General features: G+C 36.9%; 3 protein-coding genes, 3 long non-coding RNA genes and 2 other non-coding genes across 39 annotated transcripts; 7 read left to right on the forward strand and 1 right to left on the reverse strand.

The window, feature by feature from the left end:
* The first annotated feature begins 888 nt into the window (after positions 1–888).
* GLCCI1 (glucocorticoid induced 1) lies at positions 889–105,359 on the forward strand. The gene is made up of 8 exons (XM_042967175.1): positions 889–1,426; positions 33,940–34,091; positions 55,968–56,054; positions 77,146–77,259; positions 82,405–82,557; positions 87,746–87,956; positions 102,023–102,143; positions 103,309–105,359. Exons 1-8 carry the CDS (start codon positions 976–978, stop codon positions 103,649–103,651), a joined length of 1,632 nt encoding a protein of 543 aa, XP_042823109.1. The 5' UTR covers positions 889–975; the 3' UTR covers positions 103,652–105,359.
* Positions 105,360–121,666: 16,307 nt separating this feature from the next.
* Positions 121,667–270,558, reverse strand: ICA1 (islet cell autoantigen 1). 25 transcript variants are annotated; one of them, XM_042967120.1, is made up of 16 exons: positions 270,413–270,499; positions 268,151–268,203; positions 249,148–249,185; positions 245,285–245,447; positions 241,417–241,489; positions 236,274–236,397; positions 232,153–232,351; positions 162,944–163,069; positions 161,837–161,935; positions 149,467–149,564; positions 147,402–147,454; positions 144,093–144,155; positions 143,950–143,982; positions 134,051–134,320; positions 124,136–124,225; positions 121,667–121,943 (listed from the first exon to the last, which is right to left on the reverse strand). In XM_042967120.1, the coding sequence occupies exons 3-16, from the start codon at positions 249,162–249,164 to the stop codon at positions 121,819–121,821; spliced, it is 1,533 nt and encodes a 510-aa protein (XP_042823054.1). In that variant the 5' UTR covers positions 249,165–249,185; positions 268,151–268,203; positions 270,413–270,499; the 3' UTR covers positions 121,667–121,818. The 25 variants fall into 25 exon arrangements, 23 of the variants coding, with proteins under 23 accessions (XP_042823054.1, XP_042823024.1, XP_015390571.1 ...); XM_042967090.1 differs by having other exon boundaries at positions 245,285–245,450; XM_015535085.2 differs by having other exon boundaries at positions 245,285–245,450; positions 249,148–249,247.
* Positions 270,559–270,567: 9 nt separating this feature from the next.
* LOC102963338 lies at positions 270,568–291,635 on the forward strand. Of its 3 annotated transcripts, XR_006211354.1 has the most exons (5): positions 270,606–270,670; positions 272,213–272,358; positions 274,485–274,527; positions 290,925–291,027; positions 291,311–291,635. It is a non-coding gene; the product is annotated as an uncharacterized LOC102963338 (long non-coding RNA). The 3 variants fall into 3 exon arrangements; XR_006211353.1 differs by lacking the exon at positions 291,311–291,635 and having other exon boundaries at positions 270,568–270,649; positions 290,925–291,068; XR_006211352.1 differs by lacking the exon at positions 291,311–291,635 and having other exon boundaries at positions 290,925–291,068.
* Positions 291,636–307,787: 16,152 nt separating this feature from the next.
* Positions 307,788–935,399, forward strand: NXPH1 (neurexophilin 1). Of its 5 annotated transcripts, XR_006211339.1 has the most exons (8): positions 307,788–308,282; positions 374,554–374,669; positions 416,260–416,511; positions 417,390–417,553; positions 707,581–708,234; positions 727,285–727,416; positions 825,313–825,393; positions 827,431–827,503. XR_006211339.1 is itself a non-coding variant. In XM_042967193.1 (7 exons), the coding sequence occupies exons 4-6, from the start codon at positions 417,500–417,502 to the stop codon at positions 727,384–727,386; spliced, it is 810 nt and encodes a 269-aa protein (XP_042823127.1). In that variant the 5' UTR covers positions 307,788–308,282; positions 374,554–374,669; positions 416,260–416,511; positions 417,390–417,499; the 3' UTR covers positions 727,387–727,416; positions 935,364–935,399. The 5 variants fall into 5 exon arrangements, 3 of the variants coding, with proteins under 3 accessions (XP_042823127.1, XP_042823135.1, XP_042823121.1); XM_042967193.1 differs by lacking the exons at positions 825,313–825,393; positions 827,431–827,503 and adding an exon at positions 935,364–935,399; XM_042967201.1 differs by lacking the exons at positions 825,313–825,393; positions 827,431–827,503 and adding an exon at positions 778,141–778,252.
* LOC122236838 lies at positions 367,071–367,261 on the forward strand. The gene has a single exon (XR_006215085.1). It is a non-coding gene; the product is annotated as a U2 spliceosomal RNA (small nuclear RNA).
* LOC122233689 lies at positions 543,706–554,236 on the forward strand. Of its 2 annotated transcripts, XR_006211356.1 has the most exons (5): positions 543,706–543,786; positions 545,063–545,209; positions 552,537–552,558; positions 553,144–553,293; positions 554,092–554,236. It is a non-coding gene; the product is annotated as an uncharacterized LOC122233689 (long non-coding RNA). The 2 variants fall into 2 exon arrangements; XR_006211358.1 differs by lacking the exons at positions 552,537–552,558; positions 553,144–553,293.
* LOC122236748 lies at positions 812,100–812,206 on the forward strand. Its single transcript, XR_006215000.1, has one exon. It is a non-coding gene; the product is annotated as a U6 spliceosomal RNA (small nuclear RNA).
* A 103,024-nt stretch (positions 935,400–1,038,423) lies between the features above and the next one.
* LOC122233695 lies at positions 1,038,424–1,087,794 on the forward strand. The gene is made up of 3 exons (XR_006211362.1): positions 1,038,424–1,038,490; positions 1,038,715–1,038,832; positions 1,087,679–1,087,794. It is a non-coding gene; the product is annotated as an uncharacterized LOC122233695 (long non-coding RNA).
* The last annotated feature ends 65,639 nt before the right edge of the window (positions 1,087,795–1,153,433 follow it).

Here is a 1,153,433-nt window from a genome sequence, read left to right on the forward strand (position 1 = left end):
CAAAGTAAAATTAGCCTTAAGGGTCCTCTGTCTCAAGTTGTACAACTGGCCCAGGAGGGTGGAGCCCTCGCGCCCTGTTTACCGGCGTGTGTGTGTGTGCGTATCTGTGGGTGTCGCGGCACGCGCAAGGACACACACGGACCCACTTTCTTAGGTCAGCCCAGTCAAACCCTCCGTTTTATCCCAAGGGCTGTCAATTCTCACGCCTCTTTCTGCGCCCTCACCCAGCCCCCGCTCTTCACTCTTCCACTCCCTCACGCCCCGCCTCCAAAGTAGGATGTCCCACTCTAACTGGCAAGTGCTCCTCTCACTCCTACTCTGCAACCAATCACTCGAGTTCTGGTGGAGAGCGGCAGAGCCAATGGAAATGCTCGTTGCGGCAGCTGCCGGGTCCAAGCGCCGGTAGGCGGTGCCGGGGGCGGGGTGCGGGTGGGGAATCAGTTGCCATTTGGAGTGAGGAGCAGGCGGAGGCGGCGGCGGCGTTTGCGGTGGCGCGGAATCCGCGGAGAGCCAGACACCTCGAGGCCCTTTCCTCCTGCCCAGATCCCCAGAAATAGGGGTCCGGGCCCTCCCTGCAGTTGCCAGGCGATCCCGCGCGTGCAGCCCTGCGAGGCAGCGAGCGGCCCCCGAGGCTGCGTGATCCGGACTGTTGCCCCTCTCCCCTGTCAGCGCGATGCCCGGGGCGGCGGCGGCTCTGGGCTCCTCGCGGCCCCGGCCGTGACCGCCACACCGAGCCTGGCCCGGCGGTTGGGGCCGTTGGGCGTTTGTTTTCGCAGCCTTCCCCTCCCCCTTCGCCGAGGCCGCGGGGGTGCGCGTTGGGAAGGGGGAGCCAAGAGACTCCTCCTCCTCCCCGATACCCCCGCCCCTCCCCCTTACACACTCGCACGCACTATCGCGCCGGCTCCCACACGCTCGCGCGCCGCCCGCTCCGCGCCTCGGTGTCGGCCGGTGTCGTCCCGGGCCCGCGGAGCCACCATGTCCACTGCCTCCTCCTCCAGTTCCTCTCAGACCCCTCATCCCCCGCCGCAGAGGATGCGGCGCAGCGCCGCGGGCTCCCCGCCCGCCGCCCCCTCCGCTGGTAGCGGGAACGGAGCGGGCGGCGGCAGCGTGGGTTGCGCCCCGGCTGCGGGAGCCGGCCGGCTGCTGCAGCCCATCCGCGCCACGGTGCCCTACCAGCTCCTGCGGGGCAGCCAGCACAGTCCCACGCGCCCACCCGCCGCCGCCGCCGCCGCCGCCGCCTCGCTGGGTAACCTCCCGGGGCCCGGCGCGGCCCGCGGCCCCAGTCCGCCCAGCCCGACGCTGCAGCCGGCCGCGGCCCCGACCGAGCCGACGCCGCGGGCCAAGGGCCGCCCGAGACGGTCCCCCGAGAACCACCGGAGGAGCAACTCACCTGAGAGACGGAGCCCCGGCTCGCCCGTGTGCAGAGGTAGCGAGCCCAACCCTTCCGTCCTCCCGGGCTGCGTCTTCCCCGACGGTTCCCTCCGTGGAAACTTCAGCCTCTCCGGGCTTCTCTTTGCTAGTGCATTATCGAAGGTGTGAAAGTGGCTTTGGGAATCTCACCTCCCTGCGGTCGCTGCGGGGCTTGGAGGAGCGAACTGCAAAACAACTTTTATTTGACCCACATGCCGCCCCTCAGATTTTATCTTCCATCACTCGCCTGCATCGAAAGGTTTTTCAGTTTAAGAGCTGATTAGCTCACTCATGTGTTTGCTGTTGGTAGCGGGGAAGGAGGAGCTGGGCGAAACACTTAAAAATACACGCACACAAACTCTGGCAGCCGATAAGGTGGTGGTTGTAATCTACAAGCTCTTTGTGCTTTCCTACAAAGTTCCTAACGTGTCTGTGATTACTGGCATATATATATATTTTTTCTTTTTTGGAAGGGTGGTGGCATTAGTTATGATGTAAGGATTATCTGTTGGATGTGTAGAGGAGACAGTTTTGGGTATGCAATTGAAGTGTATAGTGTTGTTTTTTTTTTTTCCCGTCTCCCTTTTTTTCAATACTTAATATAGTCATATGCATCAGAGCAGTACTTCACTGGAAATAGTCAATGCCCAACTCAAGATTTTCATGGTAATTTTCTAAAGACCTGTTTGTGGAGTGTGCTCACTTTTTCCTTCCATTTTTAAGTACACTTAACAGTTCAGTTGAGCTGTTAAAGCATCTCAAGTTTCTTTTTTGTTAGGTGTCAAAGGTAGTGGTGAGCTAGTGGATGCTCTAGTCTTCCCTTAATGTTTTCTGTTTTGGTTTGGTTTTGTTTATGTCTGGGGACACAGTGCATGATCTAGTTGAGTCCTGGGGGAGAAAAGGAAGATTAGCCAAAACAGGGACTTAAAGCTCATAAGGGAGAGTGGAGTAGCTAATATAATTAGATACCAGGCTAGAGCTACAGATGCTGCTCCTGCTGCAGTATTGTGGAGACAACTGATCATACCGAGTGGAAAACTCTGCGTGGAAGGGAAACACTGTGGAGCTCGTACGGTTATGTGGTATGTGGAATTTTTTTTTAATGGAGTTTTTTTTTTTTTTTTTAATGAATGTCTTAGACTTGGAGAAAGTGATTATGTTGTGATAGATTGCAGTTTTAGTGGGTTTTTTTTTGTTTTTTTTGGTTTTTTGTGTTTTTTTTTTTAACATTTCTGGCCGGTAATTAGCATGTTGCTAAGGCACTTGTTTTCAGACCACTTGATGGTATGGCAGAGTAGGATGTAGTGCAGTGGTATGTGTACATGAGCACCAAGAAATATCTCCTGTAATCTGTATGCACCAGGAGGAATTTGCTCCCCCACTCCTCCCCCAGGTCAAGCCAGCTGCTGCAGAAACTGACATCCTCCAGCAAATCCTGAATGAATGAATGAAAACAACGTGATCGCCCTAATAATGACCACAACTGAACACACATCTTTGGCTGTATTTTATAGAAAAGGCCACCATTTTCTAACAGATTAATGCCATATGCAGCTCCCTTACACATTTTCTGGAGCTATATGAAATGAGCGGTAAAAGAACGAATAGAAGGCAGCAGTTAGAGAAATTTTTGAGTGATTTAGCTTCAACAGTGCATAGATTGAGTTTTGGGATTTTCTTTTAGGGACTAATGTAACAGCCATAAAATAACCATTTCAGACTGTGTACAGAGGGTTTTGTGGGCAGAGTAAGAGTAGTTGCTGTAACAATATAATGGCTATGTAGTGCCTCCTCCCCTTTTGTTGATAAACACTAACATCTTACAACACATCATAGTACAACTTGTTTTTCTGCATCTTTCAAAAGTCTTAATTGCTTAAGAATTACATGGTCCCTAATAAAGTAGTTTTAATGAAATTTGTGATCAGGCTTAAACTATCCTCTTTGTTGTAGTGTGGTACATCCGAGTTTAATTCAATTTTAATGTAATAATGATGAAAACGCTTTTCTGAGTCTGGTTGTGCAGCAGACAGATTTGCATCACCAGAGAGCTTATCTTGGGAAGAGAAGAGGCTTTTCTGCTGTTTTTAACACCAGGTGGTTTTGTCAGCTCCTTAGATTTAAGGGATTTTCAATGCAGGCTCTTCAGCCCTCAGTTCCCTGATTATATTACCTTTATGTTACTTCACATCCTGCCTTACCCCTCTCTACCCAAATTAAAACTGTGCAACTAATCTATTCTGTTTAGTTAGCCGTTTAAAATCCATACTATGAACAGTTGAACAATTTTTCAAACATTATCTACTCAGTTTCTTTTGAATTCTGCGAGGTTCTGACTTCAGTGGATTTTAGCCTCTACAGGTCAAGGCTCCTGCTGCCGCCGCCGCCGCTGCTGCTGCTGCTGCTGCTGCTGCAGGCACTGACATCACTATACTGCATGAATGAAAAACAACAACGTGCTCCATTTCTTGCTCTCCACCTCCTTCCTTTTTTGCACACTCCTCTGTGTGTGTGTGTGTGTGTGTGTGTGTATTTACGATGGTGTTATGCTGCATATGAAACTACATTTTAAAATGTTAAATTAAGTAGATGGTGGCTCCAGGGATATGTATTTAGTACAGAGGCATATTGTTTACAGAAAGCTTCAAGTGCTATGAACATTTGGACTGGAGGTGACATAACTGAGCATTCTTTTTTTTTTTTTTTTTTTTTTCTGGACCGGTGGTGATGGAAGAAAATACAGAAGCTTCAAATACTTTTCTTTGTAATTGTTTTACCAAGAAGAAATTATGAAACAACATAATTTCTAAACATGTCAGATCATTATTATTTCCCTCTTAAACATTCTTAATATGCATATTTAGGGTTAGGCTATAATAATAAAGAAATGATACTCAGGTTATTTCATAAAGCTGAGGAAAAGCTGAATTCTGTAATTGGTGCAATCAGTTTTAATATATTAATTTATAAAATTAAACGAGATGGCAGTTTTCTTTATTTTTGTAGCACGGTTTTAGATAATTTGAAACGGTATCATAAGATACGTAAGTCTTTTAATAACCTTGCTCTATATAAAGGATATGGACTTTTACAAATTAAAACTATCTCGTTTATACATGTGAATCATATTTTTGTATTTTTTAAATTTCTATTGTATTTTTAAAACTTCAAGGTTTGTTATTTATATTCATTTCTCTACTTCTGCCATTTAGCAAAATGTCACCCTCCCCCTTGTTTGGTTCTGAAGGGTCTTGAAGTGGTGAATGACAAGCTGCTGAATGCATCCTCAGGCTCCCTGTGATGTGTTTGTAATAGATGTAAAATCATAAAGTATTATGCAAATAGTTATTTTTTTGTAATGGTAATACATAAAGTCTACCTTTGAGATAAATAGAACAACTCAAATGGGAATATAGCAGGATGTTAGTGTTAAAGTTAATCATCTGTAAGCTAAAATCATGAGTAATAATCAAAAGAAAATAAAGTTGCTTCTTTCTGAAACCTCAGAGCAAAACCTGTGGATTTAGAAACAGAACAAATACTCAATTTTACTGTGCAAGATAAGATAGTAAGTAGCAATTGCAAATCCTTTTGTGTGTGTGTGTGTGTGTGTTCTTTTTAAGATTGAGCACTAGGATGAATTATAAATTCTAAAAGATATAAAAGGAGTTGCATTAGAGAACTCTGAATGGAGAATACTGCTTATTTTTAAGTGTACTAAATCTAGTTAAAAAAGCATGGAAGAGCTTGTAATTTATATGGCTCCTGTTATGGAGAATAGCATGCATTGATCCCTGATTTAACAGAACATTTATTTAGGCCTACTATGCTAACAGATTACAAACTCCAGAGTGAAATTTGATTAGAATTTTTTATGGTTATCTTGAGAGCTTTATTGTTTTATGCTAAGTTGTGATTACATTTTAAAAGAAAATACAAAGCCAGTTAGCATGTAATATTGAATGACTTCATACAATGTGTGTATGTCTTTGTGTTTTAATCAAATTAATTTGCTTTCAGTGTTTCAATCTTTTCATTAAATTTTCCTTCTTGAGTCTTTTTACACTATGCTCAGTTTGTGGAATGAAACATTTTAATTACTTTTTTCCCCTTTTTAGAGATGCTCAGACATTCTCTTTGTATAAAGTTACTTCTCAGGCTGATACTCTTAGAAATCAGGCCCTCCTCATGGCCGTCTCTTTTAAAATGAGTTTTCTTAGAGTGCTTAGAGGAACTTGTTTCAAAGTTTTCCTATACTTGAGTAAAAATAGTTGAAAGTGTCTTTGTTTTGTTTTTTCTAAAATGACAGGTTTCAAATACTGATTTTTGGGAAAGGTTTTAGGCCTTTGAGAACTTACACTAAGGATCGGCAGCATTAATGATTTAGTTTTTGCCATCGCTTATGGTGCATGAGATTTGCAGGTCAGGGAGTGAATAGCAAAATAGATAAGTGAATTTATGGAAGTTAGTTGTTCTTAAACTACTGTCTTATGTTCAAAGATGATATTCCTCTCCCTTAACTTACTCTTAGCATATTGAATATCATACACCTAAGTTTTATAAAAGTATCTTGGTCAGTTTAACTATGTGTGTAGCTTTGTGTGTGTATACTGAGTGTATACACACACTCATTTTATATCCTTAGTGTATACTGAGCTAAAAATCATTTCATTATTTACAGTACTTTTTATAGAAGGATATGTCATTCACTGCAGGATACATTTCTTCAAGGATTTAATGCAAATTAGGAGTTAGGCATTGGTAAATGGTGAAAGGTAATGGCATCCTTGTGGTTTTTATTGGTGATAATGCAGACTAAATGTGAATAAGAAAACAAAGAAATAATTGGGCTCTATGGCAATGAATAACAATGGAAATAAATGGCAATGTTCAATAAATGACTCATAAGAGAAGATTTTTTTAAGTCTGAAATTCAAACAAGTTTCTAAAAACCTGTTTCATCAAAACTTTCGCATGTAGCTAATATTCTGCCAAGTAGTACATACTAACGACCATGATAGTCTTAATTTTAGTTCATTCTTTTTTCCAGAGCTTGAGATTCCTGAACACCACCACCACCAAGATAGGCTTTTCCACAGCATCTGTGCCAGGCACTGTTGTCTTTTGCCTTAATATATAATTTTGTTATTAAATGATAAATTTCTGATGCTGTTTCTGTCCTTTATACTTTGTATTTTAACAAGAGGTTGAATTTGAGACTGATAGTCTCTTAATAGAATTTGCCAAAAGTGGAGGAAAGAGAGAACAGTACTCATTTATTGGTATGGAAAGCCTAAGGAACTGATGGAAGAGCCAGAAGTTACTTCCCTTTCTTTCTCTCTATCCCTTATTTGGACCCCATAAACTGACCATGATCCAGCCCATCACCCAGCTAACTCTAAAAGAATAAGATTTGTGTTTATTCTGCAAAACAAATTGTAATAGGTTAGCGGTAATTCTGAAGAAAGTAAGGACTTTGCTTACATTATGAACAATTACAGAGAAAACTACTGTTCTAGTATTTAAATGTAGTGGGAACAACCATGGCAGATACCTTTAAGCAGTGTTGTTTACTTCAAAAGAATGCTATTGAGGCAAATAACAGGAGGAGATAGGTTTAGGAATACCTCAGTCACTTCCCCTATATTATGCTGTGCCTCTAGCTGTAGGTAGAAAGGAGGAAAGCATTTTAGTGCTTATTATATACTATGCAATGTATATGTTCATTTATCAAGAAAGTGGATTTGAAGTGCAAATCATCTGATTCCAGATACAGTGTTTATTCCACAAAACTATCTTGTTGCTCCTAACTCAAAAAGACTCTGATGTTGGTGATCACCCGTGATTTCTGAGCTAATAGAATTACTAAAGAATAGGGTTTCTGTTTTTTCAACAGCACTGTTACACTGTGCCAGGATATGCTTTGACATTTTCAGAATATTTAAACATGTAGGATACAGGATGGTGAATGTAACCAGAATAGAATATATATGAATTGGTCATATTTCTTCATTTGTTCTTACAGAACAATGTAAGTGTATGTGAGAGAGAGAGAGAGAGAGAGAGCAAGTGAGAGAGAAATCCTTGCCGAGGACTCAAGGATATGAACTTGATTGTGTCTGGCCCTCTTCTCCTCTAGAATCTGTGCTGTCCTTGAATCATAGTGGGAGGTATTTTCTCAATGAATATTAAAAATTAATTACACGTGGTGGTAAAGTAATGAATGCTTCAGGAATCAGTAAGCAGAGACTGGTCTCGATTGTCTCAGCAACTGGTGCTAGGTTAATTCAGTCCTCCCAAGAGCTAACAAGTTATCACTGCAATTTGTGGGTTTGCACTGTGGATGTTTGTAACTTAATGAAGTGCCACCATGGTGCACCTTAATGATGGCTCACCAAAAATAAGGATGAGTTAAAGAAACTAGTGAAACCTATTATTGTGTGGCAAGGTCAGTGTCCAAAATTTTCTTCCAAGCCATGAGAATTAAATATCTGAATATTTCATAAGCTGATACAGCTTGCTGCCTAGTGTCACTAAAGATCAAATACCTACCACCTACTGACAGTAATAACTCCTTATTTATCCGGTTAACCACAAAGAGAACTTTTGTGAGTAGTCCCCATCGTTAATTTTAACTTTCACGTTACTAAAAAATTAAATATTTGATGAAGCATTTTCTAAAGACATTTTACAATTGTTTCCTTAAGCAGAACAAAGAAGACATAAATGAGCTCTTGGTGGCTTATTTATCTTTATTGATACTTACGTACCTAACAAAGTGATTACTACAAGTAGCATTAATATAAGATTGAGCATTGACTGACAACTAGAGTTGCCCTATAACTGATTCTATAAATTTGCTTTTGGGATTGTCTTTTTTTTGATGAAGGTGGAATGAAGCAATGTGTGGTTACATTATTCCTTGCTAGAATAACCTAGTTCTTTTCTCCAGCATTATCACATTTAAAGGTCAAATTATTTTCCAAATGGTACCATAAAGGAGTTTTAGAAACAAAAAGGTATACTGGAAAGTAATTGGAGTTAAGAGACTTGGGTTCTATTTCCAATGTTAACATTTGACTTATAGCAAGTCACTAATTCTTGGCGTCTTAGTTTCTCTATCTTTAAAATGAGAAGTGGGATTTTTAGAGTTTTGGTTAGAGAAAAAAATTCTGAGAGGAAAAGTAAGTTTATTAAACTAGATAATTCCTTTTTTTAATATTTCCCCCTAGCTTTGTTGAGGTATAATTGACAAATAAAAATTGTATATATTTGAGGTGTACAGTGTGATGATTTGATATATGTATACACTGTGAAATGATTACCACAGTCAATCTAATTAAAACATCCATTGCTTCACATAGTTACTGCCTTTGTTTGGTGTGTGATAAGAACATTTAAGATCTACTCCTAGCAAATTTCAAATATACGGTACAGTATTATTAACTAGAGTCACCATGCTCTACATTATTCATCATCATTCTCCCAGAACTTGGTCATCTTACAGTTAAAAGTTTGTACCCTTTGACCTATATCTACCCATTTCTCTCACCTGCAAGCCCTTGGAAACTACCACTGTACTCTCTGCTTCTATAAATGTGACTTTTTTAGTTTCTCGATGTAAGTGAGATCATATAGTATTTGTTTTTCTGTGTCTGGCTTATTTAGTACAGTGTTCTCCAAGTTCATCTATGTTGTCAATGGTAGGATTTCCATCTTTTTTATTTTTTTTAAGGCTGTATAATATTCGTGATTGTGTGTGAGTCAGTGAGTGAGTGAGTCATACTTTTTTTTATCCATTCCTCCGTCATTGGACATTTATGTTATTTCCATATCTTGGCTATTGTGAGTAATGGAATGAACGTGGGAGGGCAGATCGCTGTTTAAGATACTGATTTCATTTCTTTGGATGTATATACCTAGAAGTGGGATTGCTGGATTGTATGATAGTTCTATTTTTAATTTGCTGAGGAACCTCTGTACTGTTTCCTATTCTCACCAATTTCCATTTCCGTCAATAGTATGTGTTACCTTCTCTTCACATCTTTGCCAGTGCTTTTTATCTGTTGTCTTTTGATAATAGCCATTTGAGCAGGTGTGAGGTCGTATCTCATTATGGTTTTAATTTGCATTTCCCTGATGATTAGTTATGTCCAGCACTTTTTCATGTACCTGTTGGTCATTTTTATGTCTGTGGAAAAATGTTCAACTCCTTTGCCCATTTTTTAATTGGATTGATTTCTTTTTGCTATTGTATGACTTCTTTATATATTTTAGATAGTAACCCTTAGTCAAGTGGGTAATTTACAGGTATTGTCTCCCATTCCATAGCTTGTCTTTTAATTTGTTGATTGTTTTCTTTGCTGTACAGAAGCTTTTTAATTTGATATAGTACCACTTGTTTTTGTTGCTTGTGATTTTGATGTCATATCCAAAATGTCAGTTGCCAAGACCAATGTCAAGGAGATTTTCCATTATATTTTCTCCTAGGAGTTTTATGGCTTTGGACCTTATTTTTAAGTCTTTAATCCATTTGAGTTAATTTTGTATATGGTGTAAGAAGGTGGTCCAGTTTTATCCTTCCTCATGTGGATATCCATTTTTCCAACACCATTTATTGAAGAGATTATCCTTTTACCATTGTGTGTTCTTGGCATCCTTGTGAAAGATTAGCTGACCATGTATCTGTGAGTTTATTTTTGGGCTCTCTGTTCTGTTCCTTTGGTCTGTGTGTCTATCTTTATGCTAGTACCATATTTTCATTACGATAGTATAGACTAGATAATTCTTAATAATATGATCATTTATTGAGCCTTTATGTCAGCCACTAGCCTTCACTGGAACCTAGTGTAGAGTACTTTTATAACCTCTCATCACAGATGAGTAAACGACATCTTGAGAAGTTGAGTAATTTGTCCAACATCAGACAGCATACACATAGGGCCAGAGGGCCCATATAACTCTCTATTAAGCCCCGACTTCAGGTTAGCTGAGACTTGCTTTTGGAACCCAGTTCATTATGGGACAGGAAAGTATGCACAATGGGTTATCCCATTGCTTACACTTAAGTCATAGAAAGGTCAAAAATAGCATTGGAGGGTTGGGTGAAGAGAAAGCTAAATGGGACTGGACTCTAGGGTCCACAGAACTTAGAATAGTTGCAAGTATTCCCAATGATTCAGGCCTCAGGTATGCATATAAGGATATCCTAGCATTTCAAAACTTTATGCCATCAGTAAGCCTTTCCTTTGGTCCTTAAAGGTTCTACCACTTTGTTAAAGAAGAATTTAATTTTTTAAAACTGCTTTTCGTGTGAAATCTCAAAGTCGGGATAGAATAAGGTCTTTTGTATTTTCTTATTTGACAGTTTAAACTTTGCATTTCTAATAAAGCATCATAAGGCTCCATTCATCTCTAACATGATTCTTGACTCTTGCGATCCTTTGGTATTTTAGCAGCATTCGAAAGAGCACCTTTTTATATATCACTGTCATGGCATAGCAACAAGGTACACTCTCTTCTCAACTTAGAGAAGTTTGGGCTCTTTGACTTTTTCTAGGTTTGCTGGTGTGATGTAGAAAAGATATTCTGAGCTTCATTTTAATAATTTCTTCCATGGTGTTTTGGCATTTTTTTCAATGTCAGTTGTGCTTACTGTAAGCTCTCTTTAATAGTCAGTGTGGAACATGAGCCCTTTCATAAGTAACATTAGAAAGGGTATTGTTATGATATTTAAAGTGTTGTGTAGGGGCGCCTGGATGGCTCAGTCAAGTTCAGTGCTGGACTTTGCCTCAGGTTGTGATCTCATGGTTCCTAAGAAGAGCCCCACATTGGGCTCTGTGCTGACAGCTCGGAGCCTGAAGCCTGTTTCAGAATCTGTGTCCCCCTCTCTCTTTGCCTTGCCTGCCCCTCCCTCCCTCTCCCTCCCTCCCTCCCTCTCCCTCCCTCCCTCCCTCTCTCTCTCTCTCTCTCTCTCTCTCTCTCTCTCTCTCTGTCAAAAATTAATAAACATTCCCCCCAAAATTTTAAAAAACGTGTTGTATAGAGTCTGTGTGATGGATGAAGTTTCTCATGACATTTCTTCTGTAATTAAATTTTCTAGTTAAATATATCAATTTATGAGTTGAGTTAGTGAAGCAATATTTCTTTATTAGAAGATAATAAAAACCGGGAGGGCTCAATTACTCAGGGTTACATCAGGTCTAGCTATAAAAAACTGCTATTCTCATGTACACCTGTGAAGTGATCTTTCCATGAAGGTACAAAAAAATCATAGTAAAATAAAGGTTTGTTTATATCTGAGCTGGTAGTCTATAAACAAAATATGTTTACAGTATCTTTGAGAGTTCTGTGACAATGTCATTGTCTTTTTTCTAAAGTATTTTTGGAGGAAATCTGATCTGTAGCTGTGAAAAGAAGAACAACTGTAAGTTAGGTTATTTAATGTAAGTGTCTAGCATCTACTAAACAGAGGTTAGCAAAAATTGCTAAATACATGTCCATTAGTATTGTAAAAGTAAGGAGCTGGACTGTGCTCAGAGATAAGGTTTTTTGAAAAAAACTACAATATTCTGCAATATTTTGATCAGATAGCTTAAAAAACATATTAAAATCCTATTCTTTACATCCCAGAGTGACCCATTATTTAAAAACAAAACAAAACCCTTAGTCACTTGAATTTGCTTACTTTTTGGCTTTTTGGTTAACATGGCCAAAGATTAGTGTAGCTGTGATGTAATTTCCGTTGTAACTGTTCATTCATTCAAGAAATGTTTGTTTCAGTTATTGACTAGTTGTTGGCAATATGGTGGTGAGTAAAATGAATAGATTCTCGCCTTCTTTTGCACAATAGATATTTGTTGAATCCCTCCTATATCTGAGGAACTTAGTTTGACCCTTACAGAATGCATGGTCTAGGTGCAGTTGATGCTCTCACGAGATTCATACTTCTTATCAAAGTCCATGTATTTAAAATCTGGCAAGAATTTGACCCACTGTTTTCTCTGAGCTTTGGGCATCACATAAGAATTATCATGTTCCTTTGCTTGCTTACCTAAGTTAAGGTGAGCTTTTTGGTATTTGTTGAATACCAAATATTCTAGTTATGTGTTTTTCTTTCATTAGATGAAGCCTAGGAGAGCTTCATTCAGTGGCTTCCATAATATATCTAGGTTGAAGTTCTTTTCCTGCCTGACCTAGGATGATGTTATTGGCACTTTCTGTGCGCGCACACACACAGATACCCTCTTGGTATTCTGAACTTTATTACTGGATGTGGCTTCTCGTGTAAAAATGTAGTAGTATGTAGTAATGTATAGTGATACCTGGACGTGGTGTCACATGAGACTGTTGAGATGAGTACAACTTGGTTTTGGCTAAATATTTGCTATTATGAAGCTAAAATAGTATAGAAAATAAGCTTTTCATACATTGCATTACCATTACTTGATATCTTTGTTGAATACACAATGACATTTATTTTTACTGTACTCACAATGTAGTTTTCAATTTTTACCTATTCATAGTTTTTACCTTAAAGGATTATTAAGATTAAAGTCTTTAGTATTACTAGTTGGTTTATGTTCATCTTTAAGACAATTGTCCTGTTCTACTTTGTACTAAGCCATGTGATCAAAAAATAACATCTTTATACAGAGATAGTCCCATTTAATGGAATAAGTATTACACTTAATCTCATGGTAAAATAGATGTTAGATGAAGTTCATGTTCTGGGTTGGGTTTTTTTTTTTATGTTGCCTATGGGACACTGAAGAAACAGTTATAATCTCGGAATATAACCATGTAATAAACCATGTAAAATTGCATATGGGAGTTCTAGGAAATAGGAAGGCATAGGAAAAATAATGAAATAAATTATTGTTAATAATTGCTGTGTCATTTAAAAATATTATTCTGTTCTTGTATTAAGTGCCTCAAAATGTAAAAGAAAGTAAATAGTATGGTAGCCGAATATTTGGTTAGATTCACTGTATTATTCCCTTGTTAAAATAGCAATTCTCAAGGCTTTAACAGTTTATATATGATTTTTCATCTGTCTTAACTCACCTTAATGTGTCTGTAATTTTGGTGGATGCTCGTGCTTCACCAAATAGCACCTTGTCCTTTATAGTGTTCTAGCATCCACCATGGTGTCTGGTGCCTAGAAGGCCCTGCAGCAAACACTTGTTAAATCTTTACATAGGACTTATAATAAGAGATTTGTTTTAGCTATATAAGTAGCTGGGTTCAAATCACTGAACAGTGATTATTACTATGACATGCAGTCTTATAAATATCCGACAAAGATGAAAATTAATAGATTACACTTGTGTTGCCATTTTCTAAAATGCCGAAATGTTTAGGTAACTGATGGTTTTTATCATTCAGTGGTAGTATATCAGGTTGGAAAAGCACTGATTTATTAAATCTTGATATGAAATTGAAGCTGGGTGCTCTTGTTGGTAGAAATCGGTGGGATAGGGATGGACAGTCCATATTTTCAAAGATGCAAGATACACTTCTACGAAGTGAGTTTCTAAGTTACATTTAGAGTTCTTTTAAGTGAATTTTGGCCTATTTAGTCTCCATGGAATCAGCTTTTAAAGCTGTTAGAGAAATTTAAGTCATCATGTCCCAAATTTGATGGGCTTTTTCAATTAAAATTCCAAATGTTTTTATAGTTATTTCATAAAGATCATGGTTATCCTAAGTTCCAAGTAAGGAGAATGTCAATTACATATGAATTTGTGCTTCATTGTAATGTAAAAAAATTTTTTTGTAATGTAAACAATTTTGAACTGTAGAGCAGATTTGGGGGTGGTTATTTGCTTTAGAGAATGTCTAGCTTATGTGCAAGTAAAATTATTCAACTTACCAAAGTGTTATTTACACAAACTTTTTAGGAAGTCAGTTACACAAGGTTGAGGTTCATCTGAGGTTGTAAAAACATATTACTGAATAGTGTAATTTCTCATTGCTGCATAAAATGTTCTACTGACATTTAGCAGAATTAACTAATATCCTAAGAAGTTGTCATAATTGAGCATGAATACATATTTTCCATTCCTTTTCTAGTCTGAATTTAAAGATTCTAAGAAATTTGGTATTCAACTAACCCCTAAAAGGGAAGGAACTCATATGTACTAATGATTTTATTTCTCACATTTCTTTGTGGAAAGATATGCTTTTTATTTTTTTTATTTTTATTTTTTATTTCAGGAATAGAATTTAGTGATTCTTCACTTACATATAACACCCAATGCTTATCCCAATAAGTGTCCTCCATAATGCCCTTTGACCATTTAGCCCATTCCCCTACACAGCACCCCTCCAGTAACCCTCAGTTTGTTCTCCGCATTTAAGAGTCTCTCACGGTTTGTCTACCTCTCTCTTTTTATCTTATTTTCATTTCCCTTGCCCTATGTTTATCTGTTTTGTTTCTTAAATTCCACATGTAAGTGAAGTCATATGATATTTGTCTTTCTCTGACTGACTTACTTCGCTTAGCATAATACATTCTGGTTCCGTCCACATTGTTGCAAATGGCAAGATTTCATTCTTTTTTGATCACCAAGTAATATTCCATTGTGTGTATATGTGTGTGTATATGTATACATATACACACACATATACATATACATACACATGCCACATACACAGACACACACATATACATACACATATATATATACACACCACATCTTCTTTATGCATTCATCAGTCAATGGATATTTGGGCTCTTTCCATACTCAGGCTATTGTCAATAGCACTGCTATAAACATTGGGGTGCATGTGCCGCTTTGAAACAGCACTTCTGTGTCCTTTGGATAAATATCAAGTAGGGCAATTGCTGGGTCGTAGGGTAGTTCAATTTTTAATTTTTTGAGAGACCTCCGTACTGTTTTCCAGAGTGGCTGCACCAGTTTGTGTTCCCACCAGCAGTGCAAAAGGGTTCCTCTTTCTCTATCCTTGCTAACATCTGTCATTGCCTGAGTTGTTAATTTTAGCCATTCTGACAGGTGTGAGGTGGTATCTCATTGTGGTTTTGATTTGTATTTCCCTGATGATGAGTGATGTTGAGCACTTTTTCATGTGTCTGTTAGCCATCTCTGGATGTCTTCTTTGGAAAAGTGTCTATTCCTGTCTTTTGACTCACTTCTTCACTGGATTATTTGTGTTTTTTTTCTTGAGTGTTGATTTTGATAAATTGAAAGATATGCTTTTAAATTAGATAAGTATTACAAAGCTTTTTCTGAAATATTTTGTCCTTATAAAAGGAAGTTACTGGTTCAGTTGTAATTTCCTAGCAGACTGTTTCCAACCAGCTTCATGGAGGAAATATTTCTTCCTGCATGAAAAACTTTAACAAAACCTTCTACCATTATTAATGTCAGGAGGACAATAAGTAAGCAATAAGTAAGCACAATTAGACTAGAAATAAGATTAGTGCTGTGGATTATGATTTTATTTATAATTGTGTATTACTATAGGATGATTTTAGCTTAAAGTTTCTTAAGGACTAGGAAATTAATTGGCCAACTAATATGTTCATTCGTAAGGTCTATACCATGTGGATGTGGTGGTATGGGTATGTAAAAGAGAGAAGACTCTAGAGTTCACATCCTTTTCTCAGCAACTACTGGGTAATCATTAGTTCCTGACACTTTCTCCATACAGAAATTCATGGTCATCTTTTCATAATACTTCAAGTAATTTCAATATACTGGGTGGTAGTGACACAGAAACTGTGCTTAGCTCACATAAGATGAAATCAGTAGATATCTAACCACATCTTCTTTGTGATTATGGGGAAGCTTACTGTCTATTATATTATAATTATATGTCCTTCCTGGAGGCATGTCTTGAATGCTGACCTCTTTGACTAAACTGTTTACTTCAGAATTATTTGGTATAAAATAAGTTTGTTGGGTTGGTTTGGAGATATAAATTGATAAGTCTAAATATAAGTTTCCTTTTCTAAATCATCTAACACAGTTTAGAATGCCAACTCAGTTGTATGCATTTTAATTTTATTAAGAAATGTATGATAATTTTTTCTGCTGAAGTTGGCTTTGTGATTTTTGAGTAGAAGATTATGTTGGTATTTAAATTCAAAGTTTTAAGAGGGACTGAAAGGTGTAATTGCATTTCTGCAGACAGGAGAGGGTATTCTTCTTGGTGGTACCTGTGTACAGCAAATTAAAACAGACGTTCTCCTTACATTCTGCAAGTTGACATACCAAATATTTTAAATATCACTGTAACTATCTGTGGATGTTTTGCTCATGCTCTTTACCTTCTTGCTGATCTTTTTCCCATCTGTATGCAAAGTTTTAAAGGGCATTCAACCTATGTTTCACAGGGTAGAATATATCATATTTTCTAAGTTAACAGCTTCGAAAAAGTGGCCTATTTTTCCATGTACTGAGACAAAAAACAATAATTTATTAATAAATTATAAATGAATTTGATTTAATTCCAGATTTGAGTAATGTACTCTAATTATCTATGTGTAATAAGATGCGATTAGGAGTATAATTATCAAGGTAAAGAGTATCAAATGATTTAGTTCTGTACCAACTTAGAGACTTGGTACAGAATGGAGTTGAATGGTTTCTTTTATTTGCTTACTGGCACTATGGAACACAACCTTAAGACTTTCAGACCTAGGGCATCATTGGGTTGAATTCTAACTTCCTGTCGGCATAATCATTGACTTCTTCCTCCCTCATTTCTCCCATCCTGCTCATCACTGTATCTTGTCCCGTCTCCTCTGAATTATGTCCTGAATCTGGTGGCTTCTTTGCATTCTTTATCCTTTCCATTTCTTAATTATTGTTGCTCATACAGTTGTGGTTTCCCCCTGCTAAAGTGTCCCATCTATAATTTAGCCATCATACTACTATAAGCACATTCTTTCTTTAAAAAAAAAAAAAAATCCTGTCCTTAGCTTGACATAAAGGACTTACCTCGGCACCCTCTGGTACCTCGTGTTCTTTGCAAACTGAACTCACTTTTTCATTGAAAATGCTGTTATCCTTACATAGCTCCATACTTTGAATACATGTTCCTTGTAAGGTAAGATAGATGACCTTAAATTAGTTTAAGTTGGATTATCCTATCTGTGGTAACAATTTATGATAATAATTAGTGAGATTCTAAAATGTGATCTCAGCTATCTACAAGGATAATTGTAGATGCTAGTGTTACCAACTTTACTGCATCTCAGAGCATGAAGAAAGGTGGTCCACCAGCTGTTACTACTAGAACTACTTCGAAAATTGACCTTGGAAGGCCTACTCTCCACATCTGATTCAACACATTGGCAAGTGGGATTCATCGTTATCAGTACTTCTGTCAATATGCAAGAGATACTGTGTCAAGTTTGATTGTGTGATCTTGGTGGAATGTTTATTTATATAATTTGCTATGTATTCTCACTAACGATTCCATAACTACTCTTTGATTACAATTTTAAAAGATCATATTCAAAAGAAGTTCAGGGATGTTTTCAGCAATGGTGGTTTCAGTGACTAAAAATAAGTACATGGTCTCCCAGCATGCTTGGCAGGCCAAGAAGTTTAGTGTATTTGTTAAACATGTTTTTTGAATATACACTGTATGAAGAGTTTTGTATTGAATGAACCTATTTTATTTTATTTTATTATTTATTTATTTTTTTTAATGTTTATGTTTATTTTTGAGACAGAGAAAGACAGAGCATGAACGGGGGAGGGGCAGAGAGAGAGGGAGACACAGAATCGGAAGTGGGCTCCAGGCTCTGAGCCATCAGCCCAGAGCCTGACGCGGGGCTCGAACTCACGGACCGCGAGATCGGACCTGAGCCGAAGTCGGACGCTCAACCGACTGAGCCACCCAGGCGCCCCTAATGAACCTATTTTAATGACCTGTTTGTGAAATATCTGAGCATAGAAATTACAATCTTTTATATAAATGTGGAAAATAGGATGACAGTAGGACCTGAATTCAAGCTACTTTTGTCACTGTCTTGTACTTCATTCACAATGATTTTAGATGAGCCTCACATACAGAATATTAAAAAGAAATATGGAGCTGTCCTATTTGCGGCTCTTCTAAAAAGTCTTCAGTAAAGAGGTCTGGGATAAATACCGGGTGATTTCTAGTTTTTTAATATTTATTTCATAAAGACTAGGAGAGGATGGGCAAATGATATCCACAAGTTCAACAAATGTTTCTTGAGTAGTTGTGCTAGGTGTTAGAGGAACAGGGAAAAAAAAAAAAAAAAGAGTGAGAGATGAAAACCTTTGGGTGGGAAGGAGTCAACCTCTGGTAGATCAGTCCTATGCTGCAAAAGTAAAATAGCTAAAAGATAGGAAAGAGAGAAAGATAAGTGAAGGATTTGACATCTGCATGAAAAATAAGTTAACTGCATTATTCATAATTTTTAAACCTATATTGTTCAGTACTTGTTCTATCTTAAAACTACATAGGAAGAATTTAAAAAATTCTAACCAGAAGTAAAGAGGGAAAGAATGGAGAGAAAGGGGAAATGTAAATCCAGTTCACCCAGCTTTTTTGTGGTGTGGTTCGGTTTTCCCCCAAATTGAGATGAGTCTTTCCAGTATATCTAGAGATGTTGTTAGTGTTTTTATTCTAAAAGCCTCAGCTAGTCTAGGTGTTGTTAAGTGATTCAACCTGTATCCAAAACTGTAGCCTGATATTGGTTCACACAGTTGTTGGGCACTCAGGTTGAACATTGTTCTTTCATCGTTTAAGGAGGGGAAAATTAATTCAGATCTAATATAAACTCTGGAACTTTGTGACTTTATTCCATTTATAGGTCCTGGACAGTGCCATTTTGAACTGAAGTACAGTTCAATCAATAGACTATTTTTGACTAAGATTATAATGGGCAGTTCTATGGCTATTTTAGAGGAATAAAATATGCTATTTTAAAATATTTTATGACACTTTTCCTGTGCACTTAGTCATGCCACTAGTAGTTTTATTTTATTTTTTCTTAAGTTGCTCTCAGTCCTTGGCAGCATTTCCTGGCAACCTTTAATGCACAATATTTGTAGAATTGTTGAGGTGGAAGGTGTTCTGTGTATGCAAACACAGAACTGGTTTTTACCATGTTCTTTTTTACTCCATAGCCTCTACAAAGGTGTCATTTGTATAAGGCATTTTCCTTCAGGATGTTTCCTGCAGCTTTTGGCCATTTCCAGCTTTAATGAAGCATCCAATTTTGGATAAACTACTGCTTCACAGCTACGTATTTGATTCTTTGGTGTCAATATTTAGGAAAGTAAATGCTAGAATAAACATCTGTGTTTCCCTATTTCTGAAGTCTTCATTCTGTTGAGCCTATTGGTTCTGGGTTTATAGGGAAGTGTAGTTAGTTGTGTATTTCTTAGTCCATTGCTGGATCTGGGGACACAATCTGGGGGAAAATACAGCTTGCAGACTAAATTTAATTTATTAGATTCTTTTTCATTAAGCAGGTCAGTGGTATCCAAATATATTCCAGTAGAGATTAACCATTTTTTGTTTCCCTGCCATCAATAAATTTGCTTGATTGGGAGTCATATTTTGTTGCAATTAAGCAGTCAACTCTCTTTCTAGGCCTTTACTCCTAATTTCTGCATTTAACCATGGAGTTACCTACTTATTCTATTATTATGCTATTATGAGCTAACCTATAGTTCTTATTACCTAAACAAAGTATTGATAGCTAAACTTAAGTGCTTAAGTCTTAACTTTGTTTATAAATTGTATGTACAAGTATCTTTGGATTTTGAATTCTTATAAATTTTCAGTGTAGATAGCATGAGAAGAAATATTTACTGATCTAGGAAACTGTGGTGCTCTCTCTGACATATCAGTTCATTCTTCATTCACATAAGGGGTAAGAATGCTGATAATTTTTTTTTTCAGATTCTTTTTCAGAATCAGAAGAGCTACAGTTGTCATGCAGATTTCTAAAGATCTCATTTTATGTAATATAATCAGTGCTTTTTTAGTAGTGAATAAGAGCTTGATCCTATAATGTTAGTGGTCATAATCAATGCTTTCTTGGCCTTTAAAATTACTTTAAGACTTTTTGTTCTTTATTGGCATACCCAGTAGATGGTGGGATGGTATGCAAAGAGCCTGGTTATTTTTGTCCCTTCTAGATTTAGCCCCTTGCAAGGAGAAAGTCCTCTTCTCCAATGACTCTCTTCAAATCCCTCTGTCCATTGCCCTGCCATTTCTCATGGTAAACTCCACCTTTTCCCATAAAAGGAACTCCTGTCCTTTGATCCCTTCCTGGTTCTTGCTGCAGGCTTCCATAAGATGCACTTTGAAACTTTCCTCTGCGATTGCCAGCTTTGGGGGGTGGGCAGAAATTCTGTTAATGCAGTGACTATGGATGCTCCATTCCAGCTTTTTTCTCCTCTGGACTAGGCAGGAGTTCATCTCTTTACTAGGTTAAGTAGGAAGAAAGTGTACCTCTCTAAGGCTAGCATTAGTTTTTCTGAGTCAACACAATCAAAATGCTAGAGAATATCAAAAATTTTTAAATGTATGTATCTGGTTCTAGAGGGAATTTAATAACTCACATTTGGTTTGCAGCTATTCTGTAAATTTATAGTCTAAGATTCAAATGTGCTAAGAGGATGACTATGAATTTCAGATCTTTTTCTGGCCATTATTTCATGTAGTGATACAAAACTTGCCTTAGCAATATTGGGCAATCTGCTGCTCCTTTGTCCTTTCAAAGTTATTAACTGAATTCCTTGCACCTCCTAGCAGTTTTTATGTTAATTCCTTTGCCAGCTGTTCATTGTATGAAGCTTAGTCTCTGGTAAATTCTTCAGGAGAAACTCATGGCAACGATACTCCTTGAGTTCTCCATACTTTAACAAGAATTCAGCTATAGTTTTTATCTGTGCCTTTAAAGGTCACTTTAGCTTTATTAAAATGTGTTGGATGTAGGCTGTTGTGGACAATTTTCTCTGGGTATATGTATGTACTTTCAATATATAGTTTCAAGTTATCTTTCATTTTAGAGTTTTTTAGTATTTTTTGTTTTGTTGTTTTGGTCTCCTTCAAAGATTCCTATTAAACATATGTTGGACCTCATCTTGCTTATGGTACATATTAATCATTTTCTCTTGAAATATTTTGATCTCTTCCTTTTTTTAAAAATTATAAAATGTGTTTTATGTTTCATGTAATTTCTGTTAAGGCATTGCCCATTGTATTTTTTGTAATTTAGTCTTCATTCCTGAAATAAGTTTTTCTTATGTTTCTAAGTCTTTCCTGAGTTTGGTCACTTTTCTTTTCATATCTTCCTTGCCCTCAAACACATCACTTCTGAATTTTTCTAATCCTGAGGTTTTTCATTGCTTCTATCATTTAAAAAAGACTTTTAGCTTGTTTTGAGCTATTAGGTTGCAATTTTCATCCTACATGGTCATGTGTTTCTTTCTTGCTTTCATTATCGTAGGTCATTATTTATTGTTTGTGCCCTATTTTCCCTCATAGTGTAATTGTGTGGGTTTGGGGTGCCTGAGTGGTTCAGTCAGTTAAATGGCCGACTCTGAGCGTTTCGGCTCAGGTCGTGATCTCACAGTTTCATGGGTTCTAGCCCCTCATCGGGCTCTGTGCTGACAGTGTGGAGCCTGCTTGAGATTCTCTCTCTGCCCCTCCCCCACTCATGCTCTCTCTGTCTCTTTCAAAAATAACTTAAAAAATAATTATGTGGGATTTATTTGCTCTTCTCTTGCTCACATTTTAGGTGAAATGAATTTTACTGTGTTTTTAGAAGGGGGACATCATTCAGGTAGAGCTTTTCTAGCTTAAGAACTCTAGTATTCTCACTTCTTTTGTTTTTATAAAATGACTTAAAATCTTTTGATTTTGTTATCATTCTCCTTGACTACCTTCCCCAACTTATCTGAACTTTCTGTTTGCTTTGCTTGTATTGTCCCTGTTATGTTCAGTTTTGATTGGACTCCCAGTAATTTCTCTTCATTGTTGGACTCTGTATTGGAAGCAGTTTTGTTAAGTTTGAGACTAGCCATATAGTTCCACTACTTCAGACTTTATTCACTTGGTGTCCTCTTGCACTCCTGTAGAACCCCCTTCCAATTTTGGCTACTGTTCTCAGATTTGTCCTTTCCATTTACCCAATAGTGATTGGTTTTCTTTTGTTCTCAGGATTGTCAGAAGCCCACATACTTTCCTTCTGCTGCCTCTCAGACAGATGTTCAAAACATGATGGTCTTAATTTCTGAATCTTTGTCCCTATTCACTTAGATTTGAAGTTTTTGTGGGGCCGTTTTGTGACATTGTTATGTTGCAGGTGCTTTCCCTCGCTCTTTGGTTTGACTAGTTTCTTTGCTCTCTTGTCACAGGGAGTTGTAAAATCTTTTCCTACTTTTGCAGTTTTTTGATAAAAGATTTCTTTTTTTTTTTTTTTAAAGTTTCTTTATTTTGAGAGACAGAACACAAGTGGGGGTGGGACAGAGAGAGAGGGAGAGAGAGAATCCCAAACAGGCTTCACACTGAGCGTGGAGCCAGACGCAGGGCTCAAACTCAAGAACTGTGAGATCTAACCTGGCTGAAACCAAGAGTCAGATACTAAACCGATTGAGCCACCCAGGTGCCCCTTGACAAAACTTTTATATGAAGAACTGTCTTGAATATTGACTTATTGCTCTACTTAATAGACACAAAATGCTACATATATTAGAAACCTGCCATAGTGCTAAAATAAAAAATAAGAGGTTAGTATTATGAAGTGAAACTGTACTCTGGAGGGTAACAGAGAGGGCATGTGTGTGTGTGTGAGAGAGAGAGAGAGGGGGAGGGAGAGAGAATTACTATATGTATGGACATATATTCCAAACAAAAACAGCTGAAAAAAATATTAGTATCCTTTTCTAGATGAGTGAATTATTTTCTATTTTTTCCTCATTAAAAGGTAAATTTTGAGGAAAAATGCTATATATCACAATTTGGGTGAAGTTGTTTCCTACTTTAAAAATCAGTTCATCAGTACTGAGTACTCAGTAAACTGAGTTTTACTGAGTTCATCAGTAAAACTGGTTGTCACACTGTAGTCAAGATATGACCCATTCTGTAGCCTTTTTGTTTTTCTTTTTTTTTTCCACATTATAAAATTTATTTTACTTTTTCTCTTTTATTCCCCAAGTTTTTATTTAAATTCCAGGTAAACAATGTCCTATTAATTTCAGGCGTGTAATTTACTGATTCATCACTTACAACACTCAGTGCTCATCCAAAAAAAAAAAAAAAGGGTTGGGGGAGAGAGAGAGAGAGAGACAGAGACAGAGACATATAGACAGATGGACAAACCAGGAAACAGACCCTTAACTACAGAGAACAAAACTAAGGGTTTCTGGAAGGGGTGTGGGTGAGAGGGTGGGTTAAGCGGGTGATAGGTATTAAAGAGGGCACTTGTTTGTTTTTCTTTTTAAATTGGGATATAATAGTGAATCTACCTCATTTGGTTAAAAATTTTCCAAGTTCTACCAATGCTTTAACTGGAAGTTAGCTCTTTAAAACAAAATATTGTGGAATATTCTGTCTCCTGATTAGAGAATACTTGCTTTCTTTTCAATTACAATATTACTTTCATCTTTGACCATCTTATTTTGGTTCTTTTATAGTTGCTAATACTTGATGATTATTTCTTTAATGTCTCAGCCCATTAGTCATAATGGATTTAGATGTTTGGAATCTCTGTGAATTGAATTCATTGGAAGTTCATAAAGCTTATGAACCTTCTACTAATTATGACTTCACCAAGGTTCTTTAAAGGACTATTATTTTGCTACCAGAAAAAAAAATGCATTAAAATTTTTTTTAGCATCTTCTCTACCACATATGTAATTTCTTTGTAGATGTATTCCAAATGTCAAGAGCCCCATCTTACTTTGTTGCGTGTTCTTCCACTGCATGTCACCGGGCTTTATGGCTATCTTAGTGAAATTTTCTTTAAAACAAAAGATACAAAAAGATCTTCTCTTGGGCTTTCTTTGAAAACAAGCTTGAAAGCTTTCCTTATCTCATCTTAGGTGCCATTTCACACAAATTTGAGTGAGCTGTAACCCATAAGATCATTCCTAAATGGCTGCAGGACTACATTTTTTTAAATTGTTTTCTTGACAAATCTCAGGTTACAGGCTGTGTCAGGCTCAGTTTGGTTAGAAGCATGTTTGTTTCTCTTGTCAACTTCTTGATTGGTTCCTTTCCAGATTTCTGCAGGGCTGCCATATGGTCATTTCTGCATGTTTTCTAGATTGCCTCTGTGGCAGGATTCCAGGTATGCTTGATTAATGTTTCAGAATCTACTCACACTAAGAGGGCTTCAATTTTTGCCCTTTAGTTTGATTTCAGCTAGCATGTTCAGATCTAGTGTCCTTCCTGTCTCTTATCTGAAGTTCATTTTATTTTGATGATTTTGTTTTATATGGCCTATGTGTTTTTGTGTTCTTAGATGTCAAGGAAGAAAGACCTATAAAGGCCATTAGTAAAGTGCCTGGACTATGTTGACTTTGGAAAACCGAATCTAGTAATAATTCTACTAGGTGACCGATATTAACGTACTTTAGATTGGCTAGAAAAGTATACCAGTCTCCCTTTACATTTGTTAATTCTTGTTTATACACTTGAAAAAAAACTTTGGCAATTTATTTTGGAAATCATTCTTTATACTTGTCAGGTAAGGAGACTCTTACTCAATGTTGCTGGTGATGTTAAAGAAAAAAGTATGAGACTTGTTAAAGAAAGGTAAGACAAACTTTATTCAGGGAAACTGTTGTAATATGTGTAGAGACCACTGCAATGGAGTTTTGGAGTGAGGAAGAGAGATTGGGCTCAAACTCTGAATACAGCAAAGAATAGTGGGGATTTCTAGCCAAGGAGCAGGGTGAGTGTTAGTGGATGGAAAATTACTAAGAAGGAAACATTGGGATAAGGGAGGATTCTGGCTAAACAGACATCACAGGGTTATTGTCGAAGGCAGTCTAGGGTGATCAGATATCACATGGGGGTGGTGGAGGATGAGGAACTTGATCAGATATCAAGAGTGATCAAATATTGAGGGTAGGGATTCTTGCTAAAATTGGACAGTGCAGAGACAAACATGGAAGCCCAAAAGTTAGGGCCTAGTTGAGAAGAGTTCAGAGGAGCCTGACTAAAGTTTGGCCAAGGAGAAAATCTTTGTCAGTGATAATAATTTAAAACTATGGCTCTCGAGGAAGAGCTCTCACTACAGAAATACTGAAGCAAATCCCTGATAACAAATAGGCCTTTAGCAAAATTATTTTTAACCTGAGTGAGCCAGTGGGGTGAATATTTCCAACCTGTATTTATTTATAGTGGTTCTTGATCTCCACTAGATTAGGAACTGTATCATTTCAAGTTGAAGTTGAAGAAAGGTAATTTAATGTCTTCAATCTTGGCTTAGTGAACTTGTTTTGATTTTCAATGATGAAGATTGAAATTATAATATGAATGAATGAAGTTAGACGTCATGAAAAGCTCATTGATTTTCTGTAAAGATAAAGGTTGTTTAATAAACTCAGGCTTAAATGCTGTAGTCAAATTAATTATTAAAATTTAAATTTCACTTTACCTATATATTTGATTTAATTTTGCTCTGGCACTTTCGTTTTATAAGGGAACCTACTTAATCTATTTTTTTCAGACTTCCTCATGTGTTTGAGGAAGTAAATTTTTTTGTACTTCACTTTTATTTGCATGCACAATACCCTGTTTGGACAGGAAGATCTCTGTCCAAAGGAAGCTATATTGAACTTTGTTATCTCATCTTTCTGGTGTGCCTAAGCATTCTGCCTAGAGTTTTCTGTATTAAAATGTGAAGTTTCCTATGTCATGGCTAGCCTCAAATTAGAAAGTAACCTTTTAAAGGAGATGATGAGTATTAAATTTATTAAATTCTAGAAGTTTAGCTGCTAGGAGCAGATTTCAAAGAGTTGGTTGACTTTGCAGCAGGATATTTCCTTAGGTATATGTAGTCAAACTTCCAGTGCCTTTAAATGGGAGTAAATTATTGTCATAGCAGGTTTTTATTTTTGAGTATCTACAGTTCCAAAGGATCTGGTCCCAGTCCTTCAGACATAGCTTCTTAAGCTTTTAATAGCATTAAGAGTCACCTGGGATGTTTACTGAAAATTCAGATTTCTTGATCCCTCTCCTCTACCAAAGAGTCTCACATGGTTGATAAGAAAACAGGCACAAAAGTGAGCATATTTAACAAAAGTCTTAGACTTTGAGAAACACTGCTTTAGGACCTCAGTGTTTTCCAAACCTTATGAAGCATCTGAATCAGTCTGGTTTGGTTTAAAAATGTGTTGATACCTGGTTCCCCTGTATAATTTCTTAATTAGAATCTCTTGGAGTCTGGCCTGGTAACTTGCGTTTTTAACAAGCTGCCTGGTGATCCTTGTAAGAAAGCCACACAGGATCCCATCCTTGAGTTCCATTGCTTAGTCCACCATTGAATTGCCTGAGAGCCTTGTGTCTTTCTGTTCTAGGATTGCCTAAGATCTCGTTTCTAAGTGAAATACTAGAAAGCTGTTTCTTTTACTTCTCAGACATGCCCAGGTGTTAACACTGTAGTGGCAAAAAAGCATTCTCAATTTTTTTTTTTTAAAGCATTCTTTAACATTGTTCTAATCAATACTAGGTAATTTAAGGCATACACAGACACACACCAACACATTATGTGACTTAATGGCTGTTTTCATTTATTTTTTTTTTTTTAATTTTTTTTTTTAACGTTTATTTATTTTTGAGACAGAGAGAGACAGAGCATGAACGGGGAGGGTCAGAGAGAGGGAGACACAGAATCCGAAACAGGCTCCAGGCTCCGAGCTGTCCTCACAGAGCCTGACGCAGGGCTCGAACCCACGGACCGCGAGGTCATAACCTGAGCCAAAGTCGGCCGCCCAACCGACTGAGCCACCCAGGAGCCCCATTGGCTGTTTTCATTTCTAATGTTAGCAAAGTTAAATGATAAACATGATTATTTTCACTACAACTCTGGTAGGATAAAATGTTTTTACACACTTCAGGAGCTTAAATTCAAGACAAAATATTATACATGTTTGTTTTGGTACTATTGGCTAACATTGTAATGTGACATTTTGAAAACTAGTTACAAGTTCTGTGATACAAAGAACTGGAAAAGTGGTATTAGTACTTAGTTGTCTTAAGCATTTTGCTCAATTGAATGGCTGGAAGATGCTTTACAATGGTAATCAGTGATGGATTTTGAATAAAGAAGCAGTTCATTCTGGTGGCGTTATAATGGCTAAGTTTCATGGAATTTTAGGCATTACACAATAGTTGAAGGAGTAATAGCTCTTTTTCAAGAAGTTTTAAATAAATTGTTAAATGCTTTCTTTAAGTTTGGATGTGCTTCATGTAATCACGAAGTGTAGATGGAAAGCTTTGGCTAATAATCATTAATTGAGAGCTAAACACAGTTACTTGCTTTTGTAGTAGGGTGAACATAGTATGAAATAGGTTGGAGTGTGTTAATGGTCCAAGAAAAAATATGAGTACTTTTTTATTTGTGTTGGTTTGCATTCTGTATGGCTACATTATGGCACTCAAAAATACTGTATCATCTTTGTTACCTGATAAGGTTAGTTTGGAAGATGTGGTTGTTGGCTTGTTTCATATTATTCTGGAGCTATAGTTCTTTAAGTTTCCAATATTCAGTAACTTTTTTTTTCTTTTTTAGCTTGCAGAAGTTGTATTTAACTTTATTTTCCACTGCAGGTTAGCTTCTTAAGGCATGAGATTTCCAAACTGACTAGTCAATCTTCAATCACTGCCACTGAAGTAAACATTGTTGGGAACAAATTAATTAATTTAACATCATACTGCATTGCTCTGGCAGTTAGATATCAGGCATGTTTTAACTGTTTTGAACAGTGCTAGTTTGCTATTCAAATTCAGGGTTATCTAATACGTAGCTTCATGCATTTAAGCCTATTTTATTATTATTACTCTAAAGTTGAATTTCCAGTTGGTTGTTAGAGAGCAAGAAGTATTTTGTATAGTTCTCAGTAGGTACTCAGGAGACCCAGGCCTACCAACTGCTGTTGCCATGTGGCTTCCTATTCAAGGAGGTGAAGAGGGGCAGGAAAGAACAACGTTTAGATGAATGTAATGAGGACGACTTGTTATAGACTGTTGCTATCAACAGTCATTTTCTGATTCTAATAGAATGATAGTACTGGAAATAGGTGTGATTTTTTTTTTTTTTTCCTAACCATCGTATTTTTTTGCTGGAGTTAGTTGTGTTTTACCCTCAACTATTTAAGTAAGGGTATTAGCAGCAGGACTGGTAAAGTAGCATGGCAAAGACTCTTACTACTCCTTTTGTGTAGTTGGAGAGCAGCATTCTTAATATCTGCTGCCTAATTTTTTTTTTTTTTTTTTTTTTTTTGCTTTCTTTCCCTTCCTCTCCTTTGGTGTGCTTTTGCCATACATATACTGCTTTATATTATAGTTTAATTATATGTATCATGTCTACCCCTAACCACAATATAAACTCCTTGAAGAGAATCTGAAACTTGTTTTGCAATTTCCCTTGGTACATGTAACAGTGCTTTCCATATGGCAGACATTTAGCAAGTTTTATTTAGTAATAATGATTACCTGGTTTCACCACTTATGAAGGTACTGTTTTCCTGATGCCTGTTTTTTTCCTTAAGTAATGATACTAAGTATTTATTTAATTGATTTTCTTTCATACCTTACATAAATATAATTGAATATTTATTTTAGCAACTCTATTAAGTTAAACTCTTATAAATTAATTCAAAGACTGACTCTACTAATGTATGTTTCTAGCTCATAGGGTGTCCTCTTGATCTACTTGAATTGAGGTAATTTTGTAATAATTAGAGAAATAATTGTGATCACTCAATTCAAAACCACATATTCTAATCACAGCTGTAACCATGACATAGACAATTTATTGTATTGAACATATAAGTAATGCAAAGCCAGTGTTGATTTTCCGTATTGCACTGGATTGTAAAACCTGAGTTGATAGGAGATAACACCATGAATTAAATAAATAAAAATTGGTGAGCATCGAGGCTTAGATGTTGAGGCAGTTAAAAACTAATTCATTTCCAGGGCACTTGGGTGGCTCAGTCAGTTAAGCATCCAGCACTTGATTTTGGCTCAGGTCATCATCTCATGGTTTGTGGGATCGAGCCCCATGTTGGGCTCTGGGCTGACTGTGCAGAACCTGCTTGGGATTCTCTCTCTCCCTCTCTCTCTCCCTCTCCCTCCCTCTCTGTGTGCTTGTGTGAGCTCTCTCTCTGTCCTCTCTCAGATAAATTTGAAAATTTATAATATATATATATATATATATATATATATATATATATATATATATGCTAATTGCCATGATAATTTGGATAATGGTAACAAGTCATCTTGTTGAAATAGAATTACATTGGGGCGCCTGGGTGGCTCAGTCGGTTGAGCGGCCAACTTCGGCTCAGGTCATGATCTCGCGGTCCGTGAGTTCGAGCCCCGCGTCGGGCTCTGTGCTGACAGCTCAGAGCCTGGAGCCTACTTCGGATTCTGTGTCTCCCTGTCTCTCTGACCCTCCCCGTTCATGCTCTGTCTCTCTCTGTCTCAAAAATAAATAAACGTTAAAAAAAAAAAATTAAAAAAAAAAAAAAGAAATAGAATTACATTGTTTTTAACAAACCTTTTGTTAAGTCTAGGGCTTTAGTGATATTTGATAGATTCAGTTATTATGGCTAATCATATCCTGGAAGAGTACTGTCCTTGCCAATTTTCAAACCTAATCTGATTTTTACACTTGAAATAATTTGGAAATTAATAATTCCCTATCTTTTAAATTCTCCTGGTTGTGAGCACTGGTGAGAATCTTTATTTTAAAGAGTGTTTGGGAGTACCTGGGTGGCTCAGTCATTTGAGCACCCAACTCTTGATTTTGGCTCAGGTCATGATCTCATGGTTTGTGAGATCTCTGCTGACAGCACAGAGCCTACTTGGGATCCTCTCTCTTCCTCTCTCTCTTTCCCTCCCCGCCCCCCCCCAATAAATAAACAAACATAAAAAAATAAAGAATATGTTTGAAATAGGACCTATCAAGAATATATGCCTCATATACTTTAATTTTTTTTTAAATGATGATTGGTAGAATGAATTTTGTAACAAGATATAGACACTGCGTTGTCCTAACTTGTTTTCTCTGTTTAAGGCAGATCTTTTTGTTTGTTTTGGTGGTGGTAATGTCTGGTGCCTGTCTACACATTCTGAACATCATTAAGCAGTAGGATAATCTTGTAAAATTAGAGCTAAGTGGCCAATCTGTACAATGAGACTAGCACCCAGTTTCAGGTCCATTAAAGTAATAAGGCCATCTTTTGAGATACAGGAAAACATCATAACGTCTGTTTTTTTTTCACACATGTGTATTTTTATTTTTCTTCCATATCATGTGTTTGTTTTATCAGTTTTATAATGCTTAACGTATTAGTAATATAGTACATATCCCATTTATAAATGAATAACTACAGATGTTGTTCCATGCTTACCTATAAGAGTATTTAGTCAAAATAGCTTGAAGACCGCAGTTCTGACAAAGTCACTAATCCTAGAGAATGGACATTACATGGAGAGCATGTGATCTTTTCAGAGTGATAGGCAAAGGTCCAGTGATAAAATATATAGCAAGAGTTATTTGATATAGATTGAAATATATAGATCAAGAAGCTCATTTATACCGCTTCTTCATTATAAAACATAAAAATGGTCCCTATGGTTTATTTTCCAAGTTAGGAGGAGTTTTAATAGTTGTAAGTAGCGTATGTATGACATTTTAATAGTTCGGAGCAGTGTAAGTTTAGGCACAAGTTTTCCACATGTAGTGGTTCTTCATTTTCTGGCTACGGCTGACCTTTATGCAGGACTTTTTGTATTTAGTGGTGGACTGCTATAAATGTTGGTTCTTTTTTAAGCGACAATCTTTTTTGTCTCTTGTGTCTCTTGTGTCCCTCTTCCTGGTGGAGGGAATATAAAATAACTTTTAAAAATTTTAAACAAATTGTTATAAATTAGATTTTGAGAGACATATTTTCTCCTTTTCCCAAAGTTGTTAAAATTTGTGGGTATTGCTTTTATAGCCAGAAAAAAAATACTTAAAGGAATTAATATAAATAACTTCTAGTACCAAACACAGTCTACATAGGTATTAGTTGTGATGGGGGAAGAGGTAAGAGAGAAGAAAAAAAACAAAACAGTGAAACAGGACAAGTAGCAAGAAAGCATTACAAATAGGAAGAAGAAAGTTACATGACAAGTTAAATTTACTATAGCAATAATGTAAATGGGATAAAATTATCTTCTACAAGAAGGCTTACTGCAAAGTTTTTTTTCCAAAAAGCTTCGTTATATACTGAGTATAGGACACATGCGTAAACAGAATGATTGAAAGAAATTGAAAATTCAAGAGTAGGGATATCAGGAAAATTATAATAGCAAAAAGGGGTCACAATGTGAATGTTTAATTTGACAGAGTTTAAAACGTGATATATGGAACAGATCATAATGGTGAAGTATGTAAGCCATAGTACTGCTATCATGGATCAGTATGTGTCAGTTTACACAGAACTAAAATGTAAATGATAAAAAATGGCAATAAAGAGAATTATTAGATCTCAAAAGAAGTTTAGAAATTTTAGAGTTCTTCTCTAAATTTGTGACAGATCCAGATGATAATTATATTATTCCTATATTCTGTATTTTTATTTCAGTTGAGGTACAAGACTAATAAAGACCTATATTCTGAAAACAGAAAATATATCTTCTTCATGACTCATGAGATATTTATAAAAATTGGCCATGTTTTTGGTCACAAAGAAAATTTCAGATAATTCCAAAGAGTAGATAGAAATAGTAGGTATCCTAGATTCTCTGCCCATGGTGAAATGAAATTAGACTAAGTAATAAAGATGAGGAGGAAATTTGGTAATTTTCTTATCTTTTGTAACATTCTAAGGTTAAAGAAAAAAAAAATCAAAACTGCAGTTTTAAGATATGTTAAATAATATGATAACACCAAAGTATACAGTGTTTTGTTATCTGATAAAAAAAACAAAGCAACAAAAAAACCCTGTATATTCTGGCTTCAGGAAGATAGTGGAAGGACAGTATTCAAAACAAATGTTCCTTAATTGTTGTTAATGTGCAAGGCATTTTAGTTCCATGTGAGCTGTAACCCTGGATGAGACTCTGAGCTTTGGAGCTTGTAATTGGATGGATTTTATTATAGAAAGCACGTCGGTGGTAAATTATTGGGGATGTGTATATGGAAAGACTATAATTTCTTTGTTAAGAAACTGTAGAGTTCATTATGATCATTTTAATTTTGAAAAGCAGTACTTAACAGTACCCAAATGGAAGGAAGTAGGTTGTTAGAGTAGATTGACTAAACTGTGTAGAATGTCTGGAGATCTTGCTTCCTTTTTACCTCTGGCTCCTGTTGGCAGTTCTCTTTCATTGGACAATTCTGTTTTATCCCTCTGGGCCAGATTCTTCATACATAAATGAGGAAATTGAATTACAATATGAGGTTCTTTATACATGTTATTTTTGTGTAGCTATGAATAAGTTGATTTAAGTAGTATTGAGCATTGATTCCTTTTCAGTCTGTAGAGACTAAACTTATGTCCTGGTGGGGGAGAAAGACAAACTTACAGTTCCATGCAAGCAGAGGGGGTCACATATATCTGAAACCAAGGGTAGAGATGGAGAAAGAAAAGCCTTGGGGAAGGTTTCACAGAGTTGGTGTGACACCTGAGCTGCTTTTGGAGATAAGAGTTTGTCAGGGGAACAGAAAAGGAGAGGGTTGTCTGCTCAGGAAGTAGTAGAATGTATAGGGGCAGAGAAGGGAGTGTTGTACATTTGGGAAACTGCAGTTAGTTCATTTGGCACTTTGTAGTTAGCATGGATTTATAGTGGAGTAGCAAGACATTAAGCACCGAGGTATATGGGAGCCAAATTGTAAAAAATACGGGCTTTAACTTTAAGATAGTAATTAACCATGGAAGTGTTTTTTGTTTGTTTGTTTGTTTGTTTTAGTGGTGTTGGGATGTAGCCCAATTGAGATAGATGCAGAGATAGCAGTGAAGAAACTGGCAGTCCAGGGGAGACATGATAGAGTCTTAATTAAAGTAATGGCAGTGAAGATGATGGGTAGATTTTAGAATAGGTCTCTGAATGGGTGAACAAGCATCTGACAGCCCTGGAAATATATGCAAGATTTAATATGTGAATGTATTTTCCTTTGGAGAGGGTCTACAAACTTCATCAGGTCATATATGAAAGAGCTGTTAGGGTAAATATGTATCATAAGGAAACTTGGCAGGGTGACATTCTACAGACTATAAAGTTTAAATTTTACATAATTTATCAGTGACTAATCTAATTTTTTTTCACTTTTTATAGTGGACAGGCCAAAAGCTCAGCAAGTTCGAACCTCTAGTACAATAAGGCGAACCTCTTCTTTGGATACGATAACAGGACCTTATCTCACAGGACAGTGGCCACGGGATCCTCATGTTCATTACCCTTCATGCATGAAAGATAAAGCTACTCAGGTAAAATGAGCAAATCAAAATCAGTTTTATTACCCTGCAGTTCTGTTTTGATCACAATAAAGAAAATGTAATTTCATCAAATTTTTCCAAATTTGAAATATACTCAACCAAAGAAGGAAGCCATTTCTTTTAATAAGCTTTAGACTAATGGTTTATTGTCATTTCGGTTTTAAAAGTTTTAAAATTATTTAAAATTTAATAAAGAGCATATCAGTTTATATTACATGGTTTTTGAGACTTAGAGTTTTAAGAATTGCTTAACAGAAATTAACATAACTAGTAAGTATATTAGAAAATATAAATACTTTTTGAAGAAAAGTTTACACAATTTTTGGAAGTAATTTATAAAGTATTAGCACATGGCTAAGGAAATTCATGTTATAGGATTTTGTTTAACTTTTTTTTAATGTTTGCTTATTTTTGAGAGAGAGACAGAGCATGAGCAGGGGAGGGGAAAAGAGAGAGAGGGAGACACAGAATCCAAAGCAGGCTCCAGGCTGTGAGCTGTCAGCACAGAGCCCAATACGGGCCTCAAACCCACAAATTAGGAGATCATGACCTGAGCTGAAATCCGATGCTCGACCAACTGAGCCACCCAGGTGTCCCTGTTTGTTTGTTTAAAGCCGAAGACTAGAAACCTTGATACCTTGATATCTAAATAGAACGTTTACTGTTTGTCACACTTTTTCTGCTTATGGAAGGTTCCCCAAACTTTTGATTTGAGAAGCTTTTCCTTCCAAGTCAGGGAAAAATATGAAAACATCTTACTTTATGATTTCTGAGTTCTTGACCATTTCTTCATAATAGTCGTCAATCAGCATTTTGAAGAATATTAAAAGTATAAGAGACGGTTGCTGGCCTTAAAGAACTTACAGCATAGTTAGAAAGATAAGATGTAAATTCATGAAAATCAGTAATAGAAGATAGTATATAATTAGATGTTTGATGAATGGAGCATTTAAATGTTAGAGGATTCAAAGGAATGAGAAGATTTGAAGCTTTCTAGGTTAGGGAAATGGAAGTATTTGAGTTTCATGTCTGAAGAAAAAGGGAGGAAATTTGGACATGATCTGTGAGAATCTTCTCAGTGCTTATAATTTTCTCAGAGAAGCTTGAAACCATGAAATTAGCTTCTTTATTATCCATCTTATCAGTTTTGTCTTCGCAATATAGTCTTTTGCTTTCCATTCTTTGCTTTATGAGGAAAAGGATCAGTTTGATGTGGTAGACAACGGGCTTCTCAAGTAGAAATAACTAGCAGAACTCAGAGATGTGGGTCTGGACACTTAGAATTGGACACAGATAATTCAAGACCATCTTTTTGGAAGAGTAGGGTTCACAAGTGTGATAAAGTGTAGACATGGTATATAAAGAAAAAAGATCAAGAGACCAAGGACTTCATCTTTGGAAATGCACACAGGGAAAGAGAAAAAACTAATATATTTACCTGGAAGCAACAAGAAGAGGAGGGGATTAACATTTGCTGACTGTAGATCATGTGCTGCATTTCTTACATCCCGAGTTTCATTTAGTTCTCACAAGAACAATGTAAGATGACACAGATGGGGAAGCAGAGACTCTGAGAAGCTAAGGGACTTACTCAGGATCATAAAGGTAGGAAGTGTTGGAGCCAGGCGTCGAATATAGATTAATTCGTCAGTCATTCTGAGCTTCAGTTTTATGGTGCTGTTAGAATAAATGGAATAGTGTGTTTGTGTGTTTCACCTAGTGGAGTAACTGGCACGGTATTTAAAGATGGCAGCTTTTCTTTTTAGGTTTTAAAAAATCCTACTTTTTATTGAGTATATGCTTTATGCAGACGGTATCTGGAAACAGAGGAGCCAGGTAAAGAGCAAAAGCTAAGAGAACTGCAGTAGTCTAGCCTTAGGAGCCAAAGGGAAAGATGTTCTAAGGAAGAATTGTTAACACCATCAGGTGCCAAAGAGAGAGGCCATGGAGAATAAGGACTAAAGTTAAGGATTAGGGGCACATTATCTTGGAGAGTTTAGTATTGAAGTTATAGAGGAGGAAACTCATATTCCAGAATTAAGAAGAAAACTAGATGGAGATAGAAAAGAGGGCTCTGGGTATGCTTCTTAAGCTTGTCTGTTTCTTTATCTGTGTGACAAGGTTAGTGAAACCTAACTCATGATAATGTTATGTAAGTATACATGACAATATATGAAAGTGAATGTCAGTACCCATGGTAGGTTATTAGTAGTGGATACAGATAGGCCCATTTGCAACATTTGCATGGTTTGGAGCAAATATAAATGAAGACCCACATACCATATGTGTATAACAAACTGTTATATAAGATATATTTTGTCCTTCCACTTTGGCAAATAAACCTTCACATGGATCTTGAACGTCAAGTTGGAACTAAGAAATCCTGGATTCTTCAGACCTACATGCCAGGATGTGTCTGCATGCTCTGATCCCACCCCGTCTTCTGAGCCTAAACTCATATCTCTTCCTACCCTACACACCATTCTATTCTCTGAGAGGGGGCTTCACACATATGTTTCAATGCCCCAGTTCTCACATCCATGCTTTGTTCGTACTCCTTCAGGAAGTGGGACCCAGGGAATAGTTTCTTTCACAACTTAGAAACCAGGCTGCTCTGTTGAGGCAAGGAATTCCTGGGTCTAGGTTACCCAGAGCTTAGTCCGTGGTAGAGGTGTGGGCTCATGGTGTGTATGTCCTTTTGGACCCATGATCTCTTCACCTTTGGGGAGGGGTGTGGGTAGAAGACGGCCAGAGTAGTTCTTCCTAAAACTCGAGGTCCAGGACAGAGGTCTGACTGGGTCTCTATGTAGGTCATTTATTTGAGAAACAACATTGAAAGGAAGGTAAAACATAGGCCTCACTTTACAGATGAGATACTGAGGCATGGGGAAGTTAAGTAATTTGTACTTGGTTATATAGCTAATAAAAATAAAGAAATTTGAACTCAGATTTGGCTGATTCCAAAGGTTTTGCTTTTTCTTCAGTTCTCCACTGTTTCTCATAGTAACCCCTGAAGCATATAGACTTAACCCAGTGTTTACTTTAGAAGCATAAGAAATGGTCTTGCCCCCAAGCCTCTGTTGGTTTAATTGAAGGTACAAGAGATGAACATGTGAGATGTTTTTTGTTTTTGTTTTTATTTTTTTATTGTCATATCCATTCTTTCTGGATTAACTCTTGAACTCTGAGTGATGCAAATAGAAGATTTTGTTTATTTAGGGTAAGTTAGTGGAGAGAAGGTGGTACAGTCGCTTGCTATAGATATTGCTATCTAGGCTGTCTGGTTTTGGTGGAGGGTGTCTCTAGGATTTTTTTCTTTCACATTTCCATATTTCAACTACCTTAATTATTGAGGGTTAGGAATAAAATTCTCAATATTTAATATAGTTACACATTGGGCCTTTTCAAAAGTGTAGCATAGTGTTGTGAAAATCACTGTGGACTTTGGAGATGCATCATGTGTTCAAATTAAGGCCCAGTATGAGAGAACCTTGTGGGATGATGGAAGATTTGTATATCTTGATAGAGGTTTTGGTTATATGAGTGAATGCATTTTTCAGAACTTACACAAGTATACATTTGTGTGTTTTACCATAGAACTTTAAAAATATAGAGCCTAAACAAATATTGAACTCTAATCAGATGTTCAGGAGTGAAATGTACTGCTGTCTGCAGCTTACTTTGAAATGAATCAAAAATAAGATCAGTTGATGGATAGGTAGATATATGAAGCAAATATAGCAAAATGTTACACAGAGAATCTAAATGTTGGCTTTTTTAGTGCTCATGAGGCAGTTATTTTCAGTAAACTTTAAGTTTGAGTATTTTAAAATGTTGGGGGAATAATCATGGCCACTGAATTAACCGTTGTGTGGTCCAAACTTCAGTTTCCTTTTCTATAAATTGAAATAGCAGACCAAATTTGCAGAATCACGTATTTACACTGAGGACTGAAAGAGACCACTTCACATATTTAAGGCTAATGAGGAAATGGATCATTGCCAGCTTATTAGAATAGTCTGTGCAGCTTAATAGAAATAAAAACTAAAAACCTTTTGTGGAATTTAATATTACATTAATATATCAGCCTTGCAGATACAACGCTTTTTTAAACAAAAATTTATTACCAACTCCCAAAATTGAACCTACAGTTAAAGTTACAGCAATCAGTAGTATATTCTCAGTTTTTACCATGTTATCTAAAGCTTCATCTCAGACGGATTTACAATTCTGAGTGTGAGCATGTTTTTAAATGAGAAAGTAGTACATACACTTTCCATAAAGGGTTCAAACAATAAAAACAGTATAGAGCAATAATAAAGCATGTTTCTTCTGAGTTCCCAAGTATGGTAGCAAATATACACATTCTCTTCACAAATATACACATTTTCTCTCCATGGCACATTGTAGGATTTTACTTCTCTGCCCACTTAACGTTAAGTTTGGCCATGAAACTTATTATAGGAAGAGGCTGGAAGAGACCTGGCGTACTAAAACCAGACAAGGCCACCACAAAAAAAGAAAATTATAAGCTCGTATCCCTGATTAATTTAGATGCAAAACACCTCAACAAAATATTAACAAACCTAATTCAATAGTACATTAAAAGGATCATACACCATGATCAGTGGGATTTATTCCAGGAAGCAAGGTTGGTTCAACATTTGCAAAATTGTTCAGTGTGATACATCACATTAACAAAATGAAGGATAAAAATGATATGATCATCTCAATAGATGCAGAAAAAGCATTGGTCAGAATTCAGCGTTCATCTGTGAAAAAAACTTCCAACTAAGCGAGTATAGAGAGAATGTATCTCAACATAATAAAGGCCATGTGTGACAAGCCCATAACTAACATCATACTCAATGGTGAAAAACTGAAAGCTTTTTCTCTAACATCAGGAACAAGATAAACATGCCCACTCTCACCACTTTTATTCAACATATATTGGACATCTTAGTTAGCCACAGCAGTAAGGCAATAAGAAATAAAGAAAATAGAGAAATAAAAAAGAAATAAAAGGCTTCCACATTGGAGAGGGAGAAGTAGAACTGTCACTATTTGCAGATGACATGATGCTCTATACAGAAGACACTGAAAACTTGGTCAGAAGGCTGATAGAACTAATGAATTCAGTATGAAGTTGCATGATACAAGATCAACATACAGAAATCTGTTGTGTTTCTTTACACTAATATATCAGAAAGAGATACTAAGAAAGTCCCATTTAAAATTGCATCAGGGGCGTCTGGGTGGCTCAGTCGGTTAAGTGTCCAACTTCGGTTCAGGTCATGATCTTGGGGTCCGTGAGTGTGAGCTCCATGTTGGGCTCTGTGCTGACAGCTCAGAGCCTGGAGCGTGCTTCAGATTCTGTGTCTCTCTCTCTCTGCCCCTCCCCAGCTTACACTGTGTGTGTGTGTGTGTGCGTGTGCGTGTGTGTGTGTGTGTGTGTCTCAAAAATAAACATTAAAATTGCATCAAAAAGAAAATACCTAGGAAATAATTTAACCAAGGAGGTAAAAAACTGGCACATGAAAACTATATAAGATATTGACTAAAGAAACTGAAGAAGATACAAACAAATAGAAATATATTCCATGCTCATGTATTGGAAGAATTAATATTGTTAAAATGTTCATGCTACCCCAAGTAATCTACAGATTCAGTATAATCCCTGTCAAAATTCCAATGACATTTTTCACAGAAACAAAACAAATAATCCTAAAATTTGTATTGAACCACAAAAGACCCTGAATAGCCAAAGCATCTTGATAACAAGAAAGCTTGAGACATCATACTCTGATTTAAAACTATATTACAAAGCTATAGTAATCGAAACAGTATGGTATTGGTGTAAAAACAAACACATAGGTCAATGGAACAGAATAGAGAGCCAAGAAATAAACCCATGCATATATGGTCAATTAGTTTATCACAAAGGAGCAAGGAATATACAGTTGAGAAGGGACAAGTCTTTTCAATAAATGATGCTGGCAAAACAGGACCACTATCATACACCATACACAAAATTTAATTCAAAATGGATCAGCGACTTGAATGTAAGACCTGAAACCATAAAAATTCTAGAAGAAAACCTAGGTGGTAAGCTCCTTTATGTGGGTCTTGGTGATGATTTTTTGTATTTGACATTAAAAGCAAAGGCAACAAAAGAAAAAGTAAATAAGTAGGGCTACATCAGACTAAAAAACTTCTGCACAGCAAAGGAAACAATAAAATGAAAAGGCCTCCTACTAAATAGGAGAAAATATTTGCAAGTTATATCCAGAATATCAAAGAAGTGCTGTAGCTCAATAGCAAAAGAACAAACAATCCAATTAAAAAATGGACAGAAGATCTGAATCCACATGTTTCCAGAGAAGATATTTAGATGGCCAGAAGGAAAATGAAAAGATGCTCAGCATCACTGATGATCAGGGAAATGTAATCAAAACCACAGTGAGATAGCACCTCATATTTATACAAATAACTGTTATCAAAAAACCAGAGTTAGCCAGGATGGGGAAAAAAGTAAATAATTGTGCATTGCTGGTGAGAAAGTAGATTGTTGCAGCCACCATGGAAGACGGTATGGAGTTTCTTCAAAAAATTAAAAATAGAATTACCACATGATCCAGTAATTCCACTTCTGGGTATTTATCCAAAGAAGACAAAAACACTAACCCAAAAAGATACATGTACCCCCATGTTCATTAGAGCATTATTTACAATAACTGAGGTATGAAAGCAGCCTAAGTGTTCACCAACAGATGAGTAGATAAAGAAGTTATGGTATGTGTATGCAATGGAATATTATTCAGCCATAAAAACATGAAATCCAGCCATTTACAGCAACATAAATTGACCTTGAAGACATTTTACTTCAGTGAAATAAATCAAAGACAAATATGATCAAATAAGATCTCACTTACATGTGGAATCTTAAGAAAAATAAGCTCATAGGTAACAAAGAATAGATTGATGGTTGCTGGGAGTTAGGGGGTGGGCTAAATGGGTGAAGGGAGTCAAAAGGTACAAACTTCTAATTATAAAATAAATAATTTGTCTAGGGATGTAATGTATAGCATGGCAACTGTAGCTAATAATCTTGTATGGCGTATTTAAAATTTGCCAGGAGGGGTGTCTGGGTGGCTCAAACATCTGACTTTGGCTCTGGTCATGATCTCACGGTTTGTGAGTTCTAGCCTTGCATTGGGCTCTGTACTGACAGCTCAGAGCCTGGAACCTGCTTTGGAATCTGTGCCCCATCTCCTTTGCCCCTCCCCTGCGTGTGCATTTAGTCTCTCTCAAAAATGAATAAACATTAAAAAAAAAGTTGCCAAGAAAGAAAATCTTAAAAGTTCTCATTACAAGAAAAAATTTCCATAATTATGAGTAGTAACAATGTTATCTAGACTTATTGTGGTGATCATTTCACAGTGTATACAAGTACTGAATTATTAGGTTGTACACCTTAAGCTAATATAATACTGTATGTCAGATCTCAATAAACTTAAAAACAGAGCTGGTGCTTTTCACTCTGACAAGAGCAGCATCAAGCATAATTATTTTACTAATTGTTTTTCTTCTTAAATCAGAAGTGATTTTTTCAGATGTGAAATACCATTCATCATTGAAATGAATATGTTGTTTTGACTCAACCTATAATATAGTGAATTTCTTTAATAGATTACTTAATAATTGGTCATGATTACATTTCTGGAATAAATGCTATGTATGGAATTCTCTTTTAAAAATAATACAGTGGCAAATAAAGCATTTGTTAATATTATATTTGTTTCAAAATTCAGAAATGGGGTCTGAAATTTTTTTCTTTTTCATAATGTAATCCTTAGTGTTATACTTGCTTCATGAAAAGATTTTGTAAGATTTCCTTCCTTTGTGCTCTGGAACAATGGTGAAAATATCATCCCAATTACCTGTTACTTGGGTCTGAAAAAATTTTACCTATGAAGCTAACTAGACTAGTATGTTTTTAGATGGTAACTCTTTTAGTAAAATCTTAATTTTTTTCCAGTGGTTCTTGGTTTTAGTTTCTATTTCTTTTGTTTGGTATTTTCATTTGAATATAATCCATTTCATCCCACTTTTCAAGTGTATTTGCATAGTTGCACAAAATATTCTTGTATAATTCTTTTAATTTCTTGTAAATCTGTAGTTTTCTTTTCTCACTTATAATACTGCATATCTGTGTTTTGAGTGATTAAATTTATTAGGTTATATAGCACAAAAAAGATGTTAAGGTGTTGAATTTATTTTCCTGTTTTTCTTTTTTCTAGTTCATTGCCCTCTGACTTTACTCGATCATTGCACTTTTTTCTGCCTTCCTGGAGTGTATTTTTTCCCCTAGATTCTAGAGATAAATGCTTAATTTTTGTATTTGTGGTATTATTTCTTATTCAGTAATACAAGTGATTTTTATGTCAAGATTTATCCTCTGGGCTCAGCTTTGGTTAGTATATAATGTTTCCATTATTTATATTTTGCGAGATAACTATGTAGTTTCAGTTTTGATATCCTGTTTAGTATATGAGAGCTTTTTGTTTTGTTTTTAATTTCTAAATGGTTAAAGTTGCTTTTCCTAGTAAAAATTTAATTTCTAGTTTTATTACATTTAGAGTATAGAATTATACATCTTTGAAAACTTGGGTGAAATTTTCTTTGTGGCCTAATGTTAAGATCGTGTTTGTTTCTTTTAATGCTCTGTGAGTATTTGAAAATGAGGTATAGTCTTTACTTTTAGATACAGAATTCATTACATATTCAGTGTTATTATATTATTCAGCTTCCATATAGCCCCTTTGATTTATGTCTGTTTGTTCCATCATAAGCTGGCAGTTACTGAATTAAAATTTCTGTCAATGTATGTTTCCAGTGGTTATTGCTTATATATCTTAAGAATATAGATGTATAAAGATTTATGTCCATTGTATCTTCCTTTTGGTTAGTATTGATTATTATTGTGGGATACTCTGTCTTGATTAATATTTTTCCTCTGAATTTAGTCTTTTTTATGATATAAATTAATATTGAAAACTCTGTTTTATTTTTGTTTTCCATTGGTCAGGAGCTCTGGTTCTGGAATCAAGACTGGTTTTGAATCTTCACTCTAGCATTATCCAACTTTCTAATTCTGGGCAAATTACTTTACCTCTATGTCTGGGTTTTCTCATTTGTTAATGGAATAGTATACTTCATAGGATTATCATAAGGGTTAAATTGAGTTAATGCATTTGAAATGCTAAGAATAGTGACCAATACATTAAGTGTCAATAAATACTTGCTATTATTATTTACATTAACTAGCAGAGAGGGAGAAAGGTGAATGTTTGGGTAGTTGCCATGGTACTGTGGATTCACTGCTGGAAAGGGAAACTTCAAAAGGAAATTTCTTCCTCTTTTCTTTCACCTCTTTCCCATGGTTTTTATTTCTTAGTTTGTTTTTGTCTTTTGTCTTTCTGTTCTGGCAAATCTTGCTTATTGCTGGAAATAATTAGCTTTGTGCTATTTACTTATTTATCTATCCATTCATTTATTTTGGAGTCATCCATCCCATCACTTGTTCCCTATTAGGGAAAAATGGTGTGGTGAGCTTGGCAGTTTTTTAAAAATTTGATGGGCAATTGAGGTGAAAATAGCTTTTCTGTATGTAAATCTTTCCACTTTGACTACCTATCTACCCCCCCCCCCCCATTCATTTTCCCTCCAAATTTAGTATCGGAGGCAACTTTAGAATTGCTCTTACTTAATTTTTACATTCTTTGAGGGGTAGTACGTGGGATGGTTAGATCTTAAGTGAAATTCTGCATACTCTGGTTTTATTTTTCAGATGATGTTTTTCTTTAGCATTTTATTGTTTAAAATTAATTTTCAGGGGCACCTGGGTGGCTGAGTCATTTAAGCGGTCAACTCTTGATTTCAGCTCAGGTCATGATCTCATCGTTCATTGGTCTGTGTTGAGCTTCTCACTGACAGCGTGGAGCCTGCTTGGGATTCTTCCACGTGCTGTCTTTCTCTCTCAAAAATAAGTAAACATTAAAATAATAAAATTAATTTTAAAATTTGGAGGATGAAACATTTGAACATGCCGGAAAGTATATAAAATAGCATATTTATTTATTTTTCTTAATTTCATTAAGTTTGAGTGTATGGTTTTATGATCCTACCTCTATGCCAGCATCTTTCTCTCGAAATTTATTTATTTTTATTTATTTTTAAGAAACTGTTCAGGAATAAGTACTTAGCATTTGGCTTTAGCTACGTTTGATAAAGTCAACAATTCTGAACTCAAATACATAAATTTTTTGCTATTTAAATGACATTTTAAAAAATCGATCCTTTTCCTCCCTTTGTGAACAGAGCTTGACTGAGGAGGACTTTAATCAAAGGAGTGGATATTATACCTCAAATACTAATAGATCTGAAAGAGAACTTTCAGTTTTATACTCTGATCAAAAACTCATTTCCTGACCAAAAGTCATGCTTACTAACAGCTGTTTGGGTTTCCTGTGCCCTTATTAAGCAAGTTTGTTTAAGAAGCAGCAGTTGATGGAACAATTTTGGAGAGTGAGAGGCTTTTCTGGAAATGGAAACAAGTCTGAAGACTTGGCCATCTTGGCCTCTTACATTGCATTCCAGGGACCTACATTGTTTCTTTTATTGAGCGGGTCCCTAACTGGCTGTTGAGTAAGTGTATAAAGATTCCTTCCTGTTGAGGATCACCTTTACTTTCTCTTTCAGCTATTAGCACATTCAGAGAGAGGATCGTATAATCCTGGAGTTCAACAGTCCACACGAAAGTAGTCATGTTCCTAATTTAGGGAGTAATAGTTTTGGTTGCCAAAGGAATACACTCAGCTGTACTGATGAAAAAGTTAAACCCGTGGCTAAGATATTTAATATTTTATTCATAAAGTTCAAATACTATCACTAAAATTACCAGAAACTCAAAATTGTACTTACTAATTTTTAATAAGTAATATATTCATTTGATTCAAAAGTAAAAGAATTTAGTAAAGAGCCTTCCCCATACCCCTGTACTTGGGTTTCCTCCCATTACCAGAAACATTTAACAGGTAGCAAAATACCTCATTTCCTTAGTCTTTTCCCCCATGCCTTTACTCCTAATTTAGCTCTAGGTAAAATTGTGAAGTAGTTTGTATTTATTTGGAACAGCCCTCTTCTTCTCTCATCTTGGCTTACATTGGTTCTCATCCTTTTATATCTTTTAACCCATCAATTTTCTGTTAAAAATGCTGTAACAGTAATAAACAATTACCATTTACTTAGACATCTGTTAGTTATATTAAGCTTTAAGAATTTAAGAATTAAATCATAGTTAAGTGCATAGTATGAGAAAGTAATCTGCCTGTCCACTTATTAATAACTACTTTGTATAAATGAATTATTGGAATAAGATATATGACATTGATAGGAAACAATAAACCAAGTGAAAACAGTTCCCATTGCTGTTGGAATTCTCATAGCTTTGGGGGGATAACTATTTTGGGGAGATAACTGTTGCAATGAGGATTACATAAAATAATCCATGTTAAGCTTGCTAGCACAGTATCTAGGACATGGTGGATATTTGTAAATGTTAGTTGCCTTTGGTTTAGAATCTATAATATTTTACTATCATCAGGCTTAAATACAATGATACTGAATTAAGCGGACAGAGAAAGTCACTATTACTAACATCAACAATTGATTATGCGATTATGGGCATTAAGTCTGAGTTGGTAGGAAATGGAGTAGAAATTATACAGATAACTCCCTAGCATAGTAGGGGCCTGAAACTCAGTAAATAATTCCTGGTAATTCAGTCCTAAGTAGCTGTCGTTGCCTACTGTGTAGTCTTACAAGTAAGAAATGGCACTTCACATCTGTGAAGGGTCCAAGTATGGGAAAGGGGAGTTACATTGTTGAGGAAACTCCTCCATTCCTCATCACTTAGGTGTCTTATGCTACCAGTTGAGCACTGTTAGTTTTTTAATGACTTTGGAATCGTGTGGAAATATTTTGGGAAGATATCTCCTAGTCACCTATATTGCTGATTTTCTCTCAGGTATGAGAGATTTTTTAAAATGCTATCAAGAAACAACAAAGGTAATTTATCTCTTGGATAATTCAGAGGCAGTTATATTCCAGTGTGATTGTTAAAAGGGTTTGGAAATGCTCTTTTTAAAAAAGTAAATCGCTTTCACTTTTTTACATGTGGAATTAATTTTTTGAAACCCAGCAACCAAGGTAAATTGTAACTTAAAAGATGGTAATACCATAGAATACATTCTAATAATGTCTAAAAACTGAAAATTAGATCTCCTCATTTGATTTTAAATCTATTCCAATAGTAGTGATAGAACTTGTCAGAAAGGGTATTATTAAGTGTACATTCCAAGTAATAAATTGAATATTGTTCATACTTTTAATTCCTCACATAACTATCTCAAGCTGGTTATATGTCAGTAGCCTATTAGTAACTGTTTCTCTAAAAAGCCAGAGAATAGTATATCTTTTTAAGTTTTTATTTTATTTATTTTGAGAGAGAGAGAAAGCGGGTGCACATGGGTTGGGGAGGGGCAGCGAGGGGAGAGAATCCCAAGCAGGCTCCATTCTTCCTACTGAACCTGACATGGAGCGCAGTCTCATGACTGTGAGATCATAACCTGAGCTGAAATCAAGAGTAGGATGCTTAACTGACAGAGCTACCCAGGTGCCCCGAGAATAATATTTTTAATGTATACTTTATTTTACATTGCATCTTTAATTTTTGTGTTACATGTTCTCCACGTGACTTAAGGAACCTAACTGGATGGGTTATTAATGTGCAGTGCCTCCTGGCCTCTTCTATTGTATTACTTGACTAGTGCCTCTTTGTGACTTGAAACTTGTCAAGAAAAGCATGACAGAAAATAACAGTTATTTTAAAGAAGGTGCAAACAATCCTTGTGAGTTTCAGGTTCAGCAGTACATGGCTTTTTTTAATTGAAAAATGATTGATTTATAATTGCCTCATTTACCTAAAAAATTTTAGTAACAGTTTTATTGAGATATAACTTACATACCGTATGGTTCATATATTTAAAAGTGTACAGTTCAGTGGTTCTTCATATATTGAGGGTTGTGCAACCGTTGCTGTAATCAATTTTACAATATTTTCAGCGCTCCAAAAAGAAAGCGCTGTACTCGTTAGCAGTTACTGTTTGTCCCCAATCCTCTTTCTCTCAGTGGTAGGCACCCATGAATCTACTCTCTGCCTCTGTAGATTTGTATGTTCTGAACAGTTCAAATAAATGGACGCATGCAATTTGTGGCCTTTTGTGTCTGGCTATTACTTAGTATGCTATCTGTAAGGTTCATTCATCTTGTAACGTGTATCAGTACTTCATTCTTTTTTATTGCTAACTAATATTCTAGGGTATAGACTCGAATTTATTTATACATTCATGAGTTGATGTACTGCTGTGACAATTTGTGCGCAAGATTTTGTGTGGACACATCCTTTGATTTCTCTGAGAGTTGCTGGATCATATGGTAGCTCTGTGTTTAACTTTATCAGGAGAACATTTTTAGATACTTTTGCCTTCACATAATTAAAGTGTACCATGAAAGGCATACCTGAATTGAATTTTAACTTCCTATCAGTATTCTCGTCAATAACTTCCCGCTAGTATTTCTGAGTGTTTGACATTTCAATGACCTTCAGTTTTCAGTTACTCTAAACACTTAAATGTTCCTGCTTTTCTTTTTTTTTTTTTTTTAATTTTTTTTTTTTTTAACGTTTATTTATTTTTGAGACAGAGAGAGACAGAGCATGAACAGGGGAGGGGCAGAGAGAGAGGGAGACACAGAATCCGAAACAGGCTCCAGGCTCTGAGCTGTCAGCACAGAGCCCGACGCGGGGCTCGAACTCACGGACCACGAGATCGTGACCTGAGCCGAAGTCGGCCGCCTAACCGACTGAGCCACCCAGGCGCCCCGTTCCTGCTTTTCTAAAATCTCCAACTCCAGGGGCACCTGGGTGGCTTAGTGGTTGAAGTGTCTGACTCTTGATTTTGGCTCAGGTCATGATCTCACTGTTCGTGAGTTGAGCCCCACATCGGGCTCTGTGCTGACCGTGTGTCTCCCCTCTCTCTCTGCCCCTACTCTGCTTGTGCTTTCTCTCTCAAAATAAATAAACTTAAAAAAGAAATTTAAAATCACCAACTCCATTTCCATAGCCAGTAGTTGGTGATCTATATGTAGTCCGGAGTCTGGGTCCCTTATAGTCTGGAGAAAACCCTAACCCTCCTAGTCAAAAGAAACCTGAAAAATATTTTATGTAATGTATACTAACATTCTTTTTTTTTTTTATAAAGTTAATTTTTTTTTAATGTTTTTATTTATTTTTGACAGAGAGACAGAGCCTGAGCAGGGGAGGGGCAGAGAGAGAGGGAGACACAGAATCTGAAGCAGACTCCAGGCTCTGAGCTGTCAGCCCAGAGCCTGATGCGGGGCTCAAACCCACAGACTGCGAGATCGTGACCTGAGCTGAAGTCGGACGCTCAACCGACTGAGCCACCCAGGCGCCCCTACTAACATTCTAACTTAATGTAATGTGTAGTCTGTCTCCCAAAATAGATTTGACATTTGTGTCTGAAGTTAGGAGGGCTTCCTTAGTGTAGGTGTGTGCACACTTACCGGTCATATAGCAGAGCTGTCTTAGTATTATTTTTTAAAAAATCCTGTTGTAAATTTTGAAAATAGTCATCATTGTAGAAAATTTAGAAAATACCAAAAAACCACTTAATTAGTTGCCTATATGCCTAACATCCAGACATAGCCATTTCTTATTTGATATGTATCTTTCTATATTTTTATTATTTACATTTAAAAAATAAGTAAAAATAAAGGCTTTTAAAAATAGAATTCACATAGGTAGTATTTTGTAACCTTTTTAATAAGTCATAGCATTTTCCCATTCCATTCAATGTTCCTAAACATGATTTTAAGTCTTTTTTTCCCCGATTTTTATTCTCATTCAGCTGAAAAAAATTATGGATTTACAATAGCATAATCTAGAATCCTCACTACTATTTATAGTTTGAAATATCTCTTTCTAGCGCTTTTCTGTTTGTGTGTATTTGCTTACTGAAGTGGGATTGTCATCCATGTGCAGTGGTTGTCACATTGTGAGAATATACCACAATTTTTCATTTCCCTACTAATAGACATTTAATTTATTTCCATTGCATCTCTGGGGGTACATCTCAGGTTAATTCTTAGAAATAGAATTACTGTGAATATTGTTAAGGTTGTCGGCACACTTATGATTGCTTTTTCTCAAATTAGCATTTCTTACAGAGTATGGCAGATTATTTCATTTTATCATGTGTAGCACACCTGCAATAATTAATTTCTGTGGTATTTCCTGTTTTCAGAAATTGCAGTTGGCTAACACTCTCCCTCCCCCTTACCGTAACCTTAAGAAATACAGCTTCTTAACTCTTCTGAATAAGTTCCCTGTTTACTAATCTGGAAAATCACAAACCATTACTTCACAGATTTTCATTCAATTGTGTGTTGAGCACACTGCGGCCTAATTAGATATAGATTTTGTACACTTTGCTTAAATACGCAGGCACGTTAATCCTTTGCTAGGGACTATTGCTTAATGTTCCTCACTAAAGAAAAATTTCTCCCTTTCAATATAACTTTCTACATGGCTCCAAATGGTATTTACATTAGTGTATGGTAATTTCCAAAGATGTAATTATATGCAAATTGATATTATACTTGTTAATGGATATTAGCCTACAAGGAAAATGAGTAGATATATGGTCAGCAGGCACCTTGAGTGCAAAATCTATTATTCATTTTTATTTCCTTAGTCTAATAGTGGTTTTCAAACTTCAATTTGCATCAGAATCATCTGGAGAGCTTGTTAAAACGTAGATTGCTGAACTGTATCTAAGAATTCCAGATTTAGTAATTCTGGGATTGACCCTGAGAATCTGCATCTCTAATATCCCAGATGACACAGGTGCTGCTTGTCCACAGACCACACTTTGAAACTGGTCTAACCTGATGAACACATAACTTGCTATATAGTTGAAGTGTGATTAAAAAAAAAAAAAACATTTGAGCATGTAACTGCTGCAATCACTGAATTCCTAAAGCTTTTTCAGCAGAACTCTTTCTTTTCTATGGTATTTGTTAACAAGTGAAACAACTATATATATTTGTGTCTAGTTATGAAACTTTATACCTGTATACTATTATCAGAAGAACAAAGGGATAACAATAGTAGAATCATTATCTTTTTTCTGCTCATTTTAATTTTATTTTTTTAAAGGCATTTTTTTTTAGTCTTTATTTATTTTGTGAGAGAGAGAATGAGAAAGGCATGTGCACTCAAGAGTCAGGGGCACCCAGGTGGCTCAGTGGGTTAAGCATCCCACTCTTGATCTCAGCTCAGGTCATGATCTCATGGTTGGTGAGTTTGAGCTCCATGTTGGGCTCTGCCCTGGCAGCATGGAGCCTGCTTGGGATTCTGTCTCTCCCTCTCTCTGCCCCTTTTTCTGCTCATGTGTGCGAGCTTGCTCACTCGTTCTCCCTCTCCCTCTCCCTCTCCCTCTCCCTCTCCCTCTCCCTCTCCCTCTCCCTCTCCCTCTCCCTCTCCCTCTCAATAAATACATAAATAAATAATCAAGAGTTAGACACTTAACCAACTGAGCCACCCCGGGCATCCCTGTGCTCATTTTTAATGCTTCATAACTCTTTATTTCAGCTCAGGTCATGATCCCAAGATTGTGGGATTGAGCCCTGCCTTGGGCTCTGTGTTGAGCCTGGAGCCTTCTTAAGATATTCTCTCTTTCTTCCCCTCCTGGCTCCTTCTCCTTTTGCCGAGCCCCCCACTCATGCTCGCTCGCTCTCTCTGTCCAAAAATAAAAATAAATCTTAAAAAAATTTTTTTTAATAAAAGCTTTTTAGAAGCTTAAACATTTTTTTATTAGTGGTTATATTTATAAATAATGAAGGGTTTGTAAATTGTCTTTTAAAACTTTTTATAACTTAAAATTGATCTGTAATCACAACAATGACTAATGTAATTGATTCATGTAATTTAATTTCATGTCTTGCCATTTTGGTCTGTACTTTAATACTAAGGATCATCTCTTTAAGTGTTGTAAGATAGTTAGCAGTCAGTAATGATATTTCCAATATTGATTATAAACTACATTAAATTCCAAGACCAAAGATTTAACTGTATAAAACATAGATTTTTAACTTTTGCATAAGAGGTGCCTGTCTGGCTTAGTTGGTGGAACATGAAACTCTTGATATTGGGGTCATGAGTTCAAGCCCCACACTGGGTGAAGAGCTTACTTTAAAAAAAAAAAAAAAAAAGTTTTACTTAAGTTTTAAATAAGATCATGAGAATTTTTTCAAGTACTTAGGTTTTTTGTTTTTTGGGGGTTTTTTTGGTTTTGTGGGTTGTTATGGAAGTAGCTTTGAGCTCTTGCATATTGAAAAAAGTACTTTCTTGCTAGGAGCTAATTTGCCCTTGCTAGTTTGTGAATAAAGCCTATTATAAAATTCTCCAGTGTTCACATCTATAAGGGACCATTACCCAGAATATACAAAGAACTTTTAAAGCTCAACAACAAGAAAACAAACAACCTGATTAAAAAATGGGCCAGAGACCTTAATAGATACTTCACCAAGAAATATGGCAAACAAGCATATGAAAAGATGGCTTCGCATCATTTGTCATTAGAGAAATGCAAATTAAAACACACCTATTAGAATGGCCAAAATCCAGGACACTGATAATACCAGATGCTGGCCGGGATGCAGAGCAATGGGAACTTCCATTCATTGCTGGTGGGAATGTGATACACTACAGCTGCTTTGGAAGACAGTTCGGCAGTTTCTTACAAAACTGAATGTAGCTTTTTCACACCGTCCAGCATTTGTGCTCCTTGGTATTTACCCAAAGGAGTTGCAAACTTTTGTCCATACAAAAACCTGGACATAGATAACATCTATGCAGCTTTATTCATAATTCCCAAAACTTGGAAGCAGCCAAGGTGTCCTTCCGTAGGTGGATGAGTAAGTGTGGTGCATCCAGACAACTGTATTACTGAGCACTAAGAAGAAATGTGCCATAAAGCTGTGAAAAGACATGGACGAACCTTAAATATACATTACTGAGTGAAAGAAGCCACTCTGAAAATGTGACCCTACCATACGATCCCAACAATACGACATTCTGGAAAAGGCCAAAAAGGAGAAAGTAAAAAGATCAGTGGTTACCAGGGTTTAGGGGATAAGGAGAGGAATGAAGAGGTAGAACACAGAGGATTTTTAGGACAGTGAAAATACCCAGCATGATAGTATAATGGTGGCATACGTGTCACACGTTTGTCCACATCCATACAATGCACACTGCCAAGAGTGAGCTCAAATGTAAACTGTGGACTCTGGGTGATGATGATGGATCGATGTAGGTTAATCAGTTGTGACAAATGTACCACTCTGGTGGGGGATGGCTGTGCGTGTGGGGCATGAGGGGTATATGGGAAATCTCTGCAACTTTCTCTCAGTTTTGCTGTGAACCTAAAAATGCTCTTAAACAAGTGTGCAGTCCCATGCACTAGAACTGTTTTCTGTATAATTCACTCATAGAAGAAGAGGTCCTCACACAGGAAACCAAGAGGTAGGTGGATGGACCTGAGGGTTAGAGAGGAAGCTTCATGGGCTGGATTTTGGATAATTCCAAGAGGTGAAGATAAAAAATGAAAATGGCCTTGGTATCCTTATCACTCCAAGGGAATTTTTTTAAGCCAGTAGTCTTAGAGATAGGCTTTAGTTCTGCATTGTTCAAGTATACAAAAGGTTTACTTTCTCTTCCTTGGTAGTGTAAGTGGAGGCAACTAGAAAGGAAGAATCCCCTAAAGTGGCTGGCTGAAGAGCAAGCAATCAGATACAGTCCACATTATTGAGGGGATTATATTCCTTTCCAAGTGTTAATAAGTCTACTTGTAAAATAAGTGTTCTCGGGTCATTTAAGTAAAAGAAAGAAAGTAAAGCAGGTTTTAAAAAAGTGTGTATTTGAGTTTTTGAAATGGTAATTGTATTGTACATGAGGTATGGGGAAGTATGAAATACAGTATTTCCCAAATTAATTTGGCCATAGAACAGTTTTATCTTTATTCTTATCAGCGTCCAATAGCGATGTTGTAAGTAGCACAGTTCATAAAATTCTACTCTAGATTAATGGAGAATCTAGTTGGAAGGAATTTCTTGCTGATATGAAAGGAAAGGATTTTTGCTGCTTTGTATTGTTGCTTATTGAATTTAAATAGTAAAGCATTTCTCAAATGCTCAGATTTAATAAATTAGATACAAATTAGTTCATCTTTTGTGACTTCACAAGCATGAACTTTACATAGATTTAATAAACCAAGTAGCCATCTTTTGGTTTTGCTTTGACTAAAGTAACTTGTTAAAAATCTGCGATTAAATGTATAAAACACTGCTCCCAGTAGAACTTTCTGTAGCAATGGAAATGTTCCACATCTGTGCTGTCTTGTATAGCAGCCAGTAGCCACTAGCCACATGTGGTTACTGAGCATTTGAAATGCGCTAGTGTGACTAAGGAACTGAATTTTTAGTTTTATTTCATTTTCATTAATGTAAATTGTTGCATGTGGCTAGTAGCTGTCTTATTGGACAATGTGGTCTATAGAATATATTTACAGACTCGAACATTTTCTATTTATTTAAAATTGATGTGATTAAAATGAAATTACTTTCTGGGGAGTATTTTTTGGAAAAGTTGGTACTATGATGAATGTATTTAAACAATTTATATGCATGTAATTCTGCAGCCACATGTCAGAGTACTCTTCTAATAGTTTTGCACTCTTAAAAACCTACATGTTCTGGGGCGCCTGGGTGGCGCAGTCGGTTAAGTGTCCGACTTCAGCCAGGTCACGATCTCGCGGTCCGTGAGTTCGAGCCCCGCGTCAGGCTCTGGGCTGATGGCTCGGAGCCTGGAGCCTGTTTCCGATTCTGTGTCTCCCTCTCTCTCTGCCCCTCCTCCATTCATGCTCTGTCTCTCTCTGTCCCAAAAATAAATAAAAAACGTTGAAAAAAAAAAAAATTAAAAATCTACATGTTTTACTAGCTGGATTTCAGGAATATAAATGCTCCTTTGTAGTTAGTTTTTATTTCTTTTGTATAACACTACATTCTGAAATAATGATATAGGTTTTCACATTCAGTTTTAAGAAAAGAATGATAGTATGAAGAAAGAAGATCTTTTGTGAGATAAGAGACCTCAGATGTAGCTCCATTTGCCACTGGTGTGCCTGGCAGTAGTAAGGCAATTGTAAAAGTTTTGTGGCTATTGATTTAACTCTCAGTTGGAGATACCTATACAGTTTATGTAATAAATGTCCTTTGAAAAAATTGGAGTTGTACCAAATGAAAATAATTCCTGTTTGAAATGTAATTATTAATTATGCAACATACCAGAAACTTGACTCCTTTTCTGTGAAGTACTTTTGAGTTTTAAACATTGTGATCCTTAGTCATTTGAGTTTTGACAAGACTAATGCTTACACTTGGTAGAAAAGTAAAAGTATTGAGCATGTAAATTCTAAAAATGAAAGTTTGATGAAAATAAACTGTTTTACTCTCAATTATCACTGAACAGCTTCACTTTGGTACTTGAACTGGTTGGTTAAGCAGCTTGTTTGTGTTTTTATTCACCTACCATTTAATTAATTGTTGGTTTCATTTTGGAGCATTATTACTCTTAAGAGGTAATTACTTAAAAAGTTGTTCACGAGCATTTTGAATTGTATAGAGTAGAACTGAGGCCTTTTTCATAAGAAGTTATATAGCATCAACCTCAACATAAGGATTGATTTTTTTTCAGTCTATAATAAACAATAATTTTTCAATCTATATGTGTTGATTGTGCTAATCGTTATCCTTTGTCTAGCTGTAGTGCTTTTTACTTTCCCTGGTTTGCATTCCACTAAGAGTCTTCTCATATCTTAAGGATGATATTTTAACATTTTGACTTTTTTATACAACTACTAAATGGTCTCACTATTTGGCATTTAGCGTTTCGTGTTATGTTTGGGTATAGTGTCTGCTACTGGCTGAATGATTGAAAATGAGGTTTAAGGTAAAAACTCTTTTCTGACATGTAGCTCAAGTTTTTTTTTAATGTATTGTTTCAGATCATAGTTCATTCAGATTTAATGTTTTTCTTTGTCATTTTAATAATTTTATATTTTTATTTAAAGACGCTTGAGTTTTTCAAAAGAGGATACTATTGCTAATACTCTCTTTCCTGAGTGTAGGAAGAGTAGTACAATCTGCTCTTTAGCTAGATATTTGACTTGTAGGTCATCTGTAATCCCACTGCTTCTGAGCTAGTTCTGTTAATCTCATTTCCATCTCTTTTACTTAGGACAAATGCCATTTTATATTTAGTTTGGCTATTCTCTTTAAAAGCTCAAAAATGTGTATCTTCATAATTCTCTTTGATTTGATAACTTTTAAGTTATTAATGTTGTTGTAAAAAAAAAACCAAATGTTTTGAATGACATTATTCAGAGATGTCGTAGATTGGTAATGTCTAATTCAGAATATGACAGAATGTTTTAAACATTTCACGGGTCATGAAAAATCTTAGCACTTAAGGGATTTTAGTATTTAGTATAACTTAACTGGTATGTGCTAAGATTTTGAAATATGTTTGAAATGCTGTGAGATTAAGAAGTAGAGACAGAATTCCTTATTTTATTATTTGTATTATCTTTTTTTTTTTTTTCATTAAAGACACCTAGTTGTTGGGCAGAAGAGGGTGCCGAAAAGAGGTCACATCAGCGTTCTGCATCATGGGGGAGTGCTGATCAACTAAAGGAGGTAAGTTATTTGTTTTCAGTCTATAACCTGTTTTAATCCTAGCAAATTATGTTTCCTGAATAAATGATACCTCTGTTATTTGTCCTAACCTTACCTCCTTCACAGTTTGAATGGTTGCCTTCTAGGTTTGGGTGAACAAATCTGAGTTTACCTTATTTGTGCCTTTCCTGTCCTTTATAAATATTTGTAATGCACCCACTCAGCTTGTACCTTTTCAGAGTGAAGTCTGGTTTTATGTAACAATCTCTATATCTTTTTTCTTTTAGTTATCTTCTGTTCCCACTTCAGCCTTCTTGATTTTAAGAAGTTACAGCAACCAGAATTCTAGATCATTGCTTTGTACAATGGTAGAATAGTATATTCTGCTTCTCATATGTTTTTTGTAATATCCAACATATTGTTGCCCTTTGAGAACCAAGAGTGCAGTGGAATACATGTCTTTTAGGAATAGTTTTTATAACTCATTCCTTTATTATCAAAACATAAATTATAATCATCTTGATGTATATTTTGGATGGTTTTTCATGATAGTGTTATCTTTTATCCATCTAAATTCTTATATAATTGTTTTTATAAAATTACAAAAACTTAGGGTTGAAAGGTCATCTAGTTCATCTCCTAAATAAACACTCCTTAAAAATGTGGTCATCTAGTCTGTTAGGATCATTCTCAGTGAGAGAAGCTCATCGCTTTGCACAAGAGCAAAATGAGTCCATTTGTTTTAGCTTAAGTTGTTAAATAGTTTATTTTGCATAATGAACTCAAAATTATACCCCTAAGTTTGACTCTGCCTGATGTATCAATACTGAGTAAGTCTACTTCAAATATTTGAAAGGCTAGCATCATGTCATTTTTTTTTTCAGAGTAAACACTGACATTACTCTCATTATTTTTCATGTGTCATAGTTTCTATACCTCTTAATGTTACTTTCATCTATTGTGGGTTATCACTATCGCTCAAATACTATGGTGTCTAGACTGAATAGATCTAGTCTGTTAGCATGATTTTGCCTGTGACTATATTACATTTTTAGTAGCTTCTGTATTATAGTGCTGTAGGGAAATCCTTAACTTTTCTATATACCCTGTAAACAGCACACATGCACAAAATGAGTTTTTCCCAGCAGGAACAAAAAAGAAGGGAAGCTGAGTCTAATATGTCTAGTCTAAAATAGCTACATATCTGTGCATAGAATATGAATAACAAAAAAGTGAACTTGCATTTTGATCTCAGAGATAAATACAATCTCAAAATTATAGCCAAGAGGCCCCCGAGTGGCTCAGTCATTAAGCATCCGACTTTGGCTAAGGTCATGAACTCACGGTTCAGGAGTTTGAGCCCTGTGCCAGGCTCTGTGCTGACAGCTCAGAGTCTGGAGCCAACTTTGCATTCTATGTCTCCCTCTTTCTCTGCCTTCCCCCGCTTGCTCTCTGTCTCTCTCTCAAAGGTAGATAAACAATTAAAAAAACATTTCAAAGTTTTAGCCAAGATTTGGTATAATTAAATTTTGGACTGCAGCAGCACATGATATATATGTATATACACACTATTAAAAAAGGAATATCTGAGATGACTGAATGAGAGATTTGGTCACTCTCTCCACAAAGCAAACATAAAGCTGGACAAAGCTGTCAAAACAACTAATTCAGTGCTCTAGAAATCAACTAAACAAATTGAGAAACTTCATGAAAATCACTGAACCCAGTGACAGACTTGTGGTGTTATCTGTGCTACTCCTCATCCTCTCTTCCTCATGCCCAGCTTTGTTGGTATGCCATTTCAACCAGGATGGGGCAAGCCTTGAAGATTGGAAGTATTGTAGCCCCAGCTGGAGAAAGGGCACTCTCTCACAGTGTTGTAGGTTAAAATAGTAAACTTAGTTGCAGACAAACAGGGAAGACCAATGCCTTAGCTAGTCTAAGGCTTTGCTAGTCTAGTCCAATTTGTGGCAAGTTAAAGACTCATGAAATAGCAGGATTTTATAGAGAGTTCTAGGAGACAAGATAGTCATGGGGGATTGATAAGTTCACACATCCCAGGTTGACCGGAGGCTGTAGATATGCACAGCAGAATATGAAGTGGGCCTAAGCCACCTATGCATCATTGGTCTGTGGAGCCTAGGAATATGTGAAGAGGAGAGTCAAATGGGCCTAGTGGTAGTAAAACCTGGGGCCATCTTGTGAAAGGCTCAGACTTTGAATGCCCTCCTCATTCCACACACAAATCTCATCCTTGGAATGGAAGCCTTATTAGATTGAGATAATTAAATAAAATCTCTAATCAGTCTTTAGCCAAACACCAAGGTGAACACTGGAGACCAGCTTGAAAAGGTCTTAAAAAGCAAGCCTTAAAAATAAAAATGGGATGGGGCACCTTTGTGGCTCAGTTGGTTAAGTGTCCAACTTCACCTCCTGTCATGATCTCATGGTCTGTGAGTTTGAGTCCCACATCAGGCTCTGTGCTGACAGCTCAGAGCCTGGAGCCTGCTTCGAATTCTGTGTCTCCCTCTCTCTCTGCTCCTCCCCTGCTCACACTCTATCTCTCTCTCTCTGTCTCAAAAATAAACATGAAAATTTTTTTTAAAAAAATGGGGTTGGAGAGAATGGAGTAGAGACCTCAGTGGCCACACAATGAAGGGGAAACATACTTTTAGTTCATCAAGATGCTAAAACACAAACAGATAAGACAACAACAACCTCAAGGAAAATCAGAAGCTAGAGTTGCTGCAGTGTATCATTTAAAATATCCAATATTCAACAAAAAGTTTAGAGATCTGCAAAGAAACAAGGAAGCATGACTCATACTTAAGAAAATCACTAGAAATTGTATATAAGTGTCTCCATATGTTGGATTTAGCAGAGAAAAACATTAAAGCAGTGATTATAAGTGTGTTCAAAAAAACCCAGAGAAAACCGTAAAGTATTAAAGGGGAAGTAGGGTGATAGTGACTCAATGAATAAAGAATTTATTAAAAAGGTAATTATTATAAAAGAGAAACAAAAGCTCTAGAGTTAAAAAGTATAGAAACTAAAAGCAAAAGTTCACTAGATGAAGTCAGTAGCAGATTTTAGATGGAAAAAAAAAATCAGTGAATTCGCATATATCAGTAGAATTTATATACCCTGAAGAATAGAGAAAGATTGAAGAAAAGTCCACAGAGCCTCAGAGGTTTGTGAGGAAACATTAAGTAGATACACATACATGTAATGGGGGACCCAGGAGAGAAGAAAGAGAGAGGACTTAAAAATGTATGAAGAAATAATGGCAGAAAACTTTCCAGATTTAATGAAAAGCAATCTATAGATTCAAGAATCTCCATAAACCCCAAGTTAGAAAACATAAAGAGAACCCACACAGACACATCATACTTAAACTGTTAAAAGCCAAAGGAAAAAAGAAAATCTTGAAAGCTAGATGAAGAAAATGAATCATTACACATAGGGAACTAATAATACATTTAATGGCTGACTTTTCCATCTGAAGCAGTAGGGACCATAAAGCCTGACATATGGAAAATGTTGAAAGCAAAAAATGGTCAACCAAGTATTCTGTATCCAGAAAACCTAGTCTTCTACGATAAAAGTGAATTATTCTCAGGTAAACAAAGATTGAGAGAATTTCCTGCTAGTAGACCATCTTGTGAGAAATACTAAAGGAAATTCTTCAGGCTGAAAAGAAATGACTCCAGATGTCAATTCATATCTGTGCAAAGAACTCAAGAGTCTTGAGTATGGTAATGTTTGGGTAAATATAAAAGAGTCTGTAGATATATTTTTCTCATTTTTCCACATTTGAAACACGTAAAATCATATAAAGCAATAAGTCTACTGTGTCAGATAAGCTTTCTTATCATAAGGCCTTCTGAGCACCAGAGGCACTGCTGTGTAGGGGGTGGGGTGCCTGCATGGGCACCCAGGTTAGTGGCTGCGCAGCCCAGGGCTGGAGAACTTGTCACCCCCACTGCCACCAGGGAGATGCTGCGAGCCCAAGCCCATCTGCCAGCCTGCCTTGGAGCTTCTCCTTTCTTGGCCCCCACCTCCCTTCCCCCACCTCCCTCTGTGGCTGCTAGGTGCGCTCCCCCTACCAAGCTGTCTCTTTTCTCTTTCTCTACCTACCACCTGCCCCCCCCCCCAACCCCACTGCTTCTGCAGCCAGTGGGAGGGACTGGGACTGGGACTTCCTGAGGTCCCAGGGATGGGGCTGGGGCTGGGGCCCATTGGCTGCAACCAGCCCAGGCCTCTGAGAGAGGAGGGGGCTCTGGGTCTGTCCCAGTATTGGCCTGGGGGAGGGGACCACCACCTGGGTAGGGAGGGGGCTATCTAGAGAGAGGTCCAGGCTGTGGGGGTGACATCTACACAGAGGGGATGAGCTCTTGGTATCTTTCTTTTTCCACATCCTGTGGGCCTCTTGCCTGGCTTCATTTGTCCCCACTTCCTAGCAAACTTTACTCCCTACTGCCTAGTTTCGTTTGGTTCCCACAGCCTGTGTTATTTAGGGCTCTGTCACCTGCTTTCCCTAGACCTCGCTGCCTGATTTCTTTTTGTTCCCACTGTCTACTTTCCTGAAGTCCCTGTCACCTGGGCTTGTGTTTATGACCTATATATGTGAAATATACATATGGCAAAGTATAAAAGAGGGGAAAAAAATGGGCATGTGCTGGAGTATAGTTTCTGTTTTACTGGAATTATTTTTTTGAAGTAGTGTGATAAATTAAGATACGTATTATAATCCCTAGAACAGTTGCTAAGAAAATAACTCTGAAAAAATAAAAAGTAAAAAATATAGAGGAATTAAAATGCTACACTGAAAGTATTTATCACAAAAGAAAGCAGTAAGGGAGGAACAGAGGAATAAAAAAAAAAAAGGTGTGACACAAATAGAGAATAGTTAACAAAATGGCAAAAGTAAATCTAATCATATAATTACATTAAATATGAATGGACTGAACATTCTCCTTAAAAGGCAGAGATTGTCAAACTGGATAAAAACACAATAGCCAGCTATATGCTATTTGTAAGAAGCATGTTTTATGATAAGAAAGCTTATCTGACACAGTGGACTTGAAGATAAGAAGTATTATTGAAGACAGATAAAAAAATTTCATAATGATAAAAAGGTCAATAGATCAGGAAGATATAGTAATCATAAATTGTGTCTACTTCTAACAGTGGCTTACAAATGCCTGAAGTGAAACTGTGAAAGGAGAAGTAAAGTGTCTACAATAATAATAAGGGATTCCAACACCCCATTCTTAATACATGATAGAACAACTAAGTAGACACAAAATAAGAGGATAAAAGATTCTGGCATTATCAATCAACTTGACCTAAATGACATATATGGAAGACTCCACCCAGTGATTGTATTCTTTTCAAACATATTTGAAATATTCTCTAGGTTAGACAATATGCTTGGCCATAAAACAAATCTCATAGAGTGCAAAAGATGAAATCATGTAACAGGAATCTTTGAAAGCCCCAAATATTTGTCAGTTAAAAGCATTTTAAAATATTTTAAAACGTTTAATGAATGAAAACAGAAAGACACCTTAGACTTTATATGTGCAGCTAAAGCAGTGCTTCAGGGAAAATTTATACCTTTAAATGTGTATCTAGGAAAAAGGAAGTTCCTAAATCAGTGCCTAAGCTTCTAAGCTTAAGAAACTAGTAGAAAAAGAGCAACGCAGACCAAAAGCAAGCAGAGGAAGGAAGGAAGGAGTTAATAAAGAATATAGCAGAACCCAACAGAACATAAAATATTAGAGAAAAATTAGTGAAACTAGAAGTTTATTCTTTGAAAAGAAGAACCAAGTAGATAAACTTTTAGCTAGACCAGAAAAAGAAGATAACTGATTAGCAAAGTCAGCAGTGAAAGAGGTGAAATTACTACCAACTTCACACAACTTGAAAGTATTATAAAGGAATATTATGAATGAATTTTATGTCATCAGTGTGGAAACTAAAGTAAAATGGATGAACTCTTAGATACAAGTTACTAGAAAGAGGCAAATTGCAAAGACTGATTTAAGACTAGAAGACATGCATACACTTCTAAAAAAGTAAAGAAATAGAATGAGGATTAAAAATCTTCCCACAAAGAAAATCCCAAGATCAGATTTGATGAATTCTATCAAATATTTGAAGAAATAATGTTAATTCTTCACAAACTCTTTCAGAAAATAGAGAAGACAACACCCCCCAGTTTATTTTGTCAGGCCAATTTAACTGACTTCAAAGCCAGGCCAAAGACATCTCAAGAAAATAAAATGGCAGATCAGTATCTCTCTTGAACATAGATGCAAAAATCCTTAAAATATTAGCAAATCAAATTCAGCCACATATGAGGCGGATTATATACCATGAGCAAAGGGAATTTGTCCCAGAAATTCAAAGATGGTTTAAGATCCAAAATTCAATTAATGTAATACACTACATTAATAAAATAAAGAATAAAACCATATAATCATCTCAGTAGAGTTAGAGAAAGCATTTACCAAACTGTCAACACCCATTCACAAAAAAAATAATCTCAACAAGACAGGGAAAAAAAAAAAATAATAATAATAAAAAACAAAGGGCTTTTGTTAAAAACAAACAAACAAACAAAAAAAAAAACAAAAAAAACCCCCTATAGATCATATTCACATATTTTCTCTTTAAAGCAGTCTCCAGGGGCATCTGGGTGGCTCAGTGGGTTGAGCGTCCGACTTCAGCTCGGGTCATGATCTCTCAGTTCATGAGTTCGAGCCCCATGTTGGGCTCTGTGCTGACAGCTCAGAGTCTGGAGCCTGCTTTGGATTCTGTGTCTCCCTCTCTCTCTCTGCCCCTTCCCGCTCATGCTCTGTCTCTCTCTGTCTCTCAAAAATGAATAAACATTAAAAAAAAAAAAAAACATTTTAAAGCAGTCTCCACACCCAACATGGGACTTGAACTCATAACACTGATATCGAGAGTTGCGTGCTCTACTGACGGAGCCAGCCAGGCACTCTATCATATTCATATTCATTCATTTTAGTGGTGAAAGCCAGAATGTTTTCTTCTAAGATCGGGAGGAAGGCAGTGTCATTCACTGTCTCCTTGTCAACCACTTTTATTCGGTATTGCATAGGAGGTTCTAGACAGTGCAGTCAGGCAAGAAAAATAAAGACATCCAGATTGTAAAGGAAGTGGTAAAACTGCCTTTATTCACAGATAAAATGTAAAAACTATATTTAGAAACTCCTAGGAAATATACAAATACAGTACTAGAAGTAGTAAACATGTTCAGCAAGGAAGGTTGCAGGATATAAGTCAACATATAGAAATCAGTTCTATGTCTAGATACTATATAAGAACAGTCCAAAAAATAATAAAACAATTTATTGCAGTTGTATTAAAAAGATGAAAATATTTAGGAATTAATTTAACAAAAACAGTGCAAAATTTGTACACTAAAAACAACAAAACATTGCTGGACAAAATTAAAGCTTTAAATAAATAGATAGACTTACTTTGTTCAGTGGATTGATTGGAAGACTTAATATTAAGGTGATAATTCTTCCCAAATTGAATCAATGTAATCCCTATTAAAATTCCATGTTTTTTATTTTTGGTAGAAATTGACAGACTAATCCTAAGATACATGTAGATATGCAAAGGACCTGGAATGGCCAAAATATTTTTGAAAACAGGAAATTTGGAATATTAACATTACACAATTTCAGTACTTCTTATAAACTCACGTTGATGAAGTTAGCAAAAAGAAAGACACATAGATAAATGGATAAACTTTTGAATCCAGAAATAAACCTTTATGAACTTCATTAAATTGAATATTTACACTTCAAAGGACACCACTAAGAGATTGAAAAGCCAAGTTTCAGACTGGAAGAAATATTAGCAAATCATATATCTGACAAAGCTTATATCCAGAATATATAAAGAACTCCTACAAATCAATAATAGGAAGACAACCCAAATTATCAATGGATAAGACAGTTGAATAGAAGTGTTCACCAAAGATAAAAGGGTGAATGACAAATGACCACATGAAAAAGTGTTCAGCATCATTAGTCATTAGGCAAATGCAAATTTAAACCATAAAATCCACCTATGTAGTCAATACAATTATTATAATTTGAAATCTTTTTTAATTCTTTTTTTTAAGTTTATTTATTTATTTTGAGAGAGCAGGAGAGTGAGTGCACATAATGGGAGAGGCAGAGAGAGAGAGAATCCCAAGCAGGCTTAGCACTGTCAGTGCAGAGCCTGACGCTGGGCTCAAACTCCTAGAACTGTGAGATCATGACCTGAGCTGAAACCAGGAGTCGAACACTTAACCAACTGAGCCACCCAGGCACCCTACAATGATTATAATTTAAAAGACAGGCAATACCAAGTATTGGCAAGGATAAAGAGAATCTGGAACCCTCAAATGTTCTTGGGAACATAAAATGGGACAGTCACTTTGGAAAACAGTTTGTCAGTTTCTTTTAAAGTTAATCAGAAACTTAGCATATAACCCAGCAATTCAGTTCCTAGGAATCTGTAAGAAAAGTGAGAACACACGTCTAGATTGAGACATGTACACAAAATGTTTATAGCAGAGTTATTCGTAACAACTAAAAACTAGAAAATGTCCACATATCCATCAGTTGGTAAGTAGATAGACAAAATGTGGTTTTTCATGCAATAACTTACTCTTCAGCAATAAAAAAGGAATAATGTACTGACTATTGATACATACTACAATGTGAGTGAACCTCAAAAATATTTTACTAAGTCAAGTCAGCAAATTTTTTCTGTAAAAGGCCGGATAGTAAATACTTTGGGGTTTGTGGGCCATATAATCTTTGTTGCAACTAATCACCTCTCCTCTTGTAGTGTGAAAGCAGCCATGGACAATATAGAATGAACCTGGTTATGTTCCAATAAGTTTTGTTTACAAAAATACATGGCAGACTAGATTTGGCCTACAGATTATGGCTTCCCAATCCCTGCTAAGTGAAAGAGGCGAGATGATTAAAACTACATATTATATGGTTCCATTTATGATTGAAATGCCAGAAAAGGCATATTTAAAGAAGAGGGACAAAGTCCTTTTGTGGTTGCATGTGGCTGAGAGTGGGGCTGGAGGAGTGGTGATTGGCTACAAATAAGACTCAAGGCACAATTGGGGGGTGATGAAAAAGTTACAAAACTGCATTGTGATTATTTTTGTACAGCTCTACATAGTGATTGAAACTTACTGAGTTTTACCCTTACAGTGAATAAAGTTAAGACAATGTAAATTATACCTCGGTAGAGATGAAAAAAATAAAAAAGGAATAGATACAAAAGGCTGGTGGGTTTTCCATGGTGTATCAGGAAGATATTAAGTGCTATATGGTATATAACTGAGGCTAGCAAATGATAAGAATACGTTGGTAAAGACAAAAAGTGAAAATAAGAATAGTTATAATATGTGACAGAATTGGAATTTGAGAAAATTTTGAAAAGCCAAAACTGTTATTGAAAGTAGTATTTTTTAAAGTTACATGCTACTAAAATTATGTTTTTAAAAAATAGCTTTTGACCTGCTTTCTTGAATTAGGATCAAAGTCAAATGTAGCACACATCCTTTCTTCCTGAGTCACATCATACTCTCCCCCTCACACAATTTGCAACAGGATTGCAGATTAAAATGTCAGTGAAAGCACCTGTATAATCTGCCTCCTCTTTGCTTTAAATTTATGAGAATGCAATGTGAAAAACTTTCAGAGAAATAAGTAACTGTATTCTAGTTATGTTTGAGACAAAGAAAACCCCTGCAGACTATGAATAGACAGGAAACCCTTAGTAATGAGTGGATGTTGATGCTGTCTGGCTCTCAGAAACCTGGGTCATGTGGGCCAGAGCTTAAAAAGTGGGTGTTTAAGCCAAATTTAAGAGAGTATAGATTGCTAGACATTTTAAGAATGCCAAATGTGTCTTGCAAATGGTAGGAGATTGGAACTGGGCTGTCTGCATAAACCAGGGAGGTGGGACCATGTTTCTAGGCCATAAAAGTAGACCTGAAATAACTCCACCTGACACTGTTGGTGTTTTCCTGTGGGCCAAAGAGGCAGCTATGCAAAAATGGAAATAGTAACCATATGTTCTGTGTGGATGTGGCATCTGGAATAGAGCTCTACCCATGTGGAACCAAAGCCCCAATCTTTCTAATTTAAGACCTACTCTGGAGCTATGCAACTCCAGGGGGATAGTCTGAGCAAGCATGAAACAACATGGCAGGAAAGAACTCACAAAGAATAAAACTTCCACGTAAGGTGTGGTTGCAAACAAGTATTTTAGGACATGTAAGGAAATCTGTTGCCATAAGGGACAGCAGACATACTTAATAGGATGATTGACATCCGAAGAAAGAGAATACATTCTCAAAAAAAGCACTTAAAAATGAGAATGTTTAAGAATTTCAAATGAAATGATAACTTACAATAAGAAAAGGAGTAAACAAGAACAAGCAGAATGATAAAGGACCAATTGCAAATTCTGTAAATAACAAAAGTTGGTGAAATTAAAAATAAAAAACTCTTTGGTAGATTAAATTGACATAACAAAAGAGAGAATTAGTGAATCAAAACTCTCAACTGAAAATTGCTAGTCTGGATGAGCAGATATAGAACAAAAAGATAAAGAGATTGAAAACATGAAAGAGAAGTTAAGAAACATGGAAAATAGACTGAGTTAGGAGTTCAGGAAGTAAGAATATCCTGTAAGCATCAGGGAAGAGAAATTCTTTAAAGATTGAAAGTCTGCTATATTTGGACAGCAATTGAAAAAGCCCACCAGTTCCAAGGAGGTTAAACAGGACAAAAAAAAAATTTCCACCTTTAGGTATAGTATAATCGAATTGTAGATTAAGGACACACACACACACACACACACACATATTCTTGCAATTAGGAAAGAAAAGCCCATTACCTACAATAGAAAGGGCAATCAGTTGCAATACATTTATCAGAAATTGCAACTGATACAGGTATACAGTAATGTGTTATGTTCATGTTAAGGAAATGAATCCAAGTGAGGCATTTCTTTCATGAAAAGATGACTTTTCCTCCTTTGAGTTATGTTTGCTGGAGGGTTGTCAACCCAACCTTTATTTAGATTTTACAAACTAAGCAAGTGTACAAATGTACTTTTCCACTTGTTAGAAATGTGGTTTCCTGCTTATAAAACACAGTTTAAAAATTAATTTATAAAGCATAACTAGAATTCAAGAAGTCTGTTAACTAAATGATAAGGATATAATTAGCATTGCTTTTTACAATACTTCATTTATATACATTTAGTAGAGTAAAAGAGAAGAGAGGTAAATCTTTCAGATATGTTTCACCATACATCCTCAGTGTTTAGTGGCAATGCATTTGTTGATGGAATAACATCATAGGAATAAGATTGTATGCCCAATAGTGTGTAAGGGATATAGAAATCCAAAAGAAATAATTACACATTAGAAAACCAACTAAGACTTTTAAGGGCTAATCAAAAAAAGACTTTATGTTAATTCCCACAATCCTTATTGAGTGAGAGAAGTTCATCTCCTGCTCGTGGTGCAAAACTGGAATCTGATCACCGTTACAGTCCTGTGGTCCCTTTGAATGAGCATGCTTTCTAACTTACTAAAATAGTCAAAGCTTCTGGCTGCTTTTATGGTTCTAGCTACTTTCTCCTAGCTCCTCTGCAATTGGAGCTTGGGAGAGAGGGAAAGGTAAGGGGAATAAGATGTCTTTACATTTCTTGGGCTTGACAGATTCTTAAAACTGACTTTGTTTTGTAGAGTAATTTCACGGGGTCCCTTGTTGCTATACATCTCTTATCTACTGTTCTGCATTTGTGGGCTTGTGAGTCTTTTACTGTGTTCTTAGCCTCTAGAATCGTAGAAATAACATTCACTGTCTCAGCTGCTGACTCGGTTCACCCTTCTAAGTAGGTGGGCCCCCTCTTAAAACCAAAGACAACTCTGCACGATGACTCTTGGCACTCAGATTTTCCTAAGTGGTTCCTGGTAAACTCTCATACATTTTTTTGGGGGCGGGGGGAGTTCTGGTTAGTGTTTAGGAGTTTAGGCTGATTCTAATGCAACAGTAAATCGCTATCATCCTAGCCCAACATTTTCAGTATTTAGAATAAGAGTCAGATATCAATGTCCATTGTGTCCTCTTATCTGTGGGGAACATAAATTGATCTTTCCAAGTTGTTCCATTAAAATTTCTTTCTCTTTATTTGAGGCAAAGGAAGAAGTATTCCCTCTCAGGTCTTGGATTTTGTTTTTTTCCTACTTAGAGTGTAATAAATTAGCCTTTTACTATTTTGGGGATGCTGGCAGAAGGCATGAGATGCCTGGATTAGAGACAGTGGCCTTTGTTATTCCCAGCACAGCAAGTATCAAGACCATCAAGTTTACCGTATTTCCCCTGAACACTAAGTCCCATGTGATGGGGAGAGCCCAAATGTATTCCTACACATGCAGTAGATCACATTACAGGGGAGGAACACAGAATTTGGGGAATCCACTATTTTTATAGTAAGCAGTTAGCAAATCTGCCCTTTATCCCAATACCAAATGGTGACATTCCAAGAAAGAAATAATACTGTTGTATTGTTGTTTTGATTTTAATTTTACTATTTGTGAATTTGATAAATTGAAACATACAGGATAGGGCATGTAGGTGGCTCAGTTGGTTAAGCATCTGAGTCTTAATCTCAGCTCAGGTTTTGAACTGTGGGTCCTTGAGTTCAAACCCTGTGGGGCTCTGTGCTGGGTGTGGAGCCACTTAAAGAAAATAATAATAAATTAAAAAAAAGGTGGGTTTGCTGTTCTTAAGTTCTTCAGTAGAGATAAGGAAAAAGAATGGGTTGCTTCCTGATCTCACCAATAAGCTTTTCTCATTACTCGGATAGTTTTTCTTAGATGGAGCCATCTGAAGCAGTAAATGAAATGATTAGGGATATTTCTCACATCTGTTCAAACAGTGATAAATAGATATTATTGATGTGGTCTTCCTTTTTTTTAAAAGTTTTTTTAATGTTTATTTTTGAGAGAAAGAGAGAAAGAGAGACAGAGTGTGAGTGGGGGCGGGGCAGAGAGAGAGGGAGGCACAGAATCCAAAGCAGATTCCAGGCTCCGAGCTGTCAGCACAGAGCCTGACACTGGGCTCAAAATCACCAACCATGAGATCATAACCTGAGCCGAAGTCAGATGCTTAACTGACTGAGCCACCCCTTAAGTAAGGAAAATAAAAGTTTCTTTATATGCCTTCTGCCCTAACATTTTCTTAATTTTTGGTATTAGTTTTTTTTATCATATTATACTAGGGGGAAATAATTGCAATAATATTTTCTCTGGACCTAAAAGATAATAGTCTGAAGAATTTTGATTATCCCTTTGAACTCAAAGGAATTATGTGATAAACTTTTAAAAAATAAAAATATTTATCTAATAAAGTCTGTCTAAATCCATATTAAATTGAATTATAAGGATGTTTTGTAATCTTTTCATTACTTAAAATTGACTCCAATAGGAAGAATTTTTAAGGTCATACAAACTGTTTGTCAAAAAAAAAAAAAAAAAAATAGAACACTGATCAGTAGGTTAGTATGTTAGTAGCTTCTTCAAATTTTTGTCCATCTTTACTTCAGTCTCATATCTTGCAATATCTTCAACATTAAGAAAGGAAGTTACTTTACAAAGCAGTTGAGGTTATAAACCAATACATAGTGACTGGTAGTTAACTTGCAGTTGAACATTAACATAGAATTACTTTCAGCCATGTTGGTAGGTAATAGAGGTTATAAATTAAAGGCTAAAGGACTGGGTCTGCCATTTATTAGCTGTATTACATTGGGAAAGGTATTTTATTTTTTTTTAATGTTCATTTATTTATTTTTGAGAGAGACAGAGACAGAGAATACCAATGCAAGGGGCTCGATCCCATGTAGAGTGAGATGGTCACCTGAGCCGAAATCAAGAGTTGGATGGTTAACCAACTCAGCCACCCAGGCACTCTGGTACTTTATTTTTGAGAATGTGTCCTCATCTATAAAATAGATATAATAAATTTATGGGATCCAAGTGGGTTTGTGAACTAAATGTTTTTTTAAATGTTAGTCTGGTATTGCTATTAACATGCTTCTGTTAACAAATATGCCTTAGTGGTAGCTGTAAATACAATTCTGTATTACAGATTATTAGCATAAAAGTCCCAAAGCTAGCTGTATCTCTGGGGATGAATCTGAGTGTGGGAGTATCTCTGTTCCTGGGTTGGTGGGTTTGTGTGAGTCTGAAAGTGGGCAAGCATGTCTGTCTGTGGGCATGCAAGGCTTGATGTACGTGTAGGTGACATCTCCCTATGCTTGTGGACATGTTTGCATATATGTGAGTTCTTTATTTATGTATGTGTGTGCGTGCATATGCCTGTGTTCATTTCATGGGGCTGAATGAATAGCAATTAGCTCATTAGGGTTTGCCTCTTGGCAATTAAAAACATAGGAAAATAACTGTAATTATTCATATTTATGGAAAGGTTAAAAGAAATTCCAAATTTTTATTTTTGTGTTAGATTAGATACTGTTGCGTGTTTAATTCCTTTGAACACTGACAAAGGAGTAATATGTAAAATTTGTTTTTAGACTGTAGAACCTTTGTTTTGAGACACTTGATGTTTGTAAACAACTTAAGTTTGTCACATACTCTTTTTTTTTTTTTTTTCTTCTTCATATAAAAGGTAATGACAGCTTGAAGTTCTTAACTTTCCACATTATATTTTCAGAAAAATCTGCTGGGTTAATATCTTTAGTAATTGTTTTTGTGTTTTCTCTTGGTGTAGCTGTTGTTAATTTTTTGTAAGATTCTCTTGTCTTCCTGTAAGTTATTAACTTGTGTCTTTAGGCAGTGTAGAATAGTGGTTAAAAGAGAAGACTCTGGAATTCTACTTCCTAAGTTCAAGTATTTCACCCCTTAAATGTGTGACTTTTAGCAAGCTTTTTAATCTTCTGCTTCAGTTTCCTTACCTATAATATGGGACAGTGATAGTACCTATTTTGTATGCTTTTATTAAAAAAATGAATGACATAATTTATATAAAAGCAAGCAGCAGAGCACCTTTTTCCTGGTTTTATACTTTTCTTCTCATTTTTTTCCCTACTCTTCCCAAAGCCCTCAGATCCTGCTTCCTTTCCTACTGGTTAAGATTTCTCATTTCCCTGCCCTATGGTAGAGTAGAATTCATCATGAGAAATATTTCTCTCCCTTTCAGTATCTGAGGTGAAGGTACTCAACAAGTCTCCTGAGGCTCTGAGTTTTGTTTTATTTTGTTTTTAAATGTTAACAGTAGTAGGGGAAACTAACCAGACAAAAATAGCAAATGAGTAGGTAGGGATGATGTTAATTAGGTTTCCAGAAATTTACAATAAAATGTATTCTTACTTCTCAGATTTTAAGTAAGGCTGGTCTCTGATTTGTCTTCATCTAGTTTCACAAAAGTCATTTTTTTTTGTGAGTATTTATGCTAATTCTTCTCTCTACACTTATTTCTTTAAAAAAATTTTTTTTTGTTTAATGTTTATTCACTTTTGAAAGACAGAGAAAGGCACAGCATTAGTGGGGGAGGGGCAGAGAGAGAGAGGGGGACAACAGAATCCGAAGCAGGATCCAGGCTCCGAGCTGTCAGCACAGAGCCCGATGCGGGGCTTGAACCCATGAAGCATGAGATCATGACCTGAGCCGAAGCTGGACACTCAACCGACTGAGCCACCCAAGCGCCCCTATGCTTATAATTTCTTCTTTGTGACTCACATTATTCCCTAGCTTTTTTAAACTTTGGAGCTCATATGATTGAAACCCCTTTTATCTTTAAAGAGACTCCTCTCTCCTCAAATTTTTTTCTTTCAGCTTTATTGAGTTATAATTGACACATGATATTGTGTAGGTTTAACGTATGCAGTGTACTGATTTGATATACGGATATATTGCAAAATGATTACCACCATATGCTTAGTTAACCCATCCATCACCTCACATAATTATAGTTGTTTCGTGTGTAGTGAGAACTTTTAAGGTCTGTTCCCCTAGCAACTTTGAGATTTCAGTACAGTATTGTTAACTGTAGTCACCAATGCTATACACTACATCCCAGAACTTACTTACCTTGTAACTGGAAGTTTGTACCCTTTGACTTACCTTCACCCATTTCCTGTACCCTATCCTGTATTTGGTAACCATCAGTCTGCTCTTTGTTTGTATGAATTTTTTTCAGATTCCACATATAAGTGAGATGAAAAAGTATTTTTCTTTGGCTGATTTATTTTGCTTAGCATAATACCCTCAAGGTCCATTCTTAATTTTTTTCATAAGGCCACAGCATAGGTAATGAATATTTAGAAACACAAAATCAGATATATCTATAGTTTAGTTCAAATCTAGTCAGTAAGGGGAGTCTAGTCAGTAAGGGTCAGCTGGTTAAGCATCTGACTTCTTGATTTCAACTCAGGTCATGATCTTACAGCTGTGAAATCCAGCCCCATGTTGGGATATGACCGGGCATGGAGCCTGTTTAAGATTCTCTCTCTCCCTCTCTCTCTGCCCTTCTCCACTGTGTGTGTGTGTGCGTGTGCGTGCTCTCTCTCTTAAAAAAAAAAAAAAAAAAATCCAGTCAGTACAATTTACTGCCCCTTTTGTAAATGAAGGTTGGTAGGCATTTCATCACAGTGACTGGGGTGGGCGAGTTCATCAAAGTGAGGACCAGGAGCTTCCATGCAATTGATGGAATGTAGGCCTAGAGAGGCTGTCTTGGGCAGAGCTTCAGAGCTATGGATGAGGTGGAATGTATGTGTGTTTGTGTGTGGGGACAGGGGATTGCACTTTCCTTCTGCCCCTTCCTCATGGACACGACTTTGTGTCTACTCTTTGCTGGTTCTAATGTCTACTCTCTACTGGCTACAAATGGCCATGTGCTCTTGAGCATCAAAGGAAAAGGAGAGGGAAATTCTAAGCTCAACTATGGAAGGTGAGAGTGTTTATAGTTGTGACACAGGTCTGCCCCTCTACTGAATGTACCTGTAAACAACACAGGAACCGCCTTACTGTGAAGCGAAGGAGGACTTAACGGCATCTTGCTTTCATTTTACATAGGTCTTGACTAAAATTTGTAATCTGAGTATATATATTTAGGAAGATGAGCTCCCTTTTACCCTAATCTCTACGGAATTGTAAACAAGAGCATAGCTATATAATATCCTGAGATGAACAGTATTGTGTGAAAGCTGTAAGGTTACACAGTTTAACTGGGTGTTCCAGGCAAAGTAAGATAGGTACCCATGATGGATGCTCTTTGTTTTCAGGGGTTTGTTAAGGCTGTTGAGAACAAAATTTTTTCTGGCTTATTTTGATATCTCAAGGCCTTTAAAATAGAGTGATTTAGGACTGATCAATTTTCAGATTGCTTTTGTTTGTTTATTTTTAAAGATTATTTTAAAAATGAAAAAGTACAAATTGCCTTGATTAATCTCTAGGCATTATGGGCTCTTCTATACAAGCTCTTGCTGGTTTTGAAACAGCACTGAAACATCATTAATATTCAGAAAACACTTAATTTTCTACCTCTTTCCTAATTAAGTGACTTGTACAATTTGAAATCCTTTTTATTTTTCATCATAGAAAATAATCTTTTCTGATTTATAATGATTACCTACTAATTTTGATTCATTTTCTTGTGAAAATTAATGTTCTCTAGAAGAAAATCATGTCATTTCAACAGAGAGCAGGGAACTCAAACGTTAACATAGACCATCTTGCTTGTATATCTTTGCAAGATCGTTGTGTGAGAGGTCTACAAGCTACAGAGAGCTTTAAAAACTGAAGGAATTTGGGGTGCCTGGGTGGCTAGGTCAGTTAAGCATCCGACTTTGGCTCACGTCATGATCTCACGGTCTGTGAGTTCGAGCCTCGCGTCGGGCTCTGTGCTGACAGCTCAGAGCCTGGAGCTTGTTTCAGATTCTGTGTCTCCCTCTCTCTCTGCCCCTCCCCCGTTCATGCTCTGTCTCTCTCTGTCTCAAAAATAAATAAACGTTAAAAAAAATTAAAAAAAAAAAACCTAAAGGAATTTAAGGATATGAATATAAAAGAAAGGATAAAAACTATTCCTTTGTCTAGGTGCTTTATTTGCTTACATGCTATTTCTCTTCTATTTGCCATAGGTAAAAATAAGTTTTTCTAGCAACCTATATATACTTTTCCCTTTGAGTGGTATAGGCTTTAATAGCAACTGTCTGTTTTGCTTTTTATTGCCATGGTTATTCAAGGAAAGCATTTAGCTAATATTAAAATACAGTGTATTTTTGCTTTATGTCCTTGAGGAAATCAATATATTCTGCAGACTTTACTTTTGTATTTACACTTTCCTTAAGTAGGTAACATAAAACTGGGCTTGCTTCTAGGTGTTTAAGGAATAACTGTTAGTTGATTGATGTCATCTTTTCTACAAAGAAAATAATACCAGTATTATAACTTCCCCCAAATTGCTAATTATTCCCTTTAAAATGCTTAGGAATATTTTATTCCTGGTCTGGCATATTTGAAGCAGATTACATGTCATCTAAAATATATTAGGTATTTTGAGTTCTGTCCAGGTTGTTGTTTAATATAAATTGTTTTCTGTTTGAAATTTACCTCCTGGTAATACTTATGTCTCAGTTTTTGAGATTATGTTTAATTTCGAGGAAATTTATTCTGCCACAGTAAATTCTAAGGACAATGTTTTGCAGTGCTAGGCTGGCATGATAGAATCTGCTGTTAAATATTGGCATGATGAGCTGCATGCAGTTAGAGATGGGTCTGGTGGCTGCATTTTTGTAACTTCAAATACTCTGGAACAAGGGCTCCTAAATGCTGACACATAGAAACTATACAGAACCACAAAAATTGATCTGGGACAGGCACAGGAATGAATCTGTGTTGGTCAGGATTTTGTGAGTTTGGGTTTTTTTTGGTTTTTTGGTTTTTAGTTTCCCAGATGATTCCAAGGAACTTTGTGTGGGGCCATCGCTGTAAACCAGAAATGGGCACAGGTTTCAATCCTGCAGAACCTTATCACATGCCAGGCACTGCACCGTTTGATTGCAAATATGGTCTTATCTTTTAAAAATCATTTTACTATTTTTTTCATATTGATAAATGTACTCTTTAATTTCCATCCCCTATTTTCCCCATCCCTACCTCCTCTCTGGTAACCATCGGTTTTTGTTCTTTATAGTAAGAGTCTATGTCTTGGTTTGTGTCTCTCTTTTTTCCATTGCTTGTTTTTTTATTATATTCCACATGAGTGAGATTATATGGTATTTGTCTTTCTTTGACCTATTTCGCTCAGCCTTATACACTCTAACTCCATTCATTTTGTTGCAAATGGCCAGATTTCATTCTTTTTTATGGTTGAATAATATTCAAAGTGTGTGTGTGTGTGTGTGTGTGTGTGTGTGTGTGTGTGTGTATACCACATCTTTATCCATTCATCTACCAACACTTGGGCTGCTTCCATAGTTTTGCTGCTATGAAAGTAGGGATGCATGTATCCCTTTGACTTAGTGTTCTTATATTTTTTTTGGGTAAATACCAGTAGTTTAATGAATTCCAAGCCATATGGTAATAATGACTTTTCTCTTAAGCCTGGGAATGTTACCATTCCACTTAGGAGAATACAGTCTAAGTTACATTTGTTTTTTAAAAGTTTTCTGACTATAGCCAGTGTCCACCAACAAATGAATGGATAAAGAACATGTAGTATGAGAGTGTGTGTGTGTGTGTGTGTGTATCTCCATTGTTATATTATTCAGCCATGAGAAAGAAAGATATCCTGCCATTTGTAACATCCTGGATCAACCTTGAAGGCATTATGCTAAGTGAAATAAGTGAGGCAGACAAAGACAAATATTATGTGATATGACTTGTATGTGGGTTCTGTAAAGATTGAACTCACAGAAACAGTAGAATGGTAGTTACTAGGAGCTGAAGGGTAGAGGAAATTGGGGTTGGTCAAAAGATACAGACTTCCAGTTATAAGATGAATAAGTTCTGGGGATCTAATGTGTAGCATTTTGATTATACTTAATAATATTGTATTGTATATTTAAAAGCTGTTAAGAGAGTAAACCTCAACTGTTCTCACCCAAAAAAAGATGTAGTAATTTTGTGATAGGATAGACGTGTTAACTAATGCTACGGTGGCATCATTTTGCAATATATAAATGTATCAAATTAACATGTTCTGTACCTTAAACTTAGACAACATCATATGTCAATTATATCTCAATTGAGCTGGAAAATTAAAGTTGTGTGACTAAAGAGTAATGTATAGTAAGATATTCAGTACTAGGAAGTTACTAATACTAAATGCTTGGATTTTCCTCACCATGAAAAGATTGAAAATTTTAAAGTGTTTTAAACCAGGAGTGTTTTGTTTATGTAAGATGGAAACTTAGAAACTAATGTGGTCTCCATGTTAATATATGGGCTTTGACTTTAATTAGCATGTGAAACACTAGTTTTTTGCCTTATAAAAAAAGTGTTTAAAGAGGTAGATACTTGGTGTACAAAGATACTTGGTGTAAAATCTGAAATAATTTGGAAAAATTTAGTCTGCATGTTTACCAAAACACTATTTCAATTGAGCAAGTGAAGCATTCGTAGCATACATTTTATTGAAGTGTAGTTAACATGTTAGTTTCCGTTGTACAACATAGTGATTCAACATTTTTATACATTATGAAATGATTACCACGAAAAGTCTAGTTACTTTCTGTCACCAAACATAATGATTTCAGTATTAGTGACTGTATTCCCCGTGCTGTACTTTATATCCCTGTGACTTACTTATTGTATAACTGGAAGTTTGTACCTCTTATTTTCAATAGTTTTAATCTTAAAAATGTAGAAGAATAAATCTTTGCAGTGAAATATTATCTCTTCTTGAAACCTTTGAGGAAAAAATTACCAGCATCCAAAAATTAAAATAAGAAGTACTTAAAAACTGGTATTCACTGTTGTTCTCATCTTATTTCTCCCCCCTCCCCAAAGCAGATTGCCAAACTGAGGCAGCAGCTACAACGTAGTAAACAGAGCAGTCGGCACAGTAAAGAGAAAGAGCGTCAGTCACCTCTTCCTGGCAACCATGTAACCATCAATCACACTCAGGTAGGCTAATTTCTTGTCCAGATTTGAAGAATTCCTTTGAAAGGGTTCATTATAAAGGGAGAATCCATTATTGTTGGGTTGCAGAATTAAAAATCTAAATCCCTGGCTCTACTAAATTGTTACTGCTTGTTAAATTGTTGCAAGAAGTTTTATTTTTCCTCCATGTATGTAATTTTCTTTTAATAATAGATGTAACAGAGTGTAGTCATCTCCAGAATGATTGATGCTGGCCTGGCTAAATCCTAGCTCATTTACTTGTTAAGCAACTATGGGCATTATCTCATTTAATCTTCCTAATGGTACCTTAAGCCATCTATATCTCTTTATATCTATTTACACCTATTTTACATTAGAAGAAATTGAGGATTAGAGTTTTGTTGTGGTTCTCCTGCCTCCCTAGGAACATGTACTTCCCATGGAATATAGTTTGGGAGATGCTTTTCTAGACCAAATTCACCTAAAATATTGATATAAATTTTAGGGGCACCTGGGTGGCTCAGTCAGTTGAGCGTCCAACTTTGGCTCAGGTCATGATCTCATGGTTCAGTTTGTGAGTTCAAGCCCTCTGTCGGGCTCTGTGCTAACAGCTCAGAGCCTGGAACCTGCTTCGATTCTGTGTCTCCCTCTCTCTTCCCCTGCCCTGCCCCACCCCCCCGCCCCTTGCACTCTGTGTCTCTCTGTCTCTCTTCCTTCTCAAAAATAAATAAATATTAAAAAAATATTGATGTAAATTTTAGTAAATCAAATGTAGAAGTATAAAAGAAGAAACCCCAGTAGTGAATCAAAACAAATCTAATCAGAGATGTTTCACAAACATAAGGATGATTTCGCATTAAGAAATGTATTAGTTTAGTTCATTTCATATGAAGATCACAGTAGATGCTGAATAACACCTGATAAAAACTCAGTTATCTATGTGTGGTAAAAACCGGCTTTACTAAAAATATGACATTTCCTAATGTGACTAAAATGCAAATGTAGTGAGATCCTAACAGTAAAATATTGGAAACATTTGTTAAAATAAAAATCAAGTCATAGATGCCCACAGTTATTGACATTATTTGCTAGTAGTTTAGAGGCTCTAGACAGAGCAGTAAGAAAAAAATAGTTACTGTTATCTGTATGTAATCTATTTAGAAAATGAAAGTCAATGAACTAAACCATTAAAACTGACAGAATAGTCAATACCAAGTGTTGGTGAGGATTTGGATCAACTAGAACAGACATACATTGCTGATGGGAAGACCGAATGGTACCACCACTGTGAAAAACAGTTTGGCATTTTCTTAAAAAGTTACACACTGACCATAGAGCCCCCAAATTTCACTCGTTGATATCTAGCCACGAAAAATAAAAATGTATGTCCACACTAAGACTCGTACATCAGTGTTCATGGAGTCATTATTTATAATAGTCAAAAAATGGAAACAAATATCCATCAACTGATGAATAGATAAAACAACATTTTGTAACACCCATGCAATACTTTTCAGCAGGAAAAAGGAAGGAACTCCTGATACTTACAAGAACATGGTTGATTCTCAGGGCGCCTGGGTGGCGCAGTCGGTTAAGCGTCCGACTTCAGCCAGGTCACGATCTCGCAGTCCGTGAGTTCGAGCCCCGCGTCAGGCTCTGGGCTGATGGCTCGGAGCCTGGAGCCTGTTTCCGATTCTGTGTCTCCCTCTCTCTCTGCCCCTCCCCCGTTCATGCTCTGTCTCTCTCTGTCCCAAAAATAAATAAAAAAAAAGTTGAAAAAAAAAAAAAATTAAAAAAAAAAAAGAACATGGTTGATTCTCAAAAATACCATGTTAAGTGAATGAAGTCAGAAGCAAAAGGCTACATAGTGTATGATTCATTATATTAAATTCTTGAAAAGGCAAAATTATAGAGACAAAGTACAATTTTTTCTTCTTAATCTGGTAGAAATAGTGTGTTATTCTTTACTCTGTTTATTTTAAGCACTTTTTCTGTAAGAGCCCAATAGATTTATAGAAGACCTATTGACTTGCTGACAACAAAAAAGACTTTGGCACATGTTCCTAATTTACATTGAATTTTTGGCATCGTGGTTATGCGTAAAAATAATTATCTGCTATACATACTGAAATATTTGTAGGTGAAGTATGAAGTCTGGAATGTGCTTTCAAATAATCTAAGAACAGAAGAAAAATAGATGTTTAGATGAAACAAGATTGGCAGATGTTGGTAATTTTGAAGCTGGATGATGTGTACTGAAGTTCATTGTGGTATAGTGTTTAATTATGTTTATGATTATAATTTTTCACAACAAAAAGAAACTGATAATGAGAAGATAAGATAAAATATAAGCCTATAAAAATCAGTAGTTTTATACTAATGAAGGCAAACCACTGTACCCTCTACTTACGGTGCCTCTAACACCAAACGTGTGGGAGGTTTTCCCACACCAACCAACTTGCCAATTCCAAACACTAAGTATCCTGCAATTCAGTTATAACACTAATTATTCGGAGTTGGCACAGACCCCACAATTTAAGGGCTCTGTCCCATAAGACTACCCCCCCCCCCATTAAGATGTCAGTCCCAGGTCCCAGGTTGTCATCTGTACTTCTGACTATCTGACTATAAAGAAGGAATTCCTAACCACCCTTCTTCAGGTTCAGTAATTTGCTATAACAGGTCACAGAACTCAGGGAAACACTTAGGTCTACCACTTTATTATAAGAGATATAATAAAGGATACAGATGAACAGTTAGTTGAGGAGGTAGGTACACAGGGCTTATGGATATGTATTCACCAATTTAGAAGTTCTCTAAAACCAAAGTTTAGAGATTTTTATGAAGGCTTTATCACATAGGCATTATCCATTATTAACTCACTCTCCAGCCCCTCTGCCATCTCCAGAGGATGTGTGGGGCTGAAAGTTCCAAGCTTGTAATCATGGCTTGATCTTCCTGTTGACTAGCCCTCATCCTGAACCTATCCAGGAGCCTGTCAAGAGTCACCTCATTAGGGGCACCTGGGTGGCTCATTCGGTTAAGCATCTGACTCTTGATTTCAGCTCCAGTCATGATCTCAGTTCATGGGGTAGAGCCCCTTGTCGGGCTGTGCACTGACAGCATGAAACCTACTCAGGATTCTCTCTCTATTCCCCTCTCTTTCCCTCCCCCGCTTGCACTCTGTCTCTCTCTCTCTCCCCCTCTCTCAAAATAAATAAATAAACTTTTAAAAAAGTTAAAAGAAAAAAAAAAAGTCCCCTCATTAGAAGACTCTTCTATCACCCAGGAAATTCCAAGGAATTTAGGAACCTCTGTGTCAGGTTCCATGGTCAGAAACCAAATATTAGAACAAAAGATGCTGCTAGCATATCTATCAGTCAGGAAATTATAAGAGTTGTAGGAAATGTGTGTCAAGAACCAGGGAAGATTCCAAATACATGTTTCTTATTATGTTACAATTAGCAATGACATGTTAGTATATACAAAAATATATATAAAATGCCAAGAATTAGACTTAAGAGAAATATGCAAACCGTAAGACTTTATTGAGAATATGAGGTAGAAAACCAAGACCTTAATGGGAAATCTCAACACATTCATGCATGAGAAGGGAAGACTCATTATTTCTCAAATAGCCATTTACCTGAAATTAATTGAATTCCAGAAAATTGAAATTTTCAAATTGAATTCCAGTGGAAATTTAAAAGTAATGGTTTTGTTTCTTGAAAAGTTGTCTTCAAAAGTCACATGGAAAATTAATGCCAATTAATGGAAAAGAAAATTTGAAAAGACTCTTCCTATAAGATACCAACGTGTACTATAAATATCAGCAATTAAAGTGAAACTTTGTATATGGATTATCAGTTAAGAAAATCAAATCAAATATAGAAATCATAAGGAAATCAAATATAGAATCATAAAGAAATCTTGGCAGTTTGATTACTGTGTGGCAAAAAAAAAAAAAAATACTGCCTCACACCATACACAAAAATAAATCATGATAGGTTAAATATTTAAAATGAAAAACCATAAAAGTACCGAAAGAAAGGTATTTGATCTAAAGTAAACAGAAAATGTATAACAAAGAATTACAACTTTCATATAAAAAAAAAAACAAAAACGTGTGCATCATAACAAAGGGCATTAGCAGGCAGCCGCTCATAGATGGCAGAAACACAGCCCTGAGTAGAGGAAATAATTGTTCATGTGTTAATCAATGATTAGCAGTCTACCTCAATATGAATCCTATGTATCAACTTTAATCATTCAGAGTAAGAGTGAGATCATGTATCATTTTTACTTTTGCCTTGTTCATCTTTATTTTCCTCATTTCCAATCTGGTATTAGTTCCTTGAGCATCAAAAAGCTCGTCTTACTCTTAACTATAGAGAACACACTGATGGTCACCAGAGGGGAAGTGGTGGGGGGATGGGTAAAGGGGCTTAACAGTACACTTATGATGAGCACCAAGAAATGTATAGAATTGTTGAAGCACAATATTGTACACCTGAAAGTAATATAACACTATGTTAACTATACTGGATTTAAAAAAAAAAAAAGTCTTTAAGGTACCTTCTATGACAGCTGTGAGAGGTGGTTAATTTTTGAGAACTCCTCCAAAGGACTTTTGAAAAACAACCTTAAAGATATCAATTGTGTTACTGAACTTAGCATGATACATTGTTGCCACATTACTTAATAATCCAGAAGGTTTTCTCAAATGGTTGACAAATGGAAATGAAAAATACTGGAAGGTAATTTTAACAGTGAGGGAAACAAATCTTTTAAACACACACAGAGGTGTCTGGTAAAGCCACATGATACATTTAACTGACATGATTTCAACTATGTTTTTTTAGTAAAAACAAAAGGGAAAAAATTAAACTGTGCAGAAGGTTCTGTCTGCCATCCTACCAAAAAAATGTATGCATTATACTATTAAAACTTGACACTTACATAAAGGGTTATTTTGGCTCTGGACCTTCCTTACTTTAGAACCTACATTTCTGTGGGTGTATCTGGATATATAGTATATTTGTAATATTGAAAAATCTCTGTTCATTGAGTTTTCCATTTTCAGATTTACCATGCTCTTGAGTTCTTGATTTCTTGATTTTTTTTTTTGACCACAAATAATTTGACCCCACCTTGTCTTATATTTTGTAGGCTACTGGATCAAGATCAGTCCCTATGCCACTGTCAAATATATCAGTGCCAAAATCATCAGTTTCACGTGTGCCCTGCAATGTAGAAGGAATAAGTCCTGAATTAGAAAAGGTATTCATTAAAGAAAATAATGGAAAGGAGGAAGTGTCCAAGGTAAGGTTACATGGCATGTTCGAATCTTTTTCTTCTTTAGCATTCAGAACTGTCTCAGTAGTCCTTTTTTTTTTTTTTTTTTTTTTTTTTTTTTTGGTAACAGCTTGATTAGCTATAATTCACATACCATACAATTTACCAATGTAATGTGTGCAGCTCAGTGGTTTTTTTTTTTTTTTTTTTTTAAGCATATTCACAGTTGTGCAACCATCACCACAGTCAGTTTTACAGCCTTTTCATCACCCTGGGAAGAAACTCTATGTCCTTCAGTAACCATCCCTCATTTCCTTCCAGTGTCCCCAGCGGTAGGCAACCACTAATCTACTTTATCTGTCTGCACGTTTGCCTGTTCTAGACATTTCTTGTAAATGGAATCATACAACACGTGGCCTTTTGTAGCTGTTTTTTTTTCATTCAGCATAATGTTTTTAAGGTTCACCCAAGTGGTAACATTTATCTGTATTTCATTCCTTTTTATTGCCAAATACCCAATTGTATGAATTTTGTTCAGCTAGTCATCAGTTGATGAACATTGTCTTGTTTCCACTTTTTAGCTATTATGAATAGTGTTGCTATGAAATTCATGTATGAGATTTCATGTGAACATGTTTTCATTTCTCTCGGGCATATACCTAGTTGTGGAATTGCTGGTATGGTAGCTCTTTGTTTAACCTTTTGAGAAACTGCCAGACTGTTTTTCCAAAGTGGCTGCACTTTTGCATTCTGCACTACACAATTTACTTGTATGGAGGTTCCGATCTCTCCATCTTTACCTATACCTGTAATTCTGTCTTTTTTTATTATACCCATCCTAGTAGATGTGAAATGGTATCTCATCATGGTGTTGCTGTGCATTTTCTGAATCTAATGATATTAAAGACATTAAGCGTCTTTTCGTGTGCTGTTGGCCATTTGTGTGTCTTCTTTGGAAAATTGTCTGTTTAGAACATTTATAATCATAAAACTGGATTATTTTGCCTTTTTACTATTGAATTGTAGAAATTCTTTATAAAGTTTTTTTTTTTTTAATTTTCTAGATACAATTTCTTATTAGATGTAGGACTTGAAAATACCCATCCTTTGGTTGTCTCTTCACTTTTTATTTTCTTGATGATGTCCTTTAAAGGACATTTTCAATTTTGATAAAGTTTGATTTGTTGTTTTTCTTTTGTTTACTTGGTGTCATATTTGTATACTTGGTGTCATACCTAAGAAACCATTACCTAAATATAAGGCCACAATAATATTTGTGTTTTCTTCTAGGAGTTTTTTAATTTTAGGTTTCTCTTGTGGTTAGGTCTTTGAACCATTTTAAATTCACCAAAAATGCTTTATAAATTACCTCTGTCCCAGAAAAGTAATCTGGGCACTACTGCATGTGAACGTATATTTGGCCACATTACAAATACATACTCAACAAAAGAAAGCATAGAATAACCTCTGACTTAATTATCTCTGTGATTTTTTTGAACCAAAATAATGATTTAATTTATGTCAAATGTGTATCTGATTCCTTTAAATAATGTGCAGGTTTTAAAAGTTAATTAATTTCAAAAGTCACACCGTCCAATCTTATATTTGTAAAATTAAAACATAAAACTTTCTTTCAATTCTCAGTATTGCTTATTAGCAGATACGAGCATTATGCATAATTTCTTGTGATCCTTCTTGACGTGTGTATGTGTGTGAATGTAGTGAATCATTGTATGAATGCACCATAATTTAGGAGTTCCATGTTGATGGCCATTTACATTATTTTCAGTTTTTGTCATCTCAAGCAGTGCTTTAGGAAAAATTGTGTACTCCTGCAAACAATTTCTAGCAGCGAAATTGCTGGGTCAAAGCATTTGTATGTTTAAATTTTGATGACTATTGCTAAAATTGTCCTCCCGAAAGGTTGTGCCATTTTTTTCTTCCTAGATGTTTTATTTTAAATTTTTAATTTATATTTATCATGCTATAAAGACATTTTTGGAAATGTCATCTGTTAGCACATTGTCATTAAAATGCTTCCTTTATACGTTAAGTAACGTTTAAAAGCATTAATGTAAGGAAGTGAAATTGGTTTAATTCTTTGAAGATGAAAGAATCAGTCACATATTTGCTGATCCTTAAGAACATCAAAACAAACTGTACTAGAATATAAAACTTAATAACATAATCTCAAGAAAACAAAAACACTAACTCAAAAAGATGGGTGCATGCCTTTGCTTTCTGCAGCATTATTTAGAATAGCCTGGATATGGAAGCAACCTACGTGTCCATTGACAGATGAAGAAGATGTGGTGTGCGTGTGTGTGTTTAATATATATATAATTAATCTATAAAATATATGAAAGTACATATGAATATAAATAAAACACACACAATGGAATGTTACTCAGCCATAAAAAAGAATGAGATCTTGCCATTTGTGACGATGTGAATGGACCTAGAGAGTATTATGCTATGTGAAATAACTCAGAGAAAGACAAATACCATATAATTTCACCTGTCTAAAAACAAAACAAATGAACACACAGGCCCATAAATACAAACTGGTGGTTGCCAGGGGGGAGAGGGTGGGAGGATGAGCGAAAAAGGGGAAGGGGAGTGGGAGGTATATGCTTCCAGTTACAGAATGAATAAATCACAGGGATGAAAGGTACAGTGGTTATAGTAATAGCGTTGTGTGGTGATGGGGTAAGCTACATTAGTGGGGAGCATTGCATAATGTGTAGACGTGTCCATTCACTGTGCTGTACACCTGAAACTAATGTGCATTGTATGTCAGCTATACTTAAACAGGTAAAATTTTTATACAGTTCTGCTTTTAAATAAGTTATATTCTAATTTCACAGTAGCCATTTCAGAATTACTCTAGGGTAACCTACACACTTAGAGCTACAATACTAATTTTTAGAATTTTTTTGATTGATGATTAAGTGTGCCTCAAAGTTTTAATAAACAAAATGTTACCATTAGTGAGCCTGCCAATAACTAAAGAAAAATGTCCTGTTAAGTATATCAGTCTTCTAAGCTTTTATATTTTCCCATTGTTATTTTGTGTAAACAGTAAATTTTTAAAATCTGTTTTGTTCTTATAATTCTTGTACTCTCTCATAACAAAACAAAGTTGGTGAAGGAGATTGTTATATATTACCCAGTTATAGATTAAGGAATCGGAATACAGAAAGACTGTCTATCAAATAGGACATGAATGAAAGATAACTCAAATTCTTAATTTTTTTAATTATAGATTTATGCATCATATTTTTTTACTGCTTACCAATACTGACACTTTTATTAAAGTAACATTTTCCTTGACAGGTATCTAAATTTTAAGAAATAATTCTGTCATGAAGCCCTCAAATATAATTTTGAAAATGACGTTTCCTTATGGGTTACCCCGAGAACTTCACACATCTCATATTGCGATACAATTTTGTCCAAAAATACCTGCGCCAATGGTTTATTCTTTGTTCATTCTAACATTTAGTGTAGAATTGTAATTAAAATCTAAACTTATTTAAATGAAAGAAAAAATTTTAAAGTAACATTTTCTTAGCGTTTGACCAACGAAGTTAATATTCCTTTGGGAATATTTCTTTCTTTAATTGGAAAGTTTTACTTTCTTATTTGTTTACAAAATGAACTAATATTTACATAATTGAATATTCTCTTTATAGTAGGGTAGTCATTATCAGGATGCTATAGTTTTGGTTTAACAGCATTGTATAGATAAATGAAGTTTTTATTTCAGTAGTTAATGGTTTCAGCCTTGACTTAACTTGGTTGTTCGTTATAGAAAAATTGACATGTTTTGAATCTTGTCTAATTTTATCGTACTGCATTATCCCTCTGACAGTGTTTCTAAAAACTCTGAAATGACAAAGCTCAGAGTAAAAGCAGTACACAGTAAAAATAAGTTGTAAATAAGTGTGTATTTGTTCTTTTTCTTAGCATTGCAGTCTTGCCTCTATAATAACAAAATACTTCAAGTGATTAATGTATAGAATTTTACTTGTTGAGTTTACTTCGTTAGCACACAGATTAGGAAAATGGAGTAAGATTTCCTTTACAGCAGAAGCAGAGTATGGGGTGCTTGGGTGGCTCAGTCCGTTAAGCGTCCGACTTCGGCTCGGGTCGTGATCTCACGGTTCGTGAGTTCGAGCCCCGCGTCGGGCTCTGTGCTGACAGCTCAGAGCCTGGAGCCTGCCTCACTCAGATTCTGTGTCTCCCTTTCTCTCTGCCCCTCCCTCACTCATGCTCTCTCTCTCTCTCTCTCTCTCTCTCGCTCTCGCTCTCGCTCTCAAAAAAAAAAAGAGTAGAGAGCCCACTGTGACAGAGGCTCCCATGCCATTTAATTAGTATGACATCAGAAGCACTAAGTTATAGGTTCTTTATTTGTAAAGACTCTGGAATAATGAACTCTAAGGTCTTTTCAGGTCTAAAACGTGTGTTTTTGTGATTTTAGTTTCATTTCTATTTAGTTTCATTTCTATTTCATTTCTATTCTTGTTTTTGCCACTCAAAACAATGCATTGGAACCAAGCAAACTTAGGAATAGTGCTAGTTAGAGGGATACCAAAACAGTAGAATTGTTTTGAGTTATGTTAACATCCTTTGTTTAATAGTAATAGAATAAATCACTTTATGAGAAATTTGGGGTAATTTGTAAAGGAAATGGAAAACAGTTCTGTTCCTGATCTCTAAAAAGTTGAAATTAAGAATGGACCAATAGAAATATCTACCCCTGTGAATATGAGATTTCACTTTTCTTACTAGCAAGTCAGAGTAATTTCTTGCACAGTTTGATAACATCATTTGACAAATGTTTGTTGGTTGTCTGCTATGTGCCAGACACCGTGGTAGGCACTAGGGATGCCATGTTTAAACAAAGCCCCTACTCTTGAGGATTCTGGGAAGTGCTAACCTACGAATACATACAGAGGGCTATGGAATTTGTAAAGCAATTTATCCTTAGTATTTGAGACCGAACTCCGTCAGGATTTGAAATAAATTTTTCATTCGGTCAAGGCAATGTGCAGAAATCAACCTCAGATACAAGACTGGTATCTTACTCTCTGAAGAAGCAATTATGGTGAGCTAGCAGTGGAATGTGAAAACAAGGACAGCGCCGTGTACTTCTGCACGAATCAGGGGTGTGCGCTGTCACTCACGCGTGTGACGGTGGTTTCTCTTCTAGCCTTTGGAGATCCCAGACGGCCGAAGGGCCCCGCTCCCCGCTCACTACCGGAGTAGCAGCACCCGCAGCATCGACACGCAGACCCCCTCCGTGCAGGAGCGCAGCAGTAGCTGCAGCAGCCATTCTCCGTGTGTGTCTCCCTTCTGTCCCCCAGAATCCCAGGATGGGAGCCCTTGCTCCACAGAAGATTTACTCTATGATCGTGATAAAGGTGAGAATGAAATCACCCACTTAGAGGGTTTGTCGTAGGGCCTTGCTCATTCTACTTTCTTTGTCTTAGACCATTACATCATTTTTTGGTTTTTTTTGTGGGATGGGGGGATTGTAAAGGATTGGCTGATCTAGGTTTGTTCATTGGTTTCCCGTACCCCCTTCTCTGTGACTCGCACAAACATCTTCCATAAATGTGTCAGAGAAGCACAGCGCATGGTTCTGATAGTTAACGAAAGCTGTAAGCTCTAAGATGGAGTGCGTACAGCTTTGTATCATGTAACAGGCAGGTCTTTTCTTGGTGTTGTCCAAAGCTATTGATGGTTATGGTAGAGTTTATGTTTCTCATGCCTACAGTTTGATTTTTGTAATCAGATTGACTCAGGAGGAAGTCATTCTAGATATTCTTTTGGAAGGATGGGTGTAGTTTGAACCAAGTAGATAAAGTTAAATAAGTACCTACAGGATATCAGGGGTTGTCGTGGTATATAGATGAATTACTAACGAACACTGGTAAGAGGGCAGAACCTCTGGGATTTCTTGTTACTTGTCAGGGCTCAGCTGTTTACCCATGTCTCCTGTACTTGTGTCAGGCACTTGGCCACCACTGACTCTTGCCTTGTGGTTTCTGGCCCCCTCAGGCCTAGACACAGAAGGCAACAAAGATTGCCCAGGCTCCACCTTCCTAGTTACTTTCAAAGAAACACTGAACTTATTTTATGACACATGTATTGCTTCTCACCGTAGAGAAATACACCATAGGTGGCAAAATTTTTAAAACCTAAAAAGGCAAAATTTACAGTATCTTATAGGATTTTTGTGGTCCTTGCCCTGATTTGATTGCTATTCCCCTTAATTTGTTTTATTTTGAGGTATTCTTACATTTAAATGGCCAGATTTGAAGTGCTCAGCCCAGTGAATTTTTACATATGTATGTGCTCACGAAACTACTACCTAGATCAAGATACAGAACATTTTTTAGCATCCCAGAAGGCTCCCTCAGGCCCCCTTCCCCTCTCCATCTGGAGGTAACCACTGTTGTGACTTCCATCGCCATAATTTAGTTTTTTTGTGTTAACGTATTTTACAGAAATGGAATGGTGCATGTGTATTCATTCTCGTGTCTGGCTTCTTTCACTCATCATTATGCCTGACTCTCTGCTGAGATGTTAAGTAGAAGTTACTTTGGACTTTGTCTTCTGCTTCTATTTCTGTGGGTGGATCTCAGCAGTTCTCCACTTTCTTTTCACCCTTCCATTTTTGAAAAGCCTGGTGAACTCCCTTCCTCCATTAAAGGTGTATTGAAGACAGTACTTTAGGCATCTCTTTGCTTCAAGTGGGAAGTCTCCCATTTCGTGGAATGTCAGACTAGGAAACTTATTTCACTGAGGCATCCTACTGGAGCAAACACCTTTAGTCACATCCTCACAATATTTACTATGGATGTTTCACAGTACAACAAAGAAGAAAACGCCTTGCTTCTGGTGGGAGAATTTGTTTTGAAGGTAACTGGAAATTTTAAAGAATAGTGATTTGTTTGAGGCTACCCACGTGGTAAATGGCTAAAAGGGTCGGTCCGATTGATTCCAAAACCTGTATTCTGTGTTCTTTCAGTAGAAAGGATAAGTGTGGTTCAGGTTGACTACTGTTGCTGTTTATTAGCACCTATAGTTGGGTTAAAATGAAAAGTAAAAACAGCAGTAATAATAAAGCTAGGAAATTAATTCTAGAGTTCTGTTTTCTTCTAAGTTTAATATTGTGGATAATTGAGAGACACTGAACCGAGAAGGAAATATATTAGGAAGATGATAAGTGAGTTCCATTTTGGTTAACTGTTTGTGAGATTGCCTTTAGGGCCTCTAAATGACAGTATGCAATGAGGCAGATAAATATATGGTTTCTGCAGTTCAGAAGAGGTACTCACTTAGATCCTAAGTTTAAAATATACGCTGTTTTTACATATAACATAGAACATATGTAAGTTTAAGGTACACAGTGTAATGATTTGATTCATGTGTATGTTTGCAAAATGTTTACCACATAAGGTTAGTTAACGTATCCTTGACCTCACATAACTACTTTTTTGTTGTTGTTGTTATGGTGAGAACATTAAAGTTTTACTCTCATAGCAACTTTGAAGTATACAGTACAGTATTATTAACTGTAATCACCATGCTGTACCTTAGATCCCCAGAACTTATTCATCTTATAACTGAAAGTTTGTCATCTTCGCATGTCTTCCTCCCCTAACAACCACTGTCCTACTCTCTGTTTCTGTAAGTTTGATGTTTTTAAGATTCTACATATAAGTGAGATTGTACACTATTTTTCTCTGACTTATTTCACTTACCATAATGCCCTTAAGGTCCATTCATGCTGTTGCAAATGGTAAGATTTCCTTTTTTATGGTGAATAACATTTCCTGTGTGTATGTGTGTGTGTGCGCGCATTTTCTTTATCCATTTATGGCCACTTAGGTTATTTTCATGTTTGGGCTATTACAAATAATGCTACAGTGAACATGGGAATGTAGGTGTCTCTTCAAGATACTATAATAGTCTGAATTCTGACCATTTCTTAGATAAGTTAGTCCTTTTTTCTAAGACTTTTCCTTTTTTTTTTGTATATTTTCTTCTGTGTATTTTTATTCTAACACAAATGTTTTTTTGTTTTGTTTTTTTTGTGTTCCTCTTGGTGGCTTTGTTTGTTTGTTTGTTTGTTTGTTTGTTTGTTTTAAAGTAAAATGAGAACACTGGTCCGGATCATCTCTAAGGCCAACAATTTTTTTCCTAATAATTAAAAAAATATTTCTTAGTAAAACAGGGTAATAATACATACCTCTTATCATTATTTGGGTTATTAAGATATTATAGTAAAGTGCTTAGCACAACCATTGGTCCATAGTAAACAATAAATTGTGCTGGGTATGGCTAATAGTGACTTTAAAAAAAAATCTCTGTAGAAATTATGGAATCATTTTAGACATTTTTTGTTTTCTACAAGACTATTTCAGCTTGGGAATTAAGATACTAGTTTATCAACATATTACCATAATTAGCTTTGAGCACTACTTTGTGATTAAGATCAAGCTGATGTTAGCGTTCCCTGAAAAAATTAGGAGACCTTCTATTATAATGCGAACTTTCTAGTTCTCATATCAACTCCCCCCTTTGTGAAGAAAAAATTAAAATAACATCTGTCTCTTTTATATATGCATGTATATACATATACACACACACGCGCATGTATTTCAGGATTGAGGATGGGGGTTTATGTATTCAACTGTGTTTATACTTCTAGTTTAAGAAACATTTATTGAACAGGGATGTATGTCAGATGCTCCACTAGGGAGTAGAGAAATAGAGATGAATAGGATGTGATAATCTGTTTTTAAGAAACTTATAGTGTAATATGGGATAATAGTAATGGAAACAAATAATACACTAGTATACAAGAACATTCAGAATACTGAAGATACAAAAGAGGGAGTTGTTAGTTTTACAGTTTCTGATGTCAATTAAACTATAGAGTAGTCTCTGACTCATTACTTCTTTGTGTACAGTCCAAATTTTGTTAAGATACTGATTCCATCTTATAATATGCATTTTCTGCAATAAAGCATAAATTAGTCTTTGATTTCCAGTAAAGAAAAAAAAATGGAAGCTATAGATTTTGAATAGGTTTGTATTATTAACTATGAAAACAGAATTGGTACTGTAATTTTGTAGTCAACTAGAATATATTGGGAGTACCTATATATTCTACACTTACTGTAGAGAATTCGTTCTGTGATAGAATAATAGTTCAGACATTGTTAGGCACCTGGAAAGGCATACCCAAGAAAGGAGAGGGAGAGCCATTGTGAATACATGGGCTCATGAGAGATGTGCTGGTGAGCTGATTATTTTTCTAAGACTCATCTGTGGCATACTTATCCTTTTCCTGATTTTGCTAACATTGTTTCTTCCTATTCCTAACATATGTTCTTTTCTATGAGCCATGTATCATTTGAGACCTATAAAATAATTTTAGTGGATTATTAGTATATTGGGTTTTTCTTTGGCTATTTTGACTGCAGTGCCATGACAAAAACACTCTATTGAGAAAGGTCCAGCCATTAAGAAACTATTTTCAGGTTTGAGGTGGGGTTTTTTTTGTTTGTTTGTTTGTTTCTTTTTTTTTGCTAGGTTTTTCCAGTGACCTGAAGACTGAACGCAGCCTGGTCACATGTCTAAAGTTGTCAGGCTAATTAGCCTAATAACCGCCATGGTTCCTACTGTGTGGAGAATGTCTCATCTTGACATCCTCAGAACATACCCGAAGAGTTAGGCTAAGTTCTTTCACATTATCATGCCCAAAATGCAAGGGAGATAAATAGTGATTTATATAATACAGATGGCAGCATCAAAACACGCTGTTAGCAGCTCTGCCTGCATTCTTTGCTGTTAGCCAAACCGGTGCTGGGCAAGCCACAGAATCGAGACTTCAGTCTGCCACTTACAGTTGATCTTTGGCACAATTCGCATAGGCAGTTGTTATAAAATTCTGCAATTTTGCAAGATATTGTGGAAACATTGATTATTCTAATCATAAAGTCAACTGAACCATTCTCCTTGGGCCAAGTACGGAGAGTTCAATTCCAAGAGTCCACAAATTGGCTACTTGGAACTTAAACTGTACTTTCCCACAAGAACAACGTATGTTATGTGGATGGAGTTTCCCAAGGCCAACGCATAGAAGCCTATTTACCTCTTACTGTGATTAACTCATAAATATTAATAATCCTGAACTTTGGGGGTTAGGACTGAGCAGGCTTTAGTTGTAGGAGAGAAAAAAATAAAGTATTATCTTGTCTTTTCCGGGCTCTTTTTGACATCATCTTATTCCTTCCTACACACATTTTAATTCTATTTGCGTTTATGTCTAGGGCTGTATTGCTTAACCTTCTTCAACCTTTGCCCTTAACATACTTCAATGCTCTATCTTCTAGAGAGCTTAATCAGCTGAGATTTTGTGGTACATTTCTTTTCATGTTTTATATTGTTAAAATAAATAGGTTGGATATACGGCTTTTAGCAACTGCATCTTAAAATCACTGCTTCTGATCCTGAGTCTGTTTCTCTATCAAAAGATTATCTCCACATAGTTCTAGGATCCCTTGTTACCCTAGAAGAACCTCTTTTGGTAAAATGACCAGGAGTATAGAGCTACAACACAAGAATTATTCCATAGGCTAACACTGACCTGTTCTAGAATCCTGTCCCTAATGTCATCTTCCCTGTTTCTCTTTTTCAAGGTAACATGTAAAATCTTATATATTCCCATTGACAGCACATAAGAAGCATCCAGTAAATGCCTTTTTCCCCTCTTTAGGAAAATGTTCACAATCATACTGATGGCAGATGCTGTGCTAGCCCTCTGTGGATGAGTTACTATTTATAGTTGAAAACTAAGTAATAAGTATACATCTCCGTTCTAGCAGTTACAACCCAGAGCCTAGAATAGAAGCAAACCAAAATTTATTAACAAACGTGCATATATGTTTCACTTAATCTCCTGTTATCTATTTACCAGAATATAAGCTCCAGCAGGAGCAGATAACTTTATTTTACTCATTGCTTTATCCTCAGCATAGAGTAGTGCCTATCATAGAGTAGTGCTTAGTGGAGATTTCTTCACGTATTCCTTTAAGGCCTGTCTTTATGGTATGTCCATTTTTTAAGGATATATTTTTTAGCTGTGTTGAACATCAGTATCTTTTTTTTAGGTTGTTAAATTATATGTATGAGGCCTTTGAATGTTCAGGAAGAGTGTGATAATGTTCCCCTCCCCATCACCACCAAAAAAAAAGTACAGAGAACTAAACAACTAAGATTATGCTAATTTAGTGATAAGGCCTTTGGTGGGGAAGAAACCATAAAGTCCAAATTCCCTTCTGAAATTCAGGGAAAGGAAGTAACTGCTAAAATCCATATCATCTTCCATTCTGATCATGACTGGGCAGAAAGTAGGGTATCAACTAGGCCTGTTGATACCCCCAAAAGGGGATCTGTTAAATTTTTTCTCCCTGTTATCTTCTGTGTTCCTCTAGGAAAAATACCAACACATAGAGGCCATTGCTTACACTGGGTCTCTTGTGACACTAACAAAAGTCAGGCCCAATAAAGCTTTCAGATTTTAATTAGAATTCAGATTACCTGAGCTTTCAGACTTTAATTAGAAGCATGGGATGTTAGATTGGAAGGAACTTGATCATCATCTTGTCTCCTCCTCCTGTCTCCAGCAAGGACACTACAGTTGAGACAGATCAAAACCTAGCAAGACAGGGAGCCTAACGGTAATGAGCTCTGACTCTGGTGCAGCCTGGTTCAATCCCAGCTCTGCCACTTAGTAATTATGTGTCCTTGGGCAAGCTACTCAACCTCTCTTGTATCTCAATTTCTTAATCTGTAAATTACAGATAATGATGGTACCTGCCTCCTAGGATTGTTAATAGTGATTAAATGTGCTCAGGTGATTTTACCTTTGTCATCTCCTATAATGTTACCACAATCCTGTGAGTAGGGAGGAACATTATTATTTTAAGAAAGGGGAAGCTGAGGCTTACAAAATAAAGTAACTTTCCTAAGTTCTTTGTAGTCCAGATGACAAGAAAGATCTTCTATACAAACCTCATACTACTACTTGCTGCCTCTTTTGCAGGAGGAATAGCCTTATATGGGCAATCAGCTGTGAAAGGGCCTGGTGTGTGGAGAACAGTAAGAAACTGTGTGGCTAGAGCACAGAGGTGAATGGTGGCGAGCAGAAGCAGTGAGAGTAGAGAGGTAGAAAGGCCGGTATTTCATAAGGGGCCTTGTAGGCCTTGCTCAGAGAAATGAAGGACCAGGTAAAGATCTTTGTCAGCTAAAGGACACGACCAGATTTATCTTTAAGGGCCACAGCACAGGTGGAAGTACAGAAGTGGAGAGAGAGCAGGAGGACCAGATAAGGTAATTTTTGGCAGTCTAGTCCCGTGGTCTCCAAATTTGATTTCTCACATGTCCTTTGCAGCAATTTTTGATCTATACCATTAATATAAGTTCATATATTTCTAAGTTATGTATGTACTTAATTCGATCCACAAACTAAATATGTATTAGTAAAGCATACTTTCTTATTTTTAAGGGTAAAAAGTGTGTGTAAATGTTCTAAAAATCTTGCATGTCAGCACATTGTTTTATGCCTCTCAGTTGGGAAACCACAGGGGCAGGGGAGAGAGAGATTGAGGGGGTGCAGAGATGTTGGAGGAGAGGGACTAAAGAGGAGTCTGCAGCATCTGGTGGCTGATAGATGGACGAGGTCAGGGAGGATAAAGGCCAAGTTCTATCAGAGTTCTAATTTGGGAGATGCAGAAGGTAGATTATTACCATTAGTAATTAGGCAGTGAGTATCAAAGAAGGAACAAGCTTTAAGGTGGAAACAGTGATAAGTTTAAGATTCCATGTTGGTTAGTGCCTAAAGACACTATAATACCATTTTTCTTTAGCAAGAATTAGGGGTAAAAAGTAAATACCAAGATTTCCCTAATACCGTTAAGACAGCATTTGTAGCATTTTTCTTTGCCACCTTCTATTTCGCACATAGTTAAGTGCTCAGCAAATATTTAAGTGAGCATTTAAAATTACAGTGAAACTTTGGGGTGCCTGGGTGGCTCAGTTGGTTAAATATCTGACTTCGGCTCAGGGCATGATCTCACAGTTTGTGAGTTTGAGCCCCGTGTCAGGGTCTGTGCTGACAGCTCGGAGCCTGGAGCCTGCTTCAGATTCTGCCCTCTCTCTCTCTCTCTGCCCTCCCCTGTTCATGTGCTCTCTTTCTCTCAAAGATAAGTAAACATTAAAATTTTTTTTTTAATTACAGTGAAACTTTTATTAGAAGTGTTTATTTTTCCTCATTAGGATACTTCAGGAGTAGTTTAATATGAATAGTGTGTTTTAAAATGTTTTTTGAAAACTGATGTCCCTGGAAATATTTCTATTTAAAAAGCTCAAGAATATAAAATCTCAGATGGGGGACACCTGGGTGGCTCAGTTAGTTAAGCATCCAACTCTTGATCTCAGCTCAGGTCTTGATTGCCGGGTCAGGAGTTCAAGCCCCGTGTTGGACTCTGAGCTGGGTGTGAAGTCTACTTTAAAAAAATAAACAAAAAAGATTGTATCAGCATGATTTTCCTGAGATCCTTAATTACATTACTTTTCAAGATATAAAATATTCTCTGTAAACTGAAATTTTTCTGCGTGACCATTGTGATGTATATGTATAAGAGGCTGGATTTTAGTCTATAAACTGGTTTGAAGACTGTCTTCAGTAAAGTGATTTGCTTTCATTTTGAACTGCAAGGTCAGATAGTCAAATTCAGAGTGACTAGTTAGCATATCAATGACTCCAAGTCACATTAGGAGATAATAATAAAGCGTGCCATTCTGCATATCAAGATTATGTTTGTGGAAGAAGAATTGTACTTATTGTGAGTACACAAAAATAAAGGAACAGCTATGATTGTTTACTTAATTTTTAAATTGATATCAATTCAATGAACACTTAGGGAACGATGTGATTAAAACACTTGCCCACATACGACAAATATTTAATTAATGGACCAAACATTTGGAATGTGAGTTAAGCCCATTATTCAAAACACAATCTTAATTTGAAATAAAGTTCAAAAATATAAGTAGTGAAGGTTCTGATGGTCATTATTCCTCCTTACCCTTTGTTGAATGCCAGTCTGAGGAAGATCTTAGCTGTGGCTGATGTCTTGTTTTATTAAAATTCTGTAACCTTCTCATAAAAGGTTGACTTTGAAGTTTTAGGGGAACCTTACAGACTGTTTGTAAAAGCCAAAGTTTTTCCTTACTTGTCCCCAGTTTGGTCTTGGAGTTAACTGAACTCCTTTTCAATACAATCAGTAATCACAAACAACTGGTTCCAAATTGTTTGTTGCCAAGAAAGGCTATATAGTTTTACGTTTCTCCCAGTTTCATTAGGCCATCAAACCACACTACAGCTGATAATTTCATTTCCTGAAGCAAAAGAAGTAATTTTAATGCTAGAGTAGTAATTGTTTAGGTCCTATTTAGTCAATCATATTTCTAACCTAACTCATCATTGGCTTTTAATTACACTCCTCATATGTCATTGAGTATAGTTTTGGTTGAACTCTACCCTCACTTACCCAGCCTCTTACCTCAGCTGTGAAGACAGAATTACATTCTACTGGTTCGGTCTTTGTAGAGGAATCTGTAGAATCTATGCTTTAGCCATTGATTTTAATTTCAGGATGATAGATTATATGCTAAAGGATGACATTATGAACTGGCAGGGTTTATGCTAGGCAGTCTAAACTGGGGAATCTGGTACTCCAAATATCACCCTGCCTTGCTCCCAGACACAAAAATCTCCTCTTTTTAAGTACCTGAATAGAAGTAGAATGTGCAGATCTATTAAAAATTATTTTCTTTTCCCCTCTTCTGCCAAGAGAAAGTAGAATAGGCACTTAATTTCTGAATGGTTCACCTTCTTACATTTGCAAACAGGGAAGGGTGTGTTCTTTCTGCTATTATGGTCATATTCAGACCATATGATTCAGGCACTGTCCTAATTCTTTTCGCACACATTTTTCATAGCTATCCTATCAGTAATTAGTCCCATTTTGCAGATCAAAAAAGGGATCAAATTTTTCCTAGGTCGTGGTGTTAGGCCTGATAGAAGTCAGGCAGCCTGACTCCAGACCAGTGCTTTGACCTTTTCATGATTGGGTCTCAAATTTGGCTCTGGCTCTGCTGTAAAAATATTTGGGGGCTTTCCAAAAAAAAAAAAAAAAAAAAAGAAAGAAAGAAAGCAACGAGGCAGCACGTGCTGGGGAAGAGCCCCAGACTAACTAAATCAGAATATCTTAGGGATGAGGTCTGGACAGTGGTATTTATTGATATTTTTGAAACATCTGATGAGTCTAATGTGAAACCAAAGTTAAGGACTACTTACTATGCTATTACATTGCTTGTTTTAGTACTAATTTCTCTTAATTTGATAGTGATCTGATAGTAAGAGATAAAGCACATCTAAAGACTTAAGACTAGTAAGAACCATGGCAAAGATTTTACATACCTACCCACAGAATGTCTTAACTGTATAATATCATTTTTTATACTGGAATTGTGGGCCATACTTAATATACCAGAAATAATGAGGGCCATATATAAGGAGAGATTCAGAAAACTCTTAAACAATAAAAGTACATGTGTTTTTTTTTTGTTTTTTTGTTTTTAACATTTATTTATTTTTGAGACAGAGACAGAGCATGAGCAGGGGAGGGTCAGAGAGAGGGAAACACAGAATCCGAAACAGGCTCCAGGCTCTGAGCTGTCAGCACACAGCCCGATGCGGGGCTCGAACTCACGGACCGCGAGATCATGACCCGAGCCGAAGTCGGACGCCCAACCGACCGAGCCACCCAGGCGCCCCAAACTACATGTAGTTTTAAAAATATTGTTTTTGTTTGTAAAAGCCAATTTTCTCCTTCTCCCCAAATATTAAAAATATTTGACAACCTACTTATATTTTAATGGTAAATATGGTACACATGTATAAGTTTTCCCAAACCAGTAAAAGGTTTCCATAATTTCCAGAGTTGGGTGATTCTTTATAAAGATAGATGAGACTGTTAAAATACAGACATATGTAAATAATCATATTTTTTACATTTAGTTTTATTAATTGACATTGGCTATGATATAAGAATATAAAGTTACACTTAATGAGAACTACAGGTCTAGTTATTTCTTACTGAGGGATGACAGAATGTGAAAATTTATCATGCTTGTGAACAAAAGTGATTGAATTAAGATTACCATGAAACTTCTCATCTTGAATCTCCTGAGCAAGTGTGTTTACCTCACATTTGTAATGTTCTGTTACTGAAATGTGTTTATTAAATTTGGCACAGAGTTCTAAACGAATCAGCTAGACCCCAAGTCTGGAATGGGTAGAATAGGTTGTTCATGTGGGTTGTTTTTAAATCATGCCATTTTGTGAAGCAAAAAAATACTTGTTAGAACCATTAAGAAAGTCACAGAATTTTCGAGTTAGGAGTGATAATTTCTTTAGTTATATAGAAACTCAGAAAGGCAGTTGTGTTTAAGGTTTTACAACTAGTGACAGAACTGAGACCTCGGACCACGGGTCTCCATTTCCTGTTCCTCTTTGCTGTCTACCAGATCATATACTCACCTGAGGGAAAAAAAAAAACAAAACTCCAGATTGAACAAATCTGTTAATAGTTTCAATTTTTGGGAGTGCCTGAGTGGTTCAGTCAATTAAGCGTCCAACTTCAGTTCAGGTCCTGATCTCACAGCTTGTGAGTTTGAGCCCCACAACAGGCTCTGTGCTGACACCTTGAAGCCTGGAGCCTGCTTCGGATTCTGTGTCTCCCTCTCTCTCTGCCCCTCCCCCCAGCCCCCCCCCCCACACTCTGTCTCTCTCTGTGTCTCAAAAATGCATAAACATTAAAAAAAAATTTTTTCTAAATAGTTTTAATTCTCCTTTCAAGCTTTATTTTCCAGACCACCAAAAATTCAAATAAATGTTATATATATAGTTCAACAGCAACAACAAAAAACCCTCAACTTTTTAATTGAAAAGGTAAGGAGATACAATAGTACCAAATACGATCTATTCTAGGATAGCAATATATTTATTTATTTTTTGTTTAACATTAACCACCCCTTCTCCCCTAAACTAGAACAAGAATGTTTAAGTGGGGCGCCTGGGTGGCTCAGTCAGTTAAGTGTCTCACTCTTGGTTTCGGCTCAGGTCATGAACTCACGCTTCGTAAGTTCAAGCTCTGTGTAAGGCTCTGTGCTGCCAGTGCAGAGCCTGCTTGGGATTCTCTCTCTCTCTGTCCCTCCCTCCCTCTCTCTCTCAAAATAAATAAATAAACTTTAAAAAAACTATTTTAAGAAAAGAATGTTTAAGTAGGTAAAACTAAAACTATAAGCTTCTGAAATTTAAAAAAAAATTAGGAATAAAACTATTTAATTTATTGTAAATTGTTAATAGGAAGATAATCAGTTTTGTACATTGTCCAGCTCCTGTCTAGCTTTCAATGCTGGGAATGTCCCTTGAAGTCATTAATAAAGTCATGAGAGAAATCAAGCAGCAGACCTGGTGATGTAGTAAGCAGTAGAGCCCAAAAGACTGTAGCAGTGGCCGAGGTGACTTTTCTTACATGCTGATGGGGTGAGTCCTTGACTGCTGACATGGCCACACCCTGGCTGACAGCAAGAAAAAGTCTTATCACAACCATTGGAGCCCAGGGTTTCAGGCCATTTGTGCCCTCCTTGGAGAATACCATCACCAGCAAGAACCTCCACGGAGACATTGCATACCATCTCCACAGGGCTGCTTGCTGCCTGGATAATAAAGCAGGGTCAGGCTGTGTTTTTGTATTACACCAAGCTCAAGGTCTCGTTCTCACCACTTTTTGATTGTAGACCAGTCTTTCTGGTCTTGCCCAGCTCAAGTAGAGGGCAGCAAACTCAGACTCTAGCCAGGTTAATGAGGTTTTGCATTCACCTAAGAAAGAAAATTATATCCTTCCTCCTGGCTTCCATTTGTTTAAATACTATGAGTATCGACTCTGAGAAAATCTTTAAATCTGAATGACATGTGAAGAAACGGAACTTAATTCTAAGACCTAATTCCTTCCAACAGACAGTGTGTAATCTGCAGGAACATATGTAACAGTAGTGATGGAGAAGGGGTGGTTTTCTAAGGTTTCCCAATTGTGTGGCCTTTTTATTTTGTAGGCAATGATTTCCCAGCCCAAGATACAGCCATATGCAAATATAAGCACACATCTCCATTCCCAAGACTAACCTAGGTGCTCTTTGACTCACTTAACAAATACAACTAAGTGTGCCTCAAAAGTCTACTAAGCATGTATTATAGTTCATGATGATGAAAACTTCCCTGTTACTCAGATTCTGAATGTTGTGCTGTGTTCTGTAGCCTAATCCAAAGCAACTTATCAAAATTGTGACAACCTTAATTATGACACCAAAGCCATCTTTCAAAATATACATGAAAATAATACATCTCAATAGATCATGTGCTTCGTATTTTAGCAGTGAGAATTGGTTTGCATTAAGTCAGAATTTGTTTAAATGGGACTATTGTATTTATACAGGTACGTTACTGACTTTACAACTTGGCATCTTACAAAGATAATGACACATTTTGGTGGATTTGATTTTCCAAAATCCTTTGCCAGGTAGGAAAGGGAGAAATTACATATAGGTTTTATGACTTTTCATGAATAGACCATTTCTTTTTTTGGTCAAAAATATGAAGAAAACATGTTAGGTAGAGATGCTTTTAGATTCCTCATGCTTCTAATAGCAAAAATACAAACTGCTGGAAAAACTATTTTATGTAGACATTTTCAAGGCAAATTTCTGAGTAAATTCCATTTTTCTTGATGGGCTGAGGGAAAAAGATATTATGTGTTACAAACCTGTTTTTTTTCCCCCTGTATACATCTGTTCATGGTGTAATGAAAGTAAAAGTAATATTTCTGCTAAGAAACTTTGTAATGAAGATTATTCCACATGCTAAAATTTTTAATTAAACCAGTTGGACAGTGAGAAAACCTAGAGAACCCTGTGTTATAACCTCTTATATTTCTTTTGCATGATTTATATATATTGCCCCATTCATCTACATTTTGAAATACATACTGCTGTAATTGTTTTCAAGATGATAGCGCTGCTTTATTCAAAATGCAGTTTCTGGACCGAAATATCTTCCTTTTATTTTCTGTGGTATGGCAGATAACTGTTGCATCACATCTTTTATTTCTAAGAAATGTACTACACAAGGGTGTTAGTAATAGCTCTGCAAAAAAGGAAGCTCTGTGGTGGAAGCAGAGGGGCCATAGTGGATAAACTGTGCAAAAGGCTGCTTGTTTGGAAATCAAATTTAATTTAAAAGAGCTTTCAATCACTAGTTAATATAACTGCTTTAAATTTACAGACAGTGGGAGTAGCTCACCGTTACCCAAGTACGCTTCATCTCCCAAACCAAACAACAGCTACATGTTCAAACGGGAGCCCCCAGAGGGATGTGAGCGAGTGAAGGTCTTTGAGGAAATGGCGTAAGTAATGTCTTTTCTATCAGCTGGGATCTGCAAAGCTGTAAAGCTTTTTTTACTGAGACCAGTTGATTACAGATGAATCAACTACTCCATCCAGCTGATAACGTGTCTCAAAACCAAATTATAAAAAGAAAATTGAATAAGCAGAAGGGATCTTAGTGTAGCATTGGAGTCTGTATGCTGGAAATACATAAACTTAATACAGAAACTTGGAAATTCATCCTTACTACCTAAAATATCTATTTTTGATCACTAAGAATTTTCCTCTCAAAACCTCTGTTGATTTAGACGGCTAACAAGGAGTTTAGCGGCAAAGTTAATATCCATGTGTGGCTGGCCTTACGATAGTGATGCCCCAAACCAGAAGGAAACTAACATGTCTCCCTGTAGACGCTATCTAGCATGTGTATTCATTTAATGGAGACAGATTTTTTTTTTTTTCGTTTTGAATTTTCAGTACGCATTAAATTAGAAATTAAAGAAGAGGTTCATGCTGTGAATGCTTGGCAGAGTAGCTCAAAAAAAAAAAAAAAAAAAAAAAAAAGACTCTGTGGCTCTTAGACTCACTCATCCCTTTGTCCCAGTGCAAGTGCCTGGGGAAGGCTGCTGTACTCTTGCAACCTGGAAGGGGACAGAGACTGGTCTTGCAGGAGTTGATGGCTAAGTTCTGGGAGTGGGAGGGGAGGAAAGGCTTCAGGACCCTGCTCTGCTGGGCTGTGACCGGCTCTTTGAGAAATTTTCTGATCTGTTGGTAGATGTATAGCAATGCAGAAAAAGGAGGAAATGCTTAAAACCAAATATAGGATTAGATCATCCCTCTCCCATTGCACTTTTTCTTAACAGAAAAGGTCATTCTAACCTTGCATAATCTTCAGCTATAAAGTAGGAGGTTTTTCCATCTTCCTAAATGATTGAAAGCAAACTAATGATCTTAGAAAAAATTTGCCCAGTCCTTTTGAAGATCCTTTGGTGTCAAAATTCACTCAGTGCTGTGCACATCCGTAGTCTGCCAGCTGACTTGTGCTATGGAAGATGTTTACCCCTCTGTGTACACTTAACTCATTCCCTGCCATTCGCATTGTAGCTGTTGTAGAGAACTCCAGCTAAGTGAGAAAGTTTGGAAGTTGTTAGTGATTATAAATGTCATTTTGTCTTACGGTTTTAGGTCTCGTCAGCCTATCTCAGCCCCTCTCTTTTCATGTCCTGACAAAAACAAGGTTAATTTCATCCCAACCGGATCAGCTTTCTGTCCTGTAAAACTTCTAGGCCCTCTCTTACCTGCCTCCGACCTGATGCTCAAGAACTCTCCTAACTCTGGCCAGAGCTCGGCTCTGGCCACTCTGACCGTCGAGCAGCTCTCCTCCCGGGTTTCCTTTACATCCCTTACTGACGACACCAGCTCCGTGGGCGCCACGGAGGCCTCCGTCCAACAGCCGTCCCAGCAGCAGCTCCTGCAGGAACTGCAGGGTGAGGAACACATCTCTGCTCAGAACTATGTGATCATCTAAAGTGAAGGGGGAGCTGGCCTCTACCCTACCTTCATGGATTAGGAACTAGACCTCAGACATCTTATCTGCATGGAGTGACAAACTTTTTGAACACCACCACCACCAACAGAATACTTATCAGCATCATAAAGTATCTCTTGACACTGATCTTGGCAGGGACGGAACTCCTATTCAGCAGTTTTTGTGGAAAGCAGTAATGCTTGCAAAATGTGTGTGTCATTCAGCATTTTAAGTGGAGACTATGCATTTCATAGTATGTTTGACAGAGTAGTAGTGTGTCCTGTGTTTTGTTCCAAATTCTTCAGTATAAATAAGCTCTATATCAAAAAGTTGCCTGTCTAAATAGAAAAATGTCTTGCTGTGTTTTGTCCTATGGAAAATACTGTACTTCAGGATTATGTTTACAATTGATCCAGGTGTTTGTTTCTAACTTCTGTAATACATACAATGCAAAAAAAATAAATAAATGGCCACAACAGTTGCACAGTGCCCACCCTATGGCCTAGCTTCAGGTACTTCAGTTGAAGTCTAAACTCAGGTAACTTGGAATGTATATCATATTGGGATATTAAATATTTCACAGCTAAAAAGCTAAAGAGGGAACATCACTCTTTTGCCTTTCCTTATTTTCTGCATTTCCCTTTCCTCATTACATTCCACATTCTTAGAATAAGAAGTGCATTCAACCCTAGGAGAACAATAATCCTGGACATGGGTGAACATGAGGAGAACCAGCAAATCTGTGGTGTCTGACATCACTTTTGTCATGTGGTTACAAGTAACACAACTGTTGAATCCACTGTTTCAACATGTGTAGATGTGGCTTTTTTTTTTTTTTTAAACAAGTTCAGGTGTTGCTCAGTTAATGACTGTTCTAATGTTGCAAATAAAGCGTCCGATACCAGGCTGTATGTAAACATTCCAATTGTGTGTAATGGGATTTAAAAACAAGAAAGTCTAGGTTTGATTTCCAAACAAGTGAACTTTCCCAGGGGATGATGGAGATTTCTTGTTTATGTTGCCCATCAGGGTCATGAAATGCCATTGTTTTAGCTAAAGGCATATTAATGTTCAGTTTCACTTTTGGAAATGCTTTAATTTGCAGGTTGAAAAATGACACGCTTTTGGTTGTTTTCCTCAAGCACTTGAGGTGTGCGAGTCGCATTTGTGTGGAGAGAGAGCATGCGGGTCTCAGATGCTGTGCACATTAGGAAGCAGGTTCTTTGGTGACTTACATGGCGGTCGCTCACAGCTGCCTCATTGCGTCTCTCCTCACAATATCATGGATAGTTCTGGTGGTATTTTGGATGTGCAAAGTAAAGCCTATACCCAAGTAAGCAGTCTTGAACTCACAGACTTGACCCGAATTCTCAACAGTGTGAAGAGAGCCCTAGATACTCTTGAGTGATCAGTGGAAGAGCCCAGCTCTCAGACTTTGTTTTCTGCGGCACAAAGAGAGTATCCTAAAGCAGAGGGAGGTTTTTGTATTTTTATTCCATTGCTTCAGTTCAGTAAAACACAGAGTTGTTTCATCTGTACCTACTACAGTATATGGCACAGTTTTCTTAACAGTTAGGGGAATAGGTGCCTACAGTTATAGGAACGTTTCAGTTCCTTTCAGTCATTCCTCGGGATTTCTTTGTTTTATTTCCTAAGGAGGGTGAAGAAAGAAGAAGTGATAAAGAAGAAAGCAACACCATTGATTTTTTTTTTTTTTAGAAATGGTATATATATATATATATGTATATGTTTGTGTGTGTATGTATTCTGTGTATTATTTTTTCATGATTCCAATTATCTTCTTTCCACCAAAGTTTGCAGTAATATTCTCTCCTGAAGGTGCATTCTGGCTCCTTTAAATTAGTCAGTGTTATATTGTAGGAGACTGTCATGGAAAAGGACTCAGTTTACTTTTGCCATTTTCACAGGGGAACCTTTTAAAACAATCTCTTCAGCAGCAGACACCTTTAACCCTAATAATCTCAGGCCTTGATGAAAATACTATATTTTGTAGATTATGGTTAAAGGGAGAAAATTATTCTGTAAGATAAATATGAGCTCCATTAACTTCTGCTATCTGGTTTAGCATTACATAATGTATTGATCTTATGCTCTGCTTTTGTCCAAATAAGATGCAATAGTATCAATATCAATTTCTGAAAGATGGACTGAATGCTTTTTTGGTGATGAAATCTGATGTACGATATTTATAGTGACATGTGCTTTTATTTTCTCATGAGAAACTAAATATTAATTGTGTTGTACATTTGTTCTTAGCATATATTAAAGTTCCGAACCAAATGTGTTAAAGCTTATGCTTTGCCATGTAAATTTCCCAGAAGTTGTTGAGCTCAAATGTATCCTACATCCAGCTGTAGAAATTTGTCAGAAATTGTTTAAATTTTGTACATAGTTGTACTGTTTAATTCTAGCCACTGCGCTGAACAGTATTCGAGTTACCATACAATATGGCTTTACACAAGGAAATGTGTGGCTTTTGTTTTGTATTTTTTCAGTATAGAAGTTCCTGTGTCTTATTTAAATAAAGTTATTAGTAAAACCAGAATAGTTCACCTATGTTTTTTGGAAAGACTGGTTCGTAAGCACCTTGCCCAACAGAGATACACTTAGGTCAGGGTGATGGCAGTATCTGGTGCTCACTGAATTCCTGACCTGTATCTCTGGTGCTGGAGGGACTCTGACCGGATCAGATTTCCACAGCCTGGTTTCCTCTTGACATGTCATTTACACACTTTCCATCACACAGTAAGAAGCTGGATGTCTAAAGTTCCAAGTCTTTGTACCGCTCCCAACTGTGTGAGCACCTCAAATAGAGAAGACACTGCCCTTACATTTTTATTCTATACCTAAGAATTTTTTATGGGAGTAATTCTTTTTATTGTTTTTTATTTTTTTGTTTATTTATTTTTGAGAGACAGAGAGATAGCAAGTGGGGGAAGGGCAGAGAGAGAGGAAGACAAAGAATCTGAAGCAGGTTCCAGGCTCTGAGCTGGCAGCACAGAGCCCAATGCGGGGCTTGAACTCACAGACCACGAGATCATGACCTGAGGAAGTTGGACAGTTAATCAACTGAGCCACCCAGGTACCCCAAAGTCATTTTTTTTTTAAGTCCACTGACATCACCTCAAAGGAAGTTGTGTGTTTCTTACAAAGAAAACTGCAGCAAAAAATTTTAAATTGTTTACTCTTTTTATTTAGGTTTAGATTTGGGATAAGAGGGAGAAAACCTTAACAGAACAAAGGAGTTGTTGATGTTATGCCCAGTTATCCAGATAGGGTCATGATAGGCCTCATGGTGGCCTGAGAGCAAAACAGACTACTTTGAGAAATAATTTGCCAGCAGTCTTCTTCATTTCCGAAGCATATCTCCTTAAAGAGGTTGGTAAGATTTTACCTTTAAATTTAGCTTAAAAATGTGTAATTAGCTATGTTTTGGGCTGAAGAAAAAGTAAAATATAACTTTTCAATGGTGATGTTTATCAACAGTTTTCTTGAAGATGATACATAACTTGGGCAGGAAACGATCTATCCGAGGTTAAAAGTCCCACTGCAGGTGACTGTGAAGGAGAAAGTGGAATTCTCAGTTCCGTCTCTGCTTGACTTGATCATATAAGCTTAATATAAACAGCCCTGAGAAACAGGTCAGTATTGCAAATTAAAAAAACAAAACAAAACAAAACAAAACCCAAACCTAAGGAACAAGGAGAGAGGGGAATTAGGTCTAGATCTAAGTTTTAGCCTTGTGCTAGCTAAAAATAATCACTTGAAGTTTATTCATGAATATTTCAAAATAAATGTTTGCTCCCACCCCTTCCATCTCTGAAGTTCCATTATCCCTACATGTTCCCAGCAGCTCCTACCTTCTACCCCCGCTTGAAACTCACAAGTCTTTTTTCCCCTCTTTACATACCTTTGGTAAACTCAGGGCTTTTGGGAACTCAGGAGCTTTGTATGGGTCCCTTAATTCACACCTGGAGTCACAACCTAGCATTACAGTTCCAGTTGTCTTGGGGGCATCTCCTCTCAGACTTACTGTCTTATCTCAGCTTCACAGATTGAATGGAATGAAGAAGTCTTGTCCCGCGTTGTACTAAATCAGAATACATCCCAATTCTTCCTTTTTCCCTGAAGACAACTGCAGTTCTGTGTTCTGAAGTTTTCTCCACCTACCTCTCTCACATTTGCCTCTCTGTCTTCCTATTTATCTCACTAAATTTCAAGCTGCAGATCAGACCGTATGTCTTGTGGATGAATTTCTTTTGAAATGGGATTCTGATGGCAGGGAAGCAAGATCATTTAGTATGCTAGATTTCCAGTAACCCCTATAGCTGTAGACCAGGGGTCGGCCAGCTAGTGCCTATAGCCAGATGTGCTGCAGGCCTATTTTTGTGAATAAAATTTACGGAACAAAGCCACACTCATTTGTTTATGTATTGCCTATGGCTATTTTGCAGGACAGTGGCAGAGGTAAGTAGTTGCAATGAAGACAGTCTGGCCCACAATGTCTAAGATAATATTTTACTGTCTGGTCCTTTACAGAAAAAAATGTACCAACCTTTGACATAGGCCAGAGAGCAAACTGGGTTTGGGTAACTTGTATCATACACACGGTTGTTTTAAAAATACGTCCATAAATCTTTTGATACTCCTCTTTGAGAGGTAGAGCTTCATTTTCCTCCCCTTGAAGTTTGGGCTGGACTTGCTTAGAAATGGAATCCAGCAGTGATGTGCTGTCACTTCTGAGATTAGGCTGTAAAAGGACAGGCTTCTGTCTTGGGTGTGCACTCTCCTGGATCACTTGCTATGGGAGAAGCTCTATTGTGAGGAGACCGAGGCAGTCTTTGCTGAGAGAGACCCACATGGCAAGTAGCTATGGCTGGCAGCTAACGCTGAGGCTCCCCAGGCCACAGCCATGTGGGTGAGCTTGGAAGCAGATCCTTCAGCCCCAGTGGAGCCTTGGGATCACTGCAGCCCTAGCCAACAGCTTGTCTGCTGCCTCATTAGAGACCTTGAACCGGACCTGCTAAATCCTAGGTTCCTCACACTCAGAAACCGTGTGGGACAAGCTGTTTGTTGTTCTAAGGTGCTGAGTTTAGGGGTAATTTGTTACATAGGATTATACAGCTAATACAATAAAGAGCTGCCCTGCCTGCCTCTCCCCTGCCCCCCAACACGTACCCATTACTGCCAGCAAGATCACCCAGGGTCTTGTGCCATCCTGCCCCCACCCCGGGTCCAGAAAACGAGGCTTGCCTTTTTGGAATGAACACTTCTTGAAGAAAGCTCTGTGGGACTAGGTCGAACACAAAGCTTTCTCATACAGAATTTTGTTACCTGAACCACCCACAGGGTAAGTCTACAGTATGTGCCTAAAAGTTATCTTGTCCGGTATTAAACCATCTTACCTACAACAACTAATTGGGGGGAGAAATTAGACTCTCGCAGAAAAGTGTTTGCTGTGGAAAATGATGCAAAAAGAGGCGGGATAGGTGATCAGTTTTCAAAGCTGGAAAAAAAAAAAAACAATCTCAGAAAATGAGAAATATTTCTACCTCAAATGTCTTGGTTTCTATCCTTAACAGGAGGCTGGTGACCCATTGGTTCTAAAATGGCCTATTCCATTTCACAGGCATTTGTGTCTCTCAAAAAAGAGGAGGAAATTTTTTTCAAAGATTCCAGATCAGTTGGGTGACGGCCCCTCCCATTTAAAACAGCCATTTTCTTAACACTAAGAATTTGAATAATTAGATCACTTTTCCTACAAAAGATTTTCTGATAACAAGGAATGGGTCCCCTTTCACACTATAAATTCTACTCAACTCTTGGCATCAGCTTCAAGCATGACTTTGATGACATTCCTTTAGCCAGAATTGGGTAAGGTCCCGTAGGCAATGGATGTTATTTCAAACCACTGTCTGGAAGCAAGCGGGATAAAAGGTGGATGTAGGGCTCCATAAGGACCTGCCAAATGGGGAGAAGGGTTCATGCAGAAAGGGCAAACCATTTCTCAGGTTTTCTATTCCACTTTGTAAAGGAAAAAAGGGTTATACTCCAGGGACAGAAGTTAACAAAGGACACCGCTCATGTGCTGCAGTAAACAGCCTACCATTTTTCATATGGACTGAAATCAAGGCAAACAAGGTAATCTTAACTCACTCTCAATCTGACTGTTTGATTATAGTCAAAAACCTGGTGTGGTCTCTCCTGCTTCCCTTTCCTGTGACCACCCTGGGAGCTATTGTATGGAGAACCCTGACCCTTTCTCCTGATAGCTCCCCTAAGTCCATGACCATTGCAGCAGGTCCTGCTGGAAGACAGTCAAGGGGTAGGAAGGACAGAAGATGGTTACACCTGGGAAATGGGGCCTGTGGGGAAGTGGGGGAGAGTGCTGAGGCGAGCTTTCACAACATTCATAGGTCCTTTTGAAATATCTGATTTTTTTTTTCTGACAATGATTATGCATTCCTTTTCTAATGTTTCATAAAAGAAGTCAAGGAAGCAACTTAATCTTCTTTCTGCAATTGTTGGCATTCCTCTTCCTTCTGCTCATACCGCCTTCTCACCAACCATCCATCATGCAGTATGTGGCAGAAAGCAGATATGACTGAACTGACTGCTTTTCATATTCCCCGACAGAAAGACAAGGTGAAAGTCAAAGAGAAGTGATCAACATGAAAATAAATGTTTAACCTCACAAGTAATCAAAGCATGCAAATTAAAACAACAATTGGTTGCCTTAAAATTGGCAAAGATGAAAAAGAAGGGTGATATTCGGTGCTAAGGGGGTGGTGGGGATATGGTCACTCTCATATCTGGTCTTAGAAGAGTAAGTTAGTATACCTTTTTGAGCAAGAACCTGGCAGCACTTACACCAAGTGGCAAAAAGCAGGTCACAAACCAGAGTGATCTCTTGGTTTTGTAAAAATATATATATGTGAGTTAAAAAAAAAAAAAAGACATGAAGAATGTACAAAAATTAATAGTGGTTATGCTTGGGTTGTGGATATTTGTCTTTAACATTTGCATTTATGTTTTTCTAAGTTTTCTTAGAAATGTTATAATTTGAGAGAAAATGCATATTAATTTCCAGTTATCAAGGGAGGGGGAAAATGTAGGGAGGAAAGTAGGATATGGCAGGAAAAGATTTAGTTTTAACAGAAATGAGCAGATCTCTTAAAATCAAGGTGGCTTGAGAAGAGGCTTGGTAGAGCAAACTCTGGTTCAGTGGAATTATCCAAATGTACGTACAGTTTCATGCCCTTTTCACTTTCCCATTTTAAAAAAAAAAAAAGGTCCCAACACCATCATACGCAGGTACACAAGATTAAATTATTTAAGCCTAGAATGGCATTTAGGGAAGTCTGGAGTTGTGGTTCAGAGGACAGAGCATTCCTTGGAGTGTGGCCCATACTAAGAGCCCTATACTCAGTTGAGATGGATTTATGAAGTGGGCACCAGAAAGCCCAGAAATCTGTCCTGTCATTTACACTTCTTGAAAATTGAAGCCTCACTTAGAAAATTGAAAAGGACCTTCTGCCCCACGCAAACTATAGAAACCTGAAAGTGGTCAAGAGACTGTTCTTGAATGTGATTCCTATTTCTCAGTACACTCTTTATTGAGGTATATTTAATCTAGTTTTACAGAGCTTGACTGAAGTGGGTGCATGTGATGGAGGTTGACCAGAACTTGGATTAGAGAAGACTGGGGATCAAAGCCCTGGACAAGCTGCAGTGGATGCCTTGGCTTGAGGATCACCAGCGCAGAATTTGACTCCTGTTCGTCTTTGAATTTGTAGCTGGCATAATCCAGTGGGGCAGGAAGCAACTTGGGGATTCAGACATTTGCTTATTTCTCCTTCTTGGTAAGTGTCTCCCCCATTCACCAAACTGAGCCTCAGCCCTTTGCCATTTGTCATTTCTGTCAGCTGGCAGGCCACACCTGGTAGAACCATGTCCCTCCCGCATGTCAGAAGACAGAGGCAGTGTGGCATAAGGGACTATGGTCCAGGTCTGGCCATCAGACAAGAATGAGTGACAACCCTGTGAATCTGGGAGTCTTTGTAAAATAGCGATAATGATTATTCTTCTGCTTTTGCCACAACAAAAGAACCTAGGCTGAAGGGCCTAAATGATAGAAATGTATTTCTCACAGTTCCTGGAGGCTCAAAGTCCTGGATCAAGGTCTAGCAATATTTGGGTTTCTAGGAAGGACTTTTCTGGTTTGGAGACAGCCGCTTTGTCATGGCCTTTGACATGGTTTTTCCTCTGTCTCTTCTTCTGACACTATCCTATCGGATGAGGCCGCATGCACTCTTAGGACCTCATTTTACCTTAATTACCTCCCAAAGCCCTACATGCCCAAAATCACTGGGTCATATACCTTAAAAGGATAAATGTTAAGGTATATGAATTGTAATGCAAAAAATAAACTCAACATGCCAAAAAATCCTACTCTGTAGGATAATTAAGAGGGTGAAAGGGACTTGTGTGCACATAGCACAGTGCCTGGCATAGAGCACCCCATGGATAAAATAGTCCATGTAGGGTCAGAAAATGTGAAGGTTGTAAAGCCATAAACCTGGTTCCACAAGCCTCGAATCCTGTCTCCAACTTCCTCAAGGACGTTCACTGCATGGCTCTACTTCTTCCTCTGCTGTTCACAATCTGCCATCTTCATCTTTCCTCGCCTTCGGCAGGTGGGTCAGGCAGGCACCCACCACTCTGGCTACCATGTAAGCAGCCCGCGTGTATGCCTCTGACCTTGTTCTCCCACAGACCTCCATGCCTTTCCTGTTCCCTGTGCTGCCGTGTGCCCAGCTCTCCCCGCCTGCCCACATCCAGAAGGCAAGGCCAGAAGGACATGACACTTCAGGCTTCAGCCCGGGCCCACTCCCGTCTTTTCCAGGTGCTTTGTCTTTAACCACGGGCCTGGTTTATAGGGCAGAAAAACCAGCCTGTTTGGCTCCAGGCTTCCCTCACCACAGGCTGGCCACTGAAGCCCAGGATGAAGAAGCAAGGCTTTCCCTGGGGCTGGTTGTGAGGGCAGGTAACAGATGGGTAGCAGAATGCAGGTAGCAAGGGCTCGGGGCAGTGTGCTGTCCGGATTTGTTCTCTCCCTGCTAGCTTCTTCCTTTCCAGCTGGAGTCAAAGTTGCAGCTCACCCGGGATGGCAGCTCCTATTGGCAGGATAAAAATACCCCTCAGTTTGACTGCTGAGGCCCATGCATGGCCAACTCAGCCATTAAGGGCAAGGAGAGAGGAAAGAGTACGGAATGCTAGTGACTTCCCTGCAGGGAAAGGTGGCCGTTGGAGCCTCCCGCCCACTTACACGTGGACAATGCAGGCTTCTAGTGCTCAGAGGAAGTTCCAGTCACACCGGTGCCCTCTCCATCAGCATGAAACCTCTTATTAGCATGTTTCTGACTTTTATTGTGCATCGACCCCTTTGAGAATTTATGGAAGCTCTGGACCATTTCCTCAGGAAAAGAAATCCACAGAGGTGCATTTTCACACACACACAACTACACAGCTCAGAGGATGTACAGAACTCTTGAAGCTAAGAGGTCCATAAATCCCTGGGCCAGAATAGAGTTTATAATAGGGATGAAAGAGTTTATAACACAGCCATCAGAATAGCAATGAACTGTAGGGAGATAATGGAAGCAAGGCTGTTGATATGTCAAGTGCTGTGTCCTGAGAATGCCTTCTGTTTGTGTGGGGGACAGGGGGCCAGCAGATGATGCTCTAAATGTGGTACAGACCCTTGGGGCATCACAGGTCAGGTCCAGAAATACCAGCAAGGAGACACCTCAGACCAAAATCAATAAAAGAGCTCCCTGGGAAGTGGCTGAAAAAGGAAGCTCCAGAGAAGCCTGGCCTCTACTGATGAGGCATTTCTAAAATCAATTGCGTCCTCCTTGGGTGGCAGAAGGGTCAGGATACAGGCCCCTGTCGGGGTTGAGGGGTTTCCTGAGCACTTTTGACCAGCTCTCTGTTAGGGCAAATTATAAAAACGTTGCTCGCCCTGCTGTGAAGGCCCGTAGTTCCACCACTGAGATTGTTGCTGGGGGTATGTCCCAGAAGTGGGAAAAGGGGCGTCTCACTGCACCCAGACAGACTCCTGAAGTGCTACAGGAGTGTCCGGCAATAGGAGTAGAGGGGAAAAGGAAGAGATGGATCAAGAGCCTGTGGAGCCTCAGAATTCAACTGAAGTTAGTCGTGTCTTCCAGGGAAGCACTGGTTCAGTGAGTATGGTCAGATGCTTGTGAACTCTATATCTTGGCATGTTGAGAACAGTGGGGCCCTCAGTCCGTTTCCTACTAGTTAATTATCGGAAGCCAGGACATAGGTATTATATTAAGGCCGTAAGTTCTATTTTCAGTACAAAGAGTGCAATTGATTAAAGTCCAGATGAGTATCAGCAGCATCAGAGCAGGGATGCTCACAGCTGGCTAAGCAACCTGGACTGCTGCAGGGGTCTGGCTTCTAGCAGCAACCCCCTCCTTCACTGCGTCCTCATCTGTACTTTGTCCCTGCGGCCACCACTCGGTTCCTCAGTACTCAGGAGGCTCCCATCACTTTATAAGTAACTGTGTATTGCTCCTGTTAATTTCAGTATCTATACTTTTGTAATAGACAAATCATTTCGTATCATCCCTAGTTCAGAATCAAAGGAGGGAGATTCTGCTCCTCTCTGGATGAAAAGTTATTCTGCCAGGCCTACCACATGGGTTTCCTTAGGTAGTCAGTTGCGACCAGGTGGTCCTGGGGCTTACAGTGTGACTTACTAGCTAAGACCATGTCCCTCCTTGCAGAATGTGAGTCGGGACTGCTTGGCAGGGGGATATGAGTGTGACTGACAGTTTGAAGATTGCTCTCTTGTCAGTACATTCACGTGGGACTGTTCTCATGTCTCGTAAGGCAGAACTGCCAATAGTACAAGATCTTAGTCTACCAAAAAGAAAACAAAATACACACACACACACACACACACACACACACAAACCCTCTTTAATACACATATATTGTTTTTCTTTTGAACAAATTAGATTGTATTGTCCAGTTTCCAAAGTCACCTTTAAAGACCAAGAGCCTTTTTAAGGCAGTAGTAGTGGTGCTCATGAAATATTCTGTCCATACTGTGCCATCTCCTAGGCCCTTGCAGTGAGGTATGTGGCTATTTCTAGCCACTGGGCTTTGGAAGGAAGAGAAGTGTGTTTTTCTTTGGATGAAGCGTAGCATAGCCAGTGCGTGACGATGCTCCATTTCTACCTTTCCTCGCTATAGTGACCAAGAGGCTCACACATTGCATGTGATCAGCTGTATGCTGGTGACGCTTCATCAGCATAAGTCCCTGGGGGTTTGTGGAGCAGAGCTCCACTGACCCACATTAGAAACAGAGCATGAGTGAGGAAGGAAGAAAACTTCCTGGTTATAAGCCACTGAGATTTCTTGGTGATTGTTGCCAAAGCATAGCCTGGCCTGTCCTGACTTACTCACAGACAGATCTAGGAGACATCACAGGAGGACACCACTGTGAATAGAGTTGATCTTCTGTGGACCTTCCAGCTGATCAGACTTCCAACTCTGCAAACCTAATGAGTCTCTCTGCTTCCCTGGTTATTTTAAGGGCTCTCCTACCACATGGAAAGTACAACATCCCTTTGTGCAAGATCCAGATTCCAATTTCTTCTTTCTCTTCTTGAACAATCATATTTATTGAGGCTTAATTTACATATGTAAAATTCATCCTGTTTAGTGTAGGGTTCCGTGGGATTCGGGTAAGTGCATATGGTAGTGTAGCCACCAATACAATTTGTAGGAGAGCTCCAACCAGTATCCACCCCGGCCTACCTCCAATTTCCTTGTGCCTCTTTGGAGTCCAGCCCTCCCCCAACCACAGCCCTTGGCAACTACTGATCTAAGGCCCATCCTTTTAGGTTTGTGTTTTCCAAAATGGCATACAAATGGAACCACACAGTATGTAGCCTTTAAAGCAGAAAACCTTTTTATTTTGGAGTACTTACAGATTGACAGAAAAGTTGCAAAGATAGTACAAAGTTCCTCTGCTAATGTTAACATCTTACATAGCTAGAGTATTTTGACATAGTAGTCAAAACTAGGAAATTAACATTAGCACGATACTATCAACGAAACTATAGACTTTTTTTTGGATTTCATCCATTTTCCCACTAATAGTCTTTTTCTGTTCCATGATCCCAAATGGCATTTGGTCGTCATGTCTCCTTAATTTCCTCCCATCTGTGGTGGTTTCTTGGTCTTGTTTTTCATGACCTTGACACTTTTGAGCTACACTGGTCAGGCATTTTGTAGAATGTCACTCAATTTGAGTTTGTTTGATGTTTTTCTTATGACTAGACCAGGTTATGAGTTTTGGAAAGAATACTACAGAGATGAAGTTCCCTGTCCATTGCATCATATCAGGGGTACATGATAGCAACATGAATCATCCTGTTGTATGGGTCAAGAGTTGCCTCCTGTTCACAGCTAAATAATATCTCACTGGATGCATGTACCACAGTTTTTCATTCTCCAGGAGAAGGATATTTAAGTTACTAGTTTTTGAAGATTATGAGTAAAGCTGCTACTAACATTCACATAGAAGTTTTTGTGTGAACATGTATCTTTTCTTCCCTAGGGTGAATTCCTAAGCGTGGCATCACCAGGTTGTATGGTAGGTAAGTGTGTATTTAACCTGATGTTAAACTGCCAAACTTTTCCAAACTGGTCCCACTCTGCTTTCCCCTCAACAGTGTGTAAGAGTTCTAGTTGCTCCGCATCCCAGTTTCTTGGGATGGTGGTCAGTGCTCTAGGTAATGGTTCATTTTAAAAACACCATTAAGTTTGACAAGTTTTGCAGCATGTCCTTTCTGACTGGCAGGAGAACCCACTTCATTTCTCCTGGTCTCCGCACAGAATTCTATCCAAGTTTATGGAAAAATCAGGGGCAACTTATTTATTAGACTTTCTAGTCCCTTCCCACCTAACACCTTCCTCCATTCCCGTGATACTTAGGAGCAAATTAGTAAGTGATGGGAACAGAAGATGGGGCTTGGAGAGTCTCATGGAAGGTCATGGGGAGAGAGCAGCTTCCCACTCCTACTTCAGCATCCTATACCAAGCGAGTGAACTTCCGTGACATAGTGGCTCCCCTGTGTGCTGCAGTGTGCAAGTGCAGGGCTACATTTTGGGGGCATCAACTCAGTCCTCGTAATGACTCCATGAGGCAGGTGATGCTACTACAGAAGACGACGAAACAAGTGCAGAGGGTTTGTAGTTACAGCTGGCGAAGCCTCAACTTGGGAGGCTTGGCCACAGATTTCTCCAGCTTCAGAACCCAAACTCTTAACATCTGCCCTACACTACTGTCTGGAAGTGCATCTCCCAAAGATGTCAAATAATTGGCCAAAAAAAGGGGGGGGGGAGAGACAGAGAGAAAAAGTTGGGAGGAGAGAAAAGATAGGGGTTCTTAAAGGAATTCTGTGTCTTTGAATTCCTTTCTTCAGCTCTAAGTTTCTAGCAAGCACCTTGAAGAAAAAGAAGCATTGGCCCAGCAGTTAGACAATGTGGGTTCTAATCCCGGTTTCTCACTAAATTATAGTTTTTCTTATATGTCCCTTGGTTTTCTCATCTGGATATCAGCAGGTTGGATGCAGAGAGCTCTGTGGTCCCTTCTGACTTCCTGGAAGTCAGCTATAGGAGAGCCACACATAGGCATCCTCACTGGGCTGCCTAGAACACCAAGCCTTCTAGTCCCAGGGCTGGCAGTGGCCTCAAAACGGACTGCTGGAAAACATTCCAGTTCTTTCAGCCACCTTGCTCCATACCCCCTGTGTCCTCAAGGTCATTCCGATGGAATCTGGAGTGGATCACCACCGCATTTTCCTGCCCAGGATCTATTCCCTATTCCTCTGGTATTAGCAGCACAGCCTTCCCTTGAGGAACCATCCTTTCTCCATCCCAGTCCTTAAGAGTCAGGTTCCAGGGACAGGCACATGAGAAGCTGGGGATATAGCCTATTTCCCATCCCCACCCACCTTGATCCCAGTGGCTGACTGGAGACTGGGCATAGGATCCAAAGCACACTCAATTCCAAGACTTTGGCTGGAGATACTGGTGGCCATGTTTCCTCCTTATGAGAAGTCTGTTAGGATGAAGGAACACAGAGAGAATCAAAGCTGGGAGCTAAAGACAGGGGAATTGCCGAGAACACTACCTGACCTCTAGATCCAGCTGTGCCTGAAGCATGTGCCTGGACCTTTCAGTTACCTGAGCAAATAAATCCACCCTCATTTTTTTTTGTTGTTGTTTAAATAAGTCTGAGATGAATTAGATTAGGGTTCAGTAATTATGTGGGGTTTTTTGGAGATTTCTGCTTTTCTCATCCATATATGCCCCTTTCTAGGAGTTCCAGAATCTTTGTTTTTTGTTTTGTTTTTTTAATTTGAGGAGGAGGAGGAGGAGGAGGAGAGTAGTAGTAAGTAGTCGTCGTCTCGTCTTTGTCAATTCCAAAAGCCCCATGAAAGACATGGGTTAATGCAGTGTTGGGAAACACACAGCACTGTTGCCACCACCCCTGCCCCATACTTATCACAAACATCACTCATTTATCAGAATTCTTCTCAGTGTAGAATTCTTGGCAGCCAATGCCAATCACTGGAGTTGGCTCCAAGATGAAGTCTATTTTCCAACAAAGCTGAAGAGACCTGCATCACTGCACTGTGTGTGGTGCCAATCAGAGGACTAGAGATGGTCTGAATCAAAGGATTAACTGCCATGGCCTGTCTGGAGGACACCAGTTGATCACAAAGACAGATGCACTTTGACATACTGGGAAAATCAATAGTGCCAATTGTTAGCCGTGAGCCACTGCCAGGGTCGGCCCCTGAGGAGGCGTCTCTCTCGGCAGTGGTAGCTGAGAAAGGGAAGCATGGAGCTCAGCTGGCGGGCTCCTGGAGGTGAAGCATGGGCAGAAAGCATCTTGACCCAAATGGCCAGGCAGCCTCACACGGCCCCTCGGGGGCCTCAGCCCTGGCCCCACACCCAATGGAAACACCTGCCACAGCATGATGGTGAGCCCGTCTACATGCCCACTGGCAACTCATGCCTCCTGGGGATGCCAACTTTGAGCAGACCACGTTTTCTTGGGCATAAGCCTCCAACAAAAAGTTCTAAGTTGGTGCCTTTCTAATTCTGAAGCTGACGGATGCTTTTCTCACTCTCACACAGCTCAAAATCAACCTGACATTTCTAAAATTACATTTTGAAGGCAAGGAATCTATAAAGTGCACCAAAGCCCATGCCAGCTGGGAGAAAAAGAAAAGAGGAAAGAGAAATGTTTCTGGCTCCCTCCCTTACATTTGAATATTCTTTATATATTGGCTGGGGCAGCTCGAGAAGGGAAGGGGCACTTACAGACCACCTAAAACTGCAGGAAAGTTTTCAAGGAGCAGGTGCTTTCTGAATTTCTCTGAGGGTTCCAGTGCAATTGTGGTTCAGACTGGCCTGGAGACAAGGAATGAAAATGAGGGAGAAGTGAGACAGGGCGTGAAGGGGGTGGGACACCTTTGTCTTCTTCACACCAGAGACAGTCCTTCCACAGGCGGCTGGCGAGGGGCCTCGAGGTGGGCCCCCAAGGAAGCCCCCTGGCTGGGCGGCACACAGGCCGCTTAAAAGAGAATAAGCCAGCAGCTGCTTCTCCTTAAACTAGAGAGGTGGCCGAGGGGGCTTTGTGCGAGCCAGGATCAAAACACGCCTATCAAGAGGGATCAAGGGCCTGGCCAAGTGGATTGCAGATGGGAATGGGAATTGAATTTTTTTTTTTTTTTTTTAACAAAAATGTAAAGAAAATTCAGAGAGAAAATGCCTCCATGTGCAATTCTGTCCTTTCACTTGTAGCGAAGCCTGTTCAACTACCACAATCATCCTCTGCCCTTCACCCACAGATCAACTTTAAAATGCAACTAAAATGATCCATTCAACTGAGAAGAACCCCACACCCCTTCACCCCCACCCAGTACCCAGCAAGCTAGTTCCCTGAGCCTCCAGCCTGGATGGAGCAAGTCTACCCTCCTGCTTCTCTGCTTCGTCTCCTTACTGCGGTTGCTGTGGGGCTCTCACGGCTGCGAACACACGTGACCCAGGAGGAAACGAGTCCTTAATCTACGTTCCACACAGGGCAGCTCCACTCAGGAATCATTAATCCCGTGCTCACAAGGTGACTCCAGGGTGCTTATTACTAGGGAGACAGAAGATTGGGGGAAACAGGAACCCCCTTCTCTGGGGTTGCAACACCTTGGGGCAGAGGGAGATGCCTACAAATAGGCCTCAGGGGCCAGGCAGAGCACCAAGGGTGTGCTTATCATGAAACGGGGGAAGGGCAGGCAGGAGATGAGGGGTGGTTCCTCCTAGGAAAACTGTGGGCTATGCTTGAAGGAAGTGCGATCTGAGGGGCGGGTAGGGGTGTGATGGCAGCCAGGGGTAAGGGGACAGGGGCATCCCAGGGGGAGTGTGCAGCAAATGCACAGGCCCAGCATGGAGAGGGAGGGCTTCTGGTGCAGCAAGCTTTTCTGTGTATGTGTGGGATGAGGCGGGGAGGCTGTGTGGAGCGGAGAGGGGAGAGCCTAGGGCTGTATCCCTGTATCCTCAAAGACCATGCATGCCAGGCTGAAAAGTCACCAAATGAGATTCTTACAAATGAGACTCTGTGGACAGTTTATGCCGGCCAAGACATGAGCAGAGCTGCTCCAGCCACAGAACACGCTGAGTCCCGGCCCCCTTTCGCCTTCAGGTCTCTTCTTGAGCAGTGGAGGAGGAGGAGGAGGAAGATGCCTTCCAGTCCCCCAGGGCCATCTTGCAGAGGACAGTGGCTACTGCTGGACCAGGTCCTTCCCTGAGGGCACACTGCAGAGCCAAGAAGCCGCATTCCTGTGTTGGGGGAAGTGGCCAAAGGAGACCCTTCCAAAGCCAGAGACTGAGGCTACAAGAATGCAGCAGAGCCCAGCTGGGCAGAGAGGACCAATTCCAGGATAATCATCAACGCTACTCCTCTCAGGGCCACTGGCTCACTGACAGGGGTGTGTGGCCTCTCAGCATACCACAGGTGACACAGGGAGGGGAGGAGAGGTGCCAGCCCTGGGGACTCAACACCCGTGAAGTGTCTGAACCACTTACATGCCCACATGCAAAACTTGCTCCTATCTCTCCCCAAGCCAACAAAAGTCCATGCCTTCCTCTCCTGCACTGTATGTGGGATGCATGGGATCTCGTCAGTAGTTTCATGCAGTTGGGGCTCGTCTTTGTTCTCATCTGTCCCTCTCCAGCCTCAATGTCCATGGTACCTCCCCACTGAGTCCCCACAACAGACTCTCTTAATGTGTTTTTGCATGTCAAATATCTCTGCCATTTAATTAAAAAAAAAAAAAAAAAACAGTTAATATCACAAAGGACTCCAGAAATACATGCTTTTGAATTCCAGCCACAGAGAAGACAAGAGGAGACACTGGCATCTGCAGATATGGCTGCTTTCCATAAGAAAGGTTCGTGCAGTGAGACCAGCCCAGCTCCTCAGCCCATGTGAGAACACACACCCCACCACACAAGGGCTGAGGGACAGTGTCTTTGGTTGGCTGGGGCTTCATCCAGAGCTCATTGGAAGGTGGCTTGGCAAGAAGGGGAAGTCTTCCTGCAGCCCCCTTACGAGGGCAACAAAGGCAGGGAGTACATGAGGAGGCATTTAAGCTTTGCTAGCCTCCCGCCGCCTCTTAGGCTACAGGACTCGTTACTGCAACCTAACACAGAATAGGTTGATGATTTGAACTTGGATCTCACAGTAGCCCAGTGACACATCAGCAGCCATAATGTGGACGTCAGCAGGAGAGCGGCCAGCCGGAAAATTGCTCCTAGACAATCGTGTATTGTTAGATCCACATAGAGAATACATTCAAACCCTTTATACCAAATAAGAGTAAATAATTATACCAATATAAACAGGGCCTCTGACCCTTTCATTTTATTAAAATGGCACGTAAATATGAAAACAGCATACTGATCACTTCATACGTCTGCGTGTCCCCAGGTGTGTGGCCGAGGAGTGGCACGAGGGCTCCCTCCGAGAGGCTGCAGACTCATGCATTGAGCAATTCATGTTCTTTATCGGTTTTCCCAATAGCATCAGGATTTGACAGTGGGTCGAGGTCAGCAAAGAGGCTGAACCAGGCAGTCAGGTCTGAGGAGGCAGCCTTGGCAGGTTCTGGGGAGAGAACAGGCAACATGAATACACGTACCTTCCAAAGGCCCACCTCTGCCATGCTGCATACAGGTGGGTCCAGGCTCATCTGGAAAAGGGAGGATACTGCTCACTCAGACGAATCCTATTACACTCTGTCTCTAAAACTAGCTAGGGGATTCCACATATCCCTGTTGGCTATCGGAGAAACATTTCTAAACCATGGCCTGAAGCTCAGTGAAGAACAAGCCCAGTGTCAATCCACACCTGCATCCCCATCCCAGCGGATGGCACGGCCCAACAAGTTGCCTAAAACTTCAGACGGTGCTGCTTCAACACAAGTAGGAAATATCACTGTGATTTCAGAAATCGAATGAATGGCTGAGGATGCATGGTGCCTTCCAGTGTCCACTGGAGGAATCTTTTTGAATCTGCTGGGTCAAGGGAAGTATGATGGTCACTCTTTTCAGGCTTTAGAGCATCAGGCTGAGAGGAGGGTTTCTCCTTTCTCAGGGTCACTGCCCTCATCCACCATCTCCTGTTAGAGGGAGGAGGCCTTTGACATGCCTCCCTTCCTCCCCCCTCACACCCCTCCCACTTCACCATCTATGGATGCTCCCTTCAACTGTTCTTTAACTGAACCACCTGCCCTAACTTCCCGAATGCCACAATTACAGAGCCAAATTATTTTCCAGATGAGAGTATTTTCAAAAGAGTGCCTCATGCAAGTGATTTCTACACAAGTTGGGGCCTCTTTATATAAATCATTCCACATGAGGATCGAAGTTCATTGGCTTGGACGACCCAGGCTTTTTTCCCCTTCCCCAACAGGTGGGAGTATCAAAAGCACGAAGAAAACGTCTGACAGGTTATCCTTCTAGCTGAGAGCAACAAGGAATGTGCTTGCCATCTGGCTGGAAGAGTCTCAGAAAATACTGGTGGGACAGGCTGCTACAAGGTTATGCCAGAGGAACAGGACAGTGGTTATGGGCTTATCCTACAGCAACAAGGCCTTTGGTCTTTTCACGAAAATGGCACTGAAATGTTAAGATAAGGTGCCAATCATGGTATAGTTCTGATTCCTGTCTTTTGTTTTTCCCCATAATCTCTCATAGGTATATTACTTTATCATGAGATAATCAACACATCCATTACAGAGATAAAATGACTACAAGCAATGCTCACTGGCAAGAGGCAAGTTATTGTGTAACATTAATTGATCTCCATGTACAATCAACCTGCAGAACACTTGGCTTAGTTTGATACGATAAACTGAGACCCAAGAGATCTCAATATAGGTTGGCTGGGGAGTGGAGTGGGGAATAATTTTTAAAAAGGGAGTAACCAACTCAACGTTTAGTCATGTAGGAGTCCACACAACAAACTGTATGGGGCAAGACTGATTTAAAGAGGATTAGCCATCTCGATTCTTGATAGGGAATATCAAGATCTCTTAAAGAGATCTCCAGCAAAAATACACTACATCACTACATCCACTTCCTCTTTTCCTCCTAACCTCCCAAAGGTGTAGGGTGGCCTCAGAGGGTAGCTGTGGCCTTGCTAGGAGGAGTCAGGTGACTGTACTTTGGTGCAGCCCTCACCTTCCCTAGACCTCTACTGCCAGAGTTTGGGAAACCAGGTGCAACTGTTTGCACAATACCTACAAGAACATCCTGGGAATGCTTCTGGATGATAAAGACACTCCCTGCAACTTCCTGTGGTTAACACGGAAAGTGGCTGATGACCAAAGGGAGAGACAGCTGCAAATACAGAGATCTTCAGTCAAGCACAGGTTCTCTTTGGGGACCTGTCTCAGAAAAGAACAGTCCCACAAGCTTGAAAGGCCCTCCTCTGACAGCTAAGTAAACCTGGCTCTTTGTTAGGTGGAGGCAATGGTAGTTTCAGCCAAAGACAGCAAACTTCACTGGCCTTTCCTACCTTGCTGGAACCATTCAATCTTGGTCAGCACACAATCACATGGGGAGAGGTTATTTGGTTCCTCCTCCTTTGGTTTAATAAGGGGAATTATTAGTTGGGACACTGGGCCAGAATAAAAGAACATAATTCCTAGGATCATGTAAAACTCTCCACCCTTGTAGCCCATGCTTTGTACCCTAGGTGCTCAAATAAAATTAGTAAAGACAAGACAGAAAATAGTGTTAGGCTAGTTGAAAGGAAGGCAATTGTCATTTCCAGGGAATAAAACACTATATTACCTTTCATTGCAGGGCTGTTGTCATTTGGACTGCTTGCCTGTGGTGCTGGCCATGGAGTAGGAGGAGGATTGACATTGTTCTCTGACCAGCCTAATGTTCAAAACCAGAGGTTGTTAGGTCGAGGGAAGAACAGGCACACTGCCCTACCAGGCACTGGGCACACACACGGTCTCACCCATAGTGGCCTCCAAAGAAAGGGAAAAGGGTGACAAGACCCTTCTGCCATGTTCTTCATACCTGGGGTATATTTTATGGGACAGTATATATATATATATATATATATATATATATATATATATATATATAATTATACCTAATTCATAAGTATGGAAAATTAGGGAAAAAATTGGATTTTGGAAAAAAAAATTGTGAAATTGTTAACGTTGAAACTTTTTTTTTTTTTTTTTTTTTTAAGCTCTATGCCCATTTTTCTTCTCAAGTAACATCATTTCATGGTCACACCAAAGATTATCCATAGCATTCCAAGGAAATCAAGTGCCTTGTTTTTCTGTCATAAATGGAGAAAGCTTAAAAAAAAAAAAAGTGAACAATAGTAAATATAGTGATACAACTAATAAACTGTGGGTCTTCTCCACTTCATTATGATCCAGCTGATTTATTTTGTATCCAGCTAATCTGAGAAGTTTAGTTAATACAGATAAATAAATGGTAGTCTAGTCCAAGTTTATGAGGGGAAAGAAAGCCCCCTCCCCCAATTTGCTGCCATGTCCTTACAATGGCACTTGGCTTGTGTAACCCAACATTCTGTAATGCCCCCTGTGCTCTTCCTGCTTCTAATGTAAACTTAACATCCGGCAGTCCTGCTTGGGGAGAGGCACACCTAGTTTCCCTAGATGTTTTGGCATGGCTAGATGTTTTGGCATGGCTCACATTTAATTTAGAACTTTACCATATACTCCTTTGCACATCTGCTTTAATTCTTGGTATGTTTAAGTCCTGTCTTCTTAGTGAGAGAAGAAATTCCTTCTTCAATGTGCTCCAAAATACCTAATGCAGCATAGGAAGGTGTTTGTGGACTAAGTCCATTCTTGATTCTCACCATGAAACACAGACCATCAGATGATGTATCACTGTCGGGTCCATCATTGTTAAAATTGTATCCTTTTACTGGGATGCTCTGCTTACAGTGTTTTCTCTGGAAAAGGTTTTGTCTCCTATAAGGCCCTCATAAGACAACATGTTTGGATGGCACAGTTCAGCTGGGGCAGTGAAACCAATTTCTGGAGCAAGAAAAGTCAATGAGTATATGCCACAAAAATGATAGCATTTAATGCTGCTCATTTCCCCTGCCACTAGTCTAAGATGTGTAATAGGAGATGTCATTAGCAACTCTTACTCTGTTTATTAGTTTGCAATTTTGTGTCACCTCCTAGAGTTGTGAGCCTCTTGGAGATAGGACCATGTATTAATCATCTTTACATCCTGTACTGTGCTGCCTGGCACACAATGGCTGTTGAATTAGGATAAACTTTTAGGGAATAGTCTTAAACCATAAGAAGTACACTTATAAAGCATTATTTTAAGATACAGCAAAGCAATGCTTGGCATAGTAGATGCTATAATACTCACTGGCTGAATTATTTCATTTTAGACAAGTGACATACAGACTTCTCCGAGAAGACTAACCAATGACAAATAAAACAGGAGGCCTTTGACCTATTTATTGGTTCTAAAACAATGCAAACATATAGAGGGTTTTTAAAAGTATTATTATTCATTGGAAAGGTACTTGAATATGTAGTTAACATAATTCATAAGCCATCAAAAGCACCAGATTTTGAGGGAGCTTTCTAGGATAATGGAAATGTTCTAACACTGGACTATAGTGTTAATTGCACAATATAAATTTACCAGAAATCCTTGAACCATTCTTTTACAATGGCTGGTTTTTATGGTATGTAAATTACAGTTCAAAAAAAGCAGTTTTAAGAAATGACCAGTATTCAGTGTAATCCAGGAGTAACACAACCTCCCTAGTTCCTAGATAACTGGCCCATGAGCATTCCTTTTAAACGCAAATCACATAAAACAGTGGCAAATGTGGAAAGTTAAAATCGTGATTCCATAAGTATGCCAAATAAAGCTGAAAGAGGTAGAATGTAACTGGGTGACTTTTACCCTTTTCCCCTACAATCCTCTCCCCAACACCAAATGTACTCAAGACCCACCTGTGCTCAGCAGAGCCCACGGACCCTTCCCCGCACCCCCAGCAAGGCTGGCCTTAACCTCTTAAGAGTAGTGGTTCTCAAAGTGTGGTGCCCACACCAGCAGCATGGGTATCACCTGTAAGCTGGCTAGAAATGCAAGTTCCCAGGGCCAACCCTGACCCAGTGAATCAGAATCCCTAGGGGTAAAGCCCAGGAAACTGTTTTAACAACTCCCCAGTGATTATAAATGCAAGTTTGGGAAGCACTGTTATAGGCGGTCTCCAAGGAGGCTGCACAAGGGTCACTATCTCCATCAGGATCAGGTCATCTTGGTTGAGGCCAGAGCCAGACAAAGGCAGAGGCTCTCCTACGAAACAGAGGGGTCTGTCTCAGAACCCTACTTCCTCAGGTCCTGCAGCTTTAAGCTCTTCAGTTCTGTCAAGCTCTCTGAGTTCAAGGAGATCCACACATTCAGAGAGAACCCGAACCGACCCAGAGCAAAGCCAAATCAGAGGTACAGAAGTCAACCCTCCCTGGTTTCTATATGTTATTCAATACAGTGGGAACTCAATGAGATAATTTTTCGCATTTCAAAAATATGCACAACAGTCATTTTTTTTAAATGGCTGCAGAGAACACTCAAAAAGTGAGGCAGGTTGGAAGCATTGTATTTTTTAGAGTATAAAATGGAACACATTCCTAAAGGAGGCAGAAATAAATCTACATGTCAAAACCGAGCTCCCCTCACTTTATGTAATGGGCATGTTCCCGAAAAGTTATAAATAAATAAAATGTCTGTATATCAAATCATATTTTAAAAGTACCAGAAATATAAATCATTTTTCAAGCCTATTGGATTATAATGGCATATTCCTTTATAAAGACAATACATGTCTGTTAATTGGATTCATTTGTAACTGTGGGTTTTGGAATATTGCTCACCTAAACACTCATGATCATACAGGCAACATCTAGAATCTATGGATTTGGGGGCTTCTCTGGAGCAGAGGAAACGAAGGACGATGAGTCTGATGACATCCCCTCATTGGAGTCTAAGATGATGGGGACAACATACCTCAGAGTTTTCACAAAGACACAGGCTGTCTCTATTCTCTTGTCCCACAGTGTGGAGCAGAAGCAACAGCCAGTCTGCCAAGTCATATTGTTCCCTCAGAACAGCTATTAAGCAGAAGTCTAACGCACTTATGTGCATGAGGGGGAGAAAATAGTATGGCTGGGACACTGGCTAAAACAGAAAGAAAAGAAAATATAAACTCAGCTGCAATGTCACCCTCACTCATATCACTTTGGGAATTATTTAGGGGAGGGGTGCAATGAGGGTAATTATGGATGGAATGTCAAGCCAGATTTCAAATGTCTTGGCTTCTGTCAGGAAAAAAAAATGCTATTTAAAGAGAACTTCGTGTAGCTAATATTCCTGTAATTGCCATCAACTCTTCTCTAGTTGGTGTTAGCTGGCTGAGGCGTTTTTAACATGAAGGTGTGGCTAGAAAGATGTCTCCCCATCTCAGAGTAATTGTGTCAGGAGAGGGTGGTGAAGGGTGGGGGCCGCAGAGCAAGAGCTGAGAGCTCTGTGAGCAAAATGATTATCCTAGCTCACAGATCCTTTGATATGTCAACTGTGCTACCCATTTGCAGGAAACACATATAAAATTTTATTGGAGCAATCCTGCCCCCTTTACTTACATAAGGGAAAATATAAATCAGCCAGAAATAACACTGGCCAGCTAGAGCAGCAAGTGAAGCCAAAATAACACCATCCAGAGGAGCACTTTACCATGAATGTAATTTCACTAGCTGGGAGAGCAAAAGCCCAGGCTGGGTTGATGATCATAGCGTGGGGGGGCTCTGGGGTGGGGTTGGCAGGGAAAGGGAAAGTGGGAACACCACAGCCATGGTGGCCAAGCACCACCCAGCCATCCATATTTCCCGTACTGAGCCCCAGTTTCCATCTCTGCAAAGGGTGGGTAAAAATTCCTGCCTCATAGGTGGTTGTTGTTGAATAAGATAGGATCTTGTAGGTGAAACGAGAGAGTAGAGAGGCTAGAGAGCAGGCCATCAATAAATCTAAGCCGAAACTGAATTTTAGTCCAGCTCAGCAAGCACGAGGAACAACCCCTGAGATTAGCTGAGGGTTGTTTTCTTTTAATCTAGTGATTCAATGTCTGCTGCTCTCTCCCTCCCTTCTTGTCATCCCTCCATCCACCCAGTCTTTTTTGAACATCTACTGTATTCCAGGCACTCAGCCATGTTCTGGAAATATGATGGTGAGCAACACAAACATGGGCCCTGCCCATGACAACCAAAAGCAAGAGACAGAAAATTAGACCAATCTTAAAATGACGTGAGAGAATGGGAATGAGTGAGTATACCGGGTACAAAGGGAATGGAGGCAGAAACATCTAACCTGGACTGCTGGGAGGAACAGGAAGTCAGGGAAGGCTCCGTGTATGAAATGACATTGAAGCTGAGAACCAGAAGGATGAGAACTTAACTAGGGAAAGCAAGCATCATGGGTGTGTAGGTGGGTGACGTGCTCTAAGGAGGAGCGAGAATGCGTACCAGAGCCCAGTGGTGGGTAGAGCCAGGCTCACTCAAGTTCGATATGGCTGGAGTCCAGCTTACTGACATAATACATGTTTCTCCAGCAAAACAATGTTGTTAAGTCATGCTAAGTAAAGGTGTGGGGAGTGTAGGCAGCAGTGGGACTGGGGTCAGGTCCTAAAGGACCTTGTAAGCCAATCTGAGGAGTTGAGAAATTATATAAATGATGGATATAAAACTCCAACAACTTGGCAAGTCACAAGACCTATGTGGGAATCCCTGATTTCCTCATATACTAAATGGGGGTGGAATAGATGGTCATCAAGGCCCCTTCCATGGATTAAAGGAGGCACTTAAATTCTGCACATATCCAAGACCTACAGATGCTCCTCAACAAGCTGCTTCTTTGATGGAACAAAAATTCCACTGGCTTGTGTTGAAAGTACCACTGCATTAAACTCTAACTGCACGCCACAGTCTTCTCCTTCATATCCTTTGAGCCCCAGAAATACGTTATCTGGAACCAGGCTAAGCCAGGAATGGCAAGAGGCGAGCTCAGTTTGAGGAAAGGTGAATTTGAGATAATGCAAAGCCTGGCATTACATTAGCCTTAAATAGAAACCCACCCAGATGGCAATAGCACCTAGGCATGGTATAAAACAAAAGAATATCCAGAAGGAACACAGGGCTGTACATTTGTGAGAATGTGGAACAAAACTCCTAACTTTGGTTTGCAGAATCCTAAATCACAAGATGTCCTGGTGCATTTATTTTGAGCAGATGGTAGTCTTTTCAGTATCGGTGTCTATTTCTAAATTAAATTTGGGATATTGGTGGAGAATGGAGAAGAATGTCAAATGAGGCTTATCAGCCTCACCTCATCTCTACCTTGGGCAACCCCCTCTGGCTAGCTCTCCTTCTATTCACTTTAAGAGGCCTTAGGAAGGCACTATTTTCTCCTCCCTGTATGACACAGGAAATTCCAGCCCCTATTATGCTGGTAACTTCAGAAACTCTTAGAAATCCTACATAAAATTAACTCCTCTTTCAAATGTTCAGCCCAACTTAATCCTAAATGTAAGTTGCTTTGTTTGGCTCTCCCAGACCTTGAAGTTGAGGTGGGGAGCAGAGGAAAATGCAACTGTTATCTTACTAAATCCCCCTTCCTTTCTGCTCCCCAGAGCACAGGGGAATGGATGAGGAAAGAGGACAAAGAAAGGAGGGAGGGAGGCAGAGGAAGATGGGGAGATAAGGAGGGGAGAAGACAGAAGAGGTGAAGGAGAAGGGAGGAGGGGAGAGTGAGAGGGAAATGCAGCCTGTGGAAGAGCAGAGTTTGCTGCCCTCCAAGCCTGGAGCATTCCCGAAGTTCTCCTGACACTCTGACCCTGAGGCTGCAGCCCCACCTGGACCTCACAGAGAACCAGGACAGCGGTGGTTGAGACTGAGCAGGAATGCGCTTCAGGGAAGATGTGGGTGGCTGCTAGCACAGGAGAAGATTCTATAGACAATCTCGATTTCAAATATTCTATTCTGGAACATCATCTGATTTTTGTGGTTGACAGGGACCCTGCCTCCCCACATGCACATTCCTCCTTCATGGCAACCACCTGTCCTTGGTCTGTGTGTGTGTCCAGGACACCCAGGGCCAGGCTAATCATATTATAATTCCTGCTCCTCTGGAAGCATCCACGGAGAGGCCTGAAGGAACCCACTGAGGAGTCACATTTGCCATCAAAGACTTGGTACAGAGAGCCAGCCAGAAGGGAAAGGTGAAAGGCACAGACTCTGGAAGCAGATGGCTCAGGTTCACTCTCTCTCTCCTATCAGATGTATGATCTCAGGCAAATTACATAGCTGCTCTGTTCCTCAGTTTCCTGGGCTCTATGATGGAGATGATGATAGTACCTGACTAGGAAGGGTGTGGTGAGGATTAGGTTACGTCAACTCTCTACCACTGCTTCTTTCACTAAGCCAACATGCCAATGGGCCTTTGTACTCCATGTTGTGTTTGACTTTTCAGTTGTTTATTTAATTTGGGTTTTGAGATGATCTGGATAATCAGGGGAAGCAGTTCCAATACGAGGTGTCAGAAGTTTAACAGTTACTTAGATGCTTTTGCAGTTCATGTATATAGATGCATTTTCTAGACGATGGATGTAATAAAAAAAAATCTACAGCCAATATTCATCTTTTCCTCTTTTTTTAGGGTGAAAGTCCTCATAAAAGCATAGACTGTGGTTGTAACTGGATTACATGATCAATCATCAAAGCAGGGGGGCTGTCCTTTATTTGTACCACATCTGTTTTGAAGGTTCCTTGAATTCAGGCAGCACCAGTGGTGGAATTCTGGGAGTACCTGCTGGGAGTCCATAGGTGTGAGAGAGGCTGAATGAGCTTCCTCTTTCAAACACTTAGGTTCCACTTTTTTTTTTTTTTCTGTCACTTTAAGTTCCGTAGACATTCAATTGATGGCTGTTGGCATGCAAAGGCAACAGGATAACTCAGAGGTTACAAAACAACTCCTTTAACATTGGTCTTCATAGAACACCAGCAGAGAAAAGGAAACTTTTAGCAGCCAGGATGATCCCTTTAAATGGTAAATCAGATCATACCCATCGTTGGTCCAAGATGCTATGATGGTTCCCAATTTCACTTGGGCTAAAAAAAAAAAGGCCCAGGTTGTTCCAAAGGCTAGGACGCCCTGTGTGGCCTAGCTTCTGCCTCCCTGCCTCACTTAGACCACAGTGCTCTTCCTGCCGACCCTTGGGCATGCCAGGGGTGTCCTCCCTTGGGCAATGGCACATGGGTTCCCTCTGTCTGCATCTCCACATGGCCGATTGTCTCATCTCCTGCAAATCTGCTCAGATCTCATCTTAATGAGAATCCTATTTAGTTCTGCAGCCTGACCTACCCTGCACTCCACCTAACAGTCTCTTTCCCCTGGTTCTAGCTTTCCTTTTCCTCATCATACCAATCACTTTCTAACCCACTATGTGATTTTTCTTTATTATGTTTATTGTTCATTACCTCTTCTTCATTAGAATGTTAGTTCCAGGAAGGCAGAAGCCTTGTCTGTTATGTTTTCATATGAATCCCCAGTGCCTGGCACCCAGAAGGACCCAACCAATCTCTGTTGAATGAGAAACTTGCTAAGAAGCTAGTAGGGTGGCAACATCAAGTTAGATTTTGCTTGCTTGAGAAATAATGGCCTGCCTTGGTAGTAGTACCTCTCTACCAGTATAAGAAGACCTCTTTCCAAAATGAGCTTGCATTTTTCACTGTCAGAACACCTCCCTCCTTTTTTTTAATTTAATTTTTTGAGATAAACAGAGACAGTGTGAATGGGGGAATGGCAGAGAGAGGGAGAGAGACACTCCCAAGCAGGCTCCACGCTGCCAGGGCAGAGTCCAACACGGGGCTCGATCCCACAAAACTGTGAGATCATGACCCGAGACAAAACCAAGAGTCAGACACTCAAATGACTGAGCCACGCAGGTGCCCCAGAACACCTCCCTTCTTAGACCCAAGTGTGCTTTTGTGCTGTTTCCTTGGACTTGGGACAAGGCTAAAGTGCCAAGTCCATGGCCACTGCTCTGGTCCTAGCTCTCAGGCATAGTTCCAGGGCTGTGGCCCCTGAGCTGAGATCTTCTCACCCTGCCTGCTCAGGAAAAAGGCATGGAGCTCTGACTTCTCAGCTGTCAGTGAGGGCCACTCACAAGTGAATGACACTCAGCCACCCCAGCTAAGTGAGAGCACTGCCACCACCATTCCTCTGGGCATCAGAGGCCCTAGTGTCTCCACAGCTGGGGGCCTGAATCGGGTTCATCCTGCAGCACAGCTGGAGAGTCTCCAGCAGCCCCAAGATCTGAGAGGTAGATCCTGGCTCTGGGCTTCCAGCTCTCCCACAGCTTGTTGGCACCTCCCCCGCAGGTGGGTGGGGGTGAAACTCAAGTCACTGGTGCTCATCTGGGGCTCCAGCAAAAGAGATGGCGAAACCCAGAGGTGAAACTCAGGGTGTAGTATTTTTGGATTCCATGTATCTCTCCTATCTCTAACTCTGTTACTGAAAAAAAAAAAAAAAATGACATGGCTACAAAATGAGACTCCCAGAAGAAGATAAAAGGAATCATGTATTTCATTTAAAAAAAAAAAAAAAAAAAAAAAGAGGGAACACCTTTTTTTGGTCTTGCCCACCAACTCTTGCTGTGTCCATGATCTCATCTCCAAAGACCTGAGGTTTTTTTTTAATAGCTCATAATTACTTAATCATTCCAGTTCTGCTGTTTGTTCTCAGCTTTAAGTGCCAGATAAACACTTATTAAGGTGATAGCCTAAATTCATGGAAAAACGAAAACAACTTGAGAACTTAATAGTGATTCCTGTCTTACAATTAAAGCGACATGAAAGGAGGAAAACGGTGTCGAAATACTAGAAAATAGTCTCCTTCCCAAGGTCTGTTTAGAAACTCAAACTTTAAAATTTCAATTTCAATCTGAGTTTAATTTTGCCCTCTAAATCAATGCGCTCCTCATGCTGGCAGTTCTCAACCAGTGTGCTGCCCTGCACCCTGACCAATGTTGCCAGCCACAGATGATCAGTGTGGAAACTGTATTTCGTCTGTGGCCAAGGCACATGGGGCTGCTGAGCCCCGTGGTTTAGGCAGAACAGGAGCAGCTGAACTGACAGCATCCTCAGCGTTGCAGTGAGCCAGGATGGAAAGACAGCAAGAAGCAAGATAAAATTCAATGTGCAAAGAGTTAAGAAGCCCAGCGTGGTGTTACTTGGCACCTAGAAAGACGACATGTCTATAGAAATGTGGAGAACTGGCTAGGCAGAATTGGCCAAAGCCAATAGGGTCACAACCGGGAAGATTCTCTACGGTATGCCCTGCAAAAATCTAAAATGAGAGCAAGACTGTAAGATTGAGAGCCACCTCTCTAACCTGTCATTAAAAGGAAACATGAACATGACAAGAAAATTATGAAAAGCAAGAAAATTATGAGAAGCAACCTATCTTAAAGCTGGGATAGGACTCTGAGATTTCAACTAAAAAGACACTGGATATAAAATAAAACCCAGAAAACATGAAAAAAAGACAAAGAAGGTAGAAAGAGGCTTTTGGATTAAAAATAAAGAACGAGCACACAACAACAAACCCTGTTTCAATCCCCGTGGTACGTACCTTGGAGTGAGGCCTGTAAGTCTTTCATGTTTTGGTCTAAAAGCTGTGAAGGAAGGAATCCTGAGCCTGCCTGGGGTCTGGGGTCTGGCTCTCCGGCGGCCACAGTGGGCACTGGCTCCTTCGGCCGGCCGTCTCCAAACACGGCAGCCCACTCTTTGCTGAACTCACCCTCGTCCAGGGAGGAAGCATTGAAGATCTCACTCAACAGAAGCAGGTCATCTTTGTCAGCACCCTCGGGTTCTAGGGTCCCCGCCACTGGGCCCAGGCAAGCTGATCAAAGTAACAGAGCACAAAACACATCACCACCCAGGGCCCAAGCTTTTGGGAGCAAATACAGGGGGTGGCTGGGATGGAGCACACTGGGTGATGGCTACATTTAAGAAAAAGTTTATCAAACCATAAATGATTCTCATCATAGTCTCTCTTAAATTCCAGAATTCAATTTCTAGTCCCACTGTCATTCATGCCCCTTCCTCCAAAGCAAGTCCAGTTTCTGGGCATCAGTAGGATTTCCATTAAAAACTCTAGGGTTTTGTTCTTTCCTTAATATAAAAGCAAATTTACCACCAAAACATTTCTCAGACAGGAAACAAAGCCAGGATTGAAGGCATGTGGGAGGTTTTCATTCCTTGTTTGTATAGCTTCCCAAATCTTTTCATACAACAAGCCCTAAAGCCACAGCCACCACACCCTGCAGGAGTCTGCCCTGTCATCCACAATGGGGAGAGGACACTTGCCACGCCTTGGGCAGGAACAGAAGATGTCAGGAAGTCCAACAATGACCAAGGAAGGCCTCTTGCTTCCTTTCTCCTTTGCTGCAACTAAATGCAACCCACCTCGAGGCTCTGCCAGAGCAGAGGAAAGGTGGGTCTGGTTTGCCTGAGGGCAGCAGTGAAAGAATGACAGGAAAACGGCAAATTATGGAACCACCTAGAGAAGGCCAGAGACACAGTCCCTGGAGGGTTGGAATGAGAACCAGACCAGAGGGTAAGCCCCGAGGCCATTCTTTACTTGCTGTGTGACTACATCAAGACCCTTATCTCTTCTGGGTCTCTTGTATTTTTCACCTGTAAAATGATAATATTAATAATGCCCACCTCAAAGCATTATCAGGAAGATGAAAGGAAATACACCTTTAAATCTCATTGCTTGTCCACAAGGGAGACTTTAAAGAAGAGATTCATTCTCATAATATGGACACTGACAAAACACTTAACAGGGAATACAAATAGAATGGGGGCATCACTAGCCAGAAATCCTACAAGACCTTTCACTGGGTTTTCTACATATTTTGAACACCAAAGACTGATGGTCTTACTAACTGTGGCTTTGCTGTGGTACCTACTTGCCACATGGGAACTGCAAACGTAAGTCACGAAGAGAAGGAATAATCGTGATTTGTATTTTCTGAGCTATACTGCAATTTTGATACCGTCATATTAAGTGAGATTAACAGGTTTTCCTCAAATATATGAGACAATTAGCAAGTGAAGGCTTTTTAAAAAAATACACAAAGCTTATCTGTCAGCTTAACTGGATCTACTTTCAACCACACTTTATATAAACGTGTTCTGACTGAGAGGACTTCTGATGTGCTAAGCAGACTGGCTATAAATCCAGGAAGGGAGGAGTCCAGTCACTCTCTTATCACTGTGGTTTAAAAATAGTAGCGAAATATGGCTTTAATTGGACAACTGTCTAAGTATTCTTATTGTTTGTGTTATCACAGAAATTTGCACTGGACGTAGCTTGTAGGTGGGTGATGAGAAGACAAGGGAAATGGCATTTTAGTAAATAGGCTTGCGAGACAGTTCTTTAGGAGGGTGGGCAGCCAGGATCCACCTTGACCTGTGCATGGTGGAAAGGCAGGTGGGTAGGGTAGGACAGCCCATATTTGTGAATGCAGGCAGAAAGCATGGCTGTGTCCATTAACATACACCTCACTAGGCATCCTCCCTCCTTTCGGCTCTCAATCTCGCTTGGTGTCAACTCTTTTTACATATATTAACTTCACAAATCTCCATACATTCTATTTTCATTTGGGACTGGAATATCCAAACCTTTTCTCCTGGTTTACTTTCTGGCCTGACTGAAACCAGCTGATTGCGGAACCAAACCTGTTTTACTGGAACCAACTCAAATCAAAGAGTAGACTCTAGAGGAAGGGATGACTTTAGATAAGCACTGGAAGTTATGCATATTCTTCCTGAAGTCACTTTACAGCCCTCTGCTAAGTCAAACCCTGACTACTCTTTGATTTGAATTGACATCATCAATTTATTTGAATTGACATTTGATTTGACATCATCAAGATGTCAACCCAGGGAAGATCATGACTAACATTAGCAACAATAATAAACGTTAAGCCTTCCAAAAAATAACCAGAAACTGGGGAAGCTTAATCTTTAACTATTTAGGTTGTGTGTGACAGTTCTGAGTGGACTTCTGTGGGTTTTGTTAACTTGGCATCCCTTCCCTCTTCCTCTTCAGTTTTCTCTTTCTGGAAACACCTTCTCCACCAGATCCTGGTGAATACTACATAAAGTGCCTCACCACCCCTCATCTAGACTGGCCAGAGTCCTTCATTTCTCAGACCATGGAGACTGGCTCAGGGATGAGCACATGCCAGAGGCTTCGCTGAGTTTGGTATATGGAAGGGGGAAGGAGGAGGATGTCTTTCTCAGACTCCAGGTTCTAAAGATACAGTTTTGAGGCTCCCAGGAATGAGAGAGCCGGACATAGAACAACACAGTATCAAGAGTTGGAAATAGAATATTGACAACACTGTCTAAGCTCTGCATCCAGCCTCATTTGAGGCCAGTCCACCACTGTATGTCCTCAGTTACATGGACCAATACCCAATATGTTCTTTTCTTTTTAATTTTAAAGTTAAACTACTTAGAGAAGGGTTTCTATTACTTCCAACCAAAAGATTCCTGACCAATATTGTATTCTGTCAAATTCAACTTCACTGACAATAATGAGAAAAGGACCCATGGCAAGGATGATACTGTCTAGAGCTATTTCTGAACAGAAATTTACTTGGAGATCTACCACTGAATTTGGGCTATTAGTGTCCTGGCTATTTAACAGTTAAAGTGGGCTGCACAGTGGACATTTCTCTAAGAGAACTTATTACTTCACTAAAAGCAATGAAACTGGCACTGACTTGAACCAGAAAACAGGGAAACCCAATTACTGCCCTGATAATTAAGATGCTTGAAATTACTATACATAACTCATAAGAAAAACTTAATTACAAGTAGAAAAGGACAGGCTTAGGTCTGTAACCAGACAAGTCAAGACTTGAAAAATAACACTAGCTCTTAAGAATCAAGCTATCATTTTCCTTGGAAATAATTCAGCTCAACTGTGAGAAAATGGGGACACACACAGAGAGATGACAAGCACTTTGAGAGAAACCCTGGTAAGGGCTGTACAGGCAGAGTCAGGGCTTCCACCCAGGTAGCTGAGCAAGTATCATGCCTGGGTCATGGCACCCATCCTGCTTTTGTCTTCAAGGGTAAACCAAAGTTCTGGAGCTCTCAAGTGCCAACCCACAGATACAGACCATTCCAAGTCCCCGTCATGCTCTTGTAGGCTCCCGAGTCTCCATGTTCACTCTCACATCCAATAACCCAACCCCAGATGTTACTACAAAAATAGAAGCCAATAGACACAATGAACTCTAGTTCTCACCTCTAGGTCTTCAGCTCTATAATCATTTATGAATTCCCTCCTTTTTTTTTTTTTAAATGTTTATTTTTGAGAGAGAGAGAGAAAGAGAGAGAGGCAGACAGAAAGAGAGAGACACAGAATCCCAAGCAGGCTCTTGGCTCTGAGCTGTCAGCACAGAGCCTGACACGGGGCTCAAACTCATGAATGGTGAAATCATGACCTGAGCTGAAGTGAACGCTTAAGTGACTGAGCCACCTAGACACCCCTCCCTCTTCCTTTTTAACATCAGCCCTAGGTACACTCTCCCCTCCTGCTGGGAGCCTGCTCTGCCCCCACTGGGATTCAGCTCCAGCGTCTCTATTCTTTCTCTCTCCAAGGCTTCCTCTCCTAACCTCAGAAGACGTGTGCACATCCCAACAACAGCCAATCTTGTGACTGCTGTCTCCTTGGGCACCCCGTCCCATCCCCAATGTTGCTGCTCTGGTTTCTTCTCCCTTCTACAGCTACACACTGTACTTTGTCACTGCTCTTATTTCCGCTACCTGTAGTCAAGTTCCTGCCCCTGCTCCAAACAGCAGTGGCCCTCCTGAAGGTTACCAGTGAGATCTTCATGGCCGATTCAAATCCCTTTCTCTGGCCTCACCCTCTGTGGGACTTTGTCCTGTTGTACAAGCTGGAAATGCTGTCATCTCCTGGGGTCTCCATGAAGTGGCTCTCTCAGGTGTCTTCCTATCTCCTCAACAATACTATCCCTGCTGCCTCTTCTTATTCTGGTTGCCCTACAGTTTCCTCCTAAGCCTATCTGCCTTCCCTACATTATCTACAGAACATCTTATCTATTCTCATGGTTTCAATCTCACCTGGGAAGACTTTCAAATCTCCATCTACAATTCCAAGTTTTTTTGAACTCTGATGACAAACTCCTGACTCAAGGGTCCCTTGGGGCTTACTACTGGCAAGCCTGCTGACACTCCATAAAAGGCACCCTCCTCGCTGTATACCTTTGCTCAGTGCAGCTGTGAGAGTTTCATTTTCTTATTTTAAAGCCTTCAATGGCTCCCTCTGACTCCAGAAGAAAGGAACACTCCTTACAGTGGTATTTAGGACCTCTGCAGTCCAGCTCTAAGGCAGCCCTTCCAGCAACTCATGAGGCCTTCAGAGAAACCTATGCTTTGGCAAAACTCCCTCACATTTGCCATTCCTCAAACATGCTTTCCTGCCTTCCTGTCTGGAAGCCTGTTTTCTCCCAGTGAGATGCCTAGAGAGAAGAATCATACTGAACTGAAAGGAACCTTGGAGATTATCCCCATTTAACTCACTTTACAGATGAGGAAAAAGATACCCAGGTCAGATGACCTGCCCAAGGTCATATAATTTATTAGTTACAGATTATCTGTCTGGGGACCCCTGGCTCACAGATCAAGATGTTTTCTCAGTGCAGCACACCGCTTTTCCCTCAGAGCCTGTTAATGATGTCATATATAAATGAATATTCAAGCTTTTGTAAAGTGTTGAGGGTTTCTAAGGTCAGATGGCTCCACCAGCAGCCAGGCAACGCTCTTGGCTGTAAGCAGCATGGCAGAATGGCAGACCCACGCAGCATGTTTGCCTTGTACTGGCCAGGGGTTCAAAAATAAAATTCCTAGGCCCCTGGGAAAATATTCCCTAGGAAAACTGATTCTGAGCCAATGAGCTCTAACTGATTCTGACCTAGCGAGTTTTCAGAGTGAAAACTGACATACAGAGGAAGCTCTCTTAAGTTCAGATAGAGGGTGGGTGACAGAAAGTAGATGTGGGACACTGGTGACAGCCCACTCAGGTTATATTTTTGAAATCATACTGAGTTTCATGACCTCAGCATGAATTAGGAACCCAGGAGATGGAAATGGAGCTACATAGACCAAAAATGAGAGCACAGCAAAACAAAGAGATAAATGTCACAACAGTTACCTTCATCTGTGTGTGAAACAGGAAGACTCTGCTTCTCTGTTTTTCTCCCTGGTCCCCACTCTCAGCATTATGACTAATGTAAAGGCCACACATTTGCAATACATATGAAAAACCCCAGCAACCAACACAATCCTCACATCACCTGACAGAGAGTAAGGCGGGGGGAAGTGGGGTGGGAAACCACCGTACAAAAAGTCTAACGAGAAAAGTATTCGTCCTTATAAAAGGCTCCGGTAACAAATTGTACTTGTTTGGAATCCAAGAATACTACTTCTAAAAACTCCCTTGTGGTGAAAAAAGACACAGCTAATAATAATAATAACAGATGGGGAAAAATCCATCTCTACCCACTCTCTGGAATACACACACACCCCAAACAAAAACAAAAACAAAAACCCCAATCGTGCTAGACCCTGAGTAAGCACTCGAAAAAAGACTTCTTGATGATCCCCAGTCCTGGTCCTCCATTTTAACATTAGATCTTAACAAGCAAGTAATCTTACTGAAAAACTTGACACCCGGGGCAGGAGGAAATCTATACAGAACACTACTGACTACAGGGTGATCAAGTAAGAACAGGAGAGTGTTTGGTTTTAAAAATGCACCATTATTTTATGAAGGGACCAATGTCAGCTGTTCATCCTAGGATGCTGAGGGAGACAGGGAGAAGAAAAAGTTTATGAAAAAAGATAACAAGCTTAGTCTTTGCCACACTGCGTGTGAGGAAGCAATCAGGTTCCTAGTCAGCTCTATACAGAGAACAAAAGAGATAGTCCTGAACATCTGGGGAGAAACCAGGCATGGGGCCATAAGCCTGTATTATTGTTACAGGCCAAAGGTCTGCACCCGGACTAAAGGGAGCTACTGAATAAGCTTCTTTGTCGTTCTGATGGTTGGCCAGAATTTAGAGTCACAAGTCTGAAAGTAGTAACCAAGGAAATGGGAGAAGACAAACGTTTTAGTTGCAATGTGTACAATTATAATTTTTAAAAATTTCAGTTAGTCTTGTCCTAGAGAAGGATCTTTTGGATAAATCCAAATAATGAGATTTAGGTGGGCTAAATTCATCTAGCTATATAACTAGCTTTATAGCTTCACTTCCTGTTCAGTTATCTGATAGTTCTTTTTCTCAGCCAACTTTGAGGAATACAAACACTCCTGCATGTTACAACTAACTCATGAATTGAGGCTGGGATTGTCACATGTGCTCACAAGGTGATTTCAGAGCCACTTTAAAGTTACTGCAAAATGTCACTCAGTTTTTTTTCACTTAAAAATTTGTATAAACTGGCCAGGTATTGGTTTGCTATTTACATTATCTATTTAGTTGGAGAAAACACATTTCATTACGACACTGAATCGGAGTGATTTTTTGGGGCAACGGCTCCTGGAGAACTGTCTCCTTGTTGTTGTCATAAGTGGTCTGCTTTTTGATAACACTGTACCATGGCTTGGCCATTACTTGTCTAACAGAATTACCACTGGGAGTGAACTGGCCCCCAAGCAGCAGGGCGCTAGAGCTTATAGCCCCCAAGTCCTATAAAGGCAGCCATCCCTGGATTAAGCTCTTTTTATTTCTTGATTGCTTAATGTCTTGCATATTATTATCAGTGTTTTAATTCAGGATCTGGGCCTTCTGGCGGTTTTCTGAAGGGCACACATTTTGAAGTCAACTAATTATCGTGTGTTCTTTTCTTCATTCACCACAAGTTCTGTGCACTGACAGAGTATTTCTAGACTTGTGGTCATGTTAATCTTTAAGCTGATGCTGCCCTAGGGGTTGCCAATGCAGAAGAGTCAGATAGTGACAGAGCATGGCTCACGCCTCGAGAAGGGCTTTATGGCCTGGCAGTGATAAAGGGAAAGGAGAGATTATGTGACATTGCATTTTACTGAGACAATCTGTAAATCAACTTTTCTGCCTGAAAACAAATACACGTTTTGGGAAAGAATACAATTTTGGGAAAGAAACAATACATTTTGGGTGATTGTATTAAGTGAGTGCTCAAAAAAAGGGTATGAGCTGCTATTCTATGAAACAAAGACTGTTAACTGTAAATCAATGAGTTATAAAAGTTGTTTTAAATAAGGGGAAATATAACAATCTTATTCCAGTGTATCTGTGACAGGCTCTGGATGAAGCTTATGAAAGTAAGCATCTATCTCAGGTAGTAGCATTTCTGATTTAATTCTGTGAAGAAATACATGGGTACTGGGTTAATTTTTGTTTTGCCATTACTACCAAGTTGAAAAAGTCAAAATCCAAAAGCAAGAACCCTTTTTTGTAATAAGGGGGGAAACACAAGAATATGGACTTCTATCTGCTTGTGTGTATGTAAAGAAATAGGGATGAGAATATGGAATAGAGAGGAATGGCAAGCAGAAATGGGAGTCAGAATTTTCCACTGTCTACATTTTCACTGTCATTATCACGTACCGATGTGAATATACATATTCAAAACTTATGTTTATTAAAACAGTGAAATTAAATAGATAATAAAAGAGCAAATTACATGAACAAGAGGTTGGCAACAGGAGAAATAACAGTCTTCCTTTCAAAACAAGTTGAAAGATACAGCTAATTATAAATAACTTGTGAAATGTTAAGATTTGGTAAAACTACATGGTGGGTACCTATTGTGTGTTAGATTATTGTCTTTATCTCACCTTTGCAAGCCTGCAATATTTCTCCCTCCAAAAAAATTTGTGACAAAAGCTCTTTATTTCATAAAAGTAATCTATCCTTATGCCAAGTGGGAAACGTTTTTATGAAAATGGAGGCCAGGTAATGGCAGTCTGCTTTAATTATTTGCTTTGTACTTTCATAACCCGAGGTGATTTCAATATTTACAAATAAGTATGATTCTGACAAAAAAACATGTGGACATTGATGAAATATTGCAAAGTGTGTTGCCTGGAATGAGAAATTGGTAAAGAAAGCAGGTTTCTTCCAAGTTTATAATCCTAAGCCCTGGAAACTTAATGTAAGAGTTCTACTTGCTGCCTTTCCATTTTTGAAAAAGCTTTAATCAATGCCTTCTGTTCCCCAGACTTCCTCTCACACTTCAGGAATTAAACCCAAATCAAGCTCAAACTGAGTAGAGGAAATTGTCGGCCCTAGTTAAATGGGGTCCATAGGATCATCTTGCCCCATTTCCAGTCCTAGGAGAAACTTGTTCCATCAGGGTGGACTATGGACCAGCAGTCCAGGACAAAGGGTGCTCTAGAGTTTGTCTCAGAATATCAGTGGAATTTTGGACTTGTGATAAATCATCAGAAGCAAACCCTTGGTGGGATGGAAACCAAAGGCTATACCAGGCTGAACAGTCAATTTCCTGGAGTCATTTAAGACTATGCTTATCTCAATCAAATCCATGCTTTTGGATTCTCTTTTGGAGAGTTATTTAGTAAATTATTTTAGGCGGTGAACTTGGGTGGATGACCTAGCCAGGCAAGCTCCTCCTCTGCATTTAACTAAGGTTCAGTAGGGGCGCCTGGGTGGCTCAGCCGGTTAAGCGTCCGACTTCAGCTCAGGTCACGATCTCGTGGTCTGTGAGCCCCGCGTCGGGCTCTGGGCTGGAGCCTGCCAGAGCCTGGAGCCTGCTTCCAATTCTGTGTCTCCCTCTCTCTGCCCCTCCCCCATTCATGCCCTGTCTCTCTCTGTCTCAAAAATAAATAAACGTTAAAAAAATTAAAAAAAAAATAACTAAGGTTCAGTGGAGGTGCAGCACAGTATACCACCGGGACAATGTTTCTAATGCCACTGTCTCAACTGCTTACCATCTGAAGAGTGTTCCTGTGTCAGAGGTCATGAGAGACCCTGTATATACATGATCTCCAATTCTGACAACAGCCCAGGAAGACTGTTGCTATTGGTTCCATTTTACAAATGGAGCAACTGAGGCTGAAAGAGTTAAAGTGTGAAGCAAATTACCTAAGGCTATACAGATAGTTTATGGTACAACCAGTACTCAAATCTAGGTCTGGTTCTGAAAGCCATGTTTTTTCTACTATAGCATACAACCTGTGACATAACTTTTAGCTTTAGTAGTCTGAGTATTATGTAATTAAGCTAAAGATGACAAATCCCACATGTACTAATTTGTACTTGGGCATATTTAAAGTCATTTATAAAGACAAATGACAGTTACTTAAAAACAATTTGCTTGGGAATGCAAAGCTATTCAAAAAAATAAACATTACATTTTCCTGCATGTAAAAACAGTATTAAAAAATTAAATTATAACCCCAAAGAAATATATAAATCTTACCACCTTCCTCGGGTTTCATGCCTAATAGTTCATCTGTAGGTCCATTAAAGGAAACAAAGAAAACAAAATTATGAGTCAGTTTCATTTTGTAAGGAGTTTGTCAAATTTATTAAAATTGAGTCATTTCCCTTAATCTAGATTACCTGAGCATGCATTATGTGTAGAGCTTTTGTCTAAGGCAGTTAAAATGCTTTTTCCATCTTCAGCTGTAAACAGAACACATGCACTTGGTTATCGCAAATTCAGAATGGTGTGTGCGTTCGTATACTATTTCAGTGTAAGGTAAACACACAGCTCACCACACAGAAGCAGGGGTCCTCTGATTACATTTTCTCAAGCTGTTGGCTCTCCATGAATTCTGAGCTGACAGCCTCGAATCTTTGCTTTGTTTGGTGGAAAACTATATGACACTGACTTCACACTTCTTTCATGGACAAATGCATGACTTAAGTAATTGACTACTGATGGTGCTGTGAACGTTAGGCATTTGTGTCTGGCTAAAATAAAAGGGCACATTACTGAGTAAAAGAAGTCAGTCTGTAACATAATTCCATACATACAATATAATTCCAACTGTACAGAATTCTGGAAAAGGCAAAACTATGAAAACAGTAAAAAGATAAGCGTTTGTGGTGAGGATGTGGAGAAGCGGGAACCCTCTTGCACTGTTAGTGGGAATGCAAACTTGTGTAGCCACTCTGGAAAACAGTGTGGAGGTTCCTTAAAAAATTAAAAATAGACCTACCCTATGACCCAGCAATAGCACTGCTAGGAATTTACCCAAGGAATACAGGAGTACTGATGCATAGGAGTGCTGATGCATAGGGGCACTTGCACCCCACTGTTTATAGTGGCACTTTCAACAATAGCCAAATTAAGGAAAGAGCCTAAATGTCCACCAACTGATGAATGGAGAAAGAAGATGTGGTTTATATATACAATGGAATACTACTTGGCAATGAGAAAGAATGAAATCTGGCCATTTGTAGCAATGTGGATGGAACTGGAGAGTATTATGCTAAGTGAAATAAGTCAGGCAGAGAAAGACGGATACCGTATGTTTTCACCTATGTGGATCCTATGTGGATCCTATATATGTGTGTGTGTGTGTGTGTGTGTGTGTGTGTGTGTGTGTTTATATAAAAGATAAGTGTTTGGGGGAGGGGAGAGATGAACAAGGTGCAGACACAGGGGAGATTTAGGATAGTGAAACTATTCTGTATGATACTCTAATGGTGAACATATGTCATTACACATTTGTCCAAACCCATAAAATGTATAACACCAAGAGTAAACCCTAATGTAAACTATGAGTGATAATGATGTGTCAGTGTTGGTTCATTGATTATAACAAATGTACTGCCCTGGTGAGGGATATTGATAATGCATGTGTGTGGGAACAGGGGATATATGGAAATTTTGTACCTGCTTTCCAATTTTCTGTAAACTAAAAACTGCTCTAAATAATAAAGTGTGTGTGTGTCTGTGTATGTGTGTGTATGTGTGTGTGTGTACAACACAACATCCTTAAAACTTAGTTTGCTCATGTGTACATTAGACTTTTTACAGGTCACAAAATAAAGACAGGTGACACTTCATTATGGTGGATTCCTCTATTTGTACACATAAAACAAGGTAATCAGCATTTGCAATCTCAAAATATTACACAAATACCACAAGTGAACACACTACACAAAGAGAAAATTTGATCCTCTATATTATCACATATTGCATAAACATACGATTTATATTGATATGTAACTTGAATACAAATATAATGAACTGGAGTTTACATTTTCCCTCAAAACTAAAATGTTTCTATTTGCTTACCTAGATTCCCACAACATAATTCATGCTGTTGGCACCCAAGGGATACTGAGGCTGGAGGTCTGGATCAATATAGTCAGAGACCTCTTAGGTGGCCAACATCAGGCTGGCCTGCTTCTCTGTCTTCTGCCATCTGCTCCCACCCTCATGCTCTAGAACACTGTCCCTCTGACCTTCTCCTGGTCCTTCCTGGCTCATAGTCTTTGCCCAGGCTGCTTGTTTTACTCTGACAGCTTTTGCAACTAGCTGTGTGATCCCCTCAAATAGGTGAGTTCTCCCTCTCACACAGCAAGAATCCTTGCCATTCTTACCAAAGTAGGAGCTATCCAATTACTTGTGCAATTGTTAGATTATCACCTGCTTCCCCTTTTGACCATGAGCCCCATCCTGGGAAGGGTCTGGATCTGTCTGTGTACTACTGTGTGCCCAGAGCCTAGTGCCATGCCTGCCTGCCACACAGACAGCGCCCAATAAATATCTGTTGAAAACATGAATGAGTATGTGAGTAAGTGAAGGTGTGAACACACGAAAGGATGACATGAAGCTGAGTTCAAAAGGCAGAAAGGTGAGAGGGTTTTGTTTTGTTTTGTTTTGTTTTGTTTTCTGCTGAAAGGCAGGTGTGAGAAAAGCAAATGAACCAGTAACGTGGGAGGAGAATAAATAAAGCAGGTGAAGCAAAAGGTTGGAAAAGAAGGAGGAAAGACAGAAGGAAGGTCAAGGGTAAAGGAAAGGCAGAGAAAGGAAGTTTCAGGGTCTGCTTGCCCCTCCTATCTCTTGGAAGGGCTGCCAGAACGAAGGGTGGAGTGAGCAGAGGTGGATATGCCCCCCAAGAGGGCCAGGTTGAACACAGGGTTAGGGTAAGTTCAGTTCTCTCCATATCACCTGTAAAGCTTTCCCCTGCATCTCAGAGGATTCGAGTACCAGTGAAAAGCTCAGCGTTACATCACCTTAGTCCCATCACATTTTACTGGACCCTCCACTCCTTTAAGAGAAGAACCAGTGAAAACTGGCAGTAATGGCAGGAGACAGGAATAGCTGACAAACCTTTCACAGCACATTGCATCATCTACCAACGCTCTGATCACTTTTCCAACTATCTGAGGGTCGGTATACCCGAGGGAGCTGGGGTTACTCATGACAGAACAGACCCAGGAATCACCTGGAAAAACCATGTCTGAGCTCTCCCCATCTGTTCCCAACAAAGACCAACCCACCCCACAACACAATGAAAACCAACTCACCCAATCTGATCATGTAATCGTATTAAAACTATCTTTACAGCCCAAATGGCAGTTAGAATGAGTAATGGCAATAGCAGAAATGTTATCATCTGTTGTCAGAGAAATAGCTGCTAATTCTCAATTTTGGATGCTCCTCTGACAGGCTTTTGCTGAAGTGCCTAATGATGCTATTTTCTGGTTCACAATATAAAACCTTTCTCAATAATGCTATATGGTCGGCATCACTGATATTTGAAAATTTAAAACTGAAATGATAAAAAGCAAATTAAAATACAATTTTCTCAATTGGAAAAGAAGAAAGGAAGAGCCTGCCAAAAAAGGAAATGAACTGGTTGCTGAGCAGTACTATTTCAGAAGCGATTCTAAATAAAAATCAAAACTTACTCTTAAAACTAGAGGATTCCTTGCGTTGGTTTTCATCCTCTAATGAAATTAACCTTAAAATTAAAAAAGAAAGAGTTTAGCAATCTAGTCCTGAAAATTTTATATTTATGATACAGCCAGTTTTTCTGTACAATATTACTACACTTATAACACACAGATATGTGCATGCGCACATGAAAGGTGAATGTATAGTCATTTATATGCTATTCATTTTTTAAAGAAGAAATAAATTTGCTGGATTTTTCCTGTCCTAAGGCTGGTTCATAGCATCTGAATAGCTGAATCTGGTTTCATCATAAGTCATATGTCCTGTAAATATCTAGGTGGGTAGTTGGTAGGTACAGCTAAGATATTTCACATTTATCGCTTTTAAAAAATAGTTAAAAAACTTATGGCCAACCAGCTGTTTCTTCTGACTCCTGGTGTTACAGGAGAGGATACCTCAGGAGGTTAGCTTAAATTATCTAAGGCTGAAAGCAAGATCATTCTCCAGAAGACTGTCACTACTCAACTCTTACTGTACATGGGGAAGATCACAGCTGAGATGTATCACCAACTTGAGATTCAGCTGGTGCTTCTGAACCTCCCTTTAAAGCACATTTACCTCTATTATAGTTACTGGATTATACTTTTTGGCTTTTAAAAATGAAGTACTAAAATAATGGAGAAATCTGAAGTTAACAAAAACTAATCAAGACAATCGTGGGTAGTTCCTTTCTGAGTAAAGGCTAATGCTTCATTTTGATCGTCGTAACATATATGGTGAAAAAAAGGTAACCAGAACACATTCCAGGCCTTGCCTCTTACTACACCACAGGCTGTGGGCAGTCTCTTAACTTCTTTTGAGCCTTGCTTCCACCATTTACACAACAGGGAAATGCCGGCATTGATAACACCAAGGGTTGGCATGAGAATGGGTAGAGATAACATAAATAAAGCACCTGACATTGTGATTCGTACATAGTAGGTATTCACTAAAGGGTATTTAGCATTACTATTATTACCAGGAATAGGTTAAACTGCTCCCTACAATAGTCAATTGTACTAGATTCAGATCATATTCTACAGTGAAAAGTTGTCTTTGCTCTATACCATAGGAATTTTCTAGTTTTTGCTTTAAAATTAAAAAGGCTAATATTGGCAGCAAATACCTCTGTGTGACAAAAATGTATACTTAAAAGTTTATTTAGAAACACAGTAAAAACATAAGCGAGTTTTATCACACAATTATCATCTAAATTTTTTGTGTGTGGAAAAAGAATCACAAATAGAGGTAAGATAATCTACTTCTCTTTCCTAGGTCAGCCAGTTGAGGATTAACCCTGTCCTTGCATGCTCTGGCACCTGAATAGGAAAGGATATAGATTCACACTGAAACCTCCTTGCTGAGTGAGATTAGGGCACATCATGCTCCAGGTAAGTGGAAAAGTTTGTCTCAGTATGTAAAATAACTAGAGGTGTCTTCTTTGCAAAGTGGCAAGAACTGAAGATGGAGCACTCACTTCCTGCACTCAAAGCTGCTCTCTGCTTCACAGAGGAAAAAAGCAGAAGTTCTGAACCTTAGAAAACAAAATGTCAGAACCCGGTGCTTCTGTAGGTAACACTTTAGTACTATATGTCTTAGGAGACAATTTCATAGGTTATTTCCTTCTACGAGAGAAAAGCCAGGGGATTTCCTATCTGGGACAGGATTTTGTAAATGATGGTAACAAAAGGACCAGATTGGGTCCAGAAGCCTGAGAGAGCAGGAAGCTGAGCCTGAGGCTGAGGCCCCCAGAGAGCCAGAGAGCACTGGAAATGTGTGCCTTTTCTTGTCCCAGTCAAATCCTCACAAGTGTGCTCCTTCTAAGATCCCAGAAGTGAGTCTCTTATTGGGAAGAGTCCTGGTCTAGCGGGAATATGTGCAGGACAAGTTTGGCCTTCATTCTAATACATCAACTCAGAGAAAGGAGGAAGTAAAGCAATTGCCCTGTGTTTGAGACCCCAGCAGACTTGGCCAGCGAGGCCTGTACTTTCCTTGCCTGTGGGAAGAAAGATTCTGCCAAGAGAAGTAGCCATAACTTACTGACTCGGCTCCTCCACCGTGGCCTCTGAACTTTCCTGCTGGGTGACCTTCTTCCTTTCTTCTTTCTCAATCAGCTTTTTCATAGGGTCTTGTAAGCTCTTGAACACGATAATGAAAAGGAAAAAAGAGAGAGAGAGAGAGAGAGAGAGAGAGATCAATAAAAAACTCAACAACCTCTGGTCCAGAAAGCAAACCTTGAATTCAAGGTTTGGGGGGTTACCCTGAACCTACCCAGTAGACAGACATGAAATTTTATATGTTCTCAGACCCATCCACAAAATACTAGCCTATAATGGAGAGTTGTTTTGCCACTAGATTTATGCTTTCCCTTTCACGATAAGTTATTCAAAAGAAGGCCTTTTGGCTATTGCTAACTTTATTTTCCATCTTTAACATGCAGCAAAGATAAACATTCTGTTCTGCTAGCAGCCCACACACTGACAGAGTAGAAGCTTTTCTCCCCCGAAGATGAGACAATTTCATTTTATTTTTAATTTTGTTTGCAATTTTGTGATCTAAAAACAGCTTTTAAAAATAAGAGAAAACAAAACCTTTTTTTAAGAAAAAAAATTAGCAGCTTAACATATTCCAACAAGTTTACTCCCACAAGTGGACAGAGCAAGTGCATCCAAATCTTTGTCGATTAAAAGATGGGTGGGGATCTTCTGATGGCACACTATTTCTTGGAGTTATTGTTCTCAAGTCTCATTAAATGTATAAGGAAACACTTTCAAAAAAATCCAGTGCTTAGAAACTGTACACCAGAAAAAGCAAAACACTCCCATAACAACTGAATAATGAGTTACACAAAAAGATCTCTACCTGTGGCCCTAATTAAACCACAAACCTATAAATACACATGAAACATCTCAAGATACTTACTTATCCTGCTTATATTCTTAGAACTTTTAAAACCTGTCCTTTGGGGCTTCCTGTCTCCTCCTCTTTCCCCTTCCCACCTTTCTCTTCTCTAGTGTGACCCACACACAGAAGGCGGCCAGCATGTTTCCTACACCAGCTCTGATGGATTCATGGTCTCTGACTGCAGGCTGGATGGAGATGGTGTGGAGGCAGTCTCTGCGAAGCCCAGCTGTGATGGATGGTGATGCCTGCTGTGGGCGCCAGGTGAACACGGGTGTTCCACTCCTAACTGCCAGCACTCTCACTCCCTATATGGAAAATTTTCCCTAAAATACCTAGGCAATCAGGTTATTGTTTTTCTCAGGTACCCACAGTAGTTCCCCACTTGTTTCCACTTCTAGTCTAAACCTCTCTGCCTGATTTTAAAGATCTTCTAAAATGTGATTTTATCTTACTCTCCCACATTGCTTCCCAGTGGCTCCCAAATGGGAACTTTCCATTCACCTAGGTCTTTCTCATCACCTCGTATGTACTAATTGCTCCCTTCCTATCTTTGTTCATTCTGTTGCTTTGCCTAAAAAAATCTCTCTCTACCTATTTGTCTACCCTCAAGAGTCCTATAAGTTTTTGCAAAGCCCAGATCAATTACTGCCTTTTCTGTAAAACTTCATTCACTAAGCAAGTCAAATTCAAGAAAGTCCTTCCATCTTCAAGGTGCATTTATAGTCTTATTCATATTTGATTATATCTATTCTGTATTACGTTTTCTCTTAAAAAATATTTTTTAAGTTAGAAAAATAATAGAACCACATGTAGAATGCTTGGAGAATTAAAAAAATACAAGTTACTGATAATTCCATTCTCCTCCCCAAAATAGTTAATATTTTCATATATTTCCTTTCTGGTTTTTCATACTCATACTACTTTTATAATCAGAATCATGTATATAGATGTATACTTAAGCAATATAATATGTGTAGGTATTTCATAATGAGAAACATTCTTCATTAGAGAATATAAAAAATATTTTATATATCCTAAACATTCAATATTAAATTATATATAAATATACATTCATTCACCATTTTTCTAACATAAGGCCAAGGTTTTCTAATTGAATATATGTCCTATGCTTAGAGTTCTGAAACATCTTCTTGCATAAAGGACATCCTTAAGGCATTACCATCATTTTTAATGGCTATTTCTGGACATTTAGATTAGTATACTCAGTCAACAAATAGTTTCAGAGTATTTACCATGACCAGGTGCTGTTTTGGGTGCAGGGGATACACTGGTGAAGAAGACAGAGAGAATTATCAGTTAGTGATGAGTCTAGGCAGGGAATTAAAAAGGGGGATAAAAAGTGATTGGATCACTACCTCAGTTAGTAAGAATGTTCTCTTGTGAAGTGACATTTTAGCTGAGAGTCAAATGACATGAAGGAGCCATCCTTGCATAACTCAAGAAGGAGAGGCTTGAACGCAAAGGCCTAAGGTAGTAATAGCTTGGCTTGTTGGAGGAACAAAAAGAATCCACTGGGATTGTAATGTAGTGGGCAAGAGGACAGGTCTTATGAGATCAAGATAAAGAGGTCAGCAGCGGTCACACAGGGAGAACATTCCTTTACCCACATTCATCAATATTTAACACTATGCCCCATTAGTTTCATCATATTCTTTTGCCCTCTATGTTTCTCCAATGTATGACAACTAAATGGAATCCATGATTATCAGTTGGAGGGGGAAATGCTATAAGGGACATTATTGGAACAAATGAGGTAATTGGAATATGGACTACAGTGTAGGTCGTCTTCTTTTTTTAATCACATACCCCAAAGCATCTGGTAAAAGCTAGGCACATGTGTGCATGTGTGTGTATATTTCAGAAATGTACAATCACAAGGAGGAGTTCAACAGATGTCAAAGACTTACTCTTTTCAATAGATCTGCCAATCACGGCATTTTATTCACACACACACTCACACACACACACACACACCCTTCCAGCAGTTTTATTCCCCAAAGAGTAGTCCAATCCTGGTCAACATGAAGCCACGAGTATTTTCAGCTAAGCTTCTGATGGCCCCAAAATGCACTTTTCAATTCTGTGAGGCTTGTCCAGGCCTCCTGGTTTGCTCAATTATCTTCTCATTGCATTTCCTTTTTCTCAATCAGCACTAGGCAGGGCCAGGACTTGTCTGCTCTCAGCCAGCTGCGTCTAGCTGCCACAGCGCTTGCCTAAGCCCCTGAGATGCCCTTGACAGCTCCATGGTTATCATCCTTTCTGTCTCTAGACCGACCTCCCCTCATAACCACACTTGGGCAGTTCTAAGACAATCCCTTTGTAATGTAAACCACTCCTTCCTTCTTTTCAACCCCTTCCCTGTTGGGCCATTAGCAGGGACTCAATTGTTGGCTCCCTGTCACCACAATCACAGTTAAGTCACTATTGTGCTTCACCAACAGAATGGCTACAGTTCCAATTGCTACTTTATTATTAATAATTCCTGTTACAATTGCTCATCTCTTCCTGCTATTACCATTGTCCCTATAAGGATTTGGCTGTTGCCACTCAAGAGAGGTGCTAAATATGTACTTGTTGTTTGATAAATTCATGTACATAAGGTTAAACTGAAAAAATTAGAGCTCTTAAAGCCTCAGGGGAATAATTAGAAAAAGGTTTATGAAACCACAAGCAAAATTAATACCAAGCACCTGGGTTTATTTATTAAATATTAGCATTTTGAGCTAAGGGGAATCTTGTGTGGGGAATCTATCAGCTTTATTGAGATATAATTCATGTACCATAGAATTTACCCACCTACAGTGTATACTTCAATGGTTTTCAGTATAGACAAAGAGTTGTGCAACCATCACCACAGTCAATTTTAGGACGTCTTCAAGGGGCATCTTTTGAAGCAAGAGAGTTTTAGATTAAACTGAGCTAAACGCTCCTCTATACAGCAAGGAAAAAAACCACAACAGGCATGGAACTTGTTTCTTACAAAGATGGTAAACAATGAAGACAATCAAGAAACTCAGAGGAACTCTGAAACAACATGGAGGACAAATCACGTCCCCTTCCTCTCTCAACATTAGTTCCTGGGTGTGACTGTCAGATATAGGATATTCTACTTGGAGAACCACTGCTTTTACCAAAGTTTGATGAAAAGGTCCAAGTGGGGGCTGAGGTGGAGGGGATTCTTTATGGTATTTTAAAGTCTGCAACTCAGCTGAAAACACTTAACCTTGTAGCATCTGTAAAAGTCAGAGGTGACAGCATTTTCTGTGTGACATGAACACCTGCTCAGCCAAGAGGCCTTGGCTGACTGTAGAGACAAGGCAGCCATCAGATGGAACTATTTTGAATCAGCGGCTGATGGAAGCCACATTCAAATCCATGTCCAGAAATGAAACGTCAAAGCACTCTGTTTCTAAACCCCAAACCCACTAGGTTCTTCATTAAAATTGTTCATGAAGATCACTTTGTATTAGCAGCAAAACAGCATCATACAAGACTGAAAGGTTTCATACAGAAGAAAAAATGTTTTTATACTAGTAACCTTTCTCCGTTTAAAAGCCTGCACTGACATGGTAATAGTTTCCATCAATGCTTAAATGGTTTCAGGAAGCACACACACACAATATATAAGATCAGCGTGACAGAGGAAATGCGCAGACCGAGCTTGCAAAAGTGTCTTAGAAAGGAAACAGCTTAATATAATAATGGGAGTTACTACTTCCTGTATTAGGAAAATAAAAGCAACAGCAACATTCATCTGAATGAAAGCAAAACTACTCAGCAAAACAAATTTCACAGACAAAAGGCTAGCAGCCAACCCTAATATAATGACCTAAGTTTAAGTTTAGCCTTGACAACTGAGTAACATTTTCTCTAATCTTTAATTATGACATTTAATTTTCTTAGGCTACTTCCCATTAATTATACTGTATGCATATGAAGGTGCCAAATAATTGTCTATAAAAGGAAATAAAAGTGCTGAAAATAGGGAGGCATGGTTAAAAGATGGTGAACTCGGTTGTGTGTATGTTTGTGTTTATATAATTGGTACCACATGAGGAATAAAAAGCAGAGGCATGATGATGTGTATAGCCACACAATTCATGGATTTTAGCACATGTGGCCCCCCACTCATGCAGTTATAAATCTATAAAGATACTATGTAAGGAGCACTATTAATCTAGGATCAGAAGGTACTCTTGAATTATAGTGTAGAATAAAAAGTAAAGTTAGAGAAAAACAAACATAATCATAAATAAGATATATAAACTTATTCTTTAAACTTTTTTTAAAACTTTTTTTTAAAGTCTCTCTCTCTCTCCCTCTCTCTAAAGAGAGTGGGGAAGAAGGGCTGAGGAAAAGAGAGAGAGAAAGACTCCTAAACAGGCTCCACACTCAGTGCAGAGCTCCACGTGAGGCTTGATCCCATGATTCTGGGATCATTACCTGAGCCAAAATCAAGAGTTGGAAACTCAACCAACTAAGCCACCCAGGTGCCCCTCTTATCAACAGTTTTTAAAGGTTTGAAAGGAATTAGATGTCTTAAAGGTTCATCTTATGTTAGGTATTGCAGTCCATTCAACCATTCAACCATTAACAGGTAGGAACAATATTTGAATCCAGGTCTTCAAAATTCTACAACTAGTCAAGAAATGGTACCGAATAGCCAAGTCAAGAACATTTGCTGAACTCCTTCATATGTAGCACCAAATAGACCAAGAACACTTCCTTCCAAACTCTAAAGCAAGTGTCCTAAATTCCTAGGTATCTGAGGGATTGACTGATATAGATGATGGTTTTCACCTATGTGCAAACATTTCAAAGGGCTACTTTAAAAAAAAAATTTAATGTTTATTTATTTTTGAGAGACAGAGCACGAGTTGGGGAGGGGCAGAGAGGGAGATACAGAATCCTAAGCAGGCTCCAGGCTCTGAGCTTTTGGCAAAGAGTCCAATGGAGGGCTTGAACTCATGAGCTGTGAGATGGAGACCTGAGCTGAAGACAGACTCTTAACTGACTGAGCCACCCAGGCACCCCTCAAAGTGTTACTTTTAACATAAAGTTTACAACTATAGTTTTTAAAGGTGGCACTTGTGCTTTCTCTTGCCCTCCTGCCTCAGGGCCCGAAGTACCACCTGGAAGAAATGACTTACAGCAGAGTGGGAAAAGCATGAGCATCCCTGTTTCCACAGCTACTGCATATGGAGCATGTAGCCTTGGGCAGATGACCAGACCTTTCTGAACTCCAGTTTCCTCATTTGAAACACGGAGAAAAAAACAAGTAGACCCAACTACTCAAGGTTATTTTGAGGATTAACTAAAATATATGCCCTTTCTATATGTCAGTGCCAAACTTAACTGTATCATTAATTATGATACCCAACCTCAGCACATTAGAGTCACGCATAGCATGACAAATTCTCTGAGATGCTACTTCATCTCACGTTTAGCAGAGTTCCTGGCATTAAGTAACTGCCCACACAATGATAATATTTTTCCTTTCCTCTCAAAGAAAAGTAATGGAATGAGACGAAGCAGGGGATGGAGAGGAACCTGTTATGAGGAGAGCCTGAGCTACCAGATGCCTGGAGGAGCAAACGCCAGTCATCACAAGGGATGGATGAACTGATGATCAGCCACCTGTCGGTTTGTCCACCTCAAACTTCAGTGGTGCCATGGTCAGCCCCCTAACCCCTCTTCTCCCATGGACTTGGATGCTTCTCAGTTTTGCAATGATCTGGCCTGGAGCAGCTTGGGGGAAAAAATCACTCTGCTAAAGGCTGAGTAAAGTAATGACACCGAGAGAAAACTTGAAAGTCTACAAGGATATTCTGGATGCTCGCCATGAATAATTGCCATGTTGGGACTGGCAACTAAAATAGCATTGCAGAGATATTTACCCAATTTTCATAAAAACTATTATGGCTTTATTTTCAAAGCAAGTAACTACAGAGCCGTGTGGCTTGTCGGTAAATGTTCAAGTGATTAACTGAGAAATGTGGAGGTGGGTGGAAGAAGGCTGTTAGGCATACGAATTTGAGAAAAACAAAATTTAGAGAAGGATGTTTTTTGAATTGTGAAAGCTAAAAACATTTTAGTCTCCAGAATGATGTTCCATATAACAGTGCTAAGTCCTAGACCCCAGGAGAGAAAAGAGGGAACATTGGCACATCTGTTTCAATGGTTATTTTTGAACATGCCCAGAGTTAGGTTTTCAAATTCGGGTTTCCTTAAAATCCTGGCACAGGGCAAAAGCCAGTTGCAAAGCCAAATTGCATTTTTTCAGAATTAGCCTTGTTGCAGGGTGGGAAACCTCCCTGCCTTCCTTGCTTGTAGGCCTGCCCTGCCCTCTTGTATCCCTTTGGGAGTTCTATAAGCCCAGACCAGGGCCGGCAGGCCTGAAGCACAGGTTTGGGAATGGAACTGCCAGAGCCATCTGTGGGAGTCAGGGAGGGTTATCTTGGGTGAGGTCTGTGAGACCTATCCCACGGCCCTTCACAGCCTCGCCTTCGAAACTCACTGCAAAACTAATCATCTAGGGTGCAAACAGTAAGAAAGGAACTTAAGCGAGGCTATAGGGCCTGGCAAGCTCAACAAACCCCTGTGTATCGATACTGCCAATGGCTGTCTTCTGGATCCATGAGAGAATTCTCAATAAATCCATCCCCGTTACCCCCACCATGGCTGCCACCCTCACCGCCCACCAGCAGCACCCCAAAACAGCCAGAAAGTGACAGAGCCCAAGTTAAAGTCAGGCCTGGCTGGCACAGCGCCTGTGATCTTACATAATCATGCATCCAGAGTAAAAAATCTGGCTTTCCTGCCAAAAGCACTAGAATGGGGGACATGACAGGAATATGTTTAGTACTGGCCATTTTCATTAAATATAGGCACGCTGATCTCTTTTAAAATACAAATACAGAAGGTCATGCCTTCCCCTCAACCAGCTCCCAATGGTGTGTCTACTTCAAAGGGTCTCCAGTGCTCACTTCTCTGTAAAAACATCTGACTCAACCCACATGATAGTGAGGGAAGAAGAGACCACTGAGTTTTAGAGTTTCCAGGAAAAAGCCACGTGACTCCTGAGGGGTTTTGTTTGTTTGTTTGTTTTTGTTTTTTGCTTTTGTTTTGTTTTTGTTTTGCTTTCTCTGAAGATCTATGCAGCAATGTGTAAGTAAAGGACATCCTGGAAGAATAAAGTAAACATGACCATTTCTGAGGGGTGGTAATTTAAGACTGGTCACTGTTTTCCGATAGAGAGCATTTCATTTACCTTAAAAAAATGCTTTAAACTCATAGTCTAAATTACTTTCTCTAAAAAAGTGACAGTGCTTTTGAGATGTGGCTAGAAATATTCCATTCCTATCTCCACGACTTGATAATTTCCACCATGTGAAAGACATTCTCAGATGATTTGGAATCAGTATACAATTAACATATTAGGGGCACCTGGGTGGCTCAGTTGGTTACGCTTTAGACTCTCGATTTTGACTCAGGTCATGATCTCTTGGTTCCTGAGATAGAGCCCCGTGTCAGGCTTGGAGCTGGGTATGGAGCCTGCTTGAGATTCTCTCTTTCCCTCTGCCCTTCCCTAATGCACACACTTTCTCTCTCTAAAAAAATTAACATATTAATAACCCATACAAAATACCTATGTGTAGTAGCATTTTAATGAAAAAGTATGTATTGTTTAAAAATACAAGATTAGTGCATTGCTTCTTTTACTGGAAACCACTTAAAAGATGTTCTCTCCACTTCAAATTTGAGCCTTGTTGCAATTAGATTAAAAAAATTTGTAACATAAAAAAAATTTTTGTAACATTAAATTTCAATGCTAAATCCTCCATAAAGTTAAAATGCTGCAAAAATCTATTAATCATAAAATGAATGATGAAGGATTATGTCAATAAAAGTAGAATTAATAGAACCGTATCAGGCCTGAATAAAAAAGCAATAGTTGACACATAAAACATTACCACAAAATATTCACGAAATGTCAAAATAGTCACTGGGATATGAGGTGGAGAGTCAATTCATTTTTATAATAAAATTATATTGGGAAAGAAATATACATATTTTCTAGAGAAAGCTTCATTAGAAATAAACTTCTGGGGCATGAGTTATATTCCTGTAATTCTGCAGCAAAAGACTCTTCCCTCCAAACAGGATGCATCGAGTGTTTAACACATTAATTATCATCCTTCATCAAGCATAAAACTAACAGTCAGGAAATACAGCTGCAGTGGCACAATTACCAACACTCAGAATACACCCTGCAGCAAAGAAAACAAATGGGTTGCTTTTCATTAACAGAGCTTGGCAAACCTCTCCAAAGACAATGTTTTCCTTCCAGCCAGAGTACCAAAAGGCATTTCAGGGGCTATTTGCTTAGGTAAATCTAGAGAACAAATAAAACATGAAAATATTTATTTAAATTCCAAAATAATCCATTATCAATATAGTGTCATTCAGAAGAAAATTACATACATTGAAAATGACTTAATCAAATCAAAATTATTTATTCATTTAGCTATTTATTTTTATAATTTTTTTAATGTTTATTTATTTTGAGAAAGAGAGAAAGAGAGTGCATGACAAGCAGGGGAGGGACAGGGAGAATGAGAAGGAGAGAGAGAAAGAATCCCAAGCAGGCTCTGCACCGGCAGAGCCCAACACAGGGCTTGAACTTAGGAACTGTCAGATCATGACCTGAGCCAAAATCAAGAGTCAGATGCTTAACCAACTGAGCCACCAGGTGTCCACCCTTTTTAGTAATTTTTTATAATTTTTATTTTTTTTTTAAACATTTTTTTTAAACATTTATTTATTTTTGAGACAGAGAGAGACAGAGCATGAATGGGGGAGGGTGAGAGAGAGGGAGACACAGAATCTGAAACAGGCTCCAGGCTCTGAGCTGTCAGCACAGAGCCTGACGCGGGGCTCGAACTCACAGACCGCGAGGTCATGACCTGAGCTGAAGTCGGCCGCTTAACCGACTGAGCCACCCAGGCGCCCCTATAATTTTTATTTTTTTGAGAGAGAGAGAGAGACAGCATGAACGGGAGGGGTAGAGATAGAGGGAGAGAAAGAAAGAATCTATTTTTTTTATTTGAAAGAGAGAGAGAGAGAGAGAGAGAGCGAGCGAGCATGGGCAGAGGAGAAGGGCAGAGGAGAAGAGAGAGAGAACCTAAGCAGGCTGCACACTGAGTGCTGAACTCAATCCCAGGACCCTGGGATCATGACCTCAGGCTAAATCAAGAGTCAGATACTCAACTTACTGAGCCACCCAGGTGCCCCCCCCCCGCCACTGCAAATCTTTTAAATACAAGGCATGTTTTTAAAAATATATACGAGTGCAAGAGGGTTGGTAAGTCATGTAATATCTTCATGCTTTATGGTAATACATACGCTATTAGTGGTTTTCATTTTCATGTTCTGTGACATACAATATGATAGGTAACATGCCTCTGTGTATGCAATAATGAGCTGTGTGATAACAGGATTCTATAACATAGGTTTGAGTCCATATAAATAAAATAATTAGCAACTAGCTTGGGATTCTAATATAGCATCTCTGAAAAGCCTAGATGAATAGCATTCTAGAAAAGTACTAAGAGCCTAGTTTATTTGGTTGATTGCTGGACACTTAACATTCTTAATATTACTATAATTATATTATACCTTAACAGATACATTATTTCTACTGAGTTTATATTATAATTAAACCATAAACTGCTACTTAAACCATAATTTAAGGATGACTCTAGGGATGTAAAAGGCAATGGATAGTCATGTGCCCAAAATATTTGTAATTATGTCCTGAACCACCGCCATCAAACTTCCGCTAAATTCCCTGCCCAGAAATCCTCTAACATAATCAGCTTGATCCTCTCTGCAGGATAAATATCACGGCAACAATTAAAGAGTCATCTTCTCCTCAGCACAGGAGGCCAGAAAGGAATCTCCATGTTTGTGGCATCAGTTTCATATTGTACTTTATATGCAATTAACTCAAACCTGAACTTCTTTTAAATCGTATTTGGGCTAGGCATCATTCCATCTTCCACCTAGCTGATTTGGGCACAACTGTCTTACAAAGACAAACTTATTATGAAATAAAATCTGATGCACATACATACCCTAAAGCCTGAAAGTCTCTCTGCCTTACTAAAGAAGAAACTGTAGGATTCTGTTCAGGCCTCTATAAGAAATGTGAAGAGTGTGAATTGTAATAATTTTAATCGATCTGGCTCAGTCAGGACAGCAGCTTTCTAAGGTGCTGAACGTGGTAGTAAATGGTGGGGCAGGAATGCAGCAATGGTAACATCGCCAATGTGCTAAGAAAGGCTTCGGGTTCATTGGACGCAGAACATTTAGCTAGACAAAGGAGGTTATGGGAGGAATGAAATGTCCCTCCCCTCAAGGGCTTAGAGTCCACCTGACAGAATAAAAATGGACACATTCTGAATCTGGTTACCATGCAGCATGTCACCAAGTACCAATAAATGAACAAATGACCAGCTGACAGGAGTATTGTGAAGAAACTTCATTGGCCAGGTGTCCTGTCTGGAGTCAGGCCAGGTGCCTCTCAAGGTGAGTGGACTGTCTTGGGTTCCTCTTGGGACCTTCATTTAAAGGGCCAGGGTCTTAAAGGTTTCTGTCTTAATACTTTTGTAGATGCAGTGACATTATAAACATTTCAGAATCAAAGGTATTTTAAAGCAAAAAAAAAAAAAAAAAGCTTTTTAATGTTTTCTTAAGCAAGATGATAAGTCATTTACAAATTGCCTGAAAAATTAACAGGAAGGTAATTTCAAGGTGAACTTTAACTAGTTCTTTCCTGGTCTTTTCCTTTCAAAGATATGACCTGGCAACAAAGAATCTGGTGTTTTCTCCTTCTTAAAATCCTTTTGGAACCCAAATCACTTCCTTCTTGACATGCATTCTCTCTCATCAACCAAAATGATCCCACACTCAGCTGTAATACTGAGAATCAGACATTTTGCATATATCCCTTTTGAGTTGAGAAATCACTGAGTTTAATGTTGCTTTTTTGAATGAAAAATATTCCTGTAAGTCTTATGGGAAAATTTAATTCTGTACTGAATGGTACTCACAGAATAAAATGACATTTGTCAGAAGTAAGAGAGGAAAGAAAAATACTTTGCAAGGGAACATCTTTGAATAATTAAAAAGTAATGGAGTAAACTAGACCTGTACAATCTTTCCTTTAACAGCACCAAACAAGTCATTTAAAGCAGTCCCCACAATTCATCTCCCAGTAACATGTACCCCAAGGTTCAAGCTGTGTTTTTGTACTGTTGTGACTTATTGATGCAGTAAAGGACTATACTACGGGGCACAGTTATCTCTTGGACACTGGGAGTCTGTTGGAATAATGATGATTGCTGCCAATGGTCAGACACTGTCTGTGATGTAAACATTACTTTTGCTAAGTTTTTCTAACAGCCTCTCTTAGCTTTCATACCTTTAACGTAGTGAATTCATATGGTTGGTAACCTTTGAAGCTCTCATGGATGGCTGCCATAGTGTGAGAAGTTTTCTCCCAAAAATGAAGCAGAGTGGTCTGTAAGGAAAGACAGTACAGCTATTAATGTTCTGAATGCGCAGTTTTAGCCATAGAGGCCCCAGAGAAGTGTGCCCATCTCTGGCTTTCAAGACCCTCCAAAATAGGATTCCAACTCATCTCTGCAGCCTTGTTTCCATTATGCCCCTCTTTAAATCTTGTATTTCAGCCAAACTAAATGCTTCCCAGTACCCCCAAATACTGCTACCATGACTAATGGTGCTCCGCTATTTGGGACATTAGCCTCTCCATTCTCTGTACTTGTCCCATGTGATCTATCCTCCAAAACCCAGGGCTAATTGTTAACAATCTACTTTTGTGATCCTTCCACTGATGCAATTTGTCCCTCTTCAAACCCTCATTGGATCTTGTTGAACTTATTTCACTTAGCACTTCCTGTTCTCTCCTTGAAGTACAAAAAATATCGTCACACTATACGTACTATCTTTGATTTCCTTTTGAAACTTCAAGTTCCTTGAGGACAGGAAATTTGATCTTATTAATTTTTATATTCCCTACAACACCTAGAGTTTGGCCTCCCACACTCAGCGGGTGTCTAATAGCCCTGTTGTTGGATACAAGTCCTATGCTGAAGGAACTCAGAAGCTAGGAGGAGACAAAAATAAGTCCATTAAATTATGACAACCTGACGAGTCAGTGACCGTGCCAGGAGAACTCTAGGCAACAACATGGAGTGAAATAAGAGGAGGTACATTACACACAGTGGAATATGGAAAGGTACAAATGGGCGGAAAGGCACTCAGGCGGTAGGAACCATCTACGTAAAATCAGGGAAGTGGGAAATGGTGTATGTACAGGAAACAGCTAATATTTATTTTGGTTACACTGTAGTCCACTAGAAGAAGGGACAGGTGTGGAAAGTAAATTATGAGCAAGACATTTAGAACTTCATAATGCCCGAAGCATACTTTTAGCTCAGACACCATTTTTCTGTCCCCTAAGCCTCAGAGCATTCTTGGTTCACTGTAACTAACATCACTTCATTACCTGGTATGTTGCTAGCATATGAGACAACAGATTGCATCTGCTTGCTCCAAGAAGATCCACTTTTTGACACACATCCATCTTCAATTTGTCAAAGCTTTTTTTGGCAAGGCGTACTTGTGTTTGTACCTAGAAAGTAAAAGGGAACCTTTGAGCCACTCAGACTCTTACGTAGTTAAACTTTGCCAGTGAGGAAAGCCAAGAGTGGGCTTATCTCTTTCACGTAAGAAAACACCTTTGGAAGTTCCAAGCAGGCGAGAAGATCCTACAGCATCCATTCTTTACCTGCAAAGGATCTCAACAACAGCACTGCATATGATGATTTTACAGCAGATTTACCATCCTAGTTATATTTTTCTCAGTCAAAATTTAAACTCCTCTCCTCTCAAAGCATTCACAAAGTGACTGTGGTGGAGAGACGTCTGGAAACATGCAGTGGGATAAGGGGACAACCTTCGCCACATTACCATTTTCCTATAGGTCTTTGAAGCTCACTTCCCCAAATATTTTTCACTCACCTTCCCTAATGTTAACATCTTACATAACACAGTACATTTGTTAAAAATAAGAAATCAACATGGACACGATCCTACTAAACAATAGATGTTATTCAGATCTAACTAGCTTTTCCATCAATGTCCTTTTTTTTTTTTTTTTTTTTTTTTTTTGTTCCAAGATCCAACCTAGGATACCACATAAGGGGATTGTGACATAATCTAAAAAAATGATAAACTTTCAAGTTTTTATTACTGAGTATGTATGTAAGCAATTCTCCCTCTGTCCCTGAGCCATATGGTATTTCAAAATGGGAATGAGGTCAGGGAAAGATTTGGAAATGTTTATTCTACACATAATTTGATAATAAAATAGAAGGTTTTAAAAATAATACAGCTACTTTACAAATGGTGAGGTCAAAATTTCTCCTTCCTCCAACCTGAAGGAGGAAGGTTGTATTTTAACCAGGGAAAGCTTGCCAAATATCACTTTATCTCAGGTAATTCATGCAGTTGTAGACACCAGATAGGTAACTGCATTATGGGAGTAATGCTGACTCATTAGTGATAGTTCTTCCATCACAGGATACCAGGAAGCAAGGATGATGTCTGACTTGATCACCATTACATGATTGGTACCTGGTGACCTGGCCCAAAGCAGGTGCCGGATACATATTTGGTGACTGAATGAAGAAATTTTCTAGGCTATTTAAAAGGTAAAGTACTTAAGTTATTATTTTAAAGTATAACCTTTAAGGTTGTTATTTTAGAAATGATTTTATTTTTTAACAAAAATAACCATAAAGATTATTTGATATAAAACATTAATTTTTACCACTGATAATTCTACTTATAATCATAGTTTATAAGATTATAGGGCATTATATAATAATAGCAACAATCAATACAATTGTTACCATTTGTAACAATTTAACCATTGAGGCAATTTAACAATAGCTACAATTCACAATTAATACAATTCACTCACCACATGCCAGCTATTCTCTCTTAGCCTCTGTTATTACCCTTTCTGACTGCTAAGGATTAAGAGGATTCATCTGGGGAAGTAACTAATGAGCAAGGCTGCCGTTCTAGATTAGCCTGCCTGACTCCAAAGCCATGCTATTCTGCCTCTCAAGCAACTTACACTAGTCACTGGAAAATCAAGAAGCTCAAAATTTGACTCTAGGAAAAACCCTAGTTTTCCCTGTAGATTATATGGAATTGGAAAACAATGAGGCAATACATTTAACAACATATTGACAGAATTAATACCCTATGTGAATAGGGTCTTCTGTTCTATATAGCTGTATAAAACTTTTCCTAAGAATTCCTCTGTATTTTTGGACTACAGGGCTAGAAAACCAGAGAATAGAAGCCAGCTAGCTCCTCTCAAAGTGACCACACCATGAGCTTAAACAAATCCTGGAGCTCAATCATTCCCCACTGTAGAGTGGAGAAATTCTAGGCAAAGGTACTTGGGAGCACTGCCTATAAAATAAATTTAGAATTAGTTCAAAGTAGTGATTTCCTGCCTTCCTTTGAGAGGAATAAGGAGACTGCAAAAGGAACACCCAAGTTCTACAGGGAAGGTATGAGAAAGTATGAAGAGAAAGATGTTTCACAGTAGCTGAAGTGCTCACTGCAAGCCCCCCACTGGTTCACCAGCTGCTCTGGCAGGCAAGCCCTCCTCAACTGGGATCCTGGGAGGCATCTGTCTTCACCCTTTTCTTCTGATGGGGAAGGAGACTAATATGGGTATGAGCTTTCACATCTGCATTCATTCCACACATATTTGGTGAGTACCCATTATGTGTCAGGACCAGTGCTAGGCACTGGGGCATCTGTAAAGGAGGAAGATTCATGGCAATGAGTGAATAAATACTTACAAATGAATGCACTTAGGCATAAGGACCCTCTAGTTTTTTTTAGAGAAGACAAATTAACAATTATATTATAATACAATGAGGGGGCGCCTGGGGGGCTCAGTCGGTTAAGCGTCCGACTTCGGCTCAGGTCACGATCTCGCGGTCCGTGAGTTCGAGCCCCGCGTTGGGCTCTGTGCTGACAGCTCAGAGCCTGGAGCCTGCTTCAGATTCTGTGTCTCCCTCTTTCTCTGACCCTCCCCCATTCATGCTCTGTCTCTCTCTGTCTCAAAAATAAATAAACATGAAAAAAATTAAAAAAAAATAATACAATGGGAAAAGTCAAAGGTAGAAGAAGAGTACAACACAGAGGTAGTACAGATAAGGAAATGATTAATGCTGAGGGTGGTGTGGAGCAGGAGAGTAGGTTGATGTCAAAAAGCCATATTGGGGGTGCCTTGGTGGCTCAGTCAGTTAAGTGTTCAATTCTTGGCTTCAGCTCTGGTCATAATCTCATGAGTTTTGAGCCCCACATCGTACTTTACACTGACAGTGCAGAACCTGCTTGAAATTCTATCTCCCTCTCTCTCTGCCCCCCACCCCTGCCTCTCTCTCTCAAAATAAGTAAACTTAAAAAAAAAAGAAAAAGAAAAAGAAAAAAAGAAGCCCCAAATACTGGTCTCCCAGGATCCCCACCCTTTGCCCTTTAACAACAAAGTCATAGTGGGCTGCTCCCACTCTGACTCGGGGCTTGGCACGTGACTTGCTTTGCCCAGTGAGAGGTTAACAAATGTGGTGAAACTGGAAGCTTGGAAAAAAAAGTACTGGCACATTTCCACCTTTTTGCTTCTCTGAGATGGCCTTGAGAATATACCCAGGCCAACCTGAGAACATGCCTAGGCTAGCCAGCTGGAGGGATGTGAGAGCCTTGTGCATGCAAGAGACACCGGAGGACAGTCCAGTTGTCCCAGCAGATAAGCCTTTGGCCAGCTAACCTGCAGACAGGAGAGGGAGGTCAGCCATGATCAGCAGAAGCCCTCCCTACCCCACAGCTAACCACAGACTCAGGAGTGAGATTAGCAGAGACCAGAACTGCCCTAATCCACAGATTTGTGAACAATAAGAAAAGCTTATTGTCTTAAGACACTGAATGATAGCATTGCTTATTTCAATGCATTATTATGGCCACAGATAACTGACATAAATGATAAGCAGGCAGACAATAAAGGCTTCTGAGTTAGGAGGGGATATCTGACGTTGGTCTTAAAGCATACACAGGAGTAAACAGTAAATACAAGGTATCCACAAGACTGGCCTGCTAATGGAGAGGTTCTACATCTTCTAATGAAATTCAAATTAATTTTTTGTGAGGCTGTGGATTTTGCTTTTTCTTTCATGTAGATATTTTTTTTAACCTAAGAGAAAACTTCAGCTGCTTATAATACAAAGCTCATGAATTAATATGCTCTGAAATGTTCCCTAATTTATTTTGTTTAAATTTTGTAAAGTAATTTTAGAAACCTAGAAGAAGACTTCAACACTTGACCCAGTGAGTTCTGAAAGGCCATATGCTTTGTGTGTCAACAATGATTATTAAAATACTTAATGCACTGCTGAGTTTCCAAATGTTGAGTCCTTTCCCTGCCAAACAAGGAGGATGTTACCCTGTTGGGCATTCTGAATATGGTAAAGTTCATTTAATATTTTGTGCTCCATGCCTACTCTCTAAAACACATTTCCAGTCTGCTGCAGCCCGAGGACAAAGCGCTGAGGACACACTCCAAGCAGAGGCCACTATCAAGAGTCTAATTTCATATGCCTCCAGACGCACTTAAGTGAAAAATGTTTTGATTATTATTCCTTTCAATCCCAGATAAATTATATTCAATTACATAAACATCTTGAGGAGCTCGGGTGGTTTTCAAGGTTTTTAAAACAATGTATCTTCAGTCATATAAATGTACCCTTTGTTTATTTCTTAACTTTATTGCTATTGCCCCACCTTTCTCCTCTTATTCTCTAAGCTCTAGGAAATGATCATGCATATTAAACTCCCTTCAGTGTGAGTCCTGCCCTCCCCAGGCTGCAGAGATTCAATTTACCAGAGAAAGGAGCAATGTCTTGGAGTGCCAAGACTACAGGGCACTTCTCTGTACTTATTTCTCCTAACCTGAAATTCTACCTCTTAGCCCCAACTTGAACTACATATGGTCAAGCCAAAGCTATTCATCCTCTTATTTCAATCCAACTTCCCCATCCAGTGGGAAAGGTCTTAATATTGCTCCATGACCAAATAATTTGAGAGCGGTTTTTAAATTTTTTCTAAGTGTTTTCTTTCCTTTAAAAACAAACAGAGTAAAACTATAATCCTACTCTTTTACATTTTCTTCCAGGAAAGGGCCCTGCCTGCCACCATCCATGCATTCATTCATTCAGCAAATATTCACGCAGTATCTTCTATATGCTGGTAGCAGTGAGTAAAACACAGGGATCTCTGCCCTCATGGAGCTGACAGTCCAGTGGGCATTTTCACATCAGTGAGGGCATAACATCAAAGTGAATGAGGTGCTCAGAAAGAAAGCCACACTGATCCACAAGAATGATTTACCAAGGAAACTGACCAAGAGAATATTCTCCAAGAAAGTGGTGCTCAAATTCTATTCAGAATGACTGAACATGATTAACCATGCAAGAAAAGAATATTCCAGCAGCGAGAGAAGCATGTGCAAAGGCCCTGGGGTGGGGGTGGGGGGCAATAAGGCAGGTCCAGAAGGGCAGTGTAGCTGGGTTGCTAAGGCAAGTAGAGGGGTGGTAATGAGATGAGGCACAAAAGGTTGGTTGGGGCACATCCCAGAGCAGAGGCCTTGGAGGCATATGCTTAGGATTTTAATTTTTACCCTAGAAGCCATGTAAAAACATTAGAGGTCTTTACGCATGGGAGAGATAGAATTTTATTTTCAGTTTGAAAAGTCCATCAGTTATAATGTGGGGATGCACTGGAGGAAGGGAAGAGTAGATGAGAATGGATTTAGAGTCAAGGGGGGAGATGACGGCAGCTTTAGACTTGGGTGGGAATACTGATATGGGAAAAAAATGCTCTGACTCCAGAGATATTTAGGAGGTAAAACATACAGGACCTAGTGAAGTATTAGATGTTGGGGTGTGGAGGATGACTCCTACGTATCTAACCACCCCAAAACCAGTATCATTGTCTAACTTGTCTTTCCACCAGATGTTTTTACTCACATCAGCTTCTCATGGACACCTCACACCACATCAAAATTCTTGGTTTCTTTCCCAACCAGCTCTCAAACACCCCGCCCTCATTAAACTGATTTGTTCATCCTATTCTCCTCTGAGGTAGTAATCTTACATCCAGGGGAAAATGTCAAGATCAGAGAATATACCAATTAATTTCTTTTGGCTTTTAGTAAGATGCCACAAGAAAAGTCTAGCCCATCTGAAGTCACTGGAGAACAAAAGACACATATTTAGCTTCATTAAAAGAAGATACTTTTTTTCTGGTCAATGAACCAAGACCTCTTGAGGGGCAGATAATCAAACACCTTCCTGAATCACTTTACTGTATCATTGGTTGCATCATGTATTTATCCACTGGTGGCAGGAGCAATTCTGACATTGTATTATGCATGGATGTATGTGTAAGTGACTGTGTGCACCATGCATGTGTGTGGGCAGCCAACTGCAGACCCAGGAGCCATCTATTTTTTGGTCTTTGCTCAACAAAATCCTCAACCCATTTTGAAGTATCTTCCTTCTCTTTAATCATGTGGTTTAAATGAGTATATCCTTTTATGGGGCATCTTTCCACTCCCACTGACTGGCCTGGGGATGGCCATCTTAATCCAAGTTGAGTCAATCATAAGGCATTATGGTTGGCTGATTCAGGAAAAGGCATCTGATTCAAACTGTATGAATCAGAACCCTTTTTAAAGGATATTTGCACTTGGAACTAGAATTTCATATCAGTGGAATAATACAATGTAGTCTAGTCTTTTTGTGGCTGGATTCTTTCACTCAACATAATTCCTTTGAGATCAATGTTGTTGCATATATTAGCAATGTGTTCTTTCTTATTTCTGAGTAGTATTTAATTATATGGATATGATGTAATTTGTATATCATTTGGGTTTGGCTATTTTGAATAAAAGTGTTATAAACATTTGAGCACAAGTCTGTGTATGGACATGTTTTTCATTTCTCTGGGCAAATATCTAGGAGTAGGAAGGCTGACTCTTTTAGTAACTATGTGTTTAATTTTATAAAAAATTGCCAAACTGTTTTCCAAAATAACTGTATCATTTTGCATTCCAGCCAACAATGAATCCAAGTTCGATTTGCTCCATATCCTCATTAACACTTGGTATTTTCAATCTTTTAAGTTCTAGCCATTCTAATGGATGTGTAGTCATAGTCATTATGATTTTAATTTGCATTTCTCTAATGACTAAAGATGTTGAAATTCTTTTAATTTCTTATTTGCCAATCACATATCTTTCATAATATGCTTATTCTATTCAAATCTTTTGCCTATTTTAAAAAATTAAGTTTATATGAGTTATGAGTTCCTAATACGCTCTAAATATAAATCCATTATCAGACCTAAGCTTGAAAACATTTTCTTCAAATGTTTAACTTGCTTTTCATTTTCTTTTTTTTTTTGTCTTCTCAGGTTTTTAAAAAAATTTGTTTTTATTGAAATATAGTGGATATACAATATCCTATTCATGTATATTTCACACTGATCCAATATTTTTATACATTACAAAATGATCCTCACAATAACCCTTTCATTTGCTTAACAGTGGTATTTGAAGAGAAAAGGGTTTTAATTTTGATTATATCTAATTTACCAGGTGGTTGTTGTTGTTGTTTTTAACAATTTCTGTTTTTTGTGTCTTACCAAATCATTCCCTAACCCAGCATCACAAAGATACTTTTCCTGTGCTTTTTCTTCTGGAAATTATATATTTTTAGCTATTACATTTAGATATGTAATCAATTTCAAGTTAATTTTTTTCTTGGTTTAAATTTTTTTTTCATTTATTTTGAGAGAGAGAGAGAGAAGGTGGGGGGAGGGCAGAGAGGCTCCATGCTGTTAGTGTGGAGCCTGATAAAGGGCTTGAACCCATGAACCATGAGATCATGACCTGAGCTGAAATCAAGAGTTGGCCACTCAACTGACTGAGCCACCCAAGTGCCCCTTATGAAGTTAATATCCAGAGATGGTGTGAGGTAGGGGTGTTGATTCTTTGTTTTCCCTAGAAGTGGCTATCCAGTTGTTCCAGCACCATTTGTTGAAAAATTATCCAATTGTCCATGATTTTGCCTGCACGTTTTGGCAAAAATCAATAAGCCATTATATGTGTGGACCCATTTCTGAATTTTCCATTGTATTATTTTTATCTATGTGTCTATCCTTGTACCAATACCACTCTGTGTTGATTACTATAGCTTTATAATGAGACTTTCAGTTTAGTATAAATTCTATGATCTTTTTTCTTTTGTTTTGGTTATTCCAAGTTCTTCATATTTCTATATATATCTTAGGGATATTTTCTCAATTTATTCAAAAACCCCTTCATGATATTGATTGGATTGCACTGTAGCTACAGATTTACTTGGAATTGACATCTTAATACCTTCAGACTGAGAAACATGGCATACCTTTCCATTTACTGGGTCTTTTAAAATTATCCTAGTATTTTGCTGATGTTAGTGCACAGGTATTACACATTTTATTAAATTTATTACAAAGTAGTTCATATTTTTTGATTCTATAAAAATATAAATTTCAAGTTCAAATTTCTCATTACTAGAAATATGGTTAATTTTTTAACTTGATATTGTATCCTATGACCTTGTTAAATTCAATTATTAGTTTTAATTTTTTTAATGTTTATTTTTGAGAGAGAGAGAGAGAGAGGGAGAGAGACAGACAGAGCATAAGCAGAGGAGAGGCAGAGAGAGAGGAAGACACAGAATCTGAAGCAGGCTCTAGGCTCTGAGCTGTCAGTACAGAGCCTGACACAGGGCTTGAACTCACGAACTGTGAGATCATGACCTGAGCTGAATGAAGTCAGATTCTTAACCAACTGAGCCACCCAGGCACCCCTCAATTACTAGTTTTAAAAGCTTTTTTTTAAAGATTCTTTAGGATTTCCTCTCTAGGTAGGTAGGTAGGTAGATAGATAGATAGATAGATAGGGCTATGGACCTGTGTACATATATCATGTTGTCCAGGATTATAGATAGCTTTCCTTCTTCCTTTCCAATTTGTATGTCTTTATTTACTTTTTTTTGCCTTATTATACTAGTTATGATAATGCTGAATAGAAGCTGGTTTGAGCAAACATATTTGCCTTGCTCCTAATTGTAGGAGGGGAAGTGTTTAGTCTTTCAAAATTAAGTATGATATTAGCTGGTACCTTTTTCATATAGTCCCATTATCAGATAGGAAATATTCTCTTCCTAGTTTGCTGAAAATTTTTATCAGAAATGGATATTGGATTTAATCAAATGCTTTTTCTGGTGCCACTGAGATGATCATATAGCTTGTTTTTGGTCTTTTCACACAGCAAATTACATTTATTGATTTTAAGTTGACTTCTGTTCCTCAGATTACCATACATAGTCAAGATTATATTAATTCCTGATAAAAGTTCTTGTTCTGAAGTCTATTTCATCCAAATTAATACAGCCAATTCAGATTTCTTCTGATTAGGATTTGTAGGTGATATTAATTTATCCTTTTACTCTTAACCTATCTATATCCTTACTTTTAAAGTGGGTCCTGAGACTAGTCCTAGTTTAGTCTTTTTTTTAAAGACAATCTCTAACTCATTTTTATCCATTTTATCTATGGAGAATGATATGAGACTTACAAAATATTATCAATAAGATGAAATGGCATTAGTCTGATGATAAAGTGAATCCATTCTACTTCAGAATAATCCCAAATTTTTTCTAAGTCTTTAAAACCATTTATATTGTAACCAATTCTAAATTTGATTAAGAATCAGAGTGTAATTTACACTATTGAATTTTTGAGTTTTTAACATTGCCTTTTACAATAGGACACATAATTTATGGCATCTCTGATTTCTCAAAACTTACAAGCATTATTTCTGTGCTTGGTTACATAATTCTTTCGGTGACATAATCCATAAAACTGTATTTAAATCATCTAATACATATTAGCCACTCTTATAGACTGAACTTCAAGTTTTCCTTAAGAGTGACTTTCCTTTCCAGTTTTAGTACCATTTCCCTTAATGTCAATGAAAGTACAAGAGACGTTTAGTAGTTCTGCTTTCTCTGCTTTCATTCTTAAGATCAAATTAATTAACCAAAAATGTATTTTCTAGTTCTGTCCACAGTAAAAGCATAAAAATAATGGCTAGCTCAGAAGCAAAGCATCCCTAGCACCCAGATCATGGTCTCTAACTACCATGTTTCTCTTACAATAACCAGGGATCTTTGTCAAAATGGCTGATATTGGGCTAGGGCAGACAATACAGAAGATGATCTGGGAACATTTTGTTGCACAAGAGAGCAAGTTAGACCGCTACCAGGATCATGTCAAAAGGACCCAAGAGTCAACCTGAAGTGGCTCTCACTAACTAAAGATAAGACAATTTGAATATAAATGAAGTAATATTGACAACAATGCAAACATATCAAATATGTTCAATAGGAGTTCATAATGATACTTAAAAACCAGAAATGAACAAATAAACTGAAAACCAAAAGGCTTCATGGGTCACCTGTAGAAAATGCCAAGTGAACCAACTCAATATTTTGATGAAGAGCCAAACATTTATCCTGCCTTTCCTATCCAACCATGCTGTAACAGGATGACCTGAGAGTTACTCATTGTTGAACCACACAAATTTATTAACAAAGAAGGAATATGTAGTATATTAAACCATCTGTTCCCAAGAGTGGGGCTAGCTCCTCATGTGAACACACACTCACAACAGCATTGTCGTTACTAGAATGTGTCATAAACCTGAAAGCATTCCAAATTTTAGGTCTCCTGTCACCATCCTTGCTTCTTGAATCTCTTCTTTCCTCCCAAGATGTACTTTTTAAAGTTTATTTATTTATTTTGAGAGACAGCGTGAGCAGGGGAGTGGCAGATAGACAAAGAATTCCAAGCAAGCTCTATGCTTCTCTTTCTCTCTCTCTCTTCACACACACACACACACACACACACACACACACACAACTGTAGTTTGGGGTTTTCCCTCAAGACAGGAAACAAACACTTCCACACTTCCCAACATCATTCTAACACCATACTTCACAGAATTACCTCTAAATATCAGGAGAAAATGGGGCACCTGGGTGGGTCAGTCGGTTAACTGTCTCACATTGGCTCAGGTCATGATCCCACAGTTTGTGAGTTCAAGCCCCGCATTGGGCTCTGTGCTGACAGCTCAGAGCCTGGAGCTTGCTTTGGATTCTTTGTGTCCCTCTAGCTCTGCCCCTTCCCCACTCATCCTCTGTCTCTCTGTCTCTCAAAACTAAAAAATAAACACATACATACATACATACATACATACCTGGAGAAAAATACTGAAAAATGAGAGAGAGAGGGAGAGAGAGAGAGAGAGATATGTTTTAGAACAAGTCCAGAGAAAGAGGCATGCTCCACTAATACAAGGAAGTAGAGACACAAGGTGGTTAAACATGGCATTGGAGAAAGCACTCCCACAGTCTGGAAGACAAAAGGAAGGGATCAAATCCTGGGCTTGCCAAGCTCAGCACCACAGCTAATGAAAGCAGGTAGGGCAGGAGTGAGAGGCTGGAAAAAATGTGCAGAGTGTGGTGGCAAACTGTGGAGGGGGATGGAATGGGTCATCCAAGCTAACTCTCAGCCTAACTCAAGGAGGGAGGGAAGTAGGTTCATTTGAGAGAGGGAAGATTGCAGTCAAACAAAGAAGAAAAAGGAGAGGAAAAAGAGAAAAGAATCTATACATGTTTAATGGCATGCCTATGATAGTTACCTACCAGTCTTTTGTCAAAAACAAGGAAGGTGTACATCATTTTACTTCATTTCCTCCTAAACATACATTTTCAACTTTAACAATTCAGCAATAATAAATACATAGTGGTAATTTTGAGGTTTTTCAGCTATGTTACTGCTGAATTTATAGACTGAATTGAATCTTTCAGCTAACATTTACTTTAGATGAATGAAAACTGTTTATTCAAGACAAGAGTTCTGGATCCATCTGTGTAATCAGGACAAGGCACACACAGTGCTGACATAATCTCAATTCATGTATACAAATATGGCATGTGACCTTCATTCAGATGTTAATTTTCAGATACTAATGGAAATAACTCCAAATTTCTCCCCTGTTCTGCTTGCTCTTCAGAAGTTCAGGCATATAACATGTTCTGATCATCAATGCAAAAGTCAACCAGAAGAGGGGAACACACCAAAGAAAGTGTCAGGGTAATTTCCTAGGAATGTATAAAGTATTGTGGTGGATGAATACCTTAATCAAATAATGATCTTAATGATGATTCAGGGGAAGTGGGGGTCCATACCACAGCCCACTTTTTGAGTATCCAGGTAAGAGAGTTTTAACTTTCCTTTATTATACCTAACTATGTGTTCCAAACTGAGTAAGGAGAAGGAAGAAAAAGTGTGAACACTCATGGAGGACAGTGTTCTACAAGTGTTTCATACGACAGTTCTTCAAGATAGGCAAAATTATCCTTATTTTTATAGAAGAGAAAATGGAGGTATAAAATGATTTGCCTAAAACCAAACAGCAGGTAAGTAGAAAGGTCAGCACCTGGTCTGAGTTGGAGGTTGTCTCCTCTTGGGTGACATACAGACACTGCACCCACACTCTGCAGCCTACCTCTGACCCATCCCACAACACCTCCCAGGCACCATATGCTCCAGGCAAACTAAGCTTCCATTCTCCAGCTACACCGTGCCAAACCTACTTCCACACTTCTGCACAATTCTTCTGCCTAGAAAGCCCTCCCCTTGAGGTCCACATGGTAACTCTCACTCAGCTTTTTAAGTTTCTACTCAAAGGTTTTCTTTCTTTGAGAACATTTTCCTGTAAGGCTTCTCATCAGAGTTAGCAGTTTTTCCTCTCTGTAGTCAGTCACTTTGTAAACACCCTTATGGCACAGAACTGTGCTAAGTGTGACGTGCTCCCATGTATGCCCAGCTACCCTCTGGACTATAAACTTCATGAGGGTGAAAGCTACACACTATTTAATTTCAGGAGGCTAAGGCTATGTGTCTCCAGGCAGCAGGTATGCAAAACACTGAATGGAGAGAGGATACCAGAATGAGTGAACAAATCAGTCCCTGCTTTTCTACTCTATAATAGTGCTCTTCAAGAGAGCACAGCATGCTCTCCGTTTGCTGAATTACTCTTAGTTTTCCAAGACACTATCTTTCTTCCTCACCAGTACCACCACCATTTATTGAGTAGGTGAAATAACATACAGGTGCATACCCTTATTGGATTTTCACAACACTCCTATACCATAGTTTTGTTTCTGTTTCACAGAGAACAAAACTGGGTTTCAGAACCACTAGGTAACTTGACCAAGCCAACCTGATTACCAGGGGAAGGGGAGGATGTGAAAATCCACGTTCAATCCACCGAATCACTTTGCTTTTCCATTGAAGCAAATCTCAAACCTGCGAGAGCAGCTGGACATTACCCAAAATGGAGGTGTCAGCACTTCATCTACCACTCTTTCTCTTTATTACCTGTCTACTCGTTACATAAAAATGCTCTAATATGTTAAAAGTTTGTGATTCTGGCTTCCTGTTTTAAAATTCAAACCATTGCTCACTATGCAAATATCTACTGATGTAGGATCAAAGAGCAAAAGGTCGTCTGTTTTCAAGCCCTTGGTTGATACACAGTTAAAATGATTCACAACCATGTAGTTTATAATATGCAGATACATTCCAGATTAATTTAGCTAGCTATCACACTGTCCCAACATTCTTAATGTTTGCTCAGCTGGTGAATTTTTTTTTTCTGCTTTCTGTTTTTAACTTAAGAAAGCAATGCTGTCATCAGAAAATGTAACCAACTGGTTTTGCTTCCTCTTTCAGGTCATTAGTGGAAGTATTAACTTGGGTCACAAGACTGAGCCCAGGGCACCCGCTTTATCAATTTCTCTCTTATCTGAGAAGCACACATTTCAGGAGATAGTAAAAGGCTACAATACTAGCCTTTTTTTTCCGGTTGGTATTTCTTATACTTTATTGTAGTTTTAAAAATATTTCACCATTCCTTTTCTTTTTCTTTCTTTCTTTCTTTCTTTTTTTTTTTTTTTTTTTTTTTTTTTTAACATTTATTCTTGTTTATGTACCATGTGAAAGGTTGGGGAATTTACTGTGTCTCTTGGCTGCCCAAGCTAAACTTGTTTGTACTTTATATTACAATGTATTTTTATGATGCTTACTGATGGTCATTCAGCATGTAATCATACTCATAAACACAAATCAACTGATAAATTAACAGTGAACTGACTGGCTGAAAATTACCTTGTTTGTAGCAGTGTGTTTATTTACTCCACAGTGGGTCCTGAATAGACTGAATGGGGGAAACGAAACGTTCAGGCCTCTTCCTTTATGGATCCATTTTGCTACCCTTGATTTCCAAAGTGTGGTGGATCTGGATGTTCAAGAATATCTAAAAAGACTGAAGCATGACCATGCCTTCACTGGCTCCTCAGACAGTGAGGCTGAATCCAGACTCTGTAACTTGCACATACTGCCCTCATGATTTGGCCTTGGACCACTTCACTTTCATCTTTTGCCTCTTGGTCTCTGTCTCTCTCATTCTTTTCTCCCAGTGCAATCTCCCAAATCATAAAGGGGTTGCACCCTCTTCCTTTTCATATGTTATTCCCCTTGATGTCATATTTTTTCCCCTTCGTTGTTCCTTCAAAACTCTTAGCTTGTGCTACTTCTTCCAGGAAGCATACTTAAGTCCCCAAGTCTGAATGTAGACGTTCCTCTTTTACACCACTCTGTTATACACCTCTATGATCTCACACTTATCACACTGCATAGTCACTGTTACTTTAATTGACTGTCTTCCATTATTTTCCAGGGAGCTTGTGGCAGGGGCCCTATCTTATTTCATCATCCCAGTACTGACAGTAAGAGCTAAAAACCCTAGTCAAAAGTTTTTAACCTGGTGCCTAGTAATACATACCATCACTTTGGATCCATGGCTTCTATTTTCACAGTCTACTTTTATAGATGGACATTCTGTCACTTGATGTGATCTTTTTTTTAGAAGACAACACTGCCACAGTAATTGTATGCCAAGAAAGAAGCTGTTCCAACTCCTTTGATTTCCCATTAGTCTGAATCTTTAAAACATTTTCTGTGTACAAATTCAACATATTTCTGTAGCATTTCTGTGCTCCTTCCTGCTGGAAATTAAGTCATTCCAATTTGCTCTGTATCAGCTGTTCTGGAAAATGTGGGTTTTATGTTCTTTGTACACACCCAATCCGTTAACATTTTGTGTCAGTGATTTTTCCCTTTGTCATTATAGGCCTGAGAACATTTTAGATTTTCAGTATGATGACCAAGTAAGTGCTATGGTGACTGAGGCTGCTAGCTGCCTACCAAAATCCATATACTCTTCTATATTTTCCAGACTCCCTTGAAAATAGGTGTGGCCATGAGACAAAGTTCTTTCCAATGGAATATGAGTAGAAGTAACACACCATTCCAGACTCGGCCCATAAAGCCTTTCTACACATGTTCCTGCATGCTCTGTTTCCTTTCAGGATAACTGAGATGTCTACATCTAGGGAACACTGGGAAGCATGCTTTAAAGATTACAAAGCTGTTGTCAGCCTGGGCCCTGAATAACTTCTTAGAAGAGAGCCATTTCATCCACCTGGACACCTGCCCAGGACTATCTGGTGAGCAAAAACAGCAAACCAAAATTTCTGTTGGTTTAAGCCATGGAATTATGTACCATAGCCTAGCCTAGTCCATGTAATATAGGGAATAAAAAGAGTTAAATGACAAGATGCTAGACATAAGGTTGGAAATACGTTTAAAGTCTAACACTTCCAGACACAACTGTCACCTATCCAAAGATTTGCTAACTCCATTACTATTGTGATCACCAACAAGAATGTCATTAATAATATGATTACTAAAGTGTTCAAAATTCATTTTAACGCTACTGAATTTTTGTGCTCGCTTTGGTGGCACATATACACTAATACTAGTACACTAATACTAGTGTACTAATTTTTGTGCTCGCTTTGGTGGCACATATACACTAATACTAGTACACTAATACTAGTACAGCAACAGTAGAGAAGATAAGTATGGTGGGGTAAACTTGAAAAGAGTGAAAGTGCTGGAAAATTCTTTGATGTTTCCTTTTATCATTAAAACTGAGAAGTCCTAGATGACTCTTTGGTGAACTTCTCAGGTTCTTAGCCCAAGTTCCTCAAACTAAATTCTAAATGCTAATTATACTTTTTCTTGAAAGGGAGATAGTAATTTTTTATATTTTTTAAATAATTTTTTTTAAGTTTATTTATTTTTGAGAGAGAGACAGAGAGAGAGAGCACACATGCTTGAGTGGGGGAGGAAGAGAGAGAGAGGATAGAGAAAGAATCCCATGCTCAGCATGGAGCCTAATGCAGGTCTCAACCCCACGAACTGTGAGATCATGACCTGAGCTGAAATCAAGAGTTAGACACTTAACTTAATGAGTAACCCAGGCACACCATTTTTAATATTTCTGTATGGAAGAGGTCTCTTGATATTTAGGGCTGGAGGATATATGCTTAAAATGTTGAGGAAATTAGATAGTTGAAGATGTAAGCAAAAAAGATACCACCAGTAAAACAGTCCTTTTCTTTTTAAAGTGCTTCTAAATAATTATACCACTAAAACTCATTTTAGTCCGTGATTTCTTTAATGTATGCTCAATGACTCTATTCCTCCCTTTCTCTTCTCAGACTATTTTTTTAACTGTTTTATTGAGGTATAGCTTATATTACTCTTTGCTGTTTTATTGAGGTATAGCTTATATTACAGCACATTAAAGCATACCTCCATATGCTTTAAAATGTTTTCACTTCATACATAGCCACCACCTGGATCAATATACAGAATATTTTCAGCACTCCAGTAGACTCCATTGTGTTCCACTCCATTATTATCTCCTCAAAAATAGAACCATTATTTTATATATTCTGACCTCTCTCACGATTCATTTTGTCTGATTTTGAAATCATATCAGTGAAATCATATACTAAATACTCTGTGATGCATCATCTCTTTCACTCAATGTCATGCTCATGAGATTCATTCATATTATTGCACTGCAGTAGTAGTTATTTTTCATTTCTGTATAGTATCCTACTGAATTAATTTATCCATGCTATTGTTCATGGACATCTGGTTTCTTTTCATTTAGGGGATATTAAAAATACTACTACTATGAACATTTTTGTACACGTTCACAGGGACACTTATTTTCCTTGGATATATGCCTAGAAGTATATATTTTTAGTAGATAATACCAAACAGTTTTCCAAAGTAGTTCTTTTAGTTTACACTCCCACAAGCATTGTACAATAATTCTAGTGGCTCCATGTCTCATGAACATTTGTGATTGTCAGTCTTACTTAATTTTAACCATTTGGTACCTTTCATTATTATTCTCTTATGGCTAATAATGTAAGTACTTTTGCATATCTATATTAGCAATGTTGAGATCTTTTACCAAGTGTCTGTTCATATATTTTCCCCATTTCTTAATTAGGTGGTCAGTATTTTTCTTTTGTAGAACTTTAAATATTCTGAATACAAGTTGCCTTTTGAATATGTATTGCAAATATCTTCTTCCACTCTGTAGATCTTATCTTTCCTCAGTGTTCTTTTAATGAACAGACTTTCTTAATTTTGATAAGGTGCAATTTATTATTTTCTTTTGTAGTTAGTGCTTTCTGTTTAAGAGCTCTTTGCCTGTTCCAAGGTCATTCAGATATTCACCTATGTTTTTTGTTCTTAAAGACTTATTGTTTTACCTTCGGACTTTAACACTACGATTTATCTCTCATTAATTTTTGTGTATGATATGAAATAAAGGTTAAGTTAATTGTTTTCCATATGTATATCCAATTGACCCAGCATCACTTATTAAAAAGATTATGATTTCCTCCAATGAATGACAGTAATGCTTTTGACATAAATCAGAGAACTCTGTGTGTGTGTTTGTTTACAGACCATCTAGTCTGTTCCACTGTTCTACAGGATTATTCATTAGTTAATGCCATACTCTCTTAATTACTGTAGCTTTACAGTAAGTCTTAATATCTACAGTAAGTCTAAATATTTAGGAATTTAAGTCCTCCAGATTTGTTCTTAAGATCACCTGGGCTATTCTATGTCCTTTGTATTACTACATATAAGTTTATTATCACCCTGTGAATTTCCTGTTGGGATTGAGATCAGTGTTTCATTTAACCTATAGATCAGTTTAGAGAGTACTGACAGAGTCTTCTAATCCATGAACATGGTATATCCCTCCCTAAGTCTACTTTAATTTTTTTTTTTCAGCAATGTTTTATAGTTTTGGTATAGCTGTCCTGCATGCCTTTGGTTAGGTGTATTCTTAGGTATCTGTCATTCTCAGTTTCTATTTGTATTTATTTTTAAAGTTTATTTATTTATTTTGAGAGAGAAAGAGAGAGGACAGGGGTAGAGAGAGAGGGGGAGAGAGAATCCCAAGCAGGCTCTACACCATCAGTGCAGAGCCCAATGCGGGGCTCGAGTCCATGAACCACGAGATCATGACCTGAGCTAAAGTCAGACGCTTAACCAACTGAACCACCCAAGCACCCCTCATTTTCAGCTTTTAAATGTGGCTAAGAAAATAAGCCAGTGCTTAATTTTAAAATGTGAGGCATTACTAGTATTCATACTGTCTTGCCTAAAAGACAAAAGCAACACAACCCAAATGCAAAATAAAGATATAATATAGATATAATGAAAACTATCTAGAAGATTATCTGAATGGTAAAGTCTTCTGCTTTCTAAGAGTTGAACATATCTGAGCATATATTATTATTGGAACAATGTTCTTTGAACCTACTTCTCTATTATGTAATTTAAGGAACCACTAGCTATTTTCACAGTTTATGATAGAAAAACGTAATGCTCCAATCAAATTCCTTTCATTTCTTTGTATCATTCTCTCCCTCACCCCTTTCTGGGCTTTTACACATTCCACAACTGTGCCAAAAAAACTCTTGTCCTCTTCCCCCTTCCCTTTCACCAGGCTGCACTCACAGTCTTCAGCTTAAAAACATAATATCTCTGAACAGCCTATCCTGACCCATAGGACAGAATTAGGCATTTCCACTATGTGTCCCAACAAAATGCTTTAGACTTCCTATCCTAGCACTGGACTTTTGATGGCTTGAAGTGATGTCAGGGACAATGATGGAATTATTCACAATTTTATCTCCAGAGCCTTGTACAGTACCTGGCATATATTAATTACATAAATATTTGATGGACTTACTATGAAATTTGAGCAGAGCAGAAGAAAAGAATCTTCTCTTTTTCTCTGTAAAAAACAGAGTATGCAGAGACCAACACTGGGCTATCCCAAAGTGAAATAAGTTAAAAGGATACCCATTATCTCTGGAATCCTGGTAGTTGTCTTCTGGGTGCTGTATTTCTTCCTAATTTTTATTGTTTATAAGACATAAAATAATAAAAATGAATTAAAAGATTATCCTGAATGAAGACTGTTCTTCCCAAATAGCCAGCATATCTACTTTTCAGGATTTATCCTCCATTTCCCTTCTGTGTAACATAGTTCTTTCGGAAAGGAAACCCACTGTCACCCCACGGTTGGCAATGTAAATGAGAATCTCCACATAAGGAAATTAGATGCCTGGATGGCATATCCCTAAATTTTCTGCCTCAATCACTAGTGCCTTCAGGGCACAACTTCCCACTAATAACACTGGATGTGCAGGGACTTGTAATGACATTTCTCTAATTTTCTACTGCACAATGGAGATCAGACTAGACCCTCTAACCACATCTTTCCTTAAGACTTGAGAATAACAAAGGGGAAACAGATAAGAGAAGGAAGCTACAACTAACAGATTGAGTTAGTTTGCTTTTTCAGCTCTTGACTGAAGATTGAGTTTGCTTTTTCAGCTCTCGGTCTCCTAGAGGTATGGAGGTGGGGGGAGATCAGCTCAGAAACCATCAAGCTGAGATTGACACCAAAATTTCCCTGCATTTCTAAAAATCTTTATCCAAGAAAGTGAAGGCGGTATCTTGACTGTTAAAACATCATTCTGAACACCTTATTTCTCAAATCTTTGTTCCCCTAAAGGCTATTTTTACCCTCATGTTATCTGTGGTTCCGGCCTATAGCTTGAAGGGTGCAGCCATATCAGAAGCCGATCCAATCCAATAAGACATAGGCACATGCTGATGGTATGTATGTTGGGGGGTGGGGTTTGTAGAGGGTAGTAGTTTTGGTACAATTTCATGTACTCAGTCAACAAGCAGTTAATTAACACCTATATCAGTGTGGTGGAGTGGAAAAGGCATCCAATCCAGGGCTAAAAGGCCTGAGTTCTATGCATGGATCAGAAACCTCCTAGCTTTGTGATACTGATCAAGTTATTTAACTTTTCTGAGTTTCTACCATTACATCTGTAAAATAAGCATGAGATAAATAAGAAAGAGAATGTATATCAGAAGCTTTCTTTCAAACTATGATGCTTAATTAAGGCTATTATTTGGAGTTACAGGCAAGGTCCTGTGGTTAGCAAAATGATGCCTTCACGTAAGGGTGGTTGTGGGGGTAAAATGAATAGAAACATTTTTCTTTCTTTTATTTCCTTCTTTCTCTTCTCTTTCTTTTTTCTTCTCTCTTTCTTTTCTTTCCTTCCTTCATTCTTAATTTTTAAAAGTTTATTTATTTTGAGAGAGACAGAGAGAGTGCAAGCAGGGGAGGGGCAGAGAGAGAAAGAGAGAGAATCCTAAGCAATGCAGGGCTCGAACCCACAAAATCATGATTCCATGACCTGAGCCGAAATCAAGAGTCAGACACTCAACTGACTGAGCCACTCAGGCACTTCAGAAACATTTTTAAATGATGCATAAGGCATGACCCCCACTCAAGGAAATTTCAAACAGTCAGGAAGATGAGATGTGAGAAAACAAAGTAGTATTTGGAAAACATGCTAAGAAACAAATGTAGGACAGGATTTATATAAATTTATTTTTCTATATATGGCATATTATCACTAACAGAAAATTACTTCTCAGTTTCTATTAAAATGTTAACTTTACTGATTAAATAAATAGAGCTGGTTAATTTGCTAGTGTCAAATTCTACATGCAAAATCAATGGGCTTTTAACTTCCACAAGCAAAGTCATAATCATTGTGCGTTCTGCATTGGTAAATGCAGTGCCCAATCATAAGGGACTGTGGCTCAAGAACATTTTGAAGTGCTTAAGTATTCCTATGGAAAAAGCACGTCTCATCCCATTTCTGTAACATGGGGTCTTCATTATAGGCCTACATCATGACCTCGTGCCATTTCCAGGCTCCACAAGACCTAGAGAAAGGGTAAGTATACTGCCTTCCACTCCAGCTCTACCTTTTATCAATAAGATGCAACATGCTCACCACCAAAAGGGTTTTCCACTGTACTTTGAAATAAAAGCTAAATTCATATCATGGTTTGTTTTGTTAAGAGGTAAAACAGAGTAGGGGCGCCTGGATGGCTCAATCACTTAAGCATCCAACTCTTGATTTCAGCTCAGGTCATGAGCTCACAGTCCTGAGATCAAGCCCTGCATCAGGCTCTGTGCTGAGCATGGAGCCTGCTTAAGATTCTCTCTCTCTCTCTCTCTCTCTCTCTCTCTCTCTCTCTGTCTCTCTCTCCCCCCCCACCTCACTGTCCCTCCCCCTGCTTGTGCTATTTCTGTCTCTCAGAAAAATAACAATATATTATAATATATCATAATATAAAGCTCAGTCGGTTGGGCTTCAGACTTTTGATTTCAGCTCAGGTCATGATCTCACAGTTCATGGGATCGAGCCCTATGTCAGGCTTTGCATTGACAGCATGGAGCCTGCTTGGGATTCTCTCTCTCCCTCTCTTTCTCACCCCTACCCCAAGGGGCAGATTCCTTCAGAATATGTTTTGGTTTGGAGAAATAATTCATACATACCTAATAATCTATTGTGGGTTAAAAACCTAGTGCGTGTTAAACATATACCCAGGAGTACAGAGAAGATAAAGTTACCTCAGAGGGAGAGGGGAAAAATCTATAAGCAATCTTTAACGTTATTTAGAAGTAATCTTTTCTTTTTTTTTTAAAATAGGCTTCATGCCCAGCATGGAGCCCAATGCCAGGCTTGAACTCATGATGCTGAGATCAAGACCAGAGGTGAGATCAAGAGTCAGAAGCTTAACCGACTGAGCCACCCAGCTGCCCCTAGAACTAATCATCTTTAAGATACCAAAGGAAATGTAAAAGAAAAGATAAATGAAAAAGAGTTCTGTCCTTCTTTGGTTTAAAAAGAATAGAATAAAGTCAGCTCAAATTCAAACTTAAACAATACTATGAGATAGTTAAAATGGTATTTAAAATAAAACTCATTTTGGGGCTCCTGGGTGGCTCAGTCTGTTAAGTGTCTAACTTCAGCCTGGGTCATGATCTCACAGTTTGTGGGTTTGTGCCCCGCATCAGGCTCTGGGCTGACAGCTCAGAGCCTGGAGCCTGCTTCAGATTCTGTGTGTGTGTGTGTGTGTGTGTGTGTGTCTCTCAAAAATGAATAAACATTAAAAATTTTTAAAAATAAGATAAAATCAAACTCAATTTTAACCGTGATTTTTTAAGAATTATAACTGAACATATGAATGTGCCTAATGTGTACAGTGCAGATCCGGCTTATGGAACTTTAAATCAAATGATCATCTGTCCATTTACTCACTGGTAAATGACTGTGCTTATGTTGTGGTTCTCAAAATGGGCTTCCGGGGCCAGCAGCATCTGTATCACTTGGGAGCTTGTTAAAAATGTAATTCTCAGGCCCCTCCCCAGACCTACTAGGTCAGAAAGTAGGATGCAGCCCAGCACAAGTTTTTACAAGCCCCCCAGGTGACTGAATTGCATGGTAAGGTCTGAGAATCAGCCTCCTATAGTGAAAAGGTTAAGAGCATCCTTTTTGAAGTCAGAGAAATTTGGGTTCAAATATTTGTACTCAGATGTACTACCTCTGTGACCTGAAGCAAGTCATTTAATCCAACCCTTAGTTTCCAAATTAGAAACACATACAGTATATGTTTCAGGGAAATTGTTAGGATTAAATAAGGAAATATATTCAGATATGATCTATAGTGTCTACATCATACACACAGTGCTTAGTGCATAGTAAGCACTCAGTAACTGATGTGGGTTATTTTTTCAGGCATGAAAGACCCTGTGTTCCATGCTGCAGGAAACACTGTTTATCAGACATGGTTTTTTTCTTTAAGGACCTCAGTCTGGAGGAGGAGCTACACTAGCATGTAAATAATCATGATACAAAGTAGAAAGTGTTACATGGCAAGAGAGTGGTGTATAAAGTGCCCTGGGAAATGGAAAGGGTGGAGGAAGCAACATATGAATTATCTTTTAAAAAACAGGAAGGGTGGGGTGCCTGGGTAGCTCAGTCCGTTAAGCATCTGACTTCAGCTCAAGTCATGATCTCGCAGCTTGTGAGTTCAAGCCCCGTATTGGGCTCTGTGCTGGCAGCTGAGGGCCTGGAGCCTACTTCGGATTCTGTGTCTACCCCTCTCTCTGCCCCGTTTCTGCTCATACTCTGTATCTCTCTGTCTCTCAATAGCAAATAAATGTTAAAAAAAAGTTGTTGTTGTTTTTTTTTTAAGAGAGGAAAGGAAGGGCATTCCAGATGAAATGAACAGGGCAGGGAATCATGGGACTCATGGGATACATAGTTTGACCAAAGGGATAACAGAAGGGGGACCATATAATTTATTGTTCACACAGGGGCACTTTGCAAGTGAAAGGGGCATCGTTAAAGTTAAGTCAGGACAACAGATTTAAATGGGACCACGCATATGGTTACCCTGGAGAACAGGCTGCTGGGAATGAGTACTGGAAAAAGGGACAGGGTAGAATGGATTTGTGCAGCACAGCATCCCTCACAAGAGACTGAGGGCTCTGCTTTTTAAGTCATAGGAGCGACTGAGCAGAGAAGTGACCTCAATTGGGGTAGTAGGTACTTTGGAAGATAAATTTGGCAATGCCAAATGAAGAGGAGGGAATGGATGACAGGGAGATTTCCAGAAATGATGAGATTTTGAAACCAAATAAACATCTCAGACAAGGAGGAAGAAGTTGAACCTGAAGTTAGTATGTCGAGCCTATATCAACAAAAACAAGGAGGTCAGGAGAAGGGGCAGGTCAGGGAGAAAGTATCATGACTTCACTTTCAGGCACAGATGTGGTCAGTCCCATGGGCTCTGTTACATATGACATGTGACTGGGTTCCAAAGTGCCACTGAGAGGAGAAATATGACTACCAGTTAGAACTGTCTAACTGTACTCAGTTAGAACTGAGTTCTTACTTCACTAATGTTCTCTCCATCTCTCAAAAGACAAGCCATTCAATACCTTGATATAGCATCTAGGCTCTTTATTTTGTTTCATTTATTTTTATTTAATGAACATTAAAATTGGGCAACAACGAATGTTTCTGATGTGCTTAACAAGGATCAGACTCTGTTCTAAGTACATTACAAATATTACAGATTTAATCCTTATCAGAATCTTATAATGTTAATGTGATTAATATTATCATTCCCAGTGTTCAGATGAAGACAGCAAGACACAGGGAAGTCAGGAGACCTGCCCAGAATGATACTACTATAAAGTGCTGGAGCCCTAAACTGAACCAATGAGCATCAAGCTATAGAGACTGCATTTCTCACCCTGGCACCGGGCAGTTCCTGACACTACAGACATTTTAACGAACCTAATGGGATTGGGATTGGAAACTATTATCTAAAACTTTCCTGAGGTACTTTGTTATTTATATGAAAAACAAAAACATTTTGAGGCATTATTTTCAGTTATTGTTATGACACTGCTTTCACAGACGTGCAAACTTAATTTTTATAGATGTTTTTGAGGAATAGGTATTCACATATAAAATATTATAAAAAAAAACACTGTCACAGTTTCATGACACATAATGCCACATTTATCTGGTTTAAGTCTCATCATTTCTATTCAGAAATCTCTCATCTATTCCCTCCTTTCCATTCTTGTAGCAGGCTACACAGAAATCCCCCAAAACTACTCTTTCATAGTCACTTCCTTGCTTGGGAACCTTCACAATGACATAATTTCATGTCAGACACCAAGTTACAGAGTCAAGACTCAGACTTAAACCACTATGTTATACCACCTTCCAAATAACATAACCTTCCAGAACCACCTTTATTGTTTCTATTTTTAAAAAATATTTTCAAAATATTTTTTATTTATTTTTGAGACAGAGAGACAGCGAGAGAGAGAGAGAACAAGTGGCGGGAGGGGCAGAGAGAGAAGGAGACAGAATCCCAAGCAGGCCCTGTGCTGACCCCCCATGTGGGGCTCGAACCCATGAACTGTAAGATCATGACCTGAGCCAAAACCAACAGTCACATGCTTAACTAACTAAGCCACTCAGGTGCCTTTTTGTTTTTTTTTTTTTTTTCTTTAATGTTTTTATTTATTTTTGAAGGAGAGACAAGAGAGAGAGAGAGACAGCATGAGCAGGGGAAGAGCAGAGAGAGAGGGAGACACAGAATTTGAAGCAGGCTCCAGGCTCTACGCTGTCAGCAGAGCCCGATGCAGGGCTCAAACCCACAAAGTGTGAGATCATGACCTGAGCCAAAGCCCGACGCTCAACCGACTGAGCCACCCAGGCGCCCCTTGTTTCTATTTTTTTTTTAACTTTTTATTTATTTTTGAGACAGAGAGAGACAGAGCATGAACGGGGGAGGGGCAGAGAGAGAGGGAGACACAGAATCAAAGCAGGCTCCAGGCTCTGAGCCATCAGCCCAGAGCCCGACGTGGGGCTCAAACTCACGGACCACGAGACCGTGACCTGAGCTGAAGTCGGACGCTTAACCGACTGAGCCACCCAGGCGCCCCAGCCTTGTTTCTATTTTTAATAGTAAGTGTGGTAGTCTGGCAGAAATTTTTGGTAAAGGTTCAGGAATTACAAATATAGGTGAGCAGTAGTTGACTGGATCTTTAAAACAATTTTGGGGGTGAAGAATTTTTTTCATTCTGGGAATACTAGTTGTTGGCAGTCCAGGAGGGGTCAGGGCAGGCAAAGCCCCAAGAATAGGAAGGGAGAGTGTTTTAAGTTGTGGATCACTAAGGCAGGGAAGAAGGCAGCATTCAGGGCAACACTCAAGGGAATCAAGCCTATGGTTTTGGCAGGAGAATCCACTATGTTCCATTTCCCAGTGATGCAAGAAGAGGGCAAGATGCCCCCAGAGAGGCCAAGGGACAAAGCTGAAGTGTTAGAACAGCAGATGCAGAAGCCATGCTTTCTAGTGAAAAAAAAAAAAAAAAAACCCAACAACACTGATAATCAAGATGAGGGGAGAATTAAAACAAACCAAGGCAGGAGTGAACCAGGGAAGCATCCTCTCTTTGAGGAAGTTTTCATCTGATTTGGACACCACCCTCTTGAACTCTGGACAATACCCAGTGCTTCTCTCAATCAGTACTTGCTTATATTATAAGCATTTGCTTAGATATTTTTCTCCACCACTAACCACTGAGCCCCTGGAGAACTGAAATCTGTATTATTTGACTATATTTCCAATACTTACTCCAGAGCCTTACACAAAGCAGTTGCCTGTGTATACAAATGAATGAATGAAATGAACAATGAGTAAAATGCCTCTGAATGAATGAAGTGAGGGAGAGCTTTGATTAACTGGAGTTATTATACTAGGAGGAGGCTTATAACTCATTTAGTCCAATCCTATTGTTTTACAGATGATGGGAGATGCAGAGGTTAAAGGCCCCATCTAGGGTGTAGTCCTAGAGCTGGACTAGGAACCCAGGACACACAGGTCATCCTTTCTCCTCCTCACCCTGCTAAGAGCATTGAAGACAGCTCCCACAGTCATACTAATGTTCGTTGGCTGGTTGTTGGGAATGCAGAATACATTTTCCCATGGAGACAGGTTTTTTCTTTTTTTTTTTTTTTTTTTTTTAAATGGTGGTTCGGTTCCCAGGCCAGGCCACAAAAGCCTATTTACCCCATAGCTGAGCTCAACTATAAAACCAGCGGTAGCTCTGAGGCCTCACTGAACCCCTAGCTCAGAGCCTGCAGTCTGGGGGGCAGGTGGGCAGCTGGCTCTGCAGGAGGGAGGGCAGAGCTCCCTTGAGCAGACCAGGAGCATGGGGCGGGGGCTGGGCAGGGGGGCTGGGCAGGGGGCCCGGGCAGCAGCTGCAGGAGGCTAGGCAGCCTCTGAATGCCTTGGTGGTTCTTAAGTGGATTGTTTGTAAGTTGGGAACTGTCTGTACTTAGAAAGGCGGATTTCAAGAGGTAGGGGATCCTATTTCACTTGAAGGCCCACGGTAATGAGGGTTCTTTATTCGTAATGAAGTAGCCACTAATTGGAGGGACGGGCTCAGGAGGCCTGTTGGAATTTTGTACTCCTGGACCAGAACGGAGTAATATTATGCAGTAGCCTGGCAACCCCTTACTTTTGCATAAAATTCATATAAAAATCTACCATGAAGTGCCTGTCTGAAATTCACTGTGTTTATTATTAATAATGATAATAACAGAGTGGCTTATCCACAGCACTAAGCTGAGAAAGTGAATGAATTCTCAGTTTCATCAATTTTTTTTTTCCTTAGCCAGACTAGGAACATTTGGAAAATCTTTACTCTCAGAGTGGGCTAAAAGCTTCAATATTTACCCCGAGGAGACATGGCTCCAGTTTATAAGGGCTCATCCAAGAGATGATCTCTTTCCTTCCTCCACCTCCTCAGAGGCAGAAATATTCCATAAACTCATAAATGTTGTAAAACCAAATGTACAAAAAAACCCCAAATGTAAAAAAACAAAACAAAACAAAACAACAGTGTTAATGGAAATGAAAAAAAAATTACAGTAGGTGAATCAATTATAATAAGGTAATACAGTTAGCCTTTCTGGACTTAATGAAATGTGGTCAACTACGGTGGAATGTTCTGGTGCCCCCTGGAGGATTCTAAAACCTAACAGAACAGGTTATTTAGTAACTTTCTTCAGATGTCAGAAAATCCTACAGAGGCACTGTGTTTCTTCTTCCAAGCTTAAATCAACTTAACCTGATTCAATCACATATAGAGGAAAAGAGCAAGAACTAAATCTAACATTTAAAATGTTTTACCCAGCCTAAGTTTATTGTTAGAATGCAAGGGGTTGGATCACCAACAGAATCTATTTTTAGTTTGCAAAGTTTATAAACCCAGCAGGGCAAAGTTCACAGTTACATGTGCAATCTCTCAATTTTTCTGGGCTGAGTGTTCAGCGAACAAGGAAGTTTGCTTCTGTGAACCTTGCTTTGTCTTGCACAGACGTTCTGGAAAGTTAAACATTTAGCTTCTAAATTTTACTGCCCTGGCATTCCTCAGGGACATGACTCCAATATGATGATGGCTGAATGGTCATCAGAGTTGTTTATTCCATAGTCACAGAGCAGTTAGCAGATGTGAGGAACTATTGTCTGACTCCAGTAAGCTCCAATAATAATAAGCTCCAATAATCTAACAGGATTATAGCTTTCCATCTGCCTACCCCAACCCCCCATTTATACGAGAATAACTGGAATCACTATCTTAGCACATAACATGACTGATACGATCCTAGCCTCAGATCACTACATCTGAAAGAGACCAGGTTTCACTAAATTTACAAAGACTCGTGTTATCACAGTACTGTAACTATTACCAATACTTATAAAGTAGTATACTAAAGTTTAAACCATAAAGTCATCAAATAGAACTTCACTGTGCAAATTCTTTGTATTCTGGGATACCTTTCACCCAGATTCCCAAAATTTCAACTTTTACTACTTTTGTCATTTTCTTAATACACGCAAACACGTATTTTTTTCTTTATCTTTTTAAGAGTAAGTTGTGGATATAATGCTCCTTTATTCTTAAATATTTCAATGTGTATTCCCCAAAAACAAGAAATCCTCTTCTATAAACAGTATACTTATGGGAAATTAATATTGAAATATTACCTAATTTACAAAATCTTATTGAGATGTTATTGATTTTGTTCCAATAACATCTTTTACAGCAAAAGAAATTCTAAAAGCATGCATTGCATTTAGTTGTTGTGATTTTTCAGTCTCCTTTAATCTGGACAGTTCCCGGGTCTTTGTACAGGGCAGGTATTTTATACAATGCCCACATTTTGGATTATCCTAAGTGTCCTCCTCATGAGTAGGTTAATGTTAAATGCCTCTGGCAGCATACGGAAAAAGTGATTCTGGCTTTTTCTCTATGCAACAATATTAGGAAGCACATGCTACTGATTAGTCCCATTAGCAGCAATGCTAACTTTCATCTTTTGGTTAAGGTGTTTGCTAGGTTTCTCCACTTAGTTACTATTTTACCCATTGTAAATAAAAAGGAGCTTGTAAGGATATGTTTGAGACAATGTAAATATCCTATTTCTTCTCAAACTTTCATCCAATTAGTTATAGTGTTCTGGATGATTCTTGCCTGAATCATTTAATATTTTTAGAAATGCTTGTACAAGGTGATTTTCAAATTCCACTGTCCTTCTACATTTGAGTGTACTTCCTAATAAAGCTTTCCCTTCTCCCTTATTTATTTGTTTACTTTGTTTGTATCAGGGTACCTCATAGTCTCCTTACTTTATTTGGTATTAAATTTACTTTCATTATTTATTTAAATTAGTAATGTACTTCAATGATTACATTATCCCAGATTTCACCAATGAGAGCCCCGTCAAGCAGGTTCCTGTGTTATTCTGACATGTCTTTATCATTCTTTAAGCACTTTCTTACTTTTTGTAATAACAAGGCATTCAAATTCTTTCCCTACCCCATCTTGATTTCAAGCATTTCTCCATGGAGCCCTAGCTCCTTTTAGTGGAGAATGGGATATACAGAAACAAAGATCTTGGCTCTATGTAAGCTCGTTTCTATGAAATTACTTCAAGACCGTCTTAGAGGACAGTGCTGGGAAACGCTTATACATACACATAAATATTTGCATATGCATTCACACACCACACACACACATATGCACATCTATGCCCATTTACATACATATGTATGTACAACTATATATGTGTTTATGTGCGTTTATGTGTGTGTATAGATAGTAGAACCCATGATTTCACACCTATATCTCCAATTCCATCCAATACTGCAGGGTTCATTTTATTTTTTTTCCTTTTACCATAATTGTAGCTTCCTTCTCCCAAAGTTTGAAATCTGACTCCCAATAACCACAACATATCTGACTAGGAAGGAAGATGGTGGCGTAGGAGGATGCTGAGCTCAACGCATCCTGCTGACCACTTAGATTCCACCCACATCTGCCTAAATAACCCAGTAAACTGCCAGAATACTAGCAGAATGGACTCTCCAGAGCCAAGTGTAGACGAGAGGCCCACGGAAGAGGGGCCCCTCCTGAAGCAGACCACCAAAGGCAAAGTGAGCTGAGTCTGCCCCTCCCGCCCCTGTGCACCTTGCGGATCCACCCCGGCTAATACGCCAGATCCCATCGAAGCAGCACCATAAGCCTGGCAGTGTGCAAGTAGCCCAGACAGGGGCCACACCACTCCACAGTGAGTCCTGCCCCTGGGAGAGGGGAAGATAAGGTACACACCAGTCTGACTGTGGCCCCAGCGTTGGGCTGGGGACAGACATCGGGTCTGACTGTGGCCCCACCCATCAACACAAGTTACTCCAGACAGCACAGGGGAAGAGCCCTGCAGTTCTGTGCCACTCCAGGGACTATCCAAGATGACAAAATGGAAGAATTCCCCTCAAAAGAAACTCCAGGAAGTAGCGACAGCTAATGAACTGATCAAAAATGATTTAAGCAATGTAACAGAAAATGAATTTAAAATAATAGTCATAAAATTAATTGCTGGGCTTGAAAAAAGTATAGAGGACAGCAGAGAATCTGTTACTACAGAGCTCAAGGGACTAAAACAGTCAGGAAGAGCTAAAAAAAAATGCTATAAATGAACTGCAAAATAAGATGGAGGCGACCACAGCTCAGATTAAAGAGGCAGAGGAGAGAATAGGTGAATTAGAAGATAAAATTATGGAAAAAGAGGAAGCTGAAGAAAAGAGAGATAAAAAAATCCAGGAGTATGAGGGGAGAATTAGAGAACTAAGTGACACAATTAAACATAATAATATATGCACAATTGGAATTCCAGAGGAGGAAGAGAGAGGGAAAGGTGCTGAAGGTGTGCTTGAAGAAATCATAGCTGAGAACTTCCCTGATCTGGGGAAGGAAAAAGGCATTGAAATCCAAGAGGCACAGAGAACTCCCTTCAGACATAATTTGAATTGATCTTCTGCACGATATATCATAGTGCAACTGGCAAAATACAAGGATAAAGAGAAAATTCTGAAAGCAGCTAGGGATAAACATGCTCTAAGATAAAGGATCTATCTACTGAAACTTGGCAGGCCAGAAAGGAATGGCAGGAAATCTTCAGTGTGATGAACAGAAAAAAATATGCAGCCGAGAATCCTCTATTCAGCAAGTCTGTCATTTAGAATAGAAGGAGAGATAAAGATCTTCCCAAACAAACAAAACCTGAAGGAATCCATCACCACTAAACCAGCCCTACAAGAGATCCTAAGGGGCATCCTGTGAGACAAAGTACCAGAGACATCACTACAAGCCTGAAACCTACAGACATCACAATGACTCTAAACCCATATCTTTCCATAATAACACTGAATGTAAATGGACTAAATGCTCCAACCAAAAGACATAGGGTATCAGAATGGATAAAAAAACAAGACCCATCTATTTGCTGTCTACAAGAGACTCATTTTAGACCTGAGGACACCTTCAGATTGAAAGTGAGGGGATGGAGAACTATTTATCATGCCACTGGAAGTCAAAAGAAAGCTGGAGTAGCCATACTTATATCAGACAAACTAGACTTTAAATTAAAGGCTGTAACAAGAGATGAAGAAGGGCATTCTATAATAATTACAGGGTCTATCCATCAGGAAGAGCTAACAATTATAAATGTCTATGCGCCAAATACAGGAGTCCTCAAATATATAAAACAATTAATCACAAACATAAGCAACCTTATTGATAAGAATGTGGTCATTGCAGGGGACTTTAATACTCCACTTACACATTGGATAGATCATCTAGACACAGGATCAATAAAGAAACAAGGGCCCTGAATGATACATTGGATCAGATGGACTTGACAGATATATTTAGAACTCTGCATCCCAAAGCCACGGAATATACTTTCTTTTCAAGTGCACATGGAACCTTCTCCAAGATAGATCACATACTGGGTCACAAAACAGCCCTTCATAAGTATAAAAGAATTGAGATCATACCATGCATACTTTCAGACCACAATGCTATGAAGCTTGAAATCAATGACAGGAAAAAGTCTGAAAAACCTCCAAAAGCATGGAGGTTAAAGGACACCATACTAAAGAAGGGATGGGTCAACCAGGCAATTAGAGAAGAAATTAAAAAATATATGGAAACAAATGAAAACGAAAATACAAGAATCCAAACGCTTTGGGATGCAGCAAAGGCAGTCCTGAGAGGAAAATATATTGCAATTCAGGCCTATCTCAAGAAACAAGAAAAATCCCAAATACAAAATCTAACAGCACACCTAAAGAAATTAGAAGCAGAACAGCAAAGACACCCCACACCCAGCAGAAGAAGAGAAATAATAAAGATCAGAGTAGAAATAAACAATATAGAATCTAAAAACACTATAGAGCAGATCAATGAAACCAAGAGTTGGTTTTTTGAAAAAATAAACAAAATTGATAAACCTCTAGCCAGGCTTCTCAAAAAGAAAAGGAAGATGACCCAAATAGATAAAATCATGAATGAAAATGGAATTATTACAACCAATTCCTCAGAAATACAAGCAATTATCAGGGAATACTATGAAAAATTATATGCCAACAAACTGGACAACCTGGAAGAAATGGACAAATTCCTAAACACCCACACACTTCCACAACTCAAACAGGAGGAAATAGAAAGCTTGAACAGACCCATAACCAGCAAAGAAACTGAATCAGTCATCAAAAATCTCCCAACAAATAAGAGTCCAGGACCAGATGGCTCCAAGGGAATTCTACCAGACATTTAAAGCAGAGATAATACCTATCCTTCTCAAGCTATTCCAAAAAATAGGGAAGGAAAACTTCCAGACTCATTCTATGAAACCAGCATTACTTTGATTCCTAAACCAGACAGAGATCCAGTAAAAAAAGAGAACTACAGGCCAATACTCCTGATGAATATGGATGCAAAAATTCTCAATAAGATACTAGCAAATCGAATTCAACAGCATATAAAAAGTATTATTCACCATGATCAAGTGGGATTCATTCCTGGGCTACAGGGCTGGTTCAACATTTGCAAATCAATCAATGTGATACATCAAATTAATAAAAGAAAAGAACCATATGATCCTGTCAATTGGTGCAGAAAAAGCATTTGACAAAATTCAGCATCCTTTCTTAATAAAAACCCTTGAGAAAGTCAGGATAGAAGGAACATACTTAAACATTATAAAAGTCATTTATGAAAAGCCCACAGCTAATATCATCCTCAATGGGGAAAAACTGAGAGCTTTCTCCCTGAGATCAGGAACACGACAGGGATGTCCACTCTCACCACTGTTGTTTAACATAGTGTTGGAAATTCTAGCATCAGCAATCAGACAACAAAAGGAAATCAAACTCATCAAAATTGGCAAAGATGAAGTCAAGCTTTCACTGTTTGCAGATGACATGATATTATACATGGAAAATCCGACAGACTCCACCAAAAGTCTGCTAGAACTGATAGATGAATTCAGCAAAGTCGCAGGATACAAAATCAATGTACAGAAATCAGTTGCATTCTTATACACTAATAATGAAGCAACAGAAAGACAAATAAAGAAACTGATCCCATTCACAACTGCACCAAGCATAAAATACCTGGGAATAAACCTAACCAAAGATGTAAAAGATCTGTAGGCTGAAAACTATAGAAAGCTTATGAAGAAAATTGAAGAAGATATAAAGAAATGGAAAAACAGTCTGTGCTCATGGATTGGAAGAATAAATATTGTTAAAATGTCAATACTACCCAAAGCTATCTACACATTCAATGCAATTCCAATCAAAGTTGCATCAGCATTCTTCTTGAAGCTAGAACAAGCAATCCTAAAATTTGTATGGAACCACAAAAGGCCCCGAATAGCCAAAGTAATTTTGAAGAAGACTAAAGCAGGAGGCATAACAATCCCAGACTTTAGCCTCTACTACAAAGCTGTAATCATCAAGACAGCATGGTTTGGCACAAAAACAGACACATAGACCAATGGAATAGAATAGAAACCCCAGAACTAGACCCAGAAAAGTATGGCCAACTCATCTCTGACAAAGCAGGAAAGAATATCCAATGGAAAAAAGACAGTCTCTTTAACAAATGGTGCTGGGAGAACAGGACAGCAACATGCAGAAGGATGAAACTAGACCACTTTCTTACACCATTCACAAAAATAAACTCAAAATGGATAAAGGACCTGAATGTGAGACAGGAAACCATCAAAACCCTAGAGGAGAAAGCAGGAAAAAACCTCTGTGACCTCAGCCGAAGCAATTTCTTACTTGACACATCCCCAAAGGCAAGGGAATTAAAAGCAAAAATGAACTATTGGGACCTTATGAAGATAAAAAGCTTCTGCACAGCAAAGGAAACAATCAAGAAAACTAAAAGGCAACCAATGGAATGGGAAAGATATTTGCAAATGACATATCGGACATAGGGCTAGTATCCAAAACCTATAAAGAGCTCACCAAACTCCACACCCGAAAAACAAATAATCCAGTGAAGAAATGGGCAGAAAACATGAATAGACACTTCTCTAAAGAAGACATCCAGATGGCCAGCAGGCACATGAAAAGATGCTCAACGTCGCTCCTCATCAGGGAAATACAAATCAAAACCACACTCAGATATCACCTCACACCAGTCAGAGGGGCCAAAATGAACAAATCAGGAGACTATAGATGCTGGAGAAGATGTGGAGAAACGGGAACCCTCTTGCACTGTTGTTGGGAATGCAAACTGGTGCAGCCACTCTGGAAAACAGTGTGGAGGTTCCTCAAAATATTAAAAATAGACCTACCCTATGACCCAGCAATAGCACTGCTAGGAATTTACCCAAGGGATACAGGAGTGCTGATGCATAGGGGCACTTGTACCCCAATGTTTATAGCAGCACTTTCAACAATAGCCAAATTAAGGAAAGAGCCTAAATGTCCATCAACTGATGAATGGATAAATAAATTGTGGTTTATATACACAATGGAATACTACGTGGCACTGAGAAAGAATGAAATATGGCCTTTTGTAGCAACATGGATGGAACTGGAGAGTGTTATGCTAAGTGAAATAAGTCATAGAGAGAAAGACAGATACCATATGTTTTCACTCTTCTGTGGATCCTGACACACTTAACAGAAGTCCATGGGGGAGGGGAAGAAAAAAAAAAAAAGAGGTTAGAGAGGGAAAGAGCCAAAGCGTAAGAGACTCTTAAAAACTGAGAACAAAGGGCGCCTGGGTGGCGCAGTTGGTTGGGCGTCCGACTTCAGCCAGGTCACGATCTCGCAGTCCGTGAGTTCGAGCCCCGCGTCAGGCTCTGGGCTGATGGCTCAGAGCCTGGAGCCTGTTTCCGATTCTGTGTCTCCCTCTCTCTCTGCCCCTCCCCCGTTCATGCTCTGTCTCTCTCTGTCCCAAAAATAAATAAATGTTGAAAAAAAAATTAAAAAACAAAACTGAGAACAAACTGAGGGTTGATAGGAGGTGGGAGGGAGAGGAGGGTGGGTAGATGGGTATTGAGGAGGGCACCTTTTGGGATGAGCACTGGGTGTTGTATGGAAACCAATTTGACAATAAATTTCATATTAAAAATTTTTTTTTGTAAATAAAAATTTGTTAAAAAAAACCATATTTGTTAAATCCTAGAATATACAAAAAAAAAGTTTCAGAACTGCTAACACTCATGCTTCTACAAAAAGGAAAATAAACTACCAAGAGTGCAGTGTTTGTTCAGTTATTTACTTATTTATTTATTTAGCTTGAGAGCATACAGTCACAATACTGCATTCAAAAGCTTCTTGAGTTCACTGCCTAACCTCCTCACTCCCTGTCTTCCTCAGTAGGTTTCTAGTACTTATTTGAAACATAATTTGTTTCATTTGTTTGTTTGTATCCAACTTGAGAATCCCTAACCATCTGGGTCTTATTTAATTTACTTTGCTATTTATTCATTCATTTAAAAAAATATGTGAAATAACATAACTCCATAAGGTAGGTCTGTATGAACTGGCATGGTGAGAAGTGCCATTTCCTCCCCCATTCCCTCTCCTTTTCACCCCATTTCCACCCAGAGATATCCTGTAGGTAACTGATCTTACTAGTCTTTTATTTTTTAATTCCTGTGCTGTTTTTTCCTCAAATGATGGGGTAAATGTACATTTTCTCATTTCTCCCTCTTTGTTACACAGAAGGTAACATACTCTTTGCACTTGGCCTTTCTTGTTAATTGTATATATATCCAGGAAACCATACCACAGAGGTCTCCTCATTCTGTTTCACATACTACTCCATTGGGTACTACGGGGTAATTTAGTCAACAACTTCCTCTGAATGGGAATGTTTCCAATATTTTGCAATTATAAACCATGCAGTGCTCCACTAGATCATCTTATGTGTATGTATTTGTATATATATGGAAAGATATCTTCAAGGTAATTCCAGAAGTGGGATTGCTAGGTCAAAAGGTAAACACGTGGGTAATTTTGTTAGACATGACTAACTTCCCCTCCACTGGAGCAGTACCACTTGCATCCCTCCCAGCTATCTATGAGAGTTCTGGTTTCCTCACAGCCTTGTCTAGGGAGTGGATGTTACACTTTTAAAATCTGCTAGTGAAATAGGTGAAAAGTGTATCTTAAAGTGGTTTTAATTTAAAATTCTTTCATCATGAGTGAGGTTAAATAATTTTTTGTACGTTAAAGGCCATTTTTATACCTTTTTGTAAATGATCTGTGCATGTCTTTTCCCATAGTTCTATGATTTTTTTCTTCTTACCTTATTCTGTTAATTTGAAAAAGTTCTTCATGGGGCACCTGGGTGGCTCAGTCGGTTAAGCATCTGACTTCTGCTCAGGTCATGATCTCATGGTTTGTGAGTTCAACCCCTGCATTGGGTTCTGTGCTGAGCGCTCAGAGCCTGGAGCCTGCTTCAGATTCTGTGTCTCCTCTCTCTGTCCCTCACCCGCTCACACTCTTTCATCCTCTCTCTCAAAAATAAAACATTAAAAAAGGTTTAAAAAAGTAAAATAAAATAAAGTTCTTCATATATGAGGGACATTTTCCCTTTATCTACAACATATGTTGCAAACATTTTCTGTTTTTCAGTTATCACTGGACTTTGTTTATGCTGTTTTTCTGTATAGAAGTTTTCATTTTTATTTAATCAAATTTATCAATCATTTCTTTGATTGCATCTGGATTTTGAGACATAATTTGAAATTCTTTGTGTATACCCAAGTTAAAGAGAAACTTGCATAGTTTCATTTTTACATTTAGATCTCTAATTTATTTGAAGTTTATTCTTGTGCATGGTGTGAGATATGGAACTAATTTTATCTTTGCCAAATGGCTACTCAGTTGTCTCAGTATCATTTGTTAAGAAGTTCATTTTCGCACCAGTGATTTGAGATACTATCTTTATCATAATGCTAAAGTCCCATATGTACTTGGGTTTATTTTATTCTTATTTTCTATTCTATTCCACTGGTCTGTCTGCCCATTCATGTGCCAGCACCATACTTTTTAAAAAGAAACTTTAGTAAACATGTCTGGTAGGCTAGTTCCCCTTTGCAGCATTTCTTTTTTAGTATTTTCCTAGCTATTCTTATATGTTTATTTTTCCCATATGAAATTTACTATCAGCTTAGTATTTCCATTGGGTTGTTTTAAATTATAAATTAACTTGTGGTTAACTGACATCTTTATTATGTAAGTATTCTTATCCAAAAGTAAAGGGTAGCCTCTGTTTGGTCAAGTCTACTTTTATATCTTTCAGGGATGTTTTACAGTTCTCCTTATAAAAATTTTACATATTTCATGTTAAATTTATTCTTAGGTATTTTACCTTCTTTTTAAAAGGGTTTTTTTCTTTGTACATTCTTTTGTAGCCTTCTGCTACTTTATTCATTACTTGATTTGATTTTGCCATTGAGTCTTCAGAACTTTCTAAGTCCATGATGATATTCTCTGCATATAAAGATAGTTTCACTTCTCCGCTTTTATGCCTCTCATTGTTTCCCTTGTCGACTTGCATTGGCTAATACCTCCAGTACAATGTTAAATGGTAGTGAGATAGTGGGAAATCTTGCTTTGCTTCCAATCTTAACAGAAGAAATATTACTAGTGTTTCCCCACTAAGCTGGCTTTAAGACTAAGGCATATTTATATTTGATCACATATCTATTCAGAAAATATTAATCAATTCCTTTTCTTTAAATAACTATCAGAAATGAATGCTGAAAACAAAGAAATGAATGTTCAATATGTAAAAGGTTTTTGGAATCTATGAAGATAATCATATGATTTTCTTCCTCAGATTAATATGGTATATTAAATTCCTGGATTTCCTCACCTAAAACCATTTCTTGCATTCCTGGAATAAATCCTATCTGGTCATAGTGTATTATTTTCTTCATGTAGGATCACGATCTATTCTCTAATATTCTACTTAGAAAATCTGCATTAATATTCATAAGTGATACTGGTCTATAACTTTTTGTACTGTTTTCATCAGGTTTAGGTATGGATATATAGTTGCCTAATAAAAAAAATTCAGGAATTTTCCTCCATTCATAATTCTGGTGAATAACTTCTATAGCACTGGGACTTATTTGGTCTTGGACAGTGTGGCACTATTTCCCTGCAAAACATTATGGGTCTGGTGCTTTTCTTATGAGGTAGTTCCTTGATAACTTTCTCTATTTCTTCTAAAGAATTTTTCTGTATAAGCTTTCCAAATGGGATGAATTTTGATAAACTATTTCCCTATGAAATTATCTATTTCATTTAGGTTTTCAAATTTGCAAAGAACTACATTTAGGTTCTTATGATATTTCCAAATTCTTCTGATTCAATAGTTATTTCCCTTTGTTATTTTTTTTGAATTTATTTATTTTTGAGGGAGAGAGAGAGACAGAGCATAAGCGGGGTAGGAGCAGAGAGATAGAGGGAGACACAGAATCCCACATAGGCTTCAGGCTCTGAGCTGTCAGCACAGAGCCCAATGCAGCATTCAAACCCACAAACCATAAGATCACGACTGAGCTGAAGTCAGATACTTAACGAACTGAGCCACCCAGACACCGTTCCCCCTTTGTTATTTCTTGTTTGTGTACTTTCTCCCTTTTCCCCTTGAGTTAGCTAATGGTGTATTTAAATAATTTATTCATTAGACTTACTTTTTCTTCTGTTTTATGCCTCAATTTATATGTTATTGTTATCATTTCTTTCCTTTTGCTTTATTCTGGTTTATTTCTTATTCTTTTTCTAGATTTTTAAGTTGAGACTTTAATTCATTTATTGTCATCTGTAATTTTTATTAAGTGTTTAAGGCTTTCAATATTCCTTTGATCATTGCTTTATACATACCCCAGATTCTGGTGTGTGGCATTTTTCATTAAGATTTTTAGAAATTCTCTAATTTCAATTTATGTAGGATCTTTTTTTAGTCAATCTTTCAGATGCACTTAAGAAGAAGGTATATTTCTTATTATCTGGCTATAAAGATGATATATACCCTTATTGATTACGCTATCTAGGTTGTCTAGATCTTCAATATCTTTTTTTTTTTTTTTGGTCTATTTGTCTTATACTGAGAGTGGTACATTAAATTCTTCTATTAGGAGGTGTTTCTTCCGGTGTCTCCCTTGTATCTCTTGTACTTTTTGCTTTATAAAAGTTGCTGCATTATAATTTAGTACATAGATATTCATAAATATTATCCCTTCATTGTAAATTGTGGCTTTTAGCACTAAAAGGTATTTTTTTTATATTTAATGCTTTTAAAATCCTATATCTCTGATATCAATATTGCTACATCTGATTTTTGTTATTTCCATTTGCTTGTTATATCTTTGCTTATTCCTTTTTTTTTTTTTTTTTAAGCCTTTCTTAATTTTATTTTGGATACAGCCTATTTGGTTGAATCTTGCTTAGTGAGTTCAGCTGAAAATTTCTCTTTTTAATAAGTGAGTTAAGCCCACCAACACATATGGGCTTAAGACTGACATGAAAAGACTGACATGTTTGGGTCTCAACTCTGTCATATTTTGGCTTATAATCAATAGGAGAATTACATTTTATTTTATGTTTTATTTTTCTATTGTGTATTAGTTCTTTAACTTGATTTGATTTTTTAGCTTAGTGAAAGTACTCTATATTATACTCTAATGGTGTATCTATGATATTATACTTTTGTTAAAACCTATATAATCAATAACACAAAGAGTGAATCTTAATTTACTACAGACTTTGCTTGACAATGCATTCATGCTGACTCATTAATTATGTACCACACTGATATGGTATATTGATCGTGGGAAAGACTATGTGTGTGGTAGACGGAGGAGGTATGTGGGAATTCTCTGTACTTTTGGGTTAATTTTACTATGAACCTATATCATGGGCATTAAAAAAATGTACCTGTGGGGTGAATAAAACAGAGATGATAAAGATGAAAGAAGAATGATACAAACTATGTTTCAGATTCTTTAAAAAATTATGTCTACCATTTTCCAACCACAGTAAAAAAGAAGGAAGAGGAAGAGGAGGAGGAAAAGGAGGAAAAGGAAGAGGGGAAAAAATGGAGTCTTCCTATTCAGACTGAGCATGAACCAACCTTATGGAGATTTGTAACTTTAGATAAGCTGTCAGTTCACTAGCTGACTAACTGGCATTTGCACTGAAAAGCTGGAAAGCTGTGTCCACCTGGGGGGGTGGTGGCAAGTAAATTCCAATCCAGTCTTTTGCTATACTAGGCTCTGGGAAACATTCCTTTATAGTCTACACAAGTATTTCAATATGGTTTTAAGTTGTGCTGAACAATGGATTATCAATTGTGTTCTCCACCAGGTGTTGGCAAAGCATAAACTCAAATAATAAAGGCATCTGCACCACTGTCCAGGCTTCTTGAGCACAGCTGGTCCCTACCTTACCAGCCCAGAAACAAGAAGCTGTAGTCTTTAAGGAACTGATATGTGGAGTGCAGCTCACAATGCTGCCTCTCTCATTTCTTTCCCTTTTGGCTTTTAGTTAATAAAATCAATTAACATTATACTAGAAAGAAAGCATCACTTTGTCTCATGCTGGGGGAGAAGCCCCTTAGTTTAACAGATACGTTATTAAACATTTTGTGGAAAATGTTATGAAAGAAAACTAATTGTTCTTGCCCCTACTTGATAAAGTTTCATCTTAGACAATGCACTAATGAGTCAATTAAACCCAGCTTTTCAATAATGCCACACTTCCTTTTAGAACTTTTCCTTTTTGGTTGCTTGTTTGAAATGCAAACTCAACAAATACATTTACAATCCTCCCCCTCCCCCCACTGGCCTTCCGCAATAGAGTACTGTTCCCTGTTATATTCGTAAAGTTATTCTAAATTAATACATCAATATTTTCATATCAAATTTTATATTACCATGAATCTCTTTGGAGCTATTAATCCATATGTGTGAACAGGCAATTATGGTGCAATACAGTGATAACAATAGATGCAAATTCAACAAATATACATAGCAACAAATCAAGAGCCTGAAGGCACATTAGCTGACATAAACTACCTCTATCTTTGAGGCGTGGATGCACCTTGAAGAATGAATAGTTAGAAAGTAAAGAGACTTCTGTAAAAATCATGCTAATTAATTTCAATAACACTACACTTCAAATTTATAAAACGTTTGTGGATCAGTTTTTTTTTTTCTTCTTAAACTACCAAATTGCCTATAGTCTATTTAAGGGACTGTTGGGGAACACACTGTTTTTTGGGAATTAAGCTAAAAACCAGCCTGTTTAGGGTTCATAGGCCTCGGGCTATGAGCACAAAGGGTAGGCAGAATTCAAAACAATGACCAAAAGGAACCACAGAATTTAAGAATAGAAGCAGAGGTGGATTTATATGAAATCAAGAAAGCTTGAGTTTCAGGGCCCCTTCTAAGGCCTTGTACCTGATTTCGTATTTTTTTTTTCCTAGAGAGAGATCCAAACATGTAAGCCTAGGGTTATAAAACTTGGATCTGCCCTGAATGGAAGTACAGTCCTTAGAAATCACTAAGATGGACTGTCTGATTTTTTTACAGATGAAGAAACTGAGGCCCTGAAAGGAAAACATGCTGAGGTCAAAGTGTGGATGTTTATCATTAATTAAAAGTCAGCTTTCCCTTGTATTCCCTGTAGGAAAGACGGCATTGTGCTACTTGGTTACCCTGCAATTACTGTCCTTGCCAGGCCCACAGGCTTCTTCAGAGGGGATCTGCCCCACCCACAGCCTCTGCTGAAGGAGAAACCCTAGCTTATTCCCTGAGGAGTGGCTTGGGGGTTTACCCTGTGACCCTGTCCCTCACCCCCACCTCCATTCCATCAACACAACTGATTAGACCTGGGGTTGTCACCTGACCCAAGGGAGTCATTCCATCTGGGTCAATGACCTGTGAGGTCATCTGGTATAAAGAGCTCTGCTCAAACATAAAAGACATTGATGAACTAGCCCAATCAAATTCTTTATCCTGGAAATTTGAACTGGGGAATATGGAAAGAAATAATTAGCAGTGGAGAACTAAATAAGACCCAGACTCAGAGAGTGGCTAGGAATCCATGAGTTCTGTCTGATGACAGAGAGAGATCAGCCAGTTTTCAAATCCCGAGGTGCCCTCCAGTTCTAGAGCCTTTGAGGTCTAGTTGCATTATTCTCCCCGACAGGCCTGGCATGGTAGCTCCAACATCTGCCTTATTTCCAAGTTCCTCCTTATTCCTATCCCCACTGACTACCACTCCTCAGATAGCATCCCATCCTTGTGTAAAGTGCCATATCAGCAAAAACTCAATTCCATGTTTTTGAAAGCCTTGATAGCAAAAAAAGAAAGGGAAACAACATTGAAAGTGACGTCTGATTTCATCTTTGAGGAGAAATTGCTTCTTTGTTTTCAGGAAAAGCACTTTAATAGGTCTTAGACTATACAGAAGCAAAGCCAAGAGCATTGTGGAAAGGAGGTAAAAGTGAGGGAAAAGGCAGAGCCAAACAGCCCTGCATTATAAAATACATGCTAATCTTTCTAGCAGGTGAATTGTCTCTTCAAGGCTGTCTTCCTTTAGACAATAACACTTTAATCTTCTCTGTGAACCTCACCGTGGAGCAAGATGGGCCACCGGCAATCCGAGGTGAGAGACCCTCTGGGTATGAAGGAGTCATCCTCCAGAAGTAGACTCTGAAAGTACTTGGGTCATGAAACACTGATACATTAGGAGTCACACATCTGTATTATAATTCTCTTCCATTACAGGATGACAAAGGGATGGCCTGCAGAAAGTGGTTTGGCAGACTGGAGGCTGAGAGCTGACTGAAGACGCAAGTAACAGTCACAGTAGAATTGAGGAACACAGCATTCTTGAAAGATTCTTAAGAATGACTGAGCAGGGACTCCTGAGAATGTCCTCCATCTCTAGAAAAAGTAGGAAATGGGCTTGGAACATAATTATTTGATTGCCAAAGTGAAGCATAACCATTGTATTCTAGAAATGTATGGGACACCTGGGTTTCATGGATTTCCAAGAACCTCACAATGCAGTAAGTAATTATAATCATCACCTACTGTTACCTGGAGAGTTTTAGGTATGAATAAATGCATGTATATATAAGGGATTCTAAATACATTTGCTGTAAGCATCTTTGCTGTAGACATCTTTGCCACAAACATTTTTTGCTGCAATCGTGTTCACTGCATAGCTAATTGGTCATAAGCAATTTGTCATGAAAGAGAAAAAAATAACCGTTCAACAGTTTAATTTCATTTCTCCATTGATGCAGTATTCCCATTTTTATATTATATAAATCTTAGTCCTCACAATGGTCTGTACAGTAGAGCAGAGTTTTGAACCCACATTTCCCATAAACTTTGGAATGTCTATCACTGGATATTTGACAAGATGCCAAGAACAGCAGAGTAAAAGGCTTTCACAATGCAATACAAAGCTCAATTACATATACACATCCTAGTATTTGGAAACTGATACTTCTCCAAACAAAGGAAGAAATTTTAGCAAAAAAAAAAAAAAAAAGAAAAAGTGAGATGCTAAATGAGGAGGCAAATCAACAAGCACAAAAAAGAAGAAAGTATAATACTATGAATACTATGAATGACTTTGAAGACAAGTGCTCAGGGACAATCCACAAGATAAAATCAGACATTTGTGCAGGGTTGCCATGCATCTACAGCAAATATTCTGAATGTGTTCAAATATGGTGTTTCATGATGAAATCTTTTTAATTTTGTTATTCATTTTTCATGTTTCATTATGTCCTTTTTACTAATGTATATAAAGATTATTGCTTGTGGCAAAGATACCTATAACAAAGATCCTTATAGCAAAAATACCTAGGAACCCTTTCTATATACGTTTTCATTATGTCCCTCTTTTATTTTTCATGATTTATCTTTTATGACAAAACTGCCTTGTGACCAGTTAGTTATGTAGTGAAAATACTTGTGGGGGCGCCTGGGTGGCTCAGTCAGTTGAGCTCAGTCAGTTGAGCATCTGACTTCAGCTCAGGACAGGACCTCGCAGATCGTGGGTTCGAGCCCTCTCTCTCTGTCCCTCCCCTACTTGTGCTTGGTCTCTCTCTCTCTCTCAAAAAAAAAAAAATAAACAATAAAAAAAATTTTTTTTTATTGTTTATTTTGTTAATGTTTATTTATCTTTGAGAGGGAGACAGAGACAGAGACAGCATGAGCCTGGGAGGGGCAGAGAGAGAGGGAGACACAGAATCTGAAGCAGGCTCCAGTCTCTGAGCTGTCAGCACAGAGCCCGACACTGGGTTCAAAGCCATGAACCAGGAGGTCACGACTTGAGCTGAAGTCAGACGCTTAACCAACTGAGCCACTCAGGTGCCCCCCCCCCAGAATTTTTTAATAAAAAAAAAAGAAAATATTTGTTACAAAAATGCTTGTAGCAAAGATGATGTCTATGGCAAAGATGCCTTTAGCAAACATACCAGACATATATAACAATTAAGTACATGCATCAATGTTTTTTATTATTGTTTTAAACAAGATCAGACACTGATTCAAAAAGAACTAAATAATTAAGAAAGTTGGCTAATTTCAATGGGTCTACGAAGTTCTTTCCAGTTTCCTGGTCATTCTCAGCATGTTGCCCCTAACATTAACTGGTACACTTCGTGGTCCCAAGAAGGCTGAGGCACTTCCAAGGGTCACATCCAGACATGATAATAATACAGATAAATACAGAAGTGATCTTTTTCTGAGTATCTTTCTTAGGAGCAAGGACACTTTTCCCATAAGGCTCGCAGCAACCTAATCAACTTCCTCTCACCTTTCACAAGCCAGAATTGGGTTACCTATATATATTCTAAAACTAGTTACAGAGGATGGAATTTTCAAGACCATCTAAGACAGCCTCCAATGTGTTCTCCAACTTGTACACAGATCAGAATCACCTGGAGGATCTTATTAAAATACAGGTTGCTGAACCCCACTGCCCAGATTTCTGATTCAATAGGTGTAAGGTAGGTTTCAAGAATCTGCATTTCTAACAAGTTCCTAGGTCATGCTAACACAGTTGGTTGGGGAGCACACCTGGAGAACTACTATCTTAGAGTAAGTAGGGGTAGTTAGGCAATTCACCAAAAATGTCTGCTGTAAGATACAGCTTTATCAGAAGAGTACTGCATATATTCCGGAATAACATTTCTATGAATCTTCTTTTTGAAAATTAAAGTTTCTGTAAGTTGTGCATGTGACAAACAATACTGATTGTGGTGTACCACAAGCCAAAATATGGAAGTAGAATACAAGCTAATGGCCTAGGGCAGAAAATGTGGTTTGAGTAAATGTCACCCATTGTCACAAACATCCACCCATCCTGCCCTACACACTGTGCTACTCCACACCCCTTCTCTTGCATACTTCTACTGTTTCAAGGATGTGGCAGTATCAACCAACTACCTGCTGAAGTGGTGTTGACCTCAGGCCATCTCTTGGCAGAGGAGACAATATGAGTGTAAGAAACAGCTCATTGTTTGGAGGAAACTAAGCCAAGCAGCTTGATGCTTTTGCAGCATAAAATATGGGGCTGGAAGTGGTGTAAGGCAAGGCCCTCGATTTGGACAAGAACAAAACCACAGAGGGCTTTGTGGGATGCTGAGGAGCTTGAACTCAGTCCTGTGGCCTCAGCAGCCACTGAACAGAGAGGTGATGTGGTTAGATTTTGGTTTCATTTAGATCACACTGGTTGTGTGGAAGGCAGACTTGAAGCAGGGAGGCATAGTGGAGACTGGTAGTCCAGACCGGTATCAGTCACAAGATCTGAAGGAGAGCTGAGACAGTAGGCTTACAGAAGACACAGATCTGGGAAATATTTAGAAGATCAAAATCTACAAATCTGGTCATCTGTTAGATATAGAAGGTACAAGAAAGTACGGTATCCAGATATTTCTTAGACTTTAAGCCTCCGTGAGAATAAAGAAGTGAATTATTATGGGCGTGGTGGTAAAGGGTGGTGATACAGGGGCACAGGGAGATGGTTTAAAGTGCTGGTCCCTCTTTACATGAAAGTTGGGTATATTTGGGTGGGTTTGAGGGAGAGGACTATACTAGAGATAAATATTTTGGAATCAACTGTAGTTAAATCAGGAGCATGAACAGATTACTCAGGAAAAGCATGAAAGTTAAGAAGACTATTTAGCTAAGGATGTGACCCTGGGAAAGTCCAACATTCACATGGCCTGCAAAGGAGCAGGTGGCAATGAAAGATAGCAAAGTTCTGAGGAAGACTAGGGTATAGAATATCAGAGTCAAGGTCACAGAGTTTGAAGCAGGAAGGAGTGGTTAACATTGTAAAACTGTAGAGAGGAAGTTCTTTAAAGTCTGAAAAAAATTTGACAGGATTTGGATTTTGGGAAGGCACAAACATTCCAGGAGAGTATCTGGGCTGAATTATAAGACTAGGTAAGTGGAGATTTTTTTTTTTTAAAACAGTTTTGATGAGAAGGGCATGGAAAGAAAGCAGGGAGTACTCTTTGAAGTAGGGGGCATGGTCATGGGCTCAAGGTGAGGGTGAAGGATTAAGTTGAGGCGGGTTATGAAGGTTTGGGATAGGCAGGAGAGGTAACTATCCTTTAGATGTTCTCAGAGAATTGCCCCTGTCTGTACCTGAGGTTCTTTCGTTTTCTAGAGCTTTTGCAATCACCGATTCAGTGGCACATAATGTGTGTGCCAATGGATGTCAGGAAGATACCTTTGAAAAATGTTTAAAGGAGCTGCTAGGTATATGCGGCCGAGTGTATTTTGCACAAATGGCGACAGCAATATTTTCAGTCCTAAATGGGAGAGACTTTGTAACTAACTGCCTTAATGAACAGAATGAGGAAATGATGCTATGTGACTCCAAGACAGAAGGCAATACAGCTTCCAACTTGCTCTTGATGTGGGGTTGCTACCACGCTGTCAGGAAGCCCCAACTGCCCACATGTCTAGTGGTTGATGCTGGCTGCTGGCTAGGTTCCAAGGGCAAGCATCCCGAGAAAAAGAGCCAGTTTGAAGCTGTATTGTCCTTTGCCTTGGAAGTCACAAGGGGTCATTTCTGTGCCCTGTCTGAATTCCTGACCCACAGAACCTGTGAACATGATAAATGGCTGTTTCATTCTACTAAGCTTTGGAGTAATTTACTCAGCCATAGTAACTGAAACAGCATCCAAATATCCATTCAAGTGAGCATGAATATTAGGGAGAAACAAGATATTCCTGTATCCCAGACATAGTCCAATATGGAGGTTATTGTTCTGATCCCTCTCGAATTCAAGATAATAATTTCACACACTTCCTAAATTTGAACTTAAATGTACCCTAAATGTCTATGCCTAAGCCATTACTTTATCTCTAAACTGGGATAAAGGGTTTTGTTTTGTTTGTTTTTGCTATTTCTGTATTCATAGTAATTAGTATTTTATCACATCTAAATAGCTTTCCAGTGTGCTAGCCTACTTTCAAAAATAATTTATTGAGTCTCTATACTACCTTTTCCTATCCTTGGGCATTAACTTAGACATACCCACACAGAGGGTTTATTTTTAAAGCAAGCCTTACCTCTGTAAAAAATAACAGAGCTGAAATATTTTTCAGATCATTAAAGAGAAAAAATAATTAAAATCCTCTCAGTAATTTCCAAGAAATAGCCAAGCAACATCTGAGAAAACACATGTACATAAAACTGTATTTTACAACACTGACCATGATTTCTATTTAATTTCTATTTTCATATTCTGGAGCTCAAATGCAGAAAATTGAGATAATCATGTTTTTCAGTCTTAGGGACATTATTTCTTTTCTAGTTTAGACTGAGTACATTGAAATTAAAGGAAAAAAATACAAGATACTTTTTTTGCACTACTGAGTAAATACTGAGAAAGCTTATCAGCATACTTTCTCCTCCCTTACACCAACCTTGACTTCACCAGAAACTCCCTACCTCCAAAATCGCCAATTAAATTTCATACTCTTTGATTACAGCTTCCTATCCTTGGGACTCACTTTCTCAGAAATCCCCAGTATAATAGCCAAGGTTTCATTCTCACTGATAGTTCAGACCCACTAACCTCCTTCCTCATTTTCCTCCTCATCTAGCTTGTACTCTGTGGGCACCATCTCTTTGGCTGATATCATCAGCATTTCTCATGTCCACTCTCATTTCTCATGTCACATTTCTCATGTGACATTTCTCATGTCACAACTGCCTGGAAAACTCCAACAATGGATGGATCTAATCACCCACCTTCTCATGTCTGTGCCTGCAGTAACTTGTATGCTGCTGAAGAAAAGTCACCCATGGCACAGAGTGGTATTATCCTATAAGTGTGTGAGTGCCAATACAAGTATCCGAAATGGTGCCTGTGTGGGACTTAAAATACGTCCCTTCCTCAAGACACTTCACTTCTCTGTCAGGAAGCTGGGGTGATAGCTCAGTTTTTTAAGAACAAGATACTTTACTGCCCTCTGCCAGTAACCTGTCATAATATGTATACAAACCTATGCTTATGATGTGAATAGCGCCCCTCTTGGGCATGACAACTTTGTACAATGCACAACCTACAGAGCTATACATGATGGCCCTGATGACTACTTTCAACTAGGCATTCAAGACACTGAATGTTTCTTTAGTCAAATACGTCATGCTTGTCCTATCTTCTCAAACCCAACTCTTCTTTTTTCCCTTTATTCTCAGGGGATGTATATTTCTGATACTTCAAGGAGAAAACTGGAGCCATGATATGGGAACTTCCTAATTTTCCTACAATCAGATCCACTGTCTTTCCACCATTTCTTTCCCCTCTCTCCCCCTCTCTCTCTCCTCTTTCTACCAAAGACCACTCTCATTGTGTGGGCTCTGTATTCTAATCCTTCTAGTCTTCTAGGTGAGGACCCACCAACACTACAACAGCCCTTTCTCTTCATTATCTTTAACTCGGTATTCCATCTCCCTCCCATTACTCATCTGTAGTCAGACAAGCTTTAGTGTCTCCTATCAGGAAAAATCAGGCTCAATCTTCTTCCACACTCTACTTCTCATCCAATCTTCTCAAAAAGAGATGTCTCCATGTCCATATCTCCCTTTTCCTCATATCCATACATGAACACTTACTCAATAATCCTATAAAATGGATTTGGCTGATGCTATATCTGGAAACCTTTTATTCATATTGATACTTAATGTAACAGTGGGGAAATTTAGAGTTGACAGATTCTTCCTTTGAAACACTTTCTTCTTTTTTTTTCTTTTTGGTTGCCATGATACCAAATAATCTTGCTTTTTCTTTATTTCATTGGTGTCTCCCATACTTAACCCTTAAATGCTGAAATTCTAGTCCTTTTTCTCTTCGTATTCTAAACCCTCTCCTAGGGGATCTCATCATTTCTCATGCATTATCAGTCTCAGATACCAACAATTCCTAAATGTATCTCACCTAGTCCTCTTTGTGGAGCTCCAAAATGAAATACACAACCTCTCTTGAGAGTCTCTCACACTCAACTCCTACATAATGTACTCAAAGAATAAATTACTGTTCTTATGCCCGAACTTGCCTTTCGTCCTGTCTTCCTTGGTTCAGTAAACGCTACCTCTTTCCACTATGCTAGATATGTAGGGCCCATCTTTGACTCTTCTTCTCTCTCCATAGGTAAGCCTTCACCAACTTCTGTCCATGCTAACCCCAAAGCAGATCTTAAATGCCCCAACTTTCCCTCACATTGATTATTGCTGCCCTTGTCCAAACCACCGTCATTAGTCACCTTAATGCTACATTAATATTTTCCTTCAATCCGTGTTTGCCCTCCACTCCCTTCCTTACCCATTTCTTAGTACACTTTCAAAAATACAGCAGAGTAACCATTTAAAAACACAAATCTGTTATTTTTCACTCCCCCCCCCCACATTTTTAAATAGCTTTTCAGTGTACTTAAACTTAAATTCTGAGACTATTACCTATTCTACAAAGTCCACCATGTCCTGCCTCCTGCCCTTCGCTGACTATCCTCCCACAACCTAGATCTCTTTCCTCCCAGCCCTTTTTCACCTCAGGACTTTCCTGCATGCTGTTATTTTCACACAGAGCTCACCCTTGAAACTTCTGGCTGTCACCACTGCATCCCTCAAGCTCCAAACTAAAATCAGGAACCCTACACAGAGAAGCCTGCTCTCCCTTTCCTATCTTAATGAGGTCCCAGTTATACTCTCATAGCAAACTATAATTTTCTCTCACAGATAATGTCACAATTTTTAGTTATGTCTTCCTCAGTATGAAATATTTATTGTGTGTCTATCTCCCTATTGCTTACGTGAGGGCAGAGATTGTGGCTTTTTTGCTCAGCACTGTATCCCTGGTGCTGTGCACATTGTAATGGTTCAAAACTTTTGTTAAATGAGTGAATGCTAACACCTAATGGCACCTGTAAATTGAAGTACTGCTCTTCTTCTTCTTCCATTATTGCAATGAGTCAAGTAACCATATTAATGGGAGCCTGTTAAGAATAAGGTAGCCAGCTTGTCCAGTTTATATAAAATAGCACCTAGTAATGGGATAGTCAGATACCCAGGAAATGCCCTGAATGCTACATGTTCGTATTTACACATTTATATCTATCACTTACATTAAGCTATGATTTCTTTTCTTTAAATTGCTGTCTCCTTTTAAGCTGTGTGCCCTCAAGGTTGCCTAGCACCACGTGTGCTCAATGGGAGGAAACGCACACATGCTTGGAGAATGAGTTACATCAAGTTGAGGATGGAAACTTCCAAAGCACCAGAAGCAAGCACAGAGAAACCCCAGGATTGTTTTTGAACAATGAAGAAAATGCAGAAAACTGGCCAAATGCCGTGGGATACAGAGGTGCTGACTGGTGGGGAGAGCTGCTGAATTCAAGTATCCACTACTGATGTAGCTCACCGCTTCCAACTGTGGTTTAATCATGTAAAGACAGGCAGGAAAAATGCTGGAAGCAGATACATTGCTGGTTATGAACATGCCTGTGTGTTCTCATACTCCTGTGCTTGCATGCTCTCACTCTCGCTCTCTCTCTCTCATACACACACTTCTCCAAAACCTGGTAGTGCCTCTAGGAGGTAGTCACCATAATGCTGTTTTTCCTTGTTCTTGACCCCCAAAATAAACAGCCTGGGGCACCTGGGTGGCTCAGTCGGTTAAGCGTCTGACTTCAGCTCAGGTCATGATCTCACGGTTTGTGAGTTCAAGCCCCGCATTGGGCTCTGTGCTGACAGCTCAAAGCCTGGAGCCTGCTTCAGATTCTGTGTGTCCCTCTCTCTCTCTGCCACTCCCCTGCTTCTGTGCTCTCTCTCTCTCTCTCTTTCTCTCTCTCAAAACTAAATAAACATCAAAAAAATTTTTTTAATAAAAAATAAACAGATCCTTAGTATCTATGAGTAACTTCAAGCTTATTTCCTACTATTTCCCAGGCAGAAAGCTTGGCTGGTGAAGTCAGTCTCATGACCAGCTCTCTACCAAGTCATGCTCTGGCTGAAAGGAGCACTAGATCTGGAGTCCACCAGGCAAGAGTCTCTGTGCCAGTTCTAGCAGACTCTCCAGCACAACCACGTGTAAATCAAACTCTGGGAGCCTCTACCTTCCTCCTTATGACGTCTCTCTCATGGCACATGAGATATGACTTATAAAATGAAGGGTGAAAAAAATGGAACACTCTGAGTGTGAGTAGTTATTATTAGAGATTGTTCCCTCCTATGGCTTATGAATTTTAATTTGGATAGAAATATATTCAGTCTAGAATAAAGTGGTAAGTTCACCCAATTTAGATGGGACTTCATGTACCCTTACGCAGTTCTGAAGGGACAGGAATCTAAGGAATGCCATACAGGGACCATAGTACTCATCTGAATACCAAGCAACCCAGCAGATTTTCTCTTAAAAGTGTATGTCTTATCTCCCCACCTAAACTGTAAAACTGAGGAGGGGATGATTTTATATCTCTGTTCTATTTTCCATAGCATCCAATTCAACAGGCACATTCAATAATTGCTCACTGAAGCAACGGAAGGAAGATCAAAGAATGAAAAGTAATCTAGAGTTTCTGTTGACAGTAGATTATCTTTGAAGTGAGTGCTCTTTTTGCAAATGTAACTTTTTGCTCCTCAATCAAAGCAAAATGGTAAAAATCCACAAATATTGCCACAGAGAAGGCAAACATCTAGAAACTCACATGTCTTTTTAAAAATCTGATTTTTTTCTTGATCAACATTCCCATCAATTTTTTAGCTACTGTTCATCACAGAAGGGTCAGTCTGCTTCTCTGGGGGCCTCTTTCTAGGAGACTCAGGGGAACCAGAATCCTGACCAGTGTTTCAAGGAAAAACTCTGCCTTTACAGAAGGCACAACATTAGATGTTAAAGGATAAGGCAGACCTTGCTGATTCGTTTCAAAGGAAGATAATGAGGAACAGCAAGGTTGTAAAGTGCTTTTGAAAAAAAAGAATTATTCTCCCAGTGACAAGGGATTCTCAATTAATGCACAAACAGGCATATAAAAATGCTTGAGAGAACAAATGAAAAAGGAACAATATTTTTTACTGAAGCAGTGGGAGAAAATAAATAAATAAAGAGTACCGAAGGGAGTCACAAAGCAGATCTCATTTAAGGTCCTTGTATTGGGCTTCTATCTGGAGGAAGCATGCACATTTCATTACTAAGATAGAAACAACATAGGTAAGGTTGATAGAGTACTTAACCTCTTTGGTGTAGATGCAAAAGGCTTTCCAGACTTCTTTATGAGACGTAACTGTCATGTGGACGGATGTACACTTCTATCTGAAGAGGACCCAACAAGATCACCTATTGGCTCCTGCATCTAAAACATCCAAATTAGTCTACCTCTTACTGCTTTAAAATCTACAGAAAAAGGAAGATGTTTTTCAGCTCCCTTAGGACTCTTCCCACATTAACAGTTATTCCTTCAGGATCTCTACTGCCAAGTAGTGCTGCAACCTGGTCTGATTACAGAACTTCCAGGGAGTGTGGGCCAGCACTGGATGGACAACATGGGCAAGGTCACAGAGAACATGGAGAAGGAGGAGGTTAACAGAGAAGCAGAAGAGATCCTTGAGCAGAGATTTAGCATGACAAGACCATCAAGACCACTAGAGAAGGTTTATTTAGTATAAGAGTCTGGGTGAGGGGTTTGGGGGGAGGGAGAGGAATGTGAAAGGGGCAAGCAAAAGAGCAGAAGTGACATCTGCTAGGAGGTCTTTCATTAAAGCCCCAGGTGACGAAAATCCAAGACTAGGGTGGTTGCAACAAGAAGCAAGAGGAAGAGACCAAGGCAAGGAGCATTCTGAAGGAAGTCTCAGTGGGCTGTATATGATGGCTGACTGGATAACAAGAGTGAAGGTAAGGAATGTGTCAGGTTTTGAGTCTTGAATCTAGGATACTGGTAGGGCCATCAACAAAGCCAAGTAAGTTGTAAAAACAAGAGGCTTATGTGAGGAGGAGACAGGACATGGAGAGAAGGCAATGTCATGTCAAGTGGACTGTGGTCTGTGAGGAGACCCACAGTCTTAGATTTCCTAGGGTGTCCTGTTATCGTAAGTGAGAAATCAGGCCTAAAGGGAGAGGTCCAGCAATCAATACCTAGAACATGGAGTGGCATCTGTGATACCGGATTAGCTCACTTAAAGAATTGTGAGGACAGTGAAAAGAGGTTAGAGGATCTGATGAAGATTTTGAGGGACACTCTGCTATTCAGCGTGAGAAAGAAAAGGCACCTGTTATTGAAATGGAAGGAAGGAGAAAGGAAATTTTCTGGAAGAAACAGAACAGTGAATAGCTGAGAAATCATTTCCTCCCTATTTTGGGACTATGGTATAGCTCACTATACTGGTATTGTCATTTATGTGTCTGCCTCTCTTCCAGCATGGTAGTAATAAACACTAAAGGCAGAATGTGGTCTACCTCACTGCCTGCTTAGGAGTTGGCAAGGAGACTGCCTCTCAAGCCTGTCTTTGCTCCAAATAGGACAGGCTGCATCCAAGTAAAGCAGTGCAGCTGATGAGGCAGGGTGGAATTTTGCTCCCCTGGATATCCCTGAGCTCTTGGGGTGTGGAGAGGAAGAAATCTAGAAGATCTCACATGACCTTTAGAAGGAAAAGGAAGGTGACTGAGGGTGCAGGTTGGTGAGCTTACCAGGGAGTGGCCCTAGGTTGGAGGCCAAATTGGAGCCTAAGGTAATCTGAGTTACCATTAGGGTGATTCATCAAGGGAAGGTGGCTGAAGCTCCTAGAACATTGCCAAAGAAGAGAAAGAGATGGCTTATCCCAGCCACAGGCTTCAGGGACAGAACATGCAAGTATAGACTGGCTATCCTGCAGCAAAGACAAGAAAGGAGCCTGGGGATTAAGGGTGGCTTCAAGGACACCATCTTCTCTGCCCACCTCCAGGACATAGCCCAATGTCCTCCAGGGAGAAGAAGTAGGATGGAATTCTGAAAGATCATCCAAAAAGAGACTACTTAAACTAGTGCCAGCAAGAAGACAAATTTTTAATAAACTCAGCATTTAAACTGAAACGAGAGAGAATATTTAACTTCCTTTAACTGAACAAGTCTAGAAGTCCCCACCATGCATGGGCAGAAAGAAAACACTTCCAGTCTAGAAAATAAGGAGGTGTGCATGTAGATGTGACCTGAGAAAATTTATAATCCCTTGCTCCCCAGCCTAGCCACATTCTGTGTGGCAATGAGAAAGTTATTTAACCTCTTTAAGCTTCAAAATCCTTGTCTGTCTGTCAAGAGGGAATCATGATAATGAGCCTATTTATGCAAAATGCTGGCACATGATAAATCTTTAATAATGTATTTACAAATTTTGTTATTTCTACTATTACATTCAACTTCAAAGTTTCATTTGTCCTATTCAAGAATGGCTGAACATTTGTCAAGAAATGCCAAGGTACTATATTCCTGACAGTCTTCCTTTATAATTTCACAGCCTCTCACGCATGGCCATAAATGTCATTCTACAACAAACGAGAATTACTGTTTTCATACCATCCTTAACTCGTTCTCAACATCTTGGTACTCGCTACAGAAAGTACCTCACAGCCAGGACATTATTTCTTATGAATAATGTTAGCCCTAACAAACCACAGAGTAAAACAATGGCAGTGTTACAGAACCTGGTGATGAAGCCTTCTCTGTCTTAGGATGATCTTGTCCCAAGAGGATGGACCAGTTCCAGGCATTAGATAAACCACATGAACCAGGAAGGATGTAGAGGGGGGAGATTTACTTGTGATGCTGCATTTTTTTAACATGCATATCAGGGCACTAACAGTGCCAGATTGCTCCTGGAAAGTTCCCTGTGTTGAACATGTATAAATGAATTCTCAGAATTGTTTGCCATGTGCCCACAAAGCAGCATGATCTTGAGGAATCAATTCTAGATATTAACTAACCTGAGGCTCCATTCTAGCTTTTTCAGTTTTCTGAGTCAGCCTGGAGAATACTGAGGGGAATTTAATGGAAATAGGAGAAAATATTTAATTAGCAAGATTAATACTAATTGTAGATGAGCAAAGTAAGCATATTTGAGTGTCTGTGGTATACAAATCTCCAGGCTCTAGGGTTTAAGAAAACATATATGGTGATTGCCAAAAAGCACAATAATGCTTAATATAGTAGAACCCCTGGGGGAATCAAGTGGTTTCATTTAACTGACTTTTCCATATAATTCAAGTTTCCTCTATTTTTAAAAAATACTTTAAAAATAAGAAATCTTCATCTATGAAACACTTGTCCTTTTGAATGTCTATCTTGTTGAAAGAGCAAAATCACCTTTTTTGATGGATCAGTCATCATTATGAGCATCAGCTATCCCACAGTGGTGCTCTGGGAAAATAAATGTCAAGATGTGGTCAAGGATTCCCCAGCAAGAGAATCACCTTGGGAGCTCACTGAAAATCAGAGCCCTGGGCCCCACTCTAGGCCTCCTGAATCAGAATCCTTAGGTGGGACTCAGGGTTCTCTGTCCAACTTGATTCTCAGAAGATTCTTATGCTCAACATGGGCCACAGAGGCCCTGACTCAGGGTTGGTTGTATGTGTGTCCTTCACTGGAAACATCACATGGCCTGCTATCTATCTACCTGTGCCTATTTGCTGTAGGGCCTTGGATACTTTCTTCTTAGGAGTCAAAATCTTTCCATACTGTACTGGTTTTAAACCTACAGGCTGATATGCACAGGAGCCTTGGAGAGAATGTTGGCCTTTGTGATGTCTACTCTCCATCCATGAGCCTTACAGCATTTGTTCAGACATTGGGCTCTGAGCTTAAAGTATATTGCTACGGATTCAGGCACCTGACCCCAAGGAACCCATGATGAACACCAGTCATTTCACTTCAAAAGTGCACTTAGAGAGCAAGGTACAACAGAAGTACTAAATGCTGAATACAGAAATGTGACTAGATTAGAAGACAAATTGACAGATTGCCTCGGTTTGAAGAAAAACTCCAAATACTCTTTAAGAGTACTAGTATAATAAGTCTTTGGGGTCAGAAAAAAATGAGAACAGAGGATGCAGAATGTGCTGGAAGATGTGGCTGCTACTTTAATGCAAAACTGGTCTCCTCCCCCACAAAAACATTTTCTCTCACTACACACAGGGATCCACTTATTGGATTAGCAAGAACTTGGGGCAGAAATGGTAGAAGGAGCATTAATTTTTTGGATTCAGAGGACCTGGGTCCAAATTCCAATTCATATAAGTAGCCAAAGGTAAGTCAGACTCTGCCTTTTCCGTCTTAGCTTAGAAACAGGACAATGAGGGGCGCCTGGGTGGCGCAGTCAGCTAAGCATCCGACTTCAGCCAGGTCACGATCTCGCGGTCCGTGAGTTCGAGCCCCGCGTCAGGCTCTGGGCTGATGGCTCGGAGCCTGGAGCCTGTTTCCGATTCTGTGTCTCCCTCTCTCTCTGCCCCTCCCCCGTTCATGCTCTGTCTCTCTCTGTCCCAAAAATAAATAAAAAACGTTGAAAAAAAAAAAAAAAAAAGAAACAGGACAATGAATTCATGCCCTCGCTGAACTGCTGCTGTCTAGCTTTAATGAAGTAATGAATATGAAACAGCTTTTTAAACTGAAGAGCATTTTACAAATATTTAATCAGAAATATTCCGCATTGTGTACATATTTAAGTGGCTGCTACATCTATCTATATGGCAGAATGCTAAGAAAAACTCGAGGCTGGGAAAAAATTCAAATATGTTAATTATCTCATATAAATAAAGTGATCATATTGTTCAGTGTAGACTTAAATATCGGCTGTGCTTTTGTACTAGAAAAAAGATATCTTTAAAATGAGCAGTATTTTGACTTTTGCACAACTCATGTTTAACATTCTCTTAAAATACGTTGTTCTTACTTTCTCAATCAAATAGGTGAAAAAGTTGATTAAATCTTTTATTTTATTCTCAAAACCCTCTTTCCTAGCATCAACTTCTTAATGTTTACTTTACTTACATGATGTATTAGCTGAAATTGTAGAATGGTGGAGGAAATGGGGACATGCCAGGCAGAGAAGAGAGGCAAGTAGGTCAATATGGAAAACAAGAGGTTTACCCCAAACCCAAAATACACTACGGATAGGAAAGAGGGACGCTAACTTTGGAAACCATTGTCTGGCTCACATCACTACTTTTAGCTGTTACTTTTTAAAGTGGAAAGATGTGCAAAAATTAAAAGAAAGAAAAAGAAAAAGAAAAAAGAGAAAGGCCAAACTAGTTCTTTCAGCAGAGAATTAAAATTAAAAGCAGACGGAGGCCCAGATAATAAGTACCAATAAAAGCTTTAGCTGACATAGCTTCAATTTACAAATCATTGGCTTTTCCTGGCAGGGCTTGGGGAAGGAGGGTGAGGAAGCATCGCCTACACAGTCTGGATGTGGAAGATATGGCAATCTTTAAAATTAAAGATGCTTTCAACTTTTTAAAACATTGATTTATGGTGACTATGATAAAATCTGGGTGAAACCTGAGTCCCCCATGCAGTCTGAAAGCCCTGGTGGCTACTAAGTCCCTATGCCTTCCCAGTCATATCTGATTTTGACATGTATACTTTGTTTGCGGGAGCCCAATCTACAATGTGTGTGCAAAAAGATGCGTGGTTTAGAACCTGAATGTATTTCAATTTCTTTTTAGAGCATTAGGAGCATTAAGAGGCCCTTGTAAGAGTATTAAAAATAAACTGGTAATAAATAAACACTGGGAAGCCAAAGGGAACAGAGATTGATTCACGACAACTGATATTACTTCTCTAGAAATTTTAATGACAAAAATCAGGGCTCACAGGCATGTAAGTATGCTTGGTTTCATCTGTAAAATGTGTAAGACTACCAATTAAAAGGAACTGATGAAATTGCTAGATTTAGAGAGAAGAGTTGAGAGAGATACTTAGTGCCAGCAAGATGTATGAGCATATTAATCAGCATGCACGAGAATTAGATGTGGACAATGAACACAGAACATGTCATTCAAGCCGGCAGAAAACCTCCACATTAAGAGATCCAATACCAGCCTATACAATGCTGCAATGCAACTGCAAGGACCTAATGTGGGGTCCAAAACATGGAGGCTGTTCCCTCTAAAATAGTTGCCCTCTCCCCCTTTAATTCTGTTTTGGGAAAGGATTTTTCCGTGCATTCTCACTGGTGCAATTCAGACAACTCCTTCCTTCCAGGACGCAATTGAGACAAGATGGGAAAAGTTATCTGCTTGCTTTCTCACCTTTTCCCTAAACCCTTCAGGATATGCGAAACTCTGCTTGTTCCAGTTCTCTTAGAACAGTGAAGGCTTTCAAAAGAAGCATTCTCTTCTTTCTTGATTTTGGTGGGTTTCCCTCAGGCATCTGCCTTTGATCCTTCTTTTCTTCAGTGACTTCACCACCTCACATGGCTCTCCCCCTGCTGATGGCTCTTGAAAATGACTTCATCTTCCAACTTCTTCATCTGGCTGCCCATGTGACATCACCTTTGGAACCTGGCTTCTCATCTGTTTTTGTCAACTTGGAGTTTCCTCTCATTTTATCTCTTTCCTTGTACCAAATCTTATCTGTTCTCATTCATATGGTGCAACTCCAACCTCATTCTCAACCCTCTCCTCTCATCCCCCAATCTAGTCCTCTGCCACAGAAGCAATCACTATTGCCAGGTTCTCGTGTATCCTTTCCCCCCTAATTTAAGATGAAAAAATTAAAGGGGAACAAGATCCTAAATGTAATAAATTTTACTCTGCTAGCTTCTTTTCAGTTTCCCTATGTGAGAAATTTATTTATTTCCTATACATTAATCTATGGGCTTTTCATATGGCTCTTCTTCCCTATATGTGGGTTATTTTCCAAGTGTCTTTGCCTGGACCTCTCTCAGAACATGAACTAATACCCATGAACTATGTTTGCTTATAAGAATGCAGAGTCCCACCTCTCAAGCCCAGAGGAGGGGAGGAACTATTTAAAGGAACAAAGCAGAAAAAAAAAACAAAAACAAAAAACAAAACAAAACAAAAAAAAAACAATATTCTTCAATTTGTTTATATAATTAATCTATCTTGAGAAGTACCCCCTATTCCAATGTCAGCAGTCACTAGAAGAACCACAGTAAGGAATCAACATCTAAATGACAATAGTTGTCTCAAGATCACAGCTGGGGAGTGAATTTAAATAGATGGATGGACAGATAGATGGGTAGTTGGATAGAAAGAGCCAATCAACTGTGAAGTGTTACCAAGCCCTAAAATCATATTTCATTTGATGGGAACAACAGAAGCCTGATTAATGCATGTGGGAATTGCATGTCAAAGTTATACCAATGGCCTTTCAAGGGCCTGCTTCTTCTTAGGGCTCCCTGAGTCCATGTGAAATTGGCCAGTGTAAGATTTTAGGGCTCCTGTATATGAATTTCATTCATCTTATGCAATGATTAAGTGTAGGATAATTGCTGAATATGCAACAGAAGTTTTTCAAATAGTTCTATTACACCTAGAATTGTCCTGAAAGTTTTATGCTAGAAGAGTTCAGCATACACACTTTAAAGCTGCTTTCTATTCAAAGTTTTACTTTCACCAAAAATTTCCTAAAGGAGGCAACATGAAGCCACCGTGAGAGAAGTAGCTGGTGGAGAACTGTGCATGCTTCAGCGAACAGAGCCACCATGAACCAGTCATAAATGGGGTGACATGTGGGCGTCCATGGCTAATTTCCCTCTGAGATTAGTATTATGTCAGTTTTCTAGAGATCAAGGAATCATCAACTATCTTCTTACTATTTGCTTTTTTTTTAAATCTCAGAACTGTGAATCGAAATACCAGTTTTCTATTAACTCATTCTTTTGATAGTTCAAACAATAAAGTATAGATCAACTTAGGACTTGGATGCAAGAAGATTCTGAGTTTTCCTGAGGGACGGGAGAACCCATGAAACCACTAACAGCCTTTGACTCCATCATGTGGCGATTACTACTTGAATAAATCTTGTTAGAAATGCTTTGTTGGGGGTTTCTCAAAAATTAACCCAATCAACTTAAAGAGTGCTACTCAAAACCTTTCAATATCCCTTGATGGCAAACTAACACAGAACACAGACTTCTCCCAAAGTAATTGTGATATAGAGCTTTCTTTCTGAAAGACTAACTCTCCATAGCCAATTAAAAAATCCAGTCTGATGTAGAAGTGACAATTTAGAAACCATCAAATCATGATTTTTTCTCCGTCACTGAAAAGTCTGGTTGTGAAGAGGAATATTTCTGAAGAAAATTCTTTTTAACTCAAATAAAAGCAACGTACAGTATTGTGAAGTTACTGGCATTCAGGAAGTAGTATATTGCCTCTGTTGGAAATTAAAAAAAATCACATTCTATTTTGTGTACCTAAGTAAGCCACCATTTTGTAAAATAAGAATAATAGCATAGTGGGACAAATCTCTCAAGCATAAACATTTAAAACCAAAGTGCTTAGCTAACCCACCAGCTACCACTGTCTTTTTTTTTTACACTAAATTCCTTAAGATGGCAAGAATTGCAAGCAATTTGCCAAGAGAGAATAAGAGGACTAGCTGGGAAAGATGAATCTGAGCTGTTAATCAAAAGGAAGAGGCTAATCTAGAGGGATAGACAGATATGGCAGACTCGGAGACTAGAGAGACAGTAACTAGTATATCATACTTCTTGAATACAGTGATTTTCCATTTAACCATAATCTAAAATGACACCTTCTTCAGGAGCTACCAAAAGTAGACAGAGGCAGATGGAACAGTCTGCGGTTGGGCTAGGGGGAGGGGAGGGAGAGTGTCATGGGCACTAGCCACTCCTCTGACCCTGCAGCCAAAAGCACAACATGATGAAATACGGAAATAATGAATCCATCCAAGACATTCTAGCTGCTAACACACTGAGAAGCCCTTGTTATAAAATGGGCTCATTATACAGCAGCATTTTGATCTGGAACCTGATGGTTCTACTCAGTAAAATCTTATGTTTTGTATATTATCACCCATGAAATTCTAGAAACCAGGTTTGCATATGCCATCCAATACATATAAGTCTTAGGAAGAAAAGCCAGACAATTTGGCAAAAGGAAAACTATCTTGGACGGGATCAGTTCACACTTCGATAACACACTTTTGTCCAGTCTACTCTGAAACTTGAGAGTTAAGCAGGCTTTTCCTTCAAACAACTGGAGAAATGCCATATGCAAAGATTTGATACCTCTCTCAAGAGAGAAGTAGTCCTCTCCACTCCTCTGTGAAAAAATCTATTTCAAACCAAAACATTTGCTTTTATGCTATTCTATAGGTTTATTTTTAAACATATCAATATTTACTATTCTTACAGAAATTACAGAATATAAATTATGAATTGGTATTGTGTAGACAGTATTTTCTAGGATAAAATCAAACAACTCCTTGCTCGTATAACCTAAGTCTTATTTTTATTCAATGGAAGGATTAAATTTCATTCAGGAGTACAAATATTTATAAGATGTATATTATATTTGTTTATTATGCATTTGGGGTTCAAAGGAGGGTCTTGAAGAGCTATTTGCACACCAATATCCATAAGTAGCACTATCTACGCTAGCCAAGTGATGGAAGCAACTTAAATGTGTCTGTCGACAAATGAATAAGTACAATGTGGTGGTATAAGCATACAGTGAAATACTACTCCTTAGAACTATTATTATTCCTTGAAAAGAGAAAAGATCCTGCCACATGCTACAACATGGATGAACCTTGAAGACAATATGCTAAGGGAAATAAGCTAGTCGCAAAAAGGCAAAAACTGCATGATTCTACTTATATGAGGTATCTAAAGTAGTCAAATTCATAAAAACAGAAAGTAGAATGATAGTTACCAGGGGCTGGAATGATAGGAGGGGCAAATGAGGAGTGGTTGTTTAATAGGTACACAGTTTCAGTTTTGCAAGATGAAAAAGTTTTGGAGATCTGCTGTACAGCAAAGTGAATATACTTAACACCACTGAACTGGACCCTTAAAAATGGTTAAGATGGCAAATTTTATGTTATGTGTTTTATCGCAATTAGACATTTTTAAATTCTTAAAGTTTCTTAACTTCAGCATGCATTAGAGGTGTCTATAAATCAAGGACCAGCAAACTCTTTTCTGTAAAAGGGGCAGAGGCTAAATATTTTTGGCTGTGCAGACCACAGTCTCTGTTGTAACTACTCATACCCCTATGGTATCATGCAAGCAGCCATAGATAATATATAAATGAATGGGCATGGTCATGTTACAATAAAATCTTCATTTACCAAAACAGGTGGCTGGCCCATGGGCCATAGGTTTCTGACCCTTGCAAAAGTATTCTGTAAATAAAAATATAATTATACTCATTTTGTAAAAATTTAAGTCTCCTCTGCCCAAGATTTATCTTGTGAGTGAAATATTCTTTTCCAGAGTCTAAGATTAAAGCAACAGTGACAAGACCAAGCCGACTCAACAAGACCAATACTTACCCAGAGTTAAGAGGAAAACACTTCACTGACAAAGGACATGTTAGCTCTGTACCAGTGTCTACACCTCTCTACAGATGAACTTAACAATTTCAGACCTTAACAACTTAGAGAATGAATATGAAAAATATTACAGCTGGAAGAGAGCTTGGCGGTCATCTAGTACCTATTTCTCCTTTAGTGATTGAGAAAATTGCCATAGACTTACCAGGACCTATCCAAGCTGTCCCAGCTGGTGTAGGCAGGGCTGGAGACAGAGGGTAGAGCCATCCGAACTCTGAGGTCATGCTCCTTTGTCTGTATTTCCAATCAGGAGCCACAGCCGGCCAGACACCAGGTTTGTAAGTTATGTTTCATGCCTGCTATTCCAAATGGTCTTGGCTTAACCCTGAAACTAATTTTTGTCATTTGCCAAGTTCAGGGGGGAAATTAATAAAGACACATAGAGCCCCAAAGGCCTCACCTCATGAAATTTAAACATGAAAGCAAGGGTGTAATTATTTGTTCCCTTCCCAGTGGTACCATATGGAAATGGCATGTTTTTCCTATGGCATTCAGGTAGTATAAAGAAACCACCACCCAAGGGTAAGGTTTAGCAACCCGATTTGGTCTTCTTGGGGACCACAAAAAACAGGGGCCCTAGTTAAACAACCAAAACAAACAACAAACACACACCAAAAACCAACAAAAGAAAATGGAGAGTTATGAAACAGATAGGTTAAAGAGTATGTTAGCTTTACAAAAGGAACTTTCACCTCATCAAAGAGCTCAAGCCAGTGCATAGGATTGTAGCACTGGAAGAGACAGAATTGATAATGGGCCAAACACCCTTCCCTTTTATGTATGAATTAAAGCAAGTCCTGGAGTCAAGGCACTGCTTAAGCAGGCACGGTGGTGTTGGTCTATTGTGTGGACCCAAACCTGAAATTCTCCATGCTCACTCAACACAATTCATTGGGGGGTCTCAGCCCTGCCCTTAGCACTGAAATGAAGCAGAATACTCTTGTAAGCCAGAAAGCTGGAGGGCCCAGGCAAAAAGGAAAGGCTTTTTATCTCAGAATGAGGAGATGGCTGAGTGGTGATACTCCTGCATCTCTTGGCGTCTCCAGCTCCCGTGGGACCTGCCCTCAATTGCTAAAAGAGCCTGACCTCTGACAAAGACCAATGATTTCAGCAGTAATTAATGATACTGTCAAATTAATTAACCCAAGTCTTTGTCCACAAGAAAAAAAAAAAACTCTCTAATGTCAATACTGCTGTTTACTAGTCCTTGACCAAGCTCTATAGATCCAAACCTTCAGTCAGGACACAGGAACACCATGGGCTGATGACCCCAGCGAGGTCCCACCTATTAAGCCATTTGTTAAGAAACCTTCTCACAGTAACATATCCTTTGATAATGGGACTTTAGTAAATTAACAGCTCTCCAAAATCTAACACAATTTTAAAAAGACACAAGCCCAAGAATGCCAGTGTGTATCATTCATATTTCCTACAATATGTTTTAGATACCCTTTTGAATTATGGTGATGAAACCCTAGACAAATGCTGTAGGATTTCATTAAGCCATTTAATAAATGGCCCTCATTAAAACGCTGGTTCCCTTGTCCTTGTCTATAAGGACTCTGACTCATAACAAATGCCCACATATACATTTCCATATTATCTCTTTAGAGGATTCAGAACTATTTTCTTACACCTAACACGGCTTTTATTCCATTTAGAATAATTACCCTCCATCCCATTTCTGACTTTCAAGAAAAACAAGACATTTAATTGACCACAGGAGGACTCTCTCAAGGGCATCAGGCTGCAAAAGCTCTTCTGTGAGCTCACAACTTAAGCTGATGTAATCTGCTACAAGAAGCTGACTTCTATTTTTAAATCATACCCTTTTACTCTGCCTTCAAAGGGCACATATATCACACATTGTAACTGCTCATAAAATACTTTGTGGTGTAGTCTCCTGTCCATTTCCCTCCTGGGGTGAATCACACTGTCAGGAGGGGCTTCCTACTGCTCACAGTCATCCAGCCCTGCACATTTAAATTCATCCACCATTTCCTATTATTTGGTCTTTAGGAGAATAACTACATATGGCCACACTCTCCAGGTGTCTTGTTTATCACGGTAATTTTGACAAGGAACAGATGACTAGCAGGGTCCTTCTTGAGGGCTGGGATCAAGCTTTTCCACCTCTTTGTATTTCCATCCCCAAATATAGGCACTTAATAAATGCTTATTAGTGTTGCTGATGAGAGATCTGTCATCAGGCCTATGTGCTTCAAAGGTTGCCAGAATGAAAACAGATTATTTGCTTTGTTTAATTTTAAGTTTTTCATTCATCGTTTTGGTCATGCTCACGGTGTGTTATTTAAAAGTTTCTTAGCACTTTGAAAATACTGTGAGAAAAGCTTTGGTTGGAAGGGAAAGTCCACTTGATCTTGCTATTTATTTATTTATACTTATTCTGCACATTTCTAAGAAGACAGAAGACTCTGTAATTAAAGTGCTGCTACTGTGGAGTGTAGGAGAGGGCAGAACATATATTTCCCTGGTCTACGTGCATCTTGGTTCTGTGGCACCCCATGTCTCACCTAGATTTGTACAAGAGCCTCCCAAGCAGCTCTCCCAGCCTCAAGGCTTGGGTCCTTCCAACCCCTTCTCTATATTTTCTGGGTGAGCTAGTGAGAACACAGAGGTGGTTATGCTTCTTTGAGAAGCCCCTCCTATGTGTTCCCATGATACCATGTGCTACCACAGACAATGGTTCATCATACTGCATCAAGTTTACTTGCTTGATCCCCAAGTGACTACATGTGACAGGAGGGCAGTGATCATGTCTACTTATTCACTACTATACCTTTCTGCATCTGGCCTACCATGCAGTGGGGCTTCCATATCATTTGCTGGATGAAAGAATAAATGAATGAATGCATACTAAAGATTGCAATTCAGGGGATCACATCTGTGAAGATGAATTAGAATTCTGTCTCCTCAGAAAGTGTGAACCCAAAGAACTGACTTTACTGAAAAATACCACTTTTCGTTCAGGATTCATCAGTTGAAATATGAAGGTGACAGCTGGCTCTGCAGAGACTGAAATTCTCCTTCCCACAGTGGCACCTAAGAAGCCACCCACAGCCAGACCCCTCTCCCAGAGGATACAGAAAAGTGTTTCAGTAGCATGTTTCTGAGAGATAAATGGAGACTGTTTAAAATGGAATCCCGCTGGGACAAAACACTAAAGCTTGCTCACAGTTAAATTTCATGTTATAAACTCCAAGCAAACAGCACATTCCACAATTTAAATCCATTCCAAAGAAAGCGGCAAGCCACAAAATAATAATGTTACTTCTTACCTACAAAACCATATGTCAATTCCAGGTGTGGGTGGTGGGAATCCCTATCGATCTGAGAAACACAGTCTGGAACTTCAAGCTCAATGGCTGGAATCTGACCATCTGATACGAGTGCTAACTTGGGGGCCAGGTGCTGGCCAGTGAAAAGACAAATCTGGTCCCTGTCCTCATGGACAGTCCTGCCTAATCAAATATCCACTTGAATACAGACTTCTTTAAAAAAAATTCTTTCCCTAAATTCAAAGTACACCATGTTCAGCTATTAAATTAAATCCAGGGCACATGGGATTGTAGAGTAAGGCATTGCTTCAGCTACTTCTGCATAGCAAAAAATTTTTTTAAACCATATTTTCCAAAATCAACAGATTGATGACACTAAAGAGTGGGTAGTGTTTCAACATTCAACCCAAATGACGAAGAGCTTGGTTTTTATTTCATCCTAACACAGCTAGTAACCACCCTCCAAAACAAAACCAAATAAACACAATTCCACGTGAAATTCTGCCTTCCAGAGTAAGTGTATGTTTATTTTTATTACACGGCACAAAAAAAGGCATTCAATAAATGTTTGTTGGATAAATAAATCACAGACAGGTATTACTATGAAAATGACTGTCAATTTTAGATATGTTCTTCAACTTTTTTTTTCCTCTTAAGGAAAAAAATTATGCCTATTTTCTAAGATTCTGACTTTCATTTCCTTGTCTGACCTTGGACTTGTTACTTAACCTAGGTATCACTTTCTTCATCTATAAAATTAAATTTGTATCTTGATTATTGTGAGGCTGAAAGGAAATAGTAAATATAAAATGACTGGCACTACTGCCTGCAAGTACGGTCTTGTTTGTTTGTTTGTTTGTTTGTTTGAACTTCTCTACTCCATCCTCCTCCAACCCCCGAATAAAGTGTCAAAGACAAACCACATTACTGGCCTGATTAGAAAGTCAGGAAATTTCTCATGTAGGCTGGGCCTTGATTTTCCCATTTATAGAATGAGTGAGTTTTACTAGTTCATGCCTTTTCAGTTCGTATTTTCCATGAATTCAGAAATCTGTCTTGCCAAGAATTTAGATGCTGCTACTACATTAAGGTTATCTATAATCAGAAAATAAACTCCGAGTCCCTTCATAGAGAGGGATTCCAAATTGTAAACGAAAATAAAATTTGGCTTTTAAAAGAATTTGTATCAATCTAATACTAAGCCAAGAATTGGTGACCCTATTCTTAAGCAACAGAAGGTCCCTCCTTTCCCCCATCACACAGACACACAGACACACACACACACACACACACACACACAACCTCCTATGCACTAGCAGGGTTTCCCATTTACAACTCCACATGATGTACCTAAAAAGAAATCTTGGGATTTTAAGCAACATCACTAATTACAAATGGATCATTTGAAATGAGTAAGATAATTGACACAATATTATGTCAAACCTAACATTTGCTTGATTTTTTTTTCTTTCACATCCTGAAATACATCCAAATCAACCAAACAAAGAACTACCAAGACTGTACACAACAGTCACTGCATATTCATAAATACTCAGTATATGACTGCCACCTAGTGGTAGGATATGTCTTCGTATGGCCAAATCTCCAAACAGCTAAATTGACGCAAGAGAATTAAAAAAACAAGGGAATATTGTTGTTCTGCTACTCACCAGTTATTTCAGGGAAATTTAAGAGCATACCCACCTCCTCAGCAATCTATTATCCTCAGACAAATTTCTGAAGTGGTCTATTGCAGATGCCACATTAGTTAATCCCACAACCAAACCCCACTGCTTCTCAACCACTTCACAAAACAAAGGAACATTATTATTCTATTAATTTTAATACTCATTAGCAATTAAAAAAGATTTCTCCAATAGCCTGTCCTCACTTCCCACTTTCATTTGATCTAATCTTGATTTTTAGTTATGCATGAAAAAGCATTTTAAAGTGACAACCTTACAAAAAGTGTACATTATATGAAAATCCGACTTCAATTAGAACTAGTTACTAAATCCCAGCAATTTCCAGCTGTCTCTTCTATCTTACCCTTAGAGAATTATATATCACATTAATTGGTATTCTGTCACATAAAAAGACACTGGTGATGATTAATTGCATCCTTGGTGCTTTTGAGTTATGTCTTCTTCACTAGAGTGATTCAAATCACACCTCATTACCTTTCAGCAGGTACCCCTCTTGGTAACCTTCATAAAGTATCCTACCTTCCTGAACTTCTCCATTTGCTTGTAGAGGTCTGGATCAAGCTCCTGTGACACATCCTTCATCCATAATAATGCCCCTCTGTATTCAGTCCGGCACTGCTCCATGCGATTCACCGTCAGCCAAGTGTCGGAGATGGCCCGGTGCCGAAAAGTCTCCACTTCTTGGTGAAATCGACACAATGGATTTCGCAAGGCCAACCTAGACAAGAGGATAAAGCCATAATCTTGAAACTAGGCGGGCCATCAGTTTGCATCCTTAACAGTTTACCAATCTTAAACTCATGAGCCCAGAACAGTGCCTAGAATATAGACAATGCTGCAGAAATATTTGATGGATTATAATTGAAACGTATGAACTGATGAGTTCACCAGAAATGATTACCCATGTACTCATTCCTTAGATAACTGTTACTTGAATGTACCATTGGGAAGGGTTTCCAACAGTACTGTTGGGGGTGGTTTCATGCCTGGGCAAAGAATACCTGTCTGGAGTTGGAACCAATCCTGCATTCATGGAGAAGGGTCAAGGCATAACCATTTCCCATCTCTATTCTTGGCATTCCCTGCTTCTGCTCCTCTGAAGCCTGGCTCTTTGAGAAGGAGTGGACTTGTATTTGACTAGGGTCTCCCTGGCTACGTCATTGTTAGATTACTCTCCAAATGCTAGGAGTTCTGCTCCCACAGTCACAGAGAATAAAGCATGAACAGAAGAATTTTTAAATGGTCTAGGAAGGGAGAGAAGCACTGTGGATCTACTGTGTTAGGTACATTCAGACAGGTTATAGGATTGAGCCTTATAAAGAAACAAAACTTAAGGACTCTACCATAAATGAATGTACGCCATACAATGAAGTGGATAGAAAATAATTATTAGTTGTAACATATCATCATTTATTAAGTAAAAAAAAATGTTTGAGGCATATCAAACTTTGGATGCAATATTTTACAGGGGAGGGAAATACTGCTTCTCCCATCTTCCTACCCAAGATGAGTAACATTACATGAATTACACTCTTAAGATACAGTTGTCTGCATGAACTTGCAGGGCACAGGTTCAAAACATAAAAATAAGATGAAGAATTACATCTCAACTGAAATGCAAACTTATTTAGCGGAAGGGAACAGTGGTGTTAGTGAGCTGAAGTCAGCGCGTGGCATCTCCACCAGCTTCTGCAGTGCCTCACATGTGTAGAGCACGGGAAGATTACAGATGGGCCAATAAACTGTTTAAGAAAAAAACCCTTTATTATTTTCTCCAGTTTTCCTCTTTTCTGTAAAGCATTGTTTTTAAATAGTCAGCACTTCTCTAAAAGTAGTTTGCTCATATCATCCTACCAAAGTGTTGCAGGTGGTTTTCAAAGACATATTATGGTGCCATAAAGTAAGCTTGTCCTTTATCACCATTGGATTAAATTTAATACCCACCTTTCATCAAATTGAATGCACAGTTGTAGCAATGACTATCAAATAAGTCAGTAAAACAAATGCTGGTGTGAAAGTTTATAAAACTGGAGACTTCTATTTAAAGAGAGAAAGAGTCCTCAGCTGTCCACCTAAGAATCCTGTTCATTTCTGGACTCCTTCTTCTCTTCCCTTGGACCTTGCCAATTTCCCTAAACTGGCTGAAAAAGAGTCTTATGAATAAAATATTCTTAATTTCTTTGACTGTTGTAAAGTTAGACAGAAACCTTTGAAGAGGTAATGACATGATGATAGATGTTAAGATCTTGAAGGAAAGAAAAAAGCATACAAAATCACTTCCATTTTTTTCTGTAACTTGCTTCGCACAAGATTAGAAAGGTGAAAACCTGTTCATTTGTGGTACCAAGGACTGAGTCTAGACCAAGGAAAAACTCAATAACCAGAAATACCAAGCTTTAGTGGAAGACTGGTACACATTTTCATTGATGAAAACCTACACAAGGGGAATAATTAATAAACTGCCTAAATAAAGGTCTACTCCAAAGACATTTATCATTTAGCAGGAAAATGTGGAAGTGACCCAAGTAATAAAAAGAAGGGCTCAGGTTAAGCGTATTGTGGAATGCCCTGGAACACTATGCTATAGTTGTTTTTTAAAATGTATACATGGAGAACAAAAGGTGTTATGGCTATTTGATCAAAAAATCAATTTGCTAAGTGATCAGCAAGCAGTACTCCAAAAAAACTGTCTGGTGTGACACTGTTTCTATTACAAATATATCCCAGCATATTTCAAATTACATCCATTCAAGATCTGAAAATTCAACTTTGTCAGAGTTTTATGTCATCCTCTATTTTGTTCATATTTAGGAGGACTGGTGTGGATGTCATGTGCCTGGTCAGCAGCTAAGTGCTGTGAAACCAGGGCCACCTTGCAGGAGGTCACCTTCCAAATTTTAAAGTTGTCCAAGCTGCATTAATTATAGATACAGTGCAGTTTGCTAGTTTATAGTGGTGATACTTTTAAGTACTGTTTGCATTGTTTCTGTTGATTTCTTTTACTGTTTTTGTTTATATCCAAAGGTTAGATTATATAAACTTAAGGTACCACATGTGTGTTCTGGGAGATAATTTGGTACACAACTCTGAAACGGTGTAACTGGATAGCCATGTTATAAAGTAATTATGTGATCAGTAATGGCAACTCTTACAGTGATTGTGTCCAGGGATTTGGCTTTGTTTCCCATAAGCTGATGTACAACTTGGCATACAGGTATGTATAAGAATTTTTCCCACTGAAATTAGTGATATGTTTAACACATGAGAATTTACTCTTTGAAAGATTTATTGAGAACCAATTATCTTGGTAAGGCTGGGGAAAGTATATATGCATAGAAAATACCTATCAAAGCATTACATGTGGGTCATCTGTATTAGGAAATTTTTAATTGCTTTTTAATTTTCTCCTTTGGACTTGACTCTTAAATTTTTTCAATAGTATTTTTACAAGGAAAAACTATTATAAATAAGATTGATTAAAAGGTACAACTGAAAATTATAAACAAACACTTTTCTTGGAAAACAAGTGCAGAACTATTAGACATAGCTTCATTCAACTATGAAAGTTGGCACTGCCCACAAAGTCAGGGTCCAGATGTTATTAGGGAGAACCAACGTGCCCAGGAGTAGGACCACGGGAAACTGACACAGTTGGTCTCTTCCTTCCACCCCACCTTTTCCAGGTTTTCATTGAAACTTGTGTAACAGGCTGATGGCCTGCTCTTGGCCCACAGGGACCGAAAGAAGAAGAAATTAAGAGAAGAAAATTTTGGACAATTGGAGGAAGCAAAATGTTTGTAACCTGAAAATTTTTGGAAACTACCTACATGTCTTATGTAGGTATAATCTTGCCTAATATTAGTAAGTGACATGTTTAGGCTAATTAGTGACTGGAGGAAGAGGAATGGAGAAGGAGTGTCACTTTCCTCAGGCACTAAATGCAACTGTATGCAGGGGCTCCTGCTTATTCTACACCAACCATAAAATGAGTCATGAGAGTGTTAAAAAAAAATGTCACTTCTCTGCCACAATTTCCTCTCTACCAGAGCTTCTCAAACTTAAATGTGCTGAATCAAAATCAACTGGGAAGATCTTGTTAAAATGCAGATTTGGGTTCAGCAGTTGTGAGATGGGGCCTAAATTCTGCATTTCTAACAAGCTTCTAGGGGATACTGCTGATGTTGCTGGTCCAGGGTCTGAGCAGAATGGGTCCGGGAATCATGACCACCACCTCTCCAAAGTTAATTGGCCTACAGAGAGCAGACAGGGAACACTTCCACCTGGTCTCATTAGGTTCCTGCTTTAATCAGAGGCTAGAGGGGATCAGCCTGACTGCTATGGGCAATGCTGAAGGTCAAACATAAGCCTAGGCAGCACTCAGAGTGATTGCCAAATGAAACGCTCCCTACAGACCAGAAGAAATATGAAAAAAAAGAAAAACTTAAAAATTAATAGGAAGGGAAAAAAATCATACATGTTATCTTAATCAGAGAGTTAAATACAGACTAATAACTGAGAACAGAGTAGCTCCTCAGTCTCAGGGGAGAGACTTCTAAAGAACAGGAGAGTCCCCTCCATGGCTGGGTAGACGCCAGATTCTCTGCTGACCCCCCAGTGGAACCCCAGTGAAGGCCACACACCTTTGCTGGGAAGAAAAGCAGAGGGCCTTTCCCGTTGCTTGCATCATCTTTCCTGCTCTGGTTTTGTCTTGGAAGCCTTGGGATCGGAGAAATTTTCCCAGTTCGTTTTCTTCTTGAGACAAGACTGATGAAGAAAAGACCAAAAGGAGTCATGAACAATGAGCATTTTTATTACAGAGAGGAGAGACCCACCACAAGTTCCTCTCTCTTTTAGAGGGAAAGACGGGATGAAATTAAATCCACGTGGCAAGCTACAAGGTAAGCCCTCCCCCCACCACCATTTAACTTTCATGCTGTCCCTCCATTTGCAAAAGGAGAGATCAAATTCACTTGAGTACATCTGTCAGTGGGTTTGGTGCCCTGTAATCAGAACCAGAAAATGACCTCTGCACTGAAAAGCGAGCCGATAATGTGCCGCTTCGAGCTGAAATAAAGAAAGTTGGGTTTGTCAAGTATGACTGTGGGAATCTTTTGTGGCTGCCTATAATATAGGGCCGGTTTCCTCTGCTTATTCTCTCTCACTGGCTTTTTGATCTCTGCTTTCTGAGGTACATTCTACTTGATTGCAAAGCAATTCCATACCTTATTCATGACATGAGTTTTTGGTTGGAAGTGGGAGTGGGGATCAAGGGTGGGCAGGTAATCGGGTTGAAGTCTCAGTGGGGTTTTTAAATGCAGAGCTGGAACCATGAATTGGTCATGTCTAATCTTGGCCTCATTTTTAAAGACAACCTCAGATGACACTGCTGGTGAGACAGTTATTGGTACAGCTTTCTGCAGATTCATTTGACAGTAAACATAACATGTCACAGAATTCTATGTATCTTTTGACATTGCACTTCTACTGTTAGCACTTTCCAAGGATTTAGTGAAATGGGCACAAAACTGCAGACAGAAAAGTAACCAAAACATCAATATTTATAGCAGCAAAACACTTTCTTTCTCTACCCTGGGGACTGATTTATAAACTAGTGTGTATCCAAACAATGGAATAGTGGGCTGTTACACAGCCACTGGTCCCAAATCCACATTTACCAACAGCTGAGCAAAGAATGACACTGAGCTTCCTAAATGTTTTCTTTTCAAAATATAGCCCTTCTATGGACTGACTTTGACCACTACTCTGATTTCACATTTACTTATTTATGCATTTACACATCATGTGTCTCTAAAAATGTTTTTTGAATGCTACTAGGATTCTTGTCTATTTTCATAAACAATCCAGAATTCCTTCAGAATGCACCCCATTCCTGACACAACCACTCCAATGAGAGCATTAGCCAGGAAACACAAATCCAAAGGTGAAGGTTACACTTGTTACTGCTTCCTTATTAATCTGTGACTGTAGTTCACATGAAACTTTCCAGAGGAAGACGTTTCTGGAATCCATTCTTCCTGAGAAATAAATGACTATCCTCCTTCCTCTCTGCCCCTCAAGAATCACATTGAGTCAAAGTCTGCTCAAAGACTACTTCCCTATGAAGTAGTTGATCCCTGTTTCTCTGTGACAGCAGCGCCCTCTTGGCTTCTGGTATTAGGTTGTTGGGGTCGGGAGTGTGTCTTCTATATCTCGACACTCTAACCTTCTCAGGACAGGGACCTCATCCAACTATGGACTCCCCAGGGTGAGCATAACATCTTATACAGGGTACTATTAAGTGCTCGTAAAATTAAATTAACTATAATTTTTGCCTTATTATCCTCACATACTTTATTTCACTTTATTTTTCCTCACCACTTCCTATCCCACTTTATTTCATTTTAAATGCTTAGCCATGATTCTATGTAGCTTAAAAAAAACCTATAATTATAAGAAGTTTTGTTGTTTTATATTACCTTCTATTCCTTCTCTCTACTTACTGATACGGGACTCGATTCCACAACGAATATGTCCCTACGGAGAGCAACTTCACATTTTTGTTCATAATAGCACGAGGCTACTGTCACCTTTTTTTTTTTTTTTTTTTTTTTTTTTTTTTTTTTTTTTTACCTTGAAGTCTCAAGTCACATATAAATGAACATATTTAGCTTAAGGCTAGGAAGAAACCATTCATGGCACCTACACAATTACACAGTTGGTGAAATGTACTCTTTCCTGAATAAACCTCAGCAGGTTGAAGCATTTGAAAAATTACTTTTTGTTATTTTATGCACTTGAGGACTAAATCTAGGGTGGGAAATGGTTTCAAGAGCTGGACTCTAATTAATTGGCAGTGTTGTTCAGAGGGAGGCAGAAAACGTTTGAGCCTCATCAGACTCCAGCTTGGATTACTTAGTGATGACTATTATTTTCCAAGAAGGGATGCCCATTTCTTAATTTTAATTTTAAAATTCAAATACTGAAATTAATTTAGGGAGCTTTAAAATTCAGGTGCAACACAGGTATCAGATAACTCGCCAGTTTCCACTTACAAGGTTTAACTTAACCAGGACTTAAGAATTCAGACACACACAAAAAAACCCTATTAATATTTAATTGCTGATTAGATTTTCAGATGTTTCCTAAAAAGGGAACTAAAACCAATTAGATTGGCAGCATTAATTCACTCAGCACAGATTTATGGATGATCTAATACATACTAGGCACTGTTCTTGCCACTGGGAATAGAGAGACAGACAAGACACACAAGGTCTCTGCTCTTATGGAGCTTTTGTTCATGTGGCAGGAGACAGAAAATAAAAAAAAACGTACTCACAAATACAAAACCCAAAAAGAAAAATACCAGATAGAGCAGTAAGAAGAGGGGAGTAAGAGAAGCTGCTTTGGGCTGAGTGATCAGGAAAAGCCTCTCTGAGCAGGTGACCACTAAGCTGGGCTCTGAATGGCAAGAAGGGGGCCACTCTTTTTTTTTTTTTTAAATCCAAGTTAGTTAACATATAGTGTAATTATGGTTTCAGGAGTAGAATTTAATGATTCATCACCTACATATTATACCCAGTGCTCATCCCAACAAGTGCCCTCCTTAGTACCCATTACCCATTTAGCCCATCCCCCCACCCAACACCCAAGAAGGAGCCACTCTTAAGATAATTAGGGCAGGAACATTCCAGACATAGGAAATAGTGAGAGTAAAAGGCCTCAGGTAGCATGGTGGCTAAAGAGGTGAGCTGGGCCAGATCATGTAGGAATTCATAGACTATGGTATGGAAGTCTGGATCTTGATTCAATGTACATTTTTAAAGCTTTTTATCTTGCAATAATTTTAGGCTTAGACTGTAAATAGAACAGAGTTCCTGTATACCCTTTTCAGCTTCTCCTAACATTAGTATCTTACATAATCATGGTATAATTTTCAAAACTAGGAAATTAACATTGGTAGAGTACTATCAACTAAACCACAACTTTATTTGAATTTTACTAGTTTTCCCATGAATGTCCTTTTTCTTCTAGGATCTAATCCAGGATCCGACCTTGAACTGAGTTATCGAGATTCCTTAGTCTCCTTCAATCTGTGACAGTTCCTCAGCCTTTCTTGTCTTTCATGACCTTCATGCCCTTTAAGAGTACTGGTTAGATATTTTGTAGAATGTCTCTCAACGTGGATTTGTCTTATTTCTCACAATTAGACTGGGGTTACAGATTTTGGGGAAGGAAACCACACAGGTGGAGTGGCCTTCTTAGTGCATGATACCAGGGCTACATGATACTAACAACACATTGTCACTACTGGTATCAATCTGGATTACTTGATTCAGGTGGTGTCTACTGGGTTTCTCCACTGTAAAATTATGATTTCTTTCTTTTGTAATTATTAAAAATCTTGGAAGGAAATACATGACACTGTGAAAATATCCAGTTTCTCCTCAAACTTTCGCCCATTAATTGTGCCACCTTTCAGTGAACCTTGCCTGCCACAATTCTTACTGTGGTATTTGCCTAATGATGATTTTGTGGTTCCCTCATTCCTTCTGTATTTATTAACTGAAATTATTTTATAAGGAAGAGCTGTTTCTTCTTCCCTGTTTGTCTATTTCCACACTGACTTAATGGATATTTACTTTACTTTACTTTATTGGTTATAATCCAGAACTACTGTTATTTATTTTGTTACTCAAATTGTCCCAGCTTAGACCATTGGGAGCTCTTTGACTGTGGTATAGACAATGGGCTGGAGAGGGCAAGGAGATCATTTAGGAAGCTGAAGCAAATCAAGTAGGACAGTGATAGATGGTGGTGGCATGAACTAAGATAGCGAGAGGATGGAGAGAGGAAGGAGACTGAATGCTATTCAGGCAACAAAATGAACCAGCATTTAAGACTAACTGGATGTGGGATAGAGAAATGGTGGGGGATGTATGTCCTGTGTCTTGATTTACTCAGAACTCAAGACTATGAAGCTATAGCCCAGAAGTCTTAACTTAGTAAACAGTAACATAGAAAATTTATCAAATTCTGCCTCTAAGTCCTAGGATTTTGTACTTTCCCCCAAAGAGTCTTAATTAAAGACTAATGAAGGAAAATCATCAATTGTTACTTTGTGATTATTGGAAAGAGGTCTAGCAGCAGTCAGAAATAGAAAAGCTTCCCATGTTCTAGTCTCAGAAATATAGAAATTATACTATTAAATCATCTACGAATGGACATTTTAAAACATATTAACACATAACTTGATATTTAGCATTTCAGAGATAACTCTGTGAGTAATAACTTTAAGGCAGAATCCTATTTCCCAATAATCCAATATCCAACATAAAAAATGCTAATGAAGAAGCACTATTGTCAAAATATAGTCAAGGAATTACCTATATGTGCTTTCTCTCTCCATTTTAAGAGGAACAAACCTGGATATGAGAGAGCCAGGGCAATCAAATATAAACAACACCAATTTTTTTTAAAACCCAAACATAAAACTGAGAAAACGTTTTTATAATTAGGAAAATAAATGATATGTACTTACCCATGGGAGACCCAATATAAAGTTCTTGTTCTAGTTATTTACATTGAATGATACACAACCTATGTAAAGAATTTCTGATAAAATTATTAGAGACCCTCCTTCCCACCAATTAAAGACCAAAGACAGCACTCCTCAACAGTAATTTCCTTGTCTTACTTCCTAAACATATGAAATGATGTATTAAGGCAAAATATCCTATTTCTCACTGTTTATCTGATCAATATGTATACTTAGGGCATACTTACAACATATTCTCTTTTGATAGAGTACAATTGCTTTAGACAAGTCCAAACAGGTTCTCTGAATCGAGTGAAACAGCTATAATAAAAACAGAAACAAAATGTTAAAAAAACAAACAGACAGCAGTGAAATAAAAATTATTATACTGAACATAACTATAGTGTTTGATTTGCTCACTAAACATAAGATCGCAAGCCTAAGTATGCTTGGTGTTATGTGGTATACTATGCAGGAACTTAAAGACCAGAGTCTTTAAAAATATGCTCACATTATTCTATATTTATTGGAATCCATCAACTTCGTGATCTTAATTAAGATCTCCAGAATAATAATTTCCTCCAGACTACTGAAATAATAGCTGAAAAACAGAAATCCTAAACGAAGGCACCAATTAGAGGACTCGGTAAACCAGAGACCCGATATTCATTCATAAGTTAATTTATTTCTTCTCCCACTTGATGTCTTTTTTTCAAATGTGGATCCCTCAATTAAGCATCATATTTAAAACACAACATTAGCTTATTTTGTGATCCTAATGCATTTTATGGCATGCTTAAACAACTCTATAAAAAGCCAACAAAAATCAACCAGCTGAATATTTAATTTAGAAGACATCTGGTAAAACGGAGTTTAGCTAGTAGCCCTGATCATTCATTTTCCCAATGATTTCATAAGATATACAGATAATTTGAAATCTAATGTAATGCCAAGGCCATATCAGAGGAAATTAATGGAAAAGCAGGTGGGTGATATTGAGAAGAATCTAACTAGATTTTAACTAACAGGGGTCCTGGTCTTTGCTTCAGAAACCCAAACAAGCTCAAGAGAAAATCAAACAGATACTTCAAACTGTCTCTACCCTCTGTCTACCAACTCAGAGACCAGGGCTGGTATCAGTTGGAAAACCTAGCAAATATTCTGTCTCTGAAGAGCCACCTAAATGAGCCAGAGCAAAACTTTTCCCCCTCTCTTTGATCTTATTGGCCATGGTGATGTAATAGTTATGTGTTGGTATTATGAAGTACTTCACTGTTTGAGTTAAAACAGAGGATGTGTGTCATAATAAACATGACCAATTATCTAATAAAAAGAGATGCATGCATATATACTTAAAAGATTAAAAACCATTCCTGAAATGCTTAATATGATAAAACCTGGTCATGAAGAATATAAATTTTGCTATATCTTATTTCATTACACTGTATCCTCTATTTAGAAAAGAGCGAGAGGGAAAAGAAAATCCTTTACCATAAAAGAAAACAGAGAATCAGCAGTCTGAATCTCTTCTTTAACAAATGCTTGATATCAGGATTCTGGGTCACAAACCACCAACACATAAGTAATTCCTGAATATAGGAGCAAGAAGTTCAAAATGTTCTGATGTCACTGTTCATTTTTTTAAAAAACTGAGGTGTAAATTAAATGCAACTGGGGCACCTGGATGGCTCAGTCAGTTGAGTGTTTGACTCGATTTTGGCTCAGGTCACAGATCTCACGGTTCATGAGATGGGGCCCCACGTCAGGCTCTGTGATGACAGCACGGAGCCTGCTTGGAGTTCTCTTTCTCCCTGTCTCTCTGCCCCTTCCCCACTCATGCCCTCGCTTGCTCACTTCTTCCAAAATAAATAAACTTAAAAAAAATAAGTCCAATAAAATGCGCACCTCTAGAATGTCCAGTTCTGCAGGCCTACAACTGCCTACACTCTTCTCACCACATCCAAACTAAGAAACCAAAGACCATCTACTATGTTGTGGCACTCACTAAAAGACCTGCCATCACAGGTTACTTTTGTCCATTCTTAAGAGCTGTTTTTGAGAAAATATTTTATTAACAACTAATTCTTGACACATATTTAAACTTAGTGCAACATTTCTATCTATATTAACTTCCCAACAGATTATAGTAGAATCTGACCATTATTATAACTTGGCAATAAACTTTTCTTATGCTGGCAGAATAAAAGTTCTTGTTTCATAAACTAGCATTCTGTGGATAACTTAGGGTAAGAACACATCAAAATGGTTTCCACATCATTTACATATGTTTTATTGATGGAATCCATGCTCTCTACAAACATCAATACTAGTTTGAACATTTTTGCAACAAACACCTCTATTGTGTAACATTATTAGTCTCAGCTAAGTACTGTGGATGTTATGTGCCTCGGACAGCAGCTATTTTGATTAAAGTACAGTTGGTTCAGCAAAAATGCTGCCAGGGGCGAATAAGCATAAAAATAAAATTACCATATTGCGTTTAATGAACTAATAATTACATATTGAATTCCTTTTTGAATAATACTTGTACTTACTGGGTTGTTAAAAAGAAAAAAAAATAAAGGTACAAGACGTGAAAAGCATATGCAATTTATAATCATTTCAATTATATGCAGAATACTAAAATCAGAACAGATGCCTCCTGGTTCCACTTTTCTCCACTGTTAGCAATCTCCATTAGAACATTCCCATCAAACCTAGCTTCAATTTGAACAATTCCACAGACAGGGGAAAGGGCTGGAAACTGATATTTATTGTATTAACACGCACACTGATTCAGTTAGTATTTACTGAATGTGTATAGTGTGTCTGGCTGAGGATACTATGGTGAATAAGGCTGACATGGAATTTGATCTGTTAGTGGAAGTAAGGCAGACAAATGCATAAACATTTGGGATATTTTCATGAAAGATACATACTATGAACAGGGGCCCTGGGTCTGGTTCTCCCCTCAGAGGCACAGAATGAATTATCCTTCTCCCACATGACAGACCTTTCTATACAATCAAGAACTAATATAGGTCCCCTTAAGCCTCTCTGTTCCAGTATAACCTTTTGAAATCCTGGGCTTTTTACTCTAGTCCTGTTAAATGTGCAGTTCATTAATTTTAGCTTATATGCTTGTTTGTTTGTTTGTTTGTTTGTTGAGAGAGGGGGTGGGGGAGAGGGGCAAAGGGAAAGGAGAGAGGGAGAAAGAGGATCTCAAGCAGAGCTCAAGCTCCCACTGTGTGTGGAGCCCAAAGCAGGGGTCGATCTCATGACCCTGGGATCATGACCCAAGCAGAAATCAAGAGTTGGATGTTCAACGAATTGAGACTCCAGGCACTCCCTAGCTTTGATGTTAAATTTAGAGATCATTTTGAATTCTTATCAGGTCATGTAATGTTCCTCACAGAAGTGATAAGTATGCTTTTTAAATTTTAATCTAAACTATTGGCAGAATGTCTAGCAAGACAGGGAGTTAGTGGGCCTTCTACTAGTTATATTAGTATTTGGGAATCAACCAGATAGGAATTCAACTTACTGTATTTTTAACTAATCTAACTAAATATCTGCTTAGTTAATTCATTCAAGAATTTTATTAGACTCTACTAGGATCTTGTGCTATCATCTTTTCCCTTTTTTAGAATGTAAGTATTTGCCTGACCCTAGTGTAATACCATGTGCAGTGGGTTTCTGATTCCATTAACTTTTTTCAACAAGCATTTATTGAGAATTTACCACTTGCCATGCAATCCAGCCACAAACTTGAAAAACAAATTAACTGAAGCATACTAGTGGTCACACAAGAATTTGTAGGTTTTTAAAAAATATGCTGGGATTAGGGCACCTGGGTGGCTCAGTTGAGTGAACACCCGATTCTTGATTTTAGCTCAGGTCACGATTCCAGGGTCGTGGGATCGAGTCCTACATTGGGCTCCGTGCTGAGTGTGGAGCCTACAGCCTACTTAAGATTCTTTCTCTTTCTCTCAAATAAAAAACTATATATATATTCTGGAATTGAATTTACCTCATCCTAGATTTTCCTCAAGAACTAGTTTGCAATATGTTTTCAGATACAAAGCTCACCTAGGCTTGCCCAGGCGACCAGCTCACCTCTAGCTTGGCATCCAGGTCTGCATCAGAGGCAACAACATGCTCATCTTCTTTCTTCCCTGTGGCTTTAATAAAGGCTTGCTTCGTTTCCCAATACTTCTGTTGCATCTTATTTACTACAGACTTATCTTGAGTATATCGATCCTGTAAGTCCCAGGGATAACTGCTAAAAAAACATTTAAAGAGGTATCTTATTCACGACTTTCATAAATATTAAGCTATTTTAGTGTGAACAAATCTATCTAACCATTATATAATAACATTAACAAACATATAGATACTTTCTTATGTGGTTATTACACCAAAAAAGTCAACCAACTCTTACTGTGAAACCTTAAAAGTTAGTGAGGAAATCAAGTGGCTTTTGCAGGAAATTGAGAAGCTAAACCTTGAAGAGTTTAGCTACCAGCAGGTTGGACATACTCCTTTTCCAAGTGGAGAAAGTGAGGCCAAACTAGGCAGGGTGCCTGGTTCAAGCAGCCCAGGGAGTTATAGAGATAAGGCCAGACACCAATGTTCTCTCCACTCTAGCATTAGAGCTGACAGTGAAGTGATGGCAGAAAAGTAGAGATAAGGGGTTGAAAAATAGCACATTTAAAATGTGTCCTAGAGGTACCTAAAACAGTCAAACTCATAGAATCAGAAAGGAAAACAGTGGTTACCAAGAGGCTGGATGGGGTGAGAGGGAAATAGGAAACAATTACTGAAGGGGTGCAAGGTTTCAATTATGCAAGATGAGTAAATTCTAGATGTCTTGCTCTACAATACTGTACCTATACTTAACTGTATTGTACACTTAAAAAGTTGTTGAAAGGGCACATCTCATGTTAAGTAGTCTTAACCACAGTGAAATGAAATTAAAAAAATAAAAAACAATTAAAAAAATCTTTACCGATTTCTGATACTAAAAATTTAAATTTTTTTAAATGTTTACTTATCTTTGAGAAAGACAGAGAGAGAAAGAGAGAGAGAAAGAGAGCAGAGAAGGGGCAGAGAGAGTGAAAGAGACACAGAATCTGAATCAGGCTCTGAGCTGTGAGCACAAAGCCCAACGTGGGGCTCAAACTCATGAGCCGTGAGATCATGACCTGAGCCGAAGTGGGATGCTTAACTGACTGAGCCTACCAGGTGCCCCTGATATTAAAACTTTAAATTCTTAAACATAAATGTTTAAAATACAGATAGGAAAAAAAAAACATTCTTTCAGGAAGGACACAGTATATGTAAAAAAGAAATTAGAAAAAGAATTGAGATGAAATCAAATTCTGTAAAAGACCAGAGCACCTCAAATATTGACAGAAATGTTGCCATAGTGTTCTATATCTCCCCATGTTGTCTACACCCTCCTCCTGTCTAGAGTTCCTAGTGCACAGGTCCACACAGGATCCCTTGTTTCTCCTCTCTGCAGACATGTACCTTTTTCCACTGCATGCTATCACTACTCCAAAGGTGCCAGACCTGAGTCCTAAAGCATAAGTTGCTTTACATTACCACATAAAAATACCTATACCTTGAAACTTGGTGATTTCTACTCTCCTTCCAGATGGCATTTACAATTTTCCACACACAAATTTATTCTTAAAAAGTCAAAAGGGGTTTCAGATAACTTCTTTACAAAGGTTATCATTAGAGGAGTAGGATTTGGGGGACCTTCATGGTTTCTGCCTTATTTAAAAGTTTCTTTTTATATGTATAGACTTGTTGAACCACTATGCTCTACACCTGAAACTAATTAACACTGTGTATCAACTATACTTGAATTAAAAATTGTTTTACTATGAGCTCACATCAGAGAAAACAAGTGGAAAAGTATATAACTTTTATGTAAAAGAGAAAATCTATCTCTATAAATATGTGCTTTAAAAGATTGGAAGGGGGTACCGGGTGGCTCAGTCAGTTAAGCATCTGACTTTCGTTCAGGTAATGATCTCACAGTCTGTGACTTCGAGCCCCGCGTCAGGCTCTGTGCTGACAGCTCACAGCCTGGAGCCTGCTTCAGATTCGGTGTCTACCTCTCTCTCTGCCCCTCCCTGGCTCGCACTCTGTCTCTTTCTCGCTCTCAAAACATTAAAAAAAAAAAAACATTAAAAGACTGGAAGAATATACCCTCCAAAACTATTTGGGGAAACAGAATTTTTAGGAGTGGGGAATAGGGTGGACTTCTTTGTATTGTACCTTTTACTTACTTACTTACTTACTTATGTACTTATTTATTTATTGTGAAAGGTCATGGATTAAAAAAATTTCCATTTTGAAAAAAAGACAAAGACAAAGGGACTTCAGAGAGCTAATGAACACCCCTCACCTCTGTCATTTAACAAATGAGGTATCTTAGGTTTCAAAAGCTTACGAATTCTGCCCAAAGTCACACAGGATTAAAATCCAGGCCAGGGCTCATTTCAATGTTTTCTGCAGCCACTGCATTTCAGCAGCAAGCAATGAAGTGGCAGAGTTAGAGGGAAAAAGACTTTGGGGAAGTGCCCACTTCTTAGGGCTCTCCTGTCTCTCTCAGGTGCATGACTACCTACTTCCCTAGTCTGCTGCCAGGATATGACAGCCAGTATGAGGGTCACAGGATGGAGCCACCCCTTTGTCTTAACGAAGCAAGATGGAACAATTAAGAAAACAGTCTGACAACTCTTGATTACAAAGCTGGCAAATGGTGATACTCAGGGAAACTAAATCCCTTAGCCATTTATGAATTATCCTTTAAAACTTGTTACATTTTAAGACATGCAAAAATTCTTTTAAGGTTTGACATTTGATACTACAGAGGCCTTGGGCCTGATTACTTCTTTACTGAGACAGGAAGGATTAAAAAGTATATTCCTAAAAAATAATAATAAAATTTAAAAATTAAAAGTATATTTATAATTAATTGTACATTTGAAACATGAAAATACACATCACAATTTTTCATGCTACAAATTCAAGAGATGAAACATGACAAAGATCTACCTGCCTGGTCAGTCATGAGTTCAAAATGGTTCAGAAACACTGCTTGTAGCAGATCTGGAATTTCTAAGACGTTTAATATGCTGCTGAGATGTGTTATAGGCATGTAAATGACAGTGCTAACATTGCCATGATTACCACATTTGACTCAGCATCATCATTTTCTAACCATATTTACCTCCTAAGTGTTCATGAAGGTTGAAGTCATGACTATAAATTAATGAGTCTGGGGGTTCGTGTTCACTCATTATTTTATAGCTGCCCTATATCAAGTTTCCTGATAACGCTAATAACCTATAAATAAAATAGTGCTAAAAAAAGTATCAACTTATTACATTTGAAAAACTGGTAGTAAGAAAAGCCATTAGATTCTCAAAAGAAAAGTTATATGTAAATTAATTTCTTAAGAGAATATACATTACATAAGAACTTATAATATTTTTAGTTATTTGGTTTCCATATTTATTTAGAAAAGATATTGAAACTTGACTAAACTCCATATTGGATAGCGGCTAACATTATTTACTGCTAATGTGATTCTTGATTTTTCTTTTTCTTTTTCTTTCTTTTTCTTTTTCTTTTTATACAGATTCCTTTCTATCTACCTATTTACTTATATTTTTTTAGTTTTTGTTCTTTGAGAGAGAGCAGGGGAGAAGGGCAGAGGGAGAGAGAGAGAATCTTAAGTAGGCTCCATGCTCAGTGTGGAGCCTGATTTAGGGCTTGATCCCACAACCGTGGAATCCTGACCTGAGCCCAAATCAAGAGTCAGATGCTCAACCAACTGAGCCACCCAGGCGCCCCTAAATCATGATTTTTCTATGCAACACAGATTTACTGAGCATATACAATGTGCTTTCTTCTTTCATTAGTCTCTCCCAATTCAGAAAAGACAACAAATTACTTACCATTTGTGTCCTGACATGTTTTCTTCTTCTTTTTTCTACTGTTGATGATTTGGGGAGAAGGGGCAGGGAAAAAGCATGAGAGGATAAGTTATATTATAACCTGAAATAAAACAAATGTTTAACAGTTAACACTATAATTATATGTTAATCTGACACACATAAAATCTTCCAATCCTAAACCATTTATAATTGTATTTTAGGGGCCAAACACTATTACTCAGTAACATTGTACACTGGTGTTGAGAATAGTTTACCGCTGGAAGAAATATCCCAGATGAAGTATAGGAAGCAAACAGGCAGATTGCATGAGAAAAGCAGGTTGCAAGCGACTATATAAAATATGAGACCACAAAATACAAAATAACTGAAGTATACAAATATTATATAGTAAAGGTACAAAAAATGGCTAATGATAAACACTAAATTCCAGATGGCATTTAGCACTGCAGAAGTGGGTGGGGGATATTATTCAAGAGGGGTACATAGGAACTTCAACTGTACTCATAGTGTTCTCTTTGTTAAGACTGATGGTGAGTAGATTGCATCTATGTGTCTCTTTACAGATTAGAAATATTTCATAAATGTGCTCACTTTGGCAGCATATACACCAAAATTGGGACAATAAAGAGAAGATTAGCACGAGAAACCCCAAACCAGGAAACCCCACCCACCCACCCATCTACCCAAGAGAATTGGAAGGCAGAAAATACAAAGGATCATGTGTTAACTGTAGAGTTTGGTGGGGAGAGTTGTGAGGGTCCAGACTCCCTGGTGCTTCTTAATCTGTTCTGGGTCACAGGAAAGAAGAAAAGTAGGTCCTTGGTGCTTAAGACTTGATCTTGTGGTTGGCCTTTGGCTATGCTGCTGCCTGACTCTGTCCCCTCCCAGGGACTGACCCTTAGCCTAAGTAGCCCTTGGTATGTGGGCTCTGGCATAGGGTCCTGAACTTGCCAGGGTTCCCCATCACAGGGAAGATGAAGGAAATTGGGGAATTAATCACAACCCCTCCAGTGTATGAGGGTATTGGCCTAGCCACAGGTAATTCTTTGCCTGATCTCTCTCCCATGCCCTGGGAAATAGCTCTCAATTTTTTATCTTTAATTTTCATTTGAAATAGAGTCCTTAGGTAGCCAGGAAAGAAAACAAAATATTTCATAATCAATGTTTCCAAAAAATGAGCCAACACATTGAAAACAAAACAACAACAACAACAACAACAACAACAACACACACACACACACACACACACACACACACAAACCCACAAAAGGCTAACATTAGATACCAAGAAAGGGTAGAAAGGAGGAAAATGTGACTATTTTAGTTCTTACTGTCCTAACATTGTATTTTCATCTCATTAGTAAATATGGAAGTAACTCTAGTTTTTGTCCCCCACTTTCTTTGCCCTACTCAGGAAAATGGCCATCCTCAGGGGCAGAGCAAACCAACCCAACCCAACCACATTTGCCTACCAGTTTCTGGAAAGACTGGAGAGATTGTTACCTAAAGGAATGGCCTCTGTCCAGACACAGAATGCTGGCTGCCAGAGTGAATGCTCAGCACAGGAGTGCTTCTGGCTACTCCACAAAATCAACCCACCTGTTCTCCCTCTGCATCAGAAAGGGTCCTGGCAATCAATGCCCCTCAATGATTAATTTTTTTTAATGTTTTAAGGAAACCAAAATGAAAGTGTTAAAATTCCAGGCCTCAGGTGTAGGGACAGGAGAGAGGAAGGAAGATATTTTGCTGGAGTGTCTGGATGCCTCTGAAATGACAGCATCCAATAATCAGCATGTCTTTTCCTCCTGGAGGGCATCCAAGTTTTTGGACAAGATGCTTTGGGAATGACATTCATGATGAGTAAGCTTTGCTCTCTACTCAGTAAATCATGGAAAGGCCACTCACTTCTAGTCTTAACACCCACACAGCTTCCCTGCAAGTATGCATTTACTTTATTTAGCTTCAAGCTTCCAACAAAATTTCTCATGAAAAGGTACTGTTCAAGGAAACAAAATTATAGTCTTTCCTTGAGTCCAATTTCACAATGAACTATTAGGACAGTTGATACTTTTTCATTTTTAATTAACACTTAATTATTTTTGTGGTAAAAAACAAAATTTATCCTCTTAACAATTTTTTAATGTGCATTACAGTATTGTTAACTATATGTATATTGTTATATAACAGATCTCCAGAACTTTTTCATCTTGCATGACTGAAACTCTATACCCATTGAACCATTCCTCATTTCCTCCACTGCCCCCCCAACACTGGCAACCACCATTCTTCCTGTTTCTATGAGTTTCACTATCTTAGACACATCATATAAGTGAAATCATGCAGTATGTCATTTTTGTGACTGGTTTATTTTACTTAGCATAAGGGTGTCAAGGTTCATCCATGTTGTAACCTATGACAGGTTTTCCTTCTTTTTAAAGGTGGAATAATATTCCATTGTATGTACAAAGCTTATTTCTTTACCCATCCATCCACTGATGGACATTTAGGTTGCTTTCAGATTTTGGCTATGAATAATACTGCAATGAACAAGGGTGTCCAAATATCCAGGTTTTTTATATATACATATCCAGAAATGGGACTGATAGATCGTATGGTAGTTCTTTTTTTTTTTTTTTTAATGTTTTATTTTTGACAGAAAGCTTTTGCACACATGCACAAGAGAGGGGGAGGGGCAGAGAGACAGGGGGACAGAGGATCTGAGCAGGCTCTGTGCCAACAGTAGACAGCCTGATGCAGGGCTCTGTGCTGAGAGCTGAGAGCCTGATGTGGGGCTCCAACTCACAAACCGCGTGATCATGACCTGAGGCGAAGTCAGACACTTAACTGACTGATCCACCCAGGCACCCCTCATATTGTAGTTCTATTTTTGATTTTTGAGGAACCTCCATACTTTTTTCCACAGTGACTGCACCATTGTAAAATCCTACCAACAGTACTCCAAGGTTTTCAGTTTCTCCATATCCTCCCCAACACCTGTTGTTTACCTTTTCTTTCTTTTTCTTCCTTCCTTCCTTCCTTCCTTCCTTCCTTCCTTCCTTCCTTCCTTCCTTTCTTTCCTTCCTTCCTTCTTTCTTTCTTTCTTTCTTGCTTTCTTTCTTGCTTTCTTTCTTTCTTGCTTTCTTTCTTTCTTTCTTTCTTGTGGTAGGAGTCACCCTAATGGATGTGAGGTGGTATCTCACTGTGATTTTGATTTACATTTCCCTGATCACTAGTGATGTTGAGCCTCTTTTCAATGCTTACTATCCATTTGCATATCTTCTTTAGACAAATGTCTATTCAAGTCCTTTGCCAGTTTTTCAATTGGACAATTATGTTATTGCATTGTAGGAGTCCTTTATATATTTTTTTTTAATTTTTTTTTTAACGTTTATTTATTTTTGAGACAGAGAGAGACAGAGCATGAACGGGGGAGGGTCAGAGAGAGAGGGAGACACAGAATCTGAAACAGGCTCCAGGCTCTGAGCTGTCAGCACAGAGCCCGACGCGGGGCTCGAACTCATGGACCGCGAGATCATGACCCGAGCCGAAGTCGGACGCTTAACCGACTGAGCCACCCAGGCGCCCCTATATATTCTTAATATTAACCCTTTACAGTTTGCAAATACTTTCTCCTATTCGGTAGGTTGCCTTTTCACTGTTGTTTCCTTTGCTAAAACGTTTTCATTTTCGATTATTAAAGTATTTAACAATTTAATTCCTTTGTCATGTAATAATAGATAATAAAAATCACTGAGCAAAAGGGATGCCTGGCTGGCTCAGTCGGTGGAGCACGCAACTTTTGATCTCCTGTTGTAACTTTGAACTCCATGTTAGGTGTGGAGATTACTTAAAAATAAAAACTTTAAAAAAAATCACTGAGCACACTGCCCCTTCTACTTGGACTTTTAAGCTATTTCTGGATTATGATGCCAGTGTTCCTCAAGGTACTGTTTATAGGCCACGTACACTGGAATCTTCTGGGGTGTTAACAGGCAGATTCCTAGGCCTCATTCCGTTACCTAATGATCCAAAATCTCTGGGCAGTCTGGGAATCTGCATTTGTAACAGGCTTTGCAAGTGATTATGAAGCACATTAAGTCTGAATACCACAGCTAAATGGCATACAGGAAAAGCCCTTTCTGGAAATGGATCTTAACCTGAATTATAATATAGTATTACAGCAAAGAAATCATGGGTGGGAAAATCAGATCAACTCTACAGGGCATATCTAAATGTCTCATGAGAAGGCAGCTGTAGTCAGGACTCCCATCTCCAGCCCCATACACCAGGGACAATTAACACACATTTTAAGATTTCCGCACAAAATTCACCTCATCTTGCCCTACCACTTTCTAAATTCACAGCGTCAAAATCACTACTTTAAAAAATCATTATAATTCTCATCCATTCCTTCATTTCAGTTCAACAGTTTGGTTTATCTAACATGCACCACACATCTAATTATATGCACCAGGCACTGTCCTAGCCTCAAGGAACCTACAGTCTAGATCAGCTCTGTCCAGTAGAAATACACTATAAGCTACATATGTAATTTTAAATGATTGAATAGCCATGTTAAAAAGTAAAAAGAAACAGGGGTGCCTGGATGGCTCAGTGGGTTAAGCGTCTGACTTCGGCTCAGGTCATGATCTCGCAGTTTGTGAGTTCAAGCCCCACGTTGGGCTCTGTGCTGACAGCTCAGAGCTTGGAGCCTGCTTCAGATTCTGTGTGTCTCTCTCTGCCCCTCCCCTGCTCATACTCTGTCTCTCAAATATAAATAAACATTAAAAATTTAAAAAAAGTAAAAAGAAACAGTAAAAAAGTTTTAAATAATATATTTTATTCAACTCAATATATCTAAAATATTATTTCAACATATAATCAATAAGTAATTTACTGATATATTTTGCATCTGTGTTTTTGTACCATCTGAAATCTGGTGTGTATTTTACACTTACAGTACATCTCAATTGAGACTTGCCATATTAAGTGCTCAATGGCCACATGTGGTTATTAGTACAGTACTGGACAATGTAGGTTGAGCCATTAAGATAGACTTATAAACATAATGTCCAGATCCAGGAGACTCTTGAAATTTGCAAAGGACATATAAAAAGATCTTTGTGAACCCCCAAATTTGTAAAATCTGCTGTTAAAAAATCGTTTTCCCTATTAAACACTATAAAGTCTAAAATTAGCTAATACTACAATTCATGATTCTGCAAAGGAGGCTGTATCTCCACTTCTGCCATGAGACACTTATGAAAGAAGTCCATAATGAATGGTATCATGTCTCCAGCATTTGAATGGCAGAGAGAATAGGGCACCTGGGTGGCTCAGTCAGTTGAGTGTCTGACTTCAGCTCAGGTCATGATCTCATGGTTCAGTTTATGAGTTTGAGCCCCACATTGGGTTCTGTGCTCAGAGCCTGGAGCCTGTTCTGGATTCTGTGTCTCCCTCTCTCTCTGTCCCTCCCCTGCTCGTGCTCTGTCTCTAAAAAATAAACATTTTTTAAAAATGTTTTTTTAAATGAATGGCACAGAGAAGATTTCCCAAAGTTCTGCTTGTGGCCATACTGCTTTGGGAGATAAGCAAAGAAAAGGAAGCATCAAGCTGTTTATCGACTTTCCATGACACGAGTGCCATGAAAAGAAAAAAGCACAGACACTGTTAAATTCACAGGATATGACCATATGAATGTTTGTGTTTCACTAAACTCTATCCCCAAGGAAGGACAAAGCAGATGAGTCAATAAGAATTAAGACTTTCTCAAAGAAGTAAGGACCCAAGAGTTAACAGATCAATAAAAGGCAAATTCCTGGGGTTCCTGGCTGGCTAAGTGGGTAGAGCATGTGATTCTTGATCTGGGGGTTATGGGTTCAAGCCCCCCATTGGCCGTTCAGCTTACTTAAAAAGACAGTAAGTTCCTAATTTTGATGTAACAACCCAGATGGTATGGGGATGGGTTAGTGAGGAGTGGCCTCTTTGTACTAAAGGGGAAAGATGTCTGTTCAAAGGCGGAAGTGCTGCTGAGGTCAGTGCCTTCTCAGGTGACACAAAGCCTGCCAACCTAACCCTCCTAGACTTAACCAGGCTGCACCTTGAAGTAGTTTACCTCATGCCAGGCAGTAAGACCACAGCTGTTCTCAGCCACACCCATGTGGCTGAGAGGCCATTCTGCCTTGTGGGAAGAATTGGGGGAACGGGGATGAGGGATACTTCATTCAGTGTTTGTACCGGAGCTCTAGGCAATGATTCTGCTTATTTTTCCTCTATGCTTTTCTTACATGTTGCTGTGGTGTCTTCAGTTTTAGTCACCCATGCATACAGGCTACAACTTGCGTTTTATTTCCTACAGCCATTGAAAAGCCATTTGGAACACAATAGATGGCCAATACCTAAGACAAAGTTTTTTCCAAATACTCCATGGTTCTCAGAATGCTAAAGCAAGCCTGTGTTAAACAAAGTTTGATGCATTGTTGCAAAGAAGAGGAGTTGGTTTGTCCTCAGATGCCTTAAACCCTTCTACTAGAGCCTCCTCCTTGGAAATCTAACATGGGGAAGTATTTTCATTCCACATAGGCTGGCTTCAGCCACAGTGAACATTTGTTCTGGCCCAGAATCCTTTTCTATGAGCTTATGGAGTTAGCTGATGGCACCTCCAATTACATTTGAGTTATGCAAAGAATTTAAAACTCTTCAGCCAACACTTAACAGAGTAAAGGTAAGATAGTAGTTACATTTCACTGTATCAGTACTTTGGAAAAATATTACAATAAGCTTTCTCTTGAATCACATTTTCTAAGTGTGTTGTGTATCTTGTGCAGTTTGAAGTCTCAAATTACCTTTCCAACTTTAGCAGATTTTTCTCTTCCATCAGTGAGTAGTTTTTCTTTTAGATGGAGCACTAGTTGAAACTGAGTCCAGAATCCCTTTTCCCTGTATCTGTACTGAGCATATGGTGGATTCTCTTGAATTGTAGATCTGAGTCACTGCCAAATTTGTCTTTTCCCAACTTATTCAAAATTCCTATTTTCCAACTAAAAATCATCACTGAGAGCTCCTCAGTACTGCTGTGCACACCAGCATTTCGCTTTCTTTGGGAAGTGGGCCATTTTTCCCCCATAAGAAACACACTTTTCAAGTGATGTGGGTGCAAAGTGGTACATTTGCATCCTAGAGTAAAATCACGCATTCCCAAACACCAGCTTCATGGCACCACACATCACTGAACAAGTGCAAATCTGTTCACATCCCAACATTCCCGAAGCTAGGATACGTCCTACAATTGATACCTTGTCAACGGTCTGCCAGTCACTTTTTTTTTCTTCACAGAACATAAAATGGTAAAAGGTCTCATGAGCAATGGTCTCTTATATTTGATGAAATAAAGAATAATTATTTAAAATAAATCTTCAGTTCGGGGTACCTGAGTGGCTCAGTCGGTAAGTGTCTTGACTTCGGCTCAGGTCATGATCTCGCAGTTTGTGAGTCTGAGCCCCATGTCAGGCTCTGTGCTGGGAGCCTGGAGCCTGTTTCAGATTCTGTGTCTCCCTCTCTTTCTGTCCCTCTCCCCGCTTATGCTCTGTCTCTCTCTCAAAAGTAAATAAACATTAAAATTAAACCTCAGTAAAAACACATCACTACATGCTACAGACTTTAGGGGCTATTTGTGTATAACCAAAAAGGAGAACCTGAAGTCAGGGAACGCCAGGTGTTACTGTGATGTAGAATGAGTGTCATGACAGAGGAAGTGTCCAGGGTTAGGTGAAAAAAAGGGAAGAGGAACCAGACCTGGCTTCTAAGGTGGCCTCTGGGCTGAGTTTCTAACAATCAGTAGAGGCTGGCCAGATGAAGGGTAAGAGTGGGGGCAGCAGGAGTGGGTGGTGGGTAGGTGGTGGTAATTATTCCAGACAGAGGGAAAACAATGACCAAATTCCTGCACAGCAGAACTGCGTGGTGTGTGCATGCAACCATAAGTAGTTGTGCATTCCTAAAACTTAAAGATGAGACATGGCTGAGGAGACATAGGGACCAATCTCTGAGGCCACCTTCTGTCCCTTCAGCATCTAGATATATTCTATAGCCACTGGAGGGTAGACACTCACTGTGGTTTAATTCACATCGAGTGAGCACCTTCTATGTCCTGCCTTCACTTGAGAGGTCATCCTTACTATCCATAACAAATGCTGGAAGCCTGTGGAATGCCTCTTGAATTTAGCTTCCAACTATACAATCTGTAATTTTCTGACAATTCCATCTTTCCATTATTTCAGAGATTATTTTCATCTAGAAATATTACTAGTTTTCAATATCTTGCTTTGTCTTTGGTTTATTTCTCTGGTGCAGTCTCAGAATTAATGCACGTCATATAATTTAGAGCCTAGAGGGAGTTGAGAAACAATCAAATGAAGCCCCTTTCTTGCACACCATATAGAATTGTCGAATCACTGTGTTACACACCTGAAAATAGTAACGCTATGTAGCAATTACACTTCAATAATAAAAATTAAAACAAATGGAAAATCAAAGAATTAAAAACTAAATGAAGTAACATGGGGACCTGTGATCCAGGGAGGTGACTAATGGGCCTGAGAAAACAAAGCCAAGGAGCTTCAGAGCCAAGGCTTCAATGAGGGCTCCTGATGGCTTGCCTAATGAAAACAATATAAATATGTCAGAGGTTCTAGGGACTGAGTTAAAAAATAACTTAATGTTTGTACATTTCTGTTGCTCCAAGTCATTTTTCACCTTTTTTTTCCCCGGAGGATTATTTCTGGTCACTTTTTTTTATGTCAATGATTTTTATAATTTTCTACAAAGAGAAGGAAGGGTATGTTTTAAGTATAAATGCTAAAACAGTTTCAGTAAAAACAGAAAAATGATTCCTCCATACGTAATTAACTATATTATTTTTAAAACACATACTGATTCAATCACACTCACACATAGTTTGAAAGATTCCTACAGAGGGTGGGAAGTTGAAGTAGCCTTCCATGCTTTCAAAAGCTGAATATTAATTAAAGTAACATCATTTTGGGGCCTGGATGGCTCAGTTGGTAGAGCATGTGACTCTTGATCTGAGGGTTATGATTTCGAGCCCCATGCTGGGTGCAAAGTTTACTTAATAAAAATATATATTAATAAAGTGATGTGATTTTGAGTAGCATTTACAGGTGTTTTTCCTATCTCTCAGATATCACATAGCTTTTCTGTGCATATTTTGATAGTTATGATTACTTGAGCATTCTATGTAACTTTAAATGGGATTCTGTTTTTAGTTGAGTTTTGTGTCTCCTGCAAGTGATTTCTGACACTTCACAAATTTGCAAGTAAAAGTAAAACACAATCATGCTTCAATTTTGTGAGTCAGCAAACCTTATGAGAGGAAAATAGAATTCTTAACCTTTTTCAAGGCAGCTAAAAGATGAGTGAGTTTTTATTTAAGCCCTACACGTGCAAATCATTGTTAAAATCTGCATTTTCTGTTAGTGAATTGGAGTCTTAGGATGTTTTTAAATGATCATTGAATCCACATTGATATAGCTCAGATACTACATACAGGCATTAGTTAAGCTTAATGCTTCCCTAAACCTATTAAAACCACATTCCTAAAGTAAATTTTTTAATGTCAAAATATTTGTCTCCCAATACAAAGTAAAAGCCACTAAACCCATGATCATGCTGCACATGTGTGCCTTCTTCAAGTCACTTCACCTATCTTACCTCACTTTGCTTGTCTGTGGAACAGTAGACCAGGCTAGCTGACATGTCGGATGTCCTCAGTCACAAAAACTATAAAGCTGACTTTAATTAAGTTTAAAGACATTTATATCTAAGAGAAAGCTTCAAGATAATGAACACATCTTCCTTTTTAAAAATGAGCTAATTGAGGTTCTAAAAATGGGGAAGTTCTCAAGAAGGAAAGCTGGAATTGAAACACTAATCTCTTATTAGCAACCTGGTGCTCTCCTCAGCTTCTCCCTCTTTCCCAAGAGATATTTCTCAAAGGAAAATATCCAACACAGCATTTCATATTCTAAGAAACTAAAAAAAGAACAAGTCAAGATATTCTCTAAAAGACCATCATCTTCACCATTAATGTTAGTTTAAAATGTTATGTTCCCACAAAACAAACAAACCGCAAAACTCAAATGGCTCATTGGGGTGACTGGGTGATTCAGTCAGTTAAGCATCTAACTTAAGCTCAGGTCATGATCTCAGGGTTCGTGGGTTCAAGCCTTGTGTCAGGCTCTGCACTGACAGCTCAGAGCCTGGAGCCTGCTTCGGATTCTGTGTGTCTCTCTCTGCCCCTTCCCTGCTCTCTGTCTCTGTCTCTCTCAAAAATAATAAACATTAAAAAAAATAAGAAAAAAAACCTCAAACAGCTCAGAAGGGGCATGAGTTAGATTTTGCTCATCTCTTATTTAAAGAACAGCTTGCAAAGGACAATCAATGGTGAATTTTCTGCTACAACAAAAAAACATGGCAGAAATAACAAAGAAGCTGGCATTTGAAAACAACAAACCTTAAAGAAATCCACAAGAACAAATAATATAAAATGGATTAAAAGAATAGAGACAGGAAAAGAAAAACTAGGTTGTCTTTGCTAAAGAAAAGATTTTTGAAAACCCTTGCTTATAAACTGTACTCACCTTTGATTTTATTTAGGTTGGTTTACATAACTTTCAAAGGTCAATTCAAATTTAGCATACAGATTTTAATCTCTAGTACTTATGGTAGTTTTTTCTCTAAAACCTTAACTTCAAAAGGTGAAATAGGAAGGAACACCAGAGTCAGATAAAGTTCGCAATCACCTTCTACAAAGAAATACTGTATACTCTTCAACTGCCAGCACAGAATATTATTAAATGATAGTAATACATGTTTTCCTTAAATTGTAGTTTAAAACTGCATTTTACAATTGGAAAACTCTTAACAATTTAAAAAAATTTTATAGAAGAATTATCTGAAATAAGTGTATCTTTTAACATTGTGTTGTCCAAATACAGTAGCCGCTAGCCACATATGGATATTGACACTTGAAAGATGGCTAGTCTGAATATAGGTATGCTTTTAGTCTACACTGGATTTTGAAGACTTAGTATATCCCCCCAAATGGTAAAATGGCTCACTGATAAATCTACATTTTATTTATATTTAATATTTATATAAAGTATATATATTTTATATCAACACATTTGTATATATTCATATTTTTGATAAAAGCTGTATCAAAACATTATATGTAAATACCTACTTATACATTCTATTTGATATTTAATTATATTTTATATGTTATATGTGTATTTTTGTATTTTATGTTAAAATGATATTTTGAATATATTGGGTTAAATAAAATATATTTAGCCAAATTATGGAAAGAGCCTAAATGTCCATCAACTGATGAATGGATAAAGAAGTTGTGGTTTATATATACAATGGAATACTACTTGGGAATGAGAAAGAATGAAATGTGGCCTTTTGTAGCAACATGGATGGAACTGGAGAGTGTCATGCTAAGTGAAATAAGTCATACAGAGAAAGACAGATACCGTATGTTTTCACTCTTATGTGGATCCTGAGAAACTTAACAGAAGACTATGGGGGAGGGGAAGGGAAAAAAAAAGTTAGAGAGGGAGAGAGCCAAACCATAAGAGACTCTTAAAAACTGAGAATAAACTGAGGGTTGATGGGGGGTGGGAGGGAGGGGAAAGTGGGTGATGGGCATTGAGGAGGGCACCTGTTGGGATAAGCACTGGGTGTTGCATGGAAACCAATTTGACAATAAATTTCATATTAAAAAAATCAAAAAATAAATAAAATAAAATATATTGTCTAATTTCACCTGTTCCCTTTTAGTTTTTTAAACGTGTCAACTAGTACTTTTTAAATTGCATATGTGGCTGCTATTATATTTTCGCATACATCCTTGGTCTAAGACATTGAGCAAATTAGCAAAGAGTTAGAAATTAATTTCATAATTCAAGTCACCAACACTCTGTACAGATACAAATACCTTTAAATAGTTCTTTCTCCCTAGAAGCTCTGATAATTATTGTCAGAAATGTCATTACAAAAATAAAATTTCATATATTTAAATATATATGTATATATACAAAGACTGTAGATGTGTGTATACAGACACACGTTTATACAGTCTTTTTAAATGACCTACATAGTGACTGCATCCACATTTTCATAATAAATTGCTTTAAAAAGGTCCAAATCTATGTATAAAATATACTAAGAGTTTCAAATCAGATTCATGGAAATAAAAAGTAGATAAATTACTATAAGACCATCAAAAAAAATTCAAAAATGAAAAGATAGTCTCTCTCTCTCTACGTGTATATATATACATATGCCACATAAATATATACCTACAAATATAAAGTGTATATACATATTTACAAATGGAATACATTATATATAATTCATATACAAATATATAGAAACATATGAATGGTTAATAATATTACAGGCATGATGGAAGTATGTGAATGTAGTGACCACAACTCTACGAAATTACACACAGGCATAATGTCAGCAACTGGAGTAATTAGGGAGACATAAATGTTTACAAAGCTCATTATTTAACATTAAATTTATAAGGTGAAGTACAGCATAGAGATGATCAAATAATTTCTTATGTTTTCACAGGATCACTGAAAGCTAGGAAGAATTTATAGATCATTTAGCATAATTTCCTGTTTTCGCAGGGGGAAAGAACTAAGGCTCAGGGCTGAACAAAATTTCCAAATTCCACAAAGTAAACCTTTTTTGTTAGTCTTAAATTACCGAAATACGCACACACCAGCAAGTAGTTTAAAAATGTCTATGCTATGCACAGGTCCTGTAAACAGACTACCACAGCTCCTTTCTCTGGAAATGGCGTGTATTTAAGGACTTGTCTTAGTAAGGTTGCAGCTGCTAACTCATGTTTGGGTTTGGGCTGGCTTCAGAGCAAGGGATGAAGGCAGCCCAGGTAGGGGAGGGGGGAGAAGCAATGGGACCTTAAAATAAAAGTCAGGAGCAAAGAGAAGCAGACAGAAAAGAAGTTCTGTATTTTCACATGTCACAACCAACAGAGCCCCCCTTGCCTATACTGGGTCATCTAGCTGATGGTGAGAACTAGTCAAAGATCTCTTTTCCAGATTCTCTCTAGTTTCTTAGGGAGGAAACTTACAGGATTAAATAGCAGCAACACCCAGAGTGAATAAGGCACAAAACTGTTTTTTGTTTTTGATGAGGATCAGAAAAGACAGGGCCATGAGCATATACCTGGTAGTGTAGGTGGAATAACCAGGAAGTAGTCAAAGGGGCACAGGTCCAAGTCAGGAGTGCAGAAAAAAGAGAAGCAGGAAGCAGAAAGGAGGGAGTGGTGTGGCACCAATGCAAAGTTTACCTACTTCACAATGATGCCTGTGCTGCCTATGTCAACAATGAGGAGGGAGCATTAGATACAAAGATACAAATCCTGGCCTTCAAGGAGCAGCAGGTGGAAGAAAACTCCCTAGAGTGATGACCAGTCTCCCTCCTCATTCACTGTAGGGAATCACAGCTCTTGGCATTGCGCTAGGCACCTCCTCTCATAGCCTCCACTCTTCTTGCACCACTGCTCATTTCTTTGGAACTATCCAGCATCATGACTATAACTACTGCTGTTTCCTTCTTTCTGTCTGGAAGGAACAGGTCTCACTCCCTCCGCCCTTTCTCACCTTGCTCAGATAGCTGAAGGCAGAATTAGCTACTATTGTTGATTGGAGTGTTCCAGAAAGCAATGTGGAAGCTGAACATTGTGTATGACACAGCTTCACTCTGCAGCTTTCACAGTGCTTGCTGGAGTACTCTCTCTAGGAATTCCTCTTGGAGCCCTGATATGCCATGCTACGAGGCCATACAGAGACACTCCAGCAACAGTCAACAATTAGCCGTCTTTGCTGTACCTGCCCATCTATTATCCCTTCCCTTCAAGTTAATCAACCTCCCTTTCTGCCCTTAGCTCATATTCTTCAACCTCTTCCTCCAGTTACCATATCTTCCTTCTCTTCACTGAGTTCTTCTAAGCCCACATAGTCTGGTTCCCTTCTCCATCATGCTACAGAAAGTTTTTCACTAGGAACCCAATTTAAATGCTCATCTCACTTGACCTTCAGCTAAGCTCTCCTTCCTTGATTTCTCAGCAAACACTCTGCACTTTTGAATCTTTTCTAATTTCTTTGTTAGCCCCTCTTTCTCTGTATCCACATCTCATAGATCAGTGATCTGGAAGGTTCCAACCTTGGTTGTCTTCTTTCGCACTTTACCTGCCTCTCTGGGTGATTTAATCCACTTCTGTGGCTTCAACCAACAGCTGTATATGTCAATGACATCAAAATTAAACACCTCTCCAGATGTCGCAGTAGGGAGATGGAAATATGGATCTGGTACTCTAGAGAGGTGTTTAAATTCCCTTCTCTGTATTGGAATCTTCACCTGGATGTCCCACAGGCATTTCAGATTCAGCACATCTACAATTGAACTTATCTCTCTCCATGTGCATCTCCAAATTGTTCTTTTGGCCTGTGGTCCCTATGTTAATTACCGGCACAAATCCCACTAAATGGTCTAAGCTGGAAATGTGACTTCTCTCTCATCTTTTGCAGCCAGTCTCCAAGTTCTCTCCAATCTACCTCCTAAAAAGCTATTTAAAAAAAAAGTTTGTTTGTTTAGAGAGTGAGTGAGCAGGGGAGGGGCAGGGAGAGAAGTCCAAGCAGGCTCTGCATTGACAGCAGGGCTCAACCTCATGAACCCTGAGATCATGACCTCAGCTGAAATCAAGAGTCAGAGCTTAACCGACTGAGCCACCCAGGTGCCCCCTTCCTAAAAAGCTATTAAATGCGTCTTCTCTTTTCTATGTTGACAGCCAGGACTTAGTCGAGGACTTCAGAGGCAACACTATACCTAAATCTGCCCACTCCAATCTTTTATACCCTGGTCTGAACTACTACTATAACATGCAGATCTAACCATGCTGCCTTCCCACTCCAAATTCAAAAATTTTACTACACTCCACACAGAACTATTCCTTCAGACCATTTCAGAATACTAGAGCTTTCCTGAATACACTATGCTTCTTGGAGGCTTTATGAAGGTTCCTTTCCCTCAAAATGTCTTCCCCTCCTTTGTCCAACTGGCAACTTACAGTGTACTTCAAGCCTGTCCTCAAATGTCACTACCTCAGTGAAGGCTTTCCTAACTGAATACCCACCCTTGCACCCCCAGGGCCATCCCACTCCTGTCCTCGATTATAGTCCTTAACTGCCTCATGCTGCTGGTACCCCGCACTCCCATTTTCCTGCACTGAGCTCATTACATCTGCATTTTGGGCACTCCAATGCAAGTCCCTTGAGGGCAGGGACCCTAATGGGTTCATCTTTACCTTCTTACACAAAGCACAGTACCTGAAACACAGTAGGCCTTCAGAAAATATGTGCTGAACAAAGGGCAACAATTATGTGCTACCATTCGCAGAGTGCTTTACATGTGTGAAACGCTTAACACCATTATCTCATGTGTGGACACAGCCACCATGGAGGGGATACCACCCCGTTTTGCAAGTGAGAAAAAACACTCAGAAAGTAAAACAATTTGCCCAAAGTCAATAACTGATAAACTTAGGTTTGCTTTTGACTCTAAGCTCCTGTTTTTAACCATTCCATTCAATTCCTAGATGAAAGAGACTAGATAATGGGCTCCATTTCTATAAAAACAATGTCTCTTGGTTGCAGACTTAGGTGCTGTGTTAGTCCTAAATCCATTACCATCATGGTTCTTGTGCACAAGAAAACCTTGATGATGGACTCCTAGTGGCTTTCAGGCTTCTCAACACTAAGAAGAGGGAGCACCGGGGCACCTGGGTGGCTCAGTCGGTTGAACGTCCAACTTTAGCTCAGGTCATGATCTCGCAGACTGTGAGTTTGAGCCCCACATCCGGCTCTGTGCTGACAACTCAGAGCCTGGAGCCTGCTTCAGATTCTGTGTCTCCCTCTCTCTCTGCCCCTGCCCCACTCATGCTTTGTCTTTCTTTCTCTCACAAATAAACAAACATTAAAAAATTTTTTTAAAAAAGAAGAGGAAGCACCATTTATTACAATTATCTCCTTGGTCTCTGGCTTAGGATGCACTTCTCTAGAAACATGCAGAGAAGGCTAGATTTCTCCTAAGTACCAATAGGTTTCAGACGTTGGTGTAACATTCATGCCCTATCCTGGGAACAGAGAAGTGGGTGTGAGAGATCATGATGGTGGCAAGTAATGGAATGGATTTTAATGGGTGTGCTGGAAGTCGCTGCAGGGCTCTGTAGTCCCTCCTTGTACAATACTCTCACCACTAGAACAACAGGACCTTTCCACTCCCAAATCTAGACTCTCAGGGTTGACAACATACCATTATGTACATGCTCAGTGATTCATCCCTGGACACACATACTTCTTGTTTCTGACCCCACAGTACGGTACTGCACTCAGTTATCCTTTTTGGTCATCCTCTTTTAATTGTACTTGTTTTCTGTTAAATGCATTCTAAAATTGACTTCTTCAATTTTCTCTAATTCTAATGACATTTTACTCTCAGTTCTCTATTTTCTAATACCTCCACCACCTCTACAACTATCCAGCACACAACTGAAACCAGTCCTGTGCTTACCCTGATTAATTCATTTAATTCTGTCAACTCACAGATGATCAAAACTGCCCAAGGTCACTCAGCTAGTAAGGACACACACGTACACTGGGCTCCAGACATGAGGACTATTTGCCAGTATTCTCTTTGTAACCTGTTTACTGTGTTGGGAGCTCTCTGTCTCTACTCTCAACCTTTTTCACCTGCCAAATTCCTATTGGTTTTTTAAGGTTTAACTGAGGGGTCACCTCCTCCATGGATTTCTCAGGTTTTTTATATTTGTGTGTTCTCTCACTCTCTATCATCTGGGTAAGATGCCTTGGCCATGGGCTTCATCCCCTCCCTGTTTACGGTTAAGTGTAATTAGCAGACTCTTCTATCCCCCTTATTAGGCTGTAAACTCCTTCAGAGCAGGGCAGGGTCTGGGTCTTGACTTGGGATTCCCAGTACTAGCACAGTGTGTAACATATGGCATACACATAACAAATGTTGAGTAGTGACCCCACTTCCCTGCTTTGGCCATCTGCACTAGCAAGAAAAGACTTCTCATCATGAGCAAAGCCATTTTCTCAGCTCTTCATGAACTCACTGTCTCACTAGGTTTACACTGGGACAAGGAGTTGCTATTAGTTGAGGAACTACCACTTCTCAGACACTGAGCTGTATGTTTTGTGCATTATCCTGACAGGTCAACAGCATCCTCACTTTATGGAGGAAACTCAAAATCAGTTATCCTATCCTGTATGACTGTCCATACAGTCAGACAGAAGGAATGCTTTGTTTAAAAGCATTATAAAATGCTGTTATGTACAGCCCTGTCCTGGAGAGATCCATTAGTATTTGAAATTACTTATACACATACGTACACACACATCTACTGTATCAATTTAGATGTTGTAGTAGTGAAAACATGGTTAACTAGGGTTTATAGAGGTTCAAGACAGTTCTACCATATGCATTCTCTAGGTAAATCATGCCTGTAGTCTTCAGTTTCTATCAGATAAAGAGGGATTATAATACCTACTTAGTTCAAAGGGGTTGAATATAAAAAAAGATCATGTTTGCCAAAATGCTTTGTTAAAACAATGGCTGAAGGCCCATTTTAGAGCAATACGCTGGATGAAGAGTTTAGAGCAGTGTTTCTCAGAGTGGTGTGGCATCAGAGCCACATGAAGTGTTAACAGCAGATGGGAGAAGCCAGGCGAGGAGTCCACATTTAACAAGTTCCCAAATGATCCTATCGGACACAAAAGTTTGATAAATACCAGGTTAGGACAATGCTTCTCAAGCTTTAATGTACACATGAATCACTTGGAGATCTTGTTAAAATGCAGATTTGAATTCAGGGAGCCTGGGGGGTGGGGGGAGGGCAGGTTGAGATACCACATGTCTAACAAGCTCCCAGGGGAAGCCAATGTTACTGGTCTATGGATCACATTTGAGTGGCAGGGGGTTGGAAGATCTATTCCCACTGGAACAAATTAGCTTTGCTTTGTTCCTGGACCACAGATTGAATCTCCCAGCCTCGGGGAGTATTCCGGAAAGCCCAGGCTCTTAGTATTGCCAGAACACACTTGAACTGTTCAAAACCAAATTGGAACGCATTCCCTATCTCAGGAGAAGAGCAGTAGCATCCTCTCCAGACACAGATAGCACATAGGTTTAGCATGTAAAAGAATAAATCACTATTACTTGAGTCCTATTTACTGTGCAAAGCACTTAAATATATTATTTCTAATTCTGACTACAACCCTACAAGGTCGATATTCTTGCTCTGTAGATAAGGAAATGATGACATCTATAGAGAGCATAAGTTACTTGCTCAAAGTCACATGGCTAGTTGGGGGTTGCAGCTGGGCTTCCAATCCTGCTCTTTTGGGATTCAAAGCCTATGTGCCCTCTGTACATCCTCCGTGATGCTAGCTAGGTATGATTGTGGTACAAAATGTGACAGCTTAGGGAAAAAGTGGGAAAAAACATTTTCTCCTCTATCAGTCTTTGAGTTCAAGGCTCTGCCAAGGCAGATTCCAGAAGGGGGTGAGGATGGGGATAGGGTTAATTAATTAGTGATCTGTAATACCTTATGAACAATAACATGCAGATTGCATCTTTGTCCATGGTCCCCATAAATCTGATAATACAGATGGAATAAAAAGGACATTTGTGACCAGTGCACTAATCCTAAACGTTGCCACCTACCCTCAGGCTTCTAGCTGTGGAACTCAACCAATAACAAGGAAAAGTTCTTTCTGATCCTTATGGCCTATCGACTTTTGCACCTTCTCTTATATGAGGCTTCTGTAACCCTGAACCTCACACCAATTCAGGTTGACCCTACCATGTCACTTCATGGTTGCCACACTTCCCTGCCTCTGATAAAACTGCTTGCACCTGAAAAAAAAAAAAGGACTGTTTAGTCAAATATATTGAAAGTGCAGCAATCTTGAAGATTTTCTTTTGAATAACACAATCTTCTGTATTTGTCATAAGGTTAACATGTAGAGAAATGCATAGCAATAAAGATGCTCAGAGAAATCAGATACTCAAGTGTAGCAAATGGAGGAAAGACAGCTATGAATTAAACTCTCTAGGCATTTACCGTCCAGTGCCTTTACCATTTAATGACCCATGGGGGGAGGATCCACACTCAGTTTTTTAAACCCCAGGTTGTGTAACTGTCATTTTCCAAACACATATCTTTAATGACAGAACTGTTTACCTATATAATGCAAAATAATACAACTGAAAAGCCACATCTCCTGTAATTATATACACGGTAATCTAAAACCAGACAGCGATATTTGAACTATTAAGAATTATAAACTGATTTTGCCCCTATTGTATTCTCTACACATGACGTTTCAAAAATAAAGACTGAAACCTAAAAACAAACTGGTTTGAAACCCACTTTAAAGTATTTTTAGACTGGTGTGTGTGATTTAAATAGAAGCTAAGAAACTGAGTCTGGAACATTGATCTCGTTTATAAGCATTTCTTATTTCACTCCCAAACCCCAGGAACAGTTCAGATCTCAGAAAATGTAAACCAAAGGTCCACAGAAACCAATTTGAGATTTTTCTGGAGAGACTACTGAAATGTTTGGACAGGAACATGTTTGCAATGAGTCATAATTTATAAGATCTTAATGGCCAATGCCTTCGGTGCCTTTCTTCTTACATGCAATATCATTCTCAAACCAGCTGGTGATACATTTTCCAGGCCCTAATGATTTTTATGAAGTTACCAGATCTGTTTCTAAGGTTGCTACCTAGCACCTTTTCTAGTGCTGATTTTGTCATGCTATCTAAACAGAAAAGAACCTGATTCTCTTTCTAAATTGCAAATCTCTCTAAACAGGCAGTTAATGTCTTTCCCCAGCCTAAGGACACAGTACTTTTAAGACCCCCAAGGAGAAACTGAGGGGACTTGGGGACACAACAAGAAAAAAAAAAAGTGGAAAAGGAAGGGAAGGGGCCTCTGGGCACAGGCAGACATAATAACAGGATATGTTCGCTTCTAGAGGAAGCAGGAGCTGCAATAGCCCGAGGGCAGGAAAGGCGGAGCCAGTAGCAACCTAAGGAAACCGGGCGCGCGAGGGTTTGCACGGACCTGGCCCACTTAGGGACTCGTGGTCCAGTCGGGTCCAAGGCTGGTGAGCACCTCACCCGCTGGAGACCAAGCTCAGGCCTCCTGGCACTAGTGGTTATAAAGAGGCACCCATCTGCTCCCTGCCACCTCCGCCAAAGATGGGCAATGGGGCGAAGAGCAAAGCAAACACCAGGCGCCGCGGCAGGTGAACTTGTCAACAAGTCAGCCCCAGACGCAAGTCCCTGCCCAGAAGGGACCTCGGGGTCCCGGGGCCGCAGCTGCTGGGAAGGCGAGGCACGGCGTGGGTGGAGTGGGCTGGCGTGGGTGGGGGTGCCGCGGGCGCTGGGGCAGGAGATGCGGCCCGCGCCCCGAACGCTTCCCTCCCGCTCCCCCGGGATTGACGCACGCTCTCATGGCGCGCGCATCCTCCAGACCTGCCCAGGCCCGAGGGAGGAGGCGGGGGAGGGGTAGGGGCTGTAGCGGTTCCCACACGCGGACCAGGGACTGGAGGAGGCAACCCGCCTGTCACCCGCCGCCCGCGGAGGGCACAGTTGGCGGCCCCAGGCTGGCGCCCCGACCTCCGCGGCTGCCGGGCGTCTCCCGCTGCAGCCTGCAGCCCGCCCGGCGCGCCCCCGCCCCGACCCCGGACGGCAGGTACCTCGGAGCCCCGGCCCCCGAGAGCCTCCTGGCCGCGGTCGGAGCGTCCCTCCAGCTCCCTCATCCGACGTCAGCGTCAGCAGAAGGCGAGGGAAGGGGCGGGGGGAGCGCAGGAACCGGCCCTTCCTGCGGCGGTCGCCGCCAGCCGGAATAGCAGCCGGCGGAGCCCGTGCGCGCCGCAGCGCAGCGCAGCGGCCGGGGGGAGCGGGCGGCCTCGCCTCCCAGCGAACGCCGGCGCCCTGGGCGCCGCCGCCTCGCCTCCCCTCCCTTCCTTTCTCCTCGGGAGACGCCTGGCAGGGCGACCCCTCCCAGCAGGACCCTGGCATCCGGAGGAGCGAGGGGGCGAAGGCCTCACCTTTTGGGGGGCGGGTCCGGGATGAGGGGGGTGAACCTCCCTCTCTCTCTCCTCCCTGGGGACTTTCCTCGACCCCCATCTCCTGGGGTATCCCCCGCTCGGCTCTACCGCTCTGGGTGACCCCACCCCTGCTCTCCCGCAGGTGTTCCACGTGTCCATAGCGTTTACGTCACAATGACCTGGCCGACAGGTGGGAGCCGCAGCGAACGCCCCAGGGTTCCCTCTGCGCTGTGCATGGTGCGTCCTACTCACTTCCACGTAAGACTCGTGTGGCTTTAGAAAACAGGAGACTAAATGACTTCAATGCCAAGAAAAGTTACAGGGGCCTTTATCTGGAAATCAACTTTGAGCTTAAAGGAGAAAGGCTATGTGAAAAAAAAACTGTGTATGTATATATATCTATAGATATCTATAGATATATATACATAGTAATTTCATTTTATCAAGAAAGAAAAAAAACCAAGCTCTTGTCTTTAGAGTACCCTGCGTTGATCACACAAAGAGAAGGTGTTGCAATAGGTGCTTCCTAAAATTATGCTAAAAAGCAATCCCAATGTGTTATGTATGACTCAATCCCTGGTTATGTTATATATTTATAAATAAGTCCATAGAGTAGTCACTGGTTGAAACAATTTAACAATGGAATGGAAGATGGTTACTGACTAATGATGCACAGCTAATATGAACAGGCTACTATGTGTCAGGCATATGCTGTATACCTTTAATCCTTGCTGTAACCCGGTGCTGTAGGTGCAGTTATTATCCCTATGTACAGATGAAGACACTGCCCAGAGTGCCTTTAAGGAGTTCAGCTCATAGCATATTCAGCAGGGAGTTGAATCCAGGGTTTTCTGAACCATGCATAAGAGGTTTAGCTTAATCTTAGGATAGAAAGGTGCCTAACCAAGGTAGATAGAGAAAAAAGTATAGGCGATGTTGACATTTAAATAGGAAGTAAAATGGTACAGCTCCAGAAATTTATATAACCTTAAAAGTTGACATTATTCTTTGGATATATTCTTCAGGGATTCTGTTTGTCATAGACAGATTTGAGTTCGTTCTAGTATGTCACAAAATACAAAGCTGAGAAAACATCAAATCCTTAATAAATGTTTACAAATAAGTACTGAATTAATATGATCTACAAAACAGCAAATTGTTGAAAAGCTGAAATTCAAGAGGAACTTTGAAAGAGAAAAACATAGTTCCTATATATTTGGCTTTTATAAGAAGCACTCAAAGTAACCCATTAACAACACAGACCAAATTATTTTTGCTGTTTGTACAAAGGAAAAAAACCACAAAACCCTTTAAAATAAGAAACAAAGTCTTCTTTGTGAAGGCAAGACAATTAAGATGTTTTGTTTTAAAATATTTAATTCTAAGAACCATTAATGTGTAAAAACATATTATTTGGAATTTTAAAAAATATTATCTCTACCAGAATAAAGTGCTATTTCTAACATACTAGGTGCTCCATGAATGTTGGGTGAATGTATCAATCAGTTGTTTGAAACACTGGGAAATAGATCACAAAATTTCCTGACTCCCTAATGTTCTCCTTTCCACCAGTGGTGATTTACTAGTTACATGAAAATGTATTAGAAACCCTATTTATCAAAGGCTGGCTTTGTGGAAGATACTTAAATTTGTTACAAGAAAGCCAGTAGAACACAGGTTGATAGTGTATTCGCAGTATCTTCTCAAAATGCAGATAATTGGAACACAAGCTTTGGAGGAAATGAGTACAAAAGCTGATTTATGTAACTAATTACTCAGGTTTCTTTTACTTCTCTAAAGGCCAAGGTGAAAACTTGGGCGGTGACTCAAACAATGCAAGTGAAAAGTGGCTTTGAAGACAGTGTCTTAAGGTGAACAAATATGTTCTACAAGCAGTATCAGGTCAGCATGGCACTGAAATTCCTTGGGCTCCCAGAGAGTTTAAGGTAAATCTTTAAATGATTTTTTATCATTATTGTTGTCCTAACATTAGGATATTTCAGAAAGGAAATCATAAACTCATGCTCATTCTATATCACCACAGTGAGGGTTTTTCCTTCTCATTAAAAAAAAAAAAAATTGCTCCATCTATAAACTTCCATTTGTTTCTGGATATCCAGTTGTTTCAGTCTTACAAAGTACCTGAAACAATTTCTAAAAAGAGAATGGCTATTGAATGATGGGATCTGAAATTAAGAAAAAGTATACAGTAATATACATTTTGAAGAGTGTAACAGGATGACAAAAAAAACTTTTCCACAGAATAAATAAATACGTATTCAATTTAGTGATTTTTTGAGAGGTTCCAAGGTTCAAGATGTGCTAATAGAACCACATGAATTAGGAATTGTGTTAGGCTGTCATTAACAGAGACCCAGAGTAGGAGTGGATTGAATGAGGTAAAGGTTTATTTTTTCTCACAGTAAGGAAATTGGAAAGTAGTCTGGAGTTGGTGTGGCCTCTGATGGATCATCAGGGTTTTGACCTCCTCTCCTTTTATTTCATCATTCAAAGCAAAGCAATATTGCTTAAAGGTAAAATCCAGGCAAGGATGTGGAGAAGTAGAAACCTTCATGTGTTGCTGGTGGGAATGTAAAATGTTGCAGTTGCTGTAGGAAACCATCTAGCAGTTCCTCAAATGATTAAGCATAGAGTTACCAGATGGCCCAGCAATTCTACTCCAAGGTGTATCTTTCCAAGAGAAATGAAGGCCTCTGTCCACACAAAAACTTGCACACAAATGTCTATAGAAGCGTTACTCAAAATAGTCAAAAGGTGGAAACAATCCAATTGTGCATCAGTAGATGAATGGGAAACAAAATGTATTATATCTGTATAATGGAATATGATTGGGCCATGAAAAGGAATGAAATACTGGTACATGCTGTAACTGGGATGAACCTTGAAAACACGCTAATTGAAGAAAGCCAGCCACAAAAGTCCATATATTATATGATCCCATTTTTGCAAAAGTCTAGGGTAGGGAAATCTACAGAGACAGGAAGTAGACTAACGATCATTTAGGGCATACACTTGTATAAGTGTATGTATGAATGTATGTATACAAACTGTTAATCTACATATAATACAGTATATTTGAGTGGACTGTTGAAGTATATTTTTAGGTTGTATTTTTAATGTTCTGAGTGCCCCTTAATGCTTTCAGCCAACATGAGCAAATAGGGCAGAATGCCTTTCTTCCTTTTGGGAACCATAATGCAAATGAGTGCCTTACCACTCATCTGGACAGATAATTATAGTTTCCTACTTCTCCTTTTATTTTCTGACTCATCTTTGACAGCATCATATATACTTATGGTACCTGTTTTAGAGTCAGATGCTAAGATAGAGCTTAAGCTACTGTTTTTATCAATAATAATAATAATAATAAGAGCTATACATATAAATCTCTTCAAAGCTCAAGTCATTAATAAGACAAAAATCACTTCTCCTGGAGTTGCTGGGAGATTAAAATTAGATAATCTGTAAGAATAAGCTTAGGAAAAACTGATGTTTTAAAAATTATTACTGGGGCGCCTGGGTGGCTCAGTTGGTTGAGCATCCAACTTCGGCTTGGGTCATGATCTTGCAGTTCATGAGTTCGAGCCCCACATCGAACTCTGTGCTGACAGCTCCGAGTCTGGAGTCTGCTTCGGATTGTGTCTCCCTCTCTCTCTGCCCTTCCCCCACTCGTGCGCGCTCTCTCTCTCTCTCTTTAAAAAATAAATAAACATTAAAAAAATTTATTATCAAACTTACTGTCTGATTTTATTGGTGATAGAAATTTAACTTAAACTAAATTTAATTGGCAAAAATGAAATAATTTATTCCCTGTATTGTGTAATACTTAAAGAGGAATTAGATGTACTCAACTAAGTATCTTGACCAATTTTGGTTTAATTTTTATCACCATTTGTGCTCTTTCATAGCAAAATAAAGCTTTTATACTCTCAGTAGAGCTAGTTATGTCTTCAAGCAAATTTGCGTGCGCATGTGAAAATAGAACAAATGTTTAATTAATAGCATTAACTTTTGTTAATTAAAATTAACTTCCTTTCCCTTCAAAATTAAGGCTTCAATGAAGAGAGGAGATTTATTTTACACCGAAGAGAAAGGTAATTATTTTCATTCCCATACCAGCTTAGATTTTTGGGTAAATAACACCCTGCCTCTTCACTCCCAGTATCATCCATTGGAACTTATGCAAGGATAATGCTGATGATAACACCAAATGGGACATCTTACCCACTATTTTGTCTGTCATGTACCTTCTGGTATAATTCTGCTTTTGACTAGGAACTATGTTGCAGTTGGGGCAAACCTCAGCCCAGGGTTCAGAGCTCTGCCTCTGGTCTCATACATGAGACTATGTCCCCCAAGGCACACATAGGGCTAATGACCCCTTAAAGGGTCACTGTCTGGTAAGGAATAGGATTTACCTGAAAGAATAGGATGGAACTTTCTAGGTCTTTGGTCTTCTCCTCCTCGCCAGAGGGACAATTTAAAAGAATCACTAAGAACCCTGGTGCAGATAATAAAGGTAATTCAGGTGAAGCATGGACTAAATGTTTGGTCTAATCATGAGGTTAAGAGGCTGATTTAGGACTATAAACCATATTTCCTAACTCCCAATCAGATGCACTTTTCCTTTTCTAGTTTTAACTCTGTCACTAACTTACTTTGGCAGAGATTGTTAATCATTTCCCAGTATTTTTTCTCCCCACACCCACAGTAATATAAATTTCAGCTGAGTATACATTGTTGCCCAGTTGTGGACTATATTTTCTAGCTTCCCTGGCTTCAAGGTATGGTCATGTGACCAGGCTCTAGCCAATAGAATATGACTGAAAGACACATATGTAACTTTTGGGTCATGCTGTTGAAAGAAACACACCCTCACCTTTATCTTGCCCCTTTCCCACTGGTTGGATCACCTTTGGCCATGAAGGTGAGGGCAATATATTGGTGATAGCAAGAAACTTGGATTCCTGACCACTTGATCTGCCACACTGCCCTGGTCCTCCTGCATGGGTTATTTTATGAGAAGGAAATAAAGTCCACTATTTTTTAAGCCACTATGTTTCTTGGATATTATTACAACCCAGCCTTTATCCTAATAAATTTGTCTACTCCATGATATTGGATTAGATCTTCATTTTCCATGAAGTTTATATTCTAAAACAATGTTTCTCAATCTGTGGGTCACAGGACCTCAATTTGAGGGCCTTTGGTGTTAATACAAAGGATGTTATTGTATTTGGTGTTAATACAAAGGGATATGGATCTTTAACCAGTAACATCTGCAGACAAAACACCTGCTTCAGAAATAAAAATTGTGATTTTTGAAATACATATTACATGATTATAAAACAAAAGTTTTTCAAAATTAGTGAATTTCTTGAAATGCAGGTAATGAATCTTTTAGCTTTGTTCATTGGAAAAAGTCTATTTCACCTTTGTTTTTGAAGTACTTTTTCACTGGTAAAGAATGCCAGTTGACAGTTTTTTCTTCAGTACTTTAAAGATGTTGCTATGTTGTGTTCTAGCTTATATTGTTTCAGGCATGAAATCTGTCATCTTTATCTTTGGTCCTCTGTGTCTTATTTTTGGCCACTTTTTAAGATTTTTTTTCCCTTGTAACTAGTTTTACAAAACTTGATTACGATGTCCTTGGTATTGTTTTTTTCTTATAGTTTTCGGTTTGTTGAGCTTCTCAGTGCCGTGGGTTTCTTGTTTAATTCGAACTGTGAAAAACTTCAACCATACCCAGAATAACCAACACAATATTTAAGGAGAGAAACAAAGTCAAAGGACTGACACTACCTGACTTCAAGACTTACTGTGTAGCTACAGTAATCAAGGTAGTGTGATACTGGCAAAAGAATAGACAACTGGAACAATGCAGCAGAATAGAGAACCCAGAAGTAGAGACATGCAAATATAGTCATCTAAACTTTGATAAAGAAATAAAGGCAATTCAACGGAGAAAAACATAGTCTTTTCAACAAATGCTGTTGGAACAACTGGACATCTACATGCCAAAAAATGCATCTAGACACAGACCTTATATCTTTCACAAACATTAACTCAAAGTGGATGAAAAACCCAAATGTAAAACACAAAACTATAAACTCTCTAGAAGATAATGTAGGAAAAAATTTAAACAACCTTAGGTATGGTGATGACTTCTTCGATAAAACACTAAAGGCACAATCCATAAAAGAAAAAAATGGGGTTGTATGGAAACAAATTTGACAATAAATTTCATATATTAAAAAATTTAAAAAAGTATGGAAACCAATTTGACAATAAATTTCATATATTAAAAAATAAAAAAAATTTAAAAATGGGCAAATTGTACTTCATTAACCTCAAACACTTATGCTAAATACACTGTCAAGAGAATGAGAAGACAAACCACACACTAGGAGAAAATATTTTCAGAGAACATCTGATAGGCGCACCTGTGTGCCTCAGTCGATTAGGCACCTGACTTCGGCTGAGGTCACGATCTCATGGTTCCTGAGTTCGAGCTCCACCTCGGGATCTGTGCTGACAGCTCTGAGCGTGGACCCTGCTTTGGATTCTGTGTCTCCCTCTCTCTGTTCCCTTACCCCGCACAAGCTCTGTCTCTCAAAAATAAATAAATGTTTAAAAAAATTAAACTATAAAGAACTTATCAAACTCACCACCCAAAACACAAATAATCCAGTGAAAAAATGGGCAAAAGACATGAATATACACTTTTCAAAAGAAGGTGTCCACATGGCTAACAGACACATGAAAAAATGCTCAGTATCACCATCATCAAGGAAATACAAATCAAAACCACAATGATATACCACCTCACACCAGTCGGAATGTCTAAAATTAACAACTCAAGCAACAACAGATGTTGGTGAGGATGTGGAGAAAGAGGATCTCTTTTGCATTGTTGGTGGGAATGTAAGCTGGTGCAGCCACTCTGGAAAACAGTATGGAGCTTCCTCAGAAAACTAAAAATAGAACTACCCTACAACCCAGCAATTGCACTACTAGGTATTTATCCAAAGAATACAGGTGTGCTGTTTCGAAGAGACACATGCACCTCAATGTTTATAGCAGTGCTATCAACAATAGCCAAAGTATGGAAAGAGCCCAAGTGTCCATTGACAGATGAATGGATAAAGAAGATATCCTATGTATATACAATGGAGTATTATTCGGCAATCAAAAAGAATGAAATCTTGCCATTTGCAACAACGTGGATGGAACTAGAGGGTATTATGCTAAGCGAAATTAGAAAAAGACACATATCATATGACTTCACTCATATGTGGAATTTAAGATACAATATAGATGAACATAGGAGAAGGGAAGCAAAAATAATATAAAAACAGGGAGGGGGACAAAACACGAGACTCTCAAATATAGAGAAGAAACAGGGTTTCTGGAGGGGTTGTGAGTTGGAGGGTGGCTAAATGGTCAAGGGGCATTGAGGAAGACACTTGTTGCGATGAGCACTGGGTGTTATATGTAGGGTTTGAATCCCTGTATTCTACTCCTGAAATCACTATTGCACTACATGCTAACTTGGATGTAAATTTTTGAAAAATTAAAAAAAAAAATCTGATAACAGTCTTTTCCAAAATATACCAAAGAGATGTTAAAATTCAACAATAAGAAAATTAATAACTCAATAAATGGGCAAAAATTTTGAACAGACTCCTCACCAAAGATGATACACAGATGCCAAATAAGCATTTTAAAAAGATGCTGAATATCCTATGTAATTAAGAAATTGCAAATTTAAACAATGAGATATCACTGCACATCTATTAGAATGTCTAAAATCCAAAACATTGAAAACATCAAATATTGGAGTGGATGTGGAACAAAAGGAATTCTCATTTATTGCTGGTGGGAATGCAAAATGGTACAGCCACTTTGGAAGACACTCTGGTAGTTTCTTACAAAACTAAACTTACTCTTACCGTAGAGTCCTACAATTACTTTTCTTACAATTACTTTACCCAAATGATTTGAAAACATGTCCACACAAAAACCTGCACGTGAATGTTTATAGCAGCTTTATTCACAATTGCCCCAAATTGAGAGCAACTAAGATGTCCTTCAATATATGACTGGATAAGCAAACTGTAGTACATCCACACAGTAGAATATTAATCAGTGTTTTAAAAAATTGCTATCAAGACATGAAAAGACATGAAGAAACCTTAAAAGCATATTGCTAAATGAAAAAACCAGTCCGTAAAGGCCACACTGTATGATTCCCGCTATATGACATTTTGGAAAAGGCAAAACTATGGGGACAGTAAAAAAAAAAAAATCAGTTGCCAGGGACTTGGGTGGAAGGAGGGAGAGATAAATGTTTTTTCCTAATATCCAATATTTTGAGAGGCATTTGTTTTAGTTATTTTAGAGGGACTATAAATCTGGTCCCTATTATTCCATCGTGATCAGAAGCCCCTTTATTAATGATTTAATAGTAACCTTGCATTATGTATTTTCTTGACTAATATATATTATATATATTACTGCTATTTTGTGGGGGATAATCTAGGAATTTTTTTTTTATATTGAAGAACAGTCCTTACAAATGCTCCAACTGAAAGGGCAGGGACAAGCAATTCATAAAAGAAGAAATTAAAATAGTAAAAATGAAAAATATACTCATTTTCAATAAATTTTTTTCAACTTAAAACATTTTCACCAATCATACTGGCAAACATGATAATGCTCAGGCTTGATAGGGATATGGGAAGTGGACACTGACATACTCTCATAAACAGAGGATAGAAGCCAAAATTTTACGCACCTTAATGGGGGGCAGTTTGGCAATTTATACAATATATTAATTGTGCATTTTGTGACACTGCATTTCCACTTTTAGGATATTTTCTCTGAAGAAATTATTAGTTGAGTGTACAAAAGTGAGCATATGAAGATGAGCATCACAACACTGTTCATAATGTTAAATTCTGAAAGCAGTAAATTGTCCATCTAAAGGAAGGATTAGTTAATTAATTATACATTTAGTACATTTACATATTGGAATGCTGACAGCTATTAAAAAGAATGAGGTCAAAGTATTTTTTTAATATGATTTATTTTCAAGTTGGCTAACATACAGAGTATACAGTATGCTCTTGGTTTTGGGGGTAGATTCCCGTGATTCATTGCTCACATACAATACCCGGTGCTCATCCCAAGAAGTGCCCTCCTCAATGTCCATCACCCATTTTCCTCTCTCCCCCACACCCTCCATCAACCCTCAGTTCTCTGTATTTAAGAATCTCTTATGGTTTGCCTCCTTCCCTCTCTGTTTGAAACTATTTTTCCCCTTCCCTTCCCCCATGGTCTTCTGTTAAGTTTCTTAAGATCCACATATGAGTGAAAACATATGAAATCTGTCTTTCTCTGGCTGACTTATTTCACTTAGCATAATACCCTCCAATTTCATCCATGTTGCTGCACATGGTAGGATTTCATTCTTTCTCATTGCCAAGTAGTATTCCATTGTATATATAAACAACATTTTCTTTATCCATTCTTCAGTTAATGGATATTTAGGCTCTTTCCATAATTTGGCTGTGGTTGAAAGCACTGCTATAAACATCGGGGTGCATGTGCCCCTATGAACCAGCACTCCTGTATCCTTTAAATAAATTCCTAATAGTGCTATTGATGGGTAATAGGGTAGTTCTATTTTTAATTTTTTGAGGAATCCCCACACTGTTTTCCAGAGCGGCTGCAGAGGTCAAGGTATTTTTAAATGAAAATAGCTGCTTGCACAACACCATGTGAAATATGATGCTATTTAAGTAAATATTTTATGTTAACTATATATTTACACTCACTAAAATGTTAACAGGCTGTCTCGAGGGAGTGATCTCTTTTTGGATGTAGTTGGAGGTGGGGGTTTTCACTTATACTCTTTAGTAATATTTGGCTTTTTTGAAGTGTACATATAGCATTTTACAATTTGCAAAATTAGGATGATTTAAATTTTGACACTAGAAAAAATGGTTCTCACATTTGAAAATATTTGGAAATACTGGTTTATCTAACACTGATTTGTATTCTAAAATTCCTTTTTGATTTAATATTTTATTCCAATCTCTGGACTAACCTTGAGATTCTTCCAAGTGCTAGATAGAAGTCCATGCCTTCTTTCTCCTTGCTGCTGCCACATGACAAAGGTGAATTGCTTAGGTAAAGCTTGGTTGCTTCCTGATTGGGGTGGTGGGGTGCATACACTGGCTCAAATTCTTCTTTTTTTCCTCATATTTCAAGTGACTTTATTGCTGGGTGACAATCTTGGGCTGGTTATGGGAAACATGCATATAGGCATTTGGAGTTGGAAAGCTAGAAGTGGTTCTAGTAACTTCTCTGGGGGATCAGAGGTTGTTCAGATTTGAGTGGAAAGGGAGGATCATGAATTGACTTTACATTAAAGATCTTTTCCTCCAGAGCTCTTTCTCTTACTTATCTCTGCAGGCTTAAAAACCTCAAAATTATTTTGAATTCCTTTCTAGTAGTTTGCTGCATGTCTTCAATTAGTCGCTAAATCCCTGTTCATCACAGGTTTATGATTCATAACAAGAAACTACAGTTTCTTTTCTAGTGTCTCTCAGCTGTTCTGTCCATTTTTCTCAGTTTTATCTCCATTGCCTTTCCAACTCTGGCTGTTTCTTATCTGGAAATTAAAAATTTCTTTCCATCCAGGATTGTATATTTAGACCAATACTAAGTCAGTTAAGATTGAGTACTTAATTTTGCATCTAACCTGAGAATTGGGTGTGTGTGCATGTGTGTGTGTGGATGTGGGTGTGTGATTGTGTGGGTTGGTGGGTTATGGTGGCTTGGGATGGGGAGGGTGGATGTGTAAGGTAAGAGAAGACAGAACCTATGCCTTAGAATTACACTTTTTAAGTATGACGTTAATTAAACTCTATTATCATAGTCTGGCTTCATTCCCAGCTACAAAATCTTCCAAAGGTTACATCAAAATCAAGTGCCTGATCAAGCAATTCAACACCTTTATCAGTCCTAATTTACCTTGCTCACCTGCCAACATTGATTTCTGCTTGTCCTCTCTTGTTCATACCCCCTACATCAACACTCCCACCCACCCCTGGATGCATTCACACAAGAATGACCACTGTCACCAGGTGCCAAGGCCAGACTTGCCCTGAAGGTGTTCCTCGGCTCCCAGTTGGGAGGGTCCAGTAACTCCTGGCACTCCTGTTTTCACTACTACCACTTCTACCACAACACTGTCTTGTAAGAGTTCTTATTAAATGCTTCCTAAAGCAATCTGAAATGAAAATTGTCTCAATTAGGAAAATAAAGACTATTGGACTGAAAACCCAGAGCCAGTTCAAGCAGTTTGCATTTTCGCACAAGAGACGTACACAGGCAGTCAGACCTTTGATGGCAAGGACTCTGCCTTCTTCATTTGTGTGTCCCTTAGTACATCTGCCAGCATGCCTCAGATGTACAGTCTTAGGTGTTCTGTGAAAATCTGTTGAATTCATGGATGATTTGTATACAAATGGACCCTTTGTAGGTGGAGTGGCCAGTTATTTCCCTTGGTTTCGTTTTGTTAAAGCCTCTCCGTTAATTCTTAGCCATTTTTAATACCTAACTTTGACATTCAATACTAATATTTTATAATATTGATACTGTGTAATATTCTTTAATACAGTTTTTTCCCCACTCTTATTTTGTCCTACAAATCACGTAAGCACTTGTACTATAAACTGTAAATATTTGTGTCCCCCCAAATTCATGAGTTGAAGCCTAATTCTTAATGTGATATTTCGAGGTGAAGCCTTTGCGAGCTGATTCAGAGTCCTTATAAAAAACATCCCAGAGAACTCCCTCTCTGTGTGAAGACACAGAAGACAGCTGTCTACAAACCAGAAGGCAGGCTCTCACCAGACACTGAACCTGCCAGGACCTTGACATTGGACTCCTCCACCTCCAGAACTGTGATAAATAGATTTCTGTTGTTTATAAGCCTCCCAGTCTATGGTATTCTGTTGTAGCAGCCCAAACAGACTAAGACAAACTTGGGAAATGTGCATATTCTCCAGGACCTTTCCAAATCTATGGCATCAGAAAATTCTGTGGAAGGTCCTAAGAATCTTGATGTTTAAACTCAACTTAGTGACTCTTATGGCCAGAGAAATTTGGAAACTGCCTTATTGAGAAATTCAGTAGTCTTAGTTAAGGTTAATTATTGTCTTTGATCTTTATGCCAAATACAATTCCATGAGCATTAACTTGACATTAAAATGCCTAAACTCCAATCTTGTTAATTACCATCTGAGTGGTTTGGGGCTAGTACAGTGTTTTCCCAAATTCGTCTGCAAATTAGATTCACAGGGGCTCTTTTAAAAATGCCAAAATCTGGGTCATACCCAAGACAAATTAAATCTCATTCTCTCAGGCTGTGACACAGGCATTAGTATTTTTTGACTCATATATACTAGTAAATTAGTATTTATTTCCCAACATGCACACAAGTTTGGGAACCACTAGACTAATCAGTTACCCTCTCTAAGCCTCTATAGACAACAACTCTCATTCTAAAATGTTATTAGGAATTAATCTAATTAATGCATGTGAATATATCTTATAAATGATAAAACACTATATATACCCAATTCATTATATTTAAGGCTTCAAAGCATTTTTTTGGCTCCTAAGTATTTTGAATAAAGGTTAACAAATTTGCATTTTTTATATTTTTTTATATTTTTATATTTTCTGTATACCACTTTTTTATGCTTGTGACTGTGATTGCCAGTTCAATAGTTTAGTTTGGTAGATTCACCTTGCAAAGGAAACCACCATTCAAAAAGCTGTCCTTAGAATTTAGGTACATTCCCATCAGGTGGCAGTAGTCTGTCTGGGGTCCTGGTTTAAAGCAGTGGTTCTCAGCTCTCACTGCAAATCAAAATCTTTCTTGGCTTGGGTTTATCCCCAAAGATTTTGATTCAGTAGGTCTGAGTGGGACTCTAGCTTCTGTAGGTTTATCAAGATCAACACATCATTCAAATGACTTGTTGCTAACCATGGTGAGTTTGTTATTTCTGTTTAGGCCTTCTGTTCTATCTACTGGATTTAGTCATAAATGTTCTACTTTTTTCAATGTTAGAAATATCTCTTCATCATGTAGAGCAGAAAACAATTTTAGAATAGCTTAAAAATCATTTGAATCCATATGGATATGATTTCTTATTACTACTACCATTCAGTCTTTATTATATAATCTTACAATTTTTATTTAAAATGTGTCCTGGCCTTGATATATAAGCAAACCTTCTCAATGTCTGTGATCACTAGTTCCCTTTTTAAAAAGTCAGAAAATGTATGGTTCCCCTGCTGGTCTGGAATCTGTGACTCTAGGGCAGTGGTTCTTAAATATCAGTGGGCATGTGGAACACTGAGGATCTCGTTAACAGTGTACACCCTGTCCAGACCTAGTGAATTAACCTTTCGGTTGAGTTCCAGGATTCTGAATTTTAAGTTATCCCTCTGTTATTGTGATGCACACTAAATTTTGAGAACTGTTGGCTCTATGGAATCAGAGGCTGGGGGGTGGGCTGGGTAGCTTTGGTATGGTAAAGAATACTAAGGGAGGCCTCATAGGATCCAGATGCAAAACTCTGTAAGGCATTTTTTTGTTCTCTCCTTGCCTTCCTGTGCCTCATCTTAGTACAAGTAGTGGTAAGTGACTATGTTGTTATTCAGTGACCCTAAGGAGAGTCACCAGGCATTGGTTGGTAGTGGTCCACAACCTCTGGAGTTCCCCAGGTGAAATTGGAAACTGATCCTCATGTACAGAGGGCAAGGAGAGACTGAGGAGAGTAGCAGACTACTCCAGATTGGTAGATGACAGTTTTAATAAGCAAGGGAACTTATATATGAGGCTTGTCTTGGGTGACAGCATCACAAGTAAACCTTCACACCCGCCTACCAGAATCTTGAGTGTATATAGAGGCCTTCACTGGATTCAGTCATATATACCACCCAGATAGGCTCAACACATTGCTCTCTCAAGGCCATATCCTTGAAATGGCTCCCACTATGGGAACAGTGGGCAAAACTTACATTCCAAAGATGGGAGGGGGGTAAAGAGGCTGAGATTTCCTGGGTCCAGCTCCCAGGTGAACTGGTGGTCATGTCCTCTTGATTACTTCCTCTGATAGTTAATAAATTTGAAGTGGTAAGTCCTATCAATTTTTGTTGTCAATCCAAGCATGGAGCCTGCATCGAGGAAAATGCAGCAAATACTTATGGGTTTTGTATTGAGAAAATACTCCTTTTCCTTCTTTCTCTGTTTTCTTTTTTTTTTTTTTAAGGTGGGGGTGAATAGCCCCTATTGGAAAGATAATGGGGTAGAGAGGAGGAGTGACACAGAAGAAAGTCCAATTTTCTCCTTAGAGTGGCTGTAAGATGTTCTAGATGTTCTCCATTTTCCTTTCCTTCCTCAACTTGACTTTTTCCCATCTATAATCTTTCTTCCCTGGTTTGTTGGATTGTGGTCTGCTCTTGAAGAAACACCATCTAGAACAGACCTAGGCACCAAAAACAAAAACAAACCAAAAAACCACTATATCTGAAACCACCCAACTCATCTTTAAATTGCACTAATAGCATATTTGATCATTCACTTGGGTTATTTTTACTGTTATGTATAATTGTATTTGACCCATATTTTGTTTCATGACTATGCTTTTATTTTTGTTTACTTTCCTTTACTAGCATTTTGTACATCCTAAGACTTCATTTGCCTTTGATTTCAGATAAACTGTGTATTTTCTGCAAAGCAAGCAGTAAATGATTTTCCACTAAGATATGTTGGATTGGTATGAGCACATGATAAGGACGGATCATTGGATTTTCATATTTGATATTTTATGTCTAAAAGAAACTTGTGAATTGTTAATCAATTTTTATGTTAAATCAGTATTTAATAAGCATTAGCCTCAGCAGAACTTGAAGCCAATAGAGTCTTAAGGTGACTTTTTAAAAAAGTTAGATTATAATAAAAGCAGGCAAATTGATTAGTCTTTTTCAAAACCTTTGCAGCTCTCTGTCCACTTCCCATCTACTTCCTGCTCCCATAAACAAGTTGTGCTTTTTATTGTGTTTTGAAAATCACTAACCACAATGGCTACATCAGTGCTGCTTAAATAAGAGCTATGATCTTAGCTGTGCCATCTCTACCTTTGTTTAAACAGTATTACCGCTCACATAAGTTATGGCAATTGCCCCCTTCTTCTGGAAGGAAACTACCCCTCTAATCCATTCACTAGCCTCAGCCTAAGGTCCTCTTTCTAAGGTACAAATTTAATTATTTCTCTCTTTTGTTTAGATTTTTCTGTCGGCTCCTTGTGCAGTGGTTACCAGAACCTGTCGTTCTGTCCATTCAGAACTATTCCTTTATTCATCGAAATTAAGTGGGATTCTTAAATTTAATATTAGAGGACATAATTTTGTGCCAGTTCTTCCTGGGGAGTGGAAGCTAAGAGAGAAGCTCAAGAGCTGTCAGTGGTCATGTTTTCACCATGTGCAGGAATCCAGTCAATAGCAAGAAAGAATGAAGCCCAGGGGGGGAGAAGAAGAGATTCCCCCAGGGGGGAATGAAGCCATGGGGAGAAGAAGAGATGAGAGATAGGGAGCAATCTGCTGGTGGTATTCAAAGCCCTGATTCAAATTGTCCCCAATCCTTGTCGTTCCAGAAGCTGATTGTCATTAATCCTGTCCTTCCAGAAGCTGGTTGTTCCAACCCTCCTTACATCACATGAAACACCCCTGTACCTTCCTATAAAGTTCCCACTTTTACCTAAGCCAGTTAGAAATAAGTTTTTGTCACTTGCAAACAAAGGATCTAGATGAGAATAGCCTATGAGGTCTTTCATGATATGGTCCCAAGCTTCTCAATTCCATCTTCACAAAACCCTCAGGAAGATACTCAGCTGCAAGTAACAGAACACAAATAGATTTAAATAATAAAGGCATTCCTTTCTCTCTCACACCTGGAAGTGTAGACAAAGACAGAGATAGTTCCAGAGATGGTTTATCAGTTTGACCAAATGATAATGCTATAGTCAGCTCTGCAGTTCTTGGGGTCTTTTCCTTGATCAAGGAAGAAAGCAGCTCCAGACAGTCTTTAAGACCTATGTGAGCATTCCGGGCAAGGAAGAAGGTGGCAATCGCCTTCTCCTTGGGAGGGTCTGTTTTGAGCCTGGAAGGGAAGTTCAGCTGACTTCTCCTTGGATCTCCTTGGCCAAAACTGGGCCACATGCCCAACCCCAGACTCATGATTGTGAAGTGAAAATTACTTTGACCCATTCCCTAACTGTCCTTACTTCAATGGATCTGTGTCAATTATATGAGATTCAGTTAACAGAGAAAGGAAAATGGAACGGTAGCATAGTCAAGGAAACATGTCTACCACACATATTTCCATTATCCTCCCCTGTCCTTCCCCTGCCACCATTGCTACCATTATCCCAATTTTAAGAGCCAGCCTTATCAAACTGTCTTCAACCAAACATCCTGTGCTCTCTGTGGTTTCTTTGGCCTCTGTGGGCCTTTGCTCATAACCTTTGCTCTGCCCACAACATATTCTCCATCCTTCATTTAATGGTTTCCTGGTTTTTGTGGGTCCTTCTCCCTTCAGGCCTCAGCTTAGATATCACTTCCTGTGGAAAGTCTTTGTTGACCCCCAGTTCCATAGCACCCTCCTGTTAGTCCTTTCATAGTATCTGTGGGACCATATGGTAATTTTCTATTTATATATTTTCTACTAGACCGTAAACTCTTTGATGGCTTATTGACTGGGTCTTATTTCTCTATGGTCTCACACAGAGCCTGCACATAGTAGATGATCACTAAATACTTGTAGAAGTAAAAGAACTGAAGCATTTTTTGAGGGCACTCAAAATCAACTTATGTTAAAATTGCTTTAAAAAGGCTCATAATAACATAGGTGTTAATTTGTTTCTGATTTTTGTTAAAGGGAATAAATAAAAGAGTGATTTGTTTAAAAAAATTCCTGGTAGACCTTTGCATTTAAAAAGTCATGGCTGTGATGGCTTTGAAAGAGCATGGCAAAGGATGATTTTCCACTTAGGGCAATATTCATTCTGTTTGTCTCACATAAGAGCTAAAGATTCAAAAGCTCTTAATCAAAAGCTGCTTGGGATGCTCTCTTTGCCCCCCCCTCCCCACGTGTGTGTGTGTGTGTGTGTGTGTGTGTGTCTCAAAATAAATAAACTTAAAAAATAATTTAAAAAAGAAATGTCTTCACTTCTAGGTCCTATGTTGGGACCTAGGTCCTAGGTCCCATTAAGAGCTTTTGATCGATCCTTACATGATTTTTCTTTTTTTAATTTATTTTTTTAATGTTTTTATTTATTTTTGAGACAGAGAGAGACAGAAAGAGAGAGAGAGAGAGAGAGCGTGAGTGAGCATGAGTGGGGGAGGGGCAGAGAGAGAGGGAGACATAGACTCTAAAGCAGGTTCCAGGCTCTGAGCTGTCAGCACAGAGCCCAACTCGGGTCTTGAGCCCACAAACTGCGAGATCATGACCCGAGCTGAAGTTGGACACTTAACCAACTAAGCCACCCAGGCACCCCTTACTTGGTTTTTCAAATGGGCAGATTTCTGCATATGGATTCATAACATAGAAACTAAATGTAGCTATGTGATAAACATACTTCCTTACTTGAATTTTATAAGATGTTATTTTACTCGGCCACTTCTTGCTCCTATTTTATTATGAAAAAGCAATATGACATGACAAGGCGTTTTCTATCCTTTTTGTCAGTAGATGAAGTTTAAATAAGGAAGGAAAGAATTAAATGAAGAGAAAAATAATCACCACATTTGATTAATATAATAGAGCAGCACTTTGAAATCTTAGCATTTTTAAGTTAAACATTGAGTTTATAATTTGTATGAGGTAGTGAAACATTCATTTACAAATTTTAAAGAATTTTCCAGGCACAGTGAGTCGGGGCCTCTTTGAATTTTAGACATAGTATTGACCTTTTGGGTATCACCTTTTCCTGGGTGGCCACCCAAAAGCTGCCAGTTTGGAGAGGGACCCAAAGGGCAAGGGGGCTTTCCAATTAGCTCAGTCTGCAGTCAGTGCTGCTGGAAGAGTCTGTGGCCCTTCCTAAAGCTGCGTGGAGTCCATGACAAGCCCCAAGAAGGCCACCACAAAGGAGACCCTTTGTGTTTGGGAAAATGCAAAGGCCTCTTTAGCAGATGACCCTTCATTTTGAGAAATGACTCCTGGCTTGTGGCTAGACTCATGTAGAGACTGAATCATTCCACCATCTGGCATAACACAGCCATGGTACCTTGATGCCTGATACGACGTGGTGCTGTCTCAGACACTTGGCCATAAAGCCAGCCATTCCCAGGAGTACTCCACATCAAGTGGATTGAGAAAGAAGAGAAACTTGTGAGGCTGAGCCTATGAGAAGCCTGAAGACACAGGTAAATTATATGAACAGGCAGTTGTACTCTTATGTTACTTTCTTCCTTAAGCCCATGGGGAGTTTCCTATGCCTAGTGGATCAGGGATAGAGTAACTTGAGCCTGCTGTACAGATGGTTTTGCATGATATGCTGGCACCAGACAGATGAGAGGAAGTGCTGCTGTTCTTCAGGGTGGCCAAGCACTACAATTGGGAAGGAAATGCTTACAAGAATTAAATTTTTGAGCAGAAATTTTATTGTCCACTGTGCCTAGAAGGAAACATTTTAGTGTCTACTTTACCTGAGGTCAGGATCTATAGTAATTCTTGAGCTAATTATTTAGCTGAAAGGTAACTTCCAAAATCTGCAATATACAAAGCAACTGGAATCTAGTATTGAGACTGAGGCTAAAGACCCCCTGTTGTGCCAGACATTTACCCTTTCATTGCTGGATTATGGGGAGGTCAGAGATGTCTCTGAGGGAAGGGCCAGAGTGACTTGGGCAATGATGGATATACCGAGGCAGGAACCTTCAGATGGTTGCAATATTTTAGAGCTGGTTAAGGCTGAATGAATACATACTAGGTCATTTTTAGTCCTGATCCGAGTATATGGTCAAGAACTTGGAAGAGTCAAGATGGGAGAACTGCTGGCAATGAGGCTTTAGGGAAGGGTGGATGGACCATTCAGAATGGACCCAGAGCGAGAATATCTGTGTCTATGTGATGCTCACTAAAAGGCCATCATTGCAGAAGAGATTCTTAGTACCAGGAGAAAAAAATGATTCATTTTGTGGGAGTTAGTCATCCTCCTCCTCAAGCCAATCTATTGGTTCATGGGCAAACTCAATATTTAACTTCATAACAAGACTGATCATATACTGTTAGTAACAATGACTAGCAATAAACTTCTAGGGGACCTGGTCTACTGCCCTGTGGCAGATAAATTCTTTTCAGTTAAAAAGGCCGCTTCATCATGGAAGAACAACAACTTATCATCACAGTCTTTCTGGATTTGGATTTGCTTTCCCTGTTTATATGCCTTTATAAGCATCACAGGATTCCATACATAGCTTTTAATTGATGAACTCATGCACTGCCAACAAGGCAATAAGCTACTAACTGCCTGGCCTTACTGCATAAATATCCTATCATCCTGATGAAGCTAGGCCTCACTGGAAGGACCTATTGGGAATTTAACCATAACAGCATCTAAGTAGTAGTACCTTGTGATATTGGTATGCTGTTGTAGGATATAGAACATGAGTAGAACTAGTGACCAATACATCTGATATTGTTTTCACAGCTGGAATGCAACCTAGGACCTAGAGGTGAAGATATTTCTTTTTTAAATTATTTTTTAAGTTTATTTATTTTGACACACACACACACACACACACACACACACACACACACACACACACGTGAGGAGGGAGGGGCAAAGAGAGCATCCCAGGCAGGCTCTGCACTGTCAGCACAGAGCCCGACACCGGGTTCGATCCCACAAACTGTGAGATCATGACCTGAGCTGAAATCAAGAGTCAGACACTTAAATGACTGAGCCAACCAGGGGCCCCGGGGTGAAGACTTTTCCAACAATTATACCTACTCTTTCACTTTCAGAAGTTTTGTTTTCTTTAACTCTTTTAGTCTAAGTATTTCAGTACTTAATGGAAGAATGTTTCATCCAAGGGTTAAAAAAAATGTAGGTTTTCTTGAATTAGGAGCTGAGACTACCACCTGGGTATGTTGGATTCCTTGTGCAATTGGGGCAAAGATCCTTGGCAAGCTGTGGTGCTGGCTGAAAGCCAGGAGAACTTGGAACGAGCAGAGGAGGAATCTGTCTCATATGTCAGCAGCAGTCTTGTGAATGCCTGCAGAGTGGAAGACTGCAGCTTGCACCAGTATTTCCTTGCTAAGTATGCTATTTATTCTCATGTTTCCTTCTAAAATGAGAATTATAATAATTATTTTTTTCTTTTATTTCCTCTTTCTTTCTTCCAGGGGTATATCATGCTATCCAGGAAATGGTTCAGTTTATCATGTAGTTCATGTAGAATGAAATGGGATTCTGACAGAATTGAAGAGGAATGGACATAACCCAGAGGTCCTGGACTTGAAGGCCAACATCTCCCTTCTGTGCACAGTGGCTGGAAATAGCTTTGGTTATTCCCCATTGCAGTTGTGTGGGATTTAGTTGGATCATGTGTTATGAGTGGTTTTCTGGGATATAGAGAAAAAAGGGTGTGTGTGTGTGTGTGTGTGTGTGTGTGTGTGTGTGTGTGTGTGTTGAGCAGCCAGAAGGTGAATTATAGTACATCTCTTTGGGGTAGCTAGATGGTCCACTATGAGTTTCTCCTCTCTCACAGAGATTATTCTTTTGCACACAGACATAGGCCGTAGGAGATTAGATCTGTGCTGATCCTGTCTACCTGGCCACCAGTACCTGTCTGGAGTTGTCCCCTATGTTCTATATCCCAATTATTAAAATTTGAAATGGTGAGACAGAGAGATGGGATGCCATGATCCAAAGCACGTTAGTGGCAAATTCTGGAGAGAGATCTGTAAACTCCTTGAGGCCCTGGAACCTCCCCACTTCTTGTCCTTTTAAGACTTTGCCCTTTATGCCTTCCTTGGATTTCATGAAATGTTTTAGAATGCTTCCCATAATCTTCCCTTTTTGACTAAGTTAGAGTTGTTTTATGTTTGTTATAATCAGAGGACATTAGTTAACAAATACAGAAAGCAAGGACAATCTATGTATACAGTGATCCTACATGGAGTTGCTCAATTTTAACTAAAAATCATCTAAGTATTTGTGAAAAAGAAAACTACAGGAAGAAAAGAAGACTTCTAAGCTAATCTCTTCCTTCATGGGGTTACACTACTCTCTCTCTTTCCTTATGTCTCTGGGAAAAAACTCAGTGTTAATTACTGGAAAATTATATTTATTTTTTTAAAACTAAATTTTGTATCTACAGAGGACATGGCATGGGGAAGGATGAAAACCAGCCATCTGGAATGACCAGTTCTTTACAGGAATCCTAGTGTAGTTAGTCTAGAGAGAGAATGAAGTCAAATGGAGAGGAAGTAAAGATACAGTAGTTCCCCCTTATCTGTGGTTTCCCTTAAGTGGTTTCAGTACCCAAGGTCAACCATGTGGCCCTGGAGGGCAATAATCCTCCTTCTGACATGTAGTCAGGAGGGCATTAGTACACCAACACTGTGTCATGATGCCTTCATCATTCACCTCACTTCATGTCCTCACACAGGCATTTTATCATCCAATGTGATCACAAGAAGGGTGAGTACAGTACCATAAGATATTTTGAGACAGACACCACATTCACATAACTTTTATTGTAGTATATTATTAAGATGGCTCTATTTTATCATTAGTTATTGTCGTTAATCTCTTTACCTAATTTATAAAAATTTTTTAACTATTTACTTTTGAGAGAGAGACAGAGCACAAGTGGGGGAAGGGCAGAGAGAGAGGGAGGCACAGAATCTGAAGCAGCCTCCAGGCTCTGAGCTGTTAGCACAGAGCCCGACATGGGGGCTCGAACTCATGAAAGGTGAGATCATGACCTGAGCCAAAGTCAGATGCCACCCAGGTGCCCCATTTACTCTACCTAATTTATAAATTAAACTTTATCATAGGTATGTATGTATAGGAGAAAACGTAGTAGAGTCAGGGTTTGGTACTGTCCTCAGTGGCATTGGGGGTCTTGGAATATATCCCCTGTGGATAAGGAAGGCTACTGTACATAGGCTTGGAGTAATGGCCAAACAAATGTAAATACAGCAGCTAGATGAAATCCTGCAGTGCTAAATTCCTCTTATTTGTACCATTTTACTAATCTCCCTGCCCCTGGGACAAAGATAGATGTTGTAGTCACTGCAGGCCATAAAGAAACTTGCCAAATAAACACAATTATATATTGATTGGGGGCGATAGGTATATTGTTCAATAATGTCACCTCTTCCTGTTTATTTTCATACACTGGTCTTTTCAGCTTTCTCCTCATTGAAATCAAATACTCTCTATTATATATTAATGCAGCATTTCTCAAACTTTAGCAACCCTGACAATTACCTAAGGGATGTTAGTTAAAATGAAGATCCTGGGTCTGCCTGTCAGGGGTTTGAAGTTATTAGGTTTAAGGTAGGATCCAGGAAGCTCTACTTTTAATAAGAATCAGTTTAAAAAAATTTTTTTTATGTTTATTTTTGAGAGAGACAGAGAGAGAAAGAGCACAAGTGGGGGAGGGGCAGAGAGAGGGGGACACAAGGAATCCGAAGTAGGCTCCAGGCTCTGTGCTGACAACTCAGCAAGACCCAAACTCACAAACCATGAGATCATGACCTGAGCCAATGTCGGATGCTTAACTGACTGAGCTACCCAGGTGCCCCAAGGACCAGGATTTTTAAATGCATTTGGTCATTGGTTGACCATAAAAATTATTTGTCAAACTAAGACACTTGTGAGTGAAGTGAGTTGCTACTAATAATTACTCTGGAAGGATAGGTGCAAACCAGCACTATCCCAGGCAGTCCTTGAGATGGCCAGTCATTGATCACATTTGAGAAACACTGGTAAATGAAATTAAATTTCTGTCATAGCGATTCAAACATCACAATAAAACTGATTGTAGTATGAATGTCTTTGATATACACACATTATATACATGTATGTATATGTATATATGTATACATATAATATGTATGTTATACATAGCATATATGTTATATGTAGTATACTATATATGTCTTGTTTTTAGGCCTCAGGAAAAAAATAGATGGAAGTCCATTTATTTTTCAGATGGGGGATTGCCTGACTGCTGTACCCCAGAAATTTCATATAACCTTTGGTAGGCTTGTTTGCCCAACGATTTTGAGATAGTTCAAGTACTTTTATTTTTTTTTAATTTTTTTTTATTAAAAAAAATTTTTTTTTTAACGTTTATTTTTGAGACAGAGAGAGACAGAGCATGAACGGGGGAGGGGCAGAGAGAGAGGGAGACACAGAATCGGAAACAGGCTCCAGGCTCTGAGCCATCTGCCCAGAGCCCCGACGCGGTGCTCGAACTCACGGACCGCGAGATCGTGACCTGAGCCGAAGTCGGACGCTTAACCGACTGAGCCACCCAGGCGCCCCAGTTCAAGTACTTTTAAATCACAGAATTCTTTTTGTTTTCTCCTCCCCTTACTCTTCTATCTGTCCATCCTTTCCCTCTTTATCTTCCCTCCCTCACCCATTTATTTACTAGATATTCATTGAGCAATCCAGAAGAATGAGAAAGTCAGAGGCTGGAAGAACACAGCCATGGGCCTTCATTCCTCTTACTATAAAAAAAAAAAAAAAAATCCATATCCTCTAACAGAGCCCAGTTCCTGGAACTGGTATGATTTGTTACTGTTCTAGATCCATGTTTAGCCCAACATCATTAAAAATAAACCGAACAAATAAGAAACCATGTGTTTTATTTTAATGCTAGTTAACCAATTCAACGAGAAACACTTTAACCTTGAAAATTTAAAGGACTAGTTACTCCAAAGTATTTTAAGTGATGTTACATTGTAAATAGAAAATCATGTCTCTTTCTTCTGGCATGATTGTCATTGTGTTTAGAGTCACTATTGTAGGCAAAGATAAGGTTTCACTTTGTTCTTTTCCAGTTAATTTTGGGTTTCTATTGTAGGGAACATGTCAAGAAGTGTGTCAGAAGAGTAGGTACATGCTGAAGAGGAGGAAGGCATTAACTATCTCATATGAGTAATAAGAAATGGTATTTGCTGCAGAAGCAAATTATACTCATGATGACATGGACAAGTTAATGTTCCTTTTAAAATCCCTGACCTTTTGAATTGTTCGCCTCATAGAAAATGATACCCCTCCCCAAATTTTAAAGTTAGAAGTTCTAGGGAGCTTGGAAGAGCTTTACAACATTTACTTCTTTCTTTTATCAGAAAGAAAAGGGATTTACATAGGCAGATAATATCATCATTCTTTGATCTTTGTTGATGCTGTATCATCTGATAGATGTTTTTAGAGTCTTGGAGCAACATGAAGCACATTGATGGAGAGATACATACTTTTTAAACAAGTCATTTTTTTTCTTTGACCTTTCATCTTTCATATACTAACTACTATAAACACAATTTAAAAATTATAAGTTGAAATTCTTTACTTAGATTTAGCTCTCCTTAAGGAATTCAACAAGAGGCAAATGTCAACTCTAAAAAAAACTTTTCTTAAGTGTAGGCTGTGTTATGGTGTGCATACTTTCTATAAAATAAATGCCACTTTCAGCTTCTGTTAACCCACATTATGCCAGGAAATTTCCTAATGGTTCTTGTAGACATTTTCTCTCTCTCTATAAACCTATTACTGTGAAACTAGTTCCTTCCTGACTTATGTTTCTCTGCTATTGCATTACTAATATTTATTGTATTAAGAGTAATTTCTCTTTATAAATTAATTTTCCTTCTCTTCTTAATTTTTTTCCATGCTGTTAATTTTTTTTAATTTATACTAGCATTTTTATTATGAATTCCTTTTCTTTAAAGAGGCATTCATACTTAAATTAGGTTTATTCTGTTTGTAAAAATTAAAATTTCCTGCTTTCTCAAGATATCAAACCTGTAATTATTCTTGGATTTTGATATTTCTATTCAAATCAATAATGGAGAATGAAAATATTCACACATTAGTCTAAATGATTTTCCTCCACATTTCTATCTTTCCAGCAGCTACTTGAACATTATTTATTTTACCATCTTTGGGATCTCCGAATAAAAAAACATGTTCTTCTATCTCCTGTATGTAAAGAAAGTTATTCTATAATTCTTCATATATGTACTTATATGTCCCACATTTGTGTTGTCTTCTCAATGTCCATTCATTCAGCCAGACATTTGTTTGTTTATTATTATTATTATTTTTATTTTTAAGAGAGAGAGAGCACGAGCAGGGGAGAAGGGCAGAGGAAGAGAGAGAGAGAACCCCAAACAGGCTCTGTGCTGATGAGTGTGGAGCCTGTCTTGGGGCTTGATTCCATGACTCTGGGATCATGACCTGAGCCAAAATCAAGAATCAGACATTTAACGGACAGAGCCACCCAGGTGCCACGGGACACTTATTTAACATCTATCATGGGCCAGACATTGTGTTAGGTTACATGTATTTGAATTGTTTCTTTGCAATTGCAATGTTTTTTGTTTGTTTGTTTGTTTGTTTGGTTGGTCGGTTTTTTGGGGGGGGGGGTTTTATAGTTCTAATGCTGCATACAAAAAGTATGGTTAAAACAAATTCTCTTACTTTAATTTAAACCTAATATTCTTATTTGGTTGATTGAAAGATAGTGCATTTATAGATCTAAAAGATATGACTATTAAATAATTACAATAGTAGTTCTGATAATTCTAAAACTTCCCAATGAAATCATCTGTGTATAGTCTCTGTGCATGTGTAAAATTTTATTGACAGCTGCAAAAAAATTACAGAAAACTTGATGACTTTTATTGGCAATAACTTTATTTACAATGGCAAATTAAATACAGGTGAATATAAGCTGTAACTTAATATCATTAATTATGTACCAACTTGGTCAAATGATTAATTTCAGTTAACATAAAAGAAGCTAGATACATGAAAAATTCCTGGCAGTCACGTTAAAATTATTCTATTAGTTAAAAATTCACCTTTTGCAAACAAAGTTTTGTTTCTGAATCTTTATAGATTACTCTATGAGAAAAGAATCAGGAGAAATAGGAAATACGTTTAAAATGGACATTTTGCTCAGATGATTTAATTAATTGGAAGTCATTTCTATTAGCCAGCTCTGTTGAGGCAGGATCATTTGAGCAGAAGATACTGCATAAAGCAACTAAAAGCACTGGCATCTTGGAACAGCTGTGGAGAAATTCTTGACTTCGACCTCTGCTGCAGTCAGTATCCACATTTTGCCGGATTGAACCCAGGATTGGCCAGCATTTTATGACTTGTGATATTGTGATTTATAATAAGAAATATTCATTTGGTCTTTGTCCCCATTTCTTGCACAGCGTTCCTAAAACGCTTCTAGTTTCCTAAATGATGAGAACAATAAAGGTGTCTTTTGTTATGTGAATGAGGTGACTTTTCAAAAGTACCTGAGATTGGGCACTGGTTGCCAGAAGAGCCAACTCTGTGATTAGACGGCTGGAACTTTCAGTCCCATCCCCCAACCTCCTGGGAGGGGAGAGGGGCTAGGCTTGGATCAATTGCCAAAGGCCAATGATTACATCAATCATATCTATGTAATGAAGCAGCCTCTATATAAATATCCAAAAACAGTAGGGTTGGGAGAACTTCTGGGCTGGTGAACACAGGAAGATTTGGGGCAAGCAGTGCCTCAGGAGAGAGCATGGAGACTCCGTGCCCTTTCCCCTTACCCTGTGCTGTGCATATCTGCCATCTGGCTGTTCCTGAGTTATATCCCTGTCAATAAGCCAGTGATCTAGTAAGCGAAATATTTCTCTGAGTTCTGTGAGCTGCTCCAGAAAATTAATTGAATCTAAGAAAGGGGTGGTAGGAACCTCTGGTTTGTAGACACTGTGACTGGCATCCAAATTGAAGGGGCAGGGCAATCTTGTAGGACTGAGCCCTTAACCTGTGGGATCTGATGCTACTTCCAGGTAGTATCAGAATTAAGTTGTAGGACACCCAGTTGGTGTCCTCAGCATTTGCTTGGTGGTCAGAATTGGTCTCGGAACCAGATTAGACTCTTATTTTTAAAAGCCTGAGTTATAGGTATTCCTGAGAGGTTAGTTAGTATATGCAGGTACAAGATAACTTCTCTCTAGTGACCTAAAGATGCACTGGTCTGATGAGACATAACTAAATCTCACAGAGAAAAGTTGTCAATTACGGTAGATGCTAGACTGATAGGTCAAATGAACTTGAGAATCGAAGTCTCCATTTAGCCTACTATAAATTGGTGTTAGAGAAGTGTCTGCTTGCCTCAGTAGAGGAAGCCTACTGAGGTGGGAGGGGGGACTGGGGTGGGTCCTGGGTAAAAGAATGGAGCTGATTAGGAAGACAATAAGATGTGTGTGTGTGTGTGTGTGAGAGAGAGAGAGAGAGAGGGAGAGAGAGAGAGAGAGAGAGAAAGGGAGAGAGAATGAGACACAGAGAAAGAATGAGGGAATGGGAGAATGTTTATAGCTTATCATAACTAACTTGGTTTTTGCCCTTCCTGAGGGCTTTTTCTTTAGCTTTTCTCCTTGCGAACCTCCCATTTCCCCCTTGTTTTATTTTTAGTGACAGTTCCATGAATTCAGGAGACCCTAACTAGATAGAACGTTGATCATTACCTCTGCCACTACATAAAAGGAAATTTAATCTCTGTCCTTTTTATATGCCAGCTTCAACCAACAGAGAAGGGGATCCCAGCATTTTTTCTCCATGAAGGGAGATACTTGGGATAGAGATTTTTTGGCTTCTAACCCCTTGCTTAGTTTTCTGTCCCAGAAGTTCAAATGACTACTCTGATTGGTTAGGCTCTAATGTTGATTAAGCCATATTTTTACTGCTGGGCAGTGTCTCCATGTGGAAGGCCAAAGTCACGTTTGGTGTGTGTTGTTTTGCTCTCTCGTCTACTTTCTTAACCCATAGTCCAGAGTGGTAAGAGAGCCAGACCCTTTTTCCCAGTGTGAGAAGTAGCCCAGCCATGTTCCCACTGCGTTTTCTTTCCTCAGAATGGCAGCCTGATATGCTAGCAAGGAACAAGACAGCTTGGCATCAGGCAAGGGGACAAGGTGTCCTTCCTTGTTAAACCCTGGTACTTCCTTTACCCTTGTACCGAAGGGGGTTTTGTGCTGGTCTCTTCTCTCACTGCATTGTAATAACCCCCCTCTGATAAGAGAAGTGAAATGGATAGCAGTTTAGTGTGGAAGAAAATTACTTAGGTCTTCTGGCCTAAGCTGTGTCCTCCAATCTAGTATTCTTTAGAGATATATCCCAGAGTACTGGCTACTTGTCAAGATTTATCAAGCTGTACTTTATTTCCTAATCTGCACATATACGTTTACTCTCTGGGTAGGAAATACCAAAGTAACGGGCAGATAAGTGGTACCTGGGCCTCACAGTTGGCTTTCATTTCATTATTTCAAATAGAATTTAAATTTAAATGATACTCATAATTATTTTAGTCTTTTACATGCTGGATGTTTTGTTCTAATAATGTGAAAACCTATCATTAACTTTTACTGGGCCCTTTTTATAAAGTCTGTTTTATTAGTTTAATCTCTATTAGAGGGAAAACATAAAACACACACACACACACACACACGGTCACAATTAATTCCAGAATCTTGGGGATATAGGAATGTCTACATCAAATTCTAGGTCAATTCAGTCTCCTTGATTAAGAAAATACTGACTGAATTCCCGCTCTGAGCCAGGCAGAATGCTGGGGATGCAAGGGGACTCACCTGAATCATAAGCAAGGATGGAAATTTATTTATGCTAGATTGAAAGTTTGTAGTGCTTTACGGAATAACCGAAAAACCCTGTTGTCAACTAAATAGGATAAAAGACAACTCTGAGCCTTGTATAAACACTTGATCGTCTGTTTCTGCATGCTTATTTCCTAAAACTCAAAGATGTGGCACAATCCAAAAGAAGCCTCAGGCTCTGCTACTGCATCCCACCTAAGGGTCTCCTAACTCTTCTGCTTGGTTGGATTTCTTGCCAATCACTATTCTGATAGTAATACCCATCTTCTCTCTGTAGTCTGTAACTCTTGTCTTAAATAGGTTTATTTATCTTTGTGGTCACCAGTGTTCCTGGGACTTAAAATATTTTCTTTTTCAAAGGGTACCTCCTTTCTGATATTCAGTTTTCACTTGCATTTCCTACCTTTATTGTTAAAAGCATCTGTAAAGTTTACAGGTTATATCTTTTTGTTTTTAGTAGTTTTTTTTAAGATAGTTTTTCCCTCCTCAGAAGGTAGAGGTTATAAAGTCACTTGTAATTATGGCTAAATCAATTTCTAAACCAATACCCAAAATAGTGTTCTAGCTCCCTACGGGCTATTGGCATTGGTTTTCTTTGTTTGATCCATGTGTGGCTTTGGTTTGGTAAGAATTTGAAGTACATGTGCATGTAAAAGTACCTAATATAAGCAACTTATCCTTGAGGAGGATTAAACAAAATGCCCCATGTGAGGTCACCAGTGCTATGTTTAATGGTCTTGCTCGGGAAGAATCATGGCATCCATAGCTCAATATCATGGAGGTTCAGATGATAATTAGGAAAGGCCACTTCTCACCAACTGGAGTTTAAAAATGTTTTCAGGCATCCCATTCTAAATTAGTCTATTATTGGAGCTTTTTTTCTAGAAAATAAAATGAGAAAATACTGAACATAAATATGACCTGATGTATATGCCTGTCATTTTCTACTCAAAATATGTTTTGTTATGAAGAGAACTGTATATAAGAATTTTTATATGTCTAGTCCTCAGATACTTGATATTGATCCATTTCTATTGCCATTGTGAATGGATGGACTTTTTAAAACCTTTAAAAAATTTTTTTTAAGTTTATTTATTTTGAGAGAGAGAGTGTGCATGAGAGTGGGGGAAGGTCAGAGAGAGAGGGAGAGAGACAGAACCCCAAGCAGGCTCTGCACTGTCAGTGCAGAGTCTGACTCCGGGCTTGAACTCATGAACTGTAAGATCATGACCTGAGCTGAAATCAAGAGTCGGACACTTAATTGACTGGGCCACCCAGGCACCTCTAGAATTTTTTCTTAATGAGGCTTATTTCTAGTTGGATATATCGGGATTATATCTAATGCTTGCTAAGTGCTCAATAGATTATTTGATGAATGTATGAATGAATGTACAAATGAACTTGAAAGTAGAAAAATAAAACTAATTCTGTGCTTTGTCTCCATGAATAATTTATAGAACTAGACAATTTGTATTAGTCTCAGAGGTTGAATCTAGTAAGGACAGGGATAAGGTTTAAGCACATCCAGAACAATACATGTAGGGTGAGGGTGAGGTCATGAGAAATGTACAGCGCATTATTGAGGACTTATTCTATACCCACACTATGTTACAAACTTCCACAGTTGTTATCCTCTCTAAATCACACAATAGCCTTATAGACGAGGCGTTACTTGCCTTATTTTATAAGGGAAGGTATTAGTGGCTCCACAAGTTAGGTAACTACCCAAAATTACATAGCCTACAAGTGGTAGAACCAAGATTTAAACTTTTAAAACCATAGCTAGTGATCTTATGAGGATGGCCATCTTATGAGGATGGGCTTGTCTGGATTTCAATGTTGTTCTGTTGAAACACAATGGAATCCCCACAGCTGTAAGGTGAGTTCAAGCATGAGAAAGAATAAAGAAATATTGCATAAAGGTTTCATTTGGCAGGGAACTATAGGGATTTAGAAATACAAAGTAGCCTAAAAGATATGAATTCCAGACCAATTCATTTCATTTACTCATTTATTATATATTTATTCATTCAGTAAATATTAATTTGGTATTCTTCAAGTACAATGAGCCCATACTACCCACACCTGACTTGTCTTGGGTGCCTCTCTGGTACCATGTTGTATTTTCTTTGGCTTTCCAAAGTGAACCTTCATTTGCAGGTTTTATCCTTGAATCCACTCACTGACACTTAGATGATAATTTCCTTCTTGATTTGCAGCCAGGGGCATCCCAGTTAGTGAGAGAGGCTGGTGTAAAGGGGTATGAGGAGCCAAAGGAGGTAATATTTCTCCATTTCTGCTGATAAGGCCACCCAAGCAAGTTTTCCTGAGGCTATGGTAATCTGGAAGTCTGTCTCTCACTTATCTGCAGAATCTAGAAGTTCTGTGGCCATATTGCTAAGATAAGCTAATGAGAGTATATTACTCAATAACAGATGCTGATCTGTCTAATCTTTCTTTGGTATTGGAAGGTGTCCTAGAACATCAGTTGTTAGAGGTAGGTTTTCTTGTCACTTGTGCAACCACTTGCATGTGCATTAAGTACATGAGGTAACAGGTGAAATACCTAAATCAGTTTAAAAGTCAACCAGTTAACTGTGAGTATAACAGAAATAGAATGAGCTTTGAAAATGCCAAAGTTCTATAACATATTTGTTGCTATTGGGAGTCCTTCATGATGACTTCAATGGATGGTTACGTCACAATTAGTAGATATTCAAATATCACAAAGACTTCCTTACGGGCAGCAGAGTGGCATAAGGCAGTGCTTCTGAAACTGTAATATGCGTATAAATCCCCTGAGGATCTCCTTAAAATGCAGGTTCTGATTCAGCAAGTCTAGGGTGAAGCTTGAGATTCTGCATTTATAAAAAACTCCCAGTGTTGCTGTTGCTGTTGCTGCTGCTGGTTCATGGACCACACTTTGTAGCATGGATGTAAACTTGAGAGTATTATCATCCTGCAATTCATGGGAATTTATGAAACATTATATTTTAAAATATACACATGCATGTGTTGCAGGATTCATGGTATGTAATCAAATTATTTTTGTCTTTCTGCCCCTTTAAAATTCATTCAGTAATCACTGGTTCCCTTGGATGAAAATTTCTCCAGACCCTGTGACTTTTCTTCTCATGCTTAGGTCATAGATCATCCCACTGTCAATTAAGATCACGAACCAGGCTCAATTCAATAATTAGATTTGGGGGCCCAGGATATTAACCAAGCTCTGCCCTTAATTTAACAGGAAAATCTCCTTTGGCCCAGCCTGGGACTGTTTTCCCTGCAGTCTGCCCTGGAAAGAGGCTCTGATTAGACTTTCTCTATATAGCCATTTTGGGCCTTTTGGTTTAAAGCAGATTTTTTTCCTCATGGAGTACTTTTGTGGCATCTTTCCAGGTGCTGGAGATCTCCTTCTTCTAGTGCCCCTGTTGCTGGCTGGCTGAGCTATTTGGAATTCTGATAGCCACTTGCTCCTCCTGCTTTGTATCCTGCGAATTTGTCCTCACCTCCAGCTTCTTGCTACTGGGCCAGACTCTAATCAGCTGCCTACCTCTGGTCCACACGAAACATGCTAGTGTCCTGTTGCCTGAAGAACTCTGGGAATGAGGTGGATCTGCCTCCAGAGCAGTTATCCAGGCGTCCCTAGTCCTCTAGATCCCTTGAGTAGAAAGCAAATGGCAGGCCTGGGGTCCCCAAAGTACAGGGGTGCACCATTCAGGATGGCCAAGTGGACCTATCTGAATCCTTAATATAGAGTGGGGTGGTGGACTATTAATAAGGCAACAGCTCTTTTTAGAGTGTTCCCTTCACAGATATCCCTTCTCCTTTCTTTTCAATTCTTTCATATTCTCAAAGTAGGCCAGAGGGTTCAGAAGTCATGGAATAGATTCTCAGAAGAAATTTCCTTTGAAATTCTTTATATGGTAGTTTGGCCCTTCACTTTTAAGTGTCACTCTTGTTATTGTAACAGAATGTCAAGGACCTAAGTTTCTCAAGTGCTACATACCCTGAGGTGGGGGGGGGGTACATTTCCCCCATTTTGCAGGTGAAGATATTGAAGCACAGAGAGATTAAGTAAAAAATGCTGGTGTGAACATAAGAAGTTTTGCTCCTGAGTTGGTAGTCTTAATTCCTCTGGTAGAATACTTTCAAATATTTGAAGGCAATATAATGTTTTATCCAAAGGAGAAGGTTAAAAAGCAAGTGGTAATTCAGACCTGCAGAGTGAAATCTTTGGATACCATTTTTGGCTGTAGGTATTAATTATCATTGTCTTAAAAGACATGTATGTGGATTGTATTTCCTAAAGTGTGTTCCATGAATCCACGATTCCTTCAACCATTCAACATACTGCATCTTACACAGGACAGGGCATTCTGTCCCTTTTGAAGATTTACAGTCTATTACCATTATAAATTCTAGGAAATCCTATAGAAAAGTCTATTTAACCCCAAATTATTTGATATTAGGTTTTTTTTAGTGTGCCTTTTTTTTTTTTTTTTTTTTTTTGGTAACACCAAAATTGTTTGGAAGCTCCAGAAAATTGGCTTTTGGGAATTTTGTAATGGATCTATTGATTAATTAAGAGATGCATGAAGGTGCATCTACTGATTCCATGTTCTTCTTCCTTTGGTTGTAAAGAATGTTTAATCTGCAGTTATGTTTTGCAGTAATTTGAAAGATTTCCTCAAGCACATTTTAATTCCTATTTGCAACTAAGCCCCTTTATTAAATAACATTGAAAATAACAGTAAGAGTGTTAACATCCATTTGTGTAAAATGAAAACGGTACAGTGACTGTCAACCTTGTCTGCCTCATAACTACCTGGGAAGCTTTTAAATATCTGATGCTCAGATCACATCCCAGGCCAATTAAAGCAAGAATCTCTGGGAGTAGAACCCAAGTATCCATCCTTCCCACAGTCATATGATTTGACCTTCCCACAGTCATACGATAAATAATCTAGATACTTAGGTGTACTCCAACTAGCTCTCTGAAAGGAAGAGTAAATAATCTACTACCAACAGATATAGTCTGGTCAAAATAAAATGGTTAAAACATGTAAGATTTTCTCTTTTTTAAAAAACTAAATGCATGCTATTTAACATTTCCACATTATGGCAATTACAAAGATATTCCTTTTTGAGGTTTTGTAATTTATGATCTTTGATGTTAGCCCCCTCTTCATTTGGCTCTCATTTGTCAATTTTATATTTCCAAACTGCACTCTACTGAAAATAACGAAATTAGATCAATATAGTTATGTTAATGGATGTAATATGCAGCTCATTTGAAAGAGAATGGCAATACATATTTTCATAAGTTCTACATTACTCAACTCATTGACCAGAAATGTGTTAATGATATAATACTGGTATTTTGAATGTCTGAGAGTTCCGTTGATGGCACCTTAGAGATAAAAAACCTACTTAACGTGCATGAACTAGAATGAATGACTGCACTGAATATATTTAAATTATCTTTAATGTCCTGTTTTTAGCAGCACATTTTATTCAAACTCATTGACTATTATTCCTGGAACTTAAATAAATCAACTGTGCATTTTTGTTCATCTTGGCTCACACAATTCCATGTCATTTTGTTTGAATAGTGAGTTTAATTTTGTTTGCCAAATAAAAGAAAAACAAAATCATGGGGCTATAAAAAACACAATGCCAGAATCATGTGATTTAATAAGAACAAGCCAGGGGTAAATTCTTACTTGGTATTTTCTTCCTTCCAATCTCAGACACACACTTCATTGCTTTCCCCTTTGGCCTTTGCTCTTATCATGTATTGTTTCTTGTTTCAAGATTTACATTTGTAGTGGGAAAACCAATACTGATGGTTTCTATGTAGTGAGGAACTGCCAAGATATCTTTGCAGTATCTTTAGGAAACAGAAATCTATCCGATGTTTTCTCCCTGAGAAGGCAGTAGTCATGAGATGGAAGGAGGTAGGAATTTAAAAGAATTGTTTGTTGGAATATTTGAATGAGGGTGAGGATACAGAAGGAGTCTTGTTGGACAGAAAATGGATTTGTATAAATGGCAGACTACTTGTCAATCTATAGAGAAGCCAAGGATTAGCAACAAAAGATATTAACTTAAACTTTATATTAAAAAATAGAGAAACTAAGGAATCCTGGATACACCCATACATTGAAAAAATCATTTGTAAATTTCAGAATATGAACTGCCTTCCTAGGGACTATTATCTAAATATCATCTGCCTAAAAAGAACAAATTTTAATTGGATCTCAATTGGCAAGTTCTTCCCCACTCCTTTTCCCTTTGTGAAGATGTTTCAACAGGCAGTATGGGAGAGTGCAGTTTTAAAAAGGGAAACGGTGAGCAAACACTGTTACCTGAATCTTACCCCTGTGACACAGACAACTGTTTTCATATAATTCTTCCTAATTGTAGTTTACTAGTCTAAAGGGCATGACTGAGCTGGTTTCATTTATTTTTTCTATTTAATAAAAATACATGAAAGCACGAGAAAGGAAGTTTGAAGTTGCTAGAATGAGTTCTAATTTCTCCATAAATAGGTTGGAACTAACTGGAGCCTGTTTCAACAATTGTCAAGGTGAGATGCCATCTAATGTTGCAGAGATCCAAAACTATGAATTAGCCTAGAGCTAGATAGAGCACATTTGCTTAAACCAATGGTGACACCTGGTGGCTGGATATGCTAATGACTTTTTTAGATGCCTTCAAGTTTTCCCAGAGCTTGGTAAGGCTGGTTTTTTTAAAATGGCTGCCTTTTCATTGAGATAATGGTCCAAGGGCCAAATGGAGGTCTTCTAGTTCAGATTTTGTCTCTCTAATTTATTTTTTATATTATGAGTTTTTTTAAAATTATGATTAAGGAGGTGAATAAACAACATATTTTTTAGTGAATGATAATTTGGTAATCTTTTAAATGCAGTACTATAAACAGAGCTCTTGTGTCTTACCCGCCCCCCCGGGCGTGGAGGATTATGCGGCTGTCATACAATTGTCTCCATTAGTGCAGGCTGTTAAAAAGCAAACTGAAGCATATTAAAAATTTTAAGAGTTTATTTGTGCAAAAATCAATTTGAATCGTAAGATTTCAGCCAGGACAAACAGTAACGATTCCTGGCAGTATTGAACAACCCTGTGGATGCAAAAGGTGTTCCCAAAGAGGGTACAAAAGATAATATCCTCTCAAGATCCAGAGTCTCTACCAAAGATAACCCAGGGGGGAAAAAAACCCTCAGTTCCACTGAGATCTGGCAATAGTTAGTAGGACCCTAGAAGCAAGTGGAGTGCAACCCACATTTGTCAGCTGTATCTAGTTGCAAATGGGAGGCAACATTTCTGTTTGGCCATATTTTGGGGGGCCCCCAACCTGATGGCTGACAAACCAAGTTCTCATGACAGAAAATGAGGCAAATAAGGTAATAGCTGTTCTGAGGAAGGATTAACAACCAATGGGCACTTGAGAGCAAACTGACCAGTCACAATGCAAAGATTTTTTTTCCCTGCCAATCTGAATTTGTAAAAGAATGATATGATGGGTGCCTGGGTGGCTCCATTGGTTAAGCTTCAGACCTCAGCTCAAGTCACGATCTCCTGGTTCTTGGGTTTGAGCCCCACTGTTGGGCTCTGTGGTGGCAGCTCAGAGCCTGGAGCCTGCTTCACATTCTGTGTCTCCTCTCTCTCTCTGCCCCTCCCCTGCTGGCGCTCTGTCTCTCTCTCAAAAATAAACATTAATAAAGATAAAGAAGGACATGAAATTTTACCTTCCTTTCTCGATCAGGCACCACAAATAGACATCTGGGAGAGCTGACTGGTAAGAATACTTACTCTTCTGCTGGCTTCTGCCAGTTTTCCAAGGATCCTGGCTGCAGGCTTTGGAGGGAGTGGGATGTCCTGGTCACCAGAACCTGTAGGGGAGGAAAAATAATTTTTCCTCTACTTTTACAGTGAGTACCTGGCTGAGACACCTTTATCTCTATGGCACCTCAAGACTTATCTAGGTTTAAGGTTCTCCACTGGCCACTGAATTTCAAGATAATGGTTGGTAAGGTTATCCTGCTTGTTCAGCCTTAAAATTTTGTTCACCTGAGGCCTCATACTAGACTCAGTTCAGTTTAAGTTGGATCCAGCCTGACTTCAGACCTAATCCGGTTTCGAAGAGAGGCCCAGTCCGTGAATGCACCTGGTCCGGTTTCCAGGTGGGACCCAGGCCGTCCCTGAACCCGGTCCAGTTTCCAAGTGGGACCCAGACCGTCCCTGGACCCGGTCCGGTTCCGAAGTGGGACCCAGACTGTCCCTGAACCAGGTCCGGTTTCCAAGTGGGACCCAGGCCGTTCCTAGAGCTCACCTGGTTTCCAAGTGGGACCCAGGCCGTCCCTGAACCCGGTCCGGTTTCCAAGTGGGACCCAGGCCGTCCCTGGATCCGGTCCAGTTTCCAAGTGGGACCCAGGCCGTCCCTGGACCCGGTCCAGTTTCCAAGTGGGACCCAGGCCGTTCCTAGAGCTCACCTGGTTTCCAAGTGGGACCCAGGCCGTCCCTGAACCCGGTCCGGTTTCCAAGTGGGACCCAGGCCGTCCCTGGACCCGGTCCGGTTTCCAAGTGGGACCCAGGCCGTCCCTGGACCAGGTCCGGTTTCCAAGTGGGACCCAGGCCGTTCCTAGAGCTCACCCGGTTCCCAGGTGGGACCCCGGCCCTACCCGGAGCCGGTCCGGTTTCCAAGTTTGATGCAGACTGGCTCCAGCTGGTTCTTTGACCTCCAAGTCTGAAGGATCCTGACAGAAGCTGTCCTAGAGGGACTTACCCTGTCCTCCAGAAACAGCAAGAACGCTGCACCTTCAAGGAGCTCAACAGGTACCTGTGTCCTGGGGCTCCTGGGGCTGTTGGGAGTCTCCTTCAGGTCTCTCTTCTGACCTGGAGCTGGTAAAAGATAAACTGAGGCGCGTTACAAATTTTAATAGTTTATTTGAGCAAAAATGGGTTCAAATCAGACAGCTTCCAATCTAGCCAATAGAAGAAGGGAGCTCCAAGGAGCTGCACAAACTGAAAGATTTTTATACGTGGAGGGCACGGGGAACCAGGAATTTATACCAAGCAGAAAGGCTTTGGCTCTGGCACGATCGCTTCCCCCCCCCCCCCCCCCCCCCCCCCCGCCCCCTGCTGATCCGGTAATTCCTGATTGACTGGTTTAAGAATGCATTCCTGGGAGAGCCTAAAGTGTAAGTAAGTGAAGTTTTGGTTTGGTTCCTTCCGGATAGCTCTTAGTTTCTACACAGGTATGAATGAGTGAGCAATGCTCAATATTCCTGCCTCCCCCCATCCCCTACCCCCCTCACCCCCACCATTTAATAGCCACAGTTTATGGTGTGTGGAATCTTGAAATTCCCCTAGTGCAGAGTGACCACCACCTCCAGCTTTGTCCTTCTCCATGCTATCTGGTTTATTCTGAATTCCCTCCTTTTCCAGTCTCGGTCGTAGTGGTCTGTTTTTTATTTTGTTTTGTTTTCATACATTTAACATTTACAGTGATCGTCCCTATTAATCTGTCTATTGCTGTTTTTCCCCCCATGATCTAAGATAAGAAACTTGAAACTCAGCACATTTGAAGAAATTTCCGTGAAGTGTGCGTCTTCACAACATGTCCAAATGGTCTTAAGTCTGGAAGGGTGAGACCCTCCCTACCCAATTCCTCCTCTTCAACTCCTTCTTAACTACTGTCTGTAGTTTTAGGATTGTTTGTGGACAAGAAAGTGGATCCAACAAGAGAGAATGTGGAGAGCGTCTCTTTCCTCTATACCCTTGTCCACTGTGGCTTATGAAACAGGAAGTAGAGTTATAGGCAGGTGTGTATTCAGTTTAGTTTCCCCCAGGAACACTGACAGCTGGTTCAAACAGAAATCTGAATTATTTGTAAGAGACTGTAGCAAAATATTTACTTTAGGAACTCTTGCCATTTTAGGCCAGAATCATTTATAGTGTCTATTATTTAGAGCTGCAGTTGGCTTTACTATCATTTATTCATTCGTAAATTGAGTCAGTGAGCCTTTAATTCTGCAGATACTGTAGGAATGAACCAGATTAGGTTATATTCTTAAGCAATTTAGAAGTCACAGTTAATTTGATAGACTTCACCATTGTACTTTTAAAATATTGCTTCCTCATTTGTGCTCCCCTATATAGTCTAGGAGAGGATGAATTCTGGAACACACAGCAGTGGCATAGAGGATGGCCTGTTACTGCTTCCCAAATTCTGGGGTATGCATGTGCCAGCACAGGTGCCTGTCACACAGTAGATGGTCTGTGTATAGTTATGTAATTGTTGTATAATTGTTAAACTGACTGCCTGAGTGAATATGATGATGCCATCAGCATGCTTGAAATCTTCTAAGGGCCTCATGTTGTGCAAACAATAAAGTCCCGTCTTTGACCTTCAAGCCCTGCTTATCTTTCAAACCTCCCTCATGTAGCCCCATCTGCACTGGTGGATTTTTTTTTTTTATTTACAAAATTTTTTTTCAATGTTTTGTTTTTGAGAGAGAGAGAGACAGACCATGAGTGGGGGAGGGACAGAGAGAGAGGGAGACACAGAATCTGAAGCAGGCTGCAGGCTCTGAAGTCATGAACCATGAGATCATCACCTGAGTTGAAGTTGGACGCTTAACTGACTGAGCCACCCAGGTGCCTCTGCACTGGTGTGTTTAAAATCTCTCCTATATGAGAACTTTTGCACATATTTTCCCTCTGTCTGGAATACTCTTTTCTCTGTCCTTCTTTGGGTCCCAGTTCAAATGTCTTGTTCTCAGAAAGGCCTTCACTGACTTCCCTATTTGACTTTTTTAAAGTTTATTTATTTTGACAGAGAGAGAGAGCATGCATGAGCTAGTGGGGGAGGGACAGAGAGAGGGAGAGAGAGGATCCCAAGCAGGCTTCATGCTGTCAGCGCAGAGCCCTACGAGCCCGAAGTGGGGCTCAAACCGTGAGATCATGACCTGAACTGAAATCAAGAGTCAGCTGCTTAACCTAGACTGAGCCACCCAGGTGCCCCTGACCTCCCTATTTAAGTAGGTTCCTCTACTATTCTCCATGTCAGAACCTTGTTTGTTGCTGGTGTCGCATTTACCTCAATTTTCAATAATTTAATATTTAATATAGTTTAAAAATATTATTTGCTTTTTTCCCCCAGACTGCTAGCTCAGGGCCTGCCTATTGTAGATACTACAGAGAGAGCAATACAGCGATAGGGCAATGCATAAGTAACCATGAAGTGAGAGTACTATGTGCCTTTTTCAAATGGTTGGAGTGAATATATGGGTAAAACCAATTTTTTTCTTTGCAGTATAGACCTCAGATTTTTCTCTAATCGTCTGGGGTTAAGTGTTCTGTAATCTTCTGAAGGGTTAACGAAATTTTTCTGAGTCTGTGGGTCACATATTTCTGGTTTCCTTTTTTTGTAGATAATCTCTCAGTTTTTATAGGCTTCACTTTGTAGAAGCAAACATAGTTACTTTGTTGTGGCAACCTGGACGGACTAAGACACCATGTTCTCATGTGCTGCACTGACATCTCCAGCCCCCATCATCTCTGGCCTAGACTATTCCTGCCCTCCTACATTTGCTCTTTCACATTGCAGCCAGAGTGAACTTTATAAATAAATCAGTTCTGTAGTCCTAGTTACTATCCTGGCCATGTTATGTACAGGCATGTGTGATGATATGTTCTCAAATCTCTCTGGGTCTCAGTTTCCTCAGTTTACTATCCAAAAAATAAGGATAGTAAAGCATCTATCTTATAGGCTTGTTACAAATTTTTTAAAAATATTTATTTATTTTTGAGAGAGAGAGAGAGACAGGATGTGAGTGGGGGAGGGCAGAGAGAGAGGGAGAGCCAGAATCCGAAGGAGGCTCCAGGATCTTAGCTGTTAGCACAGAACCTGAAGCAGGGCTTGAACTCACAGACTGTGGTATCATGACCTGAGCCAAAGTTGGACACATAACTGACTGCGCCACCCAGGCACCCCTCGGCTTGTTTAAATGATTAAGTGAGGGGCGCCTGGGTGGCGCAGTCTGTTAGGTGTCCAACTCTTGATCTCCGCTCAGGTCATGATCTTGCCATTCGTGAGTTCAAGCCCCACATCAGGCTCTGTGCTGATGATGTGGAGCCTACTTGGGGTTCTGTCTCTCTTTTTCTCTGACCTTCCCCCGTTTGCACTCTCTCTCTCAAAATAAATAAATAAACTTAAAAAAATAAATGATTAAATGAGTGCATATTTGTGAAACACAGTAGTCTAAGTACATAGCACTATATCTGAAGTTTTAAGATATAAGAAAACTCCCACTGCTTCTCATTACACTTAAGTAAAATCCAGACTCTTTACCATGAATCTCTAAGGCTCTACATTATCTTGTTTCCTGCCTCCCTCTTCACACTGGCTGCTTATGACTTCTCCTTGCTCACTCTTTAGCCACATGGACCTTTCTTCTGCCTTCTGGTTTTAAAACCTGCTTTTACCATAGCCTGGAATATTTTTCCTCCAGATCTGTGTTTACTTCTGTCCTTGCCAATTGAGATCTCTGTTAAAACATGGCCTCTTCTAAGAAACCTTTCCTGACCACCTTATCCTTCACACACCCCTAATTGTACTCTATCCCTGTATCGCTGTTGTTTTTTCCTTAACAGTTGCCATAATTATGTTGTAAATTGGTTTATTTACCTGTTTACTTCCTGTCCCCCAAACTCCTAAGATATCTCCATGATATCAAGCACTTTGTCTGTCTGGTTTACCTTTGTTTTCCCAGCATATAGAACAGTGCCTGGCACCTAGTAGGTGCTTCACCAATATTTGTCAGATGAATTGCCAAACAGTCTCATAAATGCACTTCTCCATATGGTAGAATTATTGCCATTTCATTATTCTTGGCTAATGCACGAAATCTATGGAATAAACTAATCTTCTTAAATTAACTATAAGCACTTAGCTGGGATTAAGCAAATTCTAAACTTACATGATTATAGTACAAGGAATTGCTTTGACCTCTCATAGTTGCATGTTTAAGGGATTTTTTTTTTTTTGTATCTTCAATGCCCTGAGTTAATTAAATAGGTCTGTAGTGTAATTTTTTTCAGTTGATACCACTTTTATTAAACCATTATGTAAAAATAGTATCTCTGGTCTTCCCTGATAGATGCGATTTAAGTTCCTTGGGATAGTTGAAGAAGATAAAGAAGAAAGGAAATAAGACTGGGGTGTTCTCTCAAGACTTAGAGCCTAACACACTTTGAGGAATGTAACTTCTGATTCATGTCACATTTTATCAGTTTGGTAAGAATGGGGAATAGTGATAGCCCACTGCAGCATTGCATACAAAATTATAGAGGAATATGGAGGAGGGAGACATTCATTCTGACTGGATGGGTCTTTGGACATAATAGTGGTGAGATTAATTAGAATAAATGAGATAATCATGAGTCCTCCACCTCAAATTCTACAGTGTGGCACTGAGATAGCAATATTAGCATCATGTATGTACTTGAAGGGCTTTCTACAGTGAACTCTGTATTTTTGGAAAAAATTCAATGCCTATAAATAATCATAATCTTTTAGAGTTTTGCTTTGGTTTTAGTTTCTTATTTCTATAGCTACACTTTGTGTTTTTTTAAATGTATTTATTTATTTATTTATTTATTTATTCATGTATGTATTTATTTATTTAGAGAAAGAGTGTGGGCAGGGGAGGGGCAGAGAGAGAGAATGCCAGGTAGGCTCCATGCTGTCAGCTCAGACCCCGACATGGGGCTCAATCCCACGAACTGCGAGATCATCACTTGAACCAAAATCAAGAGTCAGCCACGTAAACGACTGAGCCCCCCAGGTGGAATGAAACTCATCACTTGGTGGAAAATGAAAGGTAGAAATCTGATGGTTTGTTTTTAGGTAGTGTTACAATGTTCCTGCTTCAAATCCATTTCCTCAGATTGGTGTCATCATATTATCTTGCCATCAGAATGGCTGCATTAAAGCAGCTTTATCAATAGATCATACCCTCAAAATAAAGAGCAGGCACATTACCTCAATACAAGAGTAGTTGTTATACCATCTGCCCTTGCAGATATGCCTCCATGACATTCATGCCAATTAAATCAAGTGCATTAGAAGTCAGCAATGACTTAATTCCATGTCTGGCACATTAACAGCTGTGTGTTTACATATCAGTTATGAGAATAGGAGTACTAAACTATAGAAGTAATCTAGGTGGCACTTTCTAAACAACGTAGATCAATTTAAAGTGGATTCACTGTAGCAAGTTATGTATAGTGGAATAGTAACATCAAACCTGTAATTAATGTCCACAAAAGGAGCGGTACATGACAAGAGTAAAATATCTAGATTGAATTATTAAAATTCTTCAGATGAATCAATTCAGTTAACATTTATTTGAGTGCCTACTGTGTATTAGGCATTGGGGGTAGAGCAGTGAACAAAACAGACAACAAATTTCCCCACCTTTATGGAGCTCTCCTTTCTGCTAGAGGCTCAGTTAAAACACTGAGAGTTAAATTTGTCGTGTGTTAGAAAGTGATAAGTTCTAGGAAGAAACATAATGCAGGAAAGGAGATTTCACTTCTGTCAGCAAATTCTGATGGTTTTATTTGTAAAATATATTCAGAATCCAAGCACTTTTGCCACTTCCACCTGCTCAGGCCAACCCACTAAGATTATATCAAGGGCAGAATAATGCAGTAGCCTCCAGATTGATCACTCTGTTTTAACGTGGCCCTTCACAGTTTATTGTTAATACAGCTTCCAGAATCATCCTGCTAAAAAGAAAACTTAGATAATTTATGTCCTCTAAACTCTCCAATGGTCACCCAAAGTAAATGGTCAAGTCTTTATAATGCTATCAAATCTCTGAATTATCTGGCCTTTGCTTTCTCTTTAGGTTCATCTCTTCTTAATCTTTCCTCTTCTCCAGCCCTCCTGGACTACATGCTGTTCCTTGAATACTGCATCTCCTGCTTTAGGGCCTGTGTTGTTGCTGTCTCTCTGCCTAGAAATCATTGTATTTATTCTTTTTCTTTGGATCTCATGATTCTCAAGTCACCTCTGGTCCTTACAGGAAACAGTCCATTCAAATTGGGTAATTTGAAGAGAGTTTTGCGGATATATGAGCAGGGTGTGGGAAAAGCGCTGAGTGCAGTGCCATCGAGAACCAGGGGTGAGGTGAGGGCACTGAGTTATCAGGACATAGACATGGTGAGGCTATGTGAACAGGGCTGCCAAGGCCTTTGGTGGGAAGATGCAGCTAGCCTGGGGGGACCCCTCAGGGAGGGAGGTGGAGGAATAACTACCCTGACCTCACTGCTCAGCATTGGAACCCACTGGAAGCCAGTGGATAAGGCAGCCTTGTTAGCTTTCTGGCAACACAGTAAACAACAATATCCTTTTTCATCTCTCATACTAGGAAAGATGAAAAGATCAACAATATATAGTTTGTCAAACAAAACAAAGCAAAACAGAACTTCTTCTGCAAAGAAGATTATAGGGGCTTCTCTGTGTGCGTTTGTGTTTGCACCCTCCACTCCCTCCACCTGTTGTGATTTTTTATGGATGGGCCACATGGTGATTTAAGATGCGTTTAGCATCTGGTAGTTTTGGATCAGCCTATTTAATTCAGACATTCTTTATCCTCTATTGTCCTCCCCTCTCAACAAGCCTATTAGGTGCCAAGAACTATGTTAGAAGTTGTTGGGAAGACAGGCTTGTTTTGGAAGAACTTACGATGTAGTTAGGGACATAGGACAAACCCATGATAGTGAGCAAATCAAGATGATAGATGGTTATGCATGTGGTAGGATAGAGTTCCAAAGATGGCTGTCATTGAGGACTTGGTGCAGTGGGGAGTTTCTTTGGAGGGGACAGTGTAGGGGAGCTGTACTGTGAAGTTCCGTGGGGGAGAAAGGAAAGCCTTCTAGGTGACCAGACTAAGCACAAACGTGATATTTGGAGTCCAGATATCTGGTGCACTGGCCAGAACAAATATTACCCAGTAAGCAAGATGGAACCAGAGATGATCTCAAATCTCATTAGGGGAAAATGTTATAGAGCAGGTCACTGGGGAATGAGGTAGGTTTACTTTTTCATTTGTTGCCCTAACAAATCTGGAAGAAACATCATGGAAGAAATAAGAAAAATTCCCAATGTTGACTTTCTTGATTAACAGAATCTTTAAAGGTGACCAAGTGAATCTAATAATTTTTGTTAGTTTTTCTAACTGCTGAAATGCAAAAAAGATGTGGACTTAGAATCGAAATAATGAGATTGGTGGATTTACATAAATTAATATGGTTATAGGAATTTAATTGATTCAAACACCTTCCTGAGACTGAATAGTTAATTAACTGATAGCTAAAATAAAAATAGAAATTCACAGTATCACTGCACTCAGGGATATGGAAACAATTGTGATGTATTACAAGGGTGGGATTTTTAAATAAGTCTTTACAGGGGTGCCTGGGTGGCTCAGTCAGTTAAGCGTCCGACTTCAGCTTAGGTCATGGTCTCACACTTCATGAGTTCGAGCCCCGCATCAGGCTCTGTGCTGACAGCTCAGAGCCTGGAGCCTTGGGTTCTATGTCTCCCTCTCTCTCTGCCCCTCCCTGCTCATGCTCATGCTCTGTCTCAAAAAGAAGTAAAAACATTACAAAAAAAATTAAATAAGTCTTTACAAATAATTGTCTGTAAACAATTGCTTTGTAAACAATTGACCATTGACCAAATGCATTAATATCGTATGTTATTCATGTAAAGTAAGTTCTCTACTTTTCTGTGTTTTGTGTTCTCAGGGTTTCTTTCTATAAAGAAATTTCAGTGCCCTTACTTTGTGCTTTCTTAAATTTCTTTTTGGCTGAATTCAAAATGCTTCTTTTTTTCCATCTGTGCCATTAGTTGATTTATCAAGTCTACCAGCCTGTGTTTCGAAGAAAGAATGAAGTTTACAAACTGGGGGTTAACCCCATCACAATCTCCAACAAATGCAGAGGGTGGAAAGAAAAGAACCTTTGTTTAGAGCCTTCTACCAAGTCCTTTTATATGTGTAAATTTACTGCTATTCTTTATATGTGTGATCTTAACTGCTATTCATAGCAACCTAGATGGAGAGTTAATATATCATCTCCATTTTAAAATGTGAGGAAACTGAGGCTCATAGAGGATAATTGACTAATGTCAGACAGTTTTGAAGTGATAGATCTGGGGTCTGGACCAGGGACCATCCAGTTCTTTATCCCAAATCTCACTATCTTATTTTAATATAATCTAACTTTGCTGAATTAATTCTTAGAAGCTCACAACACTTTTTTTTTTTAAATGTTTCTTTATTTTGAGAGAGAGGGAGAGCAGGGGAGGGGCAGAGAGAGAGAGAGAGAGAGAGACAGAGAGAGAGAAAACGCCAAGCAGGCTCTGCACTGTCAGTGCAGCTCCAACATGCGGCTCCGTCTCCAAAACTGTGATATCATGACCTGAGCCGAAATCAAGAGTTGGCTGCTTAACCCAGGTACTTCATACAACACTTTTTATTAGAATGTCACAAATACTTCATAGACAATGATGCCTCTTATCTCAAGGAATACTAAAGCCATGCAAAACTATGGAACTACATATATTTCCTACTCTCAGACTCAGAAAGGAATTAGGGCTAATGCCTAGGTTTTCTGAAATCATCTAGAAAGTCAGAAGGAAATGACAGAATACAATAAGGGGAAATTCACCTTCTTCCATTCTTTTTCTCAATTTCTTTTTCCTTTGAGAGCCTCAATTTTTTTTTTCGTTATGATTAATAAGCTTATCAGCTTCTGTGTATGTTACAAATTTTTGATATGGGAAGCGTGAAGCAGGCAAAGGAGAGTTTCAACTTTCCCTGGGAAGAGATTTATTCTGGTCAGCCAGTGAATCAAGTCTCTAAATCTTTTCATGTTTGAGTACTGAGTGCCTGGTCTGAGCTGACCATAGTGCAAAGGTTCTGGAAGATACGAGGGAAGATAAAGATATGGCCCCTGCCCTCAAGTTGTTTCATGCTAGGTAAGGCTTAAGACAATGCACATGAACATCCTCAAGTTTTTTGTATGTGTTTAGAAACATGGTATTATAAAAAACAAAAACAACGTCAAGTGTTACTAGAGAAGAAAGGGAAATAAATGGGATGGTATAGGATGGTGAGGTTTTTTCTCTGTTTTTCTTTTTTCTCTTTATAACTTTTAAAAAAATAGTAAAATATATCAAGTAAACCATAGGTAAAGCATAAGCATGTAGCTTAATGAATTACTATAAAACAATATTCACGTGAAAACTACCCAGATCAAGAAATATGTACAACATACCTCTTTCTTATCAAAGCCCTTTTCCTGCTCCAGAGGAGATCCTTACCATGATCTTTGTAGTTAGCATCTCCTTGCTTAATTTTACTTTATAGTGTTATCTATGAAGAATGCATTACCAAATACTATGAAGGCTTATTTACTTCTTTTAACCCACTTTTGAGCTTTATATAAATGAAATCGTACAGTAAGTACTCTTATGTGTATGTTTTCTTTCAACAGTATGTTTCTGAGATTCAACTATGATGATGTGTACCATGGTTCATTAATTTTCATTGCTGTATAATATTCCACAATCTTTTGTGCTGTTGATGGGCACTTTAAAAGATTTTGGAGTTATTATGAATAACGATGTTATAGAACATTCTTGTATGTGTATTTGAGCCCAGAGTGCACATTTTTGTTGTGTATGTATCTAGGGGTTTATCTCTAGGTCATAGGATATTTGTATTATCAACTTTATTAACAGTGCTGTTATTTTCCAGTTGTATTAATTGATACTGTCATCAGCAATGTTTGGCAGTTTTCATTCATCAGCATCCTTATAAACACTTGACATTAAATTAAAAAAAAATTTAGCCATTCCATTGTCAAGTTAGTCATATCATGTTGTGGATTCAATTTACATTTCCAAGGTTACATAATGAGGTAGGGGTGTTTTCCAATATTTAGTTTTATTCATTTGGATTTTCTCTTTTTGTACAGTGCTCTTTTAAGGCTTTTGTGCATTTTTAAGCAGGTTGTCTTTTTCTTATTGATTTATAAAAGTTTTTTTTTATATAATATGAATCTTATATTTGTTGATTATAGTTGCTACAATTAGTGTTTTCCCTCATCCCATGGCTTGCCTTTCACTTACTTAAGGCATCTTTATTTAATTTATTTATTTTTATTTATTTATTTATTTATTTATTTATTTATTTATTTATTTATTTAATATATGAAATTTACTGTCAAATTGGTTTCCATACTACACCCAGTGCTCATCCCAAAAGGTGCACTTAAGGCCTCTTTAGATGAACAGAGTTCGTAATTGAATACAGTAGGATTTACTAAGATTTTTGGTTCTCTTTTTTCTTTTTCTTTAAATTCTTTTGTTATTTCTGTCCTTTGTATAATAATTTTCTATCCACAATCATAAGGATATTCTGCTATATTATTTTCTGAAAGCATTATTATTTTGCCTTTTACACTTAGGTCTGTAACAGATTTGAAATCAATTTTTGTGTGGTGTGAGATGGGGTCCAATTTTATTTTTTTCCATATGTTGAATTGTCCAAACACTATTTATGGAAAACATGGTCCCATTCTCACTGCTCTGAAGTGGTACTTTTGTCATAAAGTGTTTATTTATATATGAGGGTCTGTTTCTATTCTCTCTGTTCTATGTTGATTTGGGTATTCTTCCGTCAATGTAACGATCCCTTCATTACCTTAGCTTTATGTCAAGTGTTGATATCCAGCAGAACAAATCTTCCCACACCTTGTTCTTTCCTTTTTGGAATGTCTAGAATATAGATTATTCGTAGACTTTAGCTTTTCCATTTAAATCTTAGAATCAGCCTGTCAGAACACACACACACAGACACAGACACAGGCACACACATACATACACAGAAACTGTTGGTATTTTGATTGAGGTTGTGTTGAGCCTATAGATCATTTTGAAAATTAAATCTATACAACATTGATCCTTCTAAGCTATGAACATAGTAGATAATCTCTATTTCTTTAGGTTTTTCATTTTGTTCAGCAAAGTTTCATAGTTTCTTCCATAGAGATTTGCATATCTCTCGTTAGTTTTATTCCTTAGGTACTTGATATTTTTTGTTGCTTTTTCAATGATATTAAAATTTTTTTGTAATGTTTTATTTTATTTTTGAGAGAGAGAGAGACTGAGTACAAGTGGGGGAAGGGCAGAGAGAGAGGGAGACACAGAATCTGAAATAGGTTCCAGGCTCTGAGCTGTCAGCACAGAGCCCCATGCGGGGCTCGAACCCACAAACTGTGAGATTATGACCTGAGTCGAAGTCGGATACTTAACCAACTGAGCCACCCAGGTGCCCCTACTTTTTCAATGATATTTAAAAAATTGTTTTAAATAAATATTTTTAGCAAACTATGACATCTAAAAAGAAAAGTGCCCCAAACACAAGTAATGCAACTGAACGATCACAAAAATATACCCTGGTTACCATTACTTGGATCAAGAAACAGAACATTACCCATACCCCAAAAGCCATCCACATGCCCTTTCCAGTTAGATCTTCTCTCTTCCGCAAAGTTATCTGCTAATCTGATTTCTGACACCGTAGGTTAGATTTGCACATTTTTGAATTTTATGTAAATAGAAGTATACAGTATACATACTTTTTTGCTTGGCTTTGCCTCAACAATATATTTGTGATATTCATCCATGTTCTTGCATGTAGCAATAGTTTCTCTTTGCTTGTAGTTCAGACTTACCCTACCTAATAACGGTTCAGCTAACAACTCTTCATTACAATAGGCTCATGAAAATTTATTCCACTTTTTTTGAATAACTCCGTTTTATTCAGCATAATGACTTTTTCAACCCCTGGCATACTAAATGAATATGCTCTGGGGAGTGGAGTGTTGTTTTAACATTATAATTTCAGCCAGATACATTCACCCAAATTTTCAAACAATTGTTCATACTCAAAAAATGTCATGTGGAACAAATTCTAATTGTGTGCTATATCTGCATGAACGCAAAATGTGTTATTTTTTTGGCACACCATGACTACTCACTCATACTGCTGTGTGAATGTTGTATTTCTACTTGCTTTCAAGAGATCTCATGTTTAGCCTTTATTTTCTTCTGTGTTTTATTGTGCTATTATTTTGTTTATAGGTGCAGTTTGAGTGTAAAATCCCATCCTCCCCCCTACAATTTAAAAAGTTGTTATAAAAAATGGTACAGAAAGAAGAAAAAGAATGAATACAATTAACTTTATATCACATTACATTTTATTTTATTTTTATTTATTTTTTTTTAATTTTACAATTTATGTTTTTTTTTTGTTTTTTGTTTTTTTTTTATTTTTTAATATATGAAATTTACTGTCAAATTGGTTTCCATACAACACCCAGTGCTCATCCCAAAAGGTGCCCTCCTCAATACACATCACCCACCCTGCCCTCCCTCCCACCCCCCATCAACCCTCAGTTTGTTCTCAGTTTTTAACAGTCTCTTATGCTTTGGCTCTCTCCCACTCTAACCTCTTTTTTTTTTTTTTCTTTCCTTCCTTCCCCTCCCCCATGGGTTTCTGTTACGTTTCTCAGGATCCACATAAGAGTGAAACCATATGGTATCTGTCTTTCTCTGTATGGCTTATTTCACTTAGCATCACACTCTCCAGTTCCATCCATGTTGCTACAAAAGGCCATATTTCATTTTTTCTCATTGCCACGTAGTATTCCATTGTGTATATAAACCACAATTTCTTTATCCATTCATCAGTTGATGGACATTTAGGCTCTTTCCATAATTTGGCTATTGTTGAGAGTGCCGCTATAAACATTGGGGTACAGGTGCCCCTATGCATCAGTACTCCTGTATCCCTTGGATAAATTCCTAGCAGTGCTATTGCTGGGTCATAGGGTAGGTCTATTTTTAATTTTCTGAGGAACCTCCACACTGCTTTCCAGAGCGGCTGCACCAATTTGCATTCCCACCAACAGTGCAAGAGGGTTCCTGTTTCTCCACATCCTCTCCAGCATCTATAGTCTCCTGATTTCTTCATTTTGGCCACTCTGACTGGCGTGAGGTGGTATCTGAGTGTGGTTTTGATTTGTATTTCCCTGATAAGGAGCGACGTTGAGCATCTTTTCATGTGCCTGTTGGCCATCCGGATGTCTTCTTTAGAGAAGTGTCTATTCATGTTTTCTGCCCATTTCTTCACTGGGTTATTTGTTTTTCGGGTGTGGAGTTTGATGAGCTCTTTATAGATTTTGGATACTAGCCCTTTGTCCGATGTGTCATTTGCAAATATCTTTTCCCATTCCGTTGGCTGCCTTTTAGTTTTGTTGGTTGTTTCCTTTGCTGTGCAGAAGCTTTTTATCTTCATAAGGTCCCAGTAATTCACTTTTGCTTTTAATTCCCTTGCCTTTGGGGATGTGCCGAGTAAGAGATTGCTACGGCTGAGGTCAGAGAGGTCTTTTCCTGCTTTCTCCTCTAAGGTTTTGATGGTTTCCTGTCTCACATTCAGGTCCTTTATCCATTTTGAGTTTATTTTTGTGAATGGTGTGAGAAAGTGGTCTAGTTTCAGCCTTCTGCATGTTGCTGTCCAGTTCTCCCAGCACCATTTGTTAAAGAGACTGTCTTTTTTCCATTGGATGTTCTTTCCTGCTTTGTCAAAGATGAGTTGGCCATACGTTTGTGGGTCTAGTTCTGGGGTTTCTATTCTATTCCATTGGTCTATGTGTCTGTTTTTATGCCAATACCATGCTGTCTTGATGATGACAGCTTTGTAATAGAGGCTAAATTCTGGGATTGTGATGCCTCCTGCTTTGGTCTTCTTCTTCAAAATTACTTTGGCTATTCGGGGCCTTTTGTGGTTCCATATGAATTTTAGGATTGCTTGTTCTAGTTTCGAGAAGAATGCTGGTGCAATTTTGATTGGGATTGCATTGAATGTGTAGATAGCTTTGGGTAGTATTGACATTTTGACAATATTTATTCTTCCAATCCATGAGCATGGAATGTCTTTCCATTTCTTTATATCTTCTTCAATTACCTGCATAAGCTTTCTATAGTTTTCAGCATACAGATCTTTTACATCTTTGGTTAGATTTATTCCTAGGTATTTTATGCTTCTTGGTGCAATTGTGAATGGGATCAGTTTCTTCATTTGTCTTTCTGTTGCTTCATTGTTAGTGTATAAGAATGCAACTGATTTCTGTACATTGATTTTGTATCCTGCAACTTTGCTGAATTCATGTATCAGTTCTAGCAGACTTTTGGTGGAGTCTATCGGATTTTCCATGTATAATATCATGTCATCTGCAAAAAGCGAAAGCTTGACTTCATCTTTGCCAATTTTGATGCCTTTGATTTCCTTTTGTTGTCTGATTGCTGATGCTAGAACTTCCAGCACTATATTGAACAACAGCGGTGATAGTGGGCATCCCTGTCGTGTTCCTGATCTCAGGGAAAAAGCTCTCAGTTTTTCCCCGTTGAGGATGATGTTAGCTGTGGGCTTTTCATAAATGGCCTTTATGATCTTTAAGTATGTTCCTTCTATCCCGACTTTCTCAAGGGTTTTTATTAAGAAAGGGTGCTGGATTTTGTCAAAGGCCTTTTCTGCATCGATTGACAGGATCATATGGTTCTTCTCTTTTTTTTTGTTAATGTGATGTATCACGTTGATCGATTTGCGAATGTTGAACCAGCCCTGCATCCCAGGAATGAATCCCACTTGATCATGGTGAATAATTCTTTTTATATGCTGTTGAATTCGATTTGCTAGTATCTTATTAAGAATTTTTGCATCCATATTCATCAGGGATATTGGCCTGTAGTTCTCTTTTTTTACTGGGTCTCTGTCTGGTTTAGGAATCAAAGTAATACTGGCTTCATAGAATGAGTCTGGAAGTTTTCCTTCCCTTTCTATTTCTTGGAATAGCTTGAGAAGGATAGGTATTATCTCTGCTTTAAATGTCTGGTAGAACTCCCCTGGGAAGCCATCTGGTCCTGGACTCTTATTTGTTGGGAGATTTTTGATAACCGATTCAATTTCTTCGCTGGTTATGGGTCTGTTCAAGCTTTCTATTTCCTCCTGATTGAGTTTTGGAAGAGTGTGGGTGTTTAGAAATTTGTCCATTTCTTCCAGGTTGTCCAATTTGCTGGCATATAATTTTTCATAGTATTCCCTGATAATTGCTTGTATCTCTGAGGGATTGGTTGTAATCATTCCATTTTCATTCATGATTTTATCTATTTGGGTCATCTCCCTTTTCTTTTTGAGAAGCCTGGCTAGAGGTTTGTCAATTTTGTTTATTTTTTCAAAAAACCAACTCTTGGTTTCGTTGATCTGCTCTACAGTTTTTTTAGATTCTATATTGTTTATTTCTGCTCTGATCTTTATTATTTCTCTTCTTCTGCTGGGTTTAGGCTGCCTTTGCTGTTCTGCTTCTATTTCCTTTAGGTGTGCTGTTAGGTTTTGTATTGGGGATTTTTCTTGTTTCTTGAGATAGGCCTGGATTGCAATGTATTTTCCTCTCAGGACTGCCTTCGCTGCATCCCAAAGCGTTTGGATTGTTGTATTTTCATTTTCGTTTGTTTCCATATATATTTTAATTTCTTCTCTAATTGCCTGGTTGACCCACTCATTCGTTAGTAGGGTGTTCTTTAACCTCCATGCTTTTGGAGGTTTTCCAGACTTTTTCCTGTGGTTGATTTCAAGCTTCATAGCATTGTGGTCTGAAAGTATGCATGGTATAATTTCAATTCTTGTATACTTATGAAGGGCTGTTTTGTGACCCAGTATATGATCTATCTTGGAGAATGTTCCATGTGCACTCGAGAAGAAAGTATATTCTGTTGGTTTGGGATGCAGAGTTCTAAATATATCTGTCAAGTCCATCTGATCCAATGAATCATTCAGGGCCCTTGTTTCTTTATTGACTGTGTGTCTAGATGATCTATCCATTTCTGTAAGTGGGGTGTTAAAGTCCCCTGCAATGACCACATTCTTATCAATAAGGTTGCTTATGTTTATGAGTAATTGTTTTATATATCTGGGGGCTCGGGTATTTGGCGCATAGACATTTATAATAGTTAGCTCTTCCTGGTGGATAGACCCTGTGATTATTATATAATGCCCTTCTTCATCTCTTGTTACAGCCTTTAATTTAAAGTCTAGTTTGTCTGATATAAGTATGGCTACTCCAGCTTTCTTTTGGCTTCCAGGAGCATGATAAATAGTTCTCCATCCCCTCACTCTCAATCTAAAGGTGTCCTCAGATCTAAAATGAGTCTCTTGTAGACAGCAAATAGATGGGTCTTGTTTTTTTATCCATTCTGATACCCTATGTCTTTTAGTTGGCGCATTTAATCCATTTACATTCAGTGTTATTATAGAAAGATATGGGTTTAGAGTCATTGTGATGCCTGTATGTTTTATGTTTGTAGTGATGTCTCTGGTACTTTGTCTCACAGGATCCCCCTTAGGATCTCTTGTAGGGCTGGTTTCGTGGTGACAAATTCCTTCAGTTTTTGTTTGTTTGGGAAGACCTTTATCTCTCCTTCTATTCTAAATGACAGACTTGCTGGATAAAGGATTCTCGGCTGCATATTTTTTCTGTTTAGCACACTGTAGATATCGTGCCAAGCCTTTCTGGCCTGCCAAGTTTCAAAGGAGAGATCAGTCACGAGTCTTATAGGTCCCCCTTTATATGTGAGGGCACGTTTATCCCTTGCTGCTTTCAGAATTTTCTCTTTATCCTTGTATTTTGCCAGTTTCACTATGATATGTCGTGCAGAAGATCGATTCAAGTTACGTCTGAAAGGAGTTCTCTGTGCCTCTTGGATTTCAATGCCTTTTTCCTTCCCCAGTTCAGGGAAGTTCTCATCTATAATTTGTTCAAGTACCCCTTCAGCACCTTTCCCTCTCTCTTCCTCCTCTGGGATACCAATTATGCGTATATTATTTTTTTTTAGTGTATCACTTAGTTCTCTAATTTTCCCCTCATACTCCTGGATTTTTTTATCTCTCTTTCTTTCAGCTTCCTCTTTCTCCATAACTTTATCTTCTAGTTCACCTATTCTCTCCTCTGCCTCTTCAAGCCGAGCCATTGTGGTTTCCATTTTGTTTTGCATTTCGTTTAAAGCGTTTTTCAACTCCTCGTGACTGTTCCTTAGTCCCTCGATCTTTATGGCAAGAGATTCTCTGCTGTCCTGTGTACTGTTTTCAAGCCCAGCGATTAATTTTATGACTATTATTCTAAATTCACTTTCTGTTATATTATTTAAATCCTTTTTGATCAGTTCATTAGCTGTTGTTATTTCCTGGAGATTCTTCTGAGGGGAATTCTTCCGTTTGGTCATTTTGGAGAGTCCCTGGCGTGGTGAGGACCTGCAGTGCACTTCCCCTGTGCTGTGGTGTATAACTGGAGTTAGTGGGCGGGGCCGCAGTCCGACCCGATGTCTGCCCCCAGCCCACTGCTGGGGCCACAGTCAGACTGGTGTGTGCCTTCTTTTCCCCTCTCCTAGGGGTGGGATTCACTGTGGGGTGGCGTGTCCCGTCTGGGCTACTTGCACACTGCCAGGCTTGTGTTGCTGGGGATCTGGCGTATTAGCTGGGGTGGGTAGGCAAGGTGCACGGGGGCTGGAGGGGCAGGCTTAGCTCGCTTCTCCTTAGGTGATCCACTTCAGGAGGAGCCCTGTGGCAGCGGGAGGGAGTCAGATCCGCTGCCGGAGGTTTGGCTCCGCAGAAGCACAGAGTTGGGTGTTTGCGCGGAGCGAGCAAGTTCCCTGGCAGGAACTGGTTCCCTTTGGGATTTTGGCTGGGGGATGGGCGGGGGAGATGGCGCTGGCGCCTTTGTTCCCCGCCAAGCTGAGCTCTGCCGTCCGGGGGCTCAGCAGCTCTCCCTCCCTTTGTCCTCCAGCCTTCCCGCTTTCCGAGCAGAGCTGTTAACTTATGACCTCCCAGACGCTAAGTCGCGCTTGCTGTCGGAACACAGTCTGTCCGGCCCCTCCGCTTTTGCCAGCCCGACTCGGGGGCTCTGCTTGGCCGGCGAGCCGCCCCTCCGCCCCGGCTCCCTCCCGCCAGTCCGTGGAGCGCGCACCGCCTCGCCGCCCTTCCTACCCTCTTCCGTGGGCCTCTAGTCTGCGCTTGACTCCTGAGACTCCCTTCTGCTAATCCTCTGGCGGTTTTCTGGGTTCTTTAGGCAGGTGTAGGTGGAATCTAAGTGATCGGCCGGACGCGCTGTGAGCCCCGCGTCCTCCTACGCCGCCATCTTCCTGATCTCACATTACATTTTACATGCAGACAATTTGCTTTTAAATTATTGGTCATTGGGGCACCTGGATGGTTCAGTCAATTGAGCATCTCTTAATTTTGGCTCAGGTCATGATCCCAGGGTCATGAGATTGAGCCCTGTGTTGGGCTCTGTGTTGACAGAGCAGAGCCCACTTGGGATTCTCCCTCTCCCTCCCTCTCTCTGCCACTCTCCTGCTTGTGCTGGCTCTCTCTCAAAACAAGTAAACATTAAAAAAATTGAAAATATTGGTTATTACTTTTATAAATATGTTTTCTTTATTCATTTGATATATTTTCTATCTATAAATATTATTTGAATCTTTATGGTTGGAATAAAATGCATCAGTTTTTTAAAATTACAACTAATAAAAATATTTTTCTTTGAATGTTTTTGATTTAGTAGCTATGATAGTGTATTTATAATAATAAATGTGTATTTAGTCTTCTTCCATTGTTCTTGGCCTATAGCTCCTAAAGCCCTTGGAATTTCCTAAGTAATGGAAGCCATAAAGGTGTCTTTTGTTATGTTAATGAGGTGACTTTGGGACCTCTTCTAAGGATGGGCTGGTTGCCGTGAGAACCACCCAGGTGATTGGAGCGTTGGAACTTTCAGTTCATCCCTCTGACCTCTGGGGAGCAGGGAGGGGTTGATTTGATGGCCAATAGCCAATTATTTAGTTGATCATGACTCTGTAATGAAGCCTCCATAAAAATCCCAAAGGACAGGGTGTGGAGAACTTTAAGGCTGGTGAATATGTGGAAATTGGGGGAGAAAGGCTTGTCTGGAGAAGGCATGGACAACTCAGTACTCTTTCCCCATACCTTGTTCTGTGCATCTCTCTCATCTGGAATTCAGGATAGAATTCCATTCTGAATTTTATCCTTTTATAGCAAACTGGTAATCTGGTAAGTAAAAAGCTTCTTCTCTGAGTTCTGTGAGCCACTCTAGCACATTAATGGAACCCAAAGAGCAGGTCGTTGGAACCTCCAATCTATATCCAGTGTGGTGCAGAAGGATTGTGGTAACCTGGACATACAACTGGTGTCTGAAGGTGATGTGTGTGTGTGTGTGTGTGTGTGTGTGTGTGTGTAGTCTTGTAGGACTGACCCTTAAACCTGTGAGATCTGACGCGATCTCCAGGTAGGTAGTGTCGCAATTGAGTTGAATTGTAGAACACCCAGCTGGTGTCTGAGAATGGCAAAACTCCCTTCCACACTTTGGAATTGGTGAGCAGAGTCAATAGTGGCAGTGTTTTCAGGAAGGAATTAGAGGATTCAGCAAAGGATGGGTATACTTTATTGTATGATTATACCACAAGTTATTTACCCATTCTGTTGTTGATAAGTATTTTTGACTGTTTTTCTATTTCTGGTATTTAAGAACAATGCTTCTAGAAATATCCTATAAAAGATGTTTGGTGTACATATACTCATGTTTCTATTGGGTACAAACTTAGGAGTCATTTTTCTCAGTCACATGTATATGTGCAACTTTAATAGATAATGCCAAAGAGTTTTCAAAACTGCTTGTGCCAAATTGCATTACTACAACCAGTGTATGAGAATTATGGTTGCTCCAATCTTTGCAAACACTAGTTACCGTCAGTCTTTTAAGTTTTATCCATTTCTGTAGAGTCATGATACTCCATTGTTGTTTTAACTTGCACTTCCCTGATTATTAAAAAGTTGAGCACCTTTTCATATGTCTATTGGCCGTTTGGTATTCTGTTTTGTGATGTATTTGAGTCTTTTGCCATTTGTCTGGCATATATATTAACTTGTAGGCATTTCTTATGCATTCTAGATACTGGCCCTTTGTCTGTTATGATGTTGCAAGTATGTGCTCTTATCACATGACCTGTCTTTTCACTCTATTAGTGCATCTTTTGATAAACAGAAATGGTTAATTTTATTGAATTCTAGTGTATCAATCTTCACTTTATGGCTAGTGTTTTTTGTGTTGTTAAATAAATCTTTGCCTACTTCAAGGTCACAAAGTTGTTTTCTGTGTTGTCTTTGGGATGCTTGATTGTCTCACCTTTCATGGTTAGATCTACAATCCACCTGGAATTGATTTTTTTGTATGATGTGAAGTAAGGGTCAAGTTTCATTGTTTTCCATATGGATATCCAATTGACTCAGCATCATTTTTTGAAAATATAACCCTTTCCCACTGCTCTACAGTGGCAGATTTGTCATAAATCAAGTGACCATATATGCATTTTTTTATTCTGGGCTCTTTACACCTCCATATATCTATTTATTATTTTATCAGTAGCACACTGGCTTAATTTCAATAACTTTATAATAAGCCTTGATAATTGGTAGAGTGAATCCTCCAACTTTGTCTTCTTTACGCTTGTCTTGGTTGTTCTTTGTTGCATTTTATAAAAACTTGAGTGTCAGGTTGTCAGCTCTCTCTCTCTCTCTCTCACACACACACACACACACACACACAGAGTTGGACTTTTGATTGAGATTGCACTGAAAATATAGTTTAATTTGAAGAGAATTAATATGGTACATCCTTTCATTTATTTGAACGTTTAATTTCTTTCAATAGTATATTATCATTTTTTATAAAAGTTTTGTATATGTTTTATTAGATTTATTTCTAAATATTTGACCTGTAGATGCTGTTATACATGATATTGTTTCAAAAACTTCATTTTCCAGTTGTTTGATGCTGGCATAAGGAAATATAACTGATTTTGGTTTGATAGCCAGTGACCTTGCTAAATTCACTTTTTAATTCTAAGAAATTATTTGTAGATTCTTTTGAATTCTCTACATTCTCAGTCATATTGTCTGTGAATAATGACAGCTTTATTTCTTTGAAATTTCCCTTATTCCAAGGGTGTAGGTTTTCTACGGCTTAGAGCAGAGGGTGGTTTAACAACTTCCCTGACCTTGTTGGGCCTTGAACTCTACTTTTGTCTCTCTAGCCCCTCTGTGGGGGCTGCTGTTCATTGTGCAGCTCAGCCTCTCAGCTACCCCTTCCAGTTAAAATGTTAACAGGTAGGAGCAGCCCACTTTCTCTGGGTTCTCTCCCTTTTGGCCTGGTTATTCCTCATGCTCTTGTTAGCTCTTTGATGCTTTTAAGAATCTGTTTTGAAAACATTTCATCCAGCATTTCCCAATTTGTCTTCAGGGGAAATATTGGTATTGATTACCATGTCTGCTATTATTAAAAGCAATGGTTCATTAGGTGTCTTTCTGAGCTAGCCTTGGGAAAGAAAGGGTGCTGAGCCTGAAAACTAAATTATGATGTTTGTTTAGGAGGAGACGGGTGAGTCATGGGTGCAGGGGGCTGACAGAGCCAGGTCAGAATGACCTGCTGGCTTTGGCTGTGCTCTGAGATTGCAGTGATCATGGACAAAGACAAAATTGTAGAACTCTGTGTACTGGGGAATGGACGGGTGTAAGGACTACTCCCAGGTGCACATAGAAAGTTCTTTCCTATCTGTGCCAAACACAGTGATTGGTGTTTACCCAGAGCTGCTGCTTTCTCAAGCATCCATTTTTATTTTCAATTCTTGGGACTATAATGGCATGTGGGAATCAGTTCAAGGAAGTAAATTGAGTTCTAAATTGATTAGTTCAGACAAGTAGGTGTGGTCATGGCAGAGAAAGCCTTTTACATGTTCAGGCACCAGAGATGCCATTTTTTGAGTAGGTTTATTTGTTGTAAAGCATTTTCGAAGTCAAATCCACAAATATTAGCATATAGAAATATATCTGTTCTGTAGAAATTTACTTGAAATGGTATTTATTACACTGAATCTGAACTATAGTAATTCTAGGCTGGATTTTCCCTGTATAATACGTTATTCCAGTGAGATTCCATCTGAAAACTGATATAAATCCTTGAGGTGAGGAGTCTGTCCTAGAAGAGGGCTGCACCTGGGTTGTACACTGTTACTGAGCTTTCCTGAAATGTTGTTTCTCCCTTTGCCATATACTTTTGCCTGCTGGAATAATGTACTATTTCATTAGGACACATTACCTCTTAGAAAAAATTCCATACACACACACACAAAAGATAAAATCTATCCTTCACTGGTTATAGAGCTGAAGGATCAGCAATCAATTTAAATTTTCACATAAAAATGGCTTAAGGCCTCTGGGAGTCTCTGGTTCCAACATTCATCCAGCTTTAGTTGATTCAGGGACACTGGAATGCCAGGAGTCAGCTTTTTCTATTTCTTTGTTCTTTAAGAGTCTGGGACCTTATATGTTCTTCATTAGCTGTTATGAAAACATAGTTGTTTACTACATCAGCATTTCCCATAAGGTGGTGTTTTGCAATGTTATTTGAGGCAGAATTTTAAGAAAAATATTTTTAATAAAACTTACCTATTCTAAAGTAAGAAACAGTCTGGCTTGGGTTACACTAATCCCACAGACAAAAATATCTGGATGAACTGCCACAGCTAATATTTTTAAAGTGAGATCCAAGCTGGGGCACCTGGGTGGTTCAGTTGGTTAAGCGTCGGACTTTGCCTCAGGTCATAATCTCACAGTTTGTGAGTTCAGGCTGCATTGGGCTCTGTGCTGACATCTCAGAGCCTGGAGCCTGCTTCAGATTCTGTGTCTCCCTTTTTCTCTGCCCCTCCCCTACTCTCGCTCTGTCTCTCTCTCTCTCTCAAAAAAAAGTAAACATTAAAAAAAAGTGAGGTCCAATTTGAAGTCTGTCCATCCTTTTAGGACTCTTGACTAGAACCTACCCTTTGTACCTAAATATTGGAAAGGAATCATTAATCAATAGTTATCAATGCAATAAAAAATAGTACATCCAGAATACAGAAAAAATCCTTTCAGATCATAAGAGCAATTTTAATTAAACTGTCAGGTATAAGTTGCAGGTATACCGCAGCAGCAACAATTTAAAAAGCCACAAAGCACCCAGACACTTAACTTGTAAAAGTATCCCGTTCCCTTCCCCCACAAAAATTACTGAAATGGACAAAACCCTGAATGAGGTTGATCTTGTGCACAGCACTGTTGACTGAGAGAGACCCCTCTGTTTTATGTGGTGGTGAATACACATAAATAACACTGGAGCACAGAAGAAAACAGAATGCACTTATATTTCTAATTGGTTTCAAAGTGTTTAACATGTTGTGGGCTTGAAAAACAATGATTGTGCAGCCACATTTTATGCTCTTGGCTTGATATTTCAGTATAAGTTGAAAAATCCTGGATATTTGTTTTGTTTGCTATTACTACTTGCAGAGAGTATTCCCAAATACAGGTTTTTGGCAAAGAAAACTGGACTGATGTTATCAGAAGGGAGAGAGACAAGATTGTCACATTAAAGTGACTTAAGTGGCAATCAAAACAATAAAAAGCACTGGCATAGAACCTTGAAAATCAAACTTTAGAGAAATGTGAATAAGGCACAAAGTAGTGGTGAAAAATCCTAAATTACAGTTTTTTTGGAATAACACTATGTGCAATGTCAAAATATGACAAACATTACTGCTGTCCTACTTTGAGATACCTTGAGGCAGTACTTTGGGATAGCATTCATTTTAATTGAAACCAAGTTTTTAAGGTTTATATCCCCTGTAATGTATGGAGACATACTTCTTCAACACATGAATAAATTAGCTCCATTTGAAAGGAAAGAAAAGGGGGGAAGACAAGGATTAGATATTCAGGTACTAAGTAAGGAAAATAAGGAAACAACAGCTCCAAGACCCATATAAGTACCGATAGTTTTCAGGATTATAAACCATTACTTCAGACACTTAGACAACTAACTAGTATTTCCATTACTTCACACTGCCATCCAACTGTTTCTTGGCTAGTCCTGGGCAAAGTGAAATTTGGGCACCCAAATTCTTCCATCACCATGAAATTCCCACTTGCGTGAAGGATGACTTACTACGTAAGATTGGAACAGGGGTGAGGAGGCTGGAGGGACTGTTCTCTGACAGTTCCTGGGGATAGATGACCAAGGCATAGTTCTTCAAAATTTCCATCTTGCGGAGGGTTGGGGGGAGCCAAATAATGTTAGCAATAATTGTAAACACATGATACTGGTCACTCACTACAAAAGAGGTTTGTACAAAATTGAGATGTGATATAGAGAAGGAGTAGGATAGAGGGTAGGGCCAGGGAAGGAATAGGGAGAGCCCAGAAAGTGCTGCCCTTGAGTTAAATACCTAAGGATGAGTGGGAGTTCAGCAGGCAAAGAGGTAAGAGAAGATGCTCTGAGAGGCAAGTACATCATGGACCTGGGAGTGTTTAATGGATCTGAGCCACATGTAAAGCACCAAGTGTGCTACCAAGTGGTGAGAGGACTGGAGAGAATGCAGACTGAGGATGACGGGCTCAGGATTTGCCTGTTGTCCTGTTAGTCCAGAAGGGCACATGGAAGCCTTCTGAATAGGAGCATAAAATGTTTCCATTTGCTCTTCAAGAAGACCATTCAGTCTGCTTTGTTGTCAGCTGATTGGAGGAAGGAATGCTGATTTGGGAGGCGATTGCCAGAAACCAGGATTTAGACCAGACCGAGTTTTGGTATAAAAAGGTATGATAACTCTGAGATTGTAGACGGGAGTTGTGGTAGTTTGGTTCACTAGGACAGGGAACGTAGGTTTGGGGAGGAAGGTAACTGAGTTTTGGACTTGCTGTATTTGTGGTAAATGACAGTGTAGAGGACAGGTAGGGGATGGCACGTGTTGACATTGACCTCAAAGGCAGAGGAGTATTCATCCATGTAGGCCTACAGAGTACCTCTCTGGGAGGCATTCATCTCCTGTATTCAAGCCCTTTCCACTCTGTGGCCAGTACCAACCCTAGTACTGCATTGAATGTGGATTTTAAAAGAAAAATGTCCCTTGGAAGTTTAATGGGCTGCCAGTCACTCTTAACCTCATGGCAAATAATAATTAGCAATTAACTAAGCTGATCTTAGATTTGGAGGAAACGGGAGGAACTAGTTTGGGGATGTGGAGGAAATTGCAGTTAATGGGATAATGGCCACTGGGCATCTAGGGGTGCCTGATGCCACCCAAATTAGGAGGTTAGGGTGAAGAAGTGCCACCTTCCAGGAGAAGCAAGTCCCGATAGAGAGGTGGGAGAGGCCAGTTATAACACTTTGGAATTTTTCCCTACAGCGTCCTGTTTGTGCTACTGCTAACAGTTTCCATCAATTGGAGGACAGTTGCAGAAACCTGACATATATATCCTAAGTGCTTTTGATTTAATTTTTTGATGTTTATTCATTTTTGAGAGAAAGAGAAAAAGAGAGAGATCAAGCGCATGAGCAGGGGAGGGAGGAGAGAGAGAGGGAGACACAGAATCCAAAGCAGGCTCCAGGCTCTGAGCTGTCAGCAGAGAGCCTGATGCAGGGCTCGAATTCACGGACTGTGAGATCATGACCTTGGCTGAAGTTGGACACTTAACCAACTGAGCCACCCAGGCAAACCCTAATTTAAAGTAGATGTCATCATATCTGTGAGCCCACTTTACAGATGAAAAACCTCAGACTTAGAAAGTTGAATAGTTGATAAATGGCAGAGCCAGATCTCTGCCTACAAAGTCCATAATCTCTTTCTACTCTATCCTATTGGATCCTGAGAGAAAGAGGAAAGAAAATAGGATGAGCATGGTGTTAAAGGGAAAGAATGGGTAACATTATTCTAATGTGTTGGATGGATGTAGGTCCTCAGAGAAGATATTCCCATGACTTCTTGTTGCAGTGCCTGTATTTAGGCCTTTCCCCAGATCTTTAGATCTCTAAGCAGGGCCCTGAAGATTGCCTTTGAAATAAGCCAGATCTGAAAATCATTATTTTACTTTCTCAAGACATCAGTTAATCACTGGTTACAAAAGCTTTCCATCCAGTGGCTTTGCTTCCCAAATTATCTAACATGGTGGGAACATATTGACAACACTCTGTTTTGAGAATATGTAGATGAGAGTTTTATAATTTTAAATGTGCTTAAATTTCATGATCTCATTTAGTTTTTAAATCAATCCTATGAGATAACTTTGTTTTCCTGGTGTCAGAGCTGAGGAAATGGAAGATCCGAGAGGTTAAGTGACTTACTCGGATTTGCACAGCTAGTAAGAGTTGATGCCATTACTAGAAAATGAGAGACTTTTGGCTTATTAGCAATATTCTTTCCACAGTGCTACACAAATGTGAATGTGTGTGTATAGATTTATACAGAAAGAGAGAGAAGGAGGGGGAAAGGGGAAGATATATAATAGAGAAGAGGAATGCAAAGTAGGATTCAATAAAAATCTAGGGAACAGGGAACTGACCATTTCTTTGCTTCACATGCATCATTTATGTCTTTCAGATATCCATCCTTCTGTTTTGTCTTTTTTCAAAGATCCCTAGGCTCTTGAGAGATTTCAGTGAAGCGTTGCTTGATGTAGCCCCACAGGCTGTCACTGAAGGGTCTTGAGGTTGAGAAGTTAATGCCCAGAAGCCCACTACAGTGCAGTCAAGCACAGTGCCAGAGTTACAGTGTCCTTGCTGGTAGTGAGCTGAGCTTGCTTGCTCCATTGTCTAAAACAGACCCAGGGTGTGGTGCTATTTGATGCAAATGACAGCGGCTTTAAATGGCATGCCTCTAAGGGTGACTCTGGGCTGGGGATCCACTTTGGCACAAGCATCACTGATTAGATTTTGAGTTTTCCCTTTGAGGGCTACCGCTGTTCAGCACAGGATGCAGGCAGGCCTCAATACCCCTTGGATCACAATTCCTTCCACTCATCACCTTTTGTGGGTAACAGTCAAAGTGTCTCAGTTTTCAAAGTGCAAGGCTGAATCATTACTGAGTAATGGAGCCACCAGACCTGTCCAAGGCTCTCCTATGGCACTTCTGCACTTCTCAGGAAATATTTGTGTCTGCTGCTTGACCATTATTGAGGAAAGATTAAGTGGTTGTTGTTCTGTCTTTGGAGAGGACCAAAGATGGCACCCCGGCATACCTAGAAAGCTCATTTATACCTTTTTTTTTTTTTTTGGTTGTTTGCCTGCCATTGCTGTTGAAGGCAAACTAATTAGTTCCATCCAGAAATATCCACCTAAATCTGTACTAGCCAAGTCAAAACACCTTCAGAATACAGCTTTCATAGTACAGAGAGAACACAGATCTTAATGTCTCTTTCCCCTTGAATACCATAATTTAAAAACAAAAAACTTTCAGTCACATATACAAAGCAAATTTTTCACAAAGTCTGTCAAAGTATTAAATGCATAAGTAATAGCAAAATAGCTAAAACTCTGCACTTGCAGCAGAGTCAGGGTCATTACTTTTGATGAATATTTTCCTTTTTAAGAGACAATGATAATATAAGTAAGTAGTCCAAAGAGGATATTTAAAACATATTCATATATTGCCTTTTGTTAAGATCTTTAACCCTGGAAAATCATGTCCATAATCATAGCTCATTATCTTAATTAGATCTGTCCTACATTATCTCACAATTTATTCTCATTACTTCATAGGTGATCAGCCTTTTGAAAAGAATGTGAGCAGAATTTTCTGATTTTTATTGTTGATAGTGTCTGTCTTCTCTTTCAAACTCTATTTAGATCTTTGGGGTGTTATAATGGTGATGCTATATTTAATTAAAAATTACATTAGAAAGATATTAATATTCATTCTGATGAATGAACATGGGATTAACTCAAGAATTAAAATCTCTATAATGGCTAATGAGGTGAACTATGCTGTGCTGCCCATAAAAACAGAGATGAATCATCTAAATGACTGAAAATATGGTTTTTCTTCCTATTGTCATGCTTTGTGTACAAGCAACAGACCTCTTCAGTAACAAGTTACTTCAACATGTGCTTGTCTTTAAAAGTGTAGATGCCACCTCATTTTCTTGACCTACCACCCTACCCTTAACTCCAACAGCTTAAAGGGGATCAAGATTACATTGCCAGAAAGCTATCTCTTTCCTCTTCCTCTATCCCTCACATTCAACTTGGAAGCAAAAGAATTGGCTGTGTTTCTTTTTTTAAAGTTTTTTTTAATGTTTATTTTTGAGAGAGAGACAGAGTGTAAGTGGGGTAGGAGCAGAGGGAGAGGGAGACACAGAATCAGAAACAGGCTCCAGGTTCTGAGCTGTCAGCACAGAGCCCGATGTGGGGCTTGAACTCAAGAACCATGAGACCATGACCTGAGCTGAAGTTGGACGCTTACCGACAGGGCCACCTAGGCGCCCCAAGAATTAGCTGTGTTTCTAATGGCTTGTCAGTTCACTGGGGTTATAATCTTTTAAGACGGGAAGTAAGGACTGCACTTTGAATTTTCTGGTTTGTAGTATAGATCCTGGAGAAAAGCTACAGCTGAGGAAGGCAGAATTGTAGATGTTTATGCAAAATAGGAATGCAAAATTGCAAAATTAAGATTATTAGCAACTGCTTGTCAATAGCAGTTCTCTTAAGACCATACACTGTTGAGGCAAATATAGATGTTGTTGGGCAAGTGCTGGGACTCTCTGGAGCAGGTTGGTTGTGTAGGGAGGGATAGTTATGTGACAGGGTAGGTAATGAGACTTATGGAATTTCACTGTGAGAGAGGTCTTAAGCACTATACTCATGGGTTAGAAGGCAAATCTCAGCGCAGCAGGACAAGGTCTCAGTGAGGGATCACAGCTAAAAGACCAACAGTCTTCCTTGGCTACTGTTGATGTTTTTCTAGATAATCATTTCATGGCATATGTGGTGGGTAAAAAAATGAACAAAACCAAAATTCTTTTGTGTCCTAAAGGTGTCCTTGGAATAGAAGGTAGTACAGTGTCTTTGAAAGAACTCTGAGCTGAATCAAAAGTAAATTCTAGCCCTCCTTTGCCTATGAGAAATTAATCAAATTGAATAACCTCTCTGGACCTCACATTCCTTCTCTCAGATATTAGGAGGTTGGAGTAGACAATGATCACTGAGATCCTTCCAACTTTAGCTTTCTGGAAAGCTTACGGAGAGCATAGGACCAAGTTTCTCTCATAAAAACCATACCATGATAAAAACAGTAACACAGATGCAGTGGATTGATTGCAAAAATGGCCCCAGTCATTACCCTCTCAGAAGTTGCCACCCTTGCAATTGATTTTGCAGATTTTCCCTAAGAAGTAGAATCTATATCTGCACCCCTTGAATATGACCTGGCCTTGTGATTTGCTTTGGCATGTAGAAGGGGTGGTACTGATGGTGTTCCAGGTCTATTTCTAAGCCTCAAGAATTTTTGTGTTCTTGGGGCACCTGGGTGGCTTAGTGGGTTAAGCATCTAACTTCGGCTCAGGTCATAATCTCATGGTCTGTGAGTTCCAGCCCTGCATTGGGCTCTGTGCTGTCAGTGCAGCTCCTGCTTCGGATCTTCTGTCTCTCCCTCTCTCTGCCCCTCCCCTGCTTGTGCACCTGCACGGTCTCTCAAACATAAACATAAAAAAAAAAGAAAAAAGTTTTGTGCTCTTTTGTGTGCGCACGTTCTGTCTCTCTGTCTCTGTCCCTCTCTGTCTCTGTCTCTCTCTCTCATTCTTTTGGACTCCTACCTCCATAATGAGGACAAGTCTGGTTTAATTCACTGGGAGGGCTGTTAGAAACACGGAGGAAAGCTGAAGCATTCAGCCAAGGCCAACTAGTTTGGCATGTCTGCAGCTAACCTGTTAGTTGACCACAGACACATGAGTGAGCCTAGATGAGATAAACCAAGCCCAGCCCAGTTTACCAAAGCTGCTCAATCCATCTGGACTTGTGAGAAATAACAAATGGTTCTTATATTATGCCAATAAGTTTTTGTATGTTTTTATACAATAAAAGCTGATACATGAGACTTCCCTAGCTGTACCCCCCACTCATTCACCCAAGAATTCAGTTCTTGGTAAAGTCTTTTCATCTGAACCTATTTCTTGGGGTCCTTAGGCAATGTTTTATAAGCGTTCATGAAAAGTCTGGTGATCAGCCAAATAGTATCCACGGGATCCCACCCGTATTTCTGCTGGATACTGCTGTTCCATCTGGGCAGGTTGAAACTGTGCTGGTGGCAGCTTTTGCTTCTACCTTCTACTGCCTGGTGCTCTGGCTTTGAAAAGATGTGCTTCAAGGTGCCAAAGCTTTGTTGAGGGAGAGTGGCAAAGTTGCAGAAATGCCTTTCTCCTCATTTTGTGTTATTCCCTATTACATGGTTATCAAAGCTACATCAGTACACATACTGTCTTAAGTTTAAGTTAAATAAATTTCAGGTTTTATTTATAGCCCTCCGTCTACCTAGTGCTTAGAAACTGTGATAGGAAAGAAATGAGTGAAGATGCCATGTTATACCCAGAATGCTTCTCCCCTTCAAAACGAAGACTTTGCATAAGAGAGTCTTAAAAACTGAGAACAAACTGAGGGTTGATGGGGGGAGGGAGGGAGGGGAGGGTGGGTGATGGGTATTGAGGAGGGCACCTTTTGGGATGAGCACTGGGTGTTGTATGGAAACCGATTTGACAATAAATTTCATATATTAAAAAAACAAAAACAAAATGAAGACTTTGTTGTTGGGGGAACTTTGTCATACCCAACTCTTCCCTACCTAAGGATGAGTTCTTTTCTGGGAGGCTCCTTTGAACTTCCCAGAAATACAATTCTGTAAGTTTGCCACAACATTATATGAGACATACCCAGATTTATTCAAATCCTGCCAGGATGAAGCTGGGATATCCCATTGCAGTTGTTTTGGTATTTGCCTCCTGTATCCAGAGAGAGGAGCACTGGGAGCCAACAGGTAGTTAAGTGTAACTTACACATTGGCTGGTTCTCATTGCAGTGCATCTGTGTTTGCACATAATGTCTTAATATTTCCAGTTCACTTTAACCCAGACACAAAACCTTCTGAAACTCATCCTTCTCTGTTAATTTACACCAGGAAAATTGGTCATCAGCATAGACCCCACTAAAAATGTTGTGGGAGAATGAGGATGGGGTTTCTATTGCATAATATGTTAGTTAATCTAATTTAGGCTATGCTGTGATAATAACCCCTGAATGTTAGTGACTCTACACAAATAATACATATTTATCCTTCATGTAGAATCTGATGCTCTCTTTCATCCTTTTTTTCCAGATTATTGGGGTATAATCGACATATACCATTGTGTAACTTTAAGATATACAGTATGTCAGTTTGATAAACTTATATATTGGAAAATGATTACCATCATAGCCAACACCTTCACCATGTCATAAAATTACTAGTTATTTTTTATAGTGAAAACATTTAAGATTTACTATCTTAATGACTTTCAAACATATAGAGAGTATTATTAACTATAATCACTACACTGCTCCTCTATGTATAGCTATACCATTTGGATCATATAACCTCTCCAAGGTCACCAGAGCAGTGATAGGGAAAGAACTAGAGACAATTTTGTTGAGAAGTTACCTATTCCTTTTGCTCACCCTCCACTGGCATAATCTGGTTGCATGATCCCACTTAGATAGGTGGATGGGGGCTTGGAAATAGAGAAACACAGGAATAATAAGTAGGCACCCAAAATTTCTCCCCTCTCTGCCTATCTAGTCATCAAATTTCCAATTACTGCCATTTTCACGTACATAGGACATCTTAAACCAAATTCAGGGGAGACACCCCAAATTCCAGTCCAGTCACTACATCAACCTCTATGGAATATATGGACTTCTGGGCCTTGTCCATGTGAAGCTCTTCTTGATTGGTGACCTATGAAATGAAAAGAAAATCATATAAATTTCCCCCTCTACTGGATATACATTGGTGGAAATGGGCAGAATAACTATGGTAAGCATTCTCCCTTGGAAAAGGGAAGATAAGGGACACATAGCAATGATGATGAAAATCCACTGGGAAGACATAATAAAGTCTTCTTTATCCTGAGGGTGGTGAGTATTCCTGAATTAGGCCTTAGTTCTGAGTCTTGGAGTTCTTTCATTCATTGTACTTCATGGCTGCAAGCTGTACTCTTTGAGATGTTCTTCTTTTTTATTATTCTCTTAAGCCACCTCTGAAATGGGTATTAGGGAACATGGCCTCCTTGAGAGCTGCACAATTTTCTCAGTGACCTTCTTTCTTATGGAACATGGGGACCCAAGAGTTGCAAGTCTCAAAATATCAATTTTTTTAAAATGCAGATTCGTGGTTTCTTTGGCAGTATAGTTCCCTTGCAAACATACTAGAATTCTGATGTACTTACTTTCAGTATGCTCTATGTGCTACTAATCATACCTAAAGTTCTTTTCTAGACAGAATTCTAAAAATCTGCTGTTTCAGTGCTTCCCACTTCTGTGAATTTCTCTGTCAATTGTATGGTAACTACCATGAAGATGTCTGAACTGGTGGGAAATTCACATACTTAATCGCATTTTTGTCCTGAGTCATTTCATCCAAGAGGAAAGTTTCACAGTGATTTTGTTGCCTAGTTTTCTGAGATCCCTAGTTTTATTGTTTGGGTTCTAGAAGTGGTCATTTTTTTCAATTTGCAAGTCTCAGTATTCCTCAACTATTCCCATCTCTTTCCTTTGTTTGCAACCAGCCAGGGTTTTCCTGAGTATATTTTATCCTTGTCATCTTTTGTCAAATATAGCCAACATTTGCTTTTAACATTGTTACCCTAAATCAGTGGGCTCAGAAGCACATGGTGTACCTCTCAAATTACCACAGGAAATAATTTTACCAAATGCTTTCCCACTACATAAAATGGATTAGCATTTTCCTGCCTCTGACATTGGATTCCTTACTGTCCTCAGTCTAACTGCTAAGCCATTGCTACATATTTTAAGTTTCTTTGCTATGGCCTAGATATATCACTGGTACAATTTCTGAATTTGTTGCTTAGAATATGCTAGAAAATTCTAGAGTATGTCAGGCTAGAATATGCTGTGGAAACAAATATCCCCACACTGACCTAGTTGTTGGACACAGTGACGTTTTATTTCTTCTTCATCTCATGTCTTCAGGATCCTGTCTTATTTTGCTATAGACCATGGTTATAAGCTACCTTCACATCAGATAGGTATACATTGTGAGGAAAATGGGAAAAAAAGTTCAGGATGATATTTTAGCAAACTTGGATTACATGTCAGTAGTATTGTTTAGGTATATTTATTTGTGTATTCATTCAACATGATTAGGAAAGTTTACAGTGCTTAAATCATTGGTTTTCCTCCATTGTGAAGAGCAATGGATAATAGGGAGAGGAAGATATTTTATCAGATTTACCAGATTGAAAATTAGCAGCACGTTTGTGCTGGTGGACATATAAAATTAAATCTCCTTTAAGTTACAATGATATTCAGATTGTTTCGCAAGGATAACTAAATTGCCATTGCACTTTCTTCTGGTGGCTTACTGATGGAAAACAAACACAGATGTTGTTATTTGTTCTATAGGGCTTTTTGTTTTATAGCTTATTTGTTTTACAGTTTTTAGCAACCTTGAGAGGTAGGCATGGCTGGTGTAACTATTCTCTTCATTTAATGATATGGGAACAGAGGCAACTGCCACAGGTCCTGGCACACTGAAGGTCTTAGGAAATGAAGTCTAGACTGGTTACTAAGTGACATAATCTAACCAAGTTCTCTAGCATTCCGTTAACGCTGCCTCAAAGCAGCTTCAGAATGGGGGCTTACATTTCTGCTATAAATATTTTCTTTAGAGTTTTGCTGATGAATTGAAGTTTCATAACAAAAAGAAAGCAGATGGCTTTTGGGAGGGGCTCCTACTTGCATTTTGAACTGTGTTTCTGTTTTGCTTGTTTATGCCGCGTGTGCACGAAGGTTGCCAGAGCCTTAATTTCAAACTGCATCATTTAATAAAATACAATAAGGGGAATTAAGAAGAAAGGCTGCAGGGGAACATCCTGCTTATTATCTCTGTAATGAGAGGACTATTTTTTTCTCCCATCAGTTGCCAGTGATGGGGGTTTTTGTTTCCATTCGTCCGGGCACAATTGTGATATTCAATGAGAGGAGTGCAAAGTGCCACTTTAAAGCCAAACATTCAATTCCTCCTAATTCACAAGGGAGAGAAGGATCAAGTTGTGCAGCTGGGAGGTGATGTTTCTTCCCAGCAGCTGTCATTGAAGAGACACGTGCAAACCATAGAAGTCATTTGTCATAAGAACTCATCCAGAATTTGCTATGCGCGTCTCTCTTGCTAACGTGACATGAAATAGTGAAGCTTTCAAAATCAAGTACGGCGACTTCGTTGTGTTGACACGGGCAAAATGAAATGGAGAGCCGAGGCAATTATGTGGATAAATCAGGCCAAAAATTTCCAACCATTGAGAGAAAAAGTTCCTTTAGTTCAAATTATTGAGAGTGACTGTCCATGTTCATCAATTTATCAGGATAATGAATTTTATCCTATACTTTACTTTGTCATTACAGATATATCTTTAGTCTATGAATTTGAATGACTTTGTGATATTTTATTTCACTGGAAACTATAATAGGAGCTGAATGAGCAAGCGCTATGTTAAAAGATTGCTGCTGTAGCTATGATAATAGCCCAAGAGAATTTAAACTTTATTATTCAATAGCTAGCAGATATGGCTATTGGAATGGCAGTAGAGAGGGAGGTATGAAATCTGTTGAGAATCAAACACTTGTAACTAATCTGTCTCTTCCACTCAGCATCCCATTATCCTAAAATATCTTGGTCTGTAGCTCCTGGCTGCTTTTCTGGTCATTTGAAAACTGGTTAAATGAGCCTGAAAATTCCATCAGGATTCATATAAATAATAATGTATTATTACGTTATAGACACAAGTATATTCTTTTGTGTATTTTTAATATCCCTTATTTATATACAGAGATAAATACTTCAAATTCAGGAAGGATAAGCAAGGTCAGGTTTTATGTCTGCGCTTGTATGGGCATTGAGGTTCCTACCTGGACGCTTCCAGCATACTCCACCTTTATCTATCCTTCCTGTTTTTTTCATGCTTCCAGAGCCACCAGAATCATGGTGAGTAGGCCCAGGGCCTTCCAGGAGGCAGAGGGAGAACTTCTGAGTGACCACGTTCCTGCCTCAGGTAGTCTAGCCCTGCCAGAATCTCTTACATATCAGGGACAATTCAACACTTAGAAGTTACGAATAGTGAACATATTTGCTGAAAAAATAACATACTGTATAAGCAAGAGATACCTAATATTGATGAACTTTTTATCTTTATCATAAAATAATAACATAAGAAAGGACCCAGAAGAATGATACTATTGCTTGCAATCACAATCACATTGTAAAATTTTGTTTTGCAAAATGGAAAATGAGTGTACTCTCTGATTGAAAGAGAAAAATATTGTATAAAATTATCAGGAAAATAAGAATCACCTAGAATTCAATTATCTAGAAATAGCCATTGTTATTGACTGTTTGTGACCCCTCTGTAAAAGTTCAAAGGTTGAAGCCCTAACTCCAGTGTGCTGGTATTTGGAGACAGGGCCTTTGGGAGAGAATAAAGGTAATAAAACTGTAATCCAATAGGACTGGAGCCCTTAGAAGAAGAGGAAGAGACACCAGACCTCTGTTCTCTCTCTCTCTCTCTCTGCCATGTGAAGACATAGGAAGAAGGAGGTTGTTAGAAAGTCAGGAGGAGCGTGCTCACCAGAAACAATTCTGGCACCTTCATCCAGCTCCAGAACTGTTGAGAAAATAAATTGTTGTTGTTTAAGCCATCTATTGTAATGTATTGTTATGGCAACCAAAATAGACTAATGCAGACTAATATTATATATTCTTTTATACTTTAATATTCTCTTAGTCTAAAAAAATACATACACTTACACACATATACAAATACATACAGATATGGCACCACACACAGTGGTTTAGAACAGCACTGTCCAATAGAAATATATGACAAATCACATACATCAGTCAATGCATCCAACTTCAGCTCAGGTCACGATCTCACGGTTTGTGAGTTAGAGCCCCACATAGGGCTCTGTGCTGACAGTGCAGAGCCCACTTTGGATCCTCTGTCTCCCTCTGTCTGCCCCTCCCTTGCTTTGTGTGTGTGAGAGTGTGTGTGTGTGTGTGTGTGTGTGTGCGCCCTCTCACACTCTCTCTCAAAAAAAAATTAAAAAAATTTTAGTGACTACATTGAAAATTCAAGAATATGATAAAAATTATTTTGCTGATATTTTTATTTAATCCAATAAATCCATAATATTGTCATTTCACCATGTAATCAATTTAAAAATTACTTTTGAGATACCTTACCTTTATTTTATATTCTAAGTCCTTAAAATGTGGTGTATATTTTATACATATAGAACATTTGAATTTCTACTGGCTACTTTTAAGTGCTATGGCCACCTTATTGGACAGGGTAGGTTTAGATCAAGGGCTTTCAGTCCTGGGTTTGGATTGGGACTCAAGTCTTTTTTGCCAAATGACCTTGAGCAATTTAAGTAACTCTGTCAGCCCTATGTTCCTTGTGTTTAAAATGGAAGTAATCAAAGTATCTATATCAAAGGGTTATCACGATGCCTAATTGATACAATATATAAAACACATACTTTGTGTGGTGGATAGCACTTTATAAATTTTGGCAAAAATTATTTTTGTAGTAATATAATATGAATCCTTATTTTATAATAAATGCTGATTTGTATGTTTGAAACCATTTTCTCATAATATTTTTTCCATAAAGTCTAAATTTATAGACACATGCCAGAAAGTAAAATGTGTTACCATCAAAGATCATGTCAATTGCAGTGTAGTGTGTGTGTGTGTGTGTGTGTGTGTGTGTGTGTGTGTGTGTTTCCGTCCATGCTTCCGGAAAAGTACATAGGTGAGAACATGTTTCCACAAAAATGTTTCAGGGCTGAGATGTACCTTTATTGAACTGAATTCCAAGGTATAATGAGTTGCCTTATGTTGAGAGCTCAGACAAATATTTGTAATGGTGAATTAGGAAGCATCTTTTAATTACTTTATTGATAGGCATCATATTATCCCAACCACTGCCACATTAAATAATCATTTCATATATTGACAGTCTCAGCAAAAAGGCTAGGGAAATCAATTCTGAACATGAGTTATGGCATTTCTTTGAAGAGCAACCATTTCTGGTGTTTCTAAAATCTGTACCATGGTATCCTCTGTTTCTGAGTGGTAGGTTATTAATGAATTCTAGTTGCACCTTTTTCTGTGCTTGTTATAATTTTTGTCGGAAAGATAATAGCAGTTTCTGGCACAATAACCTTTCCAACACTCTGTAACTTGATTTGCTGACAATTCTTATCCTCAGTTCTTGTAACTAGAACAGAAGAGGTGAAGTGGAAGGGTCAATCAAGGGACAGCAAGTATCAAAAAAGTTTAAATAACTAAATCATTAAAATGCTGATATCTTCCCACATGACAAAGATATTAACAAGAAGAGGAAACAGTGGATAGTATGAAAGCATTTTTCATGAAATGAAGATAATGGGATCGGAGAAGAGGAAATTGTACCAATCTACTTGCATTCATTGGAGTCTAAATATTGACCTTTCATACATCTTCACGAGTCCTAGATCCTGCTCTCATTCTCTGTCAAGAATGGCAAATCAATATGGCATTTTTGGTGAGGACCTGAACTAGCCTCAAAACTATGTCCTTTTAAAATTAGAACTGTTACACTAGTCATTTTTATTTATTTATTTTTTTAAAGTGTATTTATTTATTTAGAGAGAGTGCACAAATGGGGGAGGGGTGAGAGAGAGAGAGAGAGAGAGAGAGAGAGAGAGAGAGAGAGAGAGGGGAACGGGGAGAGAAAGAGAGAATTCCAAGCAGGCTCTATGCTGGTCGTGGAACCTGATGTGGGGCTCAATTTCATGACCATAAAAGCATGACCTGAGCTGAAATCATGGGTCAGATGCTTAACTGACTGAGCCACCCAGGTGCCCACACTAGTCATTTTTAAAAGTATCCAGTGGAAGCCATTACCAAAGTGATATGAAATCCACCAGCATCCATTTGAAATTACTACAACAAAGTCTTCTTTAAGAGTCATTTTACATTGTTCTTTTTCTCACTTCCCCCACAGAATTTTGACCCAATGAAATATGTATATTTTTGAGAGTTTTTTAAAATTGATTATCCTGTTGTATTTCTATGCTACCAAAACATGTTTATAAGTGGGAATTATTTTCTTTGTAATGTTGTAAAGCTCTGTGGGTTAAAATGTTTTTCTCTATTATTATAACATTTTCATTAACTAATAATTTGCAAAAACAAAGGAAACGTACTAAATTTTTGGCACATTAGTATTGCAAAAACATAAAAGCTCATTTCTTTAACAATTCTTTTTTTTTAATGTTTGTTTTTGAGACAGAGAGAGACAGAGAGAGACAGAGACAGAGCACAAATGGGGGAGGGGCAGAGAGAGAGAGGGAGACAGAATCTGAAGCAGCCTCCAGGCTCAGGCTCTGTGCCTGACATGGGGCTTGAACTCACAAATCGTGAGATCATGACCTGAGCCAGAGTCAGACACTTAGCCGACTGAGCCACCCAGGCACCCCAAAAGCTCATTTCTTAACAAGAAGAATTGTGATTCTGTGTGTATCTCATGGGAAGGGGAACTAAGGTATCTCAAGGGAAGCAATATTTCACATTATCCCCTAAGACAATGTGCCATAAGGAGGTAAGGTGTGAGTGGGAGGTGTGCTTTTCTTTTGTAAAATGGGAAAAGAGCAACTGCAAAAGGGGATTGGAGTGGGGGAGGGAAAGCTCAACAGGTATAATTGCAGGTGTATTCTTCCTCAGGTCAATTTTAGGAAAGACTATACTGTTTGCTGAAGCTGAGGATAAGACTGGGAAATCGGGTTTCTTAAAATTTCTGTGCCCTTGGGGCGCCTGGGTGACTCAGTCGGTTGAGCGTCCGACTTCGGCTCAGGTCACAATCTCGCGGTCCGTGAGTTCGAGCCCCGCGTCAGGCTCTGTGCTGAGTGCTCAGAGCCTGGAGCCTGTTTCAGATTCTGTGTCTCCCTCTCTCTCTGACCCTCCCCCGTTCATGCTCTGTCTCTCTCTGTCTCAAAAATAAAATAAACGTTAAAAAAAAATTTAAAAAAAAATTTCTGTGCCCATTTTCTCCTTTGGAATAATCTTGAGCCCTCGGGGGTCAGCAGTGACTCTTGGAAGACCTGGATTATAACTTTCCCATAATTCTCGGTAGAACATTGATGAATAGAAAAGGTTTGAAAAAGAAAACCACTTGTCATGTTCTCTGTCATATTTTCAGTTCCAGGGCCATGTTTGACAAGGAGCAAACTCAGTGTGATATAGTGGAAGACCCTGGGTTTAGGAGGCTGGCTTGGATTTGTGGTTTTGTTACTTATTAGCAATTAAACCACCCGTTTTGTCATAAGTGAAATTGGGATAATCTTTAAATAGATGTTGTAAATGTCTGTAAAGATTCAATGAAATAGCATAGTTAAAGCACCTAAGTCATAAAACATCTAGTAGGTGTTCAATAAACAACATTTAAAAAAATGTATATACATGTGCAGTGTTTACTTTTGGCAAAACTCTTCAGAGGAAGGGTGAGCTAAAAAATACCCCCAGATTGGTCTCAGGTACACTCATGAGGCAGCCAGATACAGGTAATCACCTGCTGCCTCAGGGATAATCTCAGTTGTCATTTTTTTTAAAAATTATTTTATTTTTATTATTTACTTATCTACCTACCTATTTATTTATTTTGAGACAAGAGGGAGCAGCAGCAGCCTACTGCTCTCTCAAAGAGTGCTCAGAGAATTGCTGGAATTTTCTTAGCCATCTTAGAGCACAGGATGATATATGCAAAAGCCACTCACAGAGAAGCCCTCTTATTCTAGACACTTAACAGCTGAATACAATGCCCAACAAACAGCTAGAAGGTTTCATTTCACCAGAAAAGAGCTCCTGCTTTGAAATGTTTTCAAAGTTTCCATGACAAAATATTCTTCCACAGTCTCTGCATCACTGAGCTGCTTTGTATTTCTAGCACAGCTAAGCAATTAAAAGAAGATGAATAGATGTATTCCGGCATGTGTGATAACAAATGGCATACTTAAGGTGACAAGGTTTTCTATGTTAACTGGCTTTGCAGTCACTTGCAAGTTTTTGAAAAATTTTCCTTTTTATCGAGAGTTTTTCCCTGCTTAATCTGAGTTTAAAGGCTATTTTTTCTCAAAGCAAATTGGAGGAGGGCTTTTCAAGTCCTCTTTGATGAGACAAAATATATGTACATATTCCCTCTGTGCAAAAGGAGCTGCTGCTTTTTTTTTTTTTTTTTATGACAGCTCAAAATTGACTGAAGTTTTAAGCATCAAGCTGTTCACCATCACAAAAGATGCTCATCTTGGCTAGGAATGGTGACACGTCCGCAGGAAACGGAGTCGGTCCGTTTAAATTGCTTCTCTATGGCTCATGCTTTTAGTAAAGGTTAGTGCAAATGAGAGAGGCTCTCCGAGGATCTTGGACTTAGGATATTTTTGGATCTAGACCATTACCAGGGGCACGGATAAGAGAATTTAGATCCCATTTGGTTGCGAATTGATGGGAAGAAAAGCAGATGGCATTAAATCCCTCTTAATTTAATCTTCAGGTCTCATCAAATCTCTTTCATTTTTGCTTGCTCTTTTGGAAAACTCACCTATCCTTCAGTTAGGATTTATTATGTTTAATAAACATAATAATTTATGTTTATTAAATCTGATAATTAGAATCACAGAGAGTGCTAACCTAGTTGTTTATGAACTGTCTTGTGGCTTCTGAAAACAGGTAATGTGGGGCAGCTGAGTGACTGAGTCGGTTAAGCATCTAACTCTTGATTTCAGCTCAGTTCATGATCTCCTGGTTCGTGAGTTCGAGCCCCATCTCGAGCTCTTGGCTGACCGTGAAAGAGCTTGCTTGGAATTTTCTCTCTCCCTCTTTTTGCCTCTCCCCTGATCACACACTCTCTCTCAAAATAAATAAATAAACAAACAAATAAAAAGAAAACAGGTAATGTGATATAAGTTAATATAGGCTGACTTGGAGGAAAACAAACCTGGATTCAGGTTCTCACTCTAACACTTTTGGCTCTGTGACCCTGGGCAAGTTACTTGACCTTGTGTAGCTACCAGTTGCCAATGTAAAATAAGGCCCTGGAATCCATCACATTTCCAGTGGATGATATAATGACCTGGTGGTTAAGAACCTGTCTTTCCCATCAAATGGACCTCTTCTACTTCATAACTGTGAAACCTTGAGAATTTTGTTTAATCTTTCTAGGTTTGTTTCCTTTCCTTACTTAAAAAATAATTCAAATGTTAAAATTATCATAACAACCTTGTAGGGTTGTTGTGGGGAATGAAAGTAAGATTGCATGTGAGTGGTAAAGAGTAGGTCATATGAGCTAAGAACTCTCTTTAAAAAAATTATGTACTGTTGTAGGGTCATTAACAAAGACTCGAATCATAGAACACTGGAATGAGACTCAGATGATCTAATCTAAATTCATTGTTTTATAGATGGAAACAACAACAACAAAAACCAAGTGGAGATTAAGTGACCTACTCCAAATCTCACACCAATATCCCACACCTGACTCTATCTCCATAATATTAAGTGTGTGTTCAACAAATATACTGTTCACTTCTAGAATTTCCAAATATAGTATTTTACCCCTAAATCAGTGAGTTCACCAAAAATTTCTTCCTTGTGGGGGAAATAGAGATCTTTTTGATCACTGTATTCTTTTTTTCTACCTAAAATAGCAAATTTTTCATGATGAAACAAAGAAATGGGCAAATAAGATAATGGGTTCAACCTTCAGCAGAAGAGTTAAGACATCTATCAAGACAGAGTCCTTTGTCTGGTGTGAATCCCTCTGTGTCTTTGAGTAAATGAAAAAATTTCTGCAGACCACTCATAAGAGTTTTGACAAAATTTTTACACTGGATGTTTAAATTTTGTATTCTAGTTCTCATCTTTTCCATGGAAGATGTTTCCAGACTTCTCCAACCACAGTTCCTTCAAGAATTATTTTTATTGTACTTTCACAGAAACATTTTGTCCCTTCATTCCATTTTAGACATTACATTTCATTCGGCTGAAACTAACTAGGGTTCCCAGTGGAATAAAGGGAAAATGTGAATATTCAACCATAAAGCAAATGTGTATTTTATGACCTGCACTTTGTGAAGTTACCTTGCTGTGTGTTCTGGCTAACTGGTATCTTTAGACATAATGAATCTTACTGTCTGATAGACTGCTTGAAGAGGTTAGAACATTTCCCAGCTATTTAAAGCTCTAAATTGGGGACATTAAATGACAGAATGCCTTCCAGTGTTGTTATGGCCCGCATGGCAAACACGTGTTGGCATTTCGCAGTTTTGTGCATGGTGTCTTTTAAAGATATCCCTTTCACTGTTCCCCTCATGGCCCACTCTTTTCTTCTACAGTGGAAAAGAACTGTATGCAAAGGCATAGAGAACAAATACTCTACAGGATTTATCTACAAAACATGTTGTGGCTGGAGCTGTAATGTTTACCCATATTCTCCAATCTTCATCTGAATAAATAAAGTGGTATCGTGGGATTGGCTGCTCTACAGATAACGAGTTTTAAACTCATTCATCCTCAGAAATTTCAACTGATATAGTTTGCCTATCAAATGGATTTAAAATTGTATTGTCACCGCACTGCTTTCCATGGTGATTGCTTCTGCTTTGTGGTTCCATGCCTCAATAGACGGTTTGATTGTATATATCTGCTGCTTTGTTCATATGATTCTGTTTGTAATGGTCTGTAATGTACAACCCTGCTATCCAGTAATAAAGTTGAACATAACCTCTTCTGTGATTTTAACTAAGGAGTTTATCTGTTTGTAGTGCTATTTTCTGACCATAAATGAGGATATCCTTTTTGATGATGACTCTTTTTCTTTCTTTTTCTTTTGTTCTTTATTTTCTCCTTCTCCTTCTTTCTCTTCCTCCCCTTTCTCTCCCTTCCTTCCTCTCTTCCTTCCTCCTTCTTTCCTTCCTTTCATCTGTGTATTTTTCTTTCACAATTTGGGTTTGATGAATATTTTTTGCTGAGTTTTTGTGAAGAGAAGATAAGTTATCAATGCATTTTTTCTTTGTTAATGGTTTCATTAACCTATCATTTATTATCTGAGTGCTGGATGCCTTGAATAGACAGTGGGGTAGATGAGGCAGCTTTCACTTGATGATCTGCCCCCCAACTGTCAGAGAATAGTCTTGGATCTCTGATCGAAATCAAGGACTGTCATTTGCCTCATACTTTGCTGGTTTCAGGAAGGAATCCAGGATTATTTTCCCCTGGAAAGAGAATCAGCTATATTTCCTTCAAAATGCCTAGATTTTGCTCTCAGGTTCAATTATCTATAAAAAGAGCTTTTATAGCAAGGAGACTTCACCACAGAGAAATCATGTTAAGTCAAATGGAATATAAAGAAAACCATATTCCAAACTCTCTCTGATAAGTAATTTAATATTAACTGAAATCTGCAGTTGCAGAATATAAAAAAAGAAATAAAAAATAACTCTGCTGCTTTCTCAAGGGAAAGATTACTAAGCCGCATGGCTGAAGTTGGTCCCTGTGTCCTTTCCACAAAATCACCCTCTTAACCACTCTCTCTGACTAAAATCCTTAAAACATCAATATAAGCATTACAATTTTACTGAATTTGATGCTGTCTCAAAATGACTAGGTGTAGAACATCATTGAATTTCAAACTGACCTTGGCATGTGGAAGAAATGGGCAGCTATAAACAGGTTCAACTGGTTTAGTCTAGATAGAGAAAGAAAGACATTGTGTACAGAAACCAGGGGGCAGATCCACTGGTGGACAAACAGCAGAAAACAGGTCAGGATATACATGAGCCACTTCATTCCAGATTCTCCTTAAGTATTACCTCGTCATCAAAAACTTCTCTGAACACCAAATTAAATACAGAACACTTCATCACACTCCATCCCTCATTCAGCTTTATTTTTTATCACATATATGTTATATAAAAGGTATAGTATGTGTTACATGTACTAAATATATGTTAAATGTATATTATAGGTAAATAAATAGGGCGCCTGGTGGCTCAGTAGGTTGAGCACCTGATTCTTGATTTTGGCTCATGTTATGTTCTCATGGTCATGGGATTGAGTCCCATGTTGGGCTCTGCGTGGAGCCTGCTTGAGATTCTGTTTTTCCCTTTGCCCCTCTCTCACATGCATGCATGCACGCGCTCTCTCCCTGTCTCTCAAAAAAATAATAAAATAAAATAGAATAAACTCCTTAAAAAATGTGATTATTATCTGAATTTCCGACTTAAATACAAGCTCAATGAAGGCAATAACTTTGGTTCACTGCTATAGACTCAGCATCTAGAATAGTACCTGGTACTAAATAAATATTTGTTAAAATAAAAAATAGAAGATATAAATTGGTTATCTTACATTATAGCAGGAAGTCTTAATTAGGAGCACCGACTGCTAGTAATTATTCCAATCACTCAACAGTTTATAGGCTTTATATAAAAACCATGCTCTATTTGGTACATGATCATACTATATTAGAAACTTGTCACAGATCTTGAAAAGGTAGATGAAAAATAGATATAGTTCAGCCTTAGCAAGAATTTCCTATGGGGTCTATTACATTTGGAGAAGTCAAGGGAGGAAAATATTGTAGGAGTATGAGATTTAATAATACTTACTGAATGTATGTAGGAATATCTAATATTTAGTCAACAAAAGTAGCTAATATTTCTTAGTGCCATTCAGTGTTTTAAGTATATTTATTAGCTCTCTTAATCCTTAAAACAATCCTTTGAGGTAGCTTTTGTCATTAGGCCCAGTCATATAATGAAGACTTTGGCTGGCCTTCTTCCTGGTTGTGGGGAGGGAGCCTCTAAATTTTTGGAATTTCCTCAGTTATAGGAGTGTCTTTGTTATTCGGGTAGGCTCTGATAGCTTATGGTAACTAGATCACTCATGATAGGTTCCTATACAGTAGCAGGATGGGGGCTGACTGACAGAAAGACCAATATATGACTATAGAGTTGAGTCCTTGAGCCATGTAACATCAGCTCAGCCTCCTGGGAGGAGAGAGGGGCCTGGAGATTGAGTTTAGTCATGTAGCCAATGATTCAACCAATCATGCCTACATAATGAAACCCTAAGGAAAATTCCATACATTAAAGCTTACATGAGCCGGGTGATGTGTTGTGAATCCATGGGGAGAAGTTGTGGAAGTTTTGCATTTGGTATGCTCACAGATCATGTCCTGTGTGTCTTTTCACTGGTTTTGAACGCTATTCTTTTGCTATGATACAATTGTAATAGTATAGCACTTTACTGAGTTCTATAAGTTGTGTTGGCAAATTATCAGACCTGATAATGGGAACTCCCAGATTTTTAGCCAGCTGGTCAGAAGTAGAAGTGGCCTGGGAACCCCTCGGCTTATTGCCAGTGTTTGAGGTGAGACTAGTCTTGTGAAGGCCTGAGCCCTTAACCTGTGAAGTTGTGCCTCACTCCTAAGTAGCTAGTGTCACAATTGCATTGTAGACCCACTTTACAGATCAAGAAATGGAGGCATTCAGAGGCCAGATAGTTTGTCCAGAGTCTCCCAGCTAGTAAGTGGCAGCATCAGGAATTAAATCCAGGCTATCTACCTGCCAAAAATATCTATACTCTTAATCATTGTGCTACTGTTTTTCTTAATCAAAGAGATATTTTCAGCTTTCAATAGATTTAGGATTGGAATGAATCAGTTAGAACTTATTACCCTGTCCATACTTTGATTTTAAACTTCAGCCATCTAGAACTGTGAGAGAATAAATTTCTGTTGTGTTAAGCCACCCTGTCTGTGGTAATTTGTTACAACAGCCCTAGAAAACTAATACAGTATCTCAAACTTAGTATAACCCAAACAGAACTTTTGATCTGTCCATACCCAGAACCTGCCTCCCCTTGGTCTTGCTTTCTTGGCAAGTGGCAACCACATCTATCTAGTTGCTGCAACCAAAATTGGAGGAGTCATTCTTGATTCTTCTTCTTTTCCTCACTTCTACTTCTATCCCTCTAACAGACCAACCTGTTTCCTTTATCTTCAACACAGATTGACCTTTACCCACTTTTCTTCAGCTCCATTGCTACTACCCAGGTTAGACCCACCATCATCTCTGGCCTGGACTACTGTGGCACCTTTCTCACTGTTGTCACTCCTTATATTCTTGCCCCATCACACTAAGAATAAAGTCCAGAGTTTTTACCTTGGCTTACAAAACCCTACCTGATCTGGCTGGTGCCTACCCACCTGAATTTATCTCCACTCACTTATACTCCCTGTGCTTTGGCCACACAGCTGTTATTTAAGTTTCTCAAATAGATCAACTCATTCTTACCCAAGGCCTTTGCACTAGTTGTTTCCTTTGCCTGATATGCACTCCTCTGCTCTTGTTGCAACAGGTTTCTCCTTGTAAATTAAATCTCAATTTTAGTATCACCTCCTCTAAGAGACCTTTTTCTGATCCCCTGTTTTAACTAGCCTTTCTGGTATTTATTCTTGGTCACATTAGCCTATTGAAATTCTTTGCATTGCACCCACCATCATCTAACATTTTTCTTCTTTATTTGTCTATCTTCCATCACTAGAATGTAAATCCTATGAGAATAGGGAGCTTGCTTGATTGGTTGACCACTGCTTTGCTAATGCTCTTGCCATATAAGGGGAACACAGTATGTATTTGTTAAATGAATAACTTGATTCTCCCCACTCCTTGTTATACCATGTAAAAAAGGTAATGACACAGATTTTCAGGCATAGAGCCTTGAAGTCTTGGGCAAAAGTAAGAGAGGGGTGGGCAATCATCTAACATGCTCCCTTTTCCTTTGTGAGTTTTTTATACGTTTAAATTCTCTTACTGGGTTTCTAGATTTGTCCCTGCTGTTGACATATACCAAACTCCTAACTGGGATGATTATATGTCAAAGAAAAAAAACCCCACATATTTCTCAACAAAATTGTATGGAAGCTCTAAAGTTGTTTGTATTAAGGGATAATTGTACAAAATTAATGAGTAAATGTGCTGTTAAGTGGTACCTATAAGGTCTATTGAGGCAGGTCTAATTTAATCACTTTAAATTACTTACACACAGTGAAAATAATTTCTACCCTTCACTGATAATTTTAGAAATTTTTATTGTCACTAGAAAACAGTGAAAAACAAATCAATAGATTTCTGAAAAAGAATTGCCTTTTAAGGAAACATTTATGTCTGTCTTCACTCTTCTTAAAATATGAATTTCAATTCAATATCTAACTCATGATTTCAGAAGTTGAATTTTAGGTTGATATAAAAACGCATGATAAATTCATGTATTATCTTAGCACACGTAATGTCCTGACACAAAAATGTCCACTTTTGTGTGTTCTTAGCTCAGAGAAACATTTCTAATTGAATAAAAAATTAAAGAATATTTGAGACACATGAAAATCATATGAAATTCATATATTAGTGTCCATAAAACACAGCCATGCTCATTCATTTAAGTACTATTTATGGTGCTTTCCTATTACAGTGACAGCATTGAGTAGTTGTGACAGAGACTACCTAACCCACAAAACTTAACTATTTATTATCTGGCTTTTTACAGAAAAAGTTTGCTGACCCCTGTCCTAACATATGAAAATATTTGAATAGTATTTTTTTTCACTCAGTTCATCTTAACCATCTAATTAGACAGCAGTATGCCAACTCAAGACAGTATTTTCTTGTACCTAAGAACTAATGGTGTTCAGTGTAAGGATAGCAACACAGACATATAAAAAATGGATCTACCTGCATCAACCGTACTGTCATATATCTCTAGGACGTATTAGTCAAAATGTTCTTCCCTCAATTATATGGGAGCAGGGGACTGTCTTTTCTAAGGCATCTATATTCAGGCATACCATTCAACCCAATGTGTGTTTAAAGTTTTTGGTGCTGTGACACAAATATGAATGGGGGAGCCCCTACTCTCTAGGAGCTCCTGATTAAGCAGAAGGTTATATTTTCATTCCCCATACAACTCAATCAGGTACTTATTTTCACTATTTTAGAGGTAAGGCAACAGAAATGCAGAGAGATCAGATGATTTGTCTAACACCATGAAACACTGGGACTTTCTGTGTTTTTCTGGATTTGGGTTAGTATAGTAGTGAAAGATAAAGATACACTTTTACAAATGGCATACTGCTGAGAAAGTGCATAGGAGAAAGGAAGAACTTAAAGTCGGTCCAGACTCAGCAGGGGAGATCTGTCAGGAAAGTCCATGCCCAAATGAATTCCCAGTCCATGTTGTTTCTTTCAACATCTAACAGATTCCTGTATATGTTTCAGGTTTAACATGCATGAGGGTCAAGCATAAGGGACAGTGGGTGTGGTAGGGCATCAGACTGGAGTCTGTCTTTTAGTAAAAATATTTCAATGGATCATAGACACCATACCAACTTCCCCATTAGAAAAAAAATCTCAAAATAGACTTGGTGGAGCCCTGTAAAGTGTAATAATACAAGGAAGAACAGCTTGGGTGCTGAGAGAAGCTCTGAAGTCTGACCTTTCTCAGATGTAGATGTGATGACCCACTTCTATTCCAGGTGGAGAATAAATTCAGATAAAGATTCATGCTGCCGTCCTGTGGAGCCCACATGTGGCCTTACAAATGAGCGTGCTGCCAGAACTCAGAGCAGCCAGGTTTACACATGCACTGATAGTCACTCCTCTAGCTCCAACTGGAAAGGCAAATCCAAAGAATACAGGTTTAGACTGAAGACTATGCCAGTGTTAGAAAGAAATGGCTCCTCCCTCTGGCCTCAACTACATGTATGAAATTGTATATACCTAAAAAATTATACATACACACTTTTTCTTTCTTTCCCTGAACAATTTGAGAGTTAGGTGTAGGCTTGCAGGATTCATGATACTTCCCCTTTCAGCCTATGTCTCCTAAGAAATGGACATTTTTTGACATAACCCAATATTATTTTCATACTCAAGACATCTAACACTAACATAACACTATGATCTGGTATACTGTCCATATTCTGAATTCCACAATTGTCCCAGTAATGTTTTCATTAATTCGTTTTTTCAAACCTGAAAGTTAGGAATTAGTCAAGGATCTTGCATTGCATTTACTTGTCATCCTTCTTTAGGGTCTTTCACGGACAGTTCCCTAGTGCTTTTTTGGCATTTTTGAAGAGTTAAGATCAGTTACTTTGTAGATAATCCTTTAATTGGGATTTGTCTGACTGTTTTATTATGATCCAAGTGGATTTTTTTCTTTTGCAGGAATACTACTGACTTGATGTTGTACCATTCCCAGTACTTCCAGTTAGGAGACACGTTAGCTCATTTTGTCCTTCACTGGTGATGTTAAGTTTGATCATTAATTAAGATAGAGTGCATCAGGTTTTCTTACTATCAAACATACCTTTTCCTCTTTGAAATTATTAAGTTATCAGTAAAGTGAGACTTTCACAACTATGTGAATATCCTCTCCAGCAATCTTCCACCCTTGTTTTGGCATTTATTTCTGATTCTTAATGGAATCAGTTATTACTGTGGTGGTTTCCCAATGGTGATTTTCTAATTCTATTGACTCTTCTCAGACATTTATTAGTTAGAATTCTTTTGTAGATAAGAGCTTTTTCTTCATCCCACTTAAAAATATTATTTATTATTGTAACACACATACATGTAAGATATATTTTATATCTGTATGGACTGATGGATTTAAAAAGTCACCGTGTTATAAGTGGTTTCTGCCATTCTTCATTATGATAATTAAATTAGAACTAGTTTAATGTAGATCCACACTTAGTCCTTCTCCTGAGACCTGAGAGCGATGTGGCTTTGAATCTAACATGGCCCAGAGCTCTCTTGAGAAATGTTAAGACTATAGCTATTAAGAGTTGAAAGCAATCTTAAGCATTACCTTTTCATGGACAGTAGGAATCATCTATATTATGTCTTATATCCATCTGTGAAAAGTGTCCATACTATTTGTTTTCTCTGGCTATCTTTTTCCCAGTCAAGATGCCCTATTGCATCTGATTCATTACACATCTTCTGCCATCTGGTGGTAGGTTACTGAGCCTATAAGAAGAGACCAGGCAGACACAGCCCTTTGATATTTGGAGACCAAAGCATGACCTGTAATCTCCAATATTGCCCACATGTCAATGGACAGTGCCTAATTAGCAGGTCATTTCTTTGTTGGTAAGAATCTTTCATTTTAAATGCTTACAAATTTTTGGAGAAGAAAAAAAGATGAGAAATATTTATTGGTCTCTGTGTTGGGACCTGTCACAACTGCTATGTTAAACCACTAGAAGCTCTACACTATTATCCTTATTTTATATATCACAGAACAGAAAGGTAAATATTCTGTCAAGGGCATGCAGCTTGTAAGTGGTAGAGCTAAAATATGAAACAAATTTAGCTGACTTTGAAGGCTGTGTTGTTTCCATTCACTACAATGACTCTAAAGTGTGTGTGTGTGTGTGTGTGTGTGTGTGTGTGTGTGTGTGAGAGAGAGAGAGAGAGAGAGAGAGAGAGAGAGAGCTATTTTTGTGTAAATCACTGAAGACCTCCCAAAATGTCAGACTGAAGTTAACTGGGTTATAAGCAATTAAGATATATTAGAACACCATGTTGTATATACTTTTTTAGGTGAATGCTGTTCTGATATCAGATTTCCTCATTTCTACATAAATTTAAGGATTCAGTAGGGTCAAGAATTTAAGAGAGTCTGGATTTAGTAATCACAGACTTGACTTTGTTCAAGTTTGTTTCTGTCTCTTAAATGTGTGAATCTGGATATCAGTAGGTGTCCCTAAGATTTAGGTTTCTCATACATAAAATGGTAATGTATATATAATATTTGGTCTATGGAGTTATAAATATTAGGTTAAATAATATAGGCAAAGCGCTTAGTTCAGGGCCTGACAGAATTTGTGCTCAATAGCTGATGAGGATTGCCATTGCCAATTATGAGAGGAGTGAGTGGGAATCTTTTTAGGGCCATAAATATTCCTCAGATTTGAAGATATTCCTGATGCATCTTCTTAGAGATGAAACAGTAAGTTATTCTTGCTTTCTATCCTTGACCCTACTTAACATTTAAATTAAAGTAGCGCTTAGCCAAATAGTTCAGAGCCTTAGTACTTAACTTGTGACTCTTTTAAATCATTGAAGGATAAGCTTTTTTGGTGACATTTGTAAGGTAGATTTTGATATTTATATCAATGTTGTTGAGGCAAAGAAATGGAGTATCATCTTCAAATATTCTTAATGTGACTTTTTTTGTATATGTGCAGTTCTCCCTTGACTTATTGCAAATAGAAATGCATGACATTTTAATTAACTTGATACATTCATTGACTTGTTATAGTTCATCATTTTGTACTTTGCAATGGATTCACTTAAAAATATTTGTTGCTTATTATATGCCAAGCAAAAATTACTTAATAAGGTGTAGGGCATAAGAAAAAGTTAGTAAATATAAAAATATATTTATCAAGCATTATGCCTGATATAGGAGATATAAAAATAAAGTACTGTCTTTTTCCTCAATGAGCTTAAAGTTTGGTTTTGTCATCATAATTTAATGAAATTAGTATTATTAAAAACATTTAGTGAGAGATGAGGAACTGAAGAGAAGTTGAAAAACTCACACAGAGAGTAAGAAGTACAATTGCAGTTTGGGTTAATCAAATATTTTTATAATATTGTTTTATTTCCTATATTGACTTTGGAACTCTATCTATCTATCTATCTATCTATCTATCTATCTATCTATCTTTTAATGTTTTATTTTTGAGAGAGAGAGAGAGAGAGCACAAGTGGGGGAGAGGCAGAGAAAGAGGGAGACACAGAATCCAAAGGAGGCTCCAGGCTCCGAGCCGTCAGCACAGAGCCTGACATGGGGCTTGAACTAATGAGCTGTGAGATCATGACCAGAGCTGAAGTTGGACGCTTAAACAACTGAGCCACCCAGGTTCTCCTATGTCTAGTTTTTAAAAAAAGCATTGATATGAATAAAAATAATGCATTCTTAACTTATTATAGTGTACTTCGTATCATTAGTAGGCAACTTCACATATAATATAATAATCAGTTCCATTTCTCCCTTCTAGACTTTGGACTATTTTTGTCATATATTTTATTTATACATATGTTATAAATCCCGTAGTATATTGCTATTGATTTTGTTTAAACAGTAAAATCTCTTTTAAATTGATCTAAAAAATAAAAAGAAAATCATGTATTTATCTATGTAGCTACATTTTCTAGTAATCTACATTCCTTTGTATAGATCCATATTTCTATCTCATATCTTTTTCATTTGGCCTGAAGGACTTCCTTTGACATTTCTCATAGCGCGTATCTTCTGGTGATAAATTCTTTCAGCTTTTGTATGACTCAAAAAGACTTTATTCTGCCTTCATTTTTGGCAAAATTTTTTGCTAGATATAGAATTCTATGGGGTGCCTCATGGGCTCAGTCAGTTGAGCCTCTGACTTCGGTCATGATCTCATAGTTCTTGAGTTCGAGCCCCGCATCAGGCTCTGTGCTGATAGCTCAGAGCCTGGAACCTGCTTCGGATTCTTTATCTCCCTCTCTCTCTGCCTCTCCCCCACTGGCACTCTGTCTCTCTCTCTCTCCCTCTCTCTAAAATAAATAAACATAAATAAATAAGTAAGTAAGTAAGTAGGAATTCTAGGTTGGCAGATAGTTTTTTTCGTTCAGTGTTTTAGACATGTTGCTCCGTTGTTTTATTGCTTGCTTTGTTTGGGGTGAGAAATCTGCTTTCATCCTTACTGGTTTGTTTGTTTGTTTGTTTATAAATGTAACATGCTTTCCTTCTCCCCCCCCCCCAATCTCCTGTCCCCAGGCTACTCTTAAGATTTTCTCTTTATCACTAGTTTTGACCAATTTGATTAATGTATCTCAGTAGTTTAATTCCTGTTTCTTGTTCTTGGGGTTTGTTGAGCTTCTTGGATCTGTGAGTTTATGATTTTCATCAATTTAGAAAAATTATGGCCATCATTTCTTCAAGCATATTTTTGGGTCCCTCCCTTTCTTTCCTTTCCTTTCCTTTCCTTTAGAGACTTTAATTACATAAATGCTAGGCCACTTGAAGTTGGCCCACAGCTCACTGATTGTTGTTCTGTTAATTTTTGTAAATTTTTTTTCTGAGTTTCATTTTGCATAATTTCTGTTGTTACTTCTCTAAAAATTTTTTTTTAATGCTTATTTATTTTTGAGAGAGAGAGTGCAAGCAGTGGAGGGGCAGAGAGTGTGAGCAGGGGAGAGGCAGAGAGAGAGGGAGACACAGAATCTGAAGCAGGCTCCAAGCCTGACATGGGGCTCGAGCCTATGAACTGCAAGATCATGACCTGAGCTGAAGTCGGACACTTAACCCACTGAACCTCACAGGCGCCCCTGTGGTTACTTCTTCGTGTTTATTTTTTCTTCTTCTGAAATATCTAATATCTAATCTCTTCAGTCCCATGAACTGCAAGATCATGACCTGAGCTGAAGTCAGATGCTTAACTGACTAACCAGGTGTAGATTTCATTCCAGCCATGGCTGTTTTCATATCTAGTTTGATTGCCCGAGATTTCTGACTTTGGAGAATCTCCCTTTTTAAAAATATTTCTTATCTTTACTTAAAATTTTGAACGTATGGAATATAGTCATAATAATTATTTTAGTGTCCTTTTCTGTTAATTCTAACATTGGTCTCAGTCTGGGTCAGTTTTAGTTGATTGATTTACCTCCTCTTTAAGGGTCATATATTCTGGCTTCTTTGTATTTATGGTAAATTTAGATTGGATGCCAGATACTGTGAATTTTATTTTGTTGGCTGCTGAATATTTTTATATTCATTTAAATATTCTTGTGCTATGTTCTAGGATGCAGTTAAGTTACTTGGAAACAGCTTGAACATTTTGGGTCTTGCTTTTTTAATTGTATTATGTGTGACCAGAGCATCATTTTGACCTCATGTCTAATGTAATATTTTTGAGTATTTTATCCAGTGTTCCATGAATGATGTGACTTTTCAATCTGGCTGGTGATAATGGGCACTGGTCCTTGTCCTGAGAGGCCACTGGGTATTATTCCTTTAATTCCCTGGTCCCCCAGAAAGTTTCCCCAAATGTATGTGCTGAATATCAGGGAGACTGTCTGGAGACTTTGAAGGTTCTCTTTGTGCTGTTCTTTCTGCAGACTCCATCTGCCTTGTTTTTCCTAGGCTCTAAGCTCTATCTCCTCAATTCAGAAAGTCTGATGGGCTCTGCCTGATTTCTCCCTCCCTGTTAGAGTCCTGGAAACTCTCAAGGCATGCAAATGAGACAATTTTGAATCTCACCTTATTTATTTCCTGTCTCTCAAGGATCACTGTCCTTTGTCGACTGATATCCAGTGTCTTGAAACCATTGTTTCATAAATTTTATTTTCCCCGTTTTCTTTTTTTAAGTTGTTTTATTATTCTATTTTAGTTGGAAGCTGAAGTCCCCTTTTTAGCATTTTTAAAGATACTGTCTCATTGTCCTGTGGCTACCAGTGTTTCTGATGAGAAGTCAGAGTCATCCCCATTATTGTTCTTGTATGTGTGATCAGTTTTCCCCTTTTGGTGGTCTTAAAATATTTCTTTATTTTTGTTGTTCAACTGTCTTACTATCATGTGCCCAGGTATGGTCTTCATTGTACTTGTACTGTTTTGGTTTGCTCAGCTGTTTGGATCTGTGCATTGATACTTTTCACCAAATTTGGGGAAATTTCAATGATTATTTCTTCAATCTCTTTCTCTCCTATTCTTGTGATACTCTAATTGTATGCCTGTTAAACATCTTTCTACTGACCCACAGTACACTAAGGAACTATTCCTTGTTTGTTTGTTTGCTTGTTTTTTTAAGGTGCTGTTCATTTTAAAAAATTAAGATTTATCTTTGTTCTTCAGTTTGGGTGATTTCTACTGACTTATCTTCAAGCTCACTGATCCCTTTGTTTCCAATGTCCAATTTTCTCCTAAGCTCATCCAGTGAGTTATGTATTTCATATATTTTATTTGTCAGCTCTTGAATTTCAATTCACTCTTTTTTATAGTTTTATTATCTCTGGTGATATTCTGTATTCACTCATTCTATTCATCATATCCTTTAACTCTTTGAGCATGTTTATAATAGCATGTTAAGAGTACTTCTCTGATAATTTCAGCATCCATATCATTCTGACAGACTACTTTTAACTGAATTTTTTTTTTCACTTCGGGTCATACTTTTTTTCCCTTATTTGTATTATAGCAGGTTTTTTTTTAATGTTTATTTTTGAAAGAGAGAGTGTGAGAGCGTGAGGGAGGGAGGGGCAAACACAGAGGGAGACACAGAATCCAAAGCAGGCTCCAGGCTCTGAGCTGTCAGCACAGAGCCCGACATGGGTTCAATCCCATGAACTGCAAGATCATGACCTGAGCCGAAGTCAGATGCTTAACTGACTAAGACACCCAGGCACCCCCATTATAGTGGTTTTTAAAAATGTATACTGGATGTCGTGGGTGAAACATAATTTATGGATTATGCTATTTTCTTTACTGAATTTTGAGTTTTTCTGGATGACAGTTAATTCATAGTGATCCCTTAGATCTTGTAGAGAGGTGGTTCTCAACCAGGAGTAATTTCTCCCACCCTAGGAAACATTTGACAATGTATGGAGATATTTTTGGTTGTCACAACTTGGAGATGATGATGGTATATGGTGAGCAGAGATCAGGAATGCTTCTGAACATTTTATAGTTCACAGATAAAGCACCCCACAGCAAAGAAAGATCTGATCCAATATTTCGATAGTCCTGAGGTTGAGAAACACTATTGTAGTTGTTTTAGACATTGTTAGAAAGGATATAGTACAGTTTTTTTTCCCTGTTAGAGCATCTCCCTTATTCTAGGGCACAGTTCTTATTTCTAATGTGTGGCCTTTGTGGAATCTTCACTAAATGCCCAAGGTACTAAGTGAAGTCTCTCTGTTCCACGGTGACTGACTAGAACTCTAAATTCTCACAGCACTTTATAACCTCTTATATCTTCATTGAGGAGTCACTTCAGCAACTGTTCTCTGAATGGACTCAATGAGCTTTACCCTGCTCAAGTGCAGCCTAGTGCTTGGCCAAAGTCATGAAGGGCACCTCCATGCAGAGTTCTGGGGATCCAACTTTTTGTATCTTGCCCATCTCAAGTCTCTTTCTCTTTAAATTCTAGCCTTTTAAGCAACCCTAAATTCCAAAGTTTGTCTCCTCTGGCTAATGAGACCACCACTTTCTGTACTTCAGAAAGTACCCTAGATAGAAATATGGGGTCAATATGAAGCTCATCCTACATGTTTCTGTGACCCTTCTGTCAAGGATCATAGCCCTGTATAGTTCGTTGTCCAGTGCTTGAAAATAATTGCCTCATATACTCTGTACAGTTTTATAGTTGCAGTGAGAATATTTCCCATACCAGTCATTCAGTCATGGCCAGAGTTAGATATTTCATACTGGAATTGAATGTCAACTCTAAATCTTAGGTTTCCTTATCATTCTTTGAGATGAACAAGATATTCTTTTAATCAGAAGTAATTCTTTGGTAATAGATGAAGATATAATTGTAGCTTCCTTCCCTAGAAAATACTAGAGAGGAACATTTCTGATCTACCTTCTTATTCCATTCTCCAAGGCCATTTAAATGCTGGCTAATGAGAACACACAAGCAATGCCTTCTCTTTACCGATGATAATTATAGCTATCTTATATTGTGTGCTTTCTATTGCCAGGCACTGTGCCAGTAGATTTACATACATTTTATTTTATTTAATGTTCACAGCAGCCCTGTTTCTTCTGTTTTACTTATAAGGGAACTGAGGCTCTGCGAGGTTAAGTAACTGGCTCAAGTTTGTAGAGCTAGTGAAGTGACAGAGCTGAAACAAAGGCTTAAGTTTGTCTGACTCTAAAGCCTTAAATGTCTATCAGTCAGAGCAGGCTAAATGATGTTCCAAACAACCCCTAAGTCTCCGTGGCTAACCACAGTAATGGTTTGTGAAAGTGTTCTTCTCCTTCCCAACACATTCCAATATGGGTTTGTTGGAAATGTCTCCTCATGCCATCCTTCCTGCCTGTGGCCCCATCATTCCCTGGGGACTTGGTGTTCTCTGCTCCTCTACTTCCTCAGAAGACAAAAAAGAGAATGTAGAGGATCAGGCTGGAGGATTTTCAGGCTGGTAAGTGGTCATTTGTGATCACATGCAGTTGGGCAGAAGTCAGTTACAGAATCCGTCTCGAGGCCAGGAAATATAATCTGGCTATGTCCTCAGGAAAAAAAGAGACTGGGTTTTGGTGAAGAACCAGCCAGTCCTACCATACTATATTAACTCAGATTCTCCCCTAAGTTGCTAGTTGGGAAGCATTTATACACCTTGCTCTAAATGCTGTTTTTCTAATATGTGGAATTTAAGAAGCAAAACAAATGAACGCAGGGGGGAAAAAAAGAGAGGCAAACCAGGAAACTGACTCTTAACTGTAGAGAACAAACTGATGATTACTGGAGGAGAGGTGGGGGAGGGGAATGGGGATGGGGATGGAGATTAAGGAGGGTACTTGTGAGGAGCACCTGGTGTTGTATGTAAATGATGAATCACTAAATTCTGTACCTGAAACTAATATTGCAGTGTATGTTAACTAGCTGTAATTTAAATAAGGATTTAGGAAAAAAATAAAATACTTGTATCTTAAAAAAATAAATAAATGCCATTTTTCTAGGCTGGGGCTTGGTTTAGTATCACACATTATCATCCTTGAGGTTAGTGAAGTTAACACAAATCAAGTCCTGAGACAAGTAGGATCTTCAGAGATCATGTATCATATTGTCCCTCAGAAGGGCAATCATAATTATCGATATCCCCAATTTTAAGGGATACATTTTTATTCTTTATTTTTAATACTTTAATCTATAGATGGTATCTACATTATTTTAGTTAGGGCACTACACTTGCTCTCCCATCATTCCCTCCTGTCATATGCTGCTTTGACCTGGGCTACTGAGGAGTCAATGCCTTGTTTTCTTGGTCTTTCTTTCCTTGTCCATGTGTCAGGATTTCAGAATGGTATCTTCCAGTGAAAGCTGAGAGTCTGTAAACACAACATGGGTGTCAGGAACTTTCTAACTGTCGTGAAAGCAACATCAGTGCTAAATTAACAGCCAAAAAATAATCACCATTGCTTCTCAGCCTTTTGGCTAAGATCAAGTATAGTATTTGTTCTTACCAGTTTAATATCTGGTATGTCCTCTGTCCTAGGACAATATATTAAGTGGATTTTTGGAGCAGGGAGATGGAACAGGAGCTGGCTCTGTACACACCATGCATCAACCTGGTATCATGATACTTCTAGGAAAGGTGCACCCTGTGGGGTTAAAAACCATGAATTTGAGGAAGACACTTCCAGAAAGGATGTGTAGGGTCCTTTGGGAAATGGCAGCAACACAAGGGACACCAACAGTTAACTTACAAGCAAATCGGCAAAGCCTTTGGTCAGGTTGCTTTGCTCAGTCCGCCTTTCTTTTGATTTGAGTACATCCAAACCATGTGTTTGTTTGGAGTATTTGAGCAAGTTCCCTGAATTTCATTCCAACTGCACCTGCCCTAAACCTGGACCTTCTTTGCCCTCCTGATGACAACACATCTAACATTTCCCTGTCTTTAATATCTTTCCTCCTCATTCATCCTGCAGAGGACTCCATTATCTTTAGGTCTTATTCTTGCTCAGACACTTTTGGCACCAGTGGCACATTTCTTTCTCCAAATCACAGCTCTACCTTATATCTCTAACTTTGTGTCTGGGTTCTTCCCTCATTCACCCCCTGATCCAGTCAGACTGGTGACCTTTGTGTTCTAGAACTTGTTCCATACTGTTTCGCATCCATGCCCTTATAAATGGAGTTCCCAGTATCTGGGAACCTCTCATCTCTCCTCCTCAAAGTCCTAGCCAGTTTTCAGGGCCCAAGTGAAAATTGATCTCTTTTCTGAAGTCTGCGCCCATGTTTCTGGTTAAATAAATCTCTCTCTTTCCTGTGTTTGTGTAGCACTTTGTACTGCTCACAGTCTGCTTTGTGTCTCATCTTCTCTGCTGGGCCACAAGAGCCTAGGGAGCAGATGTTTTGTGAACCTTCCTATCCACCTCCTGTAGTGCCCAGCATCACACCTTGCTCAGCAAAGATGCTTAGAAATGCTTATTGGACAAAATTAAAAGCAGACTGTGACATCAACTGTACAAAGACCTTTTTCTCAAATTAATCTGGAAACTAAAAATAGACTATTCTCAAAATGATTAGATAACATACTTGAGATAAACTACTTATGTACAACCTAAAAGTGCATTTAGATGGATTCTCTTTAAAAAAAACAAAACAAAACAAAACAGAAACAATCCCTTCAAAAAGTTAATTTTCTAAATAGATCTATAGCATTTTTTTAATGTTTCTTTTTGAGAGAGAAAGAGAGAGACAGAGCATGAGTGGGGGAGGGGCAGTGAGAGAGGGAGGCACAAAATCTGAAGGCTCCAGGTTCTGAGTTGTCAGCATAGAGCCCAACATGGGGCTCGAACTCACAAACTGCGAGATCATGACTTGAGCCGAAGTTGGACACTCAACCTACTGAGCCACCCGGGTGCCCCTATGGTATCTTTTAATGGTCTGCATTTCTCAAAGATAACATTAAATGCTCTAATCAGGTAGGGAGAAAGATTGGAATTATCCCCATAAGATGTATTCCGATTTCCAGTTTCCAAAAAGGCATCTGAAATGATGGGTGTCGAGTGTGCCTGGGATGGCACTACTGCTGGTGACTTCTTTGGCAATGTCCTAGATACAGTTCTGCTCATAGGTTGGCTCTGCCCAGGAGAAGCACAACTTTTGTTGGAAAGCACAACTGCTGGTACAGCATCGAAACAAGTCGTCTATACGAGAGAGATCCTTCAGAGAGGATGTGTATCTTCATCAAAATTCTAACTGCATTGAAACTGTCACTCAAGGAGTTAACATCTGTGAAGAATAAAAAATGCAATGGAGAGGTTTCAGGCAAAGCATGGGGAGCCTGATAAAATTATCAGTGAATTAAATTCAGACAGATGGCTTTAGAAAGAAATGAAGTACACAAACCTTATGTAGAGTATAATGACTCTCACTCTGACAGGGGCTTTGTCAACAGGGTAAGCACTTTTTCTTTTTTTTAAACTGGATTTTAAAGCAGTTGGAAGTCAAATTCTTCTCCTTTTCTGAGGTGTTATTTAGTACTTAAACAACAAAAACAACAATGGTTTGTAAAGCCACCCGGATAGCCTCAGACTCTGAAGCTCCGGGAGGAGCTGCACAGCGTGATAGAAGGCAGAGGGTAGGCGTCACTACTGCTGCTGCTTCTTACTCTCCTCAGACTCCCTGCCCACATCAATAGGTCCTTGGCAGCTAAAATATTTCTACAGAACAGAGGCCAATCATTAGCTCTGCTTACAACAGCAGGATACCAAGGGAAGCTTCCAGCCATTAAACACACACATGCAGACGAAAGACACAAATACACTGATTTCTGCCTTTTAAAATTTCAGTTTTTACCATTGTTTTTGGTTGAATTAAAAAAAAAATAGCTCTTAGAGCATCCCACTTAATACTATCGTTTTACATTTAGACAAAAATGGTGCGAAAATAATACGTTATTTCTCTCTCAGAAATTCTTTTTCCTTATGGTTTTTATGTTATCTTCATGCATTTGGCCCCAGGAGCCCCCTCTTTCAGGTGACTGGCCCCAGCATATTCATGCTTGGACGCCAAAGGGCAGGCTGCTTCTTAGCAATGGACTTTGCCTTTGTTCCAGACCAGATGTTCTGTTTCTCCCTGGTAACAGTTTGCATTGTGGTACCTTATTATACGGTGCTCTCTGGAACTGGTGCCAGGGTAGCCTCCAAATCAGCCAAGAGCAGCGCTGAATCAATGAGACAGCTGGCGGCCTCCCGAGGGAGGGAACGTTTTTACCTTTTTGATTCATGCAGTCTCCGCTAGTTCAGATCCAGGATGCCATGAATGATTTTTCTTAGCGACAGGTGAGAACAAAAAAGCTTTGTAAACCTAATTCAATAGAAGCTGGAGACTCGGTGTGCTATTGATTAAAGGGAGAAGACGATGAAGAGGAAGTGTACACACAGTCCAGTTGCATTTTCCCCATAATCGACTTCTGTGCTCTGGCCTGTGTTAGAGCTGTCAGCTTTGCCGGGAGGAGAGGCTTGAAAATCAAGAGTATTGTGTCTGTTGACCTCGGGTTAGGATTTTAATCATGTCTCTAAGATTGCATATTATCTACAAAAACAAGATTACTCCTTTTTGTTTTCATTTTTCTAGCTATAAAATTCACTGATCTATTGCTAACTTTGCTAAAAATTTAAGATGACTTTAATGGGCTTGTTGACATCATCCAGGCTTTAATGTTTGGGATGTGTTTATTTATTAGGGCTATGGATTGGGGTAAATATCATCCACATTTATACCCAAGGATTACAACTCAGTGTGAGTTCTTGCCCTAGGTCCTACACATCAGCACACTTATTGAGTGAACAAGAACGCTAGGGGCGCCTGGGTGGCTCAGTCAGTTAAGCGTCCGACTTCGGCTCAGGTCACGATCTCATGGTATGTGAGTTCGAGCCCCGCGTCGGGCTCTGTGCTGACTGCTCAGAGCCTGGAGCCTGTTTCAGATTCTGTGTCTCCCTCTCTCTCTGACCCTCCCCCATTCATGCTCTGTCTCTCTCTGTCTCAAAAATAAATAAACGTTAAAAAAAAAAATGTAAAAAAAAAAAAAAAGAACGCTAGTTCTACCCTACTGTGTCTCCCACTGCTCTGTAAAAGCAGGCCAGTTCTTGAGCCATTGTAATCAGAGGACCATTAGATGAGATGCCACAGTACCTGAGATCTCTAGTCCCAGTGTGGTGGAGAGGAGAAAATGAGACAGTAACAGAAGTCAGAGACCTTGTAGTACATCATCCCCATCAATCATGGCAGACGTGTTGGCAACATGATGGATGACACCCAAACACTGACCTTGGTGGGTCAGCCTTTGTCACATAAGTAACAGAATAAGTCAACACAGTGGGTCTACCTACCATCAAATAGGAGCGATAAGCTGTGACTACAGCAGAGGGAAAATGAACATTAGTGTCAAATGTTGTCTATATTTCTGAGCCAGAAGTAGCTGGTATCTTATTGTTCAGGGATTGAATTGGATGGGATATTTTAGGAAGGAGAAAAAAATCAATGTTATCAAGGCATGCTTGTAGCATTATGAGTTTTCCTCTTAACTAAGCTATTAAATAAGACAGTAGTGAGTCTGTAAAGTATACATTCTTATAGAGTGAAAACTATTATAACATAGATGACTTTAAACCTGAATATTGGCTCATATACATGCAGTTCAACACTTAGTTGGTGACAGATGGTTTGGCTTGGGGATAGACATAATTTAGTCTGGGAATTCTGGTGACTTTCCCATGGTAGTCTTAGAATTTGTCTCTCTAACAATCTTCCAAAGTTTCACAGTTATAAATGACCTACCCCAAATCCCTTCTCTGAGTTTAAATATTCCTTGATTGGTCATAGAAAGTAAGGAGAAATTCTCAATAATGAGCAGCAGGACATGTGGAGGGCTTGACAGCTACTGAAGATAAAAGAATTGGTGAAGAGATTATGATACACTTGCTTTTCATAGGAGTGAGGTTGGAATACATTGAAGCAAGACCTGCCCATTTATTTTCCAGATGGCTTTGTGCCATGTTGTAAGAAATTCAGTCAGCTTTATCATTGAGAACCACTTCCCTAAGCTAGTGGAATCACTGAAAACCCTGTCTCATCTCTTTTGAAATCAATATTAAAAAATCAAGAGACCCAGATATCAAGTGCTTGTCTCCCCTTCAAAGTCAAAAACTCAGGTTGGCGTCCTGAAGCATCCAGTCAAGGGGAGCCAGTCAGGTGGTGCATTTACTTTTAGGGTCAGAACTTGCATATTTCCAATCCAGTTAGTTCGAGTTGGCATGTACTTTTCTTGAAACATCTGTGTGCTTACCACTGTGCCAGCCATCAGTAAAGAGTTTTTTGTTTTTTTGTGTGTGTTTAGAGAGAGAGAGAGAGAGAGTAAGTGGGGGAGAGGGGCGGGGTGGGGAGAGAGAGAGAGAGAGAGAGAGAGAGAGAGAGAGAGAATCTTAAGCAGACTTCACACTTAGCATGGAGCCTGATGTGGGGCTCAATCCCATGATCCTGAGATCATGACCTGAGCTGAAATCAAGAGTTGGACACTCAGTCAACTGAGCCACCCACATGCCCCTAAAAAGAGGCTATTTTAAGGCAAGCAAATAAAACATTATTTATCATAACAGGTCTTATAAGCTTTTGGAACTTTAAGAGGTCGGTAAAAACTGAAAATGCGTATGAAGTCAGGAAGGATTTAGGGAGAAAAGGGGCAATATTATATGCATACTAGCTTTATTAAGGAAAAGAAATCTAGAGTCAACCTTCCTGCTTTTGAGATTGGTATCAGGGAGGATGAACATATCTTCTCATGGATGGCCTGATGATATAAGCTATTTGTCTGATCCAGAAAGCCATTTCTTATGTTCTCCAGCTCTTGCAATTGGAATAGACACTGAGCAGCCAAAACATGTGGATGGATTGTGTTTGGCTGTGTGGACTGTTGTCTAGAGAGAGAAGATAAGGCATAAGTGCTGATGGTATTCTGGATGTGTTTCTTTCCCTTCTGGGTGAAAGCCAAAGATGCTAGTAGGCTGAAAACTGAGTTGTCTTGGTAATCTTTCCTATTCTTCTTAACTGCAGGATTTACAAGACACTGCTCTTTGGGTCTAGGTATCATTTTGGGATCATATCATCATAATTCTATGAGTATGTGCTGGGAGGGCAAAGTTGCAGAGCAATTGCTCAGCTGTGCTGGGGAAGGAGGCAATTACCAGAACACATTTTAGCCCCACTTGTCAGAGTGAGTTTCACCCAGGCACAAGGGGAGCATTAACTTGGGCAGTGTACCTTTTAGGAGGCTTAATTTAGTTTTTTCTTCCCTTTAATTGTGTGATTTCAGTATTTTAGCCACAATCCCTAGGCTGTAAGAACCTTTAAACAGCTCTTTATTATGAAGCAGGACATGGGTTTTTGAAGAAGAATGAACAGGGAACTGCATAATTTATAGGAAAACTGCATGATAGACTTTTTCTTTACAAAGAACATTGGGGTTACATTGGCACTAGCCAAATACCTTTTTAATGAATAGTCAGTAATCAGCAGCAGCTACAGTAAATGCTTGAATTTTTTCCTTTTATGTGCTATGAGTCCATAAATTAAGCATCTGATTCTGATTGCTGTCATGAATACACATGCTTTTTGCCACCCACCCCCACTGCTCAGATTCCCTGCATCAGTTCATGCTCAGTTTAGAGCAGTGTGAAAAATGGAGGGCAAATCTCTTTTAATATGTTTAATTTTCATCCACTTTAAATACTGTGATGGAAAAAGGATGTTGACAATACACTCCACTTTCTTTTTTGGATCTAGACCACAGTTTGAGTTTTAAGACAGCAGTATTATGTTCTAGACTGTAAGAAAAAGAGTTTATACACTCTTTTTTTTATATATTCAAGAGCCATTAAAATAAATTTAATTGCCAAGGTATCCTTTTTTTTTTTTAAGCAGAGCTTTATCTGAATTGTAAGCTTTCCATTTGTTCATTCCTCTAAGATTTTGCACATGCTATTTTCATCACTTGGAATGTATCCTCCTTTTTTCTATTCTCTGCTTCTCAATATTTCTAAATTTAACAAAACCCCAAACAAATGCTTCAGGAAATTATTCTTTTCTAATGTCATCTGCAGCCAATCATCTTCACTTCCCTCTCAGTGGTTCCTTAGCTTCTGTGAAGTTAATGTGAACAGATGGTTATTAATTTATAACCAAGATCCTGTCTGAAAGTTTAAGAATATTTTTAAAAATCTAAACATTTTTTTCTAATTTCAACAATGTCATCTGTGGTAGTTATGGCTCCAAGCCAAGCAACAAAGTCTATTTATCCCAAAGTATGGACTAAGTACAAATATTTAAAAAGCATCATCAGAAAATATTATTGTAATATTGGCAATAAAATAAAATCTTAGAGCTTCATGTGTTCCAGGTACTGTTTTAAGTCCCTTACAAGTGCTAATTCATTTACTTTTCACAAAATTCCTGCAAGGCAAGTACTATGATTTTGCTTATTTTACAGAGGTGGAAACTGAGGCACAAGAGTAACTTCTCAAGTTTGCAGAGCTAAGTGGTAGAGCTGAAATTCAAGTCCAGGAGTATTCGGAAGATAACTTTGGGGCCCTGTTAAGTGCTTTAGTTAGCAAGAAGGAAAACAACTTCATAAATGCGGGTTCTGATAGTTTCCTCAAAGGCCCACTAGATGGCAGTGTTGTCTGATACAGCTCTGTGACTAAAGGGGCTTAGCCAGGACCTAGGGTTTATAGGGGGAAGTGAATGTGAGAAATATGTGTGGAGTGTTTATTATTCAATTGCCATAACTTGGAGAATGCCTTAAGTTATACTTAACTTTTTTTCAGTTTATGTTTTTTCTCTAGCTCAGTAAATTATAGTATTTTAAGGACAGAGAATATTGTTTCTTTCCACAGCTCCTGCAACTGAGTTTCTCATACTTGGAAAATGGCAGAAGTCTTTCCTACAGAGTGCAGAAGTAAACCTTGCCATGGGAGAAACAGCTTCCTGATCAAGATATTTCCTCAGCCAGGTAAGTTTCTTACTGCATCTCAGGTAGTGATTTGAACACCATATTCATGCAGTTAGTATTGTTGAATACATGTCATACGACATTTGGAATCTTCACTTTTGCATAAGTACAGTGATTTTGTAGTTTAAGTGTGAAAAGTATCCCTTGTGTCATTCCGTTAGCTGAAGAGAGTGACTTTTGCTGCTCTCTTTTGTATTTCACTGTGACTGCCTGAGGAGGGAGTGACAGGGAATATGGAGGAAGCCCAGGAGGAGACTTGGGTAGGATGTGAACACTGTGGAGAAGTGAGGTGTTTAGCTTTGCATTAGGTAAGCAGAATTTCAACAAGTCAGGATCAGCAAATTTGTGCAATGTTCTGGTAAGCCACTTCCCTTCTGCAGCCCACTCATTAATTTTCGGAAGCCTGACAGAATGGCTAAAAGGATGATCAATTTCAAGTGTCACTCCTGGCGTGTTTTTATCCTTATGTAAAAAGAGTTCCTGACAAGTAACCCTGTTAGTGCCCTCAAAATGTCTCCTATTATTAAATATTGGGAATAAGCTGAAATAATGAAATGAGCTTTTTTTTTTTTTTTTTTTTTTGGTCACCAGTGTGGTTGGTCTAGGAGATGATGAGATTAGTGTCTATTACTATTATGTGGGCTTACCTAAGACTCAAACCAGCAAAACCTTGAGAGAAATGTACACATTTCAAGGAGAACTACTTTTCTTTAGTGGATTTGTTTGGAACAAATGGTTTATCTCTACTCATTTTGCAAGTGATTGCATAACATTGTTACCTAGCAGATAAAATCCTCCTTCTCTTCCTCCTCCTCCCTGAGAAATTTTATTCTAATATGTTGCTTTAATCTTGGGTAGGTAACTGGTGTTATCTGGGCCGCTGAGCTGCCCCTGAGAGAGTCGTGGGTGGCACTGTGGGTGTCTCTCTACCAGAGGGACACAGTGCCTTTCTCTCCTTGTGTTTGCTTCTCTCTTTATCCTCACTCAGGTATTTTCTTTTTTCCCTTCTTTCCTGGATGTCACATTTGCTTCCTTTTCTTTTTGATAACACCTTCTATCCTTAAATCTTTAGGCCATGTCATAGATGATGTTGGACATTTTGATGCCTGTTGGCACTAAAGCATTTGCTGATGCTGGTCTTAATTCCTTTTATATCCTAATATTTGGTGAACTGATTTTATTTCCAATGTGCTTGGTGAAAAAAGGGGAGAAAGTTATTGCAGAACCCAGTTGCAGAATTTCTACTGCAAAGATGTAGAAAATTCTAAGAAAGATAAAGCCTTAAGGTGAGACAAACATTGCACGACCCTGTATGTGAATAGGTAGTGGCAAATGTGAGTGCCTGCTCACAGGAGCCAGGTACTTAAAGCAAGTAAATGACATAGACCTAGTAAGAATGGAAAAGAATGGAAGAGCATGTAAGCCATTCAAGGGGGTGGGGGGCAGCTGCTGTTCAACTCTGAAGCTTCTGCCCTTAACAATGTGCAATCTACATGACTTTAACTTGGGGTGATGCTAACTAATCTCTATATATCTGTGTGTGTGTGTGTGTGTGTGTGTGTGTGTGTGTGTGTGTGTATATATATATATATATATATATATATATATATATATATTTCTGGGGAGGAAAGAAAGAAAGAAAGAAAGATAGAGAGGGTGCCTGGGTGCTCAGTCAGTTGAGCATCCAGCTTTGGCTCAATTCATGTGACTTTGAGCCCTGTATCAGGCTTGCTGCTGTCAGCACAGAGCCTGCTTCGGATCCTCTGTCCCCCACTCTCTGCCCCTCCCTCATTCATGGTTTTTTTTTTCTCTCTCTATCTCTCTCAAAAGTAAAAATAAACATTAAAAAACAGAAAGAAAGAAAGATAGGGAGAAGGAAAGAAAGAAAAAGAAAAAAAAACCTGTCTGCAGGCCTAGAATATCCCTAGGCAGCTTATTTGTGACTCCTGCTATAAATACTATGAATTCTAGAGATAGATTATTGTAATTTTGTTACACCTGGGAATCTTAATGTTACCACAGTGTTCTGACAGAAGTTTTAGCACAGTTTTCTGGATGAATGTTCACCCACTCAATTAAAACTCTGTAACTCATCAGAATGTGAAATTCTGAACTAAGACTGGAAACAGTAAACTGACTAATTAAACAACATCACTTGCTGTTAAAATACGAAGAGTTATTAATTTATAAAGCTAATTGGATTGGAATCCAGCTAAACTTAAACCAGAGTTACATTCTAATTGCTCTTTTACTTTAGAAAATATCAAAGACCAGGAGATGATATTTTTATGGTGACAGTTCTTAACAATCCATGCAGGTCTTCAATAGAAGCCTTTATTAGAGGAGTGGTATTTGAAAGAATAAAGTGTAACAGGCCAACTTTATGGAGTTGACTCAGAGTGCATTAGAAAAAAAAAGAATTTATAAAGAATGTTAAAAAACACAGCCTTCATTCCATATGTACTAGTATCTAATACTCTCACAATGTATTTTTTAAAAATTTTGTTTTCTGGAATGTTGTCTGAAATACAGATTTTACAAACCGAGTTGTTTTCAATACTTTGAACCAGTTACGAATTGTTTCCTTTGTGTTAATAGAGCTGTCAGACTGTTTGTACTCATGTTGCCTTTGATGTCTATCAAGAATGGACACCCAAAGAGAAGGCTGGGAGGCCTGTTTGACGCAGCCCTCCTGTAGATGCAAAGTGACTGACTTTCCCAAGTGGAAGAGCGTATACAGACAGTGTGACAGGAGTAGAGGATGCTCTGTCTTCTGGTGCAAACGCCCGCTGATATTTGAGCATTGCACTGTGAACAATTCTGTTGAGACATGTTTCTCAGATGTTTGCCTCAGATTGCAGGGGCTTTTCCTTTTGCAACCCAGGTTACAATAACCTTAGAGACCCCTATGAGTCCTTTCAGGTTTCCTGCTTGATGAGTTTCCTCTAGCTGTTACCTGCCTTCTGAAACTGTGTGGCCTGCCAAGCTTCTTGGGAATCCTGACCACATCCACTGTACCTTACAGTCCTGTCAGGAAGTGTCAAGTGCAGTTTAATCCCCAATACCGAGGACTGTCAAAATGCTAATCCCCACCCACTGTGGGCTCCCAGGAGCGGTGCTGAGTCCTTACACAGGACGCTGGAGGCCTGTATGTGTCAAGGTTTGTCTCCTGTCGCAGCTGCCTGAGGAATCCTGAACCCTGCCTTGTGGCCACAGCTGTGGGAAGTCAGGCCCTGCAGGGCATCCCCACTTTCCCAGCTCAACACTGCTGCTTGCCTTGCACGCAGATGCCTCTCAGGGCAGGTGACTTTTACCTCCTTGGGGTCTGTCATTCATGCATTCCACCTGGTGACCTTTCCTTCATGTCTCTTTACTGGGTGCCCATTTACGGGTGCAAACAGCGTCTCATTACCAGCTCCCTCGCTTTGTCATTTGCCAGCTTTGTGTCAGGCTGCAGTCTGTCAGCAGCCTGACACTCTCAGTTCAAAACCAACACTCCTGCTCATTGTTGCCCGCACATGTCTCCTCTCTCCCCTCTGTCTGCCATTGGACGGAGCCTCAATGCCATGCTCAAGGTGCCATTGTGTGGTACAAAGGAAGACAGGGTTAGGAGAGACTCTGAACTCAATCACTTGTCAAAGATTATGTCTTTATGAGGCACTTTTAATTAGGCTTTGCTATTTGGTTTCTAGCTTTTCCCTACATCCCTCTCACCCTTCTTATCACTTATCCACATGCCCACCAGAGAGAACTGTAATAACAATGAAATGGGATTTTAACTTGAACAGCTATAGGACTTGAAAGGTGAAGGTCGGGGCAATAGCAATGCAACGAGTAGGAAGAACAAACAATTACAATTCAGTTGCCACCCATATACCTCTGTGGGGAAGACGATAAACAATCATAAGGCTCCTTTAAGGTTTTGCACAAGACAAGAAATCATCTACTTTGTTTTATGTAAGACACATTGCTTCTGAAGCTGCTTGGTCTTGTCATATGACTATACTTTCTTCTCTTCAAATGTTTCATTTCTCTCTCTCTCTTTTTTCTTACTGGATGTAGAAACCCTTTTCCTACCATAATGGCATTGAATTGAGTAGAACTGCATTTCGTTGACAGTACAAAAGAATATAATCTGGCTTGTTGTGTAAACCAATACATGTATGATGTGCCTACATTTGTACCTGGACTTCTGTTTCTGTGAGCAATGAGTGAACACACACACACACACACACACACACACACACACACTGCTCCATAACAATCTCTTGTCATATCTGCCTAGATGGTAATGTTTTATGTAAATAAAGTCTCTAATTAATTTTTATGACCCATGCAGGCTTCTGCAATTCCTTTTCTCAGCACCAATGTGTACAGAGTTAGCATAATATTAAAGTTCTTTTATCAATTTTTATTCTTTAATCTGCTATCCTATTTCTAATCGGTTAACAGCTTAAAAATATATTTTTTTCTTTTGAAATATTTTTTTCCCCTTGAACTGGAAAATTTTATAATTAGGTGGTGTGATAAAATCAGTAAAACAAAAAAGACTCTCTCAAGATTTAACTTCCTGTGTGCTATCTTTGGACAGCGACTTTGCAAGGTGCCTGAGAATGCATGGCCTGAGAATTTGTTTGGACTGCACTTTTTTCAATAATTGAAGTAATAGTTCATGTGTGGATGCAGATTATAAAGTTCTGTAATAGTTCCCATTTGTTCATATTTTTATTCTTGCTGCCAACATCTGCTTTATTTTCTGAATGCATTTGTAAGTACTGTCTAGAAGCTGTATGAGAATTTAACCTTCTCTCTTCCAGAAGATGAGGAAATACTAACAGATGAGGCTTTAAGGCATCTTTTTGCATCTTCCCCTATTCCCCCAAAACTGTGAATTTTATCCTATTTTGGTTTTATGATCCACACAGAGTAAGGACATAATTTCATTCATATTACCTCAGTCAGGTATGTGCACCAACAGGCATGTACTTTTTACACTGAGAGGAATTCTCACTGTTTGTTGCAGAGAACTTCTTTTTAAAATTTACTGGTAGTAGGATTTTTATTATATTTTAGTCTGGAAACAGAAGCATTCATTCCTCTGGGGTCTTTTTCTGTGTGTGGAGCCAAAGAAAGTCTCTAGAAGTCAGGAGCTGTGTCTTCGCTTTGCGTTGTTATGGGTAAATTGTAGAGGTTTCTCGTTACAGATTGTGCACTTGGCATCCTCTTACAGGCGCAACAGACCTTTCCACTTAGTTACAGGATGTGTTTCTGAAGACAAATTAAATCTTTTCCACTGAGAGCAGAGAGATCTTTTCTTTTTCCTCAGCCAGAAAAGATCTGGTTAGCTTATGTTAATAACAGAATCCCCCATATTATGGCATAACTCTCCCTGCACACTGAAATGCTGCTCACGTGATTGGGTGTAATCAGGAAGTGGGTGGTATGATTAAATAGGCCTAATTTATGTTGGGGGCAGCTTGGAGCCAGAAGCTTCAGAAAATATGTATAAGAACTTCTCACATTTTGTTACTTTAATTAAACAGTTTAAAATGCACATTTCCCCAGAATTTGATATTCTACCCCACCCAATAATATTCTATGTTGTAAATACATTGAATTCTCATAATCAGAAATTCTTGATAAATTTTACACCAACTGCCAGGAGAATAGTGTAGTTAAAGAATCCAGAGGGTGAGGTTGAAACAAGGTCAAATTAGAGGCAAAGACCTGGTGTGATCATCCCTATACATGTCTTAGGTTGGGTGCCTCAGAAGCAGGTCCCCAAGATGAAGATTAGCGTATGAGTGATTTTCTAAAGAAATGCACCCTGGACAAACACAGGGAGTGAAGAAACTAAGGGTGTGATTCTGTGCTGAGATCCAGAGGAGACTGGCTTTGGTCTATACCACAGGGAAATATTTGAGGCAAGAAAACTGGGCTTCTCTAATCCTGTGCTCCACGAATCACTAGCTAAATATTCTGACGGTGAAGCAAGCTAGTAGCTTGAGGGCTGTATGCCACAGAAGAGCAACAAGTGTTATCCAATGGAGGTTAAGGCACACTACAGCCAGAAGAGGCTACAGAAATAGCAAAGGGCAAGTAGGCAGAGCATAACACAACTACATACTATAATTCCTGTGGAAGCTGGTTTGAGCTCCAGAGTACCACCTGGGTGTTTCCTCAAAGGCCAGTTGTTTTCCCTTTAGTTAAGCCTACTAGGATACGAGACCATTAATAGGAAGCTTGGGTACTAAATAGGAGAGAGATTCTGGAGCCCACTTCAATCTACTTGCCAGGTCTGATTGTGCACATCTCTTTTCCTAACTCCTAGCTCAGTGATGCACTGGTAACTTGCAGTCAACTATGGTGGCAGTGTTTCCATATGGATATTTGAAATCACCACATATTAGGGCTTAACTGGGGGCAGGTAGGGAGCAAAGCCAGTTGTTAAATGATTACCATCATACCACTCTGATGGCAAGCAAAAATGTTAATAGAGAAAAGAAATTGTTAAAAGTGCACATTTATTCTATTAAATACACCAAATAACGTATACATTAAATAATATTAAATGATTTATATGAAAACATTTTGTAATAATCAAGTGCTATACAAATGTAATTCTTGAAATTGCCTATTACAACATAAGAAACATACAACACTTCTCTCCAGAGCATCTAAAGTGGCAAAATACTGTAAAAATAATTGTGAAAAGGTGATTCTTTAGTTGTTCTGATCTAATTGTTGCTGCTATCAGGCAAAAGCTATCCCAGAAGAGAGTTTACTTATCACTTTCTTCTTTTATTTCTTTTCCCAAGATGCCTAGTTAATTGCCTTATGACTCATGTCTTATACTTTGCTTCTCTCATAGACAGATAGAAAATGTTTTATTGGGAGAGGTCACCACATAAATGCGTAATACTCTCTTTTCTGGTGGATATTGTGAGGAAAATAGACTAGTCCAATAGAAAGAAGCCACAACAAAAAAACCCCAAGAATTTCCAGTCTGCCTGAACATTTTAGTATATGGGCTGCCGAAGCAAGCACTGCCTGAAGATTTTAAAGGAACACAGTGCTCTTCAGACTTTTAAAAAACTCAGAAAACTCAGAAACTTTTTTAAGTGCTGTGTCATGAAATCTTGTTTGCAGGATGCAAGGGTCACTTCAGTTCATTTTGTAGCCCCCAACGTGCCATGGCTAGTACCCAGGCTCTGGGGAAGGCAGTGAAGAAAATTGCCCTGAAAAGATAGTCATACCCCTCTCCCATTCCAGAAAGGCATTGAGTCCTATTTGATAGCTGAGGTTTTGAAAGTTCAAGTATGGTAGGCAGAATCATATCCTACCTGCCAAAGGTTGTTTATATCCTAATTCTGAAACGTGGGAACATGTTATTTTACATAACAAAAGGGGCTTTGCAGATAAGATTAAGTCAAGGATTTTGAGTTGGAGAGATTGTCCTGGACCATCTGGATTCATCTAATGTAATTACAGCCCTTATAAGACAAATTCAGGAGGGTCAGAGCCAGAGAAGGAGTGATAAGGAAGCAGAGGTCTGAGTGATTGGAGGGGGTGATGAGCCAAGGATGTGGCCTGTAGAAGTGGGGGAGAGGGGGCGGGGAGAAAGGAAGGAAAATCTCCCCCAGGGCATCCAGAATGAGCACAGCCTGGCCAACATCTGTTTTAGACTATTGCCCTTCAGAAGTGCAAGGTGATAAATTTGTGTTGTTTTAAGCACTAAGTTTGTGATACTTTTTACAGTGGCAATGGGAAGCAAATACACCAAGGTTCTAGGCTCCAATATCTCCTCTGAAAGTACCCTTTAGTCCTCCTTTTTCATAGTGCTGTTTAGTGATTCCCATGAGCTAAGCAGGGACAGTAATAAATGCAGCTCCAGAGAGGAATGCTACACATGACTTTTAATGAGCTCAAAAAACTTTTCTACATTGACTCATTTATCCCAACAGATTTTTTTTTATTAGAAAGGATTTTATTCTAACTTAGCATACAAAAACATTAATAGTTTCTAATATATGAAGTCTTTTCAAATTTTATTATCTTCCTGCTAACCTGATTTTTACAAGATAAGCATTTTCTATTATAAATGAATTAGGTATTCATTATAGAAAATTGGAAATAGAAGGAAAAAGAAAAAGCATCCATTTTCCCATTATCAGAGAAAACCATTCAATGTTTTTTCTTCCAGTGTTTTATGCACACTTTTTATGTTTATTGTACTTATTTACGTAATAACATTTTGCATCCTGCTATTTTTACTTAATACTATATAAATATTCACTGTATGCTTGTGAACTTATTGTGACTATAATTTTTTTTTTTCTGTTCTCCAATTTGGATTGTTGAATAAACCCAAACCCAGTAAGGGTTCTTGGATACAAATATAAAAAAAAAATCAACTCTGGCAAATGGAAACAGAAAAGCATATTATATTGAAAGGGTAATTTGGGTGACTTATGGAACTAATGGGCAGACTGGAGAATCAAGGGAGATGAGATGTAGCCAAGGTCACATTGCCTAGGACACTTAGGATCCTGGTCATTGGGCTCTCTCTTCTGACTGTGCCATCTTTAAGAAATTATTTTTTAAGTGTTTTTATTTATTTATTTTTAGAGAGATAGAGGGCTCAAGCAGGGGAGGGGCAGAGAGAGAGAGAGAGAGAGAGAGAGAGAGAGAGAGAGAGAGAGAGAATACCAAGCAGGTTCGTAGCTGACAGCACAGAGCTTGAGGCGGGGCTTGATCCCATGAACCTGTGCCGACATCATGAGTCAGATACTCAACTGACTGAGCCACCCAGGCACCCTTGACTGTGCAATCTTTAAATGTTGCCTCCAATACACAAAGAGGCCCAAGAAACCTGTTTGTGTGGTAGGAGGCTCCCTGCATCGCATAGAAACCTTGGAAAGAATATTCTGATATTACCCTCCTTAAATTATCAGGTTTTTATATTTTTAAGGGATTTAAATGCCACTTTGTGATATGTAGGTGTCTACCCAAGGTTTCTAGGATAAATTCTGTCTTGGTTTACAGAACATATTAAGATATCATCTCGATAAGGGACAGACATGGTATCTTGTGGAAGGATGTGATGTTCAAAAAAATTTTTGGTACCAAATTACGGCATGGAGCTAGAGATTTCCTAGGATTCTGAGGCAGGATGGTAAAAATATACTATGCTCCTTGCCAGATTGTAGCAAACTGCTTCTGGACTTTTCTGGTTTTAGTGATACAGAGAGAAAAACATTTTTTAAAAATTGAAAGCCACATACTAGATACCCAAATCTGTATTTATTTGCTTCAGGAAGAACAACACATCTGGAAGAGCACTTTCACATAGTGCAATCAATTGATTAAGTGAGCATGTTGTCACTATCTTCAATTCCCTGAGACCCTAATGTCTTCTGTGTGGGCTAAACTGAAAGGTTAAATGGAATTTTCCATTTTTTGTTCCACAGATATGTATTCAGTGCCTAATGAGTGCCACATCTCTTCTACACCTTTGAGATATGTAGGTGAACAAAACAAAGGTTTCTGCCATCATGTAGCTTATATTCTAGTGGGAATCACCTCCTCTGAATTTTTCATGTTTGGAGGAAGACACTCATCCTGGAGATTTACCCAAGTAGCCCTCCCTGCTTTATGGTCCTCACTTTCTACACTTGTCCTCAACATGGGTGGTACCACCTTCAGGGACATTTTGAAAATTTGTGGACACACTTTTGACTGCTCCATGATTGATCAGTGCTACCAGATTCAGCAGACGAGGGCCGGGAATGTTAGTCACCCTGCACACAAGGCAGACTTCTACAAGAGAGCATTGTCCTACCCCTGCACAAATTGCAAATGATACTCCAGATATTCTAATAGCCTAATTGTGTTGAGGTGAACACAAGTTTTCAAAATCACATCGATGATGGCAATGCTGCTTCTGTGTCTTGAGTTGCCACATGACATACATATGTCACCCTTCATTGACAGATGTAACATTCACAGTGATTCTTTGTATGGGGCAAGTATCTGACTAATCTATTATGACTTCCAATGCAATCATGCATTAATTATAAATTAATTTCCTTTTATTTCTTCTTCATATTATAGGTAGGCCATTCTGGTTGTTCTGTATGTATGTATGTATGTATGTGTGTAGATTGGTTATATTTATGAATTTCATTCCAGGGAAGTAAAGCAGGCTTTTAAAAATATTTTACAGGGACCCTGGGTGGTTCAGTCGGTTAAGTGTCTGACTTCAGCTCAGGTCATGATGTCACAGTTTGTGGGTTTGAGCCCCGCATCGGACTGTCTGCTGTTAGCACAGAGCCTGCTTTGGATCCTCTGTCCTCCTCTCTTTTTCCCCCTCCCCTGCTCATGCCCTTCTGCTTTCTCTCTCTCTGTGTCTAAAATAAATACACATTAAAAATTTTAAAAATGTTTCTCGAGTTTTATTGACTTGAGATTCACCACTTCACTAGCTCTACAAATCAAGGAGCTAGGAAGAGGAATCTGTCAGCTGATAAGTTGGCAATGGTATACCAGAATATAGGGAAATAACTCATGTTATTGTGTTATTTATTGTGTTATTGTACCCATAATATTTTGGGGGTTCCACCAGGGCTATGTTGATATGCTCTTTGTTTGGAATTTATCGATATTTATCAGAAGACCCAATAAGCCCTTATCTAACAGGTGAACTCCAGTGGTACTCTGAATAGGCGAGATTCAAAGTTAACCTTAGCATGTGACCAAAAGTTCCCAGTGCCACAGGTTCTGTTTGAAGGCTAGGGGAAGGGTTCATAGAAAGTGCTTGTATTGAGTCCTCCTCAAGGACACTCCTCTTCCCCTCCAGTTAAGAAGCTCTTCATCCATGAGGTATTGAGATCGTCGATGCTTATAGCTCAGATTAGGCCTCTCTTCACCAGCCTGGAGTCTTAACCAGTTATACAAACTAGGTAGCACTTTGGTGATCTGCTGGTACACTTTGGTGCCGTAGACTTCATGGTCAGTTGTTCTCTGTCAGAGAGAACAGCTGCAAGTCAGCCACTCCAGTTTTCACTCTGGCCCTCCTTTTTGTTTGTGGCAGCCACTCTTATCTTGTGTTAGGTGGTTCAGCAGTGCTTCTGAATCTCTGACATCTCAGGATCCTTCCATCCTCAGGGAGTTCAGGGGGTCTGTTTTGCTGCAGTGCCTCCCTCAGTATCCTGGTCTTAGTCAAGAGCCATTTAAAGTGCTTTTCAGAGATATTAACACTCTCCTCACCAACGTATTTCTCACGGCCTTGATGAATGGTGTCAGAGCCACTTGACTGCTATAGAGGATGGGTGGTGGTAGATGAGTTGCATATGATAGTTCATTCCATCATTCGTATTTCATGAGCTCTTTGTATATAGTCCTGTTTATAAACCAAATTTGTTTGTTTGTTTTCTGGCATCTCATTTAGTGTTGCCCTCTGTTATGTCTTAAGTTTCAGGAAAAGCCTCCCAACACCAATTAAAACAGCTTGTAACTGCTTGAATTCGTTTCTCAAATCTACAGTCTCTGGTGAATGTACTTGTGCTGAGTACACTTGTTTGAAAAACTTCAGAATTCTTTCTACACATATTCCCCAGATTTTTCTGACTTAAAATTGTACATTCCAGCAATCCTTTTGGTGTAGAAACCTTTCCTGCAAGTGTTTGACTTTGTAATTGTATTTCCAAAACATGCTGGGATCTGACACTAGTTATAAGACTAGTGGTAGCAAGAAGCAAGGGATAAAGAGAAATGGCTTTTTTTCTTGCAAAAAAACTTCTTTATATGAGGTTATTAGAGGGCCTTCTCATTCATCACACAAGAGTGGCAGTTGACTGTTCAAAGTACTTAGAGACCTCCAAATCTTCCCTCGTGTATGAGTCAGTTTAAGTTGCTATGACAAAATACCATACACTGAGTGGCTTAAACAACAGGAATTTATTTCTTACAGTTCTGGAGGCTGGAAAGCTAAGACCAGAATGCTAGCTGATTTGGTTCCCAGGTGAAGGCTTTCTTCCTGGCTTGCAGACAGCTGCCTTCTTGCTGTTTCCTCACAATGGCAGAGAGACAGCAAGCCCTCTCGTCTCTCTTTCTATAAGGGCACTAATTCCATTGTGAAGACACCATTCTCATGAACTCATCCAAAATTAATTACCCCCCCCCCAAAGGCCCCATCTCCAAATACTATCACACTAGGGACTAGAACTTCAACATATGAGTTTTGGCAAGAAATGATTCAGTCCATAGCACCATATATCCTCAGTATAATTTTCAAAGTCCAGTTACTTTCCAACTAATGTTCTAGCTTTCACATGTGACACATGGTGAACATATGAATTTAAATGGATTTAAATTTAACATATGAGATGTGACTCAGGGGCACCTGGGTGCCTCAGTTGGTTAAGCATCCAACTCTTGATTTCAGCTCAGGTCGTGATCTCATGGTCAAACCCCACATTGGGCTCTGTGCTGGGTGTGCAGCCTACTTAAAAAAATAATGTGATTCAGTAATTCCCAGAATAAACATTCTCAATTATTATAGATTTCCAACTGTCCCCTAGTGTGACTTTGCGCCACAATTTCAATATTCAAAATTCCAGGTATGGGTATCTGACTGATTGAGCCTGTGTTGCAGACACATGGCCCACTTGTCTTCCACAGGGGGAGGCTAGGCCTGGAAGTCTTTACCTCTTGGGATTTCTCCTAAATTGAAGGGATGTTCAGGTGCTAAATCGCAATTGTTTTCTATAAAGATGTTCAGATATTTTTCTTCAGTGTTCTGCTATTGTAAATGACACTGATAAATAGCATAGTTTTCAGTTATTTCCTAGAGAGATTCTCCAAAGTAAAGTTGGGGGGGGGTCAAAGATTTTATTTAAAAAATGTAGGATGTTTGATATATACTGTCAAATTGCTTTTTAAAATTTTGTACCAATTTGTTCTTACTCCAGCAATGTTTGAGTGATCCTGTTTCACTGTGTTGTCTCTCCCACTGACCTCAGACATTTCCTTTTCTGTCAACAGTCCATTATTTTTTGCTTGACATCAACTTTTTGTCTTTTAAAGAAACTTAGCATTTCCCATGCCAAAAAAGAAAAAAAGAAAAGAATAAAAGAAAAACAGAAGAAAATAAAAACCCTCCTCAAGCCAAATAATACTCATGTAAATTTACTCTTGGCAGAGCTACTCACAGCATCAGACCAATTTTGATATTTCTAGATTTTCCAGATTGAGCCAAGGTACACCCTTGCCATCTCTTTATGTCTTACTTGGTACCATTATTATTATTATTATTATTATTATTATTATTATTATTATTATTTTAGGATGATTAAAAGTTATGAAATATTCTTTCTTTTGGATTGTATGGGTTTTGTATCTGAGGAGATGCCTCTCATAGCCAATATTAGGAGCATCTGCTAAGTGCCTGCTGTATGTACAGTGTCATGGAAGACACAGCAATGGATGGAGATGCTAACTGGATTCAGTAACAGGATGGCTTTTCATTTCCAGATGTTTTTTTATAACCCTGTTTTCATCAAGGTCTTTGTTCATCCATGTATGGTGGGCTTGGCCATTTCCCTTAAGCCTGTGTCCAAGCCTTAAACTGTCAAAGCCCTTTATAAAATCCATTGGTGAAACTCTCCAGCCCTAGTACTCTCTCCCCTGTGGAGTCATTCTCTATTATGCTTCTGGTTGTTCCTTACACCCTTCTCTTCTCCAACACATTTCTACCCATCAGCCCCACCCTTTTTAGGACAGCTCCTCAGTGTTTCCAAGAAAATGAATAAGGGTTCCTTATGAAGCATATTTGATTATATATTTTTGTTGACCATTAACCTCTTCCTTGAAGAAATTAAACACACTTCCCACTGTGAGAGACTTTCACATACTATGTTCCTGACATACTACATCATTTTGCTTTAGCAGTGCCTCAGGGACAGGCCTGCTTTCACTTTTCTGTCTCCTGACATGGATAGGACAGCCCTGCATGTGATCCCAGTGCTTCCTGGGGCCTCCTGCCCCAGGAGGACATGCTCATTGATGACGATTCTTGTATGCCCTTGGACAGAATTATCACTATAAGACAGTTGGTTAGCATAGGGTTTACTGTCTATAGTTCAATAGATGTCCAGTGGCTTTTCCACAAAGGGTGGCTCATGGATCACCTGAATCAGAAGTTCTGTAAAAGTGTAAATTCACTTAGCTCCTGTCAAAACTACTACTGAGTCAAAATCATTGAAGTCGTGACGAAGTATTTGCATGTATGAACTGCCTTCCTTTTTCTCTTTTTAAAATTGAAGTGTCATTGATGTATATTATATTAATTTCCAGCATACAGCATAATGGTTCAATATCTGTGTATTTTGTGAGATGATCACTGCAGCAAGTCCAGTCAACAACCATCATCATACTTGCTTATAAATGGTTTTTTCTTGTAATGAAAACTTTTAAGATTTACCCTCTTAGCAACTTTCAAACATGCAATACAGTATTATTAACTATAGTTGCCATGCTATATATTACATCCTTATGATTTTTATATTTTAAAACTGAAGGTTTGTACCTTTTGATTCTCTTCATCCATTTTGCCCACACCTTCCCCCCATGCATCTGGCAACTACCAAGAAAGAAGTGTTGGTGAAGATGTGGAGAAAAAGGAATGCTTGTGCACTGTTGGTACAGCCACTTTGGAAAACAGTATGGACGTTTCCCCCCAAAATTGAAAGAATTACCATATGATCTAGTAATTCCACTTCTGGGAATGTATCTGAAGGAAATGGAATGAAATGAAAATGAAAACACTAACTTAAAAAGATATCTTCACTCCCATGTTCATTGAAGCATTGTTTATAACAGTCAAGAGATGGAAACAACCTAAGTGTTCATCAGTGGATGATTGGATAAAGAAAATGTGGTCTATATAAATATGTCAGACAGAGAAAGACAAATACTGTTTGATACCATTTTTATCTTATTTTGGATTGAAAGTTTTTCTGAAAATATAATTGAAAGCTGGAAATATTGTTTTGTCAGAATTGGAAGAAAATGCTTAATGGCAAGAATTTCCTGGGAGAACTCTTTCTTTCTAAACTTGAAACTGCAATTAGAGAGATAGAAAGTTTGAATCAGAATCCCTTGGTATGAAAGCAAATAATCTGTATTTTTAATAAGAATTTTGTATTTTTATTATGTTTTGTTTTGTCTTTAACCAAAACTACTTCACTCTGAATTTGACTTTTCTAGACTTATTTTCACACTTCCATTTCATGGAAAGGATAGTTGGTTTATTCTTTTAACCAATATTTTGTCACAGAGATACAACTTTGAATTATACACTGCTACAAAAAAGAGCCAAGGTTTCTGCTTTCCAGAAATGAACAAACACTCAAAGTGGGGAGACAGACAAGTAAGCAATCAGTTCCACACAGCTCAAGGAGGACTGTAGTAGAGAAGGGCATCCAGGAGAGGTGGCAACTGAGCCTGGGGAGTAGATGGGGCTTCCTGCAAGTGCTAACAGCTGTGCAGGAAGGATTGAGGGCACAAGTGTGTCTGTGGTTTCTGCTCTGTGTGCACATGCGTGCGTCTTTTTGTGTTAGTCTGACTTTAACCATTTCCTTTCTACTATTTTCAGTTCTACTAGTTAAATCTCATTCATTTATGACATCCCTCTCCACCTTCTTTTATCCTCCCTGTTATGTGTGTATTCATTCATTCATTCATTCATTCATTCATATTTTATTTATTATTTATTTATTTATCTAAAAATTTTTTTTTAATGTGATCCAGAAGTGTTTATTGCAGAAATTTGGCCTCGGTTCCAATTGGGTGGCCCAGCTGAGGTTGGGCTTGGGGCCCCCTCATTTTTTTTTAAACTAAACCATTCTTGAAGCACTAATCTTCCCATCTCCATTGGCCTTGACCTGCCAGATTTGTTGTTTCAACCCCTTATTCCTTCCGCCTCTATTTCCTCTTCTTCTCCCTTGTTCTTGTTAGACCTTGAACTAGTAAATGGATGTGTTCCTTAGGATCCCTATATTCCCACACCCTGTGCTGTGGACCCCATCAGTGACTGAAATGGCTAATTTCTGACATTGCATGAGGAGTTATGATTGACCCAAAACATATGAAATGACTTCTCTCTACTTTCTGCTGAGACTCAAGAACAGGTGGTTTACCACAGCCCTCTCCTGCCACAGTCCTGCCTGACATCAAGTTCTCCCAAACTACATGCTACCTCGTTTGGATGAGTGAAGGTTGTGATATTGCCAGCCCTTCAGAAAGACTTTAAAGATGTTGTTCATAAAGTATCTCTGGATCAAGATTCTTGGAGCATCTAAGGTAACAGTAATTTGGGTTCATTTTTGTGTTGGTTGCTGCCTTCTTCAGAGTGTGCTTAGCCCAGTGACAAATTATGTACTGACTGGGCCTCTTCATCCCTTCTTTATCTTTTAGAAACTGTATACATCTCAATTTTCTTCTCATTTTCTTCCTTTAAGGTGGGCTTCAAGGTAGGGCAAAGATAAGGTAGTGAAATGTTGAATATTTGGAAGGATTTGAGCTAAGGGAAGATTCAAATATGGGCAGGAAGGGGGCTTCAAGTGTGTGCTGTGAACCTGTATAAGACACCTCTTATGAACCACTTGCATCCTTGTAGCCATGTTTCAGTGACTGGTTCTATGCATCATTCAGGCAGCTTCTCACAGATGTCGTCTGTTAGCACCTTACCTCAGGTGCTAATATCTATCCTGCTCCCTGCCCCTGAGCTTTTCTAGTGCCAAACCTTGACCTCCATGCATGTGAATCCCGAAAGTGCATCTGTGGAGACATCCTTGACCGCTGGAAACAGAAGCCAGTGGATAAATTACATCTATCTCCCTTTTGTCTCCTGGATGAACAGTTATGACATTTCCTAAGGCTGCTCAGAAGGTTACAGCAAGATCAAGCATGAGTCACATATAGCAGTGACAAAGTCTGTAATGCATCCTTGTATTATTCTTTCCTCTTTGTTTCACTCTCACTGCTGCTCCATGAATCATATCTCCTAAAGAAACTACCTGCGCTTAAGATTTTACAGCAGTCTCTGCTTTCAGGGGAAGCTCAGACTGTGACATCAAGATTGGAGGGCAGAAATCCAGCCGACGCCGTTCACCAAAACCTATGCCCTGTTGCTTGGCTTCATCCTTCCAGAGGAAGGGGTAACCTTTTCCATGTACAAAAATGTTATCTGCTTGTCAACCCCTACATTAGGGTCTACGTCTTCCTAGAGGGGAGCTTTTCTAACTTGTCTGTTGAGAGGGAGGAGACTTTAAAAAATGTATACAGGCACCTTATAGGCTAGTATTGGCTCTCATTCCAAATCAGGTTATCAGATTAAATGATTGGTCAAGATTTACTTCACACTAAAAATTAAAGAGTATTTTTCAGATGTTGGACAGGGGTGGATGGGGGGCAGAGGGAAGAAGGAGACTGAGATGGATAATGGCTGAAAGAGATGGTGGTAGAGGAGGAGGAGGGTAGGGTGGCTGATATACTAATGATGTACCTAGTTGACATACCTAGTCATGAGCATGGCTTCATTCTCAGGTCAATATTATGATCCCATATGGGCTGAGCTTTTTAATGGGTGTAAAAAATGCTTTGGAATGCTCTCACACACTGATTGACATTTTTATCCTTCCTTCTCTACCAAGGCTTCCCTACTGGGTCCTTAAATTGTACCCCAAATTTAGAGAGTACACAATTATGTGAATTATTTTTTGAGGGAAGTCTATAACATTAAAGAAATTCTCAAAAGGATCTAAGACCCAAGGCAGGTCAAAAACCAGAGTAGATAAGGGATCTGGCCTTCTCCCTCTGAGTCTCTGCAGTCCAGACATGTGTTCAATCTTATTCGGTATCTGCTTGTATCCCAGCATGACCTGTGGCTCCTGGAGCTCTGACTGATGCACTCCCACCGACCAAACACCCTTCCAGCTCTCAAGGATACCACTTCACATTAGTAAAGTACAGTACAGTGATTCTTCCCTTTCTACTGAATTGCTCTTAAAAGTTTTTGCTTGCATTCTCCTAAAAGGAATTTTGAAAAAGTGTTTACAACCTCACATCTAAAAATGGATATATAAAATTTTTATCAAGTTTAAATAGCTGCAGAAGATGTATATTCTGGCATATTGTATGTACTTTAAATATATTTGAACCAAAACTTTAGAGTTTCAAATTTAGCTCATTCAGTATATGCAAATGTCTGACACATAATATAATTAGCAAAGTCAATCCTTGCAGTTGAACTTATCAGCCAGATCAAAGTTATTTTTCTCCAAGAAAAAGTGTTAGACTTTAATTCTTCTTTTAATGCTTATTTGTTTATTTTGAGAGAGAGAAGGGCGGGGGGAGATATACAATCCCAAGCAGACTATGCTCTGTCAGGGCAGAGCCCTACACGACGCTCAATCTCAGGAACCACAAGATCAAGACCTGAGCTGAAATCAAGAGTCAGATGCTTAACTGAGTGAGCCACCCAGGCACCCCTAGACTTTAATTCTTGAAAAATTCACATCAATGTATTACCACATTCCTGTGATAATCTTCTTAGTTCTGAATTAAAATTCTTAGGTTTGTAGGCTTATAGTAGTAATCAAGGAAGTAAGTAGGCAGGAGAGAGATTGGCTATAGGTTAAAAAAAATAGCTCTGGTCATTATTCCTTCCTGCATACTCTTTGCTTTCCTCCCACTAGACTCACCCTCAGAGGCATTTGAGATGTGTACTCTGGTGTGCTTTGTAGGTGGTTTTATACCCTAGGGCAGTTTACCACAGCTAAGTGGAGTGTGGGGAAGAAGTGTTTTCTTTTGTCAAGTGGGAGAAGGGTTGTTGTGAAGGGAAGAAGAAAACCAGAAAATGGTTCGAAGGAGAAGCATTCTCAAGTATGTCAGACATCTTTTTACAAAAAAATAATTTTGGGTTTATAGAAGAGTGGCAAACATAGTCTAGAGAGGTTTCATGTACCCTTCACACAGCGTTAAGAATGCTGAACTCTTTCCAGCTCTGCCTGTAGCTCTAAAGTCCTGTCTCACTATGGTCTTCAGATCTGCTTTGCAGGGGAGAAGGCTAGAGGATCCGTAAGTGCTGCCAAGAAACTAGGGCATCTCTGTTCCCAACAGAGAATGTGTGGCTTGTGACCTGGCAATTGTTTTGGGGCCAAGTCAGACAAGAGATTCTCCTCCTCATAGAAAGCACATCTCAAAGTTAATAGCTTGGATCTATCCTAAACCAATAATTGATCTCTAGGCAGCTACTGTTATATACTACTGCTACCTTGAGAGCACATCACTACTGTGTAAGCCAGCCACCACCAAAAAGGCGGCAAAGGAAAGGAAGGATCAGTTCAGCCACTGGGTACATTGGGTAATACTAAATCGTTACCTATGCCACTTAGTCTTAGAGCAAACATGCCATCAAGGTTAATCTTTGTAGAATTTCTCATCTTACTGTTACCTTTACTCTAATTCCTGGCTTTCTGTCTCTTAGAGTAAACTGTTTCTACAAGCTTGTAAGCATTATTATTTCTGATGAAAATAAAGGTGTTTCTTCCTCCAAAGCAAAAACAAAAAAATCCAGCTTCTGCTTATGTTAACATCTCACACAACCGTGGTGTATTTATCAAAACTGAGAAGTTAACATTGGTACAGACTTTACAGAGTGGTACACATTTCACCAGTTTTCTGGTGTCTTCCTAAACTCTTCAGTCAGTGACTGCATTTTGATCTTTTCTTGTCTTTCATGGCTCAGATGCTTTTGAGGCACACTTGTCAGGTATTTTGTAAAATCTCTATCATTTTGGGTCTGTCTGATGCTTCCTCATGGTTACACAGGGGTCATGCATTTTTAGGAAGAACACCCTGGAGGTGAAGTGTTCCCATTGCATCGTATCAGGGATACATGATATCAACATGATTTGTTACTGGTGATGTTAACCTTGATTGCTAGGATATGTACTGTATGCCAGTTTTCCACAGAAAAGTTACTATTTTTCCCTTTCCATTTTCTATTTGATGGCATCACTAAGTACAGCCCGCACTCAAGTGGAGAGAAATTAAGCTCCACCTCCTGGAGGGAGGAGTATCAAAGCATGTGGATACATGTTAAAACCACCACAGTAATTAATACATATTTTGGGAGAGATTCTTTGAGGCTATTCAATGGTCCTGTTTCTTATTAAAGTTTGCCCACTAATTTTAGCATGCATCGGTGGGTCTTCTCCACGGCAGTTATTACTGTGGCATTCTAATGGTGAGTTTCTAGTTCACTCATTCCTTCTTGGCTTCACTCCTATCCAAGTAACTATATAAGGAAGATTCATCCTTCTCCATTAATTTACTTATTTCATCATTTGTTTATATCACAACAGAATCATAGATATTTATTTTATTCTTTGGCTGAGAAACCAATACTATTGTTATGTATTTTCTTTCTCAGTTTCTTCCAGTTAGCTGAGCAAATAACTTTGAAGAAAGATTTCCTTAAAGCTACCTATATCCACATATGCTCTGGAAATTCTTATGTGTTAAACATTATTATAAGGCTTAAAGATATCATGTGTATAGTGCAGCCTAAATACCTGAGAAATAAGTTCTATAAGATGTTAAAGCAAAGACTACATGCTTACAACGTATGTTATATGTGATAGCTATCATGCTTTATTAGAAATAAGAACAATGGCAGATCACAGCTGTGAAGAAAAATGAAGCCCGCTAACTAAATGCTATGTGTTAACCCCATTCGCTTGTTCATAAGATTCCTTTAAGCTAATCGAGCTCAACTCTGTAATTAATTAAGTGGCATTTCACTTCTTGAATGCTTACTCTGAACTTTTCAGCCTGTGTTGTAGGGGCTTTAGGTAGGTATTAAAATCTCTGCATCTTTGCCTGGGATCTTAATGTTTCCTCTCTTCCAAATACATTGCATTAGCAATTTCCTGCTTCGCTGCTCTTCCCTATAAAACGAGCTGTAAGGTTTCATGGTCTTACTGCAGAGTTGAGTAACAGTACTTCCATTCCTCTTTATGAAAATCAGCCTTCTTTTTCTTGCCTGGTGTTTGCCTTAGCATGGTCACTCAGGCTTTGAAGATATGTAAATGGAAGCAGAGGAATTCAAAAAAACCACCCCATCAGCTGATGATAGCTCAGCTTCCCTGTAATTTCTCTTGACTCTGTGCTGACCACACATGCCCCTGATCTACACTGTGGGAAATGTCTGAGATGAGTAGCTGAGACTGAGTACACACATAAAGTAATTGAGGGAAAATTTTGGCTGTGCTTGGCTTTCACCCTGAATAATCTGGGCTTAATAAGGAAACTTTCAGCCTTGAAGGTGGGTACCGTTGCCACCTGTTTCTTGAAAGCAGACAGTGCTTAAACTTCTGAGAAAGGAGTAAGATAATTAATTTTTTACCCAGTGCAGAACACTGGCTAAACAGGGATCATCCTAACTAGATTTGGATTAATGTGTCCAGTAAGTGAATGCCTTGCCTAACACCACCAAGTTTATGTGTGTACACCTATTTAAGTAATTTTCAACATTTTTGAGTACAAAGGAACATTTTTAATGTCCCCTCATCTCTAAAATCTTCATAATAGCAGTTGTATATTTAGGATGTTCTGAGAAAACACTTGAAGACAAAAGCTATTATGAATTTAGCAACACTCTGAAATAAATTTGTATTTTTCACCACAATATATACATAGTGGAAAAATAATCAACTGTGTTTCTATGATACATAATTTGTATTCAATATGTAAGTAACTCTTGGTTCACATATTGATTCTGGGACTCCCCACAATAAGCTTGGGGCCAGGATCAGAGCATGGTAGTCTGGCAACTGCAGATATTAAAGAAAGTTGATTTACAACTGACGAATGGATAAAGAAGATATGGTTTATATATGCAATGGAATACTACTTGGCAATGAGAAAGAATGAAATCTGGCCATTTGTAGCAACATGGATGGAACCTGAGAGTATTATGCTAAGTGAAATAAGTCAGGCAGAGAAAGACAGATACCATATGTTTTCACTCATATGTGGATCCTGAGAAACTTAACAGAAGACCAGGGGGGAGGGGAAGGGGGAAAAAAGTTACAGAGAGGGAAGGAGGCAAACCATAAGAGACTCTTAAATACCGAGAACAAACTGAGGGTTGATGGGGGGTGGGGGAGAAGGGAAAGTGGGTGATGGGCATTGAGGAAGGCACCTGTTGGGATGAGCACGCGGTGTTGTATGAAAACCAACTTGACAATAAATTATATATATATATATATATATATATATATATATATATATATAATATTTTATTTTATATATAAAAACATTTTATATATAAAATATTTTATATATATATATAATAAAAATAAAGGTGAATAAATGCTATGTCACTTAAAAAAAAGTTGATTCATTTAACTGTTATTACCAAGAGTTCTTACTTAATTAAGGATGGTAAGCAAAACAAGATTAAGCCTTAAGGACGGAAGCATATTCTCTCAGAAGATTAATTGATAAAAACAATACTTTATAATATCAAGTGACACACACACTTTTTCAATGTTTAATCAGAATCCTACCAGGAAGCTTAACTCTTTTTGGAATCACTTGATACCTGGAAGTAGGGGGTTGAGTAAATTAAATTGTAGTTGGTCATGATAAGAACAAGGCTCATAATGGCCATTTGTAGAGTAGAGATTGCTCTGAAACAGTAATATTGAAATGTGGCAGTGAAGCCACTCTGATAATATTAGAATTAAATGAGTACAATTTCCTATGATAGTAATTTGGCAAAATTCATTGAAAACTTTAAATACCTTGGCACAGTAATTCTATCTCTTGGAGATATGAAATGAATTTCAGCATTTTTTATGTTGTTAAGGAGTATAAAACAGTCCACACTTCCAACAACAGAGACATAGTTAAGCTGATAATCATCTTTTGACTGAATGGAACATTAAGCAGTCATTAAAATTATATTTACAAAGTATTCATTAGGTATAGAAATGTTATTTAGGAGGAAAATAGTATACCAAGCTGTACATATAATATGCCTGTGTAAATAAGTTTTCCCAGGTTTTTATAATAACCCTGAATGTCTTTTATAGTGAAAAATCAGCATGCCACAACTAAAGAACTAACATCAGTGTATTCCTATGACAAATGTACTGTAGCAATGTATCTTTGCTGCACCCTAGCAAGAGGTCAGAAAGTTCCTTTTTGAACCTTCCAATGCACGAATTGAGGAAGCTTGTTCTAGCTTTGGTCAGCTCTGAAGATTAGATTGTTCACTCTTCATTCTGATTCATCCATTCAGTTAAGGCCCATGCTAGGGCATTAAGGTGCATCGGTGAAGAAAATGAATGTGGCCTCTTCTTTGCAGGGTCGACTGAAAAGTGCATCCCAGCAATAAGCGGACATCTATTTCCACAAAATGTTTACCCAGTGATCCTAGGTCTACCCGTTTTGGTGCCACAAAGTATATAGAAAAATCTCTTGCTCAAAATAATTTTCAAATTTAAGAAAGCTATGACCATGCCTCCCCTGGGCTTCCCCCAGACAAAACACCCTCTTTCCCTTCAGTATTTCTTCAACTATATAGTTTTGGTTTCTCTTTAAATCCTGTTTGTCTTTCAGTTTTTCCATATTCTTCCTGGGGTATGGAATTCAGAATAATTTTAACAACTGCTATTTACCTATTCTGCTCATTGTGTGACATACTTTCATTAACTGTTAAAAAAAAAAACAACCCACAGTTGATATTATTACTTTATGTTACTAGTGAGAAACTGATACAATGGTCAAGGACATTAATTCATTCTGCAATTGTTTAAGGAACTACTTTGTATTAGGCCTTCCTCAAAGAGATGGAGCTAAAATAGTGAATAAGGCAGATTGCATCCTTGCCTAATGAAGTTTATTATTCTAGAGCAGAAGTTAACCAACTATCACCCATGAGCCAAACTCAGCACTTGTCACCTGTTTTTGTAAATAAAGTTCTATTGGAACACAGACACACCCATTTGTTTACATATCATCAATGGCTCCTTTCCCCTTAATAGTAGAGTTGAGAAGTTCTGACAGAGACCCAGATGGACCTCAAAACCAAAAATATTTACCATATGGCCCACAAAGCCAAAAATATTTACTATTTGGCCTTTTAAAAAAAGTTTACTCATCCATGTTCTAGAAATTCGAGGATGTGTGGAATGGTGGTTAGTCATTGAAGGAGATTAAAAAAAAGTAAAGCGTTCTTTTTTTAAAAAAAAATTTTTTTTTTTAACATTTATTCATTTTTGAGAGTGAGGGAGACAGAGTGTGAGCAGCGGAGGGTAGAGAGAGAGGGAGACACAGAATCTGAAGCAGGCTCCAGGCTCTGAGCTGTCAGCCCAGAGCCCAACACGGGGCTCAAACTCACAAACCCTGAGATCATGATCTGAGCTGAAGTTAGACGCTTCACCGACTGAGCCACCCAGCTGCCCCCAGTGAAGAGTGCTTTGTCAGGTGGTGATGGATGCAGTGGAGAACAAAGAAGCAATAAAGGGAGACAGGGTGTGCTGCAGTGAGGTGTGTTGGTGTATGTGATGGAGACGGGGACTCTGTGAAGTGGTGACCTGGGAGTAGAGACCTGAAGGCATCTGGGGAGTACTGGGAACTGCAAAAACATTCTCAGGAGAGTGTCCCTAGGTTTGAGAAGAGAAACGAAGGGAGGAGAATGGGAGGAGATGAGGTCTGAGAGAAGAGGGTCTGAGATAAAGTGGTGTGTGGTCTGCATGCCTTGGAGGCCATTTTACTTCTCCAGCTTTCCTGCTGCCTGATGTGAGAAGTCCTGAGAAGATTGGGGAGTGAGCTGATGGGTCCCCTGCAGTGATGCTCTGGTGGCTGCATTGAGGACAAACTGGGGAAGGGCAACAGCAGAAGCACTGAGTGGGCTTACTGCGGCAATGCAGGCCACAAGTAATGGTGGCTGAAACCAGTCACACAAGGAGTGAATGACAAAGCAGATACTGCAATCCCAGATCTTCCTCACTCCAGAGTCCAGGCCTGTCAAACATGGGTTTTAATCACAGAATCTGATACTTTAACTCTGGGTCATGCAAGGCAGCATATACCTGCAAAAGATCTAAATTCCCCATGAACTTTCTACATCGTGTCAAGAGGTTGGGTAACTCTAATAGATAGATCTGTAATAATAAGATAATTGCAGGGGCTGGTTGAATCCTGTGGGCAGTGCTCATTAGCTCTTTAAGTCAGAGCAGAGACACTCTTGATTAGCTAATTAAAACTGTGAAACACGCTTTCCAGGAAAAGGGGTCATATATGCAAGTACACAACATTTTACATATATTTTTTAGGGTGTTTACAACCTCTGACTCTAGGATTTAATGCTAAGAACCGATTCCTTTGGGGTTGTCTATGTCAGAGCACTGATGTGAAAGGTGAGAGTTTGAGCTTCAGCAATAAAGGAAGATGGCACTTCCCTGAGCAAGTGGGGAGATACTTAGGCACACGTGAACCTTAGGGCATCCCTTAAGTCACACAGAGCAAGTCACCTACAGGACTATTTGAGCCTGGATGTATCTCCTACTGTATTGAAATAAAATGAGATGTTTATTAATTATTTTTCAAAACAGAAATTTAATTTTATAAAATATTGTTCATTTCTTTGGTACAAAAGTAAAAACAAATGTTGAAATTTTTTTTTTAATTGAGTACAAAGTGATGTTACAGTTTCTTCTGAGCATCAAATGCCTTTGTTACATTTCTACTCCCATTTGTATTTTGTAAATGAAGAAATTGAAGTTGTTTTATAGGAAATCTAGATTCTTCTCCATTCATGGACTTGGCTAAAAATGGGGAAAAAAAAAAAAAAGCCCGTCAGGCCTAAATGATGAACTTTCTCCTTCCTCCTTTATTACCTGACTGGAGTTGCACATCAGTGTTTGGCTTTTCCATGAGCAGATCAAACTAGTTTATTACCCTGGTGTGTATCTGGATTAAAAAGATCCAGATTGTAATTCTATTTCCTTAGACAATGCTTTTTATCTGACCCAATCCTAGCACTTCTTATCTAGAAGCAAAGATGTTTTTCTCATTGTTGGATTACTTTGATACGGAGATTTGAGGAAGAGAAAACCAGAACAAGAGTAATAGAATATTTCCTTGAGGCACATATAGAGACTATCTCATGTCTATGCATGTTCAAGAACAAGGGGATTTTTTTTTTCTTAGTTTGTGCTATTCTGTGACATACCTAACATATTTGACACTTGGAGTAGATAATTTTTTTAACACAAGCTTTTCTCTGCATGGCAACATTATTTGCAGTAATTACCATGGAATAAAATTAGAGACCTAAGGCTTTCATCTATAAGGATGGTACATAAGGCTCTACATGTAAGTGGCCTTGTGTCCAGCCATTGGTTTGGAACGGTTTCTGGTTGCCTGATGTTGATTGTAATATAACAAGATTCTGCCTTAAGAATGTTGCCACATTTGCCTTGAGTGAATCTATCATATAAAGTAGTTTTGTCAGCACTAAAAAGAAGGGAACCAAGACTTTGTTAAACTTATAGAATAGACTGTATGGAAAGTTTTGTGTGTGCTAGCTATTGAATATTTCATACATGTCTATAAGTGTGGAATAATTTGATGAGACATGCTTTCATTATCATTTGGTAATGAGGTTTTGGGGGAGTAGGTGTCACCCACCTTAACCTTCTTTTGTGACCATTACTTCTAATAACAAGAACTGGAGAGTGTGCTCAACCAAGTCAGTTCACAAACATTGGGTATTCAATGGTCACCCTTTGTTTCCGTGTTTCCTTGGCTGTTTCTGTAAACCCAGCACGTATATGTATAGGTCTTTCGCTCTAAAATACTCAACTGAATCAACTGTAAAGTATCTTCACTTTTATCAGAAAACAGGGTCAACCTTACAATTGTGTCAGTTTGCCAGGAAGCAATGGTTAATTAAGACTTTATCAATGGGAATGAACTACAAAGATAAAAAAGACTTTGAGTTCAACAAAAATAAGAGCCTTCAGAAATTTATTAAGTATTAAGAGAAGATAATGGGAAATATATTGGCTTTAAGATTTCAAAATCAAGCTATGAAGTTCCTGTTCCTTTTATTTAGGATTTATGTCTACTTTTGTAAGAAATTGTTAGTTTGCTTGAATAGGTGAGCTGGACAACAGAAATGCATGGAAAACGCTAGGTGGCGCTGGAGGACTGTCATAATTGACCACAATTAGAGTCCTTTACAAATCACACCATTGTCAGAATCAAGAAGAGTGAAATTTTACATTAACAGTGATGCAAATGATCAGATTTCTTTCTCTTCTGACTATGGCTTCACTCACTAAAAACCTAAGTGCAATTTTGTCATGAGTGAAATAGAGTTTTTGCAGTGCTCACTGGGCAAGAACTTTCCAAAATAAATTACACTGGAAAAACAACATCCCTTTGTTTCGGATGCTCCCATTTTCAAATTTTGTTTAGCCTCAAAGTAATGGTCTTAGTTTGATTAACAGTCATAAACTTTTTGTAATCCACACGAAAATGACTTGATAGTCACCTCTCCAGTGACTGACAGTTTTCTTATTTTGTGCCTTTTTTTTTTTTTAATTTAGAGGGTCACTGTAAATCTTGGAGCATAGCAGAGCACATGATGAAAGGTGAAGGCTGTTCCTTCACCCTCCATTTGCTCACGTTGTAAAAAAGAATGAAAAATGTCTGCTGCATAAGCTGATCTTTTTCATGTTTCATCTTCACTCTTCAACAGGAAAATCCACTTTATAATCATTCCACTGAGGGTTATTTTGTCCATTTTCATTGAAAGGTATCCACATTCTGGCAGTCAGTTAAGATTTGACGAAAGAGAAAAATAGTATGCAGGGTTAATTAACATTACATTTCTATTCTCTTTTTGAAAATGATAAAAGAAAGCATATACCTAGTTTTTCAATCAGCTTATTTGCCAGATTCCTCCACAATATCTGGAAAGGTTCTATCTCATTAATTCTAAAACCTTAAGACACAAGTTAAAAGTAGTGAACTTGAGATTTAAAATATAAAAATACATAATCTAAAGATAAATAGCATCTTAGTTAATTGAAAGATCATTTTTCACAAAATTAACATGTGTCTAATATAATTCATCTTTTTTTCCTTTCTTTTTTTTTTTTTTAGAGAAAGCGTGTGCTCAAGTAGTGGGGGAAGGGACAGAGGCAGAGAAAGAATCTTCAGCAGGCTCCATGGACAGCACCGAGCCCAACTTGGGGTTTAGTCTCATGACCTCATGGTCATCATCATGACCTGAGCCAAAATCGAGTCTAAAGCTAAACCAAGTAAGCCACTCAGGCGCCCCTAGTTAATCTTACTTTGAATTATAGAAGCTAAAATCCAAAATGTTTACATTGCATATTCACAATTTGCCATGAAAACAACTGAAAGGCATTTAGTGTTATATAAAATGAGAGAAGTAATAAGTAATATACAGTTAAATTTAACGTCGCAATTTCATATTTATCAAAGATAATTTTAAATATTAAAGCACTTTGGTTTTATACACAAATCCTCCAGATATCTCAACATAACCTCAAATTTTGGGACAGATGATTTAGGTTGTAAGCTACAGCCTGAGGGCATCCTGGGTGGGTACTTGATGTGCCGAATGAACTACTGGACTTCCTTAACTAGTTGGTTCTTCTTTAAAACTTTTTTGTTTTTATTTTTTACTGTTTATTTATTTTTGAGAGAGAGAGATCACAAGCAGGGTATGGACAAAGAGAGAGGGAGACACAGAAGCTGAGACAGGCTTCAGCACAGAGCCTGATGCAGGGCTACTACCCTCAAAACAGGAGATCATGACCTGTGCTGAAGCTAGATGCTTAACCGACTGAGCCATCCAGGTGCCCCACAAGTTGGTTCTTCTTATTGGAGAATATATTTCTTTTATACCATCATGTGTTGCCATATAACTTTGCTTTCTTAATTTTTTTTCTTAGAGCCCATGACCAAAAGTAAAGCAAATAGGATTGTCAGATTTTTTTAACTTTGAAAGATTCTATCATGTTGGGATACCTGTTACTAAATTATTCACTCAGATCCCTCATGGTGCCCCAGTGACCAGGAGGGTTAAGAAAGCTTTCAAAATTCACAAGATTTTCTATACTGAGGAAGTAAACAGAACATCTTTTTAAAATATCTGAGGTATGGAGTTCATTTAGGCTCAGAAAGCACTTGCTTAATAAACTATTCTTTGTTTTGTTTTCTCAAGATCAGAAATCTGAGAGGAAGGTCTTGTGGTAGAAAGAAGTCCAGTCCAAAGAGGAACTATATTCCCAGAGAATATTTGTATCTTGATTTTCAGAAACTCAAACTTGTAAACCATTACTGTTGGAGTTTGTGGTATTTGATGAGTCCTTGGAGATGTGAAGGAATCAAAATCAAAGAGAGTTAAGAATGATGCACTTTGTTTTGCTGATATTTTAAGTTAAATGATCAAGCCAATTGTGACACTAGTAGTTCATATGTTATTAAAGAGGAAAAGAAGAGAATTAAAGAACTACAATTTCACTGAAAAACAAATTCAGCAAAACCTCATCAATTCTGAGTGAAGAGATTGCAAAACAGCTTTGCATTAGGTTTTGAGTGGGTCTGTATTTTTATCCAGCAAGCAACTTTGAAGGAAACAGGAAAGGGCTAGATTCTACAGTCAGAGATTTAGATTCCAGCATTCTGGCATAAACTTGGACAGGTCAACCTCTTTAAGAATATTTTATCATAGTCTTATAAAAAGTATCCTACCCACATCCTATGGCTCTTGAGAGAATCAAAGATGATAATGTCTGATGAATGAAACAACTGTAGTATAAAGTCCTTTTCATCTATGCCTTCATCCCTTCATCATTTATTTATTCATTCTATCATATAGTCATCTTTCATTAAATATCCTCATGTATGGTGATTTTTTTTTCTCATCTGATTTTTCATTGGTTCTAAAAGTGTTATTTGATGGATAGAATAAACAGAAAACTAAAAATGCTAAGCTTGGTCTAAGATAGTTTTTTTTAAAACATCGACTGTATATAAAAGTACAGTTTTTGAATCTAATAGATCATGTAAGAGAGGCCATGATGTTGAGGTATATATGATAAGCCTAAAATCTAGAGTAACTACACATTAAAAAAAAGAGCACCAAAAGTTGAGATTAGGATTCTTCCTTGGTTAGTTTCTGAGAGGAGAAAAGCCCTTGGATTACATGAGGAATTTCCAGACAAGGATTACTACAATTAAAATGACAGGTAAAAATAATAAATGTCCTCTTTTCAGGAAATGGTCAATAAACTGTCTTAACTAAAGCAGAGGGCTATATGAGAAAATACTAAAAGATACATTTTGGGTAGGACCATTTCTTGAAGATTCTTAAAGTTTAAAGTGAGAGTAGAAATTTGACATATAATTGAAATTATAATCAGGCAGAAGAGCTAGAAAAAGGGGTAGCGAATGGGTAAATATTAATCCATCATGTATTTTCAAATACTATAGGTGCAGAATTGTATAAAAGCACTGACGGCGTTTTGCAGATGGAAAAGGAGATGTTGATTCTCTCTATTAAGACCTTTCAAAGTAGTTAGGAAGACGATTTAAACATAATAAGAAGTATCATTGAGGGCAAAATATGATAAAATGCCAACATGAGTAAACTGGTACTCATGGATGGTATAGAGACTCAGGTAGAAGGAAATTAAAAGAGATGAAAGAACATCCTGAAAGACGGGTCTGTACTGTGTACACACTCTTGCTTTGTACATTTCTTTCTTGAATCTGCTCTATTCAGCTTCCCCCATATCTGCCCACTGAAACTCCTCTTGTTAAGGTCACCAAAGACTTCCTTATTTCTAAGTGCAGTTGGCATTTCCAATCTTACCTGACTTAACAAAGTGTTTGATTGGGTTGCCTTCTCCTCCTTCTTGGCTCCCTCCTACAATGGTGAGTACTTCTTCTCAGTCTGGTTTTCTGGCTCCACCCCACTCCTGGCCTCTTAACAATGAAGTGCTTAAGGCCTCTTTTCTTCATCTACACTGATTCTCTTGACAATCCCATGTATTCACATATCTTTTATGTGCTGCTAATATCTAAGTAATATCCAATTTTATATTTTCATCCCAAACATTTCTTCTGAATTCCTGACTCCTAAGATTAATGTATTACATGGATATCTAGTATACATCTCAAGCTTAGCACATTAACATGTCTCAGACTCAGCTTTTGATTTCTCCTCTCCCTCTGCCTATCTTCTTCTTTCACAGTCTTCCTAATATTAATCTGGGTACTCAGGGCAAAAACCTTGGAGAGAGCAGTGTCTCTCACATTCTACATTGACTCTATCAGCAAGTTATGTCATCTCCCTTCAAAATACATCCAGAATTGGCTCACACCTCATCACTTCTATCACAATCCATGTCACCAAACCATCACTGCTTCTTGCTTGGATTATTCCACTAATTCCTAACTATTCTTTTCCCACTTCAGGCTGCTTTTGGTGTGGTTGCAGAATAATGCTGTCAAAAGGTGAGTCAGATATGTCACTCTTTTGCTCAGTGTAAGGGCATCCTGTAGGTGCTTAAGAAGCCAAGTCCTTCCAATGCCCTTCAGATGCTACTTGTCTGCCACCTCTGACCTTATCTCTTTGCTGTCTCTTCCTGCTCTCTTTTCCTCAGGCACACTGGCGTTCTTGTTGTTCCTAATACATGAGGTGTACTCCTGTCTCTGCTTTTTTCACTTGTTATTCCTTCTGCCTGGATAGTTTTTACTCCAAATAGCCATATGGTTCATTCTGTTACCTCTTTCACTCTTTACTGAATTGTCATCTCCTCATGAGGCTTTGACCTTAATTGCTACCACAAGTGGTTCAGATGTCATTCTGTGAGATAGGGTTTTTACATTCCAATCCACCACTTTCTAAGGTAAGGTTTCTCAAAGTGCATTCTTCTGACAGTGTTTATCAGAATCACCTGGATGCTTATTAAAATGCTTCCTTTTCAACATCAAAGCTTAGGCTAATAAATTGTAATAGAAAGTGGGGACCTGGTGATGTGCATTTTATTTTAGTAAACCGTCTAGGTGAAAACTAAGCAAACTAAGGTTTGGAAACTACTGTCTTAGGGTACCCTAGATAGATAGTAGCTCAAGGAATGCTTGGGGATGGGGCAGAGGAAGAAAGGTGGCATAGAAAAGGCTATAGGTATGGTTCCATTGTTCTACACCCTATTTAACCAGAGAAGCTTTATGTTTCTGTTTTGCTTGTCACGTTTCTGAGCGAGGGCTCTCTTGAAGAAATAGTTTCTTGGAAAAAAATATGCAAAAATAGCCCTGTTAATGGATGTGGAAAGATAAAAGAAGGGGTGTGTGTGCACAATGTAATAGGGCAAATACATTATTTAGGAAATAATCTGGAGTTAGTATAAGGAATTGATCCATGTGGCAGGCAAATATTTATTGAGTATCTACTATGAGCTGGAAGTACACAGGTGAATAAGACATGGTGCACACCATTATGGTACTCACAGTAAAGAGGTTAGCTGGGGAAGACTACAGCCAGGGAAACCAACTGGAACGTAGCTGGCCAGATATGCGATGATAGAGACACGGTCTACAGTGGCAAGCGGGCGGACAACATGGATACTCTGAAGGGTGACCTGACAAGGCGGTGTGCCCAACTGGTCTGTGAGATACATACAAAACGATGAGAGCTAATTCTTTTCAGTGTGCAGGGAAAATGTGGGTGCCACTGATAAATTAGGTTAGCTGTGACTAGGGACATGTGTCTCTGTTGGGGGGGCGGGGGTGTTGGGAGTATCGGTGAGTTCATTCTTGAACATTGTGTGTCAGACATTTGAATGAAGATGCCCTCTGGTAGCTGAAGATATTGGAGTGCAGTTTAGGTCAAAGGGGAAGACCTGAAAGAGGATACTGACAGCCTGGGGAAAGTTGGTGGGAATAGCCAGCACCAGAAACAAGAAGGAACTGCCAAAGACAGGACAAAAACTCAGAAAGGATGGTTTTGCAGAAAATTGATGACATGAAAATTGAGAAAGGCCATTGATTCCAGTGCTATGTAGGCTACAAGTTACCTTAGGGTCCTATTAATGGAGGGAGGGAGACACAATTCAAGGGCGTTTAGTGAGGTCTCAGAGATCATGAATGAAGAACCATTGGTGTCTATCCTGTCAGGAGATTAACTGTGACAGGAAAAAGTGCTAGACTTTTTCCTTGACCAAAGGTCTCCCAGTTCTACTTTCTGCCAAAAAGATTCATTCAGAAGCCCAGACCATAAGGCCTAGTGTCCTGTTTTTCTATGGGTTAACCCCATTTACCAGGTCCAGAATTGGTAGTATTATGATGATGGTGTTTATGTTCTTTTCTTGAACCCTCCTCTCTCCATCCCCTGCCCTCTTTCACCTGGTCCCAAAAACAGAGTGGATAAGGCCTCTGTCCACTCCTTCATCCTCCTCTCCTGCCTCCTGGCCCCCGCTTGACTGCATACTTCACATCCATCAGTTATAAGATCCTTAGAGCTGCCAACACACAACTGTATGTCTCAACTTGGGGCCTCTGCACCTTCTTTCCTTTGTTTCTGATCAGAATAAATTTTGGGGTAAGATAGTAATAAGAGGTGAAACAACAGAAATGTGAGATAGGATTTGGGGTATACCTGTGCAGGATGAAGCTAGAATTTAGGGACATCTGGGGACTTTTTGGTACCAAGGCTCAGTTGGCTCTGGAAGTTAGGGCGGTTAATAAATCAGTCCCTGAGTAATGCATTCAGGCTAGATTATTCATTCCGCCCCTGATTCTGAGAAGAGTCTCTGAGTGTGCTTTGGGTGAAGCATCTTACATCTTCTAGCCTAAGCCTCCCACACTGGTCTTCCTTTTGCTCATTTTACTGCACTGAGCTTTGCCTCAAAACCTTCTCCAATTATGCACTGTTTGCGTACTTCACAAAAGAAGACTTGTTATTCCAGAATATCTGGTATGCTTTCTTGCAAGAGGTGCACTAGGCTGTTTTCTGGGCACTGTATTTTCTAAGTGTGGCTCAACATTCAACTTAATCCAGTCTAAGGTAAGGCAAGGAGTACAAAACTGAATGACATAGTCCAGTAGAAAAGACAAATGTATAAACAGCATGATGTAATTGATTTAGTAATATGTTTTAGTGCACAAATCTCTGAGAAAAGTTGGGAGGATGGGAGGTGATCTCTGAGCAGAGGTTTATAGGAATATTAGGAGCTCATCTGGAGGTTGGGTTGAGAGGATTCAAAGCAAAGGAAAAAAGGTGCAGAGGCTCCAAGTTGAAACATACAGTTGTGTGTTGGCAGCTCTAAGGATCTTATAACTGATGGATGTGAAGTATGCAGTCAAATGGGGGCCAGGAGGCAGTAGAGGAGGATAAAGGAGTGGACAGAGGCAAGCTCAAAGCAGTGTTCTGTGCCTCACTAAGGAATTTGACTTGCTTCTGTAAGCAGTGGGAAGCCCTGAAGAGATTTAAACAAGCGTGTGATATGCACACATTTTTGTTTTAGTTCTGTCATCTGGGTGGCACTGAGGAGGATATATGTATGGAGGTAGACGCTGAAAAGAGGGAGGTCAGTTAGAAGACCATTGTTGTAGACCAGATGACTGACAATATGAGCCTCAGTCAGTAGCAGAACAGAGAAGAGAAGAGATATAATTAGGTGAAAAGTTGAGAGGTATTAGTAATTTTACTTTTGATGTGTAGGAAAAAAATAAGGCTTAAGGGAATCTGATACCTTTATTTTCCAGTATATTAATGGTGTCAACTAATTAGTCACCTTTGGCTGCAAAAGAAATAACACCAATATTTTGATAAATAATAAACATTTATTGCTCACTTTTGGATTTGTGGGACTACAAGTCAGCTTTGGTGGCTGTAGTCCAGATCACAGGTCAGGTTCCAGTCTGTTCCATGTGGTTTTTCATTTTAGGACCCACACTGAAGGATTCAGTTTCTACCTGGTGTGTACTGTTTTCCTGTTGGCTAGAGGAAAACGTTGCAAACATACTATACCTCTTGAAGACTCTGATTAGGATTGAAAAGAATCCTAAAGAAGGATTTCCTAGGAAGGAAGGAGAAGAAGGAAGGAGAAGAAGGAAGGAAGGAGGAAGAAAGGAAGGAAGGAAGGAAGGAAGGAAGGAAGGAAAGTAGGAAGGGAGAAGGAAAGAAAGAGAGAGAGGGAGAGAGATAAGAAAGAAAAGAAAGAAGGAAGGAAAGAAAGAAAGAAAGAAAGAAAGAAAGAAAGAAAGAAAGAAAGAAAGAAAGAAATTTTGCATATATGGGGAGGAAGACTCTCCCATTCCACTGAGGTCACTTAGCAAAGGGCATGGGCTTAATCCTATTACAAGTAGAGAACTCCAGAATCTGTCACACCAGCCAACAGAATATGTGTGTAATGTAATGGTATATAATGTATTCAGTTTTAGACATATTAATTCTAAGGGTCTCTGGGACATCTAAGTGGACGTACAGACAACCAGATAGGTGGGTCAAGAAAAATACGAGAGCTAGATTTATGAACTAGTTGGTCATTGGGTGGGAGTAGTAAATAAACCCATGGAAATAGATAGGATTGCCTGGTCAAAGTGAAAACAGAAAAAGAGTTACTGATGGAGCCCTGAGAAGCGCCGCCAGGGTTTAGTGTATGCAGATGAGCATGTAGATGATCTGAGAAGGAATGGTTAGAGGATTAGCTGAAAGATCTGAAGAGAGAATGGAGATACTGAACCGGAAATAGAGAAGAGAATTACAAAAGGAGGGAGAGAATGAATGGTCCAGGGACTCTCAGGTTTATTTTAAGAGATGGAAAACTGGAGTGTGAGGAAGTAGACCTTCTTATCTCACCTGACAAGTTTCCTTTCAAAACTAAATTGCAAATAGATGCTCACAGAATCACTAGGGAAACAGTGGGATAACATAAATAAAACCTAGGACATGGTTCCTGGCATGTGCCTAGCACTCCCTAAATGGGTAGTCATTATTATCCTATTGAAAGCTGTAGACCTTTGAGAAACTACCCCACCCCCAGTTTAAAACACAAAATTTGATGTTACACCATTTTGCTTTGAGTTTTATCAAAAGCATCTTATTATTAGAGCTAGAAGTAGCAGAAAAATGTAAGAGTATGTGATTTTTATGGCATCACCCTTGAAGTTAATTATGGTGAAACTCTGGTGTAGCTGTTTTCATTAATTTGATGGTAAAAAGGGAAATTGAGGGGGTTGTTGCATCCCTGTTATATCTCCTTTTTTAAAAGATGTCTAATCCAAGACATTCTTATCACAATGATATTTGGTTGAAGCAGCTTTGCTCCCTGCCTGTATAAGTCATATTGTTTTAAGTTCTGTTTTCATATTGCCCAATCAGGATAAAAGCTGGATAGGCATGTGTTTCAAAATAGCCATGTACTTTAGATTATAGAAATGAAATATGCATTTGCAGACTTGTTTCAGTGTTCAGGTAACCACAGGGCTTGCAGCCTTTGTCCTCATAATTTCTTCCATCTCTGTGTGGTTCAGAGCCCCAGTGTTCTTTCTGGCTGAAAGCATATACTGTGTTTCACGTTGTTAACAGAACATTGGTTATCAAGTTCTTTGTCTTTAATGATTTTGTTTTAGGGAATTGTCAATTAATAATCCCTGGAGGGGCTACCATGAAGAATTTTTGTAACTAGATTATAATGCAAAAGTTTGCTTAGTCACAATATTTTTAAAAATTTTAGTTATGATTTTTGGGCGATGACCCCAATCTTCCCATCTTTTATATTCAACTACCTTTTTAATGCTGACTTTCTTCAATTTCTCTTATTGTATTCATTCTCTTTTTAAAGTTTGTGAGTATAATTAAAACTACCCTACCTTTGAGAACCCTCTGTTCTCACCTAGCAGAATAAATGAAATATGGATACAAAGACTGAGCATATAAATTACCTCTAAAAAAGAAAATGCCTTCCACATAAAGCTTTTTGATTCTCTTTAATTTTTTTTTTTTATTTCAGAGCTTGACGGTTATTTTTTCTCTCTAGTCCAGTGATCTTGTTATTAAAGCATTCTTGTAAAGGTAATTTAGCACACATGCCTCATAGTTATTAACCAAGTTCTACTACATTCAAATACCAAATCACTTTGTAAATGATACTTCTTTCCTTCCACTAGCAAAATAGCTTGGGGCATGGAAGGGCCAGGGAGTTTCTTAGTTGTCCAGAGTGATATTTTAAAATTCTACAAAAGTTAGTAGAAATGGTTTTTGGTTCTTTTAAACAAATAATGATAAGTCTAATAGAGATGCCATTTTGATTGCACATTGTTATAAATCAATGACATTAAAAACATGCAGAACAATTTATTTGAAAAAAATGATGTAATTAATACAATAACATCAACCCTTGACTTAGAAAAAATATTATGAGAATGGGCACAGAAGAAATGCACAAAAAAGCTCTCACACAAACCCACTTGCCTAAAATCTTTGCAATGCACTGAAGAGAATATATTCTTTTAAATTGTTAATATTTTTGAAAATCATAATGCTGTATACAGTTGTTATTTGTGAAGTAGGTTTTTAAAACCAGAGATGACTTTACATTTCTTTAATCATACAAAAATAGAATAAACACATTTTACACATCATCTAATCCTACTTCTTTATTATATAGGAGAGGGTATTGAGGCCAGAGGAATCTTCAGGCATTTGCCCAAGGTCATCAACATGCAAATACCAGGTTATACTGAGGTCAAGGCAGAAGGATAATGCATGCTTTGTAAGTGTTTTGGCACTGTTAGGGAAAAAAATAGATACAATGCAGTTACTATGTACAAAGCGATATAATTTGGCCTGAAGCTTAAGCAAGACCACAGCTGGGTGCTTCATAACAACAGTTTTCTGGTTTTATTTGGATTTTGGGTAAATGATGATGATATTTATGCATTTTAAGACAGGTTCATTTTAGGACAGAGTTTTGTAGAACTCAAAGTTAATGTCTTTCTTTTCCCCAGCTGCAAGATAATTCAAACTTTCAACTCCTGCCCTTTCTTTCCCCCTCAGAAAAAGAGCCATACAGGTAAACCAAACCAAATCAACCAAAACAACAAATTACGGTTAGTTAACAGAATAATCAGTGTATCTCAGATGAATTCTAATTTTAATTTCTTCTGGTTTTCATTTTCAGGAAAAATTTTTTAATATCACTGCTTCTTTTCTGTTAGCTCATTTTAATTATTTTAAAAGATATATTTCTTGGAGAAGAATATATATTATTACTTTATACTATTCATTTCAGATTGAATCAAGTAGACTTGGGGAAAAGCAGAAGACAGAGGACTTGGTTTTACCATGGTTATCATTCATGCTGAGTTCATATGTGTATTAAATTGCCTCACACACAAAACTGTGAGAGTGATTTCTGAAAGGATTCTCAACATAAACTTTTCAGAGTAAAATCTGAAAAAACTGGCACAAATACTATACTCTTTAAGGATAATCACACTTTTGTTCTTTCTAGGGCTGATTGTAGATGTATTCTAAGAGTGCATTTTAGAGTAAGGTAATCCTTTAAACAGAAGAATGTATGCAAATCATGTCCTTATCATTTTTACTTCTTTTTAAAGCAAATGATTAGGAGAGAAGGAGGGTGAATGAGCCATCCTTGTCTCCTATTGCCTCCCCATCCCCCCAATATTATGCCATTAAAATTGGAGAGGTTTAGCAGAAACAAAAAATAAGTTTTACTTGGCTTAGTGTCCTTTTATAATTGAGTACTACAGGAAATGAAGATTCTAGCAAAGATACAAAAAAATGACAATCCACTGCTGTTTCATATCTCAGGCCAAGTGTCTCATAGGATCCGGTAAGAGTTGAATGTCTGGGCAGAAGGTCTCAGGTCATTACCATAAAAAGCTCTTTGGCTCCCTCTGTCACAGAACAAAGTGTCAGACCAGTTCCCATTACTAGGTGCCTGTGGTGCTTTTCTTAAATAATCAGTCCCATTCAGACAGAGATTTTAAGGTCCTTGATCGTCTATTTCATAAGCAGTAATTTTGAAGGCTAAATGGCACTAGAGGCCGAATGTTTTTGAAGTAAGGTTTGAAAAAGAACTAGGTATATCCCAAAGCTGGCCTGATTCTTTATCGCTTTTCCCAAAGGTCATATTCCAAGTTCAGCTCTGACAGCACTGTACCTGGGCATCAAGGGAGAGGCAGACAACATTCACTCCAGTCCCACCTCCAGCTTGGGAACTTACATACAAGTGGGGATGAATTTTAGGGTGGCCTCTTGAATCCTGGAGGGTGGAGACAGACAAAGCTTCAGCCTCAGATATGGGTGCCCTAAAGTTTATTTTTCTTCTTTAAACTTTTTAAGAACATGAAAAACCAGGTAAATGAAGACAGCCAAGATAACATTGCAACTATGCTATATATAAATGTGCATTTTTTCCAAAGTGCATTTTCGGAGTCCCACTTAGAAAATGTGCTTCACTGCCTTACTCTGCATATGCCCCAATGAATTCCAAGAGGTCAGGGCTGCAGAGTACAACTTTTGAGATTAGAAGAGTTTGCTCTTTAAAGAGCTATTTTTAGCTGGAAAGGAAAGTGTAGGCCTCAAAGTGCCTGGCAGTATGTCCTCCAGTGGGGATCTAAATTGGAGGTCTGATTCCAGAGGAAGGTCTCAATGGGGCTCTTTCTGCCTTTGCTGCAGAAAAGGGTGGTTCTGCTGATTGGCAGTGTTAGGGGCTGGGGGGGGGGGGGTAGGTTAGCAGCTTCTCCAGGGGAACTCAACCTGTAGTCCTCTAGGACCTATTGTGTCTTGGCCCCCAACCAGCTGGAAAGGGTGGAACATGAGGTGTCCAATAGGCACCCTGGAGGAAAGGACTCCCCAAGACTCATTAAACAATCATGATTCTATTTTGATGCCATCAACTAGAGGTCCTGAGATAAATTTCAGCCCAACTCTTACAGATGGATGATTATGGAGCCTTCACTGTGCAGAGGGCATCATTCCAGGTCAAGCTCTGGTGAAGCAGGGCTGGGAGAGGTAACCAGGGAAGTGGGGGGAAGAAGAGTGCTTTTTGCCTTGCTCACACTTGTGGACCGAGTCTGGGCACCGTGAAGAGGTGCTAGCGGCCTGGCCAGCAGTAGAAGGGCCTGGTCCTGGGATTTCACCCCGGGTATGGGCGACGCTGGCCTGAGGGTTGCGCGCTGGAGAGTGAAGGGAAGAAGAAAAGGGCAAGGTTTGAGAGGAAATGGCGGGGTGAGGTAAAGACAGAGAAATACAGAGATGGAGAGAGTCAGAAATCCTAAAAGAGACAGAGAAAGGTAGAAAGATGCGGCCGAAGGACAGGCACAGAGCACAAGAAAGAGAAAGGAGATAAAAAGACGATACCGAAAAGAGAGACAGCAAGGGAGAAAGGGAGAAAGACAGCGAAAGTCAGAGCGAAGAGGCCGAGAGTGGGAGACGCTGGTTGGTAGGAGGTGTCAGGAACCAGGGAGGTGGCGAAGGCTCAAGGCATCCACCGGCGTCCCCCCTCCACCCCACTCCTCCTCTCACTCGCCCAGCCCTCGGCGAGGAGTCGAACGCGCAAGGTCGCCCAGTCCTCTCAGCTGTCGCGCGCTGAATGGCTGGCGGTCCGCAGCGCCCCCGCATCGCGCCCCGCAGCCACAGGTCGGTGGCGCCCCGCGTCGGCGCCCGAGGCGGGCTGGGGGGCCCTGCACCCGCCTGCTCCCGTTCCTGCCCTACGCACCGCCCCACCACGCTCCCGGTTACTCCTCTGGCTGTCGCAGTTCTCCTCACGCCCCCCGGGGACTGGGCGCTGGGGCCACCAGAGACACCGTAGGAGCCACTTCTCCCTGCGAGTCCGGCCCTCCGAGAGCCTGGGAGCGGGATCTATTTACTCGGGGTATTAATTAGTCTCTGAGGAATCGTTGACCCACTCGCCAATGTAATTGCCAGTGTCGGGAAGGTAGGCGCCGCGAGCTGCGGACCTACGGAGAAAGAACGGCTTCGTCGGCGCCCCGAACCCCAGCGCGCTCCAGAGCGTCCCCCAGTGGCCGGGCAGGACTGTGCACGGGGCCTGCGACTCGGCTCTGGAGTGGTTCCTTGGCTTCCCAGTGTCGCGGTAGACGTGCAGCTACTCGTGCGCCGGGAGCCTTCAGGTCTTGCCACCTCACCCCTCCCTCAGAAACTCGGACCGTTTGCGCCCGCCGTGTGGCTTTTTTCTTCCGAAAGGCCAGTGTTCCTCTCTCGAGTTCAAGTCCAGTCTCCTCCCCTTAAGTCATTGCCACCATCCTTCGGCAGCTTGGGAAGGCAAGGAGCCCCGGGCTGCGTGTCCCAGAGCCTGAGCTGGCAGTCCCAGTCTGTCCGGCACATTCGCTTCTCCCTCCCTCTCTCACTCCCTCCCTTTCTCTCTTCCTCTCTTTTCTCCTCTGCTTCCCCCTCCCTCTCTTGCCTCTTAAGTTTCCTGCACCGTGAATCAAACTGTGCCGAGCCTAGGCTCCCACGGAACCAAGCCTGAGCGCCACCCGGGCACTGAGACGCGGTCTCCGCCGAGGCTGAACGAGGCAGCGGGACCGGTCCGCTCCTGAGCATGGAGATGAAGCGCCAGGGAGGGCATGTCCGGGGCGCCGGAGACGCCAGGCCCGAGTAGCTCCTCCATGGAGCCTGCCCAGAGCGGTCCCTGCTCGCCGAATTCGCCCCCAGTCCTGTGCGGTACGTACACTTCGCCTCCACAGTCCCGGAGAGGGTATTTTGGGGCGGGATGGTGGGACACCAGAGAGGGGCGGCGGGCAGGCCACTGGTTGGGGGACAGAGTGCGCCTGGCGGGTGACCTCACAGACCGGGGCAGGCTCCCACTCTAGAAGTTAGCGATTGACTGTGTCCCTTGGCTCGAAATAAAAAAGTAGTGGCAAAGATGTGCTTGTATGCGCGTGTATCTCTCTTTGTGCAGGGGGCTCGAATGGGTAAACTGAGCCCGGCTTTACTGTATGCAAATTGCATTCCTTTTCCCCACCCCCACTCCACCGAACGGGTGAAGATACCCAGTACCTAATCCTGGTCAGCTCTACCTACCCCTTCCTCTTCCCGTGCCACCCCCCCCCCGCCCCCCCGCCCCAGTCTCTCTAGCTCGCTTTCTCTCTCTCTTTCTCTCTCCATCTCTCTGCTGGTGTGTACGTGTGTGAGCCCTGCCAGGGCTGGCGAAGAACCAGCCGCCGCCTTTAAGTCCGAGCCGCCTGGCCATCAAACACTAGGGCAGGTCTCGCTGCCAAAGACGTTTGGGCTCCGAACCAGCTTGCACGCGGCTCTGTGAGCCCCGCCACCTCCTGTCTCCACCGCCGGGGAACACGCACCCGAGGAGCGCAGGGCGCAAGGAGCCCTTCATCCTCCTACCCGCCTCCTGCCCGCCTGCCTGCGGACCGCGCGCTCGCTGCTTTCAGGCGCTGGATTTACTTGCTTTTCAATTTTTCCTGCCCCTACCCACTTCGGGTGTTTGGTCCACCCCTCCCTTCCACGACCCCCTTTCCCCGCTTGGTTGCCAAGCCTAACCTTGCCCGCGTGGTCATGGGATGTCTAATTTCATTTGTATCTAGGCTGCTGAGAGCGCTCCTTGCTCTGTAAAGTGGATGTCAGGTGGATCTATGTTTTTGAAGGAACAAAGACTCAGCGAAAGCACCGCCGAGGAAGTTTGAGACGCGGGAGGATGCAGGCTGCGTGCTGGTACGTGCTTCTCCTCCTGCAGCCCACCGTATACTTGGTAAGTCGCTGCGGATCCGGCGCCCCCGCAATCCCACCCTGGTCGCGAGGCCAGACACCCAGGGGCGCGCGGGAGGCGGGTGAGACTGCCAGTTCAGCGAGAGCAGCGTTCCTAGCGACCGTGTTGGAACAACTTTGGCAAGCTGGTGTCTGGATCCCTGCGGGATTTTCCGGGGTTCCCACCCTCATTTCTTGCTCCGGTCCTCCCTCTCCTGTGCGTGATTCCGAACATGGTATAGGGTGCCCTAGACCCCCAGAAACCGAGGAGATAGTGGGACGGGATGCTTTATGGGGAGACAGGACAGAGAGAAAGGGTGTAAGACATGGAACTCTCATTAGTTCATCCAGAGTTTAAACGAAAGGAAATGGAGGTAGAGAGTGCGGAGCACGAATCTGCCCAGGTCTGTGACTTTGAAAGTGAATCCACCCACCTAGTCCCCCAGTTTGGAGATATGGCACGTAAAGAAGTACAGGTAACTTTGTTCGACTCGTAGGGTTCACACAGGACAAGTTAATCAGATAGGAGCACCACAAGCGATCAGATCAGAAAGAGTTAAGTCAGGGGTGCCCTGGCAAAACAAATAGTGGCTCTCCTCCCTAGCTCTCCTTTCCACCAAATAACTGAACCCCAGTTCCAGCGCCGATCCCCTTACTAGGGAATGGCGGACCTTGTGGTCAGGAAGGGAATACTAAACAGAGCCAGCCGCTGCCGTGTCTTTCTGGAATGGAGTTTCGGGGGTCCGGATTTTGCACACAGTTGGAACTGGGGTGGAGGTGAATTGGTAGAGGTGGGCACCGCGTGGAGCCAAGACGGAGGGAGCAGTTTCTCCTATCTGGCTACAGGGAGGGCCAGGGACACTCGCACCCTGCTGGCAAAGTTGTGCTCTGTACACCGACTCCCCATAGCTTATTTCACAAGAGCACACAGAGGGCTCAGTGAGTTCTGACTAGGGGCGAGGAGCGCTGGGGCGGCCCGAGCTCTCCGACGGGGCTGGATAAACGGGATGGGGCGGGGGATGGGGGGGTCGGTGCGGTCCCTCAGTCCCAAGGGTTTCAGAACCCACAAGCTTAGGAGCAAAAGTGTTGCTAACCTGAGAACATTTCCCAGCTGTTGCCCCGGTGCATGTGACTGAGGGGCTGCTAGTTGTGTGAACTCTGTGTATGTTAATGAGTGTGTATGTATACGCGTGTGTGAACATGTATGTGGGGCGTGTGCATTCCACGGGTTTCAGCTTCAATCCAAGAACCCTCAGTGTTGCCTGTCTTTGCATCTTTATCGCCTATCACAGCCGTGGACGCCAGAGGGCGCTGCGCGTCAGTGTCCTCGCCTACAGGACACCTTGGGGTAAACAGGTGAAAGCCAGGGCAGCCAATCCAAAAGAACAGCCTTTCTGACTCTGTCACTGAAGTCTGTGCTTTTCTAGACTGGAACGCAGACAGAATGTAAAAATTGTCCTTCCCATTTACCATCTTCAATCATTCTTGCCCCCATCTGTGTCCAGTCAACCCACTGACATTGAGAGCCCAAAGACCGAGGACAGAAAGTTTGACCAGAGAAAATAGAGAAATTGTTTATTGAAAGAAGGGAGGGACGGCAAAATGAAAGCTACAGAGGAGGGATATTAACGATTCCCTTGACCATGGAAAACCTTCTGCCCCTTTCCTCTGCATACCTTTACGCATGACCTGAACCTCAGGACTGTTCTTATTGTCCTTGGACTGTGCTCACACACACGGCAAAGGCTCCCGACCGTGGTGCAGTTTATTGCTTGGAGCAAGTATTTCGATAGTCTGTGAAATAATCTATCAAAAGCAGAAGTGAAATCAATACGTTGTGTTAAATTTTAAATGTGTTTGTTGGCAGTTAAACCGTTTTCCACTCATTACAACAACAGTGCTGGATTTATTCTAATGCGCTGCGTTCTCAACAACAAGCGCATTAATTCTCCTTTAATTGTAAACTGGGAGCATTTGAAAACCATTCAGTGTGCAAATTATGCTGATTCAATTACCGTTTAGTTACAGACTTCATTACCTGAATGCCTTTTGGCAATACCGAGAAAGGAGACAATTTTTCCAATCTCACTCAAAACAATACAAAATGTGAACAATAAAATAGAGAAGGTGATTTAGAAGTCCATCCTTTTCTTTCGGATCTAAAGTTGTTTTGTGTGTCGGGGATTAGAAACCACAAAAACAAAAGGCTGGTGGCTGTGACCCAAAGTAGTATTTCCAGGGATTGTAATCCTCTGGTTATTTGCCCACAGAATTCCAAGATGTTTTCCTGGAGGAGCAGAGAGCTGATTTTTACCATGGAAATGAGCTTAAAAGGGTGAATTGGACAGTCAGGACAGGTTGGTTCTAGGCAGTTAAGGAAGTGGAGAGCCTTGATTAAAGCTCTAGGGCAGCGGGACCAAGAAATGGTCAAAGCTTCTTTCTCCATCTGTTTTAAAACACCTCATACTGTAACTGAATTTATCATTTATTTGTAGTTGTACCTTAGAACATCCCAGGTCTTTGCCAGAAACTACAATAGATGCATGCAGTTTATCAGGAGCTGCTTGAAGTTATACTCCAAGAAGGCAGGGGTGGCAAAACCATTATTTTATTTTATTTTTCTCCTTGAGTTGCCATAGCCAAGAAGGAGTTTAATGAGTAATTTTATGTCTTTATGAGTTCACACCACAAGGTAAGTGACAGGGTGCTCTGTTTATGCATTGCCTTCTAGCTGATAGCACAGTGCACCTTCCTTTCCCTTTTCAGCCCCTGGAATCCCAGTTATGTTTTCTAAGGAGTGATCGCTACATTATGTCCAGGGAACAAGATTTGTTTAGGTATTTCTTACACAAAAATATTTGTGCTTCTGCCTATTGACAAATACCTTAAATATTCCCAAATTGTGGATTTTTTTTTTTAATGAAAACCAGTTCTCTGTAGAGAGCATTCAATGCTCTATTCTTAAGCCACAGTCTCCTGACTGTATTTGGGTGAATGTTCTCAGAGTATGTTTCTTGGCCCAGAGTTCTTTGAATGCCTGTTCTAGGTTGAGGATTTTGAGTGTTTTTGTGTTTATTGTGAGATGAGTCTGTCCTATTTCAAACTGGAAGCGAATTTAGTACTGCAAAGGGAAGTTAATTAGAAATGTGTCTACAAAGTAACCTTCTGAAGCATATTAGCTGGCATATTAAAAAATCACCACAGGGCTAACTCCAGCCATAAAAGCAGGGGAATTGGAAACCATTAAAAAAAATAAAGGCAAGGAAATTTTCTGTCCATTGAATTTTGTGTATTGTAGATTTATTTAAAAGTCTCAATTCAGCAGGAGAGGAACCTATGGCATAACAATACTTGTGTAAAAAAAAAAAAAAGTCCTGCAATCTTTATTCTCCTGTCAGTTCTGGACTGATTCCCAGATGTTTCAGTATGACAGAATGGGTAACAGGATGATAGCATTTTAACTGAATTGAAGCACACACTGGATAAACTAGGAAAATGTGGTTTCTGGTCTTGAAGAAAGGGAGTCCTAAATTGGGTCATTCTCAGTGGATCAAACTGAAGGATAGGCCAGGGCACTCAGGGAGAGCACCTCCCTGTAGAAAGCAGAGGTGTCTTGTTGGGGGCTCACCTATGGCAATTTTCAGAGTTGAGAACTGAGTCTAATGAGCAATCCCTGGGCATGTCAACAAAAATGTTATTCAGAAATTGAGTCCAGGGAATGTGACAAGGGGTTGAATGATGTTATTGTGGTCAGTCACACATCCACAGTTCTGTTCTCATGAGAAGGGGCTCTTCACTCTCCAATTTAGGCCCCACTAGTTCTGATAGGAATTAAAATCGCTAATAATCTGGTTGCTTTTTTAACCAATATGGGCATGAATTGAAAAATTCTTTCCAAACCTTGTCCTTAAAAAAGATTTTGAGTCAGTTATTCCCTCAAAATTAGAGTGTCCTTAAAATATGAGTTCCACGCCAATTTTTAACAGAGACTAAAGAATGATTAATAAATCCATGGAATACTACCTCCACACTATTAGAAGCCAGACCGTTTGGGTGAACTTCACGCAGTGTGAAGATGGCTGTTAAGAACTGAGGAAGCTGAGGAAAAACAGCAGGAGAGAGACCACCAATCTCTGTCCTTTGGATTAGGTATAAGCACTTTATATCCTTGGAAAATTAAGCCACTGCCCACTGAAAATTTTACAATTTGGGTTTATTCCTAAAAAGAAAAGTGTATTAACTACCTAACAGTTATTCAGTGTTTTCTATTAAGCCCAGTTCTTGGAGACAGTACTAAAAGTTCCCCGCCCCTGCTGCATTTACAGAGTTTTCTATCCTGGGTCAGCCTTCCTGATACAGGATTAAACCTAGATTTTTGAAGAAGACTGTACCCCAGCAGCCTAACATGAGAACTCATCAGTCCCAAGACATACTCTAGGGCTCTGTGGGAGGAAAAGTTGTTACTATCCCAGGTATTTTCCTGAAATGTTCAACTATCCATTGACCAAGAAAGCTCCCTGGGTGGTAGGAAGCGCTTGGGTGGGTTGTCCTTCTGCCACACTTCAGGAGGATTATTGTGGTGTGGGGCCTTCTAGTAATAGCTTCTGGGGGAAACTGCCTTCAGTATCGGAAGGGGAGAACCAGAATTACTCCAACTTTCTCAGCTGTTTTCCCGGAAAGCCATTAAGTTCGTGGCTCTTCTTTGTGTGAAGTTGATTTCTGTTTGGCTTTGAATTGTTGACTGCTATTTCTTCCTTAATGAAAGTGTTGCCTGGGTGAAAAATGTATCTGGTGGCAGGGAATTTGGTTGATTTTTTTGAGACAGGTGCCCAATGTCCTACTTTTTTATATGAGGGAAAATTTTCTGCAGACTACAGAAATTGACAGCATTGTCCAGGTAATAACCACCGTGGACAATATTTTCAAAAGGACATTTGAGTGATGAAAACATTTGGATATTGCTTTTTCAAATAAGCAATTTTCTGTCTTGGCCTTCTTTGATTTTATAGGGGGTGAGGGAGAAGGGACCACCGATTGGCAAAGGGACGCCTTCCTGATCTCTCCCAGTCCTGAATTATCGAGGCGGTCCTCAGCTTCTCTTGGAATTCCGGGGTCTGAAGAACCTAGAATGAGTTTGGCTCTGGCGGCGTTTGTTCAAAGAGTCAAAAGGGAATCTTGGGAATGAGAAATAACACTCTTGTTGCACCCTTGCGCCCAGAAAGAAAGCCGATAGAGGCTCTGAAAGTTTGCTTGCTTTCCAGTGGCAAGTTAGGGAGTGTGGATTCTTTCAGAGTTTTTTGTTTGTTTTTAAATAAGATGCCTAGCTTTGATTCGATTCTGTAAAGTTCCCTTAAAGCAACCAAGTCCTGTAGGATCTTCAGATCTCATTCTAAGACCTTAACAGTCTTTAACTATTTTAATTAATGGAGGGAGGCGGACTAGTCAGACAGGCGAGGGGCGGTCGGGGTCGGCTGCGTACAGGAGCAGCGGGGTGGTAAGTTGGGTATACTCTCTCGCCTCCCCCCCCCACCCCCCCACCTGCCATCTACTCGCCACCATTCCTCAGGTCCCGACGCGTGTTTGCAGGAAGTTGCTGTCTTGATTTATCCGCTACTCAAGCTCCCGACCAGCTCTTTTTCTCTATGTCAGCACTAACCCCTCCCGGAGCTTGGTAAACAAGACGCGCACATTTTTTCTGCTGTCGATTGGCATGTTGACGACTCTGCTTGAAGGAATGTGACAATAAAGTGGGAAACCAAAGCTTGGCAAGCACTTAATCAAGGATAAAAAGGTTCCGCTGTAAGGATGTCACTCAATTTATTGTGAAAGTCGAATGAATTACGTTTAATGAAAGTGCTCCCCAGATGAATATTACCCGCAATTTCCTGAGTTGGCTCTGTCAGCTCGAGATGAGGAAATGCCAACCCAGATCAGAAAAGAGCGCCCATCTCAATTACTATGCAAGCTTTCCAAGAGCGGCTTTTTATTGAGATGATATATATTGGCGGCTTCTTCGTGCCCCTCCGCGCGCCTAGGCGCACGTTTGCGCATTTTCCAACTTTGCAGTCTGCCTCGAGGGTTGCTGGCTGTTTGTTTAAACTTCTAATGAGCGCGCCGCGTTTCTGCTGCTGGCTGAAAACCTAATTACCCCGTCTGTAAACAGCTTTTTCTGGCATATTTTGTTTACTACGGAGGCGAGGGCTGGCGGGGGTGAGGTGGGTGTGGGAGGGAGAGAAATCTTTTTTCAGGTGCCCTTCGTTACAGAAAGTTCCTTTGGCGTTTAGTCGGGTGCTCGGGACGGTGGAAAGCAAGGTGGCGAGCGGGGGTTTGGGATAGTGAGCGCAGTGGGGTCCCAGGAGCAGCGAGAGTGCACTACTTGCCTCTCCGGCCGCCGCAAGTAGCGAAACGCCTTCTGACGCTCCAACTTCCTTTAAATTAATGAGGGTATTTTACTTGTTCAAGCCGGAAATACGATGGGGAGGGGGATACACAGGCCGCAGCCGGAGCGCATCACCTCATCTGCATGAGAATGGAGAACCGAGAGGCTTTTCTTGTACTGCTTCTTTCTCCTACAATAAGACAAATTGCTGCTGAGAAATACTGAGGGTTTCCTTAGAAACTGGCTCGTGGGGGCTCTGCGCGTCTCTGCTGAACCTGACTCCGGCCAGGCCTCGCCCATCACCCTCCTAAGCCTAATGGATCCTGACGGGAAGGATCCGAGGCAGTGGCGGCGAAGGCCGCCAAGGGAGGTTGGACTCCCTCTCCCCACCGGAGGGAAGGGGGGTCCTCCTGACACATCCCGCCCTAGGTCTCAGAACGCCTCCCCATCCATTGATTTTAAAGGCCATATCAAGTCGTCTTCTGCAGTTTAGGAGCCAGAAACTTTCTTCGACGTAGGCTTCATACCCTAGAGTCGGAAAACACAGCCCTCTCACCAAAGCCGCAGAGTGTTCGGGCCCCGCGAAGTTTCCGGGCGGGAGTCGCCGCCGCCACAGCTACGCACGCTCTATTGTCTGCTCTTAGCCTCAGGTGACCTCGAGCAATCCCAGCTGGTTGGAGAAAACACAGGTGCAGCCTTCTCGCGTCTGGAATCCAAGCCTTCCCACCAAAGCGTTGCTTCAGGGGAACTTTTTGTCGACGCCGCCGAGCTTCGGCACTTCTAGGGCAGCAGGCAGGACTGCAGCAGTTCTGCGGAGGGAGGTCGCGGGTACGAGATTGAATGGTTCGGTGGCCTGCGGCTGTGCCAGCCCGGCCTGCAGAGCGGTAGTTCAGAACCACGGACAGAGCCACAGGCTCCGCCCCGCCTGGTGTCCGCGGCTGAGCCCTCCTCCCCCGCGGCCGCGCGGGCTCGGCCCCTCTAGAAGTAGAGTTGGCGCTTTCCGCAGTCGCTTCTCTACCGCCCAGTCGCGACTTTAACGACCTGCCTCCCCCTCCCAGGCGTTCGGGAGCAATGGGCTCGGATAGCTAGGTCCCGGTGTTTCCTGTGGTCAGATCGGCTCGTTTGCACCCCTTCCCCCCACAACATCGGTGGTTGCGGCGTCACGTGATTGCCACAGAGTTTAGGCTGAGGGGTGGTGAATCCTTGTGTCTCCCACTTTCTCCTCCCCTGTCCGCATTCCCTCACACAGTTCGTTAAATCTCCCCCTCCTCCCAAACAGGCATGAATCAAGTGATGTAAAGTTGTATCTTTAACAGCGCAAAAGCCCCATTTGACACACAAGGAAACTGAGGTTTGGAGGGGGAATCAACTTTCTCTTCAGAGTAAAACCACGTGTGTGTGTGTGGGGGGGGGGGGGATGATTCATGCTCTCTCTCCCACCTGCAGGGAACACGGCTGGAGCCACCGAGACGCCCTCCAGGATCAGGCGCCTTTAAAAAGCGGCGCGGGCGCAGGGTGGGAAGTCCTAATTATTATGAATTTCTAAAGGAGCAGCAATTATTCACGGGGAGCAGGACAAACCAAGGCCCGGGCAAAGGAATCGATGTATTTCCTATCGAAAGCGCCCGGCTCGCCTTTAATGCAGACAAATGGGGATGCAGCCTCATTATTTTCCGTGTGGTTAGGCTCCCCAGCGTGGGGCCTGATGCAGCGTGGAATCTATCATCATTAGAACAGGGATGGGGTGGGGGGAAATTTCTCCTTATTTACTTAACAAAAGAAATAAAAAGCCCCTAAACCCCCCGAACAAACCCCCAGACCCTCCTACACCACGACTGTCCCTCCTCCCCTTTTCCTTCCTCCGCTCCCCTTCTCCGGCTGCTGTTGCACATCCTTCCTGGGCCTTTCTGAGCCCTCTAGAGCCGTCACGGCGGTCACTTAAAGTGTGCGCAGTTCCTCTTTGGCGGTGGTCACACGCTTGATTTGGTCCAGAAATCAGCCGGGGAGTACCCAGAGTTGGCGCTAGGGGTTCTCTGTGTCAAAGGCGAAGGTTGGCTGGGAAGTTCTGTCCGTTTCTCTCGCCTTATTGGAAGAGTCAATCCTTTCAGGATACCCGATTCTGCAAATCTCCACAGTATTAAAGGAGCAGAGGTCTGGCAGGCAGTGCTCCATCAACCTGTGTGAGAAACCGGCTTGGGGAAAGGCAAACCTGCGAGAAGAGAGCCAATCTGGAGGTGAAGAGAGACCGGGAACTGAATAGGAATGGAAGTAAAGGTTCAGGCGCAACGTCTCCAGGGTATTATTCTTGAAGGCCTGGCTGAGATAGCCTTCCTCTTCCCAGCGCGAAGCTAGCGTTTTGCCTTCGGGGCCAGCTGGCTGCAGTTTTTAACCTACCTTAACCCCACTGAAGTCACTGTAGTGTTCAGGGTCCTGCCTAGTGAATTGCACAGCGTTTTCCTGTTTCTCCCTGTTTGCGCAGCCCGCACCCCTGGGAAGTCTTTCTTACTCTTAGAAGTTGCCTGCCACCCCTGGTGGGCAGCCACTGGGATGAAAGTTGTATTCCTTGTTCTGGTGTCTTCACTGTTTCCTGCAATGTCGTTGCTTTTACGGATCAACTGAGGGGTGTTGTGTGTATGTGTGTATTTTTGAGTACTTGGCCTTCATCTGCCTCACCGCTTCTTTATATCTGATCAGTCTAGCAGAGAAGAGAGGGTGTGGTATTTAGAAAACCTAACTCCTCCTCCTTAATTGCATTAAAATTATCATAATTATAATAACATCTGTAATAACATTAATGAAAACAAAGTTGAAAATTGTGAAGTTCCAAGCACTAAAGTAGAAATCATACTCTTTACCCCTTGGATTTTCTTTTTCTCCAAGCCCAGCCTTTCATGGTATATTGTGATTACCTGAGTGTCTTTGTTCTGTGCTGTCAGAGACAGCCAGCTAACTCAATACCAGAACTGTATGATCTACTGACATCATTTCCTCCCACCATCTTCATTTTTAGAGGCTTTATAATTAAACTCTGTGAGATATATGTAACATGCATCCAGTGGAGAGCCTTTTTATTTATATTTATGTAGCATGCTGAGGAAGGAAAATTAAGGAAGTGCTTATATTGAAGTAATAAGCCTGCTTTGATATTAGCAGGAATGTCTTTTTAATTTACTTTTCTCAAGTCTGAAAGACTATCTCTGTAAGACCAGACCTCACAGTCATGTCTTTTTAAAGAGAGGTCCCAATAAAGTGAAAAGACATTTATTAGCTTGTACTAACTTAGTGGAACAAAAGGCCCGGCTAGCCGCTCAATGAAAATGTACACTGGGCTTAGCATGGCAAAGTTGCATTATGATGCAGGAAGCTGAGCAGAAAGAAACATCTGCAAAGCCCTGCATTTTTTCTGCCCCTCCCTGTACCTAACCCACCACAGTGCACACATTTATACATAGAGTAAGTAACGTGGCCTTCCAGAGCCAACACAAAGATATCACACTGCAAATCGGGAGGAATTTTAATAAAACCAAAAGTCACAGTCTAAAAGGAAGGAGGCACAGATTTCCTTCTGTAAAATAGATTATTACCAGAAAAAATTATGATAGAAAGGCTTGGAGAAAATTTCCTGATTTAGAAGAGTCTTTTTCATTTACAAGTTAAATGCACGTGCGCGCACACACACGCACACATACACACACGCATATAGAGGAAGATTAGATATACATCTGTACATTTCCTTTTTGAAGGATTCCATGGGAAATTACAGTGGGGAATCCTTTTGTTTTCTAAGTTGCTGGCCTTGAAATTTCAACTTGAGTTTGACAGTAACATTTCCTTGATAGGAATCTGGTAACTGACACTATACTACTGTCCTGTTTATGTCAGTATTTTCAGCTATAGAATGAAAGCAATTTTGGTAAAGAAACTGCTGGCATGACAGCTAGAATTTTAGTTATGTATATATACACCAACCTCTCCAACTGAACTTTAGAAAATGATTCTTCTCCTTGTAACCTTGTAGCTGAATGTTATTAGAGGCCCACAGGTATATAAAACAGCTTATATAAAATTAATGGACTGCTTTACATTCACAATCTCTTACTTGTGAAGCCCTTGTAAAATATCACTTCTACTTAAAATAGGAAGAATATAAAGTCAGGTTTTGTGTGCAATCAATAGTTGTAAATGGTTCAGTGAAATATTTGATTGTTTTGAGTGAGTTTGACAATATAATGGAAATTTATTGTCCTTCTTTGTGAACTGATGTGCTAATCATAAACCTGCCCCTTCTTTTATGTACTTGACCAGTTTTGAAACTGATTGTAAGACTCTGAGGCAACATCGAAGTACACAATCAAAATTTTAGGAAAGATTCATTTGTTTGATTTACCAGATTACAAGGAGATCCATGGGTTACTATAAAGAAAATTAAAAAAAAAACCCTTCCAATATTGTTTTTATTATTTTGTTTAAAATGATCAACAATATCCTTATTGGAGTTGTGGACTGTGAATATTAAATGTGAATTTTTGAAGAAGAAAATAAGTGGAGGTTTTAATTTAGCCTCAAACTCCTTATAAATGAGACTTTCTGAATATAATGACACTATTAAATCTCTTCAGCTACTTTCCATAAATGTGGGCAAAATTTAGAAAAATTGGTGGTTTTCATTCTTCCCTTTAAACATACGTTAAAAACTATGGTTTTCTTTATTCTGTCACTTGGATCTCATAAGCCCCTTGGCTTATAAAACATCTCATAAACACTTGGGATCTCATAAGCCCCACTATGAATTTCTTTCTTCTCTTTTCTTTCTTTTTTTAACTGTGTATTTTCATTTAGAGAATGAAGGTTTTTTTTTTTCTTATTTTGTCTGATTGGATTGAAAATTATAATGCCCAAAAACCATTTTCAAAACATTCTTTTCCCCCCTATTTCATTCAAAGACTACCTAAAATAGTTAGACTCTTTTTTTGTCCCTTTTGTCCTTTTTGTAAAAATGGGCCCTTAATTATTGTGTTAACATCTCCTTTAAATAAGAAACAATGCCCTGAGTTACCAACTGGCTATATTCATTCCTGATGCTGTTCAATGCTTGATAGAAAACTCTTAAAAACATGGACTGGATAACATGAATTCTGTTACGCTTTCTGTTTGAAAAGTTTTCAGTGAAAATACTATAATTAATCCCAGGTTTGATTCTAAATCTCTTCGTAAAATGATGAGTTGTAATTTATTGTTGGGGCAGCTGTGATGTTGGTAATAGGGCTGACTATATGATCTCTAAAATTGAAAATATAAAATACCTTTACTCACGTATCTTTTTCAGTTATTTGCATATAGTTTCTTGTACCAAGGTACCGTCATTTATTGTTTTCCAGAATTAAATGCAGAGAAAGATGCAAACCACTGCATATGAAAGGAAGTTATTCATGCATAGTCAGTGTAGTATTTCTCTGGTCTTGATGTGAAACTTAATTGCTATTGATGTGGAGATTTTGCAGAACATGGCAGAGTTTTTGCCTCTTTCACAAGAAATACATAATTGAATGATGAGTGCCTCATGTTAGATTTTCAACCTTATTTCTTTTGGTTTAATAAGACAGAGTTATGAACAGCTGCACCAAAGAGCCAGTCGTAATCTCTAGCCATTATCAAACTAATGCAGATCTGGCATTAGCACAGGTTTGCTGAACCACTGCTTTTGGATCTGCAGCTTTGCTCTCTGAAATGTGCTGGAGAGTGGAAACGTGACAAGTGAATGGTTTGGCCCGAGATGTTTAATCCTGCCTTGCATTCTTGACTGAAGTCCTTCACAATTAGAATGGCTATAATTGATGTGTGGCTAGATGTACAGGCACCTCTCTCAGATTGATGTATACCCACACACCCCCTCCAGCCCCCTACAGTCTGCTTCTGTTCTTTGATCAACTGGTGAAGAAAACAAGAGGCTTTAAAGGCAAATGCACATGTGGAAAGATGGCTGATATCCTACCAAGACTACTTCTACTGTTATTTCTACTAAATGGGTAACGCCATGGCCCCTGTGCAAGTGTCAACACTGAATTCATGGTAGAAATAGAAGAGTTATGATGAGGGGCGCCTGGGTGACTCAGTCAGTTCAGCGGCCAGGTTCAGGTCATGATCTCATGGGTGGCAGGTTCTGGCCCTGCGTCAGGCTCTGTGCTGCCAGCTCAGAAGCCTGGAGTCTGATTCAGATTCTGTGTCTCCCTCTCTCTCTGCCCCTCCCTGACTCACACTCTGTTCCTCTCTCTCTCAAAAATAAACATTTAAAAAAATGCTTAAAAAAAGAGTTATGATGAAAAAGTGGATGACTTGTTGGCTCCAATGTGGACCTGGCCACGGGAGGGAGAAAACAGGCCGTTTTTCAGTCATTTCAGGATCTCTCCCTCTCTCAGATCACTCACTTCCCTTAAGGGAAGTAGCACTAAAAAAAGACTTGTTAAGAGAAAGAAGCTGGAAGAGAATAGCAGTGTGATTTCTTAGTTCTGTGACCTTGGGCAAACTTGTTTTTTAATTTTTCAAATTTACATCCAAGTTAGTTGGCATACAGTGCAACAATGATTTCAGGAGTAGATTCCTTAATGCCCCTTACCCATTTAGTCCATCCCCCCTCCCACAACCCCTCCAGCAACCCTCAGTTTGTTCTCCATATTTAAGTCTCTTATGTTTTGTCCCCCTCCCTGTTTTTATATGATTTTGGCTTCCCTTCCCTTGTGTGCATCTGTTCTGGGTCTTAAGGTCCTCGTATGAGTGAAGTCACATGATGTTTATCTTTCTCCGACTAATTTCACTTAGCATAATACCCTCTAGTTCCATCCACGTAGTTGCAAATGGGAAGATTTCATTTTTTTTGATGACCTTGGGCAAACTTTTTAACCTCTCAGAACCCAGTTTCCATATCTGTAAAATGGGACTAACAATACTTCATAAACCATACGGTTATTATTGAGGATTAACTGAGGTAACGTGCTATAAAGAGCTTTGACATGTGCCTGGCACATAAAAGTGGTAAACTAGTAAATAAAACAGTGTTGATACTTTTTAGACAGGAAGGTTTCTGGACGGTTCCCCTGCTCCCAACACAGCCCTTATCTGGGTGAATGCAAAGGCTGACTCTACCCTAGGACCATCTTTTCTTTCCCAGTGGTTTATTGCTGTACAGTTGCCCAGTGTTGCCTAGAGAGCCATGTAAATTTAATGGGAATAGTAACCATTGTGTAAAGCCAGAAGAAAATGGCTATTTCCACAGCAACCAATCAAGTGTTTATTGAAATGAAGACACAAGTAATTGACAGGCCTACTGAACAGATTGCCTAGTTGAGTGAGAATTTTTGTGATGTTTTAATTTAGGTGGCAAACAGTGTGAACATTTCTTAAGATCTGATTTAAAATATTGATATTTGTGTGGTGCCAGTGTGGCTCAGTCGGTTAAGCATCTGACTTCAGCTCAGGTCATGCACAGTCCGTGGGTTCGAGCCCCGCATGGAGCTCTGTGCTGACAGCTCAGAGCCTGGAGCCTGCTTCAGATTCTGTGTCTCCCCCTCTCTCTGCCCCTCCCCCACTCATGCTGTCTCTGTCTCAAAAAACAAACATTAAAAAAATAAAATATTGATATTTGAGAGCAATTTTTGCTTTTAATTACTGCTAACAGTTGAAATTCTGTTAAAATTTTCATACAAAGTAATCAAAACATCTAGCCTCCTGGGTTTTGAAGTCCAGGGTCCTTTGGCCATGGTATGGGCTACTTTTCTCCACTAAAGTTCATTGTAGCTGACTTCCTAGATGTGGCAGCACCCTAAGCTCCCAGCAGTACTAGATGACATAATTTAATAGGTGAAAGCCACAGCACCCCTCTCCTATATGGCTCAAAATATCTCCTGTCTGCCACCATATGCCTCCTTCCAAGGCACTGCCCTGATTACCCAAGAAGAGTTCCTACATAGAACTTTTTTGTGTCTTGGATTTGACATGAGAATTGGGAAAGGTATGGGATGACTGCAGAGGATAAAATGTTCTACATTCCTGTTTATACCCAGAGCCAAGCACTGTGCCAGGACTTTAGCAACTTTACCATGGATTTTTTTTTTTTCATTTTCATTTTATTTTTCTCAGTCCTATGAGATGATAGGTACTATTAGTATCAGTATTGTTGATATGACTAGTGTTAATATATTACTAAGCCCATTGTAGTCATATCATTAATAATACACCATTTTATAGATGAGGAAATTAAGGCATTGAGAATGTATCTAGTGCAAGGTGGCAATAATCGATCCTAGGCAATATAATTCTCGAGTCAGTGCTTTTAATTCCTACACCATATTGTGTGTGTGTGTGTGTGTGTGTGTGTGTGTGTGTGTGTGTGTGTATGTATGCACGTATGCATGCATGGGTGCCTGTAATGGAGGGGGAGGAGAATGAGCCTCATTTTAAAAAGTTTTTGAAAGAAGTAACTGTTGCTTTCCACTTTAACGCAGAGTTCTTCTTTTCCACTGCTCTAGGTCTGGGTAGACCTTATTCGGGTAGCTGGAGTGCACATAAAATTGCTGTGGTGTTACTGTAATGTTGTTTTCATCATTAGATGTAGTTATTCTGGAGAGGCTTCCCGACAAATGGGGGATACAAGGGTAACAAATGCAGGTATGATATTAATGGCTGTGACTCAAGCTTATGCTGATGGCATGTGGGACACAATCTCTTTAGGAAGTCTGCATCTATTGACCTGACTGATATAAAAAATGATCCCTGGGCCTCAGGGTAAGGTAATAAGTGAGACCAGGGCATAAAGCACAACCTTCACAGTCATCTGTGATGGAGTTTAAAATGATCCATAATATCTGTATCTTTCCTAGCAAATCATATACCTGTATTTTGAATTACTTGCCATGTCTGGACAGAAGGAGGTGGGGAGAGAACAGAGTTTATTTGTAACGGGATAACCACATGTAAGAGGCAAAAACTCTAGTTTCTCCTGTGGCATTCTCATGAGTCCCGTGTTCTGACAGCTTACCGGATATAAGACAGAGATGCAAATTCATATTCTTTTAAAAGTAAAGTCTTTGAGTGATGATACAAACTAAGAAACTTTAAAATATCTGTTTAGTTTAATACCTTATTGTCAAAATAGTCCCAAACATTCAACTATTTTAGCTTAGGCATTCTTATCATAGTCTAGATATATGATTTAAAAAATAAAATAGAAAAATGCCCACCAAATATTCTATACACTTACTCGTGTTAGAATTAGGAATTTTTCTATTTCTGAAGAATAAAAGTAGACCCAACATACTCCTGCCCAAAGTGGCATTGGATGCTGGGGGGAGAATCTGGTTTCATTTCAGGCTTGTGCTACGTTTGACCTTGGGAGAGCTTAGTTATGCCTTGGGGCAAAAAATTAAATGTTCCATTTTGCAGCAGTATCATCTTTCACCTTTATGTGGATTTAAAAATGTAAATAAAATTGCTTTCTGTAAATGGTATACATGAAGGTCATATTCATATTCTCTGCAAGAATTCAAAATGCCATTTGACCCATCATTGGCTCAATAGATAATAATGTGTTCTATTAGTTTCTAGTAATCTACTTTTTAAGCATTTTATGACCCAATATTTTTATGCCTAGTTCCTAGTTTGTGAAATAAGAAATCAGAAATAAACCTTTTAGCACTTCATTGTAGGTTTATTTATAGAATGTATGCTTTCAACTTTGAACTTTTAAAAATGCCACATCTTCTCAGAATACATTTCCTTAGTATGAAAGTGGTCTGGCTGAGAGAAGAGTGTACTCTTAAAAATTTTTGAGGGCTCAAGCTATTCCAGTTATAATCTGAAAAGCAGAGGACAACGGATGGATTGAAAAACTAAAGTAACTGCTCTTCTCTTGGGGGGAGAGAGTGTTGGAATTCTTTTCATTGAAATTTGGATAATAAGACCCTAATAGATCCTTGTATTTAATTGTCATGATTTTGATCGTTAATGACTTTTGATTGCTTCTTCTGGAGGCACCTGTCAGCCGTCTTTGAAGCACAGATGGCTTCATCAACAGCAGTAGGAGTTTCTTTTTCTTACTAACCCTGAGCTGAACAAATTTTTTTGGGGGAAGATGAACAGACCAATGTCATCCTAAGTTTTTCTGTGTTTGGGAAATTATTTTGTTTATTGACTAATGAATTGAGATCACTCTGTTTCAAAAGCTTCTAGTTGTGTTTTTAATTGTAAAGAGAATTAGTCATTTTTCTAAGTAGGTATTTAATGAATATTCAGTGATCAAGGCCATAAGACTAAGATGATAATATACTTCTGTTTGCTTGAGACAGTCCTATTTTATGCTTGTTGTTGATATAAACAAAATTTTCTTTTACTTTCAAAAGTATCTTGGTATAGATGATAAATTATATGGTCATCTTACATGCAACTCAGTGTTCAAATGGCTGACTTAGAAAGGTTGGTTATAAGTCTTTATAAAAGTCTTATGATTATGCAAGATTGTTGAACAGGCAAGAATAGCATTTGTTCTCTTTCTCATGAAGCATTCAGGTTCTTCATGAAAACTTGGGTAACTAGGCTCCATTACCATGATGTGCTGCCCCACCCCATACTCTTTTATTTAAAAATCTGGAGAAATTTTTAATTAAATATTGTGCATTAAACAATCCTGAGAAAAGCTGGTAGAAAAATGATTAGCTGAGGTCCTGCAGGGTGGCATCAGCTTGGTGAAACTGCTTTAGTCCAAGGCCCAGAAACTAAACTTTGCCAGTGCTTTCAGAGTTAACAGTCAGAAATAGACTCACTGCAACCAGAACATTATTTTGATAATGCCCTTTTCCTGTGAGAATACCTAAAGCACATATAGCAGCTCTGGAGAGCCCAATTAGTAATCAAAACTTGATGCAGATCCATATATCGATGCATCCGTTTCTCTCTATATATCTAGAAAGCTTTGACGTTATTTCATAAGGGGACATGGCAGGATCCAAAGTAGAGTGAAGATTCTCTTTCTGTCTTGCGCTTTCCTGTCTTTGAGAGTGGTGAGCATGCATGATCTTGCTTGCTTCTCTGAATCCGTTTTCTATGCTAACAAACCCATTCAGTCCTTTTGATCCATTCTTTCTCTGAATATGTTACTATCACTGACGAAACTTCAAACAACAGTTCCTATTGGATATTCTTCCTATCCCACTTTTTGTTCATTCAGAGAATCTAATAGTTTTCTAATAGTTTTCTTCTTTAATATCATGGTTCTTTATGGGCTGGAACTTCGTTGACACTGTTGACCCTCTACCATCTTTTATATCTTCCCTTTTTTAGGGCTCTGCAAGGCCTTGAGACTAGGATATGTGAACATGTGATGTTGACTTAATAGGCTTTTATTTCATACCTTTACTGAGGAGTTATTAATGGTAGGTAGTTTAAGCAAATAGGCACCTATGCGAAGCCATGTGTGATGTGTGATGGGAAGAGGGGAGGAGAAAGTATTTTCTATGCCTCTGTTTAAATGCTTGATCTGTTTTTACAGTAGGCATTCTGTAGACCTGTCTTGGTTTTTCCAAATTTCTTGGGATTGTAGAAGTTGGTACCTGGTAAAGCATTAAAAAGGTTGGTGGGGGGAAGGGGAGTGGAGTGAGGTGGCTATGGGGATTAATGCTAGAACCACCTCACAGATTCTCCTCTGTTTTGCAAATGCACTGGCAAAAATTAACTGGATCCCCCTTGGTAGGAAGTATCAATGTGGATTGCTCCTTTTGATAGCTCAGGAGATGAGTGTGCTTCCTACTTTGCTTTTCTGGGACAAATCTCATGAGGGATTTTTTCCCTAGAAATCTAATTTGCACAGGTCTCTGGCAAGGTCAGAGTTTAAAATTAATTTTTAAAAATTAGTTTCTATTTTTAATTATGGTAAAATATGCAGCACATAAAATTTACCACCTTGATCATTTTTAAAAAAGCTTATTTATATTGAGAAAGAGAGACAGAGGGAGAGAGTGAGCAGGGTAGAGGCAGAGACAGAGAGGGAAAGAGAGAATCCCAAGTAGGCTCCACACTGTCAATGCAGAGTCCAACATGGGGCCTGAATTCACAAACTGTGAGATCATGACGTGACTCAAAACCAAGAGTCAGATGCTCAACTGACTCTTAATCATTTTTAAGTGTACAGTTCAGTAGTAAGTACATTGACATTGTTGTGCAACCAATTTCCAGAACTGTTTTCATCTTGTAAAACTGGGACTCTGTACCCATTAAATGACAACTTCCCCATTTCCTTTACCCTCCACCCCTAACAGCCATGATTCTACTTTTCGTCTCTACCAATTTAACTATTCTAAGTACGTCGTGTAAATGGATCATACAATATTTGCTCTTTTGTGACTGACTTATTTCTCTTAACATAATGTCCTTAAGCTTTATCCATGTTGTAGCATATGTTAGAATTTCCTCCCTTTTTAACTAAAAATATTCTTTAATGTAGTCATATTTATTGACCTTTTTATTTTCTGTTGATTTTGAGTCATAGAGAACCTTAGCTTATACCTCGTTAATATAGGAATTCATCCACATTTCCTTGTACACATGTGGTTTTATTTTTTTTTACATTTAGGACCCTGATCCATTTGGAATTTATGTCTTGTATATGGTGTAAAGTATTAGTTTAATTTTATGTTTTCAATCAGTAACCAGACATCCTAGCATCATTTATTTAATGTCTCATGTTTGCTTCAGTGATTTCAGATGATGCTTTTATCATATACTAAATACCCTTACATCTGTTTCTATTCCATTGGTCTGTATGCATCAGAAACACTATGTTCATTAGGATGACTGTCTAGCTATTTAATATTTGTTGAAGCCAATCCCCTCTCATAGCTTTTTCCCAGCTTTATTGAGGTATAATTGATGGACAACATTGTGTAAGTTTAAAGTGCACAAGTGACTATTTGATACACATATATATTGGGAAGTGTTTACCATAATAACGTTCGTTAACGTATTTCTCACCTCACATAATTACCAATTTGTCATTTTTGTTGTGGTGAGAACACTAAAGCTCTGCTCTCATAGTAAATTTCAAGCGTATAACACAGCATTGTTAGCTATAGTCACCGTGCTGTATGTATAGTTCCCATGCTGTGCTTTAGATCCTCAGAACTTATTCATCTTATAACTGCAAGTTGGTACCCTTTGACCAACATACCCTCATTTCCTCCACCCTTCAGCCCCTGGCAACCATCATTCTATTCTCTGTTTCTGTAAGTTCGATGTTTTTATATTCCAAATATCAGTGAGATCATACAGTACTTGTGTTTCTCTGACTAATTTCACTTAGCATATGGCCCTCAATATCCATCTATGTTGTCACAAATGGCAGGATTTTCTTCTTTTTTATTATGGCTAAATAATACTTATGTTGTTTCCATGTCCTGGCTATTGTTAATAATGCTTCAGTGAACATGAGCGTGCAGATGTATATCTCTTTGAGATAGTGATTTTGTTTCCTTCGGATATATACCCATGACTGGGATTGCTGGATCATGTGAGAATTCTATTTTTAATTTTTTGAAGAACCTCCATACTATTTTCTATAGAGACTGTACTAATTTACATTCCCACCAATGGTGTACCAGTATTTCCCTCTTTTCCACAAACTCACCAGCATCATTTTCTTTCTTTTTTTAATTTTATTTTTTATTTTTTAAAATTTACATCCAAATTAGTTAGCATATAGTGAAGCAATGATTTCAGGAGTAGATTCCTTAATGCCCCTTACCCATTTAGCCCATCCCCCCTCACACAACCCCTCCAGCAACCCTCAGTTTGTCTCCATATTTATGAGTCCCTTCTGCTTTGTCCTCCTCCCTGTTTTTATATTATTTTTGTTTCCCTTCCCTTACGTTCATCTGTTTTGTCTCTTAAAGTCCTCATATGAGTGAAGTCATGATTTTTGTCTTTCTCTGACTGACTAATTTCACTTAGCATAATACCCTCCAGTTCCATCCATGTAGTTGCAAATGGCAAGATTTCATTCTTTTTTTGATTGCTGAGTAATACTCCATTGTATATATATACCACATCTCCTTTATCCATTCATCCATCGATGGACATTTGGGATCTTTCCATTCTTTTTGATAATAGCCATCTTAACAGGTGTGAGGTGATATATCTCACTGTGATTTTGATTTGCATTTCCCTTATGATTAGCTGTTTTGAGCACCTTTTCATGTACTTGTTGGCCATTTGTATGTCTTCTTTAGGAAAATGTCTATGCAAGTCTTCTGCCTATTTTTAAATCAGACTTTTTTTTTTTGCTATTGAGTTGCAGGAGATCCTTACATATTTTAAATATTAACTTCTTATCATATTTATGATTTGCAAACTTTTATTCCCATTCCATAGGTTGCATTTTCATTTTGTTGATTGTTTCTTTTGCTGTGCAGAAGCTTTTTAATTGAATGTGGTTCCATGAGTGGATTTTTGCTTTTGTTGCTTGTGCTTTTGGTGCCATATCCAAGAAAACCCCCCCACACAAAGCACAAAAACAAACAAACAAACAAACAAACAAACAAACAAACCAAAACATTGGCAAGATCAATATTGAGGAGCAAGGAAAGATTTAAGAGTTAATATCACATGCCAGGAACTTCACTCCAACCTGGAAACTAAAATGGACTAAAATAAATCATCAGATTTCTTTTCAAAGATACTTTTTTTCCCCCTATAGGATTAGGGGGAGAGAAAGGAAAAAAGAAAGGGAAAGAAAAATATTTAGTATTTTCAGTTATTCTGTATTTAGAAACTATCATCATAAAAATATTGCCCTCTCCAGTGAGCTAAATGGTTGACATGAGCTTCTGCCTTCTTAGTCACTCAACATCCGAAAATGATTCTAAATATTTTAATCAGTAAAAAAGAGACCAAAGGAGAAACACTCCAAATAAACAAACAAAAAACAAACTAGCAAGCAAATACCATGTGCAACCCCCAAAAAGTTTTATGGAAATGTCTCATTGATTTCCAAGATGGCTATGTATCCCACATGGCATTTTGCAATGGGATTGTTTTTCTAAATATAGAAAATGGGCAAATATGCTCTTAAGCAAAACATTTGCTTTAAGAAAATTTAGCGTTTTATTTATTAAACTTCCTTAGCTGAGGAATTTCTGAATTGTGTGTTCTAATTGCTCTGAAGACTATCACGATATTGGTACTAATAAATTCCAGATGTGCCTGACTTTTCTGATATGTGTCTTATACATAATTTTGAAACAAAAAGTTAGGGGACTGCCTTTGGGACTTGGCAGATTGCCAGTAAACAATAAGATATGACTGAAATAATAGATGCTTTTCTATGTCTTAGGTATTTAAAGTTTAAAGGAGGTGATCAGTTTTAATTACCACAGGTAAGGGACAAAGCTTTTCTCCCCTGCATTGTATACCATGCTTCCCTTGTTACACAATACATCTTTTCCATACTTGGCTTCTAATGACTGGGGAAGTGATAGAATTAGGGCAAGAAGGATATAAAAGATCCTCTGATATGTTTTTGGTCACTAGCTCCTTTTTTTTTTTTTTTTTAATTAAGTAGGTTCCACACCCAATCGGGACTTAAACTCAACAACCCTGAGATCAAGAGTTGCATGCTCTACAGACTTAGCCAGCCTGATGCCCCACTAGCTCCTCCTTTCGACTCCTACTGTATCTTACCTGTCTCTATTTAGGATATCCTCAAAATTAAGAATGAGTGCAAAAGTGTTCTTTAAAAAGGGAAACATGGTTCTAGAGACACATTGCCAGTTCACGGTGAAGGTAGAAATGAGTCAAATTTTGCAGTAATCAGTGTTCACTGGAGTCCCAACATTGAAATCAGAGTTTATTTACATCCACACGGGGCAATGTGACACTTTTTGTAAATCATGAATTTCTCTATTCTTGTGTATTTCTCTGTATTCTTATGGTACATTGTGTTTCAGGCAGGAAATAGAGATATGAAGAGGTTGTATAGAAGTTTTTTTTTCTTTGGTAAATGCAAAAGACAAGGGCATTAAAAATTATTTTTAATGTTCATTTTTGAGAGAGAGAGAGAGAGAGAGAGAGAGAGAGAGAGAGAGAGAGAGAGAAGGTGCAAGTGGGGAAGGGGTAGAGAGAGAGGGAGACACAGAATCCAAAGCAGACTCCAGGCTCTGAGCTGTCAGCACAGAGCCTGGCTCAGGGCTTGAACTCAAGAACTAGGAGATCACGACCTGAGCTGAAGTCAGATGCTTAGCCGACTGAGCAACCCAGGTGCCCAAGCAGGGCAATTTTTTAAAGAATAGAATCCAGAAATCTAACTTATGCTAATGGTGGTATCATTTGTGTTGCTACTTACTGTAGAGTGAATCATGGGCCAGAAGGGGCTGGGTGTTTGTGCCACATTATTATCACCAGTAACCTTGTAATGGTATGTCTTGCCATTACTTTCCATAAGACCTCAAATGAATCAGTGAATTATTCCATGAACTATATATTGTTAGTTCTCCTATGTGTAAATTTCACAAAAGGAGACTAAAGTCGGGTTTGCAGAACTGTAGTATAGGGCTGAAAAGAAAATGAATTGGCTTAAAGATCAACTTGTGGCCACTTTAACAGACTAATCCTGAGACTTTAATCAGTTAGTGTAATATTCCATGCATGAGGAAAATTGATGTACTGTACATTGTGTCTTGGTGAATAATCTCTGGTCCTATTTTCCTTTGTGGTGCCATTGAAAAAAGAAATGAGTGGATCTTTTAATGGAAATCAGGGCTGTTACAGCTTTAATGGAAGGGTGAAAGGTAAAGCTTTATTTCCCAGCCAGCCATTTCAGCTCACAATGAGAACAGACTTCCCTCTTTCTGTACACCATCTGCATGCACAGCCTTGTGGCCTGGGTTGCCATTTACTGTCCAGAGAGAATGGCACTTCCCAGAAAGGATCAGAATTTGAGCCTGGAATTTTAACATTCACAAGCCGTCTGTGAGCACAGGTTGGGAGGAAATTGGCTGATGCTTATCAGCGTCCACTTTTTGCCACTTCTTCCAAAAGTGTTTGGGCCAATATTTGATATCAGATGCTGTTGCAAGTCACTAACCTATAAAATATTAAGTGGCTTATTACAATGCACATTGATGTGCTTGTCATTTGGTCAAGCTAAATATGAGAGGCAGGTTTGTTTTTTTTTCCTTTGTGCCCTAAGGACTTATTTTTTTCCCAATCATTTATTTGCTGACCCTGACAGAAAAGAATAATTCTTTTGTATCATTCTTGTGAAATCATCAGGAACTTTTCTAGATGTAACCTGTGCTCTGAAATGGGAAGTTAGGGAAGCTAGGTGTTGGTAAGTTATTTTATAAGTGGTAAGGGTGAGGCACAGGATAGTTAATAAACGTCTTACCTGAGTATTATATGTTTGAGTTAGAACTCAAGTCTACTGACTTCTATTTTGCCAGCAAGAGAAAATGAGAGCTACAGGATTTTGTTATATACCCCTCCCTGTCTAGATAAGGGTAAAAGCTTAATATATTGGCTTAGGGGGATCTACCTAAAAGCACAATATTTGTAAGGGAGATAAAGAATTCTGTTTTATACTGGTGGTAGCTGATTATAGTTCATTGATTGCTGGGTTGGGAATAATAAATAAGGAATAAGTGTTGTGATTGTTTGCCATTATTTCTTGATTCCAAGGTTGCTGTAGTTTGAGCAATTTCAAGAAATAATATGCCCATCTCTTTAGAATTCACAGAGGCTGTGGGACCTTGAGTCTGGTCCAAGTGGCTGTGTGTGCTCAGCATGTGACAAAAATGATGAATGGAGACGTAGGTTCAAGGAAACAGAGGTCTTATTGGAATGACATCTGCTTCTCTTCTAGGCCACACATGTCATACCAGGGTTCAGTGAATCATGGTGGAAGAGGAATTCGACAGGCTTGAAAACATAACTTTTTTTTCTGGTCTATTTGATTTTGAGCAGAAAATGAACAAAAACTAAAGTAATTGATTTTTCTATTTCCTATACTTTTTACATCCAAATTCATAAAGCTATATTAAATTAATTACAAAAGTAAATAAATTTCGGTTTTATCAGACTTTTAATTTAAACCATGGTTGCCCTTTTATATCTATTTGCTTATTAAAGTCCAGCTTGGGGAAAACAGTGCTTTGCTTTGGATTTGGATTTTCATTTTTTTAAAAGTTTATTTATTTATTTTGAGAGAGACGGAGACAGCATGAATGGGGGAGGTGCAGAGAGAGAGAGAGAGAGAGAGAGAGAGAGAGAGAGAGAGACTCCCAAGCAGGCTCCACACTGCCAGCACAGAGCCAGATATGGGGCTCCAACTCATAAACCATGAGGTCATGACCTGAGCCAAAACCAAGAGTCAGATGCTTAACCAACTGAACCACCCAAGCGCCCCTTGATTTGTATTTTCAAATTGTTTCTTTGCCAATGATTTCTAACTCTCCATTCACACTACTCTCTCTACCACTATCTACATATACTCTCCAAGTTTCAAATTAAGTTTTCAAAATGGTAACACATTATCCTGGGTAGACTTCCAAATACTACCTCACATCTAGAACAGAGAATCTCTTATTCCCATAAAGATTAACTGGGTATTTATACTCAACAGGTGGACATTTAAAAACACTTTGTGGGAGCAATGGGTTCTTTACATTTTAAAATGGCTTTTTTTTTTACTTTATTTAAAAATCTTTTTAAGTTTTTTTTATTTTGAGAGAGAAAGAGATAGTGCAAGTGGGAGCAGGGCAGAGAGAGAGAGAGGGAGAGAGAGAATCCCAAGCAGGCTCCACGCCATCAGCACAGAGCCCGATGTGGGGCTCAAGCTCACTAATGACCTGAGCCTAAATCAAGAGTCAGACGTTTAATTGACTGAGTCACCCAGGTACCCCTAAAATGACTTTTAAGAGGTATTTTCAAACTTCTTAGTTATGGAAAAGACATTACTTCTTGACTTTTCCACTTAAGTTCTTATGGCATTAAAGAAATGCTCTGTGGCACAACCATTTTACAACAGTTGCCAACTAATGCAAATGAAACGAATCTCTACTTCTCTGGTGTAAGTAGTTTCATTTTCTCAGGCAGTTCCACAGCCTCTTTCTAAATGGGGGAAAGAAAGAACTACAGATGCAATGTGTGACTGGTGTATGCTGGATCAGAATTGGTACATTCCAATGCAATTGGTGCATTCCAATTGGTCCATTCCATCAGAATGGAGAAAATATTTGTCAAGCTACACAGCTAAGAATCATGGTACTTGTGACAGCCCTGGCCTGGAGGCGCACATTCTTAACATAGTTGAGAAACCAAGGGTCTCATCACACACCATATTTTTCATTGGTAGGATGCTTTTCATTGCCCTAATTTTCATGGATTTAAAAAGAAAAAAAAGAAAGAACAGTTGAAAGCAGCCTCAAAAGGCAGGTAAGCCAATTTCATTCGTCCATTAGGTCTTGTAGCTACTGGCACTCTCCTCCATTGATAATACTTAGATTTCCTCAGCATTCTCTTTGGGTTGAGCTCTTAGTGAGGATCCACAGAAAGTACTCACATATCTATCCTTTGCTTCTCAGTCCTCTGGCAAAGACTAGGTGCAGGCTATTTTTCTCCCCTTTCTCTCTCTCTGTGTGTGTGTGTGTGTGTGTGTGTGTGTGTGTGTGTGTATCTTTTTTTGAAGACTACGGTAGGCATTTCTATCATCTTTGTTGCCATTTATCAAAATAATTTAAAAAAATTTAGAACTATAAAAAGTTTAGAAATTTTTATGCTAACTTGCTTAAGGTCAGACAGCCAGTCAAATGACAGAGCCAGGTTCCTGGAACAGTTCTTAATGATGTCATACTAAAGGCCCACTAATTGTTTGAGACCTCTTTCAGTTAAATTGATACATTTTTTAAAATTATGAAAATAAGTGCTGGTTCATAAAAATAATACAGTGGTCCTAACGAATTGATGTCTAAGGAGACTGCATATAGTTTGCTTTTTTTTCTTTCATAGTTTGTAGGGCTATGCTGATATAAAATGATGAACAAGGGTGTTCTGAGGAGACATTGGGGATCTTTTACTTTTAGGTTTATTGACTTAAGCACTGGAGAGAGAACCAGATGAATAATCAGAGACTTGTATCCTAATTATGACTCTCAGTCTTGGGCAAGGCTTAGAATTCAGAACTAAAATGCACCTCGGAGTTAATTTACACTATCCCCTTATCTTCCTGGTAAGGAAAATCAGCAGAAAGATGACAAGACTAATTCAGGAGGGACAAAGAATAGGATTCTGGTCTTCTGACTTTAAATCCTTTAGTATTTTTCCTACAGTAAACTGCTGTCAAAGTCATTCAGCTTCTCTACACCTCCATTTTCTCATCTGTGAAATGATGATTGTGGTCTTTTGTTTAACTATTAATAATAGCATTGTTGCAGAGAGTAACCTGTGATGAATGAGAAAGAGATACAGAGTAGTAGCTATATTAACAAATTGGTGGAGTAGGAATTATGAGTGAAACATTGTAAACATAGTAGGGTGAAATAATCTTGATGGAAAGGACCACACTGAATACAAGTGTGTTCAGTTTAAAAGATGCTTTCTGACCTGGAAATGGAATTTTAGGGTAAGGTTAAGGGAGAACAAATGACCCCTTCCTTTTCTTAAACTAAATTTATGAATTGATTATTGTCTTGGGGGCATTCTTAGCCATAAACTTAAAATTACACAACACATCTCCATATCATATAGTAGCTTTTTGATGATGATCTATTAATGATTTTTCTTTGATTTTTTTTTGAAGTAGGAAGAAGTTAATTTAATGAGCATCTTGGGTTGTCTCTGCGGTCTAATAATTTAATGCTTATCTAAGAATTTTAGTATTTTGCAGGCAAAATAGTTAATGAGGACATAAAATTATTCATTTTTTACCTGAATTCTAGATGAAATGATATGAAAGAAAGATGATTAATTTCATCATGTGGAGACTTTACTGGATTTTAGAAATTAAAGCCAAATACCCTTCATGAAAATTCTTGGAGATGTGACAAACCGATTTATATTCCATTAATTTAACTCTACTTAGGCAGAATCATGGACTTTTGTACTAAAACACAAAATTAATTAAATTGCCCAGTAGTATAATTACAGTTTCATCGACAGAGAAAACAACTTTGAGTGCCAGAGTTTTGAAATGTTAAACTGCATTTTCAGTTTAATTTGGGAAAATGTGTAATTGTGCACTGCCCTGTCATTTTCTTCCACCTAGAAATATTAATGCAGATGCATACATGACTTTCCTCTACTTATGACTTCAGCTTTGATTTCAGTTTGTTAAACTTGTCCATGGTGGGTCCTCAAGGCTGGAAGAAACTGTGAGATTGGGGAGACAAAAGCATCAAAATGGAGTGGAAAAGGTAAGGGAAATTTAAGGGGAAAAATGTAAGGATGGGTAGTAGATATAAAGCCCATTATGAAGTATGTGTATCTGTGAAGAGAATGACAGAAAGCAATATAGAGCTAGATAGGCAATAAATATTTGTTGCATGAATGAATTCATGAATGAATGATATAGGGCAGGAGACCCCTTAGAAATGAAAGCAGCCATGAGCTATATAAAATATGGATGCTTAGCCAGACTGAACTATGCCATGATGACCCACAAAGTTTAATAAAATAACTGGCTTTCCTCAGGATTACAGTTCAGTTTGTGACATCTCCTGTTTTCATATTAGGTTCTCTGCTAGTTTTGTTTACATAAGTAAATAAAAAGCTTCCTTGCATGTAAAAAGAACTTAACAAATATTTTATTTACAAATATAAGAATGATATGATATATAATTTTGTAACCAGGATGAGTTTTTGAACTGAATGTTTTATTAATTTTGTCTGAAAATTATCATTTACCAATTTTGTATCTCAGTTCTTCTTCATTTATTTTCCCTAATGGCCCCAGACTCCCCATTCCAAAGGAAGATGAAAGTCAAGAGGGGCCCTCTTTATATCTTTTCTTGTCCATCCAGTCATTGTTTTATATTAGATTCCATTAAGTATCAATTTTTAAAAATTAAGTGGCAGTGTGCATACAAATTTAAGTGTTTGAACCTTGATAGTAAAATTGAGTCCTCTTTGCGTGATCCTTTGCTTAGGAAGCAGATCTGAAGCAGGTCCCTTTCATTAGTAATAGAATGGGATCAATGGGAAGGTTATCAGTGGGAAGGCTAACTTTCAAACCTTGCATTGGCTTTGGACATGCCAAGCTCTGATCTCCCCAGATGAGTAGTAGGTTAGGGGAAATAATTCCACAAGGTTTTGAATGGTTTTTACTTCTTGCACTCAAGTTTTTTTGTCCCATTTTTGGCAAAATGCGAAGTGGAAAGTAAAACAGCAGGAGCCTTGGGCCAGACACACTTGAGTTTGAATTTCAGCACTCCTAATTATTGGCTGTCTACCTTTAGCAAAATTACCAACAACCAAAGCCTCTGTTGCTACATCTGTAAATAGGGCTGAAAATAGTAACCATCTCCCAGAACATTGTGAAGAATAAATGAAATAGTATCTATGAAAGTATCAGGCACATAATAATAGGGTTTCATTACGTTCCTTCGTCTTCTGTTTCCTTTCCTTTTGGCTCTTTGTGTCTGCAACTTTGCAACATTAGGTATTAAAAATGACTGGATTGCATTGTTGACAGAGTACTGGACTGAGAGAAATGTGGTAGCTGTTGTCTATTGAGAGCCTTGGGAAAACACAAGGATCTGAGTGAGGGCTACTGGGAGAGGATGCCAGCATTTGGTTGCAGAGGAGGGCATTTGGAGAGCGGACCCTGCCCCCAGCATTTGCTAAGTGTTTAGCTTTGTTCTTCTCCATCTTCCCTCCCACATTACATGATCAGGAAGAGACACTAGTTTGCACAAATCCCTTTCTTGCTCTCCAGTTTTCTCCCTCTCTCTCAGTCTCTCTCACTTTGTTTAAAACCCCAGTTGAGCAGAGTAACTTTAGCTACTACCTGGTTCTATGGAAGAACAAAAGAAGAAGAGAAAAGGTAAGTGAAAAAATTAAGGAGCCTAGAAGACAAAGGAGGGCCTTGTAGAGACTCTGGACAGAAGCACTGATTTGAAGTAGATAGTATTATCTAGGTCGCTGAACCTCCCTCAGATCCAAATGACTTTGTTGCATGCTAACTATCAGTATAACATATACACACACACTCACGCACACACACACATGCATGCACACACGCTTTCTATGCAAATGTACCAGTATTTTAAATTCTTAGAAGTGGAGTTGTTGGAAAATTAAATCTATGATAGAGAAAACAAAGAAACAAACAAAAACTGTGATAGATATTTCCAAATTGCCCTCCTAAAGCTTTGTCCCAAATTGTAGCTCCAACAATGTATACGTGAGCTATTTCTCTCATCCTCATCATGTTTTTTGATCATTAGCGCTTTCAAAGAAGAAATATAGTAACATTTTTATTATTTTCACTTAATTTTGACTAAGTTTGAGAAACTTTCATGTGCTTAAATGCATTTGTATTTCTTTTTCTATGAACTATTCATTCCAGGTTAGTCACTCAAGCTTTCTAAACCTCAGTTCCCTCATCTGTAAGCCGAGGGGCTCTTAGGGCTGAGAATGTAAGGGGGTTTTGCACAGCACCTGACAGAAAATAGGCAATTAGTAAATGTTGATTGGTATTGTTGTTTTCTTATTACTACTCTATATCAGCACCTTTTCTTCTCTGTCATTTGGATCTTTCTTTAGAATTCCAGATTTCTATTTCTATTTCTATATTTATATATTTACATTATATTTATATTTCTCTTATTGTTTTAAACAGTATCTCCCAGGAATCTTTTCTCCTCTTCCTCCTTCTCCTTCTTTTTGTTTTCTTAGTGGCTCTTTCCTACTCCTATATAATCAGGTTTGACAATTCTTGGAGCTTTTCACTCCTCCCATTTCCTCCTTTCCCATATCTAATCAGCTGCTAAATCTTATCAATTCCACCTCAATAATCAATCCATTTAGTCTCCTTCTTTCTTAGCCCTCCCTAGACATCTTCTTTATATCCATTGATAGAGCCTTTTCTTACAGTCCCTAACTGGGAACTTGCCTCTTCAATCCATCCTTCTTACTGTTTTGGTAATTTTTCTTTCTAAAAACCAAATGATTAAGATAATAAATAATCTTAGGTAATGACACAGATATTTGCTGTTATAAAAGAGGGGGAAAAATAAAAAGAAACTTCAGGAAGAATAAAAACAAGTCCAAACAAACAATTAGAATCCAAAAAGGGCAAAAAAAGAAACAAAATAATGAGATATCACGTAATTCCAGAAACAAGGAATGCTAAGTAAATGTTTCTCACTTAAGCAAAACAAACAAAAAAACAAAAAACAAAAACAAAAACAACAAAAAAAACCCACCAAATTAGTTATTTTGTATCTTTTTCAAATTATTTGATAGCTGCCTAATGCCCACAGGCTAAAGTCCAAACTCCTCAATCAGGTCTTCAAAGCACTTCTCAGTTTCAGTCTTCCAGACTTTTAGCCCACTATCCTAATCCTCTCCATGGCCCCAGAGGTTTCCTGATATTTAGCTCTTCAAATCCCTCTATTCCCTGAACATTCTCAAACCGTTCCCTCAACTCTTATCACTTGCTTGTTGAATCCTCACCCATTTCTTTAGGGACAATTCAAATTCCTGTCCTCTAAAGTGGTATTCTTACATGTTTGTGGCCAAAACTGATCACATTATATGAAAACAGCACTTTGTACTTATGAGGCATTTTGAAGTAACACGACTTGTTTTAGAGCAGGAGTTAAGCTGATTTGGATTTGAATCCTTGTTCTCTTTGATTTGGAAAGATTACTGAGACTCAGTTTCCTCATTTATTAAGATCCAGGGTAACAAAAATTAAATGATGATTATCAAAGAGTTTAGTAGAGTGAGAGGCACACAGTAGACATGTAACGCGTGCAGTTTGTTTTTCTTATCCTTGAAGACTGTCTTCGACAGCTCACCTGGAAGTCTCCTGAGAATTCATACAGCAAGTATACTGCTCACTGGGCTGGCACCATTTATGGCCAAGGATTCATATGCACATGCTCTGGGGGGCCTTAAAGTTAGCCTAAGTAGTTTAGACTTTGGACTTTTGATGTTTTTTGAGTAAGGGAGGGATGCAATCAAAGTGTACTCTGGAAAATTAATCTGGCAGTGTGATGGGAGAGAAGGAGACACGGAGAGACCAATTAAGAAGAGGTGGATGTAAGGGTGGCTGGATGGCTCAGTCAGTTGAATGTCTGACTTTGTCTCAGGTCATGATCTCACAGTTTGTGAGTTCGAGCCCCACGTTGGACTGCGGACAGCTCAGGGCCTGGAGCCTGCTTCGGATTCTGTATCTCCCTCTCTTTCTCTGCCCCTCCCTGGCTCATGATCTGTCTCTCTCTCAAAAGTAAATTAAATAAAAAAAAAAAAAAAAGAAAAAGAGGTGGATCTAGATACTAGAATTGAGGAGTCTGGGGCAAGGGAAGCAGGTATAACTAGGAATGATTTCACTTATAGCAGAAAGGACAAAACTAAAAGATATAGTAAAGAGTATCTTCCCAAAGTCTAAAAGAAAGAAGCCTGAGGAGGTCTTGGTTTAATGCAAAAGCATGAGTAAAATCCAATTAAAACTTCCAGGAGATTAAAATGGCAAACTTACAGAAATACTTGGTTTACCTCTAGAATTTCTGATATAACCATTTTTCAGTGTGATCTTTATAAAGAATTTAGAATAAGGGAATTTCGTACTCGCTCCTCTATGCTCAGGTGACTTTGGGGATTGTGCCTCCCAGAGTATTAAGTACCACGAAAGGCCTCTCACCCCTGAAAGGCTTCCTTTTAGGTCATGGTCTAGCTCAGCCTGGGTCGAGCTGGGAAGGCTTGTATGTAGGATGCCTGCAGTGCCCCTGACAAGTAGATAGATGAGCTCTCATTTCCCGTATCGTGCTATTAGATTCCAGAACCAATGTAGCGCAGGATACTGGGAAAGTATTGCAAAGCAGGGGGCATTGTCACAGTCCCTTTCCAGCTGTTGGCTGTTAGCAACAACATCCATTCTGCTGCTGACACCCTGCTCTCCCCAGCGGCACTTATGCTTAGGAATTATTTAAACCACTTAAAGACAGTAGAATATTTAAAAGTCAAAATGCCTGCTTTCTAATTATTCCCTAGACCTCACTTAGCAATAGCTGGCTTCGTGTCACACAATGTGACTCTCATGGGGACTTCAGCAGCCCCCTGAGCAGAAGTGGCTGCATTGGCATGCTATTAACAAAATGAGAGACTGCTCTGCCCACAGCCTTGAAGAGGAAGGCGAGAAGCCCCTCCCCCTTCCCCCATTCCTTCCAGTCTCTAATCCAGTGGACAGGGCAATTTCAATGGGCTGCTCTTAGGTGTTAAGAGGGAACCTTGAGGCTATTCCTTGATTTGCTTTAATTCACTCAGGTCATTTCTCATGAAATGATCTGTGAAAAATGGGAAGTAGTGAAAAGGGGATTTGGTACTGTTGGCTTCTCTTGACCCTCCCTGACTTTTTCGTTAACGTCTTGAAAACTGGTGAGAAAATACAAAAGAATTAATGAGTTATAGCAAATCAGGACTGGGACCATCATATTGTCAGGAAGTTTGTTGAATGGCTTTTGAATTTGCTTTGTTAAATCTTGAAAATGGCATTAAGCAGCTAATGGGGTTGGTATATTAAATACAGCCCTAGTCTGTACACAAAATGGACCCTAGCTAATCAGTGATTTGGTACATCAATTGATATGGGAAAGATGAGCTCTTTTTATTAGGTCAGCAGAACCAGTGATGTATGGAGGCACTAAAAATGAGGGAGAGATTAGGCTTCTCTTTGCAATTTTAATTATGAATTTTTATGAACAGAAAAATAAAATGTAGACATCTTTAACTGGGAGAATAAAGGTGTCTGCAACGTTTGCTGGAGTTCTGATCTATTCATGTTCCATTTTTCTTTAGTCTCACATCTAGATAAAGATTTGAAGGGGCATTATAAATTTACATATTCTTAGTTTTTAATATATTATTAAGGGAAGGTGAGGTGTGAAAAATCCTTTTATCTGATTTCCTCTGATATTACTCATATTACCCATTTGAAAAAAGAAGAGAAAAAGAATTTTAGACCCAGAAAAAATGTAAGAGAGGCTGAGTCCTAGTCTTTTGTTCCCTAGTCTTGAAAATTCACTTCTCTCTCCATTTGTTTCTCCCAGTGATGTGCATGGGAGGTGGTGTAAGATAGTGGGGATGAGCCCAGCACCTGGAGTCATTAAGGCTGATGCAATTAATGGGCTTTGACACTTGCTAATTCTGTAACCTGGGACCTTTGCCTTAATTTTTCTAGATTGTAGTAGTTTCTACATCTATAAAATGGAGATAATAACTCCCCAATGGTGTTTTGAGGATGAATAATCTAAATGAGAGAAATATAAAACACTTAGCACATTGACTGATATTTAATGTTGAGTGAATATTTTTTTACTATTTGGGTTTGAGTCCTGCAAAATCCTTCTATTGTAGAGTATGTTTTTCTATATAGAAGTCTGTGACTGCTTTGGGCCTTTTCTAGTGTGGCCAAGTTTAACTCAAATCTGGTTTAAAAGGTCAATGTATTTTATAGGACTATGAAAGGGTATTAATAGCTAAATACTGCTAAATGAGGAATCATAGAAGCATCAGGTGATGAGGCCTCTTCTTAGAATCTCTCTAAGGCCATATCATGCACATTTGCATATAGTTGGCATGTGATTTACACACGCTTCCTATCTGTTCTGAGATATTTTCAACTTAGGCTTTTATTATGGCTCCCCTCAGGACACTAATTTCCTGAGTTTCCCTAATCTTCTTGGAGAGTTTCTTATGTCTTACACTCTTTATGTTGTTAATTTTCAGAAATCATGAGCCTGAGACAGCAGATAGATAAACTTAAATGAGGAGTGTAGAGTAGGGGGCTGGCATAAACCTTTGCCAGCATTTTAGCCTGGGCATGAAAATGTATTTTCAATCTAGTATCTTTAGATCTTGCTAGAGTATCTTGGAAGTTCACTGGTATCAGGTTGTTAATTAGGACTAGTTGGTTAATATGATGATCAGTAACAAGATAACAGTCATTCTCAATTTAGAACTTTTTGATTTAAAGTGAATAATCGTGAATAGACATTTTCTTGGAAGAAAGGAGTTACTGGGTATTCTGCCTATTTTTTTTCTAGAAATTTATTACCAAGCACTGCTATTTATTTTGAGGCCGATTCCAAGTTTTTTTGGACATTTCAGGCTATCAGTGTTATTGATTGCCCTCTGTAGGGATGCCTGCAATTTGTATGTAGTTAATTAATAAAGTTTATTGAGCATTTAGTTGGGAAGTAAATTGCACAAAATGAGAAAGAGAAAAGAAATTGTGATCTGTGCATACACTATTTAAATAAATCAGAAAAAATAAGTAAGGAAAGTGTTTTGGACCATGTTTTAATAAGCTTTCACCAGAATTTCTAAAACAGATGTATCAGATTCTAGGAAAAATGATAAACATAAATCCTTCCAGAGTGCAATATATAGGGTGTTGTATGAAATCAAATCTAGAGATTGGCTAGAACATGAAAAATAAAGAAAACTCAGACAAATGTCTTAACAAATGTTTAAGAATAATCTTTTCTTCTATAGTTTCTTTTAAAATGGGTATGTAGATGACTTTAGAGAAGTTGAAGAGGATTTAAAATCAGCTCAAAAATTTAAAGCCTATTTGCATTTTATTTTTGAAAGCCTCTTTCCTGAAAATGAGTTTTCTTATAGTGACTCATAGACTCTCCATGATAATAGTCATTCAAACATAATCTTTATTTGTCAATACATTTTTGTTTTTATTAAAAAATTAAAAAAATATATTTATCTTGAGAGAGAGTGAGAGTGCAAGTGGGGGAGGGGCAGAGAAACAGGGAGAGAAAGAGTCCCAACCAGGCTCCACACTGTCAGCACAGAACACTGGGCTCAATCTCACCAACTGCGAGATCATGACCCAAGCCAAAATCAAGAGTCAAACGCTAAACCGACTGAGCCACGCAGGCACCCCTGTCAATACATTTTTATTGAGTACATACCAGGTGCCAGACACGATGCCAGGTTGATTTAGTTCTAGCTTAGGAGCTCTTGGTTTTGGGAGAACAATCACGTAGGACATAATGATACAGAGGAACAAATATGTCTTTGTGCTCTCATCTGTTTTTTTTTTTTTTTCTTTTTTTCTGAGTCCCATTTCCTCCAGTAATGACTCCCTCTCCTCTTACTCTTTCATGAAACTACTGGTCTTTTTCTTCTTCAAAGTATCATCTCAGGAAACAATCAGAGTCAGATAATCTTACATCGTACATCTTAAATAAGTTACATCTTATCTTGAATAAGTTAACTATGAATAAGTAGAACAAGTTCACTGTGAAGGCTCCTAGAGATTTTTACACTTCAATATAATTGCAGAATTGAAATGTACACTATGTTTGGGGCAAAATACACATCGTTACTATTGTTAACTGTAGAAGTCTACCATATGTATAGCATTTACTATAGGTTAGACATTATGGTGAGAATTTTGTATACATTATCTGTAATACACATACAATCTTAATGAAATGTCATTATTATTACTCTAATTTTGCACAAGGAAGCTGAACTGTGTTGTTGGGCTTGCTCAAGTCCCTGTAGCCTGTGACTGGAGGAGCTGTGGTTCCATCTGAGTTCTGACTGCTTCCAAAGCCCAAGTCCCTTGCACTCTACTACTTGGCCTCTGAATATATTTTAATGATAAAAATATTAGACAATGGGGATTGTGTGTCTTTTCTATATAGTTAAATTGCATGTGTTATAGAAATCCAACTCAGGTGCAGTCAAATTGTGTGAAAATCCTTTTGGGATGAGTTTAGCTCAAGAATCTGGAGTTGGCCATAGCTCAACCTGCCAGGATTACAGAAAAGACTCTATTTGTAATTTATGCTGTGCTTGCATTGCCAGATGGATCATGTAGAGAATTACATTGACCACTAAGATGGTTAAAATGTAGATTCCAGTTGTTTCATGTATGTGTAAGTGAAGTTAGTGCATATCATCTAAGAATGAGAGGTATTTAGGGGGTTGAAGTTTATGATATGTGGTTAAGAGTAACAGGCGAACATTCCTAAGAAACACTGAATCTGGAAATAATTTTCCTATAAAGGGAAACATTTCACTTTATTCAAGATGTATTGTTTTTAAAATTCTCAGAGAATGCATATGTTGTTTAAAGTTGAACGACTTTTGAAATTTAGACCATTTAAGGCCAACTTCAGCTTTACTGGAAAAAATGCAGAGTAGGAATAGAGATAGATCTCAGGGAGGGAAACCTGGTGCCTGGCTAGGCCATCAGGGAAGGGGAAGACTATACTGAAGGTTGATGAGGGGGTGAGTACAAAATGAGCACCCCACCTTTAAGATTCTTGTTTAACAGGTGTTTCACAGTCTTGTTTTCACATGGATTTTTATAATGGCTCTTTACCAAGCTCTTTCAAATGTTGTGAAATAATCATAAAAAGCTTGTTGCAAGTTGCTACTTTTGCACAATGTTTACAAGGCCAATGGCTGTGAGCTCTGCTCTTTCCCACCAGCTATGCCTCTGGGATGATGAAAAATGACTTTTTATTTATTTATTTATTTATTTAGTTAGTTAGTTAGTTAGTTAGTTAGTTAGTTAGTTTTTAGAGACAGAGAGTGAGCAGAGAGTGAGAGGGGCAGAGGGAGGGAGAGAATCTTAAGCAGTTGCCATGCTCAGTGTGGATCCCAATGCGGGGTTTGATCCCATGACCCTGGGATCATGACCTGAGCCAAAATCAAGAGTTGGATACTCAACCGACTGAGTCACCCTGAAAAATGACTTTTTAAATTAAAACTTTTAAAAAATATTTGTTTATTTATTTTTGAGAGAGAGAGAGAGAGAAGGGCATGATCAGGGGAGTGGCAGAGAGAGAGAGAGGGAGACAGAATCTGAAGCAGGCTCCAGGCTCTGAGCTGTCAGCACAGAGCCGGATGCAGGGCTTGAACCTACAAACCACGAGATTATGACCTCAGCCAAAGTCGGATGCTTAACCAACTGAGTCACCCAGGAGCCCCCAAAATGGCTTTTTAAATAACAAACACGGGACTGGCAGGATGGGCTGGACATGGGGATGGGGGTCTTACAAAATTCTGTGGTGCAGAAAGATAACTGGAGGTTAGGGCAAGGTTAGGAAAGGAAGTAACAACTTGAAACTTCTTGGGTCTCATTTTTAGACAGTCAGGCACTGGACAGATACAAAATGATGGCATTTGAGTTTCCAAGGGATTTGTATCTGAAAATTAGAGCTACTTCAGTAAACCTGATTTTATCCAAATTAGATTTGAAAAACTTATGTAGAACTGCCAAGTTTAGCATCTCAGAATTAAAAAGAATAAGCACTTAGCATAACATTGCCAGGTAGTAAATAAAAACTGAGAATAAACTGAGGGTTGATGGGGAGTGGGAGGGAGTGGAGGGGAGGGGGATGGGCATTGAGGAGGGCACCTATTGGGATGAGCACTGGGTGTTGTATGGAAACCAATTTGACAATAAATTTCATATTAAAAATAAATAAATTCATAAAAAGAATAAGCAGTGGGACATGGTCATCTTTGAATTTCACCTTTTTAAAAAGTTTATTGATTTATTTTGAAGTGGGGAGGGACAGAGAGAGAGAGAGAGAGAGAGAGAGAGAATTCCAAGCAGGTTCTGCACTCTCAGTGTGGAGCTTGATGTGGGTCTTGAACTCACAAACTGAACTGTGAGATCATGATCTGAGCCCAAACCAAGAGCCCGATGTTTAACTGACTGAACCATGCAGGTTCCCCTGAATTTCACTTTTTTTTTCAATATATGAAATTTATTGTCAGATTGGTTTCCATACAACACCCAGTGCTCATCCCAAAAGGTGCCCTCCTCAATACCCATCACCCACCCCCCATCAACCCTCAGTTTGTTCTCAGTTTTTAAGAGTCTCTTATGTGAATTTCACTTTTTTAAGATGGATATCAGTTCAGTGAGGCAGCACGCTACAGTTAAGTTTGCATTTAAGGGAAATTATAAGTAGAATGAGCCCTCGCTCTGTGAGGAAGTATTGTGAGGAGTAAAACTGGGTCAGGCATATCATTAACTTTATGTTATGTTCTCATATTCTCATATATGCTGGTCATATATGCTGGATATATTCTCATAAAACTGGTCTTCTGTTTAGAAGAGGGATGGAAGGACAGAGGATGGAGAAGGATGACTATTAAAAGTCACAATATCCCAGTTTTGTTACTCAGGGTAGGAGCTGCTGAGTCAGGGATTGCTTTGGAAATAGATTGTAAATACAATTGAAGTGACTTCTCATAGGAGCTCGTTTTCTTGCTTACTACTGAACAGATCTTGATTTACCATGGAACATTAGTAGGATGGATTTGTCCATGGCCTTCAACTAACTGGTGAAACTACTTTTTAACTTTTTAAATTCTTCAGCTATCTATAGTCTTTTGTTCCCTGGAGAATACATCAAGACCTTTATGGGGGTTTTCTCTTCTCATGAAAATAAGTGCCCTATTTTTCTTTCATATTTTTCATTATTAACATATTTCACAGGTATTACTTTGTTAGAAGATACAGAATAGCAATTTAAAACATGTATGTATTTTGAGAGAGAGAGAGAGAGAGAGAGAGAGAGAGAGAGAGAGAGAGAGAAAACATGAGCAGGGGAGGGGCAGAGAGAGAGAGAGAGAGAGAGGGAGAGAGAGAGAATCTCAAGTAGGCTATGCACCAGGCTCAATCCCATGAACTGTGAGATCATGACCTGAGCCAAAACCAAGAATCAGATGCTTAACTGCCTGAGTCACCCAGGTGCCCTCAGAATAGCATTTTTAATTCTTCTCATTCAAAATATCAGATCACAAAATGGTATGTAGAGTATAATGTCATGGTATATGGTGTTTACCATAATGTTAACACCAACATTTTTTTCCTGAGAGAAGGATTACAGGTAATTTTTATTCATTTATTTATTTTCTGCTAACCTATAGTGGGGCCAGAAAAACTGAAAATGTAAATAATTTTACCATGTTTACAGTGTCATCACAATAAGCCATTTATTACATATTCTGAACTCGGATCACTCCCTGATCATTTCATTTTATTTCTATAGGTGATGTGTCCTTTGTGTGGAGAAGAAAGAAAAATAAGTTATTAATATATATGTAGTCACATTGGAATTACACTGATTTGTAATAATTGTACTTTGACTTGTACAGAAGCTGTGCTTCTGTTTGACATTGTTCAAGTCATTTAAGCACTTGGGGACTGTTTCCTCATCTGTTTGTAATAAGGGACTGCACTAAATGATCTCTAAGGTCTTTCTAAAATTGTATACTTTTATGAGTGAACATTTTTCAAAGTAATTTCATATTCATGATTTCATTTGATTCCCAGACTGCCCAGTGAGGGAAATAAGATCAATGCTATTTTACAAATGAGGAACTGAGCCACAGAGGGGTTGGGCGCTTTGTCCAAAGTCACCCTGAACCAGTATCCGAGCCTATGTGAAGGCTGTGGCTGTCCTTCTCTGAGTCCATGTTTCTGTGTCTGGGCTGCCTGCCTCATTGCCACCAGTTCTTTCAGATGCTCTGGCTTCTGTAAATGCTGCAGATGCCATTCTCCTTGGTGGGCCCCTACATGGTAGGAAAGAGACTCTGGCTGGGATACCACATTCCAAGAGTAACCCCATGACAGCAGATGGAAGAAATCACCAGGCTAAGTCAGAGGATTGCAAATAATCCCTCTCAGCCTAATAATGAGTGAAACTAGGTTGTGGAGGAAACCTGCTTATTAGCCACAATAGATTCCCTTTTCCCTAATGGAGGCAGAAAGCTTGAATACAAGGATCTGGACTAATTGATGGAAACTTGCTTGTATTAGCATCTTGTCCCAACTTTCCAACAGGCTTCCAGGAGTTTGGAAAAGCCATTACTGCTCTGATGCTCCAGTTTCTCTATAGTTTAACAACACAGCCAATATACCTCCTCACTGAGACATCACCTTGTTGTCTTTACATAAAAGAGTAGATTAATATTAGTGTTATGTGCTGCCCTCCAGTTAATTCCAGAAGCAGAGAATGTCTGGGGCCAAGAGCCACTTTTCCAGTTACGGTGTTTAGACATGGCATAACTGATGCTCCTTTCCACTCTTTCTTTCTATTACTATACCTGGAGTTTTTTGGGGAACAAACTATTGGATAATTCTTCCGTGTGGGAAAATGGTCATTGTCATGTGCCTAGAACTGTAAATGCTTTAGCAGTGCAGCTGTTCCCAATCAAGGCTTGAAAATCATTGACTGAAGCAGGCTGCATCACCTAAGTTAGTTGTTCCAATGCATTACACCCAAGCTGTGTTATCCATCATATGTACAAGAAAGCCTTTTTCCCGCTGCTATTGATTTTTGCATGGTGCGTATTTGTCTGTACTCTTGACAGGATGACAGTTGGCTGACATTGCTAAGCTTGGGTGTCCTTTTATACCTCCTGTACTCTAAAACTGGCATGTGGGTGGGAAGATTCAGATTAAAGCCCTCTTAAATAATTGTTCTCTTATTGGCTTTTCCCCATATCACTTGTTATTGTATTGTACTGTCAGTTCCAACATCTTGTGTCCCTTCACCAAACTTTAGTCCTATTTTTTCAGGGTTCCTTCTCCTTATGCTGTGTTTTCTGTATAAATAAGGTTATATTCTCATGTGCTAGATTCTAAAGCCATTCTGAGGCAGTAGACAAGTGACTTGAGGTAGATACTAAAGTGCCACACTTCTCTAGGAGAGAAGACAAGTTGCCAAACCCCAGCAATGATAGACCTTCTATTTAGTTAACTTCTTAGTCCAATTTTAGTAGTCTAGATGAATCTACCCCAAAAGAACAGACATTTTCAGCTTGGACAGAATGTCATTTCCCGTTTATAGGCTACTCAGATTTCATTTTCCACTTGAACTGCTTGCAGGTATCCTGAGCTCCCTTCAAATTACCCAGGGGCTTGATGAGTAGCTGGACTCACCAGTGAGTGGACAGCTCATTAGCCAATCTGTGAGGGCCTGCTGTGACTATTTTGAATCAAGAAGCCAGGTTTCTAATGGTGGATGGCCAATTAACAGCAAAATGTACCCTCATGAATTTTAACTGTTGCCTTGTCAGAAGGCTGAGTTTGACGTTCTTTTTCATGATGTTTATTTGCCTTATGATAATTTGGAACATGGGAGGACTTGAAATTGAGAATCAGGTGAGTGAAGACAGTTTTAGAGGTTGTGTTGATTGTTATGAAAATACTTTCAATTATTTTTTTCGTTCTCTTCAATTGGTACAAACAGTTTTGATCACAAGTTTTCATCAGATGGGTGTTGGAAAAAAGGATACAGAAAAAGAAGTAGTAGCATAGATTTCTCATTTTTTTTTTAATTAAGTAGGCTCTGTAGGGGAGCCTGGGTAGCTCAGTTGGTTAAGCATCCAACTCTTGATTTTGGCTCAGGCAGGTCATGATCTCATGGTTTGTGAATTTGAGCCCTGCATCAGGCTCTGTGCTGACAGCGTGGAGCCTGTTTGCGATTTTCTCTGCCTCCCTCTCTGCCCCTCCCTCCCTTTATCAAAATAAATAAATATACATTAAAAAATTTAAAAAATTAAGTAGTAGGCTCCACACCCATGGGCTTGAACTCATGACCCTGAGATCAAGAGTCACATGTTCTACTGACTGAGCCAGTCAGGCTCCCCTTAGCTTTCTCATTTTTATTAATTATTATTATTATTTCATGTATTACACAAAATTAAACAATACAGAGAAGCCTAAAAAAGAAGAAAATCTCCCATAATCCCATCACACAAAATAACTCATGCTTACACTTTTTTCTACTTCCTCCTATCTTCTCACCCATCTCTATCTCACACACGGCTAATATATACACAAGTACCCTAACCTCTATGTTTAGACATATTGAAAAGAGTGAATAGATACTCTGTACACTATTTCATAACCTGCTATTGTAGTTGATGATTATATTGCAACCATCTCCCTGGTATCACTACATGTATTAGGAAATATGATTTCAATAGCTGCACAGTAGCATATAGCATTTTACTCAGCTCAGCTCTAATAATTCACCTTTTTCTTCTAGTTTACTTCATCCAAGCCCACACTTTTCCATTTTTCTTTTTTCTAACCTCACTTTCATGTACCTCTCTCCAGCTTTAGTACATTTTCCACCTGAAACTGGCTTTTTACTCCCTCTTAGATGGAGTTCAAGATGAATGTGTTATGAAGTTGTGGCCACACTAGTTCTTCCATGAACCCTTTCCCGAGAATAAAGAATAAAGAATAAAGGCGGAATAAAGGCAACTGAGGCCTGAGTATAAGGAGGGAAGCAGGTATGAGAGCAGGGATGTCCCTAGCAACATCCTGGAGCTGGACACCACCTCTACTGGTGGGCGGCCACCTTTGGTTATTTTCTTGCCTGGTTTTCCTACAGTGTCCTACTCTCTTTGCTTTTGCTTCCACCTTCCTTGACTCCTTCAGAAATCCTTAAACTTCAGGCGTTTAAACCTTTTATAGAGAACTCTAGGATGTGAAGCCTGATTTCCATACTGACTTGTCCCCCACAAACTCTATTTAAACTCTTCTGCTTGGTCTCGTCAGAGGGAATCTCCGGGACTTTGTACTTCCTTAGATGTTTCCCTTGGATGTGAGTCTTTCTGTTCCATAACCAGAATATAAAGTTTTACCACTTACATTTGGTATGAAAGTAATGGGTCATTTGGGAATATTTGGGATTAGGTATAGGAGGGCTAATTTAGACATGATTTATAATTACATTGCAATTAATTAAACCCATGGATTGGAGAGCCTTTGTAAGAAATAGCAATAACTATACTGAAAAACCAACTAGACCAAAAAATAGCCCTCTATGAATCACATGAAGCTGGCGGCTTTCATATGCTTTCCTTTTCTGCTGCCCAGAGCATAGTAATCAGGAATGAATATAGGAGAAATTTTAGTGTTCAGTGTCTCTTCTTTGGTGGGAAGTTCTTCTTTCCTCTTTCAGTATCTTAACTCTAGTGTTTTTCAATATTTTTATTGTTTTACTTCTCCACCCTTTCTTTCCTTTCCTCTTTTCCCCCATTAAGTAAGATCTGATATCACATATACAATTGTAGATTAGGGATTGCTAAATAATTGGATTGAAGTAAGACTAGTCATGGTAAAATGGTATCTCAAACAAGCTTTTAGATTCTATGATCTTTATCTCCACTTGTTTCCATTCTAGCTAATACCCATGTCCCCCACCCCTGCCCAACTTTTCCAACTGTCACTCACCTTGCTAACAGGGAATATTTTTGTTTGTTTGTTCTTAGGGCAATGGAAGTGGGGGTGAGTCTGAAATGATACTAACATTATTCTCTTGATCCTGAAAGTAGTTTAAATTCTTCTGTGGGAGGTTTCTTAATTCTCTGTTTTAGAGATTTTGTATTCCCTTCTCCCATTATATATGTATTTAAAGGAAGTTCATCAAAGAAGTTCATGATTATGGTACCTGCTCTTAGCACCACTTTCACTGAGTGTGAGAAAGGCCCAATTATTTCTCCATCAGTTGATCACTCTCTTCCCTTAAGCACTTGGCCTACTTCTTTTTTTTTTTTAATGTTATATGTATTATACACTGTATTCTTTTTTTCCTTCAATTCTGTGTTTGTTTCTTTTTTTTAATATGAAATTTATTGTCAAATTGGTTTCCATACAACACCCAGTGCTCATCCCAACAGGTGCCCTCCTCAATGCCCATCACCCACCCTCCCCTCCCTCCCACCCCCCATCAACCCTCAGTTTATTCTCAGTTTTTAAGAGTCTCTTATGGTTTGGCTCTCTACCTCTCTCACTTTTCAGTTTCATTTAAAGTTCAGTTGGTTAACATATAGTGTAATAGAGTCTCAGGTTTAGAATTTAGTGACTCATCACTTACATTCAACACAAGGTGCTCATCACAAATGCCCTCCTTAATACCCACCACCTACTTAACTCATCCCCCTGCCCACATTCCTCCAGTAACCCTCAGTTTATTCTCTGTAGATGAGAGTCTATTTACTGGTTTGCCTCTCTTTTCCCTGTGTTCATCTGTTTTGTTTCTTAAATTCCACATAGTAGTGAAATATGGTATTTATCTTTCTCTGGCTGATTTCACTTAACACAATACATTCTAGCTCTATCCATGTCATTGAAAATTGCAGGATTTCATTTTTTATGGCCGAGTAATATTCCATTGTATATATATACACTGCATCTTCTTTATCGATTCATTAGTTGATGGACGTTTGGGCTATTTCCATAATTTGGCTATTATTGATAATGCTGCTATAAACATCATGGTGCAGTAAAAAAATCTTTTGCTATCCTTTTAGGGCTAGGTTTGTGTCTTCATGTCCCCAGCACAGATATGCCCTCTGGCTCTCTCCCTACAGAACCATCTTACCCTAAATCATTTCTTATCTGAGATCATACTAAATTAATTTTCTTCCCTTTCTAACAGTATTCAAATGTTCACTTATTTTCTTTCCCCTCAAGACTTCCAAAGTCATATTTGATATTATTAGTGTTATTATTGGTGATATTAACAATTATAGTATTATTTTAGTTACTTGTAAGTGAATTTTTATGCTAAAGTTCCTCTGATTTGACATCCTTAAATGCAACTCTATGCATCTGGGTTTTTTTATACCTTAGCTATGAAGTGTGTCAACAAAAGACATGCTTTCTGTTAGTAAATGTATTAATGTGCTTTCCCTTAATAAAGATAATAAATCTATCGTTGCATTTAAAATCTCACAACAGTGTAGAACAGTTCCCAGAGTTGATTTCTGGAGCAGGTTACAGATATCTTCCCTCCTTATGCTCACCCCACCTTTATTTCAAATTGATAATTGGCTGAGAATCTTAGCTAAAGGAGGATATCCAAGTTCAAATATAGTCACATTTTTGGGAGACTTGGGCTTGTCTATATGTCAAACAATTCCCCAAAATGTATTGTGTCTGCATAGGTGGGAGAATGAGCTGATAAGGAGTTTCTTATTTTATTTTTCTTGGTTCTAAAATGGAGACAACAGTCTGAGATACCACTCTAAAGAGGCACTTTCCTGGTAGATGACCTGGGACAACAAACTCCCACAGTTCTTATAAGCAATAAAAAAATAGAAAATTCTGGTCTTCCCGAAGATTGGTATATTTGTCCACCTTGTGTTTACTTATCCTTTCTTGTTTTTTTATTAATTATGTTGCTGGAGTGCAAGTGACTGATGGCTATAGGTTGTAACTTCAGCTGGATGAATGAATACATATTTCCTTGAGATGAAGATGACTGGGGAAATAGCAGTAACTCTCTTTCCTTCTTACCCTTTTGTGTAGATGCACATATTGATGTTCAATAGGACAGAGTGAACTATATAATTTAAGAAGGGGATATGCAAATGTATCTGATTTTATCACATCTCTAATGGGTCTCTTAATATAATTCTACAGTTAATGGCATATCAGTGCTTGAGTTATACCAATGATTTTTTTTAAGTTTAAGCTGTACAGCATGATGGCTTGATTTACATAGATTGTGAAATGATTACCATGATAGGTTTAGTTAATATCCTTCATCTCAAACAGATTAATAAAAAGAAAAAAAAATTTTCTCCTTGTGATGAAAACTCTTAGGATCTACTCTCTTAATATGTTTCCTCTATATCATACAGCAACATTAGCTATTGTCCTTATGTTGTATATGGCATCCCTAGTACTTATTTATCTTATAACTGGAAGCTTGTATCTTTTGATCACCTTCTCCCAATTTCCCATCCCCCTGTCCCCCACTTCTGGTAACTACAAATCTGATCTCTTTTTCTATGAGTTTGGTAGTGTTGTTGTTTTATTTTGTTTTTATTCTACATATAAGTGAGATCATATAGTATTTGTCCTTTTCTGACTTATTTCCTTTATCATCATGCCTTCAAGGTCCATCTATGTTGTTGCAAATGGTAACATTTCTTTGTTTTTTTCATGGCTGAATAGTATTTCATTGTATATATACATGCCATCCTTCTTTATTTATTCATTCATCAGTGGACACTTAGGTTGTTTCCATGTCTTGAGTATAGTAGATAATGCTGCTATGAACATAGGGATGCAGGTATCTTTTTGGAGTTAGTGTTTTCATTTCCTTTGTATGTGTTCCCAGAAATGAAATTTCTAGATCATGTGGTAATTCTATTTTTAATTTTTTGAGAAACCTCCATACTGTTTCCCATAGTGGCTGTATGAATTTACAATCCTACCAACAGTGCATGAAGCTTCTCTTTTCTCCATATCCACTCACTCCAGAATTTGTTATCTCTTGTTTTTTTTTTTTTTCTTTTGGTGATGGCCATTCGACCAGATATGAGGTGATATCTCACTGTGGTTTTAATTTGCATTTTATTGGTGAATAGTAATCCTGAGCATCTTTTCATATACCTGTTGGCCATTCATGTATCTTCTTTGGAAAAAATGTCTATTCAGGTTCTTTGCCCATTTCTTAATTGTATTATTGGTTTTTTGGTATTGAGTTGTATGACGTCTCTATATATTTTAGATATTAACCTATACAGACCAATGATTTTTATTTATTTATTTATTTATTTATTTATTTATTTATTTATTTATTTTGAGAGAGAGAGAGAAAGAGAGCGAGCCAGAGAGGGGCAGAGAGAGGTAGAGAGAGAGGGAGAGAGAGAGACAGACAGATAGACAGACAGAATCACAAGCAGGCTCCACACTGTCAGTGAAGAGCCCCGTGCAGGAATCAGATTCATCAACTGTGAGATCATGACCTGAACTGAGATCAAGAGTTGGGCACTTAACTGACTGAGCCACCCGGGTGCCCCCCAATGATTCTTAATACGAGTCACCTCTTGCTGCAGGAGTGTTGGTGGGGAGGATAGCTGTGTTGAAATCATGTGGAGAACTGATTGATGTGCTACTGTAAGGAAACATGTTTACTGAGCTGAAAAATCTTCACTGCCTAGTTAGACTATTATCTATTGCTCTTCCATCCCTTATGTATGTTATGGTAGAAGAAGGTTGAGGATCACAGAAGTAGATTTTCTTTGAGGACTTCATTATAGTTACCTATTTGATTTTTCTGACCCCCCTCCCCCCACCATGAGGTTGTAAATCTATAGTGGCCTCGACCATGTCTTTTCCAATAATCATTCATTTTATTAATCATTAATTATCATATTGGTAATTTGATCTATTGCACACATATAGGAGTTAACTCATTAGATGTTTGTTGAATGAATAAAATAATTAATGCATGATGATTGGGGAGACATTGCAGATGGAGATTTCTCTGGGGTTTGAGTTGGATTGTTTGGTTAGGTGTAGCTTGCAGGGCACTTGCAAAACTTTTCTTCTTCCATCTCCTCCAAAAAGTCACCAAAAAGATATAGTGAAAAAGAATTAAAGACTGTAATATATTATGTAACAATAAGCTAAAGATTAAGAAAATGATTCAATACATGGATCAATCAAAGACGAATAAAAAAATACTTAGAAATGAGGGAATGTGACTCAGGAAAGAATCAGAAATAAAAGAAAAATCAGTTCAAAAATAAAGACTAAATTAGAATAAACAAGAATGAATAACAGACACTTTCTTAAAAGAGATATAAGTTGAAAAGGAGGAAAATTTTAAAGGTCAGGAAGAAATGAAGTAAAGAAGTTTTGAAAGAAAGAAGATCCATCACAAGTATAATAGGAATCCCTGAAGTAGTAAACCAAGAGAACAGACGAGAACAAATTCTAAAAACTTAATTCAAGAAAGTTTTCCTGAAATTCAAAAAAGATTTGAAACTGCATATTGGAAGATGTATCTGAGAATATCAATCCAGAACAAATAATGCCAAGGCATATTCCAGTAAAATTTGGTGAATAAAATTGTTTGAACATCTTGACAAAACAGAAAGTGAATTATAAGGGAAATAAAATCAGATTATCATCACACTTTTCTTTTGACAGCAATGTTTTATGCCAGAAGAAAATGGAGTAACATATTTAAGAAATTCAAAGAAACAAAAATGTGAGCCAAAGCTTTTTATAACTTTCAAGTATAGGACCACAGACTGTGATTAACATACAATGACCCAAAGAATATTGTTCCCATCAGATTTTTCTGAGGAATATCCTAGAGAATGAACTTCAAACAAAGAGGATAACTAGAGAGACATTGCCATAATGACTTGTGATGAGTATTAAAGATATAGTTACAAATAGAGCTAAGATTAAATGAGGTCTGGAAGGGAGCAAGTATTTATAAAATAGCAGTATGCTATAAAATGTACTTAAAGGTTAACTATAAACATGGGAGCACAAATAAGAAAGCATATGCAAATAAACACCCCAAAACTGTTCTCATTAATTATATTGGTGGTGGTAGTATTTGTACTGTTATTCTGAGACACTTATACTTCTAATAAAAGAAAAAGTACATGAGCAATTATGTAATTTTCTAATTCTGTCATCCCATCTACACTCTCTTTGAGAATTGTAATTTTTCATGTGGAAGAAAGAGATATAGGTGTAGTCTGAGGGGTTTAATAAAAAACCCTATATTCTTGAATTGCAGATACCAATTTGAACTTATGAAACATCGCATATGTATAAATATGTATAAGTATGTGTATCTATTTCCTTTCTCTCCCTACTAGAGAGGCCCAGAAACAAAGAGCAATTTAGGGGCAAATGTACACCTAACATCCAGATTGTGGTGGATTTGAAATAACATTTCCCTTTAAAAGAAACTGGGACTTGGAGAAATGGCTAATTGTAGGTCTGGGACAAGAAATGTACAAGATTCATTTGGAACATCTTGTCATACCATATCAGAAACTACTGGGGTCATGTAAAAGAACTCAGGAACCAACTTTCAGAGCTTCCCATTGTGGGGGACCTGGGTGGCTCAGTTGGTTAAGTGTCCTTGATTGCAGCTCAGGTTATGATCTTGTGGTTCATGGGTTTGAGCCCCATATTGGGCTTTGCACTGACAGCACACGGAACCTGCCTGGAGTTCTCTCTCCTCTCTCTCTGCTCTTCCCGCTGCTCGCATGTACACTTTCTCTCTCAAAAGAAATAAATAAACTTAAAATAAATTAGGGGCGCCTGTGTGTCTCAGTTGGTTGAGCATTGGACTTCGGCTCAGGTCATGATCTTGTAGTTTGTGGGTTTGAGGCCCTCATTGGGCTCTGTGCTGACAGCTCAGAGCCTGGAGGCTGCTTTGGATTCTGTGTCACCCTCCCTCTCTGCCCCTCTCCACGCCTGAGCTCTGTCTCTGTCTCTTTCTCAAAAAAACAAACAAACAAACAAAAAAAAAACATTAAAAAAATTAAAAAAAAGAGCTTCTCATTGGGACAATTTAAGCTTCAAAAGAAATAATAATTCCAATAGAATGAAACCCTATAAATTATGCTTAAATTCACAAGTATGTAATTGTATTTAAAAAACCTAGCCACCTTCAGAAAATCCTAGAGAACCAATTTATTTTTTTGAAAATGGACAAGCAAAGGGAATGAATGAAACATTTATACTGCCTTTCCAATATGAAACACTGGGAAACCAAATAGTGAATGAGCATTTACTTATAAAATATTTTAACTAGTAAATGAAAAATACTGGATAAAATTTCATTATCACCATTTTACACACTCCAAATGAATTACTAGATTTATGTATTAAAGTTCAACAGCTGCGAACAGAAGAAGAGAGATCATCAGACATTAAATGCTTTTTGATGAAAGGCCACACTAATTAGAATCTTTGCAAAATATTGGAACCCAGACCTAGTCAAGGTTCTCGATCCCGCTGCCAATTTTCAGGAAATACACAGGGCAGAGGAGCATGTTGAACTCTGTGTACCATCTCCATCAGCAGGGGCCATGAGAAGCTCTGCAGGTCAAATGCCCAGATTCTTGAATAAATAAAATCTTTTTTTTTAAACATGTATTTATTTTTGATAGAAAGAGAGAGAGAGAGGCAGAGAGGGAGACAGAGGATCCAAAGTGGTCTCTGTGCTGACAGCAGAGAGCCCAATGTGGGGCTTAAACCCACAAACCATAAGATCATGACGTGAGTTGAAGATCATGACCGACTGACCCACTCAGGGACCGCCCAGATCCTAGAATAAAGAAAGTGAAAGGCAAAGAAAAGAATAGTTGTGAAAACTGTGCATTAAAAGAGAGTTAAAAAATGTATCAGATTTAATAAAATGGGCAAGACTAAAATATGAGGTCTAGGAATGTGCACTTATGTGTTAAAATCATAAAGAAGTGATTACTATAAAAATTAGGATAGTTATAACTTTTGGGAAGAGTACAGTTTTGAGATATGGATGGTGCACATGCATGGAGTTTCTTAGGTGGCTGTGAAAAGGTCTATATCTTGACTTAGGTGGTGGTTGCAGGATGTCTGCATTGTAATAGCTCGTTAAACTATACATAAGTTTTGTATGGTTCTCTGTATTTTATTTTACAATTTGTTTTACAATTATTTTAAAAAAGGAAAATGAAATTGGATGGGATTTTTATTTCCTCCTAAGTAAATTCTGTGGTTCTTCCTCTGCTTGTATATGTGATCTGAGATCTTATTAATGCCTAAAGTCCAGAAACTCTTAAAGTAGAGGACAAATCCATCTTTACATGAGACAGACATAATTTCCTTTTGAAATCCAGCATTTTTCTGCATTTTATGTGCCTCCAGGGAAAACAACATGACTTAATGGGCTTGTTGTCATCAGTGAGAATTTCTAACACTGGGGTGCCAGGGAACTGGGCAATAAATCTCAGTGGACTAAACCACTGCCCTAAGTGGCTTACTTAGGCCTTAACATTCCATGAATAGCTGCTAACAATGACTGCAAGCTGTACTTTCCAGAAGCTGGAGTTGATCTTTATTTAATCTATCCATCCATTGTGTGAATGTGGCCACCTGGGAATTGTAAGAAGAAAAATGAGTCACCAAGACTTGTACATTGTGGAAGGCAAACTCTCCCTCCCCCAAAAGCAGTTGTAAAAATTAAACCTTGTTTTCCTTAGTGATTCACTAAGTGTTTGCAATCATGGTCTACACATTTAGTCATTGTCAAAATGGATGTTTCTAAAGGAATTATTTTTTCATTTCATGGTGAGATCCTTTTTATCTTCCAGACACTTCAATTACTGATAGAAACTGGACATGAGAGGCTCAAGTAGTGAGGTTTCATTTGTACATTGGTGCTTAGGGATGAGGGTCACACATATACTGTCTTCACTGTTGAAGGAGCCACAGCAGCCTCTTTCATGGACAGTGATGAAGATTTCTGAAACTCCATTCAGGGTCTGCCTTTTCAGTCAACATCTAAAAACATAAAAGAAATACCCTGCAATGATTACACCAGTCAACAATTTTTTCTCTTCTTTGCAGAACTCATGTTGAATAAACTGCTTCATAGATAATGCCAGACTGACTGGAGAGGGCTCAAGGCAAAGATTTTTGCATTAGCTCCTGGAGCATATATCAGAGGCATTTGCAAAGGTGCAAAGCAATGGTGATCGTATGGGTATAGAAGCATCTTGAGACAGGAAAAAAAAAAAAAACTCCCATAAAGACATTTGATTGTAATTGGGAAAGATTTATTTTTTTTTTTTAATTTGAGGGTTTGGGAGTATTGGGGAATGAAATAAATACCGTGAAATGAAAAACAGAGGTCAGAGGTAAAATAGTTCATTTTCATTGCTTTTGGATTTGTTTGTAACTTAGCAACCTTTTATCTGGAGGAAGTTCTCATTGAGAGGAAGCAATGTATTTTGTAAGGTTGAAAGTAAAATACCCTCTACCACCATAAAAATGCTTTATCTTGGTCTAATAACTAGTTTTTGAAATGAATCCTGATGATTTCCATTTCAGGAGCCCTGTGAAGTTTTTGCATAGAGCAGACTCTGTGCCTCAGACCAGGCTGAGCAGGACCCAGTACCCTCTTTGGGCAGCTTCATTTTGGCCTGGACCTAATGCACATGGAGTTCTGTTGACTTTTTGCGGAACTCCCTGTAAGACTGGCTTGGGAGGCCCTGAGCATCTGGCCAACGTAGCAGAATCCGTGGGCTGGGACTCTGCAGAAGCTTTGGCCCAACAGAGTGAAACTGCTGAACTTCAGCTTTTTCGCCAGTTTGCTTCACTTTAAAGAGCAGCCTCAGCTTGAACAGCTGGGGCTAAATTACAGGGGAGAGTGTTTCCGTGAGCTTCGCTGGCTTTCCCAAATGAGTGTGTGGAATCTGGCCCCTGTCAGCAGTGCCCAAACACAGCCATCTGATTGTGCCTCAGTCAAACGAGGGTGGTTTCATTTCCCTTTTTTAAAGTCCATTTCCCACACAATCATACCTCCTCTAGTCAGGCCCACTTACTTCTGTTTTTAGCTGGGAACCGTGTAGGCAAGGAAAATATCTAGAAGCACTTATTTTTTCATATGGCTTTGGGGTCTTTATGTCTCCTTCTGGGCTTTCCAAGCCTAACTTGGCAGATAATGAGACTTAAAGGGAAAGCTAGCTTGCGACTTAAGATTTAGCGTTCTAGTCTCTTTCTCTCTTCTGATCTTTTGGCATTTTAAATAAAGGATGGTGATGATTTGACGTGCATGGCTCCATTTCTCCCTTCCTGTGCCAAAGGCTGATATTGATCATAATCATGGACTCCTTTTTGCTAAATCAGTACTCAACCTCAGAATACTTGTTAATATGTCCAATCAATGAGTTAGCCTATGTGTTGCATCCTTTTTCCTGTTCTTAGTAAGAGGTGCTTGAGTGAAAGTGGAGTTGCCCAAGAGACTGGTAAGCTGGCCTTGCCCCAGTACTGAAATGAATGGAGTCTTGGATAGAATGGTTAGAAGAACTATGTTCTTGTCTCAGCTCTTCTACTTACCAGTTAACTACAACTACATTTGATCTCTTTGGAAATTAGTTTTCCTCATCAGAATAAATGGACTATCCAATTTAAATACTTTGCAGGTTTGTTATAAATATGCAAGAATAAACAAATGTATGTGGATGCCTTTGCAAACTGCCTACTGTGAAACACATATAAGCTGTTAGCAACTTAATATATTGAAAATATCTGCTTCTCTATTTCCTAGACTTATAGGAAGTATTAGATGCTAGGTACTTTAAGTAAATACCTATAATTCCCAGTATGAATATTGCTGTGAAAGAATATGAAAGAAGCGGTAGATTGGGATTTAGCACGTCTGGGTTTTTGTTTATGACATCTTGGGTGTTTGAAATCTACATCCATATCTGCAAAATTAGAGTGTTGAATTAGATGAGTGGGTGTCAGGCATTGCTTTTAGTAGCTGAAACCACATTTACTAATAAAATCGTATGAAACCCTGTTATATAATTGGGATATATAAAAGGAACTGTGCTAAATTGTAAGGGAGTGGGATGTCTAGAGGACTGCCTATTTGACCATTTCTGCAAGTGTCCCAGAGTTGTGGAACCCTGGGGTCCCCTGGAACACAGTTTGAAAACCATTAGCCCAGATATATAGTTTTAAGATCCATTCAGTCTTTAAGATTCTATGATTCTAACTGAGCAAAGAAGACTTCTCTCTCAATACCTGGATTAATTTTTTTAATCATACATTAGAAATAATCAAAGTTTATACCCTTGTCTATGCAAGCAAGCATAGCCAATAATTAGAGTAAGTGACTCTCTCTCTCTCTCTCTCTCTCTCACTGTCTCTTTTTAACAAGTAGACTATAGAGGACATCAGAAATGTCTCTCACAGTCTATGGAGCTGTGTTGTCTACGGAGCCATCTGTTTCATTAAACCTTGAATCCTCCATACGCTCTCTTAAGGACCATAGAAATTTGTTTCGTGTCCTGTATGTGCTAGGCATGATGTTGCCTGGGGTACCTTTGTGCTGGGGTTACAAAGGTCACTAACACACAGCTCTGCCTCACGGATCTCACATAATCACAGTTGTTTTCAAACTGTGCTCAGCAAATTACAAATTGGTACTTTATATCTTGGACCTTACATACCAGGATTTTATTAGGTTTTTAAGGGTTGGTAAAACAAAATAGTTTGATTTATGTACCTGAAATATTTGGACTGCTTTATTGGCTGTAGCTTGTCTTTGCTTATACCATCAAATTGGATGATGGCAATGCCTGTGTCTCAGGGCTTAGTGATGGCAGCTGTCAAGAAATAGGTTTTGGATTTGTGTGTGAATTCTGCAAAGCATTTGAACCTTATTTTTAGCAAAGTGAGAAAAATGTAAGTTAGAGATTTTAAAAATATCTTTTTAAAAAAATTTAACAAAGCAATAATCGAAATGAAATTAGCCCTCCCCTTTTTAAACAATACACAACATAACCAGCTCATACGTTGCTTTAGGGTTATTTACCCTGAACTTCATTGAACTAAGCTTCAATAAAAATGAGAAAATCTTCGGGGTGCCTGCGTGGCTCAGTCAGTTGAGCGTCTGACTTTAGCTCAGGTCATGATCTCACAGCTTGTGAGCTCGAGCGCCGCGTTGGGTTCTGTGCTGACTGCTCAGAGGCTGGAGCCTGCTTCAGATTCTGTCTCATTCTCTCTCTGCCCCTCCTCCACTTGTGCTCTGTCTCTGTCTCTCAAAAATAAATAAATGTAAAAAAAAAAAGAAAATCTTCAATAAACTATCACTTTGGAGAGCAGTGAAGTAAAATGGGCATATGTAAGTTTGTGTAATTTTTCTCTTTTCCCTCAATAAAAAAATTCGTCTTTTTTCATCCAGCAAAAATATTGTTAATTCTGTAATAGACTTTTTTAACCTTAAAATTATATTCCAGATGTAATCAAATTCCAACAATGACCTTTAACCTCTGTCATTTCATACTATACAGAGATCTAGAGACCGTCACCTAAGCAATTTGCAAAATCTAAGCTTCTGACTGAAGGGAAGAAGACATGACCAATCCTCAAACCGAAGTCAAACTAGATTATGGCTTGTCAGCTCATCCTCCAGAGCATCCTGTTCATAGGGATCTCAGAAGTTTCTTTAGAAGAAACTTTGGATTTCTCATTACGTCCATGCCTTTGCTCCACTGAAGGATGACACAAAGAACTACCCTATTCTTCTCCAGGTCCCATGAGATTCAATTCCCTTTCAGGACCTAGGTGGTGATAGAAGTGGGATAGGAGTAGAGGTGTAGTGTTTTGTTTGGAGGGTAGAGGGGGGGGAGGGCTTAAAAGACTTAACTTTCCATTTGGTAAACTTTTTTTCTGTGTTTTAAATATGTTAAAAAAGGGAAACCTCTTTTTCAACTTCAGGCTAATACATTTCATGGGATTCACCAGAGATAGTGTACAAGAGGCAATTAACTACAAATCATTTTTCTGAAGAGAACATTTTGGATTCAGGTATTGATTAGGACCCTCTGTGATAATGAGAGGAGTCCAGGGTTGATAAGCTCAAATCAATGTCATAAAAACAAGAACAGTAGCTGCCAGAACCATTTGATAGGTTAAACATTATTGGTGTTTATCTGGCATTGGCGCTGGTTGTAAAGATCAGTTTCAACCTACTTGGTTTGCCATTTCCAAGCTGACTTGCTAGGATAAAATGCTTAGAAAAAGAGTTACTTCTTAGATTTTAAAAATACACTTATATTATGGTATTTAAGATGTCCCCATAAACATCACTACTTTCCCTACCTGAATTTGAACCAATTGAAAGGTGTCAGAAAAGATGAGTCCAAAATATCTCTATTTCTTTTTTTTTTCAAAATATATGTATACAATTTTAATGGCTTCTTAAAATTGGAAAGATATATGGCATATTAATCAGTTTCCTTTTTGTACTTGTATTACAAAGCGTACATTTTTGTTAATTTTTTAAATAATTTATTGTCACATTAGCTAACATACAGTGTGTGCAGTGTAGTCTTGGCTTTGGGAGTAGATTCTTATGATTCATCACTTACATACAACACCCAGTGCTCATCCCAATAACTGCCCTCCTCAATGCTCACCTCCCATTTTCCCCGCCCCCACCCCATTCCCCCATCCCCATCAACCCTCAGTTTGTTCTCTGTATTTAAGAGTCTCTTATGGTTTGCCTCCCTCTCGTTTATAACTTGTTTTTCCTTCCCTTCCTCTATGGTCTTCTGTTAAGTTTCTCAAATTCCACATCTGAGTGAGAACATAGGATATCTGTCTTTTTCTGACTGACTTTGGAAAGTGTGGCTTTTATCTGCTTGCAAATGAATTTCCTCATTCTAAATTTTTTTTAATGTTTATTCATTTTTGAAAGACAGAGAGAGAGAGAGACAGAGCACACAAGCAAGGGTGGGGCATAGACAGAGGGGGACACAGAATCTGAAGCAGGCTCCAGGCTCTGAGCTGTCAGCACAGGACAGAGCCTGAGGTGGTGCTCAAACTCACGAACCACTAGTTCATGACCCAAGCCGAAGTCAGATGCTTAACCAACTGAGCCACACAGGTGCCCCAGGTTTCCTCATTCTAAAGGTAGAACTGGGGAGAATTGCCCTAAGCCACAAGCAGCAGAATGGCATTGTGTGACTCCTAATGTAACACAAGGAAGACCAGAGCAGATGTGTGCTTCTTTAAGGAAGAGAAAGAGAGGAAGAAAAACCTAGGCTCTGAGCACCCCCTTTCACCTTCCAAACTCACCTATTGGATGAAGTTGCTCCTGCAGGAGTGGAGAATATCTGGCTTGTTCTGCTAGTGGAGTCTCTCACTTGGAAGAAATCATCTGGAAGGGAAGGGACATTTTCTTAAAGGATACATTCTTATAATAAGACTACTCTCCTACTGACTAGTTGTGTGAACTCAGAGAATTTGTTAATTTTTCTAAATCTTTGTTTCCTCATCTGTAAGACAGACACAATAGAGACGTACCTCTTTCACGTAATTGATTTAGATGATACAGGCATGCTAAACTGGATCTAGCCCCTGACCTCCTCTCCAGACTCATCCTGTGCTGTTCCCCTTTTGTTCTCAATGTTTGGTTCCATAATCTTGCAGTTCCTGTACATGTCAGGCTCTTTGTTATCTCAGGAGTTTTGGTATACAATTATCTGTACCTGGACAGGCCTTCCCATTTTTCTTGATCTGATTAATTCCTACTTCAGCTTAAATATAATTTCTTTAGTTAAGCTTTTTTATATATAAAAATATAATTTTTTTAGTTAAGCTTTTCCTGACCTCCTCATTATCTAAATTACCTGCCCTTTATTATTTCTCTTTCATAGCCCTTATGATTTATAATTCATATTTGTTTATTTAGATGATTATTTATTTAATGTCTGTTTTCCCTGTCTGATTATTATGCATATAAGAACAGGACTGTGTTTATTTTGTTTGCCATTGTATACTGAGAGCCTTGCAGAGTACCTGACATATAATATTTTCTCAATAAATATTTGTTGAATGAATACATTAAGTGCCTAGCATGTAGTGTGTGTCCCATAGATACTAGTTTTCTTCTTTTTCTTTTCCAAATTATCATCTCACTGGCTAATAGGATGTTAGACACGTCACTGCTTAGTTTCTCTTTTGTTCTTTCATTTTATAACCACCTCCATAAGTAGAGTAATACTTATGAATTAATACTGTATTTCTTAAATCACTGTGGAAGATTTGAGTTTCCTGAAATGTAAGTCTTTACAAAATTTTTAAAAATGTTCATATATGCTGAGATAGAGAGAGAGAGAGAGAGCACAAGCATGGGAGGAGCCTAGAGAGGGAGAGAGAGAATCCCAAGCAGGCTTCACATTGTCAGCACAGAGCCCGACGCTTGAACCCATGAACCATGAGATCGTGACCAGAGAAGAAACCGCGAGTCAGATGCTTAACTGACTGAACCACCCAGGTCCCCCTAAAATGTAAGTCTTTTCATTTAACTTTACTTACCACCTTGTCTTGAAATAAGTAATTTTACCTAAAATAGGAAGTCTTAGAGAATAACATTTTGGAATTCACTTAGGTAGGATAATTTCCCCATCTGGGGTGAGATGTGAGATCTTGAGATAGTGTGGGCCAGTGGAGAGAGCTCCTAGTTTAATATTAGAAGGTTTAGTTCTGAGTTCTTCTTCCAACACTTACTCATTTAAAATTTTCAAACCTTAATTTCCTCACCTGTAGCATACTGAGGGTCACTTGAAGTAATACATGTTAAAAAAAATACAGAGAGCTATTACAAGGCTTATAAAGTTCATCGGTTGTAGCACGGTGGGACGAGGTACTTATCAGGCCCTGCCACTGGACTATAAACCTGTTTAGGGAAATTTTTTTACCCATCATTTTATCTGGTACACTCCTTGTTCTTAATCTGCTTAATCTTAATAACAATGTCTAATTTATAGGATGTATGAAGATACTGCATAGAAAGCATTAGCTTATAGTAGGTACTTCTTCTTTTCCTTCCTTTCCACTGTACCATACTATGCTATCTTATAAATATAATATTACATACTAAATATTTATGTACTACCATAATATGATCTATCAGTTTATAAATCATATATCAGTGGTTGGATGGGGAGGATTTCTTTGCATCTCAATAGCTTTGCTGGATCCTATTTTGACTTGACATCTAGTTCAGGGTGATTTGGCCCTTAATTAAGCCAAATTCCACATTGATCCTCTGAATCTGCATCTTGGTTCCTCCCACCCTCAAGTCCTATTACATCATCATTGGTAAAGCCAGAAATGCACAACCCTGCCTTGAGAGGGAGGTTCCTTCTGGGTTGCCTAATGACCTAATCTTACTCTTTGGAACATCTTTCTCTAGGTAAGCTTCTGATTTGGACATTCAACTTTTATAATTCTTCAAACAGTATATCTAACTACTTTTCTGTTAATAAAAAGGGCTTTTATGAATGATACCTAGAGAAAAATTAACCAACTCACTTTGGCAGTACTTCAGATTAAGTCTAAATGAAAAAAAAAAAAGAAATGGAGGGAAACTAAAAGAATCCATCAGCAGTACTTGGATTAGTACAGAAATTGTCCTCACATATGGCACGGGCTGTTTTCCCAACACATTTAACTCACCAGTTGCAACTTTGCAACCAAACTGTCTACTTAGTACTTCATAGAAAGCACTGTATTTCCTTCTCACTCAGCCTTGTGTAGTGAGGGAATGTGGAAGTGATGATTCATTTGTGTGGTACAACACTTAACAACCAGGGAGGTCTTTGCTTCCTGTGAAGCAGATCAGTTCCAACATTCGTGGGAAAATTTTGAGTGGCACTATTTACTAGTATAAAAATCCGTGTTAAAAAATGCGAGAATTCCTGTTTTCTCTGTAAGATGTCAATAGTTTTATAATGGCAATAAATATTTAAGGGAGGAAGGAGGCACAGTGTTTAACTTATTCTAAAGCTTGACATCCCAAGCCATATAATTTAATCACAACAGCCCCACCCTCCTGTTCTTTAATATTTTACCAAATACATTTCATGAATAAATATTAGCCAAGTACTTCTGGAGTTTGTGATTAAATATTAACAGGGTTATTTTTACAAAATGCACAGGAACATTTCACAGGATTGTGTCTATGAATGTAAATAGGTCCACAGATATTTTGACAGAAGATTGTGGTTTCTTTTAGTGACACCTACTTTAGATATTACTTACTTAAAAAAAAAAATTTGGCTAATATACACCATTTGCCTTCTTCCTCATCAGGGTAGCTATGATTTGTCGTCATCTAAAAGTGTGATTTTTACCAGGGCAATGAATAATAAAAAATTTTTTGTAATTCATCTTAATAAGTTTGAATGGGAATCTACTTGCTTTGGACATTTCCAGCCAGGCATAATTTATCCCCATCCTTGGCTGTGAAACAGTGTGGATCTTCTTAACTGAGTCCCTGACAGATGGCTTCAGTATTTTCAGGACTCCATTTCCAATCATTTTGCCCATATTGCAAAATTGGCCTTGAAACAGGGTAAAGAGTTGTTATGCTGCATTAACATCCCTTCAGAATTGCTTGCTGCGAAGGGCATGAAGAAATGAAGGAAATCAAGAGAGCAATGCTTGAAAAATATGCTTCTGGAAGTTAGAAGTATTAGTGACATATTGATGACCCCAGATTACATCACAATCTCCATTTAATTTTGATTGTAAATCCCAAAGACACATTAAATGCAATAATAAAAACACAAATATTCAGTTAATGTGGTTCATAAGCCATTCTAATGGCATCCATAATGTAGCAAGCTAGAAAGAGCTCTAGTTTAGGCTGGCTTCCTGTCGTCTTAAATCCTGCTGATAGGTACCACCACTGACTATTAGATGAACAGAGATTCTCATAGTACTGTTAAAGCCTTGCCACCAGCTCATAATGGAAGCACTCAAATATCTACATTCATTTTCCAAGAAACATGAATTGATCACATTCAGCATGCCAAATTTTCATTTTCTTTTGCAGCTTCAGCTGACTGACTTCTTCATATAAAGTGCTGTTCTTTTCTTTTTGTCGCCTTTTAGTTTATGATCAAAATCAATGAGGACTGAAGCTTTCCACAGCCATCTATAAAATGCAATTACTGTATACAACACACAGTAAAACTCCTGTGGTGTATATGTTGAGACATAATTTATGCCACTTACCTCCAGAGAGGTATTGATCTTTTTCTGTGAATGTTTTACAAAAGGGTCTCGTGAGTGCAAGTGCAAGAAAATATGTGGCTATTGGGGCTGATCTATAATTTGATTAATAATGACCAATCTCTTGAACTTGACTCCTCACTACACTTTTATTGTGATCTGACCTTAGAGTTTTAAAATTTTTTTCTTTTGCCATTCTTTTCAAAGGCATAGTTGCTCCTACACTTTGTGCTAATCTTATTACTTGCCTTATCCACGATGTAGCTCTCATCAAGTTTGGCAGCACTTGTAGGGGAATGAATTCTAAATTTGGAATTGGAATACTAAATTAGTTTGTCTTCTGACTCAGCCACTATGTGTACACCTTGGGCACACTGCTTACTTCCTGAATCTCAGTTTTATCCTATGTAAAATGGAACTAATAATTTACTTGGGGGACATTGTTTTCTGAGAATCCAATGAGATATTTAATTTGTCTATTCAACAAATATTTACCAATCAGGCATTTTGACAGACTTTGGGAAACATGACAATGAATAAGACACTCATGATTCCTGCCTTCATGGAGTTTAATCAACTGGTATATAAATAAACTCCGTATTCTTGAATATGTCACACATATGGAATGTGGCATCATCATCATTATTGTTATATTGTTGTTGTTGTTATCATGCCTGAGAGTGGAAAGTAAACAATGCTGATGTTGTTTCTGACAGTCGGTCCCATTGGTGGAGGGAACAGTTAGAGCTAATGACATGGAAATTGTTCTGAAACTGCACAATGAGACTTCTTAATGCTCCAAGGCTTAGCATTTACCAGTTCATCCCCTTAAGTTTGGCTGGAAGCTCTATTTATTGATTATTTCCCTTGTATCCAGAGTGTTCTAAGTGAAAGAGACAGAAAGAAAAAAGAAGGAAAGGCCTTTTCTTTATACTCTTCTAAAATATAATCTATCAGAACTAATGAGCTCGGGAAGTTAGTTTTCAAAAAATAAACTTTCCTATTTTATCCATGACCTCTCAGAATCTTATCTTGGGTCAACATGTGACCCACCATTGTCTTAACTGTCTTTGTGAGGCAGGGCAAATTTGTGATTAAGGGGTTGTGACTCTTTGAACTAGAAGGCTTTAGTCATGACTAGGGTTATATTGTGGGATTTTTTATGTCTTTAATAGGGGGCAGCAGTTAACTTACTTGGAGGGATATATCCTTTTGAGCCTTCTGTACCAGCCAAGGAAGAAAGTATGTTTCAAATTACTTGCAATTTTAACCCTATAACTCTGGCTATTTCAGCACTGCTCAATGAAAGGTAGGGTTCAAACCGGGTACTTTGCTGGTGTAAAAGATAGCCGGTTAGTAAATGATGAATGATCAGGCTGCTTTGTGCTTTGACTTTGCTTACTGCTTGCTGTTCGAGGAACTTATATTCTGAAATATTTGTCTGTACCATGTGAAGAAAGAACATTTTGTCCTGATAGAATGAAGGAACAGTTCAGGCTAATTTACCTTGAGCAGAAACCTGGAGAGTAGTATAAACTTCATTGTTATATGACCACAATATATTTTCCCACCTTGACCTGGGGTAAGTGTCCACTTTTGGGATTAGAGGAAAATTAATTGCCTATTTTCTGCTCACTGATGTCAGCAACATAATAAAATGCTCATATACATGCAATCAGAAAGATAATATGGTCAAGGAAACTTTCTAGGGAGGTCAAGGCCTACATTTTGGCTTAGGAAAAAACTTCTGGAAGAAGCCACTTCTAGTTAGATGACAGCTTTGTGTGTGTGTGTGTGTGTGTGTGTGCACAAGTGAGCTCTTGTTTTCTCTCTCTTTTTAAAAAAAATTTTTTTTAACATTTATTTATTTTTGAGACAGAGAGAGACAGAGCATGAACGGGGGAGGGTCAGAGACAGAAGGACACACAGAATCTGAAACAGGCTCCAGGCTCTGAGCTGTCAGCACAGAGCCCGACACGGGGCTCTAACTCATGGACCATGAGATCATGACCTGAGCTGAAGTCAGATGTTCAACCAACTGAGCCACCCAGGCGCCCCTCTCTCTCTTTTAAGATGAGAGAATTTTCTACAAGTCTGAAGCATCACGGACAACATGGGGGTAGTTCTGGATGAGATCCATAGAATGGGACATTTTGTCCTAATTTTGTTTGCTTATATAAGGGTAAGAATGCAAAAGTAAAGTGAAGGAAAACATAGGGAGCAGTTAGTTGATTTTTAAAACTATTTTTCTATTAGGAAGGGCCATACTTCTATATCCTAGATTTTTTATTACTGTGTCTAATATCAGAGGCCATAGCTGAGAATCAGGTGCTTAGCAGGCTCACAAGAGGTACATGTTGGCACACTTTTTTTTCTAATTCCTTCTTGAATTTTAATAGCAAAATAAAATTTTTAGGCAGGTAAGTATAATTTCTTTAGGTAGATATTTATTTCTGCAAAGGAGAAGGGCCTAATATTTATTGAATACATAGAATGTGTTAAAATTGTGATAAGCACTTTTACATATATTATTCACATATTATTCCTCATGTCAAACTGTGAGGTAAGTAGTATTTTTTAGTTTTACTGCTGATGTAGCTAGGATTTAAACTTATTCATTGTGCAACCTTATTTGACATCTGTAAGCCTCCCTTTCTTATTTGTTAAATGAAGCTAATAATACCTTTTCTATAGATGTTTAACAATAATGTGCATAGAATGAAGATCACTTAGAATAAGGATTTCAGAAAATTAATTTAAAAAAATTTTTTTACTATTATTACAAATATATTTCCTCACCAAATACCTTGACAATATAAGCAAAATGTAGTCAGTCATCTGAATGGTATATTTTTGTCAAGTGACAACAAACTGGTTCAATCAAGTTGATAAAATTATCTCTACCTAAAATTACTGAGTTAACTGTTCTTGTTCTAGATATATGATTTCATGGGTGAATCTACTTACGAGTTACAACTGCTGTAGGGATTCAGCCTTTATAGGCATGTGGTAATACTCTATGGTGGTGAGAACATGATCGTTAGAGTGAGAAAGTCTTGTTCAAATCCCACAGCTAGCTAGCTATCTCTGTATACTATCTATCTAGCTAGAGATTGATTTACAGATATTTATTTTAAGGAATTAGCTCACACGATTGTGGGGGCTTGCAAGTCTGGAGTTTGTAGGATAGGCTAACAGGCTGGAAACTCCTGCAAAAGTTAATGTTGCAGTCTTGAGTCCTGAGGCAGTCTCGAAACAGAATCTCTTCCTTTTCAGGAAACTAAAAAATGCCTTCACAGCCACACTGAGATAGTTTTTTTTTTTTTTTGAGATAGTTTTTTGATTAAATAAGTGGACATTTTAGTCTAGCCGAGTTGAAATGTAAACTTAACCAGTACACCTATGATTTAATGGATGAGAAATTTCAAAACTGGTTTCACATAGGTCAATTCATAGAAGAAATGATCAAGAGCCAATTCCACACTTTTCTAACCTTTTCACATGCTGAAAATATAAAGGGCTAAGGGGAAGGAAGAGAAGGCAAGATTTGTGAAGAGATGTAATTGAAGAGAGGGACAGTGAATCGTGAATCTGTACCCCTGCCCTTACTCTAAGGAATGGGCATGTGTATTACTTCCTTTGTCTCAAGCTTTGTGAGGGAGATTTCCATGAGTCCCCTTGGAGACCCTGAAATGTGTTCCTTGCAGTTGGGAAAAGACCTAGAGGATGAGGGCATACACATACATGAGAATGGTAAAGAGGCTTGTGGCAGCAGCATAGAAGTGGCCACCATACCATTGGTGTATATTCCTGGAATTTGTTGGGGCAAGATATGTGGTAGTGTTTCTAGTGAACCAAACAAAGGAGAGAGAACTAATGTCATAGGTCATGGTTCTATCCAATAGTGCCTTCCGAAGGGACAGAGACCCTGTGGCAGGAACTTAAAGGGTGAACATTAGATTTCTAGGGGCTGAGGGAGGAGTAGGTGGCAGCTAATTAGAATAGAGATATAGCACATGACTTGCAATGTTGACATTCTCAATTAACCCACTAAAGCACTCATGGGAGAGTCAATTTCAAAATGCCTGAGTGAGAGTGTGTGAAGGTCATTACAACAGAACCAGTTCATGTAAGGTCTTTCTTTACGTGTTATCTTTCTTTTTTCTACCTCTACAAGATCCTCTCCACCAACCACAGAGGAGCTGGTCTATGTGGGGAAGAGGAAGGAGAGAAATCAGAAGCCAGTCAGGTCCCTCTTTGCTACTCTGATGTCTATCAGCCTGAGAAAGCCTGAAGAGAAAGAAGGGAGGAGTTTTGACATGCAATTAAGTCAGAGTTTTGATTACTAGCATAAAGTAGACATTCCACTTTCTGAATTGAGATTATGTTTATAATTATGTTTATAATTTAGAGTATTTGTAATTTAGGAGAACACAACTGTGAGCAGGAATGCCTTGGGACCTACTCAAGTTTTCATCTGGGGCCAGTGGGGGAAAGAAGAGAATTGTGTCTTGAGTGTCTGACAAATGGTTCTCAAAGAGTGGTCCACAGACCCTTTAAATTAACGTTGTCTGAGAACGTGTTAGATATGCAACTCCTCCTCCTCCTGCCCTTGACCTACTGACTCATAAACTTTGGCAATCTCAAGCCCTTTTGGTGATTATTATGCATGCTAAACCTTGAAAACTCTTGTCCTACAACAATGTCTGACAGTGGCACATACCGCACTCAGATAAATCTCTTTAATGATCATCACCTCTGGTAATAAATATAAAGAAGGTATGTAAATAAGAAAAGATTTAACCTGTTTCTTTATGGCGCTAATATTACAACTGATGTTTTCTCTTCTGTATGAGATAATCATTCCTTCTCTGATTATTTTGTAAGAATATATTGTATCAAATAAGCTAATATACTTGGAAAAGCTTTTTAAACCACGAAGCACCGTACATATGCAAGTTGTTATTATTACAAGTAACTTATTTACATGGACATCAACTTCAGTTTGAAAGTGGTATCCCTGGGGTTTGCTGAACATTTAACTTTCATTATCACACCTGTCAACCAGATCCTACCACTAACTAATAAGGTATCAAGCAGAAGAGCCAAATCAGAAGGGAAAATTGGTCAAATCATGGCTGAATGCTTTAATTTTAGTGAGAAAAAATACAGTTGATGGATTTTGTTAAGGCTGAAATTGGATATTTAGAGTAACTTAATGACATCTGGTCTATCAATCCCCCTGTTTCCTTTCCCTCACTTTAAAAAATGTTTCTATCCATCATATGGACACAGCCTTGGGTGAGGTTAATAACATTTGCAAACCAAAAGGAATTTAAGGATGAGATTGACTGTTTTTGAAATTCCCATTTGTGGAAAGTTGTTTCCATATTGAAAATTGTGTCTCATTTTCCTCTTTTTCAGTTCTACTGGGGAATTAGAGCACCATGGGATTTTGCATTTAAAAATACTGAAAACCATGTGTTATGAACTTCAGTATTGCCAGCGGTCAGGGATCACACTATTTTGAGGAGCTGTTATATGTAAAGTCCTAGCGGAGATGCCAATGTGATATAGCTCCAAGTTGTTCTCAGAGCTTAATTAGATAAAGGGTTGAGATTTTAGACTTAGGGAAGGGAAAAATGTGATGTCAGTCAATTTGGTATGAACAAATAGAGTCTAGGTTTGAGTTGGGTAGACAATGTATGGACATAAGTGGCTTTATTGAGAATTCGGAAATTTCAGTTCTGGTTAGGTGGTATATATTTTGTTTAACATGAGAGTATAATGTTTGGCAGTTGGTACTCCAGCAACTTGGATTTAGGCAACAGGTTCTACATATTGTAAACCTCAGATCAGCAGGTTGAGATGAAGCAGTAATGCTAGTGGGAACCCCCACTACAGGTGACTGGGTGATTAATGGTGTTTGACAGGAAGTATCTTTGAGCTGTGCCAGTGGAGGATCCTTTTTCAGTTCTACATCAAGCAGGAAGAGACCATTCTTAAGAAAAGGGCTTAAAAACCCCTCCCATTACCACTACAAAAGAGAACAAGTTGAGCATAAGAATGCTCCTTCCAGCTGAGACAGCTCAGACGGAATGCTCGGGAGACCTCCAGCTGAGGCAGTCTTATACAGCCCTCCCCAGGTTCACAGAAAACATCCAGTGCTCCAGGACTGTACTTTAATCAAGTGCCCAGGCAAAGACAAAGACTTGGTAATAAGGGGCCTGATGCAAACAGCAGAGATCCCAGCTGAGCTATGCCAGTCCACAAGGGCCTGTCTGGGTTTAAAGATTAGCAAGAATGAGACTTGGATTCAGCTTTAAATTGCTTGCAGTTTTGTTAACTATTGAACTACTAAAACAAGCAGTGTAAAGATAAGGGTACAATGAGCTAGTGGGTATAGCACTTTCCCAGTGCCTCTCATGTTCTACACAGAGATAGATGCTCCCAAGTTCTGCAATCAGTACCTGTGTCCAGTGGGAAACTAGGTCAGAAGAGCAAAAACTGGGTTTGAGCAAGGCCCATCCAGCCCTCAAAGGTCTATTTTAGGGGTCTTTCCTGTCAATGCCATAGTTGCACACTTCTGCATGTGGGCCTGTGCAGCTGACTAGCCATGGCTTCCCACATCACCGTAGACTTTAGTGGGGGAGGGGAAGACTGGATGAGCAAAGAGACTCCTTCTGCAGCCACATTAGTTACAGGTGATCTCTAGTTCTCTTGTGAGGAAGAATTACAGGCAGGGACCTCTCTCCATATTCTTTACACCTTGTTTTGTATGCAGTCTATGAACTGTAAAATAAAATGAATAATGTTTTTATAATAGAGTGTGGGTTCTAACATCCTGGATAAATCTTTTTTGTCATTTTCATGTATTTGTGAGTTAAAATATTGCATCTAGACAATATTTTATGTGTAGATTTGCACTGGCAGAAACTTCCTGGCCATGAGGGTCAAGATTTTGGAACCCAATAGAGCAAAACAAGGCAAGACTTTTTGGAGTCTGGGTGTACACAGACTTAAAAAGATAGCAAAAAGGTTAGTTTTGGGGTAGAATGCATGTAAGCCGTGGTCACTTTTGCATTTTAAATGTTTCCCTCCAACAGCATCAAATTCCCATGTGTTACACAACCACTAATGGTAAGAACATTGGATCAAGTATTTGAATTGCTTACGGTTTCTCTGGAAAACTGATGACCCATTGATATGTGGAAATAATTCCTAAGTGGGAATTTTTAAAAGTTTGTTGAACTGGGAAGAGGCAGGATATTACAATAAGAGCACAGACTTTAGGATCAAATTGCCTGAGTTTGAATCCCAGTCAGGCATTTCCTAGCAGTGGGACCTTGGGCAGGTGTTGATCTCTCTGCTTCAGAGATGGTACCTGTTTTATTTGGCTGTTGTGAGGATTAAGTAAATTGCTGTTTTGAACATTTATCACAGTGCCTGCTATATAAGCATTTGCTATTATTTCCAAACACAGGCTTCCTCTTTTGTGAAGGGCACAATATTGTCTAGACTGCTTATTTTACCTGCTGCTAGGATATAGAGTTTTTGAAAGGAAACTTTTTTCTTAACTCAGTGGTCATACCACTGCCTATAACTTTTGGAACTAGCTGATACATCATCCATAATCCTTATAGCAAAATCAAATTTCTTAACCTCACCTTTCACAGAATCATTTAATTTTAATGCAGACCATTTCCAGTTGGACATCTTTATTTTTCAGACATGTATATGACCAAAGGTTAAGTAAGTAGGTATCAGTCCTCAAGCATACAGTTAAAGTCAGAATTTGAATACAGATCTTTATACTCTTAGATCTAAGAAGTCTCCCATAAAACATAATGTTCAAAGAGAAATACTATAGAGGAAGTCTCTATAACTCTAAGCTTCTGTTATCATGATAGGTGTCTTATTAAATCCTTTCATATGCTTGTTTTTGAGTTGGGCTCTTCAGCATATGTTTTTGGTTTTTGCTTTGAGAGCTTTGGAAAATCTGTCAGCTGTCACAGATATGATTTCTGTCATTTGGTTCTTTCAAGCACTAAGGATCTGTCATTTCTAAATTTCATAATATAATGTGGCTATCAGTTTTCACCACTGAACTGAAGTTGGGCTTTTGATGTGCACAATGCAAAAATGAGAAACTGTAATTTGTTATCGAGTAATGAAATGGCAAATAATCAGTTCTTGGAAGCTTTGAGGAGCTGCGCTATACAAGATAGGACTATAAAACAATGAGTCTGAGTGCCTGGAAGCAGTGATTCTCACACCCAGCCATGCAATCCCTGGTACATTTTAAAATACAGATTCTTGGACCCATTCAAGCCTTTGGAGTCAGAATATATAGTGGATGGCATTATTCTTTAAAAATTCCATGGTGCTTCTGATGAACCACTTTCCCAAATGGCACATTAAAATGGTCATAAAACTCTGGAGTCATGTTTCAAATATTAGAATCAAAGCACATGAGCACTGCTAAGGATTTAATGTAACATCCAGTCCAATTCTACATTTTGTAGGTGAGGAAAGTAAGATTGGGAATGACTTAGCATTTTTAGGATTATAGTGGTTTAGAGGAGGAAGAAAGATCATACTTGATGTGACAGGTCACTAACCTCTTAGAGATGAAAAAAACAGATGTAGGAGGGTTGTGTGAAGGGTCTGGGGTCAAAGTCAGAGCAGCAAGCTGAGATCTATCATTGCCCCCATCACACGGATAAGGGAGTGATAACAGACATATTCAAGGTCTTTCCAAGGGCTGTGGACACACACATTGGTGTGGAGATGGGTATTGGAGGGTAAGGCCCAAGTTGTATACCTATCAAGTTGGGCTGCATAAATCTAAACTTGTCTTAGAATATTTCACATTTTAGGGAAAAAGTTAATTTAAGATGTCATTTGAGGTTGAATCAATCTTGATCACAGTTGTCGAGGAGTTAATACAGTAAAGGGGAAAAAGCATTTGGCTGAGAACTGGGAGATCTGGAATCTGTTCTCACATTCATCACTAATTAGCATTGTAAGGGTCATAGGGAGAGCATTTAACCTCTTCCAGCCTCAGTCTCCCTATGTCAGAAATTAGCGCGATCGTATCTTCCCTAAGTACTTTCAGAATCATATGGATGTAAAAGTTAAAAAAATGTCCCAAGAAAGTATATTGAAAAGCATGATGTATTATACATTTTAAATCTTGTATGGGAAACCATTTAAGTACAAATGCCTTTTTATGAAATAGGGGCATGTTAGTTAACTTGAGTTTATCATCTAGCCAGTGCTATCATACACAGCAATTAAAACACTAAAATATATATGCTTTAATTATATATTTGTTTTTAGTATCACTTATTTAATGTAAATTTCTGGTCTTTGTCTATTATGGCAGGCAATATGTTTTATTACACAAGTGTATTTAATGGCAAAAACTGTAAATGAAATAGAAGGAAAACAGATAGTTCTTCTTTCCCCAAGGATACTGGGTCATAGCAGACATTTATATAATATAGTTAGATCTAAAACTATACTTACTCCTTTCTTTTCTGGCCTTCATATTAAAATATTGTTATAATAAACACATTAAAAATTCTTATTGTACAAGGGATTGTTTTATGCTTAACAAATAGGATTTTATTAATCCTCCTACATCAGTCAGGGTCCAAGAAGGAGACAGAAACTACACAGTGATTTGAGCAGTGTAAGTAAAATATAAAGCATTAAAAGCCATGATAAGAGATTGGATTTATGAGGCATTGGCTAGTAAGAAGTAAAGAGAACTCAAAAAATTATGGGATTAACACATACAGGAGCAGCCACTACCTGCCTACCCCCCCCCCCCCCCCCCCCACCTACTGCCCAGGTTGAGATAGAGCCCTCAAGGAAGAAATAAACCTGAAAGTGGGTTCTTCCCACTCTGGGATTAAGATCCAGACTTCAATGGAGAAGGTGTGGTCATGGCATGCAGGATAGCAGAGGAGATTCCAAGGCACTTCACTGGTGGAACCTGCTAGGAATCTGTTCCCTGGGGTGCTGGAAGAAGCTATTCACATCACCAGGGTGTGTGGTACTTCAGAACTTGCTGCAGTAATGCTCAAGGAAGTGTTAGTTTAGGGCAGCAGGGAGGCTGGTGGGTGCTAGGTGCTGGCTGATATTGGCCACTGCACACTGCAGAAACAGGGTACTGGAAAACTAATTCCCTACAAGAGCCTCATACTGGAAAGACTGCAAGCTGCAGGAGGCTGTTGAATGAGAAAAGGGGGAGCTGGTAGGGAAACCCCTTTCTCTTCCGGTGTCTCCCCAGTGTCCCTTATGATGATGCTCAGCATCATGCCAGTTGGCAAAGGAGACATATTTAAAGGGCCCATCTCAATTTGTGCAGAGCAGGCAGCAAAGGTTGAATTTGGAACTTTGAAGGAATATATTGATAACCGGAATACCTTTCAACAGTTCTGTGAAATAGGTCCTACTATTATCCCCATTTTACAGATGAGAAAACTAAGGCACTTGCCAAAGGAAGGTCACATGGGCATTAAGTGATGAGCTAGGATTTGAATCCTTATATTTTGGCTCTGGTACCCACTCTAAATTACTCCCCTGTGCAGCCTTCATGTTTATTTCCTCACCTGTGATGCATGTTCAACATTATCTCGTGGCTTCATGTGCAAGTCCCACTTGACAATTCCTGTATTTATAGACATGATGTAAAATCCTCGAACTTTAATACAAAGTTTTCTTGTTGTTCTTCCCACGAGACCATTCTTCTGTTTTCCATGTTTAATTTTTCCTAAAATTGTATATCCAAACCAAACCTCAGATTTAAGCATTTTCTGTTCTCTATGAGGGGGAAAATATGAAGGAGCATTCTGTGGATTCGCTCTATAACATTTCTATATCTGTGTATCTATGTACCTTTACATCCTTTATCTGTATACTTCTATATCTGTTTTCTGCTTTCCATCTCACTATACTAATTCAGACCCATAGTACCTCTTACCTGACTGTGAACACAGCCTACCAGTCTGTCTACTGCCAGTCAGAGGTCTGGTTCATCTTGAACAGCATCACTGTGTTAGCTTCCATGAAGAGCAGCCCTGGTCTTATCACCATCCCCCTCCACAGTCTCCAGTGGGTTACTCAGGTGCTTTCCTATTAATGCACATTCCTTCAGTTCAACCTGCCATGCTGTCTACATGATGATCCTGACTAAGCAGCTTTCTGGCTCTAACTCTCCTCTCTTCTACTAGCACCAATTCTCCTAGCTAAGTGACTAGTTTTCCTCCAACCTTGTTTCCTGCCCCCAGCCTTTGTTTCAGGTGTATATTTTGCTGGGATCTTTTCTGCTCAGCTGCACAGGTCCAATCCGACCTCATTTCAGAAGCTCCTTCTTCCACAAAGCCTTGTCTGTATTAAAATAATATTTTTCTTTCCATAATTTGGCTATTGAAAGTGCTGCTATAAACATTGGGGTACAAATGCCTAAATGTCCATCAACTGATGAATGGATAAAGAAATTGTGGTTTATATACACAATGGAGTAATACTTGGGAATGAGAAAGAATGAAATATGGCCTTTTGTAGCAATGTGGATGGAACTGGAGAGTGTTATGCTAGGTGAAATAAGTCATACAGAGAAGGACAGATACCATATGTTTTCATTCTTATGTGCATCCTGAGAAACTTAACAGAAGACCATGGGGGAGGGGAAGGAAAAAAAAAGGGGTAGGGAGGGAGAGAGTCAAACAACAAGAGACTCTTAAAAACTGAGAGTAAACTGAGGGTTGATGGGGGGGGTGGGAAGGAGGGGAGGGTGGGTGATGGGCATTGAGGAGGGCACCTGTTGGGATGAGCACTGGATGTTGTATGGAAACCAATTTGACAATAAACTTCATATTAAAAAAATAATCTTTTTCTCTTTTGAGACTCTAGAATGCTATATTTTTCTCATATTGTAGCCTTTTAGGATAGCAACATTGGTCTTGATTTCTGTACTATTATTAGATTCACAAGTTCCTTAAAGGCAAGGACAATATTTTATTCTTTTTTTTCTTTTTTCTAATTCTCATATCATATCATTATCTACCTACCTACCTACCTACCTACCTACCTACCTACCTACCCACCTACCTACTTAACTCCCTACTTACCTAATTGACTGATTATATATCCCAAAATTCAAGAGGCCACCAATATAGGTTTCAAGGTTTGGATTGCCAGTCAAGTTTGCAAGACTTGCCTAGGCTTACTTAGTATCACATTTACTTAGGATGTAGAACAGGGAAGACAAGTATGAATTATAGTATCATCATAGAGTCTAAAACCATTCATACATGGTTTCTAATGTCTCTTAGTCATTGCTGGGGTATGTTTTTGTGTCAAGATTAATAGTGAATGAATGGAGAGGAAATATATCAAGAGAAGCCACTGTTTCTGGGGTCCATGAGGTCAAATTCCCTGTTAGTTACAGAACTTTGAAAGGGTAAAGCACATTACCTATCATGGTACCCTACACATAGTAGAAAATTAAAAATTAAAAACATTGTAATTGTATGTTATTTTGGATTAAGTTTTTGGTTTTTTTCTGCCCTGAAGAATCAACATTCTCCTACCTATCAAGAGTATGCTTGACCTCTGAGCCACTGCAGGCCCTGCTTCTGTCTATATATGCCTTTACCTGTTTCTAATTCCTAGCCCCATTCACACTTCCACTAATTGCTTGATATTTGAAACTTTTATAGTGATCTGGGCTCATTTTCAGTGCTGACATCCTGCTGATCCTTGAAGGCCTGCCTCCACCTCCTCTCCAGTTCTAGGGCCTTATTGTTTGTCTATAATTTGTTCCAGAGTAACTTGAACTGCCAAAATAGTCATTTATAGAGTTCAGTGTTGTAGATTGAATTCTTGAACCATTCAATGGAGGCTCCTGGTAGAAGCAGTATTGGAAAAAAAATAGTTTTAAATCACATTTTTCGTATTAGCACACTCTAGGAGATATATCACAGTGTATACTTATTAGATAACATCCACAAAACTTTTTATAAAAACCCAGACTCTTTTTGTGCCTATCAGACTTCCCATGTGGCTAACCGGGGATTTCAGCTTGCACTAAAATTTTGCGTACGCTGAACATTCAGTAGCTGTTAGTTGAATATCTATCCGTGTAAGACACATGGCGTTTTGTTCTCAATTATCAGGAATTTCATTGTTTGTTCGAAAATTACTTTAAAGAACAGGTAGGTTTCTCTGTTAAGACAAGGTCTTAACCAGGTGATTCGTCTTCTTGAGGGCACTTCCCTTTTTTTAAGCAGTCTTGCTGCAGATAGATCACTGTTTCCAAACTTTGATGTGCATAAGAGTCACTTTCCATGCAAATTAAAAATGTAAATTTCTGAAGCCCCAACCATTTTGATCCAGTAGATCTGGAAATGGGTCTAGGAATCTGCACTTTTAAAGCATCCAATGTAGTTCTGATGTATGTGGTGTGAGGACCACACTTTAAGAAACACTAAATTAGTCTCTAGAGAAGATATTCAAGTGTTCCATCATTTTTGAGGTACTTTCTGGGTTGAATTTCAAAATATCACTTAGGAATTATGATGATTTTCAAAGACAAATTTATCAAAGTATAATTTACATGTCATAAGCTTCACCTACTTTAGTGGACAATTCAATATTTTTAGCAATTTGCTGAGTTGTGCAGCTATCATGATAATTGTTATATTCTCTTTTTTTGCCTGGATCAATCTTCAACACAGTCCATTATGCTGACCAGTGAAAACGTATAACGTGATTTCTTATTTGGAAGGTAGCAAAGTGTTTGGGGAGGACCAGAGAGTCAAAAGACACAAGTTTGAGCTTTGGCTGCATCATCCAGTGGCCTGAGACCTAGGGCAAGAGAGTTGGCTTTTCTGAGTCTTCATCACCTCCTTTATAAAATGGGGATAACATTAATTAATATTTCTTCTCTAGGGCTCTTGGGAAGATTAAATAGAAAAAGGTTTTTGGAGTATAATTTGCACGCATATTAAATTATTTAACTAATGAGTACCTACCTTCTGCTGCTCAATTACTGGTCTAAGAAGTGAAGGTACTTTAATGAGACACCATCCCTGCTGTCTTGGAACAGACAGTAAGGAAATTGAACATGATCCTCTAAGGGCATATAACAAAGAAATTTAAATTGAGTGAGGAGAGGGGAGTCTGAGGAGAGTCAGGAAAGTTTTGTTCAAGGGGAGAATGTTTGAGATGAGAGTTGATGAATAAACTGGCATTAACTAAGCAAGGAGATGCTGGTGCTAGCACTCCAGGCAGAAGGAGTAGGGAACGATGTGGCAGAGGGTACAGGATACAATTGTAGGATGTGAACAAATGCTGGGGTAGCTGGAGGACGAAGTTCAGGGAATAAGGTGGTGCTAGGGAGCAGCTTCCATGTGATGGTTCAGGGCCTAATCCTTGAAGGGTGTTAAATGCATGGGCAGGTGTGTGTGACATGACCAGATTTGCATTTCCAATGCTCACTCTGGGAAGATGAATGGGGAGTGTGGGAGGGCAGAGGATGCCAGAAAGCCTGTTGAGAAGCTATTGGAACAACTGAGATGAGGGACGATGGGTTAAGGTGGTTGTGGTAGACCTAGAACGATGCTGAGTATTCAAAATAGATTTAGGGGATGGAATTGATTAAATTTGGTTATGGGTTATATTTGGAGGGTGTGGGGAGTGTGGTATCTGGATGACTCTTATTTCTGACTCACATAATCAAATAGATGGTGATTCATTCACTAAGATATGGAACACTACAAGGACAAAGAGTTTGAAGGTGAAGGGAGAGATCATGAGTAAAGCACATGCAAAGCACTTAGAGCTGTGCCTGATGGTCAATGAATGGTAGCTGTGATGATGATGGTGATGATTTTAAGATGCCTTCAAGGCATCCTAGTGGATATCTTGAGCTGTAATGAGCCATACAAATGTTGGTTATTACTATTATTTTGGTCATAAAGCTCGGCAAGCAATATATTAATTTATGTTTTAATTTCTTTAACTTATACTTCAAAATCACTTATAACATTAATCCTTCCCCCAACGGCATAAAAGCAGGATTTTACTATATTAAATAGGAGCCCATGTTTCATAATCTTCCAAGTTTATTGATTGAAGCTGAAAGCTTCAACTAGATCATTCCTCAGAGCTCCTCTAGGGAGTGTTACATTAGAAAGATAACAGCAGGCTTGTAAATTAGTACAGTTTACCAACCCACAAACATTTGTCACACTCCCCCCAACCCCCCGCCCCTCACAAGAGAGCAGAAGGAAAATAAGCAGCCTTTCCTCAGTGCCTTCTGCCTCATGATTTGTTTGGCATAAATTGCTACCTGCCTTGTGGCTGGGAAGTTAGCTAATTTAAAGGCTGAATGAGAAAGCTCTGAAAACAGCCAGAGTATTCTATTGAAGTAGATGGCCAGTAAATAGGGAAAAGGGGGAATAAGCTGATTAATGATGAAATCAGGAACACCCTTTGAAAAGAATCCTTAAGCTTTGCCAAGCTGATTTAAGTGGATCTCATATTCCTGGTGCCTGGTGGTCATCCAGTGTTTCTGATTTTGACTCTAGACAGTTCCCAGTTTATTATTACTAAATTGTGGTTGATATATATTTTTTTGCAGTGAAACAATACTCAGATAATTGTGACTTAGCTTTTATTTTTCTGTTATATATTCAGTTGCCTACTGTGAAACAAAATCACAGTTAGATGCGTATTTGCATATTTACAGGTGTATTTCAACCCAAGAGAAAATCTAGATGTTTTTGGCTAACAAACTTAGATTGCTAAGAATATGTGGAGTTAGCGGTTCTTTGCCATCTGATTTAGGTTAGCATTCTGATTGCTTCATTAATTGTATGGCATTGGCTGTGTTAAATTACCTCTCTAAGGTTTGCTTTTCTCACCTGTGAAATAGAAATGATAGTAACATTATTCCCTCGTAGGATAATTGTCAGAATTAAATGAAGAAAATATCTGTTATAAATGTCTGCAAAATGCTTTAAACAGTGTCCACCACATGGTATGAATGTCTTATTCTCTTCTAGCTGCTGTGATGGATATGATGGATACTTGAGATTGGGTGACTTATAAACAAGAAGAAGTTATTTTTTATTGTTCTCGAGGCTGGGAAGTCCAAGACCAAGACCCTGGCAGGTTCTGGGTCTAGAGGCAGTCCACTTCCTGGATCATAAATGGCTGTCCTCTCCTGTGTCCTCAGAAGGTGGAAGAGGTGAGGGAGCTCTCTGGGTTGTCTTTTATAAGGACACTAATCCCATTCATGAGGGCTCCACCCTCATGGCTTAATCATTTCCCAAAGGCCCTACTTCCAAATACTATCGCATTGGGGGTTTAGATTTCAACATATGAATTTTGAGGGAACGCACACATTCAGTCTTGCAATAAGCGTTCATTCTGTGAGGGCTTTACTTATTGCCAAAGACTCCCTTCTTAGCTCAACGTAGAGAGAGAGAATTGTGGGTAGAGTGTGAGCCAGACCAAAAGAAATTGCCCTTCACTTATGAGATCTCAAATTTGCTCAGTATTTTCCTTCTAAATGTCTAATGTCTAGAATGTGAATTCTGGAGGCCAGAGGCTCCATCTATTTCTCTTTATAACCCCAGTGTCTGGTCCCATGTGCTCTATGTGTGTTGCACAAATGAATACAAAGTACAGTGATTTATAGGCTTTTCATTATCCTCAAGACTCCATGGAAGGTACAAGTCAGGGTATTTTAAAAGGAGAGGAATCAATCTGAGGCTGTTAATAACATACCCATAGTCGTTTGAGGAGTCGTTTGAGTCGTTTGAGGAGGACATCAGAGAAAATGGGACTGAATTTCCTGGAAAAATGGAAAGCTGATTCTTGGAACACAGTTTCTTGCAACACAATCCCAACAAGTGATATTTGTAAAAATAACTCCATATTTGTGGATATTTCCTCCTTTTAAATGATAAGATTTATTTAAAGGAGGCATGAAACACCATGAAACAAAAATTCCAACATTTTGCATAATTTTGATAACTTCATTAAATGATATAATCCATTAGTGTATGACTGCTAAGTCTACTGTTTACTAGTCTGAGATGCACCACAAAACTTATATATATTATTTAAAAATTAGAATGTTGATTCCACAGGGTTATTGAAAAATCCAAGTCATGCTCATTTAATATTGCAAAGTAGAATTAATTTTGGAAGGCATTTTGTATAATTCAAGTAGCTTAATTCTAAATTAGTAAATATATTGTGGTGTCTAGGATAAACACCTTGTTTTGGAGTAGCACATTCATTCTCCAAGGATAGTATCGACTTGTGCCTTGTTATAAAGAGTAATATCATGATATGTAGAGTGTCTTTTCTTTCTTCTTTTCTTTCTCTTTTTCTGTCTCTGTTGATAAACATCTTCATTTGCCCAGGGTCTAGAGTAATCACAGTTACCTTGAGGAACCTGTTGGTGAGTCTGATTCTCCCTCTTTACTGCATTCTCCCTCCTGTTTCTGTGTGTGGGACCAGCAAGGGAGCTTGCAAGGGTCTGCTGTGGGCAGAAGCTAGTGCTGTATCTGAATGAGAAGAGAATAGTGAAAGCGGAGGGGGATGTTGGCTGTCCCATGCAACCTCAGTATGACCTGTGCTGTTTTTGATGTTTGTAAGCAAGAGCCTCACTAGCACCAGTGAAATAGTTCACACATGTTCCAACAAAAGCAAAACCAACATAAGGATGTCTCATCAATTCCTTTGTATAGTGAGCAACAGGAAGTATGGGTGACAACGTTTTATCATGTAGCTGAGAATTAGCGGTGATTATTTTTTCTTAAAGCATCTGCTTAATAATGGCTTTTTAAAACTTCAACAGAAAAAAGTCTGTGAACAATCCTTAGCTACAAATGTTGCACTGAAGAGTTTATTTAGATGTTTACTGTTTCAGAGTCACTAGCTCAGAGCTCATCCTAAACTTTAAGGTTTAGGTGCCAATCCTGACAAGCTTATGTGTCAGACACAATTCTCCCTCATCCTCTGGGAAAGTTGTTAATAAAAAAAGGGAGCCCAACTGAGGACCAAGTGAGGCTAAAATCCAGGTGTGACAGAAGGGGAGGTGCTGGGGAGGCAAGAATCATAAACTTGACATTTTACCTATTTCTGACCCTGAAATGACTATAATGACAAATCTAATTGTAGTCTTATTTGTAATTCCTAATGTTTATCAATGTACACAAATATTAAATGAAATGATTTCCCAAGCATTTTTTTCATATAATTCTCACAACCACTCTGGGAGGTAATTCTTATTTATCCTCATCTCTACAGATGGCAAAAGTGAGCCTCAGAGATGTTGAGACATTTGTCTGTAGTACGATTGTGACTTGACTCCAGGAACTTTTTTTTTCAAATACTGTGTACATACGATTCTAGCATTAGCCTCATTAAAAACATAGGGTCACAAGGAAAGTTTTTGAATTTTGATGATTGAAGAAATGTTGCATTTCATTTTTAGGTAGAATAAGAAGTATGGCAACAAAAGTATAGAAAGCTTGCTCCTTTTGGGGGGGAATTATATATATTTGCTAAAATACAGGGATATATAACTTCGAAAGATATTTATATTTTATGTTCTGTGTGTATGTATTTATATATATATGTATATATATATGCCATTAATATTTACTTAAAAATTCTTTTGTAGAGTCAAAATGAGGAAATAGTATAAATTTAAGGTATTTGTTACTTTTAGCTGGTGCTATAGTCTCTCTCAATAAACACTTGCCATTTGGCTCTAAATCATTTAAGTTTGAACTTCTGAACCCTTTCATTGGAAGGTTCCATTTATTTTGTCATGGGATCTTGGGAAATACCTGTAGTATGTGGTACCATCTGATCTTTGTTTCTTTGACCTTGGATCAATAAAGGAGAGGCTGCAATAGATATTCTCAACTTTGTAAACAAATCTTACTTTAAGTAGAACAATAGAGCTTGTTTTTAACTAGAATCCAAAAAGAATTAGACTTGAATTACAATTACAGACAAGTTTTCTAAAGAAATGATGCATTGTGTGTAACATTAAAAAAGCATTCTAACCACTAATGATAACAGGCAAAATGGGGTATTATGAATACCTCCTTTATGAATCCTTGCTATATTACCAGGCTTTGTGTTGGTTACTTTCTGGGTTAATTCCTGAAGAGTTTATCTCCTTTTCTGTAGAGACTGTAAGTCTTCTGTTAGATGCTGCCAACCACAATTTTGCATTTCCTTCCTAAGTGTGGAAATTGTACTGCCTATGAATATTGTCTTTGCCTTTGAGTTCAGATTTTTTGCTGCAAGTGGCCTTGGGTCCAATGGTGTCTGGCACCCTGCCCTTCTCCCAAGTATGAGGCCATTGTGTACAATGTAGACCAATCCCTAATTCAGCTAGAGACCTTGAAATGTCTCCTTCATTCTGTGAAGACTGGAGATGAGCAGCCCAATAGTAGAACAAAGGAGGAAGCTGCACATTGTAGCCAAAGGATTTGGGAATAGACTTCCTATTTGCACCCTAACCCTCTGGCCCTAGAGAAATGGTGGGCTCTATGCCACTGGCACCAACATAATACAGCTAATACCAGTTATTTCTGTTCTAGTGTTGAATTAGATTCTTAGCTTCAAATCCTCACGCAGCAGGTTTGTAGATCCCGCTGAAGATTCTGGCACAATTTCAGTCCTAGTGCAGGCAGCTTCAATAAGACACGGGCCAGGGGACTGAATTGAAGGCATATTTCCTTTTATCAAGGTTGACTGAAAGAAAGTAGCCACCAGGAGGTTCTGACAGCTCAGGACTGGGCGACCCTGCCCCGGCAGCTCTGGCCCTTGGAATCCAGCCAGGGCAGACACTAGAGATGAGTCTCTCTACAGCTGCAGATGCCAGGGCTCAAGATGCATAATCCAGAGCTTGACAGATGCCAAACTAGCCCCCTGAGTGCCCAAATGAGTTGGCTCTTCTGAAGGAGATGACAGGAAGGAACCAGAGGGATTGCTGTGGCTCTTCTCCAAATACAACATTAAAGAGAAGTTAAGAGAACGTTGCAATTTCCTCTATATTTTAAGAAGCTCAAAGAACCATGCAATAATCTTTACCCAGTGTATCATTGCAATACCTAGAGAAGGTGGTGAGCCAAATTCTGTACATTTTTTTGTGACTCTTTTCCATTCGTAAAGCATTCATCTGTTGAATTCATTGCTACTACATGGATAGTAGCAAGACTACAGAGGTTAAATAAAAATATAGTAATTTACTTTAAGGTAGTGGTTCTCAAACGTTTTGAACACAGCCCACATAGGAGGGGCTGAAGGCTCTATGGCTCACTTGTTTCACCCTTTTCCCTCTTTCAGTGGCAGGAAATTTGAGAAGGTGAGTATGATGAATTTATTTTAGAACTAGTGATACATACATGGCTTATATTTGAAATAATTGCCTAGTCTAGTAATGTAAAACTATAGGCTAAAATAATTTTGATGCAAATACACATTTCATCCTGCTATAGTATTAACCAAATAACTCAAAGTAAATTGATGATGAAGAAGTTAAATTAATAGTAATTTTTTTTACTAATTGTAACAAATGCAAACTACATCCAGTTTATAGTGCTGATAATGTGCTGGTAATAAAGTGTTTGTCTTCCAAATTCAAAATCCCATCTATTTGCTTGCATGTGTATAGAGGAGGACCAACATTTCATAGCAACCAGATTACTTAGCAGAAAACTGAATGACTTAGAAGTAGGTGCTCAGAAACACTCATTTTCTTTGGCAAATGCTAGGTGTTAGAAACGTCTGGCACACTTGGTATTTTACTAGTAAGTAGTCCTTAGTGATACATTAACATGTATAATATTGACTTTCATTTTCCCTAAGGACCCAGAAAAAGGTGTTCTTTTTGGATGTGTACACAGTCAATTTGAGAATTATTCAAATAAATATATGCATTAGAAGATACCGTGGAAGAAGGTAGGGAAAGTGCCCAACTACCTAACTAATGAGGGAAGATTTTTTCAATTGGTGCTTTTTGAACTGACTGATAATCATGGTATAGGAATTTTACAGGTGAATGGAATACTAACACATATAGGAATACTCAGAGACTTAGTCTAGGCGAAGGAAACAGAATATATAGGGATGAGAGGATTAGAATGATCTATGGGTTCTTAGGCACTTATCTGAAATTTTGAAATCTCAAAAGCTTTGAAACATGAAGGTTTTTCTTAATTCGTTCAGCAACTTTTGACCTGAAGTGATGTGAGGTTACATGTAGTTTCTGTTTATTCCTCTTAGTGGTAGTATTCACATGTTTATTTGCAGAAATATTAATGTGTCAATTATAGGGTGTATTATCATACCCTACCAGGAGTTTTACATAATATATGGTACATGTACTATAATACTTTTATAAAAAACAAAAATTTCTGAATTTCAAAACATATCTGGCCCTAAAGGTTTCAAGTAAGGGATTATATACCTTTGGGTAGCTCCAGACATTTCATTATGTTTAGGGGACAAGGAACATTTGGAGGCATGGTGGGAGATAGGATGAGAAAGGTAGGCATCATTTGAGCCCCTTGAATTTCCTTTGAGCTCACCATTAAAGATTTTGCAGAGAACTAGGTATGCTATGTGGTTTTCCAGACTTGCCTTGCTCCGTGTATTCGTTTTCTAGGGCTTCCATAACATAGTACCACATACTGGATGACATCAATAGCAGAAATTTATTGTCTCACCATTCTGGAGATAGAAGACTGAGACAAAGGTGTTGGCAGCATTGGTCATTTCTCAGGGCTGTGAGGGAGAATCTGTTTCAGGTCTCTCTTGTTGGCTTGTGGATGGCTATCTTCTCCCCATGTCTCTTTACAAAGCTTTCCCTGTGTGTGTATCTCTGTGTCCAAATTTCTCTTTTTTGTAAGGACGCCAGTCAGGGCACAGTCTAGTGACTTGATCGCAATAAATTACATCTATTAAAAACCTCATTTCCACATAAAGTCACAGTCAGAGATACTGAGGGTTAGAACTTCAGCATATGAATTTTGGGGGTACACAATTCAACCTATAACTCTCCACATCCTGCCTGTTCTCAGTCCCTTCAGTTTCTTATATTACTAGACTGAAGATAAAAGCATTGATTCTCTGTTAGTTACTCATCCTCTTCGAGAATTTATTAAGCATTTAATATTCATAAAATGGGTAAGTTAATTATTGTTTCCTTATTTCTAAGAACGACTCGGAGAGGTCCAGTAACATCCCTAAGGTTACGCAGTAAGTAGCAGACTTGCGATTCTATCTTAGGCTTCCTACCTTGGTGGACAAGCTTTGGGTTTTTGCCCACCTATTGGAAAATGGTTAAACCAGGAGAGAAACCTGTCTCCCGTACTTCCTCAGGATGGTATATAAAACATCCCTTCCCCCTTTGCTGTTCATGTCAAAAATGTGGATTTTTGAAAGCTGTAGGGCATACGTGTCTGGTAGGTAGGTCCTACCATCTCTTTGGTGCTTTACACTGTCAGCTGTGATCCAGACAGGCACTCTGTAAGCCTGCATGTCAAGGTTTCCAATTTCATGACATTCTGTTTCACCAGGCGAATGTCTACCTCATTGCACCTCCTACCCCTCCACTCAGCATCTCTTGCTATAAGTCAGTGATTCAGCCGAGATGACCTAACACAGATTACACTCCAAAAGAAATGTACTTTACTGTCTTATTTTACAAACACATTGCGGTCAGTTTAATTCATATGGCCCATATGTCCTCTGTCCCACACAGAAGGAACTGCATACTAAGGGCCTTTTCTCCCTTTCCAAAGAACATTAGAATAAACAGAGCATTGTCGGGCTCTGTGCTGACAGCTCAGACCCTGGAGCCTGTTTCAGATTCTGTGTCTCCCTCTCTCTGCCCCTCTCCTGTTCATGCTCTGTCTCTCTCTGTCTCAAAAATAAATAAACGTTAAAAAAATATTAAAAAAGAAAAAAAAGGGGCGCCTGGGTGGCTCAGTCGTTTAAGCGTCTGACTTTGGCTCAGGTCATGATCTCATGGTTCGTGGGTTCGAGCCCCGCATCAGGCTCTGTGCTGACAGCTCAGAGCCTGGAGCCTGTTTCAGATTCTATGTCTCCCTCTCTCTGCCCCTCCCCTGTTCATGCTCTGTCTCTCTCTGTCTCAAAAATAAATAAACGTTAAAAAAAATAAAAAAAAAAACAGAGCATTGCAGAAAGGATGTGTGTACATACGTGTGTGCATACACACATATGCTACAGATAGAACAAGAGTGAGAAAGAGACAGAAAGAGATGGTTTGTAGTTTGCAAGACACTTGCCAGCAAAATGAACTTTTTCACTAGTTTCTAATCTAGCTAGGTTGAAAATGTTTCCCAGGGGGATTGACTTTGAGTGAGGCAAAAAATCTGCATTTCTGGGCAGATGCGTCTAGGTAGGAGGTGGGATAAATAAGAGAACAGTTCTGCAGAACTCCCACTAGTCTGTGTGATTCTGCTTCGTCATCATCAATTAATATTTATTGAGTGATAGATCATGAGGCATATGACACTGAATGCTATTCCAAAGGGTAATATTTTATTTCCTACCATGGGATCCTGGAGAGTTGCTACATTTCACAGCTAAATGGTGGATACTTGAACAGTTGGTTAAAGAGACGCCAGTCATCTATTGTTTATAAAATTACTTCACAGTCTTTGGAATCAAGAGAAACCTATTATAAGTATGTATCAATTTTAGCTGATTATCATAGAAAAGAAGAGGAATATATATATTACAGTGAAAACTAGCTTTTTTTCTTTTTGCTAAGAGTATAATAATAATATAACTCATGGACTCCATGTTACATTTTACCAAGACATTCTAAAGTGCTTTAGATAAGACCTAATATATATTCAGAATCATTTCTGGGAAATGTGTTTATTGCAGGTATTATCATCTTCCCCATTTTAGAGTTGGGAGAACTGAGACACTGAGCATTTTAATGATGTCAATAAGCTCACATATGGAACACGGATCTGTTCATGTAGGCCCTCCAGGCCAGGACAAACTGAATAAAATATAAATTTCTCTTTGTCGTGGCCCATGGGTTACTTGCTACTCTGTAGTTGTATTTTCCGCTAAATCTTCCCTCTTCCCTTCTTACTCCCTTGCCCCACCCCCTACCCAGCCACTCACGTGCTCCTGCACACGTATCTGGTATTCTTGCCAAGCTAGATGATTCATAATACCTTCTTAGTCATCTATTTTTCTGCCACCAAACTTTTGCTTTTATTGTTTTCTCATCTGTATCATCATATGCTATTATCCATGTTCTGCTTGCTTAAATCTCAGGCATTTTTATGGAGCTCTCAAATCACACCATTTTTCATGGCCCTTTTAGATACCCCTTCCTTTTCATCATTGGTAAGCTTTCCTTCCCTCCCCCCCTCCCTACCATTACACATCTTTTGGATCATCTATCATAACCCTCCCATTGCCTCATTTCTCATGCTCTGTCTACTTGGAATTTGCTTATTAGTGGGGGAATATCTCAGACGTGGGTCTTCTCTTGAACCTTATAGCATTTGAATAATCAATCAACAAGCCAATCACTCAATCAAGAACATTTGCTTACTTGTCCATTGTAAAATAACAACATAAACATAGATCAAAGAGCATTATAGTGACCCTCAAAGAACTATCTAATACTGTTTTTGCTGATTAGGAATTAAAATTGCTTTGTATGGAGTATCATTTGAAAGTCTTCAGATATAATCTGGGGCCCATAAATATCTTGATCCTGCTGAGATTTTCATTAAGTTGAGAAGTAATGGTCTTTCCTCAAGGAAAGTATTGGCACAAGGCCAACACCTGAGTGGGAGAATTGCTTTATCAAGTTATTTGTGCCTTTATATACATGTCCAAGAATATAAGAGGCCAAGAATAGGTATAACTGTAGAGTCTTTTGAGTTTAGAACTTTAGTAAGAAGTAGAAGAAAGACAAAAAGAATGGATCTCTTGTCATTTATTCCCACTGAAATGAGTTTATTTATTTATCTGTCTCTGCCATGATAGCTAATATTTATTGAGTTCTGTTTGTTTTTTTTTTTAGTTTCTTTTTTTTCCTTCCAAGTTTTAATTTAAATTCCAGTTAGTTAATATATAGTGTCATATTAGTTTCAGGTGTACAAGATAGTGACTCAGTACTTCCATACAACACTCCATCTGTTGTGATGTGCCTGTCACAATTGCCCTCCTTAATCCCATCACTTATTTCACCCATCCACCTACCCCGCCTTCCCTCTGATAACCATCAGTTTGTTCTCTATAGTTAAGAGTCTGTTTCTTGGTTTGCCTCTCTCTCTCTTTTCCCTTTACTTGTTTGTTTCTTAGATTCCACATGTGAGTGAAATCATATGGTATTTGTCTTTCTCTGCCTGACTTATTCACTTAGCATAATACTCTCTAGCTCCATCCATGTCATTGCAAATGGATGCAATTTGCAATTTGCAATTTTTGTGGCTGAATAATATTCTATTGTATATCTATACCACATCTCCTTTATCCAGTTGTCAGTCAGTGGATATTTGGGCTCTTTCCAAAATTTGGCTATTGTTCATAATGCTGCTATAAACATCGGGGTACATGTATACCCTTGAATTATTATTTTTGTATCCTTTGGGTAGATACCTAGTAGTGCAATTGCTAGATCATAGGGTAGTTCTGCCAAATGGGTCTATAAAGCTCTTTATCAAACAAAACCATGAATGACTGCAGAGAGGTTCAATATCAAGGGTATAGAAAGGTAGCTAGAAAAGAAAGAAGGCAGATATTTTTCCTATATGATCTCTCATTTGGTTACCTTAGGGTTTTGTTGTTGTTTAGGGTTCAATCTGATAGGATTTATCATTTAATGTCAAAGAAAGCATACATCAACTAACAAATTAACATTAATTGATTTATAGATTCATTCAATCCACAAATATTTACTGAACACCTATTTCGTGCAGGCATAATGTGAGGCACCAAGAAGACAATAGTGAAGAAGATAGAGGCAGTATGTCCCCCAACTGAGCTTGCAGATGAGTGTATGTAACAACAATTGAGCAGTGAGCAATAGTGGAGTGTGACCAGGCTGTTACAGGGGAATGACAGGGTGCTTTGGGGGAGCTACAAGCAGATGTGGGGGCCCATCTACAAGTTGGGAACTGAAGGCTAAGTAGAAGTTAATTGGTCAGAATGAGAAGAGGATCATAAACAGAGGAAGGGACATGTGTGAAAGTCTGGGATGAAAGAGAATGTGACATGTGTGAAGGTCCATGTGGCTATAGCACGAGGCGGTGGGGGTGGGGTGTGGGGGTGGGGCAGGGGCAGATGGATGGTTGGGGCAGGTACAATTCAGTGCTTCCTGGATATGAGGTTTATTTTTGTGGGAGCCCACTTTCTGGATAGGGGAGAGAGAAGCAGAATCTAGAGTGGTTCTTGCACAGTAGCTTTTACATGTGCTGCTCAAGATCTGAGTAAGTGTGGAGGATATACACAAGGACTAAAGAGGTACCCCGATTATTTCTCTTTAATATTTTTTTTAACGTTTATTCATTTTTAAGAGACAGAGAGTGAGTGGAGGAGGGGCAGAGAGAGGGAGACACAGAATCTGAAGCAGGCTCCAGGCTCTTAGCTGTCAGCACAGAACCTGGCTCAAACTCACAAACCATGAGATCATGGCCTAAGCTGAAGTCGGACGCTTAACCGACTGAGCCACTCAAGCACCCCTGATTATTTGTCTTTAAAAAGAACATACAACACTGGAATACTGAGCCCTCCCAAGAGAGATCTCCACCCATATTTGTGCCTGGGCTTCTGTTTATGGGAATAATAGAGTGGAGCTCAGGGAAGAGGGAGAGGAATAATATTGATTTTTCTTATGCTCTACTAGGGACCTTTACACAGAGGCAGTTCCTGGCAGTTCTTTGTGTTAACATGCACTGGGGAGCAGGCTATGGAGGTGATTTCTGACGTCTGTAAAGAACTGTTGGGAGTGAAAAGACCTGCCTGGGACTGTGTTTTGGTAAACAAAATTGTACTGACACTTGGAAGTTTCGCGTATGTTTGATGCACTGAAGCAGTTTCTTTCCGTCATTGTGTTGTCAAACACGCAGATAAAATGGAGGTAGAAATAGCAATGCTTAGGTGCTGAATTTTAGTAGCTGTATTTGTGGAACTTTGCAAGCCCAAGGTATCCCCCTTCCCATTTAGATCATGATACAGTACTTGGTGCATGATAGGTGTGCAAAAATATTATTTGACTGAAGTTTAATTTTGGATATATCACTAAAGACTGTAGATCAATTGGAATTCAAGGGAAACCCCAGATTTATTTTCTTTCCTATTAAGAACAGTTTATTTCCTTCTTTTGCACTATCCCTAGTACTGAGCTGGGTGCTTGATGTGTACTATATGTTGGCATGTTGAAGGAGTGTAGTCCCAATTAGGAGAAGCATAAGAAATGTCTTCTTCATCAATGACAGTTACTATGATGTCTCACTTTTTCCAAGGTGTTTTCATATGTATCTGTCCTAAATGATAACAGTTATCAAAAAAAGAGGAAAGACATTGATAGTAAAAACAGAGAATAATTTGTAAAATATACATTTATTTTCTAGCTCCATGTAGCTCCTTCTAATCCATGGAGTTTGGAACCCTACAAGTTTGTGCTTAAACCTGTGTTTTATTGGGAGGAATACGGGGCAAGTTCTTAAATTCTCTGGGTTTCCTCCCCTGGGTACTCCTACCTACCTCCTGACTATTATTTTTATTTCCAAACGGAGACAGTACCAATTTCATAGGATTTTGTGACAATACAATGAGATTTGTGTTTTTATTTGCGGCATATAGCAGAAGGCCTGCACAGAGAAGGGATATTTAATTTTTGTTTGTCTCTTCTTCCCATCATTTTCTCCTTTGCTCTGAAGGTCCAAGTTCCTCAGTAGTATGGCTCAGCCTCAGTACTATTATTTATGTATTCTGAATTATTTATTATTTGTCAGGGATAGACACAGGCTTACTTTTGTAAACTGTAGAAGGGCAAGTTTTTCAAAATAAATTATGTCAAGAAAGTTATATTACATAAAATGTGTTAACTACACTCAAAAAACACACTTTAAAATGGTGAAGCAAATGACATAGATGTTAATTAAAACTTCCCTGTTGCATGTATATATAATTCCGAAGAATTATCTATTCTATAAATGACTTGTTCAGATTCAGCATGGCCTTACCATATTGCTTGATTTAGTGGCAACCTTTCCCCAACACTGCAAATGCTATTTTGTTTTTAGCAGTGAGCACATTTAAACTGAAAATGCATTTGAACTAGGGGGTTCCAAGGAGAGAAAAAGGACTACACAAAGAAAGAGTTACAATCTGGAACAAGCACACTCACTCCTTTTTTTTTTTTTTTTTTTTTTTGCTATGAAATTGAACTGTCAATACTTCTGTCTTGATAAATTGTAAAACGGCATCTCTTTTCTTCTGCTTTTTTCTCTTCCCCCTGCCCCCGTCTTTTTACCGTTCTTATTTGTATACTTGAAAGTCGGGTATGGGCTAAAGGATGTTGCCATCGAAAAATCAAGAAAAAGGCAAACGAAAGTTTATTGATTTTCGCCATTTGTTAACATGAATATATATGTTTGAAATGGAAAAGTTTGTGAGAAACTATCTAAAAAACTCAATGCTACCTCATCAAGTAGCTGTAGATAAGTGTGCTAGTGTTACTTCGCAACTTTGTGCACAGTAATCCTCAGCAATAATTATCTATATGAATGTAAGCATAGTATAGGTTCCCTATTATATAAAAAGGATGGGAGTATAGTCACCAAATTTAAGATTGAGAAGTCTGTACTGAAAAAGCTGCTTGACCACGGTGTCATGAGACTCTGGAATAATCTTCCAATCTTTCATGCTGACCTGGATGAGGCGCTCAGAAAATCCATTGCAGTGATCCATCCTCTCCTGCCAGTAGCTAGACAACTTAAAAGAAAGGTTTTTTTGCAAGTCACTGTCTGACTTTTCCAGGCAATTCAACAATTTCTTTTTAAGAGAAAAAAAAAAAAAAAAACACCGCATTTGTTTTCCTTCAAAGCATTTTTGTTCTATGATTGAGATGACATGGTTTTTGGACTGCTCCCTGCAGGAGGAGAAGCCAGACGGAAGGCAGCTTTCTCTCAGCTCTGGCAATTATAACAAAGTCATAAAACCCCAGGTAAATGGGAACTCTTTAAACATTTGCAGATATAAATCCGACACAGTAGGAAAGTGACCCAAAGGGAAGTGCTTATTGATCCATTTTCCCCCAAAGCTGTCAGTGACGAATGAACATCATCTAATTTAATAGGAACGGCTCTAAGCCTGCAACCTTGCAGGTACTCTCCCTGGCTTTTCTTGGGTGGCTGTTTGACTATGACCAAGAAACTTAACCTTTTCAGGTATCATTTTCTCCATCTGTTAATGGGGATAACAGTGTCTCTACTCTGAGCCTTCCTATCTAAGGTGGTTCAGGGAAATGTGCTGTTGTGTTGTGTTATATCATAAATATGTTTCTTGACAGGTTTTGTCACTTCATTTTCTCCTCAGTAGGGTCTTGTCCATCACTGTTGATTTCATTCTGTCCTAGAGTACAAAGCAGTGAAGGGGGAAGTTTCAGAGTTGTGTCATTCACATGTAGTCAATTGAGACAGCCACAAGAAATTCTGACATCCCTGCCACATTCATTTGTCTTACAAGCTGCACTTTTTTCCCCCTGCAGTTAGAAAATGGGGCCAAGAGCTATGGAAGAGACATAACTTGATCAGGTATAATGTTTTCCCTGTCAGTCTTCAGATTGAATCCATCAATAAATACTTTCTAAGGCAATTCTATTATATATGATGCATAGTTCTAGGAACTCTGGCAGACTCCCAACCATGTGTGTGAGTGCCTTGCACTTAAGAACCCCAGAGAGGTCAGACAAGCCAGGCCACCAACAAACAACCAAAGTGCAGTTTACCTGCCATTAGCATCACTGATCTCCCAGTCTGTTTGAGAGACATGACATAAACTCACTGTGGCAGAGAAGACTAGGGCTCATCCATATCTAGATCTCCTGTTCTTTTAGAACATATAGAAATACTACACCTCCCAGCTTCCTTGTTGGTAGGTGGGTTACGTGACTAGTTCTAGCTAGTTACATGTTGGTGGCTGTGATGTGTGTCTCTTCCAGGCTGGAACATTGAAGAACTAAAAAAGGTACCTCTATGCTTTCTGTTCCTTTGCCATGGTATCTTTGAGGGTCAGGTGTTGAGATGACAGCATCCCAAGATGGAGGGAGCTTGGGTCTCTGAGCCCCTAAATGATGAAGAGACCCTAAGTAATCGTCATCAGGCTTTATGTGAGTGGAAAATAAACTTTTGAAGGGTTACATAATTCAGATACGGGGTTTCTTATTCAGATAGCACACCACAGTGTGGCTTATTCTGCCTAATGTGATGTTAAATAAAGTTATAAGAATTAAATGGAAGTAGAAGATAATGGCAAATACGAATATTTACCAAATGAGATGTAGGGCCAACAAGTTTCCTTAGCCTAAGGAGGGATGAGGTCAGTGTACATGGAAGTGGTTTTAAAGATGTGGAAGACTTGGATGGGAGAGGACAGGGGAAGGAGGAAAGATGTTCTGAGAAGGCAGTAGTGCGATGTTGTGAGCCAAGACTTCCACGGCTGCATGGGAGAGCTTCATAGTAGGACCCTGGCACTGTTGCCTTGGGAGAGGGAAGAGAAAGAAAACAAAAGTTCTTATCATTAAATATGAAAAGCTATTAGTCTGTGTGCACAAAGCTTGTCATCGTTCTCAATTAAGAGTCCATGTTTCAAAATTAGGGCTGCAATTCATTACTAGCATTCAGGATAGAGAATATCAGACTTTATTATTTGAAAGAGAACAAGACAAGTTACAACCGAACAAAGACAATAAAGACCTCTGGGCAATCGGAGGCCATTCTTGTGAACTCAGTGGTACTAGCTTGAGTCTAGCTTCGTCCCTTGGCCCCAGTGTCTGCTGGGCTTCTTCTCTAGAGGTGTGCAGTGTTGGCAATGCCAGCATATTTTATTGCACAGAGTTTGGGCCCATAAATCAGTTAGTTCATACAATTGAATGTAATGACCAGTTATGTCACAACATTGCTAAAAGTCCCGTAGAAAATGGATCCAATCTATTTTATGCAGTTAATATTATTTTATTGAGTATGCATTATTGATTTTATAGAGTAGATAATTCTTTGAGAGATATGTGCATGAATTTGTATCAGCTCCGGCACCATTCTTTTAAAAGCACAGAAGATGCTGGTGAGGGTCTTAAAATTCAAGTCCACATTTTGTGATTGTTAACTTTATTCCATTGTCATTTAGATTAATTTCCTCCTGGGTTCCAGAAAACTAATTTTCCTATTTAAAGGCTGAATTGCCAGCTCAATTATAGACTGGTTTCCTCAGTCTGTATCTCCTGTAAATGGCCAAAGCTGGGTCCACTGCTGCTTCCTACCTGTATGTCCAGGCCCCTCGTGCACCCAGTCCCTCTGACAGTGAGTCTGATTACACTAGACTTTGAACTCAAAAGCCTGGACGCTCTACAGTCAGCTGGGCACTTGTGGGGTTTCCCTTTGGAGAGTGTTACGATGTGATACAGAACATTGGCTCTGGAGGCAGACTGACCTGGATTTCAGTCTCAGCTCTCTTACCTTATTTACTTTGTGCAAATCAAGATACCTCTTCATGATTGGCTTTCCTCATCTGTAAAATGGGCATAATGCAGGAGTAGTTGTGAGAATTATAAAAGATGGTGTGTTTCATATTTGAAGTTAACAGGCCCTCAAAAGATCATTGCATGAATGAACCTAACTGTCAATGCTGGCAAGATGCTATTCCAGGACTTGCTGCGGCTACACTGGGCCTGATCTGGTGTCCAGCAAGCCTACATCTTTGAGAGTTAAGGCAGGAAGCTTATTACCGCCTCTCACATGTGGTACGTTATGACAGGCACACTCAGAATTCCCTGTTTGGGAGATGTTCCTAATTTGACCTCTGTGGTATCTGCATCTTGAAGATAGGGTACCTCCAAATCAAGGTAGCCCTATATGAAAATTCTTATAGTAGTTTATTCTTTACTCTTCAGTTTGTATGAAAATGACTGAAGGATTTGATAAATAGGTTTATACAATAGCCCTTAAATGAGAATTAAGTACAATTTGCTCTATACTAATATTTCCAAAACTGTCCTAGGTAATACTAATTCTTTGAGATGGTCTAAATGTTCTTAGAAAGAAAAAAAAAAAGTAGGATTCTAAGGATTAAATACATTTGGGGAACATTGAACTAAATTTTTTTTTTCTTTTAGTTCAGTATTCTAATTTGTACCTTACATCTCTAGGATACCAGGCATAGACTAGGCATGCAAAAAATATTTGTTTCATGAATGAGTAAATAAATGAATGGCTGAGTTACACCTAGATTACTCTTCTTGGATCCAGTTTTGGAACCTCATCAGCTTCCTTTTTTATCCCTCACCTCTCATCCCTTACTTACATGGTCCGGGACCTGGTTTCTTCTCCTTCCCCACTAGCAATATCTTTTCAGGCCTGTATGTTCCTGTCTCAATTCTGAGGATGTGAGAGGAAACACCACTGTTTCTGGTATATTAAAGATTTAGGAAAGCTATTTCCGTGCTTGTGAGTCCTTAGACTGTGTATATAGTGACCCTAGCAATTAATTCTCAGTCAGTAACCTCTGGAGTCCTGTTTTCCCCCTGGGATGCTAAACCCTTAAAAGGAGCACCCCAGGCAGGACTTGCCTATAGTGGTCAGTCTGCAAGGTCTGTTTCAGAGGCTCACCTACCCTGTCCTTCTCCTCCTTACTTAAACAGACTTACGAATTGCCCTTTAAAAATCACAAAGTGGCTTCCTAGTTTATTCCTCTACTTTTTGCCCAAATAAGGGGCTCTCTTAGAAACTAAACACTGCCTTTGCTTTAGAGAGAAAATGCAGAAATGTCTTGACAGAGGCAAGGCACAGGCAAATGTATCATTGTGCTTGGATGTTGCAGGCTATCACAGCCTTGGATTTCTGTTCTTCTGCCAGCCAGGACTACTATGATGATAACATCTCATCGGGAAGTTTCCTATAGTTATTTCCCATTAGAATTTCCAAAAGGAGGTGATAGGATTTTCCTGCTACCTGAAATTCAACTAAACCAGACCTGATAACCCTCTCTTCTTTCATTAATAGCTGGAAAAATACGGCCATTGGGTAGGAGAAGGTGAGACCATTTTGAATGGCAGTTCTTTATTATGCAGAAATTCTGGTTGGGGTCATATATTGACCTGTCACCTCATGTGCAGAGCACCAGGGGTCGAAAGCCTGATCTATGCAAGATGACTAGGAAGTGGGTAAGGAGGAGGAGGCTCAGTGAAGTTCAGATGGTCTCTGAGTTGCCTTCAGGATTTTATCTTCAGTGCATGCAGCTAGTTATTCCTGCTTCCACATCTTTTCCTTTTAGATAAAAATAACAAGTCCCCTCATTAAAAAAATGACAGCAGGGGGGCGCCTGGGGGGCGCAGTCGGTTAAGCGTCCGACTTCAGCCAGGTCACGATCTCGCGGTCTGTGAGTTCGAGCCCTGCGTCAGGCTCTGGGCTGATGGCTCGGAGCCTGGAGCCTGTTTCCGATTCTGTGTCTCCCTCTCTCTCTGCCCCTCCCCCGTTCATGCTCTGTCTCTCTCTGTCCCAAAAATAAATAAAAAAACGTTGAAAAAAAATTAAGAAAAAAAATGACAGCAGGTATGGCTTTGGCAGACTGACAGAGAAGACTAGTCCAGCCTACACAATCAGAAGGGGAGGACCTATGTCATTAGTTGAGAGCAGGACTTAATCATTTATAAGTTTGGCATGAATTAATTCAAGTGGACACTTTTGAATGAAGCTTTTCTGTGAACCCCCAATGGACATATTTTCATGGATCCAGACTCTGGCAAGGGGATAAATGAATTTGTTGGGTTAGCTGAATTTTTGATGTGTCCTCCAAATAGCTTATTCATCCACGGTCCAACCTGAAATTGTTTGGCAGATGTTTACCCTTCCTTAAGAGGCCCAGCTACAGTGATTAAACATGGCAAAGAGATATCCACAACTTGATGTACTTTTCATTGGGAGAGTTAGGGAAAAGAAGGAGCATGGGATGTGAGAATTGACCAGATGGATTTTGATCCACTGTTAATGATCCATGACATGCTAACTATCTATTTCTAACTGACTGCTTGGTGAAAAGAGTTTCCTGGGGAAGAGGCTTCCCTCTTTGGACTGTTTCCTTTGCTTTAGTCTTCACTTTGTAGCTGACAGAACTCACAAGGGTGGTTCTTTGACCCAGCTCCAAAAGCACAGTAACTGGTGCTTTCAATGAGATAGGAGCTGTAGTGGGAAGGGGGTAGTTTCATTTATAGAAAACAGAGGTGAGAGGAGGGAGAGAAACAAAAGCTTCTCCTGCAAAGGGCCCTTCCTCCCCTGAAGGGCAAGCGTGGAGGACTGTGGTGGTGCCCACCACCAGCAGCACAGATTGTGCCCTTCTCCACAGTGCCTGGGCTGGCCGCTGTGGTGCTGGCTCTGCAGGGAGCTGGAGTGGGCGGGAGTGCCCACGCAGCCTGGGGCTGCAGGCTGGACATATTTCAGGAGGATGTGGTGGGATTTAGGCATGGCTTTGGATTGCAGAAATGCTTTTGTTTTTCCAACAGATTGCATCCCACAAGTAAACAGCACTCACAGACACACGATTCATTTTAACATGAAATCTGCACAGATGAAGTGCAAGGCATGGACCATATTGAATTGTCTTTGTTTTAGGACTCTTTGTCTAGATTGATGCCTCATTTGCATATGAAAAATATGTCCCTTTTTGCAGTGATCTCTTCTCCCTCCTTTTCTTTCAAGGATCAGTTCCAGTTTACAATTGAGAAGCATGACGTTTTTACTTTGTTGAAGGGTAGAATGAGTGGGTTAGTGACTGAAAGGAGACAAGTCAAGAAAATTGTACCTACTTGTTTAATATTTTGTTTATCTTAAAGGTGAGATATCTATTTGACTTCTCCACAGTGGACTTTGGAGAACAAAACCTTACGAGACAAAGAGAGAATATCAGTTTTCTTTTACTGTAGTAACAAATTATTACAAATTTACCAGTTTAGAACAACACCCAAATATAAGTCAGAAGTTCAGCAGGGTCTTCTGGATTCTTTAGTCAGGGTCTCATCTTGCTAACAATCACGTTATCAGCTGGGGCTGCAGTTCTCATCTGAGGTTCAGGGTCCTTTTCCAAGTTCACTGGTTCTTAGCAGAATTTAGCTCTGTGCAGCTATAGTACTGGTCTCTATTTCCTTGGCCCACGCTCCCTTCATCATCAAGTCAACAGTGGCACATTGAAAATTTCTCATGCTTAAATCTCTGACTTTCCTTTCTGCAACATCTGATTTCCTCTTGTACTGTTAGCTGAGAGAAAGCTCTGCTTTTGATGGCTCATATAATCATCTCAGGCTCGCACAATCCATGTCTCCCTATTTTAAGGTCACTAATTAGAAACCTTAATTACATATGGAGAGTCCCTTGGCCACGTAAGGTAGCATATTCATGGTGTGGCACCAGGGGGACCAAAATTCTGCCTGCCACAGTGGGGGAAGAGGGATTCAAGGCAGGAGGCATAGCAGGACTAAAGGTGTGGGCACGGTGTATATGAAAAGATAAAGGGAAACGTGGCTAGGATTTTAGCATTTTTATAGTTGTTTGTATGATTGCATCTTAGAAAGAACACTGGAAACAAGTAGACTAGTTAAGAGTTATGATGGGCCCAGATGCATTCTTCATGCTGTTAAGAAAGTGTTTCACTACTCGTACTGCATACTGGTTAAGTGGAACTGAAGGATCAGAAGGACTGTGTTCAGCTTATTGTTTTGCTATTCATTAAGTTTATTACTTTGGCCAGATTGTTTAATTCTGCTAAGCTTGAGTTTTCTCATGTGCATAGTGAAAGTAATAATACTTTTTAGCTTATAGGGATGGTGTGAGGTTGAATGAGCTAGGGAATATCCTAGCATATAAGCAGTTGTCAATAAATGTTTGTAATTTTTATTATTACTTCCTTTTTCCCTTGTATCAGAAAAATGGCCCAGAATAATTCATATCAAGCTGGGAGTGGTTTGAATTTAGTTTCTATTCTCTCTCTTCCATCAGGTAGTTATGCGATTTTCCCTTCTTTGTGTTACAGTTTTGTCACATTTAAAGTGAAGATGATGTTAATTATGCTAATCATGTCAAAAGTAAGTTGGTGACATTAGAGCACTTTGAAATAATCACTTGTTATTTATGAAATGTATATGATTGTATAGAGGAAAGCAATCCTGATTTCTTTTAGCACATTCTTTGAGTCACCCTACAACTAATGGAAGAAGTTCAGGATATTTCCTGTGAGCCCATCATTCAATAGGATGTAGAGAAAACCAAACATCATGAGGAGCATGTTGGAAGTGAACTTACCCCATAGATGGGCAGCATAGCTGGCTGGCTAAGGGATGTGAATTGAGAAATTGAGAGGTGTCAAACAGTCAAACTCCCCCTAAAATCTTTTCTATCAATCTGTGGCAAATGCCCCAAATACTAATATTAGAGATTTTTTTTCCTTTTCCAATATTAAGACCTCAAAAACAATGTGGTGGAATACAAAGAATATTTCACTCAAAGCAGGAAATCTGCATCCTACTTTGGTTCTAGAACCAATTAGCCATAAGTCATATACACTTTCTGGGTCTTATTTGTGAAAGACAAAGGTTGGTCTAGGATGATCTCTAAGGTCCTTTTCTTCCTTAAGATTCTATGACTTAGACTGCTAAGAGAGGGTGGATTTGTAAAATCTTTGGTCTTAATGTATAAAAGTTGGGTAAGTTACATCCTAGCAGCACATATTCCAGGAGGATTACTCTGGGGGCATAGGCAAAAGAGAGGGCTGTTGTAGGGTTTCTACAGGCAACAGAGGACACTGGCATGCATGGGGCCAGAGTTGGGTTTGAAGGGGCATGAAGGAGGAGGTGATTCAATAGGGGAGATGGTCTCATGGTGAGTGGAGAGGAAGGAGTGCCATGAAGCTCCTTGCCCACTTTCCACTGGTGACAACCTTTGACTGGAAAGCTCATCTATTGGGGCGCCTGAGTGGCTCCGTCAGTTAAGTGTTTGACTCTTGGTAACCCCATGACGGTCACTGTGCTGACAATGCAGAGCCTACTTGGGATTCTATTTCTCCCCACCCCCCCGTCTCTCTGACCCTCTCCCACTTCTCTTTCTCTCTCTCTCTCTCAAAATAAGTAAACATTAAAAAAAGTAGGATCATCTATTCAGATATCTGATTCATACTATAAATTTAGTAGCCTGTTTCCCAGGCTGATTGAACTCTACTGGTGAAAGCTTCATCTATAAATGAGGCTAATTTTACTTTTTTTGTCTGAGGCTAGGGGTCAGGTTATATAGGTTTTTGAAATTCATTTAACAATGAGGTATATTTATTCTGGGATATACATTATCTCATTTGCCTCAAAAAAAAAAAAAGACAAGGAATTTAAGGTTTTGTATGTCATAGTTTGAGAAAACTAGAATAAGAAGCAGAAAACCTGATTATAGTCTGAGCTCTGGCATTAAATAGAGATGTGGACTTGGACATTCTGTAACCCTCTTGGTCTCATCTCTTATCAGTGATGTGGAGTTAATAATACCTGCCCCAACAGCCTACAAATCTACGTGAAGTGCTTTGCACAGTGCTTTGCACTTAGTAGATGCTCCATAACTATCAGCTATTATTTTTTCCAGCCCTGGCACAATACCTAGAAAATTTGAAACAATCAAAAAATAGTTATTGACAGAATAAATGAGAAAAAAAAGGTGTTGTGAAGTTTAAAATAAGTCAGTGTATGCAGTGACACATAGGAATAAGTTATACTCTATTTGTTGAAGCAACAGTTTTCACATATGCAACAGCATTCTAAAGAAATCCTTAAACCTTAAATGTCTCTTCTTAGCTGAGGTATCTCTTACTTAAGTCAGGTGGATGGTATAATTGCTAGTGTTATCTCATCTCAGAGATACTTTCCCTGAACACCCTATCTAAAATAGAACTTCTCCAATTATTCTCTACCCTTTATCTTGCCCCGTTTTCCATTTCAGCATGTACTATCTCCTTGACAAGTCTACTTTTATTATCTGACTGCTCATACTGAATGTAAGATCCATGAAAATGGGTCTTTTGTCTGTTTTTATCTTTTCTCACGAGTATAAACTGGATTTGTACAACAGCACACAACATAGAGTAGGTACACAGGAAAGATGTTTAATATCTTTGGGGGATGCTTCAGCTGTGATAATTATTTTTCTTAAATGATCAACCCCTTTTCACTCAGTCAAAAAGCCTATAATATATTACATCTAGTTTGAAAGCAGTAGCTGGGATTTTTCTAATGTCTTATAGAAGGTATCATTGAATGTAGATGGATCTCATGACCAGGACCTGGAAGCTGTTTATCTATGATTGTTTGTCTGCTTAGGGATGGTCAGGATAATTGCTTCCCAAATGGAAGTGCTCTCAATCCCAATAGCTACAAAGGTATCTAAGTTAGGAGAAACACCAGTAATTCTGCTATGTGCCCCATAAAAAATTAATAGCCATAAAAGTCAAATTGGCTTCCTCACTAACAAATGAACTTTACTACTCGCTTTAGCTTACAGACTCTTAGTAACTGATATGTAAAAAATACCAACTAGGGAAAGATATTTTCCTGCTTTATAGGCTTTAAAAAAACCATTTAATTCAATCTGGCACCCAGGCTGAATATAAAATAGCTTCAGAGCAGTATTGATGGGACAACACATGATATAATTAAACCTATGTATCAATCCATCAAGTTTAAGATAAAAATCAATCACATGCAAACAGATACCTTTAGGCGGGAAAAAAAGCAAGCATTTGCTTCAGCCCTGCTCCTATGTTGTATCCTGTTGGTCTCTTCTTGGAGCATATTCTCACCTGCTGTAGGATTATCCTTTAGAATTTTTTGAGGGCCTGCTTTGTGCAGTGCTCTGAATAAAATGTAAGGGTCTTTGAGCTTGCATTGAGGTTTCGAAATTAGTCCACTCTGGAAAAAATGACAGAAAATGACTTTCCCATGTAGATCACTGTGGATCAAAGAGCCATGATCTGGGGCCTAAAACCCACCGGGGAAACTTGTTAAGCTTGCAGATTCTTGAGCCCCATTACAGAGATTCTGATTATACCATAGGTGGTCCCAATGCCATACTTTGAAAAATAGTGTCATTTGCAGCCACAAGCCCTGAGTAAGAACTCAGGCTCCATCACTCACAAATTCTATGGCCTTGGGCAAGATAATGAATCTTTTAATAAACCTCAGTTTTCTCATTTGTACTTCAAGCTTATGGATGATAAAGTATTCTGGATACATTCTCATCTAATCCTACTTTAGAGGATAGTGTAAGAGTAAATGAGGCAACATGTGTAAAACATTTAGTTCAGTCTGATAAATATTGTACCATTACTATGATCAGCAGCTAAGATGTACTGAACGCTTAGTCTGAGGGACGCTGTTCTAAGTACTTTACGTGTATTTACTCTTTTAACTCTCAGGTAGATATTGCAATTATACCTGTTTTATACATTTGAGAAAACTGAGGCACATCGAGATTAAGTACCCTGTTTCAGATCACACAGCAGTGAAGTGGGTAGAGCAAAGACAAGAATCCAGATTTGTGTGACTGCACAAACTTTATCTACTATTAGTACTTATTTCCACACGGAGCCCACCTAGCTTTCGTCTTCTGGTTTTACATCTTCTCCACACTGAAGTCGTCTTCCTGGCCCATCTGTTGTCCTTCTAAATGTTCTGGTACCAACACCGTTATCGGTGAAGGGGAACTCGACACAGATATATAAATGCTAAAATAAGAAACTACCTCACCGAACGTAAGAAATGTAAATAATCTGCTATTCTAGAACACACCCACACACTCACCCCCCCTCTCCCCCCACACACCCAACAGTAGGTGAGAAATGAGAAGAATTAGTATAGTGTTTGTTTGTTTGCTTGTTTTGGTCTAGGATAGTATGCCTCAAGAGGAATCAGTAAGGAAACATTTAAGAATTTTCCAAATGGAAAATTTAGTATTGTTGATGGCTAGCTGTGGCTGGTGGGATTGTGAGTAATTCCTTTACTTCTTTTGCCTTTTCTGAATTTTGTACTGCAAATAACTTATCATACTTTTGAACTCAGAAAGAAAAAAAATGCTTTCTTCAAATAAAAAGCAAATTAATTGCAAGTAGGACCTCACAGCGTTAGTCTTTTATTTCTCCAGGCTGCTGCTCACTCCTAGGCATGCATCCTGGTCACCTCCATAGGACACTGAGAGAAAAGCTGATCAATATTTTGGTGCCAACGGGAGGAAAGAGTTGCTGGTGAGAGAGGGAATATTTTAAAACTCTGTGAGCTCTGTTAGAAGTATGCCTCAGTTCACTGACCTTGAAAATTAACCTAGGGTAACCAGAGGACTAAGCCCCAGAATAAACAAACAGGCAAGAAAATTCATTTCTAATTTTTACCAAATGTTAACAACATGTTATGTTTCCATGATGCCAAAACTTATTAACTTAATGAAAAACAACATCAGCCAAGTCATTGGAAACACAAAAATCAATATGAGTGTTATTTTATTTAATTTTTTTTAACGTTTATTTATTTTCGAGACAGAGAGAGACAGAGCTTGAATGGGGGAGGGTCAGAGAGAGAGGGAGACACAGAATCTGAAGCAGACTCCAGGTTCTGAGCTGTCAGCACAGAGCCCGACGCGGGGCTTGAACTCACGGACCGTGAGATCACAACCTGAGCCGAAGTCGGATGCTTAACCGACTGAGCCACCCAGGTGCCCCAATTTGGGTGTTATTTTATAGATCAAGCTATCACTTTATAGATGGAATTTCTCTACTGTTCATGTATTTGTTTAGTTACCGCTTGACATAGTTAGAGGTCACACTGGATTCTGAAGAGATACTCGTGCTTCAAAGAGAATAATTATGAAAATACCATGTTGTAAAAGGAAATGTAATGAAAAAGGCCCTAGTACTTTTCAGGGCCAAAAAAGAACCATTGAAAACATTCAATTTTCTAATAATGTGATTACAAAATTTTTTTGTATTTTTTTATTTTTGGATAGCACAGTGCAATCCGTTTATGACTACATTGAAAACCTACAGGTATAAAGAAATTGTAGACCATATGGGACAATCCTCTACAACAATAATAATCTCCCAGACACACTGATGCATTAAGCAACTTATAATAAGAGTTGCTTGCCAGCTAATGGGAAAGGAGGCTGCAGAACTAAGGTATTTCATGGTGTTTCATATAAAAGCAGAGCTTCTAAAATGGGGAGAAATGTTGTTGTTAGCTCTTGAGAATGTGGAGAGGAAAAGTTTGTTATTTGTGTAGCCAAAGAAGTGATACCTTACAATAATGGCATCTCACATTTATATATTATAATACTCTCAGATATTTGGCATGTTTTTGGATCTATTTTATCATTCTGTTCCTATTACAGCTCTATATCAGGTAGACATTTTCACTCCAGATTGATGAAGAAACTAAGGCATGGTTAAACCACTGTCTTGAGGTTACTGGTAGGGTCAAAACTATAACACAGGCTATTATACCTACCAAGCTGGGGCTTATGCACTAATTTTTGTCAGTTTTGAAGATCTGTTATATAAAATACAGGTATAAAAACATCTGTATGAAAATTAAAAACAAACAGTAAGAAAAAACACCCCCAAAAAAGTCCAGCACCTAGTTTGCTTTGTCTGTATAAAATTTATTATGTAGACTTGTCCAGATCAGTGAATGTGAAGTGCAGTGTTTCAGAAAGTTTGCGTAATTGACTACTATTCTTTGACATCACTTATGCCCAGGTGAAGTTAAAATTTGGACAGATCACACACACCACATCTATGTATATATAATAGACTATTACTCAGCCATAAAAAAGAATGAAATATTGCCATTTGGAATGACATGGATTGAGCCAGAGAGTATTATGCCAAGCGAAATAAGATGGTCAGAGAAAGACAGATAGCATATGATTTCACTCATATGTGGAACTTAAGAAACAAAACAAATGAGCAAAGAAAAAAAAAGGAAGAGACAAACCAAGAAACAGACTCTTAATTATAAAGAACAAACCGATGGTTATCAGAGGGGAGGTTGGTGGTAGTATGGGTCAAATAGGTGATGGGGATTAAGGAGTATACTTACGATGACCCCTGGGTAATGAATGGAAGCACTGAATCACTATATTGTATACCTGAAACTAGTATTCCACTGTATGTTAACTAACTGAAATTTAAATAAAAACTTGAAAAAATAAGCAAAGGTAAGAAAGAGATGGTGACTGGGGTGCTCTTTCAGATAGGGTGGTCAGACAGGCCTTTTTTTTTTTGACAAGGTAAAATTTTAAAAATACATTTTAGTCAATTTGTGGTTATGTAAAAAGTTTGAGCTTATCAAAAGTAGTGGATATGAAAAGATTAAGGCAATACGTGATGGTAGAATCATGTTATGTTCATCTTTTGTCCAACTCTACTAGAAGCTTCTCCTTTGCTCCCACATCCCACCCAGGTGATTCTGGTACCTTCTATTTATTCTCCAGGTCTCAACTCAGTTGATCGCTTCCTCAGACAGGCATTGTCTTTTCAATTCTTCCTAAATGCTCCATACCTCCACTTCCATAATGGTAATCACATTTGTGTTTAGTGTCAGTCTGTCCTACTTGATTGAGTTACCAGAGTGCTAAAATGAAGCTTCTTGGTTCACCTTAACATTTTCTTCCTTTTATCTCTGTAAATGTGGAGATTTGGATAAGAACATGAGAATTTATCTTCCATTTGGGGGATTGGACTTGCATGTGTAAACCCATACAATGATATAGAGTATTTAAAGTTCAATACTAATCACATATCAAGGGGAACAAAGATGGGTGCCTGTAAGTGACTTTATGGGTGATTAAGAAAATGGTTTTAGATATTTATATTCTTGCATTGGGAAGATCTAGTAAGCAATGAACTTTTCTGCCTTTGCTCTTTTAGAGAACCATATCATGTAACATATTCTGGTAACTGAAATCACCAATGGTTCCTTTTGCTAGTAGGTTGCAGCTGATGAGGGTTGCTAGTTTTACCTTCTTGGATTAATTTGAAAAAGTACATATAAGCTCAGTTATAAACAACAGAAAGGAAGCTTCTGTTGGTAGGCTTGAGAAAGGGAGTTACATAACCTGGTTCACCTGTTTCTACAGTCATTTTGTTTGCTGGGTAGAAAACATAGGGGGCTGGAGTGCAAGAAGACAGACTATTTAGGAAGCTATATGAATAGTCAAGACGAAAATAGGGTGGCTTGTCCTAGAATTGTGGAAATGGAGGAGAGAAGTGGACATATTTGAGATGTATCATGAAATAAGATCCAGAGGATTTATTTTATGGGTTGGATATGTTGTGTAAGGGAACTAAATTTGCCTGCTGATTTTTGCTATAAGTAACTGGCTCAATGGAGGTGCCATTCAATGAAATGACAAAGCTTATATGGTGAGTGAGTGAAACTGAAAGTTCCATTATGGACATTTTAAATTCTAGATGCCAAATGCCAAACGATTGATATATCCAACTGTCCTTTTTGTACAAAATTTGCAAATTATTACATTAATTGTGTTTTAAAATAATTTCTTAACCTGTTGCTCTTTTTTGAGGGGGGGGCAGTTTGTGAACTCCTTCCAAAGATAGGATAGAGTGCTTTTGTGCTCACTTTTGTACTCCTTGTATTTCTGGGGCCTCTTGAATAGCTGAGTGAATGAATAGATGGTGATAGAGACTTCCAAATTGCTTATTCTTTCTTTATCTCCCGGTCTTGCCTCTTTTTCTTTTTTCCCATTCACTCTGTGTGCCAATTCCATGCTTTTTTTCAGTTTAAGAAAAAGCACTAAACTGAAAATCATCGCATTTGGTTAGGAGTCTCCACTAGCTGTGTGACTCTGGAAGGTCTAATTAATATTTTTCTGAGCCTCAGTTTCTTCACCTGAAAAATGAGGCAATTAGAGGTGATCTCTGAAGTTTCTTCCAGTTTGAAAATTCTGTGGTATTTTTTTTCTGAGATATGCAAATCAAATATATACTTGTAGGTTTTACTTTATAACTGTTTCAAAGGAATGTATTTTTAGAAAGAGATAATTTAAGGGCACGTGGGTGGCTAAATCGGTTAAGCGTCTCCTCTTGATTTTGGCTCAGGTCATGATCTCACGGTTTGTGAGTTCAAGCCCCTCATCGGGCTCTGTGCTGTCAGCTAGAGCCTGCTTGAGATTCTTTGTCTCCCTCTCTCTCTCAAAAATACATAAATGAATAAACATTAAAAAAAAGAGATAATTTAGAGATAATCAATTCAACTCACTTATGTGAAAGGTGAAGGAAGTGGAACCCCGAGATAGGCTTTCTCACTTATAAGATAGACAAAAATGATCATAATGGTAACCATAAGAACAATAATGATAAGGAAGAACACCTACATCAAGATTCTTGTGGGAATAAAATTACATAAAACATTCAAAAGTGCCTTGTTAAGTATAAATGTTCAATAAATGCTGGTTCTCATGATGATTACTGTTAAATGTCATGTGACTTTCCCAAGGATATCTGACTAGCAAGTGGCAAGCTGGGGCTAAAATGTTTCCTTAAGAGGGGCAAGCCTTCCATTTCTCTGCTAGGCCCTTCCTATCTTTTCCCCCAGAAATCAGAGCTGACTATGCTTCAAACACTGTAGTGATAGTGCACTAACATGGTTATGAGCATATGTTAGGGGCAAGATAAAACATGGGTATGAAACTAGGTTCTGGTACTCTATCTGTGTGACATTGGATAAGTTACTGAATGTTTATGAGTCTCAATCTCCTCATCTGTAAAATAGGGATAATAATAATGAGCACCATGCTCAAAGAGATGTAGTGAGGATGAATGATGTAATGTATGTCAAGTACTTGGGGTGTTCATAGCATGGATAAGGTCAACAAACAGTACCTATCCTAAATATCTGCCCTCACCACCCTCCCCAAACTTGCTGAGTGACAGAAGTTCTCCACATTGCCTACATGGAAGCTATTACATGTATTCTTTTGTTGTTGTTGTTGTTGTTGTTGTTGTTGTTGTTGTTCACTTCATATTTATTAAGATGATTTCTTTCATGTATATAATCGAATACTAAGCTAATTATCAGAAATATCTGCTAAAGAACCTTATCATTTCCTGTGCCGTACTTAATATATGGATGATGTTTCTCTTTCTCTTTCTTTTTTTAATGTTTGTTTTAAAAATTTATTTTTAAAAACTTAAATCCAAGGTAGTTAACATATAGTGTAGGATTGGTTTTAGGAGTAGAATGGGTGATGGGCATTAAGGAGAGCACTTGTTGGAATGAGCAGTGGGTATTATATGTAAGTGATGAATTACTAAATGTCATGCATTATTTTTTTATTTTTAAAAAATGTTTATTTTTGAGAGAGAGAGAGAGAAAGACAGAGGAAGAGAGAGAGAGAGAGAGAGAGAGAGAGAGAGAGAGAGAGAGAGAGAAAGACTGCACAAGCAGGGGAGGGGCAGGGAGAGAGGGGGACAGAAGATCCAAAGCGGGCTCCATGCTGACAGCAGAGAGCCTGATGTGGGACTCAAACTCGCAAACCATGAGATTGTGACCTGAGCCAAAGTTGGACACTTAACCAACTGAGCTAACCAGGCATCCCAAAATTACATGCATTCTTGAAGGAAGGTCTCGATACTGCCAGCCATGGTAGACAAAGATATCAATTCAAAGATCGTCTTGGGAAATGTTGCCAGAGCAGTTTAGTTTGGATGTTAGAAGATGACAACAGTGCATCAGGCCTGTTATGAATTGAACGGAGGATGAAGGGCCATCGGAGGGTCTGCAGGAAAGAAATGAAAACTCTTAGATTATTCGATGTGTTTGAATATGAAAAATATTATTGGTTTTTGATAGATCTGTGGTAACAAAAGAAAATATTAGCGATAGTTCATGTGAATCTAAGTAAATGACACACAGAGCTTCAAGAAAACACATGGATAGTAAGGAAAATGTCATCATTGTTCATTATTTGTCTGGTTGAACAATATGACACAGTTAAAATTATTTAATCACTGATTACCTGTGTACCCCCAAATAGTAACTTCATTCTACTGGGAAGATGGTGGGTGGAAAGGAAGGAGTTGAGGGATGGTGGTGAGAAACTAAATTCTCATCTAAAATGACAAGAAGTCAAAAAATAATATCTAAACTCAACAAATAAAAAATAAGTATTTATATTTGGAAACATTAAGGCAATTACAAAGAGAAACAGCTAAAACTAGAAAGTAGTTATAGCTGAAGAACAGGACTGGGGAGTGGGGCATGATGGGGAGACCACTGTTTTGTCTTGTATGCACTTATGTACTTACTGTTTCACTTTTAAAGTGATGACTATTTTGATAAAAAAAAATAGGAAAAAAGAGATTACCTACATCTGTCTGTACTGTTTGTATCTTTCCTAAATGAAATAAAAAGGAATTATCTGTAAAATTTATATAAAGTTTATAAAGACTCTGACGGTGGTTTCAGAAATATAGCTCCCACACATTATGAATAAGGATCTCTATAATATGTAGTATTGGCAATAGCATTCTTCTGACATTTAGATACAAACTTAAGGAATCATTACGGTTGGAAATAAAGCTTGTTTTGATTGTATTACCAGTAAGCTTGTATTAATATCACCAAATCCATGTCTTCAACCAAAAACGGAGGTTGCAAATATTTTTTTACAAGTGGATCTCATGATAATTCATGGTAACACTTCTTTTTAAAAAGATTTTTTGAATGTAGCTGACACACAATGTTATACTAGTTCCAGGTGTACAACATAGTGATTCACCTTCTCTGTATATTAAGCTATGCGCACCACAAATGTAGCTGCCATCTGTCCCATACAACACTGTTATTATAACGTGATAACACTTCTCATTCTTTTTCTATACTTTTAGCTTATGAAGGGAAGGAACTGAGTCTTCTTCTCATCTTTGGTAACTCTTAGGACAAGAGACTGAATATATGAATTATATATGTTTTCATTCGTGACTTAAATTACATGGCATTTCTTCTTATGAATTTATGCAAGCCAGTAAGCCTTTATATTTTATTTTATATAATGGTTTACTTAGCCAAAAAGATGGTTTTTGATAGAATCATTTTTGTTTTATATACTCTGGAAAATATAAAATCCTATCACACATTAATTTTATATTTACTAGCAGATTTGGTGAAGGAGGTGAATGGTGTTACAAGATCATCGTGGAATCACATGAAATTAACTTAATTATCAAAATACATCTCCAGTGCCATGGGGATGTTGATGGTGATTCTTTTAAGCATCTGAGAATAGTGGTATTTGAAAATATTCCCTAGGTTGATTGTATTAAGAACTTAGAACATTATAAATTTAACCTATTATTTTCATAGTTACAATAAGAACTGATATTTCTGTGTAAGGCTCAAAAATAATATTAATGAAATTGAGTCAAGTAATTTCTAGGCATCATAATATATTTAAAGTAATCTACTTGAACTGGGACTTCTGAATCCAGTAAAAATTAAGCAATAGGGGCTGAATTTATACTTCTACTTGAAACGAGCAAAGATGGACAAAATGTTTGAAACAAGTTTGAGAACATTGTGCATCATACGCTGGGCCTCAATAAATTTAAAGGTATTCAAGTCACACAAAGCATATTCTCTGACCACAATGGAAATAAATTAGAAATCAATGAAGTATTCCATATAACAAATTAACAAATGAAATTGTTTATATTACACAACAAGTCAAGTGAAAATATCTTTGGGCTTGGGGGGAAAAAACCTCTCAGTTCCTATTCCTCAAGAGGAAAAATCATGTTAGAGTGTATAAAAATGGCCAATATAGGAACAACATTTTGTATATGAGTTTATGCTAGAAAAATAATGTGTACTAGAGGGATATAAGATCATCAAATAACCATGTGCTCTTGAGAAATGAAATGAATTAGTAGACTTTGAGATCTAGATGTTCTAATGCATCGGGTAATTTTATTTTTTTCTTGAATGGCATATGTAGCCTAAAATTTGGTGAAACATATTTCAGGCAGACAGCATTTAAAGAGGATTTAAATATCTTTGAAGTATTTTTTTTTTTCATGATTCTCATCCTTTGGCAGGCGGATAGACATTTTCAAATTGGTTCTACCATACATATATACAGCTAATTCACTTTTTATTTCTGCTCAACACCAATACAGGTATTCTGGGACTTTTTCTTGACTTGTAATTACATCTCATTTACTCCCACATCTGTGCCTTTGCTCATGTTGAAACTCCACATGAATACCTTTCCTGGCTCCTCCCATCTTGTTTTTCAGAACTCATCTATTTAAGCTCCCAGCTTACCCACTATGGACTTTCCTTCAACTATTCTGACCTGCCAGGAATGTTCCTTTAGAATTTTATGAGTAATCAAGACTAAAGAAGTATAACACAAACTCTCTTACTAATTTTTAATTCAGTGGGTTTTAAACTATAGTAGGCATAATAATCATTTGAGAGTGATTGCAAAAAATGTGTTTGGCCAAATTGTCAGAGATCCCAAACCACTAAGACTAAGGAATTTGTATTTTACTAAAGATCCCAGGATGTCTTGATGTGATAGTCTGCATGTTACACTTTGAAAAAAAAAAACAAAAACCAAAAAACAAACACAACTCTTTATTGAATTTCAATAACTCAATCTGTTTCCCTCAGAGATGCACAGTGTCCAATTCTTTTATATCTTCATATTATCAAGTACAGTGCTAAGCATATAATGGATGCCCAGTAAATGCTCACCAACTGATTGAAGCAATGCAGTTATACACTTAATGTACAGTAGGTTCCCTTATTCCTAGTTTCACTTTCCATGGTTTCAGTTACCTGAGGCCAATCACCATTCAGATCTTCCTTCTCACCTATCATCAGAAGGTCAGTGGTAGCCTAAAGCTATGTCATAATGCCTGTGTCATTCACTTCACTTCCGTAAGGCATTTCATCATCTCACAGAATCACAAGAAAAAGAAGGGTGAGTATAGTATATTTTGAGAGAGACCACATTCACATAACTTTTATTACAGTATATTGTTATAATTTTCCTATTTTATTATTATCTCTTACTGTGCCTAATTTATAAATGAAACTTTACCTGAAAACAACACAGTATATATAAGGTTTGGTACTATCTGTGGTTTCAGCCATCCACTGAGGTGCCTTGGAACATATGTGTCACTGATAAAGAGGGACTACTCTATGTACTCTTTTTTTTTTTTTTATAACGTTTATTTATTTTGGGGACAGAGAGAGACAGAGCATGAACGGGGGAGGGGCAGAGAGAGAGGGAGACACAGAATCGGAAACAGGCTCCAGGCTCTGAGCCATCAGCCCAGAGCCTGACACGAGGCTCGAACTCACGGACCGCGAGATCGTGACCTGAGCTGAAGTTGGACACCCAACCGACTGAGCCACCCAGGCGCCCCTACTGTATGTACTCTTTAGTTATTTTCTTCACTGATTGCACAGCCATTTATCTTAATTTTTTTTTAAACTTGTGATTTGATTTCTCTTGTGAATGATAGAATTTTAGAGCTAGAAAGTCTTTCTGGAATTAACTTAGCTTGGTTCTCTCATTTTTCGATGAAATAGTTCAGAGCATGAGAGGTCAACAGACTTACCCAACAATTACCCAAGTTCACACAGTTACTTAGTGAGAGAGCTATAGCTACAGAAGCCAACTCTCCAGGCTCCCAAGCCCAGTGTTTTTGCTGCTGCACATTTTGTCTCTTACTAAGAAATTTGCCCAGTGACTCGAGGTAGTGGCACAAGTAATTAAGACTGAAACACACATTTTTCAATAAATTTATTGAAAAAATTTCATGTCATTCCAGAGAACGCATAGTAGCTGTTGCATTAGCTTATTTGTTCTGGATAATTTGGGGTCAGATAATTCCTTGTTCTGTGAATTGTAGAGATTTTAGCAGGATCCCTGGCCTCTAAGCACTGGTTGCTAATAGTACACTTTACTTGTGCCAATAAGAAATGTCTCTAGACATTGCCAAATGTCCCCTGGGAAACAAAATCACTCCCAGTTGAGAACCTCTGCTTTATATAGACAAGGACATAAATTCTTGAATTCTTGGATTCTTAAATTCTTGGAAAGACTCAAAGGGTCTTTTGAGACCTCTTCAAGAAACATATTTGTGCATGGGAAGATGCTTTACATTTGAAGCAATCACTGTCTGAAGACACCAAATACATACGTTCTAAACAAAAGGATGGTGAAGGTAGGAGTGCAGCGCGGTATTGTAAGTAGAACATATAGGCATATTATAGTGTGATTTAGATGGATTTTTATAGCTTTTTTATTTATATGAATTTTTATTATGCTCCTTTTTATTTTATTTCTCAGTGCTATAGCGCCTGTTATTTCTTTAACTGGAACATTATGTTATGGTTTAAAGAGTGATTTTCATCATCTGTAACCAATGTATATATAATCTAGACATGAAGCGTTTGTCTTGTGGATTTTTCAGAAGTCAGGAAAAATTATGTAGATACACCCTTTGGAAAATGTACGTACATATAATACCTTGTTACATACAATGCGTCTTGTCCCTCCCCCACTTTTTTTTGAATGTAGAAGCTTAGGGAAGCTTGTTTGACTGCCTTCGTCAAGCTTGACCTTAACAGAATAATTTCTTGAAAGGTATCTGCTCATCTTTGCTGTTTTGCTAAAGAAAACAGCATCTTTCTGTTCTCCCAGGATACGAAACATGAGCTGAAGTCTAATGGATGAACAACATATTATCAAACAGCTGCTAGAGAAACATCTCTTCGGTGTAAATCAGGGTCCAAAAGAAAGGAAGAGAAATATTATGTAAGAAAAATTTTATCCCAAAGAGTAGCTTGCAAAACAGAAGCAGCATGCGGGGAGTGGTAGGTTGAGTTCCAGTCCTGGCTCTGTTTGGTACATTGGGGTCCATTAAAAAAAATAACGTTTATTTCTTTTTGAGAGAGAGAGAGAGAGAGAGAGAGAGAGAGAGAGAAAGAGATACACACACAAGAGCATGAGTAGGTGAGAGGCAGAGAGAGAGAAGGAGACACAGAATCTGAAGCACTCCAGGCTCTGAGCTGTCATCCCAGAGCCCAATGCAGGGCTTGAACCCACGGATTGTGAGATCATGACCTGAGCTGAAGTTGAATGCTTAGCTGACTGAGCCACCCAGGCACCCCAGGGTGCATTTTTATTTATCAGTGCATGATAGTGTTGGGTTAGATGATCTTGTACATATTTGTACTGCACATCTACTCCACAAGTTCCAATTATTTATATTGCTCAGAATAAAATATTTCTCAGCAGAAAGAAGAAAAATAGCATTAGAGAAATGTTCCAAGTAATAATGTATACCTCATCAGGAAAAAACCTGTCCTCTTTTAGATGGTTGGACACAGGATTTTACTTAGAGGACATATGCATATGGACACTTCATACACAATAGTTCTAATTAAAACAAAATACTAACCTCCAGATGATTGCCTTCTTCTGTGGGTAAAAAAAATACTCTTAGCAGTATTCTGCTCAATTAGGTCAATTAGTTGTTTAATATTTAAAGGAAGTAATACTCAGCAATTATAATATTGATGATTTTTGTAATTAAAATATAGAAATTATAAATATCAACTGCTTAGACTCCAATTAGCTTATTAGCATGCAGTAGAGAGTATATACCTACATTATTGGTATCATTTTTCTTATTCAGTTCATGGCAACTAAGTGCTGTCAGCCCTTAATACGATTACGTCAAGCTTTCATACAAGTTAGCTCTTGGCCAAAGTCTGACACAGACAGTCAATATCTGGGCTTAATTATGTTGATGAACAAAAAAAAGTCACCTTTTTGTGTGTAGGCTAAATGCTCACTGTGTGTAGGGAGAACAGCTGTTGCACTTTTGATCTCACCCTAAAGATTGGAACAAAAGGTCAGAGATCTTTTGATGCAAGCTAATTAAAATATCAGTGATTATGCACACCATGTAAGCTTGCTCTTGGATCAGTGTGTAAAGCAGAAATTTCTTTTTTATATTTATTATGGCTGTGCACCTTGTTGTAATAGTTTAGATGTGTAAGTGCCAAAAAGATCCACACATTAACCTTTGAAAGAATACTCAAATATTCCTGTAGTTGTTTCTTCTTCCTTTACAAAACTGAGTACATTAATGTATGTTTTTCCTATTCACCCCAAAGGGCAATTGAGTCTGGGAAAGAAAATTGCAAACATGGAGAAAAGTAGGTTCTGTCAGATCATTATTGAAACCAGATGGGGATATTCTTCATTGGTGGTTGTCAGGCTTCTGGTCATATAGCTGTGAATATTCCAGCTGAATTAATTGGATTAGCTTTTTTAGAAATTTGTCACCATAGACCAAAGTGTGATCTATGAACTATCTACCTTACAATCAACAGAATGTTTTAATTTAAATGCAATTTGCATTTTCCCTGGCCTCACAACCAGATATTCTGTTTTCATAGGTCTGGAGACGAGCTTGAAAAGATGTATTTCCTAACAAAAATTCCAGGTGATTCTGACACTCACTAAAAGTTCTCATATTACTAACTTAGCAGCATCCAGAACTCAGAGCAATCATTTTGTCTTTGGCTTGCCTACTTTTCTGATCATTTATTTTCCAGTGACCCCTCATCTTTTTTCCACCTCCTACCATTAGTTTATTTACATTTTGGTGAACTGTCAACTAATGCCTCCTAATGGGAACTTAAAAGTATTAGATTCTCTAGGGGATATTTCTATTTGAATAAGAACAACAATAATAATGATATTTGGCTCTATACATTTCAAACCTTGTGTCTCTTTTCTCATGTATTTCTGGTGCCAGAAGTTGCAGGGAATTTTTATACTGTGAAATGACCTTGGCTCTGGACTTCTGTGGGGTCACTGTAAGTGAATGGGCACATTGAGAAGTGGGAGTATTCCTAGACTCCTCCTAAATTGAGATATGGTTAGTCTACATGGAAATGACTGTGTACTACATAAATATATCCCATTAATGTCCAACTAAATGTAACTATTCACAACTCAGTTTTTCCTTAGGTGGGTGCCAACATCCCTACAGTCACTCCAAAGCCATGGCACACAAGGAAAGGAAGTGAGAGATAGGGGAGATCTGAGGGGAAAGAGATGGTGACCTTATTTGATTGTAGTTAATATATCTTCTTTTGCACAATTTTGCAAAATAGATGATTATGAAAGTGCATTATTGTCCTCTTCCTCCAGCGCTTCCCTAGGTGGGGCCCAGGCAAATGAGGTTCCTAAAGCTCAAGCTACATTAGCTTCTCAGTAAACTCACATCTACCTATATCTAGCTTAGTGATAGACCTCCTGCTGCTATACAAAATAGATGTATAATAAATGGATGAGTGAATAAAAAGGTATAAATCTTATTCTCCCAGTAGTTCAGACAAAGAATTTAGCAACATTTTTCAGGTCACATAACTGAATAAGGTGACATTCATTTAAAAAGCAAGTTTCCTGTTCATGGACTTTGCTGTGCCTCAATGATCAGTTTTTCTAGTATAGTCCATTGTTGCTTGGGTTAACATGTTTAGCATTGCCCTGGTTTTGGGGAGCAAGCTGTGCAGTGATAGTTTTTCTCCAAGAAAAATTCCACCTCAATAAGGTATGTTCTTTGTTGTAAAGAATCTAGAAGAATGCAATGACTATCAGATTTTTTTTTCCAGATATCAAAATTCTCTGATCTAGTTAACTTACAAGTTCCTAAGAAGGCTATTAAGCAGTTGTATAAATGCTGGGGGACGGAGAGAGAAGGGACTATTAATATTTTCTGATGGTTTTCCAGTTAGACTGTGTAATAATGCTTTGATGCTGCCTTTGCCATGAGAAGGACTTTCTCCAGTTCACTGGAGTCAGTATTGTTACAGGGATTGAGAGTTTGGTTTCTGGAATCAGAGTTCCTGGGATCTCAGTTACAGTCTGTTGCTTACTATGTGCCCTTTGGCCAGTCACTTAATCCTATTATGCCTTTACATTTTTTCATCATCTGTTACATGGGATTGTTTTGAGGATTGAATGAACTAATACATGATTTGTAACTGCTCAATAAATACAATTTCTGTCATTGCACTTGATCTTGTCTTTGACACTAACTACCTGTTGACATTGGCAAGCACATTATATTTGTGGGCCTCAGTTTTTTCATCAGTAAAAGGAGTAGTTAAATTATAGTTAAGATTCATAAAATTTTATGATAGGAGTAACCTTGGTTCACTATACATTGCACTTGTAAAACTTATTTTTAAGTCAAAGTTGTTGTGAAACTTCTCTGTTTAATAATTGAAAGATAAAAGCCCACTCATTTTCTAGCATCTTAAAAAAATAAATGAAAAAAATCAAACAAGTTGGTCTTTTTCTCTTTGGATGGAAATCTTGTTTCCTAATGAACCAAGAGCACAAGCTTTGGATTTCATTACGGTTACAATTCCAGATCCCACCTGAGTCCCTTATCAAATGTGGCCTCATTAAGTGCAAAAAGCAATGAATTTCTCTATTAAATAGTACTGAGCTAGCTTATGGCTGACATGAGCTCAAATGAAATGTAATTACTTTAAATCTGTTCTTATTGGACTGTAGTTTCACATCGCAGACAGATATAAACACATGCAAATCTACATGGGAATCCTTATTTATCCAGGCTCTTTTCTGAGGAAATATATGGATATCAAAGACTAACCCAACAGATTAGGTTGTGTGTTATCCTGTTTCGAGTAAGTTACCTCTAAGACTAACCCAAGAGATTAAGTGTTTTCTATTTTTTATTTTATTTATTTATTTTTTTGCTTTCATCCAAGATGGAAGTGTTTATAAACAATCTGTTTATGAACAGATTACGGTGTAATCTATACTTTTTTTAACCAAGAATTTTGTAAACATATTTATAACCTTGGGAAAAAAAGAAGATACATGCTTTGTAATAATAATTGCTAATATTTGCTCTATAGCAGAAACAGTTTTAAGCGCTGTATATGTGTTAACTCATGGAGTCTGTTTTACAGAGAAGGAAATAGAAGACAGAGAGACTATGCAGTTTACTCAAGATCATATCGATAGTGAGTGACAGAGCTGGATTCACATCTACGAAGTCCAGTTTGGGTTTGAGGTTGTAACCACTAAACTACTATTATTTCTCAAATTTCTCCTAAATTATATTGGTTTCCTCAAGGTGGAAAGACACACTAAGCATTGAACAGTGAGAACTGGAACCCAGAATGCATGTTTGTATCTGGTGTATTTATATTTATTTTGTTTCCCAGTAGGAATATGATATCAAATGCAACCCAATTTTGAAGGAGGAGGACCAGCTAATAAGTGGTTATAAAACTTGCCTGAGGTCATCTAGAGATGTTAGTGAGAGCAGGAATAGGTATAAGCTGCTGACTAACTCTGTTTTTGTGGCTAAAGCCACTAGAGAATATGTCTTTCCAGTGACAGCCATCAATGGTTGTAGGGGATAGAAACAACTAGGAGACAATTAGTGGAAGTGTCACTTCCAGAGGGAAGTGACAGAACATGAAATGCTTGGGGGCGAAAAGAACATTGCAGGGATCTGGCTTATGGTAATAACTTCACTGGCAACCTCAACTTAAAACAAAACTAATGATTTTAAAATGGCGTTCCAAAAGAATCTTACTATTCAACTCTTGAGTTCCCAGCATTCATTTTATAGAAGTAAGCCATATTTTGCATACTTAAAGTCTTTTTTTTTTTCAGTGGCAAAGACATATGGGTGATCCTACTAACTCCTGCTTAGACTTACTGGCAAGAATAATGCTTCTGTAGTTCCTTGATTTTGAAAGTATGGTATTGACATGTCAGAAACAATGGCTCTCGAATAGATATATTATAAGCAAAACAAGGTAAAATACCAACACAGATTGGATAATAAAAATCACTTATATTCTACTATTCAGAAACTAAGTTAACATATTTTCCTGTGCATATTTATAGTTATAACAACTTAGGGATTAATTACATGCACCTTGAATGTATATTTCACTTTATGTGAATGTTTCTCCAGATCATTACATACTTTTAAACTTTGGATTTGAAAACACCAGTGAATGAGTGGATAACACGTTGCACACTATATCATAACTTATTTGATATGCTTCTATTATTGGATGATTATTATTTTTAGATGTTTGAATAATAAGTATTTTTATACATGAATCTTTGTCTGAACTTTTTATTATTTTTAGTATAGTTATCCTTAAGATAGATATAAATTTTCAGACTAAAGTTTAAAATGAAACTTAAAATAAAATCTTTGATATATATTTAAAAATTGTTTTACAGAAATTTCTTACCGATTTTTTTTTGTCCTGTCAGCTGTATAAAAGGAGGTCTGTTTCACCAAATCCTCATTCTCATAATTTTCTACATTTAGATACTGCGACATTATCATTGAAAATGTCTTAGTTAAGGGGCATACTGGTGTCTCAGTCAGTTATGCATATGACTCTTGCTTTCGGCTCAGGTTATGATATCATGGTTCGTAAGATCAAGTCCTGCATCAGGCTCTGCGCTGACAGTGCATCATATCCTAGCCAATTGCCCTTTCTTAAATGATTGTCATCTGTGTTTCCTCTGCAAATGAATTGTCTACTTCATTCTTTGTCTAGGATCTAAACTGTTAAATGTTTGCTATTGTATGTTATGATCAAAATGTTGGCTAATCTGAACAAACTTGTTGAAAGCAAAACATACTAAAATGCCAATCAAACAATTTAGTAGGAGTTAAAATTTTTTTCTTTTATTAATATTTATTAAGACTGTTTGTAGAAGAAACATGGAAGGATATAGTCGGATCAAATAACATGCTTATAATATAAAAGTTGCTAAGTTATAAATAAGGCAAAATTATTGTATATAATTTGGAAAAAAGGGAAAAGCATTCTGTATATACAGATATATTTCTGAGCCCTGTTTACGACTATAAGTGTATAATTCATTGCTTCTGCATTCCTATAATGTGTTACAACAACTTGGAAGAAAAAGAAATGAGCAAGAAAACAGTTGCACAAACATTGTCAAATGTCTTTTCCCGATATCCAAACCCTATGGGTTAAACAGTCTGATGGCTTCTTTGATCCTATTTACCAAATTAGCTTTTCATTTGTTCAAATAGGTCCACAGCTTTTAAGATGTGCATTTTGTTTGAACATTTTCCCCCTCAACCCTCTGGTGTCTCTTTTTCTTAAACAAAGGATGTAAGTTTGGCTAGCTGCAAAATTTATTTCTAATTTTCAGAAATTCATGTGAATCTTTCCAAGTGTGAGAATAATAATTCCATTTGGCTTAACTCCAGTGATCTTTGAAACAAACAAACAAACAAACAGAAAAATAAAATAAAAAACAAACAAAAAAATCACAAACTGTAAGGAGAGTAATGATCTGTAGAAATCTGCAGGAGGCCTTGGTCCTTGGTCCAGGAGTATTACTGCTGACAATTACACAAATACTGTTCCTGTGCAATTATCCCAGCAAAAATTATAGAGGCCTGATGCGATTTATGCCTACTGGTTTCTATGCAGCACTTTGTTTGAATCAAAATGGCTGTCTTTATTTTTTCTTTTCTTTAAAGAGTCAGTCAACTCCTTAGGAGAATATAATTTTCTTCCATCTAGTTTTAAATGGCATTAGCACAGCAATCAGATGTCAAGGTGAAAGATAAACATGTCTGCTCTTGGGTGCATAAGTGGTGAAAATACCAGGTAAAATGGGTACCATCTCCCTGCTTTTGCATTTTAAATAGCACTAACCTTGTGCAGTGTAGAGTTATGATTTCTTAAACTGTTTTCTCCCTACAATGGGCAATCAGGTCCACAATTTAAAAATATACTGTGTACTGTCAAGTTTTTCTACTGGATGTAAGTGCATAGAAAAAAAATCAATTTGTTTTGTTTCTTATTTTTGTGTGATTACTGCATTATATTTATTTCCACAATTCCTTTAATGTCACCATTTAACTACCCTTAATTGAAGACTGCTTGTGTTTTCTCTTTGCCCAGGAGATTACACTTCAGGTCATATGCAATACATTTTAAGCAAATCAGATTGGAGAGGAAAAAAAAAAAAATATATATATGTATATGTATATACATATATATATATGCTTTTTCCTCCTAAAGATGTGTGTATCATGGTTAAGTATGAAGTATGTTGAAAAGTAATCACCTACCAGTCTGTTTAAGAGCTCTGGCAGCCATTTTAACAAAAATTAAATGTAATTGCAAAATGGAAGAGGGGGAAAAACATGTGTACCAAAGCCCCCTTAAACAATTTCTTTCTATCAAACATGACTAGAAGATAGTTTTAGTGAGGCTGCCTTTGAAAATTGTGCAGGCTCTGTTTGGCTGAAAAAGAAAAGGGTAGAACTGGATGAATAAATCTATTTTTCCACCTTAATACGATGAATGGAAAATGGATTCCAGCAGACAAGTTATCTCCTTTATGGTGTTTAAAAAGATGACATCCCAAAGGATTAGAAATTTTGTAGCTTTTCATGTAATGTCATATATGTGTGTGTGTATATATATATATATATATGTGTGTGTGTATATATATATATATATATATATTTTTTTTTTCCCTAAGGGAGATGGTGGGCATTTTTTTGCTTATGTGTATTAGAAAAACAGAAACAGTCTAGTAATTTTCTATATTTGAATGCTGGAACAGGAATTGCCTAGTACATGGTTATTGTTAAATAAGTGCTTCTTAGATTAAAGATTATTTGGCGTAGCCTTGGCTTGAAGCCTGGTCCAGTTTCATGATTATTTGACTTACAGGGACTACACTCAGGTTCCAGTCCTAACCCAAGATTGTTTTTTTTTTTTTTAGATTTTTTAATTTTTTTAATGTTTATTTATTCTTTGAGAGAGAGAGAGAGAGAGACAGAGCATGAGCAGGGAAGGGGCAGAGAGAGAGAGAGACACACACAGAATCTAAAGCAGGCTCCAGGCTCTGAGCTGTCAGCACAGAGCCTGACGCGGGGCTCGAACTCACGGACTGTTAGATCATGACCTGAGCCGAAGTCGGTCACTCAACCAACTGAGCCACCCAGGTGCCCCTCCAAGATTGGTTTTAAAGGGACGGAGGGGTGCTCAGCAAACTTCCTCAGGGTTCTAATTTAGCATATATATAGCAGTCCAACATCAGGTTGATCCATCCACTTGATACTTTCTTTGTCCTTCAGTCTTCCAACTAGCCTGTCTCTGTGGGTTTAATGAATCACCATGAACCATCAAGCTAACATGTTCAAAGAAGGGAATCAATCATCTTGAGTCATGATCATCTTAATCATTTGCTCTGTTTAATAAGGACTATGAAGTCTACTGGTCCTCCCCAGCTGAGACATATCACTAATTTCATATCATCACCTAGTGTTCTGGTCAGTGTTGGGATTTCCTATGGCACTAAGACAACTTTTCAACTATATTTATTTCCAAGCACATTTCTTAGAAGAAATTCTTTAAAGGTGGAATTTAGTTTTGAATCTTTGGAGGTCCTATTAATAGCCAGAGTATGATTTTAATCCACAAAGTCTTAAGAGATACAGAGGTTGTTAGGGTCAGAGCTAAGCTTGTTAAGAGCTAAAATCTTTGTCTCCACAGGATGTGGGACCCAGAGAGCTTATAAAATGAAGAAAGAAGACACAAACGAAAGAAAAAAGAAAGATATGTCAATGTTTGCTTTCTGTCATTGTTTAGGTTTTAGCTTTCTGGCATTTGGGATAATACTGATGTGGTCTAAAAATACAATAACAGCCAGGGGCAGACCTTCATGCTAATGAGACAGATGTGCTCCAAACCTGGCAATGATGCACTCCTCAGTGGAGGAATGATGTGGACCATATGGTGTGAGGTCGGCTCCTTCCATCAGGATGATCCCATCAGGGCTCTTTGCATTTGAAGCTAAGGGTGTTGTGCTTATGGGTTATTCACATGTTTGGCTGTATGTGGGTAGGTAAGTGAACAGCAGTCCTCAGCACCCTGAATTGTGATACCTAGATACACTTAAAATAAAAGTGCTCCTCTTTTATTAGTGCATGTTATGTATGTTTTCCTCATAGTTTTGCCTCCTTTCTCATTTTCAGGAAAAGCCAAGTAGTATTTGGGAAGAAAAGAGGCTCTGAGGATATCTGTTTTGACATTAAAAAAAATAAACAGAATGTGGATGATCTATTTCCTAAATTCTTTAGCTTTTTCAATTTTAAATCCTCTTGTTCCCTAGGAAGGCTCTCTGCTTGAAATGGTAGAGTCTGGTCACTCGAACATTAGGGTTTGTAACAATATGTGAAAGAGGATTTTAAGGATTTAAAAAAAGAGACAAATAATAAGACCTCAGCTTGTCTAATTGCAGTTTAAAAATTTTCTTGATTCCATCAGAATTCCAGGGGGGATCTCACATTGGTGGGAAATTGCCATGATTTCCTGATTTACATGGGCTTTAAGTCCCTTTTGGCTCAGGGCATAGCTAGATGCCATTTTTTTTGCCAAACTTGGCAGTAGGGAAGGACAGCCCTTGGATGGCAGTGTTGATAGGATCCTATAGTTTGTCTTCATTTCTGATAAAGGGTAGATCCTCAATAAAAGGCACTGAATGAAAAGATAGCACACAACCCAGACAAGCTGGTGTCGAGAACCCGTGGTTTGAATGGTCAGGAGTGAACGTAGTTCGCTGGTTGGGGAAAACTGACACACAGCTGATAGACTGAAGTCCAGTGGAGTTATTTTCTGCTCAGCACTCCATTGGCAGCTGCATTTGTGAATCAACTAAGAGCAGCTTTTATTGATATGGTCACTACGCTTTTAGTTCCCATTTTGAAGTGTATCGCTTTGATGGATGTGTAAGGAATCCGCCTCGACACCTCTGACAGAAGACACTGGGCGGAAGACACGACTAGATTTTGAGCAATCCTGATTCCACAAAAGAGATGACACAGACTGCTGAGTAAAACACAGCAAGCCAGTTTGTAAAGAGCCCAGGCGTTATTTGACAGAAGCACCCTAAGTCACGGTTCTGCCCGCTTGTCTTTGAGGGCTAGAGAGAAGGCTCCTGTCTGAAAGAAGAAAAGAAAACTTCCCCAAGGCCAAAACACACCAGGTTGTAAAAGCCTGGAGTAGAGATTTGTTGACCCCTTGTCCCGATCTCCCCAACCTCATTCCTTTGTTCTTCTTGGCAAGGACCCTCTGCTAGAATTTAAGCAGTCTCCTTCACAAGTCTTGTCTATGACTTGTTCATTATTAGTTTTGAACCTTCACATAGCCATTTCTAACTTACAGACTATATTCTCTGCCTTCTATTTGTATATTTACCCTGTTTTTGCTGTCCTTGAAAAATCTGGCTTAAATCTAACTCTTGGGAGGCATTACATAACTAAGTGGGTCCTGCCCATGTATCCCTTGCTTAGCCTTTTATCTGTATTTGGAACAAATGGACCTGATTTAGGCTTCCAGAATTTGTAAACCCTTTGCTGGCATTAAATATTTGGTAACCATGTGTTTCGGCTACTTCTGCATATGGGTAGTTATTTCTCCCAACTATATTGTCACTGCCTAGGGGCAGGAACACGTTTACTTATGCAATGTATAATTTCCTTCTCCCTCCATCCAGGACAGTCCAGTGATTAGCAAACAGTAGGCACTAAGCATGTGTAACAGTTATAAATCCTAAAATAAGAAGTATCTTTATGATGGGCATACTTAGAGAAGGTGAGCAGCAAGAAAGTGCAAAAAAAGAGTGATTATATAAAGTGCTACATATGTTCTGGATATCTACTACTGCATAACAAACTATCCCCAAACATAGAAACTTGATACAATAATCTGCCATTTAGGCAGAGTTTCAAAGGAACTGTTTAATTCTGGTCCATGTGGGGTTAGATGGGCTCTGGAGTCTGTTTCCTAGATTGCTCACTTACCTGGTTTGCAAGTTGGCTCTGGTTGTCGGCTGGGAGTTCAGCTGCGAGTGTTGGCTGGGGGCCATGGTTTCTTGCCATATGGGTACTTCGGTGAGGTTACTTGTACTTCCTCACAGCATGGTGGCTGAGTTAGAGAGTGGTCTAGAAGGCAGGAAGTAAAAGCTAACAGGTCAGTTAAGGGATACATCTAGAACTAGTACAGCCTCACGTTGTCAGAAACAAATACTGCCTCTTTATGAGGGAGTGGCATGGTCACATTGTAGAAGACTACATGTGATGGGAGCTAGTATTTTGACCCTCTTGGGAAAATACAGCCTACCAGATATTGCTTTACTAACAAAACTACACAAAGTCAAATAGCATAAAGGGAGGAAACTCCTTGATTGTAAACTCTTTTCAAAATTAATGATGATAGTTAGAGTTCTCTGGGTGGCTCAGTCAGTCAGTGCCTCCAACTTCAGCTCAGGTCATGATCTCACGGTTCGTGAGTTTGAGCTCCGCATCGGGCTTTGTGCTGACAGCTCGGAGCCTGGAGCTTGCTTTAGAGTCTGTGTCTTCCTTTCTCTCTGCCCTTTACTTGCTCACACTGTCTCTCTCTCTCTCTAAAAGATGAATAAACATCTAAAAAAATATTAAAAAATAACTAATGATGATAGGTAACATTTATTTCCTGTTCTCTGCTAGGCACTAGGCTAAAAGGTTTATTATACATTATTGCTCATTTGATTCTCATAGTGTATGAGCTGGACACTTGTTATTGTACCCATTTTACAGATGAAGAAACTGGGATATAAAGAGGTAATAGAGTTTACTCAGGGTTACAGCTATCAAATGGCAAAGGCAGGATGTTAATACAAGGAGTTTAACCCTAGAACTCACACTCTCTGTTTCCTGTTCAGTCACTATATAGAGTGAGAAGTTGTAATGTAGCACAGATATATAAGAAATGCCAGTAGCCATTAGTTCAGGAGTTAAGAACCTGGGTTTGGGTCCCTGTGCTTCTGGGGCACTTGAAACCTCTGTGATTATTACATGGTATTGTTTGTGTATTTGCTTTTATCAGATTCCTAAAAAGGTATGCTTTGTAAATTCTTAAATGTAAATAAATAAATGAATAAATAAATACAATGTAATTATTCCCCTTTTTCCTAAAAAGGGCTTACTTTCCAATTTCTTACAGGATCAGTTAACTTCCTCCTTTATTTTTTTAAATTTTATTTATTTATTTTGAGAGAGAGAGAGAGAGGGAGAGCAGGTGAGCACGAGTGGGGTAGGGACAGAGAGAGGGAGAGAGAATCCCAAGCAGGCCCCGTACTGTCAACGCAGAGCCTGTCGCAGGGCTTGAACCCATGAGCTGTGAGATCATGACCTGAGCCCAAGATTGAGTCGGATGCTTAACCGACTAAGCCATCCAGGTGCCCCATCTCCTTTAAAACCTTCAGAAAAAGGCAGCCATGCAACACCGAGGGCACACCAGCTTTGTGGCCTGTGACAGACTTTGTCAGGATCCCAGCGACTCCTTTGCAATCCTTGTAATCTTAGGTGAATTACTGACCCCTCCCCTCAGGGCCTGGTTGCCTGGGTTGCAAAATGGGGCTAATGACCTTTAAGAGTTGGGAGGACAAAATAATATGCATTGTGTAACATACCTGGCAGTAATAGATTTTCATCTGGTGTTATTTCCTTTAAAGGTATTTTGAGTGTTGCACAGAATTGGTGCGGTAAAAACATTTTCTTCTCAAGTAGCTGCTAACCTCTAAAGGCAGGACAAATCCCCAAAGACATCCGTATACCACATTGCTTACATGTGGCTACATAAACGGCTCAGCTCATGTTTCGGTATTCAGTAGCATGCAGGCTCCATATTTTCCTCCTTGTGCAGAAGCATCCTGCAGCGTTAGGACCAAGTGAAGGGGATACAGAAAATCAATCCAGGCAATTGCTTCTTCACTTTCTGATCAGTTCTTCCCAGGTTACCCCCAGCTTTGAATGCATTTAATCTCTTCTGTGTAGACCAGTATCTACCACCACCCTGCAAGTGTTGCCATTGAAAGAAAGGTACAGAGACCTGTTATTTAAAGGTACAGAGACCCGTTATGAAAATTTCTCTCTGGTCTTCCCTAATTTGCTGTTTTGTTAATAAAATCTGGGAGAGATTTTCATCTGTAATTTATATTTGAGCAATACTTTGATTTTAAACTTTTATAATTACTATGGTTTTGGGCGTTTTTTTTTAAATTATCAGCTTTCACAGGCAGAATTTTATCTGTTTTTTAAGAACAAATATGAACATGTCTCTGTGGGAGCTCTTGCTTGTAATGGAAGTATAATAGGTAATTCTTCCGGAGTGCTTTTCTTAAATAACTACCTGGACATGCTCCCAGACTTCAATAGTTAGAGCAGCTGAGGTTTGAGAGAGTAGGTTAACAAAGGGTTAAGGGTGAAATAGGCTTTTGATGTTATCTCTTTATCTTTTTAATGTCTGGCAGGCAGGGGAACCAATAAAACTTGGTAATTATTCAGAATATTTACTGAAGGTGCTTCCAGTTTGGTCTCTTTCTTTATTCTTGAGGCCTTTTTTTTTTTTTTTACAGGTAGGTTCACTTCTTCAAAGCTTTGAAGATGGCTCCAAACTTGTCCTGGGCCCAAATTGCCAAGGAACACAACCCTTCCCTTTTATGTAACTATTACTGATACTTAATAACTTTTTCATTTCTCTTTGTTACTTTTGTATTAAGTTTCACCAGCCTATAGAAGAACTCAAATCATTTTATAGTTAAAATTGATGGTCCGAACTGCCTAGTTTTCTTGCAGTTTCTAGCTTTCCTTTTAATTGTTTCAGCTCTGCCTGCTATCCTTTTTGTTGCTTCTCTGTTTTGCTATAGGTTTTTTTTTTTTTTTTTTTTTTTTTTTTTTTTTTTTTTTTTTTTTTTGCTGTTTGTTTTGTATTGGAGGCATAATGAACCACAAGAAAAAAAACCCCATGGAATATTGATCACATCCTAATAGTTTTAGAACATCAATACATACATTAAAAAAAACCAAGAAACTTCATTTGATTAAAAAACATGCCTTTTCTTTCTTCTGTCACTTCCTTAGTGGCTTAAGAGATCTGTATTCAGTTTCCTTTAGGTTAGCAAGCCATGCTTTTCTCTTAGGTGTTTTTATTAAAATTCACAACCAGACAAACTTATCATTTGGATCCTAAAATTTAATAAAAATATAAATGCTTTTGGTTCCCATTTTCTTCCTAATTTCATAAGACATTATAATTGTTTCATTATGCTGAGAATATTCATGTCTGCCTCTTATCTGAGTTCCCTAAACCTTTCAGCAGTTAAGTTCACAGTGCATGAGCTTTACAGTGTAGCTAGAGAGCTTGGGCTGGGTCTGGTGACCAAGCAGAGCTAAGTGGAGCCCCTATCACTTTAGGTCTGTTAATTATATTCTTCCTTCAATATAGCTCTACAGAGACATAGACTTCTGCCATAGAAATGCAAATATTTCGATGAATACAGAATACATGATGTCACCAATGTGAAGTGGTCATGACATATTGGGCCAGTTCTCAACTCACTTGCCCACTCTGATCCATTTGTAGTAGTTGGGGGAAGCACTGGTTTTCTGAGATCACAACCCGGCTGATGGAAAAAAAAATGCTGGAGTGATGATTCCCTCTATGCCTTTTCACAAAGGGAACAATGGTAATGGGAGAGCCGTATATTTGCCATCTTTAATCTAGGCATGTATTATTTATTAAGAAAACAAAGAAGGGCTCCTTTTCATTTCATTTAGATGCCTCAGCTACAAACAGGAATCTGCTTGAAAGGTTCACATAACTCATTTCTGAACAACAACACCTATACAGTAGAGTCAAGTCTTATAAAAAAAGCAATGGCACATGTAGAAGTTTATCATTATGAAAAGATTACAAGTTGTGTGGTTTGATTTCTCAGACCCAGCCCTCTCGTTTTATGAAACCAAAGATTTGTGACTACAGACCCACTTTCCTCCTTGGCAGCAGATACCTCAAAGACTGTTGACATTTGAAAACCAGAGAAACTGAACACTGACTCTCTAAACACTCTACTTCTAGAAAAGAGGTAATCTGATCTGTTTGACTGTGTTTGATGTGAAGTAGTGCAAGGGAGAGTGCACTGTGTGGTCACAGACGTGCTCTCAGGTTGGAAGCAGCCGCTTATTGGGACGCGTATCATTTCTGTTGCACCCTCCAATGGTAGGTTGTCGGCAAGTATTTATTACCCTTTCCGCACCATGTAAGTTAAATTCCTTTTCTAAGGCAATGGGGCCCTGAGGGAATGTCAAGGAAAGGGGGAGAGGGAGAGGAGTCTGGGATGAGATGTCTGGTTCTATAACCTCCTTCCAGGCCATTAGTTGATCTATTAGATCAGCTCCTCTCAACCTTTTGTGTGTAACTTTCCTGGCGGAGTTGTTGAATTATGTACAGCCACTTTCAGCAAGCTGTTTAGGTCAGGGGGCTTTTCTTTGGCATTTAGTTCCCACGTTCTTAAACAAAACCTCAATTTGCTAAGGTTTTTAACACTAGAAGCTTGTTCTTTTTATCCATTTTTATTATTTCTTCCATGCATTGTTATTCACAACACATCTGGCTGCAGGTTATGGCATTTTGGCTGCGTTTCACCATGCTAACCTCTGTTACCTCTCCTAGGGTTTAGGAAACAGTCCCCTCTGGATTGAAATATTAATGATCATAAGTACAACAGCAAGCCCTCTGCTTTTCAAGTAATGCAATTCTAAGCCGAAGGGCAGCAGCACCAATTATAACTACAGGAATCCTATATACTCTCCCAGTAGGATACACAGATGCACACACAGGGACTCAGCTGGGCTCTAATACTTGTAACTCGATGCTTCCTTGTGCTTTGGTGTTTTGAGGCTCTAAAAGAGAAAAACGATTCTAGCAAGGAGATTTGGTTGGTGAGGAAGAACCACTCACAACTGCTGAGCTAGCTGTGTGGGAAATTGCCCTTAGGTGCATGGTAGGGCCTCCTCACCTCTGCTTATAACACTCAGTTGCGGAGATGAGGGAAGCCTGTGTGATTCTCAATTTCTCCTTGCTCCTCTGGCTGTTTTCAGTAATTAGAATAGCGTACCAGGGAATGTAGTACTAGATTTTATTTTTGGCTCAACTGCTACCTGAGAGACAGGCTCTTTGAGCCCCAGGACATTCAGCCCAAGGGTGAAAACAAATGAGCAAAGATTATAAAATGGGTCGAGTCACATGGGGTAGAGAGCCTGTTAGCAGAAACGGATGCACAGACCAAGTCTTTTGAGGCTGACTTTTCTGCTAGACTACTCTCTAACTTCAGGCTGACAGTCCAAAGCCTTAGACTATTAGAGGGCATAATCAGGTTTTGTAAAGGTCCATAGGTTCCCACCAGGAAGAAAGGAGAAAGAAAATGTAAAGCAGAGCACAGGCAAGGAAAAATGGAAGTATTTACATAAAAAGAGAGTTGAGCCCGAACAGTAATACTACAGAAAAGGAGAAAATGAAAATAGTTGCCAAGAAACAAAAAGGCAAAACAATAGGTGATTAATGACCAAATGAGAGTTATAGCATTTATTGAATACCTATAGTGTTCCAGGCACCATTCTAAGTGCTAGATATATATTGACCTCTAATTCTTGTAACCATCTTTTGAGGAAGAGAATATTTTTATCCCCATTTTACAGATGAGGAACTGGAAGTGCACAAAGTTTAAATAACTTGCTCAAGGTCAACATTATACTCTTAATCATTATTCTTCAGCTTCCTCCTAAGAGCTGAAAGAGCCTTTCTAAGAAAAGATTGGAGCAGTTGCCCCGATAAAGATTGGTCCTCAAAAATCAGTAGAATTGAGCTATGCAGATGAATAGTATTAATAAAAGCATTTTAGTAACAGGATGTCTCCACAAAAGGGGATCTCTAAAAATTCATGGTTTTAAAAGATTGGTTAATTTCCTTACAGGAATTAATGAAGTCACTTTCCTTTGCCTCCGTAGCTTTGGATTCAGCTCTGGGTACAGTGAAATGATGAATTTTTCTTTTCCTTAAGCCATCAGTTGCTTGAATGTGATTTTTTTTTTTTTACAGATATTCATCAATGACTAGTATTTTAATTTTTTTAAACGTGTATTTATTTTTGAGAGAGAGAGAGAGAGAGAGAGAGAGAGAGAGAGAGAGTGTGTGTGAGCCGGGGAGGGTCAGAGAGAGAAAGAGAGAGAGAGAGAGAGAGACAATCCAAAGTAGGCTCCAGGCTCTGAGCTGTCAGCACAGGGCCTGACGCGGGGCTCGAACTCTTGAACTGTGAGATCATGACCTGAACCGAAGTCGGACGCGTAACCGACTGAGCCACCCAGGTACACCTAAAGACTAGTATTTTAGTCTTCTGAAGAATGTTAACTGGAAACTTTAAAACTAATTTAAAAATAAAGTTGATGGAATAATATTAATATTTCACATAATTGGGAGTGCTCCTGATACACAAACAATATGTCAAGCATAAGCCCAATTTTATTAAAAAAATGTATATATGGGGGCACCTGGGTGGCCCAGTCAGTTAAGCGTCCAGCTCTTGATTTCAGCTCAGGTCATGATCTTACCATTTATGGGTTCGAGCCCTGTGTCCAGTTCTGCACTGGCAGCATGGAGCCTGCTTGGGATTCTCTCTCTCCCTATCTCTCTGCCCCTTTCCTGCTTGCACTCTGTCTCTCTCAAAATAAACAAATAAATAAACATTAAAAAAATAAAAATGTGTGTATGTATGTATATATGTATATGCACATATTTTAAAAGACTGGAAATATATACCTTCACTTATCTCTGAGACGATGAAAGCTTTCTGTTTATCTATTTACTTTTCTGAATTTCCTAGTTGTAAAAAATGACATGTATACCTGTATACGCAGAAAGGATGTTATTAAAAGTGAAAATAAACACAGTTCCAGCATCATGTTTTAGAAATGGTTTTGGTAGATACTTAATCAAGTTATGAATTCTAACCAACCCACATATCCCTATCTCTGATTTTTATTTGAACTAAATCTTCTGACTTTATAAGCAAGATAGAACATTGACTTCCGAATCTAAAACAGGATTAGTCAAGCTTCTGAAGGTCAAAATGGAACCAATTCTCTATCACACATTGCAAAGAAAACTGTCAGCTCCTGGTCTAAACTTTGGGTCCGTGGAATCTTTTGCTGTCTTAGTGAACAGCACTGTTCAGTTGGAAGAAGAAAAGCAACATGTTAAAACTGTAAGAAACTATATCTCAAGGCAAGAATCAGCCCTATTTTATGTGTGTTATATTCAATTATTGCGTCTGAATTCATGGAGCTCTTTGAGAGTGCCCACTCACTAGGAAGTTGGATATCTATGCACCTAGTTAAGTGCTAGAATGGACAATGGAATGAGTATACAGTAGCTGGAGACCAGAAAACTAAACTTATGAAAGTATTACATTTACATGTCCACGTTGCCATTTTCATTGATGGTGGAAGAAGGAAGCAAAAAGGACTAAGACGAGACTTTAAGAAGCACTCTTTGACTATGACTAATAAGGCATGAAAACCATTAAGATGTAGTATGAGGGCTGGTAAGGGGAAAGAATTTCAGAAGCAGTAAAACTACCTCAGAATGATTCTGATTGGAGAGAGGGGTTGCCCTCTTGGAAATCCATCCTTCTTACAGATTGACACAAACTTCACCAACAAATGCTTTATCTGCTTACCTGGAGGTAATTCCTTAGGAACGCTACTTACCCTGCTTTAACTCGCCTGCCCAAATTCTAAACCCCTTAGAGAACTCGGTTAAAAACTGATGGCCCATTGAAATTAAAAGAGCAAAACAAATGGCCACAAAACAAATGAGTAAGTTATGCTTCTTCAGTTATTTAATGGTAGAACTGCTCACTGCCAGTTAGAAGTTGTGCAAGGGACAAGGGAAATGTTTATCTGAGTTTCATTGCATGGAGCTAAGAGTCTCCCTAGTCTTCCTATTGCATCCAGAGCACAGAAATTATGGATTTAGCACATGCTTTGTGCCTAACTGCTCGCTTCTTGGGCAGGAGTACCAATAACTTTGCCAAACACTTGCTCTGATGGGGCTATGTAGTCTTTCCTTGTTCATTGCCTGCTCGCCATCCTGATTTCTTACAGCAAAACAGATTTATGCCAACTGCAAAACTAATAAAAAAGTAAATATTTTTAACCAGTGTAGCAATAAATTAATTTCATGCCTATTTTAAATGGCCCTGTTAATAAAAATAGAACTCTTCTTGTGCTTGAGAATAACTGTATTGAAAATGTGATTTTGCTGGCTTTCTCCTCGGGATGTGACATCGCTCACAGCTCTTCCCAACTGCTGCCAGAAGCTGTGTCAGTCGTTGGTTGTGGGTGCTTAACAGCCATCTGGAAGGAAAGTTGGCATCACCTAGTTGAAGGCATATCTCAAATCGAGGGATTGTAGCTGCCATTGCAGTTAGTAAACACTGTAGCTTCCCTGCTGGATTGAATGTCTACTCCAAATTCCTGACGGGAAGAGAAAATCAAGAAAATCAAAGCATCACCTGAATGCTTTGCTGACTGGCAATTCATGAAGGCAGGAGTTTCTCTTTTAGCCCAGAACTCAAAGCAGATGACGTGTGGTCCATTTTCATTCGTAATCTTATTAATAGAGCCAGTCAACTGCTGCCCACGCTTAGAAAAAACGTGCAGGCCATGCTCCTTAGAAAGCAGAATTTGAAAGTTTTTGCTGGAAATAAATGAAGGAGCAGGAGGCATAGGATTATTTTGTTTTTTATTTACCTGACACTCCTGTCACCTGTTCTGGGAGGCATGGGCAGTCATTTTATTGAATCCTCTTCTGCTATTTGCTGGACAGGATCCACTTTGCAAGTGTACTTCAAGAGTCCCCTTAAACTTTGGACTACAGGTAGCAAGCAGTAGAGATAAAACAGGAAACTTTTGTTGAGAACTCTTTACAATCTGATTACCTCTGGTTTATAAAACTGTACCTCAAAGCAGATGCGACCTGGCGTATTTTTTTCTAATGATTATTCTGAGAGACCTGGAGAGTGAGGATGGATAAATTCCAACCCACTATTGTCCCTTCAAAATAAGCAAAATGTGCTTTTGTTGTCATTATGCTGTTCATTTCTTCACTCTCGGAAGTATTTCCCAGGAAAGTTTGTCTTTTTTTTTTTTTAATTGAAGAATAATTGACATGTAATATTGTATTAGTTTCAGCCATACAACATAGTGATTTGATAATTATATACACTATGAAATGGTCACCACAATGTCTAGTTACCACCTGTTGAAAGAGTTTGTCTTACATCCATCTTTTAAGCATGCATGCAATATGGGATCTTGGCATTTTTAAAGCCAGAAACACCAAGGAGAGTATGAGACAACAGAAAAATTTAAATGTAGAATCCAGATTGTCTGCTCGAATCTAATTAAAGAGCCCTGGGTTTACTGGTATGCTTAGGTGTTCCCATCATATACTTTAAGGAATAACCTGATACCATCTCTTGGTCCACTGTTGCTTTTACCAGAGTTTTAGGAGAAATACCTTTACAGTGGATTTCCATTTCTAGGGCCATAGCTGGTGGATTATAGGGTCATAAATAAATTAAAAAAAAAAAAAAACCCTATTCTTTTGGTTCAGTCTTCTCCCTCAGATCTCACTGTAGCCTAACTCCTCTCTTTGGATTAGGTATAGAGGATTCCTTGTGTGCCTTAAATTTTGACATTTCCCTTGAAATTTCTATTGTTTTTGACCACTCCTAACTAGGTGCCAGATAAGGCCTCTCTACTGTCAAGAGAATCCAGTTGTTATTACTTCCTTCTTATCTGCTTTGGTTTTCAAGGAAGTACAACATTGTGTTTTCAGAGTCTCCCATAGACACCAGCAGAAAAGCTTTAATCTCTTTAGTTTTGGTGCACATTCTCTTCTCCTAATATGTCAGGTACTTGTCCATATGGAATCACTGGAAGTTTCTCATGTGACTGCGCTGTGAGAAAAGTCATAGCCTCTTTTGTATGACTGTGAAATTGTTCCTAAACTAAACCTGTTGCTTAACTTTAGTTGAATGGGTAGAGACCCATCACTTACTCAGATTATTTCAAGCAAAAGAGTATCTAGAGCAAAGATCCATGTGGCCCTGAATTTCAGTGGGAGCATTGTGAGAAATCTGGCTTCTCTGTTGACTACTTGGTGACTTCTTCTCTCCCACATCAACATTTCTGATGGAAGCTTTGCCTTTCTCTTACCTCCATTACACCTTCTCTACCAACTGTTTTTCTCAACTGATGGTCTTTGGTCCCTCATACTTCAAGCTTATGACAAGTCTTACAGTTCCACCTCTGATATTTTTTCAGTTCTCCCAAATAACTGTTAAAAGTATTTGGGGGAAGGGCTCTTGGGTGGCTCATCCGTTATGTGTCAGTTAAGCTGAGATTTTGGCTCAGGTCATGATCTCACAGTTTGTGAGTTTAAGGCCCTCACTGAGGTCCTCACTGACAGTCTAGAGCCTGCTTGGGATTCTCTCTCTCTCTCTCTCTCTCTCTCTCTCTCTCCCTCTCTGCCCCTCCTTCACTCTCTCTCAAAATAAATAGGTAAACTTAAAACAAAGTGTTTAAAAAAAAGTCTTTTGGGTTTTCCAGAAGCTATTTCTTGAGAAGCCCTCTTCCATTTTTATTTTAAATAACAGGTTCCTTCAGAAGTTGATTGCTAAGCTTAAATTACTTGCCTTTGGTTTTTGTTCCACCTCTGGTCAGATCATCTCTGGCAAGGGTCTTAGAGTAAATACTGGGCCTAGGGATTGTGAAAGGACATTTCCTCATGGAAGAGGCTGTGTGCAGATTCTGCAAAGACTGACACCTGAGAAGCCAATTTTGGATTGAAAGTATTTCTACAGAACTACTGTGAATCAAACATACATTGAAAGATAAAGGAGGGACCAACTCTATTGTATTCTGAACTTGAACATTTTAATTTGTTATGTTTTGAATGACTCTTAAAGGAAAAATGTGAAATTATGAAACAGAATATTGCAATATTGTGACTTATACCAGATCTTTTCAAACTCTGTTGTTCTCTTTGTCTCGGGTATTCAATGCCAGTAGGTTGAAGGGTGTACATTTCTCTGAGATGGACCATACGTGCTGCTGTCTGAGGTTACTTTTCTGCTAGTAAGGCTGTGTGGAATATGGTGTTCATCATAATAGATCTAAATATAGTTTAGTTCGAGGAGAACATATGGTCTTTTGGTGTTGCTTAGGACATGGTTTCACTGGACTGATTTCAATCGTGTACTTTTCTGTGTATGGCACTTAACAAAGTTATAGACAGTTTGAGCTGGGAGTGACCTAACATCATCTAATCCATTCTTTTCATGTTTACAGGAAAAGATTTGTCCAAAAACAGGTAATTAGTGTGGGTGTGGAAATTAGGAGCTATGTCTGCTGGATTTTAGGGTAAGGCTTTTTCTAATGTCTCATGCTACTGGCAAGGATGGATAAATCATATGGATTTAAAATTATACTCATCAAGAGCCTTTTAAATACAGGTGAATAGAATAGAGCAAGTTATATGGATACTAACTAGAAATATCCTGAGGATGTAGAGACCTCTAACATGTATATCTGGTTCTGAGCCAAGATGCTGGGCTTTAATTTCCTCAAATGCTGTCAACATTTAAAATTTCCTTTGTATGTTTCTTTTGGGGACCCAATTTCTTTTGCCAATGAATAGGCAAGCAGGAACTAATAATGTACTTTCATTAGCTACATTCTTCTCCCTGATGTTATGAATTTCTTTATCTGATACTCTGTGCAAATGTTTTAGATGATAAGTTTTTACACAATGCCCAGCATAGCAGCTTATTATGTAGATCCATAAAGAAAAAGGCTATATTTTGTACAGTAGGCTATGTTAATGTAATGGGGAAAATATTTAAGTTACTCTCCAAGGTAATATAACCACTTAACTATGATTCTATTTTTTTGATAGATCTCCAAACTTGGTGTTTTGGTCAAACAGCAGGTCATCAAATACCTCATCCATGATGCCTAAAAGAAAGTTCACTTCCTTAGCAAACACCTAGTTTTAACAAGATAAATGTTCATTGGATCAGTGAAAAAATGTTCTGTGAAGAACCAGGTACCTTGCTGGTACTTGACGTCTATGTCAATTATAGTTTAATGGAGGGCTTTTTTGTTTGTCTTGATATGGATAATAATTTCTAAGAATAGAGAACTTTACCTTGAAGCCAGTGCTGAATGAGATGTTTACTATCTTTGTGTTTATACCCTCACCCATTCACTGAGCAACCCAACAGGGGGTTGATAATCAATAAGAATTCCAACTTACAAATGCAAAAGAAATTATAGAATTAGAAAAAAATCATTTAAAAAACTCTTAAAATATTGGTTCTTAAAAATGGAAGCCAATGGCTTCTAAAACTATTTTAATAAAATTTTTAGGAACAGAATAATTAATGGATTAGATTGACAATTCTTAAACCCACTGATGAATCTTAATCTCACAAAATTTGGGACCACCAGATATTATGTGCATCCTATTGGTGCCATAGAACATATGTAGCAGCCCCTATGAGGATTTTTGCCAAAAATAGTTCAACCTGAATTTAATTAAGCCCCTAGTCATAGCACCCAGTTCTTCAACAAATAAACAGCATAAGAAAAAAAAAGTGAGGGGGAACCAAGTGTAACGAGTAGACATTGCTAGGATCCTAATTCAAATACATCACTGTAAGAAGACTTTTTTTTGAGATCAAAGAAAATTGAGTATAGACTGGGTATTAGATTATACTCAAGGATATTAATTTTGTTGTGTGTGATAATTTTCTTGTGGCTATATTAAGATAATCTGTTAGAGATACATACTGATGTATTTACATGTGAAATGATACGATATTTGGAACTTATTTTAAAACAGTGATAAACAGAGGATGAGAGGGTAGATGAAATGAAGAATGGCATACTACTGATAATTTTTGAAGCTGGCTGATGGATCCATGGAAGATTATTATGCTCTTATCTCTGTTTTCATGTATGTTTCAAGATATTAAAAATAAAAAGAATTACAGAAGAGCCAACAAAGGAAACTATGTCTTCATTCCAGAATATGTGAGATTTTTAAAACCAGAACTCAGGTTTGACTTGGTAAGAAAAGTAGATATTCTGGGGCACCTGGGTGGCTCAGTCGGGTGGCTGACTCTTGATTTCGGCTCAGGTCATGATCTCATGTTTTGTGGGATCAAGCCACGCATAGAGCTCTGTGCTCTCAGTGTGGAGGCTTCTTGGGATTCTCTCCCTGCCTCTCTGCCCCTTCCATGCTTGTGCTCTCTCTCTTTCTCTCAAAATAAATAAAAAACTTAAAGAAAAGAAAAGAAAAACAGATATTCTTCAAGTTCTCAACACTGAAAGCTGAAAACTTGTGTCTTAGGATAGGCTTGCTTTAGCTACTAGTTTGCTGTATTACTGCTTGTGTGTCCATAGGCATAGAGGTAGCATCGGTATTACAAAAATAGTAGTATCCACAATAAATGGTTGTAACGAGGTTTAAACATGAAAATGTATGTGAAACACCTGGTACGGTGCCCAGCATGCATTCATTCCTCAATAAATAAGGCTGTTGCTATCTTTGCTTCATTTAACAAAGACAAAGTAAGTGTCAGGTATATGCCAGACTTGTGCTAAATCTAGGGAGTTTTTATGAAGGAAGAAAAAAAAGATGTGGCATCTGCCTATGAACGATTCTTAATTTATTGGAAAAGTTGAATCTGAGGAGACTGGTGTTCTGTACGTGTAAAAGAGGGTAAAATACCAGCAACTTCATGTGGTTCAACCAGGTAACTGAAGTGAGATATAATCACAGAGGTAGTGAGATGAAGTGTTTAAGATGACAGACTCTTGTGTCAGGTTGTCTGGGCTTGAAACTTGGCTCTGCATGAATTGTGTGATCCTGAATAAAGTCAGGATCTTTACTGTCTTCCTTCATGGTGTCTTCGTTCATGGTCTGTAAAATGGGGACATAAGAGTACTTACCTTATAGGATTGTTTTGAGGATTACACATAAAATTCAGACAATAGTACTTAGTACACAAAAAACCCTGTATATTATTGTAATCAATGCATGTCCAAAGTTATGGGAGGTGCATGTAATTATATATAATTTTTTAATGTTTATTTATTTTTGAGAAAGAGAAAGAGTGAGAGAGGGGGAGGGGAAGAGAGAGAGGGGGACACAGAATCCAAAGCAGTTTCCAGGCTCTGAGGTTTCAGCACAGACCCTGACATGGGGCTCAAACTCATGAACTGGGAGACCGTGACCTGAGCAGCAGGTTAACTGAGCCACCAGGCACCCCTTCGTGCATGTAATTATATCAGGTGCCAGGGGTTGGTGCTGAGGGGATGATAGTTTCACAGAGAAAGTGTGACATTTGAACTTCACCAGGAAGAAGGAGCCACTCAGGCAAAGAAGATTACTCTAAGGACATTTTAGGCAAAGGGCCTGGAAATAGGAAAGAAGAGTTTCAGCAGCAGAAAGGAGTGGTGTGGGGAATGGAGTTTAGAACATGAGTCTGGAGGATGGAGAGGGGCTGCATGTGAAGTTATGATTGGTAGCCTGGGTGGCCTAGGTCTTGATAATTCAGTAGCAGAAGGAGTCATAGGAAAATTTTACCCAGAATAGTGACAGAAATGTGGTGATTAGTTGGAATGGAAGGAAGCCTTGCTGGGAGTCTATAAAAATAACCTAGAGCCTTGCTATTCAAAGTGTGCATCTCTGGACCAGCAGGAAATGGGAATTCATGGGCACCATCCTCAGAACCTGAATTTTAACAAAATGTGTAGGTGATTCGTGAGCACACTGAAATTTGGGAAACACTGGTCTGGAGACAGCCCAGGAGTGCCTGGGCTAAGGCAGGGACACTGGGGATGTCAAACAGAGAATAAGGATCCACTAACGCATGTATTTAAGAGGTGAAACTGAAAAGATTTGACTGATAAGTTACGGGGGTCGAAGAGGGGGTGGTTGAAGAGGGTGCCCTGAGAATAAATCTGTGTTTCCTTATTAAGATTTCTGGATGGATGACTGGGAATGCAGGAAAAGGGGAAGTGTTGGGGAACAAAGGTGAGAAAACGAATTCATTTTATGGCATGTTGATTTTAAGCAGCCTATGGGACATAGAAGATCCATAAAAAATGGACTGAGGAAAATGAAAGTACGTTATTAAGAAGAAAATCTGAAGAAAGTAGTTATCTTAACGTCAAGTGAGAAACCAATGATGACAAATGCTAGACATATCCTCTCTTCTGTTCTTCTATAATAGAACAAGGGCACATTAGAATAGGTTCTCTAGTGTGCATTAAGTACTCTGAAAAATTTTTGAGCTTGTAAAGTCAAACATTCCTGGCTCCTCTGTTAAGTATAAATGCATAAAAATAAAACTGTAAGACACAACAGAGGTTGATAATTTGTACATAATTCTACCATGCAGACTTGGCAAGAATTCAAGCTCTGGAATTTGGAGAGGTTAGGGACTCCTGGTGATTTCTTGGCATCAATGTTAGTGGACTTTCTTTTTTAAACTTGGTTTAGAAGGATGTGGAGAATTCAGATATCTCAGTTCGCTATCTGCTGAGTTTAAATGAAATGCTACCCGGGGGTAGGTTTGAGAGGTTATTTAGCCAGATTGTAGAATCTCTAAATATGCAATCACTCTCCCACCCAGAGTTCCCAGATTTAGCAAATAAAAATACAGGATTCCTAGTTAGATTTGAATCTCATATAAACACAAACAGTTTTTTAGTATAAAAATATTAGACCAAATATTGCATGGGATATACATATACATGTACTTAAAAAAAGAATCACTGTTTATTTGAAATTAAAATATACATAAGTATTATGTATTTTACCTGGCAATTCCTTCCAATGTCCTAGTTATGACAAAGAATGTACACACACACACACACACACACACACACACACACACATAGTAAATTTTAGTAAATATTAATGTCCAAAGACTAAGCTGAGAAATTTTCAAGATGTTATGTAGAAATTTATAACATTAATTCATACAAACATCCAGTTTGGAGGAAAAAAACAGAATAGGCTTGTTAGGAACATTATGCCATGATTTTTCATCCTGTGCTTATGATAAAATTACTAGTTTATTTTTTTAACCCCTACATACATTTTAGCACCTTGTTCCATAATGTTAATATAGCGTTTAGTGGGAAGACAGTCTATAATTAAGGCATAAGTTTTCAAACAAACTGCAGATGTAGAGCTGTGAGGGTAGGCTTGATGCTTGATTTGTAGGGGAGACTCTGATGTTAATCAGATGTGCTTCTACTTACCGAGACGATGTTGAAAATAAAGCTGTATTACAGGTAGTATCTAATACATATATATTAGATAATACATACATAGTATATATATATATATATATATGTATATATATGTGTATACACACACACACATATATATATATATATATATATATATATATATATATATATATATATACCTCTTAAGTTGTGTCTGTTTTTAGAAATTTTAAGACATGGATCTATATTAGGTCTTTTTTCTCAATTAAAAATTCAACAAATATGCCAGAAAGAAAATGTGATTAAAAAGTAGTTGCAGTACAATATATTATGGAACAACAGGGAAATAAGGAATTACTTCCATCAAGGATCATTTGAGAAGGTTTCACAGAGGGAGTGGCATATGAGCATCTTGAAATATAGGATTAAAAAAAATCTTTCTAGTATGTTCTTTTTTCTAAATATAAAGGAATATATGCATAAGTTTTACAAAGCCTATAATAGCAGCAGAAAACTATCATCCCAAGTCTCAAGAGCTAGAAATACCAATATTATTTTTATATATTTTCTTTTAGTCTTTTTTCTGATATTTTTTGCATAGTTAAGATTGCATATGTACATGCAATTTTCTATCCTGCTAATTCACTTAACGTGTCTTAAATATTTCTTTCTCTCATTATCATTAAAAACTCTCTGTTAACATTGTTTGAACAGCTAACCAACAAGCCATTATATGAATAATATAATATTATTTATTTTATTTATTTTTATCTTTTAAGTGGGGAGGGACAGAGGGAGAGGGAGAGGGAGAATCTTAAGCAGTCTCCATACCCAGTGTAGAGCCCGACACAGGGCTGGATCATACAACCATGAGATGGTGACCTGAGCCAAAATCAACAGTAGGAATCTGAACTGACTGAGCTACCCAGGTGCTCTGAAAACTGATTTTTAATATAATCCTCTAACTTTGGGTTTTTAGGTACCTTCCAGAGTCTTTTTTTCTTTTGCTTTTATAAAATACGCTGTTGTTCATTTAAAAAAATCTATAGTTCTGGTTATTTCTAAGACTTAAAAGTAGAATTATTGGATTAAGGCCTAAAATAACATTAATGGTCTTGACACACATCCTACCAAACTGCCTTCTGAATAGATTGTCCCAGTTTACACTCAAAGAGTCAACAGAAAGGATAAAAGGGAGCACTGGAAGATAGAGGTAGAAAGTGTAGCATGTAGTCACCAGCAAGGAATAGTCAGGTTTGTTTGGAGCATAAGCATGAGTGATGGATGGTAAGTGAAATTAGGCTAAAAACGGCATTTAAAACCAGATTTTGGAAGACCTGAAATGCCCCGTATGGCAGTGAGCCTTCCTTCTGCAGGCAGTTGTGAGCCACAGAAGTCTTGTGAGTAGGAGAATGTCATGACTTTAGAACTTTCTTCCAGTTAATTATAGGTTATTAAATGTCTCTGAACTTTTGGATCATGCCCAAATAATATTTGAGGTCATCAGCTATCAAAATTTGAATGTCTGGAAATAAACTATGCCATTGGCTCATCATGTTTAAAGATATCATTGACATTTACCTTATTGAACATAAATTGATTTTTACACACTTCTGTCAGTGACTGCATAAAGCACCTGGAAGGTAGAAAGTGCTAGGTCAACTCTATGTCATGGAAACCTTTTAATGTGTACTCCAGTGGTATATAGAACTGTGAGTGTTATAAAGATTTATTGAGGATTTAAGATGTTTCCAGGACCTTCTTGTTTAATCATGTGCCCTGTAACCATTCCTGGCTCAGAGCAGGACTGGCAGAGCAAAAATGCTTTCAAAAAGAGTTGATTCAGGTACATACTGTCTTTTTAAAATCAGGTGCAGTGAACTTTTTTTTCCTCTAAATTCTTCTGTTTCTCTATGGCACTAAATACTTATATGAAATGTTAAAAAATTAAGTTACTCAAATATCCAGATTTATTTTACATTTTTTAGGCAGAACAGGGTGATTTTATTTTCTCCCATCACACAGAAGCTTTCATGGAGCAAGTATGGACTAAGATTAATGTTGCTCAGTCTGGTCAATGGAGATTGTCTCTTTCTGAAGGAAGAATATGAATGAAATCTGTTGACTTCTTTTATATGAGTGCATGACCACAAAAAGGAAGACGAAACACTGTCTGACTGTGGCAGTCACGTGATTTTCCATGGGTTGTTTTCTTGGTGTCTTGTGTCACATACACTGGGGCTAGGAAAATACAGGGTTCTAAATTTGGAATCTATTTAAACACTGAGGGTTCTGAGTTTCAAATTCAACTTGATCTTTTCAGCCTTTGGATTCTGTCTCCTGCTGTCATAACATCACTTCTTGATTCAAAGGGGAAGAAAAGAGACTCATAGCACCTCAAATAGAGCTTCTCGGGCATGGCCGTGCGTCAAGTGTAAATGAATCAGAAAACCGAGCATTAACTTTTACTTGAAATAGATAAGACTTTAAAAAATAGGGATAAAATTGCATTGATGGTTTGAAATAGCTATTCAAGTATTTTATGGCACCTACCACCAGACATGCTTGGTTAAGAGCGTGAGGCGCTCCTTCCATGTTACAGCAGTCGCTGGAGACATTTTGTTAAATCTAAAATGTAAATAGCCTCTCCCTTTTATTCTATGCTTGACTCTGACATTAATGCTATATCATTTAAGTGACTAAAAGAGTCTTTCTGACCAGGCTTTCTAATTTTGTCATAAAATTTTGCCCAGAATGAATTTTTGCTTAAAAGGCCAACCATTTAATACGTTTTTCTTTTGGCCAATTTAAAGCAAATACATCAGGTCAGTTCTTTTTATGACACAAAAGGGAAAAATGATAAGTTTTCTTATTTCAGACTTTTTTATTTTTAAATTTCTACAACTGAAATGTCTCTTCTTTCCTTTAAGTACAAGCTGACAGGTCATTAATCCTTAATGTGGGTTTAAACCTCTGGGTATTTTGGGGGAAGAAAACTCATTAAAATTCTTTTGTTTTATATGTAACTGTCCTAATAGAAATTTGGAGTTCATGTTTAGAATTTGTTAAAATGGATAGAAAGCATAGAAATCCTTTTAAAAAGAATGGAAGTACAAGAAATTACTTCTACCTATAGTCAATGCTGTCACTCACTATTCCTGAATGTCTGCTGTTAACTTTTTATAGACAGAACATTAGTTCTGGATGTCCATACTTTCAATATGAATATATTTATTTTATTTTGCATTATCTGGGTTGGTCTTATACATTTAATGGAATTTTCTCTAGTGCTTTCCTATATTTCTGAAAAGTACTGGATATTTTTGTCTTTAATTCTACCCAAAGTTGAGGCATTAGGCAGTCATCCTGCTTTTATTTTTAATGAAATTGGCTTTACTTGGTGAAGTTTAACTAGCAATGGTCTATATGTAGGTAGTGGAAAATGTTTTATTGATACTAGTGAATCTATTCTGCATTGTGTTGCTGCATTATATTTTCCCCTTCCTGTTAAGTCTCCCCTTCCCTCTTTCCTCTACTGAGTGTTTGAAGGCCTTCTAAATGAAAAAGAGCTACCATCAACAAACTTACATTTCCAGCCTGTCTAGAAAGATTTTAAAATCTGTAAAAACTCCCAACTAAATTGGGATTGGAATACCCGCTTTCCTGATTGTCCAGAATAGCTTCTATCTGTTTTTATCCTTGCCATTGATATTGACAGAGCTCATCAAGAAAGACATCATGTTTCTGCTTTTTACTTTATTTTTCTTAAATAAGGGTACCAAAGTCTTCCATAATGTAAGCTACGTTCTTTGTATGTATTTGAAATCTTCATTTCTTCAAGCCATGTGCACGACAGTGTACATCAGCTCTGTGTTGAGCTGGAGGCTTCCAGTATTGGGCACTGGAAACATAAGAGTGAACACAGTATTCACTGTCTAGGCCCATGGGGTGGAGTAGGAAGAATGGGGGGAAAGAGAGATCAACCCTACTCAATTTGTCCCATGAAGAATAAAAGTTATAGTTGTGATAAGAGCTACCAAGGAGATACATAGTGCTATAAAATCCATAATAGGAAGAACTAATTTCCACTAAGGTCTTTCCACTGAGGGAAGTCTTCCTTGAAGAAATGACTTATGGAGTGCCTGGGTGGCTCAGTCAGCTAAGCATCTGATTCTTAATTTCAGCTCAAGTCATGATCTCACAGTTCATGAGTTACAGCTCTGCTTTGGGCTCCGCACTGACAGCATGGAGCTTGGTTGGGATTCTCTCTCTCTCTCTCTCTCTCTCTCTTTCTCTCTCCCAAAGTAAATAAATAAACTTAAAAAAGAAGGGACTTGTAAGACAGGATATGAGGACAGACATTCTATACAAGGTAGACTACAGAATAAAGTGTTCAGAGTGTATACTTGAGGACTGAAAGAGGCTGGGACACAGAGCATGAAGAGGGAGTATTATCAGGTGAAACAGAGAATTATATCTGGACCACGTTATACATGAATCCATAGGTTATGTTAATGATTTTTATTTACAGTGCATATTCAAGAGTAAAAAGCCATACAAGACTTTTGAGAAGGGGAGAGACATGGTAGATCTTTGTTCGTTTGTTTTAATATGAAATTTATTGTCAAATTGGTTTCCATACAACACCCAGTGCTCCTCCCAACAGGTGCCCTCCTCAATGCCCATCACCCACTTTCCCCTCCCTCCCACCCCCCATCAACCCTCAGTTTATTCTCAGTTTTTAAGAGTCTCTTATGGTTTGGCTCCCTCTCTCTCTAACTTTTTTTTTCCCCTTCCCCTCCCCCATGGTCTTCTGTTAAATTTCTCAGGATCCACATAAGAGTGAAAACATATGGTATCTGTCTTTCTCTGTATGACTTATTTCACTTAAGCATAACACTCTCCAGTTCCATCCATGTTGCTACAAAAGGGCATATTTCATTCTTTCTCATTGCCAAGTAGTATTCCATTGTATATATAAACCACAATTTCTTTATCCATTTGTCAGTTGATGGACATTTAGGCTCTTTCCATAATTTGGCTATTGTTGAAAGTGCTGCTCTAAATATTGGGGTACAAGTGCCCCTATGCATCAGCACTCCTGTATTAAGGTAGATCTTTGTTTTTAAAGAGATCAGTCTGGTTGTCAAGGCGAGTACAGATTAGAGTCATGGTGATATGTGTGTTGAAACTTGTGTGTGTCATTTTGATGACAAAGGGTAGTGGTAATGGAGTTTTGCATGGGTTTAGGAGATATTGATGGATTTGGTAAGGGAGGTGATAGAGAGGGAGGTGTTCAGGATAACTACCAGGTGTCTGATGTGCTGTCTATGTGGAGGAAGGTTGATTTATATTGAAATACTGTCCTACTCTTGGTTCATTAGATCATGAACCCCAATAGGGTCAGAACTGTTTCTAGAGTGAACTAATAAACCTGGATATTAAAGTAATCAATTCTGGTCTGCAATGTTCCCTTCTTACTCTGAATGGCCTTTACTGTTTCATGGTCATAATTTACAAATATTTACTCAACTATTTAAAAATTCTTTCAAAAACAGTGTCAAAGAAAATGTAAATAAGTTATTATTAGAACGTTGAAATGATAATTATACTAATGCTTGTATTAGCCAAGAATTCTAAAAGCTCAAATCCCCCCTGTATTGTTTAATGCATTTGCATAACATTCATGAGGGTAGCTGAATTATGTATTTCAATAACAAGAATAATGAAAACAATCGGCTTTTGCAGTTTCTAAGCCTCTTATAAAATTTTTTAATGTAAAAGAAAAGTCCATTGTATCTATACATTTTGTTTTCAGCTATGCTAGATGGCTAAGAAGAAGTAAGACTGGGTTCAGAAGCTTGAGAATTACTCCAGGGGCACATGTCCTCTCTCACTCTCACTAACCCCTCTTTTACATCTCTTCCCCAAACAGTAGTAACAGTCTTTGCTGTGGTGTTTGGGAAGAATCTGTGTGTAGTCTCATTAATTGCTTCAGTTTTCCTTCTGATTTTTCCATTACTAGCATCAGATCCTAAGTAACATCCACTCCTTGGCCTATCCTTTTATCAATTCATCTGTGATTCCATCCATAGATTCCATTAAATATTTATTTTAGAGCACATATTGTGTATGAAGCACTGTGCTGGTGACTTTATACAGACCTGATGGCTCCCAATGTTCCTTGCCTTTTGATGCCATGCCCTGTGTAGTGTCATCCCACAAAGAACCAGGGCCTGTCTGTTTGTCAGACCAAGTATGACAGAGGTGATGATGTGCAATTTTCAAGTCTTGGTTTTAAAGGGCATTGTATCTTCCATTTCCCGGTCCTCCCTCCCCCCCCCCCCCGCCCCCGGATCCCTTGCAGTGAGGAGAGATAGTTGCCATGTTGTGGGGACATTAAGCAGTCTTGTGGAGAGGCCCATGTGGTAGGGACTGTGGTATTTGTTCAGTACCAACTTGTCACTCATGTGAGTGAGCCACCTTGACATCTTACCACAACCTCATGAAAGACCCTGAGCTAGAAACACCCAGCCAAGTCACTCCCAAATTCTTTCCCCCACTAAAACTGTGACAGATAATAAATGTTTCTTGTCTTAAGCCACTAAATTTTGGGGTAATTTGTTACACTGCAAAATATTCTGATACTGGTCTCCACCATCATATCATACTTCCTTGTCTAGCAGGGGATGGTAGTACTCACTGAGAAGTGTTCACTTCTAAGCCATAATAATAATAAATAAAAGCTCAACCATAGCTTCAGCACATAGAGATTTAGTTACAATTTGAGATTTTTGGAATTCAAAACATAAATGGATAATAGTAGTGACTTGGGTTTTTATAGCAATTTGCAATTTACTTTTGCAGTTTATGAAGTGCTTTCACATAATGTATATAAATAACTGTAGCTGTCTGAAAGTAGTGAGGATTTCAGAAGAGGACTAGTTACTACATCTGTACTGAGCATGTACTATATGCCAGCAAGTGAGCTAGGTATTGGGGTCATACCAGAGCTCAAGGCAGACAAAGTTTCTCTGTTTTCACTGAAGAGGGCAGAAACGCTTAAATGATTGTAAGACTTGTGCTTGCTGCCAAGGTTTATATAATACCTTGCATAATTTGCTATGAAAACATCAAAAAAAAAGAGGGAAGCCAAAATAATAAGGGTAAGTAAGGGAGAGCTTCTATGAAAATGCTATCGTTCATTTGAGTATTAGAAGATTAAGGGAGCTATCCAAGGGGGGAAAAAAAGTGTTAGATGAAGGTGAGGCTAAATATTTTAGGTATATAAAGTCCTGAGTCAGAATAGTGTGCTCTGTGGGAACAACTGAAAGTAGTCATGTATGGATGGAGTAGGACAAGGGAAAGGACAGATGGTGCTGGGTGATGCAAAAGGACTAGGCAGCACCAGCTATTCATTACCTTAGACCCTGTAATACCAGGTGCCTATAAGAGTTAAGGGGAGTCACTTAGGGGTGCCTGGGTGGCTCAGTCGGTTGAGTGTCTGACTTTGGCTCAGGTCATGATCTCACGGCTTGTGAGTTAGAGCCCGACATGGGGCTCTATGCTGACAGCTCAGAGCCTGGAGCCTGCTTCAGATTCTGTGTCTCCCTCTCTCTCTCTGCCCTTCCCTTGCTCATGCTCTCTCTCTCTCAAGAATGAATAAACATTAAAAAAAATTAAAAAAAAAGAGTTAAGGGGAGTCACTTGAAATGAAGTGTAAGGTTTTATGTGACTGAACTAGAACTTGGGTTTTCTTTCTACCTCTTTCATCTTATAGCATTTACTATTTCTTTATTATAATATCCTTAACAGGTAAACTGCAAGTAACCGAAGAGCTAATTTATTTTTTTAATATTTATTTATTTAGTTTTGAGAGAGCGAGCGAGCGAGCATGAACACAAGGGAGGAGCAGAAAGAAAGGGAGAGACAGAATACCAAGCAAATTCCATGCTGTCAGTGCAGAGCCCAGTGGGGGACTCGAATCCACGAACCATGAGATCATGACCTGAGCTGAAATTGAGTTGGGTGCTTAAACAACTGAGCCCCCAGGTGCCGCACCACCACCGCCCCCCCCCCCATACCTACTGTAAAAGGGAGGAAGAAAACAAGATTCAGTGCAGGCAAGGAGAGACTTACCTAAAACTATAACTCATCTGTAGTAGAGCCAGGGACTTGAATGTTGGTCTGATACTCATGGAATCCAGGTTTTATGACTCAAAATCCAGTATGTAATTCATTTTATCCACTTGGTTTCATATGATCCACGTGATTGTTCCACCTGATTGTGAGAAGCATCTAAAGTGTCTGTTGCAGAGGATAGGTCCATGGCTATCAGAAAACCTGGAGGCTTGTCTGGTTGCATTTGCCCAGTCAACCCCCTTAGGGTTTCTAGGGGCCATCTAGAACAGAGTTGGGTATTTATTAGCTTTGAATGCCCCTAGCTTCAGTACCTATAGAGAGTGGTAGCAAAGTCTTTACATAAAACATAGTTTGTGTATTTGTCATCAGGAGCAGTGAGCAGAGACACTTGTGAAGAGTCTATGCTATTCTACAATTCCTTTGGCCAAAAACCAAAAAGTGTAAAATGAATCATGCCTGTTAGTTAAGGGGTACAAATTAGGCTGAGTCCTTGTAGCCTGCTTCACTGAGGAAGGGGTACATAGGATAAGGACTGGGCTTAGGACCTTCTACATAAAAGAACAGAAGGAAGGTGCATAAGGGTGCTTGGACACTGCTAGAGAATGGATGTGGATGAAAGATAGAATTGATTGAAAATGAAATTTAGAGGGGAGAGAGTCACAGGCTACTATTATTAAGAGCTTATATTTTCACTATCTATGACACCTTGAAAGATGGAAGGGACAGAGGAGAGAAAAGAGGGTTTTACATGGGGTCTTGTATTTAACTAACCTACATGTTTATTTGTGGCAGATAAAGATTAAGAGACCAAGGATTCTTGAATTATTGACCACAGATTCCTTGCCTAGGCAAGGAGAAACTATTACTTTGCTTGGAGATTAGGGGACTAAGAGTAGGAGAGGGGCTGATCCTTGGAAAATTGCAAAGCTGCTGAAGAGGCAATGACTGAACATATTTTCCTTTTATTTTTGAATGTTGCGATGTCTGAAGAAAAAGATATCAGTCATAGAACTGACTGGCAGTGATCCAGCCAAACCTCTGGATAGCTTAGAATTCTGGTGATTGGCATTTGAGTGAAGTTACCTGACATACAAGCTGAATCTGCTCTATTCATGCAGACTGACTTGTGCTGGTCATTTTTTTCCTCTTCTTGTGGGGAGGGGGAAAAGTACCTGTACATGATGGAAGGCCCTGTTTGACTTCTCAAGAAATTAAATTCCTTCCAGACCATTTAGGGCACCTCTTTCCTTCACGCTTCAGCCCTTCTATCAGTGAAGTATTTTATATTTTGGTGCTTGTCATATGGAATTATTCTTATTTTCTTAACATTTGTCTTTATATTTGAAGGTTGTTTTGTTTGTTTATTTGTTTCACCTAACCATCAACCCAGTCAGTCCTCCAGGGTTTCTGAATATATCTTTACCCCTGGCAAATGCCAAACCCCTAAGCAGGAAAAGGAGAATTTATTACATTTCCCTTCCACCTCTGAAATCATAGAAATTATTGGTCTAAAATTCCAGAATGATCCAGGTTTATTGAAGTTTTCTCTACAAGGGAATTAGAATGGAAGAAGAGAAGAAAAAAATATTTTACATTTTTCTTGTCTCACGTCCTTTCTTTTTGTCTAAGATAGATATTTACTAAAGGCATGTATGTATCGAGCATTAGGGGAGAAAAAACAACATGCCAAAGTCCTCACAGAGCCTAGAATGTAGAGGGAAGCACAGATAGGAAACATACCACTATAGTCCAGTGTGTTAAGAGCCATAACAAGAAATTGTCAGGAGCTGGAGGAAAAAGCAGTGACACTCAACTTTCTTGGGAAGAAGGTTGAGAGTGGGTCCAACATACTCCACATAGAAATAACTTTTAAACTAAATAATAATGAGGCAGGTAAAATGGAGCTGATAGAATGTTCTAAGAAGAGAGAGCAGCAAGTTGAAAGATCTAGAATAGAAATTATGGGATTGTGATACATTTAAGGCTTTGAGCTAGGTTCATGTGAGTGGAGTGAAGTTTGGTGGTCACAGTGTCAGGAGAGAGTGTCACTAAGGGTGGGATTAGAGATGGTGAGAAATGGCACTGGAGAGATAAACAGGGCCAGTCCATGAAGAGTATGGAAGTCACATTTAGGAATCTGTTAAAGAGGCTGTCTTACCCACAGGGTATAATGAGGACTCCTGTATTGACTTCTATAGGGTCTGCCAGTACCCAGATTCATTATGACTTTACAAAGGGGTACGGAGACCTGGCATTTAGACAGCACCTATTATATTGCCAAGTACTGTGCAGTGGTTTATAGGCTCTGGAATTAGCATCTGAGTTTAAATCCTGGCCCTGCCATTTACTAGCCATGTGGCTTTGCTTTGGTCAGTGCCCAATAGATTGTAAGCATTCAAAACATGTTTGAAATCATTATTGTTATTATTACCCACATTTTACAGATGGAGAGACTGGGCTGTAAAAGATTTCAGTTGTGGGGCACCTGGGTGGCTCAGTCGGTTGAGTGTCCAACTTTAGCTCAGGTCATGATCTCACTGTTCGTTGCTTCAAGCCCCGTATCAGGCTCTGGGTTGACAGCTCAGGGCCTGGAACTTGCTTCAGATTCTGTGTCACCCTCTCTCTTTGTCCCTCCCTCACTCACATTCTATCTAACATTTCCGTTATTCATAGCCCAGCACTTGGTGATGGAATTGGGATTTGCATTACCCTGGTGAAGGATGTTGCACTTCTGTTTTCTGGAAGAGGGCACAGACATTGAATGTGGGAGAAGGAGAGAAAATCCCAGAGGGATCCAGAGCAACAAGTGTAGTGACACTGGTTCACAGACATTTTCCAGTACAATCTAATGTTCCTATGTTTTTTTTTTAATGACTTAAGGCTACTCTACAGCACAAGAAATGTTATCATTTTGCATTCTTACTGACTTTCTATATCAGAAATGTCAGTAGTGTTCAAAGTCTGAAGAATAGGTCTACACAATGTTTTTATATATCCTTTTTTGTTGGGATACATCAATAATTATGGGAATCTCCTAAAATCATTCTATTTCTGCAACAAATGGTAATGTGAGATACTTCATCTGGTTTGCTTATACTTCCACAAGCCTCTTTCTTATGTGTTGTTTGTTTTTAAATATTTAAACTTAAAAAGTTATTTATTTATTTTTATTTTTAAAATAAAGAGTTTAAAATAAACTCTTTAATAAACTCTAAAATAAAGAGTTTTAAAATAAAGAGTGAGAAAGAGGGAGGTGCAAGTGAAGGAGGGGCAGGAGAGAGCCGGAGAGAATCTGAAGTAGGCTCCATGCTCAGCACAGAGCCCAACGCGGGGCTCGATTTCACAACTGTGAGATCATGACCTGAGCTGAAATTAGGAGTCACACACTTGGGTTGCATGGGTAGCTCAGTTGGTTGAGCATTCAATTCTTGATTTTGGCTCAGGTCAAGATCTCGTGGTTTGTGGGATCGAGCCTCCATGTCAGGCTCCATACTTACAGCGTGGAGCATGGAATTCTCTCTCTGCCCCTCCCCTGCTTACTTGCTCTCTGTTAAAATAAATAAATAAATTTGAAAAAAGAAAAAAAAAGTCAGATGCTTAACTGACTGAGCCGCCCAAGCACCCCTCTTATGCCTTTTTATAAAGAGATGCATGCCTCTTCTGTTTTATTGGTGCCTTTCTGTAAGAAATCCAGATTGCTGATAGGGGCCCATCCTATCTGTGATGTCCAGATGAGGCGTGCTGGCTCTGTCAGGTGGTGTGGAGTTCACTTGGCTTTGTGTTAGCTGCTGCAAGCAGTCCTTCGTTAGGGATCTTGAACTGGAGCTTTCATATAATTAACTGAATTCTTTCAGTAAAACTTGAGATGCTTTCCATGGGTAAATCAAAGCAAGGGTTATTGATGGCACAGTCAGGTTTCAGAGAGTGTCTTAAGAACGGGAAGATTATGCTCCAGTCTTGCCACTGTTACATAAAAGTGTTTCATATGTAAGAAGCCTTAAATCTTAAGTCAGTTTGATGAATCTATTTTCATGTTTACCTTCAATTTGGCAATGGGATATACGTTGGCTGGACTGTTTTATTTCAAGAAGCTTCTTCTGTGTTTTAAAAATAAAAGGATGAGTATGCTTTACATATGTTGGAGCATTTGCAATTAGTTGGTGTTACTCTCTTAAGTGATTGGGCAGGAAAGGAAAACTGCCAGCCTTGGCAATCGTTTCAGATTCTTATTCATGCCAATTTGCAGTTTGTGACAGTGCCATGTTTTTATCAGGAGACTTTTAGTGAACTTCAGAAATGACTACTTCTGACCTGACTAGATGGATACTTGGCTGGAGTCATAAAACTGATCTTCCTCAAATATTTTTGCAAGGGGGTATTTGAGATAGCAATTCAGGAAGCTCAGTGTAGAATAGACATTATTCCATTACTCGTTATCATGGAGGGATTTGGAATACAGTTGGCTACCGAGATGAAGAAGTAGTGACATAGAAAGTCTGATTGGACACATCTTTAGTTAATTAGGTAAGAATGGAACTAGCTGACTAAAATCAAATGAAAATTTCAATTCCCAAACACGGAGGAACCTGAAATACTGAAAATTCTAGTATAAAAACTCTCTGGGAAACTGTACCAGAGCCCTGGAGGGTGAGAGAGGAAGAGAAGAAACCGTGGAGGGAGAGCATGTTACAAACGGGTTGAAGAACTGTGTTTTGGCATGTTCATTATCTTCCTTTTTATCTTTTGACCTCCTCCACCCATTTCTCCTCCCTACCCCCCGACCCCCTTACTTCTAGCCTCTGGAAACCACCAATCTGTTCTCTGTATCTGAACACCTCAAAGTGTAGATAGTTTAGTTTGGGATTTAGGATTAATTCATATATACTTAACGGAATCCCATGTCCTATGCCCAGTACATAATTGTATTTGCAGGAATGCAAATAAGAACTATGGGTTCTATGGAGAAATGAGATCCCTGAGTACTGAGATGGTTAGAGAAGATTCCAAGGAAAATATGTTTATTCCTGAAAGGTAGATACAAATTGGAAAGGTGGAAAGTAGATCAAGGGAGAGCATGACCCAAAATTCCAGGGGTAAGAATGACACATTAGGAGAATAAAGAGCATATATACATTGAACAAAAGCTTTACATACTATACAGTAAGTCAGAGATTTGTCTTAGAATAGAAGTAGTGATTTGCGGGTTTATTTTTTTTACCTTTTGTATTCCTGTTGAAGCAGCACTAAGGGTCTTTCTTTGTGTTGTTTTTTCTTGCTTGCTTTTATGTATTCACACAGAAGCCACGTTTGATATGTCTGGGGTAAGGCATTTCAATTGATTTTAATTCATAAGAATATGAAGAAAAAAAAACCCCATGTAATAACATTAGCCCTTACAAAAAAGACTGTTGTTGACATTAAGCAGATATTCGGGCAATTCTATATGAATATATGAAGATGGGTGGATATAATTGATAGATAATCATATGTAGTTTTAAAAATAATAGGATCAAACTATGCATGTTTTTAAAAGTCTGTTACTTATTTTTAGTAATAAATAATTTCAAAATACAAGTAAACATATACATGTCAGATAATTCAATATGACATTTCATTGCCTAGTAATATCTCAAATATCATGTTTCTTATAAACTACTATATATATGTGACATTTGAGCACAGTTGTGAGATCTTTCATTTTTAATTTTCTGGGTTTGTGTATATAATTTCAATTCTTATCCACAATGCTGCATTTATTCAGGGGTGGATTTTTTTAAGTGTTAAAAATACTGCATTAATTAACACTCTTGGATTCAAATAGCAGAAACATAACTTGAACTAACTGAGAAAAGTGAATTTACTGGAACAGTATTGGGACATCTAGTGAAAAACAGTAAGGACAGGGATAGTTGGGCTCCAGAACACAGGGAAATAAATGCTTTGCTTCTCCCTGCGTGTTTTCCTTTCTTTGCATAGTAGATCATACATCCACATGGCTGAGAACATGGTTGCTCAAGGCTATGAGGCCTGATATCCTACATCCCTCCAGAGAAGGACCAATTCTCTTCCCTTAGCTCGAAATTGAAAGATTTTGAGGAATGTCTGATTGGTTTGGCTTGGGTCAGGTGCCCAGTCAATTTTGAATGGAGTCACCTGGCACAATCATGGCACTGGGGAGTCTGTTCTTATATATCTGGTATGTTTTGGTGGAGGAGCTCAGCAACTACCCTCCCTAATTTGTGTCAAATATATTTATAAAACTATACTTGGCTTAAAATAGAAAGAGGGGAGGTACATTTAAAATGCTGTTGTAAATTATAAAAGTTCAGAGCATTCAAGCACTTCATTGTTTACAATTATAGGAATGTTTGATAAATGTACACTTTTTACATGTATGTCATCATCTTTCTTTTTATCCCTTTATATAATAGCATTAGAGAGAAACTCATGGGAAAATGATCTTGACTGTTCAAGTTTGTAATTTAAGAATAAAACAGTGGGTTTTATCAGTGCAGAAAAAAAGATTAAAAACAAGTTTTTGGTGAAATAAAGTTTGCCCACTTTCACACCTGGATAACTGACCTTTAGAGAAAGAAAATTTAACTTCTAAGATGTTTTTCCTCTGCTCTGGGCCGTGGAAAGCAGACTAGAGATGAATAATAAAAAAAGGAGGCTAATCTTAAAGTATAAGATGCCTAAAATAGGATCTGGGAATCAGAATTAGAGGTGGAGCTGAACTATCTTTGTTTGTCAGGCCTGACCACCTCTATTATATTAAGCCACAGGGTGTAAAGTTTAAGAACAGAACTTCCAGAAATTATAATTTTTTGAAGGTACAATATTCTTTCTTAAAGTGTTACTATCCAGAGGGAGAAAATAGCTATGCTAACCAGGAGAAGAAAGCTCAGGACTATGTGAGTGGTAGCTTGCTAAAGAGAAGAGATAGTGGGAGAGAGGTTTCTGAGGATGTGTGCACCAGACAGAGTGCTAGGATCAGTCTGTACCCAGACAAGATCAGTTTGGACACAGTTCTCCAGGGACAGGAAATGGCAGCATGGGGCCACACAAACATCCCAGGTCAGCAAGTCAGCAAAAGAAAAAAACATAACCTGAAAAGCACTTGGTGAATAACTATTAAAACTTGAACCAAATATGAAGGTGAGGTTGGCTGGGGGCCATTAAAGAAAGATGTTGCCTCACTTCTCACAGGAAATCCTTCCTATTTCTTAGATTTAGTGGTAAAATCAGATACTTCATCTATGCCTTGTAGATACTTTTCCAAGTGTTTTTTTTTTTTAATGTAGACAGTTCCTGCCCTATTCCAAGAATGTAGTAGTTCCAGAATCTGAGACTAAAGCGATATATTTTCTTGAAAAAACCTGATCTGTTCATGATAAGAAAAAGATGTTAAAAAAATGGAATCCATCTTTTACCATTTGGAAACATTTGTTCATTGATTTGGTGTATTTATTTTAACTTAGGTCTTCCTTGCCCTCATCAATGATTTCTCCTAGGGATACAAACCTCTTTTCACAGTAATTGACTCCAATTTTGTTGAATTGGTGAGTTATTTGGATTTGTATATTTATTTAGTTTTTGCTAGATCTCACTCTTTCTAAAAGGGTGTTAAGGAAGAATGTCAAGGCAATTCACAGAAGCTCATTCTCCCACTTCCTGAACTGTTCCTATTTTTAACTCAACATTTTTTTTTTAAATTGCAGCAGCTTTCTGAGGCTATTAGGCTACTATTCAATTAGGTATTGCTTCTGTGTACACAATGGCACCCCAAGAGCTTTCAAGTGCTCATGCAGTCTCAGAAATGTTTAATTTGCTACCAGGGAATAGCCTGGTTCAGAATAGCATGAGGAAGTCAGAAAGAAGAAAGCAGCATACTATTTCTTACACCTGTGGGTACTAAGGCAAGAAAATAAGAACAAAAAATAAGAAAGCTATGATTTCTTGAGTTGTTACCATGAAATAAACATTGTGTTTTATTTTCATGTGTTTTATTTTATTTGACTTCAACAAGAATGATTTGAGGTTGGTAGCGTTATTATTCCCATTTTTCTGCTGAAGAAACTGAGGCTTGGAGAGACAGAATAATTTCCTCAATGACACAGAGCTAGTAAGTGGATTTAGGACTTGTACTCAAATTTTTTGATTCTGGAAAACATGTTTTTAACCACCACTCTTCCTTAGTTGACTAAGACGGTACTGAATATAATCTATACTTTCCTGAATGTGTCTTTTCTCAAGCTGGGCTAGAAACGCTCTGCTCTAGTTGCCTTTTGAAGTTCTACCATGCTTTAAGATCCAGATTTTATCTCATCTCCTCCAAGAAGACTTTCCATATCTCTCCAGTCAAAATTAACATTACTCTCTCCTCTTAACCCTATAACACGTTGGTTCCATTTATTGTTTTCAAAGTCTGCTGGGGATTAGAATTTTGCACCTATCCTGTGACCTGCACTTTAGCTGCAGAAAGTTAATTTTTCCCCTGGTGCCTAGAATAGCAGGTACTCAAAATATTTTCATTCTTCATGGTTTTGAAAATTCACTAACAACTTAATGAACATTTTATTTTTTAAATTCTGGGTTGAAAGGAAGAGTGAAAAGGCTATTTTCTTTTGAGAGTGTCGTCATTGCACTTGGTAATGGCTGAGGACAAGTTGTCCAAGAGCAACCTCTAGAATTACAGGCATTGCTTCACCTGATACTTACTGTCAGCTTCTAGGAGCTGGGACTATAGTGGTGACAGAGACAGATTGTATCACTTTTCTCTTGTAGTTTAGAATCTAATGAGAAGACAAATAATAATAAGGGAGTTGCCACCTAAGCCTTTAATTATATGTACTGTGAAGGAAACAGGGGATCCTGGGACAGAGTAGTTGAGGAAACGATATTTAAGTCAAGCCTTGATGGGTGGAGAAGGAGAGATCTCTGGGATAAGCAGAAGGAAGAATGTCCTTCGCAGATGGGATATCATGGGTGAGAGTCCTGAGGTGGGAAAGAGCTTGAAAAATTGAGTCATATTGTCATGGCTCAGATTCAAATGTCATGGAATAGATAATACAACAACAATTACTTTCTCGTGGTCAGTTCTCCATCCTGCATGCATGATAGGCCCTATATGAATTGTATGGTTATAGGCTAGACCATAACAATATTTCGATTATTTTAGGAGCCTTAATGGCCAATTACTAAATGGGTAAGTCATGCCTTTTGTAACCTTGTTTACCTTTGAAATTATATATTTGGTTCAGATTATAATATCTGACAAAACAACCATAATATTTACCATTTACTGAGTGCTTATATGCCAAGTTCTGTGTTAACCATTTTATTTTTATTATTTCTTCTAATTCTCTGCAACAGGGTTCTCAGCATTTTTTTTTTTTTTCTGTAAAGGGCCTAACTATTTTAGGCTTTGCAGGCCACATGGCCTCTGTTGTCAATATTCAACTTCGCTGTTTTAACACAAAACCAGCAATATATAGTATGTAAATAAATGGGTGTGGCTTCGTTCTGGAAGCCACAACCTATATTTCTAGAAACTGAAATTTGAATTTTATACAATTTCAAATGTTATGAAATACTCTTTAAAAAACTGATTTAATCTTTTACAAACATAAAAACTAATCTTAGCTCACAGGATATATAGAAACAGGCACTGGACAGGATTTGGCCCATTGGCTAAAGCTTGTCTATCCCTGCTTTCCTCATTGTCCCCATTTAATTGACAAGGAAGCTGAGGTCAGTGAAAAGTAATTTATAGCCAGAATTGAAACCTAGACTGATAGATTCCAAAGTTCCTGCCTTTAACTCAAATGCCTCATAGCAATAACAATTCTGTTGGGTTCATGGAATAACTTCCTAATTGTTTCTGGTGTATAAAGCCTAGTCTGCAACCAGATTGCACGTTGCAGAAGGCGCTTTCTTCTGTGTGTTATTTTCCTCCACAACAATGACAGACCTGCAGGAGGCATTCAAAAGATTGAAGGCTTATATTTCCTTCAAACAGTCTCTCTGAAAGTGACTTGGAATTATAAAGATTTGGGGGAATACATAGAAATCATATTTCTATTTCCTGTATAGTTTTATCTCCCAAAATGTGGCCCTGAAGATTAATTAGAAATATAAAAATTCTAGGTCCAACTCCCATGTCGCATTTGTAGAATTAGTGTCATGTTACCTGTTTTCACATGCAACACTCATAAAACACAAGAAAGTTGATTTCTCTTCCTTTGTGGAATTGATTGCCTTCTAGTTCTGTAAACCATGGGGAATTTTTAGTTTTTTAGTTTGAAATTGTAGAGTCACTTAGAGGTAAATGTTAGCACTTTTAAAACTAAAAAATGAGTAAATAAGTGGAAAATGCTTGAAAAGATCCATAATCATTAAATAGTACCTGGATAAACAGTGCCTTACTGTCTTGCTGTCTGTCTCTTTTCATCTCTCTCCCTATTACCTTAAAATTAAAATTCATATGTGACCAAGCTGTCCCAGGGATGTATTAACATCTAGAAAATTGCTGATTGTTTTAACCATGAGAACTGGCTTTGCTATTTAGGGTTCTGGTTGTAGCAGACATTTTCTATAAATTGGAAGACCTAAAATATATTGTACCAAGGTTTTGGTAAAAAGTATATTTAAAGCAGACAGACATCCTCACATACCAGCCTACATATCTTTTATAAACATTTTCAGTTTATAATAAAATTTTAAGATGTCAACTTAAAAATGTGTGAGTGGATATAGTGTTTTGAAATTCTTCTGGAGGGTATGATAGCAACAAATTTTGAAGACCTTTGATTTAGGGTATTTGTTTTAAAGTGCTTTTTCTGAAAGTTGGACTTCAAGATCTCTAAGGGTTATCTGCCTTTAGAGGCACATCTTTTACTTGACCACCCCTCTCCACCCTACTCTGGCTTTATGGTAAATGTAAGCATGATAGGATATAGAGAAAATGACGTGCATATAAGCTATGGTAGTTTTTCAGTAAGTCTCTCACTTTCTAGTATTTGCAGGAAGAGGAAATGTTTTGATGTTTGTTCTAGATAGGAACATGAAAGGGCTGTTTTAAAGTTTCATATATTTCAGACATGCAGAAGTATGTCATTGTTGAAAATGGTAAACAGCTGGAGAATATAACTGCCTTGAACATCTGGAGAAGGGAGTTAACTTGATGCTGTTTAGAAGTCTGGAAACAGAGAAGGCATATTTTCTTAACTACAGTGTACCTCAGCAGCATGATGCATAGTCTGTGTGCCTATACAGCAGCCATTCAAGCTTAAAAATATGTTCCTCTTTGCTTATATGAGGGACAAGGCTGTGAAAAAGAAAATAAATCAAGTAAGTAGGTTCTCACCTCAGCAGCTGATTGCCACAAAATGGTAGCAAGGCCCGAGGGGAGGATAAATGAAGTTTGTTGGCCTCAGTGGAGTTTTCTCAAGGGAGGGTTGGTAGCAAGTTATATTTCTTTGGAAGTCAACTTAACTTTACTGTGGTTCAGTGGAGGAAGAGTGTACTTAATAGAGCCCTGGTGTCCCCGAAGAATCAATGCCTCTTCCAATTGGCACTTTCAAATTTAAACAAATTATTGCCTTGTGGAGGCATAGCTTTTTCATTAGGTTTTCATTGGGAATAAACTTCCTGCATTTGCTGCAGGCTGAGTATGTATTTCCATTAATTAGCAAAGCAGGAAGCAAAGAAGCCAAAAAATGAGCCAGCCTAGGTAAGACTCAGGAGTTCTTGAACCTGACTAAAAACTATGTAGGTTGACAAAAATGAAGTTTTAATTTCTACACCAGTAAGTAGAAACTCAGGGTCACTTTGGTGAATTATTTGGCCTCAAATTTTTAATCACAGCATCATAACAATCTTCTTTGGAAACACACTTTTATCTGTAGTTTTAAAAGTTATAGTAAGTTTTCTATGGTATAAACAAGTGAAATACATAAATAAATAAGCATTTGATTGTAAGACTTTAGGCTTATGTCATTTGAACAACCCCAATATAAGAAAACATGAAATGAAGACAACAAATATGTATTTAAAGGAGGCATGAACCAAATTTTAAGACATTTAAAATGTGATTGGATTTACAAATAATAATTTACTTGTGTCCTAAGAAAAAAAATGGATGTTAAAGTCATATTTACCACATGTCAAGAAGCTGAAAAATGATGACCATTTGGAAATAATTTGGTGAAATTGTCCAAAATTTATCTACCTCTCTCTATATATGGATAATATATATTTAGACATATATATTTAGATATATATTTAGACCATATATATTTACATATATATGTGTGTGTGATATATATCTCTATATATATATCTATATCTATCTATCTATATATCTCACACATTAATTTCATAAGTAAGTTTATATTATGGAGATCCACTAAGCACTGTAAATAGAAATGGGATATAAATGGCTAATTTGGCATGTGAAATTGACTGAATCTGCTAGGCATTTGTTTGGAAGGTGTTTGATAAAATTCAATTTCTAATGGTATAACTGCCCATAATTTGTGAAGCTGTAACTCACTTCTACAGATTCCACAGTGTTCTGAGTGTATTTAAGCTGAGCTTAGTTTTCTTGTTTTCTGTGTTTTATTTGGGGCTGTTTTTCTTTTGAATTTTAAACCCTCATGTGCTAGTGAAAAGAGCATGGAACAAAGACAATCCTTCATGACCACTTTCATGGTCCATGTACCCATTTGTGGTTCAATTTTACAATGTGTTGCCAATTCTTAAAAAGTTATTATGAAGACAGATAAATAACAGATTCAATATTTTTAAGTTTCTCAAATGAATGAATTCTTACATTAATTTCAAAATTCTTGAAAAAACCCTTTGTATATAAGTTTGAAATTTGATATGTTTTATTGTGTGCACAGAAAAGACAAACGCTATATGTGTTCACTTATATTTTATGTATTTTTTCAAAAGGTTTTTATTATTTCTTTGTTATAATGATATAAAAATTAGGTAAGGTTAAAGACTGGTGAAATTGTGTTCTTTCCAAGGTGAGCAGTGAAGCTGAGATTGGAAAGTTATTTCCGGGTAAGTAAGAAAGCTCGTTAGCTCATTCTGAATTACATGGGGAAGTTCTGTTCAGGACAATAGTGACAGTGCTGGTACAGAAATAAAACCTTAAAAAGGGTGAGTGTATTTGAGAATCAAAGTTTGAAAAGATATAGGATTACTGGAAGGAGTTAATGAAGATATTTAGGTTTTAGTGCTGTTAGAAGAATGTTTCCTGCCAAAACAGCCTTCAAAATCTTGCATCAACCACTGTCAGAGTGTTTCTATTGAAATGAACTTTACCACTATTTCTTTCCTTAACTCAGTTTACACAATCTAGTTCAACTATCATGTCTAAGTCTTTACCATGTGTCCAGTGGAGATTAAATATGAATGCCACTGACTTTGCAACCTGAAAAATGACATTCATTAAACATTTGCTATGCTTTATAGAAATCAGATTTTCTAATCCTCACAATAGCTCTCTTAAGTATATATTGTCATAATCCTCATTTTACAGTTGAGGACACTGAGTCACCGGGAGGTTAGGTAACTTGCCCAAGGCCACACATTAAGAAGTGGTACCATGATTTGAAATCAAGGAGTTCCAGAGCCCGTGTTCCTCATTACTGTTCTACTTCAGGAGAAGCGCTTGAAGAGCTCACCATCTAGTAGAGAACAGAAAACATATTATTTTAATATGGTAGGATAAATGCAGTCAAAGAAGTATGCACAAAAAGCAGGGCTACTATAAAAAGGGGACTGTTAATATTCTCTATGGAGTGGCCTTGTAGAAGGAGCTTACAGGGCCAGTGACACCTAGGAAAGTGTTGAGGATAAAGAGAAGCTTTCTAAGTAGGAAAAGTGGGAATGGCCTTTCATGGCTGAGGGAAGAGTATGTGGAAATACAGACACTATAATGTGAGTTTGTGTAACTACAAGTAGTTCAGTAATGATAAATGTTAACTGGAGTGGGGTGTGTGTGGAGTCCAAGAGCTGAGAATAAAGAGATTGGTAACAACCAGAACAGGTGGATCTTTTCAGCCAGAATGAGGGACTTCAGTCATGAGTCAGATTTGTTAATCAACTTGATTGTTTATGTGGACAGATTTGTGGTGGTCAGATGGAATGGGTGGGAGGCCAGCGCAGGAATCGAACCAAGGACATTACCAGCTCTGGGGTGGGGAGGTAGGTGGATGGTGGAGCATGTCTGTAGAGCATACAAGAGCAAAGAGCAGGCTTGGAGAAGATGCGGAGTTTGAATCAAGTTTGTAGTTCAGAATGGGTCACCTGGTAGTATTTTGTATTTCCTCTTTGTTTAGAATTTCTTTTAATACAAATTTGAATATGCAGATACTCTAAATATTGGCTCTGAATGATCTATTTTGTGGGGACAGATGCTCAGAGAGTCAATGTTAAAAACCAGATAGCCTCTCTGTATTTGCTCATCCAGATTTCAGATTTGTCTAAAGAAGAATCAGAACGCTGTGAGTAAATGCCTGCAGCTCTGCTCAGTCAAACCTGAGATATAAAAGGAAGGTGGTCAGGGATGGGTGAGGAACAGCTATAACCTTTGTACTTGGCAACATGCCTCCTTACTCTGAAGACCAGTTGTTCTTTAGCTGTTAACGCTGATCATACAGAAAATTGCACAACACCTCATTTTGATTTGGCCAGTGAAATGCCCTTTTAGGAAACAAGCGGCATTACCAAATTGGTCTATTCCTGGATCAATGCAAATCTGAGAGTTCTTTTGTTGCAGACAGTGGTCCTATCATTTCAGCGTGGTCAATTAGCAGAGGTGATATGAAAACATCCCGCTCTGCTCTAGAAAGCAAATAGCCTTTGGACAATTATTAAGCAGTTTTATCTTGTGTTCCTTCCCTGATGGAGTTAAAGGCATTAGGATTTGAATCCTGCCCACACTCACTGTATAGAGCATATGTCATTCTCTCCATCTTTATTGCTATTCATATTGAGGTCAATTATGAGCTGCTGTTTAATGTCACCATGAAATTGTTCAATTATTTTTTCTCAGCATCTAAGCAGCAATCCTCAAAGGGATTTAGGAGGAGTAGTATTAATACTGAGGAATTCTTAGGAAGCCAGTCGTGCTAGATGGTTCTCCTTTTGTGTTTCATCCCTTCTCAATTATGAGATCCAAAATGCCTGATAAGTTGTTAATGAATAACTCAGTATCCAATCTTCTCTTTGGTTAATATTGGGGAAAATAGACATAATTTCTTTCCTTGGTGGTAGAATCGTAATTAAAGAGAAGCTGTTATCTTTGCCACTTTCCCTCCTCCTTAATAACTAAACTCTTCTGGACCCCAAGGGCTTGTGTTTATTCCTAACTAGGGAGCCATTGGGGTGAGTTTTCTTTTTTCCATTTTAATGTTAGAATGGAGGCAGGCGAGATGTAAAAAACGTTTTTTTTTTTTTTTTTTTTTTTTTTTTGCTGTGAGTCATGGGTTGTCTTTGTACAATGCCAGTATTTATCTGTTTGCAGTTTACAAATAAAATGCCGTTGGATCTCTGCTACTATTGTCATGATTTGCAGGGAGATGCACAGAGAAATATTTTGATAAAGAAATAAGTATCAGTGCTTACCTAGAAACATCTCATGTTCCAGTTACTTTTTTTTTCTCTGTAGCCTAGTTTGAGTCTTCTGAAATTAGTCTGATTGCCTGCTTTTAGCCCTGGAATTTTGTTCTCTCTCTAGCAATGCAGAACCAAGAAAGTATTTTTTGAGGTTTTTCAGTTTATTTATTTATTCACCCAAACTATTAAGTGCAAGTTGCCATGGTAGGTATTCTTTGGTGAAGGGGAATAACTGAATGAAACAGCCAGGGACCCTCTTTCAAGGAGTTTGTGGTATAATGGAGACCATACACATGTAAACAGCTACCTGTAATGTAAGGCAGAGAGAACTAAATGTTATGAGGACAAACAAAACACTGTGGGAGAACAGATGGAGGAACAGTTTTCAGAGAGATAGCTTCATGGAAGAAGAAATATTTTAGCCAAACCTTGAGAGTGAGAAGGATTTTTATAAGCAGCACTGGGCATTTAGGCTGAGGCAGCACCATCACAGTCACAAATGCCATTACAGCTTAAGGTTTTTTTCATCTTCTGAACCATTCCCCTCCACTGCTTTTGTCCTGGTCTTCAGGGTCCTTCTCTTTTCTATCTGTGTACCCATCTTCCAGCCTCATTCACTTTTTTTTTTACCTCATTTTCTTCCATGCTGCTGTAGTAACCTTTATAACTCATGAATTTCATTGTCTCCTCTGCTTGAGAATTACAATAGTATTCCATTGCCCCCAAATAAAGAGTGAGCTTCCTGTCTTAGTATATGAGACCCACCATGATCTGGTAGGTGCCTGTGTCTGCCGTTTCATGTCTTTGGGCTGTCTCATTCAGGATTACCTATTTGGCAAGCAGACATTTGTACCTGTTTGTCTTTCTGACTTTAATGCCTTCCTCTCCCTTCTGCCTGTCAAACACTAGGTTTAGTCACTTCTAGCTCTACTAAAGTTAGCCATTAAGACACTGTTTACTCAGCTAGTCCTGTAGGCTAGTATGAGTGGAGCAGGTAAGTGGCACCATTCCAGAGTGCTATTTAACCAACCTTACTCATATCCAGTTGTGCCAATATTACCCTCATGATTGGTAGGTTTTTTTTTTTTTTTTGGATGGGGAGGGGGTTGTTGGTGTTAGTTTATTACTAAATAAAATTTTCAGCTTTAGTGATTATGTATCTTTTGGTCATGTTATGATAACTAAGCAGATACTAGAATAAGTTAATTTTGAAGAAAGAGCTTAAGAAATGAAAGAACAAAGGGGAACAAGAAGTATCTGAGGGGGATATTAGTAGTTGAAAGTGAGGAGGTGGCATGGTAGAAGATGTTTTCCAATATCCACAAATCCTTTACTAAGAAAATATGTATTTATATGATGTCAGTCTTCAAGTGAAAAATTGGATTCATTCATTCATTTATTTAGTAAATAATTATTGGAAAAGGGCCAGTTATATGAAACTGGGTACATGCTTGATCTGGGGCCTATGCCTGCGTTTTTTCTGTGTTGACTTTTTTAATGGACCCAGGTAAATCCATGCTAGTGATGGAGAGAAACCATGCAAAAAGCTAATTTGGAAACCTGGAATCCAGCTGGGGGGATTTTGTAAGGCTCAGTTTATTTTTTCTTTATGCTTCAGCTCACTCAGTGCTTGACCCACTTGGCTCCTTGTGGTGTTGGCTCTCCTTTCTGATCTATTTTGACTTGGTTACAGGGTTTCGGATTGCATTCCAGTGCCATTCACTTGACAGGTGGAGGGCCATTGCTCTGACCTAGACGGGCTTGCAGACCCTGCTGCCCCGGACCTGCAGCAACTTCTAGCTGTTTGCCCAGGATGGGTTGGGGGAGATCAGAGACAGATGTTCAAAGCAGATATGTAGATTATGTGGTGTGACCAACTGGCCCTAAGTCCTGAACTTTAGGTCACTTTCATTGGACCTTTTCTCTAGTAACAATTTATATTTAACCTTTGGCTTGAGAAGAAAAATTTAAATTTTGTTACATTATATAGATGGACTGTTTTGTTCTCTTCAGGAGACTCCATACAAATGCAAATATTCCATTTGTTAAAGGAAAATGTGTGTGTGTGTGTGTGTGTGTGTGTATTTATTTTTTATTTTTAATTTTTTCCTATGTGGTGATTGCAAACTTTTCTTTCTTGAAGCTTATGTAATATTGTCATCATTCCGCCTCTTTGAGTGCTTTTTAAAAATATAACTTTAAAAATTAATCAAATTTAGGGGTACCTGGCTGGCTTAGTCAGAGAGCAAGTGACTCTTGATGTTGGGGTGGTGAGTTTGAGCCCCACTCTGGGTGTAGAGATTACATTTATTAAAAAAGTGTTTTTCATTTATTTAAGTAATCAACTTCCTTTTTAGTATATGAATTTAATCTACTATAGTGGATATAGGGGAACTAGGCTGAGAGGAAGCAAAAAAGAATTTTTTTCTAAAATTCTTTTCTTTAATGTTTTGGGTTTTTTAAGATTTACTTTTGAGAGAGAGAGAGAAAGAGAGAGAAAGAGAGCATCTGTGCGGGACGGGCAGAGAGAGAGGGAGAGAGAAAATCCCAAGCAGGCTCTGTGCTGACAGCCTCACAACTGTGAGATCATGACCTGAGCCGAAATCAAGAGCCGGACGCTTAACTGACTAGGCCACCTAGGCACCCCTAAACTTATTTCTTAATATATTAAGGGAAAAGAACTAAAACAATGCTACTAAAGAGGTATATCTAGTGACCCCCGAAGTTACTAATATTTTATATTAAGGGAAAAGAACTAAAACAATGCTACTAAAGAGGTATATCTAGTTTCCCCCGAAGTTACTAGTATTTGCAGTGTACTGTACCTATTCTTCAAGACGCTGTTGCCTGGAGGTCCCCTCACTTTTTCCTTTTCTCTCCCATATGGAGCACAAGTAATTTTGTTCCAGAATGGTAAGTGATGCTGATCCTTGTCCTCATCAATGTTATATCTAGATAGTCTTTTATTAGAAATGGGGAGTGAGCTCTTAAAAGGACATCTAGTCACCCTGGAATATATCATCTCAGGACTTGATTCCCTGAAACACAGGAAGTCAATGTACCCTTGTGCTTATCTAGTGCCTTCCTGCTTTCTGATGAGAAACATCTTCCCTTCCCAGATACGTGATCCAACTGGTTCTTCTTCCTGTAACTCAAGCAGTGACAGTGCTATTCTAGGACCAGACCGCAGGATATTCGGGAAAGTGCCATCACTTGCTGGCTGCTAGAAATATTTGGCTTTAAATCAATTTCAGTAAAAGTCCTGACCAAAGACCAATGGCTGCATTTTGGCTTAATCAATACTGGAAGTTAAATACTTATATGGCTTTAGATTTTTTTTTCTGCTTCCAGCCTCTTATATTTATGTAATAATAAATAGTATACTTATATTGATGGACATTTATATCAGAAAAGTATACAACTTGTTTTTAAAAATACAAACACCACTTGTGCTCATTGTAAAACATTTAGAAAATATCAATAAGCAAAGAGGTAATTACCTGTTGTCACTTAAAAATACCACTTTTGTGACTATTTTGGTATATGTTCTTTTAGTGATTTCTCTCTGTATTTAAAATAGCTTTGTAAATGGTCCACAAATGTGTTCCAAAATTTTCTTTCTGAGCCAGAGGCCTGATCACACTACTGCTCACCTCAAAATTCTTTACTTGCCTTGGCTTTCCTATAGAACAAACTCAGGTTTTTTTTTTTTTTTTGGTTTGGCTTTTAAGACCCCTCATGTTTTTGTTTTTTTTTTCATTTCCCTTAAACCGTTTGATCCATCATCTGGTCTCTGTCATTTGAATAGGTACTGCTCTGGATATTCGAACCTTTTGTTTCAAATACTCTTCCCCCGTCATTATCCATCTTGCTAAGCTTTTTCAGATATCTCTTCCCTCAGAATGTCCTCAGTTAGAATTGATACCTTGCTTCACTCTGTTGCACAGCTCATTTCTCTCAATATTAGGTATATCTCTCGGTCAGCCTCTATGTTTGCATGCCATCTTTCTCCACTAGACTGTAAATCTGGTAAGTGGGGATTATCATCCTTATAATTTCTTGCCATAACTTCTTTAATGTCAGTTTCTCCAACTCTCCTGTAGTCCAAATAAAAGCATGGTCCACCTTCATGGCTCCAACATCATGTTCCTGTTGTTGGAGTTATAATAGCACAAACTTAATAATATTTGAGTCCCATTTACCCTGCATCATTTGCACAGTGCCTAGAAAATGGTAATACCTGAGATATTGATTGAATTGAATTATTTGTTATAGACCACAAATAAGGAGCACGCATGGGCAAAACACCAAAGTTCTATGACTTGTCCAAATTCTTTGGAACATTTTCAGAGGAAATAAGCTCATTACTTTGAAACTTATTTGAGTATAAAGCATTTTGAATAGAAATAGAGTAAGTAAATATTCTAGGCAGCAGTTGGTATTACAGGGTGTTCTTAGTGACCTCAGTAGCCACTATAACCTTTTGAGACATTATTCCTCTTACTATTTTTGTTTTTGTTCAGTTGGCTACATCATCACTGAGATAGAATCAATAATTGTGTCATCCGCTACATTCCAGGCAGAGTACCACCCATTTACTTTAGATGACCACTCAATTTTGCCTTAATTATTTTGGGTTTTATTGGTCTTCATTGTCATTTGCTTAACTCTTCCTCAATTCTTGGTACTTTTTCAGATTTTATGTATTCCAGTTGGATTTATCTTTCCAGGTTTACTTTGGATAGAAAATGGTTTTACTTTTTTTGCTTGCTCTCTAAGTGACATTGAAATATACATACTTTTCTCACTCTTTCTAGGATCCTAATAGGAAACGGCATGTTTTATTTTCTATCACACTGTGCAATCTCCTGAGTCTTTCTTCCTTTATTTGTTGGGTTTTCTTTTAATTAAAAAAATTATACCTGGTTATGTTTTTTCCTTATGTATCATTCTTTTCTCATTTACTTTCTGGCAGACAAGCTGGGAAAAGTTAGTCTTCAATTCTTTCTGAAAAAAAATTAAAAATTTATATTGAAATCTGTTCTTTTGCATTCTTGAAAACGAATGTTCCCCAAATCATTGTTGTCTCATGGGACAAATGCAATGATGATGGAATGTTGGCTTCATTGTATTAGCAACAGTGCATGTAACTGAGGAAACAATGAGAAGGTATGGGTGGTTCTATCCCTTCTTCTAAAGACTGAGCTGGCATCTGGCTTCAATGTGGGTAGCATTTCTTGGTTGGGATTATGTGCTACCCAAATACATTTGAATTTCATATAATAAGAAGTGATTTAGATTCAGTTGTTTAAAACACTGTGTATTTTTTCAGCAGCTATTGATTCAACATTTTCTACAGCCATTTCTAATGTTGCCTGGCCTTTAATTTCCAGCTATCTTCTGCAAGTATCTCTTGAGTACTTACAATGTACCCAACCTGAAGTGGACTCTCTGAGGGGTACAAATGGAGTATAATGTTTTGTAACTAGAAAACACTAAATTTTCTTCGGCATTTTCTCTTCTGTTGCCCTTTTTCTGCTTTCTTACTGTTTGATTTTCTTTTCCCTTTCCAAAGCAGACTGCTCTTCTCTCACAGATTTTTGTTTAAAATTGACTTATGCAAAAGGGACTTTCAAACTAACAATGTTGGAAAATATAATTTTCAGTCAAAGTTTGAGCTTCATGTTTATAATTTTTCCTTTTTATTTTGGAATCTCTAATATTTTATCATTATATTTCACTACATATCACTATACACGCACACACACACACACAATTTTTGATTGGAATTTATATTGAATCACTTTCTAAAACAAGGTTTTATAGTCAGGTTCTAATATGGTAATAGACTACTGCTGACAAAAGCATAATCAAATACTAGTCTTTGGATTTGTGAACACAAGTTTCTCACAGATTTGTGGCCAGTTAAAATGCTGACATTCTGATGAATTAGAAGTCTGTAGTCTAAAATAAGCCTAACCCTACTTACTCATTTCATATAAGAGATATAGATATGCTTTCAAATAATTTACATTACATGGAAAAATAACATACTTGCCATTTATTGCCATTTTAGATTGATGCTTAAATGACACAACATTATATATCACTGCTAATTCTCGGAATTGTGTTGCATTTGCCAAATTTATTTCTAAGGTTTTATACTTGTACTTTAAGATTTGAAATAACATCAAGTGAGTTCATTCAGATTCATTCTTAATTACTGGATTCTGGTAGGACTGTTTAAGGAATGCCTTCTCTTTGGTGTGTGGGAGATGAAAGGTGATATAAAAATCTAGTGTTGTGGGGTAGCTTCTGTGTAATTTTGGCTCACTGGAATGCCAGTTGGGGAATGGCAAAGGCTAATACTCAACAGATGGCAAAGTCCTAAAACCTATAATAATGGCTGCAGTTATTTTCATTACTGTCATTTGATGACACATACAATAGTGTGAAAAGGCTTGAACTGGGTAATCACAGTATATATACTCAAAGGGACCAGATGCATTTCAAACAATCAAACCGGTGATGGATATTCAGGCTGAGTGCCACTTCTGCACATATTCTAGGTGCATTTATTGCTAGGAATTAGAAGCAACATTACTTGTCACAGAGAGGAGCTCCATTTCCCCTTTTAGTAATAACAAGCAACAAAAATTGACATCTGTTGTAACACAGACAGATTATTTCACATCCTTTATGATTGTGTGTCATTATCATGCATATAAATTTAGTTTGCAGATGTTCAACGTCAGAGATCAAAATACCAATTTTGCCTACAAAGGAGTTGCAATGGATATGGAAAACCTAAGCACTTTTGAAAATAGATAAGTTAAATCTTTTAGAGTGGGGACAATAAAAACCAAATGAGATTAGGAAGGAAGAGCATCAAAAGACATCAGAAAGGGATGTATGGAAGTTTCAGAAGATCTTAATATTTCTATTTCCAGCCTTGTAGAAACACCCATTCTTGATTTTAATCTCCAGAGACTGTAGTTATATCTTTTCTCTTTTCTTCAATACAATGAATAAAATGAGGCCATAATTTTTCCTTGAAAGACAGAATCTGTCATTCTGGAACATTAATTAGATCACATTTGAATATTCATAATTTCCCCTGTGTTTAATATATAAAAATAGTTCCTGGTGATTGCCTGTGGGGGGTGGGGTAACAATGGTCTACAATGATGCTATTAAACATGGCTTGACAGACAAATTTACATTTTGAGGTGTTCAGTAACATCACATTTGTTCTGTGTATATTTTAGTTTGTTAATATTAAAAATACAGATAGAAGATGGTAGGGAAGGTTCTTTATATTTTGGGTATAATATAAAATGTCTAAGAACACAAGAATAATTATGTTTTACGGAAAACAATTTTCCTTTTCCCTACCCCCAAGAAACCCCAAACCACAAACAACATCAACCAAAGGAAAGAAACCCAAGTCACTTATTTTAACAATCTTGTGCCTGCTTCAAAGGCAATATTAACAATGTGGATATATTTTGCATTTGCCTCTGAGGATTTACCACTCAATATTAAAACACGTCCCACTGTGACATTTTTAAAACTGTCTCTTTCCTCTGCTGAGCTAACTATATAATGGGGATCAAGAAAACAGTCTGGAACAAGCACAGCATACAATCCCTGTCAGGCATTGGAAGCTAAGGCATGGCTTTTGACCCTCTTTTTGTAATGGACAAAAGTATAGAACTGCTACCCTCGTCCACACTCTGCCTTTCAAAAGCTTACTGGTTGGGGTGCCTGGGTGGCTCAGTTGGTTAAACATCTGACTTCGGCTCAGGTCATGATCTCATGGTTTGTGAGTTCAAGCCCTTCATTGGGCTCTCTGCTGTCAGCACAGAGCCTGCTTCAGATCCTCTGCCCCCCTCTCTTTGCCTTCCCCTAGTACGCTCTCTTGCTCTCTTTCTCTCTTTGAATGTTAAATAAACATTCAAAAGCTTGTTGGCTTTATTATATTGTAAATTTGAAATATTTACACAAGGTCCTTAGTTCAAATCTAAGTGTGTATCCAATTAGATCAGTGAATATGTATGTGTAAATCAAGAAGTGATGCTGATGACAATTTATGAAGAACCTGAAGGGGCATAGAGTTGGTAGGAAGCTGGGATTAAATGACGATGACATGTTATTTTCTTGGAACATTGACAAAGATCTTTATTTTCTTTTTCCTAGATATTTTTTGATCTTGAGAAGTAGAACATTAAGTTTAACGATTGGTTATTTTCTGGTGTTTCTTGGATGTAATCTATTAGTAAATTTGATAAGCTGAGGGCATATTTTATTGAGCTGTTTTACTCGGGGCTTTGATTCTAGTTGCTTTGGGACCAAGATGTTTAAGGATATAGCAAATATTAATAAAATTAAATCAAAGATGTTTGAACCTGAGCAGTCTGAAATCACTTTGGATCTTTTTAAATTTAGTAACAATAATTGGCCTATCCATAATTAATACAGTACTTATATGTGTTATTGCTTAAATAGGTATTTAAATTTTACATGCTCTGGATAATTCTAGCTTAAATGAGTTGAAAGGGCAATTTAATTAAGACCAATGAGATGCTGAAAGAATGCATTTGTTTTATACTTTGCCTCGATGGTGTCTTTCTATACAGTACTCATTTACCAGTGGCAAATAAAAAGTCAATAAATCCCGGTTTCCATCAACTAGACTAATGAACTTCATTAGTTGATCATGTTATCAGTATAATTACTACAGACTACATTTTGCCCTTGGTTATTAATGCAGTAGACTTCTGCAACTTTTTCTTAGGAGAACTGACTAAGAGGACAAGAACTTAGTTTAGCTCTGGAAAAACCTTGTTTCTTCTCTTTCCAAACTCATCATTAAATCCTCCTGGAAATACTTAGAATATTCCATATACCCAGTTGCAATGGTTTTGACACTCCACTTTGGGAATATTTTGCTAGACATCTTTGTTTTGTTATAGTTTTCATAGTTGGCTATCTCTTTACAGGATATACTTTGAGTTGAATTGTGTCTTCCAAAAGATATGTAGAAGTCCTAAATTCAAAATTTAATAATAATAATTTAATGATAATAGTTTAATTTAGTATTAAATTATTATTTTTAATAATTTTAATTTTAACAATTTATATGTATAAACCCAATGTGCCATATTGTATTATGGGCAGCTACAGTAGGAAATTTGGGATCACATTTAAAAATAACTTGTATAAGAAATGAGAGCCAAGAAAATACATATAATTTAACCATATTTTAGGTCCAAAGATATATGTCAGACTTTCTAATCTTTTTTATGTAAACTTAATGTCTACCACCTGTATTAGCTAACCCAGGAAAAGCTTAGAAACTCACTATATATAAGAGACTAAAAAAACTAAACATTATTTTTGATGATTTTTCAACCTTTTACTCCAAAAATGGAGCAGGCATTATAAATAAGAGCTTTATAGTTTTTCTCTACCCTTTGGAGATGGTGACTATAACAATCAGGAAATAGTCTGAAAGATTGGCAATAGAAAGGAAAAGAAAGAGAAGCACAGTCCTTAGCTAATTCATAGAAATGACTCAAATAAGAAGCTGGTGTTAAACAAATAGACCTTGTGAGACGGAATGAGACTGGGATTGTGACTGTGAAGACGAGAAGGGCTTAAGGATGGAAATGTTTCTTGGTAGAAAGTATGTTATTATTGATGACTCTTTTTGAACATTTATCTTTGAACTAATATTACAAAGAAAAATCTTTATCACATGTGTCATCCTGCATTGTGCACCTGGATTTTAGTGGTCTCATGATTTTATGTGAGCACAGAATGATCTAAACACAGTATAATTTTAGTTTATTTATATATGTATATTATATATATTTATGTAAACATATATATTTGCCAAACTCTCAGTTTTTTTGATTAATTTAATTATAACAGAGATTGCAATTTTCTAATTTTGTGGTTCTCTTTTTTAGAGAGAGTGCGAGCTGAGGAGGGGGTAGAGGGAGAGAGAGAGAGAGAGAGAGAGAGAGAGAGAGAGAGAAAGAATCTTAAGCAGGCTCATGCTCAGTGTGAGGCCTGATGTGGAGACCATGAGATCATGATCTGAGCCTAAATCAAGAGTTGGACAGCTCAACTGACTGAGCCAGCTGGCCCCTAATTTGAGGGTTCTAAGGGAGAACTATCTTTGTCTTTTACTTTATGCTAGGTAAAGGAAAAACATTTTTGCAGTTAAGATAAATGAGTATGATTATTTTTGCCATTCAGACTTCCAAATCCTTTGATGAAGAAGGTATTGCACTATTGAAATTTCCTTGTTTGATTTGGAATTGCTGCTGTTAGACACGGTAAGAGTTTTGAACTTTGGTTTTGATTTATATTTGTTTGCTACAGTGATAGCATTGAAGAATTCATAGCATTTTAAGTGGAAAATTGCTACCAGAAAATATTGCACTTTATAGTCTTTTTGAGACAGTTTTGGTTACAATTTCACATTTGGCTGTCAGCATTCAGAGAGATAATTCCAATTAAGAGAAGTGGCAAATATTTCTCTTCAAACTTTCTAAAAAGCACTGAGTGCCCTTCCATGAACCAAAGCATAGCTTGGCATATACATAACAGCTGTATATAATCCAAGCACTCTCTGGTAACACAATAAGAAGGTTGAATTACCTAGGAATTTATATTTCAGTGACATTTTATGTACCTATCAACATTCTCCCATTTGTTTTTATTCCGTTAATGTCTATTTCAAAATCTTCATTCACATGATTATATTGTACTTAGCACGTTAGAAAGAGTACAAGGCACTATAGTGTATGACCTTTTTTATTGAAGGGAGGGCAGCCATCTACATGATATGATTTAATGGGTTTTGTGAAGTCCTCTTATGCCAAATATCTCTCTACTAGCTAGCCCCAGGACTCATATTACCCCTATATTCCTTTAAATATTTTTTAAAAATCATTTTGTCTTTAGAAAGAAAGTATATGAGGGGCACCTGGGTGGCTCAGTCGGTTGTGTGACCGACTTCGGCTCAGGTCATGATCTCACGGTTTGTGGGTTCGAGCCCCGTGTCGGGCTCTGTGCTGACTGCTAGGAGCCTGGAGCCTGCTTCAGATTCTGTGTCTCCCTGTCTCTCTGCCCCTTCCCCACTCGTGCTCTGTCTCTCTCTGTCTCAGAAATAAATAAACATTAAAAAAAAAGAAAGTATATGAACACAGATGTGTTACATGGGAGGAACAATCATTCCACACAGATTACCTACCAGAGATCAAACCTGTGAGCAAATGAGCATAAAACAAGAATCTTGACAGATGAAATGGAATAGTATGTTTTGAAAAAATGCGTAGATCACTATTAGTAGCAATCAGGTAACAGAATGACAATGAATGGTTTTGAGTCACCAGCAATCCATGTGAGAATTCTGAATGCTTAGTGGGGATTTGTGAAGAAAAAGGGGAAAGAAAAATTAAGACTATATTCTGTGCAGTGAATCCTGGTGGCACATTTAACAAATATGTTTTTAATAATTTCAAGTGATCTCTTGGTATGTTGGAATTTATAATCATGCTGAATTTGAATCAAGTTCATGGTGAAGTGATAGCAGGACCCTTGGTTAGTGAGTAGATGCCGCTAACCATCTACTCAGCATCTGCTCCTCAGCAGGGCTTTGTTGTTTGTCACTAGTGCTAGTTAGTCTACTGTAACACGGTGAGTTATTTGAAAATGGTCTCATCAGTAAAACCTTAAGTTACCAGGATATATGTAACTCTGGAAGGAAATGTGATTTAAGAATAAGCCAGATATACTTACAAACATTTCAAGATTGTGAATTTTTTGAAGTTTTCAATAATAAAGAATATCAAAAATTGACTCCCTGGGAGTCAGGGAGTTACAAAGGTATATGAGTATGTGAAATTTATTTTATAGATACGTTCAGTGTTTGAGTTTCTTTTCTCTATTTTTCTTTTCTCTTCCCTTCCTTTGTCTTCCCTTTTCTTTTCTCCCTTTTCTTCCTTCATTCTCTTTTTTCCCTTTTGAATATTTATAGCGATATAATCAACCAACTCAGGCAATTTGGCTGCAGTAAAGATTTTTGTTTGTTCTATAAATCTGTGCTTTTCTCTCATATACTCAAAAATACTTGTGAGGAGAGGAGTTTGAGTAAGGGTTAGTAGGAGCACTAAAAAGAAACTTGACTTCCCTTGTAATTTTATAAGCTATCTGGTGGTATCCCATTAGATCTATAAAAGTATTGACGGCCAATTTTGCCAGGAGTGAATTAATGGGCATTTATATCTCTTAGGCTATAAGAGAACCTAATCAGTTCTGCAGCCTTACAGTACCTCTTGCTTCCACTTCTGTTACAGTTAAAAGTGAATATTTAAAATTCTATGTTTATGGTCAGATTATTTGATATGAAATCACTACATATTTTGTTAGCATTCTGTCTTCACAGTATGTTTCATTCATTCATCAAACCCTTTTCCCTGCCTGGTATCATTAACCTTGCTTTGTAGATAAAGAGACACAGAGGTCAACGTCTTGGCAAGTGTTTTGTCCACTCACTGCAGTCGTTGATATTAGATAAAAGTAATGAAAAATGCAGCTTTATTTCCTTGTTTACCTTGCATGAAGTTAGGTCTCAGTTATGCACTAGGGGATTATATGCTGCAGCAACACTGCACAAATGGAATAAGCCATAGTAAAGATGATCAGGGTGTTACCAAATTACAGATATATATGCGTGTTTACCTATAGCCACATACATTTGCATCTACGTTTATAGAACCATATATTCTGGTTTTCATGCCACTACTATCCTCTGTTTGTTTCAATGGTTAAGAGCAGATGATCCTGGAAATTTCTTAGTGTATAGAATTCAGAGGGTTTTTTTCCCATCATTAGCTCCATTACTTTTATATAGCCAAGTTTAATACTTATAATCATATTTTACAACACATGCAAGTTTTTTTTTTAATCTGGCCAGATAAGGTCCATTTTAAGTGCTAGAAAACCTAGTAACTCAAAGGCTTTCAAATATAGTCTATTGTCCAGGGCTTTCATGGTGCATTTCAACAAAGAGAATCTCTGTGCTCACTCAATTTGCAAACATCTGGAGGAAAATAATGTGATAATTAGGAGGCAACATGGGCTCATCAAAAACAAATCATGCCAAACTAACTTAATTTCTTTCTTTGATTCCTTAACAAGCTGAGTGGGAACACAGTGGGTATTTTTATTATAGAAATACACTTGATATAGCTTCTGAACATTCTTAAAAGATCTAGGGAAAATGCAGTTAGGTAAAATTATTTGCTAATGTAGGATATCTTTGTAGAAAGGAATAAGCGAAGATATTTATCTATGGTTCAATATATAATTAGGAGAGATGGGTAAATTTTATTTTACTAATTGTATCTTAATTAAATATCTTAAGTTCTTGACTTTGGCTAAATATATTTTATTTCTTATAGTTTTCTTAAAGGTAATTGGCTATAACAATTTTATTTTTAAAAATTCACATTGGTAGTTTTCTTTCTAGAAAGAAACATATACCTTGGCCATTTTTTTTTATTGGAAAACTGTGAATATCATATATGCATATATATATATGCATATATATACACATATATACACACACACACACCACATGTATAAATTATAAACACACGTGTGTGTGTATATATATATGTATATATATGTGTATATATATTTCCCCATAATCTCAGTTTCCATATGCAACTAATATTATCTTGATAATTGTTCTTCAGACTTATTTCTGTCTATAGGATTAATGTTTTTGTAAAAATACTCTATGCTTGCTTTTTTTAAATTAATATGTTTTTACTGAATAGCATACTGTTAAAGATGGTTCCAAGTCAACAAATGTGCTTCTGTAGCATCATTTATAATGACTGCATAATATTCCAGTATCTGGATATGCTGTAATTTATTAACTGATCACTTTTTTTAGGTAGATTACATCTTTGTTGTTGTTGTTACTATAAACCATACCAAGATAACTATACTTGTAGTTAAATATTTCTGTTATCGTAAGATAAATGCCCAGACATTGTATTATTGGATCAAAAATATGGACTCTATAAGAACTTGATGTATGCTCCTTAATTGCCTTGCAAAAGTTGGGCCAGTTTACATTCTTGCTGCTTGTTTATTAAAGGAAGCTGTGTGTGTGTGTGTGTGTGTGTGTGTGTGTGCATATATATACATATGTATATATGCAGGCATCTCTGTCTCTTTCTCTTACCATATATATACATAAAAATATGTTTTTTAAGGAAAAAGGAAAGTTCCTCCCTGGGAAAAATGAAATTAGCTGAAAATATTTAAATGATGAAAGTTTTCATATATGTTTTAAAAACCTAATGTTTCATTAGGTAGCTGTGATGGAAGAATTCCAAAGTATAGCATTAAATTGCTTTTCTCCTATTTCTCCCTAAAAATTTATCAAAAAGAGATTCATTTTTATGGCAGTTATTGTTCTTATTGAACACCCTGAAATAAGAATTATTCTATGCCTCAAAGTGATACTAAATTATACTTTTCGTTCATATGTGAAACAAACCAAGTTCTTTTAAATGGTGCTACAAAGGAAAGATTCTGTTTTGTGCTTTAATCCTGCAGCAAATACAGTTTCTTAAATTCTGCTAGTAGGTGGCTCTGATTTTCCATTCTCTTCCCTTCCTCCTTTTTGCTTGTTGTGCCTCATTAAAATTTCAAATGGAACTGTGTGGCACTGATTGGAATTGTTTCTGTTGGGGGAAATGTACACACTAGATGTGCAGCAGAAATTCATCTACGTTTGAACCCTGCTATTTGTTTGACACAATGGATTTTCAGGAATGGGATTGCAGGAACCAAATCTTTAATAAAATTGCTATTGACTGTCCCTTCAGGAGGCAGTGTGAATGGCAGCTAAACACGAAGGTTTGAACCCTCAGCTCTGCAACTTATTGGCTGTGTAACTAACCTCTCTAAGTGTATTTAGTCATCTAAAAGATGTTAGTATGAATCCCTTAAGGCTATTGAGAAGATTCAACAAGATAAATAAAGTGTCTGGGATCTAGTAAGTTCTCAATAAATGTTAGTCTTTACTGATGTTGCTTCATGATCCATACTTCCCTCAGATAGTAGAGGATAAACTTTCCTAGAGCCTTTGCAAAAGTTACTACTGTTTGCCCCAGGTTATTGCATCATTTTGGAACAACTATATCAGAATTGGTAAAGTAACTCTTGTGTCAATATTTTCCTCTCCTTCTTTCCTTCTCCCTCATTCCTCTCTTCCCTATGTCACTTCCTTCCTACCTTCTTTCCTTCCTTCCTTTCTTTCTTCCTTCCTTCCTTCCTTCCTTCCTTCCTTCCTTCCTTCCTTCCTTTTTTACCCTTTTCTCTTTTCCCTTCCCAGTATTCATTGTGCACCAACTGTGTTCTATACTGTACTAGACATTGGAGAAGGAGAAACCGAATTAATCCTTTTGAAAGAATTCATTGACCAGTGGAGACAAATATTAATCAGATAACCATACAAATAAATTTAAAATTGCAAGGATGTCAAGTACTATATAAATGAGACATACATGGGTTGTAAGAGCATATAGAAGATTGGAAAGATTTTTCTGAAGAAGTGAGACAGGGGTTAAAGAAAAAATAAGGGTTAAATAGGGGAAGTAGTAGGCTTCTGACTAGTCTACTTATTTCTGCCATTGATTCTTATAGTCTATGTTCTCCACAAAGAAGACAGAGTGATCCCATGGAAATGGAGGTCAGATTACATTAAACCTCTTCTCAAGTCCCTCTCCTTTATGTGTTCCCATTTTATAGTAAATCTCATAGTCCTTGACTCAACTAATTGTGTCCTAAGTGATTGGCTTCTCACTACCTATCTGACCTCATCTTCCTGCACTGTCTTCTTATATACTGTTCTCCATGTTAAACACTGCTCTCCAAAGAGGCCATGCTGGCCTCCTTGCTGTTCACAGAAAACACAGGTAAACTCCACCACAGAATCTTTGATCTTGATGATTCTCTGTGCCCCAAAATACTCTTCCCCAGATGCCCTTTCACCTTATTGATGAGGTTCCTCTGATGGCCCTATGTAAAATAGAAACTCTGTTTTCATAGCGCTCCACATCACCCTTACACTGTATTTACTGCCACTTCCTATATTGCCAATTCACTTTTTTGCTTATTTTTGGTTCTCTCTCCCCATCTCTACTCACCTTGTTGAAAACTCTGTGAGATTAGGAGTTTGTGTTTACTCCTGAAGTCCCAGCTCCCAGAAAAGTGCCTGGAAGGTATTAGACGCTCATGCAGTATTTGGGGAATAAATGCAAGATGAAGAGACATGGAGGTGTGAGCATTTAGGAGAGAGGGAGAAGCATATGCCAAGGCACCAAAGTAGGTAGGGGTCTGTCAGCTAAGAGCTGAGGGAAGTACAGTGTTGATGTTGAACAAAGTGAACAAAAACGTGTGTGGAGTGACAGAGGCTTAAAAGAAAAAGTAGGTAAGGACTGGATCATGCAGTGGTTAAACATTTTTCTGAAATAATGCCATTTGTGACAATATGGATGGACCTCGAGGGTATTATGCTAAGTGAAATAAGACAGAGAAACACACATACATGACATCACTTATATGTGGAATCAAAAACAAAAACAAAAACAAAACAAAAACAAAAAACAACCCAAACACTGAACTCATAAATACAGAGAACAGATTGGTGGTTGCCAGAGACAGGGAGTGCAAGGTGGGTAAAATGGGTAAAGAGAGTCAAAAGGACAAACTTCCAGTTATCAAATAAATACATGGGGCTATAACCAGAGTGACAACTATAGTTGATAATATTGTATTACATATTTGGAAGTTTCTGGGAGAGTAGCTCTTGAAAGTTCTCATTGCAAGGAAACAAGTTCTGTAACTATGCATGGTGATTGGTGTTCAGAGACACAGTGGTGTTCATTTTGCAATTTATGGATGTAAGATTGATCAAGGACAGCGTAGATAGGGGTAGATCAATTAGGAGGCTGTTGTAGTAGTTGTTTATATTGAGAGATGATGGCAGCTGAGCCAGTGGCTTCAGTGGATCAGAAGAGGAGTGAATGGCTTCGAACCATTGGTTATCAACTGGGGTAATTATGCTTCCCAGGGGAAATTTGACAATGTCTAGCAACATGTTTTCATCTTAATTTAGTGGAGGGTGGAAGGGGTAGGTTGTTAATGGCATTTGGTGAGTAGAAACCAAGGATGCTGTAAAGTATCTAGCCATGCACAGGACAGCTTCCACCACAAAGAATTAGTGATCCAGACTTAATGTCAATGGTGATGACACTGGGAACCTGTTTTAGAGGAACATGAGGTAAAAACTCAGAACTTTGTGTTGGAATAAATATGAGGATTAAGGAAGTGAGGTATTATTGGTAACTTAGATTTTGGGCTTGCATAACTAAATGGATGAGTGTTACTCACTGAGGACTTATAATACTACTAGGTTCTTCTGCTCATATTGAATCATTGATTTCTGTCCATCCTATATCTTGCCTTTTATTTGATAGTAACAACACCAACTGAGAAGGTTAGAATGGTTAGTCATGTTTGTACTTTATGATTGGGATGTGGGCATTTTGGGATATATTTTATGGTAGTGATACAAGGTAATGAATGACAATGTTTGGCTTGATATTTCAGTCAACTAACTGATGGCACTGCGTTATTGACTATTCACACAGCTGGTATATGTGGCACTCATTTTCAGTGCAGAGATCAAAATAGCCATTGAATCTATCTGTTGAGAACATTAACACTCTACTAACAGAACTTAGTTGTCCAGCTAACGTCTGGCTATGTAAAACTAATTAAATATTTTATTAACTTTCTATAAGGAGCCCAAAGCTCTTTCACATACATTTTTTGCCCTTCATGCTCTTTATGTCCTTTTAATGACAGTAAGAGGCCAAATTAGCCTTTTTTTTAATGGAACAAAGTTTGAGGCACTGAGATGTTAGTGAGCCTTACATTTCCCTGGCAAACTGGGAAAGGAACTAGAAATGGGGAATGAGGATTTTGCTAACATGTTATTGTTGACAGAAATGTAATCGTTGTATCATTTATTTTTCATTTTGAGGGCCTCCTGAGATTATATAAAATATTTAATCCAATATCTTTATAAGTTGAATCTACATAAGAAGAACTTATTACATTCTATGTATGTTTTTTATTTTATTTGTTTGATATTTTTGCTAAACACATTATCCAGACTTCCAGTAATGTCTAATTACATGTACCTCTATCGAAGTTATCTGACCCCTAATTCTTTCTCTTCTCCCACTGCATATTTCATGGTGGGAATATATTACAAAGAGGAAATTATGAAATTTAAATCTTTTCATTTTATATCTGACTGTTTTTAAGCAGGAAAAGTTTAGTATGAACAAGAGAGGTGGGATTAGTGAACTCCCATGGCATCACCAGTTATTTTCTCCCTTTGCAAAGGATACTGAGAAGTCCCTGAGTTTGATTTTAGAATTGTGTCTTCCCTGGTGAACACTTCTACATTTTCCATGTGTTCATGGCATAATTCTGAGGCAGCATGTACTTTGGAGGAGTATAATTTCATCTTGGAAGAAGTCAGACTCTGTCTAGTCAGCATGCTCTGTCTTATCTCCTTGTTTGGATTGACCTGCAAATTTTCTTTTCCCCCCACTACTTAACTTCTGTAATTTGCTTCTGTGCTCTTTTTAACCTTTGCTTATGTTTAAGGGATGGAGTTTATAATTATATGTCCATTGTGAACCCTTCACTCTGGTTTTTGGCCAATCCTGGTATTATGTTGTTTATGTTTGTTTAGGTAAATGTGGCTCAGTGCTCTTCCAGGTGTCTTTTAATGTAATTTAAGCTTATAAGTATGTGTATCCTGACCAAGCCCTTCTACCAACATGTGTCTGTGGTGTGGATTGTATCTACACTGAGTAATCTCATTGATCCCTAGGAATTCATTTAGCTATGAAGCAGAATCAGATAGTAGAATAAATTCAGTGTAAGAAAGTATCATAGAACTCTCCTATCTCCCAACCTATTTTTCAAATGAGAAACCGAGTCCAGGAAAATAGAAATAACACCTCACATTTGTTTAACACTCTACAGTTTGTAAAATACACTGATACACATTATTTTAAGTAACTTTTTCTCAGCAGTTCTGTGTGGTAGGCTGGGTAGGTATTATTTATCACTATTTTGCCAATGAGGATACTAAGGTACAGAGAAATTGAGACTGTCTCAACTACTTACAGCAAGTTAAGTGGTGATCTGCTGTAAATGCCAGGACTTGAGACTTCACTTGATTAGGTGGCCTTTCCACAATGTCATCTGCCTCCTGGACAGAGCTTCCCCAGCCACAAGCTGCTGTGCTGTGCTGTGTTGAGATACTGACTCTATCATAAACACTTAAGGTCGCTGGGGCAGCCATTAACCTCTAGCTGTAAGCTGCCTTCTTCCCTCAGCGTAACACAGGATGGCTATTATTTTCTATATACGATGACTTCAAGAAAGCTTGGAAGCACCGTCTTAGCATATAGTGATGGGAGACCTGCTTAGGTCATGGAATGAGCTTACTTGGTGATTACTAGGCATGTACAGCTTGTGAGTTCTGGACAGGTTTCTAAGCATGTATCCACCCACCCTCTGATACCTGAATCCATTTTCCTGTAAGAAACCACCTTTCCCCACTCTCAGTCTGTGAGGTCCCTGGAAGCCAACTAACAATACCTCTGACCCAGGTTGGAGTGTGAGCCTTAGCAGGTCTGTGTGCTGTCTTCTTTTGTCATGGTGATTGGCTCCACAGTGGTCATGGATTCAATCAGAACTAAACGAATCTCCTGAGACATTCTCTGTGACTTATGGGAAAGAGAATATTGCTGCCCTTTTAGAACTGAACCAGGATGCATGCAGGCTGGAGCTGCTACTACTGCCTTGACTTCTCCTGAAGCAAATACTGTAACTGAGGAGAGCTGACGGATAAACTCAGCCCTGCTGATATAATATGATATTGAACTGCACAAAAAAGTCAAAAATAATTCTACCCTTTAGAGTTATATAAACCAAAAAATTCTCCCCTTTTCTCGAAACAATTGGATTAGGTTGTTGTCATTTGAAGCCTAAAGAATCCTAATATATTTCTGGTCAAGAAAAAACAAACAGACAAACAAACAAACACTGGGACTTTTTCACAAATGATGAAAATTCCTGATTTGTCATTTCAAAGGCCTGTGGAGATAGGAGAGATTTAGAAATGGATGCCCTAATTTGACCCATCTCTTTCAGCTGAAGTATGTTTTTCTTGTACCTTTGAAAAGGTGATTCATAACTTATGAATAAAAACTATCAGTATATAAAGTTTTACATAATCTATGAGTTTCCAGAAGGTGATTTTGTCATACCAGTTAGCTATGTTAATTCAACAAATAATTATTGTTTTGACACTGAACTAGGCTAGAGAACAAGGCATAATCCTTGCCATCAAAAATTTTGTCATTTAGTTGGTAGAAAAGGTATATTATTGTGTAAAGAAAATCAAGTACAAGTATATACATATATATATATTCTTATATGCCTATAACAACATATATAACTTATAACAACATATATATACTTATATACTTATATATATACTTATAACAACATATGTAACTAAATGGGAGTGTTGCTGAGTAAGTCAAAGTAAGACAAGGCCATCAAAGATTGAAAAAATGACGGTTTCCATGAGAGAGGCAGGGATGGAGTCCACTCTTTAGGATTTGGGTAGGTGAAGAGGAAGAAGTCTCTCCAGGAGCTAAGCATACATAGCACAGGCAAGGACTCCGAGGAGAGAATGGTGATCGAGGAAGGTAGTGAGTCAATAAGATGGGCTGTGTTGGAGGAGTAGGGTGTGGGAAAAAAGTAGCTTAAAATTTCCATCTAGTATTACTTTGGGAAACAACTTTGGAGTAAAGCTCTTCGCTTAGGATTTGTATTGAGAAACAACATCACAGCAACCCTTTTTAAAGCACTTACATATACCTGACATTAGGTTAAACATTTCACAGGGATGATCTCACTTGATAATAGTACTTTTGAAGTAGATATTATTGTCTGCATTTTATGCAAAGTTGCATGTGTTTACCAAGCCTGTAAGTAGTTGAGGCAGAACTACCCAGGTCAGTCTGCCTCTGAAATTCATGCAATTTCTCTGTCATGAACTTTCCTCTCTTCTCTAAGATGGGCAGAGTGGTTACTTTGCATAAGCAAGTTGATATAGTGTTTTGCATGGTCCAGTGAATATTTGTATTTTTGGCAAGTTTAATATTCAGAGTTATTACCTTCAAATTCTTAGAATGATTGGATTTCAAGCATTTGAAGAGCTTCTCTTTTAACATGAGATTCTGTTTCTTCTAGACTTCAAACAAGACAGCAAAATCTCATAAATTAGTTTCAGCTAACAATTATTGAGAACATCACAATATCTAGGGATTGAGTTAATGTTCTTGTGTCATTACTATTTCATTTTTTCCCCCAACAAGCTGGGAAGGTGTCATTATTCTCACTGTATATGCAATAAAACTGAGATCAAAAGTATTTAAATAGCTTGCTTAAGGGCATGTAGTTAGTGAGGGAAGAGCTGTGACTTGAACTCAGGCCCTTTAAAGTCCAGTTCTTTCCCACTACTTTAGGCCAACAGTGGCTGAAAGGTTTATCTCTGAAACTTGACATTTGGATTTTTACTAGTTAGTATGAAAATTTAAAGTAATTATTGAGTATTAGTGATGATTTGACAGAGGTAAGCCTTTTTCAAACTGTTAAATTTGGATTTCTTATTTGTCTCATCATTTTTTTTCTAGGATCTATCATTAAGTCAGATAACAAATATTTATTGAGTACCTATTATTAGGTGAAATTATGTATCAACTTAAAAAGGCCTTTGTGTGGACCCTATGCCAATGGCACTTAAAATATGATTGAGGGAGAAGGTGAAAAGTTATACAACAGTACATGAAAGGTTAAATAGTATGAATGATGAGTAATGAATGAGAAAACATTGAACAACTGTTGTGGGGCAGTATATTTAACTAATTGCCAAATGAATGATAGCACATGAATATTGAGAACTATCAGTTCAAGAAGAAAATAATTGTAGGCACTGGAGTGGTCTAGAGGAGCTTCATGAAGGAAGTATTTGAAGTAGGTTTTTGAAAGTAGGACTTGAAGAAATTAGAATGTCCTGAAATCAGAAAGAGTAAAAGCAGAGAGATAGGGAAATACACGTTATACTCTAGGGAGCAGTTTGTCTGAAACCAAGATTTAAAAAGGGGGAACAGATAGGGATGAAACCAGACAAGTGGGTCAGGATCAGCTTGAGGAGGTCTTAAAAGGAAAAAATAAGGGGTCTGGATTTTATGATGTAGGCAGAATGGTGGTGGAGAGAGGTTGGTGCACAGGGATGATTTTAGCAGAAGAGTTAAAGCATAAGGAGAGTAGCGAGAAAGATTCATTTGGTATATAAAAGATTGGGAACGTTAGGTGACATAAAGAGGACTAATTAGAAAGTGATTGGAATAGGCCAAGCCTCTACAAGTTATAGGGGAAAGAGGTAAAAGATAAATGGTATTTCAGGGAGACAATCAGAAAAATTCAGTTCTCTGACATTTTCTCAGACAAAGTGAACCCTTATGAAAAATAAATAGGAAGGAGGGAAGTAAAAAGGAGATCAAAGAAATAGAATAATCAAATACAACTTCAACTTATAAACTGTAATGGAATCATAGTTTAACAAAAAAAAACAATAGCTATAAGAGCCATGGTGGAGGGGATCAGTGAGGCTATTTGAATATAGATTGAATTTCAGGTAATATTCATGGATTATTATTAATTTTTAGTTGTGATAATGACATTGTGGTAATATAGGAGAAAGTTTTTATTCTTGAGAGGTGTGTGATGTGTGCTGAGAAGTCTCATGATTATCTGCCCCTTACTTTCAAATTGCTTGGCACAGTATATGTATATGTATATGTATATGTATATGTATATGTATATGTATATGTATATGTATATGTATGTGTATATATGTATTTTTGTATCTGTGTCTATATCTACATCTTATCTATGTCTGTGTTTATATCTATACCCATACCCACATTCATCCCTATCTCTATCTGTATACCTACAGCTAGATTCAGCTATAGATACAGAAAAAGAAAATATGATATAATGATAAAAATTATTTCTAGTTTGTGGGTACAAACTGTGTACCCACTGTTATTCTTTTAATTTTTCTATATGCTGAAGATTTTTATAGTAATAATTGAGCCAGAGGGAAGAGGGAGAAATAGGTCAGGCTTGGGAGCCTAAAGCAGAAGCAGTATGAGTAGAAAAGAAGGAGCAGATGTGCAGGAATAATTGGTAACACTGGGTGATTTGTTTAACCGAAAGCATCAGAGGACTCTCTTAAGCCTGAGTCCTGGCATGAAGGCCTTGCTGAAGGGATGTCATCACATTTTCTACAGAGACAGGAAAGTTTTCAGAGGAAGTAGGTGGGGGGTGGGGAGGATACATTTGCAACTTCGGAAGGGGTTAGTTTCAAGTGAATCTGAAGTTTCCTGGGAACACTTGCTGGAGGAAGGTGGTTACAAGTTCTGAGGAAATCTAGGCTAGAAATGCAACTTTGTCATTCAGTCACAGAGGGTGATGGCTGAAATTATGGAATCAGATGAAAATTTTGAGTAAAGAAATTTTCAAAAGGAAAACTGACAACAGCCTTGAGAAATGCCCATGTTTAGGAGGTGGAAAGAAAAAGTGGCATTCACAAAGCAGACAGAGCAGGCCAAATCCGAAGGAAATAGCTTAGTGTCATGTGGAGAAATCGAGGTTGGGTGTGACAATTGAAGAAGGCCCTCTCCATAATTGTTTTTGAACAAATGGATGAATAGAGTTTTGCAAAGGAGTAAAGGTCACCAAAATAAAAAGATGCAGAGCAGTAGAGAAAATTGGAGAGTGAAAAAAAAAAGGTAGTTAAAAGGTTTAAGGTATCATTTTTAACTCAGACTAGAGGTTTATAAGAGGATATGCAGAAGTCCATTGGGGAAGCACAAATCAGCATCAGGAAGAGAAGAAGCTGAGTTGAAGAAGGCTCCTCCGTGAACTTGGAGATAAAAAACATGGATTCAAGTCATGGCTCTTAACTCATAAAAGATTTCCCTAAGCTTCAATTTTTATTTTTCTAAAAATGTGGTTGGACTGAGGGTTCAGTATTTCTTCCAACACATATTCTATTGGCCTTACTATTAGAGAAAAAAAAAGTATTTAGACAGGACTGTTCTAAGTTCCATATTACAGTGTCATTTTGAGAATCCTGTGTGTCACATTTGTGTTGACCATTGAGACCATATGTAGACCCCTGTATTAGAAACATCTTACTCTCTTTTATGCAACCTCACTGATTTTTTAATCAATTATTGGAATGGTTAATAAATATATCCATAAAATATTTTGATACAAACAAAATGTGACTTGGTTGAATAGCAAAATTGTGTTTTAAATTTTTGTTTCCAATATCAAAGATTTTTTTTAAGAGGTAAGGTAAGGAACTGTCATTATAGGTTGCTATGCATTAGGAACTGTTTCTAGCAGGAAGTTAGTGGGAAGACCTACTCAAAACTCTGAATGTTTTCCTTGCCCCATTATAAACCTTTGCAAACACTATAAGGTCCAAATATGCAGAAAAGAATTATGCAGATGGTACTCTTCTACTTACATGACAAACCTGGAATGATAAATGCCTTTCCTGGTCAATTAACCTCTGCTAGCGTTCTCAGTGACTAAAAGAAATGCTGTGGAACACAGTCTCAAGTAGACTATAAAATATATGAATCACAGATCTTCTGAAGGGGATAGCATTGCCTTAGAAATCTACCAACTCCTTTTAACTCTACAGTTTCCTATTTCTCAGAACATTTTCCAGAGGCTTGAATGGAAAGTGGCTCATAACCAGTTTTCTTAACAAAGCTTTCAGATCTTTGTTATCACAAAAAGAGATAAAAAGTCTGAAATCTTCCTTATGATTCAAGCATCATCTGCTATCCTAGATCAATGTCAAACTAAAGATTTTTGGAAAGGATTCTGGCACAGTGCAGTTGTAGATTAACCCACACCATTCTGTTAGATAAGTGACATAATGAGGGATTTTAAAGAATGAGTCAGAGGCCTGAGTTCTGATCTTGAGATGACCGATTTTCTCTGTGACCTTCAATTAGTTGCATAACCTTTTGGTCGGTGAATCAGTTATCTTATTTGTGATATTTGGATACTGTTTTCCTGCTGGTTGGTTTGGGAATGCTATAGGAAATATAAGGTGCTGTTATTTCTCATGTTTTAGAGAGATTCATTTTTTCTTTACCTTTCGCTAAGGAACCTTCTTCTCTTTTAAGCATATGAGACTTGACTGGCCGGCAAAGGATGCATTAACTTGATGAGGAAAGTCAATCCTGAAAAGAGGGAGAAACCTGTGGTACTGAAAGTGCTCGCATCCACATCATAATGGGTGGGATGCAACATGGTAGGATATGCATAATGGGTTACACATCTTTGGGTCTTTGTCTCTGTTGCAGCCCACAACTTTATTGAATTTCATGGACCATAAATCTGATTGTTAAAAATAATATAATCATTATCATGGGGTTTATTTTCTTTTTGGCAACTTCTAATACTTGTCCTACTCTGGGTCCTTCTTTCTGCTGAGGATAACTTACCCCACCCAGCTTAGTCCCCAGGACTTTTTCACTGCCCTGGAGGACCCCCGAGCAAGCACTTGAGTTTCTATCTTTTTCTTTTAAATGGCTCTTTCCAATGACTGATAAAGAAGGTTACGTGAGCACACTTTACCAGCACTTTGTACTAATATTGCACTCAGTTTTGAGGCTTCAGGTCATACAAAACTAAAGTGTTCTTTAATTATCCATTTTGCTAGTTCAAACCGCTGCATATGACTCTTCAAGTTCTGATTCACAAGTGTGTCTTCCATTCTTCCTACTCAGGTTTTATGTTTTAATAACAGCAAACTAATAATTCCCCAGATGCAATGTGGTGTTTATCATTCCTATGTCATTATTCATGCTTCCCTTATTCTTGGGATACTTTTCCCACACTCCGCCTACTTACATCCTACTCATCCTGTACATCTTTGCTGGGACTTTCTTTTCCCCAGCCTATCTTTTCTGACCTCTTCACTCCTTTCCTGTACTGGACTGAGGTCTTTCTGTACTTTCTCTTGATACCTTTAATACTTCTCATTGGACATCTCCCATCTCGTTTATATTTTGTTTATGTATGGTATCTCCATAAGTGTCAGATTTTCTTAATTATCGTATTCCGGTATCTTGCCCAGTGCTTAGTACATAGTAAATGACTAATATATGTTTAAGTGAATTGGCCTACTTGGAAGGAAGAATAAAAATGCAGATTCATGCATTTTTTAATTTTTTTATTATTTTTTTAATTTTTTTTTAATTTTTAAAAATGTTTATTCATTTTCTGAGAGAAAGAGACAGAGCGCTAGTGGAGGAAGGGCAGAGAGAGGGAGACACAGAATCTGAAGCAGGCTCTGAGCTGTCAGCACAGAGCCCAATGCGGGGCTCAAACTCATGAACTGCGAGATCATGACCTGAGCCGAAATCAAGAGTTGGACGATCCGACTAAGCTACCCAAACGCCCTCACGCAAATTTTCACGTACACTTGGTGTCACAATAACTATTATATGTGTAGCAGGCCACTCATGTGTGACCTTGGACAAGGTAACAAGGGAATATTCATTGGATGAAACGAAGTAGGACTAGAAACCACTTATTAATCTAGAAATAAAGGCCATATATTGACAGACAAGTCTACATGGGAGGGGAAAATGGTTGAAGCTGGCAACGATATAAGCTTCTTAATTATGCAATATACATACTTCGGCTATTATCTTACATAAAACACAAAAAGAATTCCAGGCCTCCAGTGCTCCAAATTGCCACAACAAGCAGCACCATCATTCCTGACTCTGAGTAGCAGGATTACAAGGGAGAACGGCCTGCTTCTAGTAGGCAGATTGCCAAGGGGCTGGGAGAGGTTACTGAAGCATTTTATTACTGACACTGAAGAAATGATTATAGATCTTGAAGCAGGAGAACCTACCATACCGTGGCAATGAGATTCATTGGTTTCCAGAGAGTTGCATTTTGACTTAAAAAAAAAAAAGATTTTTAAAAATGATAGTCAAATGCATTTCAATGGATTAAAAAGAATAACCATTTTAAAAGCGGAAGGATAGGAGCTGCTAGAGAGTGTATTCAAATCCATGCTTCTTAGCAACCAGACCAGATTTCACCCATAATAAAAAGCTAGAGCTACAATAATAATAATAATAATAAAAGCCTCTTTGGTTCTCTAGAGAATATAAAGGCATATTAGAGAAAAAGAACCACTTTGAGATCTTTAGATGAAAGGCACAGTGTGGGTATAAAGGATTTTTATAAAAAGAGAAGGACAAGAAGTGATGTCTAGACTGGATAGGTTATCTTGGATATATATGAGAATAATTGCCAAAGTCAAAATGAGAGAAGATCATGACAACTAGAATTATTGCAGTGTTCAGAGGTTGTTATTACTCTTTATTATAATGGATAGGATTTTTCCCCCTGAATCAAAGTAAGGGAAATATAAAAGGAGAATATGTGGATGACTTGGCAACTTGAGAATATTTTCTCAAAAGGTTTTCGCAGAGAAGCGAGATGAAAAGGTGCAAATAAAAACGTCACTAATGTGTTACAGAATTAGATGTCATCTATCTTCAGACAAAATTTCAGTGAAATTCTACACAAGTACTTGGTCTTAGTGATTCAGCGATGTAAGGAACATTGGGGCATTTATGCATAGTTCTTTGTAATTTAAGGTCAGAAGAATCATCATAAATAAAACAGAAAACCAAGTTAGAGATAGAGAGAGAGTTAGAGATAGAGAGAAAGAGAGAGAAAAGAAAAATGAACCAAAACCCTACAAAGAAACTCTTTTTAAAGAGGAAATCCAGTGGAAAGAATGTCATTTTCTGGTCATACAATTGAAAAAAATTCGTGAGTTAAACTAGAACCTTCATTTCCTCTGAATTAAATGAGGCCTTTTTGTGTATGTATAAGGAAAGAGAAGTATCGGGTGTGAATGCAAGGGTTCTATTCATATGCCAGAAACAATGTATAGGTTATCTTCAGGAAAACTCAAGTATGTTCCTGAGTGATATATATAAAGATTGATGTATTTAAAAAGGAAGGAAGGAAGGAGGAAAGGAAGGAAGGAAGGAAGGAAGGAAGAAGGAAGGAAGGAAAGAAAGAAATAAAGAAAGAAAAAGAAAGAAAGAAAGAAAAAGAAAAAGAAAGAAAGAAGGAAAGAAAAGCAATAGATGTTGCCTGGATAATTAAAGAACCTGAGTTTGGAGCTAGAATGTGTAAATGTAGCAGAGATTTGATGTCTTGGTCTGAACAGACGGTGGTGCAGTTGTTATCTGCTGAGGTTATTCTATGATGGCTGCATTTTCCCTTGAAGCCAGACCCCATATGGGGTGGGATGACAAAAGCCTCATATATCTCACTATCATTAGGCTAATGAGATTGGTCAAGGCCACATGCATTCTAATTCTTGGCAAAATTTTAGATAAATCTAGTAAGCCATTCTAATAGCTTTGTGCTGTGTTTGAAAAGAAGAAGTAAAAGAATTAAGCAATGAACAAAAGTGAATCTTCGAGTACATTAATTAGGTTCTCTTTCAGAAATCCTGTTGTGTTATCAAAATGATTCTAAGAAAGGTTATTTTTTATGCATATGATTGTAGAATTTTATGATCAGAGAAAAAAAATCACGTATTTATGAAAATCCAATATGGAAACAAAACTATATGCAACATTTTTTCTTTAGCATTATTTTCATACACAAAAGTCTCCAGTTAAAAAAAAAAGTTGAGTTTTGAAGATTAGGATACATAGGTATTGAAAATATGTTTCATTACTTCTGGAAAGTTTATTCTTGGACTGAGACCACCTCTTGGAAATTATAGCCAATTTATAATTGCTAAAAAAGTTGAATTAGAAGGAATCATAATGAGTGCTTTCTGATATAAGGCTTATGATAACTTCTGTGCAGTTGAGGGAGATATCATTTCATTTAAAATCTTTGGATAGATTTTCAGAGCTAGTTAAAAATAATTCAGACTCATTTTAACTTTGGTGTGTTAAAATAATATTACAAGCTGTTATGTGGATAATTCATTGAAATTACTGAATTTGTGTTTTATATTGGTAGGTAATAACTACATAGTGTTTTCTATAAAGTAGAGGCCACTGGTGAAAAATGTTCAGATTGCTGTCCAAAGGCTGAAGTTATGATACAGTGCAGAGCAACACCCAGAAATAAATGAGAGTACAATCTGCAGTATATTACAAATGAGTCAATTTAAAGCCATGTGTGGGACTCTCTAAACACAGTTGTAGCTACACAGACAGAGTGAAGTGGAGAGTTTAGAAATTATCTGATACATTTATCAGCTTAGGCAGTCACTGTGGATAATTTAAGTCCTACAACCCTTCTTCTTTCTGAGAATTAGATATTCTTGGCCTGAATAACCTATATAATGGCTTTAAATTTATATATCTCTTTGCCTGATTTGGCTGTAGTGTGCTCAGGAAGCCAAGATGGATGGGTTGGTGAATACTTCCCTCCCCACATTTTATCCCTACGTCTTAGAAAAAAAGTATACTACTAACTTTTCCGGAACAACTCATGTTGTAAGTCTTACTGATAGTAGTTCAGTAATATCACATTGACAAAATATTATTATAATAGATTCAATTAGAGAGTGACATTATAGTGCTAGGCCCTGTGCTCATTAAGAGACTTCACATGGAAAGTTGTTCCTACTAAGAAACTTCCTAAAATTATAAGGGTTTAGTTAAATTCAATTCAATGCTGAATGAAAAGACCATTGAAGCATTAAAATTGTACAATGTTTTGTAATTACTCATTATTCTCAAGACATTTAATGCTGCATTTTGCACCTAGTACTGTATGTTGTTCCAAATGCAATGCATCCCCATGAGTGCTCTAGGATCTGACCAAAGAAAACAGCAACAACAAATATGTTGAAGAAGATATTAACAGAGCTAAAAATAGGGCAGACATTTTGGTGTGATATTTATAAAAATATTTTATAAGCATAGATAATAAAATTCATTAATGTTCTCAGTAATTTGTCATTTTACCAGCAAAAGAAATAGACTCAGTCTAATTAGAGATATTGAACTAATTTTTATAAGTCTTGAATTTTCCAGTTCTCTTTTTGCCTGTGATGTTAATGATGCAAAATCAACTACTGAAGATTATGCATAATTTCACTTCATTTTATTGTTTGAAAATACAAATGCAGGGATTTTTTTTCCAGCATCCCATTATTAATAGAATTAGTGCTATCTCAACTTTTTTACTTTCAATTGCTTTCTTTGATTTGTTGTTTTGTCAGTAGCATGTCCATGAAATTACCACTCACAAGCAATTTAACAATTTCACTTGTGTTAACTTATTCACAAGAACTGTGGTCACCATTCATAGGGCCATGGATTATTGGATATTCTAGGTAGTAGCTCATTTTAATTGTATTCCATTCTTTTCTAATGTCTTCTTCTTAGAAGGAAGTTTTACCTTATAACTGTTGTCAGGACATGAAATTGGAAACCATAATTCTCATTGAATGTGTCTTTACATTATTTCAAAATGTATTTGATTAAGATGGGTATTGCATCTTTCATAGCACAAATGATATCAGTCCCCTGGTCTGACAAAGGACACATTATCCATTTGTAGGTTATAGGATATTCTTTAGTAAGCCCTGAGATATCTGTAGTACTGATAAAGAGCTAGAGACTCATATAAGATCTGAGACCTTATATCTTTCATTCAGTGAGCTGCCATCAGATGGCTGTGGCACACTCAAAAATTGCCTTGTACTTCCTTTTCTCTTCAAGGACTGGTGGTTGTGGAGCAAGGATTTACTCATAATTGAAATTTTTGTCTTCTAATTAATATGTTTATTTAAAATATCTTTATTTAAAATTTATTTTAAATACATACACTGAATTAAGAAAATCTCTTTATTATGACTAAGCAAAGAATTTTATCTTGAAACAAGTTTTAAGATAGAAAACATCTCACAGCTCATTCTATAGTGTTTTCTCTATCAAGATTGCTCTTCTGTTTTGTTGCATTTGATTCTGTTCTTCACCTGTTTACATGTAAATGTACCTATAATTCTGTGTCTTGGGGTCTTTGTATCTTTTTCTCTGAAAGCTTCCTTTCTGGCTACTTTGAGGTTTGCCAAAGGTGAGTGGGCTATCAGTCAAGTTAGGTGCTGGTTTTTGACTTTTCTCACTTATATGCTGGATGGTGAATCACCCTGTTTCTGAAATGTAGAAGCTGGAACAGTGACTGGAGTATGTTATCTCTTTTTCCTGGATTCCTCATGATTCTTCTGAAGTAGAGAGCATTCTTCTCAAAGAATGGTAGCTGTGTAACTAGCTTTATTCTTGTAAGTTAACATGGTATCAACTCACTCTCAAATCTCCCTTTTGAACACAAGAAGTATTTCCATGGTGTAGAATGAGAAGTATAAAGTAGGGCTCTGAAGGCTTCCAGAAATCTTCCAGTGTGGTAGAAGATTTTTAATATACTTTTCTAGAATTTTTTTGAGACCTATTTTATTTAGATGATCATCTAATAGACCAAATGCCTAGTGATGAAAAGGAAACATGGCAAATATATTTTGGGGGAAACTTCTTTACTGCTATGTGCAATGTTATATCACTTTGCCCATGGAAGTATGGCTGATTCTTTTTCAAAGATGGATTCATGTGTCTAGTATATGGAAGACTAGTTAATGGTATTTTACAGACATTATCAATGATGAATCCATTACTGCCACATGCAACCAAACAAGTCACATGAACTCAATGAATAAAGATGAAGTTAATGTAACTATAATGTATTCTTAAAATAAGAATAACAGCAAGTGAAAGCTGCAGTCAACTCAAGACATTCCTGTTTATGATCTGGCAACAAAGTTTCCTTCCCTAAAATTGTGGGACTATGAAAGTACATCTGCATTGTCCTTCAGTGCTATGTGACAACCAAATTTAATAGAATACTTAATTTCAGTCTCAGCTCTAGTAATGTGCCAATATTTGTTTATGAATTCTAAACTTTAGAAACAATTAATAAACCATTCAAGAGGATATTTAGTGGCTTGCAATAGTTTGTAAAAACAGATTTCCAGCCAATTACCCATATGAACTCAGGAAAGGACGTGTAATTTTGTGAGGTCCATGGCTCATCAGGCTGGCCCTGTGTGAGCTGACAACAATGCACATATTTGACAATTACCATTTTGTTTGAACCCTCTTTTTGCAGATGAAAAAATGAGGCCTACTAATGAAAGTAGTTTGTCAGGTTGCACTAAAGATGAATATTTTTCTCTATTTTGGGTGAAGTATTTGCTTAAGAATCTGAACTTTTATGTTATATGTTGGGTTCAGTTTCCTTATTTATTAAAAAGCTCTATTTAAGAGAATCTGTAAACAGGGATTTCTCCCCATAATGAAGCCATTTATTCCATTATAGGGCAATTCTGATTGTTTGAAAGTTGAGTTTGACATTGGGCTGAAATTTATCTTCTGATAACTTTTATTTTTCCATTTTTTGAATAAAGGTAAAGTTTCTTTCGTTTTGCTATCACACTTGTGTGAGTATTTCAGGTCCATGATATGGGCACATCTGCATTAATTTTCAAAGTAATAATAATGAAATATTTTGGAGTCAAAGGATTCAAAGCTTTCTTCTGCACTTATGTGCATTATAGAAATTGTCCAGAAGTTTATTTCCAAAGAGAGCTTCCTCCTTGTTACAATGTAATTTGCTTTGAGATGGAAATGGCCCAGGAAATGATAGAGTTTATATTTAAAGAGATCATCTTTGACTCAAATCTCTGATAATTTTCCCAAGACTAAGAACTCCAGAATACAGAAGTTCCAACTTCTTCACCTGGCATTTTTGAATACTGAATATTTTCTGTATAACTTTTTAAAATTTTCATTAATTAATTTCATTTTTTCAAAAATACAATTTATTGTCAAGTTGGCTAACATACAACATATACAGTGTGCTCTTGGTTTTGAGGGTAAATTCCCATGATTCATTGCTTACATACAATACTCAGCACTCATCCCAACAAGTGCCCTCCTCAATACCCATCATTCATTTTCCCCTTTCCACCCCCCTCTCCATTGACCCTCAGTTTGTTCTCTGTATTTAAGAGTCTCTTATGGTTTGCCTCCTTCCCTCTGTGTTTGTAACTATTTTTTCCCCTTCCCTTCCCCCATGGTGTTCTGTTAAATTTCTCAAGTTCCACATATGAGTGAAAACATATGATATCTGTCTTTCTCTGACTGACTCATTTCAGTTGGCATAATACCCTCCAGTTCCATCCACGTTGCTGCAAATGGCAGGATTTCATTCTTTCTCATTGCCAAGTAGTATTCCATTGTATATATAAACCACATCTTTTTTATCCATTCGTCAGTTGATGGACATTTAGACTCTTTCCATAATTTGGCTACTGTTGAAAGCTGCTATAAACATTGGGGTACATGTGTCCCTATGCATCAGCACTCCTGTATACCTTGGATAAATTCGTAGTAGTGCTACTGCTGGGTCATAGGGTAGTTCTATTTTTAATTTTTTGAGGAAACTGCACTGTTTTCCAGAGCTACTGCACCAGTTTGCCCACCAACAGTGCAAGAGGGTTCCTGTTTCACCACATCCTCACCAACATCTGTTGTTTCCTGAGTCGTTAATTTTATCCACTGTGACTAGTGTGAGGTGGTATCTGAGTGTGGTTTTGATTTGCATTTCCCTGATGATGAGTGATGTTGAGCATCTTTTCATGTGTCTGTTGACCATCTAGATGTCTTCTTTGGAAAAGTGTCTGTTCATATCTTCTGCTCATTTCTTCACTGGATTATTTGTTTTTTGGGTGTTAAGTTTGGTAAGTTCTTTATAGATTTTGGATGTTAACCCTTTATCCAATATGTCATTTGCAAATATCTTTTCCCATTCTATCAGTTGGTTACCTTTTAGTTTTGTTGATTTTTACTTTGCAGTGCAGAAACTTTTCATCTTGATGAGGTCCCAATAATTCATTTTTGCTTTTAATTCCCTTACCTTTGGAGATGTGTTGAGCAAGAAATTGCAGTGGCTAAGGTCAGAGAGGTTGTTGCCTGTTTTCTCCTCTAGGGTGTTGATGGTTTCCTGTCTCATGTTTAGGTCTTTCATCCATTTTGAGTTTAATTTTCATTTGTGGTGTAAGAAAGTGGTCTAGTTTCATTCTTCTGCATGTTGTGGTCCAGTTCTCCCAGCACCATTTGCTAAAGAGACTGTCTTTTTTCCATTGGATATTCTTTCCTGCTTTGTCAAAGATGAGTTGGCCATACATTTGTGGGTCCAATTCTGTGTTCTCTATTGGTCTATTGCATTCTGTGTTCTATTCCATTGGTCTATGTGTCTGTTTTTGTGTCTTGATGATTTCAGCTTTGTAGTAGAGGCTAAAGTCTGGGATTGTGATGCCTTTCTGTATAACTTTCTGTTATGTGTAGCAATGACTCTTCTTCTTCCTACCATCAACATATTTTCTGGGAGCACAAGCAATATTTTGACAATGTAGTTATAATATTGGGAATTTGTTAAAATAGTGATCTGCAATCATAATTGTCAAGAGCAGTCTAGAAGTCTTATCTGTCAGGAGCAGTCAACCAGTAGGCAGTTTTTTAAGAGGTAAACTAAAGTGCTGAATAAGACTTGCAAATAGGAAAAAAAATGCTGTATCACTGAGGCAGAGGTAAACTTGGAGTCCAGGTGCTATTTGTATTTCTTCAAAGGTTATGGGAATGACAGCTATTAGCAGGCTGAAGGTACAATTCTTTAAGAACTAATACACAACAGTCTTTGTTGCCTTTTGCCCTAAAATCTCACATCACATTTTATTTAGTTAGACAGCTATTGAACTCAAAAGAACTTTGGAGTTTCTTTCAAGTTTCTTTTTCTACCTTTCTCTTTTTGGTGTTATAAATACATTGAATCTCTTGAGCACAATTTGAATTATTCTGTTAAACTCTACAAGATCTTAGTAATTGGTTTTTGGGACTTCCTCTATTATGAAGACCACTGTTAAATCTCAAGGGCAAAGTCATGGTCATAGAAATAAGAAAATAAGGATATATTAAGATAAATAATTTGGAAGAACCATTGCTCAATTATTCAATTATCTCCTGGAATATTGGAGAGTATAGCGACATTGGGTGTAAATATATTTGTGGTATTTAAATAAATAAAAAAGAATATAAAAATATATTTAAAAAACCCTGTGGAAATCATATTTAAATTATACTGAATTTTTTGAAGCATTTGTCTTAAGTCTTTAACCAATGGAAAGATAGAATGATTTTTTAACAACTAAAAAAAATTGTCCAAATGAATTTAGAATATATAAAATTGCAACTGAACAGGTTGCATAATTGTTTCAATTAACTGGTAGAGTTTTAAAATGTGTATTAATTTTACCTCCTCCATATTAAAGAGTGTTATTCTTTGAGAGAAAGAGAGAGAATCCAAGGAATATGAGACTTAAAACTAATGTTTCTTACTTACATCCACTGAAGGTCACTTTATCCAAGGGTAAGGCTTTTCTTTCTCTTTTATTTTTTATTGAAGTTGGACTGCAGCCTGCATAGACTTTCTTTTTCCTTTAAAGATACTGTTTTCTGCCTAATTGTGCCCAGCTTCATTTACACCCTGAAAAGGATTGTGTTTGAGCTTATAGACTCAGGAGACTCTTTCACTCAATAGCCAAACTCCAGCTACAGCCCTTTGGGATATTTGAGTAAATGTAAGTGAAAGCTCATTGTGTTTGTCTCTGTGTTTCTTTTAAACAAAAGTTTAACTCAGGACACTATGGGAATATTTAAAGAAATTTATCTGTACAACTGTCTTCAAGATAAGATCTGAAAAATACTTTTTGGCCTGCAAAAGTATTCATCAGTCAGCAGAATTTCCAATAGCACCTCTGATGTTTTCCAGCCACCTTCTTCCCATATTAATAGGTAAAAGAACTACATCTGGCTACCAGAGATAATGATATTCCTTTGAAATTTTCCATAAAAACCCAACAGCAAAGGATTAAAAAGAAAAGGACAAACCAAGGATAGCAAATTGATTTTGCTTCCAATGGAGTGCCAATTGCAATCAATTAGTGACTGTGGAACAATTACAGGCTAAGTCAGATGATGAGAATGCATTCAGGGGGAAAGCATGCTATGATTGAATTATGATGTCTGCCATGGGCATGAAGAGTAAGTCTCGTATTTGAACATATGTTCAGTGTTGGCATATTCCACCTCCAGCTTAAATCTTCAACATCAGGTTTGTGTAAGCTGATAATTATAGTGACCTGTTTGGTGTTCTGAGCTACATCATTCATCTTTTCTTTGCTTGGGCTGCTTAGGCCTAACTGATTCAATTCAATGGGCTCTAAGGCCATTGGGTCTCTACGCTAAGTGAAATATTAGAATCTGGGAGTCATAACTGAAGGTTCAATAAGAGGCCAGCTTTGTTCACTTGGTGCTTAAGTCCCAGAACTAGGGTTATGACTTTGATTTTATGAGCATAATCCTACTTTGTGTTACAGCTCTGCTTGAACAACCTGGCTTTCTCTCCATTGGAACCTGGTGTATGGTACTCCAATGCTTTTTTGAACTACTTTGGTTTATACTCTTTTTTCAGGAAATAGAGCCTTGGCACAGACCACAGACATGTAAGTCAGAGTTTACACACAGACCAAAGAACTTCCAGGACCTCTGTCTTTGTGTAGCTAAAATCCCTTAAAATCATGTCCTTCACACCTCATGTCCTTTATCTCGACTGGGACTGACTCACTTTCTGGTCTGGTCTGTGAGGCTGGACTGTACCTGGTTAACCTGCTTTTGCCACAAATTGATCTGCTGCTGCAATGGCTTCTTTTTGTTTAGATATTGTGCCTTGGTTGTCTTTCAGGCTTTGAACTACTCTAGCCTTTATTAATTTGTGGAATGAACTCACAGTGCCTTACATGTTATTCAGCTTTGTTGAATGTGTTGCTAAAATAGAGATTGGTATTTCTATTGGATATGTGGTTTAAGACAGAAAAGAAATAAGTTATCCAACTGGGTAAATATATTAATAGGAGGGACTCCAGTGACATAAGGCAAATCAAAGGAATTTATTTTAAATGTAGTATGGGTTAAAAAATGCATTGAACAAACTCAGCCTATACCTGGAGTAGAAATCCTTTTATAGACTTTCACATTAAGTAAGACAGACGTCTCCCCAAAATGGAAAGTCTGCCAAAGAAAAGTGGAGAATTGAATATAAAAATGGATAAGGTGCAGGTGGCTGTTACTTTGAAAAGAAAATACTCCAACTTGTAGCGATGGAGATGAAGAACCTGGAGAGGAGAATGCTGATCTAGTGAAGCAGATGGTCCAAACAAACACAAGCTAGGAAAACAAAGCAGAAAATCTGGGAGGAGAGCCAACATCTACAATGGACTAATAAAAGCGAACAAACACCTCGGCAACCATGTCATACAGCTAGGAACCTGAATTGGCACTACTCACCTCATTGTCTTGGACATATTGGAAAAAACAGAGGGATCACCCATCTGTAAGTGCTCACATTCACTGTGGACCAGTGATCACTGGAGAGAGTTAGAGTTCTCCTGGTGCCAGGAAGTCTCTGCAGGTTTGCATATTAGCCATTGCTGATCCTATTTTTATTTTAAATGCATCAGCAAACCAAAGAAATAACTTAAGATATTTCATTAAGAAGTTGTAACCTACCTGGGGGTGAACCTTTGAAGGAGGATGAGGAGAATGAACAAATGTCTTATTTAGAGATCAGTTTTTGTATATTTTTCATAAATAGTTATGTTTGGGGATAGATAACACTTTGAGAGGTTTGAGGAGAGAGAAGAGCACATTAAAAACTCCCTTGCTCCTTCCGTATAGTGCTGCACATATTAATTCAACGAATGATTAGTTTTTAATGTTTCAATTGTATGATTTTAACAATGCATCTTTTAGTTATTTCTATGTAATAAAAATTCGTAATATAATCAGTGTTGACTGCATTAGTTTTGACTGTTTGCAATTTATTTACCGTTCATATTTTACAGTCATAACATAGAGAGAAGTTGGGTGCTTTGGAGATCGTCAGATCTGTCCTTGAATTCCCCTAATTTGCTGTGTGACTTTGGACAGTTTTCTTAAACTCTCTAAACCTCAGCTCCAAATTGAGGATGATAATACTTACCTCAAGAAAGTATTAAAACTACGAAATGAAATATACCTAAAGTGCTTAGTATAGTTTCTGGTGTGGAGCAAGCCATCAATAACTGATAGCTATTGACATTTTTCTGTCATTGCTACATATATAAAAAAGTAATTATGTAATTATTAAACTATTTCATATAAACTAAAAATGAAACTTCTAGTAACTAATTATGATAGTATTAACATTTTGAGAATTCTGACTTTGATAAAATTACATTATCAAACTTTAGACCTGTCTAGAACTTTAATCTAGAAAAAAGAATAGTCTAATAACTGCATCTATATGGACAAATTGAGATATGAGGAAGCATCTGTTAAGTCTAGAAGTCAAATAGACTTTCACACCATGACCCCAGACACTACAAAAAAAGGCATGAGCATTTACTTTAGATAGATATTCCTAAATTGTCTTCCAAATGATTGTATCAGTTTGCATTACTATCAACAGTGCAAAAAAAAAAAAAGACTATTGTTCTACATGCTTTTTAATTTTTGCCAATTTTATGGGTAAAAAACCGTATCTCATCATTTTCTTGGACATTTTCCTAATTATTAGTGAAGTTGAGCACGCTTCTAATGGTATTGGCTATTTACCTGGCTTCTATGAATTATTTGATCTTATGCTTTGAGCACATTTCTATTCAACTATATGTGTTTTTCTCATTGATATATAGAACCTTTTTATATAGATCTTGATTAATAATGTATACATCAAATCCTTATCCCTAAAATATTTGCCTTTTAATTTTTAATTGTGTTGTATTTCAGTCCCTAGAAATTATTACTATTTATTTCAGTGTACATCTTTTCCTTTAAGACCTCTGTTTTTTTTTTTTAATGTTTATTTACTTACTTTGAAAGAGATGGAGAGAGACAGAGAGAGCTGGGGAGGGGCAGAGAGAGGGAGAGAGAGAATCCCAAGCAGGCTCCACATTAACAGTGTGGAGTCCAACACAGGGCTCGAACCCATGAACCCTGAGATCAGGACCTGAGCTGAAATCTAGAGTCAGATGCTTACCAAAAATGACCCACCTAGCCACCCAGCCCTCTGGGTTTTATATCTAACTTAAAAAGGTCTTTTAAACTCCATATTTAAAGACAAATCTATATTTTAACTGCTTTTAAAGTTTTTAAAAATGTCTAGATTTTTATCTGCAATTGATCTTTTAATATTATATAAAAAAGATCTAAATTAATAATTCAACTTAATATATTCTCTATTAGAATATCCACTGCTCCTTATGTAATTTTGAGTAGTACAATTTCTCCCCACTCATTTGAATATTTTAATTATTAGTATTTTATATTTCTGTGCCCCATGCCAGTAACATTATCTTAATGAATATGGCTTTATGGTATATTTCAGCATAGTATGGCAACTGCTCACTATTCTTTTTTTTTTTAACTGAAAATCTCATATAATTCTTGTTATTTTAGGTTAAATTTAGAATCTACTTCTAAATTCTATTAAAAACCTATTTAGATTAGTTTGAGGCTTCAATTAATTAAAAATTGATTTGTGAAGCTTTGGCATTTTAATTATATGGAATCTGCCATGTAAGAAAAAAGTCTTTTTTTTTTTTTTTGTCCTTTAACCATTATTTAAGTTTTCTAATTTCCTTGATGTTGAACTTTAACATTTCCAGTTGTGTCTATTCCTAGGTATTTTATTATTTTTTTATTATATATAAAATTGGGACCATTATTATTAATTAAAAATTTTTAAGCAATTATACCAACTAATCTATTTAAGTATTTTTTAAAGTAATACATGTGCAGAGTTTTAACATCAAATAATAAAAATTACCTGTCCTTGGATCTCAAACACTGTTGGGCTGGAGACAGGTGTATGGATCTCTTCCCAACTGTGTGTGTGGGGATTACACATTGGTACCTTTAAATCAGCCATGGTGGGAATATTTCAACCACAGAAATCAGCACATCCTAAAAATCAGGGTTTTGTTTTGTTTCCAGAGCAAATTTTAAAAATTTACCAGCCTACCCCTGGATCAACACTACTCCATCCCAATTCCCACCCCCAGAAACAAAAAATTTTCAACATTTTTAGCAGTTTCTTTGGCTATGTTTATCTATTTCTAAATATCATGTTTTACTGCTAAGATTTTGCTATTGTTGTTCATTTGTTAGATAGTGTCTATAGTATTTACTTTCTACCCTGTATGATGAGAATTTCACTTTCTTCCATGGTCCCTTTCCTTCCCAACCCATTATAGTTATATAACATTTTAAGTTAATTCATTATTTAGGCACATCATTATGATTATGCTAATATTTTTCACACGAGCTATATTGTACTCTCTAACTTTGTTTCCATTCCTGTACGAACTTTTTGTCCTTATTCAAGTTAATAATTATCTTATTTTTCCCTGCCTAGTTTTTTTTTTTTTTTTATAAATCTCCTACAACCAATTATGTGAAATTCCTCGCAATAAAGCAAACACATGGGTAGTTAATCTTAATTTTATTTCTTTTCTCTTGGACACATTCCTTTTGGAGCCTCTGTCTTCCTGTTCCATTCTGTTCTCTTGGTCTGTAGTGAAACTACCATCCTTGGACTTTCCTTCACCATCATCTGGGAATTCTTTCTACTTCTATCCCCTAGAATTTCTTTTCCTTGGGCTATTCCTTTATTTTGAAGCACTCTCAATTAGCTTCCTTAAAGAAGTGAGTAGGAGGTACATTCCCCCCCCCCCCGGATTTTGCATGATTAAGAGTATCTTTATTCTTGCCTCATAATTATTTGATAGTTGAACTGAGAATAGCATTCAATTTAGAAATTCTTTTCCCTTGTATTTTAAAGATATTGTTCTATTATCTTATTGCTTCCAATGTTGTTAAAAAGTCTGATGCCATTCTCATTTCAAATTGTTTGTAGGTGGCCCCTTTCATTCTCTCTGGAAAAGTTTAAAATCTTCTGTTTTGTTTTATCCTGGGTGTTCTTAAATCAAACTGATATGCCTCAGGTGGACATTTTTTTCCCTTGATTTGGTAGGTTTTTAAGAGTGAGAGTATATGACTGGTCCCCTCTGTGATTTATTAATATTTTTAAATTGATACTAATAATATTTTGAAGAGTATTTTTTTATGTTGTCTGTTAGTTGGCCACTTGATTGAGCTTTTTTATTCTCAAGTTTTCTGGTGATTTTCTTGGATATTCCAGGTAAGCAATACTACCATCAACAAATACTGACTTTTTTCCTCCTGTATTTCCATATTTATTCTTAATGTTTTCCTGTATTATTTCATTGGCTAGGATATCTAGACCAATGGAGAATAGTAACTGTAGTAACAGTTATCCTTTTCTTTTTTATGACTTTAATAGGAGTCCTTTTGCTATGGAGGTCTGGGGCATATACTTTTCAAGTAAGAAAGTTGCTTTCCATTCTTAGCTTAATATGATCAGCATTAGAAATAATTGTTAAGTTTTTGCTAAGTTATTTTGGCACCAATTATATATAATTGGCACTATATATGTGTGTGTGTGTACATATATATATATATATATATATATATATATATATAATTGGTGCCAAAATAACTTAGCAAAAACTTAACAATTATATATATATATATTATATATATATATATAATTATATATAATATATATATTATATTTTATATTATATTTATATATAATATATATAATTATATATAAATATATATATATTATATGATGTATTTACATATATAAAATTTTGCATTCTTAGATAACTCATTTGAGGCTATTAGGTATTATGTTGTTAAGAAACTGTTGGATTGTTGCTAATATATATTTTAGGAATTTTATGTAAATACAAAAATGGATGTTCTGAGAGACTACCTTTTTTGTGCTTTTATCTTTTGTTATCAGGTTATGGTAGCCTTCAGAAATTTTCTGGCCAGTTTTCTGTTGTTAATCTGAGAATTTGGCTAGTTTATTTGACTATAGCTTGTATGATTTATTGAGATTTTTTAATAAGCCTAATACATGTTAAAATTTTCTAATTATTGCAAAAGATATTGGCAAAATGTGTAATTCTGTCATATATAAAATTATCTATCTACTTATTGTAAGATTATTAATTGATTATTATTAAAATGACTAAAATTTTATTTTGGGGTACTTTATTACTTTATTATTTTTACATAGAGGTGTATTAATGTGATTATAACTTCTGAAAGTAATTTCTTATGTATCTAAGAGTGTTAACCTTGAATGCTGTTATTTGATATACAAAATGTAAATCTCTATGTGTATTATGTTTTTTATTAATAAAAATATACATGTTGTTTCATTGTACCAGTATTTCATTTTATCTGATAATAATATGTGCTCATAGAAGGCTTTCTTTGGAGCTATGGGCAACAACAGGCTGAAGTCTGCTCTTGGGGTAGAAAAATTAGGTATATTTCACTTCTGGACTTCACATACTGCTAAGTTATCTCTTTGCCCTTTGAGGAAGTTTGGTTTGTTTTTCTCTCTGTCCTGGATATCTAGGCTAAGTACCCTCTCAGGGAAGATTCTTTGTTTGGAAAGTAATTCTTAAGGTTTTATCTTGGGAAGAAAATGCCAGTGTTTCTAGATACTTTGCTTTTTGTCTCAGAGAAGGAAAGCCAATATTGTCACAGTAGGAGCTGTTTGACTGATGGTCTTTTAATTAATTGTCCCCAGGATTGTCCTGCTCTTTGAATTTGCTGACTAAGCTTGGTTTCTCTGGAGCTTCTTTGGGAAGAAAGGTTCTCACCTTGGCAATGGCTTTTTTGTAGGTCACTCGAGTTGATGTTTTCTCACTGTGATTTCTTTTTGTTTGATCCATCATTATTCTCTCTTCTAAAAATCCTTTATTTCAGGTTTGTTTTTGGCATCCTTTCTTTTTGGTGACTACAGTTATTGTTGAGCTATTTTCTTGGGATCTTTTTTCCTGCCATATTGGAATTTATAAGAACATTTGTATTCAATCTGCTATCTTGAATTAATCTTGTCACGTGCTTTAAAAGACCAGGATTTTTGAAAATGAATATAAATTATCTAAAATATTTAGATATAAGAAATACCATGATAATTACCCTCCTCTCAAAGTGGTACCCACAATTTTAAATTTGCACAAGTTGTTCCCTTGCTTTTTGTAATAATTTGACACTATAGGTTTATATCTCAATACTATATCTAGTTTTGCATATTTTTTCTACTTTACATAAATGGAATGTCATCTTGGCAACTTATGTTTTTGCTTTACAAATTGTATGGGAGATTCATCCCTGTTGATAAATGCAGTTCTAGTTTGTCATTTTTGTAAAGTGGAGAATTACCCTGAATAAAGATAGAGCTCATTCTCTTATTGATGAACATCTAAGTGGTTTCCAGATACTTTTTTTGTTTAATTAGATACAATACTGCTAGGATTCTCTTACTTTTCTCCTAATCCACAGTGGCAAAATTCTTATAGTTTATATGGGTAGGATTAGAATGGGTGGGTAATGAGACAGATACATATCTTGGATTTTTTAGATAAAATTTTTCCTTCCAAAAAAAGAGGCCTAGGTGGCTCAGACAGTTAAGTGTGTCACTCTTGATTTCAGATCAGGCCATAATCTCAAGGTTCATGGGATTGAGCCCTGCACTGGGCTCTGTGCTGATTGTGCAGAGCCTGCTTGGGATGATCTCTCTCCCCCTCTCCCTGCCCCTCCCCTGCTTGCGCTCTCTCTGCTCAAAACAAAACCAAAACCAAAAACAAAACAAAACAAAACAAAACTTAAAAAAATGTTTTATCTCCAAAGGCTGTATCTATTACATTCCCAAAAGTCCTTTATAAAAGTTTGCAAGGTCTGCACCCTCAGCAACATTTTCAAGTTTTTAAATTTCTGCAAATATGTTGTATATCAGGTTGCTTTTAATTTGCTGTTTTTGATTACTAATGAGGTTGAGTATCTTTTCATATGTTTATTTATATTCCTTCTATAAAATACTTCTTCATAATCACTCACACACTTTATTGGCTTGTTTTTTAAATTTATTTGTGGGAATTTGTTAAAATGAGTTTTAGATATCAATCCTTCCTTGATGATATGTGTTAAACATCACATATACCACTAATATATTCCCACTGGTTTTTGGTTCATCTTTTAATTTCTTCAATCATTTTCTTCATGGTGTATGTTCTTTGTGTCTTATGGAAATCTTTCCCTATCTTGAAGTCTTAAGGTTATTCACTTATATTTTCTTCTACAAGCATCAAGATTTTTTTTCTTATATTTTAGTGCTTATTCCTATTGGAATTGAGTTTTTTGGGTATGTTATGAGGTAATCACATGATTTTATGGATTTTTTTTTCCATATGGAGTTCTTAGCATCATTATTTCCCCACTGATCAACAGTTCCACCTGTTGTATATCAAATTTACATGTATTTGTGGGTCTAATTCTTTGTTTCTTTGTCATCATTTTTACTAATCCTGTGTTGTGTTAATTATATTTTTATAAAAAGTGGTAAGTCTACAGGAAAAGTATGCCATCTTCTATGTACATGTTAGTACCATTTTGTCAAGTCTTTTGACAATTCTCAGACATTATGATTTTGATATGCATTAAACCAATTAAAGTGAAAAATTGACATTTTAAAATATAATCATTTTCTCCATGTTTGCGGTTGATTCCTCTATTTATTTAAAAATTTTTTATTAGTTAATTAGTTTTTATTTTTTATTGAACTTTTTAACTAAAGATTTTTTAATATTTATTTATTTTTGAGAGAGATACAGACAGACAGAGCATGAGCAGGAGAGTGGCAGAGAGAGAGGGAGACACAGAATCTGAAGCATGCTCCAGGCTCTGAGCTGTCAGCACAGAACCTGACGCGGGGCTCAAATTCACGAGCTGTGAGATCATGGTCTAAGTTGAAGTCGGATACTTAACCAACTGAGCCTGGATGCCCCTATTAATTTATTTTTAGAGAGAGAGTATAAGTTGGGGAGAAAGAGAATCTTAAGCCCCAACATGGGGCTCAATTCCACAACTCTGGGATCATGACCAAAATCAAATTCAGATGCTCAACCAACTGAACCACCCAGGCACCCCTTCTCTGCTTTTTAAAAGGTCTTTTTCTTTAATGTCTTTTAGCAAAGATTTTCTTTTTTTCCGTGAAGACCATGCACCACTTTAGATGTGTTAATGGGTATTTATTAATTATTTTATTTCTTATTATAAATGAACTTATTAGAGAAGCTTTTTAAAAACTCTATCTGGTTTAAATATAAATGCAATTGATTCTTTTACATTTATCTCATATCTAGCAATTTTGTTAAACTTGTATCAATTCTTATAATTTGTATATTGCTTCAAGTTTCAATGACAATATTGTTTCTTCTTTTCCTATCTTGATCTATTCTATTGAATTTTTTTGGTCTCATTTTACTGGCTATGGTAACTGAAAACATTCTTTTCTTGCTTTTAAAGGAAATATGAATATAAATTTTGTTGTATTGTTTGTGGTTATATTTTTTATTAAGTTCAAGGCATTTTCTTCTATTCCTAGGTTCTGGTTTTTTTTTTTTTTTTAATATTGGATGTCAATTTAATTGTCTTACATGCTTTTTCTAATATATTAAGGAGATCACATGATTTTTCTTGTTAGATGTGTTAATATGATGCAATTGCATTAATAAATTATATACTGTTATATCAGTCTTCATACCTGGAATAATCCCAGTTTGGTCATGATATATATATGTTATTGAATTTAGATTGATAGCATTTTGTTTGGGATTTTGTGTCTATATTCATGAGTGGGTTTTTCTATGATTTTATTTTCTAGAAATCCTTTTGTCTAGTTTTGATATCTCTAAATGATTTGGTGAGTCTAAAATGATTTTAGTCTCTAGTGACATTTATATAACATCGGAATTATATATTCCTCCACCTTTAGTAGAAATTTCCTGTAAGCGTGATGATTTTTTTTTAATGTGAAGATTTTAAGCCATTGATTTCATTTTCTTAATTATTCATGTCTTTTTTTTTTCTGCTTGTATCAGTTTTGGTAATTTATATTTCCTTTTAAGTAATTGGTTCATTTCACCTAATTTATCCTTGGCCTGTTAGTTACCTACAAAAAGAAGTTATCTTCTTGTTATTGAATCCTATCGTAATTTCATTTTGGTCAAAGTAAGCACATGGCCTATAAGAAACTGTCCAAACTTGCTGTATGTTTTTAATTGTAAATTTACATAAATCCTTCATGTACGCTTGAGAAGAATGTTTATTTTCTTATTGTTGAGAGGATACTTCTATACTGTATATTTTTGTTAGATCAAATATGTTAATTGCCTTGGAAACATCAGAATTTCATTCATTTTTCTTTTATTTGCTTAATCTATCAATTACAGAGAGAGGGACCTACTTAGAAAGTCGTTACTATGATGGTGGATTTGCCAATTTCTTGTTGTGGTTCTATTAATTTTTGCTTCATAAATAATTGAAGCTTTGTTGATAAATACATGCAAGCTTCAAATTGGCATGTCCTTATCTTAGACTAAAACATTATTATGTAATCCCTTTTTAACACTTTTTTGTCTTAAAGTCTTTTTTATGTGATATATTTATACCGTTTTGTGTTTGATAACATTTAATTGATTAATGTTCTACTTTTTTTCTTTACATACATCTCTTTAAAACACCCCAAAGCTGTATTTAAAAAAAAATTAAAATTCTGTCTACCTATCTTTGTATTTTAACTGGGAAGTTTCATCCATTTACATTCATTGTGATTAACAATATATTTGATTTTTTTCTTTTTTGTGGGCTTTTAATGTGTCATATGATTTTTTTACACTTTTTAAAAACTTATTTTTTATTATTATTTTTCCCTTTATTTTAGAATTTACACTCAACCCACCTATTTCACACAGACAAAACCACTGTGACTCCATACCTGTTCGTGTATATATATACACACACATACACACTTACAGACCCAAGACTAGGAAAGAAATTTCCATATTGTTTCCCTTGGTGGATTTTTTAAATTTGCTGTTTCAGTGCATAGCCCTTTAGAGAGTTTTTTTCCCCAGCTTTATGTGTTCAGGTTTCAAGTCTACTGCAAGTAGATCAAGGCCTTCTTTCTTGTCCCCTTTGGCCATTGTTAGAAATAGATTTCTTGTGTTGCAGACACCCTTATAATAGCCACAGGCTTAAATTTCTCCTAATTTTCTACTTTACTCCTACTTTATTCAGCTTTTATGAGTATTTTCCTTACTTCTTTGCAGAATCAGCTATACATTTAAAAAGATATAATTTTTAAAGTCCGACATTTTTAGTGTTTGGTAGTGGAATGCTCCAAGGAGATCTAATCCACCATCTTTCCAGAAACAGAAGTCCTACATGCTCTTTTACTCTCTCTTCTCTCCTATTTCCTGTGCAGGTGAATAGGGTATCAAGTAGGGAGGGACTGAGAAGCTGTAATGTGTGGTGAGTGAACTGGGCATAGGACAGTAATAATGAAACACATCCACCTGTTTTCATCACACAGGAGTTGTGTTGCTGGTATTTTTAGACAGCTATACAAGTAGAGTGCAGTAGACAATTTTTATTTTGTTTTATTGAAGAAGAAACAGATACGGTCTTTGAATGATATGGAAAACATTTTATCCAGTGACTTTTGTTCTTAATGCTTTATCCATAAAATTTGAGATTAAAATGAATTAGAAACTTCAAAAACTGTTTTTATTCTTCTTTTCTTAATGAAATTATTAGCTGAAAATATGACAAATTAAAAGATTGTTTAACAAAATATTAAGGTTTGCTAGGTGATTTTCATCTACTTGGAAAGAAGAGATTCAGTAAAGGAAGCCCGTACCACATATGATTTCTATGAAATTTGAAAGTATGTCTTGTGACCTAAAGACATAGTCTCTTTGAATGAGCACTAATAAGGAAGATAGGCAGTCTGAGCTTTAATATTGTCTTGGTCATTGATGTAAGTCTGTTAGTTTCTATTTCATTTTTTTCTTCTACCAATACCTGCCTAACCTTAGTCCAAGAGGTATGAGAATACAGTAGGGTTCTTGCAGCCCTCTTCTTTTTATCTTTAAACATAATTGCCTGGGGACACCTGGGTGGCTCAGTCGGTTAAGCATCCAACTTCATGTGGGTTATGATCTCACAGTTCATGATTTCAAGCCCCATGTTGGACTCTGTCCTGACAGCAAAGAATCTGGAGCCTGCTCTAGATTCTGTGTCTCCCTCTCTCTCTGCCCCTCCCCTGCTCATGCTCTGTCTCTCTGTCTCTCAAAAATAAGCAAACATTAAAAAAAAATTAAACATAATTGCCTTTTTATACATTACAATATGATATACTCTCTTTCCCATTTAATACCTATTTCTAGTTGCCATGGGAAAGTATTCTTTTCTAGCCGTTATTTCAGTTTTGACAACATGCCTGTCATTATTCAATAGTGTATAAACAATGATGAGAAAAAAAGTAATTGTTTGGGGCGCCTGGGTGGCTTAGTCGGTTAAGCGTTCGACTTTGACTCAGGTCATGATCTCACAGTTCCCAAGGTCGAACCACGTGTTGGGCTTGTGCTGACATCTCAGAGCCTGGAGCGTGTTTCAGATTCTGTGCCTCCCTCTCTGTCTTTTCCCCTCCCTTGCTCGTGCTCTGTCTCTCTCAAAAAGAAATAAACATTAAAAAAAAAAAAAAGAAAAAAGTAATTGGCAGTGCTGTTGTGAAGAAGGTGGAAGCCATTACGATGGACCAAAGCAGCAAATATTTAGCCTTAATCAGACATTCATTATATTGATTATGAGTTTAATTGTGAAGAAAATGAACAAAATTAAACTGCATGAGTAAAATGTTGGAAATCTATCGTTGAAGACTTATTCAAAAGACGAGATTTAATTTAGGACATTATAACTTTAAGTTGTCAAATAGAATTCTTCTGTATCTACAAGCCTTTTGGATGACTGACTTTAGAATATTTAGTTGTGGTTCATCATTTTAAGTTTATATTTTGTCTTTATTACATGTTGTGATATTTGAAGGAAAATTTTTCAAAACGGTTCCAAATCAGAGTGTCATCAACTCTTTGATAATTATCAGCATATTAGAAGTATTTTTCAGTACCACTTTTGCAAATGGTTATATTGGAGAATTCATGGTTAAAATAGTTATCTCATCCTCTTTTTTGTGTGTACTATATGAATTATTGAGAATGACTATAATTTTCTTTAGGACACTCCTACTATGGCTTTTTTTTTTGTATTATTTTTCTGGCTCACAGAACAATATAGGGCCATTTATCCTCACATACCCCACTTCATTCCCTGCTCTTTCTCTCTCTCTTTTTAATCCCAGCAGGATTTTTTAACTTAAAAAAAATCCCTTTTTAAATTTTCACAAATCTATGATGGACCTTTTCACTTTCTGAAGCCCTAATCTTCAGTCTCACCCTTTTCTTGACCAGTTCAGTCTTTCGGGTAAGCATACATTGGGCCAACCATTCTCTTAAAAATGACTTAAAAATTCCATAAGCAATAAATTATTATTATAGAACATAAAACTTAAGAAAAAGCTATAATGACATCATCTGTATCTCCACTACCTAGAAATAATTAATGTTACAATTTGATATATACTTCTTAAAGTATTTATGTGTGAATATAGCCTTATTTTATTTATCTTATATACAAAAATTAATGGAATCATACTTGACCTATGTATGGTTTTATAATCTCTTTATTCATTCAACAGAGAGAACAACTTACATTATGGGTGTCTTTCCCTGTCAATAAATATACCTCTAAAATTTATATTTTATATCTGCCCAAATTCAATTATGTGGATGTGCCAAGATTTACTCAATTAATTCTCAATTATTAGAAATTCAGGAGGTTTCTAATAACATCAGTTTATTAAACACATGTTTTGAGGATCTACCAAGTGCCAAGCCCTATTCTAGGCAGTGGAGTTTCACAGTAAACAAAACAGGTAGGTTTCTGCTCATGTGACGCTTATTGTTGGAGAGTAGCATTCAAATTATCCCTCTTTGGGTGAACTACTCTCCCTCATGATCACATAGGTACCTTAATTTGCTATCCACAGCTGATGTTTTTTATCCAATTTAAGGAAAAAAATGCCTCATGTATACTTTTCTATCCCTCTATCCTCTGCTATGTAAGTAACTGTTAGGTTTCTGTGCTTTTGTTTGGAGACTTTGATGGTACAAGAGAGTAAGTGTTCTTATAGAAATCCAAATGCATAGCTGGAATTATTAGTATTTATTGATTCAGAGTCATCTCTTACTGTCACTCATTAAAAATAAATGTTCCCAACTGAACACATTTTAGTACATATGAATTACAATATAATTTTATCTGACTTTTATAGGCACTGTATGTTTTAATAGTTGTTTTGGTGGTGGAATTTTATTTTTTTATTATTATTTTAAGTTTATTTATTTATTTATTTATTTTGAGAGCGAGAGCGCACTCAAAGGGCAGAGAGAGAATCACAAACAGGGTCTGCGCCATCAGTGTGGAGCTTGAGGCAGGGCTTGAACCCACGAACAGTGAGATCATGACCTGGGCCAAAATAGAGAGATGGATGCTTAACCAACTGAGACACCCAGGCGCCCCTGGTGGTGGAATTTTGAAAAAGCTACTTCGTATTCCATTGTTGCTTGTGTGATATTGCTCTGTATCCTCAACTATAAAACAAAGAGTTTGTTCTAGATGGTTTCTACAGTGCTTGTCAGCTCTAGACAAGGAAGCATTGCGCCATCATAAAATAGTTCACTGGGTGATGGGCACTGAGGAGGGTGCTTGTTGGGATGAGCACTGGGTGTTGTATGTAAGCAATGCATCATGGGAATCTATCCCCAAAGCCAGAGCACACTGTATGTACTGTATGTTAGCCAACTTGACAAGAAATTATATTAAAAAAATAAAAATTAAAAAAAAATACTTCTTAAGATTTTAGTTCAAATAGCTTCAAACCTTTTCTGTGTACACATATTCATGCACTCTCTCAGCTTATGGTCCTGATTTTTCTTAAATATATTATACTATTGTTCTCAATCATAGGGATAGCAGGATTTTTAATTAAGTATAGTCTATACTGACTACCTAAACTTAAGTTTGATTTCTCGTCTCTCACTCAGTTCTGGGAAACATTTACCCTCTCAAAGGCAGAAGGGCAGTCCACTCACCTCCTCAGGGAATCTTCTTAACTGTTAGGTTGGCTCATAAGCTGATAGATGAAATTTTCAGAGGATTTTTCCTTTTACCAGAAAAATGAAATACCATTGGACTCCATTTATTTTCTTGCTTTCATTCTTTATAATACACAGGAGAATATAATTCTTTATAATATAATACATGCATTTTCCCCTCTATATATTTTTACATGTCCAGGGTCAACTATTATTATTAGGAAAATGTAAATTAAAAGATTTAGTTAATAGTTAATAGTTAACCTTGTTTGGATTTAATGTGTGGAAGTTCAGTTGATAATTAATTGGGCTTTAATTGCATCTCTCTTGATGCATAAATCTATTTTCAGAGGATTCAATTCCAGTAGGATAGTAGAAATCAAAGATCTCTCCAGCCCTTAACTCTTGGCAAACTCTCCAAGTTGCTTTTGGATAATCTCAATTTCTTCTGCCATTTCTCCGGGGAGAATTCAGAATTAGTGTTCAAGAATTGTTTTTTTTTTTTTTTTCCTTTTTGGCAAAAACAAACTCTATTAGATTATTTCAAGTGAGTCACTTATCACAAATTTCATAAGGTCATATTCCAACTAGCATGTACACTTTTAATTGACATTCAGGAAGGATTTTTAGCTGGAGTTAAAGACAAAGATGAGGAACAAGCATTTATAGCTCAACTGTTCTGAAAATCATCTGATTTTTAAAATGCCACAAAATGAATATGATTATTTTATCATTCCTAATCTGAATTTACACCATTAAAACTATATTCCACTAAAGGAACATATAATACAAGTTCATTGCCATATAGTGTCACATTGAGGGATTCAGATGCAGAGGGAAAACTTACTCCTTTGAAAATCAGCCCATCCCCAGATGTTGATAGAAGGATTTATGTGGCCCATAAAACATCCCATGAGGCATGTGACAATGATCACAGTGATGGTGACTGTCTCATTCTTGCCAATCTTTTCATTCCTACTCAAGTCACTTCTTTGCTTAGCCACAGACTTTGTGTTTTGGGAGAGGTGTTGCAGGTGTGGTACCTCTGTCTGCTCCAAGTCATTTCTACAGACATTCTATCTCTCTGAGCTGGAGTTTTGGGTCTTCAGGTTGGGAACAGGAAACAAGGGTTTTGGACATTATCAGCTGGATGATTTTGACAGAGCCTTCCTAGAGGTAAGGGGGGATTAGGTGGATCTAATAATCCCCAGGAGGAATGAAAGGCAAAGGGAGCTGTATGGAAAATGGAAACTGTATGGAAGCTGTATGGAAAAAAGAAACTATAATTGTGCAGATTGTTTATTGCATAATCAGAGAAATTCAGTTATCCTTGAAGGCAAGACTTTCCACTGTGTCTTTTTTTTTTTTTTTCTTTCTGATCTCTGGTATCTGTAGTGTATAGCAATTTTCTGGCACAAATTAGATGCAAGATAAAATTTTATTGACTGAATGCTTTTTATCTAAATGATATATATGGTGACTTCAGTTTTGGCTTAAGTCTTGGTTGCTTTTATAAGGCAGATCTCTCTCTGTCTCTGTCTCTCTCTCTTTTTCATCTATCTATCATCTATCTATGCAGGGAATGTAGCAAGGTAGACTCTTGTAGTTCACTCCTGGTCATGTGAATAGTAGTAGTGATTGACAGTGAATTTTTAAATACTATTTTGTTTTGTTTTACAAAAACACATAGGAGTTCCTTAGTAATATTTGTAGAATAAATGGATAATCAATAAAAACTTGTTTGCTTTAAACACTTATTATAAGCTAGACACTGAGTGAATTACTTTATTTACATTATCTCATTTTACTTTTATAGTTCTGTGAGGTATTATAATCTCCATTATAAAGATGAGGAAATGGACTCAGAAATTATATAACTTTACTAAGATCATATTAATTTGTAAACAAGTGGAGCCGGTATTTGATTGAGGTCTGTCTGATTTGCTTTCTCATTATCCTCTTAACCACTGTACATGTTGCCCATGAATTTATAGTTCTTCACTAATGGAATTTTTATTTTGGTCCTCATTCTAATTATGCATGGCAGAGTAAGTATTGAGTTTCTACAGTTGGTGCCTCCTTGATTCAATAAATGTGTATTGAAATTTTATGTACATGATGTTGTACTATCCGCTATAGGACATACAGTCCGTAGCTACCTAAGGGCAGGAATTGTGTTTCACTCATTTCTTAGTCTCAGAGTGTTTACCTAATGGAACTTTTTACTTATAAAAGCATACAAACACTTAATATGCAATTCCAAATTAAAAGAGCAAAAAACAATAACATAAATTTCATAAAGTAATACAAATGGCAAATAAGCAAAATAAGCAAATAAGTTATAAGTAAAATGGACTATGAATTGAGAAGTGTGAGAAATAATTGTTGGTAGAAATGCTCAGGACAGTTGGATTTGATAACTTTGTAAGATGTTTTGAAAATTTCCCACTTGGATTGTTTTTGATAGTTCCTAACTGCTTTTCAGTAGTGATTTGCAGGACATTTCCTTACATGGGATGGAAAGGGTCTGCGCGCTTGTCTTGGGAACAACAAGTAAGAGGAGAGTGCAGGAACCCTGTTCTACTCTCAGGCAGTATTGGGGAGGTTCAGACCAGTGACAAATCAGAGGGGATGTCATGGCAGCTGAAAGGGAAGTGGGCAGCAGACTGGAGTGTGAGGCTCAGGTATCACTTATCATCAGCCATCTAACAGCAAGAGGTTTATTTCAAAGGTAACTCCAATATCAGAAGCTTCAGGAAGTAAACATTTCTCGGCCTCAATAATAATGGGAGTGTTGGGAAAGTAGTCTTTTGGAGAAAACATATTCAGTAGAATGAAATAATTCAAAATAAATTTCACTCTACACACTCATTTTCTGAAATGTATTTGATGACTTTGGAAATACAGTATTTCTAATAGGTACATTCTTATATGCTTTCTGTGTAAATTTTGAATCAAATTAGTTCTAATACTTATATGTGCATACATTATTAAGTGCCTAGATGGTGAATTCCTAATGCTATATTTTATTCATCTTTTTATCTTTGGTCCTTACCCATAGTGTCTAATTTATAATAAGTGCTCAGTTTGATTAATGAACAGATGTTCATTTAGTGTATTAGCGGCACTGAGTACCTAAGAAAAGAACTCTTTCTTGAGTTTCAGTTTGTTTATATCAGATATATTGATGTCAATATATCGATGTGTTCATATCAGAATGATATGATATGAATTGTATTCATATCATTCATTTCATTCATAATGAAATGATATTGTAACTGCGGCTACAATAAATCTGCTGTGCTTATGAAACACATACTGGCAAGGAAACTTTGTTTTATTCTGGTTGCTGGTAATGAGCTGATTCTGAGGTTTAAAAAAAAAAAGTGGATTTAATGTGGCCATATCCAAACACTAAAAAAAAAACCCTCCTTATCTATCCTTGACATTGATTTGTACGATATGTAATCAAGAAAAATTAAAACTGTCATTTGAAATCATCCTGGTCCCTACATCACCACTCGTTCATAACTATTTATATCCAGCTCTCAATAAAATATCTATTATTTTATAATATTGTATATGGTCCTGCTCTCCAGGTGCTAAGATTCTAGTATGAGAAAAGAGTCAACCAATTTAGTTTACATATGAGAAAATATAACAATATAGGATAATATATCTATTAAACAGTGTGAAGAGGCAGAATAGTTTGAATTGCATGAGAATATTTTTGGGTAATTTATATTGGTTTTGAACAGTCCAAAATAAATTGTATGGGCAAGATTTATATCATATCCTTACTATTTGAATACTGTGACTCATAGAAGAGTGATAAAGGGAAAGTAGGCATAAGAATAATTTTTTTTTGGCTGAAATAGGAAAGTTTGAACTGGATAACCTGAAAATGGGTTTGTTTCATGTCTTGAACTCGAGTGATAGGTGGCTTTTGTGTGGCTATGGTTTTGAGCCCTACTTGTTTGGTTATAGGAGAACCCTGAAAGTTTTGAAGGCTAATCAACATAGTTAAAAAGGAAGATTACCATGGTGCTCCTGACAGTAATTAAATGGAGATAAAAAGGAACTTAAACAGGTTTATTTGTCCAGGAAACATTACTGTTTAGAAAAACTTGGGGTGCCTGGATAGCTCAGTCGGTTAAGCATCTGACTTCGGCTCAGGTCATGATCTTAACGATTCATGAGTTCGAACCCTGCATCGGTCTGTCTACTGTCAGCACAGAGCCCACTTTGGATCCTCTGTCCCCTTCTCTCTGCCCTTCCCCCATGCTGTCTCTCTCTCTAAAAATAAATAAATAAACACTTAGAAAAACTTTGGATGTCCAGAGTACTAAGGGTTGTTTCTTAGATTTTTTTAATGAAAAGCTATCAGGAAAAACCTTTAAGAGGAATGAATTAATATAATTTAGTAATAAGTGCATTGATTTACTTCTTTAATCAACTCAAAAATACTGTTTATTGTGAAGTTGCCTGGGCATCATAGGAAACCATGTAGTATCAGCCTGATGAAATCCATCATCCAGTGTTAGAGATATGTGACTGGTCGTACAGTCAAGTGATTCGGGCATTCCGCAATACAGAGAGAAGTTCCGGGCTGATATTGGTGTGGGGGCTTTTGGCAATACACAGGTGTGGCATAATCCTTCTTGGAAAAAAAAAAAACAGCATGACTTTCTTCACTTCACAATTTTACTTTAAGTTAATTTAAATTGCTAATAATGTGATAATGAATATGGCAGAATGCATATCCAGTATCTTTTTTTGTGCCATTTCTGTGAACATGTTTTATGTGCATCATGCCATTTTAATCCGCAAAACTACCCTACCAGATGGGCACTAATTTGTTTTGTTGTGAACTATTTTATGAAGAAGGGAAATGAGACTTAAAAATGTTGTGTAGCTGTCTGATGGTCACAAAACTAGTCAGGAGTAGAGATGGACACAGACTAAAGGTATACTTTAACTTTCATAAACACACGTGCAAAACTTCTGAGAGGAGACAGTAAGTAGCACACAATGTGTACAACTAACACAACCACTGCTTCAAATTAAGAACAGACGCTCCCCCATCTGAGTTCCTATTAAATTTTTAAAATTGCCATGGCAAACTTGTTGAACTTTTTTAGATCAATAGGACTCAAATGTAAAACTCACTTTTTGGCATCCGAGGACAGGAAATATAAATGTAAAATGAATTGCACACAGTGAAGCCACTCACTGGAACAGAAATCCTTTTCAATAATAACAGTTGAAGGCTTCTTTGGCACAAGAATAATTGTAAAATATTTATGTATGAGTGAAGCAGCAGTACCAGACAAGGAAAAGGTTCACAACCCTTCCAATAATAGGCTTAGAAGTAGGCAAACGTCTTTTTAATGCAACGTAGGAAACAGTTTTAGGTTAGTGTTGAAGGTTAAACATTCAGTTTTTAGCTTTCCTGTTTGTTTTCTGATGTCAAAAATTTCCAGCTTGACAATGGTTAACTTCACAGTTGAAGAGAATTGCCAATTACATGAAAATCAGAGAACATCATTTATATATCATTCCCTTATTAAAAAAAAAATGGCTAACACCAATATACATAGCATAGCCTTAGCTGGAATGATCTTTTCCTCAGGTAATCTCTTTTGATTAAGAAGCTGCTCAGTGGCATAGAAAAGGACAGCAGAGTGATTGCTTCCTCTCCAAATCATGTCTGAATAATAAGTAGTCAAAGCAAGAATAACTTGGAATATTGAGGTGTCTTCATTTTGTAACCTCAGAGCATTTCATCACTTGTTTTATCCTCACTATATAGATTTGAAACTTAGTTGTCTTAAAGTTACAGTACACAAAATGATAGTGATGGAGAACAGCTGGGACTGAGTATGCGTCAGAAAAGGACTTTTTTTTTTTCATCCTGAGTGATGCCAATATCAAAGTGATCATCTCCTGCATCTACTGATTCTTAAATAACAACTTGGCTCATCAAATCCAGATTTATCAAAGGAACTCAATCTAGTTGGATCTAACAACTGCCAGAGCAATAATTAACAAAGAGGGGAGGCATTAAAAGGCATTGTAAAACAAAGAAGAAACACAATGTAAATGGAATTAATGACTTGGTTCAGTTGTACCCAAGATATGTAGTAATCCCAAGAAATAACAAAATCGAGATAGAAATTCTTCAGGTGTAAAGATATTGCTAAACATTTGACGTTTCCTAAATGATGAGAAATCCTAGGTCTTCCATAATACTAAAACAATCCAGGGCACATACCAGGTATGACTGATAAGTGGAATTATGCATCCGAAAACTGAGGAAAACTTACAGGTATTTGATATATTCCAAGTACAAAATAATAAACAATTTAAAGTTGTAAATTCAGCAACATATTAAGTAAATAAAAATATAAAAACTTTTTAGTTCACTTCCAGCCAAAAACTTGTTCATGGGCTTGAAAATGACATTATAAGTGCCTTATGTTTTGGCTCATATTTCTGGTTTCAGTGATTATTGCATATTTTTTGAGATATTGCATATATAAGTGTATATCAAGAGGAGATGCATAGTTTGTATTTGTTTCCATGTTTGATTCAACACTGCTATATATACTTGTCACTGGCACTAGATGATGTTAATGTCTTGTGATTCCCATAAATAAGAAAGGCAGGCAGTTGCTTGTCTTTTAATTCAATTCATAACAGAACAGTTTCCCTCAATCTTGGGGATAAGTTTGGCTTAAGTTAATAAAACTTGCTCATGAGTGCTTATTTATACCAGAACAAGAAAGTTCACTATGACAACTTCAAGTGTAATTATGATTTTATTTCTCAATGGAAACTGTGCAAAATTAAAAATTTTTACATATGTGTAAATGTATTTGTAAAGGAAAGGTTTTTAATTCTTTATCCATTCTGAGTGATAGGTCAGCATTATTGCATTTGCCATTTTGCAAATGAAAAAAAAATGGAAGTGAAGTACTCGCTTAATGTCAGACAGAAAGTAAGTGTCAGAGCTAGGGCTTAAACCACAGCTATCTGACTTCAGGTTCAATACTTTTCCCACTAAATCACAGCTAATGTTCTAAATCTATTCAATAATGCAGTGTTATCCTCAAGCCACAATTTGTGATGTGTTGCTACTGCCAGTGCTGTTACCTAAATATTCATAAATGTATGTAATCATTAAATATTGGGAAGATGCAACAAAAAAAGTTGTGCATTATTTTCCAGCTTTATTGGAGTATAATTGATAAATACAAATTGTATATATTTAAGGTGTTGACATGATGGCTTGATATATATTATACATTGTGAAGTAATTACCATAATCAAGCTGATTAACACATTCATCACCTCACATAGTTACTTTTTTTTTTGGTATGATGAGAACACTTAAGATCTACTCTTTTAATGCCTTTCAGTATAAAATACAGTATTGTAAACTATAAACACCATGCTGTGTAGAACTTATCTTACAACTGAAAGTTTGTATCTTTTGACCAACATCTCCCCATTTTCCCCATTCCCCACCTGCTGGTAACTACCCTCTACTCTTTGGTTCTGTAAGTTTGATTTTTGTAGATTCCACATATAAATGAGATCATACAGCATTTGTCTTTATCTCTCTGGCTTATTTCACTTGGCATAGTGTCTTCCACTTTCATCCATATTGTAACTAATGGCAGGATTTTTTATGGCTGAATATTGTATATTTATACTACAATTTCCTTAAACATTCATTGGTTGATGGATCCTTAGGTTGTTTTTATCTTTTGGCTATTGTGAACAATGTTGCAATGAACATGGGAGTGCAGATATGTCTCTTCAAGGTCCTAATTCCATTTCTTTTGGATATATGCTCATAGTGGAATTGCTGGATTGTGTGATAGTTTTATTTTTAACTTTTTGAGAGAACACTGTACAGGTTGTGCATTTTTTAACAAGTGAAGGCATTTTTAAATCAGATCATCCATGTTACCTGTTTTTATCTCTATCAAGATGCTTAGTAGTTATAACACAGTAAGTGGTAAAGAATGGAAGTAATGGGTACAATGATCTGCTATGGATGCAATATTTCAGTGTGTTGGGAGATAAAATGGCTGCCTACAAAGGACTGACAAGATCAGAAGCCATGGAGGTCCAGTCCCACAGAGAGTTCTGGGCTAGAAAATTGGGACCTAGGAGTCATTTAATATATAAGAAGTCACTTACTATACATGAGTACCAAATATTCTTACTTGTAAAAATGAGGGGATTGGTAGAGGTCAGGATTCCTCGTGGTGTCTTCTGGCTGATTCTTCTTTCTCTTCCTTTTGGCAGGCATGATGTACACAGCTTCCTGTTTTCAAACCTTTAGGAAGAACACACACTTAACATTTTACCATGAGCCCTATAGACCTGTAGATGAATCCCAAGGACCCTTCCTGCGCAAAAATCCATGACTTTTAAATGTACATTTGGCTGATTATATGTCATTGCACATAAATACTAGCAAAGGTCTGCTTCTATTTCAGGCCAAACCAATTTGGGGCTAAAAGACCTGTTTTTGTTTGTTTGTTTGTTTGTTTGTTTGTTTTGTTTTGAAGTTTTTATTTTAATTCCAGTTAGTTAATATGCAGGGTTATATTTGTTTCAGGTGTACAGTATAGTAATTCAGCACTTCCATACATCATCCTGTGTTCATCACAAGTACACTCCTTAATCCCCATCACCTGTTTAACCCATCCCCCCTACTCCTCTGTTCTCTGGTAACCATCCATTTGTTCTCTCTAATTAAGAATATGTTTCTTGATTCTTCTCTCTCTCTCTCTCTCTCTCTCACTTATGTTTCCCTTTACTTGTTTTGTTTCTTAAATTCCACATATGAGTGAAATCATATGGTATTTGTCTTTGATTGACTTACTTTGCCTAGCATTATATTCTATAGCTCCATACATGCCATTGCAAATGGCAAGATTTCATTCTTTTTTATGGCTGAATAATATTCCATTGTATAAATATATCACATCTTATTTATCTGTTTATCAATTGATGGACACTTGGGCTGCTTCCATAATTTGGCTACTGTAAATAATGCTGCTATAAATGTGGGGGTGCATATATCCATTTGAATTAGTGTTCTTGTATTCTTTGGGTAAAATCCCAGTAGTGCAACTGCTGGATCATAAAGTAGTTCTATTTTTAACTTTTTGAGGAAACTCCACAATGTTGTCCACAGTGCCTGCACCAGTTTGCATTCTGAACAGTAGTGCACAAGGGTTCCTTTCTCTCTACATCCTCACCAACACCTGTTGTTTCTTATGTTGTTGATTTTAGCCAGGTTCCTCTGGGTGCCTGGGTGGCTCAGTCAGTAAACCATCTGACTTTGGCTCAGGTCATGATCTCATGGTTCATGGGTTCAAGCCCCATGTTGGGCTCTGAGCTGACAGCTCAGAGCCTGAGGCTGGCTTCTGATTCTGTCTCCCTCTCACTCTGTCCCTCCCGTGCTTGTGCTCTGTGTCTGTCTCTCCCTAAAAAATAAACATTAAAAAAATTTAAATTTGTTCCAGGCTGCTTAATTGCCAAAGTACTCCTTATAACATTATGTTAACCTAATATTCTAATTCATGGAAATTCTTAAAAATACTTTAATTACTGGACTCATCAGCCAGGGCAGCCAAAGTTAGCTTTCTCAAATGTAACAGTTGAAGGAAGTCTAATTCTGTGATACACAGAAACAATCAGATTTCCAATGTCTGATGGTTTTAATTCATGGAGATAGCTTCCCTCTCTTGAAGAGAGGTAGTCATTTCCTTTTTATTTCTGATGATGTCTGTGTATCTGGGTCTTTTAGCCCCTCATCCTAATCCTGATGTCTTTTGAAAGAAGATCTCACCATCTTTTTAACTGTATTTGGGACACCCTGTATGATGCCTTCCTTCCATCTCTAACACATTCTCTTTATCTCAGTTCTGGGTATTTTTACTCTTTCTCTTCTTTTTGTCTCGTAGGGGAAGACAAAGCTAATCCCATCCTATCTCCTTTGGCAAGTACTTCTCTCCTTTATCCTTCTTTCTGCATCTCCTCTCACACTGTCAGGACCAAGAAAACCTCCTTCCTTGTGACCCCTGGGACACCTGCCCTCTTTATTTCTGCCTTTCATTGCTTAACTTGTTAAAAGAGTACGTTTACTTCACGTGCACCTTAACTGCTCACTCCCTAATCTCTTGCAATTGGTAATCTCCCACTGCCCATTTGAAATCACTTCTCCCTTGCCTTGACTGACATTTATTGTATTCTTTCTGTTTTTTTTTAAAGTAATATCTATCATGGCAAAACTTGAAAAGATATAAAAAAGAAAACAACAAAAACAACAACACCTTTAATCATTCTCCAGATATGGATATAACCACAGCTAAATTTGATATCATTTCATTTTATAGGTTAATGGTAACTTTTTAAGCCTTTATCTATGATAGATATAGATATAGATATGAATACATATACATATATATTCAACTCATGAATCTTGAGATCATGACCTGAGCTGAAGTCAGATGCTTAACAAATTAAGCCACCCAGGCGCCCCTGAAAATATGACTTTAAATGATTGTTTAGTATTTTGTTTTGTACTGTAGCATCAGGACTCAGTCTTCAGTTGTTAGGCATTTAGGATGTTTTTCATTATAAAAGTACTAGAATTGTTCTCTTCAGACAGAGTAAGCAATGACTGCTAGTCATCCAACCTAATGACATCTGGCATTTGGAGTGGCTGCATCTTCTGACATGAACTTCCTTCTGCCTTTGATCTTTCTTTTGCTCTTTCATTCCTTTCCCTCTCCCTAAATGTAGGTGGTCCTCAAGGCAGTGTCTATGGCTTTCTTATTTGAATAGACTCTTCTGTGGAAAATTCACTTTTCTGAAATCCACATTTTCAGTCTTGAAATCTCTCACAAGTTCGATTGTCTCTCCTTTACTAAAAAATTTCCACCTAAAACCAATGTTTAAAACCAAATTGTACTTATCTAACCTTATATAAGATTGAACTTCATTAACCCAAATTCAGGACTTCTTGTGACCTCTTGATTTCTTTTAATGAGTTGGCTAATGCAAAGCTTCTCATATAAAATTGTTCTCACTCATCTTTTCTACCAATATATCTGAGTCCTTCCTTTTTCCTCCTTTTCTTTCCACTGAAATTCATCCTTCATGGTTTCAATTGAACATTTACTTCTATTAACTTCACCTTTGTGCTGCCGATGTCCTCATTATAAATCAATCAATCAATCAATCAGTCAGTCAGTCAGTCTTGGAAATGAAAGTCAGTGGTAAAACAGGGTCTTATATGTAATACATCACAATATTAAAGCAATTTAAACAATTTTTTGATACTTCAAGTACCTACATCATAGAAAAGTTTTATTTTTAAACACAGGAGGATGGAGACAGGGGAGTCTTTGCTCCTGTTTCACTGAGGATTTCTGGCCTGTAAGGTTGTTTACTACATACACCCCCCTGGGATTGCTTTCTGATCTTTGAGATCAATATATATTGTGCTAGGTGTACCCAAGCTGATGGCACCTCTGGCCTGGTATGACCTAAATGCAATGTGCCCATCTCCCTGAACCATCATCATGCTCTTGAGGAAAAAATACCTAAAAACATCACTCTACCACCATCTATGGACAAAGTCAAGTCAGGCACTCCATAAGTATGTGTCATTCAGCTTTAGTAAAGGATGTACATGTTATAGACCCTCATTATAATAGAAAAAAAGTATTTCTGTACAAATGTTAAACAAATAACACCTACTATTTATGTGTGTTGTGTTACTTAAATAAACAGTGTGATTTCTATGTGAAAAAGAAAAAAAAAATTGGGAGAGTTATTACAGGAAAGTATTTTCATGTGGAGAAGCCATATGTTTGACTAAGGATTTTATCATATTAAGCACCCAGCTGTTTTCAGCCATTGAAGCTTTCTTGGACAGATATGTGCCTGAGTATTCTGAAAGCACTTTTCTGATTGCCAATATAAAGTTTGGCTTCAGGGACTGTCTCTCGTATATTTGCCAGAAAGAATGAAAATACCAATGCTTTCCCTCAGTTTCAGCGAGAAAAACATTTTAGAGCATTGGAATGAGGTACTGTGGAAGGTCGTATAATTACCTCCCATTAAGGTCTTTAAAAACAGAATGGCTATTTATATTCCTGGAGTTCTTAATGAAACTTCTCTACAGTGAAGGAACGATTCTGTGATGGTTTCTGAGGTCATTCTAGGTCTCTTTTTGAATAGTTCTAGTGTCTTAGATAAATTTGGTTCAGAAAAACACTCCTGTTCAGAAAAATTGGGTCTGGTACTGGCTCTGTCATAAAGTTATTGCATAAATCTTAATTCTTTCACCATTTCTGAAGTGCATGTTTAAGGATAAGAGAAATAATAAATGTAAAGGAAAGAACTTGAAAGAGAAATTTAAAATCGTCTTGTCCAATTGCTTTCTAATTTCGATACATCTCAGCTGTTGTGATGGTTGCGGTTTGCATTTTAAAGAAATAAGAAGTTAGGACCAAAGTCAGGGAAGAAACATTGTTTCATAGAAGTGACCTAAGTCACCAACTTGATGCATTAAGAGGTGTCACCCCTATTACCAAGTAGTGGGTTCCCTTTGTCCCCTCTGCTGTCTCTTTCTGTCTTACTTTTCTGAGCCCCACCATCAGTTCTTTCCCTTGTGTGCTGTTCAGAGGAGAGGCAAGATGACAGAGTGAAAGTGCATGGAGTTGGTGATTTCATACTGACTTGGGTTCATGTCTTGCTTTGCTACTTAGCATTTGGATTGGCTTTGTCAAGTTACAATTCCTCATGTGAGAACCCTGGAATTATTTCCACCTCTCAAAGTTAATACAAGATGAGACAGTATCTGGAAAACACCTTAGAATAGTTGCTGACACAGAATGAATTCTCAATAATTATTGGGCATTATTGTTCTATTTTCATATGTTGTTTCAGAATATCACTGCCAATTTGAATATAATTATTTTAAGACTGATAAAAGGGTACAAATTGGCTATTGAAAAAAAGAATGCATGACAAATAAAAGCAAAAAATATTTGAAAGAGACAGCCAAAAAGTAAAAAGAAACAAGCATTATTAACATAGTTTCAGTTGAGATCTATTTTTTAATACAATAGCATTAAGTTCTCAAATATAATTTATCACCTTTGGTAATCAATAACCTTCCTGATTGGAAGCCAGCATGGAGAAAAATATTTTTTATATATTCTTAAAAATGCAAGTGTAAGTTGAGGTTGTATGTTTATTTGGGAAAGCCAAGTATCAGTTTTGCGTATGGTGTTTTCCAAGTTAGGGGAGCTGCATTTAAGACCAAGGGTTCTGAAGTTGAGTGCCAGGGTTTGTATTCCAGGTTCATCAGCTAGTAGTTGTATTATGATGGGCAAGCTACCTAACAGCTTTGTACTTCATGCTTTCATGTGTAAATTTGAGGTTATAAACGGTCTGTGCAATATAATTTGTGTGCATGTATGTGTGCTGATTAACTGAGTTAATACATGTAAAGGGATTATATCAGTACTTGGCAAAAAATAAGTATTCTATACTTATTAAGTGCTATTATTGTTGTTAATTATTACTATTATTACTATTATTATTAGTGGTAGTAGTAGTAATAGAAGCTACAAGATGATAGTGCTACTTGAAAATGATTATGTGTGGGTGGCTCATTGGGTTAAGCGTCTGACTCATGGTTTTGGTTCAGGAGGTAATCTCATGGTTCTTGAGTTTGAGCCCCACATTGTGTTCCATGCTAACAGCACGGAGCTTGCCTGGGATTCTCTCTCTCTCCCCCTCCTCCGCTTTCTCTCTCAAAATAAATAAACCTAAAAAAATTAAAAAAATAAAATGATTATGTTTGATAAGCTAAAATTATTTTATGGCTAATGTTGATTAAACACTGAATATCTTCAAAGACTAGAAAAGGCCACTATTTGAGTCCAAAATAAGGGGATTAATATTATCAATACTTTATTTGTTCATTGATAAAGAAGTTAAAGAGAGCTAAGGTTGGAAAAGCTATTCTATATGACAGAGTAAGGATCTATCGATATTGGGGTTATACCTAAATTTTAAAAAAATGATTTTTTTTTCAAGAAAGTATAGAAAACATGAATCTCACCTTTGTTTTACTGTAAGATGCAACTCTAAGTCTCTGGTACACACACACTCACACACACACTACACACACAGATACACTCAATTCAATTATTTCTGCAAATCTTCAAGGCAGATACTAATATTTCTATTGCACAAATAGGAAAACTGGAGATTAGAAAGATTTTATAACTTGCCTAGGACACACACTGAGTGCGTGGGGGAATTTCTTGACTCTTCATTGTGCCATTTTGTCTCTCTAAATTTATATTTATTTCCTGAGAGGATTGCAGTGAGGCCGCTCTGTGGACCTTTACTATATTTTGTTATGTCCAGAAAATGTATCATATTTAAAAAGAAAGCCCATTCTTGAAAATCAATCTCTATTAAGAAACAAAGGTGCATTCAGATGGAGAGCCATGGAAGGTCTGAAGCTTGACAAGCAAAACTTTGGAAGCAGAAAGGGAAGTGAACTTGCTCTAAAGGAATTGAGGGCCCTGGGCATTGAAAAAGGCAGAAGGCCAGAGATGAGAAACACGTGAGAAACTGATCAGTAGACAAACTGGTAAAATGTGACCATAGTGACAGAGAGGTGGGATTGTAGCTGCGTTAATGAAGCAGGTTCTTGTCAATTTGGGGTGAATCATGCTGACAGCCAGCAGCACGCACCAAAGAGTAAATCATGCTCTCTGGAGGCCTATCACAGAAGGGATGCAACTAATGAGATTCCATGCATCACTCTGATGAGGTATGAACCAATGCTCATCAGGAACAACTGACCTAGAAACTGATGCCAGTTTTTTAAGGGATATCTTATAGCCAAGCCCCTACTAGTATTTTCAGCTTCAGATGAAGTATGTGATTTTTCTAAGCCAACTTAGTGACAGAGGAGCCCTGACTTTTTTCCTACCATTGCTGACAGGGTTTTTTGGGCATGGTGTGCTTGGGGAAGTCCTAAAATAGAACAAAGCAAAGGTAGGCTAAGTCTTCCTGGTCTTGGGTGTAGGGGAGAAAATAGGAACTCTGGAGTCAGAGAGACCTAGATTCAAATTCTACCTCTCCCATTTGGTTTCTGCAAAATTGGGTAAGTTATTTACTATCTTGCTAAGTTTTTCTTATCTCTGAAATGGGACTGACAATACTTCAAAATGCCTAAGATGACATAGGTAATAGCCTGACATACAACATGTATTTAATAAATTTTGGCTCTATCAGTCTCTTTCTAGTTAGGGATAAGAATTGATATATAGTGTGCTGTCTTTTCCTGATTATATTTTCCTTGCATTCTTGCTCCTTTCCTAAAGTTTGAGAGTCATTCAGCAGATGTTGAACATTCACAGTATGCCAGGAACTGAGCCAGGTACTGGGATTATAGAGAGGACACAAGCTCTGCTTCCACATTGCTCACTGATCACTGCAGAATTAATGAATAACTTCAATACAATGTGTTGAGTACAGGATGTTAAGGGGGCACCTAGACATCTGAGGGTTATGGGTCATCTATGGAGCTGTCTGAAGTGAGACTGTGAGATACTCAGGTAAAGGAGAGTGAGGGTAATGGTATATTCCCTAAAAAGGGTAACATATACAAAGATATGAAGGCCTTATTTAGAAAACCATGGATGGGTCTCTTTCCCGTATTTTAAAGGGCATTTATAAGGTTTAAATGGCTTCCAGTAAATTAGTCAATTCAACTCTAGTCAAGGACACACATTTCCATCTAATCTCTTTTTTGTCACTCACTCCCTCTCACTGTTGGCTCCATCTATGTCTAATTATCAAACGTTTTCTATGCCACTTGGCTGTGTAAACTAACCAAGCTCTAGGGCTGGGCCTTACAATTTCAGGCACAGTCTTAGATGTTTTTCTAAACAATTTAACAATTTAACTATTGTGGTCAGTGTTGCGCTGACACAGATTTTTAACTAACATCTGTGCTAGTTAAAAAAAAAAAAAACACGTGTAAAATTTTATTGGGTATTAGCATTTCAAAGCAGTTACTCCTATACTTTGCATACGGCCTTGAAAAAGAGTGTTGTAGATTGAATAACCAGTAAGGATTATGACTCTCTACTCCTAAAATGCATGTTATCCTAAGCTTCTATTGTGTTAAAGCACATAAGAACTAGCTTAAAACATGGCTTAAGTTTTGTTCCAAATAAATATTCTATCAGAGCAAAGGATAGAGTTCTGGACCTCTGTACTTTAGTTGGATTGTGTGAGCTAAAATATGCAGCAATAACTGAAGTCATTTGCATAGTGATCCACTGAGAGCCCCAAATCAGTCTTCACCTATACACTTGTGATTTTTATTTTAGCTAGAAAAAAAAATGTTAGAAGAGATCTTTTGGACAAAACAAGTCTTTTTGTTTGTATATTATTGGAATACAATAATCATCTTTAAAAGATTGCTTTGGCTTGCTTTTGTCTAAGTATAGGGAAATGCATGGTATATAGAGAAAATTCTGAATATATTCATTTACATTACTAGGAAATAATTGATGGCTTGTGACTCAAGATATTAAGGGCTGCTTCTTTATCTGTATAGAGCTTGGCTGTGTCCATATAGTTCCTAGTGCTTCTGACATATTGGTTAGTTGCTTAACTGGGTACAAGAGTATCCATTTAAATAAATTGAATACTTCATGATCTGGGACTAAAAGCCAGAAGCAAACCTATCATTTTATACTGTGTTGTTTCAAATTTCTGTATTTATCAAGAACTTGAAAAAGCCAACTAAAGTGATTAAGGGGGGAAAGGATTCTGAACCAAATATAAGTCTACTTATCATTCTTAAGTATAAGGGTCAATGCAGAAAAGCTAACCCCGTTTTAAATTTATGTTCTTGAGGAAACATTGGGTATCTATACTTTATTTCAAGAATCTCATTGAACTTTTAGTCTCTGAAAGAGTGTTACAGGTTGAATGTGATATTAATCTGTGGTATCCTGATAGATCAGAGTTGTGTCTTGACAGCAGAGAGCAGTAAGTTTATAGATGTATTTTATTTTTCCTAATTTGGTGTTGAGACTTAATGAAACTAAGAGAACAATAAGGAAAGGTCAATTAAAAAAAAAAAAAGAAATTCCAGAAGCTACATTTGACCAGATTGATAATGGCAGAATTAGGGAATAAAACTAAAACTAAAAATTTCCTGAAGTTATTATATTTATATCAGAATTTTTGTCTCTTTAGAGAGTAGATGTCTCAGTTGGATTCCATTTAAGTAGAAGGTTATCAGAGTGTTAATGTGGAAACTTCATAGATTTTTAAGATAAGATATTAAAAGATGTTTTAGAAGTACATTTAAGAAATGGCAGACAAAAAAGAAAGTGCTAGTTTGTTAATAGGAACAGTCGATGTTAGATGAATTATTCGCTAAGACCTTTGCAGGGAAAAGCAGGGGACAGATGCCGGCAGCAGACTTGAAGTTCCCCAGAGAGGAAAAGAAGAACCATGATAGCACAAAACCAGATGATCAAGGTATTAGAATGTGAAGTCTGACAAAAGCTCCAGGCCATATGGAGCCCATCCCATAATTGTGAGATGGAGAAAGGAAGAGATAAACCTATCTTCCCATCCTTGGTTTCCAAAGAAACAAGACCTTACGTTGAAAGTACTAAAATATATTGAATTTAGAATAAGAAAATCAAAGATAAATTTAGGTATGGAAGCAAGATAATTTGTATTGATAATAAAACCATGCATTTTCCCAGACAATAAATTAATTAAGGTTTATTTGAAACTTATAAAATGAATTGATACAATGGACTCTGTCCAATTTATTATGTCATCGATGTGATTATAGTATCAATCAGTTGCCCAAGGAATGAGTGTAAAACAGGTATAGTTTATATTAGGTTATAGAAAATAATCCTTAGCGTCAGAAAATAAAAGTATTTCTATTTTATATGGCCCTACTGAATAATGAAAAATAAGTGGAGAGAGTAAGTGGAAGTGTGATGGAACCAGAGGAAATTTCTGAGATCATCTGTTGAACAGGAGGGAGAAATTTTTCTTATTTCAAATACTCTTTATAGAAGGTGATTTCCTAAGTTTCTTAGATGGCTGGTATTATTGTTTAGCAGCCCAAGGAAACACAGGGCTCACTAGGTTATGGGTGAACAAGAAAGTTATGTTGGCAGTTATGCCAAAGCTCAGTGAAACCCACCACTGGCTGCCTGGTCTAATTGCCAATATCTGAGTTCACATACCTCTCCCTGAGTAGAGAAACATTTCCTTTTCCTGTATTCTGCTTAGGACCTTTGATTTTGTCTTTGGCTTCTCTGAGATACCCTCCCATATTCCAGAATATTTCTGGGACTCTGTGGGAGTTTCTCATCTGCAGTCTCTGCTTTTCATCGTGGTTTTTCTCCAGTTGCATCTGAACTTCCTCTGGCTGTTGCAAACTGAAGCCCGCATTGGTGCTGCTTGCACCAATGGGCAGCCCCGCTTGAGTTCAGGAACAGGGATGGCCCCTGGACTGCCATTTCTTATTGCTCTCATCCCACAATTCTGGCTGAATCACAGACCCTCACGTGTTCCATGGGGCCTCCTGCTGGGTAGTAGGTCACATCCTACTGACAAATATATATTTGATTAGATGTGTCTGAATTGGGTGAAAGATTGTTCCTTCGTGAACATAATCACACTCCATTTGTTACAGTGTCTTCATTAAGATTTAAGCTAATTCTACTATTTGAAAACTATTTTTTTCAGACATGGCATTGTAATCATTCATGGTATGGTTATTCTCATCAGCATCAGAAATCTTTCATTCAGTGCCATTTGTGGGTTTTCCTATGTTGGTAATTATACAAAAGAAGTTAAATTTAGTTCAAACATTTCATGCACAATCCTATGACAGGCACTGGGGATTTGGAGATGTATTGAACATGGTAAGGGTGTGCATGTGGTGAAGAGGGGAGAGGGAGAGTTTGTTTCAGATGGAAGGCATGCATGTGCATAAAGCATAATGTGTGGAAAACACATGGGCTGTGTGATGTCAGGTGAATGGTCAGCTACAGCTAAAGTTACAGAAATAGGGAATCCAGAAGATTTGTCGATTGCATTGTGCAAACCAGATCTCATGTCTTAGATTATTTTTCCAAATGACTGAAGAGTAAATTCTAGGTAGCATACACAGATGTTTAAGTAAAACTCATTTGATGACAGGAAAGCATTTAAAAACCAAACAAAAACAAAAATACATTCCCGGTAGAATTAGGAAGATGGTGTATGTACATTTCAAAAAGTGACGTACTTTGTCAAGAGACTTAGTAGTGACTGAGGAAATTGTAGAATTATCATGCAATAATCAAAGGAGGGAATTCACATAATACAAGAGATCATTGTAGGAATTATTGATATGAATGTAACACCTGGAGCTACCACTGTTAATGAGGTAGCTTCAGTCAAAAATATCTGCTATCAGCATTTTTTATAGGCAAAGAAGTGCTAAAACAGCTCCCACATAAACCATGAGGGAAATTTCTATTAACAGAATGTTAGTGCTGGGAAATGATCACAGTGATCTGAACCTGTCAGAAACCTTCAATGGTGACAGCCTTAAGAGAGCATCTAGTTCAATCCCTTGTTTTAGAGATAAGCCAGCCCGGGTTCACAGAGGTAAATGGAGTTGCTCAAAGTCACACAGCTGGTTAGTAACAGAGATGGCTCTAACGTACACCACTTGTTTCATAGATTTTGCTACTCCTGTCCATCCCTTTATATTAGCCAAATAACAAAACAAAAGAAAAACTTATTTCTGTACTCTGAACACTTCTGACACCCAATATGTGAGTTTTCTGCACATTGCAATTCTGACACAAAGTACCTGGAATTAGCAGAGACTCCACAGATTAAGGGTTCATTCCTACAAGGCTGACTTTCACATCAGAGGCCAGTCACAAGCCCCGGGTTGTCACCTATACTTCTAATCAACAGGCTCTAAATCAGCAGTTTCCACAATCACCTCTTCAGCCTTGTTAGTTTGCTAGACTGGCATAGAATGCAGGAAAGTGCTATACTTACTATTATTGGTTTACTGAAAGGGATACAACTCAGGCACAGCCAAATAGAAGAGAAGTATAGGACAGGGTATGGAGAAAGGGTGCAGAACCTCCATGCTGTCTCCCCAAATCCTTCATGTGTCTATCAACCTGGTAGTTTTCTGAATTCCTTTGTTGAGGGTTTTTGTTACATAGACAAGACTGATTAAATCATTCACCGTTGGTGATTTAATTCAATCTCTAGTCCTTCTCCTATCCTGGGGGGTCTGGGAGGTGCTGAAAGTTCCAACCCCCTAATCACATGGTTGGTTTCTCTGGCAACCAGCCTCATCCTCCAAAAGTCACTTCATTAGCTTAGACTCAGGTATTGTTGAAGAAGACTTGCTATGAATAAAAAAAGACTCCTATCACCTTTCTCATTCAGGAAATCCCAAGGGTACTAGACACTCTGTGCCAGGAAGGAGAGATAAAGACAAAGTATATATTTCTTATTGTATCACATATTAGGTAGTTAGATAAATAGGTATTTTGGGGAGAATTAAGTGGCCTTTCCAAGTCATTTAGTTTCAGAATAATAATAAAAATATATAACAATAATAATAATAATAATCAGTCCTTTTAGTGTTGCAATCTTTCTATCATATCATACCACCTTTTGTGTATATTTTTTTATCATAATATGGTCCAGAAATACCAAATTTCAACTGGAATTGATTTATATTTTTTCTGTGAAAGTTAAGTGATTTTGAGGTATTTTGAGAGAACTTTACTAGGATGTGAACTACTTTCACTTCCCAGAGATCAAAAGGAGTTTATATTTATTATAATATATAATATATATATCATACATATATGTATCATATATATACATATATATGATACATATATGAACATATATATATGTTTGGAATAGCAATTCCCTAACCTAAGTATGTATCAGAAGCTCCTTGGGATCAGGTTCCTAGGTTTGTGGTTAGGAAAGGTATTCTGACTTTATAGGTCTTAGTTGAGATCCGGATCAAGAATCTGTGTTTTTAAGGGTTGCCTGGGTAGCTCAGTTGGGTAAGCGTCCGACTTCAGCTCAGGTCATGATCTCACAGCTTGTGAGTATGAGCCCCGAACATATATATATCATATATAATATATATATGAATGACATATGCTTTAATGTGGCATTTAATAAAGTTACTCAGAGTGGGAAAAGCTCGTTAGGTGGGGTAATGCCATTATCCTTATCTCCAATGCATCAGTAGACCATGAGTCTCCAAGACTAGACAGTAAGTTCACAGGACTTCTGAGAGGAATGTGGCTTGTGAAGGACAATTACATGAGGTGACGAATTTTTCAGTAATAACAGTCATGTCTAAGAATTTTGGTTTCATAATATAAAATGAATGGAAATATGTAATCTTAACTATTTTACTTGGTTGATAACTTTGTGATTGTTGCTAGAGGGAGGCTGTAATCCTTGCGAAACATCAGTACTGTGTCAGACTGGGTCCTAGGTGGTTCGGAGACATTCCCTGTTTAGTCTACTGCATCCATTTTTGCTCAGTCTCCTGCTACTGGAAGACTGGAGAAGCACATCTAGATCTCTGTACTTCATTCATTGCAGTGAGACTTGTAGAAGCTATGTGTCTTTTCTAGAAACTGGAAAGTTGATATCCCAAACCAGGAAGAATCGTGGAGATAGTTATCAGGAGCCAGAGGGAAATAGCAGGAGGAGGAGAGTAGGAGTGATGGGTGAATAGGCCACCAGAACGATAGTCTGGGAGAGCCCTGGGGTAGAGGTGATGATCACATTCAGCAGTATACTTGGGTGAGCCTTCCTCATTGACAGGCAGCAAGGGGCAAAGTGGGCAATGAGGATGGATTGTGGTTGCTCAGCATCTTGGGGAGAGGCAGAGGTCAGAGTCTAAGGCCTAAACTAAACACAAGGATATTAAAATGCTCTTGGACACTTTGGGTGGGCATGTGGGAATGCACAGTTCCAAGCCAGTGTGGCTGGTACAACAAGAGCAAAATCAGAGTAGGTATGCACAGGTGGGAATAGAATTTAGACTTCTGTAAGAGGTGCAGGTCTTTGGAATAGCAATTCCCTAACCTAAGTATGTATCAGAAGCTCCTTGGGGTCAGGTTCCTAGGTTTGTGGTTAGGAAAGGTATTCTGACTTTATAGGTCTTCATTGAGATCCGGATCAAGAATCTGTGTTTTTAAGGGTTGCCTGGGTAGCTCAGTTGGGTAAGCGTCCGACTTCAGCTCAGGTCATGATCTCACAGCTTGTGAGTTTGAGCCCCGCGTCAGGCTCTGTGTTGATAGCTCAGAGCCTGGAGGCTGCTTCAGTTTCCGTATCTCCCTCTCCCTCTGCCCACCCCCCCCAAGTCCCGACAATCTGTCTCTCTGTGTCTCTCTCTCAAAAATTAAAATAAAGATTTAAAAAAATTAAAAAAAAAAAGAATCTGTGTTTTTAAACAGAATCCTAAAGTATTCTGATATACAACTGGATATGGGGTTACATTCCTTTGGAAATTTTTTACAATACTAACAAAGTAATTCATGGTGATATTTTAATGTTTAATAAAGACTCTGGAATGCTTGTAAGAGATTACCTTCACTTTACCAAATTTCTTGAGTCTAAATAGAGATTTTAAAATATGAGGCAAGACTTTCCTCTCCTACTCTTATACCATTGGGGAAAAAAAATATCATCTGAAATAAACATCACTGGGATTAACATACAGACACGAAATTGAAACATAATCTCATGCCCCGGTGCTTAATGGAAATGAGTACCCACTGACTAGACTCTGGGCATGAATAAATAGAAGTATTGACCACTAGTCAGAAGAAATCATTGTAGCATTTTATAAAGGATGAGTGATGCCTCTTCAGAAATGTACCACAAAATATGTCATTTGAAGGAATGCACACACTATTAACCTTTTTATAGTTCAAGTCATTAGAATGTGATGTTGAATATTTTCAGACATCAGGAAAGATAGATTTACCACGAGGCAGCTTGTTAGAGCAAAAACAGCTCTTGATGTCAGTTCAAGGAATCTAGGCTCTACCCTTCATTCAGCTACTGTCCCCGTGTCCCTGAAGAAAGGAGCAGGGCTATGTCTCCAAGGTTTTTCAAGATCTAATAGTCTATGATATTTGTCTTTGTAATTTAGGATTCTCAGACAGAAATGAGTCAGATGACCGTAGTACTATAGTGGTTGGCAGAAAAAAAAAATGCAGCAATACAGCTTTACATTCTTCTAGTAAGAGACAACAACTAATGAGATCATTTCTGGATTAGCCATTTATGTCCCCTAAATCCTTAAAGCTCTTTTAATTAGAATAAAAAATGACAGCCCATATTCCTGGCTCCTTGATCTATTTTATTTCTATAGACCATCCTAACGTGTCCTTCGTTCATTTACTCATTCATATAACAAATATTTATTGACATATATTGTGTGCAAGACACTGTGATACTTAGTATGAAAAATCTACTCCAAAGGGATTTAAAAACTAATAGAGATGATAAGAAGCATACAGTGTTTCAGAAAAGAAGAAACACTGTGGTTGCAAATGATGATTGTCCTAAGAATTCAGACTAGGAAAGCATATTTCTGGTGTGATTCATATTTATAGGATGCTATGCGAGTGATACCCTAAAGTTCACATAGGGTTTGAAAGTAGAAATTTGGTGGGGGCAGCCTTTCGGGCACAGAGAGATGAAACAACTGGATCGTATTTAGAGAAGAGTGAATAGTTCAGCTTGTTGTACCAGACACAGGAAGGAAATCCCTGGGAAATGAGCTGAAAACATGGGCTGGATTACCAATGGTGAAGTGCCTCTAGTGAGGCTCATGGGCCTTGTTTTTTTTTGGAAACAGTTTTCTGCAGATCAGGCCATTTCTGAGCTGGTCAATTTCTTATTTCTGCCTTCAGGACACCTTTGCCTTTAGCTATGATCACCATGATATTGTATGTGTGTTTCCCCACACCCGGGCTTATTTTCTGGGAGACATTTGCTTGGTATCCTGGCTTTGAAACTTGGCCTTTGATATGTAAGACTGGGATACCAAAGGTTAGGTTCAGTCTTTCTACTTTCTTGACTGTTTTCTCTCAGGCTATACTCTGATTTTATTAATTCTTAATCTTATTTCTTCAGTATGTCTCAAGATTCTTTGTGTGTTGGAAAAAGAGACCATTGTTCACAAAACAAGAGAGAATCTAGGCTTCCTAGTAAGAAACACTAGAGATCCTAGGTGTTCAGAGCTTTGTTTTTGTCTTACTAACCACCTAGCATACTTAAAGGTCTATAACTGTGCGAAGTGGTTGCATGTGTTTGAAGTTTCAGTTTAAAGAACAAACCAGACCTAATCATTAGTTATATTCTAAAACCTACTTTTGTCACTACGAGAAGAAAATTCCAAATCACTTCTTCCAGTATCCAATGTCTCCTGTGCTGTTTATTATAGTCCTTTGGAACAATTTTGCCTACCTCTTTGAAATCTATTGATTTTGCCCCCTCAGTGACATTTGAATCTTCCATGCGATGCCTTTGGTGTGTTGTTGAAATACCTCCCAACAAAAATAATAAGTAGATTTGATTTGGAGTATGGGTAATCTAGAATGTGAGTTTAAAGGACTCAAATTCACTATGTTGCTTTGTCTAACAGCATTAAGTATATTTGGGGCTGGCTTTGGGTAGAACCGAAGTGAGGGAGCTTAATCTTCTGGTTCCTTAGCCTTCTCTCTGATTCCTCCCTGTCTGGCCAGTGGCCCTAGGTTTTCTCTCAGGAGAAGTTTTTGCTTATTCTCTTCAAATGTCATACTTTGGTAATGTTCCATTAAACTAATTCACAAAAAGGTTTAATAAACTGATAACTCTCGGTGGGTTTCCTTTATCATTCTTATTTGCTTTTAATAGCTCATATTATCCTAAGCCAAAGGAGTTATTTTTTAATTGGGTATGTTAGAGGTAGTGAGGTATTCCTGGCTTCTTAAAATGAATAACGTACATTTACCCTCTCCCATCTCAATCAAAAAGAGCCATTTTTTAAATTAAATATTTATTTAGGTAACTTCTAAAGCTCCTTGTTAGGTATTATGTTAAGTTTAGTGAATACACCTGATATTTTATGCCTACAAGCTTCCTGCTCCTAGTTTGCATTTAGAATATGTTTCATTCCTCAAGTGTTTGGTGTTTTCTACTTACATCTAATGAAAATTCTGTGCTGCTGTCAAAATTGAGAAAGCACAGTTATCATTCACAGTGGTAGGTCAGGAAAATTTAAATTGGATTTGTACTCTTTTAAATCATAGTCTGTTTAGACATAAGCAAATTACATGCAAATAATGTAGAAAATATCATGTGTATTTGTTAGACTTGGATATGACCTTTGGGAAAATAATATTAGAAAAGTGCCTGGCTGTATTGTAGGACCATTGGAGAAATCTGGCAGAATAGATGGTCATCGACACATAGAAAAACTATTAATTTCTTTATGCAATTGCTCATATGAGAATTGAATTGTTGCTCTGATAAGGAAGGGAAAAACCAAAGAAAGTTAGCCCCAAGAATGTGCTAAAGACAAAGGGACAAGTGGCTTTACTTGTTTGTTAATCTTGTTAAATCAAGGAAGAGAAGAGAATAATGTTAACATTGCTGTATCAGGAATGCCACATGCAACTCAAAGCAAGGTTCCCCTCAAATCAGCTTAAGTTTATGATAAACTTGAACTTATGTCACTCACGTCATTATCACTTATGGCCAATAATGCTGCCCTTTTTTCTGATTTACACATTATGGTAAATAAATTACACTAATTTTGCTGCCTTTAAGACATTGTTTTAAAGAAAAAAACAGCAGGCAAGCAGTTGCACTGTTTGGCAAGAGTTTTTCCATGAAGACCAAGTAAATCACCGTTGATATGATGTGGTTTGGGAAGAGCAAAGTAAAGGTCTCTCAGTGTCAAAAAAAATATAAAAATAAAAAAGCCCTTCTCTGTGAGTTAAAGTTATGCTATATGTTAAAATTATCCCTCACACTAGTGCTCCTTTAGGTCAATTCATAGGACATGATCCATCACTGCTCAGGTGCTGAGGATACCATACAGGTAAACTATGAGGAGGTGGGGCTAGGTGGTGGTGTGTTGGGATCCTAAGGTTAGGTCTGGATTTTAGAGGATTGAGCACTCAGAGTGAGTCAACTGAGCTGCCAATAGAGGCATTTGTGCAGCCAAGGAAGAACAAAGAGAAAAGGAACTCCAAAGAAGAGAAGTACTAAAACGGGAGATGGAGAATCCAAATTTCATCAAATCTTTTCATATCAAGGGAGGTGAATTTTATGTCTAGTGTTATTCATTTTTTTCCCATTTGATTTTAACTTGCCAAGTCACCATGAAGACATTTGGTTGGGGAAAATGATGTATTGAAACATTATTTTAGCTTCATGTTTTTAAGCATAGAAACATGGTTCTTCTTTTGTGTCAAATTTATGTCTCTGGGCATTCCTTTCCCTCAAATGCATGACACAGAATCAGAGCAAAATGAGTTTAAATATTGGCATTGCTACTTAGGAGCAAAGTGATCTTGGGCAAGTGAAATAACTGCCTGACCATCCATTTCTCTTTTGTGAAATAAACACAATCACCTTGATGAAATTATCGAGGAGAAATACAATGATATATTTACATCATCTGGTTGAGTGGTACATGGTGAATATTCATTATTAGCTAGTATCATTATTATGCATACAGGTACCTCTCTGCTGACACATTCTGACAATTTTTTCTTTCTGGAAATAAACCTATTGGTCAGATTTAACACAAATAAATGAAATTTCATTTTTCCATTTTTATGACTGTGAAGTCAGAATCATTAGGCTGTGTCACTTTTTTTCCCCCCTCAAACGGTACAAATATATGCATAGTTAACTTGATGCCAAATAACTGGGTTAACAGAATCTCAGTCTAACTTTTTTATGTCAAGAAAATTGAAGATCCTATGTTTGGAAACTGATGTGGCTCTTTGTACTCATTATGAAATGCACATTGTGACTTGTTTCTCCTTGGATAGGGACCCCTGCTTACTTTGGCAGAGCTCTGTGTGTAAAAGGATATCTTCAAAAATGTAGAGCATACTGAGCTGATAGATGCGCTGGGATCTGATGTTGTCAAACAAGTTTTCTAACACTTGTTATGCAGAAGCTTGAAAATAGAAATATAAACTTTTTTTATTTTTATTTTTTACATTTTACTTTATTTTTGAGAAACAGAGTGAGACAAAGCGTGAGTGGGGGAGGGGCAGAGAGAGAAGGAGACACAGAATCTGAAGCAGGCTCCAGGCTCTGAGCAAGTGGTCAGCACAGAGCCTGATGCGGGGCTTGAACCCACAAACTGTGAGATCATGACCTGAGCTGAAGTCGGACGCTCAACTGACTGAGCCACCCAGGCGCCCCTAGAAATATAAACTTTTTAAGAGCATTAATATGATTAATAACTGCAGGGTAACACTAATGGCTCATTGTATACCATAGATTCCTTTTCTGATCTTATGCATAACTCAGCTTTTACCATAAATGTGTTCTCTCCTATTATGTATCTTGGTAAATATGATTCTCATTTTTTTTTGCAATTATTACAATATCTTAGATTGATGTTTCTGTTCTTATTTTGTGTGTCCTCCTCTCTTTACTCTAAACCTGTCCGTAGATTTCTTAAATCCGAAGTTCCCAACAGAACTGGGAAGTATAGCTAAGGGTCATAAGTCATTGGTCTAGGCACAGCAGACGGAAGATGTGATAGAAGGTATGTGGTATTTGAACTTAGTGTGTGGCGTTCAGATTGGATGAATGGATTTATCTTCTTTCAACTTTAAGCCTTTGGCACTCATCAAGACACAAGTCACCCTTACAGTGGAAGGAGCCCATGCTAGAGAAGGGGACATGTGTGTTCTGTTCTCACCCAGCTCATCATCTGATAGTCTTATTGAGAAACTAACTTGAAATCGCAGGTAGATTTTCGTTGTTAGGACACAGCTAACAATCAAGATTTCAGTTTATCAGAATGCAATCAATAAATGTTGCAGGATGGGATTAATGCTTCAGTCACAAGCTCTTGGCTGCTGTATTGTCACATTTAAAAACTGACAGCAGTTAATATTTCAAAGTACCTTTTTATTTTCATGGTCTTTCTTTCGACTTCTTCTAGTGCTTTCCCCAATTAGCATATTACCTAATTCATACTGGTCACTTTTTTAAAAAAGTAATTGTTGAATAAGTATTATGTTTATTTATCATTGAAATTTAAGAGCTTATTGCATCCTTCATTATCTAATCTAGGGTGGGAGTATATAGCTTGACTAATTTGACATAGGAGGATAACTGAGAGGTTTTAGAATCAGAGGCACCCAGATTTGAATCTCTTCTATCATGTACTAGGTGGAAAAATAAAGTAGCTTCTCTGAACCTTATTTTTTTTTACAAGTAAAATTTATATGTTTTGTATGACACAGGGTTTCTGTGTGGATGAAGAGAGAGAGAGAAAAAAAAATTCTCCCAGTCAGCTTCCTAGAGGGAAACACAGGGCACACTTAATGGGAAAATGAGGGAAGAGACTATTTTACAAGGTTGAAGGATATCTACAAGGTATTATGAAGCTTCCTGGGGCTAGCAACAGTAGGAAGCCACTGCTATGCCTAGGTTTGAAGGAATGAGGAGAGTGAAGAGTTGGCAGAACCCAGAAACAGTGTTGTGCTGTTGGAGGGAGGCATCTGAAGCTGTGGCCTATGGTAGAGGGATGCAGCTAGACCGTAGCTAGGCAGAGAATGAGATCAGGGAATAAATATCCTGATTTGTCTTTATTTCTACCTTCCCATTTCCTGGTAGTGCCTCTGATAAGCCAAATACACTCAGAAGGAACACACTAATACAGGTTAGTTCGTAAAGGTCTGTCCTGGGGAACAGAGCAGGGTAGAGAGAAAGATGTTTCTCTCTACTTTCACCCTCTTGCTTCCCTCTCTATGTTCATCTATGGATCCATCATGAACAGAGTGCTTGCTACATAACACACAGGGTAACCATATAATTTATTGCCTAAATTGCAACATTTTTTTTTAGAGCAAAAAAAGGACAATACTATTAATAATAGTACTGGGAGAACAGGCATAGAACAGATTTGTGCCAGGCAAATCAGGGCTCATTGTCATCTTACTAACAGAGCATAATAAGCCTAGGTAAATGTGAATTTCCTTCCCTTCCTTTAATGCTTTTTTCAGATTCTTTCCTCCTGTAATAGAGTAATGTGGGTATTTTGAGAAAGAAGATTGGATTATTTTAATAAAGCAATCTAGACTCATCTCCCTGTGGCAGGCTTTCCAAAGTTGGTAATTATTACTGAGTCCCTTGCTAAAATCTGCCAGAAGAATGAGAAGGATTTAGGGTATTTTTTAAACCTAAAACCTGATTATCTTGTTTGGTAGTTTCTCCCTGCTTAGAAACCTTGTTTGAACACTAAAGACAGTAGAGGCAACAGAGAGTCTATTACTCAATAAATGGGATACACGTACTATGCACAGGGGAATTTGTTGAGGTGTTTATTCTTCTCTGGCATAGTCTTGCTGTCTCACTTATATCTTAAAACCTATTACTGCACATGTTGGTTGCTTTGATTTGGAAGACACCTGTGATTAATATTTTTAGTCTGGGTAAATATTGGCGATTGAACAGGAGTGGTTTTCAATGTCATTATGTATAACACAGAGCAAGAAAAGGGAGAATACTAATGAATGCAGGGAATTAAGGAGATCAACAAACATTTCAGCATATTCTGATAGGTACATATCAGTTCAGACAAAAATAATTTTAGTTAAGCCAAGAAGTGTCAATATGATCAAATGTGATGAAGTGGATTTGGAACAAAAGAAGCTCTGTGCAAATTGTGTGTGGTTTACATCCTACATGCTGGAATTTTTGACAATGTACTAGGGAAACAAATAACCTTGATTATTTCTGCTTATATTTATGGTTTTCTGCTATGTTTGTGATAGCTCCGTCAACGTCAGTGACCTGATGCTTCCCTTTGAAGTTCCCTGAAGTCATGGGCAGCCTGGACTTGAACCTACCTCTGGTGCTCTGGCTCTTGGCTTGTTGACTTTCTTGAAAACATTACTTTTGTCCAGTTTGGATGAATCTCTGTGCTCATAAGCTCTTGCATTGCTTAATGCCATGCAGCCATATTTGAATAAGATCTCCTCAAGGAGTAACTTACTCCTTTTCTCCAGAGACTTCTTTTTAGTTAACAATTGGGAGAGTCACTTGAGTGTGACTCTAATGGATTGGGGTGACATCTGGCTCACTCAGCCCTAGTGTTTTGCCAAGCCTATTCCTTAAGGAAAATGCCTACTAACTTTTCAGTGAGTTTTTTTTTTTTTAACTGAACAAACTTTTTTGGTAAGCAGACATTTGTTCTGGTCATTCAACCTGGTCTGTGCCATCAGTGAAGCCTTGAGTCTTCAGAGCTAGGGTGCGTGACCTTGTCTTATATGAAATTTTGAACTGGGGGCACACATAGCAACATTATAGAGGCAGTATTTTGTGTCCTGTAATTGATATCATGATATCAGAAAGCTTTCTGAGGCAAGGTTGGTCACAGCCTCAGTGAAGGACCAAGCCTTCCTCAAAGTACAGATTACATAGGCCTCACTAGTTTTTATAATATGTTTGTGCAAGGGTTTGTAGTTTCTGTGAGTTCTTTCTGAAACTTTTTGAGGTCATCACAGAAAACAACCAAGGAATTTTCACAACTTGACATTAGTAAACATACATTTTAAAGTCATATATAATCATAGGAAAAGATCTTTGCTGCCAACTTTTAAGTTGAAAAGTGGCAATTAAAAATTTTTATCCACTACAATTATCATATAAAGGTAAAGCAAAAATTCATAAATAAATTTATTGACTAATTTATTTATTTGTTCACCAAATGCTTTCTGAGTCCTATTACACACTAGTGTTTTTCTCTACATAGGGGGTACAAAGACGGGTAAGATGGGCACATTCTCTAGTCTGGTGGGATTTACATTTATAGTAGGTGAGACAGGCAGTAAACAAGTACAAAACAAGTAAATAAATAAATGAACAGAAAGTATCAAATTCTATGTCAAGATTACTATGTTTGAGTAACAGAGTGGCTGCTCTTTAGGTAAAGGAAGGTCTTTTAGAGAAGGTTGCTTTCAAATGTAGGTTTGAGCGACAAGGGGCATCAGCGAAGCAAAGATCTGGGGAGACATGACTCCAGTCAACAGGAATAGTGAGCACACAGACCCCCAGGCCAGAACCAGCCTGGCACATTCCAGGCATGGGAAGAAGTGTAGGGAAGCTGGAGTGGGCAAGGAGGAGAGTATGATAAGGTGGTAGGAAGGGCTTGCAAGGTCCTGTTGGTGCTTTTAAGCCAGTAAAAACAGTTCCAATTTTATGCTAAATGCTATGGGATATAACGGAGGGCATTACATAAGACAGTGACATGTTATGATGAGCATATTTTAAAAATACTCTAGCTGCTGGGTAGACAATTAACCATAAGGAAGAAAGAATGGAAGCCTGGAGATCATTGAAAAACTATTGTGCCGCCAATGAGAGATGGTGGTGGCTTGCACTAGGGTTCTGGTGACAGGGATGGGGGGCAGCAGGCAGAATGGAGAAAAGTCTTGCTTTGTGGATATTTGCCTTTAGAATATGGTTTATATGAACGTAATAGTCAATGACTGGCATCAGAGGATTGTTTCCTTCTTATTATTAGAACAAGTCTTCCTACGTAAGATAAATTTATATGTGCCTTCACTATACAACCTCTTCTTTCCTGAGTTTTTTTGGCCACTCCTCTAAAACAGTGCCACTTAAACTTCCTCATATAATACTGTGGGAAATTCCTCCATAGTGCCTCTCAATCTGCTCCTCTTGAAGGAGTGCTTTGTGTTAGCCTAACTCCCTGCACCACTTGTGTGTACATGCAGTTTACAGATTTTCATGCTGTTCAGAAGAGTGATGGTAACTCTCAAGCCAAGGTGAAAGAAGGACAAGTATGGTGGAAAGGGATGCTGGGAGTATAAGTTGCTTTGGAGGGTGAACTGACCCACGCTGAAGGAATTAGATAAGAATGAAGGAGATTTGAATAAACCACCCTTGGACAAAACACAGCCTGTAAGTGATGTAAGGGATAAATGACTGAAGCTCCTTACTAGTAAGGTAAGGTTTCCAATAAGCCCAGGTCAGGCATCTTGATTAAATATTTAGAAAATATTTAAGAGGGGAGAAAAAAGTCAAGTTAGAGGCAAGGAGGAAAAAGTTTAGAGTGGAAATGGAGCTTCAGCAGAGTCAGAGAAGAAGGCTGAAGAGTTCCATTTCCCAGTCCCCTCAAAAACAAGCAAACAAACAGACAACAACAACAAAAACCAAAAACCAACCAAATAAAACCCGAGTCTTTGAACAAAAGCCCAGTCAACGCTTTGGTAGACAAAACAGTGACTTTAGAGATTACCCTCTTTTCTTTCCTTTTCTTTCCTTTTCTTTCCTTTCCTTTTCTTTTCTTTTCTTTTCTTTTCTTTTCTTTTCTTTTCTTTTCTTTTCTTTCTTTCTTTCTTTCTCTCTCTCTCTCTCATTCTTTCTCTATTTCTTTTCTCTCTCTCTCTTTCTTTCAATATTTATTTATTTATTTTGAGAGTGAGAACATGAGTGGGGGAAGGGCAGAGAGAGAGAGGGAGAGAGAGAGAATCCCAAGCAGGGTCCGTCTGTCAGTGCAGAGCCTGACATGGGGCTCAGTCCTATGAACCCTGAAATCATGACCTAAGCCGAAATCAAGAGTTGGACACTTAATCAACTGAGTCACCCAGGTACCCCTAGATATTTAAGCTTTTTTAAAATGTTTATTTTATTTTTGAGAGAGAGTGAGAGACAAAGAGAGAGCAGGGGAGGGGCAGAGAGAGAGGGAGACAGAAGATCCAAAGCAGGATCTGGGCTGACAGCAGAGAGTCTGATGCAGGGCTCAAACTCACAAACTGTGAGATCATGACCTGGGCCAAAGTCAGACACTTAACTGACTGAGTCACCCAGGCACCCCAAGATTTAACCTTTTTAACTTTGGTTTCCTTATCTGAAAAATGGGACTAATAACAATGTCACAGATTGTTGTCTACTATAGTATCACTACTTTACTTATTGTTGCTGGAGTTTTTATTACTTAAAAGCTTGGCCAAAAGCAAGCCATGGATAAATGTTATTTTCTTTACTTCAACTCTTGCATCTCATTATCACTCCTCTTCCAGAAAGTCGTTTTCTTCCCACAATGTTCAATTTTTTGTCCCTAAGTTTGCATAAATGGTTATATGGCCGCTTTAAACTATTTTTCTCCTAAGATAAACACATGACTTCTTCCTCTCTGTTTGGAATAATTATTATTAGTTTCCCTTTTTGCTCTCAGAAGTGTACCAGTTTGGACAACAAAATACATGGTCACCCCTCTTATGTTTCCTGTTACTCATGAAATCATTCAATATGTAACTGGAAAACCATATCTATCTATATCTGTATCTATATCTATAGCTATCTGTATCTATATCTATATCATCTATCTATATCTATGTCATCTATATATCTATATCTGTATCTGTATCTATGTCTATGTCTATGTCTATGTCTATGTCTATGTCTATGTCTATCTATATCTATATCTATCTATATCTATATGTCTATATCTGTCTTTGGAAAACTTAATGCTCTGTGAAGGAAGACTCAAGTCAAGATTAAGTTTGTAAAAATGATTTTCTGAAGAAAGCTGTGTCTTGTTTACCAAATATGCAATGAATCTACAAGCAAACCCTGATTGATGGGCACGGCACGCTTGTGATGACTTGTACTGCTAGAACATTCTGGGCCAAACCAGATGCACTTCTGTAGGTTTATTTACTCAAGTTGCATGTTATAAAAATGCTCATAATGTTGGAAAACACTCATGGCTCCATTTTCCCCAAACATAGGTACCGGGTTGTCTCTTTGATTCAAGTGCCATTACATGCACACAGGGGAAGTTTGAATTGTCCTTTGCCAGCCATGTCATGTGAGCTTGTCAGAGAACCACAGCTTTCTTTGGGAAAATGAGCTTTATATGTCCCAGCAGAAAATACAGTAGGATGGTACTGGGGGAACCACTGGGATGACATTTTTCTGGGATGGTGATTTCATTTCTCAACCTACACATTGTGTGGAGAAAAACTCTTAAAAATTTAGTCTGGGGTACCTGGGTGGCTAACTCGGTTAAGTGTGCAACTCTTGGTTTTGGCTCAGGTCATGATCTCATGGTTGGTGACTTTGAGCCCTGTGTTGGGCTCTGTGCCGACAGGGTGGAGCCTGCTTGGGATTCTCTCTCTCTCTCCTTCTCTCTCTGCCCCTCTCCCACTCACACTGTCTCTGTCTCTTTCAAAATAAATAAATAAACTTAAAATAAATTTAAAAATTTAGTGTGGACCTCACCATAGTACCATGTTAGTTTGGAGAAACCATGAAACTTTGAACCTTCAGTATTTTATTCCTGCTTAAACAAGTTATAACAACACTTATCTATTTTCTTCATATGGTGATATTTGATTCATATTTTCATTATTGTACATTATAGCAAGAAAGTAGGAGAGAAACTCATAATGTTATAATTAATAAATGTTATACATTTTGAAATTCATCTCACTATTCTCCATATACCACCATACCCCACCACAGTGTAACTAGAAACTCATAAAAAGCAGTTACACAAAATAGCCTCTGCCTTCAGTAGCTTGCAAACTTCTTAGAGAAATACACATGAAAAAAAGTTGAAGAAAATGAGAATACAATATAAGGTAAGTGCTAAATTAAGTTATAAATGAATACTTTAGTACAGGATTTGGGATTGTGTTGATTATTCAGTCCACTTGGCAAAGAAAATCTCTGAATACATTATTACTTTAAAACCAAGTATTAGATAGCTTAGGTTTTTTAAAGTATTGGATATAATTTTGGATGTCTGGCAGAACTAGAGTATCAACTTTTATTAAAACAATTTCTTCTAGAAATAACATGAAATATTCATTGCTAATATTAAACCAAACTTCCTTCTATATTAAATCTAGAATTAGAATAGGATGCTTTTAATTTTTATAATGGTAGGTGCTTTATTCTGTAACAATAATAGCTGCAATTTAAGGGCTTGGTGGTTGCTAGGTCTGTGGTATGTGCTGTCTTGTGTTATCCTCCCAATCTGCTCGAGAACTAGATATTATTATCTTCAAGTCACATATGATAAAACTGAGATTAGTACTCCAGTAAAAGCTACACAGTTAGACGTTGACAGAAATAGTTTTCAATGCCAGGCTTTGTTCTTACTATGCAGTTTGTTGAGCAAAATTATTATTGTGATGGTGTTTTCTTCCTAAATGTCATTATTGCTTTAGAGGAAGTCACAATTTACTGTTGACCTAAATACTTGTTGAACACCTTTTTATTCTTATCAGATTGTCATCATCAGACTTAATTGTTTTGCTATTTGATGACCCTTACCTCTTAGTTTCCTTAGGATTAGGTAGATGTGAGGTCTTGTTGGCTTTTCTCACTAAGGCATTTTGGATACCTCTTGGTCCTGGTCTTCTAGCTAGATTCTAATACACCAAGTATTTGGTGCCATAGTTAACATTTACTACCACTGACAGGAAGTAGCAGCATGCAAAGCTTTTCTATAAAGGAAAAAACCCCAAACCTCACAAATCTAAGATTCAGAACAATGGAAACTATCCACCATATAGGAGACATTGCTTATCTCTCCGATGGTATTTTTAAAATAGAGCATTAGAAGGGAGCCTAAATGAAAATCTCCATTCCCAACTGTTTGCTCCAATTATTGGTCATGGAGTCATTCCTTTGCTTCTTAATTTTGTTTTATTTTTACATCAGTGTATGCTTTAAAACTGGGGAGAATAACATCATACATAAATCAGGGGATTTGGAATCATAGTGTGTAGCAATTGCTAAAATCATGAAGTTTCACAGAATTTTTGTTTTATGTTAAAAATTCATGTAAGTAGTATATTCTTATCAAAATAAATATAAATGTTTTAAATTACATTCACATAAAACTGATGTTTCAGGAAGATATGCCACATTTTCCAGTGGTTTGAGCTATTTGGCAAAGTAACTCATGTTTTTTGGTGGTGCACATAATTTGAAAATTGTAAAGTTAAGGAATTTTCTCCAGGAAGATCTGGTTGGAGTACTAAGCTACTCATTAATTTATTCATTTGACAGGGTTTTTTTTTTTTTTTCTTCAGTGTCCACTCTGATTAATGACTATTCAAGCATTGGGTACAGACTTATGGCTAATTTCATCAAGGTTCTTGCTTTCATGGGTCTTACATTCAGGGGAAGATATGCCACATATTATTATTATTAAATAATAATAATAAATACATAACCCCAAGTAAACCAAAAAATGTTCCATACTGATCAATTCCTGGATTAAAATAAAGAAATATATTGTGAGATGGAGTAAATGGGCATTTCTTTAGACCTGGTAAGTCAGAAAGGTCTTGCTGGGGATGTGCCATTTTAAGATGACACCTGAATGATAAGAAGCCAGCCATATAAATATATGTTGCACTAATTTCCAAGCATACAGTTCCAAGACAGAGCAAAAGTCCTAGGGTGGGAATGAATATGACTTGTTCTTTTATCAGAAAGAAGGCCAGTGGCACAGAGAGTGAGTGGAAGAAAGGTGAATGGTGAGGTAAGGTATTCAGATTGTTGAAGCCCTTGTAGACTGTGATGCTCAGAGTTTGGGTTCAATTCAAAGTGTGAAAAATGTCGGTAGAAAGCTTGAAAGGGGGAGGGACATGATCTGATTTATCTTTCATAAAGATCACTCTGGATGCTGCATGGAGAAAGAATTATAGAGGGTAAGAATGGAAGCAGCATGAGCTGTTAGGCAGCCTATGAAATGGTGTAGGCGAGAGATGATAGTTGCTCAGACTGGAATAGTAGCAGTGGCTGTGATAAATTTGGGATATGTTTTAGAGGTGAAGTCAAAAGGACTTACTCATTTATTAGGTGAATAGATATGTTGGGGTAAGAAGAAGATAATTGTCAGAGATTTTAGCCTGAATAACTGGCTATTATAAGTGTGCCACTTCTTAAGATCCAGAGGGTGATGATTTAAATAGTGAACCAAATGTCCATTTTGGGAAATTAACCATCCAGGTTAAGAGGTCAAGTAGGATACAGGAGCCAGAGAAAGGGCCAGGTGAGTGTGTTCTGCACAGAGAGAACTGCGAAAGCAAAGCCCCACATCTGGAGTAGGTTTGATGAGTTTTAAGACCAGCAAGAGAACTAGTGTGTCTGGAGCATGAAGCAAAAAAGACACCAGTAGAAGTGAGGTCACAGAGGTTGGCCTCAGGCAGGATCATTTCGGGCCTAAAGATCATGCAAAAGAGTTTGGACTGTATTCTAAGCGTGGCAGAAAATCATTGGTGGGTTTAGCCCAAGTAACACAGTGTGATTAACATTTTTAAAAGGATTACTCTGGCTGTTCTATGACTAACTGATGGGGAGACGTTGGGATAGGGAGGAAGAATAGAAGAGGAGGGAAAAGGAACTTACTAGAAAGTGATTGGAGCAAGGGATAGGAGACATCTTTCAGTGTGTGGGTGAGTTCTGCACAGTCACATGTTTTCTCACTTATGTTCCACATGATCTTTGAACCCCCAGCTAGAGAGTCATAGAGGTGAAAGATCTACGTACAATTGTATAAACATAAATTTACATATATATTAACATAAGTAATTTGTGCATGGTTTCAGTCTACACTCAATTTTCTAGGAATGTAAGTATGGTGTATATTTAAAGAAATACTGTCCTTGTCTTGTTCAGAACTCTGCCAACTGCTGTTCCCTACTTTGGAAAATCAAGTCATTGATAGCGGTGCCCCAATCGTATTTAAATGGCCGGTACCTCACATCTATATCTATCTGCATTTGTGTCACCTTATTGATGGTTCTTTGTATAGGCACAGGCAAGCACCTGGTACTAACATGTCTTGGAGAGTACTAGCATCCATACGTTCACATACTGAAGTACGTTTTATGGAACACTATACTAATTTTTTGAAAAATGTATAGGTTACAGTATAGACGGATTTTATTTCAGAGTGCTGGTCTAGGTAATGATGGATCTAGGTAATGATGGATAATGTGGAAAGCTTAGGTTTCTGGTGATGACTGATGTTAAACTCGGTGGATTTAGATCTGACAGTCTCTTAGATTAATGTAATTTGCCCAAGAACAGATAGCTAACTGGCCATAGATACTGGTTTTGAACCTAGCTCAGACGGTCTCCAAAGCCCATATTCATTATATCATACCCATCAGGGTAAAGATTTATTTTCAGAAGTTTATTTCCTATAGTAGAGTGTCCTGCTTAAATACTTGGCCTGAAAAAAGTATTGTAAAGTTGTCCCTCTACTGGTAACAAAGTTGTTAATTCAGGCAATTTAGTGATGAAAATAATTAAATTTGGATGGTAAGGACAGATATAATAATGATTTGGTCCATTATATGAAAAATAAATCCTGATTTTGGCTTCTTATTTTTCACTTGTAGTTGTTAGGGTATTTTGTGCAAAAGACTGGTTTTTATCATGGTTTCTAATTTAAAGTTTAAAGTAATTTCTATTTGTTTTTAATTATCTTCCTCTTATTGCAAGTTTATCTCATATTGGTTAGGCAAATGCTGCATGACTTACAAATAGAAAACCCCTACAGATTTTTACTTTAAGATTTTAGAACTAATACTTATTTACTAGAAAAGCTGTTCAGTTTTTATCTCTGATTTTCTTTTTGTAGAAATTCACCTAGTAAAATGTTCTTTTTAGTGTCAATGTTTTATCTTATGGGGTATCAACATATTATTATTCTGTAGAAGAATAACTGAGAAGGAATTAACTTGGCAGTAATACTCATGTAGAAAAGTAATTTTGAACAGACATGACAGTTTTGTGAGCCATAGTTCTAGGGACTATCACCAATGCATTTTAATTTTAATGTAAGAATTTGCAACATTTTAGAAAAATAGTTGCTAGGGAATATGTGACAATTTTTTGTTGCTATATCAAAGGATTTTTTTTTTTGATAGGGTTTAGACAATGGGGAAATGTAAGTTAAAATGCTAAATATGTCTTATTTTGTTTGGGCCACTTTGCATGGGAAATTGACATGTTATTAAGAGATTGATTTTTAACATTTCACTTTTATGGTGAGGTGATGAATAGCTTGGATCCACAACATCATAGGAAATTTCTTAATCTTCACGTTGCACCTTGCTTTTCATGGTGATTTGTGTCTGGCTTTGTCTTATGGATAGAAAGGGAAGATCTACTTTCTTACTGTGTTGAAGATATAAAAGAAATTAATTACACTGCCTGTGGTTACTATCTCTACAGAATCAAATTACTTGGTTTAGGAAATATTTCATCTGTTAAAAATCCAATGTGGACCAGAGATACCGCGCCTCAACCAAATAAGACGTGCAATCTCGAGATAAATGTACTTTTCATGACTCTGACTGTGAAAGGCAGGGCAGCACGTGTACAAAAGCTGTCCCAGTGAGGCACCAGAGACACTGTCATCGTTTCTTTATCAAATTGAATTGTAAACCATTTCTCTTTAGGATCATTTATGAGTGGTTTGAATGTTACTTAACAAGCATAATGTGGCAGAGTGGTGTTACATATTGCCTAAGAAGGAAGTTTCATGACTTCTATTTATCTTTTGCATCAGTGTTTTTGACAAGTAACAAATGAAATTCCTCTTCTAAAATTAAATCCAGCTTCATTTCTGTCTTTCACCCATAAAGGATGAAACATTATTTTCTTCTTGGACAGTTCCTGTACTCTATCATCTTTCATTACTTTTATAAGTTCTGTCATAAATGCTTTAGCTCTTTGGCCTTAGCTTCTAACTGCCTATTATAGAGATAAGTGTCTGGGTTTGATAATATGAAATCCTCAAATGTTGCTTTACCTGCAATTAAAAAGTACTTTGCAAGCAGCATTAGGGTAGGATATGGTCTTTCATTTCTCTCTTATACTTGCATTCTCACATAATGTTGGTTCTTTATGACCATGAAAAACAAGTGTTTCCAGAGCATTTGGGACTCTAGAGTTCCCTTTACTGAGGTCCATACCTGAACACCTGCCTCTGGCCGTCCTCACCTGGATGTCCCACAGCACCTTAAGCTTAATCCGAATGCTATTCCTTTCCATGTTTTTTCTGTTGTAAAGGTTGACAAATTATGGTCCTTGGGCTAAATCTAGCCTACTGCCTGTTCTTACATGGCCTTATGAAAAGGTGAGAATAGTTCTTACATCTTTAAGAGAAAATGAAAAAAAAATATTTCATGACATGTGAAAGTTAGATGAAATTCAAATTTCAGTGTCCATAAAAATGTCTTATTGGAATACAGCCACACTTATTTGTTCATGTATTGCCTATGGCTGCTTTTATGCCACAAAAGCAGAACTGAGTACTTGTGATGAAGACCGTCTGGCTCTCAGAGGCTTAAACTAGCCTATGTTATCTGGCCATTTATAGAAAAAGTTTGCTGACTCCTGCTCCATTTGAATGGAAGATTTTGCCACTCTCTCAATTTTTAATCTCCCAATATCAAAACCTCAGAATTATTTTCCAGCCTTTCCTCTTTCACATGCATATCCTACTGATGTATATAAGGAACATCTCCAGATCAGACTCCTCGTCTTCATTCTCACTTCCACAGCTTTGCACGTGGGTCCTTGCCATCTATTGCCTGTGAAACTGAAATATTCTCCTTTTTTAAAAAAATAATAAATTATTTGAGAGAGAGAGAGAGAGAGAGAGAGAGAGAGAGAGAGAGAGAGAATCTTAAATGGGCTCCATGGGATTCCCTGGGATCATGAACTGAGCTGAAATTAAGAGTCATACGCTCAACTGACTGAACAACCCAGGAGCCCTACCTGCAATATGCTCCTTAACCCCAGTGTTTCTCCAGTAAAATTCACATTCTGTTGGAGTATTGAAGCTGTCATATGCAAATTAATAAATTAGATCAGTTCAATTCCCTATTAAAGATGTCATAGGGATCCTGCTTCCAACAGAATCAAGTCCAAACTCCTCAGCATTGTAACAGATCCCTTCATGCAATGGTCCTGGCTTCACCAGTTTCATCTCCTTTGGCTGCTGTACCCTCTCCTCCCTGTCTTGCACCCTCAGTTCCTGCAAGGCAGTATTTCTTATTGTCCCCCTAGTATGTTGCTGCCTTTCATAACTTTCTGCCATTGTACTGTGGCTGCTTTTTGCTTTACTGCCCTTTTAATACCTTCTAAGTAGCAAACTTGATTTAAGTTTTTGAGATTCAGCTTAACTGTCACATTTGAGAATCCTTTCCTAGAACCTTCAGGTAAACTTAATTGTTCTCACACGGTAGCTCAACACTTATGTAGGTTTCAGAGCTCGTCCTCGTTTTTATATCCTTAGAACCTAGGATTTGTCACAAAGAAGATAGTAAATATTTGTGGATGAATAAATAAATGCTCATATACTTTTAAAGAGATTCTTCAGTTTAATTCAGTAGAGCTAAAAATGTAAGATAGTAACAATCAAGTCTGTTAATTCTGTCTAGTCTGGAATGAAATTCTGATTTGTGGGCAATTACCCGAAAGTCTTTGATAGGCATCTCTAAGTGCTATAGTATTCATTACTTAGTTTTGTGATTTTTCTAACTTGCAACACTATTGAATTAAATATACCAATTTATCTATTAACTCTTTCCTTTCCAAATAATTATTCATGACCTCAAAGTAAACCAAACAAAAACAAAAACAAAAACCAGAAACAAAAAACAAAAATGAAAACAAACCAAAAAACAACAACAAAAACAAACAAAACAAAACAAACAAAACAAAGCAAAACCCTTTCTATTCTGAATTTTTTTATGTGTTCTATGTTGGCCTACTACTTATTTACAAAATTGTTACTATTTGTGAAGGCAATACTTAAATTTTGAAATTCAGTTTTCAAGAGGAGTAGGTTATGTATAGTTTGTGACCATATTTTAGCTCTTCAAACTGGGCATTCATTTGGGGACTTAGCTAAACTCCCGATATTGTCTCATTCTCCCCTGGTACTGTCCTTGGATTCACATTATTGCTTCTAAGCAACTCCACAGGACGCTAGACAGGGAGCTTATTGAGCTCTTTTGCATGTGTCCTATAAAGACTGGTTAGATAGAAAAGAATATAAAGCCATCTAAAGGAAGATTTTAAGATTATCTATGAGTTTCATTCATCTATTATTTTCCTAGCTCCATTTAGTATGGATAATAATAGTGAGACAAGCTTATGATTATATAGTACTCTATACTTATTCAAACTGCTTGCAACTACATTATGCCTCCTGTGAGGAAGGCATGGGTGGTATCGTTATAGTGATTTTTTTCAAGTGAAACTGAGGCTCAGGAAGGTGAAATTACCTTCTGAACTTCTTAGAGTGCATTAGAGATGTGGCTGAGACCAAAACCTAGTTCCTGACCCCATGTAATTTTTCTGTGGTTTTGTTTTCTTCACATAAGATATATGTTGGTTATCAAACTATTGTCTCTTGGCTCTGAAGCTACCTTCCCATACTTTGATTTGTGGTATGGGGCTAAGACTGCAGAGTCCTGTTCCTTACCGTTGGCTTCTGGTTAGGTTTTGCCAATAAGGGTACATGCAGGAGGCTGGATATTAGGAGGGTGATATTCTCCCTGCTGTTCCTGTCAGCATATACCTAATGATAGTGGAATGCAAGCTTCTTTCGGCCTTCCTACACCAGCCTCACCCATCATACCTCTCCAGAACTACCAGCACCAGCAGGGCAGTGCCTCTATCCAGTGTTCTGTGTCCCTGTCCCTTCTATTGGCTTCCAGGTCCTGATAGCCACAACCCCTCTCCTCTGTTTCTCTAGCCTTTGCAGTGACAGCTGCTCTTCATAATTATGTCCAAGTTACTTTAGTGTTCTTTTTCAATCCTTTCATTACCTGTGAAACCAGTTTCCTGTGCTATCTGTGCTGTATTAAAATACTTGGTCTGGTTTTGGTTTTCCTGACAACATGCTGCATGACACATACTGAGTATCAGAAGTGGTCCTGGAAACACACTCTCAAAGATGATACTTGGACATTGATTTAGGAGATGCTGACATTGAGATATTTGTCTTGAAAGTAATGCTGACCTCCTTGTTTATGGTATGCAGTGGCACACAATTAAACTATTGCCTGTGGTTGATTGAAATGAAGTATCTTGTGAAACAATGTATTGGGGGGATCAAACAGATACTGAATTTAGTATGGCAATGATAACAGGTACAAAGACTAGGGGGCGAGGTGGCTTTTTATGGCTACACTGGGAAGCTTAAAGGAAGAAAAGAACAAACTCATGGCTTTAAACCCTTGTTTCAAATCATCATTATAGAACCAGAGAATGTTCGAAACAGCCCAAAAGATTCCTTTATCCTGTTGTGCTTTAGAGTTAACCTCGTTAAAAACAGACACAAAATCGTACTAGGCTTCCCATGCTTGATGTTCCTGTAATTAGTTAACCCGGGGCATTTGCCATGTAAGGGATGTCCATTCTTCTCAAGACCCATGCCAAATATCTCCTATTGTCTCTATTCCCATAACTAGAATCAGATCTCAGAATATTCCAGGGGAACAAGTATAAAGTCTCACTCAGAATGAGATAGCTTATATTCCAGAATAATTGCAAGATTTTGTAATTTATACTGAATAGTTCCTAAGAGTTTTAGACTGAGAGGGAAGACCTATAACTGGTTAAGGCTGAATTTATTGATATGGTAAACTTGGTAGAAATTCATGATGTAGTGTTTTAATTTGTGCAGTTGGAAGTGTTACTACAAATTTGGTTAACTGATTGAAACTTTGACTTAATGGTGGTCTGCATTCAATGAGGTTGAAATTCCAGAACTACTGTGGCATATATAGCAAGGAAGGAATCCAAAGGCATATGGAAGTAGGTACTTTGCAGTAGATTATCCTGTGGGATCATCATAATCAATCTTCTTCCCCTATCCCAACCACCTACCATGCATGTACACTATATTCTCAGAGACAGCCCAAAGGGCATTCCTTTAATTTAGGTATTGAGAATACATGAACACCCCTGGGGTCATTGTCTTCTACAAGCCAGAGATGATCATGGGAGATGCTGACAATGAGATAGGGTCCCTGAATTCACTGGAGATGTTGGAATTCTGGAAGGGAAAGGTCCAAGTGAAGTGCCTTTGACAGAATTAGTAGAACACGGAAGAGGCAAATGGGTACTGAGAATTTTTTTTCCTGCATGGATATTTTGGTTATAGATAATTATTATGGTATTTGTAGGAGTAAGAGATTATGGACACCATATTAAATATCGTTTAAACTGTAAGAAGACAAAATTCTAGGTCTGGTGGCCAGAAACTTGACTTGAGTCACCACAAGGAGGGTCCTGATATGTTACCGAGATTCCAGACTAAGCCTGTTGACAGACCTAGACACCAAGATCTTGAGTTGAACCCTGAAATATTGCCACAAGTATATGGTTAATCTTTCTCTAAGCTTTCCCCAAAGGGAACTGCAACCACTAACTAGTACAACTTGTACTTGGGAAAGAAAAATACCCAGAAATTTTAGAAATTACTAAGCAGGTTCTCTAAATTTATGCTAATTAATGGGGACCCAAAATGATAATACAATTGACCAGTCAAAATGGAGATATGGGTCAAGTGACACAGGGCTGGGTCTAGGGTGCAAGATTTTAGGATGTACCTGCAGGTTTATGCAAATGCAAACCTGCCTGATGTCTCAGTCCTGCAGTAACATAGGTACCTTTAGACAAATCTTATTCCAGTGGGTTCATAAAACCACCCTTTCGGTATTGCCTTAATATCTGTATATATAATTGGAACACACTTAAATGCAAATTGTCAAGTTCCACACATTGGCCCTTGACTTATGAAGTGAAGGTTATTCTGACAGAAAGGGCATGTGTAAGCTTCTGGAACTTTCCATCTCTGCCAGGATGGTGAACCTAAAGTAGTACTGCATCCCTAGGAAGACCACAAATTAGTGCCACCATCAAAAACTTGAAATATGCAGTGGCGGTGATTTCCATTGTGTCTTCATTTAATTCACTTGGTTGGACTTTGAAGAAGATGGATGCATCTTAGAGAATTACTGTAGATTATCTTAAATGCAATCAGGCAGTGATTCCATTTGCAGCTGTGGTTCCAGATGTGATTTCTTTGCTGAAGCAAATCAACACAGCCCCTTGGACCTGTTACACAGCTATTGATCTAAAATTGCTTTTGTCTGTATAACAATTTGCAAAGATCACCAGCAGCAGCATGCTTTTACTTAATACAATCAATAGTGCATCTTCGTAGTCTTGCCTTAAGGCTCTGTCAACACTCCTTCCCTCTGCCTTAATTTAATTCTCAAAGATTATGGTGATACAAAGTTTGGTTGGCTAATTTGGATTTGGGAGACAGCATATACCACAAACATGCTGCTCTACCATATTTACTGAGTAACTCAAAATGAAGCAAGAAAAGGCTCTGCAGTTAGTAGCACAGCAGTGCAAAATGCTCTTCTGCTTGAGGTTAATGAGCCGTCAGATCCAATAATATTTGATGTATCTGGAAATAGGGATGTTTGTGGAACTTCTGACAAACCCCTATAGGAGAATTGCAGCTATGATCTCCAGAGTTTTAAACAAAGCAGTGTCTACTTCTGCAGATATGTTTCTGAGAAACAGTTCCTGGAAGAATATCAAGCCTTGGTACAGTAGGAATGCTTGATCTTCCACCACCAAATGACCATGCAAATTTAGCTGCCATCATGAGATGAGTATTCAGTTATGCGTGAACAGCTATGATTTATCATTAATGGAAACCTGAGTTTGAGGTCAGGCTTAAGCAGATACAAAAGGCATAAGCGGTTATCTCAGACGTTACTACACATATTCCTACTGCATTGACCCTCCCCCTTCAATGTATAACCAAGACCTTATGGGGAGATTCCTTATGCCTATTTGAGGACTGAAGAGTGTTCAACTTGGTTGAGGTAAATTCATGATCTTCTTGGTGTTGTCGGAGTGTGAAGATGTTTGTGTTTTATGTGAATGTTCAACAAAGGGCATCTACCAGAGAACCATCAATGTGGAAATGGTGACCCCCACTCTGGTTGTCAGTTGGCTTCTTTTTTCAGCCACTCTCATTCTTGCTCAATGGTCCTATTGACAGTGGCTAGGGCCACAGAAATAGAGACTCTTCCTGGGCTCAACAACAACATAGATGTCCCCTTAGCAAGACTGGTATGATGACTGCCAGTCCTGAGTGACTAACTTGATAACCACAAAGGCCAACACTATGTCCTCAATATGACACCATACCCATTTGGTGAGTGAGAGCCTCATCTAAGGGCAGGTTCATTACATTAGACAGATCTGTTTTAATTATCTAAAAATTAAGATTTAAAAAAATGCTTATTTATGTATTTTTGAAAGAGAGAGAGAGAGGCACAGAGAGAGGGAGAAAGAGAATCCCGAGCGGGCTGCACACTGTCAATACAGAACCTGACGTGGGTCTCAAATGCATGAACTGTGTGATTATGATCTGAGTCGAAATCAAGAGTTGAATGCTTAACCTAGGCACCCCTCCCCCACCAAAATTAAGATGTTTTAATGACTTATTGACTCTGTTAGGTTGACTTTTACTATTTAAGCTAGAAACCTGCATGAATCCTTGATTTCCATTTCTCTCTAGCTCTCCACTCTTTCCCCATCCCATATTTCTTATTGTTAGAAGGAACCTGTTTGGCATTACTCTACATTATGCTTTTCCACACTTTTGTGCCTCTGGAAGACACAGTTACTCTATTCTACATACCAAAATATATCTAACATTCACAATCCATCTCAAGTTCCATCTCCTTTAATTCCTGACAATACTTTATATGCATTTGTATCATAGTACTTCTCAGTCTGTGTGGTAAGAACATATTATGCATATTATAAATGTATATTATAAATGCATGTTTACCTTTACTGAACTGTGTATCCAATGAGGAGTTGACAATGCTCTCCCTTATTGCATTCTGCCCTTCTGCTTCCAAGTCAATGGTTATCATGTTAATGGTTCTCAATACATATTCATTGAGTGAGTGGAATATCCTTCTCTTCCCATTCTTTTTCTTTTTTCCACTATATTGAATCACAATGATATTAGGGTCTAAAGGTCAACTTAATTAATGATAGTAAAGCAGTGTGACATATGGGAGACAAGCATTGGTCTTATAGTCAAAGGCCTAACTCTGGGATTTGTTAGCTGTGTGACCTTGACAAAGTCATTTGTTTAACTCCCCTGAGCTCCAATTCCATCTTTTCTAAACAGAGCCTTCTTTTAACTTTGTAATTCTACTGTTTCATGAGTTATATCAAAAAAGAAATAAATTATAAAATAGAATAAATAAATTAAAAATTTTTTGTATTCTTTATTTTTACATAGTTTAAAATAATTGCCTAAATATTGCAGATAAAAGCTTATTCTTTTCTTTTGAAGATGATAAATGCTTGAAACTTTGCTTGGATAGAAAACATAAATCTTTAAATAATTTAATATGCATTCATATATATGAATATGCAAATTTTACACGGGATTAATTTAAAACTGAAAATATTTATAACGTTCTATTACAAAGAATTTATCCTACATTTGAATCACTATAGTGACAAATCATGGCTAAGAAGAATTCTTAGTTCTTTTCTTCATTCAGAAAAATCATCAGACATGAGGAACTAAATGCCTATTAGTTTATTCATTCCACTGACATGATGAAGGTATGTTATTCACCTTTTGCTTGTCCAAGTGTTTGAAAGTTTGCCTTTGGGCCAAAGTACATATTAAGAGATATGTGTGCCTCAATGCATGTTTTTATATTCTACCTCATAAAATTACTTTTACACAATTTCACTTATTGCATTGATATTATACAATCAGCATACCATGAGGGATGCTTTAGAAAATTAAGGTCATTATTGATGGATTGCCACCAAGATTATCCTTGGTATTTTCTAGATCCTGCCACTCAACATATTGTCCATGGACCAGCAGCAAGGGCTTATTAGAAATCAGAGTCACAAGCTCTAACTATAGATGTACTGTTAGAACCTCCTTCTAATTAGATCCCTAGATGATCCATCCACACATTAAAGCATGAGAAACACTGGACAACATCACCCAGTAGTGTCCTTTATATGATATTTCTCATAGAATTATTTTATCATAAAAATTATTGTAGGGGCGCCTGGGTGGCTCAGTCGGTTAAGCGGCTGACTTCGGCTCAGGTCATGATCTCGCGGTCCGTGAGTTGGAGCCCCGCGTCGGGCTTTGTGCTGACAGCTCAGAGCCTGGAGCCTGTTTCAGATTTTGTGTCTCCCTCTCTCTGACCCTCCCCTGTTCATGCTCTGTCTCTCCCTGTCTCAAAAATAAATAAAACGTTAAAAAAATTTAAAAAATATTATAATAAAATTATTATTATGCATACACATAATCAAGGGAAAAAACTGTGCTTCTCCAAAACAAGTGTTTTTTGGTTACAGTTGTTTTTTAAATTTTTGAGCACTGTGAATGTTGTGATTGATCTCGTTTCCCTCTGCCCTAGCCACATCTTATAGTTCATGTTACATCTGCTGAATACTATACGCAGGCATTTTTGAAGTACTTTTGTACATCATCCACATTTCCCTTTTGCCTCGATACTTTCAATTAAAAAATTGGTATGTGGTATATTGGATGCCTCAAATATTTTGTGGAATGAGGTGAAGTATAAAAAAATAAAACCAACATAAGCAGCCTAAATATTTCTAGGATTTGTTATATGACTTGAGTATTGCAAACCTAGACCACTCCCTCTTCGCCACCTACTCTTCTGAGCATCATAATTAATGTTCACTATGAGGATCTTGAAGGCACTCTGGGGGTTAGAGTTATCAGAGAAGTATTAATTATGCTCAGCACACTATACTGTACTTACTGAGCCAGAAACACGAACTAATATGTTTTATAAAGATTTTAAACAAGAGTGGAAAACCCAAAAGATTTCTGACTAAATCAGAACATTCACTTCAATTAAAACATCCCATTTCATGAGCACACTGGTGAATATCAGTCTTTTAAGTCTTTTATAGACAAATTATTTTTCTACTACTCTTTTTTTTTTACTGGATACAATAATTTCCTAAGAATTTAGAAATTATTTACATCAAACACGTACTGATAAAACAAATAGCAGGTAAATTCTGAGCTAATGTCAGGCTATATATCTTTACCAGCAGGCAGCCAAATAGTTGAACTTACTGCCTCAGGAGGCCACTGAACCAACTATGGTGGCTGAATAATTTTATGACCAGTAATAAGGTTCACACGTTATACATGCTAAGAGAGGGGTAATCAAATCTTATGCTTCAGGGCATAAATTAATCACTGCAGGGGTCAAAAAAGAATCTCCTTTGCCCTATGAAGAGAATTGAATAATTAAGCAGTGGCTGTATTGATGTTTTTAAAGCCTTCTTCTTAAGGATCAGCACTGGTTTTAAGAACAATTCTGAGACTTCATGGGGGTGTTTCAGCTCTTGATTAGAAGAGGAGGGGCCCTACAAGTTGAGCAGTTTATTCTGGCAGACAGACAGGTTGGGCAGCTTCCTGATACCACACTGTTCAACCTGATTTTCATTAAAAGCTTCAAGTGCCTGCTGTTAAAATGTCTCCAGGCAGCTGGGGCAAATGGGCCTCCTCGCCTATCTTGGAGTCTTGAGGTGGATTTTCATCTCTTTTAATCAAGTCTTCTTATAAGGTGGGGAGGGTTGTTTATTAATGTGTGAGGTTCATTCTCCCTTTTCTACAATTCATATTTTAAATTTTAAAAAGGTATATTTATCTAGGATTGGAGAAATAAACCTTGAGTTCTTTTTCAGTAAAACAGGCTCAAGGGAAAACCTGTTAATCAAATGGCATTGAAGGCCAAGTGTGATCAACTACCTAACACATAAATCTTTTCAAGTTTTCCTACATGGTTATTGAATGAAGCATGTCAAACGTGGTTTTGTGATAATGCAAGGATACTGTATTCCATGGAAAATAAATTTTATTTCCTGTATCCTTCTGCTACACCTCCACATTCAGCAGTTTTAAATTTAGATAAAGCAAAATAACTTTCAAGTTGTATCCCAGTATTCCTAGTAAAGTAAAAACTGAAGAATGAATCATTTCTAAATAATGACTGCATATGTGTGACCTAGATAGTTAATACTCCTAGAGATGAAAGGAAAAACCTTATTGATGTACCTATTTATTGACTCTAATAGCCATCCTGATGTTTGCATATTTGGCTTTCTTTGCCTTTTCTCTGTTTTCACTTTGAAGTAAGTCAACTGTTATTGTGCTGCTAGTCCAGCAGCGGGTTAAATATATTTATTTGTGCAAAATAGTGTGATTTTTCATTGAGGAATTTACTGTATCCTTCTAATGAGCCTAGCACTGAGGCACGCATGGAAGTTGAAATGAAAGAAGTGACTTTTCCCTTTAGAAGCTCATGGTCTTGTTGGGAATATAGAACATACACGCTAAAAAAAAAGTTATGTCATGTTATAAGCAGTGTCAGGTTAAATGTTAGGTAACTGGTGTCAGGGAGGCCTGTGTATGTTCAGAAAAAGGGAGATCAACATGATCCGGCATGATTCATGGTAGGAGACAAGACTGCTTCTGGGCTTGAAGAGAATGCATGCTTTGTAGGGCTATGGGAAGGTGGTATTGTGTATGGATATGAGAGTGTACATAGGTGTATATGTTTGGGGAATCATGTGCATGGTGGAGTATGCACATTATTGCAAAATGAACAAAGACTTGGTTCAAAAAGGAGTTGAAAATGAACTGAGAAGGACTGAGGGTATATTTTAATGATAATATGGAACAGGGTTAGGTAGATAGGAGTCTGATCCTTGAGGAACTTGAGTGCCAGACATTAGGAAACCACTGACTTTTTTTTAGTAGACAGTTGGCATGTTGAAAGCATATTTTAGGAAGAATAATATTGTTACAGTATGGAAGGTAGATTTGAGCAGGCAAGGGCTGGTGTCAGGGATACTGGTTTGAATACCATCCAGTTGTGAGATAATTATGTTTATATTATTTGCCATTCACTTTCTGGTTTCACAGCCAGAGATTCTGATTTATCACACTGGCTTTTGTTTTTCTGAAAGCTCAAGATTGTCTTTTGTCAAAACAGAGATGAGAGGTGTTGTCCAATTTAGCAATATGTACTAATGTGACCACAGTATTGGTATTGCCTGTTAGGTACTGGATTCAAGTATCTATACATTTAGATGGATGGTGAACACAATTAAGTATGTGTCCCTAGATCAGTGTTGAATTCAGGATGCGTAATTTCAGTATCAATTCTCTCTCTTTTCCCACAAAATATTCAATATTTTTACAAGGCTGTTTTCTTGAGTTAAGCATGCATTAAATATTTCATCTAGACAATAAATCTTTGTGTCAGCAACTATCATAATCTCACCAGATTTCATATTGCCACATTTTTATGATACTCTAAGATAGCAAAGTAAATCAACTGCTCAGACAAATGAGCAGTTCAAACTTTTTTGAAAAGTCAGTCAGTATTGGTACAGTGCCTATTGAATAAAGAATTCTTTCCTCCATATTCTGGGAAGATACAAAGGATTAGATGACTAATCTGTCCTTGGAAAGACTGTAATATAATAAGAGAAAGAGAAAAAGCACAAATTAAAAGATTAAACTAAAACTGGGGCCCCTGAGTGGCTCAATTGGTTAAGTCATCTGACTCTGGATTTTGGCTCAGGCCAAGATCTCATGGTTTGTCAGTTCAAGCCCTACTTTGGGCTCTGCACTGAAAATGCAGAGCCTGCTTGGGATCCCCTCTCTCTCTCTCTCTCTTTCTCTCTTTCTCTCTCTCTCTCCCAATCATGGGTCCCTCCCCCAATTGTGCTCTCTCTTGCTTTTTCTCTCTCTCAAAATAAATAAACATATTTTTAAAAAAGATTAAACCCAAACCTGAAAAGACCCTTATAACAGTAATAGCTCTGAATCAAATAATCCTTGTTTCCAGACATTTCACAAACATCATCTCACTTCTTGCATCATCCCCGTGGATTATATTGTTGGCATCCCTAATACTTCAGAGGAGGAGTCTGTAGCTCAGAGAGGTTGGCCATCTTATCTTGGTCACAGTCACACAATGGCAGACTCAGGATTTGAACTCATGATTCTCTTACCTTTTGTGCCAGGTCTCCATTGAGGATTCTATAATCAGTTGTGAAAAGGCAAAAATGCCGAAGTTATTGATTTTTAATACCAAATAAAGTGATTTGGCAAGTTATATAGAGTCTTGATTTGAAGGCAACTGGGATTGTGAGAAAAGAAAGTGACACAGAATAGATGAGAGTCTTCAGGAGAACATCTCAGATCAGGAAAATGGCAGACTTGTAATCAGAATACAATAAGCTTACAGGTGTGGGGCAGGGAGAGGTGTGAGGTGAGGTGAGAGGTGTGAGGTGAGGTGTGAGGTGAGAGATGAAGAGAGGTACGTCCTCAAACTAGCAGCATTACTGGGACTTGAAATCCTGATTAGAAAATTTAGTGTGGGCTTATAATGTGATTTGCAAATGCGTATTGAGATGGTGGTGCCTTGTGGTGCTGAGCACTGATGGGGGTTCATGTGGTGAAAGAAAACAAATGGGAAGACAGGGAGAAGGGGCTGGCATCTCCAGGTGTTAAAAAACTCAATTTATTTTTAATTTTTAAAAGTTTATTTATTTATTTTGAGAGAGAGAGAGAGAGAGAGAGAGTGGGGGAAGGCCAGACAGAGAGGGAGAGAGAGAAAATCTCAAGCAGTCTCGATGTTGTCAGTGCAGAGCCTGTTGTGGGACTTGATCTAATGAACCATGAGATCATGACCTGATTTGAAATCAAGTCAGATGCTTACCCAGCTGAGCCACTCAGGTGCCTCTCAAATTATTTTTAAAACTTTCCTCATAGTAGTAAAGCAATGTGAGCATCAGGTGAATGTCAGCTTCCTGCTTTTTATATCATACACCCCGAAACATCAGGAAGGCCTCTCATGTATTTGCCCTTCGAGATGGCTCTGGATATAACTTTGATCTATAATTCATTATATAAAAAGTACTAGAGAAGGGAATTTAGCTAATATAATTTTTCAAACCCTGGACTCTGGGATTAGGATTAATGGATCAAGAAAAAAAAAAAAGAGCACCGACATTGTTTCATAATCTCATGAAAAGGGCAGTGTAACAAAAATATTTACTTAGAAAACTTACAATGCAATTTATAAGTAAGTATAGCAGATTGATCCAATTTATTGTATCAGATAGCAATAATTCAAAAAAATTCTACCTACACATTACAGAAGGGTACACAGTAAAGAAAGTATGGTTCTATCCTTTCATTGACTTTTAGCCATTCTGAATTCCTTGGCCTTTGGAATTAAATGGTTATTGAGACATATTTGTATTTCTAAGCTGGTGAACCATGAAGGGTAACTGAAGAAAAAAAACAGGGTGGATATTCAACTGGTATGCACCAAAGTTAAAATACTTAAATACTTTTGTATGGGTTGGTAAATAACCATGCCCTGAACCAATGGTGTGTCTCCCCCAACCTCCACCCTACTACTCTGCTGGGCACTCTGGCCTCTCTGAACTCTGGTCTACCCCTAGGATAATTTCCTTACTTCCCTAATGTCCAGCATCTAAAGGGTTGACTAGCATAGCAGAAAGCCTCTAGGACATGCCCTGCTGCCCCAGCACCCATCCTCATGTACAGTTGTTAACCATTTAACATGCCAAGTAATTGGTTGAATGTGATTGAAAATGCAACAGTTTCTTCTCATATTCAAGTTGTGCTATTCTTGCATCTTTCTATGTCTCCTTTTGCTCCCTTCATAGGCTCCTAGAGGAGCATAAAAACATGACCTAGGGGATGATACATCCTTGGTCTTGAATTAAGGATGCTTCCACATACTAATTTTGCATGTTCTTGCCCTTTTTTATGCTACCATTTGTGAATAGGATTGAATAATGACAATCATCTTTTTACAATGTTCATATCTAGGTTTAAATGGCCTTGAGATGAGTGGATTCTAGATTTTTCTAATAAATATTAAACCATAAAATAAAAAAAATTGGATTGTGTATGTATGCATGTACGAGTGTGAGTGTGCATATATAAAAACCCACATTAATATGTCTGTGTACACACACACACATACATATTTACACATTCATTTTGGCTTGATCAGAGTTTAAAAAGTCATAACTATTAATACTTAACATACTAATGTATTCCTAGCACAATATTTCTTTAGGTGCTTATATCATTCCTTATGTGTGGCACTGTTCTTCCTTTGCAGTTCTCCTTGAAATGCACTTGCCCTCTCTCAAAATAGAGTATTTATACAGTCATACTTAATGTGAAAAAGGGATCTTTCTTTGCACATATTATATGTAAAGCAGGCTTGAACTCAGCTTTTGATTAAAACGTAGTTGTGTGGCCTTCTAGCTCAGCTTTAATTACATTTAAAATTCCTTTCCGCACCCATACTGAAGATGGCAAACCAATATTAATAAAGTCGGCTTAGAGCAGTTCAGCACCTGAGCAACAGATTCTTGACAAAAGTTATTTACCTAACTAGAGTTTCATTTCAAAGTTAACATGTCTCTATGCCACTTGAATAAGGCACTCATCAGAAAACTCTGTTAGACATTTTAACCCAGTTTAATTTATTCCCTGAAAGTTTAATCCTCTGCTGAAAAGAGTGGTTGCAAATTTTCCAGAGTCACAATCCACTGAAGTGAAAAATGTTTAATGACATCATAGGTACTGAGCTTCAAGAGTTTAGTTAAAAATCTTCTTCAAAATGTAAAACAGAGGGCAAAAGTTAATAGGATATTTTATATAGTTATATTTCAATCCTATTCCAAATCTTTCTAAAGTCACTTGCATCTCTACCATTAAAGCTGTATGAAATGAGTTACTTAGACATCTCCAGGGAGTAGGGAAAAAAAAAACCACTTAAATTTTAAACCATAAAAGCAAATCTCTTCTGAGCCTTGACATTTAAGTGGCTCATTCAGTCATTTTACATTTTATAAAACTCGCTTTGTAATCACATCAGCCAAACAAAGCAACTATTAGGTGCTGACTACCCACAGCGTTCTACCCAACTGTATGAGAAAGTGGCTCATAGTGCACAACACAGGGTGCTTTGGCGCCCATGTGGCATCAACTCAGACTTCATTTTTTACAGTAAATTGTGCAACAGAAGCCTGTTTATCTGTTATTGAAATATTTTTGGTTTGACTGCCAGAGAGTGAGGATAAAAACAGGGGAGGAGAGAAAATAAAATCTGAATTGACTTTGTTTTTGGCACAGTAGAAAGCATTTTAGTCCTCTTTATAGTCTCCTAAAAATCTAATTATTCATTGGCAGATATACCTTTATAGCACAACTGGGTAGTTGTTCTAAAGTATGCAAAGCACACATTTCAGATTTCATAGGCGATAATGACCACTTTATAGCCTGTCAGGTCATGGCCTATTTGGCCTAGTTACAGAGATATTGCTTCATGGTTCAGTACTCTGAGAGCTGATGATGTCTCCAGGCCAGCGAAGGTGTCATTGACATAATAGAAAGTAAGAGTTTCTGTGCGACTCTAATGAGATGCTTTGTAGAGAATAGATCAACAATGTCGTGGCTTGGGTAGTACAACTCTGATGGGGACATTGGGTGGTATTTCTCTCTCCTGTATCATTAAAGAAAGGAAAGGAAAGGAAAGGAAAGGAAAGGAAAGGAAAAAAAGGGAAAGAAAAAGGAAAACAAAAAAGGACAGGAAGAAAACAAATAAAAATCTATGGTTTGAATCAAGTTTCTTTATAAAGTCATACTTTCACATTCTAATACTAGGATTATTTGTGCAAATAATATTATGCTTGGAGTATTACCACTTCAAAAGGATAACAGTTCTTTGGTTGCCAAATGACTTGGAAAGTCATCATATAGGCAATTCCCATGGACAAGGGCATCTGCCTTAAGAATTGGGATGTGAGCCCATGGCCTGGCTTGAGTCCATACTCTTACCACTATGCCAAAATACCTAAAATGTGCAATTTTTTCTACATGAATTTAAATTATGTAAATTAAATTCTTTCATATAAAGTTAACTACATGGATCAATATAGCCATCTTGATGAGTAAAAATAAAACAAATTAAAGGAAATGTTATTAATATCTACCATTTATTGAGGATAAACATTCATATACATGGTCTCTAATTCTCAAAATAAAGCTGGGGCAAGGGTATTAGTATCTCTAATTTACAATGAGGAAAAAAAATTGAGGTTTAAGAGTATGGCTTTGAAATTGTCATTTGGCCATGAAACACCTGCTTAATATATAATTCATTATTTGCACACCTGAGCACCTGGTATGGAATGAACAGTGTGATTTGCCAGTTAATTTCTTTGTGTGTGTGGAATGATGATTTAGATTACACTTGAACTTGAAGTTCTATATTCAAGATTGAAATATGAGGATACCCCTACTTGGTCAAGGTCAATTGGCTCATTCCTCTTCAAGGAACTGAATAATAATGTTCCTGTTAAATAACAATAGATAGTATTACCACCTTTATTTGGTAATGGTAGAACCACCCTGGGATTTGGGGCCAGAACCTGAATTTTCCTTCCTGGATATGTGATTCTAAGGAAGACTTTTTGCCAATGGGCTTTTGTTTCCTCCAATTTATCATGGAGCTATTGGTGTCTCCATCCCAGGAAGGATTTTGGAGATCAATCCACTCATATAACATGTTAATATATGGTGAAAATGATAAACACTATGCAAATATTACTTAAAAATCTTTTTGATTAAAACAAAATAATATCATCCTTAGACTGATAAGTTTTGTGAACCCAGAAAATAGATTAAAAAAACACAAAAATTAGTTTCATTTAACACACTGTGAAATGGAAGAGGGCATAAAATGACAAAATTTTATGAGTTTATTATCAAAAATAGAAAAACAATGATATACAATGCAAATTAATTACCTGTAAAATTATATTAGTCTAAATAATTTAACAAGGCTATGCTTTAGCATACTATAATATTATTCTCTCTGCACCTACTCAAAAGCGTGGCTTCCTATACTCTCAAATCAAGAAACACTCTTTTCCCATTATCATCTTTGTCAACCATGATCCCTAGAATTTTATTATAAACTGATTTTCAGTGCACAGCAGACAAATTGAGACACATTTTACAAATTAATTAACTCAAATCTTTACATTTTACAAGAATGTAAAAGAAAAAGAAACAGAAAGGCTGCTGAAGCGTTATGACAACTAAGTGTAATGCATGATATTGCCCTGGATCCTGAACCAAAAAATTAGTAAACATAATGGATATTATTGGAACAACAGATGGCATTTAATATTGACTACAGGTTAAGTTATAGTAATGTATCAAGGTTAAATTTACTGATTTTGATAGTTGTATTATGGTTATAGAAGAGACTGTCATTCTTCTTAGGAACTATTTCAGACTTCTTTTTAAAATTGAGGTATAATTGACATAGAACCTTATATTAGTTATAGGTGTACAACATAATGATCATATATATATATATATATATATATATATATAGTGAAATGATCACCACAATGAGTCTAGCTAACATTTTACACTATACATAGTTAGAAAAATCTTTTTCTTGTGGTTACAAATTTTTCCAGAACCCTTTTACAGATAAGTGGGCATGATGTCTCCAACTTACTCTGAAAATGGCTTGGAAAAAAAATCTATGTACATACATTTTTACATATATAAGAGAAAAAGAGAAATATAAACAATGAAATGAAATTAATTAGTGAATCTGAGTAAAGGGGCTATGTAAGTTTCTTATAACTTTCTGTAAGTTAGAAATTATATCAACATTTTAAAATTACAGAAATATAAACATAAATACCATTTCTACGCAGATTCAGATTCAGATGGATCATCCTCACAGTGTATCTAAAGAACCAAGACCACTTGGTAAAAGATGATCTCACTTAAAAATGCACTTCTTGACTGTTTAAAACTAATCTCTACTTTCAGAAAAAACACATAAATTTCACATCTTCCTTTTAACGTGTCAAACTATGAAATAAATATTTTGACTAAAATCAAATCAATGGTACATTTCAAATATGCTATTTAATGCTGTACACATTCCAACTCCCACCCCCCACCCCCAACACACACCAATTGCAACATGATTCTCAGCAAGATTACAGCTCACATTACTGGCTTTTCGTTAGCATTCCCTGTTGAGAGTCACTGACTCTCAAAGCTCATTGCAGAAAGGGGAGGGCTCCAAAATACTCAGACTGTTATTTATTGAAAAAGTACTGATGTAGGTTATCTAGAATGAGCAGGCATACAGAAAGATTTGAAGTGAGTAAAATGACTTCCCTGAGGTAATTTTTGAAAATGTTTGAGATCATAGTTACTTAACAAATGCTTGTTGATGTATTTATAAAAGAGAGACTCAGAAACTGGTGCTTCAACTTTGCTTTAAAAAAAAAATCTTGGGGCACTTGGGTGGCTCAGTAGGTTGAGTGTCCGACTCTTGATTTTGGCTTAGGCCATGATTCCAGGGTAATGGGGTTGAGTCCTGTGTCAGGCTCTGCACTGAGCATGGAGCCTGCTTAAGACTCTCTGCTCCTCTTCCTGGCTCATGCACTCTCTATATAAACTAAAAATAAAATTAAATAAAAATTAAAAAAAAATAAGTTTTCTGAAAATAGAAACTGACAAAGTTTTTGGAAACAAATCTAAAGCACTTTCTCTATTAGAGATGGAAGAATAATTCTGTGTTGTAATTTGCTTTAACCGGTTACTGTGGTTTCCTCGTTTTGATTCTTTCTTCCTGCAGAGCAGTCACTATTCAGACTTAAATGTTGGTAGATTTGTGTACACAGGCAACCCCAGGGACCCCAAGCTACAATTGCCATGAAGTGCCTTTTGTTTTAGGGTTGGCACATGGTGCCATATTTCCATAGTAGCCCTTCCTGTCACAAAATTAAGAAACCCTTTAACAAAAATAAGCCAGTTCCTTCTTTTGAAGTTGACTCCCTGATTTCTAGAGCTTCGACAAACTCTGAAGGAGATATCAAGTACCCACTTTCAATAAAAGTGAACTTTGGAATACAGGAAAAGTGGGCCAGACGATAGGAAACCTTCACTACAATTTTAACTCTGCCCCTAACAATCTTGTAAGCTTTAGGGCAGTTACTCAGCTTCCTGAGTTTTAAAACATTTTCCAGGGAGGTCTCTTTAGCTTCAGATATTTTGGGATTGTAACTCTCAACAGTTGTGGATTTTTGCAATATGGACACAAGGCAGAAATGTCACAGTCATATCGCATTTATTTACAACCTATCAATTCTAGAGTAAAGCCAAAAATGCCTTTGAGACTCACATTTTTTAATAACAATTTAATTTGTACTGTTAATGGACACTTTTACAGTTTAATTTTGAGACTTTGCAAACACACCCATAAAACTGGTTGTATTGCTTCACATTTATAAAACCTACTACATTTTCCAAGCAAATGGCATTTATGCAAAGAAATAGCCTAACACATGTCTGTCTGTTTCAAAGCAATTATTATTTGTCAATACAAATGTACACTTGAATAGTGCAAAGAAAATGCCCCCAGAAAATTTGGCAGGCTCTTGTTGAAGGAACTTCTGCTTTTAGAATCCCATCAGCATTTTCTTTCATTATTATATTTAGGATCAAATTTCCAGAAATTCAAGAAAGAAAATTCAGATAATGGTACTAAGTTTCTTGCCATCTGAGAGACCATACTTGTTTTGTTAAGTCTTTCTGATGTTCGTCAACCTCCAAAATACAGTTATGTTCATCTAGGTAATACTGTTCTTATTCACTTTTCACTTTTATTTAAATGAAAATTCTTATAGTTATTTGGATATTTTTTCTGCAACATTTCTGACTGGTTGTAATGGCCTGTAGCAGCCACTGACTTGTATTTTCCTAGAAAAACATCACCTTTTCTCTTGTATCACTGCATTTTTACAGAATTACACAAAGCCTCCACAAAGGCTTACAATATAAACACGTTTATCTGTGTCAGAAAATGAGCTGTTCATCTGCTTATGCAGCAAGCTCATCAGCAAAAGGATATCATTATGTGTGGATAGGCACTCCATTCAAAAATGCATTTATTCATTCAGCCAACATTTGTAGAGCACCTACTTGGAAACTGATATTTTATTAAGTGTAGTAAAAAGTAGTTACCAAGACATTGGGTGGGTTTATCATGGAGATAACAGTTCATGGAAAGGAAGGAAGGAAGGAAGGAAGGAAGGAAGGAAGAAATGAAGAAGGAAGGAAGAGGGAGGGAGGGAAGGGGAGAAAGAGAATGAGTGAGAGAGAGAGGGAGAGCGAGGAGGGAAGGTAGGAAGGAAGGAGTAAATATAGATAATGGTGTTACTTTCGTGAATGAACAGTATAGGGCACCCTGAAAGGATCAAAGATTACTATGGAAATGAAGTTTAAACTAGGCTATAAAATAAGTCAGATTTAACTAGGCAAATGGGAATGGATTCTAAGGATTCCAAGGATGGGGAAGCAGCCTATGCAAAGGTCCTGAAGTTGGAAGAAAGAGAACATGTAAAAAATGCATTCAGATATGATCAGAACTCTAAGGCCAAAGGAAAGCATAGCCAAGATTAGGCTGGAGATGTAGAAATAGGGTGCACTGACCTAGACTAGTTCCAAACAAATAAATATAAGAGTCTTAATCCTTAACACACTATCTGTTAGGAACTGAAGATGTACAAGAGCTTCTTTAGTTGGTGATGATTGCTGTAGGAGTTCATTGAGCAACAGCAGCTCCTTCCTGGTCTCTGCAACTCACAGAAGAGGTGGCTCCCTGGGGCCGTGTCACTCAGCAGTGACTACAAAGTTTCCTGCTCTATCTTCTTTTTTAAAGAGCTCCAGAACCCTTCATGATAACAATTCTGTCTGACTTCAGCACCACGAATAAAGACAGCTGTCAGATGTCCTAGCTGTGCCCTCTAGTGGCAACTAGAGTGTTACCCAGCTCTTCTGAAAAGGATAAACTGCCTCTCAGAGTTTGGAAGTAAGTGAACATAGGGACATACTAGGGAAGGAAATTCTACCCTAACAACCTATCCTTCTTTCAGTTATCCTATGATACGTTATATCCAAAGTTTTCATGGCAGTACAAATTACTAATGCTGTAATAAGTCATTTTAAAGTTCATTAGTCTGTCCAATAAATGGTGTTGGAAAAAACAGACAGCTACATGCCAAAGAATGAAACTGGACCACTTTTTTACACCATACACAAAAAAAAATTCAAAATGGATTAAAGATCTAAATGTGAGACTTGAAGCCATAAAAATCCTAGAAGAGAGAGCTTAGGCAGTAATTTCTCTGACATCAGCTATACCAACATTTTTCTGGATTTATCTCCTGAGGGAAGGGAAATAAAAGCAGAAGTAAACTATTGCAATTACATCAAAATGAAAAGCTTCTACAAAGGGAAGGAAGCGATCAACAAAAGTAAAAGACAACCTACTGAATGGGAGAAGATAGTTGCAAATGACATATCCAATAAAGGGTTAGTATCCAAAATATATAAAGAACTTATGTAACTCAACACCAAAAAACTCCAAATAATCCAATTAAAAATGGCCAGAAGACATGAACAGACACTTCTCCAAAGAAGACATACAGATGATCAATAGACACATGAAAAGGTGTTCAACATCACTCATTATCAAGGAAATGCAAATCAAACCTAGAAGGAGATCACCTCATAACTGTCAGAATGACTAAATTCAAAAACACAAGAAACAAGTGTTGGCAAGGATATGGAGAAAAAGAAACCCTTGTGCACTGTTGGTGGGAATGCAGACTGGTGCAGTCACTGTGGATAATAGTATGACAATTCCTCAAAAATAAAAAATAGAACTACCCTATGATCCAGTAATCCCACTACTGGGTATTTACCCAAAGAAAACAAACACATTAATTCAAAGGGATATATGCACCCCTATGTGTATTGTGGGATTATTTACAATAGCCAAATTATGGAAGCAACCCAAGTGTCCATCAATAGATAAATGGATAAAGACGATGTGGTATGTTTATATATATACATATATGTATATATATATAATGGAATATTATTCAACCATAATAAAGAATTAAATATTGCCATTTGCAACAATATGGATGGAGCCAGAGAGTATAATGCCAAGCTAAATAAGTCAGAGAAAGACAAATACCATGTGATTTCACTCATGTGTGGAATTTAGGAAACAAAACAAATAACAAAGGGAAAAAGAGAGACAAACCAAGAAACAGACTCTTAACTATAGAGAACAAATTGATGGTTATCAGAGGGCAGAAGGTTTGGGGGATGGGTGATCTCTATCACCTATTTCACCCCAATAGGTGATGGGGATCAAAGAGTACACTTACTGTAATGAGCACTGAGTTACGTATGGAATTGTTGAATCACCATATTGTACACCTGAAACTAACATAACACTGTATGTTAATTATATGAGAATTAAAATTCAAAACTTAATACAAGTGAAAAAAAGAACAATAAAAAACAGGTATATAATCTAAACTGAAGAAAAAAGTTACATTAAAGGTCAAGGGGATTTTAGAGCTCTGACTGTAGACATATTTTCATCTAAACTCCCATTGTGACTTCACTTACAGCATCCTGTCATTTTGGGGCTCTGTTTACTCCATTCCTTTCATGATCTATATCTCCCTATACCATAAACTTTGGGTGAACATCCTTCTTTGATTTAGTGACACCGCTTACTTAGTTCCCTTGGTGACAATAAGAGCAAAGTTTTTTTTTTTTCTTTTTGGACTCCAGGCATGCCACTATATCTGATTAATTGGATCATCATTAAAGATGATCCAGAGGCCATCTTTTTTCTTGTTTATGAAATTTCTCTGCCTAAATATCCTTTTTCCATCTAGCTCTTTGGTATGAGATTCCACATGCCATGAGAATAGTGGAGAGGGGTTGGTAAAGACCAACGTGAAATCTAGCCCAGACGGTGGACAATAGGTGCATTTGGTTCCAAAGCTGACGGGCACTGGATAAGAGATCTGTGGAGGATAGAGTCTGTTTACCCAGTGCTAGGAATCTTACAAGAAAGAAACTGAAAGTCAAAGAATGCCTGCTAATATTTTGGGAGGGGTTTTAGAAAAACAAAACAGAGCAAAACAAAACAAAACAAAACAACAGGCTAGTTTAAGAACTTTCAAGGGATTTTATTATTTTGTTTTGTTTGTTTGTTTGTTTGTTTATTTGTTTATTTATTTTTGTGGACACACTGGCCATTGAAGTTCCCTGTGCATGAGTTGTGTCTTCCCTGAGCTACGTTTAAGAGCCACTGGGGCCTGGTGCTCTAGGTGTATGTGTCTTTACCACATCTTTGGCTAAAGCATGATCCAAAAATATTTATTTACTCAATGTCAAAAGTTATTACATAACTCAAACTCCATCATCATCAACTTTTGATGAAATGGTGAGGGGTCCATTTTCCTTGCTAGATTTTGTATCTTCTCAGAACACTGTATTTGTTCCACTTGAGGAAACTGGGGATTCCTAGTCCACAGGATTTTTATGGTAGTATGGAGGGACTGTATTTCTAGGATTTTAGCCCCTATTATATTTCTGTGTTGGCTGTCTGGCTTGCTGTCCACTCTGTAACTGGGAAGCTCTTAGCAGTGCCCACACACTGTAGCCTGATATGAATGATGTCCTCGAAGAATTTTTGAACCTATCTAGGACCTAAATGGCAAAGGGATGATATTGCCTTATAACTAGTTTCTATCACTTCTTTTATATAATTTTTTGTCTCTATTGAAATATTTCCAAATCAATCTCTTGATAATCAGAGGGTAAGTAGGTATATTGTCTCAAAAAATATCAAAGTCCTTATTCCTCAAGAATTTGAGCTTCTTTTGGGTAAGGTGTACTATTATTACTACTCAATATGTAGATATAAGTTACTGAAAATAGGGCTGTAAGGTGAATCAGTCCTTCCTCATTTGGTTCATGCTAGATAGGCATGCACTTTGACCTTCATTACCATCCATATAAAAAGCCTTTTTTTTTTTTTTAAGGAAAATCACTCGTATTAACCTTAATTTCAGAAAGACACTGGATCTAACCAGCCATTCCTACATATGCAACATTTCTCTTTTCCTCAAAGACATCTGGATTTACTGACAAATTCAAATCTCTTTAAGGGTAATGAAAAAATGATGCTGAAAATGATGCTGAAATGGCTTTATTTCAGCCCAGAAATACTCTTTCAACATGTTATTTTAGACATTTTGTTCATCATATTAACCACATACCCAGAGGTCTTTACATGAGCTACTCCTTATGTAGTCTAAATGGAAGTAATATAAAATACTAACAAAAGAAGCAACTTTTGCAATGCAAACCTGGGTAATCCATAGTTACACTCTGAAAGAATGGGTTAAGTGAGGCTAAGTGGAATAATTACATTTAATTTCTCATTAATATTAATGTGTTTATGTGTCAAAACTTACATTGGTTTATACAGCAAGCATGAGGGAGGGGACAATATTTTCACAGGATGAAAAACTGTATTTCTCAGTAACAGAAACTATTGTTCATGCCTCTTCATAAGGTGTGTTTTTCCCCTGCAGTTAAAGAACGAAGAAGATTTTTAATGTAATTTCTTAAGAGTACCTGTAGGGAAAGGAACCAAAGAGAAAGCTAATGATTATGGTTATACAAACTTGTGAGGAGCTCAGTTATCCATGACTCACACCAATTTCTAATATAGTGATGTTGAGAACAGTTAGTACCCTATGTTAGAAGTGAGCCATCCTCTGTGGAAACATGAGAACTCATGGGGTAACATACCTAAAATTCTTAGCCATTTGAGCATTCTTCAAACTGACAGGGACACCATGTTTCTAGTTTTTGAGGATGACATGGAATGTTCAGTCTGGTCAGGAGGCCTTCTTTTAAAATTATTATGTTAAAGATAAATTATTGCCCACATTTGCCAATACTAAATCATAATGTAATCAGTATGGTCCCTTATCACCGCCTACTGCTAAAGATGACCACAGAGTTGTTACAATTATGCCAATTTTCATCTCAGTTTGTTTGGATCATTTGAGCAGATGTAATGTCTCTAGTGAGAACCAGGAATAGAATAGCAGTGTGCATTCTGAAAGGCTTGTTTTTCTTTTCTTGAGGGTTTCATAACCAAGCCAAGCATAATAGCTCTCACATGTCGAACTCATACTGTTTCCCCTATTCTTATGTGTATTACATATAAAATCTTCTACTTTATGTTCATGAAAACCCAATGAGTGGGGTATCATCTCTATTTTCTATTGGAGAAAATGTGGTCCTAAAGAGTCACTAATGATAAAATAACAGATTTTGGAGTTAGTCCTGCGATCTCTGACTGCAAAGCCCATTTTCTTAGTTTGTATGCAGTACAACCTCATAGCACCTACTGGATTAAAGGAGAAGCACAAAGTTCCTTGTCTGCTTTTTCATTGTTAATGCAACACTGTTGCTCCTGGAGCACTGCTTTGAAGCATAAGGAAATGATGTATTTTTGATGTATTAAAACACTAACCCATTTCCTCTGGCTTATCATATGTAATAAAGGCACTTCAGGTATTGTCAATGTCAAGTACAGCCTCAAAACTTTCAAGAGAGAAATCTCTTAAGGTCATATGTACCAACCCCTCCCCAGTCTTGATTGTGACTAAATGGTTAATGACCTTAACTGTTGAAATAGATGTAAGTAAGAATATAAACCATACAGGTAATTTATACAGTGGTTACTGTATGCGAGGTATTCCCTCCCCCAAGTTACAAAATGTCATACTGTAGAAGAACATCCCTCAAAGAGTTTATAGACCTCTTGGGAAAATTTGATGAAAAGCCTCATATATCTAGAAATATCTGCATGTTTTTCTCTGAACTAGCTAAGAAACAGGCTGGAGATTGCACAATGCCTGAAATAGAGAAAATTTAAATTATTTTTTGGAGAGAAAAAAGTCAAGCAGAACAAAGTGAATTAAATGATGAACATTTGACCCAGTGTAAGCCTATGTCCAATAAAGACATTTTAAGGCATAGACAACTTAGTTTATCCCCTCTGAACGCTTTCTAAAAGAATCACACAACTCTATACATCAATAAAAATTAAAATCCAGCTCAAGGGAGGAAGGAGTGAGATATTTGAAACAACAATGGCAGAAAAAGTAGTAGAATCAAGGTTAAAAAACAACTATAGGTAACCTGGCTGTGAAATAATGTAATGATTAAGGATCTATCACAAAAGGTAAACAAAAAGTGGAAGTATAGTACATTCATATATAAAATTCTATATTCCCCTTTAATAAAGATGATATACCTGGATGTATAAGAGATATGTCTCTCTAAAGTATTTTGTTGATGGGAAAGTATACAATATAATTCACAACATATGACTCTATATACATAGTATTTATATATGAAAAATAGTTGAGATATTTATAAACAATATACACCAAAATTTTGAAAGATTTTTACCTCTGAAGAGAGAGATGGGATTATAAGAGAGAAGAGGTTGATGATGAAGCCAGGCTTTTACTTTTCATTTCATAAATTCTATAATGTGTGAATATTCTTATAAACATAGTAATGTAGAATTTCATATTTAAAATAATTTTAAGAGTAAAAGACATAGCCTGTGGAATAATAGGGAGTAGCTTTTTCACTTAACAGCAGTAATCTGGTCAAGCTCTTTTTGAGTTTTTATATCCCCATCTGTAAGCTGAGGATAACAATATTGACTTTAAAGTGTGTGTGTGTGTGTGTGTGTGTGTGTGTGTGTGTGAGAGAGAGAGAGAGAGAGAGAGCGAGAGAGAGAGCAAGTGTGTTTGAATAGTTTAAATACAATACAATGCCATATCTGAAAACTAATTACAATGACTGGAATATAGTGTGCCCTTAGCCAATAGCAGCTAATAGTATGCAACATATTTTCAACATAGCAAATCATAAAATTGTTAAAATGAAGTAATCATAGAGCAAGACCACTTTGGTGATTAGTTATTCAATGTTGAAAGATATTGCTTAAGCATCAAGTTGTTTAAAATTTTTGGCTTAAGTATTCATACAGTTGATGAAATAAATACATAATTTTCAAAGTAATCTTGAAATTATTTATATTGAATAGTAATAGATCGACAGAAAAATGTGCATGTTAGTAGAAATTAAAAGGCATCTTATCACAACATCTGGGGAAACCTCTAGCTGGAGATAGTACACGTAGAGGAGTGAAATGTTTATATACCGTCTCATAAGGCCAGGAGCATAATTGAGGTGACAATATAGTAGAGGGGTGGTTTATTTTCCCAAAGTGGTATCATTCAAAAGTATTTTAAAAGGTGATGTAGGACATTGTGATTGTAAGCCTTTAATGAAAAGGTATTAGAAAAAGCGATGTGAAAGTATGGCCCTAAAATATACAGAGAAAGAGCTAGATCAAAGTGTGGTAGCTCTTATATCTTACATTCTGCCATCTGAGGCGTATTTTCTTCTCAGCCCCATGCACAGATCCTGCCCCAGACATTTTCCCTTCATGTTAGATCCAAGCTCTGTCTGTGTTTATGGTTGCAGGAAATGACCCTTCTCTTTGCACCTATTTTTGGATGTTTTTTAATGTATACTTTCAATTTCATACATCTAATTATGTTAGGAATCTTTATTATCGTTAGGGATTCTAAGACAGTGAGAAAGACAAACACATATAATTTGTGGAAATGGTATCATTGGGCTGGCAAGCCTTCTCCTTTGGAATGGGCGTTGGTGACTTTTGACATGGCAAATTATACTGTCAGAAAGTATATTTGCTGTTTTCACTGGTATAGAATAAATTGCTTGTAGAAAAAGTTCATGATGCTTTGTGTTTTTAGAACTGAGTTCATTAGAGGTTGTCAGCTTTTTCATTTGTACTCATCTTTATGCCATAGTCTTCACCGCTTTTGCTACAACTCAGGTATACTGACATCAAAGAATCTTCAGGTGACTTTTAAAAAGAAACTTGTTATTATGTTCGTAATATCAATAGTAGAGGGTGTTCTGGATGTAACGTTTCTTTTTACTAATATCTTTTTTATTCGGTAAGATTCAAAAACTTTCAATTTTGTGTGTATATGTATGTGTTTCAAAAATGAAAGTTCTTAAGATGTAAAGCAATATGATAGAACGAGACAGCCAGTGATTCCTGACTGCAGCTGGGAGCGGATGCATCAAGCTAGTTGCTCTTTCTCATTTAGCATCATGTCTTCACCACCATGAAAACGAGCTTCAATAAGGCCATTAGTAGTGGATTCAAAAGTCAAGAGGATTCTCTCCAGGTGTTTACACTTTTACACAAGACTTTTACTTGGAATTTGAATCTTCCCATGCCTGTCTTTACTCTCCCCAAGTTTTCTTTGTTTCTATAACATTATTTTCTTTCTAATAGCCTCCTTTGTCTCTACCTAGCCTGGATCCTCTCCTGTTTGTCCTCAAAGCATTGGCATTACATATTGTTACCAGCCTTCTTCTGTATCCCCATGTTCTATCTGCAGAATGCCATCTATTCATACTACAAAATCAACATCACCATCTCACACGTTTCTCCAGACATTCAGACCCATGTTATCAACTTTCTTTAGATAGCACCAGAATGGCTTGCAGGCACCTTAATCTCCAGTTTTCCTCTGAGATTTAATTATATTTTCCAGCTAACTTGTTACCTTTGTATTCCCTGCAGATGCCAGGAAACTCGTTAATTCAACTTTTCATATTCCTGCTTAGCCAAAAAAATCATCCAGTTGAGTTAATCCTACCTCTGAAATATTTCATATCCATTTTTTCTCTTTTTCTTTTCCATTGCCTTGGTTAAGCCTCATTTTACTTTCTCAAATGAAATATCACAATTAGTTATGTAATGAATCATTCTACCAGTCATTCTTCCTTCAAGGTCTCTCCTTTCAATGTCTAATCAGGGATTCTTCTAGAACTGGAATGACCTACTTAAAAGCAAAACAGAAAAAATTTAGTGCTTCCACATTACCTATAAGATTAAGTTTCAGTGCCTTGGTAGGAATATCACTATATGACCCTAGCCCACCTTCTTCAAGTTCTACCCACTGCTTACAACTTCTTTTCCTTCCTATCAGAGCTCCCTAAGGCTCAGCAATAAGGAACTATTTTCCATTCTTACATTTAACATGTCCCATCTAAGCTCTTGGCTTTTACACAGTATGTTCCTTATGTTTAGAAGATCTCCTTAAGCTTATTTTCTCTCTGTTGAACTCCTAAACATCTTTTATCTCCAAGATCTGAGGATTATTTCTACTGTTACATCTTCTCTGTCTTTTAACTTTGATTTTAACTACTAGAATGTTGTATACATCACACTGTTAACATGCTTAATTTATTTTCCCATTAGACTGTGAACTTCTTGAGGGCAAGGACCATGTTTCATTTATCTTTGTATTTCTATTATTTAACTCAATATTAGCAGAGTTTCACTATATAGTTATTGAACTAATAAAACAAAATAAATCAGGATGCTTATGCTCGACATGTCTGGGGAATTTCCTAAGGACCCAAAGGAAGGGAAGGGAAGGGAAAGGAAGGGAAGGGAAGGGAAGGGAAGGGAAGGGAAGGGAAGGGAAGGGAAGGGAAGGGAAGGGAAGGGAAAGAGAATAGAATATTCCAGACTGTGTTGTTGACAGTACAGCTGAAACCTGCTTTGATTCTGTGCTCAAACTGAGATGTTCTGGAGAGGTGTCTTGACAATCAGCACCAATGGAAGGCTTTCACATTATAAATAAATTCATTGCATTTGGTAGCTGAACAGCGTAATGGCTGAAGTTATGTTAATTTTTTGTTAACTTGAGTTTTACTGCCTATTCGACCTGCCATGTTTTTTCATTGTAATACAAGAACTCTCAAAATTATATGCTTTCTTTTTTTAATTGTTTGCTAAAGTTTTTGGTTATGTAAAAAGGAGATTTTCTTTTGAAAATATTTTCTGCTCTCACATCCTATTATTATTCATTTACATAAAATATTATGTAGTGAGATTTAAAGGTTAAACTATTTGAGGATGTTAATAGTATTAATAATGTTGAACAATCACTGTGGCCCAGGTACTGCTCTTAGTGCCTTAAATGGAGTGTCCTGTTTAATTCACACAGCAGCTCTATGAGAGAGGTGGGCATTATTCTCTTGTTTTCTACAAAAGAAAAACATAAGTATACACAAGTTGAGAAACTTCCCTACATCATATACCTGTTACAGACCTCAGCCTGGATTGGGAGGCCATCTGACTCCAGAACTCATACTCATAATCACTACAGCTGTGGAGAGTATAATTTAGAACTAAATTTCTGTTCTATCTGAAATTCAGAAGTTTTTCTGCCTGCCAGTCTTAGTGTCTTTTTTGGATAGATTGGTCCTTTAAAATCCTATCTCCCACGTCCATGTTTCTTTTCTTTTTTCTTTTCTTTTCTTTTCTTTTCTTTTCTTTTCTTTTCTTTCCTTTCCTTTCCTTTCCTTTCCTTTCCTTTCCTTTTCTTTTTTCTTTTCTTTCACTCCTTATATGGCATTGCTGGATTGCATTCTAATTACATTTAACTTCCTTTTTTGGGACAATTCATTACTGCTTCTTGAGCCAGTGCTCATTACAGTGCCTCTCCTGATCAACTGTGTTGATTCTGAGATACAAGTGCCAAGCCAGTACCAAATGCATTCCTGTATTTTTTTTTTTTTGTCATCCAAAGAATGGGAAAATAGTTATATAATTCCAGGTAAAAATGAGAAAACAGGATATGGGTTTGTTTCTTTTATTTCTTGTACCTTAAGCATAAATATAGAAGCTGTGTTAACGACAACATTTATATAATCAAGCAAGTTGAGTTTTGGATGTTTGACTAACCAATTAGATTTCATTGAGACAACATAAAACAAATATACAAAAAATAAACTCCAAGCTAACAGATATGTACTACTCTTATAAATTAATGTTTGTTTTATAGAAAAAGTGTATTTTGAAATGTACTTCCTTCAGTGAATTGGTAGGAGAATTGTAGTTGTTTTTATTTGTTTTGTAAATTATAAAGTTATAATATTAACTTGGGAACTACTAAGGATTATACTTTTCATATTAGAGTAAAAATTGTTCCATAGAGAACTGACTTTATTATCAGGTGAAGAGGATAGGTGGTAAATTTATGCTTTTCCCTTAAGAAAAGTCATACATTTCTATGTATCATCCCCCTCCCCACAGGATATTTATTTCTCAGTTTCATCCCTTTAAGACTTAATTTTCAGTCCTTGTTAAACAACAAATTGAATTTTGATAAGGCAGCCACGTAGCTATTTTTACTCACATACTGCTTGAGTATGATCCATTTCTGGAATGTTTTGGCATGAAGGGATTCTGAAAACAGGTGCAGGGGGAAAAGGTGCAGTTTGGGCGCAGGGGGAAAAGAGAGAGAACAATTCAAGGGTTGAGGAGAACTGAAGGGGAAGAACCTAGCACTAAAAGAAAGTTGGCAGCAAAGACAAACTTCTTTCAATTCCCAGTATATGCCCCAAGATCAATAGTGGCCCATCTGATGATAGCCATCCTTGATTCCACATGAGGAGGTTTGTTCATTTCAGTTGGGTAATATGTTTTAAGAATTTGGAGACTATGTACATGAGGCTGATCTGTATTTCTCTTACATGTGATCTCATCTCCACCACAATCCATCCATTTTTCTGAGCCTCATCCCATCCCTAGGGTCTTATTCTCCCTTGGTCAGTGTTTGTCTCTCCTCTGTTATCCTCTGTGCACAATGGCCTTCTGGATCTTTTTATAAAGGCATCACTATTGCCTTGGGGATCACAGGGGTTGCAACTGGACTTAGACTAGCAGTCTGGAATAGTGACATTTTGTGTTAGCCTACCCAATATTGCCATCTTGGTTTTTCAGGGTATAGTCATGGGACATAAATCCATTATAAAATCTCATTTAGTCTCAGATGCAATGAATTTGTGTGGGACTAACTAGCTTGCAGGTTTTTTTTTTTTAAAGCTCAGCATTACTGGGAAGAGACCAGCTTCAACTGGTAGTTTATCCTAGAGGGGAATGGCCTCATAGAATTCACATCTGTCAGTTTGAGCTGGGCAGAGATAAGACTATTTACCAGCTGGTAATGTAAAGCTCATTGTTCCTGAGGAATCTGTGAAAAGACAAGATTACAAGTTCTAAGTGATTTTGTTCTAGTTTAGATTACCAGGCCCTCTTGTATGTATATGTCCCTGGGAAACCTATCCTGTGCAGATTCTGAATACGTGGCCATGTGACCAAGAGCAAAGCTACTCTCAAGCCAGACTTCCATATGTACTATTTGGTGGCCTTTTTTCTCTACTTGTCTTCACATAGCAGCTTGGAATTTATAAACATAGCTAAATTTAACTGAACCATTTACATGTGTTAGCCATGCTATGAGGTAAGCACCATTGTTACCCTCACTTTGCAGTTGCAGGAAACTAAGTAAAGGGATGTTAAATGACTTGACCAAGGGCACACAGCTTGAAAGTGGCAGCACTGAGCATGGATTCCAGAAAGACTGGTTTAAAGTTTATGCCCTAGTCCCTAGGGATTGGGATAGAGTCCTTTTAGCACAAGTGACTGAGTAAAAGGCCATTCTCAGGCCAGGGTTGTATCTTAGCAAGAAGCCTCCGCACCTAAGTCTGTGGAGAGATCCCTAGAATGCAGCTCTAATTCCTAGTAGGCCTGAATTAAAAAGCTCTCCAGCAATTACCTCTTATTTTGAGAACAGTTTGGAAGGAGACTAGCAGGCCCAAATGAGGCTGCTGAGTGGTAGTCAGACTCATGTCTGAGATAGGACTTAGAACTGATTCTAGAGGGGGCTGGTGATAGAGGTTTATTGTGAATCTTGGCTCTTCAGCAGACTTACCTTAGAGGCAATCAGTCCACATCTTAAAGGGTTTATTTGTATTGGCTGTTTTGATTCCTGTGGGTCCTTAGCTGTCTTCTCTACTGTCCTTGAGCTCTCCATGTTAAGATCAGAAGTCACTGCTTTAACTTTAGACTAATGAATGCATCGTGGATTCTCATTTCTTTCTTTTATTTCTTCTACACTAAAACATAAATATAGGAGCTGTGAAATATAGGACAATGCCTGTATAATTTGGCAAGACAGATCTGAATGTTTGAGCAGTCAGTTAGATTTAGGGTTCCCTGGTCTAGCTGTGGAATCTAAATCTTCCCAGAGAGAAGACCAGGATCCCAGGAGATTGGTTCTGAATGTGACTCTCACAATCCAACTTGAAGTGACCTCTCTGTCACTGACCATGTGTTGTTAGCTTCTCTAGATTGACAATTATCTATAAGACATTGTGTATTTGATATTTTCATTTATGTCCCTTTTCCTGGACCACATTTTAAGCCCTTAGGGTAAAAACATTATGTCTTATCCAGTATGTTCCATGCTACTAATAGCTGATAATAAACATGATTTCTTTTGACCAGTTAAAATATACTGGAGTCTCTTGCCAAAACTGACTTTTCTAATATAACTGTGGCATGGGTGACCAAAAATCTTTAGGATGTTGGTTGACATAGTTCTGAGAATCATATAGTTTTAAAGCTAATGGCAATTTTGAAGTAGAAAAGTAACAATTATTTGTAAAATTTTTATTTTAAAAGTTTTTGGATCTTAGTGCTGAGAAATAACTGGTTTCATTTCTGTTTGAATGCAGTTTGCTCTACTCATCTTAGATGGTCTTTTTCTTGTCAAAGTCAATGCTTTTATATAGTCTTTCAGCCATGTTTAGTGGTTTTTATCCACCTATACCTCCTCTCTCCCATCATTATATAAAAATAGAAGTGGTGTTTTATCATGTGTTGAAAATATTGGCCAAATGCTGAAGATAATTTAAGTGAAGTATCTTCATTTAATTCTGAGCCTCTGAGAAAGAGCTGTTCTCAGATACAGAGATGTAAACACCATTGTTTTCTGTTCCATTTGCAGGTCACATGTGCCAATTTAACGAATGGTGGGAAGTCAGAACTTCTAAAATCAGGAAGCAGCAAATCCACACTAAAGCACATATGGACAGAAAGCAGCAAAGACTTGTCTATCAGCCGACTCCTGTCACAGACTTTTCGTGGCAAAGAAAATGATACAGATGTAGACCTGCGATATGACACCCCAGAACCTTATTCTGAGCAAGACCTTTGGGACTGGCTGAGGAACTCCACAGACCAACAAGAGCCTCGGCCCAGGGCCAAGCGAAGGCCCATTGTTAAGACGGGCAAGTTTAAGAAAATGTTTGGATGGGGTGATTTTCATTCCAACATCAAAACAGTGAAGCTAAACCTGTTGATAACTGGGAAAATTGTAGATCACGGCAATGGGACATTTAGTGTTTATTTCAGGCATAACTCCACTGGTCAAGGGAATGTATCTGTCAGCTTGGTGCCCCCTACAAAAATAGTGGAATTCGACTTGGCACAACAAACCGTGATTGATGCCAAAGATTCCAAGTCCTTTAACTGTCGCATTGAATATGAGAAGGTTGACAAGGCTACCAAGAACACACTCTGCAACTATGATCCTTCAAAAACCTGTTACCAGGAGCAGACCCAAAGTCATGTATCCTGGCTCTGCTCCAAGCCCTTCAAGGTGATCTGTATTTACATTTCCTTTTATAGTACAGATTATAAACTAGTACAGAAAGTGTGCCCCGACTACAACTACCACAGTGACACACCTTACTTCCCCTCCGGATGAGGATGGACATGGGTGAGACTGAAGCCTGAGGAATTAAAGGTCATATGACAGGGCTGTTACCTCAAAGAGGAAGGTCACATCTGTTGCCTGGAATGTGTCTACACTGCTGTTCTCGTCAACTGGCTGCAAAGACGCTAGTGGAAAACAATCCGATGTAATTTCTGCCCAGTCAGCTTCATCTCTCAGCATAGTTGTAAATCACTACAGGTTTTAAAGGCACACTTGAAGACATACTCTCACACATAGATATACACAAACACACATTCATATACATTTCAGCTTGCATCTGTCATGATTGCTGTCAAGAGGGCTTTTGTTATTTGACTCATAATGGTTCAGGATAAACTATCATCAAGCAAAAGGATTAACTAGACAGTGAATGGTTTCTAACACTTGCTGTTATGGAAATCTCTTTTAAAGTCTTGAGTACATGCTAATCAATAATCCCCACTCATGCATTCCTACTGCTTGGAGTAGCTGTACTGGTAAATACTACTGTAGGAGTATATGCTTGTTCAAATGGAAAAAAAAATGTGTCTTTAGAGCTCAGTATTCTTTATTTTATGAACACAACAAAGTGTAGTAACTTTTTTCCAGCATACAGTAGGCACATTCAAGGTAATATAAGATGGCTCTTTTTTTTTTTTCTATGGAGGGAGCCTGTTTTCAGTAAAGATGAGCAAACATTTGGAATTTACATGTGGGCAGACATTGGATTACAGCTTTCATCACCAGTCTTTGGACTTTCGCAAAGTTGAGACCAACTAAGGCTGCTTAAAACAAGTTCTGATCATTATATAAGAAGGGAAATGCCTGACAGACACCATGTAAGTTATAAGTGTCTGTCTTATCTTTACTACACATATTGTAACAAATTCAATATCCTAGTCTTCATTTGTATGAATGGTTTGTATTGTACATAGTTTAACCAAGTGTTATTTGAGCTGCTTATTAATATTAACTTGTACTTGTCTCTCTGCTTGTTATTGGTTAAAAAAGAAAAAAAAAGGATATGAGGAATCCATTTTATCAATGTAGCTGTGACCTCCATTAAAAAGACAAACTTAATGTACAAAGCATTTATTCAGCTCAAGTATTGTTGAAAGCTATACATATACAACATTACAGTCTGTCTGTATTTAGATATTTTATTTCTGGACAAAATGAAATGTACATAAAAATAAAATGCTTAAAGTTGAGTTTCAATATGTGCTTGTGTAAGATGGTGATTTAAATGGTTCTGACAGGAAGAATGTGCTGGAATACAGTAATGGTTTTGCATCTCATGTCTCTAAATTTGTACAGAACTATCTAAATTGCTATTAGTTGCCCAGTCAAAACAAGTTAGGAGTTTCAGTCTCAAGCCTGGCAAACAGTTGTGGCATACAGCGTTGCACACATTTTTGGTTTACTGTCGTGCTAGTTAATTCAAGAATACCAAATATCAATGAGCATAAGAGATGATTGAGGTCTCCTAAATGATTATAGCTGTTTTTTTTTTTTTCCTGTGTAGAGTCTTTATTTAGCAGGGAGATTGAGAAGAAGGTAATTTTTTTTTTTCTTTAAAAGAAAGTCAAGATGTCTGAAGAACTGTGGCTGGCTTTCCCTGATTCTACTGTTATCATTCAACTCAACTGAGAAAATTACAATAGCAGTGAGAAGGCTTAGGTGTTCAATTTACTTATACCAAATTGGATCAATTTATTTATATAGCATTGTTTATGGACATTAAACTTTCTTTTAAAAAAATTACTGTATATAATCCCAGCGAAATAAACAGAGGAAAAAATATGTAAGGGAACCCATTTTTAAAGTCACAAATGAGGGATTGGGATATTAAGAGTCTCAAAGGTTAACCAAAGAAGCCAAATTAAAACACTAACCCATTTTCATCTTCCCTTCATACTGCATAAGGATAAGTATGTTCTCATATTGAAAATAATAGAAGTACTATAGGGAACACAAGACCACAGAGTTCTAAAGTGACGACTCAGCAACTGATTTGACTAAAGAAAGCCTTCAACTGCAAGTCAAAGACACATCATTCCATTTAATGTCCATCTCTCAAAATCCTCCAATGTATCTCGACAACCATTTCTATCAATGCATTAATTAATTTGCTGTGGAATTTAGAAGCTAATGTTAGAACAGACTCTATCTGGCACAACAGGCAATAAATGCATCATGAACTCTAACTGTGGGACAAATTTGCCACAGATAAATCTTGTTATTCTGGGATTTATTTATCACAATGATCACTTAGGAGTTAGTTGCTCTTAGCAAAAAGAGGACGAAATGAGAAAGAGAAAATCATTAAAAAAATTTTTAGGATCGTCTGATTAATGGACTGTGATTTCCATTACGGGGTCTAATCTGTCCTTTTTTAATTCCAAATTCAAGATGAGATAAAAAATATACTTCAATTTCCACCCATCTGCCCTGCTTTCCAATCTCTTCTTGAAATGTTGCTTTTTAAGAACATAGCTAACTAACATCCAATGAATTCAATTATTTTTCTGTGTAGTTTTCCTTTAAAAGAAAAAGAAAATGTAACAAACTTCCAACAAGACTTTCGATTTTTAAAAATCTAAACTTTCAGGACTCTTCTGGCCCTGTACACACTTATCCCAAATTGCTACATCATCACCTCCCTCTGTAATATAGAAAAGTCACGATGATACAGGACTTTGTATCCAATATACTCTTCCTATTCTAGACAAGGATCATGATGAAGATGAAGGTTCTAAGGGTTAGATTAAAACTCTATTAGACCAACTTGTTGCTTTAACAGACTGGTCAGTTAAGTTTTACTTATACTAGAAATTTATTTGTTATTTGGAGAAAATAAATTTTAGGTTGTCCTAAGATAATCACCTTCGCTAGAATCTTAAATATTATTTCATTACTTTGCTAAGTTATAGAAAAAACCTGCAATGTGGAAATAGCACCTAATGCAAACATGTGTTTGTCATTACCTATTGTTCTTTTCAGAAACATTTTAGTAAAATTGAAATTACTACAAAGAAATAACTATTGCAGATTCTTGCCTCATGGAAGAATAATGATACAAGTTACTGGTTTATCTACTTATGATAAAAACGATGCATTGTCATGGTATGGTATCAGTTGGGCATTTTTGAGTCCATGGCTCTTGTTAGAATTTCTCTGCATGAATAGAAGGAGTTTAACTGTTAATAGAATAGTATTAAAGTTCTGGAAGTAATTATTCTGCAAGCAATTGAGATACTTGTTAAATTTAAAACTGTGGACTGGGAATCTTCAGGTTCCTACATTTCAGCAATAAACTGTAAGCCATATTTTTTTGCACAGAATAGATTAAAAAAATCATGAGAAGCCTGAGAAAGTGTTTTTGTCTTTTCCCTTTTCCCCACTATTTTACATGTAAGAAGCAGCTTAACCAATATAAACAGCTCTTTGGAAAAGCAATTTGCATCTCCATCATCAACTTTGAATGCCAACTCTTAGCTTAAGGCAAATTCAAATGGCTGGGTTTAATAAGCCTTTTTTTAAAAAAAATTTAAAATGTTTATTTATTTATTTTTGAGAGACAGAGACAGAGCATGAGCAGGGAAGGAGCAGAGACAGAGACACAGAATCCGAAACAGGCTCCAGGCTCCGAGCTGTCAGCACAGAGCCTGACGCGGGGCTCAAACTCACAAACCATGAGATCATGACCTGAGCTGAAGCCGGACGCTCAGCCGACTGAGCCACCCAGGCACCCCTAATAAGCCTTTTAAAGATTTGGCTTGTGTACCAGTTTCAGATATTTATTGATATTTATTCAATTATTGATAGATTTACCTATTTATATTTATTATACATCTTTACATTTTTGTTTAAATAAAATACAAATTAGTGGGTGCATTAAAAGTACAAAATTTAAAAACATTAATATGCATAAAGATAATTACTATTTACCTAGTTTATAGGAGACAAAAAGTGAGTATCTTAAAGACAGAATTGAATTCTGAAAAACTGGTTGCCAAGTCAGGATTTTCTCAGGAGTCCCATGCATATCAGAGACTGATTTCAGAGACTGGGCTCATAAAGGAAACAATCCTTAATTTAAAATTGTGGTGTATCATTGCGTTTTACATCCTGTACTATCAGAAATATTTTAAGTAACAAATCTACAACTACTTTTGACTAGGATGGGGAAGAACAGAGTTCTCATGAGCAAATTTTAGTTTCAATTTGTTTGTATGAACACAGTCTAGAAATTAGAAAGATTTCCTAATTTCCTTATCCTAAAATTAGGAGACTACCAGTGCCAAGAAGCTGGCCAAGTGCTCCAAGTTTGGTCAAAAACAGTTTAATATTTTTGGTTCTGCATTTGTAAGAACATGTCTCTTCTCACTGATGGATTGGAGGACAAGTCTAAAGGTCCCAGAAGTGATGGATGCAGAAGGCTTTGAGACTGTCTTTCGGTGACTGTAGTGGCTGTTGCAGTTGGAGGTGCCTTTAGAGTTGCCAGTTGTTGATTCCCCCGAATTCTAATTAGTGACTTGGACAAACAGCCAAAACTCTGTTCACATCATCCTCACCTGGCAGGAGCTGACTTTCTATTTCCTAATCCTATGTCAGAGTTCCAAAGAGACAACTAGAATATGATTGATTTCTGATGGTCAAATTCCTTTACTCAAACACCGAAGTACACTTGGCCATTGAGATTGTGACTATTTAAAGAAGTAATCCAAGAGACTTGTTAGAATATGTTAATGCCACACAGGTATTTTTTTTTAATGAAATACCTGCCATTGTTTCTGTTACTGCCCAAATTAACTTTGTCAGTGTTCTGAAACTAAGTTTTATGTTATTTTTAAAGATGTTTATTTATTTTGAGAGAGAGAGAGCATGAGCTGGGAAGGGGCAAGAGAGGGGGAGAGAGACTCCCAAGCAGGATTCACCCTGTCGGCCCAGAGCCTGATGCGGGACTTAATCTCACGAACTGTGAGATCATGACCTGAGCTGAAATCAAAGTTGGACACTTTTAACCAACTGAGCCACCCAGGTGCCCTGAAACCCTATTTTAAAATTAATTTATTTTTTGCAATTTATAAAAGTTTTTGGTAAAAAGCAATGGTTAAGTGATATCACCTAATCAGGTTGAAAATATTTCATGTAGTTTTTCAAAAAAAATTAAAGTATAATTGGCATATATTACATTAGTTTCAGGTGTATAACATAATGATTTTATATTTGTATATATTCCAAAATGATCACTACAATAAGTCTAGTTAACATCCATCACCATACATAGTTATAAAATTTCTTTTCTGGTGATAAAAAACCTTGAAGACCTACTCTCAGCAACTTTTAAATATGAAATACAGTATTACCAACTATAGTTGGTACATCATATCCCCATGACATGTTTATTTTATAACTGGAATTTTATACGTTTTAGACCCCTTTTATCCATTTTGTCTATACCCCTTTCCCCTTTCTGGCAACTTTCAGTCTCTTCTTTGTATCTATGAGCTTGTTTTTTTTTTTTTTTTTTTTTTTTTTTGTTTTTGTTTCTGTTTTTTGATTCTATGTATAAGGAAGATCATACTGAATTTTTCCTTCTCTGTATGATTTATTTTACTTAGGATAATGCCCTCAAGGTCCATTCATGTCACAAATGGCAAGATCCTATTCTTTTTTTGTGGCTGAATAACATTCCATTGTGCACACAACACACACACACACACACACACACACACACACACACACATTTCATCCATCCCTTAATGGATACTTAGAATTTTTCCATATCTTGACTGTTATAAATAAATAATGCTACAATGAACATGGGGTGCATGTATAATTTTGACTTAGTGTCTTAATTTTTTTGGATAGATTCCTAGAAGTGGAATTACTGAATCATATGGTAGTTCTATTTTTAATTTTTTGAGGAACTTCCATACTGTTTTTTGTAGTGACTGCACCAATTTAGATTCTCAACAAAAGTGTATGAGGGTTCCCTTTTCTCTACATCCCTGCCAACACTTGTTATTTTTTGCCTTTTTGGTAATAGCTACTCTAATAGGTATGAAGTAATATCTCATTTTGTAATCTTATTGATAAGGAAATATATTATTTCCCTGATGATTAGTGATATTGAATATCTTTTTTATGTGTCTGTTGGTCATTTGTATGTCTTCTTTGGAAAACTTTCTATTCATATCTTCTGACCATTTTTAATTGGATTTTTTAGTTTGTTAGTTTTGCTATTGAGTTGTAGTTCTTTGTATTTTTTGGATATTAACCCCTTCTCAGATATATGATTTACAAATATTTTCTTCTACTTACTAAACAGCCTTTTCATTCTGTTGATGATTTCCTTTGCAGCACTGAAGCTTTCTAGTTTGATTTAGTCCCATGTATTTATTTTTGCTTTTGATGCCTTTGCTTTTCATGTAAGATCCCCCAAAAATCATCACAAGACTAATGTCAAAGAAATTACCACCTATATTTTCTTCTAAGAGTTTTATAGTTTTAGATCGTACATTCAAGTCTTTAATCCATTTTCAGTTAAGTTTGTGTATGGTGAAAGACAGTGGCACAGTTTCTTTGTTTTGTTTTATTTTTATATTTACTTATTTACTTACTTATATTTTATTTTTTTACATGTGGCTCTTTGGTTTTCTCAACATTATTTGTTGAAGATATTGTCCTTTCTCCATTATATATTCTTGGCTCCTTTGTTTAAATTAGTTGACCATATTTGTGTGGGTTTATTTTTGGCCTCTCTATTCTTTTCCATTGATCTATGTGTCTGTCTTTATGCCAATGTTGTTTTGAATACTATAGCTTTGTAATACAGTTTGAAATCAGGGAGTGTGATACCTCCACCTTTATTCTTCTTTCTCAAGATTGCTTTGGTTATTGAGGTCTTTTGTGGTTCCGTACAAATTTTAGCATTATTTGTTTTAGTTCTGTGAAAAATGCTGTTGGTATTTTGTTGGGATCATGTTGAATCTGTAGATTGCTTAGGTAGTATGGACATTTTAATAATATTAATTCCTCCAATTTATGAGAACAGAATATCTTTCCATTTTTTTTGGCAATTTTTTCAATTTTTTTCATCAGGGTCTTATAGTTTTCAGTGTACAGAATATTCACCTCCTTGGTTAAGTTTATTCCTAAGTATTTTTTAATGTAATTGTAAATGGGTGTGCTTTGAATTTCTCTTTCTGGTATTTTGTTATTAGTGTATAGAAATGCAATGTATTTCTGTATGTTGATTTTGTATCCTGCTACTTAACTGAATTTGTTTACTAGTTCTAACAGTTTTTTGGTGGAGTCTTTAGGGTTTTCTATATAGAATATCAGGTCATCTGCAAATAGTGAGTTTTACTTCTTCCTTTCCAACTTGGATACCTTTTATTTCTTTTTTTTCACCTAGGACCTCCAATGTTGAATAAAATTGGGGAGAATATGCATCCTTGTCTTGTTCCTGATCTTAGAGGAAAAGCTTTCAGCTTTTCACTATTGAGTGTGATGTTAGCTGTGGGCTTATCATATATGGCCTTTATTGTGTTAAGGTATGTTCCCTTTATACCCACTTTGTTGACAGTTCTTATCATAAATGGATGTTGAATTTTATTAAATGTTTTTTCTGCATTTATTGAGATGGTGATATTATTTTTATACTTCATTTTGTTAGTGTGGTATATCATGTAGACTTATTTACAAATGTTGAACCATTCTTGCATGCCTGGAATAAATCCCACTTGATCATAGTGTGTGCTCCTTTTAATGTATTGTTGAATTCAGTTTGCTAATGCTTGGTTGAGGATTTTGCATCTATGTTCATCATAGATGATGATGGTATTTCTTGTGGTATCCTTGCCTGATTTTTGTATCATGGGACTGCTGGCCTCACAAAAGTGATTTTGGAAGTATTTCTTCCTATTTTTTGGGAGAATTTTTGAAGGATCAGTATTAATTCTTCTTTAAGTGTTTGGTAGAATTCACCAGTGAAGCCTTCTGGTCCTATACTTTTGTTTTTGGGAGGTTTTTGATTAGTGATTCTTTCCCCTACTAGTAGTAATCAGTATGTTAGATTTCTATTTCTCCACGAGTCAGTCTTTAAATCTGGGAAACAAAACATTAAAGAACAGCAATGCTTTAAATAAAGCCATAAAAATTATAGTCACCTCCATCAGTTGATTCCGTCACCTGTAATTAATTCTTGTTTTGCTTCATCTTGGGTTAGCAGCTTTATAGATCAATGAGATTTCCATTAGAGTTTTAGAAATTCTAACCTAGTTTTGTGTTATAATCTTAAAGTTATCAGAAACCTGTGCTTGTCAGAGTCTTTTCTATGAATCTCCGTGAAGAGAAACACTTTTCAGGAAGACTTTGCAAAAGGATCAGAGTAAAACAAAAACTGCCTATAAAAGACAAAAGACCTAAAAATGGCCTGGTTAATGTTCTGGTATGAGTTTATTATGGCAGAGTTGACAACAAAATTTGATTATTTCTCTGACATATGTTGTAAAGCAATAAGTAGAATTATAACTGATAACATTATACCAGAACACATAAGTTTTAGGTATTTTATTTAATTTCTGAATTACTTACTTTAATTATATATATTCCCATATAAATGTGATCTAGAAGTTTAAATATTACTCTTTATTTGACATTTTCCATGAACTTTAGCATATCAAATAAGGCTAAGCAAATAACATTGCTCTTTTTATAGGATAGAGAGTAACTGTTGTTTTTTTTTTTTTTAATTTTTTTTAATGTTTATTTTTGAGAGACAGAGAGACAGAGCATGAGCAGTGGAGGGGCAGAGAGAGAAGGAGACACAGACTCCAAACCAGGCTCCAGGCTCTGAGATGTCAGCACAGAGCCCAACGTGGGGCTCAGACCCATGCTCTGTGAGATCATGACCTGAGCCGAAGTCGGACGCTCAATAGACTGAGCCACCCAGGCACCCTGAGAGCAACTGTTTTGAGAACTTCTAGGTACCCTCTGGAAAAGTCCAAGTTCATTCAAGAGCAAAAAGACTTCATTTAGAATTTGATTTGGGGAAGTTTACTTAAAATGCCAAAATTTTTAAAACATTTGATCAAATAGTATCACAGGTCACTGTGAAACAATACCTATTTATCCATGCAACCCAAGTGCCAAAAGATTCTAGGGAGAATACAGAAAGTTAGACTGTAGTAAAAACAAAAAAACAAAAAAAAACAAAAAACAACTTAGCTCTTTTAATAGAGAAGACTCAGTTGTTATTGTTTTTAAGTAGTCAAAGACCTGATAAAGATAACATTGCATACAGGAAATATTTTGAGAAGACACAGAATCTTGGTTTCCCAGGCACAGACCTTAAAGGAAAATCTTTATTTATAAAGTTCTTATTAAGAGCAGACCAATAATCTAAGAAAACCTTGTTCTTTTAACAGAGAGATTTTATACTAGTATACTTTTGATATTAAAACTCCTTTTTTTAAAAAAATAACTAAATCCATTTCAATCTGTGTCTCCTAGATTTCTTTTCCATAGACTTCTACAACTTTTTTATGTCCATTCACCCTTTGTCCACCCCCCTTTTCTTCATTCTGGAATAATCATTCTATTTTAAGACAAAATTACTTTCTTTTTTCCTTCACCAGCTTTCCTGCCAAACCCCCCGCCCCCCTTGTGTCTTTTATACCTTTCCTTATCCAAAAAACACATTCTATTTTCCTTACCTATTTTTCATATACAGTTGTTTTGTCTCACCTTTATTATTTCCAGGAGATTTTATCACATATTTTACTTAGAATTCTTAACCCTTAGAATCCTTAATTCCTAGGAAGCAATTCTGGAGTGGCAAATTTATAAACATATTTAATAATTTCTAAAGTATATTCTTCCTCATAGTAAATTTTTCAATGTGACACAAAACATGTTTGCTAATAGACCCAAATATCTTTTGTCTTTCTGTAAAGATGTTAAAAAAGACAAGAGAAGACAAACCTATGTTTAGCATTTATTTTATTTGGAGATAATTTTGATATTCAATGAATAGCGAATCAAATCAATATTATTTAGTTTAACTTAGCATAAACTTTTATTTGCATTTATTTAAATTACTTGCTTTTAGCAACTATGTTTGGATTAGACATCAAATAGCTCATCTTAAGCTATTTTTGTTGTTGACAAATTTTGTAATATGGAGATAGCATAAGCTTATTTAACTCAGGTAAACCCAGGTAGAAAAAGTTGTATGTCTGCATTACCTTCATGTTGATAACTGTGAAGAAACTATTGTTTTATTAAATCAACAAACTTAAAACTAGCTTTTACTTATCAAAGTTTGTCTCAGATCATATGAACTTGAAAAATATTTGGGTTAGTTTGTATATTTCTGAGAGTTTTAGAAATACTGTATATAAAACACCTATTTTTCTCTAAGCCAACGAAATAGGTCTCTTTACAAATTAACTTTGGCAATACCATCTGAAGTAGAAAAACATCACACATCTATAATATATATACATAGACATACATAAACCTATAGGCAGACACAGAGACCTCACACTTTTTACTCTAAAATTTTAGCTATAAAAACTTACTAGTTTATAAAAGAACAGTTGGATCCAAATTGTGTTTCTAGAAGATGAATGAGGAAGTTAAGTTTACCTCTCAGATGGCCAAACTTTATTACTGAAAATTTTTATTTTCATGGTGTAAGAATCCTTTTAGAGCTATTTTTGGAGCATTTTAGTTTTTTTTTTTAGAAGCTTCTGGATACCATCAAAGAATGCATCCATTGTCTGTAAGAAGGTTGACACCCTGTCTTGTGAGGGACATCCTTTAAGGTAGACTTACTCAAGGTAAGGTTTCTCCAAAGTAGCTACTACGATTACAAATTATCCAAAGTTCACCAATTTTCTAAAAAGTTACAAGTTTCTGGTTCCATGATGGGTATACACTGAAGAAAAAGGAATTTTTTGACAGAGGTGATGAAAGTGATTTGACAAGGTGGAGTCCATCTTTGCCCTTAGATTCCCTAAGATGTCTTAAATTTGAGGTGACTTGTTTCTTCATAGCTTTTCCAAAAACACAGGGAATTATGTATTTTCCCCCTTTTGAACAGAATAGGGTGACTTAACAAGAAGCTTCAGCATACAAAATACAGTCATGCACGATAAAGTTGGAGAGCTCAAAATACAAAGAGAACAGAGCTTGGGTCCAAGGGACTTACCCTCAAACTCCAGGATGAGCCAGAAAGCAGGGAACTCAGTGGGCTCTGTGGATACTGGCACTTTTTTGCTCATGGGCCTCAGAGTTATTGGAGGGGTCTTCTTTGTACCCCATATCTGATGACTTGAACTGTCAGAAGTTCAGAAATGCCAGAAGTAAAACCAAATAGTTATTGAAATACTAATTAGTAAAAGTTTATCATGCACGCACTGAGAACACTCAGACCAAAATGTGGAGTGCAGCTCAGGGGTATATTGTTATAAAGCAGCTTGTGTAGTGAGCTGTGACTGTGTTCTTCACAGTGACTAGTTACGGTATTAAAATTTTCTTAAATGATAGGGAATTGGTTAGTAGTTACCTCATATCAATTTTGGGAAGCAGTTTAAGTTTTGCTTATGATTCCCAGAGGCATAAGCAAGAAATGACTCAGGTTAAGTTAGTCTTGCAAAATAAGCTAAAGTTAACTTTCTATGACTAAACTGCTTTTGTCTGCTCAGGGAATTAAAAGAAATTTTTTTCAAAGTTTATTTATTTTGGTGGAGGGAGGGGCAGAGAGAGAGAGAGAGAGAGAATCCCAGACAGGCTCCACACTGTCAATGTGAGCCTGACATGGGGCTCGAACTCACAAACCACGAACGAGATCATGACCTGAGCCGAAATCAAGAGTCTGATGCTCAACGAACTGAGTACCCAGGAGTCCCGGAATTTTTTTAAATTGAGGTAGAATTGATACACATTGTTACATTAGTTTCAGGTGTACAACACAGTGATTGGACGTTACACATTATGCTATGCTCGCCACAAGCTGTAGCTACTATTAGTCACCGCACAACGCTATTATGATATCACTGATTATATTTCCTATGCAGTGCCTTTTACCCCTGTGATTTACTCATTCCATAATTGGAAGTCCTCAGGGATTTTTTTAAAGCTGGTCTCCATTTGTTTTTTAGTTTAATAAGTTAAAAAAATAAATAAATAAATAAATAAATAAATAAAAGGCAGAAAAAAAAAGAGATGGAGCCTGACAGCTTCAACAAGGTAGAGAGAGAGAGTAAACATGGCTCTCACTAAGCTCCCTCCCAGAGAGTATCTCAGCTTCTGAGCCCAGTGCTTTAAAATCAGGAAATGAGCCTCTTTCCCATAAAGTCTGGGCACTTTTCAAACAGCTCCTGTGTGCGGGGCTTTGGAGCAGGTGAGTCTGCGCACGGGCCCTTTAAGAGCCATTCCTCAGTTCGCACAGCCCTCTGGGTCTCACAGAGGAGAGCTTGTGTGGTTTCCAAGCTGGGTGTCTTGGAGGCTGTCTCTCAGGGCAGGTGTTAAGAGGTGGGGTGTGCCATGTGAGATATGAAAACTTAGCTCCTCGGAGAGAAGCTCCAGGTTCTGCATTCCTTCTGGTCGGCGAGACTGTGTTTCTCCCTCTCCTGGCCGCTTCAGTGTGTGTTCTCCCTCTCCTTCCCAGTGTGAAGGAGTGGCTCTGATAGTTTTTAGTTTTTTTTTTTTTTTCCCCCCCAGTGGAAATTGTTCCATATGTAGCTTTAGATTTAGTGTCTGTGGGAGGAGGTGAGTTGAGGACCTTCCTATGTGGCCATGTGAACTGGACTTGGACCTCGCTGGTGAACTTTTTCAGAGAGGTAAGCAAATGTTATTTTCTCTTACTACTCCCTTCACCCCAAAGAAAAAGGGGTGCAAGTCCCTTGTAATGGCTAATATTTATCGAACACTTAAAGATGCTGAGTTCCTCCGTGGCCCCACCCATTTAAGCTGTACAGGCCTTTCATGAGGGCCCTTGTTCCAATGAGGAGTCTGATGCCCGGAGACGTGAACTAACTTGTCCTGAGTGGCACAGCTCTTAAGTGATACATGTAGGAGTCATCCCATCTCTATGTCTCCGGAGCCTGACTTTTTCAACCGTTCATCCTATTACTTTAATTTTTTTGTTTTTTTCAAATTGCATTGAAAAAAAGTGTATGCAAAATTAGCACATTTAATATGAGCATAAGCAGAGAATCATTACATGGAAAAGAGATGAATAATTCATTTAATCCATTTGTTTTTCTTAAGCAAAAGCTGAAGGAGCCCTCAGAATCCTGTGGCAAATTCAGTCCTCGCCCCGGCTTGGGCAAAACCAGCTCTGCAGTGGCCTGTCTATGCCAATGTGCTGTGGTAGCCAGTGTTGTTTCGTAAACCGTTTTTTGTGAAATCATTTTTGATTTGGGGCCAGAAGTGTCTTTGAGCTTGATGAGTATGAAATTTGATGGTCAGGGATGAGCAGAGCTATAATGTACTTTTGAATTACCCATCCCCTGCATAGGAATCTCGTTTCGGGAAAATCCTACTGTATGTTTAGGACATCTTCAGCAAAATGGCTTCAATTTTTTCTCAAAAATGAGTCAAGTAATTTTAATACGATTTTCAGTCAACTCGTTATGCCTTTTCATAATTTGTTTTCTGCCTTCCTGTTATTATAGGCTTTGAATTAGGTTTTCTTCACAAAGGGGAAACAACACATGATGGTATTTTCTACATACAGCAGAAGTGGATGGGTGCATTTGGAAGGATTGCTCAATCGTCTTTTCAGACAGGTTTCATTATTCATTTGCCGTATCTTACTCGTAGAACAAACACACCAACAAATTATAGCCATTTTCTTGCTTTACTTCCTCAAGTTTTTTAGAGACAGCTTTATACACAAAACAGGAATTGGAGTACTCTTAATACCCTGGCCTTCTGACTATAACAGGGATACTCGTTCTGATTTTTTATTTTACACATGTTTTGCTCATGTTCAAAATTAATATTCTTTCAAAGAAAGCATAAGTAGGCAGGCACGTTATACTCCATTCATTTAACTAGAATCCTGCTCAAATTTTGTCATGTTATAAATCACTTATGAGTTCTTCCTTTTTTGTTAACTGAGCCTGATACTTACCTTTTCATTCCCCACCCCCCTCAATGTTAGGGAAAATTGAATTATCATTAAAATAACACTTCTGTTCAAGTTTGAAATATGTATAGTATTTTACTCTACATAAGTTGTAAAAACTGAGGGATTAGTTGAGTTTAAAATGTAGTTCTTTTTTTTCTTCAGTTCATAGATATTTTCCCCTCCCCTGCCCTCCCCTCTCCTCTCACCAGATATCTATTAGATATTACTCATGCAGGACCTTTATAAGTAGATGCTTTCAAGCCTCCATATACTCTTTTACTTTATTTCTCTGGGCTATGGGGGCTTTCCATGACTTAGACAACTATAGCTTTCCACATTTGGGCCCCTGCTCCTGTAAATTTATTTTTAAAAATTTAGCCGAGCAAATGGGTTTGTCCAAAAAAGTTTCTTAGTTTGCTGTTTTGTTTTCCTTTAGCTTGAGTTATGTATATCAAAAGGAAGGCCTTGGAACATTAGGGCAAAAATTGTATGTCATGTCTAATAGAATCTGTTGGGAAAAGTTAAGATCATACAGAGCCAGTTTGCTCCTCACTCAGAATAGGTGCTCCTTATTCACGCTGTGAAGGAAGTCACTGGTGGAGGCAAGATTATGAATGCCAGTGTGTCTCTGGGAAAGAGCCTTATGCTCTGAACACTTGGGAACCTGAGAGCAGGAGGTGGTACTTGCTTCAGGATGGAATCTGGGGAAGCAGCAGCACCTGCTTCAGAGTTGAGATGGCTGCATGGAATATCTAGGCCACCGGGAATGGGGTATAAAAAGTGTCATGAGAACAGCAGAAAGTTTTCTCTTGTATCCAAGAGTGCCATAAACTTGGCAGAGCCCAGCGTAACCACAGTGCCTTGAGGTTGAGAGGAGTAGGCAGGAGAAATCTACCCAGACTTGACTACTGGAACCCAGATGGGATGGGTGTCTCCGGGGAGACCAGCGTGGGCTGATAATAAATGGAACCTGGTACCATCTCCTGCCAACACCATGGCATTATACATGCCCCACGAGTTTTATGCAACCTTGGGAACAGGTTGGGAGAACCCCTAGATAGACTGAAATTGGCCTCAATTGGCTGAGATTTTAGTGTTCTCCATATGGTACAATTTGGGATTAAGGTAAAAATTAAGTTATAGAAAGGTAAAATTTCATTTATTCCACAGTTGATTATGTGACTTGAAATTAACATCTGCTAGATATTATTTCATTCTTTTGATAGAATTTGTTGATATATATCATGTGGGAGATGCAATGTTAGCATACCGATTCTGAAACAGAGAAGTTTTAATATGGAGATACATATATTTAAGGACAGAGTAATTTATTAAAACAAAAAGCAAAGAGGATGTGTGACCTTAATGATATTTTCCATCCAATATAATCCTTAACTTTATACTGGCTTAAATAATCTTTATAAATAATGGTTTTGGATTAAAGGGATAATTATGAAACATGGAGATGGGTAGAGGATAAACTCACACCTTTAATCATTCTTTTTTTTCCTCCCTTTTTCAGTTACATGTTTACAGTTTGTGGCTAACTGTAGAAATTGATCCCAAACACTGACACACTAAAAGGAATAGAATGTTTAGGATATCTTCTAGGGCTTTGCAAAGGGAAATACCCTGAAGTGAGAATAGGACTGAACCTAATTCATCAGGCTACACGTCTAACACTCTTTTCATCACATTCCAGTTATGTTTTCCCCATTTTCCCTGGGAACTCCTACTTGTGTGTCTGCAAAATAGTGTTTCTAGATTACAGTCATGATTTGCAAGTGGGTCCCAAGAACCCGTAAATTTCCAAGGAGATGGCTCTGGGACCTTCGGAGTGGGACATAAAGGAGGCCAAGAGGGGGTGGAAGTAGGTGTCTGTAAGACTTTTCACACAAGTGTTCAGTTATTGTTTTGACACACATTTATGGAATACCTACTATGTGTCATGCACTGGTATAAGGTACCTAAGGATACAGCAGTGGACAATATCGGCAAGGTTCATGCCCTATGTAGCTTATAATCTAGTGGGAGGAGACAGCACTCACTAAGTACATACATTGTATGTCTGATGGTAATAAGTACTATGAAGACAAAGCAGAGAGAGGGTACAGAGGTTTATTGTTTTTTAATTTAATTTTTAATCTTTATATTGTGGGGCTTAGAAGAGTGGTTCTTCTACAGTGACATTTGAAGGAAGTGAGGGAGCTAGTCAGATGGATATTTAGGGCAAGAGCATTCCATGAATAGGGAAAAGCAATAATAAATACCTGAGTCAAGGGCTCACTTGGCATGCATTTAAGGAAAGGCAAACCAGCTAGAGTGGCTGGAGCAGAGTGAGCACTGGAGAGAATCTTAGAAGATGAGCTAAGAAAGGAAGCAGGAGTTGGAATTTACCTATCAATGTGAAAGGAACCTTCAGAGGGTTTAAAGCAGATGTGTTCTAAATGGACCACTCTGACTTCACTATGGAGAATGGACTATATGGGGGAAGAGTGTAGGTAGGAGGTGATGAAGGCTTGGATTTAGATCATAGTGGTAGCAGTTTTAGCAGAAATAAATCATTAGGTTTGCATATATTCCAAAGGGAGAGCCCAAGAATGACAGTTGGACTGGTTGTGATATGTGAGAGAAAGAGAGAAGTCAATGATGTCTTATTTTTTATATACAGTAACATATAAAAACAGATGCTTTTATAAAAACACACGTATTTTACAACCTGATTTAAAATTCACTGGAAGTTACAGATACTCATTCACCTTCTGATCCCTATGAACTAGTAAGTTTGCTCTAATTTCTTTGGAACTCACGGAAGGGAAAAAATTGATTTTATGTTTCTAAAAGTCTATATATCTGCTTTTGGTCCATTCTGACAATTACTTTTATTATTCTTAAAGGTATTATGAGATTTGCACATTTTCTTCAGGTGGTGATTTTAAAAAATGTATAAAGAGCTTTCACATAGTGTATCAATCCGTTGTTGAAAATTTGAAAGAAAAACCACTTTAATATAAATTGGAATGAATAAGTAAATAGAAAAGTATAACATGTAAATCTCTTCATGTTCTGTTTTAAAACTTGATATCCAATTCATGACTAAGCAGACCTACATGTAATCTGCAGATAGGGTAGGGCTTCCAGAATTAGCTTTTATGGAGGCTAAGAAACTCCCCAAATTGTATGTATATTCCTTTTTCTTGGAAGAGAGATCTTATTTAAAGAGAGAGCCATCTATTTAAAAAGGAGTTTTGGGACACCTGTGTGGCTCAGTTGGTTAAGTGTCCAACTCTTGTTTTGGACTCAGGTCATGATCTCACAATGGTTGTGAGATCAAGCCTGTGTCAGGCTCTGCACTGACAGTGTGGAGCCTGCCTGGGATTCTTTTTCTCCTCCTCTCTCTGCCCCTCCCACTCTCTCTCTCTCTCTCAAAACAAATAAATAAAACATGAACAAAATTAAAAAGAAAATTTTAAGGTAAATAAGTTCAAGAGCAAAAAGATTGGATGATAAGGAATTATGATCAGTTGGGCAGGGCCAAAGTTATCAAACAATAAAAGGAAATTTTGAAAGATGTTATAGAGGATTACTTTAAAAGTGTATCTGTTTTAATGCTCAACTATCTGCAAATTTAAAAATTATTTGTAATGTGACTAGTAAAGAAAGACCATTTCTAATATATTTTAAGCCTCTGAATAAAAACTGAATAAATAACTTAAACTTTTAAAATATTTATCTTGTCCAAAAATGTCTGGAAACATATTTGAGGCATACTTTAAAATCAGGTGTTGACACCAGAATTATCTGTTGATCTACAAAATTTTCAAAATCTGTGAGTACTGACATTAGGCCTGAGCTCAGATTTTTTAGAAATGTTCAGTCAAAACTTTGAAGACAAAAGGAATCTGTAAATCACAAAATGTAAATGCTATAATTCACATGTGTAGAAAAAAATGATTGTGTAGTTGGGTATGTCATTGTATGCTGGCTAATGTATTTAATCTACTTAGATATACTGTAGTGGGACAATATATTCAAAAGTATTGTGCCTGGAAATGAAATATGTAGAATTCATATTCATTTGGAAATTTAAATATATGTGGAAGTTGAATAGACAGTTATGACTATAATGGTTGATGCTAAATTTCCTCAAGTTGTTAAGAAACAAAACAATAACAAGTCTAATTGTTCCACTTCATTATGTGGGAATTTATATTCTCTTAGGATTCTCAGATAACATTTAGTGTTCTTCTGTTGCAGAATAATAGTTTGATAGTTATAACAGTTAAGTGTCTTACATACTACATTTATCCCTAAATATATTGCTGCTAGTGATTGATCATGGGAAAGATGTAGTTCTTTGCCAAATAAAGACCACTGTGGGAAAGAATAATTAGAATATTTCTAAATCATGTTCCTATTTTGTATTCTCTTTACATTGCTCTGTACTTTGATGATGACTAAATTTGATATTTATATTTTCCATCATATTCAAATGGCATAAACCTGGATTTCAAATTTGTGGTCAGTTCCTGGGGCTTACATCTTTATTGTAAAAAATGTGTTGATCTTAAAAACAAACTACAAATAAAACTATCAAAGATCCAAAGTTGTGTTCAACTCTAATACCTATATATAGCTAAAATTTCTGAATCAGCAATGTGGTTTAAATTGTTGGGTGTTCTTTTCCAGTAATGTTGTAGCAGGCACTGACAGTGTCCCATTCAAGTTCCTACTCCCCTCAGCATTTCAGTCTATATTCATTCAACTTCGATCTGCCAGCACCTGCATTTCTTTTCCAGAAGGATCTCTGTCTACTGGCTCCTGCTTTGCTCCCTGTACAGCAGATAAGTGCCCAGGAAGTAATGCTCTGCAGGCTTCCAGGGACAGGCTTCCAACAATGACCAGAGGAGCCCTCAACCACTGATCTTCAGGTGGGATAACTAACTTTGATATGTGTGAGCCATACACTTGTTTGCCAAATCCCCCAGTAATAATTTGCCTAATGGAACAAACTTTATTGAATTCATTCTCTTCCCTGCTTCACTTCTTCCCTCCATTTCTGATGCCTTCTATGATCACCTCCAGTATAAACTACTTTGATTCAAATCTTTGTCTCAGGAAATGCTTCTGCGAAATCCACATTAAGACAAATGTCAATTGTAAAACTTTTATTTGATGATGATACTTCTCTCAATCATAAAGGTTAAATGATATATTTTATGAATACTGATTTTTTAAATCATATTTATTGATATATAGTTTACATAGAATAAAATGCAATAATTTTAGGTGTATAGTTCACCCTAACAATTTGCCTCCTGTTTTTAATTAATTCCCCATCACTTAATCTGTCTTCTCTCACTAGATAATACTTTTTCTTATTTTAGAATTTCATATAGAAGGAATCATACAGCATAAACTCTTTTGTCTGGCTTCCTTTGCTCTGTATTGTGTTTTTGAGATTCATTAATTGTGTGTTCTATGATTCAATAGTTTTTTTTTTAATTTCCAAGTAGTAATCCATTGTGAAGAAATACTACGATTTGCTTATCCAGTAACCTGTTGATATAAATTTGAGTTGCTTCCAGTTTTTTAGCTATTTTAAATAATGCTGCTTTGAATACTTATGTGCAGCCTTTGTGTGGACTTACCTCTCCGTTTCCTTTGGGTAAATACCTTAGGGTAGAATTTCCGGGTTGTATGATAAAGGTATGTTTACCTTTAAGCAAAAAGAACGAACTGGTTTACAAAGTGGTTTTATACATTTTACATTCCCAACAATAGTTTATAAGAGCTGCAATTGTCCTGTGTCTTCCCCAATACCAGGTATTGTCATTCTTTTTAATCTTAGCAATTCTAGTGAGTATTTAACAATATATCATTATTATTTTAGTATCAATTTGCATTTCTGTCACGATCCGTCATGACGCTGGGTATCTTTTCAGATGCTTATTGCTACTCATATATCTTCTTTTTGTGACCTATCTGTTGACATATTTGCCCATTTTAAAATGACTAAGTTGTAGAAAATCTTTATATATTCCGAATACCAGCCTTTGTCAGATATATGTACTGCAAATATCTCTTGGTCCTCACTTGCCTTTCATTTTTTTAAAAGTGTCTTTAGAAGAGTAGAATCCAGGGGCGCCTGGGTGGCTCAGTCGGTTGAGCGTCCGACTTCAGCTCAGGTCACGATCTCGCGGTCCGTGAGTTCGAGCCCCGCGTCAGGCTCTGGGATGATGGCTCAGAGCCTGGAGCCTGCTTGCTCTGGGCTGATGGCTCAGAGCCTGGAGCCTGCTTCCGATTCTGTGTCTCCCTCTCTCTCTGCCCCTCCCCCATTCATGCTCTGTCTCTCTCTGTCTCAAAAATAAATAAATGTTAAAAAAAAAAAGTAGAATCCAATTTATCATTTTATATGGTTAATGAATTTTGGTATCTTGCCCAAGAAATCTTTGTCTATTCATTTTCTCCCAGAGGTGTTAGAGTGTTAGCTTTTTTTGTTTTGATCTATGATACATTTGAAGTTAGCATTTGTGTGTGGTGTGAGATAAGGGTTGAAATATTTTTCCAAATGAACGTACAGTTCTTGTGGCAACATTTGTTGAAATGACTACCTTTTCTCTGTTGAATTATCTTAACAACTTTACTAAAATTAATTGAAACTATACATGAGATCTACTGTTAGACATTATTTTGTTCCATTGATCTATATGTCTATACATTTTGGATTTTCCAGACTTCTTTATCAGTATGTTATTGATATTACTTTAATCCAATTGCAGTCAGAGGCTATACAGTACATAATTTTTTTTCAATATATGAAGTTCATTGTCAAATTGGTTTCCATAGAACACCCAGTGCTCATCCCAAAAGGTGCCCTCCTCAATACCCATCACCCACCCTCCCCTCCCTCCCACCACCCATCAACCCTCAGTTTGTTCTCAGTTTTTAAGAGTCTCTTATGCTTTGGCTCTCTCCCACTCTAACCTCCTTTTTATTTTCCTTCCCCTCCCCTATGGGTTTCTGTTGAGTTTCTCAGGATCCACATAAGAGTGAAAACATATGGTATCTGTCTTTCTCTGTATGGCTTATTTCACTTAGCATAACACTCTCCAGTTCCATCCACGTTGCTACAAGGGGCCATATTTCATTCTTTCTCATTGCCACGTAGTACTCCATTGTGTATATAAACCACAATTTCTTTATCCACTCATCAGTTGATGGACATTTAGGCTCTTTCCATAATTTGGCTATTTTGAGAGTGCTGCTATAAACACTGGGGACAAGTGCCCCTATGCCTCAGTACTCCTGTATCCCTTGGGTAAATTCCTAGCAGTGTTATTGCTGGGTCTAGGGTAGGTCTATTTTTAATTTTTTGAGGAACCTCCACACTGTTTTCCAGAGCGGCTGCACCAATTTGCATTCCCACCAACAGTGCAAGAGGGTTCCCGTTTCTCCACATCCTCGCCAGCATCTATAGTCTCCTGATTTGTTCATTTTGGCCACTCTGACTGGCGTGAGGTGATATCTGAGTGTGGTTTTGATTTGTATTTCCCTGATGAGGAGCGACGTTGAGCATCTTTTCATGTGCCTGTTGGTCATCCGGATGTCTTCTTTAGAGAAGTGTCTATTCATGTTTTCTGCCCATTTCCTCACTGGGTTATGTGTTTTTAGGGTGTGGAGTTTGGTGAGCTCTTTATAGATTTTGGATACTAGCCCTTTGTCCGATATGTCATTTGCAAATATCTTTTCCCATTCCGTTGGTTGCCTTTTAGTTTTGTTGGTTGTTTCCTTTGCTGTGCAGAAGCTTTTTATCTTGATGAGGTCCCAATAGTTCATTTTTGCTTTTAATTCCCTTGCCTTTGGGGATGTGTCAAGTAAGAGATTGCTACGGCTGAGGTCAGAGAGGTCTTTTCCTGCTTTCTCCTCTAGGGTTTTGATGGTTTCCTGTCTCACATTCAGGTCCTTTATCCATTTTGAGTTTAGTTTTGTGAATGGTGTGAGAAAGTGGTCTAGTTTCAACCTTCTGCATGTTGCTGTCCAGTTCTCCCAGCACCATTTGTTAAAGAGACTGTCTTTTTTCCATTGGATGTTCTTTCCTGCTTTGTCAAAGATGAGTTGGCCATACGTTTGTGGGTCTCGTTCTGGGGTTTCTATTCTATTCCATTGGTCTATATGTCTGTTTTTGTGCCAATACCATGCTGTCTTGAGGATTACAGCTTTGTAGTAGAGGCTAAAGACTGGGATTGTGATGCCTCCTGCTTTGGTCTTCTTCTTCAAAATTACTTTGGCTATTCGGGGCCTTTTGTGGTTCCATACAAATTTTAGGATTGCTTGTTCTAGCTTCGAAAAGAATGCTGGTGCAATTTTTATTGGGATTGCATTGAATGTGTAGATTGCTTTGGGTAGTATTGACATTTAACAATATTTATTCTTCCAATCCATGAGCATGGAATGTTTTTCCATTTCTTTATATCTTCTTCAATTTTCTTCATAAGCTTTCTATACTTGTCAGCCTACAGATCTTTTAAATTTTTGGTTAGGTTTATTCCTAGGTATTTTATGACTCTTTTTGCAATTGTGAATGGGATCAGTTTCTTTATTTGTCTTTCTGTTGCTTCATTGTTAGTGTATGAGAATGCAACTGATTTCTGGACATTGATTTTGTATCCTGCGACTTTGCTGAATTCATGTATCCGTTCTAGCAGACTTTTGGTGGAGTCTATCAGATTTTCCATGTATAATATCATGTCATCTGCAAAAAGTGAAAGCTTAACTTCATCTTTGCCAATTTAGATGCCTTTGATTTCCTTTTGTTGTCTGATTGCTGATGCTAGAAGTTCCAGCACTATGTTAAACCACAGCGGTGAGAGTGGGCATCCCTGTTGTGTTCCTGATCTCAGGGAAAAAGCTCTCAGTTTTTCCCCATTGAGGATGATGTGAGCTGTGGGCTTTTCATAAATGGCTTTTATGATGTTTAAGCATGTTCCTTGTATCCTGACTTTCTTGAGAGTTTTTATTAAGAAATGTTGCTGAATTTTGTCAAATGCCTTTTCTGCATCAATTGACAGGATCATATAGTTTTTATCTTTTCTTTTATTAGTGTGATGTATCACATTGATTGATTTGCAAATGTTGAACCAGCCCTGCATCCCAGGAATGAATCCCACTTGATCATGGTGAATAATTCTTTTTATATGCTGTTGAATTTGATTTGCTAGAGTCTTATTGAGAAGTTTTGCATCCATATTCATCAGGGATATTGGCCTGTAGTTCTCTTTTTTTTACCGGGTTTCTGTCTGGTTTAGGAATCAAAGTAATACTGGCTTCATAGAATGAGTCTGGAAGTTTTCCTTCCCTTTCTATTTTTTGGAACAACTTGAGAAGGATAGGTATTATCTCTGCTTTAAACATCTGGTAGAACTCCCCTGGGAAGCCATCTGGTCCTGGACTCTTATTTGTTGGGAGATTTTCAATAACCGATTCAATTTCTTTGATGGTTATGGGTCTGTTCAAGCTTTCTATTTCCTCCTGATTGAGTTTTGGAAGCGTGTGGGTGTTTAGGAATTTGTCCATTTCTTCCAGGTTGTCCAGTTTGTTGGCATATAATTTTTCGTAGTATTGCCTGATAATTGCTTGTATCTCTGATGGATTGGTTGTAATAGTTCCATTTTCATTCATGATTTTATCTATTTGGGTCATCTCCCTTTTCTTTTTGAGAAGCCTGGCTAGAGGTTTATCAATTTTGTTTATTTTTTCAAAAAACCAACTCTTGGTTTCATTGATCTGCTCTACAGTTTTTTTAGATTCTATATTGTTTATTTCTGCTCTGATCTTTATTATATCTCTTCTTCTGCTGGGTTTAGGCTGCCTTTGCTGTTCTGCTTCTATTTCCTTTAGGTGTGCTGTTAGATTTTGTATTGGGGATTTTTCTTGTTTCTTGAGATAGGCCTGGATTGCAATGTATTTTCCTCTCAGGACTGCCTTCACTGCGTCCCAAAGCGTTTGGATTGCTGTATTTTCATTTTCAGTTGTTTCCATATATTTTTTAATTTCTTCTCTAATTGCCTGGTTGACCCATCCCTTCTTTAGTAGGGTGTTCTTTAACCTCCATGCTTTTGGAGGTTTTCCAGACTTTTTCCTGTGGTTGATTTCAAGCTTCAAAGCATTGTGGTCTGAAAGTATGAATGGTATGATTTCAATTCTTGTATACTTATGAAGGGCTGTTTTGTGATGCAGTATGTGATCTATCTTGGAGAAGGTTACATGTGCACTTGAAAAGAAAGTATATTCTGTTGCTTTGGGATACAGAGTTCTAAATATATCTGTCAAGTCCATCTGATCCAATGTATCATTCTGGGCCCTTGTTTCTTTATTGACCGTGTGTCTAGATCTGTCCATTTTTGTAAGTGGAGTGTTAAAGTCCCCTGCAATGACCACATTCTTATCAATAAGGTTGCTTATGTTTGTGAGTAATTGTTTTATATATTTGGGGGCTCCTGTATTCGGCGCATAGACATTTATAATTGTTAGCTCTTCCTGATGGATAGACCCTGTGATTGTTATATAATTCCCTTCTTCATCTCTTGTTACAGCCTTTAATTTAAAGTCTAGTTTGTCTGATATAAGTATGGCTACTCCAGCTTTCTTTTGACTTCCAGTGGCATGATAAATAGTTCTCCATCCCCTCACTCTCAATCTGAAGGTGTCCTCAGGTCTAAAATGAGTCTCTTGTAGACAGCAAATAGATGGGTCTTGTTTTTTTATCCATTCTGATACCCTATGTCGTTTGGTTGGCACATTTAGTCCATTTACATTCAGTGTTATTATAGAAAGATATGGGTTTAGAGTCATTGTGATGTCCGTAGGTTTCATGCTTGTAGCGATGTCTCTGGTACTTTGTCTCACAGGATCCCCCTTAGGATCTCTTGTAGGGCTGGTTTAGTGGTGACGAATTCCTTCAGTTTTTGTTTGTTTGGGAAGACCTTTATCTCTCCTTCTATTCTAAATGACAGACTTGTTGGATAAAGGATTCTCGGCTGCATATTTTTTCTGTTCATCACATTGAAGATCTCCTGCTATTCCTTTCTGGCCTGCCACGTTTCAGTAGAGAGCTCGGTCACGAGTCTTATAGGTCTCCCTTTATATGTTAGAGCACGTTTATCTCTAGCTGCTTTCAGAATTTTCTCTTTATCCTTGTATTTTGCCAGTTTCACTATGTATGTCATGCAGAAGATTGATTCAAGTTACATCTGAAGGGAGTTCTCTGTGCCTCTTGGATTTCAATGCCTTTTTCCTTCCCCAGATCAGGGAAGTTCTCAGCTATTATTTCTTCAAGTACACCTTCAGAACCTTTCCCTCTCTCTTCCTCCTCTGGAATACCAATTATGCGTATAGTATTTCTCTTTAGTGCATCACTTAGTTCTCTAATTTTCCCCTTATACTGCTGGATTTTTTAATCTCTCTTTTTCTCAGCTTCTTCTTTTTCCATAATTTTATCTTCTAGTTCACCTATTCTCTCCTCTGCCTCTTCAATCTGAGCCGTGGTTGTCTCCATTTTATTTTACAGCTCACTGATAGCGTTTTTTAGCTCCTCCTGGATGTTCCTTAGTCCCTTGATCTCTGTAGCAAGAGATTCTCTGCTGTCCTTTATACTGTTTTCAAGCCCAGTGATTAATTTTATGACTATTATTCTAAATTCACTTTCTGTTGTATTGTTTAAATCGTTTTTGATCAGTTCGTTAGCTGTTGTTATTTTCTGGACGTTTTTTTGAGGGGAATTCTTCCGTTTGGTCATTTTGGATAGTCCCTGAGTGGTGCAGGACTGCGGGGCACTTCCCCTGTGCTGTCTTGAATAACTTGTGTTGGTGGGCAGGGCCGCAGTCAGCCCTGATGTCTGCCCCCAGCCCACCGCTGGGGCCACAGTCAGACTGGTGTGTACCTTCTCTTTCCCTCTCTTAGGGGCGGGATTCCCTGTGGGGTGGTGTGGCCCGTCTGGGCTACTTGCACACTGCCAGGGTTGTGGTGCTGGGGATCTGGTGTATTAGCTGGGGTGGATAGGCAAGGTGCATGGAGGCGGGATGGGCAGGCTCAGCTCCCTTTTCCTTCGGAGATCTGCTTCGGGAGGGGCCCTGTGGCATCGGGAGGAAGTCAGACCCGGTGGAGTGATGGATCCGCAGAAGCACAGTGTTGGGTGTTTGCAGGGTGCAAGCAAGTTCCCTGGCAGGAACCGGTTCCCTTTGGGATATTGGCTGGAGGATGGGCGAGGGAGATGGCGCTGGCGAGCGCCTTTGTTCCCCGCCAAGCTGAGCTCTATGCTCTGGGGCTCAACAACTCTCCCCTTCCCCGTTGTCCTCCAGCCCTCCCGTTCTCCGAGCAGAGCTGTTAGCTTATAACCTTCCAGATGTCAAGTCCCATTTGCTGTCAGAACACATTCCGTCCGGCCCCTCCGCTTTTGTAAGCCAGACTTGGGGGCTCTGCTTGGCCTGCAGGCCGCCCTGGCTCCCTCCTGGCAGTCCGTGTAGCGCGCACCGCCTCAGCCGCCTTTCGTACCCTCTTCTGTGGGCCTCTCGTCTGGCTTGGCTCCGGAGACTCCGTTCTGCTAGTCTTCTGGCGGTTTTCTGGGTTATTTAGGCAGGTGTAGGTGGAATCTAAGTGGTCAGCAGGATGTGCAGTGAGCCCAGTGTCCTCCTATGCGGCCATCTTCCCAGGATACCCCCTATACAGTACATAATTTTAATATCTAGATTTACTGATATTTATTTTATAGGCCAACATATGATCTGTTTTAGTGGATGATTCACACGCACTTGACAAGAATATGTGTTCTATTATAGTTTGAGTGTTGTGTAATGTGAATTATGTCAAATTGGTTGATAAAGTTTATTTTATTTTTTATATTTATTTATTTATTTATTTATTTATTTATTTATTTTTTAATATTAAATTTATTGTCAAATTGGTTTCCATACAATACCCAGTGCTCATCCCAACAGGTGCCCTCCTCAATACCCATCACCAACCCTCTCCTCCCTTCCACCCCCCATCAACCCTCAGTTTGTTCTCAGTTTTTAAGAGTCTCTTATGTTTTGGCTCCCTCCCTCTCTAACCTTATTTTTCCCCTTCCCCTCCCCCATGGTCTTCTGTTAAGTTTCTCAGGATCCACATAAGTGTGAAAACATATGGTATCTGTCTGTCTCTGTATGACTTATTTTACTTAGCATCACACTCTCCAGTTTCATCCACGTTGCTACAAAAGGCCTTATTTCAGTATTCTATATCCTTACCAATTTTGTATATACTTATTTTTCCATTGGTTATAGAAGAGAATTGAAGCCTGCAACTATTAATTTTAGTTTTATGTATTTCGTCCCTCATTTCTGCCTCTTTTTGCTGCATGTATTTTGAATTTCAATTATTAGGTACATACGCATTTAGGATGTTATGTCTTCCTGAAAAATGAAGACTTTTTCCTTATGAAATATCCTTCTATATTCTTAGCAATATTCTGGAATCTTAAGTACATTTAAAAAATTAATATAACCACTCCATCTTTCTTTTGATTAGCATTTTATAGTATACTTTTTAAAGCCCTTTATCATTGACTTACCAAAGGCTTTATTTTTATACTGTGCTCCTTAAAGATAGCCATACAGTTAGGTATGCTGGGTACTGTGATGTGTTACTCATATTCTCATTCAGTAAAATAAATTAGCCCCAGCTTTTGAGAGGGTAGACTTCAGCTTTTGGCTCTTTCATAAATTACCTCTCTCCAGAAGGTTGCCTCACCATATCTTTTGAGAAATTACATTTCTGACTCCAGTTGACCTATCTGAAGAAGATAAGGCTAGGATTTTGGTTGCTTGTAGAGTATGCTTTCTTCTGAATCACCTTTATACTTTACCTTTATTCTGACACTTTCATTAAATTCCATAGGAAATCAAATAGTTACCTGCAAATGTTTAAGAATTTTAAGAGGAATTTGTGATATTAAGCTTCCTTTTCTACATTAATTAATGAAATGCGGGCTTTTTTTTTTTTTTTGAAATGTGGACTTTATGTGAGTTTCATGTTGTTTTGAACTGGGAACGGATGAGTGTGTTAATCTAGGAAGGGTCATATTTTCTGTAAAATATACCAATTCCTTAAGGAATTGATTTAGATGAGACAGAATCAAAATAAAATATCAGGACTATATGGCAAAATCTGTTGGTAGATTTGCATCAGCAACTTCAAGAACAGATGCACATTTAGTTTATCTTTTTATCCTATGAAACTGTTGTACAAGAGTATTTATGTAGCATTATACGTTAATTTTCATAGGTAGTAAATTTCCAATTTGATAGCTGAATTTAAAAGGTAGGAATCATTAATTGAATCTCTACTAGGTTCCAATCACTGTTCTAGGTGTTTTACAAGTTATCTCTTTTGGTCCTAAAATGATGCTATGAGATCTATAGATACAGTCATTCCTATTTTACTGATGATGAAACTGAGGTTCAGAGAGGTTAAGTCTGATTCCAAACAGTGTGTTTCTCTTACACTATCCTTTTGTTTTGAATTTTTGGACATAATTAAGTTCATGTTTGATATAAACAGGTTTTAGATAAACTGTTAAAGCCTAGCAAAATGCAGATATATCTCTGAGTACATATTTTATTTTATTTTATTTTTTTGTTGGTAAAGATGTATAAAAAAGAAATTTACAAAACAAACTGATAGCACCAGAGGGAGGGACCTGAGGAGGATGGAGAAAATGGTGGTGGGAAATATAGCCTTCCAGTTATGGAATGAATAAGTCATGGGAATAAAAGTCACAGTATAGAGAATATAGTCAATTAGACTGTAATAGCATTATATGGGACAGATGGTAGTTACTTGTGTTGAGCATAGCATAAGAAACAGAGAAGTTGAATCATTATGTTGTACAACTGAAACTAATGTAACATTTTGTATCAACTATATTTAAAAAATAATAAAAAATACATTTAAGCAGCATAAATTTGAAAAAAAAACTGAGAAATAAATTTATAAATAGAGAATTACTGAGTTTGTATTTGAAGAAGGTGGTATAAGCAGTTTATTCCACATAATGTACATGAAATATTTAACTCTGATGACTTAGATACAGTAATGTTATACAGTACTATCTGAATTACTAGAATTTAAACATGCACTCGCAATTTATTTATGTCCTTATTCTGAATCAAGGGGCCATGATATACTTAATTACCCACTAGCAATGGCAGAGGTTTGACACAACTACGGCTGTGATTTGAGGATCATTTTTATCCCTCAAGGTGACTATTTAGCATTTGCCTAATTGGAATAGAAACATGTATATAGCCTACTTTAGCATTACTAAAAGCATCATGTGCAAAATAAAAGCCTTTGATGCTATGAAAATCAGATAAATACTATTTTTTAGTATTTTTCTCCTTAAGTGCATAAATTGCATAGAAAGTCATATTTTAAGAAACATGGATTTTCACATAAAAATAATTTATGAAATACCACAGATTTAACTGAGAAAGCTTTCCATGCTTATAAGTTTAGCTTTGTATTCTGTTTCTCAACCACAGTTTAGCTTTACCCAGAATGTATTTTTTTTCCTTACATATAAATGATTCCTCACTTTCTTAGAAGTATTTGAAAAGATTAAATAATATTTCAAATACTAGGGTCTTTATTTGTTGCAATGTATTTAATTTTTTTATGAATGCTATTTTTTTAGAATAATTAAAAGTTCACAGCAAAATTGAAGGAAAGGTACAGAGATTTCCCATATATCCCCTGTCCCCACAGATACATAACATCCTTTTTTTGGAGTGGTGCATTTGTTACAGTTGATTAACCTACATTGGCACATTGTAATCACCCAAAGTCCATAGTTTACATTAAGATTCACTCTTCGTGTTGTATACATATTATGGGTTGGGGCAAATGTTATAAAGACATATATTTATTATTATATCATATAAAGTATATATACTGCCCTAACAATCTTCTGCTTTCTGCCTATTTACTCTCTCTTGCTTCCTCAATGCCTGGCAACCACTGATGTTTTTACTGTCTCCATAGTTTTTGCCTTTTTGCAGTTATGTTTTAAAAAATTTCATTTAACAAATAATTATTGAGCATATACAATGTTCCAGGCATCATACTAGGTCCTAAGAGCACCAAGATGAATATTTTCAAGAGTTGACACATTGTAGAGGGGTAAAAGTAAATTATATCCTCTGATTGGTAATATAATATAATCAATATAAAAATGTAATAAATATAATATGATGTATAATAAACATGATAATATAAGCATGTTATAATATGAAATGTATATCGCTTTTGTAACAATGATGAAGAAATAAGATATTTTGCCTGTAGATAGCATGGGAGAGCATTCTATTATATGTTAACCTACTAGTAGACCCTGTGAGAAAGGTTTGAGTGCAAGTGTTTATTTGGGAAGTAGAGAAATGAGATTGGGAAGTAAGGAAGCCAATAAAGGAGGCTTGTAGGTGAGCATAATAATTGTTATACATGGAACTAGAAACAGTATAAAAAATAAGCTGAGCATTCTGAAAGGTATAATGTTAATTGGGAACCTTAAGTAAAGCATTCAAACTTGGTTCTAAGACAAAGAACAAAAGATTTTGGGGAGCTCAGACTGGAGATATTTCTATAGGAAAGAAAGTGACCTTATTGAGCTCTTTTTCTATATTTCTGTATCAATGTATTTAGTTATTAGTGTCAGGGAGCAAGAATTTCTGTGTCGCCTAAGGTCCTTCAAGTTGGACTAAGAATCAAATTGACATGAAACAGATTAACAGGAAAATACCAAATTGAATAGCTTATGTATAGGGAATTCACATAGACATGGAAATTCCAAAGACAGTCCAGCAAAATAAGGTATATATGTCCACCTAAACTAAGGAGAAGGGGGTAGGTGTCTGGAACTTCAGAGGAAAATAATGTAATTCATAGGACAAGAAGAACAGATGTTTGGTAATTAGATGTTTGCTGTGCCATACAGATGGGTCACTCAGGTAAAATTTATCTTTGCTAATAACCCTTATTCTGGAAAGAACTTCCAGTTAAGATTCTTCTGTATAGCTAAGAGAGGAGCAGAAGTTTGTTTTGAACCCACAGGGTGTCAATTGCCTTCAGCTCAAATTAATCCATGTGCCAAAGTGGCACATTCATGGTGGGGTGGGGGGGCTGTCCTGAACAGTTTCACTGAATATATAAATATATAGATTTTTTTTTTTTAGAATTTTCCTAATTAGTCCAAAATACTTTAAAGGCTCAACTTGAAAATACCAGACTAGTGTGAAACTGATGTTGTCTTTTAAGGATATCTCATCTCTGGGCATTTTCTATGCAGCAAATAGGTAGCTTTTTATTGTTCTTTTAGTTTAGGATTTGATGAAAATTTGTGAGGCAGATTTTTAGGGTTGATAAGAGAGCCTCCAAAAATAGCAGAATTTTCTTCGACTCAGATGTTATACAATTTGAGAAATTAAAAAGTAAACTTGGAAGTCAAAAGATCAACTCTCTGATGTGATTTATTGTTAGAGCTAAATCCATCTGACGTTCACACCCCAGAATTAGGCTGATTTATCTGGTGGTTCAGGCACCACACTTCTCCATAAGGACAGCTTGCCCAAGAAATACTGAGTAAGCTAAGAATTCCTGCTCTTGAAAAGCAAGGCTGTTCTCAAATAGAAGCAGGGTGGAGCTGAGCTGAATGTGCCCAGTGATTCCTCCCACATTTACTTGTTGGATATACCACTGCTCTCCAGGAGTGGAGACAGCAAGGGAGCAAAGAAAGTCTAGGAGTATCTTCAGAACAGATTTTTCCCTATGGGTTTCTATTGGAGAGGTGGCAGGGGAGAGCTGTTCTCTCTTTTACAGGGGTCGTATAAAAACATATGGAAGAGATTAGAAAGATTAGTGAATAATTTAATCTAGTATTTTTCTTATTAAAAGAAACATTTGGGGGTCATTATTGTTTAGAACAAAACGAAGAAAATCTTTTATTTTATAACCACTCATAATGTGATACAGGGGAAATCACATATCAAAACATCTCTTAAACTGAGAATTTTCTGTGTTTTTAAAATTTGGTCGTTACACTTTGGGCATCACCTTTGTTCTAATCAGTGAACCTAAAACAATTTTCATAATGTATTTAACTGAAACTTAAATTTGGTCCAAATATAACCTAATTTAAAAGTCTCACAATACTTTTTAACATAATGTACTCTATACCATCTTCTTTATACTCTGTAGTTGCACATCTAAGCAGAATGATGTTCACAGTCAAAAGCATGGTCAAATTGGGGAAATACTGAGATAAAGTTTTGCTCAAAGTTTTCCTCACTATGATGATAGGACTTCTTAAAATATTAAAAGTTTGAATATAAATTGTGAATCTTCTAACATTTTCAGAACTTACTTGACTATAGTCATTTCTTTCAAAGACTAGTTCATGGGACCAATGTTCTATGGATCATGCTTTGGAAAATAATGTTTTCAACTTCTAAAATTCTTGTATATTCATGTATATTATTGTATTATTGTATAAAATTCATGTATATTATTGTATTTTGATATCAAAGTTGTCTTCTCAGATTGGCCCTGATATCAGAATGTGAGAGAGAAGGAAATCGAGGTATTAGGTTACATCATTGGATCAAGGCACAGGTCTCAACAAACCTAGGAGTTGAACATGAGACTTCTGACCCCTACTCTATTAGCCTTTCCACTGCGGTGTTATTTCTCATTAAGTACAAGGCAGAGTCCATGTTGGGTCAATGCAGTCAATCGAAAAGTAAAAAAGAAAAAAAAAACTAACGTAAGAATTTTCTTAGTAATAACATGAGGAGATTTACATTATTGAGAATAAATATTTTAGACATATTTTCTTTAATGGATTAATGAGTTAGTTTGGAGTCATGCAAAAAAGATTGAATTACAGTGTTTTGTGCAAATGGTTTCCTTTAACCTGAATCCAGTTCATTTCTTTGACTTTGAGATAACATGTTGAGGTGGCATCACTTTTCTAGAAAAATTCTGGCATGATGTGAATCGAAGAATATCACTCTCTCATAAATACTGGAAAATTTTCTTTTTCACTTGATATTTGAAGATAAAGTATTTATTGATGTATTTTTTCACTAACCACTATATTAAAAACTACTTTATAAGAGGTTCTTCATTGGAGATTCTGAAGAAAATAAACATGAACCTGATCCCGATTTCTGAAAAGCTATTTCTTGTGAAACAGAAATGAAGTAACTTGATAATGCAACCTTTTTAAAAGTGATTTGATAACTTCAGTGTTAAGGGATTTGCTCATAAGAGCTTCATCTTCTACACATTTGCATGACATTTTATGGGTAAAATATCCCCTTTAGTTGAAGTTAGGCTGGTGAAACATTTAGCCCAGAGGAAGGATTTTTATATCTGAACAAATTTTGTGTATCGGCTGATAGTAAAGGATTCTACTGTCTTGGGTTCTTTCACTTTTTTTTTTAAACAAGTGTTTTTTCTCAGGATTGCTATTTATTAGCAGCTGAAAATTGTATGGAAATGAATGGGAATTCAGTCTGTTTCTGAGGTGATTTATGTGCAAGTAAATCCTGTAAACCATCACCCCAAAGCATATTTATGGCTTCAAATATCTTTCTGTTTCCACTGCTCTTCAGCAGGCAGGAAGCATCTCATTTTGGATTCAAGTCTTCCAAGAGGGAGAGAAAGTAGTCAATATAAGTTAGGAGGATATTTTCTTAAAGTTTGCTCCCATTATTGAAATCTTTTTGAAGCTGAAATACAGACAATTGTGTCAGCAGTCAATTAATTATATTAATTAATTGAGCAGAACAGTTCCCACACTCTGGCATGTGTTGACTTGACTCTACAATGTGTAGATATAAAGCCAGATTAGTTTTTGGTTGCAATATTAGAGGTACAATTGGAAAGGAGGGAGATGTTGTGAAAGATGATTTATATGGATTCACTTTTTAAGTTGTTTTGGTTTCATTTAGTGCAATTCATTTTATCTCTCTTGAGTTTTAGATTCCTAATCTGTGAAATAGATGTAATGAAACTTTCCTCTGAGGGTTATAAGGATTGAATATGGTGGAGTTTATAAAGTAACCTAACATGGTGCTTTACACACAGTAGAGATGCCAGAAATGCTAGCTGCTCTGATAGATTTTAGCAAAGGATATCTTTTAATATGAGAATCCAATTGTAATGGCAATGGCAACACATATGGTCACAGAAGCCAGGAAATAGGCTCTGAAGGTCCTTGAGTTGAAGTTATTCATAAATAATTCTGTCTTTCATGACCTATGTTTATGTCCATAAATATACATTTAGTCTAAAACAGTAGTTCTCAAACACCTGCATATTAGACTATACAGGGGAGCTTTACAAAAGTATATATGGATACTCAGACCCCCCACCTCACACCACTTAAATCATCTTGAGGATGGAAACTGTGCATGACTAGTTTTTAATAGCCCTTCAAGTGAACTGCAGCCATACATGGAAAACTGTCCAGCCTACTGTCCATCTGGCTCCAGACTGATATCATTTGCATAAATTGTCTGCAATAAGACATTCACTATAGGTTAAGGATATGAGTGGCATCTTAGGCTGTAATGCCTGATCACATTCCCTAAGCCTTTATTGCCAAAAGTATTAATAAGATTGAAACTTTTAATAAAGTCATGTTTAAAAGACTCTGTTTAATAGGCTATTGGGAAATAAAAAAAAGTAGACAAGAGAATTTTCAATTGAAGAAACACTGAAAATGGTAGGTTATTGATTACTGCTTGATTACTGCTAATCACTCCATTTTACCATTATTTGTGAACAAACAAACAAAAAACAAACCTAAAGGACAACAAAAAAACCTATGATCAACTCTTAACCGACCTTAGCAAATTTTAATGTTTATTTATTTTTGAGAGAGAGAGAGAGAGAGAGAGTGAATGGAAGAGGGCAGAGAGAAAGGGAGACAAAGAATCCAAAGCAGGCTCTAGGCACCCAGCTGTCATCACAGACCCTGATGTGGGGCCCAGACTCAGAAGCCATGAGATCATGACCTAAGCCAAAGTTGGATGCTTAACTGACTGAGCCACCCAGGCACTCTGACCTCAGCAAATTTTAACAGGTGAGAATGAGTAAAATCTGGAGCTTTTATATGGCTGGCTACTTTCTTTTGTTAAAAACTACCTTCCTGGAGGCTGATTTTGGGTTTTGTCCACTTAGCCAGAGTGAGAAAGGAGGAGGCATGTTCCACTATCAGATCAATTATGTAATGACTGCATGCCTAACTTGGATGGTGCAGCCTAAGTTTGTTTTGACCCTTAAGTCCTGGATTTAATCAGTGCTTGTGATCCTAGATCATATTAACATCCCCTAGGTAGTCAGCAGTAGTGGTGGTATTCATTTAGGGTGTCAGTCTTTCTGCCCATGTTGAAGTTGTAAATCTGAAAATTCATAAGACTTTTGCAACAGTAATTCCAGGGTGGGTAATAAGTGATTTTTTATTCCTACATGATTTAGATAGCTGTCATTTTGTATAAAATAGGTATATCCTTGATGATTGGAAGAACACATTTGTATTATAGTAAACGTGCACACAGACACATCTGGATGGCATATAATGATAGTATGCATCTACCTGTTTCTAAAAAGCATAAAGCTAGGGGCACCTGGGTGGCTCAGTCAGTTAAGCGTCTGACTTTTCAGCTCAGGTCATGATCTGACAGTTTCCTGAATTTGAGCCCCACGTCGAGCTCTGTGCTAGCAGCATGGAGCCTCCTTGGGATTCCCTCTCTCCCTCTCTCTCTCTCTCTGTCCCTCCCCCACCTGTACTGTTTCTGTCTCTCTCAAAATAAATAAATAAACTTAAAAAAAGCATAAATCTATAGTTAATATATATTACTCTACCTGCCTATTCTGTCTGCAAAGACCATACATTGGCCACAGTGTTAGTAAAGACATCTTTTGCTATAAATTATTTATGGATTGAGTAAGAAAATCACAACTATTTGCTTTATTGGAGTCTATTCAACAATTAATCATTTTAATCCATAATACTTTCTCCAGTGAGCAGTGAAGGTGTTAGTGCCTAAAGGAATCATGTGTCATCATCTGGAATAGTAGCTAGATTGTTATCTACTACTCAGACTACTCTGAGGGCAATGGTAAAAATACACATGGAAATGTTTCCCGAAGTTGTAAATCACAATCAATACTAAAAAGTTCTTCACTCCTAGATGGTCTAAATAGACTAACTCAAATGAAAAAACATGCAAATTACCCAGTTTCTTCTTCCCTGTATATTTGATCCATTTCTTTTAGCGTGTGATTTCTTTTTTTAAAGTTTATTTATTTTGAGAGAGAGAGAGAGAGAGAGAGAGAGAATGAGAATATTCCAAGAGAGCTCCACCTGGTCAGTGTGAAAAGCCTGACTGGGGCTCGAAACCATGAAACTATGAGATCATGACCTGAGCCAACAAACTGAACCACACAGGCACCCCATCTTTTGGCATATGATTTTATATTGTGTGGTTTGTGCAATGTTGTCTCACCAGACTGCATATTTCTGTGATGGCTTATTGTAACCCAGTAGAATTAGTGCAATATTGAGACTATATCTTCTATGCTAATGAACTTGGATTCAATCAAATTATACCGTTTAATGTTGGCTCTAGGTAAATAGCAGTTTCCTTGCTATTAATTTTTCTAAAAGTAATGATTGTTTTCTTATCTAAAAAAATTTTTTTAACATTTATTTTCAAGGGAGAGAGACAGAGCGTGAGTGGGGGAGGGGCAGAGAGAGAGAGGGAGACACAGAATCCAAAGGAGGCTCCAGGTTCTGAGCTGTCAGCACAGAGCCTGATGTGGGGCTTGAACCCACAAACCGTGAGATCATTACCTGAGCTGAAGTAGGGCACTTAACCGACTCAGCCACCCAGGTGCCCCAAGATTGTTTTCTTATTAAAATATATGTTCTTGGGGTGCCTGGGTGGCTCAGTTCATTGGGGGTCCTACTTCAGCTCAGGTTATCATCTCACGAATGTGAGTTTGAGCCCCGTGTCAGGCTCTGTGCTGGCAGCTTAGACCCTGGAGCCTGCTTTGGATTCTGTCTCTCCCTCTGTCTCTGTTCCTCCCCCACTTGCACTCTGTCTCTCTCTCTCTCAAAAATAAATAACGATTAAAATATATGTTCTTGGGGCACCTGGGTGGCTCTGTTGGTTAAGCATCTGACTTCAGCTCAGCTCATGATCTCACAGTTCATGATTTCAAGCCCCCTATTGGGTTCTGTGCTGATAGCTCAGAGCCTGGAGCCTACTTCAGATTCTGTGTCTCCCTCTCTCTCTGCCCCTCCGTCACTCTCTCTCTCTCTCAAAAATAAATAAACATTAAAAAATAAAACAAACATTTTACAAAAATATATGTTCTTTGGGTGCTTGGATGGCTTAGTTGGTTAAGGGTCCAACTCCTGAATTCAGCTCAGGTCATGATCTCATGGTCATGGGATCTAGCCCTGTGTTGTTAGCTCCATGCTGGGCTTGGAAACTGCTTAAGATTCTCCCTCTCTGCCCCTCCCCTTGCTTGAGCGTGTGCATGTGCACTCTCTCTCTCAAAAGAATATATGTGTGTGTGTGTGTGTGTGTGTGTGTGTGTGTGTGTGTATGTTCTTGTATATAATTGTATCCTTGAGATTTTAGAAGTATTTCATACATTTTGAAGCTATACTCACTTTGCGTATTATAATGGATTATATTAAGCAGTGTAATTTTGTCTGTGAAGATCAAGATTGTGGGGTGCCTTGGTGGCTCAATTGGTTAAGTGGCCAACTTTGGCTCAGGTCATGATCTCACGACTCAAGAGTTCAAGCCCTGCATTGGGCTCTCTGCTGTCAGTACAGAGCCCATTTTAGATCATCTGTCCCCCTCTCTCTCTGCCCCTCTCCTGCTCATGCGGACACATTCTGTCTCCTCCCCCCCCCAAATAAATGAACATTAAAAAAGGTCAAGATTGCTTAGTTTTATTATATGACTTTTTTGAGAATAATTTTAGGAAAAATATTAAAAATATTATGGAAGAAAATTACTAGACACTGCCTTTAATGAATTTCAAAACAAAACAAAAATATGTATATTAGGAAGCATCTCTTGGTCATTTTATTTCTAAAAATTAAATTCTTATTGCTGCTTTTAAAAAATTACTTTTAAGTCTCATGAGAAGTATTTTTGCATATTTGCTTTTTTTAAAAGCATAAATTACTTCCCCAAATGCTCATAGTGGGGCATTAATAAATATTAGTTAATTTTCAGTAATCTTTTACCCACTTTTCCATTTTGCCATCTGTTGTCCATGTAACAGAACACGGAAAGTAAATTGGTATAAACCTCCTGAAGGATAGTTTGGAAATCTTTAAAAATGCTCATAAACTTTGGCTCAGAAATTTTTGACTAAGCATTTATCCTTAGGTGATAGTCAAGTTTCCACACAAAGATTAATGTACACGGACCTTTATTACATCTTTTTAAGATGCAAGAAGACCATGCAAAATGAAAAAGACAAAAGGTTAAATGTCTAATAACAGAATTGTTAAATAAATTATGGTATATCCATACTGTGAAATACAGTATGCTTTTAAATTCATATTTTCAAAGGGTATGTAATGGCATGAGAAAGTCTCATAGCAGAATGTTACCTGAACAACGCTGGAGGCTGTTTGTATGATATGCTCCTGGTAATTATGATGTGCTGTTAGTGGTGCTGTGGGTGTGGCAATATGTTTCAATACATTCAGAAAGAAATGTATAAAGTGTTAAGAGAGATTACTGCTAGCTGGTGGCACAACAGGTAATTAAGAATTTATTCCTTACACTTTGCTCTGTTTTTTCCATTTTTTCACAGTAAATATATATAATTTTGCTATTAGAAATATGTCACCAAAAAAGCTGTATCATTATACATCTCAGCAAAGATAGCAATATATCCCAAAGACCATCACGATGTTTTGTTAGTAACTGGGGAAACACAGCCTGCAGAGTGACTGCTCTGTAACCAAGAGAGTGATCATCCCAGTCAAACACAAGAAGATGAAAGATATTCAGAAGCCTTCACTGACCTCATGCCAAACTCAAAGGCTTTGTGTCAGCTCTGTTATTCTCAATTGAAAAACCTTGGTAGCAGCAAATATTTGGTTCAGATCAATAAAAAAACTGAAGCAGTAAAGTTTAAAATACAATAATGTGAAAAAAATAACAAAACCTTTTCAGAAGCACTAAATATCACAAGACTAAATATCAGTACTAAATATCACAAGATATAAATGTTCTTATTTTTGGACTTACTAATTTGAGTTCTGAGGATGAGTCTTAAGGAAACAATCTTAAATATTGAACAAATTTTATGTACAAGTATGTTTAGTGAGTGAAGGGTTATTTTCAATGGAAAATTAGAATATGGGAACTGATTATCTACTTGGAGAATCATTAAGTTGATTATAATATATTCACTTGATGGAGTATTGTGCAGATCTTAAAAATGTGACAATTTTGAAAATGCTTAAGATAGGTTAAATGAAAAAGTAATATATATTAATGAATATACAGAAAAGGTTTAACAACTTTGCATAAGGGAGCCCTGTATACAAAAAAGAATGGAATAAAATATACCAATAGGCTAATAGGACATTTTTTCTTTTCTTTTTCTCTATACTCCATATTTTCTTTTCTGAGTATCCTTTCATAAGGCAAAATAAACTATGGTAAAAAAAAGATGGTGTCAGAAAAATTTTTGCATGATTTTACAATGGAATAATTCTTCCCCCCCACCCCCCACCCCCAAAATGGGGCATTTAAAAAATCTTCTGAAATTTTCCAAGCCACCTTGACCATGACTCAATTTTCCTCACGGCTCCACATATATCAGTCCTGAGCCAAGTAAAAATCCATATCCAATCAAGTCTCATTCTCCCAGAAGTCCATTCACAAATTTTATCTCAGAGCTCTGGATGAGCATTTGTCTGAGAATGGTGTGAGGAGAGGTAGAATTAGACACTATTCAACAATGAAAAATTATGTTTGAAAATGAGTTTGGTTGAGAATTTTTTATTTAAATTCTCAGAAAGTTATGGGATAAAATCACCCTAATCCTTGCATGCACATGTCTATATAAAAAATAAGTAGCAAGGTAGGAGAGGGTGGCCTAATGAGAACACAGGAATCTGTAAAAAGAATATCCAGTTGCACATTCCTTATAGTGGGGTACCCAAAGGAATTTTAAGAGCTGAGATACAGAATATTCAATTCTTGTTTGTTTATTCTGCTGTGATATAAATCTCATCCATTGGATTTAATCTCTAGTAAAAGTCAATTGCAGACATAGCCTTGAATCAGTGGCTGTTTTGGAGAGTGGAGGAATCAAGATCCTTTCCAGTATGGAGTGATTCAGTGAAGGAAAGGAACGATATATACCTGACACAAAGACTATCTGAACTAATTAAGAGGAAATAATTTGACACTAGTCAAGACTAGGAGGGATGTAAGCCCCAGGAATTTTAAGAAAAATTGAGAGATATACTCCTTCATGTTTGGTTGGCAAAAGCCAATTTTATTTGTATTGCAAAGGGCAAGGTGATTCCAGTTGGCATAAGATTTATAGTTGTAAAGGGCAGAATTTATTATATAACTCTGGGAACTCAATAATGATCCAACTGAAGTCGAAAAAATCAGAATGGCCAATTTCCCTTGCCTCTGCCAATTTTTCTTTTACTTGTAATAGAAGAGGTTTCTAACATCACAGAGATAAGGGAATTTATTTTCTAAAATTAATTCATTCACCCAACAATATTTTATACTGTCTAATATATGCCAGGCATAGTTTTAGGCACTATGGATACAATGATTAGCATAACATACACAAAGCCCCACCATCTTAGGATTTATATTATTCTAAAGTTAAAACCCTAGAGAAAGAAAAATCAACAACAAAGCCAGTGAAATACAGACAAGTTAATTGCATTTAAGTGCCCATGTAGTCACATCCTTGAAGAAGAGAGTGGTTATTTTGTGGTGACATTTCAGGGACTTTAGCAGATCTGGAGGGATGAGAACATTATCTTTAGGCACTTTTGAGGTATGTTGGAGTTTGTTACTTAAGATTAAGTTTTAGGGCCAAAATAGAGTTGCATTGAGAACAGTTATCCACAAGGGATTTACTCCACTATCTGGTTGGAAAAAATGGAGGTAGTTGTGGGCAAGAGATGAACTATGGAGCTGAACAATGAAAATGCTGGTCAGAATGGACCTCGTGGAAGTTTTGTATTATCCTCCAAAACTAGTGATTTTATTTATTTCCAAGCCAACTTGTCAGACTATACATTTAGAAGTCTCGTGATATCATTTTGAGAATTAGCTCTCCCTGAATCACTGCAGTATATTTTAATAGCAACTGGAGTGAAATAAGACAAACACAGGAGCAAAATTCAATGAAGTACTGTAAGAGATTATTTTTAATTACCATTTGGTCACAAATACTTAATATGGCTTCTATCAGGAAAATGTAGCAGAAGAGCAGTAGTCTCTTATGGTACTTCTAGAAAAAGGATTTAATGGTCAAATGAGTTTGGAAAACCGTTTCATTTATGGGCGTTCACAACGATCCAGGTGATCCAGGTCTGAAAGACATCGACCAATAAGGAAACCTCTTTAGCTTTGCTTTCTCAGTTTTCTGATAAGTTTTGAACATACAATCTAGTTTATTTAAATCTTTATTTTAATATTTTCTTGTTTTGAGAAACATCAATTATCATCCCATGAATATACTTTGGAAATGCTACTCTAAAATGGTTTAAGTTTTATACAAAAAGGATAATTATGTTAAGAAGAGAATTTACTTGAAGTTCATGAATGGTGCCTAAAACCAAATATGGTAGGCATTACAAACTTGAAAAAATATTTTTTGAGGTCCTTTTGATTATTTTACTATCATAAGTCAAAATGATTTGAAAATAGTGAGTAGGTTTCTAGGCCATACATGGCTGATAGCAATTTGTTGCACAAATTTGCACTGGTAGATAATCGAATTTTTATCACTCATTTCAAGCTGATTACATTCTTTGAAGATGTTCTACTTTTTCCCGACTTTGGATCCGAGGCACACATTAGCTGGGCAATTGCTTGCAGTTTTTGTTTTCCGTTCTCTAGCTTTTAATGCCATTTGAAGATCCAAAAACTTTCAAGAAGCAGCAAAGCAAGAAAGTACTATTCTGCTTGCTAAAAGAAAATAAAACCATTTTCAAGGTATGTTTATTCCTCCAATTTCATGGATGCTAAAATCCATGAATGGGCTTCATCTTCAAGGCCATCTTGAGTAGAATTACACTGTTTTGCATCTAATGTTGGATTTCTCTATTTGGGAGTCTTTTTCCTGGGAGAACATTTCTTAATAAAGATGAGGTGCAGAATTTCCCAAGATTAGCAAAACCCTGTAATGACTTGGGTTTTAGACACCTGACAGGATATGCTAATACAAATAAAACTGCCTCTCTGAAAGAGTAACAGCATCCTATGGGCAAAATAAAACCAGGCAAAATAAAAAAGGCTATGTCTTTTTACTTCTGCTGCTAATTAAAATGTTATAATTATAAAAGCTAACGAGTAGATTTCTTGTACTGTATAGAATTGTTATCTTTCCTTATTAAAATATTATTAACATTTAAAAACTATTTATATTTCATTTGTGCAGAGAGACCCCTTGTTCCAGAGTAAAGTTCAGATGAATGGCTGGATCGTGAAGGAAATTAATATCAATAATATACTTTGTTATGTCTAGAAATAATCCAGTAAAAGAAGTCAGCTTCAAAGTAAGACCCAAACAGCTTTTAGTTAAATTGTAATCCTACTAAAATAGAAGGCCCAAAGTGAACTTGTTGAAGGTATTAGCTATGAAAACCAGACAGAAATTAATTAATATCTATCAAACTGACATGTATATCTTATAGGCTAGGCCATTATTATAGATACTGGTAGGATTGAAAGCAAAGTCATAGTCCCTCTTTTAAAGAAGTTAACAGTCAAGTAGAGGAGAAAATACAGTAAATAGGCAATTGTGCCTTGTCCAGTCTCAAAAAGTAGGAAGGGAATGGCAATTTATGAATGTTTCCAGAGGAAGTGAATCTGAATTGAGTTTTTATTTTTATTTATTTTTTTAAATGTTTATTTATTTATTGTGTGTGTGTGTGAGAGAGAGAGAGAGAGAGAGAGAGAGAGAGAGAGAGAGAGAATAGGAGAGGAGCAGAGAAAGAAGGAGGGAGAGAATCTCAAGCGGGGTCTGCACTGTTAATGCAGAGCCTGATGCGGGGCTTGCTCTCACAAACTGAGATCGTGACCTGAGCTAAAATCAAAAGTCGGACACTTGATCTACGGAGCCACCCAGGTGCCCTGAATTGAGTTTTTAAAGGTGACCAATAGGCCTGGTGAGCTGAAGCAGTAGGACACTCCAGGTAGAATGTACAGTATGTGCAATGGGACAGGGTGAAGGGAGTATGTTGAGTTTTGATAATGGAGATTAGTTGGGAGAAGGCCAGAGTATAAGGGATTGGCATGGGATCAGGCATAGAAGCAAGCAGGAGGTAGATCACAAGGAACCTTACATACCATGTTAAGGAATTGAGATTTTATCCTATAGGCAATGAGGGTCATTGATAAATGTTATTCAGGCATTTCATAGGTCAGATCCTATCAGGCACATTGTTATTTTTAGTCTGGGTGGCATTTGACACATCAAGTGGTAGTAGTTGTAGTGATGGGTGTGCGTGTGTGTGTGTGTGTGTGTGTGTGTGAAAGAGAGAGAGAGAGAGAGAGAGAGAGAGAGAGAGGGAGAGGGAGATTGTACAACTCAGTGGGGCTTGGCAGTTGAGTAGAGGTGGTGTTGGAGAATGGATGTTGGGGTGTGATGGGCATTCTGCAATAGTATAGTAGATGCAGGTAACATTTCTCTTGGCTATTAATAATTCACTATTAGATCTAAAGATCAGAGCTCTTCTCTGCTTGTTTGAGGAAATAGTGGTGATTTTGCTTGTGGTGAGGCGAGAAGGTGGATGTGTCTGGGATTCAGGTCTTAGTCTCAATGGTAAAGATGTCTTCTTTCCTGTTCATGTCTCTCCTTCTTGTTAGACCTGTTTTACTTCTTCGGTTATCTTTTATGTCTTTCAAATTTTATTTTTCTCCATAATATAATTTAAATTTTTCCCATAGTGAAATATGCAGCCGATTATGAAATCTAAAGCCACCCTGTGCTGAGAGTATATCAGCTTTATTAATCAAACGTTCAGACATTTCCTCCAATTCAGTCTTCATAGAGCTATCAGATTCTTTCCCCTTAAAACACTTTTTTTACTTTTTTATATATACACAAAATATAAGCTTTAGTGACTCTTTAGTTCATATATAATGCAATATCATTTCCTGACACATGGCAACAGTTTATTTTTATCATGAATACTGATTGAGCCCCAAGTTGTCTTAGCACTCCAGTCACATGTATACGTACATATGTGTATACAAATCTTCTTTAGATACAAGGAGGGAAACTCAACTTGCATAAAAAGTAAAGATATAGCATTGATGGAGCTAGAGAGTGGTATGTTAACCAAAATAAGTCAGAGAAAGACAAATATCATGTGATTTTACCATTATGTGGAATTTAAGAAACAAAACAAATGAGCAAAGGGGGAAAAGAAGGGCAGAGGCAAGCCAAGAAATGGACCCTTAAAAATAGAGAACAAACTAATGGCTACCTGAGGGGAGGTTGGTAGGAGTATGGGTTAAAAGGTGTAAGGATTGAGGAGTACACTTGTGATGGGCACTGGGTGTTGTATGGAAGTTCTGGATTGCTCTTTTGTACATTTGAAATGAGTATTACATGTCTGGTAACGAATTTAAATAAAAACTTAAAAAAAGTGAAGGTATAAGGTGAGAGGATTTTTTGGAAAGGTGTAGGAGTTAGACTGAAGAGTTATTGGCGGGTACTGTGAGCTATAAGAATGAGGATTTGAAAAGTCAGCCTTTCTTCTATTTATTCCCCCAAGCCTTCATGGTCTCCAGTCCCTGCTCCTCTGCCTCTACCTGTTTCCATTATTCTGTGTCTAACGACTGACTCTATTTAGGTGTGTTTGGGAGACCCTGATTTGGGCTGGATACAGTCTCTTCAGTCAAGATCCCAGTAAAAAAATAGCTAATGTCTGTGTGACACAATTCTACGATCACAGGGAAGAAATCCTAATTGGTTCATGTTGAGTTGACAGTTAGCCTCTTCCAATCATTTAAAGCCAGGAGGCTGGGTCACATGAAACAGTATTCACTGTTTAGAGCAGGATGTCTAAAAAGAGAGAATGGAGAGTTTCTCCAAGAAGGGAACATGGGGCAGGAAGAAAATAATTGGCACAGCTGAGCCTTATTCCTGAACCTACTGCTACTCTCCCATCCTTCCCCCCCACTCAGAGCATCTAAAAAATTTCAACTTAACCTAAGTTCCAACTCTTTAATTTAGATGCTAATGAGCAGTGAAATGACCAAACCATGGACATGAATAAGGAAAAGGTCTAAGGGGAAGCTCATGAAGAAGATAATGAACCCTTAAATAATCCAGCATTACCTGGCATATCTTTGACCTACTATCTGTAGGGCAAGAGGACTGACTCTTCTTCCCAAACTATTGGTGTGGTTACAGAGACCTGCATTTCCCCCTGCCAAAGTAGAACAAGCTGAATTAGTTCTATGAATCTCTCCTAGAAACTGCTTTGTACTTAACCTCTCCTCACCCTCTGCTAGCAATTCAGAAGTGGTTATTTGTCTTGTTTCTATTTGTGCTGTTTTATTCTTCTCTTTTCACAAACTGCACCCTTAGTCTTTTGCTTTTAATAATGAGAATATAAATGTCTCTAGAAGCAAATCATGTAAAATTTAACCCATTTAACACATCCTTTTCCATATGGCCAAAAGCTTTCTGAAGTTCTTTCTTCCCTTTAGTACATATGTAAGGATGAGGATGTATAGGTACAGGAACATATTCTATCCCCTGTAGGTGATCTGGAATTAAACCTGGGGAGTGAAGGATAATGGTCTTTGGCTTACACCACTTTTAGCTTTACAGGTGAAATAGCAGTAGAGGTGTTTGGCAAGCACTATCATTTTGATGCTGAAAACTATTTTAGCTTAAAAATGAAAATACGCAGACTGATTTTCAATGGATTTATATAATTGTGATTTGACATGTGGTTTCATTTCAGGAGCTACCTTCCCTATAAATGACACCCTCTCCTGCTTTGACATTCACAGAAAAACAAGGGAAAAGAATTAAAAAACAAAACAAAACAAAGATCATTCAGTAATTTAAATGGTTTTTCAAACTCTTGATATTAGGGATTCTGTAGAGGTGTGTCCAAAGCACTAGAGAATGCAGGAGTAAAGCTGAGTGGCCCCTTCTCTTTGAACTACAGAAGCTCCATAATCTCAAGTGTTTTATATCCATATGGATGGTAGACAACTTTCACTTATCAATCCATTGACCTTTGTGCCCAGGTAGAACAAAAATTTTAGAGAAAATATATCAAAAACAGATTGCTGCTTCTATCAATTCATGACTTCCAACTTCAGGTCAACTCTTAGTATTGTTCAGCAGTCCTGGTACATTTCACTGGGCAACCCTCTTACCCTCCATATTGATATTTTAAAGTTTCTCTACTTTTCTCAATTTTCTAATGTCCACCATCTCATTCCCAATTTGACTCCCTCCGTGTCAGCATATCACTTTACTTTCTATTTATAGAGACAAAAGAGAAAGGAATAGACAAAAGAGAACTAATTCTCAAACTTAATTGGTTTTCTACCCATTATCCTTTCCTCCTATAATGGGACAGCTGGCCCTTCAAATGCTCTTGGCTAAGACTAAAGTAACTCCTTCTGCCTTCTCAGAAACTATATGCCATTGCTTATTTTTTTTTTACTCTTCTTTTAAAATTGCTCTCAATTTCCCCTTGTCTACTGGATTATTCTCAGTGACAATTAAACATGTTCAACACCACCATTAAAATAACAACAAAACAAAAACCCTCAAAATAACAGCAAATATCCTTTTGTGGCACATTTTCTCAAAGGAATTGTCTGTACTTCATGCTCAATACTCAACAAGTAGTTTTTCTTTTCTTTTTTTTTAAGTTTATTTATTTTGAGAGAGAGAGAGAGAGAGAAAAGAAAGAGAGAGTGAGTGGGGGAGGGGCACAGGGAGGGGACAGAGTATCCCAAGCAGGCTCTGTGCTGACAGCAGTGAGACCAATGTGGGACTCAAACTCACGAACCCTGAGATCATGACCTGAGCCAAAGTTGGATGCTTAACAGACTGAGCCACCCAGGTGGCCCTCAACAAGTAGTTTTTAATACATGAAGAAATCTCTTAAAAATATTTGAAAATGTAGCAAAATGTTTTGAAGAAGATTATCCCTGCAAAAAGGTTTTAAAACTGCTGAATGTTTATGGAGGCCCTACTATACTAAGTGTTGAGGATATAGAATATGTAGCATGGTTCTGTCTCTATTATGATAGGCTTACAGCCTTGCACAAAAGACTGGCAAATAAAGCAAACATTAACAACACAATTTGGTATGCTACATGAAGATATATATCTGGGACTATCTATGGAAGCATGTTCTTAAGTAATTAAAACTTTAAAATGGAAGCACAGCACAATTTTCATGGAGGCTGGATAAAATTAAAACAAATGTATTTTTAAATTAGAATAGAAAAAAGCTCTAAAGAAACTCATATTGTATATTCTGTCCACAAATTTTATATAAATTCTATTTTGTGAGATCTTTTGATTTGGGTCAGAAATTGCACAGGTATTTTAATTACAGGCAAAACTCTAAAATCCTCTGATGGGGACACCTGGGTGACTTAGTCAGTTAAGTATCTGACTCTTGATTTTGGCTTAGGTCATGATCCCATGGTTTGTGAGATTGAGCACTGTGTCCAGCTCTGTGCTGACAGCATGGAGCCTGCTTGGAATTCTCTCTCTCCTTATCTCTTTCTGCTCCTCCCCCACTTGTGCTGTATCTTTCTCTCTTACAAAATAAATAAACATTTTTAAAAATTAAAAAAAATCCTCTGTTTGACAGTTAAATCTTTCCATTTAAATGAGGTCTAATTTTTCAAGATACTGCTGATTTTTCTTTCTATAGTGAGTCTCGGTACTGACTCCCAGTTCATAAATTTCTTTTCAGTTTACTAGCTTTGATAGACTTTCTTGTATCAAAACAAATTCCCCAGGAAGAACAATTAGTAACACTGAATTCAAAACAATCTGAAGCCACTGAGACATTTACCAAATCATATAAGACTTATGATTTAAAAGAGTAACTATGTGGACAAAGTCAAATAAACACTGAATGATCCAAGTAAAAATAAAAATAAAATAAGAAAAAATAAAAAAATTGTGTTTATACATGTATATATACAGCTGTGTTTATGTATATGTGAAACAGTAATGTTTAAACATGAAATGATCAATAATTGCATTAAGTATAAATGGACAAAATACTATAATTAAAAGTATTGCCAGACTAAAAAAAATTTAATTATTTAAATATTGCTTACAAGATGGGTAGCTTAAATTTAAAGTCATGGACATGTTGAAAATAAAATATAAAAGATACTAACCAAAACAGGTTAATACAGCTACCTAACATAATACAAAACAGATTTTTAAGCTAGGATACATTCTAGAGACAGAAGGATAATTTAGGGTTAAGGAAAGTTAATATTATCAGGAAGACATGTTATTTTATGTTCATACATGCCTAATAACATATTCAAAGCTTATAAAGTAACAGAGAACTAACTGAATCCATAATAACAGTCTGAAATTTGAATGTATTTCCTTACATGGTACTGCTTATAGCAAGTTGTAATAAAACCTCTAGAAATTGAAATATTATAGGTTATGATTTCTGACACTGAAATTAAGCTAGAAATTAATAATAAAGGGAAATAAAGATAAATTAAGAATTGCAAATTAAACATTGCTCTTTATTTTATTTTTTTCCTTTGTAAAATTCTTTTTTTATATTTTTATTATTTTTTTTAATTTACATCCAAATGAGTTAGCATATAGTGCAACAATGATTTCAGGAATAGATTCCTTAATGCCCCTTACCCGTTTAGCCCATCCCCCCTCCCACAACCCCTCCAGTAACCCTCTGTTTGTTCTCCATATAAATAGCTATTTGTTAAGGAAACAAACCATAATGAAATTTACAAAATATTTTAATTGAAAGATAATGAAAAGATGCCATTTCAAAACTTGTGGAGTGCAGCAAATCAGGGATAAGAGAGAAATTTATATCCTTAAATTAATATATTAAAAACAAGACTAAAAATAAGTATTGGTCCCAGTACATTGGGAAAAGAACAGAAAATTAAACCTGAAGAAAATAGAAGGAAGAAAATTAAAAATGTCATGGCAAAAATCAAAAAAATAATAAGCAGACCTAAAATAGAGAGGATTAAGAAATCCAATAATTAAGTTTTTATAAAGATCAATAAAATTAACAAAGTTCTTGCAAGGAAAGCAGAGGAAAGAGGTATAAAATTTTAATATTAATGTAAGTAGTAAGAAAGATAATTAGAGATTCTATAGACTTTCTGAAGATTGTAAGAGAATATTATGAGAAATTTTTGAGCAATTAGAATGGAAAAGGTAGGAGTAATGAGAAAATTCTTTAAAAATTGTCATAAGGGAGCATACTTACGGTCTTTTGGGATACAAAAAACTCTTAAATATACAAAAAAGTACCTCACCTAAATTTTAAGAAAAAGAAAGCTATATTCCACTTAGCCTGCACATGAATCCAGTCATGCAAACCATTAGGAAAACCAGAGCCTATATGGAGTCCCCTCTTCTAACCCAACTGACTTGTATCTGCCCATGGAAAATTTCAATCTGGAAGAACTGACCTTGACCGTTAACAAAGACACTGGCAGAGAGATCTTCCCATAATAAAGCAATCCGAATCAGCATCACGAAACTGATATTGCATGAAGCAACGATAAAATTACAAAAAGAGTAGCATTTTTAATTTCCACCAAGTGTCTAAGTTTTCAGCTATACCTGCACGTTCATAACCAACAATATAAACCGTGATCTCATGTAACACATAAACAATCCATGCCTTTCATAGTTTATCCAAGTCTAAACAAAACTGCAGTTTCTTAGGTGACAGATCTTTTGTTTACAGACAGACGAAGATGACCCTAAAATGCTAGAAGCTGTCTAGGTCCGATGTGTCAGGTTTATCCCAGATTAGATGTGCCAATAACCGAGTTTATTCAGTAAACAACTTGGATCTTGAAAAAAAAAAAAACTTTTTATAAAACTAAAACATTTGTTTTTGAGTTCACTTATTTTGAGAGTAAGAGAGAGAGTGAGCATCAGCAGGAGAGGTGCAGAGAGAGAGAGAGGGAGTGAGAGAATTCCAAGCAGGCTCTATGCCATCAGTGCAGAGCCCAACAAAGGCTTGATCTCACCAACTGCAAGATCATGACCTGAGCTGAAACCAAGAGTCAGTCACTCAACTGACTGAGCCACCCAGGTGCCCCAAAACTAAAAGATTTTTTTTAACTGGGAGTCATTATTATGTGGTAAAAGGAAATCTGTAGTTCAAGGAGATCATTACGTATTATGATTGAAAAAAGGAGCTCTTGTTCAGAATATATTAGTTTTCTACAAGTCAATAAGAGAAAGATGTTCAAAACTAACAGAATATTGGGCACATTTAATAGGTACATTACAAAAGAGGATTTCAAATGGCCAAAATAACATATGAAAAAAGGGCTTAACCTCATTAGGTCTTATTTGGAATTCATGAGCTCAAACTGCTCCCCAGAATGCCTAAAACTAAATGATATATACTTGGGATAGGCAAGATTGTAGAATAACTGAAACCCACATGCATTGCTGGTGGAAGTATAAATTGGTACTACCACTTTGGAGTGGAGAACTGTTTGATAGGCTGGAAAAGCTGGAACTAGCCAAACCCTATGACTCAATAGTAACATAATGGGTATGTAACCACCAGAAATGCATACATGTCTTCATTAAAAAAATGTTCACAAGGTTAATACTAATGAAAAGATACTGGAGTCCACATCAAAGTTCACTAAAGTTGGAATGGATAAATATGTTGTGATGTATTAATATAATGGAATACTATATAGCAATGAATATGAGTGCATTATTTATAACCCCAATCACAAGGACAAATCTCACAAACACAATGTGCAGTGAAAGAAGGCTGAAACAAAATACATAAATGGTATTGTTCCATTTGTATAAAATTCAGTTCTTGTCAGGAAAGATCTCTTGTTTTAGGAGTCTGGACACGGATTGATTTTAAGGGGAGAGTAGTGTCTGAGAGGGGCACAGAGGAGTCTCAGAACTGCTACTGGTGTTCTGCTTCTTGGCAGGCAGAGTTAGAGGGATGCGTTCACCTATCTACATTCATTGAACAGTTCAATTATGCTATGTATGCTTTCCTACATAAATGTTATACTTGAATATAAATCTTTATTAAAAATTGTTGAAATGCCTATAATTCGGAGTATTTGGAATTACAGGGAGTTAATGTGGAAAGAAAAACCTGCTACTGCTTTTAGCAAGGGAACATTTTCCATCAAAAACAAGATGGTAAAATAAAAAACATGGACTTTGGGATCAGGAATTTTTTAGTACAAATTCTAAATTTACAGTTTACTGGCTTTATGACCTTGAATACATAACTTTATCTAATCTTCAGCTTCTAAAAACGCATCTAAGGAATATGTAAAATTTATCAATAGGCCTGGAACCTTTGTTTTCGTAGAATTTTTTTTTGTATTTAGTACTGCTTAAATAGTGAAACCACCATGTTACCAGGATGGCTTATAGCCTATAGATATGGCTTTGGTGGTTACCGTATTTTTGACTTTACTCATTTGGATGTAGCCAATTTAGAAAAAATATAAGGCACTTCTTACACATAAGTTAAGTCATAATTACTTAGCTTTGCAACACTTGCTCTTTTGTGGTTAGCTCCTAGGCATGTTAAAACATAGCAGCAACAAACAGACTAATCATTTTCCTTTACTGAAACTTAAGGCAGGAAATTAATTTATCTCATCTGTGCCAAAAGCAAATATCTTCACAGTCCTCCCTGCTTTGCCTTTTAGGTGACTCAGAACACCTGGTTGCCAATTGCTAGCTGACGATAATTAGCTTTCAATTATCACCAGTTACATTTTCACCTGTTCAATTTGCAAATTCCTGAATTTTTTGGCTTGTCCTATTAACAAGTTCTGATATCTTCTGTCTTCAGTACACCTGCTCTGTGAGAGTAGGGAAACAGTTCTCCCACTGGGGAATTTCCCCTTCATCTGCCATCCTGTCCAGTTTTATCCATCTGGTGTTAGATGGGTACACACTTTGCAAAGAGACACACGGAGATACCTAGGTTCTTAGTCTCTTATGTTTCCGGGCTGTCCTGCTTTCCTGGTAGTGATTCTGTGACTCTTCACTTTGTTCAGAAATGACGAAATGATTGTTTGTATAAATTATCTTTTTTTAAGAGATAACCAAACAATGGCCAGACAACATAAGGAATGAGTGAATTTTTAACAATGGAGTTCTCCTCAATTTGATAACGTATTGAGATTCAATAAACCAGGAAATGAGATGACATTATGAGAGAATGCAGTAAGATTTTGAGAGAAAACATGAAAAATATCCTCGTGAAATTTGTTGGTGGTTGTATTTTAAGATATTTATGTCAGTTACACAGAATGCACTCATGAAGCATCTGATAGGTGATCTTAGAATAAACATAAAAAAGGGGTGCCTGGGTGGCTCAGTCGGTTGAGTGTCAGTCTTTGGCTCAGGTCATGATCTCGCAGTTTGTGGGTTTGAGCCCCAGGCAGAAATCCATGTTGTAGCCTAGTTTTCCCAATTATATTTTAGATTTGTTAGGCATAAGCATCATACTTTATATTTATTGAGAATCCACACTGTGCAAATCATAATTTTTTCACATGAAAGATATTCAAATGCTTTAAAAATTTTTGAGGTCCACTGTTTTCCTGGAAGCAGACATTTACATTAAAGAAATCCAATTGGAACTGCAGACTTTTATTAAAATTTTAAGTTTGTGCTATCTCTCAAATGGTTTATTTATATATTTATTCATTTACTCAAGGGGCACTTATTTTTTAAAGCATTTTATTATTTTTAAGTTTTAAAGTATTTTTAATTTATCGTCATCATCATCATCATCATCATTATTATTTCTCAAGTAAACTTTACATCCAATGGGGGCTTGAACTCATGACCAGGAGATCAAGAGTCACACGCTCAATTGACTGAACCAGCTAGGCACCCTTCAAGGGACATTTATTAAGTGTTAAGCAAAATACAAGGAAGGACAAGGTCCTTCTATTAAGATGGGCCATAGGTCAGCCAGAAAAGGCTTCGTTCCACGAGTAAAACTTCACCAGAATATTGAAAGACAATAGGTCTTCACAAGGTTCAGACAAGCAAGAGAAAGATAAGTATTTCAGGAAGAAGATGCAATATGATCAAAGAGTCAAGCATATGAGAAAACCATAATACTGACAGCAGCTTGATGGGAGCAAGAGGTGTTAAGAAATGAGCCTACAGAAATGAACAGGGGCTAGATCAGAGTGGGCATGAGTGTCATGCTAAAGATAGTTACCAAAGGCATTACAAAGCAGGAATTGGTTTTGTAATAGGAAAATACCTAACTATATGTAATGAAGTTAGTCATATATTTATTACATCAAACCCCAAATTTCCCATGTTCCAGAAGACATTTCATCTATTAAGAATAAATAAGTGTATATGGAAATTGCTTCTTAAATGCCAAATTATATGGTCATTGCACACATACATGTTCATAATCTAAGTAGTGAAAACAGTATGTTTCATGAGCATTTCTCTCTTATGGTAAATGAATAAAAAGGCAGTTTTTGGCTTCATCTCAACTAAAATTTAACCCTCAAGCCTCTAAACACCAGTAAATACCACCATATCTCGTAAAACAGCAGGTTATAGCTTTGCAAATATTTGTAATAGGTGACAACCGTTTCCCATATAGATGCTTTCACCTTGAAACTATTAAAAATGGCTATAAATGTAAAGAAAACAAGAAAAAATATAGACTTTATTCCTCAAGAATGGTAGCTAAACTTAGCCACCATGGATGGTCAAAGACCAAAAATATACTCAATGCAGGATCAGCAATTTTTTAAAAAAATTTTAAAATGTTTATTTTTGAGAGAGAGAGAGAGAGGGTGAGAGAGTGTAAGCGGGGGAGGGACAGTGGGCCAGGGGACACAATCTGAAGCAGATTCCAGGTCTGAGCTTAAAGCTGTCAGCCCAGAGCCCAATGTGGGGCTTGAAGTCACAAACTGTGAGATCATGACCTGAGATGAAGTCAGATGCTTAACTGACTGAGCCACCCAGGTGCCCCAGGATCAGCAATTTTAAGTGAAGTAGTTTTGTCAGACCACAGGGTGTGGATCTGAGCATACATCAAAAAACACACAAGTGATGTCATTTGGCCCACTACAAGCATTAATGCAGAGTCTGCATGTGCAACAGCAAGTATAGTGGAATTCAGTGTATTCCATTTATATGAAAGCATTTCATGAGTATTTCGCATAGCATGTCTGAAACTTCTTCACGGTCCTTCCATCAAGATTTGGCTCATTTTATTTCAGCTGCCAGGAGATGTAGCAGGCGCTATAAGGCAATGTTGAAACTTTCTCATCCCTTAGACTTCTTCAGGACATCTCTGCAGAATAGGGAAGTTTATAGTAGTGCCTAAATTCCCTAAACTGATTTTGATTTCTGAGCCTCAGCTAAGAAAAGCTGAGTTTGTAATTGACTTGATTATATAATTCCCATTCTATTTGTGTGTGTGTGTGTGTGTGTGTGTGTGTGTGTGTGTGTGTGTGTGATTTTAGAATGTTTATTCTCATTGCAGAATGGTAGTCTTTGAGTTTTATGCTCTTTATACCACTGAAGTTTTTCATTACAAATACTAAGAAATGTAGTCAACAAGAAAGAGATTATGGGATTATGGGACCTTTGAAGATCTGACAAGTACCAGTGCTTTTGCTATCTTTATTTATTTGGATAGTTAGTAACTCTTTGCATTGATAAGCCACTTATATATGAACTGTTGGCTTCACTGGTTCATTGAGTCTATGATTTATATTTGTGAAGTTTGGCAGATCTCATGTAGAAAATATACTTTATTCTTGGAATTGTCAGGGACCTTTAAAGTGATATGATTTTTTTTTTTTGTATCTTCATTCACCTGAAGAGAATTAAGTATGTTGACTCTTCTTCATTCTTATGGTTATCATATTCCTTTAAAAATGAAATAATTTTATCTTTCTCTGTATGGCTTATTTCACTTAGCATCACACTCTCCAGTTCCATCCATGTTGCTACAAAGGGCCATATTTCATTCTTTCTCATTGCCAAATAGTATTCCATTGAGTATATAAACCACAATTTCTTTATCCATTCATCAGTTGATGGACATTTAGGCTCTTTCCATAATTTGGCTATTGTTGAGAGTGCTGCTATAAACATTGGGCTACGAGTGCCCCTATGCATCAGTACTCCTGTATCCCTTGGGTAAATTCCTAGCAGTGCTATTGCTGGGTCATAGGGTAGGTCTATTTTTAATTTTCTGAGGAACCTCCACACTGTTTTCCAGAGCGGCTGCACCAATTTGCATTCCCACCAACAGTGCAAGAGGGTTCCCGTTTCTCCACATCCTCTCCAGCATCTATAGTCTCCTGATTTGTTCATTTTGGCTACTCTGACTGGCATGAGGTGATATCTGAGTGTGGTTTTGATTTGTATTTCCCTGATAAGGAGCAACGTTGAGCATCTTTTCATGTGCCTGTTGGCCATCCGGATGTCTTCTTTAGATACCATATGTTTTCACTCTTATGTGGATCCTGAGAAACTTAACAGAAACCCATGGAGGAGGGGGAAAAAAAAAGACGTTAGAGTGGGAGAGAGCCAAAGCATAAGAGACTCTTAAAAACTGAGAACAAACTGAGGGTTGATGGGGGGTGGGAGGGAGGGGAGGGTGGGTGATGGGTATTGAGGAGGGCACCTTTTGGGATGAGCACTGGGTGTTGTATGGAAACCAATTTGACAATAAATTTCATATATTGAAAAAAAAAAAAGAAATGCTGGTAACGTTAGATCTTCTAGATCTTGTGCAAAATATGAACCATACATTAAATTCTGTTATAACTCCCCCCAAAAAAATAAATAAATAAAAATGAAATAATTTTGAAAGACAGATGATTCATTTCATTGACATGGGAAGACAAGGGGCAAGTAAAAACCCCAGAAAATCTAAGTCTTTTCTCTCATTTCCATGTCGGCTTCTCATTTCTTGATTATTAATGAGTTTATATATAAGCTACCTGTACTTGTTGCTCTAAAAAAAAGCCCCAGAGCTGAGGTAGCTTCTAAATGTCAAATAGTAGGGAGTCAGTTAAGATGGTAGTATTTCTGTACTATAGGATACAATTCACCTATTGCAAATGTTGCAGAATATTTAATGAAATGTGGCTTCCAGATGCTCCCTTTTGATTTGGGCATGTTGGCAACGTTCTGGGTTTCAACAAATTTATGCTCCCTAGCTTTCCCTTATCCCAAGGGGTAGATATGTGAAATGATTTTGGTCAACGAGATGTGAGAAGAAGTTGCCGGGTGGGAGCACATTCAGCTAGCACTTACCATCTGTCTTTCCCCTTCATTTCCTGGAACACAGATACAGAGATGAAGGTAGAGCAACCACTTTTTCTTCACAAGACAGCAATAATGAGGGTGGTATTATTTTCTAAGGAGACTGTATTTGTGTTGGCATCGTGGGCCTGCCATCACAGAATTGTATTAACTGTCTCTGATCTTCCTGCAGTGTGAAAAAAGAATCTTTATTTGATTCTATTTTATTTGCAATGTAGTTTATATACCGTGTTATATTAACTTCAGGTGTACAATACAGTGATTTAGCAATTCGATACATCACCCACTGCTCATCACAACAAATGCATTCTTTAATCCCCATCACCTAAATTTAACCCATCGTTCCCACTCTGGCAACCTTCAGTTTGTTCTCTATAGTTAAGGGTCTGTTTCTTGGTTTGTTTCTCTCTTTTTCTTTTCCTTTTTCTTTTTCTCTCATTTTCCCCTTAAGTTCCACATATGAGTGAAACCGTGTGGTATTTATCTTTCTTTCCTGATTTCTTTCACTTAGCATTATACTCTCAAGTTCCATCCATGTTGTTGCAAATAGCAAGATTTTATTCTTTTTTACATTTTTTATAGCTGGAATAATATTCCATTGTGTGTGTGTGTATGTGTGTGTGTATGTATCTATATACCTTTATTCATCTATCGATGGACACGTGGGCTGCTTTCATAACTTGGCTATTGTAAATAATGCTGCTATAAACACAGGGGTATATGTCTCCCTTTGAATTAGTATTTTTTGTATTTTTTGGGTAAATACCCAGTAATGTGAATACTGGATTATAGGGTAGATCGATTTTTAACTTTTCTTAGAATCTCCATGATATTATCCACTGTGGCTACACCAGTTTGCATTCCCAACAACAGTGCAAGAGTTTTCCTTTCTCTTCACATCCTTGTCAAGAATTATTTCTTTTATTTTCGATTTTAGCCATTCTGATAGGTGTGATAGGTGTATCATTGCGGTTTTGATTTGCATTTCCCTAATAATGAGTGATGTTGGGCATCTTTTCATGTGCCTATTGGCCATATGTATGTCTTCTTTGGAAAAATGTCTATTCATGTCTTTTACCCATTAAACAAAGAATCCTTTCATGGTTAAACCATTATAGCTTAGGTTTTCTGTTATTTGTAGCTAAGTTCAATTCCTAACTCATAATAGAAAAAAAATTACTATATAGTATTAAATTGAATAAAGAAAGAAATGTGAATTTTTGCTTCTGGCCATAATGGAATAACTAGTACAGAATTACACTTTTGCAGGGGCGCCTGAGTGGCTCAGTGGGTTGAGTGTCTGACTTCAGTTCAGGTCATGATCTCACAGTTTGTGAGTTCGAGCCCCACGTTGGGCTCTGGGGTGACAGCGCAGAGCCTGGGGCCTGCTTCACAGAATCTGTCTGCCCCTCCACTGCTTGCACTCTGTTTCTCGCATGTCTCAAAAATAAATAAACATTAAAATTGTTTTTAAAAAATTAAAAAAGAAAAGAATTATACTTTTGCAGAAAAAAAAAAATAGAAAAAAATGGAAGCCAAACAAAACCACTGTTTTCAAGCACCAGGCAGCACAGACCTAAGATTCCCTGAGAGAGAGAAGAGAAATATGTTTGTTGGGCCTTACTTTTGAGAATCCATGCAGAGTCTGTGAATCTTGCTGATTTAAGGAGACGAGGAATTGTCCAATTAAAAATGGATATACAAAGAAAGAAATGTAATGCAAAATTAAGACAAAAATTAATTGAAACAGTTGAAGAAATAACTAAGATGATAGAATTGTCAGACAAAAGCATTAGAAAGCTGTATGCACATTATGCACAAAGGTTTAAAAAAGGAAGATATAAAAAAAAGTAAATTGGAACTTCTAGAGATGAAAAATATGGTGTCCAAAATAAGATTTCACTATATTGGATTAATTTCAGATTACACACTGCAGAATAAAAGACCAGTGAACATTAAGATTCTGTTTTCTTATGTCTCCATAGTTTTACTTTTTTCTAGAATAGCATATAGTGGAAAGCATATAGTATATTACCTTATCAGATTGGCATCTTTCACTTAATAGTATGCATTTAAGCATTTAAGATTCCTTCATATGTTTTCATGGCTTGATACCTCATTTCTTTTTACCTCTTTTTATTTTGATTCATCTATTATTTAGAAGTATGTTTTTTTTTTAATTTTTAAAAATAGCTCTGAAAGAAGTTGGTATTTATTTGAGAATAAATAAAAACTTTAACCCTATATATAAATGTTAACTCAATATGGATTATAGAACTAAATTTAAAAAATCTGTAACTATAAATCTTACAGAAGAATACACAGGAGAAAAATGCAGGCAACAGATTCTTAGGCAGGACACAGGCACAATTCTAAATAAAAGAACACTTTAAATAAAAAACACCTGCTTAGTGATAGACACTATTAAGAAAATACAAGCCACATACTGAGAGAAAATGTTTTTAATATATTTCTTTGATAAAGGACTTGTATCCAGAATGTATACAGACATTCTACAATTAGAAGTTAAGAAACAGATCAATAAAAAATGGATAGACACTTGAACAGACACTTTGCTAGAGCAAATATATGAAGACTTTTAAGCAAATTAAAGATGTTCACCAGTATTAGTCCAAGGCAAATTAAAGCCACTATATGATCCTACTATATGCATATTATAATGTCTAAAAGGAAAAAGACAACACCAACTTTTGATGAGCATGTAGACTGACTAAAATTCTTACATACTGCTTTTGGGAACACAGATTGTTCAGTTTCTTTGAAATCCAGTTTAACATGTATGAAAACAGTTAAACATGAACTTATTATACAACTGGGGCAATTCTACTTCTGTTTATTTGTCCAAAGTGTTAAAGACATGTCCATATATGTTCATTATAGATTTGTTTACATTAGCCAAGAATGGGAAACAACCCCAAAGTTTTCAACAGATGAATGAATTTACAAATTGGTCTTTGCCTGTGTAATAAAACGCTATTTAGTAATTAAAGGAAAAGACGATTGATATATGCAACAAGATAGATGAATATTAAGTATCACTGTGTGCAAAAGAAACCAGGCTCAAAGTCCATACTGCACGATTTCATTTATATGAAAATCTAGCAAAAACGAATCTCTGGGGGCTGAATGCAGATCAGGTTGCCAAGAGCTTAGAGTTTGGGTGGGAGTAATGATTGGGATAGTATTATAAGAGGGAACTTTTTGGAGAGTTAAAAATGTAAATCTTTTATGTGGTGGTGGTTAGACTAGTGTATATATTTACCCAAATCAATGTAGCCTATTGTATCTAAATTATACATCAATAAAGTATGTGAGAATGCAGAAAGGTACAATAAGATATAAAGATATTATACTCTTGATGTAGCATACACGTATATACATATACACGTATATTTAAATGGCCAAATTAACATTTGTAATACCATATAATACAGCATGTAACAAAACACACCCAGAACGCTTTAACACCATATTTCAATAATAATAATTCCTACATATTCTTCTCAGTATTGTTCGTATTTGTCATATTTTTCAAATGAGTTTCACATTGACTTTACAACTAGAAAAAAATATTAAAATAGAAAGCAAAGACCTGAGTTTCCAGGGTTAAATATACACTTTAAGTTTTGACCTGGTAGGCAAATTTACCAACAGAGGTTTAAGCTATTTCCTCCGGTCTTTCATGCAGACATCATGATCATTTACAGAAGTTAAATTTTGTTCCCTTAGCCCTGAATACTATGTGAAAGCATTATCAATTTTTATAATGTCTAAATGCTAGTGTTAGTTTTCAATTGAAACATAAATAAGACTTGATTTGATTTAACAAAATGATAGAGTCTTTAGAAAAATCTTACATTTATATATCCTAAACCCAGTATTCAGTTTTTCAGAAAATCAGCTATAGAGAACATATTTTAGTTCATTTCACACTGTGTTAATTGTGTAACACGCTGTAACCATTACCTTTTACCAAATACAATTACTCTTCTAATGAAAACTGATGAATTTAACAAGAAATTATTAGATCTGTTTGATCTAAGCATGAACAAGTGGTTGATGGGAAATGCTTCCTAATGAATATTTCATTCCCTTTACCACTCCCTCCTTCAATTTTGTAATTGAATTACATGCCTCAATTTAGTTAAATGAAGAAATAATAATTTAAAACATTTAATGTACAAAATACCATAATATGTAATATTAGCTATAAGGAATTGTCTCTTGCAGACCAGAGAAGCTACTGACCTCCTGACCACTTCTGCCATTTGCTTTTATTCATCCAGTGTGTGACAGCAAATATTTGTAAGATTTTTTTTCTTTTAAATTTCTCTTCTTCTTCATCTTCTTCGTCGTCTTCTTCTTCTTCTTCTTCTTCTTCTTCACTTTTCTGCCTCCCATTATCTTTCAAATATATTCATATATTCTCTTCTCTCTTTTTTTTTATTATTATAAGTTTATTTTTGAGAGATAGAAACAGTGTGAGCAGGGGAGGGGCAGAAAGAGAGGGAGACACAGAACTCAAAGTGGGCTCCAGGTTGTAAGCTGTCAGCACAGAGCCCGATGTGGGGCTTGAAATCATGAACTGTGAGGTCATGACCTGAGCTGAAGTTGGAAGCTCAACTGACTGAGCCACGCAGGCTTCCCTCTTCTCTCTTTGTTAATGTCCATGGAAACCACCATTATTTCCAGATTTCAGTTTGCTGCTTCCCGTTTTTTACTTCCATTCTTCTACCAATGTTTCATTAGAAGCCATTTTAAAAATGCTTAAATTCTGACTTAGATCTTTTAGTCATCTCCCATTGCCTTTAGAATAGGTGTTAATACCTTAGAATAGTGTAAGCAAGTCTGTGGGAAATGTTTCCTGGCTACTTCTCCATGCCATCTTTCCTGTTGCATTCAGTGCTTTAGCAGTCCTGGACACTTTGCTACTTTTCAAACATTTCCTTATGTTTATATAGGCTTGCTTCTGTATATTCAGTTTTCTCTGCTTAAATGCTTATCCCCAAACTTTCTTTGCCTCCTACCTCACTTAGTAAATTTCTACTCCTCATTCAAGAGTCAAATGGAAACATTTTTTTTCTCAGTAGGAGGGCAAGATATCAAAGTTTGTCGTAAGCATAAACTTCATATTAAGAAATCTATAAAATGATTTATATTTTTGAACCCATTCTTCATATCAATTTCCAAATTCCCTATTTCTACTATGTTTACAAACAGAACCTTCAGAGAATTTATAACGAAGAGGAGAAGAAGTGTAGATCAATACCCCATTCACCTCCTCCATTTTTACCTCTTCTGTGGACACCAAAAATGCAGAGAGTTAATAAAACTTTGGGAGCAGCCCTCAACCTGTTATGGGAGAGAGTTAATACATAAACAACCACACCTTCTTCACCCCTAGCTTGGGTGGTGAAGCTATATGAGGTGTTTCCTAGATAAAGATTTTGTCACTTGCAGAGGTTACTTGCTTTATGGTTTTCTTCCCTTCCTTCTCATCCTTTCTTGGGATCATTTCCAAAATAAACTACTTGAACTAAAATCTTTGTCTAGCAGTCTCTTTCTGGGAGAACACATACTAAGGCATGGGCATAATACCTTTTCTGCATTAAATTGTTTTTTCATGTTGTAATCTCTTACTGTTCATCATTGCTAATCTGAATATCTTAGGAGTTTCAGAGTAAATAATGATTGCTTTTAGATAAGTGTATAAACTTATGTATAGTTCACATATGAATATATAAATTTAGAGCATATAAATTCCACTCATATTCAAATAAATGAAAGTAGTTTAAAGAGTGAAGAATAGGACAAAATAAACCAAGGATGATGATATAAAATTAGCCACAATCTATAAGTAACCTGGCATTATTTGACTTACAGGATTCTTTCATTAGCACTGGAAAAAAAAAAAAAATCCCCGAGTCAGTTCTTAGCATCAAAATATCACTGAGATCTGTACATGTTCTCCTTACAATCTTAGCTGAGTATGAGAGCAGTGTCTAGCATGTGGTAGGTGTTTAATAAAGTTTTGAGAAATAAATAAGTGCAACTTGAATAATTGTGTAATTAAATTGTTTGATTTCTACCTATTGCTTCTCATTATCATAAGAACCAACATTCCATAATAAATAGGTTATTTATATTTTTTCAGTTTGGAGATTTTTGTCATGGGTTTCTCAGTTGCTAGTTTTCCTTTGGGTTCTTGGACTATTTTCATATGTGTCATCTGTTCATTTGCACTAGAAAAATCACATTATGAAGTGGAATGCTCCCAACACAGGGGAGCAAAGGACTGACCTTCAAAAATGGGTGTAGATTCTGAGCTCCACATGAGTTATCTCAAAGTCCAGCACCAAAGTTAGGCTATACATGTAACAATTACAAGAGTAAATATAAATTATCACTTGATAGGTATCTATTATCTATTATATATTAAAGTTTATACCAAGTTTGTTAGCCATATTTTTCTCATGGAATATCTTTCTGGTAGAAATAAGTGCATGAACATTTTTTTAAGTTTGTTTATTTGTTTATTATTAAAAAACTTTTTTAAATATTTTTTTTTGAGAGAGAGAGAGAGAGACAGAGCATGTTTGGGGGGCGGGGGGGTGGTGGGAGGGTGGCGTATAAAGAGGGAATCACAGATTCCAAGGTAGGCTCCAGGCTCTGAGCAGTCAGCAAAGAGCCTGATGTAGGGCTCCAACTCATGAACTGCGAGATCATGACCTGAGTGAAGTTGGATGCTTAACCGACTGCCAAAGTTACTTATTTTGAGAGAAAGACAGAAAGTGCGAGCAAGGGAGGGTCAGAGAGGGAGAGAGAGAATCCCAAGCAGGCTGTGGCACTGTCAGCCCAGAGCCTGATGGAAGTCTCAGTTGATCTCATGAATCATGAGATTGTGACCTGAGCTGAAAACAAGAGTTGGATGCTCAACCAACTGAACCACCCAGGTGCCCCAGTGCATGAACATTTTAAGGCTATTACACATTCATTATTTTCACCTAGATTTTGGGATGTCAAAGATATTTATATGATTTGGAGTAAGGGAACAAAAAGAATTATTCATTTATTTTCTCTGCTCTTTAAAAAATTTATTTCTCCTTGCTTGCTGCTTTTTGAGGGAAATGCTAGGTGTTTTAAGAGGGAAATCTTTCCCTTCCCACGACTGAGCTCAGGCAGCAGGGTGCCATAAGGGCAGGGGATTCCATCATGTTGCTGCTGCTAGTCAGCACAGATCTTGACACATGATATGTTTGATTATTTTAGCTCTATAATTACAAATGGTATTTAATAAGAAATTATTTATATCTCTTTGGAACCAGCTTTGATAGTTGACTCTATAACCTTTAGAGTTGAGTCAATACAGAGGTCTGATTTATAAGATTTTATAGAAAAAGGAAGAAGTCCCTTTTTCATTTTTTAATGTACTTTTATGATTTATTTACTGAACTTTAATTAACATACGGGGTTATGTGAGTTTCAGGTGTGTAATATAATGATTCAGCAATTCTAAACATTGCTCAGTGCTCAGGATAAGTGTGCTCTTAATCCTCTTTATCTGTTTCACCCATCCTCCCACCCACCTCCCCTTTGGCAACCTCCTCTTTGTTCTCTGTATTTGAGGTGGGTTTTTTTTTTTTTTTTGGTCATTTTTTTTTCTTTGTCCCTTTGTTTAGTTTCTTAAATTCCATACAAATGAAGTCACATGGTATTCATCTTTCTCTGACTTATTTCACTTAGCAAAAGTCCCTTGATTTAAAATTAGCCTGTCTTACTGCAACCAAATCCCTCTCTTATCCCAGAAAAAAAAAGTGATTTTCAAAGATTATATAACATCCAGAAAGAAAAATAAAACATACATACAATTGATATTATAAAAACTGAAACAATGATTATTTTGTTGTGTTTGTTACACTGTGGAATGATTTTTAGTACCTTTTGATGCTAGCATGACTCAAACTCTGTTCTCACATTTGGAGAATTAATGCCTCAGATTACCCAACTTCAATAAATGTAAAGCAACATAGAAATAAGGAATAAAAAAAGAAAAATTGATAATTTGTTTTATTGCAAATTGAATAATTTACACTCAAACCTGTCCCCCCCCACCCCCAAGCAAAAGGGCATGTGCACAAATTTAAAAGATAAACCAGAGGCTGGAAAAGAAATGTGTAATTTTTGGGATCCCCACAACAGCAAGACCCAGAATATATAAAGATTCTTGCATTTTAGCAAGAGGCAAGCCCACAGAGAAATGGACAAAAGATATGAAGAGACAATCTAAAGAAAAGGAAGCCTGTATGTCCAATAAATATGAAAAAAATATGTATTCTTAATTTAAAACAGGAAAATGAAATGACATCAGTGAGATACTGTTTCAAGTCCAGTAAAAAAATCTGACAGTTTCAAATGTTGATGAGCATGTGAAAAAACAGTTGCTCTCCTATGCATTGTAAATATAAATTGGTACAACCTCAGTGGAAAGCACTTTAGCAATATCTAATATAATCGAGGGTGCAGATAACATGCAATTGGGTAATTCTACCCTTAGTCATACATTCTAGAGAAAATCTTTCAAAAACAACCTGCCAACCACCGACACATGAATAGGTCCAGCCCATAGGTCCTCTCATATCTGTCTGATATCTGAGTGCAGTTATCACACAAATTAACCCAGGCCAGAATTGTGAGAATTAATATGATTTCAAGCCACTAAAGTATGGAGTAATTTGTTTCACATAAAAAAGGCTAACATATCCACTCATGTCTATGTTTTATGTATATATATATATATATATATGTTTTATGTATATGTATGTTTTATGTGTGTGTGTATATATATATATATATATATATATATATATACACACACACACACATATACAGTGAAAAGAATAATATGATCATATTACTACTATGGAAGAATAACACAGAATAATATTTTTCCCATATGAAGTTTTGTTTGTTTTGTTTCCCATATGATGTTTGTTTTTGTTATTCTCCCTATGGCTAGAGAAAAACAGAAAAAAATAAGTAAAAAGTAAAGTGTATTTCCTTCCCCCTTCCGAAAAAGTAGCTGAATGCAGGCTGTCTTGCATCAGATGATCTTTGGGGACCTTGGTATTTTGTGATCACAAGGAGAATTTGCTGTGTCTTCATCCTTTGAGAAAGGCTAGTTTTTCAAGTTGAAGTGGTTGAAGTGCCCAGATTTAAAAGGAAAAGAAAATTGTTAGTTTAGGTTATCCCAGAAGCAGACAACGAGAAAAGGATTTGAGTATCAGAGGTTCATTTGGGAAGAGCAGAAAATAACAATTAGGCAGAGAATGGGGCACCTGCATGGCTCAGTTGGTTAAATGTCCGACTTCAGCTCCAGGCATGATCTCACAGTTCCTGAGTTCTAGCACCGCCTTGGGCTCTGTGCTGACAGCTCAGAGCTTGGAGACTGCTTCGGATTCTGTCACTCCCTCTCTCTCTGCCCCTTCCTCTACTCATGCTCTGTCTCTCTCTCACATCAATAAATAAATGTTAAAAAAAAAAAACAAAACAAGAAGGCAGAGAAGTGATTAGGGAAAGGAAGGAGACCAATAAATGGTTCATTACTCAGCCTGATCCCATAGGGCACTTGGAGCTCAACCCTGTAAGGAAACTTTGAACTAATACAAAACACCTGACTTAAAATCATCTCCTCATCCTCTGCAGAGGGATGAAGGGGCCAGAGTATTTATATACCATCTCCAATGAGCTCAATGAAGCCTATTCTGGTGAGAAGACAGTGTTAAATCTCTGGAATTTTCAGACTCTTATACGGGAGAAAAGCATTTCTGGCTCTAGGAAACAAAACAAAAAACAAACACAAAACCCTCAGGCACAGAGAAGTTCTTTAGAGAGCAATGAGAGAGAATGTGCAGGACCTGATGGTGTCTTTTCCAAGGATCTTCCCCCTAAGTGGGTAAAGGAGAAGACTGGCCCCTGTGGAAATTTCAGAGACTGGCCTGTTTGCCCAGAGTTTGGGAAGTGGGGACTGGGATGGCTTCAGGTTGCTATGGTTACTCTGAATCCACACCTTGAGAGCAGAGTATAGGCTGATTCTGGGTTTGCTCTGCATGACCTCTCAGACCACCAGGTTCTCAAGGGCTCACAGGCTGCAAAGAGCAAGCCCTAGGGGAGCTGGGTATAGCAGAAGGAGGAACAGCAGTTTCAATCTTGTAAGCCTTTGGATGCATTGTTAGGAAGTATGTTGCCCCACTACAAGATATGATTAAAGTAAGGCTTTTGCCTCATTGGTAAGTGGGGGACATAGAGCCTGAATGATTTGGAGCATATAAGGTTTCCTTTCCTAAGTGATGTGGAACAAATTAATACTTGTAGTAGATGATATTAATATGTTTTATATTATTAACATATAGGCTATTTATTTATTTAGGAGAGAGACACAGAGCACAATCAGGGGAGAGAGGCAGAAGGGAAGAGAGAGAATCCCAAGTAGGTTCCTTATTCAGTGCAGAGCCTGACATGGGGCTGTATACCACAACCCTGGGATCGTGACATGAGTCAAAATCAAGTCTGATGCTCACTGACTGAGCCACCCAAGTGCCCCTGCAATATCATTTTAATCTAGTTTTTGTTCCATTATAAGAATGTATCATATTTTATTTATCCAGTCTCCTATTTATTTGACATCAATGTCAATAAAAAATGATCATCCTGGAATTTTATCTCTGTGAGGGTATCTGAGAATTTCCTCCGGAGAAACCCCTAAATATTGAATTCTCGATAAAAGATGCACACAGATTGAGTTTTAAAATACGCTGCAAAATTGTCTATCAGGATGGATGTATTGATGTGGACATAGTTCTAAGTGTACTTGGGTTTTGACGATGATGCATATGCAGCATTTAGAAGCATATCTTAGTTATATACACCTATTCCTAACTTCTCTGTCTTAATCTTCTCTTATTTCTTAGGCCAACAGAAATCCCTGAGTTACCAGCACAAGTGTATCAAAGGGTACCAGATTTTTCTTAATTAGACTAGCTTATATTCTTCTTGCTTTTGAGATATTTCTGGAAATTTTGAAAGACTTTTTTTCTTTGATGTTTAAGTTATCTAAACTCATTTGGTAAATTTGCTTGCTTTTGTCTGATAATAAATTCAGGTTTGATTTAATGTCAGGGAGTTACTAGAATATTAGTTTTGTGACTCAATTTTTCCAGTTTTGTTTTTTATTATTTAGTTTTCATGAGAGCAAACTGATAAACAGAATTGTGTGTGTATTATATATACTACTTGGTTGATTTATAACACTTGGAAATCCCAAGAAGTAAAAGGAAAATGAGAGAGATTGCATCGCTAAGATTAGCCTCATCAGGAAGTAATATTAAAATTGGCTTTCAGAGTATAATCAAGCATTTGTCCAGTTATCTTTAATTGATCTGCTGTAAAAATGAGAGTGCAAATTGTAGATGAAATTGCAATGCATTACAAATCAAAGAAGAGGATAAAATAAAGCAATTAGATAAGATTGGGATTTTCTTTTCATCTGGGTACTCCTGGGCTACTTAGTGTTTTTCAGTATTGCTAGTGAGGGAAAAAAGTTCAATGGTTTAAAATGAATGTGGACTTTAAAATGAAGTGAAAAGGAGGGTTTTCACAGTTTTGGTTACTTTTCACTCAAGAAGGGTGTTCTGTGACAGACTGCTTGTTACTGCCTTATCTGACAGCCTAGAGATACCAGTTACTCAGGCAGCATGGGTGAAAGAGGGGAGAGAGGGGATAGAAATTAATGAGCCTGAGTCTCCCCAGTGCTGTTACTCCCTTTCTCCCTGTTATTAGGTTAGGCATGTAAAGATGTCCATTTCTTTTGTAGCCAGCAATGTTCAGGGAAGCAGAAAAGATCATGGATTTGGGTTTCTCAGTGACTGAACCTCATCTGTCTCTTACTTGCTAAACTGGAAGTTCTTTAATCTCCTTGGGCCTCAGTTTTTTTGGTATAAAATGATAAAAATAATACATTTCACTGGATAATTGTGACAATTAACAAAGACAAAAATGTGTGCATTTTCCAGGTTTGTGTGTGGTGCACATTAATTATTAAAGGATGGATATGTTATTTTAATGTGCTGTTTTTGTTACTATTCCTATTACTATTATTACCATTATTGTAACACTTTGCTCTGGGTGAGGATCAGATTATTTAGTAGAAATGAAGGTAGCATCACACAGGATTAGCTCTCCTACAAATCATACTTAAAGATAAATTCCAAATGATGCCTTTTACCTTTGAGAGGAGAATTGGCTTTCTCTTAGGTCAGTTGAAGGGGAATTCTTACTAAGATACTTACAAGTTTGTGCCATTGTCCAGAAGCAGTACACAAATGTGAACATTTATAGAACTCATTCAGTTTTTAAAAATGTTTATTTATTTGTTTTTGAGAGCGAGAGATAGCGAGCAAGGGAGAGAGAGAGAGGGAGGGAGAAGGAATCCCAAGCACGCTCTGTGGTCTTAATTGACTAAGTTGAATTCTTTCTGTATCATTTAATTTGCAGATTATTTAAGGAGTGAGAGTCTTTACTTCTCAGAAGTTATATGTATTCTTCTAGTTTTCTTAAATACCATAGTCCTTTTGGTAGACCTTCTATTTTTAAATTTTGATAGAGAGATGAATCCAACGAATATTTCATTTTTCCCTGAACTGTACTTTAAGAAAAGTGACTGAGCAGATGTGATGATAAACGGCAGCTGAAACTGGACTGCAGTATCTGGAGACAACAGGAGTGAAGATGATGATGAATGAAAGAATTCATTTACTATCTCAGGAGAACAGCCGTGTCTTTGCTTACTGTTGCAGTGTAGAAATAAAGACTTAATGTTTCTGATCTGATATCTTTTTCTTTTAAGAGGTCTCCGTATTTTTAAGAGAGAAAAATTAATTTAAAATTTTAAAACACATTGTTGGTTTGTACGATTCAGGACAATCAAAACACATTTGTGGGATAACATGCGGCCCTCCTTATACCTTCTAATAACATCCATTCTAGACTTCTAATTGCTTTAAACATAAAAATAACCAGAGATACTTGGCATTGTGATATTTTTTCTACGTTTAATAAAAATATTTTGAATTTTGAGTTCATACGGTTCTTTAAAAAATTTTTTTTTACATTTATTTATTTTTGAGAGACAGAGAGCACGAGCAGGGGAGGGTCAGAGAGAGAGGGAGACACAGAATCTGAAGCAGACTCCAGGCTCTGAGCTGTCAACACAGAACCCACAAACCAGGAGATCATGACCTGAGGTGAAGTCAGACACCCAACTGACTGAGCCACCAGGCACCCCTGAGTTCTATACGGTTCTTAAATTATATATTTCAAACATTTGGAAAGAGTATTCACTTTAATATAAAGCCTCAGAATATCAGTTTTAAGTGTTCTTAGAGAAATCATCATCTCTTCATTTTGAAGATCAAGAAACTGAGAAGCAAATGGAGTTGCTAAAAGTTCTGCATCTAGTTAGTGATAGAGTCAGGGTTTGAACCCTGAATTCCTGAGTATCACTTCTATTTATCATGTCTTCAGTTTATTTGTTGTAAGGCCTGCAAAGTAAGGTTCAATAGATGCAATTTCCTTATGCAAACGTATCTAATGATCTAGCCCATAAGGCAATACACACATGTATTTGACACCTTAGACTTTATAAAATTTAAAATGACTTCCTAAATGGATGCTTTGTTAAGATATTTCAGTGTAACTTAGATTAAGTGATAGCAGAAGTAAAATTAGAAAACTGGTGTCTATTCTATACATTACTAAACAAGTAGTTTTCTGCTTAATTGATTTTATTGATCATCTTTTCAGTTTTGGGTAGTAAAGCTTCAGGAATTAGGAAGTGAAACATACTGTGTTGCTTTTATTATTCTTAATTTTATCTTGGAATGCATGAAGAATGAACTTTCCTTGAGTCTTTCTTTTTTGGGGGAGGGTGTCTTTACTTTGACTTCGTTCAGCACATTTATTATAACTAGAAAATTCCAGACCATTTTCCAATAGAATTCAGATCTTCTTTCCCAACCATATTTAGGAAATAGTGGGTGATAATGCAGCTATGCAGTCTACTCAGAATCTGCTATTTCTTAGTGCTGAGAGATGCAGCCCAAATCCCATTTGCAGTGTTTATTACCTCTCAGAATCTGTGAGCAAGCATCTTTCCTGGTCCTTTTACTTGTCTGTCTTGTCTATTGGCTATCCATTTTCCATTGTTGTCCCAGGTTGGCTGCCAATGGTACATTTCTCAGCCACTTAATAACTTTACTTAGATTTATAAGAAGCCAAGTGCTGTCAAGTCCCTGAGATGTGTAGATTGAGGCTTTCTTCCTCTCCTCCACCCCTTCCAACTTTACAGTGTAAGTCTGTCTCCTTAATAGCACTTTGGTCTTAATAGAGTGTGTCTCTCAGGGTCCGGCATCAGCTGCATTGTTGGAGCATGGCTTATGCTCATCTCTTCTGAGCTAGACTGCAGTTAAATAGGAGCAATTTATTTCTGCTGTTGTCAATATCACATTTCATGAACCTGAAACTCATTACATTTTTTTTTTTCAAATTACCTTGCTTGGCTTTATAAGGGCATTTTGTATTTGCCACAGATCATTCTTTTAGATTTGGAAAGAACTGAAACTTTTTGTTACACTTCTGATTGGTATAATAGGATGCCATTTAGGCTAAGGGTAGGCAGAGGAAAATCACAGCTTTTGACTGTAGAAACTGCACTTGCCATGCTCAAACACAAGGATAGTGGTTGTGGGGCTTTTAGCTCATGATGCAAACGAAGGAAAAGAGCCTCTCGCATTAAGAAGTTTATAGTAATATATTATAAAGGCTGGAAATGTTTTCAAAAAGAATTTAAGAAATATATCTGAGGGGCAGCTATGATTATAAAGAACAATGTCCTTGTGAATGTTGCATTTACTGGACTCAAAATAGTTTGTTTTTTTCTTTTATGTACATTTTGTGTTGCAGTTAGATTATCTATATGTTCCTCTAAGAGCAGAAGCTGACAAACTAAAGTCCACCACCTGTTTATGTATGGCTTATGAGCTAAGAATTGTTTTTTACATTTTTAAATGGTTGAAAAATCAAAAAGGCTAATCTTTCATGACATGGGAGTGTTAGATGGAACTGAAATTTCAGTATCCATAAATAAAGTTTTATTGGAACACAGTCATGCTCTTGTTCACTTATTAGGTCTGCGGCTGCTTTCCTGCTACAACAGCAGTGTTAAATAGATGTGACACAGACTATTTAGTTTACAAAGTCTATAATATACACTCTGCTTCTTTGTGGAAAAAGTCTGCTAGTCCCTGTTCTAGAGTGCAGTACTCCAGATGTATTTTTTTTCTTTTCTTCTTCCTGTACTGCTGCTTGGAGGAAATCCTGATAACAAGAGCTACAAAGTCAGAGCTGGCTCTCTGCCCAGTTGGAGTTGGGTAAATGAAATGATTTAAGGATACAGCAAAGTTTCCTCTACCCAACAATATCTCATTTGGTGTTCTGTCAAGATACAACTCTTCTATCCTTGTCTGATCTGAGTCATTCTTTGAGTTCAATGTCCAAAGGTGATGGAGAGGGTCATTATTTACAGAAGATTACAAAAAAATATTTTAGAGTGGAGAAAGTCCTAGACTGAGAGTCAAGAGACATGGGGCCTAATTACGATTCACCAACGAATGACTCAGCTACATGCACTTAAGAAAGGTGTTTGAGCTTTTTGCAGTTTTCTCCTCTGTGTGGATGATGAACCACATGCTCTCTAAGGTCTGTTTTACCTTGGAAGCTTTGATTCTGTATTTTCCAATATATGTGAGGGAGGCCTTGTGCATTATTTGAACTTCTCCCATTACTGTGATTGAATTTACTACCTAAATTAATTGTTACTCTGTAAAGATGTAGGTATTTTGTCCCTTAGTGAATGTTATTCACCAATTCCTAGTGCAAAGGAGATGTTTAACCATCACTTTTGAATTAGTGGATAAATGAATGCATGAATGAAATAGCCTAATTATAGCATGCTTAGCCTATCTAGCACCATGTCCCTTAGAGCTTTAGAGACCCCCTTTTTACTGAATTCTGTCTTTGTGATTTGTCTTCTTATTTATAACCTTACCTTACACTTGTGAACTGGTAATGAACACACTTTAGCTATCCTTCTCACAACGATGGCTTAGATTGTCAGAATGACCTTGCATAGGCTTTGCTTACACCAAACAAACCAATCAATTCAACTGATTCACTAGACCCTTGGCAGAATTACCACTGCCAGGCAGGCTGAATGCCCAAGAGGGGGAGCTAGAAACCTTAGGGGGGTGAAAAGTAGCCATAAAACACTGAGTCAGAGGAGAAAGCATCGAGGTTTTGTATTAAACAAAAAATCAGGCAACTCTCACTAATGAACTTTTATACTTCTCAAATTTGTCCAGAACCAATGCTCTATTAAATGTCCAGGTATTGATGAGTATATATGTTGGCTTTGTAGGTATCTGCACTGAGAAGCTCGTGTGGCTCCAGTTTTTTCTAATTTCAGAGGGCTCCTTATTTCTTAACAGGAGCTGAGCATGTTTAAGGAAGCAAATACATAGACTTTATCATTAAGAAGTTCATAATTTTGTACTTTAAACAAATTTTAAACCTTAAAAAATAAGAGATTTTGTAAATGGACTTAGCATTGAGAATATTTGCCTTGAGAAAGGAGCTATTGTAAAGGAGTCTCCTTTGTTATAGTTTTTTTTTTTTTTTAATCACTTCTATGGAGCAGTACCTTCAAGTATCAGTTTTCTGAGATCTAGAAAGATAGAAAAAGCAATTAATGTGTGTTGGTCTAACACCTAACATCACTGAATTATGAGAATTTAATAAAGATGTTTCTTAGGCAGGCAACTGTAGCATCTCATAAATACAATTAAGTAAATACAAATATTTGCAAAAGACATGCTTATTTATTTTCGTTGCCCTGTGGTTTCAGAAGCAATGGCTCTTGAGACGGTGACAGTTATTTCAACAGTAGAATGGGCAAAGTACCAGACCAAAACAAAATTTAAAAAATACCTATAATTATTCTAGCTTCCAAGCTGAATGGTATTAATGAAATCTACATGTGTGTCATGTGGCTTTCTGCTAAAAATCACTATCACTTACTGATCAGAATAAATAGCTATTTGGTTTTTGTCATTGTGTACCTATCATTCATGTGAAAATAAATGATTTTAAAATATAAAGAACAACTCTGGATCTCCCTATAATCAAAACTCCCAGTTTTTAGAAAGCATTTGTGAGAGTTGATGTGTGGATGAAGAGGGAAAGATAGTATCTCATGCAGATGAATTATTTCTTTGTTTACTCTGTTTTTTTCTACTCAAATAGACATAGCTGCTATATGTGTCTTTACAATGTAAGAGACCAGGTAAGAGGACCTAGTAAGTCAGTCTCTGGTTGGTCTCATTTTAAAGACTTCTGTAGGAGAAATTTCTTAACTTTCTCCATAACATTTCTGTGTCAGAAGTCATTTAAGTTTTCTCTTTCAACATTTAAAGATTCTGGTTCTTCACCTAATTCAAATGTTTATGGCAAAAGTGGAGTGAATTAGGACGCTGCTCTTTGATTTTGATATCATCATGTTGATACCACCATAATGAATGATAAATAAACCTTGCCAAAGAATAGCAGATTATCATAATGGCCAGTGTTTATTGAGAACTTTAATATGCCAGGATTAGTTCCAAGTAATTTGTAAGTTACAACATTTATTTTCTTTTTTTTACTAAAATTTTTTTTAACATTTATTTATTTTTGACAGAGAGAGATAGAGCATGAGCAGGGGAGGGGTTGAGAGAGGAAGACACAGAATCTGAAGCAGGCTCCGGGCTCTGAGCTGTCAGCACAGAGCATGACACGGGGCTGTAACTCATGAACTGAGAGATCATGACCTGAGCTGAAGTCGGACACTTAACTGACTGAGCCACCCAGGCGCCCCTACAACATTTATTTTCAAATTAATCCTGTCAAATCGATACTCATCTTCCTTTACATTTATAGATGAGGAAGCTGAGTGTTTAGGCAAATTGCCCAAAGTGACACATCCAGAAAGTGATGGCACTAGAATTTGAGCCCAAACAGTCTCAGGTCAAAGCCCATGTTCCACCTCATTTGTTACTTTTTAGACATATTTCTGAACTTAACTGTTTTGTCACAAAATGTTACTAATTTATTAAATTCAACTTCCATAGTTGCATTGTCCAACATCTGTTCCCCCAAACAAAAGTTCCAGGAGGTAGTAACTCATATAGGTGGTCACCATGGCTGAATATATTTGGTAAGTGATGGCATGAACAATGAAATCAGTTTGTCTTCTGTAGGCCTTCTCAGGACTTTTATTCTCCTAATGCACACTGCAAGACTAAGAGAGTATGCATTGTTTTCCTCTCCTAATCACACTTTAGGAAATATTTTCATACTCATTTTAGTCTATAGTTCAACAATGTCTAATAGGATAGCCACAAGCCAAATGTGGCTATTTAAATTTAAATTAATTGAAATGATTAGATGCATTAGTCACCTGTTAAGTGTTTAATAACCACATGTGACTAATGTTGGGCAGTGCAGGTATAGATCATTTCTATCCTTAGAGATATTTATGTTACCATCGCTGTTGACTTCCATGCCTACATTTCTGAGTAGATGGAAATAATTCTTTGTTAGGTTATTAAATGACACAGGCAGACATCAGTGGCACTAAAAGTGAATCTAGAGATAAAAACAGTGCCTTTTGACTGACTTTAGTTTTTCTATTGAAAACTAATCTTTTGATTAAAACAGAATTATAGTATTTATGAATCACTAATTCCTTACATCTAAGACATAATTCAAAAGATTTGTAGGGCTTGGAATTTAAATAAACAGCAAAATAAAATAAGATAAAGAATTGAAGAAAGGATAGATTAGTAATTGATTTTGAGAGCAAGAAGCTGGGTATAGAGATTCCCCTTTCTGTGTGCTGGGTAAGTAAAAAAAATCTAACTGTAAAATTCACCTGGCCTCAAATCCCAGGGAAACAATGATTGGGATGCCTAGCTTAATAAAGCTAATAATATAAAAATGGACCCTCCCATTAAAATGGCATTAATGAGGGAAAGGTAATCGAAATAGACCTAGGGCCTACTTTTGGATGCCTAGCCAGGAATTCTGAAAGCAGTGATATTTAGGTATCAGGCAGGTGAAGTAAGTAGAAAGGGAGAGGGAAGGGAGGTGGAGCAGAGATTGGGCATGTGTGTATTACACAACAGGGACTTTCCCAGATCAGTACTTGTGATTCTGGCTGCCAGTGTGTCACATCTGAATCCTAACGTCTCTGTACCAAATGGAAATAAAACATCTCCTATTCCTTAAAGTGAACAGGAAACTATTTGAAGCTAGGGGACAAGGTATATATTTATAGTGCCATATCTGGGTAACTACAAAGCAAGACGTCGCCACCATCTGGAAGTAGCTGCTCTGAGTTGCAAGTACACCATCTCAGAGATAAAACCAGTTTCAGAAGTTTCTTAAGTGAATACCTGCAAATAACTATAATGTTCGGTGGTATTAAATATTATCCATATTATGAGACTTAAAAAATGTGAAGACTGAGGTTTTGATTTAAAAGATAAGGAATTAATATATGTTTGTACCAAAAGAAACCCCACACTTCATAGTATTATAGTTTATACTTTTTTGAGTCTGCCTTCTTTCATCTCAAAGTCATATTTGTGAGTTATATTTACTGTTATTCCATCTAGTGGTAGTTATTTTATTTTACTGCTCTATAATGTTAAATTTTACATTGTACAAATATACCACAATTTATATATTCACTCTAGAGTTGATGAACTCTTGAGTTGTTTCCAATATTTAATGTTATGAATTCTGCTGCTATGAATATTCTTGTTTATATATTTTTGTTTGTGCACATATGATGCATTTCTTGAAGTGGAATTTCTGGGTCCAAATGTGTGTTTGTATTTTATTAATACTACCAAAAAGTTTTTCAAAATGATTGTACAAATTCCTCCTAACCCTTAGTAGTGTGTCAGAGTTCCAGATGCTCCATATCTTTTCAAACATATGGTGTGGACAGTCCTTTAAATTTTAGCCGTGCTTTTAAGTGTATGGTGCTATCTTATACTGTTTTAAAATTTTTATTTCCCAGATCACTGATGAAGTTGAAAACCTATTCATACTTACCGGCCATTTGAATATCTTCTCTCTTGACATGGCTATTCATTTTTTTCATTATTTACCCATTTTTTTCCTACTGGATCAATTACCTTTTCCTTATTGATACATTAGAATTTTTATATATTCTAGGAGTCTTTTATCCACTAAATGTATCTTCTCTCACCCTCTGATTTCCTTTTTTTCCCCTCTCTCATATTGAAGTCTTGGTTGAACAGAAGTTCTTAATTTTAATGTAGTCTATTTTATTCTCTGTTTCTATAAGTCTAGTGCTATTTTGTGTTCTTTAAAAAGATTTAACCCCAAATTCATGACCTTTTTTTTTTTCCTGTCATCTTGAGGGTTTTATTTTCTTATTTAGAACAACAATTCCCCTGGAATTGATTTTTGTATAAGGTGTGAGGTAGCAGCCAAGTTTCATTATTTTGCTTTCATACAGATTTATAGTTTACCTACCTCATTCTCTACTGCATTGCAGTGCCACTTTAGAATACATTATATGTCTCCATTTGTGTAGGACTGTATAGGACTGTTGTATTCCTTTCACCTATGCATTCATCCTTCTGCCAGTAGTTTGATATTTTAATAATTGTGAACTATTTTAATTCTTGATATCTGTGTAAGCTCTCCACAGTTATCTTCTGAGAATTAGCATTTCCATATAAATTTTAGAATAAACTTTTTATTTCTAAAAACCAGGTATTTTGATTGGAATTATTTTTAATCTATATATCAATTTGGGTAGAATTAATATATATATATATATATATATATATATATATATATATATATATATATATATTCTTCCAATCCATAAATATCAGTATTCCCCCATTTACTGAGAATTTCTATAGTTTTTAAATTAATATTTCTGTAGTTTTACTCTGTTGAGATCTTGCATATCCATTTTCAGATTTATTGACATGTTTTTAATGACATATTTTAAATAACATATTTATTTTATTTTTCCCTAAATGTTGCTTGCCAGCATTTAAAGTTACAATTGAGTTTTAAAAATTGATTTTGAATTCAGTGGCCTCTTAACATTCACTTATGAAGGCTAATGACTCATCTAGAACTTTTTTGTAGTTTAAAAATATATTTTATATTATCTGTGGATAGTAGTGATTTTATTTCTTCCTTTTGAAGTTTCTAAAGTAGTATTTCTTTTTTATTGCTGTCCTATGCCAGTTAGGACTTCCAGTATAATTATAGAACTGGTGATAGTGGATATGTTGTCTCATTCCTTATTTCAAAGAAAAAGCTTTTTGTAATTCACTAATAAGCATTATATTTGGAATAGGATTATTTTTAGAATTGACCAAATATCATGTTATTTTTTTATCACTGAATAAGATTTGATAATGATTTATTTACGATATTCTTAAACTTGTTTATGAGTGAGTTGACTTGCTTGTTATAATGAGTAACCTAGAGATGATAATATACAATTTGCCTTATTAAAGCTCATTATAAATGATACTTTTATGTTTAGTGTGATGACATTAGGGTACTTTAATATCATTTATCTACATCTTTACTTATATGCCATTGTTGTCTTGCATTGGAATCCAATATATAGTTTTGACATCACAATATATTGTTGTTATTGAGTACATAGTCAAGGATTATTTTGATAAACTCATATATTTTATCATTGATTTGCTATGTATTATATCTTTTTAAAAATTTTTTAACATACATTTATTTATTTATTTATTTATTTATTTATTTATTTATTTATTTATTTTGAGAGAGAGACATAGTGAAAGTGGGGAAGGGGTAGGGAGAGAGGGAGACACAGAATCCAAAGCAGGCTCCAAGTTCTAAGCTGTCAGCATGGAGCCCAATGTGGGACTCAAACCCACAAACCGTGAGATCATGACCTGGGCCGAAGTTGGATGCCCAGCCATCAGAGCCACCCAGGCACCCCAATGTATTACATCTTTTATTTGGGGATCATTTTGTTTATGCATAAAAGCACATTTTGAACATCTTTTAGTTGATGGTGATAAATTATCTCAGTTTTTACTTGTCTAAAAATAATTAAAAAAAATTTTTTTTTAAAAAGTTTATTTAAAAAAGTTATTTTGACTATAGAATTATAGGTTGATCGTTTTTGTTTGTTTTTTACCTTCTAGTACATTGAACTTTCAATCTGTCTTCCAGCTTCTGTTGTTTCTGTTAGGAAATTGTTTTTATTATATTTTTTATTTCTTTGAAACATTTTGTCTTCTTTTCCTCTGATTATCTTATGTTTTCTCTATATCTTTGTTTTTTAGCAGTTTTACTATGATAACGCCTAGGTGTTTTAACTTTATATTATTGTGCATTAATTTTCTTTTATCTTTTTGAAATTTTTATTTAATTCTAGTTAGTTAACATATAGTCTAATACTGGTTTCAGGAGTAGAATTTAGTGATTCATCACTTACATATAACACCCAGTGCTCAACACAAGTACCCTCCTTAATCCCCATTATTTATTTAGCCCATCCCTTGCCCACCTCCCCATCCACCAACCCTCAGTTTATTCTCTATAATTAGGAGTCTCTTATGGTTTGCTTCCTTCTCTTTTTCCTTCTTTCACCTATGTTCATCTGTTTTGTTTCTTAAATTTCACATGAGTGAAATTATATGGTGTTTGTCTTTCTCTGATTGACTTACCTCACTCAGCATAATACACTCTAGCTCCATTCATGTCATTGCAAATGGCATGTTTTCAATCTTTTTGATGGCTAAGTAATATTCCATTGCATATATATATATATATATATATATATATACACACACACACACACACACACACACACACATATATACATACACACCACATCTTCTTTACCCATGCATTAGTTGATGGACATTTGGGCTCTTTCCATAATATGGCTATTGTTGGTATTGCTGCTGTATACATAAGGTTCATGTGTTCCTTTGAATCAGTATTTTTGTATCCTTTGGGTAAATACCTAGTAGTACTAGGTCATAGTATAGTTATATTTTTAACTTTTGAGGAAACTCCATACAGTTTTCCAGAGTTGCTACACCAGTTTACATTCCCACCAACAGAGTAAGAGTGTGGGAAAAGATAGAGATAAATTAATGTGTTTAGTACAATAGATTTCCCTAGGATTCAACTGTGTCTTTTTTCATTTTTGGCTTTACTATGTAGCCCAGTGCTAATTATGGGAGGATACTTATTTTGACTAAATGACTCTTTGGAAAAACTTAAGTTTTTAAAAATATTTTAAATAAGAATAATGTTAAAAATTAAAATCATGCATTTACATAAGCACTTGTATAATATCCTACATAAGAAATATGCTAAGTTAATTTTAGGGATTATTTATGTTGGAAGTATTTCTTGGGTACAATATTCACAATTGGGTGCAGTCTTCACAATCATGAACAAAAATATTCATTAAACATACTGAATAAAAGTGTGGACTCTGAGAAAATTAATGTAGGAAAATCATGGAATGTGTTAATATAGACAAATACTTGGCAGTTCTAATGAATCAAAAATAACTCTACCAATCATTTGTGTGAACACTACCTACTAGAATCATCAGAGGGATTGTACATGGAGGAATTGAATCCAAGAATATAAAAAATATTGGAACTCTACTAGTGAGGAGGAAGGACAGTATCAATATTCACAGTCCAAGAGCAGAGTTAGTTCATCAGGGTTCCATGTTTTAGTTTATCTACTGTAAATTTTGTAACTGAGGTTATTGACATCACTTTTTTATTTTAGTTATTTCCTTAGATGTTGTAGAAACAAGGATATTAAAATATTCTGAGTCCTGGAAGAGAGTAACATTTCATCTCATTTGAAATCACATCCTACTCTGAAGCCATGTGTATGTGGGACCGGGTAAAGGATTAGAATAGGAAGACTAGCTAACTGATCCTTCCCAAGATGGGCATTGGTGAGACATTGCATTAAGATGGAAAGGACATGGGCTCTGAAATCAGGCTGATTTGGGTTCAAAAACTAATCAGACCACCTGCTAGTTCTATTCTCTTAATTATTTCAGTCTTAGCCTTGAAATGGAATAATGATGTTTTGAGTCAAAGTAAAAGTTAGCAGCTGTGATTTTTAACCTGGTCCCAGCTTTTCACTTTAACTTCCTCACTTGCCACTCTCTGTGCCCCTAACATATTCTTCTGCCACACGGAATTCTAAAATTTCTTGAATATTCCAAATGTTTTTTAATCTGCGAGTTGTTTCTCCCCTTCTCTACATGTAACTGTGCCTGCTTAAATCCTACTATTCCTTAGGTCTCAATTTAGATGCCACTTCCTCAGAGAACCTTCCCTCAACCTCCAGATTAGTTCAGTGCCCTTCTTTGTTCTTACAGAACCCAATCATGTACTTTTCATACTGTGTTAAAGCTGCCTATTTATTCATCTATCTTTCTTACTACATTGTAAGAGGGTAGGGAGTATGTCTTTTTTATTGTTAAATTACCAGTGCCTGTTACTAAGAGGGGACTCTATGAACCATACTGAGTAAATGACTGAATGTTTACTTGGGATTCATCCATAAACATGACACAACTGATAAGTAGAATTTTTGGTTTAATGGACATAGCATTCCAAATATGGAAAAATATATTACATAAGTAGTTACAAAGAAGTTCATTGAAGTACAATTATTATAGGTGTTACAAAGAAAAATAATGGTAGTAATAAAAGCCTTTAACAGAGAATCTTGGCCAAATCCTGATTGGAGAATTGTCAATCTGTTATGGCTAATCTTATGTGTTGACTTGACTAGGCCATAGTACCCAATATTTGGCCAAACACTAGTCTAGGTGTTGCTGTAAAGGTATTCTTTACATGAGATTAACATTTAAATCAGTAGACTCTGATTAAAAGAGATAGCCTTCATTATATATGGGTAGGCCCCACCCAATCAGTTGAAGGTCCTCCAAGAAACAAAACAAAACAAAACCTAAGCTTCTCAAGGAAGAATGAATTCTGTCTCCACACTGCCTGTGAACTCAAGATAACATCAACTCTTTGTTAGATTTCCAGCTTGTCTTGAGAAATTTTGGACTTGTCAGCTACCACCATTGTGTGAGACAATTTCTTAAAATAATCTCTATTTATATGTACATATCTTTTTGATTCTGATTCTCTGGAGAACATAACTATATACAACCATAGGAAGATGACAGTGAGGAAGTAATGTTTGGTTTGAACTTTGAAAAGGAAGGAATTAGTAGTGGAGCGAGTAGAAGCCACATTCCAACAGAAAGAAAAACATGTCCAAGGGCCACATTCTACCAGAAGGAAACATGTCCAGAAGCCACATTCCTTCAGAAGTAAAAATGTGCCAAAGGGTGGGAAGACACTGCATCTTCAAAGAATGAATACAAAGAATAAGGGGTTTGCCATGAAATTTGTTGGATAAGGCAAAGAGGGTTAGACCATGCAGAATTGGTCATTTCATTTGGAGAAAATTCACAGAAGACCATCTTTATTTGTTTTTGACAGTTATTAAACTACTTTATAAAATTAGGCCTATATACATTGGTATTAGCCACAATTAAAATCATCTGTACCTTTTTTTTTTTCCCCTCTACATTAATGGTATGATCAAAAGTGAACAACTACCTGCTTTTTACTACCCAAACTCAGGCACATTCTGGGAAAGGTAATGGAAACAAATCCCATGATGCTTAAATGGATGTTTGAAAATGTGAGAAAAGATCAAATATCTACTAGATTGAATCAAAACATCAGTAAAATATTAGCAGAGCTTGAGTGAGCCTGACAAAAGTTCACAAAACAATTCACTTGAGATAATGAGAAGGAAGTTCATGTGTGAGGCAGGCAGAACGACATTCAGATTATTTAATATTCCTTAGTTATTGTACTTTAAAAAATACAATTTGGCCTTATCCTAAAATGTCAGTGCACATTTTTGTAAATTTCACTGCACATCTATTCATTGTGTAGCTTCTTTTAGACCTTTTAATGCTTTGTGCGTGTTCTCAGTATTGTCAAATATTTCTGAAACCATACATGTAGTAGTGTTAAAGAAGTAGGAAAAAGTAAAAGGGTAAAAGAAAAAATAAACAATGCAAAAAATTGAAACAGTTTTATTATAGGTACTTTTATAATAATCCAAATAAAAAAATCAAAATATACTTTAAAGGAAAGGATATGAAAACAAAGGAACACATTAGGTGTTTCCTATTTTTAAGTCAGTATTTCATGATTAAAAATTGACTGTGACAGTGGTATAATGAATCCTTTAGGACAAAGCTGAACATAAGCTACTTTTTTTCTAAGAACTTAGTGAAAAATCTTATATAGGATGTGCATTAATTTCTGCACCTTGTGGAGAGGCCCAACCAGTTGGGGTGACAGCAATGAGGACAGGAAGGTGATGGCCAGGATCTACCATTAATCAAGTGGCCAATGCCTATGGAGCAGAAATGGCTGACCAAATCTTGATGGTAAATGAAGTAAGTCTGTAACAAATGGAGAGTTAATTTTCAGTCAATTATACATTGGGCCATGGAGCTAATTTAATTAAAGGACATTTGCATTTTTCCTCCAGTATTAGTGAAGTATAACTGACATATAACATTGTGTAAATTTAAGATAAATAATATAATGACTTGATATACATATATAGTGAAATGATTACCATAGTAAAATTAGTTACATCTATCATCACCTCACAGTTGTACTGTGTGTGTGTGTGTGTGTGTGTGTGTGTGTGTTGAGCACACTTGAGGTGTAGTCTCTTAGCGGATTTCAAGTATATTATAAAATATTGCAATTATATTCACTGTTCTGTATATTAGATCCCGAGAACTGATTTGTCGTATAATTGAGAGTTCATATCCTCTGACCCATACCTCCCCAATTACTTCACTCCCAGCCCCTGGGAACCATCAGTCTACTCTCTGTTTATATGAGTTCAGCTTCTTTAGATTCCACATTTAAGTGTGATCATATAATATTTTTCTTTCTCTTTCTGACTTATTTCACTTATTAAAATGCCCTTAACGTTCATCCATACTGTCACAAATGGCAGGATTTTTTTATGGCTGAATAATATTTCATTGTATATAGCACATTGTCTTTATCTATTTATCCATTGATGGACACTCTTTCTGTGGCTATTGTGACCAGTGCTGCAATGAACTTGGAGGTGCAGATATCTCTTTGTGATGATTTTGTGTCTTTTGGGTCTATACTCAGAAGTAGGACTGCTGAATCATATGGTAGTTGTATTTTTAACTTTTTGAGGAACTGCCATACTGTTTTCTTCAGTGGCTGTGCCGGTTTACACTCCCACCAACAGTACACAAGGATTTCCTTTTCTCTGCATCCTCACCAACCCTTATTATTTCTTGTCTTTTTTATCACAGCCATTCTAAAAGGTGTGAGGTGATATCTTGTAGGTTTGATTTGCATTTTCCTGATGATTAATGATGTTGAGCACCTCTTCCTGTACCTGTTGGCCATTTGTATATCTTCTTTGAAAAAATGTCTATTCAGATCCTTTGCCAATTTTTTAATCAGGGTATTTGTTTGTTTTTGCTCTTGCTTTGCATGACTACCTTATGTATTTTAGATATTAACTCCTTATCAATTGAACGGTTTTCTAATATTTTCTCTCATTATGTGGGTTGCCTTTTAATTTTTTTTTCTCTTTGATAAAGCTTTTCAGTTTGATATAGCCTTGTTGATTTTAGCTTTTATTGCTTGTGCTTTGGGTGTCATATACAAAGAAATCAAGACTAATGTTAAAGAGCGTTCTGCCTATGTTTTCTTCTAAGAGTTTTACAGTTTTAGGTCTTATAGCTAAGTCAAATTAATTTTGAGGTTTTTTTTTGAGTAATGCAAGACAGGAGTCAGGTTTCATTCTTTTACATGAATATCAACCTGTAATTTTCATTTCTTGTAGTGATCTTATCTGATTCTGGTATCAGGATAATGATCGCCCAGAGGAATAAATTTGGAAGTGTTCCCTATTCTTATATTTTCTGAAATAACTTAGAAGAATTGGTGTTAATTTACCTTTAAATATTTAGAATTCACCAGTGAAACTATTTGGTCCTAGGCTTTTCTTGGTAGGAGGTTTTTGATGACTGGTTTAATCTCCTTTCTCCTTAATGACATGTCCAGGTTTTCTACTTTCCAATGATGCCGCCTTGGTAGATTGTGTATTTCTAGGAATTTATCCATATTTCTAGGCTATCTAATTTATTGGTGTATTATTATGATCTTTTGTATATTTGCATTATTGGTTATAATGTCTCCTCTTTCTTTTATAATTTTGAGTCCTCTCATTTTCTCTTGGCTAGTCTACTTAAAGATTTGTCAGTTTTGTTTATCTTTTCAAATGACCACCTCATAGTTATGTTGATCTTTTCTATTGTTTTTCTGGTCACTATTTGATTTATTTCTGCTCTAATTGTTACTACATTCTTCCTTCTGCGAACCTTCTGTTTAGTTTGTTTTTCTCTTTCTAGGTCCTTGAGGTGTAAAGTTAGAATTTTATTTGAGAATTTTTTTTTTTTTGCATTATGCATTTTGTAGCTAAACTGTCTCATCAAAAATTTTAGAATGTGCACAAAGTTGCAGCGGTTAGTCCTGGGGAGTGCCTTAATAAAATTAAGAGTAGGCTCACCGTTATAGATACTGGCTCCCATGTTTAAGAATGAACAGTCATCATGGTTTTTCTTATGATAACTCTTTTTTTTTTATTTAAACCATGATTTCTAGGGAAAATTGGGGTGCAAGTTTAAATATTGCTGTCTGTTGTACTATTTCATTAATATTCATTTTAAATTGTGGAGACTTAATGCATATTATTAAGCAACTACTCAATATTTTACAAAAATTATTTCTTTTAATCCCCATAAACAGCTCTATAAAGTGAACATTAATACTCATTTTATAGATTAAAAAATATCCCAGAGAGGGAAAATAATATGTTTAGAAGAAGAGCTTGTATTCAAACTCATTCTGTTCACCCCCTAAACCTGTGTAATTTCAAGTGCACTCACTTGACCTATACGAAATGAGGGTAATTCTTAGCTCAGATATACCCTATTGCTAATGTTGCATTGCAGATGAAATCCAAACTAATACATAAATAGTATATATTCTGAGAGATTAAAAATAATGCCTATGCTCCTGATTCCATGAAATTCTTTGGGAATTCAGCTTCATCTTGATAATTTTTCTCATGTTCCTCTTACCTGGGTCACCAACTGGTTTGTCTTTACGTTAATCCTGAAGCTTTTCCTCCCTAAAATCTCATCTCTTCATATTCCCAAATGGCTGTGTGAATTTTTGTTGTTGTTCTTGGCTAATATTGTGATAAATTGTCTTTTTATCTTTATCTTTTGTCTTTTTTTTTTTTTTTTTTTTTTTTTTTTTTTTTTTTTTTTTTGGTTAGCCTGTTGTTGTTCTGGATGATTGAGAAGAAGATAGATCAGGTAGATTAGATGATGCTGAGCATCCATGATACTGTTGATTGCCACACCTTTAAAATCCTGCTTGTAGCCACTGGAACAAGAAAAAGAAGAGATAACCACTGAATCCTTGACTTTCAACAGCCTGGCCACCTTCAACATTTAATAACTAACTACTCAAGAGCTTCTTATTTTCAGATAGAGTATTGCTATGGTGCTAAGAAATGCTAGCTTTTAAACTTAGCTGTCACATGATTTGTGAGTGGAAGTGTATAGGTCTCATCAAAAATACTGAAAATGGCCAAAAGATCACTTATGGGAATAAAAGTTATGCAACATCTGGGCCAGTGACCAGCAATATTGTTCAAGGTCCAGGAATTGGCTTACTTCAGTAAGGACTGTGTTGTTCTGGAGTTTCTTCTGTTTAATACTGTTTGATGATCTCTTTCTTTTTGCCACTTCCAGGTTGCATTTCAGAATTATTTCATTTAGTACAGTGCATATGTATAGGTATTGAGCATATGTGAAGTTAGATCACCAGGGACATGACTAACCTAAGAATTAGGGCAAGTTCTCTAAGTTAGAGACTTAAGTCCTTTGGAAATAAAGGATTCCTTATTTCTTCGACCCTGAGACCACTTCTGAGTTTTAATCTACTTTAGTCTATTCACTGTACATCCCTCTCTCACCAATATCATCTTGACTATGTAGTAATCACATATCTAATTCAATTAAAACCAAGATTCTAAGGAACAATTTGAATAGAACTGATCAACATAAATAATTGCCATTTTTGTTCATTTCCTTTGTGCAGCAGACTCAACACCTTGAGAAATTAGCAACATGAACTTTAGTTGTGAATTTTCTTGCCAGCAGTGTTTGTTATGTAACTACATAAAAGTACTGAACTCCTGTTTTCTTACTAAAATTCTTTTTCTTCACTGAGAAATAGATAAGCTGCAACTCCTGATTAATTGTATTATAGAACAAACAATTATGGAGAAGCAATTTGGTTTTAAAAATTAAGCTATTGGGGGGGGTAGCTTTGATTAAACCTCATAAAGTAATAAATCAACCACGATGTCCATACAGAACAGTGCTGATTTTTGTTTTTCTTGGGCAGCCAGCCTTTGGTATTGGATATAAGATATTATACCCACAGAAGATTAGTGAATGGCAGTTTAAAAATTATAGTAGTTCTTTGCTGCATGAAAAGAGCTTTAAAAAATGTTTGTTTTTTTTTTTTGTTCAAATAACATTGCCTCCTGAAAATGACAAAAATGAAACAACTAGCTATCTTAATTTCAAGCAGTGTTATCTCAAGCAACAATAGCTCAAGGATTTTGTTTTTTTTAATGACCTAACCCTGGGGGTAAATGATTGATAATGTTTGCTTTACAGTCTCACCAGTAAAATCTTATTAGGAAATGATCTATTCATTTTTTTGTGATAGAGTACTTTGAATAAAATAATATTTAGGCAGTATCTAATATGTACCATCCTTTCCCAGATATACCTAAAGTACAACAAACAGTGGGCTCTAAACAGTGGGCTCTTCTAACGCAAATTGCTGTTTTTCCACAACAGAAATTTTGCTTTCTCTTTCTCATAGCTTCTACTTAGATAGCCAAAGTTAAATGATTCTTGAGATCGTGATGTTGTCATAAAATTGTGTGGATTATTTTGTAGGAATATCATAATTTTGTTAAGTTAGCCAAATATACATATTTAGAAGTACACATTTATTATACATACATATATAAATGAAAATAATTTTGAAACCCTATTTATTTCTATAGTTTCTATCAGTATGTAAATTTTAAATATAGTTTTCTGAATTAAAACAAAATAAAATCAAATCATTTGGAGGCATTCTATCTAAAATCCAGAATTTATTGACTCTATGGTATGATTTGGAAGATTTGAACTGTGCTATGTTAACATAAATTAATACCAACTTAATTAAAAAAATTTTTTTACATTCATTTTTGAGAGACAGAGAGACAGAGCACAAGTGGGGGAGGGGCAGAGAAAGAGGGAGACACAGAATCTGAAGCAGGCTCCAGGCTCTGAGCTATCAGCACAGAGCCCAATGCGGACCTCAAACTCAGGAACCGCGAGGTCATGACCAGAACTGAAGTCAGACACTTAACTGACTGAGCCACCCAGGCGGCCACCCAACTTAATTTTAAATGTGTTTATTTTTACTTCTGTCCTATTAACCCTAAATCATTTTCAAAGAGAGTATATTATAAAGTAAGATTTTTGGAGTTTAAGCTTCTATGACAGTTCCTTAACAAATTGATTCTTGAGAACCTTCATTAATAAACTGCAGTTTATTTGTTATAAAATAAGAAGTGAGTTGTTTTCAAGGATTTTAGTTCTGGTAGTAATATCCTATAAATAAATTTTATGGAAACAGACCTTTGTTTTGTTTTGGAAGACATGTCACTTTGGGCACCTTACCATATCTAGCAGCATTGATTGACCTATTGAGTACTTGGTGTAATGAACTTAGCTACAGATCCTATTTATATCAGACACAAATTTACAATTACATAAAATGTCACTTTGAAATACTTTATGAGCAGAATATTTTTAAAAATGAGAAAACTAAAAAGAGGACCATAAATAAGAACCGAGAGGACATTAAAAACAATTGGGATCATAAGGTCAAGGCCCTCAGTCAGTCTGGGTTTCAGGTCAGACTGATGTGAGACAGAAGAGCATTATCATTATCCTGTAATTACACTTTACACTCGAGAACTTTTCAATACCACAAAACTTCAAGTTGTTTTGCGTGATTTACATGCCAACCAGTGATACAAGGTGAGAAGGAAGAGGGTTCATCTACATCTAAGTATCAAAGCACACTTATTTTTGACATACATGTGTTTATTTTCCTTTTCTTTGGGCTAATTTCTTTTTAGAGAGGTGTCACTAAGCATGGAATGAAAAGAAGGAAAAAATATATAGACAGAGCAAATATGCATAAGCAAATTGAATTAATTAGGAAAAAAAACAAACTTTATTCCTTGCTCTAGGATTTAATATGACTTTGAGAGTACATAATCTCTGCAAGAACAATTTGGAAAATAAAAGAATGGTATTCTACTTTGAATGTATAAAATAGATTAAGTGTTCTGAACATAATAATAATAAACTCAGAAAAATAATGAAGTTCACTCTGATGCTAATATGCAAGCACCAGGGGGGCCCTACGAAAAATATAACAATAAAATCTAGTTTCACATTAATTATGCCATTTGACAAACTGAACATTGAGTTGCTTATGTCCAATAGCCCTTATATAGGCAAGATCACAGACAGTCTGAGATGTAAAAATGCTGGAAATCCATCTTCCCAGGAGGATTTTTGCCAATTAGTTTGGGACTAAAGAATCCTGCCAGGCATGAGGCTGCCCAGCAAGGTAGAGGATCAGAAACAAGAAAAAAGAAATATTTTATGAGAGAGCTAAAAAATCAGCAACTCAGCTGGCAGCACAAAACTATGCTTGAAAGCAACTTTAGGATTTGGAGGCTTTCATAATGGATTGCATTATAATTTTAGAGGTCTGTTTGGGGGAGATTTGCTATATTTCTGGCATTAGAAAATTGTGTGAAGATTATATGTTGTATTTATTTACTATGATAGGCTGCACCTAATGAAGAATCTTGTCAAGTGCTGTGCATATATTACAGTGCAGTTGATCGGAACATTATGGGCCGATTTTGTCACTTTAAAATCAGGAAAATATTCCTGGATATTTAGACATTTGTAACAATTGATGAGATGAATCCTTATTTTCTAAGTCTTTATTTGGAGATGAAACATCATGATACATGGGGACAACTCTCTACTCAGTAAAAACAGAACCCGAAATATGAATATAACTTTTTTTTTTTAATTTTTTTTATTTTTTAATATACAAAATTTATTGTCAAATTGGTTTCCATACAACACCCAGTGCTCATCCCAAAAAGTGCCCTCCTCAATACCCATCACCCACCCTCCCCTCCCTCCCACCCCCCATGAACCCTCAGTTTGTTCTCAGTTTTTAACAGTCTCTTATGCTTTGGCTCTCTCCCACTCTAACTGAATATAACTTTCAAATAAATGAGCAGCTCTGTCACACAGAAAGAATTAGGGTATGAACTTTATACGTATGAGTTAGCTACACGACTTCTAAAGAAAAATGGGAAATACATTTTATTTTCAGTATTTTTTCATTGCTTATTTCTAAATCTTTAGCCTTGGTTTTATTCTGAGATATCAGAAGTCCATGCTTTTTGGGTGGAGGATGGCATTCTAGCTACTCTTTGAAAAACTACAACTGTTCTTGCCTTCATTGGGCATTTGTCAATTTCTGATTTGTGTGTCATGATACAATTAAGGATAATTAAGTGGAAGGATTAGTAATTGAATGACAAAGCCAGGAGAATTTAGGAATCATGAATTCACTCTGTGATCATAAATGAGCTGAATACCCTGACTGTATTTGATACTTTTTACTATTTTCTTTCTGAAATTCTTGACTTCCTTGGCCTGGGTGATACCACACTCTTCTACTTTTCCTATTTCTTTTTGGGGGTAAGAAGCAGAGAAAATCCTTAATATATTCCAAAACATTCAAGAGACCACTAAACATCCTGTAAATATGCAATATTTATATTTATTGGATGATTAGCAAACTGTAGAGGTGACCAGTTACTGGGGAATAGATGAACACTCATCTGACAAGAAATAAGTTCTAGAAAGAAAATTGTCCTAGTACATAAATTAACTTTATGAATTTAAGGTCCAGAAAATTTAAGTTTTTGAATACTTATCAGTCAGAGTCCAAGCAGAGAAACAGAATCAGCAGGAGATGTACACTAACATATTTATGGCAAAAAATTTCCTTAACATTTGAATGTTGGCTAGACAAGTCCAAAATCCACAGGACTGGCTGTCAGAAGGGCAGACTAGAACATTCAGGCACAGGCTAACACTGTTCTCAATGCACAGAATTCCTACTTCTTCAGGAAAGCCTCAGTTCTGCTCTTAGTGCATTTCAACTTAGTGAATCAGGCTCACACAAATTATCAGGGATAATCTCCCTTACTTAAAGTAGACTAATTATAGACTTTAATCACATCTGTAAAATACCTTCTGAACAACACCTAGATTAGTATTTGGTTGAATAACTGATGACTGGAACCTAACCAAGTTGACACCTAAAACTGACACACAAGTAATTCTCATAGGACTTTCTGGCATAGAAAAAGAGAACTTCAGATATAGTAAGCGTTGAGCATTAACTCAAACTTTGTCTGCTATTACCTATGGGATTCTGAGTAAATTACAAAACCTTTCTGTGCTGCTTTATTCTAAAATTTGACATGTTCTTGTTAATGAACTTTATTATTACCAAAATGGAGACAGTATTAACCCATTTCTTGGCACATAGTCACCCTGAGTACTCTACCCTTAGCAGTCAGATCTTACGGTTAGTACAGTGATGTTTCTAAATAACAGTGCTTTGTACAATTTTATACAAGGGAAAAAAAGAGTAGCAAAGGCAATGATGCAGAGGTGACAAAATACATTGAAGCTTCTATAAGGTATATTCTCAAGGTTGTTGGAATGAGGCCTAACATTGAGTGTTGTCTGAATTAGCGAGCTATTGTGACAACTTGTCACATCACTTGATCATTTTGAATCTCAGCTTACTCCCCTGTAAAATGGGCAAATAACTACTTGCTTTATTTATTTTATAGGTTACAGAACAAATAAAAAATGTATATGAATGAACTCTGTAAACAGCTGTCATATTTATAAGTTTTTAGTCTTGGGAATTTGAGAATTATTATAAAGTAAATTTTATTTACTGTTTCTTTTTTTAAAAAGTTTATTTAGTTTTGAGAGAGAGGGAGCATGCATGTGAGTGAGGAAGGGGAAGGGACACAGAAATAGGGAGACAGAGAATCCCAAGCAGGCTCTGTACTCTCAGTGCAGAGCCCCATGTGAGGCTTGATTTCATGGACCATGAGATCATGACCTGAGCCGAAATGAAGAGTCAGATACTCAACCGACTGAGCCATCCACGCACCACTATTTACTGTTGATTTCCTATAATCTTGATAAACTAAGACTCTTCCAAGTATCTATTTTTAAAATCATATGTCTAAATTTATTACCTATGTAAATATAGTGCTATGATTTCTGATTTATTAGTCTCATTTCATTTGTCATTAATTTTCTTACTATGAAAGGCATATACAACTCTTTGTTAATAAAAATAGTTGGGGGAAGTAATAGAAGAGGCATGTCTTAAAGATCATTCTAATCAAAATTAAGTAAATTTAAAGTAACATAAAAACTCTTGTTCATTTGACCAAATTTAATATTAAATAAATTAAATGAAAAGTTTTAGTTCCTTTATGGATGGAATTTTTTTTAAATTTTTTAAATTTATTTTTGAGCAAGAGAGAGCACATGTGTACGTGAGTAACTGGGGGAAGAGCAGAGAGCAAAACACAGAATCCGAAGCAGGCTCCAGGCTCTGAGCTGTCAGCACAGAGGCCCATGCGGGGCTCAAACTCACAAACTATGAGATCATGACCTGAGCCGAAGTCGGATGCTTAACTGACTGAGCCACCTAGACACCCCCTTGAATTTTTAACTGTAAACATCATTTGTGCTTTCTATAATCATAATATTTCAGGTCTAAAACATTACTTTTTACATACTAATTTGTCATTTATTTGTAATTGGGGTCACTTATATCCAGCTGCACCTGTAAGTCTGTCTAGCACAGAATGGATATGTGGGTTTTCATGGATCAATGTACACAAACAAACACACATGTTCTATTTATAACTAGTTCCCCTTGTTGCCAGTAGTTGGTAGGGGGATAATACCCCAGAGCAAAATCATTGTTGCAGTTGATATGACAGAAAGCACTTTGGATGGCAGGACAAATTTTGTAGATTCTTAACTTTGTTGGATTGAAGATCAGTAAATTGGATTAAGTAGTTTCTCAATTAAACATTGTTTAATTGTTTAAACATTAAACAACTAAACAAAGAAAATTCTTGATCTAGTCTAGAGTAGGAGAAATTCAAGGATGTTTTAAAGTATGTGATTCATTTATTTGCATTATTTGGGTGACTATTTTAAGTAGACTCAAAGACACATTTAAATCTTAGATTTGACTGAATGACCTTAACCTTATGTAAACATTGTCCTAATATAAATACTTAAAATGTAAATTTTAGGAAATTGTATATCGAGGAGAGTCTTTCCATTTGTAACCACCCAGTTAATTACCTAGTGAATTAGCTCGACCCTTTCCAATTCAGAACCAGTTTGGAATAAGAAACTCTCATTATAATTTACCAATGCCTAGATATGTAACAAAGCAAGTATAAAAATATTATTTATAGAATCTAGGTGGGAGATATATAGAAGTGCAATGCACAGTTTTTTTCAACTCTGAACTCTCAAATATTTTAAATTGGGTATTATTTCTTGCAAATACCATATAGTTTTACAGCAGTAGATAAACTATTCATGAACTCTGTATTTTTGTATTCTAATACCTGTAGAAATCTTAACTAAAAAATACATATAGTCATTGAATTCTTATGTCTAGTTTTTGTCATTTTGTCCAAAGGGTTTATGTTGTCAAAAATAATTCTTGCCAGTTCCAAAATGGAACATCCTTGTGTATACATAAACCCACATGAAGAAATCATTATTGGCCAGTTTGGAAGGAGGTATATACATTATGTTAACAATTATGGGTTGGTTACTCTTCAAGCAGAGTGTCTTACTCACAAATTAGTGACACAAGATGGGTCTCCCCCTCCCTTCGATTTATACTGTATGACATTTCAGTTGAGTTCTATATTTATGTTCCTTTTTTATTTTAATTTTTTTGCCATATAATATTTTAAGTTTAATCAAAAGTCAACTTAGAAAGGCCATTCTGCCTAAGGGATATTTTTCCATTAAGTATTATGACATATTGGTAGCCTTGAGGGATTATTGGTTTTTGAAGAAATATTAACAGCTGGAAATTTGCATTTTAATACAGTTCTCCTCAGCTACTCAAGCAATTTTATTTTTAAGACCTGTGACAGGTTTCAAAGCTTTAGTTCTAAAGCAATCTAGCCAAGTAGAGCTAATTTTTGTAATAATTTTATTACAAATAACTAAGTTTCTAATAGTTTTTTTTTTTACCTGAAAATTTTAGTTTGTGATGTCAGGGAAATCAACACCCAAATTTTATATGTGTACTAAAACCAGACTTGATAATTGGAACAAGTGAGGAAGAATTCTTTTTAAGTCTCTACTTTGAAAAATTGAGGAATAAGAAAATAGCACGTCTAATTAGCTTTCTCTGATTAGTAGTTAAAAATGAAGTTGATGCAAAGCATCCCTTCACAACAATTGTTTCAGTCTATCTAGGTAGTTGTCTCTTAGGGAAATGATTCCTGAGAAAGAAGAAGATGCTGTGAAATGAGAATGGAATCCTTCCCCCTTGATCCTTGTATTAAATACATACTCAGAATTGCTATTGAAATTAATTGAGGATTTTGGGTTAGGATCAAGCAACTTACCACTTAGAATGACAGCAGTGAATAGTACTGAAGGGTAGCCTTTAAAATTACAAATGGATTTTTCCTCTAAAATTGACTAAGTGGCTAAATACCTTAAGATGGTGTAATAGGGAACACCAACTTCCCCTTTTCATTTTCAGTCTGAAATGAAAATTTAATTTGTTAGTCAAATCTGAAATGACAGGGCGACAGCATGGACAATTGCTCATTTGTTAATGACCAAATCAAATAACCATGGTTTCGATACAATACTTTCTGAAAGAATGGAAGACTGGAGAAGAAAAAGTAAGAAAAAGGTGCCTGAAGTTTGAGCAAATGGATATGTGCAGTTCTTATAATATTAAATCAGCATTATCACTAATATAAAAGTTTTCCAAAAATTCCAAGTTTGCAAATGTTGTTACTTAATAGATCACTAAGTACTAACCCTACAACTTTTTTTTAAGTTCACCCATATTTGATAATTTTCTTTAATATTTAATTCTATTCAATAGAGTAAAAATATATAAACATAAATTAGCCATGGTAAACTAAGAGTTTTTCTTCTTTGGGTAACACTATTTTGTTGTTTAGAAACATAAGGCAAATGGTAGGAATAGTTTCTGGCAATGTCTTAAGTGGTGCCTATGGCATGCTTTTGCTAGGTGATATTAAATTAAAAAAAAAAAAACAGCAAAGAGCTAGAATCCTATTCAAAAACACAATGTGACCAAAAGAGATCACTGTTTTCTGGATATAGGTTAATAATTACTTTACCAATGTAATTCAAGCCAGAGTGGGTTTTTTGGTCTAAATTATATGACTATCTGAGTGTGTCACCTGCACTCTATTGCTTAGAAAATATGGCCAGTAATGTCTATTGATGATAGAATTTTTATGGGCAGTGTCAGATATAAAAACAGAAATCAATCTATGACAAAAATTTTATTGGCTTATGGGATATTTGCTTATAATACTTGACTTTTAGAACACTACATAATCTGTGGTGTTTTTACTATATTATGACTGTGAGTACCTTTTTTTTTTTAAGTTTATTCATTTATTTTGAGAGAGAGAGGCAGAGCAAGAGCAGGAGAGGGGCAGATAGAGAGGGAGAGAGAGAATCCCAAGCAGGCTCTGCACTGTCAGCACAGAGCCCAATGTGGGGCTCAAACCCACGAACTGTGAAATCATGACCTGAGCCAAAACCAATAGTTGGACTCTTAACCAACTGAGCCACCCAGGTGCCTCTGACTTTGAGTACCTTATCAAAATTTTGGTATATTAGAAAAGGCATGTGCCTTGGAATTATATATAAATAGGATTATATTCTGTTTATATCATTGTAACAATGTGATATAGATAAGTATTTATAAACTTCAGTTTCCTCTTCTCTAAAATGGTGATTATTCTTGCTCTTCTCTTAAGGGGTAAATTGAGACAGAGGATTGAATTAGATAAAGATGATGTAACACTTTGTACATAAAGTATGCTCCAGTATATATTGGTAAATACCGATTGTCTATTTTCCTTTGCTTCTGAGAAATATATCTTTATATATCAAAGGCAAAAGACGTTTGTATAGTTCTGATTTAGCTGTGAAAATGCTTGCGCAAAAGGATCTGAGTCTCTGAATATTAGGAAACAAGTACTGTTGGTTGAAAGGAAATTGCAGGAATAAGAAAAAACAGACCTCTAACAGTGCCTTTTGATTTAAACTCCTACAATTTTCCTGGCTTTCCTCCTGCCCTGAGTCCAAATCATACCAGTACAAAACTGTCCCATCAACCCATGAGTTTCTCACAAGTTGGTTTATTTGGTGTTTCATCTCTTTTGTTCCTCTGTGGTTGCTCTTGGGTGTAAAGGGAACCAGAAATCTTGAGAGTGCTTGTCCAGCATTTAATAAGAAAAGAAACAACAAAACCATGTGGGCATTTGTGTCAGGCACTGTGCTAGGTGCTGTGTGCCAGCTGGTGAACAAAACAGGTTAAGACTCTTACCTTTTAGGATTTGCATCTCATTGGAGAGACAGGTTTTAAATAAACATGCAAACCTTATGTACATTATTACATCATGTAATTTTGATGAGAAGAAAAATATATTCTTTGAGAGAAAAAGTGATATTTAAGTTTAGAATTGAGAAATAAATAAGAGCTAGCCAGGTAAAATGGGTTTTGTGGTTGTGACTTGAGCTGATGATGGTATGGCAGAATATTCCAAGTGAAGGGCAAAAGGATGCATGAGGATTTAATGGTGGGAAAAGCCTTGGTTTATTCAAAGACCAGAATGAGACCCATTGCAGCTAAAACATAAAACACATATGTAGCTTGTGAGTACACGGACTCAGCTCTGGTTTTCACTGTTATACCCTGTTATTTGTGGAATAAATACATTCATAGTTAGTGACATCTAATAGATGATGGTCTTTGGTAGGCTCTTATTTCAAGTTTTAGTATTTGGTTTCAAGTCCTAAATTCTTGAAGTATTTAAAGTGATCTTTAAGGTACTTTAACAGTTGCCTTGCTTAGTATTCACTATTCTTTGGATGTATGAGTGTGGGTGTATGTACTTCTTTTCACAGCTTGGGGAATTGTATCTTCTAGTTTTATGTCAGGACAAGCATATTATCCATGTGCATGTGTCCAGAAGTTCCAATATAAAGAATTTAAAAAAACCGCAAACAGCTTTTTAAAAAAATATGTTCAGGTCAAATGTCTGATAAATAGTAAGGCAGAGCAATGGCATTCATTAAGCAGCAATGAAGGGGATACTATGTTGGGCATCAGGCAGAACTGAGGCTCGTCTCTGCTTTGTCTTAGTAGCTGTGTGTGCCTAAGCAAATTGCTTAACCTTTTCTGTGACTCAGCTATCTCACATATGAAATAAATCTAAACATAATATAAGTAGCCAGTGAAATGTTGAATGAGTTCAATCTGAGACATGTGAAAAATGACAAGTAAAAAAGGCCACAGAGGAACCCAGATAGATGTGACACAGTCCTTCCTCGAGTCATAGGTAGGCAGATGCTTCGGAAGTGACTACACAGACTTATTTTAATCCATGGTGTACACATAAAGGTTTGATGTGTATATTAAAGTAGACGTAAAAGTAATAAGTGTTATGACAGGTATGTATAAATTGACAACAGAGGATAGAAGAGGAAAAATGTCAACAAACAAATATACATCCCCAGAAAATAAAATAGTCTGGGGGTACATGAAGTGGTGAGGGAAAATGACCCCTATATCTGCATAGGTTCCCAGGAAAGTTCTATATAACAGCATAATGCAATGGTTATAAATTATGAAGACTTGGGTCGCTGAATAATTATTCAACTTAAAAATCTAAAGGCTTTCTGCCTTTCAGGAGTTCTCAGTTTAGTAGGGGTAGGAAATATTTAAGAAATGTTCTTAGGAAGGTGAAAGATGTGTGTGCTCATAGGAACCAAGGAAAAGAAGGAAAAATGCCTCCTCTTGCTTAGGTCGTGCAAGCCTTTCAAGGAAGGTGACATCCGTGGATGTGTTCTGATCTGAGAGACTGCTGAGAGATCATCCTTGGTATACCTGACAAACTCCCTCAACTGTGAATTGTTTATCCAGCTAAGCCATTTAAGTATGACCTAACATTTTCTTAGTCTTTATATATCCCATTGAATCCTTTCAATCTCTAAAATCCAATGGAGTAGTAAAACATTTGCAAAACATGGTTGGGATCTTTGCACTAAAACTCATTTATGAAAGCAAATGATGTCATTATAAACTTATTCCTCTATGTTTCTTATATACTTCTTTCTTGCTTTTCAGTGACCTCAACTAATTTATTTTATTATTGGGTAAAAAAAATAGTTGCTGTGGATGTGAAGATCAAAGGGAAACTGTGATTTGCATTCTTGTTTTCTCTCTGGTTAAAAATAAAATGAGATAGAGTTGGTATCAGTGTACTAGCCCTTTTGGAAATTAATGTAAAAGTATTAGACCCTATTGCAGAAAGAGTGATATTTCAAGTGTCAAAACCCTTTCTAGAAATGAGCCAGTAGGATTTGCCATAGCCAGAAACAGCCTTAGTTCAGTATTTATTAAACAGCAGTATCCAAGTGAGCAGATTAGTAGAAAGGAGTGGAGGAGGAGAATTTGGAACATGAGACAAGGCTTATGGGAGAAGTAAAAGGGGAAAAAAAAAACACTTGAAATTTATAGGTGGTAAGGGAAAATAAGCCATATATATGACTTATATAACCCAGCCTTTTTAATAATGGCCCATATAATATAGCACTTATATTGTTTCTTGTGAGCCAAGAACTCATATATATTAATAAGACAGTTTCATGCTGGTTCTAGGAAATACTTAGTAAAAGTATAAACTGTTAAAGTTTTATTTTTTATATATAACTATAGGATCATATGTATTTCCAGTTTGAATTTACATGTTAAGATTTTTTCTATGTATAAAATACTTACACACATTTTATTTCCATTTCAACTCCCAATAATCTTGTAGAGTATAATTTAGACTCCCTCTCTAGATGAGGTCACTGACTTTTAGAAAAAGTTAAATAGTTCAGTGTTAGATAGGTATGTATTATACGTATATTTAGGGAATGGCTGTCATGCTCTAGTGATCAAAGTAGACAATGTCCATATTTTTGCATAGTTTATATTTGAATGTGTTCCTATGGTGGAGGAAGAAAAAAACTCCACACGAATAAACAGGGTAGTTGCATATAGTGATGTGGGAGGAAGGGGATATATGCCTAATTATAAATGGTCAGGGAAGTCATCTCTGAGGAAGTGACATTTGAACTGGGAACTGTATAATAAGAGTCAGGCCAGGTCTGCATGAAAATGTTTCAGGTGGTAATTTGTATCAGGAGACACTGCAGTATTATTTTTATACCAAGTGATCATGACATGGAGAAAAGCCTCTTTGAGTTCTCTATAGCACATAGCTACTTTGAATGTTTGGTGTAGGCACTGCCTTTTAAAAATGTGTTTATGCAGTTATTTCCTATATACATGCTCTTTAGTATTCAAGAGTGTTCTTGCAACTCTGGCAATAATTCTAAGAGTAAGTTTAGGTTCAGATTGTGCTTTCTTTTAAAAAATTCTTACATTCTCTGGCAGCTGTAATACACCATGAATATTAAATTAAAATCAATTGCACACTTACTTATCCTACTCTAGGGATAAAAAGCATAAGCTAACTTGGAATTAACTTCCACTTTAAAAACATGACTTCATTTCAAAAGCTTAGGGTACTATCTCAGAAAGTTTGATATCCTCATGTCTCTTTATTAGAAGTCCTATGCAGCTAGTTTGGGTAGAAATAGGAAAAAAGGAACAGTATTAAAATGTACATCAAGCAGACATGAGATTAACTCAGTTTTTTTTTTTTTCTGGATATTTTAGTACCTTTAGAGTGTGTAGTAGATCTTGGGATCTTCTCCAAGTGTGTGTGTTTTCTTATTCCCACTCATTAAGCAACCATGTTTTTAACTAGGTACAATCTTAATACTCACCTATTTAGTGTTCACCTCAAGGGTTGCCTGCTATATATAAGAGGCTGCACTTAGGAAGTTCCAGAAAAGCCAATTGTTGGAACAAGTAAGATCATAGGGCTCTGGCTAAGGCTGAGCCACAGGAGCTCAGGCTGACCATGGAGTGGTCAGATATACCCTCAGATTTGAACATAGAGAAATGCATCCTAGTTTATTTATGATCATGATAAAATGTTACTTATAATGATAAAGATATGATTGTATGAAACATTAGAGGGGAAAGGGAACTATAATCCATGCCTTAGGGAAAGGGCCAACTGAAAAGCAAGGACATTCTATCAAGACCAAGGAAGATGAAGCAGAGATAGTGCACAAAAAAGTGGTTGCCTATATGATTTTGTAGGTCAGAATGGATATTTGAGGTGAAGTTAAGAGGTCGTTAGCAAAGGTGTGGTATTGAAAGCTATGGGATGATTGGTATTATTTAGGGAGAAGGTATGAAGGTGGGAAGGAGTTGCAGAGTTGTGTACTAATTCCAACATTTAAAGATAAGGTTGAGGAGATGTAAATCAGAGATGAAAAAACACTAAGGCATTTTGGTGTTACAGATGCCAAAGAAGAAGACTATTTAAAAAAGTGAGAGCTCAGTTATGTTTTATCAGTGCTGATAGAAAGGATGAGGACAGAGAAACCTTTATTAAGTTTAGCAGAAAAAAAAAAGTTATTGGTGATCTTCCCTAACACAATTCTGGTACACTGGTGGGGAGAAAGAAGCCTTAGTGAGTGAGGTAGGTTTAGGAGTGATTGGGAAGTGAAGAAATGGTGACTGGCTGTGTATTCAAGGAGCTTTTTCAGGAAGTTGGAATATGAATCTGAAATGAAAATATTGGACAGTAGTAGGAGTGGAAAACAGAGGAGTCAATGAATGTTTTACTTGGGAGATGGGAGATGGTATAGAATTCAGAATGTTTTAACAGTGTTGAGTCAAATCTAGTAAAGGAAGAAAAACATAGAAGGAAACAGCAGTAGGAGCCTAAGTGGAAGGACTGTCCTTTAATTTGAGAAGAACCACTTATTTCTGTTTCTAGTTGGGTTGAAGGAAAATGTAGACAGACTTGCAAGAAGGCAAATGTCAGGAAGTTAATAAGTTTCCATTCTCTGAAATATAGCTGGTAGGAAAGGGGTAGAAACCCACTAAGCACTTGAAGCTATTTCAGTGCAGCATTTAAAGCCATCAGATTTCTACTCCAGTGGCTTCTCCCTACAGCTTCTGTTTGAGCCTTACATTGTCCTCCATTTACTATCAGTAGAGAATGTAGTGATTCCAAGACGGCCACATCTAGACTACAGAAGACATTTTTTCCCCTTTGTTACCCATCTCTAGGGGATGAGTAAGTGTTTTCAAGGCATTACAAATTGGGCCAGTTGTAAAAATGTGAAGGAAAAAAGACGACCCTATATAGAATACCATCTGTGGATCAGCCATTTTCACTTTAGTCCTACAATTTTCTGTGAAGGAAGGATCTTACTTTAATTTAGGAAACTGAGACATTAAGAAACTAACTAAAAGTCATACAGATAGTAGACAGCAGGGTAGGATTACCCCCTTTTCCTTCAGGAGAAGTATGGTGATATAAATCAACCCAAAAGGTTTCTTCTCCCAAGTTATAGCAACTTGTATAAAACTTCGTAGCTCTGGAAACAGAAACTATAAAGTTTCTCTTTTAGATTTATTTAAAACATTATTTTTGTTGACAAATGATTTAAAAGCAACTCCATGAAGAGGATTGTGTTCATATTTAGAACTTCTCTATTGTAATACGTGTCCTTTCTTTACAAAATAAATTGTTAAGAAATGTTAAGTACTATCAAGCATAAATGAATAATAAATGACATGAATCATGTTGCTATGTCAGTATTCAGACAATTATATTTTTAAAACAATCTTTTCCAAAATTATTAAGAATAACGACCAGATACCTATTCTTCCCCCAAATACTCATAATTACAATTCAATACCCACTTTAAATGACTGAACTATCTAAAGAAATAATTATCACATGGTTTTTTTTTCATACATGAAATCTAACTGTGTTGCCTGACATTTAGTAAACAAGTAGTTAATATTGGTTGGTTGAATGAATTAACAAATGGATATAAAATACAGTCTTTCAATGAACTCTTACTAAATAATACCCATGGCATCTCTGGAAAGGATACTCAGTTAATAAAAAGTGTACTCTTAAAGATTAGTTCCATACATGTTAGCTCATCATGTGCTCATACCTCTATCATTTATTCAATTTATGTAGCATTAAATGACAGAATGAAATTACTGTGGTTAAAACTCACATCAAATTGATAAAAGGCTTCCAAAACTGGCAAAGAGAAGTCTATAAATGAGTCTACCACTTCTCACTTTTTATTTCAAGTCAAGTATGAATGATTCGTAGCACTTCCATATCTATGACATTTTCATTATTAAAAGTTTATTTAATTATCAGTATTATGCCCTTTTCTATTAAGAACATCATATTTTATATTGACCATTCTTTGTGAATGGAGTTATCAAAGTCATTCAACCCACTTGGAAACCTGAATATTGGTTATATTATGCTGATGGGGTTTGCTATTGACAGGTTAAATAGAATACATTTTCCCAGGGCTCTGGCAACTTGTCCATATATTCAGTTGAACTCTTTTGTGCTAGTAATAGAATAAATATGTACAATGGATTTCTTGTTGTTTCCCATTTATTTCTTTTAGGTTTTGTAGTGGTGATAAATTCAATGACAGTAACCTCTCCTTACTGTTTTTTAGATTAATTTATTTTGCTGCTATTTCATTATAAATGCATGACAAGAAGTATAATAATTGGTGCTCGCTTCGGCAGCACATGTACTAGAATTGGAACGATACAGAGAAGATTAGCATGGCCCCTGCGCAAGGATGACATGCAAATTCGTGAAGCGTCCCATATTTAAAAAAAAAAGAAGTATAATAATTGTTGCTTGTAAATTAAGAACTGGACACATAGACTAACCATATTTGTTGTTTTCTGTTAATATTGGTTGCTTCCAGTTTGTCCAAGTACACTAAAAATATGCTATTATGTGAGCACTAAAATTAACATATTTTAATATATGCACCCATTTTTGTCTTCCATTCCAGATTGAAATGCATTACAAAGACTGATGTTTTATTCCTCTTGTGCTTGAAATTGAATTCTTCATCAGAATAGATAGTAACTATTTATATGAGAAAATTACAATTCCTCCAAATAGAAGAGGACTTTCCCTCCTAGTTAAGTTGGTTGTCACGCTCAGATGGTATATTTTGCTTTGTCATTAGCTTCAATTGTTTTTGAATTGGAAAACACTTACCATGTCATTGAATTATTATAAGTAGCATAATAAGGTTAAATCCTAAGATTTCTTTGCTTAGTAACTGCTTGGCAGGAACTATTATTTCTTTGCCACATCTTCATCCTTGCTACTTTCTCTGTCAACTGGTAACTTGGCACAGGATTCTCTTACCAGGGTGTGGTTTTCTTCATATCCCTTAGAGCTCATATCAGATTTTTATTAAGGGATTACCAGGACAATATGTATTCTTTTTTTTTTTTTTTCTGGACAACATGTATTCTAATTATAGTCTATCAGCTGTAATAAAACTTCCTGTATTTCTACATATTTTCAAAGGAGAGGCTGATATATCCTTCTCTTGAGTGGAAAAAAATTGACAGAATGAAAATCTGATTAGCAACCTTAGACTATAAATATTAACTTCTTTTGTAAGACACTTAAAGAAAATCTAAATTGTGCAAAGAGATTTTTCAAAAAGCATATCTATTTCTTTATAACAGAAGAATGGCATTTCTTTTTCATTTTAAAATTTTATTATGGATAATTTCAGGCACACATATACAAATACACAGAGATTAGGACAATGAAGCTCTGTGTACACCATCTTCAAAAACTCAAATTTCTGGCATTATATAAGGGCCTAATGTAAGTGAATTAATGACTATGGATTCATAAGAAAAGTTTCCCGATAGCCTTTATGCATAAAAAAAATCAAGCGTGTTCCAGCCTTTTTCTCCTCAACTAAGATTGCACCTGATAGGAAAATCTGAAATTTTATCAGATTAGGGCAATTTTGATCACAATTACACTAATACAATCGCATCTTTATTGAACAGTGCAATTTCTTTCTATGAAAAAGTTATAGAAAACAGATTAGACTTTGTTCTTACCCTCAGGAATCTTACCTAAGTTTGGAGAAGAGAATTGAAAGAATTGTATATGTATTAGTGCAAGCTAGACTTGAGTTACTGTCTATAAATAGAGAAGAGCTATTAGCATATTAATTAATTAGGATTACATTTGCATTTTTATTGTCATGAAAAAATATCTGTGTTCCAATTTAGATCTCCCTGTTATATTACTCTCATTACTGCCTCTCAGTAAGAGATAATCAGCTTGAAATTTATATGACTATGTGAACAATACTGGTTTACATTTGGCAGAAGAGACCCATTCTGGTTAATATTTCAAAGCATGACACTTCTTCAACACAATAGGGTTGTATTTAGATTATTAGAGAATTATGCCTTACAATATAGCTGTTAAAAGAAACAACAATAGTGAGCTTTGCTTATAGCTTTTTCATGTATTTGGACGTTATTAACCTGTGTTTGCTCTTTACCCAAGAAAATGATATGCAGATACACTCATATATATAATATATGTGTGTACTTACACTGAGAAAACAAAGGTAGTCTTAAAGCTAAGTGTATGAATAAGTGCCTGGCTTGTGTGAACTAAAGAATATCTCACAATGTAACTAAATTTCACAATTCAAAATAAGGAGTAGAACAAGTATATCTGGTGATGTAAGGTGGTGTAAGACTGCTATATGTATGACAATAGGAAAAAGTGCCCAGAAAAGAGAAAGTAATAGACATCAAAAGAGATAGCAAAGTGACTGGGAATGGAAGTATTCTGAGATGTTTTCAGTAGTTGTAGAGAGCACTAGAATTAAACTTTCGTATTTTAACCAGGGAATGTTTGGAAGCCTCTAAATAATAGTATACATTAAGTCCTTAAACATTAATAATAGAAAAAGTGAGTAAGGAGTTGTAATGGCTAATTTTTCTCATGTTCTTTATAGCTGAACTTATCTATCTGATGAATTTGTTGGAGATAAAACAATAGCATAGATGGGCATATTTTTTAAAAAGTTTATTTATTTTTGGAGAAAGAGAGAGAGAGAGAGAGAGAGAGAGAGAGAGAGAGAGAATCCCAAGCAGGCTCCACGCTGTCAGCACAGAGACTGATGCAGGACTTGAATCCACAAGCCATGGGATCATGACCTGAGCCAAATTCAAAAGTCAGTCACCTAAGTGATTGAGCCACCCAGGCTCCCCTAGACGGGCCATAATTTTATCTGATCAATACATATATAATAACCATACCTTCATAATTTTTCAATAAAAATGTGCCTTTTTCACAGCATCTAATCAATAATTACAAGTTTAGGCCATTTGATGAACTCAGGAAACATATCTGATTTAGTTTATAATATTAAAACTAAGAATTTTATTGATTTGATCTTTTTATTATCTAAGGAAAAAAGATAAACTTGAGTTCAGCATATCATCCAGTGCATAAATACTTGTTGAATTGAAATATTCAGCAGAAAAGCAAGGCTGGTTTGGTGGTAAAACTTAGCTCCCAGAAGGAATTTGAGTCCATCATTTTGAGGAAGATCTTCTCTATTACAGTAAATATTAAGATAGTTTTGCTTATTCAGCATAGTATATACAACGTTAACCAACCGTTTTGCTTCAATACACTTATTCTTATTAAAGCTCCGATTATTGTGTAGAGCCATTTTTTGATTAATGTTGCTATTTCTGTTTGATAGCTTTGCCTCAAGGTTATAACTGTTTTGTGAAACATAATGCAGTTTAAGCTTGTTAGATCGATCAATTCTCATATCAGATAGTCATAAACATTTACAAACATCTTTTAATCTAAACGTTACATGATATATTTCAGAGCCTCTTTAGTGCAACTCGTACTAACCAGCCATCCATGTGTCTGAAACTGTTTATTTTTATAAACATATTTGAATATGAAAAATGATACAAAAGCATATAGGATGTTGAAAAACTTACATGGTGGATGGATTAGTGTGTTACTGAATTCTATATAAGGCCTTGCGTGGGTTTTAAGAAGACAAAGTGCTGCATAGTAAACATTGTCAAACATTATATCAGGTACAATGTGTTATATAAAACGCATGACTTGGGGTTCAAAGATAAATATCAAGACAATCAAATGAAGACAATACAGTCATTTGCAGTCTATACGTATTTATAGAGTTAGTACGTCTTTGAACTTGAAAAGAGACCAGAGTTTAGGGAGGTACATTTTGGTGTCCAAGCAGCTAGACTTTTCAGGTGGATGATTTCCTTTGGCTCATGGCTGAGGAAGATGTCAGAAATCCAAAGGGGAGCTTTGAGCACGATTGATACTGGCTTATATAAATCAGTATAAATACCTTGCAATTAATGCAAAAATTGACTGATAAAAACAAAAATGTAGCCAAATATAAATGCCCGGCTACTCTTGCCTAGAAACTCTGTCAGTATATGCAGTACTTATTGTAGCATATTAATCAGATGAGTCAGATTGCCAATAAATAAAGCATTACCATATTTCACAAAGGATATAAAAGATGGATCTAAGACTTTACATTCTCCAGAAAGGAAAATCAAGACAAAAATTTAATATGCTGGGTGTATAACACTCTGTTGACTTGGAGGAATCAGTATCATTATTAATTTCTGTCAGTATCCCATGGTTTAACTGCTAGTATATGTTAGAAAGCAAGAAAAAGAGACTCTTTTGTAAGATCCACATGACTTGACGGAACAGTATTCATGTTGAATCTGTGGATTTTCTAAAAATTTTTAAATATATCTATTTTTGAGAGAGAAAGACAGAGCACGATCTGGGGAGGGGCATAGAGAGAGGGATACAGAATCTGAAGCAGGCTCCAAGCTATTTACACAGCCTGATGCAAGCCTTGAACTCATGAACTGCTAGATCATGACCTGAGCTAGAATCAGATGCTTAACCACCTGCGCCACCCAGGCACCCCTGATTCTGTTGATTTTGAGTACTACTGGCTACTTCCTCACACAAAGGTGATTTTGAAAATGTCAGGACTGGGCAACACAAAAAAATTCAGTAAGGGGCTCAATAGTGATTGTGTCTTAGACCAATCAGAACTCTATGATCTTATCTATAATACACAAAATGATACTCTTCGGAGAAAGAGAAGCTGACATAGTATGTAGCTTAACTGGAATGAGGAGAATCTTGCAGCTCCATATTTGATAATCATCCCTTTGTATGAAATGAAGTTCCCAGTCAGAAAAAAACTAACAATTTATTCTCATAACGTCCAATAGTAGAAAATGTAACAAAGCAGTAGACATATTATAGTAGTTTTCTTAATTCTTACACCACTTGAACTATCTATGGCACTTTCCTTGGGATATTTCACATGTAATAAGTTTGGTATGATTAAAGGTAAGGAGACACAGGCCATACTAAGTATGGATATTGTTATTTTGTCACTCTTTACTTGTGTATATATGTATACACACACCTAAATTATTCATATTTCTTTTCATATTTATGAACACATATATTGTATAGAGTTATATTGCCTTAAATGCTGACAATGTCTAAAGCAATGATAAAAATGCAAAAACTTTTTGAAATAATTTTGTGTTTTATTTCCAAAATGAAGTACTATTTTAAGCAGAAGATTATATAAGAATCTAATATATTTTAATAGTTTAAGCTAAAAACATGATTTAACATATTTTACATTGGAATGTGTGATTGACCAAAGATTTTCCAGTGGCAGTGAGAGTCTTGGCCTGAATTTTGAGTTCTAATCCTAAATAGACCATTACCTTGTTGGATGACCATTACAAATGATTTCAAATCTTAACTAAATTATTTAGAGAATAGTAATTCTTGCTTCTCTCTCCTGCATCATTAATTTTCCATCAAAATGATTACTCACATTAGTAATGACACATTCTGTTATTGTTTATAAACAATTGTTTATTGTTTATAAACAATAAAATTGCAACAGTGTTTTCCAGATTGTATTTTTTTTCTTCCACCTGATACTCCATTACAATACTTTCCTTAATTGAAGTGTACTCTGACCATTTATCTATGTGCTCTTCAGTTCTTTTCTTCCTATTCATTCTTAAACCTGTTTATCTGCCTTTCTCTCCATTCAGTCACGGAAATTACTGCTGTCAAGGTTCCAATGACTTACATTGTAAAATGGAATGGTTAATTCTCAATTCATATTTCACTTGACCTATGAGTTACATTTGACATGCCTGATCATTCATTTGTCCTTGAAACCATTCCTCCCAACTTGGATTTCCATCTCCTTTTAGTTTTTCTTCTATCTTGTCACCTTTTTTCCAGACTCCATTACTTAGTATTCCTTTCTATTCAACCCCTAGATGTTGAAAAGCATGGTCTTACAGCACATCCTCTATTTATTTTAGATTCATAGCTTTATTTTTTTTTAATATGAAATTTATTGTCAGATTGGTTTCCATACAACACCCAATGCTCATCCCAACAGGTGCCCTCCTCAATGCCCATCACCCACCCTCCCCTCCCTCCCACCCCCCCCCCCCCATCAACCCTCAGTTTGTTCTCAGTTTTTAAGAGTCTCTTATGCTTTGGCTCTCTTCCACTCTAACCTCTTTTTTTTTTTTCCTTCCCCTCCCCCATGGGTTTCTGTTAAGTTTCTCAGGATCCACATAAGAGTGAAACCATATGGTATCTGTCTTTCTCTGTATGGCTTATTTCACTTAGCATAACACTCTCCAGTTCCATCCATGTTGCTACAAAGGGCCATATTTCATTCTTTCTCATTCCCAAGTAGTATTCCATTGTGTATATAAACCACAATTTCTTTATCTATTCATCAGTTGATGGACATTCATAGCTTTAAATATCACGGTATTAGTCAAAATCAAAGGAAGATACAGAACCACATAGTAATTTGAATAGAGAAAATTGAATGTAATAATTATGCGTAAACAGGATTGCCTACTAAGGGGAAAGGAGAGTCTAAAGCACTTCGGAATGCAAATATAAAGAGTAGCAACTATTTATATGGCTAAGGCAGAACACCCACAACAGAAACAAACATGGAAAAGGACTTCTTTCCCCCAGGAAGTGGTCTAGATTTTTTTGGATAGATAATGGCCATGGCCAACGGGATGGTACACAAGTCACTGAGATACTGCACCATGGAACTCACTGGAAAACTGCCTGTGGGGAGCCAACTCCTGGAGTTTCAAGAAAACTGCCCATGGAGAGGTGCTGCATGCCCCTGATTGCCTCACTATGCCAAAAGGTGCACATTCCCAGGAAGAAGAGAAACTCCCCTCCAGTGTCTCTCTGAAATCTACTGAGGAAACATTTCCTTGTACCAGCCAGCAAGGAGCAAATATGCTAGTATCATATGTAGGATAAAAAACAGTGAATGTGAAGCCAAGGTAATAGATTCCATAACTGACATAACTGATATATTTACCTTATTTATTTTATATTAATGTCTATATATCTCCATATATCTCCATATCTATAAAATAAATATTTATATATATACATCTGTCTTCTCCCTAAGTTCCAGGCTACTATATCCAATTGCCTACTTGACATCTTCATTTGAAGGTTTAATTGACGTCTCAAACATAGCATGGACTTTATTTCTATTTCCCTTAAACCTTAAACTTACTTTATCCATAGTCTTTCCTACCTTAAATGACAACAACTCCATATTCCCAACTAGTGAGTTCAAAAACTTTGGAATCATTTTTAAATACTCTATTTCTTGCTTTTAAAATCCAATCTGTTAATATATCATATTGACTTCATATTTAGACATTTCCAAATTTCATTGTATCTCACTTTAATCAACACTGCTACCAGTATGGATGTCATGAGTATTATCTTTGATCCATTTATTTCATTGCCATCCTAACTTGTTTCTCTACTTCTGTTCTTGCTTCTCTAACATCTATTTCCAACACAATGGCTACAATGAATCTTTTAAAAATAAGTCAGGCCATGCCACTTCCCTGTTCAAAGCCATTCAATATTTTTCCATCTTACAAAAAGCTAATGTCCTAAACATGGCCTATATGACCCAACAAAATGATTTCACTGGAGGCATAATGATTATTTTACTCTCCCTCAAACATTCCAAATTTGAATCCACCTCAGGACCTTTGCACTTACTCCCCTTGTAGTATTTAATTAAATATCACTATATCTGGCCATATTAAGTAAAATATCAGTCTGCTTCACTGACCCTCTATTCACTGCCCTTCTCTACCTTTCTATCTTAGCTCTTGCCATATGAATTATCATCTAAAATACTATAATTTCTTTCTTTATTTTATTATTTTTCTACCTCTGACACTAGGATTTGCATTCCATGAAGGCAAATTTTTTTGTTTGTATTATTCATTGTTGTGTGATCAATGCCTGTCCCAAAGGAAACATTCAACAAATATTTATGGAATTAATAATTAAAAATAGATGAATTAATAAGTAGATGATTATTTGGTAACACGTTAGAAACAAAATGATAACATTTATGTTACACCAAAGCAATATTTAAGTCAGAAAAGATGTCTATTGAATATAATTTAAAATTTTTCTTTCATAGGGGCTATTGTATTGTTCAGTTGGGTTCAACCTCTGGCCCTTGATTTCAGCTCAGGTCAGTTTAGGTTGCGGTCAGTGCAGATCCTGCTTGGGATTCTCTGTCTCCCTCTCCCTCTGCCCTTCCCCTGCTTGCACACTCGTGCTCTCCTTCTCTCAAGATAAATAATAAATGAACTTTATTTTAGTTATTTAAGTTTATTTATTTTGAGAAAGAAAATGAGAGCAGGGGAGGGGCAGAGAGACAGAGGGAGAGAGAGAGAATCCCAACCAGGCTCTGTACCAGTAGTGCTGAGCCCCATGCAGGGCTCGACCTCACAAACTGTGAACTATCACCTGGCCAAAATCGAGTTGAACGTTTAAGAGTTGAGCGCCACCCAGACACCCCAATAATAAATAAACTTAAAATTTTTCCTCTCATAAAATGGAATTAATATTTTATTAGGTTTAAATATGTTACCTTTTCTTCCTCCCTTAACCCAATATAAGTACATATAGAGAGAATTCTAAATTTTGATGCTGTGTATTATTGTAACGTACGACACCTTTTTCCAGAACTATTTTTCTTTCTCTCTGTTTCTGGCCAACCTCAATGTCAAATAAATCATATTCATGAATAAACAGATGCTTTACAGTACAGAAACAACTATTTGTGTGTCTCTTTAATAACTTTTTAAAAAAATAGAACGTGATATATATAGGTATAACCATCATGCTTATTGCATTGATTATAGGAGGTGATTTAATAAATTTGTTATAAAGTATGCATAAAAAACATAAATGTGGTATTGCTTCATATATTGTGTAATAAAATAAAAAATTTTAATTTATCATAATTCTATTCACCTTTATTTTAGGTTAACTTTTTGTACAATGATTTAGATGCCACAGGTCTTTAATTTTTTAGTGTTTATTTATTTTTGAGAGAGAGAGAGAGAGAGACAGAGTGTGAGCCTGGGAGGGGCAGAGAGAAAGGGAGACAAATAATCTGAAGCAGTCTGCAAGCTCTGAGCTGTCAGCACAGAGTCCAGTGTAGGGCTCGAACTCACAAACTATGACATTATGACCTGAGCCAAAGTTGGACGCTCAACGGACTGAGTCACTCAGGAGCCCTGCCACAGATCTTTTTAAACACAGAAATTAGAACTATTATGCCTTTCCCTCTTGACATGTTTCTTCAGAGAAAGCTAAGGAATTCAAGTCATTCCACTGACCATGCACCAATATTAATTATAGCACGAATGAAAATTGTAGTTGATGATGATGTTATTTTTCCACAGGGAATTATTTTATTTTATTTTAGTTATTTTAGTTTACTTGTTTATTTTGAGAGAGACAGACAGCAAAAGTGGGGTAGGGGCTGAGGAAGAGGGAGACAGAGAATCCCAAACAGGCTCTGCTAGCACAGAACCCGATGCTGGGCTCACACCCACGAACCGTGAAATCATGACCTGAGCCGAAACCAAGAGTTAGACATCTAATCAACTGAGTCCCCTAGGTGCCCCACTGTGAATAATTTTAAAATGTAATATCTAAAGCATCATTTAGTTCTATCATCATCTACCTCCTGAGATGACAGTCCATCCTACAGGTGTGTCTATTCACTTAGCAATACTGCAAAGAACCCATAGTTCTGTTAAATTACTCTCTTAGCTTTTACTGAGTTGGTACAACAGGAGGATTTCACACATCACTGGAAAGCCAAGGAAACTATTTCCAGATCATTATCACAAACTGAAGGATTGCTTACAAGATTGCTTGCTTAGCATTAATGTTATCTTCTTTGAGAGGGCTTCACTGACCAGCTTATTATCAATCTTACCAAAGCATACTTGATCAACCACCTTTCAGTGTTAACACTGTACGTAGTCCTCTTTTGATGCTTTTTATATTTTATATTAATTGCAACATAGCCTCTGCCTTATGGTTGCATAAAAATTATCACTGAATATATATGAGTATGAATATACATATGACTATATATATATGAATTAATGGGCATATTATTGAAACAAAACAAATTTTGTTTCAGTATTTTAAAATACCTCCCTAAAACATCTTAAGAGTTTTCATGTTTAAGTAGTTTTCAGTATTATAAGATGAAATTAATTAGGCTGTTTTACTTTCTTCTTACACTCTATCTTTTGTGTTACACCCAATACAAATATGTTGTGTCAAACTAAGAGTATGATTAATCTAAGTAGTAACCATATATCCGTGCTATCCATGTCTTTTAAAAGCAAGAGCTTGTTGTTAAATTAATTAGTAAAATTTCAGTTAATGTTATAAGATGCTTATCCAACAATGAGTTAGTCTTTATATATGTCTCACTGATTATAAATTTGCATTTTATCAAGCCTCAGGTATGTTTTTCTTCACCAAATAAGGTGTATTATGTCTGGTTCATGTCTACAAATTTATGGCCTGCATGGCCAATAGTGATTGGTAGAAAAGAGACAGTTAAATGCTAATTTAATTCATTAAAAAACAGTTTACTTGGATATTTAGTTCTAGAAATGGAAAAGTGGATTTTTATCAGACTATCCTAAAGACAAGAATTTTAATCTCTGGTAAATATATTAAAATGTACATTTGAAAACATCAAGAAGTAACTAAAGCGAACAGAAATTGGAGGGCATCTAGCTCTTGGAGTAAGGGAACACCACTGGGTGAAATATATGTTTATATGGCTTTCCCTCTGAGAGCTCCCAATTTTATATGCATGAGGCAGCTGGAGCTCAGGAAGAAAGCTTGAAGTCTCAGAATATGAAGTTCAGGACTGCAAAAGCAGGTATCAATTAAGAGAGTAATTTGGAAGGAGGAAGTATTCCCAGAGGGGGAGCCCAAACATCTGTGACATTCTTTCTTCAAATCCTACACACATCCAGAGGGGACTCTAAAAGTCCAAGGGAAAAACAACAGCTGAACTTTGAAAAGTTAAGTATGAATTTGACAATCTTCCACTACAAGGTATATAGAAGGTGCAGTTGGAATTCTTCCATAGATGAAGTATTTGGTAATAAATACTGTGGGTTTTATGTTGAAACTCAAGAATGGCCTCAACTTTAGAATTAGTGACTAAATTTCAGGACTAAAAGTTTTGCCCCAAAATAAGACTAAAAACAAAACAGATGCATTGTGTTTTTTTTTTAAGCTAAAAAAAATGTTTTATTATCCATAGTTGAGAGAGACGGAGACAGAGCATGAGCAGGGGAGGGGCAAAGAGAGAGAGAGAGGGAGAGGGAGACACAGAACTTGAAGAAGGCTCCACCCTGTCAACACAGAGACTGATAGCGCTCAAACCCCAGAACCATGAGATCATGACCTGAGTCGAAGTCGGGTGCTTAACTGACTGAGCCACCTAGGTGCCCCAAAACAGATGCATTATAAAAAAGTCTAAAGGCAAGATGAGTCATTCATTGAACTGGTTATGAGAAGAAAATTTTTGCACTTTAGAAGAAGAATCCAAAGCCCCTATAATGTTTGATCTATAGTGTCTATTATATGATAGAAAATATGAAACAAACCAATATGCTATTAAAAGATATGGGATAGAACGACTCAAGGTCAAGGGAAAAGTAGTCAACAGAATCAGACCATAAGATAACTCAAATGATGGAAGTAGCATACAAGAACTTCAAAGTAGATGTATATAACTATGCCTGAAGATTTAAAGGAAATGATAGTTATAATGAGTAAATATATAGGTCATATCAGAGGAATAGAAACTATAAACATGGAAATTTTAAAACCCCAAACTGTAATTTATGAAATATAAAGATTAATAAGTAAGCTTCACAATGAATTTAAAATTACAAAAAGTGGCCTAGTGAATACAAGGACAGATTGATATTGTCCAATTGGAAAATTGTCCAGTCATAAAAATGTAAGTATAAATGAATAAAATTAGAAAAAAACAACAACACAGAATTCCAGTGACTTATGTGGTAGTATCAAGCAATATAGAATATATACGATTGGAGTTGTAGACAAATATCGTTGTGCAATAAGGCACAACAATTTTGGAAGAAATAATGGTTGAAAGTTTCTGAATTTTTATGAAAAACATCAACACATAGAATTGAGGATATTAGTAAAAAGCAAGCATGATAAATACAAAGAAAAGAAAAAAAACCTAGGTCAGGATTTTATACTTAGCAAAAAACAATTGTCAAAACTGAAGGGAAAATAAAAACTATTTCAGAAAAACAAAAGTGAAGAGAATTTTTCATCAGTAAACATGAAGTATAAGAAATGCTGAAAGAAGTCTTCTAGGCTGAAGGGAAATGATACAAGATAAAAATTTAGATTTACAGAAAGGTATTTAACATAATTGGTAAATATATGAGTAAATATGAGAGAATATCTTTTCTTACTTCTCTTACTTAAAACACAACTGAGCAGAAGATGATTATTTTTATGTTTATGATATGTGTATAATTAAAATATATGATTTAGTAACACATGGAATGAGTCTGGGTGCTGTAAATAAAGTTCGCCACTCTGAAGTTCTTAGGTTTTGTGTGAAATGATACAACAATAATTCTAAGTGGCTAATTTGAAGATGCACATTTAACCCTTAGCTTTAAATAATACAAAGAGGTGTGGAGAAAAAGCTAATAGAGAAATTTAAATAGAATGTCAAAAGATGCTCAGTTAACCCAAAAGAAATCAGGAAAAGAGAAAGAAAAAAGACAGGTGGTGTAATTAGAAGAAAAATAACAAAATGGTGAACCTAAACATAACCACATTTATAATTATATCAAATGTCAATGGACTAAATAAATATTTTAATTAAAAAACAAAGACTGTTGGAGTAGATCAGAAGTTGGCAAACTTTAGCCCATGGATTAACAACCTGTTTTGGTAAATAAAGTTCTTTTTGGAACACCGTTACATCCATTAACTTACACATTATCTTTGGCTATTTTTGCATTATAATCGCAAACTTGAGTATTTGTAACTTATGGCTCTTAAGAAGCCTAAAACATTAGATATGTGACCCTTTAGGAAGATATTTGACAATCCATGGAGTATATACAATACTGCTTGGCTATTTCTTATAAATTGGAACATATACCTACCCTATATATTGAATTGTTAACTCAAGAGCAATATAAACTTGTATCCACAAGAGAGTTGCATAAAATATGAATAGCAGTGTTACCCATGGTAGTCCTTAACTGGAAACACTTCAAATGTCCATCAAGTAAAGAATGGAGAAGCAGATTATGTTATATAATGAAATGCAGTGCACTGATGGAAAGAATGATGAATCCACTATGGTTGAATTTCAGCAACACCGTGGTGAATAAGAGAATCCACAGGGGGGAAAAGTGCTTACCGAATGAATCCACTTATATGAAGTTCAAAAACAAGTAAGATTAATCTATGTCTTATAGAATCAGAGCAGTGTTTATCTATCTATCTATCTATCTATCTATCTATTTAGTGATTGGGGATTGGTTGGAAGGAAGTGTAAGGGAATTTTCTATGGTAATGGAAATATTACATATTTTATTTTATTTTTATTTATTTGAAATATTATGCATTTTAATTAGGTGGAAGTTATAGCAGTATATGCACATATCAAAACTCAAGGAGTAATATATTTAAAACCTATATATTTGAGCTTAAATAATTTTTCTCAATCAAAAAAATAGAAAAATACACCTCAAAAACAAAGGGAAAATATTTTGTTCCTGAAATTCTAAATACATATTACTTTTGACCATTCAATATTTTTTTTCATCTAGTAAAATGTAATCTTGTTTTGAATACTAGTCTATAAAGGAGATGATGAATTATCCTTCAGCAAGTGACCTGAATTATTTTTTTTCTTATTTTTTAAAAAGTATTTTGTCTTTAATAGTTGCATTTACTGACTTCCTAATAATATAGATTGATTAAGGCTGTTCTATCTCATTCATCTGTTGGTCTGTTTCATTGAATCCAGCTTGTTTTTTTTTTTTTTTTCTCACAATATACATAAACTGTTGAGCTTTCAGAACAACCTTTCAGGATGTACATTGATTCCATTACCAAGCATGTATTTGATCTTTGTCTCCAGATTTCTACAATAGCCTTGGAATTTTTTTTTTTTTAGTTTGAACATTTGTGAGTAATTGTAGGATGATATGAACTTTATAAAATTTAATGACATCTGTAATAGCAAGCGCTAATAAGACTTAACATTAAAGTATTACAGTGATGTACTGTGAAAAAAACAATAATTACTATTATAATAGAAGGTTGGGGAATTATTTGAATTAAATCAATGAGGAAAGTGAAAAAAAATATCTAAAAGTATCTGTGTGAGAGAGAAAAAGATCATATATTTGGATATGAAAGTAATTTTTTTTGTATTAAGGATTTCCCGAAAGCCAGGTTTGCCAAAATGTCAAATTAAAAGCAATGCCATAAAAGAGGGATTTGTGAAAATTCCTGGATTATGTGAAAATGACTCTTAAATCTCAGTATGTCTATCCAATTCAAACCGTACTGCACTTTACTTTCTACCAGTGATAGTGACTGAATAACTGTGGGTCATGTGTATAAGAGGGTATATGCAAACAGTCATTTGCCTACTGCACCTTAACTTTATATGTACTGCTGATCAAACTAGTTCTAGTTCTAAGATAAACACATCAGGAAAGAAGTAGGGCTGGCAGGTGGGGGAATGTGGACCTGGCAAATTCCCTACATAACTGGCTCAGTGTATACATTTGCTGTTCTCCTTTATGATTACATGCAGCTCTACACTATAAAAAGAAAAGCAGCCTACTGTTTAAAATGCATTTAGGGGACTATGAAGGTCACAACTGAAGTGTGAATTTATTTTAGTTGGTTTGAGTTTCAATTCTAATGCTTTTACTCTACTGTGTAAAACCTCTCTCTCTTGCTGTTTTGAAAATTACACTTGTCCAGAGAAAGGTCTCATTTAATTCAATATTACTTTACTTTTATATATATAGTCTTTCTTTAAAATCATGTTCCAAAAGGCTGAGTTAAATAATACGGCTTGAAAGTGAAAATTAAAAAGTAAAGTCAGGGAGAGAAAAAGCAAGTGTCCACCAAGACAGTGAAACATTAAGATGGATAATTTTAATATCATTATCCTCAAAGCCACAGCTTTGGAGGAATCTTACTGTTGAGTCAACTTAGGAAGATACATAGCTAAAAATTTTCCTCTTATTGGTATAGACTGTCTATTCTTTTATTTACACTTTCAGGGCCCTTCTCTAGTATTGCCATATTTAGTAAATAAAAATACATAATACCAAGTTAAATTTGAATTTCAGATATACACTAGATGTTTGTTTTGTATAACTATGTCACATGTAATATTTGAGACATACTTATCCTTAGAAATATATCAATTTAATTTAACCTTGTGTTCTGTATTTTATTGACAGCCTTTTTTCTTATATTCAAATACCGAGGAGAAAACAAAATGATGGTTTCTGGGGATCAATGTCTTGAAGAGAGACCAGTGTGAAGTTTTGCTTAAGATCCTGGCCTTAAATATAACTTAAGCTATCTTTATGATTTGGCAAAGTGACTATGTATTAGAGGGCAATTATAGCTTTACATTCAGAACTTTGTTTACATGGCGCATTATCTAGAGGGAGGTTGCAATGACAACCATGTTATTATGCATATTTGTTTTTAATTATCTCCCAAGATTCTAGGTACTTCCAATATCCATAGTTCCTGGATACTTATTCAACTTTTCTTGTGCAGACATTCACTTTCATTCTGCAGATTTCAGACTCCTCATCCAGCCACAAGCTTCAGTTCCAGAACTTTTAACCACTTTAAAACCCTATTTGTCCTTTCATGAGACACAAAAACATCATTAACAGCAATATTGTTTTCTTTTCTATAAATCTACTTTTTCAGATTTTTTTAAATAAAAGGAGTCTCATTACCAATATATTTCACCAGATTAACAAAAAAAAAAAAAAAACACAACTATTCTCTTTAGCCACTCATCAGACTGAAATTGATGATAAGGTATCATAGTTTTTCAGGCTGATGATACTTTTCACTTTCATATGGGGTGATTAATTCAATAGAGAATGTACTCCCTTAACAAGTAGGCTTATCATCCAAGACAGATTTAGCCATCCTATTAGGGGATTAATGGTACTCTGAATATATCAGGAACTCAAAATGCAAACCTTTCTCTTGAATATTTTATCTACTCTTGATAAACCCTACTTAATTCTACCATATCCTATACACTTTATTTACCTTACAGCAGGATTTAATCTCTAAATATATTACAACATTTTATCTTGTGAATTTATTTACCATTGAGAAGGACCAAAACAATATGTATGGTAATGACATTTAGAAAAACTGATACTTCCCAAAACCTAGTGTCAGCTCACAGAAAGCTGTGGAGAAGAAAAACTCTGAACCCCACTGAATACAATTAATACAATCAGAAGCTTTATAATTAAGAGTAAGAGAATGAATACATGTGTAATCATCCTTAATATTGGTGTCTGGCAAGCAAGCTTTTCAGGATTCATTAAAGAGTTTCACTGATACTCTGTAATAGGATGTGAATAATAGGATTAATATAGCTATGGGCAGTGTTAGGTCAGCTGGCAATAGATCAATCCAAAAAGCAGAGCATATTAAAAGGATTATAGATTAGCAATTAGATGGCTTCACAAACAAGGAATAGTTTCTTGAGCATCTCTAAAGGTTAAGAGAGATAGAATGTCAATTTTTTTCAGTTTATAATCCAGTAGTGCCTAAAGATGAAAGAAGAGATGGGATTTAGGCTATGATCACAATTGACATAATCAAACCAAACCATCCTTTAGTATCAGCATCTGGATTTCAAAGGAAGCAGATCTTACTATAAAGTGAAGGGAACACTGGTGATATAATAAGGAAATAGTTCAAAGGACAAAGGTTTAGGCATTGGGATTCTGAGAGAAATGTCGTAGTCAGTTATTCAGATCTTATATTCAGCATTAAGCTTCCAAGCATTTGTGAGATCCCATGGTATATGTAAGTGAATTCTCAGTTTCTGTAGATGAAAATCAATGCTGTGCATTATGACTATCACATTTTATTGAAATTTCAGCTTGACACATACTTTAAATTTATCAGTAATGTATAGTTATCTGAGTTCCTGTCTGTTTTATTGTTTTCTACTGAGATATTTCCAAGTGGTGGTATTATACTGCTTTTGATTATACGATCTATAAAGAAAGTATCATGGAAGAACCTGCTGATATTTAGGATTTTACTTTTGATGATTTGTAAGTTCATGACTAAGGAATTTGTATCAAGAAGCCGCTATAACTAAACTGTTTCCAGAAAACAGGTTTTTTTTAATGCTTTCATAAGATAATATAAAAATGCTACTTACTATTCAGGAGTATAGAGTCCGTACCACTATTTATTTGGTGAAGCAATAAGTGTGAAAACCTGCAAAATAGACCTGCCATATCACATTACATGAGAATATGTGGAATGGGCCTTAGATATCTGCTGTGTTAACCCTGTTATTCCAACCTTCAACTTTCTGCAACCTTTGACCTTCTTAATTGGGTGGTTTGGCCCAATGAAATGTTTAGTGTTTAAGAGCGAAGTGTATACAGTGGTGCTTTCTTCATACGTCAGCGTCTTCATAACCTCTGAGCTCACTCACCAATTTCAGTTGGAATTGAGCTCACACATTTCCTTGCGTTGCTGGCTCATATGTTTAGGTGCACGGTGTTTATGTCTCATTTACTACATGTAATTGGTAAAAGAATGCAACCCATGGCTAAATCAGGGCAATATAAGAGCTTTTAGTCTTGGAGTCCTATTTCAAATTCACTTGCCAATTAATAAAAATATGTTGAGTTAACCTTTGTCAAAACTGGCATGTTTTGTCTTGTTCAGTGATGCTAGTATAAACCTTATGTTAGACAATTATCTGAGAATTAGCTGCTCATTTTGGAAGCATGCATTTTCAGGCTTTGGTGGAGTTGTGGTATAAGGAATTTTACTAAGATAATGTTCGGCTTTCCAAAAAGAGAGAAGAGTGATTATGGACTTATTTGACTCAAAATGTTCAGCTCTAATTCCCATATGTGTAATGTTAAATATCTGCCATCTAGGGACTTCTCTGATACTTTATTTTTGTATAAACATCAAAATGGGGCTCTGTCATGCTATAATGCCTAGAAATAATAAGTAAATGGATGAATGAACAAAAAGCCAAACCTCAATATGATTTATAACTATCTGTTATAATATCACTTAAAAAGGATTAGGTATTTTAAAATTTGGAAATTATTATGGGGATGGTATGATTTAAATAATAGTCATATTTGCAGATGTGGAATACATGTTTTCGAGCTCAGAAGAAATCTAAAACTACAGGCAGTCATACTTCAGGCAGTTGGTGAGGGAAGGGGCTTGCCCACATGACTGTCAGCAAGGAGAGCAAGGCCACATGTGGACAGTGCCAAATTGGAAGTCAGATTTTTGAATGCTAGGCATGAGTTTGCTATTAAACTGCTTTTTAATCAGACAAAAACTTTTGTGTATAAAAATATCAGGTAAGGTAGTGTGGTCTATATTTACAAAGTACACTAGGGCTTATATTTTAAATAAGAGTAATCTTATTTTTTTCACAAAGAGTTTATGAAATATGAAAATAATCTGGGGGGATTCTAGGGAAGATGGCGGTGTAGGAGGACGCTGGGCTCACCGCGCATCCTGCTGATCACTTAGATTCCACCTACACCTGACTAAATAACCCAGAAAACCACCAGAAGACTAGCAGAATGGAGTCTCCAGAGCCAAGCGCAGATGAGAGGCCAACAGAAGAGGGTAGGAAGGGCGGAGAGGCGGTGCACGCTCCACAGACTGGCGGGAGGGAGCAGGGGTGGAGAGCGGCCCCCCGGCCAAGCAGAGCCCCCAAGTCTGGCTTGCAAAAGCGGAGGGGCCAGACAGAGTGTGTTCCGACAGTGAGCGGGACTTGACATCTGGAAGGTTATAAGCTAACAGCTCTGCCCAGAGAACAGGAGGGCTGGAGGACAACGGGAGGGAGAGTTGTTGAGCCCCGGACTACAGAGCTCAGCTTGGTGGGGAACAAAGGCGATCGCCAGCATCATCTCCCTCACCCATCCCCCAGCCAAAATCCCCAAGGGAACCGGTTCCTGCCAGGGAACTTGCTTGCTCTGCGCAAACACCCAACGCTGTGCTTCTGCGGATCCATTCCTCCGGTGCCGCAGGGCCCCTCCCAAAGCGGATCTCTGAAGGAAAAGAGGGCTGAGCCTGCCCCTCCCACCCCTGTGCACCTTGCCTATCCACCCCAGCTAATACGCCAGATCCCAAGCACCACAAGCCTGGCAGTGTGCAAGTAGCCCAGACGGGCCATGCCACCCCACGGTGAATCCCGCCCCTAGGAGAGGGGAAAAGAAGGCACACACCAGTCTGACTGTGGCCCCAGTGGTGGGCTGGGGGCAGACATCAGGTCTGGCCCCGCCCACCAACTCCGGTTATACACCACAGCACAGGGGAAGTGCCCTGCAGGTCCACACCACTCCAGGGACTATCCAAAATGACCAAACGGAAGAATTCCCCTCAAAACAATCTCCAGGAAATAACAGCAGCTAATGAACTGATCAAAAAGAATTTAAACAATATAACAGAAAGTGAATTTAGAATAATAGTCATAAAATTAATCGCTGGGCTTGAAAACAGTATAGAGGACAGCAGAGAATCTATTGCTACAGAGATCAAGGGACTAAGGAATAGTCAGGAGGAGCTGAAAAATGCTATAAACGAGAGGAGAGAATAGGTGAACTAGAAGATAAAATTATGGAAAAAGATGAAGCTGAGAAAAAGAGAGATAAAAAAATCCAGGAGTATGAGGGGAAAATTAGAGAACTAAGTGATGCACTAAAGAGAAATTATATACGCATAATTGGTATCCCAGAGGAGGAAGAGAGAGGGAAAGGTGCTGAAGGTGTACTTGAAGAAATAATAGCTGAGACCTTCCCTGATCTGGGGAAGGAAAAAGGCACTGATATCCAAGAGGCACAGAGAACTCCCTTCAGACGTAACTTGAATCAATCATCTGCACGACATATCATAGTGAAACTGGCAAAATACAAGGATAAAGCGAAAATTCTGAAAGCAGCAAAAGATAAACGTGCCCTAACATATAAAGGGAGAACTATAAGACTCGTGACCGATCTCTCTTCTGAAACTTGGCAGGCCAGAAAGGATTGGCAGGAGATCTTCAATGTGATGAACAGAAAAAAATATGCAGCCGAGAATCCTTTATCCAGCAAGTCCGCCATTTAGAATAGAAGGAGAGATAAAGGTCTTCCCAAACAAAGAAAAACTGAAGGAATTCGTCACCACTAAACCAGCCCTACAAGAGATCCTAAGGGGGATCCTGTGAGACAAAGTACCAGAGACATCGCTACAAGCATGAAACCTACGGACATCACAATGACTCTAAACCCATATCTTTCTATAATAACACTGAATGTAAATGGACTAAATGTGCCAACCAAACGACATAGGGTATCAGAATGGATAAAAAAACAAGACCCATCTATTTGCTGTCTACAAGAGACTCATTTTAGACCTGAGGACACCTTCAGATTGAGAGTGAGGGGATGGAGAACTATTTATCATGCTACTGGAAGCCAAAAGAAAGCTGGAGTAGCCATACTTAGACAAACTAGACTTTAAATTAAAGGCTGGAACAAGAGATGAAGAAGAGCATTATATAATAATTACAGGGTCTATCCATCAGGAAGAGCTAATAATTATAAATGTCTATGCGCCGAATACAGGAGCCCCCAAATATACAAAACAATTACTCACAAACATAAGCAACCTTATTGATAAAAATGTGGTAATTGCAGGGGACTTTAACACTCCACTTACAGAAATGGATAGATCATCTAGACACACGGTCAATAAAGAAACAAGGGCCCTGAATGATACATTGGATCAGATGGACTTGACAGATATATTTAGAACTCTGTATCCCAAAGCAACAGAATATACTTTCTTTTCAAGTGCACATGTAACCTTCTCCAAGATAGATCACATACTGCGTCACAAAACAGCTCTTCATAAGTATAAAAGAATTGAGATCATACCATGCATACTTTCAGACCACAATGCTATGAAGCTTGAAATCAACCACAGGAAAAAGTCTGAAAAACCTCCAAAAGCATGGAGGTTAAAGAACACCATACTAAAGAATGAATGGGTCAACCAGGCAATTAGAGAAGAAATTTAAAAGTATATGGAAACAAACGAAAATGAAAATACAACAATCCAGACGCTTTAGGATGCAGCAAAGGCAGTCCTGAGAGGAAAATACATTGCAATCCAGGCCTATCTCAAGAAACAAGAAAAATCCCCAATACAAAATCTAACAGCACACCTAAAGGAAATAGAAGCAGAACAGCAAAGGCAGCCTAAACCCAGCAGAAGAAGAGAAATAATAAAGATCAGAGCAGAAATAAACAATATAGAATCTGAAAATGACTGTAGAGCAGATCAACGAAACCAAGAGTTGGTTTTTTGAAAAAAATTAACAAAATTGATAAACTCTAGCCAGGCTTCTCAAAATGAAAAGGGAGATGACCCAAATAGATAAAATCATGAATGAAAATGGAATTATTACAACCAATCCCTCAGAGATACAAACAATTATCAGGGAATACTATGAAAAATTATATGCCAACAAATTGGACCACCTGGAAGAAATGGACAAATTCCTAAACACCCACACTCTTCCAAAACTCAATCAGGAGGAAATAGAAAGCTTGAACAGACCCATAACCAGCGAAGAAATTGAATCAGTTATCAAAAATCTCCCAACAAATAAGAGTCCAGGACCAGATGGCTTCCCAGGGGAGTTCTACCAGACGTTTAAAGCAGAGATAATACCTATCCTTCTCAAGCTCTTCCAAGAAATAGAAAGGGAAGGAAAACTTCCAGACTCATTCTATGAAGCCAGTATTACTTTGATTCCTAAACCAGACAGAGACCCAGTAAAAAAAGAGAACTATAGGCCAATATCCCTGATGAATATGGATGCAAAAATTCTCAATAAGATACTAGCAAATCGAATTCAACAGCATATAAAGAGAATTATTCACCATGATCAAGTGGGATTCATTCCTGGGATGCAGGAATTCGCAAATCAATCAACATGATACATCACATTAATAAAAAAAAAGATAAGAACCATATGATCCTGTCAATCGACGCAGAAAAGGCCTTTGACAAAATTCAGCACCCTTTCTTAATAAAAACCCTTCAGAAAGTCTGGATAGAAGGAACATACTTAAACATCATAAAAGCCATTTATGAAAAGGAACACGACAGTGATGCCCACTCTCACCACTGTTTTTTAACATAGTGTTGGAAGTTCTAGCATCAGCAATCAGACAACAAAAGGAAATCAAAGGCATCAAAATTGGCAAAGATGAAGTCAAGCTTCCACTTTTTGCAGATGACATTACATTATACATCGAAAATCCAACAGACTCCACCAAAAGTCTGCTAGAACTGATACATGAATTCAGCAAAGTTGCAGGATACAAAATCAATGTGCAGAAATCAGTTGCATTCTTATACACTAACAATGAAGCAACAGAAAGACAAATGAAGAAACTGATCCCATTCACAATTGCACCAAGAAGCATAAAATACCTAGGAATAAATCTAACCAAAGATGTAAAAGATCTGTATGCTGAAAACTATAGAAAGCTTATGAAGGTAATTGAAGAAGATATAAAGAAATGGAAAGACATTCCCTGCTCATGGATTGGAAGAATAAATATTGTTAAATGTCAATACTACCCAAAGCAATCTACACATTCAATGCAATCCCAATCAAAATTGCACCAGCATTCTTCTCGAAGCTAGAACAAGCAATCCTAAAGTTCATATGGAACCACAAAAGACCCCGAGTAGCCAAAGTAATTTTGAAGAAGAAGACCAAAGCAGGAGGCATCACAATCCCAGACTTTAGCCTCTACTACAAAGCTGTCATCATCAAGACAGCATGGTATTGGCACAAAAACAGACACATAGACCAATGGAATAGAATAGAAACCCCAGAACTAGACCCACAAACGTATGGCCAACTCATCTTTGACAAAGCAGGAAAGAACATCCAATGGAAAAAAGACAGTCTCTAACAAATGGTGCTGGGAGAACTGGACAGCAACATGCAGAAGGTTGAAACTAGACCACTTTCTCACACCATTCACAAAAATAAACTCAAAATGGATAAAGGACCTGAATGTGAGACAGGAAACCATCAAAACCCTAGAGGAGAAAGCAGGAAAAGACCTCTCTGACCTCAGCCGTAGCAATCTCTTACTTGACACATCCCCAAAGGCAAGGGAATTGAAAGCAAAAATGAATTACTGGGACCTTATGAAGATAAAAAGCTTCTGCACAGCAAAGGAAACAACCAACAAAACTAGAAGGCAACCAACGGAATGGGAAAAGATATTTGCAAATGACATATCGGACAAAGGGCTAGTATCCAAAATGTATAAAGAGCTCACCAAACTCCACCCCCGAAAAACAAATAACCCCGTGAAGAAATGGGCAGAAAACATGAATAGACACTTCTCTAAAGAAGACATCCGGATGGCCAACAGGCACATGAAAAGACGCTCAACGTTGCTCCTCATCAGGGAAATACAAATCAAAACCACACTCAGATATCACCTCACGCCAGTCAGAGGGGCCAAAATGAACAAATCAGGAGACTATAGATGCTGGCGAGGATGTGGAGAAACGGGAACCCTCTTACACTGTTGGTGGGAATGCAAATTGGTGCAGCTGCTCTGGAAAGCAGTGTGGAGGTTCCTCAGAAAATTAAAAATAGACCTACCCTATGACCCAGCAGTAGCACTGCTAGGAATTTACCCAAGGGATACAGGAGTACTGAGGCATAGGGGCACTTGTACCCCAATGTTTATAGCAGCACTCTCAACAATAGCCAAATTATGGAAAGAGCCTAAATGTCCATCAACTGATGAGTGGATAAAGAAATTGTGGTTTATATACACAATGGAGTACTACATGGCAACGAGAAAGAATGAAATATGGCCCTTTGTAGCAACGTGGATGGAACTGGAGAGTGTGATGCTAAGTGAAATAAGCCATACAGAGAAAGACAGATACCATATGTTTTCACTCTTATGTGGATCCTGAGAAACTTAAGAGAAACCCATGTGGGAGGGGAAGGGGAAAAAAAAAAAAGAGGTTAGAGTGGGAGAGAGCCAAAGCATAAGGGACTTTTAAAAACTGAGAACAAACTGAGGGTTGATGGGTGGTGGGAGGGAGGGGAGGATGGGTGATGGGTATTGAGGAGGGCACCTTTTGGGATGAGCACTGGGTGTTGTATGGAAACCAATTTGACAATAAATTTCATATATTGAAAAAAAATAAATAAGATAAAAAAATAAAAATAAATTAAAAAAAAAAGAAAATAATCTGTTCATTTTTCCAATTCCTAGAAATTTTCAGGGTAAATTCTCAGTCACTTTTTAAGTTCTTAATCTTTTCAGGTGTAATTTGCCTGGTTTAATTTTATGTTTATATGAATGTAATACTCTAATTTCATAGAGATTTTCAGATTTAATTAGAGTCTAATTACACTTAATATATTTTGGTTATTACAAATTTTTTAAATGTTTTTATTATTTATTTTTGAGGGAGAGAGAGACAGAGTGCAAGTGGGAAAGGGGTAGAGAGAGGGAGACACAGAATCTGAAGCAAGCTCCAGGGCTCGAACTCACAAACTGTGAGATCATGACCTGAGCTGAAGTTGGGCACTTAACTGATTGAGCCACCCAGGCACTCCTAAAGAGGGTGATTTTTAGAAATAATTCACTTTATTGTTATTTTATTCTAATGATTTCTCATTTTACAAATGATTTATAACTTAACTTTTTAATTTTTTTTTATTTTATCATGTATTTTTAATTTTTCTTAAGTTTATTATTGCTTTGTTTCTTAAGTTTGTTTTTTTTTTTTAATTTTTTTAACGTTTTTTTATTTATTTTTGAGACAGGGAGAGACAGAGCATGAACAGGGGAGGGTCAGAGAGAGGGAGACACAGAATCTGAAACAGGCTCCAGGCTCTGAGCTGTCAGCACAGAGCCCGACATGGGGCTCGAACTCACGGACCGCGAGATCATGACCTGAGCCGAAGTCGGACACCTAACCAACTGAGCCACCCAGGCTCCCCTGTTTCTTAAGTTTTTAAGAGTTTGCTCAGTACCACATAAAATATGGATTCTAAATTTTATTTATATTTCTATGTGATTTTATATTTTATTCTAGGTTTTATTTTTGAAATATTTTTATTTAGGGTATTTTAAAAATATCAGTGGTTGGTTTTGGTTCATATTCTGAAATTAATGTCTGGTTTTATTGTATTATGTATGAGAGTATAGACTACATGATTATATTAATTTGATTTTTAAGATTTTCTCTATTAGGGTGATAAGTTAACAATAAGAGGTTAATTATTTTTGCCTCTCACATTTAACATATCAGTTTTATTATCAGCTTAGAAATGCTTTGAAGGTAGTTTTTACCCTAAATCAGTGAGCACATTACAAAAAGAATTCCAGGGAAGTGATTTAAAATTCACCAAAATTTCCACTTATCTAATATGACTGGAATGTCATCAAGTGTTTCTCAGAGGAGAAGCTTCATAATTAAGTTGTACATGATGAATTGATTTAGCACCAGAAGCAGGGAAAGTGTACGTCTGGCAATGGGAGAAGCATGCAAAGGCACTCAGGACAGGGAGCTCCTAGAAAGGAAGGGGTCTGTATGACCACTGGTTTCTGGATTGGGTGACTGAATGGATGGTGATGTGCTTTATTAAGGTGCAAATGCAGGCAGATTTGGAGAAGGAAGAAACCAAGTCCAGTATTACCTATATAAACATGCAATCATACCATTATTTTTATTTTTCAAAACAATTTCAATGTAACATACCATTTTCCCCCACAACAAAGCAGTGCAAGAAATAAGGCAGTTAATATCTCCCTTTTACAGATGGGAAGATTAATTAAGTGATTTGCTGAAGGTCACAGAGCAACTGAAGAGTGGACTCAGGAATCAAATTGTGGTTTTTAATTTGCAAATTCAGGGCTTTTCCTGCTATATTGCTAGAGATTCACACTGTAATTATTTAGCATTCCTTTAAGCATATTGGTTGTACACTATTTTGAAATAAAGTAGATGCTCATTCAAGTCCTTTAATATGTATTTAATATATATTCATATATATATATGATAAAAGAGTCACCTTCCTGACAATGATATTAATTTATAACTTTTTTGCGTAGATTTCTAATATTAAACATTCCTCATTTTCAATTCCAGGAGAGACTGTAAATGATAGCAAAACAAAACACTGTAAAGTTTTTAGACCATGATACTAGTTCTGGAGAAAAGTTATTTCTAAAGGCAAGAATTTAGCTTAACTGGTGAAATGAAAACCATTCCTTTCATTACAAATAGCTTAAATGTGTAGTCTCATAACTGCCCCTAGCCATGAACTTCAAAGCCCTCCCAAAGCAGTCCTGGAACAGGTTTCTTATTTTCCACTTGAACTTCTTAATCAATCTTCTCTACTACCTACTATTCATGCTTTGGAAGTAGAAGGAAATATGAATCTGAGTTTTAGCTGAATCAGACATAAACAAAAACCAGGAGCTAGAGTGAAATCTGCCATTCTGTCCAGCTCTTTTCTAACTAACCCTATGAAGATTTCTGAGCTCTATCTCTTTATAATAAATCAGATTGAGTTGTTCACTTCCATTTGCTAGGAGGGTTGTACTTTAAGAAATGGACTTATTTGTGAAAATATAGTAGCAGTGTAATAAGGAACACAAGAACATGGTAGTGTGCACACTCCATTCTATCTGATCTATATGTTTATGATTTCAAGAAAATGCATACTTGTGATAGAGCCAAGTTTATTGCACGGTTTGTATTTATTTGTGTTTATGATTTCAAGAAAATGCACACTTGTGATAGAGCCAAGTTTATTGCATGGTTTGTATTTATTTATTGTATTGACAATATTTTAAAAATTGGCTACAGTAGTATTTCTGATCCTATATGTTCTTCTAGAAACTTGTCAAACCACAGAAGTGGAGTCTATTTCCCCTCCCCTAAAAGCTGAGTGGGGCTTTGTGATTGCCTTGAACCGAATCTGATGGAAGCGACATTACAAAACTTTTAAGGTTATGTCGTAAAAGGGGAATTGAGCTTCCACCTGACTCACTCTGGGGGAACTCTTAAGATTGTGTGTAAGAGGTCTGGATTCCTAAAGCAGCCATGTGAGAGAGACCACAATTACAGGTCACATAGAGATAAAGAGAGGTGCCTGAAGACCCCTCGCTGTTAAAGCTCCCAGCTATTAGAGTCTTCCCAGCATCAACTGGCAGATACACAAGGGTGTAAGCCTTAAGGTTATTCCATCCCTAGTTTTCAGGCTGCCCAGTTGACACTAATGGAACCCAGACAAGCTACCCCCACTAAGCCCTGCACAAATTGCAGCTTTGTGGGGAGACTAAGCATCATTACTGGGTTAAGCCACTAAATTTGGGGATGGTTTGCTATATAGCATTTGGTGTCAAAGAAAAGAGGCACTTTAAATTGCACGACATCAATAGATTTGACCCTTGATTATTTAGGAAACAGTATCATTTTATGTTTTATTTATGTACTCCCCATATCTCTTCTGCCCACCTCTTGGAAATTGTGTCCCTATCATTGCTATATTGGGAATGTGAAAGATAAAATTAACAACAGGTAATTTGATTGTGTTAAAGTATTTTTAAAAGCGATAGTTGGGGAGAGAGAATGGGGAGAAGAATTTTCAATAATAGGATGAAAAAAGTTACTGGCATGATTTTATTGTGATTTCCTATGCAAGTCCATGTTACTTCAGGCAACAATACATTTGCTGTATTACAGGTTAGAATCTTCCACATAATCTTCAGAGTTTCTCCCCCAAACTGTAGAATAATAGTATTGTTTAAAAAGTCAGTGTCTCTGTAAAACAGTATGGAGGTTCCTCAAAAAGTTGAAAATAGAACTACAAACTACCTTACAATCCAGCAATTGCACTGCTAGGTATCTACCCAAAGAATACAAAAATGCTAATGTAAAGGAGTACATGCATCCCAATGTTTATAGCACATTTATTTACAATAGCCAAATTATGGAAGATGCCAAAGTGTCTATCAACTGATGAATGGATATAGAAGATGTAGTATATGTATATATATGTATATATATACACACACACAATGGAATGATACTTAGTCATTAAAAAAAGAATGAAATCTTGCCATTTGCAATGACATGGATGGAGCTAGAGAGTACTATGCTAAGTGAAGTAAGTCAGAGAAAGACAAATACTGTATGATTTCACTCACATGTGGAATTTAAGAAACAAAAGAAATGAGCAAAGAAAAAAAAAAGAGAGAGAGGGAAGCAAAGCAAGAAACAGATTCTTAACTATAGAGCACAAACTGATGGTTACCACAGGGGAGGTAGGTGGGGAGATGGGGAAAATAGGTGATAGGAATTAAGGGCTACACTTGCTGTGATGAGCACCGGCTGTTGTATGGGTGTTGAATCACTATATTGTACATCTGAAACAAATACTACACTCTATGTTAACTGGAATGTAAATAAAACTTAAAAAATAAAATAGAAAAAATAACATTCAGATTAAAAATTAAGAACAGGGGCACCTGGTGGCTTAGTTGGTTAAGCATCTGATTTGATTTCAGCTCAGGTTATGGTCTCATGGTTAGTGGGTTCAAGCCCCTCATTGGGCTTTGTGCTGACAGTGCTGAGCCTGCTTGAGATTCTCTTTCTCTCCTCTCTCTGTCCCTCCCCCGCTGTGTTCTCTCTCTCTCTCTCTCTCTCTCTCTAAGTAAAAAAAAATTAAAATTAAAAACTTAAAAAAGTCAGTGTCTCCCTACTCAGATGACAATTTGGCATTTTTTCCTTTCTTAGATTGTAAACTTAATTCAAATGAACAATTCTTTATGTTCCATAAAAGTCTTAAACACAAGTCCACAAAATGAAAAGATGGAATGATTATTTAACAATATGTACAAAGAGGGAACTGGGCTGGACACCCAGCATGGATGCCACTCATGACCACTTAACCACAGAAATGCCTTTGGGTTCTCATTTCAGTGGGACAAAGGCTGTGCCCTTTATAGGTAGATACTTTGCTGCTTTTGCCTTCCTATGTATAGCAGTTCTCTCAGAGATGGAGTCTGTTGCCTTCGGAACCCTTAGCTCTTTCCAAGCCTTTGACAGTAGAAAGTAGAAATGGGCTTCAGAACACAGGTTCACTCCTTTAAAAACAAAGCCTTCCCTTTCTCCCTGATAGCACAGTTATTGCATAATTATACTTATCAGCTCCCTCTCACCAGCTTTTAATCATACATTTTCCTGTCAGGGTTGTCTTTGTGGTTGCACACAGTCACTCTGGCACATGCACATACATACACATACAACCATTTCCTGACCCCTTGGAGAAAGCACAGATAACATTTAAGAAATGCAAAACTACCCTGCAGCAAGGGTATAAGGAAAAGGGTGGATTGAGAAAGAAGATAAAGTTTAATGTTCTCACATGAGACTGTAGCCTGGGGGGGAAAAAAAAAGGACCATGATATTATATAAATAAGGACTTGTTTTGCTTTGTTTTTCTCCATGGAGCCAACTAAGTCAGTAAGAAATGCATTGTTTAGAGAAGACATAGTGTTGAAATTTTATTTCTTTATTAAAAAATGTTTATTTGTTTATTTTTGAGAAAGAGAGAGAGTGGAGGAGGGACAGAGAGGGAGAGAGAGAATCCCCAGCAGTCTCCTCATTGTCAGCGTAGAGCATGATATGGGGCTCAAACTCACCAACTGTGAGATCATGACCTGAGCCTAAATCAAGAGTCGGATTCTCAATTGACTGAGCCACCCAGACAACCCCAAATATTTTATATTCATTATCTTAAATTATCAAAACTACCATCCTCCAATTGCTTTGATTGTTGCCTTTCCTGATCTCATTAATTCCTGATAAATTTGGCTCGAGATTATTCCACAGATTTATCCCCTTCTCTCCAGTTCTACTGCCTCTACTCTGTTCTAGGCACCACGTCTACCAAAGCCTCTGGCTCCCTTGTTCCTCTGTGTCTTGTCTTTGGATTCTCCACATCATTGCACATAGATCTCAAATCACAGTTAATTAGAAGACTTTAACAACTAACTATGACCCTTAGAATAAAATACAGACTACTTGCTATGGGATGTACAGTGTGTCATCTGACCCTGCCTCACCCTCTCAAACCTCATCTCAATCCACTGGCTGACTACAGACACCCCTGTATTCTGTATTCTCCCATTGCCCTCTAATACCTACTACAAACTCAGAGCCTTTGTAAATGCTCATTACTTGGCTTGCAGTCACTTAATGCTGCTCTTTGCATTTTTAGCTCCTAAACTCAGTTTAAATAGACCCATGATGGAGGGGTCTTCCTTACACATATTGCTGAAAGTAAATTGTACCCTAACCCTTCATTATTCCCTATCTCATTCACCAATAGGTACTCTCCACAGCACTCCTTACAATCTGCACTTATTTTTTTCTATTTATGTATTCACATCTTTCTGTACTCAAATAAATTGTCATTCAAGTGTATGCACAAAATAAGGACATTTTCAAACAAAAACTTAGAATTTATCCTGAGGAAATACTAAAAAAAAATGTAGATGAAAAAAGAGATCATAAATTCAGAGTACAGGAGTGGAGTAAAAGCAAAATTAAGTAAAAATACTATATTGTTATAGAAATAATTAATTACCTTTATCATACTTAAAAATAATTTAAAAGGGAATAGACTTTCAGCTGTAAGATGAATAAAGTCTAAGCATCTAATGCAAAACATGGAGACTGTAGTTGATAACACTGTATTCTATAATTGAAATTTGCTAAAAGAGTAGAACATAAATTTTATGACCAAAAATAAATGGATTCATTAAAAATAAAAATAAAAAAAGATAAATATGTGAGGTGATGAATGTGTTAATTAACTACATGAGAGCATCCCTTCACAACGTACATGTATGTCATCTCGCCATGGAGTACCTTTAAATATCTTACAATTTGACAGATACACCTCAAAGCCAAAATTATAAAAAAGGTGGGGGAAATGATCTCTATACCTTTAAGTCACTTTCTTTGAAAATCTAGGTGAATGGACAATTTTCCAGGAAAAAAAAATGGCTCAATAAGTCATAAAAACAGAAATAGAATTTTTATAGTTATGTAAGTTAAATTAGTATTTAAAATATCTCCTTCTAAAAACCTTCAAATCAGAACTTCTGGTTTTCAACCATCAAAGGAACACATGACACCTACAGTATATAAACTGTTCCAGAGAATAAAAAGGAAGAAATCTCGCGGCACCTGGGTGGCTCAGTCAGTTGAATATCCAACTCGTGATTTTGACTCAGGTCATGATTTCATGGTTGTGATATGGAGCCCCCTGACTGGCTCTCCACTGGATGTAGAGTCTGCTTAAGACTCTCTGTCCCTCTCCCTCTGCCCCCTCTCAAAAATTAAAAAAAAAAAAAAAAAAAAAAAAGAAAAAAGAAAAAAGTCTGTCCATTTCCTTTCATTGGATTATCTTGATAAGAAAACATTGCAAGAACTTGATAGGCTCTAAAGTTATAGCTTAGCATAAAGAAACATAGATGTAAAATTCATGAATAATGTGACAAATTGAAATAGTGTATGAAAATATAGTATCTTTGACTAAATTGAGCCTCTTCTACAAATGAAGAGGTGAGTCAATATCGGAAAAATCTGATGCAAGCCACTATGTGAATGGATTAAATAATTTCAGTAGCTAAACAAAAGACATTTAATAATTCAATACTAATTCATGAAAAAAATATTAAACCAACTTAGAACGGAAAATATGCTTTTATTTGATAAAGTATATTTACCTATAGCAAATTAATCATGATTTTAAAAAGCATTTCAAAACAGGTAGAAACAAGGAAAGGATGCCTGTTGTCACCCTGTCCATTCAATATTTGTACCAAAGGTACTGGTCAAGGCAATTAAAGAAAAATGAGAGAGAGGGAGAAGGGGAGGGAGAGTGATGTAAGGGATAGGATTGTTAATTCTTATGGACATGTCTGCACAGAAAATCCAAAAGAATCTAGACATACAAGTAGAATAAGATAATTAAGAATTGTTATATATAAAAGGTATAGCATAGAGAAGATAATTATTTCATCACTAGCATTTCCAACAAGAAAATTCTATTCACAATAGCTATACAACTAATATGGTTTCTAGAAATAATTTTCCAAGACATCTGCAAAATATCAGTGGAAAAAATGTTATAATCCTAACATATAATATACTATTATATATAAGACCATATATATAATATATATAAGACAAAACATAATATAAGATAACCCAAAAAATAGGGATGGGAAGGATCAATTCTATAAAAAGTTCAGTTCTTCCCAATTTATGTCCAATTTTCACTACAATTCCTGTGAAGCCCTATATGGTTTTCATATGGAACTTGATTAGCTGAACTTAAAGGTCATATAGAATAGCAGTGTCTAAGAATAACCAAGATAATAAAGATAAGAAGTAAGAAAAGGAGAGCAATGTTGCGTGGTACACCTATTTAGTTATCAAGACACATACTCTAATGTATGATACAGTATGTTACTGATGTAAGAATAAAGAAACAGAAAAATGGAAAAGAATAGAAATTCCTAGGGAAGACCCGAGCATGTGTTAATTTTAGAATATAAAAGATACTACAGGTCAGTGGAAAAATAATTACCTGTTCAATAAATGATGCTAAGATAATTGGATTTTCACTATTATCTATTATAAAGTGCACTTTTTAAAGTTCACTTATTTTGAGAAAGAGAGAGCAAGCAGGGGGAGGGGCAGAGAGAGAGAGCGGAGGACAAATTCCCAAGCAGTCTCCATGCTGTCAGTGTCAGAGTCAGATGAGGGGCTTGAACCCAGGAACCATGAGATCATGACCTGACTTGAAATCAAGATTAGTCGCTTAACTGACTGAGCCATCCAGGCAACCCCACTTTTGTTTTGCATTTAAACATCTTTGAAACTGCAATGTGTTCTAAGGGCAGTGGCAGCTGATAATCACCATCAACCAGGTGACTTATCTCAACAGAGTCATGTGCTTTTTTACCTCTACTTCTGTTGATACCACTCACTAAATAATGCAACTCAAGGCAGGAAAAACTGGCTCATCTTCTGGAACAGGTGAAATCATAATAAGTTCTCCAGTGACTAATTTGAATAGAACTATTGTTAAAGCATCAGGCATTACCAGTGATTTCTTGTTTTCTTGGGAGAGAAGCAGCTTAATTTCTAGAAGTGTTTGATTTTGTCAAATAAAAGAGCAAAACTGTGGTCTGGTCAAAAAGTAAAATGAATTGAAATTTATAAAATAGACTTCAGTTAATTGAAAGAAAATCCTAGTTCCAATGTGTTACACACTTAAGGGAACATGTATCATGATGCTAAGTATTGGTGAGAATGAAGGGAGAAGTTTTCTTAGATATTTGCTAGTACTGAAAATTAGTTCAATATCTTTAGAGAGCACTTGAGGAATATTTGGTAAAACTGAAAATGCACACATGCTTTATCTAGCAAACCTTTTTCTAGTTATATGCAAGGGTTTGCAACTCACAGTGAGGTGCTTGGACCATCAGCCCCTGTAGTACCTGGAAATTTGTTAGAAATGAAGTTTCTCAGGCTTCACCCATCACCTTGAATCAGAACCTAGAGTTTAGGAAGATACCCTAGTGATTTCTGTAAACATTAACATTTAAGAAGCACTGTACTAGAGAATCTCTCACATACCATTCAGAAAAATATGTATCAAAATATTTATTCTTAAAGAGGCAAGTAAAAAAACAACACATGTCAATTGGTAAGAAAGAGGATGAATAAAATGAGATGAACTCATGTGATGAAATATATAGTGGTTGAAATCTATGAATTAGATCTATATCCTCAACCTTGATCATTAAAAAAATGTAATATTAAATAATACACCAAGCTATAGGATAATAAATACTTTATGACAATGTTTGCATAACTAAAAATGAAACAAAACCCATATAAGCAGAAATATACATATAGAAAATATATAGTCAAATATGTGTCAGTGAATTTGGGAAGGAAGCAAAAATGGAGGATAGAAATTTGAAGGAGAAGATAAACTGCAAGCTTAACAATGTGGTTTTTATTCCTTAAAAATAAGGAAATATTAACATACTACCATAATTTTTTTTGTTAACTGGGAACAATATTAATATATTTGTTATAATATCTTTTTCAGTTTTCTAAATATAGTTTTGATTAAAACAAAAATAAAAGTTGGACAAAAACATAACACAGTTCACAGAAAAAGATATAAAATTGCTTAAGCATATAAGATGCTGCTAACTCATAGTTAAATAAATGTAAAAAGTGAAACAGTTTTGTGTTTTTTATTGACGAGTTTGTCAAAGAAAATTTTTGATAAAAAATTTTTAGTAAATTAAAAAAGAAAGACTCTCATATACTGCTTATGACCACGTAAATTTTTGAAGTTTTATGCTTGGTTTATATGTATCAAGATTTTTTTTTAAAGATTTCTTAACATGCAAGCCTCATTGAGTTAGCAATTCCAATTCTAGGGATTCAAAGTTTAGAAGCTAACAGTTGTGTACAAAGAATTTGTGATTAGTAATGTTGATTATGACATTACTAATAATAAGACAAACTAAAAGAATACAAAACTGGAATAAAAATGATAGGTATACATCATAAAGGATTAGTTAAAATATGGTAGATACATCAACTCCATGTAGGAGTGGTCAAAGATTATGGGCAACTTTAATTTTTACAAATTTCTGTTTTGTTCAACAAGAATGGTTTTATTGCTTTTGAGTTTAGAAAAATTGTCATTTGTCAAAATACAGCTTTTTTCATTTCTTCTTGTATAGTATTAATAATATTTTCATAATGCGTGTCTTTTAAGTAATGCCCCTGTTTCCCTTCGTGTGAGTGAGCACAGAATATCTCATTGTTGCTCTCACAGAAAAATATCATGAAAAACGGAGGATGTTTTATTTGGTATTTATTATAATCTGAGAATGTAGTTAAATAGATATGTTCTATTAGGTCTTTGTAGTTTTCCCCTCAAATAAAATGCTTAAAATCAGAGATACTGCCAGTTCTTCATTATTGACAGGGAAATGAGAACATGGCGAAGGTACAGTTTCATGTACGTTGTGGACTTTGGTATTATTTTATGAGAAAGTATAGTCGTTGTATTAAGGAATTCAATAGATTATACATTTTCAATCATCATTAATATTTAAATTTTATGATTTACTTAACTTTTAGATTCTCATTAATAGTTAAGCATTATGATTTATTTAAATTGATAATATTTCATTAGATTTTAAAATTTAACATTAATCAAATTAAATCTAAATCATTAAATCCTATATTATTGGAGAAGAATCATGAAATATCAGGAAGAGTAGGAATGAGTATATTTCAGGATATATATATATATATATATATATATACGTATATATATGCATATATATATATATATATTTACAAAAGGCACTGACTATAGTCATTGTTTTATGTAAATGTACTTGAAATTATCAGTTTCTAAAATACGATGGCTAGGTTTGCTTGCTTAATTTTACCTGTAACTATCTTAACATTTTATAGCCAAGTGCTTAATAAATTATTTTATTGATCATTGCTAAATTGATCAATACATATCTACAACATATCTACACAAACATATAGATATGGAGATAAAATTGCCTTTTTTTCAGTCATAAAAGTCCTATCTTTATGTTACTTAAAAAAAAAGACAATTAGATGACATCTTGGAGTCTTAGAAAAAGACATTTTCTTTTTGAACATGTATATTTTACAAGTTCAAGATATGTTTAATAAGGGAATTGAAATTTTAGTGACACTTACATCCATGAACTGTCTTTTAATTTTTATCAATTTTTATCTTCAATGTTTAATTTCTTTTTTCTTTTTTTAAAATAAAATTGCATTTTAAAAATTATGATGTTGTGGCATGATACCCATATTCATGTATCTATGTTATGTGTTATCACTGCATTATTTTGTATTCCTCAAATATTGCATAATTGCAGCTTATTTATAGCCAGATTTCTTTTTGTTTATAGGGTAGAGGATGAAATGCAATACTATGATTTCTTTCCCATCTTATTCTAGTTCACTGACAAGGAAATAGAAATTGTTATCAACTTCAGTTTCAGTTTCTTAGTTATGATGATTTCTTTTCGTGTAATAAAATATCATTTTTGTGAGTTTACCTCTTTTGTTCTGTTGTCACTGACCTGGCCTCCAGAAACATGATTTCATAGAGCATTTTCTTAGACAGTACTTCCAGAAATGTCATTATAGCACTAGAGAATTGGCATTTTCTGTGCCAAGATGTCATCCTAATAATACTGTGTCTGAGGAAATGAAGCTGGGAGAAATAGCTAGCAGGGTGATGAAGGACAGGTTTGCCTCATCTGTAAATAACAGTGATTTGTGGGATGATGATCTCACCAACAGAGCTTCTCTCCTCCTCTTCATTATGATCTTCTGCAGTGCCCACTGAAGCTGTCAAGGACCCTGCTGGGAACTGGGAGTGATGATGGAAAGCTCTTGTTTTGTTTCCCATTTTAGTCATTTGTGAATGTACTGTAGCTCTCTCCAGTGCAGAAGTGAGAAGTCAGGATGTGGTAGAACTCTTCTCATCTCTCCTTGCTGCTAAGGGCAATTCTTCTCTGTGCCACAGTTCTGCTTACTCTGTAATTCAACCTAAACCTCTCTAAGAGGGCATGGGTAGGTAATGGAGGAAGAGTCAGGACCGATATTCAGGTGGGGATTTAGTAACTTACACTACGTTTGCTATTGCCAAGCTCTGGGGAGTGTTTCCTCAACCATTAAACCAGAAGTGAATGAGTGTTCACTTAAGGTTTCCCTAAGCAAAATTGTCAAAAGGATAGTGTCCATGCTCCTGTCAATCACATTGAATAGAACCTGAAATAGCACCATGCTCATGATCACATAATATTTGCTGAAGAGATGAAACTGAATGGGAGAATATATTTTAAAAGAGATCCACTATAGATCAAAGGACAAGGATCTCTGTCAATGAAAGCAGTCCCACCAGAGATGAAAATGTGTTTCAGGAGACTTAGGGATAGATAGCAAAATAGATCCAATACCTAGTCATTTCTATAGCTCTGATTGGAAAGAATGTCAGAGTTAGTGACAAGCTATTTGTCAAAGTAAATGTGACCCAAAAAAGGGTAATTTTCTATATTTCCTTCTCTACATCTGACAATTTGGGTATTTTCATCTCCTTTCCAGAAAAATATCACTCCATATCTTCTATTTGGAACCAATAATGATCCTATCAAATTCACTCTCCATTTATTTTTTTTAGATGAAGGCACTAGAGAGGTTAAATGGTTTATCTCTTAAGTGAGAGACCTAGGACTTGAATTCAGTTCCATTTGGTGTCAAACCCATGTTTTTGGTTAACTCTGATATATGGTCCCTCATCCTTTTTCAGTTATAAGTACCAGAAAATCCAAGTTGAACTACCTTACACAGAAAGGATTGTTTCCTGGAGTAAAAACTGAAAACTCCAGACACAGTGTGTTAGACATTACTATTAGTCCAATATGCAATTTCCCCAGCCTCCAGCTGTGTCTGAAACTGAGTGACCATAGACCATGCTCTACCTGGAACTGTCACTGTAACAGAGTTCAGAGTGGTCCATAATTAGGTTGGTCTCAATGCACCTTTTAAAAATTATCGCCCCCTATTCAACTATTCGCCTTTTTGCCTTTTCTGTTTCAATTAGGCCTGCTAGTTGCTGGCCTAGCAGCATACACCCTGTGTTTGTTTCTCTCAACTTGAAAAAATACTGGGATTACTCTGTCCATACTTAATTCTATTAGTTCTTTAACATCTGCTTTAAGACTAATGTCTTCAACAAGGCCTACGTGCTTACCCTTAGTTCACTTTGATGAATTCTTATAGATTTTGTGTGTTACTCTGTTGTCTAAGTATCAAGTCAAACCAGAGCTTAGATGGCATTCAAGATTATTGGAGAATGAGTGTGGTGATTGTCTGGTCTTACCTAACTCTTCTAAGAATAAATCAGAAATAGTGATTATGGTAGCTAACTTTTAATGAGCATTATTTGTGAGCCATTGTTTAAATTCTTGGCATGTATGAGCACATTTCATGCACACCTTAGGAGATGTATAGCATTATCAATATTTCACAGATGAAATTGAGGCAATGAAAGCATAGGCTAACTTAAAAAAGTCATGAAGTTAGTAAGTGCAAGACCCAAGACTTGAATCCATACTTAACCATTGTAATGTATTTACCAAAGGATATAGTTCTTTAAAAAGATTATAGTCTAATGGTTGCTTATCCAACAGGTAAAAATCAGGATGGAAAAAGAACTTAAAATAACTTAAAGCCATTTCAGAATGAAGTGGGACAAGACATGATAAAGGGAAAATTTTGGGTAGATATGTTTACTGTCTTTAAGTATTATGCAGCCTGTCAAATAAGAGAGGGATTAGCTTATCTTGAATAGACCCGAAGACTAGAATTAGAAGCATTAGGCACATATTTTCACCTAAACATAAAAAAAGCTATTTCTACCTGTCAGAGCTGTCTGAAAATAATTTCAAAAAAGCTTTTTTGAGAGAGCAAATTTCCCATATCTGGAAGTTTCCCCAGTAGGTTGGTTGACATCTTCTGGCAAGAGTGTTCTCAGTGGGAGTCAAATATCAAAAGCTAGTTAAAACACACATGTTTTGAGGGCCTAAACATTCCATGAATCCTCAGAGGATTATTCCTTCTGGCTGCTGGGACTAGGAAGTAATGTAATGCCATGGGTATATCAGGACTTGTAAGCAAATAAATGAAGTAGGAAAATAGAAAATAAGAAGGGACATGGGGGTAGGTGGGAGATGCTGAAGAGATGAGTAAAAAACAGATAAGCTATGTCATCTAGATCTGGGCCCAGGGAGGCCCTGCTGGGCAGAGTAGCTACAGCAGAGACAGTTGAGCCACCAGATAGCCTTTTCCTGACCTTTCAAATGTTCACACGTTTAATGGTGGTTTAGGGTTGGCTTAGCTCAGTTGTTATTTTTTCCTCTGAGACAGCTTTTTCCTCTTTAGTTAGGAAGGCAGAGCTCTGACTCTGTTGTGGAGAAAAAGCTATTAAAAGGAAATTGTGGTATATAAAATGGAGACACTTTTTTGATCATATTTCAAAGGATTTGAAGGGAAAGACAAGAAAATCAATAAATGCATGGATTCCTTTACACTTTAAAAAGACAATTCTTTCCTTTCTAAAGTCTGTTTCTGGGTGTTCCTGCTGTGAAATCAGCCCATAACACCCAGATTTAATGGAAATTTACTTAGTAAAAGGATAAAATAGTAAACAGAACAATGAAGAGTTCAGTTACTTCTTTCCCTTTCTACCTTTTGACAAGTGATAATACCTGCAATGGAAACCATATAATTTTCAGTCTGATTATTTATTTATTTGTTTGTTTGTTTGTTACTTATTTATTTTGTTAGAGGAAGGTTGGTGTTTACTTTCAGATCTGAAGTATAGAATCAAGTCCTGTTTGTTTATCATAGTAGCTAATAATATGTTGCAGATTTTTATCTATGACAAAAAATTGTCTATGATATAGGAACTTTTTCTCATTGCTACTTTGGCTAACACAACCATGAAACAAGTGTTTTTATATGTGATACTTTAGCAAAGGGAAAATCACTATGATAATAAAATCCCTTGAAGTTTGTGAGGGCAGGTCTCCATTTTATATATTTTGTGGGTTATTATTCTAAAAAGAAATCCATCTTGGAAGTAAAGAATATTATTTGCTTGAGGGGATTTTCTATAAACCAGATCCCTTCTAAATCCTACTCTCTTCAGTAAGTATAATATGGAACAGTCTGTCTTCTGTAATTACTGTGCAATAGGAAATTTTGTCTTGATTCATCTACATATTTTTATTTGTGTTGGGAATACTAGAACCTGTTATTCTCTCTCTCTCTCTCTCATTCACATGTGAATGAGATATGTGACACAATGTCTCATAAGACACAATACATGTACCCTCTACTCTGTTTGCTCCAGTATCAGCCTTTTGCAAAATGATAATACAGTAACCAGAATATTGATGTTGATACAGTGAAGATAACAAAATATTTTGCATACCACAACCATTCTTCACGTTGTCATTTTTCCAGCCACAACTACTTTATCCTGCTTCCACCCATTCCTTGTCCCCTGCCAACCGCTAATCAGTTCTCCATTTTCATAATTTTGTCATTTCAAGAATGCATGTATGTGGAATCAAGTCATGTCTTAGTCTGCTCATGCTATCATAACAAAATACAAAAGGTTGGATGGCTTACATGACAGAAATTTATTTTCTCGTGGTTCTGAAGTCTGAGAAGTCCAAGATAAAAGCATTGGCCAATGCAGTTCCTTGTGAGAGCTCTGATGTCTCTCTGGTGTCTCTTCTTAAGGGACACTCTTCCCATAGTGAAGTCCCATACTCATGACCTCATCTAACCCTAACACCTTCTAAATGACCCAACTGCAAACTGCATCACATTGGGAGTTAGGGCATTAATGCATGAATTTTTGAGGGACACCAACATTTAGTCTGTAACATAACGATATGAAACTTTTAGGAATTGGCTTTTCGCACTCATGACTTTCTGATTTATCCAGTTTGTTATGTGCATCAACAATTTGTTCTTTTTTATTGCTGAGTAGTATTCTCTGGCATAGATATACCATAGTTCGTTTAATCCTTCATGTGCTGAAGGATATCTGGGCTGATTCCAGAGATAAACTACTACAAACAAGCTGTTGTAAACATTTTTGTTCTCTCTCTCCGTGTGTGTGTGTGTGTGTGTGTGTGTGTGTGTGTGTGTGTGAAATTTACTATTCTTTCCTCTAGGATAAATGCCCAGGAGGGCAATTGTTGGGTCATATGGTAGTTGCATACTTAGTTTTTTGAAAACTCTGTCAAACTATTTTTCAGAAGGGGTTCTATCTTTTCACATTCACACCAGTGACCTTTTTTTAATGACAGAGGATTCCAAATGAATATAGTGTTTAAGTCCCCATCCCACTCCATGTGCCATAATGTGCCTTTGTACTTGGACAAAAACACAGGACACAAAATTGATGACAATTCTCTTATTTTTCCAATCAGTTACCTACATTCTCACTTGTCTTATTAATAGGACATCAACAAATTTGCCCCCTTAAACATGCATATATCTTTCGTATTGTCAAAGAATACAAATAATTTAGATTGTTTAAATGGGGTCATTTGAGCTCTTCCAAGCCAATTCGCATGTGATTAGTTTATTACTGTTATTTCATCTTGCTGCCAAACAAAATTACATTTAGACTGGCCTGACACATAAAGCCTGTGCCCTGCTGTAATGATTCTTTGCAAGTTCAGATTCTTGCAGTCTGTAGTAGTCTTCAAGAGAGGATGGGTTCCCTTTATAATGCCAACATAGTCACTGGAGCTCTGTGCTAGAGATCCTGAAGTTAAAGGCCCAGACATTAGCTCTTTCAGTTTATATACAAGAACACTTACCTTGGGACAAGCTGAACCTGAAAGTGTTACAACTGACTTTGGCATCTGCTACCTAACATTCTCAGAAACACTTTCTATCCTATTCATTGAACTCAATCCTCCTTGGAGTTTACCCCAAAAGTTGATAATTTATCTTTTAAATTCTGAGAACACAAAGGTCTTCTGAACTCCTTTCCTAGATAATTGGGCTACTCAGTCTCAATTCATTCTTCAAGGAAAGCTACTCTCACAGATACCGAGATGATTTATTACTTAACAATAAAGTGAAGTTCATGGCCTTGCTCTCATCAAATTAAAAAAATTATTCTTTGACAGAAACTTCAAATGAAAGCCGTTTTAATATCTGAGAAGAGCATAATATAGAGATGGATCCCTTACTAATTTGACCTTAAAATCAGTTTTTACAATATGTCTTGGGGCCAGTATATTACTAATATCTGTATAATATTTTGTTTTTCTAAAGCTTAAATTAAAGAAGATGGGGGAAACAATTTTGAAAACAAAGAATGTGGAATTAGGAAGGTAAAATGATCTTCTCAAGGTCACACCAAAAGTTCTGGCCCAGGTCTATTTATAGTTTATCTTTAAACTAGTTCACAGACAGGGACACGCAAAACACTAACTATGCTCCAGGAATTGTTATTCCAATCGAAAGCTTTAAGGAGATCCATAAATGCATTTTCTCTTACATTTCATGTTCACAGTCTTTTTATTTGCAGAATAGTGAAAGAACAAAGATAATAGTACTTGTATTTCACAAATATACAACATATATAATCTCTGGTCCCTGAAGTTTGTCTTTATTTGCAAGGTCACTTGCTTGCTTTGTGAGTTATCTATGCTTCCTCTTCCCAATCACTGAAATGAATGTCTTTGTAGAAACCTAATAATCTTGAGACTGAAAGAAGTAACATATTATCCTAAGGATAGAAAAGTTATAAGGAATAAAATGCTACATTTTTTTTTTATGGCAGGCATCTGAGATGGCATTTAGTGGCGGGGGGGGGGGTGCCTTTTGCTCCATAGAATGGCAAGTTAATGTCATAATAGTATTCCCCACTTTGTGAGTTGCTCCTTTTTCAAAGTCACATCTTCAAAAAAAAAAAAAAACTCAAGAAAGGATAAAGCAAAACTATTTTTTTGGGGAAAATATATTAATTTTCTCGTTCGAATTTCTGGCTGTTATCTGTATAATTACGGGGTTGACTTAACAGCAGTATACAGGAAATTCTTTAAAATAGTTTTTTTTATGTTAAATTGTGACAGCTGCTTTGATTTTGACAGACATCCAGTAAAGTGTTTCCCATGCAATATGACAGTGCCAGCCATGACATTAATTGCATCTTTTGTTGGAAAATGCCACATGTAACATTTCAAACAGAATCCAAGCACCAGGATAACTATTCATTTATTTCACTTTGCAACAGAACTCTGAAATATTAGCCTTCATTTTGTCTTCCTCAGTTACATAATTGACTATTTCGACTATATGCACTGATCACATTAGCCAGCCCTATCAGTTAACTAGACAGTCTAATCAAGTATGTCTGTTATCAACAACATATTATACCCAATCCATTTAAAGAGATGTTAGAGTTGTAAATTGTATTTTATTTTAAGGGTAAAATTAATTTGAGAAATAAACAAGTCAGATCATTTTTCCCTAGAAAGTCATAAAAATGTGAAACATAACTTCAGGTTTGGAGACATTGATATGAATATATAAAAGAAGGTAAATTAATCACTTCAGCTGGAATTAGAATTTCTTGGGTTCTCTGTCTCCTCCTTTTCTTTTTTTGACAGGAACATCTTTCTTAGCATGAGTTGCAATACTGTTATGGCTAAATTATTGCATTACATGCATTCATATATTTATTCATTCATATGTTGATTTAATAAATATTACAAAATCTATTCAGTGCTGTGCACAATGGCGAGCAAAATAGTAACAAGTCGCTGCCTTCATGAGGGTTGCATTATACCAAAATTTTCGTTAAAATAGTGCATGGTTAGTATCATCATAGTTAGTGCAAGTGTTTTCTTGCACTTAAAATCACCTTTAACACTTGGGATATAATGACCTTTTACCCAGAATCAGAAAGTCTAAATTTTAACTCAGAAGCACTGTAATAATTTGTTTCATAGTTCCATTTCTGGCTTCAAGTTTTCCTTCTCACCTACCTAATACCTGAGAGGTTTTTTTTTTTAAATTCATATCCATTTACAAGATCACAGTGGCAGCCTCAGAAAATTAAAATCTCTATCCATTTTCTGATTTGTCATTGTCATGGCAGTGTACAGAAAATAAATAATGGGCATGGCAATAACTTAGAGCACAGGAAATACTTTCACTGAACTGACTAATGTCTTTTGTGTTCAGTAGTGATGATCAGTTACAATTTCATAATAGCTATTTCCCCATTGATAATGTCAGTGCTTTACCAACATTGTATTCATACTGTTGTACTTTTTAAAAAGTTGGTACCAGCAATGGATGCCATCTGATGTCCTTGGAAACATTTGCCAAGATGGAAAAGTCCAATCTCTATTATTGACGAGGCCACTAGAGAAAGATACATTTAGAAATGATTAAGAATATATTGATTACCAGATTTTATTAAGATATTGAAAGGGCTAAATGTCCTCCATTTGCTTTTGAATCTTGGGACATTAATCAGCGCTGAATCAAATGATGCATTATCCACTTGATTATACAAGATGGTATCACAGGCTATTCAAGAGAACTGGTGCATGCTTTCAGCCTTAACCCATTACTTAAATATAAGTAATTTTCAATGTTCTATCAACATCTTTCTTGTTTTATCTTTACACTTGCTCTGAGTGAATTTGTCTATTCTTATGACTTTGAATATGTTAATGGCTCTTAAATCTAGACCTCTTTCCTAAACATAATTTTCAAGTTTGTCTTATATCTTTATATTCTTTCTAATTATAATGTCTTTGAAATTTAGGGGACTTGCTCTCCCAAATTCTGTTCAACATCATGTTTCTCAAATTGTTACTTCTTTCAATTAGCTAGTATGAAATATTGGTAATGGCTTTATTTAGTCCCTTGTTCTAACCTCCATTTCAAAGTTACCAAATGGGCACATTTTTCTATCTTCTCTCATGTAGGTGTTCTATTTTTCATTCCTACTGCCATTTCTCTACTTTAGGCCATATCGTTTCTACACACCCACATATACACACATTTGCGTGTTACAATAGCCTTCCAACATATACTTCCTCAGAGTTCTCCCTAGAAAATATAGAATTGGTCCTATTCCTCTACTGCTAGCAAATGTTTATTATCTCATCACTCCAAGCTTCCTAGCCTGATAGTCAAGGCCCTCTGCCCATTGCAATCGTTGCCTCATTTGTTTTCCTGTTTCGACTCAGGCCCACTTCCACACCATTTTGCACATACACCAGATAGACATATTGAAAATGTTAGTCAGACAAAGTCCTCACATGTTTATAAAAACAATATAATAAACTTTCCATTGCTCCTAGAATACAATTCAACCTCCATTCTCCAGCCAAAGGTCTGTGCGTGATCTGGCCCTGACTGCCTGCCTAATTTCTCAGACTCTATTTGTGCCACTCTATTCCTTGTTTGCTATGTTCTGGAGCCATTGTCTTTTATAATCAAGAGTATATCCTTAATAATGTATTTCTTTAAATCCTAACTGGGGTGGTAGTGAAAAAATAATGTGCCTTGCCAACATAAAAAAGGGGGAAGGGTAGGAGAGATTTCATGGAGAGTAATTGCTATAATTCACTTCACATTACCACTACTAAAGAAAACCAGTGTAGTCTTTATCACTAAGAATTTTCATTAGTATGCTTCTGTGTTATCACAGAAGTCTGAAAGTGGTTGAGTTGTGGGTTTTGACATAACTCATGAGTTTGTATGGATGTATAGACATAAACATACAACTTCACTCATATGAACACAGTCAAGCAGCAAACATAATTATGCGCAGATTGTCCCTATATTCAGAGTGAGATATGTTTCTGAAAAAAACCAGATTTTTCATAATTTTAGCAGATTTTAAAATAGTCACGTTAACTTTTTCACAATCTTAGTTAACTTTAAAAGAGTTACTCAAGTGTTTTTTGACGCTTTTTTTCTTGGTATTACTTCTGATCAGGTTCACCATCATCAGGACACCAGTCTCATTACATAGTATGTTTATAGACACAATTGTTTCATAATTTAATATTTACTAAAGATCTGTAAATAACTACATTGTGTGTAAGACAGGAAGATGATCAAGGAAGGCTGAGTTGCTGTGGCCAGGTTGGGAAACTCTAAGAACACTAGTAACTGTCTTCTCTTGTATATTCATAGTTTTCCTTTAACTTCTTTTATTTCCTTCTCCTCCCCAAATGGGGAGACTCTTATGAAGTTTTCTAATGAACTTAAATACAATCAAAAGACAGTAGGTTCTGGAGGTGGCTTAAATTAGAGTCTGGAAGAAAATCTTCAGGCAGGAAGATTATGTATATTGACCCTGGAAGTTTTTGTTGTATTATTTCTTTGTGTGTTTGTTTTATTAGCTGTCAGCAATTATAAGAACTCTGCATCTCGAATAGATTTAGTGAAGGGTATATCATTTTTATGTGGGGCAAAGACTAAAATCAAAGGCCTGGCTGGTTATATCCTGATATATTAACAAAGATTATACAGAACAATATCTATTTGTCCACAGATCCATGAGTTGTCATCATGTCATGGTATAATATTTTAAAGACATATTTAAAAAATAATTGAATATCTCTTTTTGGATTACATCAATAACACATATTTGCTAGATTTTGCAAACTGAGTTGTCAGATGACAATTTATGTTACTTATAGGAAAATTGGCAATTTTGTGTCAAAATTATATTAAGAATTTGCCAATGGGCAGTTGTATTTGATTTGAATTAGTTTTTTAATCTAAATTCATATTTTTGAAGAGTTTCCTTCAAGAGAATATATAACCATTCCTTTAATTTTTCTAGAATCAACTCCTCTAACTTTCAAAATGCTCTATTTCACTTGTTCATTCATTTTCATAATTAGAATACTGAGAATTTTACAGGAAGCTGTCTGTTTTTACATTTTTGTGAGCTGTGTTTGTGGATGGTTTAGGGACAGAGAATTAAATCTGCATGAAATCATCACATTTCTCTAGATGTAGCCATGAAATTGGTATTTTCCCCTGAAAATTTCCATGAAATTACAAAAATTATTGCATCTTTGTCTCCGGATATCTTGCATGGAAATATAAAGGAGGCTGAGTCAATCTTTCTTGTTCCCGAGTTCTTCATATAGCTAATTATGCATGAATCTCTTAATTAAGCACTAAGAGAAAAATGTATATGGCTTATATAAGAACACTTTGGAAGAAGGTGAGTCTTACTGAATGTCTAAATTCAATGATCCAATGAGCCCTAAATTCTATTTTCAATAAATGACATATTGTGGCATACACAAATTGTGCATTTTTGCCAGTTTCACAATTAATGGTAATCACTGTAGCCAAATAATTCATGTAATAATATGCATTATTATTAAGATTAACTAAATTGATGAATTAACTATCATGAAGGCTACTCTTCTTTATGATCATTGGAAATGACTTTTCAAGTATAATTTAAAATAAGTACTCAGGTGCCTGGGTGGCTCAAGTGGTTGAGCATCTGACTCTTGAATTCAGCTCAGATCATGATCCCAGGGTTGTGGAATCAAGTCGGGGCTGTGCACTAGGCATGGAGCCTACTTAGGACTCTCTCTCTATGCTCCTGCTCCCTCCCTGTGTCTCTCTTTCTCTAAAATAAAAACATAAAACATTATTTCTAATAGATACTCAAATCACAGCTACACACATACACACACACACACACACACACACACGCATCCCTTATTTAAAGTTGGTATGGGAGACCTTTAAACATAATTTCACCCTTCTTATGTTGGGATTATACATCCTGATACTTTCACTATCATATTTTGACATGTGATGTGTGTTGCTTCTTTTTATGAGAAAATTATGGATTTCTGTTACATTGACACCACACTTGATATATGATTTCCTCGGGCCAATGGCATGTGAGTCAAGGGGCTTTGTACCACTTTTAAGTATGTACCTTAAACGCCATTATATGATTCTGACATAGTGTCTTTTCCTTCTGTCATCAAACTCGCAATCCTCTAGACATGTCTACTCCTTTATTTCAGACTACCTGAGTCCTGAAATAAAGATAAAAGAAGCTGAGTTGTAGCCATCCTACAATTAATATGTGACATGATTGAGAAATAATCCTTTATTATTTTAAATCTGGTAATATGGATTTGTTTGTTACTATAGAAAAACTTACTATAAATTGACTAAGAAAGTGAACAAGTTAAATTTAAAATTATTTATAATTGTTGAAATAGAAAAAATGCCATTTATTGATATTTATTTTCTCATTTTTTGAATAAAAATATATTATTCTATTGACCCCACTTATTTCTGATTATCTGACAATTGCTCTTTGACATATAGTATCAAAACCTAACCTAACTGATCAAATATAGCATAGAATCAGTGATAAAAGTGTGTTCTAACATTTTTCTTTTATTTAAAGTACTTATAAAAATTCCAGCTTATGATCCTGGAGTAAGCAGATCCATAGTTAATTCTTTTAATGGTATATCCTGTTTTTACAGAGTGTATTCTCATAGAGGAAAAGAAGATAGACCTAATACCAACTATTCTATCTTAAAACACCTAATTCCTGGGGCACTTGGGTAGCTCAGTTGGTTAAATGTCCAAGTCTTGATTTTGGCTCAGGTCATGGTCTCACAGTTCATGAGTCTGAGCCCCATGTCGGGCCCTGCACTATTGGTGCGGAGCCTGTTTGGGATTCTCTATCTCCCTCTGTCTCTGCCCTTCCCCTGCTTGCACACTCTCTCTCTCTCTCAAAAATAAATAAATAATCATTTAAAAAATACAACTAATTACTAAATTTTTATTTATTTGTTTATTTCATAAATAATTCAACATTTATTTGCTGCCTACTACTATAATAGCAATGTTGCTAGTTATTGGCTGTTAACTTTATACTAAGAACTTCTCTGTGTACTTTTACCTTTACTGACTTAATTTAATCCTAAGATTGCTGCTATTATTATCTCCATTTAATAGTTAGTAAAATTCTACAGTAAGGTTTTGGAAAATTGAATAACTTGCTCATAGTACACAGCAGGATGAGGATTTGAGCCCAGTGAGTCTGGCCCTAGAGTCCACACTGTCCTTAAACACTAGCCAAGTTGCCTTTCACACTGATATATCATTTTTTATGTGCCAGTCATTATTTTAATTCTAGAAACAGCAATGAACAAGATGGTTAACAGTGTAATGTAATGGAGCTATAATAAATGAGAAAATGGCTATTATAACTTTAATTTGTGATATATACTCTAAAGAATCAAGGAGGGAACATGAAAGAGATAAGTGAGAAGGAGCAATATGTGTGGAAAGAGAATCAGGGAAGTGTGATACCTGGAAACCAATGAAAAAAGAATGCAGTGTAACAGTGTCATATATTGATGAGTATTGAATAGCCTTTGGATTTGATAGCATGGGATTCTTTGGTGCAGGTGAAAAGGATGCTTTCAGTGGATTTGTGTGCATAAAATCCTGATAGAGATTAAGAAAAGATTGAGAGCCGTTTCTTCAGTTCTTGATTCCTGGAATAAGAATCCCCTGAAAACAAAAATCACAGTAACATAAACAATAAAATGCTAAAAAAAATTTAAGCTACATTTGGAAAAAAATTATAAATTACTTGGTGAAGAAATAAAGAATCCTAAGAAGGCAAAGACAGCATGAATGTTGAAATCCAAAAAGGTAGAAGACAATACTCAAGCCAATTTGAATCTGTAGACCTCTCCTTAACTCTGGTGATGATGGAAGTTTATATTGATAGTCATAAGATGGATGGGATCAGGGAACTAATCCTAGCACCTTCCCAAGTAGAAAATTGAATTGGAGACACTGAAATATAGCTGAGACCCCAGATGGAAACAATCACAATGTAAGAGGGAGCTAAACATAATGGAAAGTGAAGAAAACTTGCCTTTTCAAACTTGCTACTAGATAGACAAGGGAAACTCTGCCTTGAGTATTTGAAGGAAAATTCTGGATCTTACTCTAGATTTGTGCCCTATTTGGTCCAAACAAAATGATAACAACAGCAAAACAAAAAACAAAAGCTGTAATCTAAAATACTTTTTTAAGTGGTTCTGAGATTTTGTGCTCCCAGAAGCCTGGCAACCAAAAGCATATTATCTCTGGAGGAATGCATTCTCAATACCAAATTGCAAATATTAATATAAAGTACAAGAAAACCAAATCAGAGATGAGAATTACAAAATACTTGAGGAACCTGGGCTTCATAAGAGAGCTGCCCCAAACAGTTGACAACTGAAACAAAGCATACGGTATTCAAATATTGCAATTATAAATTCAGTATTTTAAAGAGTAAAATATGTCAGAAATAAAATATAAAAATTAAAATTAAAAATGGTATGGATGGGTTAAACATTAAAATAACACAAGTAAGGAAAGAGTTAGAGAACTTGAGAAATTATAAAGGAAGAAGTTGCAAAACTTTAGCACAGAAAGATAAAGAGATGGAAATATTAAGAAGAAGGGAGAAGACATTGATATTGGGATAAACATGTCTAAAATATATTCAATAAAGAATAAATAAAACATATGAGAGACAATATTCAAAGTAAATGTGTATGACAAAGACACCAAAAACAGATTCAGGAAACCCACTGGATTTAAATACCTCACACAGAATAAATAAGATGTTACTCAAATACAGACAGATCATAGAGAGACTTAGAACACCACAGATAGAGTGAAGTTCTTAGAAGTCAGAGAGGAAGAAAAGAAAGGAAAAATAAAAAGAGTTTATTTATAATTAAACTGGCAACCAACTACTCACAGAAGAAGTAAAAGACAGTGGAGTCATATTTTCTTTGTGCTGATAAAAATATGTTTAACCTAAAATTATATTTTATACTTATACAAGCAAAGGCATCTTTTGAGATTTTGGGCTTAAAATTAAGACAGTTACAGACAAACAGAAGTAGAAAAACATTTAACACTAATAGGACTTACATCAAAAATTCATCTATAGAATATATTTCAGGGAGAATGATTTTGATATAATTTGTAAGGTCTGAGAAACAAGAATCAAAGACACACACAGAAACTGGTTAATATATGTGTTAGAAATAGACTTTTCATGAAAAACAAAGTGTAACATTCATAGTGTTGTGTGAAAAAAGACAAAATGCTGGAAAACATAATTTCGTAACTTAGGAAGATGGTGGTGAGAGATAATGATTTGTCTCTTTATACTGTTTAAGATGAGCATATATAGATATAGAACAATATAACTCTTGTTAAGTACCATACCAAGATCACTAAAAGAATAGATATTGTATAAATTCAAAATGAAGAAGAGGAAAAAATGGAATGAAAAAAATAATGAATACATTAAAATAAATGCAAGAGAGGAGGAAGAAGGGGAAAAGGGGCAAGAAAAAAGAGGAGAGAAAATAACAAAACTAAATCTAAATGTATCAGTAATCACAAAAAAGTGTGCAATTAAAAAATAATAATTCCATATAGGATTTTAAAAGTCAGCTATATTCTATCTTAAAGAGACTAACAAGAATATAAGAATATTTGTTTTGGTTTTCTTTTGGTTTTTGATTCAGCATGTAAAGAGCACAGAAGGTATCACTCTGCCCTAACAACAAGTAAACAACTGAACACACTGAAAAGTCAACAACTCTTCTTAGATCATTCAGAGAAGTGAGGTCACAGGGCCAACCATTGCCACCAAATTGGAGGTTACAAACAGGGAAACACGAAGAATAACAACTTACTGGAGCATAAACTCTCAAGCAGAAATCTGCACAGGAAAATCTGAACTGTATTTGACAAGTTGTTGGGGCTCAACATGAACAACTCAGGCATGTGGGGGTGGTGGCTACACCTTTGTGAGTTTTATCTCCAGGAGCTATACTATGTTCTTATGGCAAATATTGGAGAAAAATCTTTTCAGGCTTGTAGCAGGGGGAAGAGAAAAGGAACAATTTTGAATATGCCAGGGAATTCTGTCCTTAAAAAGCCTTCTCTCAGGAGAAACTATTTAAAAGTCCAAACTCCTGAGGTTTTATCAGAGCCTAAATGACCTAGTGGAAAGGAAATACCAACCTAAGCTCACTGTAGCTTCCCATGTGGGGGAAGGGAAAAACCTTACTCTAGCCTACTATAGCCATACTGTCCTGCAAAATAACAGGGAAAACCTGAGAAGCAATTGTGAAGTTCCCAATTCAGAAACAGAGCTTCATTAAAAGACTGAGACTGAATTATAGGACTATCAAATGCTTTCCCTACCCACATACTTATTACTATATTACTAAAAGCCTATTTATCTCAGTTTCTTTTACTCAGTACATTAAGTCTGGCTATCAAGAAAAAATTACAAGGCATACTAAAAGGCCAAAACCACAGTTTGAAGAAACAAAGCAAGCATAAGAAGTAGAGTCAGAAGTGACAGAGATGCTAAAATGATCAGAATATTAATTTAAATAATGATGATAAATACGATAGTGGCTCTCATGGATAAAGTAGACAGCATGCAAGAACAGATGGGAAATGGAAGAAGAGAAATGGAAATTCTAAAAAAAAAGATAAAAATAAACTTTAGGGGTCAAAAACATAACAGAAATGAAGAATGCCTCAATGGGCTCATTAGTAGTGAGACACAGTAAGGGAAGACTCTCAGAACTTGAGGATATGTCAATAGAAACTTCCAAAACTGAAAAGCAAAGAGAAAAAAGGCTGAAAGAAATATATAATAGAATATACAGAAACTGTAGGACAACTACAAAAGGTGTAACATACACATAATAAGAATTCCAGAGGATAAGAAAGGAAAAGATAATATATTGAAGAAATAACAACTGAAATTAATGTCACACACTAAACCACAAATCCAGGAAGTTCAGGGAACACCAGGGGGATTAATTCCAAAAAAACCCATATACACATAGGCTTATCAAATTCAAACTATAGAAAATCAGGGTTAAAGAAAAGATCTTGAAAGGGATGAGAAGAGGTAGAACTTACCTATAGAGGAACAAAGATAAGAATTACACGTGACTTCCTTTCAGAAACTATACAAGCAGGAGGACAGTAGAATGCAAAAGGCAAGGCGTTGAAAAATAAAACCACCAATCTAAAATTCTTTACCCTGTGAAATTATCCTTGAAAAGTGGAGAAACAGACTTTCACAGACGAACAAAATGACAGAATTTGTGCCAGTAGCCCTGTCTTGCAATAAATGTTGAAAGAAATTCTTAAAAGAATAGGAAAGTAATATAGGTCATAAATTGAGTTTTTACATAAATAAAGGAAGATCATTAGAGAAAAAAATAAGTAAAGGTAAAATAAATTATTTAATTTTCTTATCTTGATGTAACAGCAGTTTGTTCAAAATAATAATAGCAACAATATATTCAATTATCTATACTTATGGATAATAAGATTATAATAATATAGTTTATATGTGGTTACATATATATCTATGTGAAACAAATTACAGCAATGATACAAAGAGTAGGAGGGAGGAATTGGTATTATTTTCTTATCATAAGCTACTTGCACTACCCATTAGGCAGTATACTGTTACTTAAAAGTGGACTTGGTATAAATGTAAATGCATATTGCAAACTCTAGGACAACCAATAAAATAGGTAAAAAAAAAAAAAGAGGTATAATTGATATGCTAAACAGGGAGAGAAAATAGAATCATATGAAATGCTGAATTAAAACAACAGAAGAAGGGTGCCTGGGTGGCTCAGTCGGTTAAGCATCCAACTTCAGCTCAGGTCATGATCTCGTGGTTCATGAGTTTAAGCCTCATATCAGGCTCTGTGCTGACAGCTCAGAGCCTGGAGCTTGGTTTAGATTCTGTGTCTCCCTGTCTCTCTGCCCTTCCCCCACTCACGCTGTCTCTCTCTGTCTCAAAAATAAATAAAAACATTAAAAAAATTAAAAAAATAATAAAACAACAGAAGGCAGATGGGGTGCCAGGGTGGCTCAGTTGAGCATCCGACTTCGGCCCAGGTCATGATCTCGCGGTTTGTGAGTTTGAGCCCTGCATAGGGCTCTGTGCTGACAGCTCAGAGCCTGGAGCCTGCTTCAGATTCTGTGTCCCCCTCTCTTTCCGCCCTACCCCTCCTTGTGATCTGTCTCTCTCTGTCTTTCAAAAGTGAATAAACATAAAGAAAAAAAAAAAACAGAAGGCAGAACAAAAGGAGACAAAAATAGGAATGAAGAACAAGGGCAAAAAAAAGCAGTAACAAATATGGTAAATACTAACCCAACTAAATCAATAATTACCTTAAAATGTCAATGGTTTGACTACAGCAATTGAAGGACAGTGAATTTTGGAATGGATTGAAATCAAGGCTCAGCGGCACCTGGGTGGCTCAGTTGGCTAAGCGTTCAACTTTGGCTCAGGTCATGATCTCCTAGGTTCGTGAGTTTGAGCTCTGCATCAGGCTCTCTGCTGTCACTGGGGAGTCCGCTTCAGTTCCTGTCTCCCCCTCTCTTACCCTTCCAAGCCCTTGTTTTCTCTCTGTCTCAGAAATAGATAAAAACATAAATAGAAAATTTAAAAAAAAGACCGAAAAGAAATACAATTTATTTTTATTTTTTTAAAGGTTATTTATTTTGAGAAAGAGAGTGTGTGTGAAAGCAGGGGAGGGGCAGAGAGAGGGAGAGAGAATCCCAAGCAGTCTCAGCAAATCAGCAGAGAGCCTGATGTGGTGCTTGAACCCAGGAACCGTGATCATGACCTGAGCCAAAATCAAGAGTTGGACTCTTAACTGACCTAGCCACCCAGGCACCCCAAGAAATAGAATTTAAATGTAATTACATATATAGATTAAAATTAAAGGGATATAGAAGTATATGCCATGCTAACACTAATCTAAAGAAAGCATGATTAGTTATGTTAATTTCAGACAGAGCAGATTCAGAGCAAGGGAAGTTATCAGAACAAAAAGGGGAATTACATAACAATAAAGGGTTCAACTCTCCAAGAAGACATAACAATCATGAATGTGTATGCTTCTAACAACAGAGGATCAAAATATGTGAAGCAAAAACTGATAGAACTGTGAGGAGAAATAGATGAATCCACTATTACAGTTTCAGATTTCACCTTCTCTCTATCAGAAATGGACAGCTCCAACAGGCAGAAAATCAGTAAGGACATAGTTGAACTCAGCAGCACTATCAATCAACTGGATACAATTGACATCTATCGACTACTTCATCCAACCACAGCAGAATACACATTCTTCTCAAGCTCACCTGACACATTCACCAAGATAAATGACATTCTGCACCATAAGCATACCTTAACAAATTTAAGAGAATAGAAATTATACAATGTCTCTTCTCAATGAACAATAGAATTAAACTAGAAACCACTAAAAGAAAGATAGTTAGAAAATCCCAAAATATGTGGAGATAAAAAAAATACCTCTAAATAACACATAGGCAAAAGAAGAAATTTCAAGAGACATTTAAAAATAATGAGACTAAATGAAAATAAAATCAAACTTATCAAAGTTTGTGGGATGCAGCAAAAGAACTGCTTACAGGGAAATTTGTAGCATCCAATGCATATATTAAAAAAAAAAAAGACACAAGACCTAAGTTCAATAATCTCAGTTTCCACCTTACCAAACTATGAAAAGAATAGCAAATTAAACCTAAAGTAAGCAGAAGAAAATGAATAATGAAAAATTAGAGCAGTAATCAATGAAACTGAAAACAGGAAATCAACAAAACCAAAAGCTAGTTCTTTGTAAAGATCAACAGAATGGATCATCTTCTATCCAGGCTAAGAAAAAAAAAGAGAAAACATAAATTACTAGTATCAGAAATGAAAGAGGGAACATTACTACAGATCCCTGGACTTTAGATGGCTAATAATAAAACATTATGAACAACTGTATGATCACAAGTTTGATAACGTAGATGAAATGGAACAATTCCTTGAAAGACACAATCTGCCAAAACTCATACAAGAAGAAATGGACAATTTGAAGTCCTATCTATCAGAAATACTGACATAGAAGAGAAATTTAATCAATAATTAATAACCTTCCAAACAGAAAACACTAAGCCAGATGGGTTCCCTCATGAATTCTGCCACACATTTAGAGAATAAACAGTACCAATTCTCTATAATCTATTCCAGAAGATAGAAGGAATACTTCCTAACTCATTTTGAGGCCAGTATTACTCTGATAACCAAAACCAGACAAAAACATTACAAGAAAAGTATAGAGTAAGATATCTCATAAACATAGATGCAAAAAATTGACAAAATATTTGTGAACTCCATGACCACAATTTGACAACCTAGGTGAAATGGACCAACTCTTTGAAAGACACAGTCTTCCAGAAGTCACATGAGAAGAGACAATTTAAATACACTTCTATCTATTTAAATAAATCTGTAAACTCACTAAGTTGCAAAGGTTTCTTTGGCATATAATATCAGAAGTTTATTTTAGCAAACTGCAAATTCCTCTCTAATTACATTTGGTTTAAAGTTATTATGTGGGATCATGAAACTGAAGGTCTGATGGCACACAATTATGAGGAGATAGAAAACAGCTTGGGAAATCAGCTGTCTCAAGCATTAATTCATCACCGGAGAGATTTTATAAAGTGAACAAGTATAATTTCTATTTTCATATAAGATGTATAAATACTTTTATAGAAATAAAATCAAAGGACTTTGGCAATTTGCATGCCTTTACAACTGTAAAGGCTTGGTAACATTTCTTTTTCACAAAGCGAGAGAACCAAAACCTCAACAACTGTCACTGTACTGGATTTTTGTCATTGGTATTGGGCTACATACAAAGAAAGCTGAAAGGGACCTTGAATATCAATTAGCCCAATTGTCTATTAACATCAAAGAAATAAGTGTCAGCCTTCCCTAACTTCCCAAATTCTATTTGATGTGCCCATTTTATATTCATAGCATTTTGTGTATCTCTTATCATAATAGCGTATTTAAAATAGCTATTTATTTGTCTGCTACCCACCAGAATGAAATCTCACTGAAGGCAAGAACTATGGTGTTAGCACTGAATCTCCAGAATAAACAGGGCATTTACTTATCTAGAACTATAATGATAATGATATGATACATATGATATATATGACATTCTCAAATGATACTATATGATGTGTGTGTGTATGTGTGTATCTCCTCTCATATCATTCTTTCCAGTACTATAAGGAATGTATTATTACTTATTTTTCTCTCTTTATAGAAGAGGAAATTAAGACTCTTCAAGGTAAATCAGCTTGTGTAAAGTCACTACACATTTAGTAAGTAGTGGATTCAGGCTCCAAATGTAGCACTTTAATTATAGTTACTTCAATAACCATTATGTTAAACTGCCAATCAAAGAGTAAATGCCTCTACATAAATAGTGTTGAAAGCAGATTAAACAAATCCAATTGAGGGAATAGACAGGTAAAACACAATTACTATTCAATATGCTAAATTATATAAAATTAATAAACATAAGGTATACTGTATATTTTATACTATTTATATACTATTACACTCAAAGTAGTCAGAGAAGGTTCAAAGAATAAGAACCTTTTGAACTGAAATTTATGCTGCTATTTTTAAGAAACATTTTTAGTTCAAATTAAATATAAGAAATTTTATTTTATTTTCCTCAGAGTAACACCCTCTTAGGTTCTTATTCTGCCTTACCAATTTATTTAGCTGGGACTTAGTAAAATATACTGTAAATCATTCTTAACCATTCTTAATAAACATTTGATGCTGATTCTATTTACATTTCTCTATACTTTTGTGAAAAAATGAGTGAAACTTCAATAACTAGCAAACTACTATGACTACTGAAAGTGAGGTATCCCGGTCTTTTTTCCTTTGTTAAATTCCCTATTCTTGAATTAACAGCATTTAGTTTAATAGACTGGGCTTTCAGAAAAGTGTATCCTTTTTGGAGTGAAACAAGCAATTTCATGGTACTGATGTTCACTTTACATTTTCAAAATTTAAAGTGATTTGATGGGATAATGGAATTTTTATGTTTATCCATGAAAAATTAATGTTAAATCAAACCTATCCAAATGATTACTGATTTTAACTTTAAAAAGACATTATTAAGTTTCTTTAATTTATAGTTTATCTTATAGTCACTAATGTTTGCCCTGCCTTATCCACTTCCTTCTGCCACTAAGTTGGAATTAAAAATGGAATAACATTTAAACATTTCAGTTAAGGGAATAGTCAAATATTAAAATGAAATAGTACCTCAAAAAAAGCTTATTCTTTTTGTGCCAATATAGTGTTGCAGTGTTTAAGTACTCTGCCACAGGGAGAAAAATTTATACAGGTTTTGTGGGTTGTCACATAGTTGGAACTCAAAATTTAAAATTTCCCTAAGGTTTCACATTTCTCCTCACTCCCAATTTAAGATGATATCATCTGAGACATACAAATAGACCTTTGTTTCTTACAATAGAGATTTTCAATGAAACCACAATTTTCAATAGTTCCAGTACCCAAATCTTGGTTTCTACCAGTCTCCAAAATGGTACTATGTTTCCTTGAAGAAATGGCTAATTTTAGGAATGAGGTAGGAAATATACAAGATGAGCTTGTAGCATGTCGTAGTACCTAAGGTACTATAGTAAGGAAGTCAGTACCCACCTTCCCTTGAAAAATCCAAAATTCACAATGACAGAAGTGTGTAAAAAAGACACAGGAATAAACTGAAATAGCTCTCAAGGCACCTGGGTGGCTCAGTTGGTTAAACATTGGGTTCTTGGTTTCAGCTCAGGTCATGATCTCAAGGTTTGTGAGTTCAAGCCCTGCCTGCTTGGGTTTCTATCTTCCTCTCTCTTTGCCCGTTTCATACATATGTGCATGGGCATGTTCTCTCTCTCTCTCTTTCTCAAAATAAATAAACTTAAAAAAAAAGCCATGAAAACAGCTCCTCATGCCAAAACTGAAATAATTTGAGCAACAAAATAAATAAAATAGAATTAACTTATAACCCAAATTATAAAATAAATATAAGTCTGAATCGACATAAATGAATGAATGAAGAAATGGGGAGAACAGACAAATCTTCAGTGCAGAAAAGATTCCAAATAATATTTCCAGATACATAGGCCTCTAGGAAGTATAACTGGAGCATAAGCCCCCATTTCTTTAATGTGGAAAGTATATTATGACTCTCTTCTAAAGAGTATAGTATAGGAAAGGGAAAAAAGAGTAACTGTATACTGGAGAAAACTAACTTAATCTAGGTTATCAAATTAATATCAACAATAAAAATTACATTGATAGTATGAAACTCTGAAATGTGATGAGAATTACACTTTACCTTTTCAGTCTTCCTCCCCAACATAAATTACCTGACCCTCATCAGGAGAAAAAAAAAAAAAAATACCACACAAATTGGAGAACATTCTCCAAAATACCTGACCAGTACTCCTCAAAATTCTCAAGGTCATCAAAACAGAAAAACAATAACAAAATCTGTGAAAAACTATCACAGCTAAGAAGAAACTAAGGGGGGGGCGGTGCCTGGGTGGCTCAGTCTGTTGGGCATCCGACTTCAGCTCAGGTCACGATCTCACCGTCTGTGAGTTCGAGCTCTGCGTCAGGCTCTGGGCTGATGGCTCAGAGCCTGGAGCCTGCTTCCAATTCTGTGTCTCCCTCTCTCTTTGCCCCTCCCCCGTTCATGCTCTGTCTCTTTCTGTCTCAAAAATAAATAAACGTTAAAAAAATTAAAAAAAAAAAAAAGAAGAAACTAAGGGGACATGACAATTAAATGTAATGTGGTGTTGGGGCACGTGGGTGTCTCAGTCAGTTGAACTTTCGGCTTGGGCTCAGATCATGATCTCATGGTCCATGGGTTTGAGCCCTGTATCGGGCTCTGTGCTGACAGCTCAGAGCCTGGAGCCTGCTTCAGATTCTGTGTCTCCCTCTTTCTCTGCCCCTCCCCCACTTGTGCTCTGTCTCTTTCTCAAAATTAAATCAACATTGAAAAAATAACATAAAGGTAATGGTATCTTAAATGGTGTCCTGGAAGCAGAAAATAATATTAGGTAAAAACTGAGAAATTCTGAGTGTAATATGGACATTAGTTAACTATAATGTATCAGTATTAGTTCACTAATTATAACAAATATATCATACTAATGTAAGATGTTAATAAAAGGGATAACTGGATGTGGGGAGTTCAGAAACTGTACTATCTTTGAAATAATTTTGTGTATCTACAACTATTCTGAAATAACAAAAGTTTGTCAAAAAAAAAAAAAACTAGTAATTTAATCAGGTTAGGGGTTCCACCACGAAATTCTGAAACATTGAGCTATCTTGGGTTTTGCCCATGAGTGATAAGATTGGGACATAAAGTATTTGCTGTAGTAGACTAGAGAGAGACTTTGGTGAATCCATTTGAATACAGATATTGAACATACCCTACTATGAACATTTGCATTCAAATGAGTGACTCTTCTTTTCCATGTAGTGATTTTTCAATGCTATAACTTACATGTGAGAGAAAATTTGCCTTCAACCAAACTACCAAGTGGGGCTGGTCTAGCTGACTTGGAGTTATGACCTTTCTTTTTCACTAATACATGTATGTCTCCCTCTGTGTCATTTCTTGTGTCATAGAGGCAGGGTTAATCTTTAATTAAAGATTCATAAGTAGTTGTACTCCCTTCTGAATCAGTTATAGTTTGAGAATACAGATAGGCTTTTTAATTATTTGAAAGGGACAATAAAGAGCTCCATGACAATAATAAATCATGCAATATTGGTAACTTGGAATCTCTTGATATAGTGACATTCCATGAGAGCAAGCTTTTAACCTTATCTGTCTCTAAAAACAACGTGAACCAAATTTTCATCTTAGCATAAAGCAAGTAGTATGTTTATTGCTTCTTGCTATTACATGCACACTGGGATGAGAAGTTGCTTAGAAATGCTCTCAGGATAAGGATGACTATTCAGAGAAGTCAGGACTGTAAAGACCAAAGGTCTATTAATCCTTATGCTTCACAGTTGTAATTTTTGTCCCTCACCCAAATTTCAATCTTTCCTATTCAGCTACTATTGTTTTCCCACCTTCTTTCCAAAACCTTTCACCTGTGCCCTGCAGAACATTCTCTTCACACTGAGAACAGTTTACCAGTTTCTTTAAGAAAATATGGGCCTTTTCCCCCATTGTCTTCTTGATTGAATTTGGAATGTCTCCTGGATACCCCTTTCTCTGTAGAGCTCTTAAATAGTTACTTTGTTTTTCTCATGGCAAATGTCCCTAAAGGTCAGAAGTGAAGTCATTTGCATTTTTCCCTAAAATTAAGAATGACTGTTTTTAAAGATAAGTAAAAAAAAAAAAGAAATAAAATGTTAATATTGATGTTTTTTCTAGTCATGCTACGCTTCTTACAGAACTTATCCTTCCTTCCTTCCTTCCTTCCTTCCTTCCTTCCTTCCTTCCTTCCTTCCATCCATCCATCCATTTGTTAGACATGAGTCAGTATGCCCTGCCCACACTCAAGAGAAAGGGATTAAAAAAAGTTATAAGTACCATAAAGTGGGGGTAACTGACTGCCATCTTTGGAATCTGCCTCCTTCCTTCCTTTCCTTCCTTCCTTCCTTCCTTCCTTCCTTCCTTCCTTCCTTCCTTCCATTAAAAAAATATACATTTAACATTTCTATATATGAGGTACCTAATTATATTCTGAGCACAGCAAACTCCCTGTTTTAATGAATTTTACATCTGTATCAGTTATCTATCGCTGTGCAATAACGTACTCAAAACTTATAGGTTCAGTATAGCACACATTTATTATCTCCAAAGTTTGTGTGCTAGTAATCTGGGCATAGTTAAATCAATTACTCTGCATCAGAATCTCACAAATAAGTAATCAGTGTGTCAGCCAGGTCTGCAGTGTCATCTTCATGGGTTTGCTAGTAGAAATCAGTTCATGGTGGGTTGATTTCCTGAGAGCCTGATTTCCTTGTGAGTGGTTGGTCAGAGAGGGAGAAGGAGAGTGAGACTGCTAACAAGATCAAAGTCAGGGTATTTTGCAACCTAATTGTGGAAGTGACATCCCATCACTTTTCTGTAGTTAATTTGTTAGACATGAGTCAATAAGTCCTGCCCACACTCGAGAGAAGGGGATTTAAAAAAGGTACAAGTACTATAAAGTGGGGATAACTGAGTGCCATCTTTGGAGTCTGCCTATTGCAACAATCCCTCAGGGAACATCATACTCTTATTTTTCCTGTATGTACCACACACACTCTGCATTTTCCCTCTGCTTGAAATGTGTTTCTACAGCTGCCTCTTCACTCCCTTGTGAGTACATTTCCTCATCTTCAAGATACAGTTCAGAGTCCTATCCCTAATTTTTGTCTAAAATTTTATCCCAAAATCAAAGATAAATGTGATAATTAAAAAAATTATAATCATAGAATGCTGAAACTTTAAGAAGCCAAAGATAACATCTAGTTTCTTTTTACAGTCGCTGAGTAAGCAGATTTACTTTTCTAGTGTTGTATAATAATCCAGACAAGAAACTAGCTTTCTTAGTCCTGATATCTTCCTGCCAATCTTATTGCTTCTCTAAAGCTAAGTGATATTCTATTTCTGATTAATAAACCCATCCAGTGACTTTTAATTCAGAGTAATGGCTTTGTTTTTTCCTGAATGGTAGCCATACCTGGATAAGTACTAGTAGGTATTTCAACTTGAAGTTATAAGTTATTTTTCCATGGAGGAAGCTGCATAAAGTGTCTTTTTCCCATAGAAGGCCAAGAATATTTTCCTATGGTAGAATAATTTTATAAAAGGAAAATTTGCTATTTTTGTATTATTATTTGTAGAAAATGTGCTAAATTTACAGAATTAACCATATAAAACATGAAACAAGTTAACAATCCTTACAAATAAATTGATGCATTAAATAAGGAGGCCAGTTTCGGGGCGCCTGGGTGGCTCTGTCGGTTGAGCGTCTGGCTTCGGCTCAGGTCATGATGTTCACAGTTCATGAGTTCGAGTACTACGTCGGGCTCTGTGCTGACAGCATGGAGCCTGGAGCCTACTTCGGATTCTGTGTCTCCCTCTCTCTCTGCCCCTCCCCTGCTCATGCTCTGCCTTTCTCTGTCTCAAAAATAAATAAAAACATTTAAAAAAAATAAGGAGGCCAGTTTCAGTTCAGAGTATGTTGATCTTATCTACTCAATCTTGGTTAATGTAAAATAGTGCTGATTTCTTTAAGATGCACATTGTTTTAGAGATGTCAAGTGTGTGTGTCCATATACATGAATTTTATGAACACAGATAGACACCCATGGCATTTAGAAGGGCATTTGAAAAATAATTGAAGACAAGAAAGTAAGCCTCTTATCCAATAACCCATTATTAATTGATATAAAAAAAGTACTGTTGAATAAATGAGGGTACATGGCTTTCAAAGTTTGAAGGTCCAAGTTATATGTCTAGATTATGCACAAGGATGTTGAAGTCTGCATCTACAAATAAAATGAAAAAACATCAGTTGCTTGATTTGTGATAGTCAAATGGATGCGGCTGCATAGTTCCCTGTATGATTATAGGCCTTTTACCAAAAGAATGGGAATTTTAGCAGCGAGCTTTCTCTCTCACTATAGCACTGATTCATAATTTAATCATATACGTGCTATTCAAATATGGTTGACCACACACACACACACACACACACACACACACGCAAGTTTTCCATTCTTTTCTTGAATTTCCATTATGGCCAATTACTATGGCATTAAGAAATTATTTCAAAGCTGATCTTTGACTATTTCCAATTAGATTGATTTCTGAATTATCTTCTTGCATTAAATTTCTCTTTCACTAAAATGGGAATAGTGATATGTGCCAACACTAAGCAGTTAAGGTGGGTGGAGGGAACTTAAGTGGCTCCAACATATTTAAAGCATGAATGCCACGAGGCACAGCCCCTTCTCTATTGTGTCAACCATATCTGTGTCTGTGCTTAATGTAGAAGTGGAACTATTTGAATTATGATGAAAGAATGTCACAGCTCATTAAAGATGGTAGATAATGATAATGAGCCAAGGTTTGTAGCCTATCCGTGCTGGCTGCCTGATTTGTCCTGATGGGTTTGCTCTTCTGTGCCTGGAGGGTCATTAGTGTCTGACAGCATCCTTATGAACTTCACTTTGCAAAGGGCTAAGGCCTGGAAACTAGTTCCACCTCTTGTGCTTATGTGATGTGTGACAGTAGGACTTAGGAAATGCCAGGGACCCCACTTAAAGCCTGTGCTCCGGAAAACAGTCAAATGAAAATGTGCAAATATCTTCACTCAAAAATAAGATTTTTTTTTTTTGGAAAAAAAAAGTGCTGTTATTAAACTCAGCATGGGAGACAATATGAACCAGGATCTTCATCAATCAGATTAACTACTTTCCAAGATGAAAACAGACGAGGCACAGTGTGAGGCTGAGCAGATATTTATCAAAAGCCATATTAATAACCACTTTCAGCTTTTTCCTGACAGTTTCATCTGAGGTTCCATGTTTAACATTTGAGTATCATATGTTTTTGTCAGGATGAGGCTGCTAAGAGCATCAATTAATTAATTCCTTTGAAGTGCGGTTCAGTAAGGTAATAAAGTAACTGTCCCTAAAGCCACAACCAGTAATGGTAAGCAACATTCTGGAGTTAGTCAATTTGTTATTTCAGAAATTAAAACTAGAATGTCTTCTTGGGCCCACCTAAGAATACATTTAGGTATATTTTTGCAAAGTGGCAGTGAGCTGATATATATATCATATATGATATATATATGATATATATATGATATATATATATATCATACATATATGATATATATATCATATATATATCATATATGTATGATATATGATATGACATATGATATATATATATATAATGATACACACATTCAGTATGCATAATTGCCTATCTGAGATAGGCTGAGATATTCCTCATTTACATGCTAGTGTACAGTCTAACACACCCCCTCCAAAATAGCCTCTTTAATTTGTGTTATCTAAATGGGCTGTAAATAGGGCAAAATTAAACTAGGAAAAATAATGAGGAGAGTTTTATATTATTAAGATTATCAACTGTACTTTAGTGTTTGAGGAAATTAATTTGGTGGGTTAAAAAAAATCTCAGCTCATGGAAATTAACACTTCAAGTAATGCAAGTCAGAGTATAGAAGAAATTTGTACCTTGTCACAGCCAGATGTAGGCTACATATATTCAGGGACTTATTCTGCCATCTCCACTTTATGCAGGGCACATCAAAAGCATGGCTAATGTAGTTTTCATTTCAATGATGTAATATCAGCAATTGGCAATCATCCAAAACACAGTAATCTCAGAGAGACTTTGTATATGTAAGGTGTCAAGCCAAAGTGGGAAATAAAAATAGGGCAGGTGTGTGCTGATGCGGGTTCATCTCATGTGGGATATTTCTTCAGTCTGGAGGCATATTTCCTATGAATAATTTAGAATGAGCTCTCTGTTACTCAGAGCTTCATATTACCCCTGTCTGTTTAGTGTGATCCAATCTAATGACAAAGATCTGTTTCATAAATTTCTGGAAGAGATGGTCCACTTTGTAAAACACTCAAACTAACAAACATAGAGGCTAATGGGAAGTGGCATGGCTTAGGGGAGTGGAAGCTAGTCTGGGAGTTAGGAGGCTGGCTTAGCAATGTAAGTAAGGTGTCTTCTCCCTCTGATCACCTATGAATGACAACTCGCAGACACTTGGTTTATAACCTTCTACTGTTGTGATTTGGATCCGTATGTTATGCTTCCTTTTCCTTTTCTTCTATTCACTATTCCTAGTTCAGCGTAATTTATTTTTTTCTTCTAATTGATTGGATAAGCAACATAGGAGATATTGATGTTTAATCAATCTATACTCAATCTTCCAGTATAAAGTATTAGAAGTTTTGTGGTTTCTATATCTTTTTTTTTTTTTTTTTGTCACCTGGGATTTGAGAGGTCCTTGAACTGCTACTCTTTATGGAAGACTTTATGGAAGGCTGGCATTTCAGCTCTCCGGATGCGAGCAAGTGGAGTGGTGATAATACATTGCTATGGAACAAGTGATAGAAATTTGAGTCCTTAACCAAAATCCGTTTCAAACCTCAGTGGTCAAATTTCTCTTGAATCAACTCTTCAAAGTAGATATTTATAGTTAAAATATTCTATTGCTGTGTACTTTTAAAGTATATTCATGTGCAGCATCTAATTTTCTTCTCACAATAAACCAAGACAGGACAATTTTGAACATAGGAAGGAAGAGGTTGTCATAGTGGAAGGCAAGTCTGGGGAGAGACTGGGCTATTTGTATCATCTGCAGGTGACACAGTTGACCCTAATTTAATTATAGAGCCACAGCACCTGTGATGACAATATGAGCTGAAAGGAGAATGAGGATGGGAAATAAAGTGAGATTCTCCCCTCTCTCTAGGAGTGGAAGTTTCCAAAACATGGGACTTTAAAAAATGCATCTTACTCATTCTAATTATATGGGTGATTGACTCCAACTGATTCTCCCCTTTCCCACCACCCTTCTTCCTTTTTGTTGTATGTTTTGCTAAATTACCATTTTGAGTTTCTATTATAAATATTTAGCTTATGGTAACTTGGAGTTGTTATAAGTCATTCTACAGCTTTGATTTGTACTCTTTCTTTAGAGTTCCTTTTAAATTCTGTCTTGTCATTTGCTTCATGCATTTATTTCCTTTAAAATTATTTCTCTTTTAATCTTATTTATTCTTATGGTTTATTCTATTTTTTTTAACTTCTAAAACATTAATATGGCTTAAATTTATTACCTAATATTATTAAAGTGAGAACAATTTATTTCATACTTATTTATCAGACACTTATCGTATGCTAGGCATTATCCATTAATAATGTATGAGCTAGGTTCAATTTAGAACCATCACTAAGCCACTTGTACTGGCCTGTTTGTTATTCTGAATGTGAGGTTGAATATCGTTTCTGAGGGTTTTCACCAAGTGCTCTACTTTACTAGGTTTTCTGTTCATGACTAAAGCCAATTTTCCTTGAGGTGTTTATTTTGTTGTATTAACTTAAAAAGAGAACTGTAGGAACACCTGGATGGCTCAGTTGATTGAACATCTGACTCTTGATTTCTGCTCAGGTCATGATCTCACAGTTTGGGAGTTCAAGCCCCAAGTCAGACTCTGTGCTAATAGATCCCTCTCTCCCTCCCCTCCCCCATTTGTGCTCTCTCTCTCAAAAATAAATAAATAAACATTAAAAAAAAGAGAACTCTGAAAAATTATGTATATTTATACATACATTAAATATTTGCCTTCTTAACCAATGTTTATTCACACCGTATTTTAGTCATTATACTAGCTTTTAACAAATATATAATTTTCTTGATACCCTATTAAATATATATTTTTTAATGTTTATTTATTTTACAGAGAGAGTGTATATATGAGTTGGGGAGGAGCAGAGAGAGAGGGATCCAGAGAATCCCAAGCAGGCTCTGTGCTGTCAGCACAGAATTCTACATGGGGTTTGAACCCATGAATTGTGAGATCATGACCTGAGCAGAAATCAAGAGTAGGACACTTAATCGACTGAGCCACTCAGGTGCCCCAACACCGTATTAAATAGTATTATAATCCTCACGTTAGAATTGAAGAAAGAATAAGAGAAATTAACCCAATCTGTAGAAAGTCACATAGCTATAACAGATAGGCTAGTATTAAAGGTATATAAAGGTAGGTCATTTCAAACCCGTGTACTTAACTCTATTTTATGCTATCTCTCTATTTATCCTGTAATTATTCCCCCCAGGCTTTTACTTTTAACTTTATTAACAGTTTCTTTTTCCATAAAAATTGTTTAATATTTATGTAGTCAAATCCATCCATATTTTACTTTAGGGTGTGTGCTTTTGCTGTTAAGTTTAGGGAGTCTTTACCTGCTTCAGTATTATATAAACAGCATTTATATGTTCCCCTAGTTTAGCGTTTTAAACCTTAAAAAATAATTACAGATCCTTTCACATAGCTTATGAGATATAAAGTGTCTCACTCAGAAATACAAATATACAGAAAATTTTGCCTGCCACTTCAGGGAGTTCAGAGAATCTCTGAAACCTGTGCATCAAGGTCAAAGGGTCATGTTTTTTTTTTTTAAACATTTATTAATTATATTTGAATCTATTTTTTATAAGTGTTTTAGGACAAAATGTGCCCCTTCCTCCAACTCCTATGTTGAAATCTCCACCACCTCAGAATGTGACTACATTTAGAGATAGGGCCTTTCTAAAGAGGTAATTAAGGTAAAATGAGAGCATATGGGTGGGCCCTAATCCAATGTGACTGATGTCTTTCTAAAAAGAGGAGATTAAGAGATAGATAGAGGGAAGACTACTGTGAAGACACTGGAAGAAGGCAGCCATCTGCAAGCCAAGGAATGAGGCCTCAGAAAAAAAACTAAACCTGTGAATACCCTCATCTTGTATTCCTAGCCTCCAGAATTATGGAAAAATTTATTGGTGGTGTTAAGCCATCCAGTTTGTAGTACTCTGCTATGAAAGCCTTAGCAAATTAATACGAGATAGAGATCTAATCTTTTTGTTTGTTTTGCAAAAGAGTTTATTATCCCAATTTCACTTATTTAATAACACATTAAGCACTTACAGGAGAAGTCACTTCAATCATATTCTGAATTCATACCATGTGTATAAAGTGCATATGTAGATTTATGGGGTGTATATATACACATATATGCATACACACATGAACTTACTCTATTTTCATTCATATGATATAACCATAGGCCTTTAATTATCCTTGTTTTTAATTAAGTTACAGTATAAAGAGAGACAAGTCCTCCCACTTTTTTTGGTTACTATTCTTTTTATATCCTTTCTGTGCCAATAGAACTGTAGAATTATTTTTCAGATTCCAGGACATTTCAGTATTTAGCTGGAGGGAGATTGGATTAAATTTACTATTGAGGAGAATCAACATCTTGCAATACTTATTCTTTACATTTAGGGTAATGTTTATGGTGCTCTGTTGTGCTTATTTTTTGTCTGTTAGTCTGGCTTTCTAGTATTCTTCACATACTCATGCATATTCATGTTTTGTCTGTTCCTAGATGTTTTGTATTTTTGGTGTTATTATGGATAGAACTTTCTTCATATTTGTGTCCTACTAGATTTTTAGCAGTATTAGTAAAGCAATTGAAGAAGGAGAATCATCTATTGTAGTCCCATTATGTTTCTTTATTTTCTTTTTCTCAGAATCATTCTTCTCTTTTTTCCTTGTCTTTTCTTATGATACTCATTTTGGGATTCAAATATATCACAGTCATTAACAGACATTAAGTTAGGTGGTCTCAAATGGCTTGTCCCCTAGTGTCTTAGAAGAATACCAATCCTGAAATTATTAAAGATCTTTTCTGAAGACCCCTTCCTTCATAGTTTCTGTCTTCATGTCTGTGTTAAGAGCAGTGAATAACTGTTGTATACTTCATACATGGCCTTCAGGTATTCCCTTGCTGGATCCTGGTACTCAATCTTTTAACTTTTAAGCCAAGTAAATAAAAAGGAATGGAGAATGTAAAATCTTTTATCTTCCTGTGACCCTTATTGTTACCTAGGAGTCTAACGTATTGTTTTTGTTCATTTTATTCTATTTACTTCTTTGCTCTTATATCCTGCTTCTTCTCATATCCTGCTTTCCTCTACACTTACTGTATTTATGTGTCTATATTTTATACATTTCTGACATTTTTAAAACAAAAGCTATCACTCAAAAGATTAAGTCTTTTGTAAGCTATTCCTTCCCTACTTAGTGAAAAAATACTTTTGCATTCTGTGTATTGAACTCTTATGTGGGATCAAATGAAAGGCCTAGTTAGCAAGATGGTACTGGTTACAAGGCAAGAATGGGAAACAAAACACACTGACTATTTACGTGGGTGAAAACATGGAGAATATAAAAATAAGTCAGTTTGTAATTCTGAAACCGAATTATCTAGGAATCTCAGGGAGTGAGTGGTTGTGCATATATATATATCTATATATAGATATATCTATATATCTATATATAGATATATAGATATATATATTTAAAGCTTAGGAAAAAAATTTTCTATGGGATGTTCCTTGGAGTCATTCTTATTTTTGTGGCTTTCCTCATTTTCTTAAAAATCCACATAGAGTCCCCAAATTAACCTTTATGTTTCAATGTTCCGCAATTTCTTTTTTAATTTACACCCACTCATATTGCCTTCCAACTATTTTTTTTCCCTTTTTTTTGTTTTTAATATTGTAACTGTTTTCAGACTTTTCCTTTCTCCCTTCTATAATACCCTCTCCAGACTTGGATGAATATATTCATTTGTCAAAAAACCTTGCCATAAATTTTGCAGAACAAAGTCTATACTTTTTAGCAAGAGATAGGAGCCTGCCTCATTCTTTTGTTTTCATATGTTAACTGGGCTTCTATGATGTATCAGGCTATTCTACATTTGCAGCTATGAATAAGACAGAGTCTTTCCCCTCACCTTGCTCACAGTATATTGAAGATGCCAGAAAGGCTAATCAAGCTACCTTTGCATTAAAATAAGCTGTGACATCTTACTTTGAACCTTGTGCAGCAGACACACTATCTGCAGCAGTTGCTTTTTCCAAACCTTGTTTATCCTTATCTTTGCAAATAGTCTCCTTTGACTGTGGTGTCCTGCTTTCTTCCAGCTATAAGTTATCAAGTTGTGTTGGTAAATGTTTATCAAATAAATGTTATTGAAACTTATAATGGACTTTCAAATCATTTCTTTTAAAGACTGGTTAGCCCAGAAATACTGTTTGTAAGTTAAACAAAGGTTTCAACTCAGATCCTCCCAGAAGTACCTATCTTCCACATTCCCATACCACACAAAGTTTCACCATTTCCTAATTGCCACCTAAGTGGGCTGCTACTTTTAAAGTGATCTTTTCCCCTGGATTTAGGTAGGCTCCAGTTTCCAGGTTTTGTTTATAAATAAGAAAATAGTTTTTATTTGACCAGCAAAAGACATACACAGAACTTTAAATATAATTTTCAAATATTTTAATGTTTTTGGAAATTGATTTGATCTTTGACTTATTTTGACCCTCTGCTGGGACCTGGCAGATAGGATCCTTGCCTGCAGCGTGGAGTTTCTAACCTAGCAGGAGTGGCAAATGTTGAGCAAATAATTATACATAATAATTTTGTTAGATAAATAATAAATAAGTAATTAGTTATAATTTTAAGAAATGTAATGAAAAGAGTTTACTGTATTAGATTCTTGGTTGTAAGACATAGAAACCCAACTCAAATTGTTTTTAACAACAATGGGAAATTAAGGAGCTGTCTTCAGTTTATATGTCAACAATATATAAGCTGAAATGAGGAGGGGTAGATTTGGCTTTGGTGGGACCTGGAAGAAAGTAAGCACTGTAGAAATGCAAGTATGTAGAGTGGTATGAGGATGTAAGATTGAAGAATGTGAGGTGAATGAGAGGATATTTTAGATGGAAAAATCAATAAGACTTTCAACCGATTTGATAGGAGAGAGTAAAAGAAAGGAGTTAAAATGAGTCTGAGGTTTTGACTGTATTATTTGGGGGGTGAGTGGTACTATCAATGAAAACAGGTAACATGACTAAAAATTTGGCTGAGAATAAATCCTCCATGAAAACGCAATATCAGGAATAATCAAGGAAGTAGGAGGAACCAAGGGAACCTATTAAGAACTACAGAAAACACCAAGAAGGAAAGTTAAGAAATAATTGCTGGTTTTGGAGACAGAGTATCATTAAGGGCCTTTGAGAGAACTTTGGTGTTGCCGACAGGATGGAAGCCACACATAAAAGGATGCAAGATGTATTGCTCAACTGTTTGGCATCAGTGTTCATTCACTCTTGCCAGCCCTAATGCCTGATATTATTCTCAGTGTCCCTCCCTGCCCCACCTTTTTGCCACTCTCCCTGTTCAGTTCATAAATACCTTCTACTGAATTTTCTCACTAAATGTCTCTCAAATCTGCCCTCCCCTATCTTTCCCAATGCCAACAACACTTTTTCCGAAGCCAGGTCTACCACTGTGTCTCTACTTAATTATTGTAATAACGTCACTCACTGTATTCTGTGTATAGCAGCAAAGGGATCCTTTAAAATACGCATATCTGATCTTGGCACTATGCAGTGGAATAGCCTTTAATATGGTTTTATTTCTGTCAAGATAAAGACCAAACTCCTCAGTATAGCTCTTTTAACTATGGATGATTTGAGTGTGATATATCTCTCCAGCCTCACTTATCAATACTTTTCTCTAAATATTACAATACAGTTACACTGACTTCTTTCGAGTTTTTCAAATATATTAGTCTCCATTATATACTGTATTGATATATCTATTGGGCAGGAAGATCTATCATTTTATTATTATTTCTTTTTTGCCTCCCTTACTCCATGGGGTATAGTAAGGTAGTATGTTTTTAACAAATGCTTTTGGAGAAAATACATGTGATATGGTACTTTTCCCGCATGATGGTAATGGGGTATAGTATCATGGTATAGTTTTTGAAGACATTCAAGGTCAGTAAGACCTACTTTCTAAGGATCTTTTATGAGCAGGAAGAAGTTTTTTTGGATAACACAAATGAACAGGAAAACTGCTGATTTTAGGTATTTAAATCATCAAGCTGCCTGCTCAGAAGCATGATTTAAATCGTTATCTGAAGATATTTACTCTCTCATGGAGTTCAACTGGTGAAAGTACTTATCTCATACTACCTCTGACCTGCAATGTTTATATTTAAATTTCCCTGTTCTGTGTATAATCTCTAGGGTAAACATCATTCTCATCCACCTGCATGGAATTTGGTAATATTGTATACATAAATATACATTGTCATTGGAAGGATTTGAAATGTTTATCAATATTAGTATTTCTGGAAACTTTAGTAGGTGCAGATTTCAAATTACACAATTTTTAATATATTGATTGATTTTCTCAGAATCTAATTTATGTTAACCACTTAGTACTTTATATAATTTCATAACAAAAATTATTTCTTTGCGTAGGTTACTTGTTAGTTGGCTTGTTTCCCTTTTTGTGCCTTCCGTGCTCCCCTCTATTAAGATTGTGGGTTACTGGCTCACTTATGTTTCCTTAATATTACATGTTTCAATGAATAGCACCTCTATCCTCTTGGCTGGTAAACAGATTCTTCCCTTTACTTAATTCCTACATGCAGTCCATCAGATTCAACAACCTCAAGGTGACAGTGATTATGGGCACCGGATAACATGATTTTCCTTTTTGCTTCTGCTGAAGCAACTACTTGGGGTAGTAAGTAGTTTCCCAAAAAGGAGGGAGAGAGGGTGAAAGCCAGCAAAAACTGTATCCACTATTATGACTCAGGCTCAGATCTCCAACAGTGTCAAATTTATTGGACATTATTTTTTAGAAATGAATTGCTAAATATAGAGATTATGATATCCATCCTTATAAAGGTATATTTTAAATACTTTTACCACCTCTTTGATTGTGTAAATATCTGTACAAATTTCTCTCGGGGCGCCTGGGTTGCTCAGTTGGTTAAGCATCTGACTTTGGCTCAGGTCATAATCTCACTGCTTGTGGGTTCTAGCCCCATGTTGGGCTCTATGCTGACAGCTCAGAGTCTGGAGCCTGCTTCAGATTCTGTGTCTCCCTCTCTCTCTCTCTCTCTGTCCCTCCCCGACTCATGCTCTCTCTCTCTTACTCTCAAAAATAAATAAACATTAAAAAAAATTTTAAAACTTCTCTTCATTCACCCTTTTTTTTATTGTTCCCATGGCTCTCATTCCTACATGTATTTAAATAATGAGACAACATTATTGCTGTCTTAAATAGTATCTATTTAGATTTATATGCACACTTATTCTTTTTGGTAGTCTTTGTTTATTTCCATAGTATAATACCTTCATCTGGAATTGTATCACTTTACTTGGAGAACTTTTTTGAACTTCCTTCTACCTCGTGGGACTCCTGTCCATGCATTTGGTCAGTTATTTTTAGTGCAATTTTTTTTAATTTGTCCTCATTTTAAAATAATATTTTTACCGAATATAGGTTCTAGATTGACAACTATTTACTTCTAGTCCTTTAAAGCTGTCATTCCAATGTCTTTGGCTTTCAATGTTTTTGTTAAAAAGTCAGGTATCAGTCTTGCCATTAGCCCTTTGAAAATAATCTCTCCTCTCTTTATTTTTGATTGCTCCTATAATTTTTCTCTTTGTTTTTGGTTAATAGCAGTTTTACCATGATGTACCTGAGTGTGTTTGTTGTTGTTGTTTTTATTGTTGTTATCAGTTATGTTTGAAGTTCAAAGAGCTTCTAAAATTTGTGACAAGATATGCTCTATCAGTTTGTGAAAATTTTGACTAATACTTCTTTTAATGTTGATTCTGCCTCATATTCTCTCTCATCATTTTTTATACTCCAATTAAAGATATATTTAATCTTTTCCTTATTTCCTATGTCTCTCTTTCACTCTTTTCCATATTTTCCATTTTACTTATTCATGCATTTGCTTCAGTCTAGGTGTTTTCTACTCAACACCTTTTCAGTTGCCTAATTGCCTTTTTCTGCTGGGCTAGTCTGCTTTTAAATACATCTATTGATTATTATTTGTTTTTCAATCTCAGAATTTCTATTTAATTGCTATCTATGGATTCTAGCCCTTCAGTTGCATTTCATATCTGTTTATTTATTGTAGGGATATATTAATAAATTATTTTAAGTCCTATCATCTAAACTGTCAAGTGAAGAATTAGTAAGACAATAAGAGCTATACATGCTGTTGTTGGCAGTGAGTATTATATGGATTGCAGAGTGTTTATTGCCATTATCATGACAAAGTTAATATTCATAACAAAATTCAAATTTAATCATGTTCTCTGTTCTCTAATAATCCTAATATCTTGATTTTATGTATATATATATGTATACATCTTGTATATATATATTAATATATATATATTATATATATATATAAAATATATATATTTATATATAAATATATAAAAAAACCTCAGAGACTAAATATGTATACATATTTAGTCTCTGAGTCCTTTTTCTCCCACAACTGTATTCTTAAATAAATGCCTAATGTTTTATTTAAAATAATTTTAGAGCCTCTGGATTATGGTGTGGTCAATTCTCACTATTTTGGTAGTTATGTTATAAAGTCATTGGATTAGTGAATATTGAACCGGTGTTCCTTGAGGAAACACAGAATTAGGTTCCTAGGGGCATCTGGTCATATATTGTCATCAATCAATCAAACAGACCCTTGTTTTATGTGTGTTTCTATTTAAAGAGACATTATTTAATATGCATTGTTGATTCATTAACATTAAACTCCTGGCCAATAGCTCTATAACTCATGTCTATCTAATGTGCATTTTCTCCATAAGGCAAATATAACCTTCTTACAATTAGGAGCACTAATCAGCACTTTAGCACTGTGCTTTGAGCTCATTTTAAACAATGAAATCACAAAAAATAAAAAAATGCAAAAAGTTTGGCACTAAATATATCACAAAACAGAGACTTGTTTACGGTATGAGAACTGAAACAAGGAGGCAGAGTGTCACCTGTTCAACATCAACAGAGAATGTGAGCATCTGGGCAATTCAAACTTTTCATCACTCTGTTCATGTTCACCATGATTGTAAAAAAAAAAAAAAATCTAAGTATTGATGTTTGGGGGACTACAAATTTTAGTGAGGAGACAAATTTGCACATATGAAATCATTGAAGATTAAGGATTGGCTATATCTTCCCAGGAAAAAATTTAATTTCCTCCTTTCAGGAAAATTATCTTCAACCAATCAGCAACTGATTCCAGAATCTCATTTAAAAGCATTTAGAAATGCTCTTCTTTGTTGGTGGACTTTAAACTCCAACGTTCATCTCATTAATGCCATAATATTTCTAAAATGAGAGTTTAGCCTGTTAACAACTGCCTTTTTAGCACTTACCCAATGCATCTGCAGCTTAGGAATCGCCAAATCCCTTGAGGAGACTGTATAAAATATTAGATTCTTATCTTTATTGTCTCTTTACATCCAGAATGATCTCAGCTCCTACCTTCCTTCTTGCTTCATTGGAGCCTTGAACTCCAATTTTTCACTTCTTAACTAAGTGACTTTTCATTCTCTAAGCCATAACGTTCTGTTTCAACTCTATGCCTTGCATTGAAAATTAGAAAAAAAAAAAAATCCCTAAGGGAAAAAGCAGTGGTGAATACAGGACTCTTTTCAATACATCCCCCCTACCCTCCCTGCACCCCACCGGGACCTTTGTCTCTCAAATCCTTAGTGGTTTAGTTGCTCTTCTGTGATTCCATAAGAATATTTTTGTATTCTTCAAAGTTTACATTTGGTGGGAAGATTAGTAGCTCTTCCTTATTTAGGCTGATAGAGCAAAATCTCATATATTATTTATTACATGAATAGTGAACAGATATTCAATTTATTTACCAAAAGGTTTAGTAATTATTATTTAAACATATATCTTAATACTCACTACATAATAAGCACTTGGAATATAGCATTGAATAAAGTACATATAACGGCTTTTCTCAGGGAGCTTAACATCTAATGAACAATACAGAAAAAATTTTAGAAAGCATTGTATTATAAAGGTGATAGGAGCAAAGATTCATTGTGCTTTAGGAATGCATCTGAGGAGTATTTAACTGGGACTTGTGAATTCAGGGAAGAAGTAATAGAAGAAAGGGCATTGAAGTATAATCCTGAGGATTGAATAAAAGTTAGTCAGGTGGGAAGAAGGGGTATTTGAAAGGAAAGAAAAAGAGAAATTTTTTAGGAGTTTATTAAACATCATAGAAGAAAAGAACTGGTTTTTAAAAGAACTGAAGAGAAAAATATGCCAAAAGAATGAAAATAGATGAGATTAAAGAAGACACAATTCACTGGGGTTTTCCAAAAGAGCTCTCATGATTCTATGGCCTTACCATAATTAATTTATCCATTTGCCTTTTGTTGACTATTTAGATTTTCTGTTTAGAATAATTTCTCATTAACACTCCCAAAGAACGTTCTTAGAGGAGGGATACTGGGTGGCTCAGTCAGTTAAGTATCTGACTCTTGGTTTCTGCTTGGTTTCTGTGAGGTCATGATCTCACAGTTCCTGAGTTCAAGCCCCACATTGGACTCTGTACTTACAGTGTGGAGCCTGCTTGGGCTTCTTTCTTTCTGCCCCTCTCCTGCTTGCTCACATATGCTCCCTCTCTCAAATCAAGTATAATAAACTTTAAAAAAAAAAAAACAATAAAAGAACGTTCATGGAATAAAATCTTTTTTGAATATCCATGTTAAATTCTAAAGATACATGTGTGGTAATTATAAGATATTTGCGTATTTATTTGAAGATTTTGTTATGTGTTGTGAATATGATGTTTAGAAAATCTTTACTTATGTGTGTGTTCCCACTGGAGGTGTTTGAGATTGCTGAACCTTTTCTAGTCTGAACATATGCTTTTGTTAAAAATTCCAGAACAGTGAAAACATTTCCTTCTGGAGGCAGTAGAGTTGTTTCAGAGGCAATTTGAACTGCCTGCTTTCCCTTCTAGTTGCTGTATCTTTTTTTCAGCTGGAACATTTTGATAAAGATTTCCCCTCAACGATTTTATTACTGGTTTAGTCCCTACAATACTACCTACCTCTTGTGACAAGACATTTTACCATTCGCTCTGCATGTTCCTGATTTTCTGTTCATCTAATAGCATTTTAGTTTCTCTTGGTTACTCAATTTCAACACCTTCTTGGCTAACCAAGGGGAATAGCACTTTTGTATAATGACTTGGAGTCACATTTTGACTAAAACCATGCTATTTCTGATCATTTCTTCTCAAGGGTGAACTTACTTTATTGGGATAACATTTAAGAATTAATCTATAAATTTTATATTTATAAGCATACTCAATACCAAAATATATAGTAGAGAATTCTAATTACAAAAAGTGACATCATTTACCTGAATTGCTAGTAATATAATAAAGCATTATGTGAATCATGTATAGTATAAAGCTGGAAAATTATTAAATATTTAAGACTTAAACATTAAAACATAATATTCTTACTATATGTTTGAGGGTTTGCAAATATTTAGCTTAAATATTCAACTTTTTATCTAAAGAAGTACCTATTTTAAAGATAATTTAAAATTTGACCCTTAAAGGACTATATTGGATAGTGATTTGTACTCCTTGTTAAACAGATAATTTTTAGGGAATGTGTTCATTATTGGATTTTTGTGTGTTTGACTTTATAAATTTGGTAATTTATTATTTTCAATGCCAGTATATTATAATGCCCTTTTACTAAAGAAATGCATTGCTTTAATTAAAATAATTTATTAATTTATAAAACACTAAGAGAATTTGTCAAAAAGTAATTAAATTGTAGTAAGAATACACGGTGGTTTCTATTGCAAAGTCATTGGTTTTTTTTGGGCAGTGAGGATCTCTTGACTTTACTTCTTTTTCTTTAAGCATAGCCTCCTAGTCTTCCGAAAGAAATGATATGGAACATATTAGGATTTAGGTCAAAACCCCATTTGAATCACTATTGAATATTAAAAACTTATTGACATTTTCAGTAAATTATGAATGAAAATTATGTCAGAATTAATTTATACAAGGATACAAATAAACTCAATAAAATGTAGCTTAAACAATTAAAGTCTTTTAAAACCAACACTGAAATGTATTGAATATATTAATCAGGATATTAGAAATTGCATATGACAAGATTTACCATTCAAAATTCTAACTATTCATGAGAGACCTTGAATGTCTATGAGTGATCTGTCTTGTTCACCACTGTCTGGAGTGTCGAGTACAATACGTTAGCAATAGCACATATTTAATTATGGATGGGTACAACGATGGTGTAAGAGACTGACTCAATTAGAGAGGTAGCCTAGACAACACCCCAGCATCTGTATTTAAGTAATGATTTCCTTTAAACCTCATAATAATGATTCAGTAGTTACTGTTATTTCCATTTTCCAAGAGAAAAAAGAAACATACAATAGCAGTATTTGCAAATTATAATTTATCAAATTCTTGTTTAAATAAAAATCACAACTCTACTAGTATAAATGTGATTAGTTGAAGGAAAAGTTAATGAATACTGCATTCTTACTATGTGCTCAAAACAGTTCTAAGTTGTTACCATTAATCTTCATGTCAGCTCCAAAATAGTTACAATTATTCCCTCCAGGTTATATTGTTATGAGTTAATATTTTAAATATTCCATCTCTCTATATATTATCATACAGAGTACACTTTTTTTAAGGAATGATGGATCTTCTCTTCTGTTGAGATTATATACAGCAGGGTGAAAAATTCAAGGTAGTCCAAAAAATGCAATGGAGAAAGAAAAAACAAACAAACAAACAAACACAGTAAGTATCTGAGATATTGTCATTTGTTAACAATTTAGAAACATTGGTTATTTCTATAAAATATCTATAAAAATATAAAGGCATATAGATAGAATTAATTTTAAAAACATTATATATGATTTTAATATAAACCATTAAATAAAATATACTTTACAAAGGAATATAAGGTCAAACTGAAACAGTTGTTAAATTTCCTTATAATAAATGACATAAACATCTAAAGAAATTTCTCCAATTATAAAAGAAATATTATGAAGACCCTTAAGGTTATGAGTTCATTATATATGTTTCTTGTAATAGTATATTTCAATTTTAGGCTATATTGAAGTCTTGACAAATATGATAAGGAAATTATCTCACTTCTTTTTCTTTTTCCTTCATCTCTCTAAATATTTTAAATTTTACTTTTATTTTTAAATTGTCAAGGTACCTGCTACTTATTTGCAGTTATGAAAACTTAATTATCTCCTTTATTGAGTACTAGCTTTATAGTTACATATATCCAAAATCTATTCACCACAGTATCTCTATTTTAGGATTTTTCAGTTTAATTAATATGTTGGTCTAATGTAGGTTATCATCTAATATAATTTTCATATATGCTGTAGTCTCAGTATCCAAGCTTGCTAGAGAATGCATATTTGTTACTATATTTTTGAAAGACAGATTGCTTACATATAAATTTCTTATGCTACAGTCCTTTCTCTCAGAATATTTTAGGTATTATTACATTGTATTCTGAAGTTGAGTATTATTATAGAAGAAGCTAAAGAAAATATTTTTAAAACATATATTATATGATTTGTTTTAACTTTTACTTTTAAGCCCCTAAGTTCAACTCTTTAGCTTCAGAAATGTTCTTCAATTACATTTTTAAATTATTTTGGCTCGTTTATTCCATCTTTCTATTTTTCTCCTCAGAGTCACCTATTATGTACTTTTTCTTTCAAATACAATATGTTCTTTGTAATATCTTTTATATGATATTGAGTTAGATAATATCATATAAATGTTAAATATAATAAAATCGGGGAGAGTTTGTTGATGGACTTGAATAATTAGCTAACTTCAGTGTTCCTACATTAATAGATTAATGTTGGCTGAGTCAACATCTTTTGCTTTATAAAGAATAAGGTTCAGGTTCTTAATGGCATAAACCAAGCCAAGAATAATGTTGTTTCTTGTATTTTGACTTATTTGTTGTGTGGTTTATTATTTTTAAAAATATATTTCTTAAAAATACTGATAGAGCTCTGATTTAGCCATTTTAGCTACTTTTTCAAAGCTTTATTTCTACTCAGTATGATTTGAAAGTTAGAAGAAAATCTTAGAACACTGAGCCATCTTAGTGATCTGTGCTTATTTTTAGCACAATTTCTACATGATAAATCTTTTCTCTTTATCTTGTACTTCCAGTGATGTAAACTATAGATTATTTTATAGCATTTTAGTTAAGGGTTGTTTATTTTCTCATCCTTCTGCCATAAATCTTTGCAATATCTTAATATTATCTGATAATCTCTAATAAATTCCAATTTTAGTAGCATTTCTATTCTCTGTGCACTCAATTTCTAGGAGATTAAGCTTGCCAGAACCTTCCTGATATCTATTCTTTCTTAGAACTGAATGCTAAACTCTTTCTTCAATCCTGTAAACTGCATAGTATCCTACAAATATTTTTTCTGTCGGTTTCTATTGCTTCCAAACAAATAACTACTTGCAAGTAAGACAATAAAATGAATTCTCTTACCCTTCAAAAAATCCCTGATCCCTGGGGAAAAAAAAAATTAAAAAAAATAGATGTTTATAAAGTCATACTTGGTGTGAATTGTTTGTCTTGAAATATTTGTGATAAGATTATAAATCTTTCCATATAAAACCTAAACTTAACCTTTGCTGTTGTTCAATCTATTCCTAGAATGCGACTTTTTCTTGCAATAAAAATTTTCAGGAGTAAATATTTTTATTAGGAAAAGAATGAAATAGAGATTAAAAGTAAAGTGTATGGTAAAATATAGTAGAGTTGAAGTACAAGTTTTGCAGTGTGGCTTGGAAATTCAAAGGAACTCCCTTCTTGTCTTTAAGAAAATGGAAACCCAATTTGCATGAAGAGAAACCCAGAAGGACACATCTTGTCTTGTCACATCCTAATCTGCTATAAGACAAAATCATAGACATAGTGGCTGAACATGTGTATCATATAGATGATTAGAGACATATCGTGAGTCCATATGATATTAATTTTATGGCTCTGCTCAGTCAAGATAATGCAAATATTTTCAGGAGTTTTCCCTATATCTAATATTCAGATTAATCTTCCTCTGGAGACAGCAAATGCTGGAGAAGTTCTTTATTTCTTTCTTTTTTTTATTAAAATTTTTTAAGATCTTTTATTTTGAGAGAGAGAGCGAGTGCAAGTGGGAAAGGAAAAGAAAAGAGAGGGAGACAAAATCCGAAGCAGGCTCTAGGCTCTGAGCTGTCAGCACAGAGCTATACACAGGGCTCAAACCCACAAATCCTGAATTCATGACCTGAACTGAAGTCAGATGCCCAACTGACTGAGCCACCCAGGTGCCCCTCCAATGAAAAGTTTAAAGGAAACTTGGATACCAAATGTATTGTTTAATCTTATGCTCAGCTATTAACTCTGTTACAAGTAAAAGATTTTTATAAAAAAGTGTTAGAATAACAAGGTCCAAAAAAAATATAATATATTATGCCTGTCAATAACCAACCTAAAGAACTGCAAGAATGATAGAATGACAGATATGTAACAAAACACCCAAGAATTTTATAAGTGACTGTGTTCATAAAAGGGAGTCAGTTTTATAGCAGTAAAATTATAGCAAGAACCAGTTCCTGGCCACATGCCAGCGCTGAATTATGCACTCCCCTAAATTCATATGTTGAAATTTCAACCCTCTGTACCACAGATTGTAACCATAATTGAAGATAAAAACTTTTAAGAGGTAATTAAGGTTAAATGAGGTTATATGGGTAGCCCTAATCCATGTAACTGTATTTGGAGATAGGATCTCCAAAAAGGTGATTAAGTTAAAATAATAAGTGCAGTAGGGTATGGCCTTATTCCAATATGTCTAGTATCCTGAAGAAGACAAAGGAACTAGGAGCATGCATATAGAGAAAAGATGATGTGAGGACACACCAAGAAGATTCCTCATGGGCAAGCCAAGGAAGTGTTCTCAGGAGAAAGTAAATTTGCTGACACCTTGAGCTTGGATTTCCAGCTTTCAAAACTGTGAGAAATAAATTTCTATTGTTTAAGCCACCCAGTCTGTGATATTTTGTTATGGCAGCCCTAAAAAACTAATACAATTCTCATCTTCCAAAAGTTCTCTCTTCCATGACATTGATTTTTGTTTGTTTGTTTTTGTTTTTGTTTTTTCACTCTCAGTATGAATTAGATCATTTTCTCTTCATGTGGAAACTCAGTACAATCAAACCACTATTTATGGTATGGCTAATTTTTCAAGCTTCTAAGTGTCCAATGTAGTGCAGGCATGCATACTAAATTCACTTGACTATCGTTACGTTTTTTTTAAACCCATTCCTAATTCTACACTATATGCTTTGGTTTGTGTGGTATACTAAAAATTCAAGTACATCCTAATGAAACTCATTCAGCAGCAGAGAAAAGTCTAGCAAAAGAAAATTGTTTCCCTGAATTAAATTCATGGTGCTTACACAGCCTAAGAACATACTCCCAAAGATCTTAATAATACGTTTCACTATTTTTGTAGGCAACAAAATTTCCCGTTATGAATTTTGGACTGAGTCATTATTTTAAAGCCTATATTGCCCTCAATTGAATATTGTATCTTCCTGGCTCAATTAAGTGAAATATGGGTGGATGAAATTGAAAAAAATGGCTGATTGCAGTCTTGGAGAATTTTTTTTTTATTTACCTACTTTTACCAGGTTTTGATTTGAGACTATTGGTGACCACTGAGGAGTTACGAGTAGTTTGCACTTCTAATCCTGATATTTTCCATTGACAAAGCAATTGGTAATTGCTTTCACATGAAAATTCCCTAGTCAAAATATAAGCTCTGGTCATCATTTACTTTACAGTTGAGACTCCTAAAATCAAATTTCTTGTGGTATCCTTTAGCCTGAATTCCAAACATATTAGCACACATAGAGGTGATGTAATATGATCAAGTAATCAAAAGGTACTATCCTCCTGATTGCCAACTACCAAAGGACCATTACAGGCTGGTCTGCTCTTGGATATGTAAATTAAATCCAACTGAATGGATTTTGCCAAATTCTGTAGTTTTTACTGTTTTTAGGAAGACACACAGGAAGTCATGAGACCACCATGTGAAAAGGATAAAGGAAATCAGTAGTGCTGGGTGTCTAACTTCAGTTGGGCACCTGATTTCCTGCGGCATAACATTAATCCCTTTCAGGAACCTTCTAAAGTATATATTTGTATCCCCAGTTTAGAGAAGAAACTGAAGCTTAGGTTAGGCTAAAATATTTATCAAATGGATATCTAATGCTGCCTCAAGATTGATTCCTCTAGAACCATTTTAGACCAACTGAGTCATCTGTCTCTTGTAAATACTTGGTAACCCACTGTACTTGCATTGTTCCCTGAGACATTTGAGGTCACTGTGAGCACTGAGATACAGCAATTTTAAGAGCAAGTAGCCATACCAAAGAAGAAATCTTTATATAATGAAGCATTTGGCCAGAAAAACAGTGTCAGATGGACAATGAGTCAGCACAGTTTTTTTCTCCACTCTACAATCTGAATCCACTCAATTGGGTTCCTCTCTTAAAATTGTGTCCTGACTGACTTGATTCCACAATTTCTAAGTAAAAACACTTACATTTTGAGTTATCTAATGCTTTCCCTTCTGCAGAAGTTAGGTGGACTTTTAAAAAAATCTGACTTTAAACATGGCGGCAATGCTTATACTATGGTTTGGGGGTTATAAAAACCACAGTAATATGTATTTAGAACCCCTGGGTTTGGCACTGTGCTACATGATTTCACACATGTTAGGATGAAAATGCAGACTAGCTTAAGTTGTTTATTTGAGAAACAAACCCTGTATGAATGCATCACCATTAACATGTATATTGACTGTATTATTGCTTTACTGGCACATTCCTTTCTTATTTACCTCTTTTACAACTCAAAAGAGAATCATTCAAGACTGAGTTACTTGTCATTCCTTTTTGACTAGATAAAATGCAAAGAAAGAAACAAGAAAGACATTTGCTTGTGCTAAGAAAGCCTCTTTTTGGAAGCTGAAAGGGGCTGTAATTAGTTCTAAAATACCATATTATATCCACTGTGCATATATTTTTCCACACAAAAAAATTGAACATTGGAGACCAAAGGGCCTGGAATGTAAAATGAGGCAGCTAAACTCCATTTAGAAATAGTTGTTAATGCAATTGCCAGTTGCTGGATTGATTTGATCTTTGTATCTTGGGAAGAAATTGAACCCTGCAATATTACCAATATTTTCTAACTCCTGTCTGATTATTGTTATAAACCGACAGTGATTGATTTTGAGTAATTATCCTGAAAAATGAATTAGATTAAAAAATAATCTTCATGATTACAGAGGAGTCTAGCCCATTTTTGTAATTAGTCCTTTTTTAGAAAGAATGATGAGATCACATGTGACTAACACAATGGATTTCTTCCATGCTAACTATTTGACTTTGTTTTGAAAAAAAAAAAATGCTATATGTTAAATGCCAAATTTTTAGTAAAATCCCAATTGTGGGTAAAACTCTTTTGGAAGGAAGTAGTGTATGATTAAAGTAGACAGAATAGCAGAATTAGGGGGCCTGACATATGTTCTTGGCTTAGCCATCAGTTATCAGTTATCTTTGTGAACCCAAATGACCTCTCTGGGCTGATTTTTCTGTATCTGTAAAATGAAGGAGTTCAAAAGGATACTTTCCAAGGTCCTTACCTCTTCTAACATTCTGTTTTTATGTATTACATAATTCCATCTTATGTAAATTAATGGCTCATTTTCCATGTAGGGCTTTAAAGTAACATTGGAGGGTGATTAAGGGAAAGTGTAAAGAAAGGCTATCTAATAGGGGAAATAATAGTTCCTTTATGTTTCATTGCTTATAGGAAGATACTCTCAAGAGCGGTGCTTCTTAAACTTTAATTTGCATTCCAATCACCTGGGAATCTTGTTATAATGCAGACTCTGATTCAGTAGGTTTGAGGAGAGACCTGAGACTGTGCGTCATGACTAGCACATTCGCAAGTGATGTCCTTGCTGTCTATTCCAGAGAACATTATGAGTAGCAAGGCTCTGATTGTAAATAAGAATCTGGGAAATAGTTAAAAATTTAGGTTCTGGAGTTAGCTCCAGAGATTCAGAAATTGGGATGGTATCTGTTCACAAACTCTAAATTCTTAATAAATATCCTGTGTGGTATTGATGCCAGTGGTTCAAGAATCAAAGCCTAGCACGGTCATAGAGTCATGGGAGGGATTTATCTACTAGTTCTTCCTTCTTCTGTCCATGATTTTTTTAGACACAGCCAGTGACTAATTTTTTACTGTATTTGTTTTCAAAATAACCTTGTGGAACTCATTTTGTGGTTTGCTTTTATTAGTCTTTTCATTTCATAAATTATCTATTGTCCAGTTAGAATGACAGTAGTTGTATGTAAGGCTTTTGTTTCTTTTTTGTACCCAAAGTCCAGGGATCCTTCTACCTCTTTGACAAGTATTTGTGAAGTCACTATAAAGGAAGCATGCTGTAGTGAAGACTCTACATGAAGTAAGAAAGCCCAAGCCCTGATTCTAGCACTGCTAATCTTTCATTCATTCAGTACTTTTTTTTTTTTTTTTTTTTGTACCTGAAACTGTGATATTTGGGGCATTACCAGTTAAATTAGTTCCAAAATACTAGCTAAATTAGTTAGCATGCTCAGTAGTATGATGATCTAGTGAGAGTAGCCAACGATCAAAATAATGTTTAGAGTTTAGAGGGATAAGTTCATAGAATGCTTTAAAGAAGTCACTGAAGTTCTTTGATCTTAAGTAAAACATTTCACCTATGTATTTCATTTGTGAGCATAATAGGAGAAAATAGGAGATTAATATGTGAACTGAAAATGCTATACATATGACTATGTGCATGTGGTTCTGTTGGGTAATACTGAAAGCTTGTTAAAGAAATAGTCACTTTGGGGGCACCTGGGTGGCTCAGTCGATTAAGTGTCCAACTTCGGCTCAGGTCATGATCTCGTGGTTTGTGGATTTGAACCACGTGTCAGGCTCTGTGTTGACAGCTTGGAGCATGAAGCCTACTTCATATTCTGTCTCTTTTCTCTGCCCCTCTGCTGCTTGTGCTCTGTTCTCCCTCTCAAATATAAATAAACATTAAAAAAATTAAAAAAAAAAGATAGTCACTTTCATTTTGGAGACTGTATTCATCAAGGTTCTCCAGAGAAGCAGAATTAATAGTAGATAGAAATATGAACAGAGAGAGAGAGAGAGAAGAGAAGAGAAGAGAATTATTATAGAATTGGCTTATGTAGTTAAGGAGGCCAAAAAGTCCCAGAATGTGCTGTCTTCAAGCTGAAGAACCAGAAAAGCCACTGGTGGGATTAGGTCTGAGTATAAAGCCTAAGAAGCAGGAACTCTGGTGTCTGAAGGCAAGAGGAGATTGATGTTCTAGAGCAACTGAAGACAGAGCAAATTCATCCTTCTTCCACTTTTTTGTCCCATATTGGCCCTCCACAGATTGGATGATGCCTGCCTACATTAGGGAGGGCAATCTGCTTTACTCAGTTCACCCATTCAAATGTTACTCTCTTCAGGAATCTCCCTCACAGAAACACCCAGAAACAATGTTTTACCAGCTATCTGTGCACCCCTTAATCTAATAAAGTCGACACCAAAAAATTAACCCTCATAGAGACAGAGGAGCAAAAACAGCATCAAAACTTCATGTAAAAAATTTAGAGACAAAAGTTGGCAAATTACACTAAAAGCCTTCAATAACTTCTATCATGTGATACAATAATTTCTCTTCTGTAGACGTAGGCCACTAACCCTCTCTCTCCCTTCCCATGTTCGTCTACAGTGCTGCATTCAACAAATGCTTACTTATTAGTTTTCAACCCTGTAGCAGAAACTTTTCTAGACTCTAGGGATAAAGTAAGGAACAATTAAAACAAAATTATCATCAAGTATATCCCATTATTCTAAGGGAATATATTCTGAAGTGGGGCAGGTAAATAAGACAATTAAACTTTTTAGCACACCAGCTGGTGGTGGTAAAAATTTCTACGGAAAAAAATTAAGCAGGAAAAGAGAATGGAGCATGTTGGGAGGAAAGGGATTGTAATTTCTTAGAGAGGAAAGGCTTTACTGAAAATGTGACATCTGACCACGGACTGAGGAAGGTGAAGAGTGAGTTCTCCAGTTGTGTGAGTTCTAGAAAGTTCTCTCAACAGGGGGATCAGAAAAGACAGATGCCCTCATATGTGTGGTGGTTTCAAAGATCAGCAGAAAAAGCAATGTGGCTGGATCATAGTGAGCAAAACTGGGGAAACATATTATTTAAAAACTCAGTGTGCAATAAGAATTTCTGGCTTTTGCTATGAATGAAATGGGGCACACAAGGAGTTATTTTTTGTTTTGTTTTAAAGTTTATTTTGAGAGAGAGGGGGAGTGCATGGGGAAGGAGTAGATTGAGGGGGGAGGGGAAGACAGAGAGAATCATTTTGCATGGGGCTCAGTCTCACAAACCATGAGATAGATCATGACCTGAGCCTAAATCAAGACTTGGACACGTAATTGACTGAGCTACTCGGGCACTCCCGCAAGCAGTTTTAAGTAAACACATCATGGGCTATGATTTTTATTTCAAATATTGATACACAGCCACATTTATTCAATTGCATATTGTTGATGGCTTCTTTCACATTATGGTAGAGTTACATAGTTACAATGGGGCCTAATGGCCTGCAGTACCTAAAATACTTTCTATTCAATGCTTTACAGAGAACAGTGCACACTTCTAAATTAGAAGGTTATTGCAATAATCCAAGTAAATGATAATAGTGGCTTGTATCAAGACAGAAGTAGCAGAGATAATGAGAAATATTCAGATACTGCATATATTTTGAAGGTAAAAACAAAAGAATGTGCTGACAGAGAAGAGGTATAAGAGGAAAAAATAGTACTCCTGAATGACTTTTTAGTTTTCATATTTTTGGCCTGGGCAATGGGAAGGACAGGGTGTTGGTTTATTTACTGCTTTTAGAAAGATTGTGGGAAGGACAGGTTTGGAGGGTTGGGGGTATAGGTCATGAGTTTAGTCTTTGAGATTGCTAACACCTCACAATAGGTATCCCTTTTAGTAGGCAGCCACACATCTACAGTTTAGCAGAGAGATCTGAGCTGGTGATATAAATTTGTAAATTTTCAGCTAACAAAATTCATGGATGAGATCATAGGAGAATACTGGTATAGAAAAAGTTTTAAACTTAGAACTGAGGCTTGGGCCTTTCCAGTTTGTAAGGAGGTCATGTAGGTATTATAAAACTAAAAGTGGGATGAGAAGGAGCAGCTAGTAAAATGGGGAAAGAACACGTGAAATCCTTGATGATCAGTGAAGAGAATATATCAAGGAGGCCATCATCAGCCATATTAATACTGCTGGTCTTTCAGATAAGCTGAGGATGGAGAATTTATTGGCTTCTAACAATGTGGAGATAGTGATAACCTTGAGGGATGTTTTGGTGGCATATGGGATGAAATACTGACTGGACTGCATTAAGGAGAGAATGGGGGAAAGGGAGCTAAGAGCAGCTTATCAAGGAACTGTATAGAAGTTTTCCTCTAAGGGAGAGCAATCTAAGTAGCTGAAGTATGTAGTATTGCGGGATTGCTTCCCCCCCCCCCCCCCACTTTAACATACAATGTAGTCTTGGCTTCGGGAGAACTCAGTGATTCATCTCTTACATATGACATCCAGTGCTCATCCCAAGTGCCCTCCTTAATGCCTGCCACCCATTTAACACCTCCAACCCCCTCCAGCAACTCTCAGTTTGTTCTCTGTACTTAAGACAGTCTTAAGTACAGGATTGCCTCCCTGTCTGTTTTTATCTTATTTTTTCTTCCCTTCCCCTAAGTTCATCTGTTGAGTTTCTCAAATTCCACATATGATTGATATCAATGTATTTCTTTGACAGATTTACTTAGCATAATAGCCTCCAGTTCCAACCACATTGTTGCAAATGGCAAGATTTCATTCTTTCTCTTCACCAAGTAATGTTCCATTGCATATATATACACCACATCTTTTTTTTTTTTTTAATGTTTATTTATTTTGAGAGAGAGAGAGAGAGAGCATAAGCAGGGAAGAGCAGAGAGAGAGGGAGACACAGAATCTGGAGCAGGCTCCAGGCTCTGAGCTGTCAGCACAGAGCCTGATGCGGGGCTCAAACTCATGAACTGTGAGATCATGACCTGAGCTGAAATCGGACACCCAACCAACTCAGCCACACAGGCGCCCCAAATACCACATCTTCTTTATCCATTCATCAGTGGATGGACATGTGGGCTCTTTCCATACTTGGGCTGTTGTCAATAGTGCTGCTATAAATGTTAGGGTGCGGGTGCCCCTTCAAATTAGTATTTTTGTATCCTTCGGATAAATTCCTAGTATTGCTTTTTTCCCCATTTTATCAAGATTGGAGAAATAGCACATCGTGTATATTTTGGGAGGGGGATAATTTAGTCAAGAGGGAAAATAATAATATCCAAGAGAAAGAAAAAATTTTCTGGAGTGATGTGTTTGAGCAGGTGTACGTGGAAGGGATGTCCTTCACTGAAAGCATAGGTTGTTCATTCAAAGTAACAGAAGGGAAATCAGAGTGTATAGGTACAGATACAAATAAGCGAAGAGGTCAGATCATAGCAGCTTGGTGCATTCTCTTCTGATTGCTTTCTTTTCTGTTCTTTTCGCTTCTCTCTTTCTCTCCTTCTCCCTCTGCCCTGCCCCCCATTCATGCATGTACTCTCTCTCTCTGAGAAGGAAAAAAAATAGGCTCCAAAGTCATAGGACTGCAAGGTGGTGGCCTGGATTACACTTCAGGTCTGATTTTGAACTGATAACCACACAGCTTAAATTTGCATTTTAAGTACCTGCATTCACATAGTTAATTGAAGTTTAACTTTTATTTTTTTAAATAAAAGTGATTACAGAGTTAAGTTTCCTCTATCTTCTACCTGAGTAATTATTTCAACTGCAATATGTAACTTTTCATATCAACTAATTTCATTTCTTTCTAATGTTCCAGGTCATCACTCTGGACTACTGAGTTTTTATGATAGTTGTTTCTGTCATTGATCACCTGAGCCTTACCTTTGTCAACACATTCATTAGCCCGCTCTTTGTCATTTGTAAATTTAAGTGTTCCAATGAAGTCTTAATGTAAATCACCAATCTCTTTAACGTGCTAATTCATTCTTTGAAAATAGTATATAAACGTGATAGATGGGACACCTGGGTGGCTCAGTTGGTTAAGCATCTGACTCTTGATTTTGGCTCAGGTCCTGATATCTTAGTTTGTGAGTCAAGCCCCACATCAGGGTCTGTGCTGACACTGTGGAGCTTGCTTGGGATTCTCTCTCCCTCTCTCTCTGACCCTCTCCTGCTCTCTCTCTCTCTCAAAAATAAATAAGCTAAAAAAAATAATAAAAGTGATAGAATTATAGGAGCTTCTTTGAATAATGCAAGAGGCCTTGTATAACTAAATAGAATGAATAGAGTAGAATAGCTAAATAGAGTGAATTTGAGGTATAGATGAATCAGGAAATAATACCCAAATTGAGTGTGGATCACTCCTCTCTGATAATTTCTTCAGCAAAATGGTTTCAGGTTTCAGATTTCAGGTTTAACGTTACAAGACTTTTTAGGTTTCCTCCACACATGTTAGTTAGCTTTGGTCTCTAACAGCTGCCAAATAATGATCTTAACTAGTTCCATGACTGTAATTAATATTTACCAATATGCTGATGACTCCCAGATTCTATCTTCAGTCCAGATCTCTTCTCTGAGCTTTAGTCACATATATTCAGCTGTTTTTCTGACATCGTCCCTGGGGGCAATTAAAATATAATACATTCAAAACAGATCATTTGAGCTTTTTGCCACATCTACTGTGAGATGAAGAACATTCTCAGCAATCAGACTGTTGACATTCCAGAAAATGTAACATCACTTTGAAAGGATGCACGATTATTTTCAAGGACCTGGGAGGAACTCTGTGGAGGGACTTCCATCACATCAATGTAGAATTCAGTCTCCTTGGAATGAAAAGAGACTACACTTTGACAAACAGTGGGGAAATAGGCCCTGATGACTGTTCACATTATCTGTAGTCATATACAACATGATCAAGGGGATCACAGTGGCTTCTTTTACAGGATGAGATTTGTGCCACCTCCCATCAACCTTGTTATTTAGAATGGATCTCTCATTGAAATTAAATGTTTCTTGGTTGAAAAATATACTCACAGGGTTCAGATGATGTGGGGCATTGCTTATTCAGTATTTCAAGTCCAGACAGATGAATTATTCTTAAAGAAAATGACATTAAACTTGTATCAAATTCAGCTGCTTTGATTCAGCAAGACACAACAGTTAAAAACACGACTGTTAGAAAAAATTTGGATGGTCACTATACCTCTGAAAAAGGAGAAGTTTATTTAGCAGGGTAATGAATAAGGTTTAAAAGTTGTCCAATATGGAAACAGAAAAATGCTGGATGATTCCTAAGACCTATTTGTGATATTTTAAAGATGAGTGAAAGACCTCTAATGAAAAAAAAAAAAAAACAGCACAAAAAAATAGATCAGCTGATTTCCCTCTCCACCTATCAGATATCTTCCATTTTTTATACTGGCACCATCACTTGCTGTAGACAAAAATCATTCTTAATTCCTTTCTTTTTAAGTTATATGTGCTCAAAATACACATTTTTTTAGTTCTTCTTCCAAAATACATGTCTATACAATACATTCTTTGTCCTGCCTCTCCCTAGTCCAACCCCTACCCATCTCTATTCCTAGAAGTCTTCTAATTAATGAGTGTTTTTCTATTTCTTCCTTTTATTTTCCCACAAAACAAATCTTTTTGAAAGATCATTCATGATCATAACACTTGTCCATTTAAAACCTCTCAATAGCTTTCTGTTGTGCTAGGATGCAATTGAAAAACTCCTTATCCTGGTCTATAAGATGCTGAGTGATGTGACTCCTGTCTGGGTTTCTACCCTTCATGTTTCCCCTCGCTTTTTCTTCAGCTGAGGTGTTCTTTGTCTTCTTTGGAGACATGGAGATTTCTAACTTTAGAGTCTTTGTATCCACTCTCAGCTCTGCCTGAGCAATTTTCTTATGATTCTTCTTATTCTTTAGATCTCAGATGAAATGTCACAAACTGAGAGAGGTGTTTCCTGACTATCCTGTCTGGAAGATTTCCCACTTTGAACTTCTGTTTTCCCTATCTAAACATCTGCTTATTTCTCCTACATTACCTCCTATAGCCTTTGGGTATCTTGTTTATCCATGTGTTTCATTGCTTGTTTGTGTCTCACCAATTTCTCATATTTTGTGACTGAAACCCAACTGCCTGTCACATTAGATTATTAATAAATAATGTCTGAATGAATGGATGAATATGCTGTGTTTCTTCCTTGAGGAAGCGATAATTCACTTTCAGAATTTATGAATCCATTAGTTTCCATCTAGAGTTAATTGATATTTAGGTTACAGGTGATAATTGCCTTCTTAACACTTTTGTATTCTCTACTTTTAGCATGAAAGAATTCTGTTTTAAGCGATTTCTAGTGCCCTTTGGAATATCAAACTTCTAAATCTTTTTGTTGTTGTTGTTGTTGTTTGCCTTCTTTCTCCCTGAATAATTCCAATGGATATTTATCGGGAAAACACTTAGCTGTATACCCCCAGCTGTTTCCATTTTCGCTCAGGTTCTTTTCCAGTTTTAACCACCTCTGAACAACTTTAACACCGCACAAATCAAAATGCAAATTTTCAAAGCAAAAGAGGTTTCTTTATCCTCCTTCCACCATTTGCACAGCCTGTCTACATAAATTTGTAGAAGGTAGTAAAGATAAGACAAAAAAATTATTTTGAGTCAGGGGGAAAAGGGTTTAATCCAAACAGCTCATCTCAAGTGACTAAAATCACAGCATGAGTCAGTGCATTTATTAGGATGCTGCATAACCAGCTGAAATAGATCATATATTTACATCACCAACCTTGCCTTTGGCAAATAAACATGGCCATAGCCACTAAACTTTAATTTTAGAGATGTCATTTCCAAACTTTCAGTGATCTTTAACACAAATTCCAGAATCCCACAGAAAGACATGATCAGAAGTCGTATCATGTTATACTGCAGACTTACGCAATAAAAGTCATTAAAATTAAATGGTCTTTAGAGACTTAACGAATTGATGCATAAAATTTTTACTTGGCTATCCTTCTGTATTGTAGAAAATATTAGCAGTGTTTCCTTTCATATTCTGCACTGTAGTCTGGTGGGCCAAGTGGGCAATCAGAGCCCACTGTTGGTCAATATACTGGCCCATTACCCCATGTCATACTTAACTAGAGTTAGAAAACATGCTTACTTTCACTATCTCATTTAACCTTTGATTCATCAACAGATACTCAAGGACATAAAACCTTGTATTAGGGTTCTCCAGAGAAATAGAACCCATTATGTGTGTGTGTGTGTATAATTGAATATGATATATAATTATATACATAAATTAATATAGTATTGAATATTATTGAATATATATTGACTATATTTATGTATATATTGATATATTGGCCCCAGAAAAGGGAAAAGTAAATTGTAAACTGAGGAAAATGAAAATGAAAGTTGCCATTCCCATTGCCAGAGGGGAGCTGGCTCAGGAAAGACAGAAATTGCAGGATAAATCCATTCTCTTTGTTCTTCCCTTCTCTTCTGCTCAGTACACACTATAATAATTCTAGCAATAGAAACACCGAATGTATTTTCAGGAATTCTAAAACAAGAATATTTGTTTCTCACTTTTCTAGCTACATATTAGAAAAATTTCAATGTTCCCCCGAAGGGAATGTCATTTACAACATGTGGCTACCCAGGTAGAATGTAAGGCAGTAGCATAACCAGTTGAGAAAGGGCAAAGGCAGACTTCTCATTTTCCACAGGACTTTCTAGTTTTCCTTTAAGCCCCAGAGAAGGAGGCTGCAGATAGCTGGGAAACGGTCTGACCTGCCACCTCACACGAAAGAATTTCCAGTTGGTAAAAGAGCCCTAGAGAAGGGGAAGGAAAGGGAGCAGTGATGTCTCTGCAGTATCCACAATGCCATAGGCTGTGGAGGGGGTGCCCTTTTGGGGTCTGAAGACCACTGAATGTACCACATGGCATCGTAGTAGCCTGTGTAGCCAGAGTAGGGAAGAGCATCATTAGTCTGACAAATCAGGTAACAGGTTATAGGTTTCACTTACTATAGACATCAGGAGCTGTTGTCAGCTGGGCATTAGGGCAAGAGATACTGCACTGGGGCCCAGGATATTTCCCAAGAATCTATATGCAAGGAAATTAAAATCAGAGTAGTGGACAATATCATCTCTGCAGGGTATGTAGTATGAGAAAAGGGAGGCATAGAAAAGAACTCTGAATTTTGAATCAAAAGTACCAAAAAAAAAAGAGTATTCTGAATAAGGAGTGCCCAAATGTATTGACTTCTACTGACTAATGATGAAAAATCTCCATTGGACTTGAAATTTGGAAGTTATTAGTGACCACAATAAAAACAGATTTTGTTAAGGGATGAATCAAAGACAGAATGGAGGAAGCAGTGAGTAAGTGAGAAAGTGAAGGATGGATAAGAAAGTATAGTTAGCAGTTATATAGTCCTTTCAGTAAATCTGACAATAAATGGGAGAGAAATCAGGTAATTCTTGGAGAAGAAAGTAGAGTAAGACAAGGTTGTTTTTTGTTTGTTAAATCATTTGTTTGTTTTAAGGAAGAAACTTGAGGATATTTCACTGTTTGGGAGAAGAAACCAGAACATTGGGAGAGTAGATAGTATTCCCCATAGATGCTGTGATGAGCAAGAAAGGCATCATGGCCTTTGTTTTACAAATAAAAAAACCTGAGACTTACTTTACACTGACTGGCTTGTTGAAGGTCTCACAGGTAGATGAGCAATTTTGTCAAGAAGCAAGGCATTTTTATTCATAGTCTTTTTCTCTTCTTTCATTATATTGAATATCTTCATATGCTTTATATTGAATAGCTTCACATGCATAATATTGAATAGCTTCATATGCACACTAGTGGATGCTGTGACTACTTTAATGACCTCTAATATTCCATTCCACGTACATTGTTGAATCCATACTACTGAGGATTACAATGTAGTCTTTAGTAGTCCAGGAGTTTGATAAACTTCTGAAGTTTTTGTGATCTTTGCATGTGAGGGAGTCATAGTTACAACTTGCTGCTGTTTGTGAATTTCTTGGTGCGTTTTTTTTTTTTTCCAAGCACAGAAGGCTAAAGTTTTGTCCTAAAGGAAAAGAGGATCCTCAAATGAGGGAATATGAAACACTTCTAATCTTGGGCGATGGGTGGAAAGAGATGAATGATTTTTCCACTTCATAGTGCTGGGTCAACTAAAGAGCAAAATGCTTTACCCTTTTCATGAGTTTGAGGGAAACTACAGTGCAGTCTTTTAAAAAAATAATTAATTAATTAATTAATTTACGAAAAAGAGAGAGAGGTAGAGAGAGAGAGTAAATGGGGGAGGCGGAGAGGGAGGGAGACAGAGGATCTTAAGCTGACTGGTGCTGTCAGCACAGAGCCTGACATGGAGCTGGAACTCACAAACCATGAGATCATGACCTCAGCTGAAGTTGGATGCTTAACCAACTGAGCCACCCAGGCACCCCTAGTGTAGTCTTTTCTACATGTGAGGGAATTGGAAGGAGAATGGGGTTAAACAGTGATTGAACAATTAATATGTGTTTAAACTTATTTATACTTGAAATTATCTTTTTAAAAGATTTCAATCCAAGTTTGTTAACATATAGTGTAGTAATAGTTCCAGGAAAAGACTTCAGTGATTCATCACTTACATATAACACCCAGTGTTCATCTCAACAAGTGCCCTCCTTAATGCCCATCACCAATTTAGCCCATTCCCCCACCCAAATCCCCTCCAGTAACCCTCAGTTTGTTCTCTGTATTTAAGAGTCTTTTATGGTTTGCCTCCATTTCTGTTTTCATCTTATTTTTCCTTCCCTTCCCGTATGTTCATCTGTTTTGTTTCTTAAATTCCACATATGTGTGAAATCATATGATATTTGTCTTTCTCTGACTGACTTATTTCACTTAGCATTATACACTGTACATCCATCCATGTTGTTGCAAATGGCAAGATTGCATTCTTTTTGATCTCTGAGTAATATTCCATTGCATGTGTGTTTGTGTGTGTGTGTATATATATGTGTGTGTGTGTGTGTGTGTGTGTATATACATACATATATATATATATACATATATATATATATATATATATATGTATGTATATATATGACACATCTTTATCCATTCATCAGTCGATGGACATTTGGGTTCTTCCCATAATTTGGCTATTGTCAATAGTGCTGCTACAAACATTGGGGTGTATGTTCCCCTTCAAATTGGCATTTTTGTATCCTTTGAATAAATACCTAGCAGTGCAATTGCTGGGTCATAGGGTAGTTCTATTTTTAATTTTTTGAGAAACCTCCACACTGTTTTCCAGAGTGGCTGCACCAGTTTACATTCCCACCAACAGTGCAGAAGTGTTCCCCTTTCTCTGCATCCTCGCCAACATCTGTTGTTTCCTGAGTTGTTAATTTTATTTGGCACCAATTTTAATATAAACAGCTAATAATAGCTAATATTTATTAAGTTCTGGCTATGTGCCAGTCACATTAGGGTGATAGCACTTAAATATTTCATTGGATCCTTATAATTTTCTTAGGTATGATATGTTTCCTTCGCATTAGGAGTAGAGACTGATTTAAGATCCTCACTTCACCACTTGTAAGTTATGTGACTTTTGGTTAGTTATTTAACCTCTTGTGCTTCAGGATTCTTATTCATGAAATTTGAATGATAAAGATAAACCCTTTTCCAGGGGTCATTATTAGGAGTGAATGAGTTAATATTTATAAAGTGTTTAGAATATCATATTGAGAAATATCTAAGCGTTTGTAAAAAAATAAATATCTAATTTTAAAGCACATATTCTTTTCATTCTACCAGCCCAGAACTACATATCAGTTTCCCAACTCTCTTGTTGGAACTCGTAATGTATTTTCCCAGAGCAAAATAAGGAATTATCATTCTCATAATAGTGTAATTCAAATAAGTCATAGATTAAATACAATTTTGTGGACTATCTAAGAAACTAAATGACCATGCATGATAGTAGCGTCTGGAATATATCTTCTTATAGAAGCAAAAACAAGTATCAAAAAAAAATATTTCTTGTGGAATGGGTTGGAGCTTACTTGTTGATTCAGTCAAGGAAATGGGAAAGAAGATGAATTATCAGTGAAGTACATTCTCCATTCCTCTTCACCTGGTTCAGTTCAATTATTTAATAGCTGGAAATACACCTAGGAATCACAGCAGAAGTTTATTTGAATGTTCAAGTGAAAGAGCAGGGATGGAAAGATTGACTTCTGCCCCATGAAATTTTTCACTGTAATCTTCACTGAATTCTACATTCAGTGGTTTCTGAGTAACTTCAGTCATTTGAACTTACATTACACTATTGTTTTGGGATGTGGGGGGTTGTTTTGTTTTGTTTTGTTTGGACTGCTGACAACATCCATTTTCCATAAAACCCAAAGATTCTACTGCTGTAGTTAAGTTTGTAAGTGGTTTTTGCTATTCATGTTTTCCTTACCAGTTGAGTTCTTACATGTGAAAATGCTTTGAAAAATAAAAAGGACTATAAAACATAATATTTACTTTTATTATAGTGTTGTTCTTTTCTATGTTTGAGAATTCTACTGGGATAAGAGGTACTGAATTTACTCTGAATTACTCTGAAAGTAGGAATCAGCTTGAGAAATTACTGAGCCTTAAGAAATGCTATGGTTTTCCTCCATCTGAACTATCTGTTTCAACTGAGGGTGCTATGAAGGTCAGGAAAAGAGAGAAGAGAGACTAACTGGTTAAGATAAGCAGAACTTCAAATGAATTAAGTATGCTTTTATCTTCTGAAAAATCTCTGAAGTGCCCAACACATGTTCAATAACTCCAAATAATAATTCCTAAATATATGACTTGGTATTATACAGATGAGTAAACATACATCATTTTTTCCACTGACATACTGAATAGAATAATTTCATTAAAAATAAATTCCATCATATATAAACTTTATACACCATTGCCCAAGAATAAGAACACATTAACAACTTTAATGAGTTAGTCATATTCATGAATTATTTTCATGAATATATGTATTTTCAATTTCTGCACATATGCGTTCTCTCTAAACAAAATATAGTAAGTTCTTAACAGTTTACTGTGTATGTAAGTATACTTGGGGTGAATTAGGGCAGTATGTTGTTACCTTCTGTTTGTGCTTCTAGTTTACTCTCCATCCTGAGAGGGGAGAGTGATGTAGGGGCATTTATTTCCCAAAGTATCTCTGTGTTCATGGGTGATGTGGTGACTACTCCTCTTTAGGAAAGGGTGACTTCCATTTGGCGGCCCTTTCCATATAGCTATGCTTTTTAGGTTCCAGTAATATCTTGCTCCCGTTGCCTATTTAGACCCATACAGTAGCACTTTTTTCTCTATTATTACTCGCCTCAATGAATGACACTAACGATAATGTCTTAAAATCTTGAGACACTCTTGGAAGGAATTCCTTTATTAAAATATCAAATTACCCCATTTGAGTGATGTGTCTGTTTCCTGACTGATCTGTTATAGTGTAGGGGATGGATTTCCCAGAGTACTGAGTTTAGGGGTAAAATTTTCAATGCCACATCATCTTTTGCCTGCTTGATTGCAATGGCCTCCTATTGGTCTCCCTGCTTTTACTCTTGTTCCACTAAAGTTGATCTTCAACAGAGGAACCAGAGTGATCTTGTTATAATATAAGAAAGAATAGATCATTTCTCTGCTCAGAGCTCTTGTAAGGCTTCAAATCTAAGAGTTCATGTCTTGAACTAACAATCTTCCCCAGTCCATGGCTCTCTTACACCTGCTCTGATCTCCTTTCCTAGCAACTCTGTCCTATATTCCACTACTCTAAACCTTCCACTGCTTCTTAAGGACACCAGGCACTCTCCCCATGGAAGATCTCAGCACCTGCTATTCCTGCCTCCAGTAATGTTCTTCTTTCTGGCTTCTTCACTTGCCAATCAAGTTTTAACACCTCAATTTGGGCTTTTCTGAACACCTTACTTAAATGAAACTCTATTTCATTTCTTAGACTTCCTTACAAAGTGTATTCTTTTTTTCTCCTAAGAATTGATCACCAATTAACATATTTATTTTGTGTCAACTTTTTCTTAAAATATTGCATGAAATTGGTTTATTTTTTGTTTGTCCCTGTACTCTGAATGCCTAAAACAGTGCCTTACAATTAGTAGGAACCTAGTATATAGTGATTGAATGAATGAATGAATACAGATTGCTCATTGAAGTTCACTCACATTTTATTCAGGTCACAGTGATTTTAATTGCAGCATAATACTAATTAAAATAATGAAATCCATCATCTAAGAAATTATTAAAACTAAAAATTCTATGCTGAAAATTTCAGTGCTCTTGATACTTCCATCCTTTTAGTACACACAAATAAGCAAATTACAAGTCTTAATCTACTCTTAAATCAACAGTTGAGAATAATATAAGCAAAGCAAATCAATAGACCAAGATTTTTGAACTAGTTCTACTAATATTGCATAACCTAAAGCAAAGTCACTTTAATTTCTCTGTGCTCCAGTTTCCTTGGCTGTGAAATTAGGGAGGATTAGATGACTCCTAAAACTTATTTTGCCTTTGAAATTCTGAGAGGTGGTTATATAAAATACCTTTGAATATATGTTTATATATTTTAAAATGTCATCTAAAATTATAGTGTAGTCAATGCTAAGTATTACTGGTAAGTGACATCTACAGGAAGCACATAGAGCTTGTCTTTTATCTTCTTTGTTAACAATATATCGTAAGGTCTCTTTCTGGAAGATAAGAATAGATACAATGATCAGAAGACCAGTGATCACAGGTAACTATTGGTTGGGACCAAACTATAATTTTGAGTTAACTATTTTCACTAGTACAATGAGAATATATTGAACTATATATGAACTATGTCATGACAGATGAAATATGTCAGAATTTCATGTTATATTGAAGTAAATATTTTTGTCTTTTGTATTTCTAGAAAATTATTTAGTAATCTCACAGATTTCCAAATCCAAGCAAGGGCTTTAAATGATCTTAAGTGAATAGTTTAAATAGAAGAGGAACCCTTTATATTTGACATATTTTTTACCTTTAGGATTCAAACTTCACTCCTGAGAAATACATGCAAAATTTATAGAAGTCTCCAGATGGTTCTTTTTATCTATTTATGGATCTGAAAATATGACGCCACAAATTTCTAAATTTTTCTCAGTGGCTGTATTGTGCCAACACAGCAAAAATCAGATGCTATTTATCACTTTTGAATTTTCACCACCAGAAATGTTATTAATTTTAATGATAAAATCCTGCTCTACCTTGCATGGAGTTGACCTTTCCAGCTCCCAGACAAAATGTACCATGTAACCATAAGGTAGTATTATTGTTACTTGGAAATGAAATATAATTTCTTATCCTTTCATGTAGCATGATGGACAAAAGTATTTGTATCTTCTGTAATTTTTTTTCTCTGTGCGAAGTGTTAGGTGCAATATTTATCTTGGGAATAAATCTTTGCTACATATTTATATATACATTTTCTTTGGAATTACTGGTAAGTAAAAACAAGTGAATATGCACAATTATTTACAGGCTTCCAGCAAATAGTTGCAAATCATGCTTTTCTTATATTCATTGTCTTGTCTGCCTCAATTGTTTTCAATAAAATCTGAACTAAAATCATTAGTTATTAATATATCCAACCCTACAAATGTCTTTTATTCTCCTAAAAAATAATTTTCTTATCCTGCAGCAATTCATCTTGATTATGAAGCTGAAACAAATTCTCAACTGAGTAAAAGATACAGTGTCTGCTTGTCAGACATTTGGACAGTGGAAAATTCTTTTGTTTGGAAAACAAAGGACTCACAATTTGTAGCCTCTTATAGCTTGATGATATTTGTTTCCATCATGCCATTTTACTTATTGTACAATACATAGGAGAATGCTTTCTACTGGCTTCAGATGTGGTCTCATAACAGGCACTGTTCAAAGAAAAGGCACTCTACATGCATCACAATTTCTTCCTTGCGGCTGCCGTTTCGTATGCACTTAGATGATACATCCATCCTCGTTAGGAACCACTCTTCCTTATGGACAGAGTATTCCCAACGATCAATCAAGCCAGTTCTTCTCTTGGATTTAAAATATCCTCACAACATTCATTCTCACTGTTTTTCTTTCTTTGGTTCCCAATTAACACCATCTTTGCTCTTTGTTGGTTTCAGTTGTTGAGGATAGTGCCTCCATTTATTTATGCCAATAGAATCTAACAGATTTTATGGGTGGGGGGAAACAGCCAGTACAAAAGGCCACAGTAAGAGAGGGCATTGCCAGATACTGGATTTGAAAATAAATAGAATCCTCAAAGAGCAGCTCTTTAAAAAAGTATGTTTAATTATCGGTAGTAACGTAGTCAGTAACTATTTTAATACTTCTAGTCACCTACCATTCAATATTTATAAAACACATTTATACTTTTCATGAAGCTTAAATATTCTAGGATTATTATTTTTTATAATTTCACAAAAGCCTCCTCAGAGAAAGTACATTGCAAGTTAGAAAATAACCTGATGTGAAAAAGAGAACAATGACACGTGCATTTGAAAGACTGTGTGGTACAGTGGGGTAAACGTAATTAAGAGAGAACAGACATAGGTTGCATTTTGATGGCTGTCACTTGCTACATTTGTGACTGAGCAAATTCTGTGGTTTGCATATTCTTTAGTTTTTACACTTAGCAAGGAAAGAAATGGCTGTTTTGCTCCACCTTTTACGTTATTTGAAGATTTTTTGATAAAGTTCGTGAAAGCACTTCAAAAAATAAAATGTTTTAAAATATTATCTTTAAACATCATTTAAAACTCTGTACTCCTGTTTATAGACTGCCAAAGAATCACTTTCTTTTCTCTCCACACATACATAAACATTACTTCCCCTTTTATAACAGTATAAACAGTTGGAAACTCCTCCTCATGGGCCTCCATAATTCCAGGCTCTCTCACCTTTTATCTATTGATTTTTGTTATACTGGTCAGATTTTGGGTCCACTGTTTCATGCCATTTTAAAAAATCCTTAGATTATAGTGTCACCAATAGTTAATAATAAAATTACACGTTTGGTTGTCAATTTCAAGATATTCACACCAATTCCACTACATTTTAGTACGTATGTATTTTAAAAGTACTTTTTTTTTAACGTTTTATTTATTTTTGAGACAGAGAGAGACAGAGCATGAACGGGGGAGGGTTAGAGAGAGAGGGAGACACAGAATCTGAAACAGGCTCCAGGCTCTGAGCTGTCAGCACAGAGCCCGACGGGGCTCGAACTCACGGACCAGGAGATCATGACCTGAGCCAAAGTCGGCCACTCAACTGACTGAGCCACTCAGGCGCCCCAGTATGTATGTATTTTAAAATAGCCCTATCTAAAGCTTGTGATCCACTAGGTTGAGAACTACTGCTCATTCCCTTTGCGAAAATACCCTTTTAAAAATTTCTTTCATTTTTCAGTCCAATTATTCACGGATAAACAAATTCCTTGTAATACCACTAGCTTTTTTTGATCACTGGCTTTAGACGACATCACATCTTGTTTGGACTTAGAGCACCTGCTACCACTACCACTACTAACTACTTCTACTACCTCTTGATACTACACAATGTCTTATTCTCTCCTCTATAAAAAAGGGATGGTAATAATAGCACCTCAATTTTTTATTTGGATTCAGTAAGTAAATAAAAAGACATTGTACACACATTTTTTTGAAGGAAGGAGCCATGTGGTATTTCATGTATATTTGTATATTCTCCATAATATTTAACACTAAAGCAGTTTTCTGCCTATGTACTAGTACTTATCCTTTGAGCATGGTGAGTGCCAGAAAGGTAATTGATTCATGTGTTCATAAATATACTTATGTATATATATTATAGTAGTTACACATATATTTTGTTCAATTTCCTACTTTTTATTAAGCGGTTCTGAGCAAGTTCTTTTGAGAACCCTGAGAGGTAGATGTTCTTATCCTCATTTCACAGATGAGGAGACTGTGGCTTCAAGAAGTTATACCATCCTTGGAATTACTCAGCTAAACAGTGCGGAACAGGATTCTAAACACAAAGTTCTTTTCTTATGAGTAAATGGCGCTTACACTACTTCATCTACTTGTCAGACGCCATTTTAGCCAAAGATGATTAGAGTAGCCTCCTACATCGAGTCCTCTTTTCCCCTCCCAAGCCTGAGAAGAATCCTTTCATCAACTATTTTGATTGGATGAGACAGGAAACTGTTCCCACTTTGGAAACCTGAGCAGAGGATGGACACTTCCATTCTGTACTCTGAGAACATGTATGACAACTTCTACATTAAATCTAGTGACCAAATGTCTTTGCAGCACTCTTTGTTCCATTCAAGCATTGTTTACTTTTAGTAAGTTTCCTCCTTCATGAATTGAGTAAAGAAGATACTCTTTGAGAGTGAAAGAATCCCTTCCTATCAGTTTAGATGTACTTTAACAATATGGATGAAATTCTATTACGTTATTGTATTGCAACATAAAACTGACACCAGTTATGGCAAATGGTCACAAATGAAAATTATGATGACACAGTTGATTCTCCCAGCCCTCAACTCTTAGGATTTTAGAAGTGAGTGTGTTTCTCTATATTATTCACAAATTATTACATAATTGTAGTAAATAGAGTCACATTTTCTAAGATATTTCCAAAATATACTTTACAATTTATTTCAGGTAGAAAGTTCTTGCATTACTGGCTGCCCATTTCCTGAAACTTAATAGTTATTCACCTTAATCCTGTAAGTTCAATGTTCTGTAAAGTAAATTTACTTCAAATGAAGAACACTTTTCTATAAACATCCATGTATATCATTTTCATTCTCTGGTGAGTTTGACTTTATTGCTCTAAGCAAACACTCCTTGATTTCATTTGTAAAATATTTCTGAAGAAACAAAGATGGCTTTGAACATATTTTCATTTTTCCCCTTTTACTGAGATTATAATGCTTTTGAACAGTTCTCAAATGAATTTCACCTTTCCTTTTTGTCTATTTCAAAGAAAGGGAGCCTTTGAAAAACATTTTTTTTTCTTTTTTAGTACATCTAAAGCTTCTGTTACACATAACTGAAATTTCCATTTAATACTTTGGATTTTCACTGGGAACAGTCTATGCTCAATGGAGGCAGAGGGAAACAAACCTATTAATAATTATTCCTATTCTCCATGGGGGTCCTGATCTGCTGTCACCCTTTTTTCACTGAACACAGCAGGGATACAGCAGAGCCCCAATTCAAGTACAATTTTGGGGGGTATGGGGACTATGAGTGCACTTCAGGTTGGTGTCATTTACTCTTTATTTTCATGAGTTGTGAGTTCATGAAGGAGATACCATGGAAGAAGAATATTCGGGATCTGAGAAGCCAAATTTTACTTTACTTCTTCTATGCCCTTCTAAACATACCTGACCAAGGAAACAAAGCGAATGCTTTTATTCTTTCATTGTGGTGATTATTAAAAGCATGGGTCTGCTTCTTTGCTCTTCATTTTTATAAGAGAAACTGAAAATGTAAGAACTATTTTTATAGAGTGCAAGAGTCATGCTATTGCTACCCTGTACTTTCTGGGAATAACTGTCTGTTTTTCTCTTTAATTAAAAAATGTATTATTCAAGTTATATCTAAAAGTGTGACTTCCTGTTCAGCGGCAGATCTGCTTAGGGCTCTTATGTGCCAGCAGAATATACTAACCAAGGTTTGACTTTAGAAATTAATAAAATATGATGGGCTATTGATTTTTTCTTAAAAAAAAAAGAAATTAAAATGTGCACTGGAATAGGCCTTATAAATAGGACACTTGGGGTTAAGTTTTAGACCTACTAATTAATTTTAAAATTCAGTTGAATGACAGTAGTTCACACAAATACCTGGCAATGTAAAAGTAAGAAGTTTCACTTGTCCTGGTTTTCAATATTTAAATAAATCAAAATTTGCATTTATAGAATTATAGTACAGAAAATAGATGGTGCCAATCTGTGATACTGGCTACAAACAGGAGACAAAAAGACTAGAGAACATTCAATGTCATGGCAAGGGTAGTGGCATCTTCCTACTCACATCCATTCTTCTTACTTTCTGTTACCAAACAATAAATAAACATACTCTAATCATGTATCTTCTTGCCAATAAAATTTGTTGCATTTCCCTATAACAAAAAAAATAAATTTGAAAATTTTCTTTATTAAATGTTCTGGACTGGGGTACCTGGGTGACTCAGTTGGTTAAGCCTCTGACTCTTGGTTTCAGCTCAGGTTATGATCTCCTGGTTTGTGGGTTCGAGCCCCATGTTGGGCTCTGAACTGACAGTGTGTAGCCTGCTTGGGATTCTCCCTCCCCACCCCTCTCTCTCTGCCTCTTGCCCACTTGTGTGCTCTCTCTCCTCAAAGTGAATACATAAACTTAAAAAAAAAATTAAAAAACAAATAAAAAATAAAGGTTCTGGACCATGTATCCTTGATTTGGGTTTTTAGTAATTTTGACATTTCTCCAAAAACAGACAAACAAACAAACAAAAACCAGGCAAAAACCTACTATCAAATAGTTATGTTCTTGCCCAATATTTTGCCTTCATTACAGCTTTGCTTAAGTCAGAAGTGCAATGCCTAAATACACACATCTGTCTTATATAAACACTCCTCATTCTATATCCTCAGTCAAAGCCCATTCTCTTCAAGTATATGTACAAATTCAACCTCAAACATAAAGCCTTCCTGACCATCTCTCCCAGTTTGTTCTTCTGAGCACTTCTTTTGCACCAGTCCTGGTACTTATCCTATATGACCTGGTATATGTCAGTTTATATATTTACTCAATTATGTTTGTATTCTAGGGAAAAGGGTACAAGATTTTAACATCTCTGAATTCCCCCAGCACTTAAAGTAAAGCCTTCTAAAGAGATGTGGATCAAAGAATTAATTGCTCTTTATTGCCTCTGAATAGCCTGATTCCACTAATTATAAATGAAAGATAGTCTCATTATTTTATAATTTACAATTTATAATACTTGCGTACTATTAAAATCCATTTAGAAATTTAGTCTTTTCGGAAAAAATCATAGATTAATGTTACTGTCCTCCTCCCTCTTTAGCCTGCATCTCCACTTATAGTCCACAACACCTTTAACTCTTTTGAAATGTCCCTGTCACCTTACCTCATTTCTTCACTGACAAACCTTCAATGGATTCCTGTGTTTAAAAGATTTCCAATTACCTCAGCCTACCTTTTCAGTCTTATAATTACTCTTATGCAGCTCTCACTTCTTCTCCACCTCTTACCCTTTGGACCTAGTTGGGTCTTCATTTTCACCATATAAACCCGTTAAAACAAGGAATAAGACAAGAATGTTCTTTATACCATTATTATCTAACATTGTTCTGAGTTCCCAGTTAATGTAATTAGTAAAGAAAAAGAAAAAAGAGACATAGGAAATGGAAAGTCAAATGTAAAATGATCACTATCTGCAAATAATATGGTTGTTCATCTGGAAATTCTGAGATAAGCAATGGAATTTTTATGAAAAACAAAGAGAATCCAGTAGGGTGGGCATGGAGTAGTATCAGTTGCTTTCATATAAATAGTGTTTTTGTTTTGTTAATTTTTTCAAGATATAATTTATATAATTCAGGTAAACAACATAATGATTTGGTATTTATATATTGCAAAATGATCACAATGAGGTTAATTAAAATCGGACTTCATACACAGTTACAAATTTTTTTCTAGTTCAACAATTTTTAAGTAGAACTCTCGGTAAATTTCAAATATGCAATACAGTATTATTATTATAATTTTTATGCTGTACATTACATTCCCATCGCTTATTATTGGAAGTTTGTACCTTTTGATCCTGTTTATCCATTTCCCTTAGCCCCACATTTCTGCCTCTGACAACCACCATTCTCTGTGAGTGCTTTTTCTTTCTTTTTTTTGAAATAAGCTACAAAATATAACAAAAGAAGCATTTTTCAACTTTAATTTTTTAATTTTTATTAATTTTTAAGTATAGTTGACACACAATGTTATCTTAGTTTCAGGTGTGCAAGAGAGTGATTCACTCTATATGTTGAGTTATGCTCACTACAAGTGTAGCTACCATCTCTCACCTTGTAACACGACTACAATATCATTGACTATATTCCCTATGCTATACTTTCATCCCCATGACTTGTTTGTTCCATACCTGGAAGCCTGTATCTCCCACTCCCGTTCACTCATTTTGCCCACTCCTGCTCTCCTCCCTCTGATAACCATCGGGTTGAAGAAACAACATTTTTTATAATAACAACAGAAAGACTAAAAAAAAAAAAAGAATAATCAAGTCCTAAATGAAGAAAAGATGCATGAAAGGATATTTTGACAAACGGAAGTCATATCATGTTCTTGCTGAGAAAGATAGGAAACCATAAAGATGTCAATTCATCATGAATTAATGTATACATTGAATGTGATCCCAATAAAAACACCTATAGGATAAATTTATGAAACTGAAAAGGCTGACTTAAAAACATATGTAGAGGGGCGCCTGGGTGGCTCAGTTGGTTAAGCGGCTACCTTCGGCTCAGGTCACGATCTCACAGTTCGGTTCGTGAGTTCGAGCCCTGCGTTGGGTTCTGTGCTGACAGCTCAGAGCCTGGAGGCTGATTCACATTCTGTGTCTCCCTCTCTCTCTGTTCCTCCCCAATTCATGCTGTCTCTCTCTCTCTCTCTCTCTCTCTCTCTCTCTCTCTCTCTCTCTCTCTCTCTCAAAAAAAAAAATATGTAGAAAAAGGAGATGCTTTCCTCTGTGTCACTCTGGTGCCCTTGCTTGTGTTGTGGCTTCGCCCCATCCAAGCCAAACTCATGTTCCTGTAACCAGGCAGACTCCACCTCTTTCAAAAAGCTTTCTTCTCTACTTTCTACCCCCAACTCTTAGTACACTTACTGGTTCCTTCACTCTTTATTCAACACTTATTGCTACTCTTAGGCATGCTTTCTTGCGACTGTATTTCTATTCTCCACCTAAATATTAAACCTAAGTACACTGTCTTATATATTTCCATATATCTCTAAGTGCCTATCCTGGCATCTGAGCAGGTTGGAGTGGAAGCTTTTATCCTACTGAATTATGAGTTCTTTCTTTGATTTTCCTTTATAAAATGTCTCACACACATTGGCAGAGTCGATCTTAACCAGGTTAAGCCCCAGTTTTAAAATTTGCCACTCTGTTCCAGATGTTCTGAAATGTTATGCTAGGTAAAGTTGGCCCTATAAACTTAGGTATATGGTGTAGAAGTCTGTAGCTCAAACAAGCCTGGCCACTGTGTGGAATTGTGAGTGCTTATTTTTGTCTCATAAGCAGATACAAAATACAAGCTTCCTTAATAAAGCCAGCCTCAGGTGGCTCCATGTTGTCTGGTATAGTCTAGAAGTTAGAAAACGAGGAGAGAAGGTAGAAACTGAATTGAAGATATGTGACACTTAGTGGCAAGAAGAGCAAAGAGCTGAAGACACAGAATGGAGAGCCTGGGCAGTGTTGCTCTAGCCTTTGAGTTGAATGCTACTCAGTCTCCCATCTAGATTATGAATCAAGAGAGCACAGAAGCAAAGATCAATTCATTCATGCTATTCTGTTGGCTTTTAGTCTTGAGGAGTCCTGCAAATATTCTTTCCTCTTGATTTTGTTAATTTTTGCTTAATCTGGAGGGTTTAAATTGCTGTAGTCATGCAACCTAAATGTAAAATACCAAATAAAACAGAGATATTAGTGACTGGCGATGTCAAAGCCTGGGCTTTATGACATTAGCAGACTTGAATTTGAATTATGGCTCTGCTACTAGCTGACTGTGTGACTGTGGGGTTTGCTTTCCCAACTAATAAAGGGAAGAAATGACATCACAGTGAGAATTAGTTGAAATTAGAATCCACTTATTTATGAAAATGCTGAGCATTTTGCCTGACCCATATATATTCAATAAATATTAGCTTACAAATGAAACCTTTATTTTTGTAAAGTTCAATACTATTCTAGTTCTCTTAAAAATTAATTCCTGGTGAAAAATGATAAGAGGAGATGCCTTGCTTTTATTTGTCCATAATATTCATCAAAAATCTCCTTCATTGTTCAGAGAATTATATGTAGTAGCAAATTTATTTAAGAGTCAGGAGAAATAGTAATATCCCACTCTTAAGTAGATTTTTCATCAAAATTGAAATTTGTAGGTTATTACACCTTCTGAATTAAACTTAGCTGAATTTAAAATTTTTTGATGTTTTACTTACTTTTGAGAGAGACATAGAGTGCATTCAGGGGAGGGGCAGAGAGAGAGAGAGAGAGAGAGACAGAACTGAAGCAGGCTCCAGGCTCTAAGCTGTCAGCACAGAGCCCAACACAGGGCTCGAACCCATGAACCATGAGATCATGACCTGAGCCAAAAGGACGCTTAACCAACTTAGCCATGCAGGCACCCCTAAACTCAGACACTTTGTAATGTCATTTTTGTCTCATGAAAACAATGAAATAATGACAAACATTTATTCAGGGCGATACCTGAAACAAAACAAGTAGAATCCTGAAAACTTGCTCCCTTTCCAAATCTGGCATGAATCTTAGTAGGTACAGACCATTCTCCAAGCTTCTTAGTTACAGCATAGACAGTCTTATGGATTTGGAATCTGGGGAAAATCACAGGTGTTTCCTGCAACCCATGTTCTTCATCTATAAAAGGCACGATGGGGATTAATTGGATATTTATAAAAGTCTTTAAATATACACAATTCTGTAAGGGCTAAGTGTTTCTTTAATTGTTTAATTAGTACAAAACATAGAGATTTTCCAGGAAAAGTATTTAAACTGTTGGAATATTATTGCTCAATTTCAGTAGATAATTAAAATATGCAGTATCTTTATTATCGAATTTCTTCATAAGAGTCATAGCTCTTTTAATTAGAGGATTGAGGAGAGGTTAAAATCAAATTTCCATTGATCCTTAATCATCACATAGCAGAACTGTTTCTTCATGAAAGTTATTGCAAATGAGAAATGGAGAATTCCTGAGTCTATATACATTAGCATCCCGTTTATCTTATGAAAAGAACTTTGAATGTCTGAAAGAACTGGCCATCCTTTTTCTCACTTATAATCCTGTTTCCAACACTACTTCCTTTGAACACCTTATTCATTTTTATTTAACACAAAACTCTTAGCAAGTTTAATGATTTGTCTTCCCAGTCCATACAGGAGCCCCTGGATCCAGCCCAGTGAAAACAGGAGAAACATTTGATGGTATGAAACAAGATGAAGACAGAAATATTACAGACATTAGTACACTAGGTGGTGGTTGTGCTGCCAAATTCAATGGCCCAAGGAAGTGGGGACAGTGGAATTTTTAGTAGTATATCTATCAACAGTAATTAAGGTTAAAACATGTGTAGAAGCTATAGCATGTGAAAGGTTTAGTTTCAGACTCTGAGATATTTTGAATATGGAATACTATAAACTTTGCTGGAAATGAGTTCTTTATTTCATTAAATGCATACAGAAATAGCAAAGTGCTTTTTGTTTTAGAGCATTCATGTTGTAGCCCAAACCTAAGGATTGTTGATACTCATGCATAGTTCCTCTCTGGCTTTGTCCCTAAGTAGCCAAGCAGAATCTGAGGAAGAGAGACAGAAAGTGTGCGTGTGTGTGTGCGTGTGTGTGTGTGTGTGTGTGTGTGTGTTGCATACATTCATGTGGTGAAAGATGTATTTTGAGGTAGCAGTGGAGGGTGTTTTGGGTCAGGTTGATTTGGCTGTAAATGTCAGATCCACCATTCATGTAGTTGGGAGACCTTAGGCAAATAACTGAAATAGTTTCTTGTGTGAGACAGAGGTAACAAGAAAACATGAAAACATGTTATCATATCTATCTATCTATCTATCTATATATATATATTATATATATATATGTTGTTAGGAAGCCTTGCATTTATGTTAAAATGATTAACTGAGTACTAAGTACAAAGTAAAAACTGTATTGTTATTTATTAATTATTTTTATTTTTATTTTTTATTTTTTAATATATGAAATTTACTGTCAAATTGGTTTCCATACAACACCCAGTGCTCATCCCAAAAGGTGCCCTCCTCAATACCCATCACCCACCCTCCCCTCCCTCCCAACCCCCATCAACCCTCAGTTTGTTCTCAGTTTTTAACAGTCTCTTATGCTTTGGCTCTCTCCCACTCTAACCTCTTTTTTTTTTTTTTTTCCTTTCCCTCCCCCATGGGTTTCTGTTATTTTTCTCAGGATCCACATAGGGGTGAAACCATGTGGTATCTGTCTTTCTCTGTATGGCTTATTTCACTTAGCATAACACTCTCCAGTTCCATCCACGTTGCTACAAAAGGCCATATTTCATTTTTTCTCATTGCCACGTAGTATTCCATTGTGTATATAAACCACAATTTCTTTATCCATTCATCAGTTGATGGACATTTAGGCTCTTTCCATAATTTGGCTATTGTTGAGAGTGCCGCTATAAACATTGGGGTACAAGTGCCCCTATGCATCAGTACTCCTGTATCCCTTGGATAAATTCCTAGCAGTGCTATTGCTGGGTCATAGGGTAGGTCTATTTTTAATTTTCTGAGGAACCTCCACACTGCTTTCCAGAGCGGCTGCACCAATTTGCATTCCCACCAACAGTGCAAGAGGGTTCCTGTTTCTCCACATCCTCTCCAGCATCTATAGTCTCCTGATTTGTTCATTTTGGCCACTCTGACTGGCGTGAGGTGATATCTGAGTGTGGTTTTGATTTGTATTTCCCTGATAAGGAGCGACGTTGAACATCTTTTCATGTGCCTGTTGGCCATCCGGATGTCTTCTTTAGAGAAGTGTCTATTCATGTTTTCTGCCCATTTCTTCACGGGGTTATTTGTTTTTCGGGGGTGGAGTTTGATGAGCTCTTTATAGATTTTGGATACTAGCCCTTTGTCTGATATGTCATTTGCAAATATCTTTTCCCATTCCATTGGTTGCCTTTTAGTTTTGTTGGTTGTTTCCTTTCCTGTGCAGAAGCTTTTTATCTTCATAAGGTCCCAGTAATTCACTTTTGCTTTTAATTCCCTTGCCTTTGGGGATGTGCCGAGTAAGAGATTGCTACGGCTGAGGTCAGAGAGGTCTTTTCCTGCTTTCTCCTCTAAGGTTTTGATGGTTTCCTGTCTCACATTCAGGTCCTTTATCCATTTTGAGTTTATTTTTGTGAATGGTGTGAGAAAGTGGTCTAGTTTCAACCTTCTGCATGTTGCTGTCCAGTTCTCCCAGCACCATTTGTTAAAGAGACTGTCTTTTTTCCATTGCATGTTCTTTCCTGCTTTGTCAAAGATGAGTTGGCCATACGTTTGTGGGTCTAGTTCTGGGGTTTCTATTCTATTCCATTGGTCTATGTGTCTGTTTTTGTGCCAATACCATGCTGTCTTGATGATGACAGCTTTGTAGTAGAGGCTAAAGTCTGGGATTGTGATGCCTCCTGCTTTGGTCTTCTTCTTCAAAATTACTTTGGCTATTCGGGGCCTTTTGTGGTTCCATATGAATTTTAGGATTGCTTGCTCTAGTTTCGAGAAGAATGCTGGTGCAATTTTGATTGGGATTGCATTGAATGTGTAGATAGCTTTGGGTAGTATTGACATTTTGACAATATTTATGCTTCCAATCCATGAGCGGGGAATGTCTTTCCATTTCTTTATATCTTCTTCAATTACCTGCATAAGCTTTCTATAGTTTTCAGCATACAGATCTTTTATATCTTTGGTTAGATTTATTCCTAGGTATTTTATGCTTCTTGGTGCAATTGTGAATGGGATCAGTTTCTTTATTTGTCTTTCTGTTACTTCATTGTTAGTGTATAAGAATGCAACTGATTTCTGTACATTGATTTTGTATCCTGCAACTTTGCTAAATTCATGTATCAGTTCTAGCAGACTTTTGGTGGAGTCTATCGGATTTTCCATGTATAATATCATGTCATCTGCAAAAAGCGAAAGCTTGACTTCATCTTTGCCAATTTTGATGCTTTTGATTTCCTTTTGTTGTCTGATTGCTGATGCTAGAACTTCCAGCACTATGTTAAACAACAGCGGTGAGAGTGGGCATCCCTGTCGTGTTCCTGATCTCAGGGAAAAGCTCTCAGTTTTTCCCCGTTGAGGATGATGTTAGCTGTGGGCTTTTCATAAATGGCTTTTATGATCTTTAAGTATGTTCCTTCTATCCCGACTTTCTCAAGGGTTTTTATTAAGAAAGGGTGCTGGATTTTGTCAAAGGCCTTTTCTGCATCGATTGACAGGATCATATGGTTCTTCTCTTTTTTTTTGTTAATGTGATGTATCACGTTGATTGATTTGCGAATGTTGAACCAGCCCTGCATCCCAGGAATGAATCCCACTTGATCATGGTGAATAATTCTTTTTATATGCCGTTGAATTCGATTTGCTAGTATCTTATTGAGAATTTTTGCATCCATATTCATCAGAGATATTGGCCTGTAGTTCTCTTTTTTTACTGGGTCTCTGTCTGGTTTAGGAATCAAAGTAATACTGGCTTCATAGAATGAGTCTGGAAGTTTTCCTTCCCTTTCTATTTCTTGGAATAGCTTGAGAAGGATAGGTATTATCTCTGCTTTAAACGTCTGGTAGAACTCCCCTGGGAAGTCATCTGGTCCTGGACTCTTATTTGTTGGGATATTTTTGATAACCGATTCAATTTCTTCGCTGGTTATGGGTCTGTTCAAGCTTTCTATTTCCTCCTGATTGAGTTTTGGAAGAGTGTGGGTGTTTAGGAATTTGTCCATTTCTTCCAGGTTGTCCAATTTGTTGGCATATAATTTTTCATAGTATTCCCTGATAATTGTTTGTATCTCTGAGGGATTGGTTGTAATAATTCCATTTTCATTCATGATTTTATCTATTTGGGTCATCTCCCTTTTCTTTTTGAGAAGCCTGGCTAGAGGTTTATCAATTTTGTTTATTTTTTCAAAAAACCAACTCTTGGTTTCGTTGATCTGCTCTACAGTTTTTTTAGATTCTGTATTGTTTATTTCTGCTCTGATCTTTATTATTTCTCTTCTTCTGCTGGGTTTAGGCTGCCTTTGCTGTTCTGCTTCTATTTCCTTTAGGTGTGCTATTAGATTTTGTATTGGGGATTTTTCTTGTTTCTTGAGATAGGCCTGGATTGCAATGTATTTTCCTCTCAGGACTGCCTTCGCTGCGTCCCAAAGCGTTTGGATTGTTGTATTTTCATTTTCGTTTGTTTCCATATATTTTTTAATTTCTTCTCTAATTGCCTGGTTGACCCACTCATTCATGAGTAGGGTGTTCTTTAACCTCCATGCTTTTGGAGGTTTTCCAGACTTTTTCCTGTGGTTGATTTCAAGCTTCATAGCATTGTGGTCTGAAAGTATGCATGGTATAATTTCAATTCTTGTAAACTTATGAAGGGCTGTTTTGTGACCCAGTATATGATCTATCTTGGAGAATGTTCCATGTGCACTCGAGAAGAAAGTATATTCTGTTGCTTTGGGATGCAGAGTTCTAAATATATCTGTCAAGTCCATCTGATCCAATGTATCATTCAGGGCCCTTGTTTCTTTATTGACTGTGTGTCTAGATGATCTATCCATTTCTGTAAGTGGGGTGTTAAAGTCCCCTGCAATGACCACATTCTTATCAATAAGGTTGTTTATGTTTATGAGTAATTGTTTTATATATCTGGGGCTCTGGTATTCGGCACATAGACATTTATAATTATTAGCTCTTCCTGATGGATAGACCCTGTAATTATTATATAATGCCCTTCTTCATCTCTTGTTACAGCCTTTAATTTAAAGTCTAGTTTGTCTGATATAAGTATGGCTACTCCAGGTTTCTTTTGACTTCCAGTAGCATGGTAAATAATTCTCCATCCCCTCACTCTCAATCTAAAGGTGTCCTCAGATCTAAAATGAGTCTCTTGTAGACAGCAAATAGATGGGTCTATTTTTTTATTATTATTATTACTACTACATCTTGGTAGCACAGTAGTTCTAGAAATAGCCTTGAAAATAGTGCTCAGTTTATATTTGAGCAGCATAGAACAAAATCCACTCTCCATGTGCCCTCCCATCTTCCCCATACCAATCTCTAACTGATTAAACCAGTGATTCTTTTTTTTAATTTAATTTTTTAAAAATTTACATCCAAATTAGTTAATATATAGTGCAACAATGATTTCAGGAGTAGATTCCTAATGCCCCTTACCCATTTAGCCCATTCCCCCTTCCCACAACCCCTCCAGTAACCCTCTGTTCTCCATATTTAAGAGTCTCTTATGTTTTGCCCCCTCCCTGTTTTTATTTTTGTTTCTCTTCCCCTATGTTCATCTGTTTTGTCTCTTAAAATCCTCATATGAGTGAAGTCATATGATATTTGTCTTTCTCTGACTAATTTCGCTTAGCATAATACCCTCCAGTTCCATCCACGTAGTTCCAAATGACAAGATTTCATTCTTTTTCATTGCCAAGTAATACTCCATCATATATCTATATCTATATCTATATCTATATCTATATCTATATCTATATCTATATCTATATCTATATCTATCACATCTTCTTTACCCATTCATCCATCGATGGACATTTGGCCTCTTTCCATACTGTGGCTATTGTTTATAGTGCTTCTATAAACATTGGGGTGCATATGTCCCTTCAAAACAGCACACCTGTATCCCTTGGATAAACACCTAGTAGTGCATTTGCTGGGTCATAGGGTTATTCTAGTTTTAATTTTCTGAGGAACCTCCATACTGTTTTCCAGAGTGGCTGTACCAGCTTGCATTTCCACCAACAATGCAAAAGAGATCCTCTTTCTCCGCATCCTCACCAACATCTCTTGTTGCCTGAGTTGTTGATGTTAGTCATTCTGACAGGTGTAAGGTGGTATCTCATGGTGGTTTTGATTTGTATTTCCCTGATGATGAGTGATGTTGAGCATTTTTTCATGTGTCGGTTGGCCATCTGGATGTCTTCTTTGGAGAAGAGTCTATTCATGTCTTTTATCCATTTCTTCACTGGATTATTTGTTTTTTGGGTGTTGAGTTTGATAAGTTCTTTATAGATTTTGGATACTAACTCTTTATCTGATATGTTGTTTGCACATATCTTCTCCCATTCTGTCAGTTGCCTTTTAGTTTTGCTGATTGTTTCCTTTGCTGTGCAGAACCTTTTATTTTGATGAGGTCCCAGTAGTTCATTTTTGCTTTTGTTTCCCTTGCCTCTGGAGACATGTTGAGTAAGAAGTCTGCGGCCAAGATCAAAGAGGTTTTTGCCTGCTTTCTCCTCAAGGATTTTGATGGCTTCCTGTCGTACATTTAGGTCTTTCACCAATTTTTGAGTTTATTTTTCTGTATGGTGTAAGAAAGTGTTAAACCAGTGATTCTTAACTTTATTCCAAACCTAAGAGCTAATGGGATAGAGCATACTTTTCAGTAATAGGACTCACCAAGTAGTACTACGTGAAGAGCTTCTGAAGGGCAGGTAGGAAGAGGCAGGGTGAGTTAAAGAGACCCTGAAAGTGTATAGAAATATCTTAGAGTTTCTGGTGCCCATTCATGTTGTTTTGAAAATCTTTAAGGACAGTACTCTTGGAGGAGGTTATCGAGAGGATGTGGCCTCCAGTTGACCCATGATCTAGCAATGGGAAGTTCTTCACCCTCTCCCTTGCCCTTGGAATGTACATTCCATCCACTATTCCCATAGCTGGAACTGTTTCAAAGATGTAGTTTTGAAATAATAAGATGTTGTTGAGACCATATGGACTGAATATATGACTGAGCCTCATTAAAGCCTCTATATTAACTTTCAAGAGTCTGGTGAGCAGGTACAGAGCTCTACCCATCTTGGGACTGTCCAAGACAAGTCTTATAAGAAATTTCCTTTGTTTATTAAAATTGCCACCTACCAATCTGGAGTGGCCTGCCTCCTTCTTCAGTGTCTTCTTGCCTTACCCGTCTTACTTCAAAATATTTTGAAAATTCTTTTAAAAATGGTCAAACGGTTTTCATTTCTGGCATCTCCCGGTCATTATTTTATGTTCTTATTGAGTGTGCAGAAGAGAACCATTCTATTGACTGAACGCAATTCTAGATTCAAGACCCTTTTCTAGAAACAATTCCATAGGCCTTATAGTTATATAGATAGATTTCCTGTTAAGAATCCTGCAGAGGGGGACACCTGGGTGGCTCATTTGTTTAGCATCTGACTTCAGCTTAAGTCATGATCTCAAGGTCTGTGAGTTTGAGCCCTGCATTGGGCTTTGTGCTGACAGCTAGGAACCTGGAGCCTGCTTTGGATTCTTTGTCTCTCTTTCTCTGTCCCTTCCCCACTTGTACTCTGTCTCGGTCTCTCTCTCTCAAAAATAAATAAACATTAAAAAAAATTCTGCAGAGCACAGGTACAGACGGTTAACCTTGAGGCTAGATATTCTCTTCACAGCCAACTTTTGTCTCTTATTGGATTGGATCCCTGAGCAAATTATTTAATCTCTCTGTGCCTAAGTTTACTCACTTTAAGCCAAGATACAAATAATTATATGTTACCTCACAGGATTTTGTAAAGATTGAATGAGATAAAAGATATAAAAAGAGCTCAGAGTTGTAGAATAGTTTCAGGCTCATAATAGCTGTTCATCAATCTAACTTATTATTATTGTTATTATGTTGCTCTGTGGTAAGGGTATGCTCAAGTACCATATTAACAACCAGTTAATAGACACACTGTATACATTTAAGAGTGATCCTTAATATCCTTATATCAATATGCTTATGGATGGAGGAGAAACCAGAATGAAACCATTAATTGTGTAGTTATCCTTAGTGGAGAAAATAGTAACTTCAGCTAATAGTAATACCTAACAGTTCTTTAGGGTTTTATAGATTACAAAATTTTATGTATTATGCTTGGCAACTTGCAGAGAGCTTCACAATTGCTGTGTCATTTAGACTTGGCAACAATCAAGCAACTCTGGTTATTCTTTTCATTAAAAAAAAAATGAGACTAAAAGCAGTTAAGTCATCCAACCCTAGTCAAACACTAGTACCAGTTAGCTAAAAAAACAAACAAGAAGAATTATAAACCACATAATGTGCTGCTTCTTCCTCCTTGGTTCCATTGTCTCCCCTCCTCCCCTGCTCCCTCTTTTACTCCATCCCTTCCCTCCTCTTCCCTCTCTCATCCCTACTCCTCCTCCTCTTTTCTTCCCACCTTCCTTTCCTCCTTCCTTCCTTCAATTTTTTTTATCATTCTTTTCTTACCCTCTTCCAGAATATGTATTAAGCCTGATCATGTGCCATGTACTATGCAAGATGCTTGCATGAAGTCATGAAATGCAGACATGATCCCTCCCTCTTTGGAGATAACATTCTGGTGTCAGAGCCATAAACAAGTAAGCAAGGAAACAAATCTGCAAGCCCAATGACTACAGATTTTGATAATATAAAGAAGCCAATGAGGAGAGTGATAAGAAGGAAATGAGTTGGGAGTGGTGTACTTTAGGCAGGGTGGTCAAGATATACTTCTCTGAGGAAGTGGCGAATCTTGAGAGCTGAAGGAAGAGAGACGGTCAAGTGAGAGCCAGGTGAGGTGTGTAGGTGTGTTGTAGGCAGATAGGTGTAAGTTCTTTTGGGCCCTGATGTCTTTCAGGATGAAGTACCTGAAGTGAAGCTGAGCTGCAAACCCTCTCCAGGGAGCAGAGATATATTTTTTCCAGGGTCATGCTCATCAGTCTTAGCCTGGGTGTCTGTGATTACCTTATCACATGGTTCTAGAAGAGCTACCACAAAATGCCTATTCTGGAGGCAACATCAGCTATGACAAGTGATGCTTATCATGTATTAATTCACCCCCAAAGGGATCTCCAAAGTGTTTTTCATATAACTGCTATATTCAAGGATCAGTTAAAATTTTTCTTAATGTTTGTTACAAGGAGATTATTTTTATTTTTTTTGCTCTTTTGATATCTAGAGCTCTTTGTTGGATCACCAATGAGATTCCAACTCAGCGTTGTCAATACTGAAGCCTAGAGTTTTCATTCTAGCCTGGTATAATAAATACAAATCTTCTGAAAAATAATACTGATCGAGACAGGATTAAAAAGAAATCTTATCTTTCAAAGGATGCAGTGAAAATAGAGGAGCACATGGCTACCTGTCAAAAAAAAAATCTTTTTGGCTTTGTTCTCTCCCCCAAGAGTACAGTGAGAAGGTCCATTCAGTATATATCTACCAGGATACTAGTAAGATTCTAAATGAAAACACCTTTAAAATATCTGTATCTGTCAATAAATCCTCAGGCTTATAAATCCAGCGGATATGACATGCTGTTATTATGTGACTTACACTGAGTATTTATTTTGCACTACGTAAGCCAAGCCCTTTAGCATCAGGTACAGAATGCCAAAAGATGTCAATATATTACATTTAAGGTTTCCTGTAGCATTGTTGGCATTTCCCATGAGACATCATCATGTACGTAGCTCTGAATGCAGAGTGATGTAATAAAACAGGATAAAATATGGCTGCAGAATAGTGATGGCACTATGGCAGTCCTCTTTAGCTTTTTTCATATTGAAAATTCAGCAGGACTATTAAAGTGTAATGGCACAGAACATCTTGTTAAAAAAAAGCCACAACCCTGTATGGTATTCTTGTTTATGGATGATATTTATTGCTTTTGTATTCTTATTGTGTGCTTTTGAAGTCAATTGAAATGCAAGGGCTAATGAAACCTCCACCATAACACATTTATTTTTCCCTACCCCAAATGAGTCTACAAGATGTAAATGACTTGCATATATCAACTGCTCAGGTTTTATTGTTTTGGGTTAATTTATTCACTGTAATATTCTTAATGAAAGTAATGACTCTTACACTAGTTTGTATATTCATTCACATACTACAGTTTTATTAAATCATGCTTGGAAAGTTCACAATGAAGGCCCTAAAATAAAGTTCCATGTTTAGTCAAATATATAAATGTAATCCACTTACCAAATATCAACACCATATATTTTTCTATTTGTTGTTCTTCCTAATTTCAGTTCATCAAAATTTTAAGTTTAGAGCAGTCTAGGACCTAGTAATATATTCCTATTACAGAATTTTTAAAAAGAATTATCAACTTCTCTTTAACATCCAAAGTTCATTGTGCATGTAATTGATCTTGACCACTTCAAATTTCTATCCTCAGTGTTTACATTTCTGTGAACATTTGAACTTTAGGCACAAGCAAACATTTTTGTAGAATTATTGAAATTCCAGACTGGGTGAAAACAGAAGCTTTTCAATATGAAACTAATTTTAAACTATCTGTTAGAAAAATAACAATAATCAGTACATGGGATTATTGTGTGATATAGTTTAATGAAGTGACCCAGATTATTTTTCTTTCTATCAGATCCTTTTCATATACTGATGCCTGGTACTGGTATGACACCTAAGGAGTCTCCCCAAATTTGGCTGGTAGTTAATTTCTTGTTGCCATCAATCTGTTTAAAAACTGATCCTGTTTTTCCCACTTTCTTCCCTAATTATTTATTATAAATTATTTCTCTTACAGAAACTTAGTCTTAACATTTTAGACCAAGTAAAGGACCCAAATTTTGTCAGTTATACCCTCCAAAACTGTTTCTAAATATGCTCCCTTCTCTCCGTCCCCACTACATGCTTCAGTTTTGTGCTTTCGTGTTCACTACTGCAAACAGTCTTCAAATTGGTTTTGCCAATATCTTCTACCACCAATCAAGCCCTCTATTTATCTTTCTGAGCTGTAACTCTGATCATATAACTTCACTGCTCCAAAGTTATAAAGTCTCCTTATAATCCAAATTCCCTAGCCCAACATGTAAATCTTAAGATCTAATGCCAGCCTACCACTTTAGAACCTCCCCGTCACTTCTCATTTATCTTATGCTACAACCAGTCTTGAAGCCTCAGTATCCTCAGACTCCATTACCTGTGATCATTCTCCCAATTTAGACTGGCTTTTGACCCTTGAGGTCTACCGCTATAGCTGAGGCTGTATTCAGCTTTCTCTGATAAAACGATTGGAAAGTATTGTTTCTCATAACACCTGCCTCTCCCCCAGCAATGATTTGTCTGAATCTCCCCTTTAGATCTACTGAGGTATTAACAATAAATTGCAAATCATTTCTGTACTTTAAGATATTTGCCTTCTACATTAAAGTCCTTTGAAAGTCAATTTCTTGTTTGTTTCTTCTTCATATTCTTTCATGATACCAAGCATCAAGCCATGCACATGTTCAGTGCTCAACAAACATTTGTTGAATTAAATTGAATAACCATAAAATACTTCGCATTTTTAAAAACTTTAATTCTCCATGTAATGTCTGCCAAATAACCTCTAGCTCCTTTAATCTCTATTCAAAGCCTTATTTTCTAACTTACAAGTTTATTTTAATTGCTCTTTCCTGAAGCAGAAGAATAAAGGAAATGGAGAGATGAAGGAGGAAAATGCAAGATGTAGGTGCTATGAAGGCACCCAGTAAAGCTAAATCTTGCATGTGATCTGAAGAAAGAAAAAATCTGAGAGCTGCCAGGTCTCAGAAGGCTGGTGCATGCTTCCTGCAGTAAAGAGTGGTTTTATCCATTATATGAAAAGCATTTATCACATGGTCAGTCTTTCCATTTTAAAGAAAATATGTTTTCTGAGTTAACAAAGACACTTTCTTCCTGGTACTGATTTTCCATCCATGTGGCAGCAATTTGAAGTTCATCTCTGAGTGACAGCTAATGTTGCATCCGTGTGAACTAGTGAATGATAGCTTCCAAAGAAACAGCCAAGAAACCCTTCAAGGTATCAAAAAGCTTTTGGTGAATAATCTGTTTTTGATTTAGAACCCTGTAAGAAAAGAGCTTTTTAAAGATGCCATGAGTTTCACTGTCCTTTTCCTTCTCTATCCCCCAGTTGAGCCTGGGGTATTTATAGCACAGTAATGGTTACATTCTTTGTGCTCAGGGCAGAAGATTTTCATTTCTTTATGAAATTAATCATTCATGTGGTAGAAAAGATTTTTTTAAGCCAGCCTTTGCATTTTGATCTTCAACTTAGTTTGACACCAGTGCTTTTTGTTTTTGTTTTTGTTTTCTAGATGACAGCACTAAGAATTGATGGAAACTATTTTTTTTTCAAACTCAGTACACCCAAGAGAATCTGGGATGACTGCCAGTTACAGAAATGAAGGTAGGAGGTGATCTTTAGGTACGAAATTATACCTCGCATTTTAATGTCCCGATGTGTTTCATTAACCATGCGATCACAAAAATCCTCTCTTATATTAAGTGAGATTGTCTCATAGTTTCATGTAACAACATGAAACTATTTTTATCTGAGATTCTGTCAAGTTAAAGTCAGGCTTTTCCTAATAATAGTGACCGTTTTTTTAATGTTTATATACGTAGGCCCTGTGGTTAAGTAGCTTACATACCCTCCTGATAGATATGTATTGGTATTTTGATTTTACAGATGAAAACGTTTAGGTTAGGCAAGTTGTCCAAAGTTACATGGACAGAACCTGGATTTGTATCAAGGTCTATTTGACTTCAAACCCTTGCTTCTAATAAGCACTCCATTCTGCTGACTCTTGGCAATGAGTTTTCGAGTATTCAAGTCACGATGGTAGAAACAACTTTCTCTTCTCGTTGTAGTTTTCCCCATGGGAGCATTGACTGTTATTTGTTTATGGGACATGGCAAAATCTTCTCCAAAATCTTCTCCAAGTAATACCAACCATTAACTATCTGTGGAATTCTTACTTGATGATGCTGACAGTTAATTGGATCTGCAACATATATTATACACATATAGGTTTCACCACCGTAAGGCATTAGTCTGTTTTTTTCATTCCCCCACGACTGCTTTCCAATTTTAAATGCACGCTTCTAGGGTTGGCTTTCATTTTCAAGGCTTTCTTTTGCTTACATTTCCATTTTGGGAGTAGACTAAAATTGTTCACTTTTAATGATGTGCTGCTCTGTGATGTGAGAACTGAAAGCTAGATGGAGATTTTGCATGATAGCAAGACTGTTGTTTCAAAATGCTTGTATTTGGTGTTATCACATTTTCTTTTTCTTGGTTACTTTGTCTTAATATTTTGTTCCTACTGCTATCTAGTTACTTAGAAGAGGTTGTTTTTTTCAGCTTCCCATTCTGCTATCTTTAGGGGAGTCTCTCTGTAACTTTGGAGACATGTTAAATCATGTTAAGGAATATAGAAAGCCACTGCTTTTTTTAAAAATCAGGATTTCTTTATGTGTTATGTACTGTGGCCCATTAGAGACTACTAAGACATGGTTGTAACCTACATTCTGGAATAATAGATAGGAATTTACATGATTATTATATGAATTGAATGAAAGGAGGGTCATAAAATGAGTTGTGGGATGTCAGAGAAAGAAGAAAATAATTCTACCCAAAGGATTGCTACAGAATTCCTTGGAATAGGTGGCATGCTGTTTCTTTCATTTTAATTTTTCCATGAAAACATGCTAGTTTTATAATTAACTTATTCTACTTTTTTAGAATAGAGATGGTAGTCTTTTGAGAAGTAGATGGGAGGCATCAAGGTGGGAAGTGTATATTCCTTATATTTTAAACACAAAGTGTAAATTTTACATTGAAAAATAAAACACTTAAGCTTTGCTACTGACTTTTCTAATATCATGATAATCAAAGAAAGAAAAGAGCAGGGAATTTAAGGAGGAAAGGAGGGAAGGGGAGAAGAGGGTGTCTGGGAGGACGGAAGCCATAGTAAGTAATTTTGGATAGCCTTGTTAACTCTAACTAAAAGCTGGAGTAGGTAGCTAAAGGAAGTGTGGGAATATCTATAGTTTCACATGGTTTTACAGTGTTTCCTCCTCTACTTTTTTTATTAAAAACAATTTAGTGTTTATTTATTTTTGAGAGAGAGAGAGAGCAAGAGAGAGCACAGGTGCGTGGGGAAGTGGGGAAAGGGCAGAGAGAGAGGGAGACACAAAGTCTGAAGCAGGCTCCAGGCTCCAAGCTGTCAACACAGAGCTAGATGAGGGGCTCAAACCCATGAACTGTGGGCTCATGACCTGAGCCGAAGTCAGATGTTTAACCACTAAGCCACCCCTCCCCCTCTACTTTTAGTTGGTGTCTATATATACAATTTAAATTTATATTTGCAGTCTTTTCCTAGTTGATAATTCTTTCAAGTATGTGCACCTGATCCTTTCTTCAATAAGGCAAAGAGAATTGGGATATTCTGTTTCCAAGTAGTTCTTGGTCATTTAACTCTTAATGTACTCCATTCCAGAGAACAACCCAATGCCTATTTCAGACGGTATTAGCTTTCTCTCAGGTGTCTAACAGTTTTCTAAGAACCAATTTTATCATGTCATAGTACTGTGTTGTGCAAATGATAGTTAACTTATAAATGACAAGCAGTAACATTATAGTGTTTTCAATGCTATTCAGCTTGTGAACAGCCAGAAACATCACAGAGCTAGTCTGCTATTGAAATAGTAAAATAAATATTTTTATTGAAATGCATTAAGTGGTTGGGGAGTCATACATCGAAATAAAATAGAATAGGAGCACTTATTCAGAGATAAATTTGACAAGGGAATTCAGAGCTCCTTCCTACATAATCATAATACAGAGGAGAGATCCTGTGATGGAATTTACAGCAATGGTTTAGCATTCAATGACTATAATAAAGAAAGTATGGGGGCTAGATACTTTATCAATTATTGAAGGATATTTGATGCTGCTTAGGCTGTCTGGATATAAGCCATCCTCTTCAATTATAAATGTGACCCGACCAAATTCCAGAGACCCAAAACAGTGAGAAACCATTCCCTTTCCCTATGCTGATACAGTGAGTAAATGTGCAAAGATAATGCACACATTTATTTCATGTTTGGGGTGGGGGTTGGGAATATGGTTGTAGTTGCCACTATTTTCAATTATAGATATGGTAAGGAAACGGGAAATAAAGAAAAAAAATGGCCAAAGAATAAAATGAATAATAGACATAGATGTGGATTTCCTTTTAGTGGAGAATGGTGTTTGTCTCTGAAACAGGAAGGTAAGTTCAAATCTCTAACATCTTTCTGAACAGGAAACAATAAATGATATATGCTTATCTTTCAAACAATACAGAATTATCAATAGCATAATAATGTTATTACTGGCTTCTGGATTATTGGTGTTGTGAGTCAGGAGTAGTAAAAATACAAGCTTTTTGACCATTTATCTTTCCATAAGTAGATAGTGAAAAGAAATCCAGGTAGGTGCAAAATAATCATGACAATTAGTAGGATAATTTCCAGTTTTGCTAAAAGTGAAAATACAGCACTTATCTTGAAACTTTTATTGAAAGTTTTAAGCAAAATGCAAAGCTTCAAATATCAAAATTCTATTAGTGAAATATAGGCATTATTACCCCATGGACATATTGGTTGATAAAATCCTAATAAATGGAGTTTCAAACATATTTTTTTAGGAGAGTACCAGTGTTTTAACTGCCTTTAGACCTCCCATTAAAAATATTATATTTTTATTTTATTCAGCATTTTGTGGACTCAAAAAAGTAGTCATAAATTCCTAATGAGTTTAAAACCTTGTAAAACTTTGCTTAAGTGATCTTTACAAAACTATTCATTTTAATAAATCAAATGTTAGCACACCTATCCACATGAGGTGCTTCATAGAACATTTGAACTTCACCACATCTTTAGGGCTAGTGATTGAGTTCCCAGACAAAGAAAGGGAAGGCACTTTGAGCATGTCAACTTGTCCTTTTAAAATAATATGCTTTTGTTTTTTCCATGCTAGTGCTAAACTGTTTTCAGCTTCACTGCAAACTTATATGCAATTTATGCACCAACTACACTGATTGTTAAATGTTCCCTCAAAACTTGAGCGCTTTTCAAGCTTTATGCTGTTCCTTTACTCTTTGCGTGTTTCTCTGTTTATGAAACTGTCAACCTTGGTGTTAGATATGGACTCTCGCTGGTCCACTATTAATTCTATCACAGTTGCCATAACAATTGGCTGAGATGAGCACATGATTTAAAATGATCTACCTAGAAGGAATCCTGGTTCTTTTGGTCAGAAAGTTGAAAAAGGGATAAGCTTTTCCCTCTGTTGTGTACAAGTAAGGGATAATAAACTTTAGACTGTTTCAATAGCTCACCTGTGGTAATGAAGGCATTTCTGCAGTAAATTTGGGCTGTTTTTTGGTTACATGCAACCAAATTTAAATTGGTATAAGGAGATGTGTTATCTTCCCTCTCTTTTTTTCATCTCCATGATTTATTTATTTTGTTCCTCTTTATCCGCTTCACACCTTGCTCTTCCCCTCACAGCCCCCTACCACAATCACCATTTTGTTCTCTATATTCATGTTTGTTTCTGTTTGTTTATTTGTTTGTTTTGGTTTCTATATATCACATACAAATGAAATCATATGGTATTTATCTTTGTCTCACTTATTTCACTCAACATAATACCCACTAGGTCCACCCATGCTGTCCCAAATGGCAAGATCTCATTCTTTTTCATGGCTGAGTAATATTCCATTATAGACACATACCACATCTTCTTCAACCATTCATCTATAACCGGACATGGGTTGCTTCCTTATCTTGGCTATTGTAAATAATGTTGCAATAAACATAGGGTTGCATATATCTTTTTGTTTTTTTTTTTTTAATGTTCACTTATTGGGGGGGAGAGAGGGAGAGAGAGAGAGAGAAAGAAAGAGAGAATGAGTGGGGGAGGGGCAGAGAGGCAGGGAGAGAGTGAATCCCCAGCAGGCCCACGTTCAGCATGGAACCACGTTCAGGCTCAATCTCATAACTGTGAGATCATGACCTGAGCTGAAATCAAGAGATGGAAAAAAAAAAAGAGGTTAGAGTGGGAGAGAGCCAAAGCATAAGAGACTCTTAAAATCTGAGAACAAACTGAGGTTTGATGGGGGGGTGGGAGGGAGGGGAGGGTGCGTGATGGGAATTGAGGAGGGCACTTTTTGGGATGCGCACTGGGTGTTATATGGAAACCAATTTGACAATAAATTTCATATATTGAAAAAAAACAAAAATAAATAAAACATTAAAAAATTGTATTTAAAAAAAAAAGAAAACCAAGAAAAAAAAAGACATGGATGCTTAACTGACTGAGCCACCCAGGAGCCCTAGGGTTGCATTATATCTTTTTGAATTAGTCTTTTCATTTTGGGGGTAAATGCTCAGTAGTGGAATTACTGGATCATATGTTATTTCTATTTTTTAATTTTTCAAGAGAACTCCATACTGTTTCCCCATTGGCTTCATCGATTTACGTTACCAAAAACTCAGTGCACGAGGGTTCCTTTTTTTCCCACATTCTTGCCAATTTATTTATTGACTATTGTCAATCTGCTCTTTAGAGCTTTGCATGACTATTCTACAAATACCCATTACTTTAAAAACATAATTTTCTTAATTCAACAAATATTTATAGAGTTCAGGAGAGAGGTCTAAGGTGGAGATAAAAACACCGGGAATAAACATACTTGTGATGTGACAGATTGAAACAGGATGACATCACCAAGCAGGTGAGTGCACGTATAAAAGACCAAAGACTGATCCTTGTGCTACACCATCACAGGTGAAATAGATGAGGAGGATCCTGCCAAGCACACAGACAGAAGGAGCAGTGAGGTAGAAGGGAAGCTAAGAGAGCAGGGAGCCCTGTAAAAAAGCCAAGCAAGATTACGGAAGTGAATAACTATGTCAAATGCAGTAGATGAAATGGAATGAAATCAACATTAGATTTAATAATGTGAAGGTCACTGATGACATTGACAGAAACAAGTTTGATGGAATTTTGGAGGCAAAAAACTGATGAGAGTAGGTTTTAAACAGAGGGAATGGAGGTGGTAGTAGAAACACCAAATATATGCCTGATGATGTTTAACCATTTTATTGCTTACCTGCCACCTGTATAAACAAAACATCATCTAGTATCAGGGTCAAGCCAACAATACTAAGGAATTTCTCTAATTTTCAAAGTTAAAATAATTAATAGACACTAAGGGCTTGATTAATAAAGGTCCTGTATTTTGAGTGAGTGAGTGAGTGAGTGTCAGAATAAGTATAATTGACTGGGAGGTATGTAAAGGGAAGTTCAGGTGTGGGCCATATTCATAAACATTATATGATGATACAGGTGTAAATGGTTTTATATCTATCTATCTATCTATCATCTATCTATCATCTGTCATCTATCTATTTATCTATCATTTGTCCATCTAGCATCACTGTTCAGAAAAAAAAAATACCATACTGAAGTGACTGGTTTAATATAAAACATCTAGTATTCTTTGCTTATTTCATTTTTCACCTTAATGCCAGATTTCATGGAAATTCAGTCTTTGTACCTACCTTCTCTCCATAGCAAAATGGTATGAGACTATTCATTTGAGACTAGTCAATTGGTAGAGACTATTCAAATAAATATATTAATTACATGTCCAAATATCATCTCTATAGCTACTTCACATTATCTAACATTTTTCCACACATTTTCCTTGGATAATTAGTGAATTAGCCCAAAGCATTGTTTTTAAACTTTTGCTTTTTAACAGTGGTATAAATCCACATATTCCATCTCCTGAGTCTACTGTTCTGACCCAGAGGCCAATTTATGAACATTTACCATCATAGAAATGTACTAGTCAGGTCAAAATGTATGTTATTCATTCCTTGGTATTTACCCAAAGGAACTGAAATCATGTCTACACAAAAACCTGCACCTAAATTTTTAAAGCAGTTTTATTTGTAATTGCCAAAACAGATGCAATCAAAAAGTTCTTCAGTAATTGAATAGATAAATAACTGTGGTGTATCCAAACAACTGACTATTATCCAATGCTAAAGAAGAAAGGATCTATCAAGCCTTGAAAAGATGTGGGGGGAAATTAAATGTGTATTATTATGTGAAAGAAGCCACCTGGAAAGGTTACACACTTATGATTCCAACTATATGGCACTCTGGAAAAGGTGAAACTATGGAGTTAGCCAAAAGAACAGGGGTTGCTAGGGGTTCAAGGGAGAGAGAGATGAATAGATGGATGAAGCACAGAAGATGTTTAGGGCAGTGAAACTATTCTGTATGATACTACAATGGGGGATAGATGTCATTGGATATTTATCAACAATTTAAAGAGTGTACAATACCAAGAGTGAGCCCTAATGTGAATTAATGGACTGTGCATATTAATAGTGTGTCAGGGTGCCTGGATGGCTCAGTCGGTTAAGTGTCCCGACTCTTGATTTCAGCTCAGGTCATGATCTCACAATTCATGAGTTTGAGCCCCGCATCAGGTTCGGCGCTAACAGTGTGGAGCCTGCTTGGGATTCTCTCTCTCCCTCTCTCTCTGCCCCTCTCCTATTCCCTCTCTCTCTCAAAAACTAAACTAAACTAAACTAAACTAAACTAAACTAAACTAAACAAAATAAAATAAAATAAAACAAAACAAAACAAAACAAAACAAAACAAAATAAAATAAAATAAAATAAAATAAAATAAAATTACAGTGTGTCAATGTACGTTCATTGATTCTAATAAATATACCACTGTGGAACAGGAGGTTGATAATGGGAGGGGTTGTGTATATGCGTGTGGGGGTTGCAGGGAATATATGGGAATTCTGTAGTTTCTGCTAAATTTTGCTGTAAACCTAAAACTGCTCTGAGAAATGTAATTTATTAATTAAAAAAATAACTAACTAGATAGATATATAGATACATAGATAATGTATATTAAATTTTCAGTGTTTGACTATGACCAATTCCATCTCTAATGGGTTGTATTGGATTTCATTTGGAAGATTAAGAAAATCAATTAGCGTTCTCCAAACAGTTTCAATTGGTTAATATTTAAAACATGTAATTACATAAAGCAGAATCTTACTTTATTAGTTTTAATTTTGCAGGGGGCTATATTTCTCAACTATTTGGAACACAAAATTCTCAGTGTATGTTTGTGTGCCACCAACCTTTCCCCAAACTTGCTGCTTGATTAAGACAGGCCCTCCATTTTGAATGAGTGAGTGAGCGAGAGTCAGAGTAAGTATAATTGACTGGGAGGTGTGTAAAGGGAAGTTCAGGTGTGGACCATATTCATAAACATTGTATGATGATATAGATGTCGATGGTTTGATTATGTGTCTTCATAGGAGATACCTCATGTAACATTTTGTCCTGAGTGGTATGGAAGAACAGAGATTACACTGTTTGATATCTGGGGAAATAGAGATGTGAGATAAAGGAAACAAATTTAGGTATCAGTGTATCTAACAGTCCCCCCAAAACTCCTGAGCTATAAACATACTTTACTGTATATGATCATCTACACTTCACTACGGACTTAGCAATTGCTCAGAAGTAGCCTACAAGGAGGGAGTTGTAGACTTTTTGCTGTGTTACTAATTTCCTTGCTCTTCCTTTGGAAAACATGAAATAATTAGAATAAAAAAATCAACGCAGCAAGGATTCCTAAGCATCATCCTTTCATTCCTCCTCCCAGGCTTCTCAAATCCCTGAGAAATATCCCTGAGAAATATCCCTTGAGAAATATCTCAAATCCCTGAGACTTTGTTATCTCATTGAAAATGACTAGTCCTGTCATCTTAGCACAATAGCAGTAAGCACTAGTTATGTAGACTCCCTGGGATTAACAAGATCAGGATTTAAGAAAAAAAAAATCTGGTTTCAAAGGCCTTGGTGTTTTCCTGATTAAATGGGAAAAAAGGCTTTAAAATGAAGCCAAATGAAGACATTGAAAATTGAAAATAAACAATTACTAACATTGTATTTTTGCTTTCTCTTATCATTTTATTTTCAGTTAATAAAGAACATAATCTATTTGTACCTGCTTTTGCCTTAGGAGTTAGAGGACAATAATGGAAACATTTTACTATCTATTTTCAAATTATAAGCTGTTATTTCCAAAGAAAGTCAAAACTCATGTATATTATCGCATTATTGTTCTCGGGGGACTGCAGTCACCATAGTGATTGTAATTACATGGCTTCATTAACTTTATACATTCTACCTGTTATGGGGGGGTTCACATTAAGAAAATTTGCATATGTAGGAAATGAATGTCGTTTGCAGGGAGCTAATGTCATTAAACATTTAGGCAGTCCCTATCAGGCTAAGGGGTTTCCACTGGGATATGCTTTTTAGCATGCCCTTTATAGTCATTGTGGGTACAGGAATCTATTTCTAAACCCGAAAAGTAAAACCTGTTTTAGAGGAAATATTTAAAAAACAGCAGCTATTTTAACAAATCTCATATGTGACTAGAATTTCAAACTACTGACATAAATATTATTAGCATCTTGGATTCTACTATGGATAATATAGTTCTGAAAAATGCCAAAACTTTGAATAGTTGTGGACTCTTGCACAGTTTCAGTGAGTGAATGTGTGTGTGTGTGTGTGTGTGTGTGTGTCTGTGTGTACATGCATGTGTGTGCAACTTGAGAGACTGAATGACCTGTATTTTAAAACACCTGTTGTTATATGTTGGTACTTGTGTATTCTTATTGACTAATTTATTAACAATTAAAAAATTTTATAAATTCTAATATAATTTCAGGTGAGGAAAAATGATAAACAAACAATAGACCAAAAAGGGGAAAAAATAGAAAGGAAGTGAACTTCTTAAATAATATATTGAGACTTATGATTCCTACAACAAATATATTTCAGAAATTTTGAAGGGTAAGGTAATAAAAAAGGGCTTCATATATGTTTTTTTCCTGGAGTAGTCATCTTAACCTTGTAACATAAAAGTTCTATTTGTGTAGAAAGGAAGTCTACAAGGTGGGAACAGGTAGGGAATGGACACTAGTATTTTCATAGTGTTTGCCCCAGAACTCTTCAAAGGATGCTCAGAAGTTCTTGTCTCTCTGATTTCTGTTTGCCATACTACAAACAGTATCAACAATTAAGAGCAATATAACTTTAGCAAAATAATACCAGCAAAGCACTCATTAAGTGCATAGGGAAATGAAATGATATTTGACACATGACAGGGCAGTAGTAACTCCTAAGGAGCTTTCTTCTAAATAAGATTCAAAACAACTCATCATTTCTTTGGTTATTAAAATTCATAGTAGTTCACAATAATAAGGAAATTATCTATTTTGGTACAAAATTGCATCCTAGGTAATTATATTACACATGTAAATTATGGTGGATTCTTTTCAATCTGTACCTTTTTGGGTTAATTAATTCTTTAAGAGGTGATATATGTCACTATTCAATGAAAAAAATCATTTTATACAGGCAATTCACATAGATCTCTTCAATTAGGGTTGAAAGCAACAAAGTTAACAATGACACAGTTCAGAGGTGACTGAGAAACATAAATCTATTTTCATCAATTTATTCCCATATCTTCTGAGATTTTCTCTACCTGATTAAGAAGTTTAGAAAATTCATGTTAAGTATTTTAGAAGAATGAATATATAAGTAACTGAATTAAAGTATAATTTTCTTTTTCTTCCATCCAAACAATTTTGATATCCTTTTTAAGGATAAACTTTCCTAGGGTAAAGGCAATCACATTTTGTATCAAAATTACAACTTTATTTATTGGCATATTACAATACCATGTAAGTTAATTTATACATGCCTCTAAATAAAAAGGACCCCAAATCAATTGGTGTCTCATTTAATGGGTTTTGTACCTGCTATTAATTTTGGATACTGCAATCACTGCCTGTTTATATTTATTGGGGAAAAAAAAACATAAAAGCTTTTCTAATTTTTTTTTTCCAAAATAGTACTGAAGTCCACGGTCTCTTGCCAGGTAAATCAACACTTATTTATTTTGTGCTTTTGAAGCAAGCAACTCTTTCAATAATACTAATGTGATTAATTATTTTACTGTGATTACTGAAAAATATTGGTTGGTATGCTCAATAAATATTTTTGAGCATGTTATCTTCCAACTCTTCTACTCCAGTGCTTGGCAATTCTGGCTGTATCACAAATCATCTAGGAAACTAGATGTGGTCATTACTGTGGATTACCATGGATTATTTCACTATATATAATGTGTGTGTGCATATATATCTGTATATATATTTTGCTATATATATAATGTGGGTATTACTATCTCACACAATTATATATACATATATATGTATATCTCACACAAATTAACATATCCATAACCTTACATAATTATAATTTGTGTGTGTGTGTATAGTGAAAACATATAAGATCTACCCTCTTAGCAAATTTAAGTATACAATACAGTATTGTTAACTATAGTCATATTGCTACATATTAGATCTCCAAAACATTCATTTTTAATAACTTAAACTTTTTGTTTATTGACCAACAGTTTCCCATTTCTTCCACCAGCTTGCACCTGGCAACCACCCTGCTTCTATAAGTTCAACTATTTTATATACCTCACATAAGTGGAATAATACATTATTTGTCTTTTTGTTTCTGGCTTATTTCACTTAACGTAATGTGCTCTAGGCTTATCCATGTTGTCACAGTGGCAATTTTTTTTTCTTTTTTAAGGCTACATAATATTCTGTTATTTTATTCATCTATTCTTCCATTGATGAACATTTAGGATGAAACTTCAAAAATAGAGATGCATGGCTGCCACTTTAGATTTATTACATCAGATTTTTGGGAGGTGAGCTAAGGCTCTGATTTTTTTTTAAAGCTTCACAGGGCTTTTGATGTTCAATAACAGTTAATACCTACTGTTTAGGTATTGCACAGCATAGGAATGCCTGGGAGGCTCAGTTAATTAAGTGTCTGACTTCAGCTCAGGTCATGATCTCACAGCTCATGAGTTCACACACTACATCAGGCTCTGTGCTGACAGCTCAGAGCCTGAGTCTGCTCCAGACTCTGTGTCTCTGTCTCTCTCTTCCTACCCGCCCCCACTCTCATTCTGTGTGTCTCTTTCTCTATAAAAAATAAGCATTAAAAAAAGAGTTATAGAAAACACAAGTATATGGAAAACACAAATATGGATGATAAATATTTCCTGATACTTGGCACTTCAAGTAAGGTAGTAAGATATAGAAACAACTATACTAAGAGCCATTTTGTGAAGATCAGCTGAGCAATAAAGTGCAGATCTAGGTGGGATATTTTAATTTAGCAAAGTCTCCAACAGTTAGTGCACAAGTGTCTTGGGCATAGAACTCAGAATGGAGTGGGTTTTGAATGAATTGGAAATGACACAGAGACAGCAAATGTAAATCTTTTTGAGGATTTTGGCTGTTAAAATTCTAAAGAATTAGACAGTAGCCATTAGGATCAGGGTACTGCTTTCTTTTATGCCCCTTTGGACAAATTAGAAAACAAGTTATTGGTAAATAAATTAGAAAAAAATTCCCCGTTTAGTCAGATGCAGTTACAAGCCAGGGTGCATATAGTGGAAAATAGAATGCATACTAGATTTCATCTCCTGTGTCTTTATTCAGTTGGGTATCTTTGAGTAATATAAGTCTTACCTTGTAGAGGACAATAAAAAAAAAAAAACTTGTTTAAGATGAGTGAATATTGTGTTGTACTTAGGTTTTGTACCAGTTTCATAATCTCTAAATATCATGCCCCCTAGCTGATTAAAATGAATCTTAATCTTTCAAGCTCTCTAGCACAGGGTATTCATCATGGAAATACTCAAGACAGGAGTCTGGAGTTTTCTTCCTGAAAGTTGAATCATGTTATTCTGATTATTTACCAGAATAATCTTGTTATCCCTGGTTATTTACCAGTGAAGGTGTCAATTTGCTACTGGTGGGAGAGCAAAAGTGGTTGCCAAGATCAAGAGAGTAGGAAGTGAGTTAATTCCAGATTTCAGGTAGTGATAGAGGGGTATTCATTAAATGGGAACTTTTGCAGAATCAGGGACAATATTTTCATCTTTGTATTTCTAGCACTTAGCATGGTGCCTGAACATGGTAGGTGTTTAATCAGTGTTTGTTGAATCACCCTGAATTCTAAAAAGATAGTTTAATAGCCAAAAATAAGTAGGTACAGGTGAGTGGCTAGATAATGGGATAGATGTCAAGAATGGTGGTTAATAGACAGAGACTGGTGTTGAAGTGGGTAAGCCACAGGGAAATCTACTTTCCTGGAGAACAGATAGAATAATGTCAAGCAAAATGCTCTCATCGAAACTTCTTTTATCCCAACTGGTTCTTCCTCATGTCCTTTCCTAGGGGGAAAGCACTGAAGGATAATATATTAGAAGGCATATACTATAGATTGCCCTTTTCAAGTAAATTGATCGTGTGATAGACCAAAATAAGCATATGTTGTGGGGAATAGGTCATACTCATTACAGATTTTATTGGTAATAAGTCAGGTAGGTTTCACATTCAACTAGGAAATGGTATCAATAAGCAATAAACAGACATCCAAATGGGAAGGAGGACACAGGAAAATATAACAAGAAAGTAGGCAGGAAGCCTGACAAGTAAGGAAATGCTGAAGCAGGCAGACAGGTGTTTGCCATTATCGTGGTTGTACAAAACATAGAAACATGTCTGCCGTAAGAACAGGATTAAGGGCAAGACCAAGGAGAGTCTGGTAGGAAATCAATTTCACAGATCAAATAAATGGCAGTTCATCAAGGTAGGGACTCACATACCAAAAGGAAATGCCAGGGAACCAGTCAGAGTGTTACTATAGTAAAGGCAGACTTGATTCTTACTTGTTCAAGTCTTGAACTGGCCTAGGACTCTGCTTATTGTATGAGCTATAAGGACTACAGAAACTAAGAGGAGCACAGCCTGGCATGCCATTGTGTCTGCATTACCCCTGCTGTAATGCTGTTACTTTATTGACTGCAGTGCTTAATTTAGTGCATACGCATGTTCTGCATTTTTATTTAAGTTTTCAAAGAATAGTTTTCTCTTAAAAAATATTTTTCTCTTTTAGGAAAAAATAATTCCCATAAATTGGGCATTTTGTGATTTTTTTGTATATTTACATTTTTGTGTATTTTCACTTCATAGTACGGTGTTACCAGTTTAACAAGTTTTCAGTTGGTATTTGTTGAATTGACATGTTAACTTGTTCGTAACAATTAGGTAAATTTGACTATTCTAAATTATGACGTTGAAGTAAGAATGTAGCCATGTTATCTTTAAAAGAGTGAACTCTTTCAAATCTGCTGAACCCCATGAATTATTTACATGTGAATGTAGAACTTGAACTTAATAGGGATGCCATAACTACTTTTGCATCTTTCCTGCAACACTTGGCTGCTACCATCTTGATTGGTTCAAGATGTTTTGTGAAATCTCCACCTTTCCATTTTATGAAAGGAGAATAAAGCTTCTTCTCTCAATTGACTTGATACATTGAAGAGAATTGCATGGGCAATCTCCCTTTATTACATTCAATGGTCCAAGGCACAGAGTAGCTTAAAATGTGCTTTTAGAAATGATACTCTTCAGAAAGGTGCACTAATACGGCATTACTAGATATCTTTTTACTATCTTTTCACTGAAAAATGCAACTTTTGAGGAAAACTAAGTACTTCTATTGTATGAACTTTGTCAACAATCAAATGACCATATATGATTTGTTCTCCATGTCCTTCCTTAAAATAAATGGTTCCTACAGTACTTCAAAATGAAAATGGTGGCACCCCAGGAACCTACACCTAGAGTCAGCATCTATTATGATGAATTTCATTCCTATACAATGCCTTCTCCTTATTAACATTAATTATGTGGCAAAGGAAATTGGATGATTCATAAAAGGAGAAAGCATTTGGCTTGACCACGTTATACAGCAGTGCAAATAAGAATTCTTAATGCTGTTTAACAAATGACTTTTTCACTCTTCATTAAAGCCCCTTGTTGCCATCCAATCTTGATTTTAGAAATTAAAGCTAACAACCAGATTGAGAGAATCAGGAAAGTGACAGCATGGGGCAAAGTCTCAAAGCCACAACTAACAGCATGAAGCAAAGTGAACCTCAAGCTATTGCTGCTCTCAGAGAAGGCTGGGGAGGGGAGGAATGCATTTACAGGGAAACTCAATTACAGCAACCCTCAGCTATAGGAAAGTACTTGTGAATGTTGACACGAACGCTTTTTCCCTTAATGTTTTAATTAAATACCTAGAAGCCAACGCTTCTTCTCAGTTAGTGTCAGAACACTGCTTCTTGGTAGATAAATGTTTACAGCAAAAGCTCAGCTGAGGGCTTCTACAAACATGACTCTAAGAACTGAGAAGGCTTTTGCTGAGGCACTTGAGATCAAGAAAGCAATAGTGATTATAAACTAGCAGTACAATAGCAGGATGGTTTAATCCACCCAAATGTCAGTCATTGGTTTGCAAGTTGGCAATCCCACCTTCATCTTCAGACAAAAGGGCACTGGGTAGTCATCTGTTTAATTCTCTAGCTTCAGTGTGTCATTTGGATGTTGAAGGAAAATCCCTTGATTCAGTCTGCCATTTCTGACAGCCTCCCTCTAGACCCCATTAATAAGCCTTTTAGAGAACAGAATGCAAAGTAGGCAGCAGGCAGCCTACAATCAAAATGGAGATAGAATAGACAGTAGAAATGTCTTCCTTTTGTGAAGATGGTGTTTAGGTGACCTTTGTTGAGGAGAATTTTTTTTATTCTCAAAACTGTGTCTTCCAAGATATTAAAGCAGCATTTGTGGTATGGTAGATTTGGGAGGTCGTTTGGAATTTGAGAGTTTATGATAGGATACAGAAAAACGCAAGTGATATTTACAAAATGTGCAAACAATGGCACAGACAGGAAGCCAGCCTGGCTTTGGGCATGCCTGGGGAATATCCTTCAGAAAACAAATATGCCACTCTTTAATGTTGGTTTGAATCTCATTATAAAATCGCAAGTGAAATGAGGCACACTTTGCCTCTGAAACAGTGATTCCAGAAGCAAAGCAACTGTTCTCTAATAAACCAGTCCTGTTAAGATTTGTAGGATTTTAATGTGCTTTGAAAGCACATCATTAGTTAGATAATGGAGTCTTTCTTTTGAACCTATTTTCCATTTTTCATGCATTAATAATTTCTAGTTGACTCTGTGTGCGTGTGTGTGTGTGCGCGCATGCGCGCACGCGTACACACGTGTGGACATTCTGAACACCATTGCTTAATATGTCACATGCAGATTGATGTATCAAGTCTCTAGGGAAGTCCCATTCCAAATAATCTTTCTCTAGGCATTGCCTGGTCCAAGGAAGCGTTCCAAAATGCCCAATTTCTAGAGACACAAATTCAACCAGGAATGGAGAACTTTAAAGGGAACAACTATAAGATCTCCTATGCAAGTTCTTCATTAAAAAAGCAAGGTCTTTTAAAGACAGAAATTGGATCAGAATTTGTGTCGTGCTGATTGCAACACAATGCCAAATGTTTTGTTGTAACCCAAGACTGAGACGACAAAAGGAGCAGAGAGATCATTTATTACCAAGGAGATCACTTTTATTTATAGAGTAGCACCATGGAAGACACTTATTTTTTATGCATCTAGTCCCTTAATAAAACACTAATAAAGCTTTTATGTACTTTTATATCTCAGTAAACCATTCAGGCATGCCTTTTAAATATACAAAGGCAAAAATAGCTATTTTCTGCTAGGAATTTCTTTATAAGCCATCCTTTTATTAGAATATACATTAACCTGAATTCAGTTGAGTAAAACAGGAAAAGCATGTTTCCTAAGAGTACATAAAAATGCACACACACAATGGGTACTTAAATATGATATGGCATGTATATAATGCTTAGTAAGTACAGAAGGGTAGAGTATTCATATAAAAGAGATGAATTACGTGTGTGTGTATGTGTGTGATCGTTTCAACAAATCATTTCATTTTTAAAAGAAATGAATTAGAACATTAACAGTCAGGCTCACCCAGGTGAGGTATTAATACCTCTTTGACTGTCCTGGAACCAGGATTTGGGTACTCCCTGGAAACTGCTGTACTAGAAGCCTCAGTCCATTGTAAACTGATGTTTCAGCTAATGAGACTGGGAAGTCATCTCATCATGTTCTATCATGTTTTCTGGTAGATTTTATCAAAGCATTTTGTTACTTTGTACACTGCATTGTAACTTCAGTGGCAATGCTTTTTTTTTTTTTTCATATTGTTTTCATTCACATTAAAGTCTTCAGGGTTTTAAAGTCTGTTTATTTCATTAGAAAGGGTCCTTAGTAAATGTTCAGAGGAGAGTTAGTTGTTATATCAACTTTAAATAAACTGAAGAAAAACATCCTGCATATTATTGTGTGCTACATTACTCAGGTGAGAATCAATTTATTTTTATTAGTTTTTAAACAACATATGATAATTTGTATTATATTTAATAAAAGCATATTACTGTGCTTTCAGTGATGACTTTTGCAGAAAAATACACTTCAAAAAATCCTGATTTAACTTTGCATTTGAATGTTTAAACCCATATGAGAGGTAGGAATTCATAGCCTTCTTTTGACATGCCCTCATTTCCTCAGAGTGATCTCATGCCATCTTGGAGCTTTTAAGGAGGGAAAAAAAGTTAAGCAATTAGTAATCTGTCAGTCACTATCAATTACAGGTACTGCCAGGGAGCAAACTCTGCCATCCCCCAATGTAAGGGCCAATCCTTTCCAAAGGCTGATAGAGAAATTCAAGCAATGAGAATGTCCTGCTACTTAAATACACAAACTAGAACCAGATAAGGAGAATAACAACAGGTGTGCAATATCACAGAATTTCCTAAATTTGTGAGCTTGGAGTTTCATACTCATACAAACCAACACTGCCATCACCACCAAACACTTTTTGTGTTCAACTATTATTGTTGTAAATGGAACATTTCGGTTCTCAGACTAGTGGTCTTCAAGTTGGGGTATTTGTAACGAGGGAGGTAATCAACCACTTTTGGTGTGGGGAGGGAGTGGTACCTGAGCAAAGAGAATTGGAGGGTATATCTTCCAGATGATCAAATTCTATATGTACCTTTTCCATAACTAGCTGACCTAGCAGATATGTTTGGCTTTTCCTCACCTCTCATCAGAACCCTCCTTCTACACCTTTACAGAGGAAAAAGGTAACTCTCACCAACTCATTCAACATCCAGTTGTGGCATAATCCCAGGGTATAAAAATCTCTGGGGCAAAGGTCTTTTCTGCCTGTCTGTGTGCCCGTCTGCCTCTATCTAGCAATTATCTGTCCATGTGCCCACTTCTCATTTCTACATCCCTTCACCCATCTTTTTTCCTGTCTCCTAGACATAAAAGTCAGCAATGAGATGGGTTTAATGATGCTAATTCTTATCATGATACTTAAAATGAAAAGCAAAGTCTTTGTGTGTGTGTGTGTGTGTGTGTGTGTGTGTGTGATATGAAGTGAGTCTGAATTTGAGAAAGATAGGACCAGCTTTGACATTTGGAATTTTTGACATACATTTTCCATAAATTGAATAAACTAAACCTACAGATCCAAATTTTTAATAAAAGCATGCTTAAACACAGGTACAATATAATTTTGGCTGTAATTATATCCTTTGTTAAACTGAAGATGAAAATGTTAAGTCATCCTCATGTACAAATGGATACAGTTTTTCAAAATTCCTTTAGGGGTGGGTGTAGAAGTAAAGTTTTGTACACCAGTCTCATAGACTGGACTAATCTTACCTTTGTGATAGGTCAACCAGAATCAATATCTGGATATTGTCATCACACAATAATTGTCTTTTCTTCTTTTTTTCTCTTTCTTCTCCTTCTTCCTCTTTCTCTTCTCCCTTTTCTTCTTCCTCCTCCTTCTTAGGGCCTTCAGCTAAAATGATTTTATGTTTTTAAAAGGTTACATTTTAAAAGGCTTCATAAATACTATATAACACTCTAAATTTTGCAACTTGGTAGAAAAAAAGTGAAAATATTTACTACCTAACATTTTTTAAGTTGACCAACCGCTGATACAGGTGATTATCTTTTTGATAGTTGTTTTTTTTTCCCATGAATATTCAAGCCATATCATGCTTCTATGATCCATTAGTGTGCATGTATTTCCTATTACATCTTATAGACAAAAGTTGATGTTAAGTTTTTCTGTCATTCTGTTTGTACTTCTGCTTGTATTTCTTGGTGTTTGCCACTCTGTGTTAATTCATGTCCTTTGAAAATCAGACACAAAGGTGAGATTAGCTATACAAGAGGAGAGACAAAGTGTGAAGAAAAATTTGGCAAAGAATCAGAAGAGGCTGGGAGACTTGTCAAACCATGAGACATATCAAATTCATAGGAGGTAAGACGAAAAGAAGGAAGGTTGAGTAAGGAAAAGATTAGACTGTGAAGCAGTTCTAAGAAAGTTTTGGCAAAAAGGTAGAGACTTCTCAGGCCACACGAGTTCTTGGAGTCCACTGTCTCCAAGAATATGTCACCCTAGTATTTTGCTGCCCTCAGCCATTGGCTGGAGAAGGCTGAGTGAGGGAAATGCATCTTCATCATGAACTGCATCATGCAGTTCAGACTGTAGTGTCTGGGGTTGTTCCTCAATTATGCTTCCTGCCATATGTGGTTAGAGATATATTTTCATGGCAGCCATATTTTGTAGCAACGGAATGTTAAGCCCTTATTTTTTTCTAAAATAATATGCTAACTTGAATGTTAATAACCATATCTCTCATTTTACACTACTTTTTATATCTTGTTTTATAGATATCTTGTTTTAGAGATTCCTTTCCACCCTGAGGAATAAGATCCTTTACTATGTTTGTTTCCAATAGTTTTAATGGTATTTAAGATTGGTTTCTATAGTTAAGCATATATAAGAGACTGGAGAGAGGGGAGATATAAAGATATTATTTTACTTCATTTTGTTACAAAAAGGCAGTTGCCCAACATGATTTATTGAACAGACTGTCTATAGCCTCTGATTTACCTGGTTGTATCCCAAAGTCTCATATATGCTTCAGTATGTTTTTTGGCTGTTTTATTCCTTTGATCTATATGTCTGTCTCTTAAAAATACAATGATGTCTTCAATTACTCTATGTTTTTGTTAGAAAAGTTCTCTCTTTTTTATTCTTTTTTCACAATTTTCTTCGCTGTTATTGGGTCTTAATTATATCATATTGATTTTAGGGTCAGTTTATTGAGCTTATAAAAATTTCATCATGTTTTGAATAAAATTGCATTATATATTAACTTAAAAAATTGACATCTTTTCTAATAGAGAAACTTCCAATTCAAATAGGATAAACTTTTTCAGGTTTTATTTTATGCTTTAATAATATTTCATAATTTTCTCCATAAATATCTTTCACATATTTTGTTAGATTTATTCAAAGACTTTACTTTTTTTGTTGCTAGTATGAATGACGTCTACTTAAAAGTCACATTTTCTCATTTGTTATTGCTGGAGTCTAGAAATATTTGCACATTAATTTCCTAAATAAAAATTTTGCCAAACTCTCTTGTTACTTTTAAAATGTTTTCCATAGATGCTCTTGAATGTTTTGCAAGATAAGATATTCAAATAATGATGCTAAATTTACAATTTTTCCAAAGTTTATACATCTAAAGTGTATTCCTTCTCAGGTTAATGGAGTTACTTCGTACATTATTACTAGTTGATCATTGCACTAATGTTTTAGCCCTCTTGGGCCCTTAGTTTATGGTGGATGAAGGAGAGTGGCTCTAGAAAATCTGTCAGAGGAGCACCTGGGTGGGTCAGTCAGGTAAGTGTCAGATTTTGACTTCCAGCTCAGGTCCTGATCTCAGGGTTCCATGAGTTTGAGTCCCACCTCCGGCTGTGTGCTGACAGCATGGATTCTGCTTGGGATTCTGTTTCCCTCTCTCTCTCTCTTCCCCTCCCCTGTTTGCACGAACCTGTGCTCTCTCTCTCAAAAAAAAAAAAAAAAAAAAAAAAAGGAAGAAAGAAAAAGAAAATATGTCATGTTCCCCTACGTGGGGAAGGCTGTAGGCTTTACTTCCAGTTTTCCTTACTCTGAAATGCTGTGATTACTGAAAAATGATCCCTTCCTTCAGCAATATCCCAATTTCAGAGTTCAACTGAACATTCCTCTGAGGTTCTCCTTTCTCTTTTTCTCTATGTTTCCTGTGATTTCTTGCTCATCTATGCTTACATGCCTAAAAATATTTTATTCATTATTTTTGTTTCCAACATAATATAGGCGTAGTAAATGATGTACCATGCTGGTAAAAACAAAAAATATTTTTAAAATGTTTACTAATTTTAAATAGATTTCATCACAGTGCCTTTGGGTCTATCCTAGATCTGTGAGTGGGGACTTATGAAAGATTAAGTTGATATCCCCACACAATAAGCTCTGTATTTCTGATTTAAATGTTGAAAACATTATATAATGTATAATTGTTTAAATAGCCTAATGGTATTTACCTAGGGAAAATTTGGGGTGCATTAAGCATTGTCTAAAGGAAGAGATTTTCTTTTCAAGTTTATATTATCAACTTTTTGATTAGTCATTTTAGAGCATGATAAAAAATGAGGTTTTAAAGTGAAATTAATTATGGTAGGTTTTACACAGGAGGACTTGCCTTTAGTTAATATATATCTTATTAAAACATCAATGAAGATAACATAAGAAAGAAAAATAATTATTAAATAAGACATACAACAAAATCTGGGAGCTGAAATCAACTAGTAATGTTAACCTATGCAAAGACCTGCACTTGTTTAAAAGTCTGCGGTATATTTTATTATGTCCTTATGTTTCCTTTTTTTTTTTGACACTTTAAGAGGGGACATCTGGCTAATAAAACACTGCAGGAAAACAGAGAATCATTGAAGTGATTGTGAAACATGAAATGTCATTTAGTGTGTAAGAATTGACAGTTCGTTCCTAATGAAATGTTCCACATGACTAGTTTGTACTGGGTAATTCATTGTATCCATTCAAAACAAATAGGGATTTTTAAGTAAGATACGTTATCTTTAGTACAACATAGAAAGAAGGTCAACACTAGAAAAATAAAATGAATTATTTTGATAATCTGCCTAATTCATGCTTTGGCTATTGTTTTGATAATAAGGCAGAAACCCTGTCTTTTGAATATATTGCTGTGACCCCAGCATCTAAAATGGGCACATTTTAGTAGATCCCCAGTAAATCTTTATTAGATTATTTATTAAATTTCAACATGGCACCTTGGAGCTGCTAAAGTAAATTAATTCCTCCTATAAAATTAAAATTCCATTTTTGTTTTCAGTAATGTCCTTCCCTTTATTAACACTAGGCAGCTCTCCAGGTAATAGTTATATGGTTATGAAACCACCAATTAATTGACTAAATTAAATCAAATTTGCTGAAATAAAGTCTATGAAATTAAAAGATTCAAATAGTAAAAATAAAAAAAAAAAAACCTCAAAAGCTTTATAATGAAAAGCAGCAGTGACAAGCCTTAGGCTTCTCCAACACTTATCTCATTTTATTTAAAAAAAATTGTTATTATTTGAGTACATAGATTCAATGGTTACTCTCATATCTCTAAATATTAAGTTTACATCAGGCTTTCTCGATCTATCATTGTAAATAATATTGATCCAATTGCAATGCATGAAAATATTTTAGATCCTTGTACTGCCACTCCTAACCATTTTTCAAAGTTAGTTATATCTCAATTTTCACCTGTTTGTTACTTTTGATGCCCATATTTCAAATCCCTTAAAACCTCATCCTCTTCAGTTACAACACACCTATTCTTATGGACTTAATATTTATCATCTTATTTGTATAAATTCTCATAGCACGCACATTTTTGTTTCTGTGTGTTATTTTATGTAAATAGTGTTATACTGTATCTCAATCTGTTTTCCACATTTTATCAGTCAGCAGTATATTTTAAGAGCCTTCCTGCTTCTATATTTACAAGTTATAAATATAGTAACTATTGTCAGTAATTGTTCATTTATCATACCAAGAACCAAGATCACCATGTAATTGAAAAAGGACAATCAACTGATGCTCACAGAAATAACAGAAATGTTGGTATTGCCTGACAAAGATGTTAAAACAGCCATAATAAATGTTTCAATGATTACAAGCATGTTTGAAATGAATAAAAAAATAAAATATCTTAGCAAATAAATAGGAGGTCTCAGTTAAGAAATAGAAGGTACAAGGAAAATCTTTAGATTTAAATATATAGTTACAATGACAAAAACCAATAGATGGTTTTAACAGCAATGTGGAGGGAATAGAAGAAAGAATCAGAAATTTTTTTTTTTTAATTTAAGTAGAGTTTACATACAGTGTTATATTAGTTTCAGGTGTACAATATAGTGATTCACCAATTCTATACATTAGTCAGTGCTCATCATGATACTCTTCATCCCTTTCACTATTTCACCCATTCCCTGCCCCCAACCTCACTTCTAGTAACCCTCAGTTTGTTCTCTATAGTTAAGTCTGTTTTCTGTTTTGCCTGCGTTCCTTCCTTCCTTCCTTCTTTTATAATTCAACATATGAATGAAATCATATGTACTTGTCTTTCTCTGACTAATTTCTTTCACTTAGCATTATACTCTCTAGACCCATCATGTTGTTGCAAATGGCAAGATTTCATTTTCATGAGCCATTATTTTTTATGGCTCAGCTATATCCCATTGATATATATACACAGCTTCTTTCTTATCTATTCATCAAACAATGGATACTTGGGCTGTTTCCATAATTTGGCTATTATAAGTAATGCTGCTGTAAACATAGGCATTCATGTATCTTTTTAAATTAGTGTTTTTGTATTCTTTGGGTAAATAAATACCTAGTAGTGGAATTACTGAATAATATGGTAATCCTATTTTTACTTTTTTGAAGAACCTTTGTATTGCTTTCCACACTGGCTGCACCGGTTTGCATTCCTACCAACAGTGCATGATGAGGTTTTTTTTTGTTTTGTTTTGTTTTGTTTTGTTTTTTGTTTTTATCTCTTCATCCTCACCAACACTTGTTCTTTCTTGTTTTATTTTTTATTTTTTAATTTTTACCATTCTGATAGGTATGAAGTGATATCTCATTGTGATTTTGATTTGCATTTCCCTGATGATGACTAATGTTGAACATGTTTCATGTGTCTGTTGGCCATCTGTATATCTTCTTTGGAGAAATGTCTGTTTATTTTCTGAAATTTTTTAATTTGGATTATTTGGTTTGTTTTGTTTTTTGGTGTTGAGTTGTATAAGTTCTTTATATATACTGGATACTAACTTTTTATCAGATAAGTCATTTACAAATATCTTCTCCCCTCAGATTGTCTTTTAGTTTTACTTTGTTTGCTTTTCTGTGCAGAAGCTTTCTACCTTGATGTAGTCCCAATAGTTTTTTTTTGTTTGTTTGTTTTTGTTTACCTTGCCTCAAGAGACATATCTAGAAAAATATTGTTATGGCTGATGTCAGAAAAATTACTTTCTGTGGTCTTTTCTGGGATTTTTTTTTTTTTTTTTTTTTTTTTTTTTTTTTTGGTTTCTGGTCTCACATTTAGGTCTTTAATACATTTTGAGTTTATGTTTGTGTCTGGTGTAAAAAATTCATCCAGATTCATTCTTTTACATGTAGCTGTTGTTTTTCCCAGCACCATTTGTTGAAGAGACTGTCTTTTTCCCATTGAATATTCTTGCCTCTTTGTCAAAGATTAATTGACCACATAATCATGGTTTTATCCCTGGGCTCTCTATTCCATTACATTGATCTATATGTCTGTTTCTGTGCCAGTACCATACTGTTTTGATTACTACAACTTTGTAGTATATCTTGAAATCTGTGATTGTGATACCTCCAGTTTTATTCTTCTCTTTCAATATTGCTTTGTGTATTTTGCATCTTCCCTGGCTCCATATAAATTTTAGGATATTTGTTTTAGTTCTGGGAAAGTGCTGCTGGTATTTTCATAGTAATTGTATTAAATCTATAGATTTCTTTGGGTGGTATGGACAATTTAATACTATTTATTCTTCCAGTCCATTAGCATGGAATATCTTTCCATTTCTTTGTGTTGTGTTCAATTTCTCTCATTAGTGTTTATAGCTTTTAAAATACCAGTGTTTTGGGGCGCCTGGGTGGCGCAGTCGGTTGGGCGTCCGACTTCAGCCAGGTCACGATCTCGCAGTCCGTGAGTTCGAGCCCCGCGTCAGGCTCTGGGCTGATGGCTCAGAGCCTGGAGCCTGTTTCCGATTCTGTGTCTCCCTCTCTCTCTGCCCCTCCCCCGTTCATGCTCTGTCTCTCTCTGTCCCAAAAATAAATAAATGTTGAAAAAAAAAAATTTAAAATACCAGTGTTTTATAGTGTTCAGAGTACAGGTCTTTCACCTTCATGGTCAAATTTATTCCTTGGTACATTATTATTTTTCACACAATTTTAAATGGGATTGTTATCTTTTTAAAAAATTTTTAATGTTCATATTTTTGAGACAGATAGAGACAGAGTGTGAGCAGGGGAGGGGCAGAGAGAGAGGAGACACAGAATCCAAAACAGGCTCCAGGCTCTAAGCTGTCAGCACAGAGCCCGATGGAGGGCTCGACCTCATAAACTGTGAGATCATGACCTCAGCCAAAGTCAAACGCTCAACCAACTGAGCCACCCAGGAATCTCAATGGGATTGTTTTCTTAATTTCTTTTTTTCTTCTGCATTATTAGTGTTTAGAAATGCTATGGATTTCTGTATATTGATTTTTTAAAAATTCTTTTTTAATGTTTATTCATCTTTTTTTTTTTTGAGAGAGAGAGAGTGGGGGGTGGGGGAGGGGCAGAGAGAGAGGGAGACACAGAAACTGAAGCAGGCTCCTGGCTCTCAGCTGTCAGCACAGAGCCAGACACGGAGCTTGAACTCATGAGCCATGAGATCATGACCTGGCCAAAGTCAGACGTTTAAATGACTGATCCACCCAGGCGCACCTGTCCTTTTTCATACTGAAACTTTACAGAATTCATTTATTAGTTCTAGTATTTTTTTGGTAGAGTCTTTAAGGTTTTTTTTGTATATGGTTTTATGTTATCTGTTTATGGTGACCATTTTACTTCTTACTTACTAATTTGGGTGCCTTTTATTTCTTTTTGTTGTCTAATTGCTATGGCTAGGACTTTCAGTACTATGTTGAAAAAAAGTGGTGAGAGTGGATATCCTTGTCTTGTTCCTGATCTTAGGGGGAAAGTTCTCAGTTTTTCACCATTGAGTGTGATGTTAACTGTGGTTATTTCATAAGTGGCCTTTACTATGTTGAGATATGTTCTCTCTAAACCTATTTTGTTGAGGGTTTTTATCATGAATGGATGTTGTACTTTGTCAAATGTTTTTTCTGCATCTATTGAAGTGATTAGGTGATTTTTATTCTTTCTCTCATTGATGTGACATATCACATTGATTTGTGAATATTGAGCCATCCTTGCATCCCAGGAATAAATCCCACTTGATGGTGGTGAATGATTTTTTTAATGCATTGTTAATTTGGTTTACTAATATTTTGTTGAGGATTTTTGCATCTTTGTTCATCAGAGATGGCCTGCAGTTCTCTTTTTTTTTGTAGTGTCTTTAGCTGGTTTTGGTATCACAGTAATGCTGGCCTCAGATAATGAATTTGGAAGCTTTCTTTCCATTTATATTTTTTGGAATAGTTTGAGATGAATAGGTATTACCTCTTCTTTAAATGTTTGGTAGAATTTACCTATGAAGCCATCTGGTCATGGACTTTTGTTTCTTGGGATTTTTTTGATTATTAATTCAGTTTCCTTGCTGGTAATATATCTATTCAAATTTTCTATTTCTTCCTGCTTCAGTTTTGGTAGGTTATATATTTCTAGGAATTTATCCATTTCTTCTAGGTTGTTCAATTTGTTGTCATATAATTTTTCATAATTTTCTCCTTAATATTTTGTATTTCTGTGGTGTTGGTTGTTAATTTCTCTTTTATTTCTGATATTGGTTACTTGAGTCTTTTCTCTTTTTTATGTGGCTGGGTATATATCCAAAAGAATTGAAATCAGGATCTTAAAGATATTTGCATTTCATGTGTGTGATAACACCATTCAAATAGCCAAGTCATGGAGGCGTTCTAAATGTACATTGTTGAATGGATAAAGAAAATATAATATTTCGATACAGTGGCTGTTATTCAGTCTTTAAAAAGAGAAAATCTTGTCATTTGTGACAAGAACCTGGAGGGCACTACGCTAAGTGAAATAATCCAGACATGAAAAAAAAATTGTACATGATTCTACTTATATGAAGAGTCTAAGATAGTCAAACTCGTAGAAGCAGAGAGAATGGGGCTACCAGGGGCTGGTGGGAGGGGAAAACAGGTTGGTTTTGGTCAAATGGTACTATTGTGGTGATGTTTTCGTGGGTGTATACTTACTTCCGAACACATCAAATTGTATATGTTAAATATATACAGTTTTTATATGTCCATCATAGCTCAATAAATGTAGAACCACTTATTCATTAAAAAAAGAAAGATTATAGGAAAATATCCCAATACTTGGCAATTAAAATATATTTTTTAAAATATTATTTATTTTTGAAAGAGACAGAGCAAGTGGGAGAGGGACCGAGAGAGGGAGGCAGAAGATCTGAAGCAGGCTCTGTGCTGACAGCACAGAGCCCAATGCAGTGACGCAGTACTCAAACACACAAACCATGAGATCATGACCTGAGCTGAAGACAGTCACTTCACCAACTGAGCCACCCAGGCCCTCCTAAAAATACACTTCTAAATAATCCATGAGTCAAATTAAAAGTTTCTAGGAATATTGAGACTTCTGAGTGACTCAGATGGTTAAGTGTCCAACATTGGCTCAGGTCATGATCTAACTGTTCGTGAGTTCAAGTCCCACGTCAGGCTCTGTGCTGACAGCTCAGAGTCTAGAGCCTGTTTCAGGTTCTGTGTCTCCCTCTCTCTCTTCCCCTCCCTGATGGCTTTCTCTCTCTCTCTCTCTCTCTCTCTCTCAAATAAATAAACATTAAAAGTTTCTAGAAATGTTATATATATATATATAACTGAATGAAAATGAAAATACAACATGTCAAGATTTGTAGGCCACACCTAAAGCATTGCTAAGAATGAAGTTTATAGCACTAAATGCATACATTAGAAAAGAGGAAAAGCCTCGGAACTCCTGGGTGGCTCAGTCAGTTAAGTTTCCAACTCTTGATTTTGGCTCAGGTCATGATGGAGCCTGGTGGCATGGGGCTCTGAGATGAGTGTGGAGACTGCTTGAGATTCTCCTCTCCCTCTGCCCCTCCCCCATTCACGCGTGGTCTCTGTCTCTCAAAGAAGAAGGAGAAGGAGAAGGAGAAGAAAGAAGAATAAAGAAGAAAGAAGAAGAAAAACCTTAAAGCCTTAGTCAAACATGTAAGTTCCTACCAAAGGAACTTACATACATACATAAATTCAAAAGCACACTTAAAGCAAGCACAGAGATGGAAATTATAAAGAGAAGAAATCAGTTAAAAACAAAATAAATACAAAACTTAATCTTGAAAAGATTAATAAAGTTGACAAGCTTCTAGCAAGACTTGCAGAAAAAAAATTAAGACACCTATTACCAGTGTTAGAAATGGAGCAAAGGGTATTTCTACACATATCAAAATGATAATCAGGAAATGATTCTACACCATTAAGTTTAATAACTTATGTACAATAGAACAATCCTTAAAAACTCAATGTCCTACAATTTACCCAATATTAAATCAATAATTTGAAAGCTTTTTAACTATTAACTAAATCTGCAATGGAACATTTCTAAAATAAATATTCAGGTTCAGATGATTTCACTAGAAATATTCCATCAAATGATTAAAAATTTATCACTAAATCTACACAATCTTTTTCAGAAAATAGAAGAGGAACACTTCCTAATTCCTTTTAGATTGGGACTATTGTTCTCATAGAAAACCAGATTAATATAGTACAAAAAAGTTAACTGCAGATGGAAAGCCCCTATGAACATAAATGCAAAAATCTTTAACAAACATTATCAAATAGAATTCAGTAATGTATAAAAAGAATTTTACCTTAAAACCTTGTAGGATTTATTTTAGGGATGCAAACCTCATTATTTTAAAGTCCATCTTGTGACCCACCATATTAACAGGCCAAAGAAGAAAAATCACAAGATCATATTAACGCAGGAAAAGGTCCTGACCAAATTCAAAACCTATTCATGACATAATTTGTTTTTCTGAGAAAAATAGGACTATAGGGGACTCCCTCAATGTGATAAAAAAATCTACAAAAGCCTTCAGTCAACGTTCTTAATGGTGAATCATTAAATACTTTTTGCTAATAGCAGGAACAGGGTAGGGATATTCATTCTCATTACTCTTACTTAACATAGTGTGGCAAATTCTAGCCAGTGAAAAAGGCAAAAAAAAAAAAAAAAAAAAAGAAAGAAAAAAAGAGAGAAGAGGCATTATTATTTGGAAAATAGAAATGAAGTGTTTCCTATTTGCAGATGACATCACTGTCTACATAGAGAATCTCAAAGAATCTACAAACACATACACACACACACACACACACACACACACACACATACCTACATATAACTTATAACTGAATTCAGCAAGATCAGATCATACAAGATCAGCATATATATATATCAACTATGCCTCTATATACTAGCAATGAACAGGTGGACACAGAAACATTATAATTACAATTAGACTGACATTTACAATTGCTCAAAAAGTGAAAACACAGGTATAAACCTAGTAAAACCTGTATAGGATAGTATATTGAAAACTAAAAAATGTTGGCAAAATAAATTTTTAAAAATGGTTGGAAAACTCAATATAGTAATGATTTTAATTCTCCCTAAATCGAAATGCAGGTTTTAGAAAAATTTCTATTAAAACTCCTGCATAATGTTTTATAGGCATAGACACAGTTATTCTAAAATTTATATAAAAAATCAAAGGAACTAAAATAATGAGAATTGTTTTGAAAATTAGGAATTAAGTAGGAGAATTCAGTTGACTTGATTTTCAGACTTATTATATCACTATAATAACCAAGACATGTGGTATTGATGGAGTGTGAGATACACAGATCAATGAAACAGAATGGATAATTCAGAAATAGACTTCTACAAATATGCTCAACTGATTTAAAAAAAATGTTTTCTTGATTTTTGAAAGAGAGAGAGAGAGAGAGAGAGCGAGCGAGCATGCACACGAGTTGGGGAGGGGCAGAGAGGGAAGGAGACACAGAATCTGAAGTAGGCTCCAGGCTCTGAGCTGTCAGCACAGAGCCTGACTTGGGGTTAGAACCCAGGAACTGTGAGATCATGACCTGAGCTGAATCATACAGTCAACCGACTGAGTCACCCAGGCGCCCTGCTCATCTGATTTTTAAGGAAGTTGCAGAACAAATTTAGTGGAGGGAAGATAACTTTTCATAAGGAAAAAAAAAAGAAGTCTTATCTAAAACCTAACATCTTACATAAAAATTAACACAACATTACCACAGACTTAATTGTAAAATGTAAAAGTATAAAACTCCTTGAAAAGAAGAAACATATAATTCTTTGGAATCTAGGTCTAGACAAAGAATTCTTTGACTGGACATCAAAAGCAGGATCCTTAAAAGGAGTAATGGACGAATTGGACATCATTTAAATTAACTTTTGCTGTACAAAGACACTGTCAGGTGGATGGCAATGCAAGTTACAGACTAAGAAAATATTTGCAAACTAAATATTTCTTCAAATGGTTATGTATAGAATAAAGAACTCTTAAGATTTAATAGTAAAAGAAAAACTGTTAGAAAATGAGAAGAAAACATAAAGAGACATTTTACTGAAGATATAGGTGGCATATAAGCACATGAAAACCTGTTCAACATCATTAGTCATCAGGGAAATGTAGATTAAAGCTACAATAAAATATCATTACACACCTATCTGAATGACTAAAAAACAAAACAAAACAAACAAACAAACAAACAAAAAACAGTGACAACACCGAATGTTGGCAGAATCAGAAAAACTGAATCACTAATACTTTGCTCATTATATTTTGGGATGGTCACTCTGGAAAACAGTTTGGCAGTTTCTTCAAAAAATACACATCAAACTATCATATGGTTCAGCAATGAAAACTTTTATCTACACAAAAACCTGTACCTGAATGTTATAACAGTTTTATTTATTATAGCCCAAACTGCAAACAACCCATATTTCCTTCAACAGGGGTATGGTTAAACAAACTGGCATACTCTTACTGCAGAATATTAGTCAGTAATAAAAAATGAGCAAAATATTGATACATGTAGCAACTGGAATGGATATCCAGAGAATGATACTGAATGAAAAAAAGTCAGTTCCCAAAGGTTTCATGCTGTGTTTCATGCCATTTATATAACACTCGAAATTACAAAATCAGAGAAATGGAGAAAAGATTAGTGGCCATTTACCAGTTAAGGAGGAAGTAGAGATAGGAGGGAAACGAGTGTAGCTGTTGAAGAGCAACATGAGTGACACTTGTGGGGATAGAAATATTCTGTACCTTGACTGTACTATTGCCAATACCCTGGCTGTGTTGTTGCATTATAATTTTGCAAGACTTTACCACTGGGGGCAACTGAGTTCAGGGAACAGAAGGTCTTTCTGTATTATTTCTTAAACTGCACGTGAGTGTGCCATCATCTCAATTTTTTTTAAAGTTTAATTTAAAAATTGACATAAATACTATGTGAGTAAAAACTCAGTTTCTGTTGAAGTTTATTTTTATAATCTACTTCTATTCCATTTAGTCACATGTGGCAACTGGTGGGGGGAATGAGCTGTTCATAAGTTTCTACAGTAAAATCATCTAAATTTTCAAAAGGTAAATAATCTTTGTTTTGCTTGATTTCAGTGAACCAAAATTTCTATATATTTGTTGAAATCTTCAAATCCTCATCTCCCTTCAGTGAGATAACTGGAATTTTAAATTGTTTGAAACTGATGATTCATGGAATAGAATTTAATTACTGCTATTAATAAGATAGCTTTAGCATATAATTTTTTGATGCAAATGTGTATGAGTTTTTGTTTAATCTCATTTTAACCTCAAGCTTATTTATGGAACAGTTGTCCTATTTAAATGCATGTCCCATTTAAATGTTGATTAGTTTGACCTACCTTCATACAGAGATCAGACTTAGATTAGTATAGGTATTCCCCTGGTGATTGTCCCTTTAGTATTTTCTCAATGTGGTAGGGATGTATGATTTTATTCTATTTATGCTGAGCTCTTGGCTGATTCATAACCATAGCTTCTATTCAAAGCCAAAATGAATTATAGGTTCTTTGGCAAGTATAAAAGAGAATATACTTGCTTTAAGAAATGTTTACCATGATACCAACATTGTATTATAGGAATTTGTATTTAGACTTCTTAGGAAAACATTTGTAACATCATTTACAACACCATCTTTCTTGTTGTTGACATTATAGAACTACTTCCTTCCCAGCAGACCTTTACACTCCTCCAGGATGCCTTTGGGACACTGCCAGACCATGCTTATAATCATTGTCATGGGGGTGCTCTTGCATCCAAAACATAAACCTCTATTATCAAAAAGTGAACTATGTTTTGGAAAGTATATGTATAAGAAAGCAGAAGTTGATCTAACAAGTTTTACTTGTTAACATTGTTTTAAAAAATATCAGGGAGTTCTTTTCCAAATTCCCTGAGAAGAGAATAAAATAAAATGAATCTAAAATCTTTAGAAACTGTTTAGTTAGGAACTAAGGAAAACTTCTTGATGTACAGGTTTGTAAAGAAACCAAAATCTCAGGTCACCTGGGTGTCTCAGTCCATTAAGTGTCAGACTTCAGCTCAGGTCATGATTTCATGGTCTGTGAGTTCGAGCCCTGCATTGGGCTCTGTGCTGACAGCTTGGAGCCTAGAGCCTGCTTCAGATTCTGTGTCTCCGTCTCTCTGCCTCTCCCCTGCTTGCAGTCTGTCTCACTCTGTCTCTCAAAAATAAATAAGTGTTAAAAAAAATTAAAAAAAAAGAAACCAAAATGTCTACTAATGATGATAAATCTCCAAAATCTTAACATCCAGTAGCAAAACATTCTAAATTTTAAAGTCATCTTCCCATAGACCAGAGTTTCTCAAGTTTGTCACTCTTGACAGGATCAACTAATTCTTGGTCAGATAATACAGAGGGCATCATGTACATTGTAGGATATTTGGCACCATGTCTGGCTTCTATCCACTAGATGTTACTGTTACTCTCCCAGTTGTGATGAAAAAAAAATGTCTCCAGGCATTGCCAAATGTCATCTGTGGGAGGAAAGGGAGCTACTGCTGTAGATCATTAATTGGCCTTCCATATGTTAAAGGGGAAAGTTGATGTCTAAAGTTTTAGGAGTCCTCCTTTTCTATCCTCAGCAATGACTGTTTCTAACCATCTTTACTTTACTGCAACATCTAGTCTTGTTTCCTTGCCTCATTCCTCTTTCAGGTGATGTTCTTACCTTATACATCCCTTCAATGTTCCTAGTGAGTTTCCTTTCCTATTTCAATATGACTCCTTCCTACCTTCTCTTTTTCAAATCTCTCATTTCTTTTTCCTCCTCCCTCACCCTCAGCTAATTTATTTTTTTCTCATTCTTGGTTTAAAATATTGCAGCAATCAGGCAAGGACAACGACTGTGTTCTTTTCCTTCATGTTCTCTGTTTTCTGTCATAACGAATGTATTACGTCTGATCAGACCAGAAGATAGACCCTCCAACTACATTCTGGATTACATCTGCCTTTAAATTCTTCATACTCTCCCCTGTCCTTTCTCCTGCACATCTCATATTTCCTTTTCTAGTAAATTATTCCCAGCATCATTAAAACCTGTTCTAAACAAACCTAAATAAAATGCAACTAAAATAGATGTGATTTTACATTTTTCCTACAGATTTTACCCCCAATTTATGTTTTACTTTTACATATACGTTCTCAGAACATCCAGCATTACTTTCCTCATCCTCGTCCTCATCCTCCTCCATCCTTCTCTTTTTCCTCTTCCTCCCCTCCTCTTCCGCTGTTGCTGCTTCCCTTCTTCTCTTCCCCTCCCTTCCTCCCCTTTTCCTCCTCCTCCTCCATTCCCCTCTTCCTCTTCTTCTGCAGCTTCCCCTTCTTCTTCTCTTCCGCCTCCCCTCCTCCTCCTCCTGCTCCTCCTCCTCCTCCTCCATTCTTCTCTTCTTCCTCTTCCTCCTTCTCCTCATCCTCTTCTGCTGCTGCTGTTTCTTCTTCTCTTCCTCCTCCCTTTCTCCTCCTCTTCCTCTTCCTCCTCCTCTTTTTAATGCAAATCTATATCTACTTTCTGTGTATTCACTCTTCAGTTCATTGTAAACTGCCCCAGTAGCAATTTCAGTGAAACTGACTTCATTGATGAATTTCAGGTTGTAAAACCACATGGATACTTCTTTAATTTTAAGTTACTTAATTTTCCAACATTATCAATACAGTTGCCAACTTCTTTTATCTTAGCCCTTTTCTTTTCTTTTTTTTAAAGTTTTTTTAAAATTTTTATTTATTTTGAAAGAGATGGAGAGCAAGCTTGGAAGAGATAGAAAGACAGAATCCCAAGCAGTCTTCATGCCGTCAGCCCAGAGCCCAATGCGGGGCTTGAACTCATGAACTATGAGATTAAGACCTGAGCTGAAATCAAGAAGCTTAATGAACTGAACCACCCAGGCACCCCTTAACCCCTTTTCTTTTCTTCTCTTTTTCAAATTTCCCTCTTCTGATTTTTCTCTTACCCTTCTTTCTTCTTCTTCTTCTTCTTCTTCTTCTTCTTCTTCTTCTTCTTCTTCTTCTTCTTCTTCTTCTATACTCTCTCTCTTCATTGTTAGCTTGTTTTCTCTATACCACTGTTTAAAGGTTGGAGCTGCCATTCTGATTTATATTTCACCTTATTTCTCTCAGAGAGTTAAAAACATTTTCTTCATAGAATTTATTATCTTTTGCAATTCATTATTAGGATTATAAACGTACCTTGCTCACATGATATGAATTCCTTGATGGCTGAAACCATGGCTGAATTTCCAGAATGCAACAAATTTCCTGGCATTCCATGGGACAATAAATGTTTTCTGAATGATTGTATTAACTAATGAATAAATGTGATTTGAGGTGAAGCTCGGTGGCCACCTTAATTTAAGCTCAATTTTCTACTGACTTGCTTCTGATTCTGGAATTTCTGATATTTCTGTTATTTTCCTTATAATAATAATTTGTCCTGCTCATGGAAAAATAGAAATGAATTCAGAAAATAACGTGTAAGAGCTGCAAAGGAAGTTTTACCCACGTCTCAGTGTTGTCTAGGTCTTTGTCTCTTTACATGTGTTTAAGAGAATGGATGTAAGAGAATAAAGGAGGAAGTGGAAGAAATTTTATCCTGGCACTACCACCTGGTGTTGCTGTAGTAAAAATGTTACTGGTTAGTAGTTATTTCATTGGATCATATCCGTATGTTATGTCTCACATACTATCTTTGTTAGCAATCCCATATTCTCACAGAAAGGTAAAATATTTTTGACATTAATATATTAACGTCAAACTTCCAGTGAGTATCTGTCAAACTCTCTCTCTCTCTCTCTCTCTCTCTCTCTCTCTCTCTCTCTCTCATATACTCTTTCGAAGAGTTTAATAAGTGGGACAGAGTTTATTATAGAATACTATAAAATCATGGGGAATTTGAAAAGGATGCCTATATGCTTATAGCTCTGTCCCTTTTTCCTTCCCGTTAACCCCAACCAACATTTAATTCTATCATTGTGATTGAATTGCCAAGTCACTCAACCTAAGTAACCATTTTCTCTTCTACTGCATGATCATTTGAGGCTGTCGTTTGGTCTACCTTATCAGTTCAATAGTTTGACTTGACTCTGTCATACCTTAGTGGCAATGACCGGCAGTGGCAGATAGCCTCAGGGCGTGTGGAGTTTGGCAGGGGGAGACTTACACTTGACACAAATATGAAACCTCTTTCTGCTCTTCCTTCAAATTAACTAATATGCTCTTGTTTTGTTGTTGACTGCTCAGAATTCAAATGTAATTTAGAGAGGTGTTTTTTGTTATTTATTATTTATTTATTAATTATTTACTTTTAATAAGTCTCAATTTTAATAAGATCCTCTGCATACACATTTGCTACTGAAAATTGAGCCACCACATCAAAAAAATTTTATTACAATTCCGATTTTTGAAAACCAGAAAGTCTAGCCTTTGTACCCTGCCCTAATTATAATTATGCTCTAGCCAAACAACCCAATATTCTCTATATATTCCTCCTGCACAAGTTACTTGGCTTCCAATCTGATGTTAGGTTTTCTCTTTTTGTTTTGTTTTTTTGTTTTTGTTTTTTACTGTTTTTATTTTTGAGAGAGAGAAAGAGAGAGAGAGAGAGAGGAGAGAGAGAGAACGACCATGAGTGGGGAAAGGGCAGACACACACACACACACACACACACACACACACACACAGAATCCGAAGCAGGCTCCAGGCTCCTAGCTGCCAGCAACCCAGGAGCTCCATGTTAGGTTAACTTATCTTCATGACCTCAAGCTTCTCAAACACACTGACAACATTCAAAACCTACTAGAGCTTTTTTGGGTCATATCAAAAAGTGGAACTAAAGTATACTACAGGATTCCTCAGAAATTACTGGTATCAAGGTAGAAAAGACAAGACAGAGCTTGATTATCATAGATTATCAAAATATTATACAGTTTCTCTTAACAGAGTAGCTTTGTTTTGTAATTTACTGGAAAGGTGTATTTCTTTTCTAATCAACATTTTTTGAATAAAATTGAATCTACTGATAATGTGAGATCTGAGAACTCTGCCTACTCTAGACCCTAGTCATTGGCTCTGTTGTGCATCACAATCTCCTAGGGAGCTTTTAAAAAATAGGAAAGCCCTATTCCCAGTAATTCTGATATACTTAGTTCTGTATGGGATCTATAAAACAGTATTATTTAAAAGTATCTCATGATAATTAAACGTGTAACCAAAATTGAGTAAGTTTTGCAAGGAGTGGTTAAGGGAACACTTCCATCATATTTACCCAAGGCACGTCTTCAAATCTGCTGAATTAGAAAGGATGGACCCCAGATTATTTCCATCCCCATTAAAGCTTGTGAAACATTGCATTCAGTAGGCTTAAATTCACCTTACGTTCGTTGATAATAGTAATAAGGCTATTCTTCTGTTATATTATAAAGCTGTCCATCTTTTGCCTTGTTTATATTATTTCTAGACCTACAGATATCAACCTATACAATATCTACTTTTTTCAACTGTATCCTATATCATTGGAAACAGTGGAGTCAGAGAACACATACATTTTTTTGATAGCAAAACACAGTTTAAGTATAAAGGCAAATCTATGAAAACAATAATCAAATAAAATATAGGGGTAGTAGGAGTAGACTATATTATTTATTTTAATGAACTGAATTTAATTAGACTGTCATTATTTACCTTACAGTCCAGAAATGATTCATATTTCTGAGTTGTGTCAATGGGCAGAAGAGGCCAACTAAAATTATAGAAACTTATAGGCTGCTTGCATAGTATTGGACTAAAAGGCAGTTACATGCTCATCTGAGACAAGTAAATTCTAATCTGTGTTCCAGAATGGGAATAGACAGTGTACCCATATTTTTATGGATCAGTCTTTTTTGGGGGGGAGGGGTTTTTTGTTTGTTTGTTTTTTAAATATAATTTATTGTCAAATTGGTTTCCGGAAAACACCCAGTGCTCATCCTAACAGGTGCCCTCCTCAGTGCCCATCACCCACTTTCTCTGGATCAGTCTTTAGGGCAGAGCTCATTCACTCATTATCAACCCCCAGCTACTTTTTTTTTTTTATCATACCTCCTTTTAAACCACTGGCATTTTACTTTGGCTGCATATTAAAATAACTTTAAGAACTTAAAAAGAAATATAGGTGCCTGAGATTAATCTCTGCTGATTTTAATTTAATTGTTCCAATAGGGACCTGAGCATTTCTGTCTTTTAGAAAGTTCCATAGGTGATTTTCACATGTAGCCAATATTGAGAACTTTGTATTGTTGGGGAAATGCTTTTGTTTGGCAACAAGGGAATCATTGAACATATCTCATTTCAATTATTATAATGAATTTATCCAAATGTATATGCTTATATGGATGAGAAACATTGTACCTTTTGAAAATAGATTGTTGGACAGAAGTGCAGCCCTTCCACCTACACTGGTCTTCCCTTTCCTGGTAACATGTCAGAAAGAGATAAGTAAGATCCGGTTTGAGAGTCATAATTACTTGTTTTAAGTTTAAAAATTAATCTGATTCTCCAAATATGAAAAATGCACTCTTAGATTATGATGTCAAGTTAGCCAATAAAAAAAGCTAGAAACAATAAGAAAGATATAAAAAATAGTAGATGGTTCCTTTCCTCAAGGGGTAACAGTCTGTTTAAGAATACCATGTATAGGGGCACCTGGGTGGCTCAGTGTGTTAAGCATCCGACTTCAGTTCAGGTCATGATCTCACAGTTCATGGGTTTGAGCCCTGCATTGGGCTCTGTGCTGACAGCTCAGAGCCTAGAGCCTGCTTAGGATTCTGTGTCTCCTCTCTCTCTCTGCACCTCCCCCGGCCTCAAAAATAAATAAACATTAAAAATTTTTAAAAAGAATACCATGTATAGTTATAAGATAGTGTAATAGTAAATAATATTTACTATATATAAAAATTATCTACAATATAATATATACTATTAACAATTATCGAAAGAAGTCCACAGTACTGGCCTCCAAAGAAGAGAAGAAATTAGGCATGTTTTAGGAATACACAGAATGGAAACATCATTATAGACTATAGTAGTCTCTGAGTGTTTAAAAATAGGATTTATAAAACAAGAAAGATTATGCCCTATGATTAGGTTTTGAATGTACTCCTTTGGCAGAAGGCAGAGGGCAAGACAGAGCAGCTGAAAGAGAATCAGTGTGAAAAACAAGTGCAAAAGCTAGACAGTGCCAGGTACACACAAGGGAAAATGAATAGCTCTTTTAAAAAAAAAAGGATTTAAAAATGTTACTTGGGATTTGCTTGAAGCATACATAGGAGTCAGTCTATAAAAGGATTTAGGTAAGACATCAGGTAAAGAGGTTGAAAATTATATCTTTAAGGGGGAAAATTGACAGGCTTTTAAAATTTTAAATATGTAAAGGAAATAAGAAAAAAAAAATATCCTCAAACCTCTTATTGATCCCATGTTTACAGTCACTCAGACTTCTTTGCACTGATGTGAACTATGCCATGGATCCTGGTAACATAAGCCCTCTGAAAATTACATCAAAGCTGAATATCTAGTTTATTGTCAATCTAAAGGAAATGTTATTATATTGTATATTTAAAGGTCATAAAATGCTGTCAATGAAGTTTGTGATTTTTTTTTTCTCAGATGAATGTGGTCATGAAAGCAATATGCAGGCAGATGTTTAATATAAAATATCCTTCACTTTCAGAATAAACAACATATGGGACAAGTAGCCATTTTACTTGATGTGCTGAAGTTGAAAATAGTTCAGAGCAGATCTGTTTTGATTTAGTTTATCTCCATCATAGCATGATGCAAACCAAGATGTTTTAGCAGATTACAGTTAATATGGGGGCATATTGTTAATTTCTTTAACTTTAAAGCTGCTTTTTAAGTATCCTACTTTGTTCAATGATATGACAATGAGAGATATATTCACAGCTAGTGGAATTAAAAAAAAACTTTTCTAATTAGTAAAGTGATATGTGGGACTTTTATATTCTGAATAAAAAGAGAAAGACATTCTAACCTGGAAAATGTTAGAATCAGAAAATATTATAAATAGGATTGATCTCTTTAATTGCTCAGATCTTGTCCAGAGAAGTAAATTGAGCTCAACTAATCCATTCTGTTCCTTTTTAGCATATTTATGGAAAATCAGGCAATTAAATGATGAAAGAGGGAAAAAATAACTGATGAATGCATTTTATAGTCACATATTTTATTTTTAGATAGAACTTCCAGTGTCATTTTATTGCAATAAAAAGTATTTCATATCAACCAAAGGAAATTTAACATTTAAGTTGCATGTTAAAAATAAAATACATTGTTTTCTCCCAATTCAAACTTACTATATTTAGACAACAAGAATGCTAACTATATAAAATGAAGATTTTGGCAGGGAATTGATGGGCATCATGCATTAGAATGTATTTACATTCAAATGTTGTTTTTCTTACCCACCACCATCTTGTCACCCTAAATAAAGAGTCCATGAAAATATAAATGTAAAATTAGAATTACTTAATCTCACAGATGGAATGATCTAGAAGTCTAGCCAATGCAAGACTGTTTTCTAAAGTACCTGTGACAGGTGGACACCCAGCCTCTGGTTTTATGAACATATATCACAGTGTTAATATGGATAGTTGCTGACTACTTACTTCTCTTGACCACTTGTCCTGTTATTCAACAAATCCTAATTTAGCTGTTTAACAAACGTGGCAAAGGCAATAAAATATGTTCATTTATTTTTTTTCTGCCAAATAGAAAACCGCATTGCTGAGTTAGAACAGTTCCACTGCTCTCCTTGTTGATTCCCTCTTCACCTCCCTCATATGTAAGTACCACGGATGTTCTTGGCCACATCTTAGGCATCTGCATGTGCCTAAATTACCCAGGCAGAAAGCCCCAGTTAAACAGATTGCCTGCAGTTGATAAATTTCCAGGAATTTGTGGTAGAAAAATCTTTCTGAAGGAAGATGGGCTTGTCATTACCAAAAGCTACCTTTTTACACCTGTAAGGGGTTTTGTTTTCTCTGCTGCATCTTCATGTGAAAAGGATTTTCCAACCTGGGAAGAAGCTTCTAGGTGAATTTTGTGGGGGCTTTCTTACCAGACAGATGAGAAATCAAATCTGCCTCTGACATTTATTGATTTTTGGTCGTAGGCAAATTATGTAACCTTCTCAATTTCAGCCTTCTTGGGAAGAATACCAAATATATTCTAGAGAGTAACTAGTTGCCCAGTCTGTGGTGGATATTATTATATTTCTATACCTGTGTAGAATACGGTACTACTCTACCTCCATCTCCACCTCGTATTCTGAATTGGGAGATAAAGAGCTATGATTCTCATAAGGGAAAAAGATACTGAACTGGGCCATGAATTTGGGTTTACCTACAACTTTTTCCCCATGCATACATCACTTTCCCTTTTATTACCTGTTATTTATAAAACTACTTTATGTTCAGTATAGAAAATACAGATACATACCCATGAAAACATAAAAGCCTGTAACATACATATTATGTTTCAGGGAGTAAGGGAGATTTTAATTTTGTAATATTGATTAACTAAATCAATGGGCTAATTTTCACTAGGACTTAGGCCATACACAAATTCAAGTTGGCTTACCAGGTGTTAAGAGAAAGATAACGGACCCCAAATGGAGTCACATATGCTAATCCCAGGTCCCCAAACTAAGACTCAACTTCATTACACTTTGGACTCTCCCAGAAATGGGATCTTAACCCAGCCAACCAAGATTCACCTGAATAGCACTAGTTATATAGTTTGCTTTATAGACCCCTTCCATTCTCCGAAGAAAAGTAACTTCATTACAACCAACCCACTTTTTTGCCTGGAATAACTACCTTGTTCCTGTTCCCTTCTGCCTGTTTTTCATTTGTATAACTCCTCAGAGCTCCTTTCTATTTATTGGATACTGCCCAATGCAAATGTATTTTCGTTCAAATAAACTCTTAAAAATTTTTAATATGCCTCAATTCGCCTTTTTTTAAGGTCCTATGTGAAAAAAATAGTTTTTATTTATCTTTAATTAAGACTATCTACACAGAGATAACAGATATAAAACATAAACTTAAAAAAAAAGTCAAGTATTTAGTGACTTTTTTACAGGTTCCATAGAGGTAAGGAGACTGAGATGTGACTGTTGACTTCTAATTGACCAAAAGTGAACTGCATGCAGTATTTAAATAATGTTTCCAGAAACAGATAGTTAATTCCCATCTAAATTATTTACTTTTAAAATTCTAGAAAAATAGTAAATATAGTTCTAAGAATAGTTGGTTGGTTATTGGGAATCAGAAGAGAAATATAGATGGTTATGAAGATATAAAATGTAGTTGATTTCTGGTGTTCCTGTTAATTTCAAATTCTCTTACATTTTGAATTATTGTCTTTTTTGTTTTTGTTTTTAGTTTTTGGTTTTAGTCAGTTAGTTTGTTTGGGATAGACTTTAAAACCCTTTTCTGTCTTCTCACTCTAGGATTATTTTCCTGTTTTCTCAGTATCATTTTAACTAAAAAATCAAGTGAAAGAAAAGATATATATTTCAAACTTAGTAAGAAGTATTCTCATTAGGTCCCATCAAATTCATAGCATAAATTTCTCTAATTCAGAGAGCCATTTTCATTGGTGTTTGGTATTTTAATTTTATGCTCACAGATTTCAGAAAAAGATTGTCAGACTAGATGAAATCCATTTCTAAGAAAAATGCAACATTCAAGTGCTATGAAAGGTTATATATCATGCAGTTTCTGGTATATGAAGTCATTTGAGTAACTACAGATGGGATTTAAAAAAAGATACACCAAATTATCAAAATAACTTTTTCAGATAAATTGCTAGAATAAAATACAAAATATCCAGAATTATTTTTAGTCAGCTTTTATTTATTACTGGCCCAAAATGGCATTTCTCTTATAGAATGGTTTAAAAAAGCAAGTTTCAAATATATAATTGTAAAATATTATGACTGGCCTAATTTTTTTTTTTTTTGACAAAGTTCCAGAATGACTGGAGGCAGGCCCTTCCCTGGGTATGTTGTGGAAACTCAAACTTGTGGGGTCTCATTTCCAGAATAAGTGCTTAATGTATTTGGGCTGGATTTTCAGCAATAAGTGATTGCTCTGCTAAGGTCATATAGAAAACTACAGCAGTACAATATCCGTGGCCATTCTGGGCCTGTGTCCTTTAGGCCAGATCTGTCCATAACAACAGGTTATGTTTGATGGATACTCCCAAAAGTTAGTCAAAGTTTGGAACACAACTGAGGTAGGAATACACACTGGGGACAGCTTATAATTCTCCCACTTTTGATATCACTATGTGAGAAGTGCTGTTAATTCAATTATACAAATTCATGTGTCTAAGTATATCCACTGCTCTGTGTGTCTAGGAAAAAAAAAACAAACAAAACAAAACCCAAAACAAAACAGTAACAATGGAGACCTTTACATCTGAAATCTCTTTTGCCCTCACCCAGTTATTAACTATGTTATCTCAAGCAAATGTCCAGGCTTCTGCCTCTACATCAATTAGTGTGACATAATGGAATAACTAAAGTCTATAATATAGAAAACAGAAGTGTTTATTTCTAATGCCTATTTGTTAGCTACAAGATCTGTGGCAATTGCTCCTCTGAAATTTGTTTTCTTCACTTATAAAATGAAATTACAATAATAACAATTACAGTAAATTCGTACTTATCCTTCAAAAATCAATTCAGTTATCATCACTCAAAGCACTACACCACCACCCACCACCCAGGCAAATGTATGCATCCACAATGCTTTTTTATAACAGTACTTACATATGGGTTTATAACTATTTATTTGCTTTTTTCTCCCCTACTATATAATGAACTTCTAGAAGGAAAAGATTGTTTTGCTTATTAATATTTTGCAATAATAGTGCAGCATATTATATATATATATATAGCAGGCGTTCCATAAATGTTGACCAATACATAAATTCATAAACTCCCTTCCATTCATTCAGCATTTAATAAACATTTACCTCACCCCTATGGTATTCTAGATTTTAATTTTGTAATATTGATTAACTAAATCAATGGGCTAATTTTCACTAGGACTTAGGCCATACACAAATTCAAGTTGGTTTACCAGGTGTTAAAAGCAAGATAACGGACCCCAAATGGAGTCACATATGCTAATCCCAGGTCCCCAAACTAAGACTCAACTTCATTACACTTTGGACTCTCCCAGAAATGGGATCTTAACCCAGCCAACCAAGATTCACCTGAATAGCACTAGTTATATAGCTTGCTTTATAGACCCCTTCCATTCTCTGAAGAAAAGTAACTTCATTACAACCAACCCACTTTTTTGCCTGGAATAACTACCTTGTTCCTGTTCCCTTCTGCCTGTTTTTAATTTTGTATAACTCCTCAGAGCTCCTTTCTATTTATTGTATTGGATACTGCCCAATTCAAATATATTTTCGTTCAAATAAGCTCTTAAAAATTTTTAATATGCCTCACTTCACCTTTTTATTTATTATTATTATTTTTGTAATGTTTTATTTATTGTTGAGAGAGAGAGAAGGAGCATGAGCGAGGGAGGGGCAGAGAGAGAGTGGGACACAGAATCCAAGGCAGGCTCCAGGGTCTGAGCTGTCAGCACAGAGCCCGATGTGGGGCTCGAACTCACAAGCAGTGAGATCATGACCTGAGCTGAAGTCAGATGCTTAACCAACTGAGCCACCCAGGCGCCCCAGCCTCACTTCACCTTTTAACATACAGCATCTTCCATATGGCTTACTTATTAGAACAAAGAATAAGAGACATAATAAGTATTGTTATCTAGAGATAAGTTTTTACTTATTGTTTTATGTCTCTATATTCTACAACAAATGTATTCATTATGACTGAGTGGTAAATTGTCCTTATAATTGGCACTCTCATTTTCAAAGGTCAATGCAATCACTTATGTCCCCTAACAATACAGTACTTTAAGTTCTTTCTTGTAGGAATAAAAAAAAAAAAACAATCTCAACACTTACGCTTTGAAATATTAAGAATAATTGTCTCTGGGGTGATATTGGAAGATTACCTACTTCTTTTCTCAAGTACTTTCTTTACTCCATTATTTATTTTTTCAATAAGCATGTATATTGGGGCCCCTGGGTGGCTCAATTAGTTAAGTGTCTGACTTCAGCTCAGGTCATGGTCTCATGGTTCGTGAGTTCAAGCTCCACTCTGCACTGTCAGTGCAGAGCCTGATTTGGATCCTCTGTCTCCCTCTCTCTCTGTCCCTCTCCTGCTCACTCTCTCTCTCTCTCCAAAATAAATAAACGTGTTTTTTAAAACATATAAATAAACTTATCTAATCTTATAAAACAAGTTATTTTTCTTTCAGAAATTAAAACCTCATGAGAATGGTAATTAAAACCTTATGAGAATGGTGCCCAAATGAAAATCGAAGATCAGTGAAAAATGAAGAAAAATGAAGATTATAACATTTTTATACTTTTTGAAGAATTACTATTTAAACAGTGATTTACCAAAATTAAACTTGACACAATATAAAGTCAGTTATTAAAATCTTCCTTAACATTGTGTCCTCATAGTCAGTACCAATGCTTTGGGGGATTAGGTGGTCTTCACAGCCTCTAATCCCACAGAATTTATCACCTCTCAGGACAGGCAGGTCACAGTCTGGGCAGGGTTTTCCCAGCTTTTGACCAGATAGCTTTGTTATTTTGAAAGAATTTGGCTCTGCAATTTTTTCTCTTCACACTCAGTATTCCCTCTACCACCTGCAAGCCTTCATCCAGCTGATCCTAAATGTCCTAAATGACTTCCTGCCCCTAATTGTTGCCCAGTGTTGTTTCTTTTTATTATAGGTTAGGCCCACTTCCTTGATTTAATACCACTAATTTTCTAATCCTACCATTTAATTATGGATTCATCACATTCAGCATACTCTTGAATTTCTGTAAATGTATTTATTTGTATGTTATATTTATTTATTTGAGTGTTATATTCATTGAAGAGGCTGACCTTTGAGTCACACTGAATCCTAGTTCGACTACTTATCTGAAGAATGATTCTCAGTAGGATATATAATAATGCAAACCTCAAAGTCCCTAAAAACAAGTCAATAATGTTGATTTAGAAATAGGTAAGTACCTTGTATAAACTATATAAGAGAACAGGTTGTCAGTGTAAGGTATCTGTTATTATTTTAAGATTCTATTATGATTTTTAAGGCCAGCCTTATTCTCAAATTCTTGTTGGGTCTTAGAAGGTGGAGGAAGGACAGTAAAGTATCCTCCTGAGAAGGCACTTTGAGACGAGAAATTGAAGCAGGTGACTTCATACATTTTACACAGTTTTATTCAGGGAAGCTAACTAATGGGGGATTAGGTGGCCTACAATCCATAGACATGCAGCTAGCTAAACTCCACAAAGTCTAGACCTTAGCATATAGATTTTATTGAGTGAGGGGATGTGCAGAGGACATTGTGGTCTAACTCTTAAAAGACCTTGTGGCACCGTTTGTGCATCAGAAGGAGGGGAAGAGACTATACTCTTCTACTTGATATCTAAACAACTACTCGATATGTAAACAACTTAAGTGAAGACCAGGACAAACCTACACCTATGTATTCTAGTCAGGGCATTCATTAACCTGCATGAAATCTGGAACACGTAGCCCTGAGGGAGGTGAGTAAGTCAGATAGAAAGCCAAAGATGAAGTCGGTATTGTCAGCACTCCTACACTAGATATTACTACCTATTGTTTCCCAAAAACCAAAATAAATTTCATCCCAAGCATTCTTGACCTTATTCTTTTGTCATTAGACTAAAAAAGTTAGTGATAATCAGTATCTCTTATTCTTCCTCAGTCAGATGAATGCTTTTTGATTCTTGCTTCAAAATCTTTTGCATATCAAATTTATGACCTTTTGACTTCATGCTCTGACTGTTGTGATGGCTTATTTATTTATTTATTTACTTATTTAGTTTTGATTTTTGAAGACTTGACTTCAAAGATTTGTCTTTTCAAGCATAAGAGACTCTTAAAAACTGAGAACAAACTGAGGGTTGATGGGGGGGTGGGAGGGAGGGGAGGGTGGGTGATGGGTATTGAGGAGGGCACCTTTTGGGATGAGCACTGGGTGTTGTATGGAAACCAATTTGACAATAAATTTCATATATTGAAAAAAAAACAAAACAAAAAAACCAAAAAACCCCCCAAAAACCAAAGATTTGTCTTTTCAAATTAAAATTTTATTTTATTTTATTTTATTTTATTTTATTTATTTTATTTTATATCTCAGAAGCCTCTGAAGGCTATCCTTCTTACATTTGGACTCTAAGACAAAACTATTTGTTTTTTATTTTTTTACATGTTTTTTATTTATTTTTGAGACAGAGAGAGACAGCATGAGCAGGGGAGGGGCAGAGAGAGAGGGAGATACAGAGTCCAAAGCACGCTCCAGGCTCTGAACTGTCAGCGCAGAGCCCGATGCGGGGCTCGAACTCACAGACTGTGAGATCATGACCTGAGCCGAAGTCAGACACTCAACTGACTGAGCCACCCAGGCACCCCGACAAAACTATATGTTGTCCTGTACCAATTCCTCTGCCAACCAAATATCTGTTTTGTCCTCATTATAGACTCAGGACTTTCCACTAGCTCTGAGACACTGCTCCCTCATTGTGGCCTTGCTCATGGAGTTAGCTCCGTCTGCCTCAGACCATTCCCCCACAAGTTGGTACTTATCCCAACTCCACCATTCCTCAAGATAAAGTAACTTTTCTGTGAAGACTTATTAGGATACATCTGACCTTAAGTAATCTTTCCTTGCTGTGAACTTCTAAAGCCCTTACTTCCAGCACTGCTTTCAAGACATCACTTTTTACTGTGTGCACAGTTCCAGTCTCTTTCTTTCCCCTGTCCCTTTTCTCCTCTCCCGGGTAGGCTCCTAAACACAAGAAAGGACACTTTATGCAACAGTATCTTACGCACTGCATCTGCCACACTAGCTATTCAGGATAGATGGTCCATAGATCTTCAGAATTTCCAGTTCATGTAATTTATGAGGTGGGAGAAATTTTAGAGTATGTCCAACAAATTTTATAACTGAGGAAACTGAGTTTATTTGACCCATTCAAATTCATAGTTTTTAAGTAGCATAATTGGTACTAAAATGCCAATCTAATTTGTACATTTATATCTACCAACTATAAACTTCACATTCGTTATGGGTGTATAATAAATATTCTAGTTTTAATAATTCCCAATATGTAGATTAAGATGCCTTATTTTTTAATATTTTAGGTCAAAGGAAATATATCTCTCAATGAAACATACATATACTTCACCACTTTTTCTGAAATTATATTTGTGACATATTTTACTGTATTTTGGTTCTTACAGTTCTTTCAGCATACTTCGTACAGTCTTACTTCAGGGCCTTTGCATTTGCTGATACTCTACTTATAATGCTTTTCCCCTATCCCCCTACATCTTGTGTAGTTGACACTCAGATATTACCCTCTCATGCAGTCTTCCATGCCCCTTTCATTTAAAAGTCTATTTCTACCCCCAACACTTACTATCTCTGCCCTTGACTTTATTTTTGCCCATAAAAGTAATGTCATGCAATATGTCATATATTTTTCACATTTATTTGCTTGTTGTTTCTCCTATGTGGAATATAAGTTCTAGGAGAACCAAATTTCTTTTATTGAGCTTTACTATTCTGTCCCCAATGCCAAAATATAGTAGGAGTTTAGCCCATGCCTGTTAAATGTCACTGTGCTAAAAGAGAGTATTATTCCATAGGTATTCTACACTTTTATGCTTCTAAACATATTTTTGTTTCTTTAAATAGAAAAATAAATAATATATCTAATTTTAGAAACGTCTTGTGACTCTTCAGGTCATATTTGACATATTGGCTGGCCTACGTAGTAAGTAGAAGACTACCAAATATGACAACTACAATAAAGGTATAGAGATTGTGAACCTACTTAATTAAAAACTGAGCCTTCTGATTTTATCTGTCTAGGCAGGAAAATATGAGTTGAACTTGATTCATTAAAAAGGCATTTTCCTGAGAAACCTCTGGAAAGTGTTTTAACTGAAAACTTGAACTCAAGTTGGTAGCAGTTTGTCCTATGCCTTACTGCAGAGTGAGTTTTTAAGGAGAAAAAAAAAATGTTCTTACAGTGCATTTAAATTCCAAGTCCCTGTAACAACTTAAATCCTAAAAATAATTTATCTTTTAATGTTGAAACAAACTTTGGGAGGAAGACAATGAGTCATGTTATCAATTCCTTAACGATTTGGATAATTCCCCCCAGCTCTTTATAACATATTATATATCTAAATGTGTTTCAGATATTTTATAATGCTCCTGGTAGTGACAAAAATTTTAAATTTGGGAGACCTCTAGAACAATTTCTCTCAAATTGAAGAATGAGGAAACACATGATTTCAATACTCTCCAACTTACTATGGTGAGACAACCTAAAAATGTCATATTTATGAGCAAGTTTGGCATTTGTATATTTATGGAAGAAAATGGTACCTTGGTTGCAGAAATAGTTTGACATGAGAATTGAATTTTCCACATTTTTTAGAAATATTATGTTTTCTCTACCTCTAAACCTTCCTGTTTAATCAGAAAAATAAATAAACACAATGATGTGGTAAGTATTCGAAAGATACTTTCAAATGCTATTGGCACAGAGAGGGTAAATGTTTAGTTTTTCTTGACTGAGATGGTCAAAGGAGGATTCTTTTGGCAGGTAGCATTTAAGTTGGCCCTGAATCATGAATAAGAAGGGGACCTAATATATACAGGAAGTAATGGGATTCCAGAAAAAATATTCAGTCGGAAATAGGGTATGACAGGCAGTGAACTTAGAGGTAGTTTCAAATGGTGGGAGTTCAGGGCATGTAGTGTGGAGCTGGGGATTGAGCTTTAAGAGGTGTGATTGTAAAGGTTGGAAGATCATCAAAGGCCTTTATTTGATGCTCATTAGTATAAATCTTATTTGGTAGATGATACAGTTTTGTTGCTATACAGAAAACAGAATAAAGCAAGGTGATCAGTTTCTAAATATAAGCAAAAATTATTCATCATATCTATACTATTTTGGGAGCAAAGAATATTAGATATAAACACTATGACTACATATATTCTGATTTTCCATGAATACTGCTGAGAAGGAAATGAGAAGTTCAATAGTGAACAGTGTAAGGAGATTTAAATTACATGTTCTAGGATTATTTTGATTATAATGAGTACTAATAGAAAGTAGGTGAAAATAAAGTACTCTTTCTAGTAATTGCAGTTCCCTCTATCTTCTGGATCATATGTTTTAGTTGTTTAAAATTTTTAACATTATAAACATTTATAAGAATTATCTCATGCATGAATTTTATTTTATAACATAATTAATTTTATGTCTAAAAGTATTTATTTCTTAAGTCTATTTTAGTTGCAGAAAGAAATAATTTAACTTGCAAAGAGTAGAAGAATATTCTGTGCTTTAATCCTATTCTTCCATTTCAGATACCAGAGCTTTGAAAAGAATGCTTTCATTGTTCAGGAACTTTTTATTTAACTCTGAAATTCTGTTCCCCTAGAGGTTTTGATGATAATGAAATATATCAATTGAGTAAAATTGATAAAAACTTATGACGCACTGGAAAGTAGAAATCTTCCATTCTCCAAAAAGGAGTCTAACTTCACCAAATACCTAAATATAAATTATTCTGAAAATACTTATGTATCCTTCTGATATATTTGAACTATCCAAATACAGAGACCTATTACCAACCAATGTCATTTTATCATTGTTTAATGCTTTGGCTTATTATTATTTCATCAATATTATTATTCTCAGGAATACCTTAGGTAGGCCTCAATTTATCACTCAGGAAGTTTAATTCCCTAATTGAGGACTTTATTTTTGACAGACTTTTAAAATTATTTGGTGTGCTATGAATTTAATTCTCAAGTATTGAATAATTTCTTTTTTTGTCCTTTGATCTCAGAAGTTGAATAAAAATTGTTTCATGATAGCATTCTTGTGATATAATTCACATAATTTACATACCATATAATTCACATTTTTAAAGTGTATAATTCTGTGGTTTTTAGTATATTCATAGAGATATACAACCATTACCCACTCTCCAATTTTAAAACATTAACATTATCCCTTTATTCATTTGCATTACTTCTAATTCTTCCCTTCCTCCAGATCCTGGGAGCCACTCCTATACTTTTTGTACCTAAGGATTTCCCTATTATGTACATTTTATGGAAATGCAATCATACAACATGTGGTATTTTGTGTCAGGTTTCTTTCAATTGGTATATTTTCAGGGTTTATCATATTGTAGTATATATTCATGTATCAGTTGCTCATTGCTTTTTTGTGTATAGTAATATTCCATGTTATGGATAAACCATGTTTAGTTTACCCATTCATCAACTGGTAAGCAGTTAGGTTGTTTCAAATTTTGATCCATTATGAATACTGCTATGAACACACTTATGTATATGTTTTTACATGAGCATATTTTCTTATTTCTTGGGTATACAACTATGAAGGGAATTTCTGGGTCATATATTAACTCTATGTTATTTTGAGGAAGTGCAAAACTGTTTCCAAAGGTGCTGTACCATTTTATAATCACACCAGTCATATATGAGGGTTTCAATTTCTGTACGTTCCTTACCAATGCTTGTTACTGACTGTATTTTATATTATAGCTGTGCTAGTCATAGGATATAAAATATCTGTTCATTATCATGACTGTAGGGACCTCAGTCTGTGGGAGGTCCCCACAGTCCTGTGTGTGTATATGTGTATGTATTTATATCTATAGATAGATAGATAGATCAAAACTTAAAAAAATGTACACCTTAAATATGCACAGTATACTGTGAGTTAATTATACCTCATTTAAGCTGTTAAAAATGAAAGAGAAATTAAGGCATTAAAATCAACAAAAACTGAGAGAATTTCTTGCTGGCAGACCAGCCATATAAGAAATTCTTAAAGGAATCCTTTAGGCTAAAATGAAAGGACATTAATTACCAATTCAAATAACACACAATAATATAAAGAATACCAGTAAACGTAATTTCAAACTTAATTATACCAGACAACATAAATTCATGTTGTTTTGTAGGTCATTTATTCTTCTATATAGCTATGAATACTGTGAAAGTTATGACAGTATTGAAGTTTCCAATTATTATTATTGAATTATTTATTTCTCCCTTAAATTCTATCACTTTTTGCTTCACACATTTTTGTGTTCTGTTCCTAGCTGCATAGACATTTATAATTGTTATTTTTTCCTGATGATTTGACTCTTATCAATCACAAATGCCATCCTTTGTGCCTAACAACACTTTTTGCCTTAAAAGCTATTTTATATGATATTACTATAGTTTCTTCAGCTCTTTTTATTTCTGTGTGCTTGGGTATATATTTTTCCATCCTTTTAGATTCAGTCTATTTTATGTTTGAATCTAAAGTGTGTCTCTTGAAGAAATTATATAGTTGAATCCTGTGTTTAATTCATTCTGTTAATCTTTGCCTTTTGATTAGCTTGTTTAATCCAATTACATTTAATGTAATAATTTTAAAAGTAGGAATTATGCCTACAATTTTGCTATTTGTTTTCTATCATGTTTGATTCTTTATCTTATCCATTATCTCTTCCTGTGTTGAATAAGTTTAAGTAATAATATTTCTACACTAACACTAATTTTCTTGTTTTTCTTTTACTAAAATTTTAAACTATTTTCTTAGAGATTGCCTTGGGGTTTGCAATTAGCAACTTAATTTAAACCAGTTTAGGTTATAGCGATACAATTTAATTTCAATAAAATTCAAACAGTTTGCTTCAATACAGATAATTTTTCCTCCATCCTTTGTGCTATGTCAAGCAAAATACATTTTTATACATCATAATTTCATTAAGAAAATTTAAAAATTATTCTTTATTAGTTACTTTTTAAATTATATAAGAAAAGAAATTTTTAAAAGAAAATACATTTATGTTATGTTTTATATTTATCTTAGCAGTTAACATTATTAGTGCTCTTCATTTCTTCACATGGATTTGTAATATTTTCTACTGTCTTTTCATTTCAGTTTGAAGGATTCCTATTCGTATTTCTCAAATGGCAGGTCTGGCAGCAAAGAATTCTGTTTTGTAATACAGCTTGAAGTCCAGAATTGTGATGCCTCCAGCTTTGTTTTTCTTTCTCAACATTACTTTGGTTATTTGGAGCCTTTTCTGGTTCCATACAAATTTTGCAATTGTTTGTTCTAGCTCTGTGAAGAATGCTGGTGTTATTTTGATAGGGATTGCATTGAATATGTAGATTGCTTTGTGTAGTATAGACATTTCAACAATATTTGTTCTTCTAATCCATGACCATAGAATGTTTTTCCATTTCTTTGTGTCTTCTTCAATTTCTTTCATAAGATTTCTATAGATTTCAGTGTATAGATCTTTCACTTCTTTGGCTGGGTTTATTCCTAGGTATTTTATGGTTTTAGGTGCAATTGTAAATGGGATTGATTCCTTGATTTCTCTTTCTGCTGTTTCATTATTGGTGTATAGAAATGCAACTGATTTCTGTACATTGATTTTATATCTTGTGACATTGCTGAATTCATGTCTCAGTTCTAGTATTTTTGTTGTTAGAATCTTTTGGGTTTTCCACGTAGCATATCATGTCATCTGCAAAGAATGAAGTCTGACTTCCTTCTTGCTGATTTGGATGCCTTTTATTTCGTTTTGTTGTCTGATTGCTGAGGCCTGAGCTTCCAAAAGTATGTTGAATAACAGTGGTGAGAGTGTATATCCTTGTCATGTCTCTGACCTTAGGGGAGAACTTCTCAGTTTTTCCACATTGGGGATATTAACTATGGGTTTTTTGTGTATGGCCTTTATGATCTTGAGGTATGTTCCGTCTATTCCTACTTTCTTGAGGGTTTTTATCAAGAAAGGATGTTATATTTTGTCAAATTCTTTTTCTGCATCTGTTAGGATGATCATATGATTCTTATCCTTTCTTTTATTAATGTGATCTATCACGTTGATTGATTTACAGATAGTGAATTAGCCCTGCATCCTAGGAATAAATCCCACTTGACTGTGGTGAATAATTCTTTTAATGTATTGTTGGATCTGGTTGGCTAGTATCTTGTTGAGATTTTTTACATCCATGTTCATCAAGGAAATTGGTCTATAGTTCTCCTTTTTAGTGGGGTCTTTGTCTGGTTTGGGAATTAAGGTAACACTGGCCTCATAGAATGAGTTTGGAAAATTTCCTTCCATTTTTATTTTTTGGAACAGTTTCAAAAGAATAGGTGTTAACTCTTTAAATGTTTGGTAGAATTCCCCTGGAAAACCATCTGGTCTTAGAGTCTTGTTTGTTAGGAGGTTTTTGATTACTGATTCCATTTCTTTACTGGTTATGGATCTGTTCAAATTTTTTATTTCCTCATGTTTCAGTTTTGGTAGTTTATATGTTTCTAGAAATGTGTCCATTTCTTCCAATTTGTTGACATATAATTGCTCATAATATTCTCTTTTTACTGTTCTGAAAATGGCTTAATTTCTCCTTAATTTTTGAAGCACGTCTTTACTCATCATAGAATTCTTGGTTTACATCATTTTCTTTGAGCCCTTTTTGACTATGTCATTCAATTGCCTTTTGGTCGCCATGATTTCAGATCTGACATCAGATATTCATCTTATTGGGGAATCACTTGTACATGATGAGTCACTCCTGTCTTGTTTCTTTCAAGTTTCTCTTTGTCCTAGACTTCTAGTATTTTGACTATGATGTACATTGATGGTGACTTCTTTGAATTTATTCTGTTTAAATCTGTTGAGCTTATTGCATGTGCAAACTCATGCTTTTCATCAATGTAAGGTAGTTTTAACCATTGTTCCTCTGAATATTTGTTTTGCTCCTTTATTTTTCCGTGCTTCTTCTGGTACTCTCGTTATGTATATTTTGGTGCACTTGAGGATCTAAGGTTCTGTTCACTTTTCTTCTTTCTGTTCCTCAAGCTAGATAATCTCCATTGTCCTATATTTCTATATTCAAATTTGCTTATTTTTTTTACTACCAGCTCAAATATTATGTTGAGTCAAGATAGTAAATTTTTCATAACAGTTATTATAGTTTTCAACTTGAGAACATCTATTTGTTTTTGTAATTTCTTTCTTTTTAATCATATTGTCTATTTGGAAAGAAATAACTTTCCCAACTTTTTAATCCTTTATACATAGTTTTCTTGATTTCTTTGCACATATTTATAGGAGCTGGTCTAAATTCTTTTTTGCCTAGAAATTTTAATCTCTGGACTTTCTCACTGATAATTCTTACTGACTATTTTTTCTCCCAGGTATGAGACATGTTTTTCTGTTTCCTTGTGTATCTCACAATCATTTTTGTTAAAAACTGGACTCATCAAAGAATATATATTAACAAATCTGGAAATCAGATTCTCCACTTCCTTTCCAGAATTTTTTGTTTATATTATTTCTATTTGTCTGCTTAGTGACTTCCTTGAAATAATGCTGTAAAGTCTGTGTTTATATGTGGACAAGTGATATCTCTGCTGACTTAGCTTAGTATTTATATAATGATTAGATACAGATTCATTTTAATTCTTTGAAGCAATAAATCTACCAACCCTTGCAGCAGAGATCTGTGTATGTGTTGGGGGATATTTTCAACACTTCGACAGTTTACAATCCTGCTGTAATATTCATTTTTTCCTTTTGAAGATTAATAGATGAGAGATTATGATATTCTGAGATCTTTTTTGGACATATGCATAGTTCTGTACTTTAGTGTGGCCTTCTAGATCTTGGAAATACAGCAGAAACTTTCAAAGGCCCTATAGACATTTCATTCTCCAGACCTTTTCTTTCTTTCTTTCTTTCTTTCTTTCTTTCTTTCTTTCTTTCTTTCTTTCTCTTTCTTCCTGTTAACCTCTTATATTCCACCTGTTTTCACCAACTCAGGCGTCTACATTGTGAAACAATTGTCTCTAATATTATTTCAACAACTACTCTGAATATAAGGGTTTTGTCTGATTGTTTGTTTTACTGAGTGAGCTCTGAGTCAACTCAAATAAAGACAAACTCTAAGTATAAGGCTTTTCTAAGGAGCTGCCATATATGTCAAATAATGAACATTTTTCTGGGTTGGCAGTTTTTGGAGAACTCCAGACACATTGTGTTCCCTCTAGGCTAAGGAAAATACTAGTTGCTAGGCTGCTAGTATTCACAGATAAAAGGCTATTAATCTTCAAGCCTACTATGGAGCTGGGGAGAGGGTAATGGGCATAGGACAAGTTAAAATACCACCAAGCTTTGTTATTTCTGAGGGTCAGCTATTTTCCTTGCATAAACACTCCTTAAATTATTATAAAAGTGATTAATTTCCAGAATTTGAAAAGTTGATGCATACAATGCTTGACAGTGTTCTTGTTACTTTTATGGAGAGGCAGATTTTTTGGAGATACTTATTCCATCAGTCGGAAAGCATGTCTCAAATGTTTCTTATACTTTAACAAAATCCTACAACTAATATATCCTTCAGCTCAGTTTTAGATACCAATGCTATGTTTTCTGTATGATTACTGAAATATATATGTTGTTTCACTTTTAAGGCAATTTATTCCATTTTATACACCATAATGACATCTCTTATAGTAAAGTCAGACAGCCAGGACATAAATCACTGGTATTTCCTGGATTCCATGCTGAAACTCAAAGATATCAACACTGCTTCATTAGTTTGAATATTTCAATTCTTCTACAAGGAAGGCTGCTAATGTTAAACAACTGTGTTAGAATGACAAATAATTTTTTGAGTATCCCAAGGTAGAAAGCACTGCCTTTTACAGATGGAATCGTGAAAATAAAATGAGAGCCATATTTCTCTGCCAAAGTTAATAGCATCAAAGGAAAATGCATGTATGTGTTTTTGTGGAAGGAAGAAACAAAAGAGGACACACTGAGAGCTGAGGACATCCTGTACCCCATCAGGGTGTAGGCTTGGTGCCAGAAAAGCCAATTTCATCACTTGTAGCAACTGTGTACCACATATATCACATGGATTGTTTCTCACTGGCTTGTGTCACATCCATCTCAGAAAAACTCTCAATATTTAACCAGAGAGACAATAACCATTTTATCAATTCTCTCTCCTAATTACTTTCACCCTTAATAAATGGTACAGAAAAATGTCCTAAGGCTATAAGTCTATAAGCACTAGATGCTGTAGTAATTCTGTATAATCTAATGTACTGGGCAGTGACTGCATTAAGAAATTGGAAACAGATTAGGGCACAAATTGAGGGCTTTATATCCATGTCTATCTGCATAATTATCAAATATTCCACTCATGAACTTCAAGGGACTTCTAGGAATAGAGACACTGAAGCAATGCCTCATATCTTTAGGAATTTATTTGCTTTGGAATAAGTATAATATGATGGTTAAAGCAGAGGATGAAGAGAGAGCCTATACAAAAGGTACTTTTCTTCCTATATTGCTATTAGCAAATTAGCATTATTTTTTATATCTTATGCTGATATCTAGAAGAATAAGAGCAGTTTGGGTATAGAGTAAATTTTTGTTTAATGTAACTGACTTTAATGTAGTAAAAATTGAACCAATATGATGCTAAAATACAGGAGAAAAATTAGGATTGTTCAACAGATATTTAGTAAATACCTGTCATGTACAAGATGAAGGAATGTGGCATGATTCTTATCTTTGGGAAATTTAGAGAGTAATAGTACATATGAATCGGTGCCACTCCCGGGCAGTCCTAAATTTGAGAACACTCCATGGCTATAATGGTCATATGCCCAACAACTTGGTCATTACTTTATCATTCCTCCCTGAATCTTCACATGAGATTTGGTACCTTTCCAGTTGTTTATTGTCTAAGGATTATCATAAACTACTTTACAATAAACAAATAAATATGAGTCTTTAACAATATCAACAAAAGTAAAGAATAAAAAATAAAATTATTGAATTGATTGATTTCGGACATCAGTGATAAACTTGATAAAGCAATTTCAGTAAATTCATGAAAGTAGTTATTAGAGTATATTAAAAGATAAACTGAAACATATTAAAATTTTAAGAGTTTATGTGAGCAAAAACTATTCAATCAGGCAGCATCCGGTCTAGCAAATAGAAAGGAGCTCCAAGGATCTATACAAAATGAAAGTTTTCTGTAGGCAGAAGGGAGAGGGAACAAGGAAATTATACTGGCAAAAAAAGAGAGTTGGTTGTCGTAAAGTTACTTTTCTTTAGGAGATGATAAGGCCTATCAGGCATATTACCAAGCTGGTGTTGGTCTGGTGATTACTGAGTGACAGGTTTAAGATCCCTTTTTAGACCTGAAATTGTACAGAGGTATTGGTTTGGTGATACAACTCCATTTGAGGCCTCTTGTCTTCCTTTTTTAAAATTACAGGTGGTTAAAAAGGAAGTGATTTTTTTTAAATTATAGACAGCATAAAACATGATTATTTCAGAAAGTTTGACTAAATGGAAAGATAAATAATATGACAATTTGAAAAAATGGGTTAATGAAACACAACCCAGGTAGTCCAAGTTGTGTAGAACATAGAAATGTGCCAGACACAAAATAAGCCTTCAAGAAATGGTTAAAATATTTGTTATGATGATGTTTTAAAAGACAAGAAATCATTTATGTTGCTTCATTATAGAGAATTAGGTCAATAGGTAGTAGTCATTTAAAAGCATACTGGATCTATTCTAGTATGAACTTTAACAATTTACTCAAAAACACTATGTGGCATTGCAGAAATAATGTTGGTTTAAGAAGGGAATGAGATGGGGGTCATCATGACACAACATCTTACTAACTGCACTATCATGTTAGGTGGGTAATGCAAACTTTTGAGCACTTTGTGCGATTTGTCATTTGTGAAATAAAGATTGTTTAGAAAATCAGTTATTATAACCCATGTAAAATCTCCTAGCAAACTTACTGGCACATAATGAGCAATTGATAAATGTAGGCAATTGATACTTTGTAGAGAGATCTTCACTGAAAGTGCCCAAGTTGAGATGAGTTGTTGGGGATGTTAGAGAAGAGGTGAAAATGGATGACTTAAATGTGCGCTTCAGACTTTAGTATCTTAATACCCTTTGATGAAGTGTCCAGCATCCTTAAGGTTTTTACACTGGCAAAGACTAGTATTAGTTATGGATTCTGAATGCTTGCTCTTTTCAAGTCATCTCTATACTGTATGAAAAGATACTATTTACAGCAGATGCAGCTTCTGTCAGCAAAAAATATAGTAGCTGAAATGATGCAGGCAGGCTGGGTCCAAGGATCTGAAGGGGAGTCCTGCAGGATGAGCCAAGAGTGCCCCTGGCTTCACGCAGAATAAAAATTAAATGCAAGCTGGAGAAAGTTAAAGCAGTGTTTATTGAATAGCGTGAATGACAGAGTATAGCAGATAGAGTGTCTGGGAAACTCAGAAAGGAAAGGAGAATGAGTCTCCTAGATGCTTGGGTTTAGGGGTTAATATAGGAAAGGGTCTAGGGTACGTGTTCCTTCAGGAATCCTGAGTAGGGACCAATCAAAGGTGAGTGTCGGGTGAACAATAGATGTTATTCTATAAGTCACTGAAGGTAAGGAGTATTGATGCCAATTTCAGCTGAGTTTTGTTCAAAACTGGAAGATGTTTGTGATCTAACTCTCAGATGTTATCAGGTATTTGGAGCCTAGGACAAAACTCAGAGAATGATTAACTTTCTTGATTCCCTCTTGAAGTGGGAACATAGCTTCTTTGGCTTGTCAGAAATCGGGCCTAGAAGAAAATCAGCAGAGATGGAGCCTTTCTAAAGTGAAGACTCTTTGGTTTTCCTATCTCATAATTATGAACAAAAGTAAAGTCAGCTTCCTAGAAAGGACATTTTTATTGAACTCAAACTGCCCCTTTCCTTTTATTTGGACGCAGGCTTTTAGAATTCATTGTAGAAAAATGTCCCCAGTTGTACATTATTTTTAAAATGCATATTCCCTTTCTTGAAAAATGGGAGTCATTTCATGTTATATAATTATTTCCAAAGCTTATTGGTTTATCTTATTATCTGAGCCATTCATTAGTTTGGGAAAAAAAGTTTATTAAATTAAGAATTTGGAGCAGGAAAATATTTTTAAAATGAGCAGGCTTGAAAAGTGCTTGTTTTATTCCTTTTTTCCTCCAACTATATATATATATATATATACACACACACACACACACACACACACACACACACACACACACACATACAAAACTGGTAGATTTACTGTTAAAGTTTTATGCAGCTTTTCAAAATTTGCAAGTCAGAAAGCTGGATGGTTATGATAATCCTTAGGTATTTGATGAGCTCTAGGTACTTTTGTTATTGAGTGTAATAAGATATCTTTATCCCCAGGACGAGGTCTCATGTTAAATGGCTTTGAAGCATTGTCAACTGTTTGGAGATTTTTGAAATATTGTCTGAAAAGTAGATTTAGAGCTTTCATCTGGTAAACTGAAATATGAAATCACATTTAGTGTTCAGGAAAAGGTTTAATAAATGCAAATATCTCACAGTAGTGGGTCATTCTAAAAATGCACTGCCCTTCTGTGCTTGAATCCCTCTGCAGGAGCAGCTTTTAGCTTTTGGGCTTTGATTCTTACTTTCAACCATGGAAGCTACAGCCTACAACCACTTGCTATTTGTGGCGTTGAGTTTCCAGTCACTAGTTAGGGATGGATATTACATAAGGCGATAATACAGACTGAGAAAAGAAGAGGGCTCAGGACAAAGAATCGCCAGCACTTAGATGTTTGGTGAGGGAAAAGACAGAAATGAAATGCCTAGAGGATGCAGGCAACAGGAAGATGTTTTTAATAAGGTAAAACTAAGCAGGTCTGTCAAATGCTCATGGAAAGTTATATACTTAAATACATATTTTAAAATTATATAATTTTTAAAAATTTTATAAAATTATATAAAAATTTTATAAAATTTTATAAAAATTTAAAAATAATATTTGTATTATATATTTATAATTATATATATATATATATATATATAATTTTTAAATATAGAAATTCAGGGTGCTTTCTGTAGTGCTGGACATTGGGACCTGATTTGGAATTAGGAGTAAAGCTTGAAAGATGGTTCAGGAAGTAAAGGAACCTTGTTAAGTAACAGTATTTTCCAAGACATTTGACTGGAATATCCAATAGAAATAAGACTGGAAAGATAACAGAGTTTAAAGGGAGTTTTTGTTGTTGTTGTTTGTTTGTTTGTTTATTTGTTTTGTTTTGGAAGTGATTATGGAGAAGACAAGATCATAAGTCTATAGTCAATGGAGCAAGGTTCCCGAGAAAAAGGAAAGAGAAGAAATATTGATGTCACACTAAGGAGGTAGTTATTGAGAAGCGGAGGGGAGCTTCTTTCATCTTAAAATTACAGAAGAGGGAGAAGATTTGTACAAATGGAGACAGACTCGGGATCAGAAGCAGGAAGTTGAGGAAGAAGCTAATCTGTTGGCTTTGTTTCCTCTGTGAGCTATGAAGTGAGGATGATGTATTGAAACTAGGGAGTAGAGGAGAGTGTGGAGACCTGAGAAGAGTAGCAAAGTTATTAGATAGTTGGTAGGGACTATGAAAGATCCTTATGTCTAGAAAAACATAGCAAGGTGGCCTGGCAGGCTTGAGGAGTCCCTTATGGTTAGTGATCATGAATTTATAGTGAAAACAGTCTGTCCATTGTAATTTCTCCACCAACACTGAATTTGGGATTGTGAGATGAGCTGTGGGGGTCGGACATAAGTGTCCAAGAATTAAGGATGTTTGCAAGAGAGTGACAGTGGTTATGGATCATGAATGAATGAGGAATAAGGAAGGGCATAAAGCCAGGAACAGGCTGAATGATTCAGTGTAACTAGGGCAAGGCCTTATGAATTCTAATAATTTTTTTCATAAAGGATTAGACACTATGGCCAATGAGAGGGATATGGAAGTTGTTGATTGCAAGAATGGAGTCAGAATGTAATAATTTTTGAATGAAGTACGGTGGACGAGAATGTCATTAAAGATGAGTAGACAAAATTGTTGGTATTGATGGCTTTAGAAAATCCCATGCCCCTATGATAATGGAACAGGATGATAAGGAAGGCATTAAGGAACATACTATTGGAAATAAAATTAATATGGAATTGTATTAAAAAGAGGGGAAGGTGGTATAACTGGATAGTATCCTCCTTGAAGGAGAATGGAGAATTTTGTAGACTTATTTTTAATATAGAATATAATTTTCTGGAAGCCATATTTGGGAGTGAACAAGGCACTGATCTCACCTCCTGGTCATGAGGTATATGAAATAAATGGGTACATTTGAAACTTGAAAGGCAAATTTATACATTGCTAGTTCTAAAAGGAGGATTGCTGATTTCAGGTGGTCATCAATGTGAGGTAGATAAATGCAGAGCTACTCACATAAAAAAGTCTTTCTCACTGTACCCCTCTCTAAGTATTGTGACAATTATATTTCTCATGTGTTGGGTGCTTATTGTTGTGCACCAGACATATTGCAGACATAATTTTATTGCTATAGTAGCATTTGCAGGTGGTTATTTTTATTCTATAATTCTTTTTTTTCCATTTTTTTATTCATTATTGAGAGAGACAGAGACAGCACATATGGAGGAGGGGCAGAGAAAGGGAGAGAGAGAGAATCCCAAGCAGGCTCTGCACTGTCAGCACAGAACCTGACACGGGGCTCAAACTCATTAAACCATGAGATCATGACCTGAGCTGAAACCAAGAGTCAGACACTTAACCAACTGACACACCAAACCACCTCTATTTTTATTTCGTATTTACAGAGAAGGAAAACTAAAGTTCAGAGAGTTTAGGTAGTTTCCTTAAAGTCAATCACCAAGTTAATATTATTGTTGCAGTTCCAAATTAGGGTTATTGAACATAATTCAATCTCAAATCAACTTAATCCTTGTAAGTCTCAGTGTCCTTACCTTTAAAATTGGAACAGTATTAACACCTGCCTCAGAGGGTAATCTAATCATGTAAATTACTTAGAACTCTGAGAAATATGCATTAGTGACTCTATATTAGGAAAAATATAAAGTACTTCTATACATTTTTCTGTTTGTACTTGGTTGTGTAGTTGCAGGCTACTACTCCCATTTTGCCAATATAAAATACAATGCATGCTTTAGAGGAGATTCTTTTTTAAAAAGGTAAAATTGCATCTATTGAAGGTGTACACTGCGATATTTTGATATACATATACACTGTGAACTGATGACTACAGTCAAGCTAATTAACATACCCATCACTTCACTTAGTTGCCTTTTTTTTATTGTTGTTGGTGTGCGATCAAAACACTTAAGATCTACTCTGTTATTTGCATCATTGATGAACCTGGAAGATATGCTAAGTAAAATAAACCAGATACAGAAAGACAGATACTGCATGTTTTAGCTTATGTGTGAAATCAAAAGTAGTCTAACTCAAACTCATAAAAGCAGAGAGTACAATGGTGGTGGCCAGGAGCTGGGCAGTAGAGGAATGGGGGAGATGTTGGTCAAGGGTACAAAGTTTCGGTTATGAGGATAAATATGTTCTGGAATTCTAATGTGCAGCAATGTGACTATGGTTAATAATGCTGCATTGTATACTTAGATTCCTTATTTCTGATGATTAGGAAGATGGTCTTAAAACAATAAGTCTAGAGAAAGGGAACATTAACACTTTACACTCAAATTTATCTTAAAAGTTTATTGGAAAGCACCATGTTAAACTGATGATCTTTTTATGATGGACGATTCTTACCCCCATTAAAATCTGAAATTTGAGGCTTCCTCATGAATAAAAATAACTCAACCATCTGTGCAAACTAAGAAAAAAATTGACCATCATTAATGGCATGCTTGCATCTGCTACATTTGTGAGTGTGAAGGTAGTAGGACAAGAGCAAAAATGGGTGGACCTGGCTGACAATGATTAAGTAAAGTGCTGGCATAATGGAGTATGATGGAGTATGCCCATGGTGAATCACTATGCCTGAATAGGCTTTCATATTACGGACGAGGACAATGTACATTTTAACATGGTTGAGAGCTGACTGCTTTTGAGGAAAAGGGGAACACGCCTCACATGACTCTGTTAAAGTGACTGTGTGCCAGATAAATGATTAGTACAGGCTAGCCTACGAGGGCATGGTAACTCGATTTCACTTGATAAAAATAAGTAATGTCAAATGGAGCAATTATTTTCTGCTAATATGGATCCTGTTGCTTGAAATTTAATTAAGGTTTCTTTGGAAGCTATACAGTGGTGCTTGAACCATGGAATCTTCTCCATATTTCCGATATAGTTTTTATGAGCCTTTAGGTAGCAGTGAGCTGAGGTCATGTTAACAGAGGTATGCATGTCCTATTTAATCTTATATGACTCTTGTTATTTTATTACTGTTTCATCTACTTTGGTGTAAGCCTGTGATACAGCAGCTTTATCTTCACGTGTTAAAAATGTCCTGCCATTGTTATACTCGACAGGCCGGCTGTCATAAAGTCAAAGCTCTCAGTGTTCTAGGAAATGGAAAAATATAACAAAATGTCCACAATCCTAAGAAAATTGTTTAAAACTTACTTAGTGGCTGAGAATTGGAAACTTCATAGGGAAGATAGTATCCCAGAGCGGAGAAACCTCCTGTCCCCTGCCTCCACCCATCCTCTTCTACCCACCAATGAAGAGAAAGTGAATCAGAAGGGCCAGAGGGGGTCACATGGTCCCCAGAAGCAGTGTGGCTATGGCTGCTCCAGGGGAATCTTCTTAACGTGCTGAGACACATTCTTGAAAGCTGTTTAGAACCAAGACAGCATTCTCTGTGCCTTCAACAAATATGTGTTTTGACTTTCTAATACACGTTTTCTCTACCTATTTCATAGTAGGAAAAAAATAAATAAATAAAAGACACCCAACCTGAGTTCTTCGCTGTCTTTTTCTTCCTGTCTGTCAGGTTTTGGGAAAACTAAAATGAAAAAAAAGTTGCCTGCTTCATTTTCTATGATGGACTCAACCTAAAAGAGAGAAGAAAAGGTGGCAAATCCTACTTGTGGTGAAAGTCTGATGAAGAAAGAGTTGATTATAAATTTATTTAGTGGTCTAAACACCAAAAGTTACATATCAAGGTGTTGAAAATGAAAATACCATGCTCCCTTAGCAGCAATTATACTAGTTGACACAACATTTAAAATTACATCTTAGAGGGGTGCTTGGGTGGCTCAGTCTATTAAGGGTCCGACTTCTGCTCATGTCGTGATCTCGCAGTTCATGAGTTAGAGGCCTGTGTCACTTGAGCTCTGTGCTGACAGCTTGGAGCCTGGAGCCTGCTTTGGATTCTTTGTTTCCCTCTCTGTCTGCCCCTCCCCCTTTCGTGCTGTGCACGTGTGCTCTCTCTCTCTCTCTCTCTCTCTCTCTCTCTCTCTCAGAAATAATAAACATTAAAAAAAATTAAAACTAAAGCTTTGGGTACAGAGACTGACAACAGTGTATTTATGGGAAAAGGCTGAGAAAATGAGAAATTAGAACTTTCCTGGGAAATAACAGTCATTTTGCTTATTCTACATATAAACATCTAAAGTTCTAAAAATAATTAAGCTTATCTTTCTTTCTTTACCTTTAAGCAGTCAATTAACATCTTTCTGAAGTTGATTTTTTGACTACCTTCTTTTCAAAGATTTTATACCAGAAACTATGGCATATACTGTAGATGTTAGGTTCTACTTTCTAGATGATGTGATACAGATATAATTATTGGAAATGCAAGAATAAAGGACATTTTACCCTCTCTTTTACACATTATTTGTGATCATGTCTTCAAAAGCCACAGATAGATCACATGTGTTAAAGAGGCAGGCAGTAGGGGAAAAAAAGATAAATAAACAAAATTCCATCTAAAGAGAACCACACATTCTTTGCTTCAGTCAGTAGATTTTCTCTATTACAAAATCATACTTTTCAGAAGACACTTATCATAAGTGACCTCATGAGTAGAGTCTCACATAAAAATATCACACAAATTCTCATTAAGGGAAGTGACAGAATTTATGGATTGGTTATGAAAAAATAGAAAATATCAGAGTTTGTTATAAAGTAATTGAGATTGCTCAAGAAAACATAAAATCATTATTATTGAGAAACATTGATTTGGAGATGTTTACAGGTATCTTTTAAAAAGGAACATAAATCATAACAATAGAATAGCTGGTCAATAGAATCTAAAATTGTAATTTTAGGTAAAGGAAATTAGATTAAGAAAAGAGTGCTGAAGTCTGTGTGTATGCATGTCAGAAATTACAGTAAACCTATAAACATAAGAGGAGGTGATTGATCAAAATGGTAAAAGCATTACTTGTTCTTATTTCCCTGTCACTGCCCTTTTGTAAAACCTGACACCAATATCTTATTGGATCTATTATGTTATTAAGAAGGAAATTATTTAAGGTGAGAAAGCATTTGAAATAGTGATTTTATTTTCTTGAATTATAGATAAAGACATCAAACATGAAGCCCTTCATCATCATTACCTAAATTCTTATTTTCATTGAAGTACTGGTGATTTTTTCAAGTTTTTATTTAATTCCAGTTAGTTAACAGTGTAATGTTAGCTTCAGGTGTACAATATAGTGATTCAATACTTACGTACGACACCCACTGCTCATCACAAGTGCCCTCCTTTTTGTTTTTTAAATTTTTTTAATGTTTATTTATTTTAGAGAGACAGAGAAAGTGAGGGTGGTGCAGAGAGAGAGAGGGAGACACAGATTCCAAAGCAGGCTCCCGGCTCTGAGCTGTCAGCACAGAGCCCAATGCGGGGCCAAACTTATGAACCGTGAGATCATGACCTGAGCCGAAGTCGGACACCTGAGTGAGCCACTCAGGCTCCCCTCACAAGTGCCCTCCTTAATTCCTGTCACCTATTTCACTCATGCCTCCAACCTACCTCCCCTCTGGTAACCATCAGTTTGTTCTCTATAGTTAAGTCTATTTCTTGAGTTGCCTGCCTCTCTCTCTCTCTCTCTCTTTCTTTCCCTCTCTCTCTCTCCATCTCCCTTTGCTTATTTCTTAAATTCCACATATGAGTGAAATCATATGGTATTTGTCTTTCTCTGACTTATTTTGCTTAGCATAATGCTTTCTAGTTTCATCTACATCATTGCAAATGCAAGATTTCATTCTTTTTATGGACATTGCATATATATGCCACATCTTCTTTATCCATTCATCAGTTGATGGACATTTGTCCTGTTTCCATAATTTGGCTATTATAGGCAATGCTGCTATAAACATCAGGGTGCATGTATTCCTTCAAATTAGTATTTTTGTATTGGGAGTAAATACCTAGTAGTATAATTTCTGGATCATAGGGTATTTCTATTTTTAACTTTTTGAGGAAACCCCATTATGTTTTCTAGAGTGGCTGCACCAGTTTGCATTCCCATGAAGTATTGATGATTTTAAATGCCTACTCATTTACTGTTTTGTGCAAACAGCACAAGTCATAACAATTACTTACTTTAAAATTACCTGCTTACTCTATGATAAACATGTTTTTGAAAACTCTACATGAATTTACTCATTTCATTCTCTCAACAACTCTGTAATTTAGACATTATTGTTATACCCAGCTTACAGATGTAGAATATGATGCTTAGAAATGCTGAGTTTTTTGTCTGAGGCTTCATAGCATTTCAGGTGTGAGATTCCATCCAGAGTTTATGTTTTTAATCACCATAATATTTGTTCTTCTGAATGTAATGGACACTTGAGAATCCTTCTGTTGTTTGTGTCCTTGTGATGAGTAGAACTTTCCCTTCACTACAGTTGGATCGTGGCTGGGAACCAAGTCAAACTATTGATTTTATAGGAAGGATTCACATTTCGCCTGGCACTTTCTTCTTGCTTTTTCCAACAGCAGCTGTTGAGGGCTCCAACAGTCTTTAAAGGCTTCTGTTTTGACAATCAATGAAATGATATAGAGAGCTTTATCCTCTGTCACCAAGTACTGCACGTGGGAAGAAATCCTTATTCCTCTCTGTGAAAATATGGTAATATTTCCTCCACAGGGCTAATGAATTAGCTTATTAATTTTACTCCTGCCCTGTGCCTTCACTTTTCCAATGGCTCTCAGAGTCATTTAAGGTGTTTGGGTAAATCCCATGTATTTTGCTTTTGTCTGGTAGCAAACATTCTGGAACATTTTGGTGTGTTCTTGCACTGTATCTCTTCCCCAACTATGACACATGAAACTTTAACACAAACAGGAAAGGTCATTCTTTCCATGACTACATTTTTCTTGGCAGCCCTATCAACATCCATCTCACATATCCTAACAGTGTGTCAGTTTCTTAAATTTAGTCAATGATCCTTAGGGATTCTCTGTCATATTTTCATTCAACACTAACTTCTAGGGAGGCTGATTTGGACAGTGGAGGTTTCCAGTGGTTTCTGATTTACAGAAACATGTGATGTTTCTTATGAGGGATGAGTTTGGCACAACTAAATCTACTAAAACACCATGGTGTTACGTTGCCACCATCCTTATCATTGACCTTCATATTTCAACATAAATCAGAGACATGATAATAGTTTCCCCTAATGAAGAGAAACAGTCAATTTAATGTTTTATCATATTCCATTTAAATTTAAACTCAGCAAGTCAATAATACAAAATTAAAATATATCGATAAACCTAATTGAAATTTGCACTTATATTCAGGATTTTGGAGTTTCCTTAAAACACTGCTATTTTTCTTTATATATGATTTACTTATAACATATTTGTTGTACATAAACTAGAAAATTTTAATGTTTATTTATTTCTGAGACAGAAAGAGACAGAGCATGAGTCAGGGAGGGGAAGAGAGAGAGAGGGAGACACAGAATCTGAAGCAGGCTTCAGGCTCTGAGCTGTCAGCACAGACCCCAATGCGGGGCTGGAACTCACAAACTGTGAGATCATGACCTGAGCCGAAGTCATTTGCTCAACCAACTGAGCCACCCAGGCACCCCAAACTAGAAAATTTTAAATGCTTGAGCCATAGACTGTATAAAACCTGGAAAAGTCTTTGTATATCTTTCTATATACATATAGTTTTATAAACACAGACCCATACTTATATGTCCTTTGTGTGTGTGTGTCCTGTGTGTGTGCGTGTGTGTGTGTGTATACACAGAGGTATATACTGATGTGTAAGCACATATACATTTGGTACCATAAAAAATTATGTTTCTTCTCTTTGTCTTTTTTTCCCCTCATTTAGGAATAAAAGCTCAATAATGCAGTCTTTAAGCAAATGATCAACTCAGTTTTCACTTTTGTAATTCAGTTTTGAGGCTTTTAACAGATGCGAAATATACATGAATTGGAGTAACTTTATAATTAAATAAATTGCGATGCATGTAATCTATACAATAAGTCATGTTTTTCAGTCTGTGGTGCCCTTTCAATTCTCTGCATGAGATTTCTGTCTAAAAGGCACTAATAGAGACATTCTGATCTTGAAAAGAAAAGTGAGGAAAATCAACATCTAAAACTCAGAAAAGTCCTGGGTAGTAAAAGGTCTTTGTTCTGAGGAGTGTTCTCCCACAGAGGAACAGAATTTTCTTTTAGCTTTTACATTTGACTCCCAGGCTCTGAAATATAATAATCAAAGCTCTTTGCTACCTTGTGTTGAAGCTCCTGTACATGAAATCTTTTTATTTAACAAGAAATGGAATTCTTGCCCCCAAATAATTTGATGAAAGCTTCTACATTTGCCAGTTAAAAATATCTTTTTTATTATGATGTTACAAGAAACTCCTGGTAGGCCACTGGGATAATTAGAGAAGACGGGAGGATATTTAATGAGTTTTCCAGGGTGCATTTGAGAATGCATCATATGTTATCACGTGTGCCTGATAATTTTATCTTTCTCTCTCTAGATGTCAAGGTACCCTGGTGTTGGAATGCCTAAATTAGAGATCCAAGACAATAATGAAACCTAGAAAAGTCTAACCTTTTTCAAACAATTTTGTAAGGGGTATAAGGCTTCTTCCTCTATCAGCTGCTCTGGGCCTTATATTCTTCCTCACGGGCTGGTTAATATAAATAAGTTAATAGCTCAACTCAAGGAAACATGTGTTTTGCCTTTTTAGAGATTGAAAATGCCAGTGTCTGTTTAAGTAAAGAGAGAAGAAACATAAGTTAATGCCCTTTCATATTGTTCTGTATTCCTCATGCACCTTGATGATCTGACCTTGCTTCTGTGAGCATGGGAACAGGAATTTCAAGCTAGATCTCTCAGTCTAGATTCCTCTCATATGGTTTCTGGAACAACTCAAAAGAAACTAAATAAGTGATACTATCCAGCAAAAGCTTTGGCACAAAATCTGCTGGATGGGCTGTGGGTGGAGATGCTGAGCTAACTGCAAGAGCACTAGGAAAGTTAATGGCCAAGATCCGTGGTGGTCTGACCTACCACTAACAGGGAGAAGAGGAGGAAGGACTTTATTTTTTTAATTCTTAGCATCAAAAAAATAGTGAGTACAAAAACAAAAGCATTGTAATCCAAGCAGCAGTCTGTCATAAGGCCTGAACTCTAAAGAAATTTAAATATATGCTTAGGATTTCAATCTAGGGATGATCCAAGCAGAATTGGAAAGGCTAACTGGAAGTAAGATGTAAAATGGGTACACACTACTATGATTCCTTATAGCTCACGTGAGGGCCACTTGCCTCAGAGCAGCAACCCAGATAAAGAGGCAGCATAAATGGCCACAAGTTTTTAATAGCATGGGAATAAAGCAAGCATTGCTCTCATGTAGGTGGCATTTCTAGAACTGGATGCTTCAGATCAAGGGTTAGCAAACTGTGGTCGACAGGCCAAATCTGGCAAACTGTTTGTGTAAATAAAGTTTTATTAGGACACAGTGCCACTCATTCTTTTTGTATTACTCACTATGGTGATATGCAGAGTGCTGCTAATTTTCTCTGCCAGCTATAAAGACACACCAGAGTAATAGTAGCAGAGAAGTTAGGGCCTGCAAAACCCAAATATTCAGTATCTGGTGCTTTCAGAAAATGTGTGCAGATGCTTGCTTTGGCAGCCATGTTAGACTCACATACTCTGAAGTGCCAAACAAGTCAGAAGTAACCCCCATCCTGTTTTGTATAGAGGCTGCACCAACAGTGGATAAGAGCTCCAATTCTCCATATCCTAACCAACACTTGCTACCATTTGGTTTTTGATAATAGCCATCCTTACAGTGTGAGATGATATCTCACTGTATTTTTTGTGTGCATTTTCTTGATGATTAATGCTTAGCAATTTTTTTCATATACTTTCATATACAAAGACTTTTGCTTTGTTAAAATTCAGAGTATTTTGTTTATTTGCTATTGATTTGCAGGAGTTCTAGGTTGCCCTTTAGCTCTTAGTTGTTTCCTTTATTGTGCAAAAGCTTCTACTTTTGCTTTTGTTTTCATATTCAAGAAATTTTTTGCCAGTACCAATGTTAAGGAGATGGTCTCCTATGTTTTTTTTCAGAAATTTTGTAATTTCAGGTTTTATGTTTAGGTCTTTACTCCATTTTTGAGTTGATTTTTGCATATGATGTAAGAGTTGAGTTTCATTCTTTTGCATGTGAATATCCAGTTGTCCCAACACCATTTGTTGAAGAGACAATGCTTTCTCCATTGTATATTGTTTACATTCTTGTTGAAGATCAGTTGACTGTGGATTTATTTCTGGCCTCTCTCTGCTATTCCGTTGGTTTATGTGTTTGTGACTTTTTTCTGTTTGTTGTTTGTTTTTGTTTTTGTTTTTGTTTTTTGAGAAAGAGAGGAGAGAGAGAGTGAGAACATGTATGTGCAAGCAAGGGAGGGGCAGAGGGAGAGGGAGAGAGAAAATCTCAAGCAGGCTTCACATTCAGTGCAGAACACAACGCGGAGCTCGATCTCACGACCATGAGATCATGACCTGAGTCTAAATCAAGAGCCAGACATTTGAACTGCCTGAGCCCCCCAGGTGCTCCTATGTGTCTTTTTTTTATATTAGTACTATATTGTTTTAATTATAGTTTTGTAATATATTTCAAAATCAGGAAATGTGATGTCTCCAGTTTTGTCTTTCTTTCTCAAGGTTACTTTGGCAATTTGGGGTCTTTTCTCATTCTGTATAAATTTTAGGACTTTTTTTCTATTTCTATAAAAATATCATTGCATTTTGATAGATTACATTGAATTTATAGGTCATTTTGGGTACTATGGATATTTCAACAATACTGAATCTTCTAATCTATGACCTTGGGATAGACTAAAATGAACTTTCCATTTATTTGTGTCTAGATCCATTCGTGTTATTATAAATGATAAGATTTCATTCCTTTTTATGGCCAAGTATTATTCATTGCATATATTTCTTTTTCTCTTTATCCATTCATGTATTTATGAGCATGAGTTGCTTCCATATCTTGGCCTTTGTAAATAATGCTGCAATAAACATAAAGATATATATATGTATATATGTATATATATATATATATATATACATATATATATCTTTTAAAATTACTGTTTTCATTTTTCTGTTTTCACTTTGGGTAAATACCCAATAGTGGAATTACTGGATCATATGGTAAAGTCTATTAAAATAAGAAAAAGAAAATCTACAAAAACAAAGGATGGTGACATATAAATAAAATATTTAAAATTTGGACTATAAAAAAATAGAACATCTTTGTGTTGTGTAGACCACAGAGCCACAAGCTTGTGGAAAATACAGAAGCAAATACAAGGTATCAGAAGAAACAATATAAAATTTCATTAAGGACCTTTCTTTATTTTTATTTTTATTTTTTAAAGGTTATTTACTTTGAGAGAGACAGAGACTGCATGAGTGGGAGAGGGGCAGAGAGAGAGGGAGAGAGAGGGAGAATCCCAAGTAGGCTCTTTGCTGTCAGTGCAGAGCCCGACGCGGAGCTTGAGCTCATGAACCTGTGAGATTGTGACCTGAGCAGAAACCAAGAGTCAGATGCTTAACCGACTGAGCCACTTAGGTGCCCCAAGCACCCTTCTTTAGACTAGGGTTTCTCCAGCTCTACAATTGCTATTTGAGTCTAGATAATTATTTATTGTGACAACCAGAAATGTGTCTATAAATTGATCAATATCCTCTGAAGGACAAAAATGTCCACAGTTCAAAACAACTGTTGTAGACCTTGCATTTTTAATATCTTTATTGAGATATAATTTATATACCATAAAATTGACCCATTTTTTTGTTTTTGTTTTTGATTTTTGTAAAGTAGGCTCCATGCTCAATGTGGGGCTTGAACTCATGATCCTGAGATCAAGACCTGGATGCTCCACTGACTGAACCATCCAGACACCCCTAAAATTGACCCATTTAAAATGTATAATTCAAAGTAAAGTTTTGTATTTACAGAGTTGTGCACCTGCACCACAATCGAGTTTTAAGATCATTTCATCACCCCAAAATAACCCTTCCACCCCCACTGCCCCCACTGGCAGTCACTTCCTCATTCTTCTCAGCCTTAGATAACCACTATTGTACTTTCTGTAGATCCGCTTTCTATAAATTTGCCTAGTCTGAACCATTTTTGAGAGGAAAGTCCAATTCTAAAAAAGACAACCATGGTTATTAGTATTGAGACTTACTGCATATTTGGAAAGGATGCTTTTTGCAGAAAATGATCATATTAAAGAGTCAAATCAGAAGGAAAACGTGCAATAGAAAACCTGAAATAGAAAAAGCTTGAAAGTTTCCACAGATCTCAAAATCCCATGAAAATGCTCTGAAATCCCACTCCTCAGCTTCTATGTTACCCTCAGTTATCAAATTAATCTCCCCTCTTTCTGGGTTAAAACTTTCAGAATGGAAAAATGCCACATATTTTACTTCTTTATTCTCTCTTTTATCCTCTCTTCTTTTCCAACAAACTACCAAGCCAGAAAACATTTATTTTTCTTTTACTTCCATCTTATCATTACCCCTGTCTTCCTGATTGAGGCTAATGGCAGGGCATCCATGGTACACAAAGGTGTTTTTTGTTTGTTTGTTTGTTTTTTCTATTTGCCAAAGAGAAAATTAGGTTGTGAATCTTCCAGGCCTAGGTTTTGATATCTCTAAAGAAAGAGAAATATATTTAGAAATCTCTCACGATTTAATAGCCTGGTTGGCAAGCCTATTGTATTGAGCGTGGTTCTACTTTGAGGGTCAGAAACTAATTATTAATTGCCTTTTGCTCTTTGCAACAAATCTTAATATCCTTCTGCATCCTCTCTCCTGTCCCAACCCCCTGCATTGCTCTAGCAGCTGATACTTTGCATTAATTAACCTGGCCTTCTGAACTCAGAGATGGTAAAGAGATAAGTGCATTTGTTTCCCACTCTCTTAACTCACCTCTTAAAAAGTAGCTACATTGTAAGCTCTTTTGTCTTACCTGTGTCCCAGAACCACTGTGTCCAGAAACTTCCTATCACAGCTGAAATAATTTGGTGCCCACCTATAAGATATTTTCTGTCTATCCTGTGACAAGAGGTCTTGAGGCACAAAGACCTGGGTGCTTGAACTAGGAAGCCATCAGCTTGTATAGTATTGCTTACCACAGCTACAAATAGCTTCTGGGGTGGGTTGAGAAGATATAGATTGGACACTATAGCATTGGCTACCTCATGTGATACTTCAGTTAAACAATTTGTCATTTGTTCCTAAACAAACAAAGCCCTGAACTATCCAAAAGAGAAAACAAAAACAAAAACAAAACAAAAAACAGGAAATACTTGGAAACACATAAGACATTTTGTAGCACAATCAAGTTGAGATTTATGGCAGTTTTATATCTGCTTCTAGTAGGTGCCTTTATTATAAGAACAAAATAATCCTGTTCTACATTGGGGTGTCCATCTCATCATCTTATGTGTGGATGTCTTGCCTTAGTGACCTGCCAAGTGTCCTAGTTCCTTGAGGACCATAGCAAGATTTTGTCCTGTCTCTCTAATTTCCCAAGGACTACAACATTGAACCCAAGCCCAGAAGTTAATGTCCTGCTTGTCACAGGCTCACTCAAAAGTTTTACCCTTTGTTGGCTCCCATGTAATAACTAACCTTAAACAAAGTAGAATGAGAGACCCACAACTTTTTAACAGACTTGGCTTTTAAATGTTATAGGATATGGTCTCTTTCTCTCTTTCTTTCATTATTCTTTACATATATCTAGATACATCCCTATACATGTATGTAGTTAAAGTGATCACTATTGTTTAAATGAGATACGTTTCTCCTTTTCCACAATGTGGGAGAATAGAGCAAGTTAATTTCCATTTCATTTTTTATACTTTTTAGCAAAAATTACACAATATGAAGGTCAAAGAGATTTATTGGGGGTGGGAGTGGAAGGCAATATTGGGAGGGTAAGGTAAAAATTTTCCAAGTGATAAAAATTTCCTAGTTCCATAATCACCCTCCCCAAACCCCTTGGCACCTTTATGTGTGTCTGGAAATTTCACACCACTCTAGGGGCACCTGAGGGACTCAGTCGGTTAAGAGCCTGACTTCGGCTCAGGTCATGATCTCACGGTTTGTGAGTTCAAGCCCTGCGTCAGGCTCTGTGCTGACAGCTCGGAGCCTGGAGCCTGCTTCTGATTCTGTGTCTCCCTCTCTCTCTCTGTCCCTACCCTGCTGTCACTCTGTCTCTCTGTCTCTCTCAAAAGTAAACATTAAAAAAAATTAAAAAAAAAAGAAATATCACACCATGCCTATGTGTGAAATGGAGGGGTATAGACCACACTAATAAAGTGAAAGGAATTGAGGACATCTGCACTAACTCTTGGTACACTTGAACATGATAAAATGGGGAATGAGAAAGATTGATGGTAAAGAGATCTGGGTTTTACTTTGTCACTAATCAGCTAGATAAATGGCAATTTCTTACCACCACAGGCATCAATTTCCTCTTTTATGAAATGCGAGGAGTTGTTAATATTTCTAAGGCCCCTTCCAGTTCTCTATAGCTCCGTTCAAATCAGAAATTCTCATGGATGGTGTCTCATCCCTCATTTCCTCTCCTTTACCATCTTCCCACCACTTTAGAAGGGCTAGTTCACTGGCTGGGATTCCAGTTGGTGTGAATAAGAGAATACCTGATTAAAACAATGGCTGAAAGTAAGGGGTTTATTTCCAGCTGTAATAATAAGATCAGAAGTGGGTTGATCAGAGTTTATGCAGCTGCTTAACATATTCATCAAAGATGTGGGCCAATTTTTTTTCTCTTTCTTCACTCATTACCTTCATTCTAATAGTGGAAGGTGATTCCTGTACTTCCATACTTCAAATATATATTTCAGGCAGGAAGAAAGAGGCTGGAGAAAAATGAGGGCAGATGTCTGTCTGCTGAGGGCAGAGACATAAGCCTCTATCTCATTGGCTGGATTTTGTTGCAGGGACCTTTACACCTCTACAAGCTGTAGGGGCACACGGAATTCAAGTACTCCATTTTCTATCTCTCTAGTAAAGAAGCCAAGGGGGAAAAGGATCGAAAGGGTACTGTGAGTGAACTAAGCCACAGCACCTGCCAAGGTTGGTATTTTGGAAAAGATAGCATTAATAGGAATTTTTTATCTGTGGGGCAGTGAGAAAAGTTTTATATTTTACTCTGATCTTGTTCTAATCAGAGAAATTTTCCTAGCAGACAAACATATTGTAGACACACACGAATTGTAGATATTTCATTAAATGATAAATTGAATGTAAAGGATAATTTTATGCTGCCAGTATAAGTCTCAGGATTGGCTAGGCTAAATCATAATGTTTATTTATTTATTTTTAATATGAACTTTATTGTCAAATTGGTTTCCATACGATACCCAGTGCTCATCCCAACAGGTGCCCTCCTCAGTGCCCATCACCCACCCTCCCCTGCCTCCAACCCCCCATCAAGCCTCAGTTTATTCTCAGTTTTTAAGAGTCTCTTATGGTTTGGCTCTCTCCCCCTCTAACTTTTCTTTTCCTTCCCCTCCCCCATGGTCTTCTGTTAAGTTTCTCAGGATCTACATATGAGTGAAAACATACGGTATCTGTCTTTCTCTGTGTAACTTATTTCACTTAGCATAACACTCTCCAGCTCCATCCACGTTGCTACAAAGGGCCATATTTCATTCTTTCTCATTGCCAAGTAGTATTCCATTGTATATATAAACCATATCTTCTTTATCCATTCGTCAGTTGATGGACATTTAGGCTCTTTCCATAACTTGGCTATTGTTGAAAGTGCTGCTATAAACATTGGGGTACAAGTGCCCCTATGCATCAGCACTCCTGTATCCTTTGGGTAAATTCTAGTGGTGCTATTGCTGGGTCATAGGGTAGATCTATTTTTTTTTAATGTTTATTCATTTTAGAGACAGAAAGAGACAAAGCATGAATGGGGGAAGGTCAGAGAGAGAGGGAGACACGGAATCTGAAACAGGCTCCAGGCTCTGAGCTGTCAGCACAGAGCCCGATGCGGGGCTTGAACTCACGGACCGTGAGATCATGACCTGAGCCGAAATCGGTCGCCCAACCGACTGAGCCACCCTGGCACCCCTCTATTTTTATTTTTTTGAGGAGGCTCCACACTGTTTTCCAGAATGGTTATACCAGTTTGCATTCCCACCAACAGTGCAAGATGGTTCCAGTTTCTCCACATCCTCTCCAGCATCTATAGTCTCCTGATTTGTTCATTTTAGCCACTCTGACTGGCGTTAGGTGGTATCTAAGTGTGGTTTTGATTTCTATTTCCCTAATGAGGGGTGATGTTGAGCATCTTTTCATGTACCTGTTGGCCATCTGGATGTCTTCTTTAGAGAAGTGTCTATTCATGTTTTCTGCCCATTTCTTCACTGGATTATTTGTTTTTCAAGTGTGGAGTTTGGTGAGTTCTTTGTAGATTTTGGATACTAGCCCTTGTCTGATATGTCATTTGCAAATATCTTTTCCCATTTTGTTGGTTGCCTTTTAGTTTTGTTGATTGTTTCCTTTGCAGTGCAGATGTTTTTATCTTCATGATATCCCAATAGTTCATTTTTGCTTTTAATTCCCTTGCCTTTGGAGATGTCTCAAGTAAGAAATTGCTGTGGCTGAGGTCAGAGAGGTTTTTCTCCTGCTTTCTCTTCTAGGGTTTTGATAGTTTCCTGTGTCACATTCAGGTCCTTTATCCATTTTCAGTTTATTTTTGTGAACGATGTAAGAAAGTGATCTAGTTTCATTCTTCTGCATGTTGCTGTCCAGTTCTCCCAGCACCATTTGTTAAAGAGACTGTCTTTTATCCATTGGATATTCTTTCCTGCTTTGTCAAAGAATAGTTGGCCATACTTTTGTGGGTCCAGTTCTGGAGTCTCTATTCTATTCCATTGGTCCATGTGTCTGTTTTTGTGCCAATACCATGTTGTCTTGATGATTACAGCTTTGTAGTAGAAGCTAAAGTCTGGGATTGTGATGCCTCCTGCTTTGGTCTTCTTCAATATTACTTTGGCTATACGGGGTCTTTTCTGGTTCCATACAAATTTTAGGACTGCTTGTTCTAGCTTCGAGAAGAATGCTGGTGCAATTTGATTGGGATTGCACTGAATGTGTAGATAGCTTTGGGTAGTGTTGTGTTGACATTTTAACAATATTTTCTTCCAATCCATGAGCACGGACTGTTTTTTCCATTTCTTTATATTTTCTTCAATTTCCTTCATAAGCTTTCTATAGTTTTCAGCATACAGATCTTTTATATCCTTAGTTAGGTTTACTCGTAGGTATTTTATGCTTCTTGGTGCAATTGTGAATGGGATCAGTTTCTTTATTTGTCTTTCTGTTGCTTCATTATTAGTGTATAAGAATGCAACTGTACATTGATTTTGTATCCTGCGACTTTGCTGAATTCATGTATCCATTCTAGCAGACTTTTGGTGGAGTCTATCGGATTTTCCATGTATAATATCATGTCATCTACAAAAAGTGAAAGCTTGACTTCATCTTTGCCAATTTTCATGCCTTTGATCTCCTTTTGTTGTCTGATTGCTGATGCTAGAACTTCCAACACTATGTTAAAGAACAGCGGTGAGAGTGGACACCACCGTCGTGTTCCTGATCTCAGGGAGAAAGCTCTCAGTTTTTCCCCATTGAGGGTGATATTAGCTGTGGGCTTTTCATAAATGGCTTTTATTATGTTTATTTGTTCCTTCTATCCAGACTTTCTCGAGGTTTTTATTAAGAAAGAATGCTGAATTTTGTCAAAAGCTTTTTCTGCATCGATTGACAGGATCATATGGTTCTTATCATTTCTTTTATTAATGTGATGTATCACATTGATTGATTTGTGAATGTTGAACCAGCCCTGCATCCCAGGAATGAATCCCACTTGATCATGGTGAATAATTCTTTTTATATGCTGTTGAATTCGATTTGCTAGTATCTTACTGAGAATTTTTGCATCCATATTCATAAGGGATATTGGCCTGTAGTTTTCTTTTTTTGCTGGGTCTCTGTCTGGTTTAGGAATCAAAGAAATGTTGGCTTCATAGAATGAGCCTGGAGGTTTTCCTTCCCTTTCTATTTTTTTGGAACAGCTTGAGAAGGATAGGTATTATCTCTGCTTTAAATGTATGGTAGAATTCCTCAGGGAAGCCATCTGGTCCTGGATTATTTGTTGAGAGATTTTTGATAACTGATTCAATTTCTTCACTGGTTATGGGTTTGTTCAAGTTTTCTATTTCTTCCCGGTTGAGTTTTGGAAGTGTGTGGGTGCTTAGGAATTTGTCCATTTCTTCCAGGTTGTCCAGTTTGTTGGCATATAATTTTTCATAGTATTCCCTGATAAATGCTTATATTTCTGAGGGATTGGTTGTAATAATTCCACTTTTGTTCATGATTTTATCTATTTGGGTCCTCTCCCTTTTCTTTTTGAGAAGCCTGGCTAGAGGTTTGTCAATTTTGTTTATTTTTTCAAAAAAACAACTCTTGGTTTCATTGATCTGCTCTACAGTTTTTTTAGATTCTGTATTGTTTATTTCTGCTCTGATCTTTATCATTTCTCTTCTTCTTCTGGGTTTGGGGTGTCTTTGTTGTTCTGCTTCTCTTTCCTTTAGGTGTGCTGTTAGATTTTGTATTTAGGATTTTTCCTGTTTCTTGAGATAAGCCTGGATTGCAATGTATTTTCCTCTCCGGACTGCCTTCGCTGCATCCCACAGCATTTGGATTGTTTTCGTTTTCATTTGTTTCCATATATTTTTTAATTTCTTCTCTAATTGCCTGGTTGACCCATTCCATCTTTAATAGGGTGTTATTTAACCTCCATGCTTTTGGAAGTTTTCTAGACTTTTTCCTGTGGTTGATTTTAAGTTTCATAGCATTGTAGTTTGAAAGTGTGCATGGTATGATCTCAATTCTTGTATACTTATGAAGGGCTGTTTTGTGACCCAGTATGTGATCTATTTTGAAGAATGTTCCATGTGCACTCAAGAAGAAAGTATATTCTGTTGCTTTGGGATGCAGAGTTCTAAATATATCTGTCAAGTCCATCTGATCCAATGTATCTTTCAGGGCCCTTGTTTCTTTATTGATCCTGTGTCTAGATGATCTATCCAATGTTGTAAGTGGAGTATTAAAGTCCCCTGCAATGACCACATTCTTATCAATAAGGTTGCTTATGTTTGTGAGTAATTGTTTTATATATTTGAGGACTCCTGTATTCGGTGCATAGACATTTATAATTGTTAGCTCTTCCTGATGGATAGACCCTGTGATTATTATAGAATGCCCTTTCTCATCTCTTGTTACAGCCTTTAATTTAAAGCCTAGTTTGTCTGATATAAGTATGGCTACTCCAGCTTTCTTTTGACTTCCAGTAGCATGGTAGATAGTTCTCCATTCCCTCACTTTCAGTCTGAAGGTGTCCTCAGGTCTAAAATGAGTCTCTTGTAGACAGCAAATATATGGGTCTTGTTTTTTTTTTTTTTTTATTCATTCTGATACCCTATGTCTTTTGATTACAGCATTTAGTCCATTTACATTCAGTGTTACTATTGAAAGATATGGGTTTAGAGTCATTGTGATGTCTATAGATTTCATGCTTGTGGTGATGTCTCTGGTACTTTGTGGTCCTTGCAACATTTCACTCACAGAAATCCCCTTAGGATCTCTTGTAGGCTGGTTTAGTGGTGATGAATTCCTTCAGCTTTTTTTTTTTGTTTGGGAAGACATTTATCTCTCCTTCTATTCTGAATGACAGACTTGCTGGATAAAGGATTCTCAGCTGCGTATTTTTTCTATCACACTGATGTTTTCCTGCTATTCCTTTCTGGGCTGCCAAGTTTCAGCAGATAGGTCTGCCACTACTCTTATGGGTCTCCCTTTGTAAGTTAGAGCTTGTTTATCCCTAGCTGCTTTCAGAATTTTCTCTTTATCCTTGTATTTTGCCAGTTTCACTATGATATGTCATGCAGAAGATCGATTCAAGTTACGTTTGAAGGGAATTCTCTGTGCCTCTTGGATTTCAGTGACTGTTTCCTTCCTCAGATCAGGGAAGTCCTCAGCTATGATTTGTTCAAGTATACCTTCAGCCCCTTTCTCTCTCTCTTCCTCTTCTGGAATTCCTATTATATGGATATTGTTGTGCTTGATTGCCTCACTGAGTTCTCTAATTCTCCCCTCATACTCCTGGATTTTTTTATCTCTCTTTTCTCAGCTTCCTCTTTTTCCATAATTTTATCTTCTCATTCACCTATTCTCTCCTCTGCCTCTTCAATCTGAGCTGTGGTCGCCTCCATTTTATTTTGCACCTCATTTATAGCATTTTTTTCACTCCTCATGACTATTTCTTAGTCCCTTGATCTCTGTAGCAATAGATTCTCTGCTGTCCTCTATACTTTTTTTCAAGCTCAGCGATTGATTTTATGACCATTATTCCAAATTCTTGTTCCATTATATTGCTTAAATCGTTTTTGATCAATTCGTTGGTTTTTGCTACTTTCTGGAGTTTCTTTTGAGGAGAATTCTTCTGTTTCATCATTTTGGGTAGTCTATGAGGTGGCTCCAAACTGCAGGGCACTTCCCCTGTGCTGTCTAGAGTCACTTGTGTTGGTGGGTGGGGCCGCAGTCAGACCTGATGTCTGCCCCCAGCCCACCACTGGGGCCACAGTCAGACTGGTGTGTACCTTATCTTCCCCTCTCCCAGGGGCAGGACTCACTGTGGAGTGGTGTGGCCCCTGCTGGGCTACTTGCACACTGCCAGGCTTGTGGTGCTGCTTCAGTGGGATCTGGTGTATTAGCCAGGGTGGATCTGCAAGGTGCACAGGATTGGGAGGGGCAGGCTTAGCTCGCTTTGCCATCGGTGGTCCCCTGTGGGAGGGGCCCTGTAGCAGAGGGTGGGAGGCAGGTCTGTCAGAGGGATGGATCCACAGAAGCACAGCGTTGGGCATTTGCGTGGTGCAAGGAAGCTCAGTGATGGCAACTGGTTCCATTTGGCATTTCGGCTGAGTGATGGGAGAGGGAGATGGCGCTGGCTAGCGCCTTTGTTCCCCTCCGAGCTGAGCTCTGTCTTCCCGGGCTCAACAACTCTTCCTCCCAGTGTCCTCTTGCCCTCCTGCTCTCCGAGCAGAGCTGTTGACTTATAACATTCCAGATGTTAAGTCCCGCTGGCTGTCAGAACTCACGGAGTCCAGCCCCTCTGCTTTTGTAAGCCAGACTTTCAGGGCTCTGCCTTGCCGGGTGGGCTGCCCCCCCCCCCCCACTGCCCTGGCTCCCTCCCACCAGTCCATGTAGCAGGCATCGCTTCTCCGCCCTTCCTACCCTCTTCTGTGGGCCTCTTGTATACACTTGGCTCTGGAGAGTCCATTCTGCCAGTCATCTGGCAGTTTTCTGGGTTATTTAGGCAGATGTGGTGGAATCTAAGTGATCAGCAGGACGAGGTGAGCCCAGTGTCCTCCTATGCTGCCATCTTCCTAATCCATCTAGAAAAGTCTTTAAAAACTGTTTACTTTAAAATATTTTTATCTAGGGGCACCTGGGTGGCTCAGTCAGTTGAGTGTCCGACTTTGGCTAAGGTCATGATCTCTCACTTCACGAGTTTGAGCCCCATGTTGGGCTCTGTGCTGACAGCTCAGAGCCTGGAACCTAAATCACAATGTTTAAAGGTATATCTACGAAGATAACATTATCTCAGCAGATTGATAGAACTAACCAGTTCTAAAAGTTTTAATAATTATTTGGCACGTACAAATAAAATAAAGAATAAATTGTAACTCTTCCTTCGTTATCAAACTTACTCAGATCTATTTAGAGATATAATATAGCATGTTATTATTATTATTAGTCAGACTTCATCTGTGAATGATGTGGTTTTTAAATGATCAAAGTGGTTCTTTTATACCAGTTACAACAGTCAGCTTGAAGAGATGTTGGTATTTTGAGTTTAAGATAATTTACAAGTTTATAGAGTTATGTTTGCAATTTTATATCTAAGTATAATACTTTTTAGGTAGGTGGAGCAAGATCCTATATTAATGTTAAAACTCTGATTCGTAAAAATATTGGCTAAACCTAGCTATTGACATGAAAGGAAAAATATTTGAGTTTTTTTTTTAATAAGGCAGCTACCTCCTTTGTGTTTTATATCTTCTGCAGAGTTTGTGTCCCCTGCAATGAAAGGATGATTTCTGTAAAGTATTTGGACATAGACACTGTTTTATTTTTCTCCAGGAAAATTCTTAGTCAATCTCCCAAATTCTGAGTAGGAAAAAAAGAAGCTGATTTTGGCTAATCTGAATATCTCCTCAATAGTAAAGGAATACTAGACAGTGAATGGAGATGAAGGAAATAAAAATTATTAAAGGTAACTCAGTCACTTGGTTGGCCTCTTAAAAGTTATAAATATTTATATAAATAAAAGTAACATATCCTAAAGGACCCATGCTTTCATTAAAAAAATACAATAAAGACTAAAAAAATGAAAGTTCCACAAGCTGTGGTGTTTGCTAAAATGTGGCAACAAGTACAATGCCATAATTTCTAAAATAGCTGAAATCAATCAAGGAAGTGAAATGTGAAATTTGACATTTTTAATAAATTACACTATTTACTTCAATGCAAGTGACATAATTGAGGTAAATTAAATAGAGGAAAGGAACAACTGAGCGTAGCTAAATTATGTTTTAGTCAGTGTTCAAAGTTTTCTTTAAAATGTATTCAGAATTTGTTGACTTCTGCAAGAATAGAAGTTGGATTCTTTATATTATAAAGTCTGTCACTCATTTCAAGCTAACGAATTATTATATTCTTTCATAAATCTATATTCTCATGGCAATGACAGAGATTATATACTTTTAAATAAATAACATTAGTGCTGATGAAAATAAATATGGTTATGGGCACAATCATCCTGAGAAAAATTACTACAGGCTGAAATCCTGAGTCTAGAGTGTGTATAACACAGTTTCTCCAATGTTTATATTTTCCTAAAATTTTTTTCAAGGCATTACTACTGACATTATTTTAGTCAAGTATATTAAAAAGTAGAGAAGAAAGTAAAATACATATGAAAATGGTCACTTTTTGTACAGATTTTTCCTTTTACTTCTGTGTATGATTAAAAGAAACCTAAAGCACACACAAAGTAAAAATTGTAATAAAATGAAGACATATATTTCTTTCTTTCTTTTTTTAATGTTCATTTATTTTTGATAGAGAGACAGAGCACTAGCTGTGGAAGGACAGAGAGAGAGGGAGACACAGAATCCAAAGCAGGCTCCAGGCTCTGAGCTGTCAGCACAGAGCCTGAGGCGGGGCTCAAACTCACCAACTGTGAGATCATGACCTGAGCCGAAGTCGGATGCTTACCTGACTGAGCCACCCAGGTGCCCCTGTTTTAAGAATATGTAAGGATTTCCTTTTTCTTCTTAATTTGAGAAGATACTAAAAAACCTTCAAGTAAATAATATAAAACAAAAGATAAAGCAAAGATATTGGCCGAAAGCAAGCAAACATTTATATTAGGGAAAATACAAACATTAACAAATAATGTGAAACAATGCCCTATTTCAGTTGTTTTCAAATAAAAGTCAATTAACTTTTTAAATAAAAAAAAAAACACTTCAAAGTTATATAACTGAAAATATTTTGGAAAAACATCTTAAGTATTATACCTATTATTGGAGCAAATGTCATGAAATTGTCCTTTTCACACTGGTTACATTTATCTAAATGGTTAATAGTCTTTAAAAGAGATTATATAGTATTATTACTGTTTGATTATAACAATTGGGCATTAACAATGTACCATAGAAAATTTTGACAGAATTCAACAAAAGTTCGTGTTCAGTGATGTGAATCAAAGCATTCATTCATTTATTCATCATTTTTCACTTATTTGATAAATATTAATTAAATATCTTATATGTGCCAGATACTGTTCTGGGCACTGGGGTTACACTGGCAAACAATAAATGGCCCCAGTTTTCTTTGTGTTCACATTCTAGTGAATTCCTGGGGTTTATAAAAGCATTACTTCTAGAGTGTCTGATTGGCCTAGTTGGTAGAGCATGCAACCCTTCTTGATCTCAGGGTCATGAGTTCAAGCCTCACATTTGGTGTGGAACCTACTTAAAATAAAAATTCCTTAAAAAGTATATATAGATATAAAAGTGTTACTTCAGAATGTTGGAAAATGTATACAAAAGTAAGAACCTGATTAAATATTGTAATGCATCTATAATCTGTACTATTCTATTAAACATCATTTTTGAACACTTATCAACAACACAAATCAGACTGTAAATTATTATAAGCTTGATACAAAACCATATCTATATATTATAAATGCATACATGTGTATACACACTAATGTGTATGGCATATGTATACATATATAAATATTAATATGACTTCTGTTCTCTATAATATGTCCTAAATAACTGGTGTGATACTTAAAATAAAAATGAGTATGTAGGGGCACGTGGATGGCTCAGACAGTTAAGCACCTGACTTCAGCTCATGATCTCATGGTTTGTGAGTTCAAGCCCGCGTCGAGCTCTGTGCTGACAGCTCAGAGCCTGGAGCCTGCTTTGGATTCTGTGTCTCCCTCTCTCTCTGCCCCTCCCCTGATCATGCTCATGCCCATGCTCATGCTCTGTCTCTGTCTCTCTCTCTCTCAAAAATAAATAAACATTTAAAAATTTTAAAAAAATGAGTATGTAGAAAGGTGGGGCTTTGTCTCCAGATTGGTATTAGAGGTAATTTTTCCCTCATCCTCTCTTTGTCTGTCTCACTCTGTCTCTCTCTGTCTATGTGTGTGTGTGTGTATTCTATATAATTACCTATTAAAATTATGACTTGGAAAAATCATTTAAAAATTAATAATTTATTTAGCTTTTCTGTTTTGAGTTTTTGGTGCTACCTTTTCATTCAAAAATGGAATTTAGATACAATTTGCAGTAGCTATTATGCCTCTTCCTTCACAAATATGTTGCCCTGGGTCTCTTTCCAGGTATGTGGTCGACTTGTCTTTTGAAGTCAGAAATGACTATGTAGCATGTTGTGGTCCATAAAGTATAAGTAGAATAGCGATGTATAACATGACACCAAAGGATTTCAATTGTTACATAAGCTGCAAAAATAATAGGTAAAATAAACAGTAAGACACATGTTTTGTAAGGACTCCCTATACAGAGCAAGACTCCCCTTAAAATACTGAGGAAAGTGCTTGTATAGTAAGTGTTCTGGTGTTTGCTTGCATTGATCATTTAATTTCCCCCCATAACAATTGTATAAATCTCTTGTCTTCAGGGCTAAAGATTTATAATCCTGTATTACAAGGGTTTTGTGTCTCCAAGAAGCTGAGTGTATGGCACATCCCACTAATTCAGTTTGTCATTTTGCTTCCACTCTGTCTTTCTTTTCATCTCTGCTAAGTTCCAATGTTGATCCCTGTGTTTCAGGTGTCAGTCAATATGAAAAGCAATCCTGGGAGGATCTAGCTTTGAAATTACATAAAGGCTCTTTCTCATCAGGCTTAAGTTGTCCCTGCATCCATGACCTTACAGGCTGTGGCTCACTGTGTGTTATAAACCTTTCCTTCTGCATGTCATTCTCAGTTAACAGAGGCATCCTGTCAACTCTATGATAGAACAATGCCTCCTGTAACTCTCCTTGGGGGTAATTTATCTTCTAGAATCTCCCTAAGCTTTTAACATTATTTACCTCAAAAATAATTTAAGTGTAGTTCTAAAGATCTTGACATGAGACCGTCGCAAATGAAAGAAGGCTGAACACATTCCTGTGTACAAAATATCTATGTAAAGAGAGGTTTTATAATTTGGGGAGTTGTAGACCCCCAGAAGGTACAGAAGCAGTTAGACACATATAGCTTTTAATTAAAAAAATATTAAGAACGAATACTTCCTATCCTTAAACATATGGGTTTTCCACAGGATAAAATCTCCTGTCTTCAATTTCACTTTGCAAAAATTAACTGTATGCAAAAGTGCGGCAGTCAGCCATTAACAATCAAGTGCAAAGTTCAAAAAAACTTTTGGTTGCCTCTTCCTGTCTATTGCATTATTTGGAGTTGATCTGCCCTTTGTGCATTCCTGCTACCTCCTTTACCACCAGACTGGCCTTTGCTTCCACAGTTTCCCAGCATCTCTTGGAACTGACTGGCATATAGATTTACCACATTTTTTAGAATACCACTCTTTACTGATTTTTGAGACTGTGTAACAGTGAACATATGTGTCCTAGGAAACAGAATTTGTGGAAGGGGATTTTGAGGTTCTAAGCAATCAGGTGGAAAAGATATTTCTGACATTACTTTGAATCTTAGAGTGCTAATTACTTACTAGTATTAATTAGCAATAATTACTAATAAAATAGCTGATAATAGAATACCAATTAAGTAAATAAGAAATAAACCTTAAGAATCATTTTTTCTCTTTATGATTCCCTCATCCTTATCTCAAACATTTAAATCCTAAGTCCTTTTATGCCCTTCACATTAAAATGGCTACCAATCATCCTAACATGTATGGCAGTCGTGGATTACATTTTTGACGTGATAGCTCAGAAAAGTGTCATTACCTTGTGACGTCATAGATTTCCATACAGATACTTGAAATATATATGGATGACTAAAACTCATTGCAATGTCTGACATATTGTTGCACTTGACCTACAGTTGATGAATGAAAGAACGAATGAATGAATGAATGAGGTGATGTTAATGTATAGATTTGTGGCAATTCATATGGATAGTATCCTATGGTCAGATTAGCCTTCAACAAACATCCAAGAATTCAACAAGCTACCTTCCAAGAATAACTTGATATGAGAAATTTTGTGTTGGGCCCAGGGCTGAAAACAAAAGCAAGATTTAAGTTTCAAAGATTATGCACATCTCTTTCTTTGGAATATCAGAATGAAAAACAAATAGCGTCCCTTACACCTATCATTGGAGACTCAGACTCTTTTAAATCCCTGTTTACTCTTCTTCATGAAGTGATCTTGGTGTTCACAATGCAGTATAGTTGTTAAGATAGCTCTGATGGTCACATTCAAATTCCAGGCAGCTAGATAAAAAGAGGGCAGAGAAGGGCACACTCCCTCCTTTCTAAGGCCACACCTTATACAACATTTTCACCTCAGTATCACTGACCAGATATGACCATACCCAGCTGCAAGGGTGGCTGACTATTTTGGTCTTTGGATAAGTAGTAATGTGCTAAGTTAAGGTTCTGTGATGCAAATGAATTATTTGGAGGGAATATTCTTTGTCATAATTCTTACTCAAGGATGGACAACTTGACCTTCTAGTTATATGTAAAATTTAAAAGGTTAGCACAGAGAAATAAATACCATTTTTTTCCTGAGTAATTAATTACCCTTAGAAAAGATGCAATGCTATGTCAAGATGTCAATTAAGCTTGTTAATTAATTACAAACAAAAGATCAGAATTTAGAATGTAAAATTTTATAGGTACAGACACAGTTTAATTTTTATTTAAAGTATGCTAGATATGGTCTGCTCGTACTTGGAATCCAAACCCCACTTTCTTCTATGTGCCTTCCTATGCTGCAGAGATTACAGTGCTTAAAAATAGAACTAGATTTATGAAATCACATTGTAGCTAATGTTCAGGGTGCCAGTTTAACTCCCTAAAGTTAAGTGTGATTACAATGGGTTAGAGCATGGACGTGAGGGAGACACATCTTCCTGAAGTCTGTTAGATAGTGAACATGTTCCTTTACTTCTTCCGCAGTGTTTGTCAAGTTCTGTCCTGACTCTCCCTCCAGCATCTTGGTTCATATACACACACACACACACACATACACACACACACACACACACACTCCAAAATGTGGGTTCACACATACACACACATATCCTACACACATACAAACACATACACACAAATACACACCGTGACATCATAGTAGGCTCTCAGTATGGCCGGTTCAGTCCCTGACAAAAGAATGAGTTGAAGGCATTTAAACAAAAAAAAGATAACCAGGCTGCAGTCCTTAATCACATAGTTGTTATTCCCCATCTTGCTCCAGGACCTATGAACAGTTTCAAAGGGAGCTCCAATCTTTAGGTTGCTTTATGATAAGATTTAAAAAATTAGGTCCTGTTTTTGCCCTTCCTCCCACTCCAACATTTTACTACTTGACTATCTGAAATAAAAATTATTTTTCTATAAGCATAATTGCATACCGAAGTAATTTTGAAAAGACCCATTTAATTTTTAGAATAGAAAGCAGAAAAAAACCCCTATTTCTACCTCCTGTTTTGGTACAAAGATTAAAAAGGTGTCTAAATATTACTCTCTCAGAAATGGTTGAAGTGATCTCCACATTTTCAGTTCAATTCACCAATTCTTTTTTCACTTAGGAGGGGATTGGAAACACCACCCCTCCCCATCTCTCCCCACCCTCAACCCACATTCCTCACCCCTCATTTGCTGAGTGCATATTATGAGACACACACTGTGCTAGGTACTGTAGATATAAAGAAACAGGGGCGCCTGGGGGGCGCAGTCGGTTAAGCGTCCGACTTCAGCCAGGTCACGATCTCGTGGTCCGTGAGTTCGAGACCCGCGTCAGGCTCTGCGCTGATGGCTTGGAGCCTGGAGCCTGTTTCTGATTCTGTGTCTCCCTCTCTCTCTGCCCCTCCCCCGTTCATGCTCTGTCTCTCTCTGTCCCAAAAATAAATAAAAAACGTTGAAAAAAAAATTAAAAAAAAAAAAAAGAAACATAAAATAAGATTCTTGCCATGAAGGAGCTCAAATTTAAATGGGGATACAGATGTGTAAATGGATTCGTCTTAACACTACACCTTAAGAGTTATAATGGAGGTACTGCTAAATTGTTTGAATGCATAAAAGATAAAGGATCTAACTCTTTCAGGGGAGTCATAGGAGGCCAAGATGCATGCTTTTCACTTTATTAAAATAGAAGTAATATAGTAGCCCAGGTTTTTGATAACTTATTGCTGTCCATTCCCACATTATACTTTCTCAATAAGTGCTAAGAAGGGTTAGTAGAAAGGATCGTGTTAGGAAAACAGAAACCACCCTGGGTGTGATACAGAGACAGAGAGGGAGAGGGAGAGGAAGAAGGAGAAGGAAAGGGAAAAGCAGAGAGGGAAAGAGAGGAAGAGAGATAGAGAGGGAGAGAGAGAGAAAGTTAAAAGGTGTTAGAAGGGCTTTCGGAAGAAGAGGTAAAAGATTAATAACCATCCTCTAAGGCAGTAATTCCTACCTCCAAGCATATATGCCCTTGAGTGATCTTTTCTGGTCTGTGTGACTAACAAGTTTTTGCAAAAGTGATGATATACCACTTTCTAGACTAGAATAGAAAAGATGTCGTGCCTTCTGCCTCTCTCTTTCTCTCTCTCCTATCACTCACTCAGGGGGAAGCCAGCTACCATACTGTGGTGACACTCAAGCAGCCTTATGGAAAGATTCATATAATGAAGAATTGAGGTGTTCTCTCAACAGCCTGAAATGAACTGAGACCCCTGATCAATAGTCATGTGAGGGAGGGAGTCACCATGAAAGTAGATTCTTCAACCAAAGTAAAGCCTTCAGATGATGTAGCCCGGTTTCAGCTTAACTACTATCTCATAAGAAATACTGAGGTATGGAGTGCCTGGATGGCTCAGTCAGTTAGGTATCAGACTTCAGCTCAGGGCATGATCTCACAATTTGTGAGTTCAAGCCCTGCATCAGGCTTTCTGCTGTAAGCACAGAGCCCACTTTGGATCCTCTGTCCCTCTGTCTCTGCCTGTCCCCTGCTCATGTGACACACACACTCTCTCTCTCAAAATAAATAAACATTAAAAATAAAGAAACATTTTATTTTTTTTAATTTACATCCAAATTAGTTAGCATATAGTGCAACAATGATTTCAGGAGGAATAATAAAGAAATATTGAGGCAGAACTATTAAATAACTACTTCCAGATTCCTAGTCATCAGAAACTATGAGATAATAATTTTTGTTGTTGTTTGTAGCTGTGAGAAACAGTTTTGAAGTACTTCGTTATATAGCAATAGATATTAATACAAGGAATCTCGCAAGCATCTACCTGCTAATTTGTTGTTGGACCTACAGTTTCAGTAGGGACTGGATTCTCTAAAAGGCATCTCTTTTTGAAAAAGGCTGTGGGAAGCCTGGGTGGCTCAGTTGGTTGAGCTCCTGACTATTGGTTTTGGCTAAAGTCATGATCTCAGGGTCATGGGATAGAGCCCTACATAGGGCTCCACGTTGGGCAGTGGAGCCTGCTTAAGATTTTCTCTCCCTCTCCCTCTGCATTCTCTCTCTCTTTCTCAAAAAAAAAAAAAAGGCTGTCACCTCAGAAAAGCTATTGCCTTTGTCTAGGCAGCTAAGTCTAGGATCACCCCAATCTTGCTGCCACCATAACATAAGTCAGAAGCAGGAAAATTTTATTTCTGTCTTCTTATCTCTTGTCAATACTGGTAAACCTTAATGGAAATTGGTTGGTTCCCTGGTTGAGGAGGTGGGAAACCATGGGCCTTATAGAAATGTGTACAGACTCCCAGCCTCATAAACATAGAGCAGAGGATATTTTTCTTTCTTTTTTAATATTTATTTATTTATTTTGAGAGAGAGAGAGAGAACATGAGCAAGGGAGGGGCAGAGAGAGAAGGGGACAGAGGATCTGAAACAGGCTCTGAGCTGACATCCCAAGACCCCATGCAGGGCTTGAAACCATGAACTGTGAGATCATGACTTGAGCTGAAGTCAGATGCTTAACTGACTGAGCCACCCAGGTGCCCTGAACAGAGGATATTTAAGATGAGTGTAGCACAGAGAGAAGATAACTAAAGGAACTATGCAGAATGTATTATAAGCTGTTTTATAGATGAAGATTCTATGGCTCAGAGTATAAATAACTTGTACAAAGTCACACAGCTACAGAATAGAAGAATCTTTGGAAAGAATAGAAGAATATTTCCAAAGACTCTTTATGTGAATGAGCTTAAATAGTGAAAATGTATAGAATGAAGAATTAAGTTTCTTATATTTATTTATTATACAACTTTGTCTCAGACCACCCCTGACCTCCAGGGAGGAAGTGGAACCAGAAGGCACCTTCTTTAACATGTCATCTGTAGACTCTTTTCTATTACCTTGAACTCATTTATAGGGCTTTTTACTGGCATAACATGTCCCTGGAAGAGGATATATTGCCATTCAGACAAGAACCTCCATCCAAGGAGTGAGCAACTTATTTTCCCTCCACCAGAAGCAAACTGTGAAACTATTGAAGCATGAAGAAGTAATGCGAGGAGGGCAGGGGGGAAAGAGGTTTTATTTCTCTTTTCTGCCATAATAAAAAAGTCAAAATCAGGGAAAAAATGTATCTTGAACATTATTTTTATAAAGTTAAAAACAGCCTGTTTGCAATTTAGTTGGTCCTATTGATAAAACTCAGGCTGGCTACTGGTCTCTGCTCAGAGAAAGGTGAATGGGAGAAGTTACTCTATTTGTGCCCTACTGCTTTTAGGAGAATGAACAAGACAGTGTAAAAGTCACAATTGCCAATTGTACTAGAATTTCCTCTATAATTAACGAAATACTTAAGTAGTTTTTAAAGTTAAAGGAGTCCTACAAATGATGGAGGCACACAGGACATAATTACGTGCTTTCAATAAATGCCTGAAAGTGCACAACTTCCTTTGGGAGATATAATCTCTGGAAAAGCTTGCATTGTTACTCCCATCTATTTATTATTTTAACAAATTGTGTATTCTACAGAGGAATTTTATTTCCAAAAAAGATGAATTTACATAAAACCAATTCTCTAATTCAAAGCCTATGGGGGGGAATTTTAATTCCTTACATAATTTTATTGTCAGATGCAATATTGAATTAACTTAAGTTTCAAAAAAATATTGCCACATTAGTATTGTATGTGATCATATAATTCTCAAATATCTATTGTGTATCCTCTAGGACAGGGGTCAACAAACTATAGCCTATGGACCAAATCTGGTCTGCCACTTGTTTTATAAATAAAATTTCATTGGAACATAGCAACACCTGATTAAAAATGGGCCAAAGACTTTAACAGACACCTTAACTAAGAAGATATACAGATGCTAAGTAAGTATTTGAAAAGATGCTCTATATCATATGTCATCAGAGAAATGCAAATTAAAACAATAGTGGCATACCATCATATACCTATTAAGATGGCTAAAATCCAGAACACCAACACCAAATGCTGACAAGAATGTGGATCAGCAGGAACTCTATGTCTTTGCTTATATGGTGAAAAATGGTGCAGTGGCACTGGAAGTCATTTTGACAATATCTTATAAAACTAAACATACTCTTACCATGTCATTCAGCAACAGCACTCTCTGGTCTTTATCCAAGGAAGTTGAAAACAATTCTGCATAAAAACTTGCACATGAATATTTATTGCAGTTTTATTCATAACTGCAAAAATTTTAAAACAGCCAAAATGTTTTTCAGTAGATGAATGGATAAATAAACTGTGTTCAATCTGGACAGTGGAATATTACTCAGCACTAAAAAGAAATGAGCTATGAAGCCATGAAAAGACATGGAAGAACCTTAAATGCTTATCACCAAGTGAAACAAGACAATCTAAAAAGGCCACATACTGTATGATGCAACTATATAACATTCTGTAAAAGGCAAAACTATGGGGACATTGAAAGATTGGTGGCTACCAGGGATTGGGAAGAAGGAAGGATAAATAGGCAGATCACAGAGGATTTTAGGGCAGAAAACTATTCTATATGATTCCATAATTTTGGAAAAATGTCCTTATACATTATTCAGAGCCATAGAATGTATAACATCAAGAGTGAACCCTAAGTTAAACTGTAGACTTTGGGTGATGGTGATGTGCCAATATAAATCCATCAATTATAATAAATGCACCATTCTGATTGGGAATGTTGACAATGGGGAGGCTATGCATGTGTGAAGGTATAGGATATATAGGAAATCTCTGTACCTTCCTCCCAATTTTGCTATGAACAAAAAACTTCTCTAAAAAATTATCTCTAAAAAGATTTGGCAATAACAACCACCTTTTCATACTATTTTGAGACTACCTTCTCTCTCTCTTTTTCTTTCTCTCCCCTTCTATTTTAAAATAACGTTTTTATCAACAAGTTCTTAAAAATGGCCTTACCTGAAATATGCATTTCCTGGAGGCTATGTAGTTTAACAGTGTTGGGTAGTTTCTCTTCCTTTTATCCTGTCCAGAGCAGAACATTGTAAACAATGAAGAAACTTTGCTGTGCAAATCACAGTGTGAACCTGGGCAATTTACTTAATCTCTCTAAGCTTCAGTCTATGTTAGTATAACAAAAACAAAAAATCTTTGCTTTGTTAGAACAGGGGTTTACAATTTTTTTGATCACTCTCTAGTCAAGCATCTAGAACAATGGCTGACTCAAAATAGAAGCTCAATAAATATGGGTTGAAGGTTGCTTTTTGAATGTGTGTTAAAAACAGCACAGTATCCAAGCACAAAATACGAGTGCAATATTATTAGATATTATTTGCCTTCCTTTATGTGTGCTGTTAATTCCTCTTTTTTCTTTAGATATTATATCTTATTTTGTTAAATATATGAAAAAGTTCATTCAAAAGCTACAATATTAAAATCAAAGACACATAGACCAAATGTGGCTAGATGTATTCTTTGCACAGGATTTTCTTTTTTCCTTTCTTTTTTTCAAGTGTCTAATGAACGCTTTCAAGATATTTCCCCAGTAATTTTATGCCTTTCCCTGTTTTTATAATCTAAGGAAGTAGAAGGTAAGATAAGCCTGGTGTGGAAGAAAAAAATCACTTATATGGAACCAAGAGTGAGTTGGAACCGTAGTCTCTACCAACTTATTTAGCTCTGTGACCTCTGACAGGTCCCTCCCTTACCTGAGGAGTTTGTTTTTTCTCCATCATTAATGAGGTTTAAAAGACCTCGTTAAGAATCATTTATGAAAGAATTTGAGATAGGTCATGTGGAAGTGCCAGTTCACTGAAAAAAAAAAAAAAAGAAACCAATACTTGTTAGAACTTCTTATTAAAATATTAATAATTATTTTACTATTGTATTTTGAACAATTGTTTCAATTTTCATTATTGATGATTAAAATAATATTATTAGAAGGCTCTTGTTTATATATTATATCTTAAAGACTGATCTGGAAAAACGACAAAAAGAAAATCTGCTTTTATCATGACTGTACTCTAACAAATTTGCAGAATCTAGTCACCTGAAACTGTCTTCTATGTCTTAACACTCACTAATTCAGAGTTTCTCACCCTCAAGTAGCTTTCAGCCAATAATATTCTTGTAAAAGTTTGAAGACTGGCTCTCTGGAAAACAAACAAGCAAGCAAACAACAAAATATAACAACTTTTGATTGGTAGTACGTGCTATTTCCGTGGTGTAAATAGATGACATCATTGATTGTGAAGCTGGGAAGAGAGGCACACAGATTTTACTTCATACAGTCCTCCATACCCTAATTTTAACTTTAATATTTTATGATTCGGTCAAGCTAACTGTTCTTTCATTATCTCTGTTGCTGCCATAAATTAGCAGAGAATTCCAGACTTTGTTTACTTCCTCTGGTGCCAACTAACAGATGCCATAAATTATGGCTAGTAGTACATAGGTTTCATCTTAAGAGCCAGTGCTGATTTATTGGTACCGAGTGTCTCTAAGAATGGTTCTGAGGCCACATCCCAGCTCAGTAAGATAATTGTGAGCACTTACAGCTATTTACCATGGCCATGAAAGGACAGCCTCTCGATCAGTATTTGAAGCCTTATGTAAACAAACTTGTCATCAGGAGATGACTTAAAGGTGTCCTCCTCAGGTCTTATAAACATTTTGACTGATTGGGACTTCTGGAGATAATGTTCTAATTTTGTTCTGAAACAAACATTGACCAGTTTGGGAAATTTAAGCCTGGGTAGGAAAGTAGCACCGTGATGGCTAGGCCATCAGACTCAGGCGAGTCCACGTCTACAATCTAAAGGACTCCCTGTAGCCACTTCTCTCCTTCAGACATAGCAGCAAACACTATCATGCCGCCTTATCCCATTAAAGATCATGTAATATTGTTGAGGAAATAAAATTAAAAGCAAAGTTTTCTAACAACCCAGAAAACCTTTCCACAAAAGTAGAACAGAAAAAGAAAAATGTTGAATAAGCATTAAACCACAATGTGATGTTCATGTGTTAAAGATAAGCATTAAACCACAATGTGATGCTCATCACATGCCATTTGTTAAAGAGATTGCAAGACAGAAGGAAATCTCACTTTTTATGTATAGCCAAGCCAGGACAGCCTATTACATACATGTTCTCAAGATAAACAGTAACTGGTCCTCAAGGAAGAGGAGCTGACAGTACATGGCTCATCCTAAATTTACTAGTAATGAAGGGAACATCTGTGTTCTATATTTGCTTTGTCCAAAAGAAGAATAAACTGGGGCGCCTGGGTGGCGCAGTCGGTTAAGCGTCCGACTTCAGCCAGGTCACGATCTCGCGGTCCGTGAGTTCGAGCCCCGCGTCAGGCTCTGGGCTGATGGCTCGGAGCCTGGAGCCTGTTTCCGATTCTGTGTCTCCCTCTCTCTCTGCCCCTCCCCCGTTCATGCTCTGTCTCTCTCTGTCCCAAAAATAAATAAAAAAATGTTAAAAAAAAAAAAAACAAAAAAAAAAACAAAAAAACACAAAAGAAGAATAAACTTCTCAAATCTGTAGGACAGGAGAAAGTTTTGCAACTTTGAGCAGGGAGCCCACTGAAGTCCGGTCCCTACTTGCCTCAGTAACTGGGCAATAGGGGTGCTCCTAGGTTTTTGAGAAAGACATTCCTGGGGTTAAATCAAATATTTATTTCCCCTTCCTTGAAAAATTTTCCATACATTTCAAAGAGACAAAGAAAGGAGTTGTGATGACAGGTTTTCTAAAGTCAAGTCTCTAAGAAAAGAGAGGAGATGAAATCTTTACTTGTTTGCAACAGTCTATTAAACCTCCAGTATTTTGCCCTTACAATCTCATAGTGATAATAGGTCTTAAATATACTTAGATACACAAGTAACTTTATCTTTAATAAAAGTAGGAGGTTATAAAAAGTAAAAATTACAGTTTGCAAACTACATGGTATAGGTTAGATTTTCAGAAAACAGGCTCTGAGATTTGCATGCAAGGACTGTACTGGAGAATGCTCTTGGGAACATCTGTGAGAAGTGAGGGAAGGAGAATCGAACAGAGGGAAAAAATACATAGCTATGCAGTTGCCATGGAGGATTTGGCCAATCCCATAGGGAACTCTGGAACTGAGGTTGCCTTATAGAGTTATTCCAAATGAGGCGAAGGGGCTGGGCTTTTACATACATCCTCTCCCACCACCCACATGGATCAATCATTCCGTGCAGGCTCTGTTCAGGGAAAGGGAAAGGATATACCCTTAGGCATGGCAGCTTCCTTAAGCTGAAGGCAATTTCTGGAGTAGGAGCAGCTCTGAGATACTGAACTTCAACACCTCAGCAAGCAGACGGAATGAGGGCCTCAGTCCTGTATGGCAACTGGGCAGTACATCACAGGGTCCACTCTATTTCCTTATACATCTTTTAATGCAGAGTAATGCACTTACTTATTCATCTATCTAGTAGGCACCAGAAATTTCCTTTTGGAAGAATTAAGAGAAAACATAACTCTAAAAAATTAAAGTGATTTTCCAAATACAGTAGGAAATAAAGAAAAAAAGGGTACAACTTACTTAACCTATTCAAATCTCATTTGTTAACAAAGCAAATTTTTTTTTTCTTTTTTAGGTTTACACCTTTCTTGAACTGCATCATCCAGTGTTAGTTCAGGGATTTGGAACTGCAAGCTACCCTCATTCCATTCTATTCTGGGTTTGTGTTCTTTGACATTTAGCATTAGTTGGCATAAGATTTGGACTATTATTTTTTTCTATCAAACTGTGTTCATTTCTATTTGCTTTTTTTGCATAGACTTATTTGCATTTGGAACTTTTAATCAATTATACAGTAATTACTACAAAATGATAACAACATCAATGATGAGGGTGAGGATGATGATGATAGATATGGAGGGTTTACTGTGGACCAAGTATTGGACTAAGCAGGTTATATGCTTTATCTCATGACAATTCTATACAGTACTCATCAAAATCCCCATTTTTTAGATAAAGAAACTGAGACCAAGAAAGATTAAATTAATATTAGAAAGCTTGTAAATAGCACAGAATTGAATAAAAGTGGGTTGACTCAAATTCAGTGGAGTCTACTCTCTCAGGCAAGTTATGAATTACCAGTTCACCTCCTAACCAACCCACCACCCCCTACTTTAATAACCCCCATGACTAACCATCTTCCTACACCACTTTTTTATTGTTAACTATCTGGCTAGAAGATACATCATTCAATAAAGTTAGCATGGGCTTTGGACTCACAAATCTATGTTTGAAACCTACCTCTGCTGTATGGCAGCCAGTGGAAGTTAGCAAGTTATTTCACTTCTCTGAGCATGTTTCCTTCTCTGAAAAAAAAAAATGGTGATGACAAAATCTACCTCATAGGAAGTAGCCATAAACTTTCTGCTACATAATGGGCATTGAATAAATAAATGATAGCTGTTGTTATCGATAAAGATATTGACAGTTATTTTGCAAATATTTAGTAGCAGCATTGTTATCACCAAAGACTGAACTAGTGAGGAAATTTACTCACATAAAATTGATTTCCAGAATGAAGATGAGCAGAAAATTTAGGTTAGAATACTTGAAAGAGGTAGCAGCTATGGATTTCAGAATCTATACAGCTGAGCTATTAAAAAAATCCAGAATGATAAAAAAAATTAATGGTGAAAAAATAATAGAATTCTACAGATGGAAATTATTATAACCAAATAAAGAACCTGAGCCCACAAAGTAGAGTGCTTCTTTGAACTTGGTGTTTGGAAGACAAGTTAAACAAGTATTAAGTTTGTTTCTTTTGAATATATCTGTAGGATATAATCATAAATGTAAAATGATTTTTAAATCCTCAGGCATCAAAGAGTTTTTCATCATGTCAAAAAAGAGAAACTAAATGATTGCTAGTAACTGTTAAATTATATCACTTTAAAGAAAATTATGCAGTCATTAAATATTTAAGAAGTATACCTAGAGAATGCATTTTTATTAAATTCTAATAGTAGGATGCAATATTATCTATACATACCTATAAGCACATACATGAGACATATATATTTCTTTCCCCAAATATATGTTGAAGGAAATAAATGAAAATACCATCAGTGATTCTCTTCTCATGGTAGAACCATGGATAATTTTTTCCTTCCTTCTTTTTCTTCCTTTCTTTCTGTGTAAAATTACAAATTTCCATAAAGAACAAACAGTTTATAAGGAAAAATAATCCTTGTTTAGAAAGAATCTGCCCTACATTGATGTGCACTTGCCTCCTACACTCTTATTTTCCCTTGTAAGATCAGCTAATGTTTACCACTGTGGCACAAAAGGATGCAAATATTTACTTCCTAAACAGTAGGAAGGCCTTTCAAAGACACTAATGGTTGTAGGCACTCTTACAGATAGCTGATTAAGATTTGTGCACCCATAAAAAGTATAGAGATTAAAGGAGAGGACTGAAAATGTATTCATAATTAGAGAAGGGACCAGGGTTGTGTTTGGGACATGATTTACTGGTAATCAGCAAAGAACAAACTGATTATTAGCTGTTCAATTCTTGTTGGTCTTAGGGGATTCCACTCAGTGGCCTAATTAAACTGAGCTTGAAGTCTTCATATCTCCATTCAGTGGCAATTTCATTATAATATTCAGTTCTTTGCATGAGATTTGCCTTCCCTCTCTTTAATCATATGTTTTGCATTTGTGTAACACCTTCCTTGATTAGTTTCTCTACAGGATTAGCTCTTGATAACTGCATGGTTTATGAAAGCAAATGTCATATATAAGACAATCTGGATATTAAGGTTTATTGTCAGTCTTGGAATTTTTCAAAAGGGAAAACAAACAAAGGACCTGCACTTGTTTTAATTAAAATGACTTTCTTTGCTTTCTGGACTGTTTATTTGTTTGGCTCTGAGTATTTTGTAGAGATAAGATTTCAGAAAGAAAATAATCTCAATGATTGCAGAGAAATAGAAAAATATTTTATATTTTCAACTCAAACTAAGGAAATTTTTATTAGTTTTGTTATACCCAGCATGTAGGTGACCCTCTAGGAGAACAGTATGTCTTTCTGGCTCCAGGGTATCGCTTAGATTAGAAATGTTCTCAGTGCTTTGAAATATGCAGCAGAGGGGCTCTAGATGTATGTCTTTGTAACTCAAAACAAAGTAGTGATTTAGCAATTACCCAATTAATTTGATCAGTGTTGATGGCTAAACTGGGATTGATTTAAATAATGCAGCCTTTCACATGAATTTTTGGTAACAAAGCATTTGGGTAGGCCATGTAATTCATTGATTACCTAGTTCAATTACTAAATTTCAATTTCATAGTGTCCAGCGTAAACTTAGGTAGCCAAAGTTGGGCTGATTCTAACATGGGGAAACAGAATAATTTCAAGACAGTATGGCTTATAATACGAGAGATAAACATGTCTGTTATAAACAAAATAATCCCATAATATTGTTTCTGTGCCAGATTCTTTGATTAAAGTCACACATTTATAATGGCATCAGAATTTCACTTTCGAAAAGTAATATATCTTAATAACACTCTCTGTAAGCTGATAAGTAGGCCAATACAGACAAAACTTAGAAGCACTTTCAAAACTACTCTCATTTTTAAAAATTCCAGTACATATGTAGAACTGCACCATTAACAATAACTGATATTTATTCAATGTCTACTGTATAAAAAGCACACTTTAAAACAGTTTCATTTGGCTAAATTAGAGATTTATCCATGGATATTTTGTTCATAAATGAATTCTGACTTACCTGGAATAAACTATTATGAAAAATTGAAGGCACACAGATAAAATTTACACAAAAGATTATATATCAATATAACCTATTGGCACAAAAGTGATGATGTAAGTAAGTGAATGCTTGATGATTCAGGTGACTTCCCTCTGCAGAATATATGCTATCACCATAGAAAAATCTGAAATATTTTTTTCAGATTCTTGATCAATTGTAGTTTATAGTAAGTAGTCTAACTGTAGGGCAAAACTATTTAATGAATTCTAAGTTAAAATGAATCTTAAGCCATATACTGTATTCATGAACAAGACCATCCTTTTCATGAAGACAAGGACTTAACTGGTCTTGCTCATGTCTATAGTTCTAGCATCTGGGAGCACCATTACACATAAGAGGTACTTGTGCAGTGATTGTTGAATGAATCAATCAATGAGTTGATACCATGGAGGACAGAGGCAAAAATTCTGAAGTATATGCAAAAAATTTGAAATTTTTTCTCTCTACTTTAAATCAAATATTGGTTCTTTGCTGGAGGAATAACCCTATAGGCTCCTTCTTGTGTCCAGTTTCTTGGGAATATTTTTATTTCCTGGGCCACTTCTCTAAGCTGTCCCTTTATAGGCATCAGCCTTTATCTTTGAAGTCAGCACCAATTTTTCCACCAGATAGTAAGGATTTGAAAGCAGAACTAAAGTTTCTGTTTTTTTTTAAGTGATCTGTATTTTAAATATAATTTCACTCACCAGCTGTTTGTATGTATACAGTTAAGTAATTTCTCTGAGTTATAGCAAAACCATTAAGGTAATATTAAGTAACTTCTGGTGCTCAATAATTTTTACTAAATAAGCAGCTATCATTATCATCATGATCTTAGTCATCATTGTCATTATAATTGCTGTTGTTGACACAAATCTTCTCAGGATTTTTTTTTAGTAATTTCTATTTCTGATTGTGTAATATGAATGCAGTTTGAATAATTTTAGTAGTACACACTTCCTTGAACAATATTTTAATTTTTTAATGTTTATTTATTTTTGAGAGAGAGAGAGAGAGAGTGAGACAGACAGAGCTTGAGAGGGGAAGGGCCAGAGAGAGAGGGAGACACAGAATCTGAAGCAGGCTCCAGGCTCCGAGCCGTCAGCACAGAGCCGGTGTGGAGCGCGAACTCACAAACTGTGAGATCATGACCTGAGCCGAAATCAAATACTTAACCAACTGAGCCACCCAGGCTCCCCTAGATTTGTTTTTCTTTTCACATTCTTATGTGCTAATTCCAAAAACTTGATCATCTGGAGGTGTCTTTGTATTGACCATTTTTCTTCTTGTGTATGGGTCACAGATACCTACTATTTTTATGGTTTATCTATATTTTTATCATGTTCCAGACATTGTACATAAAATAACAATGGAGATCTAAGTAAAATTTAATTTTTTAATTTTTTTTTATTTTCCAGGGAGTGATTAGGGTATGGAGCTTATAATTCAGATTTGTCCTTGAGTGAAGTTGAGCTGACACTGGACCAAAGCTTAAATTAGGTTGGACTTACCTGTGATTTGTCCAACTTAGGATCCCTACACACCTGCCATTCGACTTTGTCTTTTTGATATGGGAATAAATTAGACATATTTTGTTTCAGGTTATTTTGGTTCACCTGGGGATTCAATTCTGGCAGGGCTCCTGAACTCAAGCATGACAATGATATGCCAGGGTATGTAATTTCTCTCTGCTTTCTAGTCTTTTCCCCATTGCCATTCCCCCCCACTCCCACTCATAATTAGGGTAATTATAGAGGGAGAATTGTTGGTGTGAGAAATTTATTGTAGCATTTGAGGTTCTTTCTCTTTCTAATATATCTCATTAGCTCATAGTGTTACCAAAAGATCAACTGACTTGTTGTTGTCCCTGAGAAATCTCTCTCTCTCTCTATGGCAGGATTGTCCCTTCATCCATCTGCAGAAGAGAAAGGGCCATACTTTGACTATAAAAGCCAAAGGCCAAATTCTTATGTTCCGTGAACTCTGACAGCGGGGCTGAGGACACATGACATAAGGTTGGTCAATTTATTCTCTCCTTGACACTTTGAATTTAGGGAGTCTCAGGTAGAGAAAAAGATAATTTTGGTATTTGCGGTAACATCCAGTATCCAGTGCCAGTGATCTCAAATAGATTGTTTCTGTAATTTGACAGTCTTAGGAAATCTAGGAGTTTAGCTTCTCTAAATTCTACTAATTCCTCATATTCCCATAAATCCATTTCCCCAACCTAGTTTTCCCACCTTCATTATATACTACCAATGTTGTTCTACTTTATCTAGGCTGAGATGTTTCTCTTTTGTATGTATGTCTATGTGTTTTGATTTGAGTAACTTAATATGCCTTTTCTGCTTAAATAAGAACAAGTTATTGTTTTAAATTAATAAAATTATAAATTTAAATTGCATAGCAAAAGCTGGCATAGGTTTAGTGCTCTGAAAACCTTATTTCTCTTGCCTTCTTCCCAGACCTCAATACAATTATTTGACTTCTTTTATGTCCACCTCAGAACTGGCCACAGTGTTGAATACTACCACTCTCATATATGCTTGCCAAATGAAAAGATAAATGGATTACTATGGGTAATATACTTAACTCTTATCTACCATTAGCTAATAGATTTTGTCCTGCCCCTTGATTTCAAATGACATCATATAGGTAAAATCTAGAACTGTTAAGGGTACAAAATATTAAAGACATGACAACACCTTTCTTGATATGATCTGATACTTATCAGTCTGTAAATTATACAATCATACAGAAATGACACTTGTTGATTTATTTCATTTGTTTTCACCCATTTGAAATAACTTGAAATGGATTTGTGAATCAGAGAACATTTCTTGGCCACTCATTTAAGCAAGGAAGGCAAAGATCCATGAGTAGGAATTCTGTAGATATGTTTAAATTTATTGCTTTTATAAAACCAGTTAAATTATTCATTAACATTTTACCAGATCCTTTGAAGGCAGTATTTAAAAGCATATGACTTAGAGCTCTAGTCTTCATTGTGAATGGAAAATTCACTCTCAAATCATCCAGACTTTCAAGTAATGTGTAGATGAGTAACTAAAATGATTACTTCAAATGAAGTACAGTCTAATCTACTATAACATCCCATATCATATGGAGTACTGTCTCAGTATTCTAAGAAAATTTTAGTGTCTACAGTGTCTCCTGCATTAAAAAATGAAACAAAAAAACCACAAACCCTTAATTCAAAAGGTGCTGGCTTCAGAGATTTAATGATTTATTGTGTATAAGTAAAATAGAAATTAAAGCTATTTTTCAGCCAGATATGACAGTAAGAGAATATGGCCAGCTTTGCTTTGTAGTTTCTCCAGGACCCAAATTTGTCAGTGTTTGAATAAGTTTAGTTACTGTTCCTCGACCAAAAAATAAAAATGTAGAATATGTACGGCTATTGGTCTTGATAGAAGAGTGGTATTCCATCATCACAAAGGTCCCTGGGAAACCATTTAAATAGTTTTATTGATTTTTCCCTGGTTGGCACATTTAGTTCAAACAGCTCCCAAGGAGCACCTCTGTACTTGAACTAGGATTCTTTTTTTTTTTTTTTAATTGAAGTATAGTTGACACACAATGTTACTTTAGTTTCAGGTGTAAAACATACTAATTCAACAAGTCTATACCTTACGCTACACTCACCACAAGTAGAGCTACCATCTGTCACCGTGAAATACTATTACAATACCATTGATCCTTTCCCTCTGCTTGCTGTGCCTTTCATCCCTGTGACTTATTCATTCCATAGCTGGAAGCCTGTACCTTCTACTGCCCTTCATCCATTTTTTTCCCTTTCCCTTCATCCACCTTTCCTCTGGCAATCATCAGTTTGTTCTCTGTATTTGTGGGTGTTTCTGCTTTTTGCTTGTTTATTTTTTTAGATTCTACTTAAAGGGAAAAATATGGAATTTGTCTTTCTTTGTTTATTGCACTTAGCATAATACCCTCTAGGACCATCTATATTGATGCAAATGGCAAGATTTCATTGCTGTTTTTAAAGTTTTCATTTTAATCACTTGATGCTTATCACAAGTGCACTCCTTAATCCTTATCATCTATTCATTTATTTCACCTTGATTTCATTCTTTTTTTATTGCTGAGTGATAATCCTTTATATAGCACATCTTCTTTAAACATTCATCTGTCACTGGACACTTTTTTTGCTTCCATATCTTGGTTATTGTAAATATGCTGCAATAAACATAGGAGTGTATGCATCTTTTAGAATTAGAGTTTTCTTTTCTCTGGGTGAATACCAGTAGTGGAATGAGCTAGGATTCTTGACTACTAGTGAAGAAACTACCAACACATAAGTTGCTGTCTTTTCCCTTCTGGTTATTTAGGTCTGAACTCATGTTGAGGTCTCAATATAGAGTTAAAACACAAGAAATTTGAAGAAAAAGTTTAATAGACTTTATTTTTTAGAGCAGTTTTAAGCTCACAGCAAAATTGAGTGGAAAGTACAGAGTCCCATATGTCTCCTGCCACCACACATGCACAGCTTCCCTCCTTTTCAATCTTCCACATCAGAGTGGCACGTTTCTTACAATAGATGGACCTGCACTGACACGTCATTGTTACCAAAATTCCATAGTTTACATGAGGATTTACTCTTGGTATTGTATATTTTATGGGTTGATAATGGCATGTATCAATCATACAGAATAATTTCATTGCCTTAAAAGCCCCTGTGTTGTATTTCTTATTCTTTCCCACCTAATCGCTGGGAACTACTGATCTTTTCACTGTTATATAGTTTTGTCTCTTCCAGAAAGTCACATAGTTGGAATTGTACAGTAGCTTCTTTTTATTAGTAATATGCATTTAAGTTTTCTATGTTGTTTTCATGGCTTAATAGCTCATTTCTTTTTAACATTGACTAATATTCCATTGTCTGGATGCACCATAGTGTCCCTAACCATTCACCTACTGAAGAATGTTTAGTTTCTTCCAAGTTTTAGCAAGTATAAATAAAACTGCTATAAACATCTGTGCGCAGGATTTTTATGAGGATGAATTTTCAAGTCCTTTGGGTAAATATCAAGGAATGGGATTGCTTGGTCATATGATAAGGGTTTGTTTAGTTTTGTAAGTAGCTGCCAAACTGTTTTCTAAAGTGGCTGTACCATTTTGCATTCCCACCAGCAGTAAATGAGTTTCTGTTGCTTCGCATCTTTGCCAGCATTTGGTGGTTTTATTTTTCTGAATTTTGGACATTCTGATAGGTGTGTGGTGTTCTCTCATTGTGGTTATAATTTACATTTCCCTGGTGAAATATAATGTGGAACACCTTTTTATATGCTTACTTTCTATCTATATATCTTCTTTGTTGAGGTGTCTGGTAAGGTCTTTGGCCCATTTTTTAATTAGGTTGTTTGTTTTCTTGTTATTAAACTTTAAGAATTCTTTGTATGTTCTGGATAACAGTCCTTCATCAGATATGTCCTTTACAAATACATTCTTTCAACCAGTTGTTTATATCTTTTTGTTATGTTGAAATTTGAGGAAATTTTTAATTGATAGTTTTATTATGGCATATTTCAAACACATACAAAAGTAGAGGGTATTGGACGTCCAATGATATCTGCTATAAACTTATGTTTCACCTATATCCTTTCACATTATGCCCTCCTCCCCACTCTACTGGATTATTTTGAAAATTCCAGACTTAATATTATTCACCTGAAAAGATTTCTGCACTCATCTCTAGACCAGAGAGATGTTTCCTTATTTTTAGGAAACATACTCACAATATCTTATAATCAACCATTCTTCTAGATCCATTAGAAAATGGGGTCACGAGGCAATTTGTTGCCCCTAAAACCAGAAAGATAACTGAATACAGAGAATCAGAGATTACCAGGAACAGAAATTGTAGCTGGAGCCTGGTAAGGACAATCAAAAGGTAATTGACTAATTGCTAGAGATTAAGTAGGGACCAACTTGAGAGAAAAAAAAAATGTCCTGGAGGCCTAACTTTAGGAGATCCCCACACTTGTGTGAGTTTTTACCTCCAGGAGGCCCAACAGGCTCTCCAGGTAAGGATTAGAGGAAAATCCCATCATGCATCTGGCAGAGGGAAGGCAAAAAATAATTTTCAAATACATCCAGAGTATTCTATTCTCATTAACAAAGTACTTCCCCCAAATGAATTTGTTACCAGATTCTAGCCAATATAGGGTTTAACAGAACCTAGGCAATGAAAGGAATGAAAATATCTTAATTAAGCCTCGTCCAGCCTTCCTGTCTCATCTAAGGGAAGAAAATACCTGAAAAGCAGTGTGGATGCCACAGTCTAAATCACTGGCCCACAAAAAGACTGAGACTTACTTATAGAAATATAGACTGTTTTGGGGTGCCTGGGTGGCTCAGTCGGTTAGGCGGCCGACTTCGGCTCAGGTCACGATCTCGCGGTCCGTGAGTTCGAGCCCCGCGTCGGGCTCTGTGCTGACAGCTCAGAGCCTGGAGCCTGTTTCAGATTCTGTGTCTCCCTCTCTCTCTGCCCCTCCCCTGTTCATGCTCTGTCTCTCTCTGTCTCAAAAATGAATAAACGTTAAAAAAAAAAATTAAAAAAAAAAAAAAAGAAATATAGACTGTTTCCCCTCCCTCACATCTTACCACCATCTCAGTAAGGTCCCTGTATAGTAATATGGGATTACAACTGAAAAGAACTTTAAGGCTCATTCATGCTCTATTTAAGAAAGAGTCTCTAGAGAAATACAAAGATAACAAAGACCAAAATAAGGACACTAGAGAAAATTTTATACTCTGATCTAAAGTTGCAGCAAAGAGTAAACATAGCCCAATTTTTATCTAGATAAACATAAAACCTCACACTAAAGTGTAAATGACCTCAGTTTCTTTTACTGAATACATCATATCCAACATTCAATTTAAAAAAAAGTGCATACTGGGGTGCCTGGGTGGCTCAGTTGGTTGAGCACCAACTCTTGGTTTCAGCCCAAGTCAGGATCTCACAATTCACGTGTGAGATCAGAGCCCAGCATCAGGCTCTGTTTTGACAGTGGGTAGCCTGCTTGTGATTCTATTTCCCTCTCTCTCTGTCCCTACCACACTCACTCTTTCTCTTTCAAATAAATAAATAAACATTTAAAAAAGCATACTAAAAGGCAAAAAAGTAGTTGGAAGAGAAATAGTAGGCTTTAGAATCAAACTCAAATATGGCAGAGATGTTGGAATTATCAGACTAAAAATTTATAACAACTATGATTAATGCACTAAACTCTAATAAAAAAAAGGGGGATGCAGCATGAAAGAACAGATTAGTAATGTAAGCAGAGAGATAGAAACCCAAAGAGAGAATCAAGAAAAATTTTTAGAAATCAAATAAAATGTAACAGAAAAAAAGAAAGAAAGAAAGAAAAAGACTCGACAGTCCTGAGTAGACTGGACATGGCTGAGGAAAGAATTAGTGAGCTTAAACTCATGTCAGGAGCAGGAAAAACTGCCAAAACTAAAAACAACACAATTCAGTCCATATCACAGGCTACTAAGATAAAAAAAAAAAAAAGTTGAGAAGTTACAAATTATTATATCAGACAGGAAATAGAGGTTATCACTACTGTTCCAATGAATAATAAGAGGATTATAAAAGAATGTAGGAACAACTCTATGACTTAAGATTTGATAATTTGAATGAAATGGACCAATTCCTTGAAAGATACAAATTACCAAACTTACATGAGGAGAAATAGATCATTTGAATAGGCCTATATCTGTTAACAGAATTTAATCATTTAATAATATCCTTCTGAAATAGAGAGAACTAGGGGCGGCTGAGTGGCTCAGTGGGTTGAACATCCGACTTCAGCCCAGGTCATGATTGCACGGTTCATGGGTTCGAGTCCTGCATCATGCTCTGTGCTGACTGCTCAGAGCCTAAACCCTGCTTCACTTTCTGTGTCTCCCTCTCTCTCTGTCCCTCCCCAACTCGTTCTCTCTCACTTAATAATAAATAGATATTAAAAAAATAAAAATAAAAAAAATAAACAAAGATCTAGGCCCGGATCATTTCACTGGGGAATTTACAAAACATTAAATCAACTCCCTAAAATTACTTTCAGAAAAATAAAAACAGAGGGAATACTTCCAAAAACATTTTTTGAGGCCAGAGTTACCTTGATACCAAAACAAACAAACAAATAAAATGACAAGGAATCAGTATTACAGACTGATATTTCTCATGAACATAGATGTAAAAATCCTAAACAAAAAATGATCACATAAAAACAAACAAATACATCAAAAGAATCATACCCTACAACTAAGTGGCATTTATTCTGGTTTTTCAAAGATGGTTCATCATTTAAAAAATAAGAAGGAGGGGCACCTGGGTGGCTCAGTTGGTTAAGCATCTGACTTTGGCTCAGGTCATGATCTCACAGTCCTTGAGTTTGAGCCCCGTGTCAGGCTCTGGGCTGACAGCTCGGAGCCTGGAGCCCACTTCAGATTCTGTGTGTCCCTCTCTCTGACCCTCACCTGTTCATGCTGTGTCTTCCTCTGTCTCAAAATAAATAAACATTTAAAAAATTTTAAAAAATAAGGAGATAAGCAAACTGATTGGACAAAAGGATGAAAATGGTGGATAAAGATACTTCAATGGAAAACTGTTAACCATGCCAGATGGTAGATTCTGTTGATTTGACCAGTTTTGGAGGTGAGAATGAGGGAAAGTCTCAAGAGATTTTTGATGCACATATCTTTAACCACATCTAATAATGTAAAGTAATTGCATGGTAATCTAAATAATATCCTGAAGTAAAGTAAGTATCCTTACTTTAAAATCAAAGTTTCGTCTTTGCCAATTTTGATGCCTTTGATTTCCTTTTGTTGTCCGATTGCTGATGCTAGAACTTCCAGCACTATGTTAAACAACAGCGGTGAGAGTGGGCATCCCTGTCGTGTTCCTGATCTCAGGGAAAAAGCTCTCAGTTTTTCCCCATTGAGGATGATGTTAGCTGTGGGCTTTTCATAAATGGCTTTTATGATCTTTAAGTATGTTCCTTCTATCCCGACTTTCTCAAGGGTTTTTATTAAGAAAGCATGTTGGATTTTGTCAAAGGCCTTTTCTGCATTGATTGACAGGATCATATGGTTCTTCTCTTTTTTTTTGTTGATGTGATGTATCACGTTGATTGATTTGCGAACGTTGAATACTGACGCATAGGGGCACTTGTACCCCAATGTTTATAGCAGCACTCTCAACAATAGCCAAATTATGGAAAGAGCCTAAATGTCCATCAACTGATGAATGGATAAAGAAATTGTGGTTTATATACACAATGGAATACTATGAGAAAGAATGAGAAAGAATGAAATATGGCCTTTTGTAGCAACGTGGATGGAACTGGAGAGTGTGATGCTAAGTGAAATAAGCCATAGAGAGAAAGACAGATACCATATCGTTTCACTCTTATGTGGATCCTGAGAAACTTAACAGAAACCCATGGGGGAGGGGAAGGAAAAAAAAAAAAAGAGGTTAGAGTGGGAGAGAGCCAAAGCATAAGAGACTGTTAAAAACTGAGAACAAACTGAGGGTTGATGGTGGGTGGGAGGGAGGGGAGGGTGGGTGATGGGTATTGAGGAGGGCACCTTTTGGGATGAGCACTGGGTGTTGTATGGAAACCAATTTGACAATAAATTTCATATATTAAAAAAAATAATAATAAAAATAAAATCAAAGTAAGCAAAACAAATTAAAATGCACTTGAAAAAGCTCCAAAGACATTGATCAGAGTGTATTATAAAGATAAAATTCCCAAATAGGAAATATAAATAGGAAGGACAATTGGGCCAGGAAATTTCGACATCACTGGTATTTATTCCAGTATTTATTCCATCAGTATTTGTTACTTATTAGAATGCTAATGTTTTTATATTCCTAGTACATATTTTGTAGGAGAAGTAAGCTCATTTCAAAAGACTTGTGGGGAGAGATAAAGTTTCCCAAAGAAACAAACAAATAAACAAAAATTTAAGGAGCTTGTGACATTTAACCAGTCCTGAAAGAAATATTAAAGGGGTCTCTTTGAGTGGAAAGGAAAGACCAAAAGTGATGAAGAATAGAAAGGAACAGAGAAAATCTTCACAAAGACAAAACAAGTAATAAAATGGTACTAAATACATGTCTATCAATAATTACTATGAATGTAAATGGACTAAATACTCCAATCAAAAGACATAGGGTTTCAGAATGGATAAAAAAATAAAAATAAATAAATAAAAAACAAGATCCATCTATATGCTGCCTATAAGAGACTCATTTTAGGCCTAAAGACACCTGCAGATTGAAAGTGAGGGGATGGAGAACCGTATATTATGCAGATGAAAGTCAAAAGAAAGCCAGAGTAGCAATACTTATATCAGACAAACTAGATTTTAAACCAAAGACTATAACAAGAGATGAAGAAGGGCACCATACCATAATAAAGGGGACTATCAAACAAGACGAACTAACAATTGTAAATATATATGCTCCCAACATGGAAGAAAACAAATATTTAAAAAAAATTAATAACAAACATAAAGGAACCATTGATAATAATACAATAATAGGAGGGGACTTAAACACCCTTCTAACATCAATTGACAGCCCATCTATGCAGAAAATCAACAAGGAAACAATAGCTTTGACTCACACATTGGGCCAGATGGATTTAACAGATTTAGTCAGAACATTTCATCCTAAAGCAGCAGAATGCACATTCTTTTCAAGCACACATGGAACATCCTCAAAAATAGGTCACATACTAGGTCACAATCAGGCCTCAACAAGTATAAAAAGATCGAGGTCATACCATGCATATTTTCTAACCACAATGCTACGAAACTTGAAGTCAACCACAAGAAAAAAATTGGAAAGCACTCAAATACATGTAAGTTAAACAATATGCTACTAAATAATGAATAGGTCAACCAAGAAATTAAAGAGGAAATAAAAATAACATACATGGAAACAAATGAAAATGAAAACACAATGGTCTAAAACCTATAGGATGCAGCAAAAGCAGTTGTAAGAGGGAAGTACATAGCAATAAAGGCCTACCTAAGAAGCAAGAAAAATCTCAAATAAAGAACATAAACTTACACCTAAAGGAGCTAGAAAAATAATAACAAATCAAAAAGAAAAGAGAAAGGGCCCAAATAGGTAAAATCACAAACGAGAGAGGAGAAATAACAACCAACACTATAGAAATACAAACAATTATAAGAGAATATTGTGAAAAATTATATGCTAAAAAATTGGACAACCTGGAATAAAGGGATAGATTCCTGGAAATACATAAACTATCAAAACTGAAACAAGAAGAAGTAGAAAACATGAACAGACCAATAACCAGCAAAGATACTGAATCAGTAGTCAAAAATCTCCCAACAAACAAAAGTCCGGAGCCAGATGTCCTCACAGGGGAATTCTATCAAACATTTAAAGAAACGTTAATACCTGTTCTTTGCACACTATTCCAAAAAATAGAAATGGAAGGAAAACTTCCAAATTCATTGAGTGAGGACATCATTACTCTGATTCCAAAACCAGAAAAAGACTCTACTAAAAAAAAATAATCACAGGCCAATATCCCTGATGAGCATGGATGCAAAAATTCTCAACAAAAATATTAGCAAATTGAATTCAACAGTACATTAAAAGAATCACTCACCACGATCAAGTGGGATTTATTCCTGCACTGCAGGGCTGGTTCAATATTCACAAATCAATCAACCTGATACACCACATTAATACAAGAAAGGATAAGAACCATATGATCCTTTCAATGGATGCAGAAAAAGCATTTGATAAAGTACAACATCCATTCCGGATAAATGCCTTCAATAAAGTAAGGATAGAGGGAACATACTTCAACATAATAAAGGCCATATGTGAAAAGCCTGCAGCTAAATATCATCCTCAATGGAGGAAAACTGAAAGCTTTTCCTCTATGGTCAGGAACAAGACAAGGATATCTACTCTCACCACTGTTATTCAACATAGTACTGAAAGTCCTAGCCTCAGCAAACAGAAAACAAAAATTTAAAAATAAAAGGCATCTAAATCAGCAAGGAAGAAGTCAAACTTTTACTATGTGCAGATGACATGATACTCTATATAGAAAACCAAAGATTCCACCAAAACATTGCTAGACCTGATACATGAAGTCATAAGATACAAAATCAATGTACAGAATCTGTTGCATTTCTATATACCAATAATGAAGCAGCAGAAAGAGAAATCAAGGAGTTAATGCCACTTATACTTACACCAAAACCCAGAAGATAACTAGGAATAAATCTAACCAAAGAGGTAAAAGATCTGTACTAAAAACTATAAAACACCGATAAAAGAAATTGAAGATGACAGAAAGAAATGGAAAAGTATTCCATGCTTATGGATTGGAAGAACATTGTTAAAATGTCTCTACTGCCCAAAGCAATCTACACATATAATGCAATCCCTATCAAAAATACCACCAGCAGTTTTTGCAGAGCAAGAACAAACAACCCTAAAAACCACAAAAGACCTCAAATAGCCAAAGCAATCTTGAAAAAGAAAAGCAAAGCTGCAGACATCCCAATTTTGGGCTTCAAGTTATATTACAAAGCTGTAGTCACCAAGACAGTATGTTACTGGCACAAAAACAGACATATAGGTTAATGGAACAGAATAGAAAACACAGCAATGAACCTATAACTATATGGTCAATTAATCTTCAACAAAGCAGGAAAGAATATCCAATGGGAAAAAGACAGTCTCTTCAACAAATGGTGCTGGGAAAACTGGATAGCAAAATGCAAAAGAATGAAGCTGGACCACTTTATTATACCATACACAAAAATAAATTAAAAATGGATAAAATACTTAAATGTGAGACAGGAAACCATCAAAATCCTAGAGGAGAACACAGACAATAACCTCTTTGACATTGGCCGTACCAACTTCCTCCTAGATATGTTTTCTGAAGCAAGATAAACAAAAATAAACTGTTGGGACTTCATCAAAATGAAAAGTTTTTGCATAGCAAAGGAAACAATTAACAAAACTAAAAGCCTACAGAATGGAGAAGATAATTGCAGGTGACATATCTGATAAAAGTTTAGTATCCAAAATCTACAAAGAACTTCTCAAACTGAACACCCCAAAAAACAAATAATCCCGTTAAAAAATAGGAAGAAGAAGACATATTTCCAAGGAAGACATCTAGATGGCTAACAGACACATGAAAAGATGCTCAACATCACTCATCATCAGGGAAATACAAATCAAACTACAATGAGATATCAGCTCATACCAGTTGGAATGGCTAAAATTAACAATAGGTGTTGGCAAGGATGTGGACAAAGGGGGAACCCTCTTGTATTGTTGGTGAGAATGCAAACTGGTTTAGCCACTCTGGAAAACAGTATGGAGTTTCCTCCCTAATATTTATAGCAGCATTATCAACAATAGCCAAATTATAGAAAGAACCCAAATGTCCATATATATAATGGAATATTATTCAGCCATAAAAAAGAATGACATCTTGCCATTGTAATGACATGGATGAAGCTAGAAAGTATTATGCTATGTGAAATGACAGTCAGCAAAAGACAAATACCAAGTGATTACACTCATATGTGGAATTTAGAAACAAAACAAATGAAAAAAACAAATGAGAAAAAAGTGAGGCAAACCAAGAAACGGACTCTTAACTATAGAGAACAGACTGAGGGTTGCTGGAGGGGAAGTGGACAGGGCAATGGTTTAAATATGTGATGGGTGGGGCATTTGGACGAGCACTGGGTGTTGTCTGTAAGTGATGAATCACCAAATTCTTCACCTGAAACTAATATTATAGTTCCAATAGATTCCAACTGATTGGAATTTAAATAAAAATTTGGAGAAAGAAAAGAAACATAATGTGAATGTAAAAATTAAAGACAATAAAAAAATACCAGTGATTGAAATTGTGCAGATCTCTTAGTTACTCTTTTCTTTTTTCTTTTTTTTTCTTTTCTTTTTATTCTTTTCTTTTCTTCTCTTTTCTTTTTACAGATGCCTATGAATAATAACAAATGTTTAAATTATTGGAGATATTTTATAGCAAGAGAACTGAGCTTTTCACCAGAAGGATTTTCATATATTGCTAAAAAATTCTAATCCAGTTATTTGATCATTTGCAATGACACAACACATTTCAACTAGTTACACTACATTAAGGTTATAATAGCAGTATTGGCTCTTCAGGATAAAAGAAAATCCTGGTCATTAGTAATGGTCAATAAAATATTAACTCTGTATGAGAAAATGTCTTCTTTTAAATCAAGAAACACAATGTTATTATGCTGAAACGTTAACACTAATTTGATTATGAGATAGTAGACAAAATCTTTCCTAATCTTATTTATGCACTTATATTTTAAAATCGAGCAATATAAATATTGTTAAATAGCATGGCCATATATTAAAAGATGAAAAAATAAATTTTGTAGGAATTCCATTAACAACTATCATTCCATCCACTAATTTTAAGTGATAAATAACTAACTGTGATACAGAAAGATCAAATAACCTGCACATGAGGACTGAATTGGTGAGTGGCAGGGCCAGTGTCATTATCAAGGCCTTTAGCTCTTTAAGACATTTTGCAACTTGTTGGTCTATATTACCATGACCTATAAAATATGAAGTTTAAATACTTATGTCTCTCCACCACTGAACATGTCATAGGAAAGTAGAATGAAATTAATTTCAAAAATATTTACCTTTCTCCTAGGATATGATAGAAAGAGGAGCTTGGAGAAGGTCAAATGTCAGTGTCACTGAGGTTTCTGAATCTATTACAATTCACATATAAGCAAATAGCCTAAAAGATATGGCTTTTATTTTTACTTAAGTTTACTTAAGTTTAATCTGCTCTTTAAATTATTCATAAGCATTCTGTTTATTAGTATATATTTATTCTGTATATTCCTAGGAAACATGTCTTATTTGCTCTTTGTAGATAAATTAGAAGTTAATGCAAAAATATTAAAAAGGACTTTAAAATCATCTATGATTTCTTTATTTAGAGATAATGACCTTAGTTCCCATACTTCTTTAGTTTTCCTTACTTGAACAATTTCTCAATCTTTCCATGACTTTCATGATTTAAAAAATTCAGTTCAGTTATTTTGCAGTGTCTTCCTTAATTTGGGTTTTATCCCATGTGTTCTCATGATTAGATTCAGTTTGTATATATTTGGGACTAATACCACAGAGGTGACATATTTGTCTAAAGTTTATTTATTGAGAGAGGCAGAGAAAGAGACAGAGAGACAGAAAGACAGAGAATGTGCCAGTGAGAGGCAGAGAGGGAATCCTAAGCAGGCTCAGCACTATCAGCACAGAGCCTAACGTGAGGCTCGAACTCACAAACTGTGAAATCATGACCTGAGCCAAAATCAAGAGTCTGATGCTTAACTAACCGAGCCACCTAGGTCCCCCTATTTTTCTAAATGCAACCTATGAGGGAGCACATTGTTTCACTTTGTCCCATCTCAAAGGGATAGTTTGAGGATTTGCTGTGTGGCCCATTCTCCTTATAAAGTAAACTGCAGAATTGTTAAAAACTCACTACACCAAATACAAGGTAGATAAGAACCTAGCTAAGGTTATCTACTGAACCAAATTTGTGGTCAACATTGTTTATTAAATGAGGAGCAACCAGTATTGATGATGTGCAACTGCATTTGGGGATGAGTGCTCATCTATACATCTGAAGGAGCTGTGAGACTAACTGGTAGCAAAGGCTAATGGGACTCTATAGCTTATTGCTTCCTTGAGCTGAGGTTGTCTGCACATATTTAGTTTCATTTCTTGCGACCAAAACAAATGCGGAGTATGAAATCACCGGGACATCAGACGCTGAGCATAGAGCAGTCACACACCCCTACTATGCTGTTGCCGTGCATACTGTGATGTAGCCTGTCCTTTATTCTTTCTTAAAGATAATTCAATTTGGTGCTTGTTCAAGCCTATTACATTTTATAAATTCAGTTATCAAAACACATCTAAGCTCAGTAGAGCGGAGGGGAAATTGCAGTACTCTTAGCCCCTTAAAGAATATATGATCAGACCAGTCTTAGTTTAAAAGGAAGGTTATAGGATCTCTGTGTCCCCATATTCTGAAGGAAGAAAACAGAAAACAGAATTGTGCTTTTATGTTTATTATGGCCAACATCTGTAGGAGTCTTGATCTAACCTCTGAAGCCTTTGAAAAAGGTTGACTGAACAAAAGAGTCAATCCTGGGAATCTGCCTGAGTTTTTCACCATGACGGGGAACTGGGTCCACAAGTCAGCAACAAACAGGAGACAAGTATTTTACGTCAGGATGAAGGACAGGATTCGGACTAGTTATATATATTCTCTCCTCAGTTGGTTACGGAAATAGGACCCCTCCTTTGGATTAACCACATCTTTAGGTATCAAATAAAACAGAAGGAAGGACAGGGCTTACAAAGTAGGTACCACACAGGATAAGAATGACTACTTAAATAAAGGTTAGAATTTTCCACTTAATGTCCATAATCCATAATTGGAAAAACAGATCTCTACATAAAAACACTAACTGGACTATTTTTAAAAATTATAGTCTTTTAATTTTTGGATAATTGCTAATTTCCATGCAGTTGAAAGAAGTAATCCAGAGAGAGTCTATGTATCCTTTACTCAGGTTTCTCCAGTGATAACTGCTTGTAAAACTATAGTACTGTATCATTATTAGAATATTGTTATTAATCCTGTCAAGATACAGAAAATCTCTATCACCACCAGCATCCCTCATGTTGCCATTTTACAACCAGACCCACTTTCCTCCTATCATTACCCGCTTCTTAACCTTGGCAACCACTAATCTGATCTCCATTTCTATAATTTTATCTTTTTAAGAATATTATATAAATAGTTTCATACAGGTTTTTTTAAATTAATAGACTTTATTTTTAGAAATATTCTAAAATTACTGAAAAAGTAAATAGATAATACAGAGGGCTCCAATATATACCAATATATACCATCCCCCCAATAGTTTCCCCTATTATTAACACCTTACATTAATAAAATACATTAGTTACAATTAGTGAGTCAATAGTGATGGACTGTGTTAATTAAAGTCTCTACATTATTCAGCTTTCCCTAGTTTTAATCTAATGTTGTTTTTCTGTTCCAGGATCTCATTCAGAATACCACATTGCATTTAGTTGTTATCTCTTGTTTGACTCCTCTTGCTTGTGACATTTTCTGAGATTTTCCTTTGTTTTTGATGACCTTGGCAATTTTGAGGAGTACTGGTCAGGTATCTTGTAGAAAGCCTCTATACTGAATTTTGTCAGATGTTTTTCTCATTATGAGACTAAATAAGATAACAGAGTTAAAGTGCTATCTTTATCACATTCTATCAAGGGTACATTTTATCAACATGATTTATGACTTGATGTTGACTTTGATTACTTGGCTGAAGTAGTTTGTCAGGATTCTCCACTGTAAAGTTACTTTCGTTTTTCCCTATTCCAATCTCTACTCTTGAGAATCAAGTCACTATGCACAATCCACACTTAAAGAGTGGGGAGTTATGCTCCCCTTTCTTTAGGATGGAGCACCTATACAATTTAATTAGAATTCTTCTGCATGGGAAAGCTGTCTCTCTTCTCTTGTTTATAAATTTACTCAGTCATTCATTTATAGAAGTATGAACTTTGGGATAATTATTTTATACTTTAGGTTACAAACCAATCCTAAATTACTTATTTGGCTACTCAGATTTTTCCAGCTTTACCATTGGGAGATTACTCGGCTGAAATCATTTGGCTGAAATCAGCCATTTCTCCAAGGAGCCCTGATTCCTTTTATTAAGAGACCAAAGATTTGGGACCAGTTGTGCTTGTTGCAATTGGAGTGTCATTGCTTTTAGACTCTGTCAGTGACAAAGCACGAAAATATGTGTGTGCATACTAATACTAATACTAATACTAATACTAATACTAATACTATATGCATATATCTGTGAATATTTCTATATGCAACCTCCTGTATCTAAGTTAAATGTGTAGTGTTAATGATTTCTCCAACTCTAATCCATTACCACATGGATCATTCCAATTGTTTCTCTTTGCTAATATGTAGATGTCCAGTCCAACAACAAGAAACCCGGTTCCCACTCACTGTTCATGTATATAATTGTTAAACTGCAACGTACATGTGTAAGAACATATGTTTTATAGCACAAGCACTACAGCTTGTATCCAGTTTGATGAATGCATAATGTCATGTATCCACCACTAAAATAACAAACAGAATAGTTCCAATACTCTAAAAGTCCCCTGTGCTTCATCTGTTCATTTCTCTCTTATTCCCTAAATCCTTGGCAATCACTGATCTTTTTAATATCTTTATAATTTTGCCAAGCCCAGAAAATCATGTAATTAGAATCATGTAGTATATAGACTTTAAAGTCTGGTTTCCTTTACTTAGTGTAAACATTTCAAGTTCCTCCATGTCTTTTTGAGCTTAATATCTCATTTCTTTTTATCATGGAATAATATGCCATTATAGGGATATACCATATGCCATATAGGGGTATAGGGATAATGTGTGTCTATTTACATAATGAAGGACATCTTGGTTGCTTCCAGTTTTTTAATAAATAAATATTATAAATCAAATGACCATAAGTATTTATGTGCAAAATTTTGTATAAGTTTTTTTCTCAACTGAGCCAAAACACGATATCAATTGGAACATAATTGCTGGACTGTCTAGTAGGCTTTTGCTTGGCTTTGTAAGAAACTGTCTTCCAATGTGTCTCTTCCATTTTACATTCCCACCAATAATAATTTAAAGTTACTGTTGAACTGTAACTTCACATGTATTTCATTTTGTTGATTTCTGGGTTTTAGATATTGTAATAGGAGTGTAGTGGTATCTTACCGTTGTTTTAATTTACAATTTCCTAATGACAGATGATATTGCATATCTATGTGCATATTTGTTATCTGTGTATATTTATGATGGAAGATCTGTTCATATCTTTTGCCCATTTTTTAATTGTCTGTTTTGTTACTATTGAGATTTCACAGTTCTTTCTTTATTTGGATACAAGTCTTTTAGCAGAAATGTCTTTTGCAAATATTTTTTGTCAGTCTGTGACTTGCCTTTTCATTCTCTTAGCAGTGTCTTTTGTAGGGCAGATGTTTTTAATTTTAATATAGTTCAACTTACCAATTTTTTTCATGTATTGGTATTGTACCTAAAAACTCATTACAAAACCCAAAGTTACCTAGATTTTTCTCCTATCATTTCTTCTGAAAGTTATATCATTTACTATTTTATATTTGGGTTTATGATCCATTTTGGATTAATTTTATGAAATGTATAAAGTCTGTTTATTTTTTATTTGCATGTGGACATCCATTTGTACCTGCACAATTTGTTAAAAAAGACTATCCTTTCTCAACTGAATTTCCTTTACTCCTTTGACAAAGATCAGCTAAATACTTTTGTGTGGATCTATTTATGGGCATTTTATTGTGTTTCATTGATCTATGTGTCTATTCTTTCACCAATACTACTGCTGTCTTGATCACTATAGCTTTATAATAACTACTGAAGCTGAGTAATGTTAATTCTCTAATTTTGTTCTTCAGCACTGCATTGGTCATTCTTGGTTTTTGCCTTTCTATAAAAATTTAGAATCAGTTAATTAATATCCACAAAATTGTTTCCTGGAATTTTGATTAAAATTGCATTGAATCTATGGACCAATTTGGGAATAGCTTACATTTTAACAATATTGATTCTCCAAACCACGAACATGAAATATTTCTCCATTTATTTAGATATTCTTTGATTTCTTTCATGAGAGTTTATAGTTCTTCACGTATAGATCCTATGCATATTTTGTTAGATTTATACTTAGGTGTTTCCTTTTATTTTGGTGTTGATGAAAATGGTGTTATATTTTTAATTTCAAATTCCAGTTGTTCATTGCTGATATAGAGTATTTGACTTTTGAATATTCATCTTGAATTCTATTGAGATAATCACTTATTAGTTCCACAAACTATGTTATGGTTGTTTATTCTTTGGAATTTTCTTTTTTTTATGTTTATTTATTTTTGAGAGAGAGAGAGAGAGAGAGAGAGCATGAGCAGGAGAAGGGCAGAGAAAGAGGGAGGCACAGAATTGGAAGCAGGCTCCAGGTTCCGAGCTGTCAGCACAGAGCCCGATGTGGGGCCTGAACCCACGAGCTGTGAGATCATGACCTGAGCCGAAGTCGGACGCTCAACCTCCTGATCCACCAGGCGCCCCTATTCTTTGGAATTTTCTACAAGGCAATCATGTTATCTTTGAACAAGGACAATACTGTTTCTTTCTACACAATGTGTATACCTTTTATTAACTTCTCTTGTATTATTATAGTACAATAAATATTATAATCCAATAAAATATTAATAAGCATGATGACAGGGGGAGATCCTTTCTTTGTTCTGGTTTGTAGAAAGAAAGCATGCAATTTCTCATCACTAAGCATTTGGTCATAGTATATAATCCTTTTTATGTGTTGCTGAATTCAGTTTGGTAGTTTTGTTGAGAATTGTTACATCTACATGTGTAATGGATGTTGGTTTGCTGTTTTCTAGTAATGTCTTAGATTTTGGTATCAAGATAATACTGACCTCTTTGAATGATTTGGAAACTATTTCCTTCTCTTCTAAGGTTTGTAAGAGATTTGAAGTATTGATGCTAATTACTCTTTAAACATTTGCTAAATTAACCAGTGAAGCAATCTATCCCTGGGCTTATTCTTGTGGGAAAAAAAAAAATTTGATTGCTATTTCTGTCTCTTTATTTGTTATATATCTATTCTGATTTTCTATTTGTTCCTTTTTTCAGCTATATCAAGGTATAATTGACAAATAGAACTGTAAGATATTTAAATTCTACAGTGTGATGATCTGATAGACATATACAGGATTCCCGTATCAAGTTAATTAAACATCCATCATCTCACATATTTACCTGTTTTTTTGTATATGTGAGAACACTTAATAAGATGAGTAAGGTCTGAGGATCTAATGTATAACATGGTGGTTATAGTTTTAATTCTTCTGGAGTCAATTTTGGCACTTTGCATTTTTCTAGAAATTTTTCCCTTTCATCTAAGTTGTCTAATTTGTTGACATACAGTTGCTCATAGCATTCTTATAATCCTTTTAATTTCTGTGAAAGCAATATTAATGTCCTTTTATTTCTGTTTTTAGTAAATCAATTGCTCTGTCTTTATCTTGGTCAGTCTAGCTAAAGGGTGTCAATTCTGTTGGACTTTTTAAAGAACCAACTTTTGATTTTGTTCAAATTGTATTTGTTATATACATTTTCTATTTATATTGTTTTAATTTTGCTCTAATCTTTATTATTTCTTTTCTTCTGCTTGCTTTGGGTTAATTTGCTTTTTTATTCTAGTTTGTTAAGGTGAAAGGTTAGGGGTTGATTTCATTTATTTCAATGTATTTTTTTTAATTTGCTTTGTGATTTCTTATCTGACCACTGAGTATTTAGGAGTATGTTGTCTAACTTCTAAATATTTGTGAATTTCCTAAATTTCTATCTGACATTGATTTCTAATATCATGCCTTTTATGTAATGAGCACTTTTAAATATATTGAGATTTCAGGGGTGCCTGGGTGGCTCGGTTGGTTAAGCTTCCGACTTGGGCTCAGGTCATATCTCACGGTTTGTGAGTTCGAGCCCCATGTCTGGCTCTGTGCTGACAGCTCAGAGCCTGGAGCCTGCTTCGAAATCTGTGTGTGTGTGTCTCTCTCTCTATGTGCCCTCCCCCACTCGACCTCAGTATCTCTCTCAAAAATAAATAAACATTACAAAAAATTTAAAAAGTGTATTGAGATTTCATGTGGTCTGTCCTAGAAAATGTTTTGTGTGTACTTGAGAAGAATGTGTATTTTATGGTTATTGGGTGAATTATTCCATAGATACCCATTAGGCCTATGAAATTTTATATTTCCCTGCTGATTTTCTGTGTATTTGTTCTATCACTTCTTGAACATGGGGCATTATAGTCTGCAGTTATTGCTGACTATATCTCCCTTCAATTCACTCAATTTACTTCATGTTTTTTGGGATTCTGATGTTAGTTTCATATATGCTTATAGTTATATAGAAGAATAAATAATGTATAAACAATATGTATTTGTACTGTCTGGTATATTTAAGTTTGAAATTACTTTTACCAGCATTCTTTGTTTTTTTCTTGTGTTTTTCAGTTAGTGTCTTTTCAGGATGAAAGATTCACTAAGTATTTCTTGTAGAGCAGATCTGCTAGCAAAGAATTCTCTCAGTTTTTGTTGATCTGAATGTCTTAATTTCCCTTCCATTTTTTAGTGGCTTTATTGAGGTATAGCTGACATAAAATAAAATTCACATACTAAATGTATATTTTGATGTGGTTTGATTTATATGAATATCCATGAAACCTTCTCCACAATCAAGATAAAGAATATAGACATCACCCCGAATGTTTCCTCATGTCCCTTGGTAATTCTTGGTTTCCACACCTCCCCTTCCCTGGCACCTCTGTCTCTATACATTGACTTTAATTTCCTAGAATTTTATCTAAATGGATTAATACCATGCATACTCTTTTTTTGTCTGACTTCTTTCAGCACACATTTTGAAATTCATCCATGCTATAGCATGTATCAACAGTATGAGGATATCTCAGTTTGTTTATCCACTTCTTGGTGGACATTTGTATTGTTTCCAATTTTTAGCTATTACAATTAAATTGTAGAAACTTTCATGTACCAGTCTTTGTAGGGGAGTATGCTTTTTACCTCTTGTGTAAATATCTATAGGTAGAATGACTATACCATATTGAAAGTGTATATTAACTTTTTAAGAAACTGCCAAACTCTTTTTCAATGTGATTTTGCCATTTCAAACATCCATCAACATTGTATGAAAATTCTACTTGCTCCATATGCCTCCTAACACTTGTTATAGTTGATCTTTCTTCATTTTAGCCATTTTACTAACTGGGTTTAATCACAACATCTCAGTATGGTTTTAATTTGCATTTTCCTAATGATTAATAAGTTGACTATCTTTTCTGTGCTTATTTGACCCTCATACCTTCTTTGGTGAAGTGATTGTTTAAACTGTGCTCATTTTCTAATTGTGTGTATGTGTGTGTGTGTGTGTGTGTGTGTGTGTGTGTGTGTGTGTCTGTGTGTGTCTGTGTTTTAATATTGAGTTTTGAGAGTTCTTTATATATTGTGGAAATAATACGTTTGTCAAATATATGCTTTGCAAATTTATTCTCCCAACTTGTGCCTTGTTTTTTTATTCTTTTCACTGTGCTTTTTGAAAGCACAAAAGTTTTTACTTTTGATAAAAACTAATTAAATTTGTTCTTTTATGTATCATGTTTTTGATGTTATGTCTCAGAAAACTTAGGTGATCCAAGGTTGAAAAGTCTCACTTATAGTTGTCTTCTACACATTTTATAGTTTTGAGTTTTATATTTATGTCTATGATCCGTATTAAGATAATTGGTATATGTACTGCGAAGAATTGAGTAAATTCTTTATTTCTTTTTAAGCTATAGATATGTAAATTTTATACCATTTTTTGACAAGACTATTCTTCCTCTACTGAATTGTCTTTGCATCTTTGTCAAAAATCAGTTCACCACTTACATGTATGTTTCTTAACAGACCCTTACTCAGCTTTATTGATGTATTTGTGTATCTTTGAGTCAATACCACCGATATTGATTTACTACAGTTTTGTATAAACATATGAAACTGGATAGTTATCTTGATTTCATTCTATATGTAGAACTCCATATGTACTCCCACATTGTTCTTTTGAAAAGTTATTTTAGCGGGGCACATGGTGGCTCAGTTGGCTAAGCATCTGACTTCCACTCGGATCATGATCTCACGGTCCGTGAGTTCAAGCCCCACGTAGGGCTCTGCTCTGACAGCTAAGATCCTGGAGCCTGCTTCAGATTTTGTGTGTCCCTCTCTCCATGCCCCTTCCCTGCTCATGCTCTGTTTCTCTATCACAAAAATAAATAAATATTAGAAAGTTTTTTTTTAATGAAAAACTATTTTAGCTATTTTAAGATACTTGCATTCTCATGTGAATTAGTTAATTAATTAATTTTCCTGAACTTTTTTTTACTTTCTATAATTTATTTATTTATTTAAAAATGTTTTTTAATGTTTATTTTTGAGAGAGAGAGAGAGACAGAGTGAGGGGCAGAGAGAGAGGGTGGCACAGAATCCAAAGGAGGCTCCAGACTCTGAGCTGTCAGCATGGAGCCCGACGCAGGGCTTAAACTCACAGACCGTGAGATCATGACCTGGGCCAAAGTCAGATGCTCAACCTACTGAGCCACCCAGGCGCCCCATAATTTATTTATTTTTTATAATTTATATCCAAGTTAGTTAGCACATGGTGCAACAATTATTTCAGGAGTAGATTCCTTAAACCCCTTACCCATTTAGCCCATCCTCCCTCCCACAACCCCTCCAGCAACCCTCTGTTTGTTCTCTATATTTAAGAGTCTCTTATGTTTTGTTCCCCTCCCTGTTTTTATACTATTTTTGCTTCCTTTCCCTTATGTTCATCTGTTTTGTATCTTAAAGTCCTCATATGAGTGAAGTCATATGATATTTGTCTTTCTCTGACTAATTTTGCTTAGCATAATACCCTCTAGTTCCATCCACATAGTTGCAAATGGCAAGATTTCATTCTTTTTGATTGCCGAGTAATTTTATATATATATATATATATATGTGTATATATATATATATATATATATATATATATACTACAACTTCTTTATCCATTCATCCATCGATGGACATTTGGGCTCTTTCCATACTTTGACTATCTATTTTTGATAGTCCTGCTATAAACATTGGGGTGCATGTGTCCCTTCAAAACAGCATACCTGTATCCCTTGGATAAAAACCTAGTAGTGCAATTGCTGGGTTGTATATCTGTTGTCTTAGTTGTGATCTCTCCTCTTTCATTCTTGATTTTATTTACGTGGGTCCTTTCCTTTTTCTTTTTGATCAAACTGACTAGGGGTTTATCAATTTTGTCAATTCCTTCAAAGAACCAACTTCTGGTTTCATTGAGCTGTTCTACTGTTGTTGTTTTTTGTTTGTTTTGTTTTTTGTTTTTTGTTTTGTTTTTTTGGTTTTGATAACATTGATTTCTCCTCTAATCTTTATTATCTCCTGTCTTCTGCTGGTTTTGGATTTTATTTGCTGTTTTTGTTCCAGCCCTTTAAGATGTAAAGTTAGGTTGTGTATCTGAGACCTTTCTTCCTTCTTTAGGAAGGCCTGGATGCTATACACTTCCCTCTTATGACCACCATTGCTGTGTCCCAGAGGTTTGGGGCTGTGGTGTTATCATTTTCATTGGTTTCTATGTACTTTTAAGTTTCCTCTTTAACTTCTTGGTTAGCCCATTCATTCTTTAGTAGGATGGTCTTTAGTCTCCGAGTATTTGTTACCTTTCCAAATTTTTTCTTGTAGTTGATTTTGAATTTCATAGTTTTGTGTTCTGAAAATATGCACAGTATGATCTCGATCTTTTTGTACTTGTTGAGGGATGATTTGTGTCCCAGTATGTGATCTATTATGGAGAATGTTCCTTGTGCACTGGAGAAGAATGTGTATTTTGTTGCTTTAGGACAAAAAGTTCTGAATATATCTGTTAAGTCCATCTGGTCCAGTGTGTCATTCAAAGCCATTGTTTCCTTGTAGATCTTTTTAGATGATCTGTCCATTGCTGTCAGTGGGGTGTTGAAGTCCCCTACTATTATGGTAATATTATCAATGAGTTTCTTTATGTTTGTGATTAATTGATTTATATATTTGGGTTCTCCTACATTTGGAGCATAAATGTTTATAATTGTTAGATCTTCTTGGTGGCTAGACCCCTTAACTATGATATAATGTCCTTCTTCATCTCTTGTTACAGTCTTTATTTCAAAGTCTAGATTGTCTGATATAAGTATGGCTATTCGGCTTTCTTTTGGTTACCATTAGGATGATAGATGGTTCTCCATCCCCTTACTTTCAATCTGAAGGTGTCCTTAGGCCTAAAGTGGGTCTCTTGTAAACAGCGTATAGATGGATCTTGTTTTCTTATCCATTCTGTTACCCTATGTCTTTTGATTGGAGCACTTAGTTCATTGATGTTTAGAGTGAGTACTGAAAAATGTGAATTTATTGCCATTATGTTGCATGTAGAGTTGGAGTTTCTGGTGGTGTTCTCTGGTCCTTTCTAGTCTTTGTTGCTTTTGCTAATTTTTTTTTTTCTTTCTGTCTTTTCGGCCCTCAGAGAGCCACCCTTAAAATTTCTTGCAGGACTGGTGTAGTGGTCCTGAACTCCTTTAGTTTTTGTTTGTTTGGGAAACTTTTTATCTCTCTATTTTGAATGAAAACCTTGCTGGATAAAGAATTCTTGGCTGCATATTTTTTCTGATTCAGCACATTGAATGTATGCTACCACTCCCTTCTGGCTTGCCAAGTTTCTGTGGATAGGTCTGCTGAAAACCTGATCCATTTTCCCTTGTAAGTTAAGGACTTTTTTTTCCCTTGCTGCTTTCATGATTCTTTCCTTGCCTGAGTATTTTGTGAATTTGACTATGATATGCCTTGTTGATGGCTGTTTTTTGTTGAATCTTATGGGAATCCTCTGTGCTTCCTAGATTTTGATGTCTGTGTCTTTCCCCAGGTTAGGGAAGTTTTCCACTATGATTTTCTCACATAACCCTTCTACCCCTTTTTCTCTGTTTTCATCTTCCAGGACCCCTATGATTCTGCTGTTGCTCCTTTTTAATGAGTCACGGATTTCTCTAATTTTTAAATCATGTTCTTTTGCTTTAGTCTCCTTCTTTTTTCTGCTTCATTGTTCTTCATAAGTTTATCCTCTATATCACTGATTCACTGCTCTACCTTATCTGTCTGTTTCCTTGCCGCTGTGGAATCCATTTCAAGATTGCAGTTAAGTTATAGCTTTTTTTATTTCATCCTGACTAGATTTTATCTCCACAGGAGGGGATTCTAATCGGTTTTCAACCCCAGCTACTATTCTTAATATTGTGATTCTAAATTCTGGTTCAGACATCTTGCTTGTATCTGTGTTGATTAAGTCCCTGGATGTCATTTCTTCCTGTTCTTTTGGAGTGAATTCCTTCATTTCATCATTTTGAAGGAAGAAAAGGAATTAATAAGGTAAAGAAAAAAAATTAAATTAAATAATTAAAAACAGCACAAAAAAATCAAATAAAGGACGCTAGATTGTAGGTGTGTTCTGCTCTGGTTGTTGAAAAGAGCTTGATAGATTAGAGAAAAAAGGGGGAAAATTTAAAAAAAGGAATATGTTTGAAAATTTGAAAAAATGAATACAATGAAATAGAATAAAATGAAATGATGGAAGTAAAAAAACAGAATTTGAAAAATTTACAAAAAAGTAAAAAAATTTAGTAGAAAAAATTAATGAAAAATATTTTTAATTGAAATGGAAAATAAAAATAATTTTCTTCTCTTTCTGTATTCAAGAATAAGAAAAGAAAAAAAAATTGAATAGATGTACCAGCAAACAGACTGAAGTATAATTGAAATTACATGGGTTTCCCCCAGCAAGCAGACCAAAGTATAATTGAAATTACATGGGTTTTCCCTAGAAGTCAAACTATGAAGCACTTTATGATTCGTTAACTAAGCAGGTGGAGAGGCTTGTGTTCCTGAAGAGCGAGGTTGGCCCGGTTCAGCAGGGCTTAGTGTAATGGCTCTGTTCTCCATTAGATGGCGCTGCTTAGCCTACTGGGTTGGATTGTTGTGGTGCCTGTAGGTGTGTAGGCGCATGTGCGGGAGGGGTGAAAGCAGCAACACCCAGCTACCCAGTCTCTACCCAGTCTCTAGTATCAGAACTCTCTGCTTCCCCTGACCAGCAGTCGAGCACCCTTCCTTTGTCTCTGGCTTCCGTCCACTCCCCGCTTCTACACTGTGACCAAGCCGTCAGGCTGTCGGGCAGCACCTCCCTCCTGAGTTTTATCTCGGATGCAGCTGTTTCCCAACCTCTCACTTCTGAGGGACTGTGGCTTTGACCTGCTCAGACCTTCTGGGGGAGCGTCTCATCGAGTAACGGAGTAATGGCTGGGTGCCAGCTGCACCCAGGAACGTTTGTGGGACGTGCTGCTGCCGATGCCCAGGGACTGCAGCTGGGTGCCAGCCTACCCCAGAAAAAGTTCAAGTGATTGTGTAGCAGCAGTGTTTCGGGTGCTATGGAAAATTAAAACACACATCTGGCACCAGGCTTCACCCTTAACGTCCTTGCCCCAACACCAGTGGATGTGACCATTTTCTGGGGTCTGCTGGGACCTTTGCTCATGGGGCTGCTGTACCACCTGTACGGAATGTCCTCCCAGCAGGGGAGCTGCCTCGCCCATGCGGCCCGAAGACGCCCCTGCACTTCACTCTGCTTCTGGGGATTCGCCCTTCCCACCAGAACATCACCAGGTATTGAGCTGCAGAGTTTCAGACTCTGCACTTCCAGTTTGCTGAGTCTTAATGGAATTTAAACCTTCTCCTTTCTTTTTTGTTCAGTCCCTTGCCTACCCTTTCTTTTCTCTCTAGCTGCTTTGTCTTTAAGAAAAACAACTCTGTGCACTCCATGGCTTTCTCCCCCAGTGCACTTCTCCGCACCACAAACCTGTTGAGTTCTGTGACTCAGGTTGTGCAGATTGTTGTGTTAATCCTCAAATCAGTTCTAGGTGTGCAGTTTAGTGTTGATCTGGCTGTATTTCAGGGACAAGAGACTCAAAAAAACTTCCATGCTATTCTGCCATCTTGACCTCTCCCTCTCATGTGAATTTTAGAATCTCTTTGTGAATTTCTTTAAAAAAAAAAACTTTCAGGAATTTGGATTGAGTTTGTATTGAATATATATATATCAATTTAGGTGAAATTGGTATCTTAACCTATTGACTAAAGTATTTCTCTTCCTTTCCTGGGTAGGTTTTCATTGTTTTACAGGTTTATTTTATTTTATAGTTTTTTTCTTAAATTTATTTTTGAGAGAGAGAGAGGTGGGGGTGGGGAGGGGCAGAGAGAGGAAGGAGAAAGAGAATCCCAAGCAAGCTCTGTACTGCCAGCACAGACCCCAACATGAGGTACAATCCCATGAACCTGTGAGATAATGACCTGAACCTGCATCAAGAGTCAGATGTTTATTGACTGAGCCACCCAGGTGCCCTGTTTTACAGTTTTTGATTTGCACATCTTGAGTACTTTTTTGTATTTTATATTTTTATTGCTATTTTAAAGGGTATTTTTGGGAGACTGGGTGGTTCAGTCATTAAACATCTGACTTCAGCTCAGGTCATGATCTCATGGTTTGTGAGTTTGAACCCCGCATTGGGTGAACTCGAGCCCGTCTTTGGGTGAACACGATCCCTGCTTTGGGTGGGCCCTGCTTTTCTCTTGCTCTCCCTCTCTGTCTCTGTCCCTCACTCATTTTCACCCTTTATCGCTCTCAAAAAATGAAGGGTATTTTTAAACTTCAATTTCTGATTATGCATTAGTGATACATAGAAATATAATTTCTTTTACTATATTAATCCTATATCCTGCAATGTTACTAAACTTGTATAAGTTTATGAAATTTTCTCCTCTCCATAGATGATAAAATTATCTGTAAAGACAGTTTTACTTCGTTTGCAGTCTGAATGCTGTTTACTTCTTTATCTTGCCTGCTTGTACTGACTAGAACCTCCAATACAGTATTGAATAGATACGGCAAGAGCAAATACCCTTGTCTTGTTGCTATTGTTAGAAGTGAAGCATGTAATTTCTCACCATTAAATATGATGTTAGCTGTAGGATTTTCATAGATGCCCTTTATTTGATTGAAGATACTCTCTTTTAGAGCTTTTATCAGGAATGGCTGATACAACTTATAGAAGTTTTTTTTTTTAATTGAGATGATCATGTATTTTTTTGTTTTTAATATGGTTAATTACACTAATTGATTTTGAATTTTAAGCCAAGTTTGCACTCCTGTGATAAATTATTCTTGACATGTATTATCCTTTTTTATAATTGTTAGGTTCATTTTGCAAAAATTTTGCTTGAAATTTTGGTGTGTATATTAATGAAGTATACCAGTTGGTATGTTTCATTGTCTTGTAACATCTTTGTCCACTTTTGGTATTGCTATTTCATAGAGTGAGTTGAGCATTTCTTGCTTTTCAGTTTTCTAGAAGAGATTGTGTAGAATTGATATTATTGCTTCCTTAAGGATTTGGTAGAACTAATCCATAAAGTTAACTGGCCTGGGAATATTCTTTGCTGGTAGGCTTTTAACTTCAAATTCAATTTCTTTAATAAACATAGAATAATTCATGATATCTATTTCTTCTTGCATGACATTTCATAGTTTGTGTCTTTCAGAAATATTTTCATTTCATCAAATCTGTCATATTTAAAAGCATAAAATTATTCATGACGTTCATTCATTATCTTGTACATATCTGCAGAATGTACACTGATGTCATCTACTCAGTCCTGGTACTGGTAATTTATTTCTTTTTTCTCTTTTTTGCTGATCAGTCCAACTAAGAGGTTTATTAATTTGTATTGATTTAAGAAAAGTTTTAGTTTCATTGATTTTCTGTATTATTTTTCCCTTTTCTTTTTCATGGATTTTCGCTCTTATTTTGATAATTTAATTTGTTTTGCATGTCTAGAGTTTATTTTGTGTCTTTTCCCAGTTTAAATTGAGGTTATTTGAAGACTATTCTTTCCTCATATAGGCATTTAGTGCTGTAAATCCATGCCCTCCAATATGCTCATCCTACCTTAGCACAAACCACAAGTTATGTTACGTTGTTTTTTCATTGTCATTCAGTTCAAAATATTTTCTAATTTCCTTTCTGATTTCTTTTGTGAGCCATGGATTATATTTGATTTCCAAATATTTGGTCATTTTCCAGATATCATTTAAGAATCAATCTCTAATTTAATTCCATTGTGGGAAGGGAACATTCGTTGTATGATTTGAATCCATTTAAATTGATTGGCTCAGAATTAATGTATTTTATGGCTCAGAATATTATGTATTTAATAAATTTTCCATGTGCACTTAAAAATGTATATCCTGCTGTTCTACAAATGTATATTAGGTCAAATTGGTTGAAATTGTTTTTTCAATAATTTTACTGATATGCTGTCTACATTTTATATCAATTATTGAAAGAAGGATATTCATATCCTTGACCAAAATGGTGAACTTGTCGATTTCTTGTCTATTTTTACAGTTCTAATTATTTTTGCTTTAAGTATTCTATGTTTGGTTATTAAGGTCATAGATATTTTTTTAATGTTATGTCCTTTTGATTAATTTCTCTGAATCAACCCTGTTTGGTATTAGTATAGCCAGTGAAAGGCTTGTTTTGGTTAGTATTCACATGGGCTATTTTTTTCTATCATTTTACTTTTAATATATTTGTGTTTTTATAAAGAGTGTTCCTTATTGGTATCATATTGTTTTGACTTTCTCTTTCATCCAGTCTAAAAATCTCTTCCTTTTTTATTTGGAGGGTTTAGACCACAGTAGTTTAATGTTATTATTGATATAGTTAAATTTTATCCTGTTATCTTGCTATCTATTCTCTGGTTGTCCAATCTATTCTTTGTTCCCACTTTTTCTGTCTTCTTTGGGATTTATTATGTTTAAATTTTATTTCCTTTATTGTCTTAAGCAACAAGCTCTCTTTGTTTTGTTCTGTTAGCAGTTGTTTTAGGGTTTAGTGTAAACATGTTTAGGGTTTAGTGTAAACATGTTTAAATTCTATCCTGAAGTCACTTTTGTCTATTTTTGTCTCTGATGAAACCATACTTCTCTCAAAATGATCTTCCACACATGACTCTCTCCTATGCTTGGTTAACTCTCCCTCTTCTTATCACTTTAATTTGTATTAGTAACAAAGTTTGTATTCACAGCCTTGGATTTCTATACTATCCCTTTTGGTTTCTTTATAATATGTTCATGCCTTAGTAACAATGTAACTCTCTTTGAAATATCCTTGATGTTGGGATTTTTTTCTTCTTCAAAGTAGCTATTAACATCTATCAGAACTCTGTTCCAGACAATATAATTTAGAAATCTAGTGTGCTTTAAAAGACCACGGATTATAGTTCAGAGAGCATGGAATTTACTTCCAGTTCAAATAAAAACTCATTTTAAAAACTTTGGTGAATTACTTAATCTCTCTAGGCTTTAGTTTCTTCATTTGTATAATAAGGCTAGGTGACTTCTACAGTTCTTTTAAATTCTAACTCACTCAGACACCATTTTCTTGGCCACAGCACAAAGTACTTTATCAGAGCCTTTATAAACTTGCAACCTCTTATTTTTTCAATGAGAATTTTCATGGTTTTAGTGATGGTTAATATAGAAGACTCAGAAGACTAAACTCAACCTTTTATCTCAAATGAACGAATGAATGACTCTATCTAGTCCCCTCTCACCAAGACAGCATTGCATTATATATAAAGCCTAACACACTGAAATTTAATGTGCGCTCAACTAAATGAGTAGACATTAATTGGAATATAAACACAAGTTGTTAATTAATTTTGTATGCTTATGGTTCAAAAAGTTTAGCCTGTGATGAAATTGGTATTAAACCTTTAGGAATCTATGAAACACATGGATAATGCATATATGCATACATACATGCATGTATACATACATATATATACATGCATACATACATACTTAACACTTAATTGAACAGGGATAATAAAAAATCAATTGCACTTGTTAATCTCTGCTCAATTATGTTGAGCCTGTGTGGGTTAGTTATTGGTATCAGTTAATAATAGCTGTTGGATGTTTAGTTTAACTGATTAAATGATTTCTTATCTCTTCTACTTAAGATGCTTTGTGAGATGATTTGCTATCTTTGGGATTATTATTTAACATAAGTAGAATATTAAGATGATTGGAGTCTTCTTACATTGCTTGTAGTCAAATATGTCTAGCTTCTTTAAATCTCTGAGTGGTTTGTATATTACTTGTTTTCTCTAGGTCGTAAAGACAAAATACTTTAGAATTATTAAACCAGATAAAAGGAAGTTGGTAGTACAGTGGATAATTATAGAACAACTATGTAGTAAAAGGACTGTGATAAAGTCACCGAAACTTTCACAGCACTGCTTGCTGTAACTGACAAATTGCTTTTCAATTATTATTTAAATTATGCAGTTCTTAAATATAGTCACGTATACTGATTAAATACCATCTGGAAGTTTGGGGGGAAAAGTAACTACCAATCTTCTTTATATTTTTTAATTAGCATTTAGTCTGAATTATACTTATGACTTCATTTGTATTAAATATTTATAGATCACAGCTATTGCTGAATATTTACAGCCTTGGACATCATAAATTGGATTTCAAAGAGAAAGGACAAAATTGCCTGTGCTTTCTTGACACTAAGGCAACTTTAGAATTGCTTTATGGGGAGAGATATTAACTATTCTTCTTGTCTCAGTAACTAATCCCAAAACCATATTTGACCTTTTTCTATTTTTCTGTTTCCTTGGTTTATTAAATTCTCTTGTATACATATTCTTTAGTAGCATTACTTGAAGGGCAATGTTTTATAGCATATAAGATCACATCTAAGGAATGAGCTCCCTGGGTTTGAACCCAGCTCTGCATCAATGATGGGTATTTAGTGAATATATCTATACTTCATTTTCCTTAATACAAAATGGGTATAATAGGACTGGTATTAGGAATACATACACATACACCCACACACATACATAAACAAGTCTGTAACATGGCCGGACATATGGTGAGTACTACATAGATATTTGCTAATTAATAAATCCTCCTTCTTTTATCAAGCACTCATTCTTTTTGCCTTTGACTCTAACTTCTTGCTAATTTATTTACCTTCTCTTCAATAGCTGATCTACTTCACTTTGTATCCACATTTCTATTAGAAAAATAATTTTTAATTTTGTTTACATTTTCTAAAATGTAGAGGCGCCTGGGTGGCTCAGTCAGTTAAGCATCCGACTTCGGCTCAGGTCATGATCTCGTGGTCCGTGAGCTCGAACCCTGCCTCGGGCTCTGTGCTGACAGCTCAGAGCCTGGAGCCTGTTTCAGATTCTGTGTCTCCCTCTCTCTGACCCTCCCCCATTCATGCTCTGTCTCTCTCTGTCTCAAAAATAAATAAACGTTAAAAAAATGTTTTAAATGTAAAATTTCCCTTTCAGACTAAAGTACAAGAACATCCTATGAGATCTAAAATGTCTAAAATAACAAATGCTAAATATTGTTAGCTATCATTTATTTATACACTGTATTGATTTGTCCTTATTCTGTACATTAAAAATACCAAGATTTTGGCAAATAATCAAGTAGTGCACATGTCTGTGAATGTAAATGGTTTAGCAGTCACCATTTCCTTGATTTTATCTAATTAATTTTTTTTCTTATCATGACAAATGCTTTATCAGTCAAACTTTCTTGCTGACTAGTTCTGTTTGTACTGCAGTACACAATGAGATATACAAGAAAGTGTCCAGAAAACCATTGAAAACCTGTGCTAATGGTAGTCCTAGTCCACACATTTCTTGGCACCTAGATATTGGTCCTCATATTTTGAGCAGAGTGTTTATATTAGTAGTAATATAAGGGAAATTCTTTTGTGAAATTAAGGCCATAAGTTTTTTTTTTCTTTTTACATTTATCAGAACCTCACTTTTTAAATTTATAAATGCATAATATTTTATTTCTTATCTCTACAAATTAGTGACATGAAATGAGCTTTTACAAATGTCCAACCCATAGCAACATTTTTTTCCTGTGGAAACTTATGCAGTGATATCGTATAAATGCAGTGAATGTCAATGACCTGAGTAATCTTGGGATTGTCTGGATATCATCTTCTGGTGTTGTGCTCTTGCTCTGAGATACTGTGCCAATGAGATTAAAGTAATATTTAAAGCTATTTAGATTATTATCTTGGTGACCTTCACAACTCATTTGAATCTAACAAAACAATTTTGGAATAGGAAAAATTCCCTTTCCTCTTAAAAAAAAAAATTTTGTTTCCCTGCTTTTAGCTGGGTCTTATGTTTCTGGATGCCAAAACCTCCTTTCATGAGGGTGTATGTATATTGTTACTCTTTTTTATCTTGTTGAAATCATCCTGTCTCTGCCTTCATTGCTCAGTAATTCAATTAATCCCAATTGTTCTTGTCTTTATTATCATCTCCTCCCGTGGGAAGCTTCCTATTATAATAATATATTGGATGATTTAAATTTTTTCATTGATGATATAGTAGAACCAATTTAAAGTATTTTATTGAAATGCAAATTTTATACATTTAAAATTTTATGTACTTGAATATGTATGTTTGATTAAAGGGTTAGGTAGAAGGAGGAAGGGACATCAGGACAATTATACTATCTTTTTCTGAAGCCATTTTCAGAAGATAGGGCCTTCTACATTAGCAAATATACTCTCATTATATCGATTAAAAAAAAAGGCAACTCAAGATAAACTGGGAACTGGGAAGTCAAAAGTCCTTATTGCAGTTGTTCAAGAGACAAATTTAGAATTTATTCGTTTTTTTTTTTTTTTTATTCCTTCCCTCTTTATTACTTTCTGCATATCCACAACCAAGAATGCAGGACATAGTATGTAGCCTCAGATAGCTCAATTTCATTTCTAAGGATTTGCAGACCATTTAAAAATTAAAGCATTACTTGCACCTCTACTAATGTTGCAATAATTTGAGGAAAGATGAGATACTTTGTAAAGATTCCAGACACTGAACATAATTCAGAGCCTTTTCTAAAACTCTGTAGAACATTCCCTCTAAGATGTAAACAATATTAGCACATCGGTCATTTTAAAGACTCAGAGAGGATGAAAGATTGGCCAGGTATTTGTTGATGTATGGCATTAAAGGAGTCGGCGGGGGGGGGGGGGGGGTGAGAACACATAGAAGGGACTGGAAGCATGAGCATTACTTGATGTTGTCATAGCAGTATAAATGGAAGGAAACAAAAGTTAAAAAAGGAGATGAGATAAATAAAAGGATATGAGGATATCCTTATTTTTTTTTTTTCAAGAAGCCAGTTTTGAGGACTTTCTTTCTTAATGGTATCCCTGGCTCCTGCACATGGTAGTGCATTTACAGACCAATACTAGGCCTAGATTCACACAAATGGGTAAGTAACTCTTTTGTAAGTGTAGGAAAGTAGAAAACTTGCCACAATGTTTAATTTGTCTCCTGTGTCTTTTTTCATTTTCATTTTATGCTTATTCTAGTGACTTATTGTTGGGTAAAAAACACATTTGCTTAAAAAATATACTAAAATGCTTTCAGATGATGATCATGTTTTTCCCTCATTGGAAATAAGAGAACAGATGCACACTTTAACTGTTACACAAAAATTACAGGTTCCTAAACCAAAAATAGTTCCCTTAATATGTATGTGTTATATCTTCATTGCCATTTCCTCTGAAATGTTGAGACTGACAGCTCTTATTAATAGGTAGGTTGATTGCGGGTATTTTTTTTTTTTCATTCAGCTAAAACACTTTCTGCTGCTTTGAAAAGAGTGAGATAATTCTCCATATTAGGAACCCAAAACATTAAATTTGCCATATCCTTTATAATTCACACGAGTTTTGGGTATACTTTCTCTTACCTATTCATGTTATTTTTGACTTGTCTCTATGTCTTGGTGCTTCTTGAATGTAAAATCATTTGCCCTTATGGCAAAATGATATGAAGAAACAGTATATGCAAATAATTCTAGTCTCCTCCCCAAATAAATAAATTTCTTAACTGTCAAGAGGAAAATTGATTATAGTAATCTACATAAAGTAAATCGGTTTACAAAAAGCAATTGTGTTAGCCTTAAAATAAATATTTCTGACTATATTTCTTTTTTTTTCTGGTGTGCACAGTTTAAAAATAAAAATGACTAGAAATGCTTTCTTTTTTTTTTACCTCAACAAAAATTTTTATAGCATTTTGTTTTTAAGGTGAATACTAAACATAACTAAACAAAGCACTCTGAGTCTGTAGAGAATAATGAAAATGTTGTTGATGTTAAAAATGCTTTCTTAATATAAAGGGCAAATAGAAACTAATAGTGAAGACTTGACTCTAAGCTTTATGAAGGAGGGGAATTGTTCTCAGTTACTCCCAAATTCCCAGTTGTCTAGAGCAGTGACAAGCTCACAGTAGCTGACAATTATTAATAAATCGATAAGCTATTATCACTTAAAGTTTTTTTTTTCAGTTCTGTATCATAGTATGCTTATTTTTTGGGGGAGCATAAGAGCTATTTTCACAAACAGATAAAATATATAGTTAAGAGACAAAACTTTGTTATTCCATTTAGCTGTTAAAAATCATACCTACATTCTCACACCATTGATTTAATTGTGATGTAATACCCAAGTAAGTGAGTTGAGAGTATTCTAAATGGCTCTGAAAATCTTGATTTATGTTGATTTTATCTGTCCTCCCATGTCTTCCAATGAAGTGATATGTTTAAAGTCACCTTATTAAAAATATTTTTAAATTATGTAATGCACTTAAAGTCATCTTATAAAAAGAGGCTTAGAGTGGATCTTGTTTTTAAAACCCCTAAAATCTTTTTTTTAACTTGAAAATAATAGTAAGAGTTTGTTATAATTCCCATACTTTCTTTTTCATATTAACAATGTAAAAGTAACCTATATGGTTTTTTTTTTACTATAAATATGAAGGGAAAATCCTATTTTCCAGTTGTTCTTATGTTTGTTTCCAACAATTATCAATCTTTATTTTCTAAAATTTTCTACAAAGTGTGCATGTCATTACTGACTATAAAGTAGTGGTTAGTGAGCATACTGAATAAGAAATATCTCTCTTTCTGCTTCTTTCAGTGCATTAAGATTTTTGCACTTGAATAAAGCATGATATCCTTTACCCATTTGGTTTATTTTTACCCACCTGTTTAATGAATTTCAATGTTAAATGAATTTACAATTGACATTACTATTTCAAATATTTTTACATTTTTATCATGTCCTGTTCCTTGCAAAGTAGACAATTTTTTAGTCTGATAAAATTACATTAAATTCAAAAGTATACATTTATATTAAAAGACATAGGGCTTGTGTTTTTTTAAGGTAAATTTTCATGGTTACCACCTATATTTTTGTTTTCCAGAATGTTGTCCAAACTACAGTGTTTTTTTCAATGCAAATAAGCAATTTTCTTTCATGAGCTATGTAGAAATTTCTGCTAACCCATCTGGTTTAGAAGCCACAGCTTGAATTTTAATGAAGCAATATTATTTACTGCACTTAGTCCTGCAAATGTTCCAGTGTTTGCTCTGTCTTGATGATTCTGTCTGTGAATGGGTCAAATTACCTTTACCTGTCTGAAAAACTTGAAAATAAGTGTTGACACTCAATCAGTGAAGCTCAGGGTGGTGAAATGTTTACAAATGTAACGTGACACCATCTAGAATTTAAACAAGGACCCCAATTTATTTAGTCTACCTATATATATATGTGTGTGTGTGTGTGTGTGTGTGTGTGTGTGTGTGTGTATAAAACTGTAGTGTAGATGAGCTTCCTCTGGAGTTCTATTACCTCTTCCTGGCTCCTGGAACGTGGTTACATTTAAAGTGGAAATAAATAGCACACTTATGGGGTTTAAAGAGTTAATCCTAATTCACAATGAGAGAATAACAATTAAATTCAACAATAGCAATGTTACTGTAAAATACATTTTATTTGTTACATATTAGCTGAACTCAGCTCTTTTACATCTGTCCTTTTTGGTTATGTTAGGTCGCATTAGGAGAAAATTATAATCAGGATATTTAATATTAATACGAAATACAGAAGTTGATAGAATATTTTCTAAGCTGTAAGAATAATGGCACTATTTTTGGTTAAATGTTTGTTTGGAGAGGCATAAAGGTTAGAAATTGACTGGACAGGATCATAAGATGAGTGTTTCAGATGGGTGGCCACTGAGTTCTGTTGCCCTTAGAGACTTCCTTTCATAATCACACAAAGTTCAAGTCATTAAGTGAAAAGAGTAAATTTACAGAATGATATAGATTTTCAGAAGTCTTAATTAAAGTTCACAGAACTTTAGAAAATTGAGAAATGCCCTCTCTTGACACTTCATCTCCTGTGTTATTTGATTATCTGATTTAAATATGTGTTTAATTAATTAGTATTAGTATGAAGTAGCCTAGACAGAATTGGAGTGAATGCCCTCTGGTTGTGAAGCAATTTTGCAATCTTAGAGAAAGGGAAAAAAAAGGTTATTGACTAAAGGACTCTGGTCTTTTTAGAGCTTCCCATTCCCCATGATACCTCCCAGGACATTACTATTCCCTGAACCACTGAGATCAGAGAAAGCAGAAATCACATATTCCCTTCCTAGGAATTAGCAACTCTCCAATATACCATAAATATTTTGTCTTGTTTCCTGTTAGTACCACATATAGTCCAAAGTGAATTTCCTAAAGCAGAGATGAACAGAAAGTTAACACTGAGGAGCTGAGTGTAAAAGCTACTGAGTAAACTAATAGAGGAATCAAGTTTCTATCCTTAGGTCAGATCTCTGACAGCTGTTCTTTGCTTATAAAGGTGATGCTTCTTCTGGCATCACATTTTCCAAACCAAGATGAAACCCATATCTTTTTTTCTATTTAATAAAGTGTTCTCTGTTAGTTCCTCATGGTATTTAGGATAAAATGAACCATGTGTCAGTTAAGGAGTCTGAACAAAGAAACAAATACTGATGGGGTAGCTTAATGAGTCCCTTGGCTCCAAACATCGAAAATGAAAACACTGTATATTTCATTTATATAAGGCTAAGAGCCTACAAGCTTTTTTTTTAATAGAGTCTTGTAGTATTGTTCAAAATTAAGGCTGTTCTTTGAAGCATGCACTGTAACATTGGCATTTAGAATCAATAATATACCTTCTCACAGAAAAGGGCTTAAATGGTGATCTGTTCCTATGAGAAAAGAATACTTCGGGGTTTAAATTTGCTGATTTATCCCCACCCCACCCCTCAAGAACTTCCTTAAGTTGTGACTCAGGATTTCCCTGCCTATGCTTTAAAAAATCTGACAATGAAAGTTCTGGCTCATAAGCTCAGCAGGTTTATTACAAGTTATAGGTCAACGGATACATACAGAGACACCCGTAATGAGAACTCACCCTCACATACAGTAGTGGTACAATCTCTTTCTCTTTCCTCTGCCAAAGTTGCAGAGATCAAGATTCTATTCTCTACAAACATTGAGTCAAACTGTGTTTTGGGGTAGATAATATAATTAGGAGTCAAATAGAAGTACAGTGGCCTGACAAATTTTTCCCAAAATCAAACCACATTCAGCTCAATCTCAGCTTCAGTCTTACAAGAATATAAATGTATTAGTAATGATGTGTTTCTTTCCCACCAGAAATATAGTTGAAATATACAGTGTAAGGGCAGGAGCTATATTTTAAATCTCTAGTCATGATGACTGGAAAGGATCTGTCAAAACCTTTCTTTGTCTTATTAGCAACTACCAGGAGGTATATGAAGTTCAGTTTCCTGAGCACATTTCATGGGAAAGATAACTATTGCAAATACAAGTCACTTCATTTAGGAAGAATATTTAAATTGGGCCCCAAATTTCTGTGAAATGTACTTTGTCATTAAAGGGAATAGCCAGTCAAGGAAAGCCTTTAATGATTGTTAATGAAAACACGTATTAGGAAAAATTAATAATTCAATTTTGAATCAATAAGGACCTTTGATCTCTCTTGTGATGATAAACATTTATATTTGAGGACGTGAGGTTTTGTTTGAGAATTTGCTTTTTACTATTGCTCACATTTTAGGCAGACAGGCATATTGCTGGTCCTTTTTCATTCTAGCTTGTACATTATTGGGCAAAAGAAGAGAGGCAGGTCTGGAGTAAGATGAAGCACAACAGATTGCAGTGAATAGACCATGTGTTAGAAGGTGTCAAATATTTATTAGATATTTACTTCATAAGCATATACAGATAACCTGTATGAACTAAAAATATATTTTTTTTCCAGAAGCCTCTCAGCTAGACTGTAATCCCAATAACTCAAAATCAGAATTTTACTATTTTGAATCTCTGTGACATTAACTCCGTTCTTCCTTTCTGGTACAAAATCTAGAAAATAGGGCACAATATAGATGTTTAATAATTTTTCTTGTTGGTTGAATATAGTGCATTTTATTTATCTTAGGGATATCTACCTCATACTAAATTCTGATTAAGGAGATATAGTTAATATAAAACATTGCAGGAAGAAATAATTTTCAAAAGTCTTTGTTCCAATGTTAAGCAAGTTAAACAATTCTCTTGGCCTCAATTTTCTTTTATATCTAAAATAATCTCTTCTGCTACAATTATGCTCTGGAAAACGTGAAATTTATTGATGGTTTTCACCTTTTCAGTCAATAATAAAAGCCTTTTTCCCCCTCATCTTGAAGGTAAGATAAAGATGGTGAAGAAACACTAGGAAAAATGTTAGTATTGATAAGAATGGTGCACAAAATATCAGATGCTTTAATAATTTGACAACAGTGAAAGAATTCAGGTTATAATTCCAATTTTTAAAAAATTAAACCAAAATGTTAAGTAGTAGCCTCAAATGGAACACTGATATAATATTTTGGCAATAGGAACCAAATTTGTAACATTTCCATTATTTTCACTGTTATATAAATTAGATAAAATTTTCAGTGTTATTATTTTTAAATGGAGACTCCCTTACTGAATCACATTTCTATTTTACAAAAGACAATATACTAAATGCACTAAGCATATGGTTTACTTACAAAACTCCCTGTAGTTTCATTGCACCCTAATAATGCCTGTGTTTGTGGAAAAACTAGTTTACAAGAGGCAGATGACTAACCCAGAAGATGGCTTTTAAAGACATTGCATCAAGGATAGTTGGGTACATAGATGATATTTTATTTTTTTTATTTCAGAATCCATAAAATAACTCCTGAAAAATCATAGACAGAGCTATTTCATTAACTTCCTATGAGAACAAAGAATTCTTTTTTAGACACCTCACAACATCATTGATATAAAACGTTGTTACCACTAATTGGAATAAATTCTTACCTTCCCAATTGTAAGTCAGTGCTGTTCAAGATTTCTTTCTGATAATGTGGCAAGAGTAGCCTCACTTTCATCTATTAATGTCATCTCTTGTGTGCCTGCAAAATTTGCCAGAACTGATTAGAGCAGATATTAAATGATAATTGGACATTTAGTGCTCGTCAAACAGAAAGTGACAGATGGGGCACTAATTAAATTATAGTTCTGACATTATTCACAATGGTTTATGACTCTTCAGTGATGACCTTCATGCATCTCTTCTCCATATTTTTTTTCCCTTTGGTGGGGATAGAAGGATAGGAGGCTGATTGATAGAAAGGAAAACTATCTCTAAAAACACTGAGCAAAATCCCGAGATATTTAAAATGCTTAATTTTTAAGGCTATTTATCAAGATAAAACATTTTTCTGTAGTGAAATGAATAATTATAAAACAATAGGGAAACTTACTATGAAGCTAATGAACTGCGAAAAAAATACATAATCCTAAAGAATATACAAAGATAGATTATAATGACTCTATTTCTGGAAAGGGTAAAGACCTTTGTTCTTACTTGAATAAAGAAAAAAATATATTTCTGATATCAGAAATGAGGATGCAGTGCTTTTTTATTAATGCCTTTTTTGTTTGTTAACTCAAGCTTGCATTACTAGTTATCTCCACCAGCTAAATGAAGAACCCTGTTGAAAAGAAAGGGGTAGGAGAGGAATTAAAAGAAATTCTAAGCCACAGTTGCTGAACCAGAACTACATTTGCTTTTTCAATTAAAAGAGAAAACACAGTGTTGATTACTTTCTAACTTTAGTTTTTAATTTTGCTCCGGTGTTTAGTAGTCTTAAAAAAAATAAAAACACCTGAGAGTAAAACCTCTAAGACTTTGATAAGTGGTGAATAATCCTCTCAATCTTCTGTCTAGTGATTGACCAAAATTTAAAATTAAATCATTGTAAGTCGTATCTCTTTCCCATAATTTTCTAGTCATTTTTTTCTGCTGACATATATGTATGGGTTTAGTTACCATTAGTGATGAGAGTATTGACTAATTAGAAAATTCATCACCACCACCCCCCACACACTATAAAATGAGTAGTATAAGAGGGAAGATTTGTTTTTACTGATGTAATCTCCGCAACGTGTGAAGGTATAGAAAAAAGAGCAAATGAATGTAGAATTCATTTTGATTCTTTTATGTAAGGATGTTCTGTAGTTTCGAAGTGATAACCAACTAGCAAATTCAATATAAAGGATTAAATGGAATAGAATTGGGGCTCCAGTTGGCCTTGTTATCCATGGGAATTTGGAGAACTTTCTTTACCCTATAAAACATTACTCTTTAATTGGTAAAATAACATGGCTTTATTAAATGTTTTATAAGTCTTTTCATATCTTCAAAAGTCTTCTTTTGTTATGGGTAACTTTTATGTTTTAGGCCAATATAATCAATCTATCTCAATAGCAATTTATTTTTAAAGACATTTTAATATATTACCAATACCATAATAGTCTCTGTATTACTCAAAGAAATGTACATGTATTCACAAATATAACGGAAGAACAGTGTTTAAATTTTTTTTCTGGTTAATAACAGATTACTCAGCTATTCTAAACCTTTACAGTGTTTCTTGTTTTCATGTTGGTTGTTGAATATGCAGGTTGCAGTTGTAGGTATTGGAGATGTTTGTGTATATTTCTGTAGGCCTTTTAATTAAGCATTCTTTTGCTGCTAAGATATTTGTCTAAATGGTTCTAATATAAGCAACATAGTGTCCTTTGCTATCCTGTTCTGATAACTCCAGTGAATTAGAATATGATGTTATTTGACCATAATATATTCTTGAGAAATTTAGAGATTATGGTTTCCTTTATCCTTTCCTAGGTGCACATGGAAATACAGAATACAAATACAGAATTTTCTCTGTTATTCATTCATTCATTTTACATTTTGACAGGGAGAAACAACTAGTTCTCTGGTTGACAACTTCTGGAATTTTCTAGTTTTTTCTTGCAAATCAGAACATTTAAACTTCTTCCATCTTGTGTCTCGTCTTTTCCAAGATATGTGAGAAATCACCATTGCCGAGAGTATTTCTATGATTCCTCCTGGAACTTACTCAGTATCTTAAATGTCAATAACTGGACTCTTGAGTTAAATTAAAATGCTAGACACTTTGGGCTCATTACTCTGCTCATTGTGGTTTCATCTTGCCTATAAATGTTCCATTACTGTTTTTTTTCTTTTTAATTTTTTAATGTTTATTTGTTTTTGAGAGAGAGATGAGAGAGAGAGAGAACATGAGCAGAGGAGGGGCAGAGAGAGAGGGAGACACAGAATCTGAACCAGGCTCCAGGCTCTGAGCTGTCACCACAGAGCCTGACGCGGGGCTCTAACCCACAAACCGCGAGATCATGACCTGAGCCAAAGTTGGATGCTTAACCGACTGAGCTACCCAGGCACCCCTCCATTTTTGGTTTAAATACTTCTCCTTTGCAGAGAACATGGAAATAAAATAACACCTACAGGTTTCCAGTTTTATATTTCTTTTAACCTTTTTAATAATGATCTTCCTTAGATGGTATCGATGTTGTTTTCTTACTGAGAGAGCCTTTTGTTCTCATGTTTCATAAGACTCACTTATTTTGCCTATTAACTACTAAATACCATTTGGTTTGAAAAGATCCAGAGCTAGGGTGATAATCTGAAGTAATTCTAAACATTAGACATGAGAAATCTTTGTTTTTTCCTAAATAGTATTTGAGTGAAGAGATGGGCTCTTGAAAGCATAGGAATACAGCTATGATTAGCATTTTCTTAAATTAAGCTAAGTATAGAATATTAGAATTTTAACATTATGTATTTAGTTCACTGATATTGTAAACTTCAATGAATAATTTAAATGTTTAGTTTGCATTATGAAATTTTCATTAATGAATACATTCTTCAATCTCCAAAAGACTTGAGAAGGAAAGAATTAAGATACTATGAGTAGAGTCAAAAGTATTAACAATCTCCACTAGAGAATTAAATGCCTTAGTGAATATATTTTCAGGTTAGAAGGGATTGTATAAATTAACCAACATATGCAAATTGAGGAGACTGAGAACAAAAATATGATGAGCTTTTCAATAGACATAATTGGTTAATGGTAGACCTGGCTTAAGAGTCTGTCTTTTGACTATCAATGTAGCACTCTTTGAATTTTCTTGTTGCAGCAATAACTTATTTACTTAAGAGTAAGGATGGGCGAGTTTTTGTTGTTGTTATTTGTTTGTTTGCTTGTTTTTTAGAATAAAGAGCCAGACATTAAACATTTTTGGTTTTCCAGCCTAGAAGGGCTCTGTTGCAACTTCTTGACTCTGTCGCCATGTAAAATATAGGTAAAAATGAGCATGAATGTATTCCAATGAAGATATATTTTCAAAAACAGATGACTGGCTGGATTTGGTTAATGAGCTACAGTTGGCCAACTCCTGATATAAACAATTTCAAAGCAATTTAATATTTTTGAAAATTCTAAGGTATACCCTTAAAAAGGCTAAAAGCATAAATTTTATGTTATATGTATTATACTCAAATAAAACTAAACAAAACTCTTTAGATCACCTTATAATTCACATATCCTTATTTTAACACAGGTTTGAGTAATTGTGTGCCTACTTTCAAATTGATAGTGAACAAAGGCTAGTATGGAGTTTACATTAATGAAATTATTTGTCAAATAATTGGAATATGTTAATGAGAAGTCAAGAGAAAACCAAATTATTATAGTAGAGAGTTTTGGAGAGTATCACTTAGAAGTCTGAACTCTGTGCCTTCATAACCCTGCAATGAGGCACATACCTGTTTTATTAGCAGGATAGAACTTAATAGGGAAACACAATCACCAAAGAGCTTTATATTAATATGTGGTCTAGTTTATACAGTTCAAAATAAAATACCTGTACTATTTAGCAAAGAGGTATTTTTGGTGGAAAGAAATAAGGTCCTAAAAGAAACCCAGTCTTATCCCTTGTTGTACTTATTCCCTTATGATAAGCTCCCAAAAGATTTTTCTATGTTAACCTATCCAGTTGGTTTCTTAAGAAATTGATCATGCTCACTTTTCTTTTATTCTTTCTCTCGCAACATCCTTTAAAATTTTGTGAGAGCTGGTTAGATATGAATTCCTGTCTCGACATTCCCTATTTTGCTATATAAAATCATAGTCTGCCACAAGTCAAATGATCTGTTAGCAATTCTAGGATGACAAGTAGAATCTACTGGGAGCACTCAGGCCACTCTGATATCCATCTTAGATGATGAGTTTAGAAAAAGGTGGATTGAAGCACAGAGGTAAATTTTAGTAAATTTTGCTTTTCCCATATAATTTTTATGTCTTTACTGAGGCAGAATTGACATATTATAAACTACACATTTTTGAAATATATGATAGTTTTAACATATTTATACATCCATAAAACTATCACCACAATTAAAATAATGAACGTATCCATTATCTCCAAATTTTCCCTGTGCTTTCTGAAATCTCTTCCTCTTGCTCCTTCCTGTCTTTCTCATCCCATTCACAGGGAACCTCTGATCTAGTTTATGTCACTATAGATTAATTTGCATTTTCTAGAATTTTGAATGAGCAGGCTCACACTGTATGTACTATTTTTAACTCTTTTAACAAAGAATAGCTTTCTCAAGACGAATCCATGCTATTGGATGTAGCAGCAGTCGTTTATTTTGATTGCTGAGTTATATTTTATTTTATATATTCCACAAGTTGTTTATCCACTTACCTATTTATGAGCATTTTGGGTTTTTTTTTTTTTTTCTGTTTTGGCTCTTATAAACAAAGCTGCTATGAACATTCATGTGCAAGTCTTTTTGTGAGCATATTCTTCATTTATAATGGGTAAATGCCTTCAAGTGAACTGACTAGGCCATCCACTATGACCTATATTAGGTAAATTTTGTCTCCTTTTAATATTTTTGGCTCAAGTTTCTCAGTAAATAAAGTTATCATTGTTTCCTTTCTTATTTTCCCCTGATTTGAGAAATCCCAATGTATAAGAAAAGAAACTATAAACAGAATCTAAGGCAACTATAGGCTTTTCTTTTTTATTATAAAGTTTGTTTTCCAAACAAAAGAGCTCTAAAACCTGGGGGGAGAAAAGAAAAAAAAACAGCTTATGAGATTGAAAGTGTGGGTTTCCAAAGAGCACTTGTGAGATTTAAGTGGTAAAAGTCATTTCCACAAAGTGGAAACCCTATGATACAACTGCATTCAATTCACTTATAAATTTGGTGCAATTTACAACATTATAGATAAGAAAAAAAGGGGGGCATATGGTTTAATTTAAGAATTTGAGTCTTGACAATGTGAAAACCTTTATTATTCTCAGGAACAAGAGGTGAAAACAAAACAAGACAAGAATACTAGAAGCTTGACACAAAGCTTGTAACTTTATTTGAATTCTGACTATACATGGTTATTGTTTATTAATTCTATATATACACAATTGAGTCAATTAAGACAGATTTTACTTATAATATGTGTAAATCATAAAGAAACTGTTATAGTTAACTAATCATTTCTACTATATTAACAACTTACACTATTTATTGTGGCTGAATTAAACTGGTTCTAGTGATTTAAATAATCAAGCAAATAAGATTGCTGTTGTTCAGTCATTTCATACCCAGTTGTAGATTGTCTTTGGCAAATTCCGAAACACAGCTCTTCTGGAGTCTAGAATAATAAACATTGCAAAAATATGAAAGACATTTATTAATGCAAATACCATATCAAGCATTGAAAATAATCAGTGGTATTTTTAAAAACTAAACTACATTTTATTAATAAAACATGTTTTGATTTCTTTAGGAACATGCCTGTATTGATTACTCAATGTTTATAATTGAGAGAAAAAAGCTTATTAAAGTATACCAGGGGCCACTGTCTAGCCTATGTGCTTTATAAATCAATTAACTTAATACTTATGAGAACTCTTTGAGATTAGTACTTTTATTAGCCTCATTTTATTGAGAATGTCCCTGAGGCAGAGATTGAATAAGCATCTTTCACAAGGGCATGTGGCCAGCAAGTGGGAGAAACAGGCTTGGAACCCAGGCTCTCACTACTGAATGAAGCTCTTAAGGACTGTACTATATAAATTATCTCCCTAGCTCACTCTTAAACATAAATGCAAAGATCAATACTAGCTTTTTTTTTTTTTTCTATTTTTAATGAAGGTGAGAGTACTTAAGGTTTAACTAAAGTCACTGTGGAATTAAAAATAAAATCTGTACTGAATGCAACAGAGTGACAAAGTTATTCCTTCCTCAATAACAGAGATATGAGCTAAACTTCTGGTTAGTTAGGCTTTCATTGAAACACCTTTTTAAAACTTAATCATCACAACAGGATAGCAACAAACGTATCATTACATGTGGACTAGAATGAGACATATCCACTATACACATTGTAAAATAATTCTTGCTATGTCATAAAGGCATCACTCTGTTCAGCAATGGCTTGTGTCCCATTAAAGAGTATCTTTCACAAAACTATTCCCCTTCAAACCCCTATCCAAAGTTGTACTTTCCATGGCTTCAATGAGAGACTACTGTGGTCCAGAAGCAAATGATCCTCCTTTCTAATGTATCCTCAGAAAATCGATGGTAGCTAATGCTACAACACAATGCCTACTTCATTCACCTCATTTCACCTCATCATGCAGGCATTTTATCTTTCACATTATCACAAAAAGGGTGAGTACAGTGCAATAAGATTTTTGAGAAGAGAGACCACATTCACATTACTTTTATTACAGTATCTGGTTAAAATTGTTCTGTTAATACTTATTGTTGTTAATCTCTTACTGTGCCTATTTATAAATTAAACTTTATCACAGGTATGTATGTATAGGAAAAAACATAGTTTACATAGGGTGTAGTAATACTACCTATGGTTTCAAGGCATCCATTGGGGATCTTGGCCAAGGGGACTACTGTATCTTCCAAATTAGGTTGAATTGAGCTATCAAGCCCCACAAAGGAAAATTACTTCCAGTAGTCATGGATTCTCTCTCCATAAATAAATTTTAACCTCTCCTTCAGACCTCAGTCTCTATTTTGATCCAAACAGTTATTTATGTTTTCCTTTTCGGCATTATTGAGAGACTTCATGGCATAGCTGGCATATTTTAACGAATTTATGGTTTAGTTGGTTTCCTTAATGAGGAAGGGCAAGTGGTTAACGTATGTAACTTTATGAAATAGATTAAAAACATAAAAATCTATCTTTATCCCTATCCTTTGAGTATGAAAATAAAAGGATGACTTAAAAATAACTAAAATAATGCATTTATTTAAAAGCAAAGTAGCGTCGAACATAGTAACGATGAAAATTTTATGTATCTTACCCCTGTGATGCTTTCTCACTGGATGAAAAGATGCTCTCCCATAGTTGATGAGAAAGAAATAGCATCAGGTATGAAGTTATCTATGACTATTAATCACTGTTTATAGGGCAGAGTAATATTGCAAACATGTCACAATGACACTAGAATTGGTTTCCAATGAAAACCCAATTAGTTTATGAAAATTATACAAGACTTTTACTAAAACTTCAGGGTAAGATCATTAAGAACTCCACGTGCTATAATATTCCAGGTCTTTGATATACATTGTTGCATTCAATCTCCCCAACTTTTCTTCAGGTTAAATGCTCTTATTTCCATTTTGTAGAAGAAATAGGATTTCAGCAGAGCTTATTAAAATGGTTTTATATCACAGAGCTCTTAAGAGGCAGAACCTCATATCTGGTGGATTGGGACAGGAAGAAAAAGAGTGATTTGCCATGTCTCTGTACACGGTTAAGCTGTGTTTATATGTTTTGAAGACTGTTCCCTTGCTAGGAAGTATCTGCAGACCAATCCATTTTTCTCTTAGTCTTCATATCCTTCACATTTTTTTTCTCTTCCTCCTTCCCTAAGGATTATATGCATGGTCCACATAAAAACAAAACAAAACAAAACAACCAAAAAACTGTCTTCAGCCTATCATAGAACTCAATGCATGCAGTCCTTTATTAAAAATTCTCTGGTAATAACAAAAGCCAGAGATTAGAGATACTAAAAAATATGTGAATCTATAAACTGAAGTTTGATTTGGAGAGTGTTTTATAACACACACACACACACACACACACACACACACACACACACACATATATATATACATATATATACATACACACACAAACACACATACACACACATGATGACAGATATATTTCTTTCCACACTATCTTTTCAAGGCTGTGTGGCTCTATGGTTATCTATTTTAAAGATTCTTTGGAAATTATAGCTGGAGGAAAGTTTCAAGTTAATTTAGTCCCCATGATTGACTGAATCATGTCCCCCCCAAATTCATATACTGAAACCTTAACCACTATGTGACTATATGTGGAGATAAGGTATTTTAAAGAGGGAATTAAGGTTAAATGAGGTCATAATGGCAGTGTGCTAATCCAATGTGACTGGTTCTTATAGGAAAAGAAAGACGCCAGGGGTATGTGCCCACAGAGAAAAGACCATATGAGAACACAGAATTCAGTCATCTGTAAGCCAAAGAGAGAAACCAACCCTACCAGTTCCTTGATCGTGGACTCCAGCCTCCAAAACTGTAAGAAAATAAATTTCTTTATTTAAGTCACTCAATCTGTGATATTTTATAAGGCAACCCTAGCACATTAAGACAATTTCTTCACATTTTACTAAAGCTAGAGTTATGGCCTAAATAGAAATAAGTTGCTCAAAGACTTAAAATAATGTGCTTTGGATATACTATATATCATGAATCATGCTGGTGCATTTATCTGTATTCCTTTATTTTAGCCTCTGTAAGACCGTCATTGAGGTAAGTTGATAAAATCCATAATTTTTTAAAGTTCAAAAACATTTATTCATTCTTTTCTTCAGCAATAGTTGCTATATTCCAGGGTTGGCATGTGGGCAAGGTGAACATAGAGTTTGTCCTTATATTCTTGGCAAAAAAATTTGAAAAAATAAAAAAATAAATTAAAAAAAAAAACCCTTCTGTAATCTAACCCTTGTTTACTTTTCCAGTTACATTTCTAGCCACCCTCCAGTCTGCAATTCTGTAATAATGGTGGAAACAGATATAGCCTGGTTTTCTCTAGTCATTTGTCCTGGCTAGAGTTTATATTGGATGTGCTTTCCATGGAAGTGTAGGCAAGTGTTGTTGAAAAACAAAGATGGACGTGCTTGAAGAGATTTAGAGAGATTTTAAGTCATTTAAGTCATTTTCAAGTAAGTCATTTCCCACTGGGTGTATAGAATAAAGCAGAAAGGTTTTGAACAGATATTTTCTCCATGCCATCTTTTAATTTTAATTTTCTTAAATTAAAATATGGAAGAAAAATAGGAAAGTACAAATAAACAAAGATACATAACAACACATATATCAATATAACTTTCAGTTGGTCGAGAAATAGAATACTACCTTTTCTTAATAACTAGATAGTTTCTCCCTTTCAAAATAACCACTATCTTTGTTGTATGGTAATTGTTTCCTTGTCGTATATTACTGTTTTTACAGTTTTACACATATTTGTGACAGTTTTACATATAACTTGCAGCACTACTTGTTTAAGTTTTATGTAAAGAAAAGCATGCCGTTTGTGTTCTTTTTTTTTCTAGTTTTATTCATGCAGCATTGTGTTTTTAGATTTCATCAGGTTAATTTATGTAGAAATGTGTTACTCATTCATTTAGTTGTATAATATTCCATTGTATAAATATGCCATAGTTCATTATTAATGGACATTGGGTTGCTTGAGCTTTGGGAAACTATAAATAACTCTACAATGGCATTCAGTGCTACAATGGCATTCTTAACACAGAAACATGTCATTTGCCACAAATGTGCATAAATTTAGCTAGGAGTACAACTAATAAATCATAAGATATTCATTGACTTTATGTGATTGGTGCCAAAATCCTTTTAAAGTGGTTTCTAAAGGGCTACTGCTACTAGCAGTGTGCAAGAGTTCTAATATCTCCACATCTTTGTGATGGTCAGTCAATACATATATATTTTATCTATCCTGTTGGACATAGAATCTGTATCATTGTGGTTCTAATTTTTATTTCCTTGATTATTAATATGGTCAAACTACTTTTCATGAGCTTGTAGGTCACTTGACAACCCTCTCTTTTAAAGTGTGTGTTCAAAAATCATTCTTATTTTTTTTTTGGATTGACTCCCTTTTTCATAAAAATTTGAAGGAATTTTCTAAATATCAATGAATTTTAATTAAATATATTATAAATATCTCCTCTGAGTATGTGACTTGCCTTTAACTCTCTCAAAATTATGTCTTTTCATGAAAATTATTTCTTTATTTAAATGTTGTGAAATTTATCAAGGTTTTGCCTTTGTGGTTATTATTTCCTGTATCTTATTTAAGGAATCTCTCCTTAACATGAAAAATGTGAAAATATTATCTTTTGTTATTTTTTTTAGAAAGTATATCACTCTACCTTTCTCATTATGATCTATAATCTACCTGGAAATGATTGTATCTGGTTATATGTAAGAATCAAGTTCTGTATTTCTCCACAAGGATATTTAATTGTGCCACCCCCATTTAATAAAGTAGCTCTCTTTTCTTTTTCATGTACACTACCATTATTATCACAAATTATGTGCCCATATATCTGTCTTTAGGTACTCCATGCTATTCCATTGGTACATTTGTGTATATTTGTGCTAACATTATACTATCCTAATAAGTGACTCAGAAGTCTTAAAATCTGGTAAAAGAAGTCTTTACACTTTTATTTTTCAAGAGTGCTAGTCTATTCTTGATTCTCATATTTACATATAAACATTATAATCACCTTGCCAAGCTAAAAGTTTAATGAGATATTATTAAGCATCAGTTTGTAGAGAATTTACATGCGTACAATATTAAGTTTTCTGAACCATAAACATGTCATATTCCTCCATTTATACAAGCCTTAAAAATTTTTAATAATACTTTATAAGTTTTCTACATAGAAGTCATGTACACTCTTTGTTAGATTTATTCGTGGACAGTAATGTTTCTAATGTAATAAATGAATTTCAGTTTTTAAATTCCTATCTTCTTGTTTCTAGTATACAAGAATGCATTTATTTGTGTTCATTGAGCTCATATCCAAAAACCCTACTAAAATTATTAATTTTAATACCTTATATATATCTACTTTTGATATTTTCCTGTAGATAACAATATTATTTAAAACTAATGTAAGTATTATTTTTCTTCCCAGTCTTTTTTTTCAACTTTTCAATATTTTTCTTGCTTTACCACATATGCTAGGTCATATAATAACGTTTAATAGAAATGGTGATATCAAGCATCCCTGTCTCACTTCTGTTAAAATTAAGATAAGCCATAAATTGTGTTAATTTTACTTATTCATATTCAGCTTTATATCTTTGTTTATTACATATTGTATTCCGTTTTTTGCTGAAATTCTCAATATTAACTTTTTCCTCTTCAAATTAAAAAAAGTTTATTTAGTTTTGTGAGAGAGAGAGCGCACAAGCAGAGGGCAGGGGCAGAGAGAGAGGGACACAAAATCCTAAGCAGGCTCCCGGCTGTCAGCATAGAACCTGACATGGGCTTGAACTCTGAACTGTGGGATCATGACCTGAGCCAAAGTCAGACGCTTAACTGACTGAGCCACTCAGGTGCCTCTCCTCTTCAAATATTTTAAGCACAACCTTTTAAAAGTTAGCTAATGCCAAGAATTTGAACTTCTGTGTATCCCTTTCTACCATCTGTTGTGTCTCTTTATTATCACCATGTTTTCCTCTCTTTATGTGCCTAGTTATTTCTTAATGGTATTCTAGATGTATTTTTGGAAGTAATTTGATAATTAGGATGATATTACCTTTCTCTAAGTTCTGTGTGTGATTCTGGAAGGGAATTGGGCATTAGCAGGCTGGTATCATGTTAATCCAATTTGAGAGAATGAGATGATTTGAAGTTGCACTGCAGTTGACTATTTGCTTTAAGTTGACCTTATTCTTACCATACATTTTTTTAAGGCTCTGTTCCAAAGTGAGCATTTAAGCAGAGCCACTTCTCTTACTAAGCTCTGGTTTCCAGTCTCTGTTATACTCCCATAATACAGTTGAAAGTATTGCTGAAACCAATAATCCCCCCAAATCTGGCTGATTCCAAGGCTGGAACAAGATACAGAATGAGCTTGGAATATTTTGTTGTGCAGGAAAAGTAAGGAATTGCTAAAAATAAATGATGGTGAATTATAAAATATATAAAGAAGCCATCTCAAAGAGGCTCCCACTGGTCAAATATTAGGCAATTTGAACACAAAAGTAATGAAATACAAAAATTAATTATAAACCATTGCAGATGTAGAGATTCATGAATCTGTATCAACAATAAATACATATAAATAACCATTAATGCATAAAATTAACAAGGCATAAAATTGGACTATTGCTTACAGTAGAATGCCATGTATGTGTGCTAAATTCAGAGAACTGGAGTTGGAAGATAAGTAATTTTCAAGTATCATATGAGGATTGAATTAGGCAAGGATCATCTATAGATATTAAGTTTAGGAGAAAAATTTGATAAGTAATGGTATATTTGTTGGGCTTTAAAATGTCAGGTTTCTTATTGGTTGCAAGGGAATATAATCATTATACAGTGGAACAGTCAGACAATACTCAGAGGGAGAAAATTGGTGTTACCAATGAAGGGCACATGAATGGGACATCATAATTTCCAAATGTGATACACTGCAGAGGACATTAAGATGCTTATATTGTATTTTGACTGAGAATTTAATGAGGAAATATCAGAAAAAAAACAAGGATAGTTCTATTTAAAGGGTGTTACTGCACTATTTGAAGTTATTAATATCATAATAGTTAAAGAAAGGCTGTAAAAATGTTCCATATTAAAGGAGGCTATAGAGACTCGGCAAATAATTGAAAAGTTGACTTTAGATGAGATGTTGTATTGGAGGGGGCAATGTTATAAATGGTTTTAATTTGTCATTTGATAAAATTGGTCAAAATATTGTGTTGATGTTAAATGTACTGAAATTGTTAACCATACTGCCATTATCTAAAAGAATGGTCATACTTGTAGGCTAAAGTATTTAGGGATAAAGAACCAAAATATATTGACCTATATGCAAATGTTTCAAAAAATAAAAATTAGGTATATATGAAAATAGCATAAATTATTAACAATAACTGAATTGGTATAAAGTGTTTAGGAGTATGTACTGAATATTTTTATTCTTGAACCCTTTATGTTAGTTTGAAATTAATTCTATACAAAAATTTTTAAAATATTAGAAAGTTCAACCTTTCAGCCACCCTATCCATATCTACCATATCCATCCATATTCACCCTATAAATATCTCCAGGGAAAAAAGCAGACCTCTTCACTTCTCTTGCCTGAGCTCTGCTATCCTCTGGATTTAGGCCAGCAATGTATACCTCCTTTCCTTTCCTTGTTTTTAGCTCTCAAATGCCTTCAAAGATATTCAAGAGAATCGGTCCACATTACTCAATCTGGCATTGGTGGATTGGAGGACAATTTCATCCTTTATTTATATGAATTTTTTAATGAAAAAATTCAAATACATATAAGAATTATGTGCGCATGATAATTCCTGTGTACACACAACTCAGGTTTTCAAATCTTTATAACTCAACATATTTTCCATTTTAATTACTTAAAATATCGCAAATTATTTTTCTCCCATTTCCACTTTATCCTTCCTAGATATAATATCTATCCTTATTTTGGTGATTATCATTTGCATGCATGCATATATGTTTAAAATATAGAAATGTATCTGTAAGCAGGTGATAGCATTGTTTGCATGAGTTAAATTTTGTAAATATGGTATGAAACTTTATCTTGGTCAAATTCCTTGTTTATAACTGAAATATAGTTGGTATACAATATTATATGAGTTTTAGATGTACAACATCATATACTTTATAGAATGCTCACCATGGTAAACATGTTAGTTACCATCTATCACCACACAAATACAGTATTACTGATTATATTCCCTATGCTGTATTTTTCCTCTCCATGCCTTATGTATTTTTATAACTGGAAGTTTGTGCCTCTTAAATCCCCTTTACCTATTTTGCCTATCCCCCCACTCCAATCCCCTTTGGCAGCCACCAGTTTGGTTTCTGTGTTTGAGTCTATTTCTGTTGTTTGTTCATTTGTTTTGTTTCTTACATTCCACATGTCAGTGGAATCATGTGGTATTTTTTTTGTCTGACTTATATCACCTAGCATAATGCCCTCTAGGTCCGTCTGTGTTGTATTGTCACCAGTGGGATAATTTTGTTCTTTTCTATGGCTAAGTAATATTCCTTTGCACATAAGACACTTCTTCTATATCCATTCATCTACCAGTAGACTCTTAGGTTATTTCCATATGTTGGCTATTAGGAAATTTCTTTTTTATGAACAAAACATATTAATTTTTATGCTGATACTTCCAGTTTATATTTATATATATTTATAATTTATATAAATTATACAATTATATGACTATACTGCGAATAATTTCCCTATTTTCTTGTCCATGAAAATGTCAGAGTTTTTATGTTTTCTTTTTATAGATGATGTTACAGTGAACATATTTCTGTTATGACTGTGCATATGAGCAAAGGTTTCTTTAGGAACAAAAGTATAGGATATTTACTGAGCAGTAGGATTCCTGGGGTATAAGCAATACACACATTCATCTTAATGAGGTATTGACAAATGGCTCTTTAATTTTTTTCTTTTTAATATTTATTATTTTGGAGAGAGAGACAGAGCGTGAGTGGGGGAGGGTCAGAGAAAGAGGGAGACACAGAATCCGAAGCAGGTTCCAAGCTCTGAGCTCTCAGCACAGAGCCTGACATGAGGCTCAAACCCATGGACCGGGGGATCATGACCTGAGCTGAAGTCGGATGCTTAGCCAACTGAGCCACCCAGGTGCCCTGGCAAATTACTCCTTCAAGTCCTTGCACTTAAAAAGTAATGCTTCCTTGAACAATGTCTGAGATTTACTGTTGCTCTACAGTGTACCAGAACTTGTTACTCTCAGACTTTTAACTTTTGCCTGACAGCTAGTAAATGGTATCTCACAATTGTTTAATTTACATTTCCCTGATAACTAGTGAAGTTTGAACATGTTTTAAGTGTGTACTTTCCATTTAAGTTCTGTGATTTTTTTTAACTTTGCCCATTGTTCTATTTTATTGTTTTTCCTTTATTGATTAGTAATAATCCTTAATATATTATGGATATTACTCTGTAGTTATACACATTGCAAATATAGTCTTCTGATCTGTGGCATGCATTTTTGGTTTATAGCACTATTAAAAAATTTTTTTCAATGCTTATTATTTTGAGAAAGAGAGAGACAGAGTGCAATGGGGGAGGGGCAGAGAGTGAGGGAGACACAGAATCTGAAGCAGGCTCCAGGCTCTGAGCTGCCAGCACAGAGCCCAGTGCAGGGCTCGAACCCACAAACCACAAGATAATGACCTGAGACAAAGTCGGACGCTTAACCAACTGAGCCACCCAGGTGCCCTAGCACTATTTTTAAATTTTTTTTTTTAACGTTTATTTATTTTTGAGACAGAGAGAGACAGAGCATGAACGGGGGAGGGGCAGAGAGAGAGGGAGACACAGAATCGGAAGCATGCTCCAGGCTCTGAGCCGTCAGCCCAGAGCCCGATGCGGGGCTCGAAATCGCGGACCACGAGATCGTGACCTGAGCTGAAGTCGGACGCTTAACCGACTGAGCCACCCAGGCACCCCAGGTTTCAGTAAAATTTTAAATTTTATTTTAAAAATAGTGCTAGGGCACCTGGGTGGCTCAGTCGGTTAAGCGTCCGACTTTGTCTCAGGTCATTATCTTGTGGTTTGTGGGTTCGAGCCCCGCATCGGGCTCTGGGCTGACGGCTCAGAGCCTGGAGCATGCTTCCGATTCTGTGTCTCCCTCTCTCTCTGCCCCTCCCCCGTTCATGCTCTGTCTCTCTCTGTCTCAAAAATAAATAAACGTTAAAAAAAAAATTTAAAAAATAAAATTTTACTGAAACCAAATTGAACTTTTACTTGATAAGATGTGCCTTTTGTGTCTTGCTAAGAAATTTATAGCATAGGGGCGCCTGGGTGGCTCAGTCGGTTAAGCGACTGACTTCGGCTCAGGTCATGATCTCACGGTCCGTGAGTTGGAGCCCCGCGTTGGGCTCTGTGCTGACAGCTCAGAGCCTGGAGCCTGTTTCAGATTCTGTGTCTCCCTCTCTCTGACCCTCCCCTGTTCATGCTCTCTCTCTGTCTCAAAAATAAATAAACGTTAAAAAAAAAAATTAAAAAAAAAAAAAAGAAATTTATAGCATAAACTATACTGTATTTTCTTCTAAATACTTCAGTGTTTTGATTTTTATATTTAAACTTTTACTTCATTTGGGATGTTTGTATGATGTATGCTCTAAGACTTTTTTCCTACTCAGATGAACAATTACATCCAAACCATATATTATAGTCAACATTTGCCCCCAATGATTTGTTGTACTAATGTGTTTTGCTTTGAATTTCAATTTCTTATAGATAGTTGGTTGCATTTCTGAACATTTTGCAATTTTCCTTTAGCATATTAATCTAATATAAGTAGATATGGTATTTTCTCAACTAAACACATTTTGTAATATGTTTACCTCACTGTCTTAAAGAAAATAGCCCATTTCTCACTTATGCTACATGTCTATAGTGTTCATTGCAGTCACCCATAGACCCAGACTGATGGGGCAGTCATCACACATTGTTATAACATCATTATTTTTTTTTCTTTCCAAGAATTTTAAATACTTAACATTAAAATAATATTAATAGATATAAATACATATTTATTGCTATGAAACATTCCTCTGTATCTTTCCTTTCTTGTGTTCTCTTTTCCTTTCTTCCGAGGCTTTTTAACACATACCATTTTACTTCAGCCTAAAACTTCTCTTAGCATATCTTGCCGTTCAGGTCTGTTGGAGAAAAGTAGCTTTCAGTGTTTAGCTTCCTGAAATATTTTGTTTTGCACTCATGAAATACATTTTGATATATGGTAAAACATAATAATTTAACTGGTTTTCTCTCCTAAAATTGTCACTATTTGTGAGTTTTTCATATGACATATTTGTCAAGTTGTTTAAAGAACACCTTTCTTATTTAGATATGGATGGCAATTTCATTGAATTTTTTATTAATTTAGTAAAAAGTAACATTGTTATAAATTGAGTCATCCAGAAGCCTGGCTAGAAATCTGCATTTCATTTAAAAGCTAATATTTTTAAATTCTCATTAAAATTATTCACTAAGTACTCTGCGGTTATTAATATAACATTGCTAAAAAGACAATGGGATAAGCTAACATCCTTTTTGTTAAAGTTAATTATTAACACTATTAATAATATATAAATAATTTAATATTTTTGAAGCTTGTCTTTATACTTCTGTATTCTTAAATGTCAAAAAAAAGAGAGAATTGTTCTAAGCTTGTATGAATGAGCAGAATGACCTTGAATTAAATGAAGTTCTTGGTCTTCTAATGTTCTATATGTTCTGGGATTTGATCTATGGAAACATTGATTATTTTGATTATGTTAGAGATAGCGTAAAGAAAAAAATCCCTTGATAATTTGATGCAAGTCACCATTAAGTCCTTCGTCTATGAAAACTTGATCGCCGTAGGGTAGAGTTATAAAAATTAGGACAGAAATATTTTAGGCAATTTTCTTAAGCTGTCTATCTGAAGGCAAGTACATGAATTTGTGTACTTACAATTATACTGCTACTAACATTACAGTAATAATTTTTTAATGTTTTTTAATGTTTTATTTATTTTTGAGAGGGAGAGAGCAATCGGGGAAGGGCAGAGAGGGGGCGGGGACAGAGGATCCAAAGCAGGCTCTGCACTGACAGCAGTGAGCCCAATGTGGGACTGGAACCCATGAACCATGAGATCATTGCCTGAGCTGGAGTCAAATGCTCAACAGACAGCCATCCAGTCGCCCCTAACATAATAATTTTATACAAACTTCTTAAACATGCAATACTAAAGTTTGCATCCCTCTTGTTTTTCTCCCATTGAGCTTTTGAATCCTTTATTTACCCATCTAGATTATTAAAAATAAACCCATTGACCCCAAATGGCATCACTTAAGACAAATCCCTAAATAGTGGTTTAATACCTAATCTAAATGCGGTTCAACATCCCCCGAAAAAGTAGTCTCAACCCATCAGTCAAGAATTATCTCCAGCTTTGGTTTTCTTTTTCAACATTGCTTTGGCTATTTGGGGTCTTTTGTGTTTCCATATAAATTTTAGAATTGTTTGTTCTAGCTCTGAGAAGAATGCTGGTACTATTTTGATTAGGATTGCATTGAATGTGTATATACATTTTTCCAGAGAAGACTTCCAAATGGCTAACAGACACATGAAAATGTGATTAATATCGCTCCTAATCAGGGCAATACAAATCAAAACTACATTGGGTTATCACCTCACACCAAAGTGGTTAAAATTAACAACTGAGAAAACAACAGATGTTGACGAGTATGTGGAGAAACAGGAACCCTCTTGCATTGTCAGTGGGAATGCAAATTGGTACAGTCACTCTGGAACAGTGTAGAGGTTCCTGAAAAAATTAAAAATAGAACTACCCTATGACCCAACAATAGCATTACTAGGAACGTATCCAAAAGATACAGGAGCGCTGATTCATAGGGGCACATATACCCCACTGTTTATAACAATGCTATCAACAATAGCCAAATTATGGCAAGAGCCCAAAATCCATCAACTGATGAATGGGTAAAGAAGGTGTGGTCTATATCTATATCTATATCTATATCTATATCTATATCTATATCTATATCTTTGGAATACTACTGAGCAATGAAAAAGAATGAAATCTTGCCATTTGCAACAACGTGGATGGAACTGGAAAGTATTATGCTAAGTGAAACAAGTCAGTCAGAGAAAGACAGATATTGTGTGTTTTCATTCATATGTGAATGTTGAGAAACTTAACAGAAGACCATGGGGGAAGGGAAAGAAAAAAATATATATATAGTTACAAACAGAGAGGGAGGCAAACCATAAGGTACTTTTAAATACAGAGAACAAACTGAGGGTGGAAGGGAGTGGGGGGAGGATGGGGTGAGGGGAAAATGAGTGATGGTCATTGAGGAGGGTACTTGTTGGGATGAGCACTGGGTGTTTTATGTAAGTGATGAATCACGGGAATCTATTCCTAAAGCCAAGAGCACACCATATACCCTGTATGTTAGCTAACTATATTAGTTAATCAGAATTTTCTGATTAACACCAATGAGTCTGTTTTGTGGGCCCTCTCTATCCCCTAAAGGAAGCTGAAGTAATCTACACACTAACACACCCTGCTCTTTCCCTCTAAACAAAAGCAACTTTTCTGGAAACAATCCTTTTCTTTTGTTAATAATTTTCTTGCCCCACCCTCCCTTCTATAAAAACCCTCCATTTTGTACAACTCTTTGGAGCTCCCCTCCACTTACTAGATGGATTATTGCTGCATTTATTTAATAAAGCCAATTAGCTCTTTAAATTTAGTTGCTTAAATTTAGTTTCTTAATAGGATGCATTCTTTTCATTGCTAATTTGTAAGTTTCTATATTTTTGCTCTACTTCATATATTTGTGATGGAGATTTTTTTTCCCTCCCTTTGATAAATATCTTACTCTCTACTTACTTCCCTAACAACTGGATTTATTTATCTTTTGTAGTGGTGTATTCACTGATTTAAGTTTTCTATTTCCCTTCAGTCATCTTGCTTTCTCAAGTTGCTCTTGCTCATGACATTGAATTTTATATTGGTCTTAACGACAGTTCATATAAGAAATGGTGCATGATCTTTTTTTATATATTCAACTACCTGAAGTCTTTATAGATCTGTTTAATATTACCATTTTAAATATATCTAATTCATTTTTATATGTATAGAACTCCTTTTGTGTATTTGTATTGTTAGGGAACAAGAATCCCTTTCAAGGTCCTACTAACCAGACTAAGAGTCAAATTGACATGAGATTGATTAACAGGAGAAAATCAAATTTAATAGCATGCATATGGGGACAATCAAGGAAAATAAGATATATACATCATCCTGAACTAAGGAAAAAGTAGTTGGGTCTGGGTCTTCAGAGTAAAAGAATGAAATTCATAAGAAGATGAAAAGGAATAAATATTTGGTAAACAAATGTTTGCTGGGTCATTAAAAAACAATGGGATAGAGAGGACTTTCATCAAAGTGGCTTTGTTAGATTCCTCTCTGTTCAGCATACCTATTTCATATCATAGTGTAGTTATCTATGGTGATAGCTCTTTTCCTGGAGCAATATTCTTTCTTAATTCTTTTAAGTAGTTGTGGGAAAGGCAAAGAACTTTTTATAAATCTGCTGGGTTTTGATTGCTTTTAACTCAAAATAATCTTGGTGCCAAAGTGGCCCATCTTGGGTCCACCTGCCCTTGGCCCCCAACAGTGTGCTTATATATGCAGTATTTTCCCAATCCTCTTTTTTTTGCTTTCAGGATTTAACATTTACTTCCTCTCCCCACATCTTTATGGTAGAAATCCATTTCCATATGAAAAACAAACAAAAGTTCTTATCTTCAACAAAGTAATACTTATATGCAAGTCTGTCAAAATGCATTCATTTCCTTACAACAATGGTTATTTTTGCCTTATTTCAGTGAAAATACATATTAAAAAATTAAGAAGATAGTTATTTACTGTTGATATAGTTTATCTTCCTTTTTCTGTGTCAGATACTTAAATTGTCATTAAAAAATTCCTGTGGTTTCTAAGGTGGAGAATAATGTCTCAACAGAATCATTAATTTTATCAGTGTGAGTAAAGTATAAGAAGCTGGCAAAAGAAATTACTTGTCAGTCTTAACTTACTCCCCCCCCCACCATTTTATTTATTTGATTACTCAATTTATGTATGAACTTTTTTCTTTCATTAAAATGTAAACCATGATTTTATTACAGGCTTAATGTTCACTTCTGTGTGTTTTCAGTACCATTGTGTTTCATTTTGTTTCTCATTCTTATAGATGTGTGCCTTTATTGAGTTTTTATTTGTGCCTATTTGAAGTACCCTGGTCAGATTGGTGCTATTTCAAAAAGTTGCAATTTAATTTCTCTCAACCATTTATAACATTTACTGTGTCATTCAATGTACTGTGAAATATTTTATTAGCCTAGCTTTAAATATAATTTTTTAAAAAGATATATAAATAGTCCTCATTGAACACTGGGGAGAGCTAATCATCCTGGATATAATCTCTTCACACATTTTGGTAATATATCCAAAATAATATCTGTGATCAATAATCATTCTCTAATAAGTGGAAACTTTGATTTTTATTCAAACATACAATTCTACCTAACTTTCTTCTCTATTGTCTAGTCTTTTCCTTTGGTTTTAATGTTTCCTGACAAGTTCAGGGATGAGAGTGTGCCTTGTTTACTATATCACACAGGTTTCTTTCTAATTCTACAACATAATGACGTGGAAAAAAATATTATCATTTTTAGTGCTCAGTAATGGTGATCATCTGATTTCTAGTACGTGTTTTTGACTCTGTGTCCTTAATTCAGTTGGATGGTAATTTACTTTCCACTACAATGTCACTAAAATAGATTTTAAATTTTATTTAACCAAGATTAGAAACAACATGCAAGACACAATAATGTCAAAACGTCCATTACTCAAAACCTATTTGTTAGTTTGTAAAATTTCAATGACTTTCACTAAATCAATATCTGCACCATCCGATTGATGTATTTTTTATTTTTATATGTGATTTTAATTTATATTTATTTTAAAATTTGATGGCAGACTTTAAAGAATGTTCTATTTTTCTGTATTTTTTAAGAGTCTGTAATATGTTTATTTTGAATTCAGTATTACTTGGCTTTAAAGTTAAGTTGCACCCATGATATAACAAGTAGTAGATACTGGAGTTATCTTCCCACTTAAACACTAGTGTGACTGGACAAAATATATGACACAATTACTTTCAAGCACTGGACAATAAGCAATAAAAACTGTAATTTTTGAATGAAGGAAATACATGAGGTGAGCCTCATATACAATGTAGCTTGTTTGGGGGAGAAATTTATAGTATGTGGAGCACAAATAAAGTTTCATGATGTTGGTTAGAGGCTAGTTCCTTACCTGAGGGCTGGGCTAAACGTGTACATGGCAACATTCTATGAAGTAAAATAAAGAGCAAGTGATACAAGACTGAGCATTGAAGGGGAGTGGTTGTTTGTGTGACTAGATCTTGGAGTTTTGACCCAATTATAGTACATAAACTTTACAACAACCTTGAACAGTTAGTGGAGACCCCAGAAAGGCCATGTCATAGGGTTAAGGCACAAATCATATATAGGACTGAGACTTAAACCAACATAGAATAACCCTATGAGGAAATACATAAAGCCTGACAGGATCAAGAGGATTGTCTCATACTTTAGTGCCTCATAAGAATAAAAGTCAAGATTCATAAATGAAGTTCAGATAATTGAGACCCCAAATAATCTATCACTGTGAAGTCCAAAATACAATAAAAAAGTTATAGTCAAGATTATAGGCAAGATTATAAATTTTAAACACCGAATTTTAAAGACTGAATTCATCTAAAAGAATGAAGAGCCATTGGAAATGGTAAATATGTAAGTAAATAGAAAAGACTACTTTGTGTTTCCTATCTTAATTTCTTTAATAAGGAACTGACAGTTTTAGACAAAAAAAATCTTTCTGTAGTTTATAAGACATACAGAAGTAAAATAAATGACAATAGTAACAAACAATGAGAGATTTAATGAAATTATACTGTTATAAATTGCTTACCACTTACTTAAAGTATTAGAATATAAATTATATATAGACTGTGACATTGTAAGAATGCATATTGTAATCTCTCAAACAAGTACTCAAAGAGCATAAAGAATTATGCCTAAATAGCCAACAGAGGAATAAATAGAATATTAAAAAATATTTCATTAACCTGAAAGAAAATAAAAACAGAAGAGCAGAATAAAGGTATAAAAAGAAATAAAAATAAATATGGAAATCAAACAATAAAATAATAAAAATTTCCAATTAAAAGGAAGAATCATCACATTGATGGGGAGGGTCATGAATATGCTATCGATAAGAGTTGTACTTTAGATACAAATACACAGGCAGATTGAATATGAAAGTTGGAAGAAGATATTCTAATCAAATATATAATTAAGAAATATAATGGAGCCATAGAAATGTAAGAAATAGCAGGTCTCAGGACAAGAAATGTTACAGAGATAAGATGGAAAATTTCATAATGACAGCAGAGTCAATTTGAGGAAGAAATAAAAATCATACACGTGTAGACCACTCATAGTGGAACTTCAAAGTATATGAAGGAAAAACTGGCAGAATTAAGGGAAGATTAGACAAACCCAAAAGTATAGCAGGAGATTTTCATGCCCATCACTCAGTTGTTAACTCTGGATGTAGGTTGGTATCCCATACTCTCAGGAACACGGACTACTTCATCTTTACATTCTGCAGTTCGAACAACAACCTGTAAGCTATTTCTACTGGAACAGACATTCCATTAGCCTTTAAAGCAGATGGCTCTCTTCCTGTATCTACTCTTCCACTACTGAAAAACCTAGCTGAGGCTTTAGCTCTGGCCCAGTGAGCGGAATCATCTCTATTTTCTTGACGCTCTGAGAATCAAATGCTTCTACCTGGACTGAATATTGTGTAGATTTGAGATATTGTACACTCATATCCTTTTTCTACAGTGCTAAAAAAACACCCTAAGATGTATTTATGGTTGTATGTGTCTTCAAAGGATCTATAAAAGGCCAATAATATATAGATTTTGGCAGGAAAATTTTTCTAATATACTTTATTGTCAAGTTGGCTAACATACAATGTGTACAGTGTGCTCTCGGTTTTGAGAGTAGATTCCCGATTCATCGCTTACATACAACACCTAGTGCTTATCCCACCAAGTGCTAATAATAATAATAATAATAGGCCAATAACATATAGATTTTGGTAGGAAATTAGAAAAAATTTTAACTTGGTCTCAAAGTTTTCCCACTGAAGCCAAATAGTGTTCAAAAATTATAATCTCATAAGGAAAGTAAATCTTTGTATTAGGTAGAACAAATAAAATGCAAAAACAATTGGTAATGCCTTCCCTAACAGATACAGTAACAGTCATGAAGGTTATAGAACACTGCTAAAGTATTTATTTGACATGTATTAAACAGAGTTTAATGGTAGTGACATTTTAATCTAATTCATCAATTTAATAGTTTTCATGAAAATGCTCCATTTATTTAGATGCTCTATGTATCTTTCCTAATCTCACTAATCATTTTTGTTCGTTTGCTATTGAAGTAGGTTGTCTTGAAAATAGTGTATTAGAACAGAAGAATATAGCTTCATAAGGCATTATCATTAAAAACCTATCTAGATTAAAAAGTAGTAAGTAATTATAATTTTACAAGATTATTTTTTCATTTGTCTCAATGACGGTAAATCATTAGACCTGAGAAACCATCCGTATGGATCTATAGATACATGCCAGAGGTCATCTTTGGAAACATAATCATACATTATTATGAAGCTCCAATTTATAATGGGTTTTCTTCTAAAAAAAATCTTTAGTAGTAATCTCTTCTAATGAACATGATAAATCTGATAGTCATCAAGGGAGTTTTACCTTCAAATTTCTTTACTAAATCAGTAGAACCCCTAGGTTGAAATAATAAGTAGACAAATGATGTTGTTTTGTTCCTTTAGGGTAAATATTTTGTACCAAAAATATTTCAAATGCTGATATTATAAATTCAAATATCTAGATTTATAAGTAATCAATCAGTAAGGTTCTAGCACTTTGAAGATTTGAGCTTGTATGGAGTTTGATTTCTGCTGACTGTGTTTTTACTGGCACAGAGTAGAGGGTGGAAGCCCTATACCTTTGTTCCTTTCACCTGCAGGGACCTCAAGGTAGCCATAAAGAGAGCAGATGAATTGGGCCCCCTGGGTGGCTCAGTCAGTTGAGCATTTGACTTTGGTTCAGGCCATGATCTCACAGTTTGTGAGTTCAAGCCCTGCGTCAGGCTCTCTGCTGATAACCTGGAGCCTGCTTTGGATTCTGTGTCCCTCTCTCTCCACCCCACCCCTGCTTGTTCTCTGTCTCCCTCTGTCTTTCAAAAATGAATAAACAAAATCTTTTTTAAAAAGAGAGCAGAGGACTCTTAAATATGAATTTAACTGATGTGAATATTATTACATGGTAAAAAAAAAAAACCTTGTTGACATTATTAATTTCAACAACTTTTTGTAAAATTTGTCTGGAATAAGTCTGAGGAAGTCTAGTCTGAGGAAGCACTGCTATCTCTAATCATCCTAGTAGATTGCTTCTGAAGCAAAACTGTGTCTTCAGAGAAGGCCAACTAACTGTTGGTTATGAGGTAACATTATATGACAGTCCTGACCACTGAGTTACTCTGTAGAAAATATTGTCAGTGCTGAAGATTTCTTGGATTTAAATTAATAATAATGATTATTAAATTCTCACTGTAGTATAAATTAGAAGAGCAGTTTATTCATTTACACTGAGGAGTGTCTCCATCAGACAAGGAGATATCAGGTGACCCAGTGTAACATTCTTTTAAAAAGAAATTTGCATGTGAAGCTAAATTGTCAGAATTTGAAAACAGAGGAAGAGGAATTCTTTTAGGATGTGAATACTGAAGATTTTCATGTTTTTATGTATAAATTTTTACCTTTCTCCACAGCAAAAATAGATGTGCTAGGTAGATATTATACTCCTATCCTCTTGTTGGGGGTATTTCTTTTCTCTATCATATTTGGTAGGTTTTCTCAATATCCAGGGTACTGATAAATGTTTAACAAACCAACTCTAAAGGAAAAACCATCTAAATTTGTAGTGTTTGTCAACCTCTATGGTGTACATATCATCACCATGGCCAAGTTCAAGCTACCAATATCACTAAGTGCACAGGTGGGAAGAGATGCACACAACTCAGCTCTCACAAGCCAGCACCAGCCAGCTTTGTCACACCAATGCACTGTCAATTTCCTAGATACTACTTTATAAGCATTCACTCTTGAAAAACTATTCTTCTTAGGGATATTTTCTTTTTTTTTTCCTCCCTGATTATTTTTTTTTTAAATTTTATTTATTTAAGTAATTTCTGCACCCAACATGAGGTTGAACTCATGATCCTGAGATCACTAGTTGCATGTTCTACTGACTGAGCCAGCCAGGCTCCCCTGAAGGATATTTTCTTTAAATATATTAAACATATACGATTATAATCATATCCTAATCTTTTGAAACTTAAAATGTTTTAAGTTTCATTCTTATCTATCACATATTGATACTATGATTTACTTTCCAGAAGTACTTCTTATTTTCAAGTTTTTGGGGAGCTCTTGGTCATTGCTTCCTTGTTTTTTCTACTACAGACTTCCTAATGTATTTAATACCTATATCTAATACCAGCTGCCTCAGAATCTCTGAGAAAAAAGGCCCTTGAAATAATCATATTACTACATTTCTCTGGAGAAAGATTATTAAACTTTGAGAATTTCTGTTCTAAAGGAGTTGCCTTTTCCTTAAAGTCAATTTTAACATAGCACTGATCTTTAATATAGACAAATGCAGTAAAAAAGAAGTGGGGAATTTGAGAGAAAACAATGGGAAAAAGTTCATCTTAAGAGCTCATGAAAATAGAATCTTGATGGACTTGACCTTAGAATGAGGACTTATTTCTGGAAGTTTTTCTTTTCTCTAGTTTTGTCATCTAGTAAACAGACTCTTTACAGTAGTAGTTCTCAGTCATCAGGAATAGCAGGATCCTCTGGTGAGGTTAAACATGTATGTAGTTATTCTATATGATACTAATAAGCAACCAGGATTAAGAATCACTTCCAATGGAGATCCCAAGTCTTCTTGGTTCATGACACCTACAGTAATTTTTTTTCTAAGAACCCCTAAAATAAAACACCTGAGTTTTGTTTATTAGTTCCAAGCATCTTAGTACCTTATATGTCTTACCAACTTAGCAGTGGTTTGAAAATTAATATATACAAATTGAAAGAATAAAACAATATTTTTCTTACTTTCTTAAGAACCAAAATCATGGTGGAATGTGTGCACATTGTAGACAATGCACAACTCCTCAGAACATGGATTCAGGTTGAAGACTTCCATCCACAATGGTTTTTTTCACTGTACTTGACTTTTAAGATAGTGACTAGTAAATTCTGAGCTTTGAAAAGAGAATATGCCATTGAAAGGAAGAGAGTATGATCATGAGCTGATAGTTTCTGTTTCTCTTGAAAACTTAAGGTATCTCAGAGAGACTCTGTGGCACCTTGGCACACAGTTTGGGAACCATAGACTTAAAGAACAAATTTTATATGAATGGGCAAAAGAATGAAAAAAAAAAATCTCAAAGAGGTGGAGAGCAAAAAGAACTTGATGAGAGCTGGGTTTGCTCATTAAATTGGGATTTTCTCAAATTTTCAATGGTAATGATGAAAGTGATGATTATAAAAAAATAACTGACATTTGATAGGAACTATGTACTAATCACTACATTTTTAAAAATTTTTTAACGTTTTTTAATTTATTATTGAGAGACAGAGAGAAACAGAACATGAGCAGGAGAGGGGCAGGGAGAGGGGAGACACAGAATCCAAAGCAGGCTCCAGGCTCCGAGCTGTCAGCACAGAGCCGGATGCAAGGCTCGAACCCACAAAACGTGAGATCATGACCTGAGCTGAAGTCGGACGCTTAACTGACTGAGCCACCCAGGCGCCCCTAATCACTACATTTTATACACTGTCCCAATTAATTTTTAGAAACAAATTTAAGAAGTGGGCACTATTATTCCTAGTTTTTAGCTATGAAAAGTGGAGGCTTAGAGCTTTAACTACTTCCCCAGCTAGCAAATGGCACAGCTGGGTAGGGAAGGTGTTTTGGTTAAATATAGCATTTATAAATTCTTCCCAGTAGGAATCTACCTTAATCATGAAGAATGGAATTGATAAAGTCCTGGTCTCAGTACAAGCAGGCAGATCAAAAGGTAAAGCAGAGAGAAAATAAAAAATTCCTGACATAGATACAGGTATTGTAGAACTGGGATGAGAAAAACAAGGGTAAAATCCCAGTAGTTTGGAGACATGGAATGCAGGTGTGTGTGCGCGCGCGCATGTGTGTGTGTGTGTACAAATACACACCTATATTTAAAATTCCCAGATGTTATTTAGCTAGGGTTGTGTCCAGTTGCAAATGAGAGTTAGAAGAGGGGGCAAAATAACATAAAACTAAATGTTAGAGAAGAAAGGATAGATAACATCAAAGAAAGGGAAGGGAAGGGAGAAGACAGAGTAAGGACAGCAGCTTGTCATCTTGCACCTTCCTGAAACTGTCTATCACTATTGCCTTTTACTTGCAATTCAAAACTTTTTAAAGTTTACATTTTTAAGATGTAAATCTATATTTTTCTTAAGATAACCCCTATCTCAAACACGCTGTTAAATTTAAACACAAAGACTGGACTAAGGACTTTTTTTCTTTAAAATATTCCTTTCTTCTTGGAGGCTGTATGTTACTTCATACTTGTTAGGTTGAGCTCCAAAGGTGACTGAGACTAAAGGCAAAGTTCTTGAATTGCCTGTGTACTACTGAAAGCTTGTAATGACAAGTGCTAATTTGTATTTATGAAGGAATGCCAAGAAATAAAAAAAGGCATGCAATGTCAGAAATATGAGCGTATACTTTAAATCAGTAATCCTCCTCCAGAGCATTTGTTTTAAAGCTTTTCTGTCACTAGTCCGAAAATATAATAGGGAAAGATAGGATTCAGTAGGCAGAAAGGGAGAGGCTAGGGCTTGAAGGTCCCTGGGTGGGGAAAAACACATATTTTAAAACATTTCTTCAGGAAACGTCTGACCTTCAGCAAACTCCTTCAGGCATAAGGTTCCTCTTAAGAAGGTAACAGATACTACCTACTCCCCCTTGTGTTCCCCTCAGGAATTTGACAATCAAATTAACCACCTAAAATAAGTAAACCATAAAACATAAATTATACAAGTGACAGTATGACCATAGTCTGACTCCTCACACGATAGAATTGAGCCATTCAGGAATGAACGACTCAGCACCTAGAGTGATCAAACCAATAAGGGTAGAACCTGAGAAGGAACAAGGAAGAAGGGAAGGTGACCTGACCAAAACCCAATAAAACAAAGCCCCTGGCCTGTAGTCAAGGGTATTCACTTTCGAATGCCCCCTCTCTGTAAGAGAACTTCCATACTATTCTTACTTTCTGATCTTATACTCTATTAAACTTTTGCCTGCTGCTCACTTTATTCTGTGTCTACCTCTTCATTCTTCAAAGTGGTGAGATGATGAACCCTGGGTATTGAGGGCAAGAAAAGAATAATAAGACAAACAAAGAGTAAGAAGAAATTACATGTTGTTAGCCCTCCCCTTCATTTCTTCCTTATATCCTCCCCACCTCCTCAACTAGACTTATGTTAGTCATTAGGCTTTTGGAACCTACATTATTAGACTGAACCTGTAAGGGAAACTGATCCATATCTAAGAACCATGTGATTTATCTTTGCACACTTCCCTATATTCACTCTGATGCTTTACCCTGTCTTCATTTCTTGACGAAGTAGTCTTTTGCACGTCAATACCCCTTGATTTAATTAGCATAATTCCTGACAAGTGACAATCATTTAATACATGTTTTGGATGAATTAATAAAATCTATCCCACATAGATTTATACTGTTGTCTAAATAGTTTCCTTAATGTATCTTAATTGACAACTGTCTAATTGAGCTTCTTTGTGTCAGATTTGCTCTGCTCACAGAGAATTATCTAATGGCTACTGAAAGATCATCCAACCTTCAATATATCAGCCTCTCTGCTTTTCATGCTTCTGTCAACTACCTCCAGTGACACGTGCCAAAATACTCGGTCTGCTGTGCACTCCAGTTGCAATTGACTACCTTCTCAGTTTTCTTGGTCTGGGAGCCTCTGCTCACTTTCCCTCTTAGCTTCATGTTACCACCTGTCAAATCCCTCTGCTTTCTGGAAGGTCATTGCAAACATGCTCTTTATGGGGGAAAAAAACAATTGTCCTTCTATCCTTCTAGTTTTTGACTGAGAGCCCCCTGTAATAAAAGATTAACAGAAGAAAAACAAATAAGTTTAATGGCATGTATCCCTCCTGTATACATGGGAGAGACCCAGAAAAACTGTTTCACTTCCTGAAATGACCCAAGCCATTGCCTTATATATTCCCAGCTAACGACAAAAAAAAGATGTTGAGTTTTGAAGCCTGGGCAATTACGGAAGGTTACCAGACAAGACACAGTAAACAAGGGAAAGTTTGTCGTGTACATTCAAATCCTTGCCTTCTCCTTTGATAAGAGTTCTTAGAGTTTCAGTCATCCTTCTCTCCCTGGTACAAAGAAGGAGACAGCCTTACAAATGGAGATTTCTCTTAAAAATAATTTAAGTATCTTTTGTAAAAGGGTAACATTTATTTGGTTTTCAGAGCTTTTCTTGTGTGTGCTGTTTGTTTTTTTGTTTTTTTGTTTTGTTTTAATAACCAGCCCAAAATAATCCTTATACCAAAGAGGCATATTTCAGGGTGGCATATTCTGCTCTCCTTACTCTCTCTTTTAGCCTCCTCTGATTTATATGGCTTTAATCACTTCCTCCTTTTTCTTCCAGGAGGATTTTGCTTTGATATTTCACATAGCATTTGTTTTGCCTTTTGCGATAGATGGGTTTTTGCATGAGAGTTAAAATGTTTGTTGAATAAGTGAATGAATGTTCTGCTCACTCTTAAGCAGAGTATAATTCATCATATAATGCTCAACTGTTTCACTTAATAGTTTGTAGATAAATATCTGCTTTAAGTCGTTGCTATTACTATTTGAGGTAACTCTTTGTGTTCTAACAGGAGAGAAATTTGAGAGCATGTCTGACAATACTGCTTGATTTTACTTTTCTCTCAAAGACCAATGAAAGAAAAGTTTTTTGGAAGGGTAGTGTTATCTACTGCTTTTTTTGTTTTGTTTTTCTTATATTTATATTTATACTTATATTTATATTATATATATATAAATATATATATATATTTTTTTTTTCAATGTAGGTGAACTCTCCAATTCCTTTTATTCTCTTTCCTATTCTTTTCTTCTTCAATCTAGTCCCTGCTCATAGAAACTTGTACATTGTTCAAATGCTATTTCTTATGTCAAATGATATTTATAAAATCAGCAAGCTGACTGGGCTTCTTAAATATACAGTCTCTGTTTTTTTTAAATGTAGCTTTAGAAATAGTGCTTTGTAAATAAGAGAGAATTGAAAGAAGAAGTTCAATATATTGCTCTATGAGGCCCACATGGTAAAATGAGTTTTAATTCAGATTGAAGTCAATTGTATCTCTTGACATGACATGTCTTTCCACAAATTCCTTTTGTGTATGATAATGCCACTCTTAGGCAGTGGATTCATAGAGGGAATCTGAATAGGTAATGATGGTAATTTGCCTCATGCAGGAACAGGGTAAAAATGACCTCCTTTATTTACCATGTTAGAGGAGGAAAATGATGTGGAGTTGGCTTTAGAAATACATGGTAAAAAGGAAAATTGATCTTTGTCTATGTTTGTCCTCTTTTGTTGATGTGGGAGCAATATTGAATGGCTTCTGGCAACTACTAATCAATTGCTATCTTCCTCCTGACAATCCTTTCTGTCATTGTTTGATACTCTTTTATCTCTTTTCTTGGTACATGTTATATTAGTACTATTCACTCAAACATTTATTGAGTGCTTACCTGTAGTCCACACTGCGCTAGATGTTATGGGGAGTAAATATAAGTACAGAAGAAGATGGGGCACCTGGGTGGCTCCATTGATTAAGCGTCCGACTTCAGCTCAGATCATGATCTCATGGCTAGTGAGTTTGAGCCCCGTTTCTGGCCCTGTGCTGACAACTGGGAGCCTGGGGATTGCTTCAGATTCTGTGTCTCCCTCTCTCTCAGCCTTTTCCCTGCTCACACTCTGTCTCTAAAAAATAAATAGACATTTTAAAAAAATATTTAAAAAATATTTGTTATTTTTAATATATTTCAGATGAAAATTAGCACAGTTACAAGGTAAACCAAAGTATTAGGGTTACAGTAAAACTTTGGATTGCAAGTAACTTGTTCTGCAAATGTTCTACAAGATGTGCAAACATTTCTAATAAATTTTAACTCGATAAACGAGCAATGTCTTACAATACGATTAGTACGTGACCCTGAGCATCACATGATCACAACTGAGTCAATTGTTCTTCTCTCTCTCTGTCTCTCTCTCTCTCCGTCTCCCTCTCTCTCCCTGTAGGATTGTGGGTAATTGTCAATGCAATGTCACATTTCTACGAAATCCTCAAAGGGAGGCAAAAGCAAGTGTCATTGGATAGGTTCCTTGTTAAAATTTGCGCAAAAAGAAAAAGATTCCATTGAGTCAATAGATAGCAGTGATAGTAAAAGTCATCCTTTTTTGTGTTAGATAACGCAATAACCCTCTTCTCTCTTGCCCCCCTCACACCAGACACAAAGGTTTTTGAAGGTAAGTGCAGGTGAATTTGTTTATTTTTCTTTATATTTTGTATTTTCTTTATTATATTTTATTATATTACATTATTTAATCATTTTTAATAAATATTTTTGGGTTGTGGAATGAATAATCTGAGTTTCCGTTATGTCTTATGGGGACATTCATGTTGATATACAAATGCTTTGAATTACAAGCATGTTTCCTGAATGAATTATGCTCATAAACCAAGGTTTTACTGTATTTGGATGTGAAAAAAAAATGAAAAAGCATTTCCTCATATGAATTAAATAAATGTGTGCAGCTTTTGTTACTTGTAATGAAGAGATGTCCTTTTTACTTCTCTAAAAATGTTAAAGAAAGCTTCAACAACTCTCATGAAAATACTTTTAAATAAGTATAAAAGAAACCTACATCTCACTTCCAGAGAGTCTAATGTAATAGCACATGGCACAGCAGCTATTTTATAAAAGCTTCCTCAGGTAATTTTTTTTAAGTTTATTTATTTATTTTGAGGGAGAGAGAGAGAGAGAGAGTATGCACGAGTGGCAGAGAGAATCCCAAGCAGATTCCACACTGTCAGTGTGGACTCAGGAACCAAACCGTGAGATCATGACCTGAGCCAAAATCAAGTGTAGGACACTTAACTGGCTGAGCCACCCAGGCACTGCAACCCCAAGGTGATTTTGATGAGTATCTGGTAACTAGAAACACTGCTGAATACATTGTTATCTTTCAAGTCAGGAAGAATTGCCCACAAAGCTGATGAGGTCACATGTAGTGACTGTGCTGGATTGAAATAGCAGTGGAGAAGTTTGGCCATTTTAGTAAACATGTGTACTCTAACAAATATTGAAACTAATACTTGAGTGAATTTTCATTAATGTCTAATTCAGTATACTGTACACATGCTTTTTAAGAATTTTTTAATAGTTTCTGTCTTCACTGACATTTCAAAAAATCCCTTTCTTCTTCTCCAAAATTATGTGGCTACTAACCTATGTCCCCCTGTGGTGTTTTCCATGTAGTATCATCTAGAGCTGTATGTGAGAGCTAGGAAAAGACAGGGTGAGGAAATGAGTGCTAATTAACATTACATTTGATATTAGCAATATGCTAGCTTTATAAAATGAACTGATACGCTTCCCAAATATGTCCAAATATATATATTTAAATATACATATATATATGTAGGTTTTGTTTTTGTTTTCTTCTTGCAAGTTTGAAAGAATTCTCTAGTAAGCCCACTGGATTGGCTGTTGGGCTATAATAATTTTCAAAATTTTGATTGTCATGATATCTAAATATCCTGCCTTTTTCATTAATCATTTTTAATTATATCATATAATTATCCATTTCACATATATTTTCAAAATACCGATTGATGTATATTTTCTCATTACATCTTTATTTCTAATATAGTCACATTCCTTTGAATTTTTAATGTTATACAGTCTTATTTTTATTTTCTTTTTTTCTAACCTATGAATTTTTAAGTAGGACAGTGATCTTGTTATGTTCATGTGATGTGATTATTATAGTTCTCGTCAAATTTTATTTAAATCAAATTATCCACAGATTCTCTTTGCCTGCTATTGTTTTATAATTTCATTGCCTTTTGTTTTCTGTGTTTGATACCTTGAGATGTGATTTTTATTCAGTTGATAATTTTATTGACCAACCAGAACACTCTCTTAAAACTTTGATGTTTCATCAATAATCTGAATATATCACAGCTTTATACCATGACTCCAGCTTCTATCAGTGTTATTTGGACTCAGTAAATATGGACTTAGTTTTCTCAAGTATAAAATTTCCAAGTGAGACCATAGGAGATGGGTATGGGTGTGTGTGTGTGTGTGTGTGTGTGTGTGTGTGTGTGTGTGTGTGTGTCTATGTCTGTTTATAAAACATAACAGAATTTTTAAATGTCCCTAGCTGTGTCCATGTGTCTTTTTAAGATCGACTAATCTATCAGTTAAATATGCCATCATTCTTCTATCCAGAAGAGCCATTATAAAATATATTTGATAACATGTTCTATTACTTTAATTAGTCTTTTGAATTGAAATTTATTTATATCATCTTAATTTACTGGATAATTTCTATAACTCTTTTTAATTCTCTGTTTCTTTCTCTCTCTTTCTCTGTCTTTACCTTTTTGTTATGTAAGCTTTCATCCAGAAATTCTCATGAGTAGAAGAGATTCTTTTGGATTAATCATTGAATCTGCATACTGTATGTAGAGTGTATAAACAGGGGAACAAGTGTGAAGGCAAGGTCTACAGTATTCCTTTTTGACATCATTAAATGGTCAACTGTGTTGATATTTTCCAGAATATTGGAATAGGTTCCACTTAAGCTGCACATGAAGTCATAATTATCTAGTGTTCATTTAATTCTCAGTATTATTATCAGAGATTTTAGCAATAGTATACCAAGTCACAGCTTTCATCAGTATAGCAAATGTATTAGATATTGAGAGATCCCGGCCATGAATGTGACTTGTTCTTTGTCAGATTCATCTCAGAGCCAATCTAGGATTCTAGAGTCACATTGCTAGTTTTCAAAAAAAGAAAAAAAATGGGTGTAGATATACACTTTGATTGGCAATGATAGACTATATTCCCCAGTTACCAAAGTTATTTACAGTTGACAGTCTGACCCAAATACAGATTAAATAGAAGCACTAACGGCATTCAGTTTCACGAAGTCATTTTTTTCTCGATGCTCAGCCAGTTAGTAGTCTTGTAAAACCTACTTTGTCAGAGATAACAGATTTGAATAGGGCTGTGATGACGAGGAGGGTTAAACTTGGATAATTGCATAGGTACATTAAGTGCATCAGGTCTGAGTGCCTGCCATTATCTGGGGGGGTGGGGATCCTGAATTATCTTTTGATTCATCACTTTTCAAATGCAAAATAATTGTAGGATTCCAAACTTTTGACCTTTACAAAATGTAAAAAGAGAGGAAAATACTTTCTATCATGTCAATAGGTGGTTTCTTCAAAAATTATCCAGTGATTCATTTCTTACCTTAGTTTAGACCACTTTTGGTAATTAACTAGATTTTCTTACAAATAAAGCAAAAACACAAACATCTCTTTTCTCAATTGCACTATTTTGATAGCTCTAGGTGGATAAGATTTATTTTACCTATGGAACACTTTAACATGGTTTACCTGGCAAAGGTTTGGCTCATGCAAGTTTCCTGGCATGATTATTAATAATTCCCCTTTCACACCCCAAAGTGTACTAGTTTGGATGATAAATTATATGATCACTCTATTACCAGTTCTATCAGTCAAGGTTCTCCAGAGAAACAGAACCAGTGGGATATATGGATCGATAGGGATAGAAATAAAGATTCATTTCAAAGAAATGGCTCAAGCTATTGTGGGAGCTGGCATGGTTGAAATCTATAGATAAGTGATCTGGAAACTCTAGGGTAGGAGTTGAAGCTGTACTCTTAGGAAGAATTTCTTCTTTCACAGGGAAACTCAGCTTTTCTCTTAAGACCTTTACACTGATTATATAAGACCCACCAGCATTATCAATGAAATTTCCTTTACTTGAAGTCAACTATTTGTAGCTGTTAAGCACATGTACAAAGTACCTTCACAGTATTAAATAACAAAATTCAACCTGGTAATTTGAAGGTTTCATTGGATTTATTAAATAATTCATGAATTGGCTGAAGCTCATCTGCAAGTAGATTGGTGCTTGGAGGAGTTACACAAAATAGGTTTTCATGGATGGAGGGTGAGGACAAGAAAGTCATGAACAAAAGAAGAGGATTGTTTCAGAGGAGGCTGTTTGCTAGGGGAAAATGCAAGAGGTCTTGTATTATAGATTACCTGATCTTTCTTTGGGGGTTGGAGAGGACCCATGTGACCGTCACTGGCACTGATGGGAAGAAAAATTTCCTTACTGACCAGTTAGAGCCACATTTCTTAGGAGAAGTTAAAAGTGCAATTAGATGGTGTATTAAGTCCTGGTTTGGAAACTCTGTCTAAGTGACACCGTTTTGGGCTTCTGGTTTTCTTTCTCTTTCTTTCCCTTTTCTTTCTTTCTTTCTTTCTTTCTTTCTTTCTTTCTTTCTTTCTTTCTTTCTTTCTCTCTCTCTCTCTCTCTCTCTCTCTCTCTCTCTCTCTTTCTCTCTCTCTCTTTCTTTCTTTCAACAATAGCAACACCTATAATAGCTCAGACCTCCCTTGCAGAAACACCTTGGCCCTCTCTACTTGTAATCTTTGCAAGTTAACTCTTGTTTGTAGTGGCCTGACACTAGAGAAGGTGGGCAGCTTTTTAATGCAGTGGGTTGCTGATAAGGACAGAGAGAGTCTCCCACTAGTGAAAATCTTTCAGTAGGCTACACATTGCCTGTCTTGTTGTTTGTTTTGTTTTATTGTTGTTGTTTTTATTAACATTATAATCCAAACTAGGATGCCTGCCAGAAAAATTGTGTTCACAGATGCTTCTTTGATGCTGGTGGACTGCCTGTTTTCCTTGGTTTATCTGTACTAATGTAGTGTCATTGCATTTGAGATGTGAGTTAAAAGAGGACATAGGAGTAAAACTACTTAAGAAGCCTGGGGCACCTGGGTGGCTCAGTCAGTTAAGCATCTGACTTCAGGTCATGATCTTGCGATCAGTGAATTCAAGCCCCTTGTCGGGCTCTGTGCTGACATCTCAGAGCTTGGAGCCTGCTTCAGAATCTCTCTCTACCCCCCTCCACTCGTGATCTCTTTCTCTCTCTCTTTTTCAAAAATAAATAAACATTAAAAAATAAAAAAAACTACTTAAGAAGCCAGATGTAAAGTCATTGTAAATGGCTGATCTCCTGGCTTCCTTGCACTCTGAGAAACTTTAATTTTTTCCCCTGGGGTCACACAAAAGAATGCTTGAGATGGCAAACATTAAGTCTTATTCACGCTTGTCCTCCATCCAGGCTGGCCATTCCATGGACAGGAACTGTAGTTGTTGAAAAAAGACCACTCTCAAGAAAAAAATGATGCCACTCCTCTGGATAAGGCCAATGTAGAGCTGTTGTCTCATGTGTATACTGTTCTCTAAAAAAATGGTTTACATGGAGAAAGTCTGGCAGGAATGAAGCCAACATGTAAAAAGAGCAATGGCAAGATCACATAAAGAAAGAGAAGGCTAAGGAGTCATAGCCTTCCCAGCCCAGTCAACATAAGTGCTAGTGAAGAAGCCTTCAAAGATGGCCCTACTCCAGCCACCATCTAATTAAAACTGCATGCAACCCCAAAAACTGGTTGCCTTGGCTGAGCCCTGTCCCCTCAGATTTGTGAGCAAAATACATGTTATCCTTTTTAGCCACTATTTTGGGGTGGTTTGGTATTACTCTAATAGATAACCAGAACCATAAGACAGATAAAAACCAACAAAGACTAAAGTAAGGTACTGGCTCTTCCAATGAATCCAAGTGGGCACATTCAAGTTATTAAGAAGGAAGATCCATCCATGTACAGTCCTAAGGACAACAAATGTTCCTACGAGTCTCAGAGTCAACTAGTCTCATTTACTTGTTTTATGGATGACAACTTATTTAAAAATTCAAATTAAATAACTATCTTCCTTATATGAATTCTAAGGTTACCATGCAAACATAGCAAATAATTTCAAGCAAATGAACTTCTAATTATTATATTTCTCATTGGAGAATAACAGACTGAAATTAAGGTTTTATGCATCAGTTTAAATATGATAGTATAATAAAGCACTATATAAAAATATCCGGACTATCTATGTGTTCAATGCCAGATGTTTTAAAGTTCTAATACTTTATTGGGGGATAAATCAAAAAGCATTTTGCTTTTTTTATTATAATTATTGTTAAAATGAGAGCCACAATTAGTAATGGAAATTTTTTTCCAATAATAACTATAGTGGCAAACCTTAGAATCAGAAACCCAGTGCACATTCGATCCTAAATGAAAGGCAGAGAGTTGTAAAGCAAAACCAATAAAATGGTGGAGTTATCTGTTCACAGGGTAGGGTTAAAGACAACCAAAATATGTTTAAAGAGAATGAAAAATTAACATTAGGAGAGCATGGATGGAACTAGATTGTGTTACGCTAAGTGAACTAAGTCAGAGAAAGACAAATATTATATGATTTCACTCATATGTAGAATTAAAGAAATACAACAGATGAACATAGGGAAAGGGAAGGAAAAATAAGAAAAAAAAAAAAAAAAAAGAGGGAGGCAAACCATAAGGGACTTCCAAATACAGAGAACAAACTAAGGGTACCTGGAAAGGGGTTGGTTGGGGAATGGGCTAAATGGGCCATGGACATTAAGGAGGGCACTTTTTAGGGGCGCCTGGGTGGCTCAGTCAGTTAAGCTGCCGACTTCGGCTGGTGTCATGATCTCATCGTCTGTGAGTTCAAGCCCCGTGTTGGGCTTTGTGCTGACAGCTCAGAGCCTGGAGCCTGCTTGGGATTCTGTGTCTCCCTCTTTCTCTGCCCCTCCCCTGCTCATGCTCTGTCTCTCTCTGTCTCAGAAATAAATAAAACAGGGGCGCCTGGCTGGCTCAGTCGGTTAAGAAGCCAACTTCGGCTCAGGTCACTATCTCGCAGTCCGTGAGTTCGAGCCCCGCGTCGGGCTCTGTGCTGACGGCTCAGAGCCTGGAGCCTGTTTCAGATTCTGTGTCTCCCTCTCTCTGACCCTCCCCCGTTTATGCTCTGTCTCTCTCTGTCTCAAAAATAAATAAACGTTAAAAAAAATTTTTTTTTAAAAATTAAAAAAAAAAGAAATAAAACATTAAAAAATATATTTTTTAAAAAAAGGAGGGCACTTTTTGGGATGAGCACTAGGTGTTAAACGTAAGTGATAAATCACCGGGTTCTACTCCTGAAACGAATATCACACTGTATGTTAACCAACTTGAATTTAAATTATTATTTTTTTTTTTAAAAAGAGCTGATCACTTTTTACTTGTAATCTTAACTAGTTATAAGTTTGGGCAAGTGGGACAGGCATTTTTATTTATTTTTATTTATTTATTTATTTTTGATAAAGGATTGGAAACTATGGGAGTGTGTACCTGGTCTCTCCCTGTTGTTTATCTGTCTTTACATCCCAAGACTTCATGCCCTATTTTCATAATTTATTAAACTCTCCAGAAACTGGCCTACTAAATCAAACTGTGTTAGTTTACCAAAAACCGAAACAAATATTTTTTCTTGCTGTCCTCTTTGAAAACATTTTAGTTGGTTCATGAAGAAAGCATGTAAAGAATCTTTTGACCATTACATGAGAACCAATGTCTATATGTTTCAATACAGAATTTGAACAGGATCTAAATTAACACTAGTATTCAGTTTTTCTTATCCTGCTATTTCCTTTCTCTTCAAAAGTGTCTCTTTCTTTCCCATGGCTCACCCAAAGATACTCCAAAGAGTATCTAAAGAAAATCTTACACATTATTTCAAAACCTACTTTTATTGCAAGTCTGATACAATTTGAGATGATCAGATTAAGATAATCCATGGTCACCATCAAACTTGTGAGAATTGCCCACTTCCACATCCAGTATTTTTCCTCTAGTTTCCACTAGTTTTTCTGTGCCCAACTGTCCTGCCTTTGGATAGACTTCTATTTTATCTACACAGCAATGAAAAATTGAGTCTCTTGCCCTGAGGGATGTTTCTCAAACGTAAATAAATAAATTCCAAATAACACACTGCTTTTCCTGAAAGACATTATAGTTTGATATTTGTGTTTGAATTTTATGGAAAGCACAGAAAGAGTCATTACTACCTTAGGCAGACAATGTAGTTTATTTCTGTAATGAGGTATACCCTGTGTTTTCTGCATTTGTGGTATTGCTTTTGCTGGGTGATGTCTAATTTATATTTATTTTCAATTGTCTCTAACATGAGTGACTCTTATAAATCTTAATTTATTTGGTCATATTTTGCTCGGAAAAATATCACAGGAAGAAATAAAGGGTGTTCTCAGTCAGAATGTAAACTCAATAGCTAATTCAGATACTCAGCCAAGGATCCCAATGAGTGTTCCAGATATTTCAGAAATCCTGGATAAGATGAAGTGTATAAGTGCTTGGACAGAAGAGCGAATGCTGTGTTGCATTTTGAATTTACCAAGGAAAGCAAAATGGGTTGTCACTTCTTTGAAACATAGTGTTTGAAATTCCTTGAAAATCTCTCTACAGTATAATCTAAAACAGTGTCATCTCTAACTTTTTTTCTTTGGAGTTCAGTTTGCCCTTAAAATTACAATTGTTTTTTGATGAAAGAACCTGTCTATTTGACAATCTTCGTAGAAAAAAAGAAAAAAAAGAAAGAAAATAGAACACAGAAATAAGGATAACAAAGAGAAGCATAGAAAACAAAGGGACTAATGTAGAATTTAGGATTTGAAGATTTAGCTCAAGACCCCCAAGTTCCTATTAAGCCAGATAATATTTATAATCCAAACCATAGCTGCAAACCATAGTTTTCATGCTTCTCAGTTGGCTCACCAGCCATTTCCAGTAAGATAAAAGGAATAGGTTAAGATTATAATGTAACAAGTTTAAGATATGTTTGGATGTGTTTCCTGCTGAAAAGATTCTTCTTTTGGAAATAGAGTTACAAAATTTAAGAAGATATAGAAAGGCTAAGAAAGGGAACAAAACGAGTTGGTCAGTATAAATCTATATTCCACACAACTACCTTCTAATTAGGTATTGAAGTATCTCCTGTTTTTTTTTTTAATATGAAATTTATTGCTAAATTGGTTTCCATAGAACACCCAGCAGTGCTCATCCCAACAGGTGCTCTCCTCAATGCCCATCACCCACTTTCCCCTCCCTGCCACCCCCCCATCCACCTTCACTTTATTCTCAGTTTTTAAGAGTCTCTTATGGTTTGGCTCCCTCCCTCTCTTTTTTTTTCTTCCCCTCCCCCGTGGTCTTCTCCTGTTTAATTATCAATTCTGGGATTCTGTTTCTCATTTGAATACCTTCTTTGCTATTTAGTATCCAAGCTCATTCAACATTGTTTCTCTATTATTTTGTTGTTAAATTATTTAGCTCAATTATCCCTAGATGATTCTTTATAATGTCTGCTTTAGTCATGTGGTCTTCTGCTGTGAAAGCTGCATTGGCTCCATATTGCCTATAAAATAGTCTCCTCAGCCAGCCATCTTCCTTCATTTGAACCCCTACTTCACAGACCCAGCCTTCAACATAAACTCTACTCTCTTCCAGTGATCCTCAAAACATCACCTAGGAATTTTTAAGGAATGGAAATTCTGAGACCTCATTCCAGACCTACTGGGTCAGAAGCTCAGGGGATGGGGTCTAGCAATCAGTGTTTAACAAGTCATTTAGGTCATGCTGTTATGCACTTTTGTATGCTAAAATATGAGAACCACTGCTGTTCTAACTCCTGAATGTGTATCATGTGCTCTGACTAAAGTAATGTCCTCATCCTCATTAATCTGTCATTTCCATGTTACTACCAATTGCAGCATACCTAAACCTTACTGATTTTTCACATCTCTATAACACCTATATTATAATTTTCTTGGTGTTTAGAATCTGTGCATATTTTATGCAAATTTATATTAAATTTATTTAAAGCTGAAACTATATCAGCAATAATATTAAAATCGGTAGCTTTAACTATTGATAAAAGTTGTAAAAATAAATATGACAGCCAGGGCTTATAGGCGTGGGGGTAGGGGTGAGAAGGGAAAGTGAATGTGTTATCAAAGGACAAAATGAAGGACATATATTTGAAAGGACCATTCTATTTTGACAGTGGTGGTAGATACACAAATCTACACATGTGATAACGTTGCATAAAACTAAATACACATGGATACACAAGTACAAGTAAAACTGGGGAAAATATCTCAGTAAAATGATTGAATCAATGTCAGATTCCTGGTTATGATTTATAATTTTTAAGATGTTACTATTAGGGAAACTAAGTAAAAGATACACAGGAATTCTGTATTATTGACATTGAAATAACAGGTTATTTCAGAAACAGTAGTGTTATGTCAATAACACTAATGTTATGTGAAAACACAGGGATCAGATAATGATTGAACTTTCACTCTGCAGACATTGAAAAAAGCTCAGATGAGAGAGGATCTCTGGATAGATAAAAGCAGATTATGTAGATGATTCCAATACATGCATATGTATGCATGTAACTCATCGGCATTTTTGTGGTGAGCAGAAAAAAAATGATCAAATCTGGTTAAGGGTGGAAGGTATAATTGATATTGAACATAAGTTTGGCAATTAGCTTTTTCCTCCATTGAGTACAGAGAAAAGATGCTAAGTGAGCCAGTATCTTGTGTCATATGACTATAGGCTAATAGAATGGGGAAAATAAAGTGACACATATTGTGTTTTGTGCACTCTAAATAGCAGGAAGATATTCCTTTGATTATTTAAAATCTGGTGAGAAAACAATCATTGATCTCTGGCCTCTGGAAGGTTTATGGCTATGCAGAGTGTGGAGAGTGAGGCAATGATGCAAAGCTAGAATCTCCGCATGTTTCCTGCATTTGGCTGCTTGTGGGAACTCTCTAGTGGGAGCCCCCACAAATGCTGCCAGGAAATAAAGCACCATAGATTTTTCTAATTAAAAGAGTCCCTTGTTTTAGGAAGCATATCAATGAAGCCCTTGGTTTAAATTCTATTTGAACAACTACCTTGTAATTTGGAATGCTCATCAGGAACTATGTGTCATTAAGCAACACAATGTGACTTTGTAAAGGATCCATTTTAGAAATTACATTCCATTCTCTGCTTGTCTTTTCCGGGAGGAGAACCCAATATTTAGGGGGAAGTTACTTTATTCCTTAGAGCCTGCTCTTGTCTTTATTATTAGGTGTGAATACAAATTTCCTTTCCTGTTTTTGTCTTTTTAAGAAAAATTGGAAATACATGTAAAAAATTTGTAGATACTAATTAAAATTTTAATTTTGTACTTCAAGCCAATATTTGCTAATTGTTGGGGAGAGAACTGGTTTAAGTAGAATTGGGAACTTTGAGAGATGCTGGTTTTATTCATTATGATTTTTAGTCTAAATATAGTATGGTAAATGTGATATACTTACATGGCTATTTTTGACATATACCTTCATATACACACAGTCAGATTCTTGTCTGTGTACTCGTTCTCATCCTCAAAATTACATACTCATTTGTCTGTGTCTCTATTTTTTGGAGTCAAAGTTAACAAATAATAATATCTTCTCATGTAATCCTTTTCTAAGAGAACACACAAAATTGACAGAACCACAGTTTTTCAGCCACCGTCATTTCTTATTTTTTACTGACCTAGACAACCAATTCTATTTGTAATTATTTACTTCCATCCCTACTCCAAGAATAGTCATGTGCTAAAAATCAGAATTTAGGATGTATATTCAATATTTAGTATATATTGTGTTTTAAGACTTTGCTGAGACAATAAGAATAGAATAATATGGATATAGAAAATGTATACTATTTGCCCCCAAAGAGCCTTCAGTCTTAGAAACAGTTCATACTGCCCTATTGTAGTGATAGGTAGTAGTAGGGAGATGAAGGGTCCAGACACTCATGCTTCCTCTTTCCCATGGCTATTTTTCAATACAGGGCTTTAATATCACCTAGGAACTATCTACTCTTCTGCTCAACTTATTAAATTCTTTATATCTGACAGATACAAAAAAAAGTTTAAATACTCCAAGAATACTAGCTTTATAAACATTGGTTCTATCCAATGGAAAAAAGACAGTCTCTTTAACAAATGGTGCTGGGAGAACTGGACAGCAACATGCAGAAGGTTGAAACTAGACCACTTTCTCACACCATTCACAAAAATAAACTCAAAATGGATAAAGGACCTGAATGTGAGACAGGAAACCATCAAAACCCTAGAGGAGAAAGCAGGAAAAGACCTCTCTGACCTCAGCCGTAGCAATCTCTTACTCGACACATCCCCAAAGGCAAGGGAATTAAAAGCAAAAATGAATTACTGGGACCTTATGAAGATAAAAATGTTCTGCACAGCAAAGGAAACAACCAACAAAACTAAAAGGCAACCAACGGAATGGGAAAAGATATTTGCAAATGACATATCAGACAAAGGGCTAGTATCCAAAATCTATAAAGAGCTCACCAAACTCCACCCCCGAAAAACAAATAACCCAGTGAAGAAATGGGCAGAAAACATGAATAGACACTTCTCTAAAGAAGACATCCGGATGGCCAACAGGCACATGAAAAGATGCTCAACGTCGCTCCTCATCAGGGAAATACAAATCAAAACCACACTCAGATATCACCTCACGCCAGTCAGAGGGGCCAAAATGAACAAATCAGGAGACTATAGATGCTGGTGAGGATGTGGAGAAACGGGAACCCTCTTGCACTGTTGGTGGGAATGCAAATTGGTGCAGCCACTCTGGAAAACAGTGTGGAGGTTCCTCAGAAAATTAAAAATAGACCTACCCTATGACCCAGCAATAGCACTGCTAGGAATTTACCCAAGGGATACAGGAGTACTGATGCATAGGGGCACTTGTAGCCCAATGTTTATAGCAGCACTCTCAACAATAGCCAAATTATGGAAAGAGCCTAAATGTCCATCAACTGATGAATGGATAAAGAAATTGTGGTTTATATACAAAATGGAGTACTACATGGCAACGAGAAAGAATGAAATATGGCCCTTTGTAGCAACGTGGATGGAACTGGAGAGTGTGATGCTAAGTGAAATAAGCCATACAGAGAAAGACAGATACCATATGTTTTCACTCTTATGTGGATCCTGAGAAACTTAACAGTAAACCCATGGAGGAGGGGAAGGAAAAAAAAAAAAAAAAAAAAAAAAGAGGCTAGAGTGGGAGAGAGCCAAAGCATAAGAGACTCTTAAAAACTGAGAACAAACTGAGGGTTGATGGGGGGTGGGAGGGGGGGGAGGGTGGGTGATGGGTATTGAGGAGGGCACCTTTTGGGATGAGCACTGGGTGTTGTATGGAAACCAATTTGACAATAAATTTCATATATTGAAAAAAATATATAAACGTTGGTTCTAATATATTGTAGGAAAAAATTAATTTCATGTGAAACCTGATCCCAGGAAATTATTTGAAGGCTTTGTACTGATTAAATACATTTTAAAAATGACATACATCTTCCCGATTCTATTGCAAATAGCTATTAGTAATTTCTTCATTCAGAATAAAACTTCTTGAAAATTCTCAAATTTATGTTTGGCATTTCCAGAAGAACAAAGTTATATATCATCTGCAGATAAAATAAACAGAGCAGGTGGAAAAAGAAAGTCATTTGATACATACTTTGAATATCTTGATGAAATTAACAATTAGTTTACTGTCCACTAACCTATATGAAAAGCCTTAACACAAATAGAGCGGTTATGAGTATGTATCCCGATTACCTCAACAACACATGCTATAAAAATTATGATTTTGTTTTATTTTTTTTACTCTAGTTATTTCCCACCTTTTCTCATCCTTTCATTTCTAGGTTAAATGAACTATAGGTATCATGTATTTATAGTTTCTATACTACTGATTCTTATAGAGGCATTATGGGCTTACCTCTGGAGCAGGGAGAAAAGGAGATACTCAAATATTTGGGTTACTTGTTTGAATAATAATATATTCAACATAATTACTACATTTAAAAATAAATAGGAAATGAGGCTTAAAATGGGAATATATTGAGATAAAATTAAAAATATTATAGGGGCACCTGGGTGGATCAGTTGGTTAAGTGTCCAACTCTTGATTTCATCTCAGGCCATGATCTCACCATTGTGGGATCCAGCCCTGTGTTGGACTCTGTGCTGAGTGTGGAGCCTGCTTGGGATTCTCTCCCTCTTTCTCCCTCCCCCCTCCCTCCCTCTGTCTGTCTCTCTTCCTCTCTTTCTCAAGATTAAAAAAAACATTTAAAAATACATTAAAAATTAAAATATTACAAATGATATGGTCTAATGGAGTCAGTGTGGGGAACAAGAATTCCTGTCCCCTCAAGGATCTTTCTGGCTGGACTATGAATCAAATTGACATGAGGTATAAACAGGAGAAAATCAAATTTAATAATATACATAGAGGGAGTCTACATAGGCCTGGTAATTCCAAAGACAGTCAGGCACAATTAAGTATATATTTCATTCTGAACTAAGGATAAAGGAGTCAAGGTCTGGGACTTTAGAGGAAAGGAATGCACTTTATAGTGTGATAAGATGAACAGTTATTTGGTAATTAGATTATTGCTTTTCCATCCAGTTGGGTCACTCGTATACAATTTATCTCTGCTAATAACAAAAGACCCCCAATTTAGATTCTTCTATATAGTTAAGAGAGGGGCAAAATTTTCTCTTGAGCCCACAGGGTCTGCATTACCTTCAGCTCAAAATAACCCACATATCAAACTGGCATATTCTTGGGAAGGTGAGCTGTCCAAAACTCCTTTATTACCAAAAAATATATATAACATTGGTATATATGTTATATGTATATACTACAAGAGTATAGATATGACCATTATATGTATTCATATGTATCATACCAAATGTATATAGTATATAAACAGTATGTGTAATATATACTAAAATACATAATGTACTTGAGCAAAATATGGGTAAATAATAATAAGTAAGAATGTAAGATCCAGGTTAATAATGGTTCTGATCCATAAAAATCACTGAAAGGAAATTTGAGGAAAATGGCTAGGCAGTACTATTCAGTAGTAACCAATTGAGATAGAAAAGAGAAAGAGGGTTCTAATATCAATTTTTCCAGGACAACAATTCAAAATATTATTTCGTATAACTTGAAGTTAGGAGAGACTGGAATACAATTAGGCACAGATATCAAGCAAGAAAAAGATACCAGAAATTACCACCACTGCTTTCTCACTACCTCTCACCCCAATAAAGAAAGCCATGATCCAAGCATGAAGCAAATGATTCAAATTGAAATGGTAAGACAGGCAAGTAGGTGGGCATTTACTCCTCCTTTAGTCCCAGGGGTGCTTGAGGCAAAACACCTATTACTTTAAACAGGGATGTAGTGTCTTCAGTGGAGTGCTGAGTCTCAGAACAGGTAGCCAAAATGAACATTCAAAAAATGAGTGAGAACGTTTTGCTCTCAAAAGGTCATCAATTCACAAATGCACACCAGAGTGTGGGGGTGCAAGAGGTGTAAGACTGAGATTGGAGCATAAGAATTAGGTAGAAGAAGGATGATTTGGGAGACTTGAGCTTCTTGTATTGTGTGAGGCAGGGAGGTAAAATATGATGGCCTGAATCTCAATCATTTCTCAGGCTGATTGTGGTGCTGATGCTGTGCGTGTTGAGGGGAAATGATGGAGTGGTCTTACTAGAAAAGATGCAGTTCTTAGTCTTGCCATATGGTCTACCAGGTAATGTTGTTGGTGTCAACACTTCTCCTCCTCCCCTTCCTTTCCTCTTTTCCCTCCCTCTTCCCTTCCTTTCTTATTCTAAATCACTTAATGGTTTAAACCTTTAATTTTCTTTCCAAACACATGAGACTAATACCACTATGTGGACATTCTCTCAAGTGTGTACTTTATTCTGATCCCTTAGGTTTATTGCTATTATTTTTTAACATTTAGTAAACTTCATTTTTAGGTTTCCAAAGAATTGCAAGATGATAACAAAGGTTCCCATACATATGCCCAGTTTTTCACATCTCAGATCACCCTAATTCCTGAAAATGTTCTAAGTTTCCTCTGAAGGCTAGGGCAGACTTAAGTCAGCTGAGGAGGGTCAAAGAGGCCTTTGAAAGAGGACGCTTATATCTGTAGCATGACTTAAGCAGGAGACTTTTGGGCACTTCCTAAGCCAGGTGTCTATCCCAGTTGAAAATGTTCTGTCTCAGGCACTTTGTCTCAGTGAATATTCTTGCCACTAACAAGAATTCTCCTGACCTGCTCCCAGAAAGTTTTCTGATCCTACAAAACTCTTGATGCTCCTGTTTCAGTCTTATTTGACTAGCATCTATACCCTGGCTCTGAATGTTTTTGGTTTCTACATATTCATTCTCACACTTGGCATGTTTTTCTATTTGCTTGTTTGTTTTTCAGTTAGACATTAGCTTTTGTGGTAGGCAGAATAATGGCTCACTAAAGATGTCCACACCCAGAACCTGTAAATATGCTACTTTACATGGTATACTGGGTGAAGTATTTCCCAAAATTCATGTGTACCTGGAGCCTTAGAATGTGGGAAAGAGAGTCTTGGCAGATGTAATTAACTAATGTGAGGTTCTACTAGATTTGTGTATGCCCTAATCCAATGTCCTTCTAAAAAGAGAAAATAGAGACACTGATGCATATAGACAAAGTAGACACGTGAACATAGATATTATGTTGAGTGACAAGTCGGTAAACTAATGAATACCTAAGATTGCTGGCAACCATCAGGTCCTAGAAGAGAGGCATAGAATAGACACTCTCTTACAGATCCTCCCTTTCTCCAGAAAGAACTGACTCTTCCAAAGCCTTGATTTTAGACTTCTATCCTCCAGACTGGGAAAATAAATGCTTTTGTTTTACATCACCTAGTTTATAGTAATTTGTCATGGCAGTCCTAGGTAACTAATAAACGTGATTACAAGAGACTTTGCACATGTGATTAATTTAAGGTCTTTAATTGGTGAGATTATCTTAGATATTTGAATGGACCAATGTAATCAAAAAGTCTTTCTAAGGGAAAAGAAAAGCAGGAGAGTCGAAGAAGATGTGATCACGGGAGCAGAGGTCTGAGTGATGTGGCCATGAGCCAAGGAATATAAGCAACCTCCCCAAACTGTAAAAGGCAAGAAACAGATATTTACCTGGAGCTTCTAGAAGGAAAGCAGATACCATGATTTTGGCATAGTAAGATTAATTTTGGACTTTGTAAAATATATCTGTATTGTTTTGAGCCACTAAGTTTGTGGCAATTAGTCACAGCAGCAAAAGAAAATAAAAACATATTTCTAGATCCTGCTTTCTTGGCCCATCCCCTCTTTCACCACCAGAGACCCGTTCAACTGCTATTATGCACGAATTATTACGTTAGATAATTAGCAGTGTGTGTATGCTACACTGGGTATGAAATGATAATTTCAAAGTTCAGATAAGTCCTCTGAACTTAAAGGATAGCAGAGAAGCTAAAAACATAGGTTTTTCCCTCAGGGTAATATCAGGCAGAGGATCAAATGAGAAAGTGGGGGCAACTTTTCTTTCCCTGTTCCTTTGTGAAACCAATCCTTTTTTAAAATAAATGACTCTATTTTATTTTATTTTATTTTATTTTATTTTATTTTATTTTATTTTATTTATTTTTATTTCATATTTTATTTGATTTACTATTTTTAAAATTATCGAAGTATAGTTGGCATACAATGTTATATTAGTTTTAGGTATACAGTGACATTGTAGTGATTCGACAATTCTATATATCACTGAATGTTCACCACAGTAAATATAGTCACCATCTGTCACCATATTATGTTATTATAATATTATTGACTATATTCCCTATGCTGTACTTTTCATCTCCTTGATTTACTTATTTCATTCCATTTAGTATGGGAGTTTGTCCTTCTTAATACCCTTCACCTATTTTGTCCATCCATGACACACCTTCCCTCTGACAATCACCAGTTCTCAGTATTTAAGAATATGTTTATTCGTTCTTTTGTTCATTTGTTTTGTTTTTTAGATTCCACATATATGTAAAATCATGGTATTATTGTTTCTGTGTCAGACTTACTTCACTTACATAATACCTTCCAGGTTTATCCATGTTGTCCGAATGACAAGATTTCATTCTTTCTTGTATCTGAATAATATTTGGGTCTATATACTCCATCTTCTTTATATGTTCACCTATTAATAAATATTTCCATTGCTTCCATATTGTAAATATGTATTGTAAATAATGCTGCAATAAACATAGGTGTGCATTTATCTTTCTAAAGCATCCCCTCTATCACCACCTTTTCTTAACCATTCATCCAAACACTAATTATTAATTAGAATGTCTACTATATATCAAGTATGATGGGAAATATTGGGGAAACAAAGACAATTAGTGCAAGGTCAATGAGTCCCAGTGTGGTATGGAAGAAATGGTAATTTGTAGAGAGGCCAAACCACAAGTATAAAATGGTTTGATGAGTAACATGTAGAGAAAGTCACAAGAGTAATGAAGCACAGGGGAAGTCCATTTAACCTAACTGCAGTGGAAAGTGTTTAAGAATTCTTACAGGAATGTTTGGCACTTGTTCTAAAGTGATATACATTAGCTGAGAGTAGAATTAAGGAACTAGCAATACATCAAGAGTATTGTTAGAAAAAAGCCTGGCACAGTAGGCAAATTCTAAGCAGTGTTAGTATAACTGAAGGTTTGGAACCCTGAGGGACAAGGTAAAAAGAACTTGGACATGTAGGAAATAGGACATGATAACTTTTGCATGTCATGTTATGAGTTTCTGAAGAAAATGAAAAGACAAAATGAAATTTATAATTCACGAGCATAATTTGGTTGCATTCTAACTTACATTGCCTGGCTCAGTCCAGCTCTGGCCTGTCTCAGCACCCTCCTCTGTGGCATGTTATTACCCTACTCTCTAGCTCACACCATTCATTATTAAGCTCCTGGATAGCATCAAGCTCATTATTGCTTTAATGTCAATCCCATATTGTTTCCTCTTCTTATGAGGCTCTCACCTCACCTCACCCCTAACACCTTACCTGAATAACTCCTACTCAGCACTCGTTTTAAATGGTCCAAAATCTGAAATTGTCCAGGTTCATATGTTCATTCAACTGAAGTGATAGTGTGAGTCAGACATCATACCGAAATCTGGCTTATGGTGTAGTAGTAAAGGCAGGGACATTAAATGAGTAAACACAAATCACCGTGTATTAACAACTCAGGATAAGTGGTCTGAAGAAAAAGAACAGATTACATATGGCCACTCTGAGGAAGTTGAAAGGAAGCCACTACCTAGGTGAAAGCTTGGTGAAAGCAGATCCAGGTGGTTTCTTTATGAACCCTGTCAGAGCAAAAATTGCACCTGAGAAAATTAAACAGGCAAGGCATGGCTCCCAGGACCCTGAGAAAGGCATTCTTAGGTGGTAAAACTCCCAAGAAGCTTCTTGAAAGATTTACATCTCTACAGGTCAGAATTTTCTAAAGTAAATGTTCTGAGAAAGGGAGGTCAGGGGCCTAGGTCCTTACACCACCTGGATTCTGTAAAGTCTGAGTGAGAGGAAAGTCAGGGGCCTAGAGGCAGGGAGAAGACTGTCTAAAGTTCGGTCAAGCTGAAGGAAACAATAAGGCCATGCTTGTCAACTCTTGTTATATATTTAAATATTGTGGTAGGGCTGTGTATCATCCACTATCAGGCTGAAAGATCTTTGAGGGATGATATTGTATAACACTTATTCATCATTGTGGACCCAATACCCAGCAAAATACTTGGCACAGCGTATGCCAATAGGTACATAATTACACAATTTAAAAAGGACTCAATATTAAGATCAAGATCTGTCCAACACCATTTTTTTAAATCTTTCCTTACATGTTTATATGTATTTGGAAAATTTTTGGTAACTAGTAGATCTCATAAGGTTTGGATCATGTCTCCATAATCATATTGTAAACTCACTGAAGGTAGGATTATGTTACAAACTCTTCTCCAAGTATGCACTCCCTAGCAAGTACAGTTCTAATCCTATAGGAGATGATATATAAATCCTCAACAAATAAAGTTGCAAAATATTTATTTATTTAAAGGTTAATGATGTTTTTACTCCCTGAAAAGAAGGTCCTTATGTGTATCTTCTAAAATGCTACGCAGACTTTTTAATTTGGTACGTATTTTGAACCTGAAACTTAATGTTTTTCTCAAATGGTTTTTAAAAAGGTCAAATTTGGCATATAGTGCAAGGTTATTTGGGAGGTAATTAAGTGAGGTTGTGAACTGTGAATACAGGGTAATCTTTTTGCCAAAATATCAGTGTTCCCTAGAACTTCATTCTTGACTTTGCAAAAGTTCTTTTGTTTTTGACTATTCAATTTTTTTCTAGCTTAGACCCATATAATATTATTTCCAAGGGCAAAACAGTGTGACTACATGTAAGTAATATGCAGATTAATGACTTCTCTTTCTTACTAATGAAATCTCTTACTGAAATGGGATTCAAGGATTATTTTTATTTTTAAAGTAAACTAAACCCATGTTATTTGCAACAACAACCATGACAATAACACAAATCTCATTGTACTTAATATGAAATCTTAAAATCTCATCTTATTAATTGAAAACCAAAATCATTTGAAGAAGAGATTTAAGGATTAATTTTCAAATCAGTTTTTAATCTGCTTTTTCCTTTTTCATTATAGTACAATGAAAATTTATAATGAATAACACAGTTCTTAACCTTTAATAATTTTTCTTATCTCAGTATATTTAATCCTAAGAAATCAAAGGTACTATATACCAAGGAATCAGAGTGGAGCACAGAAATTCACTGTCAACTAGTCTTTAAACCAAACAATATACAATGAAACTTTTAAAACATATCAAGTTCAAGACAATGTTGTTTACAAAAATAATTGTACAATGATGTGTTACAGTAGAAACTGCACTAGATATGTAATGACAAGATTTATTTTGAAACTAGACTTAGCATAGGTAGTTTATGCATGTGTAAAATGTGTGAGTCAAACTACATGTTCGATATTGACACTTAATAATCTCAAATTCCTATTACATAGAATACAAACACTTTTATTTTCAAGTCCCTAATTTATCCCTGTGTGGCTACTACTAGTTGTATTTACATGGCAAGTAGATAGTAGTCAATGAATTTAAATTCATCTTCTGTCATGAACTTGATATGTTAAATTACATTAAATCTGGTAATTTGAAGACACCACATTGATAAAACCAATTACTTGCAGTTCTGAAGCTAATGCCTGGGTTAACAAAATGGTAGCATAAATGAAGATATGCTGATTTTCCAAAGCTTTTCAGCCATCTCCTATTAAGATTATCTGTCAATCCATGAGAACCAGACTACTAACAAAAATCAAAATAAGCTGTTCGTTTCCCAATCAAGGCTATTGTTTCAAATAGCCTCATGGTGCCATCATTAACTTGAGAAGGAAATGAGTAAAGGAAATGAGTAAAGGAAATGAGTAAAGGAAAGTAAAGGAATATAGTATTCAGGTTTAAAAATATTTCTGAATGAAATATTTGATTGTTAGTATTTGCACATGTGTCTCTTTGTGTGGGTGGGGGCAGGGCAGAGAAAGATATTACTTCCAAATAGTTTTTGAAGAGACACAAGCTTGGCCTATGAAAGCCAATTCTATCCATAAAGTGTGCCTTGGCCTAAAATTTGTCCTGGTATGACTCAATCTAAGAGAAATATGCAGGCCCATGAAACATTAATTCTCAAGACGCAACTTCTGCTATTGCACTGAGGATAAGCGATATGGAAAAGCCTTCCAGAATCAAAACTGAAGCTTACAGATGAAAACAGATAAGGCAATTCTATTCCTCCCAAATGGCTGAACCAGTGACTGCCAAATCAGCGCACCAAATACCCCATTCTGTTCTCAGAAAAGGGAGTCTTCTCAATCACCATGCAACAGGATTTCATCTTTATTGTTCATCAGCCATTCCTCTGTTGTCCATTTTTCCTTTTTCTGAAAGTATATTTCTATTCTGCTTATTTTATTCCTACTCCATTGTTGTATATGGGTATGATGGGAACAAAGTGTTCTTATTTTATAATTTACCAGGTCATAAGAACCATATCCATACCTGATAGATAAAACAGTGCATTGCCCTCACTTTGAAATAGATGTAGTCACTAAATGGGCTTGGGTGGTAGTTTCTTTGACAAGGTGGAGGGGAGTGTGTTCTGTGTTGGCATAAAAGTAAATACTTGAATATGTAGATAATCCAGGGATAGAATATAGCAGAGACAACTAATCATGCCTCAATATTTTCTCCTATTCTTGTTCATAATTCAATTAAACGTTTGGTTTTTAGCCAGACACATTGTTGTCAAGAATGAAGACTACTTTCCCAGTATTCTTTGCTGGGAGTAACTAATAGCTTAAGTTCTTGTGAATACAATGTGAAGAAAACTGTGCTTCTGATAGCCAAGTAAAAAGTGATAAGGTCAATAAGTTCTTCCCTCTTCCATTCTGTGGCAATGCTGCAGTATTTAGAGGTCTATAAGTTACATCTATAGATGACCTCAGAAACAAGATTTTACATACCAACTCTGAACTGGTAAGATAATTTTCAATCTTGTTTATTTTTATCTCCATTTTGATGTGTACTTGTTGGCCTATATCCCATCTAATGCCCTAAGATAAAGGGACAGTGAGTATAGGAAAGAAACGTATGAGGAATGTTATATGAAGAGAACATGTCAATTATGAACTCTTAGAAATTAAAATAAATATATATACATAATATATAATGTATATGTATTATATATCATATATATTATGTATATATGTTACATATATATTATGTATTACATTATATATATATACATATATATGTATATATATATATACATATACATTATACATATATATATACACATTACATATACATTATATATATATATATATATATATATATATATATATATATATATATATTACAGTGCACGTGAGAATGTTTGGAGTAAACTTTCATGACTTTATCAAGAAAATGAAAGCAAATCTAGTATGTTTGTAGTAGAGAGTATAACGTATTTTAGAGGGTGGGATCAAAATGAATCATAATTGCTTTAGGCTGGAGAACAAATTGGGTGTTAGATTTTACTCTTAGAGCCAGAAAACAGATGCCTGATTGCACAAGTAGATCCAGTCCATGGGAACCTCACCAAGTTTGTTTTTTGCTCTTTTTTCTGAAACACCTTTCCAAGTATCTCCATGTTTTTCTGGGATGTTTGCTGTTATATGTTCTACTCCTTTAACACAAATGTCACTTAGTTATTGGGAGGAGTGAATCTTGACACTTGGCTTTTGGACTTTCTTAGGTCTTTGCCCACCATATCTTCCTGGATTTACTCTTGACTTTTCTTCCTGATCTCAGTGAACTCCAGCATTCATGCACATGTACTCACACAGACTCATTCTTGAAAAATTAACTTTTCTTTCTGATGAACCACAGAGGTAGGTTTCTGAGAACTATGCCAATACTTGATACATTACATTGTATATGCATATTTAGGTATTTGCCTCTGTAAGATCCTAAAGGCAAAGACAATGTTTAATTCTTTGCTGATTCAACACCACCTAGAAAAATGCCAAGGATACAGTCATAGCAATTATGTATTTTGGTTTTGTAGGGCAATTTATATTCCCAAAATGATCTCATTATTCCCATAAATCTTCAGACTATTGCAGAAATGCAAACATTTGCTCATCCAGTAATACATCTCCCAAATTGACTCTGATATATGTATTGACTCATAATATTAATTTTCAGAAAACATACCTCAATTTTGGTTGAGTAAATATAATTGTCATGCACACAGTATACACAACAGAGACATTTCCAAGTGATATGGAATGAATGGAAAATAGGCTATCAAAGTACTTCCTTAACCCTGATTTCCTTAAGTTACCCTTCTCTAAGCTTCGGTTAATAAATACACTTTTTAAAATGTTTATTTAAGAGAAAGAGAGAATGCTGGAAAGGGCAGAGAGAGGGAGAGGGAGGGAGAGAGTCCCAAGTAGGCTCCATGCTGTCAGCGCAGACCCTGATGTGGGGCTCAGTCTCACAAACCATGAGATCATGACCTGAGCCAACATCAAGAGTTGTACGCTTAACCAACTGAGCCATCCAGATGCCCCTACACTTCTTGAAATTGTACTTTATACATTGTTGCTTGAGCTGCCCCACTGTTTATTTGTTCTTTGAGTTGTTATAATTTGGTATCTACCCTTTCTATTCTACTGAAACCATTCTCCTATATGTCAGCCACTACTTGCCAAACACCATCATCATTAAACACTTGGAAATACGTCATCATATTGTGAAATGTTTTTTTTTTTTATTTTCATGATGTAGCATCTTCAAAGATCTTTTCTATTTTTCTGAACATACCCTTTTCTTCTTTTATTACTAATACTCTTCCTTCTCCCTACACCTCTATTTCAGCTGTTCAACACTGGAGTAATTATTTTCTTTTTACTTCTATCTCTACTTAAGTGAACTATGCTAGTGTGTCTATCAAGGAATTTGTCCATTCCATCTAAGTTATCAAATTTATTGGCATAAGGGTAAGCCTAATATTTTCTTATTACCTTTTACTATATGTAGGATTATATAATGATGTTTTCTCTTTTATTTCTGATGTTTATAATATTTCTCTCTCTTTTTTATTTTTTCCTGGCTAAAAGTTGGGCTAGAGTTTCCTCATCTAATGCAAGAAAGTGTGGGTGGATACATACCACTGCTTCCCCACTCTCAGACAATACTGAAGCATGTCCTAAATAGTAACTGAATTTCCTTCACAAAATTGAGCCCAGTTGTTCAGTCCTCCGAGTGCACATTTTATTGGCCCTTTATCTTCCCTGCTTAACTTTTTCTACTACCTCACTGGTGCTTGTATAATGGTTGGCTTCTAAAAATCCCAAAATAGGACAAAGTTCAAAACCAATATCAACTCGGGTATTAAATAGTACTCAGTAAAAATAGAAAAAAAAAAAAATACACCCTCTAAAAATACCCAAATTAGCAAAATCATGTTACTGAACAGTCCTTACCATATTATGTACAGAATGGTCTAAGAATGACAGAATCATTTTCCCTGAATAATCCCTTTTAACTATTAAAAAGAATTATTAGGCAGAAATAATAATGGGATTATTTTATTCTTACAGACTTGGATTCTGCTAGGCATTAAAGTGTGGGAACTGGTGATCTTGCTTAAAAAAATGCTTCAGGGGCTCCTGGGTGGCTCAATCAGTTAAGTGTCTGACTCTTGATTTCAGCTGAAGTCATGATCTCATGGTTCATGAGGTCAAGCCCAGAGTCGGGCTCTGCACTGGGATCTCTCTCTTCTCTTTCTGCCCCTTCTCTGCTCATGCTCTCTCTCTCTCTCAAAGTACATACAATAAAACTTAGGAAAAAAATACTTCATATCTCCAATGAAGTTATCTCTAGGTCATAAATTTGCTGTGAAAGTTTGGTATATGGAGTTTAATTATTATGTAATTTACCCTATTTTAAACATTGGTTCCTTCAGTTTACTTTTGAGGACACTGTGGCCCAGAGAAGTTTTGTAACTCATCCATATTTTCTTGTTACCCATCCATACATGACAAAGAACATTAGAAATACATCTGAAAATGGAATTCATAAATTATAAATTAAAATCAAATTATCCTTTATCGTACATTATTTCTCTTACAGTGATCAAGATAGTTCAATATTTTATATAACCAAGAGAATGGATTCACATGTAGATAACTCTGAGACCAGGAGAATATACACATAGGTTACATGTATACAGCATGGTGGTAGAAACTAGGAATATGTATTTAAGTTCAAAAGAATAACCCCACATTAGTAGACATGGTGAATGGGTTCATCTTAACCTCTGCTTCTTCAGGTTTTTTTTTTTTTGTACAGGAAATGTAAATTTTAGAAATTAAAGCATATCCTGATTAAATGGATGAGATTAGGAGAAAGTGAATAAAATGATTGGGCATCAAGATGAGAGAAGTTTATTTGTTAAAAACAATACCAAATGTCATGTGTGGTGGCTCTTTGGGGAAACGGACATCAAACTTACTTAGAAATAACTAATTATATGTCTTCATTTTTTATTTTTGCCATAATGTATAATGATAACTCCCTAAGGATATTGGCTTCTACCAACTTCTGATTTTTTATTAAAATGTCAGGGGGAAGAAAAAAGATTTCCATAAGTAGATGACTATAGCTTACCACTAAAAATAATTAAATTAACATTTCTTTAAATTTTTGCTTATAAGTTGAAGAAATTTATCTTTTGCTCTATTTTATATTTGTTTAATTTTATTTTTTGGAGGGACAGTGTTGGTTTTAGACTTGGCTCCAAAATATTTTGATAATTTATAGGCACTATTTTTATGTTTTGAAGTGATAGGTGCTCAGTCTGCAATGATATATTTCAAGAGGAAAAAAAAAGTTTTACAACAGAGTAAGCTGTTTCCATTTACTGTAGCCTGCTTTATTTACGGCAGAAACTCAACTTTTCTCCCCTCAGAATGCATTCAAAAACCAAACAAAGCAGTTTAAAAGAACAAATTCATCTCCATAAACTAGTTTATAAGCAGGTCACAATCATCTATTCAGATGTTGTTTTCTTTAAATAAGCAAAGAGGGCAAGAATATAACCATATGGATTTGCTACTGTTGAAGAGTATAAAACCAGAAGAAATGAAAGAATGAAGGGATAAACAGCTGATTTCTGCTACTTACAAAACATTTGATGGGATCATTCAATTCTGAATTTCTAAGAAAAAATGTATCCAGTTGGCATTTACTTATGTTTTGGAGGCATTTCAAAGTGTATCATATTTTAAATATTCAAAATAAGTATGGGTTTTAAGTATCCATAGCCATACATACCTATTTATATATCTACATACATATTTTTTAGCCCTTCAACTGAAACCAAACTGAAACATTGACAAATAATGAGCACACATAATTCCTTAGTTGTCATCTGTAAATACAGTTTTCCATTAAAATATTTCAGGGCTCCTTGGAAGAAAAGTACCATATTGCAATGAAATAATAGTAAAAGAAATTCTGAGATGAAATGTGCAAAATGAGTCTGGGACATTTAATAGTCACCAGAAAGAAAGAAACCTACGAAAGACTAATAGCAATGTGCCAAAAGAACATAAAAGTCAATGTGATGGGACTCTTATGGACCAATGATGGGACAATTTGATCATCAAAAAGAATAACAAATGCAATTGATTTTCAAACCATTTATATATAAAATCAACAGCAGTTTGGTTACCATTGTAAGTAACTAGGTCTCCAAGTCCTCTCTCTGGAAATCAACAATTAAAAGAAAAACTGAATTATTCATCTTTCTTTCTTTTTTTTTTTTTTTTTAATTTTTTTTTTCAACGTTTATTGATTTTTGGGACAGAGAGAGACAGAGCATGAACGGGGGAGGGACAGAGAGAGAGGGAGACACAGAATCGGAAACAGGCTCCAGGCTCTGAGCCATCAGCCCAGAGCCTGACGCGGGGCTCAAACTCACGGACCGTGAGATCGTGACCTGGCTGAAGTCGGACGCTTAACCGACTGCGCCACCCAGGCGCCCCGAATTATTCATCTTTCTATTTCTCTATGAACTCCATTTCAATGTAGTGAAATGGTGCCTTTTGAGAACAGGTACATAATTTGAGGAATCGAGTCCAAAATGAAAATATAGGACTTCTTGTTTGAAAACTAAGATTTCATGCTGGCAAATTCTGAGAATTAAACTAAGTATAGGATCCTTCAGAACATGGTGTTCAATGTGACTATTTATGTTGCACGTCCATAAAGCCAGCTGCTAGCTGATTTAAAAAATAAAAAGTTTAAAATAAAAGAAAAAGTTTTGCTAATAAATATGTTAAAAAAATGACAGAATTAGATAAATTGCCATTAACATTAAAATAATGTATTCAGGCACTAATAATTTTAACACCCACACACCCACACAGACACACACACACAAAGAAGAAAAGTTTATGCAAAAGCCTAACAGAGAGATCAGGCTGTCATGAACTGTTTCAGCTGATTAACATTAGCATCTCTAAAGTAGGACACCCAAGCATCTTGTGCCTTCTGATATGATGCAATAGCAAGTACAGAGAATGAATGTGAACTACTGACCTGATAATATTTTCAAGGAGTAAAAGGAACAATAAAAGGCAGCACTGATTTTTTGACATATGAGTGTGCCAGCGCTGCATTTTATCTTTCAAAAGAATGAGAAAATTATGATTTAGAGATTTAGAGATTCACTATAATCTACAACACGATTAGAAGTCAACACTGAACTTGGCCTTAATAAACATTTCTTTTCCTTTATTTTCCTATTAATATTTTTATCAAGAACTTATTAAACATCTACTATATGCTCTTTGTGGTAGATTTTGTGTTTGCAAAGATGAAAAATAAGAAAAAAATTTCTTGAAAAGTCAAGAAAATAATTGCAATAAAAAGTAAAGTTCTTTACAAAGAAAAAAAGTAGACTGTAGTTATCGATACTGTATTATATACCATAAATTTTTTAAGAGGGTATGGCTTAAGTGTTTCACAACACAAACACACACAGACACACACACACACACACAAAGAAAAAGAAAAGAAAATATTAACTATGTGAGGTGATGGATATGTTAATTAGCTTGACTCTGTTGTTTGTTTCATGGTGTATCTGTATATCAAGATATCAAGTTGTACACCCTAAATAAATAAAAGTTCACATGCAATTATACTTCAAAAAGATGGGGGAAAAACAGTATATTTTGTAATAAAAAGGTCCTAACCTTTCCACCTCTTTTTAAGAATTTATAAACCTGAAGGGTTAGGAATTGGTAGATTGTCCACAATTGATTAGTTTAACTGAAAGGGTTATTTCCATGCCTCATTCCTCTAATGCCCAATCTAATCCCTCATCCCTCGTGGTAGCCATTCTGGAGTATGAGTAGTATCTCCCTAATATTTTTATTTATTTATTTTGAGATACAGAGAAGGGGAGAGAGAGAGAGAGAGAGAGAGAGAGAGAGAGCGAGTAGGGAGGGTCAGAGAGAATCCCAAGCAGGCTCCACACTGTCAGCATAGAGCTTGAGTCAGGGCTTGATCTCACAAACTGCAAGATAATGACCTAAGATGAAATGAAAAGTCATACACTCAACCAAGTGAGCCAGCCTGGCACCCCTGTGAGTAGTATTAAATGCTTTCCAAGGCAGTTGTCAATGACACCCACCAAAAGTACATCATGTGAGCCTGTTTCTGTTTTCTTTACCTTTTCCTTTTCTTTTCCTTTTTCTTTCTTAGTAATTCCTTTCCCACTTTAATTGCTGGTAACGTAATTGTGGTGATGGTATTTGCTATTAAACAATTTATTTTAAAAGTGAGGCATTACTGTGGCAGTATAAGACAGTAGTTCAGCTCTCAGGCTCTGGAGTATGACTGCTGCCTCTCAGTCTGTAATGTTAGAAAAGTCACTGAACCTCTCTATGCTTCAGTCTTCAGATATTGCCAATAGTATCTGATCTATAAATTGCCCTGGGAAATAAATTAAATGATTTTTACAAAAACCTTTGCATAGTTTTTGACATATAATAAGCACTTAATAAGTGTTAGCTGTTGCTGTTGTTAAGTGGGGAAAATTAGATTCAGAATATTAGGAATACTTAGGATACTTGAGCTATTGTCACTATTGCTTTAAAAAGTCCTGAGGTAGGAAGGAAAAAACAAAAAGTTATGTACATTCTAAAGGCATGTCTCAGATGTTTGAAAAGGTGATGCACTACTGTAGTGGTTTACAACATTCCTTATGCTAACTGATGCCAGGACTTGTGTGAGTCCATGCATATGAAGACAATGGAAACTAATGGCCCCTACCTATAATGAGCGCTTCCCCCTCCCTGCTCCAGACTTTACTTCCTGTGGGAGAATCCTAAATAAAGGCTGTACATCAATTATTTGTCACAACTGGTTCCACATAACTTACCATTTATCCCCTGTCTGCATCTTCTTATGTCTTATTAGTTGGTAAAGATACAGCTCAAATATTTTGAAAGAAAGCAAAATATTATCTAGATATTTTATAAATGCATGAAAGATGAGTGCAAAATTGGAACGTGTTGGTTGGTGGTGGTTGAGGGAGCACATCCCCTACGTCCAAACAGCTAAGTAAAGCATGCAACATCACAGTTAGTCAGTGTCAGAGCTAACTAAATCCCAGTCCTAATGTCTCCAGGATCAATAAACTCACTCTATTTAACTGGTGCCTCAAGTTAAAATTTACAGTGAGAAACAATGGACTTTGTGACGGATTGGTAGGATTCAAAATCTTGCTATAGTATATAAAAAAGTAATATTATTGATGATAATTTTACATACTAAATGTACGGACTGCTACACTGGGTGCTAAATACTATGCCAAAAACTATGTAGGAATTATTTTATGGAATTTCTACAACAAATTTATTTTCACAGATAAGTAAAATAATCTTTATTTTTCAGATGATGAAACTGGTACACAAAGAAATTTAGGAGATTAACAGTGGCCATGCTGTCAGCAAAGTAGTAGAACCAGGCTCCAAACCCCATGACTTTACTACAGACAACACATGAACAGTATGTGCATTTTATGTAATGAACCAATATAATATACTATATTGCCTAAGTCAAGTCAGCATTGTTAACTGACCTGGAACTATCTATAAACATCACACACGCACACACACTCACACACACACACACACAAAACATGCTTTCTTTAAGTAGGACAATGTGTTTGGATTACAATCTACATATAATTTCTAAGGCATAACTCCACTTGAATTCTTCTAAGAAAATGTAGTAAATAATATTTCTCATATTCAAAATGACAAATGTTTGGGGCACCTGGGTGGCTCAGTTGGTTAAGTGTCTGACTTTGGCTTAGGTCATGATCTCACGGTTTGTGGACTAAAGCCCCACATCAGGCTCTGTGCTGACAGCTCAGAGCCTGGAGCCTGCTGGAGATTCTGTGTCTCCCTCTCTCTCTGCCCCTCCCCTGTTCATGCTCTGTCTCTGTCTTAGAAATAAATAAAATATCAAAATGGCAAGTGTTTGACATGGATGTATATGCACAGGGTTTTTTAGCCTCAGAAGCAGTTCAGATTGGTTTTGCATAGGCCCCTCCAACATTTTTCATTTTGCTTTATTATCATTTTTTACTTTTTTTTTGTTATTGAAAAAAAAAAGTTTTAAAGACCTAGGTGTCAGCAAAGCAAATCTATCCGTTTGTCTGTAGGTCATATCAACACATCAGTACAGTTCCTTGTATGTTCTATTAGATATAGAAACATGAAAGACAAGAAGTCTTTCTTTATATTTACTTTCATTAGGATCCTGAGACATCAAGAAGTGCAAAGCACAAATGTTCTTGTAATACTTTTGAACTCAGGAAAAAAAAAAGTTATCAGGATTCTACTTAATAATAAAATAGTTTAGGGGTGCCTGGGTGGCTCAGTTGGTTAAGCGTCCAACTTCGGCTTAGGTCATGATCTCACTGTTCGTGAGTTCGAGCCCCGTGTCAGGCTCTGTGCTGACAGCTTGGAGCCTGGAGCCTGTTTCAGATTCTGTGTCTCCCTCTTTCTCTGACCCTCCCCTGTTCATGCTCTCTCTCTCTCTCTCTCTCTGTCTCTGTCTCTGTCTCTGTCTCAAAAATAAATGTTAAAAAATTAAAAAGAAATAATAATAAAATAGTTTATTACTCATTAACTTCTTTGTATTTATGATAGAGGTTTTCTTTCCCCTAGAAATCTCTTAAGTAGTTCTTCCATAAATGTTTAGATCAAGCTTAGGTTCATTTTCATGGGTCAAAGAGAATTGGAGATTGAAGTATCACTATTATTTTTAAAAACTATAAATTATTTTTATTCACACTTTATCTTTTCATATAAATGGTGTCATTATCCTAAAATTGTCATAAATAAGACATTTCATTCAGCTATCTCAATTTGAAAAGACCGGCTGTCTCTACAACTGGCATGAACTTATTTGAGGTGGTTCAATTTTCTCAATTTTAGTAATGCTCAAATATTTCTGGGAGTTTTTCTGAAGCATTTCCCACAAATGGTGATTAAGGCACATGATGGAGCCTAAGAAAATATCATTCATGTTAACATACTTTTTATCTGTGTCTATGAAAATAGTTTTTCAAGGGACTATTGAACCTATGGCTATGCCAAATCCATGTGTGAACTGAATTCCAATTGTGTTTGTAAGTCAGGTACAAGGAATTTGATGACTTTCCATAGAAATAATGGTATATAACATTATTCAGCCTCCAGGTAATCTTTAATAAGGATACAAGTGAAATGTGAGTTAGCTGAAGGAGAGAAGGAGAGACTTTTATTTCTAGCAATGTGGTCAATTAGGTAGTCTGGAAAATCCTTCTGCTGTAAAATACAAGATGGCAGATAAGCCAGGAATCATTCTTATAAACATTTAGCTAAATCTGAAAGAATATAAAGGGCATCCCAGAAGCACCTTCCCTCCCTTTGCAAAACCCAAATGGTAAGCAAACTCAGAATATAAAACTGTCTTAGGATGCTGAATGATATTTAAGAGCTGATATTCAGGAGACGTGACTGCCTATTTGGCAGGGGCCGACTTTAGTTGAACAGACTCCTGAAAATTCCTGAATGGGGCAGTTATGGGTGTCAAAGAGGAGAAGCCAGCCTGGCCAAGATGGTGGGAAATCTTAGAGGTAGAAAGCATTCATTGGAGAAAGGCAATCCTGTCAACAAATGGTGCTGGAACATTTGAGCATCATATGCAAAAAAGTGAATATTGATGCATTCCTTAAATTATATACAAAACTTAACTCAAAACCAGACATAAATTTAAAAATCTAAAACTGGGGTGACTCAGTTAGTGAAGCATCTGACTCTTGGTTTCACCTCAGGTCATGATCTAAAGGCTTATGATATTCAGCCCTGCATCAGGCTCTACGCTGACAGCTTGGGGCCTGCTTGAGATTCTCTGTCCTTCTATCTCTGTCTCTCCCCCACTCATGATCTGGTGGTGTACTCTTCTCTCAAACTAAATAAATAAACTTAAAAGAAATAAAAATCTACACCTATTAAATTTCTAGAATAAAACATAGGAAAAAAATCTTTGTGAACTTGAATTAAAGATTTTGTAGGTATACCACCAAAACCACCATTTGTAGAATAAAAAGTTGATAATTAGACCTCCTCAAATTTAAAATTATTTTATAATACAATAAAATTATTTTATATATAAAGACCTTTTTAAACTCAATTATCTATATGATGCTGTTACCACATGGTACAAAAAGTTTTTAAATTTTAATATTTCCATTTTCAGCATGTTAGAAATGACTGATTATTATGTATATACAGTAATGACCAAAATATTTCATGCTTCTTGAAGGAGTCAAAAATTTATCAGCCCTATTTATTTATTTATTTATTTAATTCTTAAAATTTAACTTATTTTTTTCAAACTTTCTTGTTGTAAGATGGACAAAACTTGTACATATTTAACTTATACAATTTGATGATAATGTATGTATGCATTGTGAAATGATTATCCCAACCAAACTTATCAACATATCCATCACTACATATAGTTATTCTTTGTGTGTGTGTGTGTGTGTGTGTGTGTGTGTGTGTGTGTGTGTGTGTAATTAGAACACTTAAGACATTCTCAGCAACTTCCAGGTATACATTATTATTAAGTAGTGTACATTAGTACATTGTACATTAGATCTCTAGAATATATTCATCTTCTAGCTGAAAGTTTACACCCTTTGACCAACATCTCTCTGTTTCCAGTACCCTACAGTTCCAGTTGGCCACATTCTACTATCTATTTCTATCAGTTTGATTTTATTTAAATTCCACAAATAAGTGAGGTCATTCAGTTTTTCTCTTTCTTTGGCTTATTTCACATAGCATGTCTTCCAGACTCATACATGGTGTCACAAATGACAACATTTCCTTCTTTTTTAAGGCTGAATAAAAGTTCATTTATCTGTTGAAGGACATTTAGGTTGTTTTAGTATCTTGGTTATTGCGAATAATGCTACAATGAACATCGGAGTGCAGATATATATCTCTTCAAAATATTGAAGATATTCAAGATATTTCCTTTATATATATACACAGAAGTGGGATTGTGGAATCATATGGAAGTTCATTTTAAAGTTCTATATTTAAATTTGAGGAGCCTCCGGTATTTTCATAATGGTTGTATCAATTTGTATTCCAACCAATAGTGAACAAATGTTCTCTTTTTCACATCATCACCAGCATTTGTTATCTCTTGTATTTTTGAGAATAGACATCCTAACAGGTGTGAGATAATATCTCATTATGGTTTTAATTTGTATTTCCACGATGAGTAGTGACATTGAGCACCTTGTCCTATACTGTTGGCCACTTTTATGTCTTCTTTGGAAAAAGTCTATTCAAGTCATTTGGCTGTTTTTTTTTTTAACGTTTTATTTATTTTTGAGATAGGGAGAGACAGAGCATGAACAGGGGATGGTCAGAGAGAGAGGGAGACACAGAATCTGAAACAGGCTCCAGGCTCTGAGCTGTCAGCCCAGAGCCCGACGCGGGGCTCGAACTCACGGACAGTGAGATCATGACCTGAGCCGAAGTCGGACGCTTAACCGACTGAGCCACCCAGGCACCCCTGGCTGTTTTTTTTTTTTAAAGTTTATTTATTTCTTTTAAGAGAGACATAGATAGTGTGAGTGGGGGAGGGGCAGAGAGAGAGGAGGAGAAAGAGAATCCCGAGCAGGCTCTGCACTGGCAGTGCAGAACTGACGTAGGGCTTGAACTCACGAAACCATGTGATCATGACCTGAGCTGAAACCAAGAGCCAGACCCTTAACAAAATGAGCCACCTAGGTGCACCTTTTGGGCTGTTTTTTACTGAGTTTTCGTTTTGTTTTGATTTTGCTCCTGAGTTATATAAGTTTCTTATATATCTTGGATATTAACCCAATCTTGTATATATGGTTTGCAAATATTTTCTCCCATTCATTTTATTGTTTGTTTCCTGTATTGTGTAGATACTTTTGAGTTTAATATAGTTTCACTTATTTTTTGTTTCTTTACCTTTGTTTTGTTTTGTGGGATTTTTAATTTTTATTTGTTTGTTTGCTTTTGTTGCCTTTATTACCCATGCTTTTGGCTTTTGATGGCATATAAAAAAAATCATTGCCAAGACTGATGTTGAGAACATTTCCTCTTATTTGTTTGTTTGTTTGTTTATAGACTTTTTAGATTTCAGGTTTTGTGGTTTAGTCTTTAATCCATTTTGAGCTGGTTTTTTTGTACGGCATAAAGTAAGAGTACAATTTTATTCTTTTGCATGTGGTTATCCAGTTTTTCTAACACCATTTGTTGAAAGGTCTACTCTTTTGCCACTGTGTACTCTTTGCACCTTTGTTGAAAAATAGTTGACTATTTGTGTGTGGATTTAATTTGGGGTTCTCTTTCTGTTTTATTTATCTGTGTGTCTGTTTTTATGCCAATACCATATTGTGTTGATTACTATAGCTTTGTAATAGTTCTGTTTTGTGTTAATCTTAGCCTGTCACTAACCACTGTTATAACTCGTCTGGTCCTTGTGGTTTTTATTATGATTGCAAGACACTCTCAGCAATAACCACTAGGAAACTTTGGGGAAAAAAGTTTATTTCTTCTTACAGATCTTGGAAATTACGCGGCACACCTGAGGCCACACAGAGAGGTCACAAGCAGAGAGAGAGAGTATCAATGGACCTGAAGTTCTGATTTTACTGGAGTCAAGGGTGAGGTTTCAGGGTTTCAGGCACTTACTCACTATTGAAAAATTTAAAACATAAGAGAAGGAATTTAAAGTGGGAAAGAAAAAAAAACATCAGGCCTCAATGGTTAGTTATCAGAACAAACCAAGATTTCCAAAATAAAGGTGACTGCCCCCCCACCCAAACTTTTTGCAGTGGATGCCTCAGCAATCAAAACTAAAATCAGACACTTGCATTACAAAAAGAACAGCTACTGTCAAGTCTTACATTAAAATCCACCCTGTGCTGCTCAAGCATCAGAGTCAATGGTGAGGACTTTGGGTAACAGATACATTAAAAGTTAAAAGTTAAGCTGGCACATGTTTTAACATATATATTGCACATTTAATAGTATTATAGTAGCAAGTCCTATAACAACTATGTAGGCAATAGCCTGAAATCCAGTCGATAGCCATTGTCCCAAACGTGAAGGGTTCAGCATGAATATAGGTCAGTGATCACAGGGGCTCTGGGAATCTGTTCCAGGATTTGGGTAATTTTGAGGAATATTTTAATATCTTGGGTCATCTGGTGTAAGTAGGTTTGAAATTGTCCCAAACTGGTAGATATTCCATATCTCATCAAATCAATCTCTTAGTGGCAGAACAGGTCAGTTCAGTTAAAGGGTTGTGTCTCATTTCAGGAGGCAGTGATGTAGGTTTGCTCCCAACGTCAGGCCTACCTGATCCAAGCATTTAGTGAGAGGCATTTCTATGGAAACAAATGGAATATAATGATTAATGGTTGCAGCAGACTATAAACCTAGTCTGAGTCCTGAGGATGGCCAGTGGGTTAGATTTCTAGATGTTGGGCTCAAAGCATCTTTAGATGGAGGGAGGGCAGGCAGTGGCAGTCTGACAGATTTTCCTGCTCTGCAGTTTGAATGTCTCTGGTGAACTTTCTGAGTGGCCCAAATAACAACTCTCAAGAAGATTGTGTATAGATAAGCTATTGTGCTGATTTCTCTGAAGTATATATCGAGTTGACCCACTCTAGCTTGCATGGCTTTGGGAAAAGGGCAGTTTAGTTCTCGTGGTGGCAATTCAGAAGGGTGGGAGAAAAATTTGAAACATTAATTTGGAGACTTATAGCTAGATGTTGGAGGGAAGAGAGAATTCAGGATCCAGTACATTTTACAGGCAGAAAACAACACCTCAAAGACAATGAACAGGACTAGAATCTGATAGCCACAAAGGTGTACTATAGTTTTCCATAGGAATGTAATTTTTCTCTCCATAGTCACTCCCATTTCTATCAGAGATAATCAAAGTACAACTAATTTGTTTACAAAGTAAGTCTAGTCTCATTAAATTTGGTCTACTTTTTTATGTAAGTTCAGCAAGAATGCGATTGATCATTGAAATAAGGGAAATGATTCATTTTCAGAAATACCAAATAAAAGCTGTGCTGTTTAATTAACAATAGGTTTATAACCTACTGGAAATATCCATGAACACTCCCGCCAGTGGCGTCACAAACCCTTAGACACTTCACTTCCTGGTTCTTTTTCCCCTCTCCTTTGAGGGCTTATTTTCACAGGCTTTGCAATGATCATGCACCAAAGAACAAAGGGAGGAGGGACTGAAGGTCTCTGTGCTACCTCAGGGAATGTGCATTTGTTCCAATCAGACTAGTTTTTGCCTTACTTGGGCATTGGCAACATCTGGGTAAGGCTGTAACCTCTGTAGTACTCAGCAAATGGGGAGCCAGGGGAGGGACTTGAATACTAGGAGATAAATTGTCTGCTCTAACTGCCCAGAGTGTGCCTGTCCATCAGATATCAGGTCTCACAAAAATGTTGATTAAAGCCTCGCTTTACTGTGCTCCGGGTCTCTGCATCCCCCCTTTGATTGGGTCAATGGGCTTATTTCTAACAACTTATATAGGCTCTTTTAAGTCTGCTTTGCTGGAACTTTTCATAAGGAATCTCAGATTGGACCTTTAAAAGCCTCTCAAGGCTAGGAAGCCAAGCCAAGGATTTTCCCTGTAATACCTATAGATTTGAGCGAGTTCCTCTCTTCTCAAGGTCGTTTGAGGTTCCTGGCCTGCCAAGAAGTGACCTTTCTTACTTACCTTGAAAGACTTCCAGGAATCCTGTAAAGCGAGATACGAGGCTCCATTTTCCAAGGAGCTTTTTTGGCTTTATAAGTCAACTTTGCTTCCTTAAAGCTGTTTGGTCGTACCTGAGTATATGTATATCTCTTTCAAATATGACATTCCAGTCAAAGCTGTGGTACTATAACCAATATTTCCCATTGTGTCTTATAAAAGAAGGAGAACAGACTCTTATTGAATTTATACAAACAATTATATTGTCATAAAAATAAGAATACTGAGAATTTCTAAATTCTGGAGGGATCAGGTAGTGAAAAAATAATTGCTTTATCTTTGTTCACAAAGGTATACTTTATCAAATTGCTGATAGCTTAAGAGAAAAGAGAAAATTTTCATTAAATCTGGAAAAAAGAATACATTAAAGAAGCAACATTGTTTCAAACAAGTCATAGAAATTATAATCATCTCCATTCATTTACTCCCAAAAGATCTTGATCTTTTGTTAGTTTTATGAATCTAAAGAGTTCTGTACTGTCTTACTCAGTTCAGTAGTGTGACCTGAAAGTTATCAGAAACCTGTACTTGTTACAGTCCTTTCCATGACTCTCCTTGAAGATGAAACCCTTGCAGGAATACTTTCTGAAAAGCATAAGCATAAAATGATAACTGTCTGTAAATGTCAAGCATTGCAAATTTTACTTTTTTGTATGTGATGGATAATCTTGCTTTTTTGTTTTGGTTAATATTCTCAAGTTTTTTTCTGGGGCACAGTTAAGTGATTTTGAAACAGTTTGATCCTAATGCTTGGAATAGAATAGACCAAGAAATCAAAATGAGGAGGGGTTGAAGTTTATCCAGATGGCATAAACCTTGAAAGAGAAATCTGTATGCAGACAAAAATGGGAAGAATAACTGTGTATTGGTGGTATTTGAGTATTGCTGAGAGATTGATTCAATTTCTCAAACTTAAGTATATAGATCCTGGGGCAATGATTAGAATTTATTGGGAAACAGTGTAATGTAAGCAGTCCCTTTGGGGGCAGCCACATTTTATTCAAAGCAAGAAGTAGAGGAAAGTTTAAAGAAGTGATTGAGATTTTTGAAAGGTTCAAGTATGAATACAATGTAAGTCAGTCAGACATATTAACATAAGAAATACGAAAAACCATAATTGAAAGGAAATGGAAAAATCAAATTACGTTCTCTTTAGCTAATTTTTCCTTTTCCAATATTTTAGAACTATTAAAATAAAAATCTGCCTGTCTCTATATTTCTATTCTATCAGTATTTTGTATAATTTCATATATTTATTAGGATCATCTTTTAATGTATTTAGAACTTAAAGCATATTACATTTTTAAAAAATTTTCATTTTATCATGTTATATAAGCAATGATATACATGTCCTATATATACAGTAATATTTCATTATTCTTTTAAAAACAGTCAAATATTGAACATAATATGTATATTTGTGAATTCTTGAATCTTCCCAGTAAATTTTGGGTTAAGGTGGTTTAGCCAAGAAGGAAAATCTTAAGTCCAAAATGTTAGATTTGGTGTATTACATTTGCATAAGCCAAACTCAAGAAAACACATAAATTTTCAAATTTGGGGAGTAGAAGAAAAGAACAAAAGAATGTGAAAAAGAGGATCCATTTGAACTATTTAAAAGATAAGTGACTATGAAAAATAATCCTGTTTTAAGAGAACAGATTAATGATTACATTAGTTAAAATGGATATTAGCACAGATACTTTTAGCTTTATTTCTCAATAAAGAATTTCCCAAGGGAATGTGCTACAGGGCCCCCAATAACAACTTTGGCCAGAAGTGTTCTAATTAACTGTACCAGAGGGTCTGCTGTGCTGTCTAGTTAATGCTTTCTATCTGGTTTTTTGCTGGCCATCATGTATCATTGTTCACCGAGTGACAGCAGTCAGGTTATTAAAGGTGTAGATATTAAATTAACAACAGTAGTAAACATTGTAGCTGTACTTCACATCTCAGCAGAACCAATGAAGTGGATGACACTGAATCCATGCTGATATGCTACAATGACAGATGGGCGTCATTTAACACAATACATCAGTGGGCAACCCACGTACCACAGCTGTCCTCCACTAAATGAATTAGATCAGGGTAATTAATCTAAGGCAGAAAGTATCACTAAAGTGGATCCTAAGCAGAATTAAAGAGAATGAAATCTCTCAAAAATTGAAAAGGATTTATGCATTAATAGTTTTAGTGCTGACAAGAAGGTTTCCAGAAATTATTTCACTTCTCAAAAAAAATTATACAATTCTTCCTTTTTTGTTGAGAAGCAAAGTCTCCATTTAGGGCTAAAATGGACTATGCTTATTTCTTTATTCCTGTGCTTAAAATAGATGTTGCTGAGAAATGAAACTCAACGTAGTGTATATGAATTTGTTCTTTAAAATAAATCTACTTCTCATGCGGCGCCTGGGTGGCTCAGTCAGTTAAGCCTGCGACTTAGGCTCAGGTCATGATCTCACAGTCTTGTGAGTTTGAGCCCCGCGTTGGGTTCTGTGCTGACAGCTCACAGTCTGGACCCTGCTTCGGATTCTGTGTCTCCCTCTCTGTCTCTCCCTCCCCTGCTCGCTCTCTGTCTCTCTGTCAAAATAAATAAATTAAAAAGTTAAAAAAATATTAAAACAAATCTCATTCTCTTTTATCACATATGTTTACTCCAAGTATAAAAATTTGAGGACATGTTAAATTTTCATTTTAGATAGGTTTTATAGAGAGAGATAAATGGATGGATGGATGGATGGATGGGTGGATGGATAGATGATAGATAACATTTTTTTTTGTCTCTGATTTCAATTTCTTATGAAACCAATGATTGTTTAAGTTTACAAAGGTAGTCTTGCAAAAAACAAGATATACATCTGTAACAATTTGGAGGAATTTCTTAAATATTTATTTTAAGAATATACTGAAGGTATTTTAAAATATATTTAATAATTTAACATTATTAACCCTTTTACTCACTGACAATAATTTACATTTAAGACTCAAATACTTAGAATTTAATATAAAAAGTTGCTTTTTAGAATGGTTATTTAAAGTGTTTTTATGATCTTAAAGTGCCAATTTGTGAGTTGTATCTTTGAAAAATAAAATGTTTTGACATTTTATTTAAAAATTGCCAATAGGTCAAACCCATGATTTAGACAAAAGCCAGAAACACTATTTAAAAACATCAAATAAAAAGTATACTCTCTCCAGTGGGCCCAATTGTACTTACATATTTTTTAAACTTAAAGATCCTGGTGCTGAGAAATTATTTTCTAACTCATGAATTCCTTATGGAGTTAATTTTGAGTGTTTCTCTGATATTTTCCTATAAAACATATTTACAACAATTGTGGCCATTGATCTAGCAGCATGCCATCTGCTCAGTTGTTACAGTTCTCTTCTAGTTTTTGCTTTCTTTCTATTCTCCTTTCCAGAAGTTCCTTTCTTCTACCTCTCATATAAAGATGGAAAAAACTGCTGCTAATTACTACAGTTAAAATTTTTAACACAGCAGGAGATATCCAAACACCGATCCTTCTTTTTTAAAGAATTTGCTGGCTTCTTGTTAAGTAGCAACTCTTAGTTGGAGGTCTGCAACAATCGTGTCAAAGTATTGTGTGCTTATTGTAGAAGCATAGCTAGAAGAAGCTACCACATGCACAGTATTTGATTTTTAAACTTCATTATCTTGATCATCCATGATT

This window comes from Panthera tigris, chromosome A2 (assembly GCF_018350195.1).
Source record: "Panthera tigris isolate Pti1 chromosome A2, P.tigris_Pti1_mat1.1, whole genome shotgun sequence".
NCBI classification, from domain to species: domain Eukaryota; kingdom Metazoa; phylum Chordata; class Mammalia; order Carnivora; family Felidae; genus Panthera; species Panthera tigris.

Coding starts and splice junctions, on each gene's coding strand:
- ICA1 (XM_042967018.1), bottom strand. Junction 147,455..149,466: donor ACGGTGGAGGAGCCGAGTCA/GTAAGTTATGGC, acceptor TTTAATTTTAAG/GTTAATTTCATTAGAGGATG. Junction 124,226..134,050: donor CTTACAGGCCTCACTCCAAG/GTACGTACCACG, acceptor TTTGAACATTAG/GCTGGTCAGAGAACAATGTC.
- NXPH1 (XM_042967187.1), top strand. CDS start 417,500: ATGCAGGCTGCGTGCTGGTACGTGCTTCTCCTCCTGCAGCCCACCGTA. Junction 417,554..707,580: donor TGCAGCCCACCGTATACTTG/GTAAGTCGCTGC, acceptor TTCCATTTGCAG/GTCACATGTGCCAATTTAAC.
- GLCCI1 (XM_042967175.1), top strand. CDS start 976: ATGTCCACTGCCTCCTCCTCCAGTTCCTCTCAGACCCCTCATCCCCCG. Junction 77,260..82,404: donor TAACCATCAATCACACTCAG/GTAGGCTAATTT, acceptor TATATTTTGTAG/GCTACTGGATCAAGATCAGT. Junction 102,144..103,308: donor AAGGTCTTTGAGGAAATGGC/GTAAGTAATGTC, acceptor TTACGGTTTTAG/GTCTCGTCAGCCTATCTCAG.